The sequence below is a fragment of the Megalopta genalis genome, chromosome 4 (assembly GCF_051020955.1).
Source record: "Megalopta genalis isolate 19385.01 chromosome 4, iyMegGena1_principal, whole genome shotgun sequence".
Lineage (NCBI taxonomy): Eukaryota > Metazoa > Arthropoda > Insecta > Hymenoptera > Halictidae > Megalopta > Megalopta genalis.
Genome location: NC_135016.1, coordinates 26,864,277 through 27,766,973, shown reverse-complemented (window position 1 = coordinate 27,766,973; position 902,697 = coordinate 26,864,277). Strand labels below are relative to the sequence as shown.

At 42.9% G+C, this 902,697-nt stretch overlaps 5 protein-coding genes and 2 long non-coding RNA genes across 16 annotated transcripts; 2 read left to right on the top strand and 5 right to left on the bottom strand.

Moving 5' to 3' along the window:
* Positions 1-222,670: 222,670 nt before the first annotated feature.
* Positions 222,671-229,768, bottom strand: LOC117218426 (uncharacterized). Its single transcript, XM_033466782.2, has 3 exons — positions 229,589-229,768; positions 225,497-226,625; positions 222,671-225,411 (listed from the first exon to the last, which is right to left on the bottom strand). Exons 1-3 carry the CDS (start codon positions 229,625-229,627, stop codon positions 225,035-225,037), a joined length of 1,545 nt encoding a protein of 514 aa, XP_033322673.2. The 5' UTR covers positions 229,628-229,768; the 3' UTR covers positions 222,671-225,034.
* A 3,762-nt stretch (positions 229,769-233,530) lies between these two features.
* LOC117218417 (paramyosin, long form) lies at positions 233,531-253,703 on the bottom strand. The gene is made up of 16 exons (XM_033466768.2): positions 253,302-253,703; positions 251,971-252,027; positions 249,551-249,637; positions 249,297-249,463; positions 244,862-245,099; positions 243,997-244,116; positions 243,729-243,878; positions 243,477-243,623; positions 243,153-243,369; positions 242,905-243,032; positions 242,672-242,784; positions 237,134-237,329; positions 236,935-237,063; positions 235,856-236,227; positions 234,317-234,775; positions 233,531-234,217 (listed from the first exon to the last, which is right to left on the bottom strand). Exons 1-15 carry the CDS (start codon positions 253,413-253,415, stop codon positions 234,383-234,385), a joined length of 2,628 nt encoding a protein of 875 aa, XP_033322659.1. The 5' UTR covers positions 253,416-253,703; the 3' UTR covers positions 233,531-234,217; positions 234,317-234,382.
* LOC117218418 (paramyosin, short form) lies at positions 238,110-242,659 on the bottom strand. The gene is made up of 2 exons (XM_033466769.2): positions 240,634-242,659; positions 238,110-238,789 (listed from the first exon to the last, which is right to left on the bottom strand). Exons 1-2 carry the CDS (start codon positions 240,949-240,951, stop codon positions 238,229-238,231), a joined length of 879 nt encoding a protein of 292 aa, XP_033322660.2. The 5' UTR covers positions 240,952-242,659; the 3' UTR covers positions 238,110-238,228.
* A 2,227-nt stretch (positions 253,704-255,930) lies between the features above and the next one.
* Positions 255,931-258,014, bottom strand: LOC143259367 (uncharacterized). Its single transcript, XR_013033173.1, has 2 exons — positions 257,158-258,014; positions 255,931-257,031 (listed from the first exon to the last, which is right to left on the bottom strand). It is a non-coding gene; the product is annotated as an uncharacterized LOC143259367 (long non-coding RNA).
* Positions 258,015-287,753: 29,739 nt separating this feature from the next.
* Positions 287,754-673,193, top strand: Fhos (Formin homology 2 domain containing). 9 transcript variants are annotated; one of them, XR_013033133.1, is made up of 28 exons: positions 287,765-288,206; positions 318,120-318,327; positions 319,905-320,348; positions 322,044-323,373; positions 323,658-324,970; positions 325,059-325,930; positions 326,423-326,663; positions 328,489-328,585; positions 328,664-328,700; positions 433,305-433,414; positions 552,010-552,068; positions 573,889-573,956; positions 578,401-578,506; positions 599,681-600,194; positions 603,604-603,866; positions 605,016-605,147; positions 606,445-606,781; positions 607,103-607,739; positions 619,933-620,091; positions 621,070-621,252; positions 625,711-625,830; positions 628,296-628,430; positions 629,561-629,703; positions 636,563-636,830; positions 637,275-637,398; positions 646,559-646,726; positions 656,634-656,747; positions 670,390-673,193. XR_013033133.1 is itself a non-coding variant. In XM_033473789.2 (28 exons), the coding sequence occupies exons 1-27, from the start codon at positions 288,186-288,188 to the stop codon at positions 656,687-656,689; spliced, it is 8,145 nt and encodes a 2,714-aa protein (XP_033329680.2). In that variant the 5' UTR covers positions 287,766-288,185; the 3' UTR covers positions 656,690-656,720; positions 670,390-673,193. The 9 variants fall into 9 exon arrangements, 7 of the variants coding, with proteins under 7 accessions (XP_033329679.2, XP_033329680.2, XP_033329677.2 ...); XR_013033134.1 differs by having other exon boundaries at positions 287,766-288,206; positions 646,559-646,717; XM_033473789.2 differs by having other exon boundaries at positions 287,766-288,206; positions 656,634-656,720.
* Positions 673,194-675,035: 1,842 nt separating this feature from the next.
* On the bottom strand, positions 675,036-839,360 carry Fkbp14 (peptidyl-prolyl cis-trans isomerase Fkb14). 2 transcript variants are annotated; one of them, XM_033473784.2, is made up of 4 exons: positions 839,079-839,360; positions 686,732-686,895; positions 678,958-679,070; positions 675,036-676,706 (listed from the first exon to the last, which is right to left on the bottom strand). In XM_033473784.2, the coding sequence occupies exons 1-4, from the start codon at positions 839,306-839,308 to the stop codon at positions 676,518-676,520; spliced, it is 696 nt and encodes a 231-aa protein (XP_033329675.1). In that variant the 5' UTR covers positions 839,309-839,360; the 3' UTR covers positions 675,036-676,517. The 2 variants fall into 2 exon arrangements, with proteins under 2 accessions (XP_033329675.1, XP_033329674.1); XM_033473783.2 differs by having other exon boundaries at positions 678,946-679,070; positions 839,079-839,328.
* LOC143259330 (uncharacterized) lies at positions 832,599-857,214 on the top strand. Its single transcript, XR_013033135.1, has 3 exons — positions 832,599-832,821; positions 855,587-855,696; positions 855,780-857,214. It is a non-coding gene; the product is annotated as an uncharacterized LOC143259330 (long non-coding RNA).
* Positions 857,215-902,697: the final 45,483 nt, after the last annotated feature.

Sequence of the window (902,697 nt, the reverse complement as noted above, 5' to 3'; positions counted from 1 at the left end):
AATTACACGGTCATTGCGACACTTGTGTGTTGAACGGCGTTCTGTTCTCTGTAATCGCCAATTATTAATTCGCCAATCTGCGTCGTGAAAGAAGCGTTTCAAATAATGTACGAGTGATCGATTATTTACAAAGCTTGAATAATTCCGAAGATCCAGGCGATTGAAATGCCAATTTATAGATGTTTTTATTATTACATTCTCTTAATTCGGTATTTTTTCAATCACATTATTTCGTAGGATCTGCGGTCAAAAAAGTGTCGCGCGAGAAATCGACATCTTTTCTTTAAAACGTTGTTATTCAAAGAACTTTCAACTAATTACAAAATCGCTTCGCTAATGTTCAACGTATTGAAGTGAAATTCGTCGAAAAATTTTACTTTCCGATAATCGTATTTCAATAAATTGTCTTCGTTAAATCATAATACGTTGAAGCAAAATGCAAAGCCGCGGCTTGATCGGATATGCAGTTTTTATTAATGAGCCCGCGGTTTCGCGTTAAATTCGACGAGCAGAGACAAAAGGATGTTGGAAACCGATGCGGTCGAATGCGGGTTAGGCTTAAGGCACCGTGACAAATGCGAAATCCTGATAGCATAACTCGCGAAACGGTGGAAACTATAAAAAGCAGGTAAAACGCCGAGGCGAGCGAAACCTGACGCGAGACCTGCGGTGAAATATCGCACGCCGCTGAGATTTTATATTCCCCTTGCCCTCTGACCCTGCGGCTCGCCTTTCGCGCCCCCGTATAATGGTTTAATTGGACTCCAACACATGCGTCTAACAATTAACCGCACACGCGGGAACGCCGCGCCACGGTCTCCCTTGAACGCGCGCCACGGCTAAATGTCACCATAAAGCCGAATTATATTCGGATTAAGCACAGTAAAAATATATTTCCCCGGTGACGGTAACCAGGCTTTCCGCTCGGCGGACCTTCCCTCGTTCTTATCCGCGATGATTTTGTTATCAATTCCGGCGAGGCGGCCGATGGAAAAAGCATACTCATTTTTCTCCGAGAGATTATGGTTTCTTGCCGCCTCCGCAATATAGGGCATCGACGTCTATTTTATATATCGATTGAACGCAAAGAAACACTGTGTTTTGTGTGCAACGCCTTAATACATTGTCGATCCAGCAACCACGAAAATCGTATGAAATCGTAGTAATTTAGTCGTCGAAATCAAAATTGGAAAGTTAAATTCGGCAGTCTTTTAACCTTCTTGCATTTTTGTGATTCTGATTCAATTCTGTACACTGAACATATAACAGCAGAATTTCATTCGTAAATCTGAACTTATCGTGTGCATAAATATCTTATGGGTATATATGTTACAGTGAAATACCGAAATCTGGAGAATGTCGACTTTCACCGGTGAATGTCAACATTCACAGAGTCGCTTGGTGTATGTCCGAAATATTTGCTAAATACCCTTATTTCTGACTTACACCGGTAAATGTTGACATTCACCATGCACTAATGGTGAATGTTGAACATGTTGGAGATTTATATTTTCTTCTCCGTAATTCAGTCGCTATAAAACGCCACAAGGTGACGTTACTTTTTCGCCCCTCTTTCTGAAAGGAATGACCAAGAATTTAAAATACACGGTACATTCTACATGAGAAAAGAAAATAATAGTAATAAAAAAATTACTTATGTGATTCAAATCTTATTTATTGCAACAACTTAAACTATTATGACACTTTGAATTGCACAAGAGTCCCTTGCTTTTACAACTGCATTTATTTGTGGAACACTTCCTTTTGCAATGACAGGTTTTGGACCTCCACCAGAGCATATCTGTGATTGTCGACACACACCGGAGAGGGTCCGATTGTACAACAATGTAATGAAATATTCGATCTTTCACCGACGTATTTGGTATCTGTTGACATTCACCGGTGAAAGTCGACATTCTCCAATTTCGGTCATTCACGGTAACATACACACTCCTACGCGAAAGTATTCGAACGCTTACGTTTCGCCGTAGATTTCGCGGTTCTAATTCTGTGTGTTCCAAGAAGAAAGCCATTTATTAGCAAGAAATGTAAAATTGTACGTTTAAAATTCGCCGAAAAATTTATTTATGAAAATAATTCATTCTGGGACAAAGTATTATTCTCTGATGAGAGTAAATTTGACGTTTTTGGTAGCGATGGACGTAAAAGTGTTTGGAGGAAAAAGAACACAGAATTAGAACCGCGAAATCTACGACCGACTATAAAACATAATGGTGGATCCGTATTAGTTTGGGGCTGCATGGTATCTAGTGGAGTGGGAAACCTCGTGTTCATCGACGGGATAATGGACAAAACGAAATACTTAAAAATTTTGCAGGAAAATTTAAAAAGCAGTGTATCAAAATTGAATTTACCTAGCGATTATTGGTTTCGGTCTGACAATGATCCGAAGCATACCGCTAAAATAGTCAAAGAATGGGTATTGTATAATGTTCCACACGTGGTGTCACATCCACCGCAAAGTCCCGATCTAAACCCCATTGAACATTTATGGGATGAAGTAGAAAGACGATTAAGAAATACGGTTATTACTTCGAAAGAAGCGTTAAAACGAAATATTATTGAAATATGGCAATCAATAGATGCAAACGTTACTTCTAAGTTGGTCCACTCAATGGAAAACAGACTTAGGGCTGTTATAAAAGCAAAAGATGGATCAACTTCCTATTAAAACCTTCAATCGTTCAATTTAAGTAACTATTAATTGTTTCGTTCGAATACTTTTGCGAGCCATTTCTGGTACGTGTTTACAATAAATGTACTGTAAAAACGCTATATATTGTTGAATTATTTTCTAATTTTGCTTACGCAGTCTTAATATATATTATATCAAATGCTTCAGTTTAACACGTATACTTTATCAATTGAATGTTAGAAACGTAAGCGTTCGAATACTTTCGTGTATGAGTGTATGTTTGTTATTGATAATAGGAATACTTCAGGTGCTCGAATTCGGCCGAACATTATTGCAGATTGATGAGAAAAGGGATCAATTATTATTCAACTTCGTGATTCGACTGTGAAGTTTGCGCATTCATGACAAAAAAAAGATGGAGTAAAAAGAAAGAATAAAAAATTTAAGAAGATGCAAATATTGTATGAATTGGTCCCAGTGCCGTGGAGGAAATTTTTATTTAACCTGAATTGTTGTTACTTACGAATCGCCGCGTTGAACATTCGGGAAACGTGGACGTTGGCACGTCAAACATAATGTATTACGGGTTTCTAACATGCGTAACTCAATAATGGGCGCGTACGTGCAGACTCCGAAACGGTAAAACAGCTCCATGTACATTATGCGCGTAACATATGTACGGCGAGTGTGACACAGGGCGGTAATGGCCCTTTATATAAGTCCCCCACCAGCCCCGCCAGCCCCGCAATATCTGGCGGAATTAGTTGTCGCCCAGGTTTCAGGGTTAAAGGGATTGCTAGACAACTCGTTAAAAGGATTATCCCCGCTTACGTTACTCGGCTCGACTAATGCTCTACACATTATTAAATCATTCCTCGGGCTGCGGCGGCTGGTGGCTCCTATTTCGCTCGGAACGCTGTAAGACGTTACTACGCCCCTCTTATGGTTGCCTGTCGGATCTATCCAGAGCGACGCGATTCGCCGAGCGGAGTCCAGAGCAAAGTGTAGAGAAATCTTCGAGGAGTGGCTGCCGCGGCAGAACACTTGGACCTTTAAGTTCATAAATATTTAATGCGCGACTCGGAGGACCCTCGAAAAGGGTAAGGTCAAATGCAATTTCAATGGGGAAAGATAACTTTGCAGGGCAAACTTCATTTTCTTGCCGGGGGTGCCCGCTGTCATTAGCATCGATAAGCCTTTAGAGTGCTCGCAAATTTTTTCGGCGGAGCACCGCCGCCGATGGGAAGAGAAATATTCGATCGTTTTCTTTTCATGATACCGTCGACGATGTCGGTTTTAACGATTATGTCGGTTACACTGCCGTTAGGATTGCGCAATGATTGATTGTTCACTGAGAAACGGCGCACCTTTTTTTTGATGGATGATGGATCCTATGGCGGATGGAAACGATGAGATTTTATCTTCGCTTACTGGCCACTTCTAGCCTCGTGATACGCGATAAAGATTTGTGTTCTTTACTGCAACCTGCAATAATTCTTCTTTCTCTCGGATTTTAAACACTTTGATTCTATTATCAGTGATCGAAATTATCTAAATACAATTTTTCAATGCAACAGGCGCACTCATAGAGTGCGTTCAATCGCACATTGAGTCATGTTCCTTTGAAAGCAATATACAGTTTCATATTATTCGTCCGAACAATGAAAATGTAATACCACTTGTGTGGTCGAAGATAGTACACGACCATTTCTGTCTGATCGAAGGGAGTACACGACTACTTGTTTGATCAAAGAGAGTATACTGCCACTTGTCTGATCGAAGAGAGTACACGACTACTTGTCTGATCAAAGAGAGTACACTGTCATTTGTCTGATCGAATAGTGTACATGACTACTTGTCTGATCAAAGAGAGTACACTACCACTTGTCTGATCGAAGAGTGTACACGACTACTTGTCTGATCAAAGAGAGTACACTGCCATTTGTCTGATCGAAGAGAGTACATTACCACTTATCTGATCACAGAGAAAGAAAGAGAGAGAGAGAGAGAGAGAGAGAGAGAGAGAGAGTACACTACTACTTGTCTGATCATTGAAAGTCCACCACTACTATACTATCATCCGACGAAGGAAAGTACACAATTATTTATCTCATCGGAATAGAACTCGTCGGAACATTGTATGTCTGACCTATGACTGACAATACTACTTACTATCGAATGCAGTCTTCTGACCACAATGCTACTCGTCTGACCAAGCTGAGAGCATACTACTTGTAGCACCAATGGTGAGATTATTTGTTTGTCATTTGATCACACATTTTTGGATCAAATCCTGTTAGAATTAAATAAAAAGAATTCGATCAACTCATTCTGGTATCACAGTTTTGTTTCTTAGCTTTGGTATGCGAGTACACGCCATAATTGCGACCCGTTAAGATACGTCGTCTACGTCTAGCATGTATTTACACGGGAGTATAATTCAAGCAACCTCGATCTCAGTCAATTTCGTGGATTCTCTATGTAAAGCGAATTTCCTTATCCTTACATAATAATTATAACTTTGTGCACACGGGAGACTTCTAGCTCAATTCCGTTCCTTCGACAATGTAACCAGACTACGGACTAAGTAACTCAAATAATTTGATTTCACGTTTCAGTAATTTCTTGATAGCGTTTTGGCTCTACGAATAAGACCGATGGCAATGCTACCGACGCTCCTGGTAATTATCACGAGCACGTTAACAATTTCTTTCTCTCTCTTCTTTTCAACTTCCATTGGCCAAAAGGGTCAGGATTACCAGTGACGATCAATGATATCCCAAGAAACAAACAAAGTCAGGATTAACTTATGCAATTTTGACGAGCCTTAAAAACACAAGAAACTAAATTATTCTGTGAATCGGAACATTCTGAAAAACACCGGGTGCCTTTCGAATAATAATTGGCCTCGTCTATAAATAATTCATTGCAGGCAAATCTTATAATTTTTATTTTCTTTTGTCATGAATCATTATAATGAAGATAACTTGAAGTGCCTCACTGAGTACTTTTTGTTGAATTACTTTTCGTATCTCATCTTTCAAGAATCAAACAAAGAATAAAGTGGAATGGTCGCACACTTTCGAACATTGTTGCGCATCTTCGTCGGTAAAGTTCCAAGTTCTGCTCCAAATGTCAATTAGAGAAATATTCGTAGATTTCCAGAATCCGTGGGCTCGCGTACGATGAGTTTGACGGAACGTCGCCAGCTAAAAGGGTGCGTTTAATACAAGACTTCCGAGTTTATTACCGAAAGGGATGGACCGGTGCGTCGAGCAATTTTAGACTGCTTTGCCTTCGCATGGGAATACATCTCTCCCCTTCGGCTGATGGCTCGACCTCTTAATGGTAATTGGCCCGTATTTCTAACGAGTCTCCGGAGGAGCTGCGTGACATTGATTTAAATAATCCATAGGGTTGAATGAATGCTTTAATTAGCCGGGATCCGGCGGCACAGTTGCTTCGTGCCCTCCCGCGCCCCGAAATTCTTTGTCCCGACACAAGCTCCGGCCGAGTATTAATTCTGCGAGCCTTTTATTGTTTCGTGGTAAATGAATATTCATGCCGTAGCACGCGTTTCTTGCTCTTCGAATCGATTATGATTCCTGGTTCGGGCTCCTGAAAGTTGACGGTGCTCGACTCCATTAAGCTCGCCGATCGATAACGATTAGACTCCGAGAACTTATGCATTCGTCGAACGCTTCGGAACGTTGCGAATAAACCGCGAATCATTTTGCAAATCTGCAACAATTTCTAAATCAGCTGTGACAAACGGAAATCGAACAAAAATGTAATTCTGCGTTCAGAAAATTCTTTTAGCGTCTTCGCAGCTTTTTATTTCACCAATTCATTTTTGTAGCGAATACATCGAGTTAGAAGTTTGGAAACAAAGAGTTTATTTCGACAAAAGATTCGTATCGGTGCCACGAAAAAATTTGCTCGAACTATCTGTCCGATTCTGTCGGTCGATCACAGAATAGATTTCTATGAAACGGCGTTAAATGCAAGTGCAAAACTGGTCACTCGTCTACGTAAACGAATAGCGATCGTGCACGACCAAGTCATATGGATATTAACTTATCAGATCCCGGTTATCGTGGTTCCGCGTTAGGCGAGCAAATCATGTTCGCGGGGAAGAGAAATGTGTGACAGAAATTATCAAGCATTAATTAGCCGGCAATGGGTTGCATTCCATTTTATTCATTACCGTCGGTGCGAATTTTAAAACCGGTCGTCGGGGACGCATAATTCATCCTGCATCTGATTAATTTACATGCGCTCGACAACGTATCGTTAGTTGATTTAAAATCATAATGGTTATTTTATAGTTATACGAGACGTTAATGCCCAGCCGCTTGAAACCCGCCGCCGGCTTGTTTAATTAGTATCTCGCTGCAATTAGACACAGTTTTAATTATCAGATAACGGGCTCGACGTTGACGGAAATTCTTTATGGCTACGCGATCCACCTTAAGTGCTCGTTGCTCGATTGAATTATCTTGATTCGCTGGAGCATGTAAATGCCGATGTAAAATTCTAATACTTTTTTGTACGAAGGATGCCCATTCGTTACATTAATTTACGTGGAACATCATTTGTAATAGCATTATGAAGGCCTAATTTCATGTTTGATTTCTTTGGCAGCTGCTTTAAGTTATCAGCTAGTTAATCTAAACAAAGAATCAACATTGACTTCGAAGAAACAGGTTCAAATATACACAAAAGAAAATTGTGATACAATTTGAGACAATTTGAATGATAGTAAAATAGGAACTAAATTCAGGCATATTTCTACAGGGTGTCCCCAAAAATGTCTCGCAATCCGAAAGTGGCGGTTTCCTCAGGTTATTTGAAGCAACTTCTTCCTTTACAAAAATTTTCTCCGAGGCACCGTTAACGAGTTATTAACGAAAAACAGTGACCAATGAGAGGCGAGCTCAGCTGACGCCGTTGGCTCGGCCGCCTCGCGCCAGCTGAGCTAGGATTCGACCGCTCGACCGCTGGGCTTCGTGCGCTGGTTGGCTGGGCCGCCTCGCGTCAGCCGTACTCGATTCTCATTGGTCACTGTTTTTCGTTAATAACTCGTTAACGGTGTCTCGGAGAAAATTTTTGTAAAGGAAAAAGTTGCTTCAAATGATCTGAAGAACTCGCTATTTCCGGATTGCAAGACATTTTTGGGGTCACCCTGTATATATGTAAATTAGTTACACTAATGTATATATAAATTAGTTGCCTAGTCAAATAATAATAATTCATTTCAGAACATATATGATTGTTGCATATGTAAGATTGTTTTATTATGAATTGTGAACTTGGTTTAATCGTAAATTAGCGAGTGCGAATGAACGTTTAGAGAGAATTTAGCTTGAATTGCGAGAGAAAGAGAATACTTGAATGTAAATGAATTATTGACTCGTAATTGCAATGTATGCCGGGTGTCGCGAGATGTTAATGTCTATTAATTAAATATTTATAGCTCGTTGTTATTTCGTTTACATCATTCTAAATTCGACAATAAAGCGTGGCTCATCCTTGGGAACGCGACCGAGCCGAGGATCGCGACCCGTGGGAAGAAGAAAGAAGTGCTGTCTACTTTAAACGAAGTTACCGGGTGTTCCTCCAGGTTTTATTTAAGATGAGGCTGCGTCAGGGCCAACGGGAAGACCAACGAACCTTCGCCACGATATTATAATGCACCTGCCGCGATGCATGCCGAGTTTACGAGGTCGTAAACCGATATGGACCTTAATATAAGAATGTTATAGTTTGGTTTTCATAAATTTAGCGGGGAGGCGACGTGGCCTCGATGCAGCCGCGCGTTTACGATTTATTAGCTGGATAATCGAAAGCTGTCGCGTGAGCGCGCAGGATCACGCGGCGTTGACGACCGTTCTCTCCTCAACGAGTCCATGCATACGCTAAGAGACGTTTACGTGCTCGAAGTATCAAGCAGCCGTTAGATTTTACAACCGCTATGCCGGCCCGTGTTTGCTAGTTTGTAATAATGCGATTGCCTTGATAAGGGCCGTCGCGTTTCCATCGTGGACGATGTGCGCCACCGCCGAGAAACTGAACCCGATTCATCGAATTTTCAATTTTCATCGTCGTTGCGTCCCACTCGGCGACGTATTGGCACCTGGAACAATCTCATAAATCATTTCATGGTGTTCGTAAGTGATTTAAATATCGTTCCAGAGCTTCGAACGAGGTTTTAACAATGACGGAGCTGTTCACATTGTTTCGTATGTTATTGGCAGGCTCTCCGAGTAGAAAATCGTTAAAAACTGTATTTAATTAATACTTTCGTCATTTATACTTTTGAATCATATATACGGTTGGTAACAAAGGTATAGCTGCCAAGCGAGCTTCTGAATTTTAAAGTAAATTGAAAAGTGTTCGGAGACATTATTGCATTCAGGGCGTTTCGCAGAAATGATGATCAAAACGATTCATTTCTGGATAATGAAGGATCGATTAAATTTCAGTAAAATGCAATAACCTAAGAAATTGTTACAACTCTTCTGCGTAAGTCACTTTCAAGCTTCAACTTAAAATGATAAAAACAAATCGATACAAATATTGAATTCGAACGGCTCGTATCTTTAAAACTTCATAGTGTTATGAAAAATTACACCGTTGTACTTGTGAGAATCTACAGAATCGTTCTGCACAAGCGTCTTTCATATAACTCTTACGGTTAAAGCAGAAAAAACTCTCAAAGTTTCTTAAAAATGATCCAAAGTTGAAGATAATGGGAAAACCGGAAAGAAATTATTAAGCAAAAAAAAAATTGTTAATCTTTTCTATTTCCCGTGAACTGAATTAATTGAAAGCGACTGTTCCGCGGGGAGCAGATATTTTCGCGGAAATCTTACGATCGTCGGCACTGTTAAATCGACCCGACGACAAGTTTTCCACTTCCGGGAATAAAGTTCTCCCCGGCGGATACGATTGAGTTCGAGGAACAGCGGCGAGGATGTTTCTCGAACAGTTCCGTTCAGGGAAGAACGATTAGATGGAATCGGTTGACTTTCATGGGAGCGTCTCGATAAATATTTATGGGGATATTCGTGGGGTTAAGCGAAAACCAATAATCGAGGTTTTGCGTCGGGGCTCTATTACACCATTAATCGCCGAACCGGCGTGTCATTGGATACCTCGAATATACCAATCTGCAACAACTGCAGAACGTAGTCGAGACTTCGTTCATTTTTCACTCGTTCATCAAATGTCTTATCTATATATTTAAAAAAATTTCCGCGGTGATTAATCGTGCTTGTAAAAATTTCATCGTCGATGGATCGAGAAAGAAATCCATCGGAATTTAAACTCCAGCTAAAAATCTAAATCAATTATTCGTTGTCGATGGGAAGAATTTCATAATTGAACCAAATAAACGCTCCAAATTACTAGGAAGGCAATTCGAGTTTTCAATGCTTAACAATTGTTCAATATCAATATCGTTGCTAAAACGATGCGAAGATCTTCGGTAAAAAGAAATATATTAAACATTAAATAATAAGAAATTCGTGTTGGCCAAACGGGCAAACGACGTAAAATTAGCATGGCATTCAACGTGTTAAAACTATATTCCAGATGAATTAAATCAATATCAAAGACTAATTATAGCAATAATCAGCGTATCGAAGATTCAAACGGGACAAAATTGGTATTATTTTATTTCGAAAAGTTCAAGTATTTTCTCACATTCTGATTCCAAAATAAGAGATACAGAAAGATGTTTCATATCTCGTCCAAAGTTATCGCAGGCTAAAATGGTCACAGACTGATGCTCCATTAAGAATAATAGACAGAACTGGGTAAGCTATTATGGAACTTTTAACTTTTATCTGCTCGAAGGAGAAAAATGAACACAATTTTTAGTCTGTATCTTCGATATCTATCAATTCACTGTAATCGATCCAACATATGTTACACAAATCATATTTGCCAAAAATAAGCAAAGTATTTCAGATTCTCAAGAAGTGTGTGAATTGTCCCGTAATTGTTTCAGGTATGAACTTGTTACATTCTAAACAGATTTCTTCTTGTTATTACTAATAGACTGTGGATCTTTGTGGCAAATAAAAATTTTCTGAGATTATTGCGAGAAACGGAAATTATAATTTTCATAAGCACAAAATACTGTAACAGTATCATTAAATTCTGTTTAAATTTTTCTTAAAAATAAATAGGTATAACATAGAATTCTGAAGGCTTCAGAAATTTATTTTATTTTACAGCTACTTATTTTTGTCACAAATCCACAAAATCCGTGATCTACTTATCGTTATCATTGTTATCATCGCTGCAATCATCACCTATTATTGTTCAACCGACGTCGTCCCTTACCATCGTCTATTTCGTGAATTCCTTTCAAAAGATTTTTACGTATTAATTAAAACGGGAATATATATATTGTTCAGGCGAAGCAGGAGCTCGGTGCAGCAAGTAAAAATGAAGGAAATATTGGGTTGGCAACTAAGTAATTGCCGATTTCAGTTATAGATGTCTCTCACTCCCATTTTTATGATATCCGTAAGTGTTATATTATAAAATTATTATTATTATTATTATTATGTTATTTTTTATTATCCGTGAATGTTAGCAACTGGACAAATTGAATGCAGCAGTCAAGGAAAAGCGACCAGAATTGGTCAATCGTAAAGGTGTCATTTTCCAGCAGGACAATGCTAGGCCGCACACGTCTTTGTCCACTCGGCAAAAATTGATGGATATTGATTGGGAATTGATGTTACACCCACCATATAGTCCTGATCTCGCGTCATCGGATTACCACTTATTTCGATCCCTGGACAACTTCCTTCGTGGTAAAACTTTTAATGATGATGACGCTGTAAAATCTCACTTAACTCAGTTTTTGGCCGAAAAAGATCAGACTTTCTACGAGCGTGGAATTTTCAAGTTGTCAGAGAGATGGCAAAAGGTCATCGAACAACATGGAAAATACATTACAGATTAAACTTCATTCCAAGTAAAAAAAATTTTTATTTCATTAAACAAATCGGCAATTACTTAGTTGCCAACCCAATATGATAATTCTTAGAATCGTAAGTGATGTAACGAAAAAATCCTAGGAAATGTAAATGTAGATTAGAAAACCGTAGATTAGGAAAACTGTAGATTAGAAAAACTGTCCTGATTTTGAAGTAAAAGTAGCTTCGAGTGCAAAGGGTTAATGATAAAATAAGTATTGTAAAAGACAAAGTATATAAAAATTCGAAAATATTAGATTCAACAAATAAAGTTTCAACAACAACTGGAGGATGCAGTTATGCCGGAGGTATGCCGTTGTGTGTACCGGTATTTCGGTTTCTACAAAAGTTATCAGAGAGATGGCAAAAGGTCATCGAACAAAATGGAAAATACATTACAGATTAAACTTCATTCCAAGTAAAAAATAATTTTTTATTTCATTGAACAAATCGGCAATTACTTAGTTGCCAACCCGATAGCCGAAGATCTTCCTAGGAACACGCGGGGATAAACGTGAAGCAGAAATCGCGTGCACTCGGTGCCGGCGATGCAAGAAGTCTGTAATCGAGGCGCAAGATGCGGCCGAGTCGCGGAACTTCGGATTCGCGAGGCAACGGTTTTGCAGGCCGGGTTTCCGCGAGAATCACGGTTGCGGGATAAGAACGAATCGCTCCGTATATTTCCGAGGGACGTGCCGGGGGCTGCACGCGGCGTTTAATAAACGCACTACATGCAGTTCGCTTCTAAATACAGCTGGCGGCGTTCCTTATGGCGGTGTAAAGTCCACGAGATTAAAAATTCCCGAATATACCTACTTCGGAGATATACGAGCCGAGAGAGTCTCTTCCCTCTCTCCTGCCCCTCGTTGCCTTCCCTTTTTCCTTCGCGCTTCGTGCAACAATTACGTTAACTTGAAATTATCTTCCGGTCGGATGACGGAAGTCTAGCGTGCTCGAAGAAAAATTTTAATCAAGCGTCGGAACGTTGCTCCGCGGCGAATTGTTTTTCATAGTGATACGCTCCACCGCTAGAAAATATTTGTTCGCTCAGAGCGTACAGGATTCGGAGAGACCGGAGGAAATAAAAGCCGATCTAATGTTTCACGATTATTATTTTACTATTTTTATGCGATCACACGGCCCGCTTAATGCTTTCTGTATGGGGATAACGAACGCGATGAATATTTTCGTTTGGACTTTACGACCGCGAATTCGCGGGGATTCGGCTTAGTCGGTGAATTTAAACGTGATTCGGATAAAAGCGTTATCGCTCTGCTAAGTTGTCCTTCCGCGACCTAATTGGGTCCATTGACGCTCTATTGTTTTCACAATCCGGTTGACATTTTGCACACGGCGTACCCACCATTCGTTTCGTACGCTCTATGTACCGGGCTTCGTTCCAAAATGGTAGATCGACGGTTGAGAATTTTTTGAAAAATCGTTTAAACCCGCTAACAATTTTATTCGTAATTCGACGAATTGTTTAGATTAATACCATCTGTCAACTGTTTCTGAAATTATTATTTGAAAGAAAGTTATCGATCATCTTTCGCTGTTAATAGGTTTTCGGTAAATACAGTGTTAAGTATCGGAACATATTTTCATGAAAGCGGCAGCATAAGAAAATATAACAGAATAGGACGACGTATTTGAACGTGCAATAAAACTCGACTGAAACAAGACCGATATCAATCTGTACCAAATATGTTATCGCAGATACGATAATTGTACGAGGATTTAATTAACTGAAAATTTTGCGCTGTATAAAACGCGTACGAATAGACTCTACCCTGTTGATTGTTCATCTGCTCAAATAAAAACAAATACATCTCTTTTGTTGGACTACACTTGTTGTTGACTATACCTCGGTTTGCTTCGTAAACAAACAACCGCGCTCCTTCCTGAACAACGACGGAATCTCTTCGAATAAATCGCCCGGCATTTCGCGTAACGCGAGTTGTCAAAAATAAACAAAGAATAAAAAGGTAAAAAGAATCAAAAATCCATTCCGGCGAAACGAAGCAATGAGCTGGTCTACCTTTCCGCAACATTGTGTTACGTTTCCCGTTTCCTGGGACGCGCTCGCGTGCGGTATTACTGTCAACGGGCCACCGAAGTGTGACGGCCGACGTAATTAAACAAAAGCTTAATTTTCGGAGGGACCGGTGGGGAAGGCGGGGCGAAATGTTCGGCTCGCCCGCGTCCCCCACGAGTCCTTTATTCGCACCCTTCCGTCAGTTTATTAATGCGCATTGCGAGCGTGCCGGCGTGGCCAAAAATTTTCCGTGCAATTAAACCGATTTGTATTTTCGGAAGTACCGGCGTCGCTGATAGCACGGCTCGCCGCCATAAATCAGCGTTCAGCCGCATTTTTTTCCCGCGATGGAAAATTACTGCTACCGCGTGAATAAATTCGACTGCGAATTCTTTATTTCTTGCTTTTTTACGTGTGCCCGTGTGTGCGCGCGCGCGCGTTCCTGCGCTTGTGTCGAAAAAAATAATAATACAATAGCGAGGATAAATCTACCGGCGGACGCGGAAACGTTCGCACATGCGACGCCGTGTCAATGAATTTTCCGGGAAAATTGAGTTGTCGACGAATAATCTACTGGCGGGTTTGAAAACTCTTTATCCTGATGTTTTGCAGGTTCGACGTACTTGATTCGATCAGTATTAACTCTGGCAGAATGTATTTGTATCCACCATTCCCTGCGGCATTTTCAATGAAATCACCGAAACTGTTCGAAACGCGAGTTGATCGGTCTCGAAATCGTAGTAGGAACGGTTACAATTAAATGTGACCATTTGCTTCTTCGATAAAGAATGTAAACATTTGCTTCTTCGATAAACGTTTCTAATCTTTCAGCCAACGTTTCTGACTCAATCATTGACTCGTCGAGTCAACCCCATCAAATTCAAAATATACAGGGTGTCCCAGGTTTTAATGTTCAAACTTTGTCAGTATATTCTATGGCACAAAGTAAGAAAAAAATGTTATGTAAACATAGGTCATACAGAGCTTTATTAAGAAGTTATAACAGAAATTCAGAATAGGAATAGTAATCGACCAAAAAAAAAAATAAAAATAAATCTTCGATCGATGTCAATCATGTATTGTCAACAACGGTTATTAATACATTTCGAAATGTATTAATAAACACAGCTTACATAAACACGCGGCATGTGCTGATTTATTCAAACCAATGCTCGCAGTAACAGCAAGTTGATTACTATTCCTATTCTGAATTTTTGTTATAACTTATTAATAAAGCTCTATATGATCTATGTTTGCATAACATTTTTTTCTTACTTTGCGCCATAGAATACACTAACAAAGTTTGAACATTAAAACCTGGGACACCCTGTATAATGACGTTCGCAACAATAATCGTCGATCGTTTGTACCGTGGAATAATTTCTACTAATAATGTATTCAGAGAGTTCTCAATGTCTTGTTGAAGAGAAACGGAACATAAAATAAATCATTCTCAAGAGTTTTGTGTTGTAAGGTTAACAAGTGTGATGAGAGCGAATGTCGAGAGAACGACCGTGAGTTCGGTTGTCTAATGAGCGTCGCGCAGTGTGCCTGAGAGTGACTTAATAGGAGAGACTGTGTGTTAAAACCGGAGAGATTGAAAGCCAACAGAGAATCTCGTTAATTTCACCTATTTGTTATTCACTTCAGAAAACTTTGTTTCGTTGTCTAATTATTATTTACCGTACGATATATCATAAAATTCAACAAGTCTTAATTCCAATCGAAACTGAATCGATTGCGCAATTGGCTGTTTAATCGCGCACAAAGATTGGAAATGTTCTCACGGTTTCATAGTAGCCAGTTTTTAATAACTGAACGGTACAGGATTACAAGCTTAAGACAGCATCATAAAAATGTCCCTTGGATTGCGTGCCTCAGGTTTTTATGGGAATCGGAGTATTCAGAGTTGTCGTAAATCGCTGAGCGAGCAGTTTCTCGGTAGAACAGTCCTTCAGCGCGATGAAATATTACCGTGAATCGGAGGTAACGTTTTGTAACTTCGGCATCGCAATAAATTTCTTAATTCGTTCGATCGAGCCGCTGAAAGATTTAAGACAGCCATAAACCTCGGCTCGAATTATGAAGTTGTACGATTGGAAATCGAATCAAACACGGGGAGAACGCGACACGCGTACCGAACCGGCCCTAGATGGTGGTCACGAACTGCGCACGCGATTGTTTGAAACTTTTACCGCGGGTTGTTCACCTCCGTGTTCCTGCGGCTCTCCCGAGGAAGAAATAATTGTGTACCTGGAACGCCGTTCCTTTTCCATCGGCGAGCCGCGTCGGCGAAAAGAATGAAGCAAAATTGCCTATAACAATATTTGCGATAATATCGGCCGCTGGGCAACAACGCGTGGTTCTCGTTGCTAATTGAGATCGGAGTAACAGCGTGTTACACGTAATGCCAACTGTAATTGCACTGTCCAATCGACTCGCGACACATTCTACTATTATGTGCATTTTGAAATGACATCTTTCATGAGATTTCATTGCCACAATTACCTTCGTCGCGTCGATCTCGCCCACTTTTACGCATATTTTTCTACTCGACGCGTTATTTACATTGATGGAGATTTTAAACGGAATGTACAAGATACGAAAGTTATCGAATCATTCGTAATTGAAGCATTTGTTTACATCGTCTAAGGTGCGCATGTCTTTCGCTTCGCTTCCACATTTCCGAAGGAATTATTTTCATATTATTCATCGCGTCGATCTCGCCCACTTTTACACATATTTTTCTTCTCGACGCGTTATTTAAATTGCTGGAGATTTAAAACGGAATGTACAGGACACGAAAGTTATCGAATCATTCGCAATCGAAGCATTTGTTTACATCGACAAAGGTGCACATGTCTTTTGCTTCACTTCTACATTTCCGAAGGAATTATTTTCATATTATTCTCTCCAAAAATGCCAAAGCGTCGTGAATCGTCGATTGTGCGTCGTGTGAGGGAAAGCTCAACTAAAAGCTGCAAATGTGTCCAATAACGCAGAAAACGAAATAACCAAGTGTTTTAAACCGGAACCCTTTGAACGAATGCAACTTTTAAAGCCTGTCAAAATAAATGCATAAAATAACGATGGTAAAAGCAGCATTATACCGTTAAAGCTCTACTTTAAATCATCGGGAAAATATTCCTGAACAGTTTCGGATTTCGCGTCGCGAAATTCGCATCCGTGTAACTTCGTTACAGGAAATTTTTCAAACGCGCCTCATATTCGTCTGGATATCACGCGTGCCCTCCTCACTCCACATTTTTCTACAGTCAATTGATGACGTTCCAATGAACAGTATTCAGCGTTCTGGTTCGAGTAGATTGGCTATATTCAATTGTCGGTTTAGTTTCGAGAGCGAAGTGTGCTTGAATTTCGTTATTCACAGTCTGCGCATTGCAATAATCTTGTCAGCGCTCTGAAACAACATGCCCGCGCCTCCGTTACATATTTGTAATTACGATGGAGCGGTGTGTTAAAAAAAAAGAAAAAAGTAAAACAGAAATGTTTAATGCGCCGACGCCTCCCGTCGGATACGTTCGCTCGAATTAAGCACGCGAGGAACGTCGACGCGAAGGAAATGTTTTCGATGATCCTAATCGTCGTGATCCAACGACACGGAGATATCGATCGCCGGAGGCTCGTGAAATATTAATGAAAATAAAACGTTCTGCCGTGCCGGTTAATGAATAATTTCGATTAAGATTTACGCGACGCGAAGTGATAAATAGGAACGGCGACAGGGGAAAAAATAGTGTTATCAACGTTGAGGAAAAGTGCTCGTATTTCATCGGACTTTATTTAGCCGCCGATCCCGGCGGTCAAAATTATCGCGGTTTGCTTTGCAATGGCGCATAATCCGGGGTAACGTGAATTGGCAGTGGCTTTACGAGCCAAGATTGCGCGATTACAGCAACACTTGACCCAGTACCGGCTCGTTATAGTTCCGCCGACGTGCATTCCTGGAAATATTCCAGAAAGTTCTGTAATAAGACATTTCCATAATCGAAATAAAGTTGCGGCCGGAGTCCGCGAAGTTTCAGTTACGAATTTTTACGTCTACGTGTCCCGAATTCATGCGGAAAACTTTGTCCCGTCTCTCTGTATCTTTTATTCCGCCGTGATAAGGCGCAACGTCCACAACATTAAAGGCATAGAAATTCATCTTTGCTACCGGACTGTCGGGCCGCGGTTCAAACACGTAGAACACTGCCGAGAGAAAACTGTACAATGAAACTCAACCATTTTACGTTCTAACTCAACCAACTTCCTACTGCACAGAATTAATTCGTCTTTAATTACTGACCCGGTAACACGGTCTTGAAAAACCGGAATTTTCACGAACGTTCGTAACCCGGTTGTAATTTAACAACTGCTCGTTTCCTCCCTGCCTTTGTTTCTATTTTTTTTTTCTAATATAAATCAAATGAACTCTTTGGAATATCACACTTAAACTCGACTGATTCGGACATTTTGTTTCGAAATTCAATCCAGCACCGTAAAAATTCATTTATCCGTAGCAACATTAAATATGTGCGAATTTTATTTTATAATTTCAAATGTTTAACTTTACATACAATGGTAGGCGAATATAAGTGAACAAATTTTTAGAACGGTATAACTGTTTCAAAACTGAGCTAAATGAATTGAATTTTCTATTTGAGTTTTTCTCCAAGTGATACAAAAATTAAAAAAAAAAAGGATGTTAGTGATCGTGGAGTAAGCGAGTCCCCCGAACATCTTCCATAAAGTTCAAGTAATTATTTAGTCCAGCTTTAGAAATGTTATTCCGTTTTAAGGGGTGTCCACTTGCAGTTGCCCGCCGTCGGGCTTCCATCACGATCCAGAGTGGAATCATCCGCAATTTTCAAATAAACCAACGCTGATACTCTCAACAAGCAATATTGGAAAAAGCTGTTATTTGATTTGCCAAATTGTTTTTCAAATATTTCATTGAGCCGGCGCCTGGAAAAAAAAATGGGAACGACGGAACAGCTTCCGATAATCCAACGGATATCCGTTCGTGTTCCTTTGTGATCCGGTTTACGGGGCGCCAAAATGGTTGGCCGTGGTGGCGCGGCGCGGTTCGATTTTGAATTTCGGATTCTTCGGGCTAAATTGGGTCACTTGTGCGCATAATTGAATTTTCCGCTTAAAAGGCAATCATCTTTGCCACACTCGCGCCTCTATTAGCTACGCGCCGCCCTGGAATAATTTTCGGGAAATTGCTCGTGTAATGGAATATTCGCCTGCTCGTCACTCAGTTAAGTTACATTATCGCGCGCTGGGAAAAATGTAAAATTAACCGGGCGCGCGGCCGCGGTAATTGCTTTCTCTATCGTTGTCGTACGTGCGAGTCGTGGCTTCGGGCCATAATAATTCCGCCGGAAAAGCACGCAACAAGGCAACGTCGCGACGCGTCGCGTCGTCGCCGGAGGAGCCGGACATCCGATTTCCCCCAGCAAATTTGCCTAATCTTTTTTTCCCTCACCCCTCTCTCTCTCTCTCTCTCTCTCTCTCTCTCTCTCTATCCAACTCTTCTGCTCTCTTCGTCTCTCGAGCGAACGTGATTCACCTGCTAGTTTGTTCGCTGAATTCGTCGCGAATTGAAAGTCCCTTGATTCCCGCCTCCCTTGTTTTCGGGACGCTTTTCGGGTGGATAACTCATTTCTACACTTCGACGGCCGTTTCCGGTTCCCATGATGATGCATTGTGCATTCCGTAAATTATACGTTGTAGCATTAATTGCGTCCACTATCTTTCACCCCGCTTTTTTTGTTCGCCGCAATAAAATATTTGACACCGCTGCTGGGCGCAACAAAATATTCGTTTTGTAAAATAATATACGAACGCCGTTTCGAACGATATTGATTTAAGCCGTTCAATTTCGCGAGCTGAACGGCGACAAAAATGTTCTCCGCGGTGATGAATCGAAGCCGACGCAAAGCGAATCACTGCAATTCTGCAAAGACAGAGTGTCGCGGATAAAGCGAAGGACAAGACGGATATAGTTTATATGAACACAAGTGTTTTGTATAAATTAGCGAAGAATATTAGAGCCGAGTCTGCTAATCCGACGTCAGCCTGTGACTAACATTGTGGCAGAGATAGCAAGTTGAAACACGGCTAAAATTATTCTCTTTGAATGACCTATCGAATGGCCTAAATAAACATTAATTTAATTTCAGAGATATACCGTTTTTGAAAATCCCCATGCGATTCCGATTGCTCGTGAAATGCCCGATAACTAAAAATAGTCATTTCCTTGATGGCTCGTGAAATGCCCGAGAATTAAAAACAGTCGAAACTTAATAAAAATACTTAACAGTTGAAACTTTAATTCCTTTTTTCGTGAAAATAAGAATCCCTCTTTTAACACATTGCGGACGGCTCACGAGATATCTCGTTTTCATGTTTTTTTTATTTAATCGGCAACAAGCAACCAGCCGCAAATATTTCTGTTACGTAACCATGGTAACGAAGCCTCCCGCATTCCTAAGTAATTTTAGCGAAACAAATGAATCATTCCAAGCATGTAGAAATGATCAGTCATTATAGCCACTCTAAATCAATATTCAAATTTGTATAATAAATAATAGTTAAAATGTAAAAAATCTTATATAATAAACAGATATATAAACTATGTATATATAATATTATTTAAGAATACTAAATGCAAATTAGAAATGTGCGTATCCGCTTCCTGTTACTTGCCAAGCATGTTTTTGGAGCGTTCGAAAATGTGCGGTCTTTGAGGGCGTGTTGAACGCGCAGAGCCCCGTCCGCAATGTGTTAAATTTAACTATGGGCAATAATTGCCATGCCTCTGTTAAATTTACGAAGCACAAAAAGACAGCTATTTTATGTTAGTTTATAAAAGTAACAATGAGACATTTATTCTGATTTTTAACAAGCGTTATCGTAACATCAGCACGTTTGCTGCACAATGCAATGAAAAGTGTTGACTTTGATGCATCGACAAGATGTTAATTAGTAATTAGTAATTATAAATAATCATGTGTTCATCGGAAGAATCTGAAGGTAATGCTTTACGGATGAAGTCAACACTTTTGTATCTTATAATTGTTGCGTCTATTTCATTTTGTTTTGATTGTTCTGTGCCTCCTGATTCCCATCACGCGTCACGCTCGCCCGTGATCGCGTAAATAATACACATACACACACGCGCGCGAGATGTGACGGCAATCAGGAGGCGTTGTTTGTTTTCATTCGGCCGAACTCGTTTCGTGGAAATTCGGTATGGCGGCTAATTTGGGGCCGATAGAAAAGGATCCTTACTTCTGCGAGGCATAAATTACGGAGCACAAAAAAACAGCAGTTTTATATCAATTTATAAAAGTAACTGTTGGAATTTCAACGATGACCCACCTAACTGTTTTATGGCCCTTTGCGAGGGTGAGCCGTTGCCTACAGAGGCCCAGGTGGGCCCAGACGACAGTTCAAAAGTAGACACCGAACCGTGAGGTTGTCACCTCGGGATTTCACCAACACCAGATTTCTGTATCTCTGTAGTTTTGCAATATATCACCATCACTTATTTTACTGGATACGCGAATGTTCTGGAGTAGAATTTGTAACTCTAAATAAAGTGCTTTTGAGTATCCTTTCATTCTACAACAGTAACAATAAAACATTTATTCTGATTTTTAACAAGCGTTATCATAACATTTGCCGTAAGTAGCATACAAATTGAAATAAATAACTCATAAATGTATCTTTACGATATGAATAATCGTAAATGAAAAAATTAGTGACCCGCCATTTTGACGGGTTCCGTGAATCTAGCGTTAAGAACCCCCGCATGCAAAAGTTTTCGCGCAAACAGCCCGGACCGTATCGCGTTAAGCGAAACATTATTTCTTGCATCAATAATTTCAACGTATCCTTACGTATCGATTTCGAAGGGACTGCGAACGACCGAGCCAAGAACAAAGCAACAATTTGTTTCGCCGAGGAAGTAGCAGGCGCGCGTCGCCGCGCATTCTGGAGTTAATTACTTTCGCTGACTTTGAACGGTATCGGGCGGTTTTTAAAAGTTCGCACAAACGCCGGCTCACGCGCGCGGACTTCCGTACCTTCTACAACTCGAAGGAACGCACGGTTAGGTTCACGTGCGGCGGCACTGTGTGCTCGGCTGTACGAAAGGTGTGCGAAAGACTTCTGAAATAAGCCCGATATGCATCGCGTGCATTCGCGAACGCCGCGTTGCAGGAACGTTTCGAAGAAACGAGCTTACGAGTTTCCCGATCGCGTTCCTTCGCTCGACAGAGGCTCGGTCTCGATTTCAGTCTCGGTCTTGGTCTTGGTCCCGGTCCCGGTCTCGGTCTCTCGAGCGGAGCGGTCATTTACACGCCGGCTCACGTTCGAAGCGACGGCGTGCCACGCCAGCGGAGAATGCGTTTATCGACATGGCCGTGCTGGAAACAGAATCGCCAGGCTCTCTCCAGGCACAGGTATTTATAGGACCGGCTCCGCACGGCTGATCTACCGGGATTCGTAGTGACAATAATAGAGGGAAATCGATGCTGTCGAGCGAGCCGCATGCGCCGCGCCGCGCCGAGCCGAGCCGAGCCGAGTCGCAACGCGCCGCGCGACTAATAACGCGTAATAATGCGTCCCTACATATGTACGAATATTATCCGGCGTGTACAACCGGCCGTGCACCCGGTGTTGATGATGATGACGTGCCGCGCCGGCCTGCCTCCGATACCTACGCCAGAGATTCCCCGCCCTCGATCATGTTGTTACCGTTTCCAGATTAGCGTAATTATCGGCGCATCGATTAGCGATGGAACGAATAGCCCCGATGCTTTTTACCGCGGAATCGAGTTACGATACGGGACTACGTTGTTCTCTTTTTTTGCTGGTAAGATTGCCAACTCTTCGATCATCTTCTTAACAGATCTTCTGCCTTTGGAACAAAGCGGGACGAAACGTGTTCGCTTCTCTGTTACTTTGTGCTTTAAGATTTTTTTGTTATTCGATTTTTGACAAGTTCTTCACATTTCTTGTTTCTTAACATTAGAATTGCTAAACCAGTCAAAATGACTGCCTTCTGATCTTTTCATCCTACAGTTCCAGATATTATAACAATGTTTCTTGGGGAAATTTTTAGACACCATGGCACCACGCTGGTGCCATGCAAAAACTATCTGTTGTATGCCAGTGGTGCCACTTTGGTGCCATTTTAAAAAACTGAAATAACATTTGAACTATATTCCTTGCGTGTTGAAAGGCAGTAAACTAACTACAGCATTGTGCTTATTTAACTAAGAATTAAGTACGAAAATTCTTGGATGACATATCTTAATTTTAGGAATTTATATTACCGCCATCTTCGAAATCTTTTTTAAAATCTGAAATTTCCAAGCTATTATGCCGGCGTCAAACAAAAGAATCATATCTAAGATCTGCGGACGGCATAGTGTTAACATAGAAATTATACGAAGTTCACATAAATCTAATCTTGCCATTGTTATAAAACAATATACATTAGCCTTGTCAAGAGGTCGGTAGTTCCGGTGTTAATTATTTCACTGGTAGAACGAGACAATTCTTTTCGTTTTTCCCATGTCGTTATTTACTTTCCTAGTCTTTCGTTACCGAAGAAACAAATTTTATTTCGATCTAGAAGAAACAAATAATATCCATATTTAGTAGATCATGTGTGAAATCTTCGCGAATCTGACGTGTTCTTGTAGTGCAAGGATCGACGACAGCAAATGGTTCAAAGACATTAACCCGAAAGGGCAGCTCCATCCGCCAAATTACCGTCACTGAATGGAAACTCGCTCCAGAAATATGCATAGTGCGCGTGGTTTCTGTATATATGTTGTTCCAAGTCTTAAATAATGACTGTGCTGAATAAAACAATCGTTGCTCTAATGTAACAACTACATTTACATTTTTAATTTAAAAAGACTTACAAAATTATAGGTAACATAGGTATTCATATAATTACAAAGCCTAACGATTAAATGTTTAATATAATCAATAACTCGACGAAAATTATTAGAATATAATAATATGTAAAAACTAATAATATAATTCTGTGTGATATATTTGAAAGCAAGGATCTATACAAAGGCCAATCGCAATCTTTGCATTCGTACCGCGAATTCGTTCTTTTATCATTTGTGCTACAAATTACACATCTGCGTCTTCTGTATACACTTCATTCCGATGCCGCATATATGCGGCGCCCGTACCCACAGGTCGTCGAGCGGATGCCGCATATATGCGGCGCTCGGCGCGAAAAATCGATAAGATTAAGATATTAATAATATCGATTAATAAAAATTAATCGATATTAATGTATCGATGAATCTCGATAAAAATTAATTTTCGGTAAAATTCAACTTGGCGAGGAGTTGTTTCGTAAAACTATGTGGGTCGTATTTTTGCAAAGAATTAGTAACAAGATAAAGGACTGATACGCAGAAACGTTTGAGATCGATTCTTTTAATCCCTTACAATGTAAAATTCTATGCGAGCACATGTCACCATTAAAATAATGTTGCACTTGCTTATGGAGCGAAATCAAAGGGGAAATTTTGAATGATTCGAGCTCGGGAGAACTGTGATCGACTGCCAAATAATTTCGAAGCAGCTCGTCGGTGTAACGCGACGCAACATTACGATCTGCAATATCCAGACGATAGATTGGCATCGATACCGCGAGCCCCTCGAATGATCAGCGTTCCAAGGAAGTTGAGTGGCGTTGGCGCTCTTCGTGCATACATATTTGTCGAGAGTTTCCGATATGCACATATTGGAGAGGAAAATCGATCGTGACTACAGCAAAGAAATGCCCGCTAAAAACGTACAAGAACGGCGCTGTCGCTTTGACGCGCTTATTCGTTATAACTACCTTTTATCGCGAATCGAGTGTCATTCATCTACAAGTATCGATTATACCGGTCTCAGGTAACTTTTTATCGGATGCACTGGACAATGAAATTAGCGGTGTTCTTTACGAAACCACGAAAAACCGTTCGTCCATTAACATGCGTATTTTCATTACTTTTTACCTCCTTAGATTAGGAACGAAATTCTTTTATTTAACACTGGAACTACTGAACCAGTCGAAACGACTGGTTTCCTTTTACAATTCTCGATACCACAAAAATGTTTTCTTCCGAAATTTTTATATCGACTTCGTCGTTCGAGCGCATTTATAATAAAAATCGTAAGAAGTTTAAATTAATCCAGTCTTGTCGTTGATATAAAGCAATATTCATTAGTCACGAAACTACGAAAAATCGTTCGTCCATTAACCAGCGTATTTTCGTTACTTTTTACTTCCTTAGATTAGGAACGAAATTCTTTTATTTAACACTGGAACTACTGAACCAGTCGAAACGACTGGGTTCCTTTTACAATTCTCGATACCACAAAAATGTTTTCGTCCGAAATATTATAATAAAAATTGTAGAAAGTTTAAACGAATCCAGTCTAGTCGTTGTTAAAAAGCAATACGCATTAGTCACGTTTAGGGCACGGTAGTTCTAGTTCTGCCATGTTCTTCCATTTCGAGATATCGAGTTCGAACTTTCAGCTAATATTTCTCAAATAAAAGATAGAGAACAATTTTCTACGTAAAACGAACGGTTAAATGTTCGGTGAACGCTGAAACGAGACGGAGAAGCCGGAAAAACGGAAATGAAATTCGTCTCCGCCACCTTAATTTCCTCGATCTCCGTCGCATCCGAGATTTTTTCGGCGCAGATCCCGGCAGCCAGCGGAAGCGAATTCGGGTTGACCCGATGGCCGAATCACAATTCCCAATTAGAATTCGTCAAAGCCCCGGGAACGGAAGCCCAAGGGCGCGCGCTAATTCCACGACAGTTTGCAAAGAAGCCATGCGGATTTCTCGGTGAGCCGACGTCACATCACGGTTTAGGTAGCGGAATGAGATTACGAATAGTTAACGATATTCCGTGCGGACGGTAGGACCGAACTAATCTAATAACCGGGAGATCGGAGTTGATGTGTTTCCTCCTTCCCCGGCGGCGGCGGAGGCGGCCGCGGACGGATCGCAGGGCCTCGGCCTCGATCGTACCTGCCTCTCCGACGATCCCGAATCAACCGACACGGTAAACCCACCGTCGCTTCGCTTTTCCACAATTAACGCCGGTATACGCACGAAGGATTCGTCCCTTGCGATGGACCGCGGGTCCTAAAACAACGAAACCGGCGCGTGCCCCGACTGCAGAGCGCCAATCGCCGTGTCCACGGCTACAGACGAGAACAGACTACAGATGCAACGATCTCGAACACTATGGAGTTTATGCGATCCGTACACCCTTGGGAGAAGTATTTCGAACGCTTAACAGATTTGTATTAATCCTGCGTTAACACGTTGCACTGCGATTTTTTTCTCGCAACTTCGTTGATCGCCTCTTCTTCGTTTGTATTATATTCGGTCTATAGCATAGTTCTGTCCGATAGTGTCACTTCAAGTTTCAATCCATATGCACATGTTGATTTGAGACATATATGACTATCTCTCTTTATCATTGCATTTGCACACATGTACTCTCCTAAATAAACTGAAACAAAGATGTCTCGTGTCATTATGAAGTGAGACGCAGAAAATCGCAGAGCTAGGCTGGGAAATTCTGTCACATCCACCATACTCCCCAGATCTAGCACCCTCCGATTATCACTTGTTTCTCACTTTGCAAAACTTTTTACAAGAAAAAAAATTCAAAACTGAAGCCGATGTCGACCAAGCACTAGTTGTGTTCTTCGCCTCTGAAAATAAATCATTTTTTAAAAATGGCATTTACAAGTTGCCATCACGCTGGCGAGAAGTCATAAGTAACGATGGAAAGTATATTCTACAATAAATATTATTAAATGTATGAAAATTGTGTTATATTTCAATTCAAAAACGGACAGAACTTTCCGGTAGACCTAATACTAATTTCAGTGATAGAACCACATCATTTTTCTTCCTTGTACGCCTTCGTTTACTTTCATTTTTAAATGTTGTTAATCGAAGAATTATGGTTCGTTTCGATTAAGGGGATACGAATAGCATGCGCATTTAGTATCACAGATTATTTATGAAATCTTACTGTGTAATTAGATTACTAGACTGCGGATTTGATGAATTTATAATAAAGATTGGTAGGCAAAATTTGGAACAATGAAAATATTGAAAGATTTTAGGGACATCTGTATGTATTATTTTCAACTCACTGAAATTGTTCAAGAAAGAAATTTTTATTTCACTCATATTTGTTGGTAATTGATGAAGATAAGTTTTATTTTCCATAAAGATCCGCAGTCTACCAATTATCTATGTATCAAGACCTACAATATTCCTAGTTTATATGATTTAGTGCATTTTATGCATATAATATTCAATATTGTGACTAATGCAACAGTTACACCTTTAACAGTTTTTTAACACTTTGCAGTCGAAGCCATTTTAACTGTAAATCTAAATAAATTTTTCTGACTTATGGTATTTCCACTTTATGTGACAAACTACATTTTATGCATATGAAATTGAGTCTTGCGATTCATACAACAGTTAGACTTTTAACAATTTTTTATATCTAAACTTTGATAATATAAATATTATCTTGGAACGTGATGTAACAATTTTAGCGGTGCCTCAGACTTACCACTCGAGTGCAAAGAATTAATAGACTCGACAAACTGAGAATAACCTGCGTCATTAACGCTAGATTCGCGGAGCAAAAAAAACAGCCATTTTATATTAGTTTATAAAAGTAACAATGAGACATTTATTCTAATTGTTAACAAGCGTGTGTTAAATTGAATAAATAACTCATAAATGTATCTTTGCGTTATGAATGATCGTAAATTAAAAAATTAGTGACCCGACATGTTTCGGATCCCGTAAATCTGATGTTAAATACATTCACACTCCTAAATTCTTTCAATTTTTCTGCTCGATTTATAAAATCCATGGATTACAAAAAATGGTATCCTTGATTTTTGTAAGGAAATCGAACCCTTTCGCAAAGTCTCGCGGCGTAATCGTACAACCGATCAGCGACACTTTCGATCTTTGTTGGCCTTCAGAGTCCCGGGTCTAAGTGGCAGACGAATAATAATTCAGCCGAATCCCGGGCCCTGGCTGCTGGCATACCCTAAGTTTCCCGTCTCGAGGAAGCACGTCACACCCAAGTCTGGTTGTTTCGGAACAATAGGCCTCAGCCCGGTTGTTTGTTACGCGTGTCCACGGAAAATTCCGTGCTCGGTCGACTTCAGCCCGGGCCAAAGGTCATCCCGGATCGGGCGCTTTCGGTCCTCGCCTCGATAAGTTAATCTCCCCTGTCTGCTTCTCCGGCTGCTCGTGACACTGGCCTTTGATTTATTAGAACGTCGATCAGTGTCGCGCTCGATGGCCCCGTATCGAATTTCGAATGCGTCTGTTTGCCCGTCGATCCTTTTATGAAGCTTCTGCAGCGTGACGCGATAACCTGGAACCCTGCCTGGAGGAAAATATTAGCTCGGTCGAAGATCTCACCGGCATATTGACCGCCGTGCGGCGTCGATGAAGTGCGATCGGCAACTGAACACGATTACGGTCGAACATATTTATCCATCGACTGATTAAAACATCGATGCGTACAGAATTGTTTCGATTTCCGTCGCAGCTAATTCTCGTTCCTTTAATTTTATTCGTCATTTCTAACGGACGTCGTCCAACGGCTAATTAATGGCAAATAGTTTTAAAAGTGAAGCCGGCTCGGATGTCAATAATTTTTCAGTCTGTTTCATTAACCTTTTAGGCACGACGCGCCACTATAGTGGCTTCCGCGGATGTCATCTCTCTGAACGACGCTACACTATAGTGGTTTACTATAGTAGCTTACTCGGTCATCGTTTGAATCAAATAATCGTCTTCATATGCATTGTTTCACACTTCTTTTGTCTTCACATCGATTTACAATATACAGACTTATCTTAACAATATAACTGTTAACAATATAACTGTATTTTAACAATATACAGACAGAATATACGGACACTCTGTACAGTACATATCAAACTCTGCCGTTCAGAGAAATAGCCTCGCGCAGAATTCAGCCGTACCTAAAAGGTTAAATTAAAAATTTAAAGGGAATCGGTTCTGCAAGAGTTGCAGAAAGTCCGTTGCGGCGTTGTTGTTGGCGCAAAAACGTAACAACGGATCCCCGAAGATACGTCGAAACGGACGATAAAACACGATGTTGTTCGATCGATGGTAATTAGTGGCGGAGTTGATTAAATTCGCATTTGTTGCAACTACAATTAGAACGCGGCGCGGCGCGGCGACAATAACGCGGAATCTTAATGAGAGTCTAGACTGTGAAAATTCATTTAGATAGAACCGCGTCCAAGATGAAGGGTCCGAAGTAATTATAAACTGGAATACGTGACAATCTCTGCAATTCAATGGTAGTATCGGGCCGGCCCGACGACGCCGACTTCTGCGGCTTCGGTTATCGATTGATTAAACTAAAGTTGCTTCGTCGCGAGTAGATTCCGAGCGAAAAGTAATTAAAAATTTCAGACAGCGGCTGGCGGGGGGTACCACTGTGGCCAGATAATGCCGCATTACGTAATCTATATGCTAATAATGACGGTGCTCGATAATTCAAATAAAATTAAATTATCGAAGAAGAAGCTCGCCAGCAATTTCCCAAACTGTGTGCCCGTAATTAATATGAAATTGATATTAATAATCCGTCTTTTCCAAGGGGAGGATAATAAAATTAAAGCAATTCCAAGTGAGAATTTTATTCGATCCGTTATCATGGTCGTTCCAATCATTCCGACCTAATTGTTACTTAAATCGTATTAACGCAATATTTACGTTCGCGGCATTATTACCGTTATCGATCAGCGAAACGTTAATAACCGGCAATGTTCCATCGATGTACGTAGCGCGCGTACTTTCAAAATTATTCGACTTCCAATTTATACATGCAAAATATCCCAAGACGTTGCGTTCCTGTAATTTCATTTCAGACAATCCACGTATACCGTGACACACGAACTTCTTTATCACCTTGTATATTGAACTATCAACCCTTAGGGGACCAAAACTATTTATTTCCAGTTTACACACTGCCAAGTCCAGACTGTTTTTCAGACGAAGAGAAATTTTTTATTGAAAATTTTTGTATCAAATATAGAGAAGAGGTATTCATTTTTTAAATAAAACTTCGTTGATATATTTTCATCGAAACAATCGTGCCTATTCTTCCAATGTTTCCTGCCAGATTTTACGGTTTCATTGATTTCTGCCGCGTGTAAGGCGGCATTGGACCGTCAAGGGTTAAACATCGTTGTCGAATCCGCATAATTATGTCGTGCAATTATAACGCTAATTATAGTTTTCTAGATCCGATCTCAACCACATCGAAAGAAACACAGAACGAACCTCGTCCGCGCTGTCAAACGAGTCCAGCGATGATGGACGTCCTCGACGAACAATTCGAAACGACGATGGTTCACCGTCTGGGTTAAGTCGGGGCCGGCAATTACCACTTAAACACTCGCGGAGCGAGTGTTTCGGTGCCGATCCCGGAATACCTGGAACTTCTTCGATCCGACTTCGTTCCTCGAATATCTGCGATCTAAACGATCTCGAGGTTTAGTTAACGACCGTGGAATAATCGCGGTGTAAACCGGGTTTCCATGGGAATCCACGAAACAGGGTGGGCGCGCCTTGCCGGCGATGGAGAAGCGACGGGCGAAGCGGCGTCGAAGCGGCGGTGAGCGGGGCCGGGGGAGGGCACGGGCCGGCGTAAAACTCATCGGGTATGCAGATATCAATAAGAGGGATTCTAGACTAGGCCGTAGCATCCGACGCCGTGCAGGATTCGATCGGCTCGTTCTCAGCAATTCGCGGCATGCTCCGAGCAGAGCAATACCAGCCGCATCGAAACCGTAAGGGTTGGCGCTATGCCGACCCCTTCGTTCAAGGGGGCAATAACATACCGTGCGCCACCCCTGAAGCACTACGAATAATGGAGCCTCTCGACTATCCATGATTAACGCGGCAATAACGATTATTTATAGGCCTAAAACAATGTTTCACGGTGTCCACCCCATGACCGGTCTCGTTCGGTTCTCCAGGTTTGAATCAGCAGTTAGTACTTCGGGCCACACCGTTCCCTGGCCCCGACGTCCTCGTTCGCGCCACGCGAACCAGATTTATGCAAAAATTCACGAATGTCTCCGTGGGGTGCCGCTACGCAGCTAATTAATCGCGACGACGGCCACGGCGACGTCCGAGCGCCGCGCGTTCTACGCGCAAACAGGAACCGGCCGTATCGCGATCGCCGCTGATTGGAAAGCTGAAGGATTTAGCACCTGCGGAACAGCTTTTATGAAACCCCTGGAACGAGCCGGCCCGTCCACCCTTGTCCATATTCACTCTCGCTACCGATCGCACTTCTGCGTTGCATCCCTGTCGCTCCGGGGATCCCGCGGAGGGGCCGGGTTATTCGACACGAGCAACGTAATATTCGGATTATTTACGAGTGGACGTGGGAGACCAGCGCCGTGGAATTTATGCGAGTTTAATCTCGATTATCGGCGATCGTTTTGCTCCGGTATCAACGGTTCTTTGGCGAGCCTTGCGCAACCAATCTGAAACGGCTTTGATTCGTAAGACCCACTGGGGAGAGCAAATTTGTTGCCTTCGGTTCGCGACAGAGTTGGACGCGTCAGCGTGCACGGTTAAACGCTTCGATTGCCACGCCGCAATCTCGGCAAAATTTCACAAAATTCAAATATTCTACTTAACCCTAGAAAGATAACCATATGACAACGTACGTAAAAGATAACCATACGCTTCAGAGGCGCATGCTTTTCTAAGGCGTCAATTTTATACTAACAATGGATATTTATTTAAGTTAATCTAGTCATTTTAAAGGTTTGGCATTATTGTAAAAATAAAATGCATTTATATTATATTTTTTTATATTTTAAGTAATTTTAAACTTAAATCACTAGACCTCTATGAAAAATTAACAAAAATCAACAGTTTTCGCAGGCGCCTCTGCGACGTAGGTTATCTTTCTCGGGTTAATCGAATACAAAATAAAAAGGTTAAGTTGTGAGATCGGTTGCTATTGGGTTGGGGAATAAGTTCGTAGCGTTCTTATCGAAGACGATTTTCTTTGTTGTTTTCGTTAGGCTCGCGAGGCAACCAGGCTCCCAATTTTTCGGCAAATCTCATTGAACGAAGATGATTGAGAATCGTTTTATGATCGCAGTTCATTTTTTCGGCCGATTCACGACTCGTTTGGTGACCGTCCTCCTTCAAAAGTGCTTTGTGACGCTCTTCGTCGAATTCAGAAGGTCTTCCGATGCGGGGCGTGTCGTCGACGTCGAAATCGTCATTTTTGAACTTCGCAAACCATTTCCGTGCTGTAGACTCGCCTATGACACCTTCTCCGTATACGTTGCAAATGTCCCGGGCTGCTTTAACAGCTTTTTGGCCTCGATGAAAAGCGAAGAAGAGAAGGTGTCGAAAATGTTGCTTTTTACCTCCTGGATATTCCATTTCTAAGCCTCAAAAGTAATAAAAAATTAAATTACTCAAAAAGACGATTAGCACAGTTTTGTAGAGCAGAAAGAGCTCTATCGAACGAATATTAGACACTTTGTCAAACAGCAAAAAATCGTTGTAAAATGAAAGAAAATATAAAAACGCTGCGAACTTATTCCCCAACCTAATATTTCAATGTTTGTACGATTTATGGATTCTCAGAAAATTCGGATACTATAATATTAACAGAATTTGTAATTGCATTAGGTCGGTAAGCTGCGATATTGATATATTTTCTGGCTCTACCAATAAATGTAGGCAATCGACTCTCAAATTCACCAATTTAACCTAATCGATGTACTCGAATTAGACGTTCGTTATTCCAGTTTTGTATGTTCGATTGTTATTCTCTCATCTATTTATATTGTACGATAGGCCTCTCACCGAAGTATTAAATAATTGATTACAAACTGAAACTAACGAGTACGTTTAATTATTTACCTAATCAGTGAGTTCGATCGTTACTCGTTGAGTTTAACGAGTAAAAAAGACCACAACAGTGGTTTGAAATTCTTTAAACAATTCCGCTGTTTCGAAAGTTCTGTAATAATTCCATCAAATCCGCAGTCTAATAATAATTACATTAGTCGTCAGACTGGTTAAATGAGAAATCTCGGCGAGATTGACTGTAAAGAGTGAAGCTGTCAATTTGATAACAGAAACTTGAGCAAACACTTGAGCACAGAAACGTGTGCAAAATTCGAAATTTCCTATGGCAGTCTAATGTCGAATCTCGGAAGACTCTGTAATTTCTGACAGGCCAAAGGCAATCGTTAATTAGAAGCGGATGCCGCGATCGATCTCCAATTCCCAAGTAATCGAATCGCCATAGCCCTGTTTATTTTCGGTAAACGAAAGACGATTACCCGCGCGAAGAAATTGTAATCTAGCAGGAAATTGAACGTCGAATATTTCGTTACCGCAGTTTTCCGTCGCTCCGAAAACCGAGCTAACTTTTTCACCGAACGGTATTTGTTTCTAAAATGAAGGAAAGGAGATCCGATGGTAGCCGGAGACTCGATAAAACGGTCGCAACGAGATTGGAGACACAATTATCTCATTACCAAGTTACACGTACGGCCGGAGGCAACAGCACCGAACGAGACAAGGTATTACCAACAAGGAACGTTCACGTGTCGAAAATCCGACTGCGATGTCCCAGTTAATCCCAAACTTTTGATTACTTTCCGAGGGAATCCTTTCCAAAACCAGCGGATAGCAGTCACTACGATTGATCCTTTCGACCGTATAACGAACTAGGAGGAAGTCCAATTTGAAATTTCCCTGGCCGGGTTCAATCAGCTTAACGAAAGAACGTCGTGGCACGGTTGGGGGGGGGGGGCAGGGAGACGGGGGTCGGGGGTTTGGAAAAGCTCGCCAGATATTTTTCATCCTGTTTACGGGTCGGGCGATATTTTCCTGGACGTCATTGTTTGCACGGGTCAGCGGAGGCATAGTAATAGCCCGGTCGTCCGCTGCTCTATGATGTGGCTGAAATAAAAGGGAGTTTCAAAGAAAACGTATCCATTGGCGAACGAGGGGGCGAGACGAGAGGCAGCGAGGTCGAAGAAATCTGGGGGCGAAGCCGACCAAGTAAACTAGCTGGACATTACCACGGAAACGAAACCGTAAGAACCGAGAGAACGGCGGCGGCGGCGGAGAGCACGAAGCGGGGGAAAAGACAAATAAAGAAAACGAAGAAGGGATGCGGCGGAGGGTGAACGGTTCGACGCGAAGTAGCAAGGTAACTTTTGGTTCGGAACCGCGGTAGGTTCGATAACCTTCGACTTTTCGCGCTCGATAATGCCGCATCGAAATTCCATCGGTCCGTCGAACCGCTCCGGGCAACTCCGCGGCGTTCGCCGGGCGAGTGATGAATATTATTCGCGATAAGAATTTTTCGTATTTCGGGACGGATCGAACCGATCATTTCTATGCGGAACCCCCGCGCGCTGCCGCGTGGCTGACGGACCGGAAGCGCCGAGCAATTTCCCAAAGAATCCGCAGAATTCAATGCACCGCCGGCGCGGCCGAGCCTCTCCGCGCGCTCGAATAAATTAGACGTACGCTCGCGGACGTTACGTCCGCGCTGTTACATACGAATCGGATGGATTCAGCCAGGAATTCGTTACCCGCCCCCGCGGGGATCATGCTATCGATTTGCATGGCCCCTAAGATTTCGTATTCTCTCGAAATGCGAATTTCGCGGGCCGATTTGCCGGCCGTTTCTGATTTATCGCCGCGAGAATCGCTCCGCTCTCGTTTCGCGCGGCTCTTCTATCTATTTTTAATTCAATTTCGGAGCTCGAACACTGGAAATGGAAATTTTAAGTGTAACGCCGGACACATTTTTCTAGAGACGATCGAAGGTAATTCGTAATACACTTGTATCCGCAGGTTGAAAAACAGACTAAAATGGAATTTAGGGTGCAGCAGAAATCAGTGTAGAGATTGCACGTAAATTGTACGATTTGACGGAACCCTTTACGCATTAATACTTCTATTTGTGAATAAACCGCGGATGTTACGCATTTATGGCGGAAATGACGAAACGTAACGTGGAAGCCTTAGAAACTCGAAACACGTTCTTCGTGTGCATAAAACATCCTAAATGCTCCGAGTGCACATTTTAGTATGCTTCCTAAAAGTCGCAGGTTCTATAAACATGTCGCCTAAATAATGTACGATGCTATAAGAAAAGACGCGACTTATGAGACAGCCTAACGTATTTTATTCGATTGTAATGAGCGAGACATTCCGCGTACATTGCACAGGATGCTCGAAGGAAGATGATAATGGAACTTGGGGTCACGCAGCTCTTAGGTCTGACACATACGGTGTAATACTACTGGGGAGTTGCCATGCTCCCTCGCCGCACTCCGTATGTATAGTAAGTTAGCCGACCGCAACAGAGAATGATTGACAGTCTAGAGATGGGAAATAGAGGCTAGTAATAGTGGCAGCAAACCGTATCAATCAGACATGGAACCTCAGCCGTCAATGCGAGAATACAAGCTCTTAGGGTGATTGAATTATTTACGACACTCGCACACTTAAGCCTGCATGGGAAGCGCGATAGACCGATAAGAAGTTTTATCTCTTAATGCGACATTGCGACAATGATCCACCGATCGTCGTTACTCGTATTTTTCTTATTAATTTATTACGTCCATGATCTTACTCTTCTCTTTTCGAACAAAATTTCAATCTATTTTATGGACAATTACGAAACCTTGATTCACGCCAATGCGAATCAAGAAATTTCGATGCGCATTATATTTGAAACAATTAACACGTCATTGCTGTCGCAAATGTACCTAGTGTAATAAGATCGTTCAGAAACGTATTAACCTTTTGCGCACGAATGTCCTCTCATGGGAGTCGCAACGAGACTACAGAAAATAACGGCACTTTAAACACGACAAATTGTCGTTTCATAAAATCTGTAGTAACACAATCTTCTAACAAATACGTTTTTCGAAGCGTTGAAAAAATTGTCCGAGTGCAAAGGGTTTCCACTGTCCAGTGGACAGTGTCAAACTAACTTCGTAACGTCCATTTTGTTTTCTCTTTTGATGAACTTGTAGAAATTTCTCGTTTGTTTAATTATTGTTGTATTATTTTCGCTGTTTCTGGCGAAGAGGAAGGGCCGACGCGACCGTACAATAATTCCCAGTCCCGCTGTTTGCCGTATGAGACGACGAATCCGTGATTCAAACTCCAAACGAATCGGCAAAATGGCCCGGCCGATTTGTACATTTTACCATGTGTTAATTTGATCGGCGGCTAACGAACGTTACAGATGCCGGCGCGGCGACTTGTTTGCGCAACGGAACAGCCGCGCGCAGCCGACGGTTTACGATTGTCCCGTGCATTATTTCTGGACGTGTAACGACATTCAAAGGAGGCCGGATTAAAAGTTTTCCCCATCGCGGGGGCGTCAAGGAGCGGGACGAAGTGCAAACGCGGCTGCAAACACCGACATCGACAAACGAATGTAAACGAGGCGCGGCGCGATAATTCATGCAACGAGAGTTTGATACTTGTTTACGCGTGTTTGTATTCGCTTCGCGGCGCGGTCGGCCCCAACTTTTACGATCCCAAGTTGCCGCGTGTCTATTATATGGTTTACTTTTCTAATTCCTTCGATTTCACGCTCCTTGCTACCGTACGCTTCACCAACAAATGAGCCGTTTATTTCGAAAGTGGCATAAGTCACTTTTTCAAAAAAATCGAGTTAATGGTAACACTAATTACAATTGAACGGTATCTTTTCATTTTTAAAAGATTTGCAATCAATAAGTTGAGAACTGTTGAGATTTGTTCGAGAGAAGTTTTGTTAATTAACGGTATAACAAACATGTTTGTTTTGAAAGTGGCGTAAGTCGCTGTACTCAGGAAATTAATTGCGGGGCTTGGTGTAAAAGAAATAGAAACGTGTGATAAGTGTGTGCGAAGTATTGTTTTGAATTATTTTCAGTATTTTTAAAAAAGTTGTGATCACTGGACTTATTTTTATGAGTGCGAAAGAATAGTGCAGTTTTGTAAATTATATTATAGTGATGTGGCGGCTACCTCCAGACCCGCCAGCAGATGGCTATAAAATGTTTTATAAACTAACTTTAGATGAAAAAGATGAATTTCTAACTTTGGATTTGTCACCAAAAAGAGGAAGACCTAGACGTTATTCACAAATAGAAATGGATCCGTTATACGCTGGATCTCGTCCTGTTTCTTCAGCAAAATACAAAGACACGATGGACTTGCTTAATTATATACCCCCAATATACCACAGTTATTTTCAAAATTTGAAACAAAACCCGATTTCCAAGGACTTCATCACTCCTATTGATGACGAAAATTAAATTGAACTGATGTATTTTCATATAAATGACTTATACTTATGTTTCAAAATGTACTAATTATTTTTGTATATTTTATGAATATTAAAACAAAAAATGCTTAAATCAAACCTTTATATTAAATATGTTCATGGTATAAATTATTATTATATATGTAATTTATTCAACAATTTTAGTAAATCACTGTCCTTTCGAAACATCGCTTCGGTAAAATACGTCGGACAAAATTAATATATGTCAGTCATTTTTCTAAACTATTTATTTTGAAAGTGGCTCAAGTCACTTTACCGTAATGAAAAGTGGTGATTTTTTAATGTTTATACGAAATTATTTATATTGAGAAAAATATCAGTATCCTGAGATAACAAATACAAGTAAATCTTCTCGAAAGTTAGCATCCATATTTTTAAACGTGTTAAAACGCAAACCCTTAAGTATATCGACTTAAAAACAAAGTAACTTATGCCACTTTCAAAATAAACGGCTCAAATGTCTCTAAATTAAAATAACGATTGAATTCGTTCTGTTTCGAAAACACCATGGCCCGAAAACTCCGTAGCCATTAATATTTAATATAATCAATAGAATTTGATGGCGATCGTAAAGACTATAACAAAATGTAAATAATTTTCAACCATTGATAAAATAATAAATCTACAGAGCCTGATCATTAAGAAGTCATAAAATAGAGAACTAATGTAAATATAATAAGATTAATTTTCAAATGGGTCTGTTCTATTCATTACGTGAACAAAATACTTTTCTGCATCAGTTGCTAATAACAGAAACACTGCATAAACATTTATATTATACTTATAAATAGTGTAATCGAATTTATAGTTATTTCTAATTCCAATTTTATGTTACGTCCATACTTTTTTTTGTCATAAATGCATAAAATCTGCTGAACATAACTACTTCGACATAACCCTGACATAACTTTGACATTACATTTACTTCTACTTCTATTTCAACATGAATTACAATATCAGTTACAAGTTGAATTTGAATACCAAATTTACAGTGCTATGTCAAATGGCTTTGTTACCTGACCTTACCTTGACATAACTTTGACATAACCCTGACGTACCCATTACATAACTTTGATATAATATTGACATAACGTTGAGATAACCTTGACGTAACCATGCCCTGTACTCTGCCAACCTGATTTATCTCTGTCCTGTACTGTAGGTAAGATTTTAGAAAAACGGCTTTAAATATCGTGGGATTCTTATTTCGACCTATTCGTACATTTTGATACTATAACAACTTTTTTTGTAGAAAGTTTCGGTTTGCATAGACATTTAACAAAATATGTAGTTATTGACGGTCAACAGCTTTGTATGCGGACATTCACTTATGAAAATGTATTATTTTATTTTATACTTATAGAATCTCTTTTATGAAATCATATAATTTCTGCATGCAGATCGATGTATCTTTGCATTTTCTATGACAAATTATTAGGGCATTTTGATCTGTAATTTATTACCTTGGAAGTTATGATTTTTGTCCCAGATGTTCGTATAAGCATCGCATTGTGTATCGCCCGAAATTCTTGATTTACGTTTTATTCCGCATTCCTGTAACAATTTGAAATTCTGATAGCAGATGATATCCGGTAATTACGAATAAATATGCCGTACGAAATGTATTTATTATTAGCGAGCACCGAAACGGTATTTATAGACCTAAATTTGCAGAATACTATTCGGCCGTCAATATTTGTGTCACAAATAGCCGAATATGTATCTCAAAGCAGCGGTCGAAATTTATTATAAATTTACGTCAATAATAATGAATGTCGCTCGCGCGTTGGTACGCCGTGGCAGCAAATATCGATTACGTCGAAAGTTCACGCGAAACGACGTCACATTTACCGAATAACTCGGTTGTTAATTCGTTTTTACACTGAGAGCAACGTGGCCCGGATAGGACAGCGCGGAGGAAATCGATAAAACCAATAAACTCGGGCAATAACGTGCTAATATCCTGAAGACCATTCTCGCCTACGGCGTTTCTCTACCCTGTCCGCCGGTTTGCTAAAGTGTAAACGATGTTCGAATGCTTTTGTAATTGCTCCGCAATGACTTGGTCTTGTCAACTTGGTTATGAAGTAAAATACGGTACCGAGCACCGATTACAACTGTTTCGTTGGTCGAATTGTGGATTCCATCGGAGAGGAAACTCGATTTCTATGCAAGGAACGCTCAAATACAAATTACTTTCCACTATTAAGGATTGCGTGTAATTGTCAGCAAAGCTTTTTTACAGAAAATCGACGATTAAAGCGATTATTTTGAAATAACGTTATCGAGAAGTGAAAAGCGAGGAATTCTATGATCGCACTTAAGGTAATAAAAAAAATCGCTTTCCAGCTGTTGATTATTTATTTAGGCAGAATATTTTATGATATATTTAGAAAATATATAAATCAGATACTTCAAATATACAAAGAATAAATACAAATTGAAATAATTATTTCGCGGTTGATAAATACATATATCCTGTTATTTGTTATACAGTTTTTTTTAAAATACATCCTAATCCCTTAATTTGCAACATATAAAAACGTTTTAGCGGTGTTTGAAACTAAACTGTGCCAGGTCGAAGTGTTACTATATGATCGCGCTAAATTTTAATGGGTATGAACAACGTAAAATATAACGAGTTCATTTATATATATTTATATATATTATATATTATATATTATATATTATATATTATATATTATATATTATATATTATATATTATATATTATATATTATATATTATATATTATATATTATATATTATATATTATATATTATATATTATATATTATATATTATATATTATATATTTATATATTTATATATCAATAACATTTTAGTTTCTACGTTGAAAATATCGATATGCCCTATGAGCTATCATTCTGGTTATGACAAAATATTTAATTACGAAATTAATAACTGTTCTCTATCAGGAACGTCCGATCGACGAAAGAACGTCCACGTACAGAAAATAAAATTGCTACCGAATACGCGAGGCGTCCCAGCCATGTTCGTACAGAACGGTCAAAGATGACCGTCGCCGAAAAATGACAAGTCGATTCGTCGGAGTCGTAGGGGGCGAAAATTGCAAAATGATTTTCTACCCGGTATGCGAAATTCCCCGACCCCCATTGCGGATTCAGCGCACGGGGTCGCTCGCTACCTCAGTCTCGGCTCAACAAAGTTACACACTTGGCCCTCCCCTGTCAATAATGCCGTCGAGCCGGCAAGTAACTACACGCCTCCAGCGTCGAGCGACTCGGGCTATGTGTTCGTGAACTTACTGTCAGACGTCCGACTCTCCTTCCCGATGCCCGTATTTGAAATACGTCAGGTGCAAGGGGGCGAGAGCACCAGATATGGGAGGGGGCAGGGGGTCGATTTAATTCCCTAATTCTCGAGATCGACAGCAACCGTAACATGACGGCCGTGAAACTACTCTTCCTCTTCCTCTTCCTCTCCGCTACTCGTCCAAAATCTATCTCTTCGACGTCGCCCCCGCTGTCACACCCACGTGTCGCTGCCAGCGTTTCTAATCGATTTCCTCGCCGGTGATCTCAGGCGATTCTTTTCCCAAATGCTGAAGCCGGTACAGCTTCGCGTTGCTCACGTAAATAACCGTGATATAATAAATAATAGTGCAAAACCTGGAAGTCTGCTTTTTTAAAAATAGCATTCACTAGGGTCTGATGTATTGGGTTGGCAACTAAGTAATTGCCGATTTCAGTTATAGATGTCTCTCACTCCCATATTTATGATATCCGTAAATGTTATATTATAAAATTATTATTATTGTTATTATTATGTTATTTTTTATTATCCGTGAATGTTAGCAACTGGACAAATTGAATGCAGCGGTCAAGGAAAAGCGACCAGAATTGGCCAATCGTAAAGGTGTCATTTTCCAGCAGGACAATGCTAGGCCGCACACGTCTTTGTCCACTCGGCAAAAATTGATGGATATTGGTTGGGAATTGATGTTACACCCACCATATAGCCCTGATCTCGCGCCATCGGATTACTACTTATTTCGATCTTTGGACAACTCCCTTCGTGGTAAAACTTTTAATGATGATGACGCTGAAAAATCTCACTTAACTCAGTTTTTGGCCGAAAAGGATCAGACTTCCTACGAGCGTGGAATTTTCAAGTTGTCAGAGAGATGGCAAAAGGTCATCGAACAAAATGGAAAATACATTGTAGATTAAACTTCATTCCAAGTAAAAATAAATTTTTTATTTCATTGAACAAATCGGCAATTACTTAGTTGCCAACCCAATATTATATTTGATTATTAACACAATGCCGTCCGGTGGCACTGAAGAGAGGTTGCCACGGAAGAGTGTTACCAATAGAAAATCGAGGAGTCGAGATCGGACCGTCGAACGATCAACGTTTCAAATTGGAATATAATTGAATTGAGTTGTATTATAGTTTATATTCTTTATTGTAAATAAAATGCCACGACGCGAGAGAATCGTGAGTGATTCGCAAGAATATAATATCATTGTGTTTCACGGCGGATATTCTTTAGCATTTCTCTTAATCTATTATGGTCTCTCATTGTTAGTTGCGTTTCCATAATTATTTAACGTTGTTATAGTTCAGAAATTACATGCACAATATATTTGAATTCGTTCAAGCACTCATTAATCGAGGAGGGAAATTTACCTCTCTGCCTTAACACTATGCCGTCTGGTGGCACCACGCTGGTGCCATGCAAAAACTATCTGTTGTATGCCGGTGGTACCACTTTGGTGCCATTTTAAAAAACTGAAATAACATTTAACCGAGCCGATCGAAATGACCGGTTTCACATTTTTCGTTTTCAAATTGTTGACGTTACTAAGACTCCTTCTTAACGCTTAAGAGACGGGTTGATTTTTCGGTCTTTCTCGGTCTTCGGGCATTTTTCAAGAGAATTATATGAACATGTTTTTTTATTAAATCAACTCTATTTTTGCTATAATTTTATACAGTTATTTATTTAGTATTTATAGTAAATTTAATATATTTATCTAGTATTAACACTATGCCGTCCGGTGGCACCACGCTGGTGCCTTGCAAAAACTATCTGTTGTATGCCTGTGGTACCACTTTGGTGCCATTTTAAAAAACTGAAATAACATTTGAACTATATTTCTTGGGTATCAAAAGGCAGCAAACCAACTATAGCATTGTGCTTATTTAACTAAGAATTAAGTACGAAAATTCTTGGATGACATATCTTAATTTTAGGAATTTATATTACCGCCATCTTCGAAATTTTGTTTAAAATCTAAAATTTCCAAGCTATTATGCCGGCGTCAAACAAAAGAATCATATCTAAGATCTGTGGACGGCATAGTGTTAATTATTAAATTTAACAAGCTTATTTGCTTCGCTGTATATCGCTTTCTTGTAATATCTCATTCTTTCGGTGGAAACATACTCATCGGTCTAAAAGTTATTGTAAAGTACATCTTTTCAGATCGTTAAATAATTATGTAAGCGCGCGTCGTTGATAGTACATGTGGCACGGATCGTGTTAAACAATCCTATATAATATTAAAACAAAAATTAGAATATCATTCGGTTAGATTTTGATCTTGTATTTGCAGTTTGATTATTTTTTAAACGATACTTAAGATGAGAAACTGTTCATGCCGAGGCTCTCGGGGCTCGTAAAATTTCAAGCTTCTTTAAAAACGATGCGGGCATTATGAAAACATTTCATCAAATTCTCCGTGCATAAGTGTAAGCTGTAGACAGTCGATTAATTGGACAATGCGTGGAACAGTTTATTTTTATATTCTTGGGTGTATTATTTCGCAACCGAATGTTTGGATTATTATCATCGTAGGACATCGAAGCGCAGCGTTTTACTTACGGTGCTTTTCCATTACGTAACCCAGTTTCACGTGGCAGCTTCATCCAGCGAATGTTGCAGCTCTCAAGTTAGGTTACATTAATTAGAACGCACTAACACATGGCAAACGTAAACTCCCGGTAAGATTCATTTGAGACAGACGAGATACGTCTGCTGCAATTGTCAATTATGACGCGAGCTACATCCTACGGATTAATTTAAACCGCCTAGCTTTACTACTAATGTACCTAAAAATACGTTAGCAATGGGAACGAAATTACCTGAAATCAAGGGGTTGAAATGGTAATTCGATTTCACGGAAGCTCGAGCTATGGGACAAGAGGCACCCAGATGCGGTAAAATGTTCCGTTTCACAAGTGCCCTCAAAATTAAACGTGGTATATACGTGGACTACACGATTTCCAAGAAAATGACTGAAATATAAAATTATCGTTCACAGCGTTTTTGTTTTCTTAATTTAACTAATTGCAGGTGGAAATAAGAGTAAGAGGCATGTATTCGAGTCGTGGAAAATTTCATTCTGACAGTATTCATGTTTGTCGACTTATATGTCATTTAATATTCTCATTGCCGTTCTAAATTTCTCAGACATATTTAGTAAAATTCAGCATTATTATTATTGATGCCATTATATAAGAGTATGTTGGAGTAATCAGAGTGATTTGGATCGTTATTGACGCCACCAAATATTTTCCACCGCTTTCGATAGTATAATGACAGATCAAAAACGACGTTCGTACAGCTAAAAATCAAAGTCTAAGCGCGAAATCGGAAATTAGTTTCCGCGAGTTTCGTTCGAAGTGTTATTCGACAACTAAGGATTCTAATTTGCCGAAGATTTGAAGAAACGTCGCGGTGTAACGAGCACGGCCCGCTCGCCGGTTCGAACTTGCAACTTCCCGATGAAAAGTTCTCGTCAAGCAGGCTGGCTTCGTTAGCACGGGGACGACGAACAACGAAACACCGGTGTCGGGGCGGCCCTGAAACGGCCGAAAGAGAAAGTTCGAAAGACGTCGCTGAAAATAGAAGCAGAGCGGCGGTCTGGGGTCGCGGGGTGCGGCGACGGCGCCGTTACAAGGGAGCAATTCCAAGTTGAAATCGTCCCCTGTCACGCTCGCCGAATATTAGTCTATATAAAAACCAACTGTTGCTCTTTGCGGTGGCATGAGCGGGCCCCAGATCGATGCAATGGATGTCCACCCTGTCTGACCTCCAGCCACCCCCTTCGCCCCTTCGGGCTGCCACCGGGATTTTGCAACGCGAATCGATCTCCTGTGGGAACGCAACACGTCGAATCTGAATGCCGACCACCATGGAACACGGTGACATTGACACGGTGTATGGGTAAATTAATATCATGCTCATAATCGATAACAGATTGACGTATTCTCCCCGGAACGGATTGTAATTGGAAATTTCGCGACGTTGATGCGACGCCACGAAAAATGGTGCACTTTGCGCTTCGACTTGTCGCGCTCCGTACACCGTCGCTTGTGTAACATTACGACGGGATTTATTGGATTGCGAACTCACTTCTTGAGTTAATAATACGTATATTTGGTCCGCGAATTGCATTTGCTTTCGAAATTAATTCCGTGGCATGGAACAACGTTTATCCGAGGAAAAGTGGAAGCATGCATTTATATGTGGAATTAAACGGAATATAGTGTTTAATCATTCTGCCGGGGTCGATAATTAAATGCTACAAGTCAGTGTTGACGAACAACAGATATTGTTAATGGAAATTGCTAAATATTTCATTGTTGTGATCATAAGCTCGATACTTATTGAAATAAAGCAGAAAAGAGCGATGCCTGTGCATCGTTTAACAAATCTTGATTCCATTTCTTTCAAAGTCTACCTACCTTTCCACTTTGTACGAATAAAAAATTGCACATACAGCGTGTATAATTGAACGAAATGATTCGAATCTGTTTTTCGAAACGATAGACATCGGCTGAAAAATTATTTTATAAAATTGCAAAATGTGTTACGCTTGTATATGTATACGCTTGTGTATGTAGATTATTGAACGAAATGATTCGAATCTTTTCTTCGAAACGATAGACATGCGGTTGCAAATTAACCATTTCGCTACGGCGGGCCTCGCCGCGGAGTCCCTCGTGTAGAACGGAGCACCCTGCCGAAAGCAGGAACATTAAGCGCGCGCAGTCTTCAGCATTCGGGGCCAAGTCTTTTGCTTCAAAAGCGTTGGATTAATATGACCAGCTTTATTACAATTGATCGTAGTTTTTGGTAGATGATAGCGTTTGCGAAGAGAGGAAAGCGAGGCGATAGCCCTTGTTTTAACTTTTGGCTCCATTGTTGTCACCCCGTCGTGTATAGGTGGCATCTTGTGGCAAGTGACTATAGTCACCCATCGTATGCAGGTGTCGTTTTGTGGCGGGTGACTATAGTCACCCGTAGTAGCGAAAGAGTTAAGGAAAGAATTTTGTAGATGTTACTGCTTTGAGAAAAGTTATTCCGTTTGAAAATGTGTCCGAATATTAGTACGAGTCACTGTAGGTCCAACCGAATCTCGACAATGGCGGAACAAGTTTTTAAATCCTCGTAATCCATTAATAATCCTGGTGATGTATTCTTTCGTTCGTCACCGTAACAGAGATATCTAATGACCCGAAGCTCGCTCCACCGTCACGATTCGTGCGACGCGTGTCAAAAACCAGAAGAATTAATAGAAATCGTGGCAGAACGATGGTACTACGCTTGTGTATGTAGATTATCAGCAGAAGCCTTTTTCCCGAATACGGGGATAACGATCGTTGAATCGCGGCCCGTCATGAATATTCCGGCGTGTGTACGTATAACAGGACTTCAGGAGTACCATACTAATACATTATAAATAAGTCGGAGTATTACGTGGGGGATGAAGTACAAGGGGGATAATCTGCGTGATCGTATTTAAACTAGTGACTCCGGCACGCAATGCCACGTGTACCAGGATCATTTTCTTGCGTCTACGGTCTGCAGACTATCCGGATTACAGAGCAATTTCGTATTAATTTCCGGTCACGGTGCGCGACGAGTACACGAGGCTTACCGCCCATCCCCGACCCTTTATTTGTTAATGTTATCACGAAATTGTCTGCAGTTACGCGGACTCCCACCGACGTTCGCACGAGATTTATCGTGAAACTGGAGGGCTCGGCAACGAGAAGACCACGACATTCCTTTTTTCTCTCTCTCTCTCTCTCTCTTCTCGTCGAATTAACGCAGCAATCGCGTCGGAACGACGGATTACAAATTTTTCATTGTCGATTACTGATATCGCAAAAGCGCTGTTGAAAAAATCGATAGAAATTTGAACGATCTGTAGACCGCGAATTTTTATGGAATATAAAAACTGCAAGAAATAGAAACCATGTAACAAGTTCATTCTTATTTCAATCGTTTTAACAGATTAGAAATAATACATCGACGTTTCGAATTGCTTTGAATCTTCACGCTTTTTAAAGCGAAATTTTGCCGCAAATGCATCAAATTCGCGAGTCTTTTCGAGAGTCAACTTATCGAAAATCAATAAATGCTTAGCGAAATTTAATGAGAATTAATCTCATCGTTTGTCAGTCATTATTACTACCGCAGGAAATGAAGTTCTGCATAACTCGCCGTTCTTTCTATTTTTAAGATTGAAGTTTCAAATGGCTGAAGAACGCGAAGATCGTGTGATTATAATTTCATGAATATTCCTCTGTTTTTCAAAGGGTATAATTCGTTTGATTATTTAAAGAATATCGAAGACACGTGCTGGCAACGCGAGGAGTAGACGCGGACCGAAAATTTCAAATATTTACACGGCAACGGACGATCGGAAGCGTCGTTGTACGTCTATGGCTAATTTTCAAGCGGAATCGGGAGGATTGAATTACGAGACGATGCTTTCTGTTGGATTGGACACGTAGCAGACGGGCTTGTTGCGCGGACTTTACGTATCCGATAATAAAAGGTAAATTTGTACTTCCTTATCGAATCGCAGTCTCGAATTCCTTGATACAACACAGAGAGAAGAGATAACTACGTTTCATATCATATTCGTTGTCAGCCGATTGGACGATTCTCAATTGAGCCATTTATTTTGAAAGTGGCATAATTCACTTTTTCAAAAAAATCGAGTTAATGGTAACACTAATTACAATCGAACGGTATCTTTTCATTTAAAAAAAAAAAGTGACTTATGCCACTTTAAAAATAAACGGCTCAAATGTTAGTTCCACGTTTTATGCAGAAGTCGGTTTATGCTTTACGCAGGGGTCTTCCAAATTATTTTGATGACTCGAACACGAGCCAACGTTGAATACGAAACACTCGATTAACGCGATATTCAAGCGTTTCGAAACGGTACTTAAGAGTAGATTTGAAGTTTCAAGGGTTCGAAATTGGACTTTAAAAAAAATATCACTTCTACCTCGGAAATTCTTTGAAGTTCCCTCAAAGAAACATCGCCGGCATGCTTGAAACGTGCCACGTCGTGCCGCCGAATTACGTGCGGCAACTTGGACGGCTTTTGAAGCGAAACGTGTTACGGTTAATCGCAGGAGAATCTTATCAGCAACACCGCACATCGTTTTCCCTTTTACTAAATCATTCGATCGAACTTTCGTACCCGTCCCGCTTCTCATGCATTATTTTGCACTCGTACAACTAACGAGGAGAAGCAAGATAAACGGAACAGCCTACAAAAATCTGCATAGAAAATCTTTTAATAACATTTGTCTTCGCGACTCGTTTATGCTCTCGCTCAAAAACATGCGGGAAATTAAACAAGAAACCGCCCAACATCGGCGAGGTTCGACAAATGAAAATCTTTGTTTATCTTCGCGGCGCGTCATTTCGAAATGCAGATGCAGCCAGTAAAAAAAATCGCATTTACGAAAGCGACTGCCTCGGGACCGAATTCATTCCGCCGACACTCCGGTCCGAGCACTATTTCTGCGAATCGAATCTATTTCGCGCGGGGTTTCGTTATTTTTGGCGGCTCGCACGAAATTCGAAAGGGGTTTACGAGGGTCGCGCACCACCCACGGCCGCACGGCCGGCGGAATATGCAGGAGGGGGGGATAGAACCCGAAGGATAACCGTGCCACGTAGCCCGGAATCCGAAAAATGAAGGAGCACACGGCGGCTATCCCCTCGTCAATCGATTCGGTGTCGCTCGACCTCTCGCGCATTATCAAACGCCCTCGCGCGAAACGTACAAACTACCCGCCCCCGTCCCGTCCCGCCTCGTATCACAGACGGCCACGGTGAAATGGCCTCTTCTCGCCCCGGGAAAACTGTTTTACGACGCACGTCGAAAGAATGTCGATCGGGCCGCGAACTATTTCGGGGATATCGATGTACACCGGAGCCGCAACAAATTCCGGCGAGCGCCCCCCGTCCCCCGCCGCAACCCTTTCAATGCGATGTACCATTGGCCGGCGGAGATTTATCGATATCAGTCTATAAATTGCCGTCAGAATCGCCTGATATATCGGGCCCCGTGCTTTTATTTCGCTTGATTTTATGGTGCACAAATATTGATGTTTTTTGTTGCGCGCCTCTGTCCGCCGACAGCGATCTACCGTGGGAGGCCCTGGACTGGGAGGCGGGACCCTCTAAGTCATGGGGTTTTCACACCGGAAGAGTGTAGTTTCAAGCTTTCGAGGTACACGGACCTGCGGGCTTCGGCGATTTTAGCTGACTTTGGAGCGAGTGCTTCGAGGCCCGCGCGATCTTTTAGCCATTGCAATCGGCGTTAATAGTTCGGTTTATACAGGGTAGTCAGTTTAATTTTTTTCTGTGGTTCGATTGGAAATTTTTCGAGCTAAGATAGTTTAAGCTAAGATGGTTTAAGATGATCTTCTGTCAACTCTCTTTTTTCCAGAGTTATCGAACTCACCTTCAGCTTTTTCTAGATAAATCCACAATTTCTTTTTTTAGATTCGGAAAAAATTATGTTATTATGCTCACCGAATTCGTCTCAACATCCCCTGAAAGATGGATACAAAAATATTCTATGTCTACCTCTAAGAAATTGAAGGTGACTTCGATAACTCCGGAAAAATGGGTTGACCAAAAAATTTGGCACGATCGTCTCAAAGATATCCTTAAGCCATGTTATTTCAGGTCAAAACATTTCCAATCGAACCGCTAGCAGAACAATAGATTAAACTGATCACGTTCCGTGGTCCACTCGGTAACAGGGTGGTCGGTAAATGCTGGCACAAGCGGAATTGTTACATGCGAAAATAAGTCTAAAAGGAAAAATAACATTTTTTTAATTTAAGGTTTGGTTATCGGGAAAAAGTAGATAAAGGAACCGCTAGGTTCGCGTGGCTTATAGCGCGACGAGAAGTAGAATTAATACGTTATGATTAGACGTATTAGTTGATTTTTACTAAATAGTAGTATTCTTCAGACTCGTTTCTTTCGAAAACGAAACTTTAAATGGAACAATTTTATTCTAACATTTTCATTTCTTTTTTATGTACAATTGCTCCCCTTTAGGTTGATCCACCAGTTGCTGATCACCCTGATATTTACGAATAATGATAATATAGATAATGAAGTAACTATTGGGGTAGCAACTATGTAATTGCTGATTTGTTCAATGAAATAAGAAATTTTTTTTTGCTTGGAATGAAGTTTAATCTGTAATGTATTTTCCATTTTGTTCGATGACCTTTTGCCATCTCTCTGACAACTTGAAAATTCCACGCTCGTAGAAAGTCTGATCCTTTTCGGCCAAAAACTGAGTTAAGTGAGATTTTTCAGCGTCATCATCGTTAAAAGTTTTACCACGAAGGGAGTTGTCCAGGGATCAAAATAAGTGGTAATCCGATGGCGCGAGATCAGGGCTATATGGTGGGTGTAACATCAATTCCCAACCAATATCCATCAATTTTTGCCGAATGGACAAAGACGTGTGCGGCTTAGCATTGTCCTGCTGGAAAATGACACCTTTACGATTGACCAATTCTGGTCGCTTTTCCTTGACCGCTGCATTCAATTTGTTCAGTTGCTAACATTCGCGGATAATAAAAAATAACATAATAATAATAATAATAATAATAATAATTTTATAATATAACATTTACGGATATCATAAAAATGGGAGTGAGAGACGTCTATAACTGAAATCGGCAATTACTTAGTTGCCAACCCAATATATATATAATCGAGTGAAAAGAGGCGACCATTGGTGAAACGAGTAGAATTAATCGAACCATGAACAAGCTAACAGATGGTCCGCTACGTAGATTAGCAAGTGGAATAGATTTCTCTATGGTATAGCAAGTATTATAGGTTTCGGCTTTGGTCGGGTAAGTGGAATAATCCTGATCAGAAATGTGAATTGCATCTCGTAGAATCTGTTCTGTTCCCATCATTTCGAGTTACATTTATTACAACTTCTTGGCAAGATATATTTTTTAATTGTTCTCTTTTGCTAAAGCAAATTGAATTGCATCTGATTTTCACCTCTATTCGATTAACCCGCGGAACAATAGTTTTAGATAGCAGGATCCTTATAAATTTTTCAGCTTCATTATGCTAACGCGAAGCAGCGGCAACACTACGGCCCTCATATGATGCAAATCATAGTTCAATTTTCAACTGCACTTAAATTGAAGTATCCTCGTCTCGGTTCCCCAAGCGGTTCCCCCTTGATAGCACAAGTTTTCTGCAGTTTCGAAGAAAACCTGTTCCGGCTATATTATCAAAGACGAGTCGAGAAAAAAGGCTGCCGCAAGTAATCTTATTTCCCTCGTCTAGGCAAGAGATACAAAAAGTCGGCTGAAGAATATGCTTATTACACGGAAATGTAGACGAATCCTCCCTCTGTTTCTTATTAACTTTACCGGAGAGTTTCCCTTTAGGAAGGCAGAGGCTTGGAAAATGGTTTTGACGAATTTTCGTTTTTTTCGCGTTTATTCGTCGTTCCTGCCAAAATCATTTGCCGATATTTCATTATTCTCTAAAGCTTTGCTTTCGTAACTGCGTTACTTTTTTATCTCCATCATACGGCCTCATTCCATTGGTCAATTCGATGTGTCACGTTCCATGTTAATTTCAATGGCAAAATACATTTCTTTAACTTATAATTCAGAATATAATTTCATTTATTTGTAGGCCAGTCGATAATCAAGAATAATGAAATGATTAGAGACTCGAGCGGATCATCGGTTTAATTTTGACCGATTCAATTTTGTCACATTGGACATACATGAGAGAAATCATTGAAAACCTGAATAAACGCGTGTTTGTTATCTTTACGAAGCGATATAAAACAGCTGTTTTCAGCAGTGCTCGGTAAACCGAACGTTGATAAATACATTTGAAAAAAGAAAGCGGCGTCGAACGTGCAGAAACATGTTAAAAGCGACGAATATTCCTGCAAACGATTTTGTTCCGTACGCATCGGAAAGACTGCGTTCGATCAAGCTGCCGTCAAAATTGTAAATCAAGATGGTACAGACGGAAGCGAATGTTTATCGGTCCGGGGATCGCGCTCGAGGGAAGACGATTTATCATTCGTTGAAACACACCGATACCGCGCGTGGTAACGGAGAGGGATGACGTTTCGCTAGGCCGACGATGATTTAAATATCTCAGTGCCGCGAGGGAGGGCGGTATTCACCCCATGGCCACGGCTCGACGGCACGGTGCGCGGCGGCGTCTCTCGCAGTCGTTTTTCTTTTCTCATTTCATTGCGGAAGAATAAGATTTTCCGGCAAGGCTGCCCTGTCAGTCAACCACGGTCTCGTCCCGACCCTCTGGCTCGTTTAAAGGGATATTATCTCCGGGACGCCGGGGTCTCGATACCGCATTGTGACGATGAATCATTGAAACCTTCATTCTCCGTACCGGCAACGAGGGGTTCTTTTAAAAAATTTAGAGGGATACGGCGACGTTAATTAAGGCGCAAGCAAATCAAAGTTCCCGGGGACACTACGGTTCGGCAGCGAAATTCAATCTGTCCCGATAAGGGTGAAAAATTTCGGACGACGGCGGCCCCGTCCTCTTGGCGTACTTCAGAGTTTTCGGGATCAGTCTGCCGCGAAAGAGGACAGGTGAAATCGCTGCTAATTTGTCTTCTGGAAAATTCACCGTATTTGTCTAGGGACGAGAAAGTGTTCCGGAATGTCTCGAAGGGGCTTCAATTTGTATTACAAATTTAAATAGCGCACAGCTATCTTTAAATATAACTGATTAAAAATAGAGATTTTCACGATATGTTTGAAGCACTTCCCTAAATAAATTGTTTAATTTATTTAACTGGTATGGTATTGATTCTTGGTGTATTTTCATCACTCGATAGATAAATCAAATACTTCCGCCATTAACACTAAATCTATCGCGGTCAAAGTGACCGCTTTCTTATTTTGCAATTCTGCAAAGTTCCGAGACTCTTTCGTGGAAAACGCTTGAATAAGTTATATTATTGGAGCAAGTTTTATAATAAAAATTTTACAAATTCTAAATAAATTCGTTCTTCTCACTTTTGTGAAGCAGTACATGACAGTTAGTATTACTGCTTGGTAGGTTTAGTGTTAAATGCCTATTTAACCCTTTGCACTCCGCTGTCCCCTCTCGTGGGACATCGTAATTCTAGCATATCACTCGGATGTCCTCTCTCGTGGGACATTAAAGTTTATTAGTGATTACGGGGAATTGAGTTATTTCAGCGCAACTTTTTGAGACATGCATGATTCCCTGAAGTTTTCTCTTGAAATGGCACAAGAAATCGAATCAAAATATAGTAAAATTACTAAAATATATACAAGAAATGTCACGACGGTCCGAGCACTTCAAAGACGCCACTTGAAAAGAGCGATAAGGCAAGTTTGTAGAAGAAAGATCGGTATGCGAACATAGCACGCACTGTATAGTGAGATTTACAATCATAAAATCTGGAGGAACAGATTTTCAAAGCTGAACCCAGTCTGGTTTGAAGCGTCAAGCGGTATAGATAGATCTAACGAGTGAGAAAATCGGAAAAGTGATTCTTCTCTTGGTAAATAAATTGTTTGGTAAAAGTTTTTTTGGTAAATATCATCTTGTGAGTTAGTAATAACAATTAGAAATTTTCAACCTATGTATTTATTCATATCTTTTATTAGAACAATGGCAAAACGTTCAAACACGAATGAGTCTCATGACACCAGTAGTAGTGAAGATGAGCTCCAGATAGACGTTTATACAGATATGTTAGAAATGTTACACAGAAATGTTACTACAAATATATAGAAGGTTTTCTTCTACAGTTAGGCTATCGTTTTGATAGCAGTGATAGCGATATCGTCCAAGCAACAAGGCGACGAGAGAAAGAGTTCGCATAGATAGCGATTACAACAACAAAACAAAATTATAAAAAATAAAATATTGATTTTTCTGCAAATTTCTCGGTTTCAGCCAAATTCATATAAGTCCAATATCATTATAATATGTTAGTTAGTTCCAAAACCATACTAAATAATACGAGGGTCTATAAATGCCCGTTTCTGCCGAAAACTGGCGCTGAGTAGCTGGTAGCCAACGTCCAGAATGGTTCGGAGTGCTAAGGGTTAATCTATAAAATCCATAACAATTTCTACACTCTTCTTTTTTCAGATAAATTTCAAGAAGGTAGAATTGGAAGAATTGGTAGAATTGGAAGAATTGGTAGATGGAGCAATCAATCGTGTCAATCTACAGCCGTTAGTATTTCTTTCGTTTCTCAAGATAATTAGAGCTGGCAACGAAGGGAAAGACCAAGAAGGTCACGCCCCCATCCGGATTCCAAGTCCGTTCCATGGAAACCGCAATTCGATATCGGAACATTGAACTAATCGTAAGTTTCGGGTCTTGTCTTAACGCTGTTAAGAGCATCGTTACCGGTAATCGATCCGGCAAAAGGCGAAAGTCGATTTCTCTCGCGGCGCAGAGGGGCGAACGCGACGCGACGCCACGCGGCTTGCGAGACTTTTTCTCCATTATGGCTGTGCCCCGACCCTTTTGATTCCCAGAGGAGCCGGTGCCGTACAAAGGTCACTCATATGTTGAACGATCATAGATCATGGTTAGTCGGACCCCTGGTCGCCTCGTGGTTAGCCGTAAGACTTTACCTTAACATCCTCAATTATCCACGGGACGGTTCGTTTCCCCCAAGGAACGCCAGGCCGTCCGCCGAACTTTCCCTTATAATTAAATCATTAATTAGACTCCAAGCATCTCTCTGGTTATTGTTTCTCCGACGATCGATCCATTGGTTATTTATTCATTTATTATTAACGGAATCGTCTATCGATTAACGATCGATAAAATATCCCGAGGCTCTGTTATGTATCGAAAACCATGTCCATTAACTTTGTTACATTATTGTACATTTATAATTGCGATATCTATCGTTTATACTGTATTTACTGTATAATATTATTATACAGTATTATATTGTATTTCCGTTTATCTTTAATACTACAGAGATCGAATCCACCTTCATCTCTGATCATTAAAAATCATCGACGATCTTGAAATCTGAAAAAATTCTTTATTTATTTATACGATTCCTTTAAACGGAATCATCAGACATTTCTTGCGCCAGCAGAAAGACTTATCGATGTAAACATGAAGTAAGATATTATTCTTCTCCGTTAATTTGTACGTTTATACAATATTTATAAATTAATCGCTAATTCGATTGGCCTCCGTGGAATAGCTTCGCGAAGGGGGGACGCGAATGAAATCGTACGAAATCAGCAGATGAATTAACATTTGCATACTTTACATGCGAAGCGCGCGTTTTATCGCGTTTATAAAATGCCGATTTATTTGTAGCGTTTTACGCGATAAATTGCGCTTTTCGCGTGTGCAACGCGGGTGAGGGGGGAGAGGGGTTCCTTTGAAAGCGAGGCGCTTCACTTCCATGGGGCCGTTGCCTGTCGTTTTCATAAAGCCGTGCCTGATTCCGTCGCGGCAAAAAGCGTTTGTTTTATAAGGCTCGATTGTCACCCACCAAAGGTGAAGTGGAATATCGGTGGAGTAAAATATTGTATTGTAACGCGTCGGGTCGAACAGAATTGCGCTTTTAAATACGCGAATTATATACAGATATGTCCTCCGGCGTAAATATCGAGATCGCTGGAAATATTTTGAGAACGTTCGCGTTATAATTCGCGTACACAATAAACGTTTCAATGTACGGCGAATATTAATTTTTATTACGCTTTAAAATAGCAAAACAATGCAAATCGGCATCGTACCCGATGGCCGCGGGGCGAATTAAATAATTCGATTAAGCGACCTCTTTCGTTATTAATGAAACGATAAAAATTATTTTCAGCCGAATGATCGCTGTAATAAATTTAAAACATTATCCCGCTAAAAAAAAGAAATGTAGAAATGCTAAATTTTGATTCTCAACGAACACGTACAGATGATATTTCGTAATTTCGCGATCGATGCGTAAAAAATATCGTTCTTAAAATCCGCAGCAATACGAAGCAAACGAGTGAAATAATACATAATTACTAGCATCGCGAACAATATTTCAAAGTCACATGTCACTTCCATGTCATTTTCGAATATAATCAGCGAAAGAAATTAATTCCTTTCCGTAATGAATTTCCCCGATGCAGCGAAACATCCGACGCGAACGAACGCGACGATGAATAATTTTTCCTCCTCATGAAATATTTCAAGGTTACCGATAATTGTACACACACACAATTAGCAGACGAGATTAAACCATTGGTCGGCAAGTGGCCCATTAATTTCTTTCCATAAATCGCGACGGACCGAAGCGTACGGAACGAACGATTAAAACAATAAATAATACTTCGGTTCATGAAATATTTCAAGGCCGCGTTATCACTGTGTTCGTAAACTCGTTGAATAGGAGACAGAAATCCATTCGCCAGCGCGAGTGGCAGATTAATTTTTGTTTCGATAAATAGTGAATGGAAATGCAGTACGCGCGAACGGAACAACAATAGCGGTTGTTCGAGCAACGAATGCTCTCTGATAATCAGCATCGGCAGGCTGAAATAATGTTTCGATCCGCGATGACCTGGTTCTTTCCTGTTTCGAAAAGATGGAACACGGAAGCCCGGGCTGTGTCGACTTCGTCGGTGCGTTCATTATCGCATTCGCGGAGCGAAGACAATCCGATGAATCGAGCCGGCATCGGAACTGGTCTCGAATTTTCCTCGCAGTTCATACGTAGATACGCTTGGCAATTAAGCACCAACGACAGGGTTTCCGATTGTATTAACTCGGAAACTGGGTCGCAGCGTTCGTTATCAAAAGGATTATCAGTTAATTTATACTGCACTGTGACCGCGACCGTAATTCCGCGCATCCCTCTTCCACCTCCTTTGTCTCTTCCATCGCAATTTGCACGTCGTTTCGTGCGTTTCAGTGGCCGCGCTCGTCCGCCATGTTTTTTATCCCCGCGATATCCCCGAGTATTGTCCTTTTTCACCGATGTTATTCGTATCGCGATATGAATCGACCGATAAAAACCGAAAACACACGCGCACGCGGAGGACACGCACGTGGAAAATAAAACAAGAAGGAAGAGCAACGAAAAAATAACAGCCATCGAGGCAGGCGGGCAGGCGGGCGGGTTGGCAGACAGACAGCCAGCGCAAATAGCTACACTCGAAAGTGATTAATTTACAAAAAAATACGACGACCGAGCCTCGAATCGAAGGCGAGAGCCGCCGACAACTTTTTCCAGACCGCGACTCTTTCTCTCTCGCCTCGCGTCCCGTCGCGACGCATCTCGTCGGCTCGCGTCGTCGTGCTTCTGTTTCCTTTCCAACGGCGAATATAGTGTTTTATCTTTTGCAGTCACAAAGGCAACGTATGTATCTGGGTTATCCAACCATCGGTGGAAAACGCATTCGTCGATGGGATTTATTTTTTCCTCCCCGAACGACCCCGTACACGAGCGAGCCATGCATCGCCGGCAAATAACGTCCGCCATCAATGAAAACGCGGCTTCCGGCCGCTCGTAATTTTCGCGTTCGACAATTCATAAAGAAACGCCTGTACATAATATCTATACGTGATCCGTGCGTCCAGTTTCGGCGAGGTAGCTGATTTATCGGCGTTGCGCGCTCCGCAAACACAATTTCTGCATTCCAGGGTATACTTCGATACGAAATCGGGACTCGTGTCACCCATACAATTACTCTACGCACTTTCTATACGTGATCTATGATTATTAATAATTGGTTAATCGGCGAGGTATTCGATTTTGTCTTATCATCGATAAGTAACCCACGAATTTGATGCGTTAAAACGGGAAGAACTTCGGAAGATATTTAAGAATATTTTCGTACCGTTTAAAATTCTGTTTTAAAATTAAAAAAGCAATTTTTATGTAACTCTTCCTGCTGGCGATCGACACTGAACATCTTTATTTTACATAAATATCCACAGTCTTCCGATGAAGACTTGTATCGCATTCGATCTTGTCAACTGCCAGATCGATGTTCGATAAAATCGACGATTATTAAATTAGTGTTTTCACCAGCTCCACCAATTTTAGAAAAGTTTTAAATGGTGTTCACATCCATGTATTTATAAAACCACGGTTGTAAATATTCCACATGTTTAGCTCGAATATTATGTTTTTAGCCCAAAAGCTCGAAAGCTCAAGATCATAAGCTCAATGCTCGAAAGCTCGAAAGCTCAAAGCTCAAGATTCATAAGCTCAATTCTCAAAAAGCTCGAAAGCTCAAAACTCAAGATTCATAAGCTCATTTCTCAAAAAGCTCAAGATTCATAGGCTCATTTCTCAGAAAGCTCGAAAGCTCAAGATTCATGAGCTCAATGTTCAAAAAGTTCGAAAGCTCAAGATTCATAAGCTCAATTCCCAAAAAGCTCGAAAGCTCGAAAGCTCAGAAAATAACGCTGTAACAGCTGAATACGAAATAAGACGATCCTCTCGTTGAAAATTATTGTCTAAAATTACTTTTCTCATTTTCTCACGATCTAGAAATACATTCTAGCAAGTAGATCAAGGAAAAAATTATTTTCCTTTGTCTATACAAGAAAGTACAAGTACAAACGTTTACAGCATCTTTGATCTTTTTCAAACCGAACGTAGAAAAATCACGACGATCTTTGCTTGTACGAATATTTGCTAGTAGAAACAATAGAATACGCGCGTGTACAGCAAAAATATCTATTCCATTGGACACCTGAAACATGTTTCTAACGGAAATAGCTTTCAGATCATGCTTCAACGATCCCGAAGCGGCGCGGCGCGGCGCGGCGTCCTGTCGTAACCGAGTTTGTAATCTCATGACGGTTCAATTAGTTACACAAATTGTTTCAGGACGTCTCGGAGCGAGATAAAATTGTTAATTTCAGAACTCGTTTATTACTTTCGCGATGAACCTGCCGGCGGTTGTCATTCCAGAGAAAAAGGAAATGTATCTTGGTTTATCTTGTTCCCGCTTCACTCTCGGGAACGGGAATGAGTCTTTGTCAGTCTGATTGTGACGCGCCGTTGAATGCTGCTGATTGTTTTAAAGCACTGGCCAACTTTTAATTTCCGACCTCACAGTGACTGCAGCTCGTTCGGAGATGTAACCTCGTCCGTTCTTTCAAACGCTGTAACAGCGTTCGCTTCTTTTCACTAACAATCAAATCTTTACGTTTCTCGCGTCGGCGATTTCACGAGATTTTTATTATCTGATTCAACTGTTGTTAGAAATTCCGCAGGAAACGTGCTTGAACTGACAATGTTGTATATCAAAGTATAAGATATACAACGTTACAAGATATACATAAGATATACATATTAAAAGATACATAAATTGAAATTTTTATTTTTCTATTATTCAAACTTTTATTGAATCATGATATCGCATTTCCAATGATCTCTGCATCTACGCTTTTAACGGCTATACCGTCCGCAGATCTTAGATATGATTCTTTTGTTTGACGCCGGCATAATAGCTTGGAAATTTTAGATTTAAAAAAAAATTTCGGGGATGGCGGTAATATAAATTCCTAAAATTAAGATATGTCATCCAAAAATTCTCGTACTTAATTCTTAGTTAAATAAGCACAATGCTATAGTTGGTTTGCTGCCTTTTAACACCCAAGAAATATAGTTCAAATGTTATTTCAGTTTTTTCAAATGGCACCAAAGTGGTACCACCGGCATACAACAGATAGTTTTTGCATGGCACCAGCGTGGTGCCACCAGATGGCATAGTGTTAAGGCAGAGAGGTAAATTTCCCTCCTCGATTAATGAGTGCTTGAACGAATTCAAATATATTGTGCATATAATTTCTGAACTAGAACAATGTTAAATAATTATGGAAACGCAACTAACAATGAGAGACCATAATAGATTAAGAGAAATGCTAAAGAATATCCGCCGTGAAACACAATGTTATTATATTGTTGCGAATCGCTCACGTTTCTCTCGCGTCGCGGCATTTTATTTACAATAAAGAATATAAACTATAATACAACTCAATTCAATTATATTACAATTTGAAACGTTGATCGTTCGACGGTCCGATCTCGACTCCTCGATTGTCTATTGGTAACACTCTTCCGTGGCAATCACTATCTTCCATTATTCTTTTAAGGAGTTCACTCACAACAGGGCAGTTTCACATTACAGCGACTTGATTTGGACAAGTCGCCGTAACAATATCAAATAAGAATTCGGAACTAAGTTATATCAGCTAAATACATGAAGGTGATAACTGTTATAACTTTGATCGCTTCGATAACATAAAATATAACGTGATATAATAAAATACAAAATAATATAATATAATGCAACAGAGGTCGCTAATACGGCAATGTCTCCCTTACTGACGCTCAGATTGTGCACAAAAATGGACAATTTGGGAAGAGGAGACACGATTATTCGAGCCTCGCAGTTCGTTTTTGTAATCGTTGACAATTCGTGACTATAAAAATGAACCGCAAAGCTCGAATAATTGCATCTCCCATTCCCAAATTGTCCATTTGTCTGCGCAATCTCAGCGCCAATAAGAGAGACATTACTGTACCATCAAAGCTGATGCGACAGTAAACAAATAATTTGGAAGGAAACTAAAAACAAGAAAACGATCGCGGAGTCTCGGATGAAAATGTTACTCTCGGTTTCGCAGAATCTCATTGGGGAAAAAAATGAGTTTGTCTCGGATCGGTCGATGAATTATTAATCGCCGACACGGAGAGCAACGACGATTAGGATTGTTCTCGGTACCCGGACTGTCAGTGTCTCTGCGTGATTATCGGCGGCCCGTGCATCGATGCGGGACCGCGGACGACCCTGTTTTATTCATAAACTGTTTACCTGTCTACGGTGAACGAACTCGGGGGGCGAATCGACGGATCGATCCGGAGGATACCGGCGTGCCCGGTGTCTTATCGGCGAAACGGAATCGAACGTTAGCCGGAGGGTGCGACGAGCCTCGAGTCAAATTACCAAAGTTTTAATTGGCGGAGCAATTAATTTTCCCGTAAATTAATTAAAATAATATCGGCCTCCTTTGACCGGCGCGGCTCGTCTCGCCGCGTCTCGGCAGGTTGCAAAGTAGCCGGTGCCCTCGGCTCCTGCGAAAATGATCGCGACCCGATGTGTTTCTTTTTCCAGCTGACGCCGGAATTCGTTATTCCTCTTTCCTTTGACCGAGGCCCGCTGCTGCTGCCGCAGCTACTGCTGCGGTTGACGTTCTCGATTTTCTTGAGAGCCCGCCGCCGGATTTGTATAATCAAAGAAACGCTTCCAAGTTTTACGCCGGCCGTCTTCACTTTATTTCTCTTGGCTAATTAATAGATCCGACCGAGTATGCACCCGCGCGCGCCTCTCGCTTTGTAATATAAAGCCAAGGAAACAAGGTCACCCAATGAAACCTAGCTTGGTCTATCGACGCTGCTTTAGGTGTTTGCTACATTATGCCGACTGTAAATACCGCGATCGTTAATTACCTGGGCTGCTTTATGGAAAATAAAACCCTCGGGATGCCGTTCCTAAGGAATCTAGTCAAAACACCGGAGAGAGAGAGAGAGAGAGAGAGAGAGAGAGCGAGTTTTGGGAATCTTTTTTCTCGGAAACTGCGAGCCGTTATTCAGAAAATTTGTTCGTATTTGAAGAAATTTTTCTTTAGCAATTGAGCCGTTTATTTTGAAAGTGGCATAAGTCACTTTACCGTAATGAAAAGTGGTGATTTTTTAATGTTTATACGAAATTATTTATACTGAGAAAAATATCAGTATCCTGAGATAACAAATACAAGTAAATGTTCTCGAAAGTTAGCATCCATATTTTTAAACGTGTTAAAACGCAAACCCTCAAATATATCGACTTAAAAACGAAGTGACTCTCTCTCTCTTCTCTCTCTCTCTCTCTCTCTCTCTCTCTCTCTCTCTTATGTCACTTTCAAAATAAACGGCTCAATTATCTCGAACTTTTCCTGTTTAAGAATATCTAATAAGTACAAAATTGTGACTTATTTCCTAGCGTCTTATATTCTAGAAAATGTTACCTGTTCCAACGTCTCGAAAAACGACACAACTATTTTCCAGAGTTAAATAACCTTGAATTAAAAATACGAAGCAACCTTTTCAGAACTCGACGCATGATCTTGTTTTATCGTTTACTACAGATTCGGTCATTTTTCTAACATTTGTAGAAAGTACAATTTAACCACCACAATATAGTGACAATTATGTCATTGTATTAACAAATGTTCGATTTGGTTAAATTAATAATTTCGCAACTGCGATGAATATTTGTAGGTACGTGTGCCTACAGCCAGATGAAAAACCAAGCGAACGCAAAGACCCGGCGAGATCCGCGTCTGGAAAATAATGTCAGTGAGTGAATTCGCCGTGAAAGTGATATCAGTAGAAATTGGGTCGCCCTGCAGCTGAATAAGTTGCTGGAAGGCCGGTCGCGAAATACACGCGGAGCTTAAATGGAACTTAATTAGAGAGTTCGAGGCGTGGCGGCAGTTTTTCTCCGGTAAAAGAGGATACGGTTCTCGCGTCCCAACAAAATGCAAGTACCGTCTAAGAGCGCGTCGTATCGCGGTTTAATTGGAGCGGAATTAATGTTCGCCGCGGTTAAATGTAAATGAAGGGGACCTACTGCACAGGCGAATCGTCTTTCGGTTTTGTTCCCGGTTTACGTGCTGCCTCCGGAATGATCCATTTGTAGTTTCCCGCGTTCCGTCGAAACAATCCGCCGGCGTTGCTCCGCGAATCGTACATTGTTCCTGGGATTTCTCGCTGACGATTAATCCTTTTCAATCTTGCTTAAGTAACTTCATTTTTGCTCACCTCGAAGCATCGGTGTCAAATTATTTAGCAGCTGACGAATCGCATAGTTGCGCTCGAATACTATGACAAATAATTTCCTGATTTGTCTGTACAATCCTGAAACGCTCGCGCGGGGTGTATGACACCCCAGTCATTTGTTTTCTAATTGACGATCCTCTAGTTTTTAGCGAAATATTGAGCGACGTCACTCAGCCATCAATAGCTGCATTAGCTTTTAATCAAGAGTCACAGTAACGTGATTTTGTTCTCGGTATTATTTTTATGGTTTTACGGAACATTAACTGACGCGCCCGGTTCAGAGTTAAGCTAGTTACTCGTCAGAGGCGAGGTGTGAACCTGGATTCACCGTCTGCGTAAAACAAACTATAAATTAATTTATATATACGATGAAAGTGACATTTTTTTTAAAACTAAAACTGCACTTAATTTTTAACGAATGCAAGAGATTCTCGCTAGATCGGTTCTTCTTTTGGAAAAATTGGAAGCAGCGTTCGTTTGTGGCATTTCTTGTTGCCCAAGTCCAAACCGGCTTGTTTTTTACAGCTTTCTTGTCGCGCGTTGCATTAACCTTTTAGGTACGGCTGAATTCTGCGCGAGGCTATTTCTCTGGACGGCAGAGTCTGATATGTACTGTATAGAGTGTCTATATATTCTGTCTGTATATTGTTAAGATACAGTTATATTGTTTAACAGTTATATTGTTAAGATAAGTCTGTATACTGTAAATCGATGTGAAGACAAAAGAAGTGTGAAACAATGCATATGAAGACGATTATTTTATTCAGAGAGATGACATCCGCGGAAGCCACTGTAGTGTCGCGTCGTGCCTAAAAGGTTAAATTCAAACTTGGCACATCTTTGAAAGGATCGCTCGAAGTATACAAAAAGTACACATAAAACGAATATACAGGGTGTTCCAAAAATGTCTCGCAATCCGAAAGTGGCGGGTTCCTCGGGTCATTTGAAGCAACTTTTTCCTTTACAAAAATTTGCTCCGAGGCACCGTTAACGAGTTATTAACGAAAACCAGTGACCAATGAGAGGCGAGCTCAGCTGGCGCGAGGCGACCGAGCTAATCAGCGGAACTGGGATTCCACCGCTCGGCCACCTAGCGCCAGCTGAGCTAGTAGGATTCGACCGCTCGACCGCTGGCGCCGTTGGCTCGACCGCCTAGCGCCAACTGAACTCGCCTCTCATTGGCCACTGTTTTTCGTTAATAACTCGTTAACGGTGCCTCGGAGAAAATTTTTGTAAAGGAAGAAGTTGCTTCAAATGACTTGAGGAACCCGCCACTTTTGTATTGCGAGACATTTTTGGGACATCCTGTATATTCTTGTTTTCATTATACGAAACCTACACGTGTACAGACCTATCGTTCCGACCCACTGAAACCAGTTAATTTTTACATTTTTTTCGTATATCTTCCTTGTCAACCTTTAATCGAACTGCCAATCACTGCCAGGTATTGTTCTCAGCAAATATTGCGTATTTCCAAATTAGAAAGTGCAGGTAATTTTGCGTCAAGACATTTCGAACTCGATGATTTAATAGAGGATTGCACGCATTTTTTTAAATAATTACATTAACGTGTATTAACGATGGCCTGTTTAAAGTTGCGCGAGACCGTCGCGCCGCGGCCGCTATAATCCGGTTAAAGGTTAAGGAATACAGGAACTTCTTTGGCATGTTTTTCGAAGCGGCAGCTTAACGCGCGCGCTGTGATTTCGTCGCGAACTGCAGGGCCCAGAGTGAGAACCGTTCGATCGAGGAGCAGCGTTCCGTCGTGTGCAGCGGAATGGCGGAGCAGGTGGTCGGCGAGGAAGGACAGAGAGTCCGCTAGGAAACGACCAGTCAATAATGGCGCTTTAAAATGGCTTAAGAGTTGCGAAACAATTCGCGAAGCCCCGGGAAACTGACAAATGCCATCAAAGTTTTAATACCGAAGTCATTTAAAAGTTCGGCCCATCCGTCGCGTGGCCCGCGAATGGAACTTGCCTCTTTACCGGCGCGCCCTCGTTCCCCGACGCGACGACCGTTTCTTCCTCGAGCGCTCGTCCTCTTTCTCTCCCGTGTAGAGATCTACGCTCTAATCCCGTGTCTACCCTTACCCGGCCATTCCCTGTGCTCGTTGGAACGCAATCTCGCAAATTTGCTTTGTCCCGGCGAACGACGGCGGAGTCGGGGCTAACGGAGAAAGAGGATGGGCGAGGGGGGCCCCGGGAGAAAGAGGACAGCGTGTTGCGAGACGGAGAGCTGCGACGCGCGAAAACCGTCGGTTCGGGATCCGGTTACATTATTATTTAAATCCCTCGACCTAGATTATTCTGATCCCCGGCAAAATGGATTTCTAACGTCCCCTGTCTATGGCTCGCGCTCAACCGTTTTCGTTTGTCACGTCGCGTCCCGTCACATCCAGCCGCTTCGGGTTCCGGCCGCTTCCGCTTCTGCTCACGCGTCACCGAATTTAAACGGGCCACGTGATTCCACCGCATCCGGACCGCGCATCGACATTTTTTCGAACGGTTGCGTTATTCGATAACGCGACGAGGCCCGTCCTACGCGTCGTTCCCGCGTCTCTGTCGCAACGGAGACCGTTTTTTAGGTTTCGCCGAGAATGCTTCAGATCGTCCGACATCGCTGCAATTAAAGATGTCAACTGGATGATTTAGTTCCACAAGGATTTTATCGCACGTTTCTTATATCTTTCTTCGTACTTAACACTCTCTAATTTCAGATTGTAAATTAAATATTTAAAATATAAAATATATATAATATTTAAAATATAAATAAATAATATTTAAAATATAAATAAATAATATTTAAAATATAAATAAATAATATTTAAAATATAAATAAATAATAATAAATATTTAAAATATAAAATATATAAAATATTTCAGATTGTAAAGATACATTTATGAGGTATTTGTTCAAGATACGCGTTAGTTGCAGCAAATATTACATAATAACGCTCGTTCAAAATGCGAATAAATGCCTTATCGTTAATTTTATAAACTAACATAAAACAGTTGCTCTCGGTGCTCCGTAAATCTAGTGCTGCTTCGTAACCATGCTTCGTAATCGTAACCTTTTGATCTCACATTGTATGGGAACAGAAATACGACAATCCATTTGAAAGATGCAATGATACGTCCGTGTGATCTTCAAATTTGTGAACGAAAAGTTTACAAATATTCATTCGTTACCTTCCTAGATCGACGCGAGGTAATTCCAGCAATTCCGTTTTCATTTGCAATCAGGTCGGATGTGCAAACGGTGGCCGAGAGAGCTGGAGAAATGGGGATTTTATGACGATTCATGTGAACATAATTTGCCGAATCAAATTCGTCTACGTGCACAATGTCGATCTAATCGATTAAACAGGTGCACAAATTATAGCCGTGCATCTTGTAATTTACAAATAAATTGAAAAATGTGTTGCCTTCTCTACCGGTCGTCTTCAATCTATCTGTCTTTCTAAGTAACAAGTATTAGGGGGACCGGAAAGTAATGTCGTTTCTGCGCATATTTATCTGTTTGAATTTAATGTAAACAAACGACATAACTTTCCGGCCCCCCTAATACATAACGGAAAATCATAAAAGAAAATTTCAGAAATATTTGTAAATTTTTCGTTCAAAATTTGAAGATCACACGGGGAGGTATCATTGCATCTGTCAAATGGATTGTCGTATTTCTGTTCCCATACAATGTGAGATCAAAAGGTTACGATTACGAAGCAGGGTTACGAAGCAGCACTAGATTTATGAAGCACCGAGAGCAACTGTTTTATATTAGTTCATAAAATTAACGATAAGGCATTTATTTGGATTTTGAACGAGCGTTTTTATGTAATATTTGCTGCAACTAACGCGTATATTGAACAAATACCTCGTGAAAGTATCTTTACAATCTGAACAATCATAAATTACGATATTAATGTTAAGTACGAAGAAAGATATAAGAAACGTACGATAAGATATACTTGTGGAACTAAATCATCCAGTTGACATTTTTAATTGCAGCGATGTCGGACAATCTGAAGCATTCAAGATTTCACTTTGTAAGATTGCGCGCGTTCGTTAGCGGAGAGAAGATCGTTCTCGACGATGTGTCCTCGCCGAGGAAATCTGACGGGCAAAGTAGATTTCAGGGAAGATTTCAGCCGGAGCAGCGGCGAGGACGAGGCGTCGCGCGACTAGTTAATCAAAGCGTAAATAACAGAACGAAACGGTGCTCGGGCCGGGCCGGGCCGAGAAAGCGGCGCGGCGCGGCTCGGCGATTTGAGTGGCACCATTTAACAGTCCTCGGACGTGCATTCGTTTCACCCAGGAGACGCGTCGTCCGTTTCCGGCTTCGGCGCACTTACACCTGCAAGCGTGTCTGCCAGCATCCGTGACATTCGAGGTGGCAATCCTCCTGAGTAGTCCCTCGGTTCTAGGAGTCAACGTGGATCGGACCGAGGAACTTCTTCGTGGGAGCTTTAAGCGGCAACGAGAAAGCGCATTAGCGATAATTGCTGGGTTACGTCAACTTTCTCCGTTCCGTCTGGAGCGTAGCCAGTGGACGGCGTAATAATTGAATGAGAAATTAAAAAGACCAGAACGGGGGCTCATTTCACTTTACAGAGAGCGCGAGGCGCACAAATCAGTCCTTGGGATATTATATTCTGAATTGAAATTGTTAGCTTATTACTGGACCGCAGATTTTATGCATTTCTGAGATGTCAGCGAAGCGCGAAATAGTTAGATGCACCAGAATTGTGTTAGATCAATTACGTATGTTTGTGTATAAAAATGGCAAGTCCGATTACTATGATTCACTAACTACGAAAGGGGTGGAGGAAGGAAGGGAGCCTTAATAACCTTGACATTACCCTGGCTACGTCAAAGGAACGTGTTTCTTTCGTTCCCCGGACTCGCCCAGGATGGTTTTTGGGATGAAGGTTATGTCAAGGTCACGCCAAGGTCACCCCAAGGTCAGGCCAAGGTCAACCGAAGGTCACACCAAGGTTACACTAAGATCACCCCAAGGTCACGCCAAGATCACCCCAAGGTTACGCTAAGGTCACCCCAAGGTCAACCCAAGGTCACCCAAAAATCTCGCCAAGGAAGCGTTATTACTCTGGTTACGTCCAAGGAACGTGTTTCTTTCGTTCCCCATACTCGTCCAGGTTGGTTTTTGGGATGAAGGTCATGCCAAGGTTACGCCTAGGTCATGCCAAGGTCACGCCAAGGTCATGCCAAGGTCACGCCAAGGTTACGTAAGTAACCCTGGTTACGTCAAAGGAACGAGTAAAATTGAATTTATAATCAAAAAAGCACAGTCTAGTTATTGCAATATATGAAATAAACGAAATGTTTTCCTGTCAGATCTTGTGCAATGATCCGGCACAATCTACAATGAACCGAAGATTACAGTATAGCTTCGGTTTTGGTAAATTTTTCATCCAATCGAAGGATTGAAGATTGGATTTCACCACAGCAATCGGGAACCAGTTAAGGATTTTTCGTAGGAGAATTTGTAGATTGGTAGCTTTCAATTGAATCGCATGCACAATAGCGTGTTCCGTGGGAGGATCGATAAAAGGTGAACGGGGGACGAAAGATAACCGGCAGTACACGCGATTAGGTCGAAAAGGAACGGCGATATCGAGGGTAAGGCAGAAAAGTAAAAAGCCGATGAAGGAACAATGGGAGAGAGAAGTGAACACGGTGTAAAGGAGCGAAGGATTAATTCGAAAGATTTACAGCACGGCTGAACCATTATCGCGTTTCGTCGGCTGGATAAGAGTTTGCCCTCCGGGCTTTTAATTCCTCCGCAGACGCCGCACCTCCTTCTCTCTCTCTCTCTCTCTCCCTCCCTCTCTCTCCCTCCCTCTCTCTTGCTCGTTCTCTCATCTCCTCTCCCTCCCTGCCACTCTCTCTTTTTTTCGACACTTGCCGCAGCCTTAACCCCTTAACCGCCTTAATGCGCCCGGTACGCGTCGCTTCCGGCTGGTGTGTCTGACACTTAATTAGAACCGTTGTACTTGAAAACGGCGTGCTCAAAGTGCGTTCCCGCGAGGGAGCTACACAATTCCGTCGGCTAGCCGCAAGAAAATCCATCTCTGTTACGGGGCCTCGAATATTTTCCCGCGCCATCTGCAGCAGCTCGTCGAGGGGATTGACTTTCGATCCTTGAAATCAGAGCAAACGATGGAGAACCCTCGGAATCGTGCAGGATGTACAGCGTTCACAACGAGATTGGTGACACCGAGTTCTGTTCTTCCGAAAACACCGGAAGAACTTCCCGCAGACTCGTTTTCTCAAGATTTAAACGTCTTTGTCCCGCGTCGAAAACTGTATCGAAAGCTCGTGCCGGGGCCTTTGCATTTAAACAGAAATTCTTTCCGGCGCTGCACGCTGTTTCTTCGGTGTATCGTTCGAATTACCGTGAATTATCGTGAAGTAATCTAACTTCGTGACGCTACTCTGTCCGAAAGCCTGGATCGCGGAGAAATTTTATTTTATTCTATTTTATTCTTAACTGTGAAACGCGGAAGCGAGACCGTTGGGAAACGTTCGAAAAATCCGACGGGGTATTTCGAAACTGTTACGATCTCTACCGCGAGTTCGACAAACTCCAAAAAAAAAAGGAAGTGGAACAAACAGCTCTTGCGCAGGAAATTGGGTCCGGACCTTAGAGCACAGCAGCGCAGCATTCCCCGATAAAACGCGAATGCGCCCCGATAAACTTCGGCATTCTGATACACGATCCACGGCGAGGATTTTTGTAATAAGTTCGCGCGAGATGGAACCAGAGCAGATATAGCGTTAATGCGATTTATATCGGCCACGGTACTCGCTCCGAATATCTGCAGTTAATAGAACGGACTCTGGCCCGGCCCCGGCAGCGCACTGGTTCAATTGTATGAAACGCTCGCAGTGAAATGAAACCCCTCGATTTTACGACGCCCCGTTTTATTACGTCTTAACATGTGTACCCAGGCGAAACAGGACAGCCGCGCATGTTATAAAATATCAAATCCTGAAGAATATTCGGGTGGTTCCTGGAGCCGAGCGATAAAGTTATTTCGCCGGGGACATCATAATATAACGCGCGGCGGAAGCCAGAGAATAAAAAGGTTGAAATAGGAAATCACTTAAAGTTCCCCCGTGAATCCCTGGGACTGATTCGCGTCGAGAGGGCTGCCGGAGGGGCCAACGGGGTGGCGGTGGTGCCAATGAAATTCTCTGACCGCGCGAAGTCTAGAAAGCGGGCTTCAGTTTTACGAGCCATACCGGCGAAGCTTACAGACGATTCCTCGCCCGCGCCCGCCTTCTTCTCTACGCCGAACGACTTTACTCCGCCGACCAACCCCCCAACGCCACCCCCGTCGACCCCGCCGCCGCCGCTTACTTTGGTTAAAGAATCCTATTGGAGAAGTTTTTACGATTGGTTCGTTTGCGAGAGGTTCATATTGCCTTGCCAAAACTGCCCGATTCGGAGATACCGATAGGGTACCGCAATATAATTGCGGAACTGTCGCATCTGCTTTCCAGTTTTACCTCGGCGTTTGCTTCGATTCGATCTTCGCAGCTGTACCATTTTCAAAACGGTTTTATAGATTGTAAGATGATCCCGGTCCGATCTCGTGTGCACGAAATTCTTCCTGCTTTCCTCGACGTTGATGGCTGACGGAAAATCTTGCCGACTAGTTTGGTATTGTTACTCTAGGCGATATGGACCGACCGTAGTTCTGTTAATAAATACAAACATTTCTTATTGGAACGAATTTGTATGTTTGTTGCAGAGAGGAGTAACAAAACGTGGGAATGTTACAATATAAAATCGTTTCCGACTCGCTGTGATGATTTCGAATAGAAGTCTATTTTAAATTGAAATTTTTATTTTAAATATTATTATAAATTGTATCGTATACATTTTATTTTAAATATTAATTTTCGTATCTCCGGAAGAATTTATTAACGACAAAGAAGTTATTAGTGATAATAGATAAGAACGATCTGACGAATTTATTCCATGAATTAAATAAAATGAATGGAATTCATTCGGTACATATATTATAACAATTTTCTTAATCTTATTAATCTAGTAACCCCGAATAGAAGTACGGTAATAAGAAAATACAGGACCAATTTAATAAATACAAATATTTCTTGTTGGAACGAATTTGTACGTCTGTTGCAGAGAGGGGTAGCAAAACGTGGGAATGTTACAATATAAAATCGTTTCGGACTCGCTGTGATGATTTCGAATAGAAGTCTATTTTAAATCGAAATTTTTATTTTAAATATTATCATAAATTGTATCGTATACATTTTATTTTAAATATTAATTTTCGTACCTCTGAAAGAATTTATTAACGACAAAGAAGTTATTAGTAATAAGTCTATTTTAAATCGAAATTTTTATTTTAAATACTATTATAAATTATATCGTACACATTTTATTCTAAATATTATTTTTCGTATCTCCGAATTTATTAACGACGAAGAAGTTATTATTGATAAAAGATAAGAACGATCTGACGAATTCATTCCATGAATTAAATAAAATGACTAGAATTCATTCGGTACATATATTATAACAATTTTCTTAATCTTATTAATCTAGTAACCCCGAATAGAAGTACAGTAATAAGAAAATACAGGACCAATTTAACACTATGTCGTCCGGTGGCACCACGCTGGTGCCATTTTAAAAAACAGAAATAACATTTCAACTATATTTCTTAAGTGTTAAAAGGCAGCAAACTAACTATAGCATCGCGCTTATTTAACTAAGAATTAAGTACGAAAATTCTTGGAAGACATATCTTAATTTTAGAAATTTACATTACCGCCATCTTCGAAACTTTTTTTAAAATCTAAAATTTCCAAGCTATTACGCCGGCGTCAAACAAAAGAATCACATCTAAGATCTGCGAACGGCATAGTGTTAAAAAAAAAGAATTGCACAGAGAATTGTGACTAGAAACAAGTTTCGACAGAAAGAGCCGAAGAAAGACTAAATTTATGGAAAACGATAACCGTACCGTTCGGTATCCGTGTTTTCTTGTTCCGTAGTTCCCGGGGCTGCCTGGATCCTCGACGCAGCTCGCAATCAGAACCCTCCATATGTATAACGTCGCCGTAGTTTAGTTTGACAGGTAGTGGAGCAAGCTGACGTAACGCTCACCACCAAATGTAAACGGCGCGGCGGCGGACGAACTGCGGCGACTTCGCGAGCACACGCAGAATTTGAATAATCCCCATTGAAAATTACGTCACGTACGGCGAAATTGCGATGATTACGGAACTTGAGAATTCCCGGAGAATTCGTCGGCGTGTGCTCGCATTCCGCTGGACGCGCTTCTTGCGGCGCGGCCTCGCGACGACGCTCTTTTTCCCGCGGAAAACTTTCGCGGCCGTTCCGCGTCCTATATTCCGCGCAACGTACGCCGGTCCAATTTTTCTCCCAGCGGCTTAATTTTCGGTAATTTCGAACGCGCTCTCATTATCCGCGAAAACGGTTCCTATTGTCGCGACATTCAACCGTCGCTCCGCAATCTGCTGCTCTCTTATTCCGGAACGCTTGCCGGTTCATAATTATTGCGCTGCACGATGGATTATAATAGAAATTACAGGCGAAACTGGGTTACTATTTTCGGATGCGGCCATTACAGCGCGAGAGCATGCGAGGCTTTTTGCATTCGGCAGAAAAATGAGTCGAGGAAATTCGGGACAGTCGAGAGACCAGTAGAATTTGATTGAGTTTACTAGTGAATTTTAATTGACCAAATTAAATCGATCTGGACGTTCAACGGGCATTAATTAAGGGAAACGTGGTAAACAGCTCGAAGCACGGTACATACATTAAAGTCTTCGTTAAGACGGTGCATCGGTCACCGAAAACTCCGGATCCACAGCTGCTGCGCTATTACGATCGATTTAATGAAAAATCGATCGTTTGTATCCAAATAAAAGCCATTTATTACAGACACGTGTAAATGAATAAAATATTAGCAATCCATGAATCCATGATGCCAAACAAATTCTTCGCATCGTCTCCGCCGCAATTCAATCTACGAATCGGGAACAAATTTCTCCTGAATGGAAGAAAACAGCCGGAATATCCGAGACTAGTTGCTCAGAATCCTCGAGCAACCTCTGACCTCATAATTTTCTAAAGAAGTAACCGTCGAGTCTGTACAGAAAAAAGCTACCTCGAGCCACTCGTTGCCTTCAGAAAGAACAGTTCCCACCCAGTTCCGCGAGCCCGAGTCTCATTCATGTCTCGAGAACTTAGGTATCGACTCTTAGACTCGGCAAACATCGTCCCGACGATCCTCGGGGGGTAAGAATGCTGTCTGAGATTCGTTTCGACCCCCTTTTGTACCCTCTGTCGGCTGAAACGGAAGGAGATAAAGCATAACAGCATTCGCGCTAACGTCGGACGATCCCGATGATTTCACGGACTGCTGCTTTCATAGATTCCGCTGGCACGTACACAGGGAACGAACACAAATAACCCCAGCAGTCGTAGAGACGGCGGTTCGATGAACCACTTCGGTTACTATCACGGTTTCCCGTCTTTCTCCCACGGCTCTTTATCTATCGCGCATATATCTGTCGCGGAGCAACTTCAGATTGATGACCGATATCAATTTTACCGGCGAAGTTATTGCTGGAATGTTTGCGCTCATTCGAATATATCGGTGCATAAATCAGGGGCCTCGCAGGACCGGCTCCCTTTGTCTCGGCAAGCTAAAAGATTTACACGTCTGTCAATCGTCGTCCTGCACTCGTCTGCTTCATTCTGGGGATGTTCGATTATACAGGGCGCATCGTGTAATTATCATTCGCCGAGTCTCGAGCTAGAATAAATAACTAGAGGTTCATTTGAATGTCGCAGGTGTGCCCTTGGTAGAAGAGTTTCAGTAAAATGAGAATACGATGTCATTTTATTTGGCATTTCTGCAAATGCATATTTCCATAAAATGACGCTTTCTATTCCTTTTAAGCCCTCCGGCTGCCGAAACTGCAGAATCAGGGAATAAATATCGAAAACACAGGAATGAAATTTGAAGTTCGGAGGTGCGCTGAAAATTATGATCGAAAGGACTCTAAGCGTTCATTCTACAGGGTGTCCCAAAAATGTCTCGTAATCCGAAAGTGGCGGGTTCCTCGGGTCGTTTGAAGCAACTTTTTCCTTCACAAAAATTTTCTCCGAGGCACCGTTAACGAGTTATTAACGAAAAACAGTGACCAATGAGAGGCGAGCTCAGCTGGCTCGAGGCGACCGAGCCAATCAGCGGAACTGGGATTCGACCGCTCGACCGCTGGCGCTGTTGACTCGGCCGCCTAGCGCCAGCTAAGCTCGCCTCACATTGGTCACTGTTTTTCGTTAATAACTCGTTAACGGTGCCTCGGAGAAAATTTTTGTAAAGGAAGAAGTTACTTCAAATGATCCGAAGCACCCGCCATTTCCGGATTGCGAGACATTTTTGGGACACCCTGTATTATACTTGGTACCGTCTCAGCGACCGGACGCAATAACGCTGCCTCATTGTTCGCGAGACGCGTCGTCTATCCTCGTGCATTATATTTCGTGTTATATAGACGTCGGCGAATCGCGATTACAAAAAGCAAACTCTGCGTTACGATCTGTAAATCAAGCAATATCGTAGTTTCAACGGGGCTGATCCACTTAGAGTTGGAGGAAACGCCTTCGGGAAACCACGGCTTCGATTCCGTTTCCTTTCACGCACGAGCATCCGGTTTCCGCGTCCCGTAAAATTCACTGTTATCGCAGATTTGTAGCTGCGAACCTTTTACGCGATCAAATTTATCGAGAACTCCGGGGTCTTTAATATAGCCGGCAATCGATTACGCTTGTACCACTTATCGGTCGGAGAACGGTTTCGCCGTGGAAAATTTGCTGCGGTCCGCGTTTAGAGTAGTGTGCTGTTGCCTCGTTCATGCTCGCAGACGCGTATCGGCTCGTGGATCGATTCGAGTCGAGTCGTGATAGGACTGCGGGTCGATCTCTCGCAGGACAGATGTGAGTGACGCGGTTCGTTTTTAGCGAAAGCCAATTTCTTTCTCGTGACCGTTCAACGTCGAAACAACCGCCAACTTCTGCTGATTAATTTTAACCTTTAGGTATTCGCCAACAACTTCGTGGCGTAACGTTTAAACATTTAACGGTAGATCGTTTGGAACGATTCGATTGCGGTTAATAGAGTCTGATAAGAGAGGAACGTTTTTATTGGGACCAATAAAGTCTGACAAAAGCAAGACGAGTTTATTGGAAGTAATAAAATTGAGTGGATACCCTAATGAGAAACCGATACATTGATTTTGCATTAATAATATCTTATATTTCTTTATCTGGACCACTGAATATACCCGAGCCGAGGGCTGACGTTAAATGATCCAATATTGGAAACTGTCTACGACCGATGTATGTATCGAATGAACAATTCAGAATCAATCGCCACAGGTATTCTGTATTCGGGGTTCTCATATAAATTCTCTACAAACGATTTCTTCATTAAAAATTATTATATGTTTCAAAATTTTAGTTTCACCGATTGCTGACCATCCAGCAGACGGTGAAATATAATAACGAAAAATATAAAAAACAAAAAAATATAACGATAATGTAACATGCGATCTCGTTTCTCGGTTCACTTTTATTTATTCTCTCTACAAATGATATCTCCGAGTGTTTTCTTCACAGTCAACTTTTTTCTCTTTAAAATGTTTTCATTTCATTCACTCATAGATCATGATCTAGATAACCGCGTACACTGGTACACTCTTTTAATTTTTCCGAATGCTCAGCTACTCGTTTCCCCGATCAACGGTCTAACTTATCTCACTATTATTCAATTGCTGGCTCATCTTACATTCCGTTGACGTCATTCGTGATCTTTGTATACGTCAGAACCGTTCGACAAGTCTCGCGGCGAGAAGGGCAAAGCCACGGGCTGCGGGCAAAGCTACGTGCAAGCGTCTTAGCGGAGTGGGGGAAGTGAGAAAAGAAAGAGCGAAGTGTTTACATTTTGATGCCATTCTTCCTCTCTCACTCGCACGCATTGCCGTTATATGCCGATCGTCCGATGCTCAGTCTATCTCACTGAATTTCGACGTAAACTACAGTCGATTTCTGTTACCGACTTCGGCTAAATACAGTAATGTCTCTCTAATTGACGCCCAGATCGACCACAAAAATGGACTGTTGAAAAAGAAACTTTAGCCTCGGACAAAAATTAATCTATACTTTACTTAAGACTGAGATTCGAAAATATCAGTTTACATTTCCGCCGGTTCCGTCAGCGCGCACCGATGGTGATTTAAACTGTATATTATAGATACCGCGATATATCATCGATCCCAGTATCGTGTATACAATGCAAAACGCGATGAACGACCGTCTTTGATCGGTGGAGAAGACCACACCAAAAAGGGTATATAAGCAGGCGATTTTCAGTCGCCGGTCTCTCAGTTGAATTTGGTCGCTCAGTCATTTCGTATATATACCTTCTCTCAAATAAAAGTAAAAATAAAACTTTTAAGAAAAAGAATTAATATCATATTCATTTGAGAAATAACCCAAGCCATAATCCCAATATGGACAATTTGGGAAGAGGAGATGCGATTATTCGAGCTTTGCGGTTTATTTTTATAGTTATAAATTGTCCACAATTATAAAAATGAGCCGCAAGGCTCGAATAATCGTATCTCCTCTTCCCAAATTATCCATTTTAGTGGACAATCTGAGAGTCGGTAAGGGAGACATTACTGTAACGTGTCGTTACTGGTGGGGAGTCCCACGAGGAGCTAAGGAAGGGGCACCGTTGTCCTCTTATTTCTCAATACGTTACAATTATTATTTCTACTGGGTGTCCCGAAAATGTCTCGCAATCCGGAAATGAGAGGTTCCTGAGGTCATTTGAAGCAACTTTTTCCTTTGCGAAGATTTTCTCAGAGGCTTCGTTTACGAGTTATTAACGAAAAACACTGACCAATAAGAGGCGAGCTCGGCTGGCGCGCGGCGGCCCAGCCAACGAGTGCACGGAGCCCAGTTCCGCTCATTGGCTCGGCCGTCTCGCGCCAAATGATCTCGCCTCTGATTGGTCACTGTTTTTCGTTAATAACTCGTAAACGAAGCCGCGGATTGCATTTTCGCTAAGGAAAAAGTTGCTTGGAATGACCTCAAGAATCTTTGGCTTGCGAGACATTGTAGTACCGAATTTCGTACATTGTTTCATTCAACACATTCAATTTATTCTATTCAAATCCGGTTCAACGATTTTAACAAGACAGCAACCAAATATTTTCGTAGTACAAATACTCTAAGAAATGATACTGTTCCTTAGTCAGACCACGTCTGGAGTATTGTTGTGTAATACGATCTCCATACTGTATGACCTCACGTCACAAACTAGAACGCGTTCAGCACCTATCTCCGAGATTAACTTCGCGTAAACTTCACTGTCCTATGTCGTCGTTTGATCACGATTACACAATGATACAATCTCGCCTCAGCTTGACATCTCGTGGGCATCATAGAGTTATGTACGAATTATTGTTTGCGTTTATGGCGTTAAATGACTGTAGTTCTAGCCCAGACATCTGATCCCGTTTCGGGGTGAGTACTTCCTGGATTGTTCCACGACATCATTCTTTGTTAAGACAAGAGTTACGTAGAACTAACTGTGAACAATTCAATTGCTCGAATGAAATCTTCATTGCGGTAAATAAATTATGCAGATCACTAAATTACTTTTGTACACCTGCAGCATTTAAAATGTAATGTTTTACAACTATTACAATCTTATGATGGTTCTCCATAGTTCTGTATAGTTTTTGCACAATTTCTGTGTAATTTTGAATATTTTTGCTACGCTAAAGGGTCTAGAAACCGTCTATGCGAATAGATGAATAAATAAATAAATAAATGAATGTCTAGAGTAGGCCAAACTTGGGCCAACATTATCGGACTAATTATCAGGAATAGTAGCAAATTGAACAGTTTCGGGTAAGAGTCACGGTAGCGGCACACTTCAAAACCATGACTCGCCATCCTGTCGTGTGTAACGGAGTAGTGCCTCGCTGGCATTGCCGTAGCATCCAGGTAAGCACCGAGCCAGCAACTTATAGCGTGGGCGATGTAAACGTTGCGCAAGGGTGTGGAAGGTGCGGGGGCGGGCAGGCTGGTTGCCCGGGTGGTATAACTTCGAACTTGGTTATAGAGTTGGTTGAATTATGTGTCACGTAGCTAGTCGCGCGCGAATGCGCCACCCCAAATAGGCTGAAGCACCCCCTTGGATGCGCCTCCTGCTCCCTACATGTGTGTATTAGTCTATATAATAATGTATTAACCTCTGTACCCACCTATGGCCGCCTCCGCTCGTATTGGCGTCCTCCTACGACAGCAATTCAAGTGAAAATGCATATTACATTAGAATTATACATAGACATTTTTAGCACATGTTCTGCAAAACTGTGTAAAGCTAGTGGAGGTTACGTTAATTTATGCATGGCGTTTAGAAAGGAATATGCTAATTTATGAAATGTTTCAAGACTACTTTAATAAACGCAAGAAAATGTCGTACATTGTAAGAGAGTATCAATTCTTTCCTTGCAAACTATGCAATTGTAGCTCTACATAAATATCCTGAAATTCTTAGACAGTTAGATTTTAGTGTGTTCACAATAAATTCGATCAAGCTTACTTGAGAAGATAACGAATAATTGTGCACAATAAATGTGCGTGATCCTGATAATTCTGAAAATAAATGAGAACAATTGTCAGAAAAGTGATCTGTCTCCTTAGAAGATTTGAAGTATACCTTCGTCTTGAACAATGAAAACGGGACTTTTAGAAGATCTAAAATCGTAACCCTTCTCATGGCGATTTCGCTAAATTTTCATCCGGACGAATTTTTACTCGATCGCATGTTCATTGCATAGTTTCGAGGAAAATGTTATTCGTTAGTCTTTGTCTCTTATCTAATTTTGTTCACCTCCGACGAAGAGCTGATATCGCGTAAACGGCAGCCACCGATCGCGAATAGCAGGATATTGTTTCCGTTAGCAGCCGGCAGTTTCTTTCGGCAATGAATGAGGAATCGTTCGATTGTTCGAGCGTTCGTTTGTGTATTCGAAGTTGATGATGCACCTTGCGCAGCCTCTTCCCCGGAGCGAAGTCGTAGTCGTATTCGACAGAGAACGCGGCCGTGTTTGCGAGGTAAAGCGGCTGGCAAAGTTGCGGGCCAACTTCTCTCCCGCAGTATTATACGAGAATTGATAATGCCGAAGTTGTTAATGCATTCTCGGATCAGTGCGCCATTTATGGACCGTAGGAGGAAGGACCCCGGCCGTCCCCCCTTCTCCGCCCTCTTCCTACCTCGTACTACCCTTGGCGCAACCCCCTTTCAAAACGTCCCCTGTCGTATCTGCCCGAAATACGAGGCGCGAACCGAGGCGCGAGAAGTGATTAATTCGTTTCGCAAGTTCGGAAAGGCGACGACGCACTCTGCCGCCACGGTACCGGCGGACGTGGGCGCGCGCGGATAACAATAACGTCGAAGGAAACAGGCTGGCTGTTAATCAATCGCAGTCGAAATGAAAACAATCCATCGGAGGAAGCTTCGCACGCCGATGCCTGCCGATGAGGAGATCTTCCTGGGAGGCTGCGATCGTCGCCAATGTGGATTTTTATGGGAAACCTATAATAAATTAGCAGACGCAATCGCCACGTTAATTAATTAATGAATTCGTTTAATAATCATTTTGTGCTGTGTCTAGGAATAAGTATGACGTTCGAAGTCTGTTGTTTCTACAGGGTGTCCCAGGTTTTAATGTTCAAACTTTGTCAGTATATTCTATGGCACAAAGTATGAAAAATATGTTATGTAAACATAGGTCATATAGAGCTTTATTAATAAGTTATAACAAAAATTCAGAATAGGAATAGTAATCAACTGAAAAAAAAATAAAAAATACAAAAAAATCTTCGATCGATGTCAATCATGCATTGTCAACAACGGTTATTAATACATTTCGAAATGTATTAATAAACACAGCTTACATAAACACACGGCATGTGCTGATCTATTCAAGCCAATGTTCGCAGTAACAGCAAGCTGATTACTATTCCTATTCTGAATTTTCGTTATAACTTATTAATAAAGCTCTATATGACCTATGTTTACATAACATTTTTTTCTTACTTTGTGCCATAGAATACACTAACAAAGTTTGAACATTAAAACCTGGGACACCCTGTATAATGCAAATGTTTCTTTCATAGCTATATGCTGCTCTGTATCCTTGAAATTGTATGAAAACGATCTAGCATTTGAAAATGCATCGATCGTGTTTTCTTAACGGTATCATTGTATAAAACACTAGCCAATTATTTAACGGAAACGGAGTTTTACGAAGAGAATACATCGATTGACCAGTAAAATTAATAAGATCGTGCCCTAGCGATGTGCAAACGTAATTGAAAATTGCGACGAACAAGGGGAACGGTCAAATTGTTTGAAGGAAGCTAACAAAGCGATCATTTTCTGAAGTTTATCTGTTTAATTCTGATCGAAAAACGGCTATCGAAAATCGAAGGATAGTTGAATTTTTCAATAAAGCACGAAGATATCCGCGCAGCGAAAATTGCGAAAAGTGAACCGAAACGAAATTCGGTAACGCAGAATTGACTAACAGTAAGAGGAACAGAAAAAAAAACACTGCATTTCGCATGACTGGAATTTCACTTCGCGTTCGAAAACGCCGAAGGTACATATTTATTAAACGATAGCTCTTACTAATTATTTTTTCACTTTTGACATTCCGCGCGTGACATGCTATCTTTTATATACATATATATTTTTTTATGTATATATATATTATAAATCGCAAACACGAACTTCGATTTATCGAAGGGCATGTTTGTTTCTATCGAGCGGCGGTTCCGCTAATTGGAAAAAGTCAGTTATGAACGTGCACCTCGCTCGACGATTTTTCAATATATGCATATAAACTTTGTCCACCACTGACGACGCGGAGGTACATAGTTGGAACGAGTTCGCGGCCCATCGGAATGCATTTTTATTATTAACGACATAGATGCCCGCTGATGGATCTGCCGGCTGATATTATTGGTCACGGGCCGTTGTGCTTGTTTTTTTTTTGCAAATGCAGAGCTCGCTCCGCGTAATATTTAGAGATCGCGGAAATATCCGTGCCGTATGAATTTGTTAATTAATTACGCTAGAAACTCTGACAGCATTCACCGGCCTGTGCATCGGTTATCCAGCGTGCAAATGTCAAATGTATTAATACAACATCCAACGCTCCGGGTTTTATCTTGACCAAATATTTTATATAAAATATTAAACAACAGCCGCTCTCTTTCTCTCTCTCTCTCACCGTCGATAATACCCGCTTGGAAATGTGCATCTAAACCCCGAAAATGATCGCCACGATTGTACGAGTGCTAAATTACAAACGACTATTTATTGGTGGTATTATGAAACGTGCAAACACTCCTCTGTTTATCGTACGCTTCTATTTTTAATTTCGGTGTAAGCGAGTTCATTTTTCATTAGTTTCTCTCGGTCAACAAGATTTTCGTGCACGCTTCTTGTTTCACTGGAAACACTAGTACTCTGTTCGATTAAAATATTGTAGAATGATACACCATTTCTGAGCCTAAATCTAAACTTGTATTTCTGCGTTAAACGGTCGCCATTTCGTCAAAAATCAATTTTTTAAAAGACGTTTCTTTATTCCAGCTTCTACAATTTGCGTTCACTGACGTCTTTAGTCTGACACTCGAACAATTCTTAAGATCCCATAGTAGAAACATTGCTATAACGTGTACAATGTATGACCGTTTAAATAACTTACTTGTTAAAGACAGCAATCGAATAATTTTTTTCGGAAAAATTTCTAAACACAACTTCTTCGTCGGATCACGGATGCTTAAAATGCAGGATTTCGCCGGCAGTTTCCTAGTATACAATTGACACACTATGTATATGAGAGAGAGAGAGAGAGAGAGGTATTAACACCTTTTTAAAAATTAAAAAATAAAAAACAATTTTTAAAAATTTCGTTATCCTACAAATTCTCGTTATGTACTTGTTATCAAAATCTTATTGTCAGTTTTGCAAGTATTAAACGGTTTTTAAAAAGTGGATGTTTTCAAAATGACTTTCACTGATTTTCTCCCGTTAAGCGCGTGCGTGTTAAAAAGAACATATTGTTGATCCACGGAGAATGAGTGTAAAGTGCAAATCGGCGAGACTGTGGTGCGCGTCTCGTGTTAGGTTGGAGCAGGGTTCTGGTAGTTCGGTAGCACGATCGAGCGTTCAAAGAGAAAACCGAGGCGTCGCTTCGCTTCGGCTAGGTATCAGCAAGTCGATGAATGCTAGGGTAGGGATCGGGAGGTGCTCACGTCTGAAGTAGTCTGAACGACTTTGTCCTGGTCGATTCTGTCCGCTTCGGTGCCCTTCAATGCCTGCCATCGCCACGTCCTAATTATTCTGGTAATTATTCTAGCCATTATCGTGCCGACAGAGGATCGATAAAAGCGGCTTCGGGATCGTTTATGAGATAAAGTTAGGGAGGATGTGCCTTACGGAGCCACCTCCGCCCAGCCTGGCCCCCTGTCTGCCGTTCAATCATCTCCCATCGATAATCTTCCATGGTGATCGCGCGCGCGGTGCCGTCATTGGAGCGACTAAAGCCGAGCACGGATTTCAGCGTGACGCTAGCCGACCGCTCTAACGAGAATCCAATAATCCCCAATTCTCCGGGACGATGCTCGGCAAATAGAAGTTTATTCGAAAGGCGCGCGTTTCCGATGGACATTGTGATCCACGGATAAATACACGTTCGCGCCGAACAGCTCGCAAACCTGCTACTCCCACGCTTTCCCTTTCGGCCGAAGCTGTTACTCGCCTGCGGACTTTTTACACGAAACAACAATTTCCCATGTCAATCGTAGCAAATAGATGTTTCCTTTGGTTTCAAAATCGATCTTTATTTCCCCCAGCTGCTTTCTTCTAGGTTACGGACGAGAGAACGAAGGCAGTTTTACACTTCTGGATGATAACGTCTGTATGCACGGAGTTTAAACAATTTTTCTCGAAATTTTAACTTACACCTGATCAATCGTTAAAGCTTCAGCTTTACAATGATACCTTGATATGTGAGATTACGATTTTTTGTTGCGGACTTATTGCGCTTGGAGAAGCAACGGTGAACTTTTACTTAATTTTGCGGGTTGAAATGTTTCTGTGGCAAATTCTTTTGTGATTTATATCATCGTGGTTACCAAGATTGAAACGTTGTCTTCAGTAGGAATAAAGATGACGTTAAGGAAGTTGCCAAATTGCGACGCTGCACAGGAAAAACTGTAATGGCGTTGACTGCGAGTTGGCCGAGAGTGTACATTCGAACCAGACTATAATGGCCGCGTCTTCGAGAGCCAGAACTTAGTATAATGAACCGACCGGTATAGAATGTTGCTTATGGGTTATGGTGTTCATGATAGTTAAAGTTCGTCGACATCGGTTGAACTTCGTCTGACGACGAGCTGGCCGATAGAAAGGGGCAGAAGGGAAGAGGGAACAAGACAGAGTTGCTGTTCAGGTCTAGCGAATCCAGTATCTTCTATTTCATTTGGAACAATATTTTCAGTGTATCACAATTTATTTACTGTGATCACAATTTTTGTTATTGTTACATTATCGTTTCTTATAAGAACAATTGCATTGCACGAAATGAAACCAACTCAAAGAACGAATTAGCCGGTATAAATTTTCCCATCGATTTCTAAAGCACAAAGTAATCGCTAAACATTCAATCGCCGCGAGCATTGCGTAAACAAAATGAAACGAACAAGTATTACTATTTGTGGCTGAACAAACAGGTTTTGTGGTTCCTTGGCCAAACACGATCTGTGTTTTTTCGTATCAAATTCGTTCCGAATATTGCTATTTTTATCCCGACAAATAGGTTCTTCGGGCTTCCGATAAATATCCACAATTTTTCTTCTAATCCCCATCGAGCCGGCGAAACGTGAACGTTAGCTACAATTCCGGCAACACAGCAGACTGCACCATATTCCGTATATTACAGGAACGAGCGCCAAGAACCGGAGCAAACCTTTTCCACGGAACAGCGGCCGCAAACTTCCGGAAAAGAGTACACGAAAAGTTTTGCAGATCGCGCCGCGGAACGCTTCTTTTCTCGGTCGCGTCGCGCAGTTTGCGTCCGCCGCGTCGGCCACGCCGAATGAAAAGTAACATAAAAAAAGGTGAAAGAGAGCGAGAGCGAGAGAGAGTGAGAGAGAGAAAGAGAGAACGGAGGGGAAGTGTGGGAAAAAACGCGCGGAAACAACGGGCGGAATCGATAACCGCAATAAATAACCGCGGGGCGAACGCCGCGAGCACGCCAGGCAAATTACACAATTTGCGACCTAACGATAACGCGGCGAGGCCTGCAAATACGCGCGCGGTTCCGAAACTTTTTTTCGTACGCCGTCGAATAAATCGCGGAGTTGCCGAAGTCGTATTTTCCGCCGGCTCGTAATTACTTATTACCCGCGTAAGATGCGCCAGCGGTTCCCGATTTGTGCCCGCATTTCCACGAAATCGATCGCAGGAATTCGTACCTAATTAGCGACCATAGACGAATAATATCCTGTGATAACTTTGCGAAGAGAAATCGTTCGAGAACGAACCTATATTCGTTTCGAAGCATGGAGCTTCCATCTTCGTAATCCATCGTACAATTTCAGCCAGGATTTTCTCGTACGACGCAGCAGATAGGAAGAGGAAGTCACGTTTTCTCGAAGAGAAATCCTATAAATTGAAACGTAAATAGGAGTACGAGAAAATATTGTTCGCGACTGGGTCTACAATAGATTCAAAGATCGAATGCTCCCCTTCGGAACGATCCCCTAAAACTTGATCTACGATTTTTTTTCGGCGATTTTATGGCACAGAGACGGGGAACAAGTTCGGTCATGCAAATCCCTTGTAGCGTATCTTACATTACTAAAAAGTTTGCGGCACACTTTTCGTTCAGACATCGATAGAACGACCGAGAAAAATCGTATATCAATATTCCGGGTGTCGTTGTAAGGGAAAGACTCCGAAACTTCGAATCTACGATAGATTCGGTAACGAGCAAAATTTGTCAGCAATTTCAGGGACGTTTCAATTCGTGCCGTTTGCTTAGAGGAAGCAAACATTACCATTTTTACGCACCGACGACGACTGCAACAGCAGTCTATCTCCTCGAGTTCAAATTAATTTGAAGCTTACCGCCACAGTTTTTCACCGGCGGTGTCGGCCCTCGCGTTCGATTTTTGTTCCGCCCTTCAGCGCGAGGTCCAATGTCAGAGGGTCGACGGAGTCCGACGATTTATTTGATATTATGTAAATGGCGGCACGAGGGACGGCGAGAAGGAAAGGGCAGGGGGCAAAGAAAAAAGAGAAAAGGAAAAGAGGGAAGAAAAAAGAAAGGAAGGAACGTCGAGGGAAGAGGTTAGGGGTGGAGACTGCGGGGGCAGAAAGGGTGATCCGAGAATCAACGAGTACGAGCCGGAGCCCGAGTCGAGCCCGAGCCCGAGCACGGCGTGGACCGGAGAGCCGCAGCTTCTTTCATCTTCGGATATTAATTTCACGGTGGGAGGAGGGAGCGAGCGAACGGCGGAGGGCCGATTCGAACAGAGAAGAAATCAGGAACAGAGAGAACACCGTAATCCAATTTACCAATGTCTCTCTCGAGCCGGGGGCTTTGTCTGGTTATCCCGGCCGATCTTCTTCCCGTGTCCCTGTCTTCCTGCGCCGCCGGGAACCACTTCTCCCCCAGGATATTCCCCTCGCGCACTCGAGAACTCGTCAAGGTATGACTCGGGGTCGAGCCGCCCGCGACCCGCAAGGTTTTGCGACGTTCCTTCAAGGTGTCTCAAGTGGCGAACTCCCCCTGACACCCCTCTATTTTTGGCGAACCGTTTTCGACGCGATTCCTGCTCCGTCGGATCGGGAACGATCGATTACAAATTGTGCGCAAGCATCGAACGTTCTTACCTTTAACCTTCGTTCTTACCTTACGTTCGTATCTTCGCGATCTCGATCCGTTTCCGACGCTTACATTGCTCTGTGTAATTCGCTTGAATTGTTTGTACAATCGTGTACAAGAATCTTTACGCGTGCAAGAAATATCACATACCGACTACTCCGCGTCCCTCGTGTCAATTTAACGTTGTCTCTGCAGAACCAGTTGTCGTAGACGACATTAATCAAACCATTCTAATCTTATCCCACTGGACTCATGTTCTCATTTTTATCTCCTTTGTCCTTAATCATTTCCTTAATAGAACGAGACAATTTTTCTATCTTCTCTGTATCTCCGTTTAGTTTCGTTCCTAGATTATAGTAACTAAATTGTGACAAGAATGAAATTTCGATTTCGAGAAAACAAACAACGTTTATATTCAGCACATTACGTTCGAGGTTTAAGAAAGAATTTACAGAAAAGTAGTTCCTCTCTTCTCTCTCTCTCTCTCTCATTTTCCCGCCCCCCTTTTCCTACGATTACATCACTATTCTTCAACAGTGAACCAAAAGCAGAGAATTTCTAGTCGCCGTTAATAGTCGCCTCCCAATGTAAAATATAATTCAACGATGTCTAAAATACGAAGAAGTGACTGCATTAAGAACGAACCACAAGGTAGTCGTGCGAACGCAGCTGCGAGTCAGCTGGCGCGGGGCTAATCAAAGTTGATTAAAACGAACGTGTGCGTAGCGAAACCCCAAGTCTCGGGTCGCAAGACCGAGAAGAGAAGCACTCTGCGAGGTTGGTGGTCCGCGTTCCGGCATCCATCTGGATCCAGCGTCTCGTCCTCGCGATCAGCAAGCCAGTTCGCGGGCCGCATCTGCGCGCAGCCTTCCACCCCCACCTTCTCAGAAAGCCGCAATCCCCTTAGCGCGGGAGGGAAATATTGTTGCCGACTGGGGCACTCGGGGCACCTTGTGTCACAGCGAGCGGAACTTCTTTCTCCGAGTTGACGACCGATCGAACGAATCGTGCACGCGAGAAATTTCGTTGCTTGGCGGCCTTGGCCGGCCGACGGCAACGAGGGCGGTTTTTCGAAGTCCGGCGGGAAGTAATGCCATCAGGAATACTTTCCTAAAGGGATCCCGGGGCATTTAAGGAGCGAGGGGGCCTCGGTCTCGGGGTCTAAGTGCAGCCCGGCTAGGGTTACCCACTATGGGTTGTAATATAACCTGCGCCTTCTTGTCGGATAGAGATCAGAGAGCGGACGACTCCGTGGGTGGGACGAAGAAACGAAGACGACGGGGACGGAGCCACGGGTCCGCCCCCGGAACGTAATGGTATTTTCAACGGAGGGAGCAAGCCTGTCGTTCCTGCCAATGTTTACCATAGGCTGAAAGTTTTCGGCTATTCCCCACGATATCGCGTGAATACCGAACGAAAAAGGGAGCGGGACCCGGTGTCAAACACCCAAACCGCCCGCTGGAATTACAATTAGCTTGCGAGAAAGAATTTTAATGCCGCCTTCCTTCGGTCGATCGGCAAATCGCTTTGAATTTTTCTTCGCTCGTTTACCTATTCTACGCGCTCCATGTCGGGGGCTAATTCTTATTTTGACAAGCTTTACAGAGAATGCCAGCCTCGATGTATTTTCATTTCGCGTGGTTCCGTGAAGTATGAGGTATTCGCAGGGGGAGGAATGTTTACTTTTATTCACGGTGTTGACGGAGCTTACGAGAGCAACGACTTCGAGATTTAGCCTTGAAACGTATGTTTTGAACGAAAGAAGCTTCGAATTATCTCAGCAGGCATCGATGCTCAATTTTCACAGAACGAGCAGGCTTGCTAGAATTTTGTGTCTTGTATCATTGAATACACTGAAATATTCGAGCTCTATTCAAATGGTGGTTATGATACTCTTAGAAGCTACACCACGGAACAGTATCATTCTGTTCAGAGATATCTTGTTCCTAGGACTATCGAGTTGCCTGAAATTTATTTTAAAGCGTCTATATGAGCCGTTTATTTTGAAAGTGGCATGAGTCACTTTACCGTAATGAAAAGTGGTGATTTTTTAATGTTTATACGAAATTATTTATACTGAGAAAAATAGCAGCATCCTGAGATAACAAATACAAGTAAATCTTCTCGAAAGTTAGCATCCATATTTTGAAACGTGTTAAAACGCAAACCCTTAAATATATCGACTTCAAAACAAAGTGACTTATGCCACTTTCAAAATAAACGGTTCATATGGGGGAAATTATGTAAAGTTTTGACAATTTTTGAAGCGAGTGGAGCAATTCGTAGGTAGCTAAGATAATCAGGCTTGTTTAGTTAAACAATCTTTTCAACACTAAACCTACCGAGTTCTAAAAGCGACCAAAGTGCGTTACTTCATAAGAATCACGAGACTGAATTTCTTTTTCGTTATTTATACTATAATGCAATGCATAAATCAAGAGATTTATAGAATGATTTCCTACGAAGGAGATTTCGTAACGAAGAAATGCGAAATCGGTACTTTTGACCGATATGGTAGGTATAGTGTTAACCCTTTGGACTTGAATGGTGATTCTGAGGCACCACTAAAATTGCAATATCACGTTCCGAGATAATTTTCATATTATCAAAGTTTAGATTTAAAAAGATTGATAAATATGTAACTATCGTACGAATCACAAAGCTGAATTTCATGTGCATATAAGATAGAAATACAATAAATCAGAAAAATTATTTTAAATTTACAGTTAAAATGGCATTCGAGTGCAAAGGGTTAAAAACGATGGAGACCCAATCATCTGTAATTCATTTATATAGCAATCTGCTGCCAATGGTTAAGCTTCGAACCAAAACGAAGCTGTGATGCCGACAAAACAACTAGTATCGCGCCATGAATAATTCCGCCAAGACAAAGTGCCTCCTAGAGTCTTTAATAATTTTTAATAGTCTTGTATGCCCGACTCATCGGATCGTAATTGCCGTTTAAACGTGACCTTCGCGAGAATACGAGAAACGTGAAATACCTCGGTCGGAGAGTTCCACGGGACCGAGATTCATAATTTCGTCGAAACTCATTCCAGTTACGGCACGCGTGATCGAGGCTTTTTTCCCTCGGCCGGAAGCAATTTTCTGTTAACGGGCCGGCGGCGGCGCCGGTCACCCGATAAATTCGAAACTTTTGTGGCTATCCGGGGCTCGGTGGCCTCGGATAATAAGATGAACAGCGAAGTAGCCGCGGCCGCTGCCGCGTTGCTCGCACGGACGGGAGCAGAGGCCGCGCGCGGCTTACAAAGGGTTACCGGGCGGCCCTTTATTCGGGCGGAATTGTATCTCGCCGGCGGAAACCGTAATTACCTTCAAATGACGCCGTTAAACGCAAACATTTAATCCGGGGTCGGCGTAATGAAAGACATTAAAACAAATTCACTTCTGCGGAACGCCGGAAATGCCCGCGAAACGGACAGACATTCGGGATCCGATCGTCGTCGTTCCATCCTGCGGGGCATTAACATACCATCGAAATTGGAAAAAAGGGCCACGGCAGGGAGCGAGAAAAACCGGAGCGGGAACGGGAACGGGAACGGGAGGAACGATCAATTCTAAAATTCCAAGCAAATACGAGGTATAGGATAGGAGGCCATCACGGTACTTGCGAGCTCTAGGCATTTTATAATGACTCCGCCATCGGGATCCTCTTATACCAGTTCTTTAGCTTCGTGTACTTACCAGCGAGTCTCACAGTTATTCGCAATAGGATGTGGTTCGATAAGAAAGCCGAATGTCTACGTATGCTTCGCGTTATGGGCTCGTTAAATCCATTAAAATAATAACGATATGATTTATTGCGCACAAAAATACTGGCACATCATATTAACTATGTCGTTTCATTTATATTGGGTTGGCAACTAAATAATTGCCGATTTCAGTTATTGATGTCTCTCATTCCTATTTTTATGATATCCGTAAATGTTATATTATAAAATTATTATTATTATTATTATTATTATTATTATTATGTTATTTTTTATTATCCGTGAATGTTAGCAACTGGACAAATTGAATGCAGCGGTCAAGGAAAAGCGACCAGAATTGGTCGATCGTAAAGGTGTCATTTTCCAGCAGGACAATGCTAGGCCGCACACGTCTTTGTCCACTCGGCAAAAATTCATGGATATTGGTTGGGAATTGATGTTACACCCACCATATAGCCCTGATCTCGCGCCATCGGATCACCACTTATTTCGATCCCTGGACAACTCCCTTCGTGGTAAAACTTTTAATGATGATGACGCTGTAAAATCTCACTTAATTCAGTTTCTGGCCGAAAAGGATCAGACTTTCTACGAGCGTGGAATTTTCAAGTTGTCGGAGAGATGGCAAAAGGTCATCGAACAAAATGGAAAATACATTACAGATTAAACTTCGTTCCAAGTGAAACAAAATTTTTTATTTCATTGAACAAATCGGCAATTACTTAGTTGCCAACCCAATATATACTGTGCTATAATTGTGCCAATTATTTTTGAATATGTTCCAAGTTCTTCGTTTTACCGTGAATCATAATTTCAATCACTTTCAAATAAAAACGGTGAAAAACTGCGATCTTAACTCTAATGTATCAAAAATTAATAAAAATATTTGCTTGAAGTGTGTAAGGTGATAAAAATCGATTACTTTCGTCCTGTTTCATGTCGATAATGCATCAAGATCGGCGTCGTGGTTCAGTCTACATAAATAATTGAATAGTAGATTGAAACTGCTTGGAGATCAAAACGACTGTAAATTACTTACTTAGAATTTTCAGTAGCCAGAGTCTCGAAGCACAGGATGCGAATTAAAGTTATGCGAACAGTGATTATTTAAGCGTGGATTTGAATCGTGGGGGATAACTTTCAGCACTGATTTTCCGCAGAAATCAGCCCCTTGTATAGACTGACATCGAAACGAAGCGTCAGAGATTCGGAGGAAAACGGGGCGGTCGTTTAGGGGGCGGAGTAATTAAAAAGTTTGCGACAGGGGTTGCTAGCTATAGGCCAGAAGGAGTATCTGCCAAATAATTACACGTTAATGGTGGAGGGAGTGGTCTTCGAATGAGTGGCTCGCTTTCCCTATTCCCTCCACTTTGTTTCCACTTTTGTCTCGCTGGTTACTATTGTAAACGACGTTATAGCAGGATCTCTGCCGTTTCTTCTGCCGTTCTTCTGTGACCCAGCTTCCTCTGTTTCTCTGGGATCCTCTCGCAGACATTCGGTAACGACAAGCCGCGCTATTAACACGAGAACGACGAGGGTTCGTTTTTCCTTTTCGTTTCGCAACTGCTGAAAATATCCGCTTTCGGCAGACAATAATACAGCGCGCTCGCGGTTTGCGATAAATTCTGCCAGCGTTCAACGTCTAGTTTGCTTTTTCCTTGTTTTACCTCGTGCTCTCTCTCTCTCTCTCTCTCTCTCTCTCTCTCTCTTTTCACCGTCCGACGAACCGATCCAGTAACTGTTTTAACAAATTTAAGCAAATTACAGAAATTAACGAGATTATCAGTCATATCACGAAACTGTAAGACATTTAATTATTTAGAAACGAATTAGTAAACTTCAGATCGTGGAGCAAAATAACAATTTTCTGCAACGGAAGTCGAGTAAAAATTCATTGCATCCGTCGACACAAATTTTGTATTCATTTGCATCTATCTTTATCACGAAATCAATGAAACATTATTTTAAAATGCATTGTTGTTTAACTTTTACTGCGTCGAACGATTATATATCGTTGTTGACTACAATAAAAAAATAATTGAATTTTCTTATTTCAATTTTTGTACGAAATTTGTGGTAGAACCTTCTCCTCGACCCTTACCAAATTACATCAAATCGGTTCAATATGTACAAAACCGTTAAATAATATATTCAGCGTAAAATTAAGATCGCACGATTCTCGAATGGGGAGATCTCCCCGTTTTAAATTCAATCGATCGATGACCGAATATGGATGATTAATGAAAAATTAAGAATGATCGCTTAATTTTATTCAGATTTGCAAGAGACACGAATGCTGAAGAAATAATTGATGCCATGTATTATAAGTTTGCCTCGTAATTTTCGCTTAATATTAATCTTTTGAAATGTTTTAACATTATGAACAATTTTTTAGGTTTCTAGAGCGGTCGTGGAACTGTTAATTGGCCGAAGATCAATGTCGATGTTTAACTGCGCAAATAAATGAAAGAATTCGAGAAAGAACTGAAGGAAACTATTAGTTCTGAAATAACAAACGTTTTCGAGCTCTCCGGAGACGGTAAATCAAGGGAGAAGCGCCGGCAAGCGAAGGGCGTTAATTTGTTCTAAACAAAGGCAGGGATAGCGAGAGGGAGAACGAGAGCGAGCAATCTTCTCCATACTTTACCGCATCTCGTGCAGGCATTCTACACTTTGTGTCTTAAAGTTCGTTCCGGTAAATTACCTTAAACGCTATTGTGCCGCTCTCGTGGAGCAAACGATCCAGCGCCGCGTTAACCTTAGCTTGGTCAAACCATAACCTTTAGCCTCTAAGAAGATCGGTAATAACACGGCTCGGCGAGCGCTGAATGGTCGCGCAGGTCATATTTTCCAAATTCCCTATGAACCGGTGTAACTTCTTCATTAAAATCGGCCATCCAATCTATGATGTATATATATGAGATACCCGAGACACTCGATCTTCTATCGCTATCGTTAGTTTTTTAAGAGGTTCTTCTGCTGTACAAAAAAACGCGTTTCTTTTCTTTCGATATATTTTTATAAACGAACTACGAAACTTCTCGCGATGGTGTTTCGCATATGCAGGGTGTCCCAAAAATGTCCCGCAATCCGAGAATGGGAGGATCCTGAGGTAATTTGAAGTAAGTTTGTCCTTGGCGAAAATGCAATCCACGGCTTTGTTTACGAGTTATTAACGAAAAAGAGTGACCAATGAGAGGCGAGCTCGCCCAGCGCGAGGCGACCGAGCCAATCGGCGGAACTGGGATTCGACCGCTCAACCGCTGGCGCCGTTGGCTCGGCCGCCTAGCGCTGGACGAGCTCGCCTCTCATTGGCCAGTGTTTTTCGTTAATAATTCGTAAACGAAGCCACGGCTTGCATTTTCGCTAAGGAAAAAGTTACTTCAAATGATCCCAGGAACTTCTCATTTCCGGTTTGCGAGACATTTTTGGGCACCCTGTATATTTGTTACTATTTCAACGATATCCACAAATTTTTACAAGGAGAAATAGTCAAAATTGATAATACATTAACAATTTTTGCTACGGAGCCTCGTACGCAATCGCGTATCAAAATGACCTCATGATTGCCACGATTCCGGCCGTTCTATTTATCCGGAACGAAAAACGAGGAAGTTTCTTAATCAGGATGCGTTTAAATACTTTTTATTCCCTGTGCGCTATATCATGTTCTATTGCGAACGGTCTGATTCGAATCGTTCAAACAGCTACGTTTAACTTCGCTAACTTTAGCCAGTCGATCGCACGCTTTTGCGCATAAATTTCCAAGACCATTTTTCTCATGAGAATGACATTAAAAAATCGGCTTTTTTAAAGGTTCAGGATTCGAACGCTAGCTTAAAAAGGAAATCCACGCAACGACGGTAGCGCGTTTCGGTGCACGGTTACCGTTGAGAGGCGGTTCTTTTCTGCTGCAATTGCCGGGCAAAGGGATGTTTTCTGGGCCGGGGTATACTGTAAATATCAGTTTGCCTTGACTGAGCACCGAGAGCGAAGCCATTATGCGGAATTTACGATCCATTTCCGAGGCCAAACTGTCCTGACGCAATATAAGCATTAATGTCCAACGGACAGCCGGCACTGGGTCACGGCTGCTCCTGCAGATACGAGAACGTTTTCTTTCCACAAATGAATTCTCCTCGAAGCGAAAACGTTTGTCATGTTTAATGCCTTGTGAATATCCGCGGATCGCCACCGGAGACAAATAATTTGCCCCGCGTTGTTTACGCGACCGTTACGATTGGCCATTATATCGCAAATTGAACGATGAATGCGCGGTACTCCGGAATGACTATAAGACGTCGTATATTATACGGACGTGAATTATGAACTGCGGATTGAAGTCGAAACGTATACTCGCTGCAAATTAGATCTACCGAATTGGAAGTGTTTGCCATATTTAATGACGTGCGAATATCATTGTTAGCAAGCGCAAATAATTTTATGGGTTATTTATGTAGCCACACCATAATTGGCAGTTTCGTTATACATTATTTCGCAGCATGAATACATAAAACGACTGCTTTGAACACAATTTGAACGATAAATATTGAGGAAGTCTAATTATTGCATTAATAAAAGATCTTCATGAAATACCAGCAAATAAAATCGTTATCGACCCGTTTTTTAGGAACTACGTCTGTGACGATAAATTCGTAGGAGTATCCACGGCGAACTAATTAATGTTTATTTCAGGCTTTCAGATTATGTCTGCATGACGGAGCTGCCCATTTATAATACGATATAATTAATGTTCCGGTTTCTCAAACAATTGATTTGGAAACAGCATTATTTTCATTTAAATGAACCGAACTGTTCGTGGAATATCACCGGTACAAATTCAGTTGTTATCGTTAAATGCTCGATATTCATTACAAGTTCCGTGGCACAATTTTTGTAGTCGGTAAGAAATCTGATAGCGATGTTCGTTAAGCTGCTACAAAATCTGCGGAATATTACTTTTCGCCAAAAATACGAATGCCAATGGTTTACGATGGTTCATTATTTTATTCGCCAATTTTTCTAAATATATTTTCCTGGACACGTTAGCGATTCTATAAACCTTACCGTAATACGTAAAAATTGAGATCCCTCGTCAGAAACTTTAGGATAATAATCTCTAAAACCACAATATACAGTAAATTCTCCCTAAATAACCCTCAACTTGTAAACAAGAATAGACAATCTGGGAAGCGGAGATACGATTGTTCGAATCTTGCGGCTCGTTTTTATACTTACCGATTACCAACAACTATAAAAACGAGCTGCAAGACTCGTCTCTTCCCGAAGCTGTCTCTTCCTAAATTGTCCACTTTTGTGCACAATCCGAGCGTCAATTCGAGAGAATTTACCGTAACTGAGAGTAGGTTCAGAATCGTTCCTGAATCATTCTTTGCCGTAGCACGTACAAATTGAAATTAGTCGTCGAAACGTTGAAATAATAATCAGTATAGTCTGCTTTCCAAGTGTTAAACGAACTTCTACGATCGCATGGAGATCGCATCCCTGGCCACCCACCAGTGCCGAATATTTTCCCCGGCTTGCATTTTCCCACCATTTGCACCCGTTTCGGAATCGCTCGCATACATTCTCTCCTCCGGGAAGTTCGTAATCCCCTTTATGGTTCCCCTCCCGGAAAAGCTTACGATTGCAAGAAGATTTCGATTACCAGTGACACGTTTCCCGGTATCCGGGGATAGAAAAACTCTGCGGTGAAAGGATCGCGGGAGAGCTCGTGTCTCCGACGTCGAACAGCTTGACTACTGGTTCTCGAGCATGTAATGCGCGCGGTATACGTGGTGTGCGTAGGATGAACAGTGTGCGTAGACTCGTCCGTGCTGGAACGACGGTCTCGCGACTCACCCGGGAGAAATAACAAGGAGGTGTATCTACCACGCCCGGAGCCGCGTCTTCCTCGTGTCCGTACATGCAATAATATTTTTTCGATCGTATCTGTACGGCGCTCGCCGCCGTTGTTGCGCCCTCTGGAGCCCGCGCACTTACACAAATATACTTTATGCCCGACAATATGGCTGAGCACACAGCCGTCCGCGGTCTGGGAAACGGTATCTCTTCGCGGGAGAAAGATAAAGCAGCGCGAAATTGAAAGAGAAAGCCCGGGAAAAACTGTGCTGCCCGGAGAAAGGAACCATCAAAAATGAATGCTCGGGTTGCTGGCTGGCAGAGACCCTTCGCAGCTCGAAGTTCGGTTCGGCTTCGGAGCTATCCGGCTCATCGAGAGCACAATTTTCTGATTGTAAATATTGTCAGCCGCTGTGATAACCACTTTAGAGGTCCCCTCGGTTCATTTTTAAGTCGGCACGCTCGGCTGGTTCTCGAATAAATCGTGACCTGTTCTACTTACGACCTGTGTACCCCAGATCTTTCGAACTTGTGTTCGTTCTCCGCGATACCATCTCGAGAAGCAACTGTTGCTTTTAACGCGATGGAGATTTCTAGTAATAACCAGTTCAGTGTTAATGTTGTTCCGTTCATTTAAGTCGGAATCAAATTCTGTTCTATTGCCATCAATATCTGATCATTTAAGCATACGATACATTTCTTCGAAGAAACGATTACAATCGAGATACTTCTGTGGGTAGGATGGTTCGAAAGGACTTGTGCACTCGTGGTACGGTGTAGAATACTTCTTTATTCTTTTGCGAACTTTGTCTTCGGACGAGTCGCGGCGCAGTGATCGGGTATTCGTTTTTACAATCGCCGTTTGCCCTGGTAAAATTCCTGAACAACCCTGATTGGCTAACCCCACGCGTTGGGCCTTCCCAATCAGCGTTGTTCAATTGTCCTTTTTACCGCCTGTTCCTTACGCCCTTCGCGTATTTTCGGAACGGCGTGGTGATTTCGCACAACCCGTTGTCAATGTCAGTCCTCCTCGAACCCAGGGAAATATGAATCCGTCAAAGTGGAATTTTGTTTCCGCGACGATGGCGAGTAAAAATCTTTGTATCTGTACCTTCTTCTGGAAATCTCGCGAGAATTACCGTCACTTTTCTACCGCAATGATTGCTCAGGTCAACGCACAATTTTCGGCAGAGTAGTATAGTTTGACCACGTTCGATCGCATCATCGCGGTCCAGAAATTCGGAATCCGTTACTCTGATATTATTATTGATGTCAATGTGTGGGTAGGATGGTTCGAAAGGACTTGTGCACTCGTTGTACGGTGTAGAATACTTCTTTATTCTCTTGCGAACTTTGTCTTCGGACGAGTCGCGGCGCAGTGATCGAGTATTCGTTTTTACACTCGCCGTTTGCCCTGGTAAAATTCTTGAACAACCCTAATTGGCTAACCCCACGCGTTGGATCTTCCCAATCAGCGTTGTTCATTTGTCCTTTTTACCGCCTGTTCCTTACGCCCTTCGCGTATTTTCGGAACGGCGTGGCGATCAGAGGGGATAATGAGTTGAACGTGACAAGGTGTGGAACTTTTCCTTCGGGTCACCCGCGTCGGACCACATGGCCCTTGGGTCGCTGGGTCCGCTTCAAGTACCCTTCGGAAACTCTCCGAATTTATGACAGTCTCTGTTTGCTATTGTGGTATTTCTAAAAAACTCTACTGCAGGGGTGTCAAACTCGCGGCCCGAGATGAACATTTTCTATGTCAAGTATCAGGACGTAAACAATAATTTAACTTTATATATGTTTATTACAATGTACTAGTCGAAATAAAAATATTTGTTTCTATGAACATTGATTTTTTTTTGCGGCCCACCGAAAGTTAAGCATTGTTTATTTGGCCCAAGTTAGCTTTTGAGTTTGACACCCCTGCTCTACTGCAAACATGCGTTGTTAAGGTTTGGAACTTATCATCTCAAAAATAGCTTCTTCGAAGGAGAGTCGTAAATTACGCTGGTCGTTTGCACGAGGTCTAAAGTTTCCTTTGTGCGCACGACTGAACGCTACACTTCTAATCGTTGTAACAGCGACGATCATGGTGCGCCAAGGGGTTGAAGCGAATGTTTCTCAGCTATCGAACAGAGAATCTGAAAAATTCTCAAAGTCATTTGTCACGAAAACGAAGCCCGAATGAACCACTTTTGCGTCTACGAACGTATAAAATCCGCAACCAGAGACAGGATCACGTAGCGAGGAAACATTTAACCAGACAACGAATCTGATGAACAAATGAAGCATAAAAGGCGGAAGATTGGTAGCGCGTTTCGAGGAGCCGTGTAAACAGAGATAAAAGGAGGCGAATGGGGTCAGAAGAATGAAGAGGATCGTCGATCCCGATGCACCCGTTTGTCCTCGATTTTCCGGGAGCATTGGCAGTCGCCGCGGGTCCGCTCGTAGGTATATAAAAGTTGGTTTACGATCGAATCACGCGGCCGAGCCGGCACGACCCGGAATCGATAAGGGCTCGTAAAACTGCATCGATTTCTTCCTGGACGAGCACCGGGGCGGCGTGGCGCGGCACGGCGCTGCGAGAAGAAGGCAAATGAGGGTTCGCCATTCGGAAAGAAGGTTTACGCCGCTTCCCCGGGAAGATTGATTCGAAGACGTGGCGAACGCGCACGGCGAACGAGCCGCGGCACTCGCGCATCCTCGGACGATATCCATAGACCGAAACGGCGCCGTGCCGCGCCGCGCAATTCAGTCGGCCAACTGCCGCATAGTTGGAAAATAGTATTTCAAACTCATCACCGTAGTCAGCCACGGCTAGGCTCCTCAAACACGGCCAGACGGAAGACCGAACATGCCGCGCGCTCATTCGTTTCGCTCGAACTCGGACAAGCCTCGAAACACGAAACATCAGCGTACATGTTAATGCCAGTCCTCCTACTCTTCCCACGCAAACTACAAAATCTGCCGGCCGAAATTTCGGCCGCTGCAAACGAAGCATATTATTCGCGGAAGAACGGACGACCTGTCTGCCGGCTGCCACGCGCCACGGGTCGGCGCGACTTGTCAAAAACAATAAGCCGGCGAGATGTTCGGGGATAGCGCAAATTAATTCGGCTCGCTAAGGCTGCGCTGTCTTGGCGAACGTAATTCACTTGGCCCGAATGTCTTTGTAATTAAGGTGAATGAAGGATTGTAATTAGAAGTGAATGCGACTTTGGGGAATTTTTTCTTGCTGAAAAAAAGCCGATTCGGGTCTGATAAATATTTTAATGCCTGCCGGCTAACGAAGTCATCGGACATGTTTAAACGCATATCACGGACTTATCCTTTCACTTGCAAGGAAAATATTCTTGCTAAGACATCTCTCTGCCTTTTACCTAGTTAGCTGTGACGACTCCTTTTCAGAGCGCGCACTTATGCGTGTCGCGAGAATCGAGCGATGACGAGTATACTCGTCGAACACACAGTAAGTGTCGGTGTTAAAATATTGGATCATAAAGACGGTTTTATTTTACAAAATTAACTATTTTATTACCAATATTTACTTATTCACTTGACGTTAACATATGCCATATACATAATAAACGAAAAACCCAGGGATAATCAAATACTTATAAAAGTTAAAAATTCAAATTACTGCTTTAGAGAGAGTGGTATTTAGCAAAGCAAGGAACAATATATAATGGCACTTTGCACGTCGAACACCAATACCGTGATTCTTTTCTAATTTTATTTTTATAACAATGTAAACAACTTCGTGCAGGATTGGCCTGAAAATATTCTGAACATCTTGAAATTTGAGAATATGTTTTTGTTTTCACTAAAATTACCATTTAAATATCCAATGGTCACTACTTCTTACGCACGACGAGTATACTCGTCGTATCACAAAATATTTCCATTTCTCCATGACGACTATACTCGTCAAACACAGCTAACTGGTTAAATTACGTAAAAGAAATGATTTACATCGTCGCAATCTGAATAGACATTTCGATGGCCTCCTTCGAGGCCGCCGGCACATTGTACTAACCGAAGATTCCAGAAACAACGCGCGGTGATCGTCGATTGGATTCACAATTAAGCCTCATCGATCGCCTAATTCGGGTCGTGGCGGCAAAACCGGCCGCGAACAACGTCGTTGTCGCTAATCTCCGCTGAGAAATGTTCGCTAATCCTTGCGGCGCGTTGTGTAAAACAGCGTGGCGACCGTGTCGGCGTGGAAAGAAACGGCAATTAGGTTCGCGGGGATAGAAACCGCGGCCCGGTATCAGGTCCGATCTCGCTCGCGCATGTTCTCGCGGCCGAGCAAACGAGTCCCGGTCGTTTGGCCCAATAAAAGTAACGAAGAACGCGCGTCCCGTTGTTTCGCGAGCGTATTCGATGACGGGTTCGCCGGGGGAAAAAATCGCGCGGCGGCTGCGTCGTAAAAAGAAAAGGGTTACGCCGTGTTTTACGTCGCGCCATAAGTGAAATGTGCATCCGCCGGCGAACTCTCGTTACATATGTAACGCGGCAAGTTCCGCGCGGCAGGACCAGCGGATTTACGCGTCCGCGAAATCACTGATACCGCCCGGCCCCCGCGGCCGCACGGGACCCTGTTTCGCGCGTACGTTACGCCTTTAGCCTAGTTCGCGAACTAGACGCGTCGCCGTAATCCTCTCGCCTGGTTTATCGCGAAATGCTTCGAATTACGCGCAGCCGCGTGCACGCTTGTCCCTGCGAAAGACAACCCCGAATTTACGCGAACGCGCGGGCTTTTACGGCACACCGACGCCTCGGCTTTTTGTTCGGCTATTTACGCGCCGAGCCGAGCCGAGCAAAACCGAACCGAGCAAAGCCGAACCAGAGATCTTCAAGCGCCGCGCCGGGCCTCGATCTCTCGCTGTTTTTATGGGACCGAGGTGAGAGCAGGGCGTACGTACAGGGTGTCCCAAAAATGTCTCGTAAACCGGAAATGAGAAGTTCCTGGGATCATTTGAAGCAACTTTTTCCTTAGCGAAAATGCAACCCGTGGCTTCGTTTACGAATTATTAACGAAAAACACTGGCCAATGAGAGGCGAGCTTGCCCAGCGCTAGGCGGCCGAGCCAATCGGCGGAACTGGGATTCGACTGCTCGACCGCTGGCGCCGTTGGCTCACGCGAGCTTAGCTGGCGCGAGGCGACCGAGCCAACGAGCAGTCGAAGCCCAGTTCCGCCCATTGGCTCGGCCGCCTTGCGCCAGCATATCTCACCTCTCATTGGTCACTCTTTTCCGTTAATAACTCGTAAACAAAGCCGTGGATTGCATTTTCGTCAAGGACAAACTTACTTCAAATTACCTCAGGAACCTCCCATTCTCGGATTGCGACACATTTTTAGGACACCCTGTATATCGATTGCTTCCGCAAGACGCGGCTCTCGCAGAATTCTTGGAACCACCGTGATGCCATTTTTTTGCAAAGTATCCTAGATCGTTGGATAAGTCGTAAAGATTTGGAAGAATTGTCGAAGCCTCTAGAGCAGCGCTGAGAATGGATTCTTTATTGTACTACTGAATAATAAGGTCAGGGAGTTACCATTCTAACCATGGGAACGTAAAGAGACCTTTTACAGAGTTTAGTTAACCGACGTTTAAAATCAATCATTGTTTGCGGAGCAACATGCTCAACTTTGTTAAATCGCGTTTTCCTGGGTTCGTATATAAACACTTTGTCGTCGAATAGTGGCTCGGAACTGGCCACTAAAAATGACTATATCATTATTCAAACTAATTGTTACATGAAATCTTAACACTTCCACGACCGCACCAGAAACCTAAAAAATTTCGTAAAATTAAAGTATTTCATTCAATTAAACAAAAATTACGAAGCAAACTTATATGACATCGATTACTTCTTCAACATTTGTACCTCTTGCAAATCTTAATAAAATTAAGCGGTCATTTTTAATTATAGACGTGGAAGATTTCCCCAATCGTTCATCAATCAACTGAATTTAAAACGGGCAGATCTCCCCATTCGATTGGCTAAGTGTTCATATATTTCTCGGAAATGATTAAGAATATTATGCATAAAATGTACAACATGGAATGCATCGTACTTCTGGTGTAACACTTGTGATTATTGAAATATTTCCGCGTGAGTTCGATTAATTTATGAGAACGATGTCTGGACAAATTTCTTGTCGTTTCTTGAATCTTTTTTTTTAGAACGCTCGTAGCAACACGTTTGAATGTTATTGCTCGAACGCTTCAACTTGTGTAAAGCCGTTTAGAGTGCTTTTTTCAGAGTACGGTCCTCTGCTGATCTCTGATTTCAAACAGTATTTTAGTTAAGTAAATATTGAGTTACATCGAGAAAGTCCAGTTTTTATTTCGGTTGCATTCGTTTGGCTACGTTATTAGCCTTATCTCTGTTTGGGCATTCGTATTGCAGTTCTGTTATAATTGCAGCTCTGAAAATATTCAGATTTACACATTCGCCGTGGACCTTCTCATCTGCACTTTTTCTATCGAATAATAGAAAAGTCGGAAGATAGTCCTCCGAAAATTGATTTGCTTTACACTACTAAATCTCCATTCGAAATAACATTGCAACATTTGAGCCGTTTATTTTGAAAGTGGCATAAGTCACTTTACCGTAATGAAAAGTGGTGATTTTTTAATGTTTATACGAAATTACTTATACTGAGAAAAATATCAGCATCCTGAGATAACAAATACAAGTAAATCTTCTCGAAAGTTAGCATCCATATTTTTAAACGTGTTGAAACGCAAACCCTTAAATATATCGACTTAAAAACAAAGTGACTTATGCCACTTTCAAAATAAACGGCTCATTTTATTTGCAAGAATAAAACCATCGAACTATTTACATAGGACAAGTACATGAGAGAAACTTAATATTCTCTCTCTCTCTCTTTCTCTCTCTCTCTTTCTCTCTCTCAAATACAACGATGGGAATCGATCGAGTGAACGATCGCATTACGCAAAGGACTTTTCCAACAACCTAATATTTTCGGAAACGAAAAAGCAGGAGATCTGGGCCATTGGTAAATGTTTACGCTATATTCCGCTTCGAACGAAGGCGAAGTTTATACTGTGCAATTTACGCGAATTGCTCTTGTCAGCGGAACTCGCGATCGAATTCGCAGATCTTTCGTTCGACGCGCGACGAAAATTCGCGGAATTCCGAAGCTCTTAGACAAAGTTGCCGAGTTTATGGACGTAGTTACACCCACTTTTAGCGTGCTCGGGGATACAGTCTTTCGTGAAATTCCGGGCAACCCTTGTAAAATGATCGCGAGAGAGCGGGATGTATGCAACGGCTCTGCTAAAGAACGGATTTCGAGTGGGATCCCATTATTCCAGTGGCATCATTAAATAGGAAGAGCGCCCCTGATGCGACACCGGCTACCCCAGGGGATTTTGCGAAAATTATTTACATCCACTTTTCCACCAAAGAAAACCCGTGTCGATGGCTCTAAAGAACATCCGCGTTTTTATAGTAATTACGCGGGAAACGTTGTGCAATTTCCTTCCAACGGAATGGTAATCTCCTGTTTTGTGGGATTCGTTAACGTTGTAAAATCGACTTAAAACCTCTTTAAAATGTTAGTTAATTCAGTCACCCCTCTGCTTATTGAAACGCCGACGGTTTCACTCTCTGTTAAGCATTATTCGGTGCAAAATGTCATTGCGGTCGCTTTCATCATCTTGCCTTTTGTGCCCGGAATAGGATCAATTATTTCTGCAAATAATCTTCGCTTTGTGAAGCGAAGATGCAACAATGGAACATCGAATGCAGAATTGTAATTACGGTTATGCAAATAGACTCGAGCCGAAGCATATGCATTGTATGAAAGTTGACGCTACAGAATAGCAATTATTTTCGCATGTCGCTATTAGACTGCGGATTTTATGCATTTATGAGAAAAACTGAGTGGGAACAATTTAAAAACAGTGGACAAATTCGAATAATTGAAGAGTATCGATGTTTTGTTATCGATGTTGTTATCTCGTTAAAACGATTCAAGGAGAAATGAAATTTATCCCACTTAGAATTAAAAATTTATCTATCATACAATCGATGCAAGAAAGTTTTATTTTGTACAATGATCCTCGGTCCAGTTCATTATTAACACTATGACGTCCGGTGGCAGCACGCTGGTGCCATGCAAAAACTATCTGTTGTGTGCCGGTGCTACCACTTTGGCGCCATTTTAAAAAACTGAAATAACATTTGAACTATATTTGAGCCGTTTATTTTGAAAGTGGCATGAGTCACTTTGTTTTTAAGTCGATATATTTAAGGGTTTGCATTTTAACACGTTTACAAATATGGATGCTAACTTTCGAGAACATTTACTTGTATTTGTTATCTCAGGATACTGATATTTTTCTCAGTATAAATAAGTTCGTATAAACATTAAAGAATCACCACTTTTCATTACGGTAAAGTGACTTATGCCACTTTCAAAATAAGCGGCTCATTTCTTGGGTGTTAAAAGGCAGCAAACCAACTATAGCATTGTGCTTATTTAACTAAGAATTAAGTACGAAAATTCTTGGATGACGTATCTTAATTTTAGGAATTTATATTACCGCCATCTTCGAAATTTTTTTTTAAATCTAAAATTTCCAAGCTATTATGCCGGAGTCAAACAAAAGAATCATATCTAAGATCTGCGGACGGCATAGTGTTAATAAATTATAGTTTTGTTTTTTCACCACTATCTTCATTCGAGAGACTTTAGAACGTCGAAAAGTACGTGCGCCAAATGCTAATATCTTTGCAGAGAGTGTTCTTTTATGTTTGCATCCCATCGATCTCTCCGGCTGTTCCATTCAGTATTTATTTCTGTTTTTCCTAATGCCCCGGTCGCGGTTTCTTCCTTTGGAGAGCGGGCTGCTTGCACGGGACAGTTCTCTCTGGTCGGCGACGAGAGATGATTTGCCCCAATTTGGAAATGCATGGGTCAGACGTACTATCTAATTGCCGTGGATTTCATTTAAAATTGTATGCTGCACGTTTGAGGGAAAATTTATACGCGGCGTGCAACGTGGGAAACATGCGCCGGCACTTCGCATAATTTAAATTATTCCTCTCGAAAATTTTATTAAGCGGCTGCGGTGTATGGCACGGATTCTAGCATTTCCAGCTATCACGCAGAGTGGGTTGTTTGTTTTTCGAACATGGACGGAACAATTTCAAGGTAAAAATTGAAAGCGTCCGAACCTTTCTTTTGGGCAAAAATATCGACAGTTTCGAAATTGATAGTTCGATACAACTACATCGAGAAGAACAAGTTATATTTTTTGACATTTCTTCTTTGCGTTATCTTTTTTTCTCTCTCTGTCCTTCGAATATCGAGGCTCGCTTGCACCGAACATTTCTAACTTCTACGAAGAATGAATATAGTCACTGTTTTTTAAGTTGAAGCGACGAACTTCTTATCTCATGGTTACAGTTAACACTTCGAGGAAAATGTAACCCCTTAACGAACATGAAACTCCTTTTTCCCCGAGTGAATTACAATTAACATTATTAAAATAACTCCTGCGAATGCGGCCGGGGAAGAAATGGTAAAGCTGAAGGCTTAGTAGATTATTATTACAACGCCCAACGCATTTTCCAGTTCCTGAATTATTCTTATAGACCTTTTTAACACGTTCCGTGCCGAGCTTTTTTTACTCGAATCTTCACACTTTGATATTTTACTAAAACTTGATGTATTACGTGCAATTATTAATTCTCGTACACATAACAACGTAACAAAAACTTATCAACGCCCATTCTTGCGGTGGAAATTGATTCTTCGGTTCTAAATTTCTTGTAAACAATTTGTTCAGTTCACTAAGTAAACATGCAAGCGTGTACCATCGATGGTACACGTGGCACGGAACGTGTTAACTGCCTCTTACACTGCACGGTTTCTCTCAAGTGTATCTACGCGACAAATTAATTGTACTTAAAAATTTCAATTCGAGAGACGTGCGCTTTCTAATTGTAAGTAAAATTATTAAAGACATCGATTAAAGTATGCTGCAACGTTCTGATCGACTGTAAAATTGTTACGAACTTCGACAAAGGCATCGAACACGGAAAGATCGGTTTAAAAAATTTGTCAGTCGCAGTGGGTGTACCGTAACCCTTGAAAGCGATGAGCATCGGAGCCCAATAAACAGGAAAGCACACGAGTGTCGCGCATCCTGATCGATCGCGGCTCTCATCGGGTCAGCAGCAAACAGGACCCGTGACACTGCCGCGAAACGAGTGGAAAAGGGTCGAAACACTAATGTTCCTTCGCTGACAGATCCAGCGCGGTTAGCGAGAGCGTTTTCGAGGGTGCTGGACATTTTCGAGCGGGTCGGCGGTTGCTCGGAGAGCCGTTGTCCGTCAAAAGTTGAAAAACGTCGACTAATTCCCGGCCGGAAACCGACTTCGGTTTGCCCGATGAGCATTTTTCTGCGCTGGTTGTCCACGGGCCGGCTTCTTCCCTCGTTTATCACGGCCTCGGGCTTTTATTTCGTTCCTGACAAGGCGCAAAGGAATTTTTCAATTACTTTTGCAAACACCCGCGGACCGGCTCCCACCTTCGCCGACAACTCGCAACGTGACCAACGCCCCGCCGTGGGATCCTGAAAAATGAGCTCCTTGGGCCAGACATTATGTTGCGTACCCCCAAACCCCGCGCCGAGCCGCACGCGGGATAATGTTTAACGAAATGTAAACCGCGCGGAGATAATTAAACGAGTTTAAACGGAGCCGCTACGCCGGAGAGGAAGGAAAAGATTTTTACCCCGGAGAAACTCGTTACGCATTCCCCTTCGGATTATAGTAACGAACTATGCTGCATGATCGATACTTTCGCGGAATTGAAATTCTTTCTTTCATCGAGCCCGATGAGATTGGCTGGTCGACTGCTTATCGGTTATTCCGCTGCTCCTTGCGAGGCAAATTTATTAGCCTGATCCGACCAGCTAATTTTATGATGTTGTTTAAACAGTTTCACAAGTCTATCGCGCGTTCATTTTCAAGGAGAATCGTGTTCTCCAATGGAACAATTCTAAAAATACGAAAATATAAAATGCTCTAATTTTTACAACATCGAACATTTGTGTATTCATAGTGAACTAACTAATCCGCGAATTTAATGGCGAATTAACTACTCCGAACGTAATCGTTCTTGGTGATTTAATTCCTATAAATATTGTTTAAACTTTTCAGACGGGTTTGCTGCCTCGCTCGGTAGCTAGACCAGAAGCATACTAAGAGGAAAAACAATTAGCTGAATTGTAAGTGCTGAATGTAAAGACTGCACTCTTTGAAATACCTCAGAAGTTCTTTCCCCGAAGTTACCACCGCAGACCACAGCTACGAACGTATCGTCTTCAAAGTTTCGTTTCTCGGAAATAAAAGTATGTACATACAGAACAATTCTATTGTAACCTATTATCTTATTTTTCCCCTGGAGTAACCGTCTGTTCTTACCGGAGCATCGTGTACAATGAATTATGAAAACGCGAATTCGCTGGCAGACGTCGAAGCTAATTATTCCACGGAAGACGTTCGCCGGCGATTTGCGATTCGAGCAGCGTCCGCGCGAAAATCGGATTATTAAGAGAGTGGTTTTTACAATTTCATCTTCGGCTCGCGGCCGAAAGACCGCGGGACTGTCTGTAGTTAAGAGTCAAGGCCCGCGGGAGTACGTCTCGGACGTGGAAATTTCCAATTTAAATTCTCGTCGCCGCGTTTAAAAATTATTAAGACAGCAAGGTTGCCTGCGCCGACAGGTAGTTTGCATTCGCACGGTCTGCGGGTATAAAGATTCTACGTAGTTTCAACGAGCCAGTAATAGACTCCGTAAGCAAGTCTCGCCGGGTGCTTGAAAGTTTTTCCTTCCTCTCAAAGGTGGAAGTGAAAGTTCCTCAAATCCAGAGCATCCTCGAGTCTCAGGAGCACGACCGTAATATGGTTCAGACGCGAGAGCTAAGAAAAAAGACGGCCGATCCACCCACGCCCCTACAGTGCAACCCTCCAACGCTCTGGGACACTTGCACTCTTACCCAGTTTCACTTCTGTCGGTGCGTTTGCTCGATGCAGAAATAATACCGGGCCCTTACCGCGAGAATTTCGCAAGAAACCATTTAAGGGGCCCCCAGGCGTTCTTACATTCTTCTCGGATCGTCAAGATGCAGTAATATCTCTCTAATTGACGCTCAGATTGTCCACGAAAATAGACAATTTAGGAAGTGGAGATACGATTATTCGATCCTTGCTGTTCATTTTTATAGTCACGAATTGTCAACAATCATAAAAACAAGCTGGAAGGCTCGAATAATTGTATCTCCTCTTCCCAAATTGTTCATTTTTGTAAGCAATCTGAGCGTCAGTTAGGGAGACATTATACAGGACACTAGGAGCAATTCTTATCCTGCTATCGTGGCCAGAAAAAAACTTAACCTGTTAACCGAGTATGACAAAATATTTCATGGAAATTTCGCGTCTCGACTGGCAGTGTTGCTTTTTGTATGCCTCGCTGCTTCAATAAATATCATACCGTGAAATAATTATTTCAATTTGTTTAATTAATTCTTCGTAACTTGGAAGTATTTGTTTTATAATTGTAACGCGTACAGAGAATCTTCTCACGAATTTTTTTATATTCCTTCCTGAAGGCATACGCCAGGCTGGCGCCAGCCAGCCAGGGGTTCATTTGTGTATCGCGAGTCAAGTACCTTCAAGGGGGTACGACGACGAACGTTTCTGGAATCGGACCACATAGGAACACCCCCACTACCATTTTTCCAGAGAAAATCTGGCTATATAAAGGGCCCAAACGCGACCAGAAATCGGGCTAGTTTCCCCCACCCTTTTTTCCTTGAATCCTTATTCCTTCCTTCTCTACCCTTCCTAATTATCAATATTTATTATCAAAGTTTTTTGCAAATTTTCTTTGACTATGTGATCATTTACAGATACCCACTTCAAGTTGTTGACAACATTCACCTTGATTGCCCGGTAAGCCGGTGACTTCTGGCAGGCACGGGCCTCCCCACCTCAATACACATAAAAAAAGACCAGAAATCGGGCTAGTTTCCAGTCATTCGTCGACGTGGAAACTCTAGAGAGATCGAGTCTTAATTCTCCTTCGAGCAAACAATCTAGTAGGTAGTAGATACCAGATCAGAAGCCCCTGCCAATTCAGTGCGATAAACTGAGAGCGCGATAGAGTCCGCGAACACTTAGATACATTTGTAGAAAACCAAAACTCGTAATAAACTAACTTTTACCAGTCTCTTTGGTTACAAATTCAATTATTTCCATTTCCTATTTCGAAGCAGTAGTTGGTACAACCCACAAAGATATATCTTTACCGCTTGAGGTATATATTTAATTCTTTTCTTGCAAAAAGTTACGAGGCAGCCTAACTCCAATTTCCCCAAATACTATCCACACCTTAAGGTAGCCACCCGCGCCGAAATAAGCATTGGCTGGTCTACGCACCCTATCCTTACCTTAAAGGTAGCCACCCGTGCCGAAATAAGCATTGGCTGGTCTACGAATCTCCCTTAGAAAAATCCCAATTGCATGCAACCTCCGGCCACGCAAAGCTGCCTGGCCCTCGGCTCGTAACATAATATTTCCTAAATATTAGGTCTACCGGAAAGTTCTGTCCGATAGTGTCACTTCAAGTTTCAATCCATATGCACATGTTGATTTGAGACATATATGATTATCTCTCTTTATCATTGCATTTACACACATGTACTCTCCTAAATAAACTGAAACAAAGATGTCTCATGTCATTATTAAGTGAGACGCGATCGTGAAAACATGGCTACCGATGATAATGCCAGACCACATGCTGCTTTGGCGACTCGTCAGAAAATCGCAGAGCTAGGCTGGGAAATTCTGTCGCATCCACCATACTCCCCAGACCTAGCACCTTTCGATTATCACTTGTTTCTCTCTTTGCAAAACTTTTTACAGGAAAAAAAATTCAAAACTGAAGCTGATGTCAAGCAAGCACCAGTCGAGTTCTTCGCCTCTAAAAATAAATCATTTTTTAAAAATGGCATTTACAAGTTGCCATCACGCTGGCGAGAAGTCATAAGTAACGATGGAAAGTATATTCTACAATAAATATTATTAAATGTATGAAAATTGTGTTATATTTCAATTCAAGAACGGACAGAACTTTCCGGTAGACCTAATACAGCAACAATCAAACAAAGCGAACAGGCGAAAAGCAACCTTTTTAATTACTCGAAGCGTGTTAATATAACTCCTTACCGTGAAGGAAAAAGTCCTCTGTGAAACTAGTTGAACGAAAGTTAATTTGCTTTACAGTGTTGGTGCCGGTACCCTTTCGCTCGCGTTACTGGCAACGGTTCGGCGCCGACCGTGCACCGATTCACGCCGTGCGTACGTTCCCTCGTTTGCTCAGGGTAGAACCGTTCCGTGTAAGGATGCCGATGTTGAACGGGTATTGTACACGTTGAATGAGAATGTGTGACGTCGTCCACAGCGAACATTTCCCGCGCGAACGTTAAAAGAGTATGTTCTCCGATTCGCGAAGCGAGCAGGGTAAGTGCAGGTTTCCCAGAATCCTCTCCAATATTTCTGTGTGCCTGATTGCACCTCGAAGTTACGAGCTCATATTATTTTCATACTCCGGTTAAGATATTAAAGCAGCGGGGGAAAGTTTACGCCCGGAAAGATTACGCGTGGCTCGGTTGAACCGCGCGCCCGGCGAAACTTCGCGCGTTCTTCCAGCGGCGAAAATCCGCGTGTAAACAACGCGTGAAGTTTGCGGACGTATGCATCGCCTACTTCCTGGTATTCTTTCGCTTTCGTGGCTCTTAACCCGCCGGATAAGAGCGAGGCGGTAAGCGGTGCGGCGGGACGGTTCGTCCCGGGAACGGCCGTGGCATTTCTGCGGAGACGTAACTTTCCCGAGGAATCCCTGCTTTGGCGAGGCTTATCGCCATGCAAGCGCTGTAGGGAAATACGTTTCGAGTGGTATAATACAAAGATTACGGGAAGCACGTGACTTAACATACCTCAATGAAGCTCAGAGTTAATTAAATCCGGCCGGCAGACCGGAGGAAGACGTCCGCGGGACGAGCAGAGGACACGATGCGCCGAGCGCCGGGGATTTAAATAAAATGCGGCAAGTTGGGAGCTGCGGCGAGCTAGCTAGCTGATATTTAACAATCTCGGTAATCTTTCAACCACACAGCCGTTGTCGACGCACGCGACCAAACGGAAATAGAACGCGTTTACCTTTGGCTATTTTGGGTCTGCCTATGGCCGTTCATTTATTTTTCATACGCAGCATTTACTTCTCGGCTTCATTGTCTGCCAACGTTTTGTGCAATTTGCAATGCGAAGCGATCGAGGGAGAAACTTGCAACTGAGACTGATAGCGATAGATAATGCTATGAAATCATTTTCTCAGCTGAAGATACTGCACACATTACATAGCCAAATGTTACAGAGTTTGTTATGATTGTACTCTAGTGAATTACCGAGTGTATCAACAGCTAGATGAATGTATTATTGTTGGAGGTCAACGATCTTATATGGTCGTGCGAAGGGTGAGTCGCGCGGAGCGTTTGTTTTGATTTCAGGTCTTCCGCTGCGCCGCGGTCGAACGGTCGAAAGCACTGTGACGCTACGAGGTTGTAATCTTCGAATGTTTTTCTGTTTCGTCCGAGCAGCAAAGCAACGTGTAGTTCTTATTTCGTTTCACAGACTTTTATACATAAATGATGTTTCCTTAGGTTGATTACTTTATATTACAAATAAATAAATAAATAAGTATACAAATTTATTTATAATAGTAATATAATAATAATATAATACAATAATATTATTATAATATATTTGTAATTATATATACGAAAATGTCTCGCAATCCGAAAGTAGGGGATTCCTGAGGTCATTTGAAGCAACTTTTTCCTTAGCGAAAATGCAATGCGCAGCTTCGTTTACAAGTTATTAACGAAAAACAGTGACCAATCAGGGGTGAGATCATTTGGCGCGAGACGGCCGAGCCAATGAGCAGAACTGAGCTCCGTGCACTCGTTGACTGGGCCGCCGCGCGCCACCCGAGCTCGCCTCTTATTGGTCAGTGTTTTTCGTTAATAACTCGTAAACGGAGCCTCTGAGAAAATTTTCGCAAAGGAAAAAGTTGCTTCAAATAACCTCAGGAACCTCCCATTTCCGGATTTCGAGACATTTTCTGGACACCCTGTATATATAATTACTTTATATTAATAATAAATAATGTATATTATATTATAGTAGTATAGTATTAGTATATGTATATTTCATCGAATATGCGAGTACACACTGTGCTATGATTGTTTAGTGTGAATAAACATTTTATTATAAGGATTAAACTGCAACAATTATTAAATAAGATACGGTAGCGTTGTAGCTTAATTTCGTCGCGTTTCGACGTCCGAATTTCAAGCTCGTTGAACCCGAATCGCACAGTGTATAGGACAAGCAAACTAGGGAAAGTACTCGGAGAAAACGGTTACAAGGACTCGACGATGTTAAAAATGTAAGAAGATAAGGACATGAGGATTGAGGAAAGCCGCGCAACTGCGCGAGTCATAGGGAAAAGAAAAAACTAAACACCGGGGAAGAAAGGGAGATCGGGCGAGGTATCGTAGAACAAGGGGTTGCAAAAAAGAAGAATCGCGAAGGGATACTAGCTATATGCAGAGACCGCGGTTCTCGTTTCTTGCGGCTAAACTGGTTCACATATTCGTCGACAAGTATACATTATTGCGTGATCGAATACGTTTTGCATTTCAATCAACTTTTCTTGTCATTTTCTATGTACCGTGAATTCTCCCAAGAAGGCCCAGAACTCGGAATTGAAAACTCATAATAAGTAAAAAATAATAAATAAATACTGTTTTTTTTTGTTAGCAATGAACCTTTAACAGACGCGTCTACCACGAGATATCTCGTGGTTGGCAGTCAAATTATATTTCATTCGAATTATGCTTTGTGGGACAACTTATGAAAGTTAAAATCAAAGAATTTATTCCATGTTGAGCTAGCAAAGGTCGATACCCATCTAATACCACAATCAATTATTATCACTACGAAAACGGTCAATAAGAAGAAGAAAGAAATGTCCATGCTCTGTTATTGTTAAGCTAAAATCTGCAAAAAGTCTCAGCTCCTTACTATGGCCTCCAATTGAACGAATCCTTTGAATTAAATAATACTCTTTTAAACTCTTATGCAGACAAGAATTTGCTGGAAAGTTACGAATAAGTTGGAGCTGGTCTAGTACATTGGCAACGAAAGTAGTGACGTACAGTTCTATTGGCATCACGAGATACTCGAAATTGTTTTAAGAAGTCCTAGATATCCAAACACTTGTAAACGGTGGTTGTAAATAGAAATCAGTCATTACGAGCACGTTGGAAGATGCTCAGGATCGTCTGCACGCGATACTCGCACGGAAACGCGCGCGTATCCGCACGTTGAACGAAGTATTCTGCCGTCGCGGCGCCGGCTCGCGGCGCGTCGCGACGCGCAGCCTGAGCCATCCATGTGCAACGCGCCACCCACTTCACCGACGAAATAATATTCCATGTAATCTCCAACGCTCAAACGAAACTTGAGTGGATGCAAAATGTGCGTAAATGAGGCGCCCGCGGCGACGCCGACGCGAGGCGACGCGACGCGACACACCGTTTACGCGCCGCGCCGGATAGCCTGTCGTCAAGCCTCGGTCTGTCACGCCTCGCGCACGTTTTTCAGTAGAATAATTTTGCTTTCCCCATTTTTTAGCCCCTCTCTCTCTCTCTCTCTCCCTCTGTCTCTCTCACCTACCGTTCTTTTTTTTGTCAAACATGGATCCACCGTCAAGAGCAATGAGATTCAAAGCGTCGACGAGTGTGTCCTTCACGCGGCTACCGAAAAATGGGAGTCTGGGCGTCAGATTTTGTTGCAGATTGGTTAGTGACGAACTAGCTTCGACGTAAGAGCTTTTGCAGACTTTTAGTCGGTGTCAATGACGCCAAGGATTTATTCATTTTTCGCCCTCGTCGCGCGTTCCGTAATGCGGAGAATGCGAAAGCGAGATAAACTGCGGTTTGCAAATAACATGCCTGTGAACATCGGCGCTCGACAGATCAGTTTTGGGTAAAAAAACATTCCGAAATCGTTCTGTCTGAGAAACGTGTCGAAGCAAACCGACAGCAGTACTTCACGAAAAACAAACAATAGACGGCAATTCGATAATTCTGCGACAGTTTAGATTAGGAAGGCTAGCGAGGAAAGTCGGTCAACTGCGTAATTCTGATTTGAATGAAACTTTCTGGTGGTTTATTGCTTTCGTTAGTTTCGCTTTGTCTAGTACCCCGGGAAAGTTATGCTCGAAAAACGAAAAACGAACGAGAATTATTTTGGAGAATTATTTCAAACCGAAATAATTCTGCAAAAAAGTTGCCTCGTTAGAGACAACCGATCGCCGCGAAGAACATCAGAAACGTGTAACTTGACCAACAATGCCACGGGTCACCGCGCTAAACGAATTCACGCCGAACGATCCTCTGCGATTCTCTCCCCCCTGCGATTCAATTAAAATTCATCGGCGTGTAAAACGAACTTGTTACGCGAAATAAAAATGACGAAAACGCCCAGGGGGATTGCGTAACATTAATTTCGACGTCGATATAATTCCGACCTCTTCGGTGTTTAATCAAACCGACTTTTTCCTGTTTCGTTCCTCTGTCAAGCGGGAGTTCCAGCCGAGAGTAATTTAAACATGCTAATTACGAACAAACGTGAAACGTTGTTGTGCACTTCGCCGAATAAAAATGGCCGCCGGGTTCTTTACGGGACAGGTAAGTTACGACGGCCCCGGTGAAATTTCACTTCTTTCCAGTACTGCGACGTAAACTATGCCAAATTAACTCGAACGCGGTATCCTTTGTGGCCGCGCCGCTGAAGTATACTGCTCCACTTTGGGACGGAATAAAACTTTTGCGATCTTTCTTTGGTCCGCTTTACTACGGAGAGCCTGTTTTCCGCTTCTTACGCCGCCGCGCCGCGAAATAAAGGTAAATTCATTTACCCTGCCAACTTCGAACTGGCGCGGCTGCAAATGAATGACAATTATCGAGAAGCGCGTTCCATTTACCGCTGCTCCCCGCGAGAGAAACTTTTCCGCGCCGCGCCGGCGCGGGACGCTCTGGTATCACCGGCTGCGAAATGCCAGTTTGATCGCGGCGGAAGGGAGAAATTTTTCGAAGCAGACGCCGATGGAAACTGCCACTCAATCGGTTCGTCGATTACTTACGACTTATTCTATCGATAATCGTTTATTTAACGCATCCATAATCGTTTGGTTCGAGTCGCGGCAAAAAATCTCGACGATTTCAAGCTGCCGTCTGATTTCCTTTTATCGTGGCAAATCGGAAAGTGACGCGAACGTAATTTCAAACTGATACCGCCACTCGATGGCGACTGATTTACCTTTTTGCGATGGGAATTTAAGTGGCTCGCCGCCAAACGGATTTTAATGTCCTCGATATTATTCTGTACAATATCCCAGGTAGCACAAAAACGTCTTTAAGACGTCTTAAAGACATCTGGTGTAGGACATTCGGGATGTCTTCGTGATGTCCAGTGCTTATTGGGACGATGATATCGTAAATATCGATTAGAATATTATCTGATCTTAGAACGAAGGACTTGAGAACGAAGTTGCGATTTTTAACACGAGAAACGTGCTTCGCTTTTTCCACAAAATCGCCGAAATGTCGGCCTAGACTTTGTAATTGATAAATATTTTTAAATAAAAAGATTATGGAGTACTCTCTAAAGCAAACCCTTTTAAAGGAGAAAACATTTTTTAAATAAAAGGTCCCTCAGTTTTTGTGAAACGATGACTTTAGAATGACTTTACTATATTTGAAGAAGCCAGATAAATTTATTTTCAAACAATAGTCTCAAACGTAGTTGTTGTATCATATTACTCGAGGCAATTCGTTTAATCTGCGAATGAATCGTGAACTGTCATGGAATAATTTGCAAACGATAAATAAAACGAATGATAAACGAAATAAATTTAGCTGTTGACTAAAAAATCGTGTGATAATAAATCGATAAAAAAATCGCCGAGTGGATAACATGTTAACCTGTCGGGCGACTGACGTTTAAGAGCAATACCGATCGGAAGTATTGTTTTCTGTAGCTCGATGCCCGGAGATATTCGAGCGATTCTGTTTTATTTACGACAGGAAAGAAGCCAAGTTGGTCCGGACCTTTATGTAAGACGACTAGCTAACAACCGAGCCGATCCCGCGGATAAAGACGAGTGTTCCTCTTTGCCGATACTTCCTCCTCCTTGTTGCTGTTGCCCCGGGCAAGTAGCAAATGATACCTAACGGAGTACAGAATGGATGGAAGAAGCGATGTAAACAAGCCCCTCGAACAAATAATTACAACGACCCGCGCAACGACAGGAATTGATTCCCCGTATTATTCTCTTCTTTCTGGCTCCGGAGGCTGCGGCGCGCCAGCATTTCGACATCGAAGATCAGTGGCGATTCGATTGTTCTCCTATCGATGCTTTCTCTCTTCGTCCTTCTCTTTCTCTTTCGTTGCCTCCTCCAGCCCGGACGATTGCCTCTAATAAATCTGCGAACTGGCAAGCAAAGTAAACCGGGCGATCCACAAACAGCTGTGAACTAAATGTTGCTCTAAATTGTATTCCCTGGGAACTGCGGCGTAATTACTTTTCGTTAACGCGGCATAGTGCCGCTCAAGCAAATTACACGGAATTAAAGCACTAATTGACAGAAAGTTTTCATAAATGGCGTTAATGAACGGTCCACACGCGTCGAGCACGAGGGCCGGCCTGGCGGCGTCGTTAATGACACTTTCCGCTGAAGAATTCCTTTCGCCGAGGCTGCGCTCATTGATTTTTCTTGTAACAAGCTCGGAACCGTCACAGGTCGCTGTTCTTTGGAATATTTTATATTTAAACAGTGTAACTAATACATCGGAATACAAATTGTGAATCAATCAAGTTGCGATCGGAGTAATCCTGCTAAAATATTCTGCACGTTGCGATTAGAAAAATAATCAGCTGAATAATTTGTCACAGCACAAGGAAGACATTCGGATGATCCCGAAAATCATTCGCGGCTGTCTCAAACTAGCCAGCCCATTGTTCTAACAAGAAAAGAGAAACAGTAGGTATTCACATTTCGTTACAGAAAGCATAGGGACTACGAACTGTATACACAGAATGCACTAAACATTTTTAAAGCGGAGCTGCAGGTGAATAGCGAGACGGCATTCAGCGTACGACGGATTCGCGATAAGGACCCTGCCTGTCTGCGGTCTTGAAAGGGAGTCAATGAGAACCTACAAACAATGACACCAATCGCTGTCAGGCGATGACAATGTTTGGACATTCAGCTGTCCGCTGACGCAAGGATCATTATTTGAAAGTCGCGGACGTCAAGTGGCACGACGTTCAGTTCTAGGGCTAGGCTTTTCCATGTTCCGTGTCCACCTACTTTCTACCTGCCGTCAAAAATTGTTGCGCGACCGTGTTTACTCATTTAGACAATCACAAACTTCCACATCTTTCAACAATGCTTAACAGAAAATTTGTGCGGTAGTGACACGAGGGTTGAATGTGCACCGAATAATTTTTGCATACATTTTATATCTTTCAGTAGTCGTGACAAGATTGTACAGAGTTTTTAAAAGATGATCGAAAGCCGATTGAAGATGCAGAATCGAGAGACTCGCCATGAGATATCCTGAGACTGCATCAAACATTCCCGACTTCTCGATGCAGCAACATCCTCTCTGACAAGTGCCAGCGAGTTTCTATTAATCAGAGTCAACGTCCCGGGCAAAATCCACGAGAAACTAATTGCACGCAGTGACCTCTCGCGCGCGAGCGCCGCGATTCTCCGTGGGTTAGGGGGTTCAGGTGGCCGCGATTACGGCTAATTATCGTCGAGTTAATAAGCCGCGACGACCACGCGGAGCGTGTGTAGTGGTGCTCGTCGTCGCGAGGCGGTGCATTTTCTGGAAGCCGGTTGAGAGAGCAAGAGACAGAGAAAGGCAGAGAGAGCGAGAGAGAGAGAGGGGTGGGGGTTGTAGCGTAGGACAATCGTCCGCTTCGGAGAAACAGCCAGTTACAGCGTTCTAAGTGGAACGGGTCAGAAGTTGAAGCAATTAGCCCAGTTTGTCGGCCGCACGGAAAACAATGCCAGAAAGTTGTTAATGATGTCATACCGACCGCTGCCATTCTACGGTTTAAACGCTGTCCTGGCCAAATTCTGTCCGAGGCGCGACGTCCTACCGAGGACAGCTCCTTTTGTCCCGTGGCGGACGTCGCTCGAGCGCTAATTATAAACAAATAACGATACGCCGTCGGTCGTGATATAGTTTCGAGTGGTGTTCACGGGTCGCCGGGATGGCACCGGTGCAGAAGGGGGGTGGGAAAACCGGATCGGAGAGACGCGACTGCGAAGCCCGCCGAGAGATAAGAGCGAAATTCCTCTTGCCGGTTTAATCGCCTTGCAAAACGTTACGTGCGCTTAATTAACTACGCCCGTCGCGTCAGTTAAGAGGCTTCCTTCTTTGTTCGTTGCACGAGCCACTCGAACCTTGCGTTCTTACCCCCTGCCTGCGTCGATCTCAAGAAACGCGTTGCCGACTGATCTTCTATGTAGATCCGTAGAGTCCCTCGGGTTAACTCGACTTCGGCTAATCTTGTCTCGCGGAATGAAGAAAAATCCCGATGTTATTCGTGAAGAATAAATACCACTTTATTCGACGAAAAATTGTTCATTGCTCGGAATCAATCTCGGATTGTTTTTGTCACTACATTTGATTCGACAAAGAGCAAATATTACAGCATACACATATATTATTTTATTTTATTTTATTCTCACTGTATCAAAGAGACGAACCCTTTGTATCGCAGAGCCAAAATAGAGAATAATAACTGTCGATAAGACAAGCAAGAGTAGGAGAGATTTTATGTATTTTATTTTATTTTTTATATCTTTTATCACTCTCATCTTTTGAATAATCTGAGTAATCATGCAATTATAAAAGCTGATTCATATTATTGTCAAATCTTGCATCTCGCCAAGAATATACTTATACTTACATTTCTCTTCAAACGGAACGGACAATATTTTCACACAAAATGCTTTCTAATTTTCCTACGCGATGCCGAGAGGGGTGCTCCTAAGAATCGATAAAAAATTCTTCCCCTATTTCTAATCCGCAATAATTGGTTAATCTTTCCGTGCAATAGACGCCAAGACATTTAAATCAACCCTCCGCGAGGCACAGCGCCGGGAACAGTACGGGATCCGAATATTAATGCGACTGTGTGTATATTCAACAGAGAATTCCCGTGAAAACAATGTCGATGGGAAAGGAGATGCGGGTGTAAAATGGATCGAGCGCGATGGGATTAAAAGTGTCGAGCAGGAAGGACTCGATGGGGTGATGTTATTTTAATGCGAGCCGCGCAGCTTCCTCTCTCTCGGCCAGAGAGGAACGTGACGATAAAGGATGAAGTGGACTATAAATTTATCGATTCGGGCCAGGATAACCGAGGATCCGCGGGGAATAGCGTTCTCGATTGTAACGCCGAAGAAGTGTAATGACTTTCCTCGAGCGCATGCACGGCATCTGGGCTTCTCCGCTACTCTAAATCTGCCGACGACGCGGTATTAACATTTTTCGCAAGAGTCCCGCTGCAAGTGCAAAAAAAAGCTCCGGCCATTATGCTAATCGGCAAGGACACGTGTTTGTAATGGGTTATTTTTACGGAAGCCGAAATAGTGCCACGTCGCGGTCCCTTTCTCCCGTAGGTTTGATCACTGAGGGATCGAGATTGCGCCCTTCGGATATTCAAACCAGCCTCCTCCCTTTAACATTTTAATATCCGACCGTGTAATTGATTTAAACGGCGCTGTTCGCTCGTTTGGTGTCCTTCCTGTCGTACATTTAGGGGCACGATCTCATTTTTTCCCCGCCATAAATATCCTCCTTAAAAAGCTCCGCTGGAATTGGTTTCCCGAACGCCGCGGAACAAGAGCAACGATTTTAGCACATCGACTACCAACACCGGCGCTCATAAAACTCACGCAAAATCGCAATAATATATTCGCTAACGTACGAAGCGGAAAGGGGAGCTTCGGTCAAAATTGTTTTCGACCCTAAAGAATTAAGGTTAAATTGTCAAGTGTGTTGTCCGCATCGTTCTACACGATTTAACATTGTCCAATAAATAATTAATCGATTACGAACTCGAAGATATATTCTTGTAGCCGAAGAATGCAACTATCCATCCCAATAAATGTCATTTAAATACCTTCGCAAAAATTCATTATTAACACGTTCCGTGCCACGTGTACCATCGATGGTACACGCTTGCATGTTTACTTAGTGAACTGAACAAATTGTTTACAAGAAATTTAGAACCGAAGAATCAATTTCCACCGCAAGAATGGGCGTTGATAAGTTTTTGTTACGTTGTTATGTGTACGAGAATTAATAATTGCACGTAATACATCAAGTTTTAGTAAAATATCAAAGTGTGAAGATTCGAGTAAAAAAAGCTCGGCACGGAACGTGTTAAAAGAAAAGCTCACAAAAATCACTTCAGCGAGGGTACAAATTTTCTGATCTTGTAACATTTGCTCGGCGAATTCGGCTATTTGCAACAACCTGGATGAAAGAGCTAGGAAAGATGATGCAGAGGGGTCCACGACGATTCACCGCAAACGATAGCGTTAATTACGCCGGCAAGTTCTTTCCTGGCGAAGGCAATTAAGCGGGAGCTGGAATAAATATCGGGGCGGATCGGTGGCATACGGCTGCGCAGCAGGTTTAGACGCTGGGAGGGTTAAGTTTTCAACTCTGTCTGCCTCCCCCGAGGAGCGAGGGTCGAGATGGGAGCATCAGATATCCCGGAACGTACGACGAAAGCTTATTTCCTCTTACATATTACTTTCCAGCCGTTCTTCGTTATTACGCCGGCTAGGCCGCCGCAAATCTTCAGCCCGGAGACACCGATGCCGAGGGCCCCGGGAAAAGTTGTATCCGTCTAATGGAATCGCGTCACGGAGTCTCCGGATCGAGGATGGGGGGCAACCGGGAGTAAATCGTGGCGGGGAAGGGGGCACCGGTTCGTCGAATCCGCGGGTATTTATGAGAATTGATAATTAAATTCAATATCCACGCTGATCCAGGACACGTCCGCTTCTGCTTAATTATGAAACGTCGTGAGAACTCGAAGCGATTAAGCCAGCCGTGCGCTTTAATGCATATTAAATGCCTCTAGACGTAATCCCAATTTACGAAATTCACTTCCTTCCACGGATGGACGCAGCGCGCTTCGCTCTTCGCTCTCCGCTTTCGCATTAATCGAATATTCCTTGCAGCTTCGGTGTGTGCCAGTCGGCAGTCTATAAAACCGCTGGCAAGGTTTCAAGTCGGACGATGACAACCGACAAATCGATTGTGTTGCGTTCGATTTGTACCAGAAGCGATCACCTCATAGTTTAGCCAATTTGGACCGGCCGAGTGGTTACGATGATTAGTGGCCTGCTGGCATCGTTTCTCAACTGTTCGATCTCCTCGTTATCGTTAATAACACGATCGTGAAATAATTTTAACGGTTATTCTTTGCACGGTGCACCTTTACCGAGAAAAGTGAAACACAATCATCTTTGGGAACATTCCATAATAGATAAGTAGGAAACGTGCAGATTAACCCTTTCGGTACGAGCACCGGATATATCCGGCATCCATCTGGTTACTTGTGTGGCCGAGCGTCGGATATACAGGGTGTCCCAAAATTATGGTATTTCCGGGGAATGAGGGGTTCCCGAGATCATTTGAAGCAACTTTTTCCTTAGCGAAAATATTCTACGAGGCTTCGTTCACGAGTTATCGACGAAAAACAGTGACCAATGAGAGGCGAGCTCGATTGGCGCGAGGCGGCCGAGCCAACGAGTGCGCGAAGCCCAGATCCGCTGATTGGCTCAGTCGCCTCGCGTCAAATGATCTCGCCTTTGATTGGTCACTGTTTTTCATTAATAACTCGTAAACGAAGCCGCGGATTACATTTTCGCTAAGGAAAAAGTTGCTTCAAATGACCTCAGGAACCTCCCATTTCCGAATTTCAAGACATTTTCGGGACACCCTGTATATATAATTACTTTATATTAATAATATATATCGCATATTCGATGAAATGTACATATACTAATACTATACTACTATAATAATACTATAATAATAGTAGTATAGTATTAGTATATGTACATTTCATCGAATATGCGAGTACACACTGTGCTATGATTGTTTAGTGTGAATAAACATTTTATTATAAGGATTAAACTGCAACAATTATTAAATAAGATACGGTAGCGTTATAGCTTAATTTCGTCGCGTTTCGACGTCCGAATTTCAAGCTCGTTGAACCCGAATCGTACAGTGTATAGGACAAGCAAACTAGGGAAAGTACTCGGAGAAAACGGTTACAAGGACTCGACGATGTTAAAAATGTAAGAAGATAAGGACATGAGGATTGAGGAAAGCCGCGCAACTGCGCGAGTCAGAGGGAACCCTCCATTTCCCGGAAATACCATAATTTTAGAACACCCTGTCTACCGGCATCCATTCGATGACCGGTATGGACAAGTGCCGAATACATCTGGCCTTCATGTGAGCCATATCTCTAACATATTAGAAATTATTCTAATAAAGTCTTTTCCTACAATGATTCCGAAAGAAACAGCTACAGGTATAATCGTCGTTTGATCTGAATTGATGTACAACATTTGAGGTTACAGTTTTGTTCGAAACTTGTTCATAGATTTGAACATATTGTAGGCTCTTTACAGAATGTTTACAGGAGACAAAAGATTTAGAAACGGATTAAGCACAGTTATTACTTAAGAAAATCTTCGTACAAAAGTGGACTTGACCCACTGTGCTATGTGCGCATTTTCGGCGCGGCACCCCGTACACTGAGAGTGTCACTGCTGACAGCGCGCTCGTACCTAAAAGGGTTAATTCTCTTTTTCTCAAAAATAATGAAATTTCGCCAGAAGCAACGCGAGCAATTATGAGAAGCCTGTTGAGCGAAGACGCTTGCAAAAGAGACTTAGAAACGCTGCCAAGTTTTCGTTTAATCCGTGAAAAATTCAGAAGTCAAATGGTCGAAAAATAAGGAACGCGAGACGAAAGTTGAAGAGGTCGGTAGCTCTCGGATCAGTGGCTAGGTCACGGCGTCTTTGTGGGTCAGCCGGATCACAATATCTGTCCTGTAAAGAGCAGCAGAGATTGCGTGAAACCACAAGCAGTACCACCCAGCGAGGTAAAGAGACGAATAGAGAGAGAGAGAGAGAGAGAGAGAGAGAGAGAGAGAGAGAGAGAGACAGAGAGAGGGGCGACATAGGGTAAGTGAGAAAGAGGGAAAGGGAGGAGGCGACTGTGGCAACCGGTAGGGTGGTCGAAGGAACCATAGTCTCCCTTAGGTCTGGGAGGATGGAAGACGGAGAAGGGTTGGCTCGAAGTTATTTAGACGAGGCGCTGTTCTGGCCCGCATAGTATGTGGGTCGCCGCCGGCTTAGTAGCGCGGGTAAGCCTCATGAAACATGAGTACCCACTGGGATGACACCGGTGGCTCCTTTATGGAGATGGAAGCTTATGCATGAATTGTAAGGATAGCGGGATCCTTCTGTTCCTTGGACGAGGCAACGTCGACGACGACGACGACGACGAAGACGAAGACGAAGACGACGTAGACGAAGTCTTCGACGATGCTCGGGGGTCGTCTCCTCACGCCAGCCGTGACGGGGCGGCATGCTTGATGTTCTTAAGTAACAGTTCGTCGGGCAAGGTGCCGGTTCTCGTATCAGCCGCACCTTTCAAGGGGAGCGTTTGTGCTCGAGGCGGCCGCCGCGCCACTTCGGCAAAGCGTAACCCCGGCCGGTAGTAAAATTTCGACAGCGAGGGAGGGCCAACGTTCCACGGACGGTTTACGTAGGTATGTTCGGCAGGGAAAGTTTTAGATTCACCTCGTCACCGCGGACCCGAACGACCGTTATAAACTCGCCAAAGTTCCGCGCGGCCGGCGAGCTGGCTGGATCGCTGGCTGGCAACCTTTCTCGGCGCACCTGGCAAATTTTTACTGCCGGAGAAGCGAAGGCGAGAGAATCGTTCCTTTAAATTGTAAACATAAAGAAAGTATGAAATGGTACTACCGCTTTGCAGGCTCTCATTATTCAGCAGTCGACCGGTATAGGATATCTTTCTGATCTCTTAATTTTTTATAGAAACAACGACGTTGTAACTGATCGATCTCACCTCGAGAAGCAATCGAATGTAGCTTCGAGAAATGTTGTGAAATTAAACCGAGAAACGAAGGAATGAATCAGTATGTTACGATGTCCAATTTACATGCACAATCTTTTTATTCCTCATAGAAAACCGCAGTCTAAGGGACAGATTCCTCGGAGTCGTATCATTGACGAGTGCATGGCAAGAGCAAAGCGTGGGTGTAGAGATGTCTCCGCATGCAAGAAGGATTCATCTGTGCAACAAATCGCAAAAGTAGCAAAGCAAGGAAGAACGCGAAGAATCGATTAACTCTTCCACCATATGGAGTAATTTAATTTGAAATTGATAAAGAAGGGAACCAAGGTAAACGGGGAACTGGGAAGTCGGGTCTCCAGCTTTCACGAAGCAGTTCAATTGGCCACGCAATTAAGCGATAAACACGCCGCGAAGAATCGGAATCGGGAAACACGACATAAGATTTGCGCTGTGCAAGCAGTCGCCTCGCGATGCTTGCGAAGTTTCCTGTGTCGCGAGTTCGGCATTTCAGTCCTCGGTGAATTGTTAGGGAACTCCTGAATGCCGAAGATAAAAATAATTCGCGCAACGTTCGCTTCTGCAAACACCGACCGGGCGGCACGGCCGCCTCTGCGGGGAAAACGGCACAGGCTCCACCGTACCATCCCCCGAAGATCAACTTTTCAATTAAAGTTCTCAACAGGTTCAATTCGTTCATGGTGATTATTAATTTCTGCGATAATTCGTTTCAACTGCTTCACCAAGGCGTTTCGATATTTCAGGACTTCCATCGAACGGCTGTAACTTGTTATCGCGCGGCCCTTTTTGCGGCAGTCGAAAATTGTCTACGTCTACGGTCGCTTAATTTACGGCCGCGAAACTCGTTGTACAATAATATTTGTATATCCTGTACGTTGGCTGTGATCGGACGAAAATGAATAATATTTTTGTTTCAGACATACCACAAGCGATCACTCAGCCACAGGAACTCCGACGAAAGATGTTGTTCTTTCTTAACCGTTTGCGTACCAGATGGTTCTGAAAAAACAGGATCGAAAAGCGCCGAAGAGCGCAATAGCGCTCCTTCGAATATGTGTCGAAAATAGCCGTAAAACATAAAATAAAACGTTATGAATGAAAATATATATACTATTAATTTAGAATAGGTAACAACAAAATGCAAATTGGATTACTGACAGCGATGCGACGCGCGACGTATACATGCGTCTGAAAGACTGAGCACGTTTCGACAAATTTCGGGTGGGCCGTAAGTCGTCTGTTTCGGCCAAATGCCCTGGCTTTTCTCGACACAAAATCTGAAGAGCGCAAAAGTGGCTCGTGGTACGCAAACGGTTAATGCTGGGAGATTCTTCTTCATTTGTCTGACAACTTTATTCGATCACCATTTCCGTAAAATATAGCAGTATTTTTTAACAGACACCTGTTTTGCGTTATTTGACGATGCTCACAGAAGTCTCAATAAATTAATCCGACACCTGGTCATAAATTGTACGCAAGTTGTACAATTTAAGATAAAATTCTGTGCAATAAAATGATGATGGCCAAGCTTAATTGCACTCGAAAAGCAAGAAGAATTGATATCAGCATCCAATGGTACGTTTATATTGGAGATACATTCTACTGTTTTCCACTGTTATGGCAACATTCACCATATCGACGGACTCGAACGCGATAGTTCTTCTTCAGAATCAATTATCTTTCAGTTACCTCAAATGTTTGCATTTGAACTATGTGCTCACCATAATAATAAAAGAGAAATGAAATTTTCAGTATGCACACAAGCTACCGAGATCTACAAAGTGCAGTTTTTAAATTGTTATAAGCTCGGATGAAGAAGTTTAAAAAGCATCATTTTTAAAATTTTTTCCTCATCCTCCCAAGCAAGTGCAATGTTCGAAAACAGTATTTTTCGACATTATTTAGAGAACTGAATCCTCTAAAGTCACCAAAAAATGTATAGTTATTCTGTTTTCAAGGTGTACGAATACTTTTTCGCCGACTGTAGCTGCTTGCAATCTCTTCGATCTAAGGCAGCCCGTGCGTAAAATCCGTGTCACTCTGCTCGGCTAATCAAGGATCCACTGTAATTAGTATTCTCGTGGCTTCCGGCGAAAACATGTGTTCCAAGGTGGCAGGTAGGATCGCCGATATCGAGACGGTTTCGAAAAATTCGCGAATTTCGAAGCCGAGGAACGTCGTGTTCGCGGCGTGAGTACCTGGCGAAGGGGTGTGGCGGTATTTCAGCAGCTTCCATCGAAGTCGGGGGAGACGTTGATGTCGCGCCAAAAGAGAAGCCGAGCGTTCTGTTCGACAGGCATCGCGGCGTCGGGTTGCAGGCTTCGGCACTCGTCCCCTTCGAACTGGCAAGAAGGAAGAACCGGCGACCGGCAAGAAACGGTTCATGTCTGGAGTAGGAAGGGCGGATTCGAAAAAGAATTTGAAAGGAGCGCGTTGTTCGCATACCGTGCACTGCACAAACGCTACTGCCATAGTCGGTTATCTCGCTTAGCTTTCGAAACGGGAGCCCTGCGTCGGGAATCCACCCAAGTATTTCGTGTACCGGGGATCGGTTGTGTTCGAAATCGGAGATTTCGCCGCGGAAAATTCGACGAACCCGTTAGAGAGGCTCTCTCGCGAACCCGGAGTTTTTACGAGCAACGTTGCAACCGAGAAATTGTAGATTTTCGGTGATCTCGGGAGTGGTTCTAGGCAGCGACATTTTATAGACGCCGGGTGAAAAGAGTCGCCGAGTCTTTTCATTTGTCCTGCATCTCTAATGATGCTCTTTCTATGGAATCCGGTGAAACGACTCTGGTAGTCAAAGTTACAAGACGCTGAAAAATTAGTGGGTTAAGGGCTTCGCATTACACGAGTAGAACAACAGAACTTCATCAGTTGAATCGTCTTTATCTTTGGTGGCAGAAAAGAACGTGGTTTCGACGAAGTAGTTATTGCGAAGAACGAAAAATTTGTGTCGTCGATGCTTTTTTAAAACGAGGACGCATAGTGGTATCGCCTGAACGTAATAGCTGCGATTGGCAACGATCCAATGACCATCGTATGGTATTTATTATATCACAAATATTCTGTTGTGATTGCTTCATCGCAGCTGCTTCGTTGTTAATAAACTACCCCCTAAACATTTCGCAAGTTTTCCTGCCGAATATAGCACGAAGATTACCAGCGTTATAAATCACTGGATTCCTTCTAATCTGAGCTGTTAATATCTATTGCGGTTGCAACAGAGATAAAACGTTGCGAAGCTGTATTAAATTCCATAATGACCGAGCTACCGTCGCAAGAAATCGCACACGAACTTTCGTCATTTCGGAATTTCGAATTACCGAAAGTTCCGAGCGGGTTTTCAGTAATTTTATAAGCGTTTACGGGCGTTCTCGTGACGCGGTCCGGCTAAAATTCTCGAGGCTATTGAAACTGTCCCATGAAACGCGGTAAATTATTAACTGTTTTAATACCCGTTTCTTTCCGCAGAAGATGCTCCGGGAACTCGGAGCGATGGGTTTTCAGCGCGGAATTCAGCGACGCGAGTATCAGACCCAGAGAAGCAACGATCCGGTTCACGGTTGCGATGCTTTTTGGAATTTTTACTTTCAGCTAACCGGGAAAACCGCGCCCGGACCCGCGTAACGACGCACCCATATACTCCGGCGTTCGCATTCTATAGACTTCGCATTCTCTCCTCCTGTATTCCATACTCTAAATGGTCTTCATTTTCCGAAATATACCGTAAACAGTGTACCATCCCGCGGAACGGCCCCGCCTCGTTCTCCCATGGTTTTTCGTTGGTCTTTTTCACCTGCCACAACCTCGTTTCGGACGACGCTCGCCGACGTTCCGACGGTGCAACGCTAAAAAGATGCTCTATCCAAAACTATACCGGCAGATATCTAGCTGGGCGACGGGGAACGATCCGATTACGTTGAATGTCGACCTGACTGGGATACGGTAGAACAGTGTGTGCGAAGCGGTACACCATGAACGCGATCTTTTTTAAACAAATGGATGCAGCTGCATGCGCGACGAAAAATTGACGACCTTTGAACTGCTGCAACTTTGCGTATAAACGTCTTACGACAATCTATTTGCCTTCGCTTTTACACAGCGACGTCGTTACTTTCGCGTTCTTTAAATTAGTGTTTGAAAGAACATTTTTTGATATAAAACGGAGGCAGTAACGACAGCTTCCTTTTTGCTTCGTGGAAGTTCTACAGATTCAAGCGACTCTACGAAGTTCAGAAAGAATGTTTGATGTCTGTTCTAATGCGATCTTGTACAGGAAAGTTAAGATTTGCGAATAAAATAAGGACACCTGATTTGTGAAACACTGGTTTACAGGTAATTGAGGTGGCTGATAAAAAGATCCGATGCCAACGGAGAAAACATTTAAGAGAATTGGTTTCTAGCACGCGATAACTTGCAGCTGGAGATGATTAAAATAATATGACCGTTAATAAAACTTGTAGAATCTTGTTGCAATCGTAATCATAAAACCGGCTAGCCAAGTATCCGCAAACGGTTGGCCATTTCTCGACGAACAGCGCGGTAAGTGGTTGAAATTGAATCAAGTCGAACTTATAACTTTTAATTCGGATTAAACGTTTCGAGTTTGCGTTCGGACCGAGGCGAAAATTAAATTTGAATAACGACCTGTGTATACTACTTTTCGAATCGCGACGGTAGAATGATCGCGGCGCGGCGCGGCGGCCGTTCGGAACTCCTTAGGATCGCGGGGAAACTTCGTTTATACTTCTTACCGACGGTACAGCAATGGTAATTTCCATTCCCAAAGTTGCCGGCGAGCTCTTTAATGTTCTTAATATTAACGACAGGACGCTACGAAATATAGCTTAACGCCGGCATTGATCACGACCACGGTTAATGGTAACGAAAAGTTTGTTGAAGCACGCCGTAAGACGCTTGATTAAACAGCCAGCGGCCACGGGACCGGCTATTAGTCCTGCCGTTATTCCTTAACCGGGGCTGATTATCCACTGCAAACAATTTCAATTTCCTGCGGGTGATCCGGCTGGCTGATTAAAAAAATAATGGTAGAACGCGCCCAAAAGGGAGGGCTGTAACAGGATCAAAAGATCGTGATTTTCCGCGTTAATTTTATAAATGCGCCATTAATGATTCGTCGATTTCTTCCGCACGCAAGAAATCGAATTTTGAAAATATCGATTTCATTTTAATGTCGAATATATCTTTGAGGTAATCATGACTTGGATAATTGATTTATGAGACGAAAGTATGGAGCAGAATTTCAAATACAGGATTGTCTAAATTGGAGAATGATGTATTTGAAAGGGAGGGTTGTAACAGGATCAAAAGATCGTGATTTTCCGCGTTAATTTTATAAATGCGCCATTAATGATTCATCGATTTCTTCGGCACGCAAGAAATCGAATTTTGAAAATATCGATTTCATTTTAATGTCGAATATATCTTTGAGGTAATCATGACTTGGATAATTGATTTATGAGACGAAAGTATGGAGCAGAATTGCAAATGCAGGATTGTCTAAATTGGAGAATGATGTATTTGAAAGGGAGGGTTGTAACAGGATCAAATGATCGTGATTTTCCGCGTTAATTTTATAAATGCGCCATTAATGATTCGTCGATTTCTTCGGCACGCAAGAAATCGAATTTTGAAAATATCGATTTTATTTTAATGTCGAATATATCTTTGAGGTAATCATGAATTGGATAATTGATTTATGAGACGAAAGTATAGAGCAGAATTGCAAATGCAGTATTGTCTAAATTGGAGAATGATGTATTTGAAAGGGAGCGTTGTAACAGGATCAAAAGACCGTGATTTTCCGCGTTAATTTTGTAAATGCGCCATTAATGATTCGTCGATTTCTTCGGCACGCAAGAAATCGAATTTTGAAAATATCGATTTCATTTTAATGTCGAATATATCTTTGAGGTAATCATGACTTGGATAATTGATTTATGAGACGAAAGTATGGAGCAGAATTGCAAATGCAGGATTGTCTAAATTGGAGAATGATGTATTTGAAAGGGAGGGTTGTAACAGGATCAAATGATCGTGATTTTCCGCGTTAATTTTATAAATGCGCCATTAATGATTCGTCGATTTCTTCGGCACGCAAGAAATCGAATTTTGAAAATATCGATTTTATTTTAATGTCGAATATATCTTTGAGGTAATCATGAATTGGATAATTGATTTATGAGACGAAAGTATAGAGCAGAATTGCAAATGCAGTATTGTCTAAATTGGAGAATGATGTATTTGAAAGGGAGCGTTGTAACAGGATCAAAAGACCGTGATTTTCCGCGTTAATTTTGTAAATGCGCCATTAATGATTCGTCGATTTCTTCGGCACGCAAGAAATCGAATTTTGAAAATATCGATTTCATTTTAATGTCGAATATATCTTTGAGGTAATCATGACTTGGATAATTGATTTATGAGACGAAAGTATGGAGCAGAATTGCAAATGCAGGATTGTCTAAATTGGAGAATGATGTATTTGAAAGGGAGGGCTGTAACAGGATCAAAAGATCGTGATTTTCCGCGTTAATTTTATAAATGCGCCATTAATGATTCGTCGATTTCTTCGGCACGCAAGAAATCGAATTTTGAAAATATCGATTTCATTTTAATGTCGAATATATCTTTGAGGTAATCATGACTTGGATAATTGATTTATGAGACGAAAGTATGGAGCAGAATTGCAAATGCAGGATTGTCTAAATTGGAGAATGATGTATTTGAAAGGGAGGGCTGTAACAGGATCAAAAGATCGTGATTTTCCGCGTTAATTTTATAAATGCGCCATTAATGATTCGTCGATTTCTTCGGCACGCAAGAAATCGAATTTTGAAAATATCGATTTCATTTTAATGTCGAATATATCTTTGAGGTAATCATGAATTGGATAATTGATTTATGAGACGAAAGTATGGAGCAGAATTGCATATGCAGGATTGTCTAAATTGGAGAATGATGTATTTGAAAGAGAGGATTGTAACAGGATCAAAAGACCGTGATTTTCCGCGTTAATTTTATAAATGCGCCATTAATGATTCGTCGATTTCTTCGGCACGCAAGAAATCGAATTTTGAAAATATCGATTTCATTTTAATGTCGAATATATCTTTGAGGTAATCATGACTTGGATAATTGATTTATGAGACGAAAGTATAGAGCAGAATTGCAAATGCAGGATTGTCTAAATTGGAGAATGATGTATTTGAAAGGGAGGGTTGTAACAGGATCAAAAGATCGTGATTTTCCGCGTTCATTTTATGAATGTGCCATTAATGATTCGTCGATCTTTTCGGCCCGCAAGAAATCGTATTTTGAAAATATCGATTTCATTTTAATGTCGAATATATCTTTGAGGTAATCATGACTTGGATAATTGATTTATGAGACGAAAGTATGCAGCAGAATTTCAAATACAGGATTGTCTAAATTTGAGAATGATGTATTTGAAATGATGCGAGTGGGGCGACCTCTTTGGGCGGGATTGCGTAGACGAAATAATCATTAATTGCGCCGGATATTACATCGGTCTATGAACGTATCGCGTCATGGTCCCGGGCGAAACTTCTCACAGTTATATTTTTTGCACTCGGATTTAATTAACGCGTTGCATTTCCACTTTACGTACATATATTCAAACTTATGTCGCATGCTAATGAGAAGAGTTCGTAATGCGCTAGCGAAATGTGTACAAAACTTCTAGGACAACAAAAAAATTCTGTAATACTCATTCGTTCTCTCATTTAGAATTTCGCACACTCTTTCCCTCGACGGTGACGGTACGCGGGAATGAATAATCGACTATCTCACAGTATAATAGCTTACTTAATATCCAACCATTTCGTTCGTTCTCGAACCAGAATCTGTATGTATAATTGAGTTTCCTCGTTTTTGAGGCCAGCAGTTCTGCTCGAACGATGATTATTTTAATAAACAGTGTATAATTGATAACGGTATGATACATACGGTCGGACAAGATTTATTATTAGAAAAACTCGTTTCTGCTCTTGGCTGCCAACGCGACAGGCATTATTCATCCTCTGTCTGAATTATTTTCATCGGGACTATTTCTGTAATACAATGATCAAGATGATCTCGCATTCACCGTCACAGACATAGTTTGGATCGATGTTAATAAATTAGCTCGCAGCACTTCGGCAGGTTCTACAAATAATTTGATAGGATCTACAAATACTCGAATCAAACATGAATGCACTTTTGAAGACCGACGTGATTTTTCAAAGACGAAGCAGAACCCTGCGTTGACGTCGTCGCGAGACGGCGTACTCGCGTTCCCTGCGCCCCACAGATCCTGAAAGCGGCAAAAATTCATTAGAGGATTGCCGACTCGGGGGAAGAGCGAACGTCAATCAAACGGTAAGTAAGACATTTGTAATTCAGCGGTAAGATCACAGTTGCACGTTTGCAATTCAAAGCCCCGGTTCAATTCGCAGATGCACAGGGCGAGAGGGCCGTGGCAGGATCGGATCCGGTTTCTCGAACATCGAGCTCGTGGGGTAATCGGCTGCCGTCTCACGTGAATTTAAGAGGAATCAATCAGGTCTAGATGAAAGAGCCGGGCTGAACAGCGGGGAGCGAAGCGAAGAAAAAAAAGAAAGAGGAGAACGGAGATTCGCGAACTCCGAAACAGGAAATGTTGTATTCCGTCGATGGAATAGCGAGATCCGATGATACGTGTGTTTGATGTTGTCCTGGAAAACTGGAAGCCAATTTTCGAACTCGAATCTCCCCGTCTACCTTTCGCCGGTTCCACCCTCCCCGCCCCTACCCTTCGTTCGCTTTCGTTCCCGCGGCGTCGCTCCGCTTCGTGTCGCGTCGCGTCGCGTCGTGGCGATGAATCGGAATCTTTTCAAATAAGCAGTCAAGCTTACGCCCCCGCGCCGCGCTGGCTCGCTGGAAGCTGCAGTTTCCGGCCTGGAATTCGCCGGAAATAATATCGTTGCAAGACGTTAGCCGAGGACCGAGTGTACGTGCAACGATAAGGTTTCTCGGCGTTATGCCACCTCCGCGCAACTTTTAAACTGCCAAAGCCAGTTCGAAGTTTGTCGGGGTTTGTAGTGACCCCCTTTCCAGGCCACCCTCCAGCCCCCTTTGCCTCGCTGCTTCCTCATCTACCGGCATTCCCCCCCTCCCCCTCCCTCTTTTGTCGTTTTATTCGTACTCTTGTCCCGGCAGGAACTTTCTATTTTCTTGCCGGAAACCTTTGCCTTTTACGGCGCGGCGTTCCTCCGCGCTCCTATTTCATGGTGCTTGCATCAATGCCTACCATCTTCTATTTTTACGTCGTTTTCGATTTATGGCCTGGCTCCATCGATTTTCATTATTGCTTCGTTTGGAGAACCTCTGCTATCGGGGTATTCGTTGTCTCGAAGTTTCTGCATACGGAGCTCCGCGAACAGATTTTCTTGTTTCAAACTTTCTGTCTGCGGAATTGCAGAAAAGATTTTAATGCGACGCTTCGTGGTCTTATTTTTTTTTTTAAACAATAAACGCGTTTATTTCTATCGATTTGGTGTGCTTCGATCGTTGGCTGCATAATGTACCATAAAATGAACAATAAATGTTTTCATACAAATCGTTACCGAAATAAAGTGACCAGACTGCGGATCTTAATACAAAATAAAATGTTTCTATGATAACTGTAGGAAACAGAAGCCGGATAAAAATTCCTTCGTTTCTTTATTTAACTATGTCGATATATTAAAAATGACGTTGCGACGCACTTAAATTCTTTTGAAGTTTTTGTGTACCTTCGTACATTTGGTCGGCAACGTTGAAATTAAACTCTTTGAATTTGCAACAAATATGGGATACAGGAGTTCGTGCTGAAATGTGCCCGACGCGGAGGTGTGGTCAGTTGAAAGTGGTTAATCCTCGCGTCTCCACTGTCAGTCTCGCGAATCCCTGTTTCACTCCCTTATCCATTTCCGGTCCCCTCTGTCTTCACTGTCGCCTCTTGTGTCAGCGGGCACTCGCTGTTTCACGGGACGTTCTGTGTCGTTATCTTGGTTAAGCCGACGGAAGTGGCACCGCCGCGGCGCATACGTGCACGAGGAAATTCGTGGTAACTTCTATCCGGATGTAATGTGAAAGCACGTGCCCGCTATCTAAGAAACATGGAAATAACTAGCGACGTTCGCCTCGCGTAAGACAATACTTAATCTTGGACCTGCGAAGTGCTCCGCGTTTCCGCTGTCCGGTAGGATTTATCGGTCTTTAAAAATCTAGGCCATCTGTACGTTGTGAAATTCGAAAATTGCTTTCTCCAAGCGAAACGTGAGGTATTTAAGTATTAAAGTAACTTTCGTGCTTCGACAAGAGACAGTTAATCATTCCGAAGAAATTAGTAGCAACATTAACCGTTTGGCTGCTGACGTATTTTTTCGGACATATGACAGAACTGCGGCACTAATTGCGCGTGTATGGGAAAAAATGTAAAATACTTTTCATACAATAAATTCACTTGTATTGCTTTGCAACAATAAACATTAAAAAATACCACTTATTTACATAAATTTGTTTTTTCCACGATTCCGAGCCAGTTTCGCTACAAATATTAGGTATCGTTTTCGCCGTTATTTAACAGAAAAAAGAAAGTAGATTTGAAATATGTAATATTATTACAACAATTAAAAATCATATGCTCCGCAAACGCAACGCGCTTCACTCGACGCACAAATTCTAGTGATTTAGAGCAACGTTTATTACGCTCTCCGCAGTCTTGGCATTAAAAAAAAACAGAGCGCGATAGCGCTCCTCAGCAGTCAAATGGTTAATCGAAGGAAATGAAAGATGTAGAATCTTTGAGCCAAATGAAAAGCGTTTGCATCAACTGCAAGATGCGGGAATGAATTTCATATTCATTTGTATTATTAACAATTCCGATTGTCCGCAGTTTATAGCAATCGATGAATTGTTTGGATGATGATCGGCCTATTCGGTATTAGTTACACACATTTAGGGATCGGTGCGTCGAAAATCTGTGCATCACAATTAAAAGCCACTTACTGATAGTAAGCGTGATAAATGTAGCGTGTCGCACCGCATAAATTCACCATAACTGACGCATGTAACGCGAGCCGGCCAATTAGCACGTATAATTTTGGCTACCTTTTGCCCCGTTCCGTAAACCAATACCACAAATTTGACCTAATGCAAATGCACCAATTCCGGCTGGCTAAGCCAGATATCGACGTAGGTTTAAACCAGTGATCTGACCCGTATCTAATTTACAGGTAAGTTGGGTGTTGCAATCGGGCCACCAATCACCGAATATTTAGGTGTACCGGCTCCTCCACGTAACTACTCGGCAACGCGGAACCTATCTGAACTCTAATAAATTACCCGAAATTCTAGGAACACAGTTCCTTACACTTTCTAGTTTTTTTAACACATTACCGACATAGTTGTCCATTGAGAATTATTTTCACGTCGATATTATCGAGTCCACAAAATTGAATCTGCGAAATGTAAGAGAATTGGGAATTTTCTAGAATCAGAGTTGTAATCACAGATCTTACTTCGATTTCTCTTAATTTATAGAATTTCCGGGTCGATGATCAGAATGTCGAAGAAACGACTAAAATACAAGGTGTCCCAAAAATGTCTCGCGATACGGAAATGTGGCAGCACGAGGCTTTGACAGAAGGTCGGGACAGACTCGAGCCGCGTTCGAAGTATCGAACAAGTCACGAAGCGTGAAGTTTCAGGATTTTTTTTTACCACGTAAAACGTTCACCCCTACTTTAGAACGTCTGAAGAATATTTACTAATTTTTCGGACCCGAAATAATATGTAGTTTAACCATGACTGCCGTTTTAATTTTCTGGTGTGCATGACACCTTACGCGTACCATATGAAATTTTTATGCAAGGTGTACAGTGAGGATTAACAAAGTTTGTAAATGATATTTTAATTTAAATAATTCCGTGTCCGAACAGAATTCAACGATTGATTCGCAAAGCTGATTTAATAATAAATAATCGCGTTAAGGGACGTAAAGGATTTGTTTATTTATAATATTTATTTTAATTTTAATATTTTTTTTATAATATTTTTCATATTTCCCTATGAAATATTATATAATAATTATTAATATAATTAATTTATATAATATTATATATTATAATAATTATTACTATTATATTATATATAATATTATCAATGAGAAACTCATCTATTTAGTTGAGGATGCATTTGCTGACTTGTACGCACTGGCCTCGTACGACGAACAGCTGATCCCAGGTCGATGATCGCAACACTCGAGGGATACTGTCGGAGGAACCTCTGGTATGGTTATTTGCAAAGTTCACTTACACTGCACTGTCACCAAACAATGATCACTTAATTAATCACTGATAATCCGAGTCACTTGTGGATATTATGAAAGATCACTGAGACTCGTTCGCGGATAATCGTTTATTCGACGCGTTGGTTCGAGAGTCGACGTTTCACTGCCGAAAAATTCAGGCCTCGACCGTGGGCCCTTGTTGTTCGTCGTTCGGTCGTCCGAGGAAATGACACCCGATACCGTTTTCATCGAATCCAAAAAGAATACGGATATCTGGAACGTCCCACGCGTAAAATAGGGGAAGTTCGAACCATAGGAAGAGGCACCGCAGGATGCAATAATGAAACATGCGAACGTGTAAATAAACGCGGCGTAAAAGCACTCGTAAATGTAGACAGAAGCTGGAGGCTCCGCCGTTAATGGCCGGAATTTCGAAAAGCTCGTACTTAACTTGAGTCTGCGAAGTGACGCTCGGAATACAAAATTGATCTTAGCATGACATTATCACGTTGCCTCTGCCGGTGAGAGGGGGGGTATCTGTTGGGGCGGTATGTCTAACCGTCTCCTGATTCCGCTTCTGACGTTCATACATACATCCCCGTTGAATCCGAAATTAAGACCATCCGCTGGGGGAAGATTAATATTATACACTCGCGTGAACCTGGCAGCACGGCGCGACATCGGCTAATAACGGGCGAAAGTATTCAAATGCCGGTGGAAAGTATTTGAGTGGAAATTCGGGCAAGGATTCTAGAACCCTTGCAGTCGATTCTCTTGCTCATTCATGCAGCGATAACTCGATGCAATCGATCTTAATTTCATTCCTTGTCTTATCAGACGACTCTTTAAATTCGTCAAATTCTTTGAAAAATCGCCACAACGAAAGATATAAGAATTACCTGTCGTTGCTTGAATATTCGTGAAAAACCGTGATTTTTGCTATCTTGAAATATTTGTAACTCGTAACAACGTCAAACGATTTCCATGAAATTTTCGGTATGCATATAACCGGCAGAGATCTACAAAAAATGCATTTTTTAAATTTACTCACATAAAAAAATCGTTAGAACGACGATTCGAACGAGTCGAGGATTAATACCGAATTTTCCTCATCAATAAAAAACAGTGCAATCTGATGCAACAAAAGAGTTCATAGGTTTTTTAAGAGCTGTGCCTGATATTGGGGAGCCGTAGTTTCGCGATGCGTGGCGTTCAGATAGAAAAACCAATCTCGGCAGCGGCGAATAACGGCCGCGGCTTAACGAGCAGTGTGTGCGATAAAACGAGGGCCAGACGATTGGTGTGATTAGAATTCCGCTGAAACGATTTAACCGTCAATTAACATTGTCGTCGCGTGCGTCTCCTAACGTCGTCGTCAGCCCGGAGGGTTCGAGAGAGTCCTTTTAAACGGGGTTCTGCGGGGACGAGCTTTACGATCGCTCCATACTTTCCACTCGTAATTCAAAACGGACGCAGGGAACGTGCGACCGTTCGCAATGGAGATTCAACGCGCGCCACCGGCGTTATGACCGGCCTTAATTAATATTCCACGTGTAACCGGCCGCACCATGCAGTTTCGCCGATTTTTGTGCGTTTACGCAAACCGACCGTTTATAGCCCGGTCACGATCTTCGCCGCTGACGAGCCGGGCCTGGGAAATTGCGTGTCGTAAAACAGAAAAACATCACGGGAATGATTGATAAGAAACAGACAATGTCCGGCGCACTTTTATTGTCGGCATTATTTGTTCGTTTGATTCATTCAAATTTGTTCCATAGCAATTTATAATACCAACTTGATAGGCCGATTGCAACCTTTCCTAGCGTATCTGTCATTTTGATGCGTTTCGAAGAATCCGCGTCAAATGATTATTCAAAAGTGTGCGTTTTTTGCTTAACCCTTTTAACTATTATTAGATTGCAAAGAATACAAAGAGAAGAATTAAAGAACATTTTTTAAATTGTGAATTTGAGATTTGTATAATTTAGTTCCTTTTTGCTAAATTTTGGAAAATTATCATTTTGGAGGATAATAGGATAATATTGGAGGATTAATAGGATGCTAAGAGAGAGAGAACATCGCTTGACCTTGAAATCAGAGATAACTTGCTCAACGATTATATCGCGTCTAGGAATTTCTTACTATATCCAATGAACTGATTGGTTCGACAGTTACAGTTTTTCGAGTGCGCGAAGATAGACTTTAAAAATCGATAAAATAATCTAGAGAATGCGAAATTGGGGCCGGAATGTATTCCTTGTATACCCGTGCCGATTTTTCGTTAACTATTTCGGTATACATATTGTTCGGTCAAACAGAATATCGAAGGAAATTCTTGTTCGGTATTCACGGGAGAACAGTTCCGACGTAGCGACACTATCAAAGCAAGAGCCACCACTCCGCAATTTCAATCCCGGTTTAAATCCAGTGCGATATAATCTATTGTAATTGAAAATTATGCCGCACGACTGCGCCACGTGGAAAGCCTATCCGTAACCCCTATCAGTAATCGCTTTGTTCATGAAAGAAATGAAAAAAATTTCGCTGGAACAAAGGGAATCGATCGGCGGCCTTTATTATTCGTGCCAGTCATCCTGTTATCAGCAACATAATTTCATTGAATCTTCAAAAGCACTTTGTGCGGGATTAGCTGGGGATTGGCTGCGCGTGTTCCGGAATTTTCAAAACTCGCTGCAGAATCGAACGGTAAACTCTTATCTTTACGTTCCTCATTACCTCGCGAGACAGGCCCTGCCTGTAAGCAACGAAACACGGATAATGAATCCACTTTTTCGAAAAGTGGATGCATAAACGCGCCGGTGAAACGGTGAATGAGCGAATGAAGGTAATTGGACAAATTGAATCACGCCAGATGGTAATCAAGAATGTCCTCCTCTCGCAAAATTGATTAAACCCCTAACTCAAGAGAACCAGCAATTTCTGTTCACGTATAAAATAATCCAATTCTGTTGCAAAACGTTGAAGCCAATTTAAACGAACGATAAGTGTGTACAGAAATTATCAAGCATTTATTGCCCGCGTTTCGTTTACAAGAGTCACGCGGACACACTCGTTTTACCGTGACGTCGAATCTGCATTTTTATAGAAACGTTCGGACAATGAAATTCGGTTGGGAGATATTTTACGAACAGGAAGTAGTACCTTTTTCGAAATACCGTGGAACAAATGACGGTACGTGTCCCGTTGGAAAAATCGGAGATTATCAGCGGGAATGTACAGCCGGACGGATCGTGGGGCGGAAGAGAATCGAAAATCGTCGTTACTCGACCGTCGAGGAAGACACAAATCTTACGTGTAGTGAGCTCCGGGATCCCGTTCCCATTATTCCCGGATTTTGTGTATTACCCATAACGAATACGTCCAAGATAATAAAATAGGAGGCTCCTTATCTCCCTTTATGGTCACAATACAGGTTGTTCAATGAGCCTCTTACAACGTCTGTTATATCTGTCCCCCCTAATAAAATATTTTTATCGCGTTGAACTCTATACCGGCCCGTTCAAACCAGACTGTCTGTGATCAGAAAACGAAATTCGTTTCCGGCAGAATTTTATACCGAAAAGATTAAATCTTCGAGCCTTGATCGTCGCATTTGTAGCAGCAAAGGATTAAATAAGCTTCTTCCAAGCGAAAGGTCTGTCGCATTACGTTAGTTATGTTTCTTCTTTTTTACAGAGTTCGCAGATTTTAACGCGTCGGGTGCCCTGCGCGCGAATGCAGGGGGAAACTCGCTGCGAATAAAATCTTCAATGAACTTACAATTATATCTCAGTTCAGGAGCGACGACCGTGCTAAATCAACATCACGCCTCGCGGGTATATTCTTCCGGTGCCAATTCGCAACTCCGCAAACTTTCATTTAGCCGGGGCCGGGCCGCGCAATAAAACGCGGAAACGCGGCTGTGCGTCGGAATTTAATCCTCTTGCCGAATGAAACTCGCATTAGCTGGGACACAATTTCACGCTAATTTCCCAGCCGCAGTCGCTCGTCTGGAGGAGACGTAGCGAGAAGACGTACGTACCGACAAATATCTCAGCGTTTACTAAATCTCGGCCCTTTTACAGATCCCAGGGGACCCAGAACTATTGTCGACTCTATCGGTCCTATCGATCGCCAACGAATGGTTGTTCCAAGTCGAAATTATAATTTCAGCGCAGTTCGGCAATCGATCTCGATACGATTTTATATTACTGACACTATGCCGTCCGGTGGTACTATTTTGGTGCCATTTGAAAAAACTGAAATAACATTTGAACTATATTTCTTGGCTGTTAAAAGGCAGCAAATTAACTACAGCATTGTGCTTATTTAACTAAGAATTAAGTACGAAAATTCTTGGATGACATATCTTAATTTTAGGAGTTTATATCACCGCCATCTTCGAGATTTTTTTAAAAATCTGAAATTTCCAAGCTATTATGCCGGCGTCAAACAAAAGAATCATATCTAAGATCTGCGGACGGCATAGTGTTAATAAGCGGATTTCCTCAAAATTCCCTGACTTTCTCCGGTTTTTTTGTGTGTTTTCCACATTTGTGTTCACCAAATGTTCAAATATCAAAAAATATTAAAGATGCCATTGTAGATCGTCTAACAGCGACGAGAATGCATTTGTTTTGCGGCAAATAACATTTTTCTACTAAAATAATAACTTAAACAGAATTTTTAATTTATAAAATATCGATCTATCCTGTTTACTTTCTTCTAAATAAAATTGCTTGTCGATAAAACTACCGATCGCAGATGACGAGTGACTTTCTTTGTCGTTCGATTCATAAAAATGTTGCCATCCAAATTGGCAAATCATTTTAAGTCACTGTCCTGATAATTCGATGTAGCGCTATACAAATAATTATTACACGAAAAATTATTTAAAAAATTATAATAATTGGTTGCCAACATAAAGGTTAAAAATTAACGTCTTATTTATCAAGGCATTAACACAATCCTATCCGACAATACAGCTGAATAAATACTAGAAATAAACTCAGTTACCGCACGTGAAGCAACTATACAATCTCGCTAACCATAAAACGAAGAATCCGTCGTCTTGAATTCAGTAGCTCCATTGGCCAAGTATTAAGTTCCTCATTTCTTCCTTACCTTTAACGATGCCAGCGACCGCTGCGCACTGGACCAGGCGGAATCGAATCAAGGTACGCAACGGGATCCGAGTGATGGAGAACAATTCAGCAATTAAACTACCCGAGGGAGAAGAACCACCTTCGGCCAGACGAGGCCCTTTCGGGACTGGAACCGGAACCGGAACTGGAACCGGAACCGGAACCGTTTCGGCCTGCGACGCAGCCCACCACCGTAGACGCGTCGTCGTTGGTAAAACCGCTCGCAGATTTACGTGCGTACGCGCTCGGGTCCCGTGATTCTTGTATGGACGACGATGGGGAGCCTGGGATTGGTAAGAAGGTTACATTATTGCCGCGTTTCGAGCTTCACGGGCCATAGAGCAACAGATCGCGGCAGTAACTCAGAGCCAGCCGGTAATAGCGCAGCTTACCTTTGCGGCGGTGGAACGCAACGACGAACCATTGTAACAACGCGCGACGCCCGGGTGTTCACCACGGAAACGGAAAACGGGCTATCGGGTTTGTATCTTTCTCCAGGAACGGTTCCGTTTCATTGTTGGTGCTTGGCTTCCGAGGATCGCATTCCGTTATGACCGCAAGATCGTTAGCTCCACGCGCCACCGCTTGATCCACGCATTTTCGGTTTTAGTGTTCGTGCTGTTTCTTCAATAATGAGAAGAGTTAGTGATGTAATGCTTATTTGTATAACTTTCGACACGGTTACAAGCTCCGCGGACGAACTCCCTAAAATAGTTGAAAACGAGGTCGGCATGGTTTTAGTTCCTGGAATCTTGGTGAGTAGACTATGATGATAATAATAAATCACGCATGACGGAAAGCTAATATATTGATAGAATTAGCTACTGAATTTAGTGGCTTTTGTCGATGTCATCCTCTTGTACGATGCAACACGGTACGTGTCACTATACTCGCCCACTTGTTTTCATGTTTTACTTTTATTGAACTGTAATTGTATTTTAGCCTCCTTAGCGCTCTCCGAAGGCTTCGCTACGGAGACTTTTGTCATTTGTTCCGTAACTCCGAAGGCTTCGCTACGGAGACTTTTGTCATTTGTTCCGTAACACCGAAGGCTCCGCTGCGGAGCCAAATGTTTTTAGCATACGTTATCGTCGGCGTTAGCAATTGTTATCTGTAGTTGAAACGTGCTAAGTCTGTACCATTACGATTAAACTATTTTTTGACCTTTTCTGTGGTTAGCAACATGGAGAAAAATAAATATTACGATGAGAATTTAGAGCCGAGTGATACCGAAGACGTATTTGATTTTGAAGAGTTAAAAGACATTGTGGAAGACAATGTTGGTTACGATTCTGACACTTCGAGTAGTAGTAGCGAAATTATACTACCAAAGAGACGAAGAATGAGAATTATTGAAAGTGAAAGCGAAGATTCGTTACAAGACTTAGATGAATGGCGCGATGTTACGGAAGAATTACATATTCCAGATAGAATACCTTTTAGTGTATTGCCACAGGTCATTGGACCGCAAGTTCCAACAAACATCGAACAGCCGATACAATATTTTAAATTATTTTTTACGGGCGAATTGGTACATGAAATTATGAAGGAAACCAACAATTACGCAGAAAATGTTCTAAACTTGAAAGAAATATCTAGTAACTCTATTTGGCAAAGTGAATACTGTGACACTTGTCCAAGTAAACTCAGAGTGCACATGGGAGATTGTTACCAAAGATATCGCACAATGGTGAATTACAAAATTAAAAATTTATCTTTTATTTACAATAGGAAAATGTATATTTATATACATTTGATTTATTATGTAAATTTATTATGTAATGTAAATATATTGGGTTGTCCGGAAAGTTCGTGCCGATTTTTTAGGAAAATTAAAACGCAGCTCATTTAAATATTGGAGCCAAGCTTCACAGTATGATCGTGGATGGTTGATTTTGATTTATTTAGCATTCTTGCTAATTGACGTAATGTTGAGCGTGGGTTATTCTCGATTTCTGTTCTAATCATATCTTCGTCTGCGGTGGACGGCCTACCTGGGCGTTCTTGATCTTCAAGGTCGAAATTTCTAGCTTTAACCCGAACAAACCACTTCCGCACAGTTCTTTCGGCTACAACATCCTCGCCATAAACAGCGCATATCTTATTTGCCGCTTGTGTGGCATTTTTGCCCTTTTGGCAAAAGAAAAGCATTAAATGCCTATAATACACTTTATTTGCCACCATATTCTAAGGCGTACAAAACTGATAAAAATTAACGAATCCTAACCAAGCTTTTTTCCAAATATGGCTGAAGTTATCTCTTTTAGAATATGTACACGTGTCACTTGTTTTCAATATTTGTGATACATTCAGTCAGGTCTCTCACGCTACCTACCGAAAATCGGCACGAACTTTCCGGACAACCCAATACATTACACTTTAATGTGTATTCTTCCGCTCAAAATAAGACTTCCTTTATCTTAGGAGGGTTAATGTAACTGTGACTGAATATCTAATAAAAAGTATAATACGACGATTTTGGTACAGACGTCGTTCTTGTACAATTATTTAAAGAGATCGCTGTTTCCCAGAAACAAATCGCTCCAGAGCATACTCAAATCTGACAATTTTAAATGTAAAGAGACAAATTTCTCCGGCTATGGATCATCTAGTCCTCCTTTTTCGTCGCTGTGGCGACGGGAAATGAAATTCTGCAAAATTTAATACATAACTTCTGGCGGCGACCGCCACGCCGGACGTACAAAGCAGTTTCCAGTAACGAGATCCTTCGAACTGAGAATTTCGAGCGCAATTATCAGCGTGCGGGTTAATAGGAGATCGCGGCAGCTCGCGCGGCTAATTAACTAAAAATTAGTCGAAGCGGGTGCGAGGTGACAGAGTCGCGTTCGACCCTAAGCGCAGGTTTCGCATGCCTGGCATTAATAATAAAATTGTTCAGTGTCGGGATCGCGAGGGTGTACGGCCACGAATTCTTCAGGTGTCCCGACACAAGCCTGACAAGTTTCGAAGCGCATCAACCCCCTGCCTAAATGGTAGACCAGCCCCTCTGCCGCTCGAGGGGAGCTCGAATTTGTAACCGCACTTCGGACGATACTCATTATGCTAATTAATGTTGCCAAATATTCCGCGAACGGTCGGCTCGTATTTTTAGGACGTCACCCTCTGTCTCGACGCACCCCATCTCCTTCTATCCTCGTTTTTCCTGGCCGCTTGCCTCGGTGATCTTAGGCTACCACCGGCCATCCGAACATTTTTCTTCGGATCCGAATGTCTGCGGTCGAGGGGTGCGCTTTATGCGAATTTACCCTTCTCGTGTGCACCCCGTTCGATCCCGTTACGGTGGGTGCGGTAAAAATTTCGGGGGCAATAACCATTAGCTAATGTTTCTCGCTACAGCTCTCGCATATGGACCGCTCGAGACAAAAATCGTAATTTCGCAATTCGTGCAATATTTATTCTTTTTTTTATTTGATCCCGGGGCCATTACCGCCATTGGCTATAACGATTCCCATCACGACTACGACCTCAAGAACCGTAAATCCAGGGGAATCGCCACGCTTTTTCATTAGAATCCAATAAATACTTTGTTTTCGTAGCAATTCAAATAATTTATTTCCTCTTATAACGATAAATCCATGCATTTAAAAAAAAGGCAAACAGTTTCAGATTTTAAGACTTCAGATCTGACGCATCGAAATTTTAGATTTGTCCCATTGAGCGCTCTCTCGCGAAGTGTTTGCGAACCCCGATGATATTTTTCGCAATGTTTAGCGATCGCTAAAAAATTGACGCTCTGTAAGTTTGTTCAGAGAGTTAACATCGCTTTTGTCATCCAATTCCGAGCGACACGATTCACGTGTAAGGGTCGTTTGCGTATTGGTGAGAAGTGTAGAGTGTAGGGGATGAAATTGGTCGACGGATTTCGCTATCGCGCGGCAGTGAAGAATCTCTTGCAAATTGTTAATATGCAACAGACGTTCCGTCAACGTAATAGGGCCATTAGAATTAGAGCCGAGTGATTTATCTGAATGAAGGTACAGACTTCTTCAATGATTTTCCACAAAAAAAGTTCCATCTTTCAGCCAATCGCAGGGCCATTTTTTAGGATTTCTCCGCGAGGCCCTGATCGACGACGGTCTGAGAAAGGATTCGAGATATCGGATTGGGGTATCGGAATTCGAGTACAAGTTCCAGCGTCAGCGTTTTGCGACAGGTTGTCGGAGAATTAGGGCTGCTCTAGTAATTGCAGTTTTCCCGTGTTTGCGCCAGTTTCTGGTTCGGCTTTCAAAACCAGAAACAAAGCAAGAGGAGCGAGTCTCCCGAGGTGCCCCGAGCGCGATCCGAATAAACAATCCCGGTTTTCGCGTATTTTTCTGTACGCGCGGAAATAGCGCCGGCAAACAGGAAGTTTCAAGACACGGTACACAATATCGAGTCCGGGGCGAACGTTCGCGAAGGAAAATTTTCAACAAATCCCAAGGAGCACCGGCGGCGGTGCCGAGTAATGAAACCGATGCCATAGGTGCTCGACACGCGAGGGTGTAATTGCGTTTCGATGCAAAATTCGTGAACCCGGGGACGAAAAGCGAAACGCGCGGCCGGTACCGATGTTTGCGCGACGGAAACGCGGCGGAAGGACGCGACGGAAATAAAATTTTTGGCAACATTTCAATGGGCAACAGCCCTCGGTGGTTCGTTTACCACGCTTTTTAATTAACCGGCTACAAGTATTCCCGGGCCATGATAATTTTCCGCCGCGCCATGGAAAAGTGAGCCGCCCCGTGCACCGACCGCGCCACATCCGGTGGGACGCGTCGATTTACCACTTCCGCTCGGCCGCGATTAAGATGAACGGAACGTTCCAGCTGAGAATTATGGCCGGGCATACAGTCCGCCGAAAAAGTCTGCGAGGACTCGTTCAACAGAGGAATTTTTCCGAAAGAGATTCGAAACGTTCCAATATTTTCGGACTTGTTAGAAAAATTAGTTTACTAGATGGCGTGGTCAAACATTTCCAAAATGGTTATAGTTCGTTGGAATTGCAAATGGGCTAGTAAAAGTAACAAACGGTAAAAATTGTCAGAGAAAAGATTTGAATGAATTCTTGAATACGTTTGATGGATTTGTATGAGTTCTGTATGTAATATGCAGAACATTTCATCTACAAGTACTGAAAATTGCAAGAACATATCGATTTCTTCAAATTTCCGATATTATCAATATTTTTAGCCGTTTATAAAACACTGGCGGGTTTACTAAATGGCGTGGTAAAACATTTCCAAAATGGTTATAGTTCGTTGGAATTGCAAATGGGCTAGTAAAAGTAACAAACGGTAAAAATTGGCAGAGAAAAGATTTGAATGAATTCTTGAATACGTTTGATAGATTCGTATCGGTTCTGTATGTAATATGCAGAACATTTCATCTACAAGTACTGAAAATTGCAAGAATATATCGATTTCTTCAAATTTCCGATATTATCAATATTTTTAGCCGTTTATCAAACACTGACGGGTTTACTAAATGGCGTGGTCAAACATTTCCAAAATGGTTATAGTTTGTTGGAATTGCAAATGGGCTAGTAAAAGTATCAAACGGTAAAAATTGGCAGAGAAAAGATTTGAATGAATTCTTGAATACGTTTGATAGATTCGTATTAGTTCTGTATGTAATATGCAGAACATTTTATCTACAAGTACTGAAAATTGCAATAATATATCGATTTCTTCAAATTTCCGATATTATCAATATTTTTAGCCGTTTATCAAACACTGACGGGTTTACTAAATGGCGTGGTCAAACATTTCCAAAATGGTTATAGTTCGTTGAAATTGCAAATTGTATAGTAAAAGTAACAAACGGTAAAAATTGGCAGAGAAAAGATTTGAATGAATTCTTGAATACGTTTGATGGATTTGTATCAGTTCTGTATGTAATATGCAGAACATTTCATCTACAAGTACTGAAAATTGCAAGAACATATCGATTTCTTCAAATTTCCGATATTATCAATATTTTTAGCCGTTTATAAAACACTGACGGGTTTACTAAATGGCGTGGTCAAACATTTCCAAAATGGTTATAGTTCGTTGGAATTGCAAATTGGATAGTAAAAGTAACAAACGGTAAAAATTGGCAGAGAAAAGATTTGAATGAATTCTTGAATACGTTTGATGGATTTGTATCAGTTCTGTATGTAATATGCAGAACATTTTATCTACAAGTACTGAAAATTGCAATAATATATCGATTTCTTCAAATTTCCGATATTATCAATATTTTTAGCCGTTTATAAAACACTGACGGGTTTTCAAAACATTTTTGACAGCTGAGAATAATGCGGAGCACGTGGAAAATTTTAATGCACCCAAACACGCTGCTCGACAGATCGTTAAAATTATATGTCGCGCAGAAGCGTCATGCATAAAACTTGTCAAGTTTTATTAGGTGGCGCATCGATTCTGGTTCTAATGCAACACTAAGCGATTCCATTAGCAGCCTAATATTCTGTAATAAATTATGTACATCGATAGTCCCTGAACAACGAACGTATCTAATTATCAATTTATTCCCGAGCCATTACCTCGATCACTAACGATAGTAATCGACAGCGATGTATACCTATCGATAATACCGGTTTGAATAATCCAGATTTTCATGATATTTTCATGGACGCTTGTTTGGAACACCGAAGCAAGTGCAAAATAACGTTGCTTGAACACAATCGCAAATATCGCAGCATTCTCTCGTTTCTATGAGACACGGATTCGGCTGTGCCGTTGCAATTAAACCGTACATCTACGCTACAATTACATTTCGGTGCACAATTCCGAAAATCTTCAACTTTTGCATGCGATACCCATTCATTTTCTGTTTAATTCGTAGTAATTTATTTGATCAATGTCTCCGAAATAAAAAAGATCGATAGCTGCAAAAACCTGCGCGGTAAAAGTGGATTTGCCAAACAAATACCCCGATCGGTCAAACACCGTAATTGACAAATAAATTTTCCCGGGATTCTAGTTCCGCCGTGCTGGTCTATTTGTGGTACAAAACGTGGAAATTCGCCTGGATGCCGGAGGTTTATTTATCGCGAATTAATAAAAGCTTGGCAAACATTAATCCGGGGTAATAAATAGCCAGTCACGTGATCGACCCGGTTAACGAGCAGACTCGCGGACTCGTGTTTGCTCGGGCTCGATCGGGGCCAAGCACGAAGCCGGGTTCGCCCCGGGATCGGGAACGTCGTCGCAGCCTCTAGTTAACGGAAGTAACCGGCCGATTTTGCATAAAAGTCGATCGACGGTTTTGGCCCGGCCCTCCTCGTCCCATGACGGTAACGCGGTTCATAAATAATACGACGATCAGCAGAAATTATCGGCACGCCAACGAGCGTGACCGGTAATCGTAACGTGACACACATCGACACGCTGTCGGCCGATATTATTTTACGGTCCGCATCGAGTGATCGGACCAGCTTTCGCACGTCCACGGATAATGCCGACTAATTCCTAGCTGATTTAATTTTAACCGATGAATCGGTTACCGTTGTACACACACAAGCGATTAGCTTCAGGTTTTCTACTTTCGAATTATTGAATTTCACTTTGATTCTCCTTTCGAAGCATCGATTAACACTATGCCGTCCGGTGGCACCACGCTGGTGCCATGCAAACACTATCTGTTGTATGCCGGTGGTACCACTTTGGTGCCATTTTAAAAAACTGAAATAACATTTGAACTATATTTATATTATATAACTAATTTTATATTATATATTTATTTATATTATATAGCTAAGAACTAAGTACGAAAATTCTCTTGGGTGACATATCTTCATTTTAGGAATTTATATTACCGCCATCTTCGAAACTTTATTTTAAATCTAAAATTTCCAAGCTATTACGCCGGCGTCAAACAAAAGAATCATATCTTAGATCTGCGGACGGCATAGTGTTAATATAAGATGACGGATTTCTTACCTGTTGCGAGTCGATGATCGGTAACGATCAAGTTTAAAATGTGCCGAGAAGATGCATACCAGCGACTGGAGCATATTTTGTTTAGCCGAATTTTATAATCGATTTTTAATAATCTTTAGTTAACCAAAGGAACGAGGATTCTTCAATTTAACGAACACCAGTCTGTGCCAATAATTTTTGGTACTCATTGTGCAATCTGGAAACGATATTTGCGAACGGTGTGCGCAAATCGCGAATCCATTCGCAAGCCCCGCATTTCTGAATACCTCCGACTGTCAATCATTTCGGGACCCATTGTGCAACCTTTGAACGATATTAGTGGCCAGCACCGGCAGCTAATTCCGCCTTCCGCCGGTGAAAGTCGTCGGTCTCTGGATCGGTTTCCAAGTCAGCGAGCCGCGGAATTCGCCGGACGATCGATCTCGGGCCATTGATCGTTCCACGGCCGATCTGGGTTTTCCGGACCGGTTTCACACGAAGCCGTAGTCCCGGTGCTATGGCCGAAATGCCGAAATGCCGAAATGTTAACACAGAGGGCTCTCGGCAGCTTGCAAGCCGCGCGAGAGGGTGCTGGTACATAAAGACAGCTTTCGGCCCCGTTATCGAGCCCGCTTTCAGCCTCGTCTCTGCCCCACCCCCTTTTCCTCGGCCTGCAACCCCCTCCAGCAACCTCTACCTACTGCCCTTATCGGCTCAACAAATTTAACTTGATTTCCTATACGGACTTTGCGGAGCTCCGGGGAAATACGGAGTCGGCTTCGGCCCGTCTACGTCTAAACTCGCTTTACGATAAGGGATAAGCCTCACCCCATATCCAGGGGCCACCTTTCCTGCTACCAGTCTACATCCGACACCCCCCGCCTCTCTCTCTCTCTTCTCCTACACTCTCCTACTCTTTCTGCCGGCGTGCACGGCAACAACCACCAACCCACCATTCACCAATGTCGAATCCTCTTGACCCGGACAGCCAACTTTTCGTGCGCGTAGGGTGAGAAACTCCGAGAGAAGTTCGCCAGGCTTCCTCGCGCCGAAAAAGATCCGCCGCGGCCAATGAGATTTCGACGGCCGGCTGGTTAGGCGACACGGTTTTTCATGCTGGTGCTCACTTGGTAATGAGGGGTCTCTTTGACGGATTCGGGCTTTCCGAATCGTCGGATTTTTGGGTTGCAGGGACTTCGGGAGGCTCCGAGGGATCTTGAAGGGACGATATAATTTTTGTTAAGGGGTCAAGGGAATCTTTGGAGCTACTGCGAGCAACAAAATACGCAATAATTAAGTTTAGTAGACTGTGTAACGAAGTAATTTGAGAAGCGCGTGAATACTTCTCTCGTGTAATCAGCACGATCTGGGGCAATACCTGTGCAAAATAATTTACAGGTATTGACTGAGTAAAATAGTTAACCCTTTGCACTCGAGTGGTGGACTCGGAGGCATCGCTAAAATTTGTTATATCACGTTCTAAGATAATTTCTATGTTGACAAAGTTCAGATCTCAAAAATTGTTAAAAGTGTAACTGTTGCGTGAATCACTGGACACAATTTCATACGTATAAAATGCACTTTGTCATAGAAAATGAAAATTCTATAAGTGAGAAAATTTATGTTAGATTTACCGTTCAAATAGCTTCGAATGCAAAGGGTTAATTGTGTTCTTAATGCAACCGAACGCAAGAAAGAGTGCCGAAACACGTGTAAGGTGGAGTGGGGGTAGTGCAGACTGGTTTTCGTAAAGTTGGACAGAAAACACGTACATTATCAATCTATAATTCAAATAGTTATAATTTCCTGTGCACGAAACATTGTTAAATTATTATTGCTCACCGTATATCTACTTCGACGTCGTTGCTACTCTGATATTTACATAATGACAGAACGTTGTAAGTTATCTGCACTTTCCTCTAAAACGGGGCAAAACTGGATAAAACCGTATTTTAACCATTTGCACTCGAAGCCGTTTGAACTATAAATCTAAAATAATTTTTCTGACTTACACAGTATTTCCATTTTATATGACAAAGTGCATTTTATGCGCATGAAATTGAGTCTTGTGACTCATAAAACAGGTTACGCTTTTAACAAATTTTTGAAATTTAAGCTTTGTAATAATAATATAAAAATGATTTTGGTACCGAGAGAGAGAGATGTAACAATTTTAGTGGTGCCTCAAAATCGTCACTCGAGTGTAAAGGATTAATTTTCTTGTAGATGTATAACGCATGGCAAGATCGCAATACCTACCACATTCTGTGAAATGCATTTTACCGGATCGAATTATCTAGTTCCGTTCGGAAATTCTGATGTTCCAAAATTTACAAAAATAATCAGTTATCGACAGCTGCTCAATACGCTTGACCCCGTTTTACGCACGCAGCCGACTTCATCTTGCAAAATTGTTAACAGCGTTCCGCTGATAAATACAGGACAGAGATTTGATTTGCCGAAAGCGATAGCGGGGGCGCTTCGGAAGCCAGGCCGGTTTCTTTTCCAGGGATTATTAATCACATTTGGCGAGCGATCCTCAGATACTCGGACTCATGAAATATTCATGAGTACATATTGGCCTCGGTTCCGTCGCTAATTGCGGCCGAGGTAAATTCAATCAGGAGGTATTTCTAGCAGTCGCCGCGCGCCGCGCCGCACCGCGCCGCACCGCGCCGCTGTGCTGCGGCGGTTCCTTGCGGGGCCCCAAAACCTTGCCGCATTACCGGTATATTAAACAGCGGCACGGCCGACCGGTTTCGAAATGACGGCTCGCCGAAGAGGAACAAACGCGCGAGTCGGAAAGACAGCGCGAAGAGGGTTGGAGAGACAGAAACGGCGGGGGTGGTCGGAGGCCGAACGAGAGAGTGGCGTATGGTTCACGCAGTCTGGCGCATAGTCTCTGTATAATTCAGTCATATCCATGCTAATCCCACCGGCCGGCTCACGTTATTCTCCATGATGGATGCACAGCCACCGGAGAATTGCCCTTTTCATTGAAATACAACTAAAATTAAACTCATTTGCTGCCCCCCGTCCCCCCCGCCGTGGATTTACTGCGCGCGGGGGCGACGCGACCGTGCCATTCGCGTTCCCTTTTCTTTGTTCGCCGCGACGCGACGCGTCGGGCACGTACACGCGTTCGATGACGAGGACTATTCACTGTCACCGGACGCTGCTGGTTAACACGTGGAACGGCATTAACACCGACGAAATAATCAACGGTCGCTACGGTCGAACGAAATTAAAGGCACACGCTGAAAACTCGCAATTACTCGCGTGCCCGTGGAAATTGAGCTGCGATAGTCCGCAAACTCGAGGAGACGTTCTAAACGGTGCCGAAGTTCACAATCTTCGATCTGCAAATTTGAGGAGACATTCTTCTGCAAACGCTACCGAAGCTGACAATCTTCGATCTGCAAACACGAGGGGACATTCTTCTGTAAACGTTGCTGAAATTAAAAATCTCCGCGAATTCTTCGACCAGCGAGATTGCATGCCAGAAGCTGTCATTCTAGTTCGCTGTGTCGTTAAATTGCTCTTTCTGCGCATACATAACTCTATTAGGTCTGCCGGAAAGTTCTGTCTGATAATGTCATTGCAAATTTCGATAGGTATGCACATGTTCATTTGACGTATATTTTTGAAAAATGTTGCTCACAAATTGCCATCACGCTGGCAAGAGGTCATAAGTAACGACGGAAATTATATTGTACAATAAATATTACAAAATTTATGAAAAATCTATATTATTTCCTTTCATTTCTTAAACGGACAGAACTTTCCGGTAGACCTAATATTTTAACCCTTTGCACTCGACCGGTGACACGAAGGCACCACTGAAATTGTTACATCACGTTCCAAGATCATTCTTACGTTATCAAAGTGTAGATTTAAAATATTGTTAAAAGTGTAACTGTTGCACGAGTCACGAGACTCAATTTCATATGCATAAATTGCACTTAAAATGTAAATACTATAAGTCGGAGAAATGATTTTAGATTTACAGTTAAAATGGCTTCGAGTGCGAAGGATTAATCTCGCTTCTATTGCACGCACAATAAACGCACATTTAGAACGCCTCGCAATCCACTACATCATTCTACTAGCGATAAAATATGCTCGAAGATAGCACGGTAGATCCGAACCAGAATTTAGATACTCTTGGATTCGAAAAGTGGTAATAAACACCATAAGGAACTACGAAAAGATTAACCTCGTTTTTCATCGTTTAGGTGAAACTGCTTAAAGAGACAACGGGAAAATGTGCTTACCTTTTCTGGTATTTAATGCGTTTTAAGCACGTCGGACGGTGCTGAAGAGACGTTTCTCTGGATTTTTGTATGACGATGCAAATGCAGTGGAATCAAGTTCGTGAGATCTTGTACACGAGGAACCGGAAATGGGATTACGTCCCGAGTGAAGAAGTAATTCCTGGCGACATGGAGCTTATGTTTTCAAGCTCCTCGGTTTCCGACAGTCTTCCACACGCTGCTAAGGGATTTTCCGTCTCGGAAGATCCTTGCGCAATGCGTTGGCATTCTCTTCCTGCATATGGACACCGAACATGTACGTTTCTGATGGTGTTTACGATTCCGTATCTTATAATATTGAGCGGACCTACTGCGTGACGCTTGGGAGGTAGCATCTTTCGCATTCTTGGAATAAAACTTTTATATTTGCTGGCGTCATAGTGTCGCCGGCTCCTGAGAATTCACTTACGGCGAATCGTAGCAAAAATTGTACAAACGTTTGACAGTCCGTTGTTATTTCAATTAGAATCACTGTTATATTTTAAATTATATTATATATATTTATATATATATAATATAATTTAATTAATAATTAAAAAATTAATTAATAATTTAATATATTATATATATAATTTCAATTTATATTTAAATATTTTTCAATTTTCGGCGAGGAGTTATGAATTTGGAAGTCTTGCAATTCATATTTCATTTTAACGTCTTGATTCTCTTTTTACTCAAATACAAATATTCAGACAAGAGATCAACTTTTGCCAAACTTCTGACACAGTGATCAAATCTGTAAACATTCGGATCACGATGCAAACATTTTCTTCGGATAATACGACATGTTTCTCCTTTTATGCCGTTTAAAAAGATTCTACATTTTTGCTCGGAAGTGCAATCTAAATCGAAGCTTTCCAAAGGAAACGAAGAAAAATATCCGCGGGAACTAAATAAGATGTTTAAGCCGGGAATTGTAAGGCGATTCGTCAGCTCTGTCTCCCAATAGATGGAGACGTAACAACAGATGTGCCGGATACTTATTCGACAGATGTGTCGATATTTTCCCGTGGAAGGAGCGCTGTGTAGAGACACACCGGGTAATATCGGCAGGAAACGTACCGCGTCGCAAGAAAGATTTCCAGTGGGTTTAGGGTGGAAAACGTCGACCATCTCGTACGCATAAAATGATAATCGGGCCACCTCAACCATACGTTCATAAAAAAAAAAAACGGTATCAATTCAACGGTGATATTCGTTCCACGGATCTACATGATATTGATATACAAGAAATATCAAACACACGGAAATTGTTAGTACACATTCTACTCGATGGTGTACTGGCTAAGTTAAGTAAATAAATAATTGCGAGTAACAGAATTAGGAAATAAAACTTAATTTCATTACAGCTGAATTCTGTGTTATAACTCGTGCACGCATCAAAGAGATTCCAACAGCTAACTGGTTAAATTTGATTACGAAAATTTGATCATTAGACAACGGATTTTATGCATTTCTGATAAAAATTGATAAATGAAATATAATATAGTGAAAAGATTGGAAAGAACAAAGAATGTTGATGCATTAATTTCAACTTATAAAATGACTTGAGAAAGGGTAAAAATTCCATTTTGCTCTCATATGTCTTGTAATCGATGCAGATGTTTTTTATTGCGCATAAAGATCCGTGGTCTACCGAGGAGATATCAAACGGAGCAGAGGGCTAAAGAAGCAATAGAATGTCTTCAAATTATACTAAAAGCCACAAGTCGTACGGTTCCTTTGATTCGCGAGCAAAATACGTGATTTTAATCAGAGTATGCAGATATTAATAGATAAATGCTTCGAGAAAAAGACATTCTATAAAAAGCAAGACTTCGCAAAATGCTTTAGCTTCGAAAACACCTAATTACCTCTATCCAGCTAGCAAAAAATTTCAATTTCTTGGCCCGGCCGGTAATTTATGCTCCATTCATGCCCGATCCTCTTTCATCCGTACGAAACTCTTAGGCAGCTGCATGGACACGGCCGGCTAATTTCCATTCACCGCACGTAGCCGGTTCTGAAAGGACCGCGGCAAAGAAAAATCGCGAATCCTCGATTGATTAAGCTACAGTCGTTCCCGTCGAAGCGCGTAACAGTCCAATTTGCATATCGTTCGCAGAACCGGCGCGCCGCGCCGTCGCACGCCGTGGAAAAACCGGCAAGCTGAAAATATATCGGTCCCGGACAAAGTGGGAAATGGTCGGAATACAGAAGAGCTTTTCAGGAAAGTGGGCCAGTTTTCCCTTTCAGACGCCGACGAACCGTAGTCGAAGGCTGTTCGGCTCGGCTTTGTGTCGATTATCGAAGATATCCCGCCCCTGGCTTCCCTCGCCTCTGCGGAGCACGCCGGAATCGTCGATAGTACGAACAGAGAAAAAAAAAGAACGAAAAGGAAAGAAAGAACCAGGACACGGGCTGAAAAAAGGAGAGGGGAAAAACAGCTCGGTCCGATCCGTTTCGGCTCGGTTCGATGCCTCCGCCTCCCATCGGCTTTCATCTCGATTTACTACCAAAGAAATCGCGCGCCTCTCTCTCCCATCTGTATCTCCCTTTTCCCTCGATTCATATTTCTTGCAGCGATTCGGCTCCGTTTCGCGCGGAAACCGCAGCGACAAAATTCGCGAGGCTTGACTCGCAACTTTCCACGGATTTTCCGGAGTTTAGGCACAACGCGACGCGTAGCATATCAATTTGCTCGAACAATGCGGATAAGATTCGTGCCTCTGTTATTATTAACACTATGCCGTCCGGTGGCACCACGCTGATGCCATTTGAAAAAACTGAAATAACATTTGAACTATATTTCTTGGGCGTTAAAAGGCAGCAAACCAACTATAGCATTGTGCTTATTTAACTAAGAATTAAGTACGAAAATTCTTGGATGACATATCTTAATTTTAGGAATTTATATTACCGCCATCTTCGAAAATTATTTTTAACATCTAAAATTTCCAAGCTATTATGTCGGCGTCAAACAAAAGAATCGTATCTAAGATCTGCGGACGGCATAGTGTTTACACTAGGCTTACGGTATTCGTCGAAATGACGGGTTACTGATTTTTCAATTTACGATTACTCAGATTGTAAAGATACATTTGTGAGTTATTTGTTCAATATATCTGCTATTACTTGCGGCATATAACAACACTCATATTTTCATCACTTTTATAAGCTAATATAAAACAGCTGCTTTTTGTGCTCCGTAAATCTAGCGTTAAATGTCACGGCTCGATTCTGTAGAATTGGAAAAGAAATTATTCGATTGGCCCCGAAATTCATGATATTCATAATATTGATCATGATTCATAGATTCTTCTCATCTTCACGGCCATTTTTGTATCTCGCAATTGGCAAATTTATCCATTTTCGATTCAAATCATTTTTCGAGGTTTCAAAGTTATCGTTAGGAGAAACTCCACATATTTTTGGAGGCAACGAAATCCACTTTACGAAGAATATTATAGTAAAACGTATGGGACAAGCTATCGATTGTGAAATAGTTTTTGTTCAATTTCGTCCACGTTTTCGAGGAAATGAACAACTGGTTCTTCCGCGATTTAATTTCCTAATCGAGAGGGGAGGGTCGAGGTTCAATTAAATCGTCGGCGGGGAAAATCGATAACGGAGAATGAGGAGAGAATTTCTCGGGGGGGATGGTCTGCTACCCCTGCACGAAGAATTCGTTAGGGATCCTTCGGTTGCCATTGTATGCACTATTTCGGCGCCGCGGTCTTTTGAACGCGTGCGTATGGTTTCGGTCGGACCCTCGTCTGCCACGAAATGGCTGCCGCGATCCTAAATGGCGACCAACCTCTCTATATAACTCGCTTATTTTTACCTAATACTTTCCCTATTTAACATCGGTCTTTTTATTATTCACCCTTCGTGCCAGAATAAAATACGATCATTAAAGACTTATGACAAATGTAAAATTGCTCCTGGAATTAAAAAATATTCGAAATGCATTATAGGTAATTATCGTTCCGTGAACGAAATGAATCGTTTATTTTTAAAACGTCAATGTTTATTTTATCGAGGTACGTTTTTGTTACAAAAAACGATGAAACACCATTTTAATGTGTACCCTTATTGAAATTAAATATTTGTAAATGAATAAGGGCATAATTAACCCTTCGTGGTTCAGAGCGTCACATTTTTCACCTGGTTCGCGAAAGGTTAAGGCAGAGATCGTAAAATAAAAGATTCACCGTACGGAGTAGAATATACAAATAAAATACTTTTCTAATTTTTACTATAACATGCTTTACATTTAGAGTGTTCTAATATTAGTCGTCCTAATATCAGCGTTCGCGACGCGTCGAAGCTATACATAATTATATTTGTATTCAGAACCAGCTACTGTATTCGAGGCTGGTTGCGATTGAAGTTCAGTTCGAAGGGCGTCAATAAACTTTCCCATTAGCATAATTGCGAACTAATATTGAACTTGATGCACGCAGAAAACGATATCGTAGGACTAAATTCTGGCGAACGTTATACGCGAAAACTGGAGTTTAATGACGCGCGTCGTATTCGTACGCCACAAGAATCTGACCCGAAAATCAACGGAAAGTCCGTGTGTACGCGGTTGGAAGCGTTGTCTGCGGAATAAACGTATTTCAATTTCTCCTGCGAAAGCACATCTCAAAACTATGCTGCAAATAGCCTGCCTCGGGAAATTAACTGCGTCCAAAAGCACGGAGCAACTAAGAAAATTATGGCTGACGTTATCTATAGAGCTCGGCTTTAAACCGAGTCTGGTAATTTGTTCATTACCGTTTGTTTTAATTGCCGACAGAAACAAAAAGATAGAGCTTTGTACGAACACGTATACACTTATTCAATGAACATTCGAGTGGATGTATTAAACGCCTCTCATTTTAACGATTTCATAATAATTGCAGGCACGAAATCCTTGTTTAAATCGCGACAAACTCGTACGCGAAATTCATTTTGTCGCTGTTCGCGTTCGACGTGAAAAATTGTATGGACGATTTTATTATGGCTACCCAATTTCAACCCCGACGAGCGGTTGCTGAAATTGACTGTTCGTTATGCTCTTCCAGCTTAAGCGAACGACTTTTACGTACTCTCGTGAAAAAGCCCGAAACATTTGAGAATTTAGAGGGTGGTAAAGTCGCTCGCATTGCTCTTCGAAGAACAAAAGCGTCTGGAACAGGACTCTCCGTAGCTTAAGTCTTCCGGACAGTCGTACGCCGGGAAGTTTCTGAGGCTTCCTAGGGAAGACGGTGACAGAAAAAGCCTCGGACTAGCCGGGCCCGATGCCTTGTCGTTGCGTGAATTATCAGTTACGACTGGACAGAGGCCAGAAATGGCAGGGAAAGGTTAAGCTGTCGCTTGCCGGACGAGGCTAATGAAAGCTTAGCCCTGTAATGCAATCTGACGGAAAGCAAGCTAACCGTCTGACGTGATAGGTCAGTTCAGGCTAGACCGAGTTTACTGGGAAGGCAAGTGGATTAGCCGTGGCACCGTGGATGGCGGCCATATAACAGACGATCTTCGACTTCCCTTTTGGTTTTGTTGCTCTGCGCCGTCGCTCACCGTCGACCCATCGCACGCTCGACTATATTCGCCACTGTCGATGTCCACCGCTTTTATCGTTCCCTCCTTGCCCGAACATAACCCGCGATGACTGTTATTGCCATATACGATTTGTCTCTCTGCCTCCGCGCCGTCCCCCGAACGGCAATTCCGAAATAGAAACGCGAGAACCACCGTCACGGCTATGGAACACCGCTGGCTGGAAATTGAGCAATCGTATTAATGTAATGGCACCGGTAATCATTATCGTTTCTCGCAGATGCTATCGCGGTGTGGTTTAATGTTCTTCCGGAATGATTCGCACCCTTTGTTTCTCTCATCGATTCGCTCGCTGTGCCTCGAAAAAAAGAACGCGGTTTGTCCCGTGCATTACATTTCATTCGAAAAGTACTTCTCTCGCAATGTGCTCGTTCGATCTTGTTAAATAAACAGTGCGACCATTCTTGAAATACCATTTTCTTGATTAAGAAACTATCACGAATTCGCATTCGTTGAAACGAAACGGAGTTATAGACAGTCAATATGATTAAAAGCGACGTGGAAATACTGAAATGGAAATGAAAAATACGAACTGGTTTGCTACTGTTTGACACAGTTTACTGTTTTTAATTCGCGTTTCGTGGATTTATGACTGTCATCAACTTTTCCATTGGGGTTCGCGTTTGTACGAAAAAGTTGTTTGAACAGTCGGATCATTGTGGGGAGGCAGGATAGTAAGAAAATACATTAACACACTATCTGTGGATCACCGATCGAGCTTGACTCGCGTTTCATTGGAGAAAGTTAGGGAATTTTGATGAAATCCGCTTATTAACACTATGCCGTCCGCAGATCTTAGATACGATTCTTTTGTTTGACGCCGACATAATAGCTTGGAAATTTTAGATGTTAAAAAAAATTTCGAAATGGCGGTAATATAAATTCCTAAAATTAAGATATGTCATCCAAGAATTTTCGTACTTAATTCTTAGCTAAATAAGCACAATGCTATAGCTAGTTTGCTGCCTTTTAACACCCAAGAAATATAGTTCAAATGTTATTTCAGTTTTTTTAAAATGGCATCAAAGTCGGCATACAACAGATAGTTTTTGCATGGCACCAGCGTGGTGCCACCGGACGGCACAGTGTTAAAAGACACTTAATATTTGCAAAACTGACAATAAAATTTTGGTAACAAGCATATAACGAGGATTTTTAGGATTTCGCAGAGGGATTCTTTCAAATATATAACAAAATTCAAAAAAATTATTTTTTTAAATGATATCAATACCTCTCCTGCTCATAATCTGTTAAATACGTTTCAAGAAAGCCGATGTATCCAGTTTTACAAATAAGAAGCGTGCGTCGCATTGATCTTACTATTCCTACGACGGCAACCTAATCTTCGCAAAGCTAACATCTCCGACGCAAGACCAGCTGGAAATCAAGTTCTCCAAAGATTCTTTCCTGCTAACTACTCGAAAAAGGTCGAGACGTACGGTCCGCAAAAATAGTCTGACAACTCGTGAGAAAGTGAGAATCGCGGCGCACGTCGCGGGGGTGGAGAACGTTCGTGAGAGAATGTCAGGAAGGTTCACGTGGTTGTCGCGACGCAGAACGGCGCCAACTTGTTTTTCGTCGGCTGAACACGCATTATAATTTCTGTCGCGGGGGATACTTACCGCCCATTCTCGTGACGACACGCGGCATGCGTACTCTCTGTGCCGGCGCGATACGAACTCTCGACACGCGGTTACTTAATTCTAGCCGACACGGCAGCTCGTTTTTCCGAGAATCGTTTACACGTCGCGATCAATGCGCCGCGTGCGCCACGGAGCCCGGAATTCCGTGTTCGAAAGTCGTGTTTCTTCGTACGACAGCCAGGCCCCGCGCCTCGCCGCGCCGTACAGTTTCTACTTATGTGTATCAAGTGCATGAAGTGCTTCCTTTTTTCGAGCCGGGAATCGCATGCGATCCTTCTGGCTGATTTACCGATCCCATAGATATCTCGGCTCGATTCTCCCATCCACGGGCGAATTCAATTTACCGACGACGCCACGCTCGAATTCTGTTCGCCGGTATTTAAGCTATCTGTCGTAGAAATTAGTCGCGTGTTCGATAGCGAAAAGCATTTTCTACGTGGAAAGATAAGGTAATTGGTAATTTATGCCCGTTGTCGCGTTTCAGTGACGATTTATTCGCGACTCGGTTGATAATTCTTCGAAACGATGTCTATGGCTTTATCGATACTTTTATGGTCTGACTGCGAATTGAAAGATCAAAATGACAGAAAAGTTTATTTTGCAGATTGGAAATTGCTCATGGCGAAAACTAAATACGAATTCGAGCAATGTTTGCTGGTCATTTTGACCGGTTGCACATTATTTATGTTAAGGCTGCCGACGTTACAACGATCCTTATATAGGAAACGATTGAACAGATTTCCTATTTTGAAGCATACATTGTTATAGAATTATCTAGCCATCTAAATAAATCCAAATTTCTTATTCTTTAAGAACAAAACGCACGCGAATCGCTTCCGGTGCTCGCTAGGTTTACCGTTAACCTTTTAGGCACGACGCGCCACTATAGTGACTTTCGCGGATGTCATCTCTTTGGACGACGCGCCACTATAGTGGCTTGCTCTAGTAGCTCACTCGCTCATCGTTTGAACTAAATAATCGTCTTCATATGCATTGTTTCACACTTCTTTTGTCTTCACATCGATTTACAACAGTCTACAGGGTGTCCCAAAAATGTCTCGCAATTCGGAAATGGCGGATTCCTCGGATCATTTGAAGCAACTTCTTCCTTTACAAAAATTTTCTCCGAGGCACCGTTAACGAATTATTAACGAAAAACAGTGACCAATAAGAATCGAGTACGGCTGACGCGAGGCGGCCCAGCCAACCAGCGCACGAAGCCCAGTTCCGCTCATTGGCTCGGCCGCCTCGCGCCAGCTGAGCTGGGATTCGACCGCTCGACCGCTGGCGCCGTTGGCTCGGCCGCCTCACGGCAGCTGATCTCACTTCTCATTGGTCACTGTTTTTCATTAATAATTCGTTAACGGTGCCTCGGAGAAAATTTTTGTAAAGGAAAAAGTTGCTTCAAATGGCCTGAGGAACCCACCACTTTCGGATTGCGAGACATTTTTGGGACACCCTGTATATACAGACAGAATATACAGTATCAGACTCTATACAGTACACATCAGACTCTGCCTCGCGCAGACTTCAGTCGTACCTAAAAGGTTAAGGCAAACGTTCTGCTACATTTTACAGATGGGCAACTGCGATAAATGCACAAACAACTGCAGTCTTGTTACGATTACTATTCAGACGCATACATTAAGCATCGTATACATATTCAAGCATCGGCTCTAATCCGTACCACCGGAAAATAAAATATTGTCCTCCGCCGAGCAAGCGATCCACGATTTTAGAACGCGCAAGTGGAATGAGTGCTCAATGGCCAGCCATAAATTGGGAACACGAAGCTGGAAGCTCCGCAGCTTCTTCGAAAGTAATTCCCACCACGGCAAAGTGATCCGGTGCATTCTCCATCTATTTTTCCTCGCGAAGGAACCTCCCACTTGATTTACCAGTCTGTATCCACCCGGTACAACCTTCGTCCTGTAAAATATTCGGTGCCAGCGAATCGTCGGCCGTAGCGTAATATCCAATGAGGGACGAACGATCATTAAATCACGTTCCGGGTCCCGCGACGTTCGGTGAAATAGGCGAAAGAGAAAGGATAAAGAAGGTTCGAGGGGGTTGAGGGTGGGTAAGCCGGTTCATCCGCGGGCAAAGTGATTTCTCAAATTCTCCTCGAGGAGGATGATCGCGGCCGCCGCGCCTCGTAAGCGAGCCGCCGGCAACACGGCCACGGATATTTACGAGGGCGAAATGGCTGGTTTGCAAGTAAAATCGTCTCCGGAGGCAGCCGGGGCTCTCGCGGCCGCCGCTGACAACGTTTGGCTTGATGTCGGCTGAGGGTGGATAGGTTATAATTGGTTTTATCTGACTATGGCGGCGAAGAGAGGTGGCCGTAATGGAAACGATAGGCTAGCACGCGAACAGGCGCGCTACTTTGCCCCGAAAGGAACCCTCTAACGCTCGATGCCGAAGCGGTGCGGTGCGGAGCGGTGCGGAGTAGAGCGGAGTAGAGCGGAGTGGAGCGGAGTGGCGATCGTGGCGAGCCGCAGCAGCAGCAACAGCAACCTTTGGCAGCCAGTTGGTCTGCACGATATTACTATTTGCACAAAATTACCACCCGTAGATTGCCGTACTTATGAACACCCCTGCAACCCCCGCAGCCATTCTGCCGGTTCGGTCTCGATCGGCCGACGTCCCCGGCGCGGCGCGCCGTTCTTACGAATAATCGCGTGCGTGATTCCGCGAACACGGCCTGCTTCAGCCCTCTTGGTTCCCTCGATTTTCTTCTTTGTTTCTTCTTCGCCTTCTTTCGTCGCTGTGTTTCCTCGGTCGTTATGCTGGAGGCTTCTGCAATCCTCGAGCCCTTGTTATCTTTCGACGTATTGATTCTAACCGGCGATGGTAATCAACTTATGGAAGTAACAAGTTACGCGAGCTTATTTTTCTGGAACTTCTGTCAGAGTTCGTAAGAAAATATTGGACACGTGGCTCTATTATCAGGCATTATCTATATTGGAAACTGTCCTCGGGGTTGGGGTCAAGGTCAGGGGGAAACTGAGGGTATCGAACAGTCGCTTTCATTTAACACTTAGCCAGCCGAACAGGGAGATCTCCCCGTTTTAAATTCAGTCGATCGACGACCGAATTGATAATTAATGAACAATTAAAAATGATCGCTTAATTTTGTTAAGATTTGCAAGAGGTACGAATGCTGAAGAAGTAATCGATGCCATATAAGTTTGCTTCGTAATTTTTGTTTAATCGAATGAAATATTTTAATTTTATGAAAATTTTTTAGGTTTCCAGCGCGGTCGTGGAAGCGTTAACATTGAAATGTTTACATCGACTGCAGATTTTTAAGTTAATTTGCAGAACTTCGTTCTATATTCGTTCTAATAATGTCCTCGCGAATAATAATACAAATCATTCTTAAATAACATAAACTATATACAGTGGATTCTCCTATAATACGTTACTTTACGAACACGGTTTCGATCCAACATGAAACGAATTCTCTGAATTTGTATTGTTGCTAGTTTTTCTTTTAACACGATTTTGATGTAAAACGATACTCCGAGAACGCGGTTTCGACGTTACACGAAACAGATTTCCCTGATTTGCATTGGTTCTGGATTTCTTTGAATACAGTTTCGCGATGAAACGCGGAACGAAATGCTATCGCGTTATGGTCGATTGTGTACGTTTAACAATTACCTCGCATCAATTGATCGCGTAGCAAACCGAATTATTAAAACACATCTGCTGGAATAATATCTAGGTTGTGATAAATTACGATATCATTAACACCCACATCACGATGAAGGAACCGCAGTCGAAATTAGCATGCATTTGCATTCCTCGTCCGGTAATTTGATTATTCATTCGGCATCTATTTATAAGTCTACAGGATGCTATAAAATGATACGGTACACGTGAACTGATAATATAATGACGGATTAATCGCTTCAGTTTCGTTGGGTTTCACGAATGTGTGCCCAGATATTCCCCGAAACCTCCGAACTAATCTACATATTATCAAACTCCGCGCCACACCAACGTACAAATTGAATGATCCACGGCCTGTGGAACTTGCGATGGGACATATCTCTGAGTTTCTCCGCTGCCTAAAATTCACTTAGCACGCCGAACCGTCGAAAGACAATTTCAACCCGCAAAGGACTCGCTTAGCATACCGCGTTAGCGCCACGCAAACGTTAATGATTTCCGCGACAACGGAAAGATTGCGCCTCCGGAAGAATCGATCGAACCAACTTCGTTCCGCTCTACTTCTTCTTCAACGAATCGTCTCACGTGTGTGTGTGTGTGTGATTCTTTCGTTCTAATTTTGATCTATCTTCTTCGCGTGATCGTCACGTAAAAGAACAAAACATTCCAAAGAACAGCAGGATTACAATTTTCTCTAATTCAGCGATTTCACGCGGTCAGTTCATAGAATCACTTTGCATCTCCGGCCCGATCGAATTTGCATGCGGAGCCGCACTCGAAACACGACTCACCTATCCGATCGAAATTACGGTTGGAGGAGATAATGCTCGACTGACTAGGAAACGTGATGGATGGCGCCTTTGTCCGTTCGTCCGTCCAAGAAGTAGGTCTCTCCTCGACTTCGTTCTGTATTCCCGAACCCATCCATCATGGATGAAGAAAAGTACCGAGACGTCTTCGTCTCCGTCTTCGTCTTCGTATGAATATTCAGATGACTGCGAAACAAAAGACTGTTCGAGAGGAGAACGAAGACGGCGCCGTAGGCCCTTAATCCTTTGCAACCTCCCGCCGCGATCCTCGCTACCAGCATTCAACTTTCATTTTATTTAGATTGCCGACCCTACTTAAACATCGAGCACCTCGCGAAAGTAGGCGAAGCCGCCCGCTGCGAAAAACTAGGTTATCCGACTGAAACAAAGTGCCGGGATAGCCGCATTATCGCCCGTTCCCGTTTGAAAATATTCCGCCTCAAGGTCGTTCGGCAGGTTTATGTGTCAGGTCTCGAATCGCCCACGACAAATTCGATAAAATCCTTCTCATCCGGAATATTCGATGAAATTCATTTCTCTCGGTTCGGCAAAGCTATTTTTATTCGTACATTTTCATTAAGATTCATACGTTGGTTCTACTTCAATTGCAAATTCCGGCGAGAGTACATGAAGAAATAGCATTGTCACAAAATCATTGTCGCAAATACTGAATACTGTTTGATGAATTGCATTGCAATAATATTCGACAACTATTGCAGTTGAATGCTTTTAAAGAAGTTCTTCAGGTTATTTTTATTATTTAGAGCGAATTGTAGGACCTTGTATAAATCTTAATATCGTGCAAATTTTGCCGATTTTTGTGTACATTTCGCATATTTTCGCGCATACTCTGCATATTTATTATTCATAAATGTCATATGCACTTTGCATATTTAACGTGCATAAACATCCGCAGTCCAGTGATATCACCTTGCTATTCTGATTCTTTAAAGAATATGTTTTTGTACCGATAGAATGATTACCAGACCGCGGATCTTAACGCAAAATAAAAATATTGTGCGTCGCTTGTAAGATACAGGAACTGCATAGATCTTCCTTCCTTTTGTCGATGATTTTATTAGTTGTTTCATCAGTATGTTTATGTTAACGCGATCGGTTGCATGATCGTAATCGAGTCGCGTTGTTCGCACGTGAACGCGTCGAACGATTTTGCGAAAGACCGAGGCCTCGGATAATCGGTTTTGGGAATTCAATCATTCCGGTAAGCTCCGTTAAGTATACGCCGGTTTTTAATGAAACGTCAAGCTCTTGAATATTAATGAGCGGAGCTTTGAGGCGAGTTTACGTTGAACCTCGTTGTTTTTGGGGCAAACACGAGCCCGACCGAAATTTGAGTAATTGGTCGCGACCGCGACCGCGCGTCGAGTTAGATAATTTTGGGCTAATAAACGTTTATAATACGGGTGCCGTTCGCCTGTTCAAACGATATGCCGCATTAAGCCGGGGGTAATGACAAGAGAAATATGGTTATTTTCGGTCCACCGTCGAGCGTGCCTCCATAGTTTACTACGTTTTCTATCTGAAATATGCCATCTTTATTACGTTATCGCGGCCGCTGCGTGCCGGACGCCAGTTTACGCCCAACAGATTCCGGCGTTGATACCGGTCGTAACAGTAATAATTAGCAGTTTCTTTTTCAATTTTAATAAGCCGCTAATCAGCCGTGTGTAAAGGATGATTGCGCGCACGGTACATCATCCGCTGGGAATTTTCCGCAGCGCGCGGCCATTACCGTCATTATTAATAACACTTACTTTGATCATGTGTGCACTTCGCGCGCCATCGGAAAACACACGTATGAACCGATCCGTGACCGATCTTCTGCAACTTTTCAATTAGCGCGCGCCCGGTTCGATGGATGCTACCGATTAATCAAGATCCCCGGATGTTTGCTAATTAATCATGGGAATAAACTCTAAAACTCGTGCCGCCGCACCGCGCTGTCCCGATTCTAATTGCAATTATGCGAACCGTGATTGTTATTAGGTTGTCGCGCATGAAACGCCGGATTTCACAAATGGAATGCCTGTCCGTGCTTTCATGAATGAAAATCGTTCAATTAAAACGCGTACCTTTGTTACACGCCCGTGTTAATTTAGATTAAAACCGTAGCGAAAACGCCGCGGATCGGATCGGATCGGTTCTATTAAAGGCACCGTAAAAGCTTTTTCACGGTTGAAAATTAAAAAATATACCGCGAACGCTAAAACTGCAGAAAAATCGTACATCAGGTTTTAGGGGGTTGTTGCGAAGGGGGTGCTTCAATCTTCGAATCTATGGTCTAGAAGGGGTCGTTCCGAAGGGGAGGCTTCGATCTTCGAATTTATGGCGGATTCAGCCACCAACGAAATTTTCCAATATTTTTACGGTCGAACGATTCCTTTTGTTCCGTTGAAACACATCCGTGTGAGCATTTTTGCCACACAGTAATTGGCAATACTGTAGCAGATTTCTTCGGAAAACTCTGAATTTCTAAATTTCGAGTCGTTCGTCCGGGTTTCTCGCGCACGTGTAGCCTCGTCCATGGGACCCGATTGTAGCACGGGATCGAGGACACCATCCGTCGTCTTTCCCGATCCTTATCTCCCCAAAGAAATCGATCCGTTCGAGCCACGCGTCGTAACTCCACACGTGCACCCTCTACGCGCTGTTTTCGGCGTGGCTGTGCGTGTGCCTGCATTTTTACACTCGCCGGCGTATTAATATTCAGGGCAGGTCTAACGGTTATTTTGTGCCTCGTTTTTATATTCTGTAGAATCCGACCGGGAATATTCAATATATTATTGCTGGGAGTCGCGCTGCCGCCGGTCCCTGCCTGCCTGTCTCAATATTTTATTGAAATATATATCGCAATATCGCCGAGCAATGCGTGCGGACAGGGACGGAATTCGGATGTGTTGCGCGGCAATCGTTTCGGTTCGCATGACAACATCGTGATTTCTTCGTAGAGCCAGCAGGCGTGCTATAATTTTTGTTCACAACCTTCTATTTCTTCAACTTTCACAAAATTGCATCTGCCTGTCCACAGACCGACTGATAAGAATTAAGTTTACGTTTTGCGAAATTACATTCCACAAGGAATAATTCATAATTCATACCTTGAACGAATCTTAGTGTTCAATTTTTTATTTTGCTATATTTCTATCGTCTCACACAATAACACAGACAAATTGGAAATATGTACCGACTTTATTCAATCCAATTTCTTTGCATTTAGTTTTGTATACGAATCATTTTATTTTCTTCCGCTGTCGTAGTTCCGTATACGCCACAGATGAACCGAAGATATTTCCACATAACGTTTCAGTTTCAATTGTACTTTGTAAAAATTTGGACACAGATTTCCCCGTTTCGTTTAACGTTTTGTAAAATTACATTCCACAAGGAATAATTCATAATTCATACCTTGAACGAATCTTAGTGTTCAATTTTTTATTTTGCTATATTTCTATCGTCCCATAGAATAACGCAGACAAACTAGAAAATTGTACTGACTTTATTCAATCCAATTTCTTTGCATTTGGTTTTGTATACGAATCATTTTATTTTCTTCCGCTGTCGTAGTTCCATATACGCCACAGATGAACCGAAGATATTTCCACATAACGTTTCAGTTTCAATTGCACTTTGTAAAAATTCGGACACAGATTTCCCCGTTCCGTTTAACGTTTTGTAAAATTACATTCCACAAAGAATAATTCATAATTTACACCTTGAACGAATCTTAGTGTTCAATTTTTTATTTTGCTATATTTCTATCGTCCCACAGAATAACACAGACAAACTAGAAAATTGTACCGACTTTATTCAATCCAATTTCTTTGCATTTAGTTGTTTTTTTTTGTATACGAATCATTTTATTTTCTTCCGCTGTCGTAGTTCCATATACGCCACAGATGAACCGAAGATATTTCCACATAACGTTTCAGTTTCAATTGCATTTTGTAAAAATTCGGACACAGATTTCCCCGTTCCGTTTAATAACTCTGTAATAGTGTGTTCCGAGGGAAACGACCGGCGGCCCGGCTCATTACCATAAACTTACCCGCTAAAAATACCCGGGGGTGCGTGGACCCGGCGATACTACCATACTTGTGCGTGCGATAAATAATTTCTAATAAATCGGAACTCGGTGTTTGCCGCGATTACGATACACTCGGCACGGCATACTTATTTTCACGGTGTAAAAACTAGTAGATCGTGGCGGCGATTACGTGTCACGTGTGCATAAAATTCGCGGGCAAATTTATGACGGGGCCCTCGCCTCGCTGTACCCATCGCCGCGCAGCCCATTTCCCATGAATTTTCCCGGTACTGGGTGCACGCACACCACTGCGGGACGCGCGCAGGCAGCACGGGAAACGCCGAAATGGCAGTATGCTAAAAAACGCTGACACTGACAACTAAAATCCGAGCAGTGCACGACGGTGTCTCGCTGCCTCTCCACCGCGCCCCGCACCCCTCCCCTTTACCCGCGCTCTTTCTCACGCCCACGAGCCCCAACTACGTGTCTCGCGTTCTACGAAGCCACCCACAATCCTTCAGCAACCACTACCTCTTCTGCGTGACACCTAACCCTCTATTTCCAAAGATTCCAGTTGCTCGTATTTTTCTAACGACCTTGAGACGCCTTCTCCTCACCCTTATGCCAGTCTTCTCGAAGACACTGTAATGGTCTAAACTATCTTTAAAAGGTCATGCTTCGTTGAGAATCTGGAAAGGATCCTGATTTTTAGCAATTTTTCCCTGCGCCGTTTAGTAGAATTTTTCTGATGCGTCTATGTTATCTTGAAGCATGTACAATATATGGCAAAAATTATTCTAAATAATATTAATTATTCTAATTATTCTAAACGAGAGATCTTTAAGAGATCATGCTTCATTGAGAATCTGAAAAGGATCCTGATTTTTAGCAATTTTTTCCCTGTGCCATTTAGTAGAATTTTTCTGGAACGTCTATGTTATCTTAAAAAAATGTACGATTCATGGCAAAAATTATTCGAACACCTAAAACGCAATAACTTTTAAAAAATTGGACTAAATCACTTGAAGTAATTAAAGGGTGGGCCACTTTATATTATACTTTCGTGGGCCACTGTGTATTAAACAGCTTCTATGCGACAGTCTGCTTAGGAAGTTGTCTAAAATATGAAACAAAGCATTCATGAAGAATTTCTAAATAAAGTAGAATCTTAGTTATCCGAAATAATTATATGAACATGAATGTCCGGATAAGAGAATAGTCATTTAGATACTATGCTAGATTACATCCTGATTGATTTATACAATAAATAGTGTTGCAGATGAATCGTCTTAAGCTTCGGGTAATCGAGCTTCTACTGTGTACGATTTTATCTAACAGATCAATGAAGATTAGAGCAGCTAGCTAGACATCATTTATAGCAATTGTAATCTAATAATATAATAATTTATAGTAATTGTTTCCTGCAACGATCGGTAACACATGTCAGATTAGAATCACCTCAGGCTGTTCCGCTAAATTGTTGCAGAATTTTGCACAGGTTGCAAAGTTACGAGGATTTAACCGAACAGGAGCGACCCCAACGTGACGTTTGGTACTCCGTAAAAACCGTGCGTCCTCGTAGGACCAATATATAAAGTTGTTTGCGTAACACATGCGTCATACGCGTAGAGACGAATTGCCAAACAGTAGAATCCGTCGCATCTAAATACAGATTCCGGTAGGACGTGCAGATTAACAGCAAACAGTGTCGTCGTCGTCATCGTCGTCGTCGTCGTCGTCGTCGTCGTCGTTTGCAGAACATTAATCCCGAATCGAAAACTGAACGCAACCCGTCCTACCGTTCTCCCCAAACTCTAGGGTAAAGCTGTCCGTGGCGAAATTTATTTTATGCATTTTTATGACTTCCGAAAAAAATATGGATATTTGTACACGAACAGTCCCCGGGGAACGAGAGCTCGCATCGGCCGACGATGCGCCGGAAACTGCGTGGCTACATTCGACACTCGTTCGAGCGACAATCTTTCGGAACGCGTACTTTACGAAAAAAAGATACTTCACGCTGTGATATCGGTGACAACACCTGACCGTCTAATTTGAATTTTTGTTCCGTCGACGGAGTAGTCAATTCGTTCACAATCGTGGACTTAATTAATTCTTTATATATCTGGCAAATCTAACACATCGTACGACAAGTTTGCCATATCTGTGCCATATCTATATCTAGACAATGTACGGCAAAAATTTTAAACTGCAAATAATTTCGAATAGTACTGCTTAAGTAACCTCTGTGGACCTCGTTTCTCAAGGAAAATCAATACTTCGATTCGGCCGAGCTAATTTTATGCTTTGCAACTAGAAAAATATATACGCCAATAATTCTTGTTCGTAAAAGCTTAGAGAACGATTTATTCAATGTCTAGCAAATTAGCAACATGCCAAATCTTCTGTGACATTTGACGTGGAAGTTAAGCAAATTAGACGAAAAAAGAAAATCCGATTCCATGGACATGTAGTAGAGAGCAGTACCTTAATGGATCTATCAGAGGTTAATGAATATTTGGCGCCTACTATTCAGACAGCATCGACTACCGATGGTCCACGTTGTTGCATCCATTATGTACGTATGTACGTGCAGATACGTGCATGTCTGAGATGTCTTGCAATATTTATAAGCAGACTGCGATTGGTTGGAAACTGGATTAGAGATCTGTTGACAAGACAGGTACGAGATAAAAGCACAATACACATCGACGATCTAATCAACGCTTCTCTTTTCACTTTTCATACCAATTTTCTATCCTTTCTTCCCCGTTCCGATCGAATCTCGAACAAATAAAAATGCATCAAAGATTTATTTCCGACACTCAGCGAAAAATCAGCGGTTATGTCAAGCTCGTTAGGAGGATCGATGCATCTCGACGGTGCACGTTTAGAAATACTCTTAGAAAAGATTGTCGATTAACAGATTTAACCCTTAGCGCTTCGTTGGCTCCGCTATGGAGACATCCGTCATTTGTTATTGTAAATCCGATGGCTCTGCTGCGGAGCCCAATGTTTTTAGCATGATTACACTGAAGATGCTGTTTTTGTCGACGTTGAAAAATTGTTATCTGTAGTGAAAACGTGCTTAGCGCGTGTACCATTACGATTAAAACATTTTTTGCCCATTTTTACACTTAGCAACATAAAATGAATAAAACCAAACGCTTTCGCAAGGACGTGTAATCTTTTCCGCTCAAAATAAGACTTCCTTTATCTCGGGCGCTTTGCTCCAAAAATGTGTCGGAGCTGCTGGTAGTGATATTTTTCAGAAAAACGCTGTTCAACTTTATTTTAGAACGTCCGAAGAATATTTACTAATTTTTAATTTAATTGAATTATTAATCGAACCGATTCGAGCGAAGATTAACGATAAAAATATTCCGTCAAACTCACGCAAAAGATATTTTTGTTTCATTAATTCCGTATCGAAACAGAATTTAACAGACGATTCGCGATGCTAATTTTATAATAAATCGCGTCAAAGAACACGAGGGATATATTTATTTAAGAATTGCGAAGAATATCATTAATAGTAAATTTACCCATTTCGATGAGGATGCATTTGCTGCTTGGAAATTTCGGTCACAATTCACGATGTTGATGCACCGACCTCGCACAATGTTAAGTAGATACCATTACGATTACATTTTTTGCCCATTTTTATACTTAGCAACATCAAATGAATAAAATCAAACGCTTTCGCAAGGACGTGTAATCTTTTCCGCTCAAAATAAGACTTCAAAATAAGACGCTTTGCTCCAAAAATGTGCCGGAGTTGCTGGTAGGTAGTACTCGAGAAACGCGTGTAGCGCTAAGGGTTAATCATCGTCAAAAGTTGGCATTCTCGAGTCGAGAAAAGAACGGCCAGAGGTGTCTAATAAGAGGAACAGAGGCTGGGCCAAGGTGGGGAACCGGATTAATGACCGAACATGACGATCATCCGTCTAACAGCGGATGCCGCTTGCATAAGATCGGGTTACCCCGTCGCGCCCGCTGGTAATTTATCCAGGCGAGCGCCATGTTTGCGCGGCACGATTAATACTTCCGCGTCCGAAATTGTTACCAGAAGTAACGACGCATCGCGCTGTTGATGTGCAAGCACGGCGGTAATACGTTCCCGGCAATGTAAATAATTCGCCGCTCATTAGTGTAAATGTGCTTCGCACTAAACGCTTCTGCAAATTCGGGGCTTTATGTTTGCGAACAATTGTGTCGCGACGGCAATCGATATTGTCTGGCCGAAAGCACGGCACCGTTTAAGGCCGTATAAATTAGCGCCGAACATATAAACCTCGTCGGTGGCCGTCGCGCTGCGACCCGTCCGTACCTGCGCTGCCATGCCTCCGCCTATGCCTCTGCCTCTGCTTCTGCCGACGCCGACACGTGTAAAGATAACAGCCACGCAGTTTAACGGTGTTTAACGCCGCGGCTGACGAGACCGCTTGCGAAAGATTCGGTGTGAAACGAGGAAAGCCGGGAAAAATATTTTTAAAAAATTCTTTAATCTATACGGGTCATTACCGGGGTCAAATGCTTCTACAGAAATGCGTGCTGCAACGTTGTTTCGCATGTATGCAGAATCACGCAATTTAAGGCATACTTTACCGTTCTCGAGCTTTCGTTATGTTCAAAGATTCTCCGTCTCAAATTTCTGCAGTTTTCTACTGTATACACTAATCGTGCTACGTTTAATCTTGCGTCGCGGGTTGTAGCTCGTAAAGCAGGCTAATTAGCTTAAGGATTGTTAATAACGGTCCGCGAGCGTGTTCAGTATCCTGATCGAGTGACCGAAGCTGTGCGCGACGTTAGTGCGCAGCCGACGTACCGGGCGATGGCGATCGCATTAAATATAAATTTTTCAAATCAACGATATAAAAATCAGCCGGTTACTTTGATTCAGCCGCGCACCAACGCCGTATCTGAGCTAGAGGGCTCGAATCGATTGTTCTTTACGCGCTCTTGTCGCGTGACGGCTCGGAATAAAATACGTGTATAAATATGCTCGCGTGCGTTTAAAAATTCCTGAAAGGGAAATAATCCGCGCAATCGTCGAAGGCGATCGACTGGTTGAGTGAAATTCTGGGAAACTTCTACGCGGATGCTTTACCGGCTGAGAATGCCGGCGTGAATGCCACAAAGGAGCGAATTGCTGGCTTTGATTTTCAATTACAATGCAGCTTGCGTTCGTACGTTCTTCGGCTATGCGCGAAGATCTGTTGTGTCACGCGTTTTGCAATGCCGTTTTGCTCGCAGCTGTGCAACGCTGCGTCGAAACAAACAACTTCCAGCTCCTTGTCCCGTCGTTTACGCGAACACGATGGTGCTTTAGCAAAAAAATTGTGGTGAAGCAAAACACTACTTTACGTTGATTCAAATGACAATCGCTTTAACATTTCTATAATTATATTTTTCGGCTATATAGCATCGTTGTTGGTTTCACAATTTTTTCGAAATTCGTTATTTTCCTCTTCGATAACATAAAAATACTGTTTTAAGTCGAGTGAAAAATATGCTTGAAATTTGATTCTCCAAAGTCAATCTTCTGAGCTACGTACGAATATATTTCAAATAACTGTGAACTGCGGAAAAAAAACAAATAATCTCTCTCTCTCTCATCGTGTATTTTTACGTCAAAAAAAATTCGGGGGAAAACATTGTCTTCCGAAAAACTGAACCGCGATTTTTCGATATCAGTAAAAACGCCGCGATTTTTCGTTTAAAATGGTCGCGTTTAATTTAATATGTCTCGTTTGATCGAGACGCGAATAAATCGAAATAGGTAGACCTACTTAGGCGAAACGGTGAAACGCGAATAACATTCGGAACGTAATCCTTCGCCGTTCTACCAGTCCCGAATCACTCCGAACTTATTCCGCGGCCGTAAGCCTCTCGAACGATCGAGAAGCGTCGGTGTATTTCCATTTTTCGCTGCGTGAGAACTTCGGCAGCGAGTCGCGATTTTCGCGACTCCATCGAGGCGAGATATTAAAGCAGGAAGCAGCTACGGATTTGCGACGCGTTTTTCTGCCCTCCCTGTTGAAGATGGATGGAAAATGGAGGTGAAGGATATAAAGTTACGAGACGGAAGAAAGGACGCGGCAGGAGTGAACGTTGAATAATAAAGACCTCTCCATAAAAGACGATACCGTTCTGTTTTGATCGAATATTAATTTACCTCGAGAGAGAATATTGCTGTTCGCGCACGGGATGACGTACGACAAGCTACGGAGAAAAATAGCTGAGAATTCGCATTTTTTGATGACGGAGACGAAGGATCCTACGGCGCGTCGAATGGTACCTTCTAAACGAGTAAAAGATCCAGATAAGCGTTAATGATAATACTAAACCTACCAAGCAGTAACACTAACTGGCATGTACCGCTTCACAAAAGTGAGAAGACCGAATTTATTTAGAATTTGTAAAGTTTTTATTATAGAACTTGCTCCAATAATATAACTTATTCAAGCGTTTTCCATGAAAGAGTTTCGGAACTTTGCAGAATTGGAAAATAAGAAAGCGGTCACTTTGACCGCGGTACGTTTAGTGTTAAAAACATTGAAGACGCGCGCGATAGAATAGTGAAATTGCGAGTACGTAACTTTGCAGCATCTAGTCGTACGCACGATGGAAACCTTGGTCCTCGTGCAAACGACCAGCGTAATTTACGACTCTCCTTCGAAGAAGCTATTTTTGAGATCATAAGTTCCAAACCTTAACAACGCATGTTTGCAGTAGAGCAGGGGTGTCAAACTCAAAAGCTAACTTGGGTCAAATAAACAATGCTTAACTTTAGGTGGGCCGCAAAAAAAATCAGTGTTCATAGAAACAAATATTTTTATTTTGACCAGTACATTGTAATAAACATATATGAAGTTAAATTATTGTTTACGTCCTGATACTTGACATAGAAAATGTTCATCTCGGGCCGCGAGTTTGACACCCCTGCAGTAGAGTTTTTTTAGAAACACCTCAATAGCAAACGGAGACCGTCATAAATTTGGAGAGTTTCCGAAGGGTATTTGAAGCGGACCCAGCGACCCAAAGGACATGTGATCCGACGCGGGTGCCCGAAGGAAAAGTTCCACACGTTGTCACGTCAAACTCATTATCCCCTCCGATCGCCACGCCGTTCCGAAAATACGCGAAAGGCGTAAGGAACAGGCGGTAAAAAGGACAAATGAACAACGCTGATTGGGAAGGCCCAACGCGTGCGGTTAGCCAATTCAAGAATTTTGCCAGGGCAAACGGCGAGTGTAAAAACGAATACTCGATCACTGCACCGCGACTCGTTCGAAGACAAAGTTCGCAAAAGAATAAAGAAGTATTCTACACCGTACAACGAGTGCAGAAGTCCTTTCGAACCATCCTACCCAAAACTTCATGAATCGGACACACATCGGTCTGATACGTGTCGCGAAGATGGCAACAGCCGTTCTCGAAGCAAATTCAATTGAAAATCTTGAGATGTTTGAAAGACGGCGCGACAAAGGCGGTTCACCGTCTAAGTAAAAAGATATTAGGCGGCTCAGTAGTTATGGTCTGAGCGAGACTGCACGGCGGAGACAAACGGAGCAAAGAAAAGTGTGAATGGCGAGGCAGATCCGTGGAACAGTTCTCCGAGTCCCCGTAGAGAGATACTACTAAGGCTAAGGCAAACAAAAACGGCGTCGCTCTAAAGGGAATATAGCGTAGTCTGGAAAGGAATATACGAGAAAAGTAGGGAGAATAGCCAAAAATGCGAATAGTGGGAGAGGGAGACGCGGATAAAAAGAAGGTTTTAGGTGTGCGTCGGTGTAGGAGGGACGTTGGAGGTACATCGAAACCGTGCCAGGTTTCCGAGGATGACGGTGTCCTGGAGGTTGGTCGCAATCGAAGGACGAACACGGGCTGGAAGCGGGACAGAAAGTCGTGTCGGCGTCGTACGTGGGGCAATAAGAAGCCGTTATACGAGAAGACATTTACGAAACGGCGTTCTCGTCCCGTACAAACGAGTTCGAACAAGGAGGACCGGCGCACAACTACAAGCCGACGTATCCCCGACCCGACCCGACACGCTGCGATCCTCCCGTGAGATCTCTTCGAGCAATTGCATTGCCTCGTACAACTGAAAAAGCGATCAAGAAGAAAACACGCGGCTGCATCACCTTTCCCACCGATGTAAACGCGCGGCCGCCTCTGTACGTACCGCTCCAATGATTCATAGTGCTCGAAAATCGGACGGTGTAGAGCGCGGACCGACGGAAATTAGGCTCCCTTGTGCCGGAATTGTTGATTCGTTTAACAGATTACGGACCTTACTGGAGTCGGTTTCTGCTGATCGCATTCGCCGATATTAATCGGGATGCGAGCGGTTACATTCGCGCAATTGGTGATCTGACATTAATATGCAATTTTGTCAACTCTTCGCGGAAGTGTTTTTGTTGCATGTAAATTCAGTGGTTTCTTTGTTAACCTTTTAGGTACGGCTGAATTCTGCGCGGGGCTATTTTTCTGGACGGCAGAGTCTGATGTGTACTGTACAGAGTCTGATACTGTATATACAGGGTGTCCCAAAAATGTCTCGCAATCCGAAAGTGGCGGGTTCCTCAGGCTATTTGAAGCAATTTTTTCCTTTACAAAAATTTTCTCCGAGGCACCGTTAACGAGTTATTAACGAAAAACAGTGACCAATGAGAGGTGAGATATACTGGCGCAAGGCGGGCGAGCCAATGAGCGGAACTGGGTTTCGACTGCTCGTTGGCTCGGTCGCCTCGCGCCAGCTAAGCTCGCGTGAGCCAGCTTTAGACTGTTGTAAATCGATGTGAAGACAAAAGAAGTGTGAAACAATGCATATGAAGACGATTATTTGATTCAAACGATGAGCGAGTGAGCTACTAGAGCAAGCCACTATAGTGGCGCGTCGTCCAGAGAGATGACATCCGCGAAAGCCACTATAGTGGCGTGTCGTTCTGAAAGATGGCATCCGCGAAAGCCACTATAGTGGCGCGTCGTGCCTAAAAGGTTACATGTTAATAGCGAATCTGTCTAAAACATGGACATCAGGCACAGTTGGTAATGGATGGATCCATTTGATCCTTGTTTATCAACTTTTCTGGAACATGTTTTTGAAGGTACTGTACATTCCAAGAAAACATGTCTAAAATGAATGCACCATTTTGGAGGAAATATGTGTAGGACCTCCACGTTGAAAGGGTGAAAACTGCCTTTCTTGTTCAAAACTTAGCATCCAGCATAACAACATCAGTTAAACGATCGCTACTCAATTTTTCATTCTGCCATTATAAACAAAATAATTTGACTTTATGAAACTATAAAGATGCTTTCGTAGGAAACGATTATCCGAATGAGTGCGATCTCGTAATTTTGTAGAACACAACAGAAACTCGGAAACTAAAAAGAGACGATTTATTTATTTATCTAGAGAAGTGAATATTTAAAAATTTGCACAAAGCCAGCACGTGATCGAAGGTTGTTTGCTATTTTTTCCAAAGTTCGATTTTTCACGTGCAACACCGAGGTAGGCGTACGAGAAAGCTGGATTCGACGAAGCGCACAGGCTCTAAACCGATTGCAAAATGTGTCAGTGGAATCGGTGTAAACGCGCGCCGACATTTGTCCTTCGCGAGACGCCGGAAAAATTCGTCGTCGACCTCTCGCATCTGCTCGGTCTGTTTACGAGTAAACAACGTTAAACGACGTTCCCCGTGGTGATTCGACGTGACGCACTCGTCGGGACTTCGGGACGTCTGCTCTATTTCGGGATGGGATGTTGGGGTGGCGGACTCTCGATGCCGCCGATTAGACCTGTTTTCTCCGCGAAATGTTGCCTGCTGATTCATTCGTTCTCTTTTTTTTTCGTTTTATCGCGGCTCCAGAAGCTTCTTGCATGCCAGTTGAAATTGCTAGGCAGGAGCTAGTACTTGTGGAGATCGGATCTAATCGGATAGACGCGAAATGTTTGAGGTTTCGAAACAATTTTTAACTCCATGTACACGGTAATGTCTCTCTAATTGACGCTCAGATTGTGCACAAAAAGCAAAGTAAACAGTAAAGCAAATTAACTTTCGTTCAACTAGTTTCACAGGGGACTTTTTCCTTCACGATAAGGAGTTATATTAACACGCTTCGAGTAATTAAAAAGGTTGCTTTTCGCTTGTTCACTATTTCTTTTGACACGATATTTTATGACGTATTTAGGAAATATTATAAAACAAATACTTCCAAGTTACGAAGAATTAATTAAACAAATTGAAATAATTATTTCACGGTATGATATTTATTGAAGCAGCGAGGCATACAAGAAGCAACACTACCAGTTGAGACGCGAAATTTCCATGAAATATTTTGTTATACTCGGTTAACAGGTTAAGTTTTTTTCTGGCCACGACAGCAGGTATAAAATACGAATTGCTCCTAACGTCCTGTATAATGTCTCTCTAATTGACGCTCAGATCGCGCACAAAAATGGACAATTTGGGAAGAGGAGATACGATTGTTCGAGCTCGTTTTTATAGTCGTTGACAATTCGTGGCTATAAAAATGAACCGCAAGGCTCGAATAATCGTATCTCCTCTTCCCAAATTATTCATTTTTTCGCACAATTTCAGCGACAATTAGGGAGACATTACTGTAATTAGAAAATCGCGCATTCTTCATGTGCAATTTTGGAGGCATGTTCAACCGCATCTTAGCAGAAGAATTTATTTATTGTAATTCCGCAGTATTATCAATTTCGCGTCTCTTTTGTGTTCGACACGTATCATTCGAGTTTGAATAAAAATGGGTTAAGAGGATTATATGTGTTTACAGTTTCGAATTCATACTGGGAACAGGCTGCTGTGAAGAGGTTCTTTTATCAAATTACAATTCATTCGTGGCAATAAATTTGATAACGTTACGCGTCAAATAGCAGATTTCATTGACGGTTATATCGAGTTGTACTCTCGATCATTTAAAAACAATATAACAGTTTAATTGGACACTCGGTAAAATCTCCGAAATATAAAATATGAATCGAGAACAAGTGGATTCGGTTCGAGTCTAAATTATTATCCAGGATATCAGATTACCAACCCTGAATCGATCGCCCAATTTTTGGTCTCTCCTTTTAGAAACAATCAGCGAGCCGTCGGCGTGTTCCGGATAGAAATTGATTTCAAGCCGTCGAAATAGCTGGAAAACTTGCGATCGAAACGGTCTTACAGGTGGCAGCTAAGCGAGCGAGGCTCGCTAATAAAGGTATAACGATAATCAAGCTAATCGTCGCGGTAACTGAGTTTGCTTAACGGCTTGCGAGGAACTATTACTGCTTCCTGATACTATCGCGTTCGTACACGACACAATAAAGAACACGGCGCTGGGCTCGGCAGGCGAACGTCTAAGTCTTCCGAAGCCAAAGATACACATCGCCGCAGTTACAACTTCGTCTTTCATAAATTCTCCGGTTTTATGAAAGGTGTATAACTCTCCTCTCTCGCTTTTTTTTTACGTTCGATTCGGCCCTATCGCGCCGGTCACTTTCGTGTGCTCTCCGCGCGGCCGGTACACACTGCGCGGAGTACACGGTCGCCGCGTGTAAAAAAAAAAAGAACGAAGAAAAAAGAGAAAAGAGGGTGGGCGGGAAAAAAACAGCGGCGCCGAACCGCCGTAAAATGGAGCGTAAAATATTTAACGAGAATGGTGGCCCTGCCCTTCGCGGGTATCACGCAGCAGCACGCGTGCATTTTTATTACCGCGACTGCGACGAGGCGGAATCGCGCACACGGATCGACCCTCGACAGCGCGCGCCGCGGGTCTCTGTCGCGGTCGCCCCTCCGTGTAAAACGAAGGAATTTTATCTAAGCACGGTGCAAAGCTTCGTAAAAAGGTTGCTTTGCTAATTAAGTTTCATCTAGGCCGGTACGCGTCCCGTTCTACCGCAAGAACAAATAATGAGCGCGAGCCATGCTTCGCCGAGAAACGAGGGTGCAATGTTTGAGTGGAGCGCACGCTTCAATCACGAGCTACTTATGCCTCTGTTGTTAACATTTCAGACGGTACAAATATCGTGAAGACGCATTTTATTTAGAGATATTTTCAAAACGTATTGTACTTTTGCTTTTACGCATTATTACTAGTTTAAATATGCCGAACATGCATCATATTTTCCATACCTTTCTAAATACTATTTTAAATGTGTTGAACATGCATCATATTTTTCGTATCTTTCTAAATACTTTTCCTATTTCAAACGTGTTAAACGTCCATCATATTTTTCATATCTTTCCGAATATTTTTATTATTTTAAATATGACGAACATGCATCACAGTCTCGAACATGTATAATCTTCTTATTCCAAACTGTTTCGATCATCTAAAGTATCTTGAACATGTGTCATATTTTCCATCATACATATGTCAAATACTTAAGTATCTTCGACGCGGACTGAAATGCGCATAATTGATCGCAATGGCAGGGAGGACGTTTTGCTATAGAGTATATTTCATCGCATTTACTCTTCCTTCCATTCTTTATTACATCCGATTGTTCCGTAGATTGACTTACGAATCAATAAATCCCACGGTGTCGCTTTTAATCCTTTATGCGGAGGAAGTTGTTCAAATATTTAAGAGAATGTTAATCAAACAATAAAATTGATTTCATCTGGACCGAAATAAGTATATACACCAAATGAAACGGTACAACCATTTAACATACAAAAATATGTTAAGAAAACAAACGGATATCTATGCAGCTCGTGTAACTTGCAATTAAACCAGACAATTTTCACGTTGAAAATAATCCTCGTTTATACAGAATTAATTGTAAAACAGCAATTGCGAATCAAGAATTCATCGCTTGACCAAATACAGGATTTTCCATTGAAAAGAACGCGTGTCTGAACAGGATCTTCGATATTCCAGCATGATTTCCGGATGCGTGCAAGTACGGAAAACTGTCGCGGCTCATCCATTCGTAACGTCACGTAAAAGAAAAGGATGGGAAAAAAGGGAGATGATGGAATAATAACGATGTTCGCCGGTAACCGAGGCTTGCCGGAGTAATGCAGCCATTTGGAAATGGAACGTGGATGGATTTCGATGCCTCGAGGCTGTATCTGTCTCCGGTCGATGGATGACCGGTACGGTGCGTCATTATTCATTCATCAAATGAAAAAACGATGCCGTTGCCCGGTTCCTGGATATTTCAGACGGCTCGCGTTCGAGCTGCAAAAATAGAGGGCGAAGATAGCCTCCCCTGGGATGTGCGGTAACGCCAACCTTTGCGTGAACCCTCGCCCGAGGTCTCTCCGCCGTTCCCCATAAAACTGAACTGCCGTTGCGTGCGATGGACACGGTTATGCCTGGAATGATAGCGAAACGAAGGGCACAACCGTTGTCCGGAGCACGAATGACCCACCGAATTTCGGTAGACGCGTCGACCGCCGTAATAGAAACCACGCACGGAATTAAATAAATATTTTCGAGCCCCAAACGTCGTGCGGACGACTTTCGCCCCGTCCCTTGCGGAACAATGGAACTACGATCTCGCGCGCATTAACAGGAAGACTACGATTACACGTGTACAATTATAAGGATTCGTTGTTCGACGCCGCAATAAAAAGACCGGCTAGGGTAGCGCCCACGTTCTGCATCGAGAAATGAAATATTCATGCGATGGTAGAAAAATGATATCGAGCTTGTTTCAATATCTTCTCACAATATCAAATGTAACTTAATGAATAAATAAAGAAGTGATTTGATTGATTAAGCCGAATCTAGGAAGTTAAAATTTACCGTGGTAAATATTATTGGGTTGGCAACTAAGTAATTGCCGATTTCAGTTATAGATGTCTCTCACTCCCATTTTTATGATATCCGTAAATGTTATATTATAAAATTATTATTATTATTATTATGTTATTTTTTATTATCCGTGAATGTTAGCAACTGGACAAATTGAATGCAGCGGTCAAGAAAAAGCGAGCAGAATTGGTCAATCGTAAAGGTGTCATTTTCCAGCAGGACAATGCTAGGCCGCACACGTCTTTGTCCACTCGGCAAAAATTGATGGATATTGGTTGGGAATTGATGTTACACCCACCATATAGCCCTGATCTCGCGCCATCGGATTATCACTTATTTCGATCCCTGGACAACTCCCTTCGTGGTAAAATTTCTAATGACGATTACGCTGTAAAATCTCACTTAACTCAGTTTTTGGCCGAAAAGGATCAGACTTTCTACGAGCGTGGAATTTTCAAGTTGTCGGAGAGATGGCAAAAGGTCATCGAACAAAATGGGAAATACATTACAGATTAAACTTCATTCCAAGTAATTTCATTGAACAAATCGGCAATTACTTAGTTGCCAACCCAATAGCTTAACTCTTGTGCATGCTAAAAATCCTAGCAACATTCTGTGTGATCGATATAGTGGAATAAAAATGAATTTAAAAAGCTAGTAAGAAATTCGTGTCACCCAGCGTTAAAACTGAAAATGTGCGACTAATATGTGACAAAAGTTTTTCATTGTAGTATCATTGATAACGTGCTACCACCTGTGGTAACGAATTTCCCAACAGTCCTGTCGGAAGGGGTTAATTGGACCTCGATAAAAAGCATTTTCTAAAGTAGACGAGAATGATTTTCGTTGACCGAGAAAGTATACTTGGCAAGATCTTCGGAACGATGAAGTGTGCTTTAAAGATCGTTGCGCAACAATAGAGCATCTTGACGTCAGACGAATTTCAGGCCCTGGAAATAAATCATCGGATTTGTTTGCCGCGTAATCCGCAAGCTCTGCGGTAGTTAGCAAATTAGCTGCGCCGAAGCGAAGCTCGCCTCGCGGCGCGGCGGGGAGTAGCGTCGTGTCGCGTCGTTCTTCGGGGGTGGTCGCAGCTGGGAAGGTAAGGCGGAGCACGGTCCGGATGAAAATTCATGAACTAAATAACAGAATCTACCGGGTTTCTTCGGATGCGGCCGGAACGTATCTCGGAGAGTGCACGGTAAATATCCGCGGGACCCTTTTAGTTCGGCAAACGCGTGTTAACAGAGCGCCGGGACAGATAATCGAGAGGGGCTTCCGGCGAGGGGCGGAGGAGAGCGGCCGGGACCGTTTTCTCTGGCTGAAAGTCGCTTTACTTCATAATCGCCCAGTTACACGGGGAATTACCGTCGTTGCGGGGCTTGCGACGTCGAGCACTGCGAACGTGTCTTTAATCCAAGGAGACTCGGCGCGGCGCGAAGCGACGGAACGCGGCTAAGCGAGGACCGGGGCACGAGGGGAGGCTAGCTGGCCAGGGGGATGAAAGAGAGAAAGCTGCGAGGGAAAAGACGCGGCACAGACGGCACGAGACCCGGGTTGCGGCGACGCGGCGTGGCAGCACCGGTCCTTCCTTCCTTCCTTCCTTCGACGTGCTGTCTCCGCATTAAATATGCATGCCCGAGTAGTCTGTGTCCTGCGGGAAATGGAGATTTTATTACTCCGGTACAACCTAATGTCTCGTGCAAGTTTGAATTACCGTCGCAGGACGAGCCTGAGCGCGTGCTTAAGCGCCCCGTAAGCGTTATTGCCAGCGATGCTGCTTGTTCGTTGAACGTTGCCGGTCCGTAGCCAAGCTGAGAAATTACCTGGCCCGCTGGCCTCGATTCGATAAACGACGATCTTAACCTTCTGCCTTCCGCGATTTTTGTTCTTTTTCATCATCGAGAAACGATCTTTTATCGCAAACTGCCGCGGAAGAAGTCTGCGCTCGTTCTTACCCGTGGCTGATCATAATCAAAAAAGATTGATTTTGTCGGACAGTGCTTTCAACGAGGATCGTCTTATTTCGTATTCAGCTGTTACAGCGTTATTTTCTGAGCTTTGAGCTTTCGAGCTTTTTGAGAATTGAGCTTATGAATCTTGAGCTTTCGAGCTCTTTAAGCTTGAGCTTTCGAGCTTTTTGAGAAAAGAACTTATGAATCTTGAGCTTCGGGCTTTTGTGCTTGTGCTTTCGAGCTTTTGAACATTGAGCTCATGAATCCTGAGCTTTCGAGCTTTTTGAAAATTGAGCTCATGAATCTTAAGCTTTCGAGCTTTTTGTGCATCGAGTTTATGAATCTTGAGCTTCGAGCTTTTGAGCATTGAGCTTATGATCTTGAGCTTTCGGGCGTTTTGCGCTTTTCGAGCTTTCGAGCTAAAAACATAATATTCAAGCTAAACATGTGGAATATTTACAATCTTGGTTTTATAAATACATGGATGTGATCACCATTTAAAACGGAATAACTTTTCTAAAATTGGTTGAGCTGGTGAAAGGGCTAATTTGCTCGACAAATATTCTTCTATCTCGTCACTAATTTCACTCTTCGGTTTTCAGATTCTTGTTCAGGGAGTGAAGCTCTACAAGAATTTCATAGTGGCTATACGATCCCAGAAAAAAAGTTTGATTTTGTCGGACAGTGTTATTGGTAAATTTTTTAACTGGGACGTTTGACGGTAAAGGAGCGCCTACAGAGTTCTTCCATTATGTTATGGAAAAAGTTGCCCCGTTGCGCTTTATTTTTACGAGCACTCCTCAACGTCCCGGGGTTGCCTGAACGGCCGTAGTCGCACGGACTATCGGGAATGGTATTTATAGCAATCAGTAGCAACTATTATCAACAGTCTGGTTATGCGACGCGCAATCCTGACAGTAAAAATTGTACGAGAAGCCCCGAGTGTCTCGTGTCTGTCGAGGTGAAACCGGTTCAGAGACGCATTACGCAATAAATATCGATGGAATTGATATTTAGTCGATTTTTCCAGAATCGCGAAGGTGAAACACGAACCGACGATTTCCGGAACGGCGTCGCGCAACGATCAAAAAATATCTCCCGTTGACCAACAATGAATTCGACGTTCACCAGCTCGGTAAAACATCAAACGGCGAATAAAGTGGTCCCGGTTCATTATCGAAACAAATTTGAACGAGGTACAAATCCGAGGGCCGGCAGGGTGCCACGCCGCGCCGCGGCGCGCCGGCTTATCGCGGCCAGGAAGTGGATGAATTTCGAATATTTTGATGTGGTCATTCGTGAAGGACGCATTACCGTTGATGGCCGAAATGAAATTGCCGATAGACGATGGCCCCGATACCCCTCATTATTCGATGGAGCATGTAAATGTGGTCGGCCGCACGTGTCACTGGGCCGCGCGCGTTCCATCGACAATGGAGCCCAGTGCAAACAGCCGAGCCGTGTTATTAAGAGTTAAAGTGTATATAAAACTGCCGACAATGACATCGATGATGGCGATGACGCGTTCATTATCCGCGATCCGGCCGGATTGACCGGCTCTATCAGCCGGGCGCAGTGATAAATGCGGTGAATAGATAGAGTTAATTCGGTGTTATCGAAATGCAATTTATGCGCGCGTGATTCCACGCGCGGGGATACAGCCGGCCGCGGAAACCACGCGAGAACGCGATATCGTTTAATGTCAGCAACGGGCCCCCGGTCTCTGTATCTCTTTCAGATCATCCGTATCGATGATTCTTTGGTCAACCGACCGGAAGAACCTTCTAATTAACTGATCCATCACAGTCTTGCCGCAGAGCGCTGTTATTAACCCGGTGGATGTGAACGGCGCCGCGCCGGCGAGATAACCGGCATTATCGACGAACAATACATTAAGAATCGATGCGCGTCGCCCTCTCCAGGGAATGTTTTGTTCCATAATAGGAATTTATAATGCACAGTAAGCACAGTCTTCCAGAAGATCTAATATTAATTCTATTGATCGGTTTTAGCCTCTTGCCTCTGTACCATTTTCTTCTGGCACCATGATTCGATACGATATTGTGATGATTTCTTCGAAGAAACAACAAATTTATATTTATCGCTACATTTACGCGAATGCTTCAATATCGATGATAAGAGATAAGAAATATATTTCGAGCTAAAAGAATGGAATAACTTAACGAGTTATTGTAAGGAGTCGAAGTATAGCGAAGGGTTGACAATGGCATTATCGAGGATTAAAGATTTTATGACGGTAATCTAAAATTCTTTCTATTCCACCCACTCATTTCCGTCGAAAATGCATAAAATCTGTAAGCTATTAATAACAGGAAAAATGCCAAAAGGGAAAGCGATTAGGTTTAAGAGATCAAACATTGCAGTAATCGCATTGTTAGAGACGAGGTTTCGTTGTTGGATGCCGCGTTCCTATCGAAGCATCGTAATATGTCGATAATTAATCTGTTCCCGGCAGGAAATTCGAAGTGAATGACTTCATACGAGTGACTTCTGCAGGAACGACGAAAAGCAATTATCCTACAGCGATCGGCTTTGAGTCTCAGCGACGAAACGCGACAGGGCCTCTCGAATCACCGCGTCAATCATTCGCCAATTAATCCTCGGGAAATTATTGCTTGGATTGATTCGCGCACCTAATGCACCTGACAGCCAGATCAAGTGTGGAAAGTGCATTTGCGTCTGACTTCGAGTACACCGAAGACTAACTCATTGATTTCCCGAAACGGGGCGACCGGCTGCAATATTCCTCGAATTCTCCGAGCAACTCTATTTTGCAGTTGATCGTGCCCGAGATTCGATATAATATGCAATTATAATGACAAAAATACAACGAGTCTGTTCGCTGCAAATTAATAAGCGCATAGAAATCGCGAACTATAGATAACGATGTTAGCAAAATGAAAATGTCAGACTGGTTTCGTCGAAATAGTTTTCCAAGTTTATAAAGTTTTTCTTAGATAGTGTTCGCGGACGAATCCTTTTTTCTGGTTTCGCGTGGCGAGCGTTCTTTTCGTCTGACCAAACACGATTCTATTCTGCTTACCGTCACACGTGTCGTTTTAGCCTGCTTGGCTGCTCAAATATTGGCCAGGTCTGTGTGTCCGACCACATACTATCCTATTCCACTTGTAAATCAGAAACGATTTCACGTCCTTTCCGTGTCCGTGTCGCCCAACCCCGTATCCCCGACAATTAAAACACGAGAGGTTATATTTCCAATCCTGATCAAACTGTTACAAGTCTTTAAAAATAAATAAGTATTATTACGACGATGCAAAAGCATAATTAGTAATAAAATTACCTTTCTTTGCAATTTGAAATATAACCAAGAGAAATCGTCTTCCGAATAGATGTTGGGACTTTCGGTCAACAATAATTTTATATTTCACTGTAAATAATTAATTCAGCACAGAGTTATGTGGGTTTGTGAGTTTATTGTGGGCCAATCTATTGCGACGCCTTTGCCTTGTTCATAATTAATTTGATATTATTCGAATAATTATTACCTTTTATTACCCTTTTATTTTGTTTACTTTTGAATAAAAGAATTTAATCTTATTCGATAAATATCAAATTAATTATTCCCCGGAAACAAACCAAAGGCCCAGAAATAACAGTAACCGGCTCCACTATCCTAATGAAATGTTCTGAAAAATCTACCCGCCTAGGTTTTCAAGTAGACCTCTGAATTCTCGCGTAGATTTCGATAAACATTCCGACCACGAGCAACAGAGGCAACGGCGATTCCGCGCCGCTGCTCGGATTCATGTAAATTTATTAAAAAGACGCCGCCCGGAATACCGTCGCGTCGCGTCGCGTCGTCCCGAGACATTCCCCGGGAAATTAGATTACTACCCACTCATCAATTCCCCTCTCTTTCGAGCCGGGGTGTGTTATCTGTAGAATTAATAAAGGCTAGACGGAAGAGAAGAGGAGGCGGGGATTGTGCGGCGTGTGGGACGGGCGAGGGTGGGTCGTGTTAGCGAGAAGGACGGAGCGCGGACAAGTACCACTTTCGATTCCGTATTTACATAAAATAATCTGCGGCCGGTGGACACGCCGAGAAATTACACCGTGGTTTCCGGCGGCTCGAGTGCCTGCGCTCAGCGTCCCACGTAGAGTTCAAGTATTTATTATAGAAAATCGATTTTCGAGCTCGGCACAGGACGCCCGCTAAGTGAAATCTAAACGCTGGAGAACGGTAAACGGCGCGTCGCTCCACGGAACACGGCGACGCAATAATCCTGCCGTGTTTATTTCCACAATTAGTTGAATTGCTTTTATTTATCTCTACGCGACAGAACGAAGCGGAAGGTTAGGATATTCGTTTTACGTGTCACTGGAATTTTTAGCGCGCGTCCTTGAAATAAGTTCTTCTCCAAAAGTGCATTAAAAAATATTTATAAACGCAGTAATCGATGATACGATCCTTTGATAGGATCAGGGCGGAATTATTTGCTCAGATATTGAAATTAATTTCTCATTATATTATATTATATTATATTATATTATATTATATTATATTATATTATATTATATTATATTATATTATATTATATTATATTATATTATATTATATTATATTATATTATATTATATTATATTATATTATATTATATTATATTATATTATATTATATTATATTATATTATATTATTATATATATTATATATTATATATTATATTATATATATATATTATTTCTGAAGAAATAATTGACGGCATACAACTTCATTTTCCAATCTGAATTCGATCGAATAAGTGACCTTAATTTCATGAAATTTTCGAGGTTGTTGGCGCGACAAAGTGTTCAAAAATGTAGGCAAACTTAGCGAACTTGTAATACATCGACCGAAAATCTCAGATAAAAGATAGCAATACTCCCTTGAAATATAGTCCGATAACTTTGGTTGAGAGTAGGGATTCTCCAAACTCGTAAAAATCACAAAAAATTGCTCGTTTTCCAGTTTTCCTGGGAAAAGAAAAATTGCATACGGAAGCTCTAATTCGAGACACTTTTGTTAGCCAAATCCGTCGACAGCTTCCGCGAATATTTCAATTACCAATGCATTTTAGGATAAGACCCTGGTTATTCCTCTCGGCGACGGTAGCCTCGGGCAGATTTCGGCCGCGATAAATTCTACATTCTTCGTTCTATTTCATGACCATTGTCTCGATTGCCATTGTCCGCGGCCGCAAAGAAAAGAGTGGCTCTGATTAATCGCCGGCCCATTTTCTCCGTCAAGTTTCACATTTATTCCGCGCTGGAATCTCGCGATACCTGCAGATAGATATATCGGCGGAACACCTGTGCCACCACTGCCGACATCGTTGGAATCCGTTTTGAGGCAATACTCTGCACTGGAAATTCGTAGAAGAGAATTTTCTTTACAGAACAGAATTTCCAACATGTTCAATACGATATTTTCAATTCCAATGATTGACAAAATTGTTACCATCTTAACCGTTTGCGTACCACGAGCCACTTTTGCGCTCTTCAGATTTTGTATCGAGAAAAGCCAGAGCATTTGACCGAAACAGACGACTTACGGCCCACCCGAAATTCGTCGAAACGTGCTCAGTCTTTCAGACGCATGTGTACGTCGCGCGTCGCATCGTTGTCAGTAATCCAATTTGCATTTTGTTGTTACCTATTCTAAATTAATAGTATATATATTTTCATTCATAACGTTTTATTTGATGTTTTACGGCTTTTTTCGACACATAATCGAAGAAGCGCTATTGCGCTCTTCGGCGCTTTTCGACACATAATCGAAGAAGCGCTATTGCGCTCTTCGGTGCTTTTTGATCCTGTCTTTTTCAGAACCATCTGGTACGCAAACGGTTAAAGAGTCTGTGTTTAGTTTCTCATAATCTTGAAGTGACGTTGCATTTCGCCTTCTCTAATTCCGTACTCTAATAAGATTACGAGTACCAGTACTACCAAGAATGTCATTTTATCAATCATGCCTTTTTAACGCTAATGCAATGGGCAATCTTCGCAACTATGCAATTAACGATGCCGAGGACAATTCGCAACTAGACTGCGGATTTTATGAACTTACGACAAGACGGGTAGGTGAAATTGAAAAATTTAGATCTGTGTATTATTTTCGGCTCGCTGAAATTATTAAAAGTACACAAAAATTTCTCTTTGACTCATGCTTGTTGCAATCGACGAATATAATTTTTATTTTGCAGAAAGATCCGCATTCGTAACTTCGGTTATCAATTTTCTAAAACATACATCTGCAGATACTTCTTCTAAGAGCTGTTAGATTAATTTTTATAAACGATCCCCTAAAACTCTATATTTAGAGTCAAGAACTTACTATCCGAGCAGCTTGGTATTTTCTTAAAAGGAACCAACAGTTCGGCAAGTTCTGGTAGCGAATCTCCCTGATCGGCCGCAAGTTCCGCAGGATGAAAGTCTCTCTCAGTTAGGATCGCGATGTTCCGTCAAACAGGCAACTTTGCGGCCGGGAAAGCAATTTCTTACGGCCGATCGTACGTGTATCTTAAATCAGTTTTACGAGCGATACACGAGGGTGCGAGAGGGGATGGTTCCGAAGACGGGCACGGCGAAGAATGCGGCCCGACGCCGACGCTCGGCGTCTGTGTCTGCGTCGGCGTCTCTGTGCGCGCCGGCTGCGAACACGCTCAACGAAAACAGTCTCGGTGGCGGAGGTCACGTCATTTCGTGTTATTAAATTTATATAGATGGCACGGACCTCTGATCCCCACGACGTAGATTTGTCAGGGGCGCAGGCGGGGAAGGCCTTGCGGGAATTCAATATTGCACTTTCCCGTGTCCACCCTACCGTGCTCAGTCCCGGACCCTCCTGGGGTGGGCGACACAACCGGCAAATGTTTGCGAATCTAATGCAGCCGTTCTCAGATTTGATGGTCTACAGAGAAAATGTGACGCCATCAAGACGACTGACAGATGATACCCGTGAAAATGGCCGGGATCAAGGCCGCGACGACGCTATGAAAAAGGGCCGGAATTACGAAGGGCTTAGAACTGTATTACGGCGCGGATGCGGGAAAGAGGGTCTCTATTCCTATTTGAATAACACCGTTTCGAAACTGCCGTGGAGCTTTTACCGAGTGCGCATCGGATCTTACCGATCGTGGATATCGAGCTCAAATTTTTAGCGGTTACTACTTAACCAGTTAGCTGTGTTCGACGAGTATGCTCGTCATGGAGAAATGGCAATATTTTGTGACACGACGAGTATACTCGTCGTGCGTAAGAAGTAGCGCGACCATTGGCTATTTAAATTGTAATTTTAAGGAAAACAAAAACATATTCTCAAATTTCAAGTTCAGAATATATTGAGGCCAATCCTGCACGAAGTTGTTTGCATTATTATAAAAATAAACTTAGAAAAGAATCACGGTATTGGTTTTCGACGTGCAAAATGCCATTATACAGGGTGTCCCAAAAATGTCTCGCAATCCGAAAGTGGCGGGTTCCTCGGGTCATTTGAAGTAACTTCTTCCTTTACAAAAATTTTCTCCGAGGCACCGTTAACGAGTTATTAACGAATAACAGTGACCAATAAGAGTCGAGTACGACTGACGCGAGGCGGCCCAGCCAACCAGCGCACGAAGCCCAGTTCCGCTCATTGGTTCGGTCGCCTCGCGCCAGCTGAGCTGGGATTCGACCGCTCGACCGCTGGCGCCGTTGGCTCGGCCGCCTCGCGCCAGCTGAGCTCGCTTCTCATTGGTCACTGTTTTTCGTTAATAACTCGTTAACGGTGCCTCGAAGAAAATTTTTGTAAAGAAAAATGTTGCTTCAAATGACCTGAGGAACACCCTATATATTGTTCCTTGCTTTGCTAAGTACCACTCTCTCTACAGCAGCAATTTGAATTTTTAACTAACTATCTGTCAAGCGAATAAGTAAATATTGGTCATAAAATTGTTAATTTTATCAAATAAAACCGTCTTTTCGGTCCAATATTTTTACAGCGACTCTTACATTGTGTTTGACGAGTATACTCGTCGTCGCTTGAATCTCGCAACACGTATAGGTGCGCGCTCTGAAATGGAGGCGCCACAGCTAACTGGTTAAGTTACGTACAACGGCACGTACGTACTAATTTTTTTAACAAAACATGAACTTATCCGATGAGAAATTGTCGCCGCATTTTTCAGCAGTTCAAAAGTACCTGCGTATAGTTCTTTAAAGTTAAACCTACCAGTGTCGGTCGACTGATCCATTTCATACATTTTGTACAACAGTTATTGAAATTGTTAGAGTGTTTCTATGAGAAATGCTGTAATAAATTTCTTAATTCAAGCACACTTTCTAATAAAGATCGCACGAAATCGAAATAAATTCAATCTCGTCATTTTTTTAAGGAAAATTATTCCGATTACTTTTAATGCTTGGTAAATTTAGCGTTCAGCAATAATTATACCTTGGAGCTAAAAGAATAATTGCCTGAAAGATTCCTTGCGGTAAAATCAAATAAAAGTAAAAGCATAAAGATCCGTGGTCTAATTACAATGAAAATATTGATGGGTTAAAGTGAGATTATTATTAGATCCTGAGTGATTGATAAATGTTTCGCACCATCGAAGTCTCATTTACCAGACGACCGTTTTTTTCATGAGATCGAAGCTGCATACTTTTCCAAATATAGACACATAAGCTGTTGGAAAGAGTCACTGTTCATATGGATGCATGTTTCCTTCGGAAGCGAAAATATTCGCGAATGTTACATCATTACTCGGGGGCGTTACATCAGTAAAGGCAACCGTGTGGCTGCAACACGGCCGTTTCATATTTCGCGCCTTCTTTCGGCGAAACTGAATGTGCGGTCAAGTTTATGCGGCACTTTATCCTTTCTTTTGAAAGTTGGAAAATATGTATTCACATATTGCGCCGAGTTACCTCCTGCAGTTCCCTCTCAAGAATTGCAGTTTTGTAAAATTTTAAATATTCCACGAAACGTCACGACCTCGTAAAGTATGAGGCAAATAAACGCGCGGTTTATGTCATATTACCGGAGAGTAATGCCAACAAACATAAAGCTGCAAATTTTCGAACCCGAAACTGGGTCGCCTCCGGATGAGACTCTAACTTCGCTAGATTTTTATTACCGTTCCTGTTCTGTTTACTTCTGTAAACAGAACATTCGAAATTTATCAAACAAACGTGGCTAAATAAGCTCATTTTTTTCCAACAAATATCAACGGCACCGTTCGCAGGACAAATTATTTACCTATCGGATACGACTCTGAATTTTAGCAGACCCCGCGTCAGACGGTAGTTACTGTTAAAAATAATAGAATCGAATCTTTAGCCGAGGTATAATATCGAAGAGGCGCGTTGAGAGCATTGTTTCCATTAGTTCAATAATTCGGGACCTCGGCCCTCGTTTTGTTAACTTCCCTTCCATTCGCGATTGGATTTTCAATTCTGAGTACAAAGGACGAGGGAAATTCGAGTTTCCCAGGATCCTATCGGCAACGCAGAAGGGTCTGAAACAAGAGAGTGGCTGAACGCGATTAGCGGGGAATCTGATCAGAGGATCAACGTCGTTCTTTCACGGCCTTGGAGGGATATCGAGGGTTGCTATTTCCTCTTTCTTCGTTCCTTTCCTTTTTTCACCGAACCAGCCCGATATTCCGCTCGTGTACGTAAGCCATATGTTTACCTCGTGGTAATGGCCAGGCACACGTGACGCGATTTCTTAATTTTTCACTTTCCCTCGAAGTCGTGTCGAGTGCAAAATCACCGGAACCGGTAAACACACGCTTGCCAGAAATTGCACATTGCTTTCCTATCTTTCCTTTCTTCTCCTATCTTTCGTCGATCCGATGCGAGCTCGTAAATTTAATTTCTAAGAAATCACGGATTAAAATATTTTTGAACAGATTGGACGATTGTTATCGCGACTGATCTAGTCATTTCAAAATATTTGTTAACTGATTTTTGTTAACTTGAAATAAGAGTGATATCGTCGCGTCTTCGCAACTTTGTCGTCATTTCTCATTTATAAAACAGGTAAAAACAGTCGTGCATCGAGTTTTGCCGGGTTGTTTCAAAGAGGAAGCTTCAACCTTCGAAACCATGGTAAACTGAATGGCGAGAAAAATTTCCCAACATCGTTACAGACGTTGCAATTCGCGACATTTTAAAGGAAAATCGTATGTCAATTCTCTATACGCTGTATCGAGCAGAAACATATTGGGATAGAATAAACAGTGGATTGCAAATGTAGATACTGCGAAATTCAACGTGCAAATACCGGCTGCGCTATAGACGGACGCAATTCGATTCGTTCGATGTCCAAAGCACGCGGGTCGAAGAGCGCCGGGGTAGAAAGGAGAAGAATGTCGGAAAAACAGTTGAAGAATTCCAGAAAAGCAACAATAGGGGGGGCAAATAGAAACAGGAAGACAAACGAAAGACGCGAGTAGCATGCCAAGCAGTTGCTCAAAGCTCGGCCGGGCTCTTCTATTTTTCTTTGCCCTCCTTTTCGCCCTCACTTTTAATGATGAGGCTGACCCGCCCTTCCCCGTCCGTCCCGCGATTCCTGGTGCGAATCTAACCCACGTGGCATGTGTGCCAGTTCTTTTTTTTTGCGGTGCCAGATGAGAGCCACCTTGTAAATGAAATGGACTGCCAGCCATTACCGATGAAACTTCCCCCGGGGTCGTGCGCTTCTTCCAGCTTAAAATATGCAGTAAAAAAGAGGGGGGGGGGGTCGGGCTACCTTTTACGGAAATTGTTAGAAATAACCTCGACGTTGCATCCGCAACGGCATGATTTCATTTTGTCCTGTTTCCGCTGATATCCACGGAATACAGTATCGTGTTTCACATGGTCGCTGACCTTTTACTAATTAAGCGACGTCCGTTTCTCCTTTCGCGCGTTCTAACTACCATAACGTATTAAACGGGAACATAACTAGAAAAGATTTTAATAGAAGAGTGCTACAACACTCGATGCGAAAGATCGAGTTACAGTTTTGGAAGGCAACACGATATTCTGCTAGCTTGTTAGGTGAAATTATACGATATCGTAGAGGACAGAAATATCGTTTCATTGTTTCAGACGCTTGAACGTAAAAGTCAATTCATGGTTGAAATTATCTTTTCGTCAGCTACGTCGTTACGCTAATCGACAAACGTCATTCCATCTCGGAGAAACGGCGATGAAATGTTAAAAATGTGATCTTCGGAAATAGTCTTTGTCTCACAGAAAATAAATGAACGGAAATTGATTTTATGAGAACGTGATTTCGTAGAACATTCGAAGGCCAAACCGCAGTTTGGGTGTCCTTTTCTACCGTCAACAATTTCACGCGCATACATACTTTTCTAGAAAGCGATCTAGCATAAACTAATTCGAAGGCGGAAATTTCTTTTCTGCAATCCAGTTATGATTCTACTCGTCCGAACGGTTTTCCCAGCAGCGATACTAGGGGAACGAGGTCCCCAGCGGATCCCACCGACGAGAAAGTCTATCAAATTCGTATAAACGCGACAGCATCTTGACACGATCTCCCGTCGTCGTCCTTTTGTCCCGCCCCCCTCCGCGCTGCGCCGAGCAATGGAGTTCACTTTCATTCAAAGTTAAATACTCGACACAGAGGTTCCGCTCCCCACTCCCCTGGCCCCTTTACATCGTCTTCCTTAATCATTGATACCGACTCACACCTCCTTGGAATGTATAAATAACTAATTAGTTGCGCGCCGAGGGACAGCGCGACGGGCGCGGGCGCGAGGGGGACCGCGGCAAATACATAATTTAAACGTCTATTACCGTGCACGCCGTAGTTGTTCCTTAATACGCGCAAGAAACCGCGCACTTTAATTTGTCCCGCGGGAATTCGAGCCGCCACGAATCTTCTGAACCGGCGCTTCGCCGTTTGACTTTAGCCTCGCCGGTTCGAGAAAACTACCCTCGGGAAGCCGGCGTTGTACGCCGGTGCTGCATGGAAAATCCGCTTTTCCGAAATTGCCACAGGTGATCAACGACCGCTTTAATCATTTCAATCGATTGAATCGGGGCAAATGGTCGTTACAGTAATGTCTCCCTTACTGACGCTCAGATTGTGCACGAAAATGGACAATTTGGAAAGAGGAGATACGATTATTCGAGCCTTGCAGTCAATTTTTATAGTTGCCGATTGTCAACAATTATAATATTCCAAAATTATTCACTTTTTTGCCCAATTTCAGCGACAATTAGGGAGACGTTACTGTATCAGGCTTCTCAAATTCAAGGATTAATAACTAGAGATCTATCGATTGTTTAAGATAAACTCAATAATTCTTTGCGCGTAATCTCTCTCTTAATATTAGCTACAGGCACAGAACACATCATTGTTTGTTTTACGAGAGAAACTATTAGGACCCATTGCGCCACTTTGACCAACGATGTATAGTAATGTCTCCCTAATTGATGATCAGATTGTGCAAAAGAATGAATAATTTGGGAAGAGGAGTTACGATTATTTGAACCTTGCTACTCGTTTTAATAGTTGTTGACGATCGATGATCATAAAAAACGAGCCACAAGGCTCGAAAAATCGTATCACCTTTTCCAAGATTGTCCATTTTTGTGGACAATCTCAGCGTCAATTAGGGAGACATTATTGTATTTTCAATTATTGAAATGATACGCGATTGTAGCAGAATTCCAAAAAATCAACGAAAGCCCCGAAAAATAGAAGTTCTTCTGAAAATTAGAACATGCTTTCGGACGTTTTAAAATATTATAAAACGAGGATAGAATGAAAAAATGAGAAGAGAACGAATTCGAATGTCTGCTCACAGTATCACCTATTATATGGACCGTTTATTTTGAGAGTGGTGCAAGTCCACTTCCTTTCGTTTCGAGAAAATTGAATGTTAGCAGATCTGACAATTAAAAAATATAGGTTAATTATGTGAAATCTGGGAATGTTTGTACTAATTTATCAATATGTAATTTGATTGTATAAATTTATTTTAGGCGAATTTAACTAAAATAATATACAATTCCCAGGCTGCAAATGTGGACTTACACCACTTTCATAGTTAGTCAATTGTAAATATCATTTAATTTCAATTTTGAAATAACAAATATCGCTTAAAATATATCTCATATTAATCCAATTTTGTTTATAAATAATGACAAGAAATAAAATAGGACTAGCATTTTTTATTTTGAACATTAATTATATTTATATATTGTTAAACTTAACACAAGATATTGGTATTATTAATTATTTATGCTCTTCATGTGGCAGTGTTTTGAAATATTCATGATGCACAGGAGGTATATAAGGTAATAGCTGCTGCATATCCTTATATTTTTCGTATGTAATAGGCTTGGCATCGTGATGGAAATTGGACTTACACCACTTTCGTAATCAATGGTTACGCAATTTCTTTTACCGGCCAATTTTAAATTGAACAAAGCATTGGCATTTTTTAAGATATTAAATACTAACTAGTTATAAACAGAAAGTTTACGCCAAATTAAGCATAAATTACGTCATATCTCATTTTTTCTAAAAAAGGACTTACACCACTTTCAAAATAAACGGTCCATATACGAATAATCAAGAATTCTTCTGTCACAAAGCAGTTATATTCTAAAATTCTATACAGTTGAAAACTTTTTAGCAGCTAGTCACGATCGTAATTGCGAGACCACGGTGCCAAATGGATGGAGCACCTTTCCAATAACTGGAATAGAGCGCGGGAGGGACCGCCGCGTGTCTTTCTGCTAGACAGGACTTACGTGCGACACCCAATATTGTGATTGCTGGCGACCAGAATACCGCGCGACGGGAACGTATGACGACGAAGAATGCTATCGAAGCGACGCGCGGGTGGCTGGGGGCTGCAGAGGGCTGCGGAGAACAGGGGGTCTCCACGTGGAGCCGAGTTGACAGATTGGAAACAGTCCGAGACTTTTATGGCGGCTGTTTCCCGCGCGGCCATAAATCCTTTATCCGGATTGTTTATCGTACGGCGAGAGAGAGAATTTCTCATTTGCGTTAAAATTGTTCCCGGTGTCATCTCTGCCGCCCCGGCAACATCATTCTCGAGCGCGGCGCCGATGGAAGAGCCGATGGGAGAGGCGGGCGCCTGCCGATCGGATGCGACCGCACCTAGATATGCCTACTTATATCGGCCGGATGTTCAATTTTATGGGTCATTTCGCGAAGCTTTATGCCGCGGGAAGCCGACGCGGCGTGACGCGAACCGAATCCGCGGAAGAAATTCTGACGCCGAGGGAAGAATAGGCCGTCTTCGGGGCGTAGTCTTCCTTGAAATGAAAGAGAACGGTTTTCGGGGCACGATCAATTAAATGGACCATCGAGCCGACGGAAAAATAATAAACCGTGCCTCTAATGGGAAATGTCGTTCACTCTGCGGCGGCGGGTGTTTCGATTCAATTTGCGTGTTCTTTTGTTCAGCCCATTAACCGTGCACGCCCGGGCACCGTCGCGCGGCGCGTCCGAGATAGTCGAGAACAGAGGACAAATGATGTACAACTATTCGCCTGTGGTGGTGTGTTCTCTTCTTTCTGACGGCACGCGAAACGGTGAATTGATTAACCCCCTGCTTCCAATTTAACTCCGGAGTTTCCGTTTCGAACCTGATATTCACATGTCGTTTGGCGCTTGGACAAGTAAAATAATTGATGTTACTTCAAGATCGGAGCGAGATTTATTTCAGGAATGTTCAATTATTCGTGTTCAAGAATCCAGAATCTAGATAACGCAGAACAGTCTGCAGATCATAGATATGATTCTTTTGTTTGACGCCGGCATAATAGCTTGGAAATTTTAGATTTAAAAAAAGATTTCGAAGATGGCGGTAATATAAATTCCTAAAATTAAGATATGGCATCCAAGAATTTTCGTACTTAATTCGTAGTTAAATAAGCACAATGCTATAGTTAGTTTGCTGCCTTTTAACAGCCAAGAAATATAGTTCAAATGTTACTTCAGTTTTTTAAAATGGCACCAAAGTGGTACCATCGGCATACAACAGATAGTTTTTGCAAGGCACCAGCGTGGTGCCACCGAACCGCATAGTGTTAAGAATGCGATTCAATTTTCTGGTAAGCTCGTGCACATATTTTGCAAACAACGTGTTTAGAGCTGAACACAGGCATTGCGCACCATTGTAGTTGTTATACATATGTCCATCGTACGAACAAAAATGTGCGTACAGTGGTTTAGAATAAATTTGTTATTCGAGTACATTCGTGTGATAAATCACGAAATTCGTTGCATCGCGTGGTCAAATTCCATCGATGTTACCGTGCACGTACGAAATACGAGGGAAAAACAACAAAAGCTGCGCGCTGTATTGACCAATTATTTGACCCAAACAGCATCGATGAACAGCTCAAAATGCGATCGAAAAATTTCGAACTTTTTTAAACGTGTCAATAGAAAGAAATCTGTATTTTGATAATAAATAGCATCGAATGCCTCTGATATGAAACTGTATTTCTAGCTTATTAATTTCGAACTTTTCAAAACGTGTCAATGGAAAGAAATCTGTATTTTGATAATAAATAGCATCGAATGCCTTTGATATGAAACTGTATTTCTTGCTTATTAATTTCGAACTTTTCAAAACGTGTCAATAGAAAGAAATCTGTATTTTGATAATGAATAGCATCGAATGTCTCTGATATGAAACTGTATTTCTAGCTTATTAATTTCGAACTTTTCAAAACGTGTCAATAGAAAGAAATCTGTATTTTGATAATAAATAGCATCGAATGCCTCTGATATGAAACTGTATTTCTTGCTTATTAATTTCGAACTTTTCAAAACGTGTCAATAGAAAGAAATCTGTATTTTGATAATAAATAGCATCGAATGCCTTTGATATGAAACTGAATTTCTTGCTTATTAATTTCGAACTTTTCAAAACGTGTCAATGGAAAGAAATCTGTATTTTGATAATAAATAGCATCGAACGCCTCTGATATGAAACTGTATTTCTTGCTTATTCGGTCTGCAAAATCGTTATAAACATCATTTTATGCAAAGCGAAATTTTCTACCAAAAGCTACGTTTCTAGAACGATTATTCCAAATGAAATCTAAAAATTTCAATTAACACTTCACCTGCCAATCCGGCGGCCTGATAAACTCTATAAAGTCGAAGCAATTTATTTAATGAACATTTAGAACATGTTGACGTAAAAGTAATTTCTCGTCGCTTCACGTGGATGGCATAGTAATCAACGTGTTTATAAAACACATAGATTGCGAGTGAAGAACATGATGGCTGTCGTTCTGTCTTAAACGACGCAACGCACAGTGATGCGATCTTATGGGCGAAATAAATAATATACAATTATGTTAAAAAATGGCAACGATTTTGTTTTTTATTGAATGTTTGTTAATCTGTTGTTAATATCCACGCATAGGAGGTTGCAAAATTTTTCTAAACCTTTGTAAACTTCTTTTGTGTAATCGTTTCAATGGAATGTATTCTGAATTAAACGAAACACATATATTTTTTTGTCACTGGGTGAGAAACAAACCCATTTCTCAAGAATATCCCGATTTGTTCTCGAACGCACTATTAAAAACCATGATTACAATTACAAATGCAGGCCACTGCAAGAAAATTTTTTTGTATAGTAGTGTCGAGGACAGTTCTAGGAATAGTTTTCCGTTGAGATTTCAGGACATGTTTTACCTTTTTGGAGGAAAATTAAGTTAAAGATAATCAAACGTATTATATACAGGGTGTTCGAAAAATGTCTCTCAATTCGAAAGTGGCGTGTTCCTCGGGTCATTTGAAGCAACTTCTTTCTTTACAAAAATTTTCTCCGAGGCACCATTAACGAGTTATTAACGAAAAACAGTGACCAATGAAAGGCGAGCTCAGTTGGCGCTAGGCGGCCGAGCCAACAGCACCAGCGGTCGAGCGGTCGAATCCGAGCTCAGCTGCCGCGAGGCGGCTGAGCCAACGGTGCCAGCGGTCGAGCGGTCGAATCCCAGTTCCGCTGATTGACTCGGTCGCCTCACGCCAGCTGAGGTTGCCTCTCATTGGTCACTGTTTTTCGTTAATAACTCGTACACGGTGCCTCGGAGAAAATTTTTGTAAAGGAAAAAGTTGCTTCAAATAACCTGAGGAACCCGCCACTTTCGGATTGCGAGACATTTTTGGGACACCCTGTATATAGTAAGTCCTCAATAGATGTGTAACTTCGAGAGACAATGAAATCGAATATACGATACATAATTAAATCATTTCACAATCAAACTAAAAATGTAATTAGTACCTTCGAATGAGTAATCGATACATATTTATATTTATTGGTATATACATATTTATATTATCATTACGATACATATTAAATCATTTCACAATCAAACTAAAAAAGTAATTAGTACCTTCGAATGAGTGATCGATACATATTTATATTTATTGGCATATACATATTTATGTTATTATTACGATACATATTTATATTATTGCTGTGTACTCAGTGTTAGGAACACTGCGATATAACAGGCAAATGCTTGAGGAACAAAGGCAAGTACAGTAATTTCTTCCAGAAATGTTCGGAAGCTGGAATTGAAATCGACAGATCTGAGAATACGAAGTCGCGATTCTTCGGTCCTCGCGGCTTGTTTTTATAGAAACTCGAGGCAGTCGACGAAAAAAGGCTGTGACCAGCATGCCAATGTACATTAATAATGAATACATAGTAATGCTAGAATAAAAACGACGACTTAACTTCTTCGGATTCGGAGCTTACATGCCACGATTCGACGGTCACGTACCTGCTACCTATCACGTACCTCGTAGCTCCGCGGTTTTTCTTACCCTACTCACACCCAAACAAACCACTTTGTGTTGTTTTCCGGGAATTCGTGCGCGTGCCGCATCACACGCTTGACCGACTTCGTCGATCCTTAGCATCGACGTAGCAATAAATTACATAGGTATAGGACTAGCACAAGAAAATTCACAGCAATCCAAAATTTGGCATTTTCGGGAGAATTTACTGTAGATCGTTGTCCAACGTGTTTCCTGGGTGTTAACGGTTACTTTTTCTTTTCTTTTTCAATCGTTTACGTTCGAATAAAGACCCTAGATTACGATTATGTTATAACAAAAATTTTGATTTTTTTCAATTGCTCGCGTCACTGTGCGACGTGTCTTTCTCGACAGACTGTGCATGTATCGTAAGTTTCGTCCCCTTTTCTCGATCACTCCGTGCGTTAAAAAGTATGTTTAAAGGGTCCGTGGAGCTTGTTGGCAGAGACACGTTTAACTTTCGGCGTTCGTCGTAGATGGTAGCCGGTGGACGCGTGTTCGCGCTGGCAACGCGTTCGCGTTCGCGTTCATCTTCACAGGAGAGCGAGAGAGCCGGGGTTTCGGTGCAGGCGCCGCGTATTGTCCCAATTGCATTATCGTCCACTGTTTGCACGGTTATATCGTCAGCCGGGTGTATTTGCCATGGAGCGCTTTGCCGCGCGTAGCCAGTCAAATGGCTTAATTGCTTTGTCCACGCAATTACGAAATTGCTTACAATTTACAATCAGCTCGGGTAACGCGCCGCTACTCTTCGCCCGGCGCTGATCAACTTTATGAATGGCCGGGCTCGTCGGGGCGATCCTTTTTTCGCTGAAACTTTCGACCGATGTATAAATCAGCGGGCCAGCCACGCGATAAATACCCGCTCATACCAAATGCAGACCCGTCGCTCGGAATTGACGCCGGTTAAACACCTCCGGAACGCTCTTTCACTCGTGTTTGGTTACTCCTACGGCTGAAAATTAATCCTTCGCGCACCGAATTTATTTGTTGCGACACCGGTGCTCCGCCATTTCGTTTACGACCGATCCTTCTCTTTTTTTTCTGTAAGCGAACGTATCGATCCCGCGTACGCTGATTCTGCTAAAGCAAATTCCAGCAACCCGCAATTCGAATTTGTTCTTCGCACCGCAAAGATTGCAGCTTCGAAACCGCTGAACGTTCCTTCTTCGACTTAATTGCTGTAAAGTTTCTCGATGCCAGGAAAGTGATTTCGTAAGGTGCGACGAGTCTAAACGGAAACTAATTTCTCGCCGGAAAAATTCGAGATTCGAGTAAAATTGTGCACTTCGTAGCAAACGTTATGATGAACGAATGCAATAAATGCTCAACTAGACGTTTAATAGCTGTCCGTAAAAGAGCTGAAACAGAGAAAAGTTATTTACAGTTACCCGACTTGCTCCCCGAAGTGGAGGACCTCGACATCCGCGTCCGCAGCGTTAGAAAATCAGCTATCCTTTCCAGCATATTCAGCGAGCGATCACGCTACGGCGAGTACCGACGAGAAGATACAAACAGGAATATATTACTTGCAGCTTACAGACGTCAGCTCGGCTGACCTTTAATAAAAAAGATCCGCGTTTGTTTGCCCGCAAATAACTCGCGGACGACGATGACGCCAGCGCTTTTGCCCGGTGACTTTGGTCCGTGGCTCGCGTTCATAGCACCAGCGCTGCGGCGGTCAGCTGCCGGCAATTTTCATAAAATTTCACCTGTTTTTTTTCTCTCTCGCGGTTTTAATAAATAGCCGCCGCGCGTTCTGTCGCTCATTTTTTTCATCCGGTCTCGGCCTCGGCGGCGGCCCGCGTCGCTCGTATTTCACAAATATCGAATCGCTTACGGGTCGTAAAGTGTATACCCGAAACTCCGAGTCGTTTAAGCCGACCGACGAACGACCCCGGCCGTTTTGTCAAATTTATTTTCACGTTGCGTCGCCCTGCTGCTTCGATTTTGCATCGTTTCCGCGAATCGTCCACGATCCCGAATGCTTTAACATTTTCTCTCGCAATCGCTCCACGGTGACACGTTGATTTCGAGTGCCGAGCAGGAATATATCGGAAACAAATTTTATTATTTGCCATCTAATTTCATTTCGAATAAAACTGCGTCTCATTGGAATTAAATTGCACGACGAGGATTAAAACGCATTGTATCTTAACACCGATTGAGATCAACGTCCTTGTATCGTTTGATCCATTTATTTTGACAGTGTCCTAAATTCATTTCCTTATAACAGTACTGTCTCCTGTTGCGAATGATTCGAAATCTAACGCTGCGATTGTCAAACTTGTATAACATTCTAACAAATCATTGATCCCTTGCATTACGATCTCTTTCTGCGTCGTTGATCAGCGCTTCTTCGTTCTTATCGAGCTGGTCGAAACGACCGGTTACGCAATTTTTGTTTGAAAGTTGCTGAAATTGGAAAGATCCTTTCAATTCGTTCTAATATTGGTTACATTGCGCTTGCCGATCTAAATACAGTAATGTCTCCCTTACTGACGCTCAGATTGTCCCCTAAAATGGATAATTTGGGAAGAAGAGATACCATTATTCGAGCCTTGCGGCTCGTTTTTATAATTGTGGACAATTTATAACTATAAAAATAAACCGTAAGGCTCGAATAATCGTATCTCCTCTTCCCAAATTATCCAGCTTAGTGGATAGATAGTGGATAGATACGATTATTCGAGCCTTGCGGCTCGTTTTTATAATTGTGGACAATTTATAACTATAAAAATAAACCGTAAGGCTCGAATAATCGTATCTCCTCTCCCCAAATTGTCCATTTTTGTGGTCAATCTGTGTGTCAATTAGAGAGACATTACTGTACACCGAAATATTCGCGTGGTTCCATTTTCTCTGAGTCACAACAAATTTGAATTTACCGCACGAATAGTCCGGTCTAGGAAATAATGGAAACGGTATCCTCTTTCGAGCCAGCACCACCATTTTGTGTCTATTACGTCGTTCAACAGTGGTCCCTGAACCAAAGACCCAAAGAACGATGTTTCACGGTCAAAACGAACGTTCGAGCGCTCGTTGAGCGTTTTACTTTTACGTTGCCAGAGAAAAAGAAAAAAAAAAGCAGTTGAACAATCCAGCGAAATCCAAAACGGAACTGTAGCAATCGCTGCCGGAGATTCGGCTGGCGATTGACTTTTAATTCCTGCCAAGCGACTCGGCAAACCGTGCGTTCGCCTTTTTGTTCGGCCGAGCTGGGAACGTCACGATTCACCACACAAAAGCATCTCGTGCTTCGAAATTCATTTATATCCGAAACTCCAGATAAATCGAGAGTCCATTCAATGGATTCGAATAATTTCGGTTTGCACTCCGGCATTTCCTGAACATGTTCTTTCTTTTCATGCTTCACTTACGTATGTTTCGTGGATGTACTTGAAACCGTAGAAACTGGCAAATGAAAGGGTGTTGAACGATGTCACTCGTCTAACGAACGTTGTTACGTCTTTTTTTACAGATTTGTCTAGTAGTGACATGCTCTCTTGTTTGACAATCGCTGAATATCGATCTGACGTTCTGTACCTGTTGCAGCGTGATTAAATTCATAATGCAGAAGATAGTAAATGGTGCGTTCGGAAATGAAAGAATCGAACATTCATGATTGAATTGCGCTTGAACCATAAGCAGCAGAAATCGTACATCACTCTCGTAAATACTATAAATTTCACAGGACTTTTTCGACAATCGGGGAGATTGCTTTCGGCTATCATTTTCTAACAGAACGGATCACACGAGGACTTGTCGGTGTATTCTGTGGACTAGATCGCAGAAAAACGGTGTCCAGGAAGCATCGATTTTTTTCGCGACCGATAACAACCATTTCATATAATTGCACGGGACAGAATAATTTGATAATGCCGGCGGCCAAGCGACCGCGTCGAATTTAACGGGCGACCAACCCAACGATCGTGCACTTTGCTATTTTTGATGCGGACTCCGGCCAGCCGGTAATGGAATTAGAACGGATGATCCCGAAACGGCTGCAATGTTTTTTCGTAAAATCCAATAAAGCTCCTATTGATCTCACACCGGCGGGGGGACGAGGGGGGGTACAGGAGGCCGGGTGATGTCGGACCGTCTGGTTTTCAAGAGCCTCCTACCATCGAACATTCTCTCTTCCTGCATCGTTTCCTGTCCACCCTCCTTTTTTCCGAAAGAGCAGCACCGGTCAAAATTTTTCATTGTTTGTTCAACGACGTGGCCGTGCTACTGAAAATATTCGACGCGCGAAATATTCGTCAGGAATTCGAATGTTTGCCGATTCCGACGCGCTTGAAATCGTTCCGTTGACGCCAACGCGACAATCTAACTTCTTCGTATCTCGAGAGCATGTTCACCGAGTATAGTATTTTCACCCAGAAATGTTCGGAGGTCGGAATTGAAATCGGCAAATCTGAGATCACTAAGTCGCGATTATTCGAGCCTCGCGGCTCGTTTTTTTTATTTATAGAAACTCAGAGCAGACTTAACTTTTTTATTTCTAATTTTTTGCCACGATTCGAAGGCAATTCGGAGGCCACGTGACACGATTCGAAGGCAATTCGAAGGCAATTCGGAGGACACATGACACGATTCGAAGGCAATTCGGAGGCCACATGATATTATTCGAAGGCAATTCGGAGGCCACATGATATGATTCGAAGACAATTTGGAGACCACATGATACGATTCGAAGCAATTCGAAGGCCACATGCCACGATTCGACGGTCACTTACCTTATCTCGATTTCTCCAATGACACCGATTTTTGACAACTATTTAAATTCGCGGAGAACAATTTAGCCACCTGTTTACCTTCCCGCGAGCAATTTAGAAGCTAAATAATCATTCCTCCTAATTTCGAATTGTACAGTTGATTCAGCTTCGGGCATGGCTCGCGGTATTGTTCGCTGCGCGGACACTCGTCGCGAGGAAATGCCGCAATTTTCCAGAACGATCGGTGGCCAGAGACGAAGAAGGGGAAGAATAAGGAGAGAGGAATAGAGATAGAGAGGGGTCCGATATCAAAGTCCGTGGTATTCTAAAGCGTTTAAAGACGATTGCATAACCCATAAAAGCGGGCCGCGACGCGACGCGTCGCGGCGAGGCCGAGAGAGAAGCAAATAGGCGCGACAAAGGAGACAGGGAGATTGAAATAGGAACTAAGACTGGAACAAGTGGAGAAAAAGAGGAGGGCCACGGGGCCGAGGAGAGGGTACGAAGAAGGCGGAATGAAGAAGAGGAAGCAGGAGGGTTGGTTTCTCTGGAAGCTCGATGTCTGCGAAGCCAGACACCAGGACCGCGTTACTTCCAGGCCGCCGATGCCTTTTGATCTCTCAAAGTCTAGACTTCCTCCAGTCTTCTATCCTATCCAAGGCAGTCGTGCTCAACAGGAAGTAAACGCTTCGAGACCGACTTATCGAAACTTTACGGAACTACGCCGATATCCGCTGGCTGCCGACGCTCTACCCAACCAGTTCTCCTCTTGACAGCACGCGTACCACCCCCGTCCGACCGTCCGACCGTCCAACCCTCGTCACTACTATCCATCGCACGACCTTTCCTTTCAACCCATCCGATAAATCGCGGCATGCGAAAACTTTCTGCTCTCGCTCTTCTTGCTCGGTGTCCTTCTTTCCTGTTCCCAGCTGCCACCCTTGTTATGAAGTGCTAGCACAACAGAACCGAAACCATCCTCTGCTCGGCTTTAACGGGCTAAGTGTCGCTCTTTAAACCCCCATTGGGATCTTTTCGAAACCAATCGGAAAACTGCTTTGCACTTAACTTTCGCTCGTCTATGTTTGTGTGGATCGGAGCATGTACCGTAGTTCTTGCAAGCCGGAATACTGAAAATTGCACGAGCTACGCTATCTCGAACAAGGTGTTCTCATGAAGGAAGATGTCTCACCGGTTGACACAACTGCAGTTGTTCACACAATTCGACACAAGGAATGTAAGTAACTTCTTCGATAGCAGTTAATGTTGTACAGTATTTAGAAATTAATCCCGCTATACGAAGTTATTAACAAAGATCTTTATCTAAAAAATATGACAGTATATGGATTTCTCGCTCTCGATCTTTGTGTACCTCGCACAAAAATGATTTCTTTCGTAGATGGTTGTTTGGCCAGTTTCGAGACCGGGCAGCAGAAAAAAAGAAATCTCGATGGATCTTGTAGGGCAGTGGTGGTTGCCAGAAGCCACCCTCCGAGGTTCCACCTCCATCGCTGCCCCTCCGATAGCATGATTCCCGTCGTCGTCAACGACTAACCTTCCATCCTATCCGTCGTATAACCCGCCTAGCTACTTACCTTCGGCTCCGGTGAATTAAGCCAAGGGAAGTCAATTGGAAAAGTTTTTATTGGGCTGCGTTTAGGAATTCCACGACGCCGACCCGGGCCTCCCCCCCTCCCTCCCCCATATCGTTCCGATTCTAGACAATGAGCACCGCCGACACAGACCAGTCCCTCTACGTGTACGTGTCTGAGTATTCGGGACATGATTCGTACCGGGGCGATCGTTCGCGTGCTATCGCGTCCCGCTTCGACGGGGCTCCGTCACTCCTTTTCTCTTGATTACATTTTATTTTGTTCCGTCCGCCTGCGTATGGTTTACGAGCCGACACGTAATGGGGCCGTTTCATGGATTACGTTTGCCGAACTCGATGGAACGCGATGAATCGTTACGACCACGCACAGCACGGTTTCTTGAACGATAAATCGGGAGTAGCACGCGGTTCGACGAATTCCTGCTGTTTGCTTTCTGGGGATGGAAGTTTCGTGGATCGTTCGGTGATATTGCTGATGGTCGATTCACTTTTCCAGGCTCGGGGGACTCTTTGAACGCGTTCTCCGTGAGCTGATGCGATTGACGAATGTTTTAGGGGTTGGTCGACCGTGAAATTCATTGTTAGAGCACGGCGACTCACGGAATCTCCTGTTTCACCTCATGATGTTCTGTTTGCGGACAATATCGAATATCGAACTTACTTTACTAAATCTTCATTTTTATTTTAACGATTTTTATTTTAAGGATCCACGGTACCAGTGATAGCTAAACCGCGGATTTTATGCATTTATGGGAAATTTGAATCGTTCAATCCAAAGTAGTAGACGCATTGTGTTATTTTCAACTCATTAAAGTTACTGAAGAATTATTTATTGAAGGTTCGAGAAATATTATGTGCACAGCAATTAGGAACATCGATAAATCCAAGATCGTCGTTTCGAAAAAACGAGCTGCAGCAGAAGCGCTCGAAGATCTAAAAAGCATTTGAGGAAAAGATTTAGGAGACATCGTTTGCAGAAGTAGATACGTCCATTGTCGTAAATGTTCTTTCAGAAGCTACAAATTGAATCGCGCGTTACAAGGAGAAGCAATTTCAAGAATGGAGCCATTTATCGCTAGCCGTTAAAGTGACTGGGTAAGAAGCACTCGGCAGTTGCAACAATGTCATTTCGTACTTACGAGCCACCGGTGTACAACTCGAACTTACAATTAGGTTCAAACTGAATTCCCCCGAAGTTAGATTAAATCTCATGACACCTTCGTGGATATAGAAACATTTTAACGGCCTGGGTAATCTAAATTGCGCGAGCAATGCCGAGACAATTTTATTTTCAGTGTCGTTTACTTCTCGCGAAGGAAAGAACAGCGCAGTTGTCATGATTATTCGGCTTCGACTTTCGGTATATTTCGCTGGCGATCAATTTATGAAAAGGTTGTGTCTTAGCATTTTCATGCGTTCGTTAAACTGCTGAATTCTCGTGGAATTCTTTCTTTTTGGAAGTTTTTAATTAATATCAAATTATGAGGCACTTGTAAAAGTTGAATTCGAGTTTGCGAACATTGCGCGTCTTGTATAAATTTGAGAGCGACGAAATAAATATTTTAACTACCGTGGATAAAGAGCTTGACATCGATGTTATCGTAGACACCGATGTAAAACGTTACTGTACTTAATACCATCCAGCCCCGGCTTTGTGCCTTTTCATACCTTTTTCCTCGAGTTTCGATGATTCCCGAAGCGAGTGAAAAGATCAAAGTCAAATGGATTTTAGATACGACTTTAAGTCCGAACGTAAGAAGCGGGAGCACTAATTGCATCTTCTTCTCAGCAAGAAAGCTTGTCTTTCTTCCAACGTCGAATTGAAGAGGAAACTAAGCCCATGGCCTCGTCACGCGACGACTCAAATTAGAATTCTATTAACCTATTTCCCGACACTGTGTGTCAAACTGCAAAAAGGAACGTTAATGACCTTTTTCTCTGGTCTCGAGATGCGATTGCCCGAGATCCCTGTTCTCGACAGCAGCAAATCCTGCAATTGCCTTTATTACGACTGTGACCTGAAAGCAAGAGAGAGAGAGAGAGAGATTACTAGAGAGAACCGTCTATTTCTTCACAGTGGTTGCAAACGAGTTCGCTTCCTTTGACTACAATGAAGGTATCAGTCGAAAAACCTGGGCATTACAGAGCAAATTAGCAGTTTGTTCCAAGTCGAAAATTGATAAGAGGTTTCATTCTTTTCGCTAAAACCAATTTCATGTAATTATGGTTTATAATAAAATGTAATTAATTCTGTAATTAGTTTTAATATCGGGAGTTAAAATTCTTTAGCGCTCCGAGCAGTTACCAGAATGAATAATAGAAAAAATACTTTGAAAAAGTGTATACAAATTCGACGATACGCAAACAATATTGATCCAGCGGCGAATTTTGAATCGTCGATGTTTACTGGCAAAATAAAAGTGAAAAAGTGAGGTATCAGTTGTTGAAGATGGCTACGATAATAGATAATAGCAGCTTATGAATGCACGCTTATAACGTTTTCGCGAGCGGTGTCACGTTAATAATGCTGCGCTGACAAAATACGGGAGCTCGACGCGCCACATTCATTTAGGCGAAATTTACCGTTGCCGTTATTATTATTGTTGCTCTATCATTATCATCGCCGCGCGCCGTCCATTTAATTTCGCACACTTCTATTTCGCAGTGACGATTGAATAGGCATCGAATGGCCAGCTGCCAATCGCCGGCAAAGTGTATCGCGAAGCACTTTGCTGATTACACGCTTCGATACGCGCATAAACGTCAAAATAAAATTCACCGGCATCGATTCTCTCCCGATAATTCGATAAAACCTGGAAACTCGATCATCGACCGAGTGCACGGATATAAAAGAATCACGAGGCGGCGTCATTTTAGACGTAAAATCACTCGCAACGTCGATATATTTTCAAACACTTCCGACTCGGCTTGTCTTTTTTACTTTATTAACACGTTCCTTGTGGAGCAATCGAAGATTCGATTAAATTGCTAATTGGAAACAATTATCAAAAATGTTACGTGATCAATAATTCTTAATAATTAAGATTTTCGTCTTCTCGATTACAAATTGATAATTTGGAATAAACATTTAGCGGAAAAAAGAACATAAAACGAAGCACATTCATTGTCACGTTATTGTTTCCATAAAACACTAAATAGTAATACTGTTCAACAATGTATAAGTACGATAATACAACATTGACCTACCAATTTTATTTGTGCTGGAAAAAGTATTTATCGATGAATAGAAACAACCGAGATTCAACCAACAATTTCACTTTTGTTCTCGAAACTTTCGCTCCGATACCGCGAGGATGCTAATGAGCCCCGTTCCGGCAGGAACGAGGAACAATTCGTGAATTGCAAAATAAAAGGGCGCAAGAGAATTTTAGTATCTCACCGGCGCAGCTGAAGAAGTGCTCGAGTTTTATCGTTCGCAGAAGTAGCGATGCTTCTCCGAGGAATTGTTTCATTGCTAACTGCTCCGATGCTAATAAATTGCCGGCTATTACATGTTAAAGAGACACAGAGCTAGTAGAAACGTTACAGAGCGTTTGGAAGACTGGGAAGAGGGAAGCCGATTTCGCGGAAGCGGAAGTTCATGGTGCAGGAGTTATAATTGCAAATAATGAAATATTTCCTGCGGATTGTTTCAGCCACGCGAGAGAACGGTCTCGCGCGAGCGCGCGCGCGTTGAATACCTCGAGTTACCGGAACTTATTCCTGCCGTTCAAACTTTCGTGACTCTAATTACCCAAAATAACTGCGTCCGTTGTGTAGCCAATTTGCGGATGACAACTTCCCGAGGCCCGTTTGACGCGAATTAAAATTGCGGGCCTAAGAAACCGCGAACAACCGAGCGAACAATTTCCATTTCCACCTTTTTTCTCGCTCGCGAAATGCACACACCGCCGCACCGCTGTGATTGACGTTTTCCATGTCGAACAAATACACGTGTTTGAGGTGTAGCAACTCCGCAGCGAGCTTTGATTAGTAGCAGCCATTGCGGCACTGCGGATTTCCAAAAAACTCCCGGAGATTGCTTCCGTGTTAATATTCCCCTAGTTGAAAAACTGCTGCACGGTTCGTCACCGTTCGGTGCTTTTTGACATTCGCTGTATAAAAACGCGTGATTTCCCGATCAATGGTCTAACTTATCTCACTATAGTGGCTTCTACGCGCCACTATAGTGGCTTCCGCGGATGTCATCTCTCTGAACGATGCACCACTATAGTGGCTTACTCTAGTAGCTCACTCGGTCATCGTTTGAATCAAATAATCGTCTTCATATGCATTGTTTCACACTTCTTTTGTCTTCACATCGATTTACAATATACAGACTTATCTTAACAATATAACTGTATCTTAACAATATACAGACAGAATATACAGACACTCTGTACAGTACATATCAGACTTCGCCATCCAGAGAAATAGCCTCGCACGGAATTCAGCCGTACCTAAAAGGTTAAATTCCGTTGACGTCATTCAGGATCTTTGTGTACATCAGAACTGTTCGACAAATCTCGCGGCGAGCAAGGGCAAAGCCACGGGCTAAGGGCAAAGCCACGGGCAAGCGTCTTAGCGGAGTGGGGGAAGTGAGAAAAGAAAGAGCGAAGTGTTTACATTTTGATGCCATTCTTCCTCTCTCACTCGCACGCATTGCCGTTATATGCCGATCGTCCGATGCTCAGTCTATCTCACTGAATTTCGACGTAAACTACAGTCGATTTCTGTTACCGACTTCGGCCAAATACAGTAATGTCTCTCTAATTGACGCCCAGATCGACCACAGAAATGGACTGTTGAAAAAGAAACTTTAGCCTCGGACAAAAATTAACACGTTCCGTGCCGAGCTTTTTTTACTCGAATCTTCACACTTTGATATTTTACTAAATCTTGATGTATTACGTGCAATTATTAATTCTCGTACACATAACAACGTAACAAAAACTTATCAACGCCCATTCTTGCGGTGGAAATTGATTCTTCGGTTCTAAATTTCTTGTAAACAATTTGTTCAGTTCACTAAGTAAACATGCAAGCGTGTACCATGGATGGTACACGTGGCACGGAACGTGTTAATCTATAGTTTACTTAGGACTGAGATTCGAAAATATCAGTTTACCTTTCCGCTGGTTCCGTCAGCGAGCACCGATGGTGATGAAAACTGTATATTATAGATACCGCGATATATCATCGCCGGTGTCGCTAGAGCACATCATGCTCCGACTGTTAGCGATCCCAGTATCGCGTATACAATGTAAAACGCGATGAACGACCGTCTTTGATCGGTGGAGAAGACCACACCAAAAAGGGTATATAAGCAGGCGATTTTCAGTCACCGGTTTCTCAGTTGAATTTGGTCGCTCAGTCATTTCGTACATACACCTTCTCTCAAATAAAAGTAAAAATAAAACTTTTAAGTAAAAGAATTAATATCGTATTCATTTGAGAAATAATCCAAGCCATAATCCCAATATGAACAATGTCTGCAAAATGTCATCGCATCGAGTTGATCATCTACATAAATTCTTTACGAAACAAGTGACGCGAGAAGTTTCCTGAACACGCTTGGAATGGTTTTCGATCATTCTTCTCTTACTGTTATATCTTAGAACAGGGCTGTTCCGCCTTTCCTCTGCACGAATAGATTTCCAGAAAAATCTCTGTAGACAAGATCGACGATTGATCAATTTCGAAGCAACCGGGGCACCACTTCTAATCAAAGATCAGTCAGTCCCGGCGGAAAGGGGGAGAGCACCGGGTTCCTGCTCGATAAAAACACGCTTTCAATATCCAGGCAAAAGGAATTACAAAAATTCGGATATTAGTTCGCGAGTCGATGGTAATCGTGTGTGGGGAACCCGTCGATCCAGGAGGGCACGGGAGTCGGGGCCGGGTTCGTAGCCGTGGTCGGGACAGGAGCCGAGGGGCTGAAGGGACAGAGAACGCCGAGGGACGGCATAGGTGAGGGCACAGAGGGCTCCGCCTTTGAGATCGTGCCAAAGAACATTCCATATGAAAATAAAGCAAATAAATCGCGTGCTCCAGACGTTCGCGTAATAGGAAACGAAATAGGATGTCGATAGATCGAGTTGTTTTTAGCCGTCCCGCCCTACGCTCGTCCCGTTTCTGTTCACATCGAGTTTCCCTGAACGGTTACGGTTCTCCCAGACCCGGCTTCTCACCCTTTTATTTCGGCTAGGAACGTTTCGCGTGTCCCCGCCCGTGCAGCAACGGTACGCGCGTTCTCTCGCCTGTTCACGCCTCGAGAAGAACGAAAGACGCGGGCCTTCCGACTAGCAGACGCACGGGCGCGCGTAACTCTCGTTTCGGGCTGGCTGTGTCGATGGAAAAACCGGCTGCGCACCTCGCCGCCGAAGAAATATCCAATCTTCCCCTGTCGGTCAAAGAGCGCCGCAAAAAGGCCCGAAGAATGAAGCCCGAGCCGAGGTGCAGCGTCGACGAGCGCCGCCAGGAAATCTCTCGACCTCGGTATCGGATCGGTAGCCTTCGCCCAACCTTCTCCCGGTTGGGTTTGCCGTTGTCTCAATTTCGCGAGACGTAGCACACGCGTGCAAGGTCGCACATCGATGCATGGCCTAAACGATCGCAATAGGGATCGCGCGAGAAACCAAGCGTGGAGTAGTCCGATCGGCTCGCGGCCGACGGCGCGGCGTCCTCCGAAAGTATCGCGGCTGGCGAAGAATCGCGGTGAAATTGCATACCTTGCTCGCGCGAGATCGCTCATGTGTCACCGGTGGACGTGTTCCTTGATACCGGCGGATGCTTTTCGGAAGGATTTACAGGCAACGGTACGCGAAGCGCGAGTGCCCGGGCCGGAAAGGGCTTTGCGGCGTGCGAGTTCACGGAGAGTCAGCCTGGCGAGGCTCTGAGAAGGCAGAAGGCGGGGAGGGAGGCAACGATAAAACCAGCGCCGGAGACGTATTGGACGGGATGTTTTTAAAACTCGCTACTTCGCCGGCTGGCACACCCACACCATTAAGGAGAAGAAGGTGGTTCTGAATCTTTCCCTTGGTTTCCCCGCGCTTTTTTTTCTCTCTCTCCTCTCTCCTCTCTCGCCGCTCTTCCCTCGCGAGGGGGCTCGCGAGAACGTCTACCGCGTTTCTCGGCCTCGCCCCGACAAGAATACACGTTACGCTCGAACAACTGGCTCTGCGTCTGTCTCCTTTTCTTTCTTTCTTCCCCTCCCCCCCACTCTCTCTCTCTCTCTCTCTCTCTCTCTCTCTCTTTCTACCGTTCGCTCTCCTTCTCCCGCTTCCAAGTCTTGCTTTCAATGGACCGCTCAACGTACACCGTTCCAGACGAACACCCCCCGCGCCCCCGGCGCCGAGAGACCAGGGTGCAAACCGCCCCCTCGCTTTCCAGATTTCGGTTTCAGGCTGCTGTTCGGATTTAAATATCTGAGAACCAGGCGAAGACGGCCTTTTCCGGCGCGTTCAGTCAAACCTGCACCTACCCGCCCTCCCTCGGCCTGCTCTCGCTCGTCTCGCCTAGCCGGCCTTATCTCCCCGGCCCGAGACCAGGAGCGAGAGAGGGAGCGGGAGAAGGAGCGCACCGTCAATCTCCCATCAGACGGGCTACCGACCGCCACGGTCTTACCGTTAAAAGCTCGCGCACTCCTCCCACGCTTCTCCTCTTTTCCGACTGATTTCTTTTTCGCCTCTCGTTCCCCTCATTTCCGCTGGAACACCTCGCCGGTTTACTCGCCTCTCGCAACCGCCTGCCTCCCTTTCCCTGTGCACACTGCCGCGAGTCCCTGGAGACAACGCCGGAAAATTTCAAGGAACCGACGATGTAATTGGTTACCGATGATTCGCGGCCGAGGAGAGTTTGCCCGCGGGATCTCCGGGATCAAAGAGGTTCCCGCGCTGGCAACGATATCTTCGCGTGCTTTCGATCGGTGCTGCACAAATTCTTCTGTTTATCCTCACTTTGTAGCACGATTTCTCCTTCGGCGAATATTTCGAATTGTACAGCATCGAAGATACCGGCGTTTATTTATTACGAAATATTTGTAACAGGATTATAATGCGACGTAGTAGACCGTGTTTGATCGACCATCAGGCGATTGATTTATTGATATATATTTTTTTATTTTATTTATTGATATATATATTTTTATTTTATTTATTGTTATATATTTTTTTATTTATTGATATTTTTTTTTTATTTTATTGTATTATTGATATTATATATTATATTATTATTGATATATATATATAGTAATATATATATAAATATTATATTATATTATATATATATATTATTATATAAATATTATATTATATATATATAAATAAAATTAATTAAATATAATACATATATATTAATAAATAAAATTAAAAAATATATATATTATATTGATATATATTGACCCAAGTTCATCGAGAGGCCCTTAAAGGTTCGTTGATGCCTAACTCGTCACCAATGTTCATCAATATAATTTGATGGCTTTTAAAAATAATTCATTTACAGCTACGCATAATGGGTTCATAAATTGTTCAACAGCAGCGGCGTGTTCACTCGCGGACTAACAAATCATTTTCGTTAATGCAGCGCAGATTGATGCATTTGCTTAAAATATGCGCTAATGAATAAATCATAATTGGACGCATTAAAGTGTAAAGCGAAACTGAGTGAACATTGACCAAGAATCTTTCGTAACTATTTGTAGCAACTGTTTAAACGACGTAAATTGATGGTTCACAATTATTTTCCAGTAATAAGGGAACAATTTTAAACCGTGTCGCTGTTTCTAGTCTCATCTCGCGCCGCGTATCGCGATGATATTGGTATCAATTTGTAAGTATGTCACTGAAGCGTGCCCGCCTGCGGGAAATAATGATGCGAACCCGGAGTGCCGGCTGGTGGACGAAATCAGCCTACCGGGAATATCTGGCCGGTATAAAATCCAGATTCGCTAGGGAGCGATATTTTCCCGGGCAAGGATAGGCCGAAATCCGGCGTGCCGTTGGAAATGCCCGAAAGAAGTCGCGTGTTATTCCGGACAATAATATTTCCATTATTTTTAATCGGGGTACCGTTTTGTAATTCCGTCCTGTTCGACGCGATCGCGTCCCCCGCTCCCGCCCCTTCGCTCCTCTCAAGCTACATACGCTTCCATAAAACGTTTATTAAATCGTTTCTCCATTGGCGCCGGTATAAATGCGATTCGTTAATAACCGATACTGCGACGAGATAACAATCCTCGAAACGGGGGAAACATTCAAATTGTCGGCCCCACGTGGGGGTGGACATTGAATTACGCATATACGAATTTCGTGTCTTTAACGTCGCCGACCGGTTCGATGATTTTTCAGGCAATGAAATTTCAAAATTTATAGCTTCGCTCCCCGTCCCGTGGCCGCGCTCCAAACTGTCAGGCGCAGCAAGGAAGCGATTGGGAAAAAATCATTTTCGAGTTGTCGATAATGTTCGGCGCGGAGTTTCCAATGCGAATTTAATCGAACCGATACGGTACAGTTAATCTTTTAGGTACGGCTGAATTCTGCGCGACGCTATTTCTCTGGACGACGGAGTCTGATATGTACTGTACAGAGTGTCTGTATATTCTGTCTGTACTACTGTGATCAAAAAGTAAGGTGAATTTGTTTATAAAATGTAAATTCTTTGTTTATTCTTCCAAATCAATTTCATCCCCTTCAAAGTAATCCCCGTCCGATAAAACGCACTGTTTCCGACGCTTTTTCCAGTCCTCGAAACAGTCGGAATAGTCTTTTTCCGGTATAGTCTTCAAGACCTTCTTCGATTCGGTTTTTATCTCCTCAATCGTGTCAAAACGGCGTCCCCGCATTGGCTTTTTGAGTTTGCTGAATAACCAGAAGTCGCACGGAGCCAAATCAGGCGAATACGGTGGTTGCGGAACGATATGAGTCGAGTTTTTGGCAAAAAAGTCGCGAAGAACCAATGCAGTATGACATGGCACCAATCGAGACTTGACGCGTTTGAGACACAAAACATCCTTCAAAATGGTTTGGACTGAGCCAAATGATATTCCAACACTATCAGCGAGGTCTCTTATTGTCAATCGACGATTTTCAAGCACCAAATCTTCGATTTTTTGGACGTGGCCCTCGTCGGTAGACGTTGATGGTCGTCCAGAGCGCGGTTCGTCTTCAACGCGTTCTCGGCCCGCTTTGAACTCGTTGTACCACTTATAAACGTTTTTTTGTACTATAGTTTGATCACCAAAGGCCTTCCGCAACATTTTCAACGTGTCCGCACAAGAATATTCGTTCCGCAAACAAAATTTGATGCAAGTTCTTTGCTCAACAAAATCACCCATTGTAAAAATCGAAAAATTCACTTTTGGTCGTTTACTAAAACACGTGTAACTCGGAGATAATTAAACCTTTTAACAAACAGACGCTTGGCAATTGTTATAGACAGTCCTACCAACCTAGGAAAAAAACAATTGCCTGCCTTCCTAATGTCCGGGAGTTTTAAATGACAATTTCACCTTACTTTTTGATCACAGTAGTATATTGTTAAGATACAGTTATATTGTTAAGATAAGTCTGTATATTGTAAATCGATGTGAAGACAAAAGAAGTGTGAAACAATGCATATGAAGACGATTATTTGATTCGAACGATGACCGAGTGAGCTACTAGAGTAAGCCACTATAGTGGCGCGTCGTTCAGAGAGATGACATCCGCGGAAGCCACTATAGTGGCGCGTCGTTCAGAGAGATGACATCTACGGAAGCCACTATAGTGGCGCGTCGTGCCTAAAAGGTTAATACTAAATGTTATTTAATTGTAATAAGTTCGTGCGAGCGTCTGATCCCAGAGGAACACAGTTTTTTAACGTTTCCACGAACGGTTTCCCACGATCCATCGCTTTAACGTAATTAATCTTGTTAATACCGAGTCTGTCCATCTCCTCCTTTCTCGCAAAGCCTGTTTCAATTACGATCGAGCTAATTTGAATGCGGCTTTAGTTGTGTTGTTACCCTGCGCACGTAAACAATAATTATTTTAATGGAAATAGAACACGCGGACAGCGTTGCTCGCGTTTAATGATGCTTTCAAAAAGATTCCGACGTGTCTTTAATTTGATTTATCCGGGGAATTGATTTCGCCGAATACCGAACGCGAGAGAGTGAGCAATAAGAGTTTAAAGTTTCCGCGGTATGAAAACTTTTACCCCCGTCGCTTTTTCAACTCCTGCGTTCCGAGGGAAATTTTCATGTTTACTGTACAAGTTGACACCATTAAGTAATAAAATTTTTCTCGTGCCGGGTGGAGAGGTCAAAGCAAAATGTTGGTCGCGCTCTACATTTTCATACACAATTTAGTTATAATTCTTTCAAAGCTCTCCCACATTTTCTAAACTGAGAAATATAAGCTAAAAAACGAAACACAAAAATCTGTCCGCAGATCTGAAAATTTGTGTAAAAAATTTATTTAACAATTCGTTCGACAGTTACAATTTTATTACCATCCCAGCTTGAAAAATCCGTTACGTTAGCAGCTGCAGACTTTTATAAATCCTGTTCCCTTCTACGCTTAAAAATACCAGAGGACATAACGATTTTATTAACACGTTGAATGCTACGCCGGTTTTGCAGAAATTGTCCGTGGCGCCACGATGAATTTTCTTTTATGTGATACATATAATGTTGAAATATTATCTGCAATAGATAAGTTACAGTGTGTAACCATGTTTGACATGTTAAAACTGTTATAACACTGTTTGAATTGACGATGGTAATAATGCAAAATTTTAGATATTGACATTTGTTTGAAATTATATATATTCCTATCAATTTGGGCGCGCCGGTCACCGGTGGCACCCATGGCGTCACCGCCAAGTTAAGTGCCGGTCACCGGTGACCCCCGTGGCATCCAACGTGTTAAAAATCATATTCAAATTACATTATCCGATGAATCGAGTACGCTCTGTTATAAAACTTCGATGCCTGTGAAGAAATTTTCTCAAATGCCTTCGTGAAAAATACAAGGCATTTCCTTGTATTGCATTTCCCTGTAAAAAGTGCCAGTAACATACAGACGCAAATAATCTTCTAAATGATCAGAAATGAAAATCTGCGAGTTATTAAAAACGCAGACGCGAAATCAATACCCGGGAGACCGTCGCGTCGCGTCGAAAGATCAACAAGCAAGAATATTACGGCGGCGCTCGATACTCGATCAGCGTGTCCACATAATTAAAAGTATCAAAACCACTTCGGCGCGTCGAGTGCGCCCTCCGCCCTCTGTTTGCACGGGAGAACTACCATCCGGCAAATAGATTTCTAATCGACTCGTCGCGCCGGAAGAAAACTGCCGCTCGATCGTAAGCAATCGATGCCGTTTCTCCGACTGCGACCCGTTAGCGATCCTATTAAAAGCTGCGGCGACCGGGTCCGCGGTTTCTCCGCGCTTTCCCTGAATTATATACACAGTCATTAACTGGATCGGGAGCAGGATGTTAATAGAACGTCCCGTCCCGGCACGGCGCGGCTCGGCGCAGCAATAACACCAATCTCGAACGGGGCGCCGCTTTTCCCCCGGTTTTTTCCTCCTCCGTTCGGCGAGCGTCTTTAATTAAGATCTTCCGACGAAATTTCCCCGGCGTATTCGGTTTCTGGGGCTCGTCGAAAGCGGTCGCGATTCTCAATAAACCGTGCTGAAAGGAAACTCGTTAAAACCAATCTACCGTCGATCAAATCGATCGTTTTGCACCGTCCGATTGCGCGGTCGGAAAGGCCACGGAACGAGGTGGAGTTTCGCTGGGGATCCCCGGGTGCGGGGGTGTCGGATACAACACAGAAAAGACGAGTGGATTGCGGGAGGAGTCGACGAACAAGGAGTTCGAATCACAATATCTTGCCTGTACGAAAACTACGAAATTCAAATCTCTTTGAATACCTACGGAACGTTAATCGCGCTTCTTGAATGTATAAATTAGGTTTCTGTGGTAACTATGATAGAAATCGTGTACCGTCTTTGGCTCGTAGCTTGTACACAGCCCGAGAAAAATATAGACGACGCGCGAGGATACATAGATTTAACCTTTTAGGCACGACGCGCCACTATAGTGGCTTCCGCGGATGTGATCTTTCAGAACGACACGCCACTATAGTGGCTTTCGCGGATGTCATCTCTCTGGATGACGCGCCACTATAGTGGCTTGCTCTAGTAGCTCACTCGCTCATCGTTTGAACCAAATAATCGTCTTCATATGCACTGTTTCACACTTCTTTTGTCTTCACATCGATTTACAACAGTCTACAGGGTGTCCCAAAAATGTCTCGCAATCCGGAAATGGCGGGTTCCTCGGATCATTTGAAGAAACTTCTTCCTTTACAAAAATTTGCTCCGAGGCACCGTTAATGAGTTATTAACGAAAAACAGTGACCAATGAAAGGCGAGCTCAGCTTGCGCGAGGCGGCCAAGCCAACAGCGCCAGCGGTCGAGCGGTCGAATCCCAGTTCCGCTGATTGGCTCGGTCGCCTCGCGCCAGCTGAGCTCGCCTCTCATTGGTCACTGTTTTTCGTTAATAACTCGTTAACGGTGCCTCGGAGCAAATTTTTGTAAAGGAAAAAGTTGCTTCAAATGGCCTGAGGAACCCGCCACTTTCGGATTGCGAGACATTTTTGGGACACCCTGTATATACAGTATCAGACTCTGTACAGTACACATCAGACTCTGCCGTCCAGAGAAATAGCCTCGCGCAGAATTCAGCCGTATCTAAAAGGTTAATATTTTCCCAGATTTTCTTTGCAGGAAGTTCGCTACTTTATTGACGCACGTGTGCTTTCACATTTTATTTAGTAAATTTTCTTTGCTAGTAATATACGTACAAATGAAAATTTGTTATTCAAATAAGCACAAGCTACAGTCAAAAATCCTATTCTAACAATTACAAGTATGAAAATGGCTTCCAAAATACTCGAAGCAACAGCAGCTACTGTCGCTTCGATTGCTAATCGAAGAAAGCGTAAAAAAATGGTTGTGATTAACCGTTCGAGTCTCAGGGGTTATTCAGAAAACACGGTGCAGAAAAGTGCCGAACAGCGTGATAGCGCTTGTCTTAATTGATTGCGGAGAGAACCAAGCGGCGCGATAGCGCTCGTCAAGATCGACAAACAAAACGAAAAGAAAAAAAATAGAAAAGAAAAGCAGCTATGCGATGTGCGCGCGTCACTAAAGTTTGACGCGACGCAAAATCTGAACAGCGCGATCGCGCTGCTTGGGACTCGAACGGTTAAACAACAGCGAACAATATTTCGGAAAACAAGTTTAAATCTGTATTCTTCTCAACTATTAGCGCGCGACGCTACTACGAATGAATTGCTTAAATAAATTCACCTCGATCTACCTCCATCCCGGTTGATCATCGCGAGCATGTCGGAACGATCGGTCTAATTAAAAAGTTTCGCCGTTCGGTAGGACGTCCTTCGTCGAGATTCGCAATTGCTCATGACGAGAGATCGAATTCGGCTCGCCGGAGGAGAGATCGTCCGACTACGATAAGAAATGGGCCAGCGCAGCGGAGTGGAGAGGGGTGGAGAGGAGAGAGGAAACGGTAACGGCGGATCGACGTAGAAAAAAGAGCGGGTGCAAGGGGGGGACGAGGACAGGGAGAGGTTGAGACTGAAATCAGACGCGGGGGAAATGGAGGAAGACACGGCAAGTTGGCCGGAAATCGGGGCTGGAAAAAAGGACCGGAGAATCGGATCACGCGGCAGATATCAGACGTGGAAAGTGAACGTGGCTGCCAGGACGCGAAGGGTAGATAATTAGAGAAGAAACACAAACCCGTTCCCTTTCTCTTTAGCAAGTGACAGGGGGCGGGGGAGTAACGGAGACGGAACAGCCTGGAACAGCCTGGAGCAGCCTGGAGCAGGCGCCATCCGACTTTCTCTCCTCGCTCGAGCCCGTATCCTCCTTAATTAAATATAAGCGCCGGCTTACCTCTGCTCCTCAAACCTTGCCGCCTGAGCCAGTCGTCTCACCCCCGCAACGCCAGCCCGACCCTTGACCCTCTTAAAACCCATCCTTTCCCGCGGTGCACGGTATACTCTGCGCTTGCACAAATTCAGCCCGCGTGCACGAACACGGACACCCGTCGTGTGTACACATCCGCGAAGGCCCCCCTCCATGTACATCCAGGGAAACGTGAACACGAACAGGAAGAGGAAGAGGGTACGCGCGAGTGTACAGGGTGGATGCGAAATCGTCGCGCGATCGAACCGCGCGATTTTCTCAGGGAACTGCAAAATTGTGCAGTCGCGCTCTTTCCGCTCGACTTTACCCGAAGGTTTCGCATACTCTTTGACAGGACAAATGTTTACGGAAACTGTTCGGTCAACCTGCACCTCCGAGTTTACTTCCCGAGTGTTTAAGAGGAATAGAAAATTGGTTTTCGCCGCGTCTGTACACATTCGCGTTAAAGTTTAAAGATCGACAGCAGAGGGACAGGATTTTGAACGTTCGTTTTCAACTTTCTGTCACTAGATCAACGCAATGTTACATGACAAGGCGATAATGCGCTTTTATAAAATCGGAAACGTTCGACTCGGCGTTACACAGTAAAGGGTCGAAACTCGATTCTGAACGAAACGAAGACACGGTTCGATCGAGAAAGAATTACACGGTGCAAAAACAGTGTTCATAGAAATGAGTATGGAGGAACGTGACAGGGTTAACACGTGTGGTGCTGGTTTGCCAGAACTTCCGGTACACCTTGTGCATCGAGCACCCCATTGCCACGCAACCACGAAGGGGATCCTCGCAGGTTCGCGAAGACTGCACACGCGGAGACACACACTGCCGCCCTTTCGACCCGTTAGATAATGCGTGAGACTGTTGCGACGGCCCGTGACACCAACGCCGGTAGAAGGAAGGGTTATAATCGTTTTAAACGATCGCGCCAGACCTGATTAAGGATCGTCGATCCTCTTAGCGGTGCCGGCGATGGAGCTACCCGCGGGCTTACGGTGTTAAGTGACATCGCCAGGGTGGGTGCTATTAGTCCGCTTTACTACGCGATCGCGAGTCCTCGAGGATTTTTAACCCTTTGCAAACATAATCCTCTATAAATGTAAAACTATGGAAAGTTCGGCGTAATTACTCCGCTCGATCCTAACCGGTCGCGCGTCAAAGATTATTGTTCGCCGCGACCGCGTCCGATTTGTTGAACGATTTGGTCGTCGACTCGGTAGTGACGACCACTTTGAACATGCGTGGTACACGTTTACCGTCCTGTTTCGTGCTAGCATTCTTGACGTTTCTTTCCTGATCCGGATCATGGTCGCTCGACGCGCGATCAGCGGTAATTATATCGTTTACAAACGTTTTCCCGTCCACTTCGTCGGTGGATTTCTTGCTCTGTTCGCCCAAGTTCAAAGTGAAAGGCCGTCGATCACTCTCGTTCCTAGTTGTCCCGTAATGACTTCTGTGCAGTCTGATCAATTGCTTCAACTCCGCAAGATCGTTCCTCGTTTCCTGCTGTTGATACACCTCCCGCCGGCGATCTAAAAAAAAAAGACAATTGGACAGAAATTATTATCGGAACAGGCAGAACCTACCGCGATCATCCAACGTCAAACGTAACATCACCGATTTGCGTCGAGGGCTCGAGGAAACTCTCGATGGATCTCTTGTTAGTGCTCAGCGAGTCGTAGATCCTCTTCAATAACCTCTGATAGGCTGTCCGGTTCTGAAACTTGCTGCCGCCATTCAAAGGTCCCGTCGTTACGGGACTCGTCGAGTTCCTGCTGGTCCCATCAGCCGGCACCACGTGCACCAAGTGTTTCTGCCCCAGCTGATCAGTGCCGAGGATCAACTTCGGCAGGAGCTGTTTCGACCCATTCCTCCCGCTCTCGATCACCGGCATCGACGCAGAACCGTTCCCAGCAGGTCGATCCGACGATCCAGCTGGGTTCGACACCGAACTGGACGTGGTGCGTTGTTCCTTATTTTCAGGCGTTGTGCTACCGGAGGAATCGCTTTCGGGATACTCCGTAGCGGTGGTCAGCTGGCCGCGCGCGTGTCGCTCCGACGACTCCTCATCGGATCTGCCGAAATTACCGGACTTCCGGCGCTGTCCGATGCTATCCTCCAGGCTCGGAGGACCTTGGAAGCCCATCCTCTCGTTCCAGAACTTCTCCAGTTGACCCGGCGTGGTCACATAGACGTACGACCGCGGCCAGAGGCTTCTCGAAAGGTAACTGCCGTCGATCCTCGGGATCAGGGTCAGCTGGAGGTCCTGGTGCTCCGGACCGTGGACAGGTCGTCTCTTCACCATCCTGAGGATCCACTTGAGCACCGGATGCGTGTACTCCGAGCAAACCTCGCAGTCGATACAGCCCTCCTGGCAGAGCAGCCAGTCGTTGTTCGGCAGGTAATAAACGTCGCCGCGTGACAGAACATAGCTGGCCGCATCGTTCGGCCCCGTCGGAAACGGGCCGCCGTAAAGCGGCGCGTCCAACAGACGTCTGTACAGGTTGATGTTGGCCGACGGCGGCGGCGAGATCGTCCTGAACACGGATTCACGGAGTACGTATTCCCAGTAGGGTAGCGCGTTAACCGATTGGTTCGCCGGTGCCATCGGATCGTGATGTCTCTGTTGTTGTTGTTGTTGTGGTTGTTGTTGTTGTTGTTGTTGCTGCTGCTGCTGTTGCTCCTGATCTTGCTGTTCGGAGCCCGTAGCCATGCTCCCCGAGACCACCGTGGTGATTAACGACAGCTGCGATAAGAAAGTCCGTGGTTAGTGCAGGGACGTTGCCCCGTAAAGTTGATAGATAAAATCGTTTCTATTAGGTTGTTTAACAGGTCCGTTCGCAGAGACCTTTGACACCTAGGAAAAGACAAGGAAAACTATACGAATTTGAAGCGATAATTGAGATGAAATTTGACATATGTTCTTGCGGGGCTATTTCTATGAAACTTAGCGAAAATCGAAGCTGAAAGTGTCTACGTTAACACGTTGAATGCCACGCCGGTTTTACAGAAATTGCCTGTGGCGCCACGATGAATTTTCTTTTATGTGATACATATAGTGTTAAAATATTATCTGCAATAGATAAGTTACAGTGTATAACCATGTTTGACATGTTAATTGCGACAGGGGTCACTGTTTGAATCGACGATGGTAATAATACCAAATTTTAGATATTGACATTTGTTTTAAATTATATATATTCCTATCAATTTGGACGCGCCGGTCACCGGTGGCCCCCATGGCGTCACCGCCAAGTTAAAGTGCCGGTCACCGGTGACCCCCGTGGCATCCAACGTGTTAAAAATCATATTCAAATTACATTATCCGATGAACCGAGTACATATTTTTGTGATATTTTTGTTTCAATAATTCCGTATCCAAACAGAATTCAACGGACGATTCACAATGCTAATTTTATAATAAATCGTGTCAAAGAACATGATGGATATATTTATTTAAGAATTGCGAAGAATATCGTTAATAGTAAATTTACCCATTTCGACGAGGATGCATTTGCTGCTTGGAAATTTCGGTCACAATTCACGATGTCGATGCACCGACCACGCACAATGTTAAGTAGATACCATTACGATTAAAACATTTTTTGCCCATTTTTATACTTAGCAACATAAAATGAATAAAATCAAACGCTTTCGCAAGGACGCGTAATCTTTTCCACTCAAAATAAAACTTCCTTTATCTCGGGCGCTTTGCTCCAAAAATGTGCCGGAGTTGCTGGTAGGTAGAACTTGAGAAACACGTGGAGCGCTAAGGGTTAAGACAGGGTAGATTAAGCTAAAATTGTATAATAAATCTGTTAGGCTACGCTTTTACCGAACAAACTTCTCGGTCGCATGCAGCATGAATTGGCAGTCTCGTTTGTTTCTCGCGACAAATAGCATTGACACAAATCCGAGTATCGTCCGAGATCGATCGCATTTTAGTCGTATAGTTTTGCGCCTACCTTCTTAAGACCAACGTTAATTTTCTTGTAGAAACAAATAGCTTTTTAGAGATTAACTTTGGACGAAGACGGACCGTAGTCTAGACGCGCGAGGCTCGGTCAATTCCGTTTGACGCAATGCGATCGAGCCGTCTGGCCGAGAACAACTACTAATTATAAAATATCGATTATGGTGACCAACGTGTGGTCGATAGCGAAATCACGAAAGTGGTCAAAATATTGATTACTGTGGCTCGAAAGCGGTCTGTTCGAGTTGGCTCCAAATGTATTTGGACAGAGACGTTCGAATTTCGAATGTTCGATTAATGACTAAATTATAAGTAATCAAGAATGTAATAAATACGAATTAATTCAGGAGAGAAGAGCCGAGCTATATTTTCGCGAAAGATCGTATCGCCTGACCAGTTTGTACGATCAAGCTACAATTTCTTGACAACCAGACACCACAGAATTATGTAAATCTAGATTCTCGGGAACTAATTTACCGTACTTGTAATTAAGCAGACATTTTTTTTACTTCAGCAGGACTCCAATCAGATCGCGAAACGAAATTAAAATCTGGTTTTAAGCTTTACAACATATTTTTACTGCAGTAACTTTCCTACAAGCAACCGTGCCATAAATGCATAAAATCTAGAATCTGTAACTATCAGCTTGTAACAACACGAAGTTTTCTGGATACGAATTAGATGACCTGAACCAGTCGGACAGCAAATTTCTTACCCTTAACATGTCCAGGCGTGAATAAAGACGTGAAATCCGAAGTTTTTCGATTACCATTTGTAGCGTCCAGTCGTACGCACAATGGAAACCTTAGTCCTCGTGCAAACGACCAGCGTAATTTACGACTCTCCTTCGAAGAAGCTATTTTTAAGATCATAAGTTCCAAACCTTAACAACGCATGTTTGCAGTAGAGCAGGGGTGTCAAACTCAAAAGCTAACTTGGGCCAAATAAACAATGCTTAACTTTAGGTGGGCCGCAAAAAAATCAATGTTCATAGAAACAAATATTTTTATTTCGACTAGTACATTGTAATAAACATATATAAAGTTAAATTATTGTTTACGTCCTGATACTTGACATCAAAAATGTTCATCTCGGGCCGCGAGTTTGACACCCCTGCAGTAGAGTTTGTTAGAAACACCTCAATAGCAAACGGAGACCGTCATAAATTTAGAGAGTTTCCGAAGGGTATTTGAAGCGGACCCAGCGACCCAAGGGCCATGTGGTCCGACGCGGGTGCCCGAAGGAAAAGTTCCACACGTTGTCACGTCAAACTCATTATCCCCACCGATCGCCACGCCGTTCCGAAAATACGCGAAGGGCGTAAGAACAGACGGTAAAAAGGACAAATGAACAACGCTGATTGGGAAGGCCCAACTCGTGGGGTTAGCCAATCAGGAATTTTACCAGGGCAAACGGCGAGTGTAAAAACGAATACTCGATCACTGCGCCGCGACTCGTCCGAAGACAAAGTTCGCAAGAGAATAAAGAAGTATTCTACACCGTACAACGAGTGCACAAGTCCTTTCGAACCATCCTACCCACACATTGACACCAATAATAATATCAGAGTAACGGATTCCGAATTTCTGGACCGCGATGATGCGATCGAACGTTGTCAAACTATACTACTCTGCCGAAAATTGTGCGTTGACCCGAGCAATCATTGCGGTGGAAAAGTGACGGTAATTCTCGCGAGATTTCCAGGAGAAGGTACAGATACAATGACTTTTACTCACCATCGTCGCGGAAACAAAATTCCACTTTGACGGATTCATATTTCCCTGGGTTCGAGGAGGACTGACATTGACAACGGTTTGCGCGAGAAAGAATTACAGGGAACCGGAAGCGCGACAAGGAACGGAGACCGGTGTAACGCACCTCGCACCTGACAGTCGACTGAATCATGCAAAAGATGAGCTGCTCCTGCTATCGGACACCCGTTCGAGATCCTACTACGGATATCGGAATACCGTCAAGAATGCTGACATTACTCACGGTTAAACATTCGGCTCGGGATCAAACAGCGTAACTCAAACACCATCCAGCTCGGGTGTACCGAGCGTAATTCTAGAACGCGTTGCACGCGCGCGAGCGAGCGAGCGAGCGGGCGACCGTCCGAGCCAGCGAGTTTGCATGAAAAAAATTGTAAAACAGTAGTCAGCGCGTATCGACAGCGTCGTTCAGTCAGCGCGTATTCAACAGCCGACGCTCCTCCTCTCTTCGTTGAAATCAATTTTTCCCATTAAATCGCCACCGGTTAAAACCTGTTTTACAAGACGATTAAATTGTTCCCACGAAAACGATTTTCGAAGGGCTAGATAAACGTTTCCGCGGAACTGCAACTATGCCGGCCAATAAAATGCGACTGGAACATTTTCAATTCTGTTCCCGCAATTATCGCTTGTTCGGTATAATTAATTAACGAGTTTGTCAGCCGGCCTATAACTTTTCGTTCGCGTCGCAATTGCGTTAGAAAGCCAATTACCGAAATGAGGAAACTATAGATCGCGCATTGTTGGATTTATGGAACAGTTTGACGATGATCGTTCCGTTCTATGCATCGACTAACTTAAATTGTTTTAATTGTCGTACAGAGATAGAAGCAAAACGATTCTCTTGTGAAAATGATATTGGTGGTTACGATAAAGGAAGAATGCAGGTTCGGCAAAAGTATGCGAAACGGAATGAATCATTTGCCGTATTAGAAGTATGAATATTAATGGTCGACCGGAGTGTTGATCATTTTGAAGCATAAATCATGAACGATCGACAACGCCGTGGACCCGTAAAATATGTGCAAACTAATCTACATTTTGATTGTGAATTTGTTTCTATTCATCGATAGGAGCCGGCTGTCACGTACAGTCAAATAGACGGCTTTACTATGCAAAGAGCGAAATACGGTGAATTATTGTTTCATTAATATGACACGCTGGTGGTATAACAGAACAGAAAGTATCGCGAACGCTAGCGTTAACGTCGAGGGCAACTATTGTTGCTGGACCGCGAATCTTTATGAAAATTCCTATTTTTCTAGCGCAACTTAAGGAAATTACGAACGAGACAATTTTATACGGAAAGAAGTTTTCGTATTTCTAATGCTACGAATTTTACAAAATACGAAAAGTTTATCATTTTTACGCAATTTACAGCATTATAGAACGAAAGTTTATAAAGTGATATGATTATAATAAGTTTGAAGAGTGTGATTAGAAGTATTAAAAACAATTGGTGCAGTTTGTCACAATCTTTAACAATATTTATGTATTGTACCTTTTAATTTAAGGGAATGTAGTATGCGAACAATGAAAATAATGCTCACTTCAATCATTTTCAAACTGAGCATAATTTCGGTACTGCTCCGACAGGCGGTGCCACTTATCAGTAACGACACGTGATGTCAACTATTAGCGGAAGCTGCAGACAATGCAAGCATATAGCAATTTGTCGAGAAAACAGTAAATACAGATAATGTTTTTATTAAGAATAGAGTATTCCGTATACTTCGTTTGTATTACTATAGATGAGGTATTCGAGGTAAAGGGCTAGACTTCCTAGCGAAGAGATAAAGGTAGAGTGCACAGTTACCGACAAAATGAAACGAAAACGATGGGTTTACGGGATGACATTTAACTACCTTAAATCAGCATCTTCATCGTTGTTTAATGGTATCATTCGACAGAGGAAGGTTCAATGCAGTGCACGAACGTCACGATAGTAACCAATATTAACGAAAAATAGCCCAAAAAATTGCTCTTTAATTGCCCATAATTGCTCACTTAATATCCATTTCCAAAAATATCCAAAACAGCTTTTTTAGACGCCTAGTGACTATTATGACAGACTGGAGAAATTAAAAAAAAAACGAAAATTCTGAAATAATGTAGTGTACGATCTACCAAAGAATATATCAAATTTATCGGTTACGTTAAGTAACAATACTCTTATCACTAATTCGTTACTCATTTTTACTATTATGAGACCGAAAGAAAATATAAATTTTTAAAGCAGAATGCTTTATCTTTAAATTGTTGTCTAAATAATGAACTGTTATCGATTTATAATTTTCATTTGCCCGTGATTTTCATCATCTATCCGTTGTGAAAGCAAATACAGTAATTTCTTCCTAATTGACGCTCAGATTGTCCACAAAAATGGACAATTTGGGAAGAGGAGATACGATTGTTCGAGCCTTGCAGCTCGTTTTTATAGTTGTTGACAATTCGTGACTATAAAAATGAACCGCAAGGATCGAATAATCGTCTCTCTTCTCCCTAAATTGTCCGATTTTGTGGATCAATCTGAGCGTCAATTAGAGGAGACATTACTGTACCTCTTGAATACTCGAATATTCCGACAGCTTTACTCTAGAGCCCCCTTATTATATCGTGTTGTGATCGGCATTATCGATGGTTCACGAAAAATAGGCGCGTTAGCAAGAAGCGAATATCCTGTATATTTCATTTCTACTGCGAGTGCTGAGTATTATTAGGAGTTTATTTAGGTATATTTAGGTAAAGTCCGCTATCCTACCACAGTATTTTCTATAGAGTCGGTAATTCAGACCCTGAGACAAGACAAAGCATTGTATGCAATATCTGTACGAATCCTAAATCTGTGACAGAGATTTTCTCACGCCCTTTGTTCAATTAGAAGCCAATCAGAGAACTCTAAAAATACAAGAGGCTCAATTTTTTGGTGACAAAAAATTCTATACTTCGTCTGTGTTAATACATCGGGTGTCAAGTCTACTTCTATACCTCGTCTGTATTTCAACAAGCTGAAAATCCTCTGTTTTGTCGACAGATTTCATTGTTCCTCTACAGATTGGAGCTTTCGCTAACAGTTGACACCATTTGTCCCTACTGATAAGTAGCTCCGCCTTTTGGAGAAATACTAAAATTACGTTTAATTAAAAAGCGATTAAAACATATGACTTTTTTCGTTGATGTACTACATTTCCTTAATATAAAAGTTTTAGAAAATATAAAATACACGAACATTGATAAAAATCGTGATTTTTGATATTGATAAAAACTCCGAGCGCTGCCTCAAATAAAAATGATTTGACTTTAAAAGAAAATTTCAAGTCGATTGTGGCTTATATTCTTGCGGAGACTTTTTAATGTTACCGAACTTAAATTAGAGATGGAAGTATCTATTTTGAGATAGGATGGGTGAGAAGTTTAAAGAGATTCGTGTGAATATATTTTGAAAAATCGAAATATCCCTACAAATAGTTCTGAAATGTTAAACTTCGGATGCAATTTTGAACAATTTCAAATTGGATTCACTACAGAATTTCGTGTCTCTCTATTTGCTATGAGAGCTCGATAATATAGCACCGTATGATACATAATTTCGTTCATCAACTGCTTTAACCCTTTGCACTCGCGTGGTGACTCTGAGGCACCACCAAAACTTGTTATGTCACGTTCTAAGGTAATTTTTATATTAACAAAGTTTGGATTTAAAAAATTGTTGAAAGCGTAACTGTTGCGCGAGTTACAAGACTCAACTTCGTACGCGTAAAATACGTTTTGCCATATAAAATGAGAATGCTATAAGTCAGAAATATTATTTTACACTTACAGATAAAATAGCTTCGAGCGCAAAGGGTTAATATTTGAATAGCATCGAATTTAGCCGTATCCGACTGGGTAACGCATTCCACCGAATTCGTACGTACGTGTTTCAGTTTATTTATTAAATTAAAGTTGACACAGGTTATTGTGTATGTCGTACAGTGAGAGTTGTGTGTATGGGCAATAGTACCTATCTATGTATATAATAATAGAAGTAGAATTAAAGTTAATCCATTTAAATACAAGTGCGACACGCGCGATCAGAAAGCGTAAGGAGCAGTTCTACATCTCGAGTCTCTCGTTTATATTGTTTTGTTTTTGTTTGATCTCTCAAATCCTTCTGTCACTCTCCTTACGCGTCATGATATGCACATACAATAGAAGGAAAATAGAATAAAATTTTGATTGTTTTCGGTGCGTACATATTACATATGCGTTATTATTTAATTTTCCCTTTTTCTTTTTCGTTTAATTGTTCGAATAGCGACGATGATTTCTTTTCGATGATATTTTATTGTTGTCTTCGCGTTTCATTTGCCTTTGCTTCTGCAGGTTTCATTGAAGTCGTAGTGACGGGTACCGCGTCTCGTTGGCCGAGCATTCGAATTTACGACGGGTCGTTGGGCGCTGTCACGGGTGAATAATGATGTGATACACAGTTTCCTTAATCCTCTAGCTACGCGGTGTTCGCGGTGCGGCCCGTTGGAAACTCTTTCCGGCCCTTCTGACTTACGATGATGTATCGGGGCTCTTCCTTTTTTCATCGGTTTCTCGTTACGCCTGAAATTCGAAAACGTCCCGCATATTATTCGCCTCTTACTCGGAATCTTACTACACGCCTTACGAGTCGAAGCAGCGCGCGAAAACTTGGCTACGTACGTTTCTAAAGACGACGAGGTGGCGTTCGAAGTGGCAAAGGGTGGGGTGTCGATGACGGTGGCGTTTTTACAGGTCAGACCTCGTCTCCTGGACGAGGTACACCTGGGAACCGGGCACGGTGGATGTGGTGACGAAGCTACGGTGTTTCGCGCGGATCAGAGTCAAGTTGCTCTCGGCGGTGTCAGCGCGGTCCTCTGCGGCCTCCAGCTCCCTTTGGAATCGGCGGACCCTGGTCACGCTCTGCTGGGACATGCCCTCCTGTTCCTGCAGTTGTCTCTTGTAGATGCTCACTTTCTGGCTAGTCTTGTCAAGGGATTCCTGCAGCAGCGCGATGTTCTTCGCGTCTTCCTCCACCTGGATCATCACCTCCTTGATGTTGCGCTCCTTCTTGCGAAGGATCTTCACCGTTTCGGAGTGTCGGCGCTTCTCCTCGTCCAACTCAAGTTCCAGATCGCGAATCTGCAAACATTAGAACCGGTTCGTTGCGATCGCTCGATTCGAATTATCGGTAAACCCGCGACCAGCTCCGAAGCTGTTCCAGCGAAAAGCGGAACGAGTGCAGTAATGTCTCTCTAACTGACGCTCAAATTCTATACAAGAATGGACGATTTAAGAAGAGGAGACACGGTTATACGATCCTTGCGGTTCATTTTTATGGTTACGAATTGTCAACAACTATAAAAACGAGCTGCAAGGCTCGAATAATCGTGTCTCCTCTTCCCAAATTATTCATTTTTTTGCACAATTTGAGGGACAATTAGGGAGACGTTACTGTATCAGGCTTATCGAATTCAAGGATTAATAACCAGAGATCTATTGATTGTTTAAAATAAACTCAATAATTCTTTGCACGTAATCTCCCTCTTAACCGTTTGCGTACCAGATGGTCCTGAAAAAACAGGATCGAAAAGCGCCGAAGAGCGCAATAGCGCTCCTTCGATTATGTGTCGAAAAAAGCCGTAAAACATCAAATAAAACGTTATGAATGAAAATATATATACTATTAATTTAGAATAGGTAACAACAAAATGCAAATTGGATTACTGACAGCGATGCGACGCGCGACGTATACATGCGTCTGAAAGACTGAGCACGTTTCGACAAATTTCGGGTGGGCCGTAAGTCGTCTATTTCGGCCAAATGCCCTGGCTTTTCTCGACACAAAATCTGAAGAGCGCAAAAGTGGCTCGTGGTACGCAAACGGTTAATGTTAGCTACAGGCACAAAACACATCATTGTTTGTTTTACGAAAGAAACTATTAAGATGCATTGCGCCAGTTTGACCAACGATGTACAGTAATGTCTCCCTTACTGACGCTCAGGTTGTGTACAGAAATGCACAATTTGGGAACAGGAGATACGATTATTCGAGCTCTGTAGCTCGTTCTTACAGTTGCTGACAATTCGAGACTGTAAAAACGAACCGCAAGGCTCGGATAATCGTATCTCCTGTTCCCAAATTGTCCATTTATGTGGACAATCCGAGCGTCAATTAGAGAGACATTACTGTAATCGCGAATTTCTTAACGGGTGCCTTACCCTAGCCTCCAGTTTGCTGATGATACGTTTGCCTCCGACGATAGCGTTGGCTTCAACTTCCTCCAGCCTCACGGACAAGTTCTTCACTTCGATCTCGAGAGACTTCTTGATGGCCTCGATCTTCACGATGCGCTCCTGTTCCTCGTGCAGTATCTCCACGGTGTGCTTGAGCTCGTTTTGCACTCGCTGGTATCGCTCGTCGCTCACTCTCAACTCCTTGGTAACTTCCTCGTAATCGCCGGCCAAGGTCGACAATTCTTGCTCGATCTTCGCTTTCGATGAAGCGAGGTTCACGTTGATGGTGGTCAATTCGTTGATTCGGCTGACCGACTCCTCGTACTGCTGCTCGACGGTTCTCTTCGCACGAAGGGCCTAGCAAAACACATTGTTCGATTAACCTTTGAATAAAAAGACTCCATTTGTACCCTGCGATTCACAGTTCCGTCGACGGTCTAATTGTTTAAGAAGAAGGCTAGTTTTCGTTATCAACTAGTTTTCGTTTTTGCACTCGAAGATATTTTAACACTTAGCCAACCGAACGGGGAGATCTCCCCGTTTTAAATTGAGTCGATTGACGACCGAATTGATAGTTAATGAAAAGTTAAAAAAATGATTGCTTAATTTTATTAAAAGATTTGCAAGAGATACGAATGCTGAAGAAGTAATTGATGCCATATAAAGTTTGCTTTATAATTTTTGTTTAATCGAACGGAATTATGCAAACTTTTAGGTTTCTAGCGCGGTCGTGGAAGTGTCAACAGCAGATCTCTTTGACGTCTCTTCCGACCTCGAAGATCTCCACTTTTTCTCGATTTTTATTCTCTTTTTGCAGATAAAATCGCACGCTTACTCGTGACACGCTTCAGTTTTTAGCAGGTTATTAAACAGAAACAAACTTAATGACGCAAGAATCGTCGATCAAGTGCAAAAGGTTGGACCATTTGGATCCAGCGACAGAATCGACGCTTCGTACATTTCGTGTCGAGAATCTAGGGAACCTGAATGTCGCTTGCACTTAGAGCAGTGCTGCTGTAGTTTCGCAAACCGTATTTTCGTCGATGACGGGCCTATTTACTTACAGATTCGTAATTGCCGCGCACTTCTTCGAGCTCGGCCGTCAACGATTGGAGGCGTCGTTGACTAATGCCCAGTTGGTCCAGAGTCACTTGCAGTTGGCGTTGCACCTCGTCGTAGTGGGCTTGCAGTTCCTGAAAATAATACGCGACAGTGACGCGTGCTGCCAAAACACTTGTCCGAATTAACGGGTGTTCCGCTTACGGTCAAGGTGAGCGATTGCTTCTTGATGGTCTTCTGCAGGTCGATGTTGTTCTTGTTGGCAACGTCGAGCGTCAGCTCCAACTCCGTGATCTGGATCTGCAACTTCTTCTTCACGCGCTGCACTTCGGTCTTCAGCTTCGTCTCGGCCTCGACCACGCGGGCGTTCAGCTGCTCGATCTCGATGCTGGTCTGCTTGCTAATTTATTTCGTTTCATGCGAACACACCGAAACCGCGATCAGTTCTTTGCTTCGGTTCCCTTACCTCGGGATGTTTATTCTTTTCCAGGCAGGGTGCGGCCAGGATTTCGGGACCAGGGGAACTGGGGTCGATGTTAGTGGATTTACATACTTGCTGTTGATTCTGTTACAAGTTCTGTTACTTTGTCCGAAACGTCTATACTCTACTTCCGAGTGGCAACGAACATTCATCGAGTTCTTCGTCCGTTGAAGCTCGTAAAGGCGACAGAAAAGCTATCTTCGTAGAACGTAGCTTATCGTTTTAGTGCGTTAACACCTTGCAGAATTGAGCTCCCAAGAACTGGTAAACGAAAACGATGTCGGAGGAAAAGATTTCGCGTCGGATTAAGTCGCACGGTTAAATTATACCGAAAAGACGCGCAACGATGAAACCTTTCCTCGTTCACTTCTTCGTCATGCCACTCGTTGCAAGAATAATTCTGCGTGCAACGAACATTGTCTTCGTTACCGATTATAGTTATCGCGCGACATGTTACAATTGCACAAAGGAGACATAGAGAGGGATCAACCTATCGATGTTTGCCACTTAGATCGACTACGATACTCGTCTAGATTTTCGAGAGTACGAAATCGTAGCTGCTCCAAGCAGCCGAGATACGTTTAGAAAATTTGTCGAAACAGGAACCCGGGTAGACACGCGATCGTTTCAGCCAGCCTTGACCGTTCAACGAACGCAAGCTACTGGATCCACGTATCCCCGGGAATCAAGCCAGTCGGGTTCGATATCGAAAGTCTCTCATTTATTGTTCATCCTCGTTGCTCCGTGTCACATAGATCTTACCCACAGCAACTACAAGGCTTATCTACAAGAGCATTCGCGGTCCAATGGAAAGGTCCCTATCCCAGGCATCCGTACAACCGTCTCGGTCTCGTTGGGTCTCGGTACCTCTGGTTCAGGAGATAGTTGGCGGATTTCTTCTCGTATCCTTTCAGTTCCCTGCTCAGGCAGCCCAACGGTGCGGTCAGTCTATCCTCGTCAATGTCGAGCTTTCTCGTGAGCTCTCGCGACAGCCAGAGCCGCTCCCTGCCATCGAATATCGCTTCGTCGAGCAGCTGAGCTTTCCTGAGATCCGCGAGCTGCTGGCTCCTGTTCAGGTTCGCTATAGCCTCCGCTCGGAGCTGGATCTCGATCGCTCTCGCGGACTTGCCGCGCAGGCTTTTCGCCTGATCGAGGGTGGTGCGAGCCTCGGTCAACGCCTGCATGTCTCTCAAGCACTGAAGATCGATCTCCGCCATTTTACGCTGCAGCTGTCTAGCCTCGCTCCTAACGCGCGCGCTCTGCACGAACAAACTCCACGGACTTATCCTGGTCGCCTCTAACCGGCCCGGAAACACTTCCCTGGTCACGTGGCTGGCCTGCGCTGTCTTCGACAAACTGAAGTCGGACCGATTCGCTACCTTCGGAACGGAACACGGGGTCAAACAGGGTATCGAACGCGGTTACTTCGGACGCGGATCGACTGGTGCGCGAGAGGGAAAGCTGTCTTTTGCGAATACGCTTCGGCGAGGCTCGGGAGCGGGTCGGCTGCGTCCGAGCTGAGACTAAACTTAGCCGCGGCGGTCCAGAATTCGAAAGTGGCCGAAGCACTCGATCGACTCTCTCTCTAGAGACTGGCGAACCGACTGCCAATCCGAGCCACCAAGCTACCAGCATCCCCGGCCGAGCGCGATGAATTTTTCATCTGCATACTCGCTACCGTCGCGATTTGGCAAACGTCGGCCACGATCGGTTCTACGACGAATGGTCCGAATAATTGGCTGCCAACAGGGGTGCTGGTCCCGCTTCCGCGATATTTTTATTGTCCCCGTTCGGCGATCTCGGATTGTCAGTATGGCAGGTGGCCGATGTTATTAATAACAAACGGAGATAAGGAATTTCCGCTTTCTACGCGGCCGGTCAATTTCGTGCGCGAACTTTCCGCGCTGGCAACCGGGCCTCCGCAACTAGCCGGTCTTAAATTAATCTCTGCCGACAGCGGGGAGCTAGCGAACCGAAAGCGTTCCCGATGGAATCGCGCGGTCTATAGAATCTGATGCAATTACCTTTTCATTCGCGACGTCTCGTTGTCTCGCGATGTTACTCGTGCCTCGTCGCAAGTGCCGGCGCAATTTGCGAACGATCATTTTTAGAAAATCATTGGTAGACCATCGATCTTCGTGCGAAATAAAAATTGTAATTAAAACGTACGAGGAGAAAGATTGTCGCTGATAAGATGAATTTTTTGAGACTGGTCATGGCCATCTGAGAGAAGATCGTATATCGATAGAAGACAATCGCAAAATTGAATTGTTTCGTCGAAGAAGCTGCGGTTCTCAATGCCTTTGATATTTCGAAACCTGTTGTGTTCTTACCGTCTGCGCGCGTCATCGTTTATTTTAGACATTTTCAGAGCCAACGTGGGAATATCGACAGATCGTACAACAATAATTTCCGGTGAAACGCGTCAAGGGATCGTAGATTCTATTTTAAGTACGACTGCGCGCAGCGTCGGGGTAATTGCAGGATTTATCTACTTGTCATAACAAAGCCACAAATCTCGATGATCGATGTAAAATTTTGCAAATTTTGCTGATCGAAAATACCTTGGCTGTGATCTTCCTCCTTTTGCCTTGTCATAAATTCGTTTCTAACACCGACGATTTACTATTCGATCGTTAATATCAATCAAGGAGGAATACAGTGGGGTAACAACTGGTATGCAAACTGGGTTGGAAGTATCGATGCTATCATGCCAATTAAAATAATATATTAGAGATAATATATTCTAGAGCTTTTGCCACATATATTCTCTGCTGTGGGTTCTATCCAATCGTGAACAAATATTTCATCGAATTTGTCTACTAGGACGTGCCACAGTCTCATTTTATCTCTTTTTCCCGATCGTTGCTATTTTAAATCTGCCGGTAAAGTTGCAAAATGTCGAATAATTAACTCGAACGGGCAATTCCCTATCAGGAAAACGAACATGCACCGAAAACTCACTGTCGCCTGCCAGTGGCCATGACATCCCGGATCGCAGCCATCCCTGTGTTGACTCGCTAGCTAAAGTGAAGCGCCACGAAGGCACGCGTGTTCGACCCAGGTGCACGGCGTTGCAGCGACTTCCGCAGCACCAAATTTAGAAAGCGAAAAGGTCAGGCAGTCGTCGAGCCGCGCGGCGCCTAACAAAATGGGCCGTTCGCGTTTCCCGCGCTTGCTTCGTCCCGCTCGCGACCAGTCCGGTGGTTTCGTTTATGCGTACCTTGAACTGCCGCAGGTGCTCCCTGGCCTGGTCTTCGGCGTCGACCGCGTGTTGGATCAGCTCGCGCCGCGAGTAGGGTTCCACGGGTCTTTCTCCCCATAGAAGCCTGCCATCGGACCACGGCAGCTCCGGCATTCCCGACCTCGACGGGCTACGATAGTCGCGATAAGAAGTCGTCGACGTTCTTCCTCTTCTGTCGATGTAATCGATCATCGGCTGGTAGAAATTGATTCCGTATTTGTAGTTCGTGTCGTAGATGTAGGTGGGCCAGTGCTTCCATTTCGACTCCACGGGAACGTACATGGAAGGTTGCGTCATTTTCGTTGCGGTTCTGAACCCGAAGGGATCCTCTTCCTGCGAAAGGAAGAGATCGGCTCCTTCTTCTCGACTTCGACGATTCTTTACGATAGAGACTGCGATTCGAGGAGCGACCGACACCGTTTCGTTTCTTTCGTTCCTGAGCAGGGTACTCTTTACGAGATTTCGAACTGTCCTCTCTTCTGAGATCAGCTGGTATCGTTGCGTTCGATGAAGAACATGGATCGCAGGTTTCTCTGCGACCTTAATCCAGATTGAATCGTTTCGGATACGTTGATTCGGATGATTTCTGTTTCGTTCGTCTGTGCGCGTTTGTTAATTTTCGTTATCCAACCTTTACCTTGAATAGAAACGATCGTTTTCAATGGTCCCGCGTAGAGGAACAGGTGTTCGCTGGTCCGACCGACACTTTGCTACTTACGAATTTCTCATAGTCGGATGATCGGAGGTGACACTTGCAATGGAACGGTCACGAAAAATTGGGCCGACCGCGAGCGGTGGTATCTTTTGTAGCTTTTTTTTGCGATTGCCAAATTGAGGACGACCAATCAGCACCTCTCGGTAATAATTGGATCGCGGTTGTTCGATTTTATTAATAGAAGCTTCGTACGCTACGTACTGTGCATCGGCATCACGCGATTTCATTCGTGACTCAAGACGTGTCAATGCAGTCACACATTCGACGATAGTATGCGAAGCTTGCGGGTATTATTTGTCTCTTCTTTCGAAAGTTCCAACGATGTTTTTCGCAAGTTTCTCCTTTGTCTTCTTTACGTTCTTTATGCTTTTTAATGTCTCCGCGGTTAATCTTGCTTTTCGTCATTATTTCAATCGTTCAACGATACTTTGCCTACGCTCGCGCAGCGAATTCGTTGATTTATCGAATGCTTCTTAATACTTGTATCGAAATTTACGTATTTATAAACTCGATACGTTCACAATGTTCACAGTTTACAAGGTGTCCGACCATAAAGAGCTTATTCTACTTCCAGAACTGTGCAATCGTAATATTCGTATAAGATTTTCTCCGAATGTTGTTGGAGCGTTAACTGTTTCGGCTTCATTTCGATGAAAATATCACAGCCATTCTATCGAAGACAAAATTACCAACTGCGCATAACGATTAAACCCCTGGCTTAATTTTAAAACGCGAAGCGATCGTTGATGTTAGAATATCGATTGTCTATGAATCAGCGACGAAGAACAATAGAAATCCGAGGACGTTTCATAAGGATCTTAATTCTTTCCTCTGATTCATTCTGTTCGGAGCCCATTCACAGTGATACAATCGATATATCGACCGATCGGTGTTGCGTAGCGTGGCCGTTCCGAAGCCAATCTGCGCCAAGCAAGAGTCATCGTGCTCGATCGTCGCGTCGACGTCGACTCGATTTTGGCGCGGCGCCATCGTTGTACATCTCGTGAATATAAATAAATAATTAGACCGCGACAGGATATTCCCTTGAACGTCTGATAGATCGGAAAACACCCAGGGTGATTAATCAATCGAGCTGATCGATGACAAAATTAAACGGGTTTTATTAATAGGCCGGCGTAACGCACGGTGGTTGTACCGGAAATAAAATAGATTGCATCATGGATTGCGAGCAGCTAAAAATTCGTACTCTCCCTAGCAACGATTAATCCCTCCCCATGGATTAAGTTTTGTTTCTTTGGTTTCCTTATAGATTTACTGTTTGCGCGAACTTTCTTTACTCACCGGATGATTTCAATTTCTTCGTCCTTCTCGCTGAGGCGGCGCTCGTAATCGTGACGGAGTTGAGTCAATTCGGCGGACAATCTCTGTGCACGTTGTTCTTCGATCTTGCGGCCCTGAAATCCACGGATTTCGTCAGACACATCGACATTTCATATCGTTCAAGAGCTTTGCCGTTCAACTTCATAACCTGATGGGAATGCTGGTTCATTCTTTGCTAATTTCATTGTACTTACTGCTTCAGCTTCTTTGTAGGCAGCTGCAAGTTCTTCGCGTTCGTTCTCCAAACGACGAAGTTCGAGTTCCAGCTCGTGAAGTCTGCGGTTCATGTCAGCCAGTTGGTTCTTGGCATCGCCCAGGTCATCTGAAGGGAACCGATCGAACAATTAATTAGATTTCGTCGTATCCCATTCGTCCTGTTTTCTTTGCTCTAAAACCGTTTGTCGAAATCGGTGCGGAAGTATTCTGATTCCATCGTAATTACCTCCCAATTTCTTGTTCTCTCGTGCCAATTGGTCCTTCAACTCGCGAGTCTTGTCTAGTTCGCAGTTCGTGCGCTGGAGCTCCTGTTGCTTGTTGCGAAGATCGCGCTGGCTCTGCTCATACATGGCCATGCTTTCATCCAGACGTGCTTTCATCTCGACGTTGATCTTCTCCAATTGTTCCACGCGCTTCTGGAGCTCGCGAGCTGTTCCATTGGCCTGCAATTGTTCGGTCGATCGTTTAGTCGATAGTCGTGCGAAACAGATCGCATCGATCACCGGTGCGCCGCGAAAATGAAGCGCGCACAATCAACGATCGATCGTACCTTCTCCAAGTCAATGATCAAAACTTCCACTTCGGATTGCAAGCGTGACTTCTGTTTCTCAAGGTTGTTGATTTTAACCAGCAGGGTTTCGATCTGTTCTTCTTGTTCCTGGATGCGAGCACTATACTTGCGGCGTAGTTCTTCTACCTGAGAAATCGAATAACGATGTCATTGTCGCGCCAATACCGAGGCGATTCAATATCGTTTTATCATGGTTTCCTCGTATTTTATGCAATTTGAAAATGTAAGTACCTCTTCGGCGCGAGCGTTGGCTTCCGTTTCGTATTTCGATCTCCATACTTGTACTTCTCCATTAGCCTTAACCAGTTGACGTTCAATGTCCAAGCGAGCTTCGGATTCTTCTTCCAATTGGATGCGCACGGATTCCAACTCCGTCTCAACCTATCGGTAACATTTATATTTGTAAATTTTCAACATCGTTCAAATCTCTTTTCAGAGATGGTTGCATCGAGTCTCGATAATAGTTCAGGATACTTAAACGAATCGCAATGAAACGTACCTGATGCAAAGAGGCCTCGACCAATGAACGACGACGTTCTTCATCTTCAAGACGACGACGAGCATCGTCGAGCTGTCCGGCGATCTGAGTCCTCAGGTAAATAACGTTCTCGATGTTCACCTAAGTTCGTGAATAGATTATGATTAATAAAGATGATTCAGGTCCAAGACGCGCTAAGCTCGAATATCGTAAAATTAATAATGCTTCTCAATTCATGCGTGACTATTGCAGTGGTTCAACCGTATGAATCAGTTAAATAGAGATGATATAATGATAATTCAAGTCCAAGACGCTCTAAGTTCGAATATCGTAAAATTAATAATGCTTCTCAATTCATGCGTAACTATTGCAGTGGTTCTAACCGTATGAATCAGTTAAATAGAGATGATATAATGATAATTCAAGTCCAAGACGCACTAAGCTCGAATATCGTAAAATTAATAATGCTTCAGAATTCATACGTGACTATTGCAGTGGTTCTAACCGTACGAATCAGTTAATTAGAGATGATATAATGATAATTCAAGTCCAAGACGCTCTAAGTTCGAATATCGTATAATTAATAATGCTTCTCAATTCATACGTAATTATTGCAGTGGTTCTAACCGTACGAATCAGTTAAATAGAGATGATATAATGATAATTCAAGTCCAAGACGCTCTAAGTTCGAATATCGTAAAATTAATAATGCTTCTCAATTCATACGTAATTATTGCAGTGGTTCTAACAGTACGAATCAGTTAATTAGAGATGATATAATGATAATTCAAGTCCAAGACGCACTAAGCTCGAATAACGTAAAATTATTAATGATTCTCAATTCGTACGTAACTTAAAGAGAGCGTTAAATAGAGAGGTAACGTACCTTCAAGTCCTGCACTTCCTTCGTCAGTTCAATGTTTTCCTGGGAGATCCTAGTCTTGTGGTTGGTGACGTCAATGATGGTGCGGTTCAATTCCTCGATTTTCACATTGAGCTCGGCTACGTGGATCTCGAGCTTCTCTACCGTCTTTATCGACATCAACTTTTCTTTGGTAACGTTGTCCAGTTGAGCGAGGAGTTCGTAGACTTCTTGTTGGAATTTCGATTTTTCTTTGTCAGCCCTGGAAAGTTCGAATCGCTCCGTTAAAAATTCGCATTCTCTGTCAGTCTCCATTGCGAACATTCCCCCCTTTCCCTTCGCCCCCCGTACCACCATCGTCACCAGAACGCGTTCGTCTCGACATCAATCTACGACAATCGTGCTGCACGACTATGTCCTACTTCCCTGGCAACGTTTCAATGCTTTTCGCTAAAAACTTGCACATTTATTTTGTTCTCATCAACCGACCAGCTGACTCTATATTTAAAGATGAGTACTCGCGTAACTGTAGACTCTATTGTGCAGCAAAATTTTCGTACGAGGCGACGGGGCTACCTGTCGCACAGGTGGAAATGCGTTGTACAAATTCTTTAAGGAATTCTTGAAAAAATTCGAACGTCCTTCGTTCGAACATCGTCTAGAAATTCCTATGCTTTTATGAAAAATTTATGCGCATTAACCCCTTAACGCACAGTTTTTTTGAAAAAAACCGGACGAAAAGAATCAATTTTCTTTTCATGTATGCGCTACGTATTATGCGCTTTTGTTCCATGGAAAAGGGCTATATTTTATTCTTGAATAAATAAGTGTTCTAGCTTACAATCCCATGTAAATGATAAATATCGATAAAACGATTTTTTTTCTTTGCTTTCACATTGTTATTTTCAATTCTCGATTATATTCGAGTGTGAAAAATTACAGCAGCATAAAATACAACGCCGCTCGAATTATCTCGAGTGTGCACAGTTTGATCTGTTTAGCGCGCTCGAATTAACTCGAGTGTACAAGTTAAGGGGTTAAATTGAATGCTTAAGTACAATTTTTAAGCGTCGACAAAAATTTACGTGGCTCTTCGAGGACTCGATTTATCCGACCGGAAAACTCGTATTTAAAAATCGCTTCATACAGTGTTCCCTCACGTGATTCATCCATACATTTTCGATTCACTTCGATAAGTAAGAAGTGAATTGGTATTCTCTCGCAAGTTGAATGTTCATATTACAAGTATTGATAAGGAGGTTCGACGATAATCGCGTTTCACGTTTGAAAATACGTTTCCTCTATAAAAAAAACGGGGCGCAGAGTATTCGCTGTCCGAGCTCCCGCCTTATTCGACGTCGTTGAACGAACGCTATCTCGAAATCGAACGTGTTATCGATGAATATCGGCGACAGATACCCTACAGTCGAGACCCTTGACACATCGCCTAAGGACACGGCACCCTGATAGGACGAAACAGCGGAAACATCTCGCCGGACCAAACAGAATAAAATCGCACGAAATCGAATAGTGTCGCAAGGTTGAACATCCTGTGGTTATCTATCGGGCATCTCGGTGGTCGGAGGGAAGGGGTAGAGAAAATCGTGTCCTCTCCGTATCGTCCACCTACACGTAACAGAGGGTGTAAGGTGTCGGCCGATTCCGGGGATAGTGGGGATCCGGGCTAGTCGCCTGTACTAATATGGCGCGGTAACACGGGGTTGAGGATTGCCGCGCGACTCGCACGGTTAAAAATAGTCATAAGCCGAGCGAGTAGCGAGCGAGGAAAACGGCACGCGGAGGGAGAGACTGGGAGAATAAAAACGGGAGGCCGAGAGAGAAACAGAGAAGGAAGGATAGAGGGGGCGGGGGAGCCGCGGGGGGAGGAGGAGGAGGGGGCGTCGCGATAAAAAGAGAATCGTGAAGGGAAAGCTGAAAGTTTGGAAACGAGGTCGAGGAAAAAGAAATGTCGAGAACCCAGGAGAGACTGGTCGGAGACGCGTGCATTACCACTTCCCATTTTTCTTCTCTTTCTCGAATGATCGATTCCTGAGAATTCGGAATTATTTCTTTTCTTCAACTTCGTTGAGTCGACGGGTTGATTTCCCGTTGATTTTTCGAGGGTTCTTTTTCGATCGGTTCTGTACGATGGAAGAATTAGTAGATAAGTAGGTTACAGGAAACGAAAGAAGAACGCGGCGTTCGCGCGTCACCGAAGAAGTTTCTAACGAAGTTCGACGTTTCTGACGAGGTTTAAGGCAATTTCGTGCACGGACTTTCAGGTGACGGGATCGCGAGAGAACAGAGAAACAGTTGGCTTGCCGACGGCGAGCGCGAATCGTACGCGATCGCGAAGTAGGAGCGAAAAGGGGGAGAAGCGGGGAGGGACAATAAAACAGGCGCGAGTAAGAAAAAGGTAGAAGAAGGAATGCGACGAAGGAAGTGTGGCGAAGGCGACTCGAATGATGGGGGCAAGTCTGTTTGAAAAGCGTTTAAGACACTTTTTCTGGACCAACAGGTGGAAACATTTTCCTGCGAAATCGCCACGTTTCCACGCTTTTTCGCCGCTCGTTCGTTTGGAATAATGCGACTCGAAGCGGCCGATAAAAGGTCACCGAAGGATTTTCACTTTCTGCGCGCTCACCCCGGAACCGTTGGTTGCAATACACCTTCCATTTATTATTGCCGTCCGCCGTTACGGCGCGCGCGCCGTTCTATTTTGCCGGCTGAAATATTAAGAGGCAATTAACTGTTACTTCGAAGCGACGCCGTTGACGCATAAATGTCGTAATTGCCTCCACTGAAAGGTACACTTAGAACGGAATCCCTCGGGATCCGATTTCAACGTGAATTCTTGATCCGCCATTAGCATTACGCTGCGAGCGAAAAAACTGTGATTGATAGGAAGCTCGAAATTCTCGCGCAATTAGCAAGACACAATTTAAATAGACAACGATGTGTCCAGCGAGTTCTTGGCATTTTAATAACATTCCTGTGTCGGCACGAACGCGGGCCTAAGATCGCTTTGTCGATATTTTGCTGAGAAAGAAAACCGAAACAATCGCAATGATAAGAAGTAATTGGTGAAGATCAATGATTGCTACGCGATACTTTCTAACACAATAATTTCTACTCTGTTTTCTACATTTTCCGAATTGCGGTGAAACGAAGGGAAAACGCAGAAATCGATCGCGGAGGAAGCCCAGCGAAATTTCGAGATTCCGCTTCTTTGTTTGATCCGTGTCTCGTGTTTACGCAACAGGATTATGCAATTTTCGGGGCGGGGAGGATCCACAGGGCGAGGCTGACAGAGTCAACTAGATAATAGACTGCGTCCCGATGACAGGCCGGTGAATTTTCGAGGTGTATGCGTCCTTGTAGCGCGACGCCGCGCGTCGGGGCGCCGGGACGTCGAAAAGGACGCGGGTTATGTTTAGAAAAGCCGAGGGAACGAGTCGAACGCGTATTTCAGGTGCGAGTAAGTTGGTTGCTTGGCCGGTGGCCAGTATCGTCGAGCATAATTCCCGCAATTTTCGAATACGCTTTCGTTCCCCGCGGTGCCCACTATAATTAACGACACGAACCCGCCGTGATTCACCCCCTTCGTTCATCCCTTCAAGTTTTTCCGGTCCCGATTTCCTCCGTTTCCCCTGTTTTCCCTGTCCCCCTCCCCCGGGGGATTCGCGGAGCAGAGTTTCGCGTTTTCGACGCAGCTTCAAACACCTTCGGACTTCCGGCGGACTGTTTATTGACGTTCCCGCGCTTTGACCTCAAAGAGTGGGAGGGGGTTGTTCCGCGAGCGCGAGACGCAGCAGCGATTTTATTTTCACAGGTGTATATAATTAACCTCGGTTTATTAGTGTTCCGAATTCGTTTGTTCGCCGGCGAGGATTTCGTATGGGAAACGGAGCGTGTTTAGGTTCACTTCCGACAGCATGTTATCGGCGCTTTGCTTTGATACTTAAATTTAATATCACTCGGAGGAGATTCGGGTGCCGACCGCTGCGAACCGCCGCGTTTCCATCGACGGTCAGTGCGGAAAATAGACCGTTAAAAATAGCGGAACTTCAGAAAGTGGAATTTCGACGGCACCGTCTAATCTTCGTCCGATCCGAAGAGAGATTTCAAAAGGTGGAACGATTATGCCGTTTCAAGATATAATTAGAGAAGCGCATCGAGATAGAATACGATCTCGGGAATAATTATAGCCCCCGTTTCGCCCAGCTTAATTTGTCCATCGATGTAGAATTCACGCGGCAATACAAAGAAACGATCTAAAAAAAAAATCTCGGAAAAACGGCAAGTCCGTGCCAGGGAATAATATTCAATTTTTCGTAGATATATATTGCTTCCGAAGCGATGTGTACTTACTTTTGTCCTGGCAACGTCGCGTGCACAGAAACGTGTTCGGTAAAATAAAATTTTCGACTCGCGTTCGAATCGGTTTTACGATACTAACCTTGCGCGTGCTTTCGAAAGTTGATCGATCTGGTCCTGGAAATCGACCACGACCTCTTGGTGTTTCTTACGCAGAAGGTGTGCGGTCTCCTCGCTCTCGAGATGAACATCTTCGAGTAGTTTGCGCAGCTTGGCCAGTTCCGTGTCCCTTTTCTTGTTGATCTCGAACTATACGGTTCCAAAGAAGAAGCCACGATCAATGAACAGAATCACTCGAGCGTTCGTAATTCAATCGAATAAATGCTTCGGGGATACCTGAGATTCAGCACCACCCTCAGCCTCTTCGAGACGTTCGGACAGCTGGATCACCTGCACGCTCAAGTCGGCGCGCTCGCGTTCGATCTGCAAAAGCACGTGACGCATCAAGAAATAATTAATATAATTAATGCTGTGCCGCGGTAACGCTAAACTGCGGATCTTATGCATTTGTGATAAACGCGGGCTGAGAAAATGTTTCGGAAAAGAATGAAAAAAGAGGAAGCAAATTTTTATCATACTCGAGAGAAATTTGCACGAAGATCCGCAGTCTAGATAATTTTCAAAAAAAATTTTAATCATCGATCAGGCGGTTAATCGCGAAGGAAAGCTGCCAAACGTTTCGTTGTGGGCCATGTTAATGTTGTAATTCATGGTAACGTATCAACGAACTAACATCGTGTCACGAACTTCCATCGTATTCCGCACAAGCAAATTTTTGTCATTATTTCGATATAATTCGCGTGCTTTATCTCCGAGCAACGTTTAGTCCGCGTTGTCCGAAGTTGAAGGAGTTTCGCGTACGTCAGTCGTCGATCTCACGAGTTAGATAACCGAACGTGCACTTCGCCAGTCACAGGCTAGTCTGTCTGCCGTTAAGTGAAGTTATCGAACAGAGTCATTGTAGTGCAAGAGTATAGCACAGTCGGAACATGTTGATGCGTGTCGAGTGTAATCGAGATGCGTCGCATTGTTTTGGAAAGAGGGCTCGAGGAACGACGCGAACGGCTCGGTGCAAGCTTGACGTCAGGTTTCTTCGGACCGCGAATAGAACGATCTAATTCCGGACGAACCGGCTCTATATCGGGAGCTTTATTCATATTACAAACGAGGCGTTTATTGGGAAAAGAGAATCCCGCGACATCGCCATAGCTGTCTCTTCTCCGGAAACCACCGTGTTCTCCATACTGCCTTCTATTTACCGACTGGGCTCGAACATTCGGTTCCTCTATAATCGCCCTCGTCGTTAAAAATCACGAGCATATGGCGTAAATATCGCTCGAGCTTCTCGACTCGATCGAATATCGATCGCAACCGTCGGCCAAGTTTTGCGATCTTAAACGCCGAAGTTACGTTTCCGTTCGTTGCATAAACGAAGGATCGGTTTCGAAAAATTTGGAAACGATCGAGAGAGCTCGTTATTCATTTGTAACGATTTGGAAATTGCCGTGCAACGGAAGGAAACAGTGGAAGTGGACTGAGTAAGCGCGCGGTCAGACATTTCACGAACTGGAAATGACAGGCAATAAAATCGAAATGTGCCTCGGGATAACTACTCGAGTGCACTTGAAAATAATAAATGCGGGCGTAAAGTTTAGAGCATGACATAATAGAGTTCACACCTCCGCGATACACGCTCTAAGAGGAAAATGGGGCAGTTGGTGCGAGTACGCGGATCGGTAGACGCACGGTGAAAAATTAGAAAGCCTTTAAACAACCGTTGGGAATTATAAACGGTGGGATTCGGCGATTCGGTTGTTTGTTCGCTCTAGAAAGAGGAATTCGCGAAATTACGTAATACGGATTTGGATACCCACCGCGTTCGCTTTGTGTAAAAACGACGGGGAAGGTGATTTATCTCGTAAAGCGTATTAAACGCGATCATAACTTCCAGGTTTTTGCGACCGAGAGAAGAACGTCGCTGGCATCCGTTCAAGTCACGTATCTCGGCGAACCGTTACGTATGAATGTGATTTCAGCGAGACTTTAACGAACAATGAAACTGGAGAAGCTCCTCGTAACATAACCCGCTATTTACACGAAACTTTCCTGGAATTAATCCGTGCCGGTCCTGGCTCGGCGAACCGATAAACCGCGGCAGAATTGTGCCAGCCTATAATCGGTCCGAACGAGCACGAAAATCGAAGCATCGACGCGGAGAGCAGTCTTCCGCGCGGAGAACGATTCATCGCGAAAAACTATTATTCTTCGAACGGTGCGCGTCGCACGGGCCACGAACACGAAAAAGGAATGCGGGTTCGTTCGCTGAAGAGGTGCGCATCCCCAAAAATAGACGCGAGTCGTGAGCTGGACATTTCGACCTACTGCTCCCCACTCTATGGTGGAGCAGGCCGCTCTCGCTTTCTTTTTCGTATCAGCTTGAAAATCCACAATACCGACATTACATAAAGTCCTCCGAGTTGACGTTTATCGCCGCGCGGCCCCGATATTTTTATCTCCGTTCCTAAGCCGCGTCCCGATTCCGACCCTCCTCGCGCGAGCGACTCGCGCTATCCTCGGAATACTTCGGCGAAGCTTCCGTTCGACGAACATCTCCGGAAATTCTGGACGAATTGGAGAAGATCGCTGACACGACGGCAGCTGAATAAAATCGTTCGAACGGGAGCTTGCAGCGGGCGGGATGCGAGAAACGGGGCGAGCGACGGGGAAGAAAGAAAAGTAGCATTCGCGGAACTCACCCTCTGACGTAGTTCCCTCTCGGACTCCAGGTCATCCTGCAGCAGGCGGATTTTGTCCTGAAACGAGAGGCATGAAAGGATTAGAGCGTGCCACGGGGCTCGTTACGGCGAGCCGGTGCTTTACGTAATCGGCCGACGAAAATATCCAACAGCGGACGCCCGGTATTTCAGAAAGACGGACGGCCTCTGAACGGGCTCGTTCTCGAGGGAACAGGAGTGTGTTTTCGCTCTCGGCGACCGTGTCCATTCGGGTCGTTTTCAACGGGATCGAGGGAACGTGCACTCGTTCACCCGCGGCCTCGGCGGGCCGGCGAGAAAGGACAATCTTACTTGGACTGAGAGGAGAGGCGAATGCACGTTTCCACGTTCCTCGGGGTCGCAGATGGGTTCCGGGGATCGGTGGATACCGACGGATATCGGCGGGCATCGACGGACATCGGGCACGCCGTTCTTCTCGCGAGCGGTTCGCGAGCGCCTCGAAGATGTCACTCCGGTGTCCCCCGGCACGATCGTCGTTTGAGACCGATATTCACGACTATTTTCGTACACGAGCAATCCGATAGCCACGGAACCGTCTACGGCACTTTCCTCTCGTCAGGGTTGGCACTAATATCCCTTATGGTCACTGAACTTTCTCCCGTTACACTGTCCCCACCGCGAAATCGGTCACTGATCTACGTTACCCGGGTTCACCAGCGGCAATCACTACCGATCTATCCCCCTCGTCTTCGAAAGCTGCTCCGGAACAACCGAACGGAGCTCGGTCCTTTTTCTATCGTACGACGTTCTCTGTCTTTTCGCTCTTCCTCGAGAGCCGCGTCCTCTCGATCGGGTGCCCCTTCTTTCGAGACCTCGGCCTTTGTCTTCCATTTCGAGACACTAGGATATTCTTTTAATACTCTCGTTATCGAACGTCATTTTTTACTTTGCTTTCTATTTGCGACATCTTGCACTCTTCTCGCCGATCTAGTATCTCGTTCGAGTTATCATAGTTCTTCATCCGATACTCCAGCATTCGCTTATCGGTTGATAAAGCGGTTCTTTCTCATCGGCGAACTCCTGTTCCCTTTCCGATCACGGCGGCCTGAGAAATCGAGTTCCCTGGGATCCTATGAATCTTATGAATACCGTAAAAATCGGCCACGGTAGTGCTCCGTTGTTCTAATCTACTGGAAACCCGGACACCGTCCCGAAGTTATTCGATCGAATTGGAAGCGAATGATTATCGAAATCGTGTATTTTCGGGAGAAACGGAGCAGTATCGTGAGTCCGCGTTCAATGCAACGATAACGAACAGGGAGAGAAACGATCCGGTTTTCAGGGGAACCTACCTCCAGCCTAGAGAGAGCGGTCAGGTCAGCGCTGTATTCGATGCTAACGTTGGCGGTACCTTCGCCGGTGGAGCGGTACGTGTATTTGGAAGCTTTAGCGATCGCTGAAGACATCCTGTCCGCTTGGTTCGCTTGCGTCCTCGATGAATCTACGTTCCGTCCCGTCTTCGGCCGAGATTCGTGACTCCTCGGGTTGTTCGGTAAACCTTCCGTTTACACCTCGATGCACTGGCTGGTGCTAAGTTAAGTCGTCTTGATTTAAATCGTCGTAGTCAGCTGCCACTTCCTCCTCCACCTTCTTCTTGTCTTCTTCTTCTTCCTTCTCTTCTTCGGGGTTTCGGAGCCGACCAGCGCCCTACTCGTAGTGCGCGACCCGTCGTCGTTCGTATGGCGCGCCGGCGGCTCCATGGCTTCGTCAAAATGACGGTCGCGCGCCTGCGCGATAGATCGCTGGCCCCCACCAGGAACACGCGGCCACGGCGACTCGTCATCCTCGTTGTTCCTCGTCCTCCTCTACCGTCGACGGGAACCACCAGCCGACGACCACCGTCGCTCCGAGGACGCCCACGTTTCCTAGACGCACCTGCCACCCTCCTCGATCCGATCTACAGGCTCGATCGCGGTAACCCTTTCGTCGGGTCTCCCTCGAACGGATCGAGCGTCCGCGATACTGCGTATTCTATAAGCGTCGAATCGTTGATCCATTTCTCTCGAAGCTGCTGGATCAACCGAACCCGTCAGAATGACGGTAGCATTAATTGGAGCTTGTAAAGAGGATCTTGTTATTTTAATTTATCTTATTTCAATTTGTTCATTCGTCGATTGTACTTTCAGTAGATAAATTCAACGATTTCTCGCAACCGTGACAGAATATTCGCAACGATGCCTGCAATTCGTTGCATCATTGATACCATTTTTATATTACAAAACGGCGGGTACGCTTGTTCGTCGCTCCAAACGGTAAAAAAAGAATATAATCGGAATCTTTTCATGTTAGATCTGCAAGAGCGACGCTCGCGCGAGTGACGAAGAAAATGTTTATGACTTTTTTCTTCACCTTTCTATGGAAAAGTCGCATTTTCGTAAGTCCTTTCGCATGTAAGAGGAATGGCATTTCTTAAAACTAAAAGTTAAGGAGCATCGGATATGAACATACGAAAAGAAAATCCAATACCGTCGGAGTTTCGTAGACCACAAATTATAATAGACGGCATTGTCGCGAAATATGATGCCCTTCGTAAGAGCGATCCGGACTTTGCGCAACGAAAGGTGCGTAAGTACGGCACAACAGGTGTACGGGTCACGATCAAAAATCAATTCCGACTCGAAATTGACCGAGCAGTTCTCGGCAATTAGAATTAGAATTAGCTCTGGCGTCCCACGCCTCTCGCCGTAGAATTATTCGCCCAAGACACGGCCGTGCAACTGCGTCGCTCCTCGTACCGATTTAGATATAACGTACTTGAAAAGCTACAGGGTCATCACTTCGCATAGATCGGGCATCGATCAGAGAAGTCGTTGACTCACTCGGATGCCGATACCCGGCGGCGCGGACGCGATCGTTAAAAAGTGTAACAATCGCGAAACGTCACCGGGCCGGTGTCATATCGGAGCCAAAAGCGTTTTTAGAACCGCCGAATCATCTGCGCCTATTTCCGAGCGTAGAATCACCGGCGTCGGGAACATAATTTATAGCCGTCCAGCGCAATGCACAATTACTCGTCCATACCGTGGAAGACCGATCCATTTCGCTAAATAAAATCAGCACGCGCTGCCACTAATCGCGCAGCTTCCAACGGACGACGACCGTTTCAATCTCATTGAAATCGTCTTTGGAAAGAATTCTTCAAAATTCGCGAGAGCAAAGGATATTTTCTTTGTAGAAAAATATCGCGAAAACTGCTCGTAATCACAGACGTCTGCGATTCGAACTGTAAAGAAAACTGTGTCCCTATTTAAGGGACACCTAGTATGCATTTATTTATATAAGGAAGAACGGCAGACTCTCGTCCGGTTCATCGGAAAGGGGTTGACTGATGACTCAACAGGTGAGGGGAATTTCTCCAGAAAAATCTCGGGCTACCAGTCGAATTCCCGGAATCTGTCGCGAATTCTTGCCGATCCCGCAGCTGCGGCGGAACGTCTACGTGTCTTCGGTATTTACATGCGACGTCGTTGTTGACGAGACGACGATAACTGACGAGAATGCCGGGCGTGTTCCCATCGGTGCTGATATCGCGGCTCTAGCGTCTATTCCTGCTAGTCAATGCCTCCTTATTGCATCTAAAATTATTTACCGTGTCACTGAACCTACGTTTATCGGAAGAAACTTGAAATGTTTCCAATCCGTCGGCTGATTGACAGCCGCGTCATCGGTATTAACTAATACAGAATGACACCACCTGTGAATTGATTTCTATTTGACACTTGGGTGGGTATATATAATGGTACATCGAAAATTAAAAATAAATCGGCACGGCATACGAACGCCGCGATGAAATATATTTCTGCTTATTTAGACTCTAATGCATCATTATTAGTCATCATTTCCGAAAATGGAGGACTGTAATGGGATGTGCAACGCATCATCAATTTGTGTGTCAGAAATTGACAATAAATCAACAAGGTATGAACGTCGAGATAAAGTATATTTGTAAAATATATTTTTAATACAGGAGAAAAATTAATAAGATAATGTTAGTCATCGTTTTCAAACATACAGAACGGTTTCTAAACCGAATACGATATATAGCTTGTTGGTTTAATGGGATCTGTGATGCATCATCAATTTGTGTGTCAAAAATTGACAATAAATCAACAAGGTATATGATTGTCGAGATAAAATATATTTGTAAAATATATTTTTAATACAGGAGAAAAATTAATAAGATAATGTTAGTCATCGTTTTCAAACATACAGAACTGTTTCTAGACCAAGCACAATATATATTTTGTTGATCTAATGGTCTGATGTCTAATAACTGATCATTGAATTGCGCTTTATTCTAATACATACAAAATCCTTATTTAGGGAAAATTGGTAAGCGATGCACGCAGTTGCTACAAAGTTAACAAAATCGTCCACCCGGCAGAAGTAAAAGGACGTAAGAATTTTTCTAGGATCCTTTCGATATAAATTAAAGCTAATAACACTAAACCTACCGCGGTCAAAGTGACCGCTTTCTTATTTTTTAATTCTGCAAAGTTCCGAGACTCTTTCGTGGAAAACGCTTGAATAAGTTATATCATTGGAGCAAGTTTTACAATAAAAACTTGACAAATTCCAAATAAATTCGGTCTTCTCACTTTTGTGAAGCAGTACATGCCAGTTAGTATTACTAGGTAGGTTTAGTGTCAACATTATAACGCGATCGATGAGATCGATCGCGCCTCGAGAAGATTGTATTTTCATTGTGCCCGGTTTCCGGAACAGTTCCGATTACGCTATCGTTTACCCTTACTACTAGCCGGCCAGTCTGAAAGCGGGAGCCTCATTCTACTAGCATGCCGCCCCACTCCCGCCGCGCCGCCATGAATTCCGGCCGTATTTATATCCTGTAATACATTTTTCTTCATCCAAAACAGCGAGACGCGGCGATCAGCAAGTATAAAATTGCCCGAACCGGTGGCCCCTCGCCGCGCCGCTCGGAACGACGTCCCCTCCGCGCCTCTATAAATACTCTCCAGAGATAGAAAGAAAAGATAGAGGACGCGCGGCGAACGGATTTTCCTAAAACATCCAGTTTTCACAAAATTTCTACGACCACCCACCCCGCCCCACTCCCGTCGAGTGTCTATAAAAGGTCGCCGGACGGTGGTGGGCAAAGATGCTCGGTCGGCCTAGCCCGGAGCTCACCAAGTAATTTGAGATTGGCCCCTTCTCTTCTACGTCCTCTTCATCACCTTGCTCCCACTCCGGCGCGGCTAGCGCGTGGCTCCATCTGGTGGAGAATTCCAGCCGTAGGAAAGCACATCGGAAGACCTCAGACCAGAATAACTGGCTCTTTCTCTCTTTTTCCAACCGGAGACACGACTCCACCGGCTCTCCCTTAGAGTGCTGCGACTACTGCGGGACCGGCAAGGTGTACACCTACGACGAACTCGTGCCGAAACCTCCTTCTATCCGCATTAACGATTCGCGCCGGCACGTTTCGACGGACATTTGGCGACGACCCGAGACGCCCTATCGACTGTGCGCCGCATTTTGTTTACAGGGCGGCGAGCACGTATACGATAGCTTCGCTCGAGGCTCGCCGGAGAACGCCCCTCGGGATGTTGGGACTTTCGACGACCGCCATTCTTCGAGCACATCGAAATTTTATCGTTCGTTCCCTGTGCACATGACGGGACCAGTGGAAACTTCGTTCCCTCTCGTGACGCGACATAACGATCCTATTCTTAACATGTCCGCGTTTGTTTCTGCAACGGCGTTCACGATTCTATCGTTCTATCGGGTACGATGTATCTTATGAATCATAGGACATGCGCAGAAAATTGTTGGGTGGAAGAGATGATCGTGATCGTCGCATGTGCGCAATCTTCGTTTTTATCGAAAGGGAACGAACTCGTTCACAGAACACGATAGAGGTCGCCCGAGATATCGCTGATCTGTACGCGACGCTGTAAATCTGGACGTCCTACAGAAAATGTCATTCTATTTTCTATAATGTTTTCTGTGAAAGTAGAATTTATTATTTTATTATTATAATTCTCCGGGTTATTATTATAACCCGGTTATTAATAAGATAGATATTATTATATGTTATTATATATTATATTATATATATTATATAATATTATATTATAGATATTATTATATATTATATATATATATATATATATATTATAATATATTATTATATTTATCTTTATTTATTATTTATTTATTATTTTATTATTATAACCCGATTATTAATAAGATAGATATAATAATATATATATAATATCTATCTTAGAATAATATCTATATATATAGATATATAGATAGAGAGAGAGAGAGAGAGAGAGAGATATTATTATATCTATCTTATTAATAATCGGGTTATAATAATAAAATAATAAATAAAGATAAATATAATAATATCTATCTCTTATTAATATCTATTTTATTCTTAATAATGTCTATAATATATCTTCAGTGGGAAGCTTAGCTACCAGAGAAGCTAAAAGAGAAACTTACATTTAATCTGCCACGGCTGAAACCCAAGACGTGTACGAACAAAAATAAACAGTGCTTTTTCAATTAAAAGATACCTAGACCGTATTAGAAGCTATTTTCCTCCGCTCGTCGAATAATCCGTGAAACTGGATCCAGAGACGACGTATAAATTTCTAAAAGATGAGAACGTCGGGTTGGATCCATTACGATGAAAGAGCCAACATGCTTTCTGTGTTCCTAATGGAGCCTTCCAGCGGAACCCAATCTCGGCTCGATACTCGAAAGGATTGGAGCAGAAGCAGCGCTTTTCGATTAAACTGCAAGCTCCTTCTGGCCGGCGACGTTGCAACTTGATTATCGCAGGCTCGTGTTTCAAGTCAACGCGCTTATAAATTCATTCCTCTCGGCGCTTCACGGATAACAGCCCTCGAGCAAGTTTCTGAAAATTATTCGGGGAACCGCCGCATCTTTAGATCGTATCGCCGCATAATATATGCCAAGCCGGATCAAGCTATTACCGTTTTGTCCGACTGTCACTCGGGAGCTCCGCGAGATGAATTCGTTTAGCTCGGTTAATCGATTCCGTGATAGTCATCTGGTCACGGGCACGGACGAGACGCACTTATAAAGCGATCGATCGGCCATAGCAACGCGGATTCACGGATGAAGGTGTGTCGATAAACGGCGAACAAGCTGCGCGTTCTTCGCGTAAAAAGACCTATAATGATCACGGAGTTGCCGAGTAAAGCACACTGCCCTAATTTTCTAAATATATCCCCGTACGGTCTCTCTCTCATTCGACTGAATTCTCGCAGGTACTGCGCATCAAAAGATCTTGACTTCTCGATCATGAGTTTCATGTTTGTAAACAGAGCCGCCTCTATCGGTCAAGTTGGGCAAGCTTGACCCTCCGGATGGGATGCTATCGATATTTCAGGGCTGGGATAATAGCGTTCCCCATTTCGTTCGGACCGCGAGTAAAAATACGGCACACGAGCCGCGCAAAATCATTCGCCATTTCTTCGATGAAGACGTTGGACACCCGACTCCATTTTTTACTGTTTAATCCTTTGCGCTCCGAAGGCTCCGCTACGGAACCAAATGTTTTTAGCATACGTTATCGTCGGCGTTAGCAATTGTTATCTGTAGTTATCTGTACCATTACGATTAAACTATTTATTGACCTTTTCTATGGTTAGAAGCACGGAGAAAAATAAATGTTACGATGAGAATTGTGTTATAATATGTCTAATAATAATATGTCTCCCTAATTGACGCTCAGATTGTCCACAAAGATGGACAATTTGGGAAGAGGAGATACGATTATTCGAGCCTTGCAACTCGTTTTTATAGTTATTGACAATCGGTAATTATAAAACACGAGCCGCAAGGCTCGAATAATCGCGTCTCCTCTTCCCAAATTCTCTATTATAGTGCACAATTTGGGCGACAATTAGAGAGACATTACTGTATGTTGAACTATCGTCTGCATCGAAAAAGAAAAACACTTTTTCCTGAACTATGATACCGAGCTTTTGGGTTCACCGCGATCTTGCAAATTCGTTACAGAACGCACTGTGAAATTATTGGAAGATTGCAAAATATCATTTATCGATAAATCTACCGAACACTAAACGTCTCTGGCATGCGTTGCTTTCTACGAATTACAGCCTGAATTTGTATAAACGTCTTACTATTATTATCGTAATGTGTGATTCAAATAAAAAATTTATTCAATCGTTCCGTACGAAAGATTCTTTAACCCTTAGCGCTCCGAAGGCTCCGCTACGAAGACATTTGTCATTTGTTCCGTAATTCCGAAGGTTCCGCTGCGGAGCCAAATGTTTTTAGCATACGTTATCGTCGGCGTTAGCAATTGTTATCTGTAGTTAAAACGTGCCAAGTCTGTATCATTACGATTAAACCATTTTTTGACCTTTTCTATGATTAGCGACATGGAGAAAAATAAATATTACGATGAAAATTTAGAGCCGAGTGATGCCGAAGACGTATTTGATTTTGAAGAGTTAAAAGACATTGTGGAAGACAATGTTGTTATGATTCTGACACTTCGAGTAGTAGTAGCGAAATTATACTACCAAAGAGACGAAGAATGAGAATTATTGAAAGCGACAGCGAAGATTCGTTGCAAGACTTAGACGAATGACGTGATGTTACGGAAGAATTACATATTCCAGATAGAATACCTTTTAGTGTATTGCCACAGGTCATTGGACCACAAGTTTCAACAAACATTGAACAGCCGATACAATATTATAAATTATTTTTCACGGACGAATTGGTAAATGAAATTATAAAGGAAACCAACGATTACGCAGAAAATGTTCTAAACTTGAAAGAAATATCTAGTAACTCTATTTGGCAAAGTGAACACTGTGACACTTGTCCAACTAAACCCAGAATGCACATGGGAGATTGTTACCAAAGATATCGCACCATGGTGAATTACAGAATCTAAAATTTATCTTTTATTTACAATAGGAAAATGTATATTTATAAAATCAATAAAATATCAAATGCGTTCGCAAGAACGTGTAATCTTTTCCGCTCAAAATAAGACTTCCTTTATCTCATGCGCTCCGCTCCAAAAATGTGCCGGAGTTGCTGGTAATCAAGATTCGAAGCCAGCTAAGTGCTATCACCGGGATCTTTGCGCAGAATAAAAATTTCTTTTCTACAGATACGTTCTTCTAACCTGTGTTGCCCGCATAGTCATTGCATCGTGTTAAGTAAAATTCGTTGTTTACTTGTCACATTCAACCCTCTTACGAAAAAAAACCATGAGTCATTTTCTGTTTTAGATACCACACAATTGTTTATTTCGTCGTCACAATTCCGTATAGGTCAAATTAGTCGTACCAGAATATCTAAAACGAATGTTTCGTGAAATTATTTCCAAGAATCTTGCGAGGATTGTGCGACGGTCCAACGAAGTTTGTCCACCACGATGCAGCGATTTTTGCGGAAGAGAAGGCGCAGCGAAGTGTACCGATTTCAGCAAAGTTCGACTCGGTCGTAGCCATTGCTACTCTAAAATTACGCCAGTCGATCGAGTCAGGAAGAAGGCAACAGGTGGATCCTAGAACGGTCGCTAGAAATCTGTTACTAATGATCGGACAGCTGAATTCGTAGCAGAGTTTTGAATTACCGCTTCGGAGAATTTATTTAAAGAATGGATCGATTCTGCGCGTTTTCAGCCGCATTAACCGCGCCGGGAGGTTATAGGGTATCGACGTGCGGAATTTAGGTCGTCGGTGATCATTAACTTGCACCGTTTCGAGCACAATACAATCACCGAGAATACCCTGCCGACCATAAACAATGGGATCTGGCCTGAATCAAACGATGTAAATCGGGATTGCGCTGGGAGTAGCCGCGGACCGTAATCCCCGCGTGTGCACAGTCGCTGTACGGAGCCCGACCACGTGCCAACGGGACATTTTGTAAACTTACACGCGAAAATCGGGAAACATGAAATGCGACACGCCATCCCGCACCATCGCTTTGCTCGATTTATTGTCGGTCTATTTTCTGATCGGTTATTTTAAATGATCTGGATTCTACGGACAAGAAGCTATTCCGCTCTTCATCCGAGAAACCGAATCGGCGAACACCACTTTTCTACATTTCCTCTTTCCTCCGATCCACGAGTTTAATCGAAAGAACGGCTCTCGCGCGGTTCACGGGCCGCGTTCCTGAAGGATGACGCACGATACAAGCCATTCGAAATTTGGCAACGGGCGCGATCCGACTCCAAGACAAATACCGATATGAAAGAATCGGATCTGAAAATATGGTGCGAGTAATGGTGCCCGATAGACGTATCTTATTAACTCGCGATGTCTCTGCCGAACGCTGACTCACTGTCCGAAAACGCCCGGAAAAATCTTTGGCTAAAGCTTTTCAGCGCTGCGGAGAGAAACTCAAGATGACTAATCCGCTCTATTCTTGTCCGAACCGTATACACTTGTATCCAATGGGAAAGTGGGCTAAAACGTATGAAATATCAATCCCCCCTCGGGTCACGCGTTCAACTCTCCGAGACTGTTTCCGTCTTTTGTGTCTTCGATTGCCACCTCGAATCTTCGTTCATCGAATCATTGTCCGATTAATTCTTTACTTTATCGCGCCGTTCGAGTGCTTCGATTCTATCGATCAATTTACTAACGAGATCTTTTGAGACTTCTAACATTATTTTCGGTACAAAATAAAATCATATAAGATTCTCTCATACGCGCGATAAGACGATTGTGTATTTTCTTTCACACTCCTCTTCTTAATTTACAGCTTATCTATTTAACTACGAGTAAATCGAATAGCTCATCTTAGTCAGACAAATATAATCGTGCTATATTGAAAGGAATTTTTTCTTCTTACGATATTCATTTCATATGAATATTTAATTTTTCGTTCGATTCTTGTGATTTATTTCCATGTATTTATAAGATAAGCCGTGGTTAATTTATCCATGGTTAATTCTGTACTTACTACAACATCGCATCGATATGATTTCGCTCTGATCAATTGACTATTCCTTTACAGAATGCGCGATAAAACAATTGTGTATTTTCTTTCAAACTCCTCTTCTTAATTTACAGCTTATCTATTTAATTACGAGTAAATCGAATAGCTCATGTTAGTCAGAAAAATATAATCAAGCCTTATTGAAAGAAATTTTTTCTTCTTACGATATTCATTTCATATGAATATTAGATTTTTCGTTCGATTCTTGTGATTTATTTCCATGTATTTATAAGATAAGCCGTGGTTAATTTATCCATGGTTAATTCTGTACTTACTACAACATCGCATCGGTTGATTTCGCTCTAATCAAATTGCCTATTCCTTCAAAGAATGCGCGTTTGCGACGCGATTTCAACGATTACCAGTTTCAATATTCGCTTAGAATTTCGTGATTAAATCTCATAGAGGTCTTGTACAGTAATGTCTCCCTAAGTGACGCTCAGATTGTGCGTCAGATTCGGGACGAGGAGATACGATTATTCCAATCTCGCGGCTCGTTCGAATAATTGTTGACAATTCGTAAGTAATTAAAAAGGTTGCTTTTCGCTTGTTCATTATTTCTTTTGACACGATATTTTATGGCGTATTTAGGAAATATTATAAAACAAATACTTCCAAGTTACGAAGAATTAATTAAACAAATTGAAATAATTATTTCACGGCATGATATTTACTGAAGCAGCGAGGCATACAAGAAGCAACACTACCAGTCGAGACGCGAAATTTACATGAAATATTTTCTCATACTCGGTAAACAGGTTAAGTTTTTTTCTGGCCACGACAGCAGGTATAAGATACGAATTGCTCCCAACGTCCTGTATAATGTCTCTCTAATTGACGCTCGGATCGCGCACAAAAATGGACAGTTTGGGAAGAGGAGATACGATTGTTCGAGCTCGTTTTTATAGTCGTTGACAATTCGTGGCCATAAAAATGAACCGCAGAGCTTGAATCAATCGTATCCCTCTTCCCAAATTGTCCATTTTCGTCCATGAGCGTCAATTAGAGAGACATTACTGTATCACGGCTGCTCGACAAACATGCGTATTCCCAACCGAATTAGGTATTTTCTGTGTTCAAATTGATCTCAGCAATGGCGCTATACGACGAAGAGCCATCGTCGAGAGTGGATCCAATATGAAATCGGAACTGATCGTGTCGCGACGAGCCGCTGCTAGCACACACCGAGTGCCGCTCGCCGATATTTTTATTGCTTGTTCGGCGAGTATTTATACGCCGGTGCTTCTATATCGGGAACGAAAATATTTCTAGGTGGATCCGTGGGGACCGAGCCGATGCAGCGTCGCGCTGCCGCGCCGCGGAGCCCGTCGCGATGCCTTCCGCGATTTAGACAGCCTGATTGAGATTAATCGGTGACACCGTCGCCCGGCCACGGTTCATTTTCACTGCCACCGAGAGATTTGACACGATTTGTCAGAGTCGTTGCCCGATTCTAGTTTCAAATTCGACCGGGCATCGGGGATTAAGGCGGACGTTGACCAATCGCCGGCGCGGACCGACACCGACGTCCACACGGCAGGCTGCAACAGAGTGTCATAATTGATCGTTACCGGATCAAAGCGGCAGCCGTAAAACAGTTTACGCGCGCAAGCCAAGAAATCGTAAAGGGAAACGCAGGCGGCCCGGAAAGTTTCCTCGAACCTCGATTTTTACGATTTTCCGAAGCTTCCGGCAGCCCTTCCACCCGTGGCGCCATCGACGACGAAAGCTTCGAATCCGAGTCGCTGCCAGCTCGCGCGCCGACTCGACCGATAACATTGCCCTCGGTTTCTCTCTTTCACGGCTCAGTTTATCCCTCGATACCCGAGAAGAACGTCGGTTACCTTCTTCGTTCCGGCCATCCTCGAAAGCTGGCAGCACGATATCGTATTCTCCGTTCGAATAACTTGGATTTCATTGCTCCTTCCGCGAAGTCGTAAATTCTTCGCTAAACCCCTACGACCTTCTTCGCAATTACGACGATTAGAACTTCTTCGATTGTAATAGTATTTTAGAAGACGTTATATCCAGTTAGCTGTGCGCCTCCATTTCAGAGCGCCGCGCATCAAGCGATATCAAGCGATGACGAGTATACTCGTCAAACAATGAAAGTGTTGCTGTTAAAATATTTGTTGGAATTTGCTAATTGTTTATTTACTAATAATGCAATACAAATATGATACAGTGTTTAATAAAGCATCTAGCGGATATAAAATGTACTTTGTGTGAAGTAGAGTGACTGTATGTGAAGTCGCGGAGATACTGTCTGACTGATCGTCTTCTAGGCTGACGAACGCCTCTGTAGTTCTATGGGAAGTAGCTTCTCACACTGGAACGTGCAGTCCTTTTATACTATTCCTTCAGAAGGTCGGGCTTGTACCTGCATTTATGAAGCTCGGGGTTGTACCTTTATTTATTGCCCCTGTAGACATGTGAAAAACGGTTTTATTTGATCAAATTAACAATTTTATTACCAATATTTACTTATTCGCTTGACGTTAACATATACCATTTACATAATAAACGAAAAACCCAGGGGTAATCGAATACTTATAAAAGTTAAAAATTCAAATTGCTGCTGCAAAGAGAGTGGTATTTAGCAACGCAAGGAACAATATATGAGCCCTTTATTTTGAAAGTGGCATAAGTCACTTTGTTTTTAAGTCGATATATTTAAGGGTTTGCGTTTTAACACGTTTAAAAATATGGATGCTAACTTTCGAGAAGATTTACTTGTATTTGTTATCTCAGGATACTGATATTTTTTCCTCACTATAAATAATTTCGTATAAACATTAAAAAAATCACCACTTTTCATTACGGTAAAGTGACTTATGCCACTTTCAAAATAAACGGCTCATATAATGGCACTTTGCACGTCGATCACCAATACCATGATTCTTTTCTAATTCTATTTTTATAACAATGTAAACAACTCCGCGCAGGATTGGCCTGAAAATATTCTGAACATCTTGAAATTCAAGAATATGTTTTTGTTTTCCTTAAAATTACAATTTAACACTAAACCTACAGCAGTCAAAGCAACCGCTTTCTTATTTTGCAATTCCGCAAATTAATAAATCCAAGAAATCAGCTAAATCCGGGAAAACAGCTAAATCCGGGAAAACAGCTAAATCCGAAAAAACAGCTAAATCCAAGAAACCAGCTAAATCCGGGAAACAGCTAAATCCAAGAAAACAGCTAAATCCAAGAAAACAGCTAAATCCGGGAAAACAGCTAAATCCAAGAAATCGGCTAAATCCGGGAAAACAGCTAAATCCAAGAAAATAGCTAAATCCAAGAAAACAGCTAAATCCGGGAAAACAGCTAAATCCGAAAAAACAGCTAAATCCGAAAAAACAGCTAAATCCAAGAAAACAGCTAAATCCGAAAAAACAGCTAAATCCAAGAAAACAGCTAAATCCAAGAAATTAGCTAAATCCAAGAAAACAGCTAAATCCCAGAAAACAGCTAAATCCGAAAAAACAGCTAAATCCGGGAAAACAGCTAAATCCGGGAAAACAGCTAAATCCAAGAAAACAGCTAAATCCAAAAAAACAGCTAAATCCGAAAAAACAGCTAAATCCGAAAAAACAGCTAAATCCAAGAAAACAGCTAAATCCGAAAAAACAGCTAAATCCAAGAAAACAGCTAAATCCAAGAAATTAGCTAAATCCAAGAAAACAGCTAAATCCAAGAAAACAGCTAAATCCAAGAAATTAGCTAAATCCAAGAAAACAGCTAAATCCCAGAAAACAGCTAAATCCGAAAAAACAGCTAAATCCGGGAAAACAGCTAAATCCGAAAAAACAGCTAAATCCAAGAAAACAGCTAAATCCAAAAAAACAGCTAAATCCAAGAAAACAGCTAAATCCAAGAAATCAGCTAAATCCAAGAAAACAGCTAAATCCCAGAAAACAGCTAAATCCGAAAAAACAGCTAAATCCGGGAAAACAGCTAAATCCAAGAAAACAGCTAAATGCAAGAAAACAGCTAAATCCAAGAAAATAGCTAAATCCAAGAAAACAGCTAAATCCGAAAAAACAGCTAAATCCAAGAAAACAGCTAAATCCGGGAAAACAGCTAAATCCAAGAAAACAGCTAAATCCGGGAAAACAGCTAAATCCAAGAAAACAGCTAAATCCAAGAAATCGGCTAAATCCAAGAAAACAGCTAAATCCGGGAAAACAGCTAAATCCAAGAAAACAGCTAAATCCGGGAAAACAGCTAAATCCGAGAAATCAGCTAAATCCAAAAAAACAGCTAAATCCAAGAAAACAGCTAAATCCCAGAAAACAGCTAAATCCGAAAAAACCGCTAAATCCAAGAAAACAGCTAAATCCGGGAAAACTAAATTCGCAATTACGACGATTGTAATAGTATTTTAGAAGACGTTATATCCAGTTAGCTGTGCGCCTCCATTTCAGAGCGCCGCGCATCAAGCGATATCAAGCGATGACGAGTATACTCGTCAAACAATGAAAGTGTTGCTGTTAAAATATTTGTTGGAATTTGCTAATTGTTTATTTACTAATAATGCAATACAAATATGATACAGTGTTTAATAAAGCATCTAGCGGATATAAAATGTACTTTGTGTGAAGTAGAGTGACTGTATGTGAAGTCGCGGAGATACTGTCTGACTGATCGTCTTCTAGGCTGACGAACGCCTCTGTAGTTCTATGGGAAGTAGCTTCTCACACTGGAACGTGCAGTCCTTTTATACTATTCCTTCAGAAGGTCGGGCTTGTACCTGCATTTATGAAGCTCGGGGTTGTACCTTTATTTATTGCCCCTGTAGACATGTGAAAGACGGTTTTATTTGATAAAATTAACAATTTTATTACCAATATTTACTTATTCGCTTGACGTTAACATATACCATTTACATAATAAACGAAAAACCCAGGGGTAATCGAATACTTATAAAAGTTAAAAATTCAAATTGCTGCTGCAAAGAGAGTGGTATTTAGCAACGCAAGGAACAATATATGAGCCCTTTATTTTGAAAGTGGCATAAGTCACTTTGTTTTTAAGTCGATATATTTAAGGGTTTGCGTTTTAACACGTTTAAAAATATGGATGCTAACTTTCGAGAAGATTTACTTGTATTTGTTATCTCAGGATACTGATATTTTTTCCTCACTATAAATAATTTCGTATAAACATTAAAAAAATCACCACTTTTCATTACGGTAAAGTGACTTATGCCACTTTCAAAATAAACGGCTCATATAATGGCACTTTGCACGTCGATCACCAATACCATGATTCTTTTCTAATTCTATTTTTATAACAATGTAAACAACTCCGCGCAGGATTGGCCTGAAAATATTCTGAACATCTTGAAATTCAAGAATATGTTTTTGTTTTCCTTAAAATTACAATTTAACACTAAACCTACAGCAGTCAAAGTAACCGCTTTCTTATTTTGCAATTCCGCAAATTAATAAATCCAAGAAATCAGCTAAATCCGGGAAAACAGCTAAATCCGGGAAAACAGCTAAATCCGAAAAAACAGCTAAATCCAAGAAACCAGCTAAATCCGGGAAACAGCTAAATCCAAGAAAACAGCTAAATCCAAGAAAACAGCTAAATCCGGGAAAACAGCTAAATCCAAGAAATCGGCTAAATCCGGGAAAACAGCTAAATCCAAGAAAATAGCTAAATCCAAGAAAACAGCTAAATCCGGGAAAACAGCTAAATCCGAAAAAACAGCTAAATCCGAAAAAACAGCTAAATCCGGGAAAACAGCTAAATCCAAGAAATCGGCTAAATCCGGGAAAACAGCTAAATCCAAGAAAATAGCTAAATCCAAGAAAACAGCTAAATCCGGGAAAACAGCTAAATCCGAAAAAACAGCTAAATCCGAAAAAACAGCTAAATCCAAGAAAACAGCTAAATCCGAAAAAACAGCTAAATCCAAAAAAACAGCTAAATCCAAGAAATCGGCTAAATCCAAGAAAACAGCTAAATCCAAGAAAACAGCTAAATCCCAGAAAACAGCTAAATCCGGGAAAACAGCTAAATCCAAGAAAACAGCTAAATCCAAGAAAACAGCTAAATCCAAGAAAATAGCTAAATCCAAGAAAACAGCTAAATCCGAAAAAACAGCTAAATCCAAGAAATCGGCTAAATCCAAGAAAACAGCTAAATCCGGGAAAACAGCTAAATCCGAGAAATCAGCTAAATCCAAAAAAACAGCTAAATCCAAGAAAACAGCTAAATCCCAGAAAACAGCTAAATCCGAAAAAACCGCTAAATCCAAGAAAACAGCTAAATCCAAAAAAACAGCTAAATCCAAGAAAACAGCTAAATCCCAGAAAACAGCTAAATCCGAAAAAACCGCTAAATCCAAGAAAACAGCTAAATCCGGGAAAACTAAATTCGCAATTACGACGATTGTAATAGTATTTTAGAAGACGTTATATCCAGTTAGCTGTGCGCCTCCATTTCAGAGCGCCGCGCATCAAGCGATATCAAGCGATGACGAGTATACTCGTCAAACAATGAAAGTGTTGCTGTTAAAATATTTGTTGGAATTTGCTAATTGTTTATTTACTAATAATGCAATACAAATATGATACAGTGTTTAATAAAGCATCTAGCGGATATAAAATGTACTTTGTGTGAAGTAGAGTGACTGTATGTGAAGTCGCGGAGATACTGTCTGACTGATCGTCTTCTAGGCTGACGAACGCCTCTGTAGTTCTATGGGAAGTAGCTTCTCACACTGGAACGTGCAGTCCTTTTATACTATTCCTTCAGAAGGTCGGGCTTGTACCTGCATTTATGAAGCTCGGGGTTGTACCTTTATTTATTGCCCCTGTAGACATGTGAAAGACGGTTTTATTTGATAAAATTAACAATTTTATTACCAATATTTACTTATTCGCTTGACGTTAACATATACCATTTACATAATAAACGAAAAACCCAGGGGTAATCGAATACTTATAAAAGTTAAAAATTCAAATTGCTGCTGCAAAGAGAGTGGTATTTAGCAACGCAAGGAACAATATATGAGCCCTTTATTTTGAAAGTGGCATAAGTCACTTTGTTTTTAAGTCGATATATTTAAGGGTTTGCGTTTTAACACGTTTAAAAATATGGATGCTAACTTTCGAGAAGATTTACTTGTATTTGTTATCTCAGGATACTGATATTTTTTCCTCACTATAAATAATTTCGTATAAACATTAAAAAAATCACCACTTTTCATTACGGTAAAGTGACTTATGCCACTTTCAAAATAAACGGCTCATATAATGGCACTTTGCACGTCGATCACCAATACCATGATTCTTTTCTAATTCTATTTTTATAACAATGTAAACAACTCCGCGCAGGATTGGCCTGAAAATATTCTGAACATCTTGAAATTCAAGAATATGTTTTTGTTTTCCTTAAAATTACAATTTAACACTAAACCTACAGCAGTCAAAGTAACCGCTTTCTTATTTTGCAATTCCGCAAATTAATAAATCCAAGAAATCAGCTAAATCCGGGAAAACAGCTAAATCCGGGAAAACAGCTAAATCCGAAAAAACAGCTAAATCCAAGAAACCAGCTAAATCCGGGAAACAGCTAAATCCAAGAAAACAGCTAAATCCAAGAAAACAGCTAAATCCGGGAAAACAGCTAAATCCAAGAAATCGGCTAAATCCGGGAAAACAGCTAAATCCAAGAAAATAGCTAAATCCAAGAAAACAGCTAAATCCGGGAAAACAGCTAAATCCGAAAAAACAGCTAAATCCGAAAAAACAGCTAAATCCAAGAAAACAGCTAAATCCGAAAAAACAGCTAAATCCAAAAAACAGCTAAATCCAAGAAATCGGCTAAATCCAAGAAAACAGCTAAATCCAAGAAAACAGCTAAATCCCAGAAAACAGCTAAATCCGGGAAAACAGCTAAATCCAAGAAAACAGCTAAATCCAAGAAAACAGCTAAATCCAAGAAAATAGCTAAATCCAAGAAAACAGCTAAATCCGAAAAAACAGCTAAATCCAAGAAATCGGCTAAATCCAAGAAAACAGCTAAATCCGGGAAAACAGCTAAATCCAAGAAAACAGCTAAATCCGGGAAAACAGCTAAATCCGAGAAATCAGCTAAATCCGAAAAAACAGCTAAATCCAAGAAAACAGCTAAATCCGAAAAAACAGCTAAATCCAAGAAAACAGCTAAATCCAAGAAATTAGCTAAATCCAAGAAAACAGCTAAATCCAAGAAATTAGCTAAATCCAAGAAAACAGCTAAATCCCAGAAAACAGCTAAATCCGGGAAAACAGCTAAATCCGAGAAATCAGCTAAATCCAAAAAAACAGCTAAATCCAAGAAAACAGCTAAATCCCAGAAAACAGCTAAATCCGAAAAAACCGCTAAATCCAAGAAAACAGCTAAATCCGGGAAAACTAAATTCGCAATTACGACGATTGTAATAGTATTTTAGAAGACGTTATATCCAGTTAGCTGTGCGCCTCCATTTCAGAGCGCCGCGCATCAAGCGATATCAAGCGATGACGAGTATACTCGTCAAACAATGAAAGTGTTGCTGTTAAAATATTTGTTGGAATTTGCTAATTGTTTATTTACTAATAATGCAATACAAATATGATACAGTGTTTAATAAAGCATCTAGCGGATATAAAATGTACTTTGTGTGAAGTAGAGTGACTGTATGTGAAGTCGCGGAGATACTGTCTGACTGATCGTCTTCTAGGCTGACGAACGCCTCTGTAGTTCTATGGGAAGTAGCTTCTCACACTGGAACGTGCAGTCCTTTTATACTATTCCTTCAGAAGGTCGGGCTTGTACCTGCATTTATGAAGCTCGGGGTTGTACCTTTATTTATTGCCCCTGTAGACATGTGAAAGACGGTTTTATTTGATAAAATTAACAATTTTATTACCAATATTTACTTATTCGCTTGACGTTAACATATACCATTTACATAATAAACGAAAAACCCAGGGGTAATCGAATACTTATAAAAGTTAAAAATTCAAATTGCTGCTGCAAAGAGAGTGGTATTTAGCAACGCAAGGAACAATATATGAGCCCTTTATTTTGAAAGTGGCATAAGTCACTTTGTTTTTAAGTCGATATATTTAAGGGTTTGCGTTTTAACACGTTTAAAAATATGGATGCTAACTTTCGAGAAGATTTACTTGTATTTGTTATCTCAGGATACTGATATTTTTTCCTCACTATAAATAATTTCGTATAAACATTAAAAAAATCACCACTTTTCATTACGGTAAAGTGACTTATGCCACTTTCAAAATAAACGGCTCATATAATGGCACTTTGCACGTCGATCACCAATACCATGATTCTTTTCTAATTCTATTTTTATAACAATGTAAACAACTCCGCGCAGGATTGGCCTGAAAATATTCTGAACATCTTGAAATTCAAGAATATGTTTTTGTTTTCCTTAAAATTACAATTTAACACTAAACCTACAGCAGTCAAAGTAACCGCTTTCTTATTTTGCAATTCCGCAAATTAATAAATCCAAGAAATCAGCTAAATCCGGGAAAACAGCTAAATCCGGGAAAACAGCTAAATCCGAAAAAACAGCTAAATCCAAGAAACCAGCTAAATCCGGGAAACAGCTAAATCCGAAAAAACAGCGAAATCCGAAAAAACAGCTAAATCCAAGAAAACAGCTAAATCCGAAAAAACAGCTAAATCCAAGAAGACAGCTAAATCCGGGAAAACAGCTAAATCCAAGAAAACAGCTAAATCCGGTAAAACAGCTAAATCCGGGAAAACAGCTAAATCCAAGAAGACAGCTAAATCCGGGAAAACAGCTAAATCCAAGAAAACAGCTAAATCCAAGAAAACAGCTAAATCCGGTAAAACAGCTAAATCCGGGAAAACAGCTAAATCCAAGAAGACAGCTAAATCCGGGAAAACAGCTAAATCCAAGAAAACAGCTAAATCCAAGAAAACAGCTAAATCCAAGAAAACAGCTAAATCCAAGAAAACAGCTAAATCCGGGAAAACAGCTAAATCCGGGAAAACAGCTAAATCCAAGAAGACAGCTAAATCCGGGAAAACAGCTAAATCCAAAAAAACAGCTAAATCCAAGAAAACAGCTAAATCCCAGAAAACAGCTAAATCCGAAAAAACAGCTAAATCCGGGAAAACAGCTAAATCCAAGAAAACAGCTAAATCCAAGAAAACAGCTAAATCCCAGAAAACAGCTAAATCCGAAAAAACCGCTAAATCCAAGAAAACAGCTAAATCCGGGAAAACTAAATTCGCAATTACGACGATTGTAATAGTATTTTAGAAGACGTTATATCCAGTTAGCTGTGCGCCTCCATTTCAGAGCGCCGCGCATCAAGCGATGACGAGTATACTCGTCAAACAATGAAAGTGTTGCTGTTAAAATATTTGTTGGAATTTGCTAATTGTTTATTTACTAATAATGCAATACAAATATGATACAGTGTTTAATAAAGCATCTAGCGGATATAAAATGTACTTTGTGTGAAGTAGAGTGACTGTATGTGAAGTCGCGGAGATACTGTCTGACTGATCGTCTTCTAGGCTGACGAACGCCTCTGTAGTTCTATGGGAAGTAGCTTCTCACACTGGAACGTGCAGTCCTTTTATACTATTCCTTCAGAAGGTCGGGCTTGTACCTGCATTTATGAAGCTCGGGGTTGTACCTTTATTTATTGCCCCTGTAGACATGTGAAAGACGGTTTTATTTGATAAAATTAACAATTTTATTACCAATATTTACTTATTCGCTTGACGTTAACATATACCATTTACATAATAATAAGTCACTTTGTTTTTAAGTCGATATATTTAAGGGTTTGCGTTTTAACACGTTTAAAAATATGGATGCTAACTTTCGAGAAGATTTACTTGTATTTGTTATCTCAGGATACTGATATTTTTTCCTCACTATAAATAATTTCGTATAAACATTAAAAAAATCACCACTTTTCATTACGGTAAAGTGACTTATGCCACTTTCAAAATAAACGGCTCATATAATGGCACTTTGCACGTCGATCACCAATACCATGATTCTTTTCTAATTCTATTTTTATAACAATGTAAACAACTCCGCGCAGGATTGGCCAGAAAATATTCTGAACATCTTGAAATTCAAGAATATGTTTTTGTTTTCTTTAAAATTACAATTTAACACTAAACCTACTGCAGTCAAAGTAACCGCTTTCTTATTTTGCAATTCCGCAAATTAATAAATCCAAGAAATCAGCTAAATCCAAGAAAACAGCTAAATCCGGGAAAACAGCTAAATCCGAAAAAACAGCTAAATCCAAGAAACCAGCTAAATCCGGGAAACAGCTAAATCCAAGAAAACAGCTAAATCCAAGAAAACAGCTAAATCCAAGAAAACAGCTAAATCCGGGAAAACAGCTAAATCCGAGAAAACAGCTTAATCCAAGAAACCAGCTAAATCTGGGAAACAGCTAAATCCAAGAAAACAGCTAAATCCGGGAAAACAACTAAATCCGAGAAAACAGCTAAATCCCAGAAAACAGCTAAATCCGGGAAAACAGCTAAATCCGAAAAAACAGCTAAATCCAAGAAAACAGCTAAATCCAAGAAATTAGCTAAATCCAAGAGAACAGCTAAATCCCAGAAAACAGCTAAATCCGAAAAAACAGCTAAATCCGGGAAAACAGCTAAATCCGAAAAAACAGCTAAATCCAAGAAAACAGCTAAATCCAAAAAAACAGCAAAATCCAAGAAATTAGCTAAATCCAAGAGAACAGCTAAATCCCAGAAAACAGCTAAATCCGAAAAAACAGCTAAATCCAAGAAAACAGCTAAATCCAAAAAAACAGCAAAATCCGAAAAAACAGCTAAATCCGGGAAAACAGCTAAATCCAAGAAATCGGCTAAATCCGGGAAAACAGCTAAATCCAAGAAAACAGCTAAATCCAAGAAAACAGCTAAATCCAAAAAAACAGCTAAATCCAAGAAAACAGCTAAATCCAAGAAATCAGCTAAATCCAAGAAAACAGCTAAATCCCAGAAAACAGCTAAATCCGAAAAAACAGCTAAATCCGGGAAAACAGCTAAATCCAAGAAAACAGCTAAATGCAAGAAAACAGCTAAATCCAAGAAAATAGCTAAATCCAAGAAAACAGCTAAATCCGAAAAAACAGCTAAATCCAAGAAAACAGCTAAATCCGGGAAAACAGCTAAATCCACGAAAACAGCTAAATCCGGGAAAACAGCTAAATCCAAGAAAACAGCTAAATCCAAGAAATCGGCTAAATCCAAGAAAACAGCTAAATCCGGGAAAACAGCTAAATCCAAGAAAACAGCTAAATCCGGGAAAACAGCTAAATCCGAGAAATCAGCTAAATCCAAAAAAACAGCTAAATCCAAGAAAACAGCTAAATCCCAGAAAACAGCTAAATCCGAAAAAACCGCTAAATCCAAGAAAACAGCTAAATCCGGGAAAACTAAATTCGCAATTACGACGATTGTAATAGTATTTTAGAAGACGTTATATCCAGTTAGCTGTGCGCCTCCATTTCAGAGCGCCGCGCATCAAGCGATATCAAGCGATGACGAGTATACTCGTCAAACAATGAAAGTGTTGCTGTTAAAATATTTGTTGGAATTTGCTAATTGTTTATTTACTAATAATGCAATACAAATATGATACAGTGTTTAATAAAGCATCTAGCGGATATAAAATGTACTTTGTGTGAAGTAGAGTGACTGTATGTGAAGTCGCGGAGATACTGTCTGACTGATCGTCTTCTAGGCTGACGAACGCCTCTGTAGTTCTATGGGAAGTAGCTTCTCACACTGGAACGTGCAGTCCTTTTATACTATTCCTTCAGAAGGTCGGGCTTGTACCTGCATTTATGAAGCTCGGGGTTGTACCTTTATTTATTGCCCCTGTAGACATGTGAAAGACGGTTTTATTTGATAAAATTAACAATTTTATTACCAATATTTACTTATTCGCTTGACGTTAACATATACCATTTACATAATAAACGAAAAACCCAGGGGTAATCGAATACTTATAAAAGTTAAAAATTCAAATTGCTGCTGCAAAGAGAGTGGTATTTAGCAACGCAAGGAACAATATATGAGCCCTTTATTTTGAAAGTGGCATAAGTCACTTTGTTTTTAAGTCGATATATTTAAGGGTTTGCGTTTTAACACGTTTAAAAATATGGATGCTAACTTTCGAGAAGATTTACTTGTATTTGTTATCTCAGGATACTGATATTTTTTCCTCACTATAAATAATTTCGTATAAACATTAAAAAAATCACCACTTTTCATTACGGTAAAGTGACTTATGCCACTTTCAAAATAAACGGCTCATATAATGGCACTTTGCACGTCGATCACCAATACCATGATTCTTTTCTAATTCTATTTTTATAACAATGTAAACAACTCCGCGCAGGATTGGCCTGAAAATATTCTGAACATCTTGAAATTCAAGAATATGTTTTTGTTTTCCTTAAAATTACAATTTAACACTAAACCTACAGCAGTCAAAGTAACCGCTTTCTTATTTTGCAATTCCGCAAATTAATAAATCCAAGAAATCAGCTAAATCCGGGAAAACAGCTAAATCCGGGAAAACAGCTAAATCCGAAAAAACAGCTAAATCCAAGAAACCAGCTAAATCCGGGAAACAGCTAAATCCAAGAAAACAGCTAAATCCAAGAAAACAGCTAAATCCGGGAAAACAGCTAAATCCAAGAAATCGGCTAAATCCGAAAAAACAGCTAAATCCAAAAAAACAGCTAAATCCAAGAAATCGGCTAAATCCAAGAAAACAGCTAAATCCAAGAAAACAGCTAAATCCCAGAAAACAGCTAAATCCAAGAAAACAGCTAAATCCGAAAAAACAGCTAAATCCAAGAAAACAGCTAAATCCAAGAAATTAGCTAAATCCAAGAAAACAGCTAAATCCAAGAAAACAGCTAAATCCGGGAAAACAGCTAAATCCAAGAAAACAGCTAAATCCGGGAAAACAGCTAAATCCGAGAAATCAGCTAAATCCAAAAAAACAGCTAAATCCAAGAAAACAGCTAAATCCCAGAAAACAGCTAAATCCGAAAAAACCGCTAAATCCAAGAAAACAGCTAAATCCGGGAAAACTAAATTCGCAATTACGACGATTGTAATAGTATTTTAGAAGACGTTATATCCAGTTAGCTGTGCGCCTCCATTTCAGAGCGCCGCGCATCAAGCGATATCAAGCGATGACGAGTATACTCGTCAAACAATGAAAGTGTTGCTGTTAAAATATTTGTTGGAATTTGCTAATTGTTTATTTACTAATAATGCAATACAAATATGATACAGTGTTTAATAAAGCATCTAGCGGATATAAAATGTACTTTGTGTGAAGTAGAGTGACTGTATGTGAAGTCGCGGAGATACTGTCTGACTGATCGTCTTCTAGGCTGACGAACGCCTCTGTAGTTCTATGGGAAGTAGCTTCTCACACTGGAACGTGCAGTCCTTTTATACTATTCCTTCAGAAGGTCGGGCTTGTACCTGCATTTATGAAGCTCGGGGTTGTACCTTTATTTATTGCCCCTGTAGACATGTGAAAGACGGTTTTATTTGATAAAATTAACAATTTTATTACCAATATTTACTTATTCGCTTGACGTTAACATATACCATTTACATAATAAACGAAAAACCCAGGGGTAATCGAATACTTATAAAAGTTAAAAATTCAAATTGCTGCTGCAAAGAGAGTGGTATTTAGCAACGCAAGGAACAATATATGAGCCCTTTATTTTGAAAGTGGCATAAGTCACTTTGTTTTTAAGTCGATATATTTAAGGGTTTGCGTTTTAACACGTTTAAAAATATGGATGCTAACTTTCGAGAAGATTTACTTGTATTTGTTATCTCAGGATACTGATATTTTTTCCTCACTATAAATAATTTCGTATAAACATTAAAAAAATCACCACTTTTCATTACGGTAAAGTGACTTATGCCACTTTCAAAATAAACGGCTCATATAATGGCACTTTGCACGTCGATCACCAATACCATGATTCTTTTCTAATTCTATTTTTATAACAATGTAAACAACTCCGCGCAGGATTGGCCTGAAAATATTCTGAACATCTTGAAATTCAAGAATATGTTTTTGTTTTCCTTAAAATTACAATTTAACACTAAACCTACAGCAGTCAAAGTAACCGCTTTCTTATTTTGCAATTCCGCAAATTAATAAATCCAAGAAATCAGCTAAATCCGGGAAAACAGCTAAATCCGGGAAAACAGCTAAATCCGAAAAAACAGCTAAATCCAAGAAACCAGCTAAATCCGGGAAACAGCTAAATCCAAGAAAACAGCTAAATCCAAGAAAACAGCTAAATCCGGGAAAACAGCTAAATCCAAGAAATCGGCTAAATCCGGGAAAACAGCTAAATCCAAGAAAATAGCTAAATCCAAGAAAACAGCTAAATCCGGGAAAACAGCTAAATCCAAGAAAACAGCTAAATCCGGGAAAACAGCTAAATCCGAGAAATCAGCTAAATCCGGGAAAACTAAATTCGCAATTACGACGATTGTAATAGTATTTTAGAAGACGTTATATCCAGTTAGCTGTGCGCCTCCATTTCAGAGCGCCGCGCATCAAGCGATATCAAGCGATGACGAGTATACTCGTCAAACAATGAAAGTGTTGCTGTTAAAATATTTGTTGGAATTTGCTAATTGTTTATTTACTAATAATGCAATACAAATATGATACAGTGTTTAATAAAGCATCTAGCGGATATAAAATGTACTTTGTGTGAAGTAGAGTGACTGTATGTGAAGTCGCGGAGATACTGTCTGACTGATCGTCTTCTAGGCTGACGAACGCCTCTGTAGTTCTATGGGAAGTAGCTTCTCACACTGGAACGTGCAGTCCTTTTATACTATTCCTTCAGAAGGTCGGGCTTGTACCTGCATTTATGAAGCTCGGGGTTGTACCTTTATTTATTGCCCCTGTAGACATGTGAAAGACGGTTTTATTTGATAAAATTAACAATTTTATTACCAATATTTACTTATTCGCTTGACGTTAACATATACCATTTACATAATAAACGAAAAACCCAGGGGTAATCGAATACTTATAAAAGTTAAAAATTCAAATTGCTGCTGCAAAGAGAGTGGTATTTAGCAACGCAAGGAACAATATATGAGCCCTTTATTTTGAAAGTGGCATAAGTCACTTTGTTTTTAAGTCGATATATTTAAGGGTTTGCGTTTTAACACGTTTAAAAATATGGATGCTAACTTTCGAGAAGATTTACTTGTATTTGTTATCTCAGGATACTGATATTTTTTCCTCACTATAAATAATTTCGTATAAACATTAAAAAAATCACCACTTTTCATTACGGTAAAGTGACTTATGCCACTTTCAAAATAAACGGCTCATATAATGGCACTTTGCACGTCGATCACCAATACCATGATTCTTTTCTAATTCTATTTTTATAACAATGTAAACAACTCCGCGCAGGATTGGCCTGAAAATATTCTGAACATCTTGAAATTCAAGAATATGTTTTTGTTTTCCTTAAAATTACAATTTAACACTAAACCTACAGCAGTCAAAGTAACCGCTTTCTTATTTTGCAATTCCGCAAATTAATAAATCCAAGAAATCAGCTAAATCCAAGAAAACAGCTAAATCCGGGAAAACAGCTAAATCCGAAAAAACAGCTAAATCCAAGAAACCAGCTAAATCCGGGAAACAGCTAAATCCAAGAAAACAGCTAAATCCAAGAAAACAGCTAAATCCGGGAAAACAGCTAAATCCAAGAAATCGGCTAAATCCGGGAAAACAGCTAAATCCAAGAAAATAGCTAAATCCAAGAAAACAGCTAAATCCGGGAAAACAGCTAAATCCGAAAAAACAGCTAAATCCGGGAAAACAGCTAAATCCAAGAAATCGGCTAAATCCGGGAAAACAGCTAAATCCAAGAAAACAGCTAAATCCAAGAAATTAGCTAAATCCGGGAAAACAGCTAAATCCGAAAAAACAGCTAAATCCGAAAAAAACAGCTAAATCCAAGAAAACAGCTAAATCCGGGAAAACAGCTAAATCCGAGAAATCAGCTAAATCCAAAAAAACAGCTAAATCCAAGAAAACAGCTAAATCCCAGAAAACAGCTAAATCCGAAAAAACCGCTAAATCCAAGAAAACAGCTAAATCCGGGAAAACTAAATTCGCAATTACGACGATTGTAATAGTATTTTAGAAGACGTTATATCCAGTTAGCTGTGCGCCTCCATTTCAGAGCGCCGCGCATCAAGCGATATCAAGCGATGACGAGTATACTCGTCAAACAATGAAAGTGTTGCTGTTAAAATATTTGTTGGAATTTGCTAATTGTTTATTTACTAATAATGCAATACAAATATGATACAGTGTTTAATAAAGCATCTAGCGGATATAAAATGTACTTTGTGTGAAGTAGAGTGACTGTATGTGAAGTCGCGGAGATACTGTCTGACTGATCGTCTTCTAGGCTGACGAACGCCTCTGTAGTTCTATGGGAAGTAGCTTCTCACACTGGAACGTGCAGTCCTTTTATACTATTCCTTCAGAAGGTCGGGCTTGTACCTGCATTTATGAAGCTCGGGGTTGTACCTTTATTTATTGCCCCTGTAGACATGTGAAAGACGGTTTTATTTGATAAAATTAACAATTTTATTACCAATATTTACTTATTCGCTTGACGTTAACATATACCATTTACATAATAAACGAAAAACCCAGGGGTAATCGAATACTTATAAAAGTTAAAAATTCAAATTGCTGCTGCAAAGAGAGTGGTATTTAGCAACGCAAGGAACAATATATGAGCCCTTTATTTTGAAAGTGGCATAAGTTACTTTGTTTTTAAGTCGATATATTTAAGGGTTTGCGTTTTAACACGTTTAAAAATATGGATGCTAACTTTCGAGAAGATTTACTTGTATTTGTTATCTCAGGATACTGATATTTTTTCCTCACTATAAATAATTTCGTATAAACATTAAAAAAATCACCACTTTTCATTACGGTAAAGTGACTTATGCCACTTTCAAAATAAACGGCTCATATAATGGCACTTTGCACGTCGATCACCAATACCATGATTCTTTTCTAATTCTATTTTTATAACAATGTAAACAACTCCGCGCAGGATTGGCCTGAAAATATTCTGAACATCTTGAAATTCAAGAATATGTTTTTGTTTTCCTTAAAATTACAATTTAACACTAAACCTACAGCAGTCAAAGTAACCGCTTTCTTATTTTGCAATTCCGCAAATTAATAAATCCAAGAAATCAGCTATCCGGGAAAACAGCTAAATCCGGGAAAACAGCTAAATCCGAAAAAACAGCTAAATCCAAGAAACCAGCTAAATCCGGGAAACAGCTAAATCCAAGAAAACAGCTAAATCCAAGAAAACAGCTAAATCCGGGAAAACAGCTAAATCCAAGAAATCGGCTAAATCCGGGAAAACAGCTAAATCCAAGAAAATAGCTAAATCCAAGAAAACAGCTAAATCCGGGAAAACAGCTAAATCCGAAAAAACAGCTAAATCCGAAAAAACAGCTAAATCCAAGAAAACAGCTAAATCCGAAAAAACAGCTAAATCCAAAAAAACAGCTAAATCCAAGAAATTGGCTAAATCCAAGAAAACAGCTAAATCCAAGAAAACAGCTAAATCCCAGAAAACAGCTAAATCCGGGAAAACAGCTAAATCCAAGAAAACAGCTAAATCCAAGAAAACAGCTAAATCCAAGAAAATAGCTAAATCCAAGAAAACAGCTAAATCCGAAAAAACAGCTAAATCCAAGAAATCGGCTAAATCCAAGAAAACAGCTAAATCCGGGAAAACAGCTAAATCCAAGAAAACAGCTAAATCCGGGAAAACAGCTAAATCCGAGAAATCAGCTAAATCCGAAAAAACAGCTAAATCCAAGAAAACAGCTAAATCCGAAAAAACAGCTAAATCCAAGAAAACAGCTAAATCCAAGAAATTAGCTAAATCCAAGAAAACAGCTAAATCCAAGAAATTAGCTAAATCCAAGAAAACAGCTAAATCCCAGAAAACAGCTAAATCCGAAAAAACAGCTAAATCCAAGAAAACAGCTAAATCCGAAAAAACAGCTAAATCCAAGAAGACAGCTAAATCCGGGAAAACAGCTAAATCCAAGAAAACAGCTAAATCCGGTAAAACAGCTAAATCCGGGAAAACAGCTAAATCCAAGAAGACAGCTAAATCCGGGAAAACAGCTAAATCCACGAAAACAGCTAAATCCGGGAAAACGAGATGACGAGTATACTCGTCAAACAATGAAAGTGTTGCTGTTAAAATATTTGTTGGAATTTGCTAATTGTTTATTTACTAATAATGCAATACAAATATTGCACAGAAAAACAGCTAAATCCGAGAAATCAGCTAAATCCAAGAAAACAGCTAAATCCAAGAAAACAGCTAAATCCAAGAAAACAGCTAAATCCAAGAAAACAGCTAAATCCGGGAAAACAGCTAAATCCGAGAAATCAGCTAAATCCGAAAAAACGCCTAAATCCATCAAAACAGCTAAATCCGGGACTTATATACATATAGCCAGTGTCGAGGTGAATTCAATGACCTACTATATCATGATGTCAACCTTGTCATAACGCTAAAATGATCTTGGACAGGATGAGCGATTTTGAAGTAACGTGGAACCACCGTGGATGAAGTAACGTAAAATAATGAAGTCAAATTGGCTATCATGGACGTTAATTGATTCTAATTTTATTTTTATAACAATGTAAACAACTTCGCGCAGGATTGGCCTGAAAATATTCTGAACATCTTGAAATTCAAGAATATGTTTTTGTTTTCCTTAAAATTACAATTTAACACTAAACCTACAGCAGTCAAAGTAACCGCTTTCTTATTTTGCAATTCTGTAAAGTTCCGAGACTCTCTTTCGTGGAAAACACTTGAATGAGTTATTTTATTGGAGTATTTTATTAAGTATTATAATAAAAACCTTACAAATTCTAAATAAATTCGGTCTTCTCACTTTTGTGAAGCAGTACATGCCAGTTAGTATTACTGCTTGGTAGGTTTAGTGTCAAATAGCCAATGGTCACTACTTCTTACGTACGACGAGTATACTCGTCGTGTCACAAAATATTGCCATTTCTCCATGACGAGTATACTCGTCAACACACAGCTAACTGGATATTCATTCTGTGCACGCATTTACTCGAACGTTTAAATATTGGTAACATATTGGCACAATTTCATTCCGACTTAAAAGAACGGAATAACATTCGTATTAAATTGGTTGTTACTAAAAATCTCTATCACGAGTGAGACTCTTCAAAGTATGCCAAAAGAATGTTTGTATTGATTTAACCATGCATTTCAAATTATCTTAAATTATTAGACCAATTGTTAGAGTATTTTCTAACAATCGATGCGTGTGTAGAATTTGAATAATAGCATTTTTGCCGTTCGCGACTGAAAAGACTACATTCTATTATCGCCGCATTTAATTTTATCCTGACAGTGCTTTGAACTTTCCTGATAAACGCTCTAAATATTCACAAAATGTTCTTCGAAAATAGCTGCTGTCGTTGTCAGAAGAGGCAAGCTGTCAGCCTTTGCTTACGCTGTCGAAAAACTTGTGCCACATGTTCGAACGAAAACAATGTCATAAGTACAATTAATATTAAATCTACAACGCTAGATAGGTGCACGCGCACCAGATTGATTTCTAAGTGCATCTTTTCGCTATTACTAGAACATTATATTTGATTTCCATAAATAAAAGCTACATACATCCATCTAAAAGAAACGAGTCTCCCATCATCGCCTGTCCGATCACGAGCGTCTCATTCTACTTCGCAACTATCCAGGCTCCGGTAACTGAAATCCGAGATCGCAAGAAAATCAGCGATCCAGCAGCCAGCGAGCAGAGTGTACAAATAAAATACGTAACATCTAGTTCCAGCGAAGATCTCGACAGAAGGTACTTCAGCAGCAGACCTCGCCTCGACGGAAAACAGATTCGATTAACCCGGATCGTTCCCGGTCCCGATCCGCGAACAACGCGAGCGTTCATAACCAAAGGAATAATTCAACAGTCTGGAGACTTTCTTAAGACGTTAGACATCTTTCTCTGCTCGTTTACCAGCGGCGGATTAACAACCGTTTCTTATAGGCCGTTTAATCTGCCTGCATTATGCGTCGGCTAATGATGCCTCGAGTTCACGGAACCGTTCCTCTATTCCGCCCCCTGGCGCAACCGTTCCTCCGACCGAGCGATTCGATTTCACGTCGAGAAACACTCGAACTCTTCGTAATTAGCTTACCGTTCGTAAGCCAAGCCGGGGTCCGCCGGTTCTCATCGAACGAAACGAAACCGTCCGCCGCCGCGCCGCGCGCCGCTTCGAACTGAAACAATCCGCGTCGCTTTAATTCGCTCGGTCCCGGCGACTTCCGGGAGAGAGAGAGAGAGAGAGAGAGAGAGAGAGACGGAGAGGAAGAGAGAAAACGGAAAGGGAGGGAGAGACAGAGAAGGGGAGGGGGTTGTTCTCCGTAACAATGGCGATTTCGCCGTCTTTATTTCGTCCTTTTCCACGGGCAGACTCTCTTTATCCGCCTAACCGAGTGTACCACGACCGACTCTCCCTATTTGAGGCGATCTTCTCCTCCTCCCTCGTCCTCGTCGTCCTCGTTCTCCTCCACCTTCTCAACCTTCGCCACTTCCTCCTCCACCTCCCCCGCGTCCTCGCCCTCCCACCAGCCGATGCTGCACGGGAGGAGTTTCCGTTTTCGAGGAGTTCTGCGGGATCGCACAAAGAGACCGTCCAGAGAATCCAGTCGCCAGAAACGGTACCGTGGCAACACTGGCCTCATTTCCTGGACAAAGACGGTAGTTTTGCCAGTAGTTTGTTCCCGCCCACCCCCTACCCGCCGAATTCCTACGCGGAATTCTCCGGAGAATTCTGGGACCACCGTATCCGACGCTTACCGGCCGAATATTACACGGTTCCACGGATACGCTGTCGTCGTCGTCGTCGTCGTCGTCGTCCGTGCGCGACGGCTAACGTCGTTTTCATTATCGAACGCGCGGGAAAACTTTCGGGGAACGCTTTCCAGTACGATTCTGCCGATCCTGTGCTCGAAATCTTTGCTATTCGGTTCCGGGAGAAATTCGTGGCTGCCGAGCCCAGGTAGAAAACAGAATTCTTCGAAGGCCGTCTGGAGTTTTGGAAATTTGCAGCGCTGAATGGAACGATTCGAGGGAGTTGTTATGCCGATTTTTATGCAAAATATCCAGATCTTCATCGTCTGCTATATCAAACAGAAATTAGATATAGATGTATTTCTTCTTTTAATGAGGTTATCACAGCTATAAATCCATAAAATCCGTAGGCTAGTTATTATATTATTGCACAATGTACTCGAAAATTCTCCAAATTTTTCAAAAGGATCTATATTGTTTGCCATTAAATACAACGATTCAAATGGAACGATTCGAGGGAGTTGTTATGCCGATTTTTATGCAAAATAAAAATCTTCATCGTCTGTTATATCAAACAGAAATTAGATATAGATGTATTTCTTCTTTTAATGAGGTTATCACAGCTATAAATCCATAAAATCCGTAGGCTGGTTATTATTTTATTGCACAATGTACTCGAGAATTCTCTAAACTCTTCAAAAGGATCTGTATTGTTTGCCGTTAAATACAACGATTCAAATGGAACGATTCGAGGGAGTTATTCTGCCGATCTTTATGCAAAATAAAAATCTCCATCGTCTGTTATATCAAACAGAAATTAGATGAAAACGTATTTCTTCTTTTAATAAGATCATCACAGCTATAAATCCCCATAAAATCCATAGGCTAGTTATTATTTTATTGCACAATACACTCGAAAATTCTCCAAATACTTTAAAAGAATCTGTATTGTTTGCCGTTAAATACAACGATTCAACGTAATTGTTATTTTATTGTTCAATAGTTCCGTGGTTCTTTAGGTTTGAAATACGTTGTTGAGACGCATGCTGTAATCGGAATTTGATTGGAAATTCTCCAGATGTTTAAGAAAGAAGTGTTCAGCGTTAAATGAAACGATTTAAGGAACTATTGCTTCGCCGATCGACGGTTCTTCTGAAAACTTACGTCTTCGTGGCAAAGGTGCTGCTCGCAACGTATTATACGCGTAATCGGTTCCCAGCTCCCTCGATATTCTACAGAACAATTCTTCGTCGTCGAAATCCTCTCCGGGCACGAGCGATCGGTCTCAAAGGGCTCGCAAGGAACGATTTCCTCGAACATATTCTTCCACGTAATAATTCTTCGGTGCTGTGCTCTCAAAGTCTACCACCCTCTTTGCAGGGCATTTCTTCGAGGAATAAGTCCTCGCTTCGGAACGTTCTTCCAACGCACGACATTCCCGGCGTCTACGAACAAGCCATCGATGGGAATCGGAGTCTTCCACCGCGGAACTGTATTCGAAGTTGTGTTAAGATAAAGTACACGGTAGAACTGTGCATTTGAAAAGGATTGTCCCGTGATTCTTATCGACTGCGCTTAAATACACACGAGAATACGCGGCCCGCAGAATGCAGATAACGTAAGAAAAATATTTTTACCTTGCAGGTGAACGATCTCGGATCGAGTTGTTAACAAACTGGCGCGTTGTTGGATCGCGTAACGCGGGTAAAAAGATTTCGAAAAAGTATCGGAAGCTTCTTGTTTCAAACGCGTCAGAGAACTACCGCGATAAAGTGCTGTCCCCGGCGGCGCTTATCTGTGCGTCGCGGTATACGACGTCATCCAGCCGCCATGGGCAGAGACCGAAACGCAGGCCACTTCGCGCGACGTCGTTGAGCCTGCACCCCTAACTTACCCCTCGCATAAACAGTCTGCGAGTCCAAGAGACAGGCATATGTAGACAACAAGCACTCTCCGCGTTGGAAGTGCGCCACGTTTCCCTCGCCGAAGAGTGCGCCAAGGTAACATTCGCGAGCCTCCAGAGGAAAAAGTTTCGTAGAGAGAACTCTCTTTTCGCGAAGGAGAGCCAACTAAGCTACCAACGAACGAGCCCAATTCGATTAGGACAAGCGAGGCTCCCCAGAAAGGCTGCAGTCGCAATCTCGGCGACAACTTTCGGTCCTTTCCGTTTCCCGGGTCACCTCGACTACGCGACAAGTTTCGCGGATCGTGTTGCAACGGCGGCAGCGAGCGAGTTAATCTGCGGTGATAGCATGACGCGGTCAGTTCCCCGCGGATCAGCTTCCCTTCGGAGGCCGGTTATTCGGTTGTTCGCGGTGCTGGGCAGGCACGGAAGCGGCGAGGTGCCGGCGCGGCGTGCGCGGCGTGTGCGGCGGTTCTCGGCGGACGTAAAGCTATTCTTAAAATAGGGCTCGACTGAACGAAGCGAATGAACGAGAGAAGCCGATATGCGAGGAGATGGCGGGCGACTCGTACGCGACGGCGAGACGAGGACGGGAAGCTGGGCACGCTGCGGGAGCGAAGGGAAGAGATCGGAAGCTACGAGGCAAGAGAAGAGACAAGACGGGACGAGACGGGACGAGACGGGACGAGACGGGATGAGACGGGAAGCGAACAGAAGCGAAGAGCAGCGGAGAAGAAAAGAGACGCGGCGCGAGAGAAGACGGAGACGGAGAGGGAACGACGGCGTGCCTCGCGGGTCGCCGGCTCTTCAGGGTCCGAGCTTCGTCCGAAACGAAGCGCCTCCGTAGCGCTCTCTTCCTTCTTCTCTTATGAGACCGTGCCGCCGGGGACGACGCTTCGTCGAACCGTTCGTTCTTCGATCGGTTCACCAGGTTTGACCTCGAGACTCTTTCTCCTCCGCTTCCTCTTCTGCTGCTTCCTCGGTGCTTCTTCTCCCCGGTTCCTCTCGTTCAGCCGATTCGAACGGTGCCGCGATCGGTGCGGGCGCCGTAGTCCAGGTGCTGGTGTTATAGTGTTGGTGGTGGTGCCGGTGCCGATGCCGATGGTGATCCCTTAGTGTCGTCGATGGTGGTGGTGACGGTGGTTGATAGTGGTTGGTGAGCCCGGCCGGAGGAAGAGATCCGCTCCCAGGATCCTTTCGCTTTCGCTCTCGCCCAGGGAGGGGAGTCTTCTCTCGTTGCATCATGGCGTCCTACAGGAGCTACGTGAGTCTCGCGAGAAAGGGTGTCTTTCCACCGTTCTCTTTGTCCGATCCGCTGGAACGAGCAAGCTCGATCGCCGGAGGACCCCTCCTCGCTCGGCCGCAACCCGTGCCGGCCGGTTTCGGCACCCGTTAATTGGGAATTTCGTTTCGTACCTGGGAACACCGACGAACCCTTGTTTACGCGCAGATTCGTCGCGCGGTGTCTTCATTAGAACAACGCGACACCGGCAAGTTATAATTGGTGACTCGTCGCGACCAGGTGTTGAGACCAGTTTTCTCGAATTTGATAATTAAAAAGACGAACGCGAGAATTGCGCGAATATGTGAGAAGTCTATTGAATCTGGTTTGTGGTTCGTTGTGGTTCGACGTAGAAAGGAGCTTCAATCGTCTTCAGAAATTCCGTTTTCGAGCAGCGAGACTGTAACTATTAGACTGCGAATCTCATGCATTCAAGAATCATGCATTTCATGCATTTCACAATTAAGATGATTTTTATTTTTATCAAAGATCCGTGATCTAGTAATAATCGTACCAAACATTGCCAGGCATATCTGCGAGACGCGTCTCTCATGGGCGAAGTATTAGATGTAGATATCGATGGATAATTAGGTTGCACCGAGTCTGTTGCAACGCGTCTAGCTGCCTCAAGATGTGTGCTAACGATTTCGAGTGCTAGCATCGATGTTCGATGTAATCCAAGACGCGCCACCCTTTTCTACATTGAATATTTGTTCTTCGGAAATTATGATTCCCGCTGTTCTCCATCAGAGAATTTCGTTCCAAACAGACCCGAGAAGATGACTGGAGTGTTAACGTGCGATAGACGGTCATTTATTTTGCTTCATTATACCGTGTGCGGTACTTCGCCGAGTTCTCGTTAAAATTTTAAAAACAGTACCTACCATCGATTTAATTTTATTTGCATCTACGTCGCCTTTCAAACGTCCGATCGACGCGAATAATAAAGCTGAAGAAATTTCGTATTCCTCTGTAAACAACGCGGGCTCGCGGTTCTTCGAGCGAACGAGAAATATCGTGATCGCGTCGGAAACGATCGCGGTGCTCATTAGGCCGATATTTAAGCACGTGGTCCCAGCGAGAGTGCATCGCGGGACGCGCGATCGACCCGGTGCATAATGGACGCCGACGATTTGCATTCGTATGCAACGGCGTGCAAAGTGACACTGGACGCACGCTATCTCGCATCTCGGCCTAGCGAACTCTTGGCACCGGGACCGGACCGGACGGTGTTTCCCGCGCTATCGTGAAAAATTGGCCGTCTAACAAGTGGCTGCGGATAAAGGATCTAGTACCGTTCCCTGCCCCGATATAATAGTTTACGCTTGTTGGGGAGCCGCGAAGTCTGACGCGACACCGTTGCTCGTTTGACCGTACGAGAGCCGAGCGGCGAATGATCGGGCTTCTCGATGACCTGTTTAAATGAATGGCGAGCGAGATGACGTTCGTTATTTACTTATGGACTGCAATGATACTATTAACCCCCTTGTACTCGTTATACCCACATGGCTGCGTATGTAGAGCGATGGAGCGCGATGGCGCTTCTTCAACTTTCGCCTCTCCGATTACGTTGGTTCGTTTCAGTTTTCCCGAAGTGTCTCAGAAAACTTAGCCCCCTAGCCTGACACGCTGTACAATTGCTGTCGTGTGGCACTTTGGGGGCAAAGCAAACCACAAAACTGCTTACACGGACGCGGAGTTAAGACTGGGTCTTCCGTACCCAGCCTAATGAACGATGAGCGAAGGCGGCGATTTACCCACGTTCGGACCCCTTGTAGGTGTTCCGTCGGGGGGTAGGTACTAAATTTCTTGTGTATGCCAGATCTGGCGAGGAAACATATCTGCGCCACCTCCGCGGTGGCCAGATTCGCAATAAATGTCTCAGAAAACTGTATTTTTCGCACAGCAATACGGAGAAACATATACTTGTTTACACTTATGCTCACCTCTGAATGGACTGGATCAAGTATCAAATGGTACTTAATATTCATTCGGTTACTTTTTAACCATTTTTCCCAGCGTCTTCTCTACGCTTTTCTGTAGAGAAATGAATGAGCAATTTTTCAGTCTCGCCTTGGGTCAAGAACATGCGCGAAACTTGGAAAGCAACTCCCAGTTTGTACAGTTTCTCGCGAAAGTGCTTAAACTCGTAATCGCAGATTTACAACGTCTATGCGAAATTGTTTAAAAGAGCGTTACCACGTATCCAACGAAGAGAAAATTGTCAATGCCCGTGGCTCGATTTCGAATTTCGCTAACACGGTCTTCGAGACCGTCCCCCGATATTGCTTGGCACGCATATTTCACGTGCTAAACGTAAAACGAACTGTCGGAACAGTTTGGCGAGTCGCGGTAGATTAATCGAGCCATCGTTATTGCAATATACTTGGCGATAAAGCGAAGCAGAACTGTGTCAAAGCGAGCAACCAATTGGTGTACGGTGCAGGACCGATAAACCGCGAACAGTGTAAATTACAAAATCCCCCATCGCGAAAGCCGCAGGGATCTCAGCCAGTATCCACGTAAGCTGCAACAACAAACAACAATCGTATCATTCGAGACCATCCGAAATCGATTAATCCAATGCACCGGCGCGGCGGAACGATTCACCGCGGCTCGGCGCGGCGCGGCGTTGCATCGGATGCACGCGATACAACGAGGCTTTCTTAGACTCGCGGGGTCCCATTATGTCGCGTTGTCGTCGCCGTCGCAGAGAACGAAAACCGATCCGGTGCATACACGGTCGCCAGAATTTCAAGGAGATTCTGTCCCTTCGTCGCTGCGGACGGCCGCTGGTCGTTGCTCCTCTCGCACATAATCCGGACGCGGGCAGCCGGCCCGCTGTAATTATGCAATGTAAATGAAGTCCATTAACGTTATCGTCGAAAGGCCGGCGTCGCACGCGAGCTTCGAGCGGGACCCTGGGACCCCGTTTACAAAATACAGAGAATTTAATAGCCCTACACGGTAGCCACGCCGACCACGCGTTTTTCCCGGCTCCTCGGCGTCGTTTACTCGGTCGCTGATTTTTCGCGGGGATCGTTTACACGTGTTACGCACGGGTGTTCCGCGTTATCCGGCCGGAACGCGTTGGCCCTCTCTGAATCGCCTCGATTCACCGCTCATTCGCCTGTTTCTTGAACTCGAGTACTTTTACTGGCTTGTTCTCCGTTATGAACGTTTACGTATGCTTCTATAAACATTTCCAACGTGTCCTCATTTTCTAATCCAAGCAATACTCTCAATTTACAAACATTCTAAAAGACGTTCTTGTTGTTGTTCGTGAAGGTACTTCTTTTGAAGAGTATCCTGCAGTTTTTAATCATGTGAAACGTACGAGGGTGGACAAATACTCCGAAATGATCATGCGAATAGAGCACATCTTATACCGAACATATTACCAGCCTTGTCTAGATACGGTAAAGTCACCCTAATTGACGCTCAGATTGTGCACAAAAATGGACAATTTGGAAAGAGGAGATACGATTATTCGAGCCTTGCGGTCAATTTTTATAGTTGCCGATTGTCAACAATTATAATATTTCAAAATTATTCATTTTTTTGCCCAATTTCAGCGACAATTAGGGAGACGTTACTGTATCAGGCTTCTCAAATTCAAGAATTAATAACCAGAGATCTATCGATTGTTTAAGATAAACTCAATGATTCTTTGCGCGTAATCTCTCTCTTAATGTTAGCTACAGGCACAGAACACATCATTGTTTGTTTTACGAGAGAAACTACTAGGATCCATTGCGCCACTTTGACCAACGATGTACAGTAATGTCTCCCTAATTGATGATCAGGTTGTGCAAAAGAATGAATAATTTGGGAAGAGGAGATACGATTATTCGAACCTTGCTACTCGTTTTAATAGTTGTTGACAATCGATAACCATAAAAAACGAGCAACCAGGCTCGGATAATCGTATCTCCTCTTCCCAAATTATTCATTTTTTTGCACAATTTGAGGGACAATTATGGAGACATTACTGTATCAGGCTTCTCAAATTCAAGGATTAATAACTAGAGATCTATCGATTGTTTAAGATAAACTCAATAATTCTTTGCACGCAATCCCTCTCTTAATGTTAACTACAGGCACAAAACACATCATTGTTTGTTTTACGAGAGAAACTGTTAGGATCCATTGCGCCACTTTGTCCAACGATGTACAGTAATGTCTCCCTAATTGACGTTCAGATTGTGCAAAAAAAATGAATAATTTGGGAAGAGGAGTTACGATTATTCGAACCTTGCTACTCGTTTTAATAGTTGTTGACAATCGATAACCATAAAAAACGAGCAACAAGGCTCGAACAATCGTATCTCCTCTTCCCAAATTGTCCATCCTTGTGTACAATCTGAGCGTCAATTAGAGAGACATCACAGTACCTCAAATCTTCCACATAAAGAAACAGATCCAAGAAAGCAGAATATGCGCAAGAATGTATAAAGCGAACAGGAATCGTTCCGACTCGTTCCTATCGCAAGGACAGGATTCTCCGATGAAGTATTGTCCGTATTTCTATCACAGATTCTTCGACTACGCAGCGGACAGAAATAAGATCGAGGAGAGTCCCGAACGAGCCCTGGCGAATTTTCGCCAGGGAATAATAAATTACCGGGCAAATAAAAAAGTAATCAATCAGTCGGCGCAAAAGGGAGCGGCGCTCGGTTGCAGCAGATAAAGAGCATAAGCTGCGCTGGTCGGACACAGTGTCCGAGCGGAGTGCGAGATGCGACCAGCCAGTCCGATAATAATATAGATCGGCTGGTAGCGGTCGAGAGGTAAACATTTACCCGAAGAGCTCCGGACTCGCCGGCTACAAGGCACGAATACCCGGCCGGCTGTGCACCTCTCGGAAACGCATTCGAACGCTGGCCTCAGGTCGCCGGTTGCCGTGGCCAGCAAAATTAGCCTGGGCCTTTCCCAGACGACGTCTGCCTGGCGGCAGTTCGCTCGTGTAAACCTTTCCCGCTGCCCGTGCCACGAATATGCGCACCCGCGCCGTGCCGAGCCGCGGAACAACGCATCGCATACAGGGTGTCAGAGAACTATTGCCCGGCAATTATGCTGCACCGATCCGCGAGCTACGGCGACCGACTCTCGTTCTAACGAACGTCTACGATTATTGAACGACGATCTGTTTTAGTAACCGTTCGAGTCCCAGGGGTTATTCAGAAAACACGGTCGAAAATTGCCGAACAGCGTGACAGCGCTTGTCTTAATTATCTTACTTATTTGAGCCTTGCGGCTCGTTTTTATAATTGTGGACAATTTATAACTATAAGAATAAACCGCAAGACTCGAATAATCTGGGCGTCAATTAGAGAGACATTACTGTAATGAAGTGGAATGCATTCGTTTGTTCATAAAATGAAGTGTGAGATCATTTTATACGAATTTAGCGAATGATTCAATCTTCTCCAAGCATTAGGGACATCGTTTTGGCAATCTGTCTAATTAACCGTTTGAGTCCCAGGGATTACTCAGAAAACACGATTGAAAAGTGGCGAACAGCGTAATAGCGCTTGTCTTAATTGTTTACGAAGAGAACCAAGCGGCGCGATAGCGCTCGTCAAGATTGACAAACGAAACAAAAAGAAAAAGAATGAAAAAAAGCAGCTATGCGATGTACGTGCGTCACTAAAGTTTGATCGCGACACAAGATCTGAACAGCGCGATCGCGCTGCTTGGGACTCAAACGGTTAAATAAGAAGTCGGAAGCTAATAGCATGGAAGCCTCGATCTTTCGAAAAATTCCAGCTTGCTAGAATATATTTGAATGCAAGGTTTGAGGTCACGAAATCTTGCGGCGGAATAGCGAACAGAATTATGTAGGAATTTTTGCTTCCAAAAAAATAGTATACCCCTAAATCCTATTCATGAAACCGCATAAAAATGTGAGGGAATCGGGGCCGTGTGCACGGAATTCTATTCAAAAGTCTGTCTTTTTAATAGAATGTCGGTTACAAATGATGTCTTTATAAACTTTTTTATCTGAGCCTATAACGCTGAAAAATTCATCGAGTATTCGTTAAAGATAGGCCAATAACTGTGAAAAAAAAACCTGGAAATTTCTGCATCTTCGAAGCCTGTAGCTTATTTTTACGTCGACCAGTTTCACTAAATTTTTCAGCACGTGTATAAATCATTTGTAAGCTCAGATAAAATACTGGTAAACATAATTTTATAATCTTTTTTTTTAATCCTGCAAATTGCAATTTTTGCAAAATTTTCTTTATCCACTGCCTGGTAAACTATTCGGTCTAATAACTCAAAAAAATTCAAGTTATTTGGTCCGACTTTTTCGAAATTTCCCGTATGTTAATTGGCGAACGGTTATGTCTTGTACGTGATTAGATAGCTTTTTCTTCTGTTGCACGATTGTTTATTTGTTCGTTCCGCGCGAGTCATAAAATGATCAATGTCTTGAAAGCTATGGAGTGTCAAGTTGACACGTAAGAACAATTCGCATATGTTTTAATATACGATTAAATTCGCAATAAAGTGATTAAATTTTTGAAAACTATGAATCGTCGGGTCGACGAGAGTTGACTGGAATAAACATTTATGATTCACGAAAATCTACGATTCTCGAAACGTACGGGAAATTTAAATCGAAATTAAAACCGAACGAACTTATGGACCAACCTAATAGGCTGCTAAATGACATCTATTTTGAACAGAAGAGAGACTGAAAGAGTTCAATCGTATCTTTATCTCTTCAATGTATTAAAATATGAATGAAAGGAAGTCTTTTTATATATATAGCTCCTGTATCCAGCAATTGATATAGAAACTTTGCATTCCATATAAAGATCCGCGATCTACTGGAAATGCAGAGAATATTCTGCGACAAGGATCATCGATTTTGGTTGCACAATTTAATTCGAATTATTTTATTCATAATTTCACGTTTGAAACGGGCGCACCAAATTGAAGAAGAGAAGTTGAAAATAACCCGCGATGCTCGGAGATGAGAAACCGAAGTTTGCCTCGTTAATTATTACTGCAGCGAAGCGAGGACACTTTGCTAGTTGTATCACTTCAATCTTCTTAAACCAATTTTGATAACTATCATTCATTCTATATCCATTCAGTTTCAAAATATCGAAGGAAGATGGTTCGAAGCGAGGACACTTTGCTAGTTGTGTCACTTCGATCTTCATGAACCAATTTTGATAACTATCGTTCATTCTACAGGGTGTCCTGAAAATGTCTCGTAATCCGAAAGTGACGGGTTCCTCGGGTCATTTGAAGTAATTTTTTCCTTTACAAAAATTTTCTCCGAAGCACCGTTAACGAGTTATTAACGAAAAACAGTGACCAATGAGAGACGAGCTCAGCTGGTGCGAGGCGACCGAGCCAATCGGCGGAACTGGGATTCGACCGCTCGACCGCTGGCGCTGTTGGCTTGGCCGCCTCGCGCCAGCTGAGCTCGCCTTTCATTGGTCACCGTTTTTCGTTAATAACTCGTTAACGGTGCCTCGGAAAACATTTTTGTAAAGAAAGAAGTTGCTTCAAATGATCCGAGGAACCCGCCATTTCCGGATTGCGAGACATTTTTGGGACAACCTGTATATCCATTCAGTTTCAAAATATCGAAGGAAGATGGTTCTCGAATCTGAGAGTAGAAGTTGATTTGCACATCGAGGCCGCGGAAACCGACAGCTACGATGATCTGTCAAGAATTATGCGATCTATTCGCTCGCAGAGTTTGATTAGAATCGACAGACTTGTCGGTGGATAAAGACAGCGAGCCAGTTTTCGATACAATCATCCGCACACCGAGGTCAAATGTAGTTGTATCAAAATTGTATGCGAACGTTATCGAGAGAAATTTATATATATATATATGTAACTAATATATTCCGAGCTGGCACTTATCTCTCTTCGGTATGATCGCTCCCGGAGGCATCGCGAGAAGCGAGATACACCGAGCGGAGATGAAATAGTGGAAAAAATTCGTGCTTTTGCTACGCCGAAGATAGCTCCGCGAACATTAGCAAAGAAAAGTGCGAGAGAAAATTCAAAGAAATCCGGTTGACACATTCGCGTGTTCCCGTAGATATCGGCGCGATTGCTCGATTCAGACGAACAAATGAACTGATTAAAATTTCTGTTGGCTGCCCGGCCGGTTGTATACTCCTCGTCTACGTGTTGTACAGCACCCCTATACACCGTGTGTCGGGTTTCAAAGCGAGCTGACGGATTCCCGATTCTCCGCGCCCGAGGTTTTCGGGCAAAGAAGCCCGATAAAGGATATCTCAAGCCCGTTCTGACAGGGGCAGCTTTAAGAAAACTCTCGAGGGAGCGGAATTTTTCTCCCCTCGCGTCCAATAGCGCTTCACCGAGATGTCTTCGACGAGGGTTAGCCTAGAGGTGTAGGATATCTTCGCCACGTCGCTTCGCTCGGCGTCGTGTCGCGTCGCATCGCGCCGGTCTCCGGGAGCGAGAAGAGCTCAGAAAGGATTTCTGTGGACGGGAATCTTAATGCGCCACTCGATTGTGATTCGATTCGGCATTGCCCAAGCTGAATCGCGTCTACTACGCCCGTGGGCGCTCGAGTTTATCGGATACCGCTTTGATCAGGGGATTTGTTTACTAATTCGACGACCCGAATGAGCCCGATTCTAATCCGCGGATGCTCGCCCGGCTTCCCCAAAGTTTGCCGAGCCCCCATTTCTTCGGAGCAGAAATTATCGTGGAAACTATCGGGATCGAGGCGATGCAATTTCGCGGGATCCCTCGAATGCGGGAGAAAGCGAAGATCATCCGTCGTCTACGAGAAAAATGAATATCGCGACGAGACACGAGTTTGTAGACTAATATACGTAGCCGCGGAGGAAACGATAAATAAAGTCGCAATCGGGCTACCTCGTTCGTGGGGATCGCGTGTCGCGACCGTTTACTTTCTTATTTAAGGCTGACATTTAATCGCGGCCGGTGACTTCAATGGAATTATTTTACGTAATAACGAGAATTTCGTCCATCGTAGTATCTCGCCGGCGACGTAAGCAAACGATGCAAGGTACGTCGGCGAAACGGATGATAAATTTAGCTGGTGCAACGTGTTTGCGTTCCACTTCCTAGACACGGAATCGAACAAGTTGGTCTTTAAGGTCGGCCCACGGCATCCTCCTGCGAGCAACTTCCGGCAAACTGAGGCGGCCGACGAGGAAAGACATATTTAGTATTTTATGCGGTGAAACAAATTCGGATATCAAGGTCGGCAGCTAGAAAGTTCCACGACTGTTGGAAACTCGAGATGCATATTCCTACGAGAGCTACGATTCCTGGAACAGTAGCAGTTGATTTACGAATTAATTGAAAACACAGCCAACCCAGTCTTAAGCAGCATGTGCCGAGCTGTTGGGAAACATTAGATCGGTTCTTTCTATCGAGTACACTGCGAATTTTGCTCAAGCTCCGTTTATGCAGTTGCTTCACTTTTTAACGTTAGACGATTGTTCAAAGTTTATCAACGAGTCATATTGAACGTATATATCGGTCTAGACACCTACAACTTGAGAAATCACACGAGTTACTATACTACAGGGTGTCCCAAAAAGTTCTGTATATGTCTCGTAATCCGGAAATGGCGGGTTCCTCGGATCATTTGAAGCAGCTTCTTCCTTTACAAAAATTTTCTCCGAGGCACCGTTAACGAGTTATTAACGAAAAACAGTGACCAATAAGAATCGAGTACGACTGACGCGAGGCGACCCAGCCAACCAACGCGCGAAGCCCAGTTCCGCTCATTGGCTCGGTCGCCTCGCGCCAGCTGAGTTGGGATTCGACCGCTCGACCGCTGACGCCGTTGGCTCGGCCACCTCGCGGCAGCTGATCTCGCCTCTCATTGGTCACTGTTTTTCGTTAATAACTCGTTAACGGTGCCTCGGAGAAAATTTTTGTAAAGGAAGAAGTTGCTTCAAATGACCTGAGGAACCCGCCACTTTCGAATTGCGAGACATTTTTGGAACATCCAGTATAATGTTCGATGATCTAATGTAACCATATAAGTTACTGTCACGGTGAATCGTCAACAAATTTACGCGTAATTCCACGAGGGAATTGATTACAAACGCTCCAAGTCAATAAAAAAAAAAATTTGAAAAATACAAAACGTGAATTCAGATCTCACGCTTATCCGAAGAAAATGGCAAAAATTAAGATAGAAGCGGAGGGGTTCCGTAGCTTCGCTCTCGCCCACGCAGATAAAGAGACTGTTCCGTGATCGTTGTTAGCGTAATCTGCGGCATAAATATTCATGATCCACCGAAACGGCACTAAATCGCGGGTGAAGGTATTAAAAAGGTTAAAGACTCCTTCGGCCGCGTTCAACGGTCTAACAATGCAAGAAAAAGGGGAACATGAAATGCTCGAAACATGTTTCCCGAAGGTGCTCTTTCGCCTTGTCGAGCGCCGATAAATCTCGCAAATCTCCGGAGGGTAAGAAGCGCGCGCGAGCGAGGGAGAGAACGCGATCGTTGCCGGCGCAACTCGGCGCTGAGGATGAGAGAGGGTAGGGAGGGGGGGGGCGACTAATCGTATCCCGTTAAAACGCGAAACCCCCGTAATATCCCCTTAAAGCTTCGCGGTGCGCGGAATCGCTTAAAAATAGTGCGCCGGAACGTGCCCGTTTATTTCGGGGCGTTCGAGTATCGTCGCCGCCGGATAAAACCGGCGATTAAATGCAGCAAAAAGAGGGTGAAAGCCTCGGGAAGGGTGCGGCCAGGGGGGATGGGACGGGACGGTACGGAACGGGACGGGAAGTCGCGGGCAGCGCGGGTAATATCGCTCGTTAATAACTTTCTTTGAAAGGGCGGCCACGCGCGCGCTGGGAAGTTGAAACGGCCTGAATGCGATTAGAAGATTCGAGATCCAGCCGGGACAACGGACACGTGGAAACGGGTCGGGGTTCGAACGATAGACAGAGGGGCGGAGAGGCCGCCGGTCGAAGACAGGGAAAAAGATTTAAAGGCTCCTCTGAATATTTCACGACGAGTTGTTAACTCGCCGCGCCGCGGCAAAACATTCGCGCGGGCCGGTTTAATTGAGCGTGCCCTGGCTCTGCCTACTGCCTACCCTCTCGACGCTCGAGCGGACTCCTCGCTGAACGTCAACTCGAAATGCATATGAAGCCGTGCTCCGTCTAGCGAGAACGTCCCCGAGCCGACGAACGACGCGACGCGACGCGACGACTGCTCTCTTCCGTCACATTTTGGAGCCCGTCGTCTTTTAATGTTGTTCTCGGACGACTAAGTCGGCTCGAAGGCTTCGAAAACAGTCGACCGACGTGGATGTTAATGGACGTCGTTAGCGGACCGAGGATCTTCGCGGACGTCGCTTTTAAAGAACTGCTTGCGCAAGAAATGGGACCGCGACGTTCGATTCTACGTACGAAGTCGTAAAACTAAATTTCAATTTGATATTTCAACGTTAAAACGAATACAAATTTGCGATACCAATCGTTGATTGTCGCGTAGGTAACGGGAACACCGGAAACTCCTTTCAAATCCCTATCGACGTTGCTCGATTTTCATTTTTACTTTGAACGATAACGGTGCACCGAGCGAAAAAAATTGAAACTGCAATATCACGGTCCCTGGTCTGATAAATGCAGGAAAATTGCACGGCCATGCAAGGGTTAACACCGTGTTCATTAGCCTCAGAAGCGTCGCGGGTCTTTTGGCCGTACACAAATTGGCGCCATCCATCAGTTTAACGGATCTGAAATATGAACGAGTTCCCTAAAATTGTAGGCGCGTGCTCGTTTAGCCCGTTAAACAGCTCGCGACAAATTGCACATTAATGTCGGCAGGGTGGCCGATGGGGTGGCAAACGGGGCGGCGGTGGGCGTGATAAAAGCAGCATCGCGATAATGCCCGGGCTTTTCATTGCGCCATGCTGCGACAATAAATTATGTTCGCCGAGAGGCTAGCCAGTATTTGGCCAGTGCTTTGTGAGCACGGTGAACGTCGACGATGCATAACCGACTAACGAATCGAGCCGCATCCACATTTGACGCTTCGACGCTGCCATCGGATACAGGTGTTTCCGATAGCGGCGCGCACTACGTACCCGACGCCGCATTTTCGTTAACCCTTCCCCCGTCCGCGCCCGCTCATTGTCGCGCCCGCCCCGACACCGAATTTACAGGAAACAGTATGCTTAGCACGGCCGCGATGAAAATATTTCAATTCGAGCGGAGCGCTGGGCGCTGGTCGCGTTCGCGGTGGCGTTTTCGTCCAGTTCGAAACGTTATTCACTCGTCCCCGCCGCTCCGCCCACGCAGCGTTCGCGGAGTAACATATTTAGTGGAGTACACGTGAAAGATGGAACGCGAAATTGCTGAAAAACGACGCGGCGAAACGGTTCCATTGTGCTGCTGGAAACGGATACATTGTCGACGGTAAAATGGTCGAAACCGTCGTGTTGGTTTTTGCTGTTTGGAAACTTCCAACGAAGAAATTTGGTAGTTCGTGTACACCCTTTATTTCGAGCTGTCAACGGTTTCTAATAATACGTCTGTTTCAGTAGCAACGATTCGATAGTCCACAAAAATCCCTACAGTCGAGCGTAGAATTACTCTTCAAATTTCCTGATAATCCATGTACTTTTAGGGTCGTTTTATGGTCATTGATTCTCAACAATTATAAAAACGGGCTACAAGGCTCGAACAATCGTATCTCCTCTTCCCAAATTGTCCATTATTGTGCGCAATCTGAGCGTCAGGCGTTAGGGAGACATTGCTGTGTTAAGTGCAAATTTGAGTAGCAAAGCACCGATCGAAGAGCTCCGTAAAAAGGGGTCTAGTTTCGGGAGAATCGTGCCTGTACAACGATCCGGTGGCCAGAGATGTAGAAAAAATATTTGCTCTTGGACAGTTCGTGTTCGAAATCGAGGATGCATGCAGCGCATCCCTCGAAATCTGTCCGGCGAATTGTTTGAAAATACGCGCGCGGCGCGGTGCACCGTATTCCAGAAAATATCGTTTTCCCTTCGTTCCATCCGCTGGCCGTTTTCTTTTTTCCTCTCGAATCCCTCCGTCCCATTTCCACCTCTGTTACACGTATAGTTTAAGAGGGAATATGCGCGTGGATGCTCCAGAGGGAACATGGACGTAGACCTCGCGGCTATATTTAAACGGACTGGTAGACACCGCCATGACTTTCTTTTTCTCCAACGACGATGCCACGGTGAAGCATCTGGCTTTCAGTTTGGAAAAACTTCGTTGCCGTGACAGCTTGTGTCTTCCGAGGGATCGCGTGCGTCAGAAAAGTCGGCGGAGGAAAATGTAACGCAATTTCCCGGTCGCTTCCGGACCGCGCGCTCTGCGGCGAGGAAGTCGCGAGCTGATTCGCAGAGCAATTTTCTCCGTGAAATATACCGCGTAATCATTTGTTGCGCGTTCCGCTGCAACATAGAGCTTCTACACATCGGTACGGCTTCGGACGGTGTAATTGAAATCAATGTTCCAATGGCTTCCGCCGTTCTGTTCGCAAATCAAGAAAGTTTCTAAATAAAGTAAAGCGAACGTGCAGGAATCCGCTTGTTATAATTATTCGTTGTCTGTATTGTAACTTGTAAAAAATAAATATACATATGTTTATCGCGTCGATGTGCTTTATTTGTTCTACGTACCAAAATGAACAACGAAACGTCGACTCGTTAAAATTACATTCCACTGGAATAGGATGTTCGTACATCTAAAATTTATTCTAGCTAAGGATTTACGCCAATTATTATTACACAAGTTAGAATAAATAACTACAGTTCGCTGCAATAAAAACTGTCAAACTATCAAAAATCGCAAAAATGTTTGTAGACGTTCTTCAAGACGCATCTATGTTGTGTGCTAAAACGGATTACAACTAATCGAACAATGCAATTGTGCTAATATTTACTGATCGCATCCGAAACGCTTAATAGGAACAAAAAACTTTCGATAAGGAGAAGATACAATGCATATTTAATGTTGTAAATGATTTAGATTATTACATAAATTCTTAGATGATACAATATTTACGAAACTCTCGTAAAGGAGTTGTCGATGTCTGTCACGTTTTGTGGTTCACCCTGTATGTTGTGTACACACATATTTATAGATCTTACCAGCAGCGCGGTCAAACGAACACTGCCCGTTATAAACAGAGAAAATTGAGACCGCGCGGCGCGGCGTCGCGCGATGTCAGTTTTTCGTCCTCACGGTCAATTTCGACCGCGTTGACTATGAACGGGTTCCATTTAATTCCTTGGAACTGCAGATTATGCAAAACGTCGGATCTGAATAAGACCTTATTCCTTGCACAACATCCTCTTTTCCCTTTTGCGACCTGTCGGTGTTTCTAAATAACGTAAAACAATCAATTTTCCTTCGTTAAATTTACTCGAATATCTTCCACAGAAACTCTTGTTAGCGACATCCCTGAAAAATATCCATGAAAACCGATTAACGCTGTAACTGCCACACCAACCGCCTCAAATATTTACATAAAATTACAGCATTTTATTTAATTAAATTAAAATTGAAAAACTAAGTTACACGACATCGGTTCAACGTGCTTACGTGTTGCAGTTTTTACAAAAATTAGAAAAATATAATAGAATAGAATACGAGTTAATTTTCAAATCCGAGCAAATAATTCCGTCACCCACATGTGGGCGAGATGGGATTAAAAGTATTAAAAAATCCTTGCACCGAAAGGTTAAATTAAATGAACCCGAGGGGAGCATTAGCTCGTAGGGAACACCCCCCGGAAACTGTAATATTAAAAATCCTACGAATTCGAGCTGGGTACCAGACGTTTCCAGCGAAAAGAGTCGCGTTACAGCGATCAACAACAAGAAAAAAGACGCGGAGAACGAACAATCCAAACAAAATGTCGTTTCACCGAACTATTGATTCTCCTACAAAAGAAAGCACAAAGGCCGCTGCTGGCAAACGTGCCTTATCGATTATATTTCGTCCACAAAAGGGTGGTGCGTTCATATTCGACGATTCCGGGCCGCGCGCGCGCGACCTGTACACGAATTTCTCGCGTCGCATTTTTTCAGCGAAATCGAATTCGCGCCGGGCAACGTGCACGTGTACATGGACACGTATACAAGTACGAAACGCTGTTTGCCGGTGAAAGAGACGTTTGAAAACCGTGGCGGAAGAACAGCGGCGTGCTAGGCATTCGAACGTCGCTGTCTTGTTAGCGGCGGCCAATATTTGCCGGCAGAAACGACAACAACGCGATTCGCAAACACAGCTGATCTCGCGGATCAATTGTCTGCATTGAAATCAATTTCGAGGCCCGACCCGGCTACAGGTCGGCCCATTGTGCCACGTCCGTGTAAATTGTCGCCGGACGACCCGGCGATTAGGGGGGCAAACAGTCATCGCGATATTTAGGCGACTGGACTCTCTTTGACATTGCTGTAGATGCGGAACTTTATGCAAGACGAAGTTTCTTCCAGCGAATTCTGCCGCCTGTTTTCCGACTCGCTGAATTTTTGTCACGAGCCTGTGAAATTCACTGCAGATTTTACGTAGTTGTATGAGAGGTTAAATAATATAAGAAGAAAAGGAACATCGATGTTAATGTTGCATAAAAATCCAAAGATTTAATTATTTCTAGGAACAGACATTCGTTTGCTTCTTTGTGGAAGGAAAGAGAAAAATAATGTTGAGATTGTTATATATATTTGTTTTGAAATATAATATAATACTCTCTCGACCCTGAATAGATATTGTCATATTAGTATGTCTATAGGTCTATGCAAAAACTAACGCGGTGCAAGAAGTACATATAAGAAGAATAGGAACATCGATGTTAATATTGCATAAAAATCCAAAGATTTAATTATTTCTAGGAACCAACATTCATTTGCTTCTTTGTGAAAGAAAAGAGAAAAATAATATTAAGATTACTATATATATTTGCTTTGAAATATAATATAATACTCTCTCGACCCTGAATAGATATTGTCACATTAGTATGTCTATAGGTCTATGCAGAAACTAACGCCGTACAAGAAGTACATAAAAAAATAAAAAAAATTGATAAATCGAACTGTAGATGAGCCTAAATCCAGCTGTACATATTTTTATAAAAGAGGTCCGTCATTGGGTGCTCGGTCATCAAACTAAAGATACAAGGAACCGAATGTGTAAAATTATTCGCTCTGCTGATCAACGTTGTATAAGGCCGCTGTTAATCGATGATTAGAAGATTAATCGATGTCGCAGAGAAAGAAGCGAGTATACGCGAGCGTAGGAATAGTAGAAGTAGATGCTCGATCGCTGTAGCTGCCAGATTCCCCAGACACGAAATACACGTGCGGCTGGAGGCGAAAGTAATCGGTGACAGAGCCCGGTGCTGTCGAAATTGGCGGGATAGCGTAAATCGTTTCAGGTGCGTTGCTCTCGAAATAGTGAAACTGAAGCCGACCACTTCGTAGCCGCCTATCGTCTTGTTTTGAGGGAACACGACACTGCGACTGCGGCGCCGAGAAATTTGCAATGCACAGAGAAGCGTTTGTTGATCTTCCGCGGGAACGCCGCGATGCGGCGCGGATGTTGATTTACCGCGGGACTGCGCGAAACTTTTTCGCGTGCCGTCCGAAACGTCAAGTTGGGGAAAATGTCCATTGAAACGCGAGCCGAGACCGGTCTTTGCATCGAGCACGCCTACTTCGCGATCCACGCTATTTTCTTAATGAGCGTTCAAACTCGGCATATTTTCCCCGCCATTGTGCCGGCAAAATGTTGGAAAACAATGGGCGAGCACTTCGATTCGTTCGAAGATAAATATTGAACGCACGGCGAAATGAATAAACGCCGGTCTGTCCTACCATTGTATCCGGCTGTAATTAAGGAGGATTCCGTTTGTTCGCGCGTCATGACGGGAAGAGAGAATTTCGAATGATTAAATAAATAGAACGCATAGCATTTCGGCGGATGCATGTGCATCATAAAACATCGTAACGTTCTACTATGAATAGCAAGCGGCCATTCGTTTCCCGGAACCTCTGACAAAAGCTCGGGGGGAAAAAACATTTCTAGAAAAACGTTTGCCCCGTTGTAAAAATTGTGACATACACGCGCGAGTGGTTCTATAAACATTACGTGTCAAATATTTAAAATTCATGGCCCGTGGAAGCGACTGGACTGCGCGCGAACGTTTGTACAAATTCGTGTTTTCGTGGCCGGTTTTAAACAAAACAGAGACATCTAAATATTAGCTTTATCGCCTATGGGCCCCGCAATGAAAACACACTATTTGGTTCGACAAATTACGCGCGAATGCCTACTTCGTTACTTTATTTGCACACACCGTTCGCGCTTGTCTGTGTAGACGTAACGCGGATGGTTCGCTGGAAGTAGCTAGAAACCTTATAATTATGTCTACACGGTCCGGCGCAGTTTCAACAGGATTTGTAACAGATAAATATAGCGTCCACCGCAAACCGCCATTTATTCTATCTTCGAAGATCTTGATTGTCCACATCAAGCTTTGAGACTACAAAGTGTCTCGTGGGTCTTGTTTGTCGGGTCTCGCGCCTTTCAATGCCTTCTATGTCTCTCCTTGATAAGTGTATCACCAACATCTTACCGAGTCAGTTGAGCCTCGTCTATGTCACGCTTCGCGGGCCGAGAATTGCGTTTATTAAATATTTTTCAGAATATTCGCGAGGATACAACGGAGGCTTGCATCACCGTAAACGAGCCAATTAAGAGAGAGGATCGAGTGACGTTTCGCGGACAAAGTCGTTGAGAATAAGTCGTCGAAATGCAACGAAAGGCGGAGAACGACGGAGTTATCGAATTCGATTGGAATTATGAATTGCATCGTTGTCGAAAACATCGCGCGAACGGAGCTTTCGTCGATTCGCGAATGATCCTGGCAGACAGGGAACCTCGCGTTTAATCGTTACGCGAAACAAGCCGATCAGCACGCGGGTTAAATTATCGAATGAAGGAAGAGGTCTGCTTCCGGCAGATTAAAAATACAATGGCGATAATAAACGGTTGATACATCGCGTTTTATAAATATCGACGATGGCGGTGCAGAGTGACGTAAAACTATCGAGGTCAGTTGGAGTGGCTTCAACTTGACTCGAGGGATTTATGGTCATGGATTCGTTCCTGCTTCATAAAATCTACAGAGCCAAATGGCAGAAGGTCCTCGATCAAATTCGTTCCGGGTACTCCTCTAAATTGAAATACTCATTTCACTTGTTTGTTTCTCCGATCGGTTCGATCGAATTGGGTCGTATTAATAACCAGGCAGAGTGTCGTTGACACTTGCAATACGGATCGGTACAATTTATAACAATCTCTCGGCCACGTTGCGATCGGATTGCACGCATGCGACAGAACCAGAATCTTAACGCGAAGAGAAAAAGAACGAATCCCGCGGAATCCTCGATTCCCGCAACAAAGGGCGAACCTATTGTTTCAGCGAAAGTAAAAGCTGCGTTCCGTGTCTCTCTGTCTGTCCACATGTTATTTCGTATTGTTTGCGCTTTTACTCTACTTCGACATTATGCTTTTCGGCCGTAGAGCTTTCCAGGGTACTTTATCCCTTTCATTTTTCCCGTATTTGCTTCCTTCCGGTGCACACTACCTCTTCTTTTTCCATTTACTCTGCTCTTACACGAGGCTTCGTGTTGTGTCGGGAAAATTTTCGCCGCTCGAGAGAGCTAGATTGCCAACTATCTCTTCATCTCTGGAGTGGTCTTCCAAGTGGACAGGTCTCCGATGGTTTCCTCGGCCCTCCCTACCCCCGGCGTGCTATACGCCATATTTGCAAACAGCCCATTCCCAGCATACGTTCCAACAGGAATTTTCTTCTCCAGCCATCAGTTACTATTACGTAGAAAATACGAGGCCCGTCCGGAGAGTAAATTCCATTAGCAACAAATATTCTCGCCGCGGCGCTGGGATCGCTAACGCGCGAATGTTTGTTGAGTTCCTTTGTGCATCGACAAGCCACGATCGCTCCGAACGAATCCAGGAAACTGTGTCGGGTCCTGAGGGAATTTTGGAAATTGAACAAAGCAAAGAGCACTGCGACGATGATTTTCATCGCGATAACGGACATTCATGTTGACAGAAATTTTATAGGAAAATATTGGGTTGGCAACTAAGTAATTGCCGATTTCAGTTATAGATGTCTCTCGCTCCCATTTTTATGATATCCGTAAATGTTATATTAGAAAATTATTATTATTATTATTATTATTATTATTATTATTATTATGTTATTTTTTATTATCCGTGAATGTTAGCAACTGGACAAATTGAATGCAGCGGTCAAGGAAAAGCGAGCAGAATTGGTCGATCGTAAAGGTGTCATTTTCCAGCAGGACAATGCTAGGCCACACACGTCTTTGTCCACTCGGCAAAAATTGATGGATATTGGTTGGGAATTGATGTTACACCCACCATATAGCCCTGATCTCGCGCCATCGGATTACCACTTATCTCGATCCCTGGACAACTCCCTTCGTGGTAAAACTTTTAATGATGATAACGCTGTAAAATCTCGCTTAACTCAGTTTTTGGCCGAAAAGGATCAGACTTTCTACGAGCGTGGAATTTTCAAGTTGTCGGAGAGATGGCAAAAGGTCATCGAACAAAATGGAAAATACATTACAGATTAAACTTCGTTCCAAGTGAAACAAAACTTTTTATTTCATTGAACAAATCGGCAATTGCTTAGTTGCCAACCCAATAGTTTCGAAAGTCAAATATTTCGAGAATATAATCGACTGGAGCCGACCTTTCGGCTGTCCTTCGTAGCAAGGAGAACGAGCGCAACAAGAAGCTCACCGACAACAGAAATAGATACATCGAGAATAATAAATGAGCTTTTCTCGAATGTAAACTCCGGATCGCTAACAGCAAAAATATCACAGAACGTTAAACGTAACGACACGATGTGCAAACTCGAAAACGTCACGAGATGAAGTAGGCAGAAGTTCCTGCAGCAGATAAATGATTCAGAACCGGAACGCCCGATGGAAGCATTGGACAGCATTAAATATTAGAAACAGGCGAAGTAGAAAACGTCATAAGACACGGTAGATGTAATTTCTTGTTCGACTTTGACCATTATTTATCGGGACCGGGAATGAAAAAACAACACCTGCGCGCATTAACTGGGATAGTGCGTGAGACACGGTCAGGTGTTTTCTTCTCCGTTGAAGATTAGTCATGTTTTATACTCCCGAAAGCAATTACTCATGTTTGCTGACGAAACACTACTAAAAAAGAAGCTTTTCTTGTTAGTAAAAATCCTGACAGAAATTATAAGTCTGTTTGCGAGACGATTTACCGATTTACGGATCAAAGTGCAATCGGTATTGGCATTGAAAGACCTCCGATTATCGAATCAACTACGCGACTGCGCAATAGATTTTTTTACAAATATAATCGAATGAATCTGAAAACATCCATTGTCCGAATAAAATTGTATTCGCCGCATTTATTTGGAACGTTATTCGGATGAAATCTTATTCGAAATATTTATTCGAAACGTTATTCGAAGAATTTATTCGATATATTATTCGAATAAAATTCTATTCGAAGAATTTATTCCAAATATTATTCGAATAAAGTTTTATTCGCAGAATTTATTCGGTATACTATTCGAGCAGAATTTTATTCGAAAGATTCACTCGAAATGTTGTTCGAATAAAATTGTATTCGAATAATTCCCAACTTTGCTTTGTTATCAATATTTGATCGTGATATTAAACGTTGGCTTACAGTAAATTTTTCGTATCAATTTAATTTAACTGATTTTATATTCTAACAATTTAAAAATAGAAAAGCAATAGAACAAATATACATTTTCTCTTTCTAGTAGGAAATCGTTAGCGACGAACAAGTTCAAATGAGCATATTGTAGAATCTAAAGAAATCGCAGGACAAGAGATTAATATTGTTTCGATAAGTCAAAAGCAAGTGAATCTTAAATATGTTGACCTAGAGAAAGCTTAGCAAGGACACGGATAACTTCGATCGGCAATTTTTGACAGTTGAAGCGGTTAATTAATTTTTTCTCTATAAATGTAGGATTCCTCGGAGGAAAAAGTATGAATTTGGCTACTTATACAGCACCGGAAGTTTTCCAATTACGCGGTAAAGCCGTTGCTGTTTCTTCGTAGAAGCGTTCGCTTCTTGACATTCTCTCGTCGCCACTTCCGCAGCAAGGAAGCTTTTCAATGAAAGACTTTTGTGCCTGGATCCCGCGAAACTTCATTAAACGTCTTCGACTACCAATTGCTTGCCGTGAAACTTCCGGCAGGAATTAATTAGACACCACGCGAACCACCTATACGATAGCAAATGCGTCTGTCGCGCAACACTTGCCGGACAAAATATTCATTGATAATAGCATCGCGACAAATAGCAAGCGGTCTGTTTTAAAGTGTAACTAATAATATCTTTCTAAACACCGAGAAGCAACGGGATACTCGAGTCTGATTAATAGCGTAAGACGAGACTGTGTCGGCGAATTGTTCTAAACGCGGTTTCACGCCTCGATCGACGAACGGCAAATCGCAAATAAAATTACGGATTACGCAACAACACGGGTGCCGGGCACACCAGGAAGTGGAATTGACACTATACATAGTTCTTGCCAAAAGTACGTTCCGTGTGTGTTGTTCGCGATTCACTTTCGACGTACACAAGACGAAATGCGGAAAAATTTGGCCGGTGCCCAACACGTGAAACGTGAAATAACAGTTGTCGGAAATGGATCGTCGAACCTAGCTAATCGACAGTCCGTAAGAGAAACACGCGCGGGTATTATCATTCCTGGCGACGACTATTCATAGACGTTTCCTCGGACGAAATGACAAAGGCCGCGAGCACGGGCCGCGCCGGGGAACGTGTAATTTTACGGGCAATATCGTTTCGAGACCAAAAAGAAATTCTCTTACGGCCGGCAGATAATGCAATAACGTCGCGGCGAATTGTAAAATTCCGTGTTCAACTGTTCCGCAAACTCGTGCTCTCCTTAAACAACAATTAAATAATAACGCGGCGCGGCAGTTCTACGCGGAGAATCATCAAACTCCGCAGCTCGTAGCCGGGAACCCATTAAAACCGTAAAACAGTTTCGTGGGCGGCTTGAATTAAAAACGAAGAGGAACCCCCGCGTATTTTCTTTGAACGAATAATACCGCGGGAAAATTAAATTTCCTGCCTTCCGAATCCCATTTCCGCGGTGTTCCGCGCCTCGTAAAGGGAGACATTACTTTCGACGTATTAATCCGCGCGGCCGGCAGAGCTCGTCGGAATCGTCCGTAGAAATCATTTCTCGAAGGCGCCGCGCCGCGCCGCGGAGATTCCAAATGCACCGTTAAAACCAGCTTCCATTAAATACGCGAAACATTTCACCGCCGCTACTTTTTAACCCGAGCCGAGTCCCTATAGAAATCTCCAAAGGGAAAAGTTACGATTCGTTACCTTTCATGAAACCTCGCTGCTCGAGAAAGAAACGCCTCGAAAGACATTGTCCTTTATTTCCATATTCAGCCGATTATTCTCCTAAGTTACGTTCTTCGACCAGACATCGAATTTGTCGGATTTCTATCGATATGTCCCCATTCTTATCATTCTTCGCGATTATTATCATTGAACATTTCGAACAGTCGAAAGAAAAACGTAACAGTTTTTCTTTTCTAATCGAACAGTCAGGAAGTTCGAGATTTCTGCACCGAATTTTGGATGGTTTCTCTATGAACTTTCGCGATTAGTTAAGTTCTGCGTATAATCGTTGCTCGAAACAGAGTGTTAATTAGCTTTGGCCGGGCGAATCCGATGGAGCGGTCCCGATAATTTCAACGTAATTTAAAACTCGGAAGACCGTAGGAAAGTTTCAACGTTAAAAAGCTGTCTCTCCCTCTGGCGACACGCTGTTCCCCAAGTAATCTTCCATTCAATAGCCGCCATATTTTCTGGAAAGAAAGCGCCGCGACGCTTCTCGTCGTGCTTCTCCTCGTAGTAATATTTCATTGAATTCAAGTTTATGATGGAATATATAATGCAATTCTAGAGGATGGAGTAAAGTCGGCGTCGGTTGATGAATTACGTTTAAGCCGGTTGACTGAGAAAGACGGATACAAGGTACAGCGTGTTCCACCGACGAACAGGGAATAAATATAAAAGGTAGACTAATGCCAAGCAACCTGACGGTCCGTTGCGGAAGACAGCGTGCCTGTCGAGGATACAAGATAGATTAAACTTATAGAGGGTGTTCCGAAGTTAACCCGTCAAACTGTGGTTACTCTTGCGCGCTAGAGTATTGGTTAGAACATTGTAAAATATCCAGCGCGAGCATTCGAAAACAAACGTTCGATTTAAACGCCCGTGAAAATTGTATCGCTCGATTTTCAGTTCGATGCGTCCGCACGATATATTTCAGAAAAAAAGAAATCGTTCGAAAGAGTAAATATACCGTGGATTGAATTCGATCGAATCTTTGCCGAACGAGTAAACGTAAAATGAGTAAAACGTTGAAAATTGGAAGCCGATTGGCATGTATCGTTTAAAGGACACCTTGTATACACGGATGCGCGTATCCTGGAAAGGCGGACATGGTACACCATAATAACAGTTTCATGTATGACGTATGCACCGTACGTTGCAATATTAAATTTGCGAGTATTTCATTAGGTTGGTGAGCCAAAATAATATCAACGATACCAACTTCGCGTGTAACCACGTAATACCGAGCTAGTAACACAATAAAATGTAACTATGAATGAAGTTACACAGTGATGAGAGCAGTACGATGAAATTCCACCCACAATTTACGTTTCGTCGATATTATCGATGGAATTCAAGTTACAACGCAGGTTGTTTTCAAACAGCTTCCTGCTAATTTTGCACACTCGCGGTTCTTTAATATCGCGTCACCTTTTTGTACAGAGCGTTTCGACAAAGATTCTTACAGCAGACGCTGTACGAAGTGGAAAAAGCCATTGGTTGAAACGAACGTAGTCCCTTAAGGAAAAATGCTGTTTCAATCGCAAATCTTGCATATTGATCTTAACGATAAGTAGCAGTTTTCTTGACAACGCATTGCTTTCTCCAGCGACTCGGTCTCGTTTCAAACGACCTATTGTACACCGACAGGGTATTAACGTCGTTCCATGACTCGAAATCAGTAGTGCTCTTTCATTCTGCGTAGCTCGTGACAACTGGTGGCACATCGTAACTTATAATAATGCGACAAGTCGACGGAGGTTAAATCAGACTGACACTCTTCAATTAGTCGGCTTCCCCTTGAGCTCGGTATCGTGACGCATCAGGCGCCCACATCCTCATCAGCAACGCTAAGATTCCACGCGTCTCGTACAAATACCCTCCCGCCCTTGTTAATGTTTATACACATGATTGCGCGAGGCTGTCCCCTCCCTTTCACCTCCATTTCACCATTAATATAATAAATATAATCAGTCCTTTCGTACAAAACTATATAAATTTATAAAAGATAGAAACCGATCTGGCTCACACGCCGATCTGAACTCAAATCATGTAAGATATAAAAAATCGAACAGACTTAATAATTAAGCTGCTACACTTAATTTAATTCTTAATTCAACATCGAGGTCGCAAACATTTTTATCGATATGAACTCTCCGAAAATATTATGCTGTTATCCCTAAGGTAATTTATCTAATTATTTTTATTAAACAATCTTATTAATTACATAAAAATATGATAATAATTTTTTAAAATTATTTAAATTTAAATATCCCCCCAACAAAATAAACCTATTATAATTCACCACTATACTGAAACTAAAATAATAAATTTATTAAATCCTATAGGGTCTTCTCGTCCCTTTATTTAATCTAAGTATTTTTACTTAAAATCTAAATTATTTATTTAATTTTAGACAGTTTATATCTCATTAACCCCTTCGTTCTAGTCCTCGATTAAAAGACAAATGATTATGCTACCTTCGTACAGTCAAAATACCGCGGCGATTTAAAATTTTCATTGTGCAGGGCTGACTTTAGATTATACCCAAAAAGACATGTTTTTGATGAACAGGTGAATATAATTATTTTGCCGAATTATAGTTATTCGCTATGACATAAGCTTTACGTAAAAAAAAAAACTACAGAAGGCAAAAGTTTAAGAAACAGGTCGCTTTACCGGATCAACGGAGGAACACGGATCTTTGTATGCGATACATGTGAAATTCCGCGTTGCTTTTACTTTTACGCTGATATTCTCGATTTCTTTCTCGATCGAAATCAATTTATTCGACCCGAGAAACTCGAGGTCTTGCTTGCTATGAGGACGACTGCATAATTAATTCGGCTAGACAATTAAAAAACTGGGCTACAAATATTATTTTTAGTGGCGTCGGATTCCTGCATCGGACGCGATCTCTTCGCGAAATTTAAATATTAAACAAATTCCCAGGGCCGAGGATCGTCGGAGAAGTTTTACCGCGGCTGGCAAACGTTTCGTGGTCGTAGTTTCCCGCTTTACTTCGCGATCATCCAGTAAACCACTGTAAAGCCGATAATGGACGTCGTAACAGGTTCTCATTCGGCTTCTTGGCAAACCTTTGCCTTCTGAATTTAGCCAAAGACCACCGGGGCTGCCTGCCAAGATGTTTATGGTGACTTCTTGAACTAATATCGAGGCTCGCCACCAGCGGAACAACCGGGAGGCATTTTAATGTAGCTAATGAACCGGGGAGCATCGACGGCGACCCCGATGCTTTAATTAACAAAGTTGAATCAATAGAAAGTTCAACGGCGTTCGTGCACCGTCGCGGCGAATTCTTTCCCGAAATTAAATACGCGATTGAGATTAGCGGGATGAGAACCCTTTAACGACAGCTCGTCGAAATACTAATAGAGTAATTCGGAAGTAAAGTACTTTGTAAATATCCCGGGAAACTTCGAAACTTCGCAAGATTCCGCGTTATCCGGGGGATTGATGAAAGTGCGAAAAATGCAAACAACCTTTGTGGGCTTTGCTTGCGCTTCGAAATTCTCGTCGGGACGCGGTGCTTGTTCTTGGAATTGACTCTACGAAAACATGAAAAATGCGGGGACACTCGGTTCTCAGGATCATTGGAGTGTTCGATAAACACGGTGTACCTTGAACGCCGGGCAAGTATGAATTCAGGCTTGCGCCTTCGGGAGGAAAACGATTTATCACTCTGTCGCTGGTAGCAATAAGCCGCGAAGCTCCCAGAAAGCAGGAACGACGGTGCATTACAAACGATCCAAGGACGCGCCGGTGAGCCGCCATTATCATTTGCATCGCAACGCTTTCCGGAGATCTTGAAATCGAATGAAAACGATAGGTACACGGGAAACGACGGTACCCTTTGATTCTCCATGAAAATCGGGAGAATCGCGGAGACAAAGGGGTGTAAACGGCGAAAGAGGTCGCGAAAGGTTCCGTGACAATTGCAAAGAATTGATATGAATGGTCTTTCGGATCGCGACCGATAAAAATGAAGCGAAACAATCGTACCCGGCCAATTCATCGAAGATCAATGATCGATCAATCGATATTCACCTGACTAATTCGTCAGCGCGGTTCTCTGTTCGCCGTAATGGGAGGGTGTACCCACCCTCGATTTAACGGCCGGTTCTCGATATTTTGTCGTCGCGCCGAAAAGCTTTTCATTGGGCTTGTCGAATTGAAAGCAGTTCGACCGGGATATCTTTCGATATTGCTTTATCGCCCATAAAAATGGCTGTTTACCGGCTTGTCGTCTCACCCGTTTCATCCCTGTTTTATGGATAGATAAATCGCCCGACTGCCACCGCAAACCATTTATTCTTGACGCGAGTTCTCCCATCGATCGCCGCTATTGTTTCATACCGGCTGTTTAGATTCGCCTTTCGAATAATTGAATGCTCGCGTCTGCTCGCCGTGCAGAACTGGGAAAAATAAATTCTTGAAATAGTAAATGGACTGTATAAATATTTGCGTCTTCTCATGTCGTACAGAATGGCAAATCAACTTTTTTTGAAATATTGGGTTGGCAATTGCCGATTTGTTCAATGAAATAAAAAATTTTGTTTCACTTGGAACGAAGTTTAATCTGTAATGTATTTTGCATTTTGTTCGATGACCTTTTGCCATCTCTCCGACAACTTGAAAATTCCACGCTCGTAGAAAGTCTGATCCTTTTCGGCCAGAAACTGAGTTAAGTGAGATTTTACAGCGTCATCATCATTCAAAGTTTTACCACGAAGGGAGTTGTCCAGGGATCGAAATAAGTGGTAATCCGATGGCGCGAGATCAGTGCTATATGGTGGGTGTAACATCAATTCCCAACCAATATCCATCAATTTTTGCCGAGTGGACAAAGACGTGTGCGGCCTAGCATTGTCCTGGTGGAAAATGACACCTTTACGATCGACCAATTCTGGTCGCTTTTCCTTGACCGCTGCATTCAATTTGTCCAGTTGCTAACATTCACGGATAATAAAAAATAACATAATAACAATAATAATAATAATTTTATAATATAACATTTACGGATATCATAAAAATGGGAGTGAGAGATATCTATAACTGAAATCGGCAATTACTTAGTTGCCAACCCAATAGTAATTACTGTATGAATATATTACGTTGTTAAATACATTCATAGATGCTATTTCCATATGTAGCTATTATTTCAAGGAAAGTTTATTCGCCAAATTCTGTGTTACATGAGACGAAACAAAGCATTTAAAAAATGTATTTTACCCAGCCCTGCACGATCGAAGCCATGAATAACTATGGTCGAATCGTTACGAAATTAAATTCGAGGTTCGGGTTACGACTCGAATTATACCAGCTGTTTGGGTCCGCCTTTCGAACAATTGAATGCTCGCGTCTGCTCGCCGATAAAAGATTACACGATCGTGCAGGACTGAAAACATAAATTCTTGAAATAGTAAATGGTCTGTATAAATATTTGTGTCTTCTCATATCATACAGAATGGCAAATCAACTTTTTTTGAAATAGTAATTACTGTATGAATATTGCGTAGTTAAATACATTCAAAGATGCTATTTCCATATGTAGCTATTATTTCAAGGAAAGTTTATTTACCAAATTCTGTATTACACGATATGAAACAAACCATTTCAAAAATCTATTTTACCAGCCCTGCACGATCGAAGCCATGAATATCTATGGTCGAATCGTTACGAAATTAAATTCGAGGTTCGGGTTACGACTCGTTTTCGTTGGGAACGGTCTAGTTGCGGTCTGAGAATTTGTGAGAAGAATCGGTGACGCGTGATCGGGGCTTCTAGGCGGGCATAAGAGATCGAGGGCCCGGCGCCATTGAGGAACCACGTTTTCGCGAGTGAAAAGACTCGAGACGCGATAATGGGCCGGATATAAACGAGTCGAAAGGACTTATCGTTTCCGGCCCCCTTTCGGCGTTTCCGCTGAAACGAATCGCTTTAACGGTCTTAAGGAACGTCTCTCGTAATTCCATTATCACCCCGAATGGCATTAGCATAATAACGAAGGGCACTTTTTAAAAGTTTGAGCACGATGGACCCACGCTTCCGTGCTGGATCCCGCTTTAACGCGATAGCACAAGATGCCGAGGCTTTACGGTGTAATTGAATTCAAATTGAAATTACGGTTGCCTGGACCGGTATCGCGTGAAGTTTGATCGAATCGGTGCAAACAAACGGATCCGACGAGGTGTTTAGGATAATGGATTGAAAATGAACAATCGCGCGCCGATACTGGAATATTCATTATGTTAATTCGTAGGATTTTGTTCAAAGAATATCGATTTCGGAACGAAGACATTTAGGGCTGTTGTTTAAATACAACGAAATCTAGTTAATTAGTTATTATTATTAAAAAAAATCTAGTTATCATTATTCAAAAGTTATCGTTATCAAATCTAGTTATTATTATTAATCTAGTTAATCTCTAATTTTGGACGAGCACTGTCTGCAGAAGCAGCACGGAGTAATAACCGAAATGAAAAATAGTTAATAGTTTCGAACAGAGCGAAGTTTTATTTGCTTCACCCAGTATACGTAAGAGAGAAACAGGAAGGTTATTACTCCCGGCGAGGTCGTGCCGTCTATTTCGAGCTTAGGGCAACCCGCCAAACTTATGTTAATTGTACGAATTATCATTTCTAGGCCTCAGCCATCCGAAGATGATGCATCTTGTCCTCTATCCGGGTTTTGCGAGAGCATCTCGCTCGCTCTTCCCGTCCTTTCTTTCTAATTATTTCTGTTGGCATGAGTAACGAGCCGCGGTGGCCAGATACCAAATAATCCTTCAAATTAGAGACGGATTTCCTTGCACAATTACAATCTTCTAATTACAATCACGGTCCGCGCGAATATAAATAAACTGTTCACGACTAGGTCAGTTCCACGCTGAATTCTCGCCGTTTCCCAACTTTCGATCGCTTCTTGTCTCATAATTCCTACTTCTCGCGTTCAAATTCCTACTTCCTTGTTACAATTTCATCTTCTTTGTTATCGTTATTTACCGTTCTCCGTCGCAACGTCGCCGATTCGACCCTTCGAAAGTTCGACGCGAGATTCCATCGAGGTGAATAAATATTCCGGCCTCGGTGACGGCGACGCATAAATCGTCCGCGGAAAAATGCCGGCCGTACGTGTTCCACAATGGCCGATCTCGATCGGTAATTTCACTCCGGTACCGATACGAAGTTCACCGGGGTTCGATTGTTCTTGCGGTTCGCGGAACAGCGATCGAGCGAAGGACATTTCCGGCACGCACTCGCCCGCCGCGGATCAACTCGGGCCGATCGACGTCCGAGTAACGGTGTCTCGGATAAATGTCCTCCGATCGCGAGAATCGCAGACTGATCCGCTGGGTTCGTGGTTCGCAGGGTGACAGCGGTGCTTACCGATCCAGAACCGGCATCGCTTCCAGTACTTTCGGCAGAACCACCTCCGCGGCGAGCAATCTGCCCAGCTGCAGAACCAGCTACTCCTCGATTGGCTCCAGTCGGGTGCCCGCTAAGGACAGGGTCTCGAGTTTCGGGAATGCGTTCTTGAAGAAGGACAAGGCCGACGAGAAACCGTTTAAGTATTCCGGTGAGTCGGCATTCCGTAATCGAAAACAATAATTACAGAGCGAAGAAGACTATAAAATGAAAGTCGCGTTCATCCGTTTGCAACTTCTTTCACAGCTCCGTCGATTCGCGTATCTAGCTCCATAATTATTAGCTCGAGTTATAAATAACTTCCGATACAGCTAGGTAAAATCTATTGTTCGTATCTGTCCACTGATAGATAAGGGTTCGAAATAAATAAAATAAAAAAACGAAAAAATTGATAAGAAACAAAATAAATGTCCGATGAAAGAAACGGAAGCTATTTATGACTCGAGCTAATATTTCGCTAATAAAACGAGACAATTTATGTTTCTTGCATATTTTCGTTCGCTGTCTACTAGAAACGAGTAACATCTACATTTACTAGATTATGCGTGAAGTATTCGTCACGAGACTGACACGTTACTGCAAGTTGTTGTGATAAGATAAAGAAAGACAAAACACGTAAATCGTCCCCAACTGTTCTTCAGCCTGCAAACAAAAAGGAACAATTCGTTGCCGATTATCAACAACTATAAAAACGAGCTGCAAGACTCGATTAATCGTATCACCTCTTCCCAAGTTGTCCATTTCTGTTTACAAGCTGAAGGACAATTGGAGAGGATTTACTGTATCTCGAATCACTATAATAGCGAAACCTTCGGCGCAGAATACAGTAATATCTCCCTAATTGACGCTCAGATTTTTCACAAAAATGGACAATTTGGGAAGTGGAGATACGATTATTCGTAGCCTTGCAGCTCATTTTTATAGTTGTTGACAATCGATAGCCATAAAAAACGAGCCACGAGGCTCGAACAATCGTATCTCCACTTCCCAAATTGTCCACTTTGTTTACAAGCTGAAGGACAATTGGAGAGGATTTACTGTATCTCGAATCGCTATGACAGCGAAACCTTCGGCGCAGAATACAGTAATGTCTCCCTAATTGACGCTCAGATTTTTCACAAAAATGGACAATTTGGGAAGTGGAGATACGATTATTCGTAACCTTGCAACTCGTTATTATAGTTGTTGACAATCGATAGCCATAAGAAACGAGCTACGAGGCTCGAACAATCGTAGCTCTTCTTCCCAAATTGTCCATTTCTATTTACAAGCTAAAGGACAATTGGAGAGGATTTACTGTATCTCGAATCACTATAATAGCGAAACCTTCGGCGCAGAATACAGTAATGTCTCTCTGACGCTCAGATTGTGCAGAAAAATGGACAATTTGGGAAGTGGAGATACGATTATTCGAGCCTTGCAATTCGTTTTTATAGTTGTTGACAATCGATAGCCACAAAAAACGAGCCACGAGGCTCGAACAATCGTATCTCCTTTTCTAAAATTGTCCATTTTCGTGGACAATCTGATCGTCAATTACGGAGACATTACTGTATTGCCATTCGAAACGTCCCCATTGATTCTAAAGTAACAACCACATCAAAGGTACGACAAGCTTGGTAGACGTTTGAAAGAGATAACACGAGGCTTACTAATAAGTATCATCTTACTAGACTCTCTTTGATATTCGCGAGAGCCACGGCTGATTCAAAGGACCTTACGTTTCAGCTACCAAAGAATCCGATAAAAGCAGACTGCACCCGGGCAGATCATCGTCGGAGGACGTAAGAGCGAAAAGTCCATTATCCAGCAGCAGATCATCCCTGTTCGAGAAGTACTCGTTCCCAGCTGCGAAAACTTCAGACAGGCCGGCCTCCGTCTTGGACAGATATAACCGCGCCACTTCACGCGAGAAGAGCAGAGAGCCTGACGGAGTATCCCGATACGGATCCAGCACGTATCCTGGCTCCGGTTTGGTGCGCAGCTATGGAAACGAATGCAGAATCGAGAAGAAAGAACGGACCGATCATCCGCCGGTTTCCTATCGGGGATTACGTCCGAACTCCGGTAGGAGTTCGCGCGAGCCCAGCCCGGAAGTCAGCGTCGGCAAGTCGAACTCCTTTAGGGTTTATTCGAGAGCGTCTTCCTACGGTCGATCCGCCGCGAATTCAAGTAAGTGAAAGTCTGATTCTCGATATTACTTTCATCCACGCTTCGAAACTTTCCATTGATCGTCCGCTTTAACCCTGCTACGTTCTTCGCGTCTTCCCTCGTTCATTCAGACTTTTAGATCTTCGGCACTGCTGTGATTTACAATGTAGAACGTTCCTTTCGTCGAAGATCAAGCTGTGTAATTGCTGCGATAAGTTTTGCAGCTTTGACGAATTTTATGGGCACCGTTGCGACAGAAATAGTTGTCAGTGTTTTAAAAAATAATAAAAAATGGTGGACACTGTCGACAAAAGCAACGCTTCGTACAGTAATGTCTCTCTAATTGACGCTCAGATTGTCCACAAAAATGGGCAATTTGGGAAGGGGAGATACGATTATTCAAGGCTTGCGGTTCGTTTTTATAGTTACGAATTGTCAACAACTATAAAAAAAAAACGAGCTACAAGGCTCGAACAATCGTATCTCCTCTTCCCAAATCGTCCATTTTTGTGCACAATCTGAGCGTCAGTTAGGAAGACATTATTGTACTATTTAATTGAACGATGCTGTTGGAAATGTTTAACACTTCTCATTTTATCACGTTGACTGCTACGTGGACCGCATATGGGAATTATTTCCTTAGATTTAGAAATCAATTTTGCGCCAATTTTGTTACATCTACTTAACACGTTCGTCGCCGCGTCACGCAGATCTGGGTGACGGGTATGCTTCTGTGGGGGCTCCGTCACCCAAATATGGGTGACGCTCTTCTTATTCAATTTATAGGACTTTCAGTTGGATTTTAAAAGGAATAAAATGGAATAAGCACTGAAATATAAATATAGGATATACAACTTAAAAATACTAAAACTATACATAGTATACTATACTTTTTACTAATTTATATTTAGTATAACACATTACATTATACTATGTCGTATGGTGTGCGTTGAAACTTTCTAAACACATTTGAGGTGATTTTGGACAATTCGAACAATAGGTCGTGCTTTTTTACATTTTTTATCGCTTCTTGACGTTGAGGTTATGTCAAGGTTAAATTTATTTAAAATTATGTATTTAAAAAATTTATCGCTCTGCTTATGTTTCGGTGCTCCAACAGTTGGATTTGGGCTCTGCGAGAAACTCAACCGAATTGCGCTGGGCGACGAACGTGTTAAACAGGAACTGCGGCGTAGTTGTTAATTAACCGTTTGAGTCCCAGGGGGTATTGAAGAAACACTGTCGAAGAATGTCAAACTGCGCAACTGCGCTTTCCCTAAACGAGTACGAAAAGACGCAATCAGCGCGATAGCGCTTGTTTGATTTTATATCGAGAAATACCAAGCGGCGCGATAATAATGAATTAAAAATTTTTATTTTGTAACGTATTATTTCATTATTATAGTATTAGTCTACCTATTGTAAAATGTACCATTTACATTAAAAGGAGCCGTGCGATGTACTTGCTTCAGTAAATCTGAGCGCGCATCCACAATCGGTAACGCACCGTCAGTTGTCCACAATGTTCGAAATGTGCTGGGTTTTCTCGACATAAAATCTCAACAGCGCGATCGCGCTGCTTTGGACTCGAACGGTTAAATTAGCATAGCCAAGGAAAAAGAGTTTCTAATGTAAATAAAAAAAACCACTCAAAATTGAACAAAATCGAGTGGAAAATAAGAAAGGATTCTAAAAGAAGTTGCGGAATGTTTGCAGGTGCTTCCGAATCGAGCTCGACGCCAATCTCCTCGAGATTCGGCTCGTCAGCTAGTTCCCGGTTCCTCTCGCCTCGAAGCAGCAACGACCGAATTCCCTCAGCCATAAGCTACTCCGGATCGGACAGGTTCCGAACTTCAGGTAGTAAGCCTATGCCGGCGAGCTCGAAGAACGAGGACAGCGCGAAGACCAGTTCGGATAAAGATTCGAGTCAGGAGCCGTTCGCGAAGCCCGAGGGGCTCGAAGGAGACAGCAGACTTCAGGACAACGACACCTTGACATTGACCATGGTGACGAGAGGCACGTCGCCCAGCCCTCCAGCCTCCTCGTCGTACGTGAGAAGCAGGAGAGCGGATGTGGGGATCGCCCATCAGAAGGAAGTGACGCGGGTCCGCAGAAGACCGGAAACGAAGGATCAGGAGGTCCAATGCGACCGAACGGACGACGGTTCGAGGTTCTCGCGATTCGGAGGACGTATCTCCGAGTCTCCTTGGTCGTCGTACTTGGACAAGTTCTCGACGTCGAACTCCGGCGGAACCGGAGTGTACGGCAGAAGCTACAACAGTTCCGGCGGAGCGGCGAACTCAAGGGTGAACAGCTTCGCGTTCAGCAGGTCGAACGACAACGGGATCGCGTCGAGGAGCGATTCCGCGTCGAAGGTGTCGCCCGCATCTAGTCAAGAAATTCAAGCCGGTAGGAACCAAAATGAGCAGAGCGCCAAAGTTTTCGGTAGTTTAAGTTTCCCGAGGGCCGGCCAGGAAGCCCCCTCCGCGAAAGCCGATTCTTCGAAGACGTCGACGAGCCCCGGTCAGGGGAGCCCGAGCAAGGATCAAACGAACGCGAAGCTGCAAAGCGGAGATTCCCGTGCCGCTGCGAAGACGGAAGCGAGAAACGATCGGTTTTCCAATTCAAAGAGCTTCAACAACGACTCCTTGGTTAGCCTAAAGAGGGAGGCCACGCCGAAGCAGTCGACCATTGTCGCGAAGTCGTCGGACTCCCGCGAAAGTATTTCCAGGGGCGAGGACCCGCAGAGCAGCAGAGAAAGTTCCCTGTCCAAGAGCGAGGGCAATCAAAGAAGGCCGTCCATCCCGAGATTAGGACGCGGTCCGATGAAGAATGAAGCCAAGATCATGAAATCTTCGTCCGGGTCGTCCACCAAGTCGGATGGACTTCGAGAAAGGAGAGGTTCGACACCAAAATCCGACGGCAGCACGTTCTCCAGAGCCGAGGAATCCTCAAGAATAGTTGAAGGATATTGCCAGGAACAAAGCGAAGATATTGCTTCTTCGAAGCGTGATAATGCTTCCGCCGGGAAAGAGTCTCTTCAAAGGTAGTCTGCAATTCTACGGAACGTATTAAAGCATTGTCGAAAGTAATGAAACTTACTTGCATGAAAAAGGGAGAGAGAGTGAGAGAGAGAGAGAGAGAGAGAGAGAGAGAGAGAGTAGATGCGTGTTTATAGTTGAGGTTTGCAATCGTCTTGCTAATGAAACAGAGATGCAGTCATCGCTGACTGATCGCGATCGGGTTAGACAAATTCAGAATTGTATGCCGATTGTACGGGGTGTCGTTGTCACGGATCGTTTAAAATTGTGGATGTTTGTGTGTTCGCAGCGCGACTCTTGTAAGCCGATCCTCGACATCACAATCGCGGAGCAGCTCGTCGAGGAATCTTCCGCGTCAGATGACGCGAGCGGACTCGTCAGACGGGTCCGCTGTAAATGTGCCAATTGGCAGATCGAAATCATCGTCAGCCAGTTCGATGACGAGTCAAGGTTCAAAAATAAAGGCGACACCGTCGCCATCGCCGTCGCCGGGCAAGTCATCGGGCGGTTCGGCCGCGTCTTCAGTGAATCTGAGGCAAGGCGGTTCACCGGACGCTCGCGGCAAACCACCTGTGCCGAAACCGGACGCGACAGCTTCGACCGCGTCGAAGTGCCTGGTGCCGGTCAAGTACGTCAACAAGGATTTCCGGAAGTCGACCCTGAACATGGAGAACGGGGATCCGTCTCAGTCGAAGCTGACCAGGAAGAAGAAGAGCCAGAGAAGTATGTCCGCCAGCTCTCAAGATTCGCAGTCCGAACCGAACTCCGAACCGCTTCATCAGGCCGTCCCGTCGGAATCCTCGGGCTCCCTGAAGACGAGCGCGTCGCGATTGAGAATGCCGTCCAGCGGGTCGAAGGCGTCGACCAACAGAAGCGGCACGAGCAGCTCCTCGAGGCCCGAAAATCTCAGGAGCAGCTCGAGATCGCCGGCTGGGAACAGAGAGAAAGAGGATGGGAGCTCGAGTTCCAGCGCCAACAGCGAGTCGAACTCGTCGAACTCGTCGAGCAGCGAGGACGACGACGAGAAAGAAACGAGACCCGGCTCGAGACGTCGACGAAGGCGAACATCCGAGTCGCCTTTTCGCGATAAGAAGGGCAAGACCAGCGCCGGCTCGTCCAGAACGAGCGTGGTCGCATCCTCGGCCGACGAGACGTCCCTGACCATGGACAAGCCACCCAGACCACCGTCGAGTCCGAGATCGAAGAGCGATCGCTCGGGAAAAACGGAGGAGGCTAAGTCGTTCTTAATGAGAGCTCTCGCGCCGGTCACTAATCTTTTTAAGAACAAGCAGGACTCCGGGGAGTCTGGTAAATCGGGTGGTTGGCTGGACTCCAACGAGGATAACTCGGATGTCAGGAAGTCGGAGCACAATGCGGCGTCGTTGCCGAGGAGCCTCTCGAAGAGCGGCAGTTTCACTGGCTCGGAGAAAGGCGACGACAGAAGGCAGGCTCGACAGAAGATCAGGCGCGATTATTCCGGGGAACAGCCTTGGTGGATGGATCCGAACTCCGACAACGTTCCTGAGGGTGTCGAAACCAGAAGCGTGTGTAACGACGATATTAGTCAAGAAACGACCGTCAGCGGTACCCTACCTGACGATGGTGAGTACATGCCACGAATGTTTAACGGTTCCATCGCGAAAAGCCGAACGATACGCCGATTAAATCTTGCCGATGTCGCGTGTTTCAGGTAAATTCAAATACAGGCTATGGAGGCAAGATTCGGAAGAACGAGGCTGGTGGTTAGACTCGAACGACAGCGTGGCGTCGGAGGACGCGAAGAAATACTCGTCGGCGACTTCGAGGCAAGAGTCGGGGGAAAAAACTTGGTGGTTGGATTCGAACGACAGCACCAGGTCGGACGAGACGAAGAAACAGTGTTCGTCGATAGTTTCGCGGCCCGACTCCGGCGACAGAGCACGATGGCTAGACGGGAACGAGAGCGTTCCCTCGGAGGAGCCAAGGAAATCCTCGAGCTCGTCGGCGTGGCGACAGGAGTCGGGGGAGAGGGCGTGGTGGTTCGATGCGAACGACAACATCTCGTCGGAGGAGCCGAGGAAACAATCTTCCTCGACTTGCTCGGTCTCGAGACGGGGATCGAGCAGATGCAGCACACGATCCAGCGAAAGGCGGAATCGTATCAAGCATCAGCAATCCGGGGAACGAGCCTGGTGGATGAGCGACGATCCCGAGAACGTACCCGAAGGGATCGAAGTGATTCCTGTAACAACAACCGGCAGCCCTCGCGTCTCGAGCCAGAACGACGAGGTCGACACCAGCCACTCGTACAGGAGCAGCATAAATAAAATCAGGCACATCGAGTCCGGCGAGAAGGCATGGTGGATGGACAGCTCCTCGAACGTTCCTGAAGGCGTCGTCAAGATTCCCGTGGAAACTTCTAATAGCACTTCGGACTCGTCCGAGTCGCTCGAGAGAATCGATATCGGCGTTCACCCTGAACCCGAGATATACACGAAGAGAAGCCTCTCTAGATTCCCTATCGAGTTTCCACCGCCGCCGCCGCCCGACGAGCCACTTGGGGATCGCGCCAGTCCTGAAGGGGTAACGCGATCATATACTGTGCATTATTCATTTAACGGCCCCTAACTGACAAACCGATGCCCCTGCCCGATAATAGCTAGCGCGATCAATCTTTAAGCTCGCGTACTCGCCGCGGTGAGAAAACAAAGTTGATGCCCCGATTCAGCCAACGTTGCGCGAGAAAGGAATTGAGCGGTCGCTCCGAGAGATCATTCGGAATCCACGAACCTTGATTCTATCGCATCAACGCGCCGGTTCTTCTCGAGCTTCGCGAAAGCGTTTGATCGGTCTCGAAAGTAAAAGCTGAGATTTTAGAATTTTAGGAATTTATTCTACGTATCGGTTCTGACGGTACCATTTCGAAATGCTCAGAAGCCAAGCAGAAGTCGCAGAAAATTCTTTAGATCATTTTTAGAGAGAGTCGAATTTATTCTTATTTTATGGGAGAATCTATAGTTTTCCGTTCTCCCTGGTAGCTGAAATTTCTTTGCAACGCCATCGTGTGATTTCCAGGTAGAAAATCCGCCAGATCCGCCGGACAATTACGGCGGCAGGGACTCTCCTTACGACAATGTGCAGCCGACACCCCGAAGATCGTCGCCAAGGAAACGACCCTCCACATTACCACTGTTCATCGGCGAGCACACGAACATCGACGACCTGCTGGGCGACACGGGCACGCTGTGTCCCAGCCCGGTCTTGTCCCTTATCCGTAAGCGCGAACGCGAACGTGAACGCGAACGCATCGAGGAGGGTGAGTTCCCGAACGAATTTAACGCGATTTGCAATTGACCGCGCTGCCGTGCGCCCCCGCTTGTAGTTACATCGCGCGCTCGTCGAATTACCGGCTGAATCAAATACGGTCCAGGCTATAGGGCAAGGGCGGTGGGGGTGGGAGCAGAGTAGTTCCGAGCTGACCCTGTTAACGAGAGGACAGTGTCCCTTTGAAGGGAATCAATGGGAGATCCTTCCTTTTGGGAATTGCGGTATGCTCGATGGATGGGTGTTGAATCGTGGGTACACACACTGTTGAAAGGGGAGCTGACGGGATTAGGGCGCAGTTCGTACGAACAGATTTTGGTGATTGCGATTCTCCCTCCGATGAAAGGAAATTTGGGTCACCGGCCGGCCAGGAACAACGAACCATAACTGCGGGCGGCGCGTAATCGCCGAACACGTTTCAATGAGCTTTCAATTAAATTAACCCTAACGACTGTCGAAACGTCTGGAACTCATTGGCCATAACTAACCCTCGCAAGAATTTATCGCTTTCGCCTTCGTCTCGCCGCAAACGCGTGCCCCCGAAATTCGAATCAGCAATTTTAGCCTCTTGCGCTGAGAAATCGATAGATTCCTGTGACGAATCCTCCTAGAAACAATTATTTACGAGATTAACAGCGCGTTCGAGAGTTTTGTCAATGATATCGTTCGGTACTATGAACTTTCGACACGACGCAAACTATTACAGTGCAACAAGACATTTGAATGTCTATCTGGTTTCATTATTTATTTATTTTCTCGTTCCTGGCTAATGCCGACGTTGTCATCCCAGCGCAAGCCATAACTAACCCTCGCAAGAATTTATCACTTTCGCCTTCGTCTCGCCGCAAACGCGTGCCCCCGAAATTAGAATCAGCAATTTTAGCCTCTTGCGCTGAGAAATCGATAGATTCCTGTGACGAATCCTCCTAGAAACAATTATTTATGAGATTAACAGCGCGTTCGAGAGTTTTGTCAATGATATCGTTCGGTACTATGAACTTTCGACACAGCGCAAACTATTGGGTTGGCAATTAAGTAATTACCGATTTGTTCAATGAAATAAAAAATTTCTTTTTACTTGGAATGAAGTTTAATCTGTAATGTATTTTCCATTTTGTTCGATGACCTTTTGCCATCTCTCCGACAACTTGAAAATTCCACGCTCGTAGAAAGTTTGATCCTTTTCGGCCAAAAACTGAGTTAAGTGAGATTTTACAGCGTCATCATCATTCAAAGTTTTACCACGAAGGGAGTTGTCCAGGGATCGAAATAAGTGGTAATCCGATGGCGCGAGATCAGGGCTATATGGTGGGTGTAACATCGATTCCCAACCAATATCCATCAATTTTTGCCGAGTGGACAAAGACGTGTGCGGCCTAGCATTGTCCTGCTGGAAAATGACACCTTTACGATTGACCAATTCTGGTCGCTTTTCCTTGACCGCTGCATTCAATTTTTCCAGTTGCTAACATTCACGGATAATAAAAAATAACATAATAATAACAATAATAATAAAAATCTTATAATATAACATTTACGGATATCATAAAAATGGGAGTGAGAGACATCTATAACTGAAATCGGCAATTACTTAGTTGCCAACCCAATATTACAGTGCAACAAGACATTTGTACGTCTAGCTGGTTTCGTTATTTATTTATTTTCTCGTTTCTGGCTAATGCCGACGTTGTCGTCCCGGCGCAAGAGGTTCGGAAGTTCGATCGAAGAGCAGGTTCCGCCTTTGCTTGCGGAGCATGTACACGTTGATTATCTCGGGTATCGATCGAAGTATAATATTCGTATGATTGTGCCGACAGACTCTTCCGAAAGCTCCGAGTGCGAGGAAATCGACGCCACCCAAGTAATCATTCACGACAGCACTCCCCAGACGCCGGTGATCCAGCGACGGCATCGGTATGTTTCGTATCGGTAATCGAACGCGAATCCGAAACCGGGTCGATGCGTGATCATAATGCAAACAATTTTCTGCAGGGACAACGAGAGGCCTCAACCCGACGGCTACATTCCGGTGAGTTTGTTTAATAAACTTTCGTACGATCGATTCCCGATGCAGCCGGCACAGCATACACGCCGCGTTTGTTCCATACGCGGACGGCCGGCATTATGTTCTGCGCGCTCTTTCACAAACAACGCGAGGCTCCGTTCTCTTAGAAAAACGTGAGATTAACAATAATGCGTCACACTCGGAGCTTTAACATTTTATTCGAAAGCCCATATAGCAGAAGAGCAGATGAAAGCGGAACACGTGACAAAGCGCGTATTTTTTCCAGCTGCGCGACTCTCCGCGTTCATTATTTGCGTGCGATTCTTTTCATGATCAGTGGCTGAGGCAAAGGTGTGTGTAGGTGGCCCGTGGATATGACGACGCATACTCGAAAAAAAGAGAGAACCGAACGCTGAACGAACAAAGACGCGAGGAGGGTAGACGACATTACGAGTGGTAGTGCGCGCGACATTATTGTTTCTCATAAGGGATGTGCCCAAGAGACCCTCCTTTGCTCCAGACTCCCTTTTCCTTTTTCCCGTTTTGCACGCAAAGTGCTACCAACGGAGGGGTCTTCTAGAGTCATTCCCCACTCCCCCGCCGCGTTTTTTTCGCTCGCCTTCGAACCAGCCGAATTTTTAATTACGTAAAAAGAATTTCGTTGGCGAACCCATCGAACCTAAAATTGTCGCTAAATAGTTTCAGGCGTCGAAAATCCTAATCCTAACATCGTCGAGAAGTATCCAGCTGGCTTGCAATCTTCTACAGAAATTACGAACTACGTTTAATCGAGTCGATTCAATATTTAATCGTATACATTCATTATGAAACATGGCAATTTGAACTCTCGAATAATTAATGAACTTGTATCGAAGTCGAGCGTAGGCGAAGCGCGCCGATTAATTTCGGAATTATTTATAAACCAGACCCAACCCAAAACAAACCCCTCTGGTTCTTCCGCAACCAACAGCTCGAAGTCACTTATATTTTCGCGCAGCGGGTATAGAATTTTATCGCTGCGGTGGCACCCCTCCGCGCATAGTGCCTTCCATCACGTTTCTATAGGTCCAGCAGCTCCTTTTGTTAAGCTTGTCACCCTCGTGGGGTCTCGTAGCACCGGGACAACAATGAGCACCGGCGCACTTACGGTTACGCTCTACGTGCTGCGCCAGCTGATTATTTTTTCACCGCACGATTACCATCCCCGCAGTTCCATTCGGCTCCTCGGTCCCTGTGCGACGACGCCCTCGAAAACCTCTACCCTCGAAAACGACGCGCCGGCGAACCACCACCGGCGCCCGATGCTTCCGTTGCCCGGGCGAAGGCTTCCCTATCTTGCGGAAAATCGCAAAAAAAAGGAACCCCGAGGAAAACGACGGGAACGATATAAAGACGGGAGACAGTCCGAAGTGGACGGAGGTCGTTTCGCCCGGCCAAATGAAGTTTGTTTGACGACGATATTGTCGGTTTTTGGTCGGCCGCAAAACAACCCGCACCGTCAAGTGGTCGTCCGTGTTTGCACGGTTACTCCCGACGAGGTTGTAGACAATGCGGCCGACCTGTTTTCTAATTCTTTCTCGGCCGCAGTGGCCGCTCGACGGTTTCTTGCGGAATTTAGTGTCCCTCTGCGACGTCTCTTTTTGCCCGTTCACATATTGGACAGCTCGCGCGGGCGGGAGAAACTTCGCCCGGAAAGAACATCCCCACAGTTTTTCCCTCTTTTTCGTTCTGTTGTCGACAGCGACTCGCAGTCGCGGGCATTGTCCCGAGACAAAACCGATGCGAACCCATTAAACTCGAGATAACTATCGCTATCCTTCACGAAAATGATGATTACGACAACTTACCGGCTTCGTCTTTAGTTCTTCTCCAGGACGTAAGTTCTTTTATTGCGCTGAGTAATTACGTTTTAAATATATATTTTTTAATAAACATTTACGCTGACTCAAATTTTGTATATCGAATTCTTACGATTTCTCAAGAATAAATTAGAGTGAAGTTATATTATTTATAAGTAGGATAATATTTATGAGCCGTAGGATCGCGGACTTGGTTCCATCGGAAACAGAAATGCAAGATGATTATAACGAATTCACCGCTCTCGGAAGCTGATGATCGATGCTAAATAGCACTCCGTCTCTTCTTCATCTCTTTTCTTTTAACGGAAGTTATGTTGCACAATTATGAACACTCTCTGCATGTCTAAAAATTCCAGTCGCATCGGCTACGTTTTTTTTCAGGAACACCAGCATTTCATAACAATTGAACGATCCAAGAATAAATTAGAGTGAAATTATATTATTTATAAGTAGGATAATATTTATAAGCCGTAAGATCGCGAATTTGGTTCCATCGGAAACAGAAATGCAAGATGATTATAACGAATTCACCGCTCTCGGAAGCTGATGATCGATGCTAAATAGCACTCCGTCTCTTCTTCATCTCTTTTCTTTAATCGGAAGTTATGTTGCACAATTACAAGCACTCTCTGCATGTTTAAAAATTCCAGTCGTATCGGCTACGTTTTTTTTTTCAGGAACACCAGCATTTCATAACAATTGAACAATCCTTGTTCCCATGCCATCAAAACGCATTGCATAATATTCACGTTTACACATTTATCTCCATCTATAATTATAGAGGGCATTCGTCGACAACCTGTAATACAAACATCTAAAAGCCTATTATTATAAAATCCACGATTAACACTCCCCGCCTACCGTGAATCGAAAGTACTCTTTCGAATGACCGTGCGCCCTCTTTAAAGTCCTCATTTGAATAATAACCTTAAATCAAGTGGTTAGATTCCATTGCCCCGGGCGATTCGTTAATTCGCAATTAAAATCCCTGTTGCTATTGGTAATTATAAGTTGAATTTTTACAGGCAACGTAAATAATCGTAACAGAGTTAACTTTTATTGAAAACAAAGAAAAAGAAACACACATAAAGCTAACTGATATTACGGGTAATGGTTCGTTCGTCCGCAGACAACTAACTGAAGAACAAAATTTTTGGCCGTAAGAGCCTCAAAATAAAAAAGGCAACGCCTTTTATAAATTATACAATAATTTATAATCATATAATATATGATTATTATTATTATATTATAATATAATATAATATAATAATATATGATTATTATTATTATATTATAATATAATATATTATCATCATATAATAATAATACCATAATTTAAAATATTATGTCACGCGCAGGGACAACCTTCAACAATCTCGTAGATCAGTGAATCATAAAATACGAAAGAAACGCTAACTCATCGAATCCCGAATGTGACCGACGCGTGTTACTTCGTAAAGACGGCACCGAGTTTATCCAGTTTATCTAGACATTTCAACCAGACTTTCGACAATTACGTTCCACGAAAGGGTCTTTGTGAATGCAACAATTTCAAGTGAAAGAACGTGAAATCCACGTTGGCCAGCTCTCGGTAGGTTAATTGTCGAAAGCCGCCGGTAATTGTTAATGAGTGAAGGGAACGCGATAAGCCAAGCACGTGGTCTCCCGCCGGTCGTTATCGGGTGAAATCCAGGAGCACCACGGGCACGCGGTGCGAAGCAAAAAGGCTGTAAATATTTTTCTGTTCGTCCGATCTTACATCCGATGTTCCGGGGTGCTCTTTGTACTACACACGAGGCCGCGTAGGGAGGGGGTTGGCCACATGGCGGCGCCACCGTCGCCTAGTCGGCGACAGGTGTCCGCGGCGTTCAGTGTCGCGGCGGCCGCTCGCGAGGTAAGGCACGTTGTGTTGCCGGTTCTGTGTTTATTCGTCCTTTTCTCTCGTTTTCTCTGGTCTCGTCCCGCGCGGTTTCGCGTTCCTCCGACAGCGTGTCCGGCATTCGGTGCGTTCGGGTGTCTGTCAACAAGTGTCGCGTGCGGTCGTGGCCAAAGGTGACGCGTGTTTCCGTGCGCGGGAAGCGCGCGTGTCGCTCGCGCTCGTTCGAGGTGAGTTTTTCGTCGCGCAGACTCCGACCGGGAGAGCCTCGGTTTACCTCGACACCTTTCGTTTTCGCGTCGCTTACCGGCTCGCGATGCACGCCTGAGCACGAGAAACCAAGACGCCGGGATCGTGGAACGAAATCGGTTCGCCGGTCGCGGAGCGTGGAAAACCGAGCGACGAAAGTGGAAATGACGGAAGTGTTTTGGACGCAGGCGTCGTGTCCCTGGTTCGAATCCTTCGTGCGCCACGAGGACGCGGGTATCGCTAATTATCCTGCAACGATTCGAACGACGTTTGGCCGGTCTCCTTGCTCCCCGGGTGACGTGTTATTTGTTTGGCAGTTTAGATCAGTCCGCGGCGACGGGTCTCGCCTTTTTTCGCCGTTTCGTCGATCATCGTCGGCACCATGTTTTCCGTGTAACGTCATGCGCGAAATTCCTTGTTCGGACCGTCGATAGACGAGCACGCGCGGCTCGTTACGAATCTTCGTTGCCGCGAATCTTTGATCTCTCGTTCACGCTATTTCCGGTCCGAGTAACGTAAACACCGCGGCCGCGGATCCGTCGATAAAGGAGCTTCTTTTCATAACCTAGAAACTGGCCGGCGAACCGTGTTCCCATCGTTTGTTTCTTTAGCCAGCGAACGCGAACCGGTGTCATCGTTCCCGACCACGAAACCCGATGGTATTCGTGTTTTCTAACGAAAAGTCGATTTGCATAGTAAAATCGTGGGGGCGGGGAGAGGCGGCGGCAGCGGGGTCGGTGAAATTTAGTTGTTATTCTGAGAAGTTGGCACCGGCGCGGAATCGCGAAACAGTTCGAAAGAAAAACATCGGTCCAGGGAGGACTGGACCGGGTTCGTACGAGTTCGGAAATCCGCTTAGGCACGATCTCGCGCTAGGATCGCATCTTAATCGTGAATCTTTTGTCGGCTACACAGCCACGATCACATTGGTGGCATGGCGCAGACTCGTTTTCCCTTCTATCTCCCTCCCCCTCGTTTCCCTTCTTCCTTCGTTCGGTTCCTCTCTCTCTTTCCCTCTTTCACTCCCTCTCTCTTTCTCTCTCACTCTCTGTTTCTCTTTCTCTTTCCCTTCCCGACGCCTTACCTGCCGTCTCTCTCGTTCTCTCCTGTTCCCTATTCTACGCCTTTCTCGCTTTTTCTCCTCATCGAGCCGGTTCGCAGAAGAGCTAGGCCCGCGCAACGGCTAAGAACAATGCGACTACGAGAGGATGACGAGACGAGTCGGCATGCGTGGATAATTGACACTTCGCAAATTCACTCCAGTCGACCGACCATATTTTCCCCCGGTTTCGAGACTTATCGGACATCGGGATGTGGCGGAATTGGTCCAGCCGAACTCGAGTCGAGGAACGATGCAGCCGTTTCTTCCATTTTCGTAGCATCCGACAGACCGTTTGGCACAGTTCCGGTGCTCCGAAAATGCTACCTTCTAATTTCATGTTCTGTTAATCAATTTCAGATACTATTTATTTCGAAAGAACTTCGTTATCTCAAACTGTGCGAAGCATGTTAAATGTCGTGTACGCAGTCGCGTCGATACGTCAGGAATCATCTAAGAAATCGTGCGATCTTTCGGTTTTTCTTTCTAACGCGTTAGAATCCTTTCGGCCACGAAAGAAATTTACAGATGGCCGTACTTGAATGTTCACAAGTCGCGGAAATACCCCAGGACTTCATTTTCGTTGCAAATTGATGTTATGTATACAGGTATAAAGCGTTCGAAACAGTACTTATTGTTACGTGCACGAGATAAAGTGCCACCTAATGGGGTATTCCGACGGGAAAATATTAAAGATTATCGATCCAAGCAGAGCTATAGCATGTTTATTATTGTACACCGTTGCAGGATTTATATGGGTCATTTCAGTTACCTAACTTGATCTCGATGAAAAATTTACGCGGCCAGTCGAAGGGAAAGTGAGCACATTCAAATGGTTGACGATGTTGAACGTTAATTTCACGTTATTCATTTCGTTTCGCGGTTTTCTCGTACAATGTTGATTTGCATGTCTACGAGAAATCTCCTAGACGCCACATTCTAGAAACGCGAAGTCGGGCTTCATAAATTTCTCACAGTTTGTTAACTCTTTCTAACATACTTCTCCATCGATTGACCATTTAATCGGCGTGTTACGTTTGAAAGAAGCTTCGTAATTTCGTCTGAATCCTGATCGTTGTCAAGTTTTCAAAACTTGTATTTGACTATTTAGATCTTTAGTCTAGAATTGTACACTTAAAAGCTTTTAACGAACTTCTGTGTAATTTTTGGAAAGACGCGACTGGAAAATTGCTTTTGTGGTTGAACGATTGAAAGAAGCTTCGTAATTTCGTCTTAATCCTGGTCGTTGTCAAGTTTTTAAAATTTGTATTTGAATATTCAGATCTATAGCCTAGAATTGTACACTTAAAAGCTTTTAACGAACTTCTGTGTAATTTTTGGAAAGACGCGACTGAAAAATTGCTTTTGTCGTTGAACGATTGAAAGAAGCTTCGTAATTTCGTCCTAATCCTGATCGTTGTCAAGTTTTCAAAACTTGTATTTGCCTATCTAGATCTGTAGCCTAGAATTGTACGCTTAAAAGTTTTCAACCTAATTTAATTAACGTAATTTAATTAAAAAGACGCGACTGGAAAATTGCTTTTGTCGTTGAACGATCTATTAAATAGTCTTCAATTAATTTACGTACGGCTGCGAGTCGAACGTGTTCGAGCTTCTAAAAAATTTAATCGAATGCAGCTATGTCCCGGCGATAACAGGAAATATGCGTATCTAGCGTACTAGAACTAGAGTCGTCCGGAGAGCCTTGGAACGTGTAAAATAAAGACAGTGAGACCGAGGATGAGATAATTCGAGACACACAGAGGGTGAAATACTCGTTCGCGATATGGCCGGTTAAACCAGCTGGAAGCCAGATATTTCCAAGCGTGTTGGTGACCTTGAAGGCACACACGCATAGCGAAAATGACCCCCACCGAACCGTTGACTTTCGGCCGTCAAGCCGACAAACGAGTGAAAGGAAAATCTAAAGGTCATCGACCGGTTGAAAACTACACGGTTTCTTATTCACCGGGACGACGCGACGCCGAGAGTCAAAGGTTGTTACCATTCCGACATTGTCGCTTTCACGCGTGATCAATGGGAATATAGGAGAACACCCGCTTCCGGTGTTCACTCGCCGTTTACGTTCCACGTTCCACGTTTCGCGTACCAATCGGCAGAAAATCAACGCCGACATGCCCCGAGGGGACGTACCGGTTCAAAAACAATTTCCACGTACAAATGTCGCAGCAAAGAGAGCGCAGCACGTATAGGGCTACCCGAAATTACGGGCTTTTGCATGTAAACACATCAACCCCTCTGTTTATAACTATCGACGATTCGATATTTTTTCCTTAACCTACTTCCATTTTGGTTTCAAGATTTGGCAAACATTTAGAAATGTGTTTGCAGCAAGCTGCCTTCATAGTTTTCACTATAATGTTGTAGCTTAATGTCCTTGAAATCAGCGGGATCTCCTTGTTTAAACTCATCGTTATAATAATGACAACGTTTATGGCAAACTTGGTCAATTTACATACAGTAATGTCTCTCTAATTGACGCTCAAATCGTCCACAAAATTGGACAATTTTGGAAGAGGATTGTTCGAGCCTTGTGACTCGTTTTTTATGCTTATAGATTGTCAACAACTATAAAAATGAGCTGCAAGGCTCGAAGAATCGTATCTCCTCTTCCCAAATTGTCCACTTTCGTGCACAATCTCAGCGTCAGTTAGAGAGACATTACTGTACATCCTTTGCGGCTGTATAGTAAATTTCGTGATTTTTTTTAACTCGTTTATGATAGAACCTTTCTTTCTGTCCGACTTGAACTGAAAACTAAGTTGCTATTATTAAATGATGTGAAATTTTACTTCTTTTCTAAGTTCGCAAATGTAAAATATTAGCCAATTTGCATCGCCAGGAAGAATGAAACACAACGATCTTGTGTTACTTTGGAATCATCGGCAATCACTTCACCGACTATCTATTCGCCGACACGAGTTCACCGACATCTAATTTCATTGACAGTCATGCATTCACTGACACTATCAAAGCACCGACGAATTTTTTAATCAACACTCATTCTGCTGTCCTAACGTAACGTAACGTAACGTAACATAATCCTGACCTAACACGAAGCAAACACAGAATAAATCTCGACGATTATATTCCTCAATGGCTTGGTAGTCTCGATGAATGCATACTGTCGATGAAACACGTGTCAACGAATACATAGTCGGTGAAGCAGTTGTCGATGATTTCAAAGCAACCCAATGATCTCATCGTCAACTGTTTTGTACAGCATTATTTGAAGGAAGCTAATTCGCAATTTTTTATTACACTGACAAAATGTTTCTCTTCCTTTCTCTTCTGATGAACAAACGACCCAACGTTTCCCAGCTTATCACGACGAACTTGTTCAATCCAGAAAACTGATGTCCACACATCAAAACGATGCAAATTGGTTGAACAAACGTAAATGTTTCCTGTTCCGAAGAAACGACTCGATAGACCGGCGATTTCGGGTAGCCACGTGTCTAATTGGAATCAAGAATCAATACTGTAGACCAGGGATGTCAAACTCAAAAGCTAACTTGGGCCAAATAAACAATGCTTAACTTTAGATGGGCCGCAAAAAAAAGATCAATGTTCATAGAAACAAATATTTTTATTTTGACTAATACATTGTAATAAACATATATAAAGTTAAATTATTGTTTACGTCCTGATACTTGACATCTCTTCTCAGATACTATCTTTCCTATTTCGGGAGAAATTTTATTGGCCGAGACTACTTTCAAAATTTCTAATTCACATTTCTATTTTATTTTTACTTTGCGTCGAATATATTGACTGGGCCGCAAAAAAAAAGAATCAATGTTCATAGAAACAAATATTTTTATTTTGACTAGTACATTGTGATAAACATATATAAAGTTAAATTATTGTTTACGTCCTGATACTTGACATCTCTTCTCAGATACTATCTTTCCTATTTCGGGAGAAATTTTATTGGCCGAGACTACTTTCAAAATTTCTAATTCACATTTCTATTTTATTTTTACTTTGCGTCGGATATATTGACTGGGCCGCAAAAAAAAGAATCAATGTTCATAGAAACAAATATTTTTATTTTGACTAGTACATTGTAATAAACATGTATAAAGTTAAATTATTGTTTACGTTCTGATACTTGACATCTCTTCTCAGATACTATCTTTCCTATTTCGGGAGAAATTTTATTGGCCGAGACTATTTCTATTTTATTCTTACTTTGCGTCGGATATACATTGACTGGGCCGCAAAAATGTTCATCTCGGGCCGCATGCGGCCCGCGGCCCGCGAGTTTGACACCCCTGCTGTAGGCTATAGACATAGACTATAGGCGGCTCCATTTCCGTTTGCCCGCCGAAAATAAATCGGCGGCTTTCCACCGTGTCGGCTGGCGCGTCCACTTTCATCGGCAATAAGAGAATCGAGGCGGCCGACCTGGCGGAAAGAATATCGGTTCGCTCTGATCAAGGTATTCACGTGAGCCTCTGTTTCGTCGTCGAGCCGGTAGACGCGAATGGAACGCGAGGAGGAAGAAAGAGGCTTGCGGGGAAAAAGGAACGGTGGTCCTGCGCGAACGAAAGAGATCGAGAGAGAAAGGGAGAGGGTGGTAAAGGGATCGAGAGAGCGAGAGAAGGACCGCTTCGCGAGCAAGGTTCGTTTTCTCGTTGTAGCCGGGCGACTCGAATGAAAATAAATCGGCGGTACGACGAACTGGTTCGTGCGTTCGCGTAAAGCGGTCGTGCGGTCCGACCGGCCAGGAGAGAAAAGGAGAACAGACGAGAGAAAGAGAGAGAGAGAAAGAGGGAAAGGGAGACTCACTCACGAGAGACCGAAAACAGGGGGGAGGGGAAACTGTGTGTGTTACCTTTTTTGGATCGAAGAAAAAGGGCTATCGGACAATCGGCCGTTACGGCCGAGAACCAAGGGGCCCGCGAGATGTCTCTGACGTGCCGTGTGCAGTATCTGAATGACGTCGATCCGTTCGCCTATGCAAGCTCCTATCCGGAGCCACCTAGGCCGCCTGTGCACACCTTCAGCGCGACCTTGCCACTAATTAACCAGCTCGCGGCGGTGCATCGACTTCTACGGGCGCCTCACAGGGTGAGTTTAACCTACACGATATAATATCTTGCTTCTTTTTACTCTCGTATAGCCGGACATGGGTCACTCGCAACCATTGTCGCTGGCACGGCCGAGAGAATCCAGGTGCATTTGTCAACTTTTACCGTAGAATCCTGATTATTCGTACAGTAATGTCTCCCTAATTGACGCTCGGATCGTCCACGAAAATGGGCATTTCGGGAAGAAGAGACACGACGCCTCGTTTTTTATAGTTATTGAGAATCGCTAAATTATAAAATGATGCGCAAGACTCAAATTAATCGTATCTCCTCTTCCCAAATTGTCCATTTCTGCGAACAATCTGAGCGTCAATTAGAGAGACATTAGTGTACTTGGTAAACCAGTTCGGATGCCGAAAGAGTTCCGATAAGAGACGTTTACACAGCGACTCCTGGCTCCTGCTATTTCCGATAACAGCATTCGTCGTTCGGAAAACAGAGATAGACCGGTCAGATGTAACTGAAAGTTCGCTAAACCTTGGTTCGAACAATGAAGAAACTTAAATGGGAGTTCGTCCGACGTATGCTTCGTTACACGATCACTCTTCTTTCTGATTCGCGGCAGCGGATTACAATGGCGTGTAGGCCGACTATGGTCTTTGCAATACTTTCGGAAACAGATTTAGAATCGACTCGTGTGCTTATGGAAAAACGAGTTTTGAATAATCTGTGTAATTTATTCGCAAATGGTACACTCTAGGTGTTTGCGTAACGAGGTCTAGGTAGGACGATGACGAGGGGGGACGATAATGCAGCAATTAGGGTAAAGATCCTAAAATAAGTAAAATTGAGGAAATAGGTAAGGTACGGAATAATTCAAGTCCAGTACATTTATACGCGTAATGAGGTACAGAATAATATAACGACGTTAACAAAGCGTAATTGATATTAATGTGCCAATCTAACGCGAGCCTAAATTGACGTTAATTTGTTTGCGGTTCCAAGGTACAATGGTTTGAACGAGGTTCCACGGTAGTAATTTGACCGAAATCTCAACGTGCTCGAAACAATAGAAAATTCTTAAAATGATAGAATTATTAACACTTTAGAAAAACGAATTTCGAAATCGATATTATAAATACTGGGACAGAAACTGGTACGCGGACAATATCCAAGCGTTTCAGCAACAATTGCAAAACTAATTATTTTGAAACGCACATTTTTCCTGTCCCCGTAGCGATTAGTCGCGACATGAGTAATAGCAGGAAGAATCCCGTGCGTGGGTGTTAAACAAACGTTTCGCAAAAGCGAGGGAATACGTGGACGGGGGCGGCCTTGCTTCTGCTGTAATGCCAGAAAATCCATCTGTAACGGAACCTCTCCGGGACCGGAATTTTTCTCATCGTGGACAGGATTCTCGTTTAATGCCGCCACTTACTGCATTAAGGATTCTCGAGACCGTAGAAATTTTCCGCCGGGGACAGGTTCCCCTTTTGCCTGGCTCACCCTTAACGCACGCCTCGGCTCGCTCGGTAATATGCACACGGAAATATATTTATATTCGCGCGGACAAAACCGGCGTTGCGCGGCGCGGCGCTGCGGGGAAAAAGGAGAAGCGGCGGATGAATTTTCCGCGGGCGGTATTAATATTTATGAAATCCGCTCCGATATGTCTCGCATAATTTATGCATAAAATTTTCAAATACCCGTTCAAACTTCCTGCGCCGCGGAACTGCCGCGCCGGAATATTCAAATGAACTTTTTCCTCGGCGGACGTCGGCCGCAACGAAGTGTGACAATTTTTACCGAAAGCCATTTACTTCCTTATCGTGTTCGGGATGAGAAGTCCTCCAACAGGAATGCCGGGACGGCGCTCCTCCTGTTCGCCGATATAAATCATTCGCAGGTCGGGCGATTTCATCGAATCGTATGGCGCGTGCAACGAAGAAGTCCACTAATCGGAGAGTTCACGAAACGGTTGCGTCATTTATAATTTTAAAGATTGCACAGCATGTATAAGAAACAGCTCCTCGCGATCGTTCCTTCTCGGTACGATCTCGCGATCCTCCCACTTTTCTGCGCACGCGTGTGCCGCTCCTTGCCATTTTTAGATTAATCGTAACGAGGATCTGCGAATGTCAATGCGCGTTACGCAACAGGAATATCCACCTCGAGCAATGCGAACGAATCGCCGTTGCGAGCTGGAAGAGTTACCGCGCGTCATTAAGGAAACGATTTGCTCGGAGATGTTCGATCAGCTTTGAATCGCGTATCGAACAGCGTGATAAAACCACCCCTGTCGATCGGGAAGGAGGCGGCGAAATTGCGGGCCGCGTGGTCGGCCGTTCAAATAAATTAGCGCGAAGGAAAAATCGATGGGAAGCGTATCCGAACGCGGGACCCGCGGCTCGCGGCGCGGCCTCGCAGGACTCGAGGCTGCTATCGAGGCCGTTTCTCAAAAATGATTAGCGGGCCGTCGATACCGAGCAGCGGCGACCGGTCGCCCACTTTTCAAAGTCCTTCTCCCGGCCTGGTTGCCACGAGTAACCATTCCAAATCGACGTTATTAAGAACCCTCGGCGATGGAGGAATATACCCTAGGACGGCGCGGCTCCGGAGTGGGGGTAACAGAGATCATAAATTGCTCTCAATGAGCAACTATTAGCTGAAGCAATTAATCGCGACGACCTCTCGAAGCAAGGCTGGAGAGAGGCCGCTCATTTGCAGAAAAGTGACTTTCGATCTCGCAGGGAACCGACGGTTATCTTTCAACGCTTCGTTGGGCGATAAAGTCCGGAAAGATCTCCGTTCAGTTTTCTTGAAATGTGTTTGGTCGTAATTCTGGAAAATGCGCCAGCCCCCATTACCGGATCTAATAAAAATGAATTACAACTTCGGTCGGCTGCCGCAAGCGGAAAAGTTAGATGAAGCCTTTAAAAAAAAAACTAGGTCACAAACGGACCCAGACGCTTTCGTTCAAGGTTTAATAGAAGGCTCGTTCTTTATGATTTATCCGGTGGAAGATTTAGCACATTTTTTAGTCTGCCAAAGTACTGGATTTTTGCGCGGGCGGCTCGAACGTTTCGATGTTCCGATTTTTATAGAAGCAAAAGGGAGTTTCAACGTGGCTTATTGTCTTCTCGAATTTTTGCTAATGGCAGACGAGGTACGCGGATCGAGGATTCTCCCATTCGCTTTCTTCGCAGCCGCAAAAGCGATCGGCAAAAGCAGTTGCGTCGGTCGTCACGCCTCTGCGGCTCCGCGACCTGGCACGTTTACGTGTTTCATTCATTGGATCGCGTTAGCGTGCTTTGTGTAAACGCGAACGGGGCGCACACACGTGCATCCAGTGCTGGACTCGATGCGGTTAAGCATGAACGTGTAGACGGTCTTGGTCGTGTACGGGTGGCAGGAACTTCGAGCTAAGCGGTGTCGTGTGTTTTTAGCTGTGTCTGGTCTAGATTCTTGACGTTTCTTTCCGTGTAACGTGGAAACCGAGTCGACTTCGAGGCGCATGTTTGCTGCAGCGCTTTAGTATTCTGGTCGATCAAGTCCGAGAGTGATCTCGGCTATTTGTATTACTCTAATTGAGTGTCTCGTACTGCCTCCACGTAGAAACGGATCATGTCTCTGTTTAATTGTCCGACAGTCGGTGAAAATTGGTTTCTCTTTCATAGTAATCGAACTGTAATTTATTCACAGTTGATACGATATCGGCGCATTCCTTTTTTACAAGCATTGTCACCGGAACATTCGTTTCACGAGTCAGCTCCGAATCGTGGAATATAATATAGAAATTTCATTGCGAGTCGAATTGATCGATTTAACCCTTTCGCGACGAGCGCCGCATATACGCGGCATCCACTCGACGATCTGTAGGTACGAGCGCCAAGTGTATACAGAAGACAGAGATGTGTAATTTGTAGCAAAAATGACAAAAGTCGAACATGATAAAAGACGAAAATGTCTCGCAATCCGGAAATGGGAGGTTCCTGAGGTCATTTGAAGCAACTTTTTCCTTAGCGAAAATGCGATCTAAGGCTTCATTTACGAGTTATCAACGAAAAACAGTGACCAATCAGAAGCAAGATCATATGGCGCGAGACGGCCGAGCCAATGAGCAGAATTGGGCTCCGTGCACTCGTTGGCTGGGCCGCCGCGCACAAACCGAACTCGCCTCTTATTGGTCAGTGTTTTTCGTTAATAACTCGTGAACGAAGCCACGGAGAAAATTTTAGCAAAGGAAAAAGTTGCTTCAAATGACCTCAGAAACCTCCCATTTCCGGATTGCGAGACATTTTCGGGACACCCTGTATGCGGCATCCACTCGACGACCTGTGCGTACGGGCGCCGCATATATGCGGCATCGAAATGAAGTGTATACAGAAGACGGAGATGTGTAATTTGTAGCAAAAATGATAAAAGAACGGATTCGCGATACGAGTGCAAAGATTGCGATGTTGGCCTTTGTATAGATCCTTGCTTTCAAATATATCACACAGAATTATATTATTAGTTTTTACATATTATTATATTTTAATCATTTTCGTCTCGTTATTAATTATATTAAACATTTAATCGTTAGGCTTTGTAATTATATAAATACCTATGTTACCTATAATTTTGTAAGTCTTTTTAAATTAAAAATGTAAATATACTTATTACATTAGAGCAACGATTGTTTTATTCGGCACAGTTATTATTTAAGACTTCGAACAACATATATACAGAAACCACGCGTACTGTGCATATTTCCAGAGCGAGTTTCCGTTCAGTGACGGTACTTCGGCGGATGGAGCTGCCGTAGCGAAAGGGTTAAAGGAAAAAAGGTAGAGGCAATCGACGAAAAGTGTCGATCGCCTTCGTCTCGGCCGCAGAGAATGAAATGCATAAGGATGTTTGATCTCGTCGGTCGCACGGTGTTCCAAGATGCAGTCGTTCAGTCGCATAAATTGGTTTCCACTCGAATTTATCATCTACCGAGCGCATCCTTCCTCGCCAGCGAATAGGCGGGAATTCCTCGAATTTGAACAATCTGGTAGCATCAGCTTCGAGAACCCCGTCGATTTTCCATCGGTTTCCTGTTTCGCCATTCTACATCTCCGAGATGTCTTTCGGAACTTCGTCGTCTACGGTTCAGAGTTTTTCACTGTGCAAAGCTCGCGCCATCATTGTTAGCTCTTAAATTCGCGAGGTCTTTCCAGTAGAATAATCTACTCGAACGAAAATTGTCTTCAGCAAGATCGCGTGATCTGATTCCGACGCGCGGCGGGTAGCGGGGTGCAGGCGCGTGAAACGTCCGCATTAGTTCCAGGGTGGCTAAGTCAAGAGATTTCACGATGGAGTCGAGATAGCTTTGTAGCCGCGACACCTTTGTGGTGCACCGGTTTGATACGCTAACGCGCTTCATTCAGCCAATCGTTGAACGAGCGTGCTTTGTACGAACTGTCCGGGGGGACACGCGCGTACGTTCGTCCGCGGCCGCGGTACAACAACAACAACAACAACGGCAGCAGCCGAAGCAGCGACGGCAATGGTAGCGCAGGGGCTAGAAAGAGGAACGGACGGCTGACAGAGCGAGATGCAGTCGCGACGGAGGGAAGGCAGGTCACACGAGTCGACGCGAGCGCAGCGGCCGTGCACTGTGCACGTGATTCCTTTGTTCGTGGCATCGTTTCTGGAACAGCCCTTCGGCCGCAAACTATTTTCCGGGAGGTCCCAGTGCACGGTTAAATGCGCGATTACTGCAGTGTCGCTGAAACCTCGACTGGCCACCTTCGTGACTGCACACTTTGACCCAATTGCGTCGCCGTGTGGCAACACTCGCACGCTTGCACCGCTTGCATCGCTGCAACTGGCCCCGACTCACCGCACTCCGCTCGCCGTTCCGTTCCATTCCGTTCCTCCTTCCGCATTCAAACGCCGCGGCGAGACCTGTCCCGCAGCGGGGCTCGCCGATTTTTCGAAACGCCCATCTTTCGTGATCCTGATTGACACGGATGAACTTTCGCCGTTCATATCCGCCGCGTTCCCATGTCGCGCCGGCCGAGCGCAGCCGCAATAACGATCGAGAGATCGCCGGCCGTTTATTGTCGAGATAACGGTGTTGACTTTATTGCGTCACGGAACAGCGAAAATACTTTCTTCGCTCAGATCGTGTTTGCCGAAGCTTAACGCACCACGAATATTTCTCGAAAGAATACTGCGCAAATCATTTTCGATAGGAGGGAACGCGCGCGTATAGCTTGCCACTGTGCTTCGCTATCGTTTGCAGTTTCAACACACTCATACACGAAAGTATTCGAACGCTTACGTTTCTAACATTCAATTAATAATATATACGTGTTAAACTGAAGCATTTGATATAATACGACACATATGTATAACAAGGGATGGGTCTTAAGACTGCGTAAGCAAAATTAGAAACTAATTCAACAATATATAGCGTTTTTACAGTACATTCATTGTAAACACGTACCAGAAATGGCTCGCAAAAGTATTCGAACGAAACAATTAATAGTTATTTCAATTGAACGATTGAAGGTTTTAATAGGAAGTTGATCCACCTTTTGCTTTTATAACAGCCCTAAATCTGTTTTCCATTGAGTGGACCAACTTAGAAGTAACATTTGCATCTATTGATTGCCATGTTTCAATAATATTTCGTTTTAACACTTCTTTCGAAGCAATAACCGTATTTCTTAATCGTCTTTCTACTTCATCCCATAAATGTTCAATGGGGTTTAGATCGGGACTTTGCGGTGGATGTGGCACCACGTGTGGAACACTATACAATACCCATTCTTTGACTATTTTAGCGGTATGCTTCGAAACCAATAATCGCTAGGTAAATTCAATTTTGATACACTGCTTTTTAAATTCTCCTGCAAAATTTTTAAGTATTTCGTTTTGTCCATTATCCCATCGATGAACACAAGGTTTCCCACTCCACTAGATGCCATGCAGCCCCGAACTAATACGGATACACCATTATGTTTTATAGTCGGTCGTAGATTTCGCGGTTCTAATTCTGTGTTATTTTTCCTTCACGAACACTTTTACGCCCATCGCTACCAAAAACGTTAAATTTACTCTCATCAGAGAACAATATTTTGTCCCAGAATGTACATATCGAGGAACGGTTTCTTCGACACACTTTCTTCGAACATTTAGAATTCACCTGTATTCAGATTAGGGACATAATCATTCGGTTTCATGTTTCGTTCCGTCGAAAAGAAACGCGAACTTTTCCGTGAGTGGAAAGAGATTGTAGCAAGTAAAACAGTGTCTTGGTTTTTGTGAGCGGTCCGTGATACAGACGGAGTCCATCTTTGGAGCGGCAGAGTGTTTCGCCCGACTCTCACTCGGCAACGCAATTATATTGCGTAATAACAATAACGAACGATGGATCTGTGGAAATTCTGGACCACATTCTTTGACTCGCTCGACGAAGTGGATAGTTTACAGATCATTGCACGGGAATCGAGAAAGATTATGGCGCATTATACCCGGACAGACGTAGAAATTGATTTTCGTAACACGCTTCAAATTCGCAAGATGAAAGAATCGACTGAGCTGTTCCGCATCTTTCATTCTATTAGAAAAGTAATTTCGGATTAATTAGAATTTTTGTTCGGATGGATTTGTAACTAGATTAATCTTGAAATAATCTGATCGTAGAAAGACTATGCGAACTTTATTGTTAGATATTTCCTTAGATTCTTTGACACTGTTACCAGAATTTGTAATTACATTGATGTAATTACGTTTGTAATTATATTAATTCAGTACGCTGCGACATTGATTTATTTTCTGGCTCTACCAATAAATGTAGACAGTCGGTTCTCAAAATCACCAATGTAACCTAATCGAAGTTCATATTTTATTCTAAACGAATTCTCAAATCAGACCTTCATATTCTAGTTTCGTATGATCGATTGTTATTTTATTATCTATTTATATAAATAGATAAATAAATAAACAATAATATAGTGCAAAATTTCAGTGAATCGAATTTCACTCGGACACGTAAAATCTGTAACGACTAATATGGCCGTGGTTCGATAATTTGTAATTACATTAATTCAGTAAGCTGCGACATTGATTTATTTTCTGGCTCTACCAATAAATGTAGGCAGTCGGCACTCAAAATCACTAATTTAACCTAATCCAAGTGCATATTTTATTCTAAACGAATGCTCAAATCAGACGTTCATATTCTAGTTTCATATGATCGATTGTTATTTTATTATCTATTTATATTCTGCAATACAATAGGGCTCTATAGCCCGCCTAATAAATAAATAAATAATAATATAGTGCAAAATTTCAGTGAATCGAATTTCACTCGGATACGTAAAATCTGTAACGACTAATATGGCCGTGGTTCGATAGTTACGGCGTCAAACAATTAAGATCCCGTCGTATTAGTCGATGCGACGCGACGCGGTCTTTTACAAACGAACGGGCCCCCGACGCCAGCGTTTTTTAAAGAACAACTCTGAAAGAGCAATTAGCTTCGGCTTTTCATCTCGGTTCGACTGGTCGACCAAATAAATTCTATCGCGACCATAAGAGGATATTACGACGCGGTTAATTTTAAAGTCGTTTCGGAGGCTGGCTGGCTGCCTCTGAAGATTCGAGCGTTCCGCGAGATGCTGGTCGGTTCTCTTTGGACCCTCCTTCGGCAGTTCGCCGACATAACGGGACCGGGAAGCGTTACTCTCACGGAAAGGGAATAAAAAGTACGTTTATGGTCCCGGCATTATATACCTATAGGTACCGTGCGCCGGTGTACCGGTTATCTCGCGAACACTGGTAGGGCTCTCTCCGTGTAACTCTTTTACCTGTCCTTTGCTGCGGTTAAATTCGGCCTCGCCCTCTCCAAAGGCATCCTTGGCGCAGAGCTTCGATTCGTTTAAAGCGGACCGGTTCGTCGTTGACAAAAAAAAAGGAGAGAGACAGAAAGAGAGAGAGAGAGAGAGACAGGAGAATTCTCGGAGAGGATTTTAGTTTCGCGATTGAAGCGACTTTCGTGAACGAATTCCGGGTCGCACTTTGTGCAACGGAGAACAGAGGGGTAAAGATATTATCCGGCGTTCGCTACGCTTTTCAAGGTTTTCCCTCCAGGTGGCCACTTCGTCAGCAGATTCCCGCAAGGCTCACCCCGAAACTCGATCGAAAAAATTTCGCCTCGAGTTTCGGTGTTCAACCGTTTTTCTTTCGAGCATAGATACGGAGTTCAACGTACTTTTGATGAAAAAAAACTGGACACACCTAGGAGTGTTCGGTGTAGTCATATTCGTGCAGGAAATGAATATGTAAATTTAATTTACTTGAAACAAAGCTCCGGAGAAGTAAATTTTACCTTGGCATTATCGCTGGCAGGATGCTCGGTGTAACAATAATTCAACTTTATGCATTCACGGTGCAGGCAAAGTCGCGGAAAAATAATAGAATGTTTGATCTCTCTCTCTCTCTCTCTCTCTCTCGGAGAGGTTCTTGCTATTTATTTATAAAAATATAAATCCGCGCAGAGCCCGCCGATGCTAATGAATCGGTATCGGGCATTGCGAGAAATCGCTTCGAGACACTTAACGGAGGAGATACATGGGCGCGAACGAAATTCGGGATGCAAGACCGTGATAAATCGTTCTCAGAATTCGGTCGAATCGGGACCGCGGCAATTATCGGGGCGATCGTCGACTCGTTGCAGCGATAAAGCCTGAATCGTTGATCACGGCGCGGGCGAAATGATCGAACGGGTTTCCGGGGCCGGGGAGCACCGTAACCGTTCCGTCACACGATCGTAGATCAAGATATTTACCGTTTACGTTAAAAATCGCGCCAGTGGCGAGCGTAAATTCAGCGCCGCGTCTCGTTAGATTTTCCGAGGAATAAATTCGAGAGAATGCGCACTATAAATTCCCTCCTCCCGGGTACAGGCTGCTCATAAATTCGGAGCACAGCGCGGCTTTAGCATACGCGACAGAACGCGCGAGGGTAAAGAGGATTTTTATCAAAGAGAACGTCAAAGAATATAAAAGACAGTTTCGCGGCCTATGTGTGCGCGCCTGTGTCGCGAGCCACGGTTTATCAAATTGTTCTCTGTACGGCTACCGGTTTGCTGGTCGAACCAACGACTTCCCGTTAATTCAACGGACGATCGATCTATCGCGATCGCTGTCGTTCCGCGATGCGCAGCACGAGTTATTCAAATGCTGCGTCATATTCGCGCAAGATGGATTAACGTGGCTCTTCCGTTCCACGTTTTTGAAAACATTTGTCAGTAGCAGCGACGACGCGATCCGCGAGACGATCTTATCGATTTTGTTTGTCTAAAAATTTGGTTGCTTTTCGTAAAAGTCGGATGCCGGGCTTTCGGGCACGCTTTAGGAATGATTCGTGCTCCTAAATCTTTGACCACCGATTCGTGCACCTTGCCTAATCCATTTAGATGTTATTCGAATTCTATTATGGACTTACTAAGGTTACTACGACTAGATGTCGTATATAAAAGGATTTGTCTACATTTAGCGACGTAAAATTGTCGTGGCACCAGTTTTCGATGTCCTGCGAACAATAAAGTTTTACCGAATTGCACTAGCTCAATCAAATCATTTATAAATAAGTTAACCCTTTGCACTCGAGTGGTGACTCTGAGACACCATTGAAAATTGTTGAATCATGTTATAAAATAATTTTTACGTTATCGTGTTTGTTCATATTTAAGGGTTATCCTGAAAGGGTAACCGTTCTATAAGTTACAAGTCTCGACGCATAAACTGCACTAAGTCATATAAGATAGAAACAGCGTAGGTCGGGAAAAGCCATCTGGGATTTAGAGTTAAAATAGCCTCGAGTGCAAAGGATTAAAAAGTATGGGGCCCGAATGGGATCCTGAAGGTACACCAGGTTACGAATCGATTGGTCTCGAGTAACCAGACCTTTCGTGAAGACAATTTGTGCACTACCACTGCATTTAACACGGAACAAATCGCTTTAAATTATAAATAATTTGCATCGATTCCACCTGACTTCGACGCCGAAGCAGAGCCGAGGTTGCGTACAAAGGTGCGGGTTGCCTTTACACTGACCTTTCCAACCAATTTCAAGATCGTTGAAATCAGCGATCGCTGACCTAACGAACCGCCTCGCACAATGGGGAAAAGCATTTTCACTCTCGGCCGGCGCGACGCGTTACGGCGTGTTACGGCGCGACTGGTGCGGTGGAAGCGTAAAAATGCATCCGGTTAATGAAACGGGCTTTCCCGTGAATGAAAAGGAAGGGTTACAGCTTACAGTGGCATCGGGATCGGGATGCGGTAACGGTAGCCGCGCGTAATGATCGCTAGAAAGGTTGCTTGAGCCGAGTCACGGCCGATAAAACGCGCGAACCCGAGCGGATCGTGTATCCGCGAGCCGGCCGACGATATCGGTGGTTTTTCAACCGGCAACCAGGTATCCGGATTACATAATATTACAATTAGATCGCGCGCGTTAAGCGGCCTCTCGGCATTCCTGCGAGAACGGTTTGCCCGCGGCCGGTCGCCTAAGCGCCGTTCGATTTTATGCCAAATAGAGGATGCTTGCCGAGCCGCGCCGCGTCGCGCCGCAGCCGCGAAGATCAGCGCGTCGCGTCGTGCCGCGCCGCGCCGCGCCGGCACACCGGCTCCGAGCAATCCATTTTTTCCCGCCCCGCTCCTCCCTGCCGCGTCGTCCCGCCGCTCCGCATTCCTATTGAATGGTAATGGAGAGTTACGATTGCGATTTATGGCGGCGTTATACTTGGGAGGCTGCGAAATTTCGGTTTTATGGCCGACCGGCTTATCGGGCTGCACGGCAATGGACTGCGAAGTGCACCGCCGCGCCGCGCCTCGCCTCGCTTCGTCTCGTCTCGCCTCGCCTCGCCTCACCGGTGCCGTCCCGCCACCGAATAACGATACCAGAAGCCAGAAACAGACGTAAATCACCGCGGGGCCATTGGGACGCCCGTCCCAGGGTACCAAAGCTTTTTTACTTTGTATTCTTCCGCTTTTGCCACTAACCCATGGTCTCCGCAATGACGAGCCACCCGCGCACCGTTGGCACAGCGTCGACGACGGGACCTTCGATCGTCGTATCCTGATGCATCATCGACGAGGAATCAATCGGCGCGCAGCCTAATCTTTCGAGATTAGGCGACGCGACGCGAGCTGCGGCCAAGCGGTCGACTTTTTACTTGTCTCTTAGAAAGTTCGCAAGTTATCGAATACATTCGGCGATTGCTTTCGATGGGTTACGAAACCAAGCGCGGTCGTTGCGTAAGGTCCCAGTGGATCTTTGTGAAAAATAAGAGATTGCTGAGTCTGTTGCGTATTTGTTCGTCTGCTCATTTTTGTATATTGCCTGTGGGAGTCAGAGTTGAGAGATATTAGCCCGCAGGGAACACAGATAGTTCAGGTATCGTCACAGATGCCTCAGGTTAAACGTCACAGATAACGTAGATTAAACGTCGCAGACTTCAGTGCCATAACAGTGGATAGTGTCGGGGTAAAGTCGAATTTTAGATATTGGGATTATGGAATGAAAATGAATATGATTCTAATTCTTTTCTTAAAAACACTTTATTTTATTCCTTTATTGAGAGAAGGTATATGGGCGAAAACGATCGAGCGACCAAACTCTACTGAGTGTCCGGTAAGAAAAAACGCTTCTTTTATACCCTTCTTGGGTTCGTCTTATCCACCAATCAGAGACGTTTATTTGTCGCGTTTCACATTGTATACGTGACGCTGGGATCCCCAAACATTCAGGGCACGATGTATATCTAATGGTACCGGTGATGATGTATCGCGGTATCTATTATATACAGTTTACATCACCGTCGTTGCTCGCTGACGGAACCGACGAAAATGTAAACCGATATCTTAGTATCTTAGTACTAAGTAAACTATAGATTAATTTTTGTTCGAGGCTAAAATTTCAACATTAGACATATTGCTACCGATTCGATTCTTTGCTACTTAACACGTTCCGTGCCGAGCTTTTTTTACTCGAATCTTCACACTTTGATATTTTACTAAAACTTGATGTATTACGTGCAATTATTAATTCTCGTACACATAACAACGTAACAAAAACTTATCAACGCCCATTCTTGCGGTGGAAATTGATTCTTCGGTTCTAAATTTCTTGTAAACAATTTGTTCAGTTCACTAAGTAAACATGCAAGCGTGTACCATCGATGGTACACGTGGCACGGAACGTGTTAACCAACGACATGTGGATCCAGTGTTAATCGAAAATATTAGACTTTCGAGATGACGTGAGTTTCTTTCTCAAGTTCGCTTAGATTAGGTTATAGCTGCATTCGAGCCCCTATAAAGGGAACCTTGGCTGGGTACAGCCGCTGGTTAAATTCAGTAGCAGTCGAGGTAATAAAATTCGACTCGACATAGTGATTGCGTGAACAGTACGACTAATGGTCCCGGTTAATGGGCTTCCAACGTAGTTTAAGCTCGATGATTCAACGAGATTAATTATCTGTTATATTTTTAACCTATCCAATTATGCATGTCCATGCTGATTCGATTCAATTATTAATGCAGCCATTTGGGTCAAGAGAGTTTAGCTTATACCTTGCATATCGAACAGCGAACGGTTCAATATTCATCGAAGAATTCAGATTCTTATATTAATAGAAAGCAATGGTATAATTACTTCTTCGAATTTTTAGAATCTTTCCGATTATCTAAAGGTATAATTTGAACATGTCCGTCACTCTTCGAACGATTATTGTCTCCAAAATCGTTTCATCTCGGAAATACATCGAAATTCCTCTTATTTCGAACGATGAAACGTACAAACGTGTCGGTAATTTCATAAAGTTAGAAACTATCTGGATATACCAGGTAACAAAAAGCGATTCAAGTTTGAAGGTAACGTGTCTACCTGCAAGCAGATGGTCAATATTAAGTGGAATCGAGCTAATACACCGCAAAATAACTGTATTACCGATCTGAGCATCGATCGAGCGAACAAAAAATGGGCGACGATGAACGCTCCAGCAGCAGCAAACGCGATCTTCTCGGCGCATCTGGGGGCAGTAATTTCTAAACGAGAGCGGAATCGAGCACGCTGGCACGGGGGCCTCGAGTCTCGAGGAGTTTGAAAATCCCGAGGCTCGGCCACTCGACAGGCGTATCGACGGAGAAGAAAGGAAAAAGCGTCGTCGGCTGCCGGGCGACAAAAAGGCAGAGACGAGAGGAGATGAGACGGCCGCTCAAAGCCGGCTGCAGAGACGCGCGTGGGCGCGCGAATCGTCGGACGGAGCCGAGCCGAGCCGAGCCGAGCGTGAATAACTTTTCTCGCGAGCAAGCTTCCCCCGGATTTTCCTGGCGCGCGGGAAACACTGGGAAAACGATGCGGCCGAACTTGCCGCCCGCAACAAAGAAAAGTAATCTCGCGTGGCGGCGCGGAGCCGCGGCCGTTTCGGGCCGATCGCGCGGCCAGAATTGTAAATAACGATTCCTCGAAATTGGCTAAACTTTTCGTTGCCTCCTCGTCTCGGTTGCCGCGGTTCAAATTGATTTATCTCGAGCAGTTTTACGACTCCGGCTGTAATGCGGATTAGCTGATCGAGTCCGGGGAATGTCCGGATGCGAGAGCGGTGTTGCCGTGAAGGAGCTTCTTAACTTTTCGCATTTCGTTCTGTTTAGGAATGTATGCGATACCAACGAGATTCGATGGGAACTGGCGTGGCTGCAAATGGTGCAACGTTAACACGTTAGTTCACGAGAATGAGAAGTTCCGACAAAATCGGGCTAGTTTAATTAATACCGTTGCGAATCACTCCGTTTCTCTCGCGTCGCGGCATTTTATTTACAATAGTGAATATAACAACTCTCGATACAATTATATTTCAGATCTCTGAATTTGAAATGTTGATCGTTCGACGGTCCGATCTCGACTCCTCGATTGTCTATTGGTAACACTCTTCCGTGGCAACCTCTATCTTCCATTATTTTTTAAGGAGTTACTCGCAACAGGGCAGTTTCACATTACAGTGACTTGATTTGGATAAGTCGCCGTAACAATACCACGAATTATCTGTTATTATTACTATCAAAAAAAAGAGGATTCATTTATTACTTTTTACTTACTATCACTTATTTATTTGAAAAAAAAGAATAAGAAATGTTGACGTCTAGAACAGGTGTCTTCAAAATAGGCTTGACAGTGAAGGTGTTAATGAAATTGAAACTACAAAGTAAAAATTTGTCACGGAGGATCGTATTTTAATTCTTTTGTATTCTAAACGTTCTAGTAAAATTCTGTTTGTTCGAATACATCGCTATAAAAATGAATTTTGAATACTAACGCGTTAGCTGTGCTAGGAATCGTGCTTGGAATTGCCCGAAAAATGTCGCATAGTATTTCATTCTGAATGCGATATCATAACTTGATGATAAAAGGTTTTAGGTCTGCAGATCAATGTCAGAGTAGCACAGTAGTAGGCGCTGAGCAATCTCCACTATCAAAGAGCTAGTAAACAGCTAGCGATCAATTTGCGTGAATCGAATTGAAGAATTTGTCGGACTGGAAATGTTCGCGAAGTTTCAGATTTCGGAGAATAACACGAGGAATAATAAGAAACTGCGAACGGTTAACGTCATTGTTTCGTACGAGGACGTTAATGTGAGATCCATTAAGATTCTCCGATTACACGAAACTCGACATTTCACACCTGGCGATCGGGAAGTCACTGTCCAAGAAGGAATTTCGTGTAACGGTCGGTATTATAAGTTCGTTAACATACGCTCGCGATAAGAGGCAATTATCGCATTCGAAATATGTTCGATAAAATTGTTGAGGGGACGCGTTAATAGGTTGCCGGTCGGGTAACTGTAATCCGAAATGAGTAATGCCGGGCGACTGATCAATTTCGGAAGATATACGCGGTCAGCTGAATTTATGGATTCGAGGAGTGTCATTCGACGGTAGGCGAATCCACTCGACCCACTTTCCTTTTAAATCGAATTATTCCCAATATTAAAATCCAAATTATTTCGACCTATTTCTAACGGTATCGCCTTTGACATCTGACAGCAGGAGAAACTGTAGAAAACGTGAGCACGTGCACGATCGCATTACTAAAAAATTGAAAAGTTGAGAATACAGTAATGTCTCCCTAATTGTCGTCGAAATTGTGCACTAAAATAGACAATTTGGGAAGAGGAGACGCGATTATACAAGCCTTGCGGCTCGTTTTTTATAATTACCGATTGTCAATGACTATAATAACGAGCCGCAGGGCTCGAATAATCGTATCTCCTCTTCCCAAATTGTCCATCTTTGTGGACAATGTGAACGTCAATTAGGGAGACATTACTGCAGTTAACTTTTTTATTCGATAAGACATAGAAACAAGTCGATGCTTTGTTTAGTTAGTTTTTTTATTCGATAAAACATAGAAACAAGTCGATGCTTCGTTTCTATTCGATATCAAAGCATTTCTAATCGTTACATAATTGATGTTTATAACATTTTTCAACAAGTGCTTCATATTTATTCCTGTACGATAAGATGTTTATCTCGAAGCTAGCAAATATCGGAAAGGATGCAAGGAGTAAACAAGGCTTGGGTAAACCGATTGAACAAACATTCTGTTCCTTCGCCGTATCCGAAGAAATCCAGTAAATGTTGATTCCTATTTTTGTTGCAACTATTTAATACAGAATTTTCAAGTTTAGTTCCACGCAAACCTGAGGCAAAGTCGGCTGATTTGGCTTTCTGTATTTCTGGTGGAAAGCAAATCGTTCTCGCGAACACAAAGGCAAAAATGATCAACGATCTAATATTAATCGTTCGTTTCTGTGTTAGTCATCTCGCGACTATTGTGGGAGATACCGCCGCAGCCCCTAAGCATCTTCGTAGTGTTATTAATACCTTTTCTGTCACGGTTTCTAAGAATACAGTACGAATTTCTAGGGGAACCGGAATATTCGGTCGCGCAACACCTGGTGACATCGTTCACGACTATTTCCATGCTGCGCGGGCCGTCGGTGCCGCTAAACTTTTCCCGAAATTTGGACCGTTGACAATTCCGTGACGTCATACACGAGATAACCCACCGATGATTACTAATGCGACGATGGAACGCTGGAAGCTGAGTAAACAGATCGACGCTCACCGGCGCAACCTGTTCGTCCATCGCTCTAGTCCAAGTCTTTTATAGTTCTAGCCAACTGGTTCGGGTCCCCGTTGCATTCCACCACGAATATGCAGACACCGCGCGTATGCGGCTCGTGCCTCGCGAGCCGAATGCCTAGTTTCATTCACGAGCAGCAACGAAGATGCATCGGGGATGCATTTTCTTCCGAGCCAGAAATCTCAGATCCCCGAAATCCGTTCCATATTCTATGCATCCGCGTGAAGTGACTCACGTGAAAATCGCAATATTCGAACGCGACTTCGAGGATACTTAACCGGAATGATGTACCGGAAGCCGATAGGCTTCTCAACAAGGGAACTGTGCTTAAGAAAACCTCGACGATTCTCTTGTTCGTCATAATTTTAAAGCAATTTGTTACATCATATCAGTCTAAATAATTTGATGGTTCGCGGATAAGATTATTGCAGTTCTCGAGCAATCTTTTACGAAATTAAAGATCTTTTCAGAGACAGATAATTGCGTCGTCAAGCGAACGGTCCAGTATACAACGGAGATATAAACACGACCGGAATCAACATTTCGTTCCAAAGGCGCACAGAAGATTTCAAAATAGCTACAGAGCCGTACTATTTTCGACAGAGCGGGAGACTATAGCTCGCGCATCAATTTCGCGAAAGCTTTAGCTCATCGTCGGAAACAGTCGAACGAGCGAAAACAAGCCGCGGTGTAAATCGCCGTGAATTTGGAATCGAACGTCTGTGTTTCGGGTCGCGCTGAGATCATCGCTATCAACGATCTTGATCAAAAACAAGTTGCTAAACAAGAAGCTATCAAAAGTCTCGGGCAATGTCGTCATTACCAGATATGCTTAACCGTTTGAGTCCCAAGCAGCGCGATCGCGCAGTTCAGATTTTGTTTCACTTTTCTTTAACGAGCGCTATCGCGCCGCTTGGCTCTCTTCGCGATCAATTAAGACAAGCGCTATCACGCTGTTCGGCACTTTTCGACCGTGTTTTCCGAATAACCCTTGGGACTCGAACGGTTAAAATAATTAAAGAGCAGCGAATGGACGAAGAATTAGGGAATCGAGAAGGGTCACGACCATACTTCACCGCGAACAATTGGTGCGGACTCTTCCTAATTTTACTGCGAACACTTCCAGCCCGACGGATACTAAAATAAAAAGGGGCGATAAATTCCTTACGATCAATCCGCGGGAGAACGTGGCGCGGGATTAATGTCTGAGGAAGATGACCGAGTTCGGAGTAAAGTCGATCGTCGAATTTTATTTCGATCGTAGGGAGTGTCTCTCGTTCCCCTAAATATTTCAGCGGCCTGAATTATCCAGCGAGTGCTAACTCTAGCTCGGCGAGTTTTTCCTGCAGGGCCGGGGGAGACGTCCTTCGAGCGACCTTACCGCGGGCTGTTCATAAATATTGATAAAATGCACTTGGTCGTTGCGCTGGAAGGACGAAAGGAAGGTCCGCGAAGGGAACGATGAGAAAAAGGAGAAGCTGGTCCCCGCGATCCTCGCGCGACCGTCCAGCGTGGCGCACAATGGACTGGCGAAGTAGCGACCCACGGCCAAAATTATTTTAGCATTGTTTCAAGGTTTAAGTATATAGTTATAGTTATATATATAGTTATAGTATAGTAGGTCTTTGAATTCGTCTCGACACCATCTAGGATATTACGGAGTCAAAAATATGTATTAACATTTGAAAAAGAAAGAAATGCTGGCATTTCTTATCGAAAGAAAGCTTATTTCCGTAAGTTTTTATATTCTAATTTGTTGGAAACTGGATACTGACCAACTTTTGTTCGAAACATTATTTTTCCAGATCATCGGAAATGTCTGAAAAATCATGGTTTATTTTGGAATCGAATACGAGCGACCTGGTCTTTTCGTAATGTTACATCTTATTACAGAACTGTCTGAATGAATTAATATTTTAGATTTTAACCAGTTAGCTGTGGCACCTACTTTTTCAATGCGCGCACCTATACGTGTCGCGAGAATCAAGCGACGACGAGTATACTCGTCAAACACAGATTAACACGTTCCGTGCCAAGCCATTTTTGCCTAACTTGTTGTTCAGGCCATTTGATGTTTTGACTAAAGATTGATACATTATCACATAATATTTCATTATATCATCAGTAGATAAGTAGTGATTGCCCGAATCAACCGTTTTTATGCAGCTCTTGCTTTAAAAAAGTCAAACATTGTAATTAATAGTTATTGTGTATATAACGATTAAACAAATTTATGTGCTTTGTTCTATACAGCATTTTTTACAATGCCTCTCATCCTTTTGGTGGAAATATATTTTATACAATCAAATTTGTCACAAAATGTATGTCTTCAGCGCTTTAAATAAATATGTCCGCGTGTACCATTTATGGTACACGTGGCACGGAACGTGTTAAGTGCCGCTGTTAAAATATTGAATCAAAGAGACGGTTTTATTTGATAAAATTAAAAATTTGATTACTAATGTTTACTTATTCGCTTAACATTAACATATACTACGTACATAGCAAACGAAAACACGGGAAAAATCAAACACTTATAAAAGATAAAAATTCAAATTGCTGCTGTAAAGCGGCATTCAGCAAAGCAAGGTACAATACGCAATGGCACTTTGCACATCGAACATCAATATCGTGAATTATTCACATAATTATTCATATTTTTTATTTGTTTGTTTTATTCCGGCCTGGCCTCAAAGTATTCTAAACATCTTGAAATTAGAAAATATGTTTTTCTTTTCGCCAAAATTACAATTTAAATAGCCAATGGTCACTACTTTTTACGCACAGCGAATATACTCGACGAGACAGAAAATAATGCCACTTCTCCGTGACGAGTATACTCGTCGAACACAGTCAACTGGTTAAAGGTCTGGTAGGTTGCAAACCCATTCGAAAAAGCAGTACTTCAAAATATGAAAGTTTCAGAATTGACTTTCGGCCATGGATCGCTGCTTCGCCAAACCACTGCGCGGCGCGGCGTCCGGCCGATAAAAAGGCCGCTACCGTATAATATTTTCGGGAGCCCAGAATTAATATTCATGAAGGAGCCACGCCGCCCCGCGGAACGGGCAGCAACGAGAAATACGACAGGCTGGTTCCGTGGAGCCGGCCGTTTCTCAAATTATTGCAAATTATAGATTTTTCGCGCGGTTACGGGTGTGCTGAGAGGATCAATATTTGCGGCACTCCGGGTGGAACGTAATCACTCGTTCCCTCACAGATCGATGTCCCCTCGGGAATTTATTTTAAACGGCCGCCTATGTACGTGCTACCGGATAAAAGCATGAAATCACGCGGTGCTCCGTTTGAACGGTGCATACTTACCTGCGGAAGCTGGAATTACTCCTTAACTATTTTGTTACCGCGAAGTGGCAGCTGCCAGGAACGAATACCCGGTACTCTTACGCGCTGATTGCCGAGTATTGGAATTCCGCATTACCCGGATCATTATTCGAAGAATTCTAGGGAGTCTTGACATTTTTCTTTTTTCTTTTTATCAAGTTTTAGCAGGTTCAATTAGCCTGAAAGCTTCGACAGCGTCGATTCGACCGTTTATCTTCCTGATGTTCTCTTACTTCGAGCCTTGGCAGAAACATATCTTAGTCGAGACTTTCAGATCTTTCAAAGTTTGCGAAGCTTTTAGGCACGTTATGAAGAGGACTTCGGAGATTTATGCTAATTTCTGTAGATCGCTTTACGAGAAGCCGAACGAGAGTGGTATTCGTTTCGCCAAGTGCATCACGAAATTAGAAATGTTTGTCGATCTAAACGTTTCCAACTATTTTGCAAAGAAGACTGATTCAAGAAGCTTGATCTCTTCGGGCGCTCGAGTTAATGCAACTGGGATTCGTCGTCGCAACCGGGTTCAGCGTCGAATTCCTCGCGAAACTTGAATTGGAGGTAGTTGCGTTCAAGAATTTAACTAGATGCAGCTCTGGAGACTAAGTTAGATCAAATCGGTGTCAAGAAAGCCATTCAAACTATCTTGAGAGTTACCAAAGACGTGCGCACGGTTCATACGAATTGTAGCCACATGTTCTGGCTAACGAGCATAAACATGAAGCTTATAAGTAGTTAAAACGAGTGGCAGTTAGTCTGAAAGACTAATTAGACTATTACTAGAGTATCAGGCAAGCCGAACAACAATGCAATTCGATGTTGCTTCGAAAAACTGCGAATCGATTGTTTGGAGAACTGGAGAGAATTGTGCTTTTAAGGATTTTATCCTGTCGCGACGAAATAGATTTGTTTCGCGTAAGGATATACGCCCTTGGCTCTCAATTACTCTCAATTACTAATACGAATATTAGTATGGTTCTGGATACTTAAAGAATGCGTTCTGATTTTAGAACAGAATTTATTACAAAGAGAAACACTTAAGAGATCATACGTTTTCCGTTATCCACAAGAGACAAGAGAATGATCTCGACAAAGGTACACGATTGATAACATAAACACCGTACGAAGGACGTCGCTCGAAGACAATATACACTAATTGTTACTTTTCATTCTGAACAATGGAGAATCCGAGTAGAACAAATTTAATCTTAACACAATAACTATCCTTCGCATTCACGACCGAAGCTTGGAAAACAGCGATGTCTCGAACGAAAACCAATATGATTTCTTGCCGTTAAAAAATCGTTTGATCGGCTCGTAAAATCCGTGAGCAGGATTCGCGGGATTGTTTCTTTGTCCCGAATGAATGGTTGCAACGATCCGTGAAACCTCGGTTTACCACGTATCAGCGACGATTTTAATAACGATCGTGAATCGCTCGCTTGCCGTTCTGCGAGCCGTAGGGAACGAGCCACGAGGCTGCCGTCCATCGTGGGAATTCCTGTTGATCCGTGAATTTTCCGCGAATCAAGGTCAATGGGGGATGCCCACGATCGAGATTTATTCCAGCAATAAAGCGAGCGGCAAGTCTCCATCCTGAGGTTTTCACGGTCGGCTGAACCACCTGAAACCCGGCTCGTGGAACATTCGGTTCAGGCTTTGCGCGGCTCGCCAGCCCGACCCACGCTATCGTCTCGTCTCGTCTTGCCTCATCTCGGCATTGTCTCGTTATTAGTTCAGGAACACAATTAGTGCACGAGGTCAGGGTTCGTCATGGTACTTTAATCCTAGGGCATAATGTTTAGCCGGGAATCGCTTTCTTCCCGCGAGTGTCGAACCCTCGATTCGGGCTCCAGTAAAAACTTGATACTGCAGCCAATTTTCAATAACATTTAACATTTTAAACAAAGTAACTCCTTTAATATTTAAACAAAATTCAAGCCGTTTTGACCTCTTTTTAAAAGGTGTTCGAATACTCCTTTCTAATGATTCTATTGTCGTCGGAAATCCTTTATCATTTTCTTTAGTAAGAACTTTGTTGTTGCATCAGCACGCAAATTGTTTGCTTTTGCAAATTATTACGGGATTCTACGTGTTTTATAAAAAAAAATTGATTTACAGAGTTTAATCTCTTGATTCGGTACGAATCGTTAACAACGGTAATGACAAGAAAATGCGTAAATACTTCGGAAGTTTAATTAATACGTTCGTTGAATAAAATTCTTCGAAAAAGAAGTTTCTGAACTTGACCCACCACCTTGTACATTGAAATAGTCTCGCAATTTAATGAAAAGACCACCGAATACTCAAGCAAATTTCAATTTAATTTCAAGCTTCATGTCCGAAAAATGAAAGAATGATTGTTCTTTCCTAAAAAAAAATAAGTACCAGGCCCGGGTTCATTCCGACTTTCATTAACTATTGTCGCAGCATTTCGGGCTAGCAGTATCGGTCAAGCTTCGATACTTCTACCGACCCTTCTATACGTATAATAGAACTACACACAATAGATCCCATCGAATTCCAATAAAAACATTTATTCTACCAAAATCGTTCGTGTAGTCGCCGCAACCCTGAAAGCCGCACGAAATGGAACCGACGTCGGACAGCGGTCGGTCCGGCGCAATAACTTTTTCATTTTCCGCGGCAATCGCCGGGGAATCGTGCATTGTAATTACAGTTCTGTAATTTAATCCGGCGATCGAGGCGAAATTCTGATTTAAACCGATCCGGCTCGTAATTGCATCGAAAATCGTCAACGCGGAGATCGTTGATAATTCCGTGATGCGCCGGAACGATGTTGTTCCAGATAATCACGCTGCTTGATGAATCGCGTGTTCGACAAAGAAACTTATCCCGGCTTCAACTTCTCTTGTTCGAGGAGGAAACTTTTCCAGCATGAACGCACGAGCTTCACTGTAAATGGACCATCGTCTCTCGTTGCATTGTAGATGCCAAACAAAAAGAAACAATCTCAGTGACTCGCAATGAATCTTTATTATTTATCGTCTCCCGTCTATTGCAACCGTAGACATTTAAAAATACATGGTTCGAGAGATTTATGAAGTAGGTCTCATTTAAATGGATCACTTGTAAATGACTTAAGTCTGTCTAGACGAGAAAGAATTTTGTTCATCGCGTATAATAACACTTTCAGAACCTGAGAAATTTTACGTTCAACATTTCTATCTTAAGAATTGTAAACATTATTTAGAGATGACATTCCTGAACTATTAATTATTTGAATTCCGCATATAATAGATCGTTAAATTTGTCTGCTAGATCGTTGAAATTCGAACTTTCTCATTTTCTTGCAGTCACAATACATTAATCCTTAACAACTCAGCAAGTTCTTGCACTGCAGCAGATCGGCGGTAGATTGAGCAGCATATTAAAATACTGCATCTAATCTGACATGGATTAATTGTTAGTACATAGTACTAAATCTTATTTGCATAACAAAAACAACATAGGCAAATAATTTTTCAGTTAAATGCTCGTTTTGTGTGCAAACCAATTTGAAATCTATCGGACACTGGGTCGTTAGGAGTGAAGAAATAATGGATCACTGCCTTCGGGCTGGACTATAGCGTGTCTTCGCGATCCTGAATGATCGTCGGCGAGTCGACCTTGCCGAAGCTGCTCTGGAGCCTCGGCCCGACCCACGGAAAAAGGTATATCGGCATAGTTTCACGTGACGACCGGTACCCGCGACAAGAACGGACCGATACGCGGCGCGGGCCCGCGCGTTCCGCGAGCTCGCACGCGCGGGAAAGTCGATCGACGATTTCTGTATAGGGAGAACCCGAGGGATTTTTTTCGAAGGACCCGCGCCCGACCATGATGCCGTTTTCCCCTCACGAACGACATTATCGTGTTTCTGCCTCGTCTACGGTGCGGTAAAACGCACGCGGCCGCGGCCGCAAGAACTCGGCCGACCTCGTTCAGCAGTTATGCTCGCGGTCGGTTTAATGATTTTCAGATTCCTTCGCGGGACATTCCGTTTAAACGGGATCTTTTTCCCTTCCGTCCGATCGAGCCCGTAACGCGATCCTCCCCGATCGCGACGAGGTTCATTTGATTAATGTCTTTATCCGCGTTTATTGGCTGCTCGGCTGTGCGCCGCGTTACGCGCCGATATTAAAGTAGTAAATAGGAGCTTTATGAGGTGAGAATTGGTCGTTCGACTGAGGGTTGCTGGCAGGCTTTTATGCGGGGGAGTGAACGATACATTTGCGATGAGAGTACATCGGCGATGAGTTTTTACGCGTCGATAAATAGAATCGAGAAGCCTTTTATTAGACGCTTTCGATCCGAGAAGCTTTCCTCCTTCAGACAATTTCAAACAGTGGCGAATACTTGGTTCTCTATATATTCGTTTCATCTTCGTTTAAATGTGATTTTTTTCGGCGATCAAACTCTTCCATCCCGCGAGACTTTCACATAATTATTGATTTTAGTTTCTTGAAAATTTTGCCTCTTTTTATTGCACTCTCCTATTGCTACAATAATGTGGCTTGTGAGTTACCTTCTATGACTGATCATTTCAGAGATACGAAAACACTTTCTTTCCATTTAATAAGATTAATTATGAAAAGATAAAAAGGAACTTCACGCGTTTGTCGTACCTGAAATTTTTAAGCAATTGCGAAACATAAAAGCTGATTGAATTTAAAACAATTTCAGCTGATTTTTAAATCAATGTCGCCATTCTAGAGAAAATAATTCGATTAAATTTCGGTTTCTTTCAATTTGTCTATAAAAGTGTAGATCATCGATTTCTACAGGATATTAATCTTATAGAACGTACCTGAATTTCTACACGCGCTAGAAAGCTATGGCGGCTTTTAATAGCTGCAGGTGATGCCGCGTCGGACTTGCAAACGAAAATAATTGATTAGAGCGCAGATGCGCGAGACGGTTTCCGAAAAGGTTAACTGGACTTTCTAAAAATAGTGTCCTTAAACGGTCTCGAAAAGGACAATTGATGCAGCATCGATAACAAACCCATAACGCTGACGTCAGGACCAATAAAATCGCCATCCTGTTAAACGGCGCGGCGCGCAGCACCAGATGCACAGCTCCTTCGTGTTCGTCGTGTTCGTTTTGATGCATCAGAGGTGATTGGGCACGAAGGTCAATCTATTAAACTCTCGGCTCGATTGTGTCACCCCGAGGGGGATAAAAATCGTTAACAGTACTGTTTGTAGATCCACTTAATCGGCGAATTAAACCCGCGTTCCGTAACCATACGCCGCGGTTCTCTGTTCCCGTGGTAATGACCCTGGAATCGCTGATTTATTCCGAGGCCAATCTCTGTTCCTTCTCATTCTTCATTCTTCGTCAAACGAATGAACTTCAATTCCGAACTTCGGTGATTAAAGATTGAACCGCGTCGGACATACGCGATAGTGAGCGAATACAGTAATATCTCCCTAATTGACGCTCAGATTGTGCACAAAATGGACAATTTGGGAAGAGGAGATACGATTATTCGAGCCCTTGCAGCTCGTTCTTACAGTTGTTGACAATTCGAGACTATAAAAACGAAACGCCATTCTCTGATAATCGTATCTCCTCTTCCCTAATTGACGCTCAGATTGTGCACAAAAATGGACAATTTGGGAAGAGGAGATACGATTATGCGAGTCTTACGGCTCGTTCTTACAGTTGTTGACAATTCGAGACTATAAAAACGAAACGCAAGGCTCTGATAATCGTATCTCCTCTTCCCTAATTGACGTTCAGATTGTGCTCAAAATTGACAATTTGGGAAGAGGAGATACGATCATTCGAGCCTTACGGCTCGTTTTCATAGTTGTTGACAATTCGAAACTGTAAAAACGAACCGCAAGGCTCTGATAATTGTATCTCCTCTTCCCTAATTGACGTTCAGATTGTGCTCAAAATTGACAATTTGGGAAGAGGAGATACGATTATGCGAACCATACGGCTCGTTTTCATAGTTGTTGACAATTCGAAACTGTAAAAACGAACCGCAAGGCTCTTATAATCGTATCTCCTCTTTCCAAATTGTCCATTCTAGTGTACAATCTGAGCGTCAATTAGAGAGACATTACAGTAACTTCAAAGTCGAGGAAATCGTGGCCAGTTCTCTATTCCTTGCGCCTCATTACGTCGATCGTAACGAGCTCGTTCGAGTTCTGCAACTATCCGTTCGAATCTTCGCTTTTGCAAGCCTTATGCTTGTTTCAGAAATCGTAGAATTTTAATTGAAACACATGGTATCGGATCGATACCATAGGCATCGATCGAATTTTCAATTTCGCACGAAGGATCGAGCAACGTCGAACGATGATTTCACAAAGAACGTGTAGATAAAAACGGCGATATGTTCGACCGCTTTTTAAATACTTTATGCGGCCGGCATTTCTCGTTCGTATTTCTTCCGCAAGGTGCTCCTTGCATTCGAGCACCGTGTATATCAGCGTGCATCACGACCGAATGTGCGAGCTCGGCGATCGACGAAATGGTCGAGGGACCGGAGAAGTGCCATCTTCTCTCTCCATAGAAGAAAACTGGTTTGGATTTCGTGCGGCGATCGCGCCGATACACGCGCGCACTGCACGGCCACACGGATCCCGAACAGGTGAGCTCGGGCTCTAATACGTCAAAATTCCTCCGTGGGTTTGCCCGATTCGAAAATATCCGGGCGAAAGAAAGTGGCTTGCGGACGTTCTTTGACCTCTCTCCGCGACGCTTCCGACGCATTCTGCGACGACAGCCCTGAGATTCAAATAGCTATGTTAGAGTGATGTTGATGAAGGTCTTGGCGATGATCCGGGCACTTATGAATTCTTAAAATGCAATTTAGTTATTTGGTCTGAGACCCGAGGGACGGGGGTATGCAGATTGCGCTGGGTAATTTATGAGTCTGCTTACCGCTATATACGGTGTTCGCGAAGAAGATGCTTTCCTTAAACGAATTAGCAGCGGAAACGCAATTACAGCTACGGAAACCGTGCTATTTTAACTGTCTCCGTGTAGTTTACGATGAAATATATTTGAACGTTGTCTATTCAATTTTGCAATAACGTGCAGAAATTATCTTTCGTTTAATTGAATCTTATACGAGATTTATCAACACGTTACAAACTTACAAAAATGTACAAAAGATTGCACATACAAAGCAGGGATCGATTAGATGCACGAGTCGTTTAGAGCAATAATGATGTAAGCCAATGTTTTCCTAGGTCGATTTAATATTATTAAATCATATTTAATTTAATACTTTGCGTACGGATCACGAGATATCTCGTACATATCAAATCGATCTTTGTGGCCGGCTTACGAAACATCTCGTTTGAATATTTTTTCGATTTAATCGACAGCTCAAGGAATTAAGGAATTTTTTTCTTCCGTGCGTATTTTATAACAATTGGTTATAAAATCGTATCTTAAAAAGTCTTTTATCATTGTACAACATTTTGTTATTCGAAAGTTCGCGTTTTGTTGCAAATGTGAATTAAAAAGGTGCATATATGCATAAATTTTTTGAAGAGCGCTCAAGAATATGCGTTCCCTGAAAACGCGTTGAGCGAGCAGAGTGCCCTTAACTCAATGCGTTAATATTGTATTCGATCATCTTTTATTATTTTAAATTGAAGCTTGAAAGTGGCTTCCATGAAAGCGCTGCAACAATTTGTTGTGTTCTTGCATTTCACCGAACTTTTAATCCATCTTTCACGATTCAGAAATTCATTCGTTTTCTACGATATAATCTAGCAAAATTGTACAAGACAGTCGTAAAGAGGGTGCTGAACACTGTTCGTATTCTCTGGATTCCATTTGAAATCTTCATCGCGAGACGCGCTATCGCGCGAGGAGCGGCGAACGGGTGAAGGGTTTACCGTGTCTCGCATGTTGCGTTCACGGAGGGTCCGAATGGTCGCCGCGAGGTTCCGATACGGAGCAGCCTAGCCGGTAGCATCGCCGGACACACCTATGAAATTTTATGCCACGATTGTAGAATCACAATGTGCATCCCGGAGATTCCACCGAGCGAGTAGCCTTCGCGGGCCAAGGTGCTCGCCGTGAAACGTATGGCTGGGTAGACGCAAGGACGCGCCGAGGACAGCTTTACGCTGTGTTACGCTCGGTATCGCGTTCGATAGACACCGTAAAAAAGACGGCCGTAAAAAGCAGGAGCGTCGCACAGCTCCCCGTGGAATTTCCAATTTTCTCTTATCGTTATTTCGCGGATCGCCGGGGATCGGGGTCTTTTACTCGTTCCGAGAATCTCCCGCGACTTCGACCTCCCGCGTAGCCGAGCCACCGTTCCTCCAAGCTGACCATCCTCGGTAAAAACTATGCCGGGCCCGGGCCTCGCTATAGGCTCGCTGTCCGGCTGTCGCTCGAGAGGAGGAGGAGGCGCACGCGGCACCGTGTATACACGAGCTAACACGAGGCTAGGCGCGGGGGTAGCCTGTAGACTGTAGACTCGGACAACGCGTTCGGGTACATTCTTCGGGTACACGCATCGAGCAGGTTCATAATCACCTGGCCGTGCACATACATATCGAGCGACGCGAGTTAGGCCGTTTCTCTCTGGTTTATAACCAGTTTCGCGTAACCACCAGGGGCGGTGTAAGCGTGGTTGGTGCGCCTGCTCGCTGCCTTCGACTCGCTCTGCCTCCGCTTCTACTCTCTCGCCTGCACACGCTCGCTCGGCTGCGATGCGGTAGACTGTCCGCCGAGGATCCACGGTGTATTCACGCTGCAAGAGTGCACGTCGTTCTTAGAGGGTCCCGGAATATATTATGCGCACTGTATATCGCCGGCACAATGCCTTCTGTACTGTATAATGCGCGTACCCGCGATACAATCGAGAAGCCCGGCTGGTATATTCACTGTCATACGCATAGTATATTGTTAATATAACGCGATCCACGGCCGGTGCCGGTGCCGGGCCGCTTTTTACCGAATGTCAAATAACGACGCTGCTCGTGTATCTCACCGACGTACCGTAACCCTCTCCTTGCCTTCTCCTCCTCCTACTTCTTCTTGTGGTGAGAGAATCCGGGATAGTTACATTTTTGAAGAAAAGAATCATTTTCTCCTCCTACTTCTTCTTGTGGTGGGAGAATCCGGGATAGTTACACTTTTGAAGAAAAGAATCGTTTTCTCCTCCTACTTCTTCTTGTGGTGGGAGAATCCGGGATAGTTACATTTTTGAAGGAAAGAATCATTTTCTCCTCCTACTTCTTCTTGTGGTGGGAGAATCCGGGATAGTTACATTTTTGAAGAAAAGAATCATTTTCTCCTCCTACTTCTTCTTGTGGTGGGAGAATCCGGGATAGTTACACTTTTGAAGAAAAGAATCATTTTCCAAATTTTGAAAGGTTTAGGCGCGCTAAAACAATGCTTAAGTAATCCAATGAGAAACACATTCGTTAATATAAATGCGTATTTTTAGTTTCTTGATCTATTTGCGTGCATTGATCTATTTGTAAGCGCTCTAACCCTCAGTGCTTAGCCCATTCACTGCCAATCACGAGATATCTCGTGCTATGTGAATTATTATAAAGTATTTTCTTATCCTTCAGATAAATAAATAAAACTGGAATATGCAAAATGTTGATATATAGCTGATCGAGCTCATTCATATGTCCAAGATAGAATAAATCTCGTGGAAGAAAGCAAAAATCTAACATATATTCTAACATATATTATATAGATGTTTCTAGATTCTCTATGTACAGAATATATGTTATTGTATATATATGTAGAGACTATATGTTATTGTATTATATATATACAATAACATATATTCTCTACATAGAGAATCTAGAAACATCTACAGGGTGTCCCAGGTTTTAATGTTCAAACTTGTATTCTATGGCACAAAGTAAGAAAAAAATGTTATGTAAACTTAGGTCATATAGTGCTTTATTAAGAAGTTAGAACAAAAATTCAGAATAGGAATAGTAGTCAACTTGCTGTTACTGCGAGCATTGGCTTGAATAGATCAGCACATGCCGTGTGTTTATGTAAGCTGTGTTTATTAATACATTTCGAAATGTGTATTAATAACCGTTGTTGACAATACATGATTGACGTCGATCGATAATATTTTTTTATTTTTTATTTTTTTGTTTAGTTGATTACTATTCCTATTCTGAATTTTTGTTATAACTTCTTAATGCTTCTTTGTGCCATAGAATATACTGACAAAGTTTGAACATTAAAACCTGGGGCACCCTGTATATAATATATGTTAGAATATATGTTAGATTTTCGCTTCTTTCCACGGGTATTATTATTAATATATATATATATATATATATATATATATATATATATATGTATGTACAATAATATGTATGTATGGTTATGTATATATGTATGAACGTATATATATACGTACACACAATATATAAATACAACATCATGTATATATGGTTACGTATATATGTGTGTACGTATACATATAGGTGCATACATACATACATAACCATGCATACATGATATTGTAATGATAGTCATATCGTATGTGATACACAGAACGATAAGAACCCAAAGCAGCTGATTTTCAAAGTCCGAGTTCTAAAAGCAACGTTCCAAACGAAGAAAATAGGAAACGATCTTGTCACCGAACTGGGTCGCAGAACTCTCTCCCGTTCCAATCTCGAAATATTAACAACGATCCGTCTCTCCCGGTGGTCGCGCAATCTTAGACTCACCGTAGAACGTAACACCTTCGAGCTTGAATCCTGGCCCGACCGAAATCGACCGGCTATTTCTAGAGGCCACAGTTTGCGGCGAATTGTGTGCAACCTGAACCTGGTAATGTATGCCGGCGGTCGTTAAATAGTCTGAAATAGAATGAATTGGGAGAATAATGCGGTCGCCGCGCCGCGCCGCGCGCCGGCCCGTTATGGGGGACACGTTTGCGACTCCGGGTGATTACCGGTGATGGACGACTAGCCTGTTATTATGATGGTCGTATGTCGCTCATACTTCACCGGGAGATTAATGCAATTCGTGATTTCGAGGCTCCTCGGATCGCAGTTGCAACGTTCGACGTATCGGACGCGAAAAAATTGGGAAACTGCAATGCAGAAGAATAGGCGACTTTGCAGAACTTGCGGCCTCTTGTACTATAACATTGTATTGAACACACGCGATAGGGAATGATACATTATACAATTTGAAGGACGCTGAAGAATATGTTAAAAATCGGTTTCATCGTGTTGCAGCTTTTATCAGACATAATCTTATTGGTCACCGAGATAATTGAAGCATCGTTGTGTGAGTGCGCAAAAATCAAGAATCGTATTTTTTTCGAGCGGTGCCCTGAACAGAGATACGGTAAACCTTCTCAAATTGTCTCTCAGCTTACAAGCCTTGTTTACAAACAAGAATGGACAACTTGGGAAGACTAGAGCCTTCCAGCCTTTTATGGTTCGTTTTAACCCTTTCGCTACGGCAGCTCCATCCGCCGAAGTACCGTCACTGAACGGAAACTCGCTCCAGAAATATGCACAGTGCGCGTGGTTTCTGTATATATGTTGTTCTAAGTCGTAGACTGTGCCGAATAAAACAATCATTGCTCTAATGTAACAAGTATATTTACATTTTTAATTTACAAAGACTTACAAAATTATAGGTAGCATAGGTATTTATATAATTACAAAGCCTAACGATTAAATGTTTAATATAATCAGTAACGAGACGAAAATGATTAAAATATAATAATATGTAAAAACTAATAATATAATTCTGTGTGATATATTTGAAAGCAAGGATCTATACAAAGGCCAACATCGCAATCTTTGCATTTGTATCGCGAATTCGTTCTTGTATCATTTTTGCTACAAATTAGGTCGTCGAGTGGATGCCGCATACAGGATGTCCCGAAAATGTCTCGCAATCCGGAAATGGGAGGTTCCTGAGGTCATTTGAAGCAACTTTTTCCTTTGCGAAAACTTTCTCCGTGGCTTCGTTTACGAGATATTAACGAAAAACACTGACCAATAAGAGGCGTGCTTGGTTGGTGCGCGGCGACCCAGCCAACGAGTGCACGAAGTCCAGTTCTGCTCACTGGCTCGGCCGTCTCGCGCCATATGATCTCGCCTCTGATTGGTCACTGTTTTTCGTTAATAACTCGTAAACGAAGCCGCGGATCGCATTTTCGCTAAGGAAAAAGTTGCTTCAAATGACGTCAGGAATCCCCTACTTGCGACGCTCGGCGCGAAAGTTGTTGACAATCGGCGATTATAAAATCGAGCCGCGATGTTGTCGCCCCCAAATTGTTTAATTTTCGTTTCCAAGCCGAGGGACAATGTAAGAGAAATTACTGTAATACGCGACCTGGAATTGGGGATCCGCGTCCCCGAAAGTCGCGCGCCGCATCAGCGGACCGCATTGTCCGGGGAACGTGTCGACCAACATTTCTTGAAATATATTGGTTAGGCCGTAGACAGGGGCCTTACAGAAACGTGCCAGCGCGGAACGTCACAGGAAGCTGGTCGTTAATCTGCGGCTACGATCTCATTTCCACTAATTGGCTGATAGGGACGCCCGATACGGACGATACCGGGCTACGTACGCGGGCTGCACACGTGCAGCCGCGCCACAAAGAGCCGTGTCGGGGGAAAGGCCGCGGCGCGGCGCGGTGCGGCAGGGGAGAAGAAAAGCAAGAGAACGCTTGCGTACGCGCGTGCTAAGCTAGATTTTCAGAGGACGAAAATCTGTCCGCGGGACGAGTCCCCGACGCGTGTAAGCAAGTCAGTCCTTGATCGTGGATTTCTTCGAGCCGCTCGCGGCGGCTATAGCGCCCGGAGTTCGTTCCCGTTCCACTCGCGTCATGCTACGCTCCGCTCTCGACGACATGCGACGCCGCCTTTCGCCCGTGAATTTCTGCCATTTCCGCACCGATATCGCTCGAGCCGAGAGCACGGTGCGTTGACATGCTGGAGAGACTTATACGGGGCGGTGACGCTTGGGGGGACGATCGTACGACGAGTGGAAGAATGATTAACACGATTGGTTGATGCGGTACGGATGAGTGACTGCAATTCCGCTTTGCTTGGTCGGTCGAGACCGAGCGAGTGTCACTGAATTTCTCATCGATATTCTTATCGCGTTAACGTTATTCATACTTTTAGTACAAATTATGGAATGTTAATCTTAGGAATAGAAGTAGGGTCTAATGCCTTGTCATATTTTGATAAGTCTGACTCGTAACGGAGATTTCTATTAACGCTTCGCGTTATAACATCGTGTCAAACTCGTTGCGAAGATGGTCCATTAAATGCGAATGTTATTCGCTTCTTTAGAATCGAAGTAAAGTTCTACGCCTCTATTATCAATACAGTGAATTGTCCCTAAGCTTGGAAACAAAAATGGACCGTTTGGGAGGAGGAGATACGATTATTCGAGCCTCGCGACTCGATTTTATTTAAGTAAAGTTCTACGCCTCTATTAACAATACAGTGAATTGTCCCTAAGCTTGGAAACAAAAATGGACCGTTTGGGAGAAGGAGATACGATTATTCGAGCCTCGCTTATCAACAGCTATAAAAACGAGCCGCGAGGCTAGATCCTCTTATATCTCCTTATATTCTCTTGTATCTCCTCTTCTCAATTTCACCATTTTTATTTATAAGCTGAGGAACAATTGGAGAGAATTTACTGTTCTTTTGCTAAAGGTGTTAAATAGCTGTGAAAGAAATGGTAATGCAAGGAAGTTAAGCTTTCAGATACGAATGTTACTCTATTCCCTTAACTCGGAATAAAATTCTGCTCTCTTATCATCGATATTAAGTTTTTAAGCAAATATAGGCGCACAATAAATATAAATTTTCTCGATCTTCGAACATATTATTAGAATCGACAGGATCCATTGCAACTGAGAAGGAAATTGTACGGCTGGCAGTTGTGATACGAGATCGATCGCGATGATTCCGTGAAAAGTAGTCACATTAAGGTACGAAAATTCTGTATTAAAATTTTCCGTACTAGACACAAAAATCTTGCGAATTTACCGTGCCAAATTTTTCAATCGATACTAAACTGATTCTGATAACCAAGATTCCATCTTGGCAGCGCGATTATGGGAAGCTAACGGACACGAATCGTGTCCATTACCTTGATTTTTCGGCTCATCGTCAGCGAAACCAAAAAGCTGCAGGTGAAACATGCTTGGCCAACTGTATAATGACCCCATAACCCGGTAATGCTGATGTCCGAGAGATAGTAAAAGCTCGACGCGCGACTGTAACGAGAAAACGACTCAATAACGAGAAGCATCGTGGCCCGGATTCGTAGACAACACGGAAGAACGTTCGTGTCTCGGTATTTTTTTCCTCGAAGCACCGACAGCAGCCGATCGTTCGGCGTTCAGCGTTCTCGTTCGTATGCTGCCCCTTTTCCCCGTGTTTTTGCCCGTCGTTTGTGAAAGGTTAATCGGCGTCGTCTCGCGGCGACTGTTAATAACACCGTGGCCAATCGCCGCGCAAGGATGTCTGTCCCTGTCCGACCGTGTCGTTAGGCATAGTCGTCTTTTACCGTGAGCCAGCTCTCGGCACTCGGCTTCGTTCCTCGCTGATTCGCGTCGGGCCTTCCGGTGTCTTTCACGTGGACTCGATCGGTTCGAGAACGTCCTTTCGCAGGTATATTTCTCGCGAAAACGAAAACGATAGACGTGAGAAAACGGTGATAAAGATGGAACAATGTGGACCGTTGAAACGCGAGGTCGAACTGTAGAGTGAAAGTATTCCGAACGCTTAAAGGTGACTAACTTCTTTCTCAGCCGCTATGACATACTTTCTTGCGGTAGGAGGAATTCAAGATCAGACAAGGTCACTCATGGTCAACGATTAGAGCGCGGAAGTCCCTGCAGAACGCCGTTCTTGGAAGCTGACGGAAGTTTTGCGACGGAATGAAATAATTGGTGGAAAGCTGCCTTTGTTACGCGTCCTCTTGCCCACTCCAATACAATTCTGTTAACAACGAAGGAACAATCGCATAGGAAACATATGTTATCGGCGATCCCACGAGCACGACGGTTGACCTTTGAAGTACCAACAGACCCCGACGATTGCTTCAATATGCGAGCGCATGCTCGTGTGTCCTTAAGAACCGTAGATTTATATAACAAAAGCCTCCGCACCGTAATCTTGTCGCCGCTGACCTTGCTGTTAACGCGACCCCTATAAACCAATACGGTAACCCTATCCTACCACAGCATTCCAGTAGTATGAACACGCTCCGATAGAAACCTTTTAGTCCTAGAAAGCGTGCATTTAACGCAATACCTAAAGAATTTCGCAGAAAATGTGTAGCAGCAATTATTTCCCAGTTTCCGTAGAATCTCGATGAACTGGACCCCGAAGAGTCTGACATCGTTCTTCTTCCGTCGATTCGTCACTCGGCGATGTCGTTTCAGACAATAAGAGGCAATTGAATGCTGCCGATTTCGTCCATCTCAACAGCCCTTTTCAGGGGACTAGCCGACATTCATCCCCAGCCGGTATTTAACCGGCACGACTCGGAGCGGCCTGCTCCCTTCAGAGGGCCGACTCTCATTTCGCGACGTTCTTCAAAATCCACTAGAGGAACATTGAAAATCCACTTCTCCGTAGACGCGACTCCCTCGAACGGAGTCCGTATGCGGGAGCTATTAACGTCGCGCGAGCTTATTATCCTTTAAGGACGGTCTCGTTACGGAGAGAGTGCAGAGTCTCTGTTCCCGGATTTCTATCTGCGGCTGTCTCCCTTCCAGCAATCCCCTTTCCGTCTTCTTCCATCCCTCGGCTGTTCCACGCTCTACTTTTTACCCTGCTGGTCCAGGAAATCAGACGGAGAAGAAACAGTTTACGGAAATAAATGTTTCTTGCATCACATTTCATTAAGAGCTCGTATCGTTTTTTTCGGGATTTGCCGATTAGCGAACATCCATCGGTTCTCGAATAGTACCTTCCAATTTGTTTTATTGATTTTTATAGACTTTGAAAATTCTGCTTATGATTTCGATTGATTAGGTAAACGCTGAATTATTTTTACACTATTTGAATAATATCTGGGGATCGATAGCAGCGCACAAATCCAATAGTTGTTTACTCTTTCTACTTTTGCATAGCAAGAGTAAATTTATTCTTACAAACTCAAGTGATCCTAATTTTCAACCAGGTTCTGAAATTCATTCGAACAAATTACGATATATTCGAACAAAGCAAATGTTACTAGGATTTTTAACCATCCAGTTTCGGTTTTATTATTTAAATGACTTCGATACTGTGGGAATTTGTGTGGCTGGGATAGGACGCTTGACGCGTTAAATAAAAATCGTTCGGTAAAGATCCTTGGCGCAATCGTTACACAGCATATTAGCCATAGTAATTTCTAGACCTAGATCTCAACGAATCAACGACTGTCATCTGCCTCACGGTTTTTCCGCGATCAACGTTGAGCGAGAGTGAAATAGAAAGGTGGCCCCTAGAAACAGGAGGGATAATTCCAGGAAAATTACGTTTATTATTAACACTGGTTCGTTACCAGGATCTAAGACAAGTGAGTCAACCACGATCCCATATTCTGCATGAAGAAAGTCGAAGTCATAACGCTCACCGTAATATTCACTTTCTCGTTTCCATCCACCTTCCCCTGACGAGCTTCGCGTTCACGCGTCTCCCGTGTCTCTCCGCGGGCTTTTTACAGCGTGAATCTAGAAGGATCGTCCGGGATTTAAGAGGGTCGAGGAGAGAAAAGCTCGCTCGTGGTACGGGGATGAAACAGAGCGCATGATAAAACGGCGAGGGGGTTGCGGCGGAGACGCGAAGGACCACGGGATATACGAGACGCGTCAACAACGAGCAACAGGAAATAAGAGGGAAGAGGGAAACGAACGCCGGGGAAACGAAGATAATGGAAGACGAGTGGACGCGTTAGTAAGAGTTTGCCCCGGCGTGTCTAGGGAACGACTCCGTTGCAAAGAGTACGGCCACCGTTTAGCTTTAAATAGTCCGTTAGGAGAAAGTATGCATCAGCCGAAGACGAGCTTCTTATCGGCGATGTGGCGCATAAAAGAAAAATCAGACCTTTCACCAATTATTCCGCGGCCCAACGAGAGCTGTGCGCATCTAGGCTTGCAGCTTCGATTATGGAACCGGCTAGAAGCGTCGCTACGTTTTACAAACGAAGACTCGATATCGGGACTTGTTACGGAACAAAGCGAATTGGACAAATGTATACAATTTATCGAAAGGAGAAGAATCTGCGCGGAGTTCCATATTGTCACGATTTTCTGCAATATTGCGGAGGCTTCCGACTTCTGGTACCGCTCACTGGTGAACCAGTGGGACAACTTCGAACCGAATCATTTCTTTACGATCGTATGTAAATTTAATCGAGAATCGTCTTCCGTCTTCTTTTGGCGTTTCTTATCGATCGGCCGATCTTCTTCTCGCCGGCAACTACCGTTGCGATTTCACGCCGTCGTCGTCGTCGTCGTAATCGACGATATTAATTTATTCGAGCTTTCCATGTTGGAAAACCTGTAGAAGCGATCGATATTTCTCGGCGAAAGGAAGCAACCACCACCTGCATTAATTTCGCATGATCGCATCCGAGTGTGTTCGACAACGAACCGGAATGGAGGAACGGGGGGCTAATTAGAAGTCCGCCGGACCATGTCTCCTGTGGCCGAGACACTTGCGCACAATCCTAATCCAGGGCTGAGGTAAATTGGTTTACGGAAAAATCTAATTACGCCTCTCTACGGTTGTCCTTTGCCGCGATGTAATCGAGTTACTCCGCTGACTCGTATCTTAACAACGCGGCCCAGAAACCTCTCGGCCCGCGAGCCCGCGTACCCGCGACTCCTCGCGCGACCGAAATTTCCAGCGACGAAAGCGGGAAGAAAATTCCACGCACAAAGCGGAACGTGTCGCCCCGAATCAGGGGATTTGAATATTTCCGTGATAAAATCCGGGAGCCGGCGTCGGCTTCGAGTCGGCCACTTTAACCGAACTAAACTCCTACTCCGGCCAGACATTTGAAGCGAGCCCCGAACTTCGGCGCGGAACTTCGACTAAATTAGTTTGAAACGTTCGCCGACGGTCTACGCTTCCTAGAAAACTAATGGCCGTTGAGATATTCATGTTTTTACCGAAGCTCCGACAGCTCGTTAAGTAATTAAGATAATACCACCGGCAACGTCTTCGTTCGTTCCAAACAATTTCGTCGCTCGCGATGTCGTACGAAGATTGTATACCGAATTCGTGTACGATACAAGTACGTGTAAATGTCTGGCATTTTCGATGCTATTGAAAATGGGTACTTTGTCCGTTTTTCAGGTAAGACGGCCCTTGCGGCCCATCTGCAGGGCACGCGAGCGCTAAACGCGCGTCGACTCGAGTCGAGCAAATTTTCACTCGAAAGTCCGTTACACGCGGTGTGAGAGCGGATTGGTTATTTATGACCACTAAGGATTTTCCGACCCACAGTTTTGTGTGTCTTCCGCGGTTTTTTAGTTAGTCGTCTGTGAGCAGCTTACGAGTACACTCGTTGTCTCCAAGCTCTTACGAGCAAGCCTGTATATTAGATCTTGTGTTTCCGTGTGTTCAATAAATATACTTTTACCTAAAACTCTGTCTTTAATTATTTGCAAGCAAATAATCAACAGTACGATATAAGACAACTGTAAGAAAGTACGTGAAAAAAATAAAAGAACGATCGCGAAACGCTGATAATTTTGTGCACAAATTAGAAATTAAGAAATTGATGGCCGGCTATTATTGATTAATAACGTTGGTTGCAGGTTTTCTGCAGAGTCGAACTTCGCTGTTTCGAAGGCGACGATCCGGCGCGAAATTATAAGCTGCGCCCGGTCGTAAATCAATTCAAATTATGCAAAAGTAAAGTTTCTATTACTCGGCGCGGACCGGCCGTTAAACTGCCTTAATTGACGGTTGTCCACCTCGGCGGTAGTTTAGTTGAACTTCTTTGGGAAACGGGGGTCGGCGAGGCGCGATGACTGCAATCAAAAACAAACGATTAATTAACCGTCCGGCGTATTATTCCAACGTCGGTGTGCATCACCGTCAGATCCAAATACTGTTCGTTAATTGATAGTTCTCTGCGCCGCGCCGCGGCAAAAGGATGCCGCGCCGCGCGCGGCCCACCGTCGATCCGGGCCCGAGTTTTTCCCGTCCCGGCGAAACTATTAGTCACTCTTAACGTGGATCCGTATAATTATGACAAATGCCGGCACGAATGTAACCGCGAAGCGTATTTAGAAGAAACGCTCGGGCAACAAGACGATCGCGATCGCTAATGTCGGCCGCGGAGCGCGAGCATCGATCTTTCGCATCGCGCTAAGTACTTCGAAGATGATAGATCGCGCAGGGCTAGCGACGGGACTGAGACCTATCCCGGACCTGACCCAGACCTGGTTCTTCGCAATCCGTACCTCCGCCATCGAAATTTTTGATCGAGTATCGCAGTCGACGGAAAACTGGTTTCTAAAGAGAGTATGTGCGACCCACTAAAGATAATCTTCGCGGATTTTCCTCTGGAATCGTAGCCCGGCGAATCCTCTTCGAACTTTTAGCACATTTTTGCTTATGTTCCATCGTGTGAACAGCATTTTTGTACTTGTAACTGTATTTGCAACTATGGAGAAAGATTGGTACGGCTAAGACAACGATACGAAACCGATTGCAATAATTCCGCAAAAAGAAGCCAAATCGTAGTACATTTTTGCTTATGTTTCATCATGTGAACAGCATTTTTGTACTTCGATTTAGCTTCTTTTTGCGGAATTATTGCGGTCGGTTTCGTATCACCGCCTTAATCGTACCAATTTTTCTCCACAATTGCATCGAATGCTTGAATATCGATGGCAAGACAATAGAACTTGATTCCGACTTCAGAGAACGAAATAATATTCGTAACAAATTCTACTCGTCGTTGCACGGCAGGCGGTTAATAGAAAGTCCATGGAAACGTAAGAAAACGTTTCGATACGATAAAGACTTTGCAACAGAGTAGCCAGCAGCGAGCAGTTAAAGAAACACAGGACCCGATACAGGCTGCATTTCGAGCAGAGAATGTTGGCCGAACGATTACGCTTGCCGGTTCGTTCTCGCCTGTTCGTACCATTCCTCGCAGCGAAAGAAGAATGGTGTTCGAGGTGCAAGGCGAACTCTTTGCAGCGAGCAGTAAAGATTCAAGGACTGCTCGTAAACTTCTCTGTGAACCGTAGGAAGTCCCATCACGTATCCAATTTTCCAGAGATCAACCGGCTCGATCCGGGGAGCTTCGGAAATCGGCAAATTGAAACGCGTTCGTCCGCTCGGCGCTGTCTCGTGTAACAGGACTATTGACAGCGACACCGACACACCGTGCCCGGAACAAGTTCAGCACTTAAGAGTATATGCTTTACGAGGAAGCCGGACGGAAATCGAAACTGTCTCGCCCGCCGTTCGAAAATAGTAATCAGGTTTGGCCGTTTTAGCGTCTCTAAAATGGTGGCACACTTTGCTCAAGGGAGAAAAAGGACGCGCGTACTCCGCCGAAAGAATCGAATTGTTAGCCGTGTCCGAGAAATACTAAACGAGACGAGAGAGGCGCGTTTCCTATCCAAACATCGAGGAACACGTTGTATCAGAAATTTCGTCAATTTGGAGTGGCTCGGTGTCCACGAGAAATAGGAACAGCTGGTCGCAAACAGATGCATCGATTTCTCTTTCATCTAGCCGTATTTTTCTGCAGCCGTGTCATTAATTACAGGCCACTCTGTACATTAAATTGATCTTTCGGAACGGAGGAAATTTTCATGCCTCTCGTGTACACTGCTAAGCATTCGTCGGAGGTAATGACACACGCGTTCGCTGTCAGAGAAACGTTCTACATTCTACGTTCAACGTGCCTGTGCGCATATATATATGTACGGTGCGCACGTTAATGAAACCGTTGTGTCCCGCAAAAAGTCGGACTTGATTAACCGAGACCGGCAATTATTTTCTACTTCTCTTTGGTTTGTCGGCCACGACGACGCGGCGGTCGAAAAAGCATCCGCAGCGTAGATGGCGCAAACAATTTTGCGGCGAATACGAAAGCAGAAATTATCTCGGTTCTGAACAGAGGATTCGTTAGCTACGACTTTGTGCAATTACGAGGACCTAAGGACAAAGGAGGTGTAACCGATAACGTCCTTGCTACCGCCGAGCATACCGCTCGCTTCAAATCTGTCCTACGCGAGGCGACGCGACGCGTTTTCCGGTTCGGAACGAAATTGGTCTTTTCAACGGCGAAACCACCGGTGTGCAATTACAGACTAATCTCGACGCGTTTTCGAATCGTTCGTCCCCTATAATCTGATTAGCCCGGTTTTACACCGGTCACCGGTGTGTGCCTGCGTGTGGCTGGCTCTGTGTGTCCTCTTTCAGGAGTTTCACCAGCTTCGGAGGCAAACGCTCCGAATCTGCCGGGCGGAATTGAACGATGGTTATTAATCGCCTGTCGTCTACCTGTTTCTTCCCGCTGCCGTCGTGCTCGTGTTGGAGCGTGTTAGGCGAGACGGGACCGTCCCTAATGACCGAGCGCATGCAGGTTTACGCCAGCGATACTCTGGCCGGGGTTAGGCTCGTATTCGGGTCATCCGGCTGGGTGCTTTCTTATCCAAACTATTCACACCGGTTCGAGACGGTAGCTTCGCCTTTTGAATCGATTAAAAATTGTTCTGCTCTGCTGCTCTCTGGAATTTCGTGAAAGCGAAGTAAAAATATCGATCGGCTTTCTAGCTTCCACAGGAAATCCATGTTCTTCAAATTTCTTCTTCTGTTCAGAAGTACAGTAACGTCTCCCTAATTGATATGCCGGCGTTGCTGGTAGGCAGTACTCGAAATTTCAACGATCTCGAAATAAAATACGTTGGCCTTGAAACGACCTAATCGTTTTCTTCTTCAACGTCGCCACACAGATCAAAAGATTTCCTTTTCATCGCACAAGAACTATCCTGCATAATCAAGGATACAATGTATCGAAGAAGTTCGAGAACTTTGTAACTCGCAATTGTCCCGGAACACAGTGGCGAAAACCGTTGTACAGGAGATTTCGTAGACGCTGTCGGAGTCCCGAGTGCTAATGCGTACCAATTTCCGAAGGACCAAGAATCACCGGAGAAACTGTTTAGTCGGATTCCCGGCTGGACAATCTCGCGGAACGTTTATTGCGACCGCTTTCCGTGAAGCCGCATTGAATTCAAACGAAGTAGTTCAGCGGGGAGTTTAATTATGAGCATACTAAACTAAATTTTCCAAGTATTTCACCGCGTTGAGCGGAGGAGTATCAATTAAAACGCGGCATATTCGGATCCCGGGGAAATACGAAAACGACGAGGAGAGCGAGAGAAAGAGAGAGAGAAACAGAGAGAGAGAGAGAGAGAGAGGATAGAAGGATGAAAGAAACCGAAACGAACCGGTGCTCGTCGTGGGAGCACACGAACGGGTCCCCACAGCCACGTTAAAGCCGCATTCACGTGCGTACAACTCGCCGAACCGCGCCGCGCCGTACCACAGAAATAAAGGACTTCCTTTGCTCGTAGATATCCGCTCGGCAGGGTCGCGAATAAATCTCACGATGAACGATAGAACGGGACGGTGAGTCGGAGGAGCAAGAGAGATCTCCAGAAACCAGCCCGTAGAGATAGGAAGCGAACGGTGCAAAGGGATAAAGAGAAGTGCACAGGAAGCGAAAGATACCGCTGATACACCTTACCGAATCCTTGGTGCTTAAAGAGAAACACTATCTTCGCCGATACAAAGAATCGTTCTGCGCGCGTTCGCCACGAATTTTATGCGACATAGAAAACGTCTCGTAGTCCATTGTTCACGTAATCGCGATGAAATTGATTCGTTAACTGCGACTCTTCGTACGGCAATATTCTTGTCCGATTGCTCGAATCGCGAATTTTAGAACAATGCTGAAATTCTTTCGGAATTCTTTTAAGAAGGACGCGATCGTAACGAGACAATGTGATCCGACCTGTGGAAATGAATAGAAAATATAGAAGTTGACGAATTGTTCCTGAGCATTAGCGATGCTCGAAACACGTGGGAACGGCAATCAGTGGACAGACAGGTCGTAATGCAGTGTAAATATTAAATCCAATTAGAATGCACGGGCGACAGCGATCCATTTGCACGCATTGACGTGCGATGTTTGCATACAATAATTGCGGCAGGAAAAAATGCCTTATCTGTCAAGATCTATTTAATCAGCTTAACAATAAGCACAGCGACAAGTTGTGATAACGATCTTGTAGTAGGCACCCATTACTCTACAGGAAAAATCAAACGCGGCGAAACGAAGAGCAAACAAAACAGACGGAGCAAATATTGATCCACTAATTGAAGATGCGAGTAAACAGTTTTTGTAAAGTTATCTCGCATAAGAAAATGAAAACGGCGGTGTAAGACGTGCTTGGATCGTAAATGATTCGGTGGTTCGGGAAATCAAGATTTCACTGTAGACTTTTATTATTTTATAGAGCCCGATAAGCTCTCTCCAGATTCCCCACGGTTTATAGAATTTGGTTTCCGCCTCTGGCATTCATTTTGCGCAAGTATTCTGTGGAGCACGCTCAAGTGCCATTGAACACTGGTATTTCGTCCGATAACATTTTCAAACCCGCTGTAATTCATTCGGCATTGTGCCGAGAGGATTGCCATGAATGAAGGAAATGCTCGCGTACGACGAGACGCGTCGGGCCTGTGTGAATACGAATTCACAGTCCCTTCGTGCTCGTTTTTGTTGCCATACAATGGCGCCTCGGAAGCTACTCCTATGCTTTTAGCTCCGACTTTGAGGATCATCCGTGCCTTCCGCTCTCGGACCGCCATTTCCCGTCTACTTTAATCTGTTGTAAACTTCTGGACATCTACTAATTTCATAGCCGCGCCCGACTTTCTTCGTGCCTCGTTACGTAATCCCCGAACCGGATTCCCGAATGAATTGCGAATGAAATTGCCGGAATCCGCAAACAATGGTAGTGCGATTCTAATGAACCGTCCTCGATCGAACTGGTCCTAAAAGATTAATTTCCGACGACGGATATCCTTTTTAGAATGCACTCGGAATTACCAACGGCGAGCTTGAAATAAAACGATAATATTTGATAATATTTGTTACTTTTAGATAGAACTGATTGTAATGTGCCGTCCGAAATAGTTCTATCTAAAAGTAGCAAAAGTAGCAAAATAAAACGACAGTGCAGTTCAATAATGTTTGATAATATTTTTGACTTTTAGATAGAAATGATTGCAATGTGCCGTCCGAAATAGTTCTATCTAAAAGTAGCAAAAGCAGCAAAATAAAACGACGCTGCAATTCAATAACATTTGATAATATTTATTCCTTTTAGATAGAACTGATTGTAATGTACCATCCGAAATAGTTCTATCTAAAACAAGCAAACATTATCAAATATTATTGAATTACAACGTCGTTTTATTTTCAGCTCGACCATGATAATTTCGAGTGCATTATAAAAAGAATATCCGTCGTCGCAAATTCATCGTTTAGGATCAGTTCGACCGAGCATTGCATCTTGCAACGAAGGAGTATAACTGCTGCTTGATAAAGGCCGCATGGTAATTCGAATTTCCAGGGCTTGTCGGAAAATTGTTCGCAGCGAAACTTTTTGTTCTTGTACAAATAGGAATAAATAATCGTAGCAGAGACGGACGATTAAATACGGCGAAAAAACAATTAGACAGAACGAAATTAGAATATCCGTTGCGACAAGACGTTTTTGTTTCAGCACGTAACGTTGAATTATTAAATGTACTATTGCATGCCGGGGCGAGCGTTGGCCAAAATTAATTCTCAGATTGTCCCGTTAAATTGTTCTTCCTGCGGCGGCCGTACCGCTGTTACGTGTGAAAACGTGTGCAACGAAACCTGTATGCGACATGCATGTTTTAAACGGCGCAACGTTGCATTTAGCAATGGAATGAAACCATTTCTGACGGTAATCATTTTTACAATTAATTTTGAAACCGCGTTGTTCCATTAAGCCCGGCATACTGATTACACGCGACGTGTTACAAATTCTTGCGGTTCGGCGCAGCTCGCCGACGACCGAAATTTTTCGCACGCAACTCATCCGCTTTTAAGATATTGCAGTTTCGTCCGCGTTGCACCGCAAGCTCTGCTATATGTACACCGCGGCAACACTCGATTACCCTGAAAATGATTAACATAAACATGTTTCCGGCTGCCCTAACTCTCCTCTCCGCGTTGCTTTCCAATCTTCCTCCGTGATAGTGATGAATTCTAAAGAAGCGCCGGACAAAAATTTTCCGTAAGGGGGTCGGTCTAGTTAGGCGAACGCAGTCACGTGTATATTTCAGCCGGTGGCAGTAGCGTGTCCTGCGGAATTAATGAACTAACTAGCGGGCACAATGGACGGCAGAATGCAGAGTATTTGCTCGCTTATGATGCTAATGTCGCCTCTTTACTTTGCATGACAATTACCTTGCCTAACTCTAGCTCCCCATGGGAGCACTATACCGCTCGCTCCATATCTCGAGCTGCCTACGCAGACCCTATCTTCGCTACCATTCCTTGCCTCCTACCCCCGGGCTTCCTTACTGCATTACATTCTCCCTGCACCGAGGGATTCTTCGTCCTTCACTCGATATCATTGTCTCCGTCTCATCCAAGATTTCAAATTAATTATTATATCTATTCATTGTTCTCTTCGAAGTTGTACCGTACGAATATTCCGTACGCTATTTTTGTGATCAGAAAATTTAAAACGAGTTTACACGAACTGTTCACCTAAAACACTGATTCGCTGATTCAGTATTAACCAGTTAAGCGCGTTTGTCGTGTACACACGTGAAACCAAATCTCTATTACGGTGCGTTCGACGTGTTTACTCGTCGTTAAAAACATAAAATTACCATTGACTATGAAAACTCGAAATTTTAACACGTTGAATGCCACGCCGGTTTTACAGAAATTGTCCGTGGCGCCACGATGAATTTTCTTTTATGTGATACATATAATGTTGAATTATTATCTGCAATAGATAAGTTACAGTGTATAACCATGTTTGACATGTTAATTGCGACAGGGGTCACTGTTTGAATCGACGATGGTAATAATACAAAATTTTAGATATTGACATTTCTTTTAAATTATATATATTTCTATCAATTTGGGCGCGCCGGTCACCGGTGGCACCCATGGCGTCACCGCCAAGTTAAGTGCCGGTTACCGGTGACCCCCGTGGCATTGATCGTGTTAATAAGAATATTATTTGGTGGGATGTTTCCTTTATACTACCAATAGAACTGCTAAGTATTTTATACCGGCTACTTCATTGAAAGCAAATCCCCTCCGAAGATGTACCGTCTGTTCGAAAAATAGAATCCGTAAAGAGTCAAGATACTGGTGTAAGACCTGCGAAGTGCCACTTTGTGTGGTACCGTGTTTCGAGAAATATCACACCGAACTCGACTGAAATTCTTAATATTTTTTTTCAACATGTGTCTTTCTTGTTTATGTATTTTATTATTATTTGAGCATTTTTAAGTTTATAATAACAATAACTTTTCAGAAATAAATCGTTAAGTTTTTCTTCAATAAAAATGTAGTTCTTCTTCGTTTTTCATAAACTGTGTAATAGGACCATTTCGCCCTGCGTTCGTCGTGTATACACGTCATCGCTTGATTTTAATTCCGCACACTGTGAGGGGTTTCTAAAACTAAAACTTCGCCGCTTAACAGGTTAATATAAATATCAGCCTTTTGTTTTCTTTATCGTAAAAATAGATATAAATAAATAAAAGATGTTCATTCGAATATAATATTCGTGCAAATATAACTTCGCGTGTGCATACAATCGGCGAATTGCAACATTTTTATCTCGGAGTAGATTAAAATTAACTTACCTACCGGTGGAACCTCTAGAAATCAAGCACCTAAGAGCCAAGGATTTTTCTGCGGCGATGGTAATTCCATTTAGAGTGACACACTTGAATCGCTTCTTTCGAGTCGATCGGGATCGACTAGTAATCTATCGCAAACGAGAGAAAAAACTTTGAATACATTAATTCCCGAGTCGTTCTCTCGTCGGCACTCAGCCGATCGCGGCGAAATCCGAGGAAAAAGCGGACTGAATTAGGTTAATTTTTCGAGCGAGTGGTCCCGACTCCCGACTGCCGGCTGCGCTTCGGAGTAGTTCCAGCATCAAAGAAGCAAGTTCCTTCTTCAAACGGACTTGGCTGGCAGAGTCCAAGTGGAAGCGTTTCATCGGTTCATTCGATGAAACATCCGGGCAGCGAAGTTTCCAAAAGCCGTTGAAACATCTCGCCGGAGCTACCTCTGGGGTCCTTTGATTTCGAGGCGTACCTCGCGAAGAAAACGACCCGATTTCCGCGGCCCCCGGGTTAAAGGGTTAACCGAGTGCGTTGAACGGGAAACGGCAAAAGAAATCGTAGAAATACCAGGCGGATCTAGCGCAATTGATTCGCAAGGATCCTCGATGCGCCGCGCCCGGTCACGCGGACAGGACCGAGAAGGAACGTCGTCGTTTGCGAAAGATTTCGCAAAAGTTGAAAAGCGGCTTACACGTCGAGCCGGAACTAATTGTGCGCGGGTCCTCGTCGCCGAGCGGGAGGAAAGAGACGTGAGAAAGAGAGAAAGAGGGACAGAGAGAGAGAGAGAGAGAGAGAGAGAGAGAGAGAGAGAGAAGATGGCGTTTGAAAGGAACTGGGTCGTTAGCCCGAGTTTAATGATGCCGAAGGACGAGAGCCAGAGGTAACCTGCGAAGGACGAATGTCGAGCGTCCTTTTATTCCTTCGAGCGAATGAACGACCTCCGAGCGAATCGATAATCCGGCCCGATATATCCGTGAGCCAGGGTGGAGAAAACGAGCCGAGAGCTCGGACCAAAGAAATGCAGGGAAGAAAGAGAAAGGGATGAAGAGGAAAACGAAGGAGATCGCAGAGAGGGAGAGAAAGAGAGAGAGAGAGAAATCGGTCCAAGAGCGAAATCGACGATCGTTAAGCTCGGCTAGAACCATCCGAGATGGGGGAGCTACCCTCGGAGATTCGATCGGGCAAGCATAACTCGTGGCCAGACGTTTTGCTCGTCCGTCCCGCGATACTCGAGATTAAGCAGCCTCTCCCGCGAATAGAGAGCGCAAACGATTCTGAAATCGATCGTCGCGTCGCCTCGGTACCATGGCCGTGATCGCTGAAAGACTATAACAGTCTCGATGCCGGCTGTCAGCGCCCCCGGCACCTATCTTCTTTTATTTTCGCGGTGAAATTGTAAAAGCTGGTCCGGTATTGGGGAGATGGCGGGTCCGATACGGCCGGCGCGGCTGTGATACGATACGAGTAATTGATGGGATCGACCCGAGGCGACATCTTGAGGCCCAAGTCCAAGGACAGGTCGGTGGCTGCGACGACCACGGCCCCCAGAAGCAGACGTATCGATTAATGTGGCCTTGTTGATTCGCGTAATGGATCCGCTTCACTTGATTCAAGGATGATCGGCCCGCGGATCGCGCATCTATCTTCTCGATGTTCATTAATGAAGCGGGCCGATCGCTCGCTTCGGCACCGCCTCGACGCCACGCCGAGCCGCTTTCCGATACGCGGATCCGATATTCTGATCGTCCGATCGTTTTACGAGTTTAAACACCGAAATGCTGTTATTTTCGGTGACCAAGGAGAAGGTCGTTGTTCTCAGATTTTGCCGATTTATTCGGTTCTGTTTCGAGAATAGACAGCAATTTTTGCACGCCAGAATATCCATCGGGACCAATGTTAACCCCTTGCCGTACCATTTTCTTCATATTGGATTGTCCGGAAAGTTCGTGCCGATTTTCGGTAGGTAGCGTGAGAGACCTAACTGAATAAATCACAATTATTGAAAACAAATGACATGTGTACATATTATAAAAGAGATAACTTCAGACATATTTGGAAAAAAGCTTGTGGTTACGATTCGTTAATTTTTATCAGTTTTGTACGCCTTAGAATATGGTGGCAAATAAAGTGCATGATAGGCATTTAATGCTTTTCTTTTTCCGAAAGGGCAAAAATGCCACACAAGTGGCAAATAAAATATGCGCTGTTTATGGCGAGGATGCTGTAGCCGAAAGAACTGTGCGGAAGTGGTTTGCTCGGTTTAAAGCTGGAAATTTCGACCTTGAAGATCAAGAACGTCCAGGTAGGCCGTTCACCACAGATGAAGATATGATTAGAACAGAAATCGAGAATAACCCACGCTCAACATTACGTCAATTAGCAGGAATGCTAAATAAATCAAAATCAACCATCCGCGATCATACTGTGAAGCTTGGCTCCAATATTTAAATGAGCTGCGTTTTAATTTTCCTAAAAAATCGGCACGAACTTCCCGGACAACCCAATGGTTTCAACAATTAGAAGTTTTTCGATTGTAATAATTCCTAAGAAGAAGAAAGACGATTTATATTCACTGTGTGTCTACGTTTACCGAAATGCTTAAATATCGGCGACAAGTAGTCGGAATTGTATTCAGACGAAAAAGAACAGAATGGCATTCGTACTTAACAGGTTATTACTAGAAATCTCCATCACGTGTCAGACTCGTCGATGTTTGTCAAGGGGTTAACATGACGGATCTAGTATCGGCTGCCGTGACGATTTCTTTCTCGAGTCTTGTGAAAACTATGAAAGTTATTAGCCGTTACATCGTGTAAACGTCTGTCTCTAACGGTGATCATTCGAGAAAAATTTTAATTCGTCTCGAATTGTCTATTTATTTCGGGATCCTAAGCAGAGTTTGGAATAGATTAATTTTCCGATTGAATTTTGAACTCGGAAGGGGACTTGAAATTGATCGTTCGATTTTCACGGTAGGAATCGAGTTTAAAAATGATTCCAATGAAAAGCTAACATAACGCCCATGTTGTAAATAACGTTATACGAATATTTCCAGTTGTCCCATTGCCTTTTCCACCGATACGGGGCTCAAAGCCGTCGGAAAGAAATATCCCGCATATCGAGGCCAGCCTTTGAACGAAATTCCGCCACCGTTCACGGATCCAACAAGTAAAACCGATACGCCGATGGCATAGTAAAGATTTTCGAAAATTCCTAGCTTTCTTTCATGCATATTGAAGGACTCTCGAATAAAATTCAGGTGAAAGCCGCTCGCCGAGTGCCCGAATTACACGTCTCGGCATTTGCATACAACACACTGTTCTTTCGCGTAATTGCACCGTAATTACCAGCACGGAAAAATTAATTTGCCGTCGTTTCGGTGAAAAGATCGCGCTGCGAACGGCGGCTTTGTCGTCCCGATAGATCTCGAATTTCGATGCGGCCGTTCCTAGTTAGACGCTAGATGGGAAGAAAGTTATTGTTATCCCGCCCCCGATTTTCTTTCACGGATACGTAAACACCGTTTTCTCGCGCCAGCGGACCCGATTTATGGTTTCGCTCAAGGTTTTCCGATGAGATTACACGCGGCCCGGTGAAAGGTTTCGTAATCGATACGGTTGTGCTCTGTACCCTCGACTACGCTGCCCACGTTATCAATATTTGCATTCCCACGCGGCCACTCGTCTGCTCGCGTTCCTGCAATTTGCAATTGTTTCGTTTACAAGCTGCTCGACCAATTTCACCTTGACGATCGCGACAGCGATATACGTCAAATATCGTTGTCCAGCTAATTTCGTCGAGGTTGAACCTTGAAAACGAAGACAATTATTTTGCCGATCGAATGGCTTTTGATCGAAGTAACGTCTCGTACTCGAATGTCATTTACAATCGTCGATGAAAGTCGCATATACTTGAAAAATGCAAGAGAAACGTTTGAGAAAATGATGTAAAATGTTCAAATCTCGTTTGTAACGCCGTAGTCGTCCATTTAAGGGTCAATCACGATCGATCGATCGCGACAGCGATATATGTCAAATATCGTTGTCCAGCTAATTTCATCGAGGTTGAACCTTGAAAACGAAGACAATTATTTTGCCGATCGAATGGCTTTTGATCGAAGTAACGTCTCGTACTCGAATGTCATTTACAATCGTCGATGAAAGTCGCATAAACTTGAAAAATGCGAGAGAAACGTTTGAGAAAATTATGTAAAATGTTCAAATCTCGTTTGTAACGCCGTAGTCGTCCATTTAAGGGTCAATCACGATCGATCGATCGCGACAGCGATATATGTCAAATATCGTTGTCCAGCTAATTTCGTCGAGGTTGGAACTTGAAAACTGAGGCAATTATTTTGCCAATAGAATGGATTTTGATCGAAGTAACGTCTCGTACTCGAATGTCATTTACGATCGTCGATGAAAGTCGCATAAACTTGAAAAATGCAAGAGAAACGTTTGAGAAAATTATGTAAAATGTTCAAATCACGTTTGTAACGCCGCAGTCGTCCATTTAACCGTTTGGCTGCTGACGTACTTTTTCGGACATATGCCAAAACTGCGGCACTAATTGCGCGTGTATGGGAGAAGATGTAAAACACTTTTCGTACAATAAACTCACTTGTATTGCTTTGCAACAACAAAAATTGAAAAATACCACTTATTTACATAAATTTGTTTCAATTAATTTTGTGAATAAAATTGGTAATAAGCACTTATAATACAGTCAAATTAACACAAATCATTTCTTATGACCTTTTACACGGGTGGTTTGCTATACAAAGCGCGTGTATTTCCTTTTTACAAATAGAGCAAATTGGGTTTGAACGTTTAACTCCGCTACCATATTTACTGCTGCATTATTATGCTCTCCGCAGTCTTAGCATAAAAGAAAAAACAGGAGCGCTATCGCGCTCTTCGCATTTTTGACACAACATAAGAAGAGCGCGGTAGTGCTCCTCAGCAGTCAAACAAACGGTTAAGGGTCAGTCACGATCGATCGATCGCGGAAGAAGGCCACTGGTGTTGTTGGATCGATCCCGCAGATTCCAGGTGATCCGGGAAATTCGTATACCGTAACAACGCTTTTAATGTATCTTGCATACTGCGACCGCATGCGAGCAGCATGCGATGGAACGTTGGCTCTGTTCGCCGTTCTCGTTCTCGTTCTCGTTCCTGTTCAGGTACGAATCGATTTGTCTCCTATCTGTCTGGTGGCACGTTAGATCTGGCTAATTAGGAATAACGAACGCGCGCGGCTCCGGCTAACGGTTAGATTCACACGCGTCCCACGCGCCCCGACGCGCTTTTCAATCGAGTGGTTCTTTCTCTAATTGTTTAACATCGCGCGCCGCCGCTAACGAGCCGCGCATACGTCGAATAAGTCGCGTTACTCGCACGAGCCTCTCGTGCCCCGCCGTCCCGCTCCGTGCCTCCTCTTATTCCTCTTGTCCCCCTGGCTAGATTTCCTTTTTTTGTCCCCCAATACCAAGTGGCATTCGTTGAATCCACAAGCGGATCGTGAATACCGGTATTTCGCGCGTGGCAAAAAAAAATACACGTGCACCTTTTTACCCTTTTTGCTTTTTCCCTTTTGACACGCGCAGGCTTTCCGCGGCTCGGGGATTCAAAGAATTTATTGGCACCGTCGGCGATTGTTAGCGATCGTTTCACGTTTACGTTTGATACCCTCGATAATTGTGAGCTATTCTAAAGAAATATTGATTAAGTTCGTGAAAAAATGGAGTCGAATTTCAACAAATAGGTTGAATGCAGAAATCAATCTGGTAAACAGTTTTTTGTTTTCGACCTGATATGATTCAATCGCGAAGGCATGTGATAATGTATTTTCTCTTTTCCGATCGTTGTCGTTTTTATCGAGTGTCAGTTAACGCATGTACAGTATTGTCTCCCTAACTCCCTAAAAATTAACCGCAAGACTCGAATAATCGTATCTCCTCTTCTCAAACTGTCCATTTCTATGCACAATCTGAGCGTCAATTAGAGAGACATTACTGTATCTCGCAAAGAGAGATATACATAGAGATATATTATACCTTCTTTAATTAGTAAAAGTTCGAATTGAAAGTTCAAATAGTGAAAAGTATTAATGTTATTCTCACAACTAAATATAATTCTAATAAAAGGTTAAATTTTCATTCAAAAACCGTCATTTCGTTTGCAACCAACTTAATGTAACGGGGAACTACTAGTAAAAAGAAAGAACCTTTGTAAAAAGAATGCGTGACGCAAAGCTGATTCGCACATAGCATCTTCTCGTAATTCGGTAATCTTGATCTTTGCGCGTGTTCAGAAATGTTCGTAGGATTTAGCACGCTGTTCTACTTCTTGCGCATTTAGAAACCTCGAAGGTCGCTTTCCTCTAGCGAACAGAGGATCTTCCGTGTGAACTCGTTCGACATTTCCGAAACTGATTCAACAATGTTAATATCCCATTGTCTTCGAAGAAACCGGGAATTCTTTCTTCGTGAAGGATCCAAATCGAGCATTGTTCGAATTAAGATGCTGGCGCGCGATTTCAAGGCGAATTCTTTCTCCGAACAACGATTCGGCTAATTTTTTCCGCCGCCTCCATGATTGCAGCCGCGTGTCATTGTTACGCGACACCGTCCGAAGAACGGGGTTGCCTTATCTTGCGAGATAAGGTCTCATAATTATTTCATGGAGCTTCGTAGTTTTCGGGTCGTGTAACATAGCCGGCATTGTTCCCCTGGCAGACTTGCCCGATTTTAATTCGATCCCGTTTTCAACGACGGACGAAAACAACGGCACAAAACGACGTAATTTCATTTCGCGATAACGGTTCTATTAAAACGACCTTCTCCCAATTACCGTATTGTCCGCCTCGTAAATATACCTGGCCTCGCGCGTTCGCAAATAAACCGAATTCGCCGGTTCAGCGACGCGTACACCGTTTGGCTAATTACAAAGGTTGATCCGTGATATCTCAGATAGGGATACCGTTTTTTTCGAAATCGCGATCGACGTCGAGGCTGATTTATGATCTTCCAATCCCTTTCTTCCGTCGTCCAAAAACGTTATTCGCTTCTAAATCGGAAGAAAATTTGATTATTCCGAGAAACGAGACAAGAAATAAAAATTGTCGCGCTCCATTAGGGAAGTTATTGAAAACGAAGATTTGCTAAAAAGAATCAAAGTAGCAAAGATAACTGAGTTCACTCGTAACGTTGTTCTTCAGACACAGTTAGTGTTTGACTGTCAAATTCGAGGAAAGCCAATCGGGGGCCACATATTTTTCTTCATATATATAATCGAATTCTTAATTGATTCTTAATCCTTGATGTCGCGAAGGGACTACTTATCAATGACTAGGATTTGCTAGCGATATGGATTTGTCTTCAAGTCACCATTAATGTTACTGAGTCAATTTGCCGTGAAATCACTAACTATTCTGGACTTTCTGGACTTTCTGGAACTTCTGGACTTTGTGGACCTTTTGGAACTTCTGGACTTTGTGGAACTTCTGGACTTTCTGGACTTTCTGGAACTTCTGGACTTTGTGGACCTTTTGGAACTTCTGGACTTTGTGGAACTTATGGAACTTCTGGAACTTATGGAACTTCTGAAACACATCTGGAACTTCTGGAACTTCTCGAACTTCTGGAACTTCTGAAACTTCTGGACTTTCTGGAATTTCTGGAACATCTGGAATTTCTGGAACATCTGGAATTTTTGGAACTTCTGGAACTTCTGGACTTTGTGAAACTTCTGGTAGGTTAGAGTGAGTTGATTATAACTCTCGCCACCGACCTGCTAGCACGTAGAGTTATTAATGCCCGATGATCACTGTGCCTGGTATGGTTAACGAGTAAGGCGCAAAGATCCGCTCGGGAGGGCAAAGAATTATTTTTCGTGGAGATCGCTAGCCAATTTATCGGCCAAGGTTCCAAGAACCTCGCCATGTTCCACAGTGGAACACAACGGTCCCACTCCATTGTCACGAAATGGGCTAGCTGCAACGTTCCGCGCCGCATAGCTCGCCGCATACCGCAACGTATGATTCGTCGCGAATGGTCGAACCCGGTATTATGTAAGTTTCTTCGTAACGGCTTGGACAGGCACGGCTCACCTTGAACGGCGCTCGCTGCCAAAGGGTTTAAGGGTCAAACGCTCCTCCGGCAAGCACACATCCGACGGCGCGGCGGTCGAAATCATCGGCTCTAGCTACGGGAGAACGAAAAACATGATCACCGTTGCGAAATACCAGTCTCTTTTAATCCTCGGATAACGGGTGCCGGATCCATTTGAACCCAGAGTTACAAATGTTCTAATTTTGCCATCTAGCCGTGGCTGCTAATAAATGCTCAAAAATCCCCGCCGTCGAAAGGTTAAAGGTTCCGCGTTGGAACGTTTATTATCCGAATTGATCGGAACGACACAAACGTTCGGATAATAGAGCAGTTAATTGGATACAGCGATTGATTAATAGCTTACCGATTTTTGCAACTGGGTGTGGCATGGGTCGCCTTAGAATTTGGAAATCGATGTTTCTTAATTTGAGATTCAAGTCATTCGTCGCGAATAAGAACTTTTTCGTGAAAATGGAAATCTGTATCCAGCGAAATTCATCCGAGAAAATACAGTTTCTGTTTTAAGCGTTATCGGCAGCTATTTTATCAGGAAAAGTAATAGTTCGTTTGAAAAGACGAATGAATTATTCTGGAACTACTCGTTCGGCAATCGTTGATCCGTTGACCCATTTTCTCTCATTACCGTCCACTCATTATAGTGCATTTCGCGCGTTGTTACGTTTCTCCTTCTTATCCTCCATTGAAAACGGCCACGAGATCTGTGAAGGAACGCTAATCCTTCCCGGACACGCAATCATTATGACACGGGGACGGTATCACGATCGCGTTAGGTGGTTTCAGTCCGGATTCGTGGAACGTCGCAGTTTTTCACGATCTTGATGACTCGAGTGTTATTTTAGTGAATTACATGCTGCGGTTGTTCCCGGTAACCGCTATAAATTTACATCGTAGCGAGCTGTAAATGAAGCAGTTACAAATCATAACCTCAGCTCTTCGGGTTTTCATAGCCTACCCAGTTTCCCGCCGACTCTACTTTCGATTTATCGAAATAATTGCATTTAATCGGACACCTCGCAGGCCGCGACGTGTTTTTCAACTTTTTAAACCATATTGGGACTATATCGGACAATTCTCCAGCCACGCACGCTTTCTAACGCGACAGGCTAATGTCTTTGTCCATGACTCATTGCTTCTACTTCTAACGAACGAAGACTGTGGCGCGATAGTATCTCGCTATTGTCTGTCCGCTCAGTCGCGCAAAGAAGGGAAATTGAAAATCTCTGTACAGTCATTAATTTTTATTAATAGAAACTCGTGTAGAATTGGCAATAAACCGATACGCGTGTTAAACGGGGTCAGGTAAACTTGTACAAAGTGTTCCTTACTTCGATGCCGTGGCTTTCTTTCGTGGTACAAGTATATCTGTCCGATCGTGATTATGATTCGACGTATAAATCACGTTACCGTTTCATCGAAGAAGAATGGCTGTCGAGTCGATAGTCGAGACAGGCCCCGAGTTGTCCAATTTGGACAACATTTAGTCCGGATAATAACGACAATGGAACAAAGCGACGCGCGGCGTAGATCGAGCCGCGATTGGATCGCGGCGGCTAAGTAAATCGTACGTGTTAATTTATCGCGCGATCTACATTCAGGCTTTTATACGGCGGCCTTCGGATATCGACGAATCGACCACGGAAAGTGCTGCTAGACAATACGCAGGTATTTGCATTGAATGAGGGGACACTTGTTAAAAGCGGACGGCAGATACCATCGGCGATCGGGAATGCCGATCCGTCGGGTCGTGTTAATTATGTCAGACTCGAGACGTCGATCCACCTTCGACCGCGATTAACAAGTATGTAATAAGTGGAAGTGCATCGCCGAAACGCGGTTCGAGTACAAAACATTGATCGATGAAATTAGACCGAAACGCGGTTCGAATACAAAACATTGATCGATGAAATTAGACCGTGTTGGATAATAGAATTCGCGGGAAAATAATACCCGTGATCAGGAAACCTGGACAAATAATGGTCGCGTCATTCTCTCGCAATGAAATTATGTAACTATAATTTTATGTTCCGTTACCTTTTTATCTTATTAGATCGAGTCATAAATAAGCTTCGTTTTTATTTATCAGATATTTATAATATATCGTTTCTTTTTTATTTATTTTTTGTTTTTTTATTCCATTTATCATGACCCCTTATCTATTTAGTGAAAGCAAAAACTCGTTTATTCCGGTAACTCATAGTGGGTAGATACGAACAATAGATTCTACCTAGCTGCATCGGAAGTTATTTACGACTCGACCCACGCGAACGTTTCTGAGTTATTTCATCGGCAACGATTCGAGGATTTTCTATATATTTATGTTGACTTCGATTCGACATTCATTTTTGTTTTCGTATGTCAGTTTGATGTAATAACATTTTATATTTCCGTTACGTTCGATATTTCCACGGAATATTTTACAAACACGCGTTACGGAGTCACGCACGCCCGATATTAATTTCATGCGATAAACACGAAGTTTGCATCGATTCGGCCCCAACATTTGCGCACACGTTCGCTGTCAGTCCTTGGGCAGTATCTAACAAGGTAAACTATGATATTTGCCATACGTTTCGGCGAACTAAACGCGATGCACGCGTGCACACCGTAAGCTAACACTATTGTTAATGAAATTCGACGTTTGAATCGAAGTTTGCGCTTCTAACGGGTGTTGTGATCCGTGAAACGGAACACGTGTCTCGCGCAAACTTGTACACATTTTCATTAATCGAAAGAAGTTTGCACAATTGGAAAACGATAGATTCTAAAATGAAAGTTAACGCGAAAACGCAGAATAAAGTATTTCATGATAGATACCTACGTTATACAGGGTGTCCCAAAAATGTCTCACAATCCGAAAGTGGCGGGTTCATCAGGTCATTTAAAGCAACTTCTTCCTTTACAAAAATTTTCTCCGAGGCACCGTTAACGAGTTACTAACGAAAAACAGTGACCAATGAGAGGCGAGCTCGGCTGACGTGAGACGGCCGAGCCAACGGCGCCAGCGGTCGAGCGGTCGAATCCCAGCTCAGCTGGCGCGAGGCGACCGAGCCAATGAGCGGAACTGGGCTTCGCACGCTGGTTGGCTGGGCCGCCACGCGTCAGCCGTACTCGATTTTTATTGGTCACTGTTTTTCGTTAATAACTCGTTAACGGTGCCTCGGAGAACATTTTTGTAAAGGAAGAAGTTGCTTCAAATGATCTGAGGAACCCGCCATTTCCGGATTGCGAGACATTTTTGGGACACCTTGTATTTCGAGGGTAACGTAGCGGTTTGACGCGTCTGGCCATTGCCTGCCGTTTCTACTTTTTCCAAAGACAAACCGTGTCAGGAGAGCAAACAATCCCATTCCACTACCTGGAATGTTTGAACCTTCGAACGGCAAAATTTTATCTTACTGCTTCTCTAATATCGGCTAAATATCCTCCGTATAAACTACAATTCCTGAACATGCGAAAAATTGTTTGCATCGTATAAAATGAGCATTTCTTTCGTTTGCAAATTCCTTGAAACAGTTCGCAACGGAACGTAAATATTCCAGGTGTCGTCATACCGTTTTCAATATATTAAATTGGAAACTATGAAACGGGCATTTTTGGTTAGTTCCGTCACTTCGTGCGGTACATATGAGTCCAATTTTTTTACTTTGTTTATTGCACGCGGATGTTTCAACAGAGCCGTATGGCTAGTTCCTAGCTTAGACTCAAGTTTACGAATAATTGTGTCTGGATCGGATTCCACAGTCGTCCCTAATTCCTCGTTATCAATATGGACCGGTGGTTTTCCTCGAGGCTCATTGACGATGCTCAAATTGCCAGAACGAAATTTTTGGTACCAATATCGAGCATTTTTTCATTGGTGTATCCGTCTCCGAAAGCTTGATTAACGTTTCTCGAAGCTTGAGCTGCGCTATGATTCAATTTGTACTCCTACAAAAAAGGTAGATGTAAATCGCGTTTTGTTTCCATCTGGTTTCGGAGAAATATAAAATCAAAATGGAACACAAACATGAAAAAATTTTACAAAAATGAGTAAGGAGAATACCTTTAAAATTTATAAATAAAAATATCGAGCGCACGTTGTGTAATGAACCTCTCTCAGTCGCAGTTGAACACAGACTGACCAAAAACGCCCGTTTCATAGTTTCCAACCTAATACATATGAATCTGCCACTGGATCTTCGGTGTTTCGAAAGCCGCGTATCAAGGAGCTTTATCGGCGTTCGCAATCGTCGATCAACGATATCTCCAAACTTCCCTCATCACCCTCGATATCTCACGGCCAAAGTAAAAACGAGAAAGAGAGAAAAGGAAGATAGGAATCTTTCGAAATGATTCGGGGGCTTCAATCACGGGCGCGCCGATGCCTGGATCGAACGTCGAACACCGCAACCGGTGCTCCAGAAACTGTGTTACAGTCCCGATCGCGATCACCGATCGTAAACCTGTCAGCAACAGGGACAGGGACAGGGACGACGCGACGGGGCGCGGAACAAAAGCTACTTCGGCCTCATCGACGGGACGAGAGACGAGAGCCCATGTAAATGAATAACACACGCGGACCCGAGCACGGTCACGCGATCCTCCGCGCGCATTGTCCCTGAGAATTGGGACAAGGATCGGGATCGGGAATGAAGCGATCGAAGCCAACGGACGGACCGGACCCGGACCCGGACCCGGTTTCACTTCGGTATTCATACGGTAATAACTTCCTCCTTCTTCGGGGCTCCTCCGGGTGCGATCCAATCGGATCCCAGTGAAAGCGCACGACTCTTGTTTATTAACCCTCTCTCCCCTCCCGCGAGCCTCCATCGAAATTGGCTGGCCGTAAGGCGGCACTGTATCCTGATCGATACCTTGTTCAGCGAGATTCGAACGATGTCACGGTTACGCCTGCGATTTTTTATGGTAGCGCATCTTCGTACAAAGTAATTTACTTGTGGCGTTAACACGTTCGCTACCTGCGTCACACATGACATAGCATGATATCCAGAGGATTTATAGCTTCTCTTTGCCGACATTTTTCTCGTATTTTATAAGAGGACGCGATTTTTATTTGATACGAGAAATTCGATACGGTAAATTCGCCCTAATTTGCTTTCTGCTTGTAAACAAAAAGTGGACAATTTGGGAAGAGAAGATACGATTATTCGAGCCTCGCGGCTCGTTTTTATAGTTGCCGATTGTCAATTATAAAATCGCGTCGCGCAAGGCACGAACAATCGTATCTTCTCTTCTCAAATAGTCCGTTTTTGTTTACAAGCTGAAAGAGATTTAATAGATTATTAATTTACTACTTACTACTTACTAGAACTACTATTTTAGACCTTCTGGAACTTCTGGAACTTCTGAAAATTCTGGCACTTCTGGAACTTCCGGACCTTCTGGAATACCATTTTCTCGTATTTTGGAACTTCTGGAACTTCTGGACTTTCTGGACTTTCTGAAAATTCTGGTACTTCTGGCACTTCCGGACTTTCTGGAATACCATTTTCTCGTATTTTGGAATTTCTGGACTTTCTGAAAATTCTGGCACTTCTGGAACTTCCGGACTTTCTGGAATACCATTTTCTCGTATTTTGGAACTTCTGGACTTTCTGAAAATTCTGGAACTTCCGGACCTTCTGGAATACCATTTTCTCGTATTTTGGAACTTCTGGAACTTCTGGACTTTCTGGACTTTCTGAAAATTCTGGTACTTCTGGCACTTCAGGACTTTCTAGAATACCATTTTCTCGTATTTTGGAATTTCTAGACTTTCTGAAAATTCTGGCACTTCTGGAACTTCCGGACCTTCTGGAATACCATTTTCTCGTATTTTGGAACTTCTGGACTTTCTGAAAATTCTGGAACTTCCGGACCTTCTGGAATACCATTTTCTCGTATTTTGGAACTTCTGGAACTTCTGGACTTTCTGGACTTTCTGAAAATTCTGGTACTCCTGGAACTTCCGGACCTTCTGAATACCATTTTCTTCGAAATCGCGATCTACGTCAAGGCTGATTCGTCCAATCCCTCTCTGCCGTCGTCCAGGAACGTTATTCGCTTCTAAATCAGGAGAAAATTTGATTATTCCGGTTATCCAAATCCAGGAAGAAACGAGACAAGAAATAAAAATTGTCTCGATCCATTAGGAAAGCTATTGAAAACGAAGATTTACTAAAAAGAATCAAAGTAGCAAGAATAACTGAGTTCACTCGAAACGTTGTTCTTCGAACACAGTCAGTGTTTGACTGTCAAATTCGAGGAAAGCCAATCCCCGGGGGCAACATTTTCTGAAGGAAAATTACGGAGAATTTGCTGTACATGCAACTATGTACGCAAGTGACGCTGCTAGCGAACGTGTTAATTGGAAGAAGCGAGAACTGAATAATAAGTCAGCAAACATTTAACACACTATTCTTAAATCGTTCGTTCGTTTCTATTGTTTCGCGTTTCAGCTGCTCGTTCTCGCAAAAAACCTTCAGTCTACCTGTCAGCCGACGAGTTTCAATCGTTCGTACCATATCGGTTCGTTTGAATTCAGTCGATTGGCGGCCACGAAACGTTGCTTCTGCGAAACGAATCAAAAAGCGAGACGGTTCAGAGGCAAATAAGAAACTTCCCGAAGATAAGAAAGTTTGTCGCTGGTTGGCAAGTAAGATAAAGCAGTGATTTTGTCGGCGCAGGGCATTAAACTGAAATCTTTATCGTCTAGTAGCGTTTCGTCATTCTTTTTTTTTCCTGCGAAACAAGTTAATATCGAAGGGCACGATAAACTCTGAATTCCAATAACCTACTTGTTACGTTCTTAAGCCACTAACAATCTAATCGCGAATCTTGAGGAAAACTTTCGGCATCTTCGCCATTGAACGAAAAGATTTATTCGTAAACGATGGATACTTTGCATTAAAAGTAGTACAATACCATTCACCTTTGTCGATGTATCTGTATCACCTTTGGCTTATCTATAAACTCAGAAAAATTATTATTTATCGATCTGAATAATTAATCATTGGAACGATACGTTAAATAAAATGTGATATTTTATTAAATTGTTAAAAAAAGAGTACTCATTATGATCGTAGCAAATTCAATATGATTTAATAATATTAAATCGATCTAGCGAAGAAATGACTTTTGCTTAAAACGTCTCAAACGTACAAAAATTAACAAATTAATTATCCGGTCTATGTCTACTTACACGGTTAAATATTTGTACCTAAAATGAAGAATGAGAAGTTCAATTGAGGGGATCCGTAACGTTCTATAGTTTCCTGTTAGCCGAAAGCCAAAGACGCCGAATCCAGAGCTCTCCTTGTTTGCCGAGCAGCGGCTTGCAGCACGAGAAGAGGAAATGAGTTGTTTCGCGATCGTGTTTGTAGCGGGCTTGGCAGAATTCGAGTCAAGGCTGTGAACGCTTTATCGCGCCGCGCCGCGCCGAGCCGCGCCGGTATCATTCGGTCGTGATTAGCCGGTCCCCACTGTTCGCCGTGATCAAGCTGTCGGTTCCACATCTTTACGCGTTCCGGGCTCTGTATTTAGTGAAAATATTTATTACGAGCCGATCGATCGATCGACCGGCCGATGATATCGCCGTTATTACGGTTCCTGGGGCGTTCGACAAGACAGTTTGATTTATGTGCTCGGCCGGCGAGCACGGCCCGGTAGAACGATCGAGGGGTAATTAAATCGCAGTTTTCCGACAGGGTCTCGCGAAATTCGCGTGACTGGTAAAAACCGCGCAGACGTGCCGCGGTAGAACGTTCGTGTGCCATTCGTCGTCTTGTTTCGTAATGCTAATTAAATTTCAACGACACGCGCAACCCGTTCGATTTAGGAACGGAGAATGTCTCGGACAGGATAGCTGTGCAGGTTGCAAGGAATTTTTCGTTGCGATACGATTTTCATTCGTGTCGGTTCTACAGGGTGTCCTGAAAATGTCTCGCAATCCGAAAGTGGCGGGTTCCTCAGGTCGTTTGAAGCAACTTTTTCCTTTACAAAAATGTTCTCCGAGGCACCGTTAACGAGTTATTAACGAAAAACAGTGACCAATAAGAATCGAGTACGGCTGACGCGAGGCGGCCAGGCAAACCAGCGCTCATTGGCTCTGTCGCCGCGCGCTAGCTGAGCTGTGATTCGACCGCTCGACCGCTGGCGCCGATGGCTCGGCCACCTCGCGGCAGCTGATCTCGCCTCTCATTGGTCACTGTTTTTCGTTAATAACTCGCTAATGGTGCCTCGGAGAAAATTTTTGTAAAGGAAAAAGTTGCTTCAAACGACCTGGGGAACCCGCCATTTCCGGATTGCGAGACATTTTTGAGACATCCTGTATAGATGATTTTGAACTCTTCTATCTGGCGTATCCATTGAAATACTCGCACTGTTCGAATTGGTACATTGTAAGAATTAAATTGGATCACAGCTGGCACTCGATTCTAGAACATATCGAGTACGTATCTCGCGTGGAACGTGCATAAACTGTATCTATCAAATTAGTTTCTACATTTAGGCCAGAAAAATTACGACGAAATGCAAAGCTCCGCCGTTGGCTCGCATTGACCTGAACACTGCACGATGGTCGACGGAAAGTACAGTGATCGAAACGATCGCGCGCAGTGATAAGAGAACAAACTCTCCGGTAAGATTAAAGGGCTTGCGCTAATAGAGCATTCGTTGCACGAGCTCTTAATTTTCCAAATAGGAAAGGTCGTTATCGTGTCCTGGTCTGCTCGCGCGTGTCGGAACTCGGAATCGACGGGTTCGAGCTCTCGAGAATGCGAGACGTCGCCGTCGTTCGAACCGCGCCGACGAAAATCAAAACTCGGCGCAGAGCACAGGCACGACGTTAATCATGCAGCGAACCGTATCTCGCGGACTTTGTAACCGGGACCTTTAAATAAGAAGGAAAATATAGTCCAGACATGAGGATCCCCGCGAGGTAACTTTCGCAGTTTAATATTTGACTTCTCCTTGCCAGGTAACTCGCCGCTTTATAATCTCATCCCTCCCCCCCTCGCGGCCCCTCTTCCATGCTAATTACCTACGGCAAGATAAATCGTGGAAAAAGTTCTCTCTTGCCGTTTTATTCGGAGCGGATTAAATTAGCATAAAATCTGCCACAAGAAGCTCTCGCTGTTTAATCAGCGCCCGGGAAGAACAGATTCATTCTTACCTGTAAATAAAGTGTTTGAAATCGTCGGATGACTGACATCTCATTAATCGTTGCGTTCATCCACGGTTCCTTTCAAATCATTGTTAAACCTTCGCGCGGTAGTTAACCCGTCTTATTAGGCCCAGACGTTATAAAATTGCCGGTCAACGATGTCTTAAGAGAAGAAAACGCATAATTGTCGGTACAAGTACAGCGACTATCGAGACGTTGATCGCATCGCGAGCTTATTTTCCTCGGTCGCTGTAAGCTCCGGACTTAACGATTCGGTAACATCTAAATAATTGCGTCACGCCGTACGTACGTTCTTTTAGCGTGTTATCATGCATCTAGTGCTTTTCATCGGCTGAGTAAAGCTGGACAAATTTTCTTGACGCATGGCGACTCTATCGATGCGACGATTCAACGGTCACGGCGAATTGTTAAAAACAAGAGTCGGTTAATGAACAAACGACAAAGATTTTGGACGGTTTTACCAAAGAATAAAATCGAATAAAAATCACCTTTAACGCGTTGACCGCCGCGTTGGTCACTTGTGGGTGACACTAATTTTTGACCAATTTTGAACATTCATTTTCATTGTAATGTATTCGTACAAACTAAATTTGACCAGAATGTTTCGGATGCGAAAGAGTTCTAATCTCATCCATTATGATAAATTTCAACCTTCTGGGTTCGGTTTAATTGATTAAATTGCTTCGACTTTGTGGGAGTTTTAGCGGGCGATTGTCGGCGCTGAACGTGTTAACGAATATGGGTCTATTTGGACCCATCTAAATTCTAATTTTATGTCAGTCATATGTGATTATTAACTATTAATATTGGAACCGATAAAAGGACCAACTTCGGTCTCGACAAAGAGATTTTAACAGTACATAAATAAAAATTGGTCGTAAAGATTTGAACGGATCTAGCCGCGTCTGGCATAAATGCTAAAAAATCTCCGGCGTCCAAAGGTTAACCGTGCCGCGTAATAGACTCTGTTTCGAAGTTCGAATACGGAGTCGCAGATTCGATTGAAACATACGTCTGATGGAAGATCGTTAATGCTTCTTGCCGGCTCGGCAACGGCGACGGCATTTCGCGCGCTTAACCGTAAGCCGATTACACCTTCCGCGAGCCGCTATATCACGCGACTTGAAATCGAAAGAGGAGCCGCGGTATATTAATGGCGTATGAACTTTCGTTTATAGGCGACCGTGCAGCTCGTTTTCCGGCCGCTATAACATTAGTCGACGGGGATTATAAACGCGCCGTGCGCCGGAAAGAGATGGCTATCCGTTCGATAGCCTCCTCCGGGCGAGAAATTAATTAAAACGTCGATTAATTTCATCATTCGCCTTTCGCATTCTTTTCGTGCGCTTCCTTCGTTTTTTTCTTTTTTCCGGCTCATTTGAACCGACCGCGATACCGTCCCGCAAAAGTGGCTCGTTCGGTTGCCTGCGCATCGAAATTAGCAACCGTTTCCATTAATTATACCGCGGTTTTAATTATGCTTGAAAGCTGGTTTCGTTTGATTCCGCCTCGGATCACCGCTTCGTTGTTCAAACACCGTTCTACAAACGATCTCCTGTAATTGCACGAGAAAGCTTTCAAAGCTTCATCCTTATCTCACTCTTTGCTTTCGTTGTTGGCGTGCTCCTCGTCAAAGGTTGATTTGTTCCTCGGACATTCTACTGCTCTGTCCTACTCGTTCGCCAAGTATCACACACTTTGAATCTTCCAGGAAGCAATAGTGTTTTCGCCAACGTTGCGTAGGCGTGTAAAGAATTACTCGCATTTATTGCAATCAACGCAATTAGGTCCAGTTGAAACTCGTGTCGCGAATCTTTATACTTTTTGCGACTCGTTTAATTGATTTCGTTAAGGAAATCTATGTCTTGAAGCACGTTCAAGCACGTTCTAGACGCCCAACCGACGAGAAGTCTGAAATTTTGATCATCCCATAATGTGTGATCTGTCCACAGATATCACTGTTCGACACGATTTTTGGCTTCCTATAGCCACTATGAAATTCTTGTAGACCTCCACTCCCTGAACAAGAATCCGAAAACCGAATTGCTCCATCACCCTCAGTTTTTTAAATAAACGAACTTTTGTAAAAGCCCAAAATTTTCGACAAAAATGAGGTGTTGCATGAAAAGTAAAAACGTTAGGAAGTTCTAATTGGTGTCAAAAGATAGAGGAGAGTTTCCCGAATATAGTGGCATGCAATTTATTAACTGTTTTTGGTCCTAAACAGCAATAAATTAATGTCAAAGTTTAAAAAAGCGTCGACGTGAGCAGTTTCTGCGCAATATTTTTGTATTTTTGCGGAAAGTTTTTTGTTCGGCACGAAAACTCTACCCAGGATCGGATTCTGTAGACATTTCTGAAGAAGAAACGGCCCGGTAAAAGTGTCGGAACGATATACATTTCGAGCAGATCGAGAAAATGTTCGACGGCAACATGTACACGACGTTTTGCCGCCACGTGCTTCGCTGCACGCTTCTCTCTGTCCGACATTTAAAAAACTGAGGGTGATGGAGCAATTCGATTTTCGGATTCTTGTTCAGGGAGTGAAGCTCTACAAGAATTTCATAGTGGCTATAGGGACCCAGAAAAAAAGTTTCATTTTGTCGGACAGTGTATTCAAAAGAAATACGAACAGCAAACGGCACGAACTTATGATTTGACCTAGTAAATAGAAACCGAGAGTGTGCTACTAGACGTGCGGATTGTCGGCTACGGAGAAAGTGCCATGAACGATGCAAGAGGACAGTGTTCGCTTCGGATGCGCTTCGATCGTTTCTAATGCGTTCGCTGCGTTCGTAAATCTCTTCTTAAATTAGCAGTTCATAACCGCGTCAAGAGTCGATGATATAATTAGAATGTCGGAGCACGATCGAAACAATATTTCCGTTCATTGCAATCGAGAACATTTTTCCGGAAGAAATCACTTTTATCACGCAACTTTTTCTCAATTTGGGTTCGCCGCGCCGCGTCGGCCTTACAAAATGAAAAACGTCGAAGCCATTCGGCCGGTTATGATTGGGAAACGTTCGCGACAACCACTGTGACTAGGAACGAAGCGCGAGCGGGTGCAAGAGTTGGCTAAAAGTTTGCACGCAAGCGAGACGGCCATTCGGCCACCGAAATCGAGCGTCAGGTGCAGAACGCCGCGTCGCGCCGCGCCGCTACAGTTCGCCGAATTCGCCGTCTCGTGAACGGCGCTATGCGCACCCGGGGCCCCTAAAGTCTACAAGTTTGCTGATCAACAGCCGTCGGCCGGCAGCCGTGAAGTTTTCGAATCTCCGTATCGATTATTGAAGACCGTTCGAGCCCGGCCGCATTTCACGCCTTGCTCGTTTGTAAAGGGAACGTTCATAACTCAACCACCGGTACCACGCGAGCCTCTATTGAAAGGTATCTATCATCCGTACGTGGGATGTTCCGAGCAGTCTTCCTACCCCGGATATTTTAATCCCGGAGAAATCGGCCGAGCGAAACTTACGAATTCGAATTTCTCGCGATTTCCCAGAATCCAGACTTAATTCCCATTCTCCTGATTCGTCTCTGCTCTGGAAATTAATTCTAGACGGTACAGGTGAGTAGTCGTGATCCCGACGAAACTGCTGAAAGCTCCGAATGACCTATGTTTACATAGCATTTTTTTTTTACTCAGTGCCATACAGAATATACAGCAATTTCTCTCTAATTCGCGCTCGGATTGCGCACAACGGTGGACAATTTGGAAAGAGGAGATACGATTATTCGAGCCATGCGGCTCGTTTTTATAGTTATCAATTGAGCCGTTTATTTTGGAAGTGGCCTAAGTCCATTTATCTGAAAATCCAGATATTTATGGTTTTTACGTTTTAATAAATTTAAAAATATTGCTAATTGATAACATGGTGGTATAATGTTTTTGTGTTCTTAAGGGTCAGCGCGTTCTTTCAGCTTTGCTGACGTGAAATTACATGTATAACGTAGAAATGTGAATATTAAAATAGCTAGCTCGGTGTCTTTGAAAAATGACTTAGACCATTTTCAAAATAAACGGCTCAATTGTCAACAACGAATTAGAGAGAAATTACTGTACCGAGGAATTTTGAACATTAAAACCTGGGACACCCTGCGTACATTCCAGAGACAGTTAGCTGCTCTTTAATTGAAGCCGTTAAATAAAGTTTCACGATTCATGTAACGTAAATTTTAATGCTGCTACTTCGATCTCTGTTTTTACTGTTTCTACGGTGAGTAAATTAGAATTGAACCATGAGAGAGAGAGAATGTGATCCTCGCGACTTTCTGTAGACGCTAACGAAAGCTGTGCGAAGTAAGCTGGACCCGTGGTGGTCCACTAGTTGGCCCCGATGTTGGTGCTCCATCGTGCTCAAAAACACAATGGTAATCCGCGCAGGGACAGCGTCCGATGTCGGATCGTGTGTCAGGAAACATAAGACGAGATCGATCAGACTTTATAATCCCGGAGCTCCGGTAGCCAGGTAGATCGGCCCGCGACCAGACAGAGAGAGAGAGAGAGAGAGAGAGAGAGAGAGAAAGAGAGAGAGAGAGAGAGAGGGAGAGAGAGAGAGAACGCCAATTTAACTTTCGTCCCAGCGTGTCACGAAGAGAAAATCCGGGGACATTCTCGCGCAATACAGTAATGTCTCCCTAACTGACGCTCAGATTGCGCACAAAAAATGGACAATTTGGGAAGAGAAGACACAATTATTCGAGTCTTGCAGCTAGTTTTTATAATTGTCGACAATTCGCAATTATAAAAATTAACCGCAAGACTCGAATAATCGTATCTCCTCTTCTCAAACTGTCCATTTCTATGCACAATCTGAGCGTCAATTAGAGAGACATTACTGTATCTCGCAAAGAGAGATATACATAGAGATATATTATACCTTCTTTAATTAGTAAAAGTTCTAATTGAAAGTTCAAATAGTGAAAAGTATTAAAGTTATTCTCACAACTAAATATAATCCTAATAAAAGGTTAAATTCATTCAAAAATCGTCATTTCGTTTGCAACCAACTTAATGAAACGGGGAGCTACTAGTAAAAAGAAAGAACCTTCGTAAAAAGAATGCGCGACGCAAAGCTGATTCGCACGTAGCATCTTCTCGTAATTCGGTAATCTTGATCTTTGCGCGTGTTCAGAAATGTTCGTAGGATTTAGCACGCTGTTCTACTTCTTGCGCATTTAGAAACCTCGAAGGTCGCTTTCCTCTAGCGAACAGAGGATCTTCCGTGTGAACTCGTTCGACATTTCCGAAACTGATTCAACAATGTTAATATCCCAGCAAGAGATATATCAGGGATCAGTTTCGATTTTATAGTTTCAATAGAATTGTGTCAACAACTATAAGAACGAGCTGCAAGGCTCGAATAATCGTATCTCCTCTTCCCAAATTGTACATTTTTGTGAACAAATCTGAGCGTCAATTAGAGAGACATTACTGTAGACCCTACTTTTATTCCTAAGATTAACATTCCATATTTTGTTCTAAAAGTATGAGTAACATTAGCACGATAAGAATAAGTAAGAAAGTATATCGCGACAATAAAATCAGGGCGACCGTAAATCATGCGCGACCCGACGAGCCTCTTTGCTCCGCGAGCGTATTCCCGTTTTCCGATTCTCATCGACGACCGGAAAAGTCGTTCGCCAAAGAAAGAAAGCCGCCGGGGACGAGGAAGGCTTCGGACCGAGGCTACGGTCAACGATTTGTAACGATTCTGTAACGATTTTGTAACCGGTCGTTCGAACTAGACGCAACCGATTGCATCACCGCCACGCTTCGCCGGTCATCAATGGCTCATTAATTAGATCGACGCCTGGAATTTCTGCAGTCGGTTAAACTTTTTACGGATTCCCGGCGAAGTGTCAGGATTGCGCAGATCGACCCGATAGAGAGCCGTGTCCCTGAATTCTCTATCTTATCCGCGACGTTGATAAATCGGCGAAGCGGGAAAAGGTCTATCGAACAGAAATTAATTCGAACTGGGTCGCGGTTCATTCCATTCCCGGCCTGGCTATGCCTTCTGAGAACGAGTCTGCAGGCTGCACTTTATGGAGTGACCGCTCTATCATTTATGATAGAGGTCGATTCGAGAATTCTTTCGCTGAAAAAGTCGACTCTTGTGGTTCTACCTTCGATTATGGCTGGCAATCTACTCCACCAGTTGTTTTCGTATCCATTTTCCCAGAATGTTTACTTATACATACTTCGATCTAAAGAAAGCTCAGACGTCTATTCACTTTTTTAACACGTTGTCTGCCGCGTCACCCGTATTCGGGTGACAGCAAAAGTTCTCATCAGGCCATGTCACCCGTAATTCGGGTGACGCTGATTTGACTACTTACAAAGGATTTCCGAAAATATTTCGACAAATATTCTACAGGAGGTAATGAAACTATTGAATTCTTATAAAAATGGTTTATTAAAAAAATTATTCGCAGTGTATAACGTTAAAACATTCTCTGCAAAGTTGAGGTTGATTAGGACAGTGTGGACAAAATGTTGTTGGTTTTCTTCAGATTTGCTCGTGCCTCTGATCGGTTCATTTCGTATCTTTTATTTGAGATTTTATTTGAACTGTAGCTTCCTCAGTATCATCAACATTTCTTTCTTCTTCCATGACCGATTCTCTCTCGTAAAATCTCGCCAATAGTATCTTCATAACATTCATTATCACTAAGATTGCTATGCTCATGCTTCTCCTTCTGGGCAATCCGATCTCTTCCCCATCGCTGCTATCCGAATTTGTGTGAATATCGTAACAGGCCTTATTTTCACTGCTATATGACTCACTAAGAACTGACTTTCTCGTTTTTCTTTTCATTATTGAAAAAAAAATAAGGATAAAGATTTTAAGTTATACCACTCGGTACTCGGCAAAGATTCCACCTGTTCATGCAGGAACAGAAACAGATATGAATTAACAGCGCACGCTACCTATAGCGGCACGGGTGGCCTGTAGGACATTTTGTTGTAAACACGCGTTGTAGTCAACGTGTTAAGAAAGGCAATTTTTAACTATGTAGACCAGGGGTGTCAAACTCAAAAGCTAACTTGGGCCATAATAATAAATAAACAATGCTTAACTTTAGGTGGGCCGCAAAAAGAAATCAATACTCATAGAAACAAATATTTTTGTTTTGACTAGTACACTGTAATAAACATATATAAAGTTAAATTATTGTTTACGTCCTGATACTTGACATCAAAAATGTTCATCTCGGGCCGCATGCACCCGCGGGCCGCGAGTTTGACACCCCTGATGTAGACAGTCATTTCGACAACGAATATTGATAACATTTCCCTGTGAAAGATAGATTATGTACGAAACACTTCGGTAACGAAAAAGATGAATAATACAGCCTGATCTTCCGTTGATCGAAACTTCTGGAGTCAGACATGCATCTCTGACGTCTTTGCTACGTCGAGATTCGTCCCCAAACGGTTAACACGTTCCGTGCCACGTGTACCATCGATGGTACACGCTTGCATGTTTACTTAGTGAACTGAACAAATTGTTTACAAGAAATTTAGAACCGAAGAATCAATTTCCACCGCAAGAATGGGCGTTGATAAGTTTTTGTTACGTTGTTACGTGTACGAGAATTAATAATTGCACGTAATACATCAAGTTTTAGTAAAATATCAAAGTGTGAAGATTCGAGTAAAAAAAGCTCGGCACGGAACGTGTTAATCACAACTATTTTCACTCTCCGAATATTAGTTGTGAAATATTCACAGGTTCTATGGTACATCTCCATCTTGTAGGATATCGTTGTCCATTCGTTTCTGCTGCATCTCATTTGGATGCACCTGATCGACGAGCTGCTGGAGCGAGGAAAAAAGGCTCAGGGTCGAGAGTAGAACGATCGTTTTAATTCTCGGAAGCGTCGAGGGTCCTTGAACCGGGCGGCATGGCAGCGTCCCCGAGGAGCACGATCGATTTTCAAGGACACTGCCAGCCGAAAAACTCGCCGTTTCGGCCGGCCGCGGCCGGCCCGTTGCGAGTACATAAACATCGCACGTTCCGGCAGCCGGATGAAAAAAGCCGCGCGTTAAAAGCGGTCCTCCTGGAAGTATCTCCCCGGACCACCGTCGCATCGCGTCGGAAGGTTGGTCCTCGTCTTCGGGACACGGGCTCTCCTCCCGTCCTTGTTCGGCCGATTGGTCAAGTGTAAACCCGGTCCAGTTGCTCTCTTTCTTCCGACGGGTCTTTCGGCGGGTCCGCGTGGCTCGTCCTCGAGCTAGAAGCCAGAAGCGGACAGGTGAGACAGGAGTAGAGCGAGTCCCGCGATTCGAAATAGAAGCCGAGCGAGAAAGTGAAAGATTGGGACCAGGGTGTGGGCGAAGAGAGAGAGAGAGAGAGTGAGAGAGAGAGAGGGAGGGAGAGGGAAGCGGCAGGAGAATAAAGGAAGAGCGAGAAGAAGAGCCGGGCTGAAGAGGAACTCTCGAGATGAGATGCCATGCCTCTCGAGCCTGTGTTCTTTATCGCGCAAGAACCTGTGAAGTAGGAACAAAGGGATCTTCCCGTGGTAAGAATCCTCTCCTCGGTCGAAATACTCGAGCCGAGAGCAAGATAGAGGGTAGAAAGTGGCTGGCTGGACGTTTCTAGGATATTATTCGTACTGTCGTCTCCGTCCCATCCCCTTCCGCGGCGCCACCCTCCCTCGCCGACCTGTCCGCTAATCCCTCTGTTTGTTGTCGACCCCGCTGTTTCCTCATATCGGCGTTGTTACTCGTGGTCGAACCGTAACACTTGTCAAATATTTACGGACGGTTTATCACCCTCGAATTTTGCTTATGGCTCGCTCGAGGCCGCCGGGCTGCCTGTTCCTCCGACCTTACCAAATCACTCTGTGCAAAGAGACGGAACACCCGAGATGCTTGGCTCAACAGACCCTTGTTCCTTGCAGGAGCTTGCTCTTGCAAGTATCATCGCTTGCTGCTCGCATACGGCGCGAGGATCTTCTTTCAACAAACGAAACCAGAAAGAATTATAAATATTTGCTTTCGGAAATTTGTAAGCATCTTTTGGTTAATCAATATTTTGACCAGGAAGCAACGTTGTGTGGGTGAGTCAAAGTACTTGAAACACTGATCCGAAAATCGTGTAACATTTATCCGAGGTGTAGCGTCCAGTCTTACGCATAAAGCTATTTTTGAGATGATAAGTTCCAAATCTCTTGACAACGCATGTTTGCAATAGAGTTTTTTTAGAAATACCTCGATAGCAAACGGAGACCGTCATAAATTCGGAGAGTTTCCGAAGGGTACTTGAAGCGGACCCAGCGACCCAAGGGCCATGTGGTCCGACGCGGGTGACCCGAAGGAAAAGTTCCACACGTTGTCACGTCCAACTCATTATCCCCTCCGATCGCCGCGCCGTTCCGAAAATACGCGAAGGGCGTAAAGAACAGGCGGTAAAAAGGACAAATGAACAACGCTGATTGGGAAGGCCCAACGCGTGGGGTTAACGAATCAGGGTTGTTCAAGAATTTTACCAGGGCAAACGACGAGTGCAAAAACGAATACTCGATCACTGCACCGCGACTCGTCCGAAGGCAAAGTTCGCAAAAGAATAAAGAAGTATTCCACACCGTACAACGAGTGCACTAGTCCTTTCAACCATCCTACTCACACATTGACATCAATAATAATATCAGAGTAACGGATTCCGAATTTCTGAACCGCAATGATGCGATCGAACGTTGTCAAACTATACTACTCTGCCGAAAATTGTGCGTTGACCCGAGCAATCATTGCGGTAGAAAAGTGACGGTAATTCTCGCGAGATTTCCAGAAGAAGGTACAGATACAATGACTTTTACTCACCATCGTCGCGGAAACAAAATTCCACTTTGACGGATTCATATTTCCCTGGGTTCGAGGAGGACTGACATTGACAACGGGTTGTGCGAAATCACCACGCCGTTCCGAAAATACGCGAAGGGCGTAAGTAACAGGCGGTAAAAAGGATAAATGAACAACGCTGATTGGGAAGGCCCAACGCGTGGGGTTAGCCAATCAGGATTGTTCAAGAATTTTACCAGGGCAAACGGCGAGTGTAAAAACGAATACTCGATCACTGCACCGCGACTCGTTCGAAGGCAAAGTTCGCAAAAGAATAAAGAAGTATTCTACAACGAATGCATAAATCCTTTCGAACCGATTAAAAATGATCATTTCCCTCGTTGAAGTGTAACACGCATAAGTGGGCTGGCCCGTCTACGCAGAAACGAGCATGCAAATGTCAGTCTCGCAGCTCGTTCCTCGAAAAGAAACACGGTTCACGAGTTCACGATTACTTTTGCGGAACCTGTCTCCCGTGCACAAGTGATTTCTCCTTCGTTCCCTGGTCCCGTTTCCCTCCTGCCCCTTCGAGTACCACCTGCAGGAAGGGCGACCGTTCGCGAGACAGGAGCACCGAGCTCCGGCTCGCATAAATACGCCACGATTTTTGTGCCGAGCCACGCCGGGGAGCAACGAAGAATGGCGCGCTCGCTTCTGACTTCAATGGAACCTGTTTGCTGCATGAATGATTGAACGGTGCCGGGAACTCGATTCGCGTCGCATTGTCGATTACTCTGACATCGTTAGCCGGTTACATTTCTTTCTTCCCTCGCTCCTGTCCCCCTCCCATAAAGATAAAATTAGACCGATCCGTCCGATCTTCTTCGTCGATGCTCGATCTCTCGCCGAACATCTGAAACGTTCATCGAATCTCGCGAATCGCTACGTCAAATTGACATCGCTCGGCTAATTAGATCGCGTAGCTTTACGTCGATTTATCTTCTTCGTGGCAGATTTAGGAATAGATCGATGATCCAATTATGCTTCTCAGTCTCTTCGTGCGGTAAGGCTTTCCGGTATAAGCGCGCTAAGATGAGAAACAATTACTTCGTAGCGATGGTGCAAGCGTGGACGTATTTGATGAAGATGGTTTTCCTAATCGTTTCGTGTAAAAATATTTACACCTTGCAATTTTATGAACATTTATATGTGTACGTTGCACTTGTGCACCGAAGAATAACTTGGTTTCAGACTCCTGTGCACTTGGAGTATGTGCAGTAAATTCTCCCTAATTCGTGTGCAGATTCTGCACAAAAATGGACAATTTTGGGAGAGGTGATACGATTATTCGAGCCATGCGGCTCGTTTTTATGGTTACCGATTGTCAACGTCTATACAAACGAGACGCAAGGCTCGAATAATCGTATAATTAGAGAGAAAGTTAAAACTGAGATAATAAACTGTGTTCAGTTTTATTAAGTATTGTACGTTAAAATTTTTTTGAAGTTCCTATTTTATAGATTATTTTATAGATGTCGACAATCGGTAACTATAAAAACGAGACGCAAGGCTCGAATAATCGTATCTCCTGTCCTCGAATCGTTCATTATTGTCCGCAATCTGAGCGCGAATTCGGGAGAAATTACTGTATATAGACACTTTAAAAAAATGTTAACGTACAATACTTAATAAAACTGAATACAGTTTATTATCTCAGTTGTAACTTTCTCTCTAATTGATCAACGAATTCGTATCCTTTGGATGAAATCTATAAAGTATAACACGAAACAAAAATCTGTCATATAGTGACTCGCATTAATATTCGGACACGATATTGTTAGAAGAATTACTGCTCCTTTTTATTGTTTATGATAGTAAATCTATAAAGTATAATACGAAACAAAAATCTGTCATATAGTGACTCGCATTAATATTCGGACACGATATTGTTAGAAGAATTATTCCTCCTTTTTATTGTTTATGATAGTATTACTTGTACAGTACAGTATTAAACTGTACATATACCCATATTTATAGCACTTGTAATTAAATTTTTTTTAAAAAGTGTCCAAATACTTTATTTTGTCCATAATACCATCGATAAAAACTATTTCACCTATACCTACAGACGAGATATAACCCCACACTATTACACTCCTACCACCGTGTTTCACTGTCGGTCTTACATGATTAAAAAGATTTTCATTTTATATAAAATTAATGTAATTTCATTCACTGTCCGAATATTTTTGCGACGTTAAATTTTCTCACAATCTTGTTTGTCGCTTATTATACAAAAGAACATGTGCAATAAACAAACAAAATTGATGTTTCTACTGGCTTTAAGAACTGCTTTATTATATGAGAAAACAATTGACTCAATAATACTGTTACGGCGACTTGTCCAAATCAAGTCGCTGTAATGTGAAACTGCCCTGTTGTGAACAACTCCTTAAAGAATAATAGAAGATAGGGGTTGCCACGGAAGAGTGTTACCAACGGACAATCGAAGAGTCGAGATCGGACTGTCGAACGAGCAACATTTCAAATTGAAAGATCTGAATTGTAATTGTATCGAGTTGTGTTATAGTTTAAATATTGTAAATAGAATGCCGCGACGCGAGAGAAACGGAGTGATTCGCAACAATACTATCACAAATAATAAAAAGGAGCAATAATTCTTCTAACAATATCGTGTCCGAGTATTAACCTTTTAGGTACGGCAGAATTCTGCGCGAGACTATTTCTCTGGACGGCAGAGTCTGATTTGTACTGTACAAAGTCTGATACTGTATATACAGGGTGTCCCAAAAATGTCTCGCAATCCGAAAGTGGCGGGTTCCTCAGGCCATTTGAAGCAACATTTTCCTTTACAAAAATCTTCTCCGAGGCACCGTTAACGAGTTATTAACGAAAAACAGTGACCAATGAGAGTCGAGCTCGGTTGGCGCGAGGCGATCGAGCCAATGAGCGGAACTGGGCTTCGCGCGCTGGTTGGCTGGGCCGCCACGCGTCAGCCGTACTCGATTCTTATTGGTCACTGTTTTTCGTTAATAACTCGTTAACGGTGCCTCGGAGAACATTTTTGTAAAGGAAGAAGTTGCTTCAAATGATCCGAGGAACCCGCCATTTCCGGATTGCAAGATATTTTTGGGACACCCTGTAGACTGTTGTAAATCGATGCGAAGACAAAAGAAGTGTGAAACAATGCATATGAAGACGATTATTTGGTTCAAACGATGAGCGAGTGAACTACTAGAGCAAGCCACTATAGTGGCGCGTCGTCCAGAGAGATGACATCCGCGAAAGCCACTATAGTGGCGTGTCGTTCTGAAAGATGATATCCGCGGAAGCCACTATAATGGCGCGTCGTGCCTAAAAGGTTAATGCGAGTCACTGTAGACTGGCCAAGTATAAGATCGGCCATGTTTTCGGTGTTTTCGAACGCCAGCGGTCGCGCACGATCCTGAAACAAAACCGCCGCTGGCTGTTTCCGTAGATTTCATTATCCGGCGCACACATAATAACCCGGACAGCGTTTACAGTAGTTTACACGGTGTGCGATCGTGTGCAGAGGTAAGTTAGCGCCGAGCTATTACCTCCCTTCCACGGATCCTTCCACGGCTCTAATGGGGATGCTCGTCCTTTCGTTGTTCTCTCGGCGGGCCACGGAGCCCGCGTCGTTTTCTTCTCTCTCTCCCCGACCGACTGAACTAATTTATCGCGCGATTAAGCGAGTTTCTCGCCACTTCTTTCGTTTTTCCATCCCCGGCGCCTCGCCTTGTCTCGCCTCGCCGCGTCGGCAGCACGAGAATTTGCTGCAGGAACTTCGGGAGAGTTCGGCGAGTTCTTGACACGCTTTCGGGTCGTTTTTAAAGCCGACGAATATTTATCGGGAGCTACAGTTTGAAGTTGCCGGATTCGATGGCGAGCGCCGCTGGATTACCTCGCTCGCGGAAAATTGAAACTCGCTGTTGCACGGGACCAGAGCATGGTGGTAGAATGCAAATGTAAGATCAATCCTCTGCTTTCTTGTAAGAACAACGCCGCCGGATAAAAGCGGGCTTCTGCGGCGGTCTTGTTCTTTTCGTTTCATTTACAATGAGCGCTGATTTTCCAGAAAATGCCGCGCGTTTCCGTAGAAAGAGTGTTCGCCGCAGAGAACGGAGACTCTAAAAACAGTGGGAATACGAAAGCGGCGAAGAAAGCATGAATGAATTAATCATGGACAGGTTGAACGGTACGCTGAAAGCGATTGTCTGTACAATTTTCTTTCATGGCACTTCGTAGAAAATCCACCGATTACACCGTTGTTTCTCCGCGAGCGCGTCTCACGATTAATTACATCGCCGATTTCATTCGAAGCGTCAAAGTCGCAGCCTTCGTCGCGGCAAGAAAATGCCGAGAGGTTACGACCTAATCGGGGCGAGGAGTTGTCGGGACAGTTAAACACGATACTTCTCGAAAGGACGGTTTTTTTACGAGCGAAATTTTATTCCCGGATCACCCAGGCAGACTATAAAGGTTTTAGTGGCGCAATAACCGATGTTCTTTTTCTCGCGAAAGGAATCATCGAAAAGCATTCCGTTCCAGCGGTTACGTTTGTCTGGTCTCTCGAGGGCGCAATCGTGAACCCCGTCGTCTGTAATCTACTCTAATAACGGGCAGGAAGCTGGTAAAAGTGAAGCTGATTGCCAGCTTCTTAGAAAAGAAAAGATCGCGTCCGAATGACTTGTCTTTCGTATTGTCCCGTTTGTTAGTTGCAAAAGTGACCGAGAGTTGTGGTCGACCGTGCGAACGAATGTAATCGATGCTGGTCGAGTTCTTTTCACACTCTCCGAGAACACTAGATCTGCCACTCGAAAGTGATTTCACCGCAATCCCTTTATCGCTCTTCTTAATTCCCCATGGATGCATTGCTCTTTGGCTATGACAGGCTTCGATAGATGCATACCGTGCACGCAACATACGATAGTTATAACTGCAACCTATACCGTGAACGACGAGCTTGCCTACGGTTTAGTTTTGTTGCTGCTTAATCGACGCACCTACTCTACTGGACAATGTTGTAAGAATCGTTTGATCAGATCTAACCCTTTTGGGACGAGCTCTGTACGATGCTCGGTGGTATAAAACGTGATTCTACAAACGAATTTCGCTGGTATTTGCATGTATATAAATATTCTCTTTTGTGAAAAATGACTTTTCAAAAAGCGACTAATTAAAGTAATACTCTAAATTTACAACGATATTACTGTGCAATAAACATTATAATTGTTGTTATATAGGTACAAAAATATACAATGCGTATTCTTCACTACTTTTAGCATTATGTTTAACTGTATTTAACTATATCATAATTATAGTCTTTATTAATATGAACTGTTTAACTATATCACAATTACAGTCTTTATTAATATGAACTGTTTAACTATATCATAATTACAGTCTTTATTAATATGAACTGTTTAACTATATCACAATTACTGTCTTTATTAATATGAACTGTTTAACTATATCATAATTACAGTCTTTATTAATATGAACTATTTAACTATATCATAATTACAGTCTTTATTAATATGAACTATTTAACTATATCATAATTACAGTCTTCATTAATATGAACTGCATGATCCATAGGCAGTGAACGAGCATATATTTTCCAGATTTATATCGAAGTGGTCGAAACACTGGACCGTATTACATACGTTACTTAACAATAATAGTAATAATAATTTTTAATAAAATTCGTCGGTCGTTCATGGATGCGAAAAATTTGCTTAAATTATTGACCCCAGCAACAGGTTCCGGGTTAATTCGCTAAACGAGTTACCGAACAGAAAACAATGCGAAAAACGGCAGCAGGTAATTTAGGAATCCTGGTTTACACTTGTTCGCTAATTGCATGTGTCGGACGGTCGCGTCGCGTCGCGTCGCACGCAATCTTTCGGTTCTGCTCGGCGTGCTCGCTGCTTACGTTCCACCTAAACATTAACGCGAGCCTTCTGCGTTCCGCTAAATTGCTCCGGACTCCGCTGCTTCGGTTCCCAGATCATTTCGTGGCACTCTGGCCTTCCAGCACTCGGCCTACATAGCCACGCGGGGCTCATTGTCAGTCCAATCTAGCATTAGCTCGGCGTCGTTTCCCCTTTCGTCGGTGTCGCGAGTCGCGACCGGTGGAATGCACTCGGGAGTCTACTGGATCCACCGTCGTCATTGTTAAACGATTACTTTCTCTTTTGTGTTCTTGCGACAGCTGCAAGACGTCTTCGTTCAGCGTTCATCGCGGAAGAAAGGGAACGTGCACGCGTGCCCGCGTGCCCACGTGCCGCCCACATATTCACTCGAGCGCAATAAGTAGACGGACGATCACGAAACCTTCTTAGAAGATCCGTCCATTGCCGGTCGTTTCGAATTCAAATCGAGCCTCGGCCCCCTTTTCACCTGGCGAGCAAGATTAATCGTCCGTGGCTGCTTTCGTCGCTACCCTAAATTCTGTGAACACTTGACCTCAGTCAGCATCGACGCTTTCATAGTGGCGCGAGCTGTTTCGATCGATGATTATAGTCTGCGACAGAGGACGATGCTGTTGGACTGTTCAGTACTTGGGCTATCGGCGATTAGACGAATCTGCTTTCCTTTGAGGAGTTCTTGCGAATTAGGAGCACTAGAAATCAGCTGTTTTATATTGCTTTATGAAAATAACATGAATGCAAATGTTCAGATTTTTAGCGAAGAAAATAAATAAATTCACCCTAAATGTATCTTTATATTAGGTCTACCGGAAAGTTCTGTCCGATAATGTCATTGCAAATTTCGATAGATATGCACATATTCATCTGAGACGCTCACGAATTGCCATCACGCTGCCAGGAGGTCGTAAGTAACGACGGAAATTATATTGTACAATAAATATTACTAAATTTATGAAAAATCTATTATTTCCTTTCATTTCTCAAACGGACAGAACTTCCCGGTAGACCTAATAATTTTAACAACCGCTATAATTGTGCAGCCTGCCTTAGATTCGCAGAGCGAGGTACGGTAATGTCTCCCTAATTGACGCTCAGATTGTCCACAAAAATGGACAATTTGGGAAGTGGAGTCTCGCGAATTCGAGCCTTGCGACTCGTTTATCATAGTTACCGATTTTCGACAATTATAAAAACGAGCAGCAAGGCTTTGAATAATCGTATCTCCTATCCCCAAAAAGAGAAGATATGATTATTCGAGCCCTGCCACTCGTTTTTACAGTTACCAATTTTCGACAATTATAAAAACGAGCCGCAAGGCTTTGAATAATCGTATCTCCTATCCCCAAAAAGAGATGATATGATTATTCGAGCCCTGCGACTCGTTTTTACAGTTACCAATTTTCGACAATTATAAAAACGAGCCGCAAGGCTTTGAATAATCGTATCTCCTATCCCCAAAAAGAGAAGATATGATTATTCGAGCCCTGCGACCCGTTTTTATAGTTACCAATTTTCGACAATTATAAAAACGAGCCGCAAGGCTTTGAATAATCGTATCTCCTATCCCCAAAAAGAGAAGATATGATTATTCGAGCCCTGCGACCCGTTTTTATAGTTACCAATTTTCAACAATTATAAAAACGAGCCGCAAGGCTTTGAATAATCGTATCTCCTCTTCCCAAAAAGAGAAGATATGATTATTCGAGCCCTGCGACTCGTTTATCATAGTTACCGATTTTCGACAATTATAAAAACGAGCAGCAAGGCTCGAATAACCGTATCTTCTCTTCCCAAATTGTCCATTTTTGCACTGAATCTCAGCGCCAATTAGGGAGACATTACTGTACTTAGGATCTCCTTCGATTTTCAAAAGCTAGATCACAGTGAACGGTGAAAGGTTAATATGCCATTCGATGGGAATTCGCCTTGGTTCATTAACATTCGATTTAGTCGAAATTCCCGGATCTGCTTCCGGACGATGTAAACTTCGCCAAGGGCGGAAGTTACTTGCCCCAGAACCGAGCGAATCGTAACTGGGACTAATTGCTGACAAAATCCACCACGGTTGTCGGTGGCGGACCGTCGCGTCGCGGGACAATGCCGCCGGGAAATCGATATTCTCGCATTTCCATGTATAATTGCTCTGCATCGAGTTAACTCTGTCTTACGTAAATTCACTCAGGGTTTACGCGGAGGAAGACCAAGCGGCATTCGATTATTACGCGAGGATGCAGGAGCGTCTGGCGAACGTTGTGCTCGGCGCGTGCAGAAATACACCGACACAATGCCCGTGGTAGTCGAAGAAATTGACTCTTCCGCAAGGTTACATAACTATTACACTTCGGTTCTTAACCCTTAGCACTCCGAACCATTCTGGACGTTGGCTACTCAGCGCCACTTTTCGCCAGAAACGGGCATTTACAGACCCTCGTATTATTTAGTATGGTTTTGGAACTAACTAACATATTATAATGATATTGGACTTATATGAATTGGCTGAAATCGAGAAATTTGCAAAAAAATCAATATTTTATTTTTTATAATTTTGTTATCGTTTGTTTTATAATTTTGTTTTGTTGTTGTAATCGCTATCTGTGCGAACTCTTACTCTCGTCGCCTTGTTGCTTGGACGATATCGCTATCACTGCTATCAAAACGATAGACTAACTGTAGAAGAAAACCTTCTACATATCTGTAGTAACATTTCTGTGTAACATTTCTAACATATATGTATAAACGTCTATCTGGAGCTCATCTTCGCTACTACTTGTGTCATGAGACTCATTCGTGTTTGAACGTTTTGCCATTGTTCTAATAAAAAATATGAACAAATACATAGGTTGAAAATTTCTAATTGTTATTACTAACTCGCAAGATGATATTTACGAAAAAAACTTTTACCAAACAATTTATTTACCAAGAGAAGAATCACTTTTCCGATTTTCTCACTCGTTAGATCTATCTATACAGCTCGACGCTTCGAACCAGACCGAGTTCAGCTTTGAAAATCTTTTCCTCCAGATTTTATGATTATAAATCTCACTATACAGTGCGTGCTATGTTCGCGTACCGATCTTTCTTCTACAAACTTGCTTTATCGCTCTTTTCAAATGGCGCCTTTGAAGTGCTCGGACCGTCGTGAGCACGCCTCTCACGTTCTCGTCGAAACCCGCTGACATTTCTTGTATATATCTTAGTAATTTTACCATATTTTGATTTGATTTCTTGTGCCATTTCAAGAGAAAGCTTCAGGGAAACATGCATGTCTCAAAAAGTTGCGCTGGAATAACTCAATTCCCCGTAATCACTAATAAACTTTAATGTCCCACGAAAGGGGACATCCGAGTGATATGCTAGAATTACGATGTCCCACGAGAGGGGACAGCGGAGTGCAAAGGGTTAATTTAGCTGCGACAGCCCCCGCTGGTTTTGTCCTTTCGATGCAGACGAAACGATCGTGAGTCGTTGATCGATAAATCGCATACGATCGCCCGTATGCAGTGGCGTGTTCCTCGGCGCAACAAAGTAATGTTGGCAATGTGGCACACGGGAGGAGACCCATAGTGCTTTCGAATACCGCAAGAATCACGCTCTTAAGTTTTCTTCCGGAAGTTCGTGCTCCACATTATTACAGAACCCTGCCAACTTGGCGGAGTCTTAGAAGTCGTTCAAGTTGTCGAACTTCTTAAAGTCTGGAAAATTATTGTTGTAAAAGAAAGGGCGGACTTCGCGTAGACATTCATCCGGACTCGACTTTTTATTGCCGAAAATTTCAGAACTTTCGAGTGACTCCTGAATTTGTTCGGAACGCGAGGTAACTCAACGATTAATCATTTTCAGTCTGCGCATTCGCGTGGGCGCGCGGTCTTGATTTTGGAGAATCATTGGCTCGATTCGCGGCACGTTGCCATTTTAGCCGACGATAGTTCGCGATCGTGTTACGTAATGGCCGCGTGCGTGTGCCGGGTTCAACTGGCCGCGATCGACTAGCTCTCAGGAGCAGATAAGACTATTTCCGATACTTAAGTCGACGTTATCTCGTTCCTGTCGATCTGTCGCGGAGGGGAGATTGCGTCTTTCCGTGAATAGAGCCCCGTAACGCGTTATTCCATCGCGTGCACGGCCCTCGTCTCGTATGTAGCAGGTGACGGCGAACAAAAAGGAGTCGCTCGAGAAAGTTTCGCGCCGTCGCGCCGCGCCGCGACCGAGCAGAACCGCTTGTCCAGGGCTATCGTGGCTCCCCGGTTAATTGTCTCGGGACGCGTTGCGTTACTGCTTTGGTTTATCTCGTCCCGCGAGGCTTCCGTCAAATCGCTGGAACTCCGTCGCTTCTCGACGTTTCTTATTATTTATCGGCACCCGCTTTCAGGCTGGCTCCGCGCGTTCTCGACGATCGATCTTCTCCTGCATTATACAAGCTGCACGATCAGCCACGTAAACGAGTGTTTTTGCTCAACAAGTTTTCTACTGTAATTTGACAAAGAATACAGAACCGCTGTCTACAATTTTCTTGTGCTTGCAATAAATACAGATTTGTACTACCCCTGGCAAAAAGTATTTGTATACCTTTTAACCCTTAGCGCTCCACGCGTTCCTCTCGAGTACTACCTATCAGCAACTCCGACACATTTTTGGAGCAAAGGAAGTCCGAGATAAAGGAAGTCTTATTTTGAGCGGAAAAGATTACACGTCCTTGCGAAAGCGTTTGATTTTATCCATTTTATGTTGCTAAGTATAAAAATGGGCAAAAAATGTTTTAATCGTAATGGTATCTACTTAACATTGTGCGAGGTCAGTGCATCGACATCGTGAATTGTGACCGAAATTTCCAAGCAGCAAATGCATCCTCATCGAAATAGGTAAATTTACTATTAATGATATTCTTCGCAATTCTTAAATAAATATATCCCTCGTGTTCTTTGACGCGATTTATTATAAAATTAGCATTGCGAATCGTCCGTTGAATTCTGTTTGGATACGGAATTATTGAAACAAAAATATCTTTTGCGTGAGTTTGTCGGAATTTTTTTATTGTTAATTTTCACTGGAATCGGCTCGATTAATAATTAAATTAAATTAAAAATTAGTAAATATTCTTCGGACGTTCTAAAATAAAGTTGAACAGCGTTTGTCTGAAAAATATCACTACCAGCAACTCCGGCACATTTTTGGAGCAAAGCGCCCGAGATAAAGGAAGTCTTATTTTGAGCGGAAAAGATACACGTCCATGTGAAAGCGTTTGATTTTATTCATTTTATGTTGCTAAGTATAAAAATGGGCAATAAATGTTTTAATCGTAACGGTACACACGCAAAGCACGTTTTCACTACAAATAACAATTGCCAACGTCGACAAAAACATAGAATCTTCGGTGCAATCATGCTAACAACATTGGGCTCCGCAACGGAGCCTTCGGATTTGCGGAACAAATGACGGATGTCTCCGTGACGGAGCCAACGGAGCGTTAAGGGTTAAAATAGAAATGAAAAAAATGGAAAAAAAGTATTTTAGTCATTGTACAGTAAACCAGTCCTTTTAACATTTGAAAAAGATTCGTGTAATATAGTCCAGTTTTAGAATAGTTATTACGCTTTAAACGGTGTTCGAATACTATTCGCCGAGGGTTTTAGATCGATAACTTTTTAGATCTGTAATTACAGATTGTGTGTGTGTTGCTTTGATCGAAGATAGTTTAATTTTCAAAGGTAGAAAGAGTTGCCGAACAATCCCAAGCGATATGGAATCGAGTGTACGGTTCTATTGTCCTTTTACGTGGCCCGTACAAAGAGGTCGATTTATGTGGATCAAAAGTGGCGCGCCGTCGAGATGTTTGCCAGTTGTTCAAACGTCTTTCGACAAACAACCTTGCCCCCTTGAGGATAGGAAGTAGAATGCCACAATGCACACATCGACGAAGGCAAATCGTGGAAACGCTCGAGAAAGGGAAAACCTTGGTCAACTCGTCCCTTTGGCGTTCGCTGAAGTCGAGACGAGAATGCATCGTATTTGCGCGCATTATGCGATCGATGTTCACCAATCTTTTCCTTCCGTATCGATGTTCGAACATCGGACGTAAAATTGTGATAAAAATCATAATCTCGAATCACAGTCGTAATAATTTAATGTTGCAGAGGTGATTAGATTCCAGAGAATCGGTTTGCAACTGCGAAATACGCGTGTCACTTCGCGGAAAGAGGTCAGAGGGAAACGTATTCGGCGACACGTATTCGTTGACGTTGAAGTTGCTTGAACGCGTGACCTCGTGTACGGCAACATTGAACTGGCCGCGACGCGTCGGAGACACACGAGACTCGCGAGACTCTAAATGGTTAATTAAACAACTTTCCCGCGCGATGCGTGTATCGGATGGTGAATTATCAGAGCGTGGTAAAACAGGAATAAAATTTTGATTAATTAGAATCTCAACCGAGCGTGTGGTCGCATTCGTTCGATGTGCTTGCATTCGCTCGATGCACATAGCCGCATCCACTTTGGAACTCGTGGTTGTCTTCACTGAGTCTCCTTCGAGCGTTTCTACCGAACCAACAATCCATAGGCAAATAGATCTTGATTTACTTTCGATTCGCGGATTTTGGAATCCGCAAATCGGAATCGAATTCAAAATCCACTATTTCATGCTAAATATTTCAATAGATTTCAAATGAACATCGAAACTGTGTCCAAAATATACTGCATATATTGTATAAATGAAAGTGGACCATCCTAAGCTTTAATTAGCTTCTTTGCGACAACGAAGAAAACCGTAAATGTGTCCAAAATATATAAATGAATTCGAAAAATGAACGCTAAAATAGTTCAAGAAGAAATTCGCGTACAATTAAACCTTTGCACTCCGCTGTCCCCTCTCATGGGACATTAAAGTTTATTAGTGATTACGGGGAATTGAGTTATTCCAGCGCAACTTTTTGAGACATGCATGTTTCCCTGAAGTTTCCTCTTGAAATAGCACAAGAAATCAAATCAAAATATGGTAAAATTACTAAGATATATACAAGAAATGTCAGCGGGTTTTGACGAGAACGTGAGAGGCGTGCTCGCGACGGTCCGAGCACTTCAAAGGCGCCATTTGAAAAGAGCGATAAAGCAAGTTTGTAGAAGAAAGATCGGTACGCGAACATAGCACGCAGTGTATAGTGAGATTTATAATCATAAAATCTGGAGGAAAAGATTTTCAAAGCTGAACTCGGTCTGGTTCGAAGCGTCGAGCGGTATAGATAGATCTAACGAGTGGGTAAATCGGAAAAGTGATTCTTCTCTTGGTAAATAAATTGTTTGGTAAAAGTTTTTTTCGTAAATATCATCTTGTGAGTTAGCAATAACAATTAGAAATTTTCAACCTATGTATTTATTCATATTTTTTATTAGAACAATGGCAAAACGTTCGAACACGAATGAGTCTCATGACACAAGTAGTAGCGAAGATGAGCTCCAGATAGACGTTTATACAGATATGTTAGAAATGTAACGCAGAAATGTTACTACAGATATGTAGAAGGTTTTCTTCTACAGTTAGTCTATCGTTTTGATAGCAGTGATAGCGATATCGTCCAAGCAACAAGACGACGAGAGAAAGAGTTCGCATAGACAGCGATTCCAACAACAAAACAAAATTATAAAACAAACGATAACAAAATTATAAAAAATAAAATATTGATTTTTTTGCAAATTTCTCGATTTCAGCCAATTCATATAAGTCCAATATCATTATAATATGTTACTTAGTTCCGAAACCATACTAAATAATACGAGGGTCTGTAAATGCCCGTTTCTGCCGAAAAGTGGCGCTGAGTAGCTGGTAGCCAACGTCCAGAATGGTTCGGAGTGCTAAGGGTTAAAAGCAGTGGTCGAACGAAAGTGGATCATCTGGCAATATAATTTTCTTATTTGCCGCAACAAAGAAGGTACGGGAATACGGGAATTGTCCGAGACAAAAAGTAATCGAAGGAAAACTCTGTTTCTAAAGCCGGCTGATAAAATCTTACGAAAAATTCGTCAGGAGCGCGCGAACGCACGGAGTTTGGAAATATTCTAGGCAAAGAGAGTTTTCATTGTTGCGCAAGCGGCGAGGGTTAAGTAACCGGAAAGAAGCGGGCCGCCATTGTCTCCGGCTGCATCAGGCCTGCAGCAGGCTGCAGCAGGCTGGAGCGGCAACGGCATGGCAGCGCAACACCGGGCACCTTGTCTCTGTCTCTGTTCGGACAGAGGCTGCGGGCGGGCGTAGCGTGAACGCGCGCGTTCTCTTCCGGTTGACCAATTTCGTCATGGGCTTGAAGGCCAGAGATCGTACTCTCGGAGAGCAGCCCCGACACGTGGATTACGTAAGCCGGCAGGCAATTCGCTTTCCACCGAATGCGGGACGCGGGACGCTCGGAAACGAGAGAAATGCAGCCGGCGGGGCAGCACGCGCCTGCATTATAACCGGCACTCGCTTCGCCGGCGGCGGACTATTTTGAAGCTGTGTGATTTTTAGAAATATGGGTCAACCGTGTTCCCTTCGCCGCTCGCCACGTCTTTCCGCCTGTCTTTCCGTCTTTCTGTCCCGTCTTTCTCGGGGCACCCCCGAGGCCCCTCCACGGCCCCGCGCCCCGCGCTCGCTAGTTCCTCGTTTCACTCTACGCTGCTCGCGTCCTCCCTTCGCTTTGATTCTCTCCTATTTCCGCTGCCCTCGTCTCTCGTACGCATCGCGGTCCCCGAGATCGTCCTTCCGCCGAGGCGTCTCTTGTTTCCTCCGCCATTATTCCATTCCGCGCCGGTTTCCAGCCTACTTTTTTTCGAAAAAGCGCATTTCTTTCGGGGCCATGTACAGGAAATTCTCTGAAATTGTTCCTCTGCTTGTGAACTAAATTGGACAATTTTTCTTTGTAGTTGTTAGCGATTAACAACTGTAGAAACGAGCCGCGAGCCGAGAATAATCGCGTCTCCTCTTCCCAAATTGTCCATTTTTGTTTACAAGCTGAGGGACTGTTTTAGAAAATTTACTGTACTTAGCAACGTACATTATGAAAAATAAAGCAGCGAAAGACGACGGATTTCCCAGTCGCTTCGTTCTGTTATTTAAGGGAAGTAAATTTGTTGCTTTCAACGACACGAAGTTTTAGATAATCGTTTTCTACATAAAACAAATATCGGCAAAGCTGCGAACGTTTTTCACCGTGGGGTACTTCTGGACCTGAACGATTGCGAACGACGGTATTTTGTTGGTTTATTTTGGTGGTACGCGCACGATTGTTTCTAGAAGCGAGAGGGAAGTAGCTGGTAATAGGATTGTAAATATGGCGGCCTGGGATGCTGGACTATTTTTAAATCGGCATCGAGACCTCGCACACGGCTTCCTGAATGGCTTCGCTCTATTACTTTTCTCTTTCGATAACTTGATTACGGATTATCCGGCATTAGCTTCTTCTTTATCTCTGCTTCTAACGCGAGCGCAAAACTGTTTGTTTTCTTTTTTATGTTACACAGTACGCGTGTTTACGTACACGCATTACCTATTAACAGATAAGTTCGTGCAAAATTAAATTGACTAAGGAAGGATGAAAATTGAACTCGTGCGAGCTGTTTCTAAGATCTGTTTCACAATCTCAAGATAGAAATTGTTTACGCTTTAACCCCTTGCCATACTTCGACGAGTCGTGACACGTGATGGCAATTTCTAGTAATAACCTGTTAAATACGAATGCTACTCCGTTCTCTTTAGTCTGAATAAAATTCTGATCTTTTGTCATCGGTATTTAAACATTTAGGTAAATGTAGACGCACGATAAATATGAATTATCTCTTTTCTTCTTAGAAGTTAGTAGAATCGAAAAACTTCTAATGGTTGTAACTACGAAGAAAATGGTGCGGCAAGAGGTCAATGTACAATTACAGCAAGCGTAATTTTAACTTAAAAAAATGTCTCTGATATATTTCAACCTATCAAAAGATTTATGTAACTTGAAACCAAGAGATATCAATCTTTGCATATAAATAAATAAATGTATAATAAGTAATACTATATATATATAATAGTACTATAAATAATACTATAATATATATATATATATTATAGTATAGTAGTATTATTATATTTATTATTACATATTATTATATTATTATTATTATTATTATATTATTAGTTATATTATTATATATTATTATTTATAGTATAGTATACTATGTATATTATCTATATTTATATACAGTATTATTATATTTATAGTATTATTTATTATACATTTATTTATTTATATGCAAAGATTGATATCTCTTGGTTTCAAGTTACATAAATCTTTTGATAGGTTGAAATATATCAGAGACATTTTTTAAAGTTAAAATTATATATATATATATAATACTATAAATAATACTATAAATACTATAAATAGATATTAAATTTTCTCCGACGTGTGATTAAATTTTCTGCGATCTCCTTCGTTACGAAGAATAAACAACAGCACGCGAATATGTATGTAACATTGTATCTAAAATTGAAATTGGCTCTGAGCTCTAAAGGATGCGCACTTAAATGCGCATACTGCGGGAATTAACGAGGGGATAACGTCGATAACATGATTCGGAACAGAAGGAGTCAAAGTATCGGATGGATCGAATTCTATTTGAAGAGAGCCGATCTATATAGCACGCCTTCATCCGATTATATTTCTCTCTATCTCGAATCGGATTTCATTCGTGCCCGATTGAATCATTTTGCTCGTTGAAGAGCTTCCGAAGAATGAGTTCAATGTACGTACGTATAGCGTCTTACGGGTCAACAATCCGGGGTAATGTGTCTAATTCAGCTAAATTTATCTGCGAATCATTTGGTCCGGATACGCGCGGCTCCTCTGTGTGTACACGAGATGATAATCTCTTGATTCGGAATCAGCTGGTCCGCGCGTTCTCGCGCTAGATATACAATATTCAGCCTACGGTTGCGTCACTCGCCCGCCGAAAATAGAACGCTGCTCTGGGCCATGACTCGCGAACGTAATTTAATTACTTTCAAAATAATGTGACTAACAACCTCCGCAAAAATAACTTTATTAACGCGTCGCCGGCGCCATCGCCCGCCTAATCACCGGCTTCGCCGGTGTATCTTGAAACGCGACTATTATTCTTGCTCGAGATATAGGTTTACATTTTCTCCTCTGTCATCGGACGGAAGACTCGGTTGACTTCAAAATTGGGATCTGAACAATGAGATGGTGTACGTGGAAATGGTGGAGCAGGAATATTTTAATGAACAGTCCTCCGCCCCCTTTTCTTATCCTCATTATTCTAAAATTAGGAGATTAAAGACGAGTGCACACAAACTTGCTAATAATCTGCGCGATCTTTGTAAGTTCCTCTCATCCGGTGCTGAACACTCTTGCATATTTTTGTAGCTCATTTTACTTGTAAATCGTTTTTTAAAATTACGAAGTATGTACCTATGTTAATTAAGTCGAGTATGTGTCCATTAATTGTGTATACATACGTACGGTCTATACGTATATATTAGGTCTACCGGAAAGTTCTGTCTGATAATGTCTTTGCAAATTTCGATAGGTATGCACATGTTCATTTGAGACGCTCACGAATTGCCATCACGCTGGCAAGAGGTCGTAAGTAACGACGGAAATTATATTGTACAATAAATATGACTAAATTTATGAAAGATCTATTATCTCCTTTCATTTCTTAACACGTTCCGTGCCACGTGTACCATCGATGGTACACGCTTGCATGTTTACTTAGTGAACTGAACAAATTGTTTACAAGAAATTTAGAACCGAAGAATCAATTTCCACCGCAAGAATGGGCGTTGATAAGTTTTTGTTACGTTGTTACGTGTACGAGAATTAATAATTGCACGTAATACATCAAGTTTTAGTAAAATATCAAAGTGTGAAGATTCGAGTAAAAAAAGCTCGGCACGGAACGTGTTAAACGGACACACACACAGAACTTTCCGGTAGACCTGACATAATACGTCTTGAATAAAGCATGTTCACGAGTTTAAAATATGTCAATGCATAAAGAAGTCGTTTGATTTAAATCAGTTTTATTTGTGAGTCTATTAAGTGTCAATATTATCGGGTCACTCAAAGTCATGCAAAATTAGTACAACTCATTTAACAGTGTATAAATAGTAAAGACAAGATTTATTACAGCAATTATATTCGTAGCTTTCTTACACCTCGTGGACACTAACAGAGCCCCCTTAACAGATTCTAACCCTTTGCACTCGAAGCTATTTTAACTGTAAATCATAAATAATTTCTCCGACTTATAGTGTTTCCATTTTATACGACAAAGTGCATTTTATGCATATGATATTGTGTCTTGTGGTGATCCGTAGTTACAGTTACACTTTTAGAGCAATTTTTAAAAATCTAAACTTTGTTAATACGAAAATTATCTTGGAACGCGATATAACAATTTTAGCGGTGCCTGAGAGTGCAAAGTGTTAATAAAAATTGATTTTCAAGTACAGCAAGGAAAGATTGTTTCACCCATATACGCCTGACGCGGCAGTAAAAAAGGTATTCATTGAAATTGGTCCGTCTTCGAAATTGATTGTATAAAAACGTTACGAGAGTCGCGAGACGAATCGCGCGACGATTCGGATAATTGATTATAAAATAAACGCTCGGATAAGGGCTAATTGCGTGGCGGTGTATAAAAGATGTACACGGGTAGAAGGATCTCGAGAGGGACAAATCAGGAAGCGTTTAAATCCTCGGGCAATAAACGCGGCGCGAAGAGTTTCCCGTTCCCGTTCCCGTGACGCAGCATCCGCCGTGGCAGATCCGTCTACTTCGCAAAGTGGCAGGAGTTTAAAATTAGGCGACGACTGCACGAGCTTCGCGCGGCTTCCTGTTTCGAGATTACGCGACATAAAGGAACTCGTCTCGTCTCGCCTCGCCTCGTCTCGCGTTCCAACACGATCGTTTCACGGCGACGCGTCTACCTAGATTAGCGCCGATTAAGGGAGAAGTAGCGAATGCCTGTGTCATTCGCTCCTGCAAAATAAATTCCCGCTGAATGCCCGTCCGATGAATTGAAGCATCTATTCAGAATTCGCTATCGCGCATCACGATACACGGCAATCACCGCTTAACGCCGTTCACTGGCAAATTGTCGCCAATCAAACTTCCGCGAAATCAAAGCGATCCATTCATCGAAACATGCTCGTAAAAGTACAGTTTCGTGGCCGCGCATGCCTTCCAATCTCCTTACGCATCGTCGATACTTAATGAAAAGTTCGTTCACGCTCCGGTTGCATTCGATTAACCCTTTCGCTACGGGCGGATTCTCCGTCGCGGTACTTCTGCTGAACAGAGCGCTGCGACATCACTGCACGCTACGCGACGGCGATCGTCAGCGGAAGTCGGTACTCCGCGGCGGTCGGCGGAGAACCTAAGCTGTTTGAATCGAATGAATTTTTCGAACGAAAAAATTTTTCTCCAAAGGGTATTTATAAATAAAGGGTATTCCAGGGTATTTTATAACGTCTTAGCATGCGCTCTTTAATTTACAGTATGAGAGGAAATAACATTATGCAATATAATGCATCTTATGGAAAGCCACTATAGTGGTCCGTAGTACCTCAGTGGCATCATATGGAAAGCCACTATAGTGGTCCGTAGTAGCGAAAGGGTTAAGGCTGAACTCACCGTGACTGTCAATATTGAACGATTCTCACATTTTTTCACTTCAAAACTGTCCACATCGTAAAATCTCTTTCAGAGGAAACGACTGAAGAAATTCCTTCATTCTTGCTTACATCCTAATAAAAGTGACGACTTTACGCAAAAATCTTTTCATTCCTAAGAATCGGCTAGCATCGATGACTTTTAGTCTTCGGTGGGTCTCGTGTTAATAGATGTATACCGTGATACACGATTCGATTTCGATTAGTTTTACAGTGTTATCGAAAGAACCTCGTCCGTAACAAGGTGAATGAAAACGGTGAATCGCGTTTCTGTTGCAGCTCGACGACACAGCGCTGCAGTTGTACAAGGACGGCGACTATGGCGCTTACCTGGACCTCGAAGCCTCGATCAGCGAGCAGCAGGAGGAGTTCGAGGGCTTCCAGACAAAGTGAGTCCGTAAAAACGTGTAACGCGGTTAAACAAACGGCGATCGTTTACGCTTTGTCTCTTTCGAAATTCCTCGGAGAATTTCGAAGAATCTTCTCCGTGACGCGAAACGGGTGTCCGCGATTAGCACTAAAATAGTTGACGGGTTCGCAGAAATTTCGTCCCAAAAATGTCTCGCAATCCGAAAGTGGCGGGTTCCTCGGGTCATTTGAAGCAACTTCTTCCTTTACAAAAATGTTCTCCGAGGCACCGTTAACGAGTTATTAACGAAAAATAGTGACCAATGAGAGGCGTGATCAGCTGCCGCGAGATGGCCGAGCCAACGGCGCCAGCGGTCGAATCCCAGCGCAGCTGGCGCGAGGCGGCCGAGCCAATGAGCTGAACTGGGCTTCGTGCGCTGGTTGGCTGGGCCGCCTCGCGTCAGCCGTACTTGATTCGTATTGGTCACTGTTTTTCGTTAATAACTCGTTAACGGTGCCTCGGAGAAAAATTTTGTAAAGGAAAAAGTTGCTTCAAATAACCTAATGAACCCGCCACATTCGGATTGCGAGACATTTTTGGGACACCCTGTATACATTTGGAGGATCGCGAGATCAGCCGTCGAGCGAACTCCGAGCTCTGATCGGGTGCGGGCTGCAGTCGGGTCCGGGTTTACCGGCGACCGTACCCTCGGCTCGGCTCGGCACGGCTCGAGGCTCGAGGGTACGATACGCGTCGTTACTCTCGATAATCGTGCAGCAAATATCGAGCACGCGAGATTCATCGGCCGCGTTTCGAAGGTCTACTCGTTTCAGTCCCGCGCGACCGACGAATCGGATACTCGGGAGCACCGCGGGCCCGATTCTGCGGGATCCGGTGTGTTTTACCTGTTCCGCAGCCAGGACATCCGAACTCTACGAGGAACTATTTCGAAGATATATGAGGAAACTTCGGTTGCGTTGTTCCCGCGAGCACGAAACGGGGGACGTATCGTAGGAGCGTGGGCGGAGTTGGGATCTTATTAAGTCGGCCGTCAAGTTCACCGAGCTCTGGCGCTATCTTTACGCGGTCGACGGAATTACGCGTGTTTTCCGCGCACCCTTTAGCCGGAGATCAAACGCGTTTCTTTGCGCTTTATCAAATTATTTTTCCCGCTAGATACCCTCGGGCGACGACGGTTTTAACAGCCGTCCGCGTAACGCCGCCGCACCCGTTGGGATTACCGGCGTTTCCTCTACTCCGAACTTCTATTGTGAAGCTAATGGATTAGTTTCGGAAGTTGCTCTTTTCTTTTTTTTTTTTTTTTGAACCTGTCTCCGCAAGAAGCATGCACACGCGACCCGTTCCGGATGCGCTGACAAATCGAAATTTAATAATTGGTTAACACGGAGAGCAGCAGTTCTTGGACATCGCTCGGTGGAACAGATATTTTCGAGATCCTCTTTTGCATCCTCCTTTGAGAGACATCGGAATTAAATGGGACGATTTTAGATGGCTGCTTTTAGGTGAGGGGTCAACAACTGTAGCTTTTTTCGTCTGGACTAAACTTGTGCGATTAAATCGTACAATGCTGCTGCAAGTTCGAATGTATAAGAAAGATAATTCTTTCGTCTACGAATGGTCAATGAAATTGTTTTGATTATGGAGGGGTAATCGGAGACGTTGATCCGACAGTTGGCACGTTTCTAATGGGAAATGCGAGAAAAGAGCGGATTAGCATCTTTAATTCTCGGCCTGCGGTTACCGGGTCTTTTGTGACCCGATATATATATATATATAAATCGTCATCTAATTAGTCGATTTTCGGCAATTAAATGAAATGAATAGCTGAGAACAACAGAAAGTCTAATAAGTCTACGTGAAATGTCTTCGAAAATACAGTGGTCCACAAGACTATTTGCACACTTTTTAAAATGCAATCAATTTTTCAGAACTGATCTAAACGACTTGAATTTTTTTAGATGGTATAGGGACTAGTCTACTAGACGATGGCTAAAAAGCATTTTTTAATTTTGCTATTATTTGGAACGAAAAGAAGAAATCAAAAACCCTTGCTTTTTAACTTTTTTATCTGAGCCTATAACGAAAATTGGAAAAATGCCTTTTGTAGGTCTCGGGAACTTTTTCCGGAAACTTTTCATTGCAAGTAATAGCAAAATTAATAAAAGAAGCATTTCTGTCATTGTTCAGTACAATATCTCCTCTATCATCTAAAAAAAAAATCAAGTCATTTAATTTAGTTTTAAAATAGTTATTGCGTTTTAAAAGTACGTACGAACACTTTCGTGAGCCACTGTATGTTTGAAAAAATGGTTGAATAAAGCACAGAATTATTATAAATATCGTTAATCCTATAGTTACGAGAATTGATCGGCTGTCTTAGGTTCAACGCGCTTCAGATATTTCGTGGAATTAATTTCGACGCGGCATAGCCGTTGTTTCGCAACACCGGCTTATTTCGCGTGTTCCGTCTCATTGTTCAGGAACGTTGCAGCATGCTTCACCTTCAGATTTTTCATTGATTCCACTTCGCGAGGCCCACGCGTACGTACGCACACTCGTCGCGCGGATGCCCGCGAAACCATCAGAGGCAGAGTCTCATCGCGCGGTTTATTGTGTCCGTTCTCGCGAGGGATTGACTTCCCCGGTCGAAACCGATATGAATTGCTCATTCGATGAAAATTACATCCCACTGCTCCTCGTTCACGCCACTTGCGCAACCGCGATTACAGTAATGCCTCCCTAATTGACGCTTGGATTGTCCACGAAAATGAACAATTTGGGAAGAGGTGATACAAATATTCGAGCTGTTAGGGTCGTTTTTATGGTCATTGATTCTCAACAATTATAAAAACGGGCTACAAGGCTCGAATAATCGTATCTCCTCTTTCCAAATCGTCCATTTTTGTGCACAATCTCAGCGTCAGTTAGAGAGACATTACCGTATTCTGCGTCGAAGGTTTCGCTGTCATAGCGATTCGAAATACAATAAATCCTCTCCAATTGTCCTTTAGCTCTTAAACAAAAATGGACAATCTGGGAAGAGGAGATACGAATATTCGAGCTGTTAGGGTCGTTTTTATGGTCATTGATTCTCAACACTTATAAAAACGCTCAACAAGGCTCGAATAATCGTATCTCCTCTTTCCAAATTGTCCATTTTTGTGCACAATCTCAGCGTCAGTTAGAGAGACATTACTGTATTCTGCGTCGAAGGTTTCGCTGTCATAGCGATTCGAAATACAATAAATCCTCTCCAATTGTCCTTTAGCTCGTAAACAAAAATGGACAATCTGGGAAGAGGAGATACGAATATTCGAGCTGTTAGGGTCGTTTTTATGGTCATTGATTTTCAACACTTATAAAAACGCTCAACAAGGCTCGAATAATCGTATCTCCTCTTTCCAAATTGTCCATTTTTGTGCACAATCTCAGCGTCAGTTAGAGAGACATTACTGTATTCTGCGTCGAAGGTTTCGCTGTCATAGCGATTCGAAATACAATAAATCCTCTCCAATTGTCCTTTAGATTATAAACAAAAATGGACAATTTGGGAAGAGGGGATACGATTAATCGATCCTTGCGGCTCGTTTTTATAGTTCTTGGTAATCGGCAACGAATTATTCCTTTTTGTTTGCAGGCTGAAGAACAGTTGGGGACGATTAGCAATATTCTACTTTGTTCTACTCTGTTTTACACGTTCTTCGACGTGTTTTGTCTTTCTCTATTTTATCACAACACCTTGTAGAATAATGACGTCGTCAGTAGGGCAGAATCGGGTAATGGTGCTCAGTGGGTAATGATAGTCGCTAGTATTATGTAGGCGAAGGTTTGATTCCAATTTCATACAGATATAACATATACAGTAATGTCTCTCTAATTGACGCTCAGATTGTGCACAAAAACGGACAATTTGGGAAGAGGAGACGCGATTATTCGAGCCTCGCAACTCGTCTTTACAGTCGTTGACAATCGATAGCCATAAAGAACGAGACACAAAGCTCGAACAATCGTATCTTCTCTTCCAAAATCGTCCACTTTCGTGGACAATCCGAGCGTCGATTAGAGAGACATTACTGTATTCTTACCCCGGCTGGAACAGCGAATCTCGCCCGTGGCGAATCGAACGGGCCGACCGCGCGCGTGCCGCGATCGATCAAGAAGTTTTTCAGATTCCGTGAAGCACACGACTCGTCCCGAGGAACCCGAAGATTTTCCTCCGAAGTTTCGATAAGAGTCGATAAAAGAGTTTACGTTCGCTTGCGTTCTTCTCCGCGTAAAAAAGTTTTTCAGCTCGCGGCGACCGTCGTTCGCGATGGAAATCGGCGAGCACGCGCGCAGTACGGATATGCATTTCGCGGGCGTGCGCGCGCGTGTGTGTGTGTTTTCGTTTGCTGGAACTCGCGGAGATCGTTGACGACAGGATGCGGGACATTCTGCCGATGACAGCCGGATTTTACGGCTGTTCGTTGATGTCCTGGTCAAGGAGCGATATCGCTTCTTGCTCTGTTTACCGCAGTTCACGTTTCATTAATTACAGTTTATAACGAGCAAACTACCGCATCTTGTACGACGACCACTTTGCTGTTCTCAACTGTTTGCAACGGACGTGTAAAAGAGTAACGGAACGCGGACGCTTCGACAGATTATTGTAAATCGGTGGGCGAAACATTCGTTGCCACAACCAGTTGACTGACTACATTCTTGCATTGTATTCGAAATAACCGGTAGGTTTTTTACCTGCGCTTTGTTCCACGCGTTAGTTATAATTATCAGATGCTTTTAAACCAACCAGGATGGATAAGTTCTAGTAAGAAGTATTTCTTCTAGTGCTGTAAATAAAATTAAAATTCCGTAGAGCATCGCATACAGCATTACAGTAATGTTTCTCTAATTGACGCTCAGATTATCCACAGTAATTGACGATTTTAGAAGAGGAGATACGATTGTTCGAGCCTTGTAGCCCGTTTTTATAATTGTTGAGAATCAATGACCATAAAAACGACCCTAACAGCCCGAATATTCGTATCTCCTCTTCCCAAATTGTCCATTTTTGTTTACGAGCTAAAGGACAATTGGAGAGGATTTACTGAATTTCGAATCGCTATGACAGCGAAACCTTCGACACAGAATACAGTAATGTCTCTCTAACTGACGTTGAGATTGTGCACAAAAATGGACAATTTGGGAACAGGAGATACGATTGTTCGAGCCTTATGGCTCGTTTTTTATGGTTATCGATCGTCAACAACTATAAAAACGAGCTGCAAGGCTCTCTTCCCAAATGGTCCATTTTTCTGCACAATCTGAGCGTCAATTAGGGAGACATTACCGTATTGTGCAACAAATTCAGTTGTCTGATCTGTAAAACAGTTTCGCCAAAAATCAGTGTAAAATCTAGCTATTCGTCAAGGCTCGCGCGTTCTATCCAGGCTTTCGACCGTCGACGAAGAGCGTGAGAAAAAAAATGGAGTGTGTTGGAGGGGCTGAGGGTGAAAAGTCGATGTTAAATAAATGTTTCGCGAAGGTAATCGGTGAAATATTCGGAATCCAGGAATTCCCAGGGACCGCAAAACAGCGTGATACGTTTGCCGGGCTCGCTGCGGTCGGTGTTCACCCCCCGGCACCCCTATCGGGCCGATACAATGACCGATCCGGTTCGATTTTTTTCTCGTCGATGTCGCCGGTGGCCGAGTACACGCGTTCGGAGGAAACGACTCGACCCGGGGCTCGTTCTCGCCGAAATGGAATCGCGTTCTATGGTTTTAGCCGGCGCGGCATGGCGCGGCGTCGCGACGCCCCCGATATTGGCTTCGTAGGTGAAATTTGTCGAGCGACCGTGACGCCGTACACGGTCCCCGGACACGTCGATAACCTTCACCGGTTCCCCGTTTTTCCCTCGACGCCCTTTCGGACCGTGCGAACAATCCTGGACCGGGTTCTGCGGTCGTGCGAACGACCGGCACGAATTCTTTCCTTTTCGAATACCGTGCAAGGTCCCTCTTGGTATGCAGCGCCCGGTGCAACTGTCCCGCTCGCCCCTATTGAGGCATTCTCAACGATGCCACCCCGAAATGCGACCTCGCGAATCTTTCTAATTTCGATCGCCCGAGGCTGCCTTTCGGAGCCTGCACCGTCCGCGTCCCCGTAGCGACGGCAGGGCGTCTCGGCTGTAATTGTAGCAGCATCAGCATCGAGGGTGGAATATTTATTTAAAATTGGATTTTACGAATCTCAATTATCGACCTGTTTGTAGATTATGCTAATTATTAATTTTAACCGTTTGCACTCGAGTGGCGTCTCTGAGACACCACTAAAATTGTTACGTACCAAGATCATTTTTATAATATCAAAGTTTAGGTATAGAGAATTTGTTAAAAGTCTAACTGTTGTATGAGTCGCAAGACTCAATTTCGAGTGCATAAAATGCAGTTTGTCATTAAAATGGAAATACCATAAGTCGAAAAAGTTAATTTAAATTTACAGTTAATATGGCTTCGAGTGCAAAGGGTTAAGTGTCGGCGATCGTTTTGTTGTCAATCACGATGCAGGAGTTGTAACAATCTTTGAATTGTAGCTCTTAAAAAGTGTATCGATATTACATTCTATTCTTACGGCAAATTGACAGCAAATGATACAGTTGCTTTTTTCACTGCGAATATCGTCGTTTTCGTTGTTGATTTTTTGGTTTTCTTCCTCTGTCTTGATTTTTGTGCAAATATTTCCTTTATTCCACGCGGACGTCACTGGTTGTACACACGTCCTTTGATAAAATTGAATATGAAATATTTATTGTACAGTAATGTCTCTCTAATTGACGCTCGGATTGTCCACAAAAATGGACAATTTGGAAAGAGGAGCCTCGCGAATTCGAGCCTTGCGACTCGTTTTTATAGTTACCGATTTTCAATAAATCGGTATAAAAACGAGCTGCTAGGCTCGAATAACCGTATCTCCTCTTCCCAAATTATCCATATTTGTTTACAAGCAGAGGCACAATTTCCTTTACACAATTTTTTTTTATTAGAATTATATTTAGTTATGAGAATAACTTTGATACTTTTCACTATTTGAAATTTCAATTAGAACTTTTACTAATTAAAGAAGGTATAATATATCTATATGTATATCTCTCTTTGCGAGATACAGTAATGTCTCTCTAATTGACGCTCAGATTGTCCATAGAAATGGACAGTTTGGGAAGAGGAGATACGATAATTCGAGTCTTGCGGTTAATTCTTATATTTGCGAATTGTAAACAATCATAAAAACAAGCCACAAGGCTCGAACAATCGTATCTCCTCTTCCCAAACTGTCCATTTTTGTGCACAATCTGAGCGTCAATTAGGGAAACATTATTGTATATGTTATATCTGTATGGAATTGGAATCAAACCTTCGTCCACATAATACTAGCGACTATCATTACCCGCTGAGCACCATTACCCGATTCTGCCCTACTGGCGACGTCATTATTCTACAAGGTGTTGTGATAAGATAGAGAAAGACAAAACACGTCGAAGAACGTGTAAAACAGAGTAGAACAAAGTAGAATATTGCTAATCGTCCCCAACTGTTCTTCAGCCTGCAAACAAAAAGGAACAATTCGTTGCCGATTACCAAGAACTATAAAAACGAGCCGCAAGGCTCGATTAATCGTATCTCCTCTTCCCAAATTGTCCATTTTTATTTACAAACTAAAGGACACTTGGAGAGGATTTACTGTATTTCGAATCGCTATGACAGCGAAACCTTCGACGCAGGATACAGTAATGTCTCTCTAACTGACGCTGAGATTGTGCACAAAAATGGACAATTTGGAAAGAGGAGATACGATTGTTCGAGCCTTGTAGCCCGTTTTTATAATTGTTGAGAATCAATGACCATAAAAACGACCCTAACAGCCCGAATATTCGTATCTCCTCTTCCCAAATTGTCCATTTTTGTTTACGAGCTAAAGGACAATTGGAGAGGATTTACTGTATTTCGAATCGCTATGACAGCGAAACCTTCGACACAGAATACAGTAATGTCTCTCTAACTGACGCTGAGATTGTGCACAAATATGGACAATTTGAGAAGTGGAGATACGATTATTCGTAGCCTTGCAACTCGTTCTTATAGTTGTTGACAATCGATAGCCATAAAAAACGAGCCACGAGGCTCGAACAATCGTATCTCCTCTTCCCAAATTGTCCATTTTTGTGCACAATCTGAGCGTCAATTAGGGAGACATTACTGTATATGTTATATCTGTATGGAATTGGAATCAAACCTTCGCCCACATAATACTAGCGACTATCATTACCCCGTTGAGCACCATTACCCGATTCTGCCCTACTGGCGACATCATTATAGAGAACAGTGGACGCTGGCATTGTTACCTTGATGAGGATTAGAGAGCCGCAAGTGATGGAGAACAATTAACGTGCTATTGTATACTGTTGCACGGTATCTTCTTTCTGCGTTCCATTCATTGTTTAATTGATCAAAAACTTATCGACTACGAAACTGTCTCCAAAGATGTATCATATAATCTGTTCTTATTATTTCATCTATTGGACTACTCTATTCCGTGATTCCCGAATCGAACTTTACACTTCATTAATTTCTATTATATTCTGTAATCTAGACGGCAATTAAACAACAATAATTTCATTTCCACGAATTTCACGCGAACGTCGAAAATATTGTCCGAGACAATCTCGGACGTTCGGTAACAGGTGAAATCTTGGAAATAACGGTAAAATGCACCGTAAGCATTAGTTCCGCGCCGTGATAACCAGAAACTTTTCGAGCGAGCTTTCCGATTTCCCTCGGCTGGTTGGTAAAAAGCGGGCGGCAACTTGCCGGCATAACCCGGTGTTCAAGCCGAAGCGAGCGTAAAATGCGAAATTACAGGGCCGTGCCCACGCGCGACGGCGCCCAGTTCCCATATCGAATCGTTTGTCGCAATAGCTCGCCACCCACGGCCACAGCAATCCTCTGCTGGATTACCGGGAATTTTCCGTGCGAATTGCTCTCGCGAAAATTGCGTACACGCGTCGCTGAGCCCCGTGCTAGCCGCCGGGGGAAAATCGTCGCGATCGTTGCCGCGACGACGCGACGCGACGACCAGAGGAAGAAGCTGGCGTTTCGCGTGGGTAACGAGTCGTTTATCTTTGCCCTAATGCCTCGCCTCGCCTCGCCTCGCCGTGCCGCGCCGGTGAGTCCACCCACGGCCAGCGTCTCTCCTGCGCCGGAGAGTGAAACGCGTCGGACCCTGTTCGGCCACTGTATCTCGCGAAAAGTAATTCGCGCAGTTTCGCGTTCCCGCGCGACGAGCGACGTACTTTCTGCGGTAACAAATTGTTCGAGGGTGCCGCCAGCCATCGCGAAATTCGCGTCACGGGCTTGAAGCGCCGCGTCGCGCCGCGCCGCGCCGTTTCCACACAGCTTCCGGAAATCCGGGGATGCGAGTTAGAAACACCGAGGTGACGGGATGGACAGCAGCTCGACTTTCATAATTGCGGGACGTTTTTACGGCCGGTAGAGCCATTTGGAACTTTGATTGCGCGGACGTTTACGGTACTTTAATTTGCAAGTTAAAACTGTTGGATAAATCCTCCATCGTTATATTCGGCTTGAAAATATTATCTCCGCGGAGGCGCGCAATCGCCCGCGGTAATTGGACAGTGCTCATGCCGTATTTCTGTACGTAAATTGAAACCGGCCGAAGACAGATGATAACTTTGCAAATGCTTCGGGCAACATTTCGAGATTAATGATGAGACGAGGACATTAAGGTGAACCTCTCCTGCGCTGAAACGACGTGCTACGCGCGTTGCTTTCGGTCGAACGCAAGAAAACGTCTCGTTGCATTGTACATTGTTATCGCATCGTGACGAAATTCATCGTACCGTACATAATTATTGACAAAGATCTACAGCGTATTTGTAATCTTGTAAAGAATTGATTTAGAAGAAGCTGAACATTCTAATGATAGGATTCGCTTTGCAGCGCTGTAACCCATTTTAGACATCCGTATACCCTCTAAAATATTAACACTATGCATTTAACTATGCATAACACTATTTCCACGAAATTGCAATGTTTCGGGACAATTTAAAGAAGCAAATAAAACATTAAGCGTCGCTTGTTTTAACTATTTTCTCACTGAATAAGTATGATATGTGGAATAAAATACGTTGGATTCTAACCAAACCGTTATCATTGCAACATCGAGTAAGCAAATAGTAATTTTCTAGCAAATTATGCAGTAAACGATGGTATGCTGTTTATAATTTTTTCGTGGCTTGACTCCGATATTAATTAAAAGACAGGCAAAATTTCAGTGACGTCTAGACTCTGCAGATTTTTTAGCAAAACAGATTAAAAGAAACGTACGTCGGATGAAAACATTTTTCCTTTATTAATAATTTAAACAAGTTCCGCGTGGCACAAGGATATTCTCAAATACCTCTAATGTTCTCCCAGTTTTGTTTTCGACTTTTAGATCAACACTATGCCGTTCGCAGATCTTACATACGATTCTTTTGTTTGACGCCGGCATAATAGCTTGGAAATTTTAGATTTAAAACAAAATTTCGAAGATGGCGGTAATATAAATTCCTAAAATTAAGATAAGTCATCCAAGAATTTTCGTGCTTAATTCTTAGTTAAATAAGCACAATGCTATGGTTAGTTTGCTGCCTTTCAACACCCAAGAAATATAGTTCAAATGTTATTTCAGTTTTTCAAAATGGCACCAAAGTGGTACCACCAGCATACAACGGATAGTTTTTGCATGGCACCAGCGTGGTGCAACCGGACGGCATAGTGTTAATATTGCTTAGCAATAATCTGCTAGGAAAATCAAATTTTGTTCTCTCGTTAAAAACACTATATATTTTCCTTTTCTTCTAAGAAACTAGTACATTCAGAATTAAAAACGAGCAAGAGTATTTTCGCGGTCGATGAAATCGGCCTGGAATTACAAAAGAAGAAGCTCGAAATCTCAGAAAATTATATTACCCAAGAAATATAGTTCAAATGTTATTTCAGTTTTTTAAAATGGCACCAAAGTGGTACCACCGGCATACAACAGATAGTTTTTGCGTGGCACCAGCGTGGTGCCACCGGACGGCATAGTGTCAAGAGACGATTCCCTTGGTACTTAAAACTTCATTCGATAAACGAAGACAGAATTTTTCAGAATTTTCTTACGGAGGACAGAATTAACACGAGAATACAAAATCCTGAAATCCTGAATTGAACTTACAGGAATCGTGCAAGGACAAGTTGCATCGCCTCTTTACAAGTAAATTTTGAGGCGGTCGCGTCGGCCGTCGAACGCACAGCGAACACCGTGGAATTTTTGCGAGCAATTCTTAGGCTCAGTAGCCAAGGAATTCAGGGTTAAAAACGTCCGAAGGAATCGTAGGTTCGGAGCGTCGCGTGGCCGAAGCGACCAGACGCGGCAGAGTGCCTCGATACTTATAAAGCTCCCAGGAGCCCGACAGAAGTTCCAGACAGTATTCTCCCGTCGTTTAGTCCGGCAGCTTATGGCAGTAGGTTGCCACGAAATTCTAGGGCACCGATCCAGGCGCAACGAGCGCCGCGGAAAATTATGCCGATCAATCTCGCGTGAATAGGCAAGAGCCGTGGCGAGCTTGTCCGGCGCTCGTGTAAGTAGATCCTTCGAGAAGTGGAAAACTCGGGTCACGATGGGTTAATTAATTACATTTGTCTCGGCGCGCAATCTAGCCGCAACGAACTTGAGCCCGTGACGGCTGTCGCCCGGAGATCGTTACCTCATTAACGGATTAACGAATACCGCGGAACCCGCGGAACAAGAAATTGCGAGGCGATCCGATCGCGTCGCCGCGCTACACGCAATACCAACGCATGCTATTCCTCCGGCATAGTGCTCTCTCTTGTAGGCTAATCACTCGGGACCGTTGGGCAACGCGCAACGAGGCTACGCCGCGTTTTTATCCTTCAAATTGACTTTTCCCGGCGCTCCAGTTGCTGGAAACTCGAGAAAGAGAACCGTTTTCCGGCCGATATCGAAACGCGAATCGTTCGTTCGATATAAGTGTCTTTCTTGGTAACAAGAGAAGTATTCTTCCGGTAATAGAATTCTGACATGAAACATTGGGAAATAATTGTTTTTCGAGGATGACGATCGACTTGTTTTTTTACGTTTATTTCGAAGGCGCAAAGTTACGAATTTCGATATTCCAATTGTTGCAAGCTTCTCGATCGACGCATTGCATTATAAAGAAGTCAGAAAGTGCGATTCGACTGCGTCGATTCGGATAACGCGTTGTCACTTGTCAAGAAATATTTTTCGCTGAATTATTGTGTCGATGCACAGCCAAGGTGACCATCTTAACCCTTTGCACTCGAATGGTGACTCAGAGGCACCACTAAAATTTGTTACATCGCATCATGTTTTAAGATAATTTTTATATGAACAAAGTTCAGATTTAAAAAATTATTAAGAGTGTAACCGTTGTGCCAGTCCCAAGAGTCAATTTCATATGCATAAAATGCATTTTACCACATGAAATAAAAATACCATAAGTGAGAAAAATGATTTTGTATTCACAGTTAATATAGCTTCGAGTGCGAAGGGTTAAAAATACACAAAAGCTGTCGTACCATAAAAATACCATAAGTGAGAAAAATGATTTTGTATTCGCAGTTAATATAGCTTCGAGTGCAAAGGGTTAAAAATTCACAAAAGCTGTCGTACCGAGTATTATCGCTATTACGCGCGAATAACGTTACCTGATGTTCTTTCAAGAAAATCACGGTAAAAAAGTCTCGATCATGATTTTCTCACAGTGCTCGATGCTGTATCTAGAAGCTGATTCATACGCTATCTTTAGACGAGTCGGCTCCTTCCATAAATTCTAAGATATGGACAATTATCGGCTGGTCGAACTCGCCCGTATTTACCTTGCAAATCGAACGGACACACTCGATTAGAAAATGGCGGCTGTTTGACACAGTCGCTTCCGCGGCGGAATTAATCGGAGAAAGTTCGCAGTCTCGAAAAGTTCTCTCCGTCCGTTCCTAGCATTCGGATCCCCGGTGTGTAGGGTCCTTGATTAATAAACTTCGTGTCATCGGGTCTCTCTTCCCGAGAGTAGGCTCTTACGTAACCTGTTTGAATGCACGTAGGTACCGGTACAACGCCGGCCACGCCAGTATAATTATAATGGGAAGCTGTACGTGTATCCGTGCGTGTAACGGCAACGGCCCTCGCCATAGCGATGTCGACGCGTCGGGGCGTCGCGGCGTCGGGAGGGGGTGGCGCAGGGGGTACGAGCGGGGTTACGTTCTCGCGGAGCGTACTCTCCCAGGGGTTCAATAACCAGGCACAATAAGTCGCTAAACGTTCGGCATAGACGGCGCGCGATGAGTAATCAGCTTCTTCCTACGTATCGGTCCCATGGATCGTTAAGGTGTGTACATGCGTACGGCCCAGGTAGGCCGCGGATGCCTCGCGCCTCGCGCCATCCTCGACACGGGGAAAGGAGAAAGGTCCGGGCACCGTCGCGTCGGCGTCGGCGTTCTCGCGATTCGCGTTCCATCGATACGACGCGACGCGAGCACAAAGAACAAGATACCTGAAGGACCTGTACAGAGCGTCCCAAAAGTGACTCAAAATCGGGAAATAAGGGGTTCCCGAAGTCATTCGGAGGAACTTTTTCCTTGGCGCAAATGCAATCCGCAGCTTTGTTTACGAGTTATTAACGAAAAACGGTGGCCAATGAGAGACGAGCTCGGTTGGCGCAAGGCGGTCGAGCGGGCCAAGGGCCGCGCGGATAATTTCAATACGAAGTGTTTCAAAAGTGACTAAAAATCGGGAAGTAAGTGGTTCTTGAAGTAATTCGAAGTGACTTTTTCCTTGGCGCAAATGCAATCCGCAGCTTTGTTTACGAGTTATTAACGAAAAACAGTGGCCAATGAGAGGCGAGCTCGGTTGGCGCAAGGCGGCCGAGCGGGCCAAGGGCCGCGCGGATAATTTCAATACGAAGTGTTTCGAAAGTGACTAAAAATCGGGAAGTAAGTGGTTCTTGAAGTAATTCGAAGTAACTTTTTCCTTGGCGCAAATGCAATCCGCAGCTTTGTTTACGAGTTATTAACGAAAAACAGTGGCCAATGAGAGGCGAGCTCGGCTGGCGCGAGGCGGCCGAGCCAATGAGCGGAACTTGCCTTTGCCCGCTCATCGATGACTCAACCGTCTCCCGCCAGCCCATCTCGCTTCTCATTGGTCACCGTTTTTCGTCAATAACTCGTAAAGGAAGCCGCGGATTGCATTTGCGCCAAGGAAAAAGTTACTCCGAATGACGTCAGGAACCCCTCATTTCCCGATTTTGAGTAACTTTTGAGACAGTTCGTATTGAAATTATCCGCTCGGCTGCTTTGCACCAGCCAATGAGTTCGCCTCTCACTGGCCACTGTTTTTCGTTAACAACTCGTAAACAAAGCTGCGGATTGCATTTGCGCCAAGGAAAAAGTTACTCCGAATGACGTCAGGAACCCCTCATTTCCCGATTTTGAGTAACTTCTGAGACACTTCGTATTGAAATTATCCGCGCGGCCCTTCGCTTCGATGGTGCTCCAATCAATGAGAAAGTAACCTTGAAAGTTCGATACCTACGTTAAGCGATCGCGCGCTCGGTGTTTGCGAAGATAAGATGTGGACACGATCCACTGGTCAAGGAGTGCTGAAAATCTATCGGCTTTCCTGACTCAGCCGGGTTCGAAGAATTATTTACTGTTGATTGGATCCGGTCTTCGAACATTTTCACCTTCCTGCCGAGGATGAAAATCGGGTTGTTTATTGAAATTGGAAATAGGAGATCGCGTTCTTAAAGTTCATCCACGTTAGTCTTCGGGCTGTTGAGTATCGATATATACTTCGTAGCGTTGCTCGATATCGATCGAATCCGGTTTCGATACGTTCCGAATTTGAAAGCTGCAGATCGAGAACAGTGGTGGCAAGTTAATGAGAATACTCTTTAAGGTAGTCTTTGAAATGGAGCACAGCGCGGATAATCTCGCGGGAGCGTTTGATAAAACGTAGAAACTGTTTTCCTGTTGTTTCATAAATATGTACGTTACTTTGTACAAATGACTTCTAGAATAAATGAAAAGTACGCGCCTGTATTAAAGTGTCTGCGTAGGTAAATTCTGCTCGTTCGTTTTAATCTCTGAAATTGCACTTTGTGCCCTTTGTGAATTTTGTACTTTGAGCCTCATAGTACTCGCACGGCGAACACATCTTTCAGCCTGAAACTGAGAATTAGCATGTTGTAGGCAGAGGGATTATGACAAATCCTGGTAATACGTTCCGGTTTGTAAAGAATCAGTTTCTACATACTGAAACGCGCGCGGTATTGCAAGCTCCGCGACAACGAGGCGCGCGTTGCGTTTATTGGAAAAGTTGCATTTTCTGCAAACATTTTCTGCTTCGACGTTTCGATTAAAACTATAATACCATGCCTTTAGAAAATATGCGCGCGAAATTGTATCTGTTTCGATAATATTCCGCAATTTTGATAGGTATCAGGAAAATACTTTGAACCTTGAATACGCACGATTTCAATGAACGGAAAAATTTGGAATATCTGTATCGCTCGAAATAATAATTACATCCCCTTTGCCGGCACGAACAGCAAATAAATGTAAAAGACTCCGGCAGATATATCGAATATATCGAGAATATTAAATTTTTCTGGAAATTAAGTGACCGAAATAAATTGGAGAATTTTAACGTTAAAAGGTTCGAGCGCATTACCAGTTTATTGGAAGGTTAATGCATTGCATATTAGCGGACCTAATATGAAATCCGGGATTAGCATCGAACAGGGATCTCTTAAATAATTTATCAGCCGGAGTTTCTCATTCGTTTTTTCTTTTTATCCCTTTGCACCGGTGGCCGAAGAGATGGAAGGCATGGCACGGGTTCGCGTAGGGTCGACACGGGTCGGCTCGAGTTGGGTCGGGTCGGGTCGGGTCGGGTCGCGAGGATGGCGCGCGGTTGTTATGGAAATTTTTAAATGGCGCATCTAGGAGGATATTATTATTCCCGCGGTAACTAACGAACCGTCCCGAAAACGCGGCCGGTTGACCGAACGACCGGGTCCCATTCCGAATTTGCATCCGCGATTTTTACGGCACGCTGGCCGAAACACGTTCCGCATAATAATGCCGGCCGGTGGACCTCTTGATAGAGCACGTCGCCGCGATCTATACAAACCGTGTTATAAACTACGCTAATAAATCGGCTCATTAACGTCGCCGCGACGGAACGTAACTTGAGCAGGTTGTCACGCTAACGTCATTAGCCGGCGACAGCCGAGGAGCATAAAGCAATTCGCGTTGTTATGAGTGAATGACAGGGAATTTACACGCTTCCTCCATTAGCGGCTTCGACCGCATACATACATATCTCCGAGCCACGCCGAGCGCCGCGCGACTTTCTGAATTCTACACCGTCTATTTAACAGCGTGTAAAATCACCCGTGTCTCTCCCCTCTTTTTCAATCAAATAAACTTCCTTCGTTTTATATCTCCGTCGATTACTTTGTGGCGCGCGGCGTTCCCAAATCAGAGCTTAACAGATCAGAATCGAGATAAAAAAGATTTCGGATGTTTATGCAAATGTGTCGCTTTTATGGGAAGCAGATAAAGCCACGAGAGCGAGATGGTATTGCGATCGGAACGTTCCAAATGCAAAAAGTATATTTTCTATTTTGCATTTCGCATTCGCTTTGCATGTTCATTAATTTTTTTCTTCGGGAGATAAACACATTTGGTACAATTAATCGATGCGGTCTAAGTCGAGATCGACTTAATGGAGCTGGAGACAACCGGAAAAGCGATCTGAAATATCGACAACCGTAGCGTTAGTTTGTCTTTTTTACGTTCGTCGATTGTCGTTCATTAGGTGAATAAGTTTGCAGTAACTCAAGACGTTCTCCGCCGAAGGAAAATGTAGCTATGTTGATGGCGAACGATTCGAAAAAGGGGGTTGAATCGTTCGATAGAATGGATCGTTAAGACACACCTCGCTGGCTCGGTACGATCCATCGATTACCAGTGACTCGTTTGATACAGTTTTTCTGACGACGATCGTGGAGGACGGTGTTCTCCAGGGACCGATTGTTTCTTGGTTTTTGCGCGAATCGCCATTCTTTGCCGATCGATAGCAATTGCGAAAATTGAGACTGTACGTGTCGGCGAAATGGCTAGAAACCCGAGCAACCGTCGAGTAGCATTGCCAAGCAAATGGACTGGAAAGATTGATTTGCAACGTTCTTTTTTTTTTACACCAACAAAGTCTTATCTACTTTTATGGTACTTTAAAAGTAATATCTCCCTAATTGACGCTCAGATTGTGCACAAAAATGGACAATTTAGGAAGAGAAGATACGATTATTCGAGCCTTGCGGTTCGTTTGTATAATTATTGACAATTCGTATTTATAAAAACAAAGCGCAAGGCTCGAATAATCGTATCTCCTCTTCCCAAATTGTCCACTTCTGTGGACAATCTGAGCGTCAATTAGAAGGACATTACTGTACATGGAATACAAAACAGTAAATGCTAGAGACCATTTTAAGAATCCTGTTAAACTTTATGAAGAGGGTCGCTTCAATCGAGTTGGTTTACGCGTGCGAAACGAAATACAGTAATGTCTCTCTAATTGACGCTCAGATTGTCCACAGAAATGGACAATTTAGGAAGAGGAGATTCGATTATTTAATCCTTGCGTTTCATTTCTATAGTTACGAATTGTCAACAACTATAAAAACAAGCTGCAAGGCTCGTATAATCTCCTGTTCCCAAATTGTCCATTTTTGTGCACAATCTGAGCGTCAATTAGGGAGACATTACTGTAATCACTCTTGTTATAAATGCATAAACTCCGCAATCTAATAACAATCTACATACAATAGCAATCTACAATAAAATCGTTCAATCAATTGCATTCGAGTGCACTCGTTCCAACTGGTTGAAATTATTATCGATTGCAACAAACGGGAGTTAAATAAAAACTGATCTCCATTCCTGACATCTTAAATGAATTGAAAGAAGTTTCACAGGATTGTTAAAATGGTCTCCAGCATTTACTGTTTTGTATTCCATGTACAGTAATGTCTCTCTAATTGACGCTCAGATTGTCCACAGAAATGGACAATTTGGGAAGAGGAGATACGATTATTCGAGCCTTGCGATTTGTTTTTATAGTTACGAATTGTCAACAATTATACAATCGAGCCGCAAGACTTGAATAATCGTATCTCCTCTCCTCAAATTGTCGATTCGAATAAATACGAATTGTCGACAATTATAAAAACGAGCCGCAAGGCTCGTATAATCGTATCTCCTGTTCCCAAATTGTCCATTTTTGTGCACAATCAGAGCGTTAGGGAGCGTTAGGAAGACATTACTGTAATTCCTAATTACAGAACCGTTTAACACAGATTTTCAGAAGAATCTTTCATCGCGATGGTGACTTTCGACATTTCGGTAATTGCGTTTGCGTTACTTTAATAACGTTGCCCGCGCGCGCAGGAGAATAAGCCGATTGAGATGCAAATTTGAAACGACTAATCGATCTATTTCGCGAAATTCCCTGTCTTCTCGACGAAAGACACCGGCTCTCTGGAAATATTCAACCGTACCGTGGCTTTAAGTACGTTCGACCGGAATCCAGATAAACGAATTCAGAAAAGTCGACCGGTCGTGTGGTGCCCGGGTCAGGGTAGATCGATTCCGGTGGAATTGTTCGGTCCAAGTTCGGACAAATGAGTACCCAAACTATCAGGATCGAAACTGTCTGTGTAACTTGGAGTTCTGTGTACGAAGCTCAGTTATTGGATCCCTTTTATCGATGTAAACGCATTACCAATGTAAAGCGGACGATATTTACTGTTGATCGAAGTTTCACGATGCTCGCGCACACAGAGAACGCCTCTGGCGCGCATAGTTTCTTTGGAGTCTTCGTCTCGGTATACGGTAAATTCCCCGAAATTGTGCCTCCGCTTGTAAACAAATGCAGACAATTTTGGAAGAGGAGATACGATTATTCGAGCCTCGCGGCTTGCTTTTACAGTTGCCGATTGTCAACACAACTATAAAAACGAGTCGCGAGACACGAATAATCGCGTCTCTGCTTCCCAAATTATTCATTTTTGTTTACAAGCTTATGCAGAATTTGAGAGAATTTAACGCGCTTAACAACGTACATTGCTAAAAAAATAAAGCAGCGAAAGACAACGGACTTCCCGGTCGCTTCGTTCTATCGTTTAAGGGAAGCGAATTTTTTGCTTTCAACGGCACGAAATTAGACGATCGCTTTCCGAATAAAAATGAAATAATTTTGCTCGATTTAGTTACGCGACACAACGCTGTGCACGCTTGCGTAGAACGCTTCCCAAAGTTTTGCAACCGGCCTCCCGACAAACAGGCGAGTCTGTAAAATATTAAGTGTACGTTCTAAAGAAGCATCGGTGTACAAGAGCAACTGTTTATTGATCTTTACTGCGGCTTGGCCGAAGTTTATTCCTCATCTTTTACACGCACACACATGTTATTGCTCTCTCTCTCTCTCTCTCTCTCTCTCGCGCGCGCGCGTGTTTCTGCTCCGGTTAATGTGATTCAGGTTCTACTCGGTATTGTTCGTGGTTATTACACGCGAGCAAAGAAGCAGACGCCGAAGAAACCTGTTTAGCCGGAAGAGGAATTCCGTTTAAACGGAGCTGCTCTTTCTCGAAACCGTTCGATATTAAATATCACTCCGTGTAAATCGTCCTCTCGTTTTATTTAGGACCCGGTCCCTGCGTCCGAGTGTTTTCCAGCACGCCCGAACCATCGTTAATATTCTCCCTCCGAGCGATCCACGCCGTCGCCGTCGCTGTTCTTAATTAATTCGGGCAGAAAAATGCCTTAAATTCGCGCTAGAGAATCCTCCGCGGAGTAATGAGTTTCGTATAATTACCGCGGATCACATGGAAGCCCGGAGGATGGTAATTTGCGCGGCAAATTGACGAAATTTCGAATCTTCCCTGTTTCCTCTCCATCTTCGGCCTCAAACTGCAAAGTGTTTCTCTTTTTGCTGACAAAATGGCAGTGGAATCATTTTCGCGAACGTTCACGAAGAAATAATTTCGTTGTTCGAATAACAACGGCTCAGCATTCGTTTTTTACGTTTACCGATATCCCAAGACTTCGAATCGATTCTCCAAGATAAATATATTTGCAATGTTACGAGAAATCCTCGTCTTCAACGGGTTAAGAAATAGAATTCTAACGGCGATAAAACTCGGGAGAATTGATAATACGGTAGGATAAACGGATGATTCATTCGCAATGAAACTTTCCGGGCGTATCGAGGTATAAAGAGGAAAAGAAAATTGCAAGACGCACTGCGAAATAGATAACGCCGAGCGGGAGGTGGGGAGGCAGGATTCACGGCCAATCGTAGAAACATTAACATCGTCCAGAGGCAAGCATCTGCCACTTGCGCAACTGATACTTTCGGTGGCCGTGGAGGATTTCTCCTTCTCCTTCTTGGTTGCTTTGTTCCCGTGCCACTTCGAGAAGATTTAACGCGATGAACTATCGTTAGCAGCTGCCGCGAAACACTCTCGACTTCTTTCCACCCTTAAATCCTCCGGCGCGGCTTCGCATCCGTTCCGTTGATCGTGCCGAATATTGCCTCCCGGATTATTTTGTCCGGAATTCTCTCTCCGGAATGATTCAACTTCGGGAAGAACGCAAGAAAAAGGAACGATATTTTTATCCGGCAAAAATGTTTCCGCGCGCGAACGTTCCTTATCTTCAACGGTATCATTTCTAACGCAGCGTCGGTTAGCCCAGATACAGTAATGTCTCCCATACTGACGCTCAGATTGTCCACTAAAATAGATAATTTGGGAAAAGGAGATACGATTATTCGAACCTTGCGGCTCGTTTTTATAATAACGAAATTTATAATAATCCTACTCTATTCAACGTCGCGTCAACGCCGCGGCTTATACCGCAACCGGTGGCCGGTATTCAGCAAGAGATTTCTCAGTAAACAATTTTTTGCGTAGAAGAAACGTATTTAGCGCATTGGCTACACTAAGAAGTCTCGTAAAATCAGAGTACAGTAATGTCTCTCTACTTGACGCCCAGATTGACCATGAAAATGGACAATTTGGGAAGATACGATTATTCGAGCCTTGTGGTTTATTTTTATAGTTATAAATTGTCCACGATTATAAAAACGAGCCGCAAGGCTCGAATAATCGTATCTCCTCTCCCCAAATTGTCCATTTTTGTGGTCAATCTGGCCGTCAATTAGGGAGGCATTACTGTACATCGTTCCGTTAAAAGTTTGTTCGAAATGCAATCTTCTATTGGGTTGGCAACTAAGTAATTGTGATTTGTTCAATGAAATAAAAAATTTTTTTTTACTTGGAATGAAGTTTAATCTGTAATGTATTTTCCATTTTGTTCGATGACCTTTTGCCATCTCTCCGACAACTTGAAAATTCCACGCTCGTAGAAAGTCTGATCCTTTTCGGCCAAAAACTGAGTTAAGTGAGATTTTACAGCGTCATCATCGTTAAAAGTTTTACCACGAAGGGAGTTGTCCAGGGATCGAAATAAGTGGTAATCCGATGGCGCGAGATCAGGGCTGTATGGTGGGTGTAACATCAATTCCCAACCAATATCCATGAATTTTTGCCGAGTGGACAAAGACGTGTGCGGCCTAGCATTGTCCTGCTGGAAAATGGCACCTTTACGATTGACCAATTCTGGTCGCTTTTCCTTGACCGCTGCATTCAATTTGTCCAGTTGCTAACATTCACGGATAATAAAAAATAACATAATAATAATAATAATAATAATAATTTTATAATATAACATTTACGGATATCATAAAAATGGGAGTGAGAGACATCTATAACTGAAATCGGCAATTACTTAGTTGCCAACCCAATAGTTTCATTTCTCGCTTTAAAGCAAGTATTTAAAACGCATCGCGATCATTTTCTGTCCTCCTTTTTCTTTGCTAAAAAAATGTACTATCTACGAATGATCTTCTTACATCGTTATTCGTTAAATCGGATGATTCTATCCGACCGAACTGCGCATCTCTTAAAAAAAATATTACGCCATCCAGGATGAAGATAATCGGAAATCAGAAACTGTAAAAGCAAACCGAAGATAGCGTTTGGTAGTAAAATAAGATGTAGATTGGGGTCTATGGACCGTGATTCTACGCTTCGCAGCTTTCGCAACTTTCCGGACGACTTAGTCTTTCCAGAGAATTCAACAGTCAACGGGATTCTATGTAATCAATACTTCTTCGACGTGCTCTGTACAACAAGATCGTCAACGAGTAACAAAAATTTAATGCCATTAAAATCAAGGAAATACAGACGAGCATTTTAAAATTGAAGAAACGGAAACGTCGAGTTAACCCTCGGCAACCTAATGGTATTCGATAGTCGCGGGTGACGAATGAAGAGTCAAAATGGTGTCTTGTCGCGCTCGACAAGTAATTCTCTTCTTTAAATTCCTTTTTGCAATTTCTACATTTTACGAGGATTTTTAGGATTATGAAACTTCTCCAAGACATTAGAATTTTTAATCTCCGCACGAGAAATAACGCTCCGTTGCAATATTAGAAATGATTTGAAGTTCCGCAGGAAGAAATTAGACGATTTCGCAGATCTCGTAGTTTTTCCAAGAATGAAATAGATTGAATCGTATATATAACTGATCCAGTTCGCGATCTTTCTTCTGTTCGTCCAATTTCAGAATATCGACGGTTTCCAACCCGGCTGGGAATAAATCGCGGAACCGGGTTCCGAGATCTATTCCCAGGACATCGGCTCGCCGTCTCCCGTTTCTCGTTTTATAAATATCTATCCGCGCTTCAATCGTCGGGTCCGGACGACAATGAGTCAGCCTCTCGCCGTTCTCACCGCGACTCATTATTATAAATAAATGTCTGACAGGCATTGTTTCGCCCCGAGGCGAAACGTTCTAGGAGGATCACTGAAAAAAAAAAGGAAACGGTTACTGAACTTCGATCCCTCGCATTACCGCTTACGATCGACGTAATTAGCTTGAATCGCCGTCAATGCAAATACAGGTTTTTGTTTTGAACAAAAAGTTAACGAGACAGACTTATCGTCGAGCCCTCTTCAATTAGAAATTAAACGAAGAGTTCGCATAATACCGCGAAATGCTTTTTGTTTGAGAAAGTTTCGCAGATGTTCTCGAAGATCTAAGCGTTAGTAACAATTTTTCTAGGAGATAGAATATTATTTGGCATTTCACGGCTTAAATGTGTATATAATTTTTCAGAATTTAGGTGGTCAAATGTGGTTAGTATTCGAGACGCTCCGGACCCGAGAACTTGCTCCCAAACTCCTGTTATTTTCTTCCGCTGGTACATTATTCAGTGTTCTTCGTATTACTCAAATTGCAAGCAGTTGCATACATTGGCGTTTCCACGAGAAATACTCGAGCGTGTAATAATCTATTCCAAAGTTTGCATTGTTAATAACGTAATGCCGGTGGAAGGCCGTGAATTAATAATTTTAGCACTACAACATCGCCGTGAAATAATTCAAAATTTATTATATTATTCGGGAATAATCCGGATGTAATTGTTGCACAGTGGGTTCTTTGTAATGCGTTACGTACTCGTGACGGTCCACGGCGCTTTAAACAATGAATTAATAATACAATACATTAAGCGTGCCGTTTATTACTGTATTTATTAAAACCGCACCGTAGCATGTTTACAATAACCATTCCAATATCCTGCACAATCATTTCCAATGGAACGTTAATGCAAAGGGCGCTCCGTGTTTTCCACGACTTACATTGTTCAACGCCATATTGTTCGCAGACACCCTGACAGACACCTAGACGAACCTTGTCTGGTTAATTGAAGTCTTAAGGGGTGTTGCGTCGCTCTGGCTGACATAGAATACTATTCAATTATGCAGCTGAGAACATTGCATAATAACAACCGCGTCTCGCAGGCTGGTGCCTTTGTTTTGCATAATCAGTGTCTCCTGCGATAATAAGAGGCGATGTAAAAATATTGCTAATGGCAACAGCGTACGAATCGTTATTAGCCTGAGAATGTTCGTGCGAACTAATTTGAAGAAACGCGAATACACAATACCTGGCGATTCGTCGGGAAAAAAGAAGACGCTGATTAATTCGCGTTATCGCAAAACTGATCCATCAGTTTGTTCCGTTCGAACACGTTCAACGAAAGCTCGCGAATTTCGGAAGCTCGGATGCGTTGATTGCATCAGAGGGGTCAGTGATTTCATCCCGCGTATTTTCGGAGAACGCAGAATGAAAATAAGGGAACAGGTGGCCGAACTTTGTGCCAATGCTGCGGGATATTTACGAGGACGATCCGGCAGGCAACAATAGAATCGTTGTTAATAAATTATGAAAAATACGTCTTCCTGGTTCAACGAAACTGCTCGACACGTCGGTGCTTGCGAAAAGTTTTTTCCGCCGAATTTCGTTGTTCGAGCGAGGATGTGTAAGGCAAACACCGACGAGCGTCACCAGTGCGACGCACCTGAGCAAAGAGCACGCCGCGCCGAGACCAATTTCTCTGAAACACGTGCCGTTTGAACTTCGCTGGCACTCGATCGGCAGAAGGTCGTTTCAGAAGTCCGGACTGTTGCTGAAAGTTCGGCAGAAGGTCGGGCACGAATCTTTACGAAAACTTTCCGGCCGGTGGAACGCGGCACGCTGTTGCGAGCTTCTTTCATCCTCCCGGCGGAATGTAACGGCCATTTTGTTTACCGGATACTTTTGGAAACTTATTTCATAAAAGTGTCTTTGAAGCCTCTGGACCACTGCACTTCGTTCCGCGTCTCGTTCCATTTGGAACTGGAAATAACGTGATCAACGTGACTTTTGTCCCCTTTCGCTAATCTTGTTGCTAAATTCCGTGGTCGAGCTTCGAAAGTTCTACCAAATCATCCAGAAACGATGATCCGATACCACCTATCCCCAAACTGCAGATTTTATGCATTTACGGGGAAATGAGTCGATCGAATCGCAACTAGTAAAATCGTTCGATCAATTGCATTCGAGTGCACTCGTTCCAACTGGTTGAAATTATTATCGATTGCAACAAACGGGAGTTAAATAAAAACTGATCTCCATTCCTGACATCTTAAATGAATTGAAAGAAGTCTAACAGGATTCTTAAAATGGTCTCCAGCATTTACTGTTTTGTATTCCATGTACAATAATGTCTCTCTAATTGACGCTCAGATTGTCCACAGAAATGGACAATTTGGGACGAGGAGATACGATTATTCGAGCCTTGCGGTTTGTTTTTATAGTTACGAATTGTCAACAATCATAAAAACGAGCCGCAAGGCTTGAATAATCGTATCTCCTCTCCCCAAATCGTCGATTCGAATAAATACGAATTGTCAACAATTATAAAAACGAGCCGCAAGGCTTGAATAATCGTATCTCCTCTCCCCAAATCGTCGATTCGAAAAAATACGAATTGTCAACAATCATAAAAACGAGCCGCAAGGCTTGAATAATCGTATCTCCTCTCCCCAAATCGTCGATTCGAATAAATACGAATTGTCAACAATCATAAAAACGAGCCGCAAGGCTTGAACAATCGTATCTCCTCTCTCCAAATTGTCGATTCGAATAAATACGAATTGTCAACAATTATAAAAACGAGCCGCAAGGCTTGAACAATCGTATCTCCTCTCCCCAAATCGTCGATTCGAATAAATACGAATTGTCAACAGTTATAAAAACGAGCCGCAAGGCTTGAACAATCGTCTCTCCTCTCCCCAAATTGTCGATTCGAGTAAATACGAATTGTCAACAATTATAAAAACGAGCCGCAAGGCTTGAATAATCGCATCTCCTCTGCCCAATTTGTCCATTTTTCTGCACAATCTGAGCGTCAATTAGAGAGACATTACCGTAATCGCTCTTGTTATAAATGCATAAACTCCGCGATCTAATAACAATCAACACAGAACCGTTCACTCGACACAGCTTCGATTTGTTTTTGATTTGCCGAAGTCGTTCGCGAAGAAGGTCGAATATTCGTGAATTTTCTTCGATTTGGATGAACGAGGTATTACGTAATTAAAAACAATGCATATCGATGCGCGTTACATTTGTGCGCGCAACGTTCCGAACATATTAAACGAAATTTTCGCCTACGGCGGTATCCTAGCTGCTCGGATTTTGCATGTGTGCGAAGGCAATGTACGGTGTTGTTTAGTCAGGTCCGAACAAATAACTGGCAGCCCGGAGCTTAATTAATCGATCCGGAGGTCCGCAAAGCGCAACGACGCGACAGCGAGAAAAAGGGGCGATAAATGGCCGATAAATAGAATCGAAAACGGTTCGAGGGTGGACCTCTGAGGAGCGAGGAGCGGAGAAGCGAGAACTACGAGAGGGCCGAGAGCATCTTGGCCGAGCTTTAGACGATATTTCAGGACACTTAACTACACCTTTTACTGCCAGGTGGAACTAACTGGCTCGGCCTAGGCTCGCCTCGTAAACTCTTTCTACCGGTCAGTGGTCTGACGAGTCGTGACTTACGATCCGACCGCCTCCGTGGACTCGGCGGACTGTCTGCTTTCGGATTCCTCTTCGTTAGCATGACCGTGGCTCCGCGAACGATCGTGATCGTGACACTCGTCCAGTCGGATCGTGGGCTTCGGCAGGGATCGCCTGCGTACGCGGCCCGATGAATATTAACACCTCGTGTGCCTCGAGCGTCTCGATCGACATGTACAAAAGAACGACGACGGACAAAGGAGTCGCGTCCGTGAATCATCCCTTTATATGGAAATAGTAAAAAGTCAAAACGGCACGACAATGTTTTGTCTCGCCCTTGCTTGCATCTGTAAGTGGCATAAAAGATAAATACGGTTCCGCTACGTGCCTGTATTTCATAATTCCGTTTTGCTCTCTTCTCGTTCCCCCTTCGTTCTTCCAGCCTCGCGATATCTCTTTCTCCTTTCTTCTTCCCTTTTATTCTTCTTTATACCAACCCCCCCCCCCCCGTTTTACTTTCCGCTCGCTTTACCTCTCTGTTATTTCACGGTCCACGGTGCATTCAGATTCTCCGCACATTGAATAAATCCTCGATGGCCAGCGATTTTCCTGTTAAATGTTCCAGAATCCGCGATAAAGTTCACACTAACGTTCCGCGTCCTGATAAATAAAAACCGCGATCGGTTAAAGGTCGCTCGGCGCGATTCTGTCGCGGTCGTAGTTGTTCTCTAGCGAGCTTAAACAACTCTTGCGAGCCCTTCCGGTGCTGTTTCTTCTCCTTTTCCTAGCGGCAGCATCAACGCCCGCATTTTCTTCGTGGGAAAGTAACGTTTCTATAATGCAATTGCAACGGTAATTGAAGCTAATTAGAGGTGCGATCAAGTACGATGTAATTACCTTCTCGTTATCCTATAAACCGACAGTTTTATTATATCTCCGGGATCATGGAAGGGTACGAATATGTTGATCGAGATTCCATAGTTTCTCCAGCTTATCGAAACGGAGATTGTTCTGTTATCGCGTCGATTCCGTGGACTCTTATGCGCGACGATGCCGATGTTATCTCGTCGAAAAAAAAAAAACGTGAAAAGCGCGCGGCAAAGTTTCTCCCGCGCGAGGCTTCGCTCTCGTGAAAACCGAGATTGCACATTCATCGAGCGTAGCTGCCGGTGATTTAGGGCTTCTTTTTTTCCAATGAATACTAATGCGTACTGGACGAATTTCGAAACCGGTTTTTCTGAAATACGTGTTAACCGTAGCCGAACGCGTTATGAGAGGCCGGGCATCCGTGTGTCAGTAGTTCAAATGCGAAATTCAGTCGTTTCCAGCGAGCGGTCCATTAAGATGGCCTAATCTTGGGATATCTATCGAGCGACCGGATTCGTTTAATCTGTGAAACGATCTCCGGCAGTCCCGAAGCGATTCCTGACTATTTCATTCGCGGCGGCGCGACGGGGGGGGGGGAGGGAGGAGAAGTTGCCGCAATTAAACGAATTCAGGCGCGCTAATCGACGACCTGACGCGTTCCGCAACATTTCAGCGTAAAAAAGATATCATCGCTTCATCTCGTTTCGATGAAATGTCTTTCGGCTTCGACGCAACTTCGTCTATTTGTCCCAGCGTGAGACGCTGCGCGGCGCTCTTCTAATTTGAATATACACTTTATCGATTTTGTTGTAGAATGAAAGGATACTCAAAAGCACTTTATTTAGAGTTACAAATTCTACTCCAGAACATTCGCGTATCCAGTAAAATAAGTGATGGTGATATATTGCAAAACTACAGAGAGACAGAAATCTGGTGTTGGTGAAAATCCCGAGGTGGCAACCTCACGGTTCGGTGTCTACTTTTGAACTGTCGTCTAGGCCCACCTGGGCCTCTGTAGGCAACGGCTCACCCTCGCAAGGGGCCATAAAACTGTTAGGTGGGTCATCGTTGAAATTCCAACAGATTTACTAATGTAATAGTTAACAATTCGTGAGATGTTAGCGGTACAAAATGTTGTACTTATCACCGGGAACAATATCCATTTTACACGATTGTACCGTCGGTCACGCTCACGAGTAACGACTGTCCAACAAACTCGAAATTCGAAGTGCAATTGTCATTCAGGTATGAAAGTATGGGTCATTTCGTTTTTTCCACCACACGGACACATTGTTAAACTAACCAATCTGTAAGTCAAAAATTCCTCAACGATAACTTCGATTTTTAGGATTTTGGCGACGATTTCAGGCTTTTATACCACTGTGCGGCGGGACGACGCGTTTTCAGCGGCACGCAGGAAAGTTTGAAACTCGGAGGGCGGTTTGTTTCCGTGTTTCTGTTCCGGCGCGCCGGTGAAAAGCGAGGAGAGGCCGGTTTCGGGGCTACGATAAGTGGAAACGAACGGTCTTCGGGATCAATGGCTCGCCGCATTGACCGGTAATTACGAGTTGTTAGCACGCCGGCAAGCCTCGCGAGGGGTGAGGTCGATCGGGAGCCAGAGATCAACGCGAGAGACGAGTGCGGAGAAAGCCTTGATCAGCCGTTGCCTCGTTACACAATTAAATTTACGATCGACTCGAACGCGCCGGACGTTGCTGTGGCACATCGGACGGATATAAATTGCGGCCCTGTTGAGTTACTGTTAATCGTTAATCGACGATTTGGCCAGATCACACGGTTGCTATTTGCGCCGGGCAAATCTGCGACTTTGACGTATCGCAAACAACACTTTTCCGAAAGAAAAGGCTTCCGTCGTAAACTGATCGCGAGCCGATGATTCAGTCGGAAGTAGACTGCGGATCTTCGCGCGAGATAAATCGCAAGAAATTGCAATCTAACAGAATCTTTCGCTTTGACGCGCTGATTTCGGGATACGAACTGGAAACTTTAACCCTTAGCGCTCCGAAGGCTTCGCTACGGAGACATTTGTCATTTGTTCCGTAACTCCGAAGTCTTCGCTGCGGAGCCAAATGTTTTTAGCATACGTTATCGTCGGCGTTAGCAATTGTTATCTGTAGTTAAAACGTGCTAAGTCTGTATCGTTACGATTAAACCATTTTTTGACCTTTTCTATGGTTAGCAACATGGAGAAAAATAAATATTATGATGAGAATTGTGTCAATATGTCTAATAATAATATGTCTCCCTAATTGACGCTCAGATTGTCCACAAAGATGGACAATTTGAGAAGAGGAGATACGATTATTCGAGCCTTGCAACTCGTTCTTGTAGTTATTGACAATCGGTAATTATAAAAAACGAGCCGCAAGGCTCGAATAATCGCGTCTCCTCTTCCCAAATTCTCTATTATAGTGCACAATTTGGGCGACAATTAGAGAGACATTACTGTATGTTGAACTATCGTCTGCATCGAAAAAAGAAAAACACTTTTTCCTGAACTATGATAGCGAGCTTTTGGGTTCAGCGCGATTTTGCAAATTCGTTACAGAACGCACTGTGAAATTATTGGAAGATTGCAAAATATCATTTATCGCTAAACCTATCGAACACTAAACGTCCCTGGTATGCGTTGCTTTCTACGAATTACAGCCTGAATTTGTATAACCGTCTTGCTATTATTATCGTAATGTGTGATTCAAATAAGAAATTTATTCAATCGTTCCGTACAAAGATTCTTTAACCCTTAGCGCTCCGAAGGCTCCGCAGCGGAGCCAAATGTTTTTAGCATACGTTATCGTCGGCGTTAGCAATTGTTATCTGTAGTTAAAACGTGCTATGTCTGTATCGTTACGATTAAACCATTTTTTGACCTTTTCTATGGTTAGCAACATGGAGAAAAATAAATATTATGGTGAGAATTTAGAGCCGAGTGATACCGAAGACGTATTTGACTTTGAAGAGTTAAAAGACATTGTGGAAGACAATGTTGGTTATGATTCCTGGCACTTCGAGTAGTAGTAGCGAAATTATACTACCAAAGAGACGAAAAATGAGAATTATTGAAAGCGAAAGCGAAGATTCGTTACAAGACTTAGACGAATGGCGCGATGTTACGGAAGAATTACATATTCCAGATAGAATACCTTTTAGCGTATTGCCACAGGTCATTGGACCACAAGTTCCTACAAACCTTGAACAACCGATACAATATTTTAAATTATTTCGCAAGGACGAATTGGTAAATGAAATTATAAAGGAAACCAACAATTACGCAGAAAATGTTCTAAACTTGAAAGAAATATCTAGTAACTCTATTTGGCAAAGTGAATACTGTGACACTTGTCCAAGTAAACCCAGAATGCACATGGGAGATTGTTACCAAAGATATCGCACCATGGTGAATTACAAAATTAAAAATTTATCTTTTATTTACAATAGGAAAATGTATATTTATAGAATAAATGAAATCAAATGCATTCACAAGGACGTGTAATCTTTTCCGCTCAAAATAAGACTTCCTTTATCTCAGGCGCTCCGCTCCAAAAATGTGCCGGAGTTGCTGATAGGCGGTACTCGATAAACGCGCGGAGCGCTAAGGGTTAAAGTCTTCGATCAAAATTAGTATGATTCGAAAGTACAAAAGTTGAGATTGTTGCAATCCGCGGACTATCGAATTTGCAAATACTGTTTCGCTTGAAGCATCGTAGCCTGGGACCAGGACCACGTTGGTCGACTTATCTGCGAACATTCCAAGAGACTCGAAGCAAACGAAGGACAGGAGACAACGAGAACGAGTGAGATACGGTTACTCGGGCTGGGAAAATGCGAACGCAAGTCCGTAAGTTGTGAGAACAAACATGTTTGGGTATCGGGATCCTAAGTTCCTCGGAAGCCAGTTCTAAGAGCTGTTGGGGATAGCGACGGTGGCTCAAGTGGCCGGAAATCGGATGGACAGAGAGAGATATTTGGAGCGATGCAGCGTGCAGGCAGCCATATTGTGTGTTCGCGATCGAGTTATTCGAGTTACGATACTACTCGGCCGACTTTGGTTGGCCTGAACCGTGTGGAAAAGAGCTGCAAGCTAAAGCTCATTGTCGAGTAAAAAATGACGAGCATATTTCAATTTCTCAGAAATCTGTCCGCCGGTGAAATCTTTTCGGTAGATCGAAGAAATCGCATTTTAACGCGAGAACTTCCGACCGATCCCCGGGGACGACGCTATCTCGAGCTTCATGCGTCACGCGAACCGCGTTCCAGCCCCTCGTTATGAAATTATGATACCGGACAATTTACGATTTCATAGTGTAAAATCATTCCGAGGAGGGTTCCGGGAAACTTCTGCACCGAGGGGATTTCTTGCCTCGTCGAAACTCGAGACGCGGCGCGTTGCATTTTTCCGTCCCGGGAAGGTCCCCTGTTGCCCGGCTTCTCGCTTGCACCTTGCATTTCCTAAATATTTTATCCCCGAGGTGGAATTAAGTATCTCGTTAAGAGCCGGTTAACTATGCGAATCTTGTCATGTAACATCCGTTTTTCCAGCGTCGTCTATGCGGTTCGTCCAAATTAAGTTTCTAGAACAGTGAAATGGGAGAATGATCTCTAGATCACATGATCGATCCATCGAAGCATCGCAAAGTTTCCATCAAAAATCCTGTCTCCTATTTCTTGCAACCAATGCACGGAAACATTGTCTGGTTTCTGTTCTGATCGATCGCGAAAGAATTCGAACGGTGCAAAAGTCGCGTTAATTGCAGAATAGGAAATGTTTCCCTGTCTATCGATAAATTCGGATCGTCAAAAGCGTCCTGTCGACCGTGTCGAATCTCACGTTCGGTCTGCTCGAGATCCATCATTTTCGATTTCGCACAAAGATCCGCAATCTTGAATTTCGTCTTCCACGCCTCGTCCGCGGTAGCAGCTGTACCTCGTTGACGGAGATATGCTCCAACATTTGCTCACATGTCTAGCTGTCTAAGTAAACAGCAGTCGCTGCTGGAAATTGCTCGTAACATTTTCCATTCATCAGGAGCCACGGAATGCTCAAAGTTCCGATGCTCCGAGAACCGACGCACAGGTTCTTCCCAGGTATTCCTTGCTGTTTCGTGTGCGCATCCCGCGATTTAGTTATTACCGCTGACAAAGTTATTTCGCGAAGATTAGCAAAGGGCTCGGCGGATCGATAACCGGGGACACCCTGCGCTGTTTGCTCAGGGTTCTCATGGAACGCGTCGCTGTAAATGAAATGGTCGGTGCCTCGAAACTGAAACGCAGTCACGGACGCATATGTACACTGTCCCGTTTATGCAGATGTAGCCCTCAGACCTTGCGGATTATACGTGTAGGAGCCGGGCCGTCGTCGCTGATGCGTATTTCATGTACACACACACGGAATATCCGCAAACGGAAATACACGGCCGCGTGCACGGTAGTTGCCGCGTATTTATGACGACGCACGGCCGTATACGTGTTCCCGGTCGGGCTCGTTCATCCACGGATTTCCGGAAGGTCTATTGTAGCTTCGTAAATATCGTCTTAGCGAAAAATATTTTCCAGAAAACGCCGGCCGACCGGCCGCCGTTTATCGACAACGATCGCTTCCGCGGCGCGGCGGCGTGCCGCGTTAGTCACCGAAAATGCAAAGGGAAACCGAATCCGTTATTTATGTTCAGATGGAACGGTCTCTTTGGACCCAACTGCGCTGCTTTAATGGGTTGCTGTGAAAATAAAAATAATTTTTTACGAGATATAAAGATTATAGATAAATATCTGTATACCGCTTTACATGTTTTTGGTTGCATAACTTTGGAAGAACAAACTTCTTTAACCCTTTCGCTACGGCAGCTGCATCCGCCGAAGTGCCGTCACTGAACGGAAACTCGCTCTGGAAATATGCACAGTGCGCGTGGTTTCTGTATATATGTTGTTCCAAGTCTTAAATAATAACTGTGACGAATAAAACAATCGTTGCTCTAATGTAACAAGTATATTTACATTTTTAATTTAAAAAGACTTACAAAATTATAGGTAACATAGGTATTTATATAATTACAAAGCCTAACGATTAAATGTTTAATATAATTAATAACGAGACGAAAATTATTAAAAGATAATAATATGTAAAAACTAATAATATAATTCTGTGCGATATATTTGAATGCAAGGATCTATACAGAGGCCAACATCGCAATCTTTGCACTCGTACCGCGAATCCGTTCTTTTATCATTTTTGCTACAAATTACACATCCGCGTCTTCTGTATATACTTCATTTCGATGCCACATATATGCGGCGCCCGTACCCATAGGTCGTCGAGTGGATGCCGCATATATGCAGCGCTCGGCGCGAAAGGGTTAAAAGTGTAATAGAAGATTTTCTGGAAAATACACCGAACCTCCAATGAATGAACGTATGAGATGTTCCGATGTTTCCGACAACTGCTAATCGAACAAGTGAAATATGGTAGAAATTACAAGGAGAAACAAAATGCTTGTTTGTACGATAGAACTATTGTATAAATTATAAAATGGAAAGAGTATCCTAAACGTTACTTTTTTCTCACACGATCGGACATTGAACAGATCGTTCCAAATACTTGCGATTCGCTTGAAATGCTTGCTTATTAATGTTCAAAGTTTGAGAAATATGTTTTGCTTTGGAAATTGTTTGGAACATCATTTTTGCTATAAATTACACATCTCCGTCTTCTGTATGCACTTTATTTCGATGATTAACCCTTTCGCGCCGAGCGTACCCACAGGTCGTCGAGTGGATGCCGTATATATGGAGCGCTCGGCGGGAAAGGATTAATCAATCTATCGAACTGCAACAAATTCGATAACTCTTATCGTATAGCCGACTGCCAAGTCAAGTCAGACTGTCTTTAATCATACCATAGATACTGTATGTGCGCGATGTTTCCAAATGGAATTAAGTTGAAACGAAGTCGCTGGTTGCTTTTATGTACACTTTAGTAATATTACAGTACAGCTATGGTGTTAGCGATGCGTTATTTGCGTTCTATCTGCGTTCTTAGAGTTCTACGAGTTCTAGGAGTTCTAACAGTTCTAACTAACGTTCTAGGTGCCCTTCCGCTTGTCACCTCGGTTTTTTTGTTGATTGGTGGATGGTGAGTTTTGGTGGAGGAAATGAAGCGTTTTTGATTGGAGATGGGTGTGTCGGAAGGAACTTGAAATGAGGAGTGGGAAACTGTTCGAAAGTTCGGTTTGTAGTTTTTCCGTTTTGTGAAATATGGAATTTATGAGTCTGTCGCACGTGTTGTCCGTTCGTCGGGTCGAAGGGTATTTTCGTTCGGATGCATTTTTTACTGTCGCAGGTATATTGCTTAATTGCTCAAGGGATGGCCAGGGACGTTCGACCTTCGGTGTTGCCGTCGCAACAGATACTCATTTTACAAATATGAATATCGATACGTGCAAACGACTGGCAATTCGAGAGCCGGAAACATGACGTGATTATAGAATAGTGAACGCCATTGGATAATTTGAAGCTGCCAGTGATGCGTGTAGCTCATTGGCCGCCAAGCAAACAGCTTCCCCGTGGCGTTAAATCGCAATCGTCGCGCTTCCGTGTCTAAACATCGGACACGGTGCCGTAAATACGCGACTGTTTCCTAGATTGACATTTGCTCCGCAAATTTCATGGACGAGATTCGCTAATTACGCCGGCAATTAGACCGGACACCGGTGAAACGGTCTCCTTTACACGGTAACAGACTTTCCGAAACCTGCCCCGCGTTCCCCATAAGTTTCGCTCCACTTTGTGGCCCGAGCGTTATTGTCTTTCCCTCGTTAAATTGTTGCTAACAAACGGTTCGCTCGCGGCGAAGTTCTATGGGACAGTAAAGCCTTACGCTATTCATAGTACTACCGTTTCACGCTGCTTCAAACTCGTTCCCTCGAATTTAGTAATTTGGATTAATTTTCTGCTATTTAACGATCTTTCGTTGCTGAAAAATACCATATTACTGAAGTTTATTTAGGTACGGCTGAATTCTGCGCGAGGCTATTTCTCTGGACGGCAGAGTCTGATATGTACTGTACAAAGTCTGATACTGCATATTCTGTCTGTATATCGTTAAGAACGTTGTAAATCGATGCGAAGACAAAAGAAGTGTGAAACAATGCATATGAAGACGATTAGGTGATTCAAACGATGAGCGAGTGAACTACTAGAGCAAGCCACTATAGTGGCGCATCGTTCTGAAAGATGACATCCGCGGAAGCCACTATAATAGCGCGTCGTTCTGAAAGATAACATCCGCGGAAACCACTATAATGGCGCGTCGTGCCTAAAAGTTTAATAAGAATATGCCAACTTCCGCGGAAATTTCGCGTCGATAAAATTCATTGCATGAATACAGTAATTTCTCGCAGATAATTCGCGCTCAGATTGCGCACGAGAAGATGATTATTCGAGCCTTGCGACTCGTTTTTACAGTTACCGATCGTCAACAACTGTAAAAACTAAAACTCCTCCCCCTAAATTGTTCATTTTCGTGCGCGATCTGAGCGCGCGAATTAAGGAGAAATTACTGTACCTACTGCGAACGTAAATAACTGCGATCCAATTGCAGAGCTCTCATAAAAAGAAAAAAACGTTTCAGCCTGGAAGCAACGTCTAACAGAAAAGAAACTGTGTGCATAGAAATTATGTACTTGACAGTGGCATAAGAAAAGGGGGTTACAACCCCGTGAACCTTTGACGCGTGTTGATCAAACAGTGTGCCAGCGCCAAACGAAATCGACACACGGCGAGGACACGGGGAGACGGTCGACCGGTCGTCCGCGTTTCTTCGGTCGGAAAATTAAATTTTAATAGGTACAGAAATCCCGTACGTTCCCGACATATTTACCTTTCCCTTTTTCACGTGTACCCACGTCTCCCTCGGAGAGCCGGCGGGTGTTTTCAATCGGACAAAGCGAGAATCTCCACGGGAAAACAAATTCAGCCGGTCTTTGGTTTTCTAACGAACCGCCGCGCCGTGATCTTGGACGGTGTGGCCCCGTCTGGCCCGGGTTTTTGCTCGTTTTCGAATCAGGCCAGAAGCGGGGAAGGCGAAGGGCGAGGCAAAAAGAGAAGAGAAGAAGGTGGAAAGAGAAAAGCGACAAAGGGAAGAGGAAACGGCGACGGTGGCTGGCCGGGCTCCGATGGAAACGAGCCGCAGGCAGATCGTATCGACTTCACGCCTCGTAAACGAAAGCTTCCCCTCTGCCTTTCGCAGTTGCCGCACCGCTCCGCACAGCGCCGGCCAGATTCGAAGATCTCCGGCTTGCTCGCGTGCATCGTCGGATTGCGGCCGCTGATCGACTATTGTGTACCATGGCAATCCGTGCATTTAATGCGCCGGAACATGGCGCCTCGAACCTACCGTGCGTTTCCTTGAAACTTCTCTTCCAGAGGACTACCAGAACTTTTCTGTATATTAACCCTTAGCGCTCTGTTGGCTCCGCTATGGAGACATCCGTCATTTGTTCCGAAAATCCGAAGGCTCTGCTGCGGAGCCCAACGTTTTTAGCATGATTACACCAAAGATTCTATGTTTTTGTCGACGTTGGCAATTGTTATTTGTAGTGAAAACGTGCTTAGCGTGTGTACCTTTACGATTAAAACATTTATTGCTCATTTTTATACTTAGCAACATAAAATGAATAAAATCAAACGCTTTCGCAAGGACGTGTAATCTTTTCCGCTCAAAATAAGACTTCCTTTATCTCGGACGCTTTGCTCCAAAAATGTGCCGGAGTTGCTGGTAGCGATATTTTTCAGAAAAACGTTGTTCAACTTTATTTTAGAACGTCCGAAGAATATTGACTAATTTTTAATTTAATTTAATTATTAATCGAGCCGATTCCAGCGAAGATTAACAATAAAAAAATTCTGGCAAACTCACGCAAAAGATATTTTTGTTTCAATAATTCCGCATTCAAACAGAATTCAACAGACGATTCGCAATGCTAATTTTATAATAAATCGCGTCAAAGAACACGAGGGATATATTTATTTAAGAATTGCGAAGAATATCATTAATAGTAAATGTACCCATTTCGATGAGGATGCATTTGCTGCTTGGAAATTTCGGTCACAATTCACGATGTCGATGCACCGACCTCGCACAATGTTAAGTAGATACCATTACGATTAAAACATTTTTTCCCCATTTTTATACTTGGCAACATAAAATGGATAAAATCAAACGCTTTCACAAGGACGTGAAATCTTTTCCGCTCAAAATAGGACTTCCTTCATCTCAGGCGCTCCGCTACAAAAATGTGCCGAAGTTGCTGGTAGATAGTATTCGAGAAACGCGTGGTGCGTTAAGGGTTAAATCGTTAAGGAAATGGTGGAGGAATGGTTCAACCAGATCGTCGAATCGTAAACAATAATTACTTACGAGTTGCGTGAGAACAAAATTTAAATGTCTGAGTTTGTGTTTCGAACTTCTTAGGAGCTGAAATCTTTAACCAAGAAATTGGTTCGGTTGAAAACAGTATATCATGGGGAAAGAAACAATTTCTTTAAACATGGTATCCATTTAATTTAGACATTTTGATTTTCGTCCGCCAAAATAAGAGACCTCGTACCGCATTGTGTAAAATGTCTAGTACAGTAATGTCTCCCTAACTGACGCTCAGATTGTGCACAAAAATGGACAACTTTGGAGGAGGAGATACGATTATTCGAGCCCTGGAACTCGTTCTTATAGTTATGTCAAAGTTATGTCAAGGTTATGTCAAGGTTATGTCAAGGTTATGTTCTCGTTCTTATAGTTGTTGACAATTCGTAACTATAAAAACAAACCGCAAGGCACGAATAATGGTATCTCCTCTCCCCAAATTGTCCATTTTTGTGCGCAATCTGTGAGCGTCAATTAGAGAGACACTACTGTATTACGTTTCGCCCGCGCAAGCCAACTCGATCGAAGCGATCCTCTTCCGAAATTGCACCGAAACCGTGATCTACTTTCGTCGAAGCCGATACAACCCCATCACGATCCTCTTAATAAAACTAGCAACGATTTCTTCGGCTTCTATTTTCACCGCGCAATCTAGTATGCAAATTGCGAGCGTGAGGCTTCATTAGACCAGGTTATCCCGCTGAATAAATTGAGCGCTCGTCGAGAAATTACGTTCTATCGAAGTGAAATTTAATTATCCAGAAATCAAAAAAACCGATCCTCTCGCAGGTTTCTTTTAATAACCGGCGAGCCGGGCCGGTTGGACGCGACGCGCGCGTGGATCTGTAACGTCCCGGGTTGTTCGCGTCTCGTGTGTCCGATTCTAACGGGCAGCGACTGAATTAAAACGGGACGGGAACCTCTCGGGTCTCCCATGTCAGACTTTCACCGTTGACGTTTCATAGAATCGACCGGCGCGTTGTCGTCCTCGTCGTCGTTGTCGTCGTCGCCGGCAACGTCATAATCCGCGGGGTGTAATTTCGCAGCCGAAGAAGGTCATCCCGCAGGCAAGAAACGACGAGGTCACGACGAGTTCCGGTCGGTACGCCTTTAATCCCGGGATCGCTTGCGAAGGCACACCGGCGCGAAGCGGCTCGGCTCGGCGGCCATCGTCGCTCCCAAAGCCTCTGTACCGCTAAGAGGTTAAAGATATTTCATTCGAGACCGCCAGTGACACTCGTTCCTCTGGTTTTTCTCCGTTCGTCATTAACCAGCAATGTTTCTGCCGGCTTTGCGCCGATCGGGAATCTTGCGCGGCCTGTATACCGCGACACGGCTTTCCTACGCCATATTTCATGTGTACGGCAGGTCCCGTCTTCTCCAGCATTCGTTCCGCCGAGCACGCACGAAAATATTCATCGATCATCCTGCCGGACGAACGTCGTCTGTTGACATTCTCAAGATCCGATACCATTGTTAACAAGGTATCGGCGGACGTGTGAATTTATCTGGTCGAACGATCGCTTCCGTCGAAAGAAACGATTCTCCACTAATTTGTTGGCCAGTGAACGCATTCCGGAGCGGCTTGATTAAAAAGTTATTGTTGACCGTAGAGTTTCGAGAGCAGCGGTTTCGAACACGCGCCAAAACCGACAGCTTAAAGCCCTGCTCGGCATTACGAGGCAAGATTCCGCCCGTTGAAGTCTAAAGCCGCTCGTAGTTGGTCAGGCATTTTTAATTAGTTTAATTTCCCACGTTTTAATTGGTACAAGAGCGCGGAGAGCTTGTTCCGAGAAATGCTGGCTGTTCGCAGTTCCCGAACTGTCTGCTCGGAACGAGCGGTTCCCCTTGGTTTTACGCCGACTTTCGACGGCAATCTCAACGCGCTTCTATTTTCTCGCCTGCCACGTTTTTACTTTCCTCCGCAAAATTGAGAGAAAAAGAAACATCACTTTAGTCCTTGTTCGGCGAACTAGTTCTTCCGTCGTCTAAAAAAGTATTCGAGTCGTTTAGTCCAGTTTCGAGTTAGCGCGTTTTAAAAGGTGTACAAACACTCTCGCGGGCCACTGTACATAAATTAGCTGGGGAACGGAGCCGAATGGCCGGCGGTAAATTGAATGAAAGAAACGAACGAGCGCGGAACTGTTGAGCAACGGCCGGGCAAAAAGTTGGAGAAGTTGAAGCTGCCGGGTTGGAAGTATGAGTAGAAACGATCTGGAAGTCGGGAAAGGTTGCAAGAAGTTGTGAATAGGGGTGTTTGCGTCGCGGACCGTGAAGAGCTCCGATTGAAGTCGTCCCCGGAGGTATTCGGGGTACGTTTTCATTCTCGGTTTAACATAATTTCCCTGTGAACCGACAAAGTGGATGAGGTCAACCGGCGAGACGGCCGCGACAATGGGACGCGTCTGGGCGCGGATGCGGGTATTCCGTGCAACCGGTTCCCAAACTGGCGCGGCACAGTCACGCGAGCAACTCTGTACTTGGAAAGTAGTTGCGACGCACTCGACGTTTTTGACGCCTCGGGTGGCGCGAGAACGAAAAACGAGGATCGCATCTTGCGCGAAACACTCGATAACTTCGTAGGAACCAGCTGCGCTTCCTTTCGTCTTCGAAAATTTTGCAGCGGCGTTCGCTGAAATTCCCATTCGGCCAGCGTCTTCTTTAAAACTACGAATTCAAATAGCTGGAATTTGAATCGCTGGCTTCGCTGAATTTCGAAATGGAGAATATCGATCGGCGAGCTTTCCTACGTGAGCACTTTTCTTTTATTTCTGCTGGTTTAGCATGGCATCTGCTGCTAGGTAATTGGCAACGTTGCTATTATCTAGGTTTTCCTGTATAAGTTAGTTTCCTTCGGGTAATTTAGGGCGTTTTTTATGTGGTCCTCTGATATTGGAGCTGCGTCTTCCTTAATTTCGTATTTCGTCCTCTGGGTATGGAATTTTCTGCATCTTTTTCCAGAAAAATAATATTGTCGTGAGAAGAATGAAATTGACAATTAATTCGATGTACTTGGAAGCGAGGTATCGAGTTCTAATAAAGTAAATGATGTTCTAGAATGTTCTAATCACATTCTCGAATTTTCCAGTCTGAATAGTATCGCTTGTTCTCGAGTAATAGTTGTACTAGCGTGACAGCGAAGGGTTAATCGTGTTGTTTTCGATTGAACAGGGTGCTTATCTTTGCACAATTTTCTGACTCGGGTGGTCAGCATGCAAAGTTTCGAGAAAATCGGTCACTGATCATTTCGCGGGCACTTTGCGCACGGTCATTTATTTGACCGAAAGTTCCTTCGTTGTCGATTGGTGCGACACATTCACCGACGTTGCCGAACCGGAATGAAATGTTGTCTGTCACCAGTTTTAATTAAATGAACGACGCTCACCGGCATACACGACTGATTCCGTAGTTCACTCGAGCCTCCACGTTGAAAAAGATTTTATTTCCTTCCCTAGTGCCGACACTTCGGGCTGTCCTCTTCCGGAAAACACCCCTGTCCCTACCGCTCTCCGTCTCTCTCACTCTCTCTCTCTTTTCCTCTCGAACGCTATGTACGTACACGCTTTCTGTATAATGTACAATAATCCCTTCTCCCCTTCCTCCGTATCGTTTTTATCCTCCGTACCAACCTTTTCTCTGTCTCTTTCCCTGTTCTCCTCGTTTTTCACCGTTCTTTTTCTTTTCCACCCTTTGCTTTTACTCTCTGGAGTCTTCGTTTTTTCTCGTCGCTTCGTACCCTCGCCTCTCCTTGTTTCTCCTTTTATATTCTTGTAGCTTTTCACTTTTTTCTACCCCTGTCCTTTCCGGTCTGTTTGGATTTTAAGCGCGAAGAGTCTCTCTGCATCCCAATTGGTTTTCGGAGACTCGTCTCTCGGATTTCTTCTTTAAAGGATCCTTCGTTTCGCGGATCCTCCGAATTATGGTCACATTTCATGCTCGTACGGATCCCATTTTGACGCGAAGCTGAGAACGAAGCGATCAATAGCAGCGATAATTCGATTCTTAATTCTATTTAATGATCATTTTCGATCACGAAGATCGTCGTTATTCTCTGCTCTTATTTCTCGTCTTCGTGCATCTATAATCTGTAATTTATGGATATCATTTCGCAACCTTCCTGTCAGAATCGTCCACGATTTTCGTCTCACCTGTACGTAATTTCGCGACACGGCCTCGAAATGGTCCTGAATTCGAAATGCCGCGAATGCTGGTATCAAAATAAACGTCCCAAAGGTATCATTAATTATTTAAACGGATCCTGAACGGGCGTTTCGTAACAAATTTCAAGAATGAAACATCCAAGAACCGAGAAGGTCGGATTCACGGTCGGAGGCAGCCACGATTAATCTGTTCGCATTTTGTAGCTGTTTTACGAGAATCGCCGAGAATTCCCGAGAATTACGAGCAGGTTTTATTTATTCATCCACGGATACACGGCGCCGTTGCTCGTCACCCATTCGTTTTTCTCCGTGGTGTCGTTCTTTTTGTTATCCGGCGTCCGTGTTTTCCTCCTTCGGTCCCGTTTCCACTAATTCGCGGGCCGGATTGCGTCGTCCCGGTGAAATCTCTTTTCCGAGCCGGAGTTCCTTTCGCGGCATAATATCCTGGTCGGTACCTACGTCGACCGTCACGGTGCATCGCGGTGCAACCCGGTGCTCGTTCCACACGCGGGCAGGGAACACAGACGTAGACACAGACACGCACGGCGGGCACCAAAACGCCGCAAAAACCGCATGCAAGTCCGCCGTGCCGCGCCGTTGAATCCCATTCTGCGCGTTTTCTCACGCAACTGCAGCTGCACTCTGCCTCTCGAAAGCTCCCGCGAATCAGATTAATTACTTTTCGTGGCGAACGCGCCGCTCCATATTGTTTCGACTCCTCCCCTCCCGCCGTCTCTCCCTCCCGGGCCCGCTGCTCCCGCAGCTCGCTATTCTTCGCGATGATTGCGCTAGATTAAGGTACGAACACGCTTCTTTAACGTCCAAGTTATTCCGAGCGACTTTTTCTGAATCTGCCACGGCACTCCTCGCGATCCTCCCGCGAACCCGAGGAAAAACAATAACGAGCTCGGCGGCATTCGATTGTGTTTGCACTTGACTCGCTGGAAAAATGCCTCTGCTCCTCGGAAAAATCTAGCTATTTACGGTTGTTCACGGCAAATTGGAATCCTTTGTTCGCATTCTTAAATAGAACGTACACGCTGTACCACGTCAAACGGGTAAAGACTTCTTTTATTCTTAACCAAGGACGAAATTCGAAGATTCGTGAAATTTGATCTCTCGCGACTCGCGAGGCGGACAACAAAATAATTGGCGGCAAAGCCAAGTTCGCGTAAACATCCGGAACGACGTCTCGCTGTTATAACAGTCGTCGGCGACTATCCTGCAGAGCTTTCCGATATGATTTTTCCATTCTCCCCGACGAACGCCGCTAATGCGGGGAGCTGGATGCAGCGCGGCGGCTGATGACCGATATTCTTGAATATCGTCGAAGTTCCCCGGAGAAATCTCGGCATTCCGACAATCCGTATCACCGTCAAGTTCCGTCAACTTTTTTCTCCCTCCCTGTTTCGCCGCGGATCGACCGGCCCCCGTCACGGTTAGATATTTCTCCCTCTTCCCGTCGACTTGCCCGTGGAATTCATTCCCGTGAAATCCTTCCGGGGAGAGGATTTTCGACGGAGCAGATGGAAAGAACGATCGCGGCGGAGAAAAAAAAACCAAGTGATCCCCGGATGGGAGCTACGAGCTACTTATTTTGTTCGAGTTTAGAGACGTCTCCACGCTCGGTCGTTATTTCGTTCATCCCCGGAATTGAACGTGCTCCCGATTCGTCCCGGAGATCCGAGAATCTCACAATTCCATTTCGCCGGGAGTCCCCGATTTTATTCGCACTCGAGTCGTAGAATCTTAACTATTTCCCCGAAACTTTAACGAAAGTAATAATTTCATTGCAGACTGCGATCACGCGAAAACTATTACGTTCGTGATAAGTAATTTAGGCGAAAATGTTATTCGGTTAGCTGACAGTTTTTTAATCGCGGTATCTTCGATTTTCAGCATGCAATGTTGCAGTTATTAATGAAAAATGATGACGGGCCGAAGTGTTACGACCGGAAGTTACGCCGCACGCGATCGATAGTAATACAATATTTTTTTTTAGATTAAACTGTTCATTAAACCGAAGTAGTAATTGCGGTCAGAAAGAGACGCGTCATCGTTTGCACATGAAATAAGTAGTCACGATTTCAAAGCTTTATAAAGAAGTTATCGAAAGATCATTTTGGTCAGCATTTATAATGCTATATTTATATGATCAAAATAACAATATATGCGATTTTTGCATAATATATAAAAAATTTTCTATGGTATCTGTATTAGATTTGAAACTATTTCCAAAGGTTTTTTTTATTCCATCCCGGTCTTCTTTACATAGTTTATAGCGAATGCCAGTCTAGTTCCTAGTATAAATCAAGTCAGAATCAAAAGATCCACGAAGCAGTTGATGTTCCATCTACAGTAATGTCTCCCTAACTGACACCCAGATTGTGCACAAAAATGGACAATTTGGGAACAGGAGATACGATTATTCTAGCCTTGCGGCTCGTTTTTATAGTTATTTGCAAGGATCTAATAATCTTATCTCTTCTTCCTAAATTTCCCATTTTTATGGGCAATCTGAGCGTCAATTAGAGAGACATTACGATATTTGTTTTAAAACTCCATAATTGGCATCTACAGGGTACCAAAAATGTCTCACAATTCGGAAATGGTGGATTCCTTAGGTTATTTGAAGTAACTTTTTGCTTATCGAAAATGCAAACTTCCGAGAAATGAGAGATTCTTAAGGTCATTCGAAGCAACTATTTCCTTTACAAAAATTTTCTCCGAGGCATTGTTCACGAGTTGTTAACGAAAAAACACTGGCCAATGAGAGGCGAGCTCGGCTGACGCAAGCCGGCCGAGCCAATGAGCGGTCGAAGCCCCAGTTCTGCGCATTGGCTCGGTTGCCTCGCGCTAGGCGAACTCGCCGAGCCAACGAGCGCGCCGTCTCGCGCCAGCGGATCTCGCCTCTCATTGGTCAGTGATTTACATTGATAACTCGTAAACGGAGCCGCGGTTTGCACTTTCGCTGAGGAGAAAGTTGCTTCAAATGATCTCAGGAACCCTCCATTTCCGGATTACGAGACATTTTTTAGACAACCTGTAGAACTCAAATTTTCTCAATCAGTAGCGATTTTAATTCTGAGAATAAAATAAATAAATCGAATGAACGAAATGAAAAGCTGTGAAATGTAGGGGATTTATTTCGTTGTAATTTCTAATTTTATCGGATCGTGAAAGGATTGAATGAGGAGCGCCGATGTCTCGACGGTGTCGGATGAAATGAAAACGCAACGCAAACAGGCGAAGCGTCGCCGCCTGGGAGTTGCAGTAAGTCATGGAGGCCGATGGCGAACCTTCGTTTTAACGTTTCATTTCACCGGAGATCCAGCGTCCTTTTCCTTATTTCATCTTCCTCTGCCTCGTGAAATTGAAATATAACGCCGACCTCTTGCTCGCTGCCACCAGTTTTTCTGCTTTTCCCGGTGATCTTTCTTCCCGGGGATTAAACGGTTCGTGCTGTTCCGCTGCCGGTCGATACAAAACGTCAGACAGTTGACACCGGCAGTGTCGGACTTCTCAAATATCATACCGGTAGTCGTTGCTTTTGTCTTTGCAAATGGATTCCCTCGATTCGAACAAATTCCCCGGGCTTCGCGAAAGCATCGCGAAAGAAACGAGAACACGCCCTTTGGGCACAATAAAACCCACGAAAGTGAAGCACGAACGATCAATGTGCATAGTTAGGTCGAGATACGATTCTTTTCAAGTTGATTGTAAACGAAAATTTTTCCTTAACAACGACGAAACACGTTCACTTTGTTTTTTAAACGGTTTTGAAAGTGCTGATATTTAACTGTTGACTGAGAAATGAGAAAATATAGTGGAAGAAATATTTACTTTTCGTAGGATTTTTAATTGTATTATATTTATATATTTAATTATATATATATTATATATATTTATATTAATTATTATATATATTTATTTATTATTATATAATTATTATATATATATATATATATATATATATATATATTTATTTGTGTTTATTATATATATATATTTAATTGTGTGTATTATATTCATGTTCCATGAACTCCATTCTGGCCACATTACTTGTACCTCCGTTACATTCATATTATAAATGATATAAAGATCATAATAAATATTCAGAAATACTAGAAATTAAATAGTCTGTCTACGTTCACGTTGATGTGTTACGCAAACGCTTCGCGATACAACAGAATCGAGGTTCATCCAGATAAAGATGGTTAGTGTTTAATCGATGAAACAATACGAAGAAATTCGGCTGATTACAAGAGTCTGCTCGTTCCATAATTTGGCCTACGAAAACCGATAGAATCGTGACCAAAAGCGTCGGCTAGCTGGCTAAGAGCTTTCCGATTCTGGGAGGGTGACGATAATCGGACTGGATAAGAAGCTCGGTTCGGTACACCGGCGGGCATCGGCCACTGCCGAACGTATGTATTTCCAGTAAGCTCTTCGAGAGTCCGCCCAATTTTCTTGGTCGATCGATTTCCCGCCGCTTAGAACGGTTACAAATTGACTGATTGAAACGTGAGAAGACGCTAAATCGTGGTCGAGTATATTGCCTCGCGTCCGGGGCTTTCCCTGGGATTTTGCTACTTCGGGGTTTTTCGAGGGAGCCATTCGGACTTTAACACGCCGAAGCAAAAGAAAATTCGATCCTCGGGCCGAGTCCGCAAAAAGATCCGATCGGTTAGATTGATTTCAGCTTAAATGTTTCTGAGCGATTTATCCGAGCTGTTTGCCTCGGGTGCTTCACTCGTGCGGTTACTTCACCCTCGTTCTTAAGTTAATTCTGCCAATCGCTTTGATAATCTTCTATTTGATTAGCTAATCACACGGTCGATGCGAGTTCCTTTTGTTTGGCGATTCTTGGCATAGAAATTTATTCTATTATGTAACTTTGACCGAACGCACAGCTCTGCTTCGAGGATGGTACTATCAAAGAAAATCTATGGTCTCAAGTGTGCAAAGGATCTTAGACGATACGCAAAGAGCCAGAATTCAAGCAGTCTCAGAAATGCCAAGGATTTCATGGATTTTAAGCCGGAGCGCAAGATTCCTTGGCTGCTATTGTTCGGAGCGAAAGGATTCCAAGGGTTTTGGCATAAGCAAAGGCTACGATTTCGAGCCTCTTAAGAGCGCAAAGGACCAAGATTCTACGGGATCTAGGAGTACAAAAGCAGAGGTTCCTAAGGGCTGCGAGCCTGCGAAGTTTCGAAGAACTTTCCACGTTGTTCCACGTGTACCAAAAGTTGTCATAATATATTCTTAGGTTCCTCGACACGTAAATTCACGAGGTTCGTTGACTATCGCGGTCAATTCACAAACCATTCCCATTCGGCCCTCTTCCTAAAGTTCTGCACAAATTCTTGGATTTGTCTAATAAATATACAAAAATGATCTTCTATCTTCCTTGAATTCTTAAGACAGCGCAGCCTCACGGTCGGGCGTTTATCTTAAGATCGATAGGGTCTTTGGACGTGTGACGGGGTTCGCTTCATCACTCTGATTCCCCTGATCGCAGAGTAAAGACGTAGTTACATTGAAAAGTGTTTCATTTAATAGCGCAATTTTCAATGCGAATGTTACTTTTCGATTAGAAAATTAGGCGATTCTGGATCGCAGCGGAACGGAGCGCGATGTTTTTCATAGATGAAATGAAAAGTGTTTCATTTAATAGTGTAATTTTCAATGCGAATGTTACTTTTCGATTAGAAAATTAGGCGATTCTGGATCGCAGCGGAAGAGAGCGCGACGTTTTTCATAAATGAAATGAAAAGTGTTTCATTTAATAGCGCAATTTTCAGTGCAAATATTACTTTTCGACTAGAAAATTAGACGATCTTGGATCACAGCGGAAGAGAGCGCGACGTTTTCGATAGATGAAATGAAAAGTGTTTCATTTAATAGTGAAATTTTCAATGTTAATGTTACTTTTCGACGAGAAAATTAAGCGATCTTGGGTCGCAGCGGAAGAGAGCGCGACGTTTTCCATAGATGAAATGAAAAGTGTTTCATTTAATAGCGCAATTTTCAATGCGAATGTTACTTTCGATTAGAAAATTAGGCGATCCTGGATCGCAGCGGAAGAGAGCGCGACGTTTTCCATAGATAAAATAAAAAGTGTTTCATTTAATAACTCAATTTTCAGTGCAAATGTTACTTTTTGACTAGAAAATTATGCGATTCTGGATCGCAGTGGAAGAGAGCGCGACGTTTTCCATAGATAAAATAAAAAGTGTTTCATTTAACAGTGCAATTTTCAGTGCAAATGTTACTTTTCCACTAGAAACTTAGGCGATTCTGGATCGCAGCGGAAGAGAACGCGACGTTCTCCATAGATCTCCTATAGACCGGCGATCCAAGGACACCGTTAGATCCGACTGGATGCGAGACCGTGTCTCGAATTACGATCGCAACGGGCACGTGCGCCTGGGGCCGGCATTTTCACGGTACTCCCGCGCAAACTCTCGTTAAGGCGCACCTGCGAGAATGACGGATTTTCGCGACTCTGTCGAGTACGGACGTAACAAATTAGATCGTTACACGGCGTTACGAGTCCCGGCTGGAATTCAATCGGGATAGCCTGCGCTTCGCCGGCCGACCTATTGATCTGGATTCGAGGTGGCACGGCACGGGCACACGGCACCGGCCAGTTCGACCGAATAATTTATCGGCATTACCATTTTGCTCCTCGCCGTATCGACGATATATATTGCCGGGAACAGCTCCTCTATCGATCTCGGCGGCCCGTTTTATTAGGAGGATTTATGAATTTCATAATTTCTGGCCGGAGAACACGTAGCCAGGCCGGGCTACGACTTCATAATATCATTGACCTCGCGCAATTTCATGCTCGATCGCGTTTCCCCCCCGTCCCCCTCCCCGGTTGTTCGCGGTCGTGCATTCGATCGGTCGCGATACGAGGCTCGCAGGTCGAGGGAGAGTCCGTTGGCAAGGAGATCGGCGGCGCCCCGTGCTCCCCGTGGATCAAGCCGCATAATAGTTGCGGCTTTTCGAGTTCCGCGAGGATTCCGACTTCCGAGGCGAAGACGATCCTCGCGCTGTTCGGTGTGCCGATCATTAAGATCGCCGGCGCGGCGAGGCGCGGCGAGGCGGCGGAGATCGCTGCGGGATAATCGGCCGATAGTTTGTCGAGGCTGTGTAATACGACACCAGAAGTTTCCCGCCAAGCTATTGTGTCTGCTGGTAACATATTACACGGAAACAATAGATACCGTTCAATCAAACGAAGACGCAAAAATACATTTTTTCCGATAAAGCTATCGGTCGGTCCTTCGTTCGAAATAAATGAAAAATGTGCCATGAAATTGTTTTCGCTGCTTCGAAATTCGAGCTTCGAAGTTCGTGCAACATGCATCGATGGTTCCAAGTAGAAACGGTTCGCCGTGTACGGACACCCCGGTGTTCCGATATTCCGGGATTCTAAATATCGGGCGAAATTTTATTGTTACTGTTTGCACTATCGATTTAAAAACTGGACATATATAATAGCGGCTCGAGCGCGAATGGTCGAGAGATCGTTGGCTCGGATTGTACACGATTAAGGAACAATGGGTCGAAGGATATTTAAGGGTCGAAGGATTAATAACACGAACCACGCGTTATCGAGTATGCAGCATTTGTTGCAGAATATCGCTAATAATAGGATTAATTGGATTCTGTACCGTCAATCCCCCTATGCCCTCTTCAGAAGTTACTTCGTACCTATCGTCCTGCATCGAATATCTCATAATCGTATCGAACGTGATACACTGGTGGACAAAATAATAAGGCGCTTCAAGATTTTTGAGTATGAACACCCACTTGTACATGTACGCGATAAATAATATATTAAATAATAAGTTTATCGTATAACACATGATAAAATAAGGTATTAGCTTTGACATTACATATGAAGAAATTAAATAAATCGTTCGAACTATTTGTTATTTATACAAAACAGATGTGACATTTTGTGTGGGCGGAATGATAAACCACTTTGGATATGAAATAACAAAAGCATTAAAATGAAATAAAATTACATAGTTTGTTCAAGTTTTATTAATGTGTGGACTGTCCTTTACGTTGTAGCATTTCAATCGTTCTTCTTGGTTATATTTCAATACATACTTCTATACTTTATATACTTTTAATCCAAGCTTTCCAAGCTTCTAAAATTGTAGATTTTAATTCGATATTATACTGCTATCCTCCTTCATATAATATTCGGAGATGAGATGAGATGAAATTAATGAGATTTCCCATCGATTCTCGGCAATGCTTATTTCAGAAGACCTAGCTGGCCAATTAAAAACCTTTACATTTTCCGTTTTAAAATAATTTTTTACTATGCAAGCGACGTGCACAGCTGCAAAATAATGATCTTGCTGAAATATACGTTTTGTCCCAGCAATTCCTCGAGTGTAAGTCCACCAGTGTTCATTTAAACAATGAACTGTTGCGTTAAGGACTCAGGAAATTACAGATTGAATATTTTAATACGTAACGTTCGATTGTTCTCAATTTATTTCTCCCTGCATTCACACGCTTTTTAAATTATCAGAGTCACACATCCATCCAGCAGCATTCTGTTCGCATCTCTTAGAACATTGATAAATGTCAATTGATTAGTTCATAAACAAAGCGGTATACAAATAAATATTTTGAAACACAGAATAACTGGACAGAATAAAATAAAATCGTAGCAGCGTTAAAGTCGAGTTGAAGCGAACGTCATTGCTCGGACGGTCATAAATCGTATCGAATTTCCAGGATTCGTTGCACCAGATGCTCCTAGCGTCTGATGTATTCTCCCTCGCGGATCTATCGTGCGCCCGCAAAGCGTCGCCGAATTGAATGAAAATGATGGTACCACTCGAGTCCATTGTTCGTATTTCATGGCACCTAAACGCGCCGCAGCTGAGCATTGCCGAGCGCGCGATTGTCTCCAAACGTCATGCTCGCTTTCCGCCGGAGTATCCCGATTCCTCCGTATTCCAGGATGTCCATCTCGATCCAGCGATCCCGTAGATCACGCGTCGCCCCCCTCGGCGCTCGGTTGTCCGCCATAAATCAGCGGAGCGGTTTATCCCGACGATCCTCGCGACTTTTATCTCTCGCTTATCGGCCGATCTCGATGTTATCGCGATGTACGCGCAAAAGTCCGAGCGCGACGCTTAAATACACCGCGTCCGCTCGGCGTGTTTCATCTGCGGGAGCCTGGAGAGAGCGGGACGAGAGCCACAGAGAGAGAGAGAGAGAGAGAGAGAGAGAGAGAGAGACGGAATGTAACACGCACGGCGAGCATGCCGGAAGCGAAGCGAAGCGGAGTCGCGCTGCCGTTCGGCGAGGGCAGACCTCCGCGATCGATATCAGATCCTCGGAGATAATCGGCAATTAAGCTTGCGAAAGGACTGTACACCGTGCCGGTGGGTCGTTAGGCTGACCGAAGCGTGGCAGCCAAGGGATTCTGGGAACACGGACCAACGACACGTCTTCATTAGCCTTTCATGAACGCTACGCTCGTACCTCACCCCGTATACGGTCTCGCGCGCCCTTTCGCCCTCTCCGCGCCTGTCGGCCACGGCTGCTGCGGCTGCGGCTTCGGATGCGGATGCGGATGCGGATGCGGCACACCGAACCGTATTCGCGTGTCCCTGCGGCGCCGTAGCAGCTCGCGTTGCGTCCGACCGGAACCACCTACGAATCGGTTCGCACCGATACTCGGCCACCTACGGCCGCTACGCGTGTATCTGCCTCCGACGAAAAATAAATCGAGCTAATGGAAATTGATCGGACGTTATCTGTTCCACCAGTCCCGCGGCTGTTCTCGGTCCGTTGATCGATGTCGCTCCTTTCGAAAACAACGCTTGGCTTTCCTACCGCGGCAGCCTTGCGCGCGGCTACGAAGCATCAAGGAAATTATTCGTACTGTAATTTCAAGTCATTTTTACTTTACTAAGTCTGGTTGAATATAACCCGGGATTAACGACGTGAAGATCGGAGTACCCGCGCAAGAGTTTTGGGCGGCTGAAAAGATGGAGGTATTGAGGACAAGAAAGGGAGAGCGTTTTGTCCTGGTCCCGCTAGGGGAATCATTAGCCCTTTGCACTCAAGTGGTGACTCTGAGGCACCACTAAAATTTGTTATATCACGTTCTAAGATAATTTTTACATTAAAAAAGTAAAAACAATTTTTAATGATTTTATATTCTAATATTGAATTAATAGTTTAAAATAAAATTAAGTTGGTTAAATTTTTAATGATTTTATATTCTAATATTGAATTAATAATTTGAGATAGGATTAATTTTATTTTAAATTAAAATTAAGAGTTGTTTAAATTTTAAATGATTTTATATTTTAATATTAAATTAATAATTTGAAATGATATTTAATTTAATTTTAAAGGACTTCAAGTTTTAATATAGAAATTATAGTAGATAGAAATTATATAGATTTTAAAAAAATTGTTGAAAGTGTAACCGTTGTGTGAGTCGCAAGACTCAATTTCGCATGCGTAAAATGCACTTTGTCATATAAAACGAAAATACTATAGATCAGAAAAATTATTTTAGATCTACAGTTAAAATAGCTTCGAATCCAAAGGGTTAATAAGGCTTTTCTAACGGGCCCTGCCTTAGGCGCGGAGATATCGGAAGGTCAGTTAAATACGGTATGTACAGGGTGTCCCAAAATTGTGGTACTTCCGAGAAATGAGGGGTTCCTGAGGTCGTTCGATGCAACTTTTTCCATTACAAAAATGTTCTTCAAGGCATCGTTAATGAGTTATTAACGAAAAACGCTGACCAATGAGAAGCGAGCTCGGCTGACGCGAGACGGCCGAGTCAATGAGCGGAACTGAGCTTCGCGCGCTCGTTGGCTCGGCGAGTTCGCCTAGTGCGAGGCAACCGAGCTAATGCGCAGAACTGGGGCTTCGACCGCTCATTGTCTCGGCCGGCTTGCGTCAACCGAGCTCGCCTCTCATTGGTCAGTGTTTTTTTGTTAATAACTCGTGAACGATGCCTCGGAGAAAATTTTTGTAAAGGAAAAAGCTGCTTCGAATGACGTCAGGAATTCCTCATTTCTCGGAAGTACCATAATTTTTCTAGTGCCCAGAGTACTCACCTAGACGTCTAGTGTCGGGAGTGTCCACGTGGAGGTCTAGTAGATCCCTACCATTAAAAAATTTTCGTATATTTTAATCAGAAAATAGTACTTTTTTTCATTAGGGATCCATGAGCATCCCGCATGGGTAATCCCGGGTTAAAACTACCGAGCCGGTCGAGACGACCGGTGTCGCAATTTGTCTTGCAACGTTGCTGACAATCACGAAGACTGCGAGAAAGTGGCGAGAATTGTAAATAAATACAGTCCTGTCATGCTTACAAAGAAACACGCGTCAGCTACTTTTAAGACGCGGCAGCTTTACTGGAGAATTTTTAACGAAACGAAAAAGTGTATCGAGTGAACAGGTCGCACCACCTGTTCCCAGAATTGAAAAAGTTTCGGAGTGCTCGACGATTTTCGTCCTGCGATGGACTGAAAGCTGCAGAATACAGCTGTTTTGTGGAAGTTCGAGAAACCGAGCTCCCGGATGGCGTAAAAGCACTGACAAATAAATGTAATCTAAACTTTGGAGTTGCACGCTGTCATTTTTGAACCGCGGACTTTTCAGACTGTTAACGGGAAAATGTAATGCAAAAACCGTGGTGGTTATATATTTTTTGGTAAATTACAAAGCAAACGTAAAAAGTTCGTACGCAATGTCAGTTCGTATGCGCATTTATTCATGAAGTGCTACTAATTAACGCTGAAACACGAAGCGATGTATCGTTGCGAAAGCAATTACTCTATTTAAATAGAATTTGCTATGATGTTATACGCACAGATCGTACGTTTTTTTCGATCTGAAAGTACCATAATTATCGGCCGTCTTGTTGCGTCCTCTGATACGAGAGGACATCTTTGCGCAAAGGATAAAATACCATAATGAACCATTCCTGTACTCGTCGAAGCGAGGACGTCCTCTTTTTAGCGTTAGTCTAACTGCTTTATCGTGCCACTGTTAAGTTTACCTGTCCTACGAAATCGTAACAGTTCCAAAACAATTAACCCTTTTCTTAAGACAGCCCGCGCCGTGAAATGTACACTTTGCACGTCGATAGTCTTCGATGTTCGGACTTACGTCTTTCAACGCCACTTTGTGATCGTCTTGTATGTACACTTTTTTAAGAGCTCTCTAATTGACGACCAGATCGTCTACAAAAATGGACAATTTGGGAAGAGGAGATACGATTAGTCGAATCATGCGGCTCGCTTTTATAGTTACCGATTGTTAACGACTGTAAAAACAATCCAAAAGGCTCGAACAATCGTGCTTCCTCTTTCCAAATTTCGCATTTTTGTTTCCAAGCTGAGCGCCAATTAGGGAGAATTTACTGTACGTAACAACTGTTTCATCGTATCATATGAAAAACATGAAAATGAGTATATCGTATGAATATTAACCGTTTGCGTACCACGAGCCACTTTTGCGCTCTTCAGATTTTGTGTCGAGAAAAGCCAGGGCATTTGGCCGAAACAAACGACTTACGGCCCACCCGAAGAAGGCCCACCCGCTGTCAGTAATCCAATTTGCATTTTGTTGTTACCTATTCTAAATTAATAGTATATATATTTTCATTCATAACGTTTTATTTTATGTTTTACGGCTTTTTTCGACACATAATCGAAGGAGCGCTATTGCGCTCTTCGGCGCTTTTCGATCCTGTTTTTTCAGAACCATCTGGTACGCAAACGGTTAAGCTATCTACATATTTAGTTAGCTCCTATTGGAAATGGGTAGATAAATAAAAGTAAAACGCAGTGAATTAAACTTATCCCTTTTAGTTTATTAATTTGATGTACGAGGTAGGACCGTCTTTACTCTCCTGATTGCTCCAGGAGACTGAAGACTATTCACAAAGACGAAACCAAAAACGTCACCTAAAGACAAAGAGCACTCTGTTCTATATACATATGAAATCATTGTTTATCTAATGGTACTCTGGCGAGACTCTCGGCATCGATTCGTTTTTGTAACTTATATGCTAGAAGGAAAAACTTCTGAGTATTCAAAAGAGAGAAAATAATCCAATAGCTCCATTAACACTATGCCGTCCGGTGGCACCATGCTGGTGCCATGCAAAAACTATCTGTTGTATGCCGCTGGTACAACTTCGGTGCCACTTTAAAAAACTGAAATAACATTTGAACTATATTTCTCGGGTGTTAAAAGGCAGCAAACTAACTATAGCATTGTGCTTATTTAACTAAGAATTAAGTACGAAAATTCTTGGATGACATATCTTAATTTTAGGAATTTATATTACCGCCATCTTCGAAATTTTGTTTAAAATCTAAAATTTCCAAGCTATTATGCCGGCGTCAAACAAAAGAATCATATCTAAGATCTGCGGACGGCATAGTGTTAACAGATCGTCTCGCGGCCGCCGACTATAGTCGGCACCCGTTCACACAAGTCGTCTCGCAGCCGCCGACTATAGTCGACACCCGTAAGGGGTTAACCCTTTCGCTACGGGCGGGTTCTCCACCGCGGTACTTCCGCTGAACGGAGCGCCGCGACATCACTGCACGCTACGCGACGCCGATCGTCAGCGGGAGTACCGCGGCGGAGAACCCAAGCTGCTTGAATGTTTTCGTACGAAAAAATTTCTCTCCAAAGGGTATTTATAAATAAAGGGTATTCTAGGGTATTTATAACGTCTTAGCATACGCTCTTTAATTTACAGTATGAGAGGAAATAACATTATGCAATATAATGCATCTTATGGAAGTCCACTATAGTGGCCCATAGTACCTCAGTGGCATCTTATGAAAGGCCACTATAGTGGCCCGTAGTACCTCAGTGGCATCATACGAAAGGCCACTATAGTGGCCCGTAGTACCTCAGTGGCATCTTATGGAGGGCCACTATAGTGGCCCGTAGTAGCGGAAGGGTTAAAGACTTTCGCGAGCACCGGATCTTTCAAAAGCGGCCGTTTCTGACACCCTCAGTCTCCCCAATTAATATCGCGCCTGTGCACAGGGAATTACGCGTTCACGACGGCTCGGTAGCAGGAACGGACACCATGGATCCGAACGGACCTGTCGATGGTCGTCAAACGTTCTTCCCGACTTGAGAGGGCCGCGGCAACGGACAGGGACAGGGCGTAAGCGTGGCGGTCGCTTATCTGCCGGCCGGCTTATCGGGACTAGTATAAATCGTGACACGCGCCCGTAATACCGAGTCTCGTCCGCCGGCGGAGTAATCCCGAGGGGGGTGGACCGGCGCAGATACAAACGATACAAACGCCGACATCCGGAGAACCGGCACGGCGCGGCGCGGCTCGGCTCGGCACGGCGGAGTTTCGTGAAACGTTGCCTAGATTACGGTAGAGCCCGTGGCAGCGACTGGACCGGTCGACCGGACTTGTTGTTCTCGCGCCGCTGTCGAACGATACGCGCGATACGCGTTGCAATTTCATCGAACCGGCCCCCTATGGCTGCGGGATCGCTGTCGGTTGACATCTTCCGATGAACGATGAGGGTGTTGGGATTAGGAACTTCGAAAGTCCTGGAGTCTGGACAGCTGACACACCGACCGCAATTTAGGAAGAAAATTAGTCAGATAACTCTTCAGGATGGAGTTATCCTGTTTAACCCTTTCGCTACGGCAGCTCCATCCGCCGATGTACTATCACCGAACGGAAACTCGCTCCGGAAATATGCACAGTGCGCGTGGTTTCTGTATATATGTTGTTCTAAGTCTTAAATAATTTTTAATTTAAAAAGACTTACAAAATTATAGGTAACATAGGTATTTATATAATTACAAAGCCTGACGATTAAATGTTTAATATAATTAATAACGAGACGAAAATGATTAAAATATAATAATATGTGAAAACTAATGATATAATTCTGTGCGATATATTTGAAAGCAAGGATCTATACAAAGGCCAACATCGCAATCTTTGCACTCGTATCCGTTCGTAATCCGTTCTTTTATCATTTTTGCTACAAATTACACTGTCTTCTGTATACACTTCGTTTCGATGCCGCATATATGCGGCGCTCGGCGCGAAAGCGTTAAGAAGCATGTGTTGGGACAGGCTAATTTCCTCGAGGAGTTCTCTGTTCACGGTGTCAAGATCTTGAAAACGTACGAAGATGAATCCATAAAGTATAATATACCGAACTTGTAAACCTTCTGCTTCTGGTGCCATTTCATTGCATTTTAGCTGACTTATTGCAGTTTTGTGCATATGAAATCGAGTCTTGTGTTTCATACAGACTTTGAACAGTTTTTTAAAATATAACAAAATTTGACCATATTTATCGAATAAGACATATTCAATTTTCGTATTTATTTATCTTGTTAATTTTTCACTAAAGAAATTGTTTCACTCTTTTATCTCGTTCATTTTCGAATGAAGAAATTTATCATGTCTCAGATGATAAACATAAAGTGAATCATGCCCGAAAACAAACCAAACGGACAGCAATCGGTCAGAAAAAATCGGCTTCCCTACGCTATAACAAGTTTCAGCGGTGCCTTAGAGCGATCGCTCGAGTTCAAAGAATTAATATTCAGAAACAAGAGCAGCGATCGCGATGGAATCAGCTTGAACGTAGACTGTTCTGTTGGCGGAGGAAAGCGTTGCGATGTTTTTCTCCGGAATATCTCGGGCAGTGTCGAAAACCGTGTGACACGGCATCGGAAGTGTCAACTGCTCCGACGTGGGCATGTCTATTTGCGCATCGGAATCTCCTGCTCCGTTTATGCGATATCCAATATCAGTCCGGGTACGTATCCCGTAAAAAGATGTCCGCGTGTATCGGCAAAGATCTCGACGAGTCTTCGAGTCTCGGTCCAATAACTCCATTGTCGGGTGTATCGCGGCGTTTCCTGGATCCCCATCGACTCCGGTGTTCTGCACCGGCGATATCCCATAATGCTGGCGTTACGAGGAGGCCGGCACGGCAGAGAGACCGTATGCATCGGAGCGGTGGCGGCGCGGCGGCCGGTATCTGGATAACTATATTATATGGCGTACACTTATACGGAGAAAAGTGCACCGGAATAACGGTCCGTTCTCTACGATCAGCGGTACCTGCTGTTCGAAAAAGTTATCCGGCCCGAGAGAATCGAAGAGGCGGCAGACCGAGCCGGAGGAAGATCCTCCATATCGGTCAGAGGTTCGTCGGATCGATATCGAACGTCCGAAGTCCAACGGACGTGCTCGATCTAGTCTGTGCTCCAATCGAATGCCGCATAGACAGAAAATTCGTATCGTTCGATGATTAACGAACACGAGAAGAAACGAAATTTAGGGGAATAAGGAACGAACTACAGTAACGTCTCCCTAATTGACGCTCAGATTGCGCACGAAAATGGACAATTCGGGAAGAGGAGATACGATTATTCGAGCCTTGCAGCTCATTTTCATAGTTCTTGACAATTCGTAACTATGAAAACGAACCGCAAATTGTCCATTTCTGTATGTAATCTGAGCGTCAATTAGAGAGACATTACTGTATTTTGCAGACATTGAAAATGCACTGTTTCGCGTTCAACGATATTATTTATTTATCTGTTTCTTAAACGGGCTAATTACCCTTCACAGATTACAGAGTACAATAGAAACAAATAATTTGGTTAGAGAGTACACAGCCTAAATTGCGTCGGAAAATTTGAGAAACGCAGGGAAGATTAACTTTGTTGCTGTATAGAAGTTTATATTCCGAATAATTCTATTGATTGATAATTCTATTGAATAGTCAATTATATTAATCGTAGAGGGTGTTGCCTTAAAATAGTGTTACAGTAATATCTCTCTAATTGACGCTCAGATTGTCCACAAAAATGGATAATTTTGGAAGAGGAGATACGATTATTCGAGCCTTGGCGATTAGTTTTTATACTTACCGATCGTCAACAATTATAAAAACGAGCCGCGAGGCTCGAATAATCGTATCACCTCTTCCCGAATTGTCCATTTTTTTTCCAAACTGACAACTGTGAAATTCGACCATGTCGTTAGTCGACCTGCCCAGTTAGTGAACACTTAATCTGCACTTTAAAGTATCGACTGCTGGTTATGGCATTCTTTAACCCTTTCGCTACGGCAGCTCCATTCGCTGAAGTACCGTCACTGAACGGAAATTCGCTCCAGAAATATGCACAGTGCGCGTGGTTTCTGTATATATGTTGTTCTAAGTCTTAAATAATAATTGTGCCGAATAAAACAATCATTGCTCTATGTAGGGGTGTCAAACTCAAAAGCTAACTTGGACCAAATAAACAATGCTTAACTTTAGGTGGGCCGCAAAAAAAAGATCAATATTCATAGAAACAAATATTTTTATTTTGACTAGTACATTGTAATAAACATATATAAAGTTAAATTGTTGTTCACGTCCTAATACTTGACATCAAAAATGTTCATCTCGGGCCGCGAGTTTGACACCCCTGCTATAATGTAACAAGCATATGTACGTTTTTAATTTAAAAAGACTTACAAAATTATAGGTAATACAGGTATTTATATAATTGCTAAGCCTAACGATTAAATGTTTAATATAATTAATAACGACACAAAAATTATTAAAAGATAATAATATGTAAAAGCTAATATTATAATTCTGTGTGATATATTTGATAGTAAGAATCTATACAAAGGCCAACATCGCAATCTTTGCACTCATTCCGCGAATCCGTTCTTTTATCATTTTTGCTACAAATTACACATCTGCGTCTTCTGTATACACTTCGTTTCGATGCCGCATATATGCGGCGCCCGTACCCACAGGTCGTCGAGTGGATGCCGCATATATGCGGCGCTCGGCGCGAAAGGGTTAAAAGTGTAATAGAAGATTTTCTGGAAAATACGTCGAACCACCAATGAATGAACGTATGAGATGTTCCGACGTTTCCGACAACTGCTAATCGAACAAGTGAAATATGATAGAAATTGCAAGGGAAAACAAAATGCTTAGCTGTACGGTAGAACTATTGCATAAATTATAAAATGGAAAGAGTATCCTGAACGTTACTTTTTTCTCTCACGATCGGACATTGGACAGATCGTTCCAAATGCTTGACATTCGAACGCGCTTGCTTATTAATGTTCAAAGTCTGAGAAATGTGTTTTGCTTTGTAAATGGTTCGGAATTCTGAAATGGCGCATTCGAAGGGAAAATCGAGACAGAAGTGGCAACGAAGTAGAAAGATGTAGAGATAGCATGAAGAATTCCATGTGCGTAGAGGCCGTAGTCCTAAACGCCTAATGGTTCATAATGCGGTCGTTGCTGAAGGTTTCTGCGGTCTAACAGGCGTTAATTGTCATCGTAAAACGAATTGTCGGCGACAACAACGGTGAAAGACGTCCCGTGTTCGTCTGCAACGCCACTTTATCTTTTCGGCCGCATCGCGGAACACGCCGTAAAGCACACGAGTGTCCATTATGCGGACTAAATGTTGCTTAACCTCCGACCAATAGAGAAGAGCTTTTGTTGATTGGACGCAACGGCACGCTCTCGAGAGATGTCTCCATTAAATATGTCTTTCGTTCGTGAGAACGGACGTAGCGGATTTTCAATATTACAGCGTGAAGCGAGTAATCGCGTGCTCGAGTTTTAAAAGTGCATTTTTCTGAACTGCTCGCATCCAGATACGTTGTTAATGGAAAAGAAAGGAAAATCCTTGTGCAAGAGGTAATGGCATTTTTCTTTCATTTTTGCCGCAATCGAAGTACTTGTCCTCTCGCTCTTAGTTTTATAAAGTAATTCATTGAAACGTTGCACAAAAAAACCTCAAGTAATAAATTACGTTCTTTAATAATTCGCGATTCTTCCGTGGTTCTATACAGAGGTCTGTGGTGGATTCGTTAAGAACAAGTATTTCTTTGGCTTTTTTGATCTACTATGTTCCTCGAGCATTTCGTATTTTTTGCGATGTCGCTTTTCAATGGTTTTCGTTTTCGAGTAATTTATACGCGAACGAAGGCGAAAGATGTTCTGCTAATTAAAAAAATGAACTTTCAACGTCTTCGTTAGGGAAAAAGTTAAGTACGAAATCGCGAATTAAATTACCGAACGGTTGCTTTCGTTTTATAATTCTTTTTTTTTTTTTTGCTTCGAATCGATCGATAACACTTTGTGTTCAGTCTATTGTAGAAATTACAGCATCGCTTGTAGACAACGACGCCAATAATTAATCTATTTTATCAGGCCGCGCGTGTAATTTATTGAATGATATTGTGAATATGATCCCGGAAACATCTGCTCAATTTCACTTTAGCGCCGTCGGATAGATAACTGACAGCTGACAGCTCACGCTGACGTGCACGTACTTACTGGGATACATAACATCTGTAATAATATTTTATTACATCTTAATAGTTAAACTGTTCGATGCGTACGCATGTATCGCTGTTAAGCTTCAAATTGAACGCTGAATGAAACCTTGTTTGCATCGCTTTCCATCTAACCTTCTCATTGACCCCTAACTCCGCGGTCAGATGTACAGGGTGTTACCGAATTATCCATCGGCTCGTCTAGAATCAGCGACGCTTTATCTGCACCTCCGATTCATGAAATCAATCGCTATAAACTAATTATTGATCACTTCGCTGTCTGCGCAGTCATTTCCACGAAATTGCAATGTTTCGGGACAATTTAACCCTAGAAAGATAACCATATGACAACGTACGTAAAAGATAACCATACGCTTCAGAGGCGCATGTTTTTCTAAGGCGTCAATTTTATACTAACAATGGATGTTTATTTAAGTTAATCTAGTCATTTTAAAGGTTTGGCATTATTGTAAAAATAAAATGCATTTATATTATATTTTTTTATATTTTAAGTAATTTTAAACTTAAATCACTAGACCTCTATGAAAAATTAACAAAAATCAACAGTCTTCGCAGGCGCCTCTGCGACGTAGGTTATCTTTCTCGGGTTAAAGAAGCAAATAAAACGCTTGTTTTAACGCTTGTTTTAACTATTTTCTTGCTGAATAAATACGCGATATATAGAATAAAATACGTTGGACTCTAGCCAAACCGTTATCATTGCGACATCGAGTAAGCAAATAGTAATTTTCTAGCAAATTATGCAGTAAACGATGGTATGCTGTTCCAGATCCACGAGTGTTTATAATTTTTTCGTGGCCTGACTGCGATATTAATTAAAAGACAGGCAAAATTTCAGTGACGTCTGGACTGCAGATTTTTTAGCAAAACAGATTAAAAGAAACGTACGTCGGATGAAAACATTTTTCCTTTATTAATAATTTAAACGAGTTCCGCGTGGCACAAGGATATTCTCAAATACCTCTAATGTTCTCCCAGTTTTGTTTTCGACTTTTAGATTAACACTATGCCGTCCGCAGATCTTACATACGATTCTTTTGTTTGACGCCGGCATAATAGCTTGGAAATTTTAGATTTAAAAAAAAATTTCGAAGATGGCGGTAATATAAATTCCTGAAATTAAGATATGTCATCCAAGAATTTTCGTACTTAATTCTTAGTTAAATAAGCACAATGCTATAGTTAGTTTGCTGCCTTTTAACGCCCAAGAAATATAGTTCAAATGTTATTTCAGTTTTTTAAAATGGCACCGAAGTGGTACCACCGGCATACAACAGATAGTTTTTGCATGGCACCAGCGTGGTGCAACCGGACGGCATAGTGTTAATATTGCTTAGCAATAATCTGCTAGGAAAATCAAATTTTGTTCTCTCGTTAAAAACACTATATATTTTCCTTTTCTTCTAAGAAACTAGTACATTCAGAATTAAAAACGGGCAAGAGTATTTTCGCGGTCGATGAAATCGGCCTGGAATTACAAAAGAAGAAGCTCGAAATCTCAGAAAACTATATTACCCAAGAAATATAGTTCAAATCTTATTTCAGTTTTTTAAAATGGCACCAAAGTGGTACCACCGGCATACAACAGACAGTTTTTGCGTGGCACCAGCGTGGTGCCACCGGACGGCATAGTGTCAAGAGACGATTCCCTTGGTACTTAAAACTTCATTCGATAAACGAAGACAGAATTTTTCAGAATTTTCTTACGGAAGACAGAATTAACACGAGAATACAAAATCCTGAAATCCTGAATTGAACTTACAGGAATCGTGCAAGGACAAGTTGCATCGCCTCTTTACAAGTAAATTTTGAGGCGGTCGCGTCGGCCGTCGAAGGCACAGCGAACACCGTGGAATTTTTGCGAGCAATTCTTAGGCTCGGTAGCCAAGGAATTCAGGGTTAAAAACGTCCGAAGGAATCGTAGGCCGAAGCGACCAGACGCGGCAGAGCAATAGATGAACAGATTAATAGACTGCAATAATCTGATAGGATTTTATCTATCTGACAGAAGAAATTTGTAACATGGAGAACAATCGACGAAGGTCATTTTAGCTTGGCGCGTTTGTCGTCGAGAACTTCGTTGCGAACTCCGTCGCGTCTGTGCTTCGTCATTGCCGCCGTCGTCGTCGTCTTCGTTGCGCCGGGCAGCAGAGGGTGGACGAAAGGACGAGGAGCGAAATGGAGCAGGAGTTCGCTTCCGGTTGGTAGCGAGTCCGAAGCGCGTTGCGGCTCGGCTCGGCTCGGCTCGGCGGCCGTAGTTTAACGGTGGATCCCAGAGCTCGGTGCCGACCTGAGCTGCGACTCTCGATCCCCTCTGCCGATCCTCCTCTTTTCCCTTTTCCTCTCTTTACGAGGATCCCGAGTCCCGAGCCGGTGACCTCCCGTGGCGTGTTCCCACGCTGTGAACGCCGTCTTCTGGATCTGCTGCTCGGCGTCGCTGATTACGATACCTACGCCTTCGCCATCGCCTTCGCCTTCGCCTTCGATCTTAGACTTCGACTTCGACTTCGACTTCGATCTGCGCCTCGCGGAGCGCACGCTCGGCCGCCTCTAGGCTAGGTCAGTACCGTAAACGGTTTACTTGCACGCTGACACGCACTCCCGCCAGCCACGTGTTCCAGTAGTGACGGTGAACAAGGTGAACAGGGAAAGGGAGACCAGGACCGAGCCGGCCAAATGTACAGGGTGCTCGCGAAACCAGTTTACTAACACCTTTTTTCGGCGTAGTTTCATCGATAGATAGATAGATCGATCATTTTAACCCCTTGCCGTACTTTAACTCGTAATGAAGATTTATTTATTCCGTTCTTTTTAGTCCGAATAATATTCCGATTTCATGTCATCAGTACTTAAACATTTAAGTATATGTAGACACGCGATAAATATAAGTTGTCTTTCTTTTTCTTAGGAATTATTACAAACGAAAGACTTCTAATTATTGCAACTGTGGAGAAAATGGTATGGAAAGGGGTTAACACTTCGCGGACCAGAACTTCTTTAATCCTCGGATGCAGAGCGCTGGGTCCATTTGGGCCCAAAGTTACGAACATTCCATCTAAATTCTAATTTTGTAGCAGTCGTATGTGATTATTAGCTGTTAATATTGAAACTAATAAAAGGATTATACAAAGGATGTATTCAAATATATATAATAATTATAATAATATAATTATTATATATTATATATTATATTATTATATAATATTATATAATATAATATATATATTATAATATATAATGTATAATAATTATATAAAGAATATGCATATACAAATGAAAATTAATCGTAAAGATTTGAGTGCATCAAACCGTGGCTGACATAAATGCTAAAAAATGTCCGCCATCCAAAAGTTAACATTAAGTTTACCAAATGTTTCAGTTTGTACAGAAACAATGCTCCGTGAACCTAAGATCGAACTACTCCACGAAGGCAAAGGTACACGAAGTTATGACCGAGAATATACCCTTATGACTTCGAGTAAAAAGATCTTGGTACATTTTGTATCCTAGAAATGAGAAAGTGGAGAGTCCGTTCTACAAGATATGCTTAGTCTGAACATTGTACGATTTTTGTGCACGAAGTTATAAGGATTTCAAAGTTCGAGAATTTTTGGATCGCGATTCGGTCGCGGAAGCAGTTCCTAAGAGTCCGCCGTAAAAATCACGGCTAAGAAGTAACGGTAACGTAAAGTCGGACCGTAAAGATCCGCGGCAAAATTCTGGACTCGGAAGGTTTAGCTTAACTTTTTTCCCTCGCGGTGGCTAGATATTACCGAAAAGCGTTGCATAAAAGACCGAGGAATTCGGAGCACGTTGCAGAGCTAACACGAAATTTCGATTTCTACGGCGAGCTGTTAGAAAGTTCTGGATCTCGAACGAGGCTCTCAAAGAATTTCTCCCGAGATCAAGCAGAACGGAACGTCACGGAGCCATACGTTCGCGAAGTTCGCAGACGGCTGGGAGGATGCTCGGATTAATATCGCGGCCTTGTTGCGAACGGCGACCGTTACGCCGCGATTTCGGTTCACGTGTTGCTCGCGAGACTGGTCCGGCCAGCGGCCGCGGCCGCGGAAACTTCATGTTTACGATACAAATCTGGCTTAACGGCCATCCGGGTTCTTAACTCTCGCCTAAACGAAATTTTACCGAAGTAATAACTGGTGCGGCCGGGGGCCCATGAATAAAAACGAGCAGATTACGATCTCCGCTAACGATGCTCTCTCGTGCCGCGCCGCGCCGGCGAAGTAGCCGGATTTTCGTGGCCTCGACTCTTCCCCCGTTCTATTGTTTATCTACGGCTAACCTTTTTCCGCGAGACAGCTTTACTGCCCCGGCAGAACGGTAAACCGAACCGCAACGGAATACGGCAATCTATTCGTGAAACACGTTCGACGATAACGCGACCCGCGCGATTTCGTTTTCGCGAGTCGTCAAGCACCGTATTTCCACGCGTTGAATTTCCGTGGCCGTTCACGCCTATGCGCCATTCCCCGTCCCCATAAAAACCGAACGGATCGTGTACCGTCTACGGAAACGTATGCCTCCATGCGTTCTCCATTCATAGTTTACGACGCGTCTTTTCTTCACGCGGCTCGTACCGCCAGCAAATTCTGACGGTTGATTTGGTGACGCTGTCCCGCAGGCCGAAACAACGGAAATTTTCACGTCCGAAGCTGGAAGAAAAGGTCCGCGCGATGCGCCGTTAAATTTTCCTTTTGTCGAACGTCTGGAAACCTCGGCGAGAAATATTCCCGTGCGCTTAGGTTTGCTAGCCTCGTTTCAGACAAGCGGATTGTCTGTTCCAGGAGAGGAACTCGTTCTTCGAGTTTGTTTTATGTACGATAAACTCCGGTGTACATTTGTTATGTAATAAAAACGCTCGATGAACGGTTATCCGGAATTCGACTAGATAACTGGAATTCGGCGAGCGGGGATAACGTATGCAAACAACTCGCGGAAATATGTTCTTCAAATTTCCAGTCTGTCTTGCTCGCTAAACGATTCCGAGTAAAGGTACACAAAACGAAGCATAAAATACAGTTTCTGGGAAACTTTCTGTGCACGTTAACCGCGATAATAAAATCTCACAATCGTCTACGCACGAACAACGAAGCTAGCAAGCGTAGATGACACGCCGGAGTTATGAAATGTTTATCGGTTTTTGCCGAATGATAGAACCATTTTATGTTTATGGAATGTCCAGCCATCTCCACAGTCATCGTTAAATAATTCGTTACAGACGATTCCAAACTGTGATTACTAGACAGCGGATCTTTGTGCCAAATAATAATTATCAGAAATCTGAGATACATGAAAATACTTTTTCTCTTTTAATAAGTGTAATAAGTTGAGATTAATGTTAACATATCCTTACATTCTTATAATGTTTCTCCAGTTATGTATTTGACCTATGCTTTTCTGTTATAAATACAGGGTGTCCCAAAAATGTCTCGCAATCCGGGAATGGCGGGTTCCTCAGATCATTTGAAGCAACTTCTTCCTTTACAAAAATTTTCTCCGAGGCACCGTTAAGGAGTTATTAAGGAAAAACAGTGACCAATGAGAGGCGAGCTCAGCTGACGCGAGGCGAACCAACCGAGCGCCAGCGGTCGACTGATCGAATCCCAGCTTAGCTGGCGCGAGACGGCCGAACCAACGGCGCAAGCGGTCGAGCGGTCGAATCCCAGTTCCGCTGATGGGCTCGGTCGCCTCGCGCCAGCTGAGCTCGCCTCTCATTGGTCACTGTTTTTCGTTAATAACTCGTTAACGGTGCCTCGGAGAAAATTTTTGTAAAGGAAAAAGTTGCTTCAAATGATCCGAGGAACCCGCCACTTTCGGATTGCGAGACATTTTTGGGACACTCTGTACATAAAATTCGCAGTCTAGTAACGACACTCGGGATTCCAGGCAGAATCGGGATTCCCGAAGATGTCTGCATTCCCGAAAAACAAGTAAATAAATAAAGATCTAACAACAGATTCTACATTTCTGTTCGATGGTTTTAACCCTTTGCACTCGAGTGGTGACTTTCGGGCACCACTAAAATTGTTATATCACGTTCCAAGATAATTTTCGTATTAACAAAATTTAGATTTTAAAAAATTGCTGAAAGCGTAACTGTAACTACGGATCACCACAAGACACAATTTCATATGCATGAAATGCACTTTGTCGTATAAAATGGAAATACTATAAGTCGGAGAAATTATTTATGATTTACAGTTAAAATGGCTTCGAGTGCAAAGGGTTAATTACGAAATCAGGGAAAGGAATGTGTTCGATCGTGACGGTTCGATCTTGCCGAGGAAGGAAGTAAACGGACGAGGATGTGAACGATTTGTTCGGACAGTTAGGGCAAGTTCAGTTTGTACGGGACCACCCAGTAGACGCTCGCTTCGCGAGGATTCAACGTTTCCGTGCCTTTCACACGGAAAACGTAGTCCGCGGTCCAACGGAAGAAAGAAAGATCCGCAATAGAACAGTACGATACCGCCAAGAAAAAGGTAACGCGCGCCTCGGTAGATTTACTCTTATCTGGAATATACTCGGCTTATCGGTGTTCTAAGTTGGCGCGAACGTGAATGTCGGCCGCACGTGCACACGCTTCCATGTGACTCGACCGATTCAGCCACCCACTATTGTCACTCGAGCGTTCGCGATACTCTCGAGCCGAGGCTCGGCCTCGACTCTCGCAGCCGAAGCCTCGTTATCTGTCGAACTCGAGCTTCATTCGTGATTCCATCGGCCCGGCTGTTTCTTCCGTAGTTTAACACCTCGCTCGTCTTCCGTTTTTCAGGCGTCCTGCATCGGAAGCGCAGCGTCATTTTTCGTTGCATTTTCGATGCTCCAGCGTAAGGTTAAATGCAGTCGTCGACAAATAAATGTCAAATGATCTATTAGGTCTAGTAAACTAGTTAACGTGTCTAAAAAATTCAACCAGTTTGATCGAATTTGATAAATTTTATTCGGTTGTAAAAGGTGTCCACATGTACAGGGTCACCCGTTTAAATCGATCCATTCGAATATCCTCGAAGCCGTCGATGATACTAAAAAATGTGACGAAATTTAAATGGTTTTAAGGAGTATGTAATTCGATATTAATAAGATTTTTTTTAGTGATCGCGTCGAAGGCATACGAAGGTCAACTTTATTATTTTTAAATGGAATCATATATATTTTATTACACTAGTCGATTCAGCTCGTTATACTCTTTATAAAAATACTGAGTCACTTTTTGCGAAAAATCATTGGTATAGAAGATATTTTAATTTTAATATCATTTAGAGACCGAGTACATCTTTGCATTCAGGCTGGAAGTCGTATTTTTGAACACCAGCTTTAAATAGGCGAGTGCTAACACTATACTAACATTACTAAAATTAAAATATCTTCTAAACCAATGATTTTTCGCAACAAGTGACTCAGTATTTTTATGAATAGAATGATGAGCTGAATCGACTAGTGTAATAAAAAGTATACGATCCCACTTAAAAAATTAAACTTGACCTCTATATGTCCTCGAGGCGTTCACCTAGAAAAATCTTATTAATATCAGATTACGTGCATCTTAAAACCATTCAAATTTCATTCGAAACATTTTTTAGTATCATCGACGGTTCCGAAGATATTTGACTGGATCGATGTAAATCCTGTACTTGTTGGAACGATTTAAGCAGATCTAATTCGGCTCCGCTAGATCGACGATAGCTAGACTAAAAGATCGCAATTTAAAAAAGGAACGAAACATCTTTCTTTATGTTCCAAGAGAGTTTGCAACACCATGTAACACTTTGTAAATACGTCACAGCGGACGTTCCCAGCGCGGACGCGCAAAAGACGCCCGCCGGTGTTCGACCAGCAGATCGCAGGGCTAGAAACTAATCGGCCGTTCCCCCGTTAACGGGCATTGCTCGCGATTTCCTCGCCTTATCGCACGACAAAAGCTTTCAGTCAGGAGGACTGACGTCGCGTGAATCTCACTGGTTCCGAGTTCCGAGCAGCGGCGGCGGGGCGCGGCGCCGCGGCCAATCCGGAAACGTTGAACGGAACTGTTCTTCCGGAACTGTCGGCCGCGGTAAGGCGGACGCGTTCCGTTTGATGGGGAAGTTTTCAAATGGAGTTGGATCAGCCGGCGAACTATTTCGATTCCCGGCGTCGCGGCGCGACGGGACGCGACGGGACGCGTCGGGACGCGTTGGGTCGCGACGCGGAGCGACTCGCGACGGTTTGGCAGCTCACGCTACCTTGTCCGAGTTACGGCTGTAACTGGCCGCGAACTTCTTCGCTAGCTGTAACCAGGATTGCGTTTAACCGCAACGAGCCGCGGAACGAGAAGCCGGGAACGCCGGGAAGTAGGTCGAACCGGCAGTCTGTCAGCACGATCGATGAGCTTTATTTTTGCTTCTTTCATTAACCCAGTCTCTCCGGGTAATTCGTTGCGCCCGGAAAGTGGCAAACGGTTTAATTACAATGGATTCGCTAACGGCGGAACGACGTCGGAGTCTGACGGCGCTAATGCGACGCGCGACTCTAAGACGTTCGGATGCGAGACGTCGTTCTAAGAGCACGTTAATTGTATCGTTATGGCCAGACGATGGGAACAACGCATATTGTTAGTGGAATGACGAGTATTTGGAGGAGTTGGTTACGTTAAGTTGCCACGGAAATTGGCAAACGGGTGCTGGATGCAAGTGCTTTCGTGGTCTCTGGAAGATCGAAGTAATTTCTTCCTAATTTGCGCTTAGGTTGCGCGCAAAAATGGACAATTTGGGAAGGGGAGATACGATTATGGCTCATTTTTGTGGTTATTGATTGTCGACAATTATGAAAATAAATCGTATCATCTCTTCCCAAATTGTCCATTTTCGTGCGCAATCTGACAAGAGAAATTGTATTCATTATTATTAATATATTAATATAATATAATATAATATAATATAATATAATATAATATAATATAATATAATATAATATAATATAATATAATATAATATAATATAATATAATATAATATAATATAATATAATATAATATAATATAATATATTAATTAATTATTAATATATCAAGGAGAAATTACTGTTCAGTAATGTCTCTCTAATTGACGCTCAGATTGTCCACAAAAATAAACAATATTGAAAGAGGAGATACGATTGTTCGAGACTTGTGGCTCTTTTTTTATGATTATCGATTGTCAACAACTATAAAAACGAGTTGCAAGGCTCGAATAATCGTATCTCCCATTCCCAAACTGTTCATCTTTGCTCACAATCTGAGCGTCAATTAGGGAGACATTACTGTAATCACTCTTATTATAAATGCATAATAACAATCTAATAACAATCTACATACAATAGCAATCTACAATAAAATCGTTCAATCAATTGCATTCGAGTGCACTCGTTCCAACTGGTTGAAATTATTATCGATTGCAACAAACGGGAGTTAAATAAAAACTGATCTCCATTTCTGACATCTTAAATGAATTGAAAGAAGTTTCACAGGATTGTTAAAATGGTCTCCAGCATTTACTGTTTTGTATCCCATGTACAGTAATGTCTCTCTAATTGACGCTCAGATTGTCCACAGAAATGGACAATTTGGGAAGAGGAGATACGATTATTCGAGCCTTGCGATTTGTTTTTATAGTTACGAATTGTCAGCGACTATAAAAACGAGCCTTGTGTTCTGGTATGTTCTTTTATTAGACGATTGAAAGTAATTTCTTGAGAAAGAAGAAAATGTATCGTTTCATTCGTTGTTTCCATCTGCGATTATGATATCATCGAATTTCCAACTGTTCTTTCACTCATTGATTTCAATGCCTCTACTCGAGATTATCTCTGAAGCCGATCTAGCTTCTGTCATATCAATCCAATTACGAGAATTTCTAACTATGCGAACAATTCCCGTTCTGAACTTGTGACTCGGGACTTCGCTCCGGAGTATTCGAACTTCTGCTGCGCGTTCTACAACGGTGCGCCTACGTTGTATTTATTTAGCGATGAGATTTATTGAGTAATGAATACGCGAAACTCTACGCTCTCCCGTGCACGTCGCAATAAAGGAATGATTGCCGCAAACGTTGACACTTTGATAGATATAACAACATCGTCGACGCGGCTGTAGCCCTTTCGTTTTCATCGAACGTTGATTGCCGTTGTGCCTTCACGCTTAAAAAGAGAATATCGCGCCGCACCGGTGAACCTGCTGTTGTCATTCACTGATTTTCGACAGTTGTTTCGCACAAATCCAATTCGATCGCGTTCGAATACGCAAAAAAAATGTTATTCCTGAACAGAGAGAAAGTTTCTCAGTTAGAACTTGTAAAATGGTAACTGGCCTACGAGCGGAGCAACGTGAAGCACGCGAAGATGATCTTGCCTAAAAAAGAAACTAAAAATTCTGCAAATATACGTGGAACGCATATTCTTCTGCTCGTCGATAAGTAACTATTAGAGCCACCCATTTCACGTGAAATTAATGTGTAACTAATTAACTAAACTAGTTACTGTGCAACTAATAACAAAACATTAACTGATGGGTTGTAAATTGAACGTTTTGCTGGACAAAATAATGTATCTACATTATCCGACAAAAGACGCTTCCATTTTGCTGTTATAATATTTCACGGATAATACACGTGCACTGAACATAATGAGTACCCATGTGTTACCCGAGTGTTTCGACACAACGAAGTGCACGGATGAAAACACGAGTACATTAATTACACCTGTGTGCACGTGTATACGCGTGTCCTCGATGCGCGTCGAAAATCGTGATCTCTAATAACAACCCCAGCATCGTAAATAGAAATATTTCTCTACGAGTACAGTAATGTCTGCCTAATTGACTGATTGATTGTGCACAAAAATGGACAATTTGGGAAGAGGAGATACGATTATTCCAGTCCTGCAGCTCGTTCTTACAGTTGTTGACAATTCGAGACTATAAAAACGAACCGCAAGGCTCGGATAATCGTATCTCCTCTTCCCAAATTGTCCATTCTTGTGTACAATCTGAGCGCCAATTAGAGAGACATTACTGTAATACAGGGGTGTCAAACTCGCGGCCCGAGATGAACATTTTTGCGGCCCAGTCAATATATCCGACGCAAAGTAAAAATAAAATAGAAATGTGAATTAGAAATTTTGAAAGTAGTCTCGGCCAATAAAATTTCTCCCGAAATAGGAAAGATAGTATCAGAGAAGAGATGTCAAGTATCAGGACGTAAACAATAATTTAACTTTATATATGTTTATTACAATGTACCAGTCAAAATAAAAATATTTGTTTCTATGAACATTGATTCTTTTTTTTGCGGCCCAGTCAATATATCCAACGCAAAGTAAAAATAAAATAGAAATGTGAATTAGAAATTTTGAAAATAGTCTCGGCCAATAAAATTTCTCCCGAAATAGGAAAGATAGTATCAAAGAAGAGATGTCAAGTATCAGGACGTAAACAATAATTTAACTTTATATATGTTTATTACAATGTACTAGTCGAAATAAAAATATTTGTTTCTATGAACATTGATTTTTTTTTGCGGCCCACCTAAAGTTAAGCATTGTTTATTTGGCCCAAGTTAGCTTTTGAGTTTGACACCCCTGCTGTAATACGTTAAGTTGGAAACTTTGTATCGCACGAAGCATTTGTTACAGAAGAACAGCTGCGACGTGAATTTTCACAGGACCGAGCAAACTTACGTTAGAACTGTGATTACGTTTATCGTAGATACGGATCTATCGCCCTGTCGAATTCCATCGAAGTTAGAGTCTATCCCTGCAGCAGTCGCTTGTTAACGTGACAATTCTTGACATAAACTTATTCGATCCTTGCAGCTCATTTTTATAGTTGTTGACAATCGGCAACCATAAAAACGAGTCGCAAGGCTCGAATAATCTTATAATCTCTTCCCAAAGAGATCTCTTGTCGAATTTTGTGGACAATCTGAACGTCAGTTAGGGAGACATCACTGCGTATCCCTGGTCCTTATCACCCTGAACCAATCGCGTCGGAGCGATAAAGAGAGATTCGCGCGTCCGCGGCGATTCCGATGCCGGCCATCAATATTCAATCAGCGATAGCGCAGCGCGATATCCTGAAATGGTCCGTGGCCGGAGGCAAGCTGTCCGAAAGCTAATCTGTTCGTTCACAGTGGGCATCCCCTAAACGGTCTAGAACTCGAGACGAAGTTAAACTCCGTCCGGGCCCGGAGGGCAGGGAACCGCGCGTCGCCTCGCCGCGGCTCCGTTTCGCGTCTGCCCGTTTCTTGGATCGCCTCGGCCGCTTCAGCAGCTTCGGCTGCCGGTCGTTTTGCGTCCAGTTCTGTCTCGGTTGAAGCCGGGAGAAGCCGTCCCCGTAAGTGGGACGGTCACCTGAATACTTGCCGGCAATCAAGACTCGCTCTTCAACCACGGAACACCGCAAACCCGCGCGACAGAAAGAGAGGACGCACCGAACGGGTCGAGAGCCGAGCTCCCAGAGCCGAGAGTCGAGAGCCTGCGGAAGACGACAAGATGTATGGAGAGTTCGCGCCGGGTAGGGAGAGAGAGAACGAGAGACAGGACCAAACGACAGAGGACAGAGACATGTTCACCGGTGCTCCTGTCCGTCAATGTTCAGTCGTCGTTCAGGGTTCGCGGTGTGTGCAAGGGCCGTCTTGTCTTGCCAACCGGCCTTTTCCGCGATCTATCGCTGTCCCAGGGAAGCTACCGCTATTGTGCCGTGACTATGATCGGGCTGAGGGCTACCAGACCTGCGACTATACGGTTCCTGCACTGCGGAAGGGACTTCTGTCGCGTTTGCAGGTACCCGAACTTTTACTCGAAACCAGTACGCTCGCTCTTTCGCTTCAGCCTCGAAGTTTCGAACCGAGAGGACATCGTTCGCCTAGCTATTTTCGAGGAACTGATTTTTATACGATATCCAAGTATTCTAAAGCAATCGCACGGAACGTGAGCTGTATATTCGATGTTCCTCTTCTATTCATTTTCAAAGTTGAGGGAACAGCATCGTTTCAAGGTTTCAGTGTTTTATATTTCACTCCGTCGTTTGTGTCGCGAAACTCGGCGCAATCGTAACGCTAAATCTACCGAGCTGTCGGAGGGACCAACTTGCGTTGCCGTGTAAGAATGACAAGGCTGAATTTATTTAGACATTTCACTATTTTTGTTATAAAACATTTTTTGAAGAAAGCGTTCTCATAATTTCAACAATTCGTATACAAAGAATGTAAGACCGCTATAATCGAGTTTTGCGTCATAGCAAAACGTTCGTTACAGGTGTACAAAATTCCTTAGTATGTAATATTACACGCGTAACTAACAATAAATAAATGTAAGGTCAGAACGTGTATAACTTGCTCTTAAACGTTCGTGAAATTGGAATCGATTCCGGTTAGCAATGAGACGAACGATAGGATTCGAAAAAAATCCGGGATCGTTAGAAAGATCGAATTTCAAGCTGTAACGACGCGGCGGTAAGAATTAAGCTGTTCAGGAATTGCGTCGTTCGAACGTTGAAGGCTCCGGCGTATCGGTGCCGGTCTCATGGGAGGAGAAACCGCAAAAGGAGACGAAGCCGGCGATGGTTTTGCGGGATTGAGCCGCTCGCAAAAAGTGCAGCCTTCAAGTTCATTCAATTGTGAAGATTATTAAAGATCGAACCTAATAAGATACGAGAATGCTTTGTTAATCGCGCTGGCTAATAAGACGAACATTGAACTACTTTACCCGCGCATTGTGCGGTGAGAACTGTTCCTTGCTCCAAACTTGCTCGACCAATTTCCGCGGCCAAGAAACGCCTAGAAGAAAATACGGGATGCCCCATGGAATTCGTCGCCCCAGAAAATTCGTCACAAAAATTATACCAAAACGAATGGTTCGTTAATCGTCCTAGCTAATAAGATGAACATTGAACTACTTTACCCGTATATTGTGCGGTGAGAACTGTTCCTTGCTCCAAACTTGTTCGACCAATTTCCGCGGCGAAGAAACGCCTAGAAGAAAATACGGGATGCCCCATGAAATTCGTCGCCCCAGAAAATTCGTCACAAAAATGATACCAAAACGAATGGTTCGTTAATCGTCCTAGCTAATAAGATGAACATTGAACTACTTTACCCGTATATTGTGCGGTGAGAACTGTTCCTTGCTCCAAACTTGCTCGACCAATTTCCGCGGCGAAGAAACGCCTAGAAGAAAATACGGGATGCCCCATGAAATTCGTCGCAAAAATGATACCAAAACGAATGGTTCGACTATCCGAAGTAGAAACATAGACAAAAATTGATCCTGCGGATACGGTTTCTTAACACGTTGAGTGCACGTCAGCCATCGGTGGCTGACAGTGAACTTTCCGTTTAAGTCGCGTCAACCACCGATGGCTGTCAGTGTAAAATATGATATAAAACTAAAAACGCGCGTGGCCTGACGGGGATTTCCTTAAGAATTCGCGTGGCGCTCAACGTGTTAACCCTTTGCACTCGAAGCTGTATTAACTGTAAATATAAGATCATTTTTCTAACTTATAGTATTTCTACTATACGTGACAAAATACATGTTATGCGCATGGAATTGACTCTTGGGTCTCGCGCAATAATTGCACTCTTAGCAGTCCTTTAAATCTGAAGTTTGTTAATTATAAATTCTCTTGAAACGTGATATAACAAATTTTAGTGGTGCCTCAGAGTCACCACTCGAGCGCAAAGGGTTAATCCGAGGAGATTCGAGCATAGATGAAAATTCCACACCTGCTTTAAGGTGAGAATACATCTCTAGAAAGTGAAGATCCGTCTATTTTTATTTATGAAACTGAACTCGCACGTGACGCGGAATTCGTTGAAAATCTACAGAAAAACCTGCTCTTCGAGATTTCGATAGCAAGGCTAAAGTCGAAGCAAAATCGGGGAACTGCGAACGGAATCGTGTTACTCGCGCGCGGTTACCGCAGCATCGGAAGCTTCGTAAAGAGCCGCAAACCAGTTCGTGGGAAAGAAGAATATGACGGCAGAGGCGTAAAGAATCCGTGCGTCGATAACCGTTTCGAATTCGGTGGTTGAACCGTGGTAGAAACCGGTGCAGACGCGACGCGACGCGCCGTAACCGGCTATTAAAGCTCGCACTTTAGCGCACGCTTCGTCCCTGAAGAAGACGTAAGTGTGGGATGATCGATCGTGGAATGGCGTGTTCCCTGACGCGGCAACGGTAAGGGATGGGGGCCGAGCGAAACGATTTCGACGCGAGGGAGGAGAGATAACGATAGACGTAATCGGGATCGAGACTAGAAATAATTAGTTCGGCCGTCATTAGGGCAGGATTTATAGCGGCGGGTGGAGGTTCACTCGCGGGGTCGCCTCTTCGATCCTCGCCGGAGGATGCAGCCGATTTATTTATGAAAACTGTTTTAAAAGCCTGACAGATTGCGCTGCGCGAGCCAACGCGCGCGTCCATCATTCGGAATGGAAACGGATGTAATTGATCTAGCGCAATCTTTCCCCCGAGTAATTTCACTTGGAACGTTTGTTTTTCGTTTGTTGTTTTTGCACGGCACATCCGCGGCGTATGTAACATTCAGCGAGGAAATTTAACGTTCGATCCGATCAATTTCCCTCGAAGAATACGTTTGCCCGCGGTGCGCGAACCGCCTCTAGAATCACAGTTCGAAGTTGTTTGAGCGTGTAATCCCGAATCGTGGCCGACCTACGTTGGATCGCGGCAGTCTTGCATTACCGGGACAATTAATAGCGTTCGCGCAGCCACTGTATTTTCATTCGCGTCTTTCGTTTAGCGAAATCTTTGGCAAAACATCGCGGGATATGCGGGGAACTGCAACGGCCCCGTAGTAAGTTCGAAGCTGCGATAGTTTCCAGGCGAACTTTAGCATGGCGTACGAAGCCCCAGAGTCACGTATCGGAGGAAGATGCCTAGCAATCTAGTAGGCGAAACAGTTAGTTTCCGGCCATTAACTTCCGACGGGGTAGCAAATGCACGGACGATCCCCGTTGAAAGCCCGGGGATTATTTTCTTCGATCGGTACTTAACAGAGCTCAATCGTGACTCCTATATATCCTGATCCTCTTGATCCAGGCATCATCGATCATTCGTTCCGTGGCTACCGTCCGCTTTTATGCTCGTCGATCACGAGAACGCATAAACTCACGCTGGCGAATTATTTACGAGCCAGATGGAACGAGTCCATCCTTCGGCATCGAAGTGCAAAGATCGGCGACGCGGTTTCTCGGTAAATCTGCTTTTAATCGCGGCGTTACTCGTTCGCCGATCCTAAACTGCTCCGGGTTCGCTCTTCGATTTCAATCTTTGTTAGATCCTTTCAACTAGCCCCCTACTTCGTCTTCTTTTCTGTTCGATCCGCCCGGCTGGTTTAAACCACTACTTAATCCCTTCGCATACAAATTCGATGGGATTCAACGTGACCGGTGACGCTAGCAATTTTTTAACCCGCCATTTCAGTCGGAGAGAACTGTCCTAAAAATTTTACGTATACACTTTTCTGTTAACACTTTGACGGCGGCGTCAAAAACCTTAAAAAATTTCATAATATTAGAGTATTTTATTCAATGAAATTTTAAAAGTGCAAAGCAAAGTTATGTGATATCAATTTTTTAACATTCTTACTTCTCTTGCGAATCTCAATTTTTCAACAAGAAATTTAGAAAAAACTACACTATTTTATTTTACCTATTCCTTCTCATTAAATAAAGAAACTATGTTATTCAGCAAACCATGTCATAACAGAAAGTAACAATATGCAGATTCTTGAGTTTCGCGGATCACATAACTGGGGTTGATCTAAATAATATGATCGGCTACATGTGAGTTTTTGTAGTAGTGTAGTAGTTTTTGAACATTTTTTAGAAGAAATGCTTAACTGTCGATCTTCGGTTTCAGAAGAGCTATTAGAAAACTGTTGGTAGCTAAAATGTTGAATACAGTAATATCTCCCTAATTGACTGATTGATTGTGCACAAATATATATATATCTTCTTCTCAAATTGTCCATATATATATATGGACAATTTGGGAAGAAGAGATACGATTATTCGAGCCCTGCAGCTCGTTCTTACAGTAGTTGACAATTCGAGACTATAAAAACGAACCGCGAGGCTCGGATAATCGTATTTTCTCCTCCCGAATTGTCCATTCTTGTGTACAATTAGAGAGTCAGTTAGAGAGACATTACTGTAATACGTTACATTGGGAACTTTGTATCGCACGAAGCATTTGTTACAGGAGAACAGCTGCGGCGTGAATTTTCACAGGACCGAGCAAACTTACGTTAGAACTGTGATTACGTTTATCGTAGATACGGATCTATCGCCCCATCGAATTTCATCGAAGTTAGAGTCTATCCCTGCAGTAGTCCCTTGTTAATGTTTCTCCATTGTCGGTGTCGCTTCGTAGCCCATTTAATTTCTATCGTCCCGAAACGACGGTTATTCTACGCACAGCCGGTCGTTCACGGTTCGTTTGCCCTCGCCATCTCTGTCTCCCGGGTAAATTCGCCGGTCTTCTCAAACATTTGCCTTTCTCTACCCCGTCGCGTTATTGACAATAAAGTTAACCGTTAATAACCGAGTACGCGGCCGTGTCTCGCCACATAAAACATCACCGATGCCGAAACGCCGATAATTATTTTCCATCGGTAGTCGATACACGACGAGGACGCGCATCGACTTTCAGGCTCCGAACTATTCCGTGAACACGTAGAAAAAGCTATAGTTGCAGGAAATTTTGAGAAACGGCCGACAGAGAGAGAGAGAGAGAGAGATCGAATTTCGTGGATCACGATCGGAAGTTCGTGAAACGCTCCCGTAATTGCTGCAGTTAATTCGGAAATAGCATCGAGTTTGACAAATCAAGGGGACATACATTTGTTTAAAGATTAAGGTTAAATTATCCTGAAGATGTGCTCCCATGAAATTACATCCCGAAATTGACGATGTTACAGTGCTTCGAATATCAAAAATTGTAATCATGTTTCCTTCGAATTCGTGTTCGCCGGTGTGCACGCCTTCGGCACAGCTGCAGCTGTATTCGAATGAAATTAGAACAATTTTGTTTTCAATTTCATATCGTTAGAAACCCGTAGTATTGTTGCAATATAAATGCAATAACGAAATGATTTGTAGCTCGACGATTAAAAAATATCCCGATCGATCTAATGCACCGCGGAAGCTTCGGTGAAATTTTTATTTTTCGGCTGTTGGTACCGATTCGTGCGCGAAAAATTCTATTTACGGGAAACGGCTATCCCGCAGTGAATCTGCATTATCTTGCGCGGCGAAATTGAGCGAGCAGTTTCAATGGCGCAGCGATTAAAATGCATCGGGGATTGTAAATCATCTCGGTTTTTACTGGTCAGTTTCCTTCGCGGGCCTAGATAAGGGAGCCATGGCACGCATCGTTCTAACAATTGAAATGTGCCGTATTATAAATCATCCACGCTCCTGGTTTTTAACTTATCGAGGAAAGAACACGTTTCAGAGAGAGAGAGAGAGAGAGAGAGAGAGAGAGAGAGAGAGAGGGAGGGGGAGGCGTGATCTGGCCGCTGCACGCAGCAGGAAGGCATGCATCTCGGTGCGCCTACTATCAGCGAAATTTCGCGGCAATCTTATCGTCTCTGCCCTGTGCCTTCATTCTTATTTTCAGGCACGGTGCTTTCGCGAGTTAACTTTATTAAGCCGGAAAACGTTCAAGTTAAATCGGCCGTCTCTCGTTCCACTTTTACTAATTGCTACGGTGACAAAATAAAACACGCGCAAAGTGGAACGAAAGTTGCATCTCCTTGGTCAAAAATCTTCCACTCATTCTTTTATTATTTATGCTGCTCGACTGACGCGAAAATATCCTGGGCCAATTTAGAGAAGCGTACATTAATTAATCGAAAGAGTATTTCTTTTATTAATCCCTTGTCTCCAAAATCTGGATGTCGCGCTTTCTTTGAAAACGAAATCAATTTCTATTCTTCAATCAACAATATTCTAACATTATAAAAAGGTAGGCATACAATAAATATAAATTGTTTTTCTCGTGTAGAAATTTATTAGCCGCGAAGTGTTAATCGACGTATCTGTGAACAAAATTACAGTGCAAGTGAATTAATAGTATGGCATATTTAATGTTATCCAGAGTGTAATAGTTTTGTCCTTCGTCTAATCATTTTTGTCAGAAACGCAGGAAAATCTGCATCAGAAGACGTTGCAAACCTTCGTCATAACTGCAGCGTGTCGCTGCTAAGGATTATTTTGAATAGACGAATTTCTAAATCGTTTCCAAAAAGAACAAAAAAAAAAACAGTACAAAACATCCTACCGATTAAATTATGTAGAATGCATAACTGTGCAATGTAACTGTAGAACGTGCAATCCGAACCGTTTTTCCGGTCGGCGGATGAAACGAGATGAAATTAAAATGATTTATGACGGAAACGTAGCTGGCGGCTCGCGATCCGAGAAATCGGCGAACAAAGAGAAGAAACGAAGGAGTAGAATGCAGAAGGACCGTAGAGAAATTATTCTGCAGGCAGTGCGCTGCGGGCCGGAGGTGCCGTGGCGTGGCTTGGCGTGGCATGGCGTTATGGCGTGGCCGTCTGGTCTCGTTTTCCTCGAGAAAATATTCATAGGTGGCAGCGCGCGGGCCGGGACGGGCCGGGTCGGGCCGGGACGCTGCGCCGCGCCGCGCCGTTAAAAACACTGGCAGACGCGCGACGTCGATGTCGACGCGGACGACACGCGAAAATATATTTCCTGGGGGGTCTCGTGTCCCACCGGTTTTCATTCGGGATGTTCGCCGACGTACTTTCGCAACGTTAAACTGGTTTCCGTCGCGCTGACACCCCGTGGATGCAGTGCGCCCGCTTGTTCAGGGTTTCCTCGAGGAGGTTCCAGTTCGAGAGCGTGTTAGTCACAGTCACAGTCACAGTCACAGTCACAGTCACAGTCACAGTCACAGGCACAGTCACAGTCACAGTCACAGTTACAGTCGCAGTCACGTGGAATCAGTGCTCGCGAATCGATGTCGCCTGGCCCGTTTCCTTTTCTGCACGCTTCTTCCGGTTTTCTATTCCTGAAGTCGATGATATTGCCGCGATAATATGCCCCGGTCGATGTATTTACTGCCCTCGCTCGCGAATTTACGCGCGCACGTGATGCTCGGTGGCAACGCGCGAGAAAGTCGCGCGTAAACTGTCGCGACCTCCTAGCACGTGCAAATCCGCGAATTCTCTGGTGGGCGAGCGAAACAGGATAAATCAGAATTATTATAGTGCCGCAGGAAAGCACACACGTGGCTGACACAGTCTTCAAAATCACTGTTTAGAAACGGTCTCTCTCTTCTCAACAAGGAATATAAACCGAAAATGCTATCGATCTTCATCCCGATAAAAGCTCCGTTCTATTCTTTTTTTTTTTCGACGTACGTAGGATGAAGAATATTTATTTTCCGGCATGCTGCAGCAAAGTAGTCTGTTCCCAGTCTACTCGCAAGCGTTTCGTTCTTGCTTTCCAACGTATCCAGAACAAATAATTGTTATTCCAGCGCATTCGGCAGCGAGAAAGGAGTCTGTAAAAACGAAAAACTTCCGCCGTCGATCTACGACCGATCCGGGTTTGTTGTTTTTCGAAACTTTCCGTCAATTATTCGGAAGCCAGCGCTGCGATCTTCCTCCGCCAGGAGCCGAGCTATTCCGCGAGAGTTCTTGTTTTTCCAAGTCCGGTCACTCCTTTGTTATCGCGAGCGGATTCGAAAGAAACCAGCGGTTTTGTTTCCTCGACTTCGCGGAGGGCGCCGTTCTTCCTCGAAAAAATCACCGGGGAGCGGCAGACATCGATGCGCATCTGGGATTCGTAACCAGCCCCGGTCCGATGAACTTTTCGCCGCGGATGCCGAACGATTCGAAAACTTTTTTCCGGGAAAAATCGGACGCGTTCCTGAGCGGCGCGGCGTGTTTACAGACCCGGCCGGTCGGCGCGCTCGGCTTTTTCGAAGTTGAACCGCGAATAAAATGTAAATAACGCGGCCCACGCGTCTGTTTGCCGGGAGTTTGCCTAGGAAACACGGAAACTATAAACATTTGACAGTCGCGGGGCGTGATTAACGTGGATCCGGCAAACAGACGCTTTCCGACAATTTTATGTGCAATCGGCTGCCGCGACAAGTTTACACTTTTATTCAGGATTAATTCCGCGCCTCGAGCGGAAAAATGTTCGACTGGCCGGGCTGGTTAGGAGCGCCGAAGTTTAGGCGGATACGGGGACTGTTCGATCTACTCGGGAGTTACGTCCGTTTCGAAACGGATTTTCAGTCCCCGTGTCCGTCAATTAATCTGTCACAGATAAAACGACTCTCGTTTGATTTTACCGGGTTCTTTTAAACCGGTTGTGGAATCAAGCGACGTCGCAGTAGATTCTAGCTTATGGCGAGAACCACGATAAATATGAATATCCTCGCTTGCTTTGAATCTGTTGCGAATAAAGATAAGAATTTGCAGTAAAAAGTACTAAACATGGCAGAGGGTTAGAAGTTGTAGTAGATTTGCAATTCCTATTTCTTGCAATAAGTAATGAGACGATCAGGAATTACAAAACACTGCGCGATTGTGTTTATAAATTAGAAGAGAAAGGTGGCAACTCGCTACTTGATCAAAATCGACGCTTTTTATGAAAAGTTTCTTCGGGAGGATCGCCCGTGTATTTTCGGACAAAGGAATGGCCGACAAACGAACGCTTCCGACAGAGCTCTGAAAAACTGGGAAGCGCTTAAGCGGCTCGATTGCCCAAGAATTCGCCGATTTTCAAGAAATATCCAGCCGTTACGCTGCCGGGCGAGCTCGAGGCTCGGATACGAATGGCTCAACTTACCGGGGAACTTCTGGGAACATAACTCGCTCGTAAGTCGACGAGTGAACGCAGTTCGATAAGTTTAATACCTTCGCTTCGAAAGGGATTTCCTAGAACAGTGCCCATTCGTATTTTGCCCTTTCGATATTGCCATTCCATGGACCCGCTGGAATGGCTCTTTTGTTTCCAATGGAAGCCGTATGCGTTTAGGATCGAGACGGATATTTCGTCGCGCGATTGAATGCCTTGCGATCCGGCTCGCCTTTGACCTTTCCGAAAATCACGGGGACGTCGTAAATATAATCGCGCGCTCGAAAGCTCGGAAATAAACGAGAAACAGAACTGCTGAAACTATTTAATAGCTATCGTTTGTTTTACGACGAAGATTCGCAGACGAAAATATTCTTTAGAGGAAACGCGAAACTCGTGGGAATGTTATCTATTATTGTTGCACGGAACTCTAGCGGAGAACATTTTTGAGATACAAGAGCAGAGTTTCACCTTCGTCGTTCGCCCCGAACAATCTCATCGGAGAAGTAGAACTGTTAAAACTGTTTAACCCGAGAAAGATAACCTACGTCGCAGAGGCGCCTGCGAAGACTGTTGATTTTTGTTAATTTTTCATAGAGGTCTAGTGATTTAAGTTTAAAATTACTTAAAATATAAAAAAATATAATATAAATGCATTTTATTTTTACAATAATGCCAAACCTTTAAAATGACTAGATTAACTTAAATAAATATCCATTGTTAGTATAAAATTGACGCCTTAGAAAAGCATACGCCTCTGAAGCGTATGGTTATCTTTTACGTACGTTGTCATATGGTTATCTTTCTAGGGTTAATAACGATCGTGTATTTCACGACGAAGATGCGTATAAACATGAAATGTTCTTTATAGGAAAAGTAAATGGGAAATATTTTGAAGATATAAGTGTAGCGTGTGTGTGTCTAAAATAAATGTCTGCAGAAGTTAACCCTTTGCACTCGAAGCTATTTTAACTGTAAATCTAAAATAATTTTTCTGGCTTACAGCATTTTCATTTTACACGACAGAATGCATTTTGTGCAGATGAAATTGAATCTTGTGACCTCGCACGACAGTTACACTTTTAACAATTTTTTCAATCTAAACTTCCTTAACACTAAACCAACCGACCTGTAATGATGATTAGCGTGCATTGACTCATAAGAGTGAAAAGATAGAATTCACTTGGATTTTGTAAAGTTTTAAATTATGAGACTTGTTTCCATAATACAATTTATTCAATCATTTTCCGCGAAGAAGTCTCCAAAGTTTGTAGTATCGTAAAATAAAAAATCGGTCATTTTGACCATGGTAGGTTTAGCGTTAACATAAAAATTATTTTAGAACGTGATATAACAAATTTTAGCGGTGTCTCAGTGTCACCACTCGAGTGCAAAGGGTTAACTCGCAGAGCAAGAAGTTGAAGATTCCATTTAAACGAACAAACTTAAACTGAATCGTATTCCATTGTAACAGACGGATGAAGCTTCGATCGAGAAATCCCTCTGCGTTTTCCATCGAGCCAATGAAAAGCGAGCACTAGTAATAGCGAACAAGTTACTAATAATACCAGGAAAATGGCATCGCGATCGTGATCCGAGATTCCGCAAACGGGAACGTGCCGTGCTTGCCGATTTTTCTCGCCGCCTCGAACGGCCATTTTTCTCCGGATTTTGCGGTCTCGTCGCCGAGGTGCCGCGGCCGTTTCCGGTGATACGCACGTTTTCGAACGGGACCGAGAGAAACGAGGGACCCGTCTGGCGTGAACTTCGGATGTGGCTTTTGAGAAAATTCGAGGTCCCTGCCGTTCCCGGGGTGTAAATTTTCCTTTCAGCGGGATTGAAGAATGGATCCTTCGAAGATCGAACGCGGAATGGGTCCGGAAATGATTGTCTTTCGAGGTTCGACTCGGAGAGCGGAAGGGGAGGATAGAAATGAATTCCGCATCTTCGAGGAATAGAATTTCTTTTTCGGTGATTTCGTTTTCGAGACAATCGACCGACGGAAACGCGAATGCTAAAAATAGTTATGGGGATCGATTGTCCATGCTTATCCAGCTGGACCGTTTACGGTTAGAAATTCGTGTTACAAATGCATCGATGCCAGCCGGATTACAACCGGTCAGTGATTAATTGTCTCTGCTAGCTACCGCTAAAATATCAATATCATCGGCATCGACTCGGTGTCGACTAATCATAAATAACGACTATCTGAAACCTGTTTTAATCTTCTAAGTACATTACGTTCTCTGTATTCTCATCAGTCTGTTAAATTTCTTTTCTTATTCTAAAAGCGACTATACTGCATTGTTTGTTCTTCATTTTTGCCAGTTAAGTATTTCACAAAGGGACGAGTTAAAACGAAATTTAACTTGCACGTTACAGTAATGTTTCCCTAACTGACGCTCAAATTGTGCACAGAAATGGACAATTTGGGAAGGGGAGATACGATTATTCGTTTTTATAATTGTTGAAAATCGGTAACTATAAAAACGAGTCGCAAGGCTCGAATAATCATATCCTCTCTCTTTGGGAAGAGGAGATACGATTATTCGAGCCTTGTAGCTCGTTTTTTATAGTTGTTGATAATTCGTAACTACAAAAACGAACCGCAAGGCTCGAATAATCGTATCTCCTCTTCCCAAATTGTCCATTTTTCTGGACAACCTGAGCGTCAATTAGACAGACATTACTGTAATATCTTGAAAATAGCCATTTTAGTAACTGTCGCCCGTCCATTTTGTACGCCACGAATGCATAAAATCCACAATCTACAGTCAACGTGTTCGCATTTCGGCGAGTTTATTTTCGTGAACATTAAAATCACCGAAAAACGGTATCTGTATCGAACGACTCACCGGAGCAACAAGGTGCCTCGAATTGATTTTGTTTTCGGCTCCGCTTCGAGGAAGCGGTTGTTTTCGCTCCGGTGATAATTGACACCAGCGGGACCGCGTGAAGTGGCTTTTCTAATTTATTTAAATCGAGGTTACTCCTTCCGCCATGGCGGCCGTGTTTCCCGAAGGCGGGGGCGTCGCGAGTCGCGTCGTTTCGGGTCGGCGAGGAAGAGCAAAAAACAATTACGCCGACGAGGAACTTTAATGTTAATCCGTTTCGGCGGGAATGAACAAACACCGTGAATTAGGTTCCTACGGGGAAATGTCGGTCAAAGTTTCCGCGCCTTAAGAAAATGGCGCCTGGGAGGTCTGAGCGCCGGGATAAAATGGCAATTTCCTGGCGGCGATAATAACAATCGGTTTAAGCGAGTTTGGTTGGCAATTATGAACACCTAGGGCCATTAGAAACGAACGGGAACGAAACACCGGGATACAATCACGCTGAAAACGTAAGCTGGAACAGCGAGATAAAAAGCAATTGCCGCGGAAAAGAATTCAAACTTATGAAATTGCCGTAAAAGTTCCAAAACTCCACCGAGCTGATCCTGAACTTTTTCTTCGACGAAATCGACTCTTTTAATTACTCGTCTCGCGTCTTTTGCATTTCCTGTTTCGTTAAAAATTCGTCTTCTCTATCCAAGAAAAATATTTTCCCTTTCGTCGCAATTTTCTTTCAATCTTGATAGGTACTTTTTATTTAATCCACCGCAGGCAAAGTATTCTTTTTACACCGACAATCTGGGTCTTTTAAGCACGGGCTTGATTCTTGTATTGTTCTAGAAAATTTTCTTTAAGAAAATTTGAAATAAATTCTGTCACCTTTATCGAAGTTTCTACTTTAATGTACAATCGATGGTTTCAGTTTTTTTCAGTAGGAGAATCAGGTAATTTCATATTTCCCCTTCGAAGATATTCAAAGATGAACATTTCGCCTGCATGCTTAAAGTCTTAGGTTGCCGGCGGATGGTTAATTCATTGATAACATATATTATTTTCCACTTTCACTGGACCACTATTTTCTCGTGAACGTGCTCCACGATACGTAGCGTACGAGAAACTGGTCCACACGTTTATCTTCATTTGACGACGTTGACGTAGCCCGGCATTTACCTGAAGGACAAATTTACGTTTCTAGTTTTTGCGACGGCACGTCACGTGGAAACGTTTTGTAAAGAGCATAAAAGAATTTAAACGCGAAAGTGTAATCGTTCCCTCGGAACAAAAGAGTGCCGGCGCGGCGCGTCGACGTTGAAGCGGTAAATTATGAAAAAACAATGAAAGAAAAAGGTGCCGCCGCCGGTTCTTGGACTCTGTCCAGAACAAGATCAAAAACCGTGAAGCTTCCTGCGGAAACTTGAAAAACGGCGGAGTAAACAAGCTGAAGAGTGAGGAGGAGAGACAACCGAGAGGACGAGCTATATTAAAAGATACTCGAACAGAACATTTCGTGGACAATCGCGTCCATCGCTTTCCATTCAATTGCATCCGACTCGACGTCGATCAAATCATGCTTGCTTCAGCTTCCACGAATTTGCGAATCATTTAATCGGGGACCTAATCGAGCCGCGAAATGTTTCCCAGTGTCGCAATTATCCTGAAATTCTGCATACGATTGTATTTCAACTCGGTAGAAAGTAATACAGAACTGATCTTGCCTCGGAGCACGATCGACTACTTCCGGTCGACGAAATTGCCGAGTATTGAAAGCGTTTTACAGAATTTAATGCTACTTATTCAAATGTTTGCTGGACAAACTAGTTTCTATCGAATGTTATTTTCAGCAATTGGCAACCGAACAATTGAAATTTACTTCGAAATTTGCTGTGCAATTTTTGCAGCGAGCTCTTAACCCTTTCGCTACGGAGCGCTTGCGTCAAAATGTGATCGCTGTGAACGGAGCGTATTATTGAGTAGTTGGCACTCAATCCAGAAGTTTCTGGTTCCAAGCTTTCCGTAGTCCAAATATATTCAGATTTTTGTGATCTTGAGCACGTTACTGTTTGTCTTGCATGGCAAACGCTTTCAGTGTCGGTATTTTCACTTTCAGTATTTTCGCTATCACTCGTGAAAAATATTCTCCCAAATTTTCTTTTCCCCGTGATTTGATAATGGGTCTAAAAAAATTAAATACTTTAAGACTCAACGTATTATCACAAAGCCAAAAATTGAGTATTTACCCGTGAATTATTAAAATTAAGCCAACAAAATTATTTCAGAATTATAAATTCGTGTAAACCTTTTAATCGCTACTATTATAAATTGCTGGTATATATCCGTCGCTGGCAATGTTCTAAAGAAGACTGAAATTGTGTATCGTTAGAATAAAACACAATATCGTCTTCTCAATAGTGTTATATTTCATGATAGTCAATTGTTTAAGGCATGCAGCGTTGCCAGATACTCGATTAACGAAAGTATCTCATGTAAAGTATGAAATAGAAGTATATATATATGGTATGAACGTATACAAGGTGTTCCACAATTATTTTAACAGCCGACAATGAGGGGTAGCTGAGGTCATTTGAAGTAACTTTTTCCTTTGCGAAAATGCGATCTGCGGCTTTGTTTACGAGTTATTAACGGAAAACACTGACCAATGAGAGGTGACGGCGCGAAGTTCGAGAGCCCGCAGCACGAGGCTTCGACAGATGGTCGGGACGGACTCGAGCCGCGTTCGAAGAATTGAACAAATCACGAAAAACGCTGTTCACCTTTACTTTAGAACGTCTGAAGAATATTTACTAATTTTTCGGACCCGAAATAGTAAGTAATTTAACCGTGACGGCCGTTTTAATTTTCTAGTGTGCATGACACCTTGTGTGTAACATATGAAATTTTTAAGCAAGGTATACAGTGAAGATTAGCAAAGTACGTAAATGATATTTTAATTTAAATAATTCCGTGTCAAGGTTATGTCAATGTTATGTCAAAGTCATGCCAAGGTTATGTCAAGGTTACGTTAAGGTCATGTCAAGGTCATGTCAAGGTTATGTCAAGGTCATGTCAAGGTTATGTCAAGGTCAACATATGAAATTTTTAAGCGAGGTGTACAGTGAGGATTAATAAAATACGTAAACGATATTTTAATTTAAATAATTCCGTGTTCGAACACAGTTCAACGAATGATTGGCAAAGCTAATTTAATAAATAATAATCGTGTTAAAGTACGTAAGGGATATGTTTGTTAGAGAAACGCGCCCACTTTTCCAGAGCATATATATACGCTCTTCGTATATGAATGGTCATTCTTCGAGGGCGTATATACACGCCCATCGGAGCAAAAGGGTTAATACGCTCATACATTTTTATAATCGTTATATTATAACGAAAAATTAATTCAACGTATAATTTCATGACCTTTGCACGACACTGAGTTTCAAAACTGCACACGTTACTAGCACGAATAAAAATAAATAATTAATACTGTTCGTGAAAAAATTAATTGCATATACAAAACTCATGTTTCTCAAGTTTTTCATCTGAGCCTATAACGAAAATTTCAAAAATGCGTTTCGGTTGACGCACAGTGAAGCAACAGCCCACTAAAAGATGTGAAAATTACAGTTTTTAGTTGAAATTCATAAAAAAACTGCGGTTCTCACGATCGTTAATTGTTTGTAACTCATAACAACGTCAACCGATTTCAATGAAATATTCAAAATGCATATAAGTTACCGGGATCTACAAAACACATTGTTGAAATTTTTGTTACAGGCTATAAAAAGGTTGAAAAACATGAGTTTTTGTCTTTTTTATTATTCCAAGTGATAGCAAAATTTAAGAAAAAAGTATTTTAATTATTGTCTAATAGGCTATTCGTACCCGCGCGCATATTTTTCCAGAACGTATATATACGCTCTTCGTACATCAATGGTCATTCTTCGAGGGTGTATATACACGCCCATCGGAGCAAAAGGGTTAAATCCTTCGAACGAAATTTTTTCCAAGATACACGAAGATTCGAATTATAGGTAGATTTCAATAGCAGGCATGCTTGAACACGACACTTGAAAACTCTAAACGAAAGGGTTATTCGCTTCAAAAATCTTTTGTGCGAAACGAGTACTCCGGACCGCGAGGGGTTAAAGGGCCAAGCTGCATTATAAGCTGAGAGCAGCCATCGAATGGAATTTCTGGGACAACGTAATAATTTAATAGCCGGTGGATCGTCAACTAATTATGACCGACCGCGGTTAATTATCGTCGAGCCGCATCGAGCAACGATCAAGGGCCGACAAGTACTCGGGCGAGGGCCCTCGGTATCCACGCCAGTTACCGAGACCCTTTCGTTGTCCCCGTATCGAAGTTCTCTCTCTTTCAGTCTCACGGCGCGGCGCGGAGCCGAGCCGTGCCGAGCCGAGCCGAGGCAGTTGCCGTGATAGCGGTACCCTCGGCGAATCATCCGTCTGCAACAGAAACCCCGAGATACGTATCACTCCATCTTGGCTAACAACCGAAGATTAACGAGTTGCTTTATTCGCGGACGTCCACCGGTCTGCGGTGGATGCGCCCGGGCGTTTGTCCCTCCCCCGGAGGAATTTCCTGCCGATGCGATGCCTCGCCGAGAGAAAGAAGACGGTCGGACGGGCAGAGAAAAATTGGGGACGGAAGGGACGGGCTTTGGGGTGAAGTAGTTTTTAAAACGGACGGTTGTAATCGGGTCGCGGATTTGTCTCCTCGAGGAATTTCCTGTGGTTTGGTCGAGAAATGTAACCGGTGAGAAGCGTGGAAAAATAGGGAGTGGCAGAAAGAAGCGGGGAGGAAAAAGGAGGGAACGATATTTTTCAAAATCAAGTCGAAAATATGACTCTTGGTTTTTCCTCTCGAGCAATTTTTCTGCGGACCGGTCAAGAGAAAAATGGATAGAAAAATATAGGTTACGAAGAAGAGGGTGCGAAGGAAAGTAAGGAGAACAATTTTGTAATAAAACAAGACATTATAATATATTATATATATCACATTATATATATGTATAAAATATATATATCACATTATAATGTCTTGTTTTATTACAAAATTGTTCTTCTTACTTTCCTTCGCACCCTTTTCTTCGTAACCTATATTTTTCTATTTTTCTCTCTCTCTCTCTCTCTCTCTCTCTCTCTCTCTATCTATCTATCTTCTATCTCTCTCTCTTCTAGCCGTGTATATATATACAGGCAATGCTTTTATTAAATATATATATATTTAATAAAAGCATTGCCTCCGAATCAGCGAAGAAGTCGTCGACAGGGATAATAGAAATAGAAAATGAAAGAAAAAGAATGCGAAACAAAGGGGATGGTGAAATATTTTATAACGTTTTATGATATTTCTTAGGAATGATTTATTTTAGGAATTTTTTCGCATTGGAAGAACTGCAGAACTTTCTCTGCGAGAGAAGAACACGGCTAGAAAGAGTTAGAAAAAACTGGGGGTGGATAGAAGAGGGTGTTAGAGAAAGGTGAAAGCGAAATATTTTTTAATTAGACTATTTGTCTTCGTTTGGAATTTTCCTGCGTTGGTCACGAGAAGAGTGTAGCTAGAAAGGGTTAGAAAAAGTAAGGGATGGAGGGGCGAGGTGAGAAAAATGGGGGAATTATTTTTTTTTTTAACGAATTGCTTGATGAAGGTAGTCCCACGTTTAAATTGCAAGAAATGCGCGGCTTTAAGGTGCGTTACGGACTATGGCTGCGCCATTTGGGGCTGCTGGGAAATTAATGTCACTCTCGTGAAGGGGGATGAAGAGATAGAGCGGGTAATTTATGGTAGTGTGTCACTTGTTGTTATGGTTGCGATATAGCGGAGGTTGTGACCCCGATACGAGACACTTCCTTCTTTTCCTTTACTTGTTGCGGATTCTGGCCATTGATTAAGAATTAATGGAGAGTTTGTGAGATCTCTATTCTAATGAGCAAAATATCTTTTTCGAGGATCATGCTTTGCGTCGTCGTATCATTGCGGACCTTTGGATTCGTCTTGCCTTCGGATGATCATCGGACGATCTTGATTTCTCAAACGAATGATCTCGAAAACAATTTTTTGTCGACCATAATATATGCTGTTGCGAGCCTAATTATATTCTCGTTTAACAGTTCTGCCTGTCATTAAAAACGAATAAGATATTCAAGGTCATCGAGTCGCGTTGTTTTGTCCAATCTAAAGTGTCTTCAAGATGGCTGAAGAGTATCAGAATTCTCCTTGATAATTAAGAATCAAAATTGCGTAGAATTATTCTTACTGTAAAAGTAAAAATATAATTTTTAGCTCTGTTGTTCAAGGATCTTGCACTCGATTATTCTCTTCAGGTTTCGCCAAATTGGTGTATTTTGGAGAACCGTAAAGTTGCGTGAATTCTTACCGAAGATTGTTCGCCCCCCGAGTTGAATTTATAATACTCCGCTCCGGTGGGAGATGGAAGCCCGTGTTTATGGTTACCACGAACCAAGCGATTTTAATGCTCGTAGAATCTTCATGGGAATCATGTTTGTTTATAATTCTGTGGCTCTCAGACCCCGATAAAACATGCCACTTCGTAATTGGCATTAACTTTTGGGCTTTACCGTTTTCTAAATATCTTCCTTGAATTTCTTTCAGCTGCAGACCACAACAGTTTTCTCGTTTATGTTTTTTTTTTTAGAAGGTCTTCTCATTTTAATGCTGTTTGCTTCTTGAAATTGAAGATTGTCTGGTGACGTCTCGATTGACGTATTCATTCCCGACCGAAATTGCTTGGTGTATCAAAAATTATACAGCTGACCGGAGATTTATTTGAATCGATTTGTAGAAGCCTTGTTAAATATTCGAAATCATGTACAATAATGTCTCCCTTACTGACGCTCAGATTGTCCACAAAAATGGACAATTTGGGAAGAGGCTTTTATAGATAGATATAGAGCAATTTATAACTATAAAAAGAACCGCAAGGCTCGAATAATCGAATCTCCTCTTCCCAAATTGTCCATTTTTGTGGTCAATCTGGGCGTTAATTAGAGAGATATTACTGTATTGCGTAAAAAATACCAGAACCAGGCAACCATTGGTGTAAAAATTAGATTGGAAGAATATAATTTTAACTTGAACGGAGAGAGAAAGAGAAAGGAAGAGAGAGAGAGAGAGAGAGAGTTTCACTGCAGTTAAAAAGTTTTCACATCTCGTATCGTTAACAAGCCAGCACATGTTCGCAAAACTTTTGCTGGTGATATCGTTTCGTAAATGGGAAATGTTGGGACCAAATTTACGTGTAACGGTCTCTAAAAATCGTACATGCTCAAAGCAAATTCGTAATTCTACATATATTCCGCGTGGATAGACCATGCGTGCCGCGACGACGCCTCGGGGCAGGCTCGAGTGTGAGTAGCAGTTGTACGAAGCATGATCGTGGCGTGTCTGCCGCGTCGCGCCGCGTCAATGTAAATCGAGCCTAATAGTTTCATTTTCTGCGGTTTGGCGGCGGCCAAGCGCGTACGCGCGTATAATACGGATGTAATTATCGGGCAGCTGTAAATCGCAGATGCTGCAACAGTTCTTTCCACCGCTGTTGGTCACCGTAATTAATGATCGTTGACGCGTCACTATGTCTTCGGGTAACGTTTTTTCCCGGCTTCTTGCGACGGTTATAGGGCTAATAAGTTGGAGCGGTCAGGTGTTCATAACGTTTTACAATCGACGGCATAAAAGGAAACGTTAAAGGTTTAATTACATAGGAAACAGTTAATTACCTTCTACGTTCTACCTACGAATTATCGCATACTCAACGACTATTTTCTTGATAGGATATCAACTGGTTTATATCGGATCGTTAATCTCTAATGAACGCAATTAACGCTCCGTATGCTGTGTCGGAGAGGCTAGACCCTTCGAGACCGAAACACGGACAGTTTTTAGAGCTTGCAATTAATATATGTGCATCATTGAAATACCGATACGTATCGGAATGCCAGAAATGGCGTCCATACTTTTTATACGTGATAATGTTATCGCATTCACAGCGAAATTATATTTTTACTTTAACCCTTAGCGCTCCACGCGTTTCTCGAGTACTACCTACCAACAACTCCGGCACATTTTTGGAGTAAAGCGTCTGAGATAAAGGAAGTCTTATTTTGAGATAAGAAAAAAGATTACACGTCCTTGTGAAAGCGTTTGATTTTATTCATTTTATGTTGCTAGGTATAAAAATGGGCAAAAAATGTTTCAATCGTATTGGTATCTACTTAACATTGTGCGAGGTCGGTGCATCGACATCGTGAATTGTGACCGAAATTTCCAAGCAGCAAATGCATCCTCATCGAAATGGGTAAATTAACTATTAATGATATTCTTCGCAATTCTTAAATAAATATATCCCTCGTGTTCTTTGACGCGATTTATTATAAAATTACCATTGCGAATCGTCTATTGAATTCTGTTTGGATACGGAATTATTGAAACAAAAATATTTTTTGCGTGAGTTTGCCGGAATCTTTTTATCGTTAATCTTCGCTGGAATCGGCTCGATTAATAATTAAATTGAATTAAAAATTAGTAAATATTCTTCGGACGTTCTAAAATAAAGTTGAACAGCGTTTTTCTGAAAAATATCACTACCAGCAACTCCGGCACATTTTTGGAGCAAAGCGCCCGAGATAAAGGAAGTCTTATTTTGAGCGGAAAAGATTACACGTCCTTGCGAAAGCGTTTGATTTTATTCATTTTATGTTGCTAAGTATAAAAGTGGGCGAAAAATGTTTTAATCGTAATGGTACACACGCTAAGCACGTTTTCGCTACAAATAACAATTGCCAACGTCGACAGAAACATAACATCTTCGGTGTAATCATGCTAAAAACATTGGGGCTCCGCAGCAGAGCCTTCGGATTTACGGAAAAAATGACGGATGTCTCAGAATTCGAGCAATGTTTCTGAAAGTATCGAGTAGACGTTTATTGACTTTTTCGTAATTGGCCGTTCTTGTCGTTGCGCTATCGGTACACGTTATTGGAAATATTTCTTGAGAACGGTTCGACAGGAAACGCGTGTCAATGCCCGAAAGGATAATCGCGTCAAAGTCTTCGTCGATCGATCGATCGATCGATCTGACGAATGTTTAACGACTGGCAGTTCCAATCGATGCGACGCTCGACCCGTTGTAACCGGGGTTCGATCGGGTCTTCGCAAGCACGTGCAGAATCCTTCATGGCTTCATGGTCGGCCGGTGCCGGACCGAAGGTGGTCTCGATTCGAAAAGCGAAATTGTCGGGGAGTTGGCGCCGCGCTGTGCCGCACCGGGCCGCGAGATCGCTCGACCTCGACGTGCCCTAAGGGCCTTGCAGAGAAATTGCATGCGTAATTACTGGAGCGTGGAGGATACCCGGGCTGCGTTGCGTATCCGTGTTAAGTAAATTAAGCGCTGGCACACAGGCGTATCGCGCGCCACGGATATTGTGTCCCCTTATTCTCTCTACGCATGATACGAGACGAAACGTCCTCGAGCACTGAACCGACTCTGCCAACGTCTCTGCGCGAGCCCTCCTTCGGCTATGGACATTCAAACGAGAACGGATCCGTTGCTATTTCCAATCGGCAGATGCTTGAAAATATTCGGATACGTCTGACCGATCGAATTTCGACCTGCTCCCTTTTTACATGCACGAACCAAATTCAACGAACCGCCGTATTTCATTTATGCTGTTTCGTTAAGTTCGATGTTCTGGAACTTGGAAGTCTCCTCATATTGTTAGAAATGGTCCAATTTGAAATTTAACTCTTTGCACTCGAAGGCATTTTAACTGTAAATCATAAATAATTTCTTTGACTTACAGTATTTCCATTTTATATGACAAAGTGCATTTTATGCATATGAAACTTTTAGCAATGTCTTTTAATCTAAACTTTGTTAGTAAAAAAATTATCTTGGAACGTGATACAACAATTTTAGTGGTGTCTGAGAGTCGCCACTCGAGTGCAAAGGGTTAACAGAGGCTCTAATCTGTAGAAATTAGTGTTTGGATAACAGTAATTACAGTTATGACTATTTGTATTTTTTATAATACAAGCCAAGCTTGATAACATCGACTTCGTTAACGATTCTAGTAAATTTAAAATAATAATTATATTATTTTAAATTAATTATATTCTATATTATATTCTATATTATTATATTCTATATTATATTCTATATTATATTCTATATTCTATATTATTGTTTTTCGAACATTGTAGCAACATATAAAAGCAGAAGAATGTTTCGAACTAAAATTTTCAACTACTAGATTGACACACGTTGTTGACACGTCTGTCCATAGATAATTGACGCTATTCGCGAGACGAACGCAAATATAAAAATATAAAGGAAATTTCGAGGCCTTGATTTTCATAGAAAGTTTGCGTCTGTTTCGAGGTCTCGCTTCTTTCCGGGAAAATAATAATTCTTGTGTCACCGGTTACGAGCCTTGCGATACTTTCGCATGCCGGACAGTGACAATAAAAGCCCTGACAGCTGCGCTACTACCACCCTCGAGAATACCTGCACCAATTTCCCGCGAGAAAGAAAACCATCAAACACCCACGCGAATCGCTAAAAACAACACCTCCACGCGCCATTCCACCGACATATTTATTAAATCACGCTTTCAGACCATTCATTCGGGACACCGAATTATTAACTAGTTATGCAACGTTCGCAACTCGCACCCTTGACAAGCACTGTTTTCAAAATATATGGCGTGCGTTCCGTTGAAGGTTAAGTACTTTCTTACAAATTTCATTGGACGCTAGCACTTTCTCCAGTAATCTACATGATAGCCCAATTATTTCTCAACTTTCCTTTTCGAGCGATCCTGCTGGAATCGTTCAGTGTTAAACTACGTTTGCAATTTTACAATCCAAATATCAAACATTTCTATTCGAAGTTATTCCGACCTAAAATGTTTTCATGCTATATGATCTTTTTCATTTCGTTTCTATACGAATTTGTATGCATTTATTCATACTGCACTGAAATTGCAAGCAATTTATTAAGCGCAAACCAGTTTAGCGATAAAAAAATTGATTTAAATTATGGTATCGCAATTTTGTATGGTCAAAGACATTGATTTTTGCAGTTAATAGTTATTTATCTGCTGATTTTCATGAATAAATTGCTCATTTTATGCATTTATGATCAGAACGACCAGGCGAAACTGTCACTCGTTCGTCTCAACTTGTTCGAATTATTAACAAAAGAAACATATTTCTATTCAGCTTACATTTAATAAAATTCAGCTATTTTGCACTCTGTTCACGAATAACGTAATTACGTGTCGCGTGAGAACAACTGTATTTATATACTGTGCAATCAAATTCTCGAAACAAAAGGGAGAACACGCGTTGAAAATCGCGAAAGGTTGAACGATCTTTAGAGTACAGTAATATCTCTCTAATTGACGCTCACATTGCCCACAGAAATAGACAATTTGGGAAGAGGAGATACGATTATTCGAGCCTTGCGACTCGTTTTTATAGTTATCGATTTTCAACAATTATAAAAACGAGCCGCAAGGCTCGAATAATCGTATCACCTCTTCCCAAAAAGAGAAGATATGATTATTCGAGCCTTGCGACTCGTTTTTATAGTTATTAGATTAGATAGATCTAGTTATTAGATTTTCAACAATTATAAAAACGAGCCTTGTGTGCGACTCGTTTTTATGGTTATTAGATTAGTTATTAGATTAGATAGATCTAGTTATTAGATTTTCAACAATTATAAAAACAAGCCGCAAGATTTTGAATAATCGTATCTCCTCTTCCCAAAAAGAGAAGATATGATTATTCGAGCCTTGTGTGTGTGTGTGCGACTCGTTTTTATGGTTATTAGATTAGTTATTAGATTAGATAGATCTAGTTATAGGATTTTCAACAATTATAAAAACGAGCCGCAAGGTTTTGAATAATCGTATCTCCTCTTCCCAAAACGAGAACATATGATTATTCGAGCCCTGCGACCCGTTTTTATAGTTACCGATTTTCAACAATTATAAAAACGAATAATCGTATCTCCTCTTCCCAAATTGTCCATTTTTGTGCGCAATCTGTGTGCGTCAGTTAGGAAGACATTACTGTATAGGAAAACTGGTTGCCCGCATCCGACTTCGTCCACCTGAACCAACCACTCCCACGATTGGCAAACGGCGGGTCACTGACTAAACACCCTCCCAGGTGGATTTTCCTTGGCCGCGCTCGCGCACGTGTGTGTCACGGTTCCATTCTCGCGCGTGAACGCGCCGCGAAGCAAGCGAAGAGGATCGCGAGAGGCGAGCCGTTGAAAGCACGCGTGCACCGAAGAATGTATCGCGCGAGCGGAGCTTGTGTATACGCGTGCATTAGCGACCAGTCAGCGTTTTGATCTCCCACCAGTTTCTATTGTGGCGAACGCTGGGACCAGACCGGCAACAGGCCATCCTGGTAGCAGCCAGTCGTTGCCTAGACCTCGAGACCGTCGCGAGTGTTCCTCGGGCCTGTTCAACAATATCTCTCCTCTCTCTCTCTCTGTCTCTCTCCCTCTCTCGCTCTCTCCCTTTCGCCCTGGCCTCTAGTCTCTCTGCTCCTTCCTCCCTTCTCGATCCATCGCTATCGGGATACGCGCTCGCGATCGCTGCTGCGAATCTTTCTGCAAATTCTACCCGAGGATCTGTGAAAACAGGCAAGCCATTATATGGGACTTTTTCAAATCAGAATTTTATTCGAGGAATTTGCTTCCCGCTGGATATCAACGTTGTATCTACGTAACATTTGGAATTAGCGTTTCGTACAAATTTGCTGACGAGAATGTGTCTCAGCGATTTTTCTTTTCGTACGCGATTCTAGTGTTCGCTGCGTACATCGTTCGCATTTTTTTTGAAGATCCATTGTTCTTATTCTTCTTAAAATTATATTCGTGTACTCGTAGTTTATATATTTTGTTGGAAATCGAATTATCGCCAGGTTTCTGACAGTTTCGTTTAACCGATTGCGTTTCCAAACATTTACTTTTCGTGCGCCACGATTCAGAGAAACAGCGATTTCGTACTCTAACGAGCGCGTAAAGTATCATTTCGAATAGAAATTTTCGAACGATTGCTCAGCAGAGTGTGCGCCGTGTTTGCAGAAATATTCGCGGTCCGGTGATCATCGTTCTCAAAGTGGTAATCTGGAATCCGTGCGCCCCAGTGTATCGGTAGCTGTGATTGAATAAAAGTGATCCGCCTGAGTGCTCCGCCGCCTCTGGATTAGTCCGAGGACATGAGACTACGACCACGGGATGCCACCTTACTGGTAATTGTTCTTGTAACCCCGGCGACAGTTCGCCAGATAATTCTGCTCGACGGGATCGGTTACTCGAGCGTGATCGAAAGCTTAATCGAAAGGGAGTTTGGAAGTTGCAGCCGGTTGTTGTATCGATGTCGATTTGCGCCGCCACTTGGAAGCCGAGAATCTTCAGTTACGCTGACAATGCCATCGTTGATTTATGTTCGGTGGACAGAGTAAATAGGAGATCTAGTATTTCGAACATCCGATTATTTTGCTTCCCCTCGTTTTAAGCGAATGTTGCTTATTCGTGCTAAGCTACTTTAGAAAATACTAAGCGAACGTATACACCTCTTCAAAAGTATGCTTGTTTAGTACAATTTGTAATATTTCTTTCAGATGGGTAATGCCTGCAAGTCTGCGATATTGTATCACATTGTTGGCAGTAGACAATTAGTTTACCCATTTATCGCATTTTGCTCATTAAAATTGAATCCATACTATGAAATGCATGGAACTGCGTGCCAAAATTAATCCAACAAGTAATTAAATAACGCAGTGAATATATTGACGAAAAAAGGTTCAATTTCCTTTTATAAAATTAACGTTATCTTTATTACAACGTAAAATATAATTATGTACCTGTTACAATTTAATATAATTAACTTTGAAATAAATTAAAAAAAAATAACAATTTCATATCAGATTTTCATATTTATCTAATTTTCTGTAAGTGCCCCAATGCTTTTGGAGGGTGGTGTACATTTTGATGAAACACCGTAGTTACTCGAAGCGAACGCTGTATAAAAAAGTGAACACCGCGAATTTGCATTTCCTGCAATGCTCTAAAAGCAATGCATTGAAAATATCATTTCGAACGATGTGAATCGTTCGCGTGCGCATAAAAGGTTAATCCTTCTCTTACACGTTCCCGCATGGTTCGTAGCTGGCAGACTTCCGTTGAATTTCGTTAATTTCGGAGCACGTCGGGCAGATTTTGCAATTCGATTACATTGAATCCCCCTGATGACTCTATCACGCGAAAGACTCTAGTTTCCGCCTGACGACTGAAGTTAAACTACGTTGGACACAGTTCAGGCTGAAATGGGTGGCTAACTATCCCAGGAACTCCCCGGAGTATTAAGTTCAGTCGTTTAAAGTACGTGTGTACAGGATTATATCGACGATTCAATAATTTCCGACAGATCTCCACACGGCGGAAAGATTCGAGCAATTAAAGAGTAGTACCCGCATACTTTCGGCCTGCTAAATCATTCAAGCAATTTTATAAGTACTCATGTTTCTTGCAACAGATGCAAAATTTCTATTCCGCGGAGAGATTTGCAATTCGCTTGTTTTCATACATTCGACTCAACGAACCAAGGGGCTTTTATTTCAGCCCTTTGCACTTGGATATCCTCTCTCAGAGGACGTAACGACTGTTGCTAGTCACGATACGGTCGAAATAACAAATTTCTCTTTTACAAAACTCTTATGCATACGCTCTTATACCAAATGCTATTTAACCCTTTCGCTACGGCAGCTCCATCCGCCGAAGTACCGTCACCGAACGGAAACTCGCTCCGGAAATATGCACAGTGCGCGTGGTTTCTGTATATATGTTGTTCCAAGTCTTAAATAATAACTGTGCCGAATGAAACAATCGTTGCTCTAATGTAACAAGTATATTTACATTTTTAATTTAAAAAGACTTACAAAATTATAGGTAACGTAGGTATTTATATAATTACAAAGCCTCACGATTAAATGTTTAATATAATTAATAACGAGACGAGAATTATTAAAATATAATAATATGTGAAAACTAATGATATAATTCTGTGTGATATATTTGAAAGCAAGGATCTATACAAAGGCCAACATCGCAATCTTTGCACTCGTACCACGAATCCGTTCTTTTATCATTTTTGCTACAAATTACACTGTAATACATTTTTGCTACAAATTACACCGTCTTCTGTATACACTTCGTTTCGATGTCGCATGTGTGCGGCGCCCATACCCACAGGTCGTCGAGTGGATGCCGCATATATGCGGCGCTCGGCGCGAAAGGGTTAAGAAGCATGTGTTGGGACAGGCTAATTTCCTCGAGGACTTCTCTGTTCACAGTGTCAAGATCTTGAAAACGTACGAAGATGAATCCATAAAGTATAATATACCGAACTTGTAAATCTTCTGCTTTTGGAGCCATTTCATTGCATTTTAGCCGACTTATTGCAGTTTCATGCACATGAAATCGAGTCTTGTGTTTCATACAGACTTACACCTTGAACAGAAGGGGTTAAACAGGGCAATCATTTGCATCGTTGTATCATACTACATTTTATTGTATTATACTTTGTAGTATATATTTAATATATTGATGTTAAATACTTGGTTGGGTGGCGCGATCCAAGATAATTTTCTAAGAGCAAGTTTCGCATTTCCTGTCCCAAAGCCGTTGACATTGTTCAGATTGTCGAATTTCTCGCCATAAAAATGGCGAGAAATCCGTGTAAATTCGATCTCTTTATTCTTACGGAGCAACGCGCGTCGGCCTGGGTTAGTCTTCGGTGGGCTCGCTGTTAAATAAACCGCAGAATTTGGAGTGCACGGAAATATTAGGTGAACACGAAGGAGAGTTCCCGCGAGGAAGTCGATGAGGTAAATATTCAAGCCGAGGCGGAGGTCTTCTGTATCGGGGTGCCGCGCTGGTAAGCCGAATATAATTCTCACGGAATTATGCATAATATATTCGCGGCTGTCTCCGGTGATTATTCAAAAAGCGCGAGGCGGAACGGCGCTGCGCGGCGGGTGGACGCGCGCGGCCGCATCTGCGGCGCAACAGGTGCAAGGGTGCATTTGAATAATTGGAACGAACGAGCGAATGGTCACATCGGGGTATCTCGACGGAATCGATCGCGGCGCCCCCGGTCCAAGTGAATTCTGCCCGGCGCGAAGATCGCGGGCACGTACGAACGTCATCGATCGTTTTATCAAATCGAGCGACCCCGAAAAATCGTCGGCCGAAATTATGACGACGCGGCGTTGCGTGAAACGCCACTTTCCTCCTTCTGTCCGTGAAAAGCTAATCGAGGGAATTCAGGTTGCGTCGACGGCAGCCGGCGGAACCGGCCGGCCCGGTTCCAGTCCGATTTGGAATTTGCTTTCTGGTCGGGTTTCTATAGGACTCAGACAATCCGCGGGATCGATCGGCCGAGCTGCTAATCGACGGCCGCGATGAAAGAGAAACGTTTGCCGAGAGCGTGGTTACCTTAAAAGTTTCAATTAAGGTGTCGCGGTCCGCGGTGAACAGTGATCGAACACCGATGGCCGCGCGAAAGAACTGGAAGCGGACGTGCACGATTTTAATCGACATTTTCTGCCGGGATATTGTACACTTGGCCGAATCGTTTTGCTCGGTTAACGGATTCATTGCGACCGTTCGATCTGTTCCCTCGCCTTCAATTTTCCTGCTTTTTTTTACTTCCTCGCTTATGATTTTGCTTACGGTCGGTGTGCTACGGATTTTGAATATTATTCGAGGGGTTCTGTGTTGGTTGAAAAGATCTTTTATTCAAAGATTACCTTTGGATCGGTAAATTCGAAGCCTAAATAATTTTTAAATTTTCAAATATTCAGATTCGTACATTTTCGAATACTTAAATTTGTTACGATATTGAAAATTTCGCGCGTGCGACCATCGTCCGATAGAATTGGAGCGAAATCGACTGTGTCGAAGTTACGCGAAAGATTGATGAAAGCCGAGTGGTATTCGATTCACATTGCCGATGAAAATGGTGTGTACTACGATTACGGACGTGACTCGCGATTTTAACGGCAAAATCTTGACGGATAGCGTGACCATGGAACGCTGAATAATTTTTTTTCTGTAGGAAGCACGGTGAAAACGTTACATCCTGAAAAAGTGTATTTTTTGCTCCCCAGAAGCAGCAATTCCTCGGCCAAATTAATGAGTCGATTAATCACAGAACACCTTGTCATCAATTCAACTGACAATGCCGAACTACTCCTTTCCGTTCTAGTAATTTTAATTTCAAATTGACCAGAACTTTGTTCCGAACCATCGTTCGTAGCCGTTCATTTCGCATTTAGACATTAGTCACTGTTCACGCAGCAGCGAAATTCAATGCAAATTGCTTGTAACGCTTCTTCGAAAACACATTTCTTAAATCAAACGGATAGCTGCGGACCTAACAAGGTGAACTGAGCTTCCACATTTTTTACGCGCAACCTTTACAGTTTCAAGCTTGTAGTTTTCAAGATTGTAACGTCATTGGTTATAATTCTCGTATCAAAAAAATCATCAAAAATCTGATTTTCCTTCGATTCTTAAAATCTTCTTGAAAACTTAATAAAAGTTATCGAAAGCCTCTGCTACGCCTAAACTTATCACGCAAGCCTGTTCAACGCCATCGTCGTCAATTCTCTAGAAGATAGGCTGCGTTTCCGAATTCTGTCCATTTTCCGACGTGCGTTTCTTTCGCATCGCGACGGAATTTACAAAAACCAAATCGAGGAAGATCCCCGGTGCATACAGAAGCTAGACAACGTCCTTTTCTCTGAAAGCCAGCCATTGTCCTCGCAACCCGTCATCCCGAAAGTAGACGCGCCGCGCTGCGACGCGACGGTCCCTTGCTTCGGACGCAATCACGAAACGGTTCACGACTCGATGACACTTGGGTCACGATTGTTCATTCCTTGACTTTCACTTCGGCGTGTTCCGTCGGTCACGGCCCGTGACTCGACTCCTCGACAAACCTCGAGCCCGAGCCAGAGCTAGTCAGCTCGTTTCTTTCCCGACGCGCGTCGCGGTGGGTTCGTTGAATCCTCTTCGGTCTCGCGCCCCGCGACGAGGTTCGCTCGAACGGAAGTGAATCGCTCGGTCACGAGCACGCCTCGATCGATCATCGATCAGGCTGTCGCGTGGACGCCGTGGATCCCCGTGATCGAACGGCGAATCGGCTGCGAATGGGGCGACAGGGGCGGCGAGGTCGAATCGGGCCAACAATGAGAAGATCCGCAGCGACGCCACGGGATACAGATGACTGTCGATGTCATCTTATTGGCGGAATCGCGGTCACTTTCCGGACCGTTGTCTCGTGACGGATCGCTTCCGGCCGAGGGCCGGCTTCGCGTTCACGGAAAATTAGATGCCCGCCGGGATTGAATCTGACGTGCCCCGACAATCTGCGTCAATTTGATGCATCGTCGCCATTGTTTCGCTAACGTCTTGGGAAACACGGATAATCGATGATTTACCTCGCGGCGGCGCCGCTGAGATTTCTGGCCACCGTTCGGACCGATACCTTCGGACGACTAAATTAATTTCGATGCTGATAATTGCGCTTACTTCCTCGGGAATTCCAATAATGGAGCATGTCGATCGTCTGACACAGATTTCGAAGATTCCGAGTCTCTCTTAATCCCTTGCTGTGCCATTTCTTTTTTCACAGTTACAACGATCCCAAATTTTTCGATTGGAATACTTTCTTCAAAGAAAAAGGAACTTTATACAAGGTGTCCCAAAAATGTCTCGCAATACGGAAATGTGGGGTAGCTGAGGTCATTCTAAGTAACTTTTTCCTTTGCGAAAATGCAATCTGCGGCTTTGTTTACGAGTTATTAACGAAAAAGAGTGACCAATGAGAGGTGAGATATGCTGGCGCAAGGCGGCCGATCCAATGAGCGGAACTGGGCTTCGACTGCTCGTTGGCTCGGTCGCCTCACGCCAGCTAAGCTCGCGTGAGCCAACGGCGCCAGCGGTCGAGCGGACGAATCCCAGCCCAGCTGGCGCGAGGCGGCCGAGCCAACAGCACCAGCGGTCGAGTGGTCGAATCCCAGTTCCGCCTAGTGCTGGGCGAGCTCGCCTCTCATTGGTCAGTGTTTTTCCTTAATAACTCGTAAACGAAGCCGCAGATTGTATTTTCGCAAAGGAAAAAGTTACTTAGAATGACCTCAGCTACCCCACATTTCCGTATTGCGAGACATTTTTGGGACACCCTGTATTTGTTTATATGCTCAAGTACTAATGTCAGGAGGGCAGAATTTTTTGTAAATTTCCGCTACTAATACTATATTTGTTTCATATTTTATTCGATTATATTTAATTTAATTTATTTATACAGGGTGTCCCAAAAATGTCTCGCAATCCGGAAATGGCGGGTTCCTCAGATCATTTGAAGTAGCTACTTCCTTTACAAAAATTTTCTCCGAGGCACCGTTAACGAGTTATTAACGAAAAACAGTGACCAATAAGAATCGAGTACGGCCGACGCGAGGCGGCCAAGCCGACCAGCGCACGAAGCCCAGTTCTGCTCATTGGCTCGGTCGCCTCGCGCCAGCTGAGCTGGGATTCGACTGCCTCGACAGCTAGCGCCGTTGGCTAGGTCGCCTCGCGCCAGCTGAGCTGGGATTCGACCACCTCGACCGCTGGCGTCGTTGGCTCGGCCGCCTCGCGCCAGCTGAGCTCACCTCTCATTGGTCACTGTTTTTCGTTAATAACTCGTTAACGGTGCGTCGGAGAAAATTTTTGTAAAGGAAAAAGTTGCTTCAAATTACCTGAGGAATCCACCACTTTCGGATTGCGAGACATTTTTGGGACACCCTGTATATGCTGGTAGAAACCCATTTTTTACAATGTAGAACTAAAAGCTAATATTAATATAATACAGAGAATCTGCGAATCTGCGGTTTAAATGAACAGTTTACGTAAACTCGTTTTGAATTTTGTGATATTGGCTGCAAATATGTCTACTTTGTCGTTATTTTTCGTTAACAATTTCAAGTCTTCTTCCTGTTCCTATTCCCATTGTCCTATTCAAAAGTTCAACAACGGTTCCACGATAACAGAATAAACGAAATGGCGCATGTTATCGAATACCACCTGTTCGCGAATGGCGCAGCTTCAAGGAATCCTAGACCAGTTAATATAACAAGATAATTAGTGGCGAGCAGAGAGGATTATCGAATCGCGAAAGATCGTCTTTGCTTAAGAGATCATTATTAACCCTGCAGGCAGAAGCCCGAGACGAAGATTTCTAACAGAAATAGCTCCGCTGAATATTATCTGGTCAATTAGATTCGAAGATCGTTCCGTTAGCCAGGCGTTTTCTTCGTCTCTCGCGACAAATTGAGAGGTCCAATTAGCCCGTTGACGGTCCGAGAAGCGCTCGAGGAGCAGAGAGAAATAGAGAAGGGGAGGAAGAGGGAAAGAGAGAGCCGACTTCTGTAAGAGCGACGACTAATTATACGAGCGAATTAAATCGACCGCGTAAAAACGTCCTCGGTGGAAGCGTGCGTGCGCGAGCTTTGCGCGTCCGCGTTCTCATAACCGCGAGCCTGGTCGCCGTCGATTTAAATACCCGGGGTTGGGCAGAGAATACGCGAGGACCAATTAGAGGGGTTAATTCCTGAGTGATTTATGGACTGAAATGGGGAGGCCGAGGTGACCCTTCGCGAGTCGGACGGCCTAGAATTCTTGCGCAATCGTTGGTTCATCGCCGGCCATTATTTATTCGCTGTAATCGACCGTGCTACGGCGATATTCGACCGATCGGACGGACCGCGATAATTAATTCGTCATTCGATCCTGCATAAATCACCGGCGTCCTTGCCGGAAGCTAATCGGCCGACGGTTCTACATCGTCCGCTAAAAATCTCGCTAGTAGATTCTCATAATTAACGCATCGACCGACAGTTATGCGGACATAGCAGACACGTGTTTCGATCCGACGCCTATAAGTTAATATTAATGATTCTAATAGCTCCGCTGCAGGATGTGATTTACAAGTGGATAAACCGGCGAACGAGGGCGCGCGCATCAATTTGAATGATTGTCGTACGGTCTTTGCAAATAATGTAAGAAATTGATAACTCGTGCGGTTGATGCAACGTTAAATGCCATCGAAGTATTAGCATCGCGAATTAACGAAACGTTATTTTAGTACGATTCAATCACGCTTGCGGAGTCGGCGGTTACATAATTCGCTCTCCGTATTTTCTGTACTCTAGTTCCTCGTCTTAGAATAATTTTCTGTTGTACCAGCGGTACTGGTCTAATGTCTTAATTCGAAGCGCGTTCAAATTTTTGTTTAAAGTTTTCCATTATATACGTTCGAAATTCTGTACGCGTCCTTGTCCATTAGCGTAATTTTTCGATTAAACATTTGTCACGATCATTTCGACAGAATTTCGGCAGCACCGTGCTCGACTATGCAATAACCTGCAGATTTTACAGCTCGCGAACGCGAATTCAACCTCGCCGATCTATTTCGGGAGTGCCTCCTTTGTCTTTTTTTCCACGCCCCCCTCCCCCTCCCACCCGGCGAATCACTCGGAAATATTGAATTTTGTTTTCGAGCTTAGTGACTCAACACTTGGCAGCATAGCGTGACGTCTTATTTCTGTGCTTTTGTTGCGTTCGCTCGTTCCTTGCATAATTCGTAGGTGGTTTCGACTCGTTCGACGGGGAGCTCGCATGAGTTCGTGTTACCTGAATAGAGGACGTTTCGTAACCGGGGACCAGCGAACACACCGGCCAGCAGGTGTGCGGGGAATCTATAAATTGGAAATTTATTGCTTTATTCCGTGGCTGGTTTCTTGAACCCTTCACAGCTCCGTGAAATTTATGCTGTTTGGAACTGGTAGCGGCGTCCCTTTCATAAGCCACCGGGAATTCTTGCTCGGGCGCTAGCCGCTGCTCGATTATATTTATCTGCTATATTTTTTGTGCGGTCATTACGAAGCCGTGTTTCATTAGCGACTCGTAGCACCCGAGTTTAGACGGACATAAAAATCTTAGACGTTTCGTAAAATATGTTCCAATACTCGAATCCTCCGTGATCGATAATAGAATAATTATTGTGCGATTTGCACAATTATATATTATGATAATTGTATAATTATATATTATATATTATGGAATAATTGTACTTTATTTTTAATCGCGTCGACCAGCTGCGAAGACCTCGCTCCGAGAAAAACTATTTCTTTTGCAACTTCCGTTTCAGTAGCGAATAGTTATAGAAATAAATATTTATATTTATATTTATATTTATATTTATATTTATATTTATATTTATATTTATATTTATATTTATATTTATATTTATATTTATATTTATATTTATATTTATATTTATATTTATATTTATATTTAGTTTATTTATTCGTTAGTACGAATAAATAGCCCACGATCTTACAGATTAAATATTAATTTTTAATCCTCGGACCCGAAGCAATTATTGTAGCTCGAAGAATGATGAAATAATGGAAAGTGGCGGAATTACAGGATGGCACAGCCTGTATGCTGTTGGCGGGCACGGTGCGGGGTCGATGGTCCCACGATTCGCTGGTTCTCGGCGATTTGCGTGCGAGCAAGGCTAAGCGAAAGAATTTGGCCGCCGCGTTTCAGTCGGGCGATCTTTCCCCGACGAATCCTCGTCGTAATTACCGTCTGACATTCCCGCGTGTCTCCGGGCATACATAGAGCGGAGCCGACATCCTTGGTCGCATAACTGCGGCCATGATTCTTGAAATTGTTAGAGCAACGTCGCATTCTGTAACGCCGCCGAATTCGTTGTTTTTTCGGGGACTCGTGTGTCGGCCGCTTCTCGCGCCTCGCGCCTCGCGCCGCACGCCACCGACTCGCCTAATTTCTCGCTGGATTTGTCACGGCGCGGCACGGTTTATGCGGCGGCAATGGCCAATTGGCATCTCTAGCCCGGCACAAGGATGACCAGTTGGCCGAGACCCAACGGACTTCGCTGATTTTTCTGGAAGACGCCCGAGGAGGTGCCGTGCACAACGTTTCAATGATTTCGGTGACGCGAGCTCCGTCGCGTCGCGTCCCGTCGTTGTCTCCCCCGTGTTTACGAATGAAATTTTCTCTTGGACTCGATGCAAATTTCAGGTGGGCTCAAGTCGGATTCCCGGTGACTTTATGGCAACGTAAATCGTGTTTCTGCGGAATTTAATACTGCATAAACTGTACTCGACGGCTGTAAACTTACTTTGCGCTACAGAGTAACGTTATCGAAAAGCCAGTCGTAGCTAGGTACAGTAATGTCTCCCTTACTGGCACTCAGATTGTGCACAAAATTCGACAATTTCGGAAGATACGATTATTCAAGCCTTCAACTCGTTTTTATAGTTGTTGACAATCGATAAAAAACGAGGGACAAGGCTCGAACAATCGTATCTCCTTTTCCAAAATTGTCCATTTTTGTGGACAATCTGAGCGTCAATTAGAGAGACATTACTGTATTCGAGCGTTTACGGCGTTCGCGAACTTGCGAAACGCTAGAAAGCTTCTAATCATTTTTAATAATCCATCTTAACTTTCAATAATCCATCGTGATGTTCTTGCTTCATTTTTATCACGACGAGTATCTTCGTCTTTGCACTTCGAGGACGAATGTCGAAACAATGAAGATGTTGGAACTGTGCATCTTATTCGAGTAGTATCAAACACACATCATTTAATTATATTATTTTAATTATTTAACACTAAACCTACCAAGCAGTAATACTAAACGGCATGTACTGCTTCACAAAAGTGAGAAGACCGAATTTATTTAGAATTTGTAAAGTTTTTATTATAAAACTTGCTCCAAGCGTTTTCCATGAAAGAGTCTCAGAACTTTGCAGAATTGCAAAATAAGAAAGCGGTCACTTTGATCGCGGTAGGTTTAGTGTTAATTACATCAAATATTAATAATTAAATATTCAGTTATTATATTGATCATTGCTTTCGTTATTGAAGTGATTGATACATGATCGATCTTTCAGAGAAAGCTATTCTCAGCACTTCGAATTGTCCACGAAGCGTTAACTTCCTTCGAAATTATTTATAAATCTTATGTCTGTACGACGATCAATTTAATCGTTAGTGTTAACTTTATTTTATCGGCGCCTTCTCCAAGCATTGCAAATTAATCTCGATGCTATAAATACAAAAATAAATATAGATGTTACTCTATGAACTTTCGAACTGTACATTTCTTCGTATTTCTTCGTGGTGCCTTGCTTTCAGCGTAGATTGGCAAGTTGACATTTTTAATCAGCAGCGAAATTATGCCCGACTCGTTGAACACATCCTGCGTATTGTAGCTGAATGACCTGCTTCTTGTCTGCACTTCTGTTAAATATCCCTGCTTCCTGAAACTTTCGAAACAGGGACAGAACCATTCCCATCGATTCTAAGTGGCGCGTGTAAGGTCAAGGACGTTTCAACCGTCGGACTCTTTGATCGTCTTCATTAACACTCCGAGAATCGTCGACGATTCCCCTGGCACCCTAACGTAACGTTTGCTTCATTGATCTTACTATTTTTATACTCTTCCTTGAGCATCCATGCGAACTCCAAACGACACGATTGCACGTGATGTTCTGCAATTAGAAGAGGTTAATTGATTAATGAAATTTAAGCAATGTTAAATTTCAGCAATGATTATTTATTAACCAGTTAGCTGTGTTTGACGAGTATTCTCGTCATGGAGAAGTGGCAGTATTTTGTGTCATGACGAGTGTACTCGTCGTGCGTAAAGAGTAGTGACCATTGGCTATTTAAATTGTAATTTTAATAAAAATAAAAACATGTTCTCAAATTTCAAGATGTTTCGAATATTTTGCCAATTCTATACGAAGGTGTTTACATTGTTATAAAAATAAGATTAGAAAAGAATCGTGATATTGGTGTTCGACTTGCAAAGTGCCATTATGTATCGTTCCTTGCTTTGCTGAATACCACTCTACAACAGCAATTTGAATTTTTAACTCTTATAAATATTTGATTTTTCCCCTGCATTTTTCGTTTATTACGTATATGGTATATGTTAATGTTAAGTGAATGAGTAAATGTTAGTAATAAAGTTGTTAATTTCATAAAATAGAACTGTCTTTTTAATCCAATATTTTAACAGCTCTGTATTTGACGAATATACTCGTCTTTGCTTGATTCTCGTGACAAATGTAGGTGAACGCGCTCTAAAAAGGAGGCGTCACAGCTAACTGGTTAATAGATTGTTCAATTATTTCTATATATCGAATGCAGTTGGACTTAGGTGAACGGGGTGCATAAAAATGGGTTAAAGCGTGTATATAAATACATATTATGGTTTCTAAAAAGCAAAGATAGTTTCGATTTCATGCCCGAATTTGAGCCCAGAATAGTCTTCTCGCGTCGTTTGTACATGCATCATAAAGATCGTACATTCGAGAAAGAACCTTCGACACAAGCTAATGATTTATCCTTCAGAAAATTGCAACGTCGTTTACGTCTCGGTTCAGGTGTTCTCCTTCGAAAATCAGGCCAAAATCTGCCCCATCTTTCAAGCTGCCGAGAATATTATTCCAAGGACGTTCGACCTTGGCTGGTAGAGTAGCTTCCGAGCCAACCTAATATTTCACTTTTCAGACAATCGCAATATCCCTTCCGTACCATACCAAAAGTCTTTCTCTTCGAAGGTCAGGCCAGAATCTTTCCCATCCTTCAAGCTATCGAGCACGTTATTCCCAGGACATTTGATATTGACTGACGGAGTAGCTTCTGGGTTTACCAAATATTTTATATCCCAGAGAAACAAAATGTCCCTTTCGTACGACCTGTCTTCCACTCGGAGTCTCCTCCTTCGAAATCCGGACCAAAATCGCTGCCATCGTTCACACAATCGAGAAAGCGATTCCGAGGACGTTCGACCTTGGCTGGGGGACTACAGTAAATTCACCCCAATTTTTCTTCAGTCAGTAAACAAAGATGGACGATTTGAGAAGAGGAGATACGATTATTCGCGGCTCGTTATTATAGTCGCCGATTGTCAACAATCATAAAAACGAGCCGCGAGGCTCGGGTAATCGTCTTCCCGAATTGTCCATTTCTGTTTACAAGCCGAAGGAAAATTAGGGAAAAGCGGAAAACAGGTCGATGATATCACGAGGGCCGACAGATCCTCGAGATCGACTCGAGAAGCCGGGACTCGATGTAAATGCGATCTCAGCTCCGGATCGGAGCAGCGCAGCGCGTCGCGTCAGGTCGCGTCGCGACGCCTGGCAACCAGCTCGTCGGCGACGGCGGCGCCGCCGAGTACACCCGCGGGAGAATGAAAGCTAGCCGAGGGAGCCGTTCCCTTGCAAATGGAATGCAAAATCCTGGACGGTGCCGATGCTCGTGGGAACTTCGCCGTCCCCGTCCGTAAGCACGGCGACGAAAGTCCCGACGAAAGGATTTCCAATCTCCTTTAATGGCGCATTAATCGCGACTCCGTCGAGAGGACTCGGGACCGGGGCGGGTTCGGGGGTGGAAAAAGGACGAAACCCCTCTGGTAGTGCCTGCGGGGCGGGATTCGGGTTTGGGTCGGGCACGGCGCGATAACCCCGGCCCCGAAGCGGTTTTCAATTGACGACGGCGACCGATAGTCTGCGAAGTTTCTTGGAATACCGATTATCGATACTCTTGCATCTAGTGGCTTTAATACCACCGTTTTCTTGCCGGTGTTACGAAGTGGCGTTAAATAGACGCTTCCGGGGGCGCTTTACCTTCGAACGGCTCGATACTCGATGCTCGGTTTCGAGCAACAACCTGTCTCGAGCAATATCGCGTGCGGCGAAATGTCTGATCGACGGGATAATTAACTTCGACCGTGTAGTTGAAAACTATTATAGATGAAATACTTATAGCTTCGAATAATAAATTTGTAGGCTGTTCTATCCAGCGAATTGAACGCTCGAACTCTTGTGTCTGTTAGAATGATCATCCGGAAATCGTGACAACTTCAGTGACACTATCGAAAATGCTTTACTATTATATTCATGCATCCCTGGTGACAATTCTAGCATTCTTTCATTATTTTATAATAGCCTTTTTCAATAGTTTGATATTAGATTTCGTAAAAAAAATACGTCGAAAGACCAACGGCTGAGCAATAATATTAGTGTATTGATCAATCGGTGCATGCAACACCAAAGCTGTCCACAGATCGAACAATTTTATTTTTCCTCATTTGGTCGACGTTATTCCATCGTGCGAACGTGATTTTTGAAACGGCAAGTATCGAGTGCAGCGAAATGTCTGATCGACGGGATAATTAGCTTCGACTGTGTAGTTGAAAACTATTATAGATGAAATACTTATAGTTTAGAATGTCGAGATTGCGTATAATAAATTTGTAGGCTGATCTGTACAGCGAATGAACACTCGAACTCTTGTGTCTGTTAGAATGATCATCCGGAAATCGTTACAATTTTAGTGACACTATCGAAAACGAGCTGCTTTACTATTATATTCATGCATCCCTGGTGACAATTCTAACATTCTTTCACTATTTTATAATAGCCTTTTTCAATAGTTTGATATTAGATGCCATAAAAATACGTCGAAAGACCAATGGCTGAGCAATAATATTAGCGTATTAATCAATCGGTGCATGCAACACCAAAGTTATCTACAGATCGAACAATTTTATTTTTCCTCATTTGGTCGACGTTATTCCATCGTGCGAACGTGATTTTTGAAACGGCAAGTATCGAGTGCGGCTGATTAAAAAAGCTAATTAGCTTCTACGTCGACCCACTATAGCACCGGCAAGCTATATCTAGCGCGGCACATATGATCCGCGAAGACTCGCTTCCTAGAGCGCCAAAAGAATTTAATGACGGGAAACTAAGGATTATAAAATTAGTTCACGCGCTGTAGCACCGTTAGCACCGCTCTTCCAAGATCGCGGCTCTGTTTTGAGAATGAGGTTATCATACATTAATTATTTAAATATTTGCCCTCCATTGTTCTCTTCTTGCCAAAGTCGCACACCCAATTATCGTTCAGCCTTCGCAATTTCATGTGCAAAGAAAAAAAAGTAATGGCTGTCGGCTGCCCGCGCGTACCATTTCTGATTTCCAATATTTCTATCGAAAATTCAATTTACCAAAACATTGTTCCGCGCTCTATATTTTCTATTTTTATACGAAAAAACAACTCCATCGTAGACTCGTCAACATTTTAACTGCTTGCGAAATTCGTTCGAGCAAGCGCAGTCTATCGAATTCCAAGTACAGTAATGTCTCTCTAATTAACGCTTAGATTGTCGACTAAAATGGATAATTTGGGAAGAGGAGATACGATTATTCGAGCCTTGCGGCTCGTTTTTATAATCGTGGACAATTTATAACTATAAAAATAAACCGCAAGGCTCGAATAATCGTATCTTCCCAAATTGTCCATTTTTATGGTCAATCTGGGCGTCAAGTAGAGAGACATTACTGTATTTTCAGACATCGATGCGAAACTATCTCTCGATTTCTTTCAAGAATTTCGGACAGGACTCGGCAAGAGAGTTACAACGAATAAATACAGAATCACTTTGGGAAGTGACTCGACGGCGAAACGAGATAAATCTCGAGATTACGTTAGGCCAAAGGGAACGGTTTATTACACGAACTATCGCCTCGAGGGCGGTTTTATTCGGCTGCGAAGCCGGACCGAGCGCCGTCTACAAACACGATCCGGCAGCCCCGCGATATAAAACGGGATCTCTCTTGAATTCCGACAGAATCCGCTCGGATCTGTTAACAATAGGAGCGGCAGGGTTGAATGCGCCCCTTGTTTCCGCTTCTGGTCTTATTTCGAGGCGTCGCGCTTCGCGTCTCGTCTGGTCGCTTCGCGTCTCGCCGCGCCCTGGGTGCCGGTTCGCCGTTCCTCGCGAGCTCCGTAGGAATTCTCGGCCCCTTGAAGTCGCAGATGCAGTCGCGTTCCTGGCGAACAACGAATCCAATCCTCCCGTGTCTCACCTGTCCTCGCAGGAGGGGACCGGCTTTCGAAATTTCTATCTCTCGAGATTGAAATTCTACTTTCTACGCCGCGCCAGGGTTGGAACGGAGACGCGGTGGCCCCGCGAGTTTCCTACACGTTCGTCGACGGCTGTTCTCTCGTGCAATTACCGGCGAACAATACGCGACAATTACGCGAGCCGCGGGATTGAATACAATACGAACGAAAAGAAGGCACGACGTTGCCGGCGTGTTTACGTGGAAACGTAAGCACCGACCACCAAGACGTCGGGGAGCCGCGGCCCGACCCGGCCCGACCCGGCCCGGCTCGGCTCGGCCACCGACATTGAACTTGGCCCCGTGCCGGAAAGTTTTTAATTTATTCGAGCAACCCTCTCCCTTCGCCCGCGCCCTTCTCGCCGCAGCCCTGCCTCTCTGTTCGAAGTCTCTTAAGGGAACGCGACGACTCCACGCCGCACTGGCTTCTTCTCTTGATTCTCATGGAAATTGTTTGTTTACGGGATAGTCCCGCCAGCAACCGGGATCAAAAGTTTCCCTTCCCTTTCTGCGTAACTCCTTCGCATTCTTCGACCGTAAGCCTCGTGCGAGGTGTGGGCAAAGATTTGACGGAATTAACGATTATATTTCGACTAAGTTCGCGATAGTGAGTATTCGAAGAAACGCCGTAGTTGCTTCTTGTAAAATTGTTTCGAGGAAGATACTTTACGACGAATTTAAATATTTTTCATCTAATTTCCAATGAAACGTGCGAGGACGTTGATTGTTATGCTGTTCACAATTTGTACTTTTTACATAAGTGGCGAACATTGTTGTATTTGGTTCATCCTTCTGGCACTTTGCAGATAATTAATGACTAGATCGCGGATTTTATGCATTCACAGCAAAATTGGACAAACGAAGCGCAGAACGGCGAAGACAAAAGAAGAATTTCACGATAGTGTAACATCGTTAAAAGAGGAAACACATTTTGAATTAATTCCTGTTTGATGTAATAGACGATAAAAATTTTTATTTTGCACGAGGATCTACAGTCTATTAATATTAACCTTTTGCACTCGAAGCTATTTTAACTGTAAACCTAAAATAATTTTTCTGACTTATGGCATTTTCATGTTATACGACAGAGTGCATTTTCTGGCGCTTTGCAGCCATCGCGCCATTTTGAACACTATCTATTAAAGTTTTGAAAGAATCGCCACTCTTCTTTTATAAGTCGTAGGCATTGTTGGCTGATGTTAGGTAAACATTTGGGGTAAACACGTAATCAAGTCGCAACGAAAGAGACTTCAAGATGACTACACGACTATTGTTTCTTGTTCTCATCGCTTATCACAATGATATACCGAAATGGAATGTTTTATGCCCTTAGGACAAAAACAAATGCATAAAACAGTAGGATTCTTAGAATATTTCAAAGTTATTGTTATATATATATAAATCCTTTGTACATACATATATATAAATCCTATTAATCCTTTGTACTCGAGTGGCGACTACGTTCGAGTCGCGACTACGTTCTACAATAATTCTTAGATCAACAAAGTTTAGACTGAAAAAATTGTTAAAAGTCCAACTGTCGTGCGAGGTCGCAAGACTCAATTTCATCTGCACAAAATGCACTCTGTCGTATAACATGAAAATGCTGTAAGTCAGAAAAATTATTTTACATTTACAGTTAAAATAGCTTCCAGTGCAAAGGGTTAATTAACAGACCGTAGATCCTCGTGCAAAATAAAAATTTTCATCGTCTCTTACATCAAACAGGAATTAGTTAAAAACGTGTTTCCTCTTTTAACGATGTTACATCATCGTGAAATTCTACTTTTGTCTTCGCCATTCTGTGCGCTTCGTTCGTCCAATTTTGCTGTGAATGCATAAAATCCGCGATCTAGTCATTAATTATCCGATCAAATTTCGACCGTACGCAAAAATTCGCACAGTTATATACATATAGATATACATTAAGATATATATTATATTATTTATATTATTACATTATTTATTATTATTATTATTCAGATTACATAGATATATATTAAGAGACTCGATCGTTCGATTTATTCGCTGCGCGAATCGCTCGTCGAGAACGAAGACTATTAACGCGCTCGTGACAGAAAAATTGGTAGGATCGGGCACGTTATTGCGTCCGCCTATCGAATTACTAAAGAAACAAAGGATCGTCGTTCGTTTTCTCGTTTCCCTTCGAATTCGAGGGAGCAGTTCAGCGACATCCCGCAGCCGGTGGCAAGGAACGAAGGAAGCCCGAGGAAGTCCCACGAAGCGAAGCATAAAAATCTCGGCGAATCAATCTCGAGGGAAGGAATTCCGTGGAAAGAAGTAACGTTAGGCGCTTACGGAGAGCGAGATAGACAGTCAGGCAGCGTGCCGTTGCACTTTTTTTCCGGGAGTGCACGTGCACCTCGTTGGAGAGCCGATTTCGCGTCGTGACCCGACGTTTCCACGAGGACACAATCGCGTTTAATCTCGGATCGATCTCGGACCGCGTCGGAATCGCGAGCAACGTGTGGAACCGGAGGCACGTTGGAGCGGGTCGAGGAGCAGCGGGACGCCCGGAGGGGCCTGTTGCGCGTGTGGGAAAAGGAGAACACGCGTAATCGCGGCCCGTCTCGCTCGTTTAACGAGCGGAAACATTATTAACGCGCGTACGTACCCGACTTTTCGCCCCGGATGCGTTTGGCGCGGTGCAGCACCGCGGCCGTCCTCGTCTTCGTCTTCGTCTCCTTTTGGCCTGGGCCGGTGTCTGCTTCTGCTCGCCTCCCCCGCGCCGTCCCGCGCCGCGCCACCATTTTTTCCCCGGCTGACTCTGAAGTCCATTGTCTACACGGTCGCAGTAGGTTCTCAGGGACGCGTGGCGTGGGAAGGTTCGCAGAGCCTTAAAGTTCGCAACTAGCCAAGGTGCGCGAGACACAGATGCCGAAGAGGGGAGCCAGCCCCGGCCACTTTAACCCAATTCGTAAGGAATCGTGCTCGCGCGAGCTGGCGCGAGCTAGCGCGTGCACGCGCGCGCCGAGCAACATGCCGAAGCCCCGGTTGGCCAACGGCTCACGCAGCTCCGATTAACTAATTACCGACCGATAGGCTCGATTAATTCGCGACCGCGAATCATTGGCCAGAGGCCTATCGCAGGCAGCTAGAAGAAATAATTGGCCAATCGCGTCGGTTTTCCACCCTGTTCCGATCCATGCCGATCCGATCCGCGACGGTGGCCTGCGAGTTTCGCGACCGAACGGTTAGCCTAGTTCCGTCGGTCATGCCGTGGAGATCGTTCACTGATTTTTCTGTTTGTTTCTCTCTGTTGCAGCCGAAAGAATTCGATCGTTCTCAGGACACAGCTGTCCGTGAGGGTGCACACCATCATAGGTGAGTACATCGAGGATCCGATCCGATCCGAATCTAACCGCGGCCTCTCACGATTCACTACGATGGATCGGTCCTTGACGATCCAGCGGACCCCACGGTCTGCCGTCGCTCGGGTTCAATCTACATACTTGGCATCTGTTGGCCCACGAACGATCATCGATAAGCCATTCTTTCGTCGAATAATTGCCGTCGCACGGCTGCACGGACCGCGTCCTTTCGTCGCTTAACCGGTCAGCTGTTTTCGACGAGTATGCTCGTCGTGATGAAATGGCAATATTTTGTGTTATCGTAACGATTTGCTGTTTAAATTGCCGTTCTAGTGGAAACTAAAATGTATCCGTAAATTTTAAGATGTTTTGAGTATTTGCAAAAGCCGAGACGAATTAAACGGACAAATACGGAAAAACAAAAAATGGAAAAACGCAGTTGAAGTACTATACTTCAGGTACACATTCTGCGAAGAGATCGCAACAACTAACTGGTTAATCGATTAGGAAAATAAATTGTTGCGAATATTCAAAAGGCGAATAACTGGTTAATCGCCACACAACTGGATAATCGATAAGGAAAATAAATTGTTGCAAATATTCAAAAGGCGAATAACTGGTTAATCGCCACACAACTGGATAATCGATAAGGAAAATAAATTGTTGCAAATATTAAAAAGGCGAATAACTGGTTAATCGCCACACAACTGGATAATCGATAAGGAAAATAAATTGTTGCAAATATTCAAAAGGCGAATAACTGGTTAATTGCCACTACTAACTGGTTAATCGATAAGGAAAATAAATTGTTGCGAATATTCAAAGTTGTTTGAATACCAGGTTCGTCTATCCGTTGCATTAAATTTTCGAGAATCCTACGTTCGACGTATGCGGAATGCCCAAAGGGAATGAATTATTCCGCGCATATTTCCGTTAACGAGTTTGATCACACGGGATATAATTATGTTTGCGTAAAGTATATCGATAAGAATGAAATAATTCGAATTTAAATGACGGTATTAACGTTGATTGGTTCATTAAAAGTTGCTAGTAACGCGAACGAAATAGACGTGGCTATCTTTCGCAAACCGAGTCTCTCTGTTACTTTTAATTAATCCAATTAGATTTTTACTTTCCATGGTTAAATTATACCGTGTTCGGCGCGATATGAATATTCCATTTGAAATATCAGAAACGGCGTGGAACGGAATTTTTGCATTACAAATCAAGCCGGCGTCAGCGACACGGGGAACTCGTATCGGGAACGCAGCAACAAATCATTAATTCAAACATTTTCCACCATAGACGAGTTCCGTTCGATATTCTGAAAAGCTGCACGGAATTTCGGGCCGCCTTCATTATTCAGCGATGCCGAATTACGCTGCCGCCGCGCCGGCCCCCCGTGAAAAAAATTTTACAATCGGCAGCGATTCGCTGATCGATGTATTCTCAAAACAGATGTAATGTTAAATTAATGTACCAACGAATTCTTTCGCTGAACACGTCCCATGGAGTAATGATCGCTCTATAAAGTGCAGAACAGTGTAGCCCGGCAAAAGTCCATAGATAGTCATAGGCTGGAACCATTAATCACCGTGGTGCGTTAGGTTTCCTGATGCCCGATAAAGGGGCAGCTTCTTTCTCGTTCAATTTCTTCACCAATTCGAACCTGCATTTTAGCTGATCTCTTCCCTTGCGATGAAAATAGCGCACCATAGTGCAAATTGTATCGAATTTCTAGTAGACTGCAAATGCTTGTGCGAATTAAACATTTTTAATCGGGAGTTTTAAGAAGTGCGTCGTTCGGACAAGTAGCAAACAATTCTTAAACGGTGCAAATGATACAAAAATGGCCACGAGGAATGATTCGGCTGGCGATCACTTTAGAAAGGAACAATTTTAACACGTGGCTTCTCACAGATGTGCGACGTTCGCGACGTCGTACTTCACACGAAAGTAGTCTAATTTTATCCAGGTTGCTGTGTAAAATCATAGTACACGGCATAATATTGAGTTAGAAAGTCCATAACTTTTGTTTGCTAAATTGTTCGAATATTTGACCATACGAGCGCGCTACATCGAGGGAAACATTTGATCTTTAACCGTGAAGATGGGCGACGGAAATATGCGATATCATACTTTGCACGAAAGTAGTCTAATTTTATTCAGGCTGCTGTGCAAAATCATAGCACATGGCGTAATATTGACTAAGAAAGTCCTTAACTTTTGTTTGCTAAATTGTTCGAATATTTGACTATACGAGCGTGCTACATCGAGGGACACATTTGATTTTTAACCATGAAGATGGGCGACGGAAATGTGCGATATTATACTTCACACGAAAGTAGTCTAATTTTATTCAGGTTGCTGTGCAAAATCATAGTACATGGCGTAATATTGAATAAGAAAGTCCTTAACTTTTGTTTGCTAAATTGTTCGAATATTTGACTATACGAGCGTGCTACATCGAGGGAAACATTTGATCTTTAACCGTGAAGATGGGCAACGGAAATGCGGCGATAGCGAGCTCGTTAGAACGGTGGTTTTATCGGTCGCAATTTATGAACTATCGATTACGATAAATGCTTTAAGACGTATAGCAGGGTATGTGGAAAAGTAAATTAACCGATCAGAAATACTTATTTCTTAAGCGGGTAATTTATTTCGGCGCGAAGATTCGAAACTGCTCGAGCATCGTAGGAAATTCTGGATTATTGACAGGAGGGATGAAGTTGCTGGGGGGTCCCGGCAATATTTCCACCGGCTACGTTCGACGCCTTAATTATCCGGCGAGTAACCGAGTGCGGAAAGCGACGGCTGTCGGCTCACTCGCGCGAACACGGCGTCGCGCCGCGCCGCGCCGGAGAAACGTCTCTCTCCTCGAGGCGGTCGGCCCCGTTAAATCAGAATATTACGGGAAAATTGAATCGTGCGGCACGCGACGAGATTTCCACGAAATCACCGTGAAAATGGGCTGCGTCGTTTTTCCTCCCGGTCGTCGCGACTCGTCTCCGTTGCCGAGAAAGAGAGAGGGAGAGAGGGTGGGAGAGCGCGTAGCCGTCGCCGCTCTGCCACCCCGCGCGGAACACTCCACGCCTTTTTCTGCTACAACAAAAAAGGAAAACAGGAAAGATTGATCGCTGCGAGGCGATAAAGAGCACCGGCGAAACATCTTATTTCGTCAATCTCGGGGAAAGCGGGAAAGACGGCGGTCGATGGAGAGAAATTCGACGGGACAAGAAATAATAAATGGTTCGCCGTTGCTGCGTGTCAATCGCTGAGATCGCCCAGCAAACGCCGGAAGCGTTTTAACCATTTCTCTGACGTTCGTTCAAAGACAGTTCGATATTGTTTGTTAACTGTGGCGCGCATCGGTCGTCCTGGGCAATGCGATCGTCCGACTGCGGATCTTTATGCGTGTTTTTTTTTTCTTATATTATTTTATAATAACCAGAATGAGGAGAAAATTCGGTTTACTATTAGTATCAGCAGAGATTTATGTATACCAGCAATTATGAAAGTGCTGTAAATACATGAAGATTTGCAGTTTTTACTTGTCTTGTTCTAGCAGGTTGATCGTTTACTTCCTTTTAATAGATTCCGACTCGAATACTTTTGTAGAACTAGAGCAAGTAACATTTCATAAGAGGAACTTTGATATTTAACCAGTCAACTGTGGCGCCTTCTTTTCGGAGCGCGCACCTACATGTTTCGCGAGAATCAAGCGATGACGAGTATACTTGTCAAACGCAGAGTAAGCGTCGCTGTTAAAATATTGGATCGAAAAGACGATTTTATTTCATAAAATTAAAAATTTTTCTGCTAACATTTACTTATTCACTTAACATTAACATATACTACATACATAATAAACGAAAAACGCAGGAAGAATCAAATACTTATAAAAGTTATATATTCAAATTGCTGTATTCACATCAAAGCAAGGAACGATACATAATGGCACTTTGCACTTCGAACATCAATATCTTGATTATTTTCTAATCTTATTTTTATAACAATTTAAGCACCTTCGTGTAGGATTGGTCTCAAAATATCCTAAACGTCTTGAAATTTGAGAATATGTTTTTGTTCTCACTAAATTACAATTTAAATAGCCAATGGTCACTACTTTTAAAATATTGCCACTTGTCCATGACGAATATACTCGTCAAACACAGCTAACTGGTTAATTTAAAGAATTCTACGCACAACCGCGCAGCTCTAACGTTGTCGCTGATAACATGTTATTTTGGAACTAAAAAGTAATCCCTTAAGACAGAATGCATCGGTTTAAATTATTTTTTTGCAATATCTATGACGTGTCTTCCCTCGCGTCTCGTAAATTTCGCGCTGGAATATTCATGAAGTGTCCTCTCTCAAATCTCGTGAATTTCCTGTTAGAATATTCATACCGAAGTTATATATATTTTTATGGCGCCGAATGATGTCATCGCGGAGCGTAACAAAATTCTTTGGATACATTTGAAATATTCATTAGCGCGATAGAAACCTTGGGTACAGTCAAATTCAATATTACTTTCACTCGAACGTCAACATATTATGCTGAAGTCTTTTTTACCTCTTGGCTGTATGTAAAACACTTCGAAGATCGTTGAACGCGTAATCGAAATGTAGAAAACGTACGGCTTTTCCTTCTCTAAAAACGAACTCCGCAGACTGATCCAATTTTTTGAGATCTAACGAGTCGAAAGTGGGTTACAATTCCAGACGAACGTAGTGGCAATCATCCCGCGTTTCAACGAGCTCGTTCCGAGACGCGACTAATACGTATGTATCTAATGAAAGAATCGTAAACAGTCTCGCAAGCAGACGATGCAATTAAAAAGCGAAATTCGGTCAAGAAGATGATTCCATCGTGAAACGGAAGGCACAATGGACGATTCTTCTCGTTAGGTTAGCTTTTTTTCTTAACGAACCGAAAGAACTGTGTGTGTATTTCTTCACGCGTGTTCCGTACGAGGCCCCTGATGCCCGATAAAAAGTTCCGGCGTGAATTTGATCACGAGCCCGTTGTTGCTCCACTCGAGAACGTGATTACGCCGGCTCTCCGTGGCCTGCAATACGCCGCGCGCCGGCCGGCCCGGTCGCGCTTGCACAAGTGTAAATGATCTAACTAACTGTAATCGTGATTGTCCTCGTATTCGAGAGCGTTCAATCTCGAGCACGTCGTTGCATCGCGCGCGTGCATCGCGAGACTCGACCCCATCGAACGGCTCCGGTCTCGAGCGAACCCTTGAACTACGCCCGTTTCAAGGAAACGGCGATCTTAACATTTAATGGGCTTCTGGCCGACCAAAAAACTAAATACACGCCCCGCAGCCTTTTTTCTTGCGGCAACTAATAAGCCTTCCGTTCCAGTTTTGCATCGTAATGAAGACTAGGCACACCACCTCCAAATTGCAGTCGTTTTTACTTCGACGCCGAACCTATCAAGACGGTCGAAATCACCGGCTTCATGGTTTTTCTTTTAAAGTTGCTCTAGTTATAAAGCCTTTTTCACGGAAAATGAATAAATTTCTTAATCTGAGCAGGTTTTATATGAAAAATGACGAAAGGTACAAATACATACGGTCTTTTTATCGTTATAAAGATACACGCGTTTTAGGACGCGGTAAATTTGCTGTTAAGAAGAACGAAGAATGTAGAGGATATAATCGATTGTTTATAATGTGGAGTTTCGCTGGATTAAAACTGATTTATAAATCTCCGGAAGACAGAAAAGGAAATGCTAAAATATATTGTTTTCGCAATCGCATCCTCGTGGTTGTTATTTCGCCAGGATCTAGTCTTCTTTTCGTAACATCTGTCGCAATTGGAAAAGTGCGTGTTCCGATGCTGTAACACCGAGTATACCGGCGGATACGATTAGGAAACGTACGAAATGACCATTTTCAGTTTTTTTCTATGGTCCTGTTGAACGCACCAAGTGTCGAAAATCAACCACAAGTATCCACGTGAAATCCTAGTCAAATTCGGTTCGTTCGAAAAATGAATTTTGCGCGCGGAGAAATGGAATTCTGCATTCGGCCGAAGCTACTGTTTTGCATAATTCGTCTATTAAATCAAAGGATGTACGATTGAAGTTACCTTCCGAGAAGACATCGTTCGCGGAATGATCGATCGCCGATTACAGTGCTAAATGCGTGGACACGCGGAGAATGTAAATGCCTCGGGCCACAGTTCCGTTTTTCAAACGGAACATTTTTTTCGCCTCTGCCGGAGGAAACCGTAAGAATTATAGTAATTACGCACATGGTAAACTGTGCGACAGAGTGACTCGGTGCTCGTTCAACTTGTTATTACGTCGAGAATCGGTTGTACGGCCGCCTCTAATTATATGCGTCCGCTGTGAACGGCGAAGTAGGTGACGAGTAATTAAATACGATTAAGCTGTTGCCTAGAAAGCCGTCGCGTCGTCGCGATGCCGGAGTATCTTTCCGCGAATTTTAACGCTATCGCCGTCGGCGGTTCTACGATTATTAATATAATTATCACGATTACCATGTCCGCCCTTTGCTAACGACTTCGGGACTGCTCTCGTAAAACGAGACGCGAAACGCGTTTACGATCGTTACGCCCAGTTACGATCGTTGCGCAAGATTTCCAGATCGAATGCCCGGCCGGTAAATTCAATCGATTGTAATAAATCAGTTGTACTATCAAGTGAAATTCGTAATGCGAAAGATTCGAGGTGCGCGCGATACCGAGCGCTGTATCGTATACGCAACGTATGCGCTCGCGTTGAAAATATGAGGTAATATTGGACGGTCACGGGAGAGGGTTATAATTAACGTCGCAGAGAGACAGATACATCGACTGCCAACGTTCATGTAATTACACGATTTTAGTCGCTAACATCTGCCAAAAAACTTGTCAGTTTATTTCCTGTATCGGAAATTTCGTTACGACTCGCTACAACGCATACATCAAATAAAATTTGATTAAAGTCTTCGCTCGACCGAATTTCACGGAATACTATATAAATGTATGAATACGCGAATGTTCCGGATATGCCAATACTTTTCTGAAATTAACGAGATTACGATTTCAGTTCCATTTATAATCGTTTCTCCGTATCGGCGTGCTAAAATTCGGACCAATTTCGATGAAATTCTGATCTTTTCGTTAGAATTCGTGGGAAAAAAATAGTAGCTTCAAACAGATCGAAATATTTATTTACTTATTTGTCTATATATTTATTCGTTGAACGGATAAAAAACCTATCAATACACGATAGTGCAAGTTAATACGAGTGTTAACAGCTTGAAATAGAAACAAGAGGCCAGCCGTCAGTCGTCTGGATTCGGGAGCTTTCAGATTAGGCTTGCGTCGAATAAGGTCCTAGTCGCGATCATAAATACTCCTGCAATGCATTTGTTCCCGGTTCGACGTGCTCGAAATCGCAGGGAAGTTAAAAACGGTCGAAACGCGAGGGTAAATACCGGGTTCGTTCTCGTTCCTCGCCGAATCGAGCGCAGCCGAGCGGATTTCGGCTTTGCCCCGGTCCTTCGCAGAATTCACCTGCGGCCGTAGCCGTTCGTTGAACCCTGCGAAGGTAGTGGAGATGATCGAAGGTCCAGAATTAGCGGCTGAAAGAACATGTAGGACAAAAAGGGCAGGAGAAGAGCGCCGCGCCGTGCCGGGGAACGGCCGATGTGTGCCGTGGTGTTTTACATATTTTAACGGTTCTACCCGTGCCCCCGATCCCCGCGAAATCTTCCGGTCGTTCGTTTCGTTTATTCTCGATGCTCGACACGGCTTTCTGGTCGCATCTATAATTTCTTCGAACAACATTCCCTCCGTCTTCGCGCCATTTATTCATTAGACGCGAGGAAGCGTAACCCTTGTCTGCGGACTGCGGACTGCGAACTTCAATCGTTTCTTTACCAAAATAGGGAGCTCGAACACGAAACAGTAGAAGCATCGGTACAATTTATGAGTTCGGTCGGTTTGTAAGTTCATTCAAATTATTAATCTCTTTAAACTTTGGCGATCGACGCGGTAAACTTTCGTATCGCAAATTCGCAGTCTACTGCGTACTCGTTTAGTGTAGTTTCTTCGAACAATTTTTTATACTTTTTTGAAACTATTGCAAAAGCGAGGAATGTTAATTGTTTGGCACTATTGCACTAATTTATATCTCCGAAGCGTAATGTTATACCAAGATAAAATATCGAAACTTTAATACTGTTTTACAAGTTATAGTTGATACTACCACAATTTTTAATATATTGCGAAAGAATACTTGAAATAATATAGTTCATGTTACTGAAAATATTTCTGCTTATTAAAGTGAAATGATCACTTTTTACGTAAGAAGAAATTACTCAGAACATTGGCTTTTCCTTTATTTAGGAGTCACTGAAATTTAGAAGCTTGTCCCTAATTTACATAATTACCCCACTAAGTTAGTAATCATTGATTCATTATAAAATAATATACCGCACCGAGTGAGAAATCTAACAAATAAAAAGGAAAAATGTCTTCCTTATTCATGGTTACCATTTGCTAAAAAGTTTTTCGCTTCAAAGTTACGCTATTCACGAATAGCTCCCTTTCCAGAATAATTTTTTTACGAGAACGCCTTCGAATTTTCCCTCGTGTGGTAAAAACTGAACGTTACACGTGTTAAATACTGTGCTACCTATACCTACGTTGCTTTAACGGCGCCAAGTTTGCACTTGTTCAGGTTTCCTTCTTTTTAGACGAAAGTGCCAGCTTACCGAAGTTCCGTCTTCGGTCTTTAACATTTTTTTTCCCCCTCGTTCCCTTTTCTTTTTTCACGAATTCGGCGTGTCTGGATTCACTTTCGAAGTTGTGGAGTCAGGTTTACTTTCGAAGTTTGGAAGCACGGTCTTCTGGTTGTTTAGTCTTCCGTTCCTCTTGTATTTGAATTTACCTTACTCGAGGAATCTTCTCCACTGTTTACTTCTATGTTATCGGAGATAGGGTGGAGTGACTTTCCCGAAGTTCCGTCAGAATTTTATTAGCACCCGTGGAACAGTTTCTTCCACTTTTGATCGGATATTTCGGTGCGCCGAAACTTCGTTTAGATTTCATCGGATTTTCTGCAATGCAGTTTCTTCGGTATGTGCTTCGGAACCAGTGCACCGAGAGACCTGTCGCGCGATAAAATCCAAGAATTAAATGGAACTTCCTTCGACAAGCTTTCTACCGACTTCGATAAAAATTCTTCGACATTCTTCTTGTCAACGTAAATAACAATTTCTTCGTTATTACATACATTTCTGATTCTTATTCTTTCTTCCCTTTTTTTGGTTGTTGTTGTGAAAAATCCTTTGTACTGTACTCGCGTGTACAACCACGGTCTGTACAATATCATTATTGTCGATGCCTTTCGATATTTTCGATGGCATTACTTGACCATTATATGGGTTATTCATCTTCTCCAGATTCGTGTGTAATTTAACGCACGACCGAGCCGATCGAAATGACCGGTTTCACATTTTTCATTTTCAAATTGTTGACGTTACAAAGACTCCTTCTTAACGCTTAACAGACGGGTTGTTTTTCCTGTCTTTCTCGGTCTCCGGGCATTTTTCAAGAGAATTAAACGAACATGTTTTTTATTAAATCAACACTATTTTTGCTAAAATCTTATAAAGTTATTCATTTAGTATTTACAGTAAAAATTTAATATATTTATCTAGTATTAACACTATAGCGTCCAGTGGCACCACGCTAGTGCCACGCAAAAACTATCTGTTGTATGCCAGTGGTACCACTTTGGTGCCATTTTAAAAAACTGAAATAACATTTGAACTATATTTCTTGGGTAATATAGTTTTCTGAGATTTCGAGCTTCTTCTTTTGTAATTCCAGGCCGATTTCATCGACCGCGAAAATACTCTTGCCCGTTTTTAATTCTGAATGTACTAGTTTCTTATATATATAGAAGAAAAGGAAAATATATAGTGTTTTTAACGAGAGAACAAAATTTGATTTTCCTAGCAGATTATTGCTAAGCAATATTAACACTATGCCGTCCGGTTGCATCACGCTAGTGCCACGCAAAAACTATCTGTTGTATGCCGGTGGTACCACTTTGGTGCCATTTTAAAAAACTGAAGTAACATTTGAACTATATTTCTTGGCTGTTAAAAGGCAGCAAACTAACTATAGCATTGTGCTAATTTAACTAAGAATTAAGTACGAAAATTCTTGGATGACATATCTTAATTTTAGGAATTTATATTACCGCCATCTTCGAAATTCTTGTTTAAATCTAAAATTTCCAAGCTATTACGCCGGCGTCGAACAAAAGAATCATATCTAAGATCTGCGGGCGGCGTAGTGTTAACATGATATTAATGAAGTATTAATGAACTATGAATAAAAATTCGAGCAAAAACGTAGATCTACGTGATCCGTTCTAGAAAATCAGAACGAAGAAACGCAAATCTACGTGATCCGTCCGTTAAGTGTTAAGAAACGATCGAATAAACGCCTTTATCCAAGCTTTTATTGTAACAAAAATGGGGAAAAAATCTAAATAAAATTAGTCTTGTCATTCTTCCAAAGCAACACACGTTAGTCACTTACAGTGACCGTAGGTTTAGTGTAAATGATTTGTAGGCGCGAATCGAGCAGAGAAATAGTCCGACCATAGCCAGCGATTGCACGATTGCGCAACCGTTAAGAACTAGGGAAAAAATTCTGCGGATTGCGGATTCATCGAGTGGCATTCTCGGTTTCGCGTTCGTCGGGCAAGGTCGCGGTATTTTGCGTGCCGCGTGTTTTCCAGCCTCGTGGGCAAACGTCTCGCGAAGGAACGGAGCAAAGGTTTCGCGTGCAGCGCCAACAGAACAAGACGGACCGTTTCGCACGCATCATGCGACACGCGGAATCGGATTTCGCACACCCTCAGCAACTGCGGACGAGTTCGCTCGGCCTTGAAATAGATCCCATCTTGCACGACTCCCCTATATTATGCTTTTCGGGCGAACGGCAGCCGTCGTGCATACTCGGTGCTCCGCAAACACCGATCTTTATCCAGACGTTTTATTTTCTACGCTCTCTCGGCTTCTCCTTCCTCTGGCGTGTTATCTTGATATTCTTCAACAATTTGACCGATATTTCCGACTTTAGCCGCCTCTGCGAGAAGGAATCTTTGCAACGCACTTACCCGGGATCTTCTACCAACGATATCGCGTTCCTCAGAGAGCGGAGCGAATTTGCTTGGCTCGCGCTTCTGCAGACAATTTTCGTAGCGTGCTGATCTTCACTTTCGGTATGCCGTAAAGCTTAAAACACGGAGCGTACCTCGTCGCGCGAGAAATATCTTTAATAAGTGAAGCGGATTACACCGCGCGCGTTCTAGATACGTATCGTGTGTTAATCAGGCACCGATTTTACAGTGTTTAAACAAATTCGAAAAACGTTCGACTCGATCATCGATATAAGAGAATTCGAACTTCCAGAGCTGAAGCCTAACTTTCTAATTCATATTTTTCGATGAGATTATTCTGTTACCTGTTTTACCGAATATAATATTTATTATTTATATCAAATATTTATTATTCTATTATAATTTATATTAAATATTTATTATTTACTACCATATTTCTGCGCTTACGCAAAACCCTCAATGTGAATTGCACTCCACGCCATCGTTGAGCCAAGTAATTGTTAAACGAGTCTCAAGCAAAGCACGCAGCAAAACAGCTAATGTAACCTAGCAAACAATAGAGAAGTAACACATGCAAATAAGCCCATGTGTCTCCTTTTTCCATCGATGACCTCGATTGTCTCGTAATAACTTGTCGCGAGCACGTTCGAGCTCGTTGCTCGTACCCCGAAGTTCGCTCGAATACATTATTTCGCTTTATGAATGCATCTGATTAATTAAAAAGTTAGCTCGTCGTAATCACGGTGAGAGTAACTGGTCGTTTACGCGAGCGACGAGCACGCTCGGGGAGCACGAACACGACACGAGCACGCGAAGCGAAACGCGCGCGGCAGCGCGAGCCGACGTCTTGGCTCGCGATTATTCTTTTCGCGCGCCTTAAAAACCGCGAACCCGTTTATCGGGAAACGTTCCCGTGCCGACCGCTGCGAAAACCGCCCAATTAAAATTCGCTTTTCCTCGTTAAACGCCGCGCGCCGCTCGCCGGCAAGAAAATCTCGGCGCTGTTCCCGAACCCTGGAAGAGGAAAGCATTGGCAAATCGGGCTACTTAGCGAATTCGCTGCGGCTAAATTCTCTGAATTTAACCCTTAATTGCCGTAATGATTTTCACGAAATTACTCGTACATTGGGGTCATAATAGACTTCGAGTGTATAGAGAAATGCGATACGTAAAAGTATGTGTTAATCTTTTACAGATTCGTGCAACTCTGCAATCACATTATATGTATAGTCAAGTATAGTAAAAAAAGTCTCGCTTTTAAATAAGTGTAAATTGTGTAAATTTGCTGTTATTCAAAATTGTAAATTCGTTGTCGATTCATATCGATTTGTACAGATTGATATTCAATAGTTTCAATTTATTTGCATTTATATATATGTCAGTCATATTTATGTTATTTATTTCGGTTATATGCATCGATTATTTTGCATGCGCAGCTGACGTATAAAATACTAAAAGCACGGAAAATTTTTATTACAGAGAAAATCATAAATACAATGCTAGGATCACTTGTGACCCCCGAATTATTATTATTCGGATTAAAACGTTTTCTTAATTAATTCAGGATTAAAACGTATATTTAGTATTGCGCAAGGTAAATCAGATTTTTAACATTGTTGAGTTTCGTACTCCAATTGACTGTTTGCTCGTGAAATTTTAGCAACTTTAAACCGCTGCGAGCGTCGTTTGTCGAGATATTAAACATTTTGTTATTACATTCAACGAAAATGGTAAATTGATAACGATGGTTTTCCGTAACCGTTTATTTTTCTTTAATCCGAGTATACTACGGTATAGTCTCACTTTGTGCTAGAAAATAATTTAAAGAAATAATTTTAAAAAATAAGTAACTATTCAAAGAACTGAAAAGCGTCGATGAATTGTTCGCAACTAATTGAAATGATTAGAGAAAGGCAAACATTTTTGTAGTGACTCCAATTTTACGTAATCGTTGAACTTTCTATTTTGCGTAAAGATTCTAGCTATCAACTTTCGTATCGAAAATCGCACAGCTGATCTTCTCGGCACTTTAAAGATGCTTTAATCGTTTGAGTCCTAAGCAGCGCGATCGAGCTGTTAAGTTTTATGTCGAGAAAACCCAGCACATTTCGAACATTGTGGACAACCGATTGTCGAAACGCGCTCAGATTTACCGAAGCAAGTATTAGGTCTACCGGAAAGTTCTGTCCGTTTTTGAATTGAAATATAACACAATTTTCATACATTTGATAATATTTATTGTAGAATATACTTTCCATCGTTACTTATGACTTCTTGCCAGCGTGATGGCAACTTGCAAATGCCATTTTTAAAAAATGATTTATTTTTAGAGGCGAAGAACTCAACTAGTGCTTGGTTGACATCAGCTTCAGTTTTGAATTGTTTTTCCTGTAAAAAGTTTTGCAAAGAGAGAAACAAGTGATAATCGGAGGGTGCTAGGTTTGGGGAGTATGGTGGATGCGACAGAATTTCCCAGCCTAGCTCTGCGATTTTCTGACGAGTCGCCAAAGCAGCATGTGGTCCGGCATTATCATCGGTAGCCATGTTTTCACGATCGCTTCTCACGTAATAATGACATGAGACATCTTTGTTTCAGTTTATTTAGGAGAGTACATGTGTGTAAATGCAATGATAAAGAAAGATAGTCATATATGTCTCAAATCAACATGTGCATATGGATTGAAACTTGAAGTGACACTATCGGACAGAACTTTCCGGTAGACCTAATACATCGCGCAGCTCCTTTTAATGTAAATAGTACATTTTACAATAGGTAAAATAATACTATAACAATGCAATAATACGTTACAAAATAAAAATGTTTAATTCATTATTATCGCGCCGCTTGGTATTTCTCGACATAAAATAAAACGAGCGCTATCGCGCTGCTTGGGTCTTTTCGTATTCGTTTAGAGAAAGCGCGGTTGCGCTGTTTGGGATTCTTCGACAGTGTTTTTTCAATATCCCCTGGGACTCAAACGATTAACTATACGAATAAGAACTTCGACCCGTGCAGAATTAAGACAGGACATTTATGGCTGGCCCTCGGAGGCTGAAAGGGACCGGAACAGCTGCAGCGGCTTGAAAATGGCATCGCGGTACTCGCGGGAACGGTAAATCGATTAATTAGCGATAGGCCACTAATTGAACGTTTCCGCGTAAAGTCTCCGATCGTCTCGCTGCGGAGACTCGAAAAATCAGGATCTCTCTGTTGGAAGGACATTGCCGGTTTCTCGGTGTTGCAACAGCCTGGCCAATGGCTGCTCCATCGCGGGGCATCAATGAAAGAGAGGATCCAGGGCCGCGGTGTTACGAGCCGTTGAGCTTGCTCAACGTCGCGAACAAAGAGGAGAGAAGCGGCCCGCGACGGGACGCGACGCGACGCGGAGAAAAAGAGAAGGAGAGGCTTCTGCTTATATGGTCACTGATTACGGAGGGGCCAAGGGCCCGAGGGCCTTGGGTCCGCTATTCTTAGAAGATGGGTCCTCTTGCTTCCCCCCTCTCTCGCGCGCGTGCGATCTCTCTCTCTCTCTCTCTTCCTTTCTCTCTCCTGCTCCGGCACCTTAGCTTCCGTATCTCTCCTCTTGCTCTTCCTCGATCTCAGCTCCTCTCCCGCAGCCGTTGGTCCCTCGTGCACGGCTCCTACAGCGATTCCTAATTACCTGTACTCGCGTACGTTCGTCTCTCCGTTTATCGTGCTGACCCTCCGCTCCTCCCCGACAAACGGCATGCATAATGCATTTAAAGATCGCGTGATAGCGGTCGATTATGCGGTCGCCGGGGCCTCCTTTTCCGCGAAAGGAGTCGCGAATTGGGCGCCGCGGACCGTGACCCAACCGCCGAGCCGAGCTGCGAAGGCGAGGGCGTGGCCGGTCAAAACATAAGTACTCTAACTCGCGAGCTGAATAACCATGAATGAAGTTAGAGAATAGGTTCGCCGCGTTCGGCGCCGCGCTTTCTACGCAGTTGGCCGTCGTTCGGCGAAATCCTAGCTCGAACACGAGCATACCAATTAAATACGAACGCGTTTTCATAGGAATGGAATTATTCAACGATAAAGTGTCCACGTTTTCGTTATTGTCTACGTTAGGACGTTATTTGTTAGTTAGAAAAACGATTGGCTAGGCTAACGTGTTTCATTTGAAGCAGAACACACGACGTTGTTCCAGGAAGCCCAAAAAATATTAACGTACGAAGTATTAATGTTTTCCGGGAAATCATTGTAATTTGTCTCCTGGAATTATAGATCTCTGTTCTATTAACACGTTCCGTGCGCCACGTGTACCATCGATGGTACACGCTTGCATGTTTACTTAGTGAACTGAACAAATTGTTTACAAGAAATTTAGAACCGGAGAATCAATTTCCACCGCAAGAATGGGCGTTGATAAGTTTTTGTTACGTTGTTATGTGTACGAGAATTAATAATTGCACGTAATACATCAAGTTTTAGTAAAATATCAAAGTGTGAAGATTCGAGTAAAAAAAGCTCGGCACGGAACGTGTTAATTTGCGCATCCTGAAAGAGAATTTGAACGGACGATGAACGGATGCAAATGTAAATAATAAAGTTTGATCGGTAAGTCGAAAACTGCCTTACGTACTGCAAGGAGTACGTAATTAAAAGTACATAAAGCTAATTTCAAAGTTGACGATAAATAATTAATTTTACGCACGTACGAAAGTATTAGGTTGGAAACTATGAAACGGGCGTTTTTGGTTATTTCCGTCAGTTCGTGCGGTACATATGAGTCCAATTTTTTTACTTTGTCTATTGCACGCGGATGTTTCAACACAGCCGTATGGCTAGTTCCTAGCTTAGTGCCAAGTTTACGAATAGTTGTGTCTGGATCGGATTCCACAGTCGTCCTTAATTCCTCGTTATCAATATGGACCGGTGGTCTTCCTCGAGGCTCATTGACGATGCTCAAATTGCCAGAACGAAATTTTTGGGGCCAATATCGAGCATTTTTTTCATTGGTGGATCCATCTCCGAAGGCTTGATTAACGTTTCTCGAAGCTCGAGCTGCGCTATGGTTCAATTTGCACTCATACAAAAAAAAGTAGATGTAAATCGCGTTTTGTTTCCATCTGGTTTCGGAGAAATATAAAATCAAAATGGAACACAAACATGAAAAATTTTTACAAAATGAGTAAGAAGAATACCTTCAAAATTTATAAGTAAAAATATCGAGCGCACGTTGTAACGAACCTCTCTCAGTCGCAATTGAACACGGACTAACCAAAAAAACGCCTGTTTCATAGTTTCCAACCTAATATAAAAATGAAAGCATCGCGACCGATTATGCTTGGACAGCAGCGAAAATAATAAAAGAAAGTGAAATAGAGGTAAAAGTTCGGGCAGTCGCGAAGCGTGGAAGACGTAATAACTCAATTACTAGGAAAAGAAGAGTTTATACCGTGGAATCGTGAGTAGTAGGACTGACGTCGATTGCAGTAAACAGGAGAACCAAGAAACACCGAGGCAGACGTGATCTTTAGCGGAAGATATTACTTAATAGCGGCTTAAGATTGCAGTCATCGTCCGCAACACCGATACTCCGCTCGCTTCCCTGGCGACGCTCGTCGAATTACACGGGGATCGTTTTCTAATTCGAAACGAGCCACGAACAGGAATTTCATGCGTTGTTCCGGTATTGAATCGGGCAGGCTCTGATGCATAACTCGTACGGTTAAATTGGAGGCTGTAATCATTGGGACATAGAATCTCGTCTTGAATATCGTATCGAGTTGTTGTTACGCGATATCCAGGTTTCTTCGTACGAGATGACAGTACCGAAAATTGCGTATCAGCTTTCGTATCGAATTCATTATTTCTGCGTCCCGACCCTAATCACGTCGAGCTCATAAAAATCGTTCCGGAAATCTCGTTTCTAGAGTCTTCAATGGGGGACAGTGAATTACGACTTAATCCTGTTTCAAAGTGAATCACCTACTGCGGTAAAACCACGCTGTTATTAGCGGCAATTATAAAGTTGGTTTTAAGTATCGCGAAGCGTTATTATTTTGTATAGCAGCTAAGTGTCCGTAAAAACTTCGCTGATACCTTCTTAACGTGTTCTGCACAGACTCTTCGACTCGAGGATATTTAGCAGAATCACGAGCACGGTTTCGTAAATATGCAAATCGAGTACAGTCGAGATAGCGGCGTGCTAATGCTCGGCGTTACCTCCTCGTTCGATGGGTTCCGCTATTTTTTAACACGTTCGCGACGATTCGCCGCGATCCGTGGCGTCGGTAGCTGTCGCCGGTCGCCGGCGACGATAAATACCCGAGTCGAAGTCCTTGAACCAGACGACTCGTCCTTGTGAATTCGCGAATTACGTCCAGTCACGAGTATGGAAATTAGCTCAATTGGTTAGTCGCCCCGAGGTTTCGGAAAAATACGGGTCTGCGCCACGATCGTGGTCCACTTTCGCCTGTTCGTTTTTGCGACGTTAACTACAGAGTCCTTCTCCGTTAATTGAGAACGGAATTATACGAGCTTAACACTTTCTTATTGCGTTTCTTGCCGACCGAAACGCCACGCTGCATTGTTACGTACACGCACGCGTTTACTAATCGCGTTGATAATTAGCGACGTGCTCCGAAATATTCGATGCACCGATCACCGTGCGTCGCGTCGATTCGCGTTACGGCGCATGCATCCCGAAAATTGCGTCACTTTGCTGCAATTGCTGCAATGTTCAAGTACGTACGAATATTTTCCGTTTCAATTGTATTCTATCTGTTTGTAAAAGTTTCGAAACCTCTTTTGGAGGCCGCTTCGTGTAATTGCGAGCGAGAGATATTTCTCGACGATACTGCAAAAGTCGACGTCCACAATTGCAGTTGGTGAAAAGTGAGCAAGTTTCTGAACATTCTTTTTCGAGCTGGACGTGCGCCGATCGCGAAACACGACGCGACACGGTGCAAGTAAAATTATTCCCATTGATATTCGCGCGAAGCAATTATCAGCCGTGAAGGGGGACGCGATGCTCGATTAGGCGCGTATTCAGACGCGCGATCGGAACCGTGCAATCGATGTATCGCGGGGGCCGCCGCGTAAAATTGACTCCGACAGTTTCCGGTTTTCGTTTCTTTATTCAACGGGACGGGACGGCAGTCCCGCGTATTTCTTCGAGCCTCCCCCGCCGCCACCAATAATGCGTTTTCCGATTTTTCGTCGGCGAGCGCCGCTGTGAGTACATACATACTATTTTTCTCTCTCTCCCTCTCTTTCTCTCTCTCTCTCTTTTTCTTTTCTCCATTTCTGTCTCTGTCCCCTGAATTTCCAGCAGGCTGGAAAATCTCGATGCGACCGCCGAGCCACGGGAAATTGAATTTAGTGCGCCGCTGGTGAAATGAAATTCAATTATTAGTAATACAGGCGAGCCGCGATTGAAAAAGAATGATAGAACCGCCACGGGGAAAAGGAGAGAGATGGAGATAGAGAGGGAGGGACCGACCATAGAGGAAGAGAGCGAGTGAGAGAGAGAGAGAGAGAGAGAGAGAGAGAGAGAGAGAGATCGCACGCCTGTGCGTGGGATGAAGGGAACGGTGGAAAGGGAACGACGGATAATAGAGGCGAAACGGCGAACGAAAATTCGTCGTGTAAAATTAATCGGCGACTTAATTGATGGTTTTCCACTAATTAGGCTTGGTAAATGATCTTAGCCGCCAGCGAAAAATGGGAGGGAGAGTTATTGTCCCGATATAAAATCGTCGGCCACGGATTTCCATACGATATTACGCGTCGTTTAAGTCCGATCGATGCCGCGAGGCTAATGACCAGATTTTCGTCCAAACGATAATGCCCTGGAGCTCGAATTTGGTTTTTCCGATTGGAAAAATGGCACAAGTCCGGCTGCGATAACTTCCCGAGAATGGAAGAAGTGTTCTTTAATTTCATCCGATTTGATTTTTAGCCAGTAAGTAGCATCTTTTTCTGTCGTTCCTTTTTTCATAATCCTAGAGATTATGCAATTTTTAAGTCTTACTTCACACATCGAAGTAAATAGATGCTAATTAGTAATTAATAATTACAAATAATCATGAGTTCATCGAAAGAATCTGAAGTTAACGCTTTAGGGATAAGTCATCGCTCTTGCATCTTGTAATTATTGCGTCTGTTTCACTGTGTCCCGATTGTTCTGCGCCTCCTGACTCCCATCGCGTGTCTCGCTCGCCTGTAGCGCGTAAATAATACACACACACACACACACACACACACAGAGAGAGAGAGAGAGAGAGAGAGAGAAAGCACAGGCACACGCGACCGATGTGCTCCTAGCCGAAAATGGCAACCGCGGGGAAGCGAGACGTGACGGGAGTCTGGAGGCGTTGTTTGTTTTTAATCAGCTCGTTTCGTGGAAATTCAGTGTTGCGGCTAACTTGGTGCTACAGTAAATTCTCCCCGATAGTCTCTCAGCTTGTAAACAAAAATGGACAACTTGGGAAGAGGGGATACGATTAATCGAGCCTCGCGGCTCGTTTTTATAGTTATTGATAATCGACAACTATTTCCTCTTCCGAAGTTGTCCATTTTCGTTTGCAAGCTAAGGAACAATTGGGAAGAATTTACTGTACAGTCAAATCTGTTTTTGTGCGGTCTTTTTCGTGAGATTTTTTTGTGCTGTTTTTTCTGCAATCCCTGGTTTGACTGTATTCATATACAAAATATAAAAAAAATCGCACAAAACCAATTGCACAAAAAATCGCATAAAAAAGACCGCACAAAGAAGTGCTGTAATATAGACTAAATATAGACTGTAGACTAATATAGTAGACTATATATATAGTAGACTAATATAGACTAAATATAGACTGTAATAGGAAGGGATCATTTCTGCCAATAAGAAAAAAACGCGTTCATTCAACTTCTGCGAACGCGTTACATCGGGTGAATTAGTGGGAATCGAACTTCTCTCAGCGGACTTTTTTTCGAGAAACGGAAAGTACTTGCATCAATCATTCGGTAAAAATCGCGGGTGTTTCGCCGTTGAAGGTTCTGTTATTCTTTGCGACGGACCGAGCAGATAGCTGGCAGACGGCGGCGCGGCACCCTAATTAATTTCCTTAGGCTCCTTTGTACGAATGTAACAAGCAGATTCAACGGCAGATAGGCGCATCGGATCGCACAACATCGCATCGCGCTCGGATAGAAAAGCGTGTTCCGCGATAGAGCTCGCGGGCCATCTGATCGAGCGTAAAGCGAACTTGATAATTAACGAGTTGGCGTGGTGCGGCGCGGCGTGTCGACGTCGGAAACAAAAGCGGCGGGGCCCGGCGTGTCTCGTCCGTGTTCTTGATCTTCCTACGCCGAACGAACTTCCGGGTGGTTTGCGGTGTGTTCGCCGCAACGGCTTTGAACGCGAGGCGTCGAGCATCTCTCCGGGCACCGTTAGCCTAGAAGACCTTGAGACAATTCCTTTGTGAACACAGCGAACGGCTGCCTCGGAAGAATAGACCGCGTGCGCGTAGATTTCGATGGTTAACGTAATAGCGACCTCTCGGCTTCCACGTTTGTCGAAAATCTTCGTAGAGGTTCAATGTCGTTTCAGGAACTAGCTACGGCGAATCGGGGAAGAGTACCGAGACCGCGATAACATTCAATCTATCCTCCATTTTTCCATTATCCACGGATTTGAAGCTGTTTAGAAATTTTGGTACGATACGCTTCAAACCGTTGTCTAAGTCCAATGATTGAAAATCGTTGTTAACCCTTTCGCTACGCCAGCTCCATCCGCCGAAGTGAAAAGACTTACAAAATTATAGGTAACATAGATATTTATATAATTACAAAGCCTCACGATAAAATGTTTAATATGATTAATAACGAGACGAAAATTATTAAAATATAATAATATGTAAAAACTAATAATATAATTCTGTGCGATATATTTGAAAGCAAGGATCTATACAAAGGCCAACATCGCAATCTTTGCACTCGTACCGCGAATCCGTTCTTTTATCATTTTTGCTATAAATTACACATCTACGTTTCGATGCCGCATATATGCGGCGCTCGGCGCGAAAGGGTTAAAAGAACGGAATACCATTTTGTAGCTTCCATGTTTAGCAGACTCGAAAATTTTATCACAAGCCTTATTTGATACTTCAAACAAGAAATGTGTGAATTATCTTAAGGTTAAATGATACACTCCAATTCTAGTTTCCTAGAAGCCAGTTGAAGACATCAGAGTTCATCTTGATCAAGTTCATTAACCCTTTGTCCTACGATTTGTTTAACAGCCACGATGATCGAGACTCTATCTCTAATAAATTCTTAGTTACGCGAGAAACGCGTTGACGTTTAAATATTAATAATAGAAGAGCAGAATTTTTGATTTCAATTTAAAAGACGCGAATAACGCCCAGATTTAGTGGATCATGTTTGATGTTCATAACAATTCTAACACAATATTAACAATAAATATAAAACAAGATATTAAATATGTAAAATAATGTAAGATCGCGCTACTTGATGATCGATGGGACTTTTCCGGGAAATTTTTCGGGTCTGTTAAATCTAGCCTCGTATCCCCCACCCCCCTCGAAAACTGATGACAGTTGATAGGGGACCACTGCGGTCCGCCGAACAAAATGCTCGGCGATCGTTCGGAATTCTAATGAATGATTACGTGTTGCTTGTTTGTTTCAGAAAAACTGTTGAACAGCGAGGGCCGCGAGCTGCGACGGGCCCTCTTCTCCCTGAAGCAGATCTTTCAGGTGAGTTTAGACTCTCGAGTCGGCGATACCTGCGGGATCGAGCGAGCGGACGCGCACGCGGGGCGGATAGAGACAGCGAGCGGAAGGGAACGATAACGAGAAAGATGGAACGGGTGCTGTGGAAACGGGGGGAAGGATAGAGCAAAGGAGGCAAGAAGAGGAAAATATATTAGATAGGCGGAGAGGGAAGGGCAGGGGCGAAGATGGGGTGGGAGGAAGGCTATTTTTACGCGAAGCTACTCGCTCGACGAGTAAATATTTGCATGGCGGTTCGAGCGAGTGCATTTTCTCTCGTTCCTTCTCCGTCGCATCGCGCCAACACCCTCCTCCTCCTCCCACGCACCCCGTTCCAGCGCCGCGTCCCTTTCCCTTCGTCGTCTCTCGATAACCGCGACCCTTTGTCTCGCAAATTCGTTATTCGTCGACGCGAGGCATGCACCTCGCATTCCAATCATTTTCGCCGGCATCGTGCTCGACAGCTGCGAATACTCCTGGCTGCGTCTACGCGCGTAATATCTGCGTAATATGCCTGCGCGATTTTCTTTTCGCTGGGTCTGTCAGTGGTAGAGATAAGACAGAGTTGTTGACTGGAAAGCGTCGCAGGTCGCTGCGATTTATTAACACTATGCCGTCCGCAGATCTTAGATATGATATGTTATTAACGTAACACGAACTCGTACACACAAGTGTGATTATAATAAAAATAGCGTCACTGGCCAAGAGTGGATTACTAAAATTCTTTTGAAGAGCGTAAATGACACTATACAGCTGTCCTGGAAAGCTCTCGATTCTGTTTTACAACATCGTTCAATTAACACTATGCCGTCCCTTAGATACGATTCTTTTGTTTGACGCCGGCATAATAGCTTGGAAATTTTCGATTTTAAAACAAATTTCGAAGATGGCGGTAATATAAATTCCTAAAATTAAGATATGTCATCCAAGAATTTTCGTACTTAATTCTTAGTTAAATAAGCGCAATGCTATAGTTAGTTTGCTGCCTTTTAACACCCAAGAAATATAGTTCAAATGTTATTTCAGTTTTTTAAAATGACACCAAAGTGGTACCACCGACATACAACAGATAGTTTTTGCATGGCACCAGCGTGGTGACACCGGACGGCATAGTGTTAATAGAACCGAATTCGTGAACGATCTACGCGGAGAAAATTGCTGAAACGAAGCGATCGCTTATCCAGCCTTTGCGAATTATTGGAGCTGCCAACGCGTGGGCGTGTTCCAGCGAAAGAGAGGTAACTTCCGGTCGAACTGGCTAATCAGCGAAACAATTAGGGTCAGCTCGGGCGAACAACAGATTATCGAGCACCGCGTTAGACACCAGCTCCATTCATCACAATTCTAATATAATTCTCCAATAAACTCATCCATCACTTAGGTGCGGCGATAGCTTCCGGTCTAATGGGATTTCTTTCCGTGTGGAGTTTTCAACTTCGAACACCGCCGAGCAACGGATCCTTCTCTGTCGGCTAATTGCGAGATTTAATTGTAAGGGCAGCAACAACAACAACGACAACAAAAAGAGAACAGCCAAGAAAGTCGAATAAACACACTTTCTTTCCGGAGTTTCCTTCATCTTCCCGATGCAACCAAAGGAAAGTTAAAATGGATTAGACCCGCGAGTCAAATTCATTTTATTTCCGGTCGAAAAACCGATTCTCGGTTAATTAAAAGCTACCGAAACCGCGATTCGATCTGGAATTCCATTTCGTTACGAACGAGAAAACACATATATATTCATATATTATATTATATATATTATTATATATTATAATATATAATATATATATATAATTTTAGATTTTAACCCTTTGCACTCGAAGCTATTTTAACTCTAAATATAAAATATTATATATAATATAATATAATTATAATATATTACATTATATATATTATATATATAAATATATATATATAGAAATATTATAAGTTAGAAAAATGATTTTATATTTAGAGTTAAAATAGCTTCGAGTGCAAAGGGTTAAAATCTAAAATTTCCAAGCTACTATGCCGACGTCAAACAAAAGAATCGTATCTAAGATCTGCGGACGGCATAGTGTTAACATTCTCCCTTGATCACTTTCGCGATCCTTGATCGTTCCCTTCGATTTCTAGCCGTATAAAATACTTCTTCCCGCAGCATTGATCGTTCTCCGAATATTAACAGCACAACCACGCGAATAAGTTTCCCTCCGGCTCGAGTCTTTCCGAATCAAACGAAGAAAATCCCATTCTGCGTAAAGCCCCGCGATCTAATTACAAGCAACAAAGCGGTTTCGTTAAAGAACCCCCGTCCGCGTCGCGTTTGAAGACAACCGGCGTCGGGTTCTATTTACGATCGCGTTCCTTTCGAGCGACGAAAATCCAGCGAAAACAATCCTGAAATTCGTTCGCCCACGGATCCCTTATCGTTTCAATTATCAAGCCGGCTAGCTACGAAATTAATTGCAAACCAGATCCGCCATAGTTCCCCATAGAACCCGACCGCGACCGGTCTCCGCTCCTCCCGTGTTTCTTCTCGAGGATCGGCCGGGATTTATCGCGCAGGCATCGCCGATGCAACGTTCAATTTCGCCCTGTTAATCCGGCCGGGCTAATCGAGCGTGCGTACCGAGGGTGCATTTCCGGTCGCGGAGTCCGGTCGCGATCGGTTCCTCCCGAGATCCAGAGATCCCGAGATCCCGAGACGTTCGCTGGATCCTCCGTCGCTGCGGCGACCGCTCTGGGAACGAGCGGGTTTAATCAAACTTGGCTAGATTTTCCATTATGTCCGCGACTTCGCACCCGTGGCGGCCTAACTAATTCCATTTACCTTATCCGGCCTCCGGCTGGCTTAGGCGGAGACGCCGAGAGATAAATCTCCTCCGGGATCGGATATCAGCTCCGGCCCGGCCCGGCTCGTTCTTTCGCCATCTCCGTTCGCGTTTCCATCGGAACGTCGGCAACCGATCATCTCCCGGCCTTAATCGGCTTTTCTCTTGTTTCCGCTAAACGCGTCTCTCACGCCAGGAGCCGAGAGTCGGGGATCGGGAATCGGGAGCCGAGGCTGGGGCACGTCGCGCTCGAAACATCCTCGGTCTTTCGAACGCGTCGGGCTCGAAGAAATCCGTCCGAAATAATTGGATTGTTAGGCAAACGAGACGGGTCCTGCCCCTTCTGTTGCCTGCGCCCGATCGGTAAACATTTTTCTAGCTTCGTCTCGTCGCGAGACACTCGCGGTTGGGAGCGAGAAAAAATAGTGAACCTTCTCGGGAAATGTTTTGCTGTTCTATAAGCTTGACAAGCGAAAATATTATTATATAATAATTATTATATTATAATAATATTATTATATAATATTATTTTGTGGTATAGGTTTTATTATTATATTAACGTAATAATAAATTGGAGACTTCTTAACGATCCCGGGAAGCTTCAAAAAATCTATCCATATATCTAATCTATATATCTTAATCTATACCGCTAAATAATTATATAATAATATTATTATAATATAATTATTTAGCGGTATAGATTAACGTAATTTAGCGGCATAGATTAAGATATATAGATTAGATATATGGATCGATTTTGAAGCTTTTCGAGATCATTATGAAATCTCCAATTTATTATTAATATGCGTTAATATAATATATAAGATAACGTAATTTATTAGTAATATGAATAAAACCTTTGCGGGCTAGGATTTTGTAAAGTACCGAAAATACTTTTCTCAGAGAATACATAAATATAACATATATAATATATAAATAAGTATATGTAATATAGCTTGATCTTGATTAAAATGTGCATGATCCAATGACATGCCTGCAACAGCCGGAGTCAAACGTGCAATCCCGACGTCGTCAGTACGTCGACGTTCGTCTTGAAATGGTTAAAGCTGTCTCTGAAACTATTTGTAGAACATAAATGCACGGAGATCCACGTTCTTATCATTAGCTGCGAATTTGATGGCTTCGTGAAATAATTCAGTTGGCAAAAAATAATTGGAAGATTAAAAGCATTTCAGAATATGCGGTAATAATGTCCAATCTCTCCGCAGAAATCCTCGGAGAAAGAAAGAGCCTTCTGTTTAATTTCCGTTACTTACAATTGGCGCAGAAAATTCTCTACGTTCCAAAGATCGCGATTCAAATGGTGCGGCACTTCCACAAATTGATGATCCTAAATACTCGTCGATGGACACGCTGATCGTTGGATGATCGTTGTCCATCGCGCGGCGTATTAGACACGCGGGCTGGTTTAGCATTTCAAATCCGCGGATGGACACGGGTTCGGCAAACGGCGCAACCCGCCGCGATTAGTAACTCTCCGTCCCGCGTTCGGGAATGAATTAGACGCGAGACAACGGGACGGGCGTTTACATAGCAGGTATCTAGGCGTCCCGTGGAGCGGACTCGACTTACCATAAACTTTGCTTTTGCAGGAGGACAAGGACCTGGTGCACGAGTTTGTGCAAAATGACGGGCTTGCCTGCCTCATCAAGGTTGGCAGCGAGGCCGACCAAAATTATCAAAATTACATACTACGAGGTGAGTATCCTGACAATTTGCCGATAGATTACAACTTGTTTCGTGCATAACGTCGCCCCGACGCGGCGCGGCGTTCTAATAACGTGTACCTGCTTCCCGGCGAACGTTTCGAGCATTTTCGTGATCCCGGGTATAAAAACGTTCAAACTGCCACCATAAACGTTTACGAGCGAAAAATGTTATGTTCCCGAAGAGCGCACGGTGCTCGATACTTGTTACGCTTAATTATGCCGCGAGGGTAAACGCGTTAATCGACTTGACCTTAAGATACGCTGTAATCCCGATTACAAGATCTCTGGGAAAAGAGATTGCTCGGCGAACGGGGGCCCGAATATAGCCGGAGAATTCATTTCGAATGATGCAGCCGATACTTACTGAATTTAAATTGTGCAGATCATTTTATTGCAAGCAGTTCGTTCAGTTTCTTTACGCATCTTTTTAATCTGTTTCTTGAACTTGAGTCAAAATGGACTCAGATTCTGTTACACCAATCAGCAATCGATATCGATTTAATCTAGATTTAGCACTTATCCGTCCTTAATACGTTAAGCGCGGAGCCGATTTTGCCGGGCTTTCCATCGGTCCCATGCGCCGATGTCGTCCCTGGGGACTGACGCCGCGCTTAACGTGTTAATACAGGGTTATATTTTAACTAAGGCCACCTAAGACCATCTAACTAAGGTCACCTAAATATCTCCTCTAATTGCGGGGGTACAAAAAAATTTTTTATGCTATTTCAATCTATTGGAAATAGCATAGCTATTTGGAAAAACCATCGTATTGCAAAGAAAATCTTTTTTTCTACTATTATTTTTTTTCCAAAGCTTTCAAGATCATCGATGTTTTTTTTGCGTATAATTGTATAATTTTTTTTATTGCATCGAGTGGCTGATATAAAAATATGTTCAGTTATGTACATTATTACCACCATTATTACACCAAAAATTAAATGGAAATGACAAATTTTTGTCTATCGAGATTTTAGAGATGAAAAGATGTCGTTCGAGAATCTGTAAGTGTAAATAAACATGTTTACTATCGTAAAACCCCATCATGAAATTTGTAAGACTTTCTTACGAACCTATTTTTTAAATTGTCAGGATAATTTTTGTTTCTTGTATGTCTTCATTTACTTTCGTTCCCAGATTTTAATAACGGTACGATCAAATTTCGTTTCTGACTCGCTGTTATAGCATAAAAGAGGTTATCACCATACCGACATAGGTTTCTAGAGTTTTATAAAATCCTCGAAGGATGTTCGAAGAGGTGGTCGTCCGGGGAGCCAAATGAGTCAAGTAGAACGAAGGGGTGTCAAGGGTGTCGATCTTGGACAGACACAAAAGGGGACTGACGAAAGAGAGGAAAGGATGTTAGGAACGTTGAAAGAGTGATGGGGGTGCGAGAAGGGTGGTTAAGGACGGTTTCGGAAGAGGCAAAAAATTGAAGAGGGGTCAGCTTGTGTGTGGTAGATTGTTGATACGAAAGAAGTAGAACAAGTCGGTAGCCAGCAATGCGGTCGGTCAAGCTATCAAGAAGAGTCCGCGAAAGGGTACTCCAAGGAATTAGATCGCATGAAAAAAGAATAAACAACTCGATGCAGCAACGTTATTCAAATACTTCACGTGTCCGGACCTTATCTAATGCTATAACGATACGGTAGAGCCCTCGATTATCCGAACTTCCAACATGCGAATTCGATTCAGAGCACTGTAATTACTTAATTACTCGATTATCGGAACAATCATGTCCCCTTAATTGTTTCGGATGATCGAGGTCCTACTGCAGGATTAGGTAAACGAATTTCGTCGGAACCTCGGAAGATCCAGGAAAGTTGGAACAGTAATCACTGTGCTAAACGTTATACGGGGTGTCCTAAAAATGTCTCGCAATCCGAAAGTGGCGGCTTCCTCAGGTCATTTGAAGCAACTTCTTCCTTTACAAAAATTTTCTCCGAGGCACCGTTAACGAGTTATTAACGAAAAACAGTGACCAATAAGAATTGAGTACGGCTGACGCGAGATGGCCGAGTCAACGGCGCCAGCGGTCGAGCGGTCGAATCCCAGCTCAGCTGGCACGAGGCGGCCGAGACAACGGCGCCAGCGGTCGAGGCGGTCGAATCCCAGCTCAGCTGACGCGAAGCGACCGAACCAGTGAGCGGAACTGGGCTTCGCGCGCTGGTTGACCGGGCCGCCTCGCGTCAGCCGTACTCGATTCTTATTGGTCACTGTTTTTCGTTAATAACTCGTTAACGGTGCCTCGGAGAAAATTTTTGTAAAGGAAGAAGCTGCTTCAAATGATCTGAGCAACCCGCCATTTCCGGATTACGAGACATTTTTGGGACACCCTGTATTTTCGTGACGCAACAAACATCGCTCGAACACGATTGGAAAGCCTAAGTACAATAAATTTTCCCTGTTGAGAATCCAATGTATAGCAACGTCGCAATCTATCGATTATTACCATCGTAAAGATTATGGTAGGAGATGCGGTGACCGTTGCTCGCGAGTTTTGTCTAAAACAGATGATACTCTCCGATTGCGACTCGCTCTTAGTCTGTAAGCATGCATCGAGAACATAGCACATAATAAAGATTCTTTATCACTTAACAGATCTTTCATTCCACTGAATATTTAACACTCCCTAATTGACGCTCAGATTGTGCACAAAAGTGGAGAATTTGGGAAGAGGAGATACGATTATTCGAGTCTTGTGGTTCGTTCTTTACCGTTATTTAGCCGTTACTTTTTTCATAGTTGCCGTTATTTTATCAAAATAATCGTATCTCCTCTTCCCAAATTGTCCATTTTTATGCACAATGCGTCGATTACGGAGAATTTACTGTAGTTGCCGAAACGGTCTCGAGTCTCCAGATTTGTATGACAATGTAAATCAATTTTTGACGCGACAGCGCTTTGTGATATGACAAATTAATACTACATATATCTAAAAGCTTCAGATTTTTACGGTTCAACGGTATCGAGATCTATTGCGTTCTGTTCAGTTCGTGATGCACCGTGTTCGTTTTCAGTTCGATTTTTGCTGCGAACGATTCGAGTAACGAGTCTAAGATAGGTCTCAAGACTTGAGATTGCAGGACTGGAAAACTTCGAGAAAACGTTTTCCCGTTTATCGATAAATTGCGAGCGCTTCGTCGATGGTGGCCTCGTAGAGTCCGGCGAAACTATCGCGGCCTTTTATCATCAAAGGCCTAGCGACAAGGGTTAAACGGACCGGTGACATCGGCATTCGATCAGCGTTCGCCGGAAGAGCGAAGGCGAGGCATCAGACAGTTTCTGGGAGGTGGGTTAGCGTTCGGAGCCGAGATTTCCCGGTAGACGCGAGGGCGTTGTTTGTCTCGTTAGCGGCGATGAGATAATACGGCCGTAATGCGGGTAACGAGAGAGCCTGGGACATGCTCTCCCATTTTCGCGCGTTTTCCGCGGCACGCGGCGCTGATGGAACACGCGTGCGTTCCCTTATGGTGCACGCAGGCAAACTGCGCCGTTAACGCGCGTGTTTACAGAAGCGGAGGAGCCACGGAAGCAGTAAGCAGCCTCCAGTCTCCGCTCGCGAAACCGCGACGCGTTGCAGATTATCAATGCACCCTTTCATCGCGCGCAAGCTTCGAGTGGCTTCCTCCGCTCGCTCCGCTTGGAAACGCACGGCTCGGCACGGCTCGACGCAGCCTGGTCGAGTGGTTCGTAAACCTCCCTGGGCCGAGCAACGCATAAGAAGACCAATTCCGCGCGTCCGCGTCCGGCAGTTCCGCGCGCCGCAACCCACTTGTAGCTCGGCTCGACACTGTTCTCTTTCGCTTCGATAACGAACAGAGGCCGGACGGCGGTCGCAGATTCTCTCCCTCTCTCTCTCTCTCGTCTTCGATTCCGCGAGACTTCGAGTGCATTGTGTGCCGAACCAGTCCCCTCAGGGACTCGAGAGACCGGCCGAAACTTTTCGCGGTAAAAACGGTCCCGGAATCATGGAAACGATCCACGATCCACGTTCCAGTATCCTTCATCGCGATCCTATTTTGCATGTTGTGCAAAAAATAAGGCATGGATAAACTACATATTATTTCGGTTCCGAAAAATTAGTAAATATTCTTCGGACGTTCTAAAGTAAAGGTGAACAGCGTTTTTCTTAAAAATATCACTGTTACGTAGTAAAAAAAAGAATCTGGAAAGTTCACGCTTCGTGACTTGTTCAATGCTTCGAACGCGGCTCGAGTCCGTCCCGACCTTCCGTCAAAGCCTCGTGCTGCGGGCTCTCGAACTTCGCGCCGTCACCTCTTATTGGTCAGTGTTTTTCGTTAATAACTCGTAAACGAAGCGGCGGATTGCATTTTCACAAAGGAAAAAGTTACTTAGAATGACCTCAGCTACCCCGCATTTCCGTATTGCGAGACATTTTTGGGACACCCTGTGGACATAAGGCATAGGATATAGACGATTCAGTGCGATCTAGCATTGTTCGATGAGTTTAACAAACTTCGAACATGTTGCTCTCGATACCTCGTTTTATACCCTAGATGGGATCTCGATAAAAAGAAGTTGAAAGTAGTCTTGATCTCTACTCCGATGCTAACTATCCGTATCTTCTTCCTCGCATACCGATCCTGAAACTTCTGCAGCCAATTATAAATCTTGTGTTCCAGTTTCTTTAAATCGGTCCCTACAGATCGTACAGGAATTCGTTAATCACCGTGACAAATCTTAATCCCTCGACTTTCGTTTTACGAAATAACTAACTCTGAATTACGACGATCGGTTCGGCAGCTTTAGGGTCGAAACACACGTGCATGCCCGGCTCGGGTCGTGCTCCAAGGTCGAGACATTCTTTCGTTTGATTTACATTGGAGTGTTCACACTGTGCACGCCGCTCTCGAACCGCGCATGCCGTCCGCGGCACCGTTCAAATGCGTTCATACTGGCAGGTTCCGGTCCAGACTTGCTTAGCCAGTGAGTCACATCGTACCAAAACAAAGCGAAGCGGAACTGCGGAACTGGTACGATGTGGACAGAGTGTGCAATCTTTCATTTTGGCGTTGTTGACGATCGGCTAACGGTACCGCTACCACCTCATGTTAACACTATGCCGTCCGGTGGCACCACGCTGGTGCCATGCAAAAACTATCCGTTGTATGCCGGTGGTACCACTTTGGTGCCATTTTAAAAAACTGAAATAACATTGGAACTATATTTCTTGGGTGTTAAAAGGCAGCAAACTAACTATAGCATCGTGCTTATTTAACTAAGAATTAAGTACGAAAATTCTTGGATGACATATCTTAATTTTAGGAATTTATATTACCGCCATCTTCGAAATTTTTTTTTAAATCTAAAATTTCCAAGCTATTATGCCGGCGTCAAACAAAAGAATCGTATCTAAGGGACGGCATAGTGTTAATTGAACGATGTTGTAAAACAGAATCGAGAGCTTTCCAGGACAACTGTATAGTGTCATTTATGCTCTTCAAAAGAATTTTAGTAATCCACTCTTGGCCAGTAATCACACTTGTGTGTACCAGTTCGTGTTACATTAATAATTTTATTAGCGAAATTTACGTAACAAATCTATTGCAAACACGCGATTTTATTGCTAAATTACATTCTACTAAGTGGTTTATAAGTGATAACGAATTCTTAGTGTTGACACATTTTTCAGGAAACTATAGCTGTATTGCTCAAGAACAGACGTATATAGTCATTATTAGATCGCTGATGTCCTATTTGCATAAATTATTTGTATCGATATGATTGTCCCACTTTAAAGAATAATGTTTTACACTTGCTCTATCATCAATTTCAAGTTTTAAGCATAATTTACTAACTATGATACGGCTATACGAGTATAATAAATATTAATTTAACTTTTATTTTGTGTAATTAAATGGCGCATGTTATTTTGTTGCAAATTTATAAATCAGATAATCATTTCGACACGAAGGGAATTTCATTGGTTTCCTACAATATTTAAATTAATATTAATATGAAAAGTATATCTATATTTTTCATAAAAATCAATATAATCTTACAAAAATTATATCGCGTTTGGTCTTATTGTAATAAGAAAAAACACACAATTCTATTAGCAAAAGTCCCATTAAGAAAAATAAAAGATAAGAAAGTTACGTATCACGCTTTTATCTATCTTTCATTTGCTGTCCCTTTCTGTGTTCGGAAAAATACAAAGTACAGTAATGTCTCTCTAATTGACGCTCAGATTGTCCACGAAAATGGACAATTCGGGAAGAAGAAATACGATTATTCGTGCCTTGCGGTTCGTTTCCATAGTTACGAATTGTCAAGAACTATAAAAACGAGCCGCAAGACTCGAATAATCGTATCTCCTCTTCACAAATTGTCCATTTTTGTGCGCAATCTGAGCGTCAGTTAGGGAAACATTACTGTACTCGGTATGAGCCTTTTCGAGACACTTCAATCCCGAGCTCCATTCAGTTTTTCATCGGTCCTGCCTGGCACGATGCTCGCACGGCTAATGTGAACACCGTTAGCCTTGCACGCTGCAAGCACGACCCGACATGTAAGCGTGTTTCGACCCTTAGAGACCCGGAGTCGCCCTCGAGAGTTCGGTATAATTCTTTTACAACTCTCCGCTAGACGGTAACGAACTTAGTTTCGTCGAGTCGGTTAAGATTAAGCGAATATCGAGCGGTTAAAAGTTGCCGATAAGGCGGCGCGAGCCGAGCCGGACCGGACCGGACGAGATAGCTCGGGAAACAATTAGCCGTTTATGTTTATCACGTGCTTAAATCAATGCTCGCTCGCAACGTTATCGCTGGCAGAAAGGCCGGGCTATGTTAACTGTTTAATTTAGATCAGTGTCATACGAGCGTCTCCTTCCTTTACCGATGATAATAACAAGGCAAATTTATCCTTGTTTTTTAACTAGAAAATCGAGAAAAGATGATCAACGTCCATTTTTTTCGACGCTCGTGCGACTCTGAGCGGAAACAGAGCGCTCGTTCCTTATCCTTCCGGTAAACGGGGCATTCGTTATGGGCATCCAACCATCTGATCCGGGAGAGGCTAGACCGAGTCGACATCTCTTGTTGATGTGTCAGGTCTGGTTGATTGCAGCCACGCTTTCCCCTCCCGATATTGGCTCATTAAAGTGCCGACGTTCCGACAGTCTCGACGTGCCGGCAGTGTTCCAATGGTAACTTTGATAAGTCGTTTCCCTAATTCGAGCGAAACCCCGACGGATCGCTGGCTCCTTCTGCAGAATAGAGTCCATCTCATCCGGATGATGGGAGACCGTGGATCAACTTTCCGTCGATCCGTTTCCGCTCTTTGTCCGCCCCGCGTTTCAATATGTTTGCAGACGCAGGATTTTTCAGTACTCTCTGCCGTTCATTACACGTAGACAGACTTTTGAATAGAATTCCGTGCACACGGCCCCGATTCCCTCACATTTTTATGCGGTTTCATGAATAGGATTTAGTGGTATACTATTTTTTTGGAAGCAAAAATTCCTACATAATTCTGTTCGCTATTCCACCGCAAGATTTCGTGACCTCAAACCTTGCATTCAAAGATATTCTAGCGAGCTGGAATTTTTCGAAAGATCGAGGCTTCCATGCTTTCAGCTTCCGACTTCTTATTTAACCGTTTGAGTCCCAAGCAGCGCGATCGCGCTGTTCAAATCTTGTGTCGCGATCAAGCTTTAATGACGCACGTACATCTCATAACTGCTTCCTTTTTCCTTTTTGTTTTGTTTGTCAATTTGGACGAGCGCTATCGCGCCGCTTGGTTCTCTTCGCAGTCAATTAAGGCAAGCGCTATCACGCTGTTCGGCATTTTTCGACCGTGTTTTCTGAGTAATCCCTGGGACTCAAACGGTTAATACCGTTTAATCAATATATATATATATTATAAATCAATTATATTATATATCAATTATATTATATAATCAATATATATATATATATATTATAAATCAATATAATTATATATCAATTATAAATCAATTCGCAGGAACGCGATCTCGTTTACAGACTATTCTTGCGAACATTTTCGGTTCTTGATTAATCGCCTTCAGTTCACATTTTATGCTGCAACGTTGCAACAAACACGTCTTGGTAACGATTCGCGAGAAGCGACGTTAAACGTTGGCAGCTGTGTCGGGTACAGACAGTTGTCTGTCCCTCTGATTGTTGAAATAATACCAGCCGATGTAACTTAACGAGACCGAGTAGAGGTATCGTTGAAATAGAAATGATAATTCTAGAAAAATTTGTATCGCGTGTTCGGCAAGCGCGAACAGGAATTCCGCCGTGATTCGAATTTCGAAAGAAAGCAGCGAGGTTATAAAACACCTGTTCAGTTAAGTTGGAACAGTTACCGGACCCTCGTGCACGATTAAGCACGATATCGCAGAGACGGCTTGGCAACGCACTGGCCCTGCTTTTGCAACGAACTTGACACCAAAACTAACGGCCCCTGAAAAACGCGCCTATGTTATAACACGACCTCGGACAGTGCCAAGAGACGGGACCTCGAAAAAACAATGGATTCCTGAAATTCTCGAGATTAGAATTTCGGCGAGGCGTCGCGTCGCCATGAATCAGTGTCCGCTTGATTTCTCTCGAGTAAGTGTTCAGCATCCAAAATCATCGATTTACATAAGCATCGGAATGTTCCGAGTTTCGATTAATTTTCGTGCACTCCTCGAAAGTGGTTTTGCGATATCCCATCCATTCTTCTCGTACACTTTAGACCAACCAAATGCAGTGATGTCTCTCTAATTGACGCTCAGATTGTCCACAAAAATGGACACTTTTGGAAGAGGAGATACGATTGCTCGAGCCTTGTGGCTCGTCTTTTATGGTTATCGATTGTCAACAACTATAAAAATGAGCTGCAAGACTCGAATAATCGAATCTCCTCTTTCCAAATTGTCCATTTTTGTGTGCAATCTGAGCGTCAGTTAGAGGCATTACTGTGTATTTCAATTATAATTATTCCTTTTTGAAACAAACTGGTAAACGCTTAATAGAATCAGAGAGAAATAAGGCGTGTTGGAATGTATGAAAATAAATCATATTCCTTTTAGTTCATATATGAAGAAAATATTCCTTAATTCATATATGGGGAAAGCGAAAAAATAACTATTGCCGAAGTTGCGAATGCATACCGTTTTTAATCTGTGTTCATTCCTTAGTTCATATATGAACTAGTATAGGAATTAATAAATATAGGGTGTCCCAAAAATGTCTCGCAATCCGAAAGTGGCGGGTTCCTCAGGTCATTCGAAGCAACCTTTTCCTTTATAAAAATTTTCTCCGATGCACCATTAACGAGTTATTAGCGAAAAACAGTGACCAATGAGAGGCGAGCTCAGCTGGCGCGAGGCGACCGAGCCAATGAGCGAAACTGGGCTTCGTGCGCTGGTTGGCTGGGCCGCCTTGCGTTAGCCGTACTCGATTCTTATTCGTCACCGATTTTCGCTAATAACTCATTAACGGTGCCTCGGAGAAAATTTTTGTAAAGGAAGAAGTTACTTCGCATGATCCGAGGAACCCGCCATTTCTGGATTGCGAGACCCTGTAATTGCATCGTAATATGCTAAATTATATCAAAATATGAATTCACCAACCAAAAAACTTGGTCGGATTAAATTGTAGAGCAAAGGATTAAGCAATAGTTAATATTTTGCAACAAAAATTTACGCAATAGTTAATATTAATTGGAGTCGGTAATTTATTAAATGAATTTACTATAGCGTTTAGGATTGGATTGAAGCTACATCATTTCATAGTAATTAATAAATAAGGAGCAAGGATTAAGGATTCAACGGAATGTTGCGACGACAAATGGTCCCGGGAAACGTGGGGAACGGTATCAAGAATTGAAACGGCGCACTCGGTAGCTCGGAGGGCTAGTTTCCAAGAGAAGCAACCCGGAAGCAAACCCGGGTTGAAAATAAACCGCGCGATGAAGGATCGGCTCGTCGAAGTTCGCCGCACGAAATTCCGCGCGTCGCTCGAACACCGCGTCTTCCGCGATAATTCATAGAATTTTGCGGGGTGGCGGGCACAAAGCCGTGAAAATTGCTCGGGATAATACAGGGACGATCGTTCCGTTTGAATCGTGACCGCGCGCGGCTGGATTTTCCCGCGGCAACGGAAGCGCGCAAATCAGAGAGCACGCCCAGCATGCATATACTGCGAGCAATAACGCGCAAATAGGAATTCACCGGGGCTGATCGGTCGCGATCAACGTAAAATCCCGCAACCCGCCGCGACATTTGCATATTTTCATCGGCGCGAAACCCGGTCGCGGATCGATCGGTCGACCTCGCGATTCCGCGAAAAAATAACACACGGCCGCGCAGACAACGGGTGTCCCAGGGCTGCCAAACCTCGGGAAATCTAGTTTCCGCGCTACGCGTCAGTCGTAAATCGAAATCGAACTATTACCGTACGGTTTTACCGGCTTTCGGTCCCGTCGAATCGGATCGATGCATAAAAATGTTGCATCGCGTCGAGAGATAAATATTACATATTTCTAATACCGACGGCACTGGTTTGTCTATGCGATGAAAGTCCTTTTTTTAAACAATTTCAGTCCCTGTTCGATGCGTGCTCGTGACTAGATCATGGATCTATCTGCGATCGCGACTGGATAGTAGATTTCTATGCAGAATAAAAACAGCGTGCATTACCTGCAGCGTTTAGGTGCTGTGGAGATATATATCGCTCTACTAAATAATTTTCTACTGTTAAGTATAATGCAGGAATATTTTTGCTTTTATTTATTTGAGACCTATTTGTGACTGATTCAGAAAATCCACGTTCTATTTACGACTATACTTTAGCTGTAGCGTTTAGGTGCTGAGGAGATATTTATCGCTCCACTAAATAATTTTCTGCTGTTAAGTATAATGCAGGAATATTTTTGCTTTTGTTTATTTGAGACCTATTTGTCACAAATTCAGAAAATCCACGTTCTATTTACGATTATACTTTAGTTGTAGCGTTTAGGTGCACTGGAGATATTTATCGCTGTACTAAATAATTTTCTGCTGTTAAGAGTATAATGGAATATTTTTGCTCTTGTTTACTTGAGACCTATTTGTCAGAAATTCAGAAAATCCACGTTCGACTTACGATTTACGACTATGTTTTAGGCACAAAATTTAGGCACTCATTCTATTCATTTTCTGTGCAATCGCCAAGATAAGCTAGCTATAACAAGTGGATATTTTAAATTTCTTTAAATATTATCACCGTTCGGCATTCTCTATTTACGCGCAGAAATGTAACTAATTTGCAAAGTACGTGGACCAGCGGATCCGATCGAAGTTGACATTTAACTCGGGGCGAAATTTGTCCGTGAAACGCGAAATTCGATTGCGATCCCGCGGTGATCGTTCCTCGAACCGGAATAGAACGAAACGAGCGCTCGTCACCTGATTTTCGAGAGTCGACTCGGGTTTCCGGAAGGAAGAATTCGTATTTCATCGATCCCGGACTCTGTTCCGTGAAAGAAGAGATCCCGGTGTCGGCGGCCGAATCCATAGAGACCGCGTTTCCGGGCCGCTCGCGGATTATGACTCTAAATCACAGGGGGGGGAAACGTTTTCTGTGCCGTCGGACGCAATGTCGTCGGAGTTTCCACTATTTTTTCCTCCCCTTCCGTTTCGCTCCTCCCCTCCCCGTTCTCCGTTCTTTTTTGCTCCTCTGTGCCGAGGAGGATGAGGAAGTGTAGGATGAAGAGCAACCGTAGGAAAAAGGGTAACACGAGGGTGCTTACCGTATAACGTACGTCGGCTGGCTGTCGGTGGATTTTTCGCGCGGAAAATTATGGCCGCCTCGTCCGTTTCGCGTTAATCCGCGATCGTGCGCGCGCGTGCACGCCGAGCCGAGCCGAGCCGAGCCGTGACGCCGTCTGGAGAACGTAGCTTTTCCGCGAGAGCATGATGCTAGATCGGCGCGGAGCTTTTTCGCGGAATATGATATCGCGACGGAAACAGGGGCCCGATAGTGGCCGCTGATCACGTCGCAACGCGAACTGCACGGCGAAACTGTACCTCCGCTCCGGTACGCTTCTAATTAGATTTAGCGGCGTAACTTATGGCCCGGTGTAATGATAACGGGCCGGCTAATGCCCGCAATCGTGGCGCGCTTAAATCGCTTTACAATTATTGTCATTACCGGCGCGATCGTACCGATGAAGCGGCGCTACGATTGCGACGTCGATGCCTGAAACGTGACGCTCGGCTGGAACAGTGTCTCTCAAATCCGCCCGGCGTTTACGATTATTTTCCTTCCGCGGACAAATAAATTCCTATCGAATTGTTCGTGCAGTCTATCGAATTTTTTCGGACATTGATATTTTGTCACCTGGAAGGAAAGGATAGTCGCTTTCTAGAAAACAGATTCGATAGTTATCTATTTTATTAATTTACATTATATTCATCGACGATGCTACTATTATGCTGTATACAAGAAAAATCTACTACTTATCAACTGTTTTAATTATAGTTAAAAAAGGTATGGCACAATTGTGACAGGATTCGAGAAAAAACATGAATAAGTCGAATAAGACCCAGTAAGAACGCAACGAAACGATGTTGATATGATTGTGTTATATCAAAGAGAATCTTAAAAATCCTCTTTCAAATTATAAGTTCAAGGCAGATTGTTATGTTATGATACTAGAAATCTTGAACTGTGGATCATAGACTTTTAGAAACTATTAAATAGCCACCGTTTGGATTATTTGTGAATATTGAGGAATTTCGCTTAAAGTGGACGGCGACGTTGAAATGGGCCAGTGTCTCTCAAATAGCTTTAATGCTTTAATCAACATCGATTCTGTAGATTTCGAAGGTCCAAGGAATCTGTTCAACTTTGTTGAACCAATTAAAAGTGGATTAACGAAATTAATGTCGGTCAAATAATTCAGGATAATGCTAGCCGCGATACTGTCTTGGTCCAGTGTCTCTCAAATCGTTGAGGAGTTTTGATTTTGGGAATTGAATAAACTAATTCGTGAACATACTATAGAACGATCGTTTAAATCTAAATGTTTAGAATGTCTTTATTCAAAAGCCTTTAATGAAACCGTACAAGCTAATCGTAGTCTTACCCGGCACAACTTCTGCTTTAAAGTTAGGCCATTAAAATGCAAAGTCGTAGATGATACCAAGGAAACTACATATAAGATAGTCTCAGCTCGTGCTGGATCCTCTTAACGAGGAGATCATTGATACAAAGTGCACTTACTGAACTATAGGTGGCACATTAATCTGCTACTTTGTGGGCGTGACTGATTATGAGAATCTCTGCCAAACTAGCCTAAGTAGAGATAGAAGACTATCCAAGTAGAGAGGTAAAGCTGAGCTCGACCTAACTTCGCGATGTTGCCTCGATAATACTCGTTTCGGTCTCTAGTGACGAGTATCGTCAATACAAAGAAGGTTGCAGAATTACGAAAAATTTCGGAAACAAATTCGTATTTAACCCTTAGCGCTCCGTTGGCTCCGCTATGGAGGCATCCGTCATTTGTTCCGTAAATTCGACGGCTCTGCTGCGGAGCCCAATGGTTTTAGCATGATTGCACCGAAGATGCTATGTTTTTGTCGACGTTGGCAATTGTTATTTGTAGTGAAAACGGGCTTAGCGTGTGTACCATTGCGATTAAAACAGTTTTTGCCCATTTTTATACTTGGCAACATAAAATGAATAAAATCAAACGCTTTCACAAGGGACGTATAATCTTTTCCGCTCAAAATAAGACTTCCTTTATCTCGGGCGCTTTGCAACAAAAATGTGCCGGAGTTGCTGGTAGTGATATTTTTCAGAAAAACGCTGTTCAACTTTATTTTAGAACGTCCGAAGAATATTTACTAATTTTTAATTTAATTTAATTATTAATCGAGCCGATTCCAGCGAAGATTAACGATAAAAAATGCCGGCAAACTCACGCAAAAGATATTTTTGTTTCAATAATTCCGTATCCAAACAGAATTCAACGGGCGATTCGCAATGCTAATTTTATAATAAATCGCGTCAAAGAACACGAGGGATATATTTATTTAAGAATTGCGAAGAATATCATTAATAGTAAATTTACCCATTTCGATGAGGATGCATTTGCTGCTTGGAAATTTCGGTCACACTTCACGATGTCGATGCACCGACCTCGCACAATGTTAAGTGAATACCATTACGATTAAAACAGTTTTTGCCCATTTTTATATTATACTTAGCAACATAAAATGAATAAAATCAAACGCTTTCGCGAGGACGTGTAATCTTTGCCGCTGAAAATAATTTAGCAATTTTTTATCTTTATCTCAGGCGCTTTGTTTAACCCTTTCGCTACGGGCGGGTTCTCCACCGCGGTACTTCCGCTGAACGGAGCGCCGCGACATCATTGCACGCTATGCGACGCCGATCGTCAGCGGGAGTACCGCGGCGGAGAACCCAAGCTGCTTGAATGTTTTCGTACGAAAAAATTTCTCTCCAAAGGGTATTTATAAATAAAGGGTATTCCAGGGTATTTATAACGTCTTAGCATGCGCTCTTTAATTTACAGTATGAGAGGAAATAACATTATGCAATATAATGCATCTTATGGAAGGCCACTATAATGGCCCATAGTACCTCAGTGGCATCTTATGAAAGGCCACTATAGTGGCCCGTAGTACCTCAGTGGCATCTTATGAAAGGCCACTATAGTGGCCCGTAGTACCTCAGTGGCATCATACGAAAGGCCACTATAGTGGCCCGTAGTACCTCAGTGACATCTTATGGAGGGCCACTATAGTAGCCCGTAGTAGCGAAAGGGTTAAAAAATGTGCGGGAGTTGCTGGTAGGTAGTACTCGAGAAACGCGTGGAACGCTAACGGTTAAGAAAGCAGAATTGAGAAGCACTGGTGGGAATGATGTCCACTATAGTTGCGGATTAACGTTGCCTTGATATTCGGCACGCCACGCATACAAATGCTCATTACAGATCGAGCCTTTATCTTTTTATCCATTAACGCCGCGGGCCCGCTCCCTCCGATCGCATTAGCCCGACCCATTTTTCCCGTATGCAAACGGTTTTAGATGAATTGGATTAAAAGCCGCGCGATATAAATTCGCGTACACAGGAAGGCATTCGTGAAATACGCGGCACCATGCAAATTGCTAAATTTACGCGACCGCGTTCGCTACGTTAAATCACTGGCTGACGGTAGAGTGGCGAGTGTTAAACGCATTACGCCGTGTAATGTTTATTATTAACATAATTACCGCATTAACATTCTCTTCTCTCGCTTTTTTTCATCCTCCGGCCGGAGCATAAATCACGGTCTAGACGCGCGTGAACGCTAGATAACGACGATCATCGAGCTGTCGCGCGAACGTCACTCGTTACTTCTCCTCTTCCTTTTTCTTGCTTTCGTTCGCGTTCGCGTTCGCGTTCACGCAATAAAAGCTGAATTTCGCGGAGAATCGCGTGTTCTTTATCGGCCGTGCTTACGAGCCAGATTCGCGATTAATCTCGCCGTTGGAAATTCATTTTAATGCTTCTGCCTCGGCGCGACTTCCTGCGCGCTTTCTGCCGTTTTGTTTACGCTCGCGATAAACTTTGATTTAACGCGTCGTTTTCGGCACGTCTCCCTGGGAAAATCCTAGTCCCGAATGCCTCCTTCGTAGCAGGATCCCCCGTCCCAGGAAGTAGCTTCAATTTTTGCAACCGACGGATCGTCGTAGGCGCCTCCTTACACAGAGCCGAGATTACCATTTTCGAGTCGGTGATCGTTTCGTGCCGGTAATCTTCCTTGGCAATTAGTCTTAACGAGTAGCTAGCCCTGATGAGCTACGGATGACTTGCAGCACGTGCAATTCGGTTTTTCAAGCAGCTTGCTGCTCATCTGGAAACTGATCTATCGCGCCATTATATCGGGAAATTTATCGCGATCACGTATTCTTATTACAAATTGCTAATACGCAACAGAAATTCTTCCGTCTTATCGCTCTTTATTGCCTTGCAAAAAGACGAGATTACGTTCATTAGATCTTTGCATCATTTTTGTGTTTAACAAACAAACAAGTGAATCAATTTATCAATTAATTTCATAGTTTCATTTTTGGCAACGAGCAACTCTTGGAGAATTTTCAAATCAGTATGAATATAAGAATGTTTACAGAAGACATTTGATTTAAGTGTTTCTGTTTTATTTCGCTGGTATGGAAAGGAATTTTTTGCAACGTCCAATATTTTGGGATCGATTATTCGAAGTAACATTCGCAATCGCGTTGTTCGCGAAATCTCGAGCTTTCGGCGAGACTGTTCAAGGGGCCCAGTAATCGGGAGTTATCACAGCTGACTGATAATTGGATGGAAAAGACGTTCGCGAAAGTAGAATCCAGCCCGTAGCAGGAACGACAGGCACGGAATCAATTAAACGGAAATTTCCGGCCGGCTGATCTTTCCACCAGAGAAAAGTTTCATTCGATCGACACAATAGTTCCATTATCCGGCTGTTCCGTAACGGGTTTTTGCTGATTTAACCCCATTTGCATTGGCAGCCTTGTTCGCCTCACGATGGCGAATATCCTGTGCCCTGAAAAAATTGTGTTCCAGACCGCTTGTTATCATATGTTCCGATCTTTCGGTTTACTTTCTCCAAAGTAGAATTTTTAACAATCCCGAATCTAAAGACAGTGTTAATTCAAATTTCATTTTTGTTCTATGACGACACATGTTGATAAGAAGTTTTAGTGACTGTACCATTTGAAAGAGAAAATCGTTCAATAGCATACAGGGAATAAATATACGATGATTTGATTCGTTCAGTAACAAAAGTATATTCTATCCAGTGCTCAGAAGAAGTCAGTCATTTTCGCAGAGAGGCAAGAGAGGTATTCAGCACGCGCCGCCTGACCCGCACGCCCATAGTCCCCACTTTTCTATGACCTCACGAAACCCACTTCTATTGGTAAACGAGAAGACCCGCAAGCTAATCGACGCGAGGGGCGAGGGGGTCGGTCGCCCGCTTCACCTAATCACGTCCCTTGTTCAACGCGTTACTTAACCAATAATAAACAACAGTATGGAATTAAAAAAAATTGGAAGAGATTAGGTGGAGCGGACGATCGATTCCCCTTGCCCCCTGGCCCTTGCGTCATTTAGTTCATGCGTAGTGCTTCATTTTCTCGTTTCCCGATATTACCTTCGGGTTCTTAACGTTATACGTTAACGTTAGGCGTAAGATATCCGTAAAAAATTCCTATACTCGAATAATACATTGCAAGCCTGCGAACATGAGAGTAATACTGCACGAGCAAAACATGATTATGCTCACTTATACTTCATAAATATTGAACACATATTTAAGACGTGTATGATAACACTTTAATAAAAATCATATGATACAACGTAAATATTAGGTCGTTCGGAAAGTTGTTACGTTTTTAAAAAAAATTTCGTTTTAGAAGCTTGTTAGAGAAGCACATGATTCAGCATTTTACGAATAAACGACGGGGCTTCTACGAGATAAGATTTTGAAAACAGCAGAAAAATGACGGAAAGTTTCTTTTTTATTTGAAACGTTAAAAAATTGTCTTTTATTTTCTCGTGAAAGAACGAAACAGCTTTCCGAACGACCAAATATACAAAATATGTGTATGGTACAGCAAGTTTGCTGCACAATGCAATGAAAATTTAATCAAGATGCTAATTAGTAATTAGTAATTACAAATTATCATGCGTTTATCAGAAGAATCTGAAGTTAATGCTTTAGGGATAAGTCAACTCTCTTGCATCTTGTAATTGTTGCGTCTGTTTCTCTTTATCTCGATTGTTCCGCGCCTCCTGACTCCTGTCGCGCGTGTCGCTCGCCCGTAGTCGCGTAAATAATACACACACGCATACACATTATACCCACAGAAAGCACAGGCACAAGCGTCTGATGTGCTCCTAGCCGAAAATGGCAACCGCGAGGTAGCGAGACCTGACGGGAGTCAGACGTCGTTTGTTTTTATTCAGCCGAGCTCGTTTCGTGGAAATTTAGTATCGCGGCTAATTTGGGGCCAATAGAAGGGGATCATTTCTGCCAATAAGGGAAACGCGTTTACCTCACTTCTGCGAGAGCGTTAACATGGAGTCGATTCTACACTTTTCTCAGCGGACTTCCTCTGAGCAACGGACTGCATAACATTTACTGACCGATTCTCTGTTTCTTCTTTCTGATAAGTAAAATGGTCCAGTGCTCGCGAACGTTTCTTGACGAAGTCGTTTCAATTCGGAACAATTAATTGCTACAAATGGGTTAAGTGATCAATAATAGCAATACAGGATGCAAGAAGGATTGAAAACGGTCCAACAAATTTGATGCATCGAAGTTTTTCTTGCTGAGCTTTTACGATTCAGGGAAGAAACATTCGTTCTACGTTTTTCTCAACTGACTTCTTCTGAGCACTGAGGATAGTAGTTCTGACATTGAGATAATATTGTTACGGCGACTTGTCCAAATCAAGTCGCTGTGATGTGAAACTGCCCTGTTGCGAACAACTACTTAAAGAATAATAGAAGATAGGGGTTGCCACGGAAGAGTGTTACCAACGGACAATCGAAGAGTCGAGATCGGACCGTCGAACGAGCAACATTTCAAATTGAAAGATCTAAGATATAATTGCATCGAGTTGTGTTATAGTTAATATTCTCTATTGTAAATAAAATGCCGCGACGCGAGAGAAACGGAGTAATTCGCAACAATATTTACGAAAGACAGAAAAATGAATGTGACACCGAGGAATGCATGAAGTTTTAGATGAAACTAACAATTTTGAATTTTTCACGCGGGAAAGCGTGAACGCATCGGCGTATCACCGGATGTTTACAAAGATAGTCGCGAGCAATTTTGAAATGGGTAGTTGGCAAGAGATCCGAAAACATCTCGGAGCGTTTTTTAATATCTCGATAACGTTCCATCGAGGGTAAAGAGCATCGTTCATTGAAACGTAAGTAGAGTTTCTCAGGGCAAGGGCCATTATCATTATTTACGAGAGTTTTGCAGCGAGCGCAAGCAGCGGTAGTCGGTGGTGGGGACGCGAAACAAGAACATCGGCGAAGGAGTTGCAAGCACCTGGCCACCGGTAAACACTGCTTTATCGGCGATAAGGGCTGTTTACCGCGATTACCTGTGCGCCTACTTGTACACGCTTGCCAGGGAACTGGTTAATCCACTGTGGCCAGATAATTAATTGTCGCGTAGCTATGCGCGGGGCTCAATTAGAACTTGTAGCCGCGCGCCGAGTAAATTATAACTTTTGACACGACCGCGTTACGTTTGTTCTACGTGTTGATAATTTGTTCGCGAATAGTTATTGTTGCGTTATTCGGCGGGCTTCCGACAGTTCGCTATCGCTGCTTCCGCGGGGCAATTTTTCCGCTCGAGAACCCAGGCCTGCGAAACTAGAGTTACGTTAAATTTGTTTTTCTCCTCTCTCTATACGATTGCCTCTCGGTAAACTTCCGGACGACGAATCTAGACACGTGAAATATGAATCGCGCGATGCTCTCCGAATTTGCTGCTCAAATTCGTGGAAAACTTGCGAAGCTAATCGACAAAAATCGCATTTTATCGGTTTACTTAGTGTAAAATTGCTATTCTTCGAAACAAAGGTTACTTTTCTCGTCGAATTCCTCCGCGCGGATTACATAACGCGGCACCGAATCGAAATGGAAATTAACGAATACAAAATTCCCGCGGAGGGAGGCTGACATTTGTCAAATTTTCACGTTACAAAGAGAAGATACGTATTATTCTTTCCGTAGATTAATATTCAATTAATACCCGCCGATGATCGACTGGCTCAATTAGATACAAAGGGAACATTGGCACGCTATTAAATAGAAAGCACAATGCTCGCGTTCGTCAGAAAAAAAGAAAATCAATTCGTCGAAACGGCGCGGCTCGGCGCGGCGCGACGCGGCCTGCTGCAGCACCACGTGCCGAACAAAAAAATGATCGAAACTGATCGCGGCCAGACCATGGAATTGATGGGTTTTACCACCCTGCCGATGGCAACTCCGACGGAGAACGCGACAAAAGCTTCTCATTGGATATTTGCGTTCACTGTCGGTCTGGTGACGCTTTTTCCCCGGCGCTTTTACTGAAAAAGTTCTAGCATGGGTTGGTTTCCGTTGTTTGGAAAGACAATGGGAGCGTCACGGTTATGATCCATGCGAAATTGATGAAGCGTTCGCCTGTATGTGTATATTTAACCGACTCGGGCGAACAGTCAGACGTTAGGATCGCTCGAACCTTCGTCCAGCTTCGAAAATGATTTCAGTGTTGACAAAGTTTTCGAAGTAATTCAACAGTAGCATTCGCTGAAATCATCGCAGATTCGAACCAGACATTGTTCTAACTCATTTCTAATATCGTTCTTATCATTCGGAAGTACGTATTAAGATTAATTATTAAATACTGTTTTCACAATTTACGAGTTTACATATTTTTCGAATATTTTGTCGAAAATATTAAACTGTTCTCTTACAAAGAAATGTCTTTAAAAAAAATATAAATACATCATTATTCGCATCTACATCGACTGTTATCGAAAATATTAAACTACTTTCCCGTAATGAAAAATCTTCTCATTTATACAGGGTGTCCCAAAAATGTCTCGCAATCCGGAAATGGCAGGTTCCTCGGATCATTCGAAGCAACTTCTTCCTTTACAAAAATTTTCTCCGAGGCATCGTTAACGAGTTATCAACGAAAAACAGTGACCAATAAGAATCGAGTACGGCTGACGCGAGGCGGCCCAGCCAACCAGTGCACGAAGCCCAGTTCCGCTCATTGGCTCGGTCGCCTCGCGTCAGCTGAGCTCGCCTCTCATTGGTCACTGTTTTTCGTTAATAACTCGTTAATGGTGCGTCGGAGAAAATTTTTGTAAAGGAAAAAGTTGCTTCGAATGACCCGAGGAACCCGCCACTTTCAGATTGCGAGACATTTTTGGCACATCCTGTATATAAATCGTTATCCGCGCTGATATTGCGAGTACATGGAGTATTATGCAGGCACAAGTAGTGGAAGCGATTGTTAATAATACAAATAACGAAAAAATGAAAATATATCTGGAACTAATTAACGGTGGAAAACGCGTTGAAAGACTCTCACAGCCCTTTATTTCTGTTGAAACAGCCCTCGGTCAGGTGATGCTTTATGTGGATGGAATGAACGGGGTGATGGAACATGGTCAGACGGTCCAGTGGTTGTACACGTTGATAGCCAGCCGTTTCCGGCTTGTCGTGAAGACTGCCCTGAAGCTATTGCTGGTGTTCGTCGAGTACGTCGAGACGAACAGCCTTCTGCTGGTGAGAGCGGTGCGATCCGTGGACACGTCCAGAGGCATGATACCCTGGACGAACGTGATGAAGCTGCTGAAGGACTACGACGCCGCGGACACGGAGTTGCTGATCTATGCCACGACCTTGGTCAATAAGTGCCTGAACGGCATACCGGACCAGGACACTTATTACGATCAGGTGGACTGCTTGGAGGAGCAGGGGATCGAGGGCATCATACAAAGGTACATGTCCAAGCAGGGCACCGACCTCGACCTGCTCAGGCAGTTCCAGATCTACGAGGCGGTGCTGCATCACGAGGATGGCAACGATAGGGGATCGCCTATTCGACAGCTCGACGACAATATCAGGTATCGATCTCATCGCATTTCTCCTCTTTCTATGTCTCGCTTGAAAAACTGTTAGATCTGCAACACGATGCTAGCTGGAATAGGATTTCAAATAAGAAATGAATTTCGCAGATCATTTCCTAAACTAATGTCGTTCGATCGTTGTTTCAATTATGTATTTCTCAATGCAGATTTCAAATACTTATCTCTGGACTGCTGATTTTATCCAGCCCATTTTATCCTCTTTCTATGTCTCATTTCAAAAACTGTTAGATTTTCAACTCGATGCTAGCTGGAATAGGATTTCAAATAAGAAATGAATTTCGCAGATCATTTCCTAAACTAATGTCGTTCGATCGTTGTTTCAATTATGTATTTCTCAATGCAGATTTCAAATACTTATCTCTGGACTGCTGATTTTATCCAGCCCATTTTATCCTCTTTCTATGTCTCATTTCAAAAACTGTTAGATTTTCAACTCGATGCTAGCTGGAATAGTATTTCAAATAAGAAATGAATTTCGCAGATCATTTCTTAAACTAATGTCGTTCGATCGTTGTTTCAATTATGCATTTATCAATGCAGATTTCAAATACTTATCTCTGGACTGCTGATTTCATGCATTTATGACAAAAATGAATAGGCCAAATACAGTAATGTCTCCCTCAGATTGTCTACAAATGTGGACAATTTAGGTACGGAAGATACGATTATTCGAGCATTTTGGCTCGTTTTTATATTTATTGGCAACTGGTAACTATAAAAATAAAAGCTGCAAGGCTCGAACAATCGAACAATCGCCTCTTCCCAAATTGTCCATTTTTGTGGACAATCTGAGCGTCACTAAGGGAGACATTACTGCACAAAATTATGAACATAGCAGAATTTAACGATATCGATATATTATGTTCAACTTATAACTATTAAATGAAGAACTACATTTTCACCTAACTTACGTGCCTTAGACGGTCTTTATTTTACGCGAAGATCCGTGGTCCACTTAGTTCTACATATTATCAGACTACTAACGAGCGAGACAATGACAACGATGATTGACGGAATGGAACAGATCTTAAACAATTCAGCCATGGAGCTATCAACTGATCCTCTCTAATAGCGTTCGTTTCCCGAAGTCATTACTTCCATTGAACAATCAAATTCCGGATATTCTGCTGAATGACACCTGTGGTTCGTTCGAATGAACGCGATCGTCGGACGAGAGAGGGTAGATCCCGAATGTAGAACCTCAGTTTCAGGGATAGATATGTTCAAAAAGTACAAGTCTAAGCTGCAACCTTAACTGAGACAGACTCTAATCGGAACGAATGGAAGCAGCTAAATGTTGTGATGATTGATGCAAACTAATTTAGCAACATGAAACACGACCGAACCGGGGCAAAGTAACTATTCCGCGTGCAACACAACTTAACTAACGTAAACTAAGTAACCCAGATGTAACATAACTCGCGTAAACTGGCTAATCCAAGCCCGGCACGTAATCTAAGTAACGTAGTTTAAGGCAAGCCTTACCTAATCGATGTACTTTGACCCTGACCGAATTTATCCTAAGCTTACCGTTACCGACTCGCCGAGAATAATTTCCTAATGATACTTTAATGCAAGATCCCGGGAAATAATTAAACAGCGGATCTTTGTGCAAATTTCCTTCTGAACCATTTCGGAGAAATAAGAATGCGACGAACGCGTATTTCATTGGCTGGGAGAGAAACTCTAAATTCTCCTAAGTACAGATATTTTCTCCTATTCCACAATCTCGCAGATGCCATGAATGCACAACGGTCCACAGTCTAGCAATTACAAATGGATATAAGTTCGTACTGGCATATATTACGTGGCACACTCCGATGTCATGTGAACAAGCGGCTAATGGAATTGCGTTGGTTTATTGCCACGATTGCACCCAAGTGCAACAGCGTTACTGCAGTGTTGTAGAATTTCCAAAGACAAACAGCGTATAGCTTGTGTTCCGCGGCGATGGATCTTCGAGACTGAGCAGAGAAGCTTTTAATCGAAGGTAGCAAGGAACGAAAGGATTATGAAATGGAACAATCGATTTCCATAAACAGAAACTCCATCCCCGTTTAAAATGACAAAAAGTACTCGAAGATATTCCGTACTTCGGATCTTTTCTCTCCGCTCGTATTTAATCCCCATTCGGATCGACAATACAACACAGATATCGACTAACACGTTTTCATTCATCGTACGAGTTCCGCTTCGCACATGTCTTAACCAGTTAGCTGTGTCTGACGAGTATACGCGTCATGGAGAAATGGCAATATTTTGTGACACGACGAGTATACTCGTCGTGCGTAAGAAGCAGCGACCATTGGCTATTTAAATTGTAATTTTAAGGAAAACAAAAACGTATTCTCAAATTTCAAGATGTTCAGAATATTTTTAGGCCAATCCTTGCACGAAGTTGTTTACATTGTTATAAAAATAAAATTAGAAAAGAATCACGGTATCGGTGTTCGACGTGCAAAGTGCCATTATATATTGTTCCTTGCTTTGCTAAATACCACTCTCTTTACAGCAGCAATTTGAATTTTTAACTTTCATAAGTATTTGATTATCCCTGGGTTTTTCGTTTATTATGTATATGGTATATGTTAACGTCAAGCGAATAAGTAAATATTGGTAATAAAATTGTTAATTTTATCAACTAAAACCGTCTTTTTGATCCAATATTTTAACAGCGACACTTACATTGTGTTTGACGAATATACTCGTCGCCCAAAAATGTTTCGCAATCCGAGAATGGGAGGTTCCTGAGATAATTTGAAGTAAGTTTCTCCTTGGCGAAAATGCAATCCACGGCTTTGTTTACGAGTTATTATCGAAAAAGAGTGACCAATGAGAGGTGAGATATGCTGGTGCAAGGCGGCCGAGCCAATGAGCGGAACTGGGCTTCGACTGCTCGTTGGCTCGGTCGCCTCGCGCCAGCTAAGCTCGCGTGAGCCAACGGCGCCAGCGGTCGAGCGGTCGAATCCCAGCTGAGCTGGCGCGAGGCGGCCAATTGGCTCCGCCGATTGGCTCGGCCGCCTAGCGCTGGGCGAGCTCGCCTCTCATTGGCCAGTGTTTTTCGTTAATAATTCGTAAACGAAGCCACGGATTGCATTTTCGCTAAGGAAAAAGTTACTTCAAATGATCCCAGGAACTTCTCATTTCCGGTTTGCGAGACATATTTAGGACACCCTGTATAGGTGCGCGCTCTGAAATGGAGGCGCCACAGCTAACTGGTTAAAAGAATCATTGTCGTGAATTACGCACGAGTCGGTGAACGTGTCAGCAACAGTTCGATTCGGCAAAATGCAAAACAGTTTCAAATGTACCAAGGAGGTAACCCCGAAGTTTGCCAATTTCCGAAATCGCCGAACAACTCGCGAATCCAATCTCTGCTCCGCAGGAAGACACTACGGAACCGGAAGTCGCTGGTGGACTCGCACGAGCGCCGAAAGTCACGCAGACACTCGACGGGCACATCCCCGCTGTCCATGTCATTGAACGCTCGTCTGAGTCCTCGGCTGAACCACCCCCTGGGCCTGAACTCGTTGAACAACACGCTGAACTCGAGTCTGCCGGACGACGACGACGAGTCGAGCAGTTCCCAGAGCTCTCAGGGTCACCTCGGCGAGGTTCAGCTGAACGGCAGTTACAAGGAGAACAAAGGTAAGACGATCCAGCCTTGGTCAGCGCCGTGCAATCCGCGCCGCGCCGCTCCCCTCGATCGAGACCGAACTGTTCCCCTCGGTTTCGCACGCGTGTCATCGATAAGCGGTCGCAAATCCGCTCGTTAACGATTCGACCGCGCGATGAATACGAACTTCGTCGTCGACGAGCGACGATTTCCGTGTTAAACTCTCTCGCCCCTCTCTCGGGACCCGGAGACCTTGCGGTTTCCAGTCCCTCCGTGCGTTCCGCTGCGGATGCAGCACGCCGCGCGGATGGCGACCGCGCGGAGAACGGGGGCGGAAAGCTCCGCTCGAAAGGGGACTCCGATCGAGGACGTTTATTCCCTCGCGGAAAACACGTAGACCGGCAGTGTCGGTCAAGTGCGAGATCACGGGGAACAGAGTCACGCATTCCAGGCCACCTAGCCCCTCGTCGCGGCCCGTGCTGAACTCGGTTCGTCTTCTTCTTCTTCTTCCTTTTCCTCTTCCTGTTCCTCTTCCACAACGGGGTCCGTGATTTCCGAACTGGGAAATCGTCTTCGCGTGTCACAGAATTTTCGAAACCTCTATGCTGCGACGTCTGTTTCAAGTTTGCGGTGTGCTTGTGTCGACATCAGACTGTCATCCTCGACGCGGATGCTTTACCTTGTGTTTCCAGATTTTCCGTTTACCAATACCGAGAATAATTTAATTTTTACTCAGTCCGCGAGGAAGGTGTCGATACATTAATTCTTTTAATTTTGTTTTCGCATCCAACTTTGCAAAGATTTTCTGGCCTCGTCGACGAATTATCGTTGAAATAAAAACTGTTTAGACACACACAAGTGTTTCTAAAATTGCGTCAGGAATGTGGAACGCTATCGCAACGTTCGTCGATCGGGCGGTTTCCGCGTTGTCGACGAAAGCGGGAAGAATGATGCCCGTGACGAATCGTATTTGCAGAAACTACGGTCGGAAGTTTCGTGTCGCCTCCGGTTATAAATCAATATAAAGATCGAATCGGCGCGATTCCGGGAGACTGAACACTAGGGGCGGATCGGGTCGGGTCTGTAAACAGTGAATTTTACGTCGTCACGGCGGATGATCGGGGACGGTGTGCATCAGTGGCGAACAGTTAAGGAAAGAAGTGATTTATTGCGGGTTTCAGTGGACGTCGGCGTGACACCGGCGCTGAGACGCCGACGGGAACGAGCCCAGAGACAGAGGAGCTTTATCAGGGAGCAACAAGAGGCTACGGCGAATATGCGAGCGTCCGTGGGTCATTCGGACGATCAGGAAAGTTAGTACTTAGGGCTTCTTGTATTCCGATTCGCATCTTCGAGCCGGGCAGCAAAGTTTTATCCGCCGTTAATTATGGCTTTGCATCTTTCGAAATTGGAAACACGTGTCTGCCGATGATATGTTCGCAGTCATCGTCGAAGGATTGATAAAAAATGTCTTAACCCTTTGCTCTCGAAGCAGTTTCAACTCCGAATTCGAAATAGTTTCTCCGACTTACAGTATTTCCATTTTGTATGACTCAAGTGCATTTTATACGCATGAAATTTAATATTGTAGCTCGTGCAACATTTATGCTTTTAACAGTTTTTAAAGTTTAAACAAATCTGAAGATATCAAAATTATTTTAAAATATTATGTAACAATTTTAACACTATGCCGTCCGGTGGCACCACGCTGGTGCCATGCAAAAACTATCTGTTGCATGCCGGTGGTACCACTTTGGTGCCATTTTAAAAATCTGAAATAACAATTGAACTATATTTCTTGGGTGTTAAAAGGCAGCAAACTAACTATAAATGTTTAACTAAGAATTAAGTACGAAAATTCTTGGATGACATATTTTAATTTTAGGAATTTATATTACCGCCATCTTCGAAACTTTTTTAAAAATCTAAAATTTCCAAGCTATTATGCCGGCGTCAAACAAAAGAATCGTATCTAAGATCTGCGGACGGCATAGTGTTAAATGGCGAGTCAGAGTTGCTAGTCGAGACCAAAGGGTTAACCCCTTGTCATTCTTTGACGTGTCTATGACTCCTGACGGAGATCTTTCGCCGAAAGTACGAACATTATTCGGTCCTTTGAAGTCGGAATAAAATCCTGCATTAACTCCAATAAATATAAATTTTCTTTGTCTGGTAAGAAGTGATTAGAATCGAAAAAGTTCTAATCATTGTAACCAAATACAGTAAATGGAGAATTTGGGAAGAGGAGATACGATTATTCGAGCCATGCGGCTTGTTTTTATAGTTCTTGACAATCGGTAACTATAAAATAATATTTACGGTAAATATGGTAAATAATATATCGTATCTCCTCTTCACAAATTGTCCATTTTTATGCAGAATCCGAGCGTCAATTAGGGAGAATTTACTGTAAAACGATACGGCCAGGGGTTAATAGCTCCATTAATTTTGTTCAACGACGAAACAATCGTTGGCATCGCAATTTCGGATAAAAGTCTAGTTACAAGCCAGCCCGTGTTCCGCGTTACGTATCGGCTGTCGATAGATTCGAATAGAAGAATCGACCGTGTGTCACGGTAATACATTCAATTTCCTGTTGACCCCGCGAAGGTCCTTTCCCGACAAACGGACTGCGTTACACGAACGGCACGTCGTACGACCGGAACGCGGACTCGCCCTCGAATAAGTTGTCCAGGACGAACAGCAGGAAGGACTTGACGCCCCTGATGAATGCCGCGAACAAGCTCGACTCCGAAGAGAAGAAACCGTGGTACGGGAAGAGCCCGGACGAGGGTGTCGAGTGCGACGAGGGCAATCACACCGACGAGGATGAGGATCGTCGAGTGGTTTTACAGCTGAAGAGGGAAGGAACCGTCAAGGATCTCACACAAAAGCTGGCGGCTCAAAATCTTATACCCAGCAGTCCGGTCGAGGAGAAGGTCTCCAGGTAATTTGACCGTGTGTTCGATCGGGTCGATTCGCTTCGCCCGTCTTTTCTACATCGTAAACACAGCGTTCGCGCTGGCACCCAAAAAACGTCTCTGTAATCTATACGACGACGCAATTAGGCTAGATTTATTCGGAATCGAATTTTTCCTCGGAATTTTCGCTGTCGAAGACTCCCAATTGTCTCAGCGTGCAACATTGATCTCGATATCGAACTTCCAAAGCACTTTGACCCTAACTTGGCTTCGATCGGCAAAGCTCTAACCTTAATTTAACAAATCATCAGCAAAACTGCAGCTCTGAGCGTAAGTTTCGGTTGCAGGATAGGGGACATGAGCGGTCTGATCTCGAAGGCGAAGGAGGGCCTGGCGAAGTCGAAGTCGAAGGCGGACGTGTTGAAGTCGCCGACCAGCGACAACTTGCCGAAGTTGCAGGAGACAAAGAAGTCGGAGAACGAGCTTCACTGGGAGGAGCTGGTGAAGAAGTTGAAGAGACCGTTGGCGCTCTGCGACCTCGACTTCACCGATCTGAACACCGACGACGAGGTCGACGTTCTCGGCCCGGTGAACGTGACCAACGGAGTGCCGCCACCCCCGCCGCCCATGGTGCCGCAGTCGGTTCTCGGTGGCTCCCGGGCCCCACCGCCGCCGCCATTGGGGGCGAGACTACCTCCGCCTCTGCCACAGCCGCCGCCGCCTCTCTTCGGCGTGAATTTCAAGTCGCCGAGGTCGCCGGCCGCGAACGACGCCGGCAACACGCCAAAGAGTCCGCCGCCGACCTTCACCAAGAAGAGCAAGAAGACGGTGAAGCTGTTCTGGAAGGAGGTCAGGGATGACCCCATCATACTGTCCAGGCTCGACAAAAACAAGATGGTGTGGGACGAACTGTCCCCGGTGCCTGTCGACACGCAGAAGCTCGAGCACCTGTTCGAGAGCCGCGCCAAGGATCTCATCACGAAGGTGAGCGATTCCACTTGCTCGCGCTATGCGCCGCTACCCTCGTCGCAGAGCTTCTCTTCGGGTCTCGCAGTATTAACCAATGGAAAGCGATTTCGACGGCTAGATTCGCTCGGGTCGTGCAGATTCATCTCATTATTAATTGTTTAAACATTCGGGGTTCGAGCGAAAAAAGAGATCTGGAAACTCAGCGCGGATTGTCTAAAATGGTTTGCTCCGAGGAAGTTAATTATCTTTATCTGCAGACGATGCGCTGTGCAAAAAGCTGCACCGGTTTTAAATCGATTGCCACGCGACAAGCTCGACGATGTCATCAAATCAAATTATCTTGCATAATCGAATTGAAATTGAAAAGCTAAGTCGTAAATCGCATCGATCGCTTTTGCAGCATTCTTACGGTTCGCGGATCCCGATGAAATTGGGAAGATACAATAAATTAGGGTTAACGCTGCAGTGTCCAAGCGTTAAGAAGAACTAAATCCATCGAATGATACATTTCCGGTCGCTGCGCAGCGTTTTCATAGAGCTAGAGTATCGAAACGCGGATGATCAATGTCACAAAGAAATTGAAATAAAAGCTTGTCGCACGGGGTAAAACGTTATACGACGATTGGAGGTTCGCAAACGTTCGTATCCGGCCCGATATATCCGAGCTCGATGTTTCATCCGAGACTAAAAATCCATTATTCCTTTATCGAAGATAACAGAGCGGTCTGTCGTATCAACGTTATTTAACATTTAATCTCTAGTCTATCACCTTCGACCGAGCGCCGGGGTTGTAGTTCGTTTCGGGAGTATCTGCCGTGATATATTTCTTCCGTCAGATTGAAAGGATTAAGGGGTGGGATCTCTGGAATCCTTGAGCCATTTGCGATCGAGGACAGACGGCCGACCGGCAAAATATAATTGGATTTCGACCGTGCTTCGGCGTCATAACTTTCGCGTCCGCGTGGGAACAATGGACGTTGCCGGATTTAGTTTAGTTTACTTCCCCGCTTACCCTCCCTCGCTTTCCACCTCCTATTCCTCTATCCCTCTCTCTCTCTCTCTCTCTCTCTCTCTCTCTCTCTCTCTCTTTTACTCGCTCTTCCAATCTTTCGCCCCTTCGCTCTCATCCGCTCGCACTCTCTTTCTCTCTGTCGCTCTCAAGCTTTCAAGCTGTCAAACTGTCAAGCTCCGATTTTCAATTTTTTTAAAGAGATCTCGACGTCTCGCGCTTTTGATCTCGCGACCTCTCGATCTTTGAATCTTTTCATGTCCGAAGCTCTCGATGCCTTAAGCAGTTAACTGTGGCGATCTCTTTGCAAAGCGTCCACCAGGGTGTGTCGCGATAATCAAGCGATGACGGGTATAATCGTCGAACACAGAGTAAGTGGCGCTGTTAACTTTGTTTACACGAAAGTAAGACCAGTAAAAAGAAAGAAGTGAGACAGCGCGCTCATGAGCTCTTTCCAGGAATCACCGCAGATGGAGAATCTAATATACTTTGTTTTTTTTTTTTTGGTTTTGATACATCAAGATGAAAATCGGGATAATCAAAGATCCAGTGTTACTGCACTGCTTACGAGTTAGCTCTCAGGAAGTTATGAATCCAACTCAAATTATTTATAATTTTCATTTGTTTGTTTCATTTCGTCTTGGCCTCTAAACATTTTAAACATATTAAAATGTACGAATATAATTAGTTTTCGCCAGAATTGCGATTTAAATATCAAATTGTAACAAAATTTTACGAATGACGGATACAATCGTCATGGCACAAAATTCTGCCACATCTCCATGACGGATATAGTCGTCGAACGCACACTTAACTGGTTAATTTATGGACCTAGTAATATCCGAGTCTCAAGTTCCCGAGGTCTCAAGGCTCCGAAATCGCAAGCTTCGAAGATCCCGCGGTCTCGGGCACTCAAGTTCTCGAGCTCGCGAAGTCTCAATCTCTCAAGCTGCCAGACATTTTAGTTCTCAAGCACTAAAGCTATTCCTTTCTTTCACATTTCCACTATCTCACCCTTTTTCACCGACTAACTCCTTCACTCTCTCACTGGCCCATTCTCGCGCCCCGAAGCTCTCCGTCCCTCTGGGCAAGTCGATGTAAAACTACTTATCCTCGAAGCTCCTGCGGTTTCTCAAAACTCCATCGGAGCGACAGGAAATTTAATTACTGTAAGGGAATTCCGAGGGCGAGAAAAGGACGCCAGGCGCTGCCGTCCCATGAATCTTCGGTTTTCTTTATTTCGAGCGACCCTGCTCGACGAACCACGAGGCGAGCGTGTCCGTCGAGCGACGTTAGTCATTCCGCGGCCACCGTTTCGTTACACCGCGGCGTGAACGCGGCCGCCGGCCGAAATGGGCTTTCTCGGGCTCTCGGCCTTACACCGGACCCGTATCCGTTGTGAGAACCTTTTCATCCCACGGAAATTCCGCAGCTCGACTACCCGCAATCCTGAATACACAAAGCTACGTGGCTGGTTAACCGGATCGCTGATTCGGGTCTCGCCAGCGAGCTTAAAGGGGATGAAACGTTCTAAACAGCCGGTTCAAAGAAATCGGTCTATGGTCGCCTTTGAACGCCACGGCGACTTGTTTCTGCAATTGGTTCCCAGGGGGAAAATGAGGACGCGTGGGATCCTCGTTTTTTTTCCATTTTATCTAGGAAATGAGAAATTCCGCGGAGTTCCGGCACACATAATGCGATCTTCTGGTCGATGAACCGAACGATTGTACCGAACGCGTTGACGCGTTAGGTGCCGATAATTACTCCTAAAAATTCCTAGAATGTCAAGGTCATTTAATTAATCGCAATCGAAACTAGATAATTAACACTATGCCGTCCGCAGATCTTAGATACGATTCTTTTGTTTGACGCCGGCGTAATAACTTGGAAATTTTAGATTTAAAAAAAAATTTCGAAGATGGCGGTAATATAAATTCCTAAAATTAAGATATGTCATCCAAGAATTTTCGTACTTAATTCTTAGTTAAATAAGCGCAATGCTATAGAGTTAGTTTGCTGCCTTTTAACACTGAAGAAATATAGTTCAAATGTTATTTCAGTTTTTTAAAATGGCACCAGCGTGGTGCCACCGGACGGCATAGTTTTAATATTTATCTTGATGAATATTAGTTTTTCTCTTTCGCATGGTTAAATTCAGTTTATTCAATGTATCATGATAAAAGTGAACTACAAAGCTTAGTTAAAGGATAGCGTCACCCTTGCGTGACCGACGAGGCAGTCGACGTGTCGAGAAAAGTTCGATCTTCGTGGAAACAAACACTGAGGAATATTGTACAATTTCTTCGTCTATTCGTTGGCTACCTGACATTATTGTGCCATAATTTCCGGCTGCATTCCATGATCAGAAACGTTGCGTAACCTTGTCCGAGAAGCAATTAACGAACGATTAACGTGACGTTCAACCTTTCTCCGGTAACGAGCAAGTAATTACTTTGTCGTTAATGGAAAGCTGAGGACCAGTCGATGTTTTCTCCAGAAATGTTTTACAAACAAAGTGCTCTCCGATCGTCGGATGCTGTTAACAATTTTACGCGGAGTGAAAATCTACAGGTGTTCATTAGATATTCAGTGTGAACCAACGATCGCGGCTGTTCTAAATTATTCTGTGGCTAATGAACGAATTGGGAAGACGATCGTATTCAGAATGATTAGATCCTATTCTTCTTTTGTTGGTCGTTCTCTGTGAAAGTTTTTAAGCTGGTTTCTAGATGAATCCACGATTTCTTGCGCCTACGCGTTTACGTGGATATAAATAATTTCTGATTGACAGAAACGAAGAAGATAATTCAAGGTGATTACTACTAAATGGTTCAACCTGTATGCAAACTTCGCGCACTTCCTACTCCCGAAGCGCTCTTTCGTACGTGTCCGGATGATAATCGCAGGAATTAACGGCACAACGGATCTCGCCATTTTTTTTCCTTTGCACGCTGAAATTATAGAACGGGAACCGCTACTGGAATTAACCCGAGAGATGCGCCAATGCATTCGCCGTCTCATTAGACGCATCGATTATTTTACTCGATCACATACGCTCAACCACTTCCCGTATAATCACTTATCAAATCACCTTTTTAAAGGCGCTCTCGTAACGCTAGTTTCCTACGCCAGCGAACAGATAACATCAGAATCGACGTCTAAGTTCAGAAATCCTCCAAGACTGATCTCTCTGCGACGACTAGCAACAACTAACAAAGATAGAAGATTCGCGCTCTCGTTTCTAGACAAATTGACCGCCGCGCGACCTCTTCGACCGGATGTTACAAGGCAAATGGGTTAATCCTTGGGCGAGAACCGTACGAAGATTCCATTAATACCACTTACAAACGTGTAAACGCTAAAGCTGTCGCTCGGACAGGGATGATAGGGCCAGGAAGCGCGTTAAGGCTTCGGTCTGTCGATGCCTTTGACACGGATTACGCGTTTAATCCGGGCCCGTTAGCAAGCCAGGGCTGGCTAGTCCCTTTAAACCGCTTTGCCCTTAAACGGCTTTATTTTCGATTGCGTATAGAATAACAGAGCGACTCGCGTCACTTGGCCGTGTCCCGTCGAATCCCGGGAGCTTTCGCGCCAGCGCGTCTTCCGTCGACGAGGACGCAAACGTTTGTCGAAGCTTAAGGGGATAAAAATCCCGTTGCTCGTTTTCACCCTTGTGCTTCCGTTCGCTGTGCCTTCGCGCGGTGCGAGTTCGATTTTCTCGTTCGATCTCGCGCCACCAAGCTGTCCGAGTTCAGTAATTGATTGGCGCAGGCACAACCACTGCTCGACCTAATCGAAATATTTTCGTGCCCAAAGGTTTCAGTCTTTTTCCTTCGATTTCGAGTTCTGCAGAATTTCGTGCGCCGATCAGCGATCTTCGAGCGTCTTCAGCGCTCTGTCATCCTCGTTTCGCGAGAGATCTAAGTCGAGAATGTGAACACTGATAGAGACATACAACGCTATTTTTTTATTACAAATCTAGTAAATGGTTATAATGAATAAACGTTCTACTATGCGAACGTTCGCGTTCTCGAGTTGACTTCGGAGGTTCTCTTCTGTTTAACGCTAAATCTACCGAGCCAGTCAAGGTGATCGGTTTCACATTTTTCATTTGAAAGTCGTTAACCCTTAGCGCTCCGCGCGTTTCTCGAGTACTGCCTACCAGCAAATCCGGCACATTTTTGGAGCGGAGCGCCTGAGATAAAGGAAGTCTTATTTTGAGCGGAAAAGATTACACATCCTTGCGAATGCATTTGATTTTATTTATTCTATAAATATACATTTTCCTATTGTAAATAAAAGATAAATTCTAAATTTTGTAATTCACCATGGTGCGATATCTTTGGTAACAATCTCCCATGTGCATTCTGGGTTTGCTTGGACAAGTGTCACAGTGTTCACTTTGCCAAATAGAGTTACTAGATATTTCTTTCAAGTTTAGAACATTTTCTGCGTAATTGTTGGTTTCCTTTATAATTTTATTTACCAATTCTTCCGTGAAAAATAATTTAACCCGAGAAAGATAACCTACGTCGCAGAGGCGCCTGCGAAATAAACAACTGACTGCACCGTTTTCATAGAGGTCTAGTGATTTAAGTTTAAAATTACTTAAAATATAAAAAAATATAATATAAATGCATTTTATTTTTACAATAATGCCAAACCTTTAAAATGACTAGATTAACTTAAATAAATATCCATTGTTAGTATAAAATTGACGCCTTAGAAAAGCATGCGCCTCTGAAGCGTATGGTTATCTTTTACGTACGTTGTCATATGGTTATCTTTCTAGGGTTAAAATATTGTATCGGCTGTTCAACGTTTGTAGGAACTTGTGGTCCAATGACCTGTGGCAATACACTAAAAGGTATTCTATCTGGAATATGTAATTCTTCCGTAACATCGCGCCATTCATCGAAGTCTTGTAACGAATCTTCGCTTTCACTTTCAATAATTCTCATTCTTCGTCTCTTTGGTAGTATAATTTCGCTACTACTACTCGAAGTGTCAGAATCATAACCAACATTGTCTTCCACAATGTCTTTTAACTCTTCAAAATCAAATACGTCTTCGGTATCGCTCGGCTCTAAATTCTCATCGTAATATTTATTTTTCTCCATTTTGCTAACCATAGAAAAGGTCAAAAAATGGTTTAATCGTAATGGTACAGACTTGGCACGTTTTAACTACAGATAACAATTGCTAATGCCGACGATAACGTATGCTAAAAACATTTGGGTCCGCAGCGGAGCCTTCGGAGTTACGGAACAAATGACAAATGTCTCCGTAGCGGAGCTTTCGGAGCGCTAAGGGTTAAAATTGTTAAAATCGTAAATGCAGAAAACATCCGTAGAAAATTATCGAATCATTTTCTTTCTTAAACCAAGCACACATTCTAATAACAATGACGGAAAATGTAAAAAAATACAGCTTCGTCAGCGAATAGAGCGACGCATGCTGCCAGTTTTGGTTTAGTGCTAGGAATTTCTTCCGTCTCAATCGGAGAAGCTATACGATTGATTCATCCGCGAAATGATTATGCAAGACAGTGTATTTTTCGAATAACTACGCAGGTGATTCGCATGCATAAACAAGTAGAGTTACAATATTACGAGATCGATCCCACCGGCATCGAACGCGTTAATATTCGCCTTGACTGCGCGCTGTCAAGAGAACGAAGTTGAAGTTTCTCGGAGGAATTCTTTAAAGCTTCCGTTTTTCCTTCCGTTGGCTTCGGAAGCTAATGGAAAATATTACTGTTGGTCAGCTACGAATGTCGCCGAGCTCAAAGGATTTGCCCCTGTTTCCGCTTCTTTCCATCCACTCTCGTTGTCTCGTCCCCTTCGCTGCTGCGAACTTCTCGAGTGTAAAGAAACGACACAGTCGCCGTGCAGTCGACAACGCGTCTTACGTACCTATTACTTTCGCGTATTTGCTGGTTACACCCGAGATTTTTTGGTCGGATGCTTTCCACGGTGGAGCAATTAAGGAAACAGGCAGCTTGGTTCGCGGAGCGTGGATCAAAGGAGTCGTTCGAATCGGGATTACGTCGGCCTCCCGACGACAACGACAAGATTTATTGAATTTGATTCATCGGAGAGTATAGATAGACGAGAATTATTTAGGTTTTCATTAGGAGTTTGCATGTTTAGTGGTGGGATCGATGCGGTTCTAGTACGCGTGTCATAGGAACTCCTCTGGCGTAAGGCACCATAAATCATGCTGATTAAGTGGTATGACTTGGAAACTTCTGTTTAATATATTCTCTGCCGTTGCATCTGCGTGTCCCATACATGGTTAGGTGTCGCATTGATTCTCATTAGCGTCACCGTCACAGATTCATCACACCGATGATTTGTCATCCCGCGACTGCCTGAATAATTAACATCGGGAAAACTACGGCGCGTTCGCGAACGGAGTCCGCTCGAACGAAAAACTCCTGTCGTCCCGATACCTGGTCGCTCGTAATTAGGTTACAGAAATTTATGCACTTGCGACGTGCAACACTTGATATAATCGACGTTAATTTTCACGTTTAATAAAATAATTCTGTCGGGCACGTATGACTGACGCGGCCAGTCAACCAGTTAATGAACTACACCGCGCGTATGCAAACTCGTCGTATTTTCCGCATCTCCGTTTCACGCCAAGCTTGTATAAATATTGGCAAAACGCAGTGACAGTTGAAACGCGACGAGATCCGTGGAAAAGATGTTGAACATTCGCCGGTTGAAATTTGCCGTGGAAATCGGAGCGCTGACCCGATGGCGTCCGTATCCGCGTGCGAGAAAAAAATATCGAAGTCGAGATCGAAACGCGTTTTCCGGCGGACGGCGCGGCTCGTCATATCGCGCGGCCATTAATTCCTCGGCGGTCGCGATATCGGCCGAAGCGGCTGGTCGTTTCTTGGACACGCGTTCCCCATCGTCCGCCGGGAAAACCGCAGGAAATTTTTCATCGCGTCCGCGCCGAAGCTCAAAGATTCCGCGCGAACGGACCCAGACCTCGACCCGTCGCTAATTACTCCCGTAATTACATGCCGCTTTTATCTCCGTTTGCCGCGCTTTAAATCGGCTCGAGCCAATGGCCCCGCTGACACGGTTCTCGATAACTTCTCTTCGTTATTTATTGTCGAACAATTAAGACATCCTATCAGCCAACATTGTTTCTGACTTTTTTTAGATAAAGAAATTAATAGCAATTTATATAAAGCGCACGTATTTTTCACCGGTTTTCAAATCTCATTTTTATTGCCATACATTCGAACAAACTTGTTGAATATTTACAGGAAACGTAAGTAATCGTAACAGAATTGATTTTAATGAGAAAGCTATTTATTGAAAAAAAAGAAACAAACATAAAGTCAACTAATATTACGGGTGATGGTTCGGAAGCAACGGTAGGCACAACCACATGCCTCGCTCGTCCGCAGGCAACTACCTAAAAAAAAACGAAATTTTTGGCCGTAGGAGCCTCAAAAATGTGCAATTAATTAATTAATTAATTAATTAATTAACACAGTCGTCGCACTTTCTCGCCAGATGCGACGCAGCCCATCATAAAACAATATAATAACAAAATTTAAAATATTATGTCCCTCGCAGGGACAACCTTCAACAAAACTGATTTCACTAGGATTTTACTAATACGAAAGAGGTAAACTAATATTTCCTGCGGTATGCTTTAACTTTCCATTTTCGGTTTCATTAATTATCACTAGGTTTACGAAAGTTGTAAAGATACATTTAGGGGGATTTATTCGACAAATTCGTTTCATTACACGTATATTACGATAAAAGTCGTTGAAACTCTGGATAAATAAATGTTTCTTATTTTTATAAAACAGCTTGTGAAATAGTTACATTTGGTGTTAAATGGCTTTGATGTTCTGGGAACGTTTGGAGTCGATATTCGGCATCATTTAACGAAACTCGTCTGAAGAAATCTACGACTTATGATTCTGATTTATGCAAGCAATTAGAATGGCCGACAACGTTTCACTGCAACTGCTCATTCCGCCTCTTACTTTCAAACTTTCTACTCTTGGACGTTCTTTATTAAAAACTTTTGGCACCACTTTTTCTATCTATTGTAGGTCAAGTAATTGATCGATTACCGAGGCCACGAATTAATCTCTGCATCTAACGCGACACCGGCTTATCCCACCGCATTTTCATCGGATCTTCTCTCTCTCTCTCTCTCTCTCTCTCTCTCTCTCTCTCTCTCTCGTTTCGTCTTCTTTTCTTTCTGGCTGTTCATTCTTTGAACTTCTATATTCAGGGCGGAGTCCGGTAATAATTAGTGCTGGCCAAAGAGTCCGACGAGACTTCTGCGAGGAAGCGAGAAAGTGAGAAAGAGGGGTAGATTGGAGAGGGATGAAACGCGGGGGATGAAAGGGGGACGGCGTGAATCGAGAAAAATTACGGAACCACCGACGGCTTCGCAGGCGAAAGAGAGCGAGCGAATAATGCCGGCCAGGCTCTCCGGCACGTTCTTTAGTTGTTACTCCCGGTTTCCCCTCGGTTCTTCTCTTTTTTTTTTGGTTTATTGGGAATTTAATGAAGCTCGATGGGCCTGGCATTTGCACTGTAAATGTTGATTATAAATATTGACAGCCTTGTTCGATTTAGTCCGTCGGAGAACAGAGGAGAGATTTGACTCCGGCATTTTCTCGAGTAACGAAGTCTACTCGTGCGAGCTGATTATCTTCGAAAAGGATTTCTTCTCTCGGAGAACGCTCAACAACTCGATAAATTACTGGACTACACATTTTATGGCGTGCGATACGATTAACCGTTGTTGGAAGTTTAAGAGAATTTCATTAGTCTCGTTTTATTTTGGATTCAAAGAGCAAACGAATTTTTGTTTCATTCTAGTCACTTCGAACGAATAAAAGTTCGCATTTGCTCAAGGATCTGCAGTTTAGTAATTACGCGCGCTAGTTAGTGTAGGACAAATTTAATTAGTCTAATTACAATTCCCGTTAATGAGGGATTTTTGTTGGTCGTTCGCCGGGGCGGGTATTGTTGCATTATTTATTCACCCGGGGTTGATACCGCGTTTGCGCGAACCAGTTGTTAAAACTTCGTTTATGGGATGCAAATTGCGCGACTCTTTTGTGATAAGTCTATTATTTTCTATGAACGTTTCGCCGAAGCTGGTGCTCAACTTTTGTACGATTTTTAGAATAGAGTTAAATGCACGCGTTCCAAGCGTTTAGCGGTATTGCATTGTTATCTACCACAAAATATTCCTTTTATGAAATTCGTTAAACGCGCGCGAGATATATTACTCGCTTTTAAATTCTTACTTCTTTGGATCCTCGAAAACGTTAAAATGAAATTTTAGAGGACTGCGAACATTCGAGGAATTAACCGTCTCGGATACATGGCAAAGCTCGCGAGCAATCCTTCGAAATTTAATTAGGAGATCTGTGGCGAAGACCAGTTAATTACAAAGTGTCGCAAACAATAGTTCGCGTTCTCAGATCGGATCGGAATATTCGCATCAAATTATGGTAAAATCGTTCCACGCGAACGATAACAATCGTGGCATAATGTTACCGGTGTCTATTAGTCTAATGAAGTAACTTTAACAACAACACATGGTAAATTAATATTCGTCTGCAACTATAACGATATCCCGTGATTACGATCGCGAATAATAATAATAATCATAATAATCATCATAATAATAATCATGATAATAATAATAATAATAATACTGGTAATAATAATAGTAATAATAGTAATAATAATAATAGTAATAATAATACTGGTAATAATAATAATAATAATAATAATAATAATAATAAAAATAATAATACGGTGGATAGCGGTTGGGTGGTTGGTGATGGTGGTTTAATTGCAATACGACTAATCTTTTCTTGTATTATTTGCAATATTCTTGGTGCTCGCACGAAAAATGAACGAAATGGCATGCAATGGAATTTTACAGGAGGTGAGTCCTAATTTCTTAACTTCACTTAACGCCGGTTTTCTCTAATCCCGCATCAGCCTGCATCCACGCAACAGTGCTTTTTCTCCGGTTTCTCATTTTCTTGCACGCTAATTAACAAACCACGGGGGAAAAAAGTAACCCGAAAATATCTGCTTCGATAATAAAAAGAAATGTCGTTTGATTAATGCGACGGTTGATACATCTCTTGATTACGGACGTCATTACGGAACTCCCAAAGGGATGGATGCTTTTTTAATTAGTACCCTCCGATATATCGGAAGCAACGCTTGGTGCTGATAAACTTTCCCACGGAACGAAAATGTTAATTTCCACCGATGCGTTTGAACATTTTTCCGCGACTCAAGCTCGCCTGTTTCCTCTCTCTCTTTTTTTTCACAAACCTTTTATATTCCACGTCCGCAAAACGTGTACGTTAATTCGTGAACGCGCGCGTCCGCGTGCGTCGTTGTGTAATTGAATATTGCTTTTGGCTCGCATGTTATAACCGATTGCAACGTTCGCTACGGTTTCCATTTCCTGTCGTCGCGTCTCTTGCGCTTCTGTTCCTTGTATCGGCCGCAACAGCACCGTAGTGTCAGCCATTATGTTGTACACGGTTCGTTTCCGGCCTCACTAATTTCGTTCCACCGATAGTAATGTTACTCTCCGGTGATTGATCCGCAGAAACAGCGAATACATTACCATCGCGCGCTCCTATCTCTCCGCATTTTCGTGCTCCGTCCCTCCGGAATCGAATATTTCATCCGCACTTGGCTGCTGGATGTACCGAGTGTCCCGGAAAAATAGACGAAACATGACTCGCCTACAAATTCGAAAGCTTTTCACATCGGACCCCCGTTTCGGGCAAGGCAACGATTGAAAATATCAAGTACTTACTTCGGAAACGTTTCTCCGTTTTCCGATTTTCAACCGTTAGCCTTCTCGAAACGGCACTCCTCGGCTTCCAAAGTGCTGAACGACCTTTCGAACTGCACGCGGGCCAAGAACAGGTGCATATTTTTGGGACAACCTGTACGTTCTCGCACAAGCAGCCGCGCGTATTTCGTTTGGAAGCCACTCGTGCACGGTGTTCGTTCTGATTTTAGTTCACTGTTTTGAGTGTTGCAGCGTAATCAAACAGAACACAAGAACAGATTGAAACAGACACGTTGTTAAGTTGCCCTCCGATATCGGACTCGCCGCCGATCGCTAACAGTTCGCTTTTTTGCCGTCGAGTAGAAGCAGCAAGAGATGAACAAGAACAAAGAGATCATCGTGTTGGACCACAAGCGATCGAACGCCATCAATATCGGGATGACCAAGCTGCCACCGCCGAGATCGATTAAGACTGCCATCTTGAAAATGGACGCCACTATCATGAACCGTGAGGGTATCGAGGTGAGAACGATCATCTTTCTACTTTCATCGTACTTTTGCGGAGATACGTACAGCATTCGTTTCATACATAAATGCATGAAGTCCCAAGGTCCACTTGTTACATTGTTGTGCTTGTTCGCAAATGTATTATTCTTCTGAATTCTGATTAATTGATACAGAAAAGCACGAATGTAAATCTCGGATATAAATTATTAATATCGTAGCATACTTACTATACGTAAATATACCGAAAGACAATAAACGTTTTCTCTTCGCGTGTTCGCTCGCGAAAAATTCTTCATAATCGAGACGCTGTGAATTCTTGTAAAAACATACGAAACTCCAGCTGGGCTCGTTTCGAAGGGCGAATTCTGTACTTTCACGCCCTTGGACTTAATTCTTCGGAGAATATTTTTGATCGTCATACGGAGCGAGAAACCGTAGCTACTTTTCTCCGTTTGAAATTGAAACGACTTTACGGTGTTTAAACGATAAAACCGCGAAAAAAGGTCGCGGATTAACATTTGAGGGATCGATGGAAAAGGCAGAGCTCCTTTTATAAAGCCGTAGCGGAATACACGTGGAGAAATATTTCTGAAACATTTTAGAGAACGTGTAAAATGTCGAAACGAAGCAATCGCAGTTTCTCGCCCTCGTACCGAAAACTAACGACCGATAACGAATAATTATACTACCTCGATCATTCTCGATCATCGAACAGACCTTTCTGACGTTTCTCTACCTTGTTCCCTGTGTTTTTTTTTCCCACAAGAAAGCACGAGTGCTCGCACTCGTCGCGATCCCAATTTCGTTCAAAGCCCCTGAGCGAGAGCTCGACCGCGGCAGTCACGATCCTTGGTTCACAGTCGGCCCCCTAATTCAGTTGAAACGCACATCTGTTCCGTTCGTGTTTTCTCTGATTTCTCTAATTTTCGTGTTCGCTTCTGTTCTTCGTTCGTTCCTTCTCCTTGTCCCCTTGGCTCGCGCCCCGCACCACAGAAACTATTGACGATGCTGCCAACCGAGGAGGAGAGGTCCAGGATACAAGAGGCGCAGGCCGCCAATCCTGACCTACCTTTGGGATCGGCCGAGCAGTTTCTTCTAACTTTGGCCTCCATCTCGGAGTTGCCCGCCCGACTGAAACTTTGGGCGTTCAAGTTGGACTTCGAGAATTCGGAGAAGGTAAGCAAAGCCAGTTTTCCCGGATAATTGATAAGCGAGAGCGGCTCGCCGTTGTGCCCCGTGCAACCGCGAGTTAGCCGATGATGCGTCCATAAATGATGCTCTGTTCATCGGAGAAATCCGTATTCCCCGGAAATCCGGCCCGTTAGCGTCCGCCGAACCGTGATTTTCCCCAAAACAATCCGACGTCGGTCGCGGGAACAGCGCTGGAAAAAAAGAACAACGATAATTCACCAGCTTCTTAAATCCGCGTCTTCGAGCATTCCGCCGTTCGGGATTTAGACCATCCGATAAAACAGCGGTGGTCGCAGTAATTTCGCTGCGAAATTTTTAACGATCCGCAGCCCCGACTTGCCAGCCGGTGATTACCAGCTTTTTCCCCTGCATTTCAAACGATGGCTTGCAGAGCGCAGCTTTGAAAAGAATTTAAAAAAACGGTATTATCGGACGGTTCAAATCAGAATTGTGCAATATGACGCGGCATTTCGCGCGGTAGAAAATACGGCACGATATAAATTCCAACATGATTGATAACGTAGATCGTTCGGCAAAAATGATCCCGCGAAACGATGTTTAAGTAGTTTCACCTCGTTAACACGAAATTCGACGATAAAGAGTATTACACGAAATTCGGACGATTGCAATCGTTCTTGCGATAGCGTAATTAAATGTTAATGGGACGATGAAAGAGAAATACGCTGGCTAGACGTCGTGTTGCGCATTCGTAGTATGTAAAATGCGAGAAAACGTGAATCGTTTGATACGGGAAATATTCAAGTGGATGCGGAAACTGTTTGTTTGCGAAATCAATTAACGAGAATCAGAATTCGCGTGGAGAGATTTGCAATGCGAGGACGGCCGTAGGTGACGAAGCGAACAACAGCGACAAAGCGAGAGAGAGAGAGAGAGAGAGAGAGAGAGAAGGCTGCGCATTCGGAAATCATTGGATATCCCGGTCAAAGTGTTTCACACCCTCCAGCACAAGGCGCCAGTTCTCCTCGGCGCTGTGATGCACGTCCCGTTCTAAAAGCACGATCGCGTATCGGTATTCGCCGTGTTCACGGCGAAGAAATCGCGCGATTATGCGGGGAACGCTCGCCCGCGACTTCCTTCCCCGCATACCTGGCGTTTTTCCTCGTCCGCGGCCGGGGCTATCTCCGTGGAATTCGAGACGAGATTCGTGAGAAATAACGGGCCAATTCGATCGCTGTTACGCGCGCGCATTCGTATTCGACGTTGCTTAAGAGAATTTGCATTCGGAATTACATGCAGCTTCTCGTATTGCGTTGCATTTACGGCCACGACGCGTCGCGTCGCGTCGTTCTGACTAACGATCGACGGGTTGCGTAATGAAAAGGAAAGAAAGCTTTCGTTTCCGAATTGTCCGCGTCCTCGGCCGTTCGCGGTCTTGCCAGTAAACCAGGATGATCGCGTTGATTTAAAGAAATACGATATTCTGTTATCACATTTGCCGGAGTACACACGTCTCATTCGTAAAGGCCAGGGTTAGGCGTGGTTAAAGCTGTCAAAGAGTAGATCGTAATTGGCTGTTGCGTTATTTCGCTCTTGTGCTAGGTACTCTCTGTTGCTCGAAATAAAATCGCTGTTTGGGCAGGAAATTATATCGTAAATATACGATGATTTGATTCGTTCAGTAACAAAAGTATATTCTATCCAGTGCTCAGAAGAAGTCAGTCATTTTCGCAGAGAGGCAAGAGAGGTATTCCGCTTGCTCCGCCTGACCTGCATATCCATGGTCCACACTTTTCTAGGACTTCCAGAAACACTTCTATTGGTAAACGAGAAGACCCGCGAGCTAATCGACGAGAGAAGAGCAAGGGGGATCGGTCGCCCGCTCCAGCTAATCGCGTCTCTTGTTCAGCGCGTAACTTAGCCAATAATAAACAACAGTCTGAAATTTAAAAAAATTGGAACAGATTAGGTGGAGCGGACGATCGATTCCCCTTGCCCTCTGGCCCTTGCGTCACTTAGTTTATGCGCAGTATTTCATTTTCTCGTTTCCCAATAATTACCTTCGGGTTCTTAACGTTATACGTCAACGTAAGCGTAAGATATCCGTAACACACATTTCTGTACTCGAATAATACATTGCAGGCCTGCGAACATGAGAGTAATACTGCACGAGCAAAACATGATTATGCTCACTTGTACTTCATAAATATTGAACACATATTTAAGACGTGTATGATAAACCCTTTAAAAGAAATCATATGATACAACGTGAATATTAGGTCGTTCGGAAAGTTGTTACGTTTCTAAAAAAAAATTTCGTCTTGTAAACTTGTTTAGAGAAGCACATGATTCAGCATTTTACGAATAAACGACGGGGCTTCTACGAGATAAGATTTTGAAAACAGCAGAAAAATGACGGAAAGTTTCTTTTTTATTTGAAACGTTAAAAAATTGTCTTTTATTTTCTCGTGAAAGAACGAAACAGCTTTCCGAACGACCCAATATAAAAAATATGTGTATGGTACAGCTAGTTTGCTGCACAATGCAATGAAAATTTAATCAAGATGCTAATTAATAATTAGTAATTACAAATTATCATGCGTTTATCAGAAGAATCTGAAGTTAATGCTTTAAGGATAAGTCAACTCTCTTGCATCTTGTAATTGTTGCGTCTGTTTCTCTTTATCTCGATTGTCCCGCGTCTCCTGACTCCCGTCGCGCGTCTCGCTCGCCCGTAGTCGCGTAAATAATACACACACGCATACACATTATACCCACAGAAAGCACAGGCACAAGCGTCTGATGTGCTCCTAGCCGAAAATGGCAACCGCGAGGTAGCGAGACCTGACGGGAGTCAGACGTTGTTTGTTTTTATTCGGCCGAGCTCGCTTCGTGGAAATTTAGTATCGCGGCTAATTTGGGGCCAATAGAAGGGGATCATTTCTGCCAATAAGGGAAACGCGTTTACCCTACTTCTGCGAGAGTGTTAACATGGAGTCGATTCTACACTTTTCTCAGCGGACTTCCTCTGAGCAACGGAGTGCATAACATTTATTGACCGATTCTCTGTTTCTTCTTTCTGATAAGTAAAATGGTCCAGTGCTCGTGAACGTTTCTTGACGAAGTCGTTTCAATTCGGAACAATTAATTGCTACAAATGGGTTAAGTGATCAATAATAGCAATACAGGATGCAAGAAAGATTGAAAACGGTCCAACAAATTTGATGCATCGAAATTTTTCTTGCTTAGCTTTTACGATTCAGGGAAGAAACATTCGTTTCCGTTCAACACAGACGCTGTTATCGTTATTATTAGAATTAATTGTAATTAATTGAGACTGCGAATCCTTATGCAAAATACAAACTCATTCGATTTGAAAAACTGGGAGTCGCTCTACTAACGAGTTGAAAGTAGTGTATCGCTATTCTCCATCGATTTTAATCTGTCGTCTGTTTTAAACTCATAGGATAAATTCACAAAATCCGTATTCTAGGAATTTAGTGACATCGATGCGATAAAATCGATGCAGTAATTAACCGTTTCAGTCCCAAGCAGCGCGATCGTGTTGTTCAGAGCTAGTGTCGCGATCAAACTTTAGTGATGCACGCATAGCTGCTTGGTTGGTTCTCTTCGCAATCAATTAACACTATGCCGTCCGGTGGCTCCACGCTGGTGCCATGCAAAAACTGTCTGTTGTATGCCGGTGGTACCATTTGGGTGCCATTTAAAAAAACTGAAATAACATTTGAACTATATTTCTTGGATGTTAAAAGACAGCAAACTAACTATAGCATTGTGCTTATTTAACTAAGAATTAAGTTACGAAAATTCTTGGATGACATATCTTAATTTTAGGAATTTATATTATATTATTTATTTATATTATATCTTCGAAATTTTTTTCAAAATCTAAAATTTCCAAGCTATTACGCCGGGGTCAAACAAAAGAATCATATTTAAGATCTGCGGACGGCATAGTGTTAAAACAACCGCCATCACGCTGTTCGGCATTTTTCGACCGTGTTTTCTGAATAATCTCTGGGACTCAAACGGTTAAAGTGGAGACCGAAACAGATTTAAATTTCGGTTCTTCGGAACAGTTGTCCCGAAGATTCCTGGCAACTGTCAGAAGAACCGCCGTTGCAACGGTTTTCGATCCCCGGTTGCAAACCGGGGACACCATTCTCCCTTATTACCGCGGCCATCCCTTGGAAAGCTTCTTTGACCGTCGGCGTGCATCCAGCGTGCGCCGAAATGATTTCCGGCGGAGTAGTTGTCGCCTCTGGGAAGAGCAAACAGCGTAGGCTGGGGTTAAGCTCGGTGGCGGACGCGTCGCGACGGGAATTCGTGGAAAAGGTGGACGATCGGCAGAGGCCGGCACAACGAAGAACCGTCTTTCAGCCCGAGCCTCGGCCTCGGCCGGCGTCGCGCGGCTGGGAACGCGGCTGCGAAAGAAATAATCGCGAACCACCTTTGTGACTTCAGGAAATTGCGGAACCTCTGATGGATCTGAAGCAGGGAATGGAGACCCTCCGAGTGAATAAAACGTTCCGCGGGATTCTGAGCACGCTCCTTTCGATCGGGATATTCCTCAACGGAAATGAGGTAGGTATTGAATGCCAGCCAAATGATATCCGCTTAATCCATCCGTCGGAGACGCCGTTCGCGCGGAATCGATATCCATCCGCGTCGATAATTTTCGTGTAACCGTCCGCCGACGGCGCGGAAAGAAGGGAGCGGATCGGCTTCGGATTTTGATTCGGATTCGGATTCCGACCGGGCCGGGCTCGTTCGCTTGGACCACTGCCACGTTACCGAAATCGGAAACTCTTGACCTATCGCGTTTCCCTTTTGTTCGATAATGACGAAACGTCGGCGTACTTGTTACGGTTTGCACAATTTGCGTTTGTGCGGTCCGCGCGGTTTCGTGCGGTACCGTTTTCACCATTCGTTTAACCGATGGAATCTCTTTGTGCCTAAGATCGCGGAATTCCGTGCGGTTTTCGCCTGGAGTTAGAAACGTTACATTCGACTTTTCGTGGCATTATAACGCTGAAATTATCCACACGGGGGACAAACGTATGTTTTATAATAATGAACACGATTGGATTCGAATCTCGCGTATGATTTCGACAAAAAGTAAGAATACTGTAAAAAATGGTATCCGATAGGCGGATAATTCTGGTGTCAAAAGTGCGTGTTTCGTGTGGTACAAAAATGAAACAGTACGTTTGCAGAGTTATACCAACAGGCGACCGAACAAGTCGATCTTAATTACTTCCGAGAAAAGTACGTTTACAGCGGTTGCGGAACAAACAAGCCGAGCCGGGTCGGTGTTTAAATTTCAGCTCGATATCTGATCTTCAAATTGAATAGCGTAATCTTCTCTTTACCATCGATGCTCCTAATGAATAGAAAAACTAGCGCGACGCACGTGTCAGCCGTTCGAAATGACGCGACGCCAGCGTAAACACCGCCGGTAGAAATAAGTGCGCTGTTCAAACCGCGCGAGTCGCATTAATAACGAAAATTGTTGTTTAAACTAAGCAAACGACGCTCGGCCCGGCTCGGTCGGCAAACAGGCCGATGGCTTTCGTGCCCGGTGCAGCTGAACGCGCGTTATCGAATCACACGAATGGTAGATTCGCACGAATATTCGTGCGACGACGTGTGTTTCAGCCGGCTGATCCGACGCAACGGCCGGACCTGCGAGTCCTTTTCATTCGTCACCGTTCGCTCCCGTACGAATACATTAACCGCGCCGATTTCTTTGGCACCGCGCGGCTAATCGTTTCTTATCGCCCCACACCGCGGCGTTGTTCGCCCTGTTTTTACACGCTACGCTCATTTATCGAGGCCGCTATCGCAGCGGCTGCGACCGATGCGAGCCGCGAGCCGCGGCTCCCTCGACCTGGTCCCCGGTAAATTAGCAGAAACGGACCCCCGGTCGAATCAAATTTGTTATTCAACTCGTTAAAGTTTTCTGCAGAATTTCACACGAACACGCGCGCACGCAGCGAGTCAAACGTTAATACACCTGCCGGCTGTTAGCTCTCCGCCGACAATCGAATTTTTTACCGCCTTTTATTTCCTAGCTCAACATCTTAACTTTCGACTGAGAAACTTCCGAGGCTCTGAACGTTCAAATCGTTCCGAAATGACCGTAAAAATTCGACTCTACCTGGCGGAGATTTAAACACCGAGTCGCGGGAACCAGAAATTATATCAGCAACATTTGTCATCGTGACAACAGCATTGAGAGTCGTCTTTTCATCGCCTTCTTTTTACATCCCTTGTGCAGGGGGATGTAAAAAGGATGTGCAAGGGATGTGCATCTATTATTGCGAGAGAATAATTTCCACTCTGCAGATCCTAATCACATTAACTAAGCTACAGTAATGTCTCCCTAACTGACGCTCAGATTCTGCACAAAAATGGACCATTTGGGAAGAGAAGATACGATTATTCGAGCCTTGCAGCTCGTTCTTATAGCCGTTGACAATTCGTGACTATAAAAATGAACCGCAAGGATCGAACAATCGTATCTCCTCTTCCCAAATTGTCCATTTTTGTGGACAATCTGAGCGTCAATTAGAAAGACATTACTGTACTCTGATTTTACGAGACTTCTTAGTGTAGCCAATGCGCTAAATACGTTTCTTCTACGCATAAAATTGTTTACTGAGAAATCTCTTGCTGAATACCGGCCTCCGGTTGCGGTATAAGCCGCGGCGTTGACGCGACGTTGAATAGAGTAGGAGGAAAAGAAGAAGCTGAAAATTTGTTGGTAACTTTCATAAATTTGGACGATAAAAATGTTCGGTCGGACGGATGGCTCGAGCGGCATCTCGAAGGGCCAGGAGACGGGGGCGGATATCGATTTCAAGTTTCCGCGAGAATTATGTTAGACGGGGAAAGTGGCCGGAAGCGTCCGGCGGGAAGTCGGAGAAGCCTGAAGGGTCGAAGTTAGCCGGGCCGGCACACGAGTTTCCGGGCGTCGCGTAACGCTGACACGTCCTCTCCTCTCTCCTCTCTCTCTCTCCCCCTCTCTCTCTCACTGCCTTTTTCAGGTGAAGGGCTTTCAGCTGGAATACCTCGCCAAAGTACCTGAAGTGAAGGATACGGTTCACAAGCACTCGCTGCTTCATCACCTTTGCCACATGGTGATGGAGAAGTTTCCGGATTCTACGGATCTCTATTCGGAGGTGAGTGCCACGCCGCCGCTTTACTTCCGGATAAAACTTTAGTTTCGTTCCTCGAGCCGTCGTCCCGCCAGGCACGTCCTCTCGGCACGCGGACGACCAGGCAGCGAGGGCGGAGCCTTTCCAATCGCCGCAACACCGAATAACCGGGCTTACATTCGCGAAATCGCGACCAGAACTTCCTGTCTCTTTGTCTCCCGGTCTCCCAAGTTCTACGGGAACCGTTTGAAACGCTGCTCCGTGAAATCGGGCACGCCGCGACGCTAACTCCGGCTCCCGTTTAATTGGAGGCCAAGCGGAACCCTCGCGCGAGCAGCGTTTTCAATTTGTCGCCGCACAACTCTAGAAACGTTTCCGCTTCGGTCCGTGGAATTTTGCCGCACGGCTTGCGACTTCTTTCTTATTTCACTGTCGAAATGAATTTTGTCCATCCGATTCGCACATTTTGCTGTTAACTTGGCGAATCAATTTGATATCTAACTTTGATAGAAATTACGCGGTCTACTAAAATTTCATCTCTTAGCTATGCGTTTTCTAGTTGAAAGATTTATGCTATTTGATTCTCGAGCAGTTGTTGCACAGGGATTGCTAAGGATGCTTTTAGGAGAATTTATTGGATAGGAAGAAATTATTGGAAGAAATGATTAGAAAATTCCATTATATTGGAAATGGACTGGAAGAAATTATTAGATAATGTTATTGGAGACGATTGGTACACGATTCGACTAATCAGTGCCACTAAACGATTTACTGAGAAGCTTTTTCACTGTAAATTATATTAGGTCGTTCGGAAAGTTGTTTCGTACTTTCGCGAGAAAATGAAAGACGAGTTTTTTAATGTTACAAGTAAAAGCAAACTTTTCGACATTTTTCTGGTAGCTTTGAGATCTTATTGTCTTACATTTGGAAAAGTATTGAATCAAGCGTCTTTTTAACACCCTTACAAAATGAAATTTTTATGAAAAACGAAACAACTTTCCGAACGACCTATATATTGTAAATTATATTTATTGATAATTATGAAATCATCGCCTGATCCGATGAATTACGCGGCATCCGGCAGATTTCTGTGCATTGCGCCGCAAGAGGCCGTTTTTCAGCGCGTAATCGCGATCGATGCCGGTGTTGTTTAGATCGGAGCCGTGACGAGAGCCTCGAAGATCGACTTCGACGAGCTGGCGTCGAACATCGGCAAACTGGAGAGCGAGTGCAAGGCATCCTGGGACCACCTGAAGCTGATCGCGAAACACGACGGCTCCACCATGATGAAAGTCAAGTAAGTACCTGTCGGAAACGTGTTTTCGATCCGCGTGGACGCCCGCTTCGTTTTCGATTACCGTCGGACACCTACGGCTTCGAGTTTCTCCTATCCCCCCTCCCCACTATTTTCTTGCGAACTTCTTGCCGCGAAATTCGACAGAGATCCGAGAAATGTTCGATAAACTCCGCGACAGACTTTTTCCCACGGACGGAAACTGGCACCGTTCCAAATGGCGCCACCATTAATTACTGAAAGCGTATTTCTTCCTTCCTTGGTCCGACTTCCTGCCCGGTCCCTTTAACTCCTTTTTTTACCTCATCCTTTTTCTATTTCACCTTATCCTGTTCCTACTTCGAGTTTCGCGGTGGATCTACGGAGCTCTTATCTGTTCATCCTCGTTCCCCCAGCCGTTATCTATGTATGAAAGTCGGCTATATCGAACACTATTTCGGCTCCTCTTTTTGTCCCTTCACTTTATCCGCAGCTGTTAACCTCGCAGAGAGGTCCTGGTCCGAAAAATTGCTCATTGAACAGCATTAGGGCTACCCATCAATGCAGAAAACGGTTCAAATGTGGGCTAATTGAAATAAAGGGTCCTGTCCGGTGCTTCATTCTATCGAGAATGAGTTGAATATGTTATCGCCATTTATACCGTTGAAAATATTAATACGTTTGACAATAAATTTTGGAGCAGATATGCTAATCTGCATTCTTAAATGTTCATTTTCGATTCTCGTTAATTTCTGTCAATATTTTCTAAAGATTGTCAATTTCAAATTAAAATCTCCACCTTCCGCGTTGATCAAAAACATTGTCTCTCTGTTTGCATTCGAGAGTGAGTTTTAATTGCTTGTTTAAACTACGCGTAAAACATGTAAACTACGTCCCGTTGTAATCTATATGATAATCCAATCAAGCTGAATTCAGCTAGAATCAGATTTCGGGGCTTGTTCGATCGGATGTTGATAAATTGGAAGCGTCACTTTTATAGTAACCGTTCCGTCGATCGTAACGAATATATTCGGATCAATGAATATTAAAACCTTTCATTTGTCTACGAAAACAGAATTCCGTTCCGTGATGAATCAATTCCGCAATACTTTTCTTTTTTCCATTTTCCCTTACCGTTTATCTATTATACTTTGCCGAGCGTTATCTCGTTAGAATTCTCCACTTGCACACTATGATATATTTTTAATTAATAACAAATATTAAATACCGAACTCCGGAGTGTGAGAATTAGGGTTTCACACTTTAACCCTCTACGGGCCCGTGTAACTTTCAAGTCACAAGCTAATGTATCCACATTTTACCAAATAGTTTTAGTTTTTTTCACAAGATGGTGTATACGTCTTAATTGTATAATGCCTCTGAAATAACCAATAACAATATTGATGACGGTTCGCAGCACCATCAACCTGAAATATCAAAATAAATACCTTGCAAGTTGTCTGCAGATAGAAACCAAAGAGACCGTATTGTGCAATTGAGATTATTTGTGCTTTCGTCGGTGTTTACTAAATAAAAAAAAAAGCGTATATAATAACTCTGGGTTCGTATATCAATTTATTTATTTGCATTTTAATAATCATTTTGTTACTATTCGTACATGACACAGTTTTGTAACTTTCAGATTATTTTGGATATTATGGTAGATTTGAGTGTATTTAGGATAATAGTTGCGCTTTCTTCTATTTTCAAATTTATATATCAAATACCCAAAATATGGATACAAAATCATACAAAAATAAAAGAGGAATTAGAATTAGACGCATTAGCGGTAACAGAACCGAAGATTCTTTATTAGATTCCGAGTCCGATGAAGATCATCCAGTAGCATTTACCACGGGACGCATAAATGTTATTGACGGTGATGATGAATTGAGTACCGAGTAGTCGTCAGATGAGGAAAATTCAAGAAAAAAAAATTGTTTTGATCAGTATCCCAGACGAGTAATAATTGTCATCAGTAACAATTGTCATCATTCGCGTTTAAGCATTTATGCACAGAAGTGGAAACATATTGTAAGCCGTTGTTACTTCAAAGTTACAAATTGAATTAGTTATAATAAAGTTGTTTAAACCGTGAAATATTTTTTTAAGTAGCATACACAGGTTTATAATAATAGATTTTCCCTCGCATAAATTTTGTTATATTTAAGAAAAAAATTCGACCCATAGAGGGTTGCAGAGGAAACCCTGGTAAATAGCATAAGTTCTCCCAGTTTGCATTACAGTTTCCTTTAGGTTTCTGCTTGGACAATAATTATGTTTGCCGGCTCGGCTCGGCTCGGATCGGCTCGGTTCGACTCGGCTAGGCGCATCAGCCCTCGGCAGGATATGAAGCGTTACTCCAGCAACTGCTACTTATGCGTGTCCTCGTCCCCCTTGCGTTCCCTCGCCGTCGAGTTCCCTGCCGACGTTGCAATTAAGTACGAGATTTGTCAGGTCCCCGGCACCACTATTGTTCCCCCGTTCACTGCGAACTGTAAATACGATTAAACGCGTCCTAACGCATGCTCCGGGAACAAAGGAGCTCGTAAACGGGCAACCTTAACGATGGCCAAGAGCTGCCGGGAACAATACCGAGAACATTCGGACTAATTGCCGATTGAAAATCCATTTCTTCCGTTGTCCGCCTCGTACAATGGATACCGGAGTGGATTCACGGCGAGCGGGATCGAGGAAAGATGACTTCGATGATTGTCTTCGCGCAATCGACAAGAAAATATACGCTGACTCGGCGAACGTCGCCGTCTCGTCGTTTCGATTTTCGAAAAATTCTCGACGATTCAACTGCAATAGTACGGCAACCATTTTGGATGCATTTTGAAACTTCGAGCTTCCTCTATTTAATGACTCCTTGATACTTAATACAGGATTTTTCGAGAGAGTTTTATGAATTCTTGTATAGGACTCGTTTCCCGTTTTTCTTCGGTAAAACAGTTAAAATAAAATTGCGCGCTGAATTTCAAGAATCGTTGTACAGAGGAAGCTTCTATCTCGAAGCCTAAGGTAAATTCAGTCACGAAACAAATTGAAAAATCTTTTTAATGTAAGTACATGTAATTTTACATGTAATTTATGTAATAATGTACACGTCATTTTATTCATCTGTTTTAAATCGAAATAAGATTTAATTTGTCTGTTATCGATACTTGATCATTAGAATTAACGCAGACGTACAATAAATGTAAAATTGTCTGCTTTTAGAAGAGTTTATTAACGAGAATGGAGTTTTAGTCAGTGTGGCTCTGAAAGAAATCGTAGGCCAATTTAAACTATTTTCGAGATGAAACATGTCTTCGCTTTCTCACGCACAATATCATACCTAAAGCATTTCTCAGAGAAAGTATGCACGATGGATCGTGAAAGTGGAGATCCTAAGCTTTAAGATCGCGTCCAGAATGATTATTGAGCTTATGCAAAAGTGTATAGTACAAGCTTCAGAATCAGTACGGATTAATCAGCCAAAGAGATTCCTTCTTGCAAGATCGACTTCCCGAAAATCGGAAGCTTAAAATTCGATCGAATACTTTTCAGACCCGCGGTATTTTCTATTTTGTTGAACGAGGAAGCGGCCCGTTAATACCGGCGTGCTTCGCGTGCCCGTGCTAATTAACTGTAACGGGACGTCCTAAATGTCGGTCGAGTTAATTCGTTTTTGTCTCGGCGCTCGTTTCGTTCGGCGATCGTCTTCCTGGACCCTTAGCCGTGTGTATACACGTACAGCCGACTGTCCGGAGTAATGGGGATTTTTTCATGCAAAAAATTCGCCACGGCTGATTGACTGCGTCTTCATATTATAATTACTCGTTAGCCGAGCCGTATTTTACGGCGAGCGTTTTGAGCCGTGTGTTAAGGATACCGGGTGTGCATATCGGGTGGCCGAAGAAGGGTTTACAGCGGTGCCGGGACGAGCCATTTGCTCGCCGATCAATCTGGTTTCTTCTTCTAGTCCGCTGGTCTCGAGGAAGTCGGATGCTGGGAGTACCGATTTGTTCACAATTCCTGCTCTTTTACGAGTGTTTAATACTTGATCGTTCACGTGATTTTTGTCTCCCTCTAGCAGTAAGCAGAAACGGGAGAACGTTATAGTATGAATTTTGATTTTAATTTGTAACAGACGCAAATTTCTTTAAAATTGTAGGAGTGAGCTTTGCGAGCAGAGAGAATTGAAGATTTCGAAAACCTAATGAAAATGGACGTAATATAGTTTTCTGAGATTTCGAGCTTCTTCTTTTGTAATTCCAGGCCGATTTCATCGACCACGAAAATACTCTTGCCCGTTTCTAACCGTTTGAGTCCCAGGGATTATTCAGAAAACACGATCGAAAAACGCCGAACAGCGTAATAGCGCTTGTCTTAATTGATTGCAAAGAGAACCAAGCGGCGCGTTAGCGCTCGTCAAGATTGATAACCAAAACCAACAGAAAAAAAAGACAAGAAAAGCAGCTATGCGATGTACGTGCGTCACTAAAGTTTGATCGCGACACAAGATCTGAACAGCGCGTCGCGCTGCTTGGGACTCAAACGGTTAAAATTGTAGGAGTAAGCTTTGCGAGCAGAGAGAATTGAAGATTTCGAAAACCTAATGAAAATGGACGTAATATAGTTTTCTGAGATTTCGAGCTTCTTCTTTTGTAATTCCAGATCAATTTTATCGACCGCAAAGATACTCTTGCCTGTGTTTAATTCTGAATGTACTAGTTTCTTAGAAGAAAAAGAAAATATATAGTGTTTTTAACGAGATAGCAAAATTTGATTTTCCTAGCAGATTATTGCTAGGCAATATTAACACTATGCCGTCCAGTGGCACCCCGCTGGTGCCATGCAAAAACTATCTGTTGTATGTCGGTGGTACCACTTTGGTGTCATTTTAAAAAACTGAAATAACATTTGATATATATTTCTTGGGTGTTAAAAGGCAGCAAACGTTAGTTATATAGTTTAGAGAAGAAGAATTAAGTATGAAAATTCTGGGATGATTTATCTTAATTTTAGGAATTTATATTACCTCCATCTTCGAAATTTTCTTTTAAATCGAACATTTCCAAGCTATTATGCCGGCGTCAAACAAAAGAATCGTATCTAAGGGACGGCATAGTGTTAATTGAACGATGTTGTAAAACAGAATCGAGAGCTTTCCAGGGCAGCTGTATAGTGTCATTTACGCTCTTCAAAAGAATTTTAGTAATCCACTCTTGGCCAGTGACGCTATTTTTATTATAATCACACTTGTGTGTACGAGTTCGTGTTACGTTAATAACATATCATATCTAAGATCTGCGGACGGCATAGTGTTAATAAATCGCAGCGACCTGCGACGCTTTCCAGTCAACAACTCCGTCTTTTCTCCACCACTGACAGACCCAGCGAAAAGAAAATCGCGCAGGCATATTACGCAGATATTACGCGCGTAGACGCAGCCAGGAGTATTCGCAGCTGTCGAGCACGATGCCGGCGAAAATGATTGGAATGCGAGGTGCATGCCTCGCGTCGTCGAATAACGAATTTCACACTAGCAGGTTCCGGTCCATGCTTGCTTAGCCAGTGAGTCATATCGTACCAAAACAAAGCGAAGCGGAACTACGGAAGTGGTACGAAGTGTACAGAGTGTGCAATCTTTCATTTTAGCGTTGTTGACGATCGGATAACCGTACCGCTACCACCTTATATTAACACTATGCCGTCCGGTGGCACCACGCTGGTGCCACGCAAAAACTATCTATTGTATGCCGGTGGTACCACTTTGGTGCCATTTTAAAAAACTGAAATAACATTTGAACTATATTTCTTGGGTAATATAGTTTTCTGAGATTTCGAGCTTCTTCTTTTGTAATTCCAGGCCGATTTCATCGACCGCGAAAATACTCTTGCCCGTTTTTAATTCTGAATGTACTAGTTTCTTAGAAGAAAAGGAAAATATATAGTGTTTTTAACGAGAGAACAAAATTTGATTTTCCTAGCAGATTATTGCTAAGCAATATTAACACTATGCCGTCCGGTGGCACCACGCTGGTGCCACGCAAAAACTGTCTGTTGTATGCCGGTGGTACCACTTTGGTGCCATTTCAAAAAACTGAAATAACATTAGATCTATATTTCTTGGGTGTTAAAAGGCAGCAAACGTTAGTTATATAGTTATATAGCATTATAATTACATAGCATTGTGCTTATTTAACTAAGAATTAAGTACGAAAATTCTTGAATGACTTATCTGAATTTTAGGAATTTATATTACCGCCATCTTCGAAATTCTTTTTAAAATCTAAAATTTCCGAACTATTATGTCGGCGTCAAACAAAAGAATCATGTCTAAGATCTGCGGACGGCATAGTGTTAAATCTAAACCAAGCATTCGCGATAGAGCCTCGTCGTATCGAGAAACGAAAGTAACGATTCTTCGATAGAATCGTTCGTCATTCGCAAAGCCGCTCGCTAAAACGTAAGAGGCTCTGTGAAAATGTGTATACACATCGAACAAACAATTTCTGTCATGTTTTCCAATTCCGCCCTCGATCCATGTAAAATGGGGATGCTAAAAGAGTCAGGACAAACGAAGCTTGAATTTTAAACGTCAGTGCGCGCGCGCGCGCGCGCACAAACACACGGCGAAAACGGCGAAAACGGTCCCGGCACAAAACGTTCGAAAACAACAAACAGAACAAAACGTAACAAAACAAAACGAAACAAGAGAAATCGAAAAAAAAGGCGGAGAGAAACGCGAGAGAGTGAAAGAGGCGGAGAGAAAGCGGGGGTGGAGGATATCGCCGAATAGCACAGTTTGTTAGCGGGATTTATTTCATTTTTCGGAAAGACAAAAAACAACGGTTTTAACCGGGGGGCTCGACGTCCCTCTCTGTTCATTCAGAATGTCGGACTTCCTGGCGGACTGCGCGGAGAGGATAATCGTGCTGGGTATCGTGCACAGGCGGATCATAAATCGATTCCATAAATTCATCCTCTGGCTGGGCACCCCGTTGCACAGGGTGCAGGACACCAAGCCGAACGAGTTCTGCCGTATCGTGTCCGAATTCGCGTTGGAGTACAGAACCACCCGTGAACGGGTGATACAGCAGCTCGAGAAAAAAGCCAATCACCGTGAAAGAAATAAGACCAGGGGGAAGATGATCACAGAGGTGAGTTACAAGCCGGGTCTCATATTTTTCTTTGGTCCCGTGGTCGCTGAAAATCTTTCGGAGCCACCGGCTCCGCTCTCATCAAATACAGTTATCGGAGCGTGAAGGGCATTATGGTGCTCCTTCCCCTCCCTCTCCCCGTTCCGCTCTTTCTCTTTCTGTCACTCTCTCTCTCTCTCTCTCTCTCTCTCTCTCTCTTTCTCTTTCTCTCTTTTCCTGTTTCCCTCTCCCGAGCCTTTCCCCCCACCACCGTTAAACCTCTCTCTGTGCCAGTGCCTCACCCTCCGGCTAGGGGAATAAATTGCTTTTTTGCCGCGGGGAGAATCAATTTCTTTTCTTGCCTACCGTTGCATTAATATCCCGCTTGTCTCCGTTTTCATTTCTGCAATATCGTCGAATACGCGGCCGCATCTGTGAACCCGATGTCTCCTCTGATCGTTACAGGTTGGCAAGTTCAGGACGAAAGAGGATCGCGCGGACGCGGAGCTCAGGCAACTGCTCGGAAGCGATATCTCCGACGTCGAGAGTATTCACGGTACCTTACCTTGGAGGAGACAGAGGAAAGATGGTGAGTACCCACTGACCCCTTCTTTCTTTCTCTCTTCCTTACTCTTAACCGATCTCTTGCTCCTGCTTCTGCCGTCTTTTCTTTTCTCCCGAGCTCTCGCGACGCTGCGGAGAGCGATCCTTTTGTCGTCAAAACTCGATTCTTCGGCTGCGATATCTTTCGAACGTAGCTTTTTTTCCATGAAACAACAAGCCTTTAAAGCTTTGACATCGCTATAAGATTTCGTAATTTTCGTAGATGTTTCTCTGTTCATGATCCTATCGTGCGAATGTACAGTGTACGTAGTATGCTATAGCAATGTTGCAAGTACGTGTAATGTTACAGCAATGCTACAGACACGTGTAATAATAAAATAAAAGGAAGAAAACATTGGAACACAAACGCTTAAACAGAAGTATGTGCTTCTATTATCATTTTGTAATAGCTACAAATAAAAAATGTCGATGATCTTCGTATACAGAGTAATATTAGGTTGGAAACTATGAAACGGGCATTCCGTCAGTTCGTGCCGTACATATGAGTCCAATTTTTTTACTTTGTTTATTGCACGCAGATGTTTCAACACAGCCGTATGGCTAGTTCCTAGCTTAGTCCCAAGTTTACGAATAGCTGTGTCTGGATCGGATTCCACAGTCGTCCTTAATTCCTCGTTATCAATATGGACCGGTGGTCTTCCTCGAGGCTCATTGACGATGCTCAAATTGCCAGAACGAAATTTTTGGGACCAATATCGAGCATTTTTTTCATTGGTGTATCCGTCTCCGAAAGCTTGATTAACGTTTCTCGAAGCTTGAGCTGCGCTATGATTCAATTTGTACTCATACAAAAAAAAAGTAGATGTAAATCGCATTTTGTTTCCATCTGGTTTCGGAGAAATATAAAATCAAAATGGAACACAAACATGAAAAAATTTTACAAAACGAGTAAGAAGAATACCTTTAAAATTTATAAATAAAAATATCGAGCGCACGTTGTAACGAACCTCTCTCAGTCGCAGTTGAACACAGACTAACCAAAAACGCCCGTTTCATAGTTTCCAACCTAATATATAACTTTCAGAAGAACATGTTGCTTACCAGCTTTGCTAATTAAATTATCTCCTCAATGTTTCCCTTTTGAACAATTTCTCGTATCATCGAAACCAATCGGAGTATGCAAAGTCATCCGCTCTGCATAGAAACGTTATAAAAGCCCGAAAGGCTATAGAACAAAATTGTAGAACAATCGTAAAAGCCATGAAAAGACATTAGAGAAGAAAAGAAATTAGCACAGGCGAAGATTCGTACAAATGCGCCGCCATTAAACCGGTCTCGAAATGCATTCGAAAACAGCATCGGCGACCGATGGAAACATTCGCCAGCGTTATTTTGCGACGGTTTTTCCTCCATTCGATCCTGATCGATCCGTCGGTCGGCGTTCCCAGCATCGTCGTTATATTAAACGAGAATAATCGGTGGTCCGTACCGGTCGGCCGAGCGTCGGGACGCAATTTGCAACATAAATCCCTTTTCCGCGGGTCACATTCATTGATCGTGGCATTCTAATATCCTGCCCTCGACAAGTTTCATATTTCTACATTACGCGGAGTCTGGCCTCGCGAAGCCCCGGAACACAGAACAGAACAAACGCGAGGCAATAAAACGCAATAATACCGGCGCTCGTTTTGTCCCCCGATCGGAGGACAGAAATCGTTGCAGCGATTTTACACTTTGTTTCAACCTTTCTTCATCCTGCAGAGTTTCTGGGGCCAGTATCGGGGATGTCCAGCTTAACTGAAGCATTCTTTGCTGCCTCGAAAGCCATGTTCAATCCCATAGAATACAATTTCGCGATACTCAAATTTCTTCGTCTATCGCTATTTCTTCTAATAATCGTAATGAATAGTCTGCGAATTTTATGCATTTATGACAAAAACGAGTAGATCAAATACAAAACAAGAAACACACATTTAAAGAACTTAAAAATCGTGTTTTTATCAATTCATTGAAATTGTTAAAAAAGGAAATAAATATTTACGTAGCTTCTGTATCTTGCAATAAATGCAGACGATTTTTATTTTGCATAAAAATCCACAGATTATTAAATGCGAGAAATTTTGATACTCATGAGCGATCTTAATATTGTTTAATACGATAGTACTACAGGGTGACCCAAAAATGTCTCGCAATCCGCAAATGGGGGATTCCTGAGATCATTTGAAGCAACTTTTTCCTTAGCGGAAATGCAACCCGTGGCTTCGTTTACGAATTATTAACGAAAAACACTGACCAATGAGAGGCGAGCTCGCCCAGCGCTAGGCGGCCGAGCCAATCGGCGGAACTGGGATTCGACCGCTCGACCGCTGGCGCCGTTGGCTCACGCGAGCTTAGCTGGCGCGAGGCGACCGAGCCAACGAGCAGTCGAAGCCCAGTTCCGCTCATTGGCTCGGCCGTCTCGCGCCAGCTGATCTCGCCTCTCATTGGTCACTGTTTTTCGTTAATAACTCGTAAACAAAACGGCGGATTGCATTTTCGCTAAGGAGAAAGTTACTTTAAATGACCTCAGGAATCCCCCATTTGCGGATTACGAGACATTTTTGGGACACTCTGTTTTATTACTCTTTGATCATATTATTGCGAAATGTAGAACCCACACGTCGAATGATAATTTCGGATAGATAGTTGAATAAGCGAAACAAGATTACATACGTACGATATTGTTTCTAAATACACTCTTATTGCAAATTTTATGCACATTTTTCTTACGTGAATTGATCGTAATACAAGATCACGTGCTCACATTACAAGTGATATTTTCGAGTGACTCGACAGGATTTCATTCGAATATGCGTACATCCCTACTCGCAAAAACGAAAATCTTCGCCGCGAATGTTGCACACGCCGACCGCGTCCCTCGGATACACCGCGAGCAAAGGGTTTTTTAGAATCGGGAACTTCTCGGGTCGGGAAGAGAGCGAGCCTTGAGCCTGGAAGCCCCCGCCTCTCGAAGATAAGAACAAAGTGCGAAAATTTCTCCTCGTTCCGGTAATGTTCTAGCCGGTGGCGGTGCGAGATAAATGCCCTCCTTAAGCAAACGTTCTCGAGAGCCAAGAGATACTGGGGATAGCGGGGACTCATTCGACGGGGTTACCGGAAAATGAAAAGTAACGACATCGAGATTTCGGAGGACATCGGTGACCCCGTTCCACCGCAAAAACGCGGGGTCAGAGTTTACCGCGGGGTGGTTCCCCTTCTCCCGGCTCTCTTACGCCGCGGCTCGTTTCGGCCGAATGCTCCCGGAGATGTTTCTTCGGTTCGTGGCTCGGCCTTATATAATTTGATTCTTCAAGATGTTGCGGACTTTATCGTTTATTGGTGTACGCCGTGCTCTTCGATCGGGTGACCTGCTTTCGGTGCTACAGCTGGTCGCCCGAGTCTTCGTAGACAGCAGACAAACAACTGCGAATACGAAAACGAAATGCTTGCTTGCTCCTTTTCCTAATTGCACGTGTCATGCAAATCGACTTCTGCCCGTCGACGAGGAAATTTCTCTTTCTAAGGCGACCTTTCCAGTGAACGAACATTTAAGCTGCGTGTTTGTCGAAATAATCGCAAGCGAGATTCGTTTGCCTTCAAGCTCATACATTTCTAAATAGAATTCTAGCATTTTTTGATCGTTATAGATTTTTTTTTTTTAATGTAACATAAGATTCGGATAAATGCTGGGATATATCGATAAACTTTTACAAAATGCAAGGCGTCTGTAGCTGTATAATAGAACTTCCGTATAAATTGGAATATGGAAACGCTTAAACGTTACATTTTCATATGACACAGGAAACGTTCATTCACCGGACAAATCACCGTATATGTATTTTATATTTATTCAGGAAGGAAATTCATAATTTCAATTTAAATGAAAAATTCATTTAATTTGCAATTTAAAGCAAACTGTAACCTCTGTGCTTCGTACAGTTCGTACAGGAATTTGATTCGACAAATATTCATTTTCGCAATAAAAACCCATCGAACGTCCAATCGCAACGAAGCAATCATTTATGTTTTACTTTATAATGAATTGTTTCTCCGATGGTGCGTAAACAGTGACCCACAAACATTCGTATTAAAATGCAACCGAGCCGCGAGCTTTCCCAGCACCGAAACAATAGATTCAGAATTCCTTCGAGCGCGAAGAGCGCGTCGCATTTAACGGAACGCTGCGCCTAGGAAGCCGGTTACCAAAACAAATAATAATGTCGCGTTAAGCAAGCCGCTTCCAATTCCCGGCAAGAAACGGCCACCCGGTGCATTATCCCAGGAAGCTAATGTTCCCGCATACTTCCATTAAGCCGGAGAATCACGAGCCTCGCAAAACCCAGCCTCGGCGCGTGAATTATTAAACGACCTTAGAAACAGCGAAATCGCGAGTGTCGCGGACGAATCAAAAAACATTGTTCGCATTCGTTACACCGGAAGGGAGAACGAGGAAGAGGCGGGCAGCGAGAGAGAGAGAGAGAGAGAGAGAGAGAGGGAGGGAGAGAGAATGAGAGAGAATGAGAGAGCAATCTCCGCGGACCTATCCCGGCAGCCGGCAAGACACCGTTCCGACGTTATCGTGGCACGCTCTGCCATAACTTCTGACATTTCATCGTCGGAATTAGCCATCAGCGGGCGCCGGGCGATGATCGCTGGAAAACGTCGGACAATGTAGGAAACTGATAGCGCGGAGGTCACGCGAGATCGCCTGGGATTATGGTCGCGAATAGTGGCCCCGGGCTGGCGACGGAATTTTTATCCTTTCCGACTCGAGCAGACAGATTTCTGGGGTCAGAGGTGACCGTGCAACCAACGTCGCCTTGCGAATGATTCAAAATCTAACGCTGCGATTGTCGAACTTGTAAAACATTCTAACAAATCACTGATCCCTTGCATTACGACTTCTTTCGCAGCTGCGTCGTTGATCAACGCTTCTTCTTGAAATGACAAAAGGCAGTTTTTGTTCGAAAGTTGCTGAAATTGGAAAGATCCTTTCAATTCGTTCTAATATTGGTTACACTGCGTTTGCCGATCTAAATACAGTAATGTCTCCCTTACTGACGCTCGGATTGTCCACTAAAATGGATAATTTGGGAGGAGGAGATACGATTGTTCGAGCGCTGCGGCTCGTTTTTACAATTGTGGACAATTTATAACTATAAAAATAAACCGCAAGGCTCGAACAATCGTGTCTCCTCTTCCCAAATTGTCCATTTCTGTGGTCAATCTGGGCGTCAATTAGAGAGACCTTACTGTATAGAAATTGGTTGAATCCACGAATGATCATAAAAGAAATTCAAATTGTTCAATTTGACCCCGGTCTAGGAAAATGTCGGAGGTCAAAATCGCCTCGCGCCATCCCCTCTTTACGGCTCGTAAACTTGCGCTGGGCCTCGCGCATTACCGTGTAGCTGCAGCCATCGTAACTTTTCTTCCCCTTTTATTCCTGTGTATGCTCCCCTATAAAATACCTAAACGGTCCGCCTAAGTCGCCCGCGTGGAAGCAAGAGGACCACACCAATCCTCTTCCCCGGCTTCCGGCACACCTGGGAACGATTCCGCGCGGATTCCGGCACGCATCCCGGTGTCGCGGGGATCACGATTTGTCGCGGCGGATTCCGCACGACCCGGGATTCCTCCTGGCCTTTATTGCATTCATATCCGTGGCCTCCCGCGGACGGTTTCGTATCCGCGCCGAGATTGCCACCGAGTAAAACGTCGGACGGTCTCGACGACTGGTTTTCCAGCGCGCCGTCGCCGCCGCCGCCGTCGTCGTCATCGCCGTCGCTGGCCGCGCAGCTCGTCCCCGGATCAGTCCGAAGGATTTAGAACGTTTTAATGAAACGGTCGCCGCGCCGGTTCGGCAAATATTACCGGAGATAGGTCGGGAATAAAGTGGCGGGATTTTAATTCGCGAGGACGTGACCCGGCGACCTTTTTATTTCGGTCCGTGCTCGGCGGATGGGAGTGCCGTATTTTTAAAAGCTTCCGCCGGGGAACCGGGGATTTCGCGGTGGATTTTCGGCCTTCTCTAAGAAGATCGTCGCGATGGAAATACCCGAAATAACGGGGCTCGTGTAATCGTTTCGTAGAACCTAGTCTTCCGATGATAAATGCAGTTTCAACCTTGAACTCGTCGACATCTTCGTGTCTATTGATTTTCGAAATTTTCTTGAAGCTGTCGATATTTGTAAAAGAAATTGTCCCGCGTGTAATTGAATTTGGCCGAATAGAGTAATCGAGTTGTTCTTGTCGAAATTCAAGGATTTCGCGAGCTCGTTCGTTGTTTCGAACACGAAACACCGTGTTCACCTACGCACATTGTTATGGACGGTCGACTAACATTCGTTACGACCGTGCTGCGGATTTTGATATCGAGTTATTTATAATAAACATCACTGTGAGAAATATAAGATACAGGGATGCGAAGCGCAACTGAATTCGGTATTGTTCAAACATTCGAGCTTGCATGTCAAAACCTCCATTGTTTGCAGGCAACATGCGCCAAATTTGGCTTCCCAAACCATCGTACACGAGATATTATTGTGTAATTGTAAACAGTAATTACAGAGAGAGAGAGAGAGAGAGAGAGACTGAGAAGAATGAGAGATGTAGCAAAAGATAGAAGAGTGATTGGTGGTCTAAACTTATAATAAATATCCCGCTATAAATAAGCAAAAATGGTAGCTGGAATTTATAGACTAATTGTTCTAGTCTGAGACCATTTCGTTTTATTTCGCCTGTTCATGGCTGCTTTTCTTTTTTTTATTTCGGCTCCACTTTGCACTGAAATACATCAGTCTCTCGGTTATTTTCACGGCATATAAAGTCCAGGTATTCCTGGCAACCACGGAATCCAAGAAACCTTGATAAAACTGCTACAAAAAGGTATCTAACGCGACACGTTCCAATCAAACAGAATGTCGCTTATTTACCACAGATGGATGGCTTGTATTTTTGCGGACACCGCGAGATAGGTTGCTATAGAGCGAAGCGAACGCCCTTCTCCCGGCGTTGAATCGATGAAATCGGAAATCTCGTCAAGGTGACGGGCAGACTTCCATGAATACGCGAACTCAATTTCCACATTCATGCGATCGCTTGGTATTTCAAACGCGTCGAACATCAAGCCGTTCGAGGAGAGTCGCACAGCCCGGGCCGGAAATAAAATTGGTGTCATTTAACGTACCGAGCGGTTCCCATGCAGCGAATACCAGACCGAAAAGCTCGGTACTCGAGCACATTCAAGGCTAACTAGGTTGACCGCATCGAGAAACTTCGCTCCTTCTTTTCCCTCGGCCATGGAAATTCCGCCCGGCCTCGGCCTCGGCCTCTCGGTATCGGCCTCGGTCTCTCGCGTCCACCCTCACACCCTGAAACCGCTTCTTCGTGCGGCCCTTCCAGAACACGCTCGTATCGGATTTACACAGCCAGCGAGACCGCCGATGGAGGCTTCTTTCAGACGAGTTTCAAAGAAGCTCTCAAAGAACTCCCCGTGCTTTTGACGGTTCCGAAGTTTCTACCCCGCGGACCGGCCACCGGGAAAGACTGTTCCGTGAAACGTTAGCCCGGGAGCTGCTACGAAAGAAGAATGCCCCCCACACCCCGCACGCCCCCGCAACCGTGATCCGTGATCCGCGATCCGTGATCCGTGATCCACGCCAAGCCTCTTCCGAGTTCCGAGCCGGGACTGAACATGTATCTTGGGAATTGTTCCGGATAAAACGGATACTCTGCTGCACCGTTTAATGCGCTTTCATCTTCCGCGAATTTCCCTGTATTCCCCCCCGACCGTCCACGGAGATGGGGAATCGTGGAAATGTTATTTACCGAAGACCTTCAAAAACTTGCGAAGTAGTACCCGATAGAAAGCAGCGAATGAAACGGTCGAAGAAAATTGTTATCCTTCTTTTTAAGCAGAGTCGCCCCAACTTTGGGAAACTGCTATACTTACCGTGAAGTAGCGAACGATGAAGAAGATCTGCGGTCTACAACGTAAATCTTTCTATCTTATCATCAAATTTCTGAATACTTTTATGTAATTATTAGACAGCGGATTTCTATGGAAAATAAAACCTGGCTCCATCGATTTTATGACACAGAAGCAACAGAGAACCTCTGACCTTTCTTCGGCGATTTCAATAAGATATATATATATATATATATAAATACATCGGTATTTTTTTTTTTAATCTTTTCACTGTTTCAACACTAAGCCTGTCGAGCACTAAAAGCGAGTAACATACAATAATGTAGGCTTAATGTGAGAAATTTGAGCAATTAGTTCCTGTGAAAGTATCTTTCTAATTATAACAAATGTGAGACGATATGTTCCGTATCAATGCTAGTACTATAAAATCAGTGGAAAGGCCTGGTTTCTGACATTTTCATTTACAATTGTTGGAATTATAAAAATCATTCTACAAGAAATTTGTTGATAAACTTCTTTATTAAAGCATGCATTTTAAACAGAAATCGTGCAACGTTTAAATAAATTGAATCTCGTCGTCGTTACGAGACGATGTGCGCTCGTCGCGATTAAGGTTCGAAATTTGTTGATAAACTTCTTTATTAAAGTGAGAAATTTGATCAATTAGTTCCTGTGAAAGTATCTTTCTAATTATAACAAATGTGAGACGATATGTTCCGTATCAATGCTAGAACTATAAAATCAGTGGAAAGGCCTGGTTTCTGACATTTTCATTTACAATTGTTGGAATTATAAAAATCATTCTACAAGAAATTTGTTGATAAACTTCTTTATTAAAGCATGCATTTTAAACAGAAATCGTGCAACGTTTGAATAGATTGAATCTCGTCGTCGTCACGAGACGATGTGCGCTCGTCGCGGTTAAGGCTCAAAATTTGTTGATAAACTTCTTTATTAGAGCATGCATTTTAAACAGAAATCGTGCAACCTTTGAATAAATTGAATCTCGTCGTCGTCACGAGACGATGTGCGCTCGTCGCGATTAAGGCTCTAGCGTTAAATTACACGTAGCTACATCTGTCGCGGATGCATAAAATCTGCAATCTAACTACTTTCATTGCGCCGTTGGCAGCATTGGCGGGATCATTCCTACGGCAAACACATGCCGGGATTATCATAATCACCTTTTCTATCCCTTTTAAAATTCATGTTCCAGGACGCACATCATTGGGCCCGCTGCTCCGGGACGAGAACACCAATGGAAACCTAACGGATGGCGACGACGAGCTGCTTGAATCGTTGGTGAAGACCGCGACGAAGACGCCGGCGACGAGGACGACGCCCAGGGAGCGCAAGAGGACCAGACACGCCGATCGTAAGTCTTGTAAGTGTGATCCCCGCACCCTGCACTTGGCTTCCTACCTTCCGTGTTGATCGGCCTGCTGGCAGAGAATCGATCGCGAGATCGGCCCGATGCCAGTAGACTTCCGCTGTCTCCGGCCGACATATTTATGGACCGAACTCACTGAAACATCATTACGCCCGTTAGTCGACCTCCGCGCGAGTTATCGATCGCTCCTGGATTACCGGAGTCTTCTTCTCTGTGACAGAGTGCTTACATCCGTCATTCGATTGCTATTCGATATCGGAAGTTTTCTGATAGCTATGTAGTCTTAGCCTTAGCTTGTCTAGGCCATACTTGTATGGAGCCATACGTTCACTCTGAAAAGATCAATGGTGTTTCGGGTCAACGTGACTCGGATAGCTTGTTAGGCTTGTGGAGTCAAACTCATTATATACTGGAAATACATTTTTACTTTCTTTTGTATCGTTATGTCAATTATTATAACATTTTGTATACTAAGCTTGAGAACATTACATTGTTGTGCAGTTTCTAAAAATAAACGTGCGAGATTTTACGCGAATATTATCTTCATTATATTGGTCTCCTTTTGATTAGACTTTAGATCTAGCTCTGCGTTAAATTCGACGATTGTCATTCGTTGGAAAGCATAAACAGTAATGTCTCTCTAATTGACGCTCAGATTGTCCACAAAAATGGACAATTTTGGAAGAGAAGATACGACTGTTCGAGCCTTGTTGCTCGTTTTTTATGGTTCTCGATTGTCAACAACTATAAAAATGAGTCGCAAGCTTCGAATAATCGTATCTCCTCTTCCCAAATTGTCCATTTCTGTACACAACCTGAGCGTCAGTAAGGGAGACATTACTGAATATCTAAAATATTGTGATGATCCAGATAGTCGCGTTTGGTGTAAATATATATATGCGATTGAATTTCATTATTAAAATAGCATTTTGGTTTGCCGCTGTTCGATCTTTTTAGATTAAACGTACAGAACCATTAATTGCGTAGAATAATTCTGCATCTTATCAAGAAATCATGACAACGTAGGTCGAAATAATCCGGCCTATTGCCGAGAAATTATTTAGTAGATGGAATATCGAGACATGAATTATTAGCATTCTGCAGATTCGTCATGAATTTTTGCACGGCCGCGAACCTGAAAAATGCATAAAATTATCTTTCTCGCTGGGCGCGTGATTCATTTGTGCAATGAATATCTCATCCTTGATCGTTCTCACCTAAAATCAGACCGCTCCGATTTGTACCAACATCCCATATGTTAAACAGGTCATGTTAGCAGGTAGATGTGATCGGTTATTACATATAGAAATATGAATAATTCATCTCCATCGTCGGTATTGATTTTATCGAAAACAATTACACGAACGTCATTATGATGTCAATTTGAACAACAAGTGAATGTAATTGTTTCTATCCGATAAAATCACATATGCGTATATATGCGTATAATATACAGGGTGTCCCAAAAATGTCTCGCAATCCGAGAATAGGAGGTTCCCGAGGTAATTTGAAGCAAGTTTATCCTTGGCGAAAATGCAATTCAAGGCTTTGTTTACGAGTTATTAACGAAAAAGAGTGACCAATGAGAGGCGAGATATGCTGGCGCAAGGCGGCCGAGCCAATGAGCGGAACTGGGCTTCGACTGCTCGTTGGCTCGGTCGCCTCGCGCCAGCTAAGCTCGCGTGAGCCAACGGCGCCAGCGGTCGAGCGGTCGAATCCCAGCTCAGCTGGCGCGAGGCGGCCAATTAGCTCCGCCGATTGGCTCGGCCGCCTAGCGCTGGGCGAGCTCGCCTCTCATTGGTCAGTGTTTTTCGTTAATAATTCGTAAACGAAGCCACGGGTTGCATTTCCGCTAAGGAAAAAGTTACTTCAAATGATCCCAGGAACTTCTCATTTCCGGTTTGCGAGACATTTTTGGGACACCTTGTATATATTTTATCGGATATATATATATACATAAAACGAGTCCCCGGAATTTTTTGCGAATTACTCCGTTAGACGGATATTGTGAAACATTTTCTGTTTCCGGGCGGCCGATTAATCTTTTGTGATTTCATTAGGCCGGCTCCGAGGGAAAAGGCAATATCCTCTATTGCCGGCAACAAGAACCGCGGACTTAAAAACCGCATTGAAATTAATTGAAATACACCCCGGGAGAATGGCGGCTTCTTTTCGGATGCAAATGCTTACGCGTTTTCATTCGTATCCTTGGGGGAGAATCATCCGGTTAAAGTCGCTTCCTCCTTGCCGTGTTTGCACGCCGGAACGATTTGATAGCTTGTAATTATCGGTGATTTCCGTCGGTCGTCCCGCTGATTTGTTTGCCGAAGCAATCGCGGACAAGCCCGGAGAGTTTTTGTCCGCGTTCAAATTAATTTCAAAACGCGGGAGTTCCCGTCGTATCGCTTCGTTTCCGAGGTCCGCGGTTCTTGCATCGGCTCTGAAAAATTATCAATTTTATCCAAAGTTCTGAAGATCATGCTTTCGGTTACTCTGCTGAAATCACTTAAATTTAAAGTTAAATATGAGCCGTTTATTTTGAAAGTGGCATAAGTCACTTTGTTTTCAAGTCGATATATTTAAGGGTTTGCGTTTTAACACGTTTAAATATATAGATGCTAAGTTTCGAGAAGATTTACTTGTATTTGTTATCTCAGGATACTGATATTTTTCTCAGTATAAATAATTTCGTATAAACATTAAAAAATCACCACATTTCATTACGGTAAAGTGACTTATGCCACTTGCAAAATGAACGGCTCATATCTGCCTAGGGGAATGTAATTTGCACAGATATCCAATGTCGATCGATTCGTTACACGTTTGGAAATGTTGGTACAAAGTTTGCATTTATGAATGTTCGCGAAGCAGTTCATTTGTAATATACATTGTAGAATGTCTGAGCATATAATGCGGATATTTTACTTAGCCGGTTGGCCGAAATGGGATGTCATACTCTACTTACGTAGCCGAATGTCTCGTTGATATATTTGCATAGTAAATATTGAGTTCACTTAACAGAATTAGTTTAATCAGAATTAGTTAACCGGCAAAAGTGTTTCACAATATCTTTGAAAATGGCACGAAAGAGAGGCGTATGGAATAACTGAAAATCAGCAAGATTTCGTTAACAGGTTAACACGTTCCGTGCCACGTGTACCATCGATGGTACACGCTTGCATGTTTACTTAGTGAACTGAACAAATTGTTTACAAGAAATTTAGAACCGAAGAATCAATTTCCACCGCAAGAATGGGCGTTGATAAGTTTTTGTTACGTTGTTATGTGTACGAGAATTAATAATTGCACGTAATACATCAAGTTTTAGTAAAATATCAAAGTGTGAAGATTCGAGTAAAAAAAGCTCGGCACGGAACGTGTTAAAAATCAAAGAGCGTAGACGGCGTTTTATTCCATCTCTGTCTCGGAGAGGCGGTAGAGCAAAATTTAACCCTTTGCACTCGAGTGGCGACTTCGAGGTACCACTAAAATTGTTATACCACGGTTCCAAAATCATTTTTATATTATTATTACAAAGCTTAGATTTCACAAATTGTTAAAAGTGTAACCTGTTGTATGAATCACAAAATTCAATTTCAAACGCATCAAATGCATTTTGTCATATAAAATGGAAATACTATAATAAGTCAGAAAAATTATTTTAGGCTTATAGTTAAAATGGCTTCGAGTGCAAAGGGTGAAGTCGATGTGAACGCGAATGGTCCGAATTTCTTGTCTCGCTCGTATTATACATCGATCGGTCGCGTTTTAACTAGGAAATATCTCGCACGCCTGCAAATGGAGTCCTCGAGTAAATTCGTGTTGTCGCTTGAAACGGTCGGTCCATAAATAGAGACCCGTGACGCGGCGATCGATAAACCGGAAGTTTGGAGCCAAAATTCTGAACGCCAGCGATCGAGGTCGAAGCGCGTTGCGTTGCGTCCTTCGGTCTTCTTCGAACTTTTCACAAGCACCTTATTAGCACCATTCTTCCTCCATCTCTTCTCCCGTACTCGGAATTCTATATACTACAATTGTACATTCTACCGACGTCACTACATTTCATTTCTCCCCCAATCGCAGGAGGATTACAATTTCTTCGAGTGAAAGCAATCTGTGTTACTAAAGAATCCGATTCTTCGAATTTAGGCGTGCACCTAATCGGGAAACAACGGACGAATTTGAAACAGCGCCTAGATTCAAGCTAATTTACAATCAATGGTCTATCAACACCGCCAATTACGTTGGAAATATCTTGTTTTTTCTAAGACACGTTTGATACGATTTACCTCGTTCGAAGAATTTTTATCGGCCACGATAAATGATTCGATCTGGACGCTGATTCATATGCGGCACCTGTACGTATCAAGCCTGTCACAAGTTAATAAATATAGTCGATATTTTACCGGGAATACAACAACCGGGAAAAATTGATTCGTTTTAATTTATGTTTTATATTTCATTCGTGTAGAGCATTGTCGAAGAAAAGAAAATTTGTCTTTTAAGTTCGCAGCGTGCAAGATTTATAATCTCGTGCAGTCTATTTATACTTGTCATCGCAACGCCCCAACGGCAGCGTGTCCTCGTCGGATTGACATTAGTCTCGCGTAACCTGCGGCTAGAATAACGTAAATTGTCTGGGGAATATCAAAGTTCCAGGGCGATGCGTCATGTAGGTCGCGGCGCTTTCAGAACTTTTTCAGGCAACATCTGCGGTGCCCGTTTTCCCTTTTCTCTTTCCCTCTCTCTCTCTGTCTTTTTTTCTAATGACCTTTTTCGCGAAAAGAGGCTTCCACAGTTTTGCGAAAGTCGCATTTGCATTTTATATAGCGGCCATTCATTTTTCGATGCCGCGGTTTTTCAAGGCTCCCAATTTTCGCGAACCGTGAAAACCTTTTTTCACCTCGGGCCTGAAAGCGTTTCGCTGCAGAATCTTCGACAACAACAAAATATATATCCTCGAAGCCAGGCGACACTTTCAATGGGTATTTAGCCGTGGGGAACGCGCGCGAAATAAGAGGAGAACAGGAAGCAGCGGAACAGTGAACGTCCATTCTCGTAGATTCGTTTGCCGACGCGATCTATCGTACATTAGCAATCGATGAAAGTTTAATTACGAGGATAGAACGGATCGTTCGGCTTGAATAACAGCCGGAAGTAATCGATTTCACTTTTCAAAACGATTTACGCGGGACTCGCGCTCCGACGAGTCGAAAACGACAGAGTTAGCTTTTATTCGGTTCGATTTATGTTGCTCTTGCTTCGCGCACCCGGTTAAAAGGCTCTTCCGCGGGAAAGCTCACGATTTTAGGTTCGTTTACTCTGTTTAACCCTAGAAAGATAACCATATGACAACGTACGTAAAAGATAACCATACGCTTCAGAGGCGCATGCTTTTCTAAGGCGTCAATTTTATACTAACAATGGATATTTATTTAAGTTAATCCAGTCATTTTAAAGGTTTGGCATTATTGTAAAAATAAAATGGATTTATATTATATTTTTTTATATTTTAAGTAATTTTAAACTTAAATCACTAGACCTCTATGAAAAATTAACAAAAATCAACAGTCTTCGCAGGCGCCTCTGCGACGTAGGTTATCTTTCTCGGGTTAATGGGACAAATTTTTCATTGCTTTCAAAAAGATAGTGTTCCCTGCGCGGCGATTTATTATGCTATCTGTTTTAATACCGACAGAAAACGAAATTTAAATAACAAGGTATAGATGAGCTTCGACAGATTAATGTTTTATTAAATCTCTAAAATTCGAAAGAGTCATCGAATAAATTATCTTCGGTATTGTAGGAACATTTTAGGCGATACGGAGTTGTTGATAGAGAAACGTGCAGAGAGGAAGACAAGCGATCCGCTTTTCAGCTTGCACGAGGAGCGCGCGTAGTTCGATCGAAATCGGCTTTGTTTGCGAATCGGATGCGTTCTCGAGAATCGCATCGTTTCCCGCGACGCTCGGTTCGCGATCCGCCGGCTATGTGTTCCCGTCGGAACTTTTTGCAACGTCTACTTCTCTGGCAGACGTAATCCTTGACGCAGCAGCCCGTCTCTCCGTTCGTAATCTGCTGGTCGAGAGCGATCGACCGTGTCTGCGCCGCCGCGGCCGCGGCCGCCGCCGATATTCGCGTATGACAAGCTCGTTTGACGCGTGACTAAACGAATCGACGCGCGTCCCCGTCAAATACCCCCTTTTCCTCCTATTTCTTTCGGATGCCCCGCTATTATTCGATTTTTCCGACGATCCGCGTCGCTCCGACGTTTTTTTCGGCCGCGAATCGACGACCACGCTTTAATCCGGACGGAATGCGGCTCCGCTGCGTCAAGGAACAAAAGTCATGGCTCCCATCAACGCTTGTTCGCGCGATAGCGTTAACAGTTGCGGTGAAACGCGTACGGGCCACTTTCGGGCCACGAAAATCGATATTTTCGTCATTCGTGATTCCACTCCGAATCTTCGACTGTTTCAACCAGTTAACTGTGGCGATCTTTTTGCAAAACGCCCACCAGTGTGTGTCGCGATAATGAAGCGGTGACGGGTATAGTCCATGAATCCAACTCAAATTATTTATAATTTTCATTTGTTCGTTTCATTTCGTCTTGACCTCCAAACATTTTAAACATATCAAAATTTACGAGTATAATTTAGTTTTTGCCAGAATTACAATTTAAATATCAAATTGTAACAAAATTTTACGAATTACGGATATAATCGTCATGACATAAAATTCTGACACATCTCCATGACGGATATAGTCGTCGAACACATTTAACTGGTTAAGATAATTTTTATATCAACAAAGTTTGGATTTAAAAAATTGTTAAGAGTGTAATCGTTGCGTGACTCCCAAGAGTCAATTTCATATGCATAAAATGCATTTTGCTATATAAAATAAAAATATTATAAGCTAGAAAATCAAGCGATAATCCGATAATCAAGTGATGACAGGTATAGTCCATGAATCCAACTCAAATTATTTATAATTTCCTTTTGTTCGTTTCATTTCGTCTTGACCTCCAAACATATTTTAAACATATTAAAATTTACGAGTATAATTTAGTTTTTGCCAGAATTACAATTTAAATATCAAATTGTAACAAAATTTTACGAATTACGGATATAATCGTCATGACACAAAATTCTGCCACATCTCCATGACGGATATAGTCGTCAAAAACACTTAACTGGTTAAATGGAATACAGAATTTTATTAAAAATATCGTAAGAGAAGTATTAACGTATAAAAACGAACTCGTACGTATACATATAGAGTGACCATCGAGATTGTAGAAAGTTAGAAATGAAATTTCTGCAGCATAAATACGCATCTTGCGCGAATTTGCGAGGTATATGAACAAAAAATGTTTTCATCAATGATAAATGTAGAAGATAGAAACGTGAGAACGTGTGTCATATCCGTTTTCTTGTAATGCTCGAAATGGAAAAATTTGATACTAAGCAAAGAGCTCAGTCGTTCTAAAAACTGTTGTCAGAATTTTATCTTAATCTTTCTTGTTCAGACTATTAACCCTTTGCGCTCGAAGCTATTTTAACTGTAAATATAAAATTATTTTTCTAACTTATAATGTTTTTATTTGATATGGCAAAATGCATTTTATGCATATGAAATTAACTCTTGGGAGTCACGCAACGATTACACTCTTAACAATTTTTGAAATCCAAACTTCGTTGATATAAAAACTATTTTAACCAGTTAAGTGTGTTTGACGACTATATCCGTCATGGAGATGTGGCAGAATTTTGTGTCGTGACGATTATATCCGCAATTCGTAAAATTTTGTTACAATTTGATACTTAAATTGTAATTCTGGCGAAATCTAAATTATATTCGTAAATTTTTATATGTTTAAAATGTTTAGAGATCAAGACGAGATGAAACGAACAAATGAAAATTACAAATAATTTGAGTTGGATTCATCGCTTCATCATTTGATTCATCGCCCGTCGTCGCTTGATTATCGCGACACGCGCTGGTGGGCGCTTTGCAAAGAGATCGCCACAGTTAACTGGTTAAAACGTGATGTAACAGATTTTAGTGGTGCCTCAGAGTCACCGCTCGACTGCAAAGGGTTAAGAAGCTTTTCAATATTATGTCATTGCATTTGAACAGTCGTTGAAACAATCACGATTTCAATCGAACATTTCTTATAATTCACTGCTTTCGAAGAGGGCGTAACGCGTAACAGGCTTTTCTGTGCGTTCAAATTGCAATTCTTCCAATGAACACGGCAAGAAAAGCGATTAAAATCGGTTCCGTTAAAAACTACAAGCTCGACGGTCATTATAGGCGATAAAAACATCGATCGCGTTAGCTCACAATGGTTCTGTTCAAAAACACAAGGGCGTAACGGAAACATTTCCGGCGCAACATTCTCCGCAGTTCCGCTTCGGCTACAAATTTTCTCAATAAATATTTCACTTTGCGCGTCGGGCCGCGCCGGTTTCATCGGAAAGCACGGGGAAAGAAGCGGCCAGACAAGGAAAATAAAATCGAACTGCGAAAGTCTCGATGCGGCGGAGGGGTTCGACACCTTGTTCCGATCGGAACAGTTTTCCGAAACGAATGACGTAACGTTCTGCCGGCCCCGTAACGTCTATGGGTGGCGGGTTATCGGCCGGAAAACGAAGAATCGAGCAGCGCGGAGGGAAATTTCGCAATTGTCGTCGGGTTTTAGCATGCGTACAAGTAATTCAGGAGGCGTGCTTTACACCCGGGGGAAAGCTCAACCCTCGTTCTCCCTTTCCCCCTCATTTCCTCCTCTTTGTCCCGAATTATCCAGTTTAAGGTGGCGTGGCAAGGGGTGTGGTGATGGTTTTACGATACGTACACAGGCGCGCGGCAGACGCGCGCACACGTACACGACGGTCAAAAGCACGGGACACTCGGGGTGCCTCGGCAGTTAATGAAACAGCGAAACATTATTTCGTTTGTGTGCTCGCCCGGAACCGTTTAAGTGGTCTGTGTTTCTGCAAATGAAATTAATAATTCATAATTCCGCTTCTTTCGGATTTTATGCGTTAACGGGGCAACGTTTAGTGTTTTCGCGCCGAGAAATATTTGTTCGCGGTGCAGTTTCTTCAATTCACTCGAGCTCGACTTTAGAAGGGTTTTAATCGCAGGAAATCCTTGAGGATTTGGTCGTACTCTGGTTTACGCGTTCTTCTTGCGTGCACCTTTGTCATTGGAAAATATTAAGGAGCGCGAATCGTTGAGAATTAGAATGGTGTTATTTAAATATTAATTTATCTCCGAATTTGTTCTCGTTTGCGGAAACCTTGCATCCGATGTTACGAAAATAACGTTTAGCATCATTTCCAAGTAAATCATTGTACGCACTTATTGCTGGACTGCAGATCTTTATGCATTTGTGGTACTTACGCGATTGCGAGGTGCAATGTTAATAATAATAAATATTAATTAGGTAGGGTTGTTCTATGTTCACTGGAAGGAATTTTCCAGTCGATGCAAGGGATGCTTCCCTTCATCGGGTATTCATGAAACAACTAATGAAAATGGCAATTTGCAAAACGATCCGCGATCTATTTATTATCAATGAAGGATGCAATCGGTAGCACATTTTACCATTATTTTATACCGCCAAAATTCTATACTCTTGCTCGATCGAAGAACACGTTTTTTGGCGTATACAAAAAGTCTGCAACAGTTCATGCGTACACACAGAAATAATGCATAGAGTTTCGCAGGGCGCAAGACCTTGGCGGTTCCTCGATCAGACAATGAAAGCCGGTTCCGCGCTTTCGGCCGTCAGTGTACTTACGTGTGTATGTATGAAAACACGTGTGAACCGGTGGCGGTTGCTAACGGGGTGACCTAGCGTTCTTCCCTTCTTCTTTTTTCTGTCTGACAGTGAAGCGATCGCGCACCCGGGAGAACAACACCACGCCGGAAGGGTACCAACCCTGAAGGGCTACCGATCGTGACCGACGCGATGAAGGTTCGCTGGTTTTTCGATTAAACAGAGGTTCTTTTTGTTTTTGCCGCTTCCCTCTATATCACTTGCTCTCTTCTCTCTCTTTCTGTTCTCTCTATCTGGCCTTGTCTTGCGTGGAACCTGCGATCGTTGCTTGTCTATTCCCACCTCTGCACAGTTGTTCGCTTTTGATGTCCTTTTCCCCCACGCAACTGTTTTCGTCCGTATTTAATGCACGATCGTGATTGCAGCGAAGTATTTTGATTGATTACTCTTAACACCTTCGTCGAACTGTTTCGGCTCGACGCGTTTTCATTTTCAGATTTGTTTTTCATCCGTTGAGTTTGCAGATTGTGTTTCGTCGCAGCGAACGAAGACGAGTGCTTCGGAGTGCTTGAATCGTGGTTTTTTTTTTTTTTTCTGTATTATTAAACCATGGCTCTCCATTGTGTTGTTTGCTTTTCAGTTGCTTCGCCGGCATGCTTTCGATCGATTATTTACCGATGATCGGCAATTTGATTTATGTAGGTACCGTTGGTGCGACGAGTGCAAAGCGAGTTTCGAGGATCATTTCTGTTTGACAGTTTCGAAAACAGGTCGGATACCGTTGTTTTCGGAACGACCGCGGGATTAATTGGATCACCGCCGAGGTATTCGACGAGTCGTCGGACGTCGGGATCCGCGTCAGGTGCGAGATCCATCGGCCCGCGATTTAGGTCGGCAAGCTGAATCAGCTCGATCTTAGGCGGAGTTTAAGTAAAAAGTTTGCCCCTTGTATGTAATCTACGCCGCCATTACGCAAGTTTCACCGTCCCGGCATAGAATCACGGAAGCCGAATACATTTACCTTGCGCGAACTTCTGCCAGTGCAAAGACAGTCTGTCACGTAATAGAGCCAGTTCACGGAGCGGTTTCCTTTGAGACGCGCTGCACACGGAAATTGAATTTCGTAATTCCACGGTGTTCGCATTTTTAACGTACGTTTGCGACACGTATTTTGTTCACACCGGAATTTACATATTTTTAAAACAACTATTGGGATTATGGCTTGGATTATTTCTCAAACGAATACGATATTAATTCTTTTTCTTAAAAGTTTTATTTTTACTTTTATTTGAGAGAAGGTATATATATATGTACGAAATGACTGAGCGACCAAATTCAACTGAGAGACCGGCGACTGAAAATCGCCTGCTTATACAGGGTGTCCCAAAAATGTCTCGCAATCCGGAAATGGCGGGTTCCTCAGATCATTTGAAGCAGCTTCTTCCTTTACAAAAATTTTCTCCGAGGCACCGTTTACGAGTTATTAACGAAAAACAGTGGCCAATGAAAGGCGAGCTCAGCTGGCGCTAGGCGGCCGAGTCAACGGCGCCAGCGGTCGAGCGGTCGAATCCCAGCTCAGCTGGCGCTAGGCGGCCGAGTCAACGGCGCCAGCGGTCGAGCGGTCGAATCCCAGTTCCGCCAATTGGCTCGGTCGCCTCGCGCCAGCTGAGCTCGCTTCTCATTGATCACTGTTTTTCGTTAATAACTCGTTAATGGTGCCTCGGAGAAAATTTTTGTAAAGGACAAAGTTGCTTCAAATGACCTGAGGAATCCGTTACTTTCGGATTGTGAGACATTTTTCGGACACCCTGTATGCCCTTTTTGGTGTGGTCTTCTTCACCGATCAAAGACGGTCGTTCATCGCGGTATCTATAATTATACAGTTTACATCACTATCGGTGCGCGCTGACGGAAATGTAAACTGATATTTTCGAATCTCTCAGTTCTAAGTAAACTATATATCAATTTTTGTCCGAGGCTAAAGTTTCTTTTTTCAACGACAACATTACTTTCTTCTTCCTTCACGAATTTTCGATGTTCGTTCGAACAGAATGTCGATTCCGTTCGAACCACTATAACGGTAGCGCTGAATAATACAAGTAATTGAAGTCCATTTAGGCAGACATTATATGCGATTATTATCCGAATATTATGCAAGAATCATTATGGCTATGGCTATAATTGATTTATTAAACCCGGAAAGCTCGTATAGAAAACCGTAATTGCGTGGATTATGAATTATCCAGAGGATTGTGTGGTTAATTTTGTAGGAAGTTCGATAAATATTATAAACGTAAAATTTGACACTGACGGACGCCGGTAACAATTTATACCCGTTTCAATTACTTTGTTAGCCGGTTGCGGAATCAACGCAGCGTCGTTCACTTTTGACGACCGCTTCTGACAATCTGTAGCAACGGAGATCGTTATTACCAAAATTGTTATAAATTGACTAGAACGTCAGAAATAAACGTACATACAGTTTATAATTTTTTCGGCCTAGTTTCTATTTTACTTCGACATCTTTTTAAAACTCGATGATCTCGACAACGAGGTATTTCTCAGTTACTTTTTCGTAACGTGTCAGAATCGTTGAAAAAGTTCGAACGCAAATCATTTGTTACACTTTTTCATAACTAACAAATACTATCCGATAACTTAAAAAAACAACAGCTATTCGAACGCTTCGTTGAAACGTCGAAATTAATCTGTTTCGAAGTTACATACTTTTCGAATGAAAGATCATTTGTCGCGTCAGAGGGCAGTACCATGAATATGCCGATGCACCGTCGACACGCACAAGTTTTATCCGCGGAATGCATAGTACGTATAATCTAGTATACCGGAACCTCGATGATTTGAAACGCGAGGTTCATCGAACGATAAGCGGAGCACGATGTATCGACACGCGTTTCCAGAATTATTTATCCGCCGGCAGGCAGTTCGAGGACGGTTTACAAATTCCCATGAATTTCTAGGGGATCCTAGGAGAGACCCGGCGACGAAAATTTCAATGAATTTTACCGGCAGACGAGCCCAGTCAAGAATTTATAGGCGCATCCCGAACTTAGAGGAGCACCCGGGATCTACTTAGCCGAGTTATGTAACGTCTATCGGCGACTCACTTAGGCGCTTCCATTTCGTCGACGTATTCCACATCGATCCGGGCCGACGCGAAGCGACGCGACGCGCTGTTTCGTCGACGAAATAATTGATGGGCCACGCCTTGGTCCTCGCGGAATGATTTACCGAATAAACGATCGATAATCGTCTCCGCGATTCCACGCCCATCCGCTTTATGGTTTTCCATTTGTCTCTGACGATGAGTGGCACTCGCCGCGAAAACGAATCCTGCCGCTACGGGACCGTGAATTGCTTTATCCGTATCATTCGTGTTCTTTCCGCGGGATATTTCGCTATGCGTTGTTCTACAACGTGGTACACGATCAATAAAATCATTAGCGTACAAGGTTCCGTCAACGCGAAATTTTGTACGGAACGTTTGATCGGACGTTTCGAATAGCATTGAAAACATTATCCGCTGCATCGCATGATCCAGCTATTTGGAGAAAGAATAAGCATTCCAAATTGCTTCAGTAAGATATTTTCAACATTTTTCTTTTATTCCTTCTGTTAATTAATAGTTTCTCGATACATCACACTTGAAGTGCAATGGTCTCATTTTCGCAGTAAGAACGGAAGATGTATTCAGAATTGTCTAATTATGCTGCTAACGTATGTCGATATAATTATAATGGAAAAATTGACAGTATTGCAATTTACGAATGTCATTCTGTTCGATCAAATATGATCCAAAGATTTCGGTCGATGACCGAAATTCCTTCCCTTTATAAAATCACGTTGACACGATTCTGGACAAAAATGTTGCAAGCTTAAAGGTATTCTTAATTTGTGAAACTTTGACCGAGGAAGAACTATAGTTTCCCATACTGTTTTATAACAGTAAGGGACGTTTCGAATACCATTGAAAACCATTGAATACCATTTTTCTTCTTATTCCTTCTGTTAATTAATATGATAGTTTCTCGATACATCACACTTGAAGTACAAGGGTTTCATTTTTGCAGTAAGAACAGAAGATACCGTATTCAGAATTGTCTAATTATGCTGCTATATCGGAGTTCAATATTTTAACGTATGTCGATATAGTTATAATGGAAAAAGTCGACAATATTGCTATTTACGAATGTCATTCTGTTCGATCAAATATGATCCAAAGATTTCGGTCGATGACCGAAATTCCTTCCCTTTATAAAATCACGTTGACATGATTCTGGACAAAAATGTTGCAAGCTTAAAGGTATTCTTAATTTGTAAAACTTGGAACGAGGAAGAACTATAGTTTCTCATACTGTTTTATAACAGTAAGGGACGTTTCGAATACCATTGAAAACCATTGAATACCATTTTTCTTCTTATTCCTTCTGTGAATTAATATGATAGTTTCTCGATACATCACACTTGAAGTACAAAGGTTTCATTTTTGCAGTAAGAACAGAAGATATCGTATTCATTGTCTAATTATGCTGCTATATCGGGATTTAATAATTTAACGTATGTCGATATAGTTATAATAGAAAAATCGACAGTATTGCTATTTACGAATGTGTCCTTCTGTTCGATCAAATATGATCCAAGGATTTCGGTCGATGACGATTCAGAGTTGCTTCGCGAACGTACGTTGATAATCATCACATTTAGTTGGACCAAATAATAATTCTGGAAGCCGATTCTCTGCTCGATGAAATAGCCGAAGGGCGATTAGGTATGACGACCGGGATTCATCCTAAGATCATTTGATTTTGGAACATTTGAGCCTTCCATATGCGAATCTGAATTGGAAATGATTCAATATTCCGTTTCACGATCTACCATGAATATCAATCGATCTGGGGTTCACCGGCATCCATACCGGAGTCTCTTAGGTTCGTGCTTACGGACTGTTACGTAATGCACAAGCGGAATTATTTCGTGAAATGATTAGGAGGCTGCAGCGGCAGCTATATCGACGTTGTATATCGAGTTGTATTACGGTAATGCCGGGGATGTATGCACGGAGGCACCGATCCTGTTACACACGATATCTTCGTGATTCCACTATTGATAATGAACCTCGCTCATCCAGAACCGTTTCATTCATCCACGGAATTCATGCAAAATACTATATTCACCTGTCGCGAATGCTAATCCGCCTGTCGCCTCGAGAAAGTCATTACTTTCCTTCTGAATGAGCTATTCAACTATAGTACTGTTCCTGTAATTCCTGCGATCGCAACCAAAGTAGATATGTTTAGTGCAATCGCGTCGTTTATTTATAAGTGGAGTTCCTGAACTGTCCCTTTCAAACGTCTTGTTTTACAGTTGCTGAAATTGGAAACGTACTTTTGTGCAGTGGCACGTTCGTACGTAGCGCTTTACTTGTAGCGTTAACAAATCTGCAGTAATCACTTTTCACTTATTAACCCTTTCGATACTACGAGCCACTATAGTGGCCCTCCATAAGTTCGATCGTTTGTAGCGAATAAAGTCAGTGCTTACTACAGAAAGCTAATTCACCTTATTTTTCTCTCAACAACGGATAAATAGATATGCCTTATTTTTTTCAATTTTGTTCAACTTTATTTGGATTAACCCTTTTGCTACGGGCGGGTTCTCCGCTGCGGTACCCCCGCAACGATCGGCGTCTTGTAGCGTGCAGCGATGTCGCAGCGCGCCGTCCAGCAGAAGTACCGCGGCGGAAAATCCGCCCGTAGCGAAAGGGTTAACCTTTTGAGCTCTGAATACTTCTGGCCGAAACGGTTCGTAGGGACGGAGCGCGGCTATCGCTGACCATCGCTGGGGGCGGAATACTTTTTTGCCACACTGAAGTGACTATTCGAGGCGCAAACAGTAATAAATTATAGTGATTCTTTTGCAGAAGGTTAAATAATTAATCTTCTGATTGAATGTCTGATGATAGTGATTCACTATATTCTATTTCACTGTCGTCCCTTGTGAAATATTCCTCAAGATTTGACATTTTGTAGGGTGTCACGAATAAAAAAAAAATCGAACAAGTTATATTCCGCACTATCGTTGTTGACGCGAGCGAGACCGTGAGGTTCTTACATTCACAAGACGATACTGCTGACTGAGTCGTTTTGAGTGCTTTGAGTCGCGAAAAGGTGGCAGTGCAGGTAATTATTTTGAAATCTAATTGGTTAGAGAGTGGGACATAAAATGAGATTTCCGTTTCGGAAATTCCCGGGGATTTTTATGACCCTAATATTGCCCAACCGCTACCTAAGAAAGGCAAATTACTAACGAGTGCCCCTGTATTAATTTTACACGAAAGTAACTGCATATTGATTGAAAAATCGACAAACGCTTATATGCGCCCTTAGTCCAGGCCGATGACTTAGAGAAAACACATAAATGCGGCCTTAGGCTACACGGATGACTTTCGCCAAACGCATATATGCGTCCGTAGAGCTCTAAGGGTTACGAATGCTTTGAATATGTTTAATTCGCGATTTATTCGTTAGCTTTGAGAGTTAGAAAGAAACTAAATTTTACGTAGATCAATAATTAGTTTAATTCAATGTAAATCGTATGGACAGCACTGCCGCAAAACATATTTTAAATCCTCATAATCATAATTGCACGAACAATTAGAACAATCGCCAATAAAAGCCAACACGAAATAAGGAAGCAAATAGGTGAAAAACACAATTTTACGGAGATCAATAATTAGTTGAATTCAATGTAAATCGTATGGACAGCACTGCCGTAAAACATATTTTAGATCCTCATAATCATAAAATTGCACGTACAATTAGAATAATCGCCAATAAAAGCCAATGCGGAATAAGGAAGCAAATACGTTATAACGGTTCGCCCTGATACTATGCCGATCTTCGGACCGACTACATTTTTAACACTAAGTTTACGGAGCATTGAACGCAACCACTTTATATTACTTCATAAAAATAAGAGAAAAATATTTATCCAGTAGTTTAGCGATTTTGATGATATTTCGAAGGAACTGCGTCGAACAAATTTCACATAAAACGCGTCTTTACAACCGTAATAATCGTAAATGATAACTATACCGGTGATTTTGTGGGAAGACCTAGCGTTAAATCTTTCGCAGTCAATCTCGTCGTAACTGCATAAAATCCTCTGTCTATGAACATATGCCGAGACTCGGGTGTCTGCCGCGTCGGAACGAGCCCCGTCGCGATTACGAGAGCGCGGCGGAGCAGGAAGCAGTCGATAATAATCACCGTGTACTTCGTGTAAGTTCTCGAGCCCGATTGAGCATCGGCGATCGATCGTCTCGCGATAAGTGCTCGCGCGTACAAGATCGTAAGACGGTAGCAACTGAAACTAGTCACTTTCACTGCGGCGCGATGCGGCCCGGCCCGGCCCGGCCCGGCGCAGCGTGGCGCGGCGCGGCGCGGAATAGCATCGCTTACCCGCGAACCAATCGAATTACCATCGATCAGAGCGGTGCGTGTTAGAAGCGTCTCGCAGCGAGCGAGCCATCGACCGTGTAATTCCATTGGCATCGATCCTCCTTTCTTACTGCAGTAAATATTTGCTAAGTAGTTCGGATGGAGCCGCCCCCGCGCCCGGCCCCCGCGGAACCGAAACACGATAAACACGGGACGACGGAGCCTCGTTAATAACGTGATCACGGAGCGTCGTCGTGCACGATCAGCCGCATCCCGACGCGACGCTGAGCTCCGCGTGCGGCACACGCGTCACGGCAAATAAATCGGGTCGGGCCGGGCCAGGACACGGTACTCCCTCTACCTCTCTCTCTCTCTCTCTCTCTCGCTCTTTGTTTGCCAGACAGCCGAAGCGCGAGCGATTTGCCCGTGTAACATTAAATTGGAAGTCAACGGCCCGGGAAAATCGGGCAATTCGATCAATTGCCAATCCCATCTAACGAAAAGAATGAACCCCCATGTTGATGCGACGCGAATCGCTCTTGAATATTTATTGGACCCGTCTCGCGGACGCGTTTTTCACCTGCAGCCTGTTACGGAACCGTTTTGCGGCCGCGATCAATATTCCGGCATAATTATTCCGCGGTTCTGACTGTGAATCCAATTTTTGCGGGTGACGTGAATGCAATTACGCGGGACTTCGGGTTTACGACTTACAAAGGGATATATTCGGGTGACTCCGGGTCTTGATGAAACTTCGGGAGAACGTAATTCTTGCTGAAACGTTGGACACGTAGTTTCACCGGTCGTTATTTGTATCGAAGCGATGAGCGCAGACGTCTAGAGCTTTCGGCGAGCATCGTACTTGTTCGAGTGTTTCGGAAACTTTCGAAGGGAACAATTCTTCGTTTCGTTTGCTTGCTCAAATGTTCGGTGTATTGCATTCAAAAAGTGCGACTCTAAAATAGTTTTACCAATTCTCAAACTCATCGGAGGGAGTCTTGAATACCGAAGTAAAGTATCGCGCGCTACTAGATTGCAGATTTTGTACGTTCATATTAGCATCAATCTTTTTAACTTCAGCAGAACATGTGAAAGCCATGCAGCAAGAATTTCATCTTTATTAGAAACTTTGGGAATCAATTTAATTCTAAGTTTAAAGCGCGTTCGGGACATTGTGCAGTGGTTTTTCAATAATTGTTGCAACGGAAGATTTTGCACATTTTTGGAACGGAGCGCCTGAGATAAAGGAAATCTTATTTTTTTTCCGTCGATCGCGGCGAACTTAGTTTTCATCTTAACGCTTCATTTATCGGTAGATTTGTTATAGTTCTTTAACCCTTAGCGCTCCGCGCGTTTCTCGAGTACATTTTTGGAGCGGAGCGCCTGAGATAAAGGAAGTCCTATTTTGAGCGGGAAAGATTACACGTCCTTGCGAATGCATTTGATTTTATTTATTTTATAAATATACATTTTCCTATCGTGAATAAAAGATAAATTTTTAATTTTGTAATTCACCATGGTGCGATATCTTTGGTAACAATCTCCCATGTGCATTCTGGGTTTACTTGGACAAGTGTCGCAGTATTCACTTTGCCAAATAGAATTACTAGATATTTCTTTCAAGTTTAGAACATTTTCTGCGTAATTGTTGGATTCCTTTATAATTTCATTTACCAATTCGTCCGTGAGAAATAATTTAAAATATTATATCGGCTGTTCAACGTTTGTAGGAACTTGTGGTCCAATGACCTGTGGCAATACGCTAAAAGGTATTCTATCTGGAATATGTAATTCTTCCGTAACATCGCGCCATTCATCTAAGTCTTGCAACGAATCTTCGCTTTCACTTTCAATAATTCTCTTTCTTCGTCTCTTTGGTAGTATAATTTCGCTACTATTACTCGAAGTGTCAGAATCATAACCAACATTGTCTTCCACAATGTCTTTTAACTCTTCAAAATCAAATACGTCTTCGGTATCGCTCGGCTCTAAATTCTCATCGTAATATTTATTTTTCTCCATGTTGCTAACCATAGAAAAGGTCAAAAAATGATTTAATCGTAATGGTACAAACTTAGCACGTTTCAACTACAGATAACAATTGCTAACGCCGATGATAACGTATGCTAAAAACATTTGGCTCCGCAGCGGAGCCTTCGGAGTTACGGAACAAATGACAAATGTCTCCGTAGCGGAGCCTTCGGGGCGCTAAGGGTTATTTCTAAGTTTAAAGTGCGTTCGGGACATTATGCAGAGGTTTTTCAATAATTGTTGCAACGGAAGTACGATAAACGGCGCAGCTTGTGCTGATTTAATATTCGAATGATTTGCATGAGGTTAAAAATTAGAATCGAACACTGCGATTTAAGCATCAAGAGATTAATTAAATTGTCGAAATCTGTTCGGAATCGTTGTCGCGGTTGGTTCTTAGCGGCGGCTCCGTCGATTCTGCGTTCGCTGTAGATAATGAAACCCGAATTATCGGTAGACAATGTGGGTTCACCGGTTCCTGTACGGTAACAGGCCGGGATAAATTCGATTTTAATAATTCGATCGCGGTCGACGCGATAGCTTATCCGGATTCCCGGCGCCTGGCCGGGCCGCCGCGCCGCACCGCGTCGAGGCTTCGGGATCGTTTCGGTCTTTTATTCCACCGGCTTCCCTGTTATTTCTCACCGCGACGGAATTGTTCGAATTCTGTGAACGGATTTATGATTTTCTACTTCGTTCGAAGGGAAGACTCGACCAACCGGAAACTCCTTTTGTTGATAAAAGAAATCGGTCACAAACAAAAATCCTTTTTTCCCCTGTACGAACCTGCTTTTTTCCACCGAGCCCGAATTTTTGTGTTTGGATTTTCCTTCCGTCTTTACAAACAGCAAAGAGAATTGAGCTTGCTGTACTTCAATATTTTCGAACGATATTATTGCATTTCAGGTACCGTGTTGATTGCTATGCGCCGCCCGCGGCAAACTGAAGTAGCGCCCAAATGTATTTACTAGAATTTATATACCACGGTATACTAGTATTTACTAGAATACATTAACTATAATGTAATGGCACGAGCGAATCTCTTGGTTCTTGTTGCTTTTCATTGTAGCCGAGAGCTTTGAATATATCAGATGAATAATTTTCACTTCCGCCGCCATTAATTAATATTTCCTAATCCGCAATTCAATCGTGCTTGTCCTTGTATAATTTCGATCGTAATTACGAACACGGTAATTTAATCGAATGAGACGTCTGAATAGCGGTGTACAGTATATTTGAAATCATATAATTCAGCAGTTAATAACTTCGCTCTGGTATAGAGATGCCAATTTTAATAGCGTTTATCAACAGCACAAGAACATGATCTGTTGCAAAGATATTATCCTGTCGCTTTCTAACAAATTAAACTAAGAACATAAAACGGAATTCGATCGGTGAGATCAGAGTAGATTGAGACCGAACCAGGCTCCATAAATGCTTCATTAATCCTTAACTGCGGACATCAGAATTTATTTTCTCGCTAAAATGTATTATAAAATGTTTATAAAATGAATGTAATATTAATTTTTGCATAGAAATATATGAAATATAACGTGTATCGCGCACCACGGAGACGACAAGGAGAGAGAAAGATACTCGACGTAATAACTTCTAGATCCAACTTATGGTACAATAAGCAATAATACTTAGAGTAGAGTCTGTCGGATGAAGAAACAAATATTAATCTTCTAATTCCACGTGCACAATTCAGTCTGCTTATAAATTCTATACGTTCGTTGCGTGTAGCGCAACGTTGAAAATTCGACTCGAACACGGGCCGAAATACCGGAATTTAATTAATTAATTAATTAATTACGATCGAACGAACCATCCAGACGTACCATTACGCACAGATACTGTTTATGTTTGGCTAGGAAACGATAATGTCGACAAATCATGGAATGTATCTTTCATTCGGAACAAAAGGTCGTCGAAACAATATTCCGATGATAATCATCATCGGCATTGTGCTCGGAATTGTACATTTGAAAGGCCGCGGTCGCGCGAGATAATTTTCCAAATCCATCTACCACTATTCATAATTATGGACGCGGGGACCGTTTATTTGTTGCGTTCTATACACCGTTGACAAAATAAACGTTGCACGGCACGGTGATACAATTTGGACTCGATCGATCATTCTGGGCATAACAAATTATTCAATTTAACGTGTTTTTGCAAATACTGTCGGATCAACTTTTGACCGAACGTTGCAAACAGGAGTCTTTCCTTTATAAAATCACATTGACATGATTCTAGAGACAAAAATGTTGCAAGCTTAAAGCTATTCTTAATTTGTGAAACTTTGAACGAGGAAGAACTATAGTTTCTCATACTGTTTTATAACAGTAAGGGACGTTTCGAATACCATTGAAAACCATTGAATACCATTTTTCTTCTTATTCCTTCTGTTAATTAATATGATAGTTTCTCGATACATCACGCTTGAAGTACAAGGGTTTCATTTTTGCAGTAAGAACAGAAGATATCGTATTCAGAATTGTCTAATTATGCTGCTATATCGGAGTTCAATATTTTAACGTAAGTCGATGTAGTTATAATGGAAAAAGTCGACAATATTGCTATTTACGAATGTCATTCTGTTCGATCAAATATGATCCAAAGATTTCGGTCGGTGACCGAAATTCCTTCCCTTTATAAAATCACGTTGACATGATTCTGGACAAAAATGTTGCAAGCTTAAAGGTATTCTTAATTTGTGAAACTTTGACAGAGGAAGAACTATAGTTTCCCATACTGTTTTATAATAGTAAGGGACATTTCGAATACCATTGAAAACATTATCCGCTGTATCGCATGATCCAGCTATTCGGAGAAAGAATAAGTATTCCAAATTGCTTCAGTAATATGTTTTAAACATTTTTCTTCTTATTCCTTCTACTAATTAATAGTTTCTTGATACAATACATTTGAAGTACAAAGGTCTCATTTTTGCAATGAGAACGGAAGATGTATTCAGAATTGTGTAATTATGCTGCTATATCGGAGTTCAATATTTTAACGTATGTCGATATAGTTATAATGGAAAAATCGACAATATTGCTATTTACGAATGTCATTCTGTTCGATCAAATATGATCCAAAGATTTCGGTCGATTTATAAAAACACATTGACATGATTCTAGAGACAAAAATGTTGCAAGCTTAAAGCAATTCTTAATTTGTGAAACTTTGAACGAGGACGAACTATAGTTTCTCATACTGTTTTATAACAGCAAGGGATATTCGAAAGAAAGTTGAGATGTATAAAACTAGATACTTCGCGCTTCAAAATGAGCGCAACTAGAATGTCGTAAGATTTGTTTACATCAAGTTACGGTAGTTCAAAGAGCGGCTATTTTGTTGGTCGTAAAATTTAATGATCGTTCAACCTTGCGGAGGAGCGTATTTTCTACATAGTATTCGAAATAGTATTTAACCGTGGTTTCGTACATCTTCACACGCTATTTTAGAGTTCGTAGATTTATAGACCGTTTACTTCGGATGCGAGTTGCGTGAAAGAGAGAGTCGCGTGACCAAGCGAATTCGACAAAAGAAGTTTGCCTTGATTCCCGGGGGCGCGATTCAAAATGATAGCTCGCTGCATATTTGCCATGTACATAGAACCGAGGCAGTGGTAAATTACAGGTGTGACTGCCGGTGTATAACACACTTCTATCGATCTACACGTTGCGCCACATTCTAACCAGACGCACACAATCCCTGTTAATTACCGACTGCTCCTTCTGCTTTAAGTCTGTATCTGATGGACAATGTGTCTTGGCTAGACGCGGCCAGATCGGATCTTAAACAGAAATATATTTTAGCCCGGCTGTACCGAGGACTGCGCCAGTAATTATGTTTCCATTGTTTGGCATTTTTCCCCCCCCTTTCGATCGCATGCGAGCCTGTTCTGGAATGCCTTTCTTCGAGTGACGTGTCTTTGCTTAATTTTTCAGGTGGCTGCTGAACATTTCGTGTACAGAGAACATTGCACTCGACTTTTATAGTACACGGCAAATAAACTGTTAAGTAACAACAATTGCGGAGGTTCGTGCAAACCGTATTACACACGCGAAATGAAGTTTCTTTACCGTGGAATTGCGTCTGCGCTAAAATTTTGTCGAAACGATCGTCGGAAGTTCATTTTCCAAGCGAAATCTGCAAAAAATGTGATTCCAGGATTCTTCTTGAATATCGAAGATTCGATATTCCCGTGAATAATCCAGATAAAAGAAATCTTTCGAAACAATTGGCAAACGTTCGTAACCGATATTTTCTCTGTACGCGATTTGTTTAAAATGTTTAACCAATGCCTGCATCTTAACCCGACAGTTCGCCGAAGCAATCGTTAAATATCGATTCTGTCTGCTCGACAGTGCGTAGAACGCTGAAGAACGGCCTCTCAGAAGAGGAGAAGAAGCACATTGCCGCCTACATCAAGGGCTACTGACTGTGATAAAACTCGAAACCTGTGACTCGTCCACGAGAAGAGAGCAAATTGGTAGCACGATCATCGAACCTTTGATGACAAGGCCAGGATAACGCGATCCCACGGAAACGAACGAACGTATCGCGACCACCGGGGAATCGCGGAGATTACGCCAAGGTTATGCGTTAAGTATAGTATGTTTAACAAACCCGTTGCCGAAGACGAAGATCCGAGGCTTTCGATTCTATTTTTCGATCTTGTCGCGCTCTGTCGTTCGTTCTTCTCACCTCACGAATGAAAGCTAGAACCGTGTGAAATCTAGCAAGAGAACGTGCGTAAACGCATTTCGGATTCTAAACTAGTTTTTAACAGATGGAAAAAGCAGCTTGTGGTGTGCCAATAGATCACTCGTTATTGTTTTTGCTGGAACGGTGAAGCTGGTAATTAAAATATTTTTGTGACTGCCTATTTTTGAAGTTGACGGGGTACCAAAAATCTGTAGTATTCGATAAGATCGAATCTTTTTATCAGAACTTTTATGGATCAACGGTATTATCGAAAATATATGGAACACAAAATTCCATACGATTTAAGACAGTTCTATTTTTAAAATCGCTTTTAATCCCAGTTTTGTCAAGCCTGTCTACTAAAATGGAAACCCGCATGAAATCTGCGGTAATAAATATGAAAATGAAGTGAGTCTAAATGAGTATAAATCTGCAGTGTAAATATATTACACTTTGTGTAAAGGCAGTTTCAATAATATGTAATAACTGCTATCGAAATTATCATTTAAAGGAAAAAAATATCCAGCTCCTTTTAATATTTTAAAAGATATTAAATGGTAACTTAGAGATTAATTATCCGACAAATCGAAGCCGAATACACACCAAGAGAACGTGAATCATTTATTGGCACACCGACTATATTTTAATAGCGGAGCATTCGCGAAGAAATGTTTCACTGCCAGATGAAGGAAATATGTCGCAGTGATCAGTCGGGCGACTTGTTCACGAGAGATATACGCGACTTCCGGTGAGCTCCGTAAACGTGCTTGCGGCTCATCGTTCTCCGCCCCCGCGACCGAATGCGACAACTTTGAAACTGATATCCTCTTCATCTTCCTCTTGGCGGAACAGAGAAAGAGAGAGGGAGAGAGAGAAAGAGAGTAATGAAAAAATAGAAAACAACCGCGAAGTGAATTAAGTTTACGGATGCATCTTCCGCGGTGACAGTCTCGCAGGAACGAACGTTCGCGCGGGACGACCGCGGAGACATTTCCCGGCGTGCCTTGAATCAATTTTCCTTTGCATGTTGCATGATATGAAAATGTTATTAAAGTTCGCGACACTGAGCCAATTTATTTCGCCGCAGTTTCGTGCCACGCGGCGGCTCCCGCCACACGCGGGAAATTAAAAAGCGTAAAGAAGGCTTTAAGAACGCCCCGCGCCACGGTTTTATGAGATTTCGTTTCTCGTTTATCCGAACGACGCTCTTTATTCCTTCGTCGCTGTTCCGTCACTTGCGTCCACGGTATAAAGTTACGAACGAGCGCGTGAAACTGCCGGGGAATATCCTGAGATCGTGTTGGAAAAGTTTCTGGTAACGCGACACATTCGATGATTCATTTTTCAATCAAGATCTTTTTATAGATTATTAAGAAACGTCTTATTTTTCAACGTCGATCTTGCGAGAGAGAAGTTTTCTATTTCTTGAAATTGATCGGTGAGCATGCTCCTCGAATGTAATTGTTACATTTAACATCTTTTACATCTTTTTAACGCAACGTTGTAAAAACCGGTAGCATACGGAGTAAATTAAATTTCTAAGTTAACACGTTCCGTGCCACGTGTACCATCGATGGTACACGCTTGCATGTTTACTTAGTGAACTGAACAAATTGTTTACAAGAAATTTAGAACCGAAGAATCAATTTCCACCGCAAGAATGGGCGTTGATAAGTTTTTGTTACGTTGTTACGTGTACGAGAATTAATAATTGCACGTAATACATCAAGTTTTAGTCAAATATCAAAGTGTGAAGATTCGAGTAAAAAAAGCTCGGCACGGAACGTGTTAACCGAGAGCGAAGAAAACAATGTTCTACAGAATGATTCCGCAGATGTATGCAAACTTGCGCGAACCTCGAGTTATCTCCACAGGTTGTTTTACTCGAATTCGACGGTCAAGAAAACGGTCGTAGTTCATACGCGTAATTATAAACCAGCGGTGTCTGACGTGGCACGAAACGCGCTGGAATCTGTAGCGGACAATGGCAGACGGTTCCAGACCGAACAGTAGGTAGCCATTGTGCTAGGCGGCCGCTAGAAAGTTCGAACGACAGGGGCGAGGACCAGACGATCGTATCAACGTGTGCCTCGAATGAACTTCTAAACTATTCTAATAAACTATTTTGATGACCCGTAACGTTAACGACAAGAAAGAAACGTCTCGTGACGTCGCTTACCAAGTAATTTCGCGGCGGATAAACTTCTTACCTGCGAGATCGTATTCTCCGTACGATGTAAAAGAGAGAAGCCCGTGCTTGCGACGAACGATGCTCGTCGATTACGCGAGGTAGTTCCAGGAAGAACGCGGAACGGTGTGATTTGTTCGACGCGAGAGAGAGAGGAGCCACTTAATTAACTTAATCATCACCTTATTATCCGTGCAACGTGGCGCCACCGTGTACGCGCAATCATTGTAATTTACTGTGGAAATGAATTGAAATAAAATTGCGAGCAGCAAAAAACCTGCACCGTTTCGATTCTGCTCCCGTGTCTACGCACCCGTTCCATCTTCCGTTCCCTCTTCTTCTATTCGCAGAGCGGGCTGTCGTGCCAGAAGCTTCGGAGTATTGGAAAACACAAGGTAAGATTTATAGAGATAACGTTTATTTCGTTGCGACGAGCAAAAAGCAGAATTGTGGCGGTTGAAATAATTAGGATAAGGATGGCTTGTAATCGAACGAGTCAAATGACGGTAGAACGAGGGTGATCGTTGTTCATGCAGCTGGAATCAAGATAGTCGTACATTGTGAAAAATGAATTTATGATGAGGGAAATAATATAGTGACTTCGCGCGCGCGCGAGCGGTCAAGTTAAATAAATACAGTGAATTCTCACCAATTGTTCCTCAGCTTATAAACAGAAATGGAGAATGTCGCAAGGGGGGAAATACAATTATTCGAGCCTCGCGATTTACGACTATTCACTCTCGAACTTCGCGCCCTCGTCTCTCATTGGTCAGCGTTTTTCGTTAACAACTCGTAAACAAAGCCGCAGATTGCATTTTCGAAAAGGAAAAAGTTACTTAGAATGACCTCAGCTACCCCAAATGTCCGTATTGCGAGACATTTTTGGGACACCCTGTATAGTGACTGCAAGCGGTCAAGTTAAATAAATACAGTGAATTCTCACCAATTGTTCCTCAGCTTGTAAAGAGAAATGGAGAATTTCGGAAGGGGAGATACGATTATTTGAGCCTCGTGGCTTCTTTAATATAATAAAACTTAATATAATAATATATATAACTAATATAATAACATATAAGATAATTATATATAATATAAAATTTATATGTAAATAATATAATAAAACCAATATAATAATATATATAATTAATATAATAACATATAAGATAATAATATATATAATATAATTTATATATAAATAATATAATAAAAACGAGTCGCGAGGCAGGAATAATCGTATCTCCTCTTTCCAAATAGTCCATTTTTGCTTGCGAGCTACTCTACACCGTATGAACAGACGAGGAACCATAATCTCCGAGCATGTAGTATAGAAGCGGCACGGTCAGACAAGAAAGATACGAATGCCTGGCGATCAGTCAAGTAGAACAAGTAAGCCATATAGGCAGGCAAGTGGTACGAGGATGACTAACGATCGAACAAATGGAACAGGGGGGGCCATAAGCAGGCAAGTAGTAGAACGGTGATAAGGTCAGGCAAGAAACGTATGAACGTCCAACAGTTCCAAGGACCGCGATACGTAGAACGAGGATAGTTACGATCGGACGAGTGGTTTTAAAGCAAGTCTAGGCAGACGTGTGCGGTACGAGGATACTCGAGTTGAACGAGAGAACCATGGATCCAGTTGTTGCAAGCGGTATAGAGGCTACAATTAGAAAAGTAGAGCAACTACGCTGTACATTCGGGTAGTAGAATGGAGCGCTCGGTGGAATAGTGCTCCGCATCCGGACAATTGGACTGAAAATGGATTGTCGTCGCACAAGTAAAATGTAAACTCTGTCCGTGCGCGCGGGTAGAACGATGACGCTGGATGGCCGCGCAGAGTTGAAACAGCAGTGGCAAATGATCGGACGAGTGGAGCGACCACGATGAGGCACGATAACCTGGCGACGATCTACGGGTAGAAACGTCTGCGTGGACGTCGCGCGGACCGCGCACGGAACACGCGAAAGTCGCCGCGGAACAATTTCTCCGAAGAAAAGGGAACCGACCGGTCGCGGTGGTCCATTCTTCTCAGGTTGAAGCAGGGACGTCGACGACTGGGTTTTAACGGGACGTGGGAGGGGTTCGAGTCGCTGTGGAATGAAAAACAAGTACACGGCGTATAACAAACTGTGCTCGAGACACACGATTTATTATTAACCTTCGTCCAACTTTAACAACATACAATATAATGTAGTAATAAAAACGTATCAGTTAAAAGTGTAATAATGATAGCGCGACGATCGTTGGAGAAAAAAGATAGCGTCGTGTACAATTTATGCGACCGCCGTTCATCTCCGCCACGCGTTTGCATCCGGCTTTTGCACCTTCCTGGCTCGCGGACCTCCAGTCCCGACGTGCACGTACGTCTTCCGCGCGCGATATCTTCGTGGCCGAGTAATAACGCCGGTGATCTCGGATAAAAAATGGGAACAGGGAACGGAACGGTCCGATGATCGCGGTTAAGGGATGTGTCAGGCTTGTGTACAGTGACGGGAGGGGTCGAGAAGGGGGAGGGTGTCGAGGCAGAGGCGGGGGAGGGCGGGTGACAAGGGGACGGGGGTATTGAACGATCGGAAAGCTTTCGAGAGAGGGGACAATAATCGTTTCGCGTGTGATTCATTTAGCACCGTTACGCCGATGCGCTTAATTAATGCTAACCTCTATAGTCGTGTAGAAAAACCACTCTTTCTCTCGGTTCCTCTTTCTCTCCCACCCTTTCTCTCAGCTCCTCTCATAAATTCTCTCCCATTGTCTCTTTCTATCTATATATTTGTTATAATTATGATAGGCGTAGAAGTGCCTCGCTTCGCGCCAGGATCTCGATCGCTCGGCTCGTCGCGCGCTGTCCCACCAATGTCCCGCCCGAGCTTCGGAGGAAACGCTTCCGCGGCCGGAAACCACAGACCCGAGAACCACCCGCGCGGATCGATCGCGCGATCGATCCTCGACAAGTCGATTCCGCCTTCACGCGTGACATTTTGCCCCTCGACCGGGAATTTCTCCTCTTCGGGTCGCCTCGCAGCCAGCACCCTCGGCAATGGAAGAACGCGACGGCTCTGCCTGTCTGCGATGGCGCCTGGTCCTAGGTCCTCTTAGGTCCTTTTAGGTCCTTCTAGGTCCTTCGAGGTCCTCCTAGGCCCCCGAGGGCGACGCGCCGAGCTCCCGGCGAGAGGAAGACGGCTTCCAGGCGAGGACGAAGCTTCCGGACACTTTGCGACGCACTCATTCGACCCGGTCAAGGCCCAGGCAGTGTCCGAGCAGCGTCGCGAGATCAAATTCCCGGCGAGGGGGAGGTCCGTCCGCGACCCTTGGTCGCTCCTCCGTTGGCAGCTCGCGCGAAGCGGGCGCGTCGAAGGGCCTCGAGGCGGGCGGACGAGCGGTCGACGGTCGAGAGGACCCGCGGACGAGCGCGGATCGATCGGCACACACCATGGTTCCTGTTCTTCAGTGGTAGACGCGGGCCGGATGGGACTCGACCAAGCGATTCCGCGGGTTGGTGAACACGTGGTGGCACGAGACACAACGCCGACGGCGGTGCGGGCGCGGGCGTGGGCGCGGGCGACGCGGTGCTCGGAGACGCGGCGACGCGGCACGATGACTTCAGAGCTCGTCGTGCTTCGGCCCGGTGAACTCGTCGTGCGAGATGAAACCGTTCTTGTCCTTGTCCTCGTGCTGGAAGATCTCCTCGACCAGCTTGTCGTGGTCCGCCAGGATCTTCTTCACTTGGTCGTTGTCGCCCGCGCTACCCTGGTCCGCCTCGATCATCTGCTTCCTCAGGTACTCGCTCACCTGCGCACGGTAAACACGGCGTCGATTATTTTCTCTGGATTTGTGTCGATGTGGAAAATTACTTTCTGAACGCGAGAACATTTTGGAAAAACTATTCGGTTCGTTTCAGGCTCGATCTTGAGTATCGACCTCGTGCTAATCGCGAAGAATAATGTATGAATTGTCAATTCGATCGATGAACAACGAATTTCAGGTTTATGAGATAGGTTATATGCGAGTGCAAAGAATTGTCTGATCGTAGCTAGGCTTCTGTTAATTATCGTAAATATTAAAACCGGGAAGGTTTTATCCAGCTGCGATCGATGTCAAGTAACAATGTTAAATAAATATTCTAGCATTGTCCTGGTAATCGATGTTAAACAGAAACGGAGGTACAATTAACACTTAGCCAATCGAACGGGGAGATCTCCCCGTTTTAACCCTTTGCACTCGACTGGCGACTCCGAGGCACCAATAAAAACTGTTACGTCACGTTTCAAAATGATTTTATTAATCAAATTTGTTTGTTATTTAAAGAACTGTCGAAAGCGTAACTATTGCACGAGTCACAAAATTCAATTTCATACGATCAAAATGCATTAAGTTACATAAAATGGAAATACCATGGGTCAGAAAAACTATATTAAATTTTGCGTTAATTTGGCTTCGAGTGCAAAGGGTTAAATTCAGTCGATTGACGACCGAATTGATAATTAATGAAAAATTAAAAATGATCGCTTAATTTTATTAAGATTTGCAAGAGGTACGAATGCTGAAGGAGTAATTGAGTAATTGACTTCGAGTGCAAAGGGTTAAATTCAGTCGATTGACGACCGAATTGATAATTAATGAAAAATTAAAAATGATCGCTTAATTTTATTAAGATTTGCAAGAGGTACGAATGCTGAAGGAGTAATTGAGTAATTGACTTCGAGTGCAAAGGGTTAAATTCAGTCGATTGACGACCGAATTGATAATTAATGAAAAATTAAAAATGATCGCTTAATTTTATTAAGATTTGCAAGAGGTACGAATGCTGAAGAAGTAATCGATGCCATATAAGTTTGCTTCATAATTTTTGTTTAATCGAATGAAATATTTTAATTTTATGAAAATTTTTGAGGTTTCTAGCGCGGTCGCGGAAGCGTTAAAATGGAAAAATAATAAAAATATCGATGCGAATTTAAAGGACATCATATTTTAATGAATTTTGAATATCCTCGAATATTGTACACTTGCTGTATTTATAGCAAAAAATGATTAGAATGTAAAACAGTAAAAATATGTGATAAATTAAAAAAAGCTGTTCACGTAACTTTCCTGTGTTGCGATTAATGCGGACGATTTTTACATCGCACTATATTGATTATACGATACCAGTTGTGCCTGTCGCACTCGCCAATAGCTACGTGCTGCAATGTTTCGCGCGAATTGATTTCAACAGTTCGCGTTCGCAGATAGGAATCAGTTAAGTTCCGAGCGCGTCACTGTGATTGAAACAAATGTATCGCTCCGTGCGACAGGGCCAGAAAATAAAACGTAATTTCGCTGTTCGCTGCAGTTTAACACAAAAAAAAAAAATAAAAAAATAAACGTTTCGAGTGCTGTAAGCCTTCCCCTCCCATGTGCAAAATGCGCAGACGTTAATCCTTTGTACTTGCGCGCGGAGATAAGCCTGTCAGCCGGCAACGGTATGATCGGTCTGCACTTGGATTTGTTCGAGAACAAGTTTCCTACCGATCGAACGAAACGAACGAGCCAAGTAGTCTGTTAATGAAACGCCGATTCGATATTTGATATCGAACGAATATTGATTCGAATATTTGATATTCAACGTTTCATTTTTATCGTTACGTTTTATGGTACGGTGGTTTTATGGCTAACGGTGAAACGATGTTTCATAAAATGATCTTGGCGGTTGGTCAAAATTACAAATTAATATTTCAATTTACCGGCGAAAGTTTGACTTTTTAAAATTGCACCGAAATTCGAAACAACTTCAACTAATTTCGTATCTCGCGGTTCTTACGGATGGTAATTAAAAATAATTGCTCGTTAGTAGAGTTACCATGCGTCGCAAAACTGTGCTACGAATAATGCATGCGGTGTGTACCTACTTTGTTAATTTGAACGTTGAGAATGTAGTTACAGAATTGTCGGACTAGAAATATTTCGAATCTAGTTAATTTTGGTTAAACACAACTGGTCTAGCACCGTCACCACGAGTGACCCCTAGAGAAAAAATTCAAAATGATCTTGCCATTGCTCTCACCTCCTCGCGGGACAATTGGTTGTCGCGGTCGCTGTCTATCTCCTTGAACACGTTGGCCGACGGCGGAGTGTCGCTGATGTTGATCAGTTCAACCTCGAACAACAACGTTGCACCTGGAATCAGAAATATCCGATTAATAAGTACCTGCGTTATTTCTGCCGGTTAAACGAAACAGACCGCGCACCCTCGTTCCCGTAATTCCGCATTTCGAGCCAATCTAAAATTTAACGCTCGGATACAAAACTCTTCAAGAGGAAACTTTGTAATTACCTGATTCCGACTCTGGCATTTCGAGTGATATCGCGAAATAAAACGGTGAATTAAACAATTATTGTATATTGCGCGCATTACTCGCTAATTACTCGCCGCGATCCTCGCTAGTTTTTATTCCGCTTATATCCAGTCCACCGTGAAATGCTGTGATAATCGAGTCGTCCGTCGACTAAAAATTAACCCGACCCGCGAATAATCGACCGGTGTCCAACAATCGTTAACTTTCTTTCAACTTTCTACCACTTAAAATAATCCGTGCACGCCGAAGCGGATATTTGATTTCACTTCGACGAACCTGATCAAATTGTTTTTACGAGTCGCGAGGGAAGCGGAACGAACCGAGTCGTTCGTTGAAACAATTTCTGTAAAGGCAAACATCGAACTTGGTAAAAATGACCGGGAATTTTATGGAGCAATTAATCGTGATTACATCGACAAAGGAGCTTTGCGATTTTCAGTTCACGATAAATTGCATCGAGTTTGCTTTAGAAGTTATACAATCTGTTCTCTCATATGTACTATCTCCGATGTTTATCGAACTTCTTTCAAAATGATAAAATCAATTTACATGGATATATCGATGTATGAATGTACGCGAACATTTTGAACTTATCAAATTCAAACAGTGGTTTACATTACTCGACGACGAAAGTTGACAAAGAATCGAAAAATGGTGTTACCGGGTGGTTGAAATACGAGATACTGATTTTGTAAGCTGCCTCGTTTTTCGTTTTATTTTGCAAATACAGTAATGTCTCTCTAATTGATGCCCAGATTGTCCATAAAAATGGACAATTTGGGAAGAAGAGATACGATTATTCGAGCCTTGCGGTTTGTTTTCATAGTTATAAATTGTCAACAATTATAAAAACGAGCCGCAAGGATCGGATAATCGTATCTCCTCTTCCCAAATTGTCCATTTTTGTGGACAATCTGAACGTCAGTAAGGGAGACATTACTGTAAACAGGTAATAAACAGTCTCGTATTTGTGACTAATGTCAGCGATACATTATGCAGAGAATATCGGAACGCGAATAACCGAGGGAGACGGAAGAAATGTTCTTCAAATGTCTCTGATTTCCTATCATGTTTCGCCAATCCGGAGATCGAACGACACGCAACGACCGCATTGATTGCTCAAAACCAATAAAAATCCAATACATCTCTGTCAGCGCTGACGAAAGACGATTGCCGCGGCTTTTCTATTATTTACCCGTCGACTCCCAACGAGCCGTGCACCCTCTCTGACCCCGTGAAAAACATGTCCACAACGCCGAGCTCCTGTATCGATGACGTATGACGGACCTCTTGTCGCTGACATTTACTACCAATCAGAGCCCATTCTCTAGAAACGAACAACGAACGACAAATCTGCCAAAATCTCCTGTTTCTAATTCATGGAATTGTTATCGCTTCGCTGCACGTTTCGCTTCTGGTGCAGGCAATCTTTGACGCACGAGAACTAGAAATTCCCTCACTGGATAAATAAACAGATGAATCGGTAAGGGAAATGCGTAAACAGAAAACCGCGGTTATTCTGAAATTAATTTCTACGATTCTAAATGCGAAACACCGTTTAACCCTTAGCGCTCCGAAGGCTCCACTACGGAGACATTTGTCATTTGTTCCGTAACTCCGAAGGCTCCGCTGCGGACCCAAATGTTTTTAGCATACGTTATCGTCGGCTTTAGCAATTGTTATCTGTAGTTAAAACGTGCCAAGTCTGTACCATTACGATTAACCCCTTAATGCACAGTTTTTTTGAAAAAGGCCGGCCAAAAAAGATCAATTTTTTTTAATGTAAAAAAACACAATTTAGAACGTTGTCTTGGCAAGAAAATTACAAAAATACAAAAATAATCAAAATTTTTATTGCAATTCTAATTTTCAGAATATTACTATTATTATTATTATTGTTATTATTATTATTATTATTATTATATTTTACTGTACATTATATTTTAGTAAAATATATATTGAAAAATGAGCGAATCAGAATCTGAATATGAATACGCTGTCGGAGAGCGGCTCACAAGGAACAGATAAGTCGTAAGTGATAAGTAGAAAAAGGATATATTTTATACTTGAATAAGTAAGTGTTATAGTTTACAATCCCATGTAAATGATAAATATCAATAAAATGATTATTTTTTTTTGCTTTCACATTGTTATTTTCAATTCTCGATTGTATTCGAGTGTGAAAAATTATAGCAACATAAAGTACAACGCCGCTCGAATTATCTCGAGTGTGCACAGTTTGGCCAGTTTAGCGCGCTCGAGTTAACCCGAGCGTGCACGTTAAGGGGTTAAACCATTTTTTGACCTTTTCTATGATTAGCAACATGGAGAAAAGTAAATATTATGACGAGAATTTAGAGCCGAGCGATACCGAAGACGTATTTGATTTTGAAGAGTTAAAAGACATTGTGGAAGACAATGTTGGTTATGATTCTGACACTTCGAGTAGTGGTAGCGAAATTATACTACCAAAGAGACGAAGAATGAGAATTATTGAAAGTGAAATTACATATTCCAGATAGAATACCTTTTAGTGTATTGCCACAGGTCATTGGACCACAAGTTCCTACAAACATCGAACAGCCGATACAATATTTAAAATTATTTTTCACGGACGAATTGGTAAATGAAATTATAAAGGAAACCAACAATTACGCAGGAAATGTTCTAAACTTGAAAGAAATATCTAGTAACTCTATTTGGCAAAGTGAATACTGTGTCACTAGTCCAAGTAAACCCAGAATGCACATGGGAGATTGTTACCAAAGATATCGCACCATGGTGAATTACAAAATTAAAAATTTATCTTTTATTCACAATAGGAAAATGTATATTTATAGAATAAATAAAATCAAATGCATTCACAAGGACGTGTAATCTTTTCCGCTGAAAATAAGATTTCCTTTATCTCAGGCGCTCTGCTCCAAAAATGTGCAAAATCAGCACAAGCTGCGTCGTTAATCGTACTTCCGTTGCAACAATTATTGAAAAACCACTGCACAATGTCCCGAACGCGCTTTAAACTTAGAATTAAATTGATTCCCAAAGTTTCTAATAAAGATGAAATTCTTGCTGCATGGCTTTCATATTTTCTGCTGAAGTTCAAAAGATTGGTGCTGATTTATGTTTTATTTACAATAGGAAAATGTATATTTATACAATAAATAAAATCAAATGCATTCGCAAGGACGTGTAATCTCTTCCGCTGGAAATAAGACTTCCTTTATCTCAGGCGCTCCGCTCCAAAAATGTGCCGGATTTGCTGGTAGGTAGTACTCGAGAAACGCGTGAAGCGCTAAGGGTTAGTAAACGCAGGGAAACGAGCGATTTTCTGCGGCATCTATGTTGGCGTTTAGATCGTTCAGGTCGTACCGGTTGCAGCTCGTAAACTGCGCGTTTGATTCACAATCGCGCGCATGGTCTTGCATTCGATATCCATTATGGAGGTCCCGCAGCGATTAAGCCGGCCCTAATGAAATATGCCGGCCAATAATTCATTACTTATAGAAACGCCATTAACGAAGCGAGGTATGTTTTTGAGTTCGACGACGAATCTCGTTCTAGCCGGGGAAAATCGAACGATCGTGCGCGATAAACGCCGCGTCCCACCGGGAAAGTTTCTCGTTCTCGTTCTCGATGACCGCAGCAACATCGACGACAGATGGAATCAAATTCGTTTTTCTTTGTCCGCAATTTCCTTCCTCTGCCGCCTCTCCCCCGCCGCGCTATCCGAGGCAAACCTTTTCATTTTCGATCCCGATCCCCGCGACTTGAAATGCTTTCCATCCTCTGTTTCCTCGTTATTTACGCTCCGCGTTCTACCGGGAAGGGACTGCCCCGGCCATTATAGCGTCTAGATACCAATTAACGCGATAGGAAGCCCGGGAAGCTGCGAAATAATGGGCAAATTAATTATTCTATTGTCGATTCAGGAACGAAATTTTCCGAATTAACGAATCGCTGCGGCCCGAGTTTTATCTTCCGGGCTCAGACGGTGGAATTGATAAGGTTATCCCGACCGTATATACGAAGTTTTTGTTAACCTGTTAATCGAGGAATTAGCTCTTGTTCAGCTGAACGCGAATTTGACGAATTTCTGATAAAGGTGGATAGAATGTATTCGAAGTGCAAAGATATTTCATCGTCTTTAATGCATTCGTTTTGAATGCCCCACATGTCGATTTGAGTGCACTGAATAAACGCTCAATAATTTCCCCTGCAAAATCGACGCAACTGGGTTGCTATTGTGCACTTGTTATTTAGAAATTCGCTACTGGCGGCTAATGGCCACGAAGAATCGAATCATTGCACTATTTCGAAACGCTGCGTCCTACAAATCGATCAATGAACGTCAGGGAATTCGGTAACGAAATTCCGGCAAGCACGTTGCATTGACGCGTATCATCGAATTCGCAGTGCTAAACTGGATCAGCAAATTCTAAAAACTCGATCACCGACCGACAGAAAATTTCGCCCCTTTGACCCTAGACCACTACGAACTGTTCACGATTAAAAAGTATTTTAGTGCATCGCACTATGCAGTCGCTTCCAATCGCAATTTTTCATGTTAAAAGAACCGTGGAGTCGTGTTAGCTAAAAATTCGTTTCTTGGCTTCATGAATATGCAGCGACGGTATATTATGTTTAAACAACACGATCTGCGAGACGGAAACACCAGAAAATTCCGTCAAGACGAACTAACCAACTTCGTCGAATATCGCACCGGAATGGTAAACATCGCTACGCGAATTACATTTTTGCGAAAGTAACCAGCGAACTCGTCTTTTGCCCGGTAAAGAAGTTAATTAACCGTGAAACGCATAAACCGCATTTAGCCCGGCTCATGCAGCACGGCCCTCGAACATTGTAACTTCTCATTAGACGTTCTTCCGCAACAAAGAACCGCAGACACGGCATTCCGACCTACAGACGCCATGAAATATTTCTCACTGTGACGAAAAAACGTTGCTCTTCTTCCCGTCGATCCTGAAGCCAGCCTCCAGGCCCTAACGAATCGGTTTCAAACAAAAAAAAAAATTTTAACTAATTCTTTAAATTCTTTTAAAGAGTTTTTAAATTCATAGCACCAAGTGTCCTTTGAAACATACAGGGTGTCCCAAAATTATGGTATTTCCAGAAAATGAGGGATTCCTGAGATCTTTTAAAGTAACTTTTTCCTTAGCGAAAATGTGATCCGCTGCTTCGTTTACGAGTTATCGACGAAAAACAGCGACCAATAAGACGCGAGCTCTCCTGGCGCGACGCGGCCGAGCCAATGAGCCGAACTCGCGTCTCATTGGTCACTGTTTTTCGTTAATAACTCGTGAACGAAGCCTCGTAGAATATTTTCGCTAAGGAAAAAGTTGCTTCAAATGATCTCAGGAACCCCTCATTTGCCGGAAATACCATAATTTTGGGACACTCTGATTATTTTATTTGTTTTTTTCTCGTCAAAATTTCGTTTTTTTTAGATTAGCGGTGGAATAAAATACTGACATTACTAACAGGATGCTGCGAAATCCAGGACACTAATTTGAAAGAGATTGAATTACTATGATAAAAAATAGCAGAATACATCCGGAAATATTAATGCGAGTTATATAAGAACTGTAAATAAGAATCGCTGGAGGTCGTACGACAATCGAGCTTGGAGCAAAGTATCCAATAAAGTTCGTTAGTCGCGCAACTGTTTAATAGAATTCGACAGCGCTTTTACTTACTCCTCCGGAATGATTCGCGGATTTCAATGGCTCCCAATGGGGAAACGAGCGAAGCTAGCAGGCCGGATCGATACAAAAGGGATCGTTAGTAACAAAATCGGGGCCGAAGAAAAAAATGCAATTGCACGGAAATCCAATAAACCGTCAACCATTAAATTGAGCACTGCTATCCGGAGTCGGCTCTCGGCCGGATCAACATCGGCTCCGGCGCGCTCGCGCTCATTTTTTCGGAAGCTCGCGTGTCAGATAAATCGCGAGCTTCCCGCGGTGCCGCGAGCCGCGTATATCTTTGGCGGAAAGTGTTCCCCTTTTTATACGGACCGTTCTCTCTGGCTTTGTCCCCGACGGCCATTGTTCCGCGGCAAGAATACATTTGGCAGCCGATAAACGGATTCGATAATGATTGAGAACAGTTTCGTAATCGGCGCGGAAACCGATCACATTTTTTCCGTGTGCACTTATTTTTCTGCATCGTTCTCTTATTTTTCGAATCAAAATGCTCGCGGGAACGGACTCTGTTCGTTTCCTCCGGCAGGTTCGTACCTTTTGCACTCGCAGCTATTTTGAACGTTATTCTTGGACACAGTTTTCTGTCAGAATTTAGAGATAAGAATGCTTTTTTTTATCAATGAAATTATCGATTGCTTCTTTTTCATTCTAGTTTTGAAACAAGGAGTGATATTGAGCAAAATGTCCACAATATTTGAAGCTCGATTACATTACACGATGTAAATGTAAGTGCACAGAGGATAGCGTTACGGAGCAATTTTGCGATATCGTGTCAATAATTACTACAAATTAGTAAAGGTGAAATAGAAATGAGTGCATGGATACCCGGTTGTACGCATAAAGCTTAGATCTTGTACGAAAGTATGTTCGTAACTTCAGCCGGTGAAGTGCAATCGATGCTTTTGATAAACGTAATTAAATCGCTGTCGTCGCGAGTTTTGAACAGTCCCGAGGGATGTTCATTTAAATAAGATCAATGCGGTTAATTTGGATAAGGTGTTCGCGCAACATCGTGCACGTTTATTTACAGAAACGTCGTAGAAATCGCGCGTCGATATTCGATCGTGACAATAACGTCGAGTTTCCGAGACCGAGTTTCTCTCGATCGAGTGTTGAAAAATTTCATTTCGTACTTATCGCGATGTCTCTCCGTGGAAAATTAAATGTAAAGGGACAACCGTACAGAAGGGCTACCTGTTTCCTCTATAAATAGCAGCGTTCCCTTCCGGCACCGTCATGTTTTTCTTACATTCTTCGTCGCAGAAACGCTTCAGGAAAATCTCGGCACCTCGCACAAGATGAATTTTACCTCCGCTTAATTAAGATCCGCCGGTAAATTCTGTTTCTCGCGCGACTCCAATATCAGCCATCGAGATTTTTGCTCGTCACGATTCTTGGCATTTCTCCGATGAAAGAAAAATACGAAACTGAGAGATCTTGTCTCTACACTCTTCTTCCGTTCGAAGACGTTAAAATTGAATCGCGCTGAAGCAACGGTAGGAAAATGTTTTTCCGTGTTATCAACCAGACTACGAATCTTTAGGCAACATAAGATCGGGCAAAATAACGATTTTCTGATGAATTGCGAGAACCAGAGATCAAAGAGAAACTTATTATTGCCTTCAATAATTGAGATAAGTGCGTTCTCGTATTGTCGCAATGTGTTTCAACTGTTTTGTTTCTCGCGTGCTCATTTCGATCGTAAATGCATAAAATCCGCAGTCCAGTATGGCGAGAGAAAAAGCAATCTAACCTCCTGGAATTACGTTTCCGGCTCCCTTCTCTCCGTATCCGAGTTCCGGTGGTATGGTCAACTTCCTCTTTTCGCCCACGCACATATCAACCAAACCCTGGTCCCAGCCTTTAATAACTTGGCCAACTCCCAGCTGGAATGTGAACGGCTGATCTCTGTCCAAACTGTAACAGGCAATAAACGGGTACGTTTTAAATACTGTTTCGTTGGAACGCGATCGTTCTGAGGTCGTCTTCTCAGAAGCTAAGATTAAACATTCTCAATCGTTTCATCAAAATATTGCGAACGACGTTTCCGAGCGACGCGTTACACGCACGGTAGAAATGAAGAAAACATAACCCGGTGAAAATGAATCACAGATCATCGATTTCTTAGGAGTTCAAATTCAGTCTAATGATTACAAGCGAAACTAAATACATATTGAGCCGTTAATTTTGAAAGTGGCATAAGTCACTTTTCCAAAAATATCGAGTTAATGGTAACACTAATTACGATTGAACGGTATCTTTTCATTTTTAAAAAAAAGTGACTTATGCCACTTTCAAAATAAACGGCTCATATACGTAATTTATTCAACAATTTTAGTAAATCGCTGTCCTTTCACAACATCACTTCAGTAAAATACGTCGGACAAAATTAATATATGTCAGTCATTTTTCTAAACTATTTCTTTTGAAAGTGGCTTAAGTCGCTTCACCGTAATGAAAAGTGGTGATTTTTTAATGTTTATACGAAATTATTTATACTGAGAAAAATATCAGTATCCTGAGATAACAAATACAAGTAAATCTTCTCGAAAGTTAGCATCCATATTTTTAAACGTGTTAAAACGCAAACCCTTAAATATCCCGACTTCAAAACAAAGTGACTTATGCCACTTTCAATATAAACGGCTCATATATGTCTTCCTAATTGACGCTCAGATTGCCCACAAAAATGGACAATTTGGGAAGAGAAGATACGATTAGTCGAGCCTTGTAGCTCGTTTTTCATAGTTGTTGACAATTCGTAACTATAAAAAAACGAGTCAAAATGCTCGAATAATCGTATCTCCTTTTCCAAAATTCTCGATTTTTGTGGACAATCTGAGCGTCAATTAGAGAGACATTACTGTAATTGCTCAAATTTCTCACTTTAAGCCTACATTATTGTATATTACTCGCTTTTAGTGCTCGGCAGGTTTAGTGTTGAAACAGTGGAAAGATTGAAAAAATACTAATGTATTTATCTTATTGAAATCGCCGAAGAAAGATCAGTGGTTCTCTGTTGCTTTCGTGTCTTAAAATCGATGGAGCCAGGTTTTATTTTCCATAGAAATCCGCTGTCTAATAATTACATAAAAGTATCCAGAAATTTGATGATAAGATAGAAAGATTTTCGTTGTAGACCGCGGATCTTCTTCATCGTTCGCTACTTCACGGTAAGTACAGCTGTTTCCCAAAGTTGGGGCGACTCTGCTTAAAAAGAAGGATAACAATTTTCTTCGACCGTTTCATTCGCTGCTTTCTATCGGGTACTACTTCGCAAGTTTTTGAAGGTCTTCGGTAAATAACATTTCCACGATTCCCCATCTCCGTGGACGGTCGGGGGGGGGGGGGGGAATACAGGGAAATTCGTGGAAGATGAAAGCGCATTAAACGGTGCAGCAGAGTATCCGTTTTATCCGGAACAATTCCCAAGATACATGTTCAGTCCCGGCTCGGAACTCGGAAGAGGCTTTCTCCTTTTCCAAAATTGTCCATTTTTGTGGACAATCTGAGCGTCGATTAGGGAGACATTACTGTAGCTAGCACTGGAAACAAAATCGTGTCTAATTTTTGCTTCCGAAACGACGTGCGGAGAGCAGCAAAAAGAAAAAGAGAAATCTGTGATTTCACAAGGAAGCGACAATGTGAAAGTTACATTTTATCCGAGTTTCGTCGCGGAACGAAATTTTGACGAGAAAACCGATTGGGGTTTTACGCGGGGATTAGTATTAACCAGTGAACCGTTCGCGAAAGAAGACGAATGGAAATGGGGCGCGGACGTAAATCCTTGAAGCATCGAAACGCGCTGAGTTCGCGCTAAATTTCAAGGTCTTCCGGGCCAGGGAACAGCTCGGCTGTCTATCGGCGATATTCCTCGTGAAAAAGGTCGCCTCGCGAAAGTGTCAATCTATCGCAGTCTCGTAAAGTCGGGTACGCGTATGCCAGTCGACAGCTTCACACGCGCCCGAACCGAAAATTGACGAGTTCATCGGTCGACTGACACGAGAAGACTAAGAGGAAAGCACCTGCGCGAAATTGCTTCGGCTAGGAAAACGAACATTTTACGAAATTCACGAAAATCTCAGATGCAACGGCTGGAGAAAGATAATTTCCAATCAACGCGTCGAAATTGTTCGACTGATTAATTAAATACATTGTAAAATACTGCGTCTCTCCAGATATTTTTATAGAATTTTCTTTACATCAACAGAACTCTATATTTTTAACATTTTATTTTCCGGAAGCCTATTAGTAGACTTTTCAATAACTTGGCTGTCTCTAAGAAAAGCTCAATAATTTTCTTTTAAGTAACAACTTCCAAAGAATTTGTCACATTATAGTAGTCCAATTAATTGATCATGGATCATGGATCAGATCGGATCGGTTGTAGTTTCAAATTTTTTAAGCAACTATTGTCTGTTGACCTTCGATTTTTAAGAATTTATTACAAAACTGCCGGCAGATAAAGCGTTAACATAGATAAAAATGTGGATCGTTCCGCTTTATATTGAAATAAAATCATTACTAGAAATATTGACGTGACGCGTAAGTAGACTACAATTTTTATGAAAATGGATAAAATATTTAACCATAATAATTTAAGAACGGAACACCGAAAGAAAGTAAACATTTAAGAAAAATAAGAACATGCAGATTGATCTTCTCTTAATCTACTCTTTCTTCCCACGATTCTTCAGTTCCACAAGAATATCCGTCGCACTGATTTATTAGCATTGTATCGACTCGATACGGCGGTACAAAATGCTTCATAAAAATATGCCAGAGATAGTCGTGCACGGCAAAAGGTCGCGCAGCCAGAGAAAACTGTGTGAAATCGTCACGAGGGACTGATAAATGGGTCAAGGGTTATCGAGGAATCGGATCGCAAGTGTTTGCATGGGAACCGGAGACCTGTTTCCTGTCTAAGGGACGCAGAAATCCTGGGGAAACATCGATGACAAAAAATAATAGAAAAATAAGGGGAGACGTTTGGATGCTGGGCGAGTCCGTGGGTGATGGTGGAAAGTCGATACCTGGGGGACACGGACGCGGACACGGACACGTTCCCTGACTCGTTCGAGGCGTCTCGACGCGCGTCTCCGCCACTATACACGTACTCGGAGGGTTACGGCGGCGTCGCGACGCGTCGGACGCACACGCGAATGCGGATGAAGTTCCGAGTGCAACGAGTAACTACAACGTGCCACGCGGAGAATCTCAAGCAGTGTCTACGTTGATATGCAGATATGTACGTTGCCGCAGGAGCGGGTGCATCTACGAGTGCGCGCGCGCGCGGGCGCGTGCCCTCACATAATTTTTCAGTACGAGGCGCATTTTTACGCGACCCTCGTTTCTCGTAGTGTCAATTTGGAACGATGCTCGGCCCGTAATTGTCGACCTGTCGTATCCGATGATCTATTGGGTTGGCAACTAAGTAATTGCCGATTTCAGTTATAGATGTCTCTCACTCCCATTTTTATGATATCAGTAAATGTTATATTATAAAATTATTATTATTATTATTATTATTATGTTATTTTTTATTATCCGTGAATGTTAGCAACTGGACAAATTGAATGCAGCGGTCAAGGAAAAACGAGCAGAATTGGTCAATCGTAAAGGTGTCATTTTCCAGCAGGACAATGCTAGGCCGCACACGTCTTTGTCCACTCGGCAAAAATTGATGGATATTGGTTGGGAATCGATGTTACACTCACCATATAGCACTGATCTCGCGCCATCGAATTACCACTTATTTCGATCCCTGGACAACTCCCTTCGTGGTAAAACTTTTAATGATGATGACGCTGTAAAATCTCACTTAACTCAGTTTCTGGCCGAAAAGGATCAGACTTTCTACGAGCGTGGAATTTTCAAGTTGTCAGAGAGATGGCAAAAGGTCATCGAACAAAATGGAAAATACATTAAACTTCATTCCAAGTAAAAAATTTTTTATTTCATTGAATAAATCGGCAGTTACTTAGTTGCCAATCCAATAGATCGGATCACACGGATTTCTAGAGCATCCTACAACGATCTGTGATTATTAACACTTTGTACTCGAAGTTACTTTAATACTGAGTCCAAAACAGTTTTTCTCATACTATGAATATATTGTAATGCTGGAATAAAAACGATGATCTAACCTTTTTATTTCTAATTTTTTGCTACAACTCGAAAGCAATTCGGAGGCCACGTGCCACGATTCGAAGGCAATTCGGAGGTAATTCGGAGGCAATTCGGAGGCCACATGCCACAATTCGACAGTCACGAACCTAGTGCTTACCACGCTCTGTAATTCACGTTCAGATTGCTCACAAAAATGGACAATTTGGGAAGAGGAGATACGATTATTCGAGTCTTGCGGCTCGTTTTTATAATTATTGACAATTCGTAACTACAAAAACAAACCGCAAGGCTCGAATAATCGTATCTCTTCTTCCCAAATTGTCCATTTTCGTGGACAATCTGAGCGTCAATTAGAGAGACATTACTATATTTCCATTGCATACGACTGACTGCATTTTATGCATATGTAATTTAGTGTTTCGATTAATACAACAGTTACATTTTTAACAGCTTTTACCAGTGCCTCGGTGTCGCCAATCGAACGCTAAGAGTCAATAAAATACGAAAGATAGCAGAGATGAAAGAATATTTAGGATATGTTTCGTTCGAACATTTTTCAGGGTTCTGTCGGTATAGCTAATTCATTCTGAACAAGCACCGGCCACAAAGCGATGGTCGATGGCGAAATAAAAAGCTGGCTGAACGCGGAGGAATCTGAATACGCAGCATTTGGCACAGAATTGTCGGCAAAGTCACGTCCCGCGCATTATCTTCAAAGGTACATACTTAACGCCGGTCAGACATAACCGTGCTCCCGGAAGCACCGTAAACAGGAATCACGCAAACACCATAAAACTCTGTCGCCCGGTGTTGCCAAGCACGAATAAAAACAGAACCAAGCCCGAACGTTCCCGTTTGCTCGCCGATTTTACGCCGCGCCTTTAATTCCTCGTTAAACCGATGAGCGAGCTAACGATCGAGACCAGACCCGAAGACTACGTGGCTCCGTCTAGCTCGATCAGCCGGACTCAGAGGTGACGGATGTGTCGTGGAACAGAATGATTCCCGAGGTGATCGGAAGTAACTTTTTCCTTAGCGAAAATGTCGGTTATAGCTTCGTTAACGAATTACTAAAGAAGAACGCGGACCAATCAGCGAGCGAGCTAGGCTGGCGCCACGCCCTCGCGGACAGTGCCGCGTCGAGATTCGTCCGCGTTTTTCGATAACCCTTTGCACTCGAAGCTATTTTAACTATAAATATAAAATCATTTCTCTAACTTATAGTATTTCTATTTTATATGACAAAATGCATTTTATGCGTATGAAATTGACTCTTGGGACTCGTACAACAGTTACGCTCTTAATAATTTTTTGAATCTAAACTTTGTTAATATCAAAATTATCTTAAAAGGTGATATAACAAATTTTTGGTGGTGCCTCAGGCTCACCACTCGAGTGCAAAGGGTTAATTTTTTTATTTCTAATTTTTTGCCACGATTCGAAAGCACTTCGGAAGGCCACATGTCACGATTCGTCGGTCACGTACGTAGTTATCACGTACCTCGTAGCTCCGCGGGTTTTCTTACCCGACTCACACCCAAAACACCCACTTTGTGTTATCTTCCGAGAATTCGGCGAGCTGCGTCGCGTGCCGCATCACACGCTTAACCGACTCTGTCGAACCTTAGCATCGACCTAGCAATAAATTATACAGGGTGTCCCAGGTTTTAATGTTCAAACTTTGTCAGTATATTCTATGGCACGAAGTAAGAAAAGAATGTTATGTAAACATAGGTCATATAGAGCTTTATTAAGAAGTTATAACAAAAATTCGTTCAATGAAATGAAAGAGAATAGAAACGAAATTCGCACGGTCATAAATTCGATCTTCGATCGATGTCAATCATGTATTTGTCAACAACGGTAGACATTTTGAAATGTATTAATAAACACAGCTTACATAACCACATGTCATGTGCTGATCTATTCAAGCCAATGCTCGCAGTAACAGCAAGTTGATTACTATTCCTATTCTGAATTTTTGTCATAATTTCTTAATGAAGCTCTATATGACCTATGTTTATATAACATTTTTTTCTTACTTTGTGCCATAGAATACACTGATGAAGTTTGAACATTAAAACATGGGACATCCTGTATAAGCGTAGAACTAGCACAGAGAAATTCACGGCACCCCAAAATTTGGCATTCTGAGAAGAATTTATTGTTCACACGGTAAACGCGCCACGCTGCTGTGCGAGAATAAAAACGACGACTTAACTTTCTTATTTCTAATTCTTTGCCACACTTCGGAGGCAATTCGGAGGCCATATATCTCTATTCGACGGTCACATATCTAGTTATCACGTACCTAGTTATCGCGTACTTTGTAACTCCGCGGTTTTTCTTACTTGACTCACGCCCAAACAAACAATTTTGTGTTGTCTTCCGAGAATTCGGTGAGCTGTGTCGCGTGCCGCAACACACGCTTGATATCACGATTCGTGTCTCAGACACGTGCCTCAGAGTCACCACTCGAGTGCAAAGGGTTAATACAAGCTCAAGTTTAACACGTTCCGTGCCGAGCTTTTTTTACTCGAATCTTCACACTTTGATATTTTACTAAAACTTGATGTATTACGTGCAATTATTAATTCTCGTACACATAACAACGTAACAAAAACTTATCAACGCCCATTCTTGCGGTGGAAATTGATTCTTCGGTTCTAAATTTCTTGTAAACAATTTGTTCAGTTCACTAAGTAAACATGCAAGCGTGTACCATGGATGGTACACGTGGCACGGAACGTGTTAATACACTTTCGCTAAGTAAAAAGTTGCTCCAATCTGGCCGAGGAATCGTCCCTTGCCGGTTCGAACGGAACACCCTGTACACGGTTCTTTACGCGCTAGTTATCGATTCCGCCGGTGATTCGTCGCGAAATGAATTTTCCGATCTATAAAATTTACGGGACCGTCGTCACCGGCGTATAGAGACACGCTTTCGAAAATTTCCTCGGGCGGGCGACCGATGACGAATCCCCCCCTGGATCGTGATCTCGCGACGTAAACCGGAACAGGCACTTTATTGAGAAGCGGCGCCATATAGAGGCGAAACGACCCGCTAGACGTCGTAAATGCCGATACAGCTAAATCGCAGTGAACACGAGCCTCCTGGGCTGTGTTTCGAACGGAATTCGTTTAGAAGCTGACGACCCTGCACCCGGCGACCGGCGCGCACCTCGCCGGCTGACACTTGTTCCATGGCTTACGAGTCGTAATTCGGTGTACTGGATTACTGGGATGACGATCGATCCGCGAACATTACGAATCGAAACGGCTGTCGCGTCGCTCATACACGGCTGTTTTGAAAAGTCTAAGAGAAAAATACCGATGCAATTTGCTAAGGTTTCAAAAAAGTGTGACAGCTATATATTTCGTAAGAAATAATAATTTCGAAATTCGTAGAATAACGAGTTGAGAAATGAAAACTTTATTATAAACTTTTTTAATAAGCATTTTTATTAAATAAAAGATATTAAGAAAGTAAATTTTTTTAGTGTACCCAGCAACGCGAGAAAACGATTATTACAAAGAAAATTTATACATTCATTTTTTCCTTGTCGATATCTTAACCAAGAATAAAAACAATAAAATAAATTTATATTCATAAAGAATAAAAACAATAAAATAAATTCATATTCATAAAGAATAAAAAGAATAAAATAAATTCATATTCATAAAGAATACAAACAATAAAATAAATTCATATTCATAAAGAATACAAACAATACAGTCTTGTACATATGGTCCGCGACAAGTTAATGATTTAATTACATTAATTTTATCCGAGCTCTTCGAATGTGTACTTGGGTGTCGCAGAGGTCTAATCAAAGAATAAATGAATTAAGAAATGCGTTCCGAAATAAGTATTATTTTTTTTTAAACAAAGTTTCGCAGTTTTTGAAAATCGGTTTGCAGAAGGTCTGGCAAATTTTCTGATTGGTCGAGTAGCGGACAGAAGTTTGTTAGCGTCGATTAGACGACTTCTCGCGAGATGGGACGGGGGCGGGACACGAATTCGAACAATTAGTGGCAAGATGAAGTGATGATCTCATTCGGGGACATTTCGCTGTGATCCTATTAACCGACCCCTGTAATGCGCCGGTGTTGCTCACGCGTGAACAAACAAATTATGCGTTCGAGATGCATTCGGCCGGAATCCTTCTAACGTGAGCTGTCGAGCCGTGCCGAGTTGAGCCGAGCCAAGTCGAGACGCGCCGAGCCGAGCCGAGCCAAGTCGAGACGCGCCGAGCCGAGCCGAGCCGAGCCAAGTCGAGACGCGCCGAGCCGAGCCGAGCTGAGCCAAGTCGAGCCGAGCCGAGCCGAGCCAAGTCGAGACGCGCCGTGCCGAGCCGAGCCAAGTCGAGACGCGTTGTGCCGAGCCGAGCCGAATCAAGTCGAGACGAGCCGAGCGACGCGTGGCGTGGCGCCGAGCGTGCAGAATAATGTGACCGAAGTTTCGAGCATAATTACGTTGCGTAAGGGTAATTACACCGCGCCACGTGGGGAATTTCAAGTCCTGTGCACTTTCGTGCGTCTACGTCGCAATGGCGTACTCGTGCATACAATGATTTAAAGAGGTACAATTTTTTTTTAAGCGAAACATTTATTCGTACGGTTACGAGAAAAACCGTGGTCACGATTATCTAGGTGCACTTCGTGCATTCACTCGTTTAGGTATGTCATTCGCATCAAGGTATCATCTTCACGATATTGAGAATTATTTGAGCCGTTTATTTTGAAAGTGGCATAAGTCACTTTTTTTTTTTAAATAAAAAGATACCGTTCAATTGTAATTAGTGTTACCATTAACTCGATTTTTTTGAAAAAGTGACTTCTGCCACTTTCAAAATAAACGGCTCATTTTAGTCTGCAATGAATTTTTTCCAAACAGTGGATAGAATTTATTTTAAGCTATACGCAGGATTAAAATTGTAGAAATGACGGAAAAGGATAATTTGTCTGAATATTCCGTTCATCTTCTGGAACTTCTCCATGAGTTCTAATAATAGTAGGAGATGCCAATTAGTGCTATTCTTAAGTGAACACCTACGCCTATCATTATACCGTGACACAGAAGATCAAGATTCATGGATCTCTGGCCTTGGACACGCAACTCTGTATTCTCTCATCAACATATTCTGGGTTATTAATATCGAGAAAATACTTTATTTCTATTCGGTTTTGTAACGAACGATAATTAACTGACAGCCTCATTTTGTAGATTTTTCAGAAAGTCTTCTGTGCATTTTTTTCAACTAGTCGGTGCTCACTTCCATTTCGCATACTACTTCGTTGTTGTTCCGCCTGTTTAAGCTGGATAAAAACACACGCGGCCGCCATCGTTCCCAAAACTTTGGCTAATTAGTAGCATGCTGGTAGCATGGTATCGTTGCAATGTATCGACTCCAATGAAATGTTCCTCGTATCTCGTATACACCGCCGCCGCCGCTGAAAGCGACGTTCATTTACACGTAAAAATAATCATTTTCGGCCGTCCGCGGCACACTGTAGTAATTGGCGCGTTATCAAAATTCCCAATTGCTCTCGACCAACGAAAAATAATAAACGTAATAAATACGCGACTATACCGGCAAACCGCGCAGGAATTTCCCATCCGCCGAATTACGTCCGCCGAATTAACGGGACATGCGTTTTTGTTCGTCACTTCATTAACAAAATCGGCACGCTGGTTGTCAAGTGAAAAATTAATATTCGCCCGTCGATAATTTAGCATACGAAATGAGCTCCGCGTCGCACAAATAACCGAGCTATCGTATTCGAAAATATTACATCTCGTTAAACATTTTTCTAAATTCTCCCCGAGCACCGAAAGATCGTTAACAATCGTTCCGTTTTACGTTTCGCGCAACCAGATTTCGCGAGAATATTTTTTAACGAACGCCCAACGTCGCGTCGACAGAATTTTAACTGCGATTTAGCTAATTGTTGGCAAACTTCGATTCTTCGTGCATCATAAAAATACGTTGCAAATAATGTAGCAATATCCGTCAATTCTTCTTTTTTATAGTTTTTTCATTGCCATAAATGCATCAAATCCGCAGTCCGCCGACTTCGGGGATTATTGTTTCGATCGATGATTAATCAAGAATTTCTCTTGAATTTTTCTCTTCGCGTACCGTTATCGAAAAGAGAAATATGACGACCCTTCGAAACGGATTTACGGTTACGGGTGTATAAAATTTCAATTACAGTTTAAATCTCGCAACCGCGGACGCATTTGTCGGATTTTAATCGCGCGGATCTCTTTTATTAACCAAACTGTCCGTCGTCTACCGGTTCCGAACCGATCACGTTTCGTCGAATAATCGCATTTCATGATGCGAATCTGATTGTCTAGCTAACGGATAAACGGTCGCGTAACCAGTGCCACAATAATTGTTCTGTCTCGTCGCGTTCTTCCGTTTTCCGTTCGTTTACCTTGACAGATTGAGAAGCTAGCTTCGAGCTATACGAACTGTTGTAGATTATTGTCTGTACACGTTCGAATTGTTTCGTGGACGCATTATTCCTAAAATCTGCGATAATTATACCGCAATCGTTAGCCAGAAATTCTAAAAATGTTAAGCTAAACATCCATGCGTCGAACGCAAAGATTCCGTTTTCCGTTCGTTTACCTTGACCGATTGAGAAGCTAGCTTCGAGCTATACGAACTGTTGTAGATTATTGTCTGTACGCGTTCGAATTGTTTCGTGGACGCATTATTCCTAAAATCTGCGATAATTATACCGCAATCGTTAGCCAGCAATTCTAAAAATGTTAAGCTAAACATCCATGCGTCGAACGCAAATATTCCGTTTTCCGTTCGTTTACCTTGACGGATTGAGAAGCTAGCTTCGAGCTATACGAACTGTTGTAAATTATTGTCTGTACACGTTCGAATTGTTTCGTGGACGCATTATTCCTAAAATCTGCGATAATTATACCGCAATCGTTAGCCAGAAATTCTAAAAATGTTAAGCTAAACATCCATGCGTCGAACGCAAAGATTCCGTTTTCCGTTCGTTTACCTTGACCGATTGAGAAGCTAGCTTCGAGCTATACGAACTGTTGTAGATTATTGTCTGTTCACGTTCGAATAGTTTCGTGGACGCATTATTCCTAAAATCTGCGATAATTATACCGCAATCGTTAGCCAGAAATTCTAAAAATGTTAAGCTAAACATCCATGCGTCGAACGCAAAGATTCCGTTTTCCGTTCGTTTACCTTGACCGATTGAGAAGCTAGCTTCGAGCTATACGAACTGTTGTAAATTATTGTCTGTACACGTTCGAATTGTTTTCTGTGGGACGCATTATTCCTAAAATCTGCGATAATTATACCGCAATCGTTAGCCAGCAATTCTAAAAATGTTAAGCTAAACATCCATGCGTCGAACGCAAAGATTCGCCGGCATTCGACTGATTTCGCATCGTCAACGACTATAATCGCAGGCGAGATCACAGGTTACATTCGATAATTGCCAACTCCTATCCACCGCAATCAGCTGAATTACATGTGCGTGCCGGCGTTATTTAGCTACGACCGAAAGTAATTTGCGATCAAATCAATTATCACGTTGCGATTGTCATCGCCGTGGCGTAATGAGATTACATTTCACGGAACCGCGACTGTCACCGATTACTATACGCGCGTAAAACCATATATGTACGTCCGATCCAGCCAGTTCTCCGAGCCAATTAAGCTGTTAGCTACCGAGCAGCTAACAATTTCAGGGGCGCGCAGACGACTAATAAACTAATGTTAATAGTAAAGCAATAAGAGAGACATCTGGGTGGCCGGGATTCGCGAGGCAGGTAATAACCGTTTCACCGGCGCGGCGACGAAAGCGTGAACGTCGCTGATCTAAACACTCGTCCGCGAGAAACCCGGGACCCGGCCCGGCCCGGCCCGGCCCGCGTTATAACCTCGCGTCTCCGCGACTCTAACGAGCAATTACTCCGCTAAGCGTTCAATTACTCCCGTTTAATTTCCCCGACGCTTAAACCGGTCTTTCGGATGACGGCACCTTCCTTGGCTCCGCCGTGAAACGATCCATTCAACACGGTCAAACACGTTCCAACGGCTCCGCCGAATTGCCGTGTAAAACGCGACGCGTAACGACAAACGGGATCAACGGAATCGCGGCGTCGTTGGCCACGCGATTCGCATTCGCGATAGTAAAATCCTGGTAATTAACGAAGTCCGGCAATAAACCTCGTCAGCGGTCGAGACCCGGCCAGGCCCGGTCCGACGCGACCCGTGAAACGTTACCTGCTAATGAAATAATTAAACGACCGCTCGCTACCTCGATCCGATCTACAGCCTCGTCTCGTTCGCTGATCGACCGAAAGAACTTCCAGCCGGATAAAAACTCGCTGGCGCGACCGCCGATAGGCTGCAAGTATTTATTGACGCGACTTTCGCGACAGATCGATCGCGATCGATCACTCGATCACTCGAAATTTCTATGGACGTTCGGCTACACTATGGACATTAATTAATTCGATACCCTTCCGAAGTGCTTTTGCCTGTGGATTTTTATTGCAAATAACAGGGCGAAATAATGTTCGTACAATGTACCGTTTCACCGAAACGTTTCTGTCACAAACTCTTCGCAGTTTAACAATTGTCGTTCGTCTAGAATTCGCGCGCTCCAGCTGTCGATTTCACTCCCATCGTTTGTTAATCGTATCTCTGCAACTCATAGAACCCCATCATGTAGGACGTCTGCAAATCCGAAAATTCCAGTTCTTCTTGAAAATCGATTTTCTCGGATAGTACACACGACGATGCATCGAGATAATAATATCGAGAGTGGATTTCACGGAGAATTCGGAGAGATTGATTAGAACCGTCCGCTGGATAATTTATTAACGGCGAATCCAGCACGTCGATCTCGCTCGACGAGCGAAAAACAATTCGGAAAGTTTGCACGGTCGCCTTAAAAAGAAAGGGCGTCGTCTCGCAAGAGTTTCGCCGAGGATAGAGGACTCGTTGAACGGGCAATATCCTGTGTATAGCAGGTGCTACCGGAAGTTCCGTTTGAATATTTAAAGGCGCTGGCTGCGCGATACGGCTGGAAGTTGCCCATCCGCAAGGGCCCATACGTAAAAGATATTCGAGGCAGAACGAAGGACCTCGTCGAGGGGTTGATCTCGGAATTTTTTATCTCTCAACGGTCAGACGTCCCAGAGCAATTGTTTTCCCTTCTCGTTTCAGCCGGCGCCTTCCGTGCTCCTTCTTCTTCTCTTCCTGCCCTTCTCTTTTTCGTTTTCTTCTTCTTCCTCGTCTTCTTCTTCTTCTTGTCCCCGTGCGACCTGAACTCTCGCCCCCGCTGTTCCTTTCCTCTTCTTCTGGTCCGCCGGCCGACAAGAAAGATGCTCATTCGTTGCACGTCAGGACCTTGGACGTGCCTCGCCTTCCTCCGCACTTTTTTTTACCCTATTGCCCTACGCCCATGACTTATGAAAGCCGAACCCGTATAATTCGCTGCACGCCGATAGCTGGCCTCGCTAAACGGTCGCTTGTTTTGCTCGATTGTCGCCGCGAAAAACGCGCGCCGGAAGTGCTACGGGCTGTTGTCCGATGGACACCTTCGTTACTGCACGAGCTTCGAGAATTAGGGGGGGGGGGTATGTGGATGCGATTAGATTCTATATTAGAAGAGTTTCGTAGAACGGACTACGGTCAATTCGTAGTTGAATATTCTCCCAACGCGTTCTGGAATTTCAATTTAATATTATATAGTAGTACAATACTATATAATTGAATACTAAACAGGGTGTCCCAAAAATGTCTCGCAATCCGAAAGTTGGGGATTCCTGAAGTCATTTAAAGCAACTTTTTCCTTAGCGAAAATGCAATCCGCGGCTTCGTTTAGGAGTTATTAACGAAAAACAGTGACCAATCAGAGGCGAGATCATTTGGCGCTAGGCGGCCGAGCCAATGAGCGGAACTGGGCTCTGTGCACTCGTTCGCTGGGCCGCCGCGCGGCAGCCGAGCTCGCCTCTTATTGGTCAGTGTTTTTTGTTTATAACTCGTAAACGAAGCCTCGGAGAAAATTTTCGCAAAGGAAAAAGTTGCTTCAAATGACCTCAGGAACCTCCCATTTCCGGATTGACATGTTTGGGACACCCTGTATTACGAATTTATCATGATTTTGTATAAATTCTGTGCAATTTTTGTTAAATCAATCTGAAATTAGAAGTCGTTTTCGAAGTTAATCATTTGGTGAACAATGCAATTCATAGCTGCGTTTGCACACGTTGCTGCAGCTGGTTGTTTATGGATGTACATGCATGCCGAACATTTGTAATCGGATTTTTTAAACGTTTGTAAGAGGACTGTACTCTCCCTTGCTCGGAAGAAGTCCGCCGTTTCGGCAGAGAGGCAAGGAAGGTATTCCTCTCGTTCCGCCTGACGTGCACGCTTGTAGTCCTCACTCTTCAATGGACTCTCGAAACCACTACTATTTGTAAACAAGAAGACCCACAAGCTAATCGTCGCGAGAAGCAAGTGGTATCGGTCGCCCGCTCCACCTAACCACGCCTCTTGTCACGTCACGTAACTTAGCCAATAATAAACAAAAGTCTGAAATAAAAAAAAAATTGGAAGAGGCGAAGTGGAGCGAGTGACCGATTCCCCCTGTCCCTTGCCGCTTGCGTCATTTAGTTTATGCGCAGTGTTTCATTCTCTCGTTTCCCGATATTACCTTCGGGTTCTTAACATTCTACGTTAACGTAGGCGTAAGATATCCGTAAAAAAAATTCCTATACTCGAATAATACATTGCAAGCCTGCGAACATGAGAGTAATACTGCACGAGCAAAACACGATTATGTTCACTTATACTTCATAAATATTGAATACGTATTTAAGACGCGTGTATGATAACTCTTTAAAAAATTCATATGACAAAATGTAAATATAAGAAATATGTGCATAGTACAAAACGTTTGCTGTAAATTCATGCAATGAAAATTTAATCAAGATGCTAATTAGTAATTAGTAATTACAAATAGTCGCGCGTTCATCAGAAGAATTTGAATTTACTGCTTTAGGGATAAGTCAACGCTCTTAGGTCTTGAAATTGTTGCGTTTGTTTCGCTTTGCGAAACCGCACGCTCGCCCGTGGTCGCGTAAACAATACACACACAAGCAAAGGCACACGCGTCCGATGTGCTCCTAGCCGAAAATGGCGATCTCGGGGGAGCGAGACGGTGAAGGGAGTCCGAAGGCGTTGTTTGTTTTTAATCGGCCGGGCACGAGTCCCTCGTTTCGTGGAAATTTAGCGTTGCGGCTAACTTGGGACAAATAGGAAGCGAATGGGTGCGCGTTAGAATGGGTGCTACACTTTTATCAGTCCTACGCTTTTCTCAGGGGACTTCTTCCGAGCAACGGGCGGTACTTGGTACAGAAAGATACCCATCTAATTATTTGACTATCAAAATCGATGGCGAAACAAAGGTAAACAGTGAGATGTTTACTTATTGCATTCTATTGTATTCCATTGTATCACCGTTCAATGTGATTGCCCTTTGTAAATGCAAAAGCATTTTCAATGCTGTTGAAAATGGGTAATTTGTAGGTTTTACGGCCTTGTCCGTTTTTTTAGGTAAAACGGCCCTTGCTGCCCATCCGCAGGGCACGTGAGCGCGAAACGTGCGTTGACTCGAAAGTCCGTTACACGGATTGGTTATTTATGACCAATAAAGATTTCTCGACCCATATAGTTTGCGGGTCTTCCGCGTTTTTAGTCAGTCGTCGGTGAGCAGCCTAAGAGTACACTAGTTGTCTCCAAGCTCTCACGAGCAAGCCTCTAGATTAGATCTTGTGTGTTCAATAAATATACTTTTACTTGCAAAAATAATCAACACCCTTAACCCTTTCGCTACGGGCGGGTTCTCCACCGCGGTACTTCCGCTGAACGGAGCGCCGCGACATCACTGCACGCTACGCGACGCCGATCGTCAGCGGGAGTACCGCGGCGAAGAATCCAAGCTGCTTGAATGTTTTCGTACGAAAAAATTTCTCTCCAAAGGGTATTTATAAATAAAGGGTATTCCAGGGTATTTATAACGTCTTAGCATGCGCTCTTCAATTTACAGTATGAGAGGAAATAAAACATTATGCAATATAATGCATCTTATGGAAGGCCACTATAGTGGCCCATAGTACCTCAGTGGCATCTTATGAAAGGCCACTATAGTGGCCCGTAGTACCTCAGTGGCATCATACGAAAGGCCACTATAGTGGCCCGTAGTACCTCAGTGACATCTTATGGAAGGGCCACTATAGTGGCCCGTAGTAGCGAAAGGGTTAATGGGACAGGGAGAGTATCGACAATGATGGTCGTCAAACGAAAAAGTGTGTCGAGAAACAAGTTTACCGTCGGCGGATTCGGTGCACGCTGACTGGATAAATAGAACCGTCGAGTCGTCGAACGACGACGACTACAGGATCGCTGCGGCTGCTTTTAAAAATGCCGATGTGCTCGACCTAATTCTCTTCTTATACACCGTAAACCTGTTGTTCTCCCCATTAATTAGGACCGTTCGAGCCTGTGAATGACATCGACGGAATTAACAGTGCGTACTGTTTATGATGCGGCATGCCACTTCAGCTCGTCGACGCATATCGAACGGAAGATGTCAGCCGCGCAGCGCTGGTTGCGTATGGATCTACAATCGGCGCGTGCACCCGCGCGATTCTATAGACAATATCCCGCACGTTATTCCGATTAGTTTTCATTTGTCGGTGTTTACCTTTCGTACGGGGAGCCCATTGTACCCCAATTGCTAACAATTTATTCGTAATTGCCTGAACCGACATTGATATGCAACGCGAAAAGAACGCACCGTCGATTCAAGCTGCATATATGTGTGTATGCGTGTGTGTGTGTGTGTTTTGTGGCTTTAAATGAAAGTTAACGAACGCGATTTAATCGTTCGGTCGTGATTTGGAGAGACCCGAACAAAAGGTGGGAAACGGGAATGAAATCCATCATGTTACCAATTAACGCGTTCGCGTCGATTCGTGTCTTGTTCCTTGCACGAGGAGCGCGTATTTCACGACTTCTTTTTCGAAACCTTTCCATAAGTTTCTTTAATCGTTTGCAGAGGCTTCAGATTTTAGAATAACTGTAGGTTATTTTATCTCATTCTGAAGTTATATTTAAATGTCGGCAAATTTCTAAAAATCAAAAATGGAATCACAGCACGTTATCCCCTCGCACTCGCAGTAATTTTGACTCGAAATTTAACCATTTTGTGTGACTTAATTAGCGCATTCTACGTGTACGAAATTAATTCTTGCGTCTGAAACAAACGATTTCACTTCTAAAAGTTTTAAAAATATAAACAAATTCAGTGCCTCGGATTCTTATCTTATCAAAATCATTTAACACGTTCCGTGCCGAGCTTTTTTTACTCGAATCTTCACACTTTGATATTTTACTAAAACTTGATGTATTACGTGCAATTATTAATTCTCGTACACGTAACAACGTAACAAAAACTTATCAACGCCCATTCTTGCGGTAGAAATTGATTCTTCGGTTCTAAATTTCTTGTAAACAATTTGTTCAGTTCACTAAGTAAACATGCAAGCGTGTACCATCGATGGTACACGTGGCACGGAACGTGTTAACACTTTATCGTCCGGTCGTGGTTGAGGCTGCCACTCAGTAAGGACTGGCTTAGTCGCGCGCGCATTTGCTCCCAGTACCGGCTAAATTTTCGCTATTCATTGTGTTGTGCTTATTCCTTTAAAAATAATAATAAATAATAATAATTATTATAATTATAATTCATAAGGATATGGGGAGGTCAGCATACAGGAGGTCAGCTACTAACAAAACAGTAAAGAAGCGAAAACCGTCGATAGCTAAAAGTCGATTAATAGGCTATCGGTCGATAAGCATTGGCAATCGAAAAGCCGATTAATAGGCTAGCGATCGATAAACATTGGCAATCGAAAAGCCGATAAATAGGCTAGCGGTCGATAAAGTGTTAATATACATTTTCACGTGACTCCAGCCGCGATGGACGCAGCAGAGTTCGGTTACAAATCCGCAGAGAAATATTTCCCGACGCTTCCGACGTCGAAACTGCGCCCTTGTCGGATCAAAACATTCTCCCCGTGTCAGAATAATCCGAAGAAAGCTCGGTAACGGTATTCACCGACCCAAAGAAGATCCGGAGGATGTCGAAATAATTCGGGGGCTACGAAAGGCTCCTTATTCAGGGGTCGCGGTTGAAAAAAGTGCGATCGAACGCTTGCCCCCGTTTCCAACCAATCTATCATACACTCGGGGACAATGGAATATCCATCTGGCCCGTTTCGCTCGATCTCCGCGTGCGGGACGAAGACGGGGATTGGTAGTTCCGCGAGAGAAACGAGCTTTCGCCCCGAAACACGACGGAGCCGGTTCGCTCTTTATGAAAAGCTTCGAAGGTTCCACCCACGAATCGTCCCATGAATATACCAGTCAGCCCCGCGTCCTGGATGGCCGTGCAGCCGCGCTCTCGATACGCAAGGGCATCGGCAGGGAGCTGTGTACGTGGATCGCGCGGGGGAGGAGGAATAAATTTAAATATCGGTGCAGGCTCTTTGATATGTTAACAAGGATAGTTGGAGGACGAAAGTCGCGGGCCAAAGGCTGCTCCGAAAGACCGAAATTCTTTGATACCGATTTTTCTTTATTTCAACCCCACCCTCGTCCCTTCCGGACCTACGTCTTGCTCGGTAACTTTATTTCGGACTTCCTTTCTTTCCAACTTCCTTCCCTCTCCGTATCGCTTCCGTTCAAGGTAGCATTTCCACAGGAATTTTCAGATTTAATTGCTGGAGCGGTTAGAGCCGGTTGCTGGGTCAACCACGCTCCCTTTGACTCTGGTACGATATTACAGTTACGGTAAATTGTCTCAAATTGTTCATCGGCTTGCAGACAAAAATGGACAATTTGGGAAGAGATACGATTTTTCGAGCGTCGAAGCTCGTTTTTATAGTTATCGATTGTAAACAACTATAAAAATGAGCGGCAAGACTCGAACAATCGTATCTCCTCTTTTCAAAGTGTCCAGTTTTGTGCACAATCTGAGCGTCAATTGGAGAGAATTTATTATATCTCTTTGTTCTTGATCATTTCTCTGACAGAACGAAACAATATTTGTTTCTTGTTCGTCTTCGTTTCCCTCTATTCTTACACTTTCATAATTAGATTGCGGATTTTATGCTTTTATGATAAAAATAGTTAGGTGAAATTTCAAACAATGAGAATATTAAAAGAATTTAAGGACATCTATGTATTATTTTCCACTCACTGAAGTTATTCAAGAAAGAAAGAAAGAAATTTCTATCTGACACATGTTTGTTCCAATTGACGATAATTTTTATTTTGCACAAAAGTCCGCAGTTTATTGATAACAGAGGAATCATGTTTCGATTCAGGGGTTAAGGGGCACGGGATTAAAGACCTTCTCAAAACTGACTATGCCAGAAATTCTGCTAATCACGTTCGACATTTTGATTCGACGAATCGTGTATTAATTCTAACCCGATGTCAAATGCATAGAACGAATTGCGACAAAATAAGAGACGTCCTTGCGTAGAACGTGAAAACACTTTATAAAAATGTTGACGAAACACAAATCAAAGGAAACGGTAGGCTTCGTTTATTTGTTCAAGAGCAAACAGCTTTCTATCAAGAAAATTTCAGGACCGCGCATTACTTCAGCATTCTTCTTCAATATTAACCCTTTGCACCGCCGATAATTAGGGTAGTTTCGCAAATTAACAACTCTTGCCTCATAAAATCCAGCGTAAAAATACATTCGAGTGTTTCTTTAAAAAGCACAAAATTCGATCGTCTTCGAATTTCGATCGAAATAAAAAATTTCGTTCGTATGTTTTCTCTCGAAGGACGATGCACCAGTGTTGCACGATGGATCATAGTTCCCATAGAAACGATGCAGTCGGACCGTTAAGGGCGGGGGCATCAGGTCCGATAATTGAACGCGCGTAAAAGTGCAGCGGGTCTTCGGCATCGCGTATTGTGTATTTGCGTGGCACGCAGAAATTGCATTTCGAGCTGGTCGTCAATTACCGACGGAACTGCGCCCGCCGTCCCCCACCGAAAGCTGCGAGCCACGAAACTGAGCGGATGCGTAACGAAATAAAGGTGAATAATTAACGAGCCGGTGAACGTTGCGCGATGCCGTTTAAACAGGTTACACCGTTTACGCGGCGCGGGGCTGGATCGCCGAACGGGGGCGCATTGTTGCGTCATTTTTAACGCCCACTCTAGCGACTTCCTTAAAGGGCTGTCCGGACGGCAAGGAACGACCAGCCACGCAGAAATTTACTGCGCCATTAAATGTCGCGCGCAACACGGCACTACCAATAACGGTTACGGCACAGGCCATTGAGTTTTCCGCCGCGGAACTTTGAAAATATTCCTCCCCGACAACGTTTCCCAGCGGCGGATGACGCTGAGAGATCCCCGGGACACGTGTCGTCTCCTATAAATGCCGACGATCGCGCACAGCGGCGATGGTTCACATTAGAATCTCAGATTTCGCATCTTACAACTGTCCGACACTGTTTCCATAACCTGGCGGCTCTTGTGCGGAGCATAGTCGATTAGTTGCATCGTCTAACTTTCATTTTGAAAACGGTACAGTAATGTCCCCCTAATTGACGCTCGGATTGTCTACAAAAATGGATACTTTAGGTAGAGAAGATACGATTATTCCAGCATTTTGGCTCGTTTTTATATTTATTGGCAATTGGTAACTATAAGAACGAGCTGCAAGGCTCGAACAATCGTATCTGCTCTTCCAAAATTGTCCATTTTTGTGGACGATCTGAGCGTCAGTAAGGGAGACATTACACTGAAACCTGTTCTAGCCTTTTGCGGACGAAGCCGCTCGACGGGTATTGTGTCGCTGTGGACGACAGATATTGGATATAAAATAAAAATGTTATAAGATATAATTATATTATTATAAGATTATAAATGTGTGGAAAACTTTGTTGGTTTCTCTGGTAGCGACACAGAAAGACTGAAATTCGTTCTGAACCTACGGTTAAATTAATAAATTTATATTAACCCTTTGCACTCGAAATTTTTTTTGAGTCATATTACCAGCAACTCGAAGCCATTTTAGTGAAAAGATCATATTCACATGTAAGTTCATGATATAAGCATTAAAAGAAAAGTCATCGTTGTATGTTATTATTTTTTTAATTGTTTATGGATACAAACGTCATTTGTCACCAACAGCGAAACATCCTATAACTAATTTTTACGATTTGTTTTTGTTCTTATGTTAAAAACTGAAAATTATTTGCATTGTCTCCGTAGCGGAGCCCTCGAGTTTGAAGACAAATTTTAAGTGGCTCCGCTCCGGAGCCCTCGAGTGCAAAGGGTTAATAATTAACACTATGCCGTCCGCAGATCTGAGATATAATTCTTTTGTATGACGCCGGCATAATAGCTTGGAAATTTTAGATTCTAAGAAAAGTTTCGAAGATGGCGGTAATAGAAATTCCTAAAATTAAGATAAGTCATCCAAGAATTTTCGTACTTAATTCTTAGTTAAATAAGCACAATGCTATAGTTAGTTTGCTGCCTTTTAACACACCCAAGAAATATAGTTCAAATGTTATTTCAGTCTTTTTAAATGGCACCGAAGTGGTACCACCGGACGGCATAGTGTTAATAAATTAATAAAAAAGGAAACGGTAAAAGAACTTGAGCAGCTATTTGTCGACACTCGTCCGCAACGGTAAAAAGACTTGGGCGGCTATTTGCCGACACTCGTCCGTAAAGAGTTAAACCTGACACGAGTGACAACGATCTTTGTTCATAAGCTAACAAACTTATCGAACTTCTTTGAACTCAAAGAAAAATGAATATCTAGAAGATTGATTGAATTAAAAAATGATTGAAAAAATGTGCGCGATGGTATCGTTAAATTGGGAACTCATCTGGACATCGGGTAACGCTGATGTTTCATGAAAAATAATCTTCAGGAAATTTTGTATATTACTATTTGCGGTGATGGCCGAGGTTTAATCAACTTCAATCGGATATATTTCTTGGCAGATTAGGTACTTGAAAAATCGCGGCGATAGTTGCAATTATTTTGTAGAAACGATCGAACGGACGACAGCATCTTAGTCCACAACAGGTCCAATTATGGAAAGGATTGATCAATGAATTTCCAAGCGGCATTGTGGGAGGAAAACAGTTTCCTTGAACCTCGCCCCCGAGAAGCGAGCAAAATAAGCAATCTCCTCGAACAAAGGGAAAGTTCGCAGGTATAGATCGTTGAGTAATAACTCAATAACTAATTTGATTGTCTTCGTGGACATCGTAAGGATCGGTTCGATTCCAACGGGAAATAATACTGGACCGATGAATTCTATCGAACAATCGGCAACCCATTTTTTCTCCATTTTCTTTTTCACATCGATAGCAATGATTCAGAGATGATCGTTCGTTACTTACGGAAACTGCGGTTCGATAATACAAATGTTTCATCGCGTTTGTACGAGATTTCAGCTCACCTGAAACGAAAGGAAAGATCACGTTAGAGATTTATCAGAGAATTTTTCCGTTCCGATGAATTTTTCGAAATTTCTCAGAAACCGTTTTCATTTCGCGGGTCAGGAAGCTCCGTTTGACGTTCGATCGGGATGAACGCGACTGACTGATTAATTCGTAGGATTCCCGGACTAGGCGAGCGAATTGGGAACCGGGTATTAAAGTGTCCGATTTTTTGCGAGCCGAACAAACGTCACGCTTCACGTGTCTCGATTAATATTCGCGGAAAAACAACCATATACGTCACCGGTGTGACAATTTCGAGCTCGCATGAAACGACTAACGAATTTGCTAACCGGCCGGAGGCCCATTTATGAGAACGTTGCTAGCGCGCAGTTCGCTAATTTCTACGCGACCCGTGGAATAAAAATACAAGCGTTGATCATTCTGAATTTTAAACAGTTGGAAAAATCCGAAGCATCAAAATCGTTATTTAATTACTCGATTTGTCAAGACATGTTTAAACACTTGATGCAGTGAGTAACGATAATATTTATTTATAATACGACATCCTTTAAAAGACAATAACGTTTTTCAAGTAGGACCAAATAACTTGAATTTTTTTGAGATATTAGACCGATTAGTTTACCAGGCAGTGGATAAAGAAAATTTTGCAAAAATTGCAATTTGCAGAATTCAGAAAGAAGATTATAAAATTATGTTTTCCAGTATTTTATCTGACCTTACAAATGATTTATACACGTGCTGAAAAATTTAGTGAAACTGGTCGATGAAAAAAATAAGCTACAGACTTCGAAGATGCAGAAATTTCCAGGTTTTTTTTTACAGTTATTGGCCTATCTTTAACGAATACTCGATGAATTTTTCAGCGTTATAGGCTCAGATAAAAAAGTTTATAAAGACATCATTTGTAACCGACATTCTATTAAAAAGACAGACTTTTGAATAGAATTCCGTGCACACGGCCCCGATTCCCTCACATTTTTATGCGGTTTCATGACTAGGATTTAGTGGTATACTATTTTTTTGGAAGCAAAAATTCCTACATAATTCTGTTCGCTATTCCGCCGCAAGATTTCGTGACCTCAAACCTTGCATTCAAATATATTCTAGCAAGCTGGAATTTTTCGAAAGATCGAGGCTTCCATGCTATTAGCTTCCGACTTCTTATTTAACCGTTTGAGTCCCAAGCAGCGCGATCGCGCTGTTCAGATCTTGTGTCGCGATCAAACTTTAGTGACGCACGTACATCGTATAGCTGCTTTTTTTCATTCTTTTTCTTTTTGTTTCGTTTGTCAATCTTGACGAGCGCTATCGCGCCGCTTGGTTCTCTTCGTAAACAATTAAGACAAGCGCTATTACGCTGTTCGCCACTTTTCAATCGTGTTTTCTGAGTAATCCCTGGGACTCAAACGGTTAATTAGACAGATTGCCAAAACGATGTTCCTAATGCTTGGAGAAGATTGAATCATTCGCTAAATTCGTATAAAATGATTTCACACTTCATTTTATGAACAAACGAATGCATTCCACTTCACACTACAGTAATGTCTCTCTAATTGACTCCCAGATTATTCGAGTCTTGCGGTTTATTCTTATAGTTATAAATTGTCCACAATTATAAAAACGAGCCGCAAGGCTCAAATAAGTAAGATAATTAAGACAAGCGCTGTTACGCTGTTCGGCATTTTTCGACCGTGTTTTCTGAATAATCCCTGGAACTCAAACGGTTAAATATGTTTCGTTACTTCAATAAACTGGTCAAAGCTGACATCCGAAAAAAGGCGAGTGATCCGATCCGATGCTAAAAAGGTAATCGCGATATGAAAGGCAGATCGTGAAAGGCGCAAGAAAGCATCGCGAATCGTCTAGTCGCGAAATAGATCCGTCGTCCGACGGGTTAATTGACATTTATCAAGGCGACCCGCGGCTGGAAGCGATAAAGGGAAGCGTTATCGACGCCGGTAACGGCTCGACTGGCTCTGCCTTCTAATCCTACCGGGAAAATACGATTGCAGCGTAGTTTTGTTAGTAATTGTACGTACTACGCGGGGGTTGATAACGAGCGGCGCGTTAACGTTACGAGATCCGAACGAATCCCGGAGGAGCGTGCGGGAAATTGCAGAAAATCCGCGCTGGGGAAACCGGAAACTGTAACGGCGGAAGATGACAGAGACGCGGCGCGGCGCGGCGCCGCAGCCCGCCCCGAGGAAATGGAACGAATTTTAAGTCGTCGGCGTAAACGCCGATGAGACTGTGCTGCTCGTAACTGCCATTCAGAAGCTCGCCCCTATTCCTTTTTCACTCTCTCTCTCCCTCCCTTTCTATCTTCCTCCCTTCCTCTCCGTTGCACGAGACGAGAGAGCTTTGCGAGCTTCGAATCAAACGCCGTCCGCAGAATGTCAAGTTACGCAGAACGACGATGAAAATGGTAACTCGGCGAAAAGAGGAACGATTCAGTCTGGACAAAGCTGCTTCGGAATAAGACTCGTACCGTCGCGGCGGCTGCACAGCCGACAGCTGTTTCTTAGCAAGTCTGTTTAACCCTTGTACGATCTTTCGGTCATTTCCGATCAACGTGATTTTTCTGCCAATGAAAATCTTAACACTTTATCGTCCGGTCGTGGTTGAGGCTGCCACTCAGTAAGGACTGGCTTAGTCGCGCGCGCATTTGCTCCCAGTACCGGCTAAATTTTCGCTATTCATTGTGTTGTGCTTATTCCTTTAAAAATAATAATAAATAATAATAATTATTATAATTATAATTCATAAGGATATGGGGAGGTCAGCATACAGGAGGTCAGCTACTAACAAAACAGTAAAGAAGCGAAAACCGTCGATAGCTAAAAGTCGATTAATAGGCTATCGGTCGATAAGCATTGGCAATCGAAAAGCCGATTAATAGGCTAGCGATCGATAAATATTGGCAATCGAAAAGCCGATAAATAGGCTAGCGGTCGATAAAGTGTTAAGCGCGACGTAACGCGCGCTCAGTGTCGCGTCGCGTCGGTCGCAAACGACCGGCGATAATTTTTAACTAGATCTCCGAATGCATTTCTGTTGCAGTATGTCGGAGAAATCTTTCTAACGGGAAAGGGACCCGCCCGAGGTTTGCCGAGCACATCAATCGGCGCGCTCGTGCTGTGGCATAGAATGCAAAGCGTTGCGCGACCACGGACGAGCGAACACGCGGCGAACATGCTCCGCGTGTGCACCAACCTTCCCTTATTGTTCCTCGGACGTATCCATCCGTCCTCCGCAAACAAACGTCGCATTCTCGGCCAACGCGGCGTGTGTACATACTGCAACCCCCGGCAAAGGAGTTAATAGCGAGCTTGAGACGATAGCAGCGGCTTTCGAGGCCGTGGCGATGATAAGTAATTCTGTCGTGGGGCTGAAGCCAAACGAGCGCTTTGTGACGCACGTCAAACAAGGGACAACATAATATTCGCTGTTCGGGGAGCGGAGACGCGTAGCCTGTACACAAACGCTGTTCCATTACACTGGAATCATGCGAGCAATCCGCGCGAGCTGTTGCGTGCAGTCCCGAGGTTTTCGGACATTTTTCGGGCAAATTGATTGATCGCTAAAAGTTATTTGTACTCTGAATAATGATGTTTCACGAATTTATACTCCGAATTATTATCAGACTTAATCATTGATTTTCTATTCCGTCATTTCTATTATTATTAATTAAATTAATATTGTAATTAATTAATAGTATTTTCACTCGAGGCTATTTCAACTACAAAATGAAGGCATTTGTTTCAAGTATTTGTTTATTTCCATTCGGCGTGGTTGTATTTATTGGATGTACTGGAAATTTAACCTATTTGCTTATAGAAAACTTCTATTTCTTAACAATTTATTGAGTGTAAACTTTAATAATGTGGAAATTCTTTTCAAAAATGGTACAGCAATTTTTAATGTTGCCTCAGAGTCGCCGATCGAGTGGAAAGGGTTAACATATGATTTATACTATGATCCCAAGTATTCCGTTGCTAATGGTTAAAACTAAATTAGACGGGATAATCTTCGAATCCTGCAATTGACTTGTTTAGGATGACCAGTGATAAGCATCTTCAAAGATAAATTCAAGGAGACTTAAACAAAAACACATTTCTTTCGTCAATACTTGTATTGCATCGAAAATGAAATAAAACTATCATTCGATTTTAACCCTTTCGCTACGGGCGGGTTCTCCACCGCGGTACTTCCGCTGAACGGAGCGCCGCGACATCATTGCACGCTATGCGACGCCGATCGTCAGCGGGAGTACCGCGGCGGAGAACCCAAGCTGCTTGAATGTTTTCGTACGAAAAAATTTCTCTCCAAAGGGTATTTATAATTAAAGGGTATTCCAGGGTATTTATAACGTCTTAGCATGCGCTCTTCAATTTACAGTATGAGAGGAAATAAAACATTATGCAATGTAATGCATCTTATGGAAGGCCACTATAGTGGCCCATAGTACCTCAGTGGCATCTTATGAAAGGCCACTATAGTGGCCCGTAGTACCTCAGTGGCATCATACGAAAGGCCACTATAGTGGCCCGTAGTACCTCAGTGACATCTTATGGAGGGCCACTATAGTGGCCCGTAGTAGCGAAAGGGTTAAAACAAGTTGCTTTAAGTTCTGTATGACATATTAATATTTTCTATGAATGCATCAACTGCTACAATGATCAAGTATATACCAAAGCAGCAGTATAAGAAAGCGTAAAAATGTGTCATGAACGAAATCCGCAAACGTCCGGTTTAAGTAGAAACGACCGACAATGCTCAGACATAGAAAGGCACAGTAACCGGTGCCTAATGTTTGGCGATACAGTTCGTCGACGTTGGAACGGCACTTATCGAAGGGACATTTGCTTTGTCGGAAGCCTCGATTTACGACTACATCGACCGACAACCCTCGCCCATAAACTCTCGTCCTCCAGCCTAGTCTTATTTCTATTATCTCGCGGACCAAAGCGAAACCACGCGGCCGGTAGATTAGGTCTGATGAAGAAACGAGACAGCGACGCGGCTAAGCCTTCATCAGGAGCTCCAGTAACGAGTTACTCGGACGAGAAACCCGGTCGGTGGTAGTCCGACGGGTGTCGTTTTTCTGCGCGTGTCGTCGCGTCCTCGCCATCGCCCTCGCCAGCGCCCGGGTATTCTTTATGCGGCCATCAGGATGGTCGTTGGTCTGCCCTTTGTCGGCTGCGGGAATCGAGAGACGGTGGGCTTATGAATATCTTATGAATGCATGGAAGCCGTTACCACGGTATTACACGGTGTCGCCGTTCCGAGCCTCAGATAAGGAAGCGCGCGCTGAAAAATGGCCCCTCTTTCCTTATCCCGCCGCCTGATGGGGACCAATCCGGCGCGTCGGGGATATTTTCACTTTATCACGCGTTACACAGAGGCGCGCCTGGTCTAATCTATGTTTAACGCTGGCTGCGACGAAGCTGCCCGACGCGACGCGAACGGGGCTGCTGCGGCAGAGGGCTACTTCGTCGGAGAGGAGGAGAGGGGGGAGGCTGCCGGCACAGCGACGCGGCGCGACACGGCGCGACGCGAGACGTCGCCGTTTTGTCAGGATATTAAAGCGAAATTCATCGCGGACCGATGCGACGCGGGGAAACGCGAAGCGAGGCGACTACAATAATGGCCGCGACCGTTTTATTTTACATCCGTTACGGCCGGACGCCGACGGGACACGAAATTAACCGGGCTTTAAGTTACTGTCGAGTATAGCGCCGATCGATTTATCGGCCCGCCGAGAAATTTCGATTGGAATTTGATTGTTCCCGGCGAACGGCCAGCCCGGCGCATTCTTTAATGCGATTGCCTTGAACAGCGAATGTGGACACAATGCCACAACCGGAGGACGAGGGGTACGTATGGAGTCCTTGAAAGAACGATCAGGATCTTTTTCCATTTTCGTGAGGACTCCTCGGTTCGTTCGGCAGAGTGTGTTGGTCGAGCTCTTTAGGTTCTCGAGTACAAATTATTTTGTAAATAACGTTTCTCATTCTCTATACGTTTGCGTTACGTTCAATGGGCGCTCGACGAATGTCTGCTAGGAAATCTCCGATTTTGATACAACGATATCGTTGTTGGACTCGTGATGGACATTTTTAGTAATAATCTGCTAAGCTATTTCGTTGTTTGCCGTTTAAATCGAATCCTGCTCCTTCGTCATCAATATTTAAGCAATCGAATGAATGCAGGCGAGATTTTTAGTAATAATCTGCTAAGTTATTCCGTTGTTTGCCGTCTAAATCGAATCCTGCTCCTTCGTCATCAATATTTAAGCAATCGAATAAATGTAGGCGTACGATATACATAAATCTTCTGTTCTTGTTTTTTTTGTGATTTTGTTCGTAATTGCGATAGAAATGGTACGGCAACGGATTAGGTAGAAACGAAACCTGCTTGCGAGCCACGAACGATAGAAATACAACGAATTTTTCGCCCGAGCGATTTCTACGATTGTTTGTATTCACAGAGAAAAGAACTTTTGCTTAACGAGTTTGTTCGCGGAGCCGAGCTTTTTTGGACTGGCTTTTCTGCGAAATCTAGAACTGAACATGCAAAAATGCTGAAAAGTTTTATAGCTTTGAAAGGGGTATTGGATTTGAATCGTAGGGGAAATATCCAGCGGAATTTGCAGAGTGAAATGAAAGGGACGGTCGACTGGCTCCTGGCAAATTCCAAAAATAATTTTTAATTGGAGAAGTTCGGCTTTGCGTGCACGAACGATTTTGACAAATTTCTTCGATGGAAATTTTACCGAATTATGCTTAAAATCTCATTGTTGATTATCGATTCATGGATGTTTAAAAGGACTACTGGAAAGAAATGCTGTAATTCCTCCGATTTCGATGTCCGCAAGACTTTAATCTACATATAATTCTGAAACTATTATTCATTCAAATTTATATATATATATATATATATATATGATTACCCTTCCAGATACTTTCTGGAAATAGCGCAACTAGCTGAGGAAGAGATAGAATTTTATCGACATCTGCAAACCGCGAAGCTCGATGAAACAATCTGAAACAATTTCTATTCTTCAATTATTCCGATACAATGGCCACATTCGTTTCCCACGTAACCGCAATATCTACCAGCTCGTTCTATTCAAAACACAAATTTCAACGAGACTTTTTACCCCGAAAAATTGTCATCATCCGCAAATAGTTCGCGCTCCTTCAATTATTCCGGTTCCAGCGACCATACTCTCGCGGATTAATAATTTGCCAGAATTTTCATTAGACCACGGGATCCTCTCGTTCGCTCCATTTAAAATGCACTAAAACTTTGATTGAAATGAATATTTCAACCGGCCGAAATTACGGGATGCTGTTAAAGCATGCCAGAATAATCCAACTACGTTCCGGTACGATATTTACAACGGTATTCCCATTAATTACAAATACCGCTGTCTTCCGCAACAACATCGTTTCCCCGGTCTCCGGTGAAAAATAGCGACGATGCTCGGGTGAAAAACAGCGGCGTTCGGGTGAACCGCAGAGCTCGAGACTGAGCGAAGCCCTGCGTAGATTCGCCGTTGAGGGAGCAGCTTCTTGGAGAGCCTAGCAAACGATACTGCGGTGGAAACCATGGTAGAGACTAGAGAGACAAAGGCCTATGGAAACGACGGCTGGCAGCGAGTAGGGGAAGCTGTAAATTTCGTCTACGCCCGGTAGGTGGTTTAATGCAGATTTAGATAGGTCGGTCGGGCGCGCATGCGGCTTTTAGGTCTTAGAGACTTAGCCTAATTAATTTATAGACTGCGCCGTTATCTGTTGCTGCCGACGTCGTTGCCGGCTGCATCACGCTGTACAACAAGCGCGTTCGTATGCGTGGCCCGTGGATACCTTGCAAGTTGCCCTAAGTGCCGTCAGAGATGCGCGAGGGGGGCCGAAAGGGGGCCGGAAGGGGGCCACCGTGGCTCCTCGGCGATAATAGCGATGCTGCCGGGGCCGATACATCTCTCGATTACTCGGGAACACGTATCACGGAAGAAGAAGTTCCGCTGTGCCGCGTCTTCCCCGGCTGGGATTCGCTACAGTCGTTTCGCGAAATTGTCCTGTAAATAGCTGGGATTCCGGGCGGGGCAAATTGTGGTTGTTAACTTCGCCCACGTGGATGTTTGTTATTTCTGAGATTCTTGGATTGATCCGGCGGTCGCGTATCCTCCAGCCACATATCCTGGATGGCTGCTGGTTAGACGGACTCGAGGTTTGCCGACTTCGACGACAAGGGTCCGTTCGCCTTCGTGGAGGTTGATCGATACGAAGCCGTGATTGTAGCATCGATTTTTCAACTGTTCGCGCTCAGGCGGTTTTCTCAGATCACCTATCAACGAGTAGACTGCGCGGATTTTATGCATTTACGACGGAACTGAATAGATGGAAGCGCGGAACGGTGAACACGTCGGGAGAATGTAAGAATTCTCGTTACACCGTTTATAATTTATTGAAAATATTGAAAGTAGAAATACATCTTCATTTGACGAGTACAATTGATGTAGACGACTTTTATTTTGCATAATGATTCTCAGCACAGTTGTTTATTGATAGAATATCGGTATAGAATTGTGTCGGTACAGATTTTATCGAGCAAACGTTTCCAATCTTTGAATTTTGTTAATTTTAATTTATTAATTTTATCATCGGTTTCCTAAAAATAGACGTTGGAGCGCGGATGATCGAAGTACCTTTCAATATTTTGCGCTATCGTGGTTCCATCAATTTTATTGTAAATATTGAAAGTAGAAATACATCTTCATTTGACGAGTACAATTGATGTAGACGACTTTTATTTTGCATAATGATTCTCAGCACAGTTGTTTATTGATAGAATATCGGTATAGAATTGTGTCGATACAGATTTTATCGAGCAAACGTTTCTAATTTTTGAATTTCATTAATTTTAATTTATTGGGTCGTTCGGAAAGTTGTCTCGTTCTTTCGCGAGAAAATGGAAGCGATTTTTCTAATGTTACGAGTAACATTACGTTACTCGACATTTTTCTGGTAGCTTTGAAATCTTATTGTTTTACATTTGGAAAAATACTGAATCAAGTGTTTTTTTAATACTCTTTCGAAATGAAATTTTTATGAAAAACGAAACAACTTTCCGAACGACCTAATATTAATTTTATCATCGGTTTCCTAAAAAGAGACGTTGGAGCGCGGATGATCGAAGTACCTTTCAATATTTTGCGCTATCGTGGTTCCATCAATTTTATTGTAAATATTGAAAGTAGAAATACATCTTCATTTGACTTTTGTCGTGTACGATTGATATAGACGGCTTTTATTTTGCGTAATGATTCACAGCACAATTGTTTACTGATGGAATTCGGTATAGAATTGTGCCGATACAGGTTTTATCGAGCAAACGTTTCTAATTTTTGAATTTTGTTAATTTTAATTGATTAATTTTATCATCGGTTTCCTAAAAAGAGACGTTGGAGCGCGGATGATCGGAGTACCTTTCGATACTTTGCGCTATCGTAGTTCCATCGACATGAGTATTTTTTGGAATTCAATCTTTTGAATTCGCAGCACCTTCTCTGAAATTGTGCACGGCGAGACAGGTGTCCGAAACACGCGTGTCCTCGATCAAATTGCGTTTTATCAGCTCAAAGCGGCGTCACTGAATCAAATTTCAGAGCATTCAGACTCGACGTTGACGATCCCATTGAATAGCTGATAGACCGCTGAGTCGAAACGCGGCGTCTTGTTCTGAAAATCGAGGAATGCCTGATTGGCCCACGTAAACACGCACGCGCGAGCACACGCAAACGCGCGCGCACACGTAGGTAACGCGAGTAATTCCGCTGAATCAACGGCAGCGTGTCGTTGGATTTGGTCAGTAATGTTTGATTGCCTCTAGCGTTCGGATGCAACGCGAGCGATTCCAGTGAATAGGCTCTGTACCGCTGAATTCGATCTCGCAACGCTTTCTGTCGGTCGAAAAGAGGATTGATGACCTGCCGCATCATGCAGCCTCGCTCGCGAACAAATAAGAATTGTTGCGCATGCGTCCTGATGTTTCCAAAAATTGTTTTCGTTCAAATTATACCGTGTACGGAGTGAATCTAGAAAATTAACTGGAATCTGTTTCTCTTGTAACTAACAGAAAGATACGGAAGATGATTTTGCACCGTTTGACGTCCGGCAAATCGATCTTTTACGGAAGCGTATCGATGCAATTGCAAATTCCATCTTCAGAAACATCAAGCTTCTCCTTTCAATCGTAAACCGTATTGCCATAAGATGTAATTCAAAATTAGAATAAAGTTTCGAATGCTGCGATAAAAAAAGAGAATGCTAAAGTAGAAGGCTCGTTCTTCTAACTAGCGTCTGCAACGAGATCGCCTCCGTTAATTACAATTTATTGGGTCGATGACTCTCTCCGGAGCTCAATAATGAAGACATAAATCGCAACGATAAATAATCATAACGCAGGCAATTGGTGGGGAACAATTTACTGCAGGATATTTTTCCCGCAATGCACCTGCAGCTGATATTGCTGCGTGCAGGCTGCGACGCCGAGCCGAGCCGCGCCGCGCCGCGCCGGTATGCAGGTGGCTGCAGACAAACCGGGCACAAGGGTTGCACATATATTACTGCCAGTGTGCATGTCGTGTCGTGGATTTATGATACGTCAATTTAAGAAGCGAAGAGTGAGCTCGCGCGAGCGTATATCCACCCGGTAGACACGTGAAAGTTTTATGACAGTATAGGAAATTTCGGAGCCTTGACTTTCAACTTTGACGACGAACGGATTCATAAAACACTTGCCAGGTGTTTGTGACAAATGTTCGGTTCTACGGCGAGTCTTACTGTCACCGCACAAAATTCACGATGCTGAATATTACTCCGCATGAACCGTCACGTGAACTCTGCGCCCCGACAATGCTCGACGAGATGGAAAGTAATGCTGCAGCTTCCTTCAATTCTTTCGTTCTTTAGATGAACCATACAAATACTTAATTAATTTCGCATCTAAACAGTTCTCCAAATGATACTGTCAAAAGAATACGTTATTTCTCACTTCGCTGTACATATTCGTTCATTACGACGATTATTTGGTAGACATTGTGATACTATTCTTTATCTTCTTAAAACATTAACTTCCTGCTTTCTGTGACGCTAAAATTATATTTGATCGTCACATTAATTGATTTCAACGATTACTCGGTAGACTTTCTGATAAAATTCTTTACTTTCTGGAAAAATAGATTTCCTCTTTTCTGTCATGCAAAACGTTTTAATTTCACGGAAAGATCTATAGAATCGAGGATAACTTTTTTTAAACAAAATCCTTCGCAAATTTTCGAAGGGGCGGACTCCTGAAAATTCCGACAAACCATGATCCATCAATCGGATCGCGTCGACCATTTTGCAGCTATACCTACGGCGTTGTCGTCGACGAAGGCGACGAGCCGTGAGCGTTGAAGCTCGTTAGATCATCCGATTCCTCTGAACGCTGTTAATTGCATCGCACCAGTAAACACGCGTGCACGCGATTTAGTTTATCGCTCGACTTCGCGTCGCAACCGACTGGCGACGTCGACGTCGACGACGGCGACGACGCTATAATTGTGCCTCTCGTCGACAGATTGCTCGTGGAACTGAGAGAGCGAGAGAGAGAGAGAGAGAGAGAGAGAGAGATAGAGAGAGAGAGAGAGAGAGAGAGACGAGGGAAGAGACCGAACACCGTCAGTCCTAGGGGCAATCGAATTTTCCTGGGGAGTCTTGGCGATGTCGGGTAAACCGGCTCCAGGCGGCACACCTTCGAAACCGTCAACACAGACACAGCCAGAAGGCATGCCGAACCCGGCCGACGAGACTCCGCGGAATTGGGTTTTTAATTGGCGAGTAAGACGACTTCGATGTGACCCACTTTAACTTCGGGCTCGCGTTCAAGTTCGAGAGCCGAGCATCGACGCCACAGAGCGCCGCGACCATGCCGAGATAACCGACTGCGAAAACTTCGAGAACATCCTCGATCGATGCCGGAATTGTTATTTATTTACTCGCAAAATTTCTTCAACGCATCTTTCTATTCAGCGATTTTTGGAAAACGTTGAATAACCTGTCGTTTGCACGCTTGTTTCAGCGACAACTGATAACGAGTAGCGTCTTTGTAATTTTCAATGAAAATTATGTCGCATGCGTTTAGTATAATTAATAGTTTCGTTGCGCATATGAAAACGGTGTTCTCTGTCTTCGAAATGGCTATGGAATGAAGCTATTTGTTCGCGGTAAAATCGAATTATCGACGATAGAAGGACGGTGTGTCAAGCAACTTTCTACCATTTTTTTAAACTTAATAACTGTGGGCGACTTGGGACGTGCATACATTCAAATATAAAAACGCAGTGAATTTAACAGGACGTGTCATCCGTTTTGTCAATGATTATATTACAAGTTACAGGGTGTCCTGAAAATGTTTCGCAATCCAGAAACGGGAGGTTCCTGAGGTCATTTGAAGCAACTTTTTCCTTTGCGAGAATTTACTCCGAGGCTTCGTTTACGAGTTATTAACGAAAAACACTGACCAATAAGAGGCGAGCTCGGCTGGCGCGCGGTGGCCCAGCCAACGAGTGCACGGAGCCCAGTTCCGCTCATTTGCTCGGCCGTCTCGCGCCAAATGATCTCGCCTCTGATTGGTCACTGTTTTTCGTCAATAACTCGTAAACGAAGCCGCTGATTGCATTTTCGCTAAGGAAAAAGTTGCTTCAAATGACCTCAGGATTCCCCTACTTTCGGATTGCGAGACATTTTTGGGACACCCTGTATAGTATTCAATTATATAGTATTGTACTACTATATAATATCAAATTGAAATGCCAGAACGTCGGGAGAATATTCAACTACGAAATCGTCCGGCAAGTGTTTAAATAAAAATGTCTACACGTAACGCAATTTATGAGCAACGGAAACATAAAATTTCCACCATCCGCGACATTATTCTTCTTCGTCCAAGAATCGTAAAATATCGCAGGAAAATGAGAATCTGCGAGATGAGATTGAGAATGAGAATCTGCGACGGTATCGAGTTAATTTCAAGTGGAATTTTGAAGTAACAGGAACCTAATCAAATTCCCGCTATCGTCGAGCGATCATTACTCTTCGTCGAAGCACGGCAAAATGCTTTAGGAAAATGAAAATTTGCATAAGGATCTCGGATGGGTGGAAGCGGAGGTAGTCGAAGAGAAGACGCAGGAAGATAGATACGCATGAGCGTCGAGTCGGCGCGGCGGCGGCGGCGGCGTCTGGTGTTTTCCGCGGGACAAGGGATTAGGTTACAAGGCCCGGCGATGGAGGCCGGGCCACGGTGGCCGCGATAGGATTTCCCATGCGAGGCGTACATTACGTTACGGTGTACCATGAAATATGCAACGCTATCTGCTGGCGCGGCCGCAACGGCGCGACGCGAACCGACGGTCTGCGCCCTATTTCCGTGCGGACGGTTTCCTCCGCACACCAACGCTTGCTCTCGCCCTCAACCCGGCTAGATATCGAGGATCCATGATCGAGCCCGCATCGACCAAGATCGACGCTATTCTATGCCGATACGGTATTTGACTCCGGATCAAAATTATCCGTAACGAGGTTCGCGTCGGTTTCGCGGTAGTCGAACAATTTTCTGCCATTTCTCTGGCCGCGCCGCCCCGAGCCGCCCATTGTTCGCCTCGGTAGGTTTGTCGCTCGAACAGACACGAAACTGTTCCTTTCGACGGGCATTTGCTCATCCGTATGGCCGTGTAACGAGCCGCCGAAAGATTTCAGCTGTTAATGCGATTAACCGCCGCGATTTATTCACGGACCATTGCAGCCTCCGAATTTACCGTTTCGTCGCTTCTGCGATACGTCGGTCGTTCTGCCTCGAGCTAATTTCAAACCGGTATGTTCATTTGGTGCAAGGGTTATCGGTACGGAATAAGCGAAAATGATTTATAACGATGGGGAAGGTATTTCTAACAATAGCTCAACCGAGCCATGTTCAAATAATGAATTTCGGGTTGTTTGTTTCACAAATATTGAGGGAGCGATGTACGCTTCCGCGGACAATAATTACAATAATTACTCGATACAATTAACTCGGGTGCATTTTGGTCGATACTTCGACAAATGCGACCTTCTTGTTTGTAAAAGTTTTTAAACGATTATACTCTTGGCACGTTTCAAGTTCGATTGTTCTGGCATTGGTAATTTGCATGGAATATTTCTTTGCGAAATGAAATAAATATCTTCTATCAATGAGTTCGAGAATATTATAAATAAAGTAACAATTTGGTTAAATTCTTCTGATATTTTTGACAAACGCGTAAAATCCGCGGTTTAATCATCGATCGGCGTTAGCTCGGAAGGTTTTAAATTCGAGGTATCCTCGAGGTTTCCATTGAGTTGTGGAATGGTATCGTGGCAGAGCTTTCTGCAGCATTTGGCACGCAAACGTCCCATTGCAGTCGCAAGATTCGATGACAGAGGTGCGGGAAGGTATGCGAGCGAGATCAGTCGCAGCCTGCCAGGTAAGGCGAGCCTTTCGATCGAAAATCGAGCGGGATCCAATTTCCACACGCATTCTGCGCGGCGAGCAGCGATAGCTCGCTGCCGATACGGCGGAGCTCGTTGAATTTACGGCGCGATCGTGGCTGCGTTTAATCTCGCCAATTGAATGTAATCTTGCAGCTTCTTTACAAGCGGTTCCCGGAGACTCGCCGAGGAGTCGCCCCGAGGAAACGCGTCGGGTCGAGTCGAGCGAACGTTGCCACGCAGCCAGAGACGACCACGATGACAGCGATGACGCCGTGCCATCTTCCCCAGGGGACAGGCTTTTGCCCCGATATCAAATTGTAACGGCGGATTCGCGGGAGAAAAGGGAACGGTAATGGATTTCTGAAAAGTTTCCGTCCAGCGGGGCGGCGCGCGGCGGCGGCAAGCCGGTCTCTTTGTTCACGGCGGAGCAAGTTTTGAGTCGCAGAATTAGTAGCCCTTTAATGGCTCGCGCCCAAGGTTTACGGAACTTTTCTTCATTCACCGGAAAGGAAAAATCCGAGACGGAAAGTTTCTCCGCTTGATTCAACAGTCGGAGCCCAGGAAAAAGAAGGATGACGACGCTGCTGGGGGAGCCGGGTCCTGCGATTAGAGATCAGAGAGTGTGCTGCGAGTATGGTGTTCAAACATTTATCGAGGACTTCGCGCAAAAATGCCGATCATTTTAAGTGCACCCTTGTCGCTTTGAAATATTTGAAATTCTGAGCCGATTTCGTTTCTTATTGGCAGCGTACGAAGCTTCGCAGTGGAACAAGCCGATTTTAGTCGGGCGAACGTATCTCGTTCACGCCGTTGTCCTCGTTGTTCGTTAACTTTTGTCAAATTCTTGTCGCAGTATAAATGAAATCGGTGCGAGTCTTCTTCTTCTTTCGCTTTCGATTATTTTTATAATACATTTCGGAATTTATAACGCTCTACGAAAGGCAATAGACGAATTTGAGGACATTGTTACGCTATGTTCGACTTATTCGAATGATCAAGTAACAAACTACGTGTATATTTAATTTGGTTGTCTCACAAGTGATCTAGAATATATTCATTTTGAATAGAAATCCGCTGCACTAATAACCATTGAATCTCGAAAGCAGGAAATATCAAAGAGCTTTCCATTCGATAACGTTTCATACCCTTTCGGTATAAATTCGTGACATCCGCAGTTTAATAACGCATCTGCCCAACAAAGAATATCTTTTCATTACGTTCTGCTCGCTTGTCAAACGAGTTCCGCACGAAAGTGCCATAATACTAGCATAACGGAAGACATTCGAACGAAATGACAATCTCGCTGGGAAACGCGAGCTCGTCGATTAAAAAGGTTTACCGGAAACCGCGGCAGACTGTAACTTATTAATTTGATTGTACGATACCCGCGTTCCCGTGGAACAATATTCGAAACATTTTCGAAATAGTTTTCCCCCTTGGCCGGTTCGAGGGCCTTCAGAATTTTAGATTGCGCCCGGAATCCGGCACGTTTTTCGTTACAAAGCACAACAATATCGCGCGGCACGGAGCCGCCGCCGCGCAATCACGATACTATTAATTGAGCATGGCGGCTGCGCGCTGTGTTGTTGCAGCGATCAAAGTTAATACGATAGTTAATTGCTCCGACGGATCCGCCGGCTGGAAAAATGAATTTCCGCGCTCCGGTTTCGTCGATTGTAACACTCAAGAACGCAATTCCGGGCTCATTTATTTATCGCCGTGAAATCCGAAGGAAAACGCTCAAACCGCCGGCAAAATTCAATCTCCGACGTTGAATTTTTGAAATTTAATTCCCGTTAACATGCTTCCCCGTTATTCCGTTCGTTCCGCGGACGCATTCCTGACACAACGATATCTGAAATATTATTCCGGCACGCACACGGCGAACCGTCATTATTGGAAATAATTGTACGAAAAATTCCCAATATTATTTGACAACACACGATCGGTTCCAATGTCTGCGCGCCGTGCACTCGCTGTTTATCGTCGACGGTTTATGAAAAATGCAATCTCTGGACTTCTGTTTATGCATTCATCGAGAAATAGTACGGCGGCGGTTTTGTTGACGGTGTCGAGCGACGTCGATCGAACAAATTGCGGCAAAAATTTGAGATCTTGGAAATTGAAACGCGTTTTACGTTGTCGAGACGTTTATCATGTTACATGTACGATTCACGCTTTAAATGAAAAATATCGAAGCTTGAGAGATGGTCGTAAAAGTCGTACGATTTAATTACTACTGGACTGTGAAAGACATTTCGCTATAAAATAGTACAAATTTGAAAACAAATCCCAATTGAAGTTCCAGAATGGAAGAAACGAAAGAGAAGCTTTGCAAATGAAATTTCGTTGCATCATGACATCGCGAAGCCGCGTTCCGAAGCGAATACAATAATTTCTCCACGAGTGTCACAATTTTACTGTGCCACGAATGTCGCCTATGTGATTAATCGGTTTTCTCGCTACGCTGATGCGAAGGTTCGCCGGAGTCAGTCAAGCGTATCATACAGCACGCGCCGCGGCTTCTTCGTCTCGAATTCCCGGAAAACGACACATAATGTTTGTTTGAGTTTGAGTCAGGTAAGAAAAATCGCGAAACTAGAGTAATGTCTTCCTAACTGACGCTCTCCGATTGTGCACAAAAAAATGAACAGTTTGGGAAGAGGAGATATGATTATTCGAGCTCTATAGCTCGTTTTTATAGTTGTTGATAATTCATAACTGTAAAAACGAATCGCAAGACTCGAATAATCGTATCTCCTCTTCCCAAATTGTCCATTTTTGTAGGCAATCTGAGCGTCAATTACAGAGACATTACTGTACAAAGTACGTGGTAAGCACTAGGTTTGTGATTTTCGAATTGTGGCATGTGGCCTCCGAATTGTCTTCGAATCGTGGCATGTGGACTACGAATTGCCTTCGAATCGTGGCATGTGGTCTCCGAATTGCCTCCGAATTACCTGTGAGTCGTGGCATGCGGCCTCCGAATCGCCTTCGAATCGTGGCATGTGGCCTCTGAATTGTCTTCGAATCGTGGCATGTGGTCTCCGAATTACCTGTGAGTCGTGGCATGCGGCCTCCGAATTGTCTTCGAATCGTGGCATGTGGACTACGAATTGCCTTCGAATCGTGTCAAGTGGTCTCCGAATTGCCTTCGAATCGTGGCATGTAGCCTCCGAATTGCCTTCGAATCGTGACATGTGGTCTCCGAATTGCCTTCGAATCGTGGCACGTGGCCTCCGAATTGCTTTCGAGTTGTAGCAAAAAATTAGAAATATAAAAGTTAGGTTATCGTTTTTATTCTAGCATTACAATGTACTCATAGTAATGTACACCGGCATGCTGGTCGCTGTCTACCCGAGTTTCACTCTCTCTCTCTATCACATACACACACAATACAATAATGTCACGCTAAATGACGCCCAAATTGTGCACAAAAATGGATAAATTGGGAAGAGGGGACACGATTATTCGAGCCTTGCAGCTCGTTTTTATAATCGTTGACAATCAGTGACTATAAAAAATAAACCGCAAGGCTCGAATAATGGTATCTCCTGTTCCCAAATTGTCCATTTTTGTTTTATGTCGGCAATTATATACTCCGCGACACTTGTGAAGAAATTACCGTAATTCGAGGCGACGCGAAACTACGTTCCGATTCTCCCGCAAAAACATACGATCGCGACCGGCGCGGCACGGCGACTCGATTGCGACCGAGAGCTGTCGTCCCGACACGGTTATTATAACTATTATCGTTTCGCAGTTCGACAACGGTTTTAATCGGGTCGTTCGTTAACGAGCGTATCGGAACTTCGAACCGTTACCACTTTTTGTTCCGAGCGTATAATCAAGTCCCGCTGCTGCCGTACTATGAAATGAGTTTGAAGGAACAAGGGCCGTTCTATAGAGCACAGGTAGGGCGGGCAGGGCGGCGAGAATGGGCGAGACGAGAAGGGTGGAGGGCGAGCGTTACGCGTTGCTTGACGGCCGGCTGCAATTTAAAATCGCGTTCTCGGACAGTCGAGTTCTCTCGATGCGATTTTCTGCTACGTTAGAATAGACGCGTGTACAATATCTGCCGAGTTTCCGAACGCCGATTTAGTGCGCAGTTTATTGTATCGAATGCTCAATGCAATTTACCATCGGCCCCCGGTCATATTGTTCCGGCGGCATTATTCTCGTAACGTTCGTATTACGTCCGCAATTTCAAGACGAACTTGGTTAAACCGTCGTGCTATTTATTAGTATTTTATTCGGTTTTGTCGCAGCGAGAATGGACGATTTATATGGGAGACTACGATCGATCGTGGCAGGAGGCAATTTACTTAGAAAGTCGTTTCTGTTACAGAGGCAATGGACAATTTAATTAGAAGGTAATTTCTGTGACAGAAAGAATGTACAATTTATTCGGAAGGTAATTTCTGTTACAGAAAGAATAAACAATGTCCATAGAATGTACCGGATCAAGACTAAAGTGGACAATTTATTTAGAAAGTGATTTTTTCGCTGCATGCAGAGCAGCCACTCTATTTAGACCACGACAATCGAAAGCTGATACCAGATGATTCATTTGGAAAGTGAACATCGTTGCTGAAGCAATAGACAATTTATTTGGAAGGTCACCGAGATTGGTAAAATTGCACTGCCACACGTGTCGGCGGCAGCCAAGGATTAAGCCGAGCATTTCGGCGCGACGCCGAAGTGAACACCGGGACAATGAACGTGTTAATATTTGGAACCAATCACGGACCGTGCCAGCTGCCCCACTCCCAGCGATACACAGAATCTCGCATCGAGCCCATCCTTGTTGCTGATCGGTCGCGAGAAGCTCGCGCGTTAAATCGACGCTGAATTTCATCGTGGAACGCTCGCGGGGTAACGGTTGAATAGAATCGAAATACGAAGGCGGCTGCGTGGGAGGAGGCTGGAGGATGAGCGAGGGAATACGCGAGGAAATTTTTATTCCTCTAAAAATCTCCAGTAGACTCGCGTCAGGGGGCCCTTTTCATTTGCAGCTTCGCCCTCCCCACTCTCCCTCTCCCTTTCACCCTTTCTCTTTCTCTCTCCCTCTCTCTCTCTCTCTCTCTCTCTCTCTCTCTCTCTGCATCCATTTCGCTGTAAATCCAACGGGAGAAAACACGTTGAACGTAACTTTGCTCGCAATGCGCGTCGCAGTTGCAGAATTTGACAGCTCTTTCGCCTATTTGTTTTCATCGAGCCGGTAGTGGGAGGGGGCCGTGGGGGGGCTGCCAGTCAATTTTATAAAGCCTCCGGCCCCGGTTGCCACCCCCGCGTCGCGCGTCGTTCCGTTCCGTTCCGTTCTTCGCCGCGCCGCGCCGACCAGGCAAACCTGCCGGTCCGGTCCCCTTATCCGGCCGCTATGCCGCACCGCGACGAGTCATTAAATTTATATTTGCCGCGATGGCCGTGCACTGGCGAACGCGCGCCACCGTCCGGTGCCGTTTGCCGCGAATGAAACGGCCTCCGGAGAGCCGATCCAGACAGATTCAGTTTGCTCGCCGGATCAGACAACGGCTGCCGCTCGTTTCGAAAGCGACGCGCGGCTCGTTCCCCAAATGAATCCGCTCGTAGAACACCCCCTATCGTGTTTTCCTCTTAAGTCCGGAGCACGGTTCACCGGCTCGTTTCGATTTTTCGATCGTGCTTGCCGCGAGCCGCGTGAAAAAGAGAACAGATCGCGGCGAGAGATAGAAAGCGTTGATTTATGATGTCGTCAGGGCCGGACCATTTTCGAAGCAATTTGCCGCATTCTGAAACAGCTTTCGTCGTGCTCCGAAAGTTACTTCGAAGATTTACGTGCTCGAATCATACATCTCCATAATTCAGGCAATTAGGCGACACCAATTTCGGTCATCAATTCTGCACGGACCGAATGAAGGATTTGACGTCCGCGTCTATTTAATCTATCCGGCTGTTCATGAATTATTCATCACGAACGAATTATCTTTATCCTGGCGGTTACATCTTTAATTTGCATCAAAATTTTATCGAACGTATTACTCGGGCAAAACCGCGCTATTCTATGTATATTGCATGCCGTACCGTCATCGCACTTTTCGAATGCTAATGGCTTCTAATGACGATATTCAAAAGCTCGATAGTTTACTTGAGACTTTATTGGAACTGTTTGATCTTCGATTTTTAACCCTTAGCGCACCGAAGACTCCGCTACGGAGACATTTGTCATTTCTTCCGCAACTCCGAAGGCTCCGCTGTGGAGCCAAATGTTTTCAGCATACGTTATCGTCGGCGTTAGCAATTGTTATCTGTAGTTGAAACGTGCTAAATCTGTACCATTATGATTAAACCATTTTTTGACCTTTTCTATGGTTAGCAACATGGAGAAAAATAAATATTACAATGAGAATTTAGAGCCGAGCGATACCGAAGACGTATTTGATTTTGATGAGTTAAAAGACATTGTGGAAGACAATGTTGATTATGATTCTGACACTTCGAGTAGTGGTAGCGAAATTATACTACCAAAGAGACGAAGAATGAGAGTTATTGAAAGTGAAAGCGAAGATTCGTTGCAAGACTTAGATGAATGGCGCGATGTTACGGAAGAATTACATATTCCAGATAGAATACCTTTTAGTGTATTGCCACAGGTCATTGGACCACAAGTTCCTACAAACGTTGAACAGCCGATACAATATTTTAAATTATTTTTCACGGACGAATTGGTAAATGAAATTATAAAGGAAGCCAACAATTACGCAGAAAATGTTCTAAACTTGAAAGAAATATCTAGTAACTCTATTTGGCAAAGTGAATACTGTGACACTTGTCCAAGTAAACCAGAATGCGCATGGGAGATTGTTACCAAAGATATCACACCATGGTGAATTACAAAATTTTAAATTTATCTTTTATTTACAATAGGAAAATGTATATTTATAAAATATATAAAATATATCAAATGCATTCGCAAGGACGTGTAATCTTTTCCGCTGAAAATAAGACTTCCTTTATCTCAGGCGCTCTGCTCCAAAAATATGCAAAAATCAGCACAAGCTGCGTCGTTAATCGTACTTCCGTTGCAACAATTATTGAAAAACCACTGCACAATGTCCCGAACGCGCTTTAAACTGAGAATTAAATTGATTCCCAAAGTTTCTAATAAAAATGAAATTCTTGCTGCATGGCTTTCATATTTTCTGCTGAAGTTCAAAAGATTGGTGCTGATTTATGTTTTATTTACAATAGGAAAATGTATATTTATACAATAAATAAAATCAAATGCGTTCGCATGGACGTGTAATCTTTTCCGCTCAAAATAGGACTTCCTTTATCTCAGGCGCTCCGCTCCAAAAATGTGCCGGAGTTGCTGGTAGGCAGTACTCGAGAAACGCGCGGAGCGCTAAGGGTTAAAGAACTATAACAAATCTACCGATAAATGAAGCGTTAAGATGAAAACTAAGTTCGCCGCGATCGACGGAAATGAAATATTTCTCGGAGCGTCGGAGTGTCGGACTATTTGCTAAGATGCAAGCCAAATGAGAGATGGGAATGAAAAAACTCGATAATGGAAGCTCGTCGATGATAAATACTGCGAACTAGCGGACAGAGTAATCGTAACAAGCAAACATTGGTAGAACGTGAAACATCGGAATACAAGGTGCGCAGGATAGGATATCAATGCATCAAAGTGTTTGAAGCTCCATTTCGCTGAAACGCGTAATAGTGTTCGCCGCGTTGTCCCTTTTGACGCGTAGCCCACCGGTGATCTACAGTGCAGTCACGTCGGTAAAATCATGCCACGCTCCGAAACGGGTCGCCCCGACCTCATATTTCGCTTTCCTTACCAGCCAGCCCGGCACCGCGCCGTTTCGACGAAGCAGTGTAGCAGTACGCGTAGACCGCCGTCCATCTTACGGCTGCATCGTGAATGCAATTACACGGTGCGCACGCAGAGACGAACGGCGCGAAATTCGCCGTAACCTGTCCGGCCTGTGTTTCGACGGGCAACCGAGAGCAACGGTCGAATAAAAAGTGCTACTAAACCTCTGCGTTACACGGGCTCCCACAATGTTGCGCGCAAAAATTGCGGCGCTCTTTACAACGCCGTAAAAATGCGGCCGGTGTAACAAGGTGTATTAACACTGTTCGCCGGCGTACGTCTGCATTTCCACGCTGTAGCGAGACGAGATGCGATCATAAGAGATCGTTAGAGTCAGCGCGTTGCCAAGAAGCAAATAAACCACCGTGTTATTGCGTTTTCTCCTCCCGATGAAGTTGGACGAAATACTTCTGTTATTGCTAGTCCACGTTCCTCGTAGTCAACATTTGCAGTATCATAAGTGTTCTTAATTAATTTTCATTCGTTGACGCAGAGAATATATTCGATTTTAATAGCGCATTCGTTTGTATCGAACACCGAAATCGTGAATATACGAAGTGTTTTTATCATTCGCGTAAAGCTAGAGCGCGAGAGACTATGTTTCTGAAAACGCATGAAACCGGATGGATTTTTCAAAGATATTTCGTTATATTTGTTTTTCGGATTAATCGACCAAATGGCATCTCCGAATCTCGCGGAAATCCGGCAAATTGCGGAACAATGGTACGGAGCTTTAAACATTTCCCATATAAAAGCGAGTTTTACAGGATCGTCAGGAAAGTTACAATTCACGAAATAAAAGCCGGTGAAAACGGCCGCGCGCATCTGGTGTTGCCTCGATAAGTGTACTAAACCAGCCAAAATTACTGTTCGCACGGAATTAATCCAAGTTTGATCGCGGCAGTGAAACAAACCATCGCCGCGGGTCCATTCCCCAGGTACTCGTTCCACAGGTCCCTATAAAACTGGCGGCGTTCAATTATTTGTAGCGTCGCGGCGAGATTAAGCGTATAAATCGTGTAATGAATTGTTCGGGGCGAAATTAATCAGGTGGCCGAAAAAAAATGTCGCGCGATTAACACGCAGTCTCGCGGGCGAAAATATCCGACGTTCCCGCGCCCCATTAAACCGAACGCGAATCATATAAATTCCATCGGGCCCACTCACCGAACAAACGTTATTATACGCGTCGCGTCGGTCCGACCTGGCATTAATTAATGCGCATCAGACCCGCGCGAAAGTCGACAATTGGATGCGAATCGTCGGGAACGGTTTAATAGCGATGCGCCGCCACGGAATATGCATCTCGCGGAATATTCAGATCGCGTTTATTGGCTGCATTACGATCCGCCTCGAGGCAAATTCGATAAAATAATAAAATCATCGGATTTATTATATTTCATCGAAGAGCGGGCGTGCGGCGCGTCGGCTGAAGGGGCGGGCGAGGTACTCTCCTCGCGCGTTTTCAATTACCGAGCTCGTTTCTATCGCGGTCGTGTAAACATTACATAGCGAATCGACGCGAGTCAACAACAAACGCTCCGCTCCTCGACCCCGTGAAACGATTCCGTTTCATTAACCGAATGTTCCGCGGCGCGGCGTCCCGAATACATACACCTTTCTCCGAGCCCCGCGTTTCGGAAATCGGCCCGCAGACACGTGGTTCCCGCACACCCGCTTTCTGAATTCCGAAATGCTCGCTATCGCGAACAAAAGTTCCCGGATAAAATCGCGCGTCATTACGGCGGCCCTTTCTCGGCTTTCACCGCCGGATTCGCCACCGGCCCCAAAATCTCCATTAGGCAAATGATCATTCGCCGATTCGACGCTCGGAATTCGTTTCAATGACGCGCCCTCGCGCCCACCCCTATTTATGACCAGCCGAACGAGCCGGCCGCGATTTCGCGCGGATTAAGGCTACCCTACCGTGTAATCGTACGAGAAATCAGTACTCTTTGGGAATTTGTTACGTCGAAATGCTATCGAAATTGCTTAACTTTTGCTAGTTGTTCGCGCACTGTTCGATGTTATACAGACATTCTTCTTGCGTACTGTCTTCAATCCTGAAATGGTATTCTTCGATTATAAAGCGTTGCATTGATATTTTTCCAAGAATATGACATTTCTAGAATATTTTCAAGTATATATACAGGATGTGCCAAAAATGTCTCGCAATACGGAAATGTGAGGTAGCTGAGGTCATTCTAAGTAATTCTTTCCTTTGCGAAAATGCAATCTGCGGCTTTGTTTACGAGTTATTAACGAAAAACACTGACCAATGAGAGGCGAGGGCGCGAAGTTCGAGAGCCCGCAAGCACGAGGCTTTGACAGAAGGTCGGGACGGACTCGAGCCGCGTTCGAAGTATTGAACAAGTCACGAAGCGTGAACTTTCCGGATTGTTTTTACTACGTAACAGTGATATTTTTAAGAGAAACGCTGTTCACCTTTACTTTAGAACGTCTGAAGAATATTTACTAATTTTTCGGACCCGAAATAATATGTAGTTCAAGCGTGACAGCCGTTTTAATTTTCCGGCGTGCATGACACCTCACGTGTACCATATGAAATTTTTATGCAAGGTGTACAGTAAAGATTAACAAAGTTCGTAAATGATATTTTAATTTAAATGATTCCGTGTTCGAACAGAATTCAACGAATGATTCGAAAAGCTGACTTAATGTATATATTGGGTCTACCGGAAAGCTCTGTCCGTTTAAGAAATGAAAGGAAATAATAATTTTTCATAAATTTAGTAATATTTATATTATACAATATAATTTCCGTCGTTACTTATGACCTCTTGCCAGCGTGTGATGGCAATTTGTGAGCAACATATTTCAAAAATATATGTCTCAAATGAATATATGCATATCTATTGAAATTTACATTGACATTATCAGACAGAACTTTCTGGTAGACTTAATATTTTAGGAGCGTGACTTTATAAAATGCTCTCCCTAACAGATTTACTAAAGCAAAATAAAGCTTGAAAGCACTTGTGATCACACAACACCTATTTTAGAAGCGTGACTTTATAAAATGCTCTCCCTAATAGATTTACTAAGACAAAATGAAGCTTGAAAGTACTTGTGATCACACAACGCCTATTTTAGAAGCGTGACTTTATAAAATGCTCTCCCTAACAGATTTACTAAGACAAAATGAAGCTTGAAAGCACTTGTGATCACGCAACGCCTAAATTTGCCGCCTTTTCGTCGGAGTAATTGTCTTCCCCGAGAGATTCTTCGGGAGCAATTGAAGCGTTAACGAGCCAGCCGAGCCGGCTTGGCAAGACGCGCGAAGCGTAAAATAGAGGGATATCAATAATCTACGTTTAATATCCCATTCGACGTATAGATCCAGCGGCGCGTAAGCAATGAAACACGGCGTCGTCGTCGGAAGCGGTTCGGCGTGGCGCGGCGGGACAATACCGTGGCACGGTTTAAGCGCGAAAAATGATATTCCACAGACGCCGTAAGTCAAGGTATCCGTGGGAAACGCGAACCGTAATTTCGCCCGGTAAATCTGCGACGCTCGTAAATCGCTTTATGGGGGAACTGCCGGGCCCCCGTTTCCCTCCGAAGGATCCACGATCCAGCGAAGGCGACCTGATATACGGATACTTAATATACCCGATCTTACGACAAACTATACGTTCACGTCGATAGACACACGGTCGTTATTAAGTTCGATGAAAGGGAGCCGGATGCCCAAAGAATAAACCTGTCTACCGTCTCTAATATCTGACAGCGATTTTCTGACCGACCGATCGCCGTTACGGAAAAAGACGTTTCTTATCGGTGTAAAATACGAAGCTGCAATCCTCTCCGACGTCGACTCGAATCGAGCTGGATTTATCCGTTGCTTTTACGAGTGCGATTTGCTTTCTTTATTAATATTTTATTTATAATTTATTCCTATCGTATGTCTCCGTGGACTCTAACGTTCGACATTACAAGAGTAAAATTTTATTTCAATCCAACAGAAATCAATAATATTGTTACGAATTACTGCACTTCTCCCGCGTCGCGGCATTTTATTTACAATAGAGAACACACACACACAAACTATAATACAACTAAATTAAATTATGTTAGAGATCTTTGAATTAGATGGTGTTGATCGCTCGGCGGTCCGATCCCGACTCTTCGATTGTCCGTTGATAAAACACCTCCGTGGCAACCCCTCTCTTCTATTTTTCTTTAAGGAGTTGCTCACAACAGGGCAGTTTCACATTACAGCGACTTGATTTGGACAAGTCGCCGTAACAATATTTATATGTAGCGTGGTTAAGTTCGGAATCTGTTTTCTTTTAAACTTTGAAACTGAAGATTGTAACGAAAATAATGACTCCAGTGAAAGATACAATCCAAAAGACCGATTCACCATTTACGGTAAATTCTCCCTAATTTTCTTTCGGCTTGTAAACGAAAATGGACAATTTAGGAAGAGGAGATACGATTATTCGATTCATGCGCCTCGTTTTTATATAATTGTTGACATCGGCAACTATAAAAATGAGCCGCGAGGCTCGAATAATTGTACATCCTTCTCCCAAATTTTCCACTATTTGTTTACAAGCTTCAGGAAAATTAGACAGAATTTACTGTGCTTTTTACATTAAACGCGAATTACCATCGAAACAACAAGTCGGGAACTCTGTTAATTTGAACCACGGAATAAAACAAGAGAACTGAGCAACCAATATCCTGGAATAAAATTGGAAATCTTAATTCTAATTTTCCTTCAGCTTGTAAACGAAAATGGACAATTTAGGAAGAGGAGATACGATTATTCGAATCATGCGCCTCGATTTTATATAATTGTTGACAATCGGTAACAATAAAAATGAGCCGCGAGGCTCGAATAATTGTACCTCCTTTTCCCAAATTTTCCATTATTTGTTTACAAGCTTCAGGAAAATGAGACAGAATTTACTGTGCTTTTTACATTAAACGCGAATTACCATCGAAACAACAAGTCGGGAACTCTGTTAATTTGAACCACGGAATAAAACAAGAGAACTGAGCAACCAATATCCTGGAATAAAATTGGAAATCTTAATTCTAATTTTCCTTCAGCTTGTAAACGAAAATGGCAATTTAGGAAGAAGAGATACGATTATTCGAAACTTGCGCCTCGTTTTTACATAATTGTTGACAATCGGCAACTATAAAAATGAGCCGCGAGGCTCGAATAATCGTATATCCTTTTCCCAAATTCTCCACTATTTGTTTACAAGCTTCAGGAAAATTAGACAGAATTTACTGTGCTTTTTACATTAAACGCGAATTACCATCGAAACAACAAGTCGGGAACTCCGTTAATTTGAACCACGGAATAAAACAAGAGGAGAGCCGGGCAGCCAATATCCCGGAATAAAATTGGAAACCGCTGATCGAACAGGTCCTTAACGACTCCCACGAAGCCCGAACTTTCCCCGGTAACCTAAAAGCATAATATCATGCAAATGCTCTGCGGTGGCGGGCTTTAATTCTCTTCGCAGTCTTCCCGAGGCCGCATGAAATGTTAATAACTCCCCTAACTCAGCTGTTCCCGGTCGAAGTTCGGTTTCGAATCGGGCGGCCAGCGCCCATCGATCCCCCGGGCCGAGCGCGTCGTTCTTCAAAGAGAAATAGGAGAGGCCGGCCGTTCAAGAAAACCGGTACGCGTGACGGCCGCACATAAAGTATCAAAGGTCCGGGATGACACGGGTGCGATAAGTCGGCCAAGAAATTGCATTATCCCCGAAGAAGAACGAGGATGTTCGAGGTCGGGGTTCCCGACCGGTGTCGGCGCCATGCCGGGGCTACGGCGCCGCGCGGCGCGGCGCGCGTATTGGCGTATATGAAATTTCCATATCCGCGGTGAAAAGTGCCATTGCTTCGTCTCGCTGGGCCAGACGGAAGCCGGAGAGAGGGAACAACCCAGGATCGGAGAGCGAACGGCTAAAGGCACGGGACGAGCCGGAGCCGGCGCGGCGCGGCGCGGCCAAGGGGCGGTCGGCCGAGGGTGCGGAGTCGGAGACGATGGCGAAACATTTGCAATTCTCAGGGACTTTCGCGGAATATCAGACTGGGAAAGGCAGCCGGCTCAACCTCTGCCGTATGAAATCTCCCTGGAGGTCGTGTATCAGGCATGGATGCGGCTCGGCGCATCGGTGCAATGCAGCTGCACCTGCCACTGCAACCATCGCCATGCAAAGCCTGGGACAAAGCTATACGGGATAGATATTCATTATGGAGATGAGATGCCCGGAATTTGTAAATAAAACGCACAAACTACTTATTCATTCGGCAAAATTGATTCTGTCGCGTTCAAAATTCAAGGCGATAGGTACACATGCAGCAACGCTTCTCCCAATCTTCGAAACATTTTTTGGACATTGGTTAGGACATTTTCACCGAAACCACGGTATTATGTGCTTTTTTTAGCGACGCAGTTTTTGGGTTTCCGTGCGTTTTTGAAGCGACGTTGTTGACTTGTTTTGCACGCCGCGCTCATAAATCTGTGTTTACAACGCGTTTTGCGAACGTAGAATCAGTTGAAATTGGCGCAAGAAATGTCGTCGGCGATGCGAAAATGAAAATAAATTCTTTGCTCGACAGTTTTTTCATAAACAAAAGGTTGTTTCAATGTATGCACGATAATGTACTGCTCGTTTCAAGTAACGCCGCCACAGCGACCGACGCGTTTCGCGTTTCCAGCACCTTGCAGGTGCGAAAACAGCGTGTCGACGGTGCAACGCGACCTCTGAAGTTGCGGCGAGCTGTAGAGTCGAGGCGATTCAGATGGGAAAGAATTTCATACTGCGAAATTGAACGGTGTCGGACGGCCCTCACGCGTATGTTATTTTCATGGAGGTTCGTCAAGCAATGCAGCTAAAATATGCAGCTGCAATTTCTCTTGGTCCGGCGGTCTACATTTTTGGATAGAATATTCGGCGCGCGCGCGGTTTATTGATTCTACGCGGTCGACTGTTTAGATTCACGCTTGTCTTTCGCTCTTTCGCGGATTAAATATTTTTACTCCCGAACTTCCTGTTTTCGTTCCGTAGTTTTTAATTTCCTGTCCAATCTAACTCCGGCGATTCAACTTTTGCGGGCGAATTTCTCCACGCTTATACGTATTTCGGACGGTGCTGTTCGTTTCGTTTAGTTCGTTAAATTTTGTACATTTTTCGACGCGTGCGATTCAGCGAGTAAAATTATTGCTTGATCGAAGTTTCGAGACTTCCCCGGCGAAAATTTCCACATCGATTCGAATCAAAATCAACTTTATCAGAATTGCAACGCTTCTGGCAATTCGCAAGATGCGGAATTTTGCGCGTCGAGCGGACGCTCTGCGAGTCATTAATTTGCCCTTTCTTCGATCTGCTAACCGTCGAGCCGTCGATGAAATCTGCTCGTATTGCCGGGCATTAGAGACGCATTCGCGAATGCGGAGCACTTAGATCGTATCGTCGTCGGATCGCAGGAGCCCCGAGACATTTTCCAGTGACACTCGAGTAAATCGTATGCCCGAATGCAATAATGCCGTCCGGGTCGTTCTCCGAAACTTATCGCTGGAATGTGCCAGTACGTAGCCGTGGAAGGATTAGCTTCGCGACCGGGGCGGTGAGGTTCGGGGGATGAGGAACGGTGACGAACGACCGGTGGACGGACTTTGACGCGACTAGGACAGCGTGACCGTTGGAATCATTACTTACGCCAGTCGAGACCGTGAGGAATCACCGTGTGTAGCAACTGTCGCCTTACCTGCAACAGAAAGAAACATATGATTGGAGATTTTTAGGCGGATTGCACGGTCGAATTTGTTTGACCCTTGACACCGCTAACGTTGAGTCACTTTCAACCTATTTCACGTTTCGCGGAGATTGATTGCCATTCGAGACTTTCCAGGATGTTGGAGGCCGATATAGTATTTGGAACTCGCAAAAATTTCGAAAATCATCTGCGCCGCCATAAAGTGATTCGTCGAACTAAATTATAATTCGAATAATTAATTAAATCATATTATTATATATAATATAATTAATATATTTAATATAAATATTATTAATTATATTAGTAATATATTATATTTATATATATTATTATTAATATTATTAATTAATATTAAATGTATAAATATAAAAATATGTATTAAATATATATATATATATATATATATATATATATATAAAATTAAATATATTATTATAAATATATATTAATTAAATATAATTAATTAAATAATATTATCAATTTTATAATATTATTATTAATATTATAACAAATAATTATGTTCGCCGCCATAAAGGGATTCATTGTTACTGCATTAAACTACTTTGTCAAGGTTAAATGAACTTTAGACCAGGCCTGGTGGATTTGAAAAATGTTCAAGTGATATTATTTTCAGACTCGCTTTTTAAAATGAAATAATCTGTTATTGAAAAGACATGTATACAAATCTAAACAGGCTGCGGATTTTTATTTTTAATTCAGGAAAATAAAGTTAAGGTATTTTTAAAAATAATATTTTAAGGAAAATAAATCAGATAAAAATATCTTTCCTCTTTAAATAATTTTAATAAGTTGCACACGATATAAACATATTCTCGAGTTTTTCTAACGTCTTTGTAGTTTTGTTTCTGAGTTAACGATCTTCGTGAAAGAAAGCACAAAATCAACAGCCTAATCGTGAAGTACCTTATTTAAAAAAAAAATGAAAATGATTAGCAATTTCGGTAATATCGTTCCCATGTATTTTTAAATTTGTTAACACGAACATTGACCGAGAACGATTTCTATCTTGACGGAGAGTGTGCATTGTCGACTGTCAGGCGATAATTATCGTTTTCCTGACCATAAGTCAAGGAACTGGAAGCAACGGGAAAGAGCATTGCGGTTCTCAATCTCGGAAACAGCAGAAAAGTCACGTTCGCGTCGCGGCTCGAATTTATGGTGTAAAAGCCACGGCAACAAGGGGATTTGATACAGGACAATCCTAGGTGTGATCGAACACAATGAAGCCGCAATTGTTAATAAATTCCGGGGCGTTTCGATAATCCTGTTTGATAAAATCGAGTGACTATGCATTATCACCTATTAATGCGGGGCATTGAATCGTCGATAAATATTGTCATAGCGCATTGATACGTTTGATAAAAGCCACTTATAACCATTATGGATATTGAACATTGGCAAACCTTTGATGATAAAGTGAGCTAATTACGCAAATTTAAAATGACCGCTGGGCGAATCGCGCGGTCGCACGCGCAGCATATTTGTCCTTCCAGTTCTGACTTTCATTGCCACCCAATTTCAGGCAATTTGGGGGTAGATGCCAACGGTGCGTTACTAGAAACAAAATCTGATTCGTTCAAATTAGCTGAACACATTTCTTACTCATAAAAGTATCAAGTCAAAATAAAGGTAAGATATTTCTACCGTACGAAATTTGCTAATCGGTGGAAGAAATAAGTTCCAAATTTCACGAAATAATTTATGAAAGCGTGCATTTGGCAGTAATTTCGTCGATTCGATGAATCGATTCGAATAAAATATTTCGGATGACGTTTTCGTTAGTATTTTAGCACTAAAGGGAAGGTAAGCGAATCGGAGAGCGTGTTTAAGGTTCCTATTAATGCAGTTTATTGAATTGCTATCGATGAGCGCGGGCGCGACTAGCGTGGTGTCGTAGGACTAGCAACTTAGGACAGACTGAGCTCTTGGAGTTGCGCGTTTGTCTCTTTTATAGTGGAAGAGAAGAAAGGAATAGATGGATCTTCGTAGGAAAGGAGAAAGTTGGGAAAGTCCCGTGCGGGTCGAGGTGTCCAGATGTGAGGAGAATTGTTTTATTAGGGGTGCGTGATTTTTAGGGAATTTTGAGGATTAGGAACGGTACTTGTTTTATTGCTAGCGGCCGCGCTCAGGTAGAGGGATGCGACGCCACAGTATCAAAGACCGTGACGCGCTATTCGAGACGGAATACTTGAAGAACTCTTAACAAAAAGGCTCGTTATAGTGTAACGTTAGTCCAGTCGGGCGAAATGAGAAATACGTTATCCGAGTGGCTCCGAGGCCCGTTAATTAGGAGTACGGTAATAAGGGATATTAAGATTTCATACACCCCCAGGGGCGCGGATGGCCCTGAGAAACGGCCATTAAGTTACCCGGGCTGCTTTCAGCGACACCCCGGTCGGTGCAGCTGTGTCTTTACGAAACGAAGTTACTAACTTGCGAGCAAACAGGATTATCATGGCGTCGGAACGAATTCGGCAAGTGAACGCATGGAAAATTTTCATTGACTGTCGCTATCGATCGGTAATCCGCTTGTATTCTCTCCCTGCACCAGAAATCACCATTTTACGACGTATTGCCACATATCTAGGACATCGGGACTGCGCGTCGTATTTCAAAAATTGCAAGCATACAACTCGATCGATTGCATAACTAAATATCGGAATAAATTGCTCGCATTCGCCAATATTTAAGTCTTCGATACATAATCTAATTTCTTGAGGAAAATATTCTTGAATTGTCCGTAAAGAGTTAATACGTAGAAATTGTCGTCGAAAGATCAGATTCCAACGAAGTTAATATTATTTAGCTTTTCGAACGACTTCGTTGTATCCAGTTGAATTGGATCCAGTCTAAAATCTAATGTCTACAGCGCGCGCATCCAGCGACATAAAGAACAACAAGCGTGTAATTTAATGTGTAATTCGCGGCACGCAATCATCTTTTTCTCCTCGGTTTTTGAGAACCGCGATAAATCGAGAAGGAAAGGGAACAATTACGGGAAATACTAACCCGCTCCTATACCATCGCCGCAATACAATTTTCCAGCTACTTGACCTCCAGACGGACGAACGGTGTTTCCTTTGGAACATTATTTTCGCTCGGCCGGAACTCGCGAATTTCGCGGACGATAAATGCCGATGGCCGAGCAGAATGTAAATCGCGCGATGAAACTTTACGGGATTAAACGGCGCTTTGTATCGTTTCGCTTTCTGTCCGCGCGGCCATCGCAGCTTTTTAAACGGTGCATCGTTCTCGCACTTACTCACTCTCTCTCTCTTTCTCTTTCTCTCTTTCTCTTTCTCTCTTTTCCATTCTGTCCCGCTCTCCGCCGCCGTTTCAGAGTTCATTTAGCCGCTTCAGAAAGCGTGGCTTTCGCGCGCTTCGCTGGAATTTTATAATCGTCCATTTACGATTCATGAGCAACCCGGAAACAGAGAATACAGTTTTAAATTCACCGACCGGAATTTCTACGAAGCAATTCAAACTCCGCGCGTTTGAACGTGAAAATTTACCCGTGCCCGGGCCCGAGCGCGCGCGATTGATAAACACGGGAAATCCGTGGCACTCGTGGCAAAAGTAGATCCTACACTCACTTTTCGGAAATTATATGTTTTACCTCGGTGAATATCGCTGGCTCGAGTTCTCCGGGCTTTTAACTAAATACAGAAACAAACGATTACTTCTGCTTTTTGCGGAACGGACATAACGTGGAAGTGATAAGAAGGGAAATATGCGTGTGTTGAAACATTGAACATTTTACTTCCTCGTTCTTCTTAATTATTCATTACCGTGCCGTTGTACGATTAGTAAACCACTGTGATCTGGACATTATGGAAATACGAAACGATAATTTCTATCGTAATCCCCGATGCTCGAAGCGAAATTTTTGTCAAGCTCGTAAAACCGTGGTCACGTTGCTGCCTGCGAACCGAGTTGAAAATTTATACAAACTTGTGTTCCCCAACATCTACGGGGCAAACGAATGCTAAAAACTGTTCGTTTGTTGTAGATCATGTACACCAAACAGTGCAAAAATATTCATATTCGGCACACGTATTATTTGAACAGCCCATGAACGCGCGAGTCTATCTTTCACGACAAAACGTGCGCTAAAAACAATAGAAAATATAAAATTCAAATCTGTCGCAGCACTGAATATTTGCTGTAGACATCTCGGTATAATCTCTAGATTATCGGATTCGTTTACGTCCGAAAAAACTGTTAATAACGAGGCTAAGTAATCGCCAGCCAAATGACTCAGTTTCATATTTTTCATCTCACAATTATTGAAATCATACAGCTGCTTTTTCTGAAAACTGTCGAATATATTTCTTTACTTAGTCGCACGCTGTTATAAAATTCGCGAATAGTTTAAGCCTTGGCGCTCCGCGCGTTTCTCGAGTACTGCCTACCAGCAACTCCGGCACATTTTTGGAGCGGAGAGTTTGAGATAAAGGAAGTCTTTTATTTTGAGCGAAGAAGATTACACGTCCTTGTGAATGCACTTGATATATTTTACTTATTTTATAAATATACATTTTCCTATTGTAAATAAAAGATAAATTTGAAATTTTGTCATTCACCATGACGTGATATCTTTGGTAACAATCTCCCATGTGCATTCTGGTTTACTTGGACAAGTGTCACAGTATTCACTTTGCTAAATAGAGTTACTAGATATCTCTTTCAAGTTTAGAACATTTTCTGCGTAATTGTTGGTTTCCTTCATAATTTCATTTACCAATTCGTCCGTGAAAAATAATTAAAAATATTGTATCGGCTGTTCAAGGTTTGTAGGAACTTGTGGTCCAATGACCTGTGGCAATACACTAAAAGGTATTCTATCTGGAATATGTAATTCTTCCGTAACATCGCGCCATTCATCTAAGTCTTGTAACGAATCTTCGCTTTCGCTTTCAATAATTCTCATTCTTCGTCTCTTTGGTAGTATAATTTCGCTACTACTACTCGAAGTGTCAGAATCATAACCAACATTGTATTCCACAATGTCTTTTAACTCTTTCAAATACGTCTTCGGTATCACTCGGCTCTAAATTCTCGTCGTAATATTTACTATTCTCCATGTTGCTAATCATAGAAAAGGTCAAAAAATGGTTTAACCCCTTAACGTGCACGCTCGGGTTAACTCGAGCGCGCTAAACTGGCCAAACTGTGCACACTCGAGATAATTCGAGCGGCGTTGTACTTTATGTTGCTATAATTTTTCACACTCGAATGCAATCGAGAATTGAAAATAACAATGTGAAAGCAAAAAAAATAATCGTTTTATTGATATTTATCATTTACATGGGATTGTAAACTATAACACTTACTTATTCAAGTATAAAATATATCCTTTTTCTACTCATCACTTACGACTTATCTGTTCCTTGTGAGCCGCTCTCCGACAGCGTATTCATATTCAGATTCTGATTCGCTCATTTTTCAATATATATTTTACTAAAATATAATGTAAAGTAAAATATAATAACAATAATAATAATAATAATAATAACAATAATAATAATAATAGTAATATTCTGAAAATTAGAATTGCAATAAAAATTTTGATTATTTTTGTATTTTTGTAATTTTCTTGCCAAGACAACGTTCTAAATTGTGTTTTTTTACATTAAAAAAAATTGATCTTTTTTGGCCGGTCTTTTTCAAAAAAACTGTGCATTAAGGGATTAATCGTAATGGTACAGACTTGGCACGTTTTAACTACAGATAACAATTGCTAACGTCGACGATAACGTATGCTAAAAACATTTGGCTCCGCAGCGGAGCCTTCGGAGTTACGGAACAAATGACAAATGTCTCCGTAGCGAAGCCTTCGGAGCGCTAAGGGTTAAATAAATTCCATCTCGCGGTATATACCAGTTATTCTTAAATCTCGCTGCATTTAGTATTAACAATCGAAACGGTCGCACAAAACTTCAATATCGCGAGGCACGATCGAAGCGTCCGCGAGATGGCAAGTCGTCGTCGCGTCGTCGTCGACGACGTCATTGTCGACGCGAGTGTCAGATCGCCGCCAAAAGTTCTCAATTTAACTTTCGGTCGCACATTCAACTTTCCATCGGCTATTCAACTTTCCATCTCGGCAGGCCGGTAACGAACGTAGCTGCGAGAACGTGGTCCGCGACCGGTTCGGCGATACGGCGTGGGTGATTGCGAGGGCAACTTGCGGGACAAGAAAGAAGCACGGCAAAGCTGACCGGACAGCGGAAATCCGTTCTCGCGGCACGAGTTTGTTGCAGACGAGCGAGATTAAGAGCCGGAGGCCAAACGAACCCCTACCGTCCGATTAAATGCATTAATTTCTTATCATTCACCTTTGGCGCGCATCGTCTCGTAACGGATGAATCGTTTCGCCAGAGGTGGCGCTCCGAAAATGATCGCATTACCACAGTTTAATTATGGCTGTTGAGTCCCCGGGACGGCGCGGCGTACACGGGGGCAAGATAGGAATAAGATACAAAGGGAGACGGAACACACGACGAAGAGGACAGGGAGAGACGAGCGGCCGTCGCGTCGTGCGCTCCCGGAGCTCGGTTAATTAGCAGGGAAATAATTTCTCGGCCATTAACCAAGCGGTCGCGTCGGTCCAACGGTGAAGGAGGTGCGAGATCGTGGATTGTCTACGGGAAGACAATGGCCCGGTGTCGTTCGCTCCGACATATGGCGAGCGACGGAGAGGGAAAGAAAGGGAGGACAATGAGGGAGGACGACCGACGCTCGCCAGGATCGATCCCTCCGCTCTGCTCTGCTCTGCTCTGCTCTGCTCTGCTCTGCTCTGCTCCGCTCCGCTCCGCTCCGCTCCACTCCGCGTTGCACTACGCCCGACTCTTCGTCCTGCTGATGCGTTTCGCTCCTTGAGACCCGACAGGTATTAATGCCGATGTCCGCGCGACGCGTTCTTGTCACGCTGGACCTGGACGTTCGACTTGTAATTGCACCGGGCCGACGCGACGCGACGGACCCGTGGACGCCTGCTGGCCGGATTGATTGCATGACGCCTGGCTCCCGAACACGGACGCCGGCAACATTGCCGCAACATTGCGACCACAGCGAAGAATTGCGCATGAATTTTCGGGCGTGTTGGATTCTGCGAGAGACCTCAGGTGCTCATGGTCGAATCACTCTGCGTCGCGGTCGGAGCAAATGCAGTCGAATCGCGAGATAACAGACCCCTCCGAAATTAAACCGAGTCTGCTCCGATATAACTAAAAAGATACATCTGCGTGAGCAAGCATTGGTAAATTGGCTTTTAGCTTTTCACGTGGGCGCAATCGGAAAATTTGCTTTCTTGTGTTTTATCCGGAGTAAGCTACCTGATGGACCAGCGAATAAGGCTAGAAACTGGGAGACTGATGAAGTAGTGCTGGAATATTAGGAAATGGAACTAGCTATTTATACAAACTATATATACAACGGAACCAGAGATGTGACGTAGGAAAGTGGTCCATCAGGCAAGTAAGGAGGAAAGAAAGAAGAGGTGTGTATGTAAAGGTCTCCGAGGGGATTACCTTAAAATCGCCAACAATTATTTCATCGATAATGTTTTCATCGACGCGATTTCAGCGGCACCGCTTTCACCGACACGTTAAAATCACTGACGAATGTTTACGTCGACTCTCGTTCTACCGACGAATGTTATTATCGACATTTCGTGAATAAGAAATGTAGAAATGGTGACAATAATGATATGCTTATATTAGTACTTTATTAATCAACATTTTCATTAATTGTCATACGTTAAACGACGATTTTAACAAAGTTAAAATACAAACACAAAGGTAAAGATACTTGCACATACAAAATATATGTTTCTTAACGTTAATCAGTTAATTATTATAAATTATATATTACTTGTACTTGCGAGAAAATACTATTAAGTATTTCATTAATTTTTAATGGAATTATAATGATAATGATTTGCTAATGCTTTAAGGAAATTTATTTCTGTGTAAGTTTCACGATTTTATAGTATTTTTCAATTCTTTCTTCCTTTCTTTCATTTTTTCTTCTTCTTTCTCGAGGTGGTACGCCGTTTAATGGCTGTTCTAATATATTGTCAGCAACGACTATATTTCTTACATATATGTCGGTGAAATAATTCTTGATAATTTCAAGGTAACCCTTACCTAGGCCCTCTAGGGTCCATCTAGATCCATCTAGGTGCATTTTTATTTACCTACACAAGCATGATTAATTAAATAGTTATTGAATAATAATTTTTCCTGGGTCCGTTTGTTCACGGGGAAGGGAAGTTTAGCACGTCGAAGATTCCACGTCGCAATCACATTAATTTATAGAACATCCAAACTAACAAAATTTTGTGAAATATTTAATTAAGCAATACCGATGAACGGTCACGAATATTAAACCGTACCACAGAGAATAGCCGATTTATAAGTTCGTAAATAGTATTAATTTCTTCTATGAAACGGCAAAATAATTCTACGGTGCCTCGACCGTCAACAGCGGAAGATGCAAAAATTATATGTTTCATCGAGATTTTTCCGCAAGCCGGTCTCGCGAAGTAGAAAATTATGCATGAACTCCGAGTCGCATTCGCTCCTGCTGCAGTTGGACGCAATTTTCGGGATATCAGTAGCAAACTACGTACTCCCTGCCAAGAGTGCTACGCTCGACGATATTTAGAAGTTTCTTGTGTACGAAAGAAGAATTGCCGACTTCAGAAACCGCTCTCGATTCATACCGAACACGCACTTCAAACGCGCATCAAGCAAAACTGAAGTTCAACAAGCAAACGATGCGAATCAGACCGCGCTTTTCCTGAAAACTTCTGCGTTACTTTAACACGGCTCTTGCTCGAAAGTGTAAACTCTTACGCGAACTCAGACGCCGGGTCGGCGGAATTATTGTTGCAGTTACTTCACCAATTTTTATCGTAGAGGCGCATCTTGAAGACAAATTCAGCGATCTTCGATCTTAAGAAAAATTCTTCAAGATCAGCAAATATTTCACTCGCGATGCGGTGAATCACTTTGCTTTGAAAATTACAGTAAATTCTCCCTAATTGACGCTCAGATTGTACACAGAAATGAAGAATTTGGGAAAAAGAGATACGATTATTCGAGCCTTGCGGCTCGTTTTTATAGTTACCGATTGTCTACAACTATGAAAACGAACAGCAAGGCTCGATTAATCGCATCTCCTCTTTCCAAATAAAATACTAATATAAACATATCATAATTGAGCCGTTTATTTTGAAAGTCATTTTACCGTAATGAAAAGTGGTGATTTTTTAATGTTTATACGAAATTATTTATACCGAGAAAAATAACAATATCCTGAGATAACAAATACAAGTAAATCTTCTCGAAAGTTAGCATCCATATTTTTAAACGTGTTAAAACGCAACCCTTAAATATATCGACTTAAAAATAAAGTGATTTTTATGCCATTTTCAAAATAAACGGCTCAATTGTCAGCATTTCTACATTTCTTATTCACGAAATGTCGATAATAACATACGTCGGTAGAACGAGAGTCGACGTAAACATTTGTCAGTGATTTCAACGTGTCGGTATATAATCAATGTCGGTGAAAGCGGTGCCGCTGAAATCGCGTCGATGAAAACATTATCGATGAAATAATTGTTGGAGATTTCAAGGTAATCCCCTCGGAGACCTTTACATACACACCTCTTCTTTCTTTCCTCCTTACTTGCCTGATGGACCACTTTCCTACGTCACATCTCTGGTTCCGTTGTATATATAGTTTGTATAAATAGCTAGTTCCATTTCCTAATATTCCAGCACTACTTCATCAATCTTCCAGTCTCTAGCCTTATTCGCTGGTCCATCAGGTAGCTTACTCCGGATAAAACACAAGAAAGCAAATTTTCCGATTGCGCTCACGTAAAAAGCTAAAAGCCAATTTACCTTTATTAAATGAAGCCTTATTATATTAAGCCTAAATTTAGGCCAATTGATCCTTTTTTCCGTTTTTGTGCGTAATCTGTGCGCGAATTAGGGAGAATTTACTGTATAGCGTTACAAATCAGCGATTCATTTGAGAATAGAGTTTTCCACAAAACGATAGTTGCAATGTAAATAATTCAAATAATGTGACAAACACCTAGATCCATTATATACAATTTGCGAAGCGTCTGCGGACTCTTTTATCCCTCCAGCGGCTTCGCCTGCCTCGGATTCGCTGTGCCGGAAGAGAAAACGCGCGACTGTCCTTCGAAAAATACTGCAAATAGCGATGATAGCGGTCGGTGGATTGCTTCCTTGGATGCGATATCCGAGGGTGTTAAAGGGGCGATGGCCAGCCGGTGCTTCAGCGACCGTTCGTCTTTTAAAAGGCTGGCTTAGGACTCGCCGGACGGACAGCAATATTCCCGGGAATATAAGTATGCCTCCGAGACTCGGGAATTCGAGTGGACAACAGGAGCAAACGGCGGGGGACAAAGGTTCCCGAAGAAGGTTATGTGAACTCCTTTTTCGAGCTTTCCGGAAATTGCTTTCTCTCGACATTCGAAAACCCCTCCTGCCGGCGAGCTCTAACGAGATCGACGTTCTCGCGAACCGTAACGTTAACTGCAATACTACGTCGAAGAGGTCACGTATGATATTAGAAATTGTTGCTTCGATAAAGCTGAAAAATAGACATTTCATAAATCCTGGAAATACACGCAAGTTCCTCGAGTTGGAGTTCGCACTAAAGTTTAGGTATCCACGAAAGAATTTCTTTTTGTTATTGTTATATTCCAACCAAAACTAGCTCTACAGACGAGATGACGATTTCGTAACTAAAGAAATCACGTTGAAACAAGTCGACGTAGATCTACAATCATTGATCTACAATTCTCCGCAAAAGAATGACAATGGAAATCTGCAATTCCCATTAGAAGATTAATTATACAAAGTTGACTATAATTCAGTCAATTCTCCAACAGAATCACGTTGAAACAAGTCGACGTAGATCTACAATCATTGATCTACAATTCTCCGCAAAAGAGTGACAATGAAAATTTGCAATTCTCATTAGAAGATTTATTACACAAAATTGACTATAATTCAGTCAATTTTCCAACAGAATCACGTTGAAACAAGTCAACGTAGATCCAAGAATTGATCTACAATTCTCCGAAAAAAGAATGACAATGAAAATCTGCAATTCCCATTGAAGGATTTATTATACAAAGTTGATTATAATTCAGTCAATTCTCCAACAGAATCACGTTGAAACAAGTCGACGTAGATCCAAGAATTGATCTACAATTCTCCGCAAAAGAATGTCAATGAAAATCTGCACTTCCCATTGGAAGATTTATTATACAAAGTTGACTATAATTCAGTCAATTCTCCAACAGAATCACGTTGAAACAAGTCGACGTAGATCCAAGAATTGATCTACAATTCTCCGAAAAAAGAATGACAATGAAAATTTGCAATTCTCATTAGAAGATTTATTACACAAAATTGACTATAATTCAGTCAATTTTCCAACAGAATCACGTTGAAACAAGTCGACGTAGATCCAAGAATTGATCTACAATTCTCCGAAAAAGAATGTCAATGAAAATCTGCACTTCCCATTGGAAGATTTATTATACAAAGTTGACTATAATTCAGTCAATTCTCCAACAGAATCACGTTGAAACAAGTCGACGTAGATCCAAGAATTGATCTACAATTCTCCGAAAAAAGAATAACAATGAAAATCTGCAATTCCCATTGGAAGATTTATTATACAAAGTTGACTATAATTCAGTCAATTCTCCAACAGAATCACGTTGAAACAAGTCGACGTAGATCCAAGAATTGATCTACAATTCTCCGCAAAAGAATGACAATGAAAATCTGCAATTCCCATTGGAAGATTTATTACACAAAATTGACTATAATTCAGTCAATGTTCCAACAGCAAAATAAAAATTTCTATCCTGCAGCAACAAAGCACTTTGAACAACGCAATCGAATTGTTGACGTTGTTGTACGACAGAATTTCTCTGCCGCTCTATTACACAAAACTCGTTCATTGAAAATTCAATTAACAGGTTTCCGGCAGATGAAACGATCACCGTTGAACTCCGGAGTATCGTCGCGCGGCTTAAATCCGCGAATTGAAAACCGTCCATTATTCGGAACTAAGCGAGCAGCTTCATAAAGGGACGGTGCTCAAAAGTGGGAGAAAAACCGGGCGGAGATTACGCGCGTGGGAGTCGAGGGAGCAGGCCGCGCGTAGATCAATCGAGCGGATGAGACAAGAGAAGACGGGAGAACGTTTAATGGAGGCAAAGATAGGCTTTGCTCGGGATACTCGGGAGCGTTGGATTTTTTTCGGGAGCCGCGTAATTTCACAAATAACGGCGCGGCGGTGTTTCGCGGAGAAGGGACGAACGGGAAGGGCCATAGAAAGTGCAATCGCGAGCTCGTTTCCGACCCACTACTCGAACGAGATCCATTGAGAGCCGCGCTCGGATATACTCGCAGAGTGACTCCTTCGTGCAACTTCGCGAGACTTCTTCTCTATTGAATGCCATGTATACTCTATTCGGTACACCGAAAAAGAAACGCGTCCGGCTTCTATGGACAACTATAAGGTTATCCAAAATAAGCGTCGCATCTTTGAACGGATGACACTGCTGAATGGTTCGACTGTTATTTGTTATGTTTCACACGCGTCATTATTAATCATAAACAAATCAATAAACGCTACACGATGCAACAACGTGCACAAATTGTTGAGAATTCATTTGACGCCTGACATTCAATTGACCCATGATTTCTCGAGGAGGAAACATTAATTAGCTCCCAAAATCATGCGATGTAACTTCATTAGATCTATTTCTATGGAGGTCTTTAAAAAGTAAAGTTTATGCCAATTAACTACAATCGATTGACGGCTAAAAAACAATAAGCACTATACTATGCAACAACGTGCACAAATTGTTGAGAATTATTATAAACATTCGATGGACGAAAATTTCTCGAGGAGGAGACATCAACTAGCTCCCAAGATTATGCGATGTAACTTCATTAGATCTTTTTCTATGGAGATCTTTAAAAAGTAAAGTTTACGTCAATTAACTACAATCGATTGACGAGCTAAAAAACAATATTATAGCTACAATATTATATATATCATTAATGAAATATAACCCCGATTATGTAATAATGCAATGGAAAATTGAGTAAAACGAGTCGAATTCGTGAAATGACCAGGACGGTCATTAGAACGACATTGCGTTCCACGATTAATCTTTATATTAAAATAAACAGACGCGAAATATCACAAATAATTTGCGTTTTATTTCAAACCAAAGATGTGACGCTCGATTTGGATAACCCTACATTTGTATTTCGTCCATGGTGACGTGATAAGAAGGAGGAGTACCACGGTTTAAATATTGTTAATGGACAGCGAATTTTATTCGTTTATGACAAAAATGAATATCTAAAACACAGAACAAGAAGTCAAGAAGTACGTTTCTATGCATCTTCTTTTTCTGATAATCGAATTCGAAACTTTTAATTTTGCACGAGGATCGGCGATCTACTGAAAAGCGATCCAGATGATCGTATAAAAAAATCTCTTTCCGGAAGGAAGACGAATAATCCAATCAGCGACAAGTTAAACAAGATAACGTAACAAGATGAAGCTACATGTTTATCCGAATGCACCGGATGATGCATAATTTATATCGTAATCTGTTATAGAAGGATATAATGCTTCAGATGCTAAGCCATTAGGACCGAAAGTTAAGGGACCCTCGCATATGGGGATCAATCGTTGTGCCTGAGTAACCACAGAAGCCAGAAGATACGTCTAAGCAGATGCGTCGGTGCTTTCCCCCGATTGAAGCTCTGGGTTTGGGGTTCGGATAGCAAATAACCCTGGAATGCGATGTTCCAGCCGCTTCGTACTTGAGCAGAAGTTTGGGGGAACGTTCGCGATCCCAGAAAGGGGTCGTTATAGAGAAGAGGGGTCTAGAGCTATGGGGTTACTCTTGATAATGGTGTTTCTAGACCATACGAAGTATCTTCTTGGGCGAGCCTAACACGAGAGAAAGGAACAAGAGAGAAACGTTTTGACGCTTGTGACACTTCTGAACGCAGAGTGTTTAGCTGTACAGTAACGTCTCCCTAATTGTCACCCAAATTGTGCTGAAAAATAGACAATTTGGGAAGAGGAGATACGATTATTCGAGGCTTGCGGCTCGTTTTTATGATTGTTGACGATCGGCAACTATAAAAATTAACTGCAAGGTTCGAATAATCGTATCTCCTCTTCCGAAATTGTCCATTTTTGTGCACAATCTGAGCGTCAGTAAGGGAGACATTACTGTACTGACTAGTAGAGACTAGTTTACAGGCTAGTATAGATTGAGTAGACAGACTAGTATAGATGGAGATTTCTAGTAACTGCCTCTTAACACTTCCTCGACCGCACTAGAGACCACAAAAATTTTCATAAAATTAAAATACTTCATTCTATTGAACAAAAATTACGAAGCAAACTTATATGGCATCAATTACTTCTTCAGCATTCGTACTTCATGCAAATCTTAATAAAATCCATTCGGTCGTCAATCGACTGAATTTAAAACGGGGAGATCTCCCCATTCGGTTGGCTAAGTGTTAAGTGCAAAAGTTAATTCGTTCTTTTCAGTCGGAATAAAATCCTGTTCTCTTGTCGTCAATATTTGAGAACGCAAGTAAATGTAGGCACGGTTTAAATATATATTAAATATAAATTAAATATAATTATTAAATATTAAATATATATATATATATATATATATATATATATATATATAATTATATATAAATAATTATGTAATATATAATATAATAATTATTATAGTAATATAGTAATTATATAATAATTATATAATTATATAATTACATATATATATATAAATTAAATATAAATTTGCCATTTCTTACGAGAAATGATTACAGTCGAGAAGGTCCTAATTATTCTCACTGCGAAGGATATTGGTATAGCAAGGACTTAACATTTTAGAGATACACCTTTCTCAAATGTAAACAGAACGTAAGCTTGCCTAAACCAATTCTGGATGAGTTATGGCCTTGGTTAAGGTTAAATTGATCAGGGTCAAATACGAATCAATCTGGGCGAGAATAAACTTTGCTTGCGTCTTGTTTTAGATTCGATGAAATTCGAATCAATCTCGACATACCTTCGGTTAAGTCTTAGATGAACCCCGGCTAGGGTCGAATCATGCCAGCACCGACTTGTGGCCCAGGTTTTGATCAATACTCGCTCATTTGAATTATCGTTAGCTACGCCAAAATCGGAGCATGCTAATTTGAACTGAAACGTCCCTTGAATCAATACGCGCCATGTTTGTACCAAGCTGAACTCAACGCAACATTTGCTAGATTCGAACAAATCCAAGTTTCCTAGATTATCGTTCGGCCATTTCCGGGAAGAGGTGGGTCGAACGTTCCGATATCGCTGCTGCCGCCACGAAAATAATTTCTCTGTTTTATCCAGCGCACGCGAGATACGTCCCATAACTGTCAACAGCGGGCGTTCCGTTGCACGAAATGGAATTGACGCCGAAGAAAATGCAATTGCAACCTTGCAGCAAGAGAATCGGAGGGCAAACAAAACCGAGCGCCGATAAATATTACGAAATCAAATAGCTCGGTCCGCTGGAATCGAACGCGTTCCCCAAAAACATAACTTTTCGATCCCGCCGCAACCGACGTCGGTTTCACAGTAGGAAAAACTTGACAGGAACGAATTGCGGTCCGCGTGGCGCAAAATATCCGAAAATATCCGCGTCGGCCCGGTCCCCGGTAACATTCGTTACAATTATGCCCGCGATTTCTGCACTGTAATCGAACAGCGCGCGCGCTCGCTCGCCGATTGAAAATGCTGCGAATCCATTTTTATCCGCGCGTTCGCCTCGCCCGTTGATACGGTCAACCGCGTTCCGTCTCGCGTATCGAAAATACGTGGTTCGGGGTTAAATGACAGATAAATTCGGCGTTGGCGTACCGGTGTCAGTGTTCCGAATAACCGGGATACGAGAAATTAATGCCGCGCCGGGCACATTAATCGTGGCCGTCGCGCAGTGGTCCCAGATTCCGAAAATGTAACCAAAACATCAAGACGAGCCGAATTTAATAGCAAATTTATGATCGAAGGTTTTCATGGTCGCTTATTACCAGACCGTGAATTTTCATTCGAAATTAAGATCGTCCACGCCAATTGCGGAACACGGAAGATGCGTAGATATTTATTTCGTTCCCCGATCGCTTCAATTTGTTGATAACAATATAACAGTGTTTTGCAATCGTTTAAATGTTTTTACAGCTAGGTAGTTGATTTATTTATTTTTTTCGTAACTGCATAAAATCCGCAGTCCGCTTGTGTATTTACGAATTTGCACATGAAATCTTAAGAAACGAAATCTCGGGTCCAATATGGCGGACGGATTTCGAACACCGGGACCTGGAATCGGTCATGGTCCGGTGGATCGTCGTATCTCGTCGCGATCCTAATCTTTTTTCCAGAGCCTAACGAACCGTACGAGGCGGATCCGTTTCGAAACACCGTGAAACCGCGTGCCGTGAAACAACAGTTGCGTTCATTAAGTTCGACGTTTGTAACAAGGTCAGTTGATCGTCTGGCGTTCTACTAACGAACCGAGTTGTAATCGAGAGATCCATCCGATACTCGCGTATGCAATTATAACTGCAATTCGATTAGTCATTCACAATGCGCTAGGCATTTCCTAATAGTCCCGGTGCAATCAATTTGAGATGGTATTGTAGCTGCCGCGGTATTGACTAACCACGTACGCCCTACGTAAATAGTAGTCAGATCGAACTACGGTAATGTCTCCCTAATTGACGCTCAGATTATCTACAAAAATGGACAATTTGGGAAGAGGGGATACGATTGTTCGAGCCTTGCGGTTCACTTTTATAGTTACGAATTATCGACAAGTATAAAAGAACGAGCTAGAAGGCTCTAATAATCGTATTTTCTATGCCCAAATTGTCCAATTTTTGTGGACAATCCGAGCGTCAGTTAGGGAGACATTACTGTAATCGGTCGACTATCGACATCGCTACTCGAATAGTGACGCGAAGAATGCTTTTGTCAATGACAAAAGGGAATGCGAGGATCAAACTTTTCGTATGCAATGAAAAGCTATTACAGTGATTGTCTCCCTTGCTGACGCTCAGATTGTCCATTAAAATGGATCATTTGGGAAGAGGAGATACGATTATTTGAGCTTTGCGGCTCGTTTTTATAATTGTGGACAATTTATAACTATAAGAATAAACCGCAGGGCTCGAATAATCGTATCTCCTCTTCCCAAATTATCCATTTTTGTGGTCAATCTGGGCGTCAATTAGAGAGACATTACTGTAGTGTGAAGTGGAATGCATTCGTTTGTTCATAAAATGAAGTGTGAAATCATTTTATATGAATTTAGCGAATAATTCAAACTTCTCCAAATATTAGGGACATCGTTTTGGCAATCTGTCTAATTAACCGTTCGAGTACCATGGATTATTCAGAAAACACGGTCGAAAAATGCCGAACAGCGTGATAGCGCTTGTTTTAATTGATTGCGAAGAGAATTAAGCGGCGCGATGGCGCTCGTTAAGATTGACAAACAAAACAAAAAGAAAAAAATGAAAAAAAAACAGCTATGCGATGTACGCGCGTCACTAAAGTTTGATCGCGACACAAGATCTGAACAGCGCGATCGCGCTGCGTGGGACTCAAACGGTTAAATCAATGATTTAATCGCCATTGTGGCAATATTAATAAAAGGACATCTCATTCATTCCGTCGAAACTGTGATGTCTTCGAATCGCCATAAAATTTGTCTTTAAAAGATTCATTGTTGTGTTCGATCTCGAAAGATTCAATGCCGAATTTCATCATGGAATACTCATTGCTGAATTTCATCTTAGAAGATCCATTCTTGATTACCCATTAACCTCTGCAGTTTCAGTTTCGCAATCTACGTAAGTTCCATTGTAGTTTCGCGATGGTGACTGTTGCGTCCAGAGACAAGGGCCATAAAAAGGTCCCACCATTGGGGAAACCCTCTCAGGCCCCAACAAGGGTCAAGGCAGACACCCTCCTCCAAGGGGTGATTCGTGCCTTGACCAATAATAAACAATCTACCCCCATCCACGGTGCTCTTCCACGACTTTCCAGCGTTGGAAGAGCATTCTTCCACCAGCGCTCGCAGAGAGTGCAACACAAAAAATAAAGTTCTCTAAGACTACTAGAGACCCTTCCACGTCATTAATTTGCCGTAGGAAGCGCGAATCGAGCGTACAATAGTTCGGTCGCGCATGTACGTTAGGCGACTAACCGAACGTACGGACAAAACAGTGACAACCTTCTAAAATCGCGCCTACCGTTCAACCAGCCCTCCCGCGTGCGAGTCGCATCGAAGGTCCTGGTCCCGGTCCCAGCCTTCGGCTGGAACTCGCGTGCCGTTTCGCTTGGCGCGGCCTCATCTCGCGTGTCGAAATTTCTTGCACCCACGACCACGACGCGCCGCAATTACCGGACAATCGTTGGCCTTTCGAGTTCCCGGGATTACGATTAATCCCGGCCGACAGCTTCGACTTTCCCAGTTCCGCGGACACGCTATCGTCGCGTCGCCTCGCGTCGCCTTGCAGTTAGTCACGGTGCACGCGCAATTTCCCTTAATCGTCCGCCGCTTCCGTTGCACGCTGCACAGCACCGAGCAGCTCCGCGCCGCACCGCGCCGCACCTTACCGCGCCGCGCCGCACCGCACCGCGTCGCGAGCTGACCGCAACGCGTTACAAACCGCGCACTGAGTGTAGCTTAATTAAATACTTCGGGTTTAATTAAACGACTGCAACGTATGAAAACGAGGCGGCGCGGCGCGGCGGCGCCGACGGGACGGCCCGGCCCGGCCCGGCCCGACCCGACCCGGCCAGACCCGACCGATACAATTCGCGTAATTGTCCGTAAATGTCGCGAACGACGCTCGCTCCTTTTGCCGGCGCGACGCGACGCGGCGAAACGATCTCGATTACCGGCGGTGAGATAACGCGCACAATACGCCGGGCTGGACCGGGCCGGGCCGAACCGTTCGGTGATAATTCGCGTTGCGGGACTGGCTCGGGATCGCAATCGCGATTGCGACGAGATAATGATCGCGAGAACTGTGTCCTCGGTTGCTCGATCCCGCGCCCAGCCATGCCGGGAACAATTGAATTCGCCCGAAAACGTTGCCAATTAATTGGAAACACCGAAAAACCGGACGGTCGGCGAGTGTTCTATGTCCATTTTTGTTGTTGTTGTTGCAAACGAAACGAATTTTCGAGTCTGGACGATGAACGGAAGACCTCTTGAAATTCGTCGAGTGGCCTAAACTGCGTTGAGGTATGTTAATATTAAAAATCGTTCGAAAACGAGCGCAACGAATTCGCGATTGACAGGTCAGAACCGCCAGCACTTTTTTTCGGGCAAACGAAACGTTTCGAAGGCAGCAAATAAGAGCATGCAGAGAGCGTTCGTCCCTCGCCAATTTTGTTGCGCTGTTTCTACAATCCAGTCAACAATTTTTTACGCGGCGCGAAATGAAAAGGGGAAAAAAATGCAGATTGGAACGAGTTTTCGGGGAACCGGAAACGTTGCCTCCCTCCAGCTTCAGTTGCCGCGCGAAACGATTTTTCCTCTTTGAATCTGTCTGTTATTGCGTGTAATTGAACAATCCACGGCTTGATTTTTATTGAATTTCTATCGGAGTCTGACCATTGTCGGCCACCACAATACGTGGTTTATACATAATAGTATTTTAGACACACCGTCCATAAATCTACAACTGCTGCGCGTCGAATTTGTTTTTTTTTCCCACAGATATCGAGGCATTCGCGTGATGGGATATACAGATGTGTGAAAATTTGCAAACAAAGGCATGCCAACGTCATCACAAAGAGAGCATCGGTCGAAATCCGCGCAAACAGTCCCGAAAATGACTGCTCGGTACCAGCATGCAACTGATTCCCTTGTCCTTTGTTACGCCGCGCCACGCCGTCGGTGTTTTCGCGATTTCCGTTACGCCGGCGCCCATACAGATCCAGAATTTTCTGTCGCACGTAAACCGAATCGAATCAACGATTTTTGCCCCGGGTCTCTATAGCGGAACGCATTCCGCTGTTTACGATGCGGACAATCATGCGGAAATTTGGCGCACCGTGAAATTCGATGTTACTGGCCCACGCTATTTTTCGCTCGTACCCGCGCCGCGCTGCCGCCGCGCCGCCACGTGGCTAATAAAGTTTGCGTATGCTTTTTTTCTCGCGAATGCCATTGAAATGGCGGAGTTCCACTGGCCAGTTAGCTCTTTAACCTTCTGTTTTTTAATCCATTCGCGTAACATTTTCGTGAAATAGCGTGCAAAAGAACTCGGCGCAATAATATCGTCTATCTATGAAGATTTCGTGAATTTTCATATCCATGATTTGGGGCAATACAATAAATTCTCTCTATGTAATTGACGCTCAGATTGTGAACAAAAATGGACAATTTGGGAAGAGGAGATGCGATTATTCGACAATCGGTAATTATAAAAACGAGTCGCAAGGCTCGAATAATCGTATCTCCTCTTCCCAAATTGTCCAGTTTTGTGCTGAATCTGAGCGTCAGTTAGGGAGACATTACTGTATTTTACAAAGTTCATGTCCCCAAGTGTTCATTTAATGTTCGAGTGCTGTTGAAAATTGATATTTCGATGAACAAAGGCCGTGGGAATTTCTAAGGTCACGATTCTAAGGATAGTGGGAGTTCAAAGGGCCCCTGCTCCAAGGGTCACACGAGTTCAAAGGACCAAGATTTCAAGGATTATGGGAGTTCAAAGGCGACTATGTGCCAAAGTGCTCTCTTAGGAATGCTAAATGGGCTATATGACCTCCAGGATTATGGGATTTCGAAGTACAACGTCGAGCGACTTGGGAAACCAAAGGGCCACTCGATACGTCCTGAAATTGCACCAAACATATCTAATCGAAGTAGTTCGTAATTGTTGCCCTTATCGTAAACGAAGCATCAAATAAACTATAGCGTGAGCTATAATTTGAAAGTCTTATACTCGATGATTGTGATCACGACTGTTAACCCATAGCGCTCCGCGCGTTTCTCGAGTACTGCCTATCAGCAACTCCGGCACATTTTTGGAGCAAAGCGCCCGAGGTAAAGGAAGTCTTATTTTGAGCGGAAAAGATTACACGTTCTTGTGAATGCATTTGATTTTATTTATTTTATGAATATACATTTTCCTATTGTAAATAAAAGATAAATTTGAAATTTTGTCATTCACCATGACGTGATATCTTTGGTAACAATCTCCCATGTGCATTCTGGTTTACTTGGACAAGTGTCGCAGTATTCGCTTTGCCAAATAGAGTTACTAGATATTTCTTTCAAGTTTAGAACATTTTCTGCGTAATTGTTGGTTTCCTTCATAATTTCATTTACCAATTCGTCCGTGAAAAATAATTTAAAATATTGTATCGGCTGTTCAACGTTTGTTAGAACTTGTGGTCCAATGACCTGTGACAATACACTAAAAGGTATTCTAACTGGAATATGTAATTCTTCCGTAACATCACGCCATTCGTCTAAGTCTTGCAACGAATCTTCGCTTTCACTTTCAATAATTCTCATTCTTCGTCTCTTTGGTAGTATAATTTCGCTACTACTACTCGAAGTGCCAGAATCATAACCAACATTGTCTTCCACAATGTCTTTTAACTCTTCAAAATCAAACACGTCTTCGGTATCGCTCGGCTCTAAATTCTCATCGTAATATTTATTTTTCTCCATGTTGCTAACCATCGAAAAGGTCAAACAATGGTTGAATCGTAACGATACAGACTTAGCACGTTTCAACTACAGATAACAATTGCTGACGCAGCGGAGCCTTCGAAGTTACGGAACAAATGACAAATGTCTCCGTAGCTAAGGGTTAATTTACCATTCTTGGTCACCAACGTATGAAATACCTCGCATACAAAAGATGAACCAGAACAATGAATTGTCCTTATCGAATTCGAATTTTAGGAATAGGGATCTTCCAAATGTTAAGCGATACCAAGAAAAATCAATGGAACAGCGCAGAGTGCGGAAGGATCCGAACTTCTAGGCGTCGAGTAAAACGAAAAGAAGAAGAGCCGCCATGACAACAGGAAGTTTCGAGTGTCAGAAAAAGCGGCGAACTGGGAGGGCCGAGGGCAGCGATCAAGAATCCTGTCGCGAGAGAATAGCTACCGTTCTTTGCAGCGTCACCAGCCGTGGGACAAGCTCGAGAACGTCTTGATCGCCGAGGAAAACGAACTTTCGTCACGGCCAATAGGGTTTCCTCCCAATTTAGTCCCATCAGATATTCGATAGTCGATGTTCCGGGGGACGTGGAGCCCGAGGGTTAACAATCCAGGCCCGTCGGCCCGTTCATAAAGTGATTTGCTAGCTTCTGCGGCTCGTTGACTCTTTCATCTGGCCCACCCCTTCTTCTTTCCCTACCCTCTTTCTCTCTCTCTCTCGATTTCTGCCCTCGTCCACTTCATCGACAACTTCTTCTTCTTCTTCTTCCACTGCTTCTGCTTCTTCTTCGATGTTCGCCGGTGTAGTCGCTCTCCGAGGATTTGGTCGGTCAGCGCCCACTCCCGGCAGATTTTCTTTGAGGGCAGCGTTTTCTCGTCCAGAGATTAATTGCCGTAAAGTTCATCTACTGGGACGGTGAAGATCGGTTGCTGCTCCTTTGAGACCGCGCACGGATTTAGCTTCCAGCTCCCGGCAGGCCGCGGTTACGCGCTGAAAGTCGTCCATCTAGTTGAGGAACGAGACCGGACTGTGGTCAGCCGGTTGCCACACCACAGCGAAATTCTAAATTTCTTTATGTTCACCTCTGATCTCTGTACTACTGCTTCTTCCGGGGAATCTTTAAATCTTCATTCTTAAGAGAAACCGGAACGAATAAATTGCGCCTCGAGCCTTTCTCAAATCATCTACCAAAAATATTGTTACGGCGACTTGTCCGAATCAAGTCGCTGTAATGTGAAACTGACCTCTTGCGAGCAACTCCTTAAAAAATAATGGAAGATAGGGGTTGCCACGGAAGAGTGTTACCGATAGACAATCGAGGAGTCGAGATCGGACCGTCGAACGAGCAACATTTCAAATTGAAAGATCTGAAATATAATTGTATCGAGTTGTATTATAGTTTATATTCTTTACTGTAAATAAAATGCCGCGACGCGAGAGAAACGGAGTGATTCGCAACATTGGGAGCTCGTCCGGGATTTGAACCCGGGACCTCTTGCAACAATATTAACGCGTAGATTAATTCTATGACGCAAGAGGTACGTAGACGTTTATTTTCTTAATCATTTTATTGGATTGAAAACAGTATACGGTAGTGTTTCGTTAAATGTTTCCACCTCTACGTATTTGTTATTTTTATTCTAGTTATTTATTATTATATATTATTATATTATTATTATATATTATTTTATTATTTTTATCATAACTCACAAAATCTGCAGCTTAATTGACAATGAACAACGTAAGTAATTACAATGAGGAAATAGTCTGGTACAAAGAATTAATTGAACGTTATTTTAAAAGAAAGCTTACTAAGATCTCTACTATTTTATTCAAAGTTTTACCGAATTTGGAATCTCGCTTCACTACGAGATTCATTTCATCTGACAGATCGATAAAAGCTCTAACTCCATAGAATGTTCAAAATACTCGATTATATAGGATGTGACGGTAGATATTTATTAATAACGTACCCGGAAGGTTCTGTGTCAGTGCTGGTTTCTCGATTCGGATAATGGATTATGGATGCGAGCTACTTTACGGGTTCATTATGCATGAAATTCTGTTCCCGTGGAAGGAACACTCACTGTTAATTTGGCACTCCACCAGTTAGCTAAAATTTTCGAATAGCCAACTCTCCTCGAATTAAATGTAGAACATCCGGTCTAGTTTCATACTTGCAAATGGCAATCAGGCTATTTCTATTTCGGATAATTATGAAAATCTGATGAATATAACCTGACTTATCAGAAATAAAAACTGATTTAAATCTATCGAATTCTTGTGATCTCAACATATTCCAAATTCGGTGGTTTCACGCTAATTCGAGCAAATATTCCCGGTATCGCGCTGATCCGGTTAATTTTTTTTACTTCCTTCCTACTTTAACATTTTCGTATATTTCAAGCCGAATCCAGAAATTGACGCGTTTTAGCGAATCACTCGAGTATCAAACTAATTAGAAAATCACTTTTGGTAAGCGAAGTATAATTGTCGAATGTCGAAAGTGTTTTAATTTATCTTACTGGTGAAACTTTACAAATCAGCTTCACGGATAATGGCTGCTTAAGTAGATACTCGTTGTCGCTTTAATTTACTAACTAACAATGCTCGGCTATACGTGTCATATCCTTGCAAATTATTTCCGGGTCCAAATAATTTTTAAACTTCCAGCAGATTTCAGTGAAATATACAGATTCAATGCGAACAGAATTCCACTCGTAAAGGACAATAATTAGGAAAATATTTCAATATCGCACACTTCCCGTTGCATTTCATGCAAAATTAATTTACGAAGTCACGAAAGATATTTTTCGATTAAGAAAATGGACAATCAAGTGCATGGGAAATAATGTATTCCATCCACCGGAAAGTTTCGTTTGTAATGCCGCATTCGACAGATATTGCGTGCACCGCTTTTATTTCTTCACAATTATGCTTTCTTTCGTGTTCGCAATTCATTGTCACCAATATTGTAACATTTAAACACAACCACTGCAAAGTTCCTGAATCCTTTCGCACATATTATAAAGAGCACAATGTAATTACTTTTACATTATCGATGTATTAATGAGCTGGCGAGAAAAGTCGAATAAAAATGAATAGATGACGCAAACGAGATTATACCGAACCGATGAATGACACCACTGAATTGTAAGTCGCGAATTCGCGATAATTATGATCAATTCGTGAACAAGGCATATAACTTTCTACGGTGAAACCGAGGGATCTTACCGATACGATCCAATCATTGACAATCGCCGGGAGAAACGGCGTACCTATCTCAATCGCGCAATCACGAAATATCGATCAGCCAATTTAATTAAGCGGGAGTGTAGTTCAAACAGCGATACGGGGCAACCTGATTAAGCTACTGCACCGTCTATTTAAATTAATCACAATAAATTAATATTGATACTTTCCTAAATGCACAGGCTGGCTCGAATAAATTGCACGGTCGCGTGGTAAAGTATGCACGCCGCGGCGACCCGACTGTTCGCATCTATAGCGATAAACGAATCAAGGCCTTCGAAATGATATGATGTGACCCACATTCTCCGTTTCGTCGCGCGTTGGTATCGCTCCATTCCATTAGAATCATCGCGTCGCGCAAATTCAGCCTCTCTCGCTTCCGACAACAGTATTTTTCAAAATTTCTGTAGCGATTTATTCGTGCATGAAAAATGTCTAATAAAACCGTTCCGTTTTTTTTTTATCGCGATCTGTATAATGTAACGAGTAAAATAATCGTTCGAGGGAAATGCCAGAGAGGAACTCGATTACGCGAGTACATTTATGTTTATGCGACGAGTCTATGGGTCACTTTAGGTAATGAACTCATTCAAAATTACAGCGGAGTGTTGGTTAATTAACACGTCACCAATAACATTTACATACGAATCTCCGTATAATTATAAACACATGTAATCGGATTATACGTTTATGATATTACGGGACGTAAAGTCCCTTGAGCGGACTACGTTCAGAGTCGATTGGGATTAATTAGCATTTCTAATGGGGCATTACTATGATAGGGAGCATTGGAATCTCAAGGATATATTTCGCAGCGGTTTCTTTCTTAAGCGACACTTTTCGATCGGTGTAACATTATAGACGACGAAAAGACTGATTGAACCACATTTACCTTCGAGTGACTTTCGCGGGAGTTATCCTTCGAGAAGCAGAACTTACGAAGACGATGTTCATTAGAACGCCCTTGTTCAGTGTTTTGGGTCTATATCGCCCGATTGATTTCACTTTCCTTTGTATTTTCATATCAATTATTATATCCCATAACCCTTAGCGCTCTCCGCGTTTTTCGAGTACTGCCTACCAGCAACTCCGGCACATTTTTGGAGCGGAGCGCCTGAGATAAAGGAAGTCTTATTTTGAGCGGAAAAGATTACACGTCCTTGCGAATGCATTTGATTTTATATATTTTATAAATATACATTTTCCTATTGTAAATAAAAGATAAATTTTAAATTCTGTAATTCACCATGGTGTGATATCTTTGGTAACAATCTCCCATGTGCATTCTGGGTTTACTTGGACTAGTGTCACAGTATTCACTTTGCCAAATAGAGTTACTAGATATCTCTTTCAAGTTTAGAACATTTTCTGCGTAATTGTTGGTTTCCTTCATAATTTCATTTACCAATTCGTCCGTGAAAAATAATTTAAAATATTGTATCGGTCATTGTATCAATGACCTGTGGCAATACACTAAAAGGTATTCTATCTGGAATATGTAATTCTTCCGTAACATCACGTCATTCGTCTAAGTCTTGCAACGAATCTTCGCTTTCACTTTCAATAATTCTTATTCTTCGTCTCTTTGGTAGTATAATTTCGCTACTACTACTCGAAGTGCCAGAATCATAACCAACATTGTCTTCCACAATGTCTTTTAACTCTTCAAAATCAAATACGTCTTCGGTATCACTCGGCTCTAAATTCTCACCATAATATTTATTTTTCTCCATGTTGCTAACCATAGAAAAGGTCAAAAAATGCCTTAATCGTAATGGTACAGACTTAGCACGTTTTAACTACAGATAATAATTGCTAACGCCGACGCTAAAGTATGTTAAAAACATTTGGCTCCGCAGCGGAACCTTCGGAGTTACGGAACAAATGACAAATGTCTCCGTAGCGGAGCCATCGGAGCGCTAAGAGTTAATACTCTAAGATTAGAAACATTTAATTACAATACAGACGCGAAATATTCGCTACCGGTGGTAAGTTTTTACGAAGGTCGTAGGAGGGATAAAACAAAAGTGAATTACGTAGGTTCGAACGAGCGAATCGCCGTCCGCCGCGAAACCTGCGCCGGTAAAATTCCGGGCGCGGAGGGAAACATTTTTCCCGGCACGAACGCCGGAAGGACAATTAAGAAGACAACGTGCATCGACAGCTGGAAGTTTGATTCGGCGCGGTCGCGGCCGGAACCGTGGCCAAAATCTGCCGCTAATTCGACGCGGTAGACAACTCGTTAAGGGCTGCGGACCTTCGTTAACGGGACGTTTTATCTCTCCCGCTACAAACTTCGATCGGGTTATTAATGACGAGCCTTCGCCGCGGATGAAGGGTATATATACCGAGCAGCAACCCGGTAATCACTTTCGCGGCAGACTTTAAGCTTTCAGACACGATCGCCCGTTATCCCGTCAATTTAACCCGTCTCACGACGTGATCCAACGTGTCTGCCCGACCAAATCCTTTACCCTTCTTCTCCGTTTCCTTCCGCCCCGGTGTCTACCTGACCCCGGAAAAGGATATACGGAAGGATATTATACTCATCACCACCCCCGATGTTCTTATCCCCAGGATTTCGGGCGGACTTAGCCGCTTACGATTGTCGATCGAGACGATCATTGGTCGACACGTTAACACAGGCGTTTCTGTTCCGTGGCGACAGTGTATGCGACAGATACAATATTTCTATAATTGTATATTCACTTTTTACGATAGCTTAGATCGCGTTGCTTCGCGCATTAAAAAATTGCGTGAAAGATTTGTGCGTTATTTGTAATATAAGAACCGATTCCTGATTCAATTTGTGCAGAGCGCTCATTCCAGGAACAGACTGCGAATTCTATGCGTTCGTGCACATGCCACTTAAAAAGTCGCTGGAATATAAAACTGCGAAGAGGCGTGGAGAATTTGATACTATTGTTGCGCTTTCTTTATTTGGATCATCTTGGAAAATATTTATTTCGCATAAAGATCCATTCCTGAAAGAAAATCATCTTCGTGTCTCCACAAATAATGTCGCACACTGTTTTACTCGAATTTGTCGATGATTCGTGGCACGCTACTAAAAAATAGTAAATCGCAAGAATTTTGTTCAGCTTTATGTGGTGAACGCGATAAATAGAAAGTATATTTGTTTCGATATCGGATGCAAGAGAGTAATCCTTTAATGAGGAGACAACGGACCGGTAAAAATAATGGAAATCAATCGATATACTGTTACTACGGAATAGAACGTGATTAGTTGGTATGCCGTGGTGGAACGACAAATTCCATTAAAAATCGGCACGGAACGCGCGATCATGATTAAAATTTGTCCGTACCAACGAGAGACTCCCCCCTCTTCACCGCATATTATCGCGTGTTATTTCCATAGCGCTACGAACGTGAAAGCTTCGAATTCGCGGAAATGTTTTCGAATATCCGCTTCCGACGCGCCCGTTCGCTACCTCTAGCAATGTTTATATTTTTTGCTTCATATATACATTTTTCTATTGATTTCAGGGTTGCGAGTGCGCGCGTGCTCGCACCCGACCATAAATTATACGTCTATCTATCGGGCCGTGACAGAGATTTATCACAGTTATCCCGGAGCGAAATTTACTCGGTGTAACAACAATCCATCAGGGTCGGAAATAATTAATTAAAGCAAGAAACGCGCGTGTCGTCCGGGCCGGCGTGTCTCTGGCAAATAATGCGATTATCGCTTAATGGTTACTAGATGTACTCGGGGGGGTTTATAAATATTTATCACCGTTCGGCGGTGGCGACCGTTCCTCGGACCTGTTGTTACACTGCCGAATTTAACGTGTAATTAGCCATTTATGACAGCGGGGATTATACAGGTGAACTGACACCGTTTTATTCTGCTTCCTACCGATCGATGAACAGCCGGTGCGCGTCGCACGTTATCGGATAGCTGTTCAACATCGATTCGAATTAGTCCTTCCTAGTTTAATTACAAAATCTTCGCGTGCCTCAATTCGCCAGAAAAAATGGAACGATCTTTGAAAAACGCTTTTTCGCAGTTCCATAGTACAGAAATTGGTAACGTTTGAAATTATAAACCTGGTCCTGCAGTGCGCATACTTTTAAAGAAGAATAAATTAAACTGTACAATTATTTAAATTCAAAGTCTGCTACGAAAAAATAAAATGTTACATTTGAAGAAAGCGATACGGAGAGAAACGTTCTACAGTACTGAAGTTGAAAAGCACGCTGTCCGAGCAGTTTTTGCAAAAGTCCCTAGATCTCGGGAAATCGTAATAGAACCGCTGGCCGAAGATTGAATTTTCAAGAGCGCCAAACGCAAATTGAAACGGCGACCGTGGGACATCATTTGCCGCATAATAAAGCCGCATTTCCGCGAGTGCCGAATATTCATCGGGTACAGGAACCATCGAACGGGGCTCCGCTAAAACGTCCGTCCATTATTCACGGTTTCCACTTAGAGGGAGCGGAATCGTGAGCACGCCGCGCGTGAGATCAAATTTCAAATTCCACTTTCTTAGAAGAGAGGAGGCGCGGCTCACGCGTTATTATGCATTTTCTACTGGTTGTTGCAGGAGAGCTCGCCTTCGCTTCGGCTCTACCGTCTCGGATGGACCCTGTATAATACACAGAGTAATTGTAACCTTTTGCGAGAGCTCAAGGTGGCAGGGAGCGGGGAGGGAGAGACGGAGATGTGGAAAGAGATAGAGAGTAGCGCAGATGAGAGGAGAGGAGAGGAGAGGAGAGCACTGTCGAGCCGAGAACAGACGTTCCAGAAGGAGGTTCTCGAGGCAGCGAATCAACGTGAGTGCAATATTGCCGTCTAGCTCCTCGCGATCCGTCAAGCCGACGGGCCAGGCATATTTTCACGGTGATATAGGAACGGTAGACGTTAATATCTTTTCAGCCGACAAAAAGGCGGCGCCGCCGAGGAATTATGACCAGTTTATCTACGGCTAATCCAGATTAATCTGCGGCAACTTTTTCTCCTCGCCGTTTTCTCTCTCCCTCTCTCTCTCCCTCCCTCTCTCTCTCTTACACCCTCTGCGCGTGTGTGTTCGTTTTTCTTTTTATCGGCAGCACCGTTCTTCTCTCTGCCTCCCTCGCTACGAACACGGTCTCCGTCGACGTCCGTGCAACTGCATCGTGTTCGCACGAGTCGCTGGTGCATTCGTTGGAGCTTAGGCGCGAAATTTATGGAGCCGTGCTCCCAGGCACACACCCTCTCACGCTCCCCTGACCCGGCCGCAAGAATATTCGTCTTTCGCCGGTGTTGGTGTCTTCGAGCACGCGGGTGTTGGCGCGCCCCGACCTGCAGCAGCACGGGGTGTGTACTGGAATCGGGAAACCAGCCGGCCGGGCGCGGGCGGCCCGATAATATAATATGCAGGGGCGCACCAACACCGTTGCACTTCTCGCCGACCACGAAGATGCGGTGCACCGATGTGTCAGTGCGACCCGGCAATAGATCTCCAACCCCGCGCGAATTCGGCGGCGGAATACGGATGAAGATGGCCAATAGACGAACGCTAACCGACCCAATCGCAGCCGTTCCCATTAACGAGCCACATTATCGCGTGCTCCCTGCTGATTCTCCTCTCCACTCTCCGATTCTCGACTCTCGGCTCTCGGTTCGATCCTTTCCCGCGGCTGCTTATCGCAACACCTTCTCGCCGAATTGCAGGTGAGAACTTTCCAAGTTGGCTCGATCAAATGTTTCGCCCTGTTTTCCTCCTATTTTATCTTTTACAATCTTAATCTTATCTGATCTTTGCTTCAATGGGACACGCGCGTTCAATCGATCGTCGTATACAATTCATTAGAATCGTTGACGATCTCATGTAATTAACCAGTTAGCTGTGGCGCCTTCTTTTCAGAACGAGCACCTATATGTGTCGCGAGAATCGAGCGATGACGAGTATACTCGTCGAACACAATGTAAGTGTCGCGATTAAAATATCGGATCAAAAATACGGTTTTATTTTATAAAATTAACAATTTTATTACTGATATTTACTTATTCGTTTAACATTGACGTATACTACATACATAATAAACGAAGAACGTGGGAAGAAACAAATAATTATAAAAGTTATAAATTCAAATTGCTGCTATAGAGTGGTATTCAGCAGAGCAAGGAACGATGCATAACGGCACTTTACGCGTCGAACACTAGTATCTAATCTTATTTTGATAATAATGTAATCATCTTCGTGTAGGATTGGCCTCAAAATATTCCGAACATCTTGAAATTTGAGAATATGTTTTTGTTTTCCTTAAAATTACAATTTAAATAGCCAACGACCACTGCTTCTTACGCACGACGAGTATACTCGTCGTGTCACAAAATATTGCCATTTCTCCAGGACGAGTATACTCGTCAAACACAGCTAACTGGTTAAATTGTGCTTCTGTTCCGAATTTCGCCTACACATTTTCGTCGTAAATGCATAAAATCCGCAGTCCGGTTATCAAAGTAGCGAAATTATACACTGAAATTATACACTGACTTGTCACGTTTTTCAAGCGAATTTCATTCTTAACTAGGATTCGGAGCTGTTGTGTGCCGCGAAATGCGCGCGTGTATCGATCTAAATGCGTATCCGGAGGTGTAATAAGCGGTAACAGACTTTATTGGCCTAAAGATATTTTAAACATCTTGAAATTTGAGAATGTGTTTCCGTGTTATCACTAACATTACAATTTAAATAGCCAATGGTTACTACTTTTTACGCGCGACGAGTGTACTCATCATGACAAAAAATACTGTCACTTCTCCGTGACGAGTATAATCGTCAAACACAGCTAACTGGTTAAATGAATGAATGGTATTTGTGTTACAACTTAATACAGTATAATGTCTCTCATACTAACGCTCAGATTGTGCAAAAAAATTGACAATTTGAGAAGAGGAAATTATTCGAGCCTTGCAACTCGTTTTTACAGTTGTTGACAATCGATAACCATAAAAAACGAGGGAGAACGCTCGAACAATCGTATCTCCTTTTCCAAAATTTTCCATTTTTGTGGACAATCTGAGCGTCAATTAGAGAGACATTACTATATTAACGTGTCATATCTCATGCAATATTTCACAGAATCGTCCAATAATTAGGACAACGCACACACGTGATCGCGAATCGCTTCATCGTCAACGCGGCCGCTATGAAATAAATAAAAAAGCGCGGATTCTAAAAGTAGAGACTGACTGTACAGGTCGATACAGCAATTTATACGTTACGAAGGCGACTAATTTTTTTAAAGTGGAATTAAAAGATGCGTAAACGTGTTTCTCTGCTTGTCACAGTTTGGGATGATCCATCCAATAGTATTGAATTTTGGTCGCGTTGAATAAGGTGAAACGATATCGGCGAAAAAACGGCGCGCGATGTATGAAAAATGTCGGCAGCTTTCCATCGAAAATTTAGTGGTGCGCCGGCATTGCGTTTCATCATGGCCGGCGGAACCGAAGCGAGTTTGACTCGTGACACTTTCTGGGCCACATCCGCGAGGTTTACGAGCGGCGTCATTGCCCCAGAAAAATAACGATGTCGGAGAGGAGAGAACGGCGAACGAAAAAGGAGAAAGGGGCCGCCGGTCAAACCGGAGAGAGTTGACGTCATCAGCCGCCTCGAAACTCGAATCTTGAAGCTCGAAACTTGAAACAGGCGCGCGATGGACCGCCGCGCGACGCGGGGAGAAATGTGAAAGCGGAGAAAGGAATGCGGATCCGCCGTGTTGACACAGGGCCAAGCAAGGTCGGCGGATCGGCGGGTGTCGATCATCTCGAGGCTCGCCTTCGGGAAAATGAAAGTCCCCGGAAGACGGTCAATGTCTTTTCAAACGACTCGGTAGAAAGCTGCCGAGGGGGGTTAAGAGAAGAACGAACCGGGGAGGAGAGGTCACGACCCAGATACGCGGCGGAACGTGTGCAATTCAAACGCGAGAATTAAGTCGACTCCTCGGCGCTCGTTACCGAGGCTGCGGGACGACTATTTGCACCCGGTGTATACTATTTAATATGCGAAACGGTATTTCTTTCAGCGGCGCACGCATTCAACGCCGTTCATGAATGATAAACCGTCAAAGGAGCGGAGCGCGCCCCCGCGCGCGCTCGTGCCCCCGCGGCTCGGTCCTACAAATGAACGCAGCCCGGCCATGGTAATTGCACTGTGTCCTGCCTTGAAAAAAAATCCACTCTTACAACAATATCGTATTTTTCATAATTAACTCGGGTACCCTCGTCAAGCGGCTAATGTTTCATTTTTGTACTCGTTACCGCACGGCTGGTACTTTCGTGCTCAACTTTTAAACGGCCGCAGAAATGTGGCCGAAGGTGGCAATTTCGAGGGCGTTTTTCCTAGAGGCTGCCGGCCCATTTTTCTCCACCTGTGATTACGCGGTCCCCAAAGCTTGCAATCTTATTTGACGTCGTGGCCCAGTCCTCTTGGACGTTATAGTAACCTCGAAATTCGCGTTTTTTGGGGTGTCTCTTTCTCTGCCAGAAGAAACGAAATCCTTGGAGAGATGAATATAACCATTGTCTCATTGTTCTCGTTTCGTTTTGTGTCTGGTTTTTGCTTGTTACTCTTTTTCACGCAACGGTTTCGTATCACAATTTCGTATTTCAATCAATTAGCTTCCCCGTCATAAATGTACGCAGTAAATTTCGTTTACCATCGTTCGTCCCGCGTACCATAACTCCGTACTTTATTCTTATACCAGTTTCGCGGTTATCGTAAAGTTCGTTTCCAAAGAGAATAAGACGAATTTTTACGTTTGCTTTGAGTCGCTAACGACGGGGCAGACGATAAACGAAAAATAGACTCCGATTATACCCGCAACGCCTTCGGGCGATCGCACCGAGCACAACGAAACGTGATCTGCTTCTGCGTTTCGCGTGGCGCCGGCTCGGAGCATAAACTGCTCGCGCTCGTAAAACCGCGAAAGTTAGAAGCCGCTCTCTCGGTGTTCCCGATGTTTTCCGCCGACCGACTGCAAACTGCGAACTTTTCGAGGAAGTTCGCTAGCGGCCGACACCGGCCGACTGTTTAACGAAGGGAAAGTGTCCAGTCACCGTAAGATACGCGCCGGAAGGCAAACCGTGTGTACCAACTGCGAGCTGACTTCCGGCAGTTTCGGATAAGAGGCCGTGCAAACACTCGAGGCCCGACCGGAATACCGGAAACACGTTTCCGTGGCGCGGGTCAACGTCGATGATTTGCCGCTTGATTTGAATTCGGATTTGCCCCGTTGTGCTCGAACCACGCCACCCGAGTCTTTGATGTTAGGTCAATTTTGGTACCGACCCTCGACCCGGCCCGGCCAAATAGTTGCACCGCCGAATAACTTGCAGTTAGGGCAACAGTTACCTCGGATGACCCAATTTGTTTGCGACGGGAATATGAACTATGTCGCTCGAACGCCTCGCCTCGCCTCGCCTCGCCTCGACGAGCCGATGCGACCGAGAACACGTTCGATGCCATTGTCATAGTTGATCGACTCGGAAAGGAGATTAAATCTGTTTTCGAACTAGATTCGCCGCGTTGTTCGACGGTTGCGTAATCAGCAGGCCATCTCTATTCCATCTATAAGTGGAACTTCAATTTTAATTATAATCTTTAATTATAGTTTAACATCGAAACTTTTAGCTAAACCGATTCCTGAATCGAATGTCAGCTGTCGTCCAATTTCATTTTCAATTCAGATGTTTGAATAATCTGAACACACAGCGTGGAACGATTGAAGAGTATCGAAAGTTTGTTCGAGAGAACAATGCAAAGGGGAAACTTTCTCGATCTCTGAATGGAATGCAAGATTGTTCACACTTTAAAACAAGCATACGTAGAATTCTCTGCGACCTTTTCACGCGAAATTACGAGAGTGACGAGAGTGACTCAAAGTTCGACGATTTTCTGGAGTATAATCTACGGTTTAATTGCGAGTGTACAGAGGGTCATTTTACGCAGCGAAGTGTCTTTAAAATTTGCGGCGTGTGGAACAGCGGAACTGGTGTAAAAGTAATTGCATATTTGTAATAAAGTCGGGATACTCTCGCGCGGAGTGCAGCGGCCAGAGAGCTGCGTGTTAAGCTGTTTTAAAATTCCGTTGCACGAAGTTGGCGGCGTCAGCTTTCCTAATATGAAGTAAAATCTTCGTGTTTAATTTCTGCTCCCGGCGTAATCCTTTCAGCTGCTTAAAGTGTGTTTCGGAAACGAGATGAGGGAAGTTGCCGACCGATCCGCCGCGATACTGACACAAATTACAGGGCGACAGGGGATTTAGGATATCACGATATTCCAATTTTAATGGGATGCAGGAACTTCGACGCCTCTTCTGTCAGGAGAAACCTTGGGGGAACTTGCGTTAACTAGAATGGGGATTACTATCGACCTAAGTAGTTAAACAGCTAATACTTCCCCGGAAAATGTCAGCCTACGTCGCGGTTAATCCGCCGAATCTGCTCTTCTATTATTTCCTCAGCAATAATAATGAAATCTCTCTTCAACTATTCCACGGCCCTCCTATGCTACGAAAACAGAAATGCGATAGAGAATTTCATGGGAGCCGTCTAAACAGAAATTATGCAAAATGTCGAATGGTGTATACGAGCTGCGAACAATTTGTTTAAGATCCTTGGCTTGCAAATGACATGGACAATTCTTGTTTCGTTTAACGTTTTGTCTACCGCGTTACTCATAGCGAATGACAGAATAATTTACCGCGATATGGAAATTACTTTTTAAGCTAATCAATTTTAATTCGACTAAGTAAAATGTATTAATTTGACGACATTTTTGTGATTGTTCTATTTAACGTTTTGACTGCCGCGTTACCCATAGCGAATGACAGAATAATTGACCGTGATATGGAAATTATTTTTTAAGCTAATCAATTTTAATTCGACTAAGTAAAATGTATTAATTTGACGACATTTTTGTGATTGTTCTGTTTAACGTCTTGACTGTCGCGTTACCCATAGCGAATGACAGAATAATTTACCGCGATATGGAAATTACTTTTTAAGCTAATCAATTTTAATTCGACTAAGTAAAATGTATTAATTTGAAGACATTCTTGCGATTGTTAGCTTGACGGACGAAGTGTTAAGTATACGGTCTAGAAAGCATCGTACTTTAACTGCAATTAGTTTACGCGCTAGACCGGTTACTGACATTGCAGGAAATTGCGCTCGACGGAAATTATTTTCCACAGATTTATGACTTTATAAGCTAAACTCTAAGGGTCTTCAATATTTACGTAGCACCGTGAAGATTCGTCCACGTTCACCGAGCCCCCGAAGTTATAATTGTTCCCGCGCTCATGCACTGTTATTCTCAAAGCGAGAACTTAAACTCCAGTCCAAAGTTCTTCCCATACTAACAAGTATTCCACCGTAATCGTAACAACAAGTTTCTCTATTAACAACAAGATCGTTGACCCGTGTCTGCTACTTCCGCGCAACGCCAACCTATATTTTCATTCGTAGCTTCGACCGTTTATTCTATTATTTCGTAAAATACATATAGAAGTTGAATGTATTTTTAAAACATTATTATTCTAAGCCGAGTCACTTAATTACGGTCCTCCTCCCCTATTGTTACACGGCTAATTGCTTCGAATAAAAGCGCGCATGATTCAGCGATGCTTTAATTGGCCGCCAGCATGCGTATTATCATTTTTTCACCGACTCATCGCTACTCTCTCCTTTCTCTTCCGCGCTGTCATCGGCTATGAAAGCGAGGTTGTACACTGGCGAATTGTCTCTCGACTACAAATACCGTTGTCCCGGCACATACCAACGCGCGAGAAAACATTCCATACATAAGATTAACTAACGCGAGTAAGAGAAAAGGAAATTAACGTGTCTGAGAACATGACTCGAAATTTCTACTTGCGAACTATCAACCTCGATCGCCTCTAAAACGAGACCTCCGAAGAAACAATTCCACCCCGTTCCTTTTATTTGTCCTTGCAAGCAGATCCCGTCTCCTCAGAAATCTCTTTGATATGATCTCTCTTTTAGCAAACACTTTTTGTAGTACACAAAGCGTAATCATACAAAGAAATCCGGCTAGCTTTCCTTGTTTATCTTAATTTATCTCCGCTTTCCAACCTTTCCTTAACCCGCGCGCTTCAGACAATCCTCGAGCACGGAGCTCCGTCATTCCCCGTGGAATCTCGGTCACCAATCAACCAATGTCGAGCCGCTGAAAAATTCGCAAGCGCATCCGATTAGCGTGACGACCCGGCGAAGAATTCAGACGGTAATTTACGCAAGAATTTACACAATATGATATATTTTGTGTTCGCTTAACACTAGATTTACGGAACCCGTCAAAATGACGGGACACTAATCTTTTAATTTACGATTATTCGTATCGTAAAGATACATTTATGAGTTATTTATTCAATTTATACGTTACTTACGGCAAATGTTACAATAACGCTTGTTCAAAATCAGAATAACTGTCTTATTGTTACTTTTATTAACTAATATAAAACAGCTGTTTTTTGTGCTCCGTAAATCTAGTGTTAAAATTCATTCTAACTAAATTGTATCGGGTTAACCCCGAGGCTACTGAGGGCGCCTATAGGCGTTTAGAATTTTGCGTTTGTGACACTGAGAGCGCCTTTAGGCGTCAACGCAGTTTGGTTTTCTGGCACGGAGGGCGTCCATAGGCGCCCTGAGAATTTTATCGATATTTACATATTCCGATAAATCTTATCTAAAGTTTTACATTAATATTAAATTTTGTAATATTTATAGCAATTTGGTTCAGAGAAATTAATAATATTGTTTTAACGCAGTGAAATTCAGTTTTTTGATTACTGAAATATGTTCTCACAAAAATGCATCCCTACCCAAAAGATCGCCGTGCTCGGCGTAACACATTTCCTGCCGTATAATACGGTCGATGCGTCTCAAAGCCTGCCGTAGTCAAGGGGTTAATTAAATAATCAGTTGTATAAGAAACAACGGCGATCCTTATATGAGATGAAACAGTACACGTGTCTTTGAAATGAAAAGCTGATGCAAAGATAATATCCAGTAGCTACTGTCACGCATCGACGCGTCATTTTCGTCAGAAATGCACAAAACACGCAGTCTAGTAATTACTAGCACATTTGTTAATTGTTTAATTGCTAACATCATCGGAGAAAATTTTCGAGCAGGTGTTTCACTAATTCCTTCATTTTTGAGGCAAAGAAAAGTCTCGGAGAGCAACAGAAATTGTACAGATGTCGACTGGAAAGAGTAGACTTTTCAACAAAACAAAACCCCTAAACTGCTCGATTCGGATCAGCATGTGGCAGGAACATTTCAGCCGCGGCGGCTGACTGCCGCGTCGCGCCGCAAGATCGTTCGGAATCGCGGCGGGTAAATATTTCAAGTGGCGTAGCCGCGTAGCTGGAATTTTGAGAGCGGCTTGGGGATTGTAGAGGAAAAAGGGAGCACCACCACGAGGGCTGTTAATTATTTCGCGCGAGTTCCACTGTCACCGAAGATGCCTACTTCGCCCGGGAAAGCCGGCGCAGCCAGAAGAGGAGTGAAGAGGAGAGCGGCGGAGGAGGGAAGAGCGGAGAGGAGAGGAGAGGAGAGGGCTGGAGAGAAGAGGACGGGGGGTAAAACACGAAGCTGCGGCATACATGGAGACGGGTAAGAGGTTCGGGTACTTGGACGCATCGAAATACCGAATTCCGCGGAGCGGTTTTCGATGCATCGCTGATCAAAGAAAACCGGGCCCATGCGACCCTTGCCTTTTTTCCTGTTTACTGTGCCGACGGGCATGCGTCGTTTGCGAGCGTGCGCGCGTGCACCCATGCGTTCTGCGACTGCAACGCATCGGTTGCAACGATGCAGCGATGCAGCGATGCTTCGGAAACTCGGGGACCGACGCGCGACGCGATGCGACGCGACGCGAAGCGAACCGACGCGGCTTAAACGCTGTCGAACCGTGTACGCGATGGTCGTTCTTCCGGAGAATTAGTTGCCGCGGAGAAATTGCAATTTGGCGCGGTATTCCTTCTTGGTTGCGTTTGTCGCTCTCCTTATGGCTGTGCTCGGCGCAACTCTCGGCAGCTCGCGGATGCAGCTAGAATCAAGGAGTGGGGGGAAACAGCTCGATCAATTCTAACACCGTGTTCGCGACTACTGTTTGTATTGGTCGTAGATCAGGGTCAGGTTATTTCTATGGATTTTGTAGAAAAGTGTATAAATGTGAAATACAGAACGACGCGCGGAGTAGATTAACCGTTTGAGTCCCAGGGGTTATTCAGAAAGCACGGTTGAAAAGTGGCGAACAGCGTAATAGCGCTTGTCTTAATTATCTTACTTATTTGAGCGTTGCGGCTCGTTTTTATAATTGTGGACAATTTATAACTATAAGAATAAACCGCAAGACTCGAATAATCTGGGCGTTAATTAGAGAGATATTACTGTAGTGTAAAGTGGAATGCATTCGTTTGTTCATAAAATGAAGTGTGAGATCATTTTATACGAATTTAGCGAATGATTCAATATTCTCCAAGCATTAGGGACATCGTTTTGGCAATCTGTCTAATTAACCGTTTGAGTCCCAGGGATTATTCAGAAAGCACGGTTGAAAAGTGGCGAACAGCGTGATAACGCTTGTCTTAATCGATTGCGGAGAGAACCAAGCGGCGCGATAGCGCTCGTCAAGATTGACAAACAAAACAAAAAGAGAAAGAACGAAAAAAAGCAGCTATGCGATGTACGTGCGTCACTAAAGTTTGATCGCGACACAAGATCTGAACAGCGCGATCGCGCTGCTTGGGACTCGAACGGTTAATTTGTGAATTCCGTCGCATTGTTTACGGATCGTTGAGATTGTCAAGAGGAAAAGCGCATTGTAAATCGACGGAGGCAATTTTGTCTAGTTTAGAAATAATCTAAGCTTCGGGTAATCGCAAATTTCGAAACGAATTTCGTAAACGATGGACAAGAAAGAAATAAACCATCGGCGGATACAAACGCGAAGAGATTTCACGAACGTGACTTGGAACCCGGTAATCGCGACTAATGAATTTCCAGCACATTTTCCACCGTTTCGTTGTACAGTTTCCATTAGCGTTCAGAAAGATCATATGTCGCTGGAACTAAATATGCAGGATCGATGGAACGATGGTGCGATGCTTTGAAACCAGCGTCACGAGCGTAACGTTAATCAGTGGAACTAGATTCCCGCTGTCGAGAGGATCATCCGCCAGTACCGGCTATGATTTTCCACGATCCTGAAAATCTTCCCACCGGCTGCGACGCTCGAAACTTCTCTAGCGCAACGACGGGGAATTGCAAAGGAACCGGAGGAACGCAAAGCTGAAAATAAACGCAGTCGACGTTCTATTTACCGGTATTCGATTTCGGTGCACGTCGCGTCGATCGGTCGCGTTGGACAAGCCGATAACGACAAGAAGACAAGGTTCGAGGCGAGACCGAGGCGGCGGCGGCGACGCGGCGCAACGTTGGTCGTAGGTATCGAGCCATCGAAGGAATCGAGGGCGACCATTTCCTCCGCTTTACCGAATTATTCACGTTCCAACGCTCGGGACGCGGAAAGAAGCGTGGAGAAGGTAACAATTTCCGAATCGAATCTTCAGCTGACCGTTCGAATTGGACATTGCTCGCATACGTAAGAAACGCTCCAGCGGATCGATGAGTTGCACGAGCAGATCGCATTATATAGACTATAGACCGACAAGGAGGCCTTCGTGGCGCGGCGGCGGTCCGATATCTCGTGGGAGCAAACTCAGCGAGTCTGCCGGCTATTTTTCCTTCCTTAACTCGAACCGGCGCGGCGTTATCCTGAAATTAACCTCCCACTACCACGACCAACTCTCTCTCTCCCTCTCTTTCTTTCTTCAATTGATCTCTAAGACCAATTCCTGCTGCCCTTGCATCCTGCATCGCTTTTAATCCCCTCCGAACGGTGCATCGTTACAGGTTCGAGACCGTGAAAAATTGCGGCGAACATAACACGTCACTCAATAAGTCTCCGGTCTGACACAGATATGGCAACACTGTTGACAAATCTATATGATTTCTGGATAGTAGCATCCTTCAAACGATACATGTCAAAATTTCATGACATTTTGATGAGTAGTTTACAGGTTACAATGGTTTCAGTGACCTCGGTTTTGTAATTTTCAAAACAATGGTTAGAAAAGAATTTCGTGTATCGATTAAACATTGTTTTTTGATGGGGGAAACTACTGTTAAAGCCAAACAGTGGCTTAATAAGCGTTACGAAGACTCTGCACTAGGGAAATCAACTATTATCGACCGGTATGCTAAAATTAAACGCGATCGTACAAACATCGACGATGCTGAACGCTCTGGTCGCCCAAAATCGGCAGTTGTTCCGAAAAACATAAAAAAGTCCACAAAATAGTTTTGAAAGATCGTATAGTGAAATTGCGTGCGATAGCTGACCCCTTAAAGATATCAGAAGATAACGTGTTCACAATTTTACACAAAAATTTGAGCATGTGTAAATTGCTTTCGAAGTGGGTGCCGCGTTTGCTCACACCGGATCAAAAACAACAACGTGTCGACGATTCGAAACGCGGTTAAGCGATGGTTAAATTGAACGAATTACGCTTCGAATTGCTTCCCCGCCCACCGTACTCTCTATATCTAGCCCCCAGCGACTACTGGCTTTTTGCAGACATTAAGAAGATACTCCAGGGAAGGAAATTTGGCTCAAATGTCGAAGCGATTGCCGAAACGGAGGCCTATTTTGAGAACAAAGACAAATCGTTCTACAAAAAAGGCATCGAAAAGTTAGAGGGGCGTTGGAACGAATGTATCACTCTTGAAGAAGAGTGTGTTGACGAATGAAGTCGAATTTCTAAAAAAAAATTTGTTTTTCTTAGCTAGACCGGATGTTGAGGGGGTTATTTGAGATAAAAGGGTGTAGAATGAGAAACACGTAAATAACTATATTTAAGAAAGAAGTGAAGGAGACACGGTGAACAAGCGCACTGTATGAGAGTACGGAAGAACCTGAGAGGCCTGGGCGACAATGCATGTTTTTATACCTGTGTACTCTCAGATATATGGAAACCCTGCATTTCAGGATGTGGAGGCTTTCCAAGACTCAAGAAATTACTTCTCGCTTCAACACCGGAGACTTATTGAGTGACGTGTTATTCGATCGCTTCGAGGCCAGCTAGCTGGACGCATTTGCAGTTAGCTAGCCTTCAATCCTTATCTCTCTCCCTCTCTCTCTCTCTCTCTCTCTCTCTCTCTCTCTCTCTCTCTCTCTCTCTCTCTCGCTTTCGAACTTGATCCGTCCATCTCTCTCGCAGGCGCTTCGTTACGCGCAGAAAGCAGCCGAGAAATTGGCCGAAATAATCGGAGTCGATCGATGCAGGCGAAGACGCGCGCGACCTGTTTCGAACTCGGCCGAAGTTATCCCGGCAATCCAATTTTAATGCTGCCCGTGACTCCGGCGGAACTGTAACGCGCGGAATTAATGATGAACCGGCTGACAAGTGAGAGCGCCCGCGTCGACGCAGCGTGAATTTAACAGGAGACATGCCGAGCCGAGCCGCGTCGGTGCCTTCCACGAAAATCGAGTCTTCCGCCGCCGGATGCGGATTGAATATCAGCGGGCCCGCTGCTGCCGTTTTCAGCCTGACTGCGGTTTCCGAAACGCGATACACTTCGGTATTATATCCCACTTTGGCTAATTAGTGTTGTATAAACGCAGTCCTCGACTAAGCAGCGTTTTAACGTAGAAACAAGACGGAAAAGTGTAATAAGTTCTATAAGGTGTCCCGAAAGTTACTCGATATCGGGAAACGGAGGATTTCTCGTGTCATTTGAAGTAACATTTTCCTTATCGCAAATAGCGGACGAAGCACGGTTCCGCTCATTGTGCACAAATCTCGCCTCTCATTGGTCACTGTTCTTCGTTAATAGTTCGTAAACAATGCCGCAGATTTGCGATAAGGAAAAAGTGACTTCAAACGACTTCTGGAACCTCGCATTGCCCGATTTTGATTAATTTTTTTGGACACCTCGTGTAGCTAGGCTTCTCAAGTCCGTTCTCAACAAAATTCTGCCTCTCGTAAACTGCGAACGAACTAACAGCAGTGCCACGAACGTAGGAAAAAATATTTCACGAGCTAGAAGAGAAGCAGTAGGGGTGTCGCGAATATAACAGGAAATACTTTGTACAGAGTAGGAGCGATTAAACGCGTCGCGAACGGTTTGATAATGTCGAGGTGGCGCACGAATGAGAACGCGCGAAACTGCCAGCAGTTTCAAAGAGAATATCCACTCCCGATCGAATTACTCCAAGTGGCATCTTCTGAGAGCAACCGTAACAGTCAATTCACCCGACTGGCAATTTTCAACTTGTCCTTTTCACCGAGAGCGCAGCCCTCAAGATTCACGACCGTGAATTACCAGAAAAGGGAGAATCCGTGATAGCGATCTGGCTTTCCGATAGCACACGGCACTTCCAAATTCAATTACGCAATACTTCTCGGACGCAAAGTGGCCTGCTCGCCCCGCCGCCCCGCATCGCCGCAAGTGGACGCTCTTAATTCCCTGGAAATTGCGAGCTTGACTCTGTTCAACAGTTTCGAAATGACTGCAAGCGAAATCGATGGGGGATCTATTGAGAGTCTCGATTATTCATTCTACGATCCTGTTCGGAAGCGTTGGGACATCTGTTCGACCTACGCGAAGGGCGATATTTAGTCGATTTCATGGTGGTACTGTGGCGATAGACGGGGTTTAACCGTTCGACTGCTGACGTATCTTTTTCGGACATATGCCAAAACTGCGACACTAATTGCGCGTGTATGTATTTTCATACAATGAACTCGCTTGTATTGCTTTGCGACAACAAAAATTGAAAAATACCACTTATTTACAGAAATTTGTTTTAATTAATTTTGTGAGTAAAATTGGTAATAAGCACAAATTCTGGTGATTTAGGGCAGCGTTATTACGCTCTCCGCAGTCTTTGCATAAAAAAAAACAGGAGCGCTACCGCGCTCTTCGCATTTTTGGCACAACATAAGAAGAGCGCGATAGCGCTCCTCAGCAGTCAAACGGTTAATCATTTATTTACTGTTCAATTCTGTGTTCAGTTGACTGAATACGCTAACTTTTATAATTTAACGGGTGCATTATTTTCGGGAATGCGAACAAACATCGAACAAATTGGAGAAAATGTTAGAGATAATTTATCGTAATAATATAAGACGAAAATCAAAAGATTAAAAGAATAACGAGCTTGAATCTGTTTTTAAGTTGTAAACAGTTCGATTCTTGTATGGTTCAATTCGATTATATCGTAATCCGTAATTAATGTAACTTCATTACTTAGTATTTTGAAATTGTACTTGAATTGCAATTACGACTCGCACTGCAATTTAATTGAACGGAGACACGAATTACCAATTACAATGTGATCGAATTATAATCTGAGTGAGTCACAATGTAATTCGATTGCTTGAAAAATTCAATCGTAATTCTGCGCAATTCGGAATTACGGCAAAACAGAAAACAGTGAGAATATTCAAAGAAACTAAGAATATCGGTGAGCAAATTTCACCTCATTAAAGTGTCGACGTCGTTTTTCAAAGTTTCGAAGAACGTCATCACTTTCAACGTGCTCGACAAACATTTTCGAAGATTCAATCATTTTCTAACAACTGTGATTTTTTGATATCTGTTGCAAATGTCTTAATACAAACAGCAAAAAATCAGAATAATTTAAATACATCCGGAAGATAACAATATATTCTGGAGGTTCAATAATTTCCTAACAGATCAACAAACATTTTCGAAGATTCAATAATTTCCTAACAACTGTGATTTTTTGATACCTGTCGCAAACGTCTTAACCCATTGCACTCGAACCCATTTTATAATCGTAAATGTAAAATAATTTTTCTGACTTATAGTATTTCCATTTTATATAACAAAGTGCATTTTATGCATATGAAATCGAGTCTTCCGACGACTTGTGATAACAATTACGCTTTTAACGATTTCTTAAATTTAAACTTCGTTAATATAAAAATTATCTTGGAACGTGAACTAACAATTTTAGTGGTCCCTCAGAGTCACCACTCGAGTGCAAAGGGTTAATACAAATATTAAAAAGTCAGAACAATTTAAGTACGTCCGGAAAACGATTAAACAATATATTCCGGAGGTTCAATAATTTCCTAACAGGTGTATGTATAAAGGTTTGCGTTATATTTGCAAATGTTCTACGTTTCTGTTCAGAGTGCCGCGAAGCGAGGCTTCGAATCAAAGGAACCTCTCAGCAGCGTAGTCGATTGACGCGACGTCTGGTGTCCCGTTAGGTGATGGGGTAGTAGCTCCCAGCAACACGTCGCAATGTGTCCGGAATTGCTTTACTGCGCGAGCCATCTCGTTCGGTAGCTAAGAGCCGCGCCATGTGGCTGGATCCTTCGTGAGAGGATCGACCGCGGAAGCCTTAAAGTTTAATCGCGCTGGTCGCATACGTGTCGCACACCGGCGCGGCGTAGCTAAAGTCGTTGCGACATCTGCTTTACGCGAGACGAGCACGGCAGAGAGAGAGAGAGAGAGAGAGAGAGAGAGAGAGAGAGAGAGAGAGAGTGAGTGAGAGAGGGTGAGGCGGTGAAGAAGAGACGGAGGAGACGGAAACGGAAACCATCGAGAACACCGGGAGAATAAGGGAAGGAATAGAGAGGGACGGGACGCGACGGATCTTTGCTAGCCAACGAGACCGGACTGAATCTTTTATTCGTGCAGCACTCCACTTTGTCGCGCACTCTATTCGTCCCCGACCGGCAAGAAGCCGGGGAAGGTCACGAAGCTTCTTCCCGCGGCGGACCACCCCTAATCGACTCAATGGCGATCTCATCGCTGCAGCCGCGATTCGATTATCCCTCTTCCAATGGCGCATCCTTCCGCGAGCTCTGACGATAAAGCTCTCGAAATGATCAAATTGCATGGTACTGGAACTTGCGAAATTAGATATCAGCTAAATGTGGGCTGGCACTTTTGTTTCAGGCTTTATCGAGAGACCTGTTGAACAACTGTAATCGTTTAAACGTTACGATTCATCGATGGTCGTTAATCCTTTTACGTTATATACGATATCGTGGTTAGACTCGTTATGAAAATTTGGAAAGTGATCCGCTAAGCATGGATATTATTCGTCTGATTTAACTGCAAATAAAATACTACCTCTCTATTACCAAGATTAAACCCTTTAAGCTCGAGCGGCGAACCCAAGGCGTCGTGAAAAATTGTTGTCACATTTCAAAATAATTTTATTAATCAAATTTGTTTATATTCAAAGAACTGATAAAGGCGTGACTGTCGCACGAGTCACAAAATTCAATTTCACATGTATAAAATGCACTAGGTTGTATAAAATGGAAATACCGTGGGTCAGAAAAGCTATTTTAAATTTTGCGTTAATTTGGCTTCGAACGCAAAGGGTTAAACGCTGAAGTAAATGCTGGCATGCAATGAATATCGCACAGGAATTTATTAGCGATAAACGAGTGTCAATCGACGTCGTTACAAATATTCTGCAAAGTTGACAAGTAACGAAAGATTTTCATTGCAAAGCAGGTGTACGACATTGTCAATGAAAAGATCGGGATACGACAGTCCGATGCATCTTAAAAAGTGGAAAATAGTTGTATAGTTAAATACATCTCGAACGTGTTCTTTATTAGTTGAATTCTTGGTACAGGCGTCGGTAATGTTGGTCTGAACGCGTTGGTCGACGAGAGATAGATGTGCCAACCGATTCGTTCGCAACGTGACCGACGATCCGTATTTTGGGGGATGCTGGGAAACGACGACTGATACGTGGGAACGTTATCTTACTCAATGAAGCGACCGATATCGGCCACGGACGTTGGACTTGAAGTATGGCTGCTGCTATCGCCAGTTTTTGCTCGGTAGAAAAATGGTCGGTTGTCTGTGCGATTGGTTCGCACAGACAAGCTCGCAAGATTCTCGGCGAACAATTTTCGTATACTAATATCGATCGTTATTAAATTTATTTGCTTGTTCGACATTTTTATTGCGATCCTTTCATGCCTGAGTTGCAAAGATATTGAACACTGTAACGACGTGACAGATCCGCGGTGACAGATCGCGACAAAATTTACTGAATATAAATGTTATTCGTTTAAGTCGAAACTAAATTGTCTCGTTTTATTCGGGAAATTATTATGAACGAAGAAGCGCTGATCAACGTAGCTGTGAAAGAACTCGTAGCGCAGAAGGTTGAAGTAGTCTAATCGTGCCTAAAATTTCTAGATAACAGAATACTTGCAGAGATATTCATATAATATTCATATTATGTATATTATACAAGGTGTCCCGAAAATGTTTCGCAATCCAGAAACGGGAGGTTCCTGAGGTCATTTGAAGCAACTTTTTCCTTTGCGAAAATTTTCTCCGAGGCTTCGTTTACGAGTTATTAACGAAAAATACTGACCAATAAGAGGCGAGCTCGGCTGGCGCGCGGCGGTCCAGCCAACGAGTGCACGGAGCCCAGTTCTGTTCATTGGCTCGGCCGTCTCGCGCCAAATGATTTCGCCTCTGATTGGTCACTGTTTTTCGTTAATAACTCGTAAACGAAGCCGCGGATTGCATTTTCGCTAAGGAAAAAGTTGCTTCAAATGACCTCAGGAATTCCCTACTTTCGGATTGCGAGACATTTTTGGGACATCCTGTATAATATATTCATATTCATATTTAGTACCAAACCGATTAACAGTAATACCTCAATATGTTTCGCACAATAAAATTACACAACGAACATTCGCCTATCCTGTTCACAGAAAAATTCGGAAGGGGATCCTTTCGAAAATAAGGTTCTTGTCAACGATCAAACTGAAATTCGCGATGCACGAGCAGACAATCCTCCCGGTGTCAGGTTTGCGTCAACGTTTCCGCGAGCAGCTGGATAGACGGCTCTCCTAATGCCTCCCGCGTGACCAGTAATGGTTCCCAGCAGGAAAAGAACAGGTCGGATGATGAGGTCACGTTGCATCCTTAGACTGCCCTTCGTCCTGCATATCAAGAGTCACGGATACACACCTAACTGCGACCTGGGACGGACGCGCGTCCCCGTTGGCCAACCCCGCAGCGCCATCCCATTCAGCACACGATGGGACAGCTTTTTATTTTTGCTATAGAATATCCGGGGATATCGCTATGAATCATGATTCCGACAGGACGCGCTTGGATCCTTGCCCCGAACCGACGCCACCTGAACGAATTTTCCAATACCGTGACGGAAACGAATCTAACCGACTTTCGGTCTTGTACGACCGGCGAAATTTTGTGACCCGAGGTAATCGTGACGATTGAACAATGCCAACACGATTCAAATAAAATTCAAATACAATTCATGTACAATTCAAATAAAATTCAAATACGATTCAAACACAATCCAAATACAATTCAAATACAATTCAAACACAATTCAAATACGATTCAAACACAATTCAAATACAAATCAAATACAATTCAAATAAAATTCAAATAAAATTCAAATACAATTCAAATACAATTCAAATAAAATTCAAATACAATTCAGATAAAATTCAAATACAATTCAAACACAATTCAAATACGATTCAAACACAATTCAAACACAATTCAAATACAATCCAAATAGAATTGAAGTACAATTTAAATAGAATACGAAGTGTTCAGACACTTCCAACTACGCTGAACTAATAAACCATTGAAAATAAATCATCTCCTGACAACTTTCTGATTTTACAGTGAACGGATTAACGATTAAATACAGTTTAACCTTAGAGTGTCAAAGATTCATTTTTACCGCTTCTGTGCAAAGTTCATCTTCCTAATATATATTTTAATGGTGACAAATGGTTTCTACGAAGGGTTCTTTTTTCAAGGACAAAACTTTAGCTTGACACTTGGTCAAATTTGACGGTCTATATCACAGTAACCAGGCATGATATTTAAACATTTCCAACGGCATTCGATGCTCTGAAATCTACAGGGTGTTCAGAGGAACGATCGCACAGATTTTTGAGGGATTTACACTAACCGGATAAAAAAATGTCTGGAATAAAAATTAATGTGTTTTTTTTAGGAAAATAAATTGCAATAATAAAAATTGCGAAAAAAAGTGGTACCTTAAATAATATCATGTACTTCTGATGGTACAGCATTATAGCTGACGAAGAGACGAATTCAACGACTTACTACACAATCACCTTCGAATGACTTTTAGCTTAGAAATTCGCAGCAATTGAGAAAATAATTTTCCTCTGTGTTAATGAAACCTGCACATAACTCAAGAGTGAAGGATACTTCGAAGAGGAATCTGAACAGTAAACGTACATATTTATCTCTTATTTACAGTGCACATTAGTGTCGTAAGGCCATCGTGTAGTAAATCGTTGAATTCTTCTCTTCTACAACGCTATACCATCAAAAAGTACATGGTGCCATCTAAGAAAGTCAAGGTGACCTTCGTTTTTCATCGAATAAAAGATTTTTCGATATTTCTGTTACAGTAATGTCTCCCTTGCTGACGCTCAGATTGTGCACAAAAATGGACAATTTGGGAAGAGGAGATACGATTATTCGAGCCTTGCAACTCGTTCTTATAGTTGTTGACGATCGATAATCATAAAAAAACGAGGGACAAGGCTCGAACAATCGCATCTCCTTTTTCAAAATTGTCAAATTGTCAATTAAAGAAACATTACTGTACTGCAATTTCTTCTCCTCGAAGAACGCATTAACTTTGATTGCAAACATCTTTTTCTCAGATTAGAGTAAATGCCCCAAAAAATCGGCGCGACCGTTACGCTGAACACCCTGTATACGATATATAAACATTGCATTTCGAACAAATTTTTCGAAGAAGATACCACCGTGCGCTACCGAGCTTGTAAAGACAAGGCGTTCGCACGGCGCGGGGGTGGATCTCGCCGAGAGGGGCGACGGACGCGACGCGACGCGCGACGGCCGGAGGGTGTAAATTGGCGTCGGGAGACACGGCCGGTGGAAATATGTCTCGGCTCAAGAACGGCTCGAGGACTTGTTGAATGGTGGAAACGCGCGACGCTCTGCCACGGACAATGCGGCTTAATTGAAAGATGTATCCGCGCGGCGCGCGTGTCCCGCGGCGCGGCTCGGCGCGGCTGCGAGCCGGCAAGCCGGCAATCCGGAAAGTCGGCAGCCTCGGTTTCTCCGGCGTCGCGCGTCGTTTCGAACGTGCCCGCGAAATTTATGCGATCCCGACGTCGCGATACACCGGCCGACACGCGACAACCGAGACCCTGATTTGTGGGGCCCCGTTCGAAAGTCCCCGCGGAAACTCTCGATATCTCGGCTGCGATGACCCCTTGCTCGGCGAAAGTGTCGCTGCCTGCCAGTTTCGCTTAGGCTTAGGCGAAACACCTGCGCCGCACCGTTCCTCACACTAACGCTAAAAGATGGACTCGAGGTGTACTTCCTCGGGTAGATCTTTACAGAGACACATCGAAATGTCTGCGGCGATTTTGACGACGAGAGGAGTCGTTGATGCTGCTGGGATTCTTGTTTGGACAAGATTTTTCGGGTGGCGTTGGGGGTGCTAATACGTAATTGTACTTATAGAGTTTTTTTTTTTTTTAAGTGAAATTTGGAACAACTTGCACGAATATATTACATATATTATATTACATTGTTGATTTATCTAAAATTATGGCACAGGCGACTAGATGCGTACGTTGAGTTTCTTAAGAAATACGGAGATGTAAAAGCAGAATCTGGTTGCGGGAGGTAGCTGCAACATTATCTTATGCATATTTTCGAGTAATCTTGATTCTTCGTAGTCGTAGATTACTTACATTGCTGTAGAACTTGTACAGTTATGCTTAACACGTTCCGTGTCGAGCTTTTTTTACTCGAATCTTCACACTTTGATATTTTACTAAAACTTGATGTATTACGTGCAATTATTAATTCTCGTACACGTAACAACGTAACAAAAACTTATCAACGCCCATTCCTGCGGTGGAAATTGATTCTTCGGTTCTAAATTTCTTGTAAACAATTTGTTCAGTTCACTAAGTAAACATGCAAGCGTGTACCATCGATGGTACACGTGGCACGGAACGTGTTAACCGTTTGAGTCCCAGGGGGTATTGAAGAAACACTGTCGAAGAATCCCAAACAGCGCAACCGCGCTTTCTCTAAACGAGCACGAAAAGACCCAAGCAGCGCGATAGCGCTTGTTTTATTTTACGTCGAGAAATACCAAGCGGCGCGATAATAATGAATTAAAAATTTTTATTTTGTAATGTATTATTGCATTATTGTAGTATTATTCTACCTATTGTAAAATGTACTATTTACATTAAAAGGAGCTGTGCGATGTACCTGCTTCGGTAAATCTGAGCGCGCTTCGACAATCGCTAACGCACCATCGGTTGTCCACAATGTTCGAACGATCGCGGTTCGAACTCAAACGGTTAAAGAAACTGATGTAATGAAAGTGCGTAAGATAAAACGCAATGGGCATTTTAACAGAATTCGAACAATTATACAGTTGTTAAAATAGAACCGTCGATGAACCTGTTACTCGGATCCTGTACTTAAAGATTTACTACGCACAAGAACACGCTTTAAAACAGTACACGCTTCAATATAGTAAATCTGTTGCACACCGATGAACGCTAGCCTCCGAAAGCCTAAAATCCGTCGAAAATGTGCGATATTCCATCAAAGATCCGCTAATAAAACGCAGGAGGAAGACCGCGGTGGCAATCTGTGGAATTCGCGTGGCGGGATCATGAATTGTGAACGGTGAATCGGCAATCCCGCGATTCATACGGGTGACCGAGGAGAGAAACGTAGAGCTTTGGTCCGTTCGCGGCAAGTAATTTCCGCGGGTTTATGACGCGTGTGATTCTTCCGGCGGAAAAAGGACACGCCGGTCGGATTCGCAGTTCGATCGACGCGAGGCGGCGCGACGCGACGTCTGAGAGGGCCGACAACGATGAAGCTGTTATGCTAATGGCCAAGTTCGATCGATAGCCGGCGAACAAGCCGCTGCGAACGTTAACGGCCGCGTCCCGAACAGCTTTATTGCGCGTATAATTAATTAATTAACTTACGCTCGCGTCGGCAGGTGTACGTTAATTAACGTCCGTGCGTAATGAGTCGAGTAAATAGCTAACGATGTAAAACGCGAGAAAAGAATGGGCAAGCCAGCGGCGGGACTCGGCGAAGTTCGCGCGCGCGAAGTGCGGATATTCTGGTAATTAAAACGGTACCGTAAAAGAATCACGCGCTCCTTGATGGAGAGGATCCGGTGCACTGTTTGCGATGCAATTTGTTCGAGCCCAAACCCTTCAAGACGCCGTGCCATTCCGCGCCCGCGCGCCTCGCTCGGTTTTTAATCTTCTCGGAGACGATTTATGAAGCTACGTGGCGAGAACGGATACAAGATGTTCCAAAGTCGATCGATTAACCCTTTCGGTACGAGCGCCGGATATATCCGGCGTCCATCTGATGACCAATATGGACGAGTGCCGAATACCTCTGGCATCCATGTAAGCCATATTTCTGTAGGCCCTTTACAGAATGTTTACAGGAAACATTTAAAGAAAGATTTAGAAACGGATTAAGCACGGTCATTACCTAACGCTTAAGAAAATCTTCGTACAAAAGTGGACCGACCTTGCGTTATGTGCGCATTTTCGGCGCGGCACCCCGTACGGTGGGAGTGTCACGGCGGACAACGGGCTCGTACCGAAAGGGTTAACGCGATCCTTCGTTCTACGCGCGCGATCTCATCCGACGCGCAGGTTTCGTACAAAAAGTTGGCGGACCATTAGGGAGGACACAAGTTTTGCGAATAAACCTTCGACGCATTTACGAGATTTTATGATACGACTCGATGGAATCCGCTTACGAGAAAACTGCTTATTATTTCTTTCTCGAAGTTCTCTGTACGTTACGTCGGTTTATTGTTAGAAGCCTCTCGAAAGTTTATAGAACAAGTCAGCGTGACGCGTCTAAGAGACGGTTGCTTGTTTCCGCGTTTAAAGAAGCCGTTCCGTCTTCGTTCATATTCAAGACTCGATGCTGTAATTGTAATTGCGTTTTTCAACATTAAATCCTGCGAAAATCTATGCAAAGACGCGTAGTCTAAAGCTCCGAGGCGACGTTGTCGCTTACGTAGACGATGACGCAAATATCCGTACAAAGGAAAGAAGCTGAGCAGATAATAGATCAAAGCATTTTCCCGCGTCGAGACTGTACGTTCCGGAGTTATTCAATTAGCGAGGAGTTCATCCCACTAATTTATTACTCGACAGCACATAAACAAAAAAACAATACATCGGCTAGCTCGCATTCGTGCCCTCGTAAAACTGGCTAAACCACTCGCCACGGCATTAACCGCGAAAGATAGTCTCGTAAAACCGGTAAATTATTGCGTGTTTAATTTCTAGCTGTGACCTCCCCCCCCCCTCCCTCCGCTCTCTGTCTCTCCCCCGTTCGCGTTTAAATAACATTGAGTTCGCCGTCTCGCGGAAACGAGTTTTTAAGCGTCGCCCGAAGAGTAATTCCGGCGGTGCGCTCGAAACGACAGCGATCGACCCGACGCGACGCGACGCGGCTCTTTTTCTGCCAATTAAACGCGCCCTTATTCGTCAAACATCGCAGACGACCTCGGGAAATTTTTTCGGAGCGATACCATCGACCGAACAACTCGAGAATTCGAGTCGACCGAGAAAATTAAGCCTGAGACTCCAATTCTTCGTCTATTGGCCGGTCTACGACATCTCGGCGTATTCCAGCAGCTTTAACGTATATACAGGGTGTCTCAAAAATGTCTCGTAATCCGGAAATGGAGGGTTCCTGAGACCATTTGAAGCAACTTTCTCCTTAGCGAAAATGCAAACCGCGGCTTCGTTTACGAATTATCAACGTAAATCAGTGACCAATGAGAGGCGAGATCTGCTGGCGCGAGACGGCCGAGCCAATGAGCGGAGCTGGTCTTCGCGCGCTCGTTGACTCGGCCGCCTCGCGTCAGCAGAGCTCGCTTCTCATTGGTTGGCGTTTTTCATTAATAACTCGTAAACGAAGCCGTGGTTTGCATTTTCGCTAAGGAAAGAGTTACTTCGAATAACCTAAGGAATCCACCATTTCCGGATTGCGAGACATTTTTGGGACACCCTGTATATTATAAAAACTGGATTGGCACTGAACGAAGAATTAGCGCGTTTGAAACAAACTTCGAAGGATATAATTTTGTTTGCAGGAAATAACAGTGATCGTCTTGCAATTGTGGACAGCTTTTTTCATCATGTTTCGTATGCCGAATCGATCCCAGTCTTAAAATACGGAGAACTAATTCACCAATTCACAATTTTTAACAACGAAACACGCTAATGTTCTTGATTAATTTGATGGTACTAGGAGCGCAGAATTTTTGTTTCGTCCTGCAGTCCGTTTTATTAATAGTCCTGCAGTCAATTATTTCAGGGATCAAGTTTTGCAGAAGTACGGCACAATTTTTCAAACTCCGACAAAACAATTTTGAGCAACAATTTTTGTTTGTGGTAGAGTACATATTTTATATTGCCAAAACTTCGATGGTAGCGAAACTCACCCCTGTGATAGGTCCACCTGTATAGCAGAGGGTTTTTTTTTCAAGCACTCACCTGAAACAAGTAAAATAAAACACGATTAATCGATCGACTCGCTTGTCAGCGGTAGGTACAATAATAAAGCAGCAATGTAATCAACGTTCACAATAAAACGCAACCTTGTTGCGCTCGTTCTATGTACTACATCCCGGAGAATGTTTGCGTAGCCTGTAGCAGTCGGTCCGCAACGACAGACAACTTGGGGATGCTCGAAAACAAAGTGATGGAAGTTCAAAGGAGACTTCGTTTGAGGGAAATGACCTATCCGAACCATCTACGGAATCCTTCGTCCTTTGACTAGCAGTACCCCGAACGTCGTGGCTTTTCTTCCCTTTATAATATAACCTTACCTACGAATTAAATGCGATGTTGCAATCGCAACTACGACAGCATTGTGGAGATCTAACGATTAGAAAATGGAGGATCCAAATCTCAGGACATAAGAAATTAAAATTGACCTTCCGATGATACGATTGATACATTTAGTTCTACGCCACGGTCACCGGTGACCGGCACTTAATTTGGCAGTGACGCCATGGGCGTCACCGGTAACCGGCGCGCCCAAATTGATAGAAATATATATAATTTCAAACAAATGTCAATATCTAAAATTTCGTATTATTAAACAGTGAACCCTGTCGCAATTAATTTAATTTAAATTTAAATATTTTAAATATTTAAAAAAAGATTTAAATATTATCTATTGCAGACAATATTTCAACACTATTTATGTATCACATAAAAGAAAATTCATCGTGGCGCCACGGACAATTTCTGTAAAACCGGCGTGGCATTCAACGTGTTAAAGATTTCTCATTCCTCCACGAAATAAACTGATTTCCCTCGACATCGCGACATGTCTTACTTCATCCGACTAAAGGTTAATTAATTTCACAAGGGAGGGATTGAACATCGTTGTGTCCCGGTAGGAGAATCGATTCAATTATCGACGAAAGAGCACGTTCTCCTTCGATTCGAAAGGACCGATTAAGGGTCGATTTCGTTCGACTCGGTCGTAACCCATTTGCATCACTAGGAAGACTGGGGAATTTCTGCGGCATCTTTCGAAACGGTTAGCGCATAAAGCTAGTTTGCAGTTAACTCGACGATTTTCTTTCGCGGTAATAACAAACAACGCAACACTTTTGAACTGCTCTCTCGATGAAGTTGTTCCGAGAAAGTCCGACTGGATATTACGTCAGATTCGATAGATCGTTCGTAAATATTGGGACTATGGAATGGAAATGAATATGATTCTAATTCTTTGCTTAAAAAGGACTTTATTTTATTCCTTTATTGAGAGAAGGTATATGGGCGAAAACGATCGAGCGACCAAACTCTACTGAGAGTCCGGTAAGAAAAAACGCTTCTTTTATACCCTTCTTGGGTTCGTCTTATCCACCAATCAGAGACGTTTATTTGTCGCGTTTCACATTGTATACGTGACGCTGGGATCCCCAAACAGTCAGGGTACGATGTATATCTAATGGTAACGGTGATGATGTATCGCGGTATCTACTATATACAGTTTACATCACCGTCGTTGCCCGCTGACGGAACCGACGAAAATGTAAACCGATATCTTAGTATCTTAGTACTAAGTAAGCTATAGATTAATTTTTGTTCGAGGCTAAAATTTCAACAGTAAACAATGCATCGCGATGGCCACGTCACGATTACACGGTCGTAGAAAACTCCTGGAGCTCTCATTCGTCAGTTAATTTGCGTTTTATACGGTTTTCATTAGAACCGGTTGCACAGGTCCGCCGCGATAAGGGGCTGGCACACGACACACTCGAAATGCTCGTTCGCTTCTTGTCTCCTCTTATTCTCCCGGCTGTTGGCCGGTGGCAGCCCGACAACCCTTTTAGGCGGACTCCCCCATCAGGAAAAACATTTACCATCGCTCATACCATCCAACCGCTTCGTCCCATCCTGTTTCCCTTATCCTTCCTCCCTCTTCTCCCTCTCCTCTCTCCTCTCCCCGCCGTGCTTCTCACCTTCTATCCCTGTCCGCCCAGCTTCTTTTCTTCGCCGACTTCTTGCCCGACTTTTTTCGTCCGCCGAGATAGAGGACGAAGAAGCCAGCCGGTACTAATTAAATCCAGCACTGTTCCGCTGGAAAACGAGCTAACGTTCAGGCATTTTTCTAACGGCCGTGACGCGCGCGGCGTCGCACCGTAAGCCTTGTTTCTTAATTAAGAATATTGCCGTCGGACGATCTTCGAACACGCCCCGATCCGGGATAAATTTCTATCTGGTTCGAAGGAACTCGTAAAGCACTATGATTTGTTATATTTATTTAATGTCATTTCTATTGTTTTCTTTTATGAACTCTTTGAGTGTTTAGACCATATCTCGCGCATGCGAGAGTCATATATGGTTCAATTTCTGGTATTTGTACAAAATTTTGTCTAGCATGATCTTCGTATTCGTTTATAATATCAATATATATATATATATATATATATAGTTAGTATAGCTATACATTATATATTATATATATAATATAATATATAAATATATAAATATTTAATATATATTAAATAATAATATAATAATAACATAATATTAAATATATAATATATATATATATATATATATATATATATATATAATATAAAGTAAAAGTATATAATATATCATGTATAGCTATACTAATTATAACTATAATGTAAAGCAATGTAATCTGAATGGCATTCGTATAATTACGAATATAATATAAAGCCATAAAAATAATACAAGAAAATAGACATTTCTATACAACAAACGTAGAGAATGGTTCTTAACCGTTGTTCAAATAAACAAATAACTTCAAGTAATCAATTAATATCGACGGCCACAAAACGTTCGAAACCTTTCTTTCAAGCGACGTTCCAAGAAGATGGAGCGAAACTAAAACTAAAAGAGCAAATACCAACTACCAGAAAGTAAATGAAAATCGATCGGAGCATGAGTAAGGTGGACTATAGCAACGATGACGATCCTGGGCGCACGAAGCAGGTTTAGAGACCCTAAAGTTACGGAACAAAGAACTTGAAGAAGAACGTACGGGGCCGGCAAAAAGTCGGGTTGCCCCATAAACCGTTGCCCCGAACTTTCGAAATAATTCGCATCGTATCCCGGAGCGAATTCTTTGTTCCGTCCCATCAAACTCCAGAGACCACGGCGCGGCGGCGGTGGTCTAGATAGTAGACTTGGAAATTGCTTTTAATAAGTTACTTCGATTTAGAAAATTTGTTTGAAATTCCGTCAATTAAATTGCTTTCGATTTGGTAGAATTCGGAATTGCTTCTAATAAATTGCTTCGATTTACTAAACTTGGAAATTGCTTTTAATAAGTTACTTCGATTTAGTAAATTTTTTTGAAATTCCGTCAATTAAATTGTTTTCGATTTGGTAGAATTCGGAATTGCTTCTAATAAATTGCTTCGATTTATTAGACATAGGAATTGCTTCTAATAAGTTACTTCGATGTAGAAAATTTTTTTGAAATTCCGTCGATTAAATTGCTTTCGATTTGGTAGAATTCGGAATTGCTTCTAATAAATTGCTTCGATTTATTAGACTTGGGAATTGCTTTTAATAAGTTACTTCGATTTGGTAAATTTTTTTGAAATTCCGTCAATTAAATTGCTTTCGATTTGGTAGAATTCGGAATTGCTTCTAATAAATTTCTTCGATTTATTAGACTTGGGAATTGCTTCTAATAAGTTACTTCGATTTAGTAAATTTTTTAAAAATTCCGTCAATTAAATTGTTTTCGATTTAATACAATTCGGAATTGCATCTAATAAATTGCTTCGATTTACAATAAATCGAAAGCAATTTAATTGACAGAATTTCAAAAAGATTTACTAAATCGAAGTAACTTATCAGAAGCAATTCCCAAGTCTACTAATTGTAAGCTTGCGAGGAGGTCAGTTTCTTCGATGCAGGCAGCAAGTAACCGAAATATGCTCGGTGGATCGATCGCGAGTTCATGCGAGCGCGGTGGCGCACCGTCAAAAAACAGTGACCGTAAGAAATGCTTGAAATATACTGCGAATTAGTGTTGATAATTAGATTATGGATCTCTATGCGAAATAAAAAATTGTCTACCTTAAGTGCATAGAAAACGATTTTCTTTTTTGGTACAGGTAATAGGTAGGAAATAATAATTTCTAATTTTTTATACATGAAAATTTGTTTAATGTATTGTGATCAGATTCTTCCAATTAAAATGATACCAAACACGACAAAGCTTTAGATCATATCTATTCATTTATTTGCGAAAAAAGCATTAGAAAATTCGATTCTTAACGTATGAAATATTAACCCTTTGCACTCGAAGCTACTTTAATTATATTTTAAACATATTTTCTGATCTACAGTGTTTCTATATGATTTATTGCGATTTATGCATATAAAAGCCTATTGGCAAGTACAAAATTTTAAGAGTCATTTAGATATAAACGAGCCTGATACTATTACAATTATTTTGAAAAATAGTATAGCAATTTTTAGTGGCGCCTCAGAGTCGCCACTCGAGTGCAAAGGGTTAAAGGCAACGTCAAAGAAGATATGTACATATGTAATTCGAAAGAAAATATCAGTGAAGTTGTGTTAAACTCATAAGCCAAATACCACGATTCGACGGAGAACTTGATCATCGACGGTCGTGCGATTGGTCACGTACCTTGTAGCTCCGCGGTTTTTTCTTACCTGATTCACATCCAAACAAACCATTTTGTGTTGTCTTCCGGAAATTCGAGTCGAAGACGCCGCGGCGCGTGCCGCATCATACGCTTGACCGACTCCGACGAACCTTCGCATCGACGTAGCGAGAAAATCGATAAATCACATACACGTAGCAATAGCACCGCGACACTCACGGCGTAGTAAAATTGTGACACTCGTGGAGAAATTACTGTAACGTATTTACAATTAATTTTACGATGCTACAATGTAATCATGAACAGCTTTGATTACGTTAATATTAGTAAATGTTTTGTTTAATGTATTTTTGAAGTTAGTTGACGACGAATCTTTGCATCGACGTAGCAAGAAAATCGATAAATCACATACACGTAGCAATAGCACCGCGACACTCACGGCGTAGTAAAATTGTGACACTCGTAGAGAAATTACTGTAACGTATTTACAATCAATTTTACGATGCTACAATGTAATTATGAACAGCTTTGGTTACGTTAATATTAGTAAAGGTTTTGTTTAATGTATTTTTGAAGTTAGTTGACGACGAACCTTTGCATCGACGTAGCGAGAAAATCGATAAATCACATTGACGTAGCAATAGCACCGCGACACTCACGGCGTAGTAAAATTGTGACAGTCATGGAGAAATTACTGTAACGTATTTACAATCAATTTTAAGATGCTACAATATAATCATGAACAACTTTGATTACGTTAATATTAGTAAAAGTTTTCTTTAATGTATTTTTGAAGTTAGTTGACGACGAATCTTTGCATCGACGTAGCGAGAAAATCGATAAATCGCATAAGCGTAGCAACAGCACCGCGACACTCACGGCGTAGTAAAATTGTGACACTCGTAGAGAAATTACTGTAATGTATTTACAATCAATTTAACGATGGTACAATGTAATCATGAACAGGTTTGATTACGTTAATATTAATCTTTAATGTATTTTTGAGGTTAGTTATTGTTAATGCTTCGCTTTTCAATAGGAATGCACAAGAGTTGCACGAAGAACGGAAGCAAAACTCACGAACAATCGCGAAACCATCAAATAGGAGTCCATCTTCGCGATTTCGGCCTTGTTACGGCGACTTGGGCCCGCATGCGGCTTGGAGCGTCGGCGGCTGCGGGGGCGTAGGAACGACCCTTATAATCGTGGTCTAGGCCGGCTCGGCTCAGTTTATCTCGCTGCTCCGAATGAATAATACAGCGGGCAGAAATGTAATTGGACGAGATGTATAAAGGCAGAATGGCTGCAAGTAGGGACGGACACGCAAAGGAAACAAGCCGCGACGGCGAAAGTGCACGGGGACGGTAGCGGGGACGGTAGCGGGGGGTGGCTGGCGGAGAGTTGGTGGTAGAGATGAAGGGCTGGCAAGTCGAGCGGCGTACGATGTATAGTTCCTAATTATTTTGCGAGTGGTGCGCGCGCACACATTTTCTCTCTCTCTCTCTCTCTCTCTCTCCCTTTCCTTCTGTCCGGTTCAAATAGATTTCAATGTAAAATGAAATAAAAATAGGGGAAAAGGGTCTCGAGAGAGGAAGAGAGAGAGAGGGAAAGAAAGGGAAAGGAAGACAGGTGGAAGAAGAGTCGGCGGGAAACGAGGCACGGGTAACCGGAACGCAGCGTCGTACCGAGTCGTGCCGCGCCAGCCTACGGAATATTTCCGCGTGCGGGAGAAAAAGTGGCACCGGTCAGCGCACGGTTACGGGGAATGAAATACTGGAACGGTTTTACGGGGCCGTTCCCGTTGCATCCCCGTCGCGGTACGAAGCGGTGCGGTGCGGTGCGATGCGAAGCGTTGCGGGCGCGGCGAGAGGGCCTTGCCGGGGTGCGTCCTGTTTATGGGTGAGCCCGTGCAGTTTGCACTCGGTATCGAGGCCGGCCCCGAGTATTTTCCAACGCCGTTAATAACGGAAAAAGCACTTGGCCGGGAGCGTCTACCCCGGACTGAATGCTACAACGGACGTTTATAATCTCGCCGGGGGAAAATTGCGATGAGCCGAGCATGCCCGGGAATACGGCCGGGCCCCCGCCACCGAAAATCGCACGCACCGCTTTTCCAACTAGGCCGTTGATTAAACGGCACCCGTGATCGTGCCTGGACCGGATTATGCTTCTCGGCAGCGGCGACTTCTCGCACGAAATCGATCCTCGGTCCTTCGATCGCGTCTCGATCCTACGGAACTCGTGGGCGTCGATCGAGGCCATTCGATTCGCTTGTTCTAGTCAAGGCCAATATTTGAGAATCGGTCCCAGCAAGATGACACTTTGCAGGACTATTTATGTATACTTGAGGTAATAACGTGAATTTTTGTAAAATATTTCGTTCGAAGTTGTGAGCATTGTTAAATAAATACGCGGGTCGTGTCTCGTGAGAGCTGTTCTTGTTGGGTGAAGAATGTGGAAACATGTACGAGTAGATCTACGGGAATGGGTTATGGAAGGATGATTACAAATTGTAATGCAATATGTATGCTAGCGTAAGAGCGAATGAGTCTGCGTTGAAACGTGTTCAGGCGGCGTGATAGGATTATGCCCAACAATACGAGGATATGAAAGTTGGTAGCGACAGCGTGAAGGGAGTGCAGAGTGAAAAAGCAGAGTAAGCGCGAATGTAAATACTTAGATCGTAAAATTGTAAGAGCCTGTGCTCGACATAAAATTGTAAAAATATTGTGAACCGTGCATGAATATAGTAGAGTTGTGAAGTACGGTATAATTAAACTATGTCAGGCATCGCAAAGGATTAAAAGAGACCAGCGAATTTGGTTAAAACGTGTAATTAAAATTTGTGCAAAAATTCTCTTACGAAAGTGACTAAAATGAAATTATCGTTGCTGACATAGAATTTTGGGAGCAAGAGATGTAACTTATTCGTCGGCGAAATTAGTTACGATTCGCGATAACAAATTGAGCAATTCGATGCCGATAGATTTATCAGCACCATGTGCTCCGGCGAGCTATGAAAAACTGTAATAAAGTAAAAATTCCGGAAAATGAATATTTACCAGCTCGAAGTCTTTCGCGAAGCTTACTTTCCGTCCGCGTCAAAGACACGCCGTAATAGAATTTATGATACCGGTATTACAATGCAAAGGGCATAACATCGTAATGGAATACTCCTGAGAACTTTGACCAAGGACCAGAAGGAGAAATCGTGCGCCGGCGAGCGTGCATTATGAACGAAGAGCTTTTCGCCGAGCGAATGAATATTGTAGGCCGCGTTTAACGTAACAGTCATCGCTGGCGAATATGTACAATTCATACTAATAGGACCGTATCGTAATATCATATCTGCACTGCCGACTACGAATTGGCTCTTTAAGCCAATATCCGCGCAATTATCGTCCGAATAACGTCGGCCCTAATTATCCCACGACAATTAGAAACTATAACGCGCCTTATCGCCGCTGGAACTTCTACAAATTCAGGGGTCCACAGACAACTTTATCGCCCGGCGAATTACAAAACAGCTTGTCCACGGCACGGATCGGATTATCGCGTTAAACAAATTGTCTCCCTTCCGCGCACTTAAAAGCTCGAGCTCTTTATTTTACGGCTGTGAAACTACTCGGACGAAATTATCAGTTTTGTAGAAAATTATGTATATAATGTATATATATAATGTAATAATGTATTACAATTAATGTAATACAATATAATGTAAAATAATAATATAATATATGTTTTATATAATGTATATATATACATTATATACATAATATAAAGCATATACAAATTATGTATATGTGTATATTCGATTGTGCGTATCGATTCGAATATCTTCGCGAAACAAAAATGTTAAATTCAATTTTACTATACTGCGAATAAAACATCTTTACAACGAGGATCATGTAACATTCACTTCGGAATTCTTTCTTAAATACGTTTATGAAGATCATCGTACAATCGTAGAAAATGCAACTAAATAAAATTCCATGAAATAAGTCTGCAAGACACAGAGTTGGGCAAAAGTAATCTGATTAACGATTACAACGCGTTAGTTAGTACAAACTTGTTGTAGATTGGTTATAATCTCCGAACTCTATATATTTATATCGATTCAGTTTGAACACAACGTTCCTGCAAAATTCTTAAGTTCGGCGATAAGGTTTATGAAGCTTAACGAAGTGTATTTTTAATAAATAGATAGAACGATAGAACGTTGGGAATCGGGGTGAATAGATATCAAGAGAAATAAATGTCCCCTTTCTGAATATTTTCGTTGACTGCTCCGCGAAGCATCCGCAGACACTGCGTGCAGAAGACGGCTATAAAAATCTTCCTCGACCACAAATTCCGATCGGTGTCATGCGATTCCTGGACTCGCTCGGTATCGAAGGCGGAGCTTAAAAGGAGGCATTATGCGACGGCGAAAAAGGCGAAAGGCGAAAGGCGAAAAGAGAAGCCGGTGACAAGGGGCCAAACTGTATCTACCAAGGGGAAGATTAATACAACCCCAACTTGTCGAAACCATTCGGTGAACGAATCGGTGCGTTCCACCATATGCACTCGTTTATCTTGCTCGACTTTCTTGAGTGCAGCGGCATTGTGCATTGGCAAGCAAATATGGGGGAACATATTGGGAGTCTGGACTGGCTTTTGTAGTCGGAATTCGACAGTTCCGACGTTTAGGGAAATGGTATCACGACTTTCTCTCGCTTTTCTCTCCTCTCATTTGTTCTAAATGATCTACAAGTTGTGCCAAATAATATATTGCAAAAGCTAGTTCTTAGAATACAATGAGATTCTCCAATATGTAATTAATAACTTCGAAGTTGACTTGCAACACTTTATTTTGACACGCCTTGTATTTTTGGTTAATGAATTTCCTTTGCTGTTTCGTAAATTATTTGGGCAAAAGCATACCAAGAAAAAATTCTTTACTGTAAAAATAACATCCGTCCTTCTCATGCTGATGCAAATAATTTCCCGTCTTCGGCGAAAGCCTTCAATTTTGGTAACTTAATAATGAACAAAAATTGCGCTGCGATTCTTATAATAATTTTAATTAATTTAATAATTTTTTCGATAGGAACGGAACAATTTACGTTTCTTGCTGGATTTTGATAACAGAAAAATCAAACTTTCTTTCGATTTCGAACAAATCATCAACATTCGTGTTTGGAAGATCGCGTATGAAATCTTCATCACGAGTCTGACAGCGCGAGGGGTTAACCCCTTGACATACCATTTTCGTCGCAGTTACTGCGATTAGGAATTTTTCGATTGCAATCATCTCGTAGAAGGGAAAGAAAATTGTGTGCACGCTTATCGTGTGCCTAAATTTACTCGGATGCTTAAATATTGATGTCAAGAGATTAGAATTTTATTCCAATTTTAAAGGGTAGAATAACATCTGTACTCGGTAAGTTATTACTAGAAATTTTCACGACGAGTCGGACTCGTTAAAGTACGGCAAGTGGTTAACAAATTTGAAGACAGCTTATTTCACAGTATTACGAGCTACCGAATTGTTACGTGTCGCGAACGATTGTACATTATTGGCATGATGGATAGAACGTCATTTAGCGATAGTAAGTTCGGTCGGATCTTATTAATGTAATTTGGGAATTCCATGAACACGATGAATTTGCATCTGTAATTCCGAAACAGCGCCTACGCGCGTGTAGGCGGCAATCATTTTCATCCGGCGTGGAAGTAATTCGAGCATGCGATAACGGTTCCCAACTGGATACAACCGAGCCATCGTTCGACACAGTTCAGTTTCTACCTGTCAATCAGACATGCATTTCAATTAACTGATCCATACGTTAAGGACGAACTGCGCGCGATAACGTGTCAACCGTCTTTGTCGCGAGCATCGTTCATTCGAATCATAACGCCTACTTAATTAAGCGTTTCGTTCGTTACCGGTATTTAAGGGAATCTATTCCCACCGCATATTAATTATTCGCTTCGTGCTTCGATCAAATTTTAATTGTGAAATAAACTGCAAAAGTTTGTTAATTACTCGAATAGAAAGCATTCTATATTCGTTAATCTATTCTCTGATCAATAGACAATCGATTTTTCCATACATAACTTCCGAACACTACTGAAATAATTTAGTAACAACGAGAATTCTATTTTATTCCGAATCCTGATAATTAAATAGTGTAAATTAGCCTGAGAATATACCGTTCATTTAACGTCCACAAAAGACACTCGCATCATTTGAACAATTTTTACATGCTCGTCTAAAATGAGGAAAATATCTGTCATAAAAAGAAATATGGAGGGAACAAATAGCAATGAAAAACACGAGCGGTAAAGTACAGAAGACAAAGGGTTAAATTTGCGGTTCGAATGCTCACGGTTATAGAACGCGATGGGCGACGGTTCGAGGCGAAACGTCTGCGGACTGCGAGCACACATTTTGCAGTGTAATTAGGCGACGGCGGTTCGCGTCCCGGTCTTTTTGTCGATCGGTCGGTTCCGGAGACCGGGCAACAGCCTCTCGCAATTAATTTCCCAGTTGCTTACGATGTCAACGTCATGCGAGGGCTAATTGTCCTTCTATCAACATAATAGAGTAGGCAGTAAACCACGGGGCCATCAGTAAGTACGATCATCAGAATATTCTACGAGCCGGGCCGGGCCACGGCCCGGCTAGTTATGTACTTTACGACGTGTACTCTGCACCCGGGCCGAGGATCTGAGCATGACAAGATAATTACCGCACCGTCAAATGTATTTACCTAATTCGAGGATTTGAATCTTTCGGCCAAAGGAGTCCTACGTCTCCGGAGGCAATCGTTGCGGTCGTTGTTTTAACGAGCAACGGTTCCGCTTATCGTTAGAATTCGACGACGGTTTTCATCGATTGTCAAAACTAACCCTGGTGATCATAATCATCGTTGAATTAAAACAGTTTCTAAATCTGCCGATCCGTAATCGGTAATCTGTAACCTGTGATATAGATTTTCCAAGAACAATATTATTAAATAACTCTTATACATAAACTGCTGAAATTTATGCAAAATAATCTAATAAATAAATTGGGACGATATCGAAGACAATTTTTCACGATTCGTTGAGACTTTCAATAATTTAAAAATAAAACAAAAATCTATATATATATATATATATATATATATATATATATATATAATGTTTAATATTGTAATTCATTTATCGCTCTTGAACCTCGCGTTTGAATTTCCATGGATAGTGAACAACTATTTCTCGGCGTGATTTAATTATGTATTTTGTAATCAACGTTTAACAGAGTCTAATAAATCAATGAATCTGGACAAACAAAGATTTGCACGTGAACGAAATCAAGCGTTCGTTAATTATATCTTCGTTGATCAAATAGAATAGGTAATAACACAATTCCAACACAGTCGCGGAATAAACTGAACAGTTTGCCATCGAAAAGAGTCGGGTATAGCAATTCCCTAATTCCGGGGTTACTTATGCTGCGTTCTGTGAACTAGAGTAGCGAAGTGTTTACAAGTTGAGCCACAATCGATACTTCGATGATGGGGAACTGACACGCAAAGCGAAACTGTTACTGTTACATGATTTATGCGCGGTAAGTAAATCCGTTCGGGTAGCATTCAGGCATGCGAACTCGGTGGATCGCTGCACTTTTCTGCTACGAGCATGCTATTGACTAATAAAGCGATCTAACGAACACCGCGAACTGTACCGCTTGGATTTACTTAAATATTAACCGTCAATCGGACCAGCGAGCACTGTTATTACGCACGCGAGCGAAAAGAATGATCACTGGAAAGCCGAGCACAGTCCTGATACGGCTCGGTCGTTTCTAATAGAATTTTTATTTAAAAGATCAACGACACAGCAGTTCGGCCAACGGGTACTATTGGATTATTTTCTCTCTTTTGAATACTCAGAAGTTTTTCCTTCTAGCATATAAGTTACAAAAACGAATCGACGCCGAGAGTCTCGCCAGAGTACCATTAGATAAACAATGATTTCATATGTATATAGAACAGAGTGCTCTTTGTCTTTAGGTGACGTTTTTGGTTTCGTCTTTGTGAATAGTCTTCAGTCTCCTGGAGCAATCAGGAGAGTAAAGACGGTCCTTCCTCGTACATCAAATTAATAAACTAAAAGGGATAAGTTTAATTCACTGCGTTTTACTTTTATTTATCTACCCATTTCCAATAGGTACCAATTAACATCGTCCCATTAGATTGTTACACGCGAAATTCAATAGTGCATTGTAGCCAGGTCCCAGTGCTCCGATTCACTACTTGTCAAGGAGATGAAAAGATTTTTTTACGCAAATTCCATTGTGTACGCGCGTATCTATTATAATAACGTCACGCGCGTTCTCTCATACGGTAATTGTTATTATCGATCGAGACTCCCACAAAAGCTTCCGTTTTCATAAACCGATCAATCTCTGTCGACTTTGGAGATTCTATTTCGAATAAATAATCACAATCTGCGCAGAGATAGCTTCGTTTTCCATTGATTTCCATAATACAGCGAGTTGTATTTTATTCGCGAAATTGATCGAGAGAAATTAATGTTTTGCGCGTGACACTCGTGCGATATTGTTTACTAACGTATATAAAATTCTGATTATGGAAATGTGACCGAACTGTGATCAAGTAGCGAAGAAGATACGTAAAGCAATTACGGGAGCGTTTACAGGAACAATTTTTACAATTGGAGCAACGATTCTCAAAAGAAGAGACGCCAGAAAACGGATTGCTAAAAATGGTTATTGCATCGAAAATTTTTGAAAAAATAAGCTGAAGAAATCGTCTATGGGCTGGCAGATCATCCAAAGAAAATTCGTCTATGTCTAAAGAATATCAATATAATTATCAACCTTTTGAACTCGAGAACACTTGAACTCAACAACTCCAGACGATTCTTCTCACAACTCATTCGATACAAACAGTAACCTAAATTAAAAATGTTCGAAATTACAGTCTGGTAAATTTCATTGGCGTCACAGAGTCGCCGTTCGGGTGCAGAGGATTCGATGCCGACCGACCCGGGTCGCTAAAAATGCAGACAACAAACGGCCCCGGAGTCGCAGGTCGTCGCAACGAGTTCGATCTCGAGCCCGGCAACGGCAATAAAAGTAACCGAATCGCGGCTGATCGGGAAACCGGCGCACGTATGCCCGCTCCCATTCACGAGATCAATTATTCGCGCGTGAGCAAGTTGGCCGACTCGAGCCCATAATTTTCCCGTGTTTGTCCTAACCGCGTCGTAACCGAAGCAACAGCGTGCTCCATAGGGCATAGGGGGTGGCGGGAACGCGCGCGCAGTGTTTAGCGTGCAGGCCACGAGCCGGTGCCGGTGCCACGCCGGTGCCTCCGGCCCGCAGTCGATTACCTTCCAAGTTCATTCGGGACGCGGGGAGGGGAGGGGGGAGCGCTCGTGGGGCCGATAACGAGGAGGCGAGGCACGATAACGTTATCGTTCTTGGCGAACCTACGCCGCGTGGACTCCTCGCCGACGCGTCGCGTCGCAACGCGAATCGCGACGATGTGCACCGTGCGCGCCGCCGTTATCTCGCCTTGCACGCCTTCCTGGCCGAAGCCCAGCATCAACCATCGACAACACGTGCCGATACACTTTCGAAAACCTGGTCATAGGTGTCCGTAGACCGCGCGCATCCCATCCTCCCTTCCTTCCGCAACCCTCTCCCACCGCGGTCTTTTTCTTCTTTTTACCCGTAGCCGGAGCTGCTTCTTCCGGCGATAACACCGTAGGAATTTATCGTCCTTTCAGGAATGAAGGGTTGCTTTTTAGCTGGGCCGAGAGTACCTTGCTCCCTTCTTGACGACGCTCCGCTCTTCAGGAAATAAGAGTTCGCCGCACGGAACGATTACTGTTATTAAGCTTTCTTGGTCACTGCTGGGGGTCCCTTTATTTGAATGGAGGCTCGACGGGGGCGGTTCAGTGATCTGGAGTAATTGCGGGGATGTGTAACGGCTTCTTTAAAGGGTCCGCCACTGTGACTGTGCTTTTAATTATTTCTTGAAAGCACCGTTCGTTCAACAGATGAAGCCGTCTTCGATGATCAAAAGATAATATCTATAAAAACGATAATATCTATGAAGTTATCAACCAGTGCTCCTCTCTCGTAAAAATCGACAAGAAAAATTAGCGTTCTGTAAGATAGAGGAAAATTCGTATAGCTTTCTATCTTCGTTTCCTATTTTTCTTTTTTAAGCGGTGGGATTTTATTAGTTCATTCGTTTACCAATAAAATGTGCAATGTTCCAGGAAACTTTAACCCTTAGGGCTCCGAAGGCTCCGCTATGGAGACATTTGTCATTCGTTCCGTAACTCCGAAGGCTCCGCTGCAGAGACAAATGTTTTTAGCATACGTTATCGTCGGCGTTAGCAATTGTTATCTATAGTTAAAACGTGCCAAGTCTGTACCATTACGATTAAACCATTTTTTGACCTTTTCTATGGTTAGCAACATGGAGAAAAATAAATATTATGATGAGAATTTAGAGCCGAGCGATACCGAAGACGTATTTGATTTTGAAGAGTTAAAAGACATTGTGGAAGACAATGTTGGTTATGATTCTGACAATTCGAGTAGTAGTAGCGAAATTATACCACCAAGGAGACGAAGAATGAGAGTTATTGAAAGTGAAAGCGAAGATTCGTTACAAGACTTAGATGAATGGCGCGATGTTACGGAAGAAATACATATTCCAGATAGAATACCTTTTAGCGTATTGCCACAGGTCATTGGACCACAAGTTCTTACAAACATTGAACAGCCGATACAATATTTTAAATTATTTTTCACGGACGAATTGGTAAATGAAATTATAAAGGAAACCAACGATCACGCAGAAAATGTTCTAAACTTGAAAGAAATATCTAGTAACTCTATTTGGTAAAGTGAATACTGTGACACTTGTCCAAGTAAACCCAGAATGCACATGGGAGATTGTTACCAAAGATACCACACCATGGTGAATTACAAAATTTTTAATTTATCTTTTATTTACAATAGGAAAATGTATATTTATAAAATAAATAAAATATCAAATGCATTCGCAAGGACGTGTAATCTTTTCCGCTGAAAATAAGACTTCCTTTATCTCAGGCGCTCCGCTCCAAAAATTTGCCGGAGTTGCTGGTAGGCAGTACTCGAGAAACGCGCGCGCGCGGAGCGCTAAGGGTTAAAATATCTTTCTGTCATGGAGGTTCCATTTGCTTGCTCACGAAGCAGGATGTCTTCTCTCAAATAATTCCAAGATGCCGTTCCGAATTTATTTGAGTCACTGGCCGTCGATAATCGAAGCCTCCTCGACGATATAATTTTCTGCCGGCGCCACGCGGTGCTGCGCGGCGCTTGGCGGCGCTTCACGGCCGGTATCTAACGCCGGGCGAATTCATGGTGCCTGTCTGTCTGTTCTACGCTTGCGTATATTTTACGGTACTGCGTGCGCTTGAGAGACAGCCGAGGCGTGCGGAACAGACGTAGACCGCATTAATTTAACCGGCGCGGCGCCTCCGTTACACATCTCATCTATTTAACTAAACAAGCCTCCGCATGCCGCCGGAAACTTCAACTTTCTCCAACAGCAAGCCTGTCCCGCAACGGTCGTAATTATTAGCGACACCGCGGAACAGGAACGACCGGCCGTGTAAACGAACCCGTGTAAATGGAATTCGTAGTTCGGGTAAACTGTTTCAATGAGAGTTGTTTGGAATGCGGTCGCCGAGATAAGTTGGCGTGATTACGTGGAAGACGCGAGATGCTTCTCGACTTTCTCGTAGACAATTATGAGCAACCGAAGCAGCAGGCGAAAATAAACTCAGGCAAACGAGGGACAAATATCGCGAGTTATTAGAATTGTGGACGAAATATGTCTACCTTGAGGAGCGTAAAAAATTCCGGAATTATAACGACAGTTTGGAAATGCTATCATCAGATCGCGGGTCGTCGTACCCGACACAAAGCATCGTTTCGTATTCGAAAATACGTAGAATAACTGTTAAGAATCCAATGTATAGCAACGTCGCAATCTTTCGATTATTACCATCGTAAAGATTATGGTAGGTCTCTCGCTCTCAGTCTATAAGCATCGAAAACATAGCACCTAATAAAGATTCTTTATAACTTAACGCATCTTTCATTCCACTGAATATTTAACAGCAACGAATGAACGCAATTTCAGTTTCCAAACAGAAATACTCACATTAATATTCGGACACGATATTGTTAGAAGAATTATTGCTTCTTTTTATTGTTTATGATAGTATTATTGAATCAATTGTTTTCTCATATAATAAAGCACTTTTTAAAGTAAGTAGAAACATAAATTTTGTTTATTTATTGCACATGTTCTTTTGTATAATAAGCGATAAACAAGATTGTGACAAAATTTAACGTCGCAAAAATATTCGGACAGTGAATGAATTACATTAATTTTATATAAAATGAAAAATCTTTTTGGATAAAAACTAGTTCACCCACACCTACAGACCAGACCCCACTAAAACTATAACCCCACACTATTACACTCCTACCACCGTGTTTCACTGTCGGTCTTAAATTTGCAAAAGAATATTTTTACAAAGACAACTGGTGGTGGAATGATGTAATATTTTCGGATGAAAGCAAATTTAATCTTTACGGATCCGACAGTCAAAAAATGCTATGACGTAAAGTATCCGATAGCACCGAAACTTTCGTCAGAATCGAATCGTAGAAGCGACCTCCTGCGAATCGAGTGTTGTCGCTTCACGCAACACGGAGTGCTATTTACGCGACGCACAATTTACAACGCAAACAATACCACAACCGTTACCGCACAATGTTAGACAATGTTTCACGTCAGATTGAATACAATTGGAAATTAATGTATGAAACTGTTGGAATTTTATCCTCGAACAAAAATTAATTTATAGTTTACTTAGTAAGATATCTTCAGTTAAGATATCGGTTTACATTTCGCCGGCTCCGTCAGCGGGCAAGCGACCGTGACGTAATCTATATATATTAGATGCCGCGATACATCATCGCCGGTACCTTTTGATGTACTTCGTGCCCTAACCGTCACGTATACAATGTAAGACGCGACAAATAAAACGTCTCTGATTGGTGGACACGACGAACCCAAAAAGAGTATAAAAGAAGCGTTTCTTCTTACCGGACTCTCAGTAGAGTTTGATCGCTCGATCGGTTTCGCTCATATACCTTCTCTCATTAAAGAGAATAAATAAAGTCCTTTTAAGCAAAGTATTAGAATCATATTCATTTTCATTCCATAATCCCAACAGAAACGAAGTGTAGAAACTCGTATTATCGAGTGCAACGTTCTCATTCGACGTGACACCCGCCGTGCTCTTATCGTATCGGATCGAATCGGCACACGAGATGCCGAAAGTGCCGGCGTTTCCCCCGAAGTTCTAATTTCACTACTTCCTCGCGATGTAATTGATCATTTTCTTGCAAGTGTCTTCCGGTACGAGTGTCCCCTTGCACATTGTGCGGTATATTCGCCGGTGACCGACAGTAATGGCCGAAGTTTCGCGAGCGAAGCGACTGGCCGCAGAAAATGATCGTTCTTTCACGGTTGTTCGAGGAAGGAACTTCGGATATCCATTAGGAATCCCAGGGCAACTTCGGAGTCAATCGAAACCAGCGAGAAACTGACGGATCAGGGGGTGTGACACGAATCCAACGCTCGTCTAAAGTATCGTCACGTTTTTCTCCGGTTATCATTACTTCCACAACTTCGCCTTCTTGCAACTGATCTTGTAGCAGCGTGTCGCGCAGCGAGATCTCGTTATATCAAAGTTTTCAAAGGAACATTTCACCGCACCCATGAATTTATAGCACGACGATCATCCGTCGTCGATTCTGTCTCAACAGATACTACAATAATGTCTCCGTAATTGACGCTCAGATTCTGCACAAAAATGAACGATTTGGGAAGAGGAGATATTGCAGCTCATTTTTATAGTTCTTGACGATTCGTAACTATGAAAATAAACCGCAAGGCTCGAATAATCGCATCTCCTCTTCACAAATTGTCCATTTTTGTTTTCAAGCTGAGAGTCAATTGGGAGAATTTACTGTATGTTATTTGCATTACCAGTTATTTATTATGTTGAACTAATTGAACTCCTCACTCTTAATCCTGGTTTATTAATATTATTTTAGGATAGTGCTACAAGCGTGACTATAGAGTAAGCTTGCCGCTAAAAGCCACATTATGTAAATAATGGGTTATCTTGAAATCACCTACTATGTTTTCATCGACACGATTTCAGCAACACCGCATTTCGCCGACATTGTTTATATACCGACACGTTAGAATCACCGACAGATGTTTACATCGACGCTCGTTTCACCGACAAATGTTATTAATGTGTGTAAGAAATGCAGAAATAGAGACAACCTGTTCTACTAGGTTTGTGAAAAGAGTGGTGAAAGTGGAAACAGTTGCGAGTGCAGAGGAAGAGTAAGTACAATACGTGTAAATGGAAGTCACATTATTCGCTCTCACGACGCTACAAAACGTAATTATGCGCCAGAAACAGCACGTCCTCAAATGATTACAATTTGCAATAAAATAAATGAACTTGCTGCAGCTACTGACGCGAGACCATGCAAGATTGTCAAAAATGCGACTGCAGAGACAGAGAATATTATTCAATCAAAACTTCCCAGTAATTCTGCTTTGAAACAGCATGTTTATAAAACCACGAAAAAATAAATCTACCGAACTAAAAATTATTGACGAGCCTAATTCGTCCGACGAAATGTTGAATACTTGGAACGGAAAGCTCTCCTCTTCCGAAATCGTCCATTTTTGTGGACAATCTGAACGTCAATTAGAGAAACATCACTGTATTCCGGAATTCGCATTTTTGGACCAACGCGACAGACAAGTTTATTGTGCTGTTAGAGCCAGCAATTAACGAATGCTGATTGCAACACCGATTGGTCGATCCTCGGTCAGCCATCGGCTTTCAAAAGAGGCTCGAGCAACCAGTGCAGCGGTGTCTAAAGTGTTAGACCTACGACAGGTAAGGCTCCAGAGGCTCTAAACGCTGCCTTCGAACCTGAGATACATGCTTGACCAGGTTTCTCTGACAGAGGGTCTCGAGCGAAGCAGAGCTTTTAGTCGGCGACGGTGATGCTTCCAGCTTCCAGTGGCAGGAGAGCGTTTTCGGTTGCATCCGAGAAGAGCCAGGAGCAAAGCCTCGAGCAAATTACGTCGTCGCATCGCCTCGCGTCGCTAGCGATCGTCGGCGGCGAGGGCAGTGCCAGTTGCTGCAGTTTCGTCTGCATCGGATCTTCTATAAAGTTTCTCAACGATTATTACTAGGATAAAGTTCCTGGGACGCTGCTAAGTATATGGACCGTGTAACAACGTCTCGCGGCGTTTGATCATCCCGAATCGTTCAAAGATTTCGCAAGTGGAGGTGCACCGCACTCGTGGGCCAGACTTGGTCCAGATTCCTCGCTTTTCATCTCACCTTGCCGATGCATGCTGAAAGCTGCGCGTTGAGTTGTCTCTGCCAAGCTCGGTCCAAATCAATCGACAACGTAGTAACGAACGTACTCCATTTCTTTGGAACGGAGAATCCAAGTAATTATTATTATCCCGGTTATAACAATTTTGGTACGCCTTCTCGGTTTTCTTACGAACGCATAAAATTCGCAGTCTATAGACAAATAGGAGGGTTTCCCGGTAGATAATTTTCCGGAGTATTCTAAATTGGAATTGGCGATAAACTTTAGTTCAATTTAGTTTACTAGGAGTCCATAAAAACAGAAATACCATCGGACTTTCGTTCAAGAATATGCTACGTTTGCTTGATTCTGTTTTAGGCACGCGGAGGATTCGAATTCAGGAAGTTGATGCAAGCGTTCGCAGACAAAATAAACTCTCTAATAGCACTAGTAAATAAGGACGTGATCCCGTGTTGAACACTACCAAACTCTTTTCATTTCATAACTTTCTGCGGAATAATGAGCTGCAAATTCCCGAACTCCCGCAGACTTTTCACGGCACTTGGAGGATCGATACACATCGAGAGTCCTCTCTAGTGACTTTATACGAGAGAAATTATGACATGCTCTCTGCGAAAGAGACGTATCATACTTCGATACCGACGATTGAACTATTCTTGTGCGACGTTCCAAAAGCGTTCTTACGTCGTCAAATTTCTTCATGTATAAAGTGGAGTTAAGACGAAATCTAGCAAGACCCGAAAGTGATTAACACGTTCCGTGCCACGTGTACCATCGATGGTACACGCTTGCATGTTTACTCAGTGAACTGAACAAATTGTTTACAAGAAATTTAGAACCGAAGAATCAATTTCCACCGCAAGAATGGGCGTTGATAAGTTTTTGTTACGTTGTTACGTGTACGAGAATTAATAATTGCACGTAATACATCAAGTTTTAGTAAAATATCAAAGTGTGAAGATTCGAGTAAAAAAATCTCGGCACGGAACGCGTTAATATGTAACGCGCTTTATGAAATACAAGAGTGAATTTATGTAGAACTAAGGAATTTATTTTTCAATCGTTTGTTTAGAAAGAGTCTTCAGAATTTCAAGAATCTGAAAATAAAAACTGTGTGTACAATCGTTTTGATATGTTTAGTATTAAAATGTCTTCGAACGCAAAGGGGTAGAAAAACGAAAACGTTTTTCAAAGAAAGATGTTCAAGATGCGCTTAAATAAAAGAAGAAGAAGAAGAAGAATACGAACTGCATACATTTACTTCCGAGGTCAAATTCAATACTTCCGCGTCAACCGAATAGTTTGGACACCCTCTCGTGACAAAACCAAGTGATCCTAATTGAACCGTGGAGATTTTGCTCCCTCGGTCTCGGTAATTATTCCCAGCACGCTTCATTAATTTTCCACCTCGTGACACGTTCGCGATCGACCTCGCGTCGCTAAATTCGCCGGTCCGTTTTCCGCGGAATTGATACGTCTCTGACGTCCGAATAGCGGTCAACCTTCATCGATCATGTCCGAATTTCTCGATATACGAACTGCCGGTCGCAAGAATGAGTTATCTACGGTGAACAAGCGGGACGGATTAAGCGATATCTAGAATCCAGAGATTCGATGGCCGGCGATGCAATCGGATCTAATCGAGTCGCGATCGCACGCGAGACCAACAGCCGCGGAAAAACTAAAATCAGATAATAATGCGCGTGTGTAACGGAATAAGCCTCGGATCCGGCCGTTAATATCCGTCGTGATTCCCTCGTTAAACGACGGCCGACTACACGGTTTCGTTCGGTAAACACATTTAAGCTGAGCCCCGTAGTCTCGCGTCGCGTCGGATCCCGTTGAAACGCGACGAAATAATCGACTGCGTAAACGGGTACGCGCGACCGGCTCGCATCGCGCAGAGAGCTATGACCGATTTCAACCTCGTAACCATGTCATTGGCATAGGAATGCGACGACACACGCGACACGTAATCGGATAGAAACGCGATGTAACCCGAGCCCTTCCCTATTCAATTATTTTCGCCGCCGCACCGCGGGCATTCGCGGCATCGGTCGTTCGATTTTTTGGCCCGTCCTTCCGCGCTTCCGACGCGTTGCAAATTCCAATACTTTTTCCTTTCCAATATCCTGTATGGTATGCACTCGCGCCTATTACGTTTTCCTTGGGGTATCCTAATTAGCGATGCAACTAATTCAATGATGCGGCCGCTGGTACAGACGTGTATCGATTCCAGAATATTCCGCGGCACCGTATCAAAGGGATACGGGAACAACGTGTCATTGGTATTAGCTATAAATCCGTCCTGTATCGCAATATCAATCGAATGGGATTACAAGGTACTTGTGTAGAAATTCATGAAATGACGAATAATTTACGACTATAAGTTTCTACAAGTACACGGTCAACTGCGTTTTAAGCCGCGCTTCCGAAACGGTTCTATTCGTTCGATCGAAAAATATTCCAAATCAGTTCTTTCGACGCTGCTGAATGACCAATTATTCAACGAATCTAACGATTTACAATGGAACCCGGTGTCTAAATCACGAAAGAAAGATTCTTAAGAAGATGCACGAGTTTTAATGCAATATACGCTCCAACGAACGACTTGATCTACTTATTTCTCTCGAACAGACCTTTACAATTCTAACTCTACATGTCAAAAAACCGTTTTTTTTATCTTGAAGATTTGCTATACCGAATCTATCAAGCTTTCCTATCTGCATGTTCAAGCCAACCGAAGCTACTGTCAACTCAGCAATAAACCTTTGGTATTACATACAGTGGCCGACAAAAGTGTTCGTACACCTTCTGAAACGTAATAAATTTTTTGAAGCTCAACTAAATGATAGCAAAATTTTAGAAAAGCGTTTTGGTAGACTCGCCCCGCTATCGTCTAAAAGAAAGTTCAAGTCACTTAGCTCAGTTTTAAAAAAATTATTGCGTTTTAAAAGATGTACGAACACTATTGTGGGTCACTGTGACTGATTACTACTAACCCTTATCTATCGAGAGAAGCAATTAAGCAACGGAAACTTGTGCAGAAATCTACCAGTCCAAGAAGAGCGTGTACAATGATGTAATTGTCATCGGAGGAGCGCCACCACAAGGATGCTGATGCGGGGGAGCATTCGATATGCGTCGATGTTCTTCGGCGAAGCATGAAGTCGGAACGTGCGAGCAGCTTAAAAGCGAAAGTGAACCCGTTTAGTCGGTCGTCCGCACTCGGCCTCCGTTCCCGTTGCATAATGCAATCTTCGGTCGCGATTTAATCGGGAACGCGGCGAATAAAACGGCGAGATAAGGAGTGCAGGACGCAATCTCGACGAAGTACCCCGGGCTACCTTCTCGTTCCAGGCGCACCCGATCTCGTTACATTCTACGTGTCTGATTTTCGTTCGGGAAGCCCAGACCCGAAGCGCAACGGTGCAGTAAAATCTCCTAATATCACGGGCTCGCGAGCACCGTGCTGGCGCCTGCGACCGAATTTCGCGGGGAACGCGATCGAATAAGCTGCCCGCAATAATCCAGTTCGCCGTACAATCGTGTTACACCTCGCAATAAACAGTTTTTAATTGAATTTAATAATGGCTTCGTTCAAGGCTGGCATTATCGACGATTAACGTCCACCTATTTCCAAGGGACCCATGGCAGCATTTCGAACGGATGCTAATTAACGAAATAATCGATCGCTTGATGCGCGTTTATGGTTCCGGCCTTTCGGCGAACAATAATGCATTAACTGGTTTGAATTATTTCGGACTTGTGATGTCCGAGGATGAACACTTCGTATACAGTAATGTCTCCCTAACTGACGCTCAGATTGTGCACAAAGATGGACAATTCCGGAAGAGGAGATACAATTATTCGAGCCTTGCGGCTCGTTTTTATGGTTGTTGACAATTCGTAATTATAAAAACGAACCGCAAGACTCGAATAATCGTATCTCCTCTTCCCAAATTATCCATTTTTATGGACAATCTGAGCCTCAATTAGAGAGACATTACTGTAGCGTTTATGCACGTCCATTGTCTTTTGGCCTCGTCGCATCTTCGATACAGCTCTTTAAACAATTTATGCACGATTTATAAATTATTGTTCCAAGTCAAAATAGTGGAAAGGTCTCGTAGCTCTTCGTCTTCGGTTGTCAATTTTTAAACAGGTGGGATTTTGTTGTCTTCCGAATAGTTCTTCGAGAAGCATACATTGCAATCAACATGATGAATTGATTAACCTTTTAGGCACGACGCGCCACTATAGTGGCTTTCGCGGATGTCATCTCTCTGGACGACGCGCCACTATAGTGGCTTGCTCTAGTAGCTCACTCGATCATCGTTTGAATCAAATAATCGTCTTCATATGCATTGTTTCACATTTCTTTTGTCTTCACATAGATTTACAACAGTCTACAGGGTGTCCCAAAAATGTCTCGCAATCCGGAAATGGCGGGTTCCTCGGATCATTTGAAGCAACTTCTTCCTTTACAAAAACTTTCTCCGAGGCACCGTTAACGAGTTATTAACGAAAAACAATGACCAATAAGAATCGAGTACGGCTGACGCGAGGCGGCCCGGCCAACCAGCGCACGAAGCCCAGTTCCGCTCATTGGCTCGGTCGCCTCGCGCCAGCTGAGTTGGGATTCGACCGCTCGACCGCTGGCGCCGCTGACTCGGCCGCCTCGCGCCAGCTGAGCTGGGATTCGACCGCTCGACCGCTGGTGCCGTTGGCTCGGCCACCTCTCGCGGCAGATGATCTCTGTTCTCACTGTTTTTCGTTAATAACTCGTTGACGGTACCTCGGAGAAAATTTTTAATTTTTGTAAAGGAAAAAGTTGCTTCAAATGACCTGAGCAACCCGCCACTTTCGGATTGCGAGACATTTTTGGGACACCCTGTATATACAGACAGAATATACAGTATCAGACTCTGTACAGTACATATCAGACTCTGTCGTCCAGAGAAATAGCCTTGCGCAGAATTCAGCCGTACCTAAAAGGTTAAATAAGTTCGGTCTTGTAATCCGTATAGGACAACGCATATTTATTGTTCAGTCATATTTATCATATTTATTTATATCAGTCCTTTTTCGAGTTAACCAGTTAGCTGTGGCGCCTCCTTTTCAAAGCGCGCACTTATATGTGTCGCGAGAATCAAGCGATGACGAGTATACTCGTCAAACACAGAGTAAGTGTCGCTGTTGTAATATTGGATCGAAAATATTTATTTTATAAAATTAACAATTTTATTACTAATATTTACTTATTCGCTCAACATTAACACATACTGCATACATAATAAACGAAAAACGCAAGAAAAATCAGATACTTATGAAAGTTGAAAACTCAAATCGCTGCTGTAGAGTGGTATTCAGCAAGCAAGGAACGATACATAATGGTACATTGCATATCGAACACCAATATCGCGAATTATTCATATAATTATTCATACGTTTTATTTGTTTGTTTTATTCTGCGGTCTGGCCTCAAAATATTCTAAACATCTTGAAATTTCAGAATATATTTTTGTTTTCACAAAAATTACAATTTAAACAGCCAATGTGGTCACTACATTTTACGCACGACAAGTATACTCGTCATAACACAAAATACTGCCACTTCTCCATGACGGGTATACTCGTCAAACACAGTTAACTGGTTAAATGGAAGTATAATGGAAAGAAGAAATCCACGAAAGGCAAGCTCTTCGCCAGTATCGCAGTCTCATCTCGAGCAAAACGAAGAACGATGAAGTACGCTAGGAGAAACGGAAGAATCGAAATGTTCGCTGACGAACTTCTTGCTGGCATGGAGAATCAGGATGAGCAATCGATGGAATCGCGAGGGCATCGATCGAGCGCGGCGCGACGCGGCGCGAGCAAATATCGCGTCTGGCGTGGATGTGTGTAACGCGTTCTATTCGCCGGCGAAAGCTGGCATTCAATAAGAGGATGCAATAAATTGCCGGCGAATTCGTGCGAGCGCAACAGACTCGATCGGCGAATAGAAAGTTCATCGGTGGTTTACCGCGGTCTGCGGGCGACGCGCGTCAATCCGACGACGCTTTGCATAATCGCGCACGTTCCCGAAGACGTGGCATCATGCATGCGTTCGACGTGGCCTAGCACGAGCAAGCAAGTCGCGAAATAGAAAGAACCCTAGGGGGACCGAGCGAGAAACGAACGATCGCATCCCGCAAACTGTCACAGACGTAACCTCCCCCCGGCGACCCCCCTCGCGCTGCCTCCACCTTCTGTCCCGATAAACCAGACCTCCAAACTTGACAGTCGTCTCGGGACAGATACGGAAAAACGAGAGGAACGAGCGAAGAAGAGGCAACGAGACAACGACGACACCAAGAATACGGGGATCGTTTGCGAAAACGGGAGTGCCGCGAACAAACTCGCGGCGCGGAGAGGCGGGCACGACGGATTTCTTATCGTTGACCCGAACCATTCGCGATATCTCTGCGAACCGATAATGGCCACCGATAAATCGATAGACACGTCTTGTTTGTTACGAATTTGTTGATTTAGAAAGTTCTCGCTCGGCGTGTCTTAAAGTGTTCGAAGATGCGAGAAATCACTGTTGCCTTTCGATAACCGATAAACGCCACTTGGAAATCGCTGTTCTGTCTCTGCTTATCAGCTATTTCATTTTAACGCTCGAACAGTGGATCTTACTTGTAAAATCATAACTGGGCATCCTCAATTTTTCTAACATATTCGTCAACACCAAACCTACCGAGCTCTGAAAGTGTCTAACGCGTGTTGTTTTAAAAGAATAACTAAATCAAAGTTGTTTAGACTTTTGGTCGTTTTTCCTATAACGTAAACTTTCGCAAATGATTTTATTCAATTGTTTCATACGAAAGAAATAATTTCGATATTGTGAAAATACAAAATGCGAGGCCGGCCATTTTTACCAGCTTTCCTATGTTATAAATTGTAATAAAACACGATGTTCTGATCACACGATGAACAGACGAACAAATTAAAAATATGTTTTAAGAGAACGAGGCAACGCGACAATTGCTCGGACACTTTTCGGTTCGCGTTAAAAATTAAATATCCGAGGGGAAACCCGGCTAGAACTCTGGCTTTGGGAATTGTCGAAAAAGTTCGATTACGATTTCGATTGGCAAGATTAAATTTTCATTTCGTTTCTAATAAAGCGGATCAGGTTTTAATCATCGGAGGCTTAAAATTTGTAGTCGAAATGGTACTGCAAAACATCTGTTCCGGTCGGTCGATCCTCGGTTATAAAAAGAGTATCGATTTCGTGAAAGTTTGAAGCTGAAGTAATCTAATTAACATGCCCATCTTATGCTCAGCGAAGCTATCGGACTATCGGGAAAGTATTGGCTCTTTTTGAGGTTACTGGTAAACACAAAAAGAGTTTAAAACTTTTTCCGACGACCCGATATTTCTCTTCGAACTCTAGCGCCGGATTAAGAGGGCTTTGCTCGATAGTTACCACGGTTGTCCGCGAGTATCGGACGTTTGCTATCGCGCAGAATAACCGGTCAACATCAAATGTTACCTGCCGACGATGCGACTTCTTTTTTAAAGAATATTTCAAATCATTAACGCGTCGACGAGCATCTAGCTTTAGATTGCGCTGATTGGATTAAACGGAGATCTCTCGAGCGCGCTAATCCGACGTTAAAAGCACGTGCTAATTGGAAAATCAGTTGGCAGGAATTATACGGTCGTAACTGGGCGCTCCGATATTCTGTTTATCGTATTAATTAATCATTTGTCTTTCGCGTTGTGATTTCTGTGACTAAAAACACGTTCGGGACTCCATTTGCGTTCGAATACGTAGCAACTCTTTCGATCGTTAAAACAACGCTTTCAAGAAAAAAAAAAATGGCGAAATTAACTTAATCGTCTCTGCAGTACCGATTCAAACTTTTTCATCGCGCACGCGAACGTTCCACGCGTCACGAATTCTCGATGGTTCGCACCCGCGAAGAAAATGGTTGTATATAGTTCGCAAAAATTGTTTGCCTTACGAGTTTCGTTTGTGAAACATTTCAAAATCCACTCGACACGCAGGATACGTATTCTCGCCCTATGTGTTCGACGAACAACCTCGAGTTACAAACGTCGACGAACAGAGACGCGAGGCAATTTGTCGAACGTGTACGACTAGAAGCGTCGAGTCCCGTGATATCGCATTCGAAGTATCCAATAAACGCCCTTCGAATCGCGAGATATCTCGTCCGAGGTTGCAAAGAGGTTAAGAACCGCGATGCTGTTTTTTTTCTGTCCGACTTGCCGCCGCATCACGACGCACAGGTTTGCCGCAATCTTATCCATGCACGATAGTAGGTATGCGATTCTTTGCGCACGCACTTTATCAACTCCTATCGTCGTGCTTCTAGAATTCTCGAAGCAGAAATAAAGCATGTAGAAAACTCAACATATCGTATTCTACTTTAGCAGCATTTTGTAACGTAATTACGCTTCCTCTAATGCACGCGACGTTATCGATTGTCTCGATTTATACGAGTATCTTCCCGTGACTGTTCGGAAAGTTACAATTATTTCAAGTTCACGATATTGAAATCCCCGTTGAACGCATCTTCCAATTCATCCACCGTTTCTAAAACTCTGCCATCGCATTTGCGAAGTTGCTAACAATCTCTCGGCGTACAGAGCGACGTTTTATCGTTCCAGGTGGCCGGGCAATCCAGATTTCGGCCGTTTTATACGAGTATCTTTCCGTGACTGCTCGGAAAGTTACAATTATTTCAAGTTCACGATACCGAAATTCCCGCTGAGCGCATCTTCCAATTCATCCACCTTTTCGAAAACTCTGCCATCGCATTTGCGAAGTTGCTAACAATCTCTCGGCGTACAGAGCGACGCTTTAACGTTCCGGGTGGCCGAGCAACCCAGATTTCGGCCATTTTCCACGACCTTCTTTTCCGAATTCCACTTTCTACTCGCGAGATGCTCCGCGCTCGTTCTCATTCTCGAAACCGAAATTCCCAGGTGTTGATGCTCAAGAAACCGACGCGGCGCGACAGCCGCGTTCCCACACAGAGCCGTGGCATCGATCCGATCCTCAACGCCTAGGAATATCGGCGTCCGTGGGATCGGCGGCGTCGCGGCGCGTCGCCTCGCGCCAATTGTGCCATTTCGTTCGGTCACCGGCTTCGCGCTGTCTCAGACCGTGCCGCGCTTTCCCAAAGCAAATCTCTGGTCCGTGTCAGTTTTTGTCTCGCGAATATCTCGCGATGTGCCACGGCTTTAATGCACTCTCCCCTCCCTCCCCCCTTTATCAACGCGATCCCGTTCGTTTATCCCGCTTTCGTGATTCCACTCCCTCGCGAGGCGCGCTGCACATTTTTCTGAAGGCGTACCGCCGAACGCGTAAATGTCGCCGCCAGCGGAATAAGGGGACGCTGAAATCGTATATCGGTCGCTGAAAAACCAGCGCAGCCCGACCAGGTCCACGCTCGTACCGCTGGAAGACGCGAAGTTCCGTGCGAACGCGGTCCACTCGATTTCCGGAGGACGATGTTATGGAAATTTTACGCGGCCACCGTTCAGCGAGGGGGTCAAAGGTGCTGTGGCCACGAGTCACGGATTTTATGACGAGAAAGGCTCTGGTGGTGTAACGAGATCCTTTTCTTCTATTTCGAGCTTTGTGCGGGGGCGACGAAAGTGGCAAGGGTCGTTTCGTCGATGCGATCTTTTTGAGAAACCTGCAGAACTGTTTTACTTCCTATATATAATATAACCTTGATTATAAACGAAATTTATATTCCAGGTCCTTCTGCTGTCTTCCAGACAATAAACAACATAAATAACCTGTATATATAATAACCCTTAATAATAAAATAATCTGGTCACGAAGATTTTGGTCTTGCTCTGCTCAGACACCGTTTAAACATATTTAAAAGTTTGCGTTCTTTTCCAAATCGGGAATTGCTGAAAAACTGGGAACAGTCGAAAAAAATGGTTTGCAGATCTGTGATTAGCGCATGAAATTCGATAGATGGAGCCTAGCGGGCGTAGAAAGATAAGAGAGATTTTAATTTACGAACTAGTACAACCTATTATTTACAGGTTTATCTCTCCAACAATTATTTCGCCGACAACGTTTTCGTCGATACGATTTCATCGACACCGCATTTCACCGCATTGTTTATACGCCGGCAGGTTGAAAACACCGACAAATGTTTACATCGATTCTCGTTTCACCGACAAATGTTTTCATCACACTTAGAACTTTTGGCAGTATACGTTTGAATGTGTGTCGTATCGTACACACTTATTATTAATGCTGTGTTTTACAGACTATTTAAGTAGAAAAAGAAATGGATTTAGCGTAACGGAACGTTACGATACTGAGGATGATGGGCAACTGTTGTAAATAGCACTGCAGATTCAGATTCTTCTTTAATAACTCTTACGAAAGGCTTTCCATTCCAAGTATTCAACATTTCGTCGGACAAATTAGGCTCGTCAATAATTTTTAGTTCAATAGATTTTTTCGTGGTTTTATAAAAACTTGCTGTTTCAAAGCAGAATTACTCGGAAGTTTTGATTGAATAATATTCTCTGTCTCTGCAGTCGCATTTTTGACAATCTTGCATGGTCTCGCGTCAGTAGCTGCAGCAAGTTCATTTATTTTATTGCAAACTGTAATAATTTGAAGACGTGCTGTTTCTGGCGCATAATTACGTTTTGTAGCGTCGTGAGAGCGAATAATGTGACTTCCATTTACACGTATTGTACTTACTCTTCCTCTGCACTCGCAACTGTTTCTACTTTCGCCACTCTTTTCACAAACCTAGTAGAACAGGTTGTCTCTATTTCTGCATTTCTTACACATATTAATAACATTTGTCGGTGAAACGAGCGTCGATGTAAACATCTGTCGGTGATTTTAACGTGTCGGTATATAAACAATGTCGGCGAAATGCGGTGTTGCTGAAATCGTGTCGATGAAAACATAGTAGGTGATTTCAAGATAACCCATTATTTACATAATGTGGCTTTTAGCGGCAAGCTTACTATAGTCACGCTTGTAGCACTATCCTAAAATAATATTAATAAACGTGGATTAAGAGTGAGGAGTTCAATTAATTCAACATAATAAACAACTGGCAATGCAAATAACATACAGTAAATTCTCCCTAATTGACTCTCAGCTTGGAAACAAAAGTGGACAATTTGTGAAGAGGAGATGCGATTATTCGAGCCTCGCGGCATATTTTTATCATTGCCGATTGTCAATAATTATAAAAACGAGGTGCAAGGCTCGAATAATTGAATCTTCTCTTTCCAAATTGTTCATTTTTGTTTCCAAGCTGAGCGTCAATTACGGAGAATTTACTGTACTCCGCAAATAAACCTCATCAACCAATGTGTATAGTAAAAATGCAAATTGAACTATAGTGATCGCCGAATATTCTCCTCTCAAGCACTGCTTTCATCATCGAAGTTTCGGTCGAATTGGAGCAAGGACATTTTTGGAAATCTCGCCAGTGGCACCGTGTTGTTTTTGCAGAGAATATTGTTGCCGCGGAAAAATGTTGTGTAAGCATAAGTTTTTGACCCGCTGCGAGCGCTAGCTGGCACTCTGGCAAAGTGTCCCAACGCGAGACAATAAACACGTGCTCGGCCCGACCTCGAAGCTTATTGGGAAGAATGAATGGAGGTATAGAAGTGGATTCTCTTCGCGGAAAAAGCAGGCCGAGTGGCGATCGCCTAGCATCCGGGGAGAACGTTTTTAATCATCGCGCGAACCCGTCGTTGACTCACTTTCTCGTTTCTACCGTGTCGGAGGATCGCTAAGATGGAACCCGCAGGCTGGAATTATCCTTCGTCGCAGCCAGAAATGAACGCTTGGTGATTCGTCGAAACTCGTTTGAGTCCTGCTAGCAATTTTTCCGGAAATTTGAATACTTTAATGGGCAAATCTTGTGCAGTTTGACGCACTGGCTGTCACGTTTAACTGTAATACTCGGTATTTTGGTTACAATCGGCTCGACAGTCAGTGTGTAAAATTGAAAGTGTGTTAAAAAAAAAGAAGAATCTGCTCTCTCGAGTTGCTAAATTTTCAGAAAATTAATTATACACATACGCACGTATGAGCGAGAATAATCTCGGATCAGATTTAGAAATCTAATTCGATTAATCCGAGCTTGTCAGTTTCGATTTTATTGGATCAAAGTCCACCTGAAAATTAAGCGAAAACAGGAATCCCGAGGTCTTGCCGACTTTTTTAAATAAGTATCATAGCGACTGGATTACGCCTATTAATGTTCACAAGACAGAAAGAAGTGTTACAGTTATTAAATTTGCCAATCAAGCGGCAGACATTATTGGCAGACATTGAAAATTCCAAATGTTCGGTATTTAAATATCTAGACGCCAGACGGGTGATCGTTCAAACGTCCGATTAATCGAATACTCGCGAGAATATTCAGTTGTTAAAACCGACATCTTATGAACAATTCCTAACCACGGAAATAGCATTGTCGGTAACGAGACACTAGGAATTGACGATCGCGAAATTTGTCTAGAAGACCTAGCTCGGACGATCGTTGTATCGTTGATGCATTGTGGTCGCGCTGGATCCGCGCGCGAACGCAAACACGGATGCGTTTTCCGATTATTTAAGACGCACGTATTCAAACCTCGGAGATGCAAATAAAATATTCAAGGCAAGGTAACACTCTCCGCACGATCGCAAGTATCGATCTGTCTGAGCAAGGTCTACAAATTCTACTGCAGTAGAAGCTTCCGCCTAATGTGCTGCTTTGGGGAATTAGAAATGGCGAGACTGCGCGGAATTCCGCAAAACACCAAGATGCAAGTTGCATCCGAGGAACGAATCATTCTTTATTATTAAATTGCGTTTATTAACCCTTAGCGCTCCGCGCGTTTCTCGAGTACTGCCTACCAGCAACTCCGGCACATTTTTGGAGCGGAGCGCCTGGGATAAAGGAAGTCTTATTTTGAGCGGAATAGATTACACGTCCTCGTGAATGCATTCGATATTTTATTTATTTTATAAATATACATTTTCCTATTGTAAATAAAAGATAAATGTTAAATTCTGTAATTCACCATGGTGTGATATCTTTGGTAACAATCTCCCATGTGCATTCTGGGTTTACTTGGACAAGTGTCACAGTATTCACTTTGCCAAATAGAGTTACTAGATGTTTCTTTCAAGTTTAGAACATTTTCTGCGTAATTGTTGGTTTCCTTTATAATTTCATTTACCGAATTTATTTCATACGATAACGTATGCTAAAAACATCTAGCTCCGCAGCGGAGCCTTCGGAGTTACGGAACAAATGACAAATGTCTCCGCGCGTTTCTCGAGTACTGCATACCAGCAACTTCGACACATTTTTGGAGCGGAGCGCCTGAGATAAAGAAAGTCTTATTTTGAGCGGAAAAGATTACACGTCCTTGCGAACGCATTTGATTTTATTTATTTTATAAATATACATTTTCCTATTGTAAATAAAAGATAAATGTTAAATTCTGTAATTCACCATGGTGTGATATCTTTGGTAACAATCTCCCATGTACATTCTGGGTTTACTTGGACAAGTGTCACAGTATTCACTTCGCCAAATAGAGTTACTAGATATTACTTTCAAGTTTAGAACATTTTCTGCGTAATTGTTGGTTTCCTTTATAATTTCATTTACCAATTCGTCCGTGAAAAATAATTTAAAATATCGTATCGGCTGTTCAATGTTTGTAAGAACTTGTGGTCCAATGACCTGTGGCAATACACTAAAAGGTATTCTATCTGGAATATGTAATTCTTCCGTAACATCGCGTCATTCATCCAAGACTTGCAACGAATCTTCGCTTTCGCTTTCAATAATTCTCATTCTTCGTCTCTTTGGTAGTATAATTTCGCTACTACTACTCGAAGTGTCAGAATCATAACCAACATTGTCTTCCACAATGTCTTTTAACTCTTCAAAATCAAATACGTCTTCGGTATCGCTCGGCTCTAAATTCTCGTCGTAATATTTATTTTTCTCCATGTTGCTAACCATGGAAAAGGTCAAAAAATGGTTTAATCGTAATGGTACAGACTTGCCACGTTTTAACTACAGATAACAATTGCTAACGCCGACGATAACGTATGCTAAAAACATTTGGCTCCGCAGCGGAGCCTTCGGAGTTACGGAACAAATGATAAATGTCTCCGTAGCGGAGCCTTCGGAGCGCTAAGGGTCATCAAAAGTTGATGCCCATGGAATTCGATCGATTCTGGCAAACCGCTGCCGCGAAATTGTCGACAGAAGCAGTCAAAAATCGATCGAATTCCTAGAAAGAAACGAGCGAACACTGGAACTCTCCGCGCAGCGATACGAGGGAAATTCGCCGGTGGAAATGATAAATTCTCTTGATATTCCGCAATCGATACTGTGCGTGGCATCCGTAATATCGAGCTCGAGCTCGTGTGCTCGCGCCGCGTCAGTTCACCGTCCCCCATGACCTCCAAACGTGGCATTAACTTTTGCCGGCGCAGTGCGTCTGCCGGCTCGACGATTAACGGTATTGGTAACGGCCCACGAAACAATTTAGACGAGACAACGCGGTCGCGGTCACCTGGCTCGAGTACCATTCCCGTTCTCGAATGTATCGCGATTCGGATCCGACCTCGGCTCCGGATTTTTTAATAACGTTTCGAGCGGTCTGGCCAGGAATTATGAGAACCGTGCGTCGACCGTGAATCGTTTTTGCTCATTAGCTCCGTCGAAAAGTATTATTCGCATTTTCAAGTCCGATTTGAAAATCATTGCTGCCATTTCGGTCTGAAAAGATTCGCCATCGATTCTTTGATTCTCACTTTCGTTGTTTCACGAAAGTTTGTTAGATTCACCTCCAAAGAGAATTAATTCGATTTCTTGCACTTCGAAAACTTCTGCGTACTGTGAATGCAAGAAGATTTGTAGTTTCATCATTTTTATCGTGTTTCAGCTTACTTTCAAAAATTCTGTACGACGACGTTTGGAAAAATCAACCATATCGCAGATTAAAACTCATTCCGTGAAATGTTCGTACTGTAAATCCATGAGTTTGAAGCGCTAAATTGTAGAAACAATGCTGAATGATTTTTATGTCCCATGCTTTAATAACATCGAGCATTGGAAACTTTACGATGCAGTTTCGATGTCAACCCTATGGCCTGAAGTATTGTATGGCCGGTTAAAATGGAGAAATTACGGTTATATTTTTATCTTACATTTTGATAGTCATATTTTGGCTTTAGCGTGTGTTTAGGTCTTTCAGATCATTTAAATCATCATTGATGGAAAATAATCCACGCTGCGTCATATCTTTGTCACGAGTTTCGAAGGTTTACAACTTCGAAAATAGGACAGTGGAAAATAAAGCGCATAAAATTTAGCGAATTTCACGGAATAATTCGTAAATTAAAGTGTAGTTTAATTCGTAAATTCGTAAATTATGAAGTTTCAATACTTTTGCTCACGACTAGACCGCAATTTTATTCATTTGTAACATAAAGTTGATGTCATAAACGAACAAAATATAATATAAATATATAACACAAATATAATTTAATAATATAATAATAATATAAATATAACACAAATATAATTTAATAATATAATAATAATATAAATATAAAACTCTGAAAAGACGTTGGAAGAATTGAAGGATATTCTTACATTATTCGCAACTCATTACAATTGTTGACAAAGGAATGACATTTCCATCCAACTTATGTTTCTCACAACGACGTCCCCAAAATTCTTATATTGCATAAAGATCCACAGTCTACTCATGACTATATTATATCCAGCGTAGTGAATATTATAGTAGACAGATCGGGAAACAGAGTTCCTTGGCACGAGCAGGAAGTCGTCGGCCGGATGCGGGGGTGGCGTGCGTAAAATGGAGGAAAATCTTCCGACAGGTAGCCGGAAACGATGCATACGGGAATTTTCAAATGCGATACGCCGAGCCGCGCCGTCGCGGGGAAAGAGGACACGTTACGCTGCACAAAGAGAAATGCGTCTGTTTGCCGTTACAATATTTTTTTTTTTGCACGTTTTAATTAATGCTAGCGTCAAAGCGGAGTGCTCCGGTGTTCGAAACGCCGTGAGGCCGAAAGGGAAACGTTCAAACGCCTGGCGTTTCGTTTTTGCATAAAACGGGGCGTTCCGCGGCAGTTTTAACGAGCCATGATTTAGGGAAATGATTATGAAAACACGGGAGGGAGAGAACGCTTATCCGATCGCGGTACAATTTCACGGGATATTGCGGTTTCAAAGGGCGCGCTTCTCGCCGCTGCAGCAACACCGAGAACCCGATCCGCAAAGAGTTTGATGATGCAAGTTTTCACGGACGCAAGTTTACATGGGGACAAATTCGCCGGTCGACCGAGAGGTATCTCCGCGGGCACACGATGGATATTCAATTTCATGAAAACTTTCGATAATATCGGATCGATTGGAACAGTGTGTTTTCGAAAGGATCGTTTTTCCTGCTGCGGCCTTTCATTATGTATCTACGATACAGAGAACGGCGGAGCAGCGATTTCATTTCATCTGGGATTCGATAAGCTTATCGCGCTGGCAAATCAAATTTTCGGCTCGTCAATTCACTGCCGGATTAAAATGAATTTTATGAATAGGGTAATTCGGTGTACGAATCAAAGGCGGAGAACATCTCTCGATACATTTTACCTTTGAACATCTATTCGCGATTCTGCATAATCCTCTAGAACAGAGCCGTTAAACCAGTTACAACACAGGCAAAGTTTTAATGTACAAGTAGTTAGTTAATCCACGAAGTTCTAATTTACTGCATACTACACGCGAATAATCTCCTACATCGAAACAAAATTTGTTTCCCCTGTTATCAATATTTCGGAACTGATGCAAGGAGGAGACATTGTTGTTAACCAGTTAGCTGTGTTTGACGAGTATACTCGTCATGGTGAAGTGGCAGAATTTTGTGTCAAGACAAGTATACTCGTCGTGCGTGAAAAGTAGCGACCATTGGCTATTTAAATTGTAACTTTAGTGAAAACAAAAACATATTCTCAAATTTCAAGACGTTTAAAATATTTTCAGGCGAATCCTGCACGCGAAGGTGTTTACATTGTTATAAAAATAAGATTAGAAAAGTATCACGATATTGGTGTTCGACGTGCAAAGTGCTAATATATATCGTTCCTTGCTTCCTTTTCTACAACTTTTATAAGTATTTGATTTTTTCTGCGTTTTTCGTTTATTATGTATGCAGTATATGTTAATGTTAAGTGAATGAGTAAATATTAATAATAAAATTGTTAATTTTATCAAATAAAACCGCGTTTTTGATCCAATATTTTAACAGCGACGCTTATTCTGTGTTCGACGAGTATACTCGTCATCGCTTGGTTCTCGCGACACATATAGGTACGCGTTCTAAAAAGGAGGCGCCACAGCTAATTGATTAAGGACGAAGAAGTGATAATCAACGTAACCGCGAACAAAAATATAATGCAACAGAAGATGAGCGATTACAAATTTAAAGTACACACAAACTTTTATTTGTAAAATTCGGTCGATAGAGCGAAGAAATAGAAGTTATCGCAGGCGAAGGAGGATTATTTAATCTAGCAAATATAGAGGTCGCCGGTGTTCGCGATAACGCATCTTGTTTGCACGTTAACATTTTTACGACGAGTAACGAAGCTGTTATCGGTCTCACCGGCGCGGCAACAAATTCCGTTGCGACTGCCGACGAACGCGAACGCGAGCCTAAACGCGAACGCATAATTGGTTTCGTGAGGAACATGTGTGCCCGGGAAAGCAGCGGTTTCCGTGCGGATGTCACGAGAAGCAAAATCGCCATCGATCAACCGCCTCGAGAGCGAGTTTGTCACCTCCGGATCGAGCAGCAATTAATTCAGCGAACGACTTCGTGGAACGGACGGCCGACGGGGACGTAAGTAAACCGGCTGTCCAAATCCGATTTCGAATCACGGCAACGGCCTAAAACGAGTCGGTCGTTTTTCTTGCCGAAATTTCCGGTTATCGATGCGGATACGTCGTTTCGCTTTAGCCGGCATCCATCACTTTCCGGGAGCAAAAAGAAAGGCGGGATTTATTGTTGATTCATCGTTACTCGCTACTCGAGGAAAATAAGAGGCATTAGAATGCGAATTTTATGCACGGCATGATCGAACAGATGCACTTTGAAACAGCAGAGGCATTGAAAGAATTCAATGATACGAGGTGCATATAATTCTTAGCTCTCTGAGATTGTTAACCAGTTCAGTGTGTTTGACGACTATATCCGTCATGGAGATGTGGTGGAATTTTGTGTCACGACGATTATATCCGTCGTTCGTAAAACTTTGTTACGATTTGATATTTAAATTGTAATTCTGGCGAAAACTAAATTATATTCGTAAATTCTAATATGTTTAAAATGTTTAGAGGTCAAGTCGAAATTAAACAAACAAATGAAAATTATAAATAATTTCAGTTGGATTCATAATTTCCTGAGAGCTAGCTAAATTATCGCGACACACACTGGTGGGCGCTTTGCAAAGAGATCGGCACAGTTAACTGGTTAAAGAAAGAATCTTGAACCAGGAAAATTTGTATTTTTCGGTAATGTGGAAATGATACGATGATAATACGGCGATACTCTTGGAATTTTATGCGAAATACCAAACGAAAGTGCAAATTCTTTGCAGAACCACAATTCGGTATCGCTCACATGGTCGTCGCTACGATGTTGAAAAATAAATTGTGGCGGAAATAGACCATGCGATCGCAATTTAAAGAAAGAGACAAGTAACAAATAAGCCGCAAATACGTAAAGAGGATTCGTTATCCGTAAATACCGATATGTATAGAAATTATTTAAGAACGCTTTGTTCTGTTCAAACATTCGAACACAAAAATACGCGTGCATATAAAATCGAGTTGCGAACAATATCGAATACAGAGCCGTTGATTTTTATACGCGTCGGATATGCATCGGTTTTCCGATAACGCGAATGACAGTTATCTTCTGATAGCTCAATTATAACGAAATTTTATAAATGCTAAAAGAACGTCCAACAATTTTTTTCTAATTTAAATGGAATATAATCGTCGTTGTTATATGGACATCTTTTGTAAAAAAAGAAAAGAAAACGATTGTAGCGAGAAATAACGCAACTGTGCGCACAATATTGAAGAAAATTATGTCAGCTGCCGAACTATTCTTTGTCCATAGCCAGTTGACAATGTTCGATGCAAATTTATTTCAAACGCGTCTCGTGATTCTGTCGAACAGGCGAGTCACTATTAAAAAAAAAGAACAAAAAAGGCAAACACAACAAAAGTATTAACGGAACACTTGCTGTGTCATCTGTTTATGTGTTCGGTCTGGAAAGTGTCCGCGTTGGCAGATCGCGCGTAGGCCGCATAGGCCAATCGAGTGGGAGCACGTTTCACTTCGAAACCAGTCGTCGAAGTTCAATCTTCCCGCTCGACGGTAGCGACGATGTTGCCATGCGAGCTTCGACCGTCGCGAGAGCCTCTAATCTTTATTTAAATTCTTATCGCAAGAATATTCTGCTAGAAAACTCTAGCAAGTTTGAAGTAGCCAATTTTATCGCTATTTAAATTCTTATTCTTTTAACTATTGTACCGTACAGAATTCTCTCCGAAATTATGTCAGAAAACTTCACGTTTTCTCTTCCATGGCTATGGATTATATTTAATATTATATATAATTATATATAATATATAATCTAATTATATATAATAATCTAATCTCTAATCTTTATTTAAATTCTTATCGCAGGAATATTCTGCTAGAAAACTCTAGCAAGTTTGAAGTAGCCAATTTTATCGCTATTAAAATTCTTATTCTTTTTACTATTGTACCGTAAAGAATTCTCTCCGAAATTATGTCAGAAAATTTCACGTTTTCTCTTCCATGGCTATGGATTATATTTAATATTATATATAATTATATATAATATATAATCTAATTATATATAATAATCTAATCTCTAATCTTTATTTAAATTCTTATCGCAGGAATATTCTGCTAGAAAACTCTAGCAAGTTTGAAGTAGCCAATTTTATCGCTATTAAAATTCTTATTCTTTTTACTATTGTACCGTAAAGAATTCTCTCCGAAATTATGTCAGAAAATTTCACATTTTCTTCTCCATGGCTATGGGACTGCAGATATTTATCTGCTTCCAACTAGACGGCATTAATTACAAGAGATACGGCAGCTGTAAACACATTTACTTCTGGTCTTAATGAGTTTAACAGTATATTTAAGTTCCCGTTTCACATTTAATATATACTCATTTTTCTCACGAATATATCAATTTTTACCGTGTTTTGATAACAGTATTTTTAGCAAAGTTTTCATTTCAGCAACAGCAGCGTTTTAAAATTCGACCAAGTGGTTACTTTACACGAGTCCAACGAGCACATCGAAATCGTAGATCGACTTGGCAATCGTTATGCCAGAGTACACGGTTCGACGATAAAAATAACGGTGCTATTTAAGCAAACTGTTAAAAGTCCCTTGGCTGTGACTCCAGTTAATTAAGACCCCAGTGGAAACTTTTGAAACTTTACCACGTCAACAGGCGCGCGAAGTCTGTCTTCCGGAAACCTGCAACGTGCAAGTATTCCCGTCTCGGCTCGCTCCGTAGAAAGTGCGCCATACTGCGGCAATAATATTTTGCTGTTTATACTTAAACGAAGTGTGACACGAACGGTAAAAATGATACGACTCGAATATTATAGCCTATCGAGCGGCGAACGATCATTTGTGCCCCGTTTATTTTGACAGTGGCCCAGGTCCATTTTCCAAAAACGTCGAGCTAGTTATTTCGATATTTACATTTCTACATAATATTTACATTTCTATATAATATTTACATTTCTACATAATATTTACATTTCTATATAATTTCATTTCAGCAAAGCCTCTACAGTGCGTTAACTCTTGGCAGCAGAAAAGCATTATACAGTAATGTCTCCTTAACACGTTCCGTGCCGAGCTTTTTTTACTCGAATCTTCACACTTTGATATTTTACTAAAACTTGATGTATTACGTGCAATTATTAATTCTCGTACACGTAACAACGTAACAAAAACTTATCAACGCCCATTCTTGCGGTGGAAATTGATTCTTCGGTTCTAAATTTCTTGTAAACAATTTGTTCAGTTCACCAAGTAAACATGCAAGCGTGTACCATCGATGGTACACGTGGCACGGAACGTGTTAATTGACGCTCAGATTGTGCACAAAAATGGACAATTTGAGAAGAGCAGATACGATTATTCGAGCCCTGCAGCTCGTTTTTATAATTGTTGACAATTCGTAACTATAGAAACGAATCGCAAGGCTCGAATAATCGTATCTCCTCTTCCCAAATTGTCCATTTTTTGTGGACAATCTGAGCATCAATTAGAGAGACATTACTGTGTACTGCCATGTTATGAGTTACCAATATTTTTAAGTTGATTAAAACGCAAAGTCCTTGGACATCTGGATTTTAAAATGAATGGACTTAGGCAACTTTCAAAATAAACGGCTCATTCACAATCGAAAGATTGGCATACAAACAGTCAAAATGTAGCAACTGTCTTTTGTACAAGATGTACAAAAAATCGGAATATAATATAATCTAACAGATATAAATTTACTTAAAAAAAAGACAGAAACGCATTTCTGAACCTTGCTCTGAATTGAAAGCACATGAACGTCCATCGAGTCGGTTAATTGTTTTCGTTCGTAATTGTCGATGCAAGCTCATCAATGCCATAATAAACCTAACCGGGCCACAGCCAGTGATCCGAATTGATGGAATTTTGAATCAATCAGCTCGATACTCTATCATTGGAAAATCATTTCGCCGTAAGCTAGCACGCTCCCGCGAAGATGTACATACTCGGCAGACGTGAAACTGGTGAATCGTAGCAATCGCTGCTAATCTACGCGTTGTTAACGTGGCGTCATCGCGTTTAACGTAAGTAGGCTTGTTTCCAGAGCAGCATAACCGGGACGTACCAGTTTTGTACAATAATTTGCAGTTTAATTCGAACACTTGCTTCCTGGAAAATGTAGTTCGAAACTTCCGCATATTACATTTGTAATAATAAATACTTGAAAAGTTAATCCTATGTTTCAGATGGCACGTAATAAATTAATAAAATCGAACATTACGAAATCTAGGTCGTCGTGTGATTTTTAAGAAAAAAATGGCTGAAGCCGAACGTCGCAATAATTGTCCAACTGACTATCACTTCAGACCGACGGCTTCTGCACGCAGTGTTTTTGAACTTCTAGTCGGACCCTTGAAACAAAAACGCGATTCCCCATAAAAAAATTCAGTCGATAAAACTCAGGATAAAATTTGTCCGTGCAAGAGCCCGTCTCGGAGATAATCGGTTTTGAAAGTTGAACGCATGGCATGAGCAGGCACGTTAGCTGATTCTTATTCAACAGCGTGCCTGACTTTGAAACACGATTATGTCAAAACCAAACCGTCATACGACCAAACTTCCCTGTCCGTTCACAACCCGTTTTTTTCCATGTTTGTGCTACGGCCGTCGAAGTAATACCCAGCCTTTCACCGCGACAAACTAAGATTCGTGACAGCCTATCGCGCAGCTGCCACAGATAATAACCCTTTACAGCCTCGAGCAGTGACTCTGTTATATCATTTTCTAAGATAATTTTGACATTAACAAAGTTTAGATTTAAAAAAGTCCCAAGAGTCAATTTCATATGCATAAAATGTATTTTGTCGTATAAAGTAGAAATACTGCAAGTTAGAAAAATGATTTTATATTTTCAGTTAAAATAGCTTCGAGTGCGAAGGGTTTAAATATAACCGAAGCAAAAATAGGACGATTAGAAAGCAGCGTCTGTCGGCTAAAATGTCGATCAAAGAATATTAATGGACTAAAATATTAATCCGAGTAATTTTAAACGTGCTATTTGACTGACGCACGTCGGAGGGATTAGGTGAAAAATTAGTAATAGTCGACTTTGACGATTCTAAATTCGAGAACGTATGGGATGCGAGCATTCGGTTACCTCGCAAACAGCAATCTATTTTTGTACAACGCGGATCAAGAAATAACTACGAAGACGACGATTCTACACGGTAAAGGGGCGAAAGTCTAGAATGAAATTTTTGCATTTGCGTGGCGTAGGTTCCGAGAGAAATATGTTTGAAAATTCGCCAAATTCCCTATTGAATGGGAACCGCCTGGCGCGGCTGTTCATGACCTACTGGCTCTCAACATGTAAATACTGGGGCACGCGAACCTGGCGGATTTTCCAATTCGTCTTTCTCGAAACCGAATCATTCGATGGGAGAACTTTATCCGGCATTTTCGACTTACATTTATCACTCGCGGAACACCCTACTTTCCGCATCGAGTGAAACTGCTCAAAATATTGTACAACCATACAGCGCATTCGGACATTTCCCGCAAAACTGAATTTTCAAATCTGGACCGACTAGCAGCGCCCTCAACTAAGCATCTCGTGTCATTCAACGCGTCAGGAATCTCAAGGAAGTCCGACTAAACGGAGCAACGCTAAAAATCAAATCCCGTATCTTATAACTACAAAATCTGAAATCCAAAAATATATTAACAAAACTCCATTCTGCAAACTCGAAGAAATTTCAAAAACGAAATAACGAAATACATCAGGAGTAGCCAATGCGATCTACGCATATGACGAAGTATCGATACCTTCAAAAGATCATAACCCAGAAACGAGCGCCTAAAATGCGTTCCTCTGAAAGTGTGAACACAAGAGTGAACGTTTACATGGTAAACCGTTCGAAATACGAACGAACCATACGTTGCACCGAAGCGATCCACGCGAAAGTGACTTTTGATATCGCACGAAACGGCATCAAGAATCGGCACCAACAGAACCCGACTATCGTTCTCGAGCCAAGGATCCTCTTTGCGACCGCGAGAGACGCTTCCGAAACTCGTCGAAAGTCGAAGCTGAAATAGAGGCAACAGGGACAGAGAGTGTCGACACGTGTGTCCCATTCGATGCCGAACGGAAGGAGGGACGGTCTCTAGCCGGAAACTCGAGAGGCTCGAGGCTCGGCGTGCGGAACGCGTGGCGAGCAGGCCGAGCTGGCCGAGCTGGCCGAGCGTTCGTCATGGAATGATGTTTGCGGTCGAGTGTCACTGACCTTGAGTCGAACTTGGTGCCGTCGAGCAGCGTGCCGGTGTAGTGCATCGTCAGCTGGTCGCCGATCTTGGACTTGGCGTCGCAGACCTCGGGCACGTAGAGCTTCTCGACCTTGAGACCCGGCTGGCTCTGGTTGGCGTTCGCTAGGACTAGAACGGCGGCTAACACGAGGAGCACCATACGGGAGGACGCGAGCACAACACTCGCGGTATTTTCGGAACGGGCAGCCATGATTGCGGGTAAGTACTCTGGCGAATGCTCGTGAGCAACTGAGTCGTAGTCGCGCTGTAGTCTGCCGAGCTACCTTCGCTCTCGTCCCCCCACCCCCGACCCAACGCCGCCGCCGCCGTCGCCGCTGCTGCTGCTCGGCCCCCGCTAAACCCCCTGTCGGCCGCCAGCCGACCGGCTGCGCCGTTCTCCATCCCGAGATCCGGCGAACAAGTTGGAGAAGGACGAGCGAACCGTGCCGCCACATTGCGCCGTCTCATTGGCCCTATGGAATATGTAGGTCTCTGCCTCGGCCTCTTTTCCTCCTTCCTCTTCTTCCTTCTCATCCTCCCCTCCCCCCTCTCTCTCTCTCCCGTTTTCATCCTTCCGCGCACTGCTCTTCTTTTCTCCGACGCCCGAGCGGCCTCTAGTTTCTTTCCTCTTTCTTCCTTCATTCTCATCTCCTCCACTGTTCGGTTTCCCAACTTCCTTCTTCTCCTCGCTCTTCCGTCTTCCTCTTACCATCTCATCTTCTTATTCCTCTTCCTTCTTCTTTCCCCATTTTTCCTTTTATCTCCTCTCTTCAACCTCTTCTTCTTCTTCTTCCAACAAGTCCACGGTTTCGTCACCGACTCTCGTGCTGTTCCAGCTCTCACCTTCCTCGAAGCTGGCCCGCGTCCCTCTTTCCATCAACGACGACAAGCTCCTTTCTCGCTTACTTGCGAAACCCGGCGCCCTGCCGGTCACCGTCTCTCCCGGCGAAGCGCCCCGTGCGCTGTTTCGTCGCGTCCCGTCGTATCGTCCTCGTGCGCGACTCCATTCCGGTCACTTTGTAATTTAGACCTCCGGAGTCCGGGCCACGGCGCGGCGACTGGCTTTTTTGCCCCCGGGGGCCGGTGCTCCGTTCCCGGTTGCGAAGACACGATCGCTGGATAATACGACGGTTAACGCGATGAAGCGCTTAACCGTTTCGCTACCGCGAAGACCGTGCGTGCGACTGACACGATTCCGCACGGCCGACTTGAAAGTCGATCTTTATGGGAGGACAGAGGAGTTGAGACCATAAGCGATGCTTCTACATTGGATAATTGAAAATTTGAATCACGGTGGTACAGTCTCGTGTTATAATGATCTGACGTTTTCAGGAACGGCCGAGAATCCCACGTGCTTAATTTTTAGCATGGATAATTACTATTTCCCGAGATATTAACCTTTATTCTACATTCGATACCTCCAGTACCGTGAATCAGATCGCACATTATTGCGTGAATTGTTCGCGATCATTCTTATCCGGAGTTAATTGCGCCTCTACGTGGGTTAATCGCCGGAAAATCGGCCGATCAACAGATTAATCGGAGACCGCAGAAATTGTACACCTGTGGAATAGTCCGCGAAATAAAGGGGGATCATCAGAATTAAATATACTCCGTTTCAGTGTATAATCGCAAAAGGATTCCCATAAAACCCCCCGACCAGCGATTGGAAAAGCTTTATTGCAACGGTTCGATATCCGATTCGAATCGGACCGTTGACACATGACGTTATTGCCGGAACGGTAATATAGCTAATTGTTATACGAGTGTTTAATTGGTTCACGAGTCGTTTACTTAATGTTTTAAGAATGGTGCTGTGGTCGGACAGTGTAGGTCATTTCTGTTTCGTATCTCAGCGAATTTGATAAACCGAAAGTGAATTGGATGGCGAGCATACACGTCTTCTACGTTCCTTATCTCCTCCATGTATCGCACGTTCTTCATAATTTCTGTATTTATTTCGTCATTCGCGGCTGCTATCTTATCTGCAGTAGCCAGAAATTTACGGTAGAATCGTGAAAACAAAATTGTTCGTTAGTGTTTAAAACACGGATCGCGTTCAGATTTTCCTCACAAAAATGGACAATTTTGAAAGAGGAGATACGATTACTCGAGCCTTGTATCTCCTCTTTCCAAATTGTCCATGTTTGTGCGCAATCTGAGCGCGAATCGAGGTGAAATTACTGTACTTGTTCTTGCTGTCGACGTGTCAGTAGAAAATAGTACATTTTTCACGAAATTAACGAATGAGATGTTAAATCCGCGCAGCATAGAAAATCACATTCGATCGAAATAATTTTGTAGAAAAATTACAGACGAAATTACCACGATTCTTGCGATGAATCACTAAAATGTGAAACACTGTAAATGAGAGAAAAACACTCCATGGACGCAACAAATTCGGATAAAGTTGCAGTTTCTCCACAGTTTCCGCACGCTGAATAAAAAACAATGGAACGGTATTACATACAAAGACCATTCAAACTTGGATAATAATTTAGAAGTGGTTCAACGTTTTTACGCGTTATAAAAGCCGAGAGGTACGGATATAAAATTCAGCAACATTTTATTCGTAAGAATGCCGTAAATTGAGTAAAGTGTGTGTACGTTAAAAATGAGGTATACGTTAACGTTTTATGAGTTTTTTTCAGGTTCTCGTACGCTCAACAATGCGTGGAAAATACTTGACTCAACAAAGATTAATGATTGTTTCTGCTTTTGTTCCTACGATGCGGTGAACTTTTTTACTCGGTGAACTATGGCGTCCTCTGTTCCAGTTTCCATGGAATAACCTATGAATCCGCACAAAGACCCGCAGTCTAGCAATCGCTCATTCCAAATCTGAAGAGCATTGTCAGCAAAATTAAAAGTAAAACAGACTAAATACATTTTTTAATTAAGATTCGCCTTAACTTCTCCGCATTACATTTTTATTTCCTACGTGTCCGATACTTCTTGATATTGAAAGGTCTGATAACAATTCGAGGTTAGCAACTTTATAGCTGCGTTTTTTTCTCCGACCTCGTACCAAGTGATTACTTTTTTCTGTATTTTACAGTATTTCACTTAGCAGAATTACTTGCATCGCATAAATTCTAATAATTTTGTATTTGCACAATTATGCCTGCTGCTAGTCAGAGCTAAATCTTAAGCAGTTGAAGAGCCTATACATCCCTACTATAAAAAGATCGTTCTCACAGTGTCAATAGTTCTTGATTGATAAAAATTCGAGAAAGATTCCTTACTTTTCTAGCTTTGCTTCAAGATTATTCGACAATAACCTTGGCAGAGCGATTCGCACAGGATATCGTTGGAAAAATTCCTAGATTTAAACAGAATTTCTCACTATTTTTCAAGATTCGTTTATATTGTAAAAGAGTTCGAATACTATTCACTATGATAAATTTTAATTTTCTAGTTTCAATTTCGTTCACCGAATCGCTTAAATTTGCTGAGAATTTTTGGGGTTGATTCTCGTCACTGAATATGTTAAAAATGAAATAAAAATTCGACGACGATTGCAAAGAATATGTCAGAGAATACAACGAAACGTCGGAACGAGAAGAATTCTGGTTATACTCGTCCCGACGATGATACCGTCGTCATCGTCGTAGGTCCCAGCGACGTAATTAATTTCCCCATTGCTCGTCCATCTGTTTTTCTAAGCCTTCGCCCGTTCCTCTTTCCCGTCCAACTTATTCATTTGGTTATTGTCTCGCAAGACTCTTCCCTTTTTGCGCGCACCCCTCGAACCTCCCCCGTCTTTCGGGCGTAATTCCTTGTTTCCCAAGTTTCTCTCGGTCCTCGCTTTGTCAACACGCGATACCTCTGCTCCTCCGTATTACTACAGCCTGCGTTGCTTTTCTTTTTGCGACATTCCACTCCTATTCGCTTCTACCTTCTCGCGACTACCTATACAGCAGACATCGTTCCACCCGGTGTCCTCTTCTCCAACGGAGGTACTCCCTTGCTCTCTCTTTCCCTTCCTCCCTTCCTCCCTTCACGGTTTTTCCGTTCGTTTCTCGCCTTGTTCCTCTGCATCTCCGCGCTCGTTTCCATTCCCTTCCCTTCGCGTCCTCTTTCACGTTGATCATCGTCCTACTTTCTTCGGTCGCGTCGCGTCGCGAGTCGAGCCGCGTCACAGCGTCAGCCAAGCGGATTCGAGCGCAATACGTTCCTTCTTCCGACGCGACGAGTAGCCGAAGCTGGCGAGGGCGGTTCTCTCGAGGTTACCGCACGTGTTAAGGAAATCGGAATCAGGTGCTAGTGACAGTTTCACATTGAACGTCTGCTCAAACTTTTGTCGGATACGATCAACTCGTTAAGTATCGGCGAAGATCGATGTTAGCTTTCCTTGTTTAGCATATTGTATAAAAAAGAGCATCGATTAAATTAGGCTAATTAACCCATAGCGCTTCGCGCGTACCAGCAACTCCGGCACATTTTTGGAGCGGAGCGCCTGAGATAAAGGAAGTCTTATTTTCAGCGGAAAAGATTACACTTCCTTGCGAATGCATTTGATATATTTTATTTATTTTATAAATATACATTTTCCTATTGTAAATAAAAGATAAATTTTTAATTTTGTAATTTACCATGGTGTGATATCTTTGGTAACAATCTCCCACGTGCATTCTTGGTTTACTTGGTCAAGTGTCACAGTATTCACTTTGTCAAATAGAGTTACTAGATATTTCTTTCAAGTTTAGAACATTTTCTGCGTAATCGTTGGTTTCCTTTATGATTTCATTTACCAATTCGTCCGTGAAAAATGATTAAAAATATCGTATCGGCTGTTCAATGTTCGTTGAAACTTGTGGTCCAATGACCTGTGGCAATACTCTAAAAGGTATTCTATCTGGAATATGTAATTCTTCCGTAACATCACGTCATTCATCTAAGTCTTGTAACGAATCTTCGCTTTCACTTTCAATAACTCTCATTCTTCGTCTCTTTGGTAGTATAATTTCGCTACTACTACTCGAAGTATCAGAATCGTAACCAACATTGTCTTCCACAATGTCTTTTAACTCGTCAAAATCAAATACGTCTTCGGTATCGCTCGGCTCTAAATTCTCATCGTAATATTTATTTTTCTCCATGTTGCTAACCATAGAAAAGGTCAAAAAATGGTTTAATCGTAATGGTACAGACTTGGCACGTTTTAACTACAGATAACAATTGCTAACACCGACGATAACGTATGTTAAAAACATTTGGCTCCGCAGCGGAGCCTTCGGAGTTACGGCACAAATGACAAATGCCTCCGTAGCGGAGCCTTCGGAGCGCTATGGGTTAAATGGAATCTAAGCTCAAATAAGAAAGTTAAAAAACATGGTATTCTGTTTTGTTCGTCACTCGAAGTAATTACAATCTTTGAACAAAATTTGGTAGAAATCGTTACCATCGAACCAGTCCGTATAATGTTTAAATAGAATATAAGTAATTTGGTCGAATTTTGGAAAAGCTATTGCGTTTCAAACGGTGTTCGAATGCTTTCGTGACATATCATACGTTGTCTCGTGTCTATTACTTAAGATGATTCCGATTTGCAGCGCGATTCAGCATAAACGGTTTAGAAGATAGTAGATTTCGACGGCGCCGTATTCTCGGCAATGGTTCGCGATTTTCGTAACGCGGCCCAGCGTGCATCTTGAAACACCCTTGGGATGTCTACGGAGCCCTTTCATCAACATTTCGTAATCGTCCTTAGAACCGAAAGCACCCTTTGTGAAATTCCGAGTAGGGTTGCGATAACACGGGTGGCAAACACGGAGCCGGCAAGCCACTTCAATTGCGAAATTGGAAATCGCGTGCTACGCTAACACCGCTCATTCGGTCGGCTCGTGTTATATTAATCAACAGAACGCTTTGTTGTCTTAACCGCTATGTTCGAATCACGCTGCCAAACGAAGAAACTATTTACGCGTTTGTTAGGCTCGCGTAAAATTACATTGCGGATTCGGAGCGTCGAATTTCAAAGGATTGTCGACAAGCAAACGGACTATTTCAGAATACCGATCAGCGCGAGGCCGATTCTTTATCGTCGAAACGATCATTTGATAAAGCAGAATTTTGTTTGCATGTGTTACCCGTTGTCAAAAATATATTTTTGTGTACTCTTCGTAAATCCTTGAATGCTTAAATAACTGAAGGTTCCAACGTACACCGATTAGTTTCTGAATCTACGACGTATAAACGAAATCTTCAGAAATATATTTTTAGTTGCTTCGTGGTTAAAATACAATATTTGTTTATCTTCTCGCCGCGTAGAGTGAACATGACGAAACAATGAACGCGTACACCATTCGCGCAAATCCCGTTGAATCGATCTGAAAGTAGACGGTAATGGCCGAAGCGTGGAAAACAATTACAATAACTTTCACAGCGTTCTAAACATCGGAGAATGCAACAGAAAAATCTGTGTAAAAAATACAGCGACGTGATTTGGAACGCGCGTAAATGTCGCGCTGGGCACACAATCGGTGTGCTAAATAAAACCGATAAATAATTTGCTGCGCAGAGGAACGTGTACCTGTCCAAATTTCGAATTACCGATCGAAGCTCTATACTAAAATTGTTTTGCAGGCTGCGCCCGGATCGATTTGAATCGATTTCACTTTGTTCCGGGTACAATTGAAACGTTTATTGCAGAAAATTTCGATTATCGGCGCGCCATTCGCCGTCGATACTACTCTCTCGCCACTCTCTCCCTTTCTCTCCTTCTCTCTTTCACTCTCGCCCTCGCCACTATTTTTCTTTCTTTTTAGTCGCATCGCCCGCATTAGCGCGCCTGTACAGCCTAGAAACTTTTGACACGTATAATGGCACTTGCCCGCGAATAAACTCGGCGAGCCCATCCAATTACAATGCTCGTAACTTTGTCGTTTTCTTTTTCGCCGGGCGAATTAATTCACGGCCGGCGTTCATTGAACACAATAACCCGGCCAGAAAATGGGAAACCCGCGTTTCGGTTCTTTTCCTTCTTCTCCTTTCTTTTTCCGCCCGCGCCCCACGGGTCAATGGAACGCTTTAAATGGATATGGCGAAGCGTAAATGCACGCAATAACACGGTCCATGACTAAACACAGGGAACTACCAAGGAACGTGCCTTCCAGAAGCGTGAACCGGTAATTTATACGACCAGCCAGCGACCGGCGACCGGCGACCGTGAGAAAAATTCGTGCGATATAGCCGCCGGAACGGAAAAACTGGAACTTCTTAATTCGCTCCTTGATCCGAAATAATTGAAAACACGGGCGACGCGACGCGACGTTGACAACGAAAACGCCGTTAAATTTTCATCGCGCGTCTCTCGGCGCTAAACCTGCCGGTCTCTAAAAGTGAAACGCTAATTGTATAAATGACGAAATTAATAAACTAGCTTAGATCCGCGCGCTTTTTATTGTCCGGAAATATTCATTTGATCATTTTTCGCGAAAGCATGCGTCGAATTTATGTGGAATTATTTATTTATGTGGAAGCTTGTAATTTTCATGAACATTTCATGAACACGTTGGAAAGTTCGCTGTTATCGTGTAACCACGATCGAGCGAGATATTATTTCGTGATTTACTTGAAAATGATACAGAAGCGTGTAGACACAGGCTACGTGTATTTTCGTGTAGCTTCCATAAAATAGGTACAATGCGGAAAATATTGGGAAAATATTATCTGCTTACAAGTAGTTCTCCATAGGATAGGAATATTATTTCTCGACGAGAAAACGATTTACGGCCTGCGGAATCGCGGTTTTAAAATGGCTCGGCTGAATTGTGCGGCAATTTTGTGTGCACACATGCACGTAACAGTTTGTTGAGTGTGCAGAGAAATCGGGAACAAAGAGATATTAAATAGCAAACAGCACGTATAGATTGAATTTTAACCGATTATTAAATTAAGAAGTTAGTAACAACGATTCATTTTTCGTTTCGCTGCAAGTATTGTTGTCACTGCTATTTCTGTGATTAAAGAACAGACCGCGATAACCGTGACATTCCTAATTTCACAGTACAGTAATTTCAAAGTTCGTTCGTCTGTGAAAAAAAACACGATTTTTTCGACAAAATACGCGAATCGCCATCGTGTAGTTTTTTTTTTAACTACATGGTGCAGAAATTTCATGCGTTACCAACTTCTGAATATCATGGAGAGCGATTGCGTACCTCAATTTTGACAAGTCGGACAAATCGCCCTTTTTTGTTCGAAAATAAACTGTACACATTGTCGAGACGAAATCAGTTCGGACGAATTATTGCTAAGAATATGTTAGTCGAGTTTAAAAATGTACAAAATATTGATTTGTACAATGGGACACTAACAAGCAAAATTAGCAAGTATGAAATATGGGAAAGGAGAATCGGCCGCTCCCGTCAGCAGCGCACGAAGAACAAAAGACGTCAATTAGCGTCTCCCGTTCACAATATGTTAATACCACCGTTTGAACGAACGAATTGATTCCGCAACATTTGACGCCATTATGCACTATAATTATAGATATTATTCCATGCCGCAGGGGTGCTCTCCGAAAGCGATAAATCCGGTCATAAACTCGCACGGTGTACCGTCCATTGGACAATCTATCTTTCCGATCTATCTATACATTTTGCCATCCATCTATGCATCAATTTAGCTATCTCAATATCTCTAGACTCGACCGACTATCTTCCCATCGATCTAAAATCCCCGACGATGTTTACCAAATGCACGAGCCACGTTTCCCAAAGTGTGCACGCGTTTCTTATTGTGCCTAAACAAAACGGAACACATGTTTCACCTTCTGTTTATGAACAAATAAAAGTCATACGTAGTGTATGTAATGAACTGAAAAAGAAATGAATTTTTAAGAAATGTTTTTTATTTTAAGATAAAGAGTCATTTTTATGAAGTACGTTTAACCACTTGCTCAACAATTACTTTCACAGCCTTGTTGACCAGCGCTTCAACAATTTCCCTAATAGAACAAAACAATTTTTGTTTCTTGTATATCTTGATTTATTTTCACTTCTGGATTTTGATTCTAGACAAAGTGAATGACATTCGTATTTATTTATCGATCATCATATTTATTCGTGTTTTTTTCGTTGATATAGAACAAGGGGTTAACGAAAGTCAGAACAGAAATGAAATTTCCGACAATGATTTCACCGATAATATCTTAATCGACACCATTCGACTGACAATGATTTCATCGAGAATGTCTTAATCGACGTCATTTGACCGACAAAGATTTCGCCGACAATATTAACCCGAGAAAGATAACCTACGTCGCAGAGGCGCCTGCGAAATAAACATATTGCTATCTAATTTTTCATAGAGGTCTAGTGATTTAAGTTTAAAATTACTTAAAATATAAAAAAATATAATATAAATGCATTTTATTTCTACAATAATGCCAAACCTTTAAAATGACTAGATTAACTTAAATAAATATCCATTGTTAGTATAAAATTGACGCCTTAGAAAAGCATGCGCCTCTGAAGCGTATGGTTATCTTTTACGTACGTTGTCATATGGTTATCTTTCTAGGGTTAATTAACCGACATGATGAAATCATTGCCAATGTTTATATCGACACTCTTTGTCACCGATGTAGCAGGTAAACATAACGTAAAACGAGTGTCGATGTAAACATTGTCGGTCAAATGGTGTCGATTAAGCATTCTCAGTGAAATCATTGCGGGCGATTTGATACAAACTCCATGCAACCAGCTGCGCGACCATTTGAATAAAGCCATATTCGGTATCGAAATTCAAATGTTACCTTGAAATTTCGTAGGTATTTACAGAAGATTTCTGACCATTTGCGGGACGAGCCGTAGTCTGGGAAACAATTGCTACGGAACCCACGATAGAACAGGCTGTATAATGATATCAGAGACAAGAATGTATGGGTAGGAGAGGCTCAGGTGCTTGATCGTGGCTGGTCCGATAGTCCACGGAATAATACCGAATGTCTGGGCGCATTCGTTCGACGCGCAGCACGGAAACTGGAACCGAAGGCTGAATTTGCGGGCTGGTTCGCCGGAATCTCGGCCGAGGCAGCGACGTCGGCCGCCGCGCGCTATCGTAACGCGTCTACATTCCGACTTCATGCATACAAATTATGTGATTTGTGGGAGATCCGGCCTTTTGAAACTTTAAAAGTCCACGGAACAAGAGCACCGTCGCTCGCCGACCGGGTTCCCCACGGACGCGATCCTCCGACAGGGAATATCGGGGTCGATCGCATCGGACCTCGCCGACGCGAACGCCAACGTCAACCGAAAACCCTGGAAATTTCTGGCTTCGCGCGCGGAAACTTTCCACGGGCCCCGTAAGGGCCGGCTTTAATTTTTGCACCGGCGAAAAACATCCGTGAAACTTGCGCGTTTCTTTGGCTCTCGATGACACCGAGCCGACATTTTGTCGGCCGCTAACGAAGTTGCCGACGCAGCGCGACGCGACGAGACGCGAACTCGTGTCCGCGAACTTCCGCGGAACTTTTATTTCCACGAGATATAACATTTTCCCGGTAATAAGTTCCCTCTCTGCGGACCGGAGTTACGGTCACCCGCGAAAATACTGGTCAGTTCACTTTTCTTTCGTTCCACGAGAGACAGTATTCGTCTAGCTGTCGCGGTCGCGCCGGTTTCATCCATGAAAACGAATCTTTGCTGTTATTCCGTTCCCTGGGAATTTCCATAGAGCCTGCAATAGAAATTTCGGCGGTGCTCTAACATTTAGGTGCACGTCTATCTTAAATATTTACACGCGTTTCGCACACGTCGATGTAGAAAATGTACACTTTGTTCGCTCTGCGTGTTGCATATTGTTGCGACGGCACACAGCGGGCCGGATCGAGAGAAATTCGGTGACATTTTGTCAAAATATCATGTTTCTATTATCGATATTTACTAAACTTTTATTACCTTCTACACGTCTAGCAATCTCAGAAATGAAGGAATTAATAACATACAATACAAATTTTAAATAATATAATCATTCGAAGCCAGAGATTTTAAAGAAAGTATTTATATATGTAAAAGCTGTCTTCTTTCTTTAAATTATTTCAGATACTACTTAATGTATGTATCTTGTTTTTTTTAACGTAAAGAGCAATCTTTTGTGTTAAGAAATCACATCTTTTATTAGCAAACAGTAAGAATAATTTGTTGGAAAATTATGCTGAATGCAATAAGAAAAATTTGTTAAATTCTTTAGTATTAATAAACGATATCTTTCTTATTCTACAAAATGCCACTTTGCGACATGGTGGATTATTTTCAGTATACTTTTCTGTAGATAGTGACATAAATATCATTTCCACCTTCGTTTCCCTTGTCGAGTTATTTGTATTCAAAGTTGTTGGTGTCGTGGTATCTGTATACTGGGGTGCATCATTAAAATATTGTAATTATCAATTATTTTAAAAAATATCTTTTGACATACTCGTGATGCGTTTTTAATTTTCCGGTAATTTTTTATGTGTTAATTACAAAAAAGTTTCTCGAATTTATATTTTACGTGATCTGTATAACGTTACATGTATGAAACATAAATACGAAATATATATTTAGAAAGTAAAAAATAGTTTGTAAACTTATATTTAAACAATTCTCTTTTCCATAAATAATATCAGTGAAAATTAATTAAAAATTATCCTTTAACAAATGCAAAAAATGTTTAATTATCCATAGTTGAAAATGACTAGTTTTGAAATATTTTTGGTAAAAATTTCATTGCAATATCTCTAATGGATCAAACGTTCTAACAGAATGTCACTGAATTTCTCGATCCGGCCCACTGTGCGACGCGTCGGTATGAAATTAATTACGGTAATGAAGTTACCTCCCCCTGTGATTCGACATGGCACGGTGGTTGTTGATGAGTAAATGGCTGATGTCGATGTATGAACTGGTATGAATAAAGGGGCTCTCAAAAAGTACACGTAATTTTAAGCGTAACAAGTTTGACAGAAAGTACTTTTATATTGTATTATCGGAACATAAAACGTATTAACTAATCGTATTATTTTATTCCTAATGCAGGAAATGACTAAACAGAGAAAACAGAGAAATTTCTGAATAGTTTCTACTTTCCCGAGTCATTGTATGGAAATTCAATTTGCATGACAACACGCAGCCTAATTATCATTATTCCACCGATTCTCCTCTTTTATATTTTTAATCATTCTCGGGCACCGCTTTTTGTAGGAAAATCCATTCATTGTTCTCTTTTCCATCATAAATATTCAAACCAAGGCGTATCTATATTATTTCATCCAGTATTCATGTTCCTACACCATTCCACGAAACAGAAAAGAAAGCTTGCATTTAAGAATTAAATGTCATCATAATTAAATCGATTAAAAACTGAGAGACAGAGACAACCGATTAGTTGACACTTGGCGCGCTCTAATCCGTAAGAATTGCCGATCGAACTGTAAAAGGAGGAAGATGAAAATTTGAAAGGACAGCGTAATTATTCGACCCAGTTTCGCGACAAGAATAATTGCATCGAGGAATCAATGGAGTCCCGTAGAAACGTGTCGGTTTCGTCGGCTCGTGTAACGACGCTCCCAACTAATCCCAGCCCCGGCTGCTTAACGCATGGAAATTAATAATGAGACAGAATGGAAATCCTGCAGCGATAAGCCCCGGATCTACATAACTCGGCTTGGGTATAATACAGCGACGCACCGGTGGCGGCCGCCCCGCCCGCCGCGAATTCAACGAACGATCGAGAAACAAACATGGGGCTGGTTCATTTAATCCGCAACGAACGGCGTCCGACTAACTGGAAAATTTCTGCGTTTCCAGCGATACGGGATCGTCGCGAATTAATTGGCAATCTGCGTCTGGGCCGACACACTCGCGGAAAGACGCGCGTTCTACTTGAACAGCAGTCGCTCATATTTGGAAACGACTCCAATTTACAAAAGAAGATTGATCCATCTCGGTACCGCCGACCTGTTAATCCTATTAATCTATCCGTTTAATATTTTCCTTTCAGTCTATTCACTCGTAACATCACGTGCGGTAGCGTTAGGGATTAGGTTTTCATTCAATATCATTATGCGTTTATGGTAAAAATCAGATCCGTGCAAATAGCATTGGAAATATTGTTTCGTTTAACGTGATATTCTATTTAATAATAATAATCTCCATGCCTGTGATCACTTGGGAAATAATATTTCAAATAACGTATTACTTGTTTTATAATTATTGGAAATTATAATTTCAGATAATTGGGAAATTCCTCTCGGAAATTATATCCCGTTTTAATTATCACCTCTGAGTCTGGTTTATACCGACATTCTCGTCGACATTTCTGCAAGATAATAGGACCGATCTGACGATATTAAATGATTATCCGATAATGATGACAATTGGTGTAAAGATTGCTTGAAATAATATCGATCTTTTTGTTACGTATTTATCGTACAGTAAGCAAACGATTGTTATTTGGCTTCTGTTGCTTCTACTTGATGCAATTAGTTATAACAGATTAAATTATTGGAATTGTTATAACGGCTGGAAACTGGATAGATACATCGAAAAATATCTGACGAAAACACGCGTGTCTCTCTTCTATTGTCTGCGAAGGAGCTACAGTAATGTCTCCCTAATTGACGCTCCCTGATTGTCCACAAAAATGGACAATTTGCGAAGAGGAGATGAGATTATTCGAGTCTTGCGGTTAATTTTTATATTTGCGAATTGTCGACAATTACAAAAACGAGCTGCAAGGCTCGAATAATTGTGTCTTCTCTTCCCAAATTGTCCATTTTTTGTACGCAATTTGAGCGTCAATTAGGGAGATATTACTGTATACAGGGTGTCCCAAAAATGTCTTACAATCCATTAATGACGGGTTCCTCAGGTCATTCGAAGCAACTTTTTCCTTTACAAAAATTTTCTCCGAGGCACCATTACCGAGTTATTAACGAAAAACAGTGACCAATAAGAATCGAGTACGGCTGACGCGAGGTGGCCGGGTCAACGGCGCCAGCGGTCGGGGCGGTCGAATCCCAGCTCAGCTGGCGCGAGGCGACCGAGCCAGTGAGCGGAACTGGGCTTCGTGCGCTGGTTGACTGGGCCGCCTCGCGTCAGCCGTACTCGATTCTTATTGGTCACCGTTTTTCGTTAATAACTCGTTAACGGTGCCTCGGAGAAAATTTTTGTAAAGGAAGAAGCTGCTTCAAATGACCTGAGAAACCCGCTATTTCCGGTTTACGAGACATTTTTGGGACACCCTGTATAATAATCAAATTTCGTGTCGTTCACCAGAATTTCGATTTTGCGAAAACGGCGACGTCGTTAGAGCCAGCCGTGAATTTTTCCGCGTCGCGAATTACCGTGGGGAACAGATTGCATAAGGTGACTGTTATCATTTATTCGGTTGTCGTTAGAGTAGCGAGTGGCGGCATTAGGCAAATAATAACGGTTCACAGGCCATTGCTCGTCGCGTCGCTCCTTGAATCTCCGCAGGCAGTTAAGGCCGCATCGCGAGGCGATGGGGTTCCTGGGATCCGGGGATCCCGGGAACCTGAGATCCCGGGGCGAAGAAATTTTCGTATTCGCGTCACGTCGCAGTTGCTATACGTACGTACGTACATACATATACCTGCCGAATACCGTTCGATTTACTACGGAGCCAGTGTTGTCCCGCGTATATCGATAGTACCGGAAACGCAAATAGACCGATTTGTTTTGTTTATCGCGAAGAATCCCGCGCAGCCCGTGAAATTTGAAAAATCTATCCGGGCCAAGCAAACGCGATAGCGATCGGGAGCGAACGCCGTGAAACTTCGTCATAGCGGCGTGCACGTTGCGCCAAAAAGCCAATTTCAAATCGATTTTCACTGAATTTTTTCATGATCATCCGATGGATCTCGCAATAAGGAAACCATGAACAGATAATTGTGAGATTTATAATAATCTCGTGTTCAGCAATATTGATTCATTATTAACACTATGCTGTCCGCAGATCTTAGATACGATTCTTCTGTTTGACGTCGGCATAATAGCTTGGAAATTTCAGATTTTAAAAAAATTTCGAAGATGGCGGTAATATAAATTCCTAAAATTAAGATATGTCATCCGAGAATTTTCGTACTTAATTCTTAGTTAAATAAGCACAATGCTATAGTTATTTTGCTGCCTTTTAACACCCAAAAAATATAGTTCAAATGTTATTTCAGTTTTTTTTAAATGGCATCAAAGTCGGCATACAACAGATAGTTTTTGCATGACACCAGCGTGCTGCCACCGGACGGCATAGTGTTAAAAACTATGTAGTTCTTAGTTCGTTGCTTTACAATCAGTTCCTCGTGTCTATCTAACGCACTTTGTACTTTTTCTGGAAAGATTTCATTTTTCGTTTCCTTTTTTCATCGCGTCGATTTTTGACCACTTTCAAATGAAATCCAATAGTTTAAATTTGACTACTTCATTTATTCAGATGTTACTGCTCCAAAATAACAGTGAATATAAATAACGTGATTAGGCAACGACACGGATAGTAGATTTTGTCTAGCATTTACTGAAATGTTTGCCAAGAGAAGACCTTTGTACCGAGTGTACAAAGCAAGCAGCAAATGACTCGAGAACACACACCATGACTGCGTCCTGTACGCCGGACGACCTAATTTTGTCGAAAACCGGTTCTCGTCGAAATATCAATTTCCTTGTTTATGGCGTAACAGTTTCGGATACCGTAGTTCGACTGTGAAGACCGTAATCGTTCATTTCACCGCAGCATAAAATATTACCGTTTATTTCACCGAACAAAATATTTTTCCTTGTTCCGCAAAATACCACGAAGCAACGTTCGCGCTCATTTGCGAAATTGTAGAACAAGAATTCCGTGTAGTCTCCGTTAAATATTTCTAGGAGGAGGATATTTTTTATACATTCTTCCCTATCCCATTAAGGGCTGTTTCGCTGCAGCGGGTCGCCCGACTAGAGAAAATTGCATTCCCCATGGCACTGAAAAATTATGCAACGTCCCTTCGACTTATTCTCCGCACATTTTATAGTAGTAGATCTAAAGCGAAGCAAGTATAGGTGAAAGCAACATGAAAAATTACGTCTCGGAAAATGGAACGGTAGAAGTTAATCTGGCGGGAAACTGGCGAACGTCAAAATGATGTCACGAACAAGATAGGAGTAAGATCTTTTGCCACCGTGTTAATATTAATCAAATATACTTGGAGAGCGTCGCGGAGATAATTGGAAATAATCGCGTCATATATCGTATAAATAACTCAGACTTTTCTAGATAACGCTATTGAATTTTAATCGCCATAATAAAATGCGATACGGATGTCGCGAGCGCGCTCGTGTTCGACTTCCTATTGAATCCGAGAAAATTTGATTGTAATCCGGCTGCCGCATATTGCTGGTGAAAATAGAAGAACGTTGCCGTCGATTGCGATAGAAACTTTTTAGTAGAGAAGTTGACTGTGCGATGATTAATGTGAAATTTCTCCGCGCATGTTATGCAGATCTTCGAAGATCTTTGCGGTTTGGCGGAACTTCCAGGAACTCGGAGCACCTATAAGGTGCACTGCGTTTACTGCTACTTTTGACTGCCTACTTTGACTCGAGCCACATGGTAAGAACTTTCATGCACAGAAGACAATTCCCGTAGAAAACCATGCAAGATTAATTAAGCTAAAAAGCGTTCTCTTGTTTCAGTTCTCTAACAAGGGAAGTCGACTTCGCTGACTTTCCCACCTGTTTAGGCTACGCGTGTAAACGAATTCTACAATATGATGTGATTCGCTGAATCATAGTTGAAGAAATCAACTTATTAATTATGCCATCGAATCTGTTACTCTCGTTATTTTCAATCGAACGTTTTTCGAGATTCGAGAACTATTTCGTATTTAGAAATCGCCAAAACGTAGTATAGCTGAAGGGGATGTTGAATAAAAAACCTTTAAAACGGAGCTACGAGCTAAAAATGTTGGGAAACAATAGTTGAAACTCGAGTATTGTTTCTAAACCATTCGCGATGTATCCTCGCGGATGTTAGCGCATGGTGCAATAGTGCCTCGATAGTAAACGCGTCCTAACAATCTCCTGGAATTGTTTCATAAGACATTAGGATTACGATATGAGAATAGTCATGGGACAATTGTATTTAACACGTTCCGTGCCGAGCTTTTTTTACTCGAATCTTCACACTTTGATATTTTACTGAAACTTGATGTATTACGTGCAATTATTAATTCTCGTACACATAACAACGTAACAAAAACTTATCAACGCCCATTCTTGCGGTGGAAATTGATTCTTCGGTTCTAAATTTCTTTTAAACAATTTGTTCAGTTCACTAAGTAAACATGCAAGCGTGTACCATGGATGGTACACGTGGCACGGAACGTGTTAAACAAACTTGACCGATCAACTTGTACATCGACTTAACCCTTTGCACTCGAAGCCATTTTAACTGTAAATCTAAAATGGTTTTTCTGACCTACGCTGTCTCTGTTTTAAATGACAGAGCATTTTATGCACGTGAAATTGAGTCTTGTGACTTATACAACAGTTATACTTTCAACAATTTTTCAAATCTAAATTTTCTTGACGTAAGAATTATTTTGGAATGTGATATAAACATTTTTTAGTGGTGCCTCGGAGTCAACACTCGAGCGCAAAGGGTTAAATATACGAAATGAAAAGCCTGTTTATATGTTTCGTCGTGTTTGATGGAACGTAACGCGAGACTCTCGGGACTCGTTATCTTAATAAACTGGAGCATTGGTTACGTAAACTTATTGCAAAGCACACTTGCACATCTGTATGGACGAACAAAATTGACGTTCATCGAAATCGGTCGACGCATAGTCAAGCTACGTTCACTGAAAGATGTAAAAATTGCCTGCTTTTGCTTGAAATTCGTGAAGAACTGCGATTTTCGCGATCTTTAATTGCTTACAGCTTATGTCAAGGTCAACCGATTTCGATGGAATTCTCAGCATGCATATAAGCTACCGAGATCCACAAAATGCATTGTTTAAATTTTCGTTACGGGCTCAGATAAAAAAGTTGAAAAAACGTCTTTTAATTTCTTTTATCATTCCTATCAATTAAAGTCTAAAAATCTTCTTGTGCACTCATTCCATAGAAAACTAGTCGGTCTATCGTCTCAAAAAATTCAGGTCCTTCGAACCAATTATAAAAAACGTTATTCCGTTTATAAAGGCGCTAACGCGCTTTCCAAGGCGATTGAATATCTCGCGTTGCGTGATATAAATCTCTGACAAGAATTGCTAATAAAAAAAGCATAAAACTAGAAATTGGTGAAATACAGCGGGCCAGTTGTCAGGTTCCGAAGCTGGTCGACCATCGAGGCAGTAGCGTAGCGAGTAGCGAGCATCGAACGCGGTGCGAGGTAAAACCGATACGAAAAGCAAGCGGGACGTCCATCGGTAACAGTTAACTTTCTAATATCAGGGGGATCGATATTACTTGTATTCGAAAGTGAAACGTGGATGTACGCGAGAATGGTCGCGAAACCCGGCTCTCACGAACGTTTAAGCGGCAAATGGGCCGAGCTTAATAGCGGCTCGTTTCCATCGGGCACTGGTACTCGGTTAAACGCGCGTAGTTTCGACAGGAAAGCTCGAAAGCACGGGTGCACGTAACGCGAGCTTCAGCCAGTTTGAATGCCGGAGATAACTAAACTGGTAGCCTCGTCCGCGGGCGAGTTCTGGGTTAAGGGAAACACCGTCGGCTGCGGTATTCCCGGGGGATTGTTCGCCGAAAGGCTCCACCGCATTACATATTACGAGACTGCATAATTCACGGTCGTGGAGAGCGGACGACTTCGCGACTAATTAGCAGCTGCACGGATCTTCCGTGAGTTCGAGCCAACCCCAGCCATCGAAACAACGAAAACAACCGCGCCGCACCGCAACGCGCCACAACGCGCGGGCTCCGTCCTTCTTCCACGGCGATCTATCGATCCTGCCTGAACCTGAACCTGAACCTGAAGCCTTGCAAGTGTGATATATAGTTCGATGTATCGTACTGTTATTATCCCATATAAAAATCATTCGAATTTTTAAACTGCTGATTTTAAACATTTACGGCGAACTGTAGGTGACATTTAATTCTCTTACGGTGTTCACAAAAAAACGTACACTAACAGTGCTTCGAGTTACATAGACCCGATTAAAACGATACATACGTATCTTTCGAAACGGCACTACGATACAATTGTTTTGCAACTTATCATAAAAAGAAATTGAAATGATAAAACTCCCAAATGAAAAGAAGTACACTAAATATACTCCCAAATTGTCCCTCGGCTTGTAACCAAAAATGGACAATTTTGGAAGAGGGGATACGATTATTCGAGCCGTGCTGCTCGTGTTTATAATTGTTGACAGTCGGCAACTATAAAAACGAGTCGCGCGAGGCTCGAGCCAAATTGAGGAACAATTTCGGAGAATTTACTGTACTCGTTTTCTCGCGAGTGTTTCTTGTAAATCCAAAAGTAAAAAGTCTCATCGAATTTTGCGGTTCGATTGAACATTTGTAGAAGCTGCGAATAACGTCCTTACCTTCTGAAAATGATCCCCGAAAGTTACGGACATTTGTGCCAAAAGCTTTCAGAAATGAGCCGTTTATTTTGAAAGTGGCATAAGTCACTTTGTTTTGAAGTCGATATATTTAAGGGTTTGCGTTTTAACACGTTTAAAAATATGGATGCTAACTTTCGAGAAGATTTACTTGTATTTGTTATCTCAGGATACTGATATTTTTCTCAGTATGAATAATTTCGTATAAACATTAAAAAATCACCACTTTTCATTACGGTAAAGTGACTTATGCCACTTTCAAAATAAACGGCGCAAATAGAGATTGAGAAGCCCGGATCAGATTTCGATAAAAAAAAGCAACAACAAGTAAGCGACTCTTGGAGGTGAGAATATTTGCGAGGGACGGCGACGATACCAGTACGGATTCGCAAATGATAGTTCTTTGCGGGGTTATCCGGAGCCCGGCGCGACAACGGCGGCGTTCCGCTCGCTGCTGGATATCCAGTGCCTAGAGTAACGATTTCTGGAAAAGTTTCACGGTGCCGTCGGGCAAGCCTTTTACGTCATCGTTTATTTAAGCAAAATTCGCGTGACATACTTGCACCGTAAAAATATTCAGGAGCTGGAATCGAGTTGAAAGGACGTCCTTTCATTTACATTCGACTTGAATAAAAATTTAGCAACGGCGAATTCCACGGGCACCTCGAATGAAAGGAACTGTTAATTACGTTTCTCCTTAATTATCACGCCGACTGCAGCTAACCGAAAATGTCTAATGTAAACTGCGCCCGTTCGTTATCGAACATTCCTCTACACATATACAAAGCCTTACGTTTTTGCGGCTTTCGTTCGTGAGAGAACAATATGGAAATTTAATCACTCCGTCTATTTAATCGTATTAATTAAATTCTTTCAAACTTAATTGAATGTTTCGATATTCGCAATTCGTGCGCCAAGCAGAGAAGCAGAAATATCGTTTAAAAATTCTACGGTACTCTTTTTCGATGAATTTCCTGCGGTCGCATGCGGTGTTTACCGTTTTTATTTAAACATCGACCCAGCGATATCGGTAATTAAGATGTAGCAAATCTTTAGGCAAAATAAAAATCAATACGAAACGTAGATTTTCCCACGGCTTTAAATCGCAATTGTCAAATATTTAAGAAGGCATCGCGCGTAGGTCGCGTCTACTTGAAAATCAATACCGCGGAAACGTTTGGTGCGGCATTCGCCAAATCGCCGGTTTTTGATACTTGCACCTTCTTCTCATCTCGATTCAAGGGAGGCGGTTGGATATTCATGGAAATTGATTTTGCGATATAGACGGCGCGCTATTGCGATTGGCGTTATCTGCGAGGGGATGCGCGATATCAATGGTCGAATATCGTTTGGCCTCCGAAAATCGTATTAATTAAACTCACGACCCACCAATAGAATCTCAATGGGTACTGCAATCTTAATGCTGTTCCGCAGCGAAATACGATAAACTTTATCTTCCATCAAGAACTATCATGAAACGTAAACAAGCCATCCGCAGCTCCCAAAGGAACATTCGAGTTACACTTCAATGTTACAAGCACGGACAGTTCTCAACTAAATATTTCACACGTATTTCTTTGTTTCAGTGCATAATAGAGTTTTTGATAGCAGTGCCACATTCAATTTAAACTTTAATAGTAGCTAAATTTTATGATAATGAATAAAATTAGCTGTCATTGGGAAGCTTATTAACCCTAGAAAGATAACCATATGACAACGTACGTAAAAGATAACCATACGCTTCAGAGGCGCATGCTTTTCTAAGGCGTCAATTTTATACTAACAATGGATATTTATTTAAGTTAATCTAGTCATTTTAAAGGTTTGGCATTATTGTAAAAATAAAATGCATTTATATTATATTTTTTTATATCTTAAGTAATTTTAAACTTAAATCACTAGACCTCTATGAAAAATTAACAAAAATCAACAGTCTTCGCAGGCGCCTCTGCGACGTAGGTTATCTTTCTCGGGTTAAAAGTCTTTAAATTGTTGCTATTTGATCTTTCGACGGGGCGCTAGAAAATAAGGTGTCAAAGAAGATGGGCGTAGAAATAAGTTCTTTCTAATTAACACCAATAAATCTCGATTATTCGAATTGAAAAATTGCCCTCTCTTTTACAATCGTTTTCAATTAATCTTAACGTCGATTACGGTAACAGTAAGAACGAAACAGAGATGTTGATTTCGCGCGATAGTATCGGCCAATTATTTGGCCATAGGAGCCTGAAATTGCAGGCGACGCTTCTCCCCGAATTATCAGTATTAGTCCGTTTCGAGTCGAAAGTAATTTGAAAAAGTATATACTTCGTAACTAATTCCCATTTTGTTTTCATTAGCCGATGCAATTCAAAAATTGATACTCCTACTGCTCCGTGCGCGATCCAATCGGGATATCTACGCGGCCGCCTGGAATTTACTGTAATTAAAACATTCAATTAGAATGATTGAAATCGAGTTCTGGGCGAGCACAAGACTGCGGTTTCCCGATACGAACACCTGATATTGGAATTTTGATACATCGAAAAATATCAGATCCCTGTCTAAATGAGGAACAATAATTGGAATTCGCGTAATGAACCAATCATTTACCAGTACAGTCGCTGTTGCGCGAATTTCATAACTGTCCGTCTAACTTGTTGAAATTGCCAGCCAGGAAAACTCGATACTTCATCGCGTGCTTCATTATTTCCACGAGCATCGACTTGGCTTGGAAAACAAATAAATTGACGGAGATGTTTCCGTTTGAAAATGCAATCTACCGTGAAATCAAGATAAAAAATTGTCGACGATCGTTTCCGCGTGAATGGAAGTGCGAAACGGTTCGAGACAGGAGCTCTTTTAATGCGAAAGTCAAAAAGTGCCTGGCCACTCGACGCTTGCAGCGCCGAAACACGCGTGCCGTTCCTCGCGCTCTCTGTAGGAATTTCGACTGCGCTCGGTGCACGGTACAATTCTCTCTAACATTCGGTACACAGCGTTCGGGCATCGACGTTATTGATAACGAATGAGAAGCTTGGTCCACACCGCAAACTCCATTACTACGGTTAGCCTCTCTAAAATTAACTGCTGAAATTAGCGATCCAAATAGATCCGCATTCCCGTGGGGCACCGCACAAATTTCAAAGCTCGCGTTCCCTTTCAAGAATCGCCCAGAATCGATACGATCCTTGGCCATTTACCTGCGCGCCACGGTGCACCCCCTCCGCGATCCGGCTATCTCATTTTCGCCTGCTCATTAACGCGATGATTACCGAGTCTCGTTTTATCGCCGATAGCCGATCGTGATAAAGGTCAGATCGACTGTGTAATCGGATTAATCTGGAAACTTGCACTTTCGAGCGAGCCGATTAGAAGTTACTTTTCAGAGTATTAGAAAAGTTTGCTTTCTAATTTTAAAATCGAAGTTCTGACACTTTCCTCGGACCTTGAGAACGCTCTTCAGCGATTTCTAGTTAATCTGAATAAAAAGTGCTGATTTTAACGATATACTTTCCTTTCTTATTTGCTATTTTATTGAAAAGTACAAAGAGAAATACATCGCAGAGAAATAAGTCAGATCTGGCTTCGAAAGAGTGGGGATAGGTGACGCAAGCACCCGAGAGTCTCACAGAGCGGCGTGGCGCGTATACCGGGCGAACATAATATTCTAAACCAGCCTCGGCGTAGCGTCGCGATCCTAGTTCACTTCGTGAGAGGAAGAATCTAGCATTGTAAAAGGAAAGGAGATCGTTGAACGTTTATTTGCCAGGATCTAGCAACGTATGGCGGCAGTGTTATCGATATTCCTCGGGAGCCACGCATTCTTTCGCAAAAATATTCACTGTGAACCGGCGGAGAATACGTAAGAAAAGGACGAGCCGGAATGTTTCTTGATATCGGAGTCAGAATCGCGAGTGGACTATCGTATTTTGCCGGTTCGATCGTCCTGACGCATTCACGGAAACCTGTGCGAATGTTCCGGGACACGGTTGGGAACATGGTCACGTCCTGGCAGACAATAGAGAGCTTCTTGAATAGATCTTTCCTGTGTCAACAATTCTTTCTGTCGCGTTTCCCGTGAAAGATGCGCGCGGAAAACGTGTTCTGCCCGTTGGACCCTTTAATTCGCACGGTAATTGTCCCACGATAGAAATCAAACGACGCTTTCGCTTGTCCGGCGTAAAACATCGGACCGATTTGCTCCTCTTTTTAATAACCGTAAACGCGTCGAACAGAGCGTCCTGTTGCTCGGGAAAGAATTATTTTGCTTCGACTTTCTCCTCGCTCTTTGTCACGAAAATTTCTATTTAATTGATGATACCGCGGAGAAAGCTATGATATTCAAATCGTTTCCAGACGTATTTAGATGCATAGCGTAGCTAATACGCTAGCAATCATTATTCATTTTCTTCTTCTTTTTAATGAAACTATGTCTCCTGTTTATCACGATACTAAAGAATTTGGAAGCAATTCCCTTTGCCACATTTTTCAAGTTTGCAAGTTTATAGAGCAAAAGGAAAGGAATATTGTCTCGCATTTGTTTTGCTCTCGTATCAGATGCATTTTTTATTCGCTTATACTTTACTCACACACTCTGTTACAAGTTCTAACTATCGTATTTTTCATTTGATCTTGTCTATTCTATTTATAACACCGACGAATCTTCTGCAACGTAACATTTATCGCGGATAAAATCATAAAGGCAAATGTTATATCCTAAGAGTTGCTTTATACAAAATTCTTACGATTGAAAATTGGCATTTGAGTTGCGCCGCGCAGCTTTCCACTCTACCGTTAACCTCCCATAAGTGGGAGAGTTCGTATAAAATTTTACGTGGCCGGAGAGTTCGTTCAACTTTCTTTGGCAGTCGGTGTTCTTGAGTAATAGGCCACTGAACCCATCGAGAGATTCGGAGAGTCACGGTCCCGTAAAAAGAACGAGGTTACCATGCCCTCTATCCTACGAATTAATTACACTGATCAAAGAGCGTTCCTCCAACGTGTGTGTACCGGAGGCATGATCTCCCGACGTGCCTTACTTTTTCTCCGGATCGCCGATCGACGGCAAACACTTCGCGGAAATAATCAGACGGAAACATTGAAGCAGGCGCGCGAAAACGATTCGCGCCGGCTTAAATAGTCAATGCGCGATGAGTGCTCCTCTTCGTTAGAAAGAGTAGAGCTCAAGAGCGTAAAAATTAATACGGGAGAGCGATGAATGCGAGGGGAACGAGGGTGCTCCGGTTCTCGAAAAGCGATCGATCAATTAGCCGTATCCACGATCAAGCAAAAAGGGATGCCGGGTCTATTGTTCGCTGCCAGTGGCTCGTTAATTTTAACGAATTGATCATATTTAATTATTCGTTGGTCGCAGGAAGCGTTGCGCTTCGATCGAGTCACTTGAATTCGCGGCATTCGATTTTTGTTGCCGAGCGTCTCTCGTTGACGTTTCTAACGGAGAGCCCGCGCGCGCAGACGCCTCGTCGCGTCGCGTTTAAAAGCAGATACGAAATAGAAATTTTCTAAGTAAATTGCGAGAAACAAAAGTGAAGGTTAATCCAATCGAATAATTACATTGCTCCGGCATTACCGTCATTTCTGGGATGAACGCGCAAAAACCACCCGGAGAGATTGCGTTTTAATGCGATTTTCGCTTTAATCGTCAGCGTCAGCTCTATGGGAAGGTCTTTGAACGCCAAATCGTTGAATATTATGCAATAATTTCTTACCCGACTGCACTCTTTGATACATTCTCGTATAATCTTGAGCAGATAAGTCGTTGCATCAGGAATTCCTTTGAGTCTTGTACTCGATCGATCACTTTCGAGACGCGAACTTTCGCGTTGCGCCGCGTTCAATTTTAAATAGACCACAAATTAGGTTATTTCACATCGAAGAATACAATTGCAGGAGTCAAATGACATTATCGGTTGCAGACTATTGCGTAGTTCTTTAATCAGATAACTGAATTCGGGGTTTATTATTAACGCTACTGGTTTCGAAATCTTGCAGATCAAAAATTTAACTGTACACTATGGACGTTTTACACAAATTCTCTCGAATCGACTTTTTCAGAACTTGAATTAGAGATAAGATGAATTTATACCAATATAAACTTCTGCTTTGCATTCTGTGCAACTATTCACATTGCTATGAATCCATGAAAATCTTATACTTCCGTTATGATTGCCCAATCGATTATTCGTATCTTATCTTAATTTATCAGTTTTAACCCTTTCGCGCCGAGCGTCGCATATATGCGGCATCCACTCGACGACCTGTGGGTACGGACGCCGCATATACAAGGTGTCCCAAAAATGTCTCGCAATCCGAAAGTGGCGGGTTCCTCAGGTCATTTAAAGCAACTTTTTCCTTTACAAAAATTTTCTCCGAGGCACAGTTAACGAGTTACTAATGAAAAACAGTGACCAATGAGAGGCGAGATCAGCTGCCGCGAGGTGGCCGAGCCAACGGCGCCAGCGGTCGAGCGGTCGAATCCCAGCTCAGCTGGCGCGAGGCGGCCGAGCCAACGGCGCCAGCGGTCGAGGCGGTCGAATCCCAGCTCAGCTGGCGCGAGGCGACCGAGCCAAAATGAGCGGAACTGGGCTTCGTGTGCTGGTTGGCTGGGCCGCTTCGCGTCAGCCGTACTCAATTCTTATTGGTCACTGTTTTTCATTAATAACTCGTTAACGGTGCCTCGGAGAAAATTTTTGTAAAGGAAGAAGTTGCTTCAAATGACCTGAGGAACCCGCCATTTCCGGATTGCGAGACTTTTTTGGGACATCCTGTATGCGGCATCGAAATGAGGTGTATATAGAAGACGCAGATGTGTAATTTGTAGCAAAAATGATAAAAGAACGGATTCGCGGTACAAGTTGCTTTCAAATATATATATCATAGAATTATATTATTAGTTTTTACATATTATTATCTTTTAATCATTTTCGTCTCGTTATTAATTATATTAAACATTTAATCGTCAGGCTTTGTAATTATATAAATACCTATGTCACCTATAATTTTGTAAGTCTTTTTAAATTAAAAATGTAAATATACTTGTTACATTAGAGCAACGATTGTTTTATTCGGCACAGTTATTATTTAAGACTTAGAACAACATATATACAGAAACCACGCGCACTGTGCATATTTCTGGAGCGAATTTCCGTTCAGTGACGGTACTTCGGCGGATGGAGCTGCCGTAGCGAAAGGGTTAAAGTTTAGTTCTTGAATACATTGTCAAGGTTTGTACAAAAATCTGTGGTACACGCGGTATGTATCAAACTCAAAGTCTATATCTATCACCTCATCCAGGATCGATCAACTGCTCACGATCAATGAAAAGAAAGCAAAAAAGGCATGCGAGGTGGGATTAAAAAGTTTAGGAGCGTCCCGACTCTGGCAGGCTGGTCATATACGCGTAGGTATAACGGTTCATCAAGGTCGACGAGGAAAGTTTCCAAAGGTTGACGACTTCTCGCTGCGTCACGTGCCACATTGCGTATCAGCGCTTCGAACGCTTCCTCTAATCCACGAAAATGTATTCTACGCCCACGCATGCAAATTTGTTTTATTCTTCGTCGTCTTCCATCATGATTTAGCGAATTCGTTTTCCGATCGCTGAATTAAAATCGCGCGAATAAAATTGCATAAATGCGTGAACGGAAATTATATGAAAAAGAAATCGTGTTGGACCGCGAATGAACCGTGTTAAAAAGGAGGATCGTTAAAGGTGAATCGCTCGAGAGAATATTACGAAAAAAAAAAATTGTTCGTGTATCGGTTAATTTTTCATTGCTCCGGGTGTATTTGAAAAGCTCGTGGCTTATTTAATCGCCGTAATATCTGAAAATCCTGCCGAGCTCTTCGTGTCTTCTCTGTGCGCGCAGCTCGCGTGACAGGCAGACACGACTCTTCGTGATCTGCGGACGATCACGAATAACGGACGGAACCACGAGACAAAATTCCGACGAATGAAAATGCCTGAAATTCCCAACGTGACTGAAGGCTACCATTCGCTGCGAATCGAATTGCTGTGCGGTGCGTGCATCGGCGCGTAGACGCGCGATTCGTAGCCTTCGATCTCGAAAATAATTTCGAAATAAAACATTTACGATAGTTACAAAATCGATCGTGGCGCAGAAGTATGCACCGTCGATTTTAGGAACGGCCGATCGAACATTCAATGTTGTTCGGCATTCGATCACGATCTCGCGACGGCGCGGCGCGGCGCATCCGTGGCCTGCGTAGAAAGTTATCCGGAGGTCAACTTTCACCATCCAAGAACGTCTTCCCGGTGAACGAAAATGCGCGCTTCGTCGTAAAGGTGAAGTATTTTATGGCGATTGCAAGATCGTCGAATTACCGTGAATTCGCTTTATGGCAGAAATTTTGGGGAGAGATGCAGCGCTCGATGCGAATAAAATATATAATTTATATAGTGTTTTAACCATATAATAGTAGTCTGTGAATTAACAGAAAATTATAGAATACTACAGAGACTGTAGAACTAATTTACATAGTTAAATTGATCGATGTTATATCGATTAAAACATATTACAAATACTCCCAAATTAAATGAATTAAATGAATTAAATGAATCCCGGAATTAAATGAATTCTCAATTAAATGGATTCCCAATTAAATGGATTCCCAATTAAATGAAGTGGCGATTGCTAAAAGAAGACAAGCTCTATTTTTCCAAAATAAAGAGATCGTGATATAAATAATATTAATATTAATAACGTCAATAATAATATTAATATTGCGAAAATAATGATCGATACCGTGGAATAATATTGCACCGTGTCCCATTTACGCAAGATCCGATAATCGTTGAAGAAAGAATTTTCGAATATATTTTTCGGTGCATTCAGATATCCGAGGGAGCAGTTTTTTCGATACGCGAAGGTTACTCTTAAAAGGCGGGAGTATGAATGCAGCAGTTGGCCAGCTGGAATTCCCACAGTCACGAGACTGCAATATCGGGGGATGCACTTATTCCCTTTCGCCGTGTCGTTCTTCAAAAATTTTGTGACCGTTCCACACGCGTGATTCCATTCAGGGAAAAGTGCCACTCGTGATACCGGGCTCAACGAAACCACCCCTGTATCGAAATTCTATCTTCACACGTCCGCAGATCGATTCGTACCTTCTAGCATAAAGCATTTTACAAATTCCTCTGGGAGATATTGCTCGGAATTTTGGCGATTATTGTATTTCAATATTTCAGTTCACTACACGAAACAGAACTTAATCTATAATCTATAACCGTTAAATGATTCGAAGCGTTCTCGAACGTTCGTATTGCACCATTACAAGCGTAAATGACCAACTTGCTAAATTGTTTTCGTGGATCGTGTTGTATTAATTTCGCCATTTAATTGATTAACCCCGTGCCGTACTTTGAGGTTATGCCTGGTAACAACGTGTTAACCAATCAAACGTTTCATAAAATTCAAGTACTTTGCTTAATCGATTGGAGAGATACGTTGTATGATATTAATTACTTTTTCGAAATTATGGTGGTGCGAATAGTTAACGCGTTGATCGTCATCACTCCAGTGCCCAAAATCGGACCGACTTGTTCGATAATACAAAAGAAGAGCAGAGAATGCTTACAACAATTGCATTTGTAATGATCTCACACCTCGTGGATTCTAGGAAACTTCGCCTTCGATCGTAACAGAAATGAATTACGAAGTCTGAAAATCAAAATTGCCGTGCGGCGTTCAAAGTGTTAATAAATAATTTCGCGCACACCCGCCGACATTCCCACCGGAAAAGTGCAACAAAGAAAGACCTCGTAATTATTTCGCCTATTATCTCGCGCGTGGCGATTTTAATTAACAACGTGCGTCAAATTGATACGACTTTCTTCGCTGAAAACACGAGACGGTGTTCGTCCGCGCATCGTGCGACCGCGTTAAAAGAATAAAATCACGCTCACGCATCGGCGCGGCGTGGCGCGGCGGCGGTCCGAAACGCGGCGAATAAAAAACGAAAAAACGGAGGGAGGAAAAAAGGGAGCAACGCGAGGCAAAAAAAAGAAATATCCCGCTGAATCTAGATCTCATTCGAGGCCGCGGCGCGATGCGGCGCGGTGCGGCGCGGCAGGCTCGCGGCGCGCATCAAAAATCACACTCGAGAGAAACGCGCGGAAGCATAGTGTCTGAATGTCCCAGGGTGTCTCGTGTCGGATTAATTAGTATCCGGACATGCCCGGTCGTCACCGGGATTCTCGTTAACAAAATGCAAACGCACCAGCGCCGATCGTCGGGGATCAATGTAATTAGATGATGCGGCCGCTATCCGGCCCGGCTCGCGGTTCTCGATGGCTCGTCGAGCTCTCACCCTCTCTCTTTTTCTCCCTTGCCAGCAGCAACCGCGGGTATTCCTCTCGTTGATACTCGATACTCTATGGAAAAAAAACTGTGCGACGCGAAAAACGGAATGAAAGCGAAGCGGGGATGGATGGAACGCTCGCCTGCAACGTCAAGTGGTCGCATCGCTGCGGTTTTTCAGCAATGAAAATTCTCGCTTGGGCTAGACCTCGCCAGTTTTCCTTCTTTCTCCTACCCCTCCCGCATACTCTCCGCTCTTTCTTCTCTCTCTCTCTCTCGCTCTCTCTTTCTCTCTTTCTCTCTCTCCCTGCGCCTCTTTTTTTTGACGATCCTTTTGGCCTCGTTTAGCCCTGCGTTTCGACGTTTTCAACGATGTCAATCCTTCGAGCGGCATGACGGACAGCCTGCAATTATCGTGGCCCTATAAACCGGTCGGGAGCACGCTTTTAAAATCCGATTCCGAGAGGAATATTATTTCGGCCCGGTGTTTTGCCCTCGAGTACTCGCGGCGTCGGTCTCCGGCCCCGCGACGCAAATATTTACGCGGGAAATGAAATACAAATTTTCATCGGGCTTGCCACTGTTTCCGACCGAGGACTCGCGTTACTTAAAAGAACTGCTAGCACCGATTTCACACTTTCTGCGCGCGCCGGTTTCAATCCGATGTCGAGATATCATCCCGATGCCATGCCGGCGCGCCTTCTAATGTCTTATAATGACAGGGAATTTTATGTCGTCCGTAGCTGTCGTTAGAATTTGCGTTTCTAATATCGTCAAGATTAAATTAGAAGTTTTTATCCTGGTACTATATTTTCTTCAACAAAACAGAATCAATTTTTCTCACCCTGAAAGCATCTTTTTCCTTCACATTAAACAAATGACTGCTTACTCACCAAATTGGCTGACGCGATTCAACGTTGCAGTCGTAAATAAATAACCAAATGCAGCTTCACGGAAATTTCTTCTTATATGCACCTCGACGATGCACCTAAACGCTGCGAAAAGATTTTTCGCCGTGCACTAAATAGTGATCTCGGAAAAATTCCATAAGAACCCGCCGTTACCGGAAAATCCCCGCATAATGAAAAAAACTGTAACGAAAAGGTGCATCTTGATTACCGAAGAATTCGAATTCCGGTCACGTTGTCACCGCCGCAAGAAGCATCCGTCAGCGTCGCGTCGGACACCGGGTCGTTTATGAAAATTTTAATAAAACGCCTTTCGCGAGAGAAGCATTTCCCGAGGCGCGGGGGCGGGCAAACATTTAATAAATTAGAATCTATCTCTTCGCCGGTGGTAAAAACGCGAGCGTGTAACTCTCGCCTCTTTTTTCCCCCCAGACCCTTCTGAAAAGAAAATGGCGCGAGCGTACGGCACGAAAGAATTTTTTTAGCGAGGTACGTCGCGAACGGAATATAAATCTCGATTCCCTCGGATCATCGTCCCGGGGCTTAGGGCACTCGATGCCTCCAATAAATCCGCCCTGTAATCGAGTCTTCGCGTCGAACGTTCCCGGGATTAGCCACTCGACCGGTATCTACATTGTTCTGTCTAGGAACACGGCAGATCCGCGGCAATTTTTGGACCTCGATCGGCCGTCCCGTCGCGTCCCGTCGGTGTACAGGGGAAGGTCAATATTGTCGGAAGAAAATTGGCCACACGGTGCCAGCCGGCGCTCTTTCCTCGCCGCGAGCACGTATTCCTCGAGTCCTCGAGGTTTCGACAACACACACCGTGAGCCGCAGAGCCACCGTGAGCCGCGAACCGTGAGTTGTGAACCGTGAGCCGTGACGCGCCGGCGACGACCCGGCGCCGTTTCGACGAATCCCCGGACCGGACACCTTTTTCCGACGGCGTTGATTGAAAATAAATCTTCGGATGAGGTGCCGCACCGATATATCGCCGCGTACACTGGTTCCGGAAACTACGTACATCGTCGAAATGTCCGATTTTCGCTCAACTATCGTTATCTAAGCTGTTCTTAGGGTGTCCCATAAGTTCTTTCCTTTTTTCCGATGCGAAACGATTACGCGATATTTGTTGTTCAAGGTTGATTTATTGACCTTGACCTAACCTTGATATAACCTTGATATGACCTTGACATGACCTTGATATAGCCAAGACCCCGTCATTGACCTTGACATAACCTTGACATATTAAGGCCATGTCAAAGTTATGTCAAGGTTATGTCAAGGTCAAGGTCAAAGTCAAGGTCAAGGTTATATCAAGGTTATATCAAGGTTATGTCAAGGTCAAGGTCAAGGTTATGTCAAGGTCAACATATGAACATATATATCCCTTACGTCCTTTAATACGATTATTTATTAAATTAGCTTTGCCAATCATTCGTTGAACTGTGTTCGGACACGGAATTATTTGAATTAAAATATCATTTACGTACTTTGTTAAACTTCACTGTACACGTTGCTTAAAATTTTCATATGTTGACCTTGACGTAACCTTGATCTTTACATAACCTTGACATAACCTTGACCCTGTCCTTGACCTTGACATAACCTTGACATATCAAGGTCATGTCAAGGTTATGTCAAGGTCAAGGTCAAGGTTATATCAAGGTTATGTCGAGGTTATGCCAAAGTCAAGGTTATGTCAAGGTTATATCAAGGTTATTAATAATCTTCATATTCCTATAACAAACATGTCCCTTGCGTCCTTTAACACGATTATTATTTATTAAATTAGCTTTGCGAATCATTCGTTGAACTGTGTTCGGACACGGAATTATTTAAATGAAAATATCATTTACGTACTTTGTTAATCTTCACTGTACACCTTGCTTAAAAATTTCATATGTTACACACAAGGTGTCATGCACACTAGAAAATTAAAACGGCCGTCACGGTTAAATTACTTACTATTTCGGATCCGAAAAATTAGTAAATATTCTTCAGACGTTCTAAAGTAAAGGTGAACTGCATTTTTCTTAAAAATATCACTGTTACGTAGTGAAAAAAAGATCCGGAAGGTTCTTGCTTCGTGACTTGTTCAATACTTCGAACGCGGCTCGAGTCCGTCCCGACCTTCTGCCAAAGCCTCGTGCTGCGGACTCTCTCGCGCCGTTACCTCTCATTGGTCAGTGTTTTCCGTTAATAACTCATAAACAAAGCCGCAGATCGCATTTTCGCAAAGGAAAAAGTTCCTTCGAATGACCTCAGCTACCCCTCATTTTCGGCTGTTAAAATAATTGTGGAACACCCTGTATAGTGTGCGCGAGATAGTGGATGCCACTAACACACCCAGGACAACGGTACATAAGCATTTAATCGAGATTGGATATGTGAATCGATTTGAAGTTCCACACCGTCAAATTTTCATCGCGGCAACGCAAAACCACATAATTGTGGAACACCCTGTATAGCGGATTTTCAACGAGCATATCTTTGACGAGGTCCGCATCCGTCGTTGTTGGACGACCGCTGCGGTCTTCATCTTTCAAATCATAATTGCCAGCTCTAAATCTCTTAAACCAATCGCGGATTGTCCTAATAGTCGTAGAATCATCACCGTAAACGGTACAAATCTCGTTTGCAGTGTTCTTTGCCTATTGGATTATTTTCTCTCTTTTGTATACTCAGAAGTTTTTCCTTCTAGCATATAAGTTACAAAAACGAATCGACGCCGAGAGTCTCGCCAGAGTACCATTAGATAAACAATGATTTCATATGTATATAGAACAGAGTGCTCTTTGTCTTTGGGTGACGTTTTCGGTTTCGTCTTTGTGAATAGTCTTCAGTCTCCTGGAGCAATCAGGAGAGTAAAGACGGTCCTTCCTCGTACATCAAATTAATAAACTAAAAGGGATAGGTTTAATTCACTGCGTTTTACTTTTATTTATCTACCCATTTCCAACATTGCCCTATCACTCTTTTAGAAGCAATGAAGCATAACATGCCGCAGATGCTTCTTTTGGCTATCCATATTGAACGGCGTAGAAGAAATTTTATAAGGAACTTTGTCACCAACGAAACGTACTCTAGAAGAGCTCTGGGACGACTGAAATCGATACTCTAAACAGCCAAGAGGTGAGCCTGCGTGTTTATACAAACACAGCCAGTTAGAGTAATTCATAGCGCGGCGCGGAAAGAACTTATGGAACATCCTAATATAATGTCGAGAAAAAGATTCGCGATGTCGCGTGTCAAACAGCAAGATATAAAAGATATGTCAGGGAAGAGACCGCACGAGACCATGAGACTCGAATAAATAATACACGCCCATGAGAAATTCCCATTTGCGCCAGAAGCCGCGGTACAACATGCTAAAAGCAAATGTTCGGCCCGAACACCTCGCTCTCCTCGGTAAAGGCTTTAATCATCGCGTTTCCAGCCATCATGTGGCCCAATAGAAAACTTGCCGCGTAATGAAATCATTTGTAATAACGAATATTAATTTAAACTTCGAAGCGTTTGCGATGCTTCTGCTAAGGAAAATCACTTTGTTCATTAGAGACTCGTCCCGCGGCGTGCACCGTCAAAGACTTACAACTTCGTTCGAGCGAAAGATAAGGAAATTATTTTTGGTCGACGCAGATTGCCCCGTAATATGGAAAATGGAAGTCGGGAGTGGAGGGCGGGGCTGGGCGGATAGGAAGGGCCACGGCGGCCAATAAACTAAATTAAAATGCCTCCGGAAATTACACATCGGAGCGATGTCCAAGGACGAAACGCGCTGTCCGTTTCCCGTCATCCACTTATTTCCGATTGAGGAGCCTAGCTGCGGAAGTTGCCTCGTGTACTTAGACTGCGGCTGCTTTTGCGAACTGCTGTTTTCGCAGAGGAATTCCAATCTGAATCAATTGCTACGAGCGGCAGAGAACAAAGGCGACCGGTATTGTACTTTTTGTTGAAACGATTGCGACCTGTAAATGCGCGTTGATCCGCGTTGCACTTACATGTCAGACAAAACAAGCGCAATTATATCGTAAAATATTCTCCAACGAAAGTTTGCGAAATAATTCAAATTTCTATAATAGTAAATAAGTTTCTACAATCATGAATTTTGATAAACGTCCGAAAAATATGTAAAGGATAGAAGCAAGTTGGCAACTGCTGCGACACAATTGCGAAACATGTCCGTTCCCTCGCGGAGACATCGATTGTTTAAAAATAATTCTTAAAACTCGCAATCGTCGAAACCGTTGCTTATAAATATTTTTAGAAGCATCGATCGTTCCATGTCTCCACGAATAAATTGACTCGTCTCCTAAAACGCGTTTCACGCAGAATCGTAAATGTTCCTTCGAAATCACAATTTTGTTGCAACAGTTGCTCGCTAAACTTCGTCTCGAAAGATATCTGTAAACAAAGTTTGATCAACGCGTGATCACAGAAACTTGCAGTTTCGTGTCTTCGCTTCGAGAACGCCGGTGCGAAACAATGAAAGCAGACGCCTATTGAGGATCTCTCGTGCTTCTGCTCGGTAGAATAGCGTATGAGGTTTAAAGGGGAAATATTTTGAAGTAGAATTGTAACGAAATTCAAGTTACGAGCTAGGGAAACAATTTGCGGTTCGCACGCGACGAAGGTGTCGCGTGAGAGGCGGCTCGAACGAGCTTGAAGAAAGTCAGAGTCGGAGCACGCTTGTTCGAGCGACTGGCACGCATCGTTTTCGAGAGGCAGAGTTTTCCAGCGGAGACGGCAACGAGAACCCGACCACGGATTTGTCGTCTCGTTAATCGCTTTCACGAACGGTCTTTCGTCCGTCGTCGCGCGACGCGACGAGCGACGGCGAGACGGGACCAGGATCGCGGAGAAAGCCTCGCGCGCCAGCAAAAGTTCGAAAGCTCCTCGGTCACGCGGAGTCATCGATTCCTTCCGCGAAAACGCGCAAACGATGACACGTCGTTCCTCGACGGCCTCGTCCTCGTCCTCGGCGGACGAGAAAGCGACACCGGTGAAAAACGAGTCGGCTAACTGAAAATTGATGTGCGATCGGTCGCCGGAACCGGTTTGATTGTTCAGCCGAACTTCGCTCGAATTACGCGATACACGGTGACTCGCGATAAAGCGTTGACTCGCGCGTCGATCGTGTCTGGACAAATACCTATCCTTCGATTGGAATTTGCATGCTTGCGTTTCGCCTAACCGTCTCGACGTTAAAATTCTCAGTTGGCGGAACTAACTCTTTCACCTGGTTCAATATTAGAGAAGTTCTTTTCCTGCAGAACGATCAAACATTAATGGGAGCCGTTGTAATTCCTATACAAAGTGACGACTCATTCTTAGGTGACTCGAAAGAAGCTGTTCGAATGTTATTAATGATTTCGCGAGTAGTAGGACGATACTGGAAAGATTAATTGCTGGGAGCAGGTCGAGGATCCGTGACGAAACCACCTCCTGCGATAACTTTTAAACGGGCACCATGGCTGGTGTAACCGAAATGGGCGAAGCCCTATGACGAGGATCATTTTCTCGATAATAATAGCCTTGATCGCAGTTAATTGACAACCGATATAGTTTAAAACGTTTCAAACGTTTAAGTAATTTAAGTATTTCAATACGCTATTATTACACTCGTTAAGATCGCGCGCGCGCGTTCATGAAAAAAAAAATAGTGTTTTTATATGGTTACTGTTCCCTCCAATTGATGCAGCCAATTTTCATTTCGTGTAAAGGTCCGCAGTTTAATTATGAGCCACCGGAATACAATTTCTCTCATCAATAACTGCTATGAGCAACGGTAATAAATTTGCCCTATCGATAACCGGTAATGAATAACCGAGATAGAATTCCCCTCGTCGATAATGGCTGTCGATAACGAACGAACTCTTCGGTCACTTATAATCGTTATTTGTAACCTAAAGGTTTTTTCAAAAATTTCATATTATTCATCGCAAGGTTTCCCGAGAAATTTTCTATACGTTCAATTTATTAAACGCGCAAATTCGAGCTGTTAGACATTCTCTGGGATTCGTTCGTTGACGAGACCACAGTCTTCAGAGACTGCGCGAACCTCTGCGCCAACCATAATTTAACCAAAAGCAGAATAAAGTTGACCTATCTGCTTTTTAGATTCCCCTTAAAAAGAAGCAGTCGCTAACGAACGAATTAATCACCGAAGACCGAATTAAACGGGCAGATTTCAATGGCAAGGTTTCCTAATTATTTATGCACGACGGTAAAAGATAGTGCGAAATAGTTTAACTAGCGGTTAGGGGAGATTAAGAGGAAAGTGGTGGAATCGGTGGATCGTTGATTCTCGCGCGTAACATCGTTTTACACTTTATTAATTAATTAAAACGGCGTCAAAGCGGTTACGACTATCGCGAGCATCAATTAATTTAATGTTAATTTAACGTTTAGTTTAATCCGGTAATTTACACGTGTTCACGCGACACGGACCTAATTTAATATTAACGACATTTTGCGAAGCGCGCATTTAATTGCCACGGAAATGCGAGCCGCTGTTAACGTATAATCGAGGCGGTCGCCGAAACGCCTCCGACCGATCCCGCGTATTGTTCGATTTCAGCTGTAATTACGGTTCCCGAAGCACGCGAAACGCCTGGCGCCGACCGCCGCCGGACAATATTAATAACACCTAGTTCCAGCCGCCGCCGCCGCCGCCGCCGCCGCCGCATCGCCGCATCGCCGCCGTACCGCCGCTTCGCCGCCGCACCGCGCCGCGCTGGTTAGTTTATTAACATTACTGTTCCTCAGGTGAGCTGCGATACACCACTTTTCGACCCTTCGTGTTTCGCGCACGGTTCTGCTTGTTAATGCGGCCGCGCCGGCCCCGGCCCCGGCATAGAAATGCCGCCTCATAAATTGTTAATTTCCACCGGAAATTTCCATATACATTGAGAAGCTTCGCGGCAACGGTCTACGGGAATTGATTTTTAATTAAATTCCGTCTTCCGCCGAAATCGGATTTTTACGAATCTATCCCGATTGTTCCGCACAATAGCTGCTACTTAATTGAAAATTATCAACTTCCGCGGGAATTCGATGGAATTCTGATTTTAGATACCCACCGTTTACTTTTTAATTTATCAACAGACTTTACGCATTTATGGTGGAAATGGCTGGAAGAAATTCTAAACGATGAAAATATTAACGGAAATTATCGAGGAAAGGAAACAGTTTCTATTTGGTTCGTGTTTGTCGCAATCGACGCGGATAATTTTTTACTTTTCACAGAGATTCTAAGTGAACACGTCGCCGCCAATATTTTCTTGATGATTAATATGGTTAACCCATTGACATATCATTTTTCTCGCAGTCACTGCGATTAGAAATTTTTCGATTGCAATCATTTTTTAGAAGGGAAAGAAAGATTGATGCTTACAGTGCGCCTAAATTTACTCGAATGCTTAAATATTGATGAGAAGGGATTAGAATTTTATTCCACTTTTAAAAGACAGAATAATAATTTACACTCGATTCGCCTAAATTTACTCGAATGCTCAAATACTGATGACAAGGGATTAGAATTTTATTCCACTTTTAAAAGACAGAATAATAATTTATACTTGATTCGCTTAAATTTACTCGAATGCTTAAATATTGATGACAAGGAGTTAGAATTTTATTCCACTTTTAAAGGACAGAATAATAATTTATACTCGATTCGCTTAAATTTACTCGAATGCTCAAATATTGATGACAAGGGATTAGAATTTTATTCCACTTTTAAATGACAGAATAATAATCGGACTCGTCGAAGTACGACAAGGGGTTAACTGCAGACAATTTTATTCGCCTTCTGCGCTCGGTACAATCGACGATGAAGTCAGCACATTAATTAAGACGCTGCTGAACGTTTAGAACAAAAAAGGACACATTTCCAAATGAAAACATCGTTACGAATCAACTGCCGATAATTCCTTAACGAATAATTCTTTAACGAATCCACTGGTAAAATATTTTTGCACAGCGAACCACGGGAAACGGTTCGCCGATTACTCGATCGAACTTTTGGCGAAGAGTGTACGCGCATGTGGGCCGGTTTCGTGTATCAGAATATGGGTCACCGACCTTTCGAAGAAGCAGGTACAGAGAGAGAGCTGAGAAATCGCATTATTGTTCGCATCTCGGTACTACAGTCTGACGCGCAAGAAACTCTCACGTCACGTATAGGCTCCGGCTGACGATTCTAATTGAACTAACCGCTTAACGATAGGTAGAACAAGATAATACCACGGTGTTCCATTAGCTGGTTCGCAGTGGGTTTTCTGAGAGGAAGCATCCTTAGTCTTGCTCCGATGGTGGCTGCGTTTGCTTCTGTTTAATTGAGGCTGCTGCCAATGACGTACTACATACGTATGTACTTGGTAAGCCGATTCCCATGCACCGTGGCACCAAAAAGTATTCGAACTGTGATTTCAACGTAGCCATTTCCTACGAATAAAACGTACTGTCGTAAACTTGGGCTGACTTTACAGAAACAGACTGCGCGCATTAACCTTTTAGGTACGGCTGAATTCTGCGCGAGGCTATTTCTCTGGACGGCAGAGTCTGATGTGTACTGTACAGAGTCTGATACTGTATATACAGGGGGTGTCCCAAAAATGTCTCGCAATCCGAAAGTGGCGGGTTGCTCAGGCCATTTGAAGCAACTTTTTCCTTTACAAAAATTTTATCCGAGGCACCGTTAACGAGTTATTAACGAAAAACAGTGACCAATGAGAGGCGTGCTCAGCTGGCGCGAGGCGATCGAGCCAATGAGCGGTACTGGGCTTCGCGCGCTGGTTGGCTGGGCCGCCTCGCGTTAGCCGTACTCGATTCTTATTGGTCACTGTTTTTCGTTAATAACTCGTTAACGGTGCCTCGGGGAAAATTTTTGTAAAGGAAGAAGTTGCTTCAAATGATCCGAGGAACCCGCCATTTCCGGATTGCGAGACATTTTTGGGACATCCTGTCGACTGTTGTAAATTGATGTGAAGACAAAAGAAGTGTGAAACAATGCATATGAAGACGATTATTTGATTCAAACGATGACCGAGTGAGCTACTAGAGTAAGCCACTATAGTGGCGCGTCGTTCAGAGAGATGACATCCACGGAAGCCACTATAGTGGCGCGTCGTCCAGAGAGATGACATCTGCGAAAGCCACTATAGTGGCGCGTTGTCCAGAGAAATGACATCTGCGAAAGCCACTATAGTGGCGTGTCGTTCTGAAAGATGACATCCGCGAAAGCCACTATAGTGGCGTGTCGTTGTGAAAGATGACATCCGCGAAAGCCACTATAGTGGCGCGTCGTGCCTAAAAGGTTAAACCTGTACATTTGAAGAATTTACAGTAATTTCTCCCTAATCGACGCTCGACTTGGAAACAAAAATGGACAATTTCGGAAGAAGATTATTCCAGCCCTGTGGCTTGTTTTTATTGTTGTTGACAATTGGTCGTATCTCCTCTTCCCAAACTGTCCATTTTTGTGTACAAGCTGAGCGCCAATTAGGAAGAATTTACTGTACTCTGATCGCTTACAAAAAACAACTTGATCTCGTCTATTTTCGAAACAGCAAGTAAATCTTTAATGAAAACATAACATGATGGAACGATGGAAATAATTAGACTGTTCAAATAAAATAAAACAGATTGCATCGATACAGATTTCTTTGAACAAAAATTGTTAATCTTGAAAGCACCGTAATCGTCAACGGTTTCGTTATATCCCCTCGGCGTGAACATCGGAGTTTAAAGGGTTAAATTCTTGCGATCTAAATATTTCGAACAACGACACGATTATTTTTCGACAGAAAATATTTTCCGAGTGGGCCGCCAACTCGGCAACCGGAAAAATTAGAGAAAATCAAAGGAATTTATCGAACCGTCGCACGACGAATGCAAGAGTGTCCGTTTCTCCGGAAAATAGACGACCCTGGCCGTTAAAAACGGAAGCGCGTTAATTGACCATATCGACGGGGAGTGAAAGAAACAAAAAAGTGGTTCCCATTGATTGTTCGCGCGCGGACGTAATTATGTGGACGCGTTCATTAATTCGAAGGAAATCTCGTTAATATTCATACCGGCCCGTTCTGCTCCCATCGAATTTTCATCCGCTGTAGGGCAACGCACACGCGCGCAAAAATGATAGGTTCGGGGAATTACGCTCGGACACGTGGGCTTTCGAGGGTGGGCGAACCGGCGCAAACATTCTGCTTGTTTGCCGGATGCAGGAAACATTGTTAACTTTTGTCAGGAGAGCCTGCTTTGGTCTTCCCTAATTAATGCATCCCAATTCTGCGAAATAATTTTGTATGTTGAAATTAATGAGAGGGCGCGTAGCACGGCCAACACTTGCGCCCGTAATCGTTTTAAATAAGGTGTTCGTTAGCATCGCGTACACAGAACCCGCGGGAAAACATCGCTTCGCGTTCTCCGGTGCTTGAAAAAATAATAACAATCCGTACCACGGACAAATCCGTCCTGTAATTCGACGAAGGTGGTTCTAATTGACGGAACTCCATTGCCGTGCCTCTTTCCGAAGAGCTCCGCTAATCAATATCATAAACCGTTGATGACAGTTAATAATTGGTTCGTATGTAACGGCAAATATTGACAATATGTATCGCACTGCTTGCGGTATTCGCGTCGGTATCATCAGCGATATGAAAAACAAATATTGACAGATTTCGACCAGTTTAGAAGGATCGTCGATATTGAATTGCGAGCGCATATTCTGGCACAATTGGTCGGGCGCGATTCTGTTGATAATAATACCGCCGCGGAATTGTCTTCCCTGCCGCGCCGTTGCCGCGGCGAAGATTAAAAGCGAAACGGTAATAATCGTGTTTGTCGTAAAATTTTACCCGTAACAGAAGACTCTTGGACGGACGGCGAAAGTTCGTCTAACTTCGATGCAGTTTCATCGATACCTATTTAATACCGAAGTATTAATTTGCGGTCGGTCTGTTTGAGGAACGGACATTCAGCGAACGACAAAGTAAAGGTGCAACGAAAACACGAGAGGTCCCGCAATTATTGTACCTCTTAATCGTGCACATGTTGTTGGCAGAGCATAAGAGGGTGCAAACATTAGCGTAACAACGCGCGCCTCTGTCAACTGAGCAGCCCCGATCGATACGATAAGGGTTCTGTTCTGTTCTGTTCTGTTGTTGAACTGTCGCAAGACGTACTGCGATTATATTATATTGAACAGACTCTGTGAATAACAGACTGCTGCAGTCTATAGAGCGTAAACCTGTTACACAACCCACCTTTTAATTGCTCGTTATGATTACGCTCGGAATTAATTATCTCTTTAATGAAGGAGGATTGAATTGAATAATCAATTGCGTTTCTTTTCACCGTTCCAAGCTTCTTACTTTTTTCGCTTCCAATTATTCGAGCCGCACCTTCTCCGATAACCTTCGGATATTTGCAATATTTTCTTGCAATAACTGTTTATTTCTAAAAAAAAATTTACTACAGACTGATCAATTGAACGGTTCAGAGAACGCGTACTGCACAGATGACAATATAGTTCTAATTTTAAGACGAGTTACCGGCACACTGCTACGAAGTTCATGATTCGCAACGCTAATTATTTGCACATCAGCGTAATAGTTGCCAGTCGAAGGGAATAATTTGCAATTCCTATTAAGCCGATCGATTATTCGAACTTCAGTGCCGGGAATTACCGGCACAGACCAATATTAAATAATCACGAGCCTTCGGGCGTACCTGTAACCACTCCAGACTCACGTGAGGCGGTATCGAAGTAGTCTACGTCATGCAAGTTGATAGCGACAACCCTTGGGATCCAATAACGAAGACTTCGAAGTCATGAGCCTTGACAACACCGGTGCAGTACAAGCTAGTGGAACTTCAGCACTTGCGATAGATACCAACTGTTCTAGATGAACGTAGTTCCTAAGAATCGAGCGCTTAAAGCAGCAATACTTTCCAGCTTAACGGTATCGGTCCGAAGATAATTAGGTGGTTCATTCGCCGTTTACTCGACGATGTAAACAAACAACGCCTTCCGACTCCCGTCACGTCTCGCTACCCCGTAGTCGCCATTTTCGGCTAGGAGCACATCAGACGCGTTTGCTTGTGCTCTCTCTTGCTCTCTCTCTCTCTCTCTCGCTCTCTTGCTCTCTCTCGCTCTCTCTCTTGCTCTCTCTCTCTCTCTTGCTCTCTCTTTCTCTCTTACTCTCTCTCTTTCTTTCTTGCTCTCTTGCTCTCTCTCTCTCTCTTGCTCTCTCTCTCTTGCCCTCTCTCTCTTGCTCTCTCTTTCTCTCTCTCTCTTGCTCTCTCTCGTTCTCTCTTGCTCTCTCTCGTTCTCTCTTGCTCTCTCTCTCTCTCTTGGTCTCTCTCTCTTGGTCTCTCTCGCTCTCTCTCTCTCTCTCTCTCTCTCTCTCTGTGTGTGTGTGTGTGTGTGTGTGTGTGTGCGTGCGTGTGCGTGTGCGATGCATCGAATCGATGCATCAAATTTGCTGGACCGTTTTCAATTTTTCTCGCATCCTGTATTGCTATTATTGATCACATAAACGTTCGCGAGCACTGGACCATTTTATTTATCAAAAAGAAGAAACAGAGAATCGGTCAATAAGTGTTATGCTGTCCGTTGCTCAGAAGAAGTCCGCTGAAAAAAGTGTAGAACCGACTCCCTGTTATAACGCTCTCGCAGAAGTAGGGTAAACGCGTTTCCCTTATTGGCAGAAATGATCCCTTTCTATTGGCCCCAAATTAGCCGCGATACTAAATTTCCACGAAGCGAGCTCGGCCGAATAAAAACAAACGTCAGACTCCCGCCAGGTCTCGCTGTCTCGTGCAGAGGGCACGTGGACTAATGACTTGATGAACACGCGTAACATTCGCGCGGCCAATTCGAAGACCCCGCATCTCCGGAACCCAATACCGACATCACCTTTAGGGGTAGGAATCTGCGGCCGATGACTATAGACCCGCGGGACTAGGTATCAGCGATGCGAATCACGTGGCACACGATACCAGCAGCCTCGGATACACGGATCCTAATAGCTGCTACCACGGAACCCGAGCCTGGTCATTCCGAATCCGTGGAACTTGACAAACGTCGACGACTCGAACGAGTGATGGAGCAACAAACCTTGAATTTCGTCCAGTGACAGTGAGAAAACCTGTGAAAACTTACATAAATTGTCTGGAGCTAGATAGTCGACTAACAATAACACGTCACTCAATAAGTCTTCGGTCTGACATATATATGGCAACACTGTTGACAAACTCATATGATTTCTGGATAGTAGCATCCTTCGAACGATACATGTCAAAATTTTATGACATTTTGATGATTAGTTTATAGGTTACAGCGGTTTTAGTGACCCCGGTTTTGTAATTTTCAAAACAATGGTTAGAAAAGAATTTCGTGTATCGATTAAACATTGTTTTTTGATGGAGGAAACTACTGTTAAAGCCAAACAGTGGCTTAATAAGCGTTACAAAGACTCTGCACCAGGAAAGTCAACTATTATTGGACCGGTATGCTAAAATTAAACGCGATCGTACAAACATCGACGATGCTGAACGCTCTGGTCGCCCAAAATCGGCAGTTGTTCCGAAAAACATAGAAAAGTCCACAAAATAGTTTTGAAAGACCGTATAGTGAAATTGCGTGCGATAGCTGACCCCTTAAAGATATCAGAAGATAGCGTGTTCACAATTTTACACAAAAATTTGAGCATGTGTAAATTGCTTTCGAAGTGGGTGCCGCGTTTGCTCACACCGGATCAAAAACAACAACGTGTCGACGACTCGGAGCGCGGTTAAGCGATGGTTAAATTGAACGAATTACGCTTCGAATTGCTTCCCCGCCCACCGTACTCTCTATATCTAGCCCCCAGCGACTACTGGCTTTTTGCAGACATTAAGAAGATGCTCCAGGGAAAGAAATTTGGCTCAAATGTCGAAGCGATTGGCGAAACGGAGGCCTATTTTGAGAACAAAGACAAATCGTTCTACAAAAAAGGCATCGAAAAGTTAGAGGGGCGTTGGAACGAATGTATCACTCTTGAAGAAGAGTGTGTTGACGAATGAAGTCGAATTTCTAAAAAAAAATTTGTTTTTCTTAGCTAGACCGGATGTTGAGGGGGTTATTTGAGATAAAAGGGTGTAGAATGAGAAACACGTAAATAACTATATTTAAGAAAGAAGTGAAGGAGACACGGTGAACAAGCGCACAGTATGACAGTACGGAAGAACCTGCGAGGCCTGGGCGACAATGCATGTTTTTATACCTGTGTACTCTGAGATATATGGAAACCCTGCATTTCAAGATGTGGAGGCTTTCCAAGACTCAAGAAATTACTTCTTGCTTCAACACCGGAGATTTATTGAGTGACGTGTTATTCGATCGCTTCGAGGCCAGCTAGCTGGACGCATTTGCAGTTAGCTAGTCTTCAATCCTTATCTCTTTTGTTATTTATAGTTATTTATAGTTATTTATTTAATTTATTTTTTATTTATAGTTATCTATTTATTTTATTTACATAGTTATTTATACTCTGGCTATCAATGAACCGGTTTCCGCCGTCCGTGTCTTAAAGATACGTCAAGCGATGGCGTTGGATGATCCAAATAGCCCGTCGTTGACCAGCTTTAGCGTAACCGCGAGCCTAGCAACAGGAGTTCCCCGGCGTGAACCTTAGAGTTATGAGGTTCGATAGCGTGATTACGGCCGGTGGCGACTTCCATGGTTCCAGGGTCGTCGTTATCGCGGTCCTGATCCCGGTAGGATTTTCGCTATCGGGTACCAGGAGCCCGGCGTTCGCCAGCGCCGCCTCCGCTGATCTCTATACAGCTAGACGGGCTCGCGCAATTCGGGAGCGCAATTCGTATCCATTTGCATTCGGCCTCTCGAATTAAGGAACGAGCAAAGCCCGGTCATTTGCGCGTCAATAATCTCGGCGTAATTCCCGTGGCAATTTCTTTGCCGGTCAGAAACGCGGCGCCGCGTCGCGTCGCGCTTGCAGGGGGCAGCACGCTGTAGGCACAGGCAGGACGCGAACACGACCACGGTAATGGCATTCTCCGCTCGGTAACTACTCGGCAGCAACAGTTTTTGCAATTCCTCGGAGAAGCTACGATCTCCCTAAAATGCACTTAATTAGCCGGAAGATCGGCTTCTTGTCGCGTTCCTACGGGAGCGTCAATCCACCTTAACTGCCTATAAACTTGCCGAGGATCGCACCTCCGCTCCGGCGGCTCGAGTTTCTAAAAAGCTTAAGGGACGACGCGCCGCGCACTGGTCCAGAAATTCCGACAGCGTTTAACGCAGCCCCTAAGAAAATATTGATGAAACGGATCAGTCGAATGGATAAACAATTCGCGGCGATGCGACGGCGAGGATTTTTCCACGGTCCAACGAGGATGACTGACTGGGAAAGGGAAGCTTTCAAAGGTTTCTAACATTTAGAACTTTGCGTAAATGTGGTTTACCAATCGATTACGGATTTGACGCATTTATGGGGGAAGTGGTTAGAAGAAATGCGGAATTAATGTATTAAAAGTATCGAAGGAAGGAATACGTTTTTTATTGAATTCCTGTTTCTTGCAATTAGTGCAAGACAATTTTTATTTTGCACGGAGATCCGCAGACTATTTATGCAAATGGAAAAAATGAAGAATGAAAATGGAAATCTATAAAGAAAGAAATAAAAGAAACCTATAAAACTACCTATAAAGAATCTTGAAAAACATACATCAGTTGACTTTTTCATTTTACTATGAAATGCGTTTTTCATACTTTCAACCGAATATTCTTGTTAAATAATAATACCTCGAAGTTGCAGTTCGATTTATGCGGATTACCGACTCATTTTCATGCAGATAATATAACCATTCGACACGTTACAGGTATCGCGTATATGCAGATTATATTTTTGAGTTTATTATTTTGTTACAGGAAAAAATATCTCTGATCTTCTGCTCTCAGTATTTTTATAACTTAATAATAAAACCACAATCTATCTTCATGAATAACGTCATACAGATTTGAATCCTCTTATCTCAGACCTTATCCCAGACCTTTGATGGCTCGTTCAAAATCAGCATTAATAATATAAGAAATTCAGAACGTCATACAGATTTGAATCCTCTTATCTCAGACCTTATCTCAGACCTTTGATAGCTCGTTCAAGATCAGCATTAATAATATAGGAAATATTATATGATAAAATTAATAATAGAGGATGCATTAACCCTTTGCACTCGAGCGGTGACTCTGAGGCACCACTAAAATTTGTTACATCACGTTTTAAGATCATTTTTATATCAACAAAGTATAGATTTAAAAAATTGTTAAGAGTGTAATTGTTGCGTGACTTCCAAGAGTCATTTTCATATGCATAAAATGCATTTTGCCATATAAAATAAGAACGTTGTAAGTTAGAAAAATATTCTTATATTTACAGTTAAAATAGCTTCGAGTGCGAAGGGTTAATTCGTGGAAACGTTATCAAGTCCCTTTGTGGAGCGTCCGTTCTGTCTTCTCGCGCACAATATTTCGGGTATCACGACCTTCTCGCGAATGAAAATATAGGACGCGAACACAAGGGAAACGTAACGCAATGAAAGTGCAACTGGAGCTCGCAACGGGACACGCCTAACCGCGCGCTGTCGTGTATATGAGTGTACACTTGATCGCAATTCCTGCTACCTCTTGCAGTTTAGCGGACCGGCATTGTTCGTCTGTAACAATAGTTGAAATTGAAGTCGAATCCGTGTCCGTTTGTAATTTCAGCGTAGGTAGGTTTCCGCGGTGAAATGCGTGTTCTGGACCCGATCAATTACAACTTCGCCGAAGAAATTGTGATTTCGTTTCGAAAACTGATGCTTTCCTTGCTAATTACGTCGATTTCTGGCAACCGAAAATTGGCGAATTTTTGGCGACCGATGACGTCGAAGCGAGCACCATCTATAATTTACTTTTTTCATTATACATGATTTCCGGTTCATATTTTCGCGCGTCGAACGACGACTCTAAAATTGTGCAACTCTTTGTTCAGCTTCCCGGAAATCCGTTTAACCCAGACACCTTGACGAAATTATTCGAAAGGTCATTCTAAGCAGCGTCGTGCGCACGCTAGGAACGATCTCGCGTACTGCTGTAACGATAAAATTTAAAGCCGGCGTTAGCATCCAAGATTACGACGATGCTAAGCTCATATTATATAGGCTTAGCGACCGCTTTAAAGTTAAATGGCCCGCTGAGGTCTATCCAGCTCGTTGAATTCCGGAGATGCGCGAAATATTTACCGGCGCTGGTAATTGATAAGCCGTGAAATTTAATTCGCGCGTTCTCTCCTCCGCCCTCGCCGCGCAACGAATGAATTTTTCTTGCTGTTGGTTACGAACCAACTGGATTCTCATTCCGGATTGCATAAATTCTTCTCGTTCAAGCGCTATCGCGATGCTTTTCAAACGGATGCTCGTCGTCGAAATGTTTTGTCTTCGAGTAATTATTCCATCGATGATGAATTTCTTTGAATATTTATATATATATATATATATATATATATATATATATATATATATATATATATATATTATATTATGCTACTTTTAATCGTTTGAGTCCCAAGCAGCGGGATCGCGCTGTTGAGATTTTATGTCGAGAAAACCCAGCACATTTCGAACATTGTGGACAACCGACGGTGCGTTACCGATTGTCGAAGCGCGCTCAGATTTACCGAAGCAAGTATTAGGTCCACCGGAAAGTTCTGTCCGTTTTTAAATTGAAATATAACACAATTTTCATACATTTAATAATATTTATTGTAGAATATACTTTCCATCGTTACTTATGACTTCTTGCCAGCGTGATAGCAACTTGTAAATGCCATTTTTTAAAAATGATTTATTTTTAGAGGCGAAGAACTCGACTAGTGCTTGGTTGACGTCAGCTTCAGTTTTGAATTTTTTTTCCTGTAAAAAGTTTTGTAAAGAGAGAAACAAGTGATAATCGGAGGGTGCTAGGTTCGGGGAGTATGGTGGATGCGACAGAATTTCCCAGCCTAGCTCTGCAATTTTCTGACGAGTCGCCAAAGCAGCATGTGGTCTGGCATTATCATCGGTAGCCATGTTTTCACGATCGCGTCTCACGTAATAATGACATGAGACATCTTTGTTTCAGTTTATTTAGGAGAGTACATGTGTGTAAATGCAATGATAAAGAGAAATAGTCATATATGTCTCAAATCAACATGTGCATATGGATTGAAACTTGAAGTGACACTATCGGACAGAACTTTCCGGTAGACCTAATACATCGCGCAGCTCCTTTTAATGTAAATAGTACATTTTACAATAGGTGAAATAATACTATAACAATGCAATAATACGTTACAAAATAAAAATGTTTAATTCATTACTATCGCGCCGCTTGGTATCTCTCGACATAAAATAAAACAAGCGCTATCGCGCTGCTTGGGTCTTTTCGTGCTCATTTAGAGAAAGCGCGGTTGCGCTGTTTGGGATTCTTCGACAGTGTTTTTTCAATACCCCCTGGGACTCAAACGGTTAATTCAAGTACGAGCAAAAGTTCCTTACACTGGAGCTTTCTGTTTACAGCGATCACGAAATTGGCGTATCGCGAATGATGGTGAAACACAAACAGCGCAAACAAGATCATTGGGAACGGGAATCAACATTATTTCCCTTATGAATTCACAGATTATTATAATCGAGCGGGAGATTACTTCGCATCGTATTTATCATGGCGCTCGTGAATATCGAGCCAACCATTTAGGTTTAGCTTGTATTTCATGATGATTCTGACTTATGTGTTAATGGAATCTATTCGTTATGGGCCAAATATTTGTCGGATCGGTACAGTTAAACGCAAAATCCTGGTATTATGGGTAAAACGCTTCCAGGTGAACGGCGAAAAGATCAACCGAAACGTGTTTCCACCGAGAGCTAACAGCTTTCGAACGTGTATTCAGCAATTTTTCATGAAAATCGACGAATCAAAAATAAATACACGATCGTAGTAAAATCGACGCGACGAAAACGCGAATCGAAGAAAACCTTCGGTGTTATAATTTATACTGATTGTAGGAATCGTAAGATTGTTCCAACACATGTACCGTCTTCTCGATACGGAATCAATCGATATTCAGAAATACAAGATGAACTCGATTAACGCCAACGCTGACCTGGAACATGGATTCCGTGAAGCGAAGCGAAGCAAAGCGAAGCGAAGCGACTCCTCGCGCCGAGATCTTCCGAGATCTTCCGAGATGTAGGCGAACTTAGAAAGCGTTCATCCTTTCTAGTCGGTCGTGAACTTTTGATCAGATGCTCGTACATCTTTTGTTTGCTAACGATTACTGATCGTGGACACCGATAAAACTATTCTCCCTTCCTCGCGATGAAACTTCGAAAGCATGAACATTAACATGTTCCCAGCGATATGATGAACAGACGTAGGACAAAACGATTTTTTTTAATTGAATATTCTTCAAGCAGGACTCGTTGGAAATGCTCTCCTATAACGACATGCTCCAATCTATTGAAATAGAGTGACTCGCATTAATATTCGGACACGATACTGTTAGAAGAATTATTGCTCCTTTTTATTGTTTATGATAGTATCATTGAATCAATTGTTTTCTCATATAATAAAGCACTTCTTAAAGTAAGTAGAAACATAAATTTTGTTTAACTAACTAACTAGCTTTTATCGACGGTATTATGGACAAAATGAAGTATTTGGACATTATTTTAAAAAAATTTAATTACAAGTGCTATAAATATGGGTATACGTACAGTTTTAAGTTTTATCAGGACAATGATTATAAACACAAGGCCAGAATTGTACAGGAATATTTATTTCACAATTGTCCAAAAGTACTGCATCCTCCTCCTCAATCGCCTGATTTAAATCCAATTGAAAATTTATGGGATCAATTGGACCGCAAAATTCGTACAACACCTACGAAAACAATTGATTCAATAATACTATCATAAACAATAAAAAGGAGCAATAATTCTTCTAACAATATCGTGTCCGAATATTAATGCGAGTCACTGTATCTAAATTAGAACGTTTTCAAGAGGACAACGAATAATTTTCAGCGTTCTCCTTGAAAACACATTTGTCAAATTGACTTCCACGATATCTCAATAATAAATTCACCAATCTTCGTCTTTACACACTTATAGAATAGACATTTCGTTATCTTGTGGAGGATTATTCCTACATGAATAATAACCTTTTTATTGAATAAACAAGTCTCGATTTCATCGTGTTAATAAATTTTATTTTTGCGCAATCGTAGCGCACAATATTGTTGCGAATCGCTCAGTTTCTCTTGCGTCGCGGCATTTTATTTACAATAAAGAATATAAACTACAATACAACTCAATTCAATTATATTTCAGATCCCTGAATTTGAAATGTTGATCGTTCGACGGTTCGATTTCGACTCCTCGATTGTCTATTGGTAACACTCTTTCGTGGCAATCCCTATCTTCCATTATTTTTTAAGAAGTTGCTCGCAACAGGGCAGTTTCACATTTCGAACTAAAAAATATTTTCGAAAAGTATTCGAACGTCTATTAAAACGCGATAGCTTTTTTAAAACTGGACCGAATAACGTGCATTTTCTTTTTTAATATTAAAGGGACAAGTTTAACGTACGATGACAAGAATACTTTTCCTTTAATTTTATTATTGCTTGGAATGATAAAAAAAGATTTTAAAAACTCTGATTTCTTAACATTTTTATCCGAACTCGGTAACTTATATGCGTACTGAAAATTTCACTGAAATCTGGGAAATCGAGATTTTCTGCGAACCGATTTTCTTGAATTTTTGTGATAAAATGTTCCGCGAACATTAATATTGTTTGCGAACCTCTCTGTTTTCCTCGCGTCGTGGCATTTTATTTACGTTTAATATAGAATATAACACAACACAATTCAATTATATAACAGATCTTTGAATTCGTAGAATTCGTATAACTATTCCGCGACAATCCCTATCTTCCATTATTTCTTAACCCTAGAAAGATAACCATATGACAACGTACGTAAAAAATAACCATACGCTTCAGAGGCGCATGCTTTTCTAAGGCGTCAATTTTATACTAACAATGGATATTTATTTAAGTTAATCTAGTCATTTTAAAGGTTTGGCATTATTGTAAAAATAAAATGCATTTATATTATATTTTTTTATATCTTAAGTAATTTTAAACTTAAATCACTAGGCCTCTATGAAAAATTAACAAAAATCAACAGTCTTCGCAGGCGCCTCTGCGACGTAGGTTATCTTTCTCGGGTTAAGGAGTTGCTCGCAACGGGGCAGTTTCACATTACAGCGACTTGATTTGGACAAGTCGCCGTAACAATATTATCACGTTATTATAGACTAAGATTTTGATATTTTCTTAGAATGCATGTGCAACCACCGTAAATCGTGGAAGCTATGAAAAATGGTATGCTGTGAGGATTATGCAATAATGTTAATAACAACGATAATAATAAAGATAATAGAGGTAATCGTATATAATTTCAACTATGTCGTGAAAGCAAGTATTCCCCTGAGAAATATCCCGTCAACTCTGCGGCAGAATGTTTTTGTGTTCGCGGTGTCCTTGACGGAACGAGGATGAAATTTTGCTTTCGCTGATCGCGTCGTTGCGATTACAGTGAATCACATATTTTCGCGGACACCGCGAGAAAGTTGGATTTCCTACGGCGAAAAGGAAAGGCGAAAATTATACATACCCGCCGCAATTTTAGCATAGAACTCGAATGAATAGCAAACGAATAGAGAGATAGCTGCCAAAGTTCAGGCGCCGTTTAATAACTAAACGAACGAGCTCTTTCTGTTGGTGGAAACGAGTTAAATGATAGTCCGCAAAGTATGATTCTTCGGCTGATTCAAATATCTCGGTATTTCCAGGCAGATTCGCGGCGAACTTTTATGCTTGGGCAGTGGCTCGCGCGTTTCTATTGCCAGCAATATATTGCCAGCCGAAGCTTTTTCCAGGCGAGAATTTCGAGGGGCAAGCGCGAAAGTAAGGCGCGCAAGAACGCAGCGTAATTTATAGATCGCATATTAGATCCCCGTGTGCTTTCCTTATAGAACTTAGAACTAGGTGGATCGTCGTCTGTCATCCGATTCATAATTTCCATTATGTTTCATCCAATTACGTTTCAATTTTAATACCGATTCTGATTCAATCTCTGGAATTTATATCCTTCTCAGCAATACCGGTATTATACCGGTATATATTAGGTCTACCGGAAAGTTCTGTCCGTTTAAGAAATGAAAGGAAATAATAGGTTTTTCATAAATTTGGTAATGTTTATTGTACAATATAATTTCCATCGTTACTTATGGCCTCTTGCCAGCGTGATGGCAATTTGTGAGCAACATTTTTCAAAAATATATGTCTCAAATGAACATGTGCATACCTATCGAAATTTGCAATGACCTAATATTTCGGTATTATTATATAATATTTATTATTTATTATATATATATATTATTATATTATTATTAATATTTATTAATTATTATATAATATTTCCTGTAGAACTAATATTTCGGTATTTTTACCAGTACAGACGTCGAGTACGGATAAAATATTGGTATCGCGAATTTCCTTAACTCTCTGTACAACACATCGTGGCATTTTATTTACGATAACACAGCGTAATGATACAACACAATTATACAACGGCTGCTCAAATGTCGGTAAATTGATCGCTCCGCGGTTCGATCTCGACTGAAGACTGTCTGCCGGTACCACAGTTCCGTGACAACTCCTATCTTCAATTATTCCTTTACGGGTCGTCCAGCACACAGCAGTGTCACATTATAGCAAACTTGGTTTGATCAAGTCGCAGTAACAATATCTATGAAAATACCAGTATCGATCGTAAATACCGATATTAAAACCGTTTTAGCTAATACCGGTATGATGCCAATATCTCAAAATATACCGGTATTCAATCCATGCATTGAACATTGAACACCGAACACTGAACATTGAACAATGGCAATTGAACATTAAGCCTTGAACGTTGACAATCGAACCTTGAACCATGAACGTTGAACGTTGAATCTTAAATGTTGAACATTGGTCTTTGAATCTTGAACCTTGAACGTTGAATGTTGATCACTGACCATTGACCATTGATCATTGACCACTGACCGCTGCTGACCACTGCCGACCACAGCTGATCACTGTTGACCACTGCCGACCACTGCTGACCACTGCCGACCACAGCTAACCACAGCTGATGACTGCTGACCACTGCCGACCACAGCTGACTAGTGACCACTGCCGACCACAGCTGACTAGTGACCACTGCCGACCACAGCTGACCACTGCCGACCACAGCTGACCACTGCTGATCACTGCTGACCACTGCCGACCATAGCTGACTAGTGACCACTGAACATTGATCATTGACCAATGACTATTGGACACTGATCACTGACTATTGACTATTGACCATAGACCATTGATCTTGATATAACCTTGACATAGCCTTGCCATATTTGTATGTAATGAATTTATATTACATAAAAGATTTGTATTGTACTACGACATAATTTCACATATTATTTATTAGCCTGCTACATTGAAGTATTTGTTTCTTGTTTATGTATTCTGTTCAAATATGTGTCAATTATGTATGTATTATATTAGAATGTGTGTTACCTAACACCAAGTCATTCTTAATAAACAGATGTTTCGAATAAAAATTAGTCAGTACACAGTTTCTAAAAAATTACAATACTAAATATTGATCAAAGATTTTTTCATTCTACAGAAAAACAGAGTCGCTGCAATTTTTTAACACAACTGTATATTATTTACGTACAAATCGATTCATACTTGTATTCCCTTTAAAAAATTATTAACGTACATAAGTCGAAAATTAATTAGTTGAAAAGTTATGATTATTGTTCCAAACGCCCATAAGATCGCATCACTGAACGCCGCGTCGTTAGTTCAATGATAGTCGGTTACGTTACACCCGGAAATTGAATTTTCCGCTTACATTGCTGATGACGTCGCAGATGTTTTCGGAGTTACCGATGCCGGCTACATTTCGATATCGATACCGGAGCAAGCGCATTCAAACTCGAACGATACATTAACGAAAATGTAATGCAGCCGAAACTGTATATCATCGGTAAAACGTCCGACCCAAAGGCCGGTGGCATTTAAACGTTTGGCACATGGGATCACGTTTATTTGACGGGGCGCTCGGTCAAATTGTAATCGAGGATGATGTAGCATGCGAAAACAAACACCGGTTGACGTAGTAAACCAGTTAAAAAAATTTCATTTCCATTTTCACGAAAACAAGGACTTTAAAATATCATGGATAAATACGACTAACAGGATCCGTTCGAACTGTGGATATTTATGCAACAATAAACTCCAGCTTGCAGCACTTCGATCTCGTCGCAGAACCTATCAGAAGTTGACTGATGATTGTTCTGCGTTTCAGAAGCAACGGAATAGGAAATGATTGAATCAATTTCGTCATTTACGCACAGATTCTAGTAATTACGTGAGAATATCGAAATAAATACAACCTCGTCCTTCCGACAAAGCAACGTGCGACGAATCAGAGACTGCGCGATGCTGGTTCAAATGCTCTTCAAACAAGACTATGTAATATTTGGATTATGTTAACACCTGGAAAGGGGTGATTCCCGAGGGAATTTGGAGTAACTTTTTCCTTAGCGAAAATGCAATCCGCGGCTTAGTTTACGAGTTATTAACGAAAAACACTGACCAATGAGAGGCGAGCTCGCCTAGCGCTAGACGGCTGAGCCAACCAGCGTTAACTGGGCTTCGATCGCTCGTTGGCTCGGCCGCCTTGCGCCAGCTGAGCGCGCCTTCCATTGGCCAGTGCTTTCCGTTAATAACTCGTAAACTATGCCGCGGATTGCATTTTCGCTAAGGAAAAAGTTGCTTCGAATGACCTCAGGAATCACCTCTTTCTGGGTGTTAACGTAATTATAGAACACCCTGTATATTAGATAATCACTTTTGACATAAAGAAAGAGAACAACAAAATTCGATGTTCATATAATTCTCTTCTTCGCATTTTTGCGCGAAAGTTGTCCTACAAAATGGCGTCTCGCTTTCGGTTTCTCGGTTTCGATATACCGATCGGTAGCGTCTTTTGTCGACTACCGTACGTGGAGAACGGCCGGCAGAGTTGTCGACCCATTGCTACCGAGCCATCGCAAGTATTAGAAACGGATCTCCCTAGGCGGGTTTAGCGTTCGGATTCGACGCGACGGCGCGTCATTCAGCGAACCAGTAATTGACGAAAGTTTCTGATGTAAAAGTTTTTCGTCAAGCGGGCCGAGCGAGCGATTCGGCACGCAAAATATTTCGGGTGCCCCGTTTCGTCGGTGGATTTTAATGCGCGAGTTTCCAGTCCGCAGGAGGGTAGCATTTCCGTTTTTAATTGGACCCGCTAATTGCGAAAGCTTAATGCGCGATTCCCGGATATCCGGAAGCATGAAGATTTACGTAGCTAATTGGTGGCCTCGGCGCTGGGCTTCTCGTGACGGGTACACAGGAAACACGGAAGCACCACCGCGCCCCGGACGCTCATTGGCGTTAACGAGCCGCCTCGGCTCAGATTGTTGTTACAACGATTGTTCTCCGCTCCGCTCGTGGATCTGCTCCGCTCCGCTCGGCTCCGCGACGCGCTGCTTCAGAATTTAATGTCAGCCGTTCGAACGAATGCGAAACATTTTCTTGGTTTTGGAGCCTTCGCGTGGCAATCGATGATCGATGTTATTCGATTGTATTGGGTTGGCAACTAAGTAATTGCCGATTTGTTCAATGAAATAAAAAATTCTTTTTGACTTGGAACGAAGTTTAATCTGTAATGTATTTTCCATTTTGTTCGATGACCTTTTGCCATCTCTCTGACAACTTGAAAATTCCACGCTCGTAGAAAGACTGATCCTTTTCGGCCAAAAACTGAGTTAAGTGAGATTTGACAGCGTCGTCATCATTAAAAGTTTTACCACAAAGGGAGTTGTCCAGGGATCGAAATAAGTGGTAATCCGATGGCGCGAGATCAGGGCTATATGGTGGACGTAACATCAATTCCCAACCAATATTCATCAAATTTTGCCGAGTGGACAAAGTCGTGTGCGGCCTAGCATTGTCCTGGTGGAAAATGACACCTTTACGATCGACCAATTCTGGTCGCTTTTCCATGACCGCTGCATTCAATTTGTCCAGTTGCTAACATTCACGGATAATAAAAAATAACATAATAATAATAATAATAATAAAAATTTTATAATATAACATTTACGGATATCATAAAAATGGGAGTGAGAGACATCTATAACTGAAATCGGCAATTACTTAGTTGCCAATCCAATACAATAGCAGAAAGATATGTTAGGATACTTCAACGATTTTTATGTTACGATTGGTATTTGCAATTTTTATCGTAATCAGTTAAATTTTATGCTATCTCTTTGCGCTTTGATTTCTCTGACAGTTATTACGTTGATTATCACTTCTTTGTTATTAGTAAATTCCCACACGAAGAAAAAGATTTATGTATATTTATCGTAGGTCCAGTTTAAGTGCCATTGTCGAACAGCGGAAAGAGAACAATTGAATTTCTTCTTCTTGTTCGCTCGTCTTTCAACGTTGCAGCAACAACAATTTCAGCGTTTAAATTTCACCTCATATATCCACCAATTTTGTAGATTTCAGGAAGTTTTCTCTATTTCGTTTTGATTTGTAGGTTTCATTGAATTCTTCGTTGTCTTTCGCTAATTGTTAGTATCTTGCACGTTGCTCGTCCAATTCGGTGCATTCAGCAGATTATGCATGAAATCTTTGTAACGAGTCTAAACCAATGTTATAGCGCAACAGGTTAGCCTAAAGGCCGGCTAGAAACAATAATCGTCGTAGAAAGAACTATAAAATTACAGCATCGTCAGCTTCGGTGCAAAATTATGTGCTCGAATTAAATCGGGAATCAGAAAGCGAACGTTGAAGAATAATTGCGAATAAAAATCAGGGCTGACAATGGGAAAAATGCAATGATCTTTCTTTGACTTGTTTTAATTCTGGACCAATGCGCAATCCTCGTATCGTCGTTATACCGATAATTATAATCAAAGTATGCATATAAAGCAAATAGTATGCAAATAATAATAATAACAAATCAAAGTATGCAAATAAAGTATGCATGCCGCTGCATCCAACTCGGAAGCCTTTTACGGAAGAAGTCCGGGAACGCGACGTTATTGTTATTAAATTAACATCATGTTATATCCATCATCCAAGTTGCAGGTTGCAAGTTGCGGTCGTGCAATTACATTATGAAAAACTGATAAAATTGTACAGGTTGTTCGAATGTGAAAATACAGTAATGTCTCTCTAATTGACGCTCAGATTGACCAAAGAAATGGACAATTTGGGAAGAGGAGATACGATTATTCGAGCTTTGCAGCTCGTTTTTATAGTTGTTGACAATCGATAACCATAAAAAAACGGGTCACACGGCTCGAACAATCGTATCTTCTCTTCCGAAATCGTCCATGTTTGTGCGCAATCTGAGCGTCGGTTATGGAGACAGTACTGTACAAGCTGTTGCAATCCCTTGCCGTGCCGTAAAGTTCGCAGCTTTCGCATAACAAGAGACGGTGAATTTTTAGCGATCTCGCATCCGATGCATGGACAAATCGCTTAAGCAAGGATCGATTATATAGCAGGCTGTTCGAGCGTAGCTTTCCGAAGAGCATTGTGTATGACAGACGCGCGATTCGATCTGAAGCGACAGACGGCAGCCCTCCAGTTACAAAAGAACTAATCAAAAGAGTCGACGGTATCCGCGAGACAACCCTTTACGCTTCTCAAGCTGCTCGTCGAGGCATCTTCCATCGACCGATATCCTCTCTCGGTCGCGTAAATATTCAAAAGCGATGATCGAATCTGAAAGAAACCGAGCTGCTTGTTGCCACGTCGCCGCTTCCCTGGAACCGTTCCATGCGGAGATCGCTAACTGGTCTTGACATCGAGTGCAATACGTGGCCCGATAATTTAAGCAACGGTTGATCGACGCGGCGCGCGGAAACGTGATTTCCATGAGCGTTCGAAACGCGGACGCGCATCTTAATAATCACGGCCGGCCATTAATTCTTGATCGATTGCGGCTCGTTAATTCAAGACCGCTCCCTTCTCGTTGACGCATTCTCCGTCCGCTCTGAAATTCGATCGGGAACGAAAACCGCGAATCTCGCGCACGATCGACAGCGACCGGATAATTAATCCCGAGCCGCGAGACTGTCGCGGCCAGGAAATATAAACGTTTATAATTTACAATAAATATTCGAGCTAGATATGGAACGATAACGAGTAACCGAAATGTATTCGGGCGCGACACCCGCTCTATCCCATTCTGATTTCGCGATATCGAGGAATATATCGAACCTAGTAATTAAACCATTGGCCGATCGCCGCACGGAAACCCAATTTCCATGGCGAGCGCCGCGCCGCTTCAAATGCGTCTACGTGTACATGCACAGGCTGCTCCATAATATATGGAGCTGCGAGGGATCGAAACGACACTTCGAAATTATAAAAAACGACCGCGGCACGCAAATACGAACGTACGAATAGATGTCAGCAGGCGCCACGCTGAAAACAAACTCTCATAAATCAACAGTTTCCGATCGTCGCATTATTTTAACGATAACACGCTAATTGAAGGATTCCCGGGAATGAAGGCGTTTCCGGCGATATTGTGGTTCGAGATGTTCGGTTTCGAAGATGTATTTCGTTAAAAAAATCACCGTAAACTAACCGGCGCAACTGATTTTCGGTGATTTCTGTCAAATTATCGCGATGCAAACTTGGCTATTACATCCAAATTATCGCGATGTAAACTTGGCTATTGTTTATTGACTGGCACAGACAAGGCTATTCGATAATTACAATAAAAAGAAGAAGAGAATTTTTCTAATATTTCCAAGTCCTTGCTGTTCTCTTCGATCGATAATTAACCCTTCACTACCATGCCAACAGCTTCGAAATCTGAATAAAATTAGATTACTTAACCAAATAAAATTAGGAAAATGTAATAAATTAGCGTAAAAATTAATTTTTAAATCAAAACAAATACAGTAAATTCTCTCCAATTGTCCCTCAGCTTGCAAACAAAAATGGACGATTTGGAAAGAGGAGATTTTTATAATTGTTGACAATCGACGACTGTGAGAACGAGCCGCGTCACTTGAATGATCGTATCTTCGCTTCTCAAATTGTTCACTTTTGTTTACAAGCTGAAGGACAATTGGGGAGAATTTGCTGTAATTCCATCGCTCATGCATGCAGAAAACGATGACACAGTTGGCACGTCGAACAGTTCAACTATCGGTTCCCGCTGCGAACGATCCCCACACTTTGCGAACAGACTGCTAAATAGGAAAAGAAACGTTCCAGTAAACTGGAAATAGTGGTCGCGTAATTCGCACATGTTGTGAAGCAGCCTGTAGGCCCGCGTATATTCCTCTTCATATTGTGGATCGATGAGTCCATGGAGAACAAAGAAGAGAGAAGACAAGGAGGTCAAATAAAGCGAACCGGTGAGATCCCGGAATTGTGCGGTTATCGTTACAGTTTCAGTAGCCGTCGCTGCGGGAAATGGTACCGCCATAACCACGTTCCTCTAAGATGCTTCATTGCGAACTTTCCCTTTCAACTATGCACGGAATGTAGTAGCTAATTCATTTCGGTCCATCGTATAATTCCGTAGCTTTAATCGAGAAACTACGATACTTGCACGAGAAATAGTTTCCACACTCTTGTACAGGGTGTCCGAAAATTATACGTCACGGACGCCACACTGTGATTCCACGTTTACTTTTCGTGGAAATTGACGTTAAAAAAAGTTCCCGACGAAATTGATCTTGACCATCAAAATTCAACGACGAAGATAGAAAATTGCAAAATGTGCGTTCACGTAAATTTTTGCGAACGAAATTTTCGTCAATTTCTACCAAATCGTAGTACAGTAATGTCTCTCTAATTGACGCTCAGATTGTTCATAAAAATGGACAATTTAGGGAGAGGAGATACGATTATTCGATCTTTGCGGTTCATATTTATAGTCACGAATTGTCAACGACTATAAAAACGAGTCGCGAGGCTCGAATAATCGTAGTTCCTCTTCCCAAATTGTCTCAAATTTGCACAATCCGAGCGTCAATTAGGGAGACACTACTGTACATTATTTATATTCGTACTTTCTCTATATTCTATTGGGTTGGCAACTAAGTAATTGCCGATTTCAGTTATAGATGTCTCTCACTCCCATTTTTATGATATCCGTAAATGTTATATTATAAAATATATATAATTTATAATATATATTTATTTATATATTTATTAATATATATAATATATTATAAATATATTATAAAATTATTATTATTATTATTATTATTATTATTATGTTATTTTTTATTATCCGTGAATGTTAGCAACTGGACAAATTGAATGCAGCGGTCAAGGAAAAGCGACCAGAATTGGTCAATCGTAAAGGTGCCATTTTCCAGCAGGACAGTGCTAGGCCGCACACGTCTTTGTCCACTCGGCAAAAATTCATGGATATTGGTTGGGAATTGATGTTACACCCACCATATAGCCCTGATCTCGCGCCATCGGATTACCACTTATTTCGATCCCTGGACAACTCCCTTCGTGGTAAAACTTTTAATGATGAAGACGCTGTAAAATCTCACTTAACTCAGTTTTTGGCCGAAAAGGATCAGACTTTCTACGAGCGTGGAATTTTCAAGTTGTCAGAGAGATGGCAAAAGGTCGTCGAACAAAATGGAAAATACATTACAGATTAAACTTCATTCGAAGTAAAAAAAAATTTTTTATTTCATTGAACAAATCGGCAATTACTTAGTTGCCAACCCAATATTTATTTCGTACAACAGATACGAGATTTCGTGTGCAACATCGCGAGATTAAGAAGAACGACTCGTTCAGCGTTTTCAATTGGGGCATGTATCGTGCCGCGTCATGCGGATGACCAGTATGTTCGCATGGCTATAGGTTATTGGCTATAGATTCATTAGCTGTAGGATCTACATGGAACGAGGCTGCGGTTATGCAGGAACTTGCGAGATTAAGGATTAATGAACGGTCCTCCAGCGGTTTCAGATCGAGCCACCGAGCGATTTACAACACGCGTTCGATCTCCTAACGCAATGCGCTGACTAATATTCTAAGATCGAACATGCAAATTCGAGAACTTCCTTGCAGCTCCTTTCGATGGTTAAAGAGTTAACGGATGTCGATGCATTTCTAATACTCGCAAGAAAAATTCCTGTACGCAAAAATTCAACTGTGGACCCTTGTGCAAAGCAAAAATGTTCAGCATTACAAAGAAACGCTAAATTGTGACAAAAAGTCGTCTATCATTAAACTACTGTGCTCATTTTAATCAGTTAGCTGTGTTTGACGAGTATACTCGTCATGGAGAAGTGATAGTATTTTGTGTCATGACGAGTATATTCGCGGTGCGTAGAAAGTAGCGACCATTGGCTATTTAAATTGTAATTTTAGTGAAAACAAAAACATATTCTCAAATTTCAAGACGTTTAGAATATTTTCAGGCGAATCTTGCACGAAGGTGTTTACATTGTTATAAAAATAAGATTAGAAAAGAATCACGATATTGGTGTTCGACGTGCAAAGTGTTAATATATATCGTTCCTTGCTTCCTTGCTTGCTTTTCTATAACTTTTATAAGTATTTGACATTTTCTGCGTTTTTTGTTTATTATGCATGTAGTATATGTTAATGTTAAGTGAATTATATAATATTAATAATTATAATATATAATTATATATATATATAGAACTAATATATATATATATATATATATATATATATATATATATATATATATAAATATATATAAATAATTATATATATAATAATTATAATATTAATAATAAAATTGTTAATTTTATAAAATAAAACCGTGTTTTTGATCCAATATTTTAACTGTGTTTCACGAGTATACTCGTCATCGCTTAGTTCTCGCGACACATATACGCGTTCTAAAAAGGAGGCGCCACAGCTATGTGGTTAAAGAGTCCAACCTTTACCTTCGCCAAATATTTCAAGATCTTCCGATCGAAAGTTCAAAGATCACCAACATTCGGTCCAAATTGAATCTCGTGGACCAGTTTACGTTCTAAAATGGTTCCGAACTAATTTCGTTAAAACGCTCGATGCTCGAACGCCGGGCAATAACGCGGGCCGGCGCGGCGCGGCGCGGCGCGGCGGATCATAGGCCCGAAGAAAATTGCGATCGATCATCCGCGGGCGCGGCGCGGAAGGATTCATGGAAACAGTGCAATTATCGTTATAGTTTCTGCGGTCAAGTTTCTGCGATAAAGGGGATGGAGGAGCCACGGGGGAGGAGGTGGAGAGGCGGATCATAACGACGCACGCTGGAACTATTAACGGATCCTCGGTCAAAGGACGGCTTAACTTGCCGATGGCGCGGCGCGGTGCGGCGCGGCGTGTCGGTCGAACCGTGAAACGCGCTGGAAATTGTGGCAACGGTAACAACGCCGGTATCGCCGACGACAGTTACATCACTGTCGAAGCGCAGACAACAGCGAAGCCGGATGCTTTTCCGCCGGCGCGGCGTGCCGGCTTGCAGTCTCGTAACACGGCGAATTGCGACCAGGTAA

Excerpts from the sequence above, each read along its gene's own strand:
- Fhos (XM_033473785.2), top strand. The coding sequence starts at position 288,186 with ATGGCGTCCTACAGGAGCTAC. Across the intron at positions 600,195-603,603 it reads CAGCTCGACGACAATATCAG|GAAGACACTACGGAACCGGA; the intron begins GTATCGATCTCA and ends TCTGCTCCGCAG. Across the intron at positions 620,092-621,069 it reads TGAACCGTGAGGGTATCGAG|AAACTATTGACGATGCTGCC; the intron begins GTGAGAACGATC and ends CCCGCACCACAG.
- LOC117218417 (XM_033466768.2), bottom strand. The coding sequence starts at position 253,415 with ATGTCTTCAGCGATCGCTAAAGCTTCCAAATACACGTACCGCTCCACC. Across the intron at positions 252,028-253,301 it reads CCGCTCTCTCTAGGCTGGAG|GACAAAATCCGCCTGCTGCA; the intron begins GTAGGTTCCCCT and ends CTCTCGTTTCAG. Across the intron at positions 244,117-244,861 it reads AGGAAGTGCAGGACTTGAAG|GTGAACATCGAGAACGTTAT; the intron begins GTACGTTACCTC and ends TCACGAACTTAG.
- LOC117218418 (XM_033466769.2), bottom strand. The coding sequence starts at position 240,951 with ATGACGCAACCTTCCATGTACGTTCCCGTGGAGTCGAAATGGAAGCAC. Across the intron at positions 238,790-240,633 it reads AGCACCTGCGGCAGTTCAAG|GTAGCGAATCGGTCCGACTT; the intron begins GTACGCATAAAC and ends TCCGTTCCGAAG.
- Fkbp14 (XM_033473783.2), bottom strand. The coding sequence starts at position 839,308 with ATGGCTGCCCGTTCCGAAAATACCGCGAGTGTTGTGCTCGCGTCCTCC. Across the intron at positions 686,896-839,078 it reads GGCACCAAGTTCGACTCAAG|TTTGGACAGAGATCAGCCGT; the intron begins GTCAGTGACACT and ends TGCCTGTTACAG. Across the intron at positions 679,071-686,731 it reads CGGAAACGTAATTCCAGGAG|GTGCAACGTTGTTGTTCGAG; the intron begins GTTAGATTGCTT and ends TTCTGATTCCAG.
- LOC117218426 (XM_033466782.2), bottom strand. The coding sequence starts at position 229,627 with ATGAATCCGTCAAAGTGGAATTTTGTTTCCGCGACGATG. Across the intron at positions 226,626-229,588 it reads ATTTTGTTTCCGCGACGATG|CTGTCGTTAATCACCACGGT; the intron begins GTGAGTAAAAGT and ends TTCTTATCGCAG. Across the intron at positions 225,412-225,496 it reads CGAGCCCTCGACGCAAATCG|ATCGCCGGCGGGAGGTGTAT; the intron begins GTGATGTTACGT and ends TTTTTTTTTTAG.